Source organism: Mesoplodon bidens (assembly GCF_964165515.1).
Source record: "Mesoplodon bidens genome assembly, contig: HAP1_SCAFFOLD_61, whole genome shotgun sequence".
Classification (NCBI taxonomy): domain Eukaryota; kingdom Metazoa; phylum Chordata; class Mammalia; order Artiodactyla; family Ziphiidae; genus Mesoplodon; species Mesoplodon bidens.
In genome coordinates, this window is record NW_027672412.1 from 359,103 (window position 1) to 1,512,535 (window position 1,153,433).

At 43.2% G+C, this 1,153,433-nt stretch overlaps 1 long non-coding RNA gene across 1 annotated transcript; it reads left to right on the forward strand.

Moving 5' to 3' along the window:
• Window positions 1–95,172: 95,172 nt before the first annotated feature.
• Window positions 95,173–799,646, forward strand: LOC308610240. Its single transcript, XR_014014462.1, has 3 exons — window positions 95,173–95,254; window positions 478,927–478,953; window positions 799,521–799,646. It is a non-coding gene; the product is annotated as an uncharacterized lncRNA (long non-coding RNA).
• Window positions 799,647–1,153,433: the final 353,787 nt, after the last annotated feature.

Here is a 1,153,433-nt window from a genome sequence, read left to right on the forward strand (position 1 = left end):
AATTTCAAAAACAAAACCAAAAAAACAGGGAAATTCTTTACAATTCCTTCAGGGTCCCTGATGAAACCTGGAATGACCCTATCTACAATGACAGCTGGATGTGGCATAATGCTGGACACTTGGGACTGACAGGATTGGTGAGATTGGGTGAGCAAATGCAGACCCTTTAAAGCAAAAATGCATGGCCCCCATTCCATGGGTCCCAACTGTCTATGTTGAAGGGAATATTACAACAGCTATAACATGTAAGGGAAACCTAGAGAATGGACACAATGTTAATACAAAAGGTTTCTAAAACTCAACGAGTAGTCCCCCTCCTGGTGCTCTGGTTTGACTTTCCAACAGCTTTACTATCAATCTCCCAACTAGAAGAGACAACCACTTTAACCTCCTGGTTCGCACAGGTAGCCAATTTGGCAGAGGATGGAAGGGAAGAGGGAGAACCAATGAGAGAGTAGCTGTGAGGCATTTGGACGGGCACATGTCACTCTAATTTCCCGGCAGGAAGAAGAATTAACCAGAGTCTCAGCCACCCACCGGGAACCAGTAAAGTTCCTGAACCAAAATTTTGGACTTGCGTACAGCTCACAAAAAACGAGTTGAAAAATGGAGCTCAGGGGCATAGGAATTCACAAACTGGCACAGAAATAAAGGAGAACTATCGTCCAAAAATCTGTTGAGGGAAGGCAACGAGGCGGACTTGAAAGCGAGGCAGAGTAGCAGGAAACAGATTTCAAGAGGTACGTTGGAATCGCCTTTAAAGCACAGGAAGAGGGGCACAATTTCGACAATGACGCACTTGGCCAAAAAGGGCGTATGCGTTTTCTCCTGAGTATATTCAGGAGAAAACGCATACGCCCTTTTTGGCCAAGCAAGCAAGCTGGCAATGCAAATCTGCACTACAAAGAAGTATCACTTCCCACCGGTCAAAAGGGACATCCACAAAATCTGTAAAAACCAGAAAGGCAAGACGGGCCCTGGAGAAGAGGGAGCCTTGTTATGCTGATGGGTGGGATGTAAATTGCCAACTGCCTCACTGGAGGACAGCACTGCGTTCCCTAAAACTATAAACAACAGAGCTACAGAGCCAAGGGCACTTCCAGTCTAGGGAATATACCTTGGGAAAACTGAAAATCAATAAGACAGAGCCACCCCCAAATTTAGGGCTGCACTGCTTACAAGAACCTCAACTTGGGTACACCTTAAATATCCCAGGAAATATAAAAATGTTTCAAAAAACTGTGGTATTTATGTACGATGGAATATACCTCAGCCATGAAATCAATGTCATAAGACCTGGAGGAGCAAAGTGAGGGGATTCAGGTACGATGATTCTAAGTGAAATAAGTCACACAGAAAAAGAAACTTATCATAAGATATCACATATGAAGATCCTGTAAACATGGCTACACATGAACTGAGTTAAGAAAGAGAACAGAGTCTCACATTTATAAAACACTGTTATGCCTGCTTAAGGGGGGATGAGAGGTGGGGTGATGCATAAAACCAGAGTTTGATATAAGCACAGTTTCAATTTCTATAACCAACTGTGGAATAGACAAGACCTACACCTTCCTCAGTGAAATGGACTCAAAACCACATATTTCCCGCAGAGGAATAGATCTGACTAGAAACAATCCTAAAACCTATGTATTGCTATGTCTCCGTAAGGGAATTAAGTGTGTCTAGACTGGCATAAACATGGCAGCGATAATCAGCTCAAACCCACTATAAAAATGAGTTTCAAAAACAAAACCAAAAAACAGGGAAATTCTTTACAATTCCTTCAGGGTCTCTGATGAAACCTGGAATGACCCTATCTACAATGACAGCTGGATGTGGCATAAGGCTGGACACTTGGGACTGAGAGGATTGGAGAGATTTTGTGAGCAAATGCAGAAACTTTAAAGCAAAAATGCATGGCCCCCATTCCATGGGTCCCAAGTCTCCATGTTGAAGGGAATATTACTACAGCTATAAAATGTACGGGAAACCTAGAGAATGGAAACAATGTGAATACAAATGGTTTATAAAACTCAACCAGTAGTCCCTCTCCTGGTGCTCCGGTTTGACTTTCCATCTGCTTTACTATCAATCTCCCAAATTTGAGTGACAACACCTTTAACCTCCTTGTTCTCACAGGTTGCCAAATTGGAAGAGGATTGAAGGGAAGAGGGAGAACTAATGAGAGAGTAGCTGTTAGGCATTTGGAAGGACACATGTCACTCTAATATCCCGGCAGGAAGAAAAATTAACCAAAGTCTCAGAAACCCACCGGGAACCAGTATAGATCCTGAACCAAAATTTTGGACTTGCGTACAGCTCACAAAAAACGAGTAGAAAAATGTAGTTCACGGGCACAGCAATTCACAAACTGGCAGAGAAATAAAGGACAACTATCGTCCAAAAATCTGTTGAGGGAAGGCAACGAGGCAGACTTGAAAGCGAGGCAGAATAGCAGGAAATAGATTTCAAGAGGTACGTTGGAATCGCCTTTAAAGCACAGGAAGAGGGGCACAATTTCGACAATGACGCACTTGGCCAAAAAGGGCGTATGCGTTTTCTCCTGAATATATTCAGGAGAAAACGCATACGCCCTTTTTGGACAAGCAAGCAAGCGGGCAATGCAAATCTGCACTACAAAGAAGTATCACTTTCTATCGGTCAAAAGGGACATCCACAAAATATTTTAAAACCAGAAAGGCAAGAAAGGCCCTGGAGAACAGGGAGCATTTTTATGCTGTTGGGCGGGATGTAAATTGCCAACTGCCTCACTGGAGGGGTGCATTGCGTTCCCTAAAACAAGTAAACAGCAGAGCTACATAGCCAAGGGCACTTCCAGTCTAGGGAATATACGTTGGGAAAACTGAAAATCAATAAGACAGAGCCACACCCAAATTTAGGGCTGCCCTGCTTACAAGAACCTCAACTTGGGTACACCTTAAATATCCCAGGAAATATAAAAATGGTTCAAAAAATTTGTGGTAGTTATGTACGATGGAATATCCCTCAGCCATGAAATCAATGACATAAGACCAGGAGCAGCAAAGTGAGTGGACTCAGGCACGATGATTCTAAGTGAAGTCACACAGAAAAAGAAACTTATCATAAGATATCACTTATGAAGATCCTGTAAACATGGCTACACATGAACTGAGTTAGGAAAGACAACAGAGTCTCACATTTAGAAAACACTCTTATACCTGCTTAAGGAGAAAGGAGAGGTGGGGTCATGCATAAAACCCGAGTTTGATATAAGTACAGGTACCATTTCAAAAACCAACTGTGGAATAGACAAGACCTACACATTCCTCAGTGAAAGGGACTCAAAACCCCATATTTCCCGCAGAGGAATAGATCTGACTAGTAAGAATATTAAAACCTATGTATTGATATGTCTCTGTAAGGGAATCAAGTGTGTCTAGACTGGCATAAACATGGCAGCGAGAATCAGCTCAAACCCACTATAAAAGGGAACTTCAAAAACAAAACCAAAAAACAGGGAAATTCTTTACAATTACTTCAGGGTCTCTGATGAAACCTGGAATGACCCTATCTACAATGACAGCTGGATGTGGCATAAGGCTGGTCACTTGGGACTGAGAGGATTGGTGAGATTGGGTGAGCAAATGCAGAACCTTTAAAGCAATAATGCATGGCCCCCATACCATGGGTCCCAACTCACCATGTTAAAGGGAATGGTACTACAGGTATAACATGTACTGGATACCTAGAGAATAGACACTCTGTGAATACAAAATGTTTATAAAACTCAACGAATAGTCCCTCTCCTGGTGCTCGGGTTTGACTTACCAACTGCTTTACTATCAATCTCCCAACATGGAGAGACAGCCCCTTTAAACTCCTGGTTCGCACAGGTTGCCAATTTGGCAGAGGATGGAAGGGAAGAGGGAGAACCAATGAGAGAGTAGCTATTAGGCATTTGGACGGGCACATGTCACTCTAATTTCCCTGCAGGAAGAAGAATTAACCAAAGTCTCAGCCACCCACCGGAAACCAGTATAGGTCCTGAACCAAAATTTTGGACTTGCGTACAGCTCACAAAAAACGAGTTGAAAAATGGAGCTCAGGGGCACAGCAATTCACAAACTGGCAGAGTAATAAATGACCACTCTGGTCCAAAAATCTGTTGAGTGAAGGCAATGAGGCGGACTTGAAAGCGAGGCAGAATAGCAGGAAACAGATTTCAAGAGGTACGTTGGAATTGCCTTTAAAGCACAGGAAGAGGGGCACAACTTCGACAATGACGCACTTGGCCAAAAAGGGCGTATGCGATTTCTCCTGATTATATTCAGGAGAAAACGCATACGCCCTTTTTGGCCAAGCAAGCAAGCGGGCAATGCAAATCTGCACTACAAAGAAGTATCATGTCCAACCGGTCAAAAGGGTCAGCAACAAAATGTGTAAAAGCCAGAAAGGCAAGACAGGCCCTGGAGAACAGGCAGCCTTGTTATGCTGATGGGCGGGATGTAAATTGCCAACTGCCTCACTGGAGGAGTGCATTGAGTTCCCTAAAATAAGTAAACAACAGAGCTACTGAGCCAAGGGCACTTCCAGTCTAGGGAATATACCTTGGGAAAACTGAAAATCAATAAGACAGAGCCACCCCCAAATTTAGGGCTGCACTGCTTACAAGAACCTCAACTTGGGTACACCTTAAATATCCCAGGAAATATAAATATGGTTCAAAAAATTGTGGTACTTATGTACGATGGAATATCCCTCAGCCATGAAATCAATGTCATAAGACCAGGAGCAGCAAAGTGAGTGGATTCAGGTACGATGATTCTAAGTGTAGTCACACAGAAAAAGAAACTTATCATAAGATATCACTTATGAAGATCCTGTAAACATGGCTACACATGAAATGATTTAAGAATGAGAACAGAGACTCACATGTAGAAAACACTGTTATGCCTGCTTAAGTGGGGAGGTGAGGTGGGGTGATGCATAAAACCAGAGTTTGATATAAGCACAGGTACCGTTTGTAAAACCAACTGTGGAATAGACAAGACTTACACCTTCCTCAGAGAAAGGGACTCAAAACGCCATATTTCCCGCAGAGGAATAGATCTGACTAGTAACAATCCTAAAACATATGTATTGATATGTCTCCGTAAGGGAATCAAGTGTGTAGACTGGCATAAACATGGCAGCGAAAATCAGCTCAAACCCACTATAAAAAGGAATTTCAAAAACAAAACCAAAAAACAGGGAAATTCTCAATTCCTTCAGGGTCTCTGATGAAACTTGGAATGACCCTATGTACAATGACAGCTGGATGTGGCATAAGGCTGGACACTTGAGACTGAGAGGATTGGTGAGATTGGGTGAGCAAATGCAGACACTTTAAAGCAAAAATGCATGGCCCCCATTCCATGGGTCCCAACTCTCCATGTTGAAGGGAATATTACTACAGCTATAACACGTACGGGAAACCTACAGAATGGACACACTGTTAATACAAAAGGTTTCTAAATCTCAACGTGTAGTCCCTCTCCTGGTGCTGTGGTTTGACTTTCCAACTGCTTTCCTATCAATCTCCCAACTTGGAGAGACAAACACTTTAACCTCCTGGTTTGCACAGGTTGCCAATTTGCAAGAGGATGGAAGGGAAGAGGGAGAACCAATGAGAGAGTAGCTGTTAGGCATTTGGACGGGCACATGTCACTCTAATTTCCCGGCAGGAAGAACAATTAACCAGAGTCTCAGCCACCCACCGGGGACCAGTATAGGTCCTGAACCAAAATTTTGGACTTGCGAACAGCTCACAAAAAACGAATTGAAAAATGGAGCTCAAGGGCATAGCAATTCAAAATCTGGCAGAGTAATAAAGGACAACTATCGACCAAAAATCTGTTGAGGGAAGGCAACGAGGCGGACTTGAAAGCGAGGCAGAATAGCAGGAAACAGATTTCAAGAGGTACGTTGGAATCGCCTTTAAAGCATAGGAAGAGGGGCAAAACTTCGACAATGACACACTTGGCCAAAAAGGGTGCATGCGTTTTCTCCTGAATATATTCAGGAGAAAACGCACACGCCCTTTTTGGCCAAGCAAGCAAGCGGGCAATGCAAATCTGCACTACAAAGAAGTATCACTTTCCACCGGTCAAAAGGGACATCCACAAAATGTGTAAAAACCAGAAAGGCAAGGCAGGCCCAGGAGAACAGGGAACCTTGTTATGCTGATGGGCGGGATGTAAACTGCCTACTGCCTCACTGGAGGAGTGCATTGCATTCCCTAAAACAAGTAAACAACAGAGCTACAGAGCCAAGGGCACTTCCAGTCTAGGGAATATACCTCGGGAAAACTGAAAATCAATAAGAGAGAGCCACCCCAAATTTAGGGCTGCACTGCTTACAAGAACCTCAACTTGGGTACACCTTAAATATCCCAGGAAATATAAAAATGGTTCAAAAAACTGTGGTATTTATGTACGATGGAATATCCCTCAGCCATGAAATCACTGTCATAAGACCAGGAGCAACAAAGTGAGTGGATTGAGGTACGATGATTCTAAGTGAAATAAGTCACACAGAAAAATAAACTTATCATAAGATATCACTTATGAAGATCCTGTAAACATGGCTACACATGAACTGAGTTAGGAAAGAGAACAGAGTCTCACATTTAGAAAACACTCTTATGCCTGCTTAAGGGGGGAGGAGAGGTGGGGTGATGCATAAAACCAGAGTTTGATATAAGCACAGGTACCGTTTGTATAACCAACAGTGGAATAGACAAGACTTACACCTTCCTCAGTGAAAGGGACTCAAAACGCCATATTTCCCGCAGAGGAATAGATCTGACTAGTAACAATCCTAAAACATATGTATTGATATGTCTCCGTAAGGGAATCAAGTGTGTAGACTGGCATAAACATGGCAGCAACAATCAGCTCAAACCCACTATAAAAAGGAATTTCAAAAACAAAACCAAAAAACAGGGAAATTCTTTACAATTCCTTCAGGGTCTCTGATGAAACCGGGAATGACCCTATCTACAATGACAGCTGGAAGTGGCATAAGGCTGGACACTTGGGACTGAGAGGATTGGTGAGTTTGGGTGAGCAAATGCAGACCATTTAAAGGAAAAATGCATGGCCCCCATTCCATGGGTCCCAACTCTCCATGTTGAAGGGAATATTAATACGGATATAGCATGTATGGGAAACCTAGAGAATGCACACACTGTGAATACAATAGGTTTCTAAAACTCAACGAATAGTCCCTCTCCTTGTGCTATCGTTTGACTTTCCAACTGCTTTACTATCAATCTCCCAACTTGGAGAGACAGCCCCTTTAAGCTCCTGTTTTGTACAGTTTGCCAATTTGGCAGAGGATGGAATGGAAGAGGGAGAACCAATGAGAGAGTAGCTGTTAGGCATTTGGACGGGCACATGTCACTCTAATTTCCCGGCAGGAAGGAGAATTAACCAAAGTCTCAGCCACCCACCGGGAACCAGTATAGGTCCAGAACCAAAATTTTGGACTTGCGTACAGCTCACAATTACGAGTTGAAAAATTTAGCTCAGGGGCACAGCAATTCACAAACTGGCAGAGTAATAAATGACCACTATGGTCCGAAAATCGGTTGAAGGAAGGCAATGAGGCAGACTTGAAAGCGAGGTAGCATAGCAGGAAAGAGATTTCAAGAGGTACGTTGGAATCGCCTTTACAGCACAGGAAGAGGGGCACAACTTCGACAATGACGCACTTGGCCAAAAAGGGCGTATGCGTTTTTTCCTGAATATATTCAGGAGAAAACGCATACGCCCTTTTTGGCAAAGCAAGAAAGCGGGCAATGCAAATCTGCACTACAAAGAAGTATCACTTCCCACCGGTCAAAAGGGACATCCACAAAATGTGTAAAAACCAGAAAGGCAAGACAGGCCCTGGAGAACAGGGGGCCTTGTTATGCTGATGGGCGGGATGTAAATTACCAACTGCCTCACTGGAGGAGTGCATTGTGTTCCCTAAAACAAGTAAACAACAGAGCTACAGAGCCAAGAGCACTTCCAGTCTAGGGAATATACCTTGGGAAAACTGAAAATCAATAAGACAGAGCCACCCCCAAATTTAGGGCTGCACTGCGAACAAGAACCTCAACTTGGGTACACCTTAAATATCCCAGGAAATATAAAAATGGTTCAAAAAACTGTGGTATTTATGTACGATGGAATATCCCTCAGCCATGAAATCAATGTCATAAGACCAGGAGCTGCAAAGTGAGTGGATTCAGGTACGATGATTCTAAGTGAAATAAGTCACACAGAAAAATAAACTTATCATAAGATATCACTTATGAAGATGCTGTAAACATGGCTACACATGAACTGAGTTAGGAAAGAGAACAGAGTCTCACATTTAGAAAACAGTCTTATGCCTGCTTAAGGGGGGAAGAGAGGTGGGGTGATGCATAAAACCAGAGTTTGATATAAGCACAGGTACCGTTTGTATAACAAACTGTGGAATAGAAAAGACTTACACCTTCCTCAGTGAAAGGGACTCAAAACGCCATATTTCCCGCAGAGGAATAGATCTGACTAGTAACAATCCTAAAACATATGTATTGATATGTCTCCATAAGGGAATCAAGTGTGTAGACTGGCATAAACATGGCAGCGAGAATCAGCACAAAACCACTATAAAAAGGAATTTCAAAAACAAACCAAAAAACAGCGAAATTCTTTACAATTCCTTCAAGGTCTCTGATGAAACCTGGAATGACCCTATCTACAATGAAAGCTGGATGTGGCATAAGGCTGGACACTTGGGACGGAGAGGATTGGTGAGATTGGGTGAGCAAATGCAGAGCCTTTAAACCAAAAATGCATGGACCCCATTCCATGGGTCCCAGCTCTCCATGTTGAAGGGAATATTACTACAGCTATAACATGTACGGGAAACCTAGAGAATGGACACACTGTGAATACAAAAGGTTTCTAAAACTCAACGAGTAGTCCCTCTCCTGGTGCTGTGGTTTTTCTTTCCAACTGCTTTACTATCAATCTCCCAACTTGGAGAGACAAACCCTTTTACCTGCTGGTTCGCACAGGTTGCCAATTTGCAAGAGGATGGAAGGGAAGAGGGAGAACCAATGAGAGACTAGCTGTTAGGCATTTGGACGGGCATATGTCACTCTAATTTCCTGGCAGGAAGAAGAATTAACCAGAGTCTCAGCCACCCACCGGGAAACAGTATAGGTGCTGAACCGAAATTTTGGACTTGCGTACAGCTCACAAAAAACGAGTTGAAAAATGGAGCTGAAGGGCATAGCAATTCACAAACTGGCAGAGTAATAAAGGACAACTATCGTCCAAAAATCTGTTGAGGTAAGGCAACGAGGAAGACTTGAATGCGAGGCAGAATAGCAGGAAACAGATTTCAAGAGGTACGGTGGAATCGCCTTTAAAGCATAGGAAGAGGGGCGCAACTTCGACAATGACACACTTGGCCAAAAAGGGCGTATGCGTTTTCTCCTGAATATATTCAGGTGAAAACGCATACGCCCTTTTTGGCCAAGCAAGCAACCGGGCAATGCAAATCTGCACTACAAAGAAGTATCACTTTCCACCGGTCAAAAGGGACTTTCACAAAATGTGTAAAAACCAGAAAGGCAAGGCAGGCCCTGGAGAACCGGGAACCTTGTTATGCTGAGTTGCGGGATGTAAACTGCCAACTGCCTCCCTGGAGGAGTGCATTGCGTTCCCTAAAACAAGTAAACAACAGAGCTACAGAGCCAAGGGCACTTCCAGTCTAGGGAATATACCTTGGGAAAACTGAAAATCAATGACAGAGCCACCCCCAAATTTAGGGCTGCACTGCTTTCAAGAACCTCAACTTGGGTACAACTTAAATATCCCAGGAAATTTAAAATTGGTTCAAAAAATTGTGGTACTTACGTACGATGGAATATCCCTCAGCCATGAAATCCATGTCATAAGACCAGGAGCAGCAAAGTGAGTGGATTCAGGTACGATGATTCTAAGTGAAATAAGTCAAACAGAAAAAGAAACTTATCATAAGATATCACTTATGAAGATCCTGTAAACATGGCTACACATGAACTGAGTTAGGAAAGAGAACAGAGTCTCACATTTAGAAAACACTCTTATGCTTGTTTAAGGGGGAAGGAGAGGTGGGATGATGCATAAAACCAGAGTTTGATATAAGCACAGGTACCGTTTCTAAAACCAACTGTGGAATGGACAAGACCTACACCTTCCTCAGTGAAAGGGACTCAAAACACCATATTTCCCGCAGAGGAATAGATCTGACTAGTAAGAATCTTAAAACCTATGTATTGATATGTCTCTGTAAGGGAATCAAGTGTGTCTAGACTGGCATAAACATGGCAGCGAGAGTCAGCTCTAACCCACTATAAAAGGGAATTTCAAAAACAAAACCAAAAAACAGGGAAATTCTTTACATTTCCTTCAGGGTCTCTGATGAAATCTGGAATGACCCTATCTAAAATGACAGCTGGATGTGGCATAAGGCTGGACACTTTGGACTGAGTGGATTGGTGAGATTAGGTGAGCAAATGCAGACCCTTTAAAGCAAAAATGCATGGCACCCATTCCATGGGTCCCAACTCTCCATGATGAAGGGAATATTACTACAGCTATAACATGTACGGGAAACCAAGAGAATGGACACTCTGTGAATACAAAAGTTTTCTAAAACTCATCGAGTAGTCCCCCTCTTGGTGCTCCGCTTTGACTTTCCAACTGCTTTACTAACAATCTCCCAACTTGGAGAGACAACCCATTTAACCTCCTGGTTCGCACAGGTTGCCAATTTGGCAGAGGATGGAGGGAAGAGGGAGAACCAATGAGAGAGTAGCTGTTAGGCATTTGGACGGGCACATGTCACTCTAATTTCCCGGCAGGAAGAAGAATTAACCAGAGTCTCAGCCACCCACCAGGAACCAGTATAGGTCCTGAACCAAAATTTTGGACTTGCGTACAGCTCACAAAAAACGAGTTGAAAAATGGAGCTCAGGGGCACAGCAATTCACAAACTGACAGACTAATAAAGGACAACTTTCGTCCAAAAATCTGTTGAGGAAAGGCAAAGAGGCAGACTTGAAAGCGAGGCAGAATAGCAGGAAACTGATTTCAAGAGGTACGTTTGAATCGCCTTTAAAGCACAGGAAGAGGGGCACAACTTCGACAATGATGCACTTGGCCACAAAGGGTGTATGCGTTTTCACCTGAATATATTCAGGAGAAAACGCATACGCCCTTTTTGGCCATGCAAGCAAGCGGGCAATGCAAATCTGCACTACAAAGAAGTATCACTACCCACCGGTCAAAAGGGACATCCACAAAATGTGTAAAAACCAGAAAGGCAAGACAGGCCCTGGAGAAGAGGGAGCCTTGTTATGCTGATGGGTGGGATGTAAATTGCCAACTGCCTCACTGGAGGAGTGCATTGCATTCCCTAAAACAAGTAAACAACAGAGCTACAGAGCCAAGGGCACTTCCAGTCTAGGGAATATACCTTGGGAAACCTGAAAATCAGTAAGACAGAGCCACCCCCAAATTTAGGGCTGCTCTTCTTACAAGAACCTCAACTTGGGTACACCTTAAATATCCCAGGAAATATAAAAATGGTTCAAAAAACTGTGGTATTTATGTACGATAGAATATCCCTCAGCCATGAAATCAATGTCATAAGACCAGGAGCAGCAAAATGAGAGGATTCAGGTACGATTATTCTAAGTGAAATAAGTCACACAGAAAAAGAAACTTATCATAAGATATCACTTATGAAGATCCAGTAAACATGGCTACACATGAACTGAGTTAGGAAAGAGAACAGAGTCTCACATTTATAAATCACTCTTATGCCTGCTTAAGGGGGGAGGAGAGGTGGGTTGATGCATAAAACCAGAGTTTGATATAAGCACAGGTACCGTTTGTATAACCAACTGTGGAATAGACAAGACTTACACCTTCCTCAGTGAAAGGGACTCAAAACGCCATATTTCCTGCAGAGGAATAGATCTGACTAGTAACAATCCTAAAACATATGTATTGATATGTCTCTGTAAGGGAATCAAGTGTGTAGACTGGCATAAACATGGCAGCGAGAATCAGCACAAACCCACTATAAAAAGGAATTTCAAAAACAAACAAAAAAACAGCGAAATTCTTTTATTCCTTCAGGGTCTCTGATGAAACCTGGAATGACCCTATGTACAATGACAGCTGGACGTGGCATAAGGCTGGACACTTGGGACTGATAGGATTGGTGAGATTGGGTGAGCAAATGCAGACCCTTTAAAGCAAAAATGCATGGACCCCTTTCCATGGGTCCCAACTCTCCATGTTGATGGGAATATTACTAAAGCTATAACATGTACGGGAAACCTAGAGAATGGACACACTGTGAATACAAAAGGTTTCTAAAACTCAATGAGTAGTCCCTCTCCTGGTGCTGTGGTTTTTCTTTCCAACTGCTTTACTATCAATCTCCCAACTTGGGGAGACAAACCCTTTAACCTCCTGGATCGCACAGGTTGCCAATTTGCAAGAGGATGGAAGGGAACAGGAAGAACCAATGAGAGAGTAGCTGTTAGGCATTTGGACGGGCATATGTCACTCTAATTTCCCGGCAGGAAGAAGAATTAACCAGAGTCTCAGCCACCCACCGGGAACCAGTATAGTTCCTGAACCGAAATTTTGGACTTGCGTACAGCTCACAAAAAACGAGTTGAAAAATGGAGCTCAAGGGCATAGCAATTCACAAACTGGCAGAGTAATAAAGGACAACTATCGTCCAAAAATCTGTTGAGGGAAGGCAACGAGGCGGACTTGAAAGCGAGGCAGAATAGCAGGAAACAGATTTCAAGAGGTACGCTGGAATCGCCTTTAAAGCATAGGAAGAGGGGCACAACTTCGACAATGACGCACTTGGGCAAAAAGGGCGTATGCGTTTTCTCCTGAATATATTCAGGAGAAAACGCATACGCCCTTTTTGGCCAAGCAAGCAAGCGGGCAATGCAAATCTGCACGACAAAGAAGTATCACTTTCTACCCGTCAGAAGGGACATCCAAAAATGTGTTAAAACCAGAAATGCAAGAAAGGCCATGGAGAACAGGGAGCTTTTTATGCTGTTGCGCGGGATGTAAATTGTCAACTGCCTCAGTGGAGGAGTGCATTGCATTCCCTAAAACAATTAAACAACAGAGCTACAGAGCCAAGGGCACTTCCAGTCTAGGGAATATACCTTGGGAAACCAGAAAATCAATAAGACAGAGCCACCCCAAATTTAGGGCTGCACTGCTTACAAGAACCTCAACTTGGGTACACCTTAAATATCCCAGGAAATATAAAAATGGTTCAAAAAAGTGTGGTAGTTATGTACGATGGAATATCCCTCAGCCATGAAATCAATGCCATAAGACCAGGAGCAGCAAAGTGAGTGGACTCAGGTACGATGATTCTAAGTGAAGTCACACAGAAAAAGAAACTTATCATAAGATATCACTTATGAAGTTACTGTAAACATGGCTACACATGAACTGAGTTAAGAAAGAGAACAGAGTCTCACATTTAGAAAACACTCTTATGCCTGCTTAAGGAGAAAGGAGAGGTGGGGTGATGCATAAAACACGAGTTTGATATAAGTACATGTACCATTTCTAAAACCAACTGTGGAAGAGACAAGACCTACACCTTCCTCAGTGAAAGGGACTCAAAACCCCATATTTCCCGCAGAGGAATAGATCTGACTAGTAAGAATCTTAAAACCTATGTATTGATATGTCTCTGTAAGGGAATCAAGTGTGTCTAGACTGGCATAAACATGGCAGCGAGAATCAGCTCAAACCCACTATAAAAAGGAATTTCAAAAACAAAACCAAAAAACAGGGAAATTCTTTACATTTCCTTCAAGGGTCTCTGATGAAACCTGGAATGACCCTATCTACAATGACAGCTGGATGTGGCATAAGGCTGGACACTTGAGACTGAGAGGATTGGTGAGATTGGGTGAGCAAATGCAGACCCATTAAAGCAAAAATGCATGGCCCCCATTCCATGGGTCCCAACTCTCCATGTTGAAGGGAATATTACTACAGCTATAACATGTGCGGGAAACCTAGAGAATGGACACACAGTGAATACAAAAGGTTTCTAAAACTCAACGAGTAGTCCCTCTCCTGGTGCTCTAGTTTGACTTTCCAACTGCTTTACTATCAATCTCCCAACTTGGAGAGAGAGCCCCTTTAAACTCCTGGTTCGCACAGGTTGCCAATTTGGCAGAGGATGGAAGGGAAGAGGGAGAACCAATGAGAGAGTAGCTGTTAGGCATTTGGATGGGCACATGTCACTCTAATTTCCCGGCAGGAAGAAGAATTAACCAAAGTCTCAGAAACACAGGCGAACCAGTATAGATCCTGAACCTAAATTTTGGACTTGCGTACAGCTCACAAAAAAGGAGTTGAAAAATGGAGCTCAGGGGCACAGCAATTCACAAACTGGCAGAGTAATAAAGGACAACTATCGTCAAAAAATCTGTTGAGGGAAGGCAACGAGGCGGACTTGAAAGTGAGGCAGAATAGAAGGAAACAGATTTCAAGAGGTACGTTGGAATCGCCTTTAAAGCATAGGAAGTGGGGCACAACTTCGACAATGTGGCACTTGGCCAAAAAGGGTGGATGCGTTTTCTCCTGAATACGCATACGCCCTTTTTGGCCAAGCAAGCAAGCGGGCAATGCAAATCTGCACTACAAAGAAGTATCACTTCCCACCGGTCAAAAGGGACATCCACAAAATGTGTAAAAACCAGAAAGGCAAGACAGGCCCTGGAGAACAGGGAGCCTTGTTATGCTGATGGGCGGTATGTAAATTGCCAACTGCCTCACTGGAGGTGTGTATTGCGTTTCCTAAAAGAAGTAAACAACAGAGCTACAGAGCCAAGGGCACTTCCAGTCTAGGGAATATACCTTGGGAAAACTGAAAATCAATAAGACAGAGCCACCCCCATATTTAGGGCTGCACTGCTTACAAGAACCTCAACTTGGGTACACCATAAATATCCCAGGAAATATAAAAATGGTTCAAAAAATTGTGGTACTTACATACGATGGAATATCCTTCAGCCATGAAATCAATGTCATAAGACCAGGAGCAGCAAAGTGAGTGGATTCAGGTCCGATGATTCTAAGTGAAATAAGTTACACAGAAAAAGAAACTTATCATAAGATATCACTTATGAAGATCCTGTAAACATGGCTACACATGAACTGAGTTAGGAAAGAGAACAGAGTGTCACGTTTAGAAAACACTCTTATGCCTGTTTAAGGGGGAAGGAGAGTTGGGGTGATGCATAAAACCAGAGTTTGATATAAGCACAGGTACCGTTTCTAAAACCAACTGTGGAATAGACAAGACCTACACCTTCCTCAGTGAAAGGGACTCAAAACACCATATTTCCCGCAGAGGAATAGATCTGACTAGTAAGAATCTTAAAACTTATGTATTGATATTTCTCTGTAAGGGAATCAAGTGTGTCTAGACTGGCATAAACATGGCAGCGAGAATCAGCTCAAACCCACTATAAAAGGGAATTTCAAAAACAAAACCAAAAAACAGGGAAATTCTTTACATTTCCTTCAGGGTCTGTGATGAAACCTGGAATAACCCTATATACAATGACAGCTGGATGTGGCATAAGGCTGGACACTTTGGACTGAGAGGATTGGTGTGATTGGGTGAGCAAATTCAGACCCTTTAAAGCAAAAATGCATGGACCCCATTCCATGGGTCCCAACTCTCCATGTTGAAGGTAATATTACTACAGCTATAACATGTACGGGAAACCTAGAGAATGGACACTCTGTGAAAACAAAATCTTTCTAAAACTCAACGAATAGTCCCACTCCTGGTGCTCCGCTTTGACTTTCCAACTGGTTTACAATCAATCTCCCAACTTGTGAGACAACCCGTTTAACCTCCTGGTTCGCACAGGTTGCCAGTTTGGCAGAGGATGGAAGGGAAGAGGGAGAAACAATGAGAGAGTAGCTGTTAGGCATTTGGACGGGCACATGTCACTCTAATTTCCCGGCAGGAAGAAGAATTAACCAGAGTCTCAGCCACCCACCGGGGACCAGTATAGGTCCTGAACCAAAATTTTGGACTTGCGTACAGCTCACAAAAAACGAGTTGAAAACTGGAGCTCAGGGGCACAGCAATTCACAAACTGGCAGAGTAATAAAGGACAACTATCGTCCAAGAATCTGTTGAGGGAAGGCAACGAGGAAGACTTGAATGCGAGGCAGAATAGCAGGAAACAGATTTCAAGAGGTAAGTTGGATTCGCCTTTAAAGCACAGGAAGAGGGGCACAACTTCGATAATGATGCACTTGTCCAAAAAGGGCGTATGCGTTTTCTCCTGAATATATTCATGAGAAAACGCATACGCCCTTTTTGGCCAAGCAAGCAAGCGGGCAATGCAAATCTGCACTACAAAGAAGTATCATTTCCCACCGGTCAAAAGGGACATCCACAAAATATGTAAAAACCAGAAAGGCATGACAGGCCCTGGAGAACAGGGAGCCTTGTTATGCTGATGGGCGGTATGTAAATTGCCAACTGCCTCACTGGAGGAGTGCATTGCATTCCATAAAACAAGTAATAAACAGAGCTACAGAGCCAAGGGCACTTCCAGTCTAGGGAATATACCTTGGGAAATCTGAAAATCAATAAGACAGAACCACCCCCAAATTTAGGGCTGCACTGCTTACAAGAACCTGAACTTGGGTACACCTTAAATATCCCAGGAAATATAAAAATGATTCCAAAAACTGTGGTATTTATGTAGGATGGAATATCCCTCAGTCATGAAATCAATGTCACAAGACCAGGAGCATCAAAGTGAGTAGATTCAGGTACGATGATTCTAAGTGAAATAAGTCACACAGAAAAAGAAACTTATCATAATATATCACTTATGAAGATCCTGTAAACATGGCTACACATGAGCTGATTTAGGAAAGAGAACAGCGTCTCACATTTAGAAAACACTCTTATGCCTGCTTAAGGGGAAAGGAGAGGTGGGGTGATGCATAAAACCAGAGTTTGATATAAGCACAGGTACCATTTCTAAAACCAACTGTGGAATAGACAAGACCTACACCTTCCTCAGTGAAAGGGACTCAAAACCCCATATTTCCCACAGAGGAATAGATCTGACTATTAAGAATCTTAAAACCTATGTATTGATATGTCTCTGTAAGGGAATCAAGTGTGTCTAGACTGGCATAAACATGGTAGCGAGAATCAGCTCAAACCCACTATAAAAAGGAATTTCAAAAACAAACCAAAAAACAGGGAAATTCTTTACATTTCCTTCAGGGTCCCTGAGGAAACCTGGAATGACCCTATCTACAATGACAGCTGTATGTGGCATAAGGCTGGACACTTGGGACTGAGAGGTTTGGTGAGATTGGGTGAGCAAATGCAGACCCTTTAAAGCAAAAATGCATGGCCCCCATTCCATGGGTCCCAACTCTCCATGTTGAAGGGAATATTACTACAGCTATAACATGTACGGGTAACCTAGAGAATGGACACACTGTGAATACAAATGGTTTCTAAAACTCAACGAGTAGTCCCTCTCCTGGTGCTCAGGTTTGACTTTCCAACTGCTTTACTATCAATCTTCCAACTTGTGAGACAACCCGTTTAACCTCCTAGTTCGCACATGTTGCCAATTTGGCAGAGGATGTAAGGGAAGAGGGAGAACCAATGAGACAGTAGCTGTTAGGCATTTGGACGGGCACATGTCACTCTAATTTCCCGGCAGGAAGAAGAATTAACCAGAGTCTCAGCCCCCCACCGGGAACCAGTATAGGTCCTGAACCAAAATTTTGGACTTGCGTACAGCTCACAAAAAACGAGTTGAAAAATGGAGCTCACCGGCACAGCAATTCTCAAACTGGCAGAATAATAAAGGACAACTATCGTCCAAAAATCTGTTGAGGGAAGGCAACGATGCGGACTTGAAAGCGAGGCAGAATAGCAGGAAACAGATTTCAAGAGGTACGTTGGAATCGCCTTTAAAGCACAGGAAGAGGGGCACAACTTCGACAATGACGCACTTGGCCAAAAAGGGCGTATGCGTTTTCTCCTGAATATATTCAGGGGAAAACGCATACCCCCTTTTTGGCCAAGCAAGCAAGCGGGCAATGCAAATCTGCACTACAAAGAAGTATCACTTCTCACCGTTCAAAAGGGACATCCACAAATGTGTAAAAACCAGAAAGGCAGGATTTCCGGGTAAGATGGCGGAAGAGTAAGACGCGGAGATCACCTTCCTCCCCACGGATACACCAGAAATACAGCTACACGTGGATCAACTCCTACAGAACACCTACTGAATGCTGGTAGAAGACCCCAGACCTCCCAAAAGGCAAGAAACTCCCCACATACCTGGGTAGGGCAAAGCGGAGAGATTCCCGCACAGAGGATCGGTGCCGAGTGGCACTCACTCACCCGAGAGGCTTGTCTGCTCGCCTGCCATGTCGGGCGGCGCTGGAAGCTGTGGCTCGGGCTTTGGTCAGAGCGCAGGGAAAGACTGGTGCTGGTGGCGAGAACTCAGCCTGAAGGGGGCTAATGTGCCACAGCTAGCCGGCAGGGAGTCCGGGAAAACTCTGGAGCTGCCGAAGAGGCAAGAGACTTTTTCTTCCCTCTTGGTTTCCTGGTGCGTGATTAGAGGGGATTAAGAGCGCTGCTTAAATGGGCTCCACAAACGGGCGCGAGTCACGACTGAAAGCGCGGAGCCCAGTGACGGGCGTGGGACGCTGGGGCTGCTGCTGCTGCCACCAAGAAGCCTGTGTGCGAGCGCAGGTCACTGTCCACACCGCCCTTCCCGGAGCCTGTGCAGCCCGCCACTGCTGGGGTCCCGGGATCCAGGGGCGGCTTCCCTGGGAGAATGCACAGCGCGCCTCGGGCTGGTGCAACGTCACACCGACCTCTGCCGCTGCAGGCTCGCCCCGCACTCCGTGCCCCTCCCTCCTGCCCGGCCTGAGTGAGCCAGAGTCCCGGAAGAGGCTGCTCCTTTAACCCTGTCCTGTCTGAGCGAAGAACAGACGCCCTCCGGCGACCTACACGCAGAGGCAGGGCCAAATCCAAAGTTGAGACCCAGGAGCTGTGAGAACAAAGAAGAGAAAGGGAAACCTCTCCCAGCAGCCTCAGAAGCAGCGGATTAAAGCTCCACAATCAACTTGATGTACCCTGCATCTGTGGAATACATGAATAGACAACAAATCATCCCAAATTGAGGAGCCAGGAGTCAGTGCTGTGCCTCTGAGGTGGGAGAGCCAACTTCAGGACACTGGTCCACAAGAGACCTCCCAGCTCCACATAATATCAAATGGCGAAAATCTTCCAGAGATCTCCATCTCAACACCAGCACCCAGCTTCACTCAACGACCGGCAAGCTATAGTGCTGGACACCCTATGCCAAACAACTAGGAAGACAGGAACACAACGCCACCCATTAGCAGAGAGGTGGCCTAAAATCATAAAAAGTCCGCAGACACCCCAAAACACACCACCAGACGTGGACCTGGCCACCAGAAAGACAAGATCCAGCCTCATCCACCAGAACACAGGCACTAGTCCCCTCCACCAGGAAGCCTACACAACCCACTAAACCAACCTTAGCCACAGGGGACAGACACCAAAAACAACGGGAACTACGAACCTGCAGCCTGCAAAAAGGAGACCCCAAACACAGTAACATAAGCAAAATGAGAAGACAGAAAAACACACAGCAGGAGAAGGAGCAAGATAAAAACCCACCAGACCTAACAAATGAAGAGGTAATAGGCAGTCTACCTGAAAAAGAATTCAGAATAATGATGGTAAAGATGATCCAAGATTCTATTTCCCAGATCCAAAATCTTGGAAATAGAATAGACAAAATGCAAGAAACAGTTAACAAGGACCTAGAAGAACTAAAGATGAATCAAGCATCGATTAAAAACACAATACATGAAATAAAAAATACTCTAGATGGGATCAAGAGCAGAATAACTGAGGCAGAAGAACGGATAAGTGAGGTGGAAGATAAAATAGTGGAAATAACTGCTGCAGAGCAAAATAAAGAAAAGAGAATGAAAAGAACAGAGGACAATCTCAGAGACCTCTGGGAAAACATTAAATGCACCAACATTCGAATTATAGGGGTTCCAGAAGAAGAAGAGAAAAAGAAAGGGACTGAGAAAATATTTGAAGAGATTATAGTTGAAAACTTCCCTAATATGGGAAAGGAAATAGTTAATCAAGTCCAGGAAGCACAGAGAGTCCCATACAGAATAAATCCAAGGAGAAATACGCCAAGACACATATTAATCAAACTGTCAAAAATTAAACACAAAGAAATCATATTAAAAGCAGCAAGGCAAAAACAACAAATAACACACAAGGGAATCCCCATCAGGATAACAGCTGATCTCTCAGCAGAAACTCTACAAGCCAGAAGGGAGTGGCAGGACATAATTAAAGTGATGAAGGAGGAAACCCTGCAACCAAGATTACTCTACCCAGCAAGGATCTCATTCAGATTTGATGGAGAAATTAAAACGTTTACAGACAAGCAAAAGCTGAGAGAGTTCAGCACCACCAAACCAGCTTTACAACAAATGCTAAAGGAACTTCTCTAGGCAAGAAACACAACAGAAGGAAAAGACCTACAATAACGAACCCAAAACAATTAAGAAAATGGGAATAGGAACATACATATCGATAATTACCTTAAATGTAAATGGACTAAATGCTCCCACCAAAAGACACAGATTGGCTGAATGGATACAAAAACAATACCCATATATATGCTGTCTACAAGAGACCCACTTCAGACCTAGAGACACATACAGACTGAAAGTAAGGGGATGGAAAAAGATATTCCATGCAAATGGAAACCAAAAGAAAGCTGGAGTAGCAATTCTCATATCAGACAAAATAGACTTTAAAATAAAGACTACTAGAAGAGACAAAGAAGGACACTACATAATGATCAAGGGATCGATCCAAGAAGAAGATATAACAATTGTAAATATTTATGCACCCAACATAGGAGCACCTCAATACATAAGGCAAATACTAACAGCCATAAAAGGAGAAATCGACAGTAACACAATCATAGTAGGGGACTTTAACACCCCACTTTCACCAATGGACAGATCTTCCAAAATGAAAATAAATAAGGAAACACAAGCTTTAAATGATACATTAAACAAGATGGACTTAATTGATATTTATAGGACATTCCATCCAAAAACAACAGAATACACATTTTTCTCAAGTGCTCATGGAACATTCTCCAGGATAGATCATATCTTGGGTCACAAATCAAGCCTTGGTAAATTTAAGAAAATTGAAATTGTATCAAGTGTCTTTTCTGACCACAATGCTATGAGACTAGGTATCAATTACAGAAAAAGAGCTGTAAAAAATACAAACACATGGAGGCTAAACAATACACTACTTAATAACGAAGTGATCACTGAAGAAATCAAAGAGGAAATTAAAAAATACCTAGAAACAAATGACAATGGAGACACGACGACCCAAAACCTATGGGACGCAGCAAAAGCAGTTCTAAGAGGGAAGTTTATAGCAATACAATCCCACCTTAAGAAACAGGAAACATCTCGAATAAACAACCTAACCTTGCACCTAAAGCAATTAGAGAAAGAAGAACAAAAACACCCCAAAGTTAGCAGAAGGAAAGAAATCATAAAAATCAGATCAGAAATAAATGAAAAAGAAATGAAGGAAACGATAGCAAAGATCAATAAAACTAAAAGCTGGTTCTTTGAGAAGATAAACAAAATTGATAAACCATTAGCCAGACTCATCAAGAAAAGAAGGGAGAAGACTCAAATCAAATGAAGCAACTGACAAAGGATTAATCTCCAAAATTTATAAAAAGCTCATGCAGCTCAATAGCAGAAAAACAAACAACCCAATTCAAAAATGGGCAGAAGCCTTAAATAGGCATTTCTCCAAAGAAGATATACAGACTGCCAACAAACACATGAAAGAATGCTCAACATCATTAATCATTAGAGAAATGCAAATCAAAACTACAATGAGATATCATCTCACACCAGTCAGAATGGCCATCATCAAGAAATCTAGAAACAATAAATGCTGGAGAGGGTGTGAAAAAAAGGGAACACTCTTGCACTGCTGGTGGGAATGTGAATTGGTACAGCCACTATGGAGAACAGTATGGAGGTTCCTTAAAAAACTAAAAATAGAACTACCATATGACCCAGCAATACCACTACTAGGCATATACCGTGAGAAAACCATAATTCCAAAAGAGACATGTACCAAAATGTTCATTGCAGCTCTATTCACAATAGCCCGGAGCTGGAAACAACCTAAGTGTCCATCATCGGATGAATGGATAAAGAAGATGTGGCACATATATACAATGGAATATTACTCAGCCATAAAAAGAAACGAAACTGAGCTATTTGTAATGAGGTGGATAGACCTAGAGTCTGTCATACAGAGTGAAGTAAGTCAGAAAGAGAAAGACAAATACCGTATGCTAACACATATATACGGAATTTAAAAAAAAAAAAGTCATGAAGGACCTAGGGGCAAAACAGGAATAAAGACACAGACCTACTTGAGAATGGACTTCAGGCTATGCGGAGGGGGAAGGGTAAGCTGTGACAAAGCGAAAGAGAGGCATGGACATATATACACTACCAAACGTAAGGTAGATAGATAGTGGGAAGCAGCCACAGAGCACAGGGAGATCAGCTCGGTGCTTTGTGACCGCCTGGAGGGGTAGGATGGGGAGGGTTGGAGGGAGGGAGATGCATGAGGGAAGGGATGTGGGAACAGATGTATATGTATGACTGATTCACTTTGCTATAAAGCAGAAACTAATTAAAAAATTAAAATAAATAAAAAATAAAAAAAAATAAAAAAAAAACAGAAAGGCAAGACAGGTCCTGGAGAACAGGGAGCCTTGTTATGCTGATGGGCGGGATGTAAATTGCAAACTGCCTCACTGGAAGAGTGCATTGCGTTCCCTAAAACAAGTAAACAACAGAGCTACAGAGCCAAGGGCACTTCCAGTCTAGGGAATATACCTCGGGAAAACTGAAAATCAATAAGACAGGGCAACCCCCAAATTTAGGGCTGCACTGCTCACAAGAACCTCAACTTGGGTACAACTTAAATATCCCAGGAAATATAAAAATGGTTCGAAAAATTTTGGTACTTATGTACGATGGAATATCCCTCAGCCATGAAATCAATGTCATAAGACCACGAGCAGCAAAGTGAGTGGATTCAGGTACGATGATTCTAAGTGAAATAAGTCACACAGAAAAAGAAACTTATCATAAGATATCACTTATGAAGATCCTGTAAACATGGCTACACATTAAGTGAGTTAGGAAAGAGAACAGAGTCTCACATTTAGAAAACACTCTTATGCCTGCTTAAGGGGGATGGAGAGGTGGGGTGATGCATAAAACCAGAGTTTGACATAAGCACAGGTACCATTTCTAAAACCAACTTTGGAATAGACAAGACCTACACCTTCCTCAGTGAAAGGGACTCAAAACCCCATATTTCCCTCAGTGGAATAGATCTGACTAGTAAGAATCTTAAAACCTATGTATTGATATGTCTCTGTAAGGGAATCAAGTGTGTCTAGACTGGTATAAACATGGTAGCGAGAATCAGCTCAAACCCACTATAAAAAGGATTTTCAAAAACAAAACAAAAAAACAGGGAAATTCTTTACATTTCCTTCAGGGTCTCTGATGAAACCTGGAATGACCCTATCAACAATGACAGCTGGATGTGGCATAAGGCTGGACACTTGGGACTGAGAGGTTTGGTGAGATTCGGTGAGCAAATGCAGACCCTTTAAAGCAAAAATGCATGGCCCCCATTCCATGGGTCCCAACTCTCCATGTTGAAGGGAATATTACTTCAGCTATAACATGTACGGGAAACCTAGAGAATGGACACACTGTGAATACAAAAGGTTTCTAAAACTCAATGAGTAGTCCCTCTCCTGGTGCTCCGGTTTGACTTTCCAACTGCTTTACTATCAATCTCCCAAATTGGAGAGACAGCCCCTTTAACCTCCTGGTTCGCACATGTTGCCAATTTTGAAGAGGATGGAAGGCAAGAGGGAGAGCCAATGAGAGAGTAGCTGTTAGGCATTGGGACGGGCACATGTCACTCTAATTTCCCGGCGGGAAGAAGAATTAACCAGAGTCTCAGCCACCCACCAGGAACCAGTATAGGTCCTGAACCAAAATTTTGGACTTGCGTACAGCTCACAAAAAACGAGTTGAATAATTGAGCTGTGGGGCACAGCAATTCACAAACTTGCAGAGTAATAAAGGACAACTATCGTCCAAAAATCTGTTGAGTGAAGGCAACGAGGCAGACTTGAAAGCGAGGCAGAATAGTAGGAAACAGATTTCAAGAGGTACGTTGGAATCGCCTTTAAAGCACAGGAAGAGGGGCACAAATTCGACAATGACGCACTTGGCCACAAAGGGCGTATGCGTTTTTATCTGAATATATTCAGGAAAAAACGCATACGCCCTTTTTGGCCAAGCAAGCAAGCGGGCAATGCAAATCTTCACTACAAAGAAATATCACTTCCCACCGGTCAAATGGGACATCCACAAAATATGTAAAAACCAGAAAGGCAAGCCAGGCCCTGGAGAACAGGGAGCCCTGTTATGCTGATGGGCGGGATGTAAATTGCCAACTGCCTCACTGGAGGAGTGTATTGTGTTCCCTAAAAGAAGTAAACAACAGAGCTACAGAGCCAAGGGCACTTCCAGTCTAGGGAATATACCTTGGGAAAACTGAAAATCAAAAAGACAGAGCCACCCCCAAATTTACGGCTGCACTGCTTACAAGAACCTTAACTTGGGTACACCGTAAATATCCCAGGAAATATAAATATGGTTCAAAAAATTGTGGTACTTATGTACAATGGAATATCCCTCAGCCATGAAATCAATGTCATAAGACCAGGAGCAGCAAAGTGAGTGGACTCAGGTACGATGATTCTAAGTGAAATAAGTCACACAGAAAAAGAAACTTATCATAAGATATCACTTATGAAGATCCTGTAAACATGGCTACACATGAACTGAGTTAGGAAAGAGAACAGAGTCTCACATTTAGAAAACACTCTTATGCCTGCTTAAGGGGAAAGGAGAGGTGGGGTGATGCATAAAACCAGAGTTTGATATAAGCACAGGTACCGTTTGTAAAACCAACTTTGGAATAGACAGGACCTACACCTTCCTCAGTGAAAGGGACTCAAAACCGCATATTTCCCGCAGAGGAATAGATCTGACTAGTAACAATCCTAAAACTTATATATTGATATGTCTCCGTAAGGGAATCAAGTGTGTAGACTGGCATAAACATGGCCGCGAGAATCAGCTCAAACCCACTATAAAAAGGAATTTCAAAAACAAAACCAAAAAACAGGGAAATTCTTTACAATTCCTGCAGCGTCTCTGATGAAACCTGGAATGACCCTATCTACAATGACAGCTGGATGTGGCATAAGGCAGGACACTTGGGACTGACAGGATTGGTGAGATTGGGTGATCAAATACAGACCCTTTAAAGCAAAAATGCATGGCCCCCATTCCATGGGTCCCAACTCTCCATGTTGAAGGGAATATAACTACAGCTAAAACATGTACGGGAAACCTAGAGAATGGACACAATGTTAATACAAAAGTTTTCTAAAACTCAACGAGTAGACCCTCTCCTGTTGCTCCGGTATGACTTTCCAACTGCTTTACTATCAATCTCCCAATTTGTGAGACAACCCATTTAACCTCCTGGTACGCACAGGTTGCCAATTTGGCAGAGGATGGAAGGGAAGAGGGAGAACCAATGAGAGACTAGCTGTTAGGCATTTGGACGGGCACATGTCACTCTAATTTCCCGGCAGGAAGAAAAATTAACCAAAGTCTCAGCCACCCACTGGGAACCAGTATAGGTCCTGAAACAAAATTTTGGACTTTCGTACAGCTCACGAATACGAGTTGAAAAATGGAGCTCAGGGACACAGAAATTCACAAACTGGCAGAGTAATAAAGGACAACTATCGTCCAACAAATCTGTGGAGGGAAGGCATCGAGGCGGACTTGAAAGCGAGGCAGAATAGCAGGAAACAGATTTCAAGAGGTACGTTGGAATCGCCTTTAAAGCACAGGAAGAGGGGCACAACTTCGACAATGATACACTGGGCCAAAACGGGCGTAATCGTTTTCTCCTGAATATATTCCTGAATATGTTCAGGAGAAAACGCATACACCCTTTTTGACCAAGCAAGCAAGCGGGCAATGCAAATCTGCACTACAAAGAAGTATCACTTCCCACCAGTCAAAAGGGACATCCACAAAATGTGTAAAAACCAGAAAGGCAAGACAGGCCCTGGAGAACAGGGAGACTTGTTATGCTGATGGGTGGGATGTAAATTGCCAACTGCCTCACTGGAGGAGTGCATTGCGTTCCCTAAAACAATAAACAACAGAGCTACAGAGACAAAGGCACTTCCAGTCTAGGGAATATACCTTGGGAAAACTGAAATTCAATAAGACAGAGCCACCCCCAAATTTAGGGCTGCACTGCTTACAAGAACCTCAACTTGGGTACACCTTAAATATCCCAGGAAATATAAAAGTGGTTCAAAAAACTGTGTTATTTATGTACGATGGAATATCCCTCAGCCATGAAATCAATGTCATAAGACCAGGAGCAGCAAACTGAGTGGATTCAGGTACGATGATTCTAAGTGAAATAAGTCACACAGAAAAACAAACTTATCATAAGATATCACTTATGATGATCCTGTAAACATGTCTACACATGAACTGAGTTAAGAAAGAAAACAGAGTCTCACATTAAAAAAAACTGTTATGCGTGCTTAAGGGGGGACGAGAGGTGGGGTGATGCATAAAACCAGAGATTGATATAAGCACAGGTACAATTTCTATAACCAACTGTGGAATAGACAAGACCTACACCTTCCTCAGTGAAAGGGACTCAAAACCACATATTTCCCGCAGAGGAATAGATCTGACTAGAAACAATCCTAAAACCAATGTATTGCTATGTCTCCATAAGGGAATTAAGTGTGTAGACTGGCATAAACATGGCAGCGAGAATCAGCTCAAACCCACTATAAAAAGGAGTTTCAAAAACAAAACCAAAAAACAGGGAAATTATTTATAATTCCTTCAGGGTCTCTGATGAAATCTGTAATGACCCTATCTACAATGACAGCTGGATGTGGCGTAAGGCTGGACACTTGGGACTGAGAGGATTGGTGAGATTGGGTGAGCAAATGCAGACCCTTTAAAGCAAAAATGCATGGCCCCCATTCCATGGGTCCCAACTCTCCATGTTGAAGGTAATATTACTACAGCTATAACATGTACGAGAATCGTAGAGAATGCACACACGGTGAATACAAAAGGTTTCTAAAACTCAACGAATAGTCCCCCTCCTGGTGCTCCGGTTTGACTTTCCAACTGCTTTACTATCAATCTCCCAAATTGGAGAGACAGCCCCTTTAACCTCCTGGTTCTCACATGTTTCCAAATTTGCAGAGGATGGAATGGAATAGGGAGAACCAATGAGAGAGTAGCTCTTAGGCTTTTGGACGGGCACATGTCACTCGAATTTCCCAGCAGGAAGAAGAATTAACCAAAGTCTCAGCCACCCACCAGGAACCAGTATAGGTCCTGAACCAAAATTTTGGACTTGCGTACAGCTCACAAAAAACGAGTTGAAAAATGGAGCTCAGGTGTACAGCAATTCACAAACTTGCAGAGTAATAAAGGACAACTATCGTCCAAAAATCTGTTGAGGGAAGGCAACGAGGCGGACTTGAATGCGAGGCAGAATAGCAGGAAACAGATTCCAAGAGGTACGTTGGAATCACCTTTAAAGCACAGGAAGAGGGGTACAACATCGACAATGACGCACTTGGCCAAAAACGGCGTATGCGTTTTCTCCTGAATATATTCAGGAGAAAACGCATACGACCTTTTTCGCCAAGCAAGCAAGCGGGCAATGCAAATCTGCACTACAAAGAAGTATCACTTCCCACCGGTCAAAAGGGACATCCACAAATATGTAAAAACCAGAAAGGCAAGACAGGCCCTGGAGAACAGGGAGCCTTGTTATGCTGACGGGCAGGATGTAAATTGCCAACTGCCTCACTGGAGGAGTGCATTGTGTTCCCTAAAAGAAGTCAATAACAGAGCTACTGAGCCAAGTGCACTTCCAGTCTAGGGAATAAACCTAGGGAAAACTGAAAATCAATAAGACAGAGCCACCCCCATATCTAGGGCTGCACTGCTTACAAGAACCTCAAATTGGGTACACCTTAAATATCCCAGGAAATATAAAAATGGTTCAAAATACTGTGGTATTTATGTACGATAGAATATCCCTCAGCCATGAAATCAATGTCATAAGACCAGGAGCAGCAAAGTGAGTGGATTCAGGTACGATGATTCTAAGTGAAATAAGTCACACAGAAAAAGAAACTTATCATAAGATATCACTTATGAAGTTCCTGTAAACATGGCTACACATGAACTGAGTTAGGAAAGAGAACAGAGTCTCACATTTAGAAAACACTCTTATGCCTGCTTAAGGGGGAAGGAGAGGTGGGGTGATGCATAAAACCAGAGTTTGATATAAGCACAGGAACCATTTCTATAACCAACTTTGGAATAGACAAGACCTACACCTTCCTCAGTGAAAGGGACTCAAAACCCCATATTTCCCGCAGAGGAATAGATCTGACTAGTAAGAAACTTAAAACCTATGTATTGATATGTCTCTGTAAGGGAATCAAGTGTGTCTAGACTGGCATAAACATGACAGCGAGAATCAGCTCAAACCCACTATAAAAAGGAATTTCAAAAACAAAACCAAAAAACAGGGAAATTCTTTACATTTCCTTCAGGGTCTCTGGTGAAACCTGGAATGACTCTATCTACAATGACAGCTGGATGTGGTATAAGGCTGGACACTTGGGACTGAGAGGATTGGTGAGATTGGGTGAGCAAATGCAGACCCTTTAAAGCAAAAATGCATGGCCCCCATTCCATGGGTCCCAACTCTCCAGGTTGAAGGGAATATTTCTACAGCTATAACATGTATGGGAAAACTAGAGAATGGACACACTGTGAATACAAAAGGTTTCTAAAACTCAACGAATAATCCCTCTCCTGGTGCCCCGGTTTGACTTTCCAACTGCTTTACTATCAATCTCCCAAATTGGAGAGACAGACCCTTTAAGCTCCTTGTTCGCACAGGTTGCCAATTTTGCAGAGGATGGAAGGGAAGAGGGAGAACCAATGAGAGAGTAGCTGTTAGGCATTTGGACGGGAACATGTCACTCTAATTTCCCGGCAGGAAGAAGTATTAACCAAAGTCTCAGCCACCCACCGGGAAACAGTATAGTTCCTGAACCAAAATTTTGGACTTGCGTACAGCTCACAAAAAACGAGTTGAAAAATGGAGCTCAGGGGCACAGCAATTCACAAACTGGCAGATTAATAAAGGACAACTATCCTCCAAAAACCTGTTGAGGGAAGGCAACGAGGCGGACTTGAAAGCGAGGCAGAATAGAAGGAAACAGATTTCAAGAGGTACGTTGGAATCGCCTTTAAAGCACAGGAAGAGGGGTACAACTTCGACAATGATGCACTTGGCCAAAAGGGCGTATGTGTTTTCTCCTGAATATATTCAGGAGAAAACGCATACGCCCTTTTTGGCCAAGCAAGCAAGCGGGCAATGCAAATCTGCACTACAAAGAAGTATCACTTCCCACCGGTCAAAAGGGACATCCACAAATGTGTAAAAACCAGAAAGGCAAAACAGGCTCTGGAGAACATTGAGCCTTGTTATGCTGATGAGTGGGATGTAAATTGCCAACTGCCTCACTGGAGGAGTGCATTGCGTTCCCTAAAACAAGTAAACAACAGAGCTACAGAGCCAAGGGCACTTCCAGTCTACGGAATAAACCTTGGGAAAACTGAAAATCAATAAGACAGAGCCACACCCAAATTTAGGGCTGCACAGCTTATAAGAACCTCAACTTGTGTACACCTTAAATATCCCAGGAAATATAAAAATGCTTCAAAAAACTGTGGAATTTAAGTACGATGGAATATCCCTCAGCCATGAAATCAATGTCATAAGACCAGGAGCAGCAAAGTGAGTGGATTCAGGTACGATGATTCTACGTGAAATAAGTCACACAGAAAAAGAAACTTATCATAAGATATCACTTATGAAGATCCTGTAAACATGGCTGCACATGAACTGAGTTAGGAAAGAGAACAGAGTCTCACATTTAGAAAACACTCTTATGCCTGCTTAAGGGGGAAGGAGAGGTGGGGTGATGCATAAAACCTGAGTTTGACATAAGCACAGGTACCATTTCTAAAACCAACTTTGGAATAGACAAGACCTACACCTTCCTCAGTGAAAGGGACTCAAAACCCCATATTTCCCGCAGAGGAATAGATCTGAATAGTAAGAATCTTAAAACCTATATATTGATATGTCACCGTAAGGGAATCAAGTGTGTCAAGACTGGCATAAACATGGCAGCGAGAATCAGCTCAAACCCACTATAAAAGGAATTTCAAAAACAAAACCAAAAAACAGGGAAATTCTTTACATTTCCTTCAGGGTTTCTGATGAAACATGGAATGACCCTATCTACAATGACAGCTGGATGTGCTATAAGGCTGAACACTTGGGACTGAGAGGATTGGTGAGATTGGGTGAGCAAATGCAGACCGTTTAAAGCAAAAATGCATGGCCCCCATTCCATGGGTCCCAACTCTACAGGTTGAAGGGAATATTACTACAGCTATAACATGTATGGGAAACCTAGAGAATGGACACACAGTGAATACAAAAGGCTTCTAAATCTAAACGAATAGTCCCTCTCCTGGTCTCCGGTTTGACATTACAACTGCTTTACTATCAATCTTCCAAATTGGAGAGACAGACCCTTTAAGCTCCTGGTTCGCATAGGTTGCCAAATTTGCAGAGGATGGAGGGAACAGGGAAAACCAATGAGAGCGTAGCTGTTAGGCATTTGGACGGGCACATGTCACCCTGATTTCCCGGCAGGAAGAAGTATTAACCAAAGTCTCAGCCACCCACCGGGATCCAGTATAGGTCCTGAAACAAAATTTTGGACTTGCGTACAGCTCACAAAAACGAGTTGAATAATGGTGCTAAGGGGCACAGCAATTCACAAACTGGCAGAGTAATAAAGGACAACTATCGTCCAAAAATCTGTTGAGGAAATGCAACGAGGCGGACTTGAAAGTGAGGCAGAATAGCAGGAAACTGATTTCAAGAGATACGTTGGAATCGCCTTTAAAGCACAGGAAGAGGGGCACAACTTCAACAATGACGCACTTGGCCAAAATGGCGTATGCGTTTTCTCCTGAATATAATCAGGAGAAAACGCATACGCCCTTCTTGGCCAAGCAAGCAAGTGGGCAATGCAAATCTGCACTACAAAGAAGTATCGCTTCCCAACGGTAAAAAGGGACATCCACAAATGTGTAAAAACCAGAAAGGCAAGACAGGCCCTGGAGAAAAGGGAGCCTGGTTATTATGATGGGCGGAATGTAAATTGCCAACTGCCTCACTGGAGGAGTGCATTGTGTTCCCTAAAACAAGTAAACAACAGAGCTACAGAGCCAAATGCACTTCCAGTCTAGGGAATATATCTTGGGAAAACTGAAAATCAATAAGACAGAGCCACCCCCAAATTTAGGGCTGCGCTGCTTACAAGAACCTCAACTTGGGTACACCTTAAATATCCCAGGAATTATAAAAATGGTTCAAAAAATTTTGGTATTTACGTACGATGGAATATCCCTCAGCCATGAAATCAATGTCATAAGACCAGGAGCAGCAAAGTGAGTGGATTCAGGTACGATGATTCTAAGTGAAATAAGTCACACAGAAAAAGAAACTTATCATAAGATATCACTTATGAAGATCCTGTAACATGGCTACACATGAACTGAGTTAGGAAAGAGAACAGAGTCCCACATTTAGAAAACACTCTTATGCCTGCTTAAGGGAGAAGGAGAGGTGGGGTGATGCATAAAACCAGAGTTTGATATAAGCAAAGGTACCGTTTCTAAAACCAACTGTGGAATAGACAAGACCTACAACTTCCTAAGTGAAAGGGACTCAAAACCCCATATTTCCCGCAGAGGAATAGATCTGACTAGTAAGAATTTTAAAACCTATGTATTGATGTGTCTCTGTAAGGGAATCAAGTGTGTCTAGACTGGCATAAACTTGGCAGAGAGAATCAGCTGAAATGCACTATAAAAAGGAATTTCAAAAAGAAAACAAACAAAAAAAAACAACAGGGAAATTCTTTACAATTCATTCAGGGTCTCTGACAAAACCTGGAATGACCCTATCTACAATTACAGGTGGATGTGGCATAAGGCTGTACACTTGGGACTGAGAGGATTGGTGAGATTGGGTGAGCAAATGCAGACCCTTTAAATCAATAATGAATGGCAGCCATTCCAGTGGTCCCAACTCTCCAGGTTGAAGGGTATATTACTATAGCTATAACATGTACGGGAAACCTGGGGAATGGACACACTGTGAATACGAATGGTCTCTAAAACTCAACGAATAGTCCCTCAACTGGTGCTGCGGTTTGACTTTCCAACTGTTTTACTATCAATCTCCCAACTTGGAGAGACAGCTCTTTTAACCTCTTGGTTCGCTCAGGTGGCCAATTTGGCAGAGGATGGAAGGGTATAGGGAGAAACAATGAGAGAGTAGCTGTTAGGCATTTGGACGGGCACATGTCACTCTAATTTCCCGGCAGGAAGAAAAATTAACCAAAGTCTCAGCAACCGACCAGGAAAGAGTATAGGTCCTGAACCAAAATTTTTGACTTGCGTTCAGCTCACAAAAAACGAGTTGAATAATGGAGCTCAGGGGCACAGCAATTCACAAACTGGCAGAGTAATAAAGGACTGCTATCGTCCAAAAATCTCTTGAGGGAAGACAACCATGCGGACTTGAAAGCAAGGCAGAATAGCAGGAAACAGATTTCAAGAGGTACGTTGGAATCACCTGTAAAGCACAGGAAGATGGGCACAACTTCGACAATGATGCACTTTGCCAAAAAGGGTGTATGTGTTGCTTCTTGAATATATTCAGAAAAAAACTCATAGGCCATTTTTGGCCAAGCAAGCAAGCGGGCAATGCAAATCTGCACTACAAAGTAGTATCACTTCCCACCGGTCAAAAGGGTCATCCACAAAATGGGTAAAAACCAGAAAGGCAAGACAGGCCCTGGAGAACAGGGAGCCTTGTTATGCTGATGGGCGGGATGTAAATTGCCAACTGCCTCACTGGGGGAGTGCATTGTGATCCCTCAAACGAGTAATCAACAGAGCTACAGAGCCATGGGCAATTCAAGTCTAGGGAATATACCTTGGGAAAACTGAAAATCAATAAGACAGAGCCACCACAAAATTAAGGGCTGCACTGCTTACAAGAACCTCAACTTGGGTACACCTTAAATATCAAACGAAATATAAAAATGGTTCAAAAAATTGTGGTACTTTCGCACGATGGAATATCGCTCAGCCATGAAATCAATGTCATAAGACCAGTAGCAGCAAAGTGAGTGGATTCAGGTACGAAGATTTTAAGTGAAATAAGTCACAGAGAAAAAGAAACATCATAAGATATAACTTATGAAGATCCTGTAAACATGGCTACACATGAACTGAGTTAGGAAAAAGAACAGAATCTCACATTTAGAAAACACTCTTATGCCTGTATAAGGGGGAAGGAGAGGTGGGGTGATGCATAAAACCAGAGTTTGGCGTAAGCACAAGTACCGTTCCAAAAACCAACTATGAAATAGACTAGACATACAGCTTCCTCAGTTAAAGGGACTCAAAACTCTATATTTCCCAAAGAGGAATAGTTCTGACGAGTAAGAATCTTGAAACCTATGTATTGATATGTCTCTGTAAGGGAATCAAGTGTGTCTAGACTGGCTTAATCATGGCAGCGAGAATCAGCTCAAACCCACTATAAAAAGGAATTTCAAAAACTATACCAAAAAACAGGGAAATTCTTTACAATTCCTTCAGAGTCTCTGATGAAACCTGGAATGACCCTATCTACAATGACAGCTGGATGTGGGATAATGCTGGACATGGGACTGAGAGGATTGTTGAGATTGTGTGAGCAAATGCAGACCCTTTAAAGCAAAAATGCATGGCCCCCATTCCATGGGTCCCAACTCTCCAGGTTGAAGGGAATATCACTACAGATATAACATGTACGGGAAACCTAGAGAATGGACACACTGTGAATACGAAAGGTTTCTAAAACTCAACGAGTTGTCCCTCTCCTGGTGCTCCGGTTTGACTTTCCAACGGATTTACTATCAATCTCCTATCTTGGAGAGACAGACCCTTTAACCTCCTGGTTTGCACAGGTTGCCAATTTGGCAGAGGATGGAAGGGAAGAGGGAGAACCAATGAGAGTGTAGCTGTTAGGCATTTGGACGGGCACATGTCACTCTAATTTCCCGGCAGGAAGAAGAATTAACCAAAGTCTCAGCCACCCACCGGGAAACAGTATAGGTCCTGAACCAAAATTTTGGACTTGCGTACAGCTCACAAAAAACGAGTTGAAAAATTGAGCTCAAGGGCACAGCAATTCACAAACTGGCAGAGTAATAAAGGAAAACGATCGTCCAAAAATCTGTTGAGGGAAGGCTGCGAGGCGGACTTGAAAGCGAGGCAGAATAGCAGGAAACATATTTCAAGAGGTACGTTGGAATTGCCTATAAAGCACAGGAAGAGGGGCACAACTTCTTGAATATTGCACTTGGGCAAAAAGGGCGTATGTGTTTTCTCCTGAATATATTCAGGAGAAAATGCATATGCCCTTTTTGGCCAAGCAAGCAAGCGGGCAATGCAAATCTGCACTACAAAGAAGTATCACTTCCCACTGGTAAAAAGGGACATCCAGAAAATATGTAAAAACCAGAAAGGAAAGACTGGCCCTGGAGAACAGGGAGTCTTGTTAGGCTAATGGGCAGAATGTAAATTTCTAAATGCCTCTCTAGGGGAGTGCATTGTGTTCCCTAAAACAAATAAAAAACAGAGCTTCAGAGCAAATGGCAGTTCCAGTCTAGGGAATATACATTTGGAAAAATGAAAATCAGTAAGACAGAGCCACCCCAAAATTTAGGGCTGCACTGCTTACAAGAACCTCAACTTGGGTACACCTTAAATGTCCCAGGAAAGAAAAAAATGGTTCAAGAAATTGTGGTACTTACGTACGACTGAATATCCCTTAGCCATGAAATCAATGTCATAAGACCAGGAGCAGCAAAGTGAGTGGATTCAGCAAGGATGATTCTAAGTTAAATAAGTCACACAGAAAAAGAAACTTATCATAAGATATCACTTATTATGATCCCCTAACATGGCTACACATAAACTGAGTTAGGAAAGAGAACAGAGTCTCACATTTAGAAAACACTCTTATGCCTGCTTAAGGTGGAAGGAGAGGTGGGGTAATGCATAAAACCAGAGTTTGATATAAGCACAGGTACCGTTTCTAAAACCATCTTTGGAATATACAAGACCTACACCTTCCTCAGTGATAGGGACTCAAAACCCCATATTTCCCGCAGAGGAATAGATCTGACCACTAAGAATCTTAAAACCTAAGTATTGATATGTCTCCGTAAGGGAGACAAGTGTTTCTATACTGGCATAAGCATGGCAGCGAGAATCAGCTCCAATCCACTATATAAAGGAATTTCAAAAACAAAACCAAAAAACTGGGAAATTCTTTACAATTCCTTCAGTGTCTCTGATGAAACCTGGAATGACCCTATCTACAATGACTTCTGGATGTGGCATAAGGCTGGACACTTGGGACTGAGAGTATTGGTGAGATTCGGTGAGCAAATGCAGACCCTTTATAGCAAAAATGCATGGCCCCCATTCCATGGGTCCCAACTCTGCAGGTTGAAGGGAATATTACTACAGATATAACATGTACGGGAAACCTAGAGAATGGACACACTGTGAATACAAATGGTTTCTAAATCTCAACGAATAGTCCCTCTCCTGGTTCTCTGGTTTCACATACCAATTGCTTTACTATCAATCTCCCCACTTGGAGAGACAGCCCCTTTAAGCTCCTGGTTCGCACAGGTTGCCAATTTGGCAGAGGATGGAAGGGAAGAGTTAGAACCAATGAGAGATTAGGTGTTAGGCAATTGGATGGGCATATGTCACTCTAATTTCCAGGCAGGAAGAAGAATTAACCAAAGTCTCAGCTACCCACAGGGAACCAGTATAGGTCCTGAACCAAAATTTTGGACTTGTGTTCAGCTCACAAAAAACGAGTTGAGAAATGGAGCTCAGGGGCACAGCAATTCACAAACTGGCAGAGTAATAAAGGACAACTATCGTCCAAAAATCTGTTGAGGGAAGGCAACGAGGCAGACTTTAAAGTGAGGCAGAATAGCAGGAAACAGATTTCAAGAGGTTCGTTGGAATCACCTTTAAAGCACAGGAAGAGGGGCACAACTTCGACAATGATGCTCTTGGCCATAAAGTGCGTATGCGTTTTCTGCTGAATATATTCAGGAGAAAACGCATACGCCCTTTTTGGCCAAGCAAGCAAGCGGGCAATGCAAATCTGCACTACAAAGAAGTATCACTTCCCACCGGTCAAAAGGGACATCCACAAAATGTGTAAAAACCAGAAAGGCAAGACAGGCCCTGGAGAACAGGGAGCCTGGTTATGCTGATGGGCATGATGTACATTGCCAACTGCCTCACTGGAGAAGTGCATTGCGTTCCCTAAAACAAGTAAACAACAGAGCTACAGAGCCAAGGGCACTTCCAGTCTAGGGAATATACCTTGGGAAAACTGAAAATCAATAAGACAGAGACACCTCCAAATTTAGGGCTGCACTGATCACAAGAACCTCAACTTGGGTTCACATTAAATATCCCAGAAAATATAAAAATGGTTCAGAAACCTGTGGTATTTATGTACGATGGAATATCCCTCAGCCATTAAATCAATGTCATAAGACCAGGAGCAGCAAAGTGAGTGGATTCAGGTACGATGATTCCAAGTGAAGTCACACAGAAAAAGAAACTTATCATAAGTTATCACTTATGAAGATCCTGTAAACATGGCTACACATGAACTGAGTTAGGAAAGAGAACAGAGTCTCACATTTAGAAAACACTCTTATGCCTGCTTAAGGGGAAAGGAGAGGTGGGGTGATGCATAAAACCAGAGTTTGATATAAGCACAGGTACAATTTTATAACCAACTGTGGAATAGACAAGACCTACACCTTCCTCAGTGAAAGGGACTCAAAACCACATATTTCCCGCAGAGGAATTGATGTGACTAGTAAGAATCTTAAAACCTATGTATTGATACGTCTCTGTAAGGGAATCATGTGTGTCTAGACTGGCGTAAACATGTCAGCGAGAATCAGCTCAAACCCACTATAAAAAGGAATTTCAAAAACAAAACCAAAAAACAGGGAAATTCATTACAATTCCTCCACGGTATCTGATGAAACCTGGAATGACCATATCTACAATGACAGCTGGATGTGGCATAGGGCTGGACACCTGGGGCTGAGAGAATTGGTGAGATTGGGTGAGCAAATGCAGACCATTTAAAGCAATAATGCATGGCCCCCATTCCATGGGTCCCAACTCTCCATGTTGAAGGGAATATTACTATAGCTATAACATGTATGGGAAACCAAGAGAATGGAGACACTGTGAGTACAAAATGTTTCTTAAACTCAACGAATAGTCCCTCTCCTGGTGCTCTGGTTTGACTTTCCAACTGCTTTACTATCAATCTCCCAAATTGTAGAGACAGCCCCTTTAACATCCTGGTTCACACAGGTTGCCAATTTTGCAGAGGATGGAAGTGAAGTGGGAGAACCAATGAGAGAGTAGCAGTTAGGCATTTGGACGGGCACATGTCACTCTAATTTCCCGGCAGGAAGAAGAATTAACAAAAGTCTCAGCCACCCACTGGGTACCAGTATAGTTCCTGAACCAAAATTTTTTTACTTGCGTACAGCTCACAAAAAACGAGTTGATAAATGGTGTTCAGGGGCACAGCAATTCACAAACTGGCAGTGTAATAAAGGACAACAATCGTCCAAAAATCTGTTGAGGGATGGCAACCAGGTGGACTTGAAAGCGAGGCAGAATAGCAGGAAACAGATTTCAAGTGGTACGTTGGAATCGCCTTTAAGCACAGGAAGAGGGGCACAACTTCGACAATGACGCTCTTGGCCAAAAGGGCGTATACATTTTCTCCTGAATATATTCAGGAGAAAACGCATACACCCTTTTTGGCCAAGCAAGCAAGCGGGCAATGCAAATCTGCACTACAAAGAAGTATTACTTCCCACCAGTCAAAAGGGATATCCACAAATGTGTAAAATCCAGAAAGGCAAGACAGGCCCTGGAGAAATGGGAGCATTGTTATGCTGATGGACGGGATGTAAATTGCCAACTGCCTCACTGGAGGAGTGCATTGTGTTCCCTAAAACAAGTAAACCACAGAGCTACAGAGCCAAGGGCACTTCCAGTCTAGGGAATGTACCTTGGGAAAACTGAAAATCAATAAGAAAGTGCCACACCCAAATTTAGGGCTGCACTGCTTACAAGAACCTCAACTTTGGTACAACTTAAATATCCCAGGAAATATAAAAATGGTTCAAAAAATTGTGGTACTTATGTACGATGGAATAACCCTCAGCCAGGAAATCAATGTCATAAGACCAGGAGCAGCAAAGTGAGTTGATTCAGGAACGATGATTCTAAGTGAAATAAGTCACACAGAAAAAGAAATTTATCATAAGATATCACTTATGAAGATCCTGTAAACATGGCTACACATGAACTGAGTTAGGAAAGAGAACAGAGTCTCACATTTAGAAAACACTCTTATGCCTGCTTAAGGGGAAAGGAGAGGTGGAGTGATTCATAAAACCAGAGTTTGATATAAGTACAGGTACCGTTTCTAAAACCAACTGTGGTATAGACAAGACCAACACCTTTCTCAGTGAAAGGGAGTCAAAACCCCATATTTCCCGCAGAGTAATAGATCTGACAAGTAAGAATCTTAAAACCTATGTATTGATATGTCTCTGTAAGGGAATCATGTGTGTCTAGACTGGCATAAACATGGCAGCGAGAATCAGCTCAAACCCACTATAAAAAGGAATTTCAAAAACAAAACCAAAAAACAGGGAAATTCTTTACATTTGCTTCAGGGTCTCTGATGAAACCTGGAATGACCCTATCTACAATGACAGCTGGATGTGACATAAGGCTGGACACTAGGGACTGAGAGGATTGATGAGATTGGGTGAGCAAATGCAGACGATTTAATGTAAAAATTCGTGGCCCCCATTCCATGGTTCCCAACTCTCCATGTTGAAGGGAATATTACTACATCTATAACATGTACGGGAATCCTAGAGAATGGACACACTGTGAATACAAAAGGTTTCTAAAACTCAACAAGTAATCCCTCTCCTGGTGCTCCGGTTTGACTTTCCAACTGCTTTACTATCAATCTCCCAACTTGGAGAGACAGCCCCTTTAAACTCCTGGTTCGCACAGGTTGCCAAATTTGCAGAGGATGGAAGGGAAGAGGGAGAACGAATGAGAGCGTAGCTGTTAGGCATTTGGACGGGCACATGTCACTCTAATTTCCCGGCATTAAGAAGAATTAACCAAAGTCTCAGAAACCCACCGGGAAGCAGTATAGATCCTGAACCAAAATTATGGACTTGTGTACAGCTCACAAAAAACGAGTTGAAAAATGGAGCTCAGGGGCACAGCAATTCACAAACTCGCAGTGTAATAAAGGACAACAATCGTCCAAAAATCTGTTGAGGGATGGCACAGAGGCGGATTTGAAAGTGAGGCAGAATAGCAGGAAACAGATTTCAAGAGGTACGTTGCAATCGCCTTTAAAGCACAGGAAGAGGGGCACAACTTCGACAATGACACACTTGGCCAAAAAGGGCGTATGCGTTTTCTCCTATTCAGGAGAAAACGCATACGCCCTTTTTGGCCAAGCAAGCAAGCGGGCAATGCAAATCTGCACTACAAAGAAGTATCACTTCCCACCGGTCAAAAGAGTCAGCCACAAAATGTGTTAAAACCAGAAAGGCAAGACAGGCCCTGGAGAACAGGAAGCCTTGTTATGCTGATGGGCGGGATGTAAATTGCCAACTGCCTCACTGGAGGAGTGCATTGTGTTCCCTAAAACAAGTAAAAAACAGAGCTACAGAGCCAAGGACACTTCAAGTCTAGGGAATATACCTTGGGAAAACTGAAAATCAGAAAGACAAAGCCACCCCCAAATTTAGGGCTGCACTGCTTTCAAGAAGCTCAACTTGGGTACACCTTAAATATCCCAGGAAATATAAAAATGGTTCAAAAAATTGTGGTACTTATGTATGATGGAATAACCCTCAGCCAGGAAATCAATGTCATAAGACCAAGAGCAGCAAAGTGAGTGGATTCAGGTACGATGATTCTAAGTGAAATAAGTCACACAGAAAAAGAAACTTCTCATAAGATATGACTTATGAAGATCCTGTAAACATGGCTACACATGAACTGAGTTAGGAAAGAGAACAGAGTCTCACGTTTAGAAAACACTCTTATGCCTGCTTAAGGGGAAAGGAGAGGTGGGGTGATGCATAAAACCAGAGTTTGATATAACACAGGTACCATTTCTAAAACCAACTGGGGAATAGGCAAGACGTACACCTTCCTCAGTGAAAGGGACTCTAAACACCATATTTCCCGCAGAGGAATAGATCTGACTAGTAAGAATCTTAAAACCTATGTATTGATATGTCTCTGTAAGGGAATCAAGTGTGTCTAGACTGGCATAAACATGACAGCGAGAATCAGCTCAAACCCACTATAAAAAGGAATTTCAAAAACAAAACCAAAAAACAGGGAAATTCTTTACATTTCCTTCAGGGTCTCTGGTGAAACCTGGAATGACCCTATCTACAATGACAGCTGATGTGGTATAAGGCTGGACACTTGGGACAGAGAGGATTGGTGAGATTGGGTGAGCAAATGCAGACCCTTTAAAGCAAAAATGCATGGCCCCCATTCCATGGGTCCCAACTCTCCAGGATGAAGGGAATATTTCTTCAGCTATAACATGTATGGGAAACCTACAGAATGGACACACTGTGATTACAAAAGGTTTCTAAAACTCAACGAATAGTCCCTCTCCTGGTGCTCCGGTTTGACTTTCCAACTGCTTTACTATCAATCTCCCAAATTGGAGAGACAACACCTTTAACCTCCTGGTTCGCACAGGTTGCCAATTTTGCAGAGGATGGAAGGGAATATTGAGAACCAATGAGAGAGTAGCTGTTAGGCATTTGGACAAGCACATGTCACCTTAATTTCCCGGCAGGAAGAATAATCAACCAAAGTCTCAGCCACCAACCGGGAACCAGTATAGGTCCTGAACCAAAATTTTGGACTTGCGTTCAGCTCACAAAAAACGAGTTGAAAAATGGAGCTCAGGGGCACAGCAATTCACAAACTGGCAGAGTAATAAAAGACAACTATCGTCCAAAAATCTGTTGAGGGAAGGCAACGAGGCGGACTTGAAAGCGAGGCAGAATAGCAGGAAACAGATTTCAAGAGGTACGTTGGAATCGCATTTAAAGCACAGGAAGAGGGGCACAACTTCGACAATGTTGCACTTGGCCAAAAAGGGCGTATGCGTTTTCTCCTGATTATATTCAGGAGAAAACACATACGTCCTTTTTGGCCAAGCAAGCAAGCGGGCAATGCAAATCTGCACTACAAAGAAGTATCACTTCCCACCGGTCAATAGGGACAACCACAAAATGTGTAAAAACCAGAAAGGCAAGACAGGCCCTGGAGAAAAGGGAGCCTTGTTATGCTGATGGGCGGGATGTAAATTGCCAACTGCCTCACTGGAGGAGTGCATTGTGTTCCCTAAAACAAGTAAACAGCAGAGTAACAGAGCCAAGGGCACTTCCCGTCGAGGGAATATACCTTGGGAAATCTGAAAATCAATAAGACAGAGCCACCCCCAAATTTAGGGCTGCATTGCTTACAAGAACCTCAACTTGGGTACACCTTAAATATCCCAGGAAATATAAAAATGGTTCAAAAAATTGTGGTACTTATGTACGATGGAATATCCCTCAGCCATGAAATAAATGTCATAAGACCAGGAGCAGCAAAGTGAGTGGACTCAGGTACGATGATACAAAGTGAAATAAGTCACACAGAAAAAGAATCTTATCATAAGATATCACTTATGAAGATCCTGTACACCTGGCTACCCATGAACTGAGTTAGGAAAGAGAACAGAGTATCACATTTAGAAAACACTCCTATGCCTGTTTAATGGGGAAGGGGATGTGGGGTGTTGCATAAAACCAGAGTTTGATATAAGCACAGGTACCGTTTCTAAAACCACCTGAGGAATAGAAAAGACCTACACCTTCCTCAGTGAAAGGGACTCAAAACCCCATATTTCCCGCAGAGGAATAGATCTGACTAGTCAGAATCTTAAAACCTATGTATTGATAGGTCTCCGTTAGGGAATCAAGTATGTCTAGACTGGCATAAACATGGCAGCGAGAATTAGCTCAAACCCACTATAAAAAGGAATTTCAAAAACAAAACCAAAAAACTGGGAAATTCTTTACAATTCCTTCAGGGTCTCTGATGAAACCTGGAATGACCCTATCTACAATGACTTCTGGATGTGGCATAAGGCTGGACACTTGGGACTGAGAGGATTGGTGAGATTGGGTCAGCCAATGCAGACCCTTTAAAGCAATAATGCATGGCCCCCATTCCATGGGTCCCAACTCTCCAGGTTGAAGGGAATATTACTACAGCTATAACATGTACGGGAAACCTAGAGAATGGACACACTGTGAATACAAAAGGTTTCTAAAATTCAACGAATAGTCCCTATCCTGCTGCTCCGGTTTGACTTTCCAACTGCTTTACTATCAATCTCCCAACTTGGAGACACAGCCCCTTTAAGCTCCTGGTTCGCACAGGTTGCCAATTTGGCAGAGGATGGAAGGGAAGAGGGAGAACCAATGAGAGACTAGCTGTTAGGCATTTGGACGGGCACATGTCACTCTAATTTCCCGGCAGGAAGAAGAATTAACCAAAGTCTTAGCCACCCAACGGGAACCATTATAGGTCCTGAACCAAAATTTTGGACTTGCGTTCAGCTCACAAAAAACGAGTTGAAAAATGGAGCTCAGGGGCTCAGCAATTCACAAACTGGCAGAGTAATAAAGGACAACTATCGTCCAAAAATCTGTTGAGGGAAGGCAACGAGGCGGACTTGAAAGCGAGGCAGAATAGCAGGAAACAGATTTCAAGAGGTACGTTGGAATCGCCTTTAAAGCACAGAAAGAGGGGCACAACTTCGACAATGACGCACTTGGCCCAAAGGGGCGTATGCGTTTTCTCCTGAATATATTCAAGAGAAAACACATAGGACCTTTTTGGCCAAGCAAGCAAGCGGGCAATGCAAATCTGCACTAGAAAGAAGTATCACTTCCCACCGGTCAAAAGGGACATCCACAAAATGTGTAAAAAATAGAAAGGCAAGGGCTTCCCTGGTAGCGCATTGGTTGAGAGTCCGCCTGCCGATGCAGGGGATGCGGGTTCGTGCCCCGGTCTGGGAAGATCCCACATGCCGCGGAGCGGCTGGGCCCGTGAGCCATGGACGCTGAGCCTGCGCGTCCGGAGGCTGTGCTCCACAACGGGAGAGGCCACAACAGTGAGAGGCCCGCGTACCACAAAAAAAAAAAAAATATATATATATATATATATATATATATATAGAAAGGCAAGACAGGCCCTGGAGAACATGGAGCCATATTATGCTGATGGGCGGGATGTAAATTGCCAACTGCCTCCCTGGAGGAGTGCATTGCGTTCCCTAAAACAAGTAAACAACAGAGATACAGAGCCAAGGGCACTTCCAGTCTAGGGAATATACCTTGGGAAAACTGAAAATCAATAAGACAGAGCCACCCCAACTTAGGGCTGCACTGCTTACAAGAACCTCAACTTGGGTACACCTTAAATATCCCAGGAAATATAAAAATGGTTCAAAAAATTGTGGTACTTTTGTACGATGGAATATCCCTAAGCCATGAAATCAATGTCATAAGACCAGGAGCAGCAAAGTGAGTGGATTCAGGTACGATGATTCTAAGTGAAATAAGTCACACAGAAAAAAGAAACTTATCATAAGATATCACTTATGAAGATCCTGTAAACATGGCTACACATGAACTGAGTTAGGAAAGAGAACAGTGTCTCACATTTAGAAAACACTCTTATGCCTGCTTAAGGGGGAAGGAGAGGTGGGGTGATGTATAAAACCAAAGTTTGATATAAGCTCGTGTAACGTTTCTAAAACCAACTTTGGAATAGACAAGACCTACACCTTCCGCAGTGAAAGGGACTCAAACTCCATGTTTCTTGCAGAAGAATAGATCTGACTAGTAAAAATCTTAAAACCTATGTATTGATATGTCTCCGTAAGGGAATCAAGTGTGTCTAGACTGGCATAAACATGGCAGCGAGAATCATATGAAACCCACTATAAAAAGGAATTTCAAAAACAAAACAAAAAAAGGGAAATTCTTTACAATTCCTTAAGGGTCTCTGATGAAACCTGGAATGACCCTATCTACAATGACAGCTGGATGTGGCATAAGGCTGGACACTTGGGACTGAGAGGATTGGTGAGATTGGGTGAGCAAATGCAGACCCTTTAAAGCAAAAATGCATGGCCCCCATTCCATGGGTCCCAAATCTCCATGTTGAAGGGAATATTACTATATCTATAACATGTACGGGAAACCTACAGAATGGACACACTGTGAATACAAAAGGTTTCTAAAACTCAACGAGTAGTCCCTCCCCTGGTGCTCCGCTTTGACTTTCCAACTGCTTTACTATCAATCTCCCAACTTGGAGAGACAACCCCTTTAACCTCCTGGTTCGCACAGGTTGCCAATTTGGCAGAGGATGGAAGGGAAGACGGAGAACCAATGAGAGACTAGCTGTTAGGCATTTGGACGGGCACATGTCACTCTAATTTCCCGGCAGGAAGAAGAATTAACCAGAGTCTCAGCCACCCACCGGGAACCAGTATAGGTCCTGAACCAAAATTTTGGACTTGCGTACAGCTCACAAAAAACGAGTTGAAAAATGGAGCTCAGGGGCACAGCAATTCACAAACTGGCAGAGTAATAAAGGACAACTATCGTCCAAAAATCTGTTCAAGGAAGGCAACGAGGTGGACTTGAAAGCGAGGCAGAATAGCAGGAAACAGATTTCAAGAGGTACGTTGGAATCGCCTTTAAAGCACAGGAAGAGGGGCACAACTTCGACAATGACGCACTTGGCCAAAAGGGGCGTATGCGTTTTCTCCTGAATATATTCAGGAGAAAACGCATACGCCCCTTTTTGGCCAAGCAAGCAAGCGGGCAATGCAAATCTGCACTACCAAGAAGTATCACTTCCCACCGGTCAAAAGGGACATCCACAAAATGTGTAAAAAACAGAAAGGCAAGACAGGCCCTGGAGAACAGGGAGCCATATTATGCTGATGGGCGGGATGTAAATTGCCAACTGCCTCCCTGGAGCAGTGCATTGCGTGCCATAAAACAAGTAAACAACAGAGCTACAGAGCCAAGGGCACTTCCAGTCTAGGGAATATACCTTGGGAAAACTGAAAATCAATAAGACAGAGCCACCCCAACTTACGGCTGCACTGCTTACAAGAACCTCAACTTGGGTACACCTTAAATATCCCAGGAAATATAAAAATGGTTCAAAAAATTGTGGTACCTATGTACGATGAAATATCCCTCAGCCATGAAATCAATGTCATAAGACCAGGAGCAGCAAAGTGAGTGGATTCAGCAACGATGAATCTAAGTGAAATAAGTCACACAGAAAAAGAAACTTATCATAAGATATCACTTATGATGATCCTCTAAACATGGCTACACATAAACTGAGTTAGGAAAGAGAACACAGTCTCACATTTAGAAAACACTCTTATGCCTGCTTATGGTGGAAGGAGATGTGGGGTGATGCATAAAACCAGAGTTTGATATAAGCACAGGTACCGTTTCTAAAACCAACTTTGGAATAGACAAGACCTACACCTTCCTCAGTGAAAGGGACTCAAAACCCCATATTTCCCGCAGAGGAATAGATCTGACTAGTAAAAATCTTAAAACCTATGTATTGATATGTCTCTGTAAGGGAATCATGTGTGTCTAGACTGGCATAAACATGGCAGCGAGAATCATCTCAAACACACTTTAAAAAGGAATTTCAAAAACAAAACAAAAAACAGGGAAATTCTTTACAATTCCTTCAGGGTCTCTGATGAAACCTGGAATGACCCTATCTACAATGACAGCTGGATGTGGCATAAGGCTGGACACTTGGGACTGAGAGGATTCGTGAGATTGGATGAGCAAATGCAGACCCTTTAAAGCAAAAATGCATGGCCCCCATTCCATGGGTCCCAACTCTCGAGGTTGAAGGGAATATTACTACAGCTATAAAATGTACGGGAAACCTAGAGAATGGACACACTGCGAATACAAAAGGTTTCTAAAACTCAACGAGTAGTCCCTCTCCTGGTGCTCTGGTTTGACTTTCCAACTGCTTTACTATCAATCTTCCAACTTGGAGAGACAGCCCCTTTAAGCTCCTGGTTCGCACAGGTTGCCAATTTGGCAGAGGATGGAAGGGAAGAGGGAGAACCAATGAGAGACTAGCTTTTAGGGATTTGGATGGGCACATGTCACTCTTATTACCCGGCAGGAAGAAGAATTAACCAAAGTCTCAGCCATCCTCCGGGAACCAGTAGAGTTCCTGAACCAAAATTTTGCACTTGCGTTTATCTCACAAAAAACAAGTTGAAAAATGGAGCTCAGGGGCACAGCAATTCACAAACTGGCAGAGAAATAAAGGACAACTATCGTCCAAAAATCTGTTGAGGGAAGGCAACGAGCGGACTAGAAAGCGAGGCAAAATAGCAGGAAACTGATTTCAAGAGGTACGCTGGAATCGCCTTTAAAACACAGGAAGAGGGGAACAACTTCGACAATGATGCACTTGGCCAAAAAGTGCGAATGCGTTTTTTCCTGAATATATACAGGAGACAACGCATACGCCCTTTTTGGCCAAGCAAGCAAGCGGGCAATGCAAATCTGCAATACAAAGAAGTATCACTTCCCACCGGTCAATAGGGTCATCCACAAAATGTGTAAAACCCAGAAAGGCAAGACAGGCCCTGGAGAACAGGGAGCCTTGTTATGCTGATGGGCGGGATGTAAATTGCCAACTGCCTCACTGGCGGAGTGCATTGTGTTCCCTAAAACAAGTAAACAGCAGAGCTACAGAGACAAGGGCACTTCCCGTCTAGGGAATATACCTTGGGAAACCTGAAAATCAATAGGACAGAGCCACCCCCAAATTTAGTGTTGCATGGCTCACAATAACCTCAACTTGGGTACACCTTAAATATCCCAGGAAATATAAAAATGGTTCAAAAAACTGTGGTAATTATGTACGATGGAATATCCCTCAGGCATGAAATCAATTTCATAAGACCAGGAGCAGCAAAGTGAGTGGATTCAGGTACGATGATACTAAGTGAAATAATTTACACAGAAAAAGAAACTTATCATATGATATCCCTTAGGAAGATCCTGTACACATGGCTACACATGAACTGAGTTAGGAAAGAGAACAGAGTCTCACATTTAAAAAACACTGTTATGTATGTTTTATGGGGAAGGAGATGTGGGTTGATGCATAAAACCAGAGTTTGATATAAGCAGAGGTACCGTTTCTAAAACAACCTGTGGAATAGAAAAGACCTACACCTTCCTCAGTGAAAGGGACTCAAAACCCCATATTTCCCACAGAGGAATAGATCTGACTAGTAAGAATCTTAAAACCTATGTATCGATATGTCTCCGTTAGGGAATCAAGTGTGTCTAGACAGGCATAAGCATGGCAGCGAGAATCAGCTCAAACCCACTATAAAAAGGAATTTCAAAAACAAAACCAAAAAACCGGGAAATTCTTTACAATTCCTTCATGGTCTCTGATGAAACCTGGAATGACCCTATCTACAATGACAGCTGGATGTGGCATAAGGCTGGACACTTGGGACTGAGAGGATTGGAGAGATTGGGTGAGCAAATGCAGACCCTTTAAAGCAAAAATGCATGGCCCCCATTCCATGGGTCCCAAATGTCCATGTTGAAGGGAATATTACTATATCTATAACATGTACGGGAAACCTACAGAATGGACACACTGTGAATACAAAAGGTTTCTAAAACTCAACGAGTAGTCCCTCTCCTGGTGATCCGCTTTGACTTTCCAACTGCTTTACTATCAATCTCCCAACTTGGAGAGACAACCCCTTTAACCTCCTGGTTCGCACACGTTTCCAATTAGGCAGAGGATGGAAGGGAAGAGGGAGAACCAATGAGAGAGTAGCTGTTAGGCATTTGGACGGGCACATGTCACTCTAATTTCCCGGCAGGAAGAAGAATTAACCAGAGTCTCAGCCACCCACAGGGAACCAGTATAGGTCCTCAACCAAAATTTTGGACTTGCGTACAGCTCACAAAAAACAAGTTGAAAAATGGAGCTCGGGGGCACAGCATTTCACAAACTGGCAGAGTAATAAAGGACAACTATCATCCAAAAATCTGTTGAGGGAAGGCAACGAGGCAGACTTGAAAGCGAGGCAGAATAGCAGGAAACAGATTTCAAGAGGTACGTTGGAATCACCTTTAATGCACAGGAAGAGGGGCACAACTTCAACAATGACGCACTTGGCCAAAAAGTGCGTATGCGTTTTCTCCTGAATATATTCAGGAGAAAACGCATACGCCCTTTTTGGCCAAGCAAGCAAGCGGGCAATGCAAATCTGCACTGCAAAGAAGTATCACTTCCCACCGGTCAAAAGGGACATCCACAAAATATGTAAAAACCAGAAAGGCAAGACAGGCCCTGGAGAATAGGGAGCCTTGTTAGGCTGATGGGCGGGATGTAAATTGCCAACTGCCTCACAGTAGGAGTGCATTGCATTCCCTAAAACCAGTAAACAACAGAGCTACAGAGCCAAGGGCACTTCGAGTCTAGGGAATATACCTTGGGAAAACTGAAAATCAATAAGACAGAGCCACCCCCAAATTTAGGGCTACACAGCTTACAAGAACCTGAAATTGAGTACACCTTAAATATCCAAGGAAATATAAAAATGGTTCAAAAAACTGTGGTATTTATGTACGATGGAATATCCCTCAGCCATGAAATCAATGTGATAAGCCCAGGAGCAGCAAAGTGAGAGGATTCAGGTACGATGATTCTAAATGAAATAAGTCACACAGAAAAAGAAACTTATCATATGATATCACTTTTGAAGATCCTGTAAACATGGCTACACATGAACTGAGTTAGGAAAGAGAACAGAGTCTCACATTTAGAAAACACTCTTATGCCTGCTTAAGGGGAAAGGAGAGGTGGGGTGATGCATAAAACCAGAGTTTGATATAAGCACAGGTACCATTAGTAAAACCAACTGTGGAACAGACAAGACCTACACCTTCCTCAGTGAAAGGGACTCAAAACCCCATATTTCCCACAGAGGAATAGATCTGACAAGTAAGAATCTTAAAACCTATGTATTGATATGTCTCTGTAAGGGAATCAAGTGTGTCTAGACTGGCAAAATATGGCAGCGAGAATCAGCTCAAACCCACTATAAAAAGGAATTTCAAAAACAAAACCAAAAAACAGGGAAATTCTTTACATTTCCTTCAGGGTCTCTGATGATACCTGGAATGACACTATCTACAATGACAGCTGGATGTGGCATAATGCTGGACACTTGGAACTGAGAGGTTTGGTGAGATTGGGTGAGCAAATGCAGACCCTTTATAGCAAAAATGCATGGCCCCCATTCCATGGGTCCCAAATCTCCATGTTGAAGGGAATATTACTACAGCTATAACATGTACGGGAAACCTAGATAATGGACACACTGTGAATACAAAAGGTTTCTAAAACTCAACGAGTAGTCCCTCTCCTGGTGCTCCGGTTTGACTTTCCAACTGCTTTACTATCAATCTCCCAACTTGGAGAGACAACCCCTTTAACCTCCTGGTTCGCACAGGTTGCCAATTTGGCAGAGGATGGAAGGGAAGAGGGAGAACCAATGAGAGAGTAGCTGTTAGGCATTTGGACGGGCACATGTCACTCTAATTTCCCGGGAGGAAGAAGGATTAACCAAAATCTCAGCCACCCACCCGGAACCAGTATAGGTCCTGAACCAAAATTTTGGACTTGCGTACAGCTCATAAAAAACGAGTTTTAAAATGGAGCTCTGGGGCACAGCAATTCACAAACTGTCAGAATAATAAAGGACAACTATCGTCCAAAAATCTGTTGAGGGAAGGCAGCGAGGCGGACTTCAAAGCGAGACAGAATAGCAGGAAACAGATTTCAAGTGGTACGTTGGAATCGCCTTTAAAGCACAGGAAGAGGGGCACAACTTCGACAATGACGCACTTGGCCAAAAAGGGCATATGCGTTTTCTCCTGAATATATTCAGGAGAAAACGCATACGCCCTTTTTGGCCAAGCAAGCAAGCGGGAAATGCAAATCTGCACTACACAGAAGTATCACTTCCCACCGGTCAAAAGGGACATCCACAAAATGTGTAAAAACCAGAAAGTCAAGACAGGCCCTGGAGAACAGGGAGCCTTGTTATGCTGAGGGGCGGGATATAAATTGTCAACTGCCTCACTGGAGGACTGCATTGCTTTCCCTAAAACAAGTAAACAACAGAGCTACAGAGCCAAAGGCACTTCCAGTCTAGGGAATATACCATGGGAAAACTGAAAGTCAATAAGACAGAGCCACCCCCAAATTTAGGGCTGCACTGCTTACAAGAACCTCAACTTGGGTACACCTTAAATATCCCAGGAAATATAAAAAATGGTTCAAAAAACTGTGGTATATATGTATGATGGAATATCCCTCAGCCATGAAATCAATGTCATAAGACCAGGAGCAGCAAAGTGAGTGGATTCAGGTAAGATGATTCTAAGTGAAATAAGTCACACAGAAAAAGAAACTTATCATAAGATAACACTTATGAAGATCCTGTAAACATGGCTACACATGAACTGAGTTAGGAAAGAGAACAGAGTCTCACATTTAGAAAACACTCTTATGCCTGCTTACGGCGAAAGGAGAGGTGGGGTGATGCATAAAACCAGAGTTTGATATAAGCACAGGTACCATTACTAAAACCAACTGTGGAACAGAGAAGACCTACACCTTCCTCAGTGAAAGGGACTCAAAACCCCATATTTCCCACAGAGGAATAGATCTGACAAGTAAGAATCTTAAAACCTATGTATTGATATGTCTCTGTAAGGGAATCAAGTGTGTCTAGACTGGCAAAATATGGCAGCGAGAATCAGCTCAAACCCACTATAAAAAGGAATTTCAAAAACAAAACCAAAAAACAGGGAAATTCTTTACATTTCCTTCAGGCTCTCTGATGATACCAGGAATGACACTATCTACAATGACAGCTGGATGTGGCATAATGCTGGACACTTGGAACTGAGAGGTTTGGTGAGATTGGGTGAGCAAATGCAGACCCTTTATAGCAAAAATGCATGGCCCCCATTCCATGTGTCCCAAATCTCCATGTTGAAGGGAATATTACTACAGCTATAACATGTACGGGAAACCTAGATAATGGACACACTGTGAATACAAAAGGTTTCTAAAACTCAACGAGTAGTCCCTCTCCTGGTGCTCCGGTTTGACTTTCCAACTGCTTTACTATCAATCTCCCAACTTGGAGAGACAACCCCTTTAACCTCCTGGTTCGCACAGGTTGCCAATTTGGCAGAGGATGGAAGGGAAGAGGGAGAACCAATGAGAGAGTAGCTGTTAGGCATTTGGACGGGCACATGTCACTCTAATTTCCCGGCAGGAAGAAGAATTAACCAGAGTCTCAGCCACCCAACGGGATCCAGTATAGGTCCTGAACCAAAATTTTGGACTTGCGTACAGCTCACAAAAATCGAGTTGAAAAATGGAGCTCATGGGCACAGCAGTTCACAAACTGGCAGAATAATAAAGGACAACTATCGTACAAAAATCTGTTGAGGGAAGCCAACGAGGCGGACTTGAAAGCGAGGCAGAATAGCAGGAAACAGATTTCAAGAGGTACGTTGGAATCGCCTTTAAAGCACAGGAAGAGGGGCACAACTTCGACAATGACGCACTTGGCAAAAAAGGACGTATGCGTTTTCTCCTGAATATATTCCTGAATATATTCAGGAGAAAACGCATACGCACTTTTTGGCCAAGCAAGCAAGCGGGCAATGCAAATCTGCACTACAAAGAAGTATCACTTCCCACCGGTCAAATGGGACATCCACAAAATGTGTAAAAACCAGAAAGTCAAGACAGGCCCTGGAGAATAGGTAGCCTTTTTATGCTGATGGGCGGGAGGTAAAGTGCCAACTGCCTCACTGGAGGAGTGCATTGCGTTCCCTAAATCAATAAACAACAGAGCTACAGAGCCAAGGGCACTTCCAGTCTAGGGAATATACCTTGGGAAAACTGAAAATCACTAAGACAGAGCCACCTCCAAATTTAGGGCTGCACTGCTTACAAGAACCTCAACTTGGGTACACCTTAAATATCCCAGGAAATATAAAAATGGTTCCAAAAACTGTGGTATTTATGTACGATGGAATATACCTCAGTTATTAAATCAATGTCATAGGACCAGGAGCACCAAAGTGAGTGGATTAAGGTACGATGATTCTAAGTGAAATATGTCACACAGAAAAAGAAACTTATCATAAGATATCACTTATGAAGATCCTGTTAACATGGCTACACATGAACTGAGTTAGGAAAGAGAACAGGGTCTCACTTTTAGAAAACACTCTTATGCCTGCTTAAGGGGAAAGGAGAGGTGGGGTGATGCATAAAACCAGAGTTTGACATAAGCACAGGTACCATTTCTAAAACCAACTTCGGAATAGTCAAGACCTACACCTTCCTCAGTGAAATGGACTCAAAACCCCATATTTCCCGCAGAGGAATAGATCTGACTAGTAAGAATCTTAAAACCTATGTATTGATATGTCTCTGTAAGGGAATCAAGTGTGTCTAGACTGGCATAAACATGGCAGCGAGAATCACCTCAAACCCACTATAAAACGGAATTTCAAATACAAACCAAAAAACATGGAAATTCTTTCCATTTCCTTCAGGCTCTCTAATGAAAACTGGAATGACCCTATCTACAATGACAGATGGATGTGTCATAATGCTGGACACTTGGGACTGAGAGGATTGGTGAGATTGGGTGAGCAAATGCAGACCATTTAAGGCAAAAATGCATGGCCCCCATTCCATGGGTCACAACTCTCCATATTGAAGGGAATATTACTACAGCTATAACATGTACGGGAATCCTAGAGAATGGACACACTGTGAATACAAAAGGGTTCTAAAACTCAACGAGTAGTCCCTCTCTTGCTGATCCGGTTTGACTTTCCAACTGCTTTAATATCAATCTCCCAACTTGGAGAGACAAGCCCTTTAACCTCCTGGTTCGCACAGGTTGCCAATATGGCAGAGGATGGAAGGGAAGAGGGAGAACCAATGAGAGAGTAGCTGTTAGGCATTTGGAAGGGCATATGTCACTCTAATTTCCCGGCAGGAAGAAGAATTAAACAGAGTCTCAGCCACCACCCGGGAACCAGTATAGGTCCTGAACCAAAATTTTGGACTTGCGTACAGCTCACAAAAAACGAGTTGAAAAATGGAGCTCAGGGGCACAGCAATTCACAAACTGGCAGAGTAATAAAGGACAACTATCGTCCAAAAATCTGTTGAGGGAAGGCAACAAGGCAGACTTGAAAGCGAGGCAGAACAGCAGGAAACAGATTCCAAGAAGTACGTTGGAATCGCCTTTAAAGCACAGGAAGAGGGGTACAACATCGACAATGATGCACTTGGCCAAAAAGGGGGTATGCGTTTTCTCCTGAATATATTCAGGAGAAAACACATATGCCCTTTTTGGCCAAGCAAGCAAGCGGGCAATGCAAATCTGCACTACAAAGAAGTGTCACTTCCCACCGGTCTAAAGGGACCTCCACAAATGTGTAAAAACCAGAAAGGCAAGACAGGCCCTGGAGAACAGGGAGCCTTGTTATGCTGCTGGGCGGAATGTAAATTGCCAACTGCCTCATTGGAGGAGTGCATTGTGTTCCCTAAAAGAAGTAAACAACAGAGCTACTGAGCCAAGTGCACTTGCAGTGTAGGGAATATACCTTGGGAAAACTGAAAATCAATAAGACAGAGCCACCCCCATATTTAGGTCTGCACTGCTTACAAGAACCTCAACTTGGGTACACCTTAAATATCCCAGGAAATATAAAAATGGTTCAAAATACTGTGGTATTTATGTACGATGGAATATCCCTCAGCCTTGAAATCAATGTCATAAGACCAGGAGCAGCAAAATGAGTGGATTCAGGTATGATGATTCTAAGTGAGTAAGTCACACAGAAAAAGAAACTTATCATATGATATCACTTTTGAAGATCCTGTAAACATGGCTACACATGAACTGAGTTAGGAAAGAGAACAGAGTCTCACATTTAGAAAACACTCTTATGCCTGCTTAAGGGGGAAGGAGAGGTGGGGTGATGCATAAAACCAGAGTTTGACATAAGCACAGGTACCATTTCTAAAACCAACTGTGGAAGAGACAAGACCTACACCTTCTTCAATGAAAGGGACTGAAAACCCCATATTTCCCACAGAGGAATAGATCTGACTAGTAAGAATCTTAAAACCTATGTATTGATATGTCTCTGTAAGGGAAACAAGTGTGTCTAGACTGGCATAAACATGGCAGCGAGAATCAGCTCACACCCACTCTAAAAATGAATTTCACAAACAAAACCAAAAAACAGGGAAATTCTTTACAATTCCTTCAGGGTCTCTGATGAAACCTGGAATGGCCCTATCTATAATGATAGCTGGATGTGGTATAAGCCTGGACACTTGGGACTGAGAGGATTGGTGAGATTGGGTGAGCAAATGCAGACACTTTAAAGCAAAAAGGCATGGCCCCCATTCCATGGGTCACAACTCTCCAGGTTTAAGGGAATATTACTACAGCGATAACATGTACGGGAATCCTAGAGAATGGACACACTGTGAATACAAAAGGGTTCTAAAACTCAACGAGTAGTCCCTCTCTTGCTGATCCGGTTTGACTTTCCAACTGCTTTACTATCAATCTCCCCACTTGGAGAGACAGCCCCTTTAAGCTCCTGGTTCGCACAGGTTGCCAATTTGGCAGAGGATGAAAGGGAAGAGGGAGAACCAATGAGAGAGTAGCTGTTAGGCATTTGGACGGGCACATGTCACTCTAATTTCCCGGCAGGAAGAAGAATTAACCAGAGTCTCAGCCACCCACCGGAAACCAGTATAGGTCCTGAACCAAAATTTTGGACTTGCGTACAGCTCATAAAAAACGAGTTTTAAAATGGAGCTCTGGGGCACAGCAATTCACAAACTGTCAGAGTAATAAAGGACAACTATCGTCCAAAAATCTGTTGAGGGAAGGCAGCGAGGCGGACTTCAAAGCGAGAGAGAATAGCAGGAAACAGATTTCAAGTGGTACGTTGGAATCGCCTTTAAAGCACAGGAAGAGGGGCACAACTTTGACAATGACGCACTTGGCCAAAAAGGGCGTATGCGTTTTCTCCTGAATATATTCAGGAGAAAACGCATACGCCCTTTTTGGCCTAGCAAGCAAGCGGGAAATGCAAATCTGCACTACACAGAAGTATCACTTCCCACCGGTCAAAAGGGACATCCACAAAATGTGTAAAAACCAGAAAGTCAAGACAGGCCCTGGAGAACAGGGAGCCTTGTTATGCTGAGGGGCGGGATATAAATTGTCAGCTGCCTCACTGGAGGACTGCATTGCTTTCCCTAAAACAAGTAAACAACAGAGCTACAGAGCCAAAGGCACTTCCAGTCTAGGGAATATACCTTGGGAAAACTGAAAATCAATAAGACAGAGCAACCCCCAAATTTAGGGCTGCACTGCTTAAAAGAACCTCAACTTGGGTACACCTTAAATATCCCAGGAAATATAAAAATGGTTCAAAAAATTGTGGTATATATGTATGATGGAATATCCCTCAGCCATGAAATCAATGTCATAAGACCAAGAGCAGCAAAGTGAGTGGATTCAGGTACGATGATTCTAAGTGAAATAAGTCACACAGAAAAAGAAACTTATCATAAGATAACACTTATGAAGATCCTGTAAACATGGCTACACATGAACTGAGTTAGGAAAGAGAACAGAGTCTCACATTTAGAAAACACTCTTATGCCTGCTTAAGGGGAAAGGAGAGGTGGGGTGATGCATAAAACCAGAGTTTGATATAAGCACAGGAACCATTTCTAAAACCAACTGTGGAATAGTCAAGACCTACACCTTCCTCAGGGAAAGGGACTCAAAACCCCATATTTCCCACAGAGGAATAGGTCTGACTAGTAAGAATCTTAAAACCTATGTATTGATATGTCTCTGTAAGGGAATCAAGTGTGTCTAGACTGGCATAAACATGGCAGCGAGAATCAGCTCAAACCCACTATAAAAAGGAATTTCAAAAACAAAACCAAAAAACAGGGAAATTCTTTACATTTCCTTCAGGGTCTCTGATGAAACCTGAAATGACCCTATCTACAATGACAGCTGGATGTGGCATAAGGCTGGACACTTGGGACTGAGAGGATTGGTGAGATTGGGTGAGCAAATGCAGACCCTTTAAAGCAAAAATGCATGGCCCCCATTCCATGGGTCCCAACTCTCCATGTTGAAGGGAATATTACTGCAGCTATAACATGTACGGGAAACCTAGAGAATGGACACACTGTGAATACAAAAGGTTTCTAAAACTCAACGAGTAGTCCATCTCCTGGTAATCCGGTTTGACTTTCCAACTGCTTTACTATCAATCTCCCAACTTGGAGAGACAACCCCTTTAACCTCATGGTTCGCACAGGTTGCCAATTTCGCAGAGGATGGAAGGGAAGAGGGAGAACCAATGAGAGAGTAGCCGTTAGGCATTTGGACGGGCACATGTCACTCTAATTTCCCGGCAGGAAGAAGAATAAACCAGAGTCTCAGCCACCCAACGGGATCCAGTATAGGTCCTGAACCAAAATTTTGGACTTGCGTACAGCTCACAAAAATCGAGTTGAAAAATGGAGCTCATGGGCACAGCAGTTCACAAACTGGCAGAGTAATAAAGGACAACTATCGTACAAAAATCTGTTGAGGGAAGGCAACGAGGCGGACTTGAAAGCGAGGCAGAATAGCAGGAAACAGATTTCAAGAGGTACGCTGGAATCGCCTTTAAAGCACAGGAAGAGGGGCACAACTTCGACAATGACGCACTTGGCAAAAAAGGGCGTATGCGTTTTCTCCTGAATATATTCCTGAATATATTCAGGAGAAAATGCATACGCACTTTTTGGCCCAGCAAGCAAGCGGGCAATGCAAATCTGCACTACAAAGAAGTATCACTTCCCACCGGTCAAATGGGACATCCACGAAATGTGTAAAAACCAGAAAGGCAAGACAGGCCCTGGAGAATAGGTAGCCTTTTTATGCTGATGGGCGGGATGTAAAGTGCCAACTGCCTCACTGGAGGAGGGCATTGCGTTCCCTAAAACAAGTAAACAACAGAGCTACAGAGCCAAGGGCACTTCCAGTCTAGGGAATATACCTTGGTAAAACTGAAAATCAATAAGACAGAGCCACCCCCAAATTTAGGGCTGCACTGCTTACAAGAACCTCAACTTGGGTACACCTTAAATATCCCAGGAAATATAAAAATGGTTCCAAAAACTGTGGTATTTATGTACGATGGAATATACCTCAGTTATTAAATCAATGTCATAAGACCAGGAGCACCAAAGTGTGTGGATTCAGGTACGATGATTCTAAGTGAAATATGTCACACAGAAAAAGAAACTTATCATAAGATATCACTTATGAAGATCCTGTTAACATGGCTACACATGAACTGAGTTAGGAAAGAGAACAGGGTCTCACATTTAGAAGACACTCTTATGCCTGCTTAAGGGGAAAGGAGAGGTGGGGTGATGCATAAAACCAGAGTTTGATATAAGCACAGGTACCATTTCTAAAACCAACTGTGGAATAGACAAGACCTACACGTTCCTCAGTGAATGGGACTCAAAACCCCATATTTCCCGCAGAGGAAAAGATCTGACTAGTAAGAATCTTAAAACCTATGTATTGATATGTCTCCGTAAGGGAATCAGGTGTGTCTAGACTGGCATAAACATGGCAGCGAGAATCAGCTCAAACCCACTATACAAAGGAATTTCAAAAACAAAACCAATAAACAGGGAAATTCTTTACAATTCCTTCAGGGTCTCTGATGAAACCTGGAATAACCCTATCTACAATGACAGCTGGATGTGGCATAAGGCTGGACACTTGGGACTGAGAGGTTTGGTGAGATTGGGTGAGCAAATGCAGACCCATTATAGCAAAAATGCATGGCCCCCATTCCAAGTGTCCCAACTCTCCATGTTGAAGGGAATATTACTACAGCTATAACATGTACGGGAAACCTAGAGAATGGACACACTGTGAATACAAAAGGTTTCTAAAACTCAACGAGAAGTCCCTCTCCTGGTGCTCCGCTTTGACTTTCCAGCTGCTTTACTATCAATCTCCCAACTTGGAGAGACAACCCCTTTAACCTCCTGGTTTGCACAGGTTGCCAATTTCGCAGAGGATGGAAGGGAAGAGGGAGAAGCAATGAGAGAGTAGCTGTTAGGCATTTGGACGGGCACATGTCACTCTAATTTCCCGGCAGGAAGAAGAATTAACCAGAGTCTCAGCCACCCACCGGGAACCAGTATAGGTCCTGAACCAAAATTTTGGACTTGCGTACAGCTCACAAAAAACGAGTTGAAAAATGGAGCTCAGGGGCACAGCAATTCACAAACTGACAGAGTAATAAAGGACAACTATCGTCCAAAAAATCTGTTGAGGGAAGGCAGCGAGGCAGACTTGAAAGAGAGACAGAATAGCAGGAAACAGATTTCAAGAGGTACGTTGGAATCGCCTTTAAAGCACAGGAAGAGGGGCACAACTTCGACAATGACGCACTTGGCCGAAAAGGGCGTATGCGTTTTCTCCTGAATATATTCAGGAGATAACGCATACGCCCTTTTTGGCCAAGCAAGCAAGTGGGCAATGCAAATCTGCACTACAAAGAAGTATCACTTCCCACCGGCCAAAAGGGACATCCACAAATGTGTAAAAACCAGAAAGGCAAGACAGGCCCTGGAGAACAGGGAGCCTTGTTATGCTGATGGGAGGGATGAAAATTGCAAACTGCCTCACTGGAGGAGTGCATTGCGTTCCCAAAACCAGAAAACAACAGAGCTACAGAGCCAAGGGCACTTCCATTCTAGGGAATATACCTTGGGAAAACTGAAAATCAATAAGACAGAGCCACCCCCAAATTTATGGCTGCACTGCTTAAAAGAACCTCAACTTGGGTACACCTTAAATATCCCAGGAAATATAAAAATGGTACAAAAAATTGTGGTATTTATATACGATGGAATATCACTCAGCCATGAAATCAATGTCATAAGACCAGGAGCAGCAACGTGAGTGGATTCAGGTACGATGATTCTAAGTGAAATTAGTCACACAGAAAAAGAAATTATCATAAGATATCACGTATGAAGATCCTGTAAACATGGCTACACATGAACTGAGTTAGGAAAGAGAACAGAGTCCCACATTTAGAAAACACTCTTATGCCTGCTTAAGGGGAAGGAGAGGTGGGGTGATGCATAAAACCAGAGTTTGATATAAGCACAGGTACCGTTATTAAAACCAACTTTGGAATAGAAAAGACCTACACCTTCCTCAGTGAAAGGGACTCAAAACCCCATATTTCCCTCAGAGGAATAGATCTGACTAGTAAGAATCTTAAAACCTATGTATTCATATGTCTCCATTAGGGAATCAAGTGTGTCTAGACTGGCATAAACATGGCTGCGAGAATCAGCTCAAACCCACCATAAAAATGAATTTCAAAAACAAAACCAAAAAACAGGGAAATTCTTTACAGTTCCTTCAGGGTCTCTGATGAAACTTGGAATGACCCTATCTAAAATGACAGCTGGATATGGCATAAGGCTTGACACTTGGGACTGAGAGGATTGGTGAGATTGGGTGAGCAAATGCAGACCCTTTAAAGCAATAATGCATGGCCCCCATTCCATGGGTACCAACTCTCCAGTTTAAAGGGAATATTATTATAGCTATAACATGTACGGGAAACCTAGAGAATAGACACTCTGTGAATACAAAAGGTTTCTAAAACTCAATGAATAGTCCCTCTCCTGGTGCTCCGGTCTTACTTTCCAACTGCTTTACTATCAATCTCCAAACATGGAGAGAAAGCCCCTTTTAACCCCTGGTTCACAGAGGTTGCCAATTTGGCAGAGGATGGAAGGGAAGGGAAGAGGGAGAACCAATGAGAGAGTAGCTGTTAGGCCTTTGGACGGGCACATGTCACTCTAAATTCCCGGCAGGAAGAAGAATTAACCAATGTCTCAGCCACACACCGGGAACAAGTATAGGTCCTGAACCAAAATTTTGGACTTGTGTAGAGCTCACAAAAAACGAGTTGAAAAATGGAGCTCAGGGGCACAGCAATTCACAAACTGGCAGAGAAATAAAGGACAACTATCGTGCAAAAATCTGTTGAGGGAAGGCAACGAGGCGGACTTGAAAGCGAGGCAGAATAGCAGGAAACAGATTTCAAGAGGTACGTTGGAATCGCCTTTAAAGCACAGGAAGAGGGGCAAAACTTCGACAATGACGCACTTGGCCTAAAAGGGCGTATGCGTTTTCTCCTGAATATATTCAGGAGAAAACGCATACGCCCTTTTTGGCCAAGCAAGCAAGCGGGCAATGCAAATCTGAACTACAAAGAAGTATCACTTCCCAACGGTCAAAAGGGACATCCACAAAATGTGTAAAAACCAGAAAGGCAAGACAGGCCCTGGAGAACAGGGAGCCTTGTTATGCTGATGGGCGGGCTTTTAATTGCCAACTGCCTCACTGGAGGAGTGCATTGTGTTCCCTAAAACAAGTAAACAACAGAGCTCCAGAGCCAAGGGCACTTCCAGACTAGGGAATATACCTTGGGAAAACTGAAAATCAATAAGACAGAGCCACCCTCAAATTTAGGGCTATACTGCTTACAAGAACCTCAACTTGGGTACACCTTAAATATCCCAGGAAATATAAAAATGGTTCAAAAAACTGTGGTATTTATGTACGATGGAATATCCCCCAGTCATGAAATCAATGTCATAAGACCACGAGCAGCAAAGTGAGTGGATTCAGGTACGATGATTCTAAGTGAAATAAGTCACACAGAAAAAGAAACTTATCATAAGATATCACTTATGAAGATACGGTAAACATGGCTACACATGAACTGAGTTAGGAAAGAGAACAGAGTCTCACATTTAGAAAACACTCTTATGCCTGCTTAAGGGGAAAGGAGAGGTGGGGTGATGCATAAAACAAGAATTTGATATAAGTACAGGTACCATTTCTAAAACCAACTGTGGAATAGACAAGACCTACACCTTCTTCAGTTAAAGGGACTCAAAACCCCGTATTTCCCGCACAGGAATAGATTTGACTAGTAAGAATCTTAAAACCTATGTATTGATATGTCTCTGTAAGGGAATCAAGTGTGTCTAGACTGAAATAAACATGGCAGCGAGAATCAGCTGAAACCCACTATAAAAAGAAATTTCAAAAACAAAACCAAAAAACAGCGAAATTCTTTACAATTCCTTCAGGGTCTCTGATGAAACCTGGAATGACCCTATCTACAATGACAGCTGGATGTGGCATAAGGCTGGACACTTGGGACTGAGAGGATTGGTGAGATTGGGTGAGCAAATGCAGACCATTTAAAGCAAAAATGCATGGCCCCCATTCCATGGGTCCCAACTCTCCATGTTGAAGGGAATATTACTACAGATATAACATGTACGGGAAACCTAGAGAATGGACACACTATGAATACAAAAGGGTTCTAAAACTCAAGGAGTAGACCCTCTCCTGGTGCTCCGCTTTGACTTTCCAACTGCTTTACTATCAATCCCCCAACTTGGAGAGACAACCCCTTTAACCTCCTGGTTCGCAGAGTTTGCCAAATTGGCAGAGGATGGAAGGGAAGAGGGAGAACCAATGAGAGAGTAGCTGTTAGGCATTTGGATGGGCACATGTCACTCTAATTTCCCGGCAGGAAGAAGAATTAACCAGAGTCTCAGCCAGCCACCGGGAACCAGTATACGTCCTGAACCCAAATTTTGGACTTGTGAACAGCTCAAAAAAAACGAGTTGAAAAATGGAGCTAAGGCCCACAGCAAATCACAAACTGGCAGAGTAATAAAGGACAACTGTCGTCCAAAAATCTGTTGAGGGAAGGCAATGAGGCGGACTTGAATGCGAGGCAGAATAGCAGTAAACAGATTTCAAGAGGTACGCTGGAATCGCCTTTAAAGCACAGGAAGAGGGGCAGAACATCGACAATGACGCACTTGGCCAAAAAGGGCGTATGCGTTTTCTCCTGAATATATTCAGGAGAAAACGCATACGCCCTTTTTGGCCAAGCAAGCAAGCGGGCAATGCAAATCTGCACTACAAAGGAGTATCACTTCCCACCGGTCAAAAGGGACATCCACAAATGTGTAAAAACCAGAAAAGCAAGACAGGCCCTGGAGAACAGGGAGCCTTGTTATGCTGATGGGCGGGATGTAAATTGCCAACTGCATCACTGGAGGAGTGCTTTGCGTTCCCTAAAACAAGTAAACAACAGAGCTACAGAGCCAAGGGCACTTCCAGTCTAGGGAATATACCTTGGGAAAACTGAAAATCAGTAAGACAGAGCCACCCGCATATTTAGGGCTGCACTGTTTATAAGAACCTCAACTTGTGTACACATTAAATATCCCAGGAAATATAAAAATGCTTCAAAAATTTGTAGTACTTAGGTACTTTTGAATATCCCTCAGCCATGAAATCAATATCATAAGACCAGGAGCAGTAAAGTGAGTGGATTCAGGTATGATGATTCTAAGTGTAATAAGTCACACAGAAAAAGAAACTTATCATAAGATATCACTTATGAAAATCCTGTAAACATGGCTGCACATGAACTGAGTTAGGAAAGAGAACAGAGTCTCACATTTAGAAAACACTCTTATGCCAGCTTAAGGGGGAAGGAGAGGTTGGGTAATGCATAAAACCAGAGTTTGATATAAGTACAGGTAACATTTCTAAAACCAACTGTTGAATAGACAAGACCTACACATTCCTCAATGAAAGGGACTCAAAAGCCCATATTTCCCGCAGAGGAATAGATCTGACTAGTAAGAATCTTAAAACATATGTATTGATATGTCTCTGTAAGGGAATCAAGTGTGTCTAGACTGGCATAAACATGACAGCGAGAATCAGCTCAAACCCACTGTAAAAAGGAATTTCAAAAACAAAACCAAAAAACAGGGAAATTCATTATATTTCCTGCAGGGTCTCTGATGAAACCTGGAATGACACTATCTACAATGACAGCTGGATGTGGTATAAGGCTGGACACTTGGGACTGAGAGGATTGGTGAGATTGGGTGAGCAAATGCAGACCCTTTAAAGCAAAAATGCATGGCCCCCATTCCATGGGTCTCAACTCTTCATGTTGAAGGGAATATTACTACAGCTATAACATGTACGGGGAACCTAGAGAATGGACACACTGTGAATACAATAGGTTTCTAAAACTCAACGGGTAGTCCCTCTCCTGGTGATCCGGTTTGACTTTCCAACTGCTTTACTATCAATCTCCCAACTTGGAGAGACAACCCCTTTAACCTCCTGGTTCGCACAGGATGCCAGCTTTGCAGAGGATGGAAGGGAAGAGGGAGAACCAATGACAGAGTAGCTGTTAGGCATTTGGACGGGCACATGTCACTCTAATTTCCCGGTAGGAAGAAGAATTAATGAAAGGCTCAGCCACACACCGGGTAACAGTATAGGTCCTGAACTAAAATTTTGGACTTGCGTACAGCTCAAAAAAAACGAGTTGAAAAATTGAGCTCAGGGGCACAGCAATTCACAAACTGGCAGAGTAATAAAGGACAACTATCGTCCAAAAGTCTGTTGAGGGAAGGCAACGGGGCGGATGTGAAAGTGAAGCAGAATAGCAGGAAGCAGATTTCAAGAGGTAAGAAGGAATCGCCTGTAAAGCACAGGAAGAGGGGCACAACTTCGACAATGACACACTTGGCCAAAAAGGGCGTATGTGTTTTCTCCTGAATATATTTAGGAGAAAACGCATAAGACATTTTTGGCCAAGCAAGCAAGCGGGCAATGCAAATCTGCACTACAAAGAAGTATCACTTCCCACCGGTCAAAAGGGACATCAACAAATGTGTAAAAACCAGATAGGCAAGACAGGCCCCGGAGTACAGGGAGCCTTGTAATGGTGATGGGCGGGATGTAAATTGCCAACTGCCTCACTGGAGGAGTGCATTGTCTTCCCTAAAACAAGAAAACAACAGAGCTACAGAGCCAAGGGCACTTCCAGTTTAGGGAATATACCTCGGGATAACTGAAAATCAATAAGAAAGAGCCACACCCAAATTTAGGGCTGCACGGCTTACAAGAACCTCAACGTGGGTACACCTTAAATATCCCAGGAAATATAAAAATGGTTCAAAAAACTGTTGTATTTATGTACGATGGAATATCCCCCAGTCATGAAATCAATGTCATAAGACCACGAGCAGCAAAGTGAGTGGATTCAGGTACGATGATTCTAAGTGAAATAAGTCACACAGAAAAAGAAACTTATCATAAGATATCACTTATGAAGATACGGTAAACATGGCTACACATGAACTGAGTTAGGAAAGAGAACAGAGTCTCACATTTAGAAAACACTCTTATGCCTGCTTAAGGGGAAAGGAGAGGTGGGGTGATGCATAAAACAAGAATTTGATATAAGTACAGGTACCATTTCTAAAACCAACTGTGGAATAGACAAGACCTACACCTTCTTCAGTGAAAGGGACTCAAAACCCCGTATTTCCCGCACAGGAATAGATTTGACTAGTAAGAATCTTAAAACCTATGTATTGATATGTCTCTGTAAGGGAATCAAGTGTGTCTAGACTGAAATAAACATGGCAGCGAGAATCAGCTGAAACCCACTATAAAAAGAAATTTCAAAAACAATACCAAAAAACAGCGAAATTCTTTACAATTCCTTCAGGGTCTCTGATGAAACCTGGAATGACCCTATCTACAATGACAGCTGGATGTGGCATAAGGCTGGACACTTGGGACTGAGAGGATTGGTGAGATTGGGTGAGCAAATGCAGACCCTTTAAAGCAAAAATGCATGTCCCCCATTCCATGGATCCCAACTCTCCAGGTTGAAGGGAATATTACTACAGCTATAACATGTATGGGAAACCTAGAGAATGGACACACTGTGAATACAAAAGGTTTTTAAAACTCAACGAATAGTCCCTCTCCTCGTGCTCCAGTTTGACTTTCCAACTGCTTTACTATCAATCTCCCAAATTGGAGAGACAGCCCCTTTAAGCTCCTGGTTCGCACAGGCTGCCAATTTTGCAGAGGATGGAAGGGAAGAGGGAGAACCAATGAGAGAGTAGCTGTTAGGCATTTGGGCTGCCACATGTCACTCTAATTTCCCGGAAGGAAGAAGAATTAATCAGAGTCTCCGCCACCCACCGGGAACCAGTAAAGTTCCTAAATCAAAATTTTGGCCTTGCGTACAGCTCACAAAAAACGAGTTGAAAAATTGAGCTCAGTGGCACAGCAATTCACAAACTGGCAGAGTAATAAAGGACAACTATCGTCCAAAAATCTGTTGAGGGAAGGCAACGGGGCGGATGTGAAAGCGAAGCAGAATAGCAGGAAACAGATTTCAAGGGGTACGTTGGAAGAGCCTTTAAAGCACAGGAAGAGGGGCACAACTTCGACAATGACGCAATTGGCCAAAAAGTGCATATGTGGTTTCTCCTGAATATATTCAGGAGAAAACGCATACGACCTTTTTGGCCAAGCAAGCAAGCCGGCAATGCAAATCTGCACTACAAAGAAGTATCACTTTCCACCGGTCAAAAGGGACATCCACAAATGTGTAAAAACCAGAAAGGCAAGACACGCCCCGGAGTACAGGGAGCCTTGTTATGGTGATGGGCGTGATGTAAATTGCCAACTGCCTCACTGGAGGAGTGCATTGTGTTCCCTAAAACAAGAAAACAACAGAGCTACAGAGCCAAGGACACTTCCAGTCTAGGGAATATACCTTGGGATAACTGAAAATCAATAAGAAAGAGCCTCACCCAAATTTAGGGCTGCACGGCTTACAAGAACCTCAACGTGGGTACACGTTAAATATCCCAGGAAATATAAAAATGGTTCAAAAAACTGTGGGATTTATGTACGATGGAATATCCCACAGCCATGAAATCAATGTCATAAGACCAGGAGCAGCAAAGTGAGTGGATTCAGGTACGATGATTCTAAATGAAATAAGTCACACAGAAAAAGAAACTTATCATAAGATATCACTTATGAAGATCCTGTAAACATGGCTACACATGAATTGAGTTAGGAAAGAGAACAGAGTCTCACATTTAGAAAACACTCTTATGCCTGCTTAAGGGGAAAGGAGAAGTGGGGTGATGCATAAAACCAGAGTTAGATATAAGTACAGGTACCATTTCTAAAACCAACTGTGGAATAGACAAGACCTACACCTTCCTCAGTGAAAGGGACTCAAAACCCCGTATTTCCCGCACAGGAATAGATCTGACTAGTAAGAATCATAAAACCTATCTATTGATATGTCTCTGTAAGGGAATCAAGTGTGTCTAGACTGGCATAAACATGGCAGCGAGAATCAGCTCAAACCCACTATAAAAAGGAATTTCAAAAACAAAACCAAAAAACAGCGAAATTCTTTCCAATTCCTTCAGGGTCTCTGATGAAACCTGGAATGACCCTATCTACAATGACAGCTGGATGTGGCATAAGGCTGGACACTTAGGACTGAGAGGATTGGTGAGATTGGGTGAGCAAATGCAGACCATTTAAAGCAAAAATGCATGGCCCCCATTCCATGGGTCCCAACTCTCCAGGTTGAAGGGAATATTACTACAGCTATAACATTTTTGGGAAACCTAGAGAATGGACACACTGTGAATACAAAAGGTTTCTAAAACTCAACGAATAGTCCCTCTCCTCGTGCTCCGGTTTGACTTTCCAACTGCTTTACTATCAATCTCCCAAATTGGAGAGACAGCCGCTTTAAGCTCCTGGTTCACACAGGTTGCCAATTTTGCAGAGGATGGAAGGGAAGAGGGAGAACCAATGAGAGAGTAGCTGTTAGGCCTTTGGACGGGCACATGTCACTCTAATTTCCCGGCAGGAAGAAGAATTAACCAAAGGCTCAGCCACCCACCGGGAATCAGTATAGGTCCTGAACCAAAATTTTGGACTTGCGTACAGCTCACAAAAAACGAGTTGAAAAATTGAGCTCAGGGGCACAGCAATTCACAAACTGGCAGAGTAATAAAGACAACTATCGTCCAAAAATCTATTGAGAGAAGGCAACGGGGCGGATTTGAAAGCGAAGCAGAATAGCAGGAAACAGATTTCAAGAGGTACGTTGGAAGAGCCTTTAAAGCACAGGAAGAGGGGCACAACTTCGACAATGACGCACTTGGCCAAAAAGTGCGTATGTGGTTTCTCCTGAATATATTCAGGAGAAAACGCATACGACCTTTTTGGCCAAGCAAGCAAGCGGCAATGCAAATCTGCACTACAAAGAAGTATCACTTCCCACCGGTCAAAAGGGACATCCACAAATGTGTAAAAACCAGAAAGGCAAGACAGGCACTGGAGTACAGTGAGCCTTGCTATGGTGATGGGCGGGATGTAAATTGCCAACTGCCTCACTGGAGGAGTGCATTGGGTTCCCTAAAACAAGAAAACAACAGAGCTACAGAACCAAGGGCACTTCCAGTCTAGGGAATATAGCTTTGGATAACTGAAAATCAATATGAAAGAGCCACACCCAAATTTAGGGCTGCACTGCTTACAAGAACCTCAACGTGGGTACACCTTAAATATCCCAGGACATATAAAAATGGTTCAAAAAACTGTGGTATTTATGTACGATGGAATATCCCTCAGCCATGAAATCAATGTCATAAGACAAGGAGCAGCAAAGTGAGTGGATTCAGGTACGATGATTCTAAGTGAAAGAAGTCACACAGAAAAAGAAACTTATTATAAGATATCACTTATGAAGATCCTGTAAACATGGCTACACATGAACGGAGTTAGGAAAGAGAACAGAGTCTCACATTTAGAAAACACTCTTATGCGTCCTTAAGGGGAAAGGAGAGGTGGGGTGATGCATAAAACCAGAGTTTGATATAAGTACAGGTACCATTTCTAAAACCAACTCTTGAATAGACAAGACCTACACCTTCCTCAGTGAAAGGGACTCAAAACCCCATATTTCCCGCAGAGGAATAGATCTGACTAGTAAGAATCTTAAAACCTATGTATTGATATGTCTCTGTAAGGGAATCAAGTGTGTCTAGACTGGCATAAACATGGCAGCGAGAATCAGCTCAAACCCACTATAAAAAGGAATTTCAAAAACAAAACCAAAAAACAGCGAAATTCTTTACAATTCCTTCAGGGTCTCTGATGAAACCTGGAATGACCCTATCTACAATGACAGCTGGATGTGGTATAAGGCTGGATACTTGGGACTGAGAGGATTGGTGAGATTGGGTGAGCAAACGGAGACCCTTTAAACCAAAAATGCATGGCCCCCATTCCATGGGTCCCAAGTCTCCAGGTTGAAGGGAATATTACTGCAGCTACAACATGTATGGGAAAACTAGAGAATGGACACACTGTGAATACAAAAGGTTTCTAAAAGTCAACGAATAGTCCCTCTCCTGGTGCTCCAGTTTGATTTTCCAACTGCTTTACTATCAATCTCCCAAATTGGAGAGACAGCCCCTTTAAGCTCCTGGTTCGCACAGATTGCCAATTTTGCAGAGGATGGAAGGGAAGAGGGAGAACCAATGAGAGAGTAGCTTTTAGGCCTTTGGACGGGCATGTGTCACTCTAATTTCCCGGCAGGAAAAATAATTAACCAAAGGCTCAGCCACCCACCGGGAACCAGTATAGGTCCTGAACCAAAATTTTGGACTTGCGTACAGCTCACAAAAAACAAGTTGAAAAATTGAGCTCAGTGGCACAGCAATTCACAAACTGGCACAGTAATAATGGACAACTATCGTCCAAAAATCTGTTGAGGGAAGGCAACGGGGCGGATGTGAAAGCGAAGCAGAATAGCAGGAAACAGATTTCAAGAGGTAAGTTGGAATCGCCTGTAAAGCACAGGAAGAGGGGCACAACTTCGACAATGACACACTTGGCCAAAAAGGGCGTATGTGTTTTCTCCTGAATATATTTAGGAGAAAACGCATAAGACATTTTTGGCCAAGCAAGCAAGCGGGCAATGCAAATCTGCACTACAAAGAAATATCACTTCCCACCGGTCAAAAGGGACATCCACAAATGTGTAAAAACCAGATAGGCAAGACAGGCCCCGGAGTACCGGGAGCCTTGTAATGGTGATGGGCGGGATGTAAATTGCCAACTGCCTCACTGGAGGAGTTCATTGTCTTCCCTAAAACAAGAAAAAAACAGAGCTACAGAGCCAAGGGCACTTCCAGTCTAGGGAATATACCTCGGGATAACTGAAAATCAATAAGAAAGAGCCACACCCAAATTTAGGGCTGCACGGCTTACAAGAACCTCAACGTGGGTACACCTTAAATATCCCAGGAAATATAAAAACGGTTCAAAAAACTGTTGTATTTATGTACGATGGAATATCCCCCAGCCATGAAATCAATGTCATAAGACCAGGAGTAGCAAAGTGAGTGGATTCAGGTACGATTATTCTAAGTGAAATAAGTCACACAGAAAAAGAAACTTATCATAAGATATCACTTATGAAGATCCTGTAAACATGGCTACACATGAACTGAGTTAGGAAAGAGAACAGAGTCTCACATTTAGAAAACACTCTTATGCCTGCTTAAGGGGAAAGGAGAGGTGCGGTGATGCATAAAACCAGAATTTGATATAAGTACAGGTACCATTTCTAAAACCAACTGTGGAATAGACAAGACCTACACCTTCTTCAGTGAAAGGGACTCAAAACCCCGTATTTCCCGCACAGGAATAGATTTGACTAGTAAGAATCTTAAAACCTATGTATTGATATGTCTCTGTAAGGGAATCAAGTGTGTCTAGACTGGCATAAACATGGCAGCGAGAATCAGCTCAAACCCACTATAAAAAGGAATTTCAAAAACAAAACCAAAAAAACAGCGAAATTCTTTACAATTCCTTCAGGGTCTCTGATGAAACCTGGAATGACCCTATCTACAATGACAGCTGGATGTGGCATAAGGCTGGACACTTGGGACTTAGAGGATTGGTGAGATTGGGTGAGCAAATGCAGACCCTTTAAAGCAATAATGCATGGCGCCCATTCCGTGGGTCCAAACTCTCCAGGTTAAAGGGAATATTACTACAGGTATAACATGTACGGGAAACCTAGAGAATAGACACTCTGTGAATACAATAGGTTTCTAAAACTCAACGAATAGTCCCTCTCTTGGTGCTCGGGTTTGACTTTCCAACTGCTTTACAATCAATCTCCCAGCATGGAGAGCCAGCCCCTTTAAACTCCTGGTTCGCACAGGTTGCCAATTTGGCAGAGGATGGAAGGGAAGAGGGAGAACCAATGAGAGAGGAGCTGTTAGGCATTTGGACGGGCACATGTCACTCTAATTTCCCGGCAGGTAGAAGAATTAACCAAAGTCTCAGCCACCCACCTGGAACCAGTATAGGTCCTGAACCAAAATTTTGGACTTGCGTGCAGCTCACAAAAAACGAGTTGAAAAATGGAGCTCAGGGGCACAGCAATTCACAAACTGGCAGAGTAATAAAGGACCACTATCGTCCGAAAATCTGTTGAGGGAAGACAATGAGGCTGACTTGAAAGCGAGGCAGAATAGCAGGAAACAGATTTCAAGAGGTACGTTGGAATCGCCTTTAAAGCACAGGAAGAGGGGCACAACTTTGACAATGACGCACTGGGCGAAAAAGGGTGTATGCCTTTTCTCCTCAATATATTCCTGTATATATTCAGGAGAAAACGCATACGCCCTTTTTGGCCAAGCAAGCAAGAGGGCAATGCAAATCGGCACTACAATGAAGTATCACTTTACACCAGTCAAAAGGGAATTTCACAAAATGTGTAAAAACCAGAAAGGCAAGACAGGCCCTGGAGAACAGGGAGCCCTGTTATGCTGTTGGGAGGGATGTAAATTGCCAATTGCCTCACTGGAGGAGTGCACTGTGTTCCCTAAAACAAGTAAACAACAGAGCTACAGAGCCAAGGGCACTTCCAGTCTACGGAGTATACCTTGGGAAATCTGAAAATCAATAAGACAGAGCCACCCTCAAATTTAGGGCTGCACTGCTTACAAGAAACTCAACTTGGGTACACCTTAAATATCCCAGGAAATATAAAAATGGTTCTTAAAACTGTGGTATTTATGTACGATTGAATATCCCTCAGCCATGAAATCAATGTCATAAGACCAGGAGCACCAAAGTGAGTGGATTCAGGTACGATGATTCTAAGTGAAATTAGTCACACAGAAAAAGAAACTTATCATAAGTTATCACATATGAAGATCCTGTAAACATGGCTACACAGGAACAGAGTTGGGAAAGAGAACAGAGTCTCACATTTAGAAAACACTCTTATGCCTGCTTAAGGGGAAAGGAGAGGTGGGGTGATGCATAAAACCAGAGTTTGATATAAGCACAGGTACCGTTTCTAAAACCAACTGTGGAATAGACAAGACCTACACCTTCCTCAGTGAAAGGGACTCAAAACGTCATATTTCCCACAGAGGAATAGATCTGACTAGTAAGAATCTTAAAACCTATGTATTGAAATGTCTCCGTAAGGGTATCAAGTGTGTCTAGACTGGCATAAACATGGCAGCGAGAATCAGCTCAAAGACACTATAAAAAGTAATTTCAAAAACAAATCCAAAAAACAGGGAAATTCATTACAATTCCTTCAGTGTATCTGATGAAACCTGGAATGACCCTATCTACAATTACAGCTGGATGTGGCATAAGGCTGGACAACTGGGGCTGAGAGGATTGGTGAGATTGGGTGAGCAAATGCAGACCATTTAAAGCACAAATGCATGGCCCCCATTCCATGGGTCCCAACTCTACAGGTTGAAGGGAAAATTACTATAGCTATAACATGTTCGGGAAACCTAGAGAATAGACACACTGTGAATACAAAAGGTTTCTAACACACAACGTATAGTCCCTCTCCTGGTGCTCAGGTTTGACTTCCAACTGCTTTACTATCAATTTCCCAAATTGGAGACACAGCCCATTTAAGCACCTGGTTCGCACAGGTTGCCAATTTGGCAGAGGATGAAAGGGAAGAGGGAGAACCAGTGAGAGAGTAGCTGTTAGGCATTTGGACGGACACATGTCACTCTAATTTCCCGGCAGGAAGAAGTATTAACCAAAGTCTGAGCAACCCACCGGGAACCAGTATAGGTCCTGAACCAAAATTTTGTAGTTGCGTACAGCTCACAAAAAACAAGTTGAAAAATGGAGCTCAGGGGCACAGCAATTCACAAACTGGCAGAGTAATAAAGGACAACTATCGTCCAAAAATCTGTTGAGGGAAGGGAACGAGGCGGACTTGAAATCGAGGCAGAATAGCAGGAAACAGATTTCAAGAGGTATGATGGAATTGCGTTTAAGCACAGGAAGAGGGGCACAACTTCGACAATGACGCACTTGGCCAAAAGCGTTGTATGCGTTTTCTCCTGAATATATTCAGGAGAAAACGCATACGCCCATTTTGGCGAAGCAAGCAAGCAAGCGGGCAATGCAAATCTGCACTACAAAGAAGTATCACTTCCCACCGGTCAAAAGGGACATCCACAAAATGTGTAAAAACCAGAAAGGCAAGACAGGCCCTGGAGAACAGGGAACCTTTTTATGCTGATGGGCGGGATATAAATTGCCAACTGCCTCACTGGAGGAGTGCATTGTGTTCCCTAAAACAAGTAAACAACAGAGCTACAGAGCCAAGGGCACTTCCAGTCTAGGGAATATAACTTGGGAAAACTGAAAATCAATAAGACAGAGCCACTCCCAAATTTAGGGCTGCACTGCTTACAAGAACCTCAACTTGGGTACAACTTAAATATCCCAAGAAATATAAAAATGGTTCAAAAATTTGTGGTACTTACGTACGATGGAATATCCCTCAGCCATGAAATCAATGTCATAACACCAGGAGCAGCAAAGTGAGTGGATTCAGGTACGATGATTCTAAGTGAAATAAGTCACACAGGAAAAGAAACTTATCATAAGATATCACTTATGAAGATCCTGTAAACATGACTACACATGAACTGAGTAAGGGAAGAGAACAGAGACTCACATTTAGAAAACACTCTTATGCCTGTTTAACGGGGAAGGAGAGGTGGGGTGATGCATAAAACCAGAGTTTGATATAAGCAAAGGTACCGTTTCTAAAACCAACTGTGGAATAGACAAGACCTACACTTTCCTCAGTGAAAGGGACTCAAACCCCATATTTCCCGTAGAGTAATAGATCTCACTAGTAAGAATCTTAAAACCAATGTATTGATATGTCTCCGTAAGGGAATCAAGTGTGTCAAGCCTGGCATAAACATGGCAGGTAGAATCAGCTCAAACACACTATAAAAAGGAATTTCAAAAACAAAACCAAAAAACAGGGAAATTCTTTACATTTCCTTCAGGGCCTCTGATGAAACCTGGAATGACCCAATCTACAATGACAGCTGGATGTGGCATAAGGCTGGACACTTGGGACTGAGAGGATTGGTGAGATTGGGTGAGCAAAGGCAGACCCTTTAGAGCAATAATGCATTGCCCCCATTCCATGGGTCCCAACTCTCTATGTTGAAGGGAATATTACTAAAGCTATAAAATGTGCGGGAAACCTAGAGAATGGACACATTGTGAATAAAAAAGGTTTCTAAAACTCAACGAATAGTCTCTCTCCTGGTGCTCCGGTTTGACTTTCCAACTGCTTTATTATCAATCTCCCAACATGGAGAGACAGCCACTTTAAACTCCTGGTTCACACAGGTTGCCTATTTGGCAGAGGATGGAAGGGAAGAGGGAGAACCAATGAGAGAGTAGCTGTTAGGCATTTGGACGGGCACATGTCACTCTAATTTCCCGGCAGGAAGAAGAATTAACCAAAGTCTCAGCCACCCACCGGGAACCAGTATAGGTCCTGAACCAAAATTTTGTACTTGTGTAGAGCTCACAGAAAACGAGTTCAATAATGGAGCTCAGGGGCACAGCAATTCACAAACTGGCAGAGAAATAAAGGACAACTATCGTCCAAAAATCTGTTGAGGGAAGGCATCGAGGCGGACATGAAAACGAGGCAGAACAGCAGGAAACAGATTTGAAGAGGTACGTTGGAATCGCCTTTAAAGCACAGAAAGAGGGGCACAACTTCGACAATGACGCACTTGGCCAAAAAGGGCGTATGCGTTTTCTCCTGAATATATTCAGGAGAAAACGCATACGCCCTTTTTGGCAAAGCAAGCAAGCGGGCAATGCAAATCTGCACTACAAAGAAGTATCACTTCCCACCGGTCAAAAGGGACATCCACAAAATTTGTAAAAACCAGAAAGGCAAGACAGGCCCTGGAGAACAGGGAGCCTTGTTATGCTGATGGGAGGGATGAAAATTGCAAACTGCCTCACTGGAGGAGTGCATTGCGTTCCCAAAACCAGAAAACAACAGAGCTACAGAGCCAAGGGCACTTCCATTCTAGGGAATATACCTTGGGAAAACTGAAAATCAATAAGACAGAGCCACCCCCAAATTTATGGCTGCACTGCTTAAAAGAACCTCAACTTGGGTACACCTTAAATATCCCAGGAAATATAAAAATGGTACAAAAAATTGTGGTATTTATATACGATGGAATATCCCTCAGCCATGAAATCAATGTCATAAGACCAGGAGCAGCAACGTGAGTGGATTCAGGTACGATGATTCTAAGTGAAATAAGTCACACAGAAAAAGAAATTATCATAAGATATCACGTATGAAGATCCTGTAAACATGGCTACACATGAACTGAGTTAGGAAAGAGAACAGAGTCCCACATTTAGAAAACACTCTTATGCCTGCTTAAGGGGAAGGAGAGGTGGGGTGATGCATAAAACCAGAGTTTGATATAAGCACAGGTACCGTTATTAAAACCAACTATGGAATAGAAAAGACCTACACCTTCCTCAGTGAAAGGGACTCAAAACCCCATATTTACTGCAGAGGAATAGATCTGACTAGTAAGAATCTTAAAACCTATGTATTCATATGTCTCCATTAGGGAATCAAGTGTGTCTAGACTGGCATAAACATGGCTGCGAGAATCAGCTCAAACCCACCATAAAAATTAATTTCAAAAACAAAACCAAAAAACAGGGAAATTCTTTACAATTCCTTCAGGGTCTCTGAAGAAACTTGGAATGACCCTATCTAAAATGACAGCTGGATATGGCATAAGGCTGGACACTTGGGACTGAGAGGATTGGTGAGATTGGGTGAGCAAGTGCAGACCCTTTAAAGCAATAATGCATGGCCCCCATTCCATGGGTACCAACTCTCCAGTTTAAAGGGAATATTATTATAGCTATAACATGTACGGGAAACCTAGAGAATAGACACTCTGTGAATACAAAAGGTTTCTAAAACTCAATGAATAGTCCCTCTCCTGGTGCTCCGGTCTTACTTTCCAACTGCTTTACTATCAATCTCCCAACATGGAGAGAAAGCCCCTTTTAACCCCTGGTTCGCAGAGGTTGCCAATTTGGCAGAGGATGGAAGGGAAGGGAAGAGGGAGAACCAATGAGAGAGTAGCTGTTAGGCATTTGGACGGGCACATGTCACTCTAAATTCCCGGCAGGAAGAAGAATTAACCAATGTCTCAGCCACCCACCGGGAACAAGTATAGGTCCTGAAACAAAATTTTGGACTTGTGTAGAGCTCACAAAAAACGAGTTGAAAAATGGAGCTCAGGGGCACAGCAATTCACAAACTGGCAGAGAAATAAAGGACAACTATCGTGCAAAAATCTGTTGAGGGAAGGCAACGAGGCGGACTTGAAAGCGAGGCAGAATAGCAGGAAACAGATTTCAAGAGGTACGTTGGAATCGCCTTTAAAGCACAGGAAGAGGGGCAAAACTTCGACAATGACGCACTTGGCCTAAAAGGGCGTATGCGTTTTCTCCTGAATATATTCAGGAGAAAACGCATACGCCCTTTTTGGCCAAGCAAGCAAGCGGGCAATGCAAATCTGAACTACAATGAAGTATCACTTCCCAACGGTCAAAAGGGACATCCACAAAATGTGTAAAAACCAGAAAGGCAAGACAGGCCCTGGAGAACAGGGAGCCTTGTTATGCTGATGGGCGGGCTTTAAATTGCCAACTGCCTCACTGGAGGAGTGCATTGCGTTCCCTAAAACAAGTAAACAACAGAGCTACAGAGCCAAGGGCACTTCCATTCTAGGGAATATACCTTGGGAAAACTGAAAATCAATAAGACAGAGCCACCCCCAAATTTAGGGCTGCACTGCTTACAAGAATCTCAACTTGGGTACACCTTAAATATCACAGGAAATATAAAAATGGTACAAAAAATTGTGGTATTTATGTACGATGGAATATCCCTCAGCCATGAAATCAATGTCAAAAGACCAGGAACAGCAAAGTGAGTGGATTCAGGTACGATGATTCTAAGTGAAATAAGTTACTCTGAAAAAGAAACTTATCATAAGATATCACTTATGAAGATCCTGTAAACATGGCTACACATAAACTGAGTTAGGAAAGAGAACAGAGTCCCACATTTAGAAAACACTCTTATGCCTGCTTAAGGGGAAGGAGAGGTGGGGTGATGCATAAAACCAGAGTTTGATATAAGCAGATGTACCGTTATTAAAACCACCTTTGGAATAGAAAAGACCTACACCTTCCTCAGTGAAAGGGACTCAAAACCCCATATTTACTGCAGAGGAATAGATCTGACTAGTAAGAATCTTAAAACCTATGTATTCATATGTCTCCGTTAGGGAATCAAGTGTGTCTAGACTGGCATAAACATGGCTGCGAAATCAGCTCAAACCCACCATAAAAAGGAATTTCAAAAACAAAACAAAAAAACAGGGAAATTCTTTACAAATCCTTCAGGGTCTCTGATGAAACTTGGAATAACCCTATCTAAAATGACAGGTGGATGTGGCATAAGGCTGGACACTTGGGACTGAGAGGATTGGTGAGATTGGGTGAGCAAAGGCAGACCCTTTAGAGCAATAATGCATTGCCCCCATTCCATGGGTCCCAACTCTCTATGTTGAAGGGAATATTACTAAAGCTATAAAATGTGCGGGAAACCTAGAGAATGGACACATTGTGAATAAAAAAGGTTTCTAAAACTCAACGAATAGTCTCTCTCCTGGTGCTCCGGTTTGACTTTCCAACTGCTTTATTATCAATCTCCCAACATGGAGAGACAGCCACTTTAAACTCCTGGTTCACACAGGTTGCCTATTTGGCAGAGGATGGAAGGGAAGAGGGAGAACCAATGAGAGAGTAGCTGTTAGGCATTTGGACGGGCACATGTCACTCTAATTTCCCGGCAGGAAGAAGAAATAACCAAAGTCTCAGCCACCCACTGGGAACCAGTATAGGTCCTGAACCAAAATTTTGTACTTGTGTAGAGCTCACAGAAAACGAGTTCAAAAATGGAGCTCAGGGGCACAGCAATTCACAAACTGGCAGAGAAATAAAGGATAACTATCGTCCAAAAATCTGTTGAGCGAAGGCATCGAGGCGGACATGAAAACGAGGCAGAATAGAAGGAAACAGATTTCAAGAGGTACGTTGGAATCGCCTTTAAAGCACAGAAAGAGGGGCACAACTTCGACAATGACGCACTTGGCCTAAAAGGGCGTATGCGTTTTCTCCTGAATATATTCAGGAGAAAACACATACGCCCTTTTTGGCAAAGCAAGCAAGCGGGCAATGCAAATCTGCACTACAAAGAAGTATCACTTCCCACCGGTCAAAAGGGACATCCACAAAATTTGTAAAAACCAGAAAGGCAAGACAGGCCCTGGAGAACAGGGAGCCTTGTTATGCTGATGGGAGGGATGAAAATTGCCAACTGCCTCACTGGAGGAGTGCATTGCGTTCCCTAAAACCAGAAAACAACAGAGCTACAGAGCCAAGGGCACTTCCATTCTAGGGAATATACCTTGGGAAAACTGAAAATCAATAAGACAGAGCCACCCCCAAATTTAGGGCTGCACTGCTTAAAAGAACCTCAACTTGGGTACACCTTAAATATCCCAGGAAATATAAAAATGGTACAAAAAATTGTGGTATTTATATACGATGGAATATCCCTCAGCCATGAAATCAATGTCATAAGACCAGGAGCAGCAACGTGAGTGGATTCAGGTACGATGATTCTAAGTGAAATAAGTCACACAGAAAAAGAAATTATCATAAGATATCACGTATGAAGATCCTGTAAACATGGCTACACATGAACTGAGTTAGGAAAGAGAACAGAGTCCCACATTTAGAAAACACTCTTATGCCTGCTTAAGGGGAAGGAGAGGTGGGGTGATGCATAAAACCAGAGTTTGATATAAGCACAGGTACCGTTATTAAAACCAACTATGGAATAGAAAAGACCTACACCTTCCTCAGTGAAAGGGACTCAAAACCCCATATTTACTGCAGAGGAATAGATCTGACTAGTAAGAATCTTAAAACCTATGTATTCATATGTCTCCATTAGGGAATCAAGTGTGTCTAGACTGGCATAAACATGGCTGCGAGAATCAGCTCAAACCCACCATAAAAATGAATTTCAAAAACAAAACCAAAAAACAGGGAAATTCTTTACAATTCCTTCAGGGTCTCTGATGAAACTTGGAATGACCCTATCTAAAATGACAGCTGGATATGGCATAAGGCTGGACACTTGGGACTGAGAGGATTGGTGAGATTGGGTGAGCAAGTGCAGACCCTTTAAAGCAATAATGCATGGCCCCCATTCCATGGGTACCAACTCTCCAGGTTAAAGGGAATATTACTATAGCTATAACATGTACGGGAAACCTAGAGAATAGACACTCTGTGAATACAAAAGGTTTCTAAAACTCAATGAATAGTCCCTCTCCTGGTGCTCCGGTTTTACTTTCCAACTGCTTTACTATCAATCTCCCAACATGGAGAGAAAGCCCCTTTTAACCCCTGGTTCGCAGAGGTTGCCAATTTGGCAGAGGATGGAAGGGAAGGGAAGAGGGAGAACCAATGAGAGAGTAGCTGTTAGGCATTTGGACGGGCACATGTCACTCTAAATTCCCGGCAGGAAGAAGAATTAACCAATGTCTCAGCCACCCACCGGGAACAAGTATAGGTCCTGAACCAAAATTCTGGACTTGTGTAGAGCTCACAAAAAACGAGTTGAAAAATGGAGCTCAGGGGCACAGCAATTCACAAACTGGCAGAGAAATAAAGGACAACTATCGTCCAAAAATCTGTTGAGGGAAGGCAACGAGGCGGACTTGAAAGCGAGGCAGAATAGCAGGAAACAGATTTCAAGAGGTATGATGGAATCGCCTTTAAAGCACAGGAAGAGGGGCAAAACTTCGACAATGACGCACTTGGCCTAAAAGGGCGTATGCGTTTTCTCCTGAATATATTCAGGAGAAAACGCATACGCCCTTTTTGGCCAAGCAAGCAAGCGGGCAATGCAAATCGGCACTAAAAAGAAGTATCACTTCCCACCGGTCAAAAGGGACATCCACAAAATCTGTAAAAACCAGAAAGGCAAGACAGGCACTGGAGAACAGGGAGCCTTGTTATGCTGATGGGCGGGATGTAAATTGCCAACTGCCTCACTGGAGGAGTGCATTGTGTTCCCTAAAACAAGTAAACAACAGAGCTACAGAGCCAAGGGCACTTCCTGTCTAGGGAATATACCTTGGGAAAACTGAAAAGCAATAAGACAGAGCCACCCCCAAATTTAGGGCTGCACTGCTTACAAGAACCTCAACTTGGGTACACCATAAGTATCCCAGGAAATATATAAATGGTTCAAAAATTGTGGTACTTATGTACGATGGAATATCCCTCAGCCAAGAAATCAATGTCATAAGACCAGGAGCAGCAAAATGAGTGGATTCAGGTACGATGATTCTAAGTGAAATAAGTCACACAGAAAAAGAAACTTATCATAGATATCACTTATGAATATCCTGTAAACATGGCTACACATGAACTGAGTTAGGAAAGAGAACAGAGTCTCACATTTAGAAAACACTCATGCCTGTTTAATGGGGAAGGAGAGGTGGGGTGATGCATAAAACCAGAGTTTGATATAAGCACAGGTACCGTTTCTAAAACCAACTGTGGAATAGACAAGACCTACAACTTCCTCAGTGAAAGGGACTGAAAACCCCATATTTCCCACAGAGGAATAGATCTGACTAGTAAGAAATTTAAAACCTATGTATTGATATTTCTCTGTAAGTGAATCAAGTGTGTCTAGACTGGCATAAACATGGCAGCGAGAATCAGCTCAAACCCACTATAAAAAGGAATTTCAAAAACAAAACCAAAAAACAGGGAAATTCTTAACAATTCCTTCAGGGTCTCTGGTGAAACCTGGAATGACCATATCTACACGGACAGCTGGATGTGGTATAAGGCTGGGCTCTTGGGACTGAGAGGATTGGTGAGATTGGGTGAGCAATTGCAGGCCCTTTAAATCAAAAATGCATGGCCCCAATTCCATGGGTCCCAACTCTCCGTGTTGAAGGGAATATTACTACAGCTATAACATGTATGGAAACCTAGAGAGTGGACAAAATGTGAATACAAGAGGTTTCTAAAACTCAATGAATAGTCCCTCTCCTGGTGTTCCGGTTTGACTTTCCAACTGCTTTCCTATCAATCTCACAAATTGGAGAGACAGCCCCTTTAAGCTCCTGGTTCGCACAGGTTTCCAATTATGCAGAGGATGCAAGGGAAGAGGGAGAACCAATGGGAGAGTAGATGTTAGGCATTTGGACGGGCACATGTCACTCTAATTTCCGGCAGGAAGAAGAATTAACCAAAGGCTCAGCCACACACCGGGATCCAGTATAGGTCCTGAACCAAAATTTTGGACTTGCGTACAGTTCACAAAACACGAGTTAAAAAACAGTGCTCAGGGGCACAACAATTCACAAACTGGCAGAATATTAAAGGACAACTATCGTCCAAAAATCTGTTGAGTGAAGGCAACGAGGCGGACTTGAAAGCGAGGCAGAATAGCAGGAAACAGATATCAAGAGGTACGTTGGAATCACCTTTAAAGCACAGGAAGAGGGGCACAACCTCGACAATGACACACTTGGCCAAAAAGGGTGTATGCGTTTTCTTCTGAATATATTCAGGAGAAAACGCATACGCCCTTTTTGGCCAAGCAAGCAAGCGGGCAATGCAAATCTGCACTACAAAGAAGTATCAATTCCCACTGGTCAAAAGGGACATCCACCAATGTGTAAAATCCAGAAAGGCAAGACAGGCCCTGGAGAACAGGGAGCCTTGTTATGCTGATGGGCGGGATGTAAATGGCCAACTGTTTCACAGGAGGAGTGCATTGCATTCCCTAAAACTAGTAAACAACAGAGCTACAGAGCCAAAGGCACTTCCAGTCTAGGGAATATACCTTGGGAAAACTGAAAATCAATAAGACAGACCACCCCCCAAATTTAGGGCTGCACTGCTTACAAGAACCTCAACTTGGGTACACCTTAAATATCCCAGGAAATATAAAAATGGTTCAAAAACTGTGGTATTTATGTACTTTGGAATATCCCTCAGCCATGAAATCAATGTCATAAGACCAGGAGCAGCAAAGTGATTGGATTCAGATACGATGATTCTAAGTGAAATAAGTCACACAGAAAAAGAAACGTATCCTAAGATATCACTTATAAAGATGCTGTAAACATGGCTACACATGAACTGATTTAGGAAAGAGAACAGAGTCTCACATTTAGAAAACACTCTAATGCCTGCTTAAGGGGAAAGGAGAGGTGGGGTGATGCATAAAACCAGAGTTTGATATAAGCACAGGTACCGTTTCTAAAACCAAATTTGGAATAGAATAGACCTACACCTTCCTCAGTGAAAGGGACTCAAAACCCCATATTTCCCGCAGAGGAATAGATCTAACGAGTATGAATCTTAAAACCTATGTATTGATATGTCTCCATAAGGGAATAAAGTGTGTCTAGACTGGCATAAACATGGCAGCGAGAATCAGATCAAACCCACTATAAAAAGGAATTTCAAAAACAAAACCAAAAAACAGGGAAATTCTTTACAATTCCTTCAGGGTCTCTGATGAAACCTGGAATGTCCCTATCTACAATGACAGCTGGATGTGGAATAAGGCTGGACACCTGGGACTGAGAGGATTGGTGAGATTGGGTGAGCAAATGCAGACCCTTTAAAGCAAACATGCATGGCCCCCATTCCATGGGTCCCAACTCTCCATGTTGAAGGGAATATTACTACAGCTATTACATGTACGGGAAACCTAGAGAATGGACACACTGTGAATACAAAAGGTTTCTAAATCTCAACGAATAGTCCCTCTCCTGGTGCTCCGATTGGACTTTCCAACTGCTTTACTCTCAATCTTCCAACTTGGAGAGACAGACCCTTTAAGCTCCTGGTTCGCACAGGTTGCCAGTTTGGCAGAAGATGGAAGGGAATAGGGAGAACCAATGAGAGACTAGCTGTTAGGCATTTGGACGGGCACATGTCACTCTAATTTCCCGGGAGGAAGAAGAATTAACCAAAGTCTCAGCCACACACCGGGAACCAGTATAGGTCCTGAACCAAAATTTTGGACTTACGTGAAGCTCACACAAAAAAAGTTGAAAAATGGAGCTCAGGGGCACAGCAATTCACAAACTGGCAGAGTAATAAAGGACAACTATCGTCCAACAATCTGTTGAGGGAAGGCAACGAGGCGGACTTGAAAGCGAGGCAGAATAGCAGGAAACAGATTTCAAGAGGTACGTTGGAATCGCCTTTAAAGCACAGGAAGAGGGGCACAACTTCGACAATGACGCACTTGGCCATAAAGGGCGTATTCCTTTTCACCTGAATATATTCAGGAGAAAACGCATATGCCCATTTTGGCCAAGCAATCAAGCGGACAATGCAAATCTGAACTACAATGTAGTATCACTTCCCACCGGTCAAAAGGGTCATCCACAAAATGTGTAAAAACCAAAAAGGCAAGACACGCCCTGGAGAACAGGGAGCCTTGTTATGCTGATGGGCCGGATGTAAAGGGCCTACTGCCTCACTGGAGTTGTGCATTGTGTTACCTAAAACAAGTAAACAACAGAGCTACAGAGCCTAGGGCACTTCCCGTCTAGGGAATATAATTAGGGAAAACTGAAAATCAATAAGACAAAGCCACACCCCAAATTTAGGGCTGCACTGCTTACAAGAACCTCAACTTGGGTACACCTTAAATATCCCAGGAAATATAAAAATGGTTCAGAAAATTGTGGTACTTACGTACGATGGAATATCCCGCAGCCATGATATCAATGTCCTAAGACGAGGAGCAGCAAAGTGAGTGGATTCAGGTACGATGATTCTAAGTGAAATAAGTCACACAGAAAAAGAAACTTATCAGAAGATATCACTTATGAAGTTCCTGTAAACATGGCTACATATGAACTGAGTTACGAAAGAGAACAGTGTCTCACATTTAGAAAACACTCTTATGCCTGCTTAAGGGGGAAGGAGGGGTGGGGTGATGCATAAAACCAGTGTTTGATATAAGCACAGGTACCGTTTCAAAAACCAGCTTTTGAATAGACAAGACATACACCTTCCTCAGTGAAAGGGACTCAAAACCCCACATTTCCCAGGAGGAATAGATCTGACTAGTAAGAATCTTAAAACCTATGCATTGATATGTCTCCGTAAGGGAATCAAGTGTGTCTAGACTGGCATAAACATGACAGCGAGAATCAGCTCAAACCCACTATAAAAAGGAATTACAAAAACAAAACCAAAAAACAGGGAAACTCTTTACAATTCCTTCAGGTTCTCTGATGAAACGTGGAATGACCCTATCTACAATGGCAGCTGGATGTGGCATAAGGCTGGACACTTGGGACTGAGAGGATTGTTGAGATTGGGTGAGCAAATGCAGACCCTTTAAAGCAAACATGCATGGGCCCCATTCCATGGGTCCCAACTCTGCAGCTTGAAGGGAATATTAATATAGCTATAACATGTACAGGAAACCTAGAGAATGGACACAATATGAATACACAAGGTTTCTAAAACTCAAAGAAAAGTGCCTCTCCTGGGGCTCCGGTTTGACTTTCCAACTGCTTTACTATCAATCTTCCAACTTGGAGAGAAAACCCCTTTAAGCTCCTGGTTCGCACATATTGCCAATTTGGCAGATGATGGAAGGGAACAGGGAGAACCAATGAGAGAGTAGCTGTTAGGCATTTGGACGGGCACATATCACTCTAATTTCCCGGCGGGAAGAAGAATTAACCAGAGTCTCAGCCACCCACCGGGAACCAGTATAATTCCTGAACCAAAATTTTGGACTTGCGTTCAGCTCACAAAAAACGAGTTGAAAAATGGAGCTCAGGGTCATAGCAATACACAAACTGGCAGAGTAATAATGGACAACTATCGTACAAAAATCTGTTGAGGGAAGGCAACGAGTGGACTTGAAAGTGAGGCAGAATAGTAGGAAACAGATTTCAAGAGGGACATTGGAATCGCCTTAAAAGCACAGGAAGGGGGGCACAACATCGACAATGACACACTTTGCCAAAAAGGGCGTATGCGTTTTCTCCTGAATATATTCAGGAGAAAACGCATACGCCCTATTTGGCCAAGCAAGCAAGCGGGCAATGCAAATCTGCACTACAAAGAAGTATCACTTCCCACCGGTCAAAAGGGACATCCACAAAATGTGTAAAAACCAGAAAGACAAGACAGGCCCTGGAGAAAAGGGAGACTTGTTATGATGATGGGCGGGATGTAAATTGCCAACTGCCTCACTGGAGGAGTGCACTGTGTTCCCTAAAACAAGTAAAAAACAGAGCTACAGAGCCAAGGGCAATTCCAGTCTGGGGAATATATCTAGGGAAAACTGAAAATCAATAAGACAGAGCCAACCCAAATTTAGGGCTGCACTGCTTACAAGAACCTCAACTTGGGTACACCTTAAATATCCCAGGAAATATAAAAATGGTTCAGAAAATTGTGGTACTTACGTACGATGGAATATCCCGCAGCCATGATATCAATGTCATAAGACGAGGAGCAGCAAAGTGAGTGGATTCAGGTACGATGATTCTAAGTGAAATAAGTCACGCAGAAAAAGAAACTTATCAGAAGATATCACTTATGAAGTTCCTGTAAACATGGCTACATATGAACTGAGTTATGAAAGAGAACAGTGTCTCACATTTAGAAAACACTCTTATGCCTGCTTAAGGGGGAAGGAGGGGTGGGGTGATGCATAAAACCAGTGTTTGATATAAGCACAGGTACCGTTTCAAAAACCAGCTTTTGAATAGACAAGACATACACCTTCCTCAGAGAAAGGGACTCAAAACCCCACATTTCCCAAGAGGAATAGATCTGACTAGTAAGAATCTTAAAACCTATGCATTGACATATCTCTGTAACGGAAACAAGTGTGTCTAGACTGGCATAAACATGGCAGCGAGAATCAGCTCAAACCCACTATAAAAAGGAATTTCAAAAACAAAACCAAAAAACAGGGAAATCCTTTACAATTACTTCAGGGTCTCTGATGAAACCTGGAATGACCCTATCTACAATGACAGCTGGATGTGGCATAAGGCTGGACATTTGGGACTGAGCGGATTGATGAGATTGGGTGAGCAAATGCAGACACTTTAAAGCAATAATGCATGGCCCCCATTCCATGGGTCCCAACTTTCCAGGTTGCAGGGAATATTACTACAGCTATAACATGTACTGGAAACCTAGAGAATGGACACACTGTGAATACAAAAGGTTTCTAAAACTCAACGAACAGTCCCTCTCCTGGTGCTCTGGTTTGACTTTCCACCTGCTTTACTATCAATCTCCCAACTTGGAGAGACAGCCCCTTTAAGCTCCTGGTTCGCACAGGTTGCCAATTTCGCAGAGGATGGAAGGGAAGAGGGAGAACCAATGAGATAGTAGCTGTTAGGCCTTTGGACGGGCACATGTCACTCTAATTTCCCGGCAGGAAGAAGAATTAACCACAGTCTCAGCCACCCCCCGGGAACCAGTATAGGTCCTGAACCAAAATTTTGGACATGCGTACAGTTCACAAAAAACGAGTTGAAAAATGGAGCTCAGGGGCACAGGAATTCACAAACTGGCCGAGTAATAAAGGACAACTATCGTCCAAAAATCTGTTGAGGGAAGGCAACGAGGTGGACTTGAATGCGAGGCAGAATAGCAGGAAACAGATTTCCAGAGGTACGTTGGAATCGCCTTTAAAGCACAGGAAGAGGGGCACAACTTCGACAATGACGCACTTGGCCAAAAAGGGCGTATGCGTTTTCTCCTGAATATATTCAGGAGAAAACGCATACGCCCTTTTTGGCCAAGCAAGCAAGCGGGCAATGCAAATCTGCACTACAAAGAAGTATCAATTCCCACCAGTCAAAAGGGACATCCACAAATTGTGTAAAAACCAGAAAGGCAAGACAGGCCCTGGAGAAGAGGAAGCCTTGTTATGCTGATGGGCGGGATGTATATTGCCAACTGCCTCACTGGAGGAGTGCATTGCGTTCCCTAAAACAAGTAAACAACAGAGCTACAGAGCCAAGGGCACTTCCCGTCTAGGGAATATACCTTGGGAAAACTGAAAATCAATAAGACAGAGCCACCCCCAAATTTAGGGCTGCAATGCTTACAAGAACCTCAACTTGGGTACACCTTAAATATCACAGGAAATATAAAAATGGTTCAAAAAACTGTGGTATTTATGTACGATGGAATATCCCTCAGCCATGAAATCAATGTAATAAGACCAGGAGTATCAAAGTGAGTGGATTCAGGTACAATGATTCTAAGTGAAATAAGTCACACAGAAAAAGAAACTTATCATAAGATATCACTTATGAAGATCCTGTAAACATGGCTACACATGAACTGATGTAGGAAAGAGAACAGAGTCTCACATTTACAAAACACTCTTATGCCTGCTTAAGGGGGAAGGAGAGGTGGGGTGATGCATAAAACCAGAGTTTGATATATGTACAGGTACCATTTCTAAAACCAACTGTGGAATAGACAAGACCTACGCCTTCCTCAGTGAAAGGGACTCAAAACCCCATATTTCCCACAGAGGAATACATCTGACAAGTAAGAATCCTAAAACTTATGTATTGATATGTGTCTGTAAGGGAATCAAGTGTGTCTAGACAGGCATAAACATGGCAGCGAGAATCAGCTCAAACCCACTATAAAAAGGAGTTTCAAAAACAAAACCAAAAAACAGGGAAATTCTTTACATTTCCTTCAGGGTCTCTGATGAAACCTGGAATGACCCTATCTACAATGATAGCTGGATGTGGCATAAGGCTAGACACTTGGGACTGAGAGGATTGGTGAGATTGGGTGAGCAAATGCAGACACTTTAAAGCAAAAATGCATGGCCCCCACTCCATGGGTCCCAACTCTCCATGTTGAAGGGAAAATTACTACAGCTATAACATGTACGGGAAACCTAGAGAATGGACACACTGTGAATACAAAAGGTTTCTAAAACTCAACGAGTAGTCCCTCTCCTGGTGCTCCGGTTTGACTTTCCAACTGCTTTACTATCAATCTCCCAACTTGGAGAGACCACCCCTTTAACCTCCTGGTTCGCACACGTTGCCAATCTGGCAGAGGATGGAAGGGAAGAGGGAGAACCAATGAGAGAGTAGCTGTTAGGCATTTGGACAAGCACATGTCACTCTTATTTCCCGGCACGAAAAAGAATTGACCAGAGTCTCAGCCACCCACCGGGATCCAGTATAGGTCCTGAACCAAAATTTTGGACTTTCGTACACCTCAGAAAAAACAAGTTGAAAAATGGAGCTCAGGGGCACAGTATTTCACAAACTGGCAGAGTAATAAAGGACATCTATCGTCCAAAAATCTGTTGAGGGAAGGCAACGAGACGGACTTGAAATCGAGGCAGAATAGCAGGAAACAGATTTCAAGAGGTACGTTGGAATCGCCTTTAAAGCACAGGAAGAGGGGCACAACTTCGACAATGATGCAGTAGACCAAAAGGGCGTATGCTTTTTGTCCTGAATATATTTAGGAGAAAACGCATACGCCCTTTTTGGCCAAGCAACAATCGGGCAATGCAAATCTGCACTACAAAGAAGTATCACTTCCCACCGGTCAAAAGGGACATCCACAAAATGTGTAAAAACCAGAAAGGCACGACAGGCCCTGGAGAACAGGGAGCCTTGTTATGCTGATGGCAGGGATGTAAATTGCCAACTGCCTCACTGTAGGAGTGCATTGCGTTCCCTAAAACAAGTAAACAACAGAGCTTCAGAGCGAAGGGCACTTCCAGTCTAGGGAATATACCTTGGGAAAACTGAAAATCAATAAGACAGAGCCACCCCCAAATTTAGGGCTGCACTGCTTACAAGAACCTGAAATTGGGTACACCTTAAATATCCCAGGAAATATAAAAATGGTTCAAAAATCTGTGGTATTTATGTACGATGGAATATCCCTCAGCCATGAAATCAATGTCATAAGACCAGGAGCAGCAAAGTGAGTGGATTCAGGTACGATGAGTCTAAGTGAAATAAGTCAGAGAGAAAAAGAAACTTATCATAAGATATCACTTATGATGATCCTGTAAGCATGGCTACACATGAACTGAGTTAGGAAAGAGAACAGGGTCTCACATTTAGAAAACACTCTTATGCCTGCTTAAGGGGAAAGGAGAGGTGGGGTGATGCATAAAACCAGAGTTTGATATAAGAACAGGTACCATTTCTAAAACGAACTGTGGAATAGACAAGACCTACAGCTTCCTCAGTGAAAGGGACTCTAAACCCCATATTTCGCGCAGAGTAATAGATCTGACTAGTAAGAATCTTAAAACCTACGTATTGATATGTCTCTGTAAGGGAATCAAGTGTGTCTAGACTGGCATAAACATGGCAGCGAGAATCAGCTCAAACCCACTATAAAAAGGAATTTCAAATACAAAACCAAAAAACAGGGAAATTCTTTACATTTCCTTCAGGCTCTCTAATGAAACCTGGAATGATCCTATCTACGATGACAGCTGGATGTGGCATAAGGCTGGACACTTGGGACTGAGAGGATTGGTGAGATTGGGTGAGCACATGCAGAGCCTTTAAGGCAAAAATGCATGGCCCCCATTCCATGGGTCCCAACTCTCCATGTTGATGGGAATATTACTACAGCTATAACATGTACGGGAAACCTAGAGAATGGACACACGGTGAATACAAAAGGTTTCTAAAACTCAACGAGTAGTCCCTCTCCTGGTGATCCGGTTTGACTTTCCAACTGCTTTACTATCAATCTCACAAATTGGAGAGACAACCCCTTTAACCTCCTGGTTCGCACAGGTTGCCAATTTGGCAGAGGATGGAAGGGAAGAGGGAGAACCAATGAGAGAGTAGCTGTTAGGCATTTGGACGGGCACATATCACTCTAATTTCCCGGCAGGAAGAAGAATTAACCAAAGTCTCAGCCACCCACCGTGAACCAGTATAGGTCCTGAACAAAAATTTTGGACTTGCGTACAGCTCACAAAATACGAGTTGAAAAATTGAGCTCAGGGGCACAGCAATTCACCAACTGGCAGAGTAATAAAGGACAACTATCGTCCAAAAATCTGTTGAGGGAAGGCAACGAGGCGGACTTGAAAGTGAGGCAGAATACCAGGAAACAGATTTCAAGAGGTACATTGGAATCGCCTTTAAAGCACAGGAAGAGGGGCTCAACTTCGACAATGACGCACTTGGCCAAAAGGGCGTATGCGTTTTCTCCTGAATATATGCAGGAGAAAACGCATACCCCCATTTTGTCCAAACAAGCAAGCGGGCAATGCAAATCTGCACTACAAAGAAGTATCACTTCCCACCGGTCAAAAGGGACATCCACAAATGTGTAAAAACCAGAAAGGCAAGATAGGCTCTGGAGAACAGGGAGCCTTGTTATGCTGATGGGCGGGATGTAAACTGCCAACTGCCTCACAGGAGGAGTGCATTGCGTTCCCTAAAACAAGTAAACAACAGAGCTACAGAGCCAAGGGAACTTCCAGTCTAGGGAATATACCTTGGGAAAACTGAAAATCAATAAGACAGAGCCACCCCCAAATATAGGGCTTCACTGCTTACAAGAAGCTCAACTTGGGTACACCTTAAATATCCCAGGAAATATAAAAATGGTTCAAAAAACTGTGGTATTTATGTACGATGGAATATCCCTCAGCCATGAAATCAATGTCATAAGCCCAGGAGCAGCAAAGTGAGTGGATTCAGGTACGATGATTCTAAGTGAAATAAGTCACACAGAAAAAGAAACTTATCATAAGATATCACTTATGAAGATCTTGTAAACATGGCTACACGTGAACTGACTTAGGAAAGAGAACAGAGTCTCACATTTAGAAAACACTGTTATGCCTTCTTAAGGGGAAAGGAGAGGTGGGGTGATGCATAAAACCAGAGTTTGATATAAGTACAGGTACCATTTCTAAAACCAACTGTGGAATAGACTAGACCTACACCTTCCTCAGTGAAAGGGACTCAAAACCCCATATTTCCAGAGAGGAATAGATCTGACTAGTAAGAATCTTAAAACCTATGTATTGATATGTCTCTGTAAGGGAATCAAGTGTGTCTAGAGTGGCATAAACATGACAGCGAGAATCAGCTCAAACACACTATAAAAAGGAATTTCATAAACAAAACCAAAAAACAGGGAAATTCTTTACATTTCCTTCAGGGTCTCTGATGAAACCTGGAATGACCCTATCTACAATGACAGCTGGATGTGGTATAAGGCTGGACACTTGGGACTGAGAAGATTGGTGAGATTGGGTGCGCAAATGCAGACCCTTTAAAGCAAAAATGCATGGCCCCCATTCCATGGGTCCCAACTCTCCAGGTTGAAGGGAATATTACTACAGCTATAACATGTATGGGAAACCTAGAGAATGGACACATTGTTAATACAAAAGGTTTCTAAAACTCAACGAATAGTCCCTCTCCTGTTGCTCCGGTTTGACTTTCCAACTGCTTTACCATCAATCTTCCAAATTGGAGAGACAGCCCCTTTAACCTCCTGGTTCGCACAGGTTGCCAATTTTGCAGAGAATGGAAGGGAAGAGGGAGAACCAATGAGAGAGTAGCTGTTAGGCATTTGGACGGGCACATATCACTCTAATTTCCCGGCAGAAAGAAGAATTAACCAAAGTCTCAGCCACCCACCGGGAACCAGTATAGGTCCTGAACCAAAATTTTGGACTTGCGTACAGCTCACAAAAAACGAGTTGAAAAATTGAGCTCAGGGGCACAGCAATTCACCAACTGGCAGATTAATAAAGGACAACTATCGTCCAAAAATCTGTTGAGGGAAGGTAACGAGGCGGACTTGAAAGCGAGGCAGAATACCAGGAAACAGATTTCAAGAGGTACGTTGGAATCGCCTTTAAAGCACAGGAAGAGAGGAACAACTTCGAAAATGACGCACTTGGCCAAAAGGGCGTATGCGTTTTCTCCTGAATATATTCAGGAGAAAACGCATACCACCATTTTGGCCAAGCAAGCAAGAGGGCAATGCAAATCTGCACTACAAAGAAGTATCACTTCCCACCGGTCAAAAGGGACATGCACAAATATGTAAAAACCACAAAGGCAAGACAGGCCCTGGAGAACAGGGAGCCTTGTTATGCTGATGGGCGGGATGTAAATTGCCAACTGCCTAACTGGAGGACTGCATTGTGTTCCCTAAAACAAGAAAAGAACAGAGCAACAGAGCCAAGGGCACTTCCAGTCTAGGGAATATACCTTGGGAAAACTGAAAATCAATAAGACAGAGCCACCCCCAAATTTAGGGCTGCACTGCTTACAAGAACCTCAACTTGGGTACACCTTAAATATCCCAGGAAATATAAAAATGGTTCCAAAAACTGTAGTATTTATGTACGATGGAATATCCCTCAGCTATGAAATCAATGTCATAAGACCAGGAGCAGCAAAGTGAGTGGATTCATGTACGATGTTTCTAAGTGAAATAAGCCACACAGATAAACAAACTTATCATAAGATATCACTTATGAAGATCCTGTAAACATGGCAACACATAAACTGAGTTAGGAAAGAGAACAGAGTCTCACATTTAGTAAACACTCTTATGCCTGCTTAAGGGGGAAGGAGAGGTGGGGTGATGCATAAAACTAGAGTTTGACATAAGCACAGGTACCATTTCTAAAACCAACTTTGGAGTAGACAAGACCTACACCTTCCTCAGTGAAAGGGAATCAAAACCCCATATTTCCCGAAGAGGAATAGATCTGACTAGTAAGAAACTTAAAACCTCTGTATTGATATGTCTCTATAAGGGAATCAAGTGTGTCTAGACTGGCATAAACATGGCAGCGAGAATCAGCTCAAACCCACTGTAAAAAGGAATTTCAAAAACAATACCAAAAAACAGGGAAATTCTTTACAATTCCTTCAGGGTGTCTGATGAAACCTGGAATGACCCTATCTCCAATGACAGCTGGATGTGGTATAAGGCTGGACACTTGGTACTGAGAGGATTGGTGAGATTGGGTGAGCAAATGCAGAGCCTTTAAAGGAAAAATGCATGGCCCCCATTCCATGGGTCCCAACTCTCCAGGTTGAAGGGAATATTACTACAGCTATAACATGTATGGGAAACCTAGAGAATGGACACACTGTGAAGACAAAAGGTTTCTAAAACTCAACGAATTGTCCCTCTCCTGGTGCTCCGGTTTGACTTTCCAACTGCTTTACTATCAATCTCCCAAATTGGAGAGACAGCCCCTTTAAGCTCCTGGTTCGCACAGGTTGCCAATTTTGCACAGGATGGAAGGGAAGAGGGAGAAACAATGAGAGAGTAGCTGTTAGGGATTTGGACGGGCATATGTCACTCTAATTTCTCGGCAGGAAGAAGAATTAACCAGAGTCTCAGCCCCCCAGCGGGAACCAGTATAGGTCCTGAACCAAAATTTTGGACTTGCGTACAGCTCACAAAAAACGAGTTGAAAAATGGAGCTCAGGGGCACAGCAATTCACAAACGGGCAGCGTAATAAAGGACAACTATCGACCAAAAATCTGTTGAGGGCAGGCAATGAGTCGGACTTGAAAGCGAGGCAGAATAGCAGGAAACAGATTCCAAGAGGTATGTTGGAATCTCCTTTAAAGCACAGGAAGAGGGGTACAACATCGACAATGACGCAGTTGGCCAAAAAGGGCGTATGCGTTTTCTCCTGAATATATTCAGGAGAAAACGCATACGCCCTTTTTGGCCAAGCAGGCAAGCGGACAATGCAAACCTGCACTACAAAGAAGTATCACTTCCCACCGGTCAAAAGGGACATCCTCAAAGGTGTAAAACCCAGAAAGGCAAGACAGGCCATGGAGAACAGGGAGCCTTGTTATGCTGATGGGCGGGATGTAAATTGCCAACTGCCTCACTGGAGGAGTGCATTGTGTTCCCTAAAACAAGTAAACAACAGAGTGACTGAGACAAGTGCACTTCCAGTCTAGGGAATATACCTTGGAAAAACTGAAAATCAATAAGACAGAGCCACCCCCATATTTAGGGCTGCACTGTTTACAAGAACCTCAACTTCGGTACACCTTAAATATCCCAGGAAATATAAAAATGCTTCAAAATACTGTGGTATTTATGTACGATGGAATATCCCTCAGCCATGAAATCAATGTCATAAGACCAGGAGAAGCAAAGTGAGTGAATTCAGGTACAATGATTCTAAGTGAAATAAGTCACACAGAAAAAGAAACTTATCATAAGATATCACGTATGACGATCCTGTAAACATGGCTACACATGAACTGAGTTAGGAAAGAGAACAGAGTCTCACCTTTAGAAAACACTCTTATGCCTGCTTATGGGGAAAGGAGAGGTGGGGTGATGCATAAAACCAGAGTTTGATATAAGTATAGGTACCATTTCTAAAACCAACTGTGGAAGAGAGAAGAGCTACACCTTCCTCAGTGAACGAGACTCAAAACCCCATATTTCCCGCAGAGGAATAGATCTGACTAGTAAGAATCTTCAAACCTATGTATTGATATGTCTCTGTAAGGGAATCAAGTGTGTCTAGACTGGCATAAACATGACAGCGAGAATCAGCTCAAACCCACTATAAAAAGGAATTTCAAAAACAAAACCCAAAAAACAGGGAAATTCTTTACATTTCTTTCAATGTCTCTGATGAAACCTGGAATGACCCTATCTACAATGACAGCTGGATGTGGTATAAGGCTGGACACTTGGGACTGAGAGGATTGGTGAGATTGGGTGAGCAAATGCAGACCCTTTAAAGCAAAAATGCATGGCCCCCATTCCATGGGTCCCAACTCTCCAGGTTGAAGGGAATATTACTACAGCTATAACATGTATGGGAAACCTAGAGAATGGACACACTGAGAATACAAAAGGTTTCTAAAACTCAACGAGTAGTCCGTCTCCTGGCGCTCCGGTGTGACTTTCCAACTGCTTTACTATCAATCTCCCAAATTTGAGAGACAGCCCCTTTAACCTCATGGATCGCACAGGTTGCCAATTTTGCAGAGGATGGAAGGGAAGAGGCAGAACCAATGAGAGAGTAGCTGTTAGGCATTTGGACGGGCACATATCACTCTAATTTCCCGGCAGGAAGAAGAATTAACCAAAGTCTCAGCCACCCACCGGGAACCAGTATAGTTAATGAACCAAAATTTTGGACTTGCGTGCAGCTCACAAAAAACGAGTTGAAAAATTGAACTCAGGGGCACAGCAATTCACAAACTGGCAGAGTAATAAAGGACAACTATCCTCAAAAAATCGGTTGATGGAAGGCAACGAGGCGGACTTGAAAGCGAGGCAGAATACCAGGAAACAGATTTCAAGAGGTACGATGGAATCGCCTTTAAAGCACAGGAAGAGGGGCACAAGTTCGACAATGATGCACTTGGCCAAAAGGGCATATGCGTTTTCTCCTGAATATATTCAGGAGAAAACGCATACCCCCTTTTTGGCCAAGCAAGCAAGCGGGCAATGCAAATCTGCACTTCAAAGAAGTATCACTTCCCACCGGTCCAAAGGGACATCCACAAATGTGTAAAAACCAGAAAGGCAAGACAGGCCCTGGAGAACAGGGAGCCTTGTTATGCTGATGGGCGGGATGTAAATTGCCAACTGCCTCACTGGATGAGTGCATTGCTTTCCCTAAAACAAGTAAACAACAGAGCTACAGAGCCAAGGGCACTTCCAGTCTAGGGAATATACCTTGGGAAAACTGAAAATCAATAAGACACAGCCACCCCCAAATTTAGGGGTGCACTGCTTATAAGAACCTCAACTTATGTACACCTTAAATATCCCAGGAAATATAAAAATGGTTCAAAAAATTGTAGTACTTATGTACGATGGAATATCCCTCAGCCATGAAATCAATGTCATAAGACAAGGAGCAGCAAAGTGAGTGGATTCATGTACGTTGATTCTAAGTGAAATAAGTCACACAGAAAAACAAACTTATCATAAGATATCACTTATGAAGATCCTGTAAACATGGCTGCACATGAACTGAGTTAGGAAAGAGAACAGAGTCTCACCTTTAGGAAACACTCTTATGCCTGCTTAAGGGGGAAGGAGAGGTGGGGTGATGCATAAAACCAGAGTTTGATATAAGCACAGGTACCGTTTCTAAAACCAACTGTGGAATTGACGAGACCTACACCTTCCTCAGTGAAAGGGAATCAAAACCCCATATTTCCCGCAGAGGAATAGATCTGACTAGTAAGAAACTTAAAACCTCTGTATTGATATGTCACTGTAAGGGAATCAAGTGTGTCTAGACTGACATAAACATGGCAGCGAGAATCAGCTCAAACCCACTATAAAAAGGAATTTCAAAAACAAAACCAAAAAACAGGGAAATTCTTTACAATTCCTTCAGGGTCTCTGATGAAACCTGGAATGACCCTATCTACAATGACAGCTGGATGTGGTATAAATCTGGACACTTGGGACTGAGAGGATTGGTGAGATTGGGTGAGCAAATGCAGAGCCTTTAAAGCAAAAATGCATGGCCCCCATTCCATGGGTCCCAACTCTCCAGGTTGAAGGGAATATAACTACAGCTATAACATGTATGGGAAACCTAGAGAATGGACACACTGTGAATACAAAAGGTTTCTAAAACTCAACGAATAGTCCCTCTCCTTGTGCTCGGGTTTGACTTTCCAACTGCTTTACTATCAATCTCCCAAATTGGAGAGACAGCCCCTTTAAGCTCCTGGTTCGCACACGTTGCCAATTTTGCAGAGGATGGAAGGGAAGAGGGAGAACCAATGAGAGAGTAGCTGTTAGGCATTTGGACGGGCATATGTCACTCTAATTTCCCTGCAGGAAGAAGAATTAACCAAAGGCTAAGCCACCCACCGGGAACCAGTATAGGTCCTGAACAAAAATTTTGGACTTGCGTACGGCTCACAAAAAACGAGTTGAAAAATTGACCTCAGGGGCACAGCAATTCACAAACTGGCAGAGTAATAAAGGACATCTATCGTCCAAAAATCCGTTGAGGGAAGGCAACGAGACGGACTTGAAATCGAGGCAGAATAGCAGGAAACAGATTTCAAGAGGTACGTTGGAATCGCCTTTAAAGCACAGGAAGAGGGGCACAACTTCGACAATGACGCACTTGGCCAAAAAGGGCATTAGCGTTTTCTCCTGAATATATTCAGGAGAAAACGCATACGACCTTTTTGGCCAAGCAAGCAAGCGGGCAATGCAAATCTGCACTACAAAGAAGTATCACTTCCCACCAGTCAAAAGGGATATCCACAAATGTGTAAAAACCAGAAAGGCAAGACAGGCCCTGGAGAAAAGGGAGCCTTGTTATGCTGATGGGCGGGATGTAAATTGCCAACTGCCTCACTGGAGGAGTGCATTGCATTCCCTAAAACAAGTAAACAACAGAGCTACAGAGCCAAGGGCACTTCCAGTCTAGGGAATATACCTTGGGAAAACTGAAAATCAATAAGACAGAGCCACCCCCAAATTTAGGGCTGCACTGCTTACAAGAACCTCAACTTGGGTACACCTTAAATATCCCAGGAAATATAAATATGGTTCAAAAAACTGTGGTATTTATGTACGATGAAATAACCCTCAGCCATGAAATCAATGTCATAAGACCAGGAGCATCAAAGTGAGTGGATTCAGGTACGATGATTCTAAGTGAAATAAGTCACACAGAAAAAAGAAACATATCATAAGATATCACTTATGAAGATCCTGTAAACATGGCTACACATGAACTGAGTTAGGAAAGAGAACAGAGTCTCACATTTAGAAAACACTCTTATGCCTGCTTAAGGGGAAAGGAGAGGTGGGGTGATGCATAAAACCAGAGTTTGATATAAGTACAGGTACCATTTCTAAAACCAACTGTGGAATAGACTAGACCTAAACCTTCCTCAGTGAAAGGGACTCAAAACCCCATATTTCCCGCAGAGGAATAGATCTGACTAGTAAGAATCTTAAAACCTATGTATTGATATGTCTCTGTAACGGAATCAAGAGTGTCTAGACTGGCATAAACATGACAGCGAGAATCAGCTCAAACCCCCTATAAAAAGGAATTTCAAAAACAAAACCGAAAAAACAGGGAAATTCTTTACATTTCTTTCAGGGTCTCTGATGAAACCTGGAATGACCCTATCTGCAATGACAGCTGGATGTGGTATAAGGCTGGACACTGGGGACTGAGAGGGTTGGTGAGATTGGGTGAGGAAATGCAGACCCTTTAAAGGAAAAATGCATGGCCCCCATTCCATGGGTCCCAACTCTAGGTTGAAGGCAATATTACTACAGCTATAACATGTATGGGAAACCTAGAATATGGACACACTGTGAATACAAAATGTTTCTAAAACTCAAAGAATAGTCCCTCTCCTGGTGCTCCGGTTTGACTTTCCAACTGCTTTACTATCAATCTCCCAAATTGGAGAGACAGCCCTTATAACCTCCTGGTTCGCACAGGATGCCAATTTTCCAGAGGATGTAAGGGAAGAGGCAGAACCAATGAGAGAGTACCTGTTAGGCATTTGAACGGGCACAGGTCACTCTAATTTCCCGGCAGGAAGAAGAATTAACCAAACTCTCAGCCACCCACCGGGAACCAGTATACGTCCTGAACCAAAATTTTGGAATTGCGTACAGCTCACAAAAAAAGAGTTGAAAAATTGAACTCAGGGGCACAGCAATTCACAAACTGGCAGAGTAATAAAGGACAACTATCGTCCAAAAATCTGTTGAGGGAAGGCAACGAGGCGGACTTGAAAGCGAGGCAGAATACCAGGAAACAGATTTCAAGAGGTACGTTGGAATCGCCTTTAAAGCACAGGAAGAGGGGCACAACTTCGACAATGACGCACTTGGCCAAAAGGGCGTATGCGTTTTCTCCTGAAAATATTTTCAGGAGAAAACGCATACGCCCTTTTTGGCCAAGCAAGCAAGCGGGCAATGCAAATCTGCACTACAAAGAAGTATCACTTCCCACCGGTCAAAAGGGACATCCACAAATGTGTAAAAACCAGAAAAGCAAGACAGGCCCTGGAGAACATGGAGCCTTGTTATGCTGATGGGCGGGATGTAAATTGCCAACTGCCTCACTGGAGGAGTGCATTGCGTTCCCTAAAACAAGTAAACAACAGAGCTATAGAGCGAAGGGCACTTCCAGTCTACGGAATATTCCTGGGAAAACTGAAAATCAATAAGACAGAGCCACCCCCAAATTTAGGGCTGCACTGCTTACAAGAACCTCAACTTGGGTACACCTTAAATATCCCAAGAAATATAAAAATGGTTCCAAAAACTGTGGTATTTATGTACGATGGAATATCCCTCAGTCAAGAAATCAATGTCATAAGACCAGGAGCAGCAAAGTGAGTGGATTCATGTACGTTGATTCTAAGTAAAATAAGTCACACAGAAAAAGAAACTTATCATAAGATATCACTTATGAAGATCCTGTAAACATGGCTACACATGAACTGAGTTAGGAAAGAGAACAGAGTCTCACATTTAGAAAACACTCTTATGCCTGCTTAAGGGGGAAGGAGAGGTGGGGTGATGCATAAAACCAGAGTTTCACATAAGCACAGGTACCATTTCTAAAAGCAACTGTGGAATAGACTAGACCTAAACCTTCCTCACTGAAAGGGACTCAAAACCCCATATTTCCCGCAGAGGAATAGATCTGACTAGTAAGAATATTAAAACCTATGTATTGATATGTCTCTGTAAGGGAATCAAGTGTGTCTAGACTTGCATAAACATGACAGCGAGAATCAGCTCAAACCAACTATAAAAAGGAATTTCAAAAACAAAACCAAAAAACAGGGAAATTCTTTACATTTATTTCAGGGTCTCTGATGAAACCTGGAATGACCCTATCTACAATGACAGCTGGCTGTGGTATAAGGCTGGACACTTGGGACTCAGAAGATTGGTGAGATAGGGTGAGCAAAGGCAGACCCTTTAAAGCAAAAATGCATGGCCTCCATTACATGGGTCCCAACTCTCCAGGTTGAAGGGAATATTACTACAAATATAACATGTATGGGAAAACTAGAGAATGGACACACTTGGAATATAAAAGGTTTCTAAAAAAAACGAATAGTCCCTCTCCTAGTGCTCCGGTTTGACTTTCCAACTGCTTTACTATCAATCTCACAAATTGGAGAGACAGCCCCATTAAGCTCCTGGTTCGCACAGTTTGACAATTTTGCAGAGGATGGAAGGGAAGAGGGAGAACCAATGGGAGAGTAGCTGTTAGGCATTTGGACGGGCACATGTCACTCTAATTTCCCGGCGGAAGAAGAATTAACCAAAGTCTCAGCCACCCACCGGGAACCAGTATAGGTCCTGAACCAAAATTTTGGACTTGCGTACAGCTCACAAAAAACGAGTTGAAAAATTGAGCTCAGGGGCTTAGCAATTCACCAACTGGCAGAGTAATAAAGGACAACTATCGTCCAAAAATCAGTTGAGGGAAAGCAACGAGGCGGACTTGAAAGAGAGGCAGAATACCATGAAACAGATTTCAAGAGGTACGTTGGAATCGCCTTTAAAGCACAGTAAGAGGGGCACAACTTCGACAATGTCACACTTGGCCAAAAGGGCGTATGCGTTTTCTCCTGAATATATTCAGGAGAAAACACATACCCCCTTTTTGGCCAAGCAAGCAAGCGGGCAATGCAAATCTGCACTACAAAGTAGTATCACTTCCCACCGGTCAAAAGGGACATCCACAAATGTGTAAAAACCAGAAAGGCAAGACTGGCCCTGGAGAAGAGGGAGCCTTGTTATGCTGATGGGAGGGATGTAAATTGCCAACTGCCTCACTGGAGGAGTGCATTGTGTTCCCTAAAACAAGTAAACAACTGAGCTACAGAGCCAAGGGCACTTCCAGTCTAGGGAGTATACCTTGGGAAACTGGAAATCAATAAGGAAGAGCCACCCCCAAATTTAGGGCTGCACTGCTTAAAAGAACCTCAACTTGGGTACACCTTAAATATCCCAGGAAATATAAAAATGGTTCAAAAATTTGTGGTACTTATGTACGATGGAATATCCCGCATCCATGAAATCAGTGTCATAAGACCAGGAGCAGCAAAGTGAGTGGATTCAGGTACGATGATTCTAAGTGAAATAAGTCACACAGAAAAAAGAAACTTATCATAAGATATCACTTATGAAGATCCTGTAAACATGGCTACACATGAACTGAGTTAAGAAAGAGAACAGAGTCTCACATTTAGAAAACACTGTTATGCCTCCTTAAGGGGGAAGGAGAGGTGGGGTGATGCATAAAACCAGAGTTTGATATAAGCACGGGTACCGTTTCTAAAACCAACTTTGGAATACACAAGACCTACACCTTCCTCAGTGAAAGGGACTCAAAACCCCATATTTCCCGCAGAGGAATAGATCTGACTAGAAAGAATCTTAAAACCTATGTATTGATATGTCTCCGTAAGGGAATCAAGTGTGTCTAGACTGCCATAAACATGGCAGCGAGAATCAGCTCAAACCCACTATAAAAAGGAATTTCAAAAACAAAAGCAAAAAACCGGGAAATTCTTTACAATTCCTTCAGGGACTCTGATGAAACCTGGAATGACCCTATCTACAATGACAGCTGGATGTGGCATAAGGCTGAACACTTGGGACTGAGAGGATTGGTGAGATTGGGTGAGCAAATGCAGACCCTTTAAAGCAAAAATGGATGGCCCCCATTCCAAGGGTCCCAACTCTCCAGGTTGAGGGGAATATTACTACAGCTATAACTTGTACGGGAAACCTAGAGAATGGACAAACTGTAAATACAAAAGGTTTCTAAAACTCAAGGAATAGTCCCTCTCCTGGTGCTCCGGTTTGACTTTCCAACTGCTTTATTATCAATCTCCCAACTTGGAGAGACAGCCCCTTTAACCTCCTGGTTTGCACCGGTTGCCAATTTGGCAGAGGATGGAAGGGAAGAGGGAGAACCAGTGAGAGAGTAGCTGTTTGGCATTTGGACAGGCACATGTCACTCTAATTTCCCGGCAGGAAGAAGAATTAACCAAAGTCTCCGCCACCCACCGGGAACCAGTAAAGGTCCTGAACCAAAATTTTGGACTTGCGTACAGCTCACAAAAAAACGAGTTGAAAAATTGAGCTCAGGGTCACAGCAATTCACAAACAGGCAGAGTAATAAAGGACATCTATCGTCCAAAAATCTGTTGAGGGAAGGCAACGAGGCGGACATGAAAGCGAGGCAGAATTCCAGGAAACAGATTTCAAGAGGTACGTTGGAATCGCCTTTAAAGCACAGGAAGAGGGGCACAACTTCGACAAAGACGCACTTGGCCAAAAGGGCGTATGCGTTTTCTCCTGAATATATTTTCAGGAGAAAACGCATACTCCCTTTTTGGCCAAGCAAGCAAGCGGGCAATGCAAATTTGCATTACAAAGAAATATCACTTCCCACCGGTCAAAAGGGACATCCACAAATGTGTAAAAACCAGAAAAGCAAGACAGGCCCTGGAGAACAGGGAGCCTTGTTATGCTGATGGGCGGGATGTAAATTGCCAACTGCCTCACAGGAGGAGTGCATTGCGTTCCCTAAAACAAGTAAACAACAGAGCTATAGAGCCAAGGGCACTTCCAGTCTACGGAATATACCTGGGAAAACTGAAAATCAATAAGACAGAGCCACCACCAAATTTAGGGCTGCACTGCTTTTAAGAACCTCACCTTGTGTACACCTTAAATATCCCAGGAAATATAAAAATGGTGCAAAAAATTGTAGTACTTATGTACGATGGAATATCCCTCAGCCATGAAATCAATGTCATAAGACCAGGAGCAGCAAAGTGAGTGGATTCAGGTACGTTGATTCTAAGTAAAATAAGTCACACAGAAAAAGAAACTTATCAAAAGATATCACTTATGAATATCCTGTAAACATGGCTACACATGAACTGAGTTAGGAAAGAGAACAGAGTCTCACATTTAGTAAACACTCTTATGCCTGCTTAAGGGGGAAGGAGAGGTGGGGTGATGCATAAAACCAGAGTTTGACATAAGCACAGGTACCATTTCTAAAACCAACTTTGGAATAGACAAGACCTACACCTTGCTCAGTGAAAGGGACTCAAAACCCCATATTTCCCGCACAGGAATAGATCTGACTAGTAAGAAACTTAAAACCTCTGTATTGATATGTCTCTGTAAGGGAATCAAGTGTGTCTAGACTGGCATAAACATGGCAGCGAGAATCAGCTCAAACCCACTATAAAAAGGAATTTAAAAAACAAAACCAAAAAACAGGGAAATTCTTTACAATTCTTTCAGGGTGTCTGATGAAACCTGGAATGACCCTATCTACAATGACAGCTGGATGTGGTATAAGGCTGGACACTTGGGACTGAGAGGATTGGTGAGATTGGGTGAGCAAAGGCAGAGCCTTTAAAGCAAAAATGCATGGACACCATTCCATGGGTCCCAACTCTCCAGGTTGAAGGGAATATTACTACAGCTATAACATGTATGGGAGACCTAGAGAATGGACACACTGTGAATACAAAAGGTTTCTAAAACTCAACGAAGAGTCCCTCTCCTGGTGCTCCGGTTTGACTTTCCAACTGCTTTACTATCAATCTCCCAACTTGGAGAGACAGTCCCTTTAACCTCCTGGTTCGCACAGGTTGCCAATTTGGCAGAGGATGGAAGGGAAGAGGGAGAACCAATGAGAGAGTAGCTGTTAGGCATTTGGACGGGCACATGTCACTCTAATTTCCCGGCAGGAAGAAGAATTAACCAAAGTCTCAGACACCCATCGGGAACCAGTATAGGTCCTGAACCAAAATTTTGGACTTGCGTACAGCTCACAAAAAACGTGTTGAAAAATGGAGCTAAGGGGCACAGCAATTCAGAAACTGGCAGAGTAATAAAGGACAACTATCGTCCAAAAATCTGTTGAGGGAAGGCAACGAGGCGCACTTGAAAGCGAGGCAGAATAGCAGGAAACAGATTTCAAGAGGTACATTGGAATCGCCTTTAAAGCACAGGAAGAGGGGCACAACTTCGACAATGACTCACTTGGCCAAAAAGGGCGTTTGCGTTTTCTCCTGAATATATTCAGGAGAAAACACATACGCCCTTTTTGGCCGAGCAAGCAGGCGGGCAATGCAAATCTGCACTACAAAGAAGTATCACTTCCCACCGGTAAATAGGGACATCCACAAAATGTGTAAAAACCAGAAAGGCAAGACAGTCCCTGGAGAACAGGGAGCCTTGATATGCTGATGGGCGGGATGTAAATTGCCCACTGCCTCAATGGAGGAGTGCATTGTGTTACCTAAAACAAGTAAACAACAGAGTTACAGAGCCAAGGGCACTTCCCGGCAAGGGAATATACCATGGGAAAACTGAAAATCAATAAGACAGAGCCACCCCCAAATTTAGGGCTGCACTGCTTACAAGAACCTCAACTTGGGTACACCTTAAATATCCCAGGAAATATAAAAATGGTTCAAAAAACCGTGGTATTTATGTACGATGGAATAACCCTCAGCCATGAAATCAATGTCATAAGACCAGGAGCATCAAAGTGAGTGGATTCAGGTATGATGATTCTAAGTGAAAAAAGTCACACAAAAAAGAAACATATCATAAGATATCACTTATTAAGATCCTGTAAACATGGCTACACCTGAACTGAGTTAGGAAGGAGAACAGAGTCTCACATTTAGAAAACACTCTTTTGCCTGCTTAAGGGGAAAGGAGAGGTGGGGTGATGCATAAAACCAGAGTTTCATATAAGTACAGGTACCATTTCTAAAACCAACTGTGGAATAGACTAGACCTAAACCTTCCTCAGTGAAAGGGACTCAAAACCCCATATTTCCCGCAGAGGAATAGATCTGACTAGTAAGAATCTTAAAACCTATGTATTGATATGTCTCCATAAGGGAATCAAGTGTGTCTAGACTGGCATAAACATGGCAGCGAGAATCAGCTCAAACCCACTATAAAAAGGAATTTCAAAAACACAACCAAAAAACAGGGAAATTCTTTACAATTCCTTCAGGGTCTCCGATGAAACCTGGAATGACCCTATCTGCAATGACAGCTGGATGTGGTATAAGGCTGGACACTTGGGACTGAGAGGGTTGGTGAGATTGGGTGAGCAAATGCAGACCCTTTAAAGCAAAAATGCATGGCCCCCATTCCATGGGTCCCAACTCTCCAGGTTGAAGGCAATATTACTACAGCTATAACATGTACGGGAAACCTAGAATATGGACACACTGTGAATACAAAAGGTTTCTAAAACTCAACGAATAGTCCCTCTCCTGGTGCTCCAGTTTGACTTTCCGACTGCTTTACTATCAATCTCCCAAATTGGAGAGACAGCCCCTTTAACCTCCTGGTTCGCACAGGTTGCCAATTTTGCAGAGGATGTAAGGGAAGAGGCAGAACCAATGAGAGAGTAGCTGTTAGGCATTTGGACGGGCACATGTCACTCTAATTTCCCGGCAGGAAGAAGAATTAACCAAAGTCTCAGCCACCCACCGGGAACCAGTATAGGTCCTGAACCAAAATTTTGGAATTGCGTACAGCACACAAAAAAAGAGTTGAAAAATTGAACTCAGGGGCACAGCAATTCACAAACAGGCAGAGTAATAAAGGACAACTATCGTCCAAAAATCTGTTGAGGGAAGACAATGAGGCAGACTTGAAAGCGAGGCAGAATAGCAGGAAACAGATTTCAAGAGGTACGTTGGAATCGCCTTTAAAGCACAGGAAGAGGGGCACAACTTCGACAATGACGCACAAGGCCAAAAAGGGCGTATGCGTTTTCTCCTGAATATATTTACGAGAAAACGCATACGCCCTTTTTGGCCTAGCAAGCAAGCGGGCAATGCAAATCTGCACTACAAAGAAGTATCACTTCCCACCGGTCAAATGGGATATCCACAAATGTGTAAAAACCAGAAAGGCAAGACAGGCCCTGGAGAAAAGGGAGCCTTGTTATGCTGATGGGCGGGATGTAAATTGCCAACTGCCTCACTGGAGGAGTGCATTGCGATCCCTAAAACAAGTAAACAGCAGAGCTACTGAGCCAATTGCACTTCCAGTCTAGGGAATATACCTTGGGAAAACTGAAAATCAATAAGACAGAGCCACCCCCATATTTAGGGCTGAACTGCTTACAAGAACCTCAACTTGGGTACACCTTAAATATCCCAGGAAATATAAAAATGGTTTAAAAAACTGTGGTATTTATGTACGATGGAATATCCCTCAGCCATGAAATCAATGACATAAGACCAGGAGCAGCAAAGTGAGTGGATTCAGGTACGATGATTCTAAGTGAAATAAGTCACACAGAAAAAGAAACTTATCATAAGATATCACTAATGAAGATCCTGTAAACATGGCTACACATGAACTGAGTTAGGAAAGAGAACAGGATCTCACAATTAGAAAACACTCTTATGCCTGCTTAAGGGGGAAGGAGAGGTGGGGTGATGCATAAAACCAGAGTTTGATATAAGCACGGATACCGTTTCTAAAACCAACTGTGGAATAGACAAGACCTACACCTTCCTCAGTGAAAGGGAATCAAAACCCCATATTTCCCGCAGAGGAATAGATCTGACTAGTAAGAAAGTTAAAACCTCTGTATTGATATGTCTCCGTAAGGGAATCAAGTGTGTCTAGCCTGGCATAAACATGGCAGCGAGAATCAGCTCAAACAAACTATAAAAAAGAATTTCAAAAACAAAACCAAAAAACCGGGAAATTCTTTACAATTCCTTCAGGGTCTCTGATGAAACCTGGAATGATCCTATCTACAATGACAGCTGGATGTGGCATAAGGCTGGACACTTGGGACTGAGAGGATTGGTGAGATTGGGTGAGCAAATGCATACCCTTTAAAGCAAAAATGCATGGACCCCATTCCATGGGTCCCAACTCTCCAGGTTGAAGGGAATATTACTACAGCTATAACATGTACGGGAAACCTAGAGAATGGACACACTGTGAATACAAAAGGTTTCTAAAACTCAACGTATAGTCCCTCTCCTGGTGCTCCGGTTTGACTTTCCAACTGCTTTACTATCAATCTCCCAACTTGGAGAGACAGACCCTTTAACCTCCTGGTTTGCACAGGTTGCCAATTTGGCAGAGGATGGAAGGGAAGAGGGAGAACCAGTGAGAGAGTAGCTGTTTGGCATTTGGCCGGGCACATGTCACTCTAATTTCCCGGCAGAAAGAAGAATTAACCAAAGTCTCCGCCACCCACCGGGAACCAGTAAATGTCCTGAACTAAAATTTTGGACTTGCGTACAGCTCACAAAAAAACGAGTTGAAAAATGGAGCTCAGGGACACAGCAATTCACAAACTGGCAGAGTAATAAAGGACAACTATCGTCCAACAATCTGTTGAGGGAAGGCAACGAGGCGGACTTGAAAGCGAGGCAGAATAGCAGGAAACAGATTTCAAGAGGTACGTTGGAATCGCCTTTAAAGCACAGGAAGAGGGGCACAACTTCGACAATGACGCACTTGGCCAAAAAGGGCGTATGCGATTTCTCCTGAATATATTCAGGAGAAAACGGATACGCCCTTTTTGGCCAAGCAAACAAGGGGGCACTGCAAATCTGCACTACAAAGAAGTATCACTTCTCACCGGTCAAAAGGGACATCCACATAATGTGTAAAAACCAGAAAGACAAGACAGGCCCTGGAGAACAGGGAGCCTTGTTATGCTGATGGGCGGGATGTAAATTGCCAACTGCCTCACTGAAGGAGTGCATTGTGTTCCCTAAAACAAGTAAACAACAGAGCTACAGAGCCAAGGGCACTTCCAGTCCAGGGAATATACCTTGGGAAAAATGGAAATCAATAAGACAGAGCCACCCCCAAATTTACGGCTGCACTGCTTACAAGAACCTCACCTTGGGTACACCTTAAATATCCCAGGAAATATAAAAATGGTTCAAAAAATTGTGGTACTTATGTACGATGGAGTATCCCTCAGCCATGAAATCAATGTCATAAGACCAGGAGCAGCAAAGTGAGTGGATACAGGTACGATGATTCAAAGTGAAATAAGTCACACAGAAAAAAGAAACTTATCATAAGATATCACTTATGAAGAACCTGTAAACATGGCTACACATGAACTGAGTTAAGAATGAGAACAGAGTCTCACATTTAGAAAACACTGTTATGCCTCCTTAAGGGGGAAGGAGAGGTGGGGTGATGCATAAAACCAGAGTTTGATATAAGCACGGGTACCGTTTCTAAAACCAACTTTGGAATAGACAAGACCTACACCTTCCTCAGTGAAAGGGACTCAAAACCCCATATTTCCCGCAGAGGAATACATCTGACTAGTAAGAATCTTAAAACCTATGTATTGATATGTCTCCGTAAGGGAATCAAGTGTTTCTAGACTGGCATAAACATGTCAGCGAGAATCAGCTCAAACCAACTATAAAAAGGAATTTCAAAAACAAAACCAAAAAACGGGGAAATTCTTTACAATTCCTGCAGGGTCTCTGATGAAACCTGGAATGACCATATCTACAATGACAGCTGGATGTGGCATAAGGCTGGACACTTGGGACTGAGAGGATTGGTGAGATTGGGTGAGCAAATGCAGACCCTTTAAAGCAAAAATGGATGGCCCCCATTCCAAGGGTCCCAACTCTCCAGGTTGTAGGGAATATTACTACAGCTATAACATGTACGGGAAACCTAGAGAATGGACACACTGTGAATACAAAAGGTTTCTAAAACTCAACGAGTAGTCCCTCTCCTGGTGCTCCGCTTTGACTTTCCAACTGCTTTACTATCAATCTCCCAACTTGGAGAGACAGCCCCTTTAACCTCCTGGTTTGCACAGGTTGCCTATTTGGCAGAGGATGGAAGGGAAGAGGGAGAACCAGTGAGAGAGTAGCTGTTTGGCCTTTGGACGGGCACATGTCACTCTAATTTCCCGGCAGGAAGAAGAATTAACCAAAGTCTCAGCCACCCACCGGGAACCAGTATAGGTCCTGAACCAAAATTTTGGACTTGCGTACAGCTCACAAAAAACGAGTTGAAAAATTGAGCTCAGGGGCACAGCAATTCACCAACTGGCAGAGTAATAAAGGACAACTATCATCCAAAAATCTGTTGAGGGAAGACAATGAGGCAGACTTGAAAGCGAGGCAGAATAGCAGGAAACAGATTTCAAGAGGTACGTTGGAATCGCCTTTAATGCACAGGAAGAGGGGCACAACTTCGACAATGACGCACTTGGCCAAAAAGGGCGTATGTGATTTCTCCTGAATATATTCAGGAGAAAACGGATACGCCCTTTTTGGCCAAGCAAACAAGGGGGCACTGCAAATCTGCACTACAAAGATGTATCACTTCCCACCGGTCAAAAGGGACATCCACAAAATGTGTAAAAACCAGAAAGGCAAGACTGGCCCTGGAGAAGAGGGAGGATTGTTATGCTGATGGGCGGGATGTAAATTGCCCACTGCCTCACAGGAGGAGTGCATTGTGTTCCCTAAAACAAGTAAAAAACAGAGCTACAGAGCCAAGGGCACTTCCAGTCTAGGGAATATACCTTGGGAAAACTGAAAATCAATAAGACAGAGCCACCCCCAAATTTAGGGCTGCACTGCTTACAAGAACCTCAACTTTGGTACACCTTAAATATCCCAGGATATATAAAAATGGTTCCAAAAATTGTGGTACTTATGTACGATGGAATATCCCTCAGCCATGAAATCAATGTCATAAGACCAGGAGCAGCAATGTGAGTGGATTCAGGTACAATGATTCTAAGTGAAATATGTCACACAGAAAAAGAAACTTATCATAAGATATCACTTATGAAGATCCTGTAAACATGGCTACACATGAACTGAGTTAGGAAAGAGAACAGATTCTCACATTTAGAAAACACTCTTATCCCTGCTTAAGGGGGAAGGAGAGGTGGGGTGATGCATAAAACCAGAATTTGATATAAGCACGGGTACCGTTTCTTAAACCAACTGTGGAATAGACAAGACCTACACCTTCCTCAGTGAACGAGACTCAAAACCCCATATTTCCCGCAGAGGAATAGATCTGGCTAGTAAGAAACTTAAAACCTCTGTATTGATATGTCTCCGTAAGGGAAACAAGTGTGTCTAGACTGGCAGAAACATGGCAGCGAGAATCAGCTCAAACCCTCTATAAAAAGGAATTTCAAAAACAAAACCAAAAAACAGGGAAATTCTTTACAATTCCTTCAGGGTCTCTGATGAAACCTGGAATGACACTATCTACAATGACAGCTGGATGTGGCATAAGGCTGGACACTTGGGACTGAGAGGATTGGTGAGATTGGGTGAGCAAATGCAGACCCTTTAAAGCAAAAAAGCATGGCCCCCATTCCATGGGTCCGAACTCTCCAGGTTGAAGGGAATATTACTACAGCTATAACATGTACGGGAAACCTAGAGAAAGGACACACTGTGAATACAAATGGTTTCTAAAACTCAACGAATAGTCCCTCTCCTGGTGCTCCGGTTTGACTTTCCAACTGCTTTACTATCAATCTCCCAACTTGGACAGACAGCCCTTTAAGCTCCTGGTTCGTACAGGTTGCCAATTTGGCAGAGGATGGAAGAGAATAGGGAGAATCAATGAGAGAGTAGCTCTTAGGCATTTGGACGGGCACATATCACTCTAATTTCCCGGCAGGTAGAAGAATTAACCAAAGTCTCAGCCACCCAACGGGAACCAGTATAGGTCCTGAACCAAAATTTTGGACTCGCGTACACCTCACAAAAAACGAGTTGAAAAATGGAGCTCAGGGGCACTGCAATTCACAACTCGCAGAGTAATAAAGGACAACTATCGTCCAAAAATCTGTTGAGGGAAGGCAACGAGGCGGACTTGAAAGCGAGGCAGAATAGCAGGAAACAGATTTCAAGATGTACGTTGGAATCACCTTTAAAGCACAGGAAGAGGGGAACAACTTCGACAATGAAGAACTTGGCCTAAAACGGCGTATGCGTTTTCTCCAGAATATATTCAGGAGAAAACGCTTACGTCCATTTTGGCCAAGAAAGCAAGTGGGCAATGCAAATCTGCACTACAAAGAAGTATCACTTCCCACCGGTCAAAGGGGACATCCACAAAATGTGTAAAAAACTGAAAGGCAAGACAGGCCCTGGAGAACTGTGAGCATTCTTATCCTGATGGGTGGGATGTAAATTGCCAACTGCCTCAGTGGAGGAGTGCATTTTGTACCCTAAAACAAGGAAACAACTGAGCTACAGAGCCAAGGGCACTTCCAGTCTAGGGAATAGACCTTGGGAAACTGGAAATCAATAAGGAAGAGCAACCCCCAAATTTAGGGCTGCACTGCTTAAAAGAACCTCAACTTGGGTACACCTTAAATATCCCAGGAAATATAAAAATGGTTCAAAAAATTGTGGTACTTATGTACGATGGAATATCCCTCAGCCATGAAAACAATGTCATAAGACCAGGAGCAGCAAAGTGAGTAGAGACATGTACGATGATTCTAAGTGAAATAAGTCACACAGAAAAAAGAAACTTATCATAAGATATCACTTATGAAGGTCCTGTAAACATGCTACACATGAACTGAGTTAAGAAAGAGAACAGAGTCTCACATTTAGAAAACACTGTTATGCCTGCTTAAGGGGGAAGGAGAGGTGGGGTGATGCATAAATCCATAGTTTGATACAAGCACGGGTACCGTTTCTAAAACCAACTTTGGAATACACAAGACCTACACCTTCCTCAGTGAAAGGGACTCAATACCCCATATTTCCCGCAGAGGAATAGATCTGACTAGAAAGAATCTTAAAACCTATGTATTGATATGTCTCCGTAAGGGAATCAAGTGTGTCTAAACTCGCATAAGCATGGCAGCGAGAATCAGCTCAAAACCAATATAAAAAGGAATTTCAAAAACAAAACCAAAAAACAGGGAAATTCTTTACAATTCCTTCAGGTTCTCTGATGAAACCTGGAATGACCCTATCTACAATGACAGCTGGATGTGGCATAAGGCTGGACACTTGGGACTGAGAGGATTGGTGAGATTGGGTGAACAAACGCAGACACTTTAAAGCAATAATGCATGGCCCCCATACCATGGGTCCCAACTCTCCAGGTTGAAGGGAATATTAATACAGTTATAACATGTACGGGAAACCTAGAGAATGGAAACACTGTGAATACAAAAGATTTCTAAAACTCAACGAATATTCCCTCTCCTGGTGCTCCGGTTTGACTTTCCAACTGCTTTACTATCAATCTCCCAACTTGGAGAGACAGCCCTTTAAGCTCCTGTTTCGCACAGGTTGCCAATTTGGCAGAGGATGGAAGAGAAGAGGGAGAATCAATGAGAGAGTAGCTGTTAGGCATTTGGACGGGCACATGTCACTCTAATTTCCCGGTAGGAAGAAGAATTAACCAAAATCTCAGCCACGCAATGGGAACCAGTATAGGTCCTGAACCAAAATTTTGGACTCGCGTACACCTCACAAAAAACGAGTTGAAAAATGGAGCTCAGGGGCAGAGCAATTCACAACTCGCAGAGTAATAAAGGACAACTATCGTCCAAAAATCTGTTTAGGGAAGGCAACGAGGCGCACTTGAAAGCGAGGCAGAATAGCAGGAAACAGATTTCAAGATGTACGTTGGAATCACCTTTAAAGCACAGGAAGAGGGGCACAACTTCGACAATGAAGAACTTGGCCAAAAACCGCGTATGCGTTTTCTCCTGAATATATTCATGAGAAAACGCATACGTCCATTTTGGCCAAGCAAGCAAGTGGGCAATGCAAATCTACACTACAAAGAAGTATCACATCTCACCGGTGAAACAGGACATCCACAAAATGTGTAAAATCCAGAAAGGCAAGACAGGCCCTGGAGAACTGTGAGCATTCTTATCCTGAAGGGTGGGATGTAAATTGCCAACTGCCTCACTGGGGGAGTGCATTGGGTTCCCTAAAACAAGTAAACAACTGAGCTACAGAGCCAAGGGCACTTCCAGTCTAGGGAATATACCTTGGGAAAACTGAAAATCAATAAGACAGAGCCACCCCCAAATTTAGGGCTGCACTGCTTACAAGAACCTCAACTTGGGTACACCTTAAATATCCCAGGAAATATAAAAATGGTTCAAAAAATTGTGGTACTTATGTACGACGGAATATCCCTCAGCCATGAAATCAATGTCATAAGACCAGGAGCAGCAAAGTGAGTGGATTCAGGTACGAATATTCTAAGTGAAATAAGTCACACAGAAAAGAAACTTATCATAAGATATCACTTAGGAAGATCCTGTAAACATGGCTACACATGAACTGAGGTAGGAAAGAGAACAGAGACACACATTTACAAAACACTCTTATGCCTGCTTAAGGGGAAGGAGTGTTGGGGTGATGAATAAAACCAGAGTTTGATATAAGCACAGGTACTGTTTCTAAAACCAACTTTGGAATAGACAAGACCTACACCTTCCTCAGTGAAAGGGACTGAAAACCCCATATTTCCCGCAGAGGATTAGATCTGAGTAGTAAGAAACTTAAAAGCTATGTATTGATATGTCTCCGTAAGGGAATCAAGTGTGTCTAGACTGGCATAAACATGGCAGCCAGAATCAGCTCAAACCCACTACAAAAAGGAATTTCAAAAACAAAACGAAAAAACAGGGAAATTCTTTACAATTCCTTCAGGGTCTCTGATGAAACCTGGAAAGACCCTATCTACAATGACAGCTGGATATGGCATAAGGCTGGACACTTGGAACTGAGAGGATTGGTGAGATATGGTGAGCAAACGCAGACCCTTTAAAGCAATAATGCATGGCCCCCATTCCATGGGTCCCAACTCTCCAGGTTGTAGGGAATATTACTACAGATATAACATGTACGGGAAACCTAGAGAATGGACACACTGTGAATACAAAATGTTTCTAAAACTCAAGGAATAGTCCCTCTCCTGGTGCTCCGGTTTGACTTTCCAACTGCTTTACTATCAATCTCCCAATTTGGAGAGACAGCCCCTTTAAGGTCCTGGTTCGCACAGGTTGCCAATTTGGCAGAGGATGGAAGGGTAGAGGGAGAACCAATGAGAGCTAGCTGTTAGGCGTTTGGACGGGCACATGTCACTCTAATTTCCCGGCAGAAAGAAGAATTAACCAAAGTCTTACCCACCCACCAGCAACCAGTTTAGGTCCTGAACCAAAATATTGGACTTGCGTTTAGTTCACAAAAAAACGAGCTGAAAAATGGAGCTCAGGGTTACAGCAATTCACAAACTGGCAGAGTAATAAAGGACAACTATCGTCCAAAAATCTGTTGAGGGAAGGCAACGAGGCAGACTTGAAAGCGAGGCAGAATAGCAGGAAACAGAATTCAAGAGGTACGTTGGAATCGCCTTTAATGCACAGGAAGAGGGGCACAACTTCGACAATGACACACTTGGCCAAAAAGGGCGTATGCGTTTTCTCCTGAATATATGCAGGAGAAAACCCATACGCCCTATTTGGCCAAGCAAGCAAGCGGGCAATGCAAATCTGCACTACAAAGAAGTATCACTTCCCACCAGTCAAAAGGGACATCCACAAAATGTGTAAAAACCAGAAAGGCAAGACAGGCCCTGGAGAAGAGGGAACATTGTTATGCTGATGGGCGGGATGTAAATTGTCCACTGCCTCACAGGAGGAGTGCATTGTGTTCCCTAAAACAAGTAAACAACAGAGCTACAGAGCCAAGGGCACTTCCAGTCTAGGGAATATACCTTGGGAAAACTGAAAATCAATAAGACAGAGCCACCCCCAAATTTAGGGCTGCACTGCTTACAAGAACCTCAACTTGGGTACACCTTAAATATCCCAGGAAATATAAAAATGGTTCCAAAAATTGTGGTACATTTGTACGATGGAATATCCCTCAGCCATGAAATCAATGTCATAAGACCAGGAGCAGCAAAGTGAGTGGATTCATGTACGATGATTCTAAGTGAAATAAGTCACACAGAACAAGAAACTTATCATAAGATATCAATTAGGAAGATCCTGTAAACATGGCTACACATGAACTGAGTTAGGAAAGAGAACAGAGTCTCACATTTAGAAAACACTCTTATGCCTGCTTAAGGGGGAAGGAGAGGTGGGGTGATGCATAAAACCATAGTTTGATATAAGCACAGGTACCGTTTGTAAAACCAACTGTGGAATAGACAAGACTTATACCTTCCTCAGTGAAACGGACTCAAAACGCCATATTTCCCGCAGAGGAATAGATCTGACTAGTAACAATCCTAAAACTTATGTATTGTTATGTCTCCGTAAGGGAATCAAGTGTGTAGACTGGCATAAACATGGCAGCGAGAATCAGCTCAAACGCACTATAAAAAGGAATTTCAAAAACAAAACCAAAAAACAGGGAAATTCTTTACAATTCCTTCAGGGTCTCTGATGAAACCTGGAATGACCCTATCTACAATGACAGCTGGATGTGGCATAAGGCTGGACACTTGAGACTGAGAGGATTGGTGAGATTGGGAGAGCAAATGCAGACCATTTAAAGCAAAAATGCATGGCCCCCATTCCATGGGTCCCAACTCTCCATGTTGAAGGGAATATTACTACAGCTATAACATGTACGGGAAACCTACAGAATGGACACACAGTTAATACAAAAGGTTTCTAAAACTCAACGAGTAGTCCCTCTCCTGGGGCTGGGGTTTGATTTTCCAACTGCTTTACTATCAATCTCCCAACTTGGAGAGACAAACCCTTTAACCTCCTGGTTCGCACAGGTAGCCAATTGGCAAGAGGATGGAAGGGAAGAGGGAGAACCAATGAGATAGTAGCTGTTAGGCATTTGGACGGGCACATGTCACTCTAATTTCCCGGCAGGAAGATGAATTAACCAGTGTCTCAGCCACCCACCGGGAACCAGTATAGGTCCTGAACCATAAACTTGGACATGCGTACAGCTCACAAAAAACGAGTTGAAAAATGGAGCTCAAGGGCATAGCAATTCACAAACTGGCAGAGTAATAAAGGACAACTATCGTCCAAAAATCTGTTGAGGGAAGGCAACGAGGCGGACTTGAAAGCGAGGCAGAATAGCAGGAAACAGATTTCAAGAGGTACGTTGGAATCGCCTTTAAAGCATAGGAAGAGGGGCACAACTTCGACAATGACACACTTGGCCAAAAAGGGCGTATGAATTTTCTCCTGAATATATTCAGGAGAAAACGCATACGCCCTTTTTGGCCAAGCAAGCAATCGGGCAATGCAAATGTGCACTACAAAGAAGTATCACTTTCCACCGGTCAAAAGGGACATCCACAAAATGTGTAAAAACCAGAAAGGCAAGACAGGCCCTGGAGAACCGGGAACCTTGTTATGCTGATGGGCAGGATGTAAATTGCCAACTGCCTCACTGGAGGAGTGCATTGCGTTCCCTAAAACAAGTAAACAACAGAGCTACAGAGCCAAGGGCACTTCCAGTCTAGGGAATATACCTTGGGAAAACTGAAAATCAATAAGACAGAGCCACCACCAAATTTAGGGCTGCACTGCTTACAAGAACCTCAACTTGGGTACACCTTAAATATCCCAGGAAATATAAAAATGGTTCAAATAACTGTGGTATTTATGTACGAAGGAATATCCCTCAGCCATGAAATCAATGTCATAAGACCAGGAGCAACAAAGTGAGTGGATTCAGGTACGATGATTCTAAGTGAAATAAGTCACACAGAAAAATAAACTTATCATAAGATATCACTAATGAAGATCCTGTAAACATTGCTACACATGAACTGAGTTAGGAAAGAGAACAGAGTCTCACATTTAGAACACACCCTTATGCCTGCTTAAGGGGGGAGGAGAGGTGGGGTGATGCATAAAACCAGAGTTTGATATAAGCACAGGTACTGTTTGGATAACCAACTGTGGAATAGACAAGACTTACACCTTCCTCAGTGAAAGGGACTCAAAACACCATATTTCCCACAGAGGAATAGATCTGACTAGTAACAATCCTAAAACATATGTATTGATATGTCTCCGTAAGGGAATCAAGTGTGTCTAGACTGGCATAAACATGGCAGCAAGTATCAGATCAAACCCACTATAAAAAGGAATTTCAAAAACAAAACCAAAAAAACAGGGAAATTCTTTACAATTCCTTCAGGGTCTCTGATGAAACCTGGAATGACCCTATCTACAATGACAGCTGGATGTGGCGAAAGCCTGGACACTTGGGACTGAGAGGATTGGTGAGATTGGGTGAGCAAATGCAGACCCTTTAAAGCGAAAATGCATGGCCCCCATTACATGGGTCCCAACTCTCCATGTTGAAGGGAATATTACTACAGATACAGCATGTATGGGAAACCTAGAGAATGGACACATTGTGAATACAATAGGTTTCTAAAACTCAACTAATAGTCCCTCTCCTTGTGCTCCGGTTTGACTTTCCAACTGCTTTACTATCAATCTCCCAACATGGAGAGACAGCCCCTTTAAGTTCCTGGTTTGCACAGGTTGACAATTTGGCAGAGGATGGAATGGAAGAGGGAGAACCAATGAGAGAGTAGTTGTTAGGCATTTGGACGGGCACATGTCACTCTAATTTCCCGGCAGGAAGAAGAATTAACCAAAGTCTAAGCCACCCAACGGGAACCAGTGTAGGTCCTGAACCAAAATTTTGGACTTGCATACACCTCACATATACGGGATGAAAAATGGAGCTCAGGGGCACAGCAATTCACAAACTGGCAGAGTAATAAAGGACAACTATCATCCAAAAATCTGTTGAGGGAAGGCAACGAGGCGGACTTGAAAGCGAGGCAGAATAGCAGGAAACAGATTTCAAGAGGTATGTTGGAATCGCCTTTAAAGCATAAGAAGAGGGGCACAACTTCGACAATGAGGTACTTGGCAAAAAAGGGCGTATGCGTTTTCTCCTGAATACGCATACGCCCTTTTTGGCCTATCAAACAAGCGGGCAATGCAAATCTGCACTAGAAAGAAGTATCACTTCCCACCGGTCAAAAGGGACATCCACAAAATGTGTAAAACCAGAAAGGCAAGACAGGCCCTGGAGAACAGGGAGCCTTGTTATGCTGTTGGGCGGGATGTAAATTGCCAACTGCCTCACTGGAGGGGTGCATTGTGTTCCCTAAAAGAAGTAAACAACAGAGCTACACAGCCAAGGGCACTTCCAATCAATGGAATATACCTTGGGAAAACTGAAAATCAATAAGTCAGAGCCACCCACAAATTTTGGTCTGCACTGCTTACAAGAACCTCAACTTGGGTACACCATAAATATCCCAGGAAATATAAACATGGTTCAAAAAATTGTGGTACTTACGTACGATGGAATATCCATCAGCCATGAAATCAATGTCATAAGACCAGGAGCAGCAAAGTGAGTGGATTCAGGTACGATGATTCTAAGTGAAATAAGTCAAACAGAAAAAGAAACTTATCATAAGATATCACTTATGATGATCCTGTAAATATGGCTACACATGAACTGAGTTAGGAAAGAGACCAGAGTCTCACATATAGAAAACACTCTTATGCCTGTTTAAGGGGGAAGGAGAGGTGGGGTGATGCATAAAACCAGAGTTTGATATAAGCACAGGTAACGTTTCTAAAACCAACTGTGGAATACACAACACCTACACCTTCCTCAGTGAAAGGGACTCAAAACACCATATTTCCCGCAGAGGAATAGATCTGACTAGTAAGAATCTTAAAACCTATGTATTGATATGTCTCTGTAAGGGAATCATGTGTGTCTAGACTGGCATAAGCATGGCAGCGAGAATCAGCTCAAACCCACTATAAAAGGGAATTTCAAAAACAAAACCAAAAAACAGGGAAATTCTTTACCTTTCCTTCAGGGTCTCTGATGAAACCGGGAATGACCCTATCTACAATGACAGCTGGATGTGGCATAAGGCTGGACACTTTGGACTGAGAGGATTGGTGAGATTGGGTGAGCAAATGCAGACCCTTTAAAGCAAAAATGCATGGCCCCCATTCAATGGGTCCCAACTCTCCATGTTGAAGGGAATATTACTACAGCTATAACATGTACGGGAAACCTAGAGAATGGACACTCTGTGAATACAAAATGTTTCTAAAACTCAACGAGTAGTCCCTCTCCTGGTGCTCCGGTTTGACTTTCCAACTGCTTTACTATCAATCTCCCAACTTGTGAGACAACCCGTTTAACATCCTGGTTCGCACACGTTGCCAATTTGGCAGAGGATGGAAGGGAAGAGGGAGAACCGATGAGAGAGTAGCTGTTAGGCATTTGGACGGGCACATGTCACTCTAATTTCCCGGCAGGAAGAAGAATTAACCAGAGAATCAGCCACCCACCAGCAACCAGTATAGGTCCTTAACCAAAATTTTGGACTTGCATACAGCTCACAAAAAACGAGTTCAAAAATGGAGCTCAGGGGCACAGCAATTCACAAACTGGCAGAATAATAAATGACAACTATCGTCCAAAAATCTGTTGAGGGAAGGCATCGAGGCGCACTTGAAAGCGAGGCAGAATAGCAGGAAACAGATTTTAAGAGGTACGTTGGAATCGCCTTTAAAGCACAGGAAGAGGGGCAAAACTTCGACAATGACGCACTGGGCCAAAAAGGTCCTATGCGTTTTCTCCTGAATATAGTCAGGAGAAAACGCATACGCCCTTTTTCGCCAAGCAAGCAAGCGGGCAATGCAAATCTGCACTACAAAGAAGTATCACTTCCCCCCGGTTAAAAGGGACATCCACAAATGTGTAAAAACCAGAAAGGCAAGACAGGTCCTGGAGAACAGGGAACCTTGTTATGCTGATGGGCGGGATGTAAATTGCAAACTGCCTCACTGGAAGAGTGCATTCCGTTCCCTAAAACAAGTAAACAACAGAGCTACAGAGCCAAGGGCACGTCCAGTCTAGGGAATATACCTTGGGAAAACTGGAAATCAATAAGACAGAGCAACCCCCAAATTTAGGGCTGCACTGCTTACCAGAACCTCAACTTGGGTATACCTTAAATATCCCAGGAAATATAAAAATGGTTCAAAAAATTGTGGTACTTATGTACGATGGAATATCCCTCAGCCATGAAATCAATGTCATAAGACCAGGAGAAGCAAAGTGAGTGGATTCTGGTACGATGATTCTAAGTGAAATAAGTCACACAGAAAAAGAAACTTATTATAAGATATCACTTATGAAGATCCTGTAAACATGGCTACACATTAAATGAGTTAGGAAAGAGAACAGAGTCTCACATTTAGAAAACACTCTTATGCCTGCTTAAGGGGGAAGGAGAGGTGGGGTGATGAATAAAACCAGAGTTTGACATAAGCACAGGTACCATTTCTAAAACCAACTTTGGAATAGACAAGACCTACACCTTCCTCACTGAAAGGGACTCAAAACCCCATATTTCCCTCAGAGGAATAGATCTGACTAATAAGAATCTTAAAACCTATGTATTGGTATGTCTATGTAAGGGAATCAAGTGTGTCTAGACTGGCATAAACATGGCAGCGAGAATCAGGTCAAATCCACTATAAAAAGGAAATTCATAAACAAACCAATAAACAGGGAAATTCTTTACAATTCCTTCAAGGTCTCTGATGAAACCTGGAATGACCCTATCTACAATGACAGCTGGATGTGGTATAAGGCTGGACACTTGGGACTGAGAGGATTGTTGAGATTGGGTGAGCAAATGCAGACCATTTAAAGCAAAAATGCATGGCCCCCATTCCATGGGTCTCAACTCTCCATGTTGAAGGGAATATTACTACAGCTATAACATGTATGGGAAACATAGAGAATGGTCACACAGTGAATACAAAAGTTTTCTAAAACTCAACGAATAGTCCCTCTCCTGGTGCACTGGTTTGACTTTCCAACTGCTTTACTATCAATCTCCCAACTTGGAGAGACAACCCCTTTAACCTCCTGGTTCGCACAGGTTGCCAAATTTGCAGAGGATGGAAGGGAAGAGGGAGAACCAATGAGAGAGTAGCTGTTAGGCATTTGGACATGCACATGTCACTCTAATTTCCCGGCAGGAAGAAGAATTAACCAGTGTCTCAGCCACCCACCGGGAACCAGTATAGGTCCTGAACCAAAATTTTGGACTTCCGTACAGCTCACAAAAAACGAGTTGAAAAATAGAGCTCAGGGGCACAGCAATTCACAAACTGGCAGAGTAATAAAGGACAACTATCGTCCAAAAATCTGTTGAGGGAAGGCAACGAGGCGGACTTGAAAGCGAGGCAGAATAGCAGGAAACAGATTTCAAGAGGTACGTTGGAATCGCCTTTAAAGCACAGGAAGAGGGGCACAACTTCGACAATGACGCACTGGGCCAAGAAGTGCATATGCGTTTTCTCCTGAATATATTCAGGAGAAAATGCATACGCCCTTTTTGGCCAAGCAACCAAGCGGGCAATGCAAATCTGCACTACAAAGAAATATCACTTCCCACCGGTCACAAGGGACATTCACAAAATATGTAAAAACCAGAAAGGCAAGACAGGCCCTGGAGAACATGGAGCCTTTTTATGCTGATGGGTGGGATGTAAATTGCCAACTGCCTCACTGGAGGAGTGCATTGCGTTCCCTAAAACAATAAACAACAGAGCTACAGAGCCAAGGGCACTCCAGTCTAGGGAATATACCCTGGGAAAACTGAAAATCAATGACAGAGCCACCCCCATATTTAGGGCTGAACTGCTTACAAGAACCTCAACTTGGGTACAACTTAAATATCCCAGAAAATATAAAAATGGTTCAAAAAATTGTGGTACTTTCGTACGATGGAATATCCCTCAGCCATGAAATCAATGTCATAAGACCAGGAGAAGCAAAGTGAGTGGATTCAGGTATGATGATTCTAAGTGAAATATGTCAAAGAGAAATAGAAACTTATCATAAGATATCACTTATGAAGATCCTGTAAACATGGCAACACATGAACTGAGTTAGGAAAGAGAACAGAGTCACATATTTAGAAAACACTCTTATGCCTGTTTAAGGGGGAAGGAGAGGTGGGGTGATGCATAAAACCAGAGTTTGATATAAGCACAGGTACCGTTTATAAAACCAACTGTGGAATGGACAAGACCTACACCTTCCTCAGTGAAAGGGACTCAAAACACCATATTTCCCGCAGAGGAATAGATTTGACTAGTAAGAATCTTAAAACCTATGTATTGATATGTCTCTGTAAGGGAATCAAGTGTGTCTAGACTGGCATAAACATGGCAGCGAGAATCAGCTCAAACCCACTATAAAAGTGAATTTCAAAAACAAATCCAAAAAACAGGGAAATTCTTTACATTTCCTTCAGGGTCTCTGATGAAACCTGGAATGACCCTATCTACAATGACAGCTGGATGTGGCATAAGGCTGGACCCTTTGGACTGAGAGGATTGGTGAGATTGGGTGAGCAAATGCAGACCCTTTAAAGCAAAAATGCATGGACCCCATTCCATGGGTCCCAAGTCTCCATGTTGAACGTAATATTACTACAGCTATAACATGTACGGGAAACCTAGAGAATGGACACATTGTGAATACAAAAGGTTTCTAAAACTCAATGAGCAGTCCCTCTCCTGGTGCTTCGATTTGACTTTCCAACTGCTTTACTATCAATCTCCGAAATTTGAGAGACAACACCTTTAAACTCCTGGTTCGCACAGGTTGCCAATTTGGCAGAGGATGGAAGGGAAGAGGGAGAACCAATGAGAGAGTAGCTGTTAGGCATTTGGACGGGCACATGTCACTCTAATTTCCCGGCAGGAAGAAGAATTAACCAAAGTCTCAGAAACCCTCCGGGAACCAGTATAGGTCCTGAACCAAAATTTTGGACTTGCGTACAGCTCACAAAAAACGAGTTGAATAATGGAGCTCTGGGGCACTGCAATTCACAAACTGGCAGAGTAATAAAGGACAACTATCGTCCAAAAATCTGTTGAGGGAAGGCAACGAGGCGGACTTGAAAGCAAGGCAGAATAGCAGGAAACAGATTTCAAGAGGTACGTTGGAATCAACTTTAAAGCATAGGAAGTGGGGCACAACTTCGACAATGACACACTTGGCCAAAAAGGGCGTATGCGTTTTCTCCTGAATATATTCAGGAGAAAACGCATACACCCTTTTTGGCCAAGCAAGCAAGCGGGCAATGCAAATCTGCACAACAAAGAAGTATCACTTTCCACCGGTTAAAAGGGACATCCACAAAATGTGTAAAAACCAGAAAGGCAAGGCAGGCCCTGGAGAACAGGGTACCTTGTTAGGCTGATGTGCAGGATGTAAATTGCAACTGCCTCACTGGAGGAGTGCATTGTGTTCCCTAAAACAAGTAAACAACAGAGCTACAGAGCCAAGGGCACTTCCAGTCTAGGGAATATACCTTGAGAAAACTGAAAATCAATAAGACATAGCCACCCCCAAATTTAGGGCTGCACTGCTTACAAGAACCTCAACTTGGGTTCACCTTAAATATCCCTGGAAATATAAAAATGGTTCAAAAAACTGTGGTATTTATGTACGATGGAATATCCCTCAGCCATGAAATCAATGTCATAAGACCAGGAGCAGCAAAGTGAGTGGATTCAGGTACGATGATTCTAAGTGAAATAAGTCACACAGAAAAAGAAACTTATCATAAGATATCACTTATGAAGATCCTGTAAACATGGCTACACATGAACTGAGTTAGGAAAGAGAACAGAGTCTCACATTTAGAAAACACTCTTATACCTCCTTAAGGGGGGAGGAGAGGTGGGGTGATGCATGAAACCAGAATTTGATATAAGCACAGGTACCGTTTGTATAACCAACTGTGGAATAGACAAGACTTACACCTTCCTCAGTGAAAGGGACACAAAACGCCATATTTCCCACAGAGGAATAGATCTGACTAGTAACAATCCTAAAACATATGTATTGATATGTCTCCGTCAGGGAATCAAGTGTGTAGACTGGCATAAACATGGCAGCGAGAATCAGCTCAAACCCAGTATTAAAAGGAATTTCAAAAACAAAACAAAAAAACAGCGAAATTCTTTACAATTCCTTCAGGGTCTCTGATGAAACCTGGAATGACCCTATCTACAATGACAGCTGGATGTGGCATAAGGCTGGACACTTGGGACTGAGAGGATTGGTGAGATTGGGTGAGCAAATGCAGACCCTTTAAAGCAAAAGTGAATGGACCACATTCCATGGGTCCCAACTCTCCATGTTGAAGGGAATATTACTACAGCTATAACATGTACGGGAAACCTAGAGAATGGACACACTGTGCATACAAAAGGTTTCTAAAACTCAACGAGTAGTCCCTCTCCTGGAGCTGTGGTTTTTCTTTCCAACTGCTTTACTATCAATCTCCCAACTTGGAGAGACAAACCCTTTAACCTCCTGGATCGCACAGGTTGCCATTGGGCAGAGGATGGAAGGGAAGAGGGAGAACCAATGAGAGAGTAGCTGTTAGGCATTTGGACGGGCACATGTCACTCTAATTTCCCGGCAGGAAGAAGAATTAACCAGAGTTTTAGCCAACCACCGGGAACCAATATAGTTCCTGAAGCAAAATTTTGGACTTGCGTACAGCTCACAAAAAACGAGTTGAAAAATGGAGCTCAGGGGCACAGCAATTCACAAACTGACAGAGTAATAAAGAACAACTATCGTCCAAATATCTGTTGAGGGAAGGCAACGAGGCGGACTTGAAAGCGAGGCTGAATAGCAGGAAACAGATTTCAAGAGGTACGTTGGAATCGCCTTTAAAGCACAGGAAGAGGGGCACAACTTCGACAATGACGCACTGGGACAAAAAGTGCGTACGCGTTTTCTCCTGAATATATATCTGAATATGTTCAGGAGAAAATGCATACGCCCTTTTTGGCCAAGCAAGCAAGCGGGCAATGCAAATCTGCACTACAAAGAAGTATCACTTTCCACCGGTCAAAAGGGACATCCACAAAATGTGTAAAAACCAGAAAGGCAAGGCAGGCCCTGGAGAACCGGGAGCCTTGTTATGCTGATGGGCGGGATGTAAATTGCCAAATGTCTCACTGGAGGAGTGCATTGCGTTCACTAAAACAAGTAAACAACAAAGCTACAGAGACAAGTGCACTTCCAGTCTAGGGAATATACCTTGGGAAAACTGAAAATCAATGACAGAGCCACCCCCAAATTAAGGCTGCACTGCTTACAAGAACCTCAACTTGGGTAACCCTTAAATATCCCAGGAAATATAAAAATGGTTCAAAAAATTGTGGTAATTATGTAGGATGTAATATCCCTCAGCCATGAAATCAATGACATAAGACCAGGAGCAGCAAAGTGAGTGGATTCAGGTACGATGATTCTAAGTGAAATAAGTCACACAGAAAAAGAAACTTATCATAAGATATCACTTATGAAGATCCTGTAAACATGGCTACAAATGAACTGAGTTAGGAAAGAGTATAGAGTCTCACAGTTAGAAAACACTCTTATGCCTGCTTAAGGGGGAAGGAGAAGTGGGGTGATGCATAAAACCAGAGATTGATATAAGCACAGGTACCATTTCTAAAACCAACTTTGGAATAGACAAGACCTACACCTTCCTCAGTTAAAGGGACTCAAAACCCCATATTTCCCGCAGAGGAATAGATCTGACTAGTAAGAAACTTAAAACCTATGTATTAACATGTCTCCGTAAGGGAATCAAGTGTGTCTAGACTGGCATAAACCTGGCAGCAAGAATCAGCTCAAACCCACTATAAAAAGGAATTTCAAAAACAAAACCAAAAAACAGGGAAATTCTTTACAATTACTTCAGGGTCTCTGATGAATCCTGGAATGACCTTATCTACAATGACAGCTGGATGTGGTATAAGGCTGGACACTTGGGACTGAGATGATTGGTGAGATTGGGTAAGCAAATGCAGACCCTTTAAAGCAAAAATGCATGGCCCCCATTCCATGGGTCCCAACTCTCCATGTTGAAGGGAATATTACTACAGCTATAACATGTATGGGAATCCTAGAGAATGGACACACTGTGAATACAAAAGGTTTCTAAAACTCAACAAGTAGTCCCACTCCTGGTGCTCCGGTTTGACTTTCCAAATGCTTTACTATCAATCTCCGAACTTTGAGAGACAACACCTTTAACCTCCTGGTTCGCACAGGTTGCCAATTAGGCAGAGGATGGAAGGGAAGAGGGAGAACCAATGAGAGAGTAGCTGTTAGGCATTTGGACGGCCACATGTCACTCTAATTTCCCGGCAGGAAGAAGAATTAACCAAAGTCTCAGCCACCCACCGGGAACCAGTATAGGTCCTGAACCAAAATTTTGGACTTGCGTACAGCTCACAAATAAGAGTTGAAAAATGGAGCTCAGGGACACAGAAATTCACAAACTGGCAGAGTAATAAAGGACAACTATCGTCCAAAAATCTGTTGAGGGAAGGCATCGAGGCGGACTTGAAAGCGAGGCAGAATAGCAGGAAACAGATTTCAAGAGGTACGTTGGAATCGCCTTTAAAGGACAGGAAGAGGGGCACAACTTCGACAATGACGCACTGGGCCAAAAAGGGCGTATGCGTTTTCTCCTGAATATATTCCTGAATATATTCAGGAGAAAACGCATACGCCCTTTTTGGCCCAGCAAGCAAGCGGGCAATTCAAATCTGCACTACAAAGAAGTATTACTTCCCACTGGTCCAAAGGGACATCCACAAAATGTGTAAAAACCTGAAAGGCAAGACAGGACCTGGAGAAGAGGGAGCCTTGTTATGCTGACGGGTGGGATGTAAACTGCCAACTGCCTCACTGGAGGAGTGCATTGCGTTCCCTAAAACAATAAACAACAGAGCTACAGAGACAAGGGCACTTCCAGTCTAGGGAATATACCTTGGGAAAACAGAAAATCAATAAGACAGAGCCACCCCCAAATTTAGGGCTGCACTGCTTACAAGAACCTCAACTTGGGTACACCTTAAATATCCCAGGAAATATAAAAATGGTTCAAAAAATTGTGGAACTTATGTACGATGGAATATCCCTCAGCCATGAAATCAATGTCATAAGACCAGGAGCAGCAAAGTGAGTGGATTCAGGTACGATGATTCTATGTGAAGTCACACAGAAAAAGAAACTTATCATAAGATATCACTTATGAAGATCCTGTAAACATGGCTACACATGAAATGAGTTAAGAAAGAGAACAGAGTCTCACATTTAGAAAACACTGTTATGCCTGCTTAAGGGGGGAGGAGAGGTGGGGTGATGCATAAAACCAGAGTTTGATATAAGCACAGGTACCGTTTGTAAAACCAACTGTGGAATAGACAAGACCTACACCTTCCTTAGTGAAAGGGACTCAAAACGCCATATTTCCCGCAGAGGAATAGATCTGACTAGTATCAATCCTTAAACTTATGTATTGATATGTCTCTGTAAGGGAATCAAGTGTGTAGACTGGCATAAACATGGCAGCGAGAATAAGCTCAAACCCACTATAAAAAGATATTTCAAAAACAAAACCAAAAAACAGGGAAATTCTTTACATTTCCTTCAGGGTCTCTGATGAAACCTGGAATGACCCTATCTACAATGACAGCTGGATGTGGCATAAGGCTGGACACTTGGGACTGAGAGGATTGGTGAGATTGGGTGAGCAAATGCAGACACTTTAATGTAAAAATGCATGGCCCCCATTCCATGTGTCCCAACTCTCCATGTTGAAGGGAATATTACTACATCTATTACATGAACGGGAAACCTACAGAATGGACACACTGTTAATACAAAAGATTTCTAAATCTCAACGAGCAGTCCCTCTCCAGGTGCTCCGGTTTGAGTTTCCAATTGCTTTACTATCAATCTCGGAACTTTGAGAGACAACCCCTTTAACCTCCTGGTTCGCAAAGGTTGCCAATTTGGCAGAGGATTGAAGGGAAGAGGGAGAACCAATGAGAGAGTAGCTGTTACGCATTTGGACGGGCACATGTCATTCTAATTTCCCGGCAGTAAGAAGAATTAACCAGTGTCTCAGCCACCCACCGGGAACCAGTATAGGTCCTGAACCGAAATTTTGGACTTCCGTACAGCTCACAAAAAAACGAGTTGAAAAATGGAGCTCAGGGGCACAGCAATTCACAAACTGGCAGAGTAATAAAGGGCAACTATCGTCCAAAAATCTGTTGAGGGAAGGCACCGAGGCATACTTGAAAACGAGGCAGAATAGCAGGAAACAGATTTCAAGAGGTACGTTGGAATCGCCTTTAAAGCACCGGAAAGGTGGGCACAATTTCGACAATGACGCACTGGGCCAAAAAGGGCGTATACATTTTCTCCTGAATATATTCAGGTGAAAACGCATACGCCCATTTTGGCCAAGCAAGCAAGCCGGCAATGCAAATCTGCAGTACAAAGAAGTATCACTTCCCTCCCGTCAAAAGGGGCATCCACAAATTGTGTAAAAACCAGAAAGGGAAGACAGGCCCTGGAGAACAGGGAGCCTTGTTATGCTGATGGGCGGGATGTAAATAGCCAACTGCCTCACTGGAGGAGTGCATTGTGTTCCCTAAAACAAGTAAACAACAGAGCTACAGAGCCAAGGGCACGTCCAGTCTAGGGAATATACCTTGGGAAAAGTGAAAATCAATAAGACAGAGCCACCCCCAAATTTAGGGCTGCACTGCTTACAAGAACCTCAACTTTGGTACACCTTAAATATCCCAGGAAATATAAAAATGGTTCAAAAAACTGCGGTATTTATGTATGATGGAATATCCCTCAGCCATGAAATCAATGTCATAAGACCAGGAGCAGCAAAGTGAGTGGATACAGATACGATGATTCTACGTGAAATAATTCACACAGAAAAAGAAAGTTATCATAAGATATCACTTATGAAGATCCTGTAAACATGGCTACACATGAACTGAGTTAGGAAAGAGAACAGAGTCTCACATTATTAAACACTCTTATGCCTGCTTCAGGGGAAAGGAGAGGTGGGGTGATGCATAAAACCAGAGTTTGATATAAGCACAAGTACCGTTTCTAAAACCAACTGTGGAATAGACAAGACCTACACCTTCTTCAGTGAAAGAGACTCAAAACCCCATATTTCCCGCAGAGGAATAGATCTGACTAGTAAGAATCTTAAAACCTATGTATTGATATGTCTCTGTAAGGGAATCAAGTGTGTCTAGACTGGCATAAACATGGCAGCGACAATCACCTCAAACCCACTATAAAAGGGATTTTCAAAAACAAAACTAAAAAACAGGGAAATTCTTTACATTTCCTTCAGGGTCTCTGATGAAACTTGGAATGACCCTATCTACAATGACCGCTGGATGTGGCATAAGGCTGGACACTTGGGACTGAGAGGAATGGTGAGATTGGGTGAGCAAATGCAGACCCTTTAAAGCAAAAATGCATGGCCCCCATTCCATGGGTCCCAACTCTCCATGTTGAAGGGAATATTACTACAGCTATAACATGTATGGGAAACCTAGAGAATGGACACACTGTGAATACAAAAGGTTTCTAAAACTCAACGAGTAGTCCCCCGCCTGGTCCTCTGGTTTGACTTTCCAACTGCTTTACTATCAATCTCCCAACTTGGAGATGCAACCCATTTAACCTCCTGGTTCGCACAGGTTGCCAATTTGGCAGAGGATTGAAGGGAAGAGGGAGAACCAATGAGAGAGTAGCTGTTAGGCATTTGGACGGGCACATGTCACTCTAATTTCCCGGCAGTAAGAAGAATTAACCAGTGTCTCAGCCCCCCACCGGGAACCAGTATAGGTCCTGAACAGAAATTTTGGACTTCCGTACAGCTCACAAAAAACGAGTTGAAAAATGGAGCTCAGGGGCACAGCAATTCACAATCTGGCAGAGTAATAAAGGACAACTATTGTCCAAAAATGTGTTCAGGGAAGGCAACGAGGTGGACTTGAAAGCGAGACAGAATAGCAGGAAACAGATTTCAAGAGTTACGTTGGAATCGCCTTTAAAGCACAGGAAGAGGGGCACAACTTCGACAATGACGCACTTGGCCAAAAAGGGCGTATGCGTTTTCTCCTGAATATATTCAGGAAAAAACGCATACGCCCTTTTTGGCCAAGCAAGCAAGCGGGCAAAGCAAATCTGCACTACAAAGAAGTACCACTTCCCACCAGTCAAAAGGGACATCCACAAAATGTGTAAAAACCAGAAAGGCAAGACAGGCCCTGGAGAACAGGGAGCCTTGTTATGCTGATGGGCGGGATGTAAATTGCCAACTGCCTCACTGGAGGAGTGTTCCCTAAAACAAGTAATCAACAGAGCTACAGAGCCTAGGGCACTTCCAGTCTAGGGAATATACCTTGGGAAAACTGAAAATCAATAAGACAGAGCCACCCCCAAATTTAGGGCTGCACTGCTTACAAGAACCTCAACTTGGGTACACCATAAATATCCCAGGAAATATTAAAATGGTTCAAAAAATTGTGCTACTTACGTACGATGGATTTTCCCTCAGCCATGAAATCAATGCCATAATACCAGGAGCAGCAATGTGAGTGGATTCAGGTACGATGATTCTAAGTGAAATAAGTCACACCGAAAAAGAAACTTATCAGAAGATATCACTTATGAAGATCCTGTAAACATGGCTACACATGAACTGAGTTAGGAAAGAGAACAGAGTCTCACATTTAGAAAACACTCTTATGCCTGTTTAAGGGGGAAGGAGAAGTGGGGTGATGCATAAAACCAGAGTTTGATATAAGCACAGTTACCGTTTGTAAAACCAACTGTGGAATAGACATGACCAACACCTTCCCCAGTGAAAGGGACTCAAAACCCCATATTTCGGGCAGAGTAATAGATCTCACTAGGAAGTATCTTAAAACCTATGTATTGATATGTCTCCGTAAGGGAATCAAGTGTGTCTAGACTGGCATAAACATGGCAGCGAGAAACAGCTGAAACACACTATAAAAAGGAATTTCAAAAACAAAACCAAAAAACACGGAACTTCTTTACAATTCCTTCAGGGTCTCTGATGAAACCTGGAATGACCTTATCTACAATGACAGCTGGATATGTCATAAGGCTGGACACTTGGGGCTGAGAGGATTGGTGTGATTGGGTGAGCAAATGCAGACCCTTTAAAGCAATAATGCATGGCCCCCATTCCGTGGGTCCCAACTCTCCAGGTTAAAGGGAATATTACTACAGCTATAACATGTACGGGAAACCTAGAGAATAGACACTCTGTGAATACAATAGGTTTCTAAAACTCAACGAATAGTCCCTCTCTTGGTGCTCGGGTTTGACTTTCCAACTGCTTTACAATCAATCTCCCAACATGGAGAGCCAGCCCCTTTAAACTCCTGGTTCGCACAGGTTGCCATTTTGGCAGAGGATGGAAGGGAAGAGGGAGAACCAATGAGAGAGGAGCTGTTAGGCATTTGGACTGGCACATGTCACTCTGATTTCCTGGCAGGAAAAATAATTAACCAGAGTCTCAGCCACCCACCGGGAACCAGTAAAGGTCCTGAACCAAAATTTTGGACTTGAGTACAGCTCACATAAAACGAGTTGAAAAATGGAGCTCAGGGGCACAGCAATTCACAAACAGGCAGAGTAATAAAGGAAAACTATCGTCCAAAAATCTGTTGAGGGAAGGCAACGAGGCAGACTTGAAAGCGAGGCAGAAGAGCAGGAAACAGATGTCAAGTGGTACGTTGGAATCGCCTTTAAAGCACAGAAAGAGGGGCACCACTTCGACAATGACGCACTGGGCCAAAAAGGGCGTATGCGTTTTCTCCTGAATATATTCAGGAGAAAACGCATACGCCCTTTTTGGCCAAGCAAGCAAGCGGGCAATGCAAATCTGCACTACAAAGAAGTATCACCTGCCACCGGTCAAAAGGGACATCCACAAATGTGTAAAAACCAGAAAGGCAAGACAGGCCCTGGAGAACATGGAGCCTTGTTATGCTGACGGGCGGGATGTAAATTGCCACCTGCCTCACGGGAGGAGTGCATTGCTTTCCCTAAAATAAGGAAACAAGAGAGCTATAGAGCCAAGGGCACTTCCAGTCTAGGAAATATACCTTGGGAAAACTGAAAATCAATAAGACAGAGCCACCCCCAAATTTAGGGCTGCACAGCTTACAAGAACCTCAACATGGGTACACCATAAATATCCCAGGAAATATAAAAATGGTTCCAAAAATTGTGGTACTTATGTACGATGGAATATCCCACAGTCATGAAATCAATGTCATTAGACCAGGAGCAGCAAAGTGAGTGGACTCAGGTACGATGATTCTAAGTGTAGTCACACAGAAAAAGAAACTTATCATAAGATATCACTTATGAAGTTCCTGTAAACATGGCTACACATGGACTGAGTTAAGAAGGAGAACAGAGTCTCACATTTAGAAAACACTCTTATGCCTGCTTAAGGAGAAAGGAGAGGAGGGGTGATGCATAAAACGCGAGTATGATATAAGTACAGGTACCATTTCTAAAACCAACTGTGGAATAGACAAGACCTACACCTTCCTCAGTGAAAGGGACACAAAACCCCATTTTTCCCGCAGAGGAATAGATGTGACTAGTAAGAATCTTAAAACCTATGTATTCATATGTCTCTGTAAGGGAATCAAGTGTGTCTAGACTTGCATGAACATGGCAGCGAGAATCAGCTCAAACCCACTATAAAAAGGAATTTCAAAAACACAACCAAAAAACAGGGAAATTCTTTACAATTCCTTCAGGGTCTATGATGAAACCTGGAATGACCCTATCTACAATGACAGCTGGATGTGGCATAAGGCTGGACACTTGGGAGTGAGAGGATTGGTGATTTTGGGTGAGCAAATGCAGACGCTTTAAAGCAAAAATGCATGGCCCCCATTCCATGGGTCCCAACTCTCCATGTTGAAGGGAATATTACTACAGCTATAACATGTACGGGAAACCTATAGAATGGACACACTGTGAATACAAAATGTTTCTAAAACTCAACGCGTAGTCCCTCTCAAGGTGCTCCGGTTTGACTTTCCAATTGCTTTACTATCAATCTTGCAACTTTGAGAGACATCCCCTTTAACCTCCTGGTTCGCACAGGTTGCCAATTTGGCAGAGGATGGAAGGGAAGAGGGAGAACCAATGAGAGAGTAGCTGTTAGGCATTAGGACGGGCACATGTCAGTCTAATTTCCCGGCAGGAAGAAGAATTAACCAAAGTCTCAGCCACCCACCGGGAACCAGTATAGGTCCTGAACCAAAATTTTGGACTTGCGTACAGCTCACAAAAAACGAGTTGAAAACTTGAGCTGAGGGGCACAGCAATTCACAACCTGGCAGAGTAATAAAGGACAACTATCATCCTAAAATCTATTGAGGAAAGGCAATGAGGCGGACTTGAATGCGAGGCAGAATAGCAGGAAACAGATTTCAAGAGGTACGTTGGAATCGCCTTTAAAGCACAGGAAGAGGGGCACAACTTCGACAATGACGCACTTGGCCAAAAAGGTCGTATGCGTTTTCTCCTGAATATATTCAGGAGAAAACGCATACGACCTTTTTGGCCAAGCAAGCAAGCGGGCAATCCAAATCTGCACTACAAAGAAGTATCACTTCCCACCGGTCAAAAGGGACATGCACAAAATGTGTAAAAACCAGAAAGGCAAGACAGGCCATGGAGAACAGGGAGCCTTGTTATGCTGATGGGCGGGATGTAAATTGCCAACTGCCTCACAGGAGGAGTGCATTGTGTTCCCTAAAACAAGTAAACAACAGAGCTACAGAGCCAAGGGCACTTCCAGTCTAGGGAATATACCTTGGGAAAACTGAAAATCAATAAGACAGAGCCACCCCCAAATTTAGGGCTGCACTGCTTACAACAACATCAAATTGGGTACACCTTAAATATCCCAGGAAATATAAAAATGGTTCAAAAAATTGTGGTAGTTATGTACGATGGAATATCCCTCAGCCAGGAAATCAATGTCATAAGACCAGGGGCAGCAAAGTGTGTGGATTCAGGTACGATGATTCTAAGTGAAGTCACACAGAAAAAGAAACTTATCATAAGATATCACTTATGAAGATCCTGTAAACATGGCTACACATGAAATGAGTTAAGAGTGAGAACAGAGTCTCACATTTAGAAAACACTGTTATGCCTGCTTAAGGGGGGAAGAGAGGTGGGGTGATGCATAAAACCAGAGTTTGATATAAGCACAGGTACCGTTTGTAAAACCAACTGTGGAATAGACAAGACCTACACCTTCCTCAGTGTAAGGGACTCAAAACGCCATATTTCCCGCAAAGGAATAGATCTGACTAGTGACAATCCTAAAACTTATGTATTGATATGCCTCCGTAAGGGAATCAAGTGTGTAGACGGGCATAAACATGGCAGCAAGAATCAGCTCAAACACACTATAAAAAGAAATTTCTAAAACAAAACCAAAAAACAGGGAAATTCTTTACAATTCCTTCAGGGTCTCTGATGAAACCTGGAATGACCCTATCTACAATGACAGCTGGATGTGGCATAAGGCTGGACACTTGGGACTGAGAGGATTGGTGAGATTGGGTGAGCAAATGCGGACCCTTTAAAGCAAAAATGCATGGCCCGCATTCCATGGGTCCCAACTCTCCAGGTTGAAGGGAATATTAATACAGCTATAACATGTACGGGAAACCTAGAGAATGGACACACTGTGAATACAAAAGGTTTCTAAAACTCAACGAATAGTCCCTCTCCTGGTGCTCCGGTTTGACATTCCAACTGCTTTACTATCAATCTTCCAACTTGGAAATAAACACCCTTTAAGGTCCTGGATCGCCCAGGTTGCCAATTTGGCAGAGGTTCGAAGGGAAGAGGGAGAACCAATAGGAGACTAGCTGTTAGGCATTTGGATTGGCACAGGTCACTCTAATTTCCCGGCAGGAAGAAGAATTAACCAAAGTCTCAGCCACCCACCGGGAACCAGTATAGGTCCTGAACCAAAATTTTGGACTTGCGTACAGCTCACAAAAAACGAGTTGAAAAAATGATATGAGGGGCACAGCAATTCACAAACTGGCAGAGAAATAAAGGACAACTATCATCCTAAAATCTGTTGAGGGAAGGGAACGAGGCAGACTTGAAAACGAGGCAGAATAGCAGGAAACAGATTTCAAGAGGTATGTTGGAATCACCTTTAAAGCACAGGAAGAGGGGCACAACTTCGACAATGACGCACTTGGCCAAAATGGGCGTATGCGTTTTCTCCTGAATATATTCAGGAGAAAACGCATACGCCCTTTTCGGCCAAGCAAGCAAGCGGCAATGCAAATCTGCACTACAAAGAAGTATCACTTCCCACCGGTCAAAAGGGACATCCACAAATGTGTAAAAACCAGAAAGGCAAGACATGCCCTGGAGAACAGGGAGCCTTGTTATGCTGATGGGCGCGATGTAAATTGCCAACTGCGTCACTGGAGGAGTGCATTGCGTTCCCTAAAACAAGTAAACAACAGAGCTACAGAGCCAAGGGCACTTCCAGTCTAGGGAATATACCTTGGGAAAACTGATAATCAAAAAGACAGATCCACCCCCAAATTTAGAGCTGCACTGCTTACAAGAACCTCAAAGTGGGTACACCTTAAATATCCCAGGAAATATAAAAATGCTTCAAAAATCTGTGGTATTTATGTACGATGGAATATCCCTCAGCCATGAAATCAATGTCATAAGACCAGGAGCAGCAAAGTGAGTGGATTCAGGTACGATGATTCTAAGTGAAATAAGTCACACAGAAAAAGAAACTTATCATAAGATATCACTTATGAAGATCCTGTAAACATGGCTACACATGAACTGAGTTAGGAAAGAGAACAGAGTCTCACATTTAGAAAACACTCTTATGCCTGCTTAAGGGGAAAGGAGAGGTGGGGTGATGCATAAAACCAGAGTTTGATATAAGTACAGGTACCATATCTAAAACCAACTGTGGAATAGACAAGACCTACACCTTCCTCAGTGAAAGGGACTCAAAACACCATATATCCCGCAGAGGAATAGATCTGACTAGTAAGAATCTTAAAACCTATGTATTGATATGTCTCTGTAAGGGAATCATGTGTGTCTAGATTGGCATAAGCATGGCAGCGAGAATCATCTCAAACCCACTATAAAAAGGAAATTCAAAAACAAAACCAAAAAACAGGGAAATTCTTTACAATTCCTTCAGGGTCTCTGATGAAACCTGGAATGACCCTATCTACAATGACAGCTGGATGTGGTATAAGGCTGGACACTTGGGACTGAGAGGATTGGTGAGATTGGGTGAGCAAATGCAGACCCTTTAAAGCAAAAATGCATGGCCCCCATTCCATGGGTCCCAACTCTCCAGGTTGAAGGGATATTACTACAGCTAAAACATGTATGGGAAACCTAGAGAATGGACACACTGTGAATACAAAAGGTTTCTAAAACTCAACGAGTAGTCCTTCTCCAGGTGCTCCGGTTTGACTTTCCGATTGCTTTACTATCAATCTTGCAACTTTGACAGACAACCCCTTTAACCTCCTGGTTCGCACAGGTTGCCAATTTGGCAGAGGATGGAAGGGAAGAGGGAGAACCAATGAGAGAGTAGCTGTTAGGCATTTGGACGGGCACATGTCAGTCTAATTTCCCGGCAGGAAGAAGAATTAACCAAAGTCTCAGCCACACACCGGGAACCAGTATAGGTCCTGAACCAAAATTTTGGACTTGCGTACAGCTCACAAAAAACGAGTTGAAAACTTGAGCTGAGGTGCACAGCAATTCACAACCTGGCAGAGTAATAAAGGACAACTATCATCCTAAAATCTGTTGAGGGAAGGCAATGAGGCGGACTTGAAAGCGAGGCAGAATAGCAGGAAACAGATTTCAAGAGGTACGTTGGAATCGCCTTTAAAGCACAGGAAGAGGGGCACAACTTCGACAATGACACACTTGGCCAAAAAGGGCGTATGCGTTTTCTCCTGAATATATTCAGGAGAAAACGCATACGCCCTTTTTGGCCAAGCAAGCAAGCAGACAATGCAAATCAGCAGTACATAGAAGTATCACTTCCCACCGGTCAAAAGGGACATCCACAAATGTGTAAAAACCAAAAAGGCAAGACAGGCCCTGGAGAACAGGGAGCCTTGTTATGCTGATGGGCGTGATGTAAATTGCCAAGTGCCTCACTTGAGGAGTGCATTGCGTTCACTAAAACAAGTAAACAACAGAGCTACAGAGCCACGGGCACTTCCAGTCTAGGGAATATACCTTGGGAAAACTGAAAATCAATAAGACAGAGCCACCCCCAAATTTAGGGCTGCCCTGCATACAAGAACCTCAACTTGGTTACACCTTAAATATCCCAGGAAATATAAAAATGGTTCAAAAAATTGTGGTACTTATGTACGATGAAATATCCCTCAGCTATGAAATCAATGTCATAAGACCAGGAGCAGCAAAGTGAGTGGATTCAGGTACGATGATTCTAAGTGAAATAAGTCACACAGAAAAAGAAACTTATCATAAGATATCACTTATGAAGATCCCGTAAACATGGCTACACATGAACTGAGTTAGGAAAGAGAACAGAGTCTCACATTTAGAAAACACTCTTATGCCTGCTTAAGGGGGAAGGAGACGTGGGGTGATGCATAAAACCAGAGTTTGACATAAGCACAGGTACCATTTCTAAAAGCAACTTTGGAATAGACAAGACCTACACATTCCTCAGTGAAAGGGACTCAAAACCCCATATTTCCGGCAGAGGAATAGATCTGACTAGTAAGAATCTAAAAACCTACGTATTGATATGTCTCTGTAAGGGAATCAAGTGTGTCTAGACTGGCATAAACATGGCAGCGAGAATCTGGTCAAACCCACTATAAAGCAGAACTTCATAAACAAAACCAAAAAACAGGGAAATTCTTTACAATTCCTTCAGGGTCTCTGATGAAACCTGGAATGACCCTATCTACAATGACAGCTGGATGTGGTATAAGGCTGGACACTTGGGACTGAGAGGATTGGTGAGATTGGGTAAGCAAATGCAGACCCTTTAAAGCAAAAATGCATGGCCCCCATTCCATGGGTCACAACTCTCCATGTTGAAGGGAATATTACTACATCTATAAAATGTATGGGAAACCTAGAGAATGGACACACTGTGAATACAAAAAATTTCTAAAACTCAACGAATAGTCCCTCTCCTGGTGCTCCGGTTAGACATTCCAACTGCTTTACTATCAATCTCCCAACTTGGAGAGACAACCCCTTTAACCTCCTGGTTCGCACAGGTTGCCAATTTTGCAGAGGATGGAAGGGAAGAGGGAGAACCAATGAGACAATTGCTGTTAGACATTTGGACGGGCACATGTCACTCTTATTTCCTGGCAGGAAGAAGAATTAACCAGTGTCTCAGCCACCCACCGGGAACCAGTATAGGTCCTGAACCAAAATTTTGGACTTGCGTACAGCTCACAAAAAACGAGTTGAAAAATGGAGCTCAGGGGCACAGCAATTCACAAACTGGCAGAGTAATAAAGGACAACTATCGTCCAAAAATCTGTTGAGGGTAGGCAACGAGGTGGACTTGAAAGCGAGGCACAAGATTAGGAAACAGATTTCAAGAGGTACATTGGAATCGCCTTTAAAGCACAGGAAGAGGGGCACAACTTCAACAATGACACACTGGACCAAAAAGGGTGTATGCGTTTTCTCCTGAATATATTCAGGAGAAAACGCATACGCCCCTTATGGCCAAGCAAACAAGCGGGCAATGCAAATCTGCACTACAAAGAAGTATCACTTCCCACCGGTCAAAAGGGACATGCACAAAATGTGTTAAAATCAGAAAGGCAAGACAGGCCATGGAGAACAGGGAGCCTTGTTATGCTGATGGGCGGGATGTAAATTGCCAACTGCCTCACTGGAGGAGTGCATTGCGTTCCCTAAAACAAGTAAACAACAGAGCTACAGAGCCAAGGGCACTTCCAGTCTAGGGAATATACCTTGGTAAAACTGAAAATCAATAAGACAGAGCCACCCCCAAATTTAGGGCGGCACTGCCTACAAAAACCTCAACTTGGGTACACCTTAAATATCCCAGGAAATATAAAAATGGCTCCAAAAATTGTGGTACTTATGTACGATGGAATATCACACAGCCATGAAATCAATGTCATAAGACCAGGAGCAGCAAAGTGAGTGGATTCAGGTACGATGATTCTAAGTGAAATAAGTCACACAGAAAAAGAAACTTATCATAAGATATCACTTATGAAGTTCCTGTAAACATGGCTACACATGAAGTGAGTTAGGAAAGAGAACAGAGTCTCAAATTTAGAAAACACTCTTATACCTGCTTAAGGGGGAAGGAGAGGTGGGGTGATGCATAAAACCAGAGTTTGACATAAGCACAGGTACCATTTCTAAAACCAACTTTGGAATAGACAAGACCTACACCTTCCTCAGTAAAAGGGACTCAAAACCCCATATTTCCACCAGAGGAAGAGATCTGACTAGTAAGAAACTTAAAACCTATGTATTGATATGTCTATGTAAGGGAATCAAGTGTGTCTAGACTGGCATAAACATGGCAGCGAGAATCAGCTCAAACCCACTATAAAAAGGAATTTCAAAAACAAAACCAAAAAACAGGGAAATTCTTTACAATTCCTTCAGGGTCTCTGATGAAACCTGCAATGACCCTATCAACAATGACAGCTGGATGTTGTATAAGGCTGGACAGTTGGGACTGAGAGGATTGGTGAGATTGGGTGAGTAAATGCAGACCCTTTAAAGTAAAAATGCATGCCCCCCATTCCATGGGTCCCAACTCTCCATGTTGAAGGGAATATTACTACAGCTATAACATGTACGGGAAACCTAGAGTATGGACACAATGTTAATACAAAAGGTTTCTAAAACTCAACGAGTAGTCCCCCTCCTGGTGCTCTGGTTTGTCTTTCCAACTGCTTTACTATCAATCTCCCAACTTGGAGAGACAACCCCTTTAACCTCCTGGTTCGCACAGGTTGCCAATTTGGCAGAGGATGGAAGGGAACAGGGAGAACCAATGAGAGAGTAGCTGTGAGGCATTTGGACGGGCACATGTCACTCTAATTTCCCGGCAGGAAGAAGAATTAACCAGAGTCTCAGCCACCCACCAGGAACCAGTATAGGTCCTGAACCAAAATTTTGGACTTGCGTACAGCTCACAAAAAACGAGTTGAAAAATGGAGCTCATGGGCATAGCAATTCACAAACTGGCAGAGTAGTAAAGGACAACTATCGTCCAAAAATCTCTTGAGGGAAGGAAAAGGGCGGACTTGAAAGCGAGGCATAATAGCAGGAAACAGATTTCAAGAGGTACGTTGGAATCACCTTTAAAGCACAGGAAGAGGGGCACAACTTCGACAATGACACACTTGGCCAAAAAGTGCGTATGCGTTTTCTCCTGAATATATTCAGAAGAAAACACATACGCACTTTTATGGCCAAGCAAGCAAGCGGGCAATGCAAATCTGCACTACAAAGAAGTATCACTTCCCACCGGTCAAAAGGGTCATCCACAAAATGTTTAAAAACCAGAAAGGCAAGACAGGCCCTGGAGAACAGGGAGCATTGTTATGCTGATGGGCGGGATGTAAATTGCCAACTGCCCCACTGGAGGAGTGCATTGCTTTCCCTAAAAGAAGTAAACAACAGAGCTACAGAGCCAAGGGCACTTCCAGTCTAGGGAATATACCTTGGGAAAACTGAAAAGCAATAAGAGAGAGCCACCCCCAAATTTAGGGCTGCACTGCTTACAAGAACTTCAAATTGGGTACAACTTAAATATCCCAGGAAATATAGAAATGGTTCAAAAAATTGTGGTACTTACGTACGATGGATTATCCCTCAGCCATGAAATCAATGTCATAATACCAGTAGCAGCAAAGTGAGTGGATTCATGTACGATGATTCTAATTGAAATAAGTCACACAGAAAAAGAAACTTATCATAAGATATCACTTATGAAGATCCTGTAAACATGGCTACACATGAACTGAGTTAGAAAAGAGAACATAGTCTCACATTTAGAAAACACTCTTATGCCTGTTTAAGGGGGAAGGAGAGGTGGGGTGATGCATAAAACCAGAGTTTGATATAAGCACTGATACCGTTTCTAAAACCAACTGTGGTATAGACAAGACCTACACCTTCCTCAGTGAAAGGGACTCAAAACCCCATATTTCACGCAGAGTAATAGATCTGACTAGTAAGAATCTTAAAACCTATGTATTGATATGTCTCCGTAAGTGAATTAAGTGTGTCTAGAGTGGCATATACATGGCAGCGAGAAACAGCTGAAAAACACTATAAAAAGTAATTTCAAAAACCAAACCAAAAAACAGGGAACTTCTTTACAATTCCTTCAGGTTCTCTGATGAAACCTGGAATGACCCTATCTACAATGACAGCTGGATATGTCATAAGGCTGGACACTTGGGGCTGAGAGGATTGGTGAGATTGGGTGAGCAAATGCAGACCCTTTAAAGCAATAATGCATGGCGCCCATTCCGTGGGTCCCACTCTCCAGATTAAAGGGAATATTACTACAGGTATAACATGTATGGGAAACCTAGAGAATAGACACTCTGTGAATACAATAGGTTTCTAAAACTCAACGAATATTCCCTCTCTTGGTGCTCGGGTTTGACTTTCCAGATGCTTTACAATCAATCTCTCAACATGGAGAGCCATCCCCTTTAAACTCCTGGTTCGCACAAGTTGCCAATTTGGCAGAGGATGGAAGGGAAGAGGGAGAACCAATGAGAGAGGAGCTGTTAGGCATTTGGACGGGCACATGTCAGTCTAATTTCCCGGCAGGAAGAAGAATTAACCAAAGTCTCAGCGACACACCGGGAACCAGTATAGGTCCTGAACCAAAATTTTGGACTTGCGAACAGCTCACAAAAAACGAGTTGAAAACTTGAGCTGAGGGGCACAGCAATTCACAACCTGGCAGAGTAATAAAGGACAACTATCATCCTAAAATCTGTTGAGGAAAGGCAGTGAGGCGGACTTGAAAGCGAGGCAGAATAGCAGGAAACAGATTTCAAGAGGTACGTTGGAATCGCCTTTAAAGCACAGGAAGAGGGGCACAACTTCGACAATGACGCACTTGGCCAAAAAGGGCATATGCGTTTTCTCCTGAATATATTCAGGGGAAAACGCATACGCCCTTTTTGGCCAAGCAAGCAAGCGGGCAATGCAAATCTGCACTACAAAGAAGTATCACTTCCCACCGGTCAAAAGGGTCATCCACAAAATGTTTAAAAACCAGAAAGGCAAGACAGGCCATGGAGAACAGGGAGCCTTGTTATGCTGATGGGCGAGATGTAAATTGCCAACTGCCTCACAGGAGGAGTGCATTGTGTTCCCTAAAACAAGTAAACAACAGAGCTACAGAGCCAAGGGCACTTCCAGTCTAGGGAATATACCTTGGGTAAACTGAAAATCAATAAGACAGAGCCACCCCCAAATTTAGGGCTGCACTGCTTACAACAACATCAAATTGGGTACACCTTAAATATCCCAAGAAATATAAAAATGGTTCAAAAAATTGTGGTAGTTATGTGCGATGGAATATCCCTCAGCCAGGAAATCAATGTCATAAGACCAGGGGCAGCAAAGTGTGTGGATTCATGTACGATGATTCTAAGTGAAGTCACACAGAAAAAGAAACTTATCATAAGATATCAGTTATGAAGATCCTGTAAACATGGCTACACATGAAATGAGTTAAGAAAGAGAATAGAGTCTCACATTTAGAAAACACTGTTATGCCTGCTTAAGGGGTGAAGAGAGGTGGGGTGATGCATAAAACCAGAGGTTGATATAAGGACAAGTACCTTTTGTGAAACCAACTGTGGAATACACAAGACCTACACCTTCCTCAGTGTAAGGGACTCAAAACGCCATATTTCCCGCAAAGGAATAGATCTGACTAGTAACAATCCTAAAACATATGTATTGATATGTCTCCGTAAGGGAATCAAGTGTGTAGATGGGCATAAACATGGCAGCAAGAATCAGCTCAAACACACTATAAAAAGAAATTTCAAAAACAAAACCAAAAAACAGGGAAATTCTTTATAATTCCTTCAGGGTCTCTGATGAAACCTGGAATGACCCTATCTACAATGACAGCTGGATGTGGCATAAGGCTGGACACTTGGGACTGAGAGGATTGGTGAGATTGGGTGAGCAAATGCAGACCCTTTAAAGCAAAAATGCATGGCCCGCATTCCATGGGTCCCAACTCTCCAGATTGAAGGGAATATTACTACAGCTATAACATGTACGGGAAACCTAGAGAATGGACACACTGTGAATACAAAAGGTTTCTAAAACTCAACGAATAGTCCCTCTCCTGGTGCTCCGGTTTGACTTTCCAACTGCTTTACTATCAATCTTCCAACTTGGAAAGAAACAACCTTTATGGTCCTGGATCGCCCAGGTTGCCAAATTGGCAGAGGATGGAAGGGAAGAGGGAGAACCAATGAGAGACTAGCTGTTAGGCATTTGGACGGGCACAGGTCACTCTAATTTCCCGGCAGGAAGAAGAATTAACCAAAGGCTCAGCCACCCACCGGGAACCAGTATAGGTCCTGAAACAAAATTTTGGACTTGCGTACAGCTCACAAAAACGAGTTGAAAAATGGATATGAGGGGCACAGCAATTCACAAACAGGCAGAGAAATAAAGGACAACTATCATCCTAAAATCTGTTGAGGGAAGGGAACGAGGCAGACTTGAAAGCGAGGCAGAATAGCAGGAAACAGATTTCAAGAGGTACGTTGGAATCACCTTTAAAGCACAGGAAGAGGGGCACAACTTCGACAATGACACACTTGGCCAAAAAGTGCGTATGCGTTTTCTCCTGAATATATTCAGAAGAAAACACATACGCCCTTTTATGGCCAAGCAAGCAAGCGGGCAATGAAAATCTGCACTACAAAGAAGTATCACTTCCCACCGGTCAAAAGGGTCATCCACAAAATGTTTAAAAACCAGAAAGGCAAGACAGGCCCTGGAGAACAGGGAGCCTTGTTATGCTGATGGGCGGGATGTAAATTGCCAACTGCCCCACTGGAGGAGTGCATTGCGTTCCCTAAAACAAGTAAACAACAGAGCTACAGAGCCAAGGGCACTTCCAGTCTAGGGAATATACCTTGGGAAAACTGAAAAGCAATAAGAGAGAGCCACCCCCAAATTTAGGGCTGCACTGCTTACAAGAACTTCAAATTGGGTACATCTTAAATATCCCAGGAAATATAGAAATGGTTCAAAAAATTTTGGTACTTACGTACGATGGATTATCCCTCAGCCATGAAATCAATGTCATAATACCAGGAGCAGCAAAGTGAGTGAATTCATGTACGATGATTCTAATTGAAATAAGTCACACAGAAAAAGAAACTTATCATAAGATATCACTTATGAAGATCCTGTAAACATGGCTACACATGAACTGAGTTAGAAAAGACAACATAGTCTCACATTTAGAAAACACTCTTATGCCTGTTTAAGGGGGAAGGAGAGGTGGGGTGATGCATAAAACCAGAGTTTGATATAAGCACAGATACCGTTTCTAAAACCAACTGTGGAATAGACAAGACCTACACCTTCCTCAGTGAAAGGGACTCAAAACCCCATATTTCACGCAGAGTAATAGATCTGACTAGTAAGAATCTTAAAACCTATGTATTGATATGTCTCCGTAAGGGAATTAAGTGTGTCTAGACTGGCATAAACATGGCAGCGAGAAACAGCTGAAAAACACTATAAAAATTAATTTCAAAAACCAAACCAAAAAACAGGGAACTTCTTTACAATTCCTTCAGGTTCTCTGATGAAACCTGGAATGACCCTATCTACAATGACAGCTGGATATGTCATAAGGCTGGACACTTGGGGCTGAGAGGATTGGTGAGATTGGGTGAGCAAATGCAGACCCTTTAAAGCAATAATGCATGGCGCCCATTCCGTGGGTCCCACTCTCAAGGTTAAAGGGAATATTACTACAGGTATAACATGTATGGGAAACCTAGAGAATAGACACTCTGTGAATACAATAGGTTTCTAAAACTCAACGAATATTCCCTCTCTTGGTGCTCGGGTTTGACTTTCCAGATGCTTTACAATCAATCTCCCAACATGGAGAGCCAGCCCCTTTAAACTCCTGGTTCGCACAGGTTGCCAATTTGGCAGAGGATGGAAGGGAAGAGGGAGAACCAATGAGAGAGGAGCTGTTAGGCATTTGGACGGGCACATGTCAATCTAATTTACCGGCAGGAAGAAGAATTAACCAAAGTCTCAGCCACCCACCGGGAACCAGTATAGGTCCTGATCCAAAATTTTGGACTTGCGTGCAGCTCAAAAAAAAACGAGTTGAAAAATGGAGCTCAGGGGCACAGCAATTCACAAACTGGCAGAGTAATAAAGGACCACTATCGTCCGAAAATCTGTTGAGGGAAGACAATGAGGCTGACTTGAAAGCGAGTAGAACAGCAGGAAACAGATTTCAAGAGGTACGTTGGAATCGCCTTTAAAGCACAGGAAGAGGGGCACAACTTCGACAATGACACACTTGGCCAAAAAGGGCGTATGTGTTTTCTCCTGAATATATTCAGGAGAAAACGGATACGCCCTTTTTGGCCAAGCAAGCAAGCAGGCAATACAAATCTGCACTACAAAGAAGTATCACTTCCCACCGGTCAGAAGGGTCAGCCACAAAATGTGTAAAAACCAGAAAGGCAAGACAGGCCCTGGAGAACAGGGATCCTTGTTATGCTGATGGGCGGGATGTAAATTGACAACTGCCTCAATGGAGCAGTGCATTGCGTGCCCTAAAACAAGTAAAAAATAGAGCTACAGAGCCGAGGGCACTACCAGTCTAGGGAATATACCTTGGGAAAACTGAAAATCAATAAGACAGAGCCACCCCCAAATTTAGGGCTGCACAGCTTACAAGAACCTCAACTTGGGTACACCTTAAATATCCCAGGATATATAAAAATGGTTCAAAAAATTGTGCTTGTTATGTACGATGGAATATCCCTCAGCCATGAAATCAATGTCATTAGACCAGGAGCAGCAAAGTGAGTGGACTCAGGTACGATGATTCTAAGTGAAGTCACACAGAAAAAGAAACTTATCATAAGATATCACTTATGAAGTTCCTGTAAACATGGCTACACATGAACTGAGTTAAGAAGGAGAACAGAGTCTCACATTTAGAAAACACTCTTATGCCTGCTTAAGGAGAAAGGAGAGGTGGGGTGATGCATAAAACCCGAGTATGATATAAGTACAGGTACCATTTCTAAAACCAACTGTGGAATAGACAAGACCTACACCTTCCTCAGTGAAAGGGACTCAAAACCCCATTTTTCCCGCAGAGGAATAGATCTGACTAGTAAGAATCTTAAAACCTATGTATTGATATGTCTCTGTAAGGGAATCAAGTGTGTCTAGACTTGCATGAACATGACAGCGAGAATCAGCTCAAACCCACTATAAAAAGGAATTTCAAAAACACAACCAAAAAACAGGGAAATTCTTTACAATTCCTTCAGGGTCTATGATGAAACCTGGATTGACCCTATCTACAATGACAGCTGGATGTGGCATAAGGCTGGACACTTGGGACTGAGAGGATTTGTGAGATTGGGTGAGCAAATGCAGAACTTTTAAAGCAAAAATGCATGGCCCCCATTCCATGGGTCCCAACTCTCCATGTTGAAGGGAATATTACTACAGCTATAACATGTACGGGAACCCTAGAGAATGGACACACTGTGAATACAAAATGTTTCTAAAACTCAACGCGTAGTCCCACTCCAGGTGCTCCGGTTTGACTTTCCAATTGCTTTACTATCAATGTTGCAACTTTGAGAGACAACCCCTTTAACCTCCTGGTTCGCACAGGTTGCCAATTTGGCAGATGATGGAAGGGAAGAGGGAGAACCAATGAGAGAGTAGCTGTTAGGCATTTGGACGGGCACATGTCAGTCTAATTTCCCGGCAGGAAGAAGAATTAACCAAAGTCTCAGCCACACACCGGGAACCAGTATAGATCCTGATCCAAAATTTTGGACTTGCGTACAGCTCACAAAAAACGAGTTGAAAACTTGAGCTGAGGGGCACAGCAATTCACAACCTGGCAGAGTAATAAAGGACAACTATCATCCTAAAATCTGTTGAGGAAAGGCAATGAGGCGGACTTGAAAGCGAGGCAGAATAGCAGGAAACAGATTTCAATAGGTACGTTGGAATCGCCTTTAAAGCACAGGAAGAGGGGCACAACTTCGAAAATGACGCACTGGGCCAAAAAGTGCATATGCGTTTTCTCCTGAATATATTCAGGAGAAAATGCATACGCCCTTTTTGGCCAAGCAACCAAGCGGGCAATGCAAATCTGCACTACAAAGAAATATCACTTCCCACCGGTCAAAAGGGACATGCACAAAATGTGTAAAAACCAGAAAGGCAAGACAGGCCTTGGAGAACAGGGAGCCTTGTTATGCTGATGGGCGAGATGTAAATTGCCAACTGCCTCACAGGAGGAGTGCATTGTGTTCCCTAAAACAAGTAAACAACAGAGCTACAGAGCCAAGGGCACTTCCAGTCTAGGGAATATACCTTGGGAAAACTGAAAAGCAATAAGAGAGAGCCACCCCCAAATCTAGGGCTGCACTGCTTACAAGAACTTCAAATTGGGTACATCTTAAATATCCCAGGAAATATAGAAATGGTTCAAAAAATTGTGGTACTTATGTACGATGGATTATCCCTCAGCCATGAAATCAATGTCATAAGACCAGGAGCAGCAAAGTGAGTGGATTCATGTACGATGATTCTAATTGAAATAAGTCACACAGAAAAAGAAACTTATCATAAGATATCACTTATGAAGATCCTGTAAACATGGCTACACATGAACTGAGTTAGAAAAGAGAACATAGTCTCACATTTAGAAAACACTCTTATGCCTGTTTAACGGGGAAGGAGAGGTGGGGTGATGCATAAAACCAGAGTTTGATATAAGCACAGATACCGTTTCTAAAACCAACTGTGGAATAGACAATACCTACACCTTCCTCAGTGAAAGGGACTCAAAACCCCATATTTCACGCAGAGTAATAGATCTGACTGGTAAGAATCTTAAAACCTATGTAATGATATGTCTCCGTAAGGGAATTAAGTGTGTCTAGACTGGCATAAACATGGCAGCGAGAAACAGCTGAAAAACACTATAAAAATTAATTTCAAAAACCAAACCAAAAAACAGGGAACTTCTTTACAATTCCTTCAGGTTCTCTGATGAAACCTGGAATGACCCTATCTACAATGACAGCTGGATATGTCATAAGGCTGGACACTTGGGGCTGAGAGGATTGGTGAGATTGGGTGAGCAAATGCAGACCCTTTAAAGCAATAATGCATGGCGCCCATTCCGTGGGTCCCACTCTCAAGGTTAAAGGGAATATTACTACAGGTATAACATGTATGGGAAACCTAGAGAATAGATACTCTGCGAATACAATAGGTTTCTAAAACTCAACGAATATTCCCTCTCTTGGTGCTCGGGTTTGACTTTCCAGATGCTTTACAATCAATCTCCCAACATGGAGAGCCAGCCCCTTTAAACTCCTGGTTCGCACAGGTTGCCAATTTGGCAGAGGATGGAAGGGAAGAGGGAGAACCAATGAGAGAGGAGCTGTTAGGCATTTGGACGGGCACATGTCAATCTAATTTACCGGCAGGAAGAAGAATTAACCAAAGTCTCAGCCACCCACCGGGAACCAGTATAGGTCCTGATCCAAAATTTTGGACTTGCGTGCAGCTCAAAAAAAACGAGTTGAAAAATGGAGCTCAGGGGCACAGCAATTCACAAACTGGCAGAGTAATAAAGGACCACTATCGTCCGAAAGTCTGTTGAGGGAAGACAATGAGGCTGACTTGAAAGCGAGGCAGAACAGCAGGAAACAGATTTCAAGAGGTACGTTGGAATCGCCTTTAAAGCACAGGAAGAGGGGCACAACTTCGACAATGACACACTTGGCCAAAAAGGGCGTATGTGTTTTCTGCTGAATATATTCAGGAGAAAACGGATACGCCCTTTTTGGCCAAGCAAGCAAGCAGGCAATACAAATCTGCACTACAAAGAAGTATCACTTCCCACCGGTGAAAAGGGTCAGCCACAAAATGTGTAAAAACCAGAAAGGCAAGACAGGCCCTGGAGAACAGGGATCCTCGTTATGCTGATGGGCGGGATGTAAATTGACAACTGCCTCAATAGAGCAGTGCATTGCGTGCCCTAAAACAAGTAAAAAATAGAGCTACAGAGCCGAGGGCACTACCAGTCTAGGGAATATACCTTGGGAAAACTGAAAATCAATAAGACAGAGCCACCCCCAAATTTAGGGCTGCACAGCTTACAAGAACCTCAACTTGGGTACACCTTAAATATCCCAGGATATATAAAAATGGTTCAAAAAATTGTGGTAGTTATGTACGATGGAATATCCCTCAGCCATGAAATCAATGTCATTAGACCAGGAGCAGAAAAGTGAGTGGACTCAGGTACGATGATTCTAAGTGAAGTCACACAGAAAAAGAATCTTATCATAAGATATCACTTATGAAGTTCCTGTAAACATGGCTACACATGAACTGAGTTAAGAAGGAGAACAGAGTCTCACATTTAGAAAACACTCTTATGCCTGCTTAAGGAGAAAGGAGAGGTGGGGTGATGCATAAAACCCGAGTATGATATAAGTACAGGTACCATTTCTAAAACCAACTGTGGAATAGACAAGACCTACACCTTCCTCAGTGAAAGGGACTCAAAACCCCATTTTTCCCACAGAGGAATAGATCTGACTAGTAAGAATCTTAAAACCTATGTATTGATATGTCTCTGTAAGGGAATCAAGTGTGTCTAGACTTGCATGAACATGGCAGCGAGAATCAGCTCAAATCCACTATAAAAAGGAATTTCAAAAACACAACCAAAAAACAGGGAAATTCTTTACAATTCCTTCAGGGTCTCCGATGAAACCTGGAATGACCTTATCTACAATGAGAGCTGGATGTGGTATAAGGCTGGACACTTGGGACTGAGAGGATTGGTGAGATTGGGTGAGCAAATGCAGACCCTTTAAAGCAAAAATTCATGGCCCCCATTCCATGGGTCCCATCTCTCCAGGTTGAAGGGAATATTACTACAGCTATAAGATGTATGGGAAACCTAGAGAATGGACACACTGTGATTACAAAAGGTTTCTAAAACTCAACGAATAGTCCCTCTCCTGGTGCTCCGGTTTGACTTTCCAACTGCTTTACTATCAATCTCCCAAATTGGAGAGACTGCCCCTTTAAGCTCCTGGTTCGCACAGGTTGCCAATTTGGCAGCGGATGGAAGGGAAGAGGGAGAACCAATGAGAGAGTAGCTGTTAGGCATTTGGACGGGCACATGTCACTCTAATTTCCCGGCAGGAAGAAGAATTAACCAGAGACTCAGCCACCCACCGGGAACCAGTAAAGGTCCTGAACCAAAATTTTGGACTTGCGTACAGCTCACAAAAAACGAGTTGAAAAATGGAGCTCAGGGGCACAGCAATTCACAAACAGGCAGAGTAATAAAGGACAACTATCGTCCAAAAATCTGTTCAGGGAAGGCAATGAGGCGGACTTGAAAGCGAGGCAGAAGAGCAGGAAACAGATGTCAAGTGGTACGTTGCAATTGCCTTTAAAGCACAGGAAGAGGGGCACCACTTCGACAATTACGCACTGGGCCAAAAAGGGTGTATGCGTTTTCTCCTGAATATATTCAGGAGAAAACGCATACGCCCTTTTTGGCCAAGCAAGCAAGCAGGCAATGCAAATCTGCACTACAAAGAAGTATCACCTCCCACCGGTGAAAAGGGACATCCACAAATGTGTAAAAACCAGAAAGGCAAGACAGGCCCTGGAGAACAGGGAGCCTTGTTATGCTGATGGGCGGGATGTAAATTGCCAACTGCCTTACTGGAGGAGTGCATTGAGTTCCCTAAAACAAGTTAACAACAGAGCTACAGAGCCAAAGGCACTTCCAGTCTAGGAAATATACCTTGGGAAAACTGAAAATCAATAAGACAGAGCCACCCCAAAATTTAGGGCTGCACTGCTTACAAGAACCTCAACTTGGGTACACCTTAAATATCCCAGGAAATATAAAAATGGTTCAAAAAACTGTGGTATTTATGTACGATGGAATATCCCTCAGCCATGAAATCAATGTCATAAGACCAGGAGCAGCAAAGTGAATGGATTCAGGTACGATGATTCTAAGTGAAATAAGTCACACAGAAAAAGAAACTTATCATAAGATATGACTTATGTAGATCCTGTAAACATGGCTACACATGAACTGAGTTAGGAAGGAGAACAGAGTCTCACATTTAGAAAACACTCTTATGCCTGCTTAAGGGGAAAGGAGAGGTGGGGTGATGCATAAAACCAGAGTTTGATATAAGTACAGGTACCATTTATAAAACCAACTGGGGAATAGACAAGACCTACACCTTCCTCAGTGAAAGGGACTCAAAACCCCATATTTCCCGCAGAGGAATAGATCTGTCAAGTAAGAATCATAAAACCTCTGTATTGATATGTCTCTGTAAGGGAATCAAGTGTGTCTAGACTGGCATAAACATGACAGCGAGAATCAGCTCAAATGCACTATAAAAGGGAATTTCAAAAACAAACCCAAAAAACAGGGAAATTCTTTACATTTCCTTCAGGGTCTCTGATGAAACCTGGAATGACCCTATCTACAATGACAGCTGGATGTGGTATAAGGCTGGACACTTGTGACTGAGAGGATTGGTGAGATTGGGTGAGCAAATGCAGACCCTTTAAAGCAAAAATGCATGGCCCCCATTCCATGGGTCCCAACTCTCCAGGTTGAAGGGAATATTTCTACAGCTATAACAAATATGGGAAACCTAGAGAATGGACACACTGTGAATACAAAAGGTTTCTAAAACTCAACGAATAGTCCCTCTCCTGGTGCTCCGGTTTGACTTTCCAACTGCTTTACTATCAATCTCCCAAAATGGAGAGACAGCCCCTTTAAGCTCCTGGTTCGCACGGGTTGCCAATTTTGCAGAGGATGGAAGGGAATATTGAGAACCAATGAGAGAGTTGCTATTAGGCATTAGGACGGGCACATGTCACTCTAATTTCCCGGCAGGAAGAAGAATTTCCCAAAGTCTCAGCCACCCACTAGGAACCAGTATAGGTCGTGAACCAAAGTTTTGGACTTGCGAACAGCTCACAAAAAAACGAGTTGAAAAATGGAGCTTAGTGGCAGAGCAATTCACAAACTGGCAGAGTAATAAAGGACAACTATCGTCCAAAAATCTGTTCAGGGAAGGCAACGAGGCGGACTTGAAAGCCAGGCAGAATAGCAAGAAACAGATTTCAAGAGGTACGTTGGAATCGCCTTTAAAGCACAGGAAGAGGGGTACAACTTCGACAATGACGCACTTGGCCAAAAGGGCATATGTGGTTTCTCCTGAATATATTCAGGAGAAAACGCATACCCCCTTTTTGGCCAAGCAAGCAAGCGGGCAATGCAAATTTGCACTACAAAGTAGTATCACTTCCCACCGGTCAAAAGGGACATCCACAAATGTGTAAAAACCAGAAAGGCAAGACAGGCCCTGGAGAACAGGGAGCCTTGTTATGCTGATGGGCGGGATGTAAATTGCCAACTGCCTCACTGGAGGAGTGCATTGCGTTCCCTAAAATAAGTAAACAACAGAGCTACAGAGCCAAGGGCACTTCCAGTCTAGGGAATATACCTTGGGAAAACTGAAAATCAATAAGACAGAGCCACCCCCAAATTTAGGGCTGCACTGCTTACAAGAACCTCAACTTGGGTACACCTTAAATATCCCAGGAAATATAAAAATGGTTCAAAAAATTTTGGTAATTTTGTACGATGGAATATCCCTCAGCCATGAAATCAATGTCATAAGACCAGGAGCAGCAAAGTGAGTGGATTCAGGTACGATGATTCTAAGTGAAATAAGTCACACAGAAAAAGAAACTTATCATAAGATATGACTTATGAAGATCCTGTAAACATGGCTACACATGAACTGAGTTAGGAAAGAGAACAGAGTCTCACATTTAGAAAACACTCTTATGCCTGCTTAAGGGGAAAGGAGAGGTGGGGTGATGCATAAAACCAGAGTTTGATATATGTACAGGTACGATTTCTAAAACCAACTGTGGAAAAGACAAGACCTACAACTTCCTCAATGAAAGGGACTCAAAACCCCATATTTCCCACAGAGGAATAGACCTGACTAGTAAGAATCTTAAAACCTATGTATTGATATGTCTCTGTAAGGGAATCAAGTGTGTCTAGACTGGCATAAACATGACAGCGAGAATCAGCTCAAACCCACTATAAGTAGGAATTTCAAAAACAAAAACAAAAAACAGGGAAATTCTTTACATTTCCTTCAGGGTCTCCGATGAAACCTGGAATGACCTTATCTACAATGAGAGCTGGATGTGGCATAAGGCTGGACACTTGGGACTGAGAGGATTGGTGAGATTGGGTGAGCAAATGCAGACCCCTTAAAGCAAAAATTCATGGCCCCCATTCCATGGGTCCCATCTCTCCAGGTTGAAGGGAATATTACTACAGCTATAAGATGTATGGGAAACCTAGAGAATGGACACACTGTGAATACAAAAGGTTTCTAAAACTCAACGAATAGTCCCTCTCCTGGTGCTCCGGTTTGACTTTCCAACTGCTTTACTATCAATCTCCCAAATTGGAGAGACTGCCCCTTTAAGCTCCTGGTTCGCACAGGTTGCCAATTTGGCAGCGGATGGAAGGGAAGAGGGAGAACCAATGAGAGAGTAGCTGTTAGGCATTTGGACGGGCACATGTCACTCTAATTTCCCGGCAGGAAAAAGAATTAACCAGAGTCTCAGCCACCCACCGGGAACCAGTAAAGGTCCTGAACCAAAATTTTGGACTTGCGTACAGCTCACAAAAAAGGAGTTGAAAAATGGAGCTCACGGGCTCAGCAATTCACAAACGGGCAGAGTAGTAAAGGACCACTATCGTCCAAAAATCTGTTGAGGGAAGGCAACGAAGCGGATATGAAAGCGAGGCAGAATAGCAGGAAACAGATTTGAAGAGGTACGTTGTAAGCGCCTTTAAAGCACAGGAAGAGGGGCACAACTTCGAAAATGAAGCACTTGGCCAAAAGTGTGTATGCATTTTCTCCTGAATATATTCAGGAGAAATCGCATACCCCCATTGTGGCCAAGCAAGCAAGCGGGCAATGCAAATCTGCACTACAAAGAAGTATCACTTCCCACCGGTCAAAAGGGACATCCACAAATGTGTAAAAACCAGAAAGGCAAGACAGGCCCTGGAGAACAGGGAGCATTTTTATGCTGATGGGCGGGATGTAAATTGCCAACTGCCTCACTGGAGGAGTGTATTGCGTTCCCTAAAACAAGTAAACAACAGAGCTACAGAGCCAAGGGCACTTCCAGTCTAGGGAATATACCTTTGGAAAACTGAAAATCAATAAGACAGAGCCACCCCCAAATTTAGGGATACAATGCTTGTAAGAACCTCAACTTGTGTACACCTTAAATATCCCAGGAAATATAAAACTGGTTCAAAAAATTGTAGTACTTATGTACGATGGTATATCCCTCAGCCATGAAATCAATGTCATAAGACCAGGAGCAGCAAAGTGAGTGGATTCAGGTACGATGATTCTAAGTGAAATAAGTCACACAGAAAAAGAAACTTATCCTAAGATATCACTTATGAAGATCCTGTAAACATGGCTGCACATGAACAGAGTTAGGAAAGAGAAGAGAGTCTCACATTTAGAAAACACTCTTATGCCTGCTTAAGGGGGAAGGAGAGGTAGGGTAATGCATAAAACCAGAGTTTGACATAAGCACAGGTACCATTTCTAAAACCAACTTTGGAATAGACAAGACCTACACCTTCCTCAGTGAAAGGGACTCAAAACCCCATATTTCCCGCAGAGGAATAGATCTGACTGGTAAGAATCTTAAAAGCTATGTATTGATATGTCTCTGTAAGGGAATCAAGTGTGTCTAGACTGGCAAAAACATGGCAGCGAGAATCAGCTCAAACCCACTATAAAAAGGAATTTCAAATACAAAACCAACAAACAGGGAAATTCTTTCCATTTCCTACAGGCTCTCTAATGAAACCTGGAATGACCCTATCTACAATGACAGCTGGATATGTCATAAGGCTGGACACTTGGGACTGAGAGGATTGGTGAGATTGGGTGAGCAAATGCAGACCCTTTAAAGCAATAATGCATGGCCCCCATTCCATGGGTCCCAACTCTCCATGTTGAAGGGAATTTTACTACAGCTATAACATGTACGGAAACCTAGAGAATGGACACACTGTGAATACAAAAGGTTTCTAAAATTCTACGAATAGTCCCTCTCCTGGTGATCCGGTTTGACTTTCCAACTACTTTACTATCAATCTCCCAACTTGGAGAGACAAACCCTTTAACCTCCTGGTTCGCACAGGTTGCCAATTTGGCAGAGGATGGAAGGGAAGAGGGAGAACCAATGAGAGAGTAGCTGTTAGGCATTTGGACGGGCACATGTCACTCTAATTTCCCGGCAGGAAGAAGAATTAACCAGAGTCTCAGCCACCCCCCGGGAACCATTATAGGTCCTGAACCAAAATTTTGGACTTGCGTTTAGCTCACAAAAAACGAGTAGAAAAATGGAGCTCAGGGGCACAGCAATTCACAAACTGGCAGAATAATAAAGGACATCTATCGTCAAAAATCTGTTGAGTGAAGGCAAAGAGGCGGACTTGAAAGTGAGGCAGAAGAGCAGGAAACAGATTTCAAGAGGTACGTTGGAATCACCTTTAAAGCACAGGAAGAGGGCCACAAATTTGAAAGTGCTGCACTTGGCCAAAAAGGGCGTATGCCTTTTCTCCTGAATATATTGAGGAGAAAACGCATACGCCCTTTTTGGCCAAGTAAGCATGCGGGCAAGGCAAATTTCACTACAAAGAAGTATCACTTCCCACCGGACAAAAGCGACATCCACAAAATGTATAAGAACCAGAAAGGCAAGGCAGGCCCTGGAGAACAGGGAGCCTTGTTATGCTGATGGGCGGGATGTAAATTGCCAACTGCCTCACAGGAGGAGTGCATTGTGTTCCCTAAAACAAGTAAACAACAGAGCTACAGAGCCAAGGGCACTTCCAGTCTAGGGAATATACCTAGGGAAAACTGAAAATCAATAAGACAGAGCCACCCCAAACTTAGGGCTGCACTGCTTACAAGAACCTCAACTTGGGTACACCTTAAATAACCCAGGAAATATAAAAATGGTTCAAAAAATTGTGGTACTTATGTACGATGGAATATCCCTCAGCCATGAAATCAATGTCATAAGACCAGGAGCAGCAAAGTGAATGGATTCAGGTACGATGATTCTATGTGAAATAAGTCACACAGAAAAAAGAAACTTATCATAAGATATCACTTATGAAGATCCTGTAAACATGGCTACACATGAACTGATTTAAGAAAGAGAACAGAGTCTAACATTTAGAAAACACTGTTATGCCTGCTTAAGCGGGAAGGAGAGGTGGGGTGATGCATAAAACCAGAGTTTGATATAAGCACGGGTACCGTTTCTAAAACCAACTTTGGAATAGACAAGACCTACACCTTCCGCAGTGAAAGGGACTCAAAACCCCATATTTCCCGCAGAGGAATAGATCTGACTAGTAAAAATCTTAACACCTATGTATTGATACGACTCCGTAAGGGAATCAAGTGTGTCTATACTGGCATAAACATGGCAGCGAGAATCATCTCAAACCCACTATAAAAAGGAATTTCAAAAACAAAACAAAAAACAGGGAAATTCTTTACAATTCCTTCAGGGTCTCTGATGAAACCTGGAATGACCCTATCTACAATGACAGCTGGATGTGGCATAAGGCTGGACACTTGGGACAGAGAGGATTGGTGAGATTGGGTGAGCAAATGCAGACCCTTTAAAGCAAAAATGCATGGCCCCCATTCCATGGGTCCCAACTCTCCAGGTTGAAGGGAATATTACTACAGCTATAACATGTATGGGAAACCTAGAGAATGGACACTCTGCAAATACAAAATGTTTCTAAAACTCAACGAGTTGTCCCTCCCCTGGTGCTCCGGTTTGACTTTCCAACTGCTTTACTATCAATCTTCCAACTAGGAGAGACAGCCCCTTTAAGCTCCTGGTTCGCACAGGTTGCCAATTTGGCAGAGGATGGAAGGGAAGAGGGAGAACCAATGAGAGAGTAGCTGTTAGGCATTTGGACAGGCACATATCACTCTAATTTCCCGGCAGGAAGAATAATCAACCAAAGTCTCAGCCACCCACCGGGAACCAGTATAGTTCTTGAACCAAAATTTTGGACTTGCGTTCAGCTCACATAAAACGAGTTGAAAAATGGAGCTCAGGGGCACAGCAATTCACAAACTGGCAGAGTAATAAAGGACAACTATCGTCCAAAAATCTGTTAAGGGAAGGCAACGAGGCAGACTTGAAAGCGAGGCAGAATAGCAGGAAAGAGATTTCAAGAGGTACGTTGGAATCGCCTTTAAAGCAAAGGAAGAGGGGCACAACTTCGACAATGATGCACTTGGCCAAAAAGGGCGTATGTGTTTTCTCCTGAATATATTCAGGAGAAAACGCATACACCCTTTTTGGCCAAGCAAGCAAGCGGGCAATGCAAATCTGCACTACAAAGAAGTATCACTTCCCAACGGTCAAAAGGGATATCCACAAATGTGTAAAAACCAGAAAGGCAAGACAGGCCCTGGAGAACAGGGAGACTTGTTATGCTGATGGGCGGGATGTAAATTGCCAACTGCCTCACTGGAGGAGTGCATTGTGTTCCCTAAAACAAGTAAACAACAGAGCTACAGAGCCAAGGGCACTTCCCGTCTAGGGAATATACCTTGGGAAAACTGAAAATCAATAAGACAGAGCCACCCCCAAATTTAGGGCTGCATTGCTTACAAGAACCTCAACTTGGGTACACCTTAAATATCCCAGGAAATATAAAAATGGTTCAAAAAATTGTGGTACTTATGTACGATGAAATATCCCTCAGCTATGAAATCAATGTCATAAGACCAGGAGCAGCAAAGTGAGTGGATTCACGTACGATGATTCTAAGTGAAATAAGTCACACAGAAAAAGAAACTTATCGGGCTTCCCTGGTGGCGCAGTGGTTGAGAGTCCGCCTGCCGATGCAGGGGACACGGGTTCGTGCCCTGGTCTGGGAAGATCCCACATGCCGCAGAGCGGGTAGGCCCGTGAGCCATGGCTGCTGAGCCTGCGCATCCGGAGCCTGTGCTCTGCAAGGGGAGAGGCCACAACAGTGAGAGGCCCACCTACCGCAAAAAAAAAAAAAAAAAAGAAACTTATCATAAGATAACACTTATGAAGATCCTGTAAACATGGCTACACATGAACTGAGTCAGGAAAGAGAACAGAGTCTCACATTTAGAAAACACTCTTATGCATGCTTAAGGGGAAAGGAGAGGTGGGGTGATGCATAAAACCAGAGTTTGATATAAGCACAGGAACCATTTCTAAAACCAACTGTGGAATAGACAAGACCTACACCTTCCTCAGTGAAAGGGACTCAAAACCCCATATTTCCCACAGAGGAATAGATCTGACTAGTAAGAATCTTAAAACCTATGTATAGATATGTCTCTGTAAGGGAATCAAGTGTGTCTATACTGGCATAAACATGGCAGCGAGAATCAGCTCAAACCCACGATAAAAAGGAATTTCAAATACAAAACCTAAAAACAGGGAAATTCTTTACAATTCCTTCAGGGTCTCTGATGAAACCTGAAATGACCATATCTACAATGACAGCTGGATGTGGCATAAGGCTGGACACTTGGGACTGAGAGGATTGGTAAGATTGGGTGAGCAAATGCAGACACTTTAAAGCAAAAATGCATGGCCCCCATTCCATGGGTCCCAACTCTCCAGGTTGAAGGGAATATTACTACAGCTATAACATGTATGGGAAACCCAGAGAATGGACACACTGCGAATACAAAAGGTTTCTAAAGCTCAATGAATAGTCCCTCCCCTGGTGCTCTGGTTTGACTTTCGAACTGCTTTACTATCAATTTTCCAACTTGGAGAGACAGCCCCTTTAAGTTCCTGGTTCACACAGGTTGCCAATTTGGCAGAGGATGGAAGGGAAGAGGGAGAACCAATGAGAGAGTAGCTGTTAGGCATGTGGACGGGCACATGTCACTCTAATTTCCCGGCAGGAAGAAAAATCAACCAATGTCTCAGCCACCCACCGGGAACCAGTATAGGTCCTGAACCAAAATTTTGGACTTGCGTTCAGCTCACAAAAAACGAGTTGAAAAATGGAGCTCAGGGGCACAGCAATTCACAAACTGGCAGAGTAATAAAGGACAACTATCGTCCAAAAATCTGTTGAGGGAAGGCAACGAGGCGGACTTGAAAGCGAGGCAGAATAGCAGGAAACAGATTTCAAGAGGTACGTTGGAATCGCCTTTAAAGCACAGGAAGAGGGGCACAACTTCGACAGTGACACACTTGGCCAAAAAGGGCGTATGCGTTTTCTGTTGAATATATTCAGGAGAAAACACATACGCCCTTTTTGGCCAAGCAAGCAAGCGGGCAATGCAAATCTGCACTACAAAGAAGTATCATTTCCCACCGGTCAAAAGGGACATCCACAAAATGTGTAAAAACCAGAAAGGCAAGACAGGCCCTGGAGAACAGGGAGCCTTGTTATGCTGATGTGCGGGATGTAAATTGCCAACTGTCTCACTGGAGTAGTGCATTGAGTTCCCTAAGACAAGTAACCAACAGAGCTACAGAGCCAAGGGCACTACCAGTCTAGGGAATATACCTTGGGAAAACTGAAAATGAATAAGACAAATCCACCCCAACTTAGGGCTGCACTGCTTACAAGAACCTCAACTTGGGTACACCTTAAATATCCCAGGAAATATAAAAATGGTTCAAAAAATGGTGGTACTTATGTACGATGGAATATCCCTCAGCCATGAAATCAATGTCATAAGACCAGGAGCAGCAAAGTGAATGGATTCAGGTACGATGATTCTATGTGAAATAAGTCACACAGAAAAAAGAAACTTATCATAAGATATCACTTATGAAGATCCTGTAAAGATGGCTACACATGAACTGATTTAAGAAAGAGAACAGAGTCTCACATTTAGAAAACACTGTTATGCCTGCTTAAGCGGGAAGGAGAGGTGGGGTGATGCATAAAACCAGAGTTTGATATAAGCACGGGTACCGTTTCTAAAACCAACTTTGGAATAGACAAGACCTACACCTTCCGCAGTGAAAGGGACTCAAAACCCCATATTTCCCGCAGAGGAATAGATCTGACTAGTAAAAATCTTAACACCTATGTATTGATACGACTCCGTAAGGGAATCAAGTGTGTCTATACTGGCATAAACATGGCAGCGAGAATCATCTCAAACCCACTATAAAAAGGAATTTCAAAAACAAAACAAAAAACAGGGAAATTCTTTACAATTCCTTCAGGGTCTCTGATGAAACCTGGAATGACCCTATCTACAATGACAGCTGGATGTGGCATAAGGCTGGACACTTGGGACAGAGAGGATTGGTGAGATTGGGTGAGCAAATGCAGACCCTTTAAAGCAAAAATGCATGGCCCCCATTCCATGGGTCCCAACTCTCCAGGTTGAAGGGAATATTTCTACAGCTATAACATGTATGGGAAACCTAGAGAATGGACACTCTGCAAATACAAAATGTTTCTAAAACTCAACGAGTTGTCCCTCCCCTGGTGCTCCGGTTTGACTTTCCAACTGCTTTACTATCAATCTTCCCACTAGGAGAGACAGCCCCTTTAAGCTCCTGGTTCGCACAGGTTGCCAATTTGGCAGAGGATGGAAGGGAAGAGGGAGAACCAATGAGAGAGTAGCTGTTAGGCATTTGGACAGGCACATATCACTCTAATTTCCCGGCAGGAAGAATAATCAACCAAAGTCTCAGCCACCCACCGGGAACCAGTATAGTTATTGAACCAGAATTTTGGACTTGTGTTCAGCTCACATAAAACGAGTTGAAAAATGGAGCTCAGGGGCACAGCAATTCACAAACTGGCAGAGTAATAAAGGACAACTATCGTCCAAAAATCTGTTGAGGGAAGGCAACGAGGCAGACTTGAAAGCGAGGCAGAATAGCAGGAAACAGATTTCAAGAGGTACGTTGGAATCGCCTTTAAAGCACAGGAAGAGGGGCACAACTTCGACAGTGATGCACTTGGCCAAAAAGGGCGTATGTGTTTTCTCCTGAATATATTCAGGAGAAAACGCATACACCCTTTTTGGCCAAGCAAGCAAGCGGGCAATGCAAATCTGCACTACAAAGAAGTATCACTTCCCAACGGTCAAAAGGGATATCCACAAATGTGTAAAAACCAGAAAGGCAAGACAGGCCCTGGAGAACAGGGAGACTTGTTATGCTGATGGGCGGGATGTAAATTGCCAACTGCCTCACTGGAGGTGTGCATTGTGTTCCCTAAAACAAGTAAACAACAGAGCTACAGAGCCAAGGGCACTTCCCGTCTAGGGAATATACCTTGGGAAAACTGAAAATCAATAAGACAGAGCCACCCCCAAATTTAGGGCTGCATTGCTTACAAGAACCTCAACTTGGGTACACCTTAAATATCCCAGGAAATATAAAAATGGTTCAAAAAATTGTGGTACTTATGTACGATGAAATATCCCTCAGCTATGAAATCAATGTCATAAGACCAGGAGCAGCAAAGTGAGTGGATTCAGGTATGATGATTCTAAGTGAAATAAGTCACACAGAAAAAGAAATTTATCGGGCTTCCCTGGTGGCGCAGTGGTTGAGAGTCCGCCTGCCGATGCAGGGGACACGGGTTCGTGCCCCGGTCTGGGAAGATCCCACATGCCGCAGAGCGGGTAGGCCCGTGAGCCATGGCTGCTGAGCCTGCGCATCCAGAGCCTGTGCTCTGCAAGGGGAGAGGCCACAACAGTGAGAGGCCCACCTACCGCAAAAAAAAAAAAAAAAAGAAACTTATCATAAGATAACACTTATGAAGATCCTGTAAACATGGCTACACATGAACTGAGTCAGGAAAGAGAACAGAGTCTCACATTTAGAAAACACTCTTATGCCTGCTTAAGGGGAAAGGAGAGGTGGGGTGATGCATAAAACCAGAGTTTGATATAAGCACAGGAACCATTTCTAAAACCAACTGTGGAATAGACAAGACCTACACCTTCCTCAGTGAAAGGGACTCAAAACCCCATATTTCCCACAGAGGAATAGATCTGACTAGTAAGAATCTTAAAACCTATGTATTGATATGTCTCTGTAAGGGAATCAAGTGTGTCTATACTGGCATAAACATGGCAGCGAGAATCAGCTCAAACCCACGATAAAAAGGAATTTCAAATACAAAACCAAAAAACAGGGAAATTCTTTACAATTCCTTCAGGGTCTCTGATGAAACCTGAAATGACCATATCTACAATGACAGCTGGATGTGGCATAAGGCTGGACACTTGGGACTGAGAGGATTGGTAAGATTGGGTGAGCAAATGCAGACACTTTAAAGCAAAAATGCATGGCCCCCATTCCATGGGTCCCAACTCTCCAGGTTGAAGGGAATATTACTACAGCTATAACATGTATGGGAAACCCAGAGAATGGACACACTGCGAATACAAAAGGTTTCTAAAGCTCAATGAATAGTCCCTCCCCTGGTGCTCTGGTTTGACTTTCGAACTGCTTTACTATCAATTTTCCAACTTGGAGAGACAGCCCCTTTAAGTTCCTGGTTCACACAGGTTGCCAATTTGGCAGAGGATGGAAGGGAAGAGGGAGAACCAATGAGAGAGTAGCTGTTAGGCATTTGGACGGGCACATGTCACTCTAATTTCCCGGCAGGAAGAAAAATCAACCAATGTCTCAGCCACCCACCGGGAACCAGTATAGGTCCTGAACCAAAATTTTGGACTTGCGTTCAGCTCACAAAAAACGAGTTGAAAAATGGAGCTCAGGGGCACAGAAATTCACAAACTGGCAGAGTAATAAAGGACAACTATCGTCCAAAAATCTGTTGAGGGAAGGCAACGAGGCGGACTTGAAAGCGAGGCAGAATAGCAGGAAACAGATTTCAAGAGATACGTTGGAATCGCCTTTAAAGCACAGGAAGAGGGGCACAACTTCGACAGTGACACACTTGGCCAAAAAGGGCGTATGCGTTTTCTGTTGAATATATTCAGGAGAAAACACATACGCCCTTTTTGGCCAAGCAAGCAAGCGGGCAATGCAAATCTGCACTACAAAGAAGTATCATTTCCCACCGGTCAAAAGGGACATCCACAAAATGTGTAAAAACCAGAAAGGCAAGACAGGCCCTGGAGAACAGGGAGCCTTGTTATGCTGATGTGCGGGATGTAAATTGCCAACTGTCTCACTGGAGTAGTGCATTGAGTTCCCTAAAACAAGTAACCAACAGAGCTACAGAGCCAAGGGCATTACCAGTCTAGGGAATATACCTTGGGAAAACTGAAAATGAATAAGACAAATCCACCCCAACTTAGGGCTGCACTGCTTACAAGAACCTCAACTTGGGTACACCTTAAATATCCCAGGAAATATAAAAATGGTTCAAAAAATGGTGGTACTTATGTACGATCGAATATCCCTCAGCCATGAAATCAATGTCATACGACCAGGAGCAGCAAAGTGAGTGGATTCAGGTACGATGATTCTAAGTGAAATAAGTCACACAGAAAAAGAAACTTATCATAAGATATCACTTATGAAGATCCTGTAAACATGGCTACACATGAACTGATTTAAGAAAGAGAATAGAGTCTCACATTTAGAAAACACTGTTATGCCTGCTTAAGGGGGAAGGAGAGGTGGGGTGATGCATAAAACCAGAGTTTGATATAAGCACGGGTACCGTTTCTAAAACCAACTTTAGAATAGAAAAGACCTACACCTTCCGCAGTGAAAGGGACTCAAAACCCCATAATTCCCGCAGAGGAATAGATCTGACTAGTAAGAATCTTAAATCCCATGTATTGATATGTCTCTGTAAGGGAATCAAGTGTGTCTAGACTGGCATAAACATGGCAGCGAGAATCAGCTCAAACCCACTATAAAAAGGAATTTCAAAAACAAAACCAAAAAACAGGGAAATTCTTTACAATTCCTTCAGGGTCTCTGATGAAACCTGGAATGACCCTATCTACAATGACAGCTGTATGTGACTTAAGCCTGGACACTTGTGACTGAGAGGATTGGTGAGATTGGGTAAGCAAATGCAGACCCTTTAAAGCAAAAATGCATGGCCCACATTCCATGGCTCCCAACTCTCCATGTTGAAGGGAATATTACTACATCTATAACATGTACGGGAAAACTAGAGAATGGACACAATGTTAATACAAAAGGTTTCTAAATCTCAACGAGTAGTCCCTCTCCTGGTGCTCTGGTTTGACTTTCCAACTGCTTTACTATCAATCTCCCAACTTGGAGAGACAACCCCTTTAACCTCCTGGTTCGCACAGGTTGCCAATTTGCAAGAGGATAAAGGGAAGAGGGAAAACAATGAGAGAGTAGCTGTGAGGCATTTGGACGGGCACATGTCACTCTAATTTCCCGGCAAGAAGAAGAATTTACCAGAGTCTCAGCCACCCACCGGGAACCAGTATAGTTCCTGAACCAAAATTTTGGACTTGCGTACAGCTCACAAAAAACGAGTTGAAAAATGGAGCTCATGGGCATAGGAATTCACAAACTGGCAGAGTAATAAAGGACAACTATCGTCAAAAATCTGTTGAGGGAAGGCAACGAGGCGGACATGAAAGCTAGTCAGAATACCAGGAAACAGATTTCAAGAGGTACGTTGGAATCGCTTTAAAGCACAGGAAGAGGGGCACATCTTCGACAATGATGCACTTGGCCAAAAAGGGCGTATGTGTTTTCTCCTGAATATATTCAGGAGAAAACGCATACGCCCTTTTTGGCCAAGCAAGCAAGCGGGCAATGCAAATCCGCACTACAAAGAAGTATCACATACCACCGGTCAAAAGGGACATCCACAACATGTGTAAAAACCAGAAAGGCAAGAAAGGCCCTGGAGAAGAGGGAGCCTGGTTATGCTGATGGGTGGGATGTAAATTGCCAACTGCCTCCCTGGAGCAGTGCATTGCTTTCCCTAAAACAATAAACATCCGAGCTACAGAGCCAAGGGCACTTCCAGTCTAGGTCATATACCTTGGGAAAACTGAAAATCAATAAGACAGAGCCACCCCCAAATTTAGGGCTGCAATGCTTACAAGCAACTCAACTTGGGTACACCTTAAATATCCCAGTCAATATAAATATGGTTCAAAAAACAGAGGTATTTATGTACGATGGAATATCCCTCAGCCAAGAAATCAATGTCATAAGACCAGGAGAAGCAAAGTGAGTGGCTTCAGGTATGTTGATTCTAAGTGAAGTCACACAGAAAAAGAAACTTATCATAAGATATCACTTATGAAGATCCTGTAAACATGGCTACACATGAACTGAGTTAAGAAAGAGAACAGAGTCTCACCTTTAGAAAACACTGTTTTGCCTGCTTAAGGGGGGAGGAGAGGTGGGGTGATGCATAAAACCAGAGTTTGATATAAGCACAAGTACAATTTCTATAACCAACTGTGGAATAGACAAGACCTACACCTTCCTAAGAGAAAGGGACTCAATACCACATATTACACGCAGAGGAATAGATCTGACTAGAAACAATCCTAAAACCTATGTATTACTATGTCTCCGTAAGGGAATTAGGTGTGTAGACTGGCATAAACATGGCAGCGAGAATCAGCTCAAACCCACTATAAAAAGGAATTTCCAAAACAAAACCAAAAAACAGGGAAATTCTTTACAATTCCTTCAGGGTCTCTGATGAAACCTGGAATGACCCTATCTACAATGACAGCTGGATGTGGCATAAGGCTGGACACTTGGGACTGAGAGGAATGGTGAGATTGGGTGAGCAAATGCAGACCCTTTAAAGCAAAAATGCATGGCCCCCATTCCATGAGTCCCAACTCTCCATGTTGAAGGGAATATTACTACAGCTATAACATGTACGGGAAACCTAGAGAATGGACACACAGTGAATACAAACGGCTTCTAAAACTCAACGAGAAGTCCCTCTCCTGGTGCTCCGGTATGACTTTCCAACTGCTTTACTATCAAGCTCCCAACTTTGAGAGACAACACCTTTAACCTCCTGGTTCGGACAGGTTGCCAATCTTCAAGAAGATGGAAGGGAAGAGGGAGAACCAATGAGAGAGTAGCTGTTAGGCATTTGGACGGGCACATGTCACCCTAAATTCCCGGCAGGAAGAAGGATTAACAAGAGTCTCAGCCACCCACCTGGAACCAGTATAGTTCCTGAACCAAAATTTAGGACTTGCGTACAGCTCACAAAAAACGAGTTGAAAAATGGAGCTCAGGGGCATAGCAATTCACAAACTGGCAGAGTAATAAAGGACAACTATCGTCCAAAAATCTGTGGAGGGAAGGCAACGATGCGGACTTGAAAGCGAGGCAGAATAGCAGGAAACAGATTTCAAGAGGTACGTTGGAATTGCCTTTAAAGCATAGGAAGAAGGGCACAACTTCGACAATGACACACTTGGCCAAAAAGTGCGTATGCGTTTTCTCCTGAATATATTCAGGAGAAAACGCATAACCCCTTTTTGGCCAAGCAAGCAAGCGGGCAATGCAAATCTTCACTACAAAGAAGTATCACTTCCCACCGGTCAAAAGGGACATCCACAAAATGTGTAAAAATCAGAAAGGCAAGACAGGCCCTGGAGAACAGGGAGCCTTGTTATGTTGATGGGCGGGATGTAAATTGGAAACTGCCTCACTGGAGGAGTACATTGCGTTCCCTAAAACAAGTAAACAACAGAGCTACAGAGCCAAGGGCACTTCCAGTCTAGGGAATATACCTTGGGAAAACTGAAAATCAATAAGACAGAGCCACCCCCAAATTTAGGGTTGCACTGCTTACAAGAACCTCAACTTGGGTACACCTTAAATATCCGAGGAAATATAAAAATGGTTCAAAAAATTGTGGTACTTATGTACGATGGAATACCTCTCAGCCATGAATTCAATGTCATAAGACCAGGAGCAGCAAAGTGAGTGGATTCAGGTACGATGATTCTCAGTGAAGTCACACAGAAAAAGAAACTTATCATAAGATATCACTTATGAAGATCCTGTAAACATAGCTACACATGAACTGAGTTAAGAAAGAGAACAGAGTCTCACATTTAGAAAACACTGTTATGCCTGCTTAAGGTGGGAGGAGAGGTGGGGTGATGCATAAAACTAGAGTTTGATATAAGCACCGGTACTATTTCTATAACCAACTGTGGAATAGACAAGACCTACTCCTTCCTCAGTGAAAGGGACTGAAAACCCCATATTTCACGCAGACGAATAGATCTGACTAGTAACAATCCTAAAACTTATGTATTGATATGTCTCCGTAAGGGAATCAAGTGTGTAGCCTGGCATAAACATGGCAGCGAGAATCAGCTCAAACCCACTATAAAAAGGAATTTCAAAAACAAAACCAAAAAACAGGAAAATTCTTTACAATTCCTTCAGGGTCTCTGATGAAACCTGGAATGACCCTATCTACAATGACAGCTGGAAGTGGCATAAGGCTGGACATTTGGGACTGAGAGGATTGGTGAGATTGGGTGAGCAAATGCAGACCCTTTGAAGAAAAAATGCATGGCCCCCATTCCATGGGTCCCAAGTCTCCATGTTGAAGGGAATATTACTACAGCTATAACATGTACGGGAAACCTAGAGAATGGACACACTGTGAATACAAAAGGTTTCTAAAACTCAACGAGTAGTCCATCTCCTGGTGCTCCGGTTTGACTTTCCAACTGCTTTACTATCAATCTCCCAACTTTGAGAGACAAAACCTTTAACCTCCTGGTTCGCAAAGGTTGCCAATTTGGCAGAGGATGGAAGGGAAGAGGGAGAACCAGTGATAGAGTAGCTGTTATGCATTTGGATGGGCACATGTCACTCTAATTTCCCAGCAGGAAGAAGAATTAACCAAAATCTCAGAAAACCACCGGGAACCAGTATATATCCTGAACCAAAATTTTGGACTTGCGTACAGCTCACAAAAAACGAGTTGAAAAATGTAGCTCACCGGCACAGCAATTCACAATGTGGCAGAGTAATAAAGGACAACTATCGTCCAAAAATCTGTTGAGGGAAGGCAACGAGGCGGACGTGAAAGCGAGGCAGAATAGTAGGAAACAGATTTCAACAGGTACGTTGGATTCACCTTTATAGCACAGGAAGAGGGGCACAACTTCGACAATGACGCACTTGGACAAAAAGGTTGTATGCGTTTTCTCCTGAATATATTCAGGAGAAAACGCATACGCCCTTTTTGGCCAAGCAAGCAAGTGGGCAATGCAAATCTGCACTACAAAGAAGTATCACTTCCCACCGGTCAAAAGGGACATCCACAAATGTGTAAAAACCAGAAAGGCAAGACAGGCCCTGGAGAACAGGGAGCCTTGTTATGCTGATGGGCGGGATGTAAATTGCCAACTGCCTCACTGGAGGAGTGCATTGCGTTCCCTAGTACAATAAACAACAGAGCTACAGAGTCAAGGGCACTTCCAGTCTAGGGAATATACCTTGGGAAAACTGAAAATCAATAAGACAGAGCCACCCCAAAATTTAGGGCTGCACTGCTTACAAGAACCTCAACATGGGTACACCTAAAATATCCCAGGAAATATAAAGATGGTTCAAAAAACTGTTTTATTTATGTACGATGGAATATCCCTCAGCTATGAAATCAATGTCATAAGACCTGGAGCAGCAAAGTGAGTGGATTCAGGTACGATGATTCTAAGTGAAATAAGTCACACACACAAAAAAATTTATCATAAGATATCACTTATGAAGATCCTGTAAACATGGCTACACATGAACTGAGTTAGGAAAGAGAACAGAGTCTCACATTAAGAAAACACTCTTATGCCTGCTTAAGGGGAAAGGAGAGGTGGGGTGATGCATAAAACCAGAGTTTGATATAAGTACAGGTACCGTTTCTAAAACGAACTGTGGAATAGACAAGACCTACACCTTTCTCAGGGAAAGGGACTCAAAACCCCATATTTCCCGCAGACGAATAGATCTGACTAGTAAGAATCTTAAAACCTATGTATTGATACGTCTCTGTAAGGGAATCATGTTTGTCTAGACTGGCATAAACATGGCAGCGAGAATCAGCTCAAACCCACTATAAAAAGGAATTTCAAAAACAAAACCAAAAAACAGGGAAATTCTTTACATTTCCTTCAGGGTCTCTGATGAAACCTGGAATGACCGTATCTACAATGACAGCTGGATGTGACTTAAGGCTGGACACTTGGGACTGAGAGGATTGGTGAGATTGGGTGAGCAAATACAGACAATTTAATGCAAAAATACGTGGCCCCCATTCCATTGTCCCCAACTCTCCAAATTGAAGGGAATATTACTACAGCTATAACATGTACGGGAAACCTAGAGAATGGACACATTGTGAATAAAAAAGTTTCAAAAACTCAACGAATAGTCCCTCTCCAGGTGCTCCGCTTAGACTTTCCAACTGCTTTACTATCAATCTCCCAACTTGGAGAGACAGTCCCTTTAACCTCCTGGTTTGCACAGGTTGCCAATTTGGCAGAGGATGGAAGGGAAGAGGGAGAACCAATGAGAGAGTAGATGTTAGGCATTTGGACGGGCACATGTCACTCTAATTTCCCGGCAGGAAGATGAATTAACCAAAGTCTCAGCCACCCACCGGGAACCAGTATAGGTCCTGAACGAAAATTTTGGACTTGCGTACAGCTCACAAAAAACGAGTTGAAAACACGAGATCAGGGGCACAGCAATTCACAAACTGGCAGAGTAATAAAGGACAACTATCATCCAAAAATCAGTTGAGGGAAGGCAACGAGGCAGACTTGAAAGCGAGGCAGAATAGCAGGAAACAGATTTCAAGATGAACGTTGGAATCGCCTTTAAAGCACAGGAAGAGGGGCACAACTTCACCAATGATGCACTTGGCCAAAAAGGGCGTATGCGTTTTCTCCTGAATATATGCAGGAGAAAACGCATACGACCTTTTTGGCCAAGCAAGCAAGCAGGCAATGTAAATCTGCACTACAATGAAGTATCACTTCCTACCGGTCAAGCGGGACATCATCAAAATGTGTAAAAAACAGAAAGGCAAGACAGGCCCTGGAGAACAGAGAGCCTTGTTATGCTGATGGGCGTGATGCAAATTGCCAACTGCCTCATAGGAGGAGTGCATTGTGTTCCCTAAAACAAGTAAACAACAGAGCTACAGAGCCAAGGGCACTTCCAGTCTAGGGAATATACCTTGGGAAAACTGAAAATCAATAAGACAGTGCCACCCCCAAATTTATGGCTGCACTGCTTACAAGAACCTCAACTTGGGTACACCTAAAATATCCCAGGAAATATAAAAATGGTTCAAAAAATTGTGGTACTCATGTACGATGGAATATCCCCCAGCCATGAAATCAATGTCATAAGACCAGGAGCAGCAAGGTGAGTGGATTCAGGTACGATGATTCTCAGTGAAATAAGTCACACAGAAAAAGAAACTTATCATAAGATATAACTTATGAAGATCCTGTAAACATGGCTACAAAGGAACTGAGGTAGGAAAGAGAACAGAGTCTCACATTTAGAAAACACTCTTATGCCTGCTTAAGGGGAAAGGAGAGGTGGGGTGATGCATAAAACCAGAGTTTGATATAAGTACAGGTACCATTTCTAAAACCAACTGGGGAATAGACAAGACCTACACCTTCCTCAGTGAAAGGGACTCAAAACCCCATATTTCACGCAGAGGAATAGATCTGACTAGTAAGAATCTTAAAACCTCTGTATTGCTATGTCTCTGTCAGGGAATCAAGTGTGTCCAGACTGGCATGAACATGACAGCGAGAATCAGCTCAAACACACTATAAAAGGGAATTTCAAAAAGAAAACCAAAAAACAGGGAAATTCTTTACATTTCCTTCAGGGTCTCTGATGAATCCTGGAATGACCCTATCTACAATGACAGCTAGATGTGGTATAAGGCTGGACACTTGGGACTGAGAGGCTTGGTGAGATTGGGTGAGCAAATGCAGACCCTTTAAAGCAAAACTGCATGGCCCCCATTCCATGAGTCCCAACTCTTCAGGTTGAAGGGAATATTTCTACAGCTATAACATGTATGGGAAACCTAGAGAATGGACACACTGTGAATACAAAAGGTTTCTAAAACTCAACGAATAGTCCCACTCCTGGTGCTCCGGGTTGACTTTCCAACTGCTTTACTATCAATCTCCCAAAATGGAGAGACAGCCCCTTTAAGCTCCTGGTTCGCACAGGTTGCCAAATTTGCAGAGGATGGAAGGGAATATTGAAAACCATTGAGAGAGTAGCGGTTAGGCATTTGGACGGGAACATGTCACTCTAATTTCCCGGCAGGAAGAAGAATTAACCAATGTCTCAGCCACCCACCAGGAACCAGTATAGGTCCGGAACCAAAATTTTGGACTTGCGTACAGCTCACAAAAAACGAGTTGAAAAATTGAGCTCAGGGGCACAGCAATTCACAAACTGGCAGAGTAATAATGGACAACTATCGTCCAAATATTTGTTGAGGGAAGGCAATGAGGCGGAATTGAAAGTGATGCAGAATAGCAGGAAACATATTTCAAGAGGTACGTTGGAATTGCCTTTAAAGCACAGGAAGAGGGGTACAACTTCGACAATGACGAACTTGGCCAAAAGGGGGTATGTGTTTTCCCCTGAATATATTCAGGAGAAAACACATACCCCCTTTTTGGCCAAGCAAGCAAGCGGGCAATGCAAATCTGCACTACAATGAAGTATCACTTCCCACCGGTCAAAAGGGACATCCACAAATGTGTAAAAACCAGAAAGGCAAGACAGGCCCTGGAGAACAGGGAGCTTTGTTATGCTGATGGGTGGGATGTAAATTGCCAACTGCCTCACTGGAGGAGTGCATTGCGTTCCCTAAAACAAGTAAACAACAGAGCCACAGAGCCAAGGGCACTTCCAGTCTAGGGAATATACCTTGGGAAAACTGAAAATCAATAAGACAGAGCCACCCCAAAATTTATGGCTGCACTGCTTACAAGAACCACAACTTGGGTACACCTTAAATATCCCAGGAAATATAAAAATGGTTCAAAAATCTGTGGTAATTTTGTACGTTGGAATATCCCTCAGCCATGAAATCAATGTCATAAGACCAGGAGCAGCAAAGTGAGTGGATTCAGGTACGATGATTCTAAGTGAAATAAGTCACACAGAAAAAGAAACTTATCATAAGATATCACTTATGAAGATCCTGTAAACATGGCTACACATGAACTGAATTAGGAAAGAGAACAGAGTCTCACATTTAGAAAACACTCTTATGCCTGCTTAAGGGGAAAGGAGAGGTGGGGTGATGCATAAAACCAGAGTTTGATATAAGTACAGGTACCATTTCTAAAACCAACTGTGGAATAGACAAGACCTACACCTTCCTCAGTGAAAGGGACTCAAAACACCATATTTCCCGCAGAGGAATAGATCTGACTAGTAAGAATCTTAAAACCTATGTATTGATATGTCTCCATAAGGGAATCAAGTGTGTCTAGACTGGCATAAACATGACAGCGAGAATCAGCTCAAACACACTATAAAAGGGAATTTCAAAAACAAAACTAAAAAACAGGGAAATTCCTTACATTTCCTTCAGAGTCTCTGATGAATCCTGGAATGACCCTATCTACAGTGACAGCTGGATGTGGTATAAGGCTGGACACTTGGGACCTAGAGTATTGGTGAGATTGGGTGAGCAAATGCAGAACCTTTAAAGCAAAAATGCATGGCCCCCATTCCATGGGTCCCAAATCTTCAGGTTGAAGGGAATATTTCTACAGCTATAACATGTATGGGAAACCTAGAGATTGGACACACTGTGAATACAAAAGGTTTCTAAAACTCAACGAATAGTCCCTCTCCTGGTGCTCCGGTTTGACTTTCCAACTGCTTTACTATCAATCACCCAAATTGGAGAGACAGACCCTTTAAGCTCCTGGTTCGCACAGGTTGCCAATTTTGCAGAGGATGGAAGGGAATAGGGAGAACCAATGAGAGAGTAGCTGTTAGGCATTTGGACGGGCACATGTCACTCTAATTTCCCGGCAGGAAGTAGAATTTACCAGAGTCTCAGCCCCCCACCGGGAACCAGTAAAGGTCCTGAACCAAAATTTTGGACTTGCGTACAGCTCACAATAAACGAGTTGAAAAATGGAGCTCAGGGGCACAGCAATTCACAAACTGGCAGAGTAATAAAGGACAACTATCTTCCAAAAATCTTTTGAGGGAAGGCAACCAGGCGGACTTGAAAGCGAGGCAGAATAGCAGGAAACAGATTTCAAGAGGTACGTTGGAATCGCCTTTAAAGCACAGGAAGAGGGGTACAACATCGACAATGTCGCACTTGGCTAAAAGGCCGTATGTGTTTTCCCCTGAATATATTCAGGAGAAAACGCATACGCCCTTTTTGGCCAAGCAAGCCAGCGGGCAATGCAATTCTGCACTACAAAGAAGTATCACTTCCCACCGGTCAAAAGGGACATCCACAAATGTGTAAAAACCAGAAAGGCTAGACAGGCCCTGGAGAACATGGAGCCTTGTTATGCTGATGGGCGGGATGTAAATTGCCAACTGCCTCACTGGAGGAGTGCATTGCGTTCCCTAAAACAAGTAAACAACAGAGCTACAGAGCCAAGGGCACTTCCAGTCTATGGAATATACCTTGGGAAAACTGGAAATCAATAAGACAGAACCACCCCCAAATTTAGGGCTGCACTGCTTACAAGAACCTCAACTTGTGTACACCTTAAAAATCCCAGGAAATATAAAAATGTTTGAAAAAATTGTAGTAATTATGTACGATGGAATATCCCTCAGCCATGAAATCAATGTCATAAGACCAGGAGCAGCAAAGTGAGTGGATTCAGGTACGATGATTCTAAGTGAAATAAGTCACACAGAAAAAGAAACTTATCATAAGATATCACTTATGAAGATCCTGTAAACATGGCTACACATGAACTGAGTTAGGAAAGAGAATAGAGTCTCACCTTTAGAAAACACTCTTATGCCTGCTTAAGGGGAAAGGAGAGGTGGGGTGATGCATAAAACAAGAGTTTGATATAAGTACAGGTAACATTTCTAAAACCAACTGTGGAATAGACAAGACCTACACTTTCCTCAGTGTAAGGGACTCAAAACCCCATATTTCCGGCAGAGGAATAGATCTGACTAGTAAGAATCTTAAAACCTATGTATTGATATGTCTCTGTAAGGGAATCAAGTGTGTCTAGACTGGCATAAACATGACAGCGAGAATCAGCTCAAACCCACTATAAAAAGAAATTTCAAAAACAAAACCAAAAAACAGGGAAATTCTTTACATTTCCTTCAGGGTCTCTGATGAAAGCTGGAATGACCCTATCTACAATGACAGCTGGATGTGGTATCAGGCTGGACACATGGGACTGAGAGTATTGCTGAGACTGGGTGAGCAAATGCAGACCCTTTAAAGCAAAAATGCATGGCCCCCAATCCATGGGTCCCAACTCTCCAGGGTGAAGGAAATATTTCTACAGCTATAACATGTATGGGAAACCTAGAGAATGGACACACTGTGAATACAATAGGTTTCTAAAACTCAACGAATAGTCCCTCTCCTGGTGCTCCGGTTTGACTTTCCAAATGCTTTACTATCAATCTCCCAAATTGGAGAGACAGACCCTTTAAGCTCCTCGTTCGCACAGGTTGCCAATTTTGCAGAGGATGGAAGGGAAGAGGGAGAACCAATGAGAGAGTATCTGTTAGGCATTTGGACGGGCACATGTCACTCTAATTTCCCGGCAGGAAGAAGAATTAACCAAAGTATCAGCCACCCACCGGGAACCAGTATAGGTCCTGAACCAAAATTTTGGACTTGCGTACAGCTCACAAAAAACGAGTTTTAAAATTGAGCTCAGGGACACAGCAATTCACAAACTGGCAGAGTAATAAAGGACAACTATCGTCCAAAAATCTGTTGAGGGAAGGCAAGGAGGCAGACTTGAAAGTGGGGCAGAATAGCAGGAAACAGATTTCAAGAGGTACGTTGGAATCGCCTTTAAAGCACAGGAAGAGGGGTACAACTTCGACAATGACGGACTTGGCCAAAAGGGCATTTGTGTTTTCTCCTGAATATATTCAGGAGAAAACGCATACCCCATTTTTGGCCAAGCAAGCAAACGGGCAATGCAAATCTGCACTACAAAGAAGTATCACTTCCCACCGGTCAAAAGGGACATCCACAAATATGTAAAAACCAGGAAGGCAAGACAGGCCCTGGAGAAGAGGGAGCCTTGTTATGCTGATGGGCGGGATGTAAATTGCCAACTGCCTCACTGGAGGAGTGCACTGCGTTCCCTAAAGCAAGTAAACCATAGAGCTACAGAGCCAAGGGCAATTCAAGTCTATGGAATATACCTTGGGAATACTGAAAATCAATAAGACAGAGCCACCCCCAAATTTAGGGGTGCACTGCTTACAAGAACCTCAATTTGTGTACACCTTTAATATCCCAGGAAATATAAAAATGGTTCAAAAAATTGTAGTACTTATGTACGATGGAATATCCCTCAGCCATGAAATCAATGTCATAAGAGCAGGAGCAGCAAAGTGATTGGATTCAGGTACGATGATTCTAAGTGAAATAAGTCACACAGAAAAAGTAACTTATCATAAGATATCACTTATGAAGATCCTGTAAACATGGCTACACATGAACTGAGTTAGGAAAGAGAATAGAGTCTCACCTTTAGAAAACACTCTTATGCCTGCTTAAGGGGAAAGGAGAGGTGGGGTGATGCATAAAACAAGAGTTTGATATAAGTACAGGTAACATTTCTAAAACCAACTGTGGAATAGACAAGACCTACACTTTCCTCAGTGTAAGGGACTCAAAACCCCATATTTCCGGCAGAGGAATAGATCTGACTAGTAAGAATCTTAAAACCTATGTATTGATATGTCTCTGTAAGGGAATCAAGTGTGTCTAGACTGGCATAAACATGACAGCGAGAATCAGCTCAAACCCACTATAAAAAGAAATTTCAAAAACAAAACCAAAAAACAGGGAAATTCTTTACATTTCCTTCAGGGTCTCTGATGAAAGCTGGAATGACCCTATCTACAATGACAGCTAGATGTGGTATCAGGCTGGACACATGGGACTGAGAGTATTGCTGAGACTGGGTGAGCAAATGCAGACCCTTTAAAGCAAAAATGCATGGCCCCCAATCCATGGGTCCCAACTCTCCAGGGTGAAGGAAATATTTCTACAGCTATAACATGTATGGGAAACCTAGAGAATGGACACACTGTGAATACAATAGGTTTCTAAAACTCAACGAATAGTCCCTCTCCTGGTGCTCCGGTTTGACTTTCCAAATGCTTTACTATCAATCTCCCAAATTGGAGAGACAGACCCTTTAAGCTCCTCGTTCGCACAGGTTGCCAATTTTGCAGAGGATGGAAGGGAAGAGGGAGAACCAATGAGAGAGTATCTGTTAGGCATTTGGACGGGCACATGTCACTCTAATTTCCCGGCAGGAAGAAGAATTAACCAAAGTATCAGCCACCCACCGGGAACCAGTATAGGTCCTGAACCAAAATTTTGGACTTGCGTACAGCTCACAAAAAACGAGTTTTAAAATTGAGCTCAGGGACACAGCAATTCACAAACTGGCAGAGTAATAAAGGACAACTATCGTCCAAAAATCTGTTGAGGGAAGGCAAGGAGGCGGACTTGAAAGTGGGGCAGAATAGCAGGAAACAGATTTCAAGAGGTACGTTGGAATCGCCTTTAAAGCACAGGAAGAGGGGTACAACTTCGACAATGACGGACTTGGCCAAAAGGGCATTTGTGTTTTCTCCTGAATATATTCAGGAGAAAACGCATACCCCATTTTTGGCCAAGCAAGCAAACGGGCAATGCAAATCTGCACTACAAAGAAGTATCACTTCCCACAGGTCAAAAGGGACATCCACAAATATGTAAAAACCAGGAAGGCAAGACAGGCCCTGGAGAAGAGGGAGCCTTGTTATGCTGATGGGCGGGATGTAAATTGCCAACTGCCTCACTGGAGGAGTGCACTGCGTTCCCTAAAGCAAGTAAACCATAGAGCTACAGAGCCAAGGGCAATTCAAGTCTATGGAATATACCTTGGGAATACTGAAAATCAATAACACAGAGCCACCCCCAAATTTAGGGGTGCACTGCTTACAAGAACCTCAATTTGTGTACACCTTTAATATCCCAGGAAATATAAAAATGGTTCAAAAAATTGTAGTACTTATGTACGATGGAATATCCCTCAGCCATGAAATCAATGTCATAAGAGCAGGAGCAGCAAAGTGATTGGATTCAGGTACGATGATTCTAAGTGAAATAAGTCACACAGAAAAAGTAACTTATCATAAGATATCACTTATGAAGATCCTGTATACATGGCTGCACATGAACTGAGTAAAGAAAGAGGACAGAGTCTCGCATGGAGAAAACACTCTTATGACTGCTTAAGGGGTAAGGAGAGGTGGGGTGATGCATAAAACCAGAGTTTGACATAAGCCCAGGTACCATTTCTAAAACCAACTTTGGAATAGACAAGACCTACACCTTCCTCAGTGAAAGGGACTCAAAACCCCATATTTCCCGCATAGGAATAGATCTGACTAGTAAGAATCTTAAAACCTATGTATTGATATGTCTCTGTAAGGGAATCAAGTGTGTCTACACTAGGCATAAACATGGCAGCGAGAATCAGCTCAAACCCACTATAAAAAGGAATTTCAAAAACAAAACCAAAAAATAGGGAAATTCTTTACAATTCCTTCAGGGTCTCTGATGAAACCTGGAATGACCCTATCTACAATGACAGCTGGATGTGGTATAAGGCTGGACACTTGGGAATGAGAGGATTGGTGAGATTGGGTGAGCAAATGCAGACCCTTTAAAGCAAAAATGCATGGCCCCCATTCCATGGGTCACAACTCTCCAGCTTCAAGGGTATATTACTAGAGCTATAACATGAATGGGAAACCTAGTGAATGGACACACTTTGAATACAAAAGGTTTCTATAACTCAACGAGTAGTCCCGCTCCTGGTGCTCCCATTTGACTTTCCCACTGCTTTACTATCAGTCTCCCAAATTGGAGAGACAGCCCCTTTAAGCTCCTGGTTCGCACAGGTTGCCAATTTTGCAGAGGATGGAAGGGAAGAGGAAGAACCAATGAGAGAGTAGCTGTTAGGCATTTGGAAGGGCACATGTCACTCTGATTTCCCGGCAGGAAGTAGAATTAACCAGAGTCTCAGCCACCCACCGGGAACCAGTATAGGTCCTGAACCAAAATTTTGGACTTGCGTACAGCTCACAAAAAACGAGTTGAATAATGGAGCTCAGGGGCACAGCAATTCACAAACAGGCAGAGTAATAAAGGACAACTAATGTCCAAAAATCTGTTGAGGGAAGGCAACGAGGCGAACTTGAAAGCGAGGCAGAATAGCAGGAAACAGATTTCAAGAGGTACGTTGGAATCGCCTTTAAAGCACAGGAAGAGGGGCACAACTTCGACAATGACACTCTTGGCCAAAAAGGGCGTATGCGTTTTCTCCTGAATATATTCATGAGAAAACGCATACGCCCTTTTTGGCCAAGCAAGCAAGCGGGCAATTCAAATCTGCACTACAAAGAAGTATCACTTCCCACTGGTCAAAGGGACATCCACAAAATGTGTAAAAACCAGAAAGGCAAGACAGGCCCTGGAGAACTGGGGGCCTTGTTATGCTGATGGGCGGGATGTAAATTGCCAACTGCTTCACTGGAGGAGTGCATTGTGTTCTCAAAAACAAGTAAACAACAGAGCTACAGAGCCAAGGGCACTTCCAGTCTAGGGAATATACCTTGGGAAAACTGAAAATCAATAAGACAGAGCGACCCCCAAATTTACGGCTGTACTGCTTACAAGAACCTCAACTTGGGTACACCTTAAATATCCCAGGAAATATAAAAATGGATCAAAAAACTGTGGTATTTATGTACGACGGAATATCCCTCAGCCATGAGATCAATGTCATAAGGCCTGGAGCAGCAAAGTGAGTGGATTCAGATACGATGATTCTAAGTGAAATAAGTCACACAGAAAAAGAAACTTATCATAAGATATCACTTATGAAGATCCTGTAAACATGGCTACACATGAACTGAGTTAGGAAAGAGAACAGAGTCTCACATTTAGAAAAAACTCTTATGCCTGCTTAAGGGGGAAGGAGAGGTGGGGTGATGCATAAAACCAGAGTTTGACATAAGCACAGGTACCATTTCTAAAACCAAATTTGGAATAGACAAGACCTACACCTTCCTCAGTGAAAGAGACTCAAAACCCCATATTTCCCGCAGAGGAATAGATCTGACTAGTAAGAAACTTAATACCTATATATTGATATGTCTATGTAAGGGAATCAAGTGTGTCTAGACTGGCATAAACATGGCAGCGAGAATCAGCGCAAACCCAGTATAAAAAGGAATTTCAAAAACAAAACCAAAAAACAGGGAAATTCTTTACAATTCCTTCAGGGTCTCTGATGAAACCTGGAATGACCCTGTCTACAATGACAGCTGGAAGTGGTATAAGGCAGGACAGTTGGGACTGAGAGGATTGGTGAGATTGGGTGAGCAAATGCAGACCATTTAAAGCAAAAATGCATGGCCCCCATTCCATGGGTCCAAAATCTCCATGTTGAAGGGAATATTACTACAGCTATAACATGTATGGGAAACCAAGAGAATGGACACACTGTGAATACAAAAGGTTTCTAAAACTCAACGAATAGTCCCTCTCCTGGTGCTCCGGTTTGACTTTCCAACTGCTTTACTATCAATCTCCCAAATTGGAGAGACAGCCCCTTTAAGCTCCTGGTTCGCACAGTTTGCCAATTTTGCAGAGGATGGAAGGCAAGAGGTAAAACTAATGAGAGAATAGCTGTTAGGCATTGGGACGGGCACATGTCACTCTAATTTCCCGGCAGGAAGAAGAATTAACCAGAGTCTCAGCCACCCACTGGGAACCAGTATAGGTCCTGAACCAAAATTTTGGACTTGCGTACAGCTCACAAAAAACGAGTTGATAAATGGAGCTCAGGGGCACAGCAATTCACAAACTGGCAGAGTAATTAAGGACAACTATGATCCAAAAATCTGTTGAGGGAAGGCAACGAGGCGGACTTGAAAGCGAGGCAGAATAGCAGGAAACAGATTTCAAGAGGTATGTGGGAATCGCCTTTAAAGCACAGGAAGAGGGACACAATTTCGACAAAGACGCAATTGGCCAAAAAGGGCGTATGCGTTTTCTCCTGAATATATTCAGGAGAAAACGCATATGCCCTTTTTGGCCAAGCAAGCAAGCGGGCAATGCAAATCTGCATTACAAAGAAGTATCACTTCCCACCGGTCAAAAGGGACATCCACAAAATGTGTAAAAACCAGAAAGGCAAGTCAGGCCCTGGAGAACAGGGAGCCTTGTTATGCTGATGGGCGGGATGTAAATTGCCAACTGCCTCACTGGAGGAATGCATTGCGTTCTCTAAAACAAGTAAACAACAGAGCTACAGAGCGAAGGGCACTTCCAGTCTAGGGAATATACCTTGGGAAAACTGAAAATCAATAAGACAGAGCCACCACCAAATTTAGGGCTGCACTCCTTACAAGAACCTCAACTTGGGTACACCTTAAATATCCCAGGAAATATAAAAATGGTTCCAAAAATTGTGGTACTTCTGTACGATGGAATATCCCACAGCCATGAAATCAATGTCATAAGACCAGGAGCAGCAAAGTGAGTGGATTCAGGTACGATGATTCTAAGTGAAATAAGTCACACAGAAAAAGAAACTTATCATAAGATATCACTTATGAAGATCCTGTAAACATGGCTACACATGAAGTGAGTTAGGAAAGAGAACAAAGTCTCACATTAAAAAACACTCTTATGCCTGCTTAAGGGGGAATGAGAGGTGGGGTGATGCATAAAACCAGAGTTTGACATAAGCAAAGGTAGCATTTCTAATACCAACTTTGGAATAGACAATACCTACACCTTCCTCAGTGAAAGGGACTCAAAACCCCATATTTTCCACAGAGGAATAATTCTGACTAGTAAGAAAATTAAAACCTATGTATTGATATGTCTATGTAAGGGAATCAAGTGTGTCTAGACTGGCATAAATATGGCAGCGAGAATCAGCGCAAACCCAGTATAAAAAGGTATTTCAAAAACAAAACCAAAAAACAGGGAAATTCTATACAATTCCTTCAGGGTCTCTGATAAAACCTGGAATGACCCTATCTACAATGACACGTGGATGTGGCATAAGTCTAGACACTTGGGACTGAGAGGATTGGTGAGACTGGGTGAGCAAATGCATACACTTTAAAGCAAAAATGCATGGCCCCCACTCCATGGGTCCCAACTCTCCATGTTGAAGGGAATATTACTACAGCTATAACATGTACGGGAAACCTAGAGAATGGACACACTGTGAATACAAAAGGTTTCTAAAACTCAACGAGTAGTCCCTCTCCTGGTGCTCCGGTTTGACATTCGAACTGCTTTACTATCAATCTCCCAACTTGGAGAGACAACCCCTTTAAACTCCTGGTTCGCAGAGGTTGCCAATTTGGCAGAGGATGGAAGGGAAGAGGGAGATCCAATGAGAGAGTAGATGTTAGGCATTTGGAGGGCACATGTCACTCTAATTTCCCGGAAGGAAGAAGATTTAACCAGAGTCTCAGCCTCCCATTGGGAACCAGTATAGTTCCTGAACCAAAATTTTGGACTTGCGTACAGCTCACAAAAAACGAGTTGAAAAATGGAGCTCAGGGGCACAGCAATTCACAAACTGGCACATTAATAAAGGACAACTATCGTCCAAAAATCCGTTGACGGAAGGCAACGAGGCGGACTTGAAAGCGAGGCAGAATAGCAGGAAATAGATTTCAAGAGGTACGTTGGAATCGCCTTTAAAGCACAGGAAGAGGGGCACTACTTCGACAATGACGCACTTGGCCAAAAAGGGCGTATGCGTTTTCTCCTGAATATATTCAGGAGAAAACGCATACGCCCTTTTTGGCCAAGCAAGCAATCGGGCATTGCAAATCTGCACTACAAAGAAGTATCACTTCCCACCGGTCAAAAGGGACATCCACAAATGTGTAAAATCCAGAAAGGCAAGACAGGCCCTGGAGAACAGGGAGCCTTGTTATGCTGATGGGCGGGATGTAAATTGCCAACTGCCTCACTGGAAGAGTGCATTGCGTTCCCTAAAACAAGTAAACAACAGAGCTACAGAGCCAAGGGCACTTCCAGTCTAGGGAATATACCTTGGGAAAACTGAAAATCAATAAGACAGAGCCACCCCCAAATTTAGGGCTGCACTGCTTACAAGAACCTCAACTTGGGTACACCTTAAATATCCCAGGAAATATAAAAATGGATCAAAAAACTTTGGTATTTATGTACGGTGGAATATCCCTCAGCCATGAAATCAATGTCATAAGACCAGGAACAGCAAAGTGAGTGGATTCAGGTACGATGATTCTAAGTGAAATAAGTCACACAGAAAAAGAAACTTATCATAAGATATCACTTATGAAGATCCTGTAAACATGGCTACACATGAACTGAGTTAGGAAAGAGAACAGTGTCTCACATTTAGAGAACACTCTTATGCCTGCTTAAGGGGAAAGGAGAGGTGGGGTGATGCATAAAACCAGAGTTTGATATAAGCACAGGTACCATTTCTAAAACCAACTGTGGAATAGACAAGACCTACACCTTCCTCAGTGAAAGGGACTCAAAACCCCATATTTCCCACAGAGGAATAGATCTGACTAGTAAGAATCTTAAAACCAATGTACTGATATGTCTCTGTAAGGGAATCAAGTGTGTCTAGACTGGCATAAACATGGCAGCAAGAATCAGCACAAACCCACTATAAAAAGGAATTTCAAAAACAAAACCAAAAAACATGGAAATTCTTTACATTTCCTTCAGGGTCTCTGATGAAACCTGGAATGACCCTATCTACAATTACAGCTGGATGTGGCATAAGGCTGGACACTTGGGACTGAGAGTTTTTGTGAGATTGGGTGAGCAAATGCAGACCCTTTATAGCAAAAATGCATGGTCCCCATTCCATGGGTCCCAACTCTCCATGTTGTTGGGAATATTACTACAGCTATAACATGTACGGGAAACCTAGAGAATGGACACACTGTGAATACAAAAGGTTTCTAAAACTCAACGAGTAGTCCCTCTCCTGGTGCTCCGGTTTGACTTTCCAACTGCTTTACTATCAATCTCCCAACTAGGAGAGACAACACCATTAACCTCCTGGTTCGCACAGGTTGCCAATTTGGCAGAGGATGGAAGGGAAGAGAGAGAACCAATGAGAGAGTAGCTGTTAAGCATTTGGACGGGCACATGTCACTCTAATTTCCCGGCAGGAAGAAGAATTAACCAGAGTCTCATCCACCCACCGGAACCCAGTATAGGTCCTGAACCAAAATTTTGGACTTGCGTACAGCTCATAAAAAACGAGTTGAAAAATGTAGCTCTAGGGCACAGCAATTCACAAACTGGCAGAGGAATAAAGGACAACTATCGTCCAAAAATCTGTTGAGGGAAGGCAATGAGGAGGAATTGAAAGCGAGGCAGAATAGCAGGAAACAGATTTCAAGAGGTATGTTGGAATCGCCTTTAAAGCACAGGAAGAGGGACACAATTTCGAATGTGCTGCACTTGGCCAAAAAGGGCGTATGCCTTTTCTCCTGAATATATTGAGGAGAAAACGCATACGCCCTTTTTGGCAAAGTAAGCATGCGGGCAATGCAAATTTCACTACAAAGAAGTATCACTTCCCACCGGACAAAAGCGACATCCACAAAATGTATAAGAACCAGAAAGGCAAGGCAGGCCCTGGAGAACAGGGAGCCTTGTTATGCTGATGGGCGGGATGTAAATTGCCAACTGCCTCACAGGAGGAGTGCATTGTGTTCCCTAAAACAAGTAAACAACAGAGCTACAGAGCCAAGGGCACTTCCAGTCTAGGGAATATACCTAGGGAAAACTGAAAATCAATAAGACAGAGCCACCCCAAACTTAGGGCTGCACTGCTTACAAGAACCTCAACTTGGGTACACCTTAAATAACCCAGGAAATATAAAAATGGTTCAAAAAATTGTGGTACTTATGTACGATGGAATATCCCTCAGCCATGAAATCAATGTCATAAGACCAGGAGCAGCAAAGTGAATGGATTCAGGTACGATGATTCTATGTGAAATAAGTCACACAGAAAAAAGAAACTTATCATAAGATATCACTTATGAAGATCCTGTAAACATGGTTACACATGAACTGATTTAAGAAAGAGAACAGAGTCTCACATTTAGAAAACACTGTTATGCCTGCTTAATCGGGAAGGAGAGGTGGGGTGATGCATAAAACCAGAGTTTGATATAAGCACGGGTACCGTTTCTAAAACCAACTTTGGAATAGACAAGACCTACACCTTCCGCAGTGAAAGGGACTCAAAACCCCATATTTCCCGCAGAGGAATAGATCTGACTAGTAAAAATCTTAACACCTATGTATTGATACGACTCCGTAAGGGAATCAAGTGTGTCTATACTGGCATAAACATGGCAGCGAGAATCATCTCAAACCCACTATAAAAAGGAATTTCAAAAACAAAACAAAAAACAGGGAAATTCTTTACAATTCCTTCAGGGTCTCTGATGAAACCTGGAATGACCCTATCTACAATGACAGCTGGATGTGGCATAAGGCTGGACACTTGGGACAGAGAGGATTGGTGAGATTGGGTGAGCAAATGCAGACCCTTTAAAGCAAAAATGCATGGCCCCCATTCCATGGGTCCCAACTCTCCAGGTTGAAGGGAATATTACTACAGCTATAACATGTATGGGAAACCTAGAGAATGGACACTCTGCAAATACAAAATGTTTCTAAAACTCAACGAGTTGTCCCTCCCCTGGTGGTCCGGTTTGACTTTCCAACTGCTTTACTATCAATCTTCCAACTAGGAGAGACAGCCCCTTTAAGCTCCTGGTTCGCACAGGTTGCCAATTTGGCAGAGGATGGAAGGGAAGAGGGAGAACCAATGAGAGAGTAGCTGTTAGGCATTTGGACAGGCACATATCACTCTAATTTCCCGGCAGGAAGAATAATCAACCAAAGTCTCAGCCACCCACCGGGAACCAGTATAGTTCTTGAACCAAAATTTTGGACTTGCGTTCAGCTCACATAAAACGAGTTGAAAAATGGAGCTCAGGGGCACAGCAATTCACAAACTGGCAGAGTAATAAAGGACAACTATCGTCCAAAAATCTGTTGAGGGAAGGCAACGAGGCAGACTTGAAAGCGAGGCAGAATAGCAGGAAACAGATTTCAAGAGGTACGTTGGAATCGCCTTTAAAGCACAGGAAGAGGGGCACAACTTCGACAATGATGCACTTGGCCAAAAAGGGCGTATGTGTTTTCTCCTGAATATATTCAGGAGAAAACGCATACACCCTTTTTGGCCAAGCAAGCAAGCGGGCAATGCAAATCTGCACTACAAAGAAGTATCACTTCCCAACGGTCAAAAGGGATATCCACAAATGTGTAAAAACCAGAAAGGCAAGACAGGCCCTGAAGAACAGGGAGACGTGTTATGCTGATGGGCGGGATGTAAATTGCCAACTGCCTCACTGGAGGTGTGCATTGTGTTCCCTAAAACAAGTAAACAACAGAGCTACAGAGCCAAGGGCACTTCCCGTCTAGGGAATATACCTTGGGAAAACTGAAAATCAATAAGACAGAGCCACCCCCAAATTTAGGGCTGCATTGCTTACAAGAACCTCAACTTGGGTACACCTTAAATATCCCAGGAAATATAAAAATGGTTCAAAAAATTGTGGTACTTATGTACGATGAAATATCCCTCAGCTATGAAATCAATGTCATAAGACCAGGAGCAGCAAAGTGAGTGGATTCAGGTACGATGATTCTAAGTGAAATAAGTCACACAGAAAAAGAAACTTATCGGGCTTCCCTGGTGGCGCAGTGGTTGAGAGTCCGCCTGCCGATGCAGGGGACACGGGTTCGTGCCCCGGTCTGGGAAGATCCCACATGCCGCAGAGCGGGTAGGCCCGTGAGCCATGGCTGCTGAGCCTGCGCATCCGGAGCCTGTGCTCTGCAAGGGGAGAGGCCACAACAGTGAGAGGCCCACCTACCGCAAAAAAAAAAAAAAAAAAAAGAAACTTATCATAAGATAACACTTATGAAGATCCTGTAAACATGGCTACACATGAACTGAGTCAGGAAAGAGAACAGAGTCTCACATTTAGAAAACACTCTTATGCATGCTTAAGGGGAAAGGAGAGGTGGGGTGATGCATAAAACCAGAGTTTGATATAAGCACAGGAACCATTTCTAAAACCAACTGTGGAATAGACAAGACCTACACCTTCCTCAGTGAAAGGGACTCAAAACCCCATATTTCCCACAGAGGAATAGATCTGACTAGTAAGAATCTTAAAACCTATGTATTGATATGTCTCTGTAAGGGAATCAAGTGTGTCTATACTGGCATAAACATGGCAGCGAGAATCAGCTCAAACCCACGATAAAAAGGAATTTCAAATACAAAACCAAAAAACAGGGAAATTCTTTACAATTCCTTCAGGGTCTCTGATGAAACCTGAAATGACCATATCTACAATGACAGCTGGATGTGGCATAAGGCTGGACACTTGGGACAGAGAGGATTGGTAAGATTGGGTGAGCAAATGCAGACACTTTAAAGCAAAAATGCATGGCCCCCATTCCATGGGTCTCAACTCTCCAGGTTGAAGGGAATATTACTACAGCTATAACATGTATGGGAAACCCAGAGAATGGACACACTGCGAATACAAAAGGTTTCTAAAGCTCAATGAATAGTCCCTCCCCTGGTGCTCTGGTTTGACTTTCGAACTGCTTTACTATCAATTTTCCAACTTGGAGAGACAGCCCCTTTAAGTTCCTGCTTCACACAGGTTGCCAATTTGGCAGAGGATGGAAGGGAAGAGGGAGAACCAATGAGAGAGTAGCTGTTAGGCATTTGGACGGGCACATGTCACTCTAATTTCCCGGCAGGAAGAAAAATCAACCAATGTCTCAGCCACCCACCGGGAACCAGTATAGGTCCTGAACCAAAATTTTGGACTTGCGTTCAGCTCACAAAAAACGAGTTGAAAAATGGAGCTCAGGGGCACAGCAATTCACAAACTGGCAGAGTAATAAAGGACAACTATCGTCCAAAAATCTGTTGAGGGAAGGCAACGAGGCGGACTTGAAAGCGAGGCAGAATAGCAGGAAACAGATTTCAAGAGGTACGTTGGAATCGCCTTTAAAGCACAGGAAGAGGGGCACAACTTCGACAGTGACACACTTGGCCAAAAAGGGCGTATGCGTTTTCTGTTGAATATATTCAGGAGAAAACACATACGCCCTTTTTGGCCAAGCAAGCAAGCGGGCAATGCAAATCTGCACTACAAAGAAGTATCATTTCCCACCGGTCAAAAGGGACATCCACAAAATGTGTAAAAACCAGAAAGGCAAGACAGGCCCTGGAGAACAGGGAGCCTTGTTATGCTGATGTGCGGGATGTAAATTGCCAACTGTCTCACTGGAGTAGTGCATTGAGTTCCCTAAGACAAGTAACCAACAGAGCTACAGAGCCAAGGGCACTACCAGTCTAGGGAATATACCTTGGGAAAACTGAAAATGAATAAGACAAATCCACCCCAACTTAGGGCTGCACTGCTTACAAGAACCTCAACTTGGGTACACCTTAAATATCCCAGGAAATATAAAAATGGTTCAAAAAATGGTGGTACTTATGTACGATCGAATATCCCTCAGCCATGAAATCAATGTCATACGACCAGGAGCAGCAAAGTGAGTGGATTCAGGTACGATGATTCTAAGTGAAATAAGTCACACAGAAAAAGAAACTTATCGTAAGATATCACTTGTGAAGATCCTGTAAACATGGCTACACATGAACTGATTTAAGAAAGAGAATAGAGTCTCACATTTAGAAAACACTGTTATGCCTGCTTAAGGGGGAAGGAGAGGTGGGGTGATGCATAAAACCAGAGTTTGATATAAGCACGGGTACCGTTTCTAAAACCAACTTTAGAATAGAAAAGACCTACACCTTCCGCAGTGAAAGGGACTCAAAACCCCATAATTCCCGCAGAGGAATAGATCTGACTAGTAAGAATCTTAAATCCCATGTATTGATATGTCTCTGTAAGGGAATCAAGTGTGTCTAGACTGGCATAAACATGGCAGCGAGAATCAGCTCAAACCCACTATAAAAAGGAATTTCAAAAACAAAACCAAAAAACAGGGAAATTCTTTACAATTCCTTCAGGGTCTCTGAAGAAACCTGGAATGACCCTATCTACAATGACAGCTGTATGTGACTTAAGCCTGGACACTTGTGACTGAGAGGACTGGTGAGATTGGGTAAGCAAATGCAGACCCTTTAAAGCAAAAATGCATGGCCCACATTCCATGGCTCCCAACTCTCCATGTTGAAGGGAATATTACTACACCTATAACATGTACGGGAAAACTAGAGAATGGACACAATGTTAATACAAAAGGTTTCTAAATCTCAACGAGTAGTCCCTCTCCTGGTGCTCTGGTTTGACTTTCCAACTGCTTTACTATCAATCTCCCAACTTGGAGAGACAACCCCTTTAACCTCCTGGTTCGCACAGGTTGCCAATTTGCAAGAGGATAAAGGGAAGAGGGAAAACAATGAGAGAGTAGCTGTGAGGCATTTGGACGGGCACATGTCACTCTAATTTCCCGGCAAGAAGAAGAATTAACCAGAGTCTCAGTCACCCACCGGGAACCATTATAGGTCCTGAACCAAAATTTTGGACTTGCGTACAGCTCACAAAAAACGAGTTGAAAAATGGAGCTCATGGGCATAGGAATTCACAAACTGGCAGAGTAATAAAGGACAACTATCGTCAAAAATCTGTTGAGGGAAGGCAACGAGGCGGACATGAAAGCTAGTCAGAATACCAGGAAACAGATTTCAAGAGGTACGTTGGAATCGCTTTAAAGCACAGGAAGAGGGGCACATCTTCGACAATGATGCACTTGGCCAAAAAGGGCGTATGTGTTTTCTCCTGAATATATTCAGGAGAAAACGCATACGCCCTTTTTGGCCAAGCAAGCAAGCGGGCAATGCAAATCCGCACTACAAAGAAGTATCACATACCACGGGTCAAAAGGGACATCCACAACATGTGTAAAAACCAGAAAGGCAAGAAAGGCCCTGGAGAAGAGGGAGCCTGGTTATGCTGATGGGTGGGATGTAAATTGCCAACTGCCTCCCTGGAGCAGTGCATTGCTTTCCCTAAAACAATAAACATCCGAGCTACAGAGCCAAGGGCACTTCCAGTCTAGGTCATATACCTTGGGAAAACTGAAAATCAATAAGACAGAGCCACCCCCAAATTTAGGGCTGCAATGCTTACAAGCAACTCAACTTGGGTACACCTTAAATATCCCAGTCAATATAAATATGGTTCAAAAAACAGAGGTATTTATGTACGATGGAATATCCCTCAGCCAAGAAATCAATGTCATAAGACCAGGAGAAGCAAAGTGAGTGGCTTCAGGTACGTTGATTCTAAGTGAAGTCACACAGAAAAAGAAACTTATCATAAGATATCACTTATGAAGATCCTGTAAACATGGCTACACATGAACTGAGTTAAGAAAGAGAACAGAGTCTCACCTTTAGAAAACACTGTTTTGCCTGCTTAAGGGGGGAGGAGAGGTGGGGTGATGCATAAAACCAGAGTTTGATATAAGCACAAGTACAATTTCTATAACCAACTGTGGAATAGACAAGACCTACACCTTCCTAAGAGAAAGGGACTCAATACCACATATTACACGCAGAGGAATAGATCTGACTAGAAACAATCCTAAAACCTATGTATTACTATGTCTCCGTAAGGGAATTAGGTGTGTAGACTGGCATAAACATGGCAGCGAGAATCAGCTCAAACCCACTATAAAAAGGAATTTCCAAAACAAAACCAAAAAACAGGGAAATTCTTTACAATTCCTTCAGGGTCTCTGATGAAACCTGGAATGACCCTATCTACAATGACAGCTGGATGTGGCATAAGGCTGGACACTTGGGACTGAGAGGAATGGTGAGATTGGGTGAGCAAATGCAGACCCTTTAAAGCAAAAATGCATGGCCCCCATTCCATGAGTCCCAACTCTCCATGTTGTTGGGAATATTACTACAGCTATAACATGTACGGGAAACCTAGAGAATGGACACACAGTGAATACAAACGGCTTCTAAAACTCAACGAGAAGTCCCTCTCCTGGTGCTCCGGTTTTACTTTCCAACTGCTTTACTATCAAGCTCCCAACTTTGTGAGACAACACCTTTAACCTCCTGGGTCGGACAGGTTGCCAATCTTCAAGAGGATGGAAGGGAAGAGGGAGAACCAATGAGAGAGTAGCTGTTAGGCATTTGGACGGGCACATGTCACCCTAAATTCCCGGCAGGAAGAAGGATTAACAAGAGTCTCAGCCACCCACCTGGAACCAGTATAGGTCCTGAACCAAAATTTTGGACTTGCGTACAGCTCACAAAAAACGAGTTGAAAAATGGAGCTCAGGGGCATAGCAATTCACAAACTGGCAGAGTAATAAAGGACAACTATCGTCCAAAAATCTGTGGAGGGAAGGCAACGATGTGGACTTGAAAGCGAGGCAGAATAGCAGGAAACAGATTTCAAGAGGTACGTTGGAATTGCCTTTAAAGCATAGGAAGAAGGGCACAACTTCGACAATGACACACTTGGCCAAAAAGGGGTTATGCGTTTTCTCCTGAATATATTCAGGAGAAAACGCATATGCCCTTTTTGGCCAAGCAAGCAAGCGGGCAATGCAAATCTTCACTACAAAGAAGTATCACTTCCCACCGGTCAAAAGGGACATCCACAAAATGTGTAAAAATCAGAAAGGCAAGACAGGCCCTGGAGAACAGGGAGCCTTGTTATGTTGATGGGCGGGATGTAAATTGCAAACTGCCTCACTGGAGGAGTACATTGCGTTCCCTAAAACAAGTAAACAACAGAGCTACAGAGCCAAGGGCACTTCCAGTCTAGGGAATATACCTTGGGAAAACTGAAAATCAATAAGACAGAGCCACCCCCAAATTTAGGGTTGCACTGCTTACAAGAACCTCAACTTGGGTACACCTTAAATATCCGAGGAAATATAAAAATGGTTCAAAAAATTGTGGTACTTATGTACGATGGAATACCTCTCAGCCATGAATTCAATGTCATAAGACCAGGAGCAGCAAAGTGAGTGGATTCAGGTACGATGATTCTCAGTGAAGTCACACAGAAAAAGAAACTTATCATAAGATATCACTTATGAAGATCCTGTAAACATAGCTACACATGAACTGAGTTAAGAAAGAGAACAGAGTCTCACATTTAGAAAACACTGTTATGCCTGCTTAAGGTGGGAGGAGAGGTGGGGTGATGCATAAAACTAGAGTTTGATATAAGCACAGGTACTATTTCTATAACCAACTGTGGAATAGACAAGACCTACTCCTTCCTCAGTGAAAGGGACTGAAAACCCCATATTTCACGCAGACGAATAGATCTGACTAGTAACAATCCTAAAACTTATGTATTGATATGTCTCCGTAAGGGAATCAAGTGTGTAGCCTGGCATAAACATGGCAGCGAGAATCAGCTCAAACCCACTATAAAAAGGAATTTCAAAAACAAAACCAAAAAACAGGAAAATTCTTTACAATTCCTTCAGGGTCTCTGATGAAACCTGGAATGACCCTATCTACAATGACAGCTGGAAGTGGCATAAGGCTGGACATTTGGGACTGAGAGGATTGGTGAGATTGGGTGAGCAAATGCAGACCCTTTGAAGAAAAAATGCATGGCCCCCATTCCATGGGTCCCAAGTCTCCATGTTGAAGGGAATATTACTACAGCTATAACATGTACGGGAAACCTAGAGAATGGACACACTGTGAATACAAAAGGTTTCTAAAACTCAACGAGTAGTCCATCTCCTGGTGCTCCGGTTTGACTTTCCAACTGCTTTACTATCAATCTCCCAACTTTGAGAGACAAAACCTTTAACCTCCTGGTTCGCAAAGGTTGCCAATTTGGCAGACGATGGAAGGGAAGAGGGAGAACCAATGAGAGAGTAGCTGTTAGGCATTTGGATGGGCACATGTCACTCTAATTTCCCAGCAGGAAGAAGAATTAACCAAAATCTCAGAAAACCACCGGGAACCAGTATATATCCTGAACCAAAATTTTGGACTTGCGTACAGCTCACAAAAAACGAGTTGAAAAATGTAGCTCACCGGCACAGCAATTCACAATGTGGCAGAGTAATAAAGGACAACTATCTTCCAAAAATCTGTTGAGGGAAGGCAACGAGGCGGACGTGAAAGCGAGGCAGAATAGTAGGAAACAGATTTCAACAGGTACGTTGGATTCACCTTTATAGCACAGGAAGAGGGGCACAACTTCGACAATGACGCACTTGGCCAAAAAGGTTGTATGCGTTTTCTCCTGAATATATTCAGGAGAAAACGCATACGCCCTTTTTGGCCAAGCAAGCAAGTGGGCAATGCAAATCTGCACTACAAAGAAGTATCACTTCCCACCGGTCAAAAGGGACATCCACAAATGTGTAAAAACCAGAAAGGCAAGACAGGCCCTGGAGAACAGGGAGCCTTGTTATGCTGATGGGCGGGATGTAAATTGCCAACTGCCTCACTGGAGGAGTGCATTGCGTTCCCTAATACAAGTAAACAACAGAGCTACAGAGTCAAGGGCACTTCCAGTCTAGGGAATATACCTTGGGAAAACTGAAAATCAATAAGACAGAGCCACCCCAAAATTTAGGGCTGCACTGCTTACAAGAACCTCAACATGGGTACACCTAAAATATCCCAGGAAATATAAAGATGGTTCAAAAATCTGTTTTATTTATGTACGATGGAATATCCCTCAGCTATGAAATCAATGTCATAAGACCTGGAGCAGCAAAGTGAGTGGATTCAGGTACGATGCTTCTAAGTGAAATAAGTCACACACACAAAAAAATTTATCATAAGGTATCACTTATGAAGATCCTGTAAACATGGCTACACATGAATAGAGTTAGGAAAGAGAACAGAGTCTCACATTAAGAAAACACTATTATGCCTGCTTAAGGGGAAAGGAGAGGTGGGGTGATGCATAAAACCAGAGTTTGATATAAGTACAGGTACCGTTTCTAAAACGAACTGTGGAATAGACAAGACCTACACCTTTCTCAGGGAAAGGGACTCAAAACCCCATATTTCCCGCAGACGAATAGATCTGACTAGTAAGAATCTTAAAACCTATGTATCGATGTGTCTCTGTAAGAGAAACAAGTGTGTCTAGACCTGCATAAACATGGCAGCGAGAATCAGCTCAAACCCACTATAAAAAGGAATTTCAAAAACAAAACCAAAAAACAGGGAAATTCTTTACATTTCCTTCAGGGTCTCTGATGAAACCTGGAATGACCGTATCTACAATGACAGCTGGATGTGACTTAAGGCTGGACACTTGGGACTGAGAGGATTGGTGAGATTGGGTGAGCAAATACAGACAATTTAATGCAAAAATACGTGGCCCCCATTCCATTGTCCCCAACTCTCCAAATTGAAGGGAATATTACTACAGCTATAACATGTACGGGAAACCTAGAGAATGGACACATTGTGAATAAAAAAGTTTCAAAAACTCAACGAATAGTCCCTCTCCAGGTGCTCCGGTTAGACTTTCCAACTGCTTTACTATCAATCTCCCAACTTGGAGAGACAGTCCCTTTAACCTCCTGGTTTGCACAGGTTGCCAATTTGGCAGAGGATGGAAGGGAAGAGGGAGAACCAATGAGAGAGTAGATGTTAGGCATTTGGACGGGCACATGTCACTCTAATTTCCCGGCAGGAAGATGAATTAACCAATGTCTCAGCCACCCACCGGGAACCAGTATAGTTCCTGAACGAAAATTTTGGACTTGCGTACAGCTCACAAAAAACGAGTTGAAAACACGAGATCAGGGGCACAGCAATTCACAAACTGGCAGAGTTATAAAGGACAACTATCATCCAAAAATCAGTTGAGGGAAGGCAACGAGGCGGACTTGAAAGCGAGGCAGAATAGCAGGAAACAGATTTCAAGATGAACGTTGGAATCGCCTTTAAAGCACAGGAAGAGGGGCACAACTTCACCAATGATGCACTTGGCCAAAAAGGGCGTATGCGTTTTCTCCTGAATATATGCAGGAGAAAACGCATACGACCTTTTTGGCCAAGCAAGCAAGCGGGCAATGTAAATCTGCACTACAATGAAGTATCAATTCCTACCGGTCAAGCGGGACATCATCAAAATGTGTAAAAAACAGAAAGGCAAGACAGGCCCTGGAGAAGAGAGAACCTTGTTATGCTGATGGGCGTGATGCAAATTGCCAACTGCCTCATAGGAGGAGTGCATTGTGTTCCCTAAAACAAGTAAACAACAGAGCTACAGAGCCAAGGGCACTTCCAGTCTAGGGAATATACCTTGGGAAAACTGAAAATCAATAAGACAGAGCCACCCCCAAATTTATGGCTGCACTGCTTACAAGAACCTCAACTTGGGTACACCTAAAATATCCCAGGAAATATAAAAATGGTTCAAAAAATTGTGGTACTCATGTACGATGGAATATCCCCCAGCCATGAAATCAATGTCATAAGACCAGGAGCAGCAAGGTGAGTGGATTCAGGTACGATGATTCTCAGTGAAATAAGTCACACAGAAAAAGAAACTTATCATAAGATATAACTTATGAAGATCCTGTATACATGGCTACAAAGGAACTGAGGTAGGAAAGAGAACAGAGTCTCACATTTAGAAAACACTCTTATGCCTGCTTAAGGGGAAAGGAGAGGTGGGGTGATGCATAAAACCAGAGTTTGATATAAGTACAGGTACCATTTCTAAAACCAACTGGGGAATAGACAAGACCTACACCTTCCTCAGTGAAAGGGACTCAAAACCCCATATTTCACGCAGAGGAATAGATCTGACTAGTAAGAATCTTAAAACCTCTGTATTGCTATGTCTCTGTCAGGGAATCAAGTGTGTCCAGACTGGCATAAACATGACAGCGAGAATCAGCTCAAACACACTATAAAAGGGAATTTCAAAAAGAAAACCAAAAAACAGGGAAATTCTTTACATTTCCTTCAGGGTCTCTGATGAATCCTGGAATGACCCTATCTACAATGACAGCTGGATGTGGTATAAGGCTGGACACTTGGGACTGAGAGGCTTGGTGAGATTGGGTGAGCAAATGCAGACCCTTTAAAGCAAAACTGCATGGCCCCCATTCCATGAGTCCCAACTCTTCAGGTTGAAGGGAATATTTCTACAGCTATAACATGTATGGGAAACCTAGAGAATGGACACACTGTGAATACAAAAGGTTTCTAAAACTCAACGAATAGTCCCACTCCTGGTGCTCCGGGTTGACTTTCCAACTGCTTTACTATCAATCTCCCAAAATGGAGAGACAGACCCTTTAAGCTCCTGGTTCGCACAGGTTGCCAAATTTGCAGAGGATGGAAGGGAATATTGAAAACCATTGAGAGAGTAGCGGTTAGGCATTTGGACGGGAACATGTCACTCTAATTTCCCGGCAGGAAGAAGAATTAACCAATGTCTCAGCCACCCACCAGGAACCAGTATAGGTCCGGAACCAAAATTTTGGACTTGCGTACAGCTCACAAAAAACGAGTTGAAAAATTGAGCTCAGGGGCACAGCAATTCACAAACTGGCAGAGTAATAATGGACAACTATCGTCCAAATATTTGTTGAGGGAAGGCAATGAGGCGGACTTGAAAGTGATGCAGAATAGCAGGAAACATATTTCAAGAGGTACGTTGGAATTGCCTTTAAAGCACAGGAAGAGGGGTACAACTTCGACAATGACGAACTTGGCCAAAAGGGGGTATGTGTTTTCCCCTGAATATATTCAGGAGAAAACACATACCCCCTTTTTGGCCAAGCAAGCAAGCGGGCAATGCAAATCTGCACTACAATGAAGTATCACTTCCCACCGGTCAAAAGGGACATCCACAAATGTGTAAAAACCAGAAAGGCAAGACAGGCCCTGGAGAACAGGGAGCTTTGATATGCTGATGGGTGGGATGTAAATTGCCAACTGCCTCACTGGAGGAGTGCATTGCGTTCCCTAAAACAAGTAAACAACAGAGCCACAGAGCCAAGGGCACTTCCAGTCTAGGGAATATACCTTGGGAAAACTGAAAATCAATAAGACAGAGCCACCCCCAAATTTAGGGCTGCACTGCTTACAAGAACCACAACTTGGGTACACCTTAAATATCCCAGGAAATATAAAAATGGTTCAAAAATCTGTGGTAATTTTGTACGTTGGAATATCCCTCAGCCATGAAATCAATGTCATAAGACCAGGAGCAGCAAAGTGAGTGGATTCAGGTACGATGATTCTAAGTGAAATAAGTCACACAGAAAAAGAAACTTATCATAAGATATAACTTATGAAGATCCTGTAAACATGGCTACACATGAACTGAATTAGGAAAGAGAACAGAGTCTCACATTTAGAAAACACTCTTATGCCTGCTTAAGGGGAAAGGAGAGGTGGGGTGATGCATAAAACCAGAGTTTGATATAAGTACAGGTACCATTTCTAAAACCAACTGTGGAATAGACAAGACCTACACCTTCCTCAGTGAAAGGGACTCAAAACACCATATTTCCCGCAGAGGAATAGATCTGACTAGTAAGAATCTTAAAACCTATGTATTGATATGTCTCCATAAGGGAATCAAGTGTGTCTAGACTGGCATAAACATGACAGCGAGAATCAGCTCAAACACACTATAAAAGGGAATTTCAAAAACAAAACTAAAAAACAGGGAAATTCCTTACATTTCCTTCAGGGTCTCTGATGAATCCTGGAATGACCCTATCTACAGTGACAGCTGGATGTGGTATAAGGCTGGACACTTGGGACCTAGAGTATTGGTGAGATTGGGTGAGCAAATGCAGACCCTTTAAAGCAAAAATGCATGGCCCCCATTCCATGGGTCCCAAATCTTCAGGTTGAAGGGAATATTTCTACAGCTATAACATGTATGGGAAACCTAGAGATTGGACACACAGTGAATACAAAAGGTTTCTAAAACTCAACGAATAGTCCCTCTCCTTGTGCTCCGGTTTGACTTTCCAACTGCTTTACTATCAATCACCCAAATTGGAGAGACAACCCCTTTAAGCTCCTGGTTCGCACAGGTTGCCAATTTTGCAGAGGATGGAAGGGAATAGGGAGAACCAATGAGAGAGTAGCTGTTAGGCATTTGGACGGGCACATGTCACTCTAATTTCCCGGCAGGAAGTAGAATTTACCAGAGTCTCAGCCCCCCACCGGGAACCAGTAAAGGTCCTGAACCAAAATTTTGGACTTGCGTACAGCTCACAATAAACGAGTTGAAAAATGGAGCTCAGGGGCACAGCAATTCACAAACTGGCAGAGTAATAAAGGACAACTATCTTCCAAAAATCTTTTGAGGGAAGGCAACGAGGCGGACTTGAAAGCGAGGCAGAATAGCAGGAAACAGATTTCAAGAGGTACGTTGGAATCGCCTTTAAAGCACAGGAAGAGGGGTACAACATCGACAATGTCGCACTTGGCTAAAAGGCCGTATGTGTTTTCCCCTGAATATATTCAGGAGAAAACGCATACGCCCTTTTTGGCCAAGCAAGCCAGCGGGCAATGCAATTCTGCACTACAAAGAAGTATCACTTCCCACCGGTCAAAAGGGACATCCACAAATGTGTAAAAACCAGAAAGGCAAGACAGGCCCTGGAGAACATGGAGCCTTGTTATGCTGATGGGCGGGATGTAAATTGCCAACTGCCTCACTGGAGGAGTGCATTGCGTTCCCTAAAACAAGTAAACAACAGAGCTACAGAGCCAAGGGCACTTCCAGTCTATGGAATATACCTTGGGAAAACTGGAAATCAATAAGACAGAACCACCCCCCAAATTTAGGGCTGCACTGCTTACAAGAACCTCAACTTGTGTACACCTTAAAAATCCCAGGAAATATAAAAATGTTTGAAAAAATTGTAGTAATTATGTACGATGGAATATCCCTCAGCCATGAAATCAATGTCATAAGACCAGGAGCAGCAAAGTGAGTGGATTCAGGTACGATGATTCTAAGTGAAATAAGTCACACAGAAAAAGAAACTTATCATAAGATATCACTTATGAAGATCCTGTAAACATGGCTACACATGAACTGAGTTAGGAAAGAGAATAGAGTCTCACCTTTAGAAAACACTCTTATGCCTGCTTAAGGGGAAAGGAGAGGTGGGGTGATGCATAAAACAAGAGTTTGATATAAGTACAGGTAACATTTCTAAAACCAACTGTGGAATAGACAAGACCTACACTTTCCTCAGTGTAAGGGAATCAAAACCCCATATTTCCGGCAGAGGAATAGATCTGACTAGTAAGAATCTTAAAAACTATGTATTGATATGTCTCTGTAAGGGAATCAAGTGTGTCTAGACTGGCATAAACATGACAGCGAGAATCAGCTCAAACCCACTATAAAAAGAAATTTCAAAAACAAAACCAAAAAACAGGGAAATTCTTTACATTTCCTTCAGGGTCTCTGATGAAAGCTGGAATGACCCTATCTACAATGACAGCTGGATGTGGTATCAGGCTGGACACATGGGACTGAGAGTATTGCTGAGACTGGGTGAGCAAATGCAGACCCTTTAAAGCAAAAATGCATGGCCCCCAATCCATGGGTCCCAACTCTCCAGGGTGAAGGAAATATTTCTACAGCTATAACATGTATGGGAAACCTAGAGAATGGACACACTGTGAATACAATAGGTTTCTAAAACTCAACGAATAGTCCCTCTCCTGGTGCTCCGGTTTGACTTTCCAAATGCTTTACTATCAATCTCCCAAATTGGAGAGACAGACCCTTTAAGCTCCTCGTTCGCACAGGTTGCCAATTTTGCAGAGGATGGAAGGGAAGAGGGAGAACCAATGAGAGAGTATCTGTTAGGCATTTGGACGGGCACATGTCACTCTAATTTCCCGGCAGGAAGAAGAATTAACCAAAGTATCAGCCACCCACCGGGAACCAGTATAGGTCCTGAACCAAAATTTTGGACTTGCGTACAGCTCACAAAAAACCAGTTTTAAAATTGAGCTCAGGGACACAGCAATTCACAAACTGGCAGAGTAATAAAGGACAACTATCGTCCAAAAATCTGTTGAGGGAAGGCAAGGAGGCGGACTTGAAAGTGTGGCAGAATAGCAGGAAACAGATTTCAAGAGGTACGTTGGAATCGCCTTTAAAGCACAGGAAGAGGGGTACAACTTCGACAATGACGCACTTGGCCAAAAGGGCATTTGTGTTTTCTCCTGAATATATTCAGGAGAAAACGCATACCCCCTTTTTGGCCAAGCAAGCAAGCGGGCAATGCAAATCTGCACTACAAAGAAGTATCACTTCCCACCGGTCAAAAGGGACATCCACAAATATGTAAAAACCAGAAAGGCAAGACAGGCCCTGGAGAAGAGGGAGCCTTGTTATGCTGATGGGCGGGATGTAAATTGCCAACTGCCTCACTGGAGGAGTGCACTGCGTTCCCTAAAGCAAGTAAACCATAGAGCTACAGAGCCAAGGGCAATTCAAGTCTATGGAATATACCTTGGGAATACTGAAAATCAATAAGACAGAGCCACCCCCAAATTTAGGGGTGCACTGCTTACAAGAACCTCAATTTGTGTACACCTTTAATATCCCAGGAAATATAAAAATGGTTCAAAAAATTGTAGTACTTATGTACGATGGAATATCCCTCAGCCATGAAATCAATGTCATAAGAGCAGGAGAAGCAAAGTGAGTTGATTCAGGTACGATGATTCTAAGTGAAATAAGTCACACAGTAAAAGTAACTTATCATAAGATATCACTTATGAAGATCCTGTATACATGGCTGCACATGAACCGAGTAAAGAAAGAGGACAGAGTCTCGCTTGGAGAAAACACTCTTATGACTGCTTAAGGGGTAAGGAGAGGTGGGTTGATGCATAAAACCAGAGTTTGACATAAGCACAGGTACCATTTCTAAAACCAACTTTGGAATAGACAAGACCTACACCTTCCTCAGTGAAAGGGACTCAAAACCCCATATTTCCCGCAGAGGAATAGATCTGACTAGTAAGAATCTTAAAACCTATGTATTGATATGTCTCTGTAAGGGAATCAAGTGTGTCTACACTAGGCATAAACATGGCAGCGAGAATCAGCTCAAACCCACTATAAAAAGGAATTTCAAAAACAAAACCAAAAAATAGGGAAATTCTTTACAATTCCTTCAGGGTCTCTGATGAAACCTGGAATGACCCTATCTACAATGACAGCTGGATGTGGTATAAGGCTGGACACTTGGGAATGAGAGGATTGGTGAGATTGGGTGAGCAAATGCAGACCCTTTAAAGCAAAAATGCATGGCCCCCATTCCATGGGTCACAACTCTCCAGCTTCAAGGGTATATTACTAGAGCTATAACATGAATGGGAAACCTAGTGAATGGACACACTTTGAATACAAAAGGTTTCTATAACTCAACGAGTAGTCCCGCTCCTGGTGCTCCCATTTGACTTTCCAACTGCTTTACTATCAGTCTCCCAAATTGGAGAGACAGCCCCTTTAAGCTCCTGGTTCGCACAGGTTGCCAATTTTGCAGAGGATGGAAGGGAAGAGGAAGAACCAATGAGAGAGTAGCTGTTAGGCATTTGGAAGGGCACATGTCACTCTGATTTCCCGGCAGGAAGTAGAATTAACCAGAGTCTCAGCCACCCACCGGGAACCAGTATAGGTCCTGAACCAAAATTTTGGACTTGCGTACAGCTCACAAAAAACGAGTTGAATAATGGAGCTCAGGGGCACAGCAATTCACAAACTGGCAGAGTAATAAAGGACAACTAATGTCCAAAAATCTGTTGAGGGAAGGCAACGAGGCGAACTTGAAAGCGAGGCAGAATAGCAGGAAACAGATTTCAAGAGGTACGTTGGAATCGCCTTTAAAGCACAGGAAGAGGGGCACAACTTCGACAATGACACTCTTGGCCAAAAAGGGCGTATGCGTTTTCTCCTGAATATATTCATGAGAAAACGCATACGCCCTTTTTGGCCAAGCAAGCAAGCGGGCAATTCAAATCTGCACTACAAAGAAGTATCACTTCCCACTGGTCAAAGGGACATCCACAAAATGTGTAAAAACCAGAAAGGCAAGACAGGCCCTGGAGAACTGGGGGCCTTGTTATGCTGATGGGCGGGATGTAAATTGCCAACTGCTTCACTGGAGGAGTGCATTGTGTTCTCAAAAACAAGTAAACAACAGAGCTACAGAGCCAAGGGCACTTCCAGTCTAGGGAATATACCTTGGGAAAACTGAAAATCAATAAGACAGAGCGACCCCCAAATTTACGGCTGTACTGCTTACAAGAACCTCAACTTGGGTACACCTTAAATATCCCAGGAAATATAAAAATGGATCAAAAAACTGTGGTATTTATGTACGACGGAATATCCCTCAGCCATGAGATCAATGTCATAAGGCCTGGAGCAGCAAAGTGAGTGGATTCAGATACGATGATTCTAAGTGAAATAAGTCACACAGAAAAAGAAACTTATCATAAGATATCACTTATGAAGATCCTGTAAACATGGCTACACATGAACTGAGTTAGGAAAGAGAACAGAGTCTCACATTTAGAAAAAACTCTTATGCCTGCTTAAGGGGGAAGGAGAGGTGGGGTGATGCATAAAACCAGAGTTTGACATAAGCACAGGTACCATTTCTAAAACCAAATTTGGAATAGACAAGACCTACACCTTCCTCAGTGAAAGAGACTCAAAACCCCATATTTCCCGCAGAGGAATAGATCTGACTAGTAAGAAACTTAATACCTATATATTGATATGTCTATGTAAGGGAATCAAGTGTGTCTAGACTGGCATAAACATGGCAGCGAGAATCAGCGCAAACCCAGTATAAAAAGGAATTTCAAAAACAAAACCAAAAGACAGGGAAATTCTTTACAATTCCTTCAGGGTCTCTGATGAAACCTGGAATGACCCTGTCTACAATGACAGCTGGAAGTGGTATAAGGCAGGACAGTTGGGACTGAGAGGATTGGTGAGATTGGGTGAGCAAATGCAGACCATTTAAAGCAAAAATGCATGGCCCCCATTCCATGGGTCCCAAATCTCCATGTTGAAGGGAATATTACTACAGCTATAACATGTATGGGAAACCAAGAGAATGGACACACTGTGAATACAAAAGGTTTCTAAAACTCAACGAATAGTCCCTCTCCTGGTGCTCCGGTTTGACTTTCCAACTGCTTTACTATCAATCTCCCAAATTGGAGAGACAGCCCCTTTAAGCTCCTGGTTCGCACAGGTTGCCAATTTTGCAGAGGATGGAAGGCAAGAGGTAAAACTAATGAGAGAATAGCTGTTAGGCATTGGGACGGGCACATGTCACTCTAATTTCCCGGCAGGAAGAAGAATTAACCAGAGTCTCAGCCACCCACTGGGAACCAGTATAGGTCCTGAACCAAAATTTTGGACTTGCGTACAGCTCACAAAAAACGAGTTGATAAATGGAGCTCAGGGGCACAGCAATTCACAAACTGGCAGAGTAATTAAGGACAACTATGGTCCAAAAATCTGTTCAGGGAAGGCAACGAGGCGGACTTGAAAGCGAGGCAGAATAGCAGGAAACAGATTTCAAGAGGTATGTTGGAATCACCTTTAAAGCACAGGAAGAGGGACACAATTTCGACAAAGACGCAATTGGCCAAAAAGGGCGTATGCGTTTTCTCCTGAATATATTCAGGAGAAAACGCATATGCCCTTTTTGGCCAAGCAAGCAAGCGGGCAATGCAAATCTGCATTACAAAGAAGTATCACTTCCCACCGGTCAAAAGGGACATCCACAAAATGTGTAAAAACCAGAAAGGCAAGACAGGCCCTGGAGAACAGGGAGACTTGTTATGCTGATGGGCGGGATGTAAATTGCCAACTGCCTCACTGGAGGAGTGCATTGTGTTCCCAAAAACAAGTAAACAACAGAGCTACAGAGCCAAGGGCACTTCCCGTCTACGGAATATACCTTGGGAAAACTGAAAATCAATAAGACAGAGCCACCCCCAAATTTAGGGCTGCATTGCTTACAAGAACCTCAACTTGGGTACACCTTAAATATCCCAGGAAATATAAAAATGGTTCAAAAAGTTGTGGTACTTATGTACGATGAAATATCCCTCAGCTATGAAATCAATGTCATAAGACCAGGAGCAGCAAAGTGAGTGGATTCAGGTACGATGATTCTAAGTGAAATAAGTCACACAGAAAAAGAAACTTATCGGGCTTCCCTGGTGGCGCAGTGGTTGAGAGTCCGCCTGCCGATGCAGGGGACACAGGTTCGTGCCCCGGTCTGGGAAGATTCCACATGCCGCAGAGCGGGTAGGCCCGTGAGCCATGGCTGCTGAGCCTGCGCATCCGGAGCCTGTGCTCTGCAAGGGGAGAGGCCACAACAGTGAGAGGTCCACCTACCGCAAAAAAAAAAAAAAAAAAAAAGAAACTTATCATAAGATAACACTTATGAAGATCCTGTAAACATGGCTACACATGAACTGAGTCAGGAAGGAGAACAGAGTCTCACATTTAGAAAACACTCTTATGCCTGCTTAAGGGGAAAGGAGAGGTGGGGTGATGCATAAAACCAGAGTTTGATATAAGCACAGGAACCATTTCTAAAACCAACTGTGGAATAGACAAGACCTACACCTTCCTCAGTGAAAGGGACTCAAAACCCCATATTTCCCACAGAGGAATAGATCTGACTAGTAAGAATCTTAAAACCTATGTATTGATATGTCTCTGTAAGGGAATCAAGTGTGTCTATACTGGCATAAACATGGCAGCGAGAATCAGCTCAAACACACGATAAAAAGGAATTTCAAATACAAAACCAAAAAACAGGGAAATTCTTTACAATTCCTTCAGGGTCTCTGATGAAACCTGAAATGACCATATCTACAATGACAGCTGGATGTGGCATAAGGCTGGACACTTGGGACTGAGAGGATTGGTAAGATTGGGTGAGCAAATGCAGACACTTTAAAGCAAAAATGCATGGCCCCCATTCCATGGGTCCCAACTCTCCAGGTTGAAGGGAATATTACTACAGCTATAACATGTATGGGAAACCCAGAGAATGGACACACTGCGAATACAAAAGGTTTCTAAAGCTCAATGAATAGTCCCTCCCCTGGTGCTCTGGTTTGACTTTCGAACTGCTTTACTATCAATTTTCCAACTTGGAGAGACAGCCCCTTTAAGTTCCTGGTTCACACAGGTTGCCAATTTGGCAGAGGATGGAAGGGAAGAGGGAGAACCAATGAGAGAGTAGCTGTTAGGCATTTGGACGGGCACATGTCACTCTAATTTCCCGGCAGGAAGAAAAATCAACCAATGTCTCAGCCACCCACCGGGAACCAGTATAGGTCCTGAACCAAAATTTTGGACTTGCGTTCAGCTCACAAAAAACGAGTTGAAAAATGGAGCTCAGGGGCACAGCAATTCACAAACTGGCAGAGTAATAAAGGACAACTATCGTCCAAAAATCTGTTGAGGGAAGGCAACGAGGCGGACTTGAAAGCGAGGCAGAATAGCAGGAAACAGATTTCAAGAGGTACGTTGGAATCGCCTTTAAAGCAGAGGAAGAGGGGCACAACTTCGACAGTGACACACTTGGCCAAAAAGGGCGTATGCGTTTTCTGTTGAATATATTCAGGAGAAAACACATACGCCCTTTTTGGCCAAGCAAGCAAGCGGGCAATGCAAATCTGCACTACAAAGAAGTATCATTTCCCACCGGTCAAAAGGGACATCCACAAAATGTGTAAAAACCAGAAAGGCAAGACAGGCCCTGGAGAACAGGGAGCCTTGTTATGCTGATGTGCGGGATGTAAATTGCCAACTGTCTCACTGGAGTAGTGCATTGAGTTCCCTAAGACAAGTAACCAACAGAGCTACAGAGCCAAGGGCACTACCAGTCTAGGGAATATACCTTGGGAAAACTGAAAATGAATAAGACAAATCCACCCCAACTTAGGGCTGCACTGCTTACAAGAACCTCAACTTGGGTACACCTTAAATATCCCAGGAAATATAAAAATGGTTCAAAAAATGGTGGTACTTATGTACGATCGAATATCCCTCAGCCATGAAATCAATGTCATACGACCAGGAGCAGCAAAGTGAGTGGATTCAGGTACGATGATTCTAAGTGAAATAAGTCACACAGAAAAAGAAACTTATCATAAGATATCACTTGTGAAGATCCTGTAAACATGGCTACACATGAACTGATTTAAGAAAGAGAATAGAGTCTCACATTTAGAAAACACTGTTATGCCTGCTTAAGGGGGAAGGAGAGGTGGGGTGATGCATAAAACCAGAGTTTGATATAAGCACGGGTACCGTTTCTAAAACCAACTTTAGAATAGAAAAGACCTACACCTTCCGCAGTGAAAGGGACTCAAAACCCCATAATTCCCGCAGAGGAATAGATCTGACTAGTAAGAATCTTAAATCCCATGTATTGATATGTCTCTGTAAGGGAATCAAGTGTGTCTAGACTGGCATAAACATGGCAGCGAGAATCAGCTCAAACCCACTATAAAAAGGAATTTCAAAAACAAAACCAAAAAACAGGGAAATTCTTTACAATTCCTTCAGGGTCTCTGATGAAACCTGGAATGACCCTATCTACAATGACAGCTGTATGTGACTTAAGCCTGGACACTTGTGACTGAGAGGATTGGTGAGATTGGGTAAGCAAATGCAGACCCTTTAAAGCAAAAATGCATGGCCCACATTCCATGGCTCCCAACTCTCCATGTTGAAGGGAATATTACTACACCTATAACATGTACGGGAAAACTAGAGAATGGACACAATGTTAATACAAAAGGTTTCTAAATCTCAACGAGTAGTCCCTCTCCTGGGGCTCTGGTTTGACTTTCCAACTGCTTTACTATCAATCTCCCAACTTGGAGAGACAACCCCTTTAACCTCCTGGTTCGCACAGGTTGCCAATTTGCAAGAGGATAAAGGGAAGAGCGAAAACAATGAGAGAGTAGCTGTGAGGCATTTGGACGGGCACATGTCACTCTAATTTCCCGGCAAGAAGAAGAATTTACCAGAGTCTCAGCCACCCACCGGGAACCAGTATAGGTCCTGAACCAAAATTTTGGACTTGCGTACAGCTCACAAAAAACGAGTTGAAAAATGGAGCTCATGGGCATAGGAATTCACAAACTGGCAGAGTAATAAAGGACAACTATCGTCAAAAATCTGTTGAGGGAAGGCAACGAGGCGGACATGAAAGCTAGTCAGAATACCAGGAAACAGATTTCAAGAGGTACGTTGGAATCGCTTTAAAGCACAGGAAGAGGGGCACATCTTCGACAATGATGCACTTGGCCAAAAAGGGCGTATGTGTTTTCTCCTGAATATATTCAGGAGAAAACGCATACGCCCTTTTTGGCCAAGCAAGCAAGCGGGCAAAGCAAATCCGCACTACAAAGAAGTATCACATACCACCGGTCAAAAGGGACATCCACAACATGTGTAAAAACCAGAAAGGCAAGAAAGGCCCTGGAGAAGAGGGAGCCTGGTTATGCTGATGGGTGGGATGTAAATTGCCAACTGCCTCCCTGGAGCAGTGCATTGCTTTCCCTAAAACAATAAACATCCGAGCTACAGAGCCAAGGGCACTTCCAGTCTATGTCATATACCTTGGGAAAACTGAAAATCAATAAGACAGAGCCACCCCCAAATTTAGGGCTGCAATGCTTACAAGCAACTCAACTTGGGTACACCTTAAATATCCCAGTCAATATAAATATGGTTCAAAAAACAGAGGTATTTATGTACGATGGAATATCCCTCAGCCAAGAAATCAATGTCATAAGACCAGGAGAAGCAAAGTGAGTGGCTTCAGGTACGTTGATTCTAAGTGAAGTCACACAGAAAAAGAAACTTATCATAAGATATCACTTATGAAGATCCTGTAAACATGGCTACACATGAACTGAGTTAAGAAAGAGAACAGAGTCTCACCTTTAGAAAACACTGTTTTGCCTGCTTAAGGGGGGAGGAGAGGTGGGGTGATGCATAAATCCAGAGTTTGATATAAGCACAAGTACAATTTCTATAACCAACTGTGGAATAGACAAGACCTACACCTTCCTAAGAGAAAGGGACTCAATACCACATATTACCCGCAGAGGAATAGATCTGACTAGAAACAATCCTAAAACCTATGTATTACTATGTCTCCGTAAGGGAATTAGGTGTGTAGACTGGCATAAACATGGCAGCGAGAATCAGCTCAAACCCACTATAAAAAGGAATTTCCAAAACAAAACCAAAAAACAGGGAAATTCTTTACAATTCCTTCAGGGTCTCTGATGAAACCTGGAATGACCCTATCTACAATGACAGCTGGATGTGGCATAAGGCTGGACACTTGGGACTGAGAGGAATGGTGAGATTGGGTGAGCAAATGCAGACCCTTTAAAGCAAAAATGCATGGCCCCCATTCCATGAGTCCCAACTCTCCATGTTGAAGGGAATATTACTACAGCTATAACATGTACGGGAAACCTAGAGAATGGACACACAGTGAATACAAACGGCTTCTAAAACTCAACGAGTAGTCCCTCTCCTGGTGCTCCGGTTTGACTTTCCAACTGCTTTACTATCAATCTCCCAACTTTGAGAGACAACACCTTTAACCTCCTGGTTCGGACAGGTTGCCAATCTTCAAGAGGATGGAAGGGAAGAGGGAGAACCAATGAGAGAGTAGCTGTTAGGCATTTGGACGGGCACATGTCACCCTAAATTCCCGGCAGGAAGAAGGATTAACAAGAGTCTCAGCCACCCACCTGGAACCAGTATAGGTCCTGAACCAAAATTTTGGACTTGCGTACAGCTCACAAAAAACGAGTTGAAAAATGGAGCTCAGGGGCATAGCAATTCACAAACTGGCAGAGTAATAAAGGACAACTATCGTCCAAAAATCTGTGGAGGGAAGGCAACGATGCGGACTTGAAAGCGAGGCAGAATAGCAGGAAACAGATTTCAAGAGGTACGTTGGAATTGCCTTTAAAGCATAGGAAGAAGGGCACAACTTCGACAATGACACACTTGGCCAAAAAGGGGTTATGCCTTTTCTCCTGAATATATTCAGGAGAAAACGCATATGCCCTTTTTGGCCAAGCAAGCAAGCGGGCAATGCAAATCTTCACTACAAAGAAGTATCACTTCCCACCGGTCAAAAGGGACATCCACAAAATGTGTAAAAATCAGAAAGGCAAGACAGGCCCTGGAGAACAGGGAGCCTTGTTATGTTGATGGGCGGGATGTAAATTGCAAACTGCCTCACTGGAGGAGTACATTGCGTTCCCTAAAACAAGTAAACAACAGAGCTACAGAGCCAAGGGCACTTCCAGTCTAGGGAATATACCTTGGGAAAACTGAAAATCAATAAGACAGAGCCACCCCCAAATTTAGGGTTGCACTGCTTACAAGAACCTCAACTTGGGTACACCTTAAATATCCGAGGAAATATAAAAATGGTTCAAAAAATTGTGGTACTTATGTACGATGGACTACCTCTCAGCCATGTATTCAATGTCATAAGACCAGGAGCAGCAAAGTGAGTGGATTCAGGTACGATGATTCTCAGTGAAGTCACACAGAAAAAGAAACTTATCATAAGATATCACTTATGAAGATCCTGTAAACATAGCTACACATGAACTGAGTTAAGAAAGAGAACAGAGTCTCACATTTAGAAAACACTGTTATGCCTGCTTAAGGTGGGAGGAGAGGTGGGGTGATGCATAAAACTAGAGTTTGATATAAGCACAGGTACTATTTCTATAACCAACTGTGGAATAGACAAGACCTACTCCTTCCTCAGTGAAAGGGACTGAAAACCCCATATTTCACGCAGACGAATAGATCTGACTAGTAACAATCCTAAAACTTATGTATTGATATGTCTCCGTAAGGGAATCAAGTGTGTAGCCTGGCATAAACATGGCAGCGAGAATCAGCTCAAACCCACTATAAAAAGGAATTTCAAAAACAAAACCAAAAAACAGGAAAATTCTTTACAATTCCTTCAGGGTCTCTGATGAAACCTGGAATGACCCTATCTACAATGACAGCTGGAAGTGGCATAAGGCTGGACATTTGGGACTGAGAGGATTGGTGAGATTGGGTGAGCAAATGCAGACCCTTTGAAGAAAAAATGCATGGCCCCCATTCCATGGGTCCCAAGTCTCCATGTTGAAGGGAATATTACTACAGCTATAACATGTACGGGAAACCTAGAGAATGGACACACTGTGAATAAAAAAGGTTTCTAAAACTCAACGAGTAGTCCATCTCCTGGTGCTCCGGTTTGACTTTCCAACTGCTTTACTATCAATCTCCCAACTTTGAGAGACAAAACCTTTAACCTCCTGGTTCGCAAAGGTTGCCAATTTGGCAGAGGATGGAAGGGAAGAGGGAGAACCAATGAGAGAGTAGCTGTTAGGCATTTGGATGGGCACATGTCACTCTAATTTCCCAGCAGGAAGAAGAATTAACCAAAATCTCAGAAAACCACCGGGAACCAGTATATATCCTGAACCAAAATTTTGGACTTGCGTACAGCTCACAAAAAACGAGTTGAAAAATGTAGCTCACCGGCACAGCAATTCACAATGTGGCAGAGTAATAAAGGACAACTATCGTCCAAAAATCTGTTGAGGGAAGGCAACGAGGCGGACGTGAAAGCGAGGCAGAATAGTAGGAAACAGATTTCAACAGGTACGTTGGATTCACCTTCATAGCACAGGAAGAGGGGCACAACTTCGACAATGACGCACTTGGCCAAAAAGGTTGTATGCGTTTTCTCCTGAATATATTCAGGAGAAAACGCATACGCCCTTTTTGGCCAAGCAAGCAAGTGGGCAATGCAAATCTGCACTACAAAGAAGTATCACTTCCCACCGGTCAAAAGGGACATCCACAAATGTGTAAAAACCAGAAAGGCAAGACAGGCCCTGGAGAACAGGCAGCCTTGTTATGCTGATGGGCGGGATGTAAATTGCCAACTGCCTCACTGGAGGAGTGCATTGCGTTCCCTAGTACAAGTAAACAACAGAGCTACAGAGTCAAGGGCACTTCCAGTCTAGGGAATATACCTTGGGAAAACTGAAAATCAATAAGACAGAGCCACCCCAAAATTTAGGGCTGCACTGCTTACAAGAACCTCAACATGGGTACACCTAAAATATCCCAGGAAATATAAAGATGGTTCAAAAAACTGTTTTATTTATGTACGATGGAATATCCCTCAGCTATGAAATCAATGTCATAAGACCTGGAGCAGCAAAGTGAGTGGATTCAGGTACGATGATTCTAAGTGAAATAAGTCACACACACAAAAAAATTTATCATAAGATATCACTTATGAAGATCCTGTAAACATGGCTACACATGAACTGAGTTAGGAAAGAGAACAGAGTCTCACATTAAGAAAACACTCTTATGCCTGCTTAAGGGGAAAGGAGAGGTGGGGTGATGCATAAAACCAGAGTTTGATATAAGTACAGGTACCGTTTCTAAAACGAACTGTGGAATAGAAAAGACCTACACCTTTCTCAGGGAAAGGGACTCAAAACCCCATATTTCCCGCAGACGAATAGATCTGACTAGTAAGAATCTTAAAACCTATGTATTGATACGTCTCTGTAAGGGAATCATGTTTGTCTAGACTGGCATAAACATGGCAGCGAGAATCAGCTCAAACCCACTATAAAAAGGAATTTCAAAAACAAAACCAAAAAACAGGGAACTTCTTTACATTTCCTTCAGGGTCTCTGATGAAACCTGGAATGACCGTATCTACAATGACAGCTGGATGTGACTTAAGGCTGGACACTTGGGACTGAGAGGATTGGTGAGATTGGGTGAGCAAATACAGACAATTTAATGCAAAAACACGTGGCCCCCATTCCATGGTCCCGAACTCTCCAAGTTGAAGGGAATATTACTACAGCTATAACATGTACGGGAAACCTAGAGAATGGACACATTGTGAATATAAAAGTTTCAAAAACTCAACGAATAGTCCCTCTCCAGGTGCTCCGGTTAGACTTTCCAACTGCTTTACTATCAATCTCCCAACTTGGAGAGACAGTCCCTTTAACCTCCTGGTTTGCACAGGTTGCCAATTTGGCAGAGGATGGAAGGGAAGAGGGAGAACCAATGAGAGAGTAGATGTTAGGCATTTGGACGGGCACATGTCACTCTAATTTCCCGGCAGGAAGATGAATTAACCAAAGTCTCAGCCACCCACCGGGAACCAGTATAGGTCCTGAACGAAAATTTTGGACTTGCGTACAGCTCACAAAAAACGAGTTGAAAACACGAGATCAGGGGCACAGCAATTCACAAACTGGCAGAGTAATAAAGGACAACTATCATCCAAAAATCAGTTGAGGGAAGGCAACGAGGCGGACTTGAAAGCGAGGCAGAATAGCAGGAAACAGATTTCAAGATGAACGTTGGAATCGCCTTTAAAGCACAGGAAGAGGGGCACAACTTCACCAATGATGCACTTGGCCAAAAAGGGCGTATGCGTTTTCTCCTGAATATATGCAGGAGAAAACGCATACGACCTTTTTGGCCAAGCAAGCAAGCGGGCAATGTAAATCTGCACTACAATGAAGTATCACTTCCTACCAGTCAAGCGGGACATCATCAAAATGTGTAAAAAACAGAAAGGCAAGACAGGCCCTGGAGAACAGAGTGCCTTGTTATGCTGATGGGCGGGATGCAAATTGCCAACTGCCTCATAGGAGGAGTGCATTGTGTTCCCTAAAACAAGTAAACAACAGAGCTACAGAGCCAAGGGCACTTCCAGTCTAGGGAATATACATTGGGAAAACTGAAAATCAATAAGACAGAGCCACCCCCAAATTTATGGCTGCACTGCTTACAAAAACCTCAACTTGGGTACACCTAAAATATCCCAGGAAATATAAAAATGGTTCAAAAAATTGTGGTACTCATGTACGATGGAATATCCCCCAGCCATGAAATCAATGTCATAAGACCAGGAGCAGCAAGGTGAGTGGATTCAGGTACGATGATTCTCAGTGAAATAAGTCACACAGAAAAAGAAACTTATCATAAGATATAACTTATGAAGATCCTGTAAACATGGCTACAAAGGAACTGAGTTAGGCAAGAGAACAGAGTCTCACATTTAGAAAACACTCTTATGCCTGCTTAAGGGGAAAGGAGAGGTGGGGTGATGCATAAAACCAGAGTTTGATATAAGTACAGGTACCATTTCTAAAACCAACTGGGGAATAGACAAGACCTACACCTTCCTCAGTGAAAGGGACTCAAAACCCCATATTTCACGCAGAGGAATAGATCTGACTAGTAAGAATCTTAAAACCTCTGTATTGCTATGTCTCTGTCAGGGAATCAAGTGTGTCCAGACTGGCATAAACATGACAGCGGGAATCAGCTCAAACACACTATAAAAGGGAATTTCAAAAAGAAAACCAAAAAACAGGGAAATTCTTTACATTTCCTTCAGGGTCTCTGATGAATCCTGGAATGACCCTATCTACAATGACAGCTGGATGTGGTATAAGGCTGGACACTTGGGACTGAGAGGCTTGGTGAGATTGGGTGAGCAAATGCAGACCCTTTAAAGCAAAACTGCATGGCCCCCATTCCATGAGTCCCAACTCTTCAGGTTGAAGGGAATATTTCTACAGCTTTAACATGTATGGGAAACCTAGAGAATGGACACACTGTGAATACAAAAGGTTTCTAAAACTCAACGAATAGTCCCACTCCTGGTGCTCCGGGTTGACTTTCCAACTGCTTTACTATCAATCTCCCAAAATGGAGAGACAGCCCCTTTAAGCTCCTGGTTCGCACAGGTTGCCAAATTTGCAGAGGATGTAAGGGAATATTGAAAACCATTGAGAGAGTAGCGGTTAGGCATTTGGACGGGAACATGTCACTCTAATTTCCCGGCAGGAAGAAGAATTAACCAATGTCTCAGCCACCCACCAGGAACCAGTATAGGTCCGGAACCAAAATTTTGGACTTGCGTACAGCTCACAAAAAACGAGTTGAAAAATTGAGCTCAGGGGCACAGCAATTCACAAACTGGCAGAGTAATAATGGACAACTATCGTCCAAATATTTGTTGAGGGAAGGCAATGAGGCGGACTTGAAAGTGATGCAGAATAGCAGGAAACATATTTCAAGAGGTACGTTGGAATTGCCTTTAAAGCACAGGAAGAGGGGTACAACTGCGACAATGACGAACTTGGCCAAAAGGGGGTATGTGTTTTCCCCTGAATATATTCAGGAGAAAACACATACCCCCTTTTTGGCCAAGCAAGCAAGTGGGCAATGCAAATCTGCACTACAATGAAGTATCACTTCCCACCGGTCAAAAGGGACATCCACAAATGTGTAAAAACCAGAAAGGCAAGACAGGCCCTGGAGAACAGGGAGCTTTGTTATGCTGATGGGTGGGATGTAAATTGCCAACTGCCTCACTGGAGGAGTGCATTGCGTTCCCTAAAACAAGTAAACAGCAGAGCCACAGAGCCAAGGGCACTTCCAGTCTAGGGAATATACCTTGGGAAAACTGAAAATCAATAAGACTTAGCCACCCCCAAATTTAGGGCTGCACTGCTAACAAGAACCACAACTTGGGTACACCTTAAATATCCCAGGAAATATAAAAATGGTTCAAAAATCTGTGGTAATTTTGTACGTTGGAATATCCCTCAGCCATGAAATCAATGTCATAAGACCAGGAGCAGCAAAGTGATTGGATTCAGGTACGATGATTCTAAGTGAAATAAGTCACACAGAAAAAGAAACTTATCATAAGATATCACTTATGAAGATCCTGTAAACATGGCTACACATGAACTGAATTAGGAAAGAGAACAGAGTCTCACATTTAGAAAACACTCTTATGCCTGCTTAAGGGGAAAGGAGAGGTGGGGTGATGCATAAAACCAGAGTTTGATATAAGTACAGGTACCATTTCTAAAACCAACTGTGGAATAGACAAGACCTACACCTTCCTCAGTGAAAGGGACTCAAAACACCATATTTCCCGCAGAGGAATAGATCTGACTAGTAAGAATCTTAAAACCTATGTATTGATATGTCTCCATAAGGTAATCAAGTGTGTCTAGACTGGCATAAACATGACAGCGAGAATCAGCTCAAACACACTATAAAAGGGAATTTCAAAAACAAAACTAAAAAACAGGGAAATTCCTTACATTTCCTTCAGGGTCTCTGATGAATCCTGGAATGACCCTATCTACAGTGACAGCTGGATGTGGTATAAGGCTGGACACTTGGGACCTAGAGTATTGGTGAGATTGGGTGAGCAAATGCAGACCCTTTAAAGCAAAAATGCATGGCCCCCATTCCATGGGTCCCAAATCTTCAGGTTGAAGGGAATATTTCTACAGCTATAACATGTATGGGAAACCTAGAGATTGGACACACTGTGAATACAAAAGGTTTCTAAAACTCAACGAATAGTCCCTCTCCTGGTGCTCCGGTTTGACTTTCCAACTGCTTTACTATCAATCACCCAAATTGGAGAGACAGACCCTTTAAGCTCCTGGTTCGCACAGGTTGCCAATTTTGCAGAGGATGGAAGGGAATAGGGAGAACCAATGAGAGAGTAGCTGTTAGGCATTTGGACGGGCACATGTCACTCTAATTTCCCGGCAGGAAGTAGAATTTACCAGAGTCTCAGCCCCCCACCGGGAACCAGTAAAGGTCCTGAACCAAAATTTTGGACTTGCGTACAGCTCACAATAAACGAGTTGAAAAATGGAGCTCAGGGGCACAGCAATTCACAAACTGGCAGAGTAATAAAGGACAACTATCTTCCAAAAATCTTTTGAGGGAAGGCAACGAGGCGGACTTGAAAGCGAGGCAGAATAGCAGGAAACAGATTTCAAGAGGTACGTTGGAATCGCCTTTAAAGCACAGGAAGAGCGGTACAACATCGACAATGTCGCACTTGGCTAAAAGGCCGTATGTGTTTTCCCCTGAATATATTCAGGAGAAAACGCATACGCCCTTTTTGGCCAAGCAAGCCAGCGGGCAATGCAATTCTGCAGTACAAAGAAGTATCACTTCCCACCGGTCAAAAGGGACATCCACAAATGTGTAAAAACCAGAAAGGCTAGACAGGCCCTGGAGAACATGGAGCCCTGTTATGCTGATGGGCGGGATGTAAATTGCCAACTGCCTCACTGGAGGAGTGCATTGCGTTCCCTAAAACAAGTAAACAACAGAGCTACAGAGCCAAGGGCACTTCCAGTCTATGGAATATACCTTGGGAAAACTGGAAATCAATAAGACAGAACCACCCCCAAATTTAGGGCTGCACTGCTTACAAGAACCTCAACTTGTGTACACCTTAAAAATCCCAGGAAATATAAAAATGTTTGAAAAAATTGTAGTAATTATGTACGATGGAATATCCCTCAGCCATGAAATCAATGTCATAAGACCAGGAGCAGCAAAGTGAGTGGATTCAGGTACGATGATTCTAAGTGAAATAAGTCACACAGAAAAAGAAACTTATCATAAGATATCACTTATGAAGATCCTGTAAACATGGCTACACATGAACTGAGTTAGGAAAGAGAATAGAGTCTCACATTTAGAAAACACTCTTATGCCTGCTTAAGGGGAAAGGAGAGGTGGGGTGATGCATAAAACAAGAGTTTGATATAAGTACAGGTAACATTTCTAAAACCAACTGTGGAATAGACAAGACCTACACTTTCCTCAGTGTAAGGGACTCAAAACCCCATATTTCCGGCAGAGGAATAGATCTGACTAGTAAGAATCTTAAAACCTATGTATTGATATGTCTCTGTAAGGGAATCAAGTGTGTCTAGACTGGCATAAACATGACAGCGAGAATCAGCTCAAACCCACTATAAAAAGAAATTTCAAAAACAAAACCAAAAAACAGGGAAATTCTTTACATTTCCTTCAGGGTCTCTGATGAAAGCTGGAATGACCCTATCTACAATGACAGCTGGATGTGGTATCAGGCTGGACACATGGGACTGAGAGGATTGCTGAGACTGGGTGAGCAAATGCAGACCCTTTAAAGCAAAAATGCATGGCCCCCAATCCATGGGTCCCAACTCTCCAGGTTGAAGGAAATATTTCTACAGCTATAACATGTATGGGAAACCTAGAGAATGGACACACTGTGAATACAATAGGTTTCTAAAACTCAACGAATAGTCCCTCTCCTGGTGCTCCGGTTTGACTTTCCAAATGCTTTACTATCAATCTCCCAAATTGGAGAGACAGACCCTTTAAGCTCCTCGTTCGCACAGGTTGCCAATTTTGCAGAGGATGGAAGGGAAGAGGGAGAACCAATGAGAGAGTATCTGTTAGGCATTTGGACGGGCACATGTCACTCTTATTTCCCGGCAGGAAGAAGAATTAACCAAAGTATCAGCCACCCACCGGGAACCAGTATAGGTCCTGAACCAAAATTTTGGACTTGCGTACAGCTCACAAAAAACCAGTTTTAAAATTGAGCTCAGGGACACAGCAATTCACAAACTGGCAGAGTAATAAAGGACAACTATCGTCCAAAAATCTGTTGAGGGAAGGCAAGGAGGCGGACTTGAAAGTGGGGCAGAATAGCAGGAAACAGATTTCAAGAGGTACGTTGGAATCGCCTTTAAAGCACAGGAAGAGGGGTACAACTTCGACAATGACGCACTTGGCCAAAAGGGCATATGTGTTTTCTCCTGAATATATTCAGGAGAAAACGCATACGCCCTTTTTGGCCAAGCAAGCAAGCGGGCAATGCAAATCTGCACTACAAAGAAGTATCACTTCCCACCGGTCAAAAGGGACATCCACAAATATGTAAAAACCAGAAAGGCAAGACAGGCCCTGGAGAAGAGGGAGCCTTGTTATGCTGATGGGCGGGATGTAAATTGCCAACTGCCTCACTGGAGGAGTGCACTGCGTTCCCTAAAGCAAGTAAACCATAGAGCTACAGAGCCAAGGGCAATTCAAGTCTATGGAATATACCTTGGGAATACTGAAAATCAATAAGACAGAGCCACCCCCAAATTTAGGGGTGCACTGCTTACAAGAACCTCAATTTGTGTACACCTTTAATATCCCAGGAAATATAAAAATGGTTCAAAAAATTGTAGTACTTATGTACGATGGAATATCCCTCAGCCATGAAATCAATGTCATAAGAGCAGGAGCAGCAAAGTGAGTGGATTCAGGTACGATGATTCTAAGTGAAATAAGTCACACAGAAAAAGTAACTTATCATAAGATATCACTTATGAAGATCCTGTATACATGGCTGCACATGAACTGAGTAAAGAAAGAGGACAGAGTCTCGCATGGAGTAAACACTCTTATGACTGCTTAAGGGGTAAGGAGAGGTGGGGTGATGCATAAAACCAGAGTTTGACATAAGCACAGGTACCATTTCTAAAACCAACTTTGGAATAGACAAGACCTACACCTTCCTCAGTGAAAGGGACTCAAAACCCCATATTTCCCGCAGAGGAATAGATCTGACTAGTAAGAATCTTAAAACCTATGTATTGATATGTCTCTGTAAGGGAATCAAGTGTGTCTACACTAGGCATAAACATGGCAGCGAGAATCAGCTCAAACCCACTATAAAAAGGAATTTCAAAAACAAAACCAAAAAATAGGGAAATTCTTTACAATTCCTTCAGGGTCTCTGATGAAACCTGGAATGACCCTATCTACAATGACAGCTGGATGTGGTATAAGGCTGGACACTTGGGAATGAGAGGATTGGTGAGATTGGGTGAGCAAATGCAGACCCTTTAAAGCAAAAATGCATGGCCCCCATTCCATGGGTCACAACTCTCCAGCTTGAAGGGTATATTACTAGAGCTATAACATGAATGGGAAACCTAGTGAATGGACACACTTTGAATACAAAAGGTTTCTATAACTCAACGAGTAGTCCCGCTCCTGGTGCTCCCATTTGACTTTCCAACTGCTTTACTATCAGTCTCCCAAATTGGAGAGACAGCCCCTTTAAGCTCCTGGTTCGCACAGGTTGCCAATTTTGCAGAGGATGGAAGGGAAGAGGAAGAACCAATGAGAGAGTAGCTGTTAGGCATTTGGAAGGGCACATGTCACTCTGATTTCCCGGCAGGAAGTAGAATTAACCAGAGTCTCAGCCACCCACCGGGAACCAGTATAGGTCCTGAACCAAAATTTTGGACTTGCGTACAGCTCACAAAAAACGAGTTGAATAATGGAGCTCAGGGGCACAGCAATTCACAAACTGGCAGAGTAATAAAGGAAAACTAATGTCCAAAAATCTGTTGAGGGAAGGCAACGAGGCGAACTTGAAAGCGAGACAGAATAGCAGGAAACAGATTTCAAGAGGTATGTTGGAATCGCCTTTAAAGCACAGGAAGAGGGGCACAATTACGAATGTGCTGCACTTGGCCAAAAAGGGCGTATGCCTTTTCTCCTGAATATATTGAGGAGAAAACGCATACGCCCTTTTTGGCCAAGTAAGCATGCGGGCAATGCAAATTTCACTACAAAAAAGTATCACTTCCCACCGGACAAAAGCGACATCCACAAAATGTATAAGAACCAGAAAGGCAAGGCAGGCCCTGGAGAACAGGGAGCCTTGTTATGCTGATGGGCGGGATGTAAATTGCCAACTGCCTCACAGGAGGAGTGCATTGTGTTCCCTAAAACAAGTAAACAACAGAGCTACAGAGCCAAGGGCACTTCCAGTCTAGGGAATATACCTAGGGAAAACTGAAAATCAATAAGACAGAGCCACCCCAAACTTAGGGCTGCACTGCTTACAAGAACCTCAACTTGGGTACACCTTAAATAACCCAGGAAATATAAAAATGGTTCAAAAAATTGTGGTACTTATGTACGATGGAATATCCCTCAGCCATGAAATCAATGTCATAAGACCAGGAGCAGCAAAGTGAATGGATTCAGGTACGATGATTCTATGTGAAATAAGTCACACAGAAAAAAGAAACTTATCATAAGATATCACTTATGAAGATCCTGTAAACATGGCTACACATGAACTGATTTAAGAAAGAGAACAGAGTCTCACATTTAGAAAACACTGTTATGCCTGCTTAATCGGGAAGGAGAGGTGGGGTGATGCATAAAACCAGAGTTTGATATAAGCACGGGTACCGTTTCTAAAACCAACTTTGGAATAGACAAGACCTACACCTTCCGCAGTGAAAGGGACTCAAAACCCCATATTTCCCGCAGAGGAATAGATCTGACTAGTAAAAATCTTAACACCTATGTATTGATACGACTCCGTAAGGGAATCAAGTGTGTCTATACTGGCATAAACATGGCAGCGAGAATCATCTCAAACCCACTATAAAAAGGAATTTCAAAAACAAAACAAAAAACAGGGAAATTCTTTACAATTCCTTCAGGGTCTCTGATGAAACCTGGAATGACCCTATCTACAATGACAGCTGGATGTGGCATAAGGCTGGACACTTGGGACAGAGAGGATTGGTGAGATTGGGTGAGCAAATGCAGACCCTTTAAAGCAAAAATGCATGGCCCCCATTCCATGGGTCCCAACTCTCCAGGTTGAAGGGAATATTACTACAGCTATAACATGTATGGGAAACCTAGAGAATGGACACTCTGCAAATACAAAATGTTTCTAAAACTCAACGAGTTGTCCCTCCCCTGGTGCTCCGGTTTGACTTTCCAACTGCTTTACTATCAATCTTCCAACTAGGAGAGACAGCCCCTTTAAGCTCCTGGTTCGCACAGGTTGCCAATTTGGCAGAGGATGGAAGGGAAGAGGGAGAACCAATGAGAGAGTAGCTGTTAGGCATTTGGACAGGCACATATCACTCTAATTTCCCGGCAGGAAGAATAATCAACCAAAGTCTCAGCCACCCACCGGGAACCAGTATAGTTCTTGAACCAAAATTTTGGACTTGCGTTCAGCTCACATAAAACGAGTTGAAAAATGGAGCTCAGGGGCACAGCAATTCACAAACTGGCAGAGTAATAAAGGACAACTATCGTCCAAAAATCTGTTGAGGGAAGGCAACGAGGCAGACTTGAAAGCGAGGCAGAATAGCAGGAAACAGATTTCAAGAGGTACGTTGGAATCGCCTTTAAAGCACAGGAAGAGGGGCACAACTTCGACAATGATGCACATGGCCAAAAAGGGCGTATGTGTTTTCTCCTGAATATATTCAGGAGAAAACGCATACACCCTTTTTGGCCAAGCAAGCAAGCGGGCAATGCAAATCTGCACTACAAAGAAGTATCACTTCCCAACGGTCAAAAGGGATATCCACAAATGTGTAAAAACCAGAAAGGCAAGACAGGCCCTGGAGAACAGAGAGACTTGTTATGCTGATGGGCGGGATGTAAATTGCCAACTGCCTCACTGGAGGAGTGCATTGTGTTCCCTAAAACAAGTAAACAACAGAGCTACAGAGCCAAGGGCACTTCCCGTCTAGGGAATATACCTTGGGAAAACTGAAAATCAATAAGACAGAGCCACCCCCAAATTTAGGGCTGCATTGCTTACAAGAACCTCAACTTGGGTACACTTTAAATATCCCAGGAAATATAAAAATGGTTCAAAAAATTGTGGTAATTATGTACGATGAAATATCCCTCAGCTATGAAATCAATGTCATAAGACCAGGAGCAGCAAAGTGAGTGGATTCAGGTACGATGATTCTAAGTGAAATAAGTCACACAGAAAAAGAAACTTATCGGGCTTCCCTGGTGGCGCAGTGGTTGAGAGTCCGCCTGCCGATGCAGGGGACACGGGTTCGTGCCCCGGTCTGGGAAGATCCCACATGCCGCAGAGCGGGTAGGCCCGTGAGCCATGGCTGCTGAGCCTGCGCATCCGGAGCCTGTGCTCTGCAAGGGGAGAGGCCACAACAGTGAGAGGCCCACCTACCGCAAAAAAAAAAAAAAAAAAAAAAAAAAACTTATCATAAGATAACACTTATGAAGATCCTGTAAACATGGCTACACATGAACTGAGTCAGGAAAGAGAACAGAGTCACACATTTAGAAAACACTCTTATGCCTGCTTAAGGGGAAAGGAGAGGTGGGGTGATGCATAAAACCAGAGTTTGATATAAGCACAGGAACCATTTCTAAAACCAACTGTGGAATAGACAAGACCTACACCTTCCTCAGTGAAAGGGACTCAAAACCCCATATTTCCCGCAGAGGAATAGATCTGACTAGTAAGAATCTTAAAACCTATGTATTGATATGTCTCTGTAAGGGAATCAAGTGTGTCTATACTGGCATAAACATGGCAGCGAGAATCAGCTCAAACCCACGATAAAAAGGAATTTCAAATACAAAACCAAAAAACAGGGAAATTCTTTACAATTCCTTCAGGGTCTCTGATGAAACCTGAAATGACCATATCTACAATGACAGCTGGATGTGGCATAAGGCTGGACACTTGGGACTGAGAGGATTGGTAAGATTGGGTGAGCAAATGCAGACACTTTAAAGCAGAAATGCATGGCCCCCATTCCATGGGTCCCAACTCTCCAGGTTGAAGGGAATATTACTACAGCTATAACATGTATGGTAAACCCAGAGAATGGACACACTGCGAATACAAAAGGTTTCTAAAGCTCAATGAATAGTCCCTCCCCTGGTGCTCTGGTTTGACTTTCGAACTGCTTTACTATCAATTTTCCAACTTGGAGAGACAGCCCCTTTAAGGTCCTGGTTCACACAGGTTGCCAATTTGGCAGAGGATGGAAGGGAAGAGGGAGAACCAATGAGAGAGTAGCTGTTAGGCATGTGGACGGGCACATGTCACTCTAATTTCCCGGCAGGAAGAAAAATCAACCAATGTCTCAGCCACCCACCGGGAACCAGTATAGGTCCTGAACCAAAATTTTGGACTTGCGTTCAGCTCACAAAAAACGAGTTGAAAAATGGAGCTCAGGGGCACAGCAATTCACAAACTGGCAGAGTAATAAAGGACAACTATCGTCCAAAAATCTGTTGAGGGAAGGCAACGAGGCGGACTTGAAAGCGAGGCAGAATAGCAGGAAACAGATTTCAAGAGGTACGTTGGAATCGCCTTTAAAGCACAGGAAGAGGGGCACAACTTCGACAGTGACACACTTGGCCAAAAAGGGCGTATGCGTTTTCTGTTGAATATATTCAGGAGAAAACACATACGCCCTTTTTGGCCAAGCAAGCAAGCGGGCAATGCAAATCTGCACTACAAAGAAGTATCATTTCCCACCGGTCAAAAGGGACATCCACAAAATGTGTAAAAACCAGAAAGGCAAGACAGGCCCTGGAGAACAGGGAGCCTTGTTATGCTGATGTGCGGGATGTAAATTGCCAACTGTCTCACTGGAGTAGTGCATTGAGTTCCCTAAGACAAGTAACCAACAGAGCTACAGAGCCAAGGGCACTACCAGTCTAGGGAATATACCTTGGGAAAACTGAAAATGAATAAGACAAATCCACCCCAACTTAGGGCTGCACTGCTTACAAGAACCTCAACTTGGGTACACCTTAAATATCCCAGGAAATATAAAAATGGTTCAAAAAATGGTGGTACTTATGTACGATCGAATATCCCTCAGCCATGAAATCAATGTCATACGACCAGTAGCAGCAAAGTGAGTGGATTCAGGTACGATGATTCTAAGTGAAATAAGTCACACAGAAAAAGAAACTTATCATAAGATATCACTTGTGAAGATCCTGTAAACATGGCTACACATGAACTGATTTAAGAAAGAGAATAGAGTCTCACATTTAGAAAACACTGTTATGCCTGCTTAAGGGGGAAGGAGAGGTGGGGTGATGCATAAAACCAGAGTTTGATATAAGCACGGGTACCGTTTCTAAAACCAACTTTAGAATAGAAAAGACCTACACCTTCCGCAGTGAAAGGGACTCAAAACCCCATAATTCCCGCAGAGGAATAGATCTGACTAGTAAGAATCTTAAATCCCATGTATTGATATGTCTCTGTAAGGGAATCAAGTGTGTCTAGACTGGCATAAACATGGCAGCGAGAATCAGCTCAAACCCACTATAAAAAGGAATTTCAAAAACAAAACCAAAAAACAGGGAAATTCTTTACAATTCCTTCAGGGTCTCTGATGAAACCTGGAATGACCCTATCTACAATGACAGCTGTATGTGACTTAAGCCTGGACACTTGTGACTGAGAGGATTGGTGAGATTGGGTAAGCAAATGCAGACCCTTTAAAGCAAAAATGCATGGCCCACATTCCATGGCTCCCAACTCTCCATGTTGAAGGGAATATTACTACACCTATAACATGTACGGGAAAACTAGAGAATGGACACAATGTTAATACAAAAGGTTTCTAAATCTCAACGAGTAGTCCCTCTCCTGGTGCTCTGGTTTGACTTTCCAACTGCTTTACTATCAATCTCCCAACTTGGAGAGACAACCCCTTTAACCTCCTGGTTCGCACAGGTTGCCAATTTGCAAGAGGATAAAGGGAAGAGGGAAAACAATGAGAGAGTAGCTGTGAGGCATTTGGACGGGCACATGTCACTCTAATTTCCCGGCAAGAAGAAGAATTTACCAGAGTCTCAGCCACCCACCGGGAACCAGTATAGGTCCTGAACCAAAATTTTGGACTTGCGTACAGCTCACAAAAAACGAGTTGAAAAATGGAGCTCATGGGCATAGGAATTCACAAACTGGCAGAGTAATAAAGGACAACTATCGTCAAAAATCTGTTGAGGGAAGGCAACGAGGCGGACATGAAAGCTAGTCAGAATACCAGGAAACAGATTTCAAGAGGTACGTTGGAATCGCTTTAAAGCACAGGAAGAGGGGCACATCTTCGACAATGATGCACTTGGCCAAAAAGGGCGTATGTGTTTTCTCCTGAATATATTCAGGAGAAAACGCATAAGCCCTTTTTGGCCAAGCAAGCAAGCGGGCAAAGCAAATCCGCACTACAAAGAAGTATCACATACCACCGGTCAAAAGGGACATCCACAACATGTGTAAAAACCAGAAAGGCAAGAAAGGCCCTGGAGAAGAGGGAGCCTGGTTATGCTGATGCGTGGGATGTTAATTGCCAACTGCCTCCCTGGAGCAGTGCATTGCTTTCCCTAAAACAATAAACATCCGAGCTACAGAGCCAAGGGCACTTCCAGTCTAGGTCATATACCTTGGGAAAACTGAAAATCAATAAGACAGAGCCACCCCCAAATTTAGGGCTGCAATGCTTACAAGCAACTCAACTTGGGTACACCTTAAATATCCCAGTAAATATAAATATGGTTCAAAAAACAGAGGTATTTATGTACGATGGAATATCCCTCAGCCAAGAAATCAATGTCATAAGACCAGGAGAAGCAAAGTGAGTGGCTTCAGGTACGTTGATTCTAAGTGAAGTCACACAGAAAAACAAACTTATCATAAGATATCACTTATGAAGATCCTGTAAACATGGCTACACATGAACTGAGTTAAGAAAGAGAACAGAGTCTCACCTTTAGAAAACACTGTTTTGCCTGCTTAAGGGTGGAGGAGAGGTGGGGTGATGCATAAAACCAGAGTTTGATATAAGCACAAGTACAATTCCTATAACCAACTGTGGAATAGACAAGACCTACACCTTCCTAAGAGAAAGGGACTCAATACCACATATTACACGCAGAGGAATAGATCTGACTAGAAACAATCCTAAAACCTATGTATTACTATGTCTCCGTAAGGGAATTAGGTGTGTAGACTGGCATAAACATGGCAGCGAGAATCAGCTCAAACCCACTATAAAAAGGAATTTCCAAAACAAAACCAAAAAACAGGGAAATTCTTTACAATTCCTTCAGGGTCTCTGATGAAACCTGGAATGACCCTATCTACAATGACAGCTGGATGTGGCATAAGGCTGGACACTTGGGACTGAGAGGAATGGTGAGATTGGGTGAGCAAATGCAGACCCTTTAAAGCAAAAATGCATGGCCCCCATTCCATGAGTCCCAACTCTCCATGTTGAAGGGAATATTACTACAGCTATAACATGTACGGGAAACCTAGAGAATGGACACACAGTGAATACAAACGGCTTCTAAAACTCAACTAGTAGTCCCTCTCCTGGTGCTCCGGTTTGACTTTCCAACTGCTTTACTATCAATCTCCCAACTTTGAAGGACAACACCTTTAACCTCCTGGTTCGCACAGGTTGCCAAATTTGCAGAGGATAGAAGGGAATATTGAAAACCATTGAGAGAGTAGCGGTTAGGCATTTGGACGGGAACATGTCACTCTAATTTCCCGGCAGGAAGAAGAATTAACCAATGTCTCAGCCACCCACCAGGAACCAGTATAGGTCCGGAACCAAAATTTTGGACTTGCGTACAGCTCACAAAAAACGAGTTGAAAAATGGAGCTCAGGGGCACAGCAATTCACAAACTGGCAGAGTAATAATGGACAACTATCGTCCAAATATTTGTTGAGGGAAGGCAATGAGGCGGACTTGAAAGTGATGCAGAATAGCAGGAAACATATTTCAAGAGGTACGTTGGAATTGCCTTTAAAGCACAGGAAGAGGGGTACAACTTCGACAATGACGAACTTGGCCAAAAGGGGGTATGTGTTTTCCCCTGAATATATTCAGGAGAAAACACATACCCCCTTTTTGGCCAAGCAAGCAAGTGGGCAATGCAAATCTGCACTACAATGAAGTATCACTTCCCACCGGTCAAAAGGGACATCCACAAATGTGTAAAAACCAGAAATGCAAGACAGGCCCTGGAGAACAGGGAGCTTTGTTATGCTGATGGGTGGGATGTAAATTGCCAACTGCCTCACCGGAGGAGTGCATTGTGTTCCCTAAAACAAGTAAACAACAGAGCTCCAGAGTCAAGGGCACTTCCAGTCTAGGGAATATACCTTGGGAAAACTGAAAATCAATAAGACAGAGCCACCCCCAAATTTAGGGCTGCACTGCTTACAAGAACCACAACTTGGGTACACCTTAAATATCCCAGGAAATATAAAAATGGTTCAAAAATCTGTGGTAATTTTGTACGTTGGAATATCCCTCAGCCATGAAATCAATGTCATAAGACCAGGAGCAGCAAAGTGAGTGGATTCAGGTACGATGATTCTAAGTGAAATAAGTCACACAGAAAAAGAAACTTATCATAAGATATCACTTATGAAGATCCTGTAAACATGGCTACACATGAACTGAATTAGGAAAGAGAACAGAGTCTCACATTTAGAAAACACTCTTATGCCTGCTTAAGGGGAAAGGAGAGGTGGGGTGATGCATAAAACCAGAGTTTGATATAAGTACAGGTACCATTTCTAAAACCAACTGTGGAATAGACAAGACCTACACCTTCCTCAGTGAAAGGGACTCAAAACACCATATTTCCCGCAGAGGAATAGATCTGACTAGTAAGAATCTTAAAAATTATGTATTGATATGTCTCCATAAGGGAATCAAGAGTGTCTAGACTGGCATAAACATGACAGCGAGAATCAGCTCAAACACACTATAAAAGGGAATTTCAAAAACAAAACTAAAAAACAGGGAAATTCCTTACATTTCCTTCAGGGTCTCTGATGAATCCTGGAATGACCCTATCTACAGTGACAGCTGGATGTGGTATAAGGCTGGACACTTGGGACCTAGAGTATTGGTGAGATTGGGTGAGCAAATGCAGACCCTTTAAAGCAAAAATGCATGGCCCCCATTCCATGGGTCCCAAATCTTCAGGTTGAAGGGAATATTTCTACAGCTATAACATGTATGGGAAACCTAGAGATTGGACACACTGTGAATACAAAAGGTTTCTAAAACTCAACGAATAGTCCCTCTCCTGGTGCTCCGGTTTGACTTTCCAACTGATTTACTATCAATCACCCAAATTGGAGAGACAGACCCTTTAAGCTCCTGGTTCGCACAGGTTGCCAATTTTGCAGAGGATGGAAGGGAATAGGGAGAACCAATGAGAGAGTAGCTGTTAGGCATTTGGACGGGCACATGTCACTCTAATTTCCCGGCAGGAAGTAGAATTTACCAGAGTCTCAGCCCCCCACCGGGAACCAGTAAAGGTCCTGAACCAAAATTTTGGACTTGCGTACAGCTCAGAATAAACGAGTTGAAAAATGGAGCTCAGGGGCACAGCAATTCACAAACTGGCAGAGTAATAAAGGACAACTATCTTCCAAAAATCTTTTGAGGGAAGGCAACGAGGCGGACTTAAAAGCGTGGCAGAATAGCAGGAAACAGATTTCAAGAGGTACGTTGGAATCGCCTTTAAAGCACAGGAAGAGGGGTACAACATCGACAATGTCGCACTTGGCTAAAAGGCCGTATGTGTTTTCCCCTGAATATATTCAGGAGAAAACGCATACGCCCTTTTTGGCCAAGCAAGCCAGCGGGCAATGCAATTCTGCACTACAAAAAGTATCACTTCCCACCGGTCAAAAGGGACATCCACAAATGTGTAAAAACCAGAAAGGCTAGACAGGCCCTGGAGAACATGGAGCCTTGTTATGCTGATGGGCGGGATGTAAATTGCCAACTGCCTCACTGGAGGAGTGCATTGCGTTCCCTAAAACAAGTAAACAACAGAGCTACAGAGCCAAGGGCACTTCCAGTCTATGGAATATACCTTGGGAAAACTGGAAATCAATAAGACAGAACCACCCCCAAATTTAGGGCTGCACTGCTTACAAGAACCTCAACTTGTGTACACCTTAAAAATCCCAGGAAATATAAAAATGTTTGAAAAAATTGTAGTAATTATGTACGATGGAATATCCCTCAGCCATGAAATCAATGTCATAAGACCAGGAGCAGCAAAGTGAGTGGATTCAGGTACGATGATTCTAAGTGAAATAAGTCACACAGAAAAAGAAACTTATCATAAGATATCACTTATGAAGATCCTGTAAACATGGCTACACATGAACTGAGTTAGGAAAGAGAATAGAGTCTCACATTTAGAAAACACTCTTATGCCTGCTTAAGGGGAAAGGAGAGGTGGGGTGATGCATAAAACAAGAGTTTGATATAAGTACAGGTAACATTTCTAAAACCAACTGTGGAATAGACAAGACCTACACTTTCCTCAGTGTAAGGGACTCAAAACCCCATATTTCCGGCAGAGGAATAGATCTGACTAGTAAGAATCTTAAAACCTATGTATTGATATGTCTCTGTAAGGGAATCAAGTGTGTCTAGACTGGCATAAACATGACAGCGAGAATCAGCTCAAACCCACTATAAAAAGAAATTTCAAAAACAAAACCAAAAAACAGGGAAATTCTTTACATTTCCTTCAGGGTCTCTGATGAAAGCTGGAATGACCCTATCTACAATGACAGCTGGATGTGGTATCAGGCTGGACACATGGGACTGAGAGGATTGCTGAGACTGGGTGAGCAAATGCAGACCCTTTAAAGCAAAAATGCATGGCCCCCAATCCATGGGTCCCAACTCTCCAGGTTGAAGGAAATATTTCTACAGCTATAACATGTATGGGAAACCTAGAGAATGGACACACTGTGAATACAATAGGTTTCTAAAACTCAACGAATAGTCCCTCTCCTGGTGCTCCGGTTTGACTTTCCAAATGCTTTACTATCAATCTCCCAAATTGGAGAGACAGACCCTTTAAGCTCCTCGTTCGCACAGGTTGCCAATTTTGCAGAGGATGGAAGGGAAGAGGGAGAACCAATGAGAGAGTATCTGTTAGGCATTTGGACGGGCACATGTCACTCTTATTTCCCGGCAGGAAGAAGAATTAACCAAAGTATCAGCCACCCACCGGGAACCAGTATAGGTCCTGAACCAAAATTTTGGACTTGCGTACAGCTCACAAAAAACCAGTTTTAAAATTGAGCTCAGGGACACAGCAATTCACAAACTGGCAGAGTAATAAAGGACAACTATCGTCCAAAAATCTGTTGAGGGAAGGCAAGGAGGCGGACTTGAAAGTGGGGCAGAATAGCAGGAAACAGATTTCAAGAGGTACGTTGGAATCGCCTTTAAAGCACAGGAAGAGGGGTACAACTTCGACAATGACGCACTTGGCCAAAAGGGCATATGTGTTTTCTCCTGAATATATTCAGGAGAAAACGCATACGCCCTTTTTGGCCAAGCAAGCAAGCGGGCAATGCAAATCTGCACTACAAAGAAGTATCACTTCCCACCGGTCAAAAGGGACATCCACAAATATGTAAAAACCAGAAAGGCAAGACAGGCCCTGGAGAAGAGGGAGCCTTGTTATGCTGATGGGCGGGATGTAAATTGCCAACTGCCTCACTGGAGGAGTGCACTGCGTTCCCTAAAGCAAGTAAACCATAGAGCTACAGAGCCAAGGGCAATTCAAGTCTATGGAATATACCTTGGGAATACTGAAAATCAATAAGACAGAGCCACCCCCAAATTTAGGGGTGCACTGCTTACAAGAACCTCAATTTGTGTACACCTTTAATATCCCAGGAAATATAAAAATGGTTCAAAAAATTGTAGTACTTATGTACGATGGAATATCCCTCAGCCATGAAATCAATGTCATAAGAGCAGGAGCAGCAAAGTGAGTGGATTCAGGTACGATGATTCTAAGTGAAATAAGTCACACAGAAAAAGTAACTTATCATAAGATATCACTTATGAAGATCCTGTATACATGGCTGCACATGAACTGAGTAAAGAAAGAGGACAGAGTCTCGCATGGAGTAAACACTCTTATGACTGCTTAAGGGGTAAGGAGAGGTGGGGTGATGCATAAAACCAGAGTTTGACATAAGCACAGGTACCATTTCTAAAACCAACTTTGGAATAGACAAGACCTACACCTTCCTCAGTGAAAGGGACTCAAAACCCCATATTTCCCGCAGAGGAATAGATCTGACTAGTAAGAATCTTAAAACCTATGTATTGATATGTCTCTGTAAGGGAATCAAGTGTGTCTACACTAGGCATAAACATGGCAGCGAGAATCAGCTCAAACCCACTATAAAAAGGAATTTCAAAAACAAAACCAAAAAATAGGGAAATTCTTTACAATTCCTTCAGGGTCTCTGATGAAACCTGGAATGACCCTATCTACAATGACAGCTGGATGTGGTATAAGGCTGGACACTTGGGAATGAGAGGATTGGTGAGATTGGGTGAGCAAATGCAGACCCTTTAAAGCAAAAATGCATGGCCCCCATTCCATGGGTCACAACTCTCCAGCTTGAAGGGTATATTACTAGAGCTATAACATGAATGGGAAACCTAGTGAATGGACACACTTTGAATACAAAAGGTTTCTATAACTCAACGAGTAGTCCCGCTCCTGGTGCTCCCATTTGACTTTCCAACTGCTTTACTATCAGTCTCCCAAATTGGAGAGACAGCCCCTTTAAGCTCCTGGTTCGCACAGGTTGCCAATTTTGCAGAGGATGGAAGGGAAGAGGAAGAACCAATGAGAGAGTAGCTGTTAGGCATTTGGAAGGGCACATGTCACTCTGATTTCCCGGCAGGAAGTAGAATTAACCAGAGTCTCAGCCACCCACCGGGAACCAGTATAGGTCCTGAACCAAAATTTTGGACTTGCGTACAGCTCACAAAAAACGAGTTGAATAATGGAGCTCAGGGGCACAGCAATTCACAAACTGGCAGAGTAATAAAGGAAAACTAATGTCCAAAAATCTGTTGAGGGAAGGCAACGAGGCGAACTTGAAAGCGAGACAGAATAGCAGGAAACAGATTTCAAGAGGTATGTTGGAATCGCCTTTAAAGCACAGGAAGAGGGGCACAATTACGAATGTGCTGCACTTGGCCAAAAAGGGCGTATGCCTTTTCTCCTGAATATATTGAGGAGAAAACGCATACGCCCTTTTTGGCCAAGTAAGCATGCGGGCAATGCAAATTTCACTACAAAAAAGTATCACTTCCCACCGGACAAAAGCGACATCCACAAAATGTATAAGAACCAGAAAGGCAAGGCAGGCCCTGGAGAACAGGGAGCCTTGTTATGCTGATGGGCGGGATGTAAATTGCCAACTGCCTCACAGGAGGAGTGCATTGTGTTCCCTAAAACAAGTAAACAACAGAGCTACAGAGCCAAGGGCACTTCCAGTCTAGGGAATATACCTAGGGAAAACTGAAAATCAATAAGACAGAGCCACCCCAAACTTAGGGCTGCACTGCTTACAAGAACCTCAACTTGGGTACACCTTAAATAACCCAGGAAATATAAAAATGGTTCAAAAAATTGTGGTACTTATGTACGATGGAATATCCCTCAGCCATGAAATCAATGTCATAAGACCAGGAGCAGCAAAGTGAATGGATTCAGGTACGATGATTCTATGTGAAATAAGTCACACAGAAAAAAGAAACTTATCATAAGATATCACTTATGAAGATCCTGTAAACATGGCTACACATGAACTGATTTAAGAAAGAGAACAGAGTCTCACATTTAGAAAACACTGTTATGCCTGCTTAATCGGGAAGGAGAGGTGGGGTGATGCATAAAACCAGAGTTTGATATAAGCACGGGTACCGTTTCTAAAACCAACTTTGGAATAGACAAGACCTACACCTTCCGCAGTGAAAGGGACTCAAAACCCCATATTTCCCGCAGAGGAATAGATCTGACTAGTAAAAATCTTAACACCTATGTATTGATACGACTCCGTAAGGGAATCAAGTGTGTCTATACTGGCATAAACATGGCAGCGAGAATCATCTCAAACCCACTATAAAAAGGAATTTCAAAAACAAAACAAAAAACAGGGAAATTCTTTACAATTCCTTCAGGGTCTCTGATGAAACCTGGAATGACCCTATCTACAATGACAGCTGGATGTGGCATAAGGCTGGACACTTGGGACAGAGAGGATTGGTGAGATTGGGTGAGCAAATGCAGACCCTTTAAAGCAAAAATGCATGGCCCCCATTCCATGGGTCCCAACTCTCCAGGTTGAAGGGAATATTACTACAGCTATAACATGTATGGGAAACCTAGAGAATGGACACTCTGCAAATACAAAATGTTTCTAAAACTCAACGAGTTGTCCCTCCCCTGGTGCTCCGGTTTGACTTTCCAACTGCTTTACTATCAATCTTCCAACTAGGAGAGACAGCCCCTTTAAGCTCCTGGTTCGCACAGGTTGCCAATTTGGCAGAGGATGGAAGGGAAGAGGGAGAACCAATGAGAGAGTAGCTGTTAGGCATTTGGACAGGCACATATCACTCTAATTTCCCGGCAGGAAGAATAATCAACCAAAGTCTCAGCCACCCACCGGGAACCAGTATAGTTCTTGAACCAAAATTTTGGACTTGCGTTCAGCTCACATAAAACGAGTTGAAAAATGGAGCTCAGGGGCACAGCAATTCACAAACTGGCAGAGTAATAAAGGACAACTATCGTCCAAAAATCTGTTGAGGGAAGGCAACGAGGCAGACTTGAAAGCGAGGCAGAATAGCAGGAAACAGATTTCAAGAGGTACGTTGGAATCGCCTTTAAAGCACAGGAAGAGGGGCACAACTTCGACAATGATGCACATGGCCAAAAAGGGCGTATGTGTTTTCTCCTGAATATATTCAGGAGAAAACGCATACACCCTTTTTGGCCAAGCAAGCAAGCGGGCAATGCAAATCTGCACTACAAAGAAGTATCACTTCCCAACGGTCAAAAGGGATATCCACAAATGTGTAAAAACCAGAAAGGCAAGACAGGCCCTGGAGAACAGAGAGACTTGTTATGCTGATGGGCGGGATGTAAATTGCCAACTGCCTCACTGGAGGAGTGCATTGTGTTCCCTAAAACAAGTAAACAACAGAGCTACAGAGCCAAGGGCACTTCCCGTCTAGGGAATATACCTTGGGAAAACTGAAAATCAATAAGACAGAGCCACCCCCAAATTTAGGGCTGCATTGCTTACAAGAACCTCAACTTGGGTACACTTTAAATATCCCAGGAAATATAAAAATGGTTCAAAAAATTGTGGTAATTATGTACGATGAAATATCCCTCAGCTATGAAATCAATGTCATAAGACCAGGAGCAGCAAAGTGAGTGGATTCAGGTACGATGATTCTAAGTGAAATAAGTCACACAGAAAAAGAAACTTATCGGGCTTCCCTGGTGGCGCAGTGGTTGAGAGTCCGCCTGCCGATGCAGGGGACACGGGTTCGTGCCCCGGTCTGGGAAGATCCCACATGCCGCAGAGCGGGTAGGCCCGTGAGCCATGGCTGCTGAGCCTGCGCATCCGGAGCCTGTGCTCTGCAAGGGGAGAGGCCACAACAGTGAGAGGCCCACCTACCGCAAAAAAAAAAAAAAAAAAAAAAAAAAACTTATCATAAGATAACACTTATGAAGATCCTGTAAACATGGCTACACATGAACTGAGTCAGGAAAGAGAACAGAGTCACACATTTAGAAAACACTCTTATGCCTGCTTAAGGGGAAAGGAGAGGTGGGGTGATGCATAAAACCAGAGTTTGATATAAGCACAGGAACCATTTCTAAAACCAACTGTGGAATAGACAAGACCTACACCTTCCTCAGTGAAAGGGACTCAAAACCCCATATTTCCCGCAGAGGAATAGATCTGACTAGTAAGAATCTTAAAACCTATGTATTGATATGTCTCTGTAAGGGAATCAAGTGTGTCTATACTGGCATAAACATGGCAGCGAGAATCAGCTCAAACCCACGATAAAAAGGAATTTCAAATACAAAACCAAAAAACAGGGAAATTCTTTACAATTCCTTCAGGGTCTCTGATGAAACCTGAAATGACCATATCTACAATGACAGCTGGATGTGGCATAAGGCTGGACACTTGGGACTGAGAGGATTGGTAAGATTGGGTGAGCAAATGCAGACACTTTAAAGCAGAAATGCATGGCCCCCATTCCATGGGTCCCAACTCTCCAGGTTGAAGGGAATATTACTACAGCTATAACATGTATGGTAAACCCAGAGAATGGACACACTGCGAATACAAAAGGTTTCTAAAGCTCAATGAATAGTCCCTCCCCTGGTGCTCTGGTTTGACTTTCGAACTGCTTTACTATCAATTTTCCAACTTGGAGAGACAGCCCCTTTAAGGTCCTGGTTCACACAGGTTGCCAATTTGGCAGAGGATGGAAGGGAAGAGGGAGAACCAATGAGAGAGTAGCTGTTAGGCATGTGGACGGGCACATGTCACTCTAATTTCCCGGCAGGAAGAAAAATCAACCAATGTCTCAGCCACCCACCGGGAACCAGTATAGGTCCTGAACCAAAATTTTGGACTTGCGTTCAGCTCACAAAAAACGAGTTGAAAAATGGAGCTCAGGGGCACAGCAATTCACAAACTGGCAGAGTAATAAAGGACAACTATCGTCCAAAAATCTGTTGAGGGAAGGCAACGAGGCGGACTTGAAAGCGAGGCAGAATAGCAGGAAACAGATTTCAAGAGGTACGTTGGAATCGCCTTTAAAGCACAGGAAGAGGGGCACAACTTCGACAGTGACACACTTGGCCAAAAAGGGCGTATGCGTTTTCTGTTGAATATATTCAGGAGAAAACACATACGCCCTTTTTGGCCAAGCAAGCAAGCGGGCAATGCAAATCTGCACTACAAAGAAGTATCATTTCCCACCGGTCAAAAGGGACATCCACAAAATGTGTAAAAACCAGAAAGGCAAGACAGGCCCTGGAGAACAGGGAGCCTTGTTATGCTGATGTGCGGGATGTAAATTGCCAACTGTCTCACTGGAGTAGTGCATTGAGTTCCCTAAGACAAGTAACCAACAGAGCTACAGAGCCAAGGGCACTACCAGTCTAGGGAATATACCTTGGGAAAACTGAAAATGAATAAGACAAATCCACCCCAACTTAGGGCTGCACTGCTTACAAGAACCTCAACTTGGGTACACCTTAAATATCCCAGGAAATATAAAAATGGTTCAAAAAATGGTGGTACTTATGTACGATCGAATATCCCTCAGCCATGAAATCAATGTCATACGACCAGTAGCAGCAAAGTGAGTGGATTCAGGTACGATGATTCTAAGTGAAATAAGTCACACAGAAAAAGAAACTTATCATAAGATATCACTTGTGAAGATCCTGTAAACATGGCTACACATGAACTGATTTAAGAAAGAGAATAGAGTCTCACATTTAGAAAACACTGTTATGCCTGCTTAAGGGGGAAGGAGAGGTGGGGTGATGCATAAAACCAGAGTTTGATATAAGCACGGGTACCGTTTCTAAAACCAACTTTAGAATAGAAAAGACCTACACCTTCCGCAGTGAAAGGGACTCAAAACCCCATAATTCCCGCAGAGGAATAGATCTGACTAGTAAGAATCTTAAATCCCATGTATTGATATGTCTCTGTAAGGGAATCAAGTGTGTCTAGACTGGCATAAACATGGCAGCGAGAATCAGCTCAAACCCACTATAAAAAGGAATTTCAAAAACAAAACCAAAAAACAGGGAAATTCTTTACAATTCCTTCAGGGTCTCTGATGAAACCTGGAATGACCCTATCTACAATGACAGCTGTATGTGACTTAAGCCTGGACACTTGTGACTGAGAGGATTGGTGAGATTGGGTAAGCAAATGCAGACCCTTTAAAGCAAAAATGCATGGCCCACATTCCATGGCTCCCAACTCTCCATGTTGAAGGGAATATTACTACACCTATAACATGTACGGGAAAACTAGAGAATGGACACAATGTTAATACAAAAGGTTTCTAAATCTCAACGAGTAGTCCCTCTCCTGGTGCTCTGGTTTGACTTTCCAACTGCTTTACTATCAATCTCCCAACTTGGAGAGACAACCCCTTTAACCTCCTGGTTCGCACAGGTTGCCAATTTGCAAGAGGATAAAGGGAAGAGGGAAAACAATGAGAGAGTAGCTGTGAGGCATTTGGACGGGCACATGTCACTCTAATTTCCCGGCAAGAAGAAGAATTTACCAGAGTCTCAGCCACCCACCGGGAACCAGTATAGGTCCTGAACCAAAATTTTGGACTTGCGTACAGCTCACAAAAAACGAGTTGAAAAATGGAGCTCATGGGCATAGGAATTCACAAACTGGCAGAGTAATAAAGGACAACTATCGTCAAAAATCTGTTGAGGGAAGGCAACGAGGCGGACATGAAAGCTAGTCAGAATACCAGGAAACAGATTTCAAGAGGTACGTTGGAATCGCTTTAAAGCACAGGAAGAGGGGCACATCTTCGACAATGATGCACTTGGCCAAAAAGGGCGTATGTGTTTTCTCCTGAATATATTCAGGAGAAAACGCATAAGCCCTTTTTGGCCAAGCAAGCAAGCGGGCAAAGCAAATCCGCACTACAAAGAAGTATCACATACCACCGGTCAAAAGGGACATCCACAACATGTGTAAAAACCAGAAAGGCAAGAAAGGCCCTGGAGAAGAGGGAGCCTGGTTATGCTGATGCGTGGGATGTTAATTGCCAACTGCCTCCCTGGAGCAGTGCATTGCTTTCCCTAAAACAATAAACATCCGAGCTACAGAGCCAAGGGCACTTCCAGTCTAGGTCATATACCTTGGGAAAACTGAAAATCAATAAGACAGAGCCACCCCCAAATTTAGGGCTGCAATGCTTACAAGCAACTCAACTTGGGTACACCTTAAATATCCCAGTAAATATAAATATGGTTCAAAAAACAGAGGTATTTATGTACGATGGAATATCCCTCAGCCAAGAAATCAATGTCATAAGACCAGGAGAAGCAAAGTGAGTGGCTTCAGGTACGTTGATTCTAAGTGAAGTCACACAGAAAAACAAACTTATCATAAGATATCACTTATGAAGATCCTGTAAACATGGCTACACATGAACTGAGTTAAGAAAGAGAACAGAGTCTCACCTTTAGAAAACACTGTTTTGCCTGCTTAAGGGTGGAGGAGAGGTGGGGTGATGCATAAAACCAGAGTTTGATATAAGCACAAGTACAATTCCTATAACCAACTGTGGAATAGACAAGACCTACACCTTCCTAAGAGAAAGGGACTCAATACCACATATTACACGCAGAGGAATAGATCTGACTAGAAACAATCCTAAAACCTATGTATTACTATGTCTCCGTAAGGGAATTAGGTGTGTAGACTGGCATAAACATGGCAGCGAGAATCAGCTCAAACCCACTATAAAAAGGAATTTCCAAAACAAAACCAAAAAACAGGGAAATTCTTTACAATTCCTTCAGGGTCTCTGATGAAACCTGGAATGACCCTATCTACAATGACAGCTGGATGTGGCATAAGGCTGGACACTTGGGACTGAGAGGAATGGTGAGATTGGGTGAGCAAATGCAGACCCTTTAAAGCAAAAATGCATGGCCCCCATTCCATGAGTCCCAACTCTCCATGTTGAAGGGAATATTACTACAGCTATAACATGTACGGGAAACCTAGAGAATGGACACACAGTGAATACAAACGGCTTCTAAAACTCAACTAGTAGTCCCTCTCCTGGTGCTCCGGTTTGACTTTCCAACTGCTTTACTATCAATCTCCCAACTTTGAAGGACAACACCTTTAACCTCCTGGTTCGCACAGGTTGCCAAATTTGCAGAGGATAGAAGGGAATATTGAAAACCATTGAGAGAGTAGCGGTTAGGCATTTGGACGGGAACATGTCACTCTAATTTCCCGGCAGGAAGAAGAATTAACCAATGTCTCAGCCACCCACCAGGAACCAGTATAGGTCCGGAACCAAAATTTTGGACTTGCGTACAGCTCACAAAAAACGAGTTGAAAAATGGAGCTCAGGGGCACAGCAATTCACAAACTGGCAGAGTAATAATGGACAACTATCGTCCAAATATTTGTTGAGGGAAGGCAATGAGGCGGACTTGAAAGTGATGCAGAATAGCAGGAAACATATTTCAAGAGGTACGTTGGAATTGCCTTTAAAGCACAGGAAGAGGGGTACAACTTCGACAATGACGAACTTGGCCAAAAGGGGGTATGTGTTTTCCCCTGAATATATTCAGGAGAAAACACATACCCCCTTTTTGGCCAAGCAAGCAAGTGGGCAATGCAAATCTGCACTACAATGAAGTATCACTTCCCACCGGTCAAAAGGGACATCCACAAATGTGTAAAAACCAGAAATGCAAGACAGGCCCTGGAGAACAGGGAGCTTTGTTATGCTGATGGGTGGGATGTAAATTGCCAACTGCCTCACCGGAGGAGTGCATTGTGTTCCCTAAAACAAGTAAACAACAGAGCTCCAGAGTCAAGGGCACTTCCAGTCTAGGGAATATACCTTGGGAAAACTGAAAATCAATAAGACAGAGCCACCCCCAAATTTAGGGCTGCACTGCTTACAAGAACCACAACTTGGGTACACCTTAAATATCCCAGGAAATATAAAAATGGTTCAAAAATCTGTGGTAATTTTGTACGTTGGAATATCCCTCAGCCATGAAATCAATGTCATAAGACCAGGAGCAGCAAAGTGAGTGGATTCAGGTACGATGATTCTAAGTGAAATAAGTCACACAGAAAAAGAAACTTATCATAAGATATCACTTATGAAGATCCTGTAAACATGGCTACACATGAACTGAATTAGGAAAGAGAACAGAGTCTCACATTTAGAAAACACTCTTATGCCTGCTTAAGGGGAAAGGAGAGGTGGGGTGATGCATAAAACCAGAGTTTGATATAAGTACAGGTACCATTTCTAAAACCAACTGTGGAATAGACAAGACCTACACCTTCCTCAGTGAAAGGGACTCAAAACACCATATTTCCCGCAGAGGAATAGATCTGACTAGTAAGAATCTTAAAAATTATGTATTGATATGTCTCCATAAGGGAATCAAGAGTGTCTAGACTGGCATAAACATGACAGCGAGAATCAGCTCAAACACACTATAAAAGGGAATTTCAAAAACAAAACTAAAAAACAGGGAAATTCCTTACATTTCCTTCAGGGTCTCTGATGAATCCTGGAATGACCCTATCTACAGTGACAGCTGGATGTGGTATAAGGCTGGACACTTGGGACCTAGAGTATTGGTGAGATTGGGTGAGCAAATGCAGACCCTTTAAAGCAAAAATGCATGGCCCCCATTCCATGGGTCCCAAATCTTCAGGTTGAAGGGAATATTTCTACAGCTATAACATGTATGGGAAACCTAGAGATTGGACACACTGTGAATACAAAAGGTTTCTAAAACTCAACGAATAGTCCCTCTCCTGGTGCTCCGGTTTGACTTTCCAACTGATTTACTATCAATCACCCAAATTGGAGAGACAGACCCTTTAAGCTCCTGGTTCGCACAGGTTGCCAATTTTGCAGAGGATGGAAGGGAATAGGGAGAACCAATGAGAGAGTAGCTGTTAGGCATTTGGACGGGCACATGTCACTCTAATTTCCCGGCAGGAAGTAGAATTTACCAGAGTCTCAGCCCCCCACCGGGAACCAGTAAAGGTCCTGAACCAAAATTTTGGACTTGCGTACAGCTCAGAATAAACGAGTTGAAAAATGGAGCTCAGGGGCACAGCAATTCACAAACTGGCAGAGTAATAAAGGACAACTATCTTCCAAAAATCTTTTGAGGGAAGGCAACGAGGCGGACTTAAAAGCGTGGCAGAATAGCAGGAAACAGATTTCAAGAGGTACGTTGGAATCGCCTTTAAAGCACAGGAAGAGGGGTACAACATCGACAATGTCGCACTTGGCTAAAAGGCCGTATGTGTTTTCCCCTGAATATATTCAGGAGAAAACGCATACGCCCTTTTTGGCCAAGCAAGCCAGCGGGCAATGCAATTCTGCACTACAAAAAGTATCACTTCCCACCGGTCAAAAGGGACATCCACAAATGTGTAAAAACCAGAAAGGCTAGACAGGCCCTGGAGAACATGGAGCCTTGTTATGCTGATGGGCGGGATGTAAATTGCCAACTGCCTCACTGGAGGAGTGCATTGCGTTCCCTAAAACAAGTAAACAACAGAGCTACAGAGCCAAGGGCACTTCCAGTCTATGGAATATACCTTGGGAAAACTGGAAATCAATAAGACAGAACCACCCCCAAATTTAGGGCTGCACTGCTTACAAGAACCTCAACTTGTGTACACCTTAAAAATCCCAGGAAATATAAAAATGTTTGAAAAAATTGTAGTAATTATGTACGATGGAATATCCCTCAGCCATGAAATCAATGTCATAAGACCAGGAGCAGCAAAGTGAGTGGATTCAGGTACGATGATTCTAAGTGAAATAAGTCACACAGAAAAAGAAACTTATCATAAGATATCACTTATGAAGATCCTGTAAACATGGCTACACATGAACTGAGTTAGGAAAGAGAATAGAGTCTCACATTTAGAAAACACTCTTATGCCTGCTTAAGGGGAAAGGAGAGGTGGGGTGATGCATAAAACAAGAGTTTGATATAAGTACAGGTAACATTTCTAAAACCAACTGTGGAATAGACAAGACCTACACTTTCCTCAGTGTAAGGGACTCAAAACCCCATATTTCCGGCAGAGGAATAGATCTGACTAGTAAGAATCTTAAAACCTATGTATTGATATGTCTCTGTAAGGGAATCAAGTGTGTCTAGACTGGCATAAACATGACAGCGAGAATCAGCTCAAACCCACTATAAAAAGAAATTTCAAAAACAAAACCAAAAAACAGGGAAATTCTTTACATTTCCTTCAGGGTCTCTGATGAAAGCTGGAATGACCCTATCTACAATGACAGCTGGATGTGGTATCAGGCTGGACACATGGGACTGAGAGGATTGCTGAGACTGGGTGAGCAAATGCAGACCCTTTAAAGCAAAAATGCATGGCCCCCAATCCATGGGTCCCAACTCTCCAGGTTGAAGGAAATATTTCTACAGCTATAACATGTATGGGAAACCTAGAGAATGGACACACTGTGAATACAATAGGTTTCTAAAACTCAACGAATAGTCCCTCTCCTGGTGCTCCGGTTTGACTTTCCAAATGCTTTACTATCAATCTCCCAAATTGGAGAGACAGACCCTTTAAGCTCCTCGTTCGCACAGGTTGCCAATTTTGCAGAGGATGGAAGGGAAGAGGGAGAACCAATGAGAGAGTATCTGTTAGGCATTTGGACGGGCACATGTCACTCTTATTTCCCGGCAGGAAGAAGAATTAACCAAAGTATCAGCCACCCACCGGGAACCAGTATAGGTCCTGAACCAAAATTTTGGACTTGCGTACAGCTCACAAAAAACCAGTTTTAAAATTGAGCTCAGGGACACAGCAATTCACAAACTGGCAGAGTAATAAAGGACAACTATCGTCCAAAAATCTGTTGAGGGAAGGCAAGGAGGCGGACTTGAAAGTGGGGCAGAATAGCAGGAAACAGATTTCAAGAGGTACGTTGGAATCGCCTTTAAAGCACAGGAAGAGGGGTACAACTTCGACAATGACGCACTTGGCCAAAAGGGCATATGTGTTTTCTCCTGAATATATTCAGGAGAAAACGCATACGCCCTTTTTGGCCAAGCAAGCAAGCGGGCAATGCAAATCTGCACTACAAAGAAGTATCACTTCCCACCGGTCAAAAGGGACATCCACAAATATGTAAAAACCAGAAAGGCAAGACAGGCCCTGGAGAAGAGGGAGCCTTGTTATGCTGATGGGCGGGATGTAAATTGCCAACTGCCTCACTGGAGGAGTGCACTGCGTTCCCTAAAGCAAGTAAACCATAGAGCTACAGAGCCAAGGGCAATTCAAGTCTATGGAATATACCTTGGGAATACTGAAAATCAATAAGACAGAGCCACCCCCAAATTTAGGGGTGCACTGCTTACAAGAACCTCAATTTGTGTACACCTTTAATATCCCAGGAAATATAAAAATGGTTCAAAAAATTGTAGTACTTATGTACGATGGAATATCCCTCAGCCATGAAATCAATGTCATAAGAGCAGGAGCAGCAAAGTGAGTGGATTCAGGTACGATGATTCTAAGTGAAATAAGTCACACAGAAAAAGTAACTTATCATAAGATATCACTTATGAAGATCCTGTATACATGGCTGCACATGAACTGAGTAAAGAAAGAGGACAGAGTCTCGCATGGAGTAAACACTCTTATGACTGCTTAAGGGGTAAGGAGAGGTGGGGTGATGCATAAAACCAGAGTTTGACATAAGCACAGGTACCATTTCTAAAACCAACTTTGGAATAGACAAGACCTACACCTTCCTCAGTGAAAGGGACTCAAAACCCCATATTTCCCGCAGAGGAATAGATCTGACTAGTAAGAATCTTAAAACCTATGTATTGATATGTCTCTGTAAGGGAATCAAGTGTGTCTACACTAGGCATAAACATGGCAGCGAGAATCAGCTCAAACCCACTATAAAAAGGAATTTCAAAAACAAAACCAAAAAATAGGGAAATTCTTTACAATTCCTTCAGGGTCTCTGATGAAACCTGGAATGACCCTATCTACAATGACAGCTGGATGTGGTATAAGGCTGGACACTTGGGAATGAGAGGATTGGTGAGATTGGGTGAGCAAATGCAGACCCTTTAAAGCAAAAATGCATGGCCCCCATTCCATGGGTCACAACTCTCCAGCTTGAAGGGTATATTACTAGAGCTATAACATGAATGGGAAACCTAGTGAATGGACACACTTTGAATACAAAAGGTTTCTATAACTCAACGAGTAGTCCCGCTCCTGGTGCTCCCATTTGACTTTCCAACTGCTTTACTATCAGTCTCCCAAATTGGAGAGACAGCCCCTTTAAGCTCCTGGTTCGCACAGGTTGCCAATTTTGCAGAGGATGGAAGGGAAGAGGAAGAACCAATGAGAGAGTAGCTGTTAGGCATTTGGAAGGGCACATGTCACTCTGATTTCCCGGCAGGAAGTAGAATTAACCAGAGTCTCAGCCACCCACCGGGAACCAGTATAGGTCCTGAACCAAAATTTTGGACTTGCGTACAGCTCACAAAAAACGAGTTGAATAATGGAGCTCAGGGGCACAGCAATTCACAAACTGGCAGAGTAATAAAGGAAAACTAATGTCCAAAAATCTGTTGAGGGAAGGCAACGAGGCGAACTTGAAAGCGAGACAGAATAGCAGGAAACAGATTTCAAGAGGTATGTTGGAATCGCCTTTAAAGCACAGGAAGAGGGGCACAATTACGAATGTGCTGCACTTGGCCAAAAAGGGCGTATGCCTTTTCTCCTGAATATATTGAGGAGAAAACGCATACGCCCTTTTTGGCCAAGTAAGCATGCGGGCAATGCAAATTTCACTACAAAAAAGTATCACTTCCCACCGGACAAAAGCGACATCCACAAAATGTATAAGAACCAGAAAGGCAAGGCAGGCCCTGGAGAACAGGGAGCCTTGTTATGCTGATGGGCGGGATGTAAATTGCCAACTGCCTCACAGGAGGAGTGCATTGTGTTCCCTAAAACAAGTAAACAACAGAGCTACAGAGCCAAGGGCACTTCCAGTCTAGGGAATATACCTAGGGAAAACTGAAAATCAATAAGACAGAGCCACCCCAAACTTAGGGCTGCACTGCTTACAAGAACCTCAACTTGGGTACACCTTAAATAACCCAGGAAATATAAAAATGGTTCAAAAAATTGTGGTACTTATGTACGATGGAATATCCCTCAGCCATGAAATCAATGTCATAAGACCAGGAGCAGCAAAGTGAATGGATTCAGGTACGATGATTCTATGTGAAATAAGTCACACAGAAAAAAGAAACTTATCATAAGATATCACTTATGAAGATCCTGTAAACATGGCTACACATGAACTGATTTAAGAAAGAGAACAGAGTCTCACATTTAGAAAACACTGTTATGCCTGCTTAATCGGGAAAGAGAGGTGGGGTGATGCATAAAACCAGAGTTTGATATAAGCACGGGTACCGTTTCTAAAACCAACTTTGGAATAGACAAGACGTACACCTTCCGCAGTGAAAGGGACTCAAAACCCCATATTTCCCGCAGAGGAATAGATCTGACTAGTAAAAATCTTAACACCTATGTATTGATACGACTCCGTAAGGGAATCAAGTGTGTCTATACTGGCATAAACATGGCAGCGAGAATCATCTCAAACCCACTATAAAAAGGAATTTCAAAAACAAAACAAAAAACAGGGGAATTCTTTACAATTCCTTCAGGGTCTCTGATGAAACCTGGAATGACCCTATCTACAATGACAGCTGGATGTGGCATAAGCCTGGACACTTGGGACAGAGAGGATTGGTGAGATTGGGTGAGCAAATGCAGACCCTTTAAAGCAAAAATGCATGGCCCCCATTCCATGGGTCCCAACTCTCCAGGTTGAAGGGAATATTACTACAGCTATAACATGTATGGGAAACCTAGAGAATGGACACTCTGCAAATACAAAATGTTTCTAAAACTCAACGAGTTGTCCCTCCCCTGGTGCTCCGGTTTGACTTTCCAACTGCTTTACTATCAATCTTCCAACTAGGAGAGACAGCCCCTTTAAGCTCCTGGTTCGCACAGGTTGCCAATTTGGCAGAGGATGGAAGGGAAGAGGGAGAACCAATGAGAGAGTAGCTGTTAGGCATTTGGACAGGCACATATCACTCTAATTTCCCGGCAGGAAGAATAATCAACCAAAGTCTCAGCCACCCACCGGGAACCAGTATAGTTCTTGAACCAAAATTTTGGACTTGCGTTCAGCTCACATAAAACGAGTTGAAAAATGGAGCTCAGGGGCACAGCAATTCACAAACTGGCAGAGTAATAAAGGACAACTATCGTCCAAAAATCTGTTGAGGGAAGGCAACGAGGCAGACTTGAAAGCGAGGCAGAATAGCAGGAAACAGATTTCAAGAGGTACGTTGGAATCGCCTTTAAAGCACAGGAAGAGGGGCACAACTTCGACAATGATGCACTTGGCCAAAAAGGGCGTATGTGTTTTCTCCTGAATATATTCAGGAGAAAACGCATACACCCTTTTTGGCCAAGCAAGCAAGCGGGCAATGCAAATCTGCACTACAAAGAAGTATCACTTCCCAACGGTCAAAAGGGATATCCACAAATGTGTAAAAACCAGAAAGGCAAGACAGGCCCTGGAGAACAGAGAGACTTGTTATGCTGATGGGCGGGATGTAAATTGCCAACTGCCTCACTGGAGGAGAGCATTGTGTTCCCTAAAACAAGTAAACAACAGAGCTACAGAGCCAAGGGCACTTCCCGTCTAGGGAATATACCTTGGGAAAACTGAAAATCAATAAGACAGAGCCACCCCCAAATTTAGGGCTGCATTGCTTACAAGAACCTCAACTTGGGTACACTTTAAATATCCCAGGAAATATAAAAATGGTTCAAAAAATTGTGGTACTTATGTACGATGAAATATCCCTCAGCTATGAAATCAATGTCATAAGACCAGGAGCAGCAAAGTGAGTGGATTCAGGTACGATGATTCTAAGTGAAATAAGTCACACAGAAAAAGAAACTTATCGGGCTTCCCTGGTGGCGCAGTGGTTGAGAGTCCGCCTGCCGATGCAGGGGACACGGGTTCGTGCCCCGGTCTGGGAAGATCCCACATGCCGCAGAGCGGGTAGGCCCGTGAGCCATGGCTGCTGAGCCTGCGCATCCGGAGCCTGTGCTCTGCAAGGGGAGAGGCCACAACAGTGAGAGGCCCACCTACCGCAAAAAAAAAAAAAAAAAAAAAAAAAAACTTATCATAAGATAACACTTATGAAGATCCTGTAAACATGGCTACACATGAACTGAGTCAGGAAAGAGAACAGAGTCACACATTTAGAAAACACTCTTATGCCTGCTTAAGGGGAAAGGAGAGGTGGGGTGATGCATAAAACCAGAGTTTGATATAAGCACAGGAACCATTTCTAAAACCAACTGTGGAATAGACAAGACCTACACCTTCCTCAGTGAAAGGGACTCAAAACCCCATATTTCCCGCAGAGGAATAGATCTGACTAGTAAGAATCTTAAAACCTATGTATTGATATGTCTCTGTAAGGGAATCAAGTGTGTCTATACTGGCATAAACATGGCAGCGAGAATCAGCTCAAACCCACGATAAAAAGGAATTTCAAATACAAAACCAAAAAACAGGGAAATTCTTTACAATTCCTTCAGGGTCTCTGATGAAACCTGAAATGACCATATCTACAATGACAGCTGGATGTGGCATAAGGCTGGACACTTGGGACTGAGAGGATTGGTAAGATTGGGTGAGCAAATGCAGACACTTTAAAGCAGAAATGCATGGCCCCCATTCCATGGGTCCCAACTCTCCAGGTTGAAGGGAATATTACTACAGCTATAACATGTATGGTAAACCCAGAGAATGGACACACTGCGAATACAAAAGGTTTCTAAAGCTCAATGAATAGTCCCTCCCCTGGTGCTCTGGTTTGACTTTCGAACTGCTTTACTATCAATTTTCCAACTTGGAGAGACAGCCCCTTTAAGGTCCTGGTTCACACAGGTTGCCAATTTGGCAGAGGATGGAAGGGAAGAGGGAGAACCAATGAGAGAGTAGCTGTTAGGCATGTGGACGGGCACATGTCACTCTAATTTCCCGGCAGGAAGAAAAATCAACCAATGTCTCAGCCACCCACCGGGAACCAGTATAGGTCCTGAACCAAAATTTTGGACTTGCGTTCAGCTCACAAAAAACGAGTTGAAAAATGGAGCTCAGGGGCACAGCAATTCACAAACTGGCAGAGTTATAAAGGACAACTATCGTCCAAAAATCTGTTGAGGGAAGGCAACGAGGCGGACTTGAAAGCGAGGCAGAATAGCAGGAAACAGATTTCAAGAGGTACGTTGGAATCGCCTTTAAAGCACAGGAAGAGGGGCACAACTTCGACAGTGACACACTTGGCCAAAAAGGGCGTATGCGTTTTCTGTTGAATATATTCAGGAGAAAACACATACGCCCTTTTTGGCCAAGCAAGCAAGCGGGCAATGCAAATCTGCACTACAAAGAAGTATCATTTCCCACCGGTCAAAAGGGACATCCACAAAATGTGTAAAAACCAGAAAGGCAAGACAGGCCCTGGAGAACAGGGAGCCTTGTTATGCTGATGTGCGGGATGTAAATTGCCAACTGTCTCACTGGAGTAGTGCATTGAGTTCCCTAAGACAAGTAACCAACAGAGCTACAGAGCCAAGGGCACTACCAGTCTAGGGAATATACCTTGGGAAAACTGAAAATGAATAAGACAAATCCACCCCAACTTAGGGCTGCACTGCTTACAAGAACCTCAACTTGGGTACACCTTAAATATCCCAGGAAATATAAAAATGGTTCAAAAAATGGTGGTACTTATGTACGATCGAATATCCCTCAGCCATGAAATCAATGTCATACGACCAGTAGCAGCAAAGTGAGTGGATTCAGGTACGATGATTCTAAGTGAAATAAGTCACACAGAAAAAGAAACTTATCATAAGATATCACTTGTGAAGATCCTGTAAACATGGCTACACATGAACTGATTTAAGAAAGAGAATAGAGTCTCACATTTAGAAAACACTGTTATGCCTGCTTAAGGGGGAAGGAGAGGTGGGGTGATGCATAAAACCAGAGTTTGATATAAGCACGGGTACCGTTTCTAAAACCAACTTTAGAATAGAAAAGACCTACACCTTCCGCAGTGAAAGGGACTCAAAACCCCATAATTCCCGCAGAAGAATAGATCTGACTAGTAAGAATCTTAAATCCCATGTATTGATATGTCTCTGTAAGGGAATCAAGTGTGTCTAGACTGGCATAAACATGGCAGCGAGAATCAGCTCAAACCCACTATAAAAAGGAATTTCAAAAACAAAACCAAAAAACAGGGAAATTCTTTACAATTCCTTCAGGGTCTCTGATGAAACCTGGAATGACCCTATCTACAATGACAGCTGTATGTGACTTAAGCCTGGACACTTGTGACTGAGAGGATTGGTGAGATTGGGTAAGCAAATGCAGACCCTTTAAAGCAAAAATGCATGGCCCACATTCCATGGCTCCCAACTCTCCATGTTGAAGGGAATATTACTACACCTATAACATGTACGGGAAAACTAGAGAATGGACACAATGTTAATACAAAAGGTTTCTAAATCTCAACGAGTAGTCCCTCTCCTGGTGCTCTGGTTTGACTTTCCAACTGCTTTACTATCAATCTCCCAACTTGGAGAGACAACCCCTTTAACCTCCTGGTTCGCACAGGTTGCCAATTTGCAAGAGGATAAAGGGAAGAGGGAAAACAATGAGAGAGTAGCTGTGAGGCATTTGGACGGGCACATGTCACTCTAATTTCCCGGCAAGAAGAAGAATTTACCAGAGTCTCAGCCACCCACCGGGAACCAGTATAGGTCCTGAACCAAAATTTTGGACTTGCGTACAGCTCACAAAAAACGAGTTGAAAAATGGAGCTCATGGGCATAGGAATTCACAAACTGGCAGAGTAATAAAGGACAACTATCGTCAAAAATCTGTTGAGGGAAGGCAACGAGGCGGACATGAAAGCTAGTCAGAATACCAGGAAACAGATTTCAAGAGGTACGTTGGAATCGCTTTAAAGCACAGGAAGAGGGGCACATCTTCGACAATGATGCACTTGGCCAAAAAGGGCGTATGTGTTTTCTCCTGAATATATTCAGGAGAAAACGCATAAGCCCTTTTTGGCCAAGCAAGCAAGCGGGCAAAGCAAATCCGCACTACAAAGAAGTATCACATACCACCGGTCAAAAGGGACATCCACAACATGTGTAAAAACCAGAAAGGCAAGAAAGGCCCTGGAGAAGAGGGAGCCTGGTTATGCTGATGCGTGGGATGTTAATTGCCAACTGCCTCCCTGGAGCAGTGCATTGCTTTCCCTAAAACAATAAACATCCGAGCTACAGAGCCAAGGGCACTTCCAGTCTAGGTCATATACCTTGGGAAAACTGAAAATCAATAAGACAGAGCCACCCCCAAATTTAGGGCTGCAATGCTTACAAGCAACTCAACTTGGGTACACCTTAAATATCCCAGTAAATATAAATATGGTTCAAAAAACAGAGGTATTTATGTACGATGGAATATCCCTCAGCCAAGAAATCAATGTCATAAGACCAGGAGAAGCAAAGTGAGTGGCTTCAGGTACGTTGATTCTAAGTGAAGTCACACAGAAAAACAAACTTATCATAAGATATCACTTATGAAGATCCTGTAAACATGGCTACACATGAACTGAGTTAAGAAAGAGAACAGAGTCTCACCTTTAGAAAACACTGTTTTGCCTGCTTAAGGGTGGAGGAGAGGTGGGGTGATGCATAAAACCAGAGTTTGATATAAGCACAAGTACAATTCCTATAACCAACTGTGGAATAGACAAGACCTACACCTTCCTAAGAGAAAGGGACTCAATACCACATATTACACGCAGAGGAATAGATCTGACTAGAAACAATCCTAAAACCTATGTATTACTATGTCTCCGTAAGGGAATTAGGTGTGTAGACTGGCATAAACATGGCAGCGAGAATCAGCTCAAACCCACTATAAAAAGGAATTTCCAAAACAAAACCAAAAAACAGGGAAATTCTTTACAATTCCTTCAGGGTCTCTGATGAAACCTGGAATGACCCTATCTACAATGACAGCTGGATGTGGCATAAGGCTGGACACTTGGGACTGAGAGGAATGGTGAGATTGGGTGAGCAAATGCAGACCCTTTAAAGCAAAAATGCATGGCCCCCATTCCATGAGTCCCAACTCTCCATGTTGAAGGGAATATTACTACAGCTATAACATGTACGGGAAACCTAGAGAATGGACACACAGTGAATACAAACGGCTTCTAAAACTCAACTAGTAGTCCCTCTCCTGGTGCTCCGGTTTGACTTTCCAACTGCTTTACTATCAATCTCCCAACTTTGAGAGACAACACCTTTAACCTCCTGGTTCGCACAGGTTGCCAAATGTGCAGAGGATAGAAGGGAATATTGAAAACCATTGAGAGAGTAGCGGTTAGGCATTTGGACGGGAACATGTCACTCTAATTTCCCGGCAGGAAGAAGAATTAACCAATGTCTCAGCCACCCACCAGGAACCAGTATAGGTCCGGAACCAAAATTTTGGACTTGCGTACAGCTCACAAAAAACGAGTTGAAAAATGGAGCTCAGGGGCACAGCAATTCACAAACTGGCAGAGTAATAATGGATAACTATCGTCCAAATATTTGTTGAGGGAAGGCAATGAGGCGGACTTGAAAGTGATGCAGAATAGCAGGAAACATATTTCAAGAGGTACGTTGGAATTGCCTTTAAAGCACAGGAAGAGGGGTACAACTTCGACAATGACGAACTTGGCCAAAAGGGGGTATGTGTTTTCCCCTGAATATATTCAGGAGAAAACACATACCCCCTTTTTGGCCAAGCAAGCAAGTGGGCAATGCAAATCTGCACTACAATGAAGTATCACTTCCCACCGGTCAAAAGGGACATCCACAAATGTGTAAAAACCAGAAATGCAAGACAGGCCCTGGAGAACAGGGAGCTTTGTTATGCTGATGGGTGGGATGTAAATTGCCAACTGCCTCACCGGAGGAGTGCATTGTGTTCCCTAAAACAAGTAAACAACAGAGCTCCAGAGTCAAGGGCACTTCCAGTCTAGGGAATATACCTTGGGAAAACTGAAAATCAATAAGACAGAGCCACCCCCAAATTTAGGGCTGCACTGCTTACAAGAACCACAACTTGGGTACACCTTAAATATCCCAGGAAATATAAAAATGGTTCAAAAATCTGTGGTAATTTTGTACGTTGGAATATCCCTCAGCCATGAAATCAATGTCATAAGACCAGGAGCAGCAAAGTGAGTGGATTCAGGTACGATGATTCTAAGTGAAATAAGTCACACAGAAAAAGAAACTTATCATAAGATATCACTTATGAAGATCCTGTAAACATGGCTACACATGAACTGAATTAGGAAAGAGAACAGAGTCTCACATTTAGAAAACACTCTTATGCCTGCTTAAGGGGAAAGGAGAGGTGGGGTGATGCATAAAACCAGAGTTTGATATAAGTACAGGTACCATTTCTAAAACCAACTGTGGAATAGACAAGACCTACACCTTCCTCAGTGAAAGGGACTCAAAACACCATATTTCCCGCAGAGGAATAGATCTGACTAGTAAGAATCTTAAAAATTATGTATTGATATGTCTCCATAAGGGAATCAAGAGTGTCTAGACTGGCATAAACATGACAGCGAGAATCAGCTCAAACACACTATAAAAGGGAATTTCAAAAACAAAACTAAAAAACAGGGAAATTCCTTACATTTCCTTCAGGGTCTCTGATGAATCCTGGAATGACCCTATCTACAGTGACAGCTGGATGTGGTATAAGGCTGGACACTTGGGACCTAGAGTATTGGTGAGATTGGGTGAGCAAATGCAGACCCTTTAAAGCAAAAATGCATGGCCCCCATTCCATGGGTCCCAAATCTTCAGGTTGAAGGGAATATTTCTACAGCTATAACATGTATGGGAAACCTAGAGATTGGACACACTGTGAATACAAAAGGTTTCTAAAACTCAACGAATAGTCCCTCTCCTGGTGCTCCGGTTTGACTTTCCAACTGATTTACTATCAATCACCCAAATTGGAGAGACAGACCCTTTAAGCTCCTGGTTCGCACAGGTTGCCAATTTTGCAGAGGATGGAAGGGAATAGGGAGAACCAATGAGAGAGTAGCTGTTAGGCATTTGGACGGGCACATGTCACTCTAATTTCCCGGCAGGAAGTAGAATTTACCAGAGTCTCAGCCCCCCACCGGGAACCAGTAAAGGTCCTGAACCAAAATTTTGGACTTGCGTACAGCTCAGAATAAACGAGTTGAAAAATGGAGCTCAGGGGCACAGCAATTCACAAACTGGCAGAGTAATAAAGGACAACTATCTTCCAAAAATCTTTTGAGGGAAGGCAACGAGGCGGACTTAAAAGCGTGGCAGAATAGCAGGAAACAGATTTCAAGAGGTACGTTGGAATCGCCTTTAAAGCACAGGAAGAGGGGTACAACATCGACAATGTCGCACTTGGCTAAAAGGCCGTATGTGTTTTCCCCTGAATATATTCAGGAGAAAACGCATACGCCCTTTTTGGCCAAGCAAGCCAGCGGGCAATGCAATTCTGCACTACAAAAAGTATCACTTCCCACCGGTCAAAAGGGACATCCACAAATGTGTAAAAACCAGAAAGGCTAGACAGGCCCTGGAGAACATGGAGCCTTGTTATGCTGATGGGCGGGATGTAAATTGCCAACTGCCTCACTGGAGGAGTGCATTGCGTTCCCTAAAACAAGTAAACAACAGAGCTACAGAGCCAAGGGCACTTCCAGTCTATGGAATATACCTTGGGAAAACTGGAAATCAATAAGACAGAACCACCCCCAAATTTAGGGCTGCACTGCTTACAAGAACCTCAACTTGTGTACACCTTAAAAATCCCAGGAAATATAAAAATGTTTGAAAAAATTGTAGTAATTATGTACGATGGAATATCCCTCAGCCATGAAATCAATGTCATAAGACCAGGAGCAGCAAAGTGAGTGGATTCAGGTACGATGATTCTAAGTGAAATAAGTCACACAGAAAAAGAAACTTATCATAAGATATCACTTATGAAGATCCTGTAAACATGGCTACACATGAACTGAGTTAGGAAAGAGAATAGAGTCTCACCTTTAGAAAACACTCTTATGCCTGCTTAAGGGGAAAGGAGAGGTGGGGTGATGCATAAAACAAGAGTTTGATATAAGTACAGGTAACATTTCTAAAACCAACTGTGGAATAGACAAGACCTACACTTTCCTCAGTGTAAGGGACTCAAAACCCCATATTTCAGGCAGAGGAATAGATCTGACTAGTAAGAATCTTAAAACCTATGTATTGATATGTCTCTGTAAGGGAATCAAGTGTGTCTAGACTGGCATAAACATGACAGCGAGAATCAGCTCAAACCCACTATAAAAAGAAATTTCAAAAACAAAACCAAAAAACAGGGAAATTCTTTACATTTCCTTCAGGGTCTCTGATGAAAGCTGGAATGACCCTATCTACAATGACAGCTGGATGTGGTATCAGGCTGGACACATGGGACTGAGAGGATTGCTGAGACTGGGTGAGCAAATGCAGACCCTTTAAAGCAAAAATGCATGGCCCCCAATCCATGGGTCCCAACTCTCCAGGTTGAAGGAAATATTTCTACAGCTATAACATGTATGGGAAACCTAGAGAATGGACACACTGTGAATACAATAGGTTTCTAAAACTCAACGAATAGTCCCTCTCCTGGTGCTCCGGTTTGACTTTCCAAATGCTTTACTATCAATCTCCCAAATTGGAGAGACAGACCCTTTAAGCTCCTCGTTCGCACAGGTTGCCAATTATGCAGAGGATGGAAGGGAAGAGGGAGAAACAATGAGAGAGTATCTGTTAGGCATTTGGACGGGCACATGTCACTCTAATTTCCCGGCAGGAAGAAGAATTAACCAAAGTATCAGCCACCCACCGGGAACCAGTATAGGTCCTGAACCAAAATTTTGGACTTGCGTACAGCTCACAAAAAACGAGTTTTAAAATTGAGCTCAGGGACACAGCAATTCACAAACTGGCAGAGTAATAAAGGACAACTATCGTCCAAAAATCTGTTGAGGGAAGGCAAGGAGGCGGACTTGAAAGTGGGGCAGAATAGCAGGAAACAGATTTCAAGAGGTACGTTGGAATCGCCTTTAAAGCACAGGAAGAGGGGTACAACTTCGACAATGACGCACTTGGCCAAAAGGGCATATGTGTTTTCTCCTGAATATATTCAGGAGAAAACGCATACCCCCATTTTGGCCAAGCAAGCAAGCGAGCAATGCAAATCTGCACTACAAAGAAGTATCACTTCCCACCGGTCAAAAGGGACATCCACAAATATGTAAAAACCAGAAAGGCAAGACAGGCCCTGGAGAAGAGGGAGCCTTGTTATGCTGATGGGCGGGATGTAAATTGCCAACTGCCTCACTGGAGGAGTGCACTGCGTTCCCTAAAGCAAGTAAACCATAGAGCTACAGAGCCAAGAGCAATTCAAGTCTATGGAATATACCTTGGGAATACTGAAAATCAATAAGACAGAGCCACCCCCAAATTTAGGGGTGCACTGCTTACAAGAACCTCAATTTGTGTACACCTTTAATATCCCAGGAAATATAAAAATGGTTCAAAAAATTGTAGTACTTATGTACGATGGAATATCCCTCAGCCATGAAATCAATGTCATAAGAGCAGGAGCAGCAAAGTGAGTGGATTCAGGTACGATGATTCTAAGTGAAATAAGTCACACAGAAAAAGTAACTTATCATAAGATATCACTTATGAAGATCCTGTATACATGGCTGCACATGAACTGAGTAAAGAAAGAGGACAGAGTCTCGCATGGAGAAAACACTCTTATGACTGCTTAAGGGGTAAGAAGAGGTGGGGTGATGCATAAAACCAGAGTTTGACATAAGCACAGGTACCATTTCTAAAACCAACTTTGGAATAGACAAGACCTACACCTTCCTCAGTGAAAGGGACTCAAAACCCCATATTTCCCGCAGAGGAATAGATCTGACTAGTAAGAATCTTAAAACCTATGTATTGATATGTCTCTGTAAGGGAATCAAGTGTGTCTACACTAGGCATAAACATGGCAGCGAGAATCAGCTCAAACCCACTATAAAAAGGAATTTCAAAAACAAAACCAAAAAATAGGGAAATTCTTTACAATTCCTTCAGGGTCTCTGATGAAACCTGGAATGACCCTATCTACAATGACAGCTGGATGTGGTATAAGGCTGGACACTTGGGAATGAGAGGATTGGTGAGATTGGGTGAGCAAATGCAGACCCTTTAAAGCAAAAATGCATGGCCCCATTCCATGGGTCACAACTCTCCAGCTTGAAGGGTATATTACTAGAGCTATAACATGAATGGGAAACCTAGTGAATGGACACACTTTGAATACAAAAGGTTTCTATAACTCAACGAGTAGTCCCGCTCCTGGTGCTCCCATTTGACTTTCCAACTGCTTTACTATCAGTCTCCCAAATTGGAGAGACAGCCCCTTTAAGCTCCTGGTTCGCACAGGTTGCCAATTTTGCAGAGGATGGAAGGGAAGAGGAAGAACCAATGAGAGAGTAGCTGTTAGGCATTTGGAAGGGCACATGTCACTCTGATTTCCCGGCAGGAAGTAGAATTAACCAGAGTCTCAGCCACCCACCGGGAACCAGTATAGGTCCTGAACCAAAATTTTGGACTTGCGTACAGCTCACAAAAAACGAGTTGAATAATGGAGCTCAGGGGCACAGCAATTCACAAACTGGCAGAGTAATAAAGGAAAACTAATGTCCAAAAATCTGTTGAGGGAAGGCAACGAGGCGAACTTGAAAGCGAGGCAGAATAGCAGGAAACAGATTTCAAGAGGTACGTTGGAATCGCCTTTAAAGCACAGGAAGAGGGACACAATTTCGACAATGACGCAATTGGCCAAAAAGGGCGTATGTATTTTCTCCTGAATATATTCAGGAGAAAACGCATACGCCCTTTTTGGCCAAGCAAGCAAGTGGGCAATGCAAATCTGCACTACAAAGAAGTATCACTTCCCACCGGTCAAAAGGGACATCCACAAAATGTGTAAAAACCAGAAAGGCAAGTCAGGCCCTGGAGAACAGGGAGCCTTGTTATGCTGATGGGCGGGAAGTAAATTGCCAACTGCCTCACTGGAGGAATGAATTGCGTTCCCTAAAACAAGTAAACAACAGAGCTACAGAGCGAAGGGCACTTCCAGTCTAGGGAATATACCTTGGGAAAAATGAAAATCAATAAGACAGAGCCACCCCCAAATTTAGGGCTGCACTGCTTACAAGAACCTCATCTTGGGTACACCTTAAATATCCCAGGAAATATAAAAATGGTTCCAAAAATTGTGGTACTTCTGTACGATGGAATATCCCACAGCAATGAAATCAATGTCATAAGACCAGGAGCAGCAAAGTGAGTGGATTCAGGTACGATGATTCTAAGTGAAATAAGTCACACAGAAAAAGAAACTTATCATAAGATATCACTTATGAAGATCCTGTAAACATGGCTACACATGAAGTGAGTTAGGAAAGAGAACAAAGTCTCACACTAAAAAACACTCTTATGCCTGCTTAAGGGGGAATGAGAGGTGGGGTGATGCATAAAACCAGAGTTTGACATAAGCAAAGGTCCCATTTCTAATACCAACTTTGGAATAGACAACACCTACACCTTCCTCAGTGAAAGGGACTCAAAACCCCATATTTTCCGCAGAGGAATAGATCTGACTAGTAAGAAAATTAAAACCTATGTATTGATATGTCTATGTAAGGGAATCAAGTGTGTCTAGACTGGCATAAATATGGCAGCGAGAATCAGCGCAAACCCAGTATAAAAAGGAATTTCAAAAACAAAACCAAAAAACAGGGAAATTCTTTACAATTCCTTCAGGGTCTCTGATGAAACCTGGAATGACCCTATCTACAATGACACCTGGATGTGGCATAAGTCTAGACACTTGGGACTGAGAGGATTTGTGAGACTGGGTGAGCAAATGCAGACACTTTAAAGCAAAAATGCATGGCCCCCACTCCATGGGTCCCAACTCTCCATGTTGAAGGGAATATTACTACAGCTATAACATGTACGGGAAACCTAGAGAATGGACACACAGTGAATACAAAAGGTTTCTAAAACTCAACGAGTAGTCCCTCTCCTGGTGCTCCGGTTTGACTTTCCAACTGCTTTACTATCAATCTCCCAACTTGGAGAGACAACCCCTTTAACCTCCTGGTTCGCACAGGTTGCCAATTTGGCAGAGGATGGAAGGGAAGAGGGAGATCCAATGTGAGAGTAGCTGTTAGGCATTTGGAGGGCACATGTCACTCTAATTTCCCGGAAGGAAGAAGATTTAACCAGAGTCTCAGCCTCCCATCGGGAACCAGTATAGGTCCTGAACCAAAATTTTGGACTTGCGTACAGCTCACAAAAAACGAGTTAAAAAATGGAGCTCAGGGGCACAGCAATTCACAAACTGGCAGAGTAATAAAGGACAACTATCGTCCAAAAATCTGTTGACGGAAGGCAACGAGGCGGACTTGAAAGCGAGGCAGAATAGCAGGAAACAGATTTCAAGAGGTACGTTGGAATCGCCTTTAAAGCACAGGAACAGGGGCACTACTTCGACAATGACGCACTTGGCCAAAAAGGGCGTATGCGTTTTCTCCTGAATATACTCAGGAGAAAACGCATACGCCCTTTTTGGCCAAGCAAGCAATCGGGCAATGCAAATCTGCACTACAAAGAAGTATCACTTCCCACCGGTCAAAAGGGACATCCACAAATGTGTAAAAACCAGAAAGGCAAGACAGGCCCTGGAGAACAGGGAGCCTTGTTATGCTGATGGGCGGGATGTAAATTGCCAACTGCCTCACTGGAAGAGTGCATTGCGTTCCCTAAAACAAGTAAACAACACAGCTACAGAGCCAAGGGCACTTCCAGTCTAGGGAATATACCTTGGGAAAACTGAAAATCAATAAGACAGAGCCACCCCCAAATTTAGGGCTGCACTGCTTACAAGAACCTCAACTTGGGTACACCTTAAATATCCCAGGAAATATAAAAATGGATCAGAAAACTGTGGTATTTATGTACGGTGGAATATCCCTCAGCCATGAAATCAATGTCATAAGACCAGGAGCAGCAAAGTGAGTGGATTCAGGTACGATGATTCTAAGTGAAATAAGTCACACAGAAAAAGAAACTTATCATAATATATCACTTATGAAGATCCTGTAAACATGGCTACACATGAACTGAGTTAGGAAAGAGAACAGAGTCTCACATTTAGAAAACACTCTTATGCCTGCTTAAGGGGAAAGGAGAGGTGGGGTGATGCATAAAACCAGAGTTTGATATAAGCACAGGTACCATTTCTAAAACCAACTGTGGATTAGACAAGACCTACACCTTCCTCAGTGAAAGGGACTCAAAACCCCATATTTCCCGCAGAGGAATAGATCTGACTAGTAAGAATCTTAAAACCTATGTATTGATATGTCTCTGTAAGGGAATCAAGTGTGTCTAGACTGGCATAAACATGGCAGCGATAATCAGCTCAAACCCACTATAAAAAGGAATTTCAAAAACAAAACCAAAAAACAGGGAAATTCTTTACATTTCCTTCAGGGTTTCTGATGAAACCTGGAATGACCCTATCTACAATGACAGCTGGATGTGGCATAAGGCTGGACACCTGGGACTGAGAGGATTGGTGAGATTGGGTGAGCAAATGCAGACCCTTTAAAGCAAAAATGCATGGCCCCCATTCCATGGGTCCGAACTCTCCATGTTGAAGGGAATATTACTACAGCTATAACATGTACGGGAAACCTAGAGAATGGACACACTGTGAATACAAAATGTTTCTAAAACTCAACGAGTAGTCCCTATCCTGGTGCTCCGCTTTGACTTTCAACTGCTCTACTATCAATCTCCCAACGTGGAGAGACAACCCCTTTAACCTCCTGGTTCGCACAGGTTGCCAATTTCGCAGAGGATGGAAGGGAAGAGGGAGAACCAATGAGAGAGTAGCTGTTAGGCATTTGGACGGGCACATGTCACTCTAATTTCCCGGCAGGAAGAAGAATTAACCAGAGTCTCAGCCACCCACCCGGAACAAGTATAGGTCCTGAACCAAAATTTTGGACTTGCGTACAGCTCACAAAAAACGAGTTGAGAAATGGAGCTCAGGGGCACAGCAATTCACAAACAGGCAGAGTAATAAAGGACAACTATCGTCCAAAAAATCTGTTGAGGGAAGGCAGCGAGGAGGACTTGAAGGAGAGACAGAATAGCAGGAAACAGATTTCAAGAGGTACGTTGGAATCGCCTTTAAAGCACAGGAAGAGGGGCACAACTTCGACAATGACGCACTTGGCCAAAAAGGGCGTATGCGTTTTCTCCTGAATATATTCAGGAGAAAACGCATAGGCCCTTTTTGGCCAAGCAAGCAAGCGGGCAATGCAAATCTGCACTACAAAGAAGTATCACTTCCCACCGGTCAAAAGGGACATCCACAAAATGTGTAAAAACCAGAAAGGCAAGACAGGCCCTGGAGAAGAGGGAGCCTTGTTATGCTGATGGGCGGGATGTAAATTGCCAACTGCCTCACTGGAGGAGTGCATTGCATTCCCTAAAACAAGTAAACAACAGAGCTACAGAGCCAAGGGCACTTCCAGTCTAGGGAATATACCTTGGGAAAACTGAAAATCAATAAGTCAGAGCCACCCCCAAATTTAGGGCTGCACTGCTTACAAGAACCTCAACTTGGGTACACCTTAAATATCCCAGGAAATATAAAAATGGTTCAAAAAACTGTGGTATTTATGTACGATGGAATATCCCTCAGCCATGAAATCAATGACATAAGACCAGGAGCAGCAAAGTGAGTGGATTCAGGTACGATGATTCTAAGTGAAATAAGTCACACAGAAAAAGAAACTTATCATAAGATATCACTTATGAAGATCCTGTAAACATGGCTACACATGAACTGATTTAGGAAAGAGAACAGTGTCTCACATTTGGAAAACACTCTTATGCCTGCTTAAGGGGAAAGGAGAGGTGGGGTGATGCATAAAACCAGAGTTTGATATAAGTACAGGAACCATTTCTAAAACAAACTGTGGAATAGACAAGAACTACACCTTCCTCCGTGAAAGGGACTCAAAACCCGATATTTCCCGCAGAGGAATAGATCTGACTAGTAAGAATCTTAAAACCTATGTATTGATATGTCTCTGTAAGGGAACCAAGTGTGTCTAGACTGGCATAAACATGGCAGCGAGAATCAGCTCAAACCCACTATAAAAAGGAATTTCAAAAAAAAAAAACCAAAAACAGGGAAATTCTTTACATTTCCTTCAGGGTCTCTGATGAAACCTGGAATGACCTTATCTACAATGACAGCTGGATGTGGCATAAGGCTGGACACTTGGGACTGAGAGGATTGGTGAGATTGGGTGAGCAAATGCAGACCATTTAAAGCAAAAATGCATGGCCCCCATTCCATGGGTCCCAACTCTCCATCTTGAAAGGTATATTACTACAGCTATAACATGTACGGGAAACCTACAGAATGGACACACTGTGAATACAAAAGTTTTCTAAAACTCAACGAGTAGTCACTCTCCTGGTGCTCCGGTTTGACTTTCCAACTGCTTTACTATCAATCTCCCAACTTGGAGAGACAACCCCTTTAACCTCCTGGTTCGCACAGGTTGCCAATTTCGCAGAGGATGGAAGGGAAGAGGGAGAACCAATGAGAGAGTGTCTGTTAGGCATTTGGACGGGCACAGGTCACTCTAATTTCCCGGCAGGAAGAAGAATTAACCTGAGTCTCAGCCACCCCCCGGGAACCAGTATAGGTCCTGAACCAAAATTTTGGACTTGCGTACAGCTCACAAAAAACGAGTTGAAAAATGGAGCTCAGGGGCACAGCAATTCACAAACTGGCAGAGTAATAAAGGACAACTATCGTCCAAAAAACCTGTTGAGGGAAGGCAGCGAGGCAGACTTGAAAGAGAGACAGAATAGCAGGAAACACATTTCAAGAGGTATGTTGGAATCGCCTTTAAAGCACAGGAAGAGGGGCACAACTTCGACAGTGACGCACTTCGCCAAAAAGGGCGTATGCGTTTTTTCCTGAATATATTCAGGAGAAAACACATACGCCCTATTTGGCCAAGCAAGCAAGCGGGCAATGCAAATCTGCACTACAAAGAAATATCACTTCCCACCGGTCAAAAGGGACATCCACAAATGTGTAAAAACCAGAAAGGCAAGACAGGCCCTGGAGAAGAGGGAGCCTTGTTATGATGATGGGTGGGATGTAAATTGCCATCTGCCTCACTAGAGGAGTGCATTGCGTTCCTAAAACAAGTAAACAACAGAGCTACAGAGCCAAGGGCACTTCCAGTCTAGGGAATATACCTTGGGAAAACTGAAAATCAATAAGACAGAGCCACCCCCAAATTTATGGCTGCAGTGCTTACAAGAACCTCAACTTGGGTACAGCTTAAATATCCCAGGAAATATAAAAATGGTTCAATAAACTGTGGTATTTATGTACGATGGAATATCCCTAAGCCACTAAATCAATGTTATAAGACAAGTAGCAGCAAAGTGAGTGGATTCAGGTACGATGATTCTAAGAGAATTAGGTCACACAGAAAAAGAAACTTATCATAAGTTATCACAGAAGAAGATCCTGTAAACATGGATACACATGAACTGAGTTAGGAAAGAGAACAGAGTCTCACATTTAGAAAACACTCTTATGCCTGTTAAGGGGAAAGGAGAGTTGACGTGATGCATAAAACAATCTTTTGATATAAGCACAGGTACCATTTCTATAACCAACTGTGGAATAGACAAGACCTACACCTTCCTCAGTGAAAGGGACTCAAAACCCCACATTTCCCGCAGAGGAATAGATCTGACTAGTAAGAATCTTAAAACCTATGTATTGATATGTCTCTGTAAGGGAATCAAGTGTGTCTAGACTGGCATAAACATGGCAGCGAGAATCAGCTCAAACCCACTATAAAAAGGAATTTCAAAAACAAAACCAAAAAACAGGGAAATTCTTTACATTTCCTTCAGGGTCTCTGATGAAACCTGGAATGACCCAATCTACAATGACTGCTGGATGTGGCATAATGCTGGACACTTGGGACTGAGAGGATTGGTGAGAATGGGTGAGCAAATCCAGACCCTTTAAAGCAAAAATGCATGGCCCCCATTCCATGGATCCCAACTCTCCATGTTGAAGGGAATATTACTACAGCTATAACATGTACGGGAAATCTAGAGAATGGACACACTGTGAATACAAAAGGTTTCTAAAACTCAACGAGTAGTCCCTCTCCTGGTGCTCCACTTTGACTTTCCAACTGCTTTACTATCAATGTCCCAACTTGGAGAGACAACCCCTTTAACCTCCTGGTTCGCACACGTTGCCAATTTGGCAGAGGATGGAAGGGAAGAGGGAGAACCAATGAGAGAGTAGCTGTTAGGCATTTGGACGGGCACATGTCACTCTAATTTCCCGGCAGGAAGAAGAATTTACCAGAGTCTCAGCCACACACCGGGAACCAGTATAGGTCCTGAAACAAAATTTTGGCCTTGCGTACAGCTCACAAAAAACGAGTTGAAAAATGGAGCTCAGGGGCACAGCAATTCACAAACTGGCAGATTAATAAAGGACAACTATCTTCCAAAAATCTTTTGAGGGAAGCCAACGAGGCGGACATGAATGCGAGGCAGAATAGCAGGAAACAGATTTCAAGAGGTACATTGGAATTGCCTTTAAAGTACAGGCAGAGGGGAACTACTTCATCAGTCATGCACTTGTCCAAAAGGGCATATGCGTTTTCTTCTGAATATATTCAAGAAAAAATGCATACGCCCTTTTTGGCCAATCAAGCAAGCAGGTAATGCCAATCTGCACTACAAGAACGATCACTTCCCACTGGTCAAAAGGGACATCCGAAAAATGTGTAAAAAGCAGAAAGGCAAGACAGGCCCTGGAGAACAGGGAGTCTTGTTAGGCTAATGGGCAGGATGTAAATTTCTAAATGCCTCTCTGGGGGAGTGCATTGTGTTCCCTAAAAGAAATGTAAAACAGAGCTACAGAGCCAATGGCAGTTCCAGTCTAGGGAATATACGTTTGGAAAAATGAAAATCAGTAAGACAGAGCCACCCGAAAATGTAGGGCTGCACTGCTTACACGAACCTCAACTTGGGTAGACCTTAAATGTCTCAGGAAAGAAAAAAAATGGTTCAAGAAATTGTGGTACTTACGTACGATTGAATATCCCTTAGCCATGAAATCAATGTCATAAGGCCAGGAGCAGCAAAATGAGTGGATTCAGGTACAAAGATTCTAAGTGAAATAAGTCACATTGAAAAAGAAACTTATCATAAGATATCACTTACAAAGGTCCTGTAACCATGGCTACACATGAACTGAGTTAGGAAAGATAACAGAGTAACAAATCTTATCATAAGTTATCACTCATTGGGTGAATGTACACATGGCTACACATGAACTGGATTACAAACACAACAGAGTCACACATTTAGAAAACAATCTTCTGCCTGCTTAAGGGGAAAGCCGAGGTGGGGTGATGCATAAAACCACAGTTTTAAATTAACACAGATACCGTTACCTAAACCAAGTATGTAATAGACAACAGCTACACCCCGCACAATGAACTGGACTCAACACCCCCTATTCATTGCAGAGGATTATATCTGACTCTAAGAATTTTAAAACATATGTATTCTCATGTCTCCATAAAGAAACCATATGTGTGTATAATTGCATGAACACAGCACTGAAATTCAGCTAAACCCCCTTATAAAAATAAGTTTCAAAAGCAAAATGCAAAAACAGCGAAAGAGAGAGAAATCTTAAAAATTACGTTCAGGGCCTGTGATCCAACCTGGATTGACCACCTTTACACCCACAGCTGGATGAGACATAAGACTGGACACTTGGGGCTGACAAGATTGCTGAGGTTGTGTGAGCAAAAGAACGCCACTTAGAGCAATACTGTGTGCTACCCATTCTAGTGGTCCCAACTCTCCCGGTTTAAGGGAATCTTCCTACAGTTAAAACATGCATGGGAAACCCAGTGGATGGTACACTGTGTAATTGGGAAAGTTTTCTAAAAGGTACCTCATTTTTCCTTTCGTCGTGCTCGGCTTCACCATTCCATCTGCATTACTAAAAATCTCCCCACTTGGAGTGTCAGCGCCTTTACCCTCCTGTTATGCACAGTTTGCAAATTGTGCAGAGGATGAACAGGAAGAGGGGAAACAAATGAGAGATTAGCTGTAGGTTTTTGGATGGGCACATATCACTCTACTTTCCCATCAGGAAGAAGCATTAACCAAAGGCTCAGCCTGAAGCCCTGGAACCAGACTAGGGCCTAAAGCCATCCTGCGGTATTGCAGCCAGCTCACAAATAGGCGGTTTGAAAAATGGATATCAGGGGCACAGCAATTCACAAACTTGCAGAGTTATAAAGGACAACTATCATCCAGAAATATATTGAGGTAAGGCCGTGAAGAGGATTTGAATGCAAGGCAGAATTGAAGGAAACAGATTTCAAGAGGTACATTGGAGTCATCTTTAAAGCACATGAAAAGCGACAGAACTCCAACAATGTTGCCCTTGGCAGAAAAGGGTGTATGTGTATTTCCTTGAATATATTCGGGAAAAAATGCATACGCCCTTTTTGGCCAAGCAAGCCATCAGGCATTGAAAATCCACACTACATAGAAGTGTCCCTTACCTCCAGTCAAAAGGGCCATCCACAAATAGTGTAAAAACCACAAATGCAGGACAGGCCATGGAGAAAAGGGAGCCTGGTTACACCGATGGACAGGATGTAAATTGCCAACAGCCTCTCTGGAGAACTGTATGTTGTTTTCTAAAACAGAGCTATAGAGCATAGCACACTTCCACTCATGGGCGTGTATTTTGGGAAAACTAAAAATCCGCAAAACACAGCCAGCGCAAAGTTTAGGGCTGCTCTGTTTACAACAACCTCGACTTCGGTACACTTTAAATATCCCAGGAAAGGAAAAAAAATGGATATAGATGTCATGGTACTTATATACAATGGAATGTCACTCAGACATAAAATCAATGTCATAAGGCCAATAGCAGCATAATGAGTGGCTTTAGGTACGATAATGCTAAGTGAAATGAGCCACAAAGAAACAGAAACTTATTGTAATATATCACTTATAGAGGGAATGTAAACATGGCTACACATGAACTGAATTTCAAAAGAGAACAGAGTTACACATTTAGAAAACACACTTATGCCTCCTTAAGGGGAAAGGTGACGTGGGCTGATGTGTAAAAGCAGAGTTTGAAATTAGCACAGATACCATTCCATATACCAAATATGTAATAGACAAGACCTACTCCTTTCTCAATGAACTGGACACAAAACACCCTATTCACTGAAGAGGAATTTATCTGACTGGTAACAATCTTGAAACCTATGTATTTATATGTCTCCATAATGGAATCAAGTGTATGTAGATTGGCATAAACACAGATCAATGGAACAGGACAGAAAGCCCAGAGAGAAACCTACATACCTATGGCTATCTCATCTATGACAAAGGAGCTAAGGATATACAATGGAGAAAAGACAGTCTCTTCAGTAATTGGTGCTGGGAAAACTGGACCCCTACACATAAAAGAATGAAATTAGAACACTCCATAACACCATACACAAAAATAAACTCTAAATGGATTAGAGATCTAAATATAAGACCAGACACTATAAAACACTTAGAGGAAACCAGAGGCAGAACACTCTATGACATAAATCACAGCAAGATCCTTTTTGACTCACCTTCTAGAGAAATGGATATAAAAACAGAAATCAACAAATGGGACCTAATGAAACTTAAAAGCTTTTACACGGTACAGGAAAACATAAACAAGATGCAAAAGCAACCCTCAGAATGGGAGAAAATATTTTCAAATGAAGCAATTGACAAAGGATTAATCTCCAAACTTTACAAGCACCTCATGTAGCTCAATATCACAAAAACAACCAACCAAATCCAAAAACGGCCAGAAGACCTAAATAGACATTTCTCCAAAGAAGATATACAGATTACCAAGAAACACATGAAAGGATGCTGAACATCACTAATCATTAGAGAAATGCAAATCATAACTATCGTGAGGTATCACCACACAGCAGTCAGAGTGGCAATCATCAAAAAAATCTACAAAACAATAAATGCTGGAGAGGCCTTTATTGGAGAAAAGGGAACACACTTGCACTGTGGGTGGGAATGTAAATTGATATGGGCACTAAGGAGAACAGTACGGAGGTTCCTCTAAATAACTAACAATAGAGGTACCATACGACACAACAATCCAACTACTGGGCATTTGCCTTGCGAAAACCATAATTCAAAAAGAGTTATGTACAAAAATGTGCATTGCAGCTCTATCTACAATAGCTTGGACATGGAAGCAACCTAAGTGTCCATCGACAGATGAATGGATAAAGAAGATCTGGCACATATATACAATGGAATATTACTCAGCCATAAAAAGAAGCAAAACTGAGTTATTTGTACTGAGGTGGATGGACTTAGAATCTGTCCTACACAGTGAAGTAAGTCAGAAAGGGAAAAACAAATACTGTATGTTAACAGAGATATACGGAATCTAATAAAGAAAAAAAAAAGATTTTGAAGAACATAGTGGCAGGACAGAATTAAGGACACAGACATAGAGAAAGGTCTTGAGGACACCGGAAGGGGTATGGGTAAGGTGAGACGAAGTGACAGAGTGGCATGGACATAAATACATTACCAAATGTAACACCGATAGCTACTGAGAATCAGCCACATAGACCAGGGAGATCAGCTCGGTGCTTTGTGACCACATAAAGGGGTGAGATATGGAATGTGGGAGGGAGATGCAAGAGGGAGGGGATCTAGTGATATTTGTATACGTATATCTGATTCACTTTGTTATACAGCAGAAACTAACACTCCATTGTAAAACAATTATACTCCAATAAACGTGTAAAAGAAATAAAGAAGCAAAAGAAAGCCCAGGGATAAACCTACACACCTATGGTCAACTAATCTATGACAAAGGAGGCAAGACTATACAATGGAGATAAGACAGTCTCTTCAATCATTGGTGCTGGGAAATATGGACAGCTACATGTAAAAGAATGAAATTAGAACACTCCCCAACACCATACATAAAAATATATTCAAAATGGATTAGAGACCTTAATGTAAGACCGGACAGTATAAAACTATGAGAGGAAAACTTACGAAGGATACTCTGACGTAAATCACAGCAAGATCTTTTTTGATCCACCTCCTATAGTAATGAAATAAAAAAGAAAACTAAACAGATGGGACCTAATGAAATGTAAAAGCTTTTGCAAAGCAAAGGAAACTACAAACAAGACGAAAAGACAACCCTCAGAATGGCAGAACATATTTGCCAATGAATCAATGGACAAATGATTAATCTCCAATATATATAAACAGCTCATGCAGCTCAACATTAATAAAACAAACAACCCCATACAAAAATGGAAGAAGATCTAAATAGGCATTTCTTCCAAGAAGACATAGAGATGGCCAGTACGCACATGAAAATCTGCTCAACATCACTAATTATTAGAGAAATGGAAATCGAAACTACAATGAGGTATCACGTCACACCTGTTAGAATGGGCATCATCAGAAAATCTACAAACAACAAATGCTGGAGAGAGTGTGGAGAAAAGGAACCTTCTTCCACTATTACTGGGAATGTAAATCGATATAGTCTCTATGGAGAACAGTATGGAGGTTCCTTAAAAAACTAAAAATAGAATTACCATATAATCCAGCAATCCCACTACTGGGCATATACCCAGAGAAAACCATAAATCAAAAAGACACATTCACCACAGTGTTCATTGCAGTACTATTTACAATAGCCAGGTAATGAAAGCAACCTAAGTGCCCAGAGACAGATGAATGGATAAAGATGTGGTACATATATACAATGGAATATTACTCAGCCATACATAGGAATGAAATTGGGTCATTTGTAGAGACCTTGATGGATCTAGAGACTGTCATACAGAGTGAAGTAAGTCAGAAAGAGAAAAACAAATATTGTATGTTAATGCATATATGTGGAACCTAGAAAAATGGTACAGATGAACCGGTTTGCAGGGCAGAGATAGAGACACAGATGTAGAGAACAAACATATGGACACCAAGGGGGGAATGCCATGTGAGGGTGGTGGTGGGATGAATTGGGAGACTGGGATTCACATGTGCACACATATGTATAAAATAGATATCCAGTAAGAACCTGCTGAATAAAAGAAATAAATAAATTTAAAAAAAAATAAAAATAAATAAATAACATTTAATAAAAAAAACGAAAAAAACGTTTTTCCCTTCACATAGACTTCTTTATATTATTGCATTATTTCCATGTTTATATCTCCAAATTAAAAAAAAAGAGGAATAAATAAAATCTACCTTGAACCAAAAAGAAAAAAAGAAAAAAAAAAAAAAAAAACAGAACCCACCAGTTATACAGAGGAAAATCGTATCAGGGCACTTGCTCCAGTTGTAAAAAATTCTTAAGTTGGTCAGAGATGGGAAATCGTCTCCCAAGCAGTGAGCAGTGCTCCCCCCCCACAAGGAACATCCTCATTGCAAAGCTGTGGGACTGTGTCGAGGCGTCTGTGAGTAAATGTGAGCTGAGCCCCAGTCCTGCTGCAGCTGAACTCTCCCCACCCTTTCCAGGTAAAACAGCTGAATATGTACAAGAACTTGCAAGCCTAGAGGAAGGGCTGTGGTGCCACACCAGCGACAGCACGCAGGCCGACTTGATGCCTGCTGGCCAGACAGGATGGTCCTGGCCCCAGATGCCCTTCTGGAAGCTTTCCATTTCCCTACCTGAGATACCCCTCCTGCCACGGCCCCCACTGCTTTTTACTTCCTCACCTCTGCCTGGGGAGAAATTCCAGCGGCAGGTATGGGTGACACATCCTCTTCTTTAGCAGGTGGCAGCCTGGCAACTCCTGCAGAAAGTCCAGCAGAGCCCCACTCACACTGGGCCACCCACAAAGCCATGGCCCCTCACTCCCTCCCACCACCCCAGCCCCAACACTGCTGACGGGGTAGAGAATATGGCGTCAGGCACAGCTACAGGGGCTCTTGCTGACTGGAGAGGTGTTTATATTGACCTCAACCAAGGCACACCTGGGGAGGGCTGGCAGGCAGTGTCAGGCTGCCCATATCAGCCAATCCTCACCCCTCAGGGGATCACAGTTGCAGAAAATGAACCTTGCTAAATGGGCCGCGGCCAAGGAACAGGTGTCGCTCTTGAGAGTCAGGATAGACAAGGGGCTGCAGCTGCGGCTTTTTTCTCATCATTTTATCTGATCCATGAGTGGAAAACCACTTCAAGAACACCCTATACTAATGAGAGGAACCCAGGAGTCAGGGAGAGGAGTGATGGTGGTTGGAGACAGAGGCCTGGTGCCCTGGCTGCAGTGGAAGTGTCTGGACCACCAGGCCGAGAGAGGCTGCACAGAGTGATAGCCAGGGTCACAGACCTGTCAGGGCTGCTGTTTGTTAGTTCAAGTCCTGCTCTGAGGCGTTTTGTGTCAGCTGTGAGCGACAGGTGAGCTGGGGGTTCTCTGCAATGTGGGCTATGTGCACAGTTCCTGTGTGTCCAGCCATGCTCGGGTACCTGCCCAGAGGAGCTCCGTATCCTGGGAAGGGCCTGACTATGAGAGCCCCATGGGTTGCTGGGTAACTGCACATGTGAGCTCCATACCCTGGGAGGGACTTGACCACAAGAGCCCCGTGGGCGGTTTGGTGGGGCGTGCTGCTCAGGTGAGCTCCATATCCTGGGATTGGCCTGACCACGAGATTCCCATTGGCTGCTGGGGACCTGGTAAAGGATATAAGGACAGTCAGTGAAGCCACCGAGGATATACCTCCAGTAGCTCCTATTTCCTACACCCTGCAGGTCATTCTACCATCCACCAGGCCATGGCATTCTGTATTAGACTTCAATGATGCCTTCTTCTGTGTTCCATTCATCTCAGAGTCACAAGAATTTTTGGCTTGTGAGTGGCAGGACACAACATGCAACCAAAGCAATAATGCTGGGCCATCCTTCCCCAATGGTTCAAAAATCCCCACACCATCATTGGGGAAATGTCCTTTAAAGGCCTAAAAGTTCTACCTCTGTAAAAGGGAACCCTCCTTCAATATGCAGAGGACATTCTGATCGCCAGGCCTACTAAAGACGCCTTGAACTACCTAGCCAAGAAAGTATAGAAGGTGTCCAAGAAAAAGGCTCAAATATCCTAGGCTAAGGTGACATTCCTGGGCTTCATTCTCACAGATATTCGGAGAAACGCATCCCAGGATAGGGAAGAAGCCATTTGCAGCCTTACCTCTTCTAAAACTAGAAGACAGCTTAGGGGTTCCTGGGGAGGCCAAGGTTTTCTGCATCTGGATCCCTAACTAAAGTCTAATAGCTGGGCCTCTACATGAAACACTGACAAGAAAAGATGATGATCCTTTTGAATAGAATCCAGAAGCAGCCTTTCAAGAATGCAAAGAGCAGTCAATTCAGACCCTTGCCCAGGAACTCCCTAATTTAGCTAAACCCTTTGACCTTTACATACCCGGTCATAGGTTAATCGCCCTTTGAGACTTAGTGCACAAACTGGGACCACTTGAAATGGAGCAACACAAGAATGCCCTTCAGGTATGATAAACTATGGTCACCAAGGGCTTTGCCCACCGACTCATCAGGCCAGGATACTGGGGTATCTAAAAAGCTGGAAATCAGCAGCCCCCAAGGCCAGGTCCCTCCTAAGGGAAAAGGACCCCACGTGGTGATCCTAACCACCCATCATGCCCTGAAGTTGCAGGGGTCGCTCTGTGGACACACTGACCTTGAGTGAGGAGGCCCTCCAACTCCAACCTCCAGAGAGACAAACAGGGGCAATAGGCCCCCAAAATGACTCGTGTGACCATCACTTGACCTGGAGTTTCTCTCAGAAAACAACAAGACTGTGCCCCGAAAGAGCAGACTACTGCTTGCAGGACTTACTGCAACCAGAGGGGAGCTAATAAGCTTGGCGGGGGAAACGTATATCATGCTTTCACCATAGAAAGCCCTACAGACACCGTGGTGATGATGGTCAATATGACCGGCTGGACTGCTGGCTACTTCTTTTTTTTTTTTTTTTTTTTTTTTTTTTTTTTTTTGAGTTTGTTCTTCAGTGGAAGCCTTCAGGATGCACTTAGAAAAATCCATTACGAATAAGAGTGGCAAGCAAATGGGACACATTTCCTCAGTGTTCATGTGTTAATATCCTGGGGCTTACTCACCTTGCTCAACCATTCATGACATTCAAATTTGTAAAATTACTCATCACCTGAATGTGGCTTCCATTAACTTTTAGCTTATATTTCCTCTTTTTTTTTTTTTTTTCGCGGTACACAGGCCTCTCACTGTTGTGGCCTCTCCCGCCGTGGAGCACAGGCTCCAGACGCGCAGGCCCAGCAGCCATGGCCCACGGGCCCAGCCGCTCCGCGGCACGTGGGATCCTTCCAGACCAGGGCAAGAACCCGTGTCCTCCGCATCGGCAGGTGGACTCCCAACCACTGTGCCACCAGGGAAGCCCCATTTCCTCTCTTAAATGTGCCTATACGTAACTCTCATGAATTTTTATCAACTCACGCATCAGTTCTAATTCCTCTATTTCTTAGAAATGTCTCAATCAGAATTCAGCTAATTAATAAGCGAGTTGAAGAAATTACTTTAAATAATTTTACTCTTGAATGAATAATTTTATGAAAATACCGGCAGCACATGAAGCATATACGAAGGACATATGCAGTAAAAAATATTTCTGTACATTGAAATATGAACTTCTATTTTTCTTTGTGCTTAATAGAAAAAGATACTAGTTATTCAAGTAGCAAAAAGGTCAAGTAATGTGACTCAAGAGTTTCCTAAACTAACTATAAATTCTGTAAGACAAGGAAACAGTAAAAATGTGTCCTCCCAAACACTATGAACAAGCTAAAATACTACTTTGTGAAATAAATTATTTTAGTAGATATGGGGTATTGGTTTGGCCTATAAAAAGATACTTTTTATCTGTTTCTTGTCATCTCTCCTATTTAAAAAATTTTGAGAGGAAGCATCTGAAATGTAGTGCTTTGTCTTTGCCAACATTATACAATAATATTCTCCCGTCCTATATTTATTCAGATTAAGCAGTCAGAAATTTGTATGTGTCCACCTATGCATGCTAGCTATTAACAAGTAGAAGAATACACTTTAATATCTATTGGAAGACTTCCAGTGGAAAAAACTTAATTGATATATAGCCAAAATGGAATGGTAGTTAACTACATAAATTGGTAGCCAGAAATCAAGATATGATGATAACCTTAAGAGAGAGAATGGAAATTCCAGGACTGTACCTACTGCCGTGGAATAAAACTAGCAGAAGCAAGCTGTTGGAAATTCAAGGAGCCCTGGTGATACAAACTAAAGAAGGAAGGAACAAGCTTTTCCGTGGCAACTTTCCTATTCTTTGCCATTATTGTTGTTCCCTTAGGAGATTGCTTTTCCGGAAGTTGCTACTGAAAAAGCAGTGTGCTGTAGAAGGCAAGCAGTGGCTAAGAAGAGTTGAGTCCTAACTGCCACATTCTGGTCATTTTTTGCCTAAGTTACTCATTTGTAAAATTATATATAATTGCACCAGTCCAATCTACCTTAACAAATTGTAATAAGGATCAACTGACATGAAGCATATGCAGATTCCTTACAAATTATAAATCGCTATAAACATATGAGGAATTCTTACTCTGCATGGAGCTTTTTCCAATACTGAATCTTAGTAATTTTCAACTGTTCAGGCAAATAATTAAGCATCAATCAAATACACTAGGGCATTGTGACTTTTTTTGTAAATGCTTCCTTCATGATTCCCAACTTTAGTTAACTTCGCTCAAACTCCTTGTGGACTTGGCTATATCACTTGCTTTGGCAAATGTGATGTGAGTGGACATGACAAAAGTAGAAACTAGAAGAGCCTGATTCCTCCAGCTCCGTTTTTCGTTCTCAAGATTGCTTTGGCTATTCGGCGTCTTTTGTTTTTCCAAACAAATTTTGAAATTTTTTGTTCTAGTTCTGTGAAAAATGCCAGTGGTAGTTTGATAGGGATTGCATTGAATCTGTAGATTGCTTTGGGTAGTAGAGTCATTTTCACAATATTGATTCTTCCAATCCAGGAGCATGGTATATCTCTCCATCTATTTGTATCATCTTTAATTTCTTTCATCAGTGTCTTATAATTTTCTGCATACAGGTCTTTTGTCTCCTTAGGTAGGTTTATTCCTAGATATTTTATTCTTTTTGTTGCAATGGTAAATGGGAGTGTTTTCTTGATTTCATTTTCAGATTTTTCATCATTAGTGTACAGGAATGCCAGAGATTTCTGTACATTAATTTTGTATCCTGCTACTTTACCAGATTCATTGATTAGTTCTAGTAGTTTTTCGGTAGCATCTTTAGGATACTCTATGTATAGTATCATGTCATCTGCAAACAGTGACAGCTTTACTTCTTCTTTTCCAATTTGGATTCCTTTTATTTCCTTTTCTTCTCTGATTGCCGTGGCTAAAACTTCCAAAACTATGTTGAATAAGAGTGGTGAGAGTGGGCAGCCTTGTCTTGTTCCTGATCTTAGTGGAAATGGTTTCAGTTTTTCACCATTGAGGACAATGTTGGCTGTGGGTTTGTCATATATGGCCTTTATGATGTTGAGGAAAGTTCCCTCTATGCCTACTTTCTGCAGGGTTTTTATCATAAATGGGTGTTGAATTTTGTCGAAAGCTTTCTCTGCATCTATTGAGATGATCATATGGTTTTTCTCCTTCAACTTGTTAATATGGTGTATCACATTGATTGATTTGCGTATATTGAAGAATCCTTGCATTCCTGGAATAAACCCCACTTGATCATGGTGTATGATCCTTTTAATGTGCTGTTGGATTCTGTTTGCTAGTATTTTGTTGAGGATTTTTGCATCTATGTTCATCAGTGATATTGGCCTGTAGTTTTCTTTCTTTGTGACATCCTTGCCTGGTTTTGGTATCAAGGTGATGGTGGCCTCGTAGAATGAGTTTGGGAGTGTTCCTTCCTCTGATATTGTTTGGAAGAGTTTGAGAAGGATGGGTGTTAGCTCTTCTCTAAATGTTTGATAGAATTCGCCTGTGAAGCCATCTGGTCCTGGGCTTTTGTTTGATGGAAGATTTTTAATCACAGTTTCAATTTCAGTGCTTGTGATTGGTCCATTCATATTTTCTATTTCTTCCTGAGTCAGTCTTGGCAGGTTGTGCATTTCTAAGAATTTGTCCATCTCTTCCAGGTTGTCCATTTTATGGGCATAGAGTTGCTTGTAGTAATCTCTCATGATCTTTTGTATTTCTGCAGTGTCAGTTGTTACTTCTCCTTTTTCATTTCTAATTCTATTGATTTGAGTCTTCTCCCTTCTTTTCTTGATGAGTCTGGCTAATGGTTCATCAATTTTGTTTATCTTCTCAAAGAACCAGCTTTTAGTTTTATTGATCTTTGCTATCGTTTCCTTCATTTCTTTTTCATTTATTTATGATCTGATTTTTATGATTTCTTTCCTTCTGCTAACTTTGGGGTGTTTTTGTTCTTCTTTCTCTAATTGCTTTAGGTGCAAGGTTAGGTTGTTTATTCGAGATGTTTCCTGTTTCTTAAGGTGGGATTGTATTGCTATAAACTTCCCTCTTAGAACTGCTTTTGCTGCATCCCATAGGTTTTGGGTCGTCGTGTCTCCATTGTCATTTGTTTCTAGGTATTTTTTACTTTCCTCTTTGATTTCTTCAGTGATCACTTCGTTATTAAGTAGTGTATTGTTTAGCCTCCATGTGTTTGTATTTTTTACAGCTCTTTTCCTGTAATTGATACCTAGTCTCATAGCATTGTGGTCAGAAAAGACACTTGATACAATTTCAATTTTCTTAAATTTACCAAGGCTTGATTTGTGACCCAAGATATGATCTATCCTGGAGAATGTTCCATGAGCACTTGAGAAAAATGTGTATTCTGTTGTTTTTGGATGGAATGTCCTATAAATATCAATTAAGTCCATCTTGTTTAATGTATCATTTAAAGCTTGTGTTTCCTTATTTATTTTCATTTTGGAAGATCTGTCCATTGGTGAAAGTGGGGTGTTAAAGTCCCCTACTATGATTGTGTTACTGTCGATTTCTCCTTTTATGGCTGTTAGTATTTGCCTTATGTATTGAGGTGCTCCTATGTTGGGTGCATAAATATTTACAATTGTTATATCTTCTTCTTGGATCGATCCCTTGATCATTATGTAGTGTCCTTCTTTGTCTCTTCTAGTAGTCTTTATTTTAAAGTCTATTTTGTCTGATATGAGAATTGCTACTCCAGCTTTCTTTTGGTTTCCATTTGCATGGAATATCTTTTTCCATCCCCTTACTTTCAGTCTGTATGTGTCTCTAGGTCTGAAGTGGGTCTCTTGTAGACAGCATATATATGGGTCTTGTTTTTGTATCCATTCAGCCAATCTGTGTCTTTTGGTGGGAGCATTTAGTCCATTTACATTTAAGGTAATTATCGATATGTATGTTCCTATTCCCATTTTCTTAATTGTTTTGGGTTCGTTATTGTAGGTCTTTTCCTTCTGTTGTGTTTCTTGCCTAGAGAAGTTCCTTTAGCATTTGTTGTAAAGCTGGTTTGGTGGTGCTGAACTCTCTCAGCTTTTGCTTGTCTGTAAACGTTTTAATTTCTCCATCAAATCTGAATGAGATCCTTGCTGGGTAGAGTAATCTTGGTTGCAGGTTTTTGTCCTTCATCACTTTAATTATGTCCTGCCACTCCCTTCTGGCTTGTAGAGTTTCTGCTGAGAGATCAGCTGTTATCCTGATGGGGATTCCCTTGTGTGTTATTTGTTGTTTTTGCCTTGCTGCTTTTAATATGATTTCTTTGTGTTTAATTTTTGACAGTTTGATTAATATGTGTCTTGGCGTATTTCTCCTTGGATTTATTCTGTATGGGACTCTCTGTGCCTCCTGGACTTGATTAACTATTTCCTTTCCCATATTAGGGAAGTTTTCAACTATAATCTCTTCAAATATTTTCTCAGTCCCTTTCTTTTTCTCTTCTTCTTCTGGAACCCCTATAATTCGAATGTTGGTGCGTTTAATGTTGTCCCAGAGGTCTCTGAGACTGTCCTCTGTTCTTTTCATTCTTTTTTCTTTATTTTGCTCTGCAGCAGTTATTTCCACTATTTTATCTTCCACCTCACTTATCCGTTCTTCTGCCTCAGTTATTCTGCTATTGATCCCATCTACAGTATTTTTTATTTCATGTATTGTGTTTTTAATCGATGCTTGATTCATCTTTAGTTCTTCTAGGTCCTTGTTAACTGTTTCTTGCATTTTGTCTATTCTATTTCCAAGATTTTGGATCTGGGAAATAGAATCTTGGATCATCTTTACCATCATTATTCTGAATTCTTTTTCAGGTAGACTGCCTATTACCTCTTCATTTGTTAGGTCTGGTGGGTTTTTATCTTGCTCCTTCTCCTGCTGTGTGTTTTTCTGTCTTCTCATTTTGCTTATGTTACTGTGTTTGGGGTCTCCTTTTTGCAGGCTGCAGGTTCGTAGTTCCCGTTGTTTTTGGTGCCTGTCCCCAGTGGCTAAGGTTGGTTTAGTGGGTTGTGTAAGCTTCCTGGTGGAGGGGACTAGTGCCTGTGTTCTGGTGGATGAGGCTGGATCTTGTCTTTCTGGTGGGCAGGTCCACGTCTGGTGGTGTGTTTTGGGGTGTCTGCAGACTTTTTATGATTTTAGGTCACCTCTCTGCTAATGGGTGGCGTTGTGTTCCTGTCTTGCTAGTTGTTTGGCTTAGGGTGTCCAGCACTGTAGCTTGCTGGTCGTTGAGTGAAGCTGGGTGCTGGTGTTGAGCTGGAGATCTCTGGAAGATTTTTGCCGTTTGATATTATGTGGAGCTGGGAGGTCTCTTGTGGACCAGTGTCCTGAAGTTGGCTCTCCCACCTGAGAGGCACAGCACTGACTCCGGGCTCCTCAATTTGGGATGATGTGTTGTCTATTCATGTATTCCACAGATGCAGGGTACATCAAGTTGATTGTGGAGCTTTAATCCGCTGCTTGTGAGGCTGCTGGGAGAGGTTTCCCTTTCTCTTCTTTGTTCTCACAGCTCCTGGGTCTCAGCTTTGGATTTGGCCCCGCCTCTGCGTGTAGGTCGCCGGAGGGCGTCTGTTCTTCGCTCAGACAGAGGGTTAAAGGAGCAGCCTCTTCGGGGACTCTGGCTCACTCAGGCCGGGCGGGAGGAAGGGGCACGGAGTGCGGGGCGAGCCTGCAGCGGCAGAGGTCGGCATGACGTTGTACCAGCCCGAGGCGCGCTGTGCGTTCTCCCAGGGAAGCCGCCCCTGGATCCCGGGACCCCGGCAGTGGCGGGCTGCACAGGCTTCCGGAAGGGCGGTGTGGGCAGTGACCTGCGCTCGCACACAGGGTTCTTGGCGGCGGCAGCAGCAGCCCCAGCGTCCCACGCCCGTCACTGGGCTCCGCGCTTTCAGTCGCGACTCGCGCCCGTCTGTGGAGCCCCTTTAAGCAGCGCTCTTAATCCCCTCTCCTCGCGCACCAGGAAACCAAGAGGGAAGAAAAAGTCTCTTGCCTCTTCGGCAGCTCCAGAGTTTTCCCGGACTCCCTCCCGGCTAGCTGTGGCACATTAGCCCCCTTCAGGCTGAGTTCTTGCCGCCAGCCCCAGTTCTCTCCCTGCGCTCTGACCGAAGCCCGAGCCTCAGCTTCCAGCGCTGCGCGCCCCGGCGGGCGAGCAGACAAGCCTCTCGGGCTGGTGAGTGCCGCTCGGCACCGATCCTCTGTGTGGGGATCTCTCCGCTTTGCCCTACCCAGGTATGTGGGGTGTTTCTTGCCTTTTGGGAGGTCTGGGGTCTTCTGCCAGCGTTCAGTAGGTGTTCTGTAGGGGTTGTTCCACGTGTAGCTATATTTCTGGTGTATCCGTGGGGAGGAAGGTGATCTCCGCGTCTTACTCTTCCGCCATCTTACCCGGAACTCCACATCTTCTTTATCTGTCAGTGGACATTTAGGTTGCTTCCATGTCCTGGCTATCATAAATAGTGCTGCTAGTGCTGCTATGAACATTGGTGTACATGACTCTTTTTGAATTATGGTTTTCTCAGGGTATATGCCCAGTAGTGGGATTGCTGGGTCATATGGTAGTTCTAATTTTACTTTTTTTTTTTTTTTTTTTTTTTGTGGTATGTGGGCCTCTCACTGTTGTGGCCTCTCCCGTTGTGGAGCGCGGGCTCCGGACGCGCGGGCCCAGCGGCCGTGGCTCGCGGGCCCAGCTGCTCTGCGGCGTGTGGGGTCTTCCCAGACCGGGGCACGGGCCCGTTTCCCCTGCATCGGCGGGCGGACTCTCGGCCACTGTGCCACCAGGGAAGCCCTAATTTTACTTTTTTAATGAACCTCCATACTGTTCTCCATAGTGGCTGTATCAATTTACATTCCCACCAACAGTGCTAGAGGGTTACCTTTTCTCCACACCCTCTCCAGCATTTATTGTTTGTAGATTTTTTGATGATGGCCATTCTGACTGGTGTGAGGTGATACCTCCTTGTAGTTTTGATTTGCATTTCTCTAATAATTAGCAATGTTGAGCATATTTTCATGTGCCTGTTAGCCATCTGTATGTCTTCTTTGGACAAATGTCTATTTAGATCTTCTGCCCATTTTTTGATTGGATTGTTTGTTTCTTTGATATTGAGCTGCATGAGTTGTTTGCATATTTTGGAGATTAATCCTTTGTCAGTTGCTTCGTTTGCAAATATTTTCTCCCATTCTGAGGGTTATCTTTTCATCTTCTTTATGGTTTCCTTTGCTGTGCAAAAGCTTTTAAGTTTAATTAGGTCCCATTTGGTTTTTTTTTGTTTTTATTTTCATTACTCTAGGAGATGGGTCAAAAAAGATCTTGCTGCAATTTATGTCAAAGAGTGTTCTTCCCTCTGTTTTCCTCTAAGAGTTTTATAGTGTCCAGTCTTACATTTAGGTCTTTAATCCATTTTGAGTTTATTTTTGTGTGTGGTGTTAGGGAGTGTTCTAATTTCATTCTTTTACATGTAGCTGTCCAGTTTTCCCAGCACCACTTATTGAAGAGACTGTCTTTTGTCCATTATATGTCCTTGCCTCCTTTGTCATAGATTAGGTGACCATAGGTGCATGGGTGTATCTCTGGGCTTTCTATCCTATTCCATTGATCTATATTTCTGTTTTTGTGCCAGTACCACCTGTCTTGATTATTGTAGCATTGTAGTATAGTCTGAAGTCCGGGAGCCTGATTCCTCCAGCTCTGTTTTTCTTTCTCAAGATTGCTTTGGCTATTCAGGGTCTTCGGTGTTTCCATACAAATTGTAATTTTTTTTTCTAATTCTGTGAAAAATGCCATTGGTAATTTGATAGGAATTGCATTGAATCTGTAGATTGCTTTTGGTAGGATTGTTATTTTCACAATATTGATTCTTCCAGTCCAAGAACATGGTATATCTGTCCATCTGTTTGTGTCATCTTTGATTTCTTTCATAAGTGTTTTATAGTTTTCTGTGTACAGGTCTTTTGCCTCTTTAGGTAGGTTTACTCCTAGCTCTTTTATTATTTTTGGTTCAACTAATTTTACACTTAGTTGCCAGTGTTCAACAGGGGTTCCCGAATGCAAAACTATCACATTTGGGTGTTTGGGGGTCTTTTTTTTGTTTTGATCTGGAGTTCAATACAGACTTTTCAACGTAAGATTCTAAAATTAGTTAAGTCAGAAGTTACATTTTTTTCTCCCATATTAGCGAAGGGACGTTTGTTCATGAAAGTTTAGAGAACATGTTTAGTACATTGTTTTTATTTTATGCTAACAGTTAGAAGATAAATAAGTATGAAATGTCTATACCATTATAGTTTTCACAGAAAAACATACTAGATTCTATTTATTATCTGACTTAGATTTCCTAACTTTGCTGTTAATTAAAATGTTTAAAATTCTAGTAAACTTAATTATTTGCGTAATTTAAATAAAACATCAGCTGCCACTAATATTATTTTGCTTCAAAGTTATAGTGTTAATGTGAAGATAAATTACAAATAGTAGCTAGAGTTTAGGAAAGTCAGCATGTTTTTTTTTTTAAATTTTTTTATATTGATTACATATTCTACAGAAAAACATTGTTCTTTTGCTTAAATTTATTTTTAGGCTATTTGAAACACCTCTCCATTCCTAAAATCATGTTTGTGTTCAGAGTGCTGAAGTTCATTTGAGTTATCTAGTTCAATAAGTATAATGTCTCTTTTACTTCAGCCCATTAACTTGATGAAATTGATGTTACACATTATGTAGGAGCTTCAATTAATAGTTTTTTGGATTGTTCTAAGAAAACCTTCAACACAGCATTCATGGCTCTATGATGCCTGATTCTTCATTCAGTTCATAATATTGTCCTTCATCTTATCAAGAAAACTATTTTTGTCACTGAAAGGCAAATCTTATTACATTAGAAAGACTAAGAAGTCACAATGGCAAGTAAGTTGGCAGAAGGAAAAAAGTCCAATACAAAAAGGTACTCTCTTTCTGAAACATACCCTACTCTTTTGATTCAAAATGTAGGTACAAGCTTCACACCAGCACATGGTATGTTGCCACCGTGGACAATTTTTTAATTTATTCTGTGGATAAATTTTCAATCTAGTTTATAGTCTAGCATTTTGAAATCCATCATATTCTTTCAGCTTTATAAAATTTTAGTCTAGCAGTGACACTTCTATCATTTAGCTGTTCTCTTAATACTGTAAAGCAAACTAACCCAATGCTCAGTGGATTATAACAATAAGCATTTATATCTCTTTCATGCAACTGAGGGGGTTATCTGATCTAGACTGGTCTTGATTAAGCTTGACTCCAATCAAGGTAAGGTTAAGGCCTACCACAGATCTCCTCTTGATCCAGAGACACATGAACTAAAAGACAACATTCCTAATATACAATGGGGAAACAAGGATGTGCTCACATTCAGAAGGGGGACAATGGGAGACACATAACATTAGCTGATCTAAGAATTCTGAAATCCTGCTGAGCAAATGTTGCTAAATTATTCTACCTGGAGATCGCGAATGCTCTTAATTAGGCCCTCGTTATATTCCCTGGGAGTGGCTCCTTGGTCCATTGTTCTCCATAGGTCTTAGCTCCAAGATTCCTCCACTACCATCGTCTTTCCTGGTCTGCACTGAAGAGGCCAGTGAAAAATATGCCCTTCTTAGCATAAATAAGTTTTTAAAATCTGTAGATTTTAGATATTCAGCAGTAGAAATTTAGATATTCAGCAATCTTTTAAAATCTCTAAGAGTGTGCCTCATTTGGATTTTTCTATGTATTGACTTTTTAACATGGCAACGTCATGAATAACCTATACTTAAAATAATTTTGATTAACAAGCCTTCCCATTCTGTGGCTTCTAACAATGAGAATCATTTCTCACTTACACAACTGTGACTTGTTTGGCATTTGGGTGATTTAGGCTGGTGTCATCTGACCTTGGCTCCAGGACTCAGATTGGGGTGAGGTCTGCTGCACATACCCTTAATCCTTCAGAGACCAGCATGCTATCTGGGCAGGCTCTTTTCATGGTGATGGCAGAAGATCAAGAGGGCAAGACCAAATGTAAAAGAACATTTCAAGTTTCAAGTTTCAAGTTGCTGGCTACTTCTAAAGGCCGTTGACTCAGTGGACGTCATGGTCCTGGATCACCACTGACCCTTGACTGTCTGGGAGTTGTGCGGGCAGGGCTCTGACACATGGTGCTGTTTGTACATTAATTCAGGGACCTAATTAAAGAAAGCACAGACTACTGGTCAGAGCATCTAGGCTGGCAAAAGCCGTCAGCCTAAGGACGCCGAACAAATGTTGGGTGGGGTGAAACCTGCCACCGCAGCATCTCTGCACATCTGTTTCCTGGACCCTTAAAGGTCATTAGAATCTATAACACTTCCAATGCTGGTGCTCAGGCAGACGAGAAGTGAGGCAGGAGGCCTTGGGACAATCGACCTCACCTGGAGGCTGGTGGGGAGAAGTTTTCCCCTCCCCCCATGTATCAGGGCTCCCACCACAGCATGAAGCAGTTACAAAAGAGGGGTCTGCACCCTCAACACCCCAAGAATGAGGAACAGAACAAAAAGCAGAGGAGGTGTTCATCTCCGGCAACGTTCATTAAAAACTCCTGGGAGAAAAAAGAGAATCTGGGCAATAAAATAAAGTCTAACCTGTTTTTCCTTTGTGCTTTGTCTAATTTCACGTGCTCCTAGGGTTCAGCATGCAGAGGTCCCACACCCGGCACTTCAGACCCAATTTCCTAGTGCAGAATGGCTGGGTCGACACCTCAGCTAGCGGCGTCCCATGCAGACTCTGCGGCATAGAGCCTGAGCTGCAGCCAACCCAGCCCTCGAGATCTCCATCCCCTCCCTCCCACTGACGCTGCCGGGATCCCTACACAGCAGCCCAGCCCACAGCCCGTGGGGGAGTGCACGCTCTCACCTCTCCTTTCTGTTTTCAAAATAATGTTTCCTTTGCTTCTGAACCAAACTCAGTCTTGATCTGTTGGCGCCAATGACACTGGGCACGGGGACTCCTGTTGGGGTCCACTCTGGAGGATCAGTAACAGAAATTGAGAACATTGTAACTTCAATGAACAGATGTGTGAGCCAAACTGTAGTTAACATAGAGCAGTGTATAACGCTCGTGTAAAATAAGATGTTTCTAAGACTTACATTTGATATTTCCATCACTTTCCTATAAGCAAGTTCAGTGAAGACGTTTGTCTTATTTGTCAGGTCAACATTAGAGAAATGAAGTGATTTATTTCCATGGAGGTACATCGAATACTCTTGGCTGAAAGTTCAATCGTGTTTTCAATGCTTTTCCATTGAAAATGATACCTCTCTTCAGCTCCCCCATTTCTAAGAAGTATAAAATCTTATAATTTATTATTACCAAAGGGGAAAGGTAGGAGAAGGGATAAATTAACAGTTTGGGTTTAACACATACACACTGCTGTATATAAAATAGATCATCAACAAGGAACTACTGTATAGCACAGGGAACTACACTGAATATTTTGCAATAACCTATAAGGGGAAATAATCTGAAAAAGAATAGATATTTTTATTGACATCATCTATCAATGACAGATAAAATGTAACCTAAGCAAAGCCGATGGTGAGCACTTCTGACCCTGAAGATTTCAATCATCTAAAGTTTGGGCTCTGCCTATTTCCCAATGCCCTTAATAGACATGCGTGTAGCCGTAGCTTAAAAATTCCCCAGTTTGGGCTTTGGGGAGGCACTGATGTGGAAAAATCCCTGGTGTCCTCCTTACATGCACGGGACCCTTCCTACAGCTAAAACATGCCTGTCACACCTAGAGGATGGTACACCATTTGATCGGAAAGAGTTTGGAAAAGGCACCTCATCTCCTCATCACCTGGTGCTTCGGTTCACCCCTCCAACATCTTTCCTAACAACCTCCTCACTTGGGGATATCAACACCGTCAACATCCTGTTGCACACAGTTTGGAATTTGTCCAGAGGATGAAGCGGAAGGATGAGAAAAATTTAGAGACAAGTCTTAGGTGTTCGGACAGGCACATGCCACTCTAATTTCCAATCCGGAAGACAAATTCATCAAAGGCTAGAATTGCCCACGCAAACAGAATAGGGCTAGAGGAAATCCCGCTGTTTTGTGTCCAGTTTCCATAAACACAAGTTGAATAATGGAACTCAGGGTCACTAAAATTCATGAAACTGCAGAGTTGAAAATATCTATCGTCGAAAAATGTCTTGAGGTAAGTCACAGAAAAGGTCTTGTAAGCAAGGGAGAGTGGCAGAAAACATATTTGAACAGGTAGAAAGGACTCCCCGTTAAAGCACAAGAAAAGGGTCTGAACATCGTCAATGACACAGTTGGCCAAACAGGGCGTATGCATTTTTTCTGAATATATTCAAGTAAAGGCCATACACACTTTTTATCCAACCAAACAGGTGGACACTGGAAATCAATACTACAAAATGTATCACTTCACATCAGTCAGAAGGGACATCCACATAAAGTGTAAACACCAGAAATGCAAGACAGGGTGAGGAGAAAAGGGAGCCCTGTGAGGCTGATAGTGGAAATGTAATTTGCCAACGGCCACTCTGGAGAAGTGTATTGTGTTTGCTAAAACATCTAAAAAATGAGCTACAGAGCATAGGGCACTTGCACTCATGGGCGTATACCGTGGGAAAAACAAAAATCGACAGAAAACAGGCACCCCAACGTTTACCACCTCTCTGTTAAAAAGGGCCTCAACTTGGATATAACCTAAATGTCCCTGGAAGGATAAAATGGATAAAAGAGATGGGGTACTTATGTAGAGTGGAATATGACTCATCCAGAAATCAGTGAAATAAGGCCAGTTGGAACAACTCTGGAGGAGTTACATACGATCATTCTAAGTGACACATGTCAGAAAGAAAAAGACACATATCATAAGATGTCACTTAAAGGTGGAATCAAAAATGGCTACACATGAAATAAATTACAATACAGTAACATAGTCAAATATGTAGAAAATAGACATAAGGCTGCTAAATGGGAAAGGTGGGGAATGGTGAGGTATTATCCAGGAGGTTGAAATTAGCAAAGATACCATTCCAAGTACCAAATTGAATAACTGACAAGGCCTACACGGTACCTCAAAGAACTGCACTCAGCCCACTCAAGTCACTGGAAAATAATACATATGACTGGTAAGCATCTGTAAAAGAATTTATTGTTGTCTCACAGTACGTGAATCAAGTGGATGTACAGCAGCAAAAAACAGAGCTTTGAAAATCAGCTGTAACCAATATAAAAATAAATTTAAAAATATTTATAAAAACAGTGAGACAGACAAAAATTCTTACAACTTTTTTTGAAGGGCTACGATGTAACATGGATTGAACACATGTAGACCCACAGCAGGATTATATATAAGGCTGGAATCTTTGCACGCTAAGAGATGTTAGAGAGGCTTGGTGAGAAAATGCAGACCTTTTAAAGTAATACTGCCTGGTACCCATTCCATGGGTCCCAAATCTGCAGGTTCAAGGGAATCTTCTGACAGCGAAAACATGCCTGGGATACCGAGATGAATGTACACCGTGTGCTCAGGAAAGGTGTCTAAAATGCACCTCATTTTTGATCTCCTGGTGCTGGGTTTCGCCATTCCAGCCACATTACTAACAATCTCCCCACTTGGAGAATCAGCACCTTTAACCTCCTGTTTTACACAGTTTTCAATTTGTGCAGAGGATAAATGGGAAGAGGGGGAACCAATGAGAGATTAGCTGTAGGAGTTTTGACAGGAACATGTCACTCTAATTTCCTATTAGAAGAAGAATTAACCAAAGGCTCAGCCTGCCTCCCCAGAACCAGAATTGGGCCGGAAGCAATCCAATGGTTTGGCATACAGCACACAAAAAAAAAGCGAGTTGCAAAATGCAGCTCAGGAGCAGACAATTCAAAGACCTGCAAAGATATAAACGATAACCAACGTCCAAAAATATATTCAGGTAAGGCAACGAAGAGGATCTGAATGAGAGGCAGAATTGCAGGAAACAGATTTCAAAAGATAGATTCTACTCACTGTTAAAGCATATGAAAAGCAGCAGAATTTATAAAGTGATGCAGTTGGGCAAAAGGGTGTATGCGTTTTTTTCGTGAATATCTTCAGAAAAACAAACACAGACAGAGTTTTTGGCCAACCAAGCAAGAGGGAAATGCATATCTGCACAACAAAGAAGTCTCAATTTCCACTGCTCAGTAAGGCCATCCAAAAAATGTGTACAAACCAGAAATGCAGGAGAGGCCATGGCAAACAGGGAGCCAAGTCACGCTGATGGGTGGGGTATAAATATCCAAGAGCCACTCTGAAGAAGTGTATGCTGTTAACTAAAACATCTAAAATACAAAGCCCCCGAGCAAAGGGGACTTCAATTCATGGGCATATAACTTCGGAAGACTAAATATCAATAAGACACAGGCACCCCAAAGTTTAGGGCTGCTCTACATACAAGAACCTCAACTTTGGTACACCTAAAATATCCCAGGAAATACAGAAATGCATAAAGAACTTGTGCTAATTTTGTACAACGGAATATCACTCAGACGTGAAATCAATGTATATATAAGGCCAGTAGCAGCATAATGAGTGGATTTAAGTATGATGATTCTAAGGGAAATTAGTCACACAGAAAAAGAATCTTATCATAAGATATCACTTATAGAGGGAATGTCTATATCACAACACATGAACTGAATTAGAAAAGAGAACAGAGTCTCACATATAAAAAAAAAATCTTAGGCCTGCTTCAGGAGAAAGGAGAGGTTGGGTGATGCATAAATCCAGAGTTTGATATTAACACAGGTACCATTCCATAAACCAAATACAGAATAGACAAGAGCTACACCTTCCTCAGTGAACGGGACTCAACACCCTGATTTCCCACATAGGTATATATCTGACTAGTAAGAATCTTAAAACCTATGTATTGATATGTCTCCGTAAGGGAATCAATTGTGTCTAGACCAGCATAAACAAGTCAGTGATGATCAGCTCAACCCCATTATAAACATGAATTTCAAAAACAAAACCAAAAAACAGCGAAATTCTTACACAATTCCTTCAAAGGTTCTGATGAAACCTGGAATGACCCTATCGGCAAAGACAGCTGGATGAGACATAAAGCTCGACACTTGGGGCTGAGAGGACTGGTGAGATTGGGATAGAAAATGCAGACCGTTAAGGTAGTAATGCATGCAACCATCCCATGGGTCCCAAATCTCCAGGTAGAAGGGAATATCACTACAGTTATAACATGTATGGGAAACCTAGAGAATGGACAACATGTGATGGCGAAAGGTTTCTAAAACTCTCCTAATTTTTCTTCTCCTTCTGCTCCAGTTTGGTATTCCAACTGCTTTACTATCAATCTACCAACTTAGGAGAGTCAGCCCCTATAACCTCCTGGTACACACAGTTTGCTAATTGTGCAGAGGATGAAAGGGAAGAGGGAGAACCTATCAGAGATTAGATGTAGACATTTGGACGGGCACATGTCACTCTAATTTCCCGGCAGGAAGAAGAATTAACCAAAGCCTCAGCCACCCACAGGGAACCAATATAGCCACCCTTGGAACCAGTATAGGTCCTGAAGCAAAATTGTGGATTTGTGGCCAGCTCACAAAAATGGGATTTGAAAATTGGGGCTCAGCGGCACAGCAATTCAAAAACCTGCAGAGTTATAAAGGACTACTCTCTTCCAAAAATCTGTTGAGGGAAGGCAAAGAAGGGGACTGGAAAATGAAGCAGAATTGCACAAAACATATTTCAAGAGGTAAATTGGAATCACCTTTAAAGCACAGGAGAAGCATCACAACTTGGACAGTGATGCCCTTGGCCAAAAAGTGCGTATGCCTTTTCTCCTGAATATATTCAGGATAAAACGCATACGCCCTTTCTGGCCAATCAAGCAAGCGCACAATGCAAATCCACACTACAAAGAATTGTCACTTCCCACCGGTCAAAAGGGACATCCGAATATCTGTAAAAAGCAGAGAGGCAAGAGAGAGATGACAAGGGCATGAAGCAATATGATGCCAAAGACATGGAGCAATGTGATGACAAGCGAATGGAGCATTGTGATGACAAGATTATGTAGCATTTTGCTGACAAAGGCAAGGAGCATTGTGATGACAAGGTTCATGGAGCATTGGGATGACAAAGGCATGGATCACTGTGATGACAAGGTTCATGGAGCATTTATATGACAAGTGTCCCAGATCATTGTGTTGTCAGGGTTCATGGAGCGTTGTGATGACAGTGGTCATGGAGCATTGTGATGACAGGGTTCATGGAGCACTGTGATGACAAGGTACTGGAGCACTGTGATAAGAAGACCATGGAGCCTTGTGATTACAAGTCTCATGGAACATTCTGATGAAAAGGGGCTGTGAGCATTGTGATTACAGGGGTCTTGGAGCATTGTGATGACAAGGGCATGAAGCATTGGGATGAGAACGCCATGGAGCGTTCTGATGACATGCATCATGGAGCTTTGTGATGACAAGGGCATGGAGCATTGTGATTACAGGTGTCTTGGAACACTGTGATGAAAAGGGCATGGATCATTGTCATGAAAAAGGCATGGAGCCTTGTCATGACAGTGTTCAAGGAGCATAATGAAAACAAGTGTCAGGGAGCATTGTGATGACAAGGTTATTGAGAATTGTGATGACAAAGATCATGGAGCATTTTGATGAGAAGACCATGGATAATTGTTATGACAAGTGTCATGGGGCGTTGTGAGGATAAGTGTTATGGAACATTGTGATCACAAGGATTTGGAGCATTGTGATGACAGAGGTTATGGAGCATTTTTATTTCATTGTTATGACAATAGCCTGAACCATTATGATGATGGGCATGGTGCATTGTGATAACAGGGTTCATGGAGCATTGAGATGAAAAGGGGCATGGTGCATTGTGATGACAGTGTTCATGGTGCATTGAGATGAAAAGGGGCATGGAGCATTGTGATTACAGGAGTCTTGGAGCATTGTGATGACATGGGCATAGAGCATCATGAATGAGAAGGCCATGGAACATTCTGATGACATGCGTCTTGGAGCTTTGTGATGACAAGGGCATGGAGCATTGTGATTACAGGGTTCTTGGAGCATTGTGATGACAAGGGTCATTGAGAATTTTGATGACAAGGCTGTGGAACATTGTGATGGAAGGTGTCATGGAGCATTGTTATGACAGGGGTAATGGAGCATTGTGATGAGAAGGACATGGAGCATTGGTCTGAAAAGTTTCGTGGATTATTGTGATGAGAGTGGGCATGGAGCATTGTGATGACAAGGGCACTGAACACTGTGATACATGGGCCATGATGGATTGTAATGACAAGGGCATGGAGCATTGTGGTGAGAAGAGCATCGGGTACTGTGATGACAAGCATCATGGGGCTTTGTGATGACAAGGGCATGGAACAATGTGATGAGAGGGTTCATGGAGCATTGTGATGAAAATGACATGGAGCATTTTGATGACAGGTGCATGGAGCACTGGTCTGATAAGTTTAATGGATAAATGTGTTGAGAGTGGGCATGGCACATTGGGATGACAAGGGCATGGAATATTGTGAAGAAAGGTGTCTGGGAGCATTGTGATGACATATTTCATGGCCCATTGTGATGACAATGGCATGGAGCATTGTGATGCACAAGTGTTATGGCGGATTGTGATGACAAAGGTAATGGAGCATTGTGATGACAAGGGCTTGGAGCATTGTGATGACAAGGGCATGGAGCATTTTGATGACAACGGGCATTGAGAATTTTGATGAAAATTTCGTGAAGCATTGTGATGACAAAGGCAAGGAACTTGCTATGACAGGGGTCATGGGGCATTGCGATGACAAGTGCATGGAGAATTGTGATGACAATAGCATGTATCATTGTGATGAGAACTGTCATGGAGCATTGTGATGACAAGGACATGGAGAATTGTGATAACAAGGTACATGGAGTATTGTGATGATCAGGGCATGGAGCATTGTGATGGCAAGACCGTGGAGCACTGTGATGAGAAGACCATGGATAATTGTGATGACGAGCATCATGGACAACTGTAATGACAAGGGGTATGGAGCATTGTGTTGACAGGTGTCATGGAGCATTGTGATGACAAGGGTCACGGAGCATTCTGATGACAAGCTTGTGGAGTATTGTGATGACAATGGCATGGAGCATTGTGATGACAATGGCATGGATCATTGTGATGAAAAAGGCATGGAGACTTGTCATGACAGGGTACAAGGAGCATACTGACGACAAGTGTCAGGGAGCATTGTGATGACAAGTGTACTGAGAATTGTGATGACAAAGGTCATAGAGCATTGTGATGAGAAGTCCATGGATAATTGTGATGACCAGCGGCATGGGGCGTTGTGATGGCAAGAGTTATGGAACATTGTGATCACAAGGGTTTGGAGCATTGTGATGACAGAGGTCATGGAGAATTTTGATTTCATTGTGATGACAATAGCATGAAGCATTATCATAATGGGCATGGTTCATTGTGATGACAGGGTTCATGGAGCAATGAGATGAAAAGGGGCATGGAGCATGGTGATTACAAGGGTATTGGAGCATTGTGATGACAAGAGTCATGGAGCCTTGTGATGACAAGGCCGTGGAACATGGTGATTACAGGGGTCTTGAAGCATTGTGATGAAAAGGGCATGGATCATTGTTATGAAAAAGACATGGAGCCTTTTCATGACAGGGTTCAAGGAGCATACTGATGACAAGTGTCAGGGAGCATTGTGATAACAAGTGTATTGGGCATTGTGATGACAAAGGTCATGGAGCACTGTGATGAGAAGACCATGGATAATTGTGATGATGAGCGTCATGGGGTGTTGTGATGATAAGTGTTATTGAACATTGTGATCACAAGGGTTTGGAGCATTGTGATGACGAAGTCATGGAGAATTTTGATTTCATTGTGATGGCAATAGCATGAAGCATTATGATTATCGGCATGGTGCATTGTGATGACAGGGTTCATGGAGCATTGAGATGAAGAGGGGCATGGAGCTTTGTGATTACAGGTGTCTTGGAACACTGTGATGACAACGGTCATGGAGCCTTGTGATGACAAGGCCGTGGAACATGGTGATGGCACGGGTCATGGATCATTTTTATGACAGGAGTAATGGAGCATTGTGATGACAAGGGCATGGAACATTGGTCTGAAAAGTTTCATGGATTATTGTGATGAGAGTGGGCATCGAGCATTGTGATGACAAGGGCACGGAACACAGTGATACATGTGTCATGGAGGATTGCAATGACAAGGGCATGGAGCATTGTGATGACAAGTGTCATGGAGCTTTGTGAATGACAATGTCATGGATCAATGTGATGAGAAGTTTCATTGAGCTTTGTGATGACAATGGCATGCAGCATTGTGATGCCAAGGGTCATGGAGCTTTCTGATGACCTAGGCCATGGAGCATTTTGATGACAAGGGCGTGGTGCATTGTGATGAGAAGGGCAGGGATCATTGTGATGACAGGGTCATGGAGCAATTGGATGAAAAGGGTCATGGAACATTTTGATGACAGGGGTTATGGAACATTGTGTTATCAGGGGTCATGCAGCATTGTGATGAAAAGGGTCATATAGCATTGTGATGACAGGGGTTATGGAACATTGTGATGTCAGGGGCATGGAGCATTGTGATGATAAATGCATGTAGCATTGTAGTGACAAGGGTTATGGAACACTGTGATGACAGGCTTGAGGGAGTATTGAGATGATTAGTGATGGAACATTGTGATATCATTGGTGAGAGAGCATTTTGATGAGAAGTGCATGGAGCATTGTGATAACAAGGTTGTGGAGCACTGTGATGAGAAACGCATGACACATTGTGATGATATGGGTCATGGAGCATTGTGCTGACAAACGCATGGAGCATTGTGATGAGAAGGTTTATGGAGCATTGTGATGACAACGATGTGGAGCATTGTGATGACAAGCGCATGGCGCATTGTGATGCCATGGGTCATGGAGTATTGTGCTGACAAAGGCATGGAGCATTGTGATGACTAGGGTCACGGAGCATTGTGATGATATGTTCATGGAGCATTGTGGTGACAATGGTCATGAAGCATTGTGATGACTGGAGTCACGGAGCATTGTGATGACAGGGGTCATAGAGCATTGTGATGAAAGTGCATGGAGCATTGTGATGACAGGGGCATGTTGCATTGGTCTGACAAATTTCATGGACTATTGTGATGAGAGTGGGCATGGCGCATTGTGATGACAAGGGCATGGAGCATTGTGATGAGAAGGTCATGGAGTATTGTGAAGACAGGTGTCAGGGAGCATTGTGATGAGATATGTCATGGTCATTGCGACGACAATGGAATGGAGCATTGTGATGCCAAGTGTCATGGAGGATGGTGATGACAAAGGTAATGGAGCATTTTGATGACAAGGGCATGGAGCATTGTGATGACAAGGGCCATTGAGAATTTTGATAACCAGTTCATGAAGCATTGTGATGACAAGCACATGGAGCTTGCTATGACAGGGATCATGGAGCATTGCGATGACAAGTGCAAAGAGAATTGTGATGACAAAGCATGTAACACTGTGATGAGAAGTGTCATGGAGCATAGGGATGCCAAGAACGTGGAGAATTGTGATGACACGGGGCATGGAGAATTGTGATGACCAGGGCATGGAGCATTGTGATGGCAAGACCAGGGAGCATTGTGATGAGAAGGCCACGGGTAACTGTGATGACGAGCGTCATGGAGCACTGTAATGACAAGGGGTATGGAGCATTGTGATAACAGGGGTCAAGAAGCATTGTGATGACAAGGGTCAGGGAGCACTCTGATGACAAGCTTGTGGAGTATTTTGATGACAATGGCATGGAGCATTGTGAAGAAAACTGCATGGGGCATTGTGATGAAAAAGGCATGGAGCCTTTTCATGACATGTTTCAAGGAGCATTCTGACAACAAGTTTCAGGGATCCTTGTGATGACAAAGGTCATGGAGCATTGTGACGACAAGCACATGGAGTATTGTGATGACAAGCACATGGAGCTTGTTATGACAGGGGTCATGGAGCATTGTGATGACAAGGGCATAGAGAATTGTGATGACAAAGCATGTAAGACTCTGATGAGAAGTGTCATGGAGCATAGTGATGCCAAGAACGTGGAGAATTGTGATGACAGGGACATGGAGCAGTGTGATGACCAGGGCATGGAGCATTGTGATGGCAAGACCATGGAGCATTGTGATGAGAAGACCATGGATAATTGTGATGACAAGTGTCATGGAGCACTGTAATGACAAGGGGTGTGGAGCATTGTGATGACAGGGGTCATGGAGCATTGTGATGAGAGTGGTCATGGAGCATTGTGATGACAAGTGTCATGGAGCATGTTGATGACAAGGGCGTGGAGCATTGTGATGAGAAGAGCATGGATAATTGTGATTACGAGCGTCATGGAGCACTGTAATGAAAAGGGGTATGGAGTATTGTGATGACAGGGGTCATGGAGCATTGTGATGACTGGGGACATGGAGCATTGTAATTACCATGTCATGGAGCATTGTGATGGCAAGACAGTGGAGCACTGTGATGAGAAGACCATTTATAAATGGGATGATGAGCATCATGGAGCACTGTAATGACAAGTGGCATGGAGCATTGTGATGACAGGTGTCATGGAACATTTTGATGACAGGGTTCATGGATCAATGTGATGACAAGTGTCACGGAGCATTCTGATTACAAGCTTGTGGAGTATTGTGATGAAAATGGCATGCAGCATTGTGATGAAAAGGGCATGGATCATTGTGATGAAAAGGGCATGGAGACTTGTCATGACAGTTTTCAATGAGCATACTGATGACAAGTTCCAGGGAGCATTGTGATGAGAAGTCCATGGATAATTGTGGTAACCATCATCATGGGGCGTTGTGATGACAAGTTTTATGGAACATTGTGATCACAGGGGTTTGGAGCATTGTGATGACAGAGGTCATGGAGAATTTTGATTTCATTGTGATGACAATAGCATGAAGCATTATGATGATGGGCATGGTGCATTGTGATGACAGGGTTCATGGAGCACTGAGATGAAAAGTGGCATTGAGTATTGTTATTACAGGGGTCTTGGAGCATTGTGATGAAAAGGGCATGGAGCATTGTGATGAGAAGGCCATGGAGCATTCTGATGACATGCATCATGGAGTTTTGTGATGACATGGGCATGGAGCATTGTGATTACAGGGGTCTTGGAGCATTGTGGTGACAAGAGCATGGAGCATTGGTCTGAAAAATTTCATGGATTATTGTGATGAGAGTGGGCATGGAGCATTGTGATGGCAAGGGCACGGAACACAGTGATACATGTGTCTTGGAGGATTGCAATGACAAAGGCATGGTGCATTCTGATGAGAAGGCCATGGAGCATTCTGATGACATGCGTCAGGGAGCTTTGTGATAACATGGGCATGGAGCATTGTGATTACAGGGGTCTTGGAGCATTGTGATGACAAGGGTCATGGAGTCTTCCGATGACAAAGCCGTGGAACATTGTGATGGCAGGGGTCATGGAGCATTGTTATGACTGTGGTAATGGAGCATTGTGATGACAAGGGCATGGAGCATTGGTCTGAAAAGTTTCATGGATTATTGTGATGAGAGTGGGCATGGAGCATTGTGATGACAAGTGCACGAAACACAGTGATACATGTGTCTTGGAGGATTGCAATGACAAAGGCATGGTGCATTGTTATGAGAAGGGCATCGAGCATTGTGATGACAAGCGTCATGGAGCTTTGTGATGACAACGTCATGGAGCAATGTGATGAGAGGTTTCATGGAGCTTTGTGATGCCAATGGAATGCAGCATTGTGATGCCAAGGGTCATGGAGCTTTGTGATGACATAGGCCATGGAGCATTTTGATGACAAGAGTGTGGTGCATTGTTATGAGAAGGGCAGGGAGCATTGTGATGACAGGGTCATGGAGCAATTGGATGAAATGGTCATGGAACATTTTGATGACAGTGTTTATGGAACATTGTGATGTCAGGGGCATGGAGCATTGTGATGATAAGTGCATGTAGCATTGTTGTGACAAGGGTTATGGAACATTCTGATGACAGGTGTGAGTGAGTATTGAGATGATTAGTTAAGGAACATTGTGATATCATTGGTGAGAGAGCATTTTGATGAGAAGTGCATGGAGCATTGTGATAACAAGGTTGTGGAGCATTGTGATGACAAACGCATGGCACATTGTTGTGATATGGGTCATGGAGCATTGTGCTGACAAACGCATGGATCATTGTGATGACAAGGTTTATGGAGCATTGTGATGACAACGATGTGGAGCATTGTGATGACAAGCGCATGGCGCATTGTGATGCCAAGGGTCATGGAGTATTGTGCTGGCAAAGGCATGGAGCATTGTGATGACTAGGGTCACGGAGCATTGTGATGATATGTTCATGGAGCATTGTGGTGACAATGGTCATGAAGCATTGTGATGACTGGAGTCACGGAGCATTTTGTGATGACAGGGGTCATAGAGCATTGTGATGAAAGTGCATGGAGCATTGTGATGAAAGGGGCATGTTGCATTGGTCTGACAAATTTCATGGACTATTGTGATGAGAGTGGGCATGGCGCATTGTGATGACAAGGGCATGGAGCATTGTGATGAGAAGGTCATGGAGTATTGTGAAGACAGGTGTCAGGGAGCGTTGTGATGAAATATGTCATGGTCATTGCGATGACAATGGAATGGAGCATTGTGATGCCAAGTGTCATGGAGGATTGTGATGACAAAGGTAATGGAGCATTTTGATGACAAGGGCTTGGAGCATTGTGATGACAAGGGTCATGGAGCTTTGTGATGACAAGGGCATGGAACATTGTGATGACAAGGGCCATTGAGAATTTTGATGACCAGTTCATGGAGCATTGTGATGACAAGCCCACGGAGCTTGCTATGACAGGGATCATGGAGCATTGCGAAGACAAGTGCATAGAGAATTGTGATGACAAAGCATGTAACATTGTGATGAGAAGTGTCATGGAGCATAGTGATGCCAATAACGTGGAGAATTGTGATGACACGGGACATGGAGCATTGTGATGACCAGGGCATGGAGCATTGTGATGGCAAGACCGTGGAGCACTGTGATGAGAAGACCACGGGTAACAGTGATGACGAGCGTCATGGAGCACTGTAATGACAAAGGTTATGGAGCATTGTGATAACAGGGGTCATGGAGTGATGACAAGGGTCAGGGAGCACTCTGATGACAAGCTTGTGGAGTATTTTGATGACAATGGCATGGAGCATTGTGAAGAAAACGGCATGGGGCATTGTGATGAAAAAGGCATGGAGCCTTTTCATGACAGGTTTCAAGGAGCATTCTGAGAACAAGTGTCAGGGAGCCTTGTGATGACAAAGGTCATGGAGCATTGTGACGACAAGCACATGGAGTATTGTGATGACAAGCACATGGAGCTTTCTATGACAGGGGTCATGGAGCATTGCGATGAAAAGGGCATAGAGAATTGTGATGACAAATCATGTAACACTTTGATGAGAAGTGTCATGAGCATTCTGATGCCAAGAACGGGGAGAATTTTGATGTCAGGGACATGGAGCAGTGTGATGACCAGGGCATGGAGCATTGTGATGGCAAGACCGTGGAGCATTGTGATGAGAAGACCATGGATAATTGTGATGACAAGCGTCATGGAGCACTGTAATGACAAGGGGTTTGGAGCATTGTGATGACAGGGGTCATGGAGCATTGTGATGACAGTGGTCATGGAGCATTGTGATGACAAGTGTCATGGAGCATTTTGATGACAATGGTGTGGAGCATTGTGATGAGAAGAGCATGGATAATTGTGATTACGAGCGTCATGGAGCACTGTAATGAAAAGGGGTATGGAGTATTGTGATGACAGGGGTCATGGAGCATTGTGATGACTGGGGACATGGAGCATTGTGATAACCAGGTCATGGAACATTGTGATGGCAAGACAGTGGAGCACTGTGATGAGAAGACCATGGATAATTGTGATGACGAGCATCATGGAGCACTGTAATGACAAGGGCCATGGAGCATTGTGATGACAGGTGTCATGGAACATTTTGATGACAGGGTTCATGGATCATTGTGAGGACAAGTGTCACGGAGCATTCTGATGACAAGCTTGTGGAGTATTGTGATGACAATGGCATGGAGCATTGTGATGAAAAGGGCATGGATCATTGTGATGAAAAGGGCATGGAGACTTGTCATGACAGTTTTCAATGAGCATACTGATGACAAGTTCCAGGGAGCATTGTGATGAGAAGTCCATGGATAATTGTGGTAACCATCATCATGGGGCGTTGTGATGACAAGTTTTATGGAACATTGTGATCACAGGGGTTTGGAGCATTGTGATGACAGAGGTCATGGAGAATTTTGATTTCATTGTGATGACAATAGCATGAAGCATTATGATGATGGGCATGGTGCATTGTGATGACAGGGTTCATGGAGCACTGAGATGAAAAGTGGCATTGAGTATTGTTATTACAGGGGTCTTGGAGCATTGTGATGAAAAGGGCATGGAGCATTCTGATGAAAAGGGCATGGAGCATTGTGATGAGAAGGCCATGGAGCATTCTGATGACATGCGTCATGGAGCTTTGTGATGATATGGGCATGGAGCATTGTGATTACAGGGGTCTTGGAGCATTGTGATGACAAGAGCATGGAGCATTGGTCTGAAAAATTTCATGGATTATTGTGATGAGTGTGGGCATGGAGCATTGTGATGACAAGGGCACGGAACACAGTGATACATGTGTCTTGGAGGATTGCAATGACAAAGGCATGGTGCATTCTGATGAGAAGGGCATGGAGCATTGTGATGAGAAGGCCATGGAGCATTCTGATGACATGCGTCAGGGAGCTTTCTGATAACAAGGGCATGGAGCATTGTGATTACAGGGGTCTTGGAGCATTGTGATGACAAGGGTCATGGAGTCTTGCGATGACAAAGCCGTGGATCATTGTGATGGCAGGGGTCATGGAGCATTGTTATGACTGTGGTAATGGAGCATTGTGATGACAAGGGCATGGAGCATTGGTCTGAAAAGTTTCATGGATTATTGTGATGAGAGTGGGCATGGAGCATTGTGATGACAATCACATGGAGCTTGCTATGACAGGGATCATGGAGCATTGCGATGACAAGTGCCTAGAGAATTGTGATGACACAGCATGTAACACTGTGATGAGAAGTGTCATGAAGCATAGTGATGCCAAGAACTTGGAGAATTGTGATGACACAGGACATGGAGCATTGTGATGACCAAGGCATGGAGCATTGTGATGGCAAGACAGTGGAACATTGTGATGAGAAGACGACGGGTAACTGTGATGACGAGCGTCATGGAGCACTGTAATGACAAGGGCTATGGAGCATTGTGATAACAGGGGTCATGGAGAATTGTGATGACAAGGGTCAGGGAGCATTCTGATGACAAGCTTGTGGAGTATTTTGATGACAACGGCATGGAGCATTGTGAAGAAAACGACATGGGGCATTGTCATGAAAAAGGCATGGAGCCTTTTCATGACAGGTTTCAAGGAGCATTCTGAGAACAAGTGTCAGGGAGCCTTGTGATGACAAAGGTCATGGAGCATTGTGACGACAAGTACATGGAGTATTGTGATGACAAGCACATGGAGCTTGCTATGACAGGGGTCATGGAGCAGTGCGATGACAAGTGCATTGAGAATTGTGATGACAAAGCATGTAACACTTTGATGAGAAGTGTCATGGAGCATTCTGATGCCAAGAACGTGGAGAATTGTGATGACAGAGACATGGAGCAGTGTGATGACCAGGGCATGGAGCATTGTGATGGCAAGACCGTGGAGCATTGTGATGAGAAGACCATGGATAATTGTGATGACAAGCGTCATGGAGAACTGTAATGACAAGGGGTTTGGAGCATTGTGATGACAGGGGTCATGGAGCATTGTGATGACAGTGGTCATGGAGCATTGTGATGACAGGGGTCATGGAGCATTGTGATGACAAGTGTCATGGAGCATTTTGATGACAAGGGCGTGGAGCATTGTGATGAGAAGAGCATGGATAATTGTGATTACGAGCGTCATGGAGCACTGTAATGAAAAGGGGTATGGAGTATTGTGATGACAGGGGTCATGGAGCATTGTGATGACTGGGGACATGGAGCATTGTGATAACCAGGTCATGGAGCATTGTGATGGCAAGACAGTGGAGCACTGTGATGAGAAGACCATGGATAATTGTGATGACGAGCATCATGGAGCACTGTAATGACAAGGGCCATGGAGCATTGTGATGACAGGTGTCATGGAACATTTTGATGACAGGGTTCATGGATCATTGTGATGACAAGTGTCACGGAGCATTCTGATGACAAGCTTGTGGAGTATTGTGATGACAATGGCATGGAGCATTGTGATGAAAAGGGCATGGATCATTGTAATGAAAAGGGCATGGAGACTTATCATGACAGTTTTCAATGAGCATACTGATGACAAGATCCAGGGAGCATTGTGATGACAAGTGTATTGAGAATTGTGATGACAAAGGTCATGGAGCATTGTGATGAGAAAGTCATGGAGTATTGTGAAGACAGGTGTCAGGGAGCATTGTGATGAGATATGTCATGGTCATTGCGATGACAATGGAATGGAGCATTGTGATGCCAAGTGTCATGGAGGATTGTGATGACAAAGGTAATGGAGCATTTTGATGACAAGGGCTTGGAGCATTGTGATGACAAGGGTCATGGAGCTTTGTGATGACAAGGGCATGGAGCATTGTGATGACAAGGGCCATTGAGAATTTTGATGACCAGTTCATGAAGCATTGTGATGACAAGCACATGGAGCTTGCTATGACAGGGATCATGGAGCATTGCGATGACAAGTGCATAGAGAATTGTGATGACAAATCATGTAACACTGTGATGAGAAGTGTCATGGAGCATAGTGATGCCAAAAACGTGGAGAATTGTGATGACACGGGACATGGAGCATTGTGATGACCAAGGCATGGAGCATTGTGATGGCAAGATCGTGGAGCATTGTGATGAGAAGACCACGGGTAACTGTGATGACGAGCGTCATTGAGCACTGTAATGACAAGGGGTATGGAGCATTGTGATAACAGGGGTCATGGAGCATTGTGATGACAAGGGACAGGGAGCATTCTGATGACAAGCTTGTGGAGTATTTTGATGACAATGGCATGGAGCATTGTGAAGAAAACGACATGGGACATTGTGATGAAAAAGGCATGGAGCCTTTTCATGACAGGTTTCAAGGAGCATTCTGAGAACAAGTGTCAGGGAGCCTTGTGATGACAAATGTCATGGAGCATTGTGACGACAAGCACATGGAGTATTGTGATGACAAGCACATGGAGCTTGCTATGACAGGGGTCATGGAGCATTGCAATGACAAGTGCATTGAGAATTGTGATGACAAAGCATGTAACACTTTGATGAGAAGTGTCATGGAGCATTCTGATGCCAAGAACGTGGAGAATTGTGATGTCAGGGACATGGAGCAGTGTGATGACCAGGGCATGGAGCATTGTGATGGCAAGACCGTGGAGCATTGTGATGAGAAAACCATGGATAATTGTGATGACAAGCGTCATGGAGCACTGTAATGACAAGGGTTTTGGAGCATTGTGATGACAGGGGTCATGGAGCATTGTGATGACAAGTGTCATGGAGCATTTTAATGACAAGGGCGTGGAGCATTGTGATGAGAAGAGCATGGATAATTGTGATTACGAGCGTCATGGAGCACTGTAATGAAAAGGAGTATGGAGTATTGTGATGACAGGGGTCATGGAGCATTGTGATGACTGGGGACATGGAGCATTGTGAATAACCAGGTCATGGAGCATTGTGATGGCAAGACAGTGGAGCACTGTGATGAGAAGACCATGGATAATTGTGATGACGAGCATCATGGAGCACTGTAATGACAAGGGCCATGGAGCATTGTGATGACAGGTGTCATGGAACATTTTGATGACAGGGTTCATGGATCATTGTGATGACAAGTGTCACGGAGCATTCTGATGACAAGCTTGTGGAGTATTGTGATGACAATGGCATGGAGCATTGTGATGAAAAGGGCATGGATCATTGTGATGAAAAGGGCATGGAGACTTGTCATGACAGTTTTCAAAGAGCATACTGATGACAAGTTCCAGGGAGCATTGTGATGACAAGTGTATTGAGAATTGTGATGACAAAAGTCATGGAGCATTGTGATGAGAAGTCCATGGATAATTGTGGTAACCAGCATCATGGGGCTTTGTGATGGCAAGTTTTATTGAACATTGTGATCACAGGGATTTGGAGCATTGTGATGACAGAGGTCATGGAGAATTTTGATTTCATTGTGATGACAATAGCATGAAGCATTATGATGATGGGCATGGTGCATTGTGATGACAGGGTTCATGGAGCACTGAGATGAAAAGTGGCATGGAGTATTGTTATTACAGGGATCTTGGAGCATTGTGATGAAAAGGGCATGGAGCATTGTGATGAGAAGTCCATGGAGCATTCTGATGACATGCGTCAGGGAGCTCTGTGATGACATGGGCATGGAGCATTGTGATTACAGGGTCATGGATCAATTGGATGAAATGGTCATGAAATATTTTGATGACAGTGTTTATGGAACATTGTGATGTTAGGGGTCGTGGAGCATTGTGATGAAAAGGGTCAAGGAGCATTGTGATGACAGGGGTTATGGAACATTGTGATGTCAAGTGTTATGGAGCATTGTGATGATAAGGGCATGTAGCTCTGTTGTGACAAGGGTCATGGAACATTGTAATGACAGGGGTGTGGGAGTATCGTGATGATTAGCGATGGAACATTGTGATATCAGTGGTGAGAGAGCATTTTGATGAGATGAGCATGGAGCATTGTGATGACAAACTTGTGGAGCATTGTGCTGACAAATGCATGGAGCACTGTGATGACAAGGTTTATGGAGCATTGTGATGACAACGATGTGGAGCATTGTGCTGACAAAGGCATGGAGCATTGTGATGAGAAGGGTCACCGAGAATTGTGATTAAATGTTCATGGAGCATTGTGGTGACAATTGTCACAGAGCCTTGTGATGACGAGGGCATGGATCATTGTGATGACAAAGGTCATGAAGCACTGTGATGACTGGAGTCACGGAGCATTGTGATGACCTGAGTCATAGAGCATTGTGATAAAAGAGCATGGAGCATTGTGATGAAAGGGGCATGGAGCATTTGTCTGACAATTTTCATGGATTATTGAGATGACAGTGGGCATGGTGAATTGTGATGACAAGGGCATCGAGCATTGTGATGAGAAGGTCATGGAGTACTGTGAAGACAGGTGTTGGAGCACTGTGATGACATATGTCATGGTCCATTGTGATGACAATGGATAGGAGCATTGTGATGACAAGAGTCATGGAGCATTGTGATGACAATGGCCATTGAGAATTTTGATGACAAGTTCATGAAGCATTATGAGGACAATCACATGGAGCTTGCTATGACAGGGGTCATGGAAAATTGCGATGACAAGTGCATTGAGAATTGTGATGACAAAGCATGTAACACTGTGAAGAGAAGTATCATGGAGCATAGTGATGCCGAGAACGTGGAGAATTGTGATGGCAGGGGACATGGAGCATTGTGATGACCATGGCAAGGAGCATTGTGATGGCAAGAACGTGGAACATTTTTATGAGAAGACAATGGATAATTTTGATGATGAGCATCACGGAGCACTGTAATGACAAGGGGTATGGAGCATTGTGATGACAGGTGTCATGGAGCATTGTGATGACAGTGGTCATGGAGCATAGTGATGACAAGGGTCATGGAGCATTTTGATGACAAAGACGTGGATCATTGTGATGAGAAGACCATGGGAAATTGTGATGACGAGGGTCATGGAACCATTTAATGACAAGGGGTATGGAGCATTGTGATGACAGTGGTCATGGAGAATTGTGATGACTGGGGACATGGAGCATTGTGATGACCAAGGCATGGAGCATTGTGATGGCAAGACCGTGGAGCACTGTGATGAGAAGACCATGGATAATTGTGATGACGAGCATCATGGAGCACTGTAATGACAAGGGGCCTGGAGCATTGTGATGACAGGTGTCATGGAACATTTTGATGACAGGGTTCATGGATCATTGTGATGACAAGTGTCACGCAGATTTCTGATGACAATCTTGTGGAGTATTGTGATGACAATGGCATGGAGCATTGGGATGAAAAGGGCATGGATCATTGTGATGAAAAAGGCATGGAGACTTGTCATGACAGGGTTCAATGAGCATACTGACGACAAGTGTCCGGGAGCATTGTGAGGACAAGTGTATTGAGAATTGTGATGACAAAGGTCATGGAACATTGTGATGAGAAGTCCATGGATAATTGTGATGACCAGTGTCATGGGGCCTTGTGATGACAAGTGTTATGGAACATTGTGATCACAATGGTTTTGAGCATTGTTATGACAGAGTTCATGGAGAAGTTTGATTTCATTGTGATGGCAATAGCATGAAGCATTATGATGATCGGCATGGTGCATTGTGATGACAGGGTTCATGGAGCATTGAGATGAAAAGGGGCATGGAGCATTGTGATTACAGGGGTCTTGGAGCATTGTGATGACAAGGGTCATGGAGCCTTGTGATGTCAAGGTCGTGGAACATGGTGATGGCACGGGTCATGGATCATTTTTATGACAGGGGTAATGGAGCATTGTGATGACTGGGTCATGGAGCAATTGGATGAAAAGGGTCATGGAACATTTTGATGACAGGGATTAGGGAACATTGTGATGTCAGTGGTCATGGAGCATTTTGATGAAAAGTGCGTGGAGGATTGTGATGAGAAGACCATGGGAAATTGTGATGACGAGTGTCATGGAGCACTTTAATGACAAGGGGTATGGAGCATTGTGATGACAGGGGTCATGGAGCTTTGTGATGACTGGGGACATGGAGCTTTGGGATAACCAAGGCATGGAGCATTGTGATGGCAAGACCGTGGAGCATTTTGATGGGAAGATCATGGATAATTGTGATGACGAGCATCATGGAGCACTGTAATGTCTAACGGTATGGAGCTTTGTGATGACAGGGGCCATGGAGCATTCTGATGACAAGCTTGTGGAGTATTGTGATGACAATGACATGGAGCGTTGTGATGAAAAGGGCATGGAGCACTCTGATGAAAAAGGCATGGAGCCTTTTCATGACAGTGTTCAAGGAGCATTCTGACGACAAGTGTCAGGGAGCATTGTGAAGACAAGTGTATTGAGCATTGTGATGACAAAGGTCATGGAGCATTGTGACAATAAGGACTTGGAGTATTGTCATGACAGGCATCATGGAGCATTGTGATGACAAGTTTTATAGAACATTGTGATCACAAGGGTTTGGAACATTGTGATGACAAGGGCATGAAGCAATATGATCCCAAGTTTCAGGGAGGATTGTGATGACAATGGTAATGGAGTATTTTGATGACAAGTGCATGGAGCATTGTGATGACAAGGTGATGTAGCATTTTGCTGACACAGGCATAGAGAATTGTGATGACTAGGGAATGGAGCATTGTGAGGACAAGAGTCCCGGATCATTGTGTTGACAGGTGTCATGGACGTTGTGATGACAGTGGTCATGGAGCATTGTGATGATATGTGGCATGGAGCATTATGGTGAGAAGGTCATGGAGTATTGGGCTGAAAATGTACATGGAGTATTGTGATGACAGGGGTCATGGAGCATTGTGATGATAAGGGAATGGAGCATTTTGATGACAATGTCCTGGAGTATTTTGATGAGAAGTCCATGGATCCTTGTGATGACAAGTCTCATGGAGCATTCTGATGAAAAGAGGAATGGAGCATTGTGATTACAGGTGTCTTGGAGCATTGTGATGACAATGGCATGGAGCATTGTGATGAGAAGGCCATGGAGCATTCTCATGACATTTGTCATGGAGCTTTGTGATGACAAGGGCAAGGAGCATTGTTATTGCAGGGGCCTTGGAGCCTCGTGAAGAAAAGGGCATGGATCATTGTGATGAAAAAGGCATGGAGCCTTGTCATGAAACGGTTCAAGGAGCATTCTGACGACAAGTGTCGGGAGCATTGTGATGACAAGGGTATTGAGCATTGTGATGACAAATGTCATTGAGCATTGTGATGAGAAGGCCATGGATAATTGTGATGACGAGCGTCAGGGGGCATTGTGATCACAAGTGTTATGGAACATTGTGATCACAAGGGTTTGGAGCATTGTGATGACAGAGGTCATGGAGCATTTTGATTTCATTGTGATGACAATAGAATGAAGCATTATGATGATGGGCATGGTGCATTGTGATGACAGGGTTCATGGAGCATTGTGATGAAAAGGGGCATGGAGCATTGGTCTGAGATGTTTCAAGGATTATTGTGATGACATTGGGCATGGCACATTGTGAAGACAGGTGTCAGGGAGCATTGTGATGACATATTTCATGTTCCATTGTGATGACAATAGCACGGAGCATTGTGATGCCAAGTGTCATGGAGGATTGTTGTGACAAAGGTAAAGGAGCATTGTGATGACAAGGGCATGGAGCATTGTGATGACAAGGGCCACTGATAATTTTTATTTCCAGGTCGTGAAACATTGTGATGACAAGCACATGGAGCTTCCTATGACAGGGGTCATGGAGCATTGCGATGACAAGTGCATGGAGTATTCTGATGCCAAGGGCATATAACATGGTGATGAGAAGTGCCATGGAGCATTGTGATGACAAGGACGAGGAGAATTGTGAGGACAAGGGACATTGAGCTGTGAGAAGACCAGGGCATGGAGCATTGTGATGGCAAAACCGTGTAGCATTGTGATGAGAAGACCTTGGGTAATTGTGATGACGAGCATCATGGAGCACTGTAATGACAAGGGGTATGAAGCATTGTGATGACAGGTGTCAGGGAGCATTGTGATGACAGGGGTCATGGAGCATTGTAATGACAAGAGCATGTAATGTTGTGATGAGAAGTGTCATGTAGCATCGTGATGACAAGGACGAGGAGAATTGTGATGACAAAGGAAATGGAGCATTGTGATAACTAGGCATGGTCCAATGTGATGACAGGGGTCATGGAGCATTATTATGACAAGGGCCATGGTGCATTCTGACATAAGATATCACTTACGAAGGGAATGTAAACATGGCTACATATGAAATGTATTAGGAAATAGAACAGTGTCTCAGATTTAGAAAACACTCTTATGCATGCTTAAGGGGAAAGGAGAGGTGGGGAGATGCACAAAACCAGAGTTTGATATTAGCACAGGTACCGTTCCATAATCCAAATATAGAATAGACAAGAACTACTTCTTCCGTAGTGAACGGGACTCAAAATCCCTATTTCCAGGAGAGGAATATATCTGACTAGTAAGAATCTTAAAACCAATGTATTTATATGTCTCTGTAAGGGAATCAAGTTTGTCTAGACCGGCAAAAACAAGTAAGGGAAAATCAGCTCAACCCCATTATAAAACTGAATTTCAAAAAAAAAAATTAAAAAAACAGCGATATTCTTACACAATTCCTTCAAGGGCTGTGATGCAACCTGGAATGACACAGTCTACAACGACAGCTGCAAGAGACATAAGGCTGGACACATGGGACTGAGGGGATTGGAGAGATTGGCGGAGAAAATGCAGGCCCTTTAAAGCCATAATGCATGCCACCAATTCGATGGGTCCCAACTCTCCTGGTTGAAGGTAATATTACTACAGCTATAACATGGATGGGAAACCAAGAGAGTGGACACCCTGTGAATACAAAAGGTTTTTAAAACTCAACGAACAGTCCCTCTCCTGGTGCTCCGTTTTGACTTTCCAACTGCTTTACTATAAATCTCCCAACGTGAAGAGACAGCCCCTTTAACCTCCTGGTTCCCACTGGTTGCCAATTTGGCTAAGGATGAAAGGGAAAAGGGAGAACCAAAGAGAGAGTAGCTGTTAGGCATTTGGACAGGCATATGACACTCTAATTTGCCGGCAGGAAGAAGAATTAACCAAACTCTCAGCCACCCAACAGGAACCAGTATAGGTCGTGAAGCAAAATTTTGGACTTGCGTTCAGCTCACAAAAACGAGTTGAAAAATGGAGAACAGGGGCAAAGCAATTCACAAACCGGCAGAGTAATAATTGACAACAATCGTCCAAAAATCTGTTGAGTGAAGGAAACGAGGCGGACATGAATGTGAGGAAGAATAGCAGGAAACAGATTTCAAGAGGTACGTTGGAATCGCCTGCAAAGCACAGGAAGAAAGACACAACTTCGACAATGATGCACTTGGCCAAAATGGGCGTATGCGATTTCTCCTGAATATATTCTGGAGAAAATGCTTATGCCCTTTTTGGCCAAGCAAGCAAGCGTGCAACACAAATCTGCACTACAAAGAAGTGTCACATCCCACCTGTGAAAACGGACATCCACAAAATGTGTAAAAACCAGAAAGGCAAGACAGGCACTGGAGAAGATGGAGCCTTGTTATGCTGATGTGCGGGATGTAAATTGCCAACTGCCTCACTGGAGGAGTGCATTGAGTTACATAAAACAAGAAAACAACAGAGCTACAGAGCCAAGGGCACTTCCAGTCTAGGGAATATACCTTGGGAAAACTGAAAATCAATAAGACAGAGCAACCCCTAATTTAGGGCTGCACTGCTTACAAGAACCTCAACTTGGGTACACCTTAAATATCCCAGGAAATATAAAAATGGTTTAAAAGATTGTGGTACTTACGTAGGATAGAATATCCCTCAGCCATGAAATCAATGTCATAAGACCAGTAGCAGCAAAGTGAGTGGATTCAGGTACGATGATTCTAAGTGAAATAAGTCACACAGAAAAAGAAACTTATCATAAGATATCACTTATGAAGATCCTGTAAACATGGCTACACATGAACTGAGTTAGGAAAGAGAACAGAGTCTCACATTTAGAAAACACTCTTATGCCCGCTGAAGTGGCAAGGAGAGGTGGGGTGATGCATAAAACCAGAGTTTGATATAAGCACAGGTACCATTCCAAAAACCAACATGGAATAGACAAGACCTACACCTTCCTCAGTGAAAGGGACTCAAAATTCCATATTTTGCGCAGAGGAATATATCTGACTAGTAAGAATCTTAAAACCTATGTATTGATATGTCTCTGTAAGGGAATCAAGTGTGTCTAGACTGGCATAAACATGGCAGTGAAAATCAGCTCAAACCCACTATAAAAAGGAATTTCAAAAACAAAACCAAAAAACAGGGAAATTCTATACAATTCCTTCAGGGACTCCGATGAAACCAGGAATGACCCTGTCTACAATGACAGCTGGATGTGGCATAAGGCTGGACACTTGAGACTGAGAGGATTGGTGAGATTGGGTGAGCAAATGCAGACACTTTAAAGCAATAATGCATGGCCCCCATTCCATGGGTCCCAACTCTCCAGGTTGAAGGCAATATTACTATAGCTATAACATGTTCAGGAAACCTAGAGAATGGACACAATGTGAATACAAAAGGTTTCTAAAACTCAACGTATAGTCCCTCTCCTGGTGCTCTGGTTTGACATTCCAACTGCTTTACTATCAATCTCCCAACTTGGAGAGACAGCCCCTTTAAGCTCCTGCTTCGCACAAGTTGCCAAATTCTCAGAGGATGGAAGGGAAGAGGGAGAACCAATGAGAGACTAGCTGTTAGGCATTTGGACGGGCACATGTCACTCTAATTTCCCGGCAGAAAGATGAATTAACCAAAGTCACAGCCACCCAGCAGGAACCTGTATAGGTCCTGAACCTAAATTATGGACATGCGTTCAGCTCACAAAAAACGAGTTGAAATCTGGAGCTCAGGGGCACAGCAATTCACAAACTGTCACAGTAATAAAGGACAACTATCGTCCAAAAATCTGTTGAGGAAAGGCAACGAGGCGGACTTGAAAGCGAGACAGAATAGCAGGAAACAGATTTCAAGAGGTACGTTGGAATCGCCTTTAAAGCACAGTAAGAGGGGCACAACTTCGATAGTGAAGCACTTGGCCAAAAAGAGCGTATGCGTTTTCTGCCGAATATATTCAGGGGAAAACGCATACCCCCTTTTTGGCCAAGCAAGCAAGCGGGCAATGCAAATCTGCACTACAAAGAAGTATCACGTCCCACCGGTCAAAAGGGACATCCACAAAATATGTAAAAACCACAAAGGCAAGACAGGCCCTGGAGAACAGGGAGCCTTGTTATGATGATGGGCGGGATGTACATTGCCAACTGCCTCACTGGAGGAGTGAATTGAGTTCCCTAAAACAAGTAACCAACAGAGCTACAGAGCCAAGGGCACTTCCATTCTAGGGAATATACCTTGGGTAAACTGAAAATCAATAAGACAGAGCCACCCCCAAATTTAGGGCTGCACTGCTTACAAGAACCTCAACTTGGGTACACCTTAAATATCCCAGGAAATATAAAAATGGTTCAAAAAATTGTGGTACTTATCTTCGATGGAATATCCCTCAGCCAAGAAATCAATGTCATAAGACCAGGAGCAGCAAAGTGAGTGGATTCAGCAACGATGAATCTAAGTGAAATAAGTCACAGAGAAAAAGAAACTTATCATAAGATATCACTTATGATGATCCTCTAAACATGGCTACACATAAACTGAGTTAGGAAAGAGAAAAGAGTCTCACATTTAGAAAACACTCTTATGCCTGCTGAAGGTGGAAGGAGACGTGGGGTGATGCATAAAACCAGAGTTTGATATAAGCACAGGTACCGTTTCTAAAACCACCTGTGGAATAGAAAATACCTACACCTTCCTCAGTGAAAGGGACTCAAAACCCCATATTTCCCGCAGAGGAATAGATCAGACTAGTAAGAATCTTAAAACCTACTCATTGATATGTCCCCGTTAGGGAATCAAGTGTGTCTAGACTGGCATAAACATGGCAGCGAGAATCAGCTCAAACCCACTATAAAAAGGAATTTCAAAAACAAAACCAAAAAACAGGGAAATTCTTTACAATTCCTTCAGGGTCTCTGATGAAACCTGGAATGACCCTATCTACAATGACACCTGGATGTGGAATAAGGCTGGACACTTGGGACTGAGAGGATTGGTGAGATTGGGTGAGCAAATGCAAACCCTTTAAAGCAAAAATGCATGGCCCCCATTCCATGGGTCCCAACTCTCCAGGTTGAAGGGAATATTACTACATCTATAACATGTACGGGATACCTAGAGAATGGACACACTGTGAATACAAAAGGTTTCTAAAACTCAACGAGTAGTCCCTCTCCTGGTGCTCCGCTGTGACTTTCCAACTGCTTTACTATCAATCTCCCAACTTGGAGAGACAACCCCTTTAACCTCCTGGTTCGCACAGGTTGCCAATTTGGCAGAGGATGGAAGTGAAGAGGGAGAACCAATGAGAGAGTAGCTCTTAGGCATTTGGACGGGCACATGTCACTCTAATTTCCTGGCAGGAAGAAGAATTAACCAGAGTCTCAGCCACCCTCCCGGAAGCAGTATAGGTCCTGAACCAAAATTTTGGACTTGCGTACAGCTCACAAAAAACGAGTTGAAAAATGGAGCTCAGGGGCACAGCAATTCACAAACTGGCAGAGTAATAAAGGACAACTATCGTCCAAAAATCTGTTGAGGGAAGGCATCGAGGCCGACTTGAAAGCGAGGCAGAATAGAAGGAAACAGATTTCAAGAGGTACGTTGGAATCGCCTTTAAAGCACAGGAAGAGGGGCACAACTTCGACAATGACACACTTGGCCAAAAAGGGCGTATGTGTTTTCTCCTGAATATATTCAGGGGAAAACGCATACGCCCTTTTTGGCCAAGCAAGCAAGCGGGCAATGCACATCTGCACTACAAAGAAGTATCAATTCCCACTGGTCAAAAGGGACATCCACAAAATGTGTAAAAACCAGAAAGGCAATACAGGCCCTGGAGAACAGGGAGCCTTGTTATGCAGATGGGCGGGATGTAAATTGCCAACTGCCTCCCTGGAGGAGTGCATTGCGTACCCCACAACAAGAAAACAACAGAGCTACAGAGCCAAGGGCACTTCCAGTCTAGGGAATATACCTTGGGAAAACTGAAAATCAATAAGACAGAGCCACCCCCAAATTTAGGGCTGCACTGCTTACAAGAACCTCAACTTGGGTACACCTTAAATATCCCAGGAAATATAAAAATGGTTCAAAAAACTGTGGTCTTTATGTACGATGGAATATCCCTCAGCCATGAAATCAATGTCATAAGACCAGGAGCAGCAAAGTGAGTGGATTCAGGTACGATGATTCTAAGTGAAATAAGTCACACAGAAAAAGAAACTTATCATAAGATATCACTTATGAAGATCCTGTAAACATGGCTACACATGTACTGAGTTAGGAAAGAGAACAGAGTCTCACATTTAGAAAACACTCTTATGCCTGCTTAAGGGGAAAGGAGAGGTGGGGTGATGCATAAAACCAGACTTTGATATAAGCACGGGTAACGTTTCTAAAACCAACTTTGGAATAGACAAGACCTACACCTTCCGCAGTGAAAGAAACTGAAAACCCTATATTTCCTGCAGAGGAATAGATCTGACTAGTAAAAATCTTAAAACATATGTATTGATATGTCGCCGTAAGGGAATCAAGTGTGTCTAGACTGGCATAAACATGGCAGCGAGAATCATCTCAAACCCACTATAAAAAGGAATTTCAAAAACAAAACCAAAAAACAGGGAAATTCTTTACAATTCCTTCAGGGTCTCTGATGAAACCTGGAATGACCCTATCTACAATGACACCTGGATGTGGAATAAGGCTGGACACTTGGGACTGAGAGGATTGGTGAGATTGGGTGAGCAAATGCAAACCCTTTAAAGCAAAAATGCATGGCCACCATTCCATGGGTCCCAACTCTCCATGTTGAAGGGAATATTACTACAGCTATTACATGTACGGGAAACGTAGAGAATGGACACAATGTGAATACAAAAGGTTTCTAAAACTCAATGAGTAGTCCCTCTCCTGGTGCTCTGGTTTTACTTTCCAACTGCTTTACTATCAATCTACCAACTTGGAGAGACAACCCCTTTAACCTCCTGGTTCGCACAGGTTGCCAATTTCGCAGAGGATGGAAGGGAAGAGGGAGAACCAATGAGAGAGTAGCCGTTAGGCATTTGGACGGGCACATGTCACTCTAATTTCCCAGCAGGAAGAAGAATTAACCAGAGTCTCAGCAACCCAACGGGAACCAGTATAGGTCCTGAACCAAAATTTTGGACTTGCGTACAGCTCACAAAAAACGAGTTGTAAAATGGAGCTCAGGGGCACAGCAATATACAAACTGGCAGAGTAATAAAGAACAACTATCGTCCAAAAATCTGTTGAGGGAAGGCAAGGAGGCAGACTTGAAAGCGAGGCAGAATAGCACAAAACAGATTTCAAGAGGTACGTTGGAATCGCCTTTAAAGCACAGGAAGAGGGGCACAACTTCGACAATGACGCACTTGGCCAAAAAGGGCGTATGCATTTTCTCCAGAATATATTCAAGAGAAAACGCATACGCCCTTTTTGGCCAAGCAAGCAAGCGGGCAATGCAAATCTGCACTACAAAGAAGTATCACTTCCCACCGTTCAAAAGGGACATCCACAAAATGTGTAAAAACCAGAAAGGCAAGACAGGCCCTGGAGAATAGGGAGCCTTGTTATGCTGATGGGCGGGATGTAAATTGCCAACCTCCTCACTGGAGGAGTTCATTGCGTTCCATAAAACAAGAAAACAACAGAGCTACAGAGCCAAGGGCACTTCCAGTCTAGGGAATATACCTTGGGAAAACTGAAAATCAATAAGACAGTGCCACCCCCAAATTAAGGGCTGCACTGCTTACAAGAACCTGAACTTGGGTACAACTTAAATATCCCAGGAAATAAAAAAATGGATCAAAAAACTGTGGTATTTATGTACGGTGGAATATCCCTCAGCCATGAAATCAATTTCATAAGACCAGGAGCAGCAAAGTGAGTGGATTCAGGTACGATGATTCCAAGTGAAATAAGTCACACAGAAAAAGAAACTTATCATAAGATATCACTTATGAAGATCCTGTAAACATGGCTACACATGAACTGAGTTAGGAAAGAGAACAGAGTCTCACATTTAGAAAACACTCTTATGGCTTCTTAAGGGGAAAGGAGAGGTGGGGTGATGCATAAAACCAGAGTTTGATATAAGTACAGGTACCATTTCTAAAACCAACTGGGGAACAGACAAGACCTACACCTTCCTCAGTGAAAGGGACTCAGTACACCATATTTCCCACTGAGGAATAGATCTGACTAGTAAGAATCTTAAAACCTATGTACTGATATGTCTCTGTAAGGGAATCAAGTGTGTCTAGACTGGAAAACATGGCAGCGAGAATCAGCTCAAACCCACTATAAAAAGGAATTTCAAAAACAAAACCAAAAAACAGGGAAATTCTTTACATATCCTTCAGGGTCTGTGATGAAACCTGGAATGACCCTGTCTAAAATGACAGCTGGATGTGGCATAATGCTGGACACTTGGGATTGAGAGGTTTGGTGAGATTGGGTGAGTAAATGCAGACCCTTTATAGCAAAAATGCATGGCCCCCATTCCATGGTTCCCAACTCTCCATGTTGAAGGGAATATTACTACAGCTATAACATGTACGGGAAACCTAGAAAATGGACACACTGTGAATACAAAAGGTTTATAAACTCAACGAATAGTCCCTCCCCTGGTGCTCCGGTTTGACATTCCAACTGCCTTACTATCAATCTCCCAAATTGGAGAGACAGCCCCTTTAAGCTCCTGGTTCGCACAGGTTGCATATTTTGCAGTGGATGGATGGGAATAGGGAGAACCAAGAGAGAGTAGCTGTTAGGCATTTGGACGGGCACATGTCACTCTAATTTCCCGGCTGGAAGAAGAATTAACCAAAGCCTCAGCCACCCACCGGGAAACATTATAGGTCCTGAACCAAAATTTTGGACTTGCGTACAGCTCACAAAAAACGAGTTGAGAAATTGAGCTCAGGGGCACAGCAATTCACAAAGTGGCAGAGTAATAAAGGACAACTATCGTCCAAAAATCTGTTGAGGGAAGGCAACGATGAGGAATTGAAAGTGAGGCAGAAGAGAAGGAAACAGATTTCAAGAGGTACGTTGGAATCGACTTTAAAGCACAGGAAGAGGGGCACAACTTCGACAATGACGCACTTGGCCAAAAGGGCGTATGCGTTTTCTCCTGAATATATTCAGGAAAAAACGCATAGGACTTTTTGGCCAAGCAGGCAAGCGGGCAATGCAAATCTGCACTACAAAGAAGTATCACTTCCCACCGGTCAAAAGGGACATCCACAAATGTGTAAAAACCAGAAAGGCAAGAAAGGCCCTGGAGAACAGGGAGCCTTGTTATGCTGATGGGCGGGATGTAAATTGCCAACTGTCTCACTGGAGGAGTGAATTGCGTTCCCTAAAACAAGTAAACAACAGAGCTACAGAGCCAAGGGCACTTCCAGACTAGGGAATATACCTTGGGAAAACTGAAAATCAATAAGACCAAGCCACCCCCAAATTTAGGGCTGCACTGCTTATAAGAACCTCAACTTGTGTACACCTTAAGTATCCCAGGAAATATAAAAATGGTTCAAAGAATTGTAGTACTTATGTACGATGGAATAACCCTCAGCCATGAAATCAATGTCATAAGACCAGGAGCAGCAAAGTGAGTGGATTCAGGTACGATGATTGTAAGTGAAATAAGTCACACAGAAAAAGAAATTTATCATAAGATATCACTTATGAAGATCCTGTAAACATGGCTGCACATGAACTGAGTTAGGAAAGAGAACAGAGTCTCACATTTAGAAAACACTCTTATGCCTGCTTAAGGGGGAAGGAGAGGTGGGGTGATGCATAAAACCAGAGTTTGATATAAGCACAGGTTCCATTTCTAAAACCAACTTTGGAATAGACAAGACCTACTCCTTCCTCAGTGAAAGGGACTCAAAACCCCATATTTCCCACAGAGGAATAGATCTGACTAGTAAGAATCTTAAAACCTATGTATTGATATGTCACCGTAAGGGAATCAAGTGTGCCTAGACTGGCATAAACATGGCAGCGAGAATCAGCTCCAACCCACTATAAAAATGAATTTCAAAAACAAAAGCAAAAAACAGGGAAATTCTTTACAATTCCTTCAGGTTCTCTGATGAAACCTGGAATGACCCTATCTACAATGACAGCTGGATGTGGTATAAGGCTGGACACTTGGGACTGAGAGGATTGGTGAGATTGGGTGAGCAAATGCAGACCCTTTAAAGCAAAAATGCATGGCCCCCATTCCATGGGTCCCAACTCTCCAGGTTGAAGGGAATATTACTACAGCTATAACATGTAAGGGAAACCTAGAGAATGGACACACTGTGAATACAAATGGTTTCTAAAACTCAACAAATAGTCCCTCTCCTGGTGCTCCAGTTGGAGTTTCCAAGTGCTTTACTATCAATCTCCCAAATTGGAGAGACAGCCCCTTTAACCTCCTGGTTCGCACAGGTTTCCAATTTTGCAGAGGATGGAAGGGAAGAGGGAGAACAAATGACAGAGTAGCTCTTAGGCATTTGGATGGGCTCATGTCACTCTAATTTCCCGGCAGGAAGAAGAATTAACCAGAGTCTCAGCCACCCACCGGGAACCAGTAAAGGTCCTGAACCAAAATTTTGGACTAGCGTACAGCTCACAAAATACGACTTGAAAAATGGAGCTCAGGGGCACAGCAATTCACAAACGGGCAGAGTAATAAAGGACAACTATCGTCCAAAAATCTGTTGAGGGAAGGCAACGAGGCGGACTTGAAAGCGAGGAAGAATAGCAGGAAACAGATTTCAAGAGGTACATTGGAATCGCCTTTAAAGCACAGGAAGAGGGGCACAACTTCGACAATGACGCACTTGGCCAAAAAGGGCGTTTGCGTTTTCTCCTGAATATATTCAGGAGAAAACGCATACGCCCTTTTTGGCCAAGCAAGGAAGCGGGCAATGCAAATCTGCACTACAAAGAAGTATCACTTCCCACCGGTCAAAAGGGACATCCACAAAATGTGTAAAAACCTGAAAGGCAAGACAGGCCCTGGAGAACAGGGAGCCTTGTTATGCTGATCGGCGGGATGTAAATAGCCAACTGCCTCACTGGAGGAGTGCATTGTGTTCCCTAAAACAATTAAACAACAGAGCTACAGAGCCAAGGGCACTTCCAGTCTAGGGAATATACCTTGGGAAAACTGAAAACCAATAAGACAGAGCCACCCCCAAATTTAGGGCTGCACTGCTTACAAGAACCTCAACTTGGGTACACTTTAAATATCCCAGGAAATATAAAAATGGTTCAAAAAACTGTGGTATTTATGTACGATGGAATATCCCTCAGCCACGAAATCAATGTCATAAGACCTGGAGCAGCAAAGTGAGTGGATTCAGGTACGATGATTCTAAGTGAAATAAGTCACACAGAAAAAGAAACTTATCATAAGATATCACTTATGAAGATCCTGTAAACATGGCTACACATGAACTGAGTTAGGAAAGAGAATAGAGTCTCACATTTAGAAAACACTCTTATGCCTGCTTAAGGGGAAAGGAGAGGTGGGGTGATGCATAAAACCAGAGTTTGATATAAGTACAGGTACCATTTCTAAAACCAACTGTGGAATAGACAAGACCTACACCTTCTTCAATGAAAGGGAGTCAAAACCCCATATTTCCCGCAGAGGAATATATCTGACTTGTAAGAATCTTAAAACCTATGTATTGATATGTCTCTGTAAGGGAATCAAGTGTGTCTAGACTGGCATAAACATGACAGTGAGAATCAGCTCAAAACCACTATAAAAAGGAATTTCAAAAACAAAACCAAAAAACAGGGATATTCTTTACATTTCCTTCAGGGTCTCTGATGAAACCTGGAATGACACTATCTACAATGACAGCTAGATGTGGTATAAGGCTGGACACTTCGGACTGAGAGGATTGGTGAGATTGAGTGAGCAAATTCAGACCCTTTAAAGCAAAAATGCATGGCCCCCATTCCATGGGTCCCAACTCTCCAGGTTGAAGGGAATATTACTACAGCTATAACATGTATGGGAAACCTAGAGAATGGACACACTGTGAATACAAAAGGTTTATAAACTCAACGAATAGTCCCTCACCTGGTGCTCCAGTTTGACTTCCCAACTGCCTTACTATCAATCTCCCAATTTGCAGAGACTGCCCCTTTAAGCTCCTGGTTCGCACAGGTTGCCAGTTTTTCAGAGGATGGAAGCGAGGACGGAGAACCAAAGAGAGAGTAGCTGTTAGGCATTTGGACGGGCACATGTCACTCTAATTTCCCGGCAGGAAGAAGAATTAACCAAAGTCTCAGCCACCCACCGGGAACCAGTATGGGTCATGAACCAAAATTTTGGACTTGCGTACTGCTCACAAAAAACGAGTTGAAAAATTTAGCTCAGGGGCACAGCAATTCACAAACTGGCAGAGTAATAAAGGACAACTATCGTCCAAAAATCTGTTGAGGGAAGGCAACGATGTGGACTTGAAAGTGAGGCAGAATAGAAGGAAACAGATTTCAAGAGGTACGTTGGAATCACCTTTAAAGCACAGGAAGAGGGGCACAACTTCGCCAATGACGCACTTGGCCAAAAGGGTGTATGCGTTTTCTCCTGAATATATTCAGGAGAAAACGCATACGCCCTTTTTGGCCAAGCAAGCAAGCGGGCAATGCAAATCTGCACTACAAAGCAGTATCTCTTCCCACCGGTCAAAAGGGACATCCACAAATGTGTAAAAACCAGAAAGGCAAGAAAGGCCCTGGAGAACAGGGAGCCTTGTTATGCTGATGGGTGGGATGTAAATTGCCAACTGCCTCACTGGAGGAGTGCATTGCGTTCCCTAAAACAAGTAAACAACAGAGCTACAGAGCCAAGGGCACTTCCAGTCTAGGGAATATACCTTGGGAAAACTGAAAATCAATAAGACAGAGCCACCCCCAAATTTAGGGCTGCACTGCTTATAAGAACCTCAACTTGTGTACACCTTAAATATCCCAGGAAATATAAAAATGGTTCAAAAAATTGTAGTACTTATATACGATTGAATAACCCTCAGCCATGAAATCAATGTCATAAGACCAGGAGCAGCAAAGTGAGTGGATTCAGGTACGAAGATTGTAAATGAAATAAGTCACACAGAAAAAGAAACTTATCATAAGATATCACTTATGACGGTCCTGTAAACATGGCTACACATGAACTGAGTTAGGAAAGAGATCAGAGTCTCATATTTAGAAAACACTCTTATGCCTGTTTAAGGGGAAATGATAGGTGGGGTGATGCATAAAACCAGAGTTTGATATAAGCACAGGTACCATTTGTATAACCAACTGTGGAATAGACAAGACCTACACCATCCTCAGTGAAAGGGACTCAAAACGCCATATTTCCCGCAGAGGAATTGATCTGACTAGTAACAATCCTAAGACATATGTATTGATATGTCTCCGTAAGGGAATCAAGTGTGTAGACTGGCATAAACTTGGCAGCGAGAATCAGCACAAACCCACTATAAAAAGGAATTTCAAAAACAAACCAAAAAACAGCGAAATTCTTTACAATTCCTTCAGGGTCTCTGATGAAACCTGGAATGACCCTATCTACAATGACAGCTGGATGTGGCATAAGGCTGGACACTTGGGACTGAGAGGATTGGTGAGATTGGGCGAGCAAATGCAGACCCTTTAAAGCAAAAATGCATGGACCCCATTCCATGGGTCCCAACTCTCCATGTTGAAGGGAATATTACTACAGCTATAACATGTACGGGAAACCAAGAGAATGGACACACTGTGAATACAAAAGGTTTCTAAAACTCAATGAGTAGTCCCTCTCTTGGTGCTGCGGTTTTTCTTTCCAACTGCTTTACTATCAATCTCCCAACTTGGAGAGACAAACCCTTTAACCTCCTGGTTCGCACAGGTTGCCAATTTGCAAGAGGATGGAAGGGAAGAGGGAGAACCAATGAGAGAGTAGCTGTTAGGCATTTGGACGGGCATATGTCACTCTAATTTCCCTGCAGGAAGAGGAATTAACCAGAGTCTCAGCCACCCACTGGGAACCAGTATAGGTCCTGAACCGAAATTTTGGACTTGCGTACAGCTCACAAAAAACGAGTTGAAAAATGGAGCTCAAGGGCATACCAATTCACAAACTGGCAGAGAAATAAAGGACAACTATCGTCCAAAAATCTGTTGATGGAAGGCAACGAGGCGGACTTGAAACCAAGGCAGAATAGCAGGAAACAGATTTCAAGAGGTACGTTGGAATCGCCTTTAAAGCATAGGAAGAGGGGCACAACTTCGACAATGACACACTTGGGCAAAAAGGGCGTATGTGTTTTCTCCTGAATATATTCAGGAGAAAACGCATACGCACTTTTTGGCCAAGCAAGCAAGCGGGAAATGCAAATCTGCACTACAAGAAGTATCACTTTCCACCGGTCAAAAGGGACATCAAAAAAATGTGTAAAAACCAGAAAGGCAAGGCTGGTCCTGGAGAACCGGGAAACTTGTTATGCTGATGGGCGGGATGTAAATTGCCAACTGCCTCACTGGAGGAGTGCATTGCGTTCCCAAAAACAAGTAAACAACAGAGCAACAGAGCCAAGGGCACTTCCAGTCTAGGGAATATACCTTGGGAAAACTGAATATCAATGACAGAGCCACCCCCAAATTTAGTGCTGCACTGCTTACAAGAACCTCAACTTGGGTACACATTAAATATCCCAGGAAATATAAAAATGGTTCAAAAAATTCTGGTAATTATGTAGGATGGAATATCCCTCAGCCATGAAATCAATGACATAAGACCAGGAGCAGCAAAATGAGTGGATTCAGGTACGAGGATTCTAAGTGAAATAAGTCACACAGAAAAAGAAACTTATCATAAGATATCACTTATGAAGATCCTGTAAACACTTCTACAATTGAACTGAGTTAGGAAAGAGAATAGAGTCTCACAGTTAGAAAACCCTCTTATGCCTGCTTAAGGGGGAAGGAGAAGTGGGGTGATGCATAAAATCAGAGATTGATATAAGCACAGGTACCATTTCTAAAACAAACTTTGGAATAGGCAATACCTACAACTTCCTCAGTGAAAGGGACTCAAAACCCCATATTTCCCGCAGAGGAATAGATCTGACTAGTAAGAAACTTAAAACCTATGTATTGATATGTCTCCGTAAGGGAATCAAGTGTGTCTAGACTGGCATAAACAAGGCAGCAACAATCAGCTCAAACCCACTATAAAAAGGAATTTCAAAAACAAAACCAAAAAACAGGGAAATTCTTTACAATTCCTTCAGGGTCTCTGATGAAACCTGGAATGACCCTATCTACAATGAGAGCTGGATGTGACATAAGGCTGGACACTTGGGACTGAGAGGATTGGTGAGTTTGGGTGAGCAAATGCAGACCATTTAAAGCAAAAATGCATGGCCCCCATTCCATGGGTCCCAACTCTCCATGTTGAAGGGAATATTACTACCGATATAGCATGTATGGGAAACCTAGAGAATGGACACACTGTGAATACAATAGGTTTCTAAAACTCAACGAATCGTCCCTCTCCTTGTGCTATCGTTTGACTTTCCAACTGCTTTATTATCAATCTCCCAACTTGGAGAGACAGCCCTTTAAGCTCCTGGTTTGCACAGGTTGCCAATTTGTCAGAGGATGGAATGGAAGAGGGAGAACCAATGAGAGAGTAGCTGTTAGGCATTTGGACGGGCACATGTCACTCTAATTTCCCGGCAGGAAGAAGAATTAACCAAAGTCTCAGCCACCCACTCGGAACCAGTAGAGGTCCAGATCCAAAATTTTGGACTTGCGTACAGCTCACAAAAAACGAGTTGAAAAATGGAGCTCAGGGGCACAGCAATTCAAAAACTGGCAGAGTAATAAAGGACAACTATAGTCCAAAAATCTGTTGAGGGAAGGCAACGAGGCGGACTTGAAAGCGAGGCAGAATAGCAGGAAACAGATTTCAAGAGGTACGTTGGAATCGCCTTTAAAGCACAGGAAGAGGGGCACAACTTCGACAATGACGCACTTGGCCAAAAAGGGCGTATGCGTTTTCTCCTGAATATATTCAGGAGAAAACGCATACGCCCTTTTTGGCCAAGCAAGCAAGCGGGCAATGCAAATCTGCCCAACAAACAAGTATCACTTTCTACCCATCAGAAGGGACATCCAAAAAATGTGTTAAAACCAGAAAGGCAAGAAAGGCCCTGGAGAACAGGGAGCCTTTTTATGCTGTTGCGCGGGATGTAAATTGCCAACTGCCTCACTGGAGGAGTGCATTGCGTTCCCTAATACAAGTAAACAACAGAGCAACAGAGCCAAGGGCACTTCCAGTCTAGGGAATATACCTTGGGAAACCTGAAAATCAATAAGACAGAGCCACACCAAATTTAGGGCTGCACTGCATAGAAGAACCTCAACTTGGGTACACCTTAAATATCCCAGGAAATATAAAAATGGTTCAAAAAATTGTGGTAGTTATGTACGATGGAATATCCCTCAGCCATGAAATCAATGCCATAAGACCAGGAGCAGCAAAGTGAGTGGACTCAGGTACGATGATTCTAAGTGAAGTCACACAGAAAAAGAAACGTATCATAAGTTATCACTTATGAAGATCCTGTAAACATGTCTACACATGAACTGAGTTAGGAAAGAGAACAGAGTCTCACATTTAGAAAACTCTCTTATGCCTGCTTAAGGGGAAAGGAGAGGTGGGGTGATGCATAAAACCAGAGTTTGATATAAGCACAGGTACCATTTCTAAAACCAACTGTGGAATAGACAAGACCTACACCTTCCTCAGTGAAAGGGATTCAAAACCCCATATTTCCCGCAGAGGAATAGATCTGACTAGTAAGAATCTTAAAACCTATGTATTGATATGTCTCTGTAAGGGAATCAAGTGTGTCTAGACTGGCATAAACATGGCAGCGAGAATCAGCTCAAACCCACTATGAAAAGGAAGTTCAAAAACAAAACCAAAAAACAGGGAAATTCTTTACATTTCCTTCAGGGTCTCTGATGAAACCTGGAATGACCCTATCTACAATGACAGCTGGATGTGGCATAAGGCTGGACACTTGGGACTTAGAGGATTGGTGAGATTGGGTGAGCAAATGCAGACCCTTTAAAGCAAAAATGCATGGCCCCCATTCCATGGGTCCCAACTCTCCATGTTGAAGGGAATATTACTACAGCTATAACATGTACGGGAAACCTACAGAATGGACACACTGTGAATACAAAAGGTTTCTAAAACTCAACGAGTAGTCCCTCTCCTGGTGCTCCAGTTTGACTTTCCAACTGCTTTACTATCAATCTCCCAACTTGGAGAGACAACCCCTTTAACCTCCTGGTACGCACAGGTTGCCAAATTCGCAGAGGATGGAAGGGATGAGGGAGAACCAATGAGAGAGTACCTGTTAGGCATTTGGACGCGCACATGTCACTCTAATTTCCCGGCAGAAAGAAGAATTAACCAAAGTCACAGCCACCCACCAGGAACCAGTATAGGTCCTGAACCTAAATTATTGACTTGCGTTCAGCTCACAAAAAACGAGTTGAAAAATGGAGCTCAGCGGCAGAGCAATTCACAAACTGGCAGAGTAATAAAGGACAACTATCGTCCAACAATCTGTTGAGGGAAGGCAACGAGGTGAACTTGAAAGCGAGGCAGAATAGCAGGAAACAGATTTCAAGAGGTACGTTGGAATCGCCTTTAAAGCACAGGAAGAGGGGCACAACTTCGACAATGACGCACTTGGCCAAAAAGGGCGTATGCGTTTTCTCCTGAATATATTCAGGAGAAAACGCATACGCCCTTTTTGGCCAAGCAAGCCATCGAGCAATGCATATCTGCACTACAAAGAAGTATCACTTCCCACCGGTCAAAAGGGACATCCACAAAATGTGTAAAAACCAGAATGGTAACACAGGCCCTGGAGAACAGGGAGCCTTGTTATGCTTATGGGCGGGATGTAGATTGCCAACTGCCTCACTGGAGGAGTGCATTGTGTTCCCTAAAACAAGTAAACAACACAGCTACAGAGCCAAGGGCACTTCCAGTCTAGGGAATATACCTTGGGAAAACTGGAAATCAATAAGACAGAGCCACCCCCAAATTTAGTGCTGCACTGCTTACCAGAACCTCAACATGGGTACACCTTAAATATCCCAGGAAATATAAAAATGGTTCAAAAAATTGTCGTACTTATGTACGATGGAATATCCCTCATCCATGAAATCAATGTCATAAGACCAGGAGCAGCAAAGTGAGTGGATTCAGGTACGATGATTCTAAGTGAAATAAGTAACACAGAAAAAAGAAACTTATCATAAGATATCACTTATGAAGATCCTGTAAACATGGCTACACATGAACTGAGTTAAGAAAGAGAACAGAGTCTCACATTTAGAAAACATTGTTATGCCTGCTTAAGGGAGAAGGAGATGTGGGGTGATGCATAAAACCAGAGTTTGATATAAGCCCGGGTACCGTTTCTAAAACCAACTTTGGAATAGACAAGACGTACACCTTCCTCAGTGAAAGGGACTCAAAACCCCATATTTCCCGCAGCGGAATAGAGCTGACTAGTAAGAATCTTAAAACCTATGTATTGATATGTCTCCGTAAGGGAATCAAGTGTGTCTAGACTGGCATAAACATGGCAGCGAGAATCAGCTCAAACCAACTATAAAAAGGAATTTCAAAAACAAAACCAAAAAACCAGGAAATTCTTTACAATTCCTTCAGGGTCTCTGATGAAACCTGGAATGACCCTATCTACAATGACAGCTGGATGTGGCATAAGGCTGGACACTTGGGACTGAGAGGATTGGTGAGATTGGGTGAGCAAATGCAGACCCTTTAAAGCAAAAAAGCATGGCCCCCATTCCATGGGTCCCAACTCTGCAGGTTGAAGGGAATATTACTACAGCTATAACATGTACGGGAAACCTAGAGAATGGACACACTGTGAATACAAAAGTTTTCTAAAACTCCACGAATAGTCCGTCTCCTCGTGCTCCGTTTTGACTTTCCAACTGCTTTACTATCAATCTCCCAACTTGGAGAGACAGCCCCTTTAACCTCCTGGTTTGCACAGGTTGCCAATTTGGCAGAGGATGGAAGGGAAGAGGGAGAACCAGTGAGAGAGTATCTGTTTGGCATTTGGACGGGCACATGTCACTCTAATTTCCCGGCAGGAAGAAGAATTAACCAAAGGCTCAGCCACCCACCGGGAACCAGTATAGGTCCTGAACCAAAATTTTGGACTTGCGTACGGCTCACAAAAAACGAGTTGAAAAATTGACCTCAGGGGCACAGCAATTCACACATTGGCAGAATAATAAAGGACAACTATCGTCCAAAAATCTGTAGAGGGAAGGCAACGAGACGGACTTGAAAGCGAGAGAGAATAGCAGGAAACAGATTTCAAGAGTTACGTTGGAATCGCCTTTAATGCACAGGAAGAGGGGCACAACTTCGACAATGACGCACTTGGCCAAAAAGGGCATATGCGTTTTCTCCTGAATATATTCAGGTGAAAACGCATACGCCCATTTTGGCCAAGCAAGCAAGCGGGCAATGCAAATCTGCACCACAGAGAAGTATCACTTCCCACCAGTCAAAAGGGACATCCACAAATGTGTAAAAACCAGAAAGGCAAGACATGCCCTGGAGAACAGGGAGCCTTGTTATTCTCATGGACGGGATGTAAATTGCCACCTGCCTCACTGGAGGAGTGCATTGCGTTCCCTAAAACAAGAAAACAACAGAGCTACAGAGCCAAGGGCACTTCCAGTCTAGGGAATATACCTTGGGAAAACTGAAAATCAATAAGACAGAGCCACCCCCAAATTTAGGGCTGCACTGCTTACAAGAACCTCAAAGTGGGTACACCTTAAATATCACAGGAAATATAAAAATGGTTCAAAAAACTGTGGTAATTATGTACGATGGAATATCCCTCAGCCATGAAATCAATGTCATAAGACCAGGAGCAGCAAAGTTAGTGGACTCAGGTACGATGATTCTAAGTGAAATAAGTCACACAGAAAAAGAAACTTATCATAAGATATCACTTATGAAGATCCTGTAAACATAGCTACACATGAACTGAGTTCGGAAAGAGAACAGAGTCTCACATTTAGAAAACACTCTTATGCCGGCTTAAGGGGAAAGGAGAGGTGGGGTGATGCATAAAACCAGAGTTTGATATAAGTACAGGTACCGTTTCTAAAACCAACTGTGGAATAGACAAGACCAACACCTTCCTCAGTGAAAGGGACTCAAAACACCATATTTCCCGCAGAGGAATAGATCTGACTAGTAAGAATCTTAAAACCTATGTATTGATATGTCTCCGTAAGGGAATCAAGTGTGTCTAGACTGGCATAAACATGGCAGCGAGAATCAGCTCAAACCCACTATAAAAAGGAATTTCAAAAACAAAACCAAAAAACAGGGAAATTCTTTACAATTCCTTCAGGGTCTCTGATGAAACCTGGAATGACCCTATCTACAATGACAGCTGGATGTGGCATAAGGCTGGACACTTGGGACTGAGAGGATTGGTGAGATTGGGTGAGCAAATGCAGACCCTTTAAAGCAATAATGCATGGCCCCATTCCATGGGTCCCAACCCTCCATGTTGAAGGAAATATTACTACAGCTATAAAATTTACGGGAAACCTAGAGAATGGACAGACTGTGAATACAAAAGGTTTCTAAAACTCAACGAATAGTCCCTCTCCTGGTGCTCCGGTTTGACTTTCCAACTGCTTTACTATCAATCTCCCAACGTGGAGAGACAGACCTTTAAGCTCCTGGTTCGCACAGGTTGCCAATTTGGCAGAGGATGGAAGGGAAGAGGGAGAACCAATGAGAGAGTAGCTGTTAGGCATTTGAACGGGCACATGTCATTCTAATTTCCAGGCAGGAAGAAGAATTAACCAAAGTCTCAGCCACACACCAGGAACCAGTATAGGTCCTGAACCAAAATTTTGGACTTGCGTACAGATCACAAAAAACGAGTTGAAAAATGGAGCTCAGGGGCAGAGCAATTAACAAACTGTCAGAGTAATAAAGGGCAACTATCGTCCAAAAATCTGTTGAGGGAAGGCAACGAGGCGGACTTGAAAGCGAGGTAGAATAGCAGGAAACAGATTTCAAGAGGTACTTTGGAATCGCCTGTAAAGCACAGGAAGAGGGACACAACTTCGACAATGTTGCACTTGGCCAAAAAGGGCGTATGCGTTGTTTCCTGAATATATTCAGGAGAAAACGCATACGCCCTTTTTGGCCAAGCAAGCAAGAGGGCAATGCAAATCTGCACTACAAAGAAGTATCACTTAGCACTGGTTAAAACGGACATCCACAAATGTGTAATAACCAGAAAGGCAAGACAGGCCCTGGAGAACAGGGAGCCTTGTTATGCTGATGGGCTGGATGTAAATTGCCAACTGCCTCACTGGAGGAGTGCATTTTGTTCCCTAAAACATGTAAACAAAAGAGCTACACAGCAAAGGGCACTTCCAGTCTAGGGAATATACCTTTGGAAAACTGAAAATCAATAAGACAGAGCCACCCACAAATTTAGTGCTGCACTGCTTACAAGAACCTCAACTTGGGTACACCTTAAATATCCCAGGAAATATAAAAATGGTTCAAAAAATTGTGGTAATTATGTACGATGGAATATCCCTCAGCCATGAAATCAATGCCATAAAACCAGGAGCAACAAAGTGAGTGGATTCTGGTACGATGATTCTAAGTGAAATAAGTCACACAGAAAAAGAAACTTATCATAAGATATCACTTATGAAGATCCTGTAAACATGGCTACACATGAACTGAGTTAAGAAATGGAACAGGGTCTCACATTTAGAAAACACTCTTATGCCTGCTAAAGGGGGACGGAGAGGTGGGGTGATGCATAAAACTAGAGTTTGATATAAGCACAGGTACCGTTTGTAAAACCAACTTTGCAATAGACAAGACCTACACCTTCCTCAGTGAAATGGACTCAAAACCCCATATTTCACGCAGAGGTATAGATCTGAGTAGTAAGAATCTTAAAACCTATGTATTGATATGTCTCCATAAGGGAATCAAGTGTGTCTAGACTGGCATAAACATGGCAGCGAGAATCAGCTCAAACCCACGATAAAAAGGAATTTCAAAAACACAACCAAAAGACAGGGAAATTCTTTACAATTCCTTCAGGGTCTCTGATGAAACCTGGAATGACCCTAACTACAATGACAGCCGGATGTGGCATACGGCTGGAAACTTGGTACTGAGAGGATTGGTGAGATTGGGTGAGCAAATGCAGACCCTTTAAGGCAATAATCCATGGCCCCCATTCCATGGGTCTCAACTCTCCAGGTTGAAGGGAATATTACTACAGCTATAACATGCACAGGAAACCTAGAGAATGGACACACTGTGAATACAAAAGGTTTCTAAAACTCAACGAATAGTCCCTCGCCTGGTGCTCCGGTTTGACTTTCCAACTGCTTTACTATCAATCTCTCAACTTAGACAGACAGTCCCTTTAACCTCCTGGTTCGCACAGGTTGCCAAATTGGCACAGGATGGAAGGGAAGAGGGAGAACCAATGAGAGAGTAGCTGTTAGGCATTTGTACGGGAACATGTAACTCTAATTTCCCGGCAGGAAGAAGAATTAACCAAAGTCTCAGCCACCCACCAGGAACCAGTATAGGTCATGAACCAAAATTTTGGACTTGCGTACAGCTCAGAAAAAACGAGTTGAAAAATGGAGCTCAGGGGCACAGCAATTCACAAACTGGCAGAGTAATAATGGAAAACTATCGTCTAAAAATCTGTTGAGGGAAGACAACGAGGCAGAGTTGAAAGCAAGGCAGAATAGCAGGAAACAGTTTTCAAGAGGTATGTTGGAATCGCCTTTAAAGCACAGGAAGTGGGGCCCAACTTCGACAATGATGCCCTTGGCCAAAAAGGGCTTATGCGTTTTCTCCTGAATATATTCAGGAGAAAACGCATACGACCATTTTGGCCAAGCAAGCAAGCCGGCAAGGCAAATCTGCACTACAAAGAAGTATCACTTAGCATTGGTCAAAACGGACATCCACAAATGTGTAAAAACCAGAAAGGCAAGACAGGCCCTGGAGAACAGGGAGCCTTGTTATTCTGATGGGTGGGATGTAAATTGCCAACTGCCTCACTGGACGAGTGCATTGTGTTCCCTAAAACAAGTAAACAACAGAGCTACACAGCCAAGGGCACTTCCAGTCTAGGGAATATACCTTGGGAAAACTGAAAATCAATAAGACAGAGCCACCCCCAAATAGAGGGCTGCACTGCTTACAAGATCCTCAACTTGGGTACACCTTAAATATCCCAGGAACTATAAAAATGGTACAAAAAATTGTGGTACATACGTACGATGGAATATCCCTCAGCCATGAAATCAATGTCATAAGACCAGGAGCAGCAAAGTGAGTGGATTCAGGTACGATGATTCTAAGTGAAATAAGTCACACAGAAAAAGAAACTTATCATAAGATATCACTTAAGAAGATCCTGTAAACATGGCTACACATGAACTGAGTTAGGAAAGAGAACAGAGTCTCACACTTAGAAAACACTCTTATGCCTGTTTAAGGGGGAAGGAGAGGTGGGGTGATGCATAAAACCAGAGTTTGATATAGGCACAGGTACCGTTTCTAAAACCAACTGTGGAATAGACATGACCAACACCTTCCCCAGTGAAAGGGACTCAAAACCCCACATTTCCCGCAGAGGAATAGATCTGACTAGTAATAATCTTAAAACCTATGTATTGATATGTCTCCGTAAGGGAATCAAGTGTGTCTAGACTGGCATAAACATGGCAGCGAGAATCAGCTCAAACCCACTATAAAAAGGAATTTCAAAAACAAAACCAAAAACAGGGAAATTCTTTACAATACCTTCAGGGTCTCTGATGAAACCTGGAATGACCCTATCTACAATGACAGCTGGATGTGGTATAAGGCTGGACACTTGGGACTGAGAGGATTGGTGAGATTGGGTGAGCAAATGCAGACCCTTTAAAGCAATAATGCATGGCCCCCATTCCATGGGTCCCAACTCTCCATGTTGAAGGGAATATTACTACAGCTATAACATGTGTGGGAAACCTAGAGAATGGACCCACTGTGAATTCAAAAGGTTTCTAAAACTCAACGAATACTCCCTCTCCTTGTGCTCCGGTTTGACTTTCCAACTGCTTTACTATCAATCTCTCAACTTGGAGAGACAGCCCCTTTAACTTCCTGGTTTGCACAGGTTGCCAATATGGCAGAGGATGGAAGGGAAGAGGGAGAACCAATGAGAGAGTAGCTGTTAGGCATTTGGACGCGCACATGTCACTCTAATTTCCCGGCAGGAAGTAGAATTAACCAAAGTCTCAGCCACCCACCGGGAACCAGTAGAGGTCCTGAACCAAAATTTTGGACTTGCGTACAGTTTACAAAAAACGAGTTGAAAAATGGAGCTCAGGGGCACAGCAATTCACAAACTGGCAGAGTAATAAAGGACAACTATCATCCAAAAATCTGTTGAGGGAAGGCAAGGAGGCGGACTTGAAAGCGTGGCACAATAGGGGGAAATAGATTTCAAGGGGTACGTTGGAATCGCCTTAAAGCACAGGAAGAGGGGAACAAATTCGACAATGATGCAGTTGGCCAAAAAGGGCGTATGCGTTTTCTCCTGAATATATTCAGGAGAAAACGCATACGCCCTTTTTGGCCAAGCAAGCAAGTGGGCAATGCAAATCTGCACTACAAAGAAGTATCACTTCCCACCGGTCAAAAGGGACATCCACAAAATGTCTAAAAACCAGAAAGGTAATACAGGCCCTGGAGAACAGGGAGCCTTTTTATGCTGATGGGCGGGATGTAAATTGCCAACTGCCTCACTGGAGGAGTGCATTGTGTTCCCTAAAACAAGTAAGCAACAGAGCTACAGAGCCAAGGGCACTTCTAGTCTAGGGAATATACCTTGGGAAAACTGAAAATCAATAAGACAGAGCCACCCCCAAATTTAGGGCTGCACTGCTTACACGAACCTCAACTTGGGTACACCTAAAATATCCCAGGCATTATTAAAATGGTTCAAAATATTGTGGTACTTATGTACGATGCAATATCACTCAGCCATGAAATCAATGCCATAAAACCAGGAGCAGCAAAGTGAGTGGATTCAGGTACGATGATTCTAAGTGAAATAAGTCACAGAGAAAAGGAAACTTATCATAAGATATCACTTATGAAGATCCTGTAAACATGGCTACACATGAACTGAGTTAGGAAAGGGAACAGAGTCTCACATTTAGAAAACACTCTTATGCCTGTTTAAGGGGGAACGAGATGTGGGGTGATGCATAAAACCAGAGTTTGATATAAGCACTGGTACCGTTTCTAAAACCAACTGTGCAATAGACAGGACCAACACCTTCCTCAGTGAAAGGGACTCAAAACACCATATTTCCCGCAGAGGAATAGATCTGACTAGTAAGAATTTTAAAACCTATGTATTGATATGACTCCGTAAGGGAATCAAGTGTGTCTAGACTGGAATAAACATGGCAGCGAGAATCAGCTCAAACCCACTATAAAAAGGAATTTCAAAAACAAAACCAAAAAACATGGAAATTCTTTATAATTCCTTCAGGGTCTCTGATGAAACCTGGAATGACCCTATCTACAATGACAGCTGGATGTGGCATAATCCTGGACACTTGGGACTGAGAGGATTGGTGAGATTGGGTGAGCAAATGCAGACCCTTTAAAGCAATAATGCATGGCCCCATTCCATGGGTTCCAACCCTCCATGTTGAAGGAAATATTACTACAGCTATAAGATTTACGGGAAACCTAGAGAATGGACACACTGTGAATACAAAAGGTTTCTAAAACTCAACGAATAGTCCCTCTCCTGGTGCTCCGGTTGGACTTTCCAACTGCTTTACTATCAATCTCCCAACGTGGAGAGACAGACCTTTAAGCTCCTGGTTCGCACAGGTTGCCAATTTGGCAGAGAATGGAAGGGAAGAGGGAGAACCAATGAGAGAGTAGCCGTTAGGCATTTGGACGGGCACATGTCATTCTAATTTCCCGGCAGGAAGAAGAATTAACCAAAGTCTCAGCCACACACCAGGAACCAGTATAGGTCCTGAACCAAAATTTTGGACTTGCGTACAGATCACAAAAAACGAGTTGAAAAATGGAGCTCAGGGGCTGAGCAATTAACAAACTGTCAGAGTAATAAAGGGCAACTATCGTCCAAAAATCTGTTGAGGGAAGGCAACGAGGCGGACTTGAAAGCGAGGTAGTATAGCAGGAAACAGATTTCAAGAGGTACTTTGGAATCGCCTGTAAAGCACAGGAAGAGGGACACAACTTCGACAATGTTGCACTTGGCCAAAAAGGGCGTATGCGTTGTTTCCTGAATATATTCAGGAGAAAACGCATACGCCCTTTTTGGCCAAGCAAGCAAGAGGGCAATGCAAATCTGCACTACAAAGAAGTATCACTTAGCACTGGTTAAAACGGACATCCACAAATGTGTAATAACCAGAAAGGCAAGACAGGCCCTGGAGAACAGGGAGCCTTGTTATGCTGATGGGCTGGATGTAAATTGCCAACTGCCTCACTGGAGGAGTGCATTTTGTTCCCTAAAACAAGTAAACAAAAGAGCTACACAGCAAAGGGCACTTCCAGTCTAGGGAATATACCTCTGGAAAACTGAAAATCAATAAGACAGAACCACCCACAAATTTAGTGCTGCACTGCTTACAAGAACCTCAACTTGGGTACACCTTAAATATCCCAGGAAATATAAAAATGGTTCAAAAAATTGTGGTAATTATGTACGATGGAATATCCCTCAGCCATGAAATCAATGCCATAAAACCAGGAGCAACAAAGTGAGTGGATTCTGGTACGATGATTCTAAGTGAAATAAGTCACACAGAAAAAGAAACTTATCATAAGATATCACTTATGAAGATCCTGTAAACATGGCTACACATGAACTGAGTTAAGAAATGGAACAGGGTCTCACATTTAGAAAACACTCTTATGCCTGCTAAAGTGGGAAGGAGAGGTGGGGTGATGCATAAAACTAGAGTTTGTTATAAGCACAGGTACCGTTTGTAAAACCAACTTTGCAATAGACAAGACCTACACCTTCCTCAGTGAAAGGGACTCAAAACTCCATATTTCACGCAGAGGTATAGATCTGACTAGTAAGAATCTTAAAACCTATGTATTGATATGTCTCCATAAGGGAATCAAGTGTGTCTAGACTGGCATAAACATGGCAGCGAGAATCAGCTCAAACCCACGATAAAAAGGAATTTCAAAAACACAACCAAAAAACAGGGAAATTCTTTACAATTCCTTCAGGGTCTCTGATGAACCCTGGAATGACCCTATCTACAATGACAGCCGGATGTGGCATACGGCTGGACACTTGGGACTGAGAGGATTAGTGAGATTGGGTGAGCAAATGCAGACCCTTTAAGGAAATAATCCATTGCCCCCATTCCATGGGTCTCAACTCTCCAGGTTGAAGGGAATATTACTACAGCTATAACATGCACGGGAAACCTAGAGAATGGACACACTGTGAATACAAAAGGTTTCTAAAACTCAACGAATAGTCCCTCGCCTGGTGCTCCGGTTTGACTTTCCATCTACTTTACTATCAATCTCTCAACTTAGAGAGACAGTCCCTTTAACCTCCTGGTTCGCACAGGTTGCCAAATTGGCACAGGATGGAAGGGAAGAGGGAGAACCAATGAGAGAGTAGCTGTTAGGCATTTGTACGGGCACATGTAACTCTAATTTCCCGGCAGGAAGAAGAATTAACCAAAGTCTCAGCCACCCACCAGGAACCAGTATAGGTCATGAACCAAAATTTTGGACTTGCGTACAGCTCAGAAAAAACGAGTTGAAAAATGGAGCTCAGGGGCACAGCAATTCACAAACTGGCAGAGTAATAATGGAAAACTATCGTCTAAAAATCTGTTGAGGGAAGACAACGAGGCAGAGTTGAAAGCAAGGCAGAATAGCAGGAAACAGTTTTCAAGAGGTATGTTGGAATCGCCTTTAAAGCACAGGAAGTGGGGCCCAACTTCGCCAATGATGCCCTTGGCCAAAAAGGGCGTATGTGTTTTCTCCTGAATATATTCAGGAGAAAACGCATACGCCCATTTTGGCCAAGCAAGCAAGCGGGCAAGGCAAATCTGCACTACAAAGAAGTATCACTTAGCACTGGTCAAAACGGACATCCACAAATGTGTAAAAACCAGAAAGGCAAGACAGGCCCTGGAGAACAGGGAGCCTTGTTATTCTGATGGGCGGGATGTAAATTGCCAACTGCCTCACTGGACGAGTGCATTGTGTTCCCTAAAACAAGTAAACAACAGAGCTACACAGCCAAGGGCACTTCCAGTCTAGGGAATATACCTTTGGAAAACTGAAAATCAATAAGACAGAGCCACCCCCAAATAGAGGGCTGCACTGCTTACAAGATCCTCAACTTGGGTACACATTAAATATCCCAGGAACTATAAAAATGGTACAAAAAATTGTGGTACTTACGTACGATGGAATATCCCTCAGCCATGAAATCAATGTCAAAAGACCAGGAGCAGCAAAGTGAGTGGATTCAGGTACGATGATTCTAAGTGAAATAAGTCACACAGAAAAAGAAACTTATCATAAGATATCACTTATGAAGATCCTGTAAACATGGCTACACATGAACTGAGATAGGAAAGAGAACAGTTTCTCACATTTAGAAAACACTCTTATGCCTGCTTAAGGGAGAAGGAGAGGTGGGGTGATGCATAAAACCAGAGTTTGATACAAGCACAGGTACCGTTTCTAAAACCAACTGTGGAATAGACAAGACCTACAACTTCCTCAGTGAAAGGGACTCAAAACCCCATATTTCCCGCAGAGGAATAGATCTGACTAGTAAGAATTTTAAAACCTATGTATTGATGTGTCTCTGTAAGAGAATCAAGTGTGTCTAGACTGGCATTAACTTGGCAGAGAGAATCAGCTCAAATCCACTATAAAAAGGAATTTCAAAAACAAAACAAACAAAAAAAAACAACAGGGAAATTCTTTACAATTCATTCAGGGTCTCTGACAAAACCTGGAATGACCCTATCTACAATGACAGCTGGATGTGGTATAAGGCTGGACACTTGGGACTGAGAGGATTGGTGAGATTGGGTGAGCAAATGCAGACACTTTAAATCAATAATGAATGGCAGCCATTCCTGGGGTGCCAAATCTCCAGGTTAAAGGGAATATTACTACAGCTATAACATGTACGGGAAACCTGGGGAATGGACACACTGTGAATACGAAAGGTCTCTAAAACTCAAAGAATAGTCCCTCAACTGGTGCTGCGGTTTGACTTTCCAACTGCTTTACTATCAATCTCCCAACTTGGAGAGACAGCTCTTTTAACCTCCTGGTTCGCTCAGGTGGCCAATTTGGCAGAGGATGGAAGGGAAAAGGGAGAACCAATGAGTGAGTAGCTGTTAGGCATATGGACGGGCACATGTCACTCTAATTTCTTGGCAGGAAGAAAAATTAACCAAAGCCTCAGCAACCCACCAGGAAAGAGTATAGGTCCTGAACCAAAATTTTCGACTTGCGTTCAGCTCACAAAAAGCGAGTTGAAAAATGGAGCTCAGGTGCAAGGTGCACAGCAATTCAAAAACTGGCAGAGTAATAAAGGACAGCTATCGTCCAAAAATCTCTTGAGGGAACACAACCACGCGGACTTGAAAGCAAGGCAGAATAGCAGGAAACAGATTTCAAGAGGTACGTTGGAATCGCCTGTAAAGCACAGGAAGATGGGCACAATTTCGACAATGATGCACTTTGCCAAAAAGGGTGAATGCGTTGTTTCCTGAATATATTCAGAAAAAAACTCATACGCCCTTTTTGGCCAAGCAAGCAAGCGGGCAATGAAAATCTGCACTACAAAGTAGTATCACTTCCCACCGGTCAAAAGGGTCATCCACAAAATGGGTAAAAACCAGAAAGGCAAGACAGGCCCTGGTGAACAGGGAGCCTTGTTATGGTGATGGGCGGAATGTAAATTGCAAACTGCCCCACTGGAGAAGTGCATTGTGATCCCTCAAACGAGTAATCAACAGAGCTACAGAGCCAAAGTCACTTCAATCTAGGGAATATACCTTGGGAAAACCGAAAATCAATAAGACAGAGCCACCACAAAATTAAGGGCTGCACTGCTTACAAGAACCTCAACTTGGGTGAACCTTAAATATCACAGGAAATATAAAAATGGTTCAAAAATTTGTGGTACTTTCGAACGATGGAATATCGCTCAGCCATGAAATCAATGTCATAAGACCAGTATCAGCAAAGTGAGTGGATTCAGGTACGAAGATTGTATGTGAAATAAGTCACAGAGAAAAAGAAACATCATAAGATATCACTTATGAAGATCCTGTAAACATGGCTACACATGAACTGAGTTAGGAAAAAGAACAGCATCTCACATTTAGAAAAAACTCTTTTGCCTGTTTAAGGGGGAAGGAGAGGTGGGGTGATGCATAAAACCAGAGTTTGGCATAAGCACAGGTACCGTTCCAAAAACAAACTATGAAATAAACTAGACCTACAGCTTCCTCAGTTAAAGCGTCTCAAAACGCTGTATTTCCCACAGAGGAATAGTTCTGACTAGTAAGAATCTTAAAACCTATGTATTGATATATCTTTGTAAGGGAATCAAGTGTGTCTAGACTGGCTTAATCATGGCAGCGAGAATCACCTCAAACCCACTATAAAAAGGAATTTCAAAAACTATAGAAAAAAACAGGGAAATTCTTTACAATTCCTTCAGAGTCTCTGATGAAACCTGGAATGACCTTATCTACAATGACAGCTAGATGTGGCATATGGCTGGACACTTGGGACTGAGAGGATTTTTGAGATTGGGTGAGCAAATGCAGACCCTTTAAAGCAAAAATGCATGGCCCCCATACCATGGGTCCCAACTCTCCAGGTTGAAGGGAATATCACTACAGCTATAACATGTACGGGAAACCTAGAGAATGGACACACTGTGAATACGAAAGGTTTCTAAAACTCAACGAATTGTCCCTCTCCTGGTGCTCCGGTTTGACTTTCCAACGGATTTACTATCAATCTCCCAACTTGGAGAGACAGCCCCTTTAACCTCCTGGTTCACACAGGTTGCCAATTTGGCAGAGGATGGAAGGGAAGAGGGAGAACCAATGAGAGACTAGTTGTTTGGCATTTGGATGGGCACATGTCACTCTAATTTCCCGGCAGGAAGAAGAATTAACCAAAGTCAGCCACCCACCGGGAACCAGTATAGATCCTAAACCAAAATTTTGGACTTGCGTACAGCTCACAAAAAACCAGTTGAAAAATTGAGCTCAGGGGCACAGCAATTCACAAACTGGCAGAGTAATAAAGGACAACTATCGTCCAAAAATCTGTTGAGGGAAGGCAACAAGGCGGACTTGAAAGCAAGGCAGAATAGCAGGAAACAGCTTTCAAAAGGTACGTTGGAATCGCCTGTAAAGCACATGAAGAGGGGCACAACTTCTTGATAATGCACTAGGGCAAAAAGGGCGTATGTGTTTTCTCCTGAATATATTCAGGAGAAAATGCATATGCCCTTTTTGGCCAAGCAAGCAAGCGGGCAATGCAAAGCTGCACTACAAAGAAGTATCACTTCCCACTGGTAAAAAGGGACATCCAGAAAATATGTAAAAACCAGAAAGGCAAGACAGGCCCTAGAGAACAGGTAGTCTTGTTATGCTAATGAGCAGGATGTAAATTTCTAAATGCCTCTCTGGGGGAGTGCATTGTGTTCCCTAAAACAAATAAAAAACAGAGCTTCGGAGCCAATGGCAGTTCCAGTCTAGGGAATATACATTTGGAAAAATGAAAATCAGTAAGACAGAGCCACCCGAAAATTTAGGGCTGCACTGCTTACACGAACCTCAACTTGGGTACACCTAAAATGTCCCAGGAAAGAAAAAAATGGTTCAAGAAATTGTGGTACCTACGTACGACTGAATATCCCTTAGCCCTGAAATCAATGTCATAAGGCCAGTAGCAGCAAAATGAGTGGATTCAGGTACAATGATTCTAAGTGAAATAAGTCACATTTAAAAAGAAACTTACCATAAGATATCACTTACAAAGGTCCTGTAACCATGGCTACACATGAACTGAGTTAGGAAAGATAACAGAGTAACAAATCTTATCATAAGTTATCACTCATAGGGTGAATGTACACATGGCTACACATGAACTGGATTAAAAACCAACAGAGTCACACATTTAGAAAACAATCTTCTGCCTGCTTAAGAGGAATGCCGAGGTGGGGTGATGCATAAAACCACAGTTTTAAATTAACACAGGTACTGTTACCTAAACCAAGTATGTAATAGAGAACACCTACTCCTCGAACAATGAACTGGACTCAACACCCCCTATTCATTGCAGAGGAATATATCTGACTCTAAGAATTTTAAAACATATATATTCTCATGTCTCCATAAAGAAAGCATATGTGTGTATAATGGCATGAACACAGCACTGAAATTCAGCTAAAGCCCCTTATAAAAATAAGGTTCAAAAGCAAAATGCAAAAACAGTTAAACAGAGAGAAATCTTAAAAATTACGTTCAGGGCCTGTGATCCAACCTGGATTGACCACCTTTACACCCACAGCTGGATGAGACATAAGACTGGACACTTGGGGCTGACAAGATTGCTGAGGTTGTGTGAGCAAAAGAACGCCACTTAGAGCAATACTGTGTGCTACGCATTCTAGTGGTCCCAACTCTCCAGGTTTAAGGGAATCTTCCTACAGTTAAAACATGCATGGGAAACCCAGTGGATGGTACACTGTGTAATTGGGAAAGTTTTCTAAAAGGTACCTCATTTTTCCTTTCGTCGTGCTCGGCTTCACCATTCCATCTGCATTACTAAAAATTTCCCCACTTGGAGTGACAGCGCCTTTACCCTCCTTTTATGCACAGTTTGCAAATTGTGCAGAGGATGAACAGGAAGAGGGGAAACAAATGAGAGATTAGCTGTAGGTGTTTGGATGGGCACATATCACTCTACTTTCCCATCAGGAAGAAGCATTAACCAAAGGCTCTGCCTGAAGCCCCGGAACCGGACTAGGGCCTAAAGCCATCCTGCGGTATTGCAGCCAGCTCACAAATAGGCGATTTGAAAAATGGATATCAGGGGCACAGCAATTCACAAACTTGCAGAGTTATAAAGGACAACTGTCATCCAGAAATATATTGAGGTAAGGCCGTGAAGAGGATTTGAATGCAAGGCAGAATTGAAGGAAACAGATTTCAAGAGGTATATTGGAGTCATCTTTAAAGCACATGAAAAGCGACAGAACTTCGACAATGTTGCCCTTAGCTGAAAAGGGTGTATGTGTATTTTCTTGAATGTATTCGGGAAAAAATGCATACACCCTTTTTGGCCAAGCAAGCCATCAGGCATTGAAAATCCACACTACATAGAAGTGTCCCTTACCTCCCGTCAAAAGGGCCATCCACAAATAGTGTGAAAACCACAAATGCAGGACAGGCCGTGTAGAAAAGGGAGCCTGGTTACACCGATGGACAGGATGTAAATTGCCAACAGCCTCTCTGCAGAACTGTATGTTGTTTTCTAAAACAGAGCTACAGAGCATAGCACACTTCCACTCATGGGCGTGTATTTTGGGAAAACTAAAAATCCGCAACACACAGCCAGCGCAAAGTTTAGGGCTGCTCTGTTTACAAGAACCTCGAATTCGGTACACTTTAAATATCCCAGGAAAGGAAAAAAATGGATATAGAGGTTGTGGTACTTATATACAATGGAATGTCACTCAGACATAAAATCAATGTCATAAGGCCAATAGCAGCATAATGAGTGGCTTTAGGTACGATGATGCTAAGTGAAATGAGCCACAAAGAAACAGAAACTTATTGTAATATATCACTTATAGAGGGAATGTAAACATGGCTACACATGAACTGAATTTCAAAAGAGAACAGAGTTACACATTTAGAAAACACACTTATGCCTCCTTAAGGGGAAAGGTGACGTGGGGTGATGTGTAAAAGCAGAGTTTGAAATTAGCACAGATACCATTCCATATACCAAATATGTAATAGACAAGACCTACTCCTTTCTCAATGAACTGGACACAAAACACCCTATTCACTGAAGAGGAATTTATCTGACTGGTAACAATCTTGAAACCTATGTATTTATATGTCTCCATAATGGAATCAAGTGTATGTAGATTGGCATAAACACAGATCAATGGAACAGGACAGAAAGCCCAGAGTTAAACCTACATACCTATGGCTATCTCATCTATGACAAAGGAGCTAATGATATACAATGGAGAAAAGACAGTCTCTTCAGTAATTGGTGCTGGGAAAACTGGACCCCTACACATAAAAGAATGAAATTAGAACACTCCATAACACCATACACAAAAATAAACTCTAAATGGATTAGAGATCTAAATATAAGACCAGACACTATAAAACACTTAGAGGAAACCATAGGCAGAACACTCTATGACATAAATCACAGCAAGATCCTTTTTGACTCACCTTCTAGAGAAATGGATATAAAAACAGAAATCAACAAATGGGACCTAATAAAACTTAAAAGCTTTTACACGGTACAGGAAAACATAAACAAGATGCAAAAACAACCCTCAGAATGGGAGAAAATATTTTCAAATGAAGCAATTGACAAAGGATTAATCTCCAAACTTTACAAGCACCTCATGTAGCTCAATATCACAAAAACAAACAACCCAATCCAAAAACGGCCAGAAGACCTAAATAGACATTTCTCCAAAGAAGATATACAGATTACCAAGAAACACATGAAAGGATGCTGAACATCACTAATCATTAGAGAAATGCAAATCATAACTATCGTGAGGTATCACCACACAGCAGTCAGAGTGGCAATCATCAAAAAAATCTACAAAACAATAAATGCTGGAGAGGCCTTTATTGGAGAAAAGGGAACACACTTGCACTGTGGGTGGGAACGTAAATTGATATGGGCACTAGGGAGAACAGTACGGAGGTTCCACTAAATAAAGAACAATAGAGGTACCATACGACACAACAATCCAACTACTGGGCATTTGCCTTGCGAAAACCATAATTCAAAAAGTGTTATGTACAAAAAAGTTCATTGCAGCTCTATTTACAATAGCTTGAACATGGAAGCAACCTAAGTGTCCATCGACAGATGAATGGATAAAGAAGATCTGGCACATATATACAATGGAATATTACTCAGCCATAAAAAGAAGCAAAAGTGAGTTATTTGTACTGAGGTGGATGGACTTAGAATCTGTCCTACACAGTGATGTAAGTCAGAAAGTGAAAAACAAATACTGTATGTTAACAGAGATATACGGAATCTAATGAAGAAAAAAAAGATTTTGAAGAACCTAGTGGCAGGACAGGATTAAGGACACAGACATAGAGAAAGGTCTTGAGGACACCGGAGGGGGGATGGGTAAGCTGAGACGAAGTGACAGAGTGGCATGGACATAAATACATTACCAAATGTAACACTGATAGCTACTGAGAATCAGCCACATAGACCAGGGAGATCAGCTCGGTGCTTTGTGACCACATAAAGGGTTGTGATATGGAATGTGGGAGGGAGATGCAAGAGGGAGGGGATCTGGTGATATTTGTATATGTATAGCTGATTCACTTTGTTATACAGCAGAAACTATCACTCCATTGTAAAACAATTATACTCCAATAAACGTGTAAAAGGAAAAAAAAAAGAAAAAGAAAGCCCAGGGATAAACCTACACACCTATGGTCAACTAATCTATGACAAAGGAGGCAAGACTATACAATGGAGATAAGACAGTCTCTTCAATCATTGGTGCTGGGAAATATGGACAGCTACATGTAAAAGAATGAAATTAGATCACTCCCCAACACCATACATAAAAATATATTCAAAATGGATTAGAGACCTTAATGTAAGACCGGACAGTATAAAACTCTGAGAGGAAAACTTACGAAGGATACTCTGACGTAAATCACAGCAAGATCTTTTTTGATCCACCTCCAATAGTAATGAAATAAAAAAGTAAACTAAACAGATGGGACCTAATGAAATGTAAAAGCTTTTGCAAAGCAAAGGAAACTACAAACAAGACGAAAAGACAACCCTCAGAATGGCAGAACATATTTGCCAATGAATCAATGGACAAATAATTAATCACCAATATATATAAACAGCTCATGCAGCTCAATATTAATAAAACAAACAACCCAATACAAAAATGGAAGAAGATCTAAATAGACATTTCTTCCAAGAAGACATAGAGATGGCCAGTACGCACATGAAAATCTGCTCAACATCACTAATTATTAGAGAAATGGAAATCGAAAGTATAATGAGGTATCACGTCACACCTGTTAGAATGGGCATCATCAGAAAATCTACAAACAACAAATGCTGGAGAGGGTGTGGAGAAAAGGAACCTTCTTCCACTATTGCTGGGAATGTAAATCGATATAGTCTCTATGGAGAACAGTATGGAGGTTCCTTAAAAAACTAAAAATAGAATTACCATATAATCCAGCAATCCCACTACTGGGCATATACCCAGAGAAAACCATAAATCAAAAAGACACATTCACCACAATGTTCATTGCAGTACTATTTACAATAGCCAGGTAATGAAAGCAACCTAAGTGCCCACAGACAGATGAATGGATAAAGATGTGGTACATATATACAATGGAATATTACTCAGCCATACAAAGGAATGAAATTGGGTAATTTGTAGAGACCTTGATGGATCTAGAGACTGTCATACAGAGTGAAGTAAGTCAGAAAGAGAAAAACAAATATTGTATGTTAACGCATATATGTGGAACCTAGAAAAATGGTAAAGAGGAACCGGTTTCCAGGGCAGAGATAGAGACACAGATGTAGAGAACAAACATATGGACACCAAGGTGGGAACGACATGTGAGGGTGGTGGTGGGATGAATTGGGAGACTGGGATTCACATGTGCACACATATGTATAAAATAGATATCCAGTAAGAACCTGCTGTATAAAAGAAATAAATAGGGCTTCCCTGGTGGCGCAGTGGTTGAGAGTCCGCCTGCCGATGCAGGGGACACGGGTTCGTGCCCCGGTCTGGGAAGATCCCACATGCCGCAGAGCGGCTAGGCCCGTGAGCCATGGCTGCTGAGCCTGCGCGTCCGGAGCCTGTGCTCTGCAAGGGGAGAGGCCACAACAGTGAGAGGCCCGCCTACCGCAAAAAAAAAAAAAAAAAAAAAAAAAAAAAAAAAAAAAAAAGAAATAAATAAATTTAAAAAAAATTAGAAATAAATAAATAACATTTAATAAAATAAACCAAAAAACGTTTTTCCCTTCACATAGACGTCTTTATATTAATGCATTATTTCCATGTTTATATCTCCAAATTAAAAAAAAGAGGAATAAATAAAATCTACCTTGAACCAAAAAGAAAAAAAGAAAAAAAATAAATAAACAGAACCCCCCAGTTATACAGAGGATAGTCGTAATAGGGCACTTGCTCCAGTTGTAAAAAATTCTTAAGTTGGTCAGAGGTGGGAAATCGTCTCCATTGCAGTGAGCAGCGCTCCCCCCACACAAGGAACATCCTCATTGCAAAGCTGGGGGACTGTGTCGAGGCATCTGTGAGTAAATGTGAGCTGAGCCCCAGTCCTGCTGCAGCTGAACTCTCCCCACCCTTTCCAGGTAAAACAGCTGAATATGTACAAGCACTTGCAAGCCTAGAGGAAGGGCTGTGGAGCCACACCAACGACAGCACGCAGGCCGACTTGGTGCCTGCTGGCCAGCCAGGATGGTCCTGGCCCCAGATGCTCTTCTGGAAGCTTTCCATTTCCCTACCTGAGATACCCCTCCTGCCACGGCCCCCACTGCTTTTTTACTTCCTCACCTCTGCCTGGGGAGAAATTCCAGCGGCAGGTATGGATGACACATCCTCTTCTTTAGCAGGTGGCAGCCTGGCAACTCCTGCAGAAAGTCCAGCAGAGCCCCACTCACACTGGGCCACCCACAAAGCCATGGCCCCTCACTCCCTCCCACCACCCCAGCCCCAAAACTGCTGACGGGGCAGAGAATATGGCGTCAGGCACAGCTACAGAGGCTCTTGCTGACTGGAGAGGTGTTTATATTGACCTCAACCAAGGCACACCTGGGGAGGGCTGGCAGGCAGTGTCAGGCTGCCCAAATCAGCCAATCCTCACCCCTCAGGGGATCACAGTTGCAGAAAATGAAACTTGCTAAACGGGCCACGGCCAAGGAACAGGTGTGGGCTCTTGAGAGTCAGGATAGACAAGGGGCTTCAGCTGCGGCTTTTTTCTCATCATTTTATCTGGTCCATGAGTGGAAAACAACTTCAAGAAGACCCTATACTATTGAGAGAAACCCAGGAGTCAGGGAGAGGAGTGATGGTGGGTGGAGACAGAGGCCTGGTGCCCTGGCTGCAGTGGAAGTGTCTGGAAGACCAGGCCGAGAGAGGCTGCACAGAGTGATAGCCAGGGTCACAGACCTGTCAGGGCTGCTGTTTGTTAGTTCAAGTCCTGCTCTGAGGCGTTCTGTGTCACCTGTGAGCGACAGGTGAGATGGGGGTTCTCTGCAAGGTGGGCTATGTGCACAGTTCTTGTGTGTCCAGCCATGCTTGGGTACCTGCCCAGGGGAGCTCCGTATCCTGGGAAGGGCCTGGATATGAGAGCCCAATGTGCTGCTGGGTAACTGCACAGGTGAGCTCCATACCCTGGGAGGGACTTGACCACGAGGGCCCCGTGGGCTGTGGGTTGGGGGGTGCAGCCCAGGTGAGCTCCATATCCTGGGATTGGCCTGACCACGAGAGTCCCATTGGCTGCTGGGGACCTGGTAAATGATATCAGGACAGTCAGTGAAGCCACCGAGGATATACATCCAGTAGCTCCTATTTCCTACACCCTGCTGGTCATTCTACCATCCACCAGGCCATGGCATTCTGTATTAGACTTCAATGATGCCTTCTTCTGTATTCCATTCATCGCAGAGTCACAAGGATTTTTGGTTTGTTAGTGGCAGGACACAACATGCAACCAAAGCAATAATGCTGGGCCATCCTTCCCCAATGGTTCAAAAATCCCCACACCATCATTGGGGAAATGTCCTCTAAAGACCTAAAAGTTCTACCTCTGTAAAAGGGAACCCTCCTTCAATATGCAGAGGACATTCTGATCGCCAGGCCTACTAAAGACGCCTCTGAACTACCTAGTCAAGAAAGGATAGAAGGTGTCCAAGAAAAAGGATCAAATATCCCAGGCTAAGGTGACATGCCTGGGCTTCATTTTCACAGATATTCGGAGAAACACATCCCAGGATAGGGAAGAAGCCATTTGCAGCCTTACCTCTTCTAAAACTAGAAGACAGCTTAGGGGTTCCTGGGGAGGCCAAGGTTTTCTGCATCTGGATCCCTAACTACAGTCTAATAGCTGGGCCTCTACATGAAACACTGACATGAAAAGATGATGATCCTTTTGAATAGAATCCAGAAGCAGCCTTTCAAGAATGGAAAGAGCAGTCAATTCAGACCCTTGCCCAGGAACTCCCTAATTTAGCTAAACCCTTTGACCTTTACATAACCGGTCATAGGTTAATCGCCCTTGGAGCCTTAGTGCAAAAACTGGGACCACTTGAAATGGAGCAACACAAGAATGTCCTTCAGGTATGATAAACTATGGTCACCAAGGGCTTTGCCCACCGACTCATCAGGCCAGGATACTGGGTTATCTAAAAAGCTGAATCAGAAGCCCGCAAGGCCAGCTCCCTCCTAAGGGAAAAGGACCCCACGTGGTGATCCTAACCACCCATCATGCCCTGAAGTTGAAGGGGTCGCTCTGTGGACACACTGACCTCGAGTGAGGAGGCCCTCCAACTCCAACCTCCAGAGAGACAAACGGGGGCAACAGGCCCCCAAAATGACTCGTGTGACCATCACTTGACCTGGAGTTTCTCTCAGAAAACAACAAGACTGTGCCCCGAAAGAGCAGACTACTGCTTGCAGGACTTACTGCACCCAGAGGGGAGCTAATAAGCTTGGCGGGGGAAACATATATCATGCTTTCACCATAGAAAGCCCTACAGACACCGCGGTGATGGTGGTCAATATGACCGGCTGGACTGATGGCTACTTCTAAAGGCCGTTGACTCAGTGGACGTCATGGTCCTGGATCACCACTGACCCTTGACTGTCTGGGAGTTGTGCGGGCAGGGCTCTGACACATGGTGCTGTGTGTACATTAATTCAGGGACCTAATTAAAGAAAGCACAGACTAGTGGTCAGAGCATCTAGGCTGGCAAAAAACGTCAGCCTAAGGTCGCCGAACAAAGGTGGGGTGGGGTGAAACCTGCCACCGCAGCATCTCTGCGCATCTCTTTCCTGGACCCTTAAAGGTCATTAGAATCTATAACACTTCCAATGCTGGTGCTCAGGCGGACGAGAAGTGAGGCAGGAGTCCTTGGGACAATCAACCTCACATGGAGGCTGGTGGGTAATGTTTTGCCCCTCCCCCCATGTATCAGGGCTCCCACCACAGCATGAAGCAGTTACAAAAGAGGGGTCTGCACCCTCAACACCCCAAGAATGAGGAACAGAACCAAAAGCCAAGGAGGTGTTCATCTCCGGCAACGTTCATTAAAAACTCCTGGGAGATAAAAAGAGAATCTGGGCAATAAAATAAAGTCTAACCTGTTTTTCCTTTGTGCTTTGTCTAATTTCACGTGCTCCTAGGGTTCAGCATGCAGAGGTCCCACACCCAGCACTTCAGACCCGATTTCCTAGTTCAGAATGGCTGGGTCGACACCTCAGCTAGCGGGGTCCCATGAAGACTCCGCGGCATAGAGCCTGAGCTGCAGCCAACCAAGCCCTCGAGAGCTCCATCCCCTCCCTCCCACTGACGCTGCCGGGATCCCTACACAGCAGCGCAGAACACAGCCCGTGGGGGAGTGCACGCTCTCACCTCTCCTTTCTGTTTTCAAAATAATGTTTCCTTTGCTTCTGAACCAAACTCAGTCTTGATCTGTTGGCTCCAATGACACTGGGCACGGGGACTCCTGTTGGGGTCCACTCTGGAGGATCAGTAACAGAAATTGAGAACATTGTAACTTCAATGAACAGATGTGTGAGCCAAACTGTAGTTAACATAGAGCAGTGTATATCGCTCGGGTAAAATAAGATGTTTCTAAGACTTACATTTGATATTTCCATCACCTTCCTATAAGCAAGTTCAGTGAAGACATTTGTCTTATATGTCAGGTCAACATTAGAGAAATGAAGTGATTTATTTCCATGGATGTACATCGAATACTCTTAGCTGAAGCTTCAATCGTGTTTCCAATGCTTTTCCATTGAAAATGATACCTCTCTTTCAGCTCCCCCATTTCTGAGAAGTATAAAATCTTATAATTTATTATTACCAAAGGGGAAAGGTAGGAGAAGGGATAAATTAACAGTTTGGGATTAACACATACACACTGCTATGTATAAAATAGATCATCAACAAGGAACTACTGTATAGCACAGGGAACTACACTGAATATTTTGCAATAACCTATAAGGGGAAATAATCTGAAAAAGAATAGATATTTTTATTGACATCATCTATCAATGACAGACAAAATGTAACCTAAGCAAGGCCAATGGTGAGCGCTTCTGACCCTGAAGATTTCAATCATCTAAAGTTTGTGCTCTGCCTATTTCCCAAGGCCCTTAATGGACATGCATGTAGCCGTAGCCTAAAAATTCCCCAGTTTGGGGTTCGGGGAGGCACTGATTTGGAAAAATCCATGGTGTTCTCCTTACATGCACGGGACCCTTCCTACAGCTAAAACATGCCTGTCACACCTAGAGGAGAGTACACCATTTGATCGGAAAGAGTTTGGAAAAGGCACCTCATCTCCTCATCGCCTGGTGCTTGGGTTCACCCCTCCAGCATCTTTCCTAACAACCTCCTCACTTGGGCATATCAGCACCGTCAACATCCTGTTGCACACAGTTTGGAATTTGTCCAGAGGATGAAGCGGAAGGATGAGAAAAATTTAGAGACAAGTCTTAGGTTTTCGGACAGGCACATGCCACTCTAATTTTCAATCCGGAAGACAAATTCATCAAAGGCTAGTATTGCCCACGGAAACAGAATAGGGCTAGAGGAAATCCCGCTGTTTTGTGTCCAGTTTCCATAAACACAAGTTGAATAATGGAACTCAGGGTCACTAAAATTCATGAAACTGCAGAGTTGAAAATATCTATCGTCGAAAAATGTCTTGAGGTAAGTCACAGAAAAGGACTTGTAAGCAAGGGAGAGTGCCAGGAAACATATTTGAACAGGTAGAAAGGACTCCCCGTTAAAGTACAAGAAAAGGGTCTGAACTTCGCCAATGATGCTGTTGGCCAAAAAGGGCGTATGCATTTTTTCTGAATATATTCAAGTAAAGGCCATACACACTTTTTATCCAACCAAACAGGTGGACACTGGAAATCAATACTACAAAATGTATCACTTCACATCAGTCAGAAGGGCCATCCACATAAAGTGTAAACACCAGAAATGCAGGACAGGGCAAGGAGAAAAGGGAGCCCTGTGAGGCTAATAGTGGAAATGCAGTTTGCCAACAGCCACTCTGGCGAAGTGTATTGTGTTTGCTAAAACATCTAAAAAATGAGCTACAGAGAATAGGGCACTTGCACTCATGGGCGTATACCTTGGGGAAAACCAAAATCGACAGAAGACAGGCACCCCAACGTTTACCACCTCTCTGTTAAAAAGGGCCTCAACTTGGATATAACCTAAATGTCCCTGGAAGGATAAAATGGATAAAAGAGATGGGGTACTTATGTAGAGTGGAATATGACTCATCCAGAAATCAATGAAATAAGGCCAGTTGGAACAACTCTGGAGGAGTTACATATGATCATTCTAAGTGACATATGTCAGAAAGAAAAAGACACATATCATAAGATGTCACTTAAAGGTGGAATCAAAAATGGCTACACATGAAATAAATTACAATACAGAAACATAGTCAAATATGTAGAAAATAGACATAAGGCTGCTAAATGGGAAAGGTGGGGAATGGTGAGGTATTATCCAGGAGGTTGAAATAGGCAAAGATACCATTCCAAGTACCAAATTGAATAACTGACAAGGCCTACACGGTACCTCAAAGAAGTGCACTCAGCCCACTCAAGTCACTGGAAAATAATACATATGACTGGTAAGCATCTGAAAAGGAATTTATTGTTGTCTCACAGTACATGAATCAAGTGGATGTACAGGAGCAAAAAACAGAGCTTTGAAAATCAGCTGTAACCAATATAAAAATAAATTGAAAAATATTTATAGAAACAGTGAGACAGACAAAAATTCTTACAACTTTTGTTGAAGGTCTACGATGTAACATGAATTGAACACATGTAGACCCACAGCAGGATGATATATAAGGCTGGAAGCTATGCACGCTTAGAGATGTTAGAGAGGCTTGGTGAGAAAATGCAGACCTTTTAAAGTAATACTGCCTGGTACCCATTCCATGGGTCCCAAATCTGCAGGTTCAAGGGAATCTTCTGACAGTGAAAACATGCCTGGGAAACTGACATGAATGTACACCATGTGCTCAGGAAAAGGTGTCTAAAATGCACCTCATTTTTGATCTCCTGGTGCTGAGGTTCGCCATTCCAGCCACATTACTAACAATCTCCCCACTTGGAGAATCAGCACCTTTAACCTCCTGTTTTACACAGTTTTCAATTTGTGCAGAGGATAAATGGGAAGAGGGGGAACCAATGAGAGGTTAGCTGTAGGAGTTTTGACAGGCACATGCCACTCCATTTTCCCATTAGGAAGAAGAATTAACCAAAGGCTCAGCATGCCTACCCAGAACCGGAATAGGGCCGGAAGCAATCCAATGGTTTGGCATACAACACACAAAAAAAGCGAGTTGCAAAATGCAGCTCAGGAGCAGACAATTCAAAGACCTGCAAAGATATAAATGATAACCAACGTCCAAAAATATATTCAGGTAAGGCAACGAAGAGGATCTGAATGAGAGGCAGAATTGCAGGAAACAGATTTCAAAAGGTAGATTCTACTCACATTTAAATCATATGAAAAGCAGCAGAATTTCTAAAATGATGCAGTTGGGCAAAAGGGTGTATGTGTTTTTTTCGTGAATATTTTCAGGAAAAAAACACAGACAGAGTTTTTGGCCAACCAAGCAAGAGGGAAATGCATATCTGCACAACAAAGAAGTCTCAATTTCCACTGCTCAGAAAGGCCATCCAAAAAATGTGTACAAACCAGAAATGCAGGAGAGGCCATGGGAAACAGGGAGCCAAGTCACGCTGATGGGTGGGGTATAAATATCCAAGAGCCACTCTGAAGAAGTGTATGCTGTTTCCTAAAACATCTAAAATACAAAGCCCCCGAGCAAAGGGGACTTGAACTCATGGGCATATAACTTGGGAAGACTAAATATCAATAAGACACAGGCACCCCAAAGTTTAGGGCTGCTCTGCATACAAGAACCTCAACTTTGGTACACCTAAAATATCCCAGGAAAAACAGAAATGCATAAAGAACTTGTGGTAATTTTGTACAACGGAATATCACTCAGACGTGAAATCAATGTATATAAGGCCAGTAGCAGCATAATGAGTGGATTTAAGTATGATGATTCTAAGGGAAATTAGTCACACAGAAAAAAGAATCTTATCATAAGATATCACTTATAGAGGAAATGTCAATATCACAACACATGAACTGAATTAGGAAAGAGAACAGAGTCTCACATTTAGAAAAAAAAAAAATCTTATGCCTGCTTCAGGAGAAAGGAGAGGTGGGGTGATGCATAAAACCATAGTTTGATATTAACACAGGTACCATTCCATAAACCAAATACAGAATAGACAAGACCTACAACTTCCTCAGTGAACGGGACTCAACACCCCTATTTCCCGCATAGGTATATATCTGACTAGTAAGAATCTTAAAACCTATGTATTAATATGTCTTCGTAAGGGAACCAATTGTGTCTAGACCGGCATAAACAAGTCAGTGATAATCAGCTCAACCCCATTATAAACATGAATTTCAAAAACAAAACCAAAAAACAGCGAAATTCTTACACAATTCCTTCAAAGGTTCTGATGAAACCTGGAACGACCCTATCGGCAAAGACAGCTGGATGAGACATAAGGCTGGAGACTTGGGACTGAGACGACTGGTGAGATTGGGAGAGAAAATGCAGACCCTTAAACTAGTAATGCATGCAACCATTCCATGGGTCCCAAATCTCCAGGTAGAAGGGAATATCACTACAGTTATAACATGTATGGGAAACCTAGAGAATGGACAACCTGTCATGGCAAATGTTTCTAAAACTCTCCTAATTTTTCTTCTCCTTCTGCTCCAGTTTGGTATTCCAACTGCTTTACTATCAATCTCCCAACTTAGGAGAGTCTGCCCCTATAACCTCCTGGTGCACACAGTTTGCTAATTGTGCAGAGGATGAAAGGGAAGAGGGAGAACCTATCAGAGAGTAGATGTAGGCATTTGGACGGGCACATGTCACTCAAATTTCCCATCAGCAAGAAGAATTAACCAAAGCCTCAGCCACCCACAGGGAACCAATATAGCCACCCCTGGAACCAGTATAGTTCCTGAAGCAAAATTGTGGATTTGCGGCCAGCTCACAAAAATGGGATTTGAAAATTGGGGCTCAGGGGCACAGCAATTCACAAACCTGCAGAGTTATAAAGGACTACTCTCTTCCAAAATCTCTTGAGGGAAGGAAAGAAGGGGACTTGAAAATGAGGCAGAATTGCACAAAACATATTTCAAGAGGTAAATTGGAATCGCCTTTAAAGTACAGGAAAAGCATCACAACTTGGACAGTGATGCCGTTGGCCAAAAAAAATTGGCCCTTTCTGGCCAATTAAGCAAGCACACAATGCAAATGCACACTACAAAGAATTGTCACTTCCCACCGGTCAAAAGGGACATCGGAATATCTGTAAAAACCAGAAAGGCAAGAGAGAGTTGACAAGGGCATGAAGCAATGTGATCCCAATGGTTATGGAGGAATGTAATGACAAGCGCATGGAGCATTGTGATGACAAGATTATGTAGCATTTTGCTGACAAAGGCAAGGAGCATTGTGATGACAAGCTTCATGGAGCACTGTGATGACAAGGGTCACGGAGCATTGTGATTACAGGGATCATGGAGCATTGGGATGACAAGGGCATGGATCACTGTGATGACAAGGGTCATGGAGCATTCTGATGACAAGAGTCCCAGATCATTGTGTTATCAGGGTTCATGGATCGTTGTGATGACAGTGGTCATGGAGCATTGTGATGACAGGGGTCATGGAGCATTGTGATGAGAAGGTGATGGAGCATTGGGCTGAAAATGCTCATGGAGTATTGTGATGAAAGGGGTCATGGAGCATTGTGATGACAAGGTACTGGAACATTGTGATGAGAAGACCATGGAGCCTTGTGATGACAAGTCTCATGGAGCATTCTGATGAAAAGGGGCATTGGGCATTGTGATTACAGGAGTCTTGGAGCATTGTGATGACAAGGGCATGAAGCATTAGGATGAGAAGGCCATGGAGCGTTCTGATGTCATGCATCATGGAGCTTTGTGATGACAAGGGCATGGAGCATTGTGATTACAGGGTTCTTGGAGCACTGTGATGAAAAGGGTATGGATCATTGTCATGAAAAAGGCATGGAGCCTTGTCATGACAGGGTTCAAGGAGCATACTGAAGACAAGTGTCAGGGAGCATTGTGATGACAAGGGTATTGAGAATTGTGATGACAAAGGTCATGGAGCATTGTGATGAGAAGAAATGGATAATTGTTATGACAAGTGTCATGGGGCGTTGTGATGATAAGTGTTATGGAACATTGTGATCACAAGGATTTGGAGCATTGTGATGACAGAGGTCATGGAGCATTTTGATTTCATTGTGATGACAATAGCCTGAACCATTATGATGTTGCACATGGTGCATTGTGATGACAGGGTTCATGGAGCATTGAGATGAAAAGGGGCATGGATTATTGTTATTACAGGAGTCTTGGAACATTGTGATGACATGGGCATGGAGCATCATGAATGAGAAGGCCATGGAGCATTCTGATGACATGCGTCATGGAGCTTTGTGACGACAAGGGCATGTAGCATTGTGATTACAGGGTTCTTGGAGCATTGTGATGACAAGGGTCATTGAGCCTTGTGATGACAAGGCTGTGGAACATTGTGATGGCAGTGGTCATGAAGCATTGTTATGACAGGGGTAATGGAGCATTGTGATGAGAAGGGCATGGAGCATTGGTCTGAAATGTTTCATGGATTATTGTGATGAGAGTGGGCATGGAGCATTGTGATGACAAGGACACTGAACACTGTGATACATGGGTCATGGTGGATTGTAATGACAAGGGCATGGAGCATTGTGATGAGAAGGGCATCGGGCATTGTGATGACAAGCATCATGGGGCTTTGTGATGACAAGGGCATGGAACAATGTGATGAGAGGGTTCATGGAGCATTGTGATGAAAATGACTTGGAGCAATTTGATGACAGGGGCATGGAGCATTGGTCTGATAAGTTTCATGGATAATTGTGTTGAGAGTGGGCATGGCACATTGGGATGATAAGGGCATGGAGCATTGGGATGACAAGGTCATGGAATATTGTGAAGACAGGTGTCAGGGAGCATTGTGATGACATATTTCATGGCCCATTGTGATGACATTGGCATGGAGCATTGTGATGCCAAGTGTTATGGAGGATTGTGATGACAAAGGTAATGGAGCATTGTGATGACAAGGGCTTGGAGCATTGTGATGACAAGAGCATGTAACATTGTTATGAGAACTGTCATGGAGCATTGTGATGACAAGGACGTGGAGAATTTTGATAACAAGGTACATGGAGTATTGTGATGATCAGGGCATGGAGCATTGTGATGGCAAGACCGTGGAGCACTGTGATGAGAAGACCATGGATAATTGTGATGACGAGCATCATGGAGCACTGTAATGACAAGGGGCATGGAGCATTGTGATGACACGGGTCATGGATCATTGTGATGACAAGTGTCACGGAGCATTCTGATGACAAGCTTGTGGAGTATTGTGATGACAATGGCATGGAGCATTGTGTTGAAAAGGGCATGGATCATTGTGATGAAAAATGCATGGAGACATGTCATGACAGGGTTCAAGGAGCATACTGATGACAAGTGTCAGGGTGCATTGTGATGACAAGTGTATTGAGAATTGTGATGACAAAGGTCATGGAGCATTGTGATGAGAAGTCCATGGATAATTGTGATGACTAGCGTCATGGGGCGTTGTGATGGCAAGTGTTATGGAACATTGTGATCACAAGGGTTTGGAGCATTGTGACGACAGAGGTCATGGAGAATTTTGATTTCATTGTGATGACAATAGCATGAAGCATTATGATAGTGGGCATGGTGCATTGTGATGACAGGGTTCATGGAGCAATGAGATGAAAAGGGGCATGGAGCGTGGTGATTACAGGGGTCTTGGAGCATTGTGGTGACAAGGGTCATGGAGCCTTGTGATGACAAGGCCGTGGAACATGGTGATGGAAGGGGTCATGGAGCATTGTTATGACAGGGGTAATGGAGCATTGTGATGACAAGGGCATGGAGCATTGGGCTGAAAATATTCATGGAGTATTGTGATGACAGGGGTCATGGAACATTGTGATGACAATGGAATGGAGCACTGTGATGACAAGTTCCTGGAGCATTGTGATGAGAAAACCATGGAGCCTTATAATGAAAAGTCTCATGGAGCATTCTGATGAAAAGGGGCATGGAGCACTGTGATTGCAGTGGTCTTGGAGCATTGTGATGACAAGGGCATGGAGCATTGTGATGAGAAGGCAATGGAGCATTCTGACAGGCGTCATGGAGCTTTGTGATGACAAGGGCATGGAGCATTGTGATTACAGGGGTCTTGGAGCATGGTGATGAAAAGAGCGTGGATCATTCTTATGAAAAAGATATGGAGCCTTGTCATGACAGGTTTCAAGGAGCATACAGACCACAAGAGTCAGGGAGCATTTTGATGACCAGTGTATTGAGCACTGTGATGACAAAGGTCATGGAGCATTGTGATGACAAGGACATGGAGTATTGTGATGACAAGCACATGGAGCTTGCTCTGACAGGGGTCATGGAGCATTGCGATGACAAGTGCATTGAGAATTGTGATGACAAATCATGCAACACTTTGATGAGAAGTGTCATGGAGCATAGTGATCCCAGGAACGTGGAGAATTATAATGACAGGGACATGGAGCAGTGTGATGACAAGGGCATGGACCATTGTTATGGCAAGACCATGGAGCATTGTGATGAGAAGACCATGGATAATTGTGATGACAAGCCTCATGGAGCACTGTAATGACAAGGGGTGTGGAGCATTGTGATGACAGGGGTCATGGAGCATTGTTATGACAGGGGTAATTGAGCATGGTGATGAGAAGTGCATGTAGCATTGGTCTGAAATATTTCATGGATTATTGTGATGAGAGTGGGCATGGAGCATTGTGATGACAAGGGCACGGAACACAGTGATACATGGGTCATGGAGGATTGTAATGACAACGGCATGGAGCATTGTGATGAGAAGGCCATGTAGCATTCTGATGACATGCGTCATGGAGTTTTGTGATGACAAGGGCATGGAGCATTGTGATTACAGGGTTCTTGGAGCTTTGTGATGACAAGGGTCATGGAGCCTTGTGATGACAAGGCCGTGGAACGTTGTGATGGCATGGGTCATGGAGCATTGTGATGACAAGGGCAGCAGCATTGGTCTGAAAATTTTCATGGATTATTGTGATGAGAGTTGGCATTGAGCATTGTAATGACAAGGGCACGGAACACAGTGATACATGGGTCATCGAGGATTGTAATGACAAGGGCATGGAGCATTGTGATGAAAAGGGCATCGAGTAGTGTGATAAGTGTCATGGAGCTTTTTGATGAAATTGCATGGATCAATGTGATGAGAAGGTCCATGGAGCATTGTGATGACAATGGCATGGAGCATTGTGTTGCCAAGGGTCATGGAGCTTTGTGATGACAAAGGTCATGGAGCATTTTGATGACAAGGGCGTGGTGCCTTGTGATGAGAAGGGCAGGGAGCATTGTGATGACAGGGTCATGGAGCATTTTGATGCAAAGGGTCATGGAGCATTTTGATGACAGGGGTTATGGAGCACTGTGATGTCAGGGGTCATCGAACATTGTGATGATAAGTGCATGTAGCATTGTGATGACAGGAGTCATGGATCATTGTGATGACAGCGGTGAGGGAGTACTGTGATGAATAGTGATGTAACATTTTGATATCAGTGGTGAGAGAGCATTTTGATGAGAAGTGCATGGAGCATTGTGATGACAAGGTATAAGGGGCATTGTGATGACAAGATTGTGGAGCACTGTGATGACAAGCGCATGGCACATTGTGATGACAAGGGTCACGGAGCATTGTGCTGACAAGCCCATGGAGCATTGTGATGACAAGGGTCATGGAGCATTGTGTTGAGAAAGGCATAGAGCATTGTGATGACATGGGTCAAAGAGCATTGTGATGAACACTTCATGGAGCACTGTGGTTAAAAAGTCATAGAGACTGTTGATGATGAAGGCATGGACCATTATGATGACAAAGGTCATGAAGCATTGTGATGACTGGAGTCACGGAGCATTGTGATGACAGGGGTCATGGAGCATTGTGATGACAAGGGCATGGAGCGTTAGTCTAATAAGTTTCATGGATTATTGCGATGACAGTTGGAATGGAGCACTGTGATGGCAAGGGAATGGAGTATTGTGATGACAAGGTCATGCAGTATTATGAAGACAGGTGTCAGGGAGCATTGTGATGACATATGTAATGGCCCATTGTGATGACAGTGGCATGGAGCATTGTGATGCCAAGTGTCATGGAGGATTCTGATGACAAAGATAGTGGAGCATTGTGATGACAATGGCTTGGAGTATTGTGATGACAAGGGTCAGGGAGCATTGTGCCAACAAGTACATGGAGAATTGTGATGACAAGGGTCATGGAGCATTCTGATGACAAACTTGTGGAGTATTTTGATGACAATGGCATGGAGCATTGTGATGAAAATGGCATGGGACATTGTGATGAAAAAGGCATGGAGCCTTTTTGTGACAGGGTTCAAGGAGCATTCTGATGACAAGTGTCAGGGAGCATTGTGATGACAAGTGTATTGAGCATTGTGATGACAAAGGTCATGGAGCATTGTGACAATAAGGGCATGGAGTATTGAGATGACAGGCGTCATGGAGAGTTGTGATGACAAGTGTTATGGAACATTGTGATCACAAGAGTTTGGAGCATGGTGATGACAGAGGTCATGGATCATTTTGATTTCAAGGAGCATGGAGCATTGTGATGACAAGGGCATGAAGCAATGTGATCCCAAGTTTCATGGAGGATCGTGATGACAATGGTAATGGAGTATTGTGATGACAAGTGCATAGAGCATTGTAATGACAAGGTCATGTAGCATTTTGCTGACAAAGGCATGGAGCATTGTGATGACAGGTGTCATGGAGCACTGTGATGACAAACATCACGGAGCATTGTGAATACAGGGGCCATGGAGCATTGGGATGACAAGGGAATGGATCAATGTAATGACAAGGGTCATGGAGCATTGGGCTGAAAATGTTCATGGGGTATTGTGATGACAGGGGTCATGGAGCATTGTGATGACTAGGGAATGGAGCATTGTGATGACAAGAGTCCCTTATCATTGTGTTGTCAGGTGTCATGGAGCGTTGTGATGACAGTGGTCATGGAGCATTGTGATGATATGGGTCATGGAGCATTGTGATGAGAAGGTCATGGAGTATTGGGCTGAAAATGTTCATGGAGTATTGTGATGACAGGGGTCATGGAGCATTGTGATGATAAGGGAATGGAGCATTTTGATGACAATGTCCTGGAGCATTTTGATGAGAAGAGCATGGATTCATGGGATGACGAGTCTCATGGAGCATTCTGATGAAAAGGGGAATGGAGCATTGTGATTACAGGTGTCTTGGAGCATTGTGATGACAATGGCATGGAACATTGTGATGAGAAGGCCATGGAGCATTCTCATGGCATTTGTCATGGAGCTTTGTGATGACAAGGGCAAGGAGCATTGTGATTGCAGGGGTCTTGGAGCATTGTGATGAAAAGGGCATGGAACATTGTGATGATAAAGGCATGGAGCCTTGTCATGAAAGGGTTCAAGGAGCATACTGATGGCAAGAGTCAGGGAGCATTGTGATGACAAGTTTATTTAGCATTGTGATGACAAATGTCATGGGGCATTGAGATGGGAAGACCATGGATAATTGTGATGAGTAGCGTCCTGGGGCATTGTGATGACAAGTGTTATGGAACATTGTGATCACAAGGGTTTGGAGCATTGTGATGACAGAGGTCATGGAGCATTTTGATTTCATTTTGATGACAATAGCATGAAGCATTATGATGATGGGCATGGTGCATTGTGATGACAGGGTTCATGGAGCATTGTGATGAAAAGGGGCATGGAGCATTGGTCTGAGAAGTTTCATGGATTATTGTGATGACATTGGGCATGGCACATTGTGATGACAAGGGCATGGAGCATTGTGATGACAAGTTCATGGAGTATTGTGAAGACAGGTGTCAGGGAGCATTGTGATGACATATTTCATGTTCCATAGTGATGACAATAGCACGGAGCATTGTGATGCCAAGTGTCATGGAGGATTGTTGTGACAGTGGTAAAGGAGCATTGTGATGACAAGGGCCACTGATAATTTTAATTTCCAGTTCGTGAAACATTGTGATGACAAGCGCATGGAGCTTCCTATGACAGGGGTCATGGAGCATTGTGATGACAAGTGCATGGAGTATTGTGATGACAAGAGCATATAACATTGTGATGAAAAGTGCCATGGAGCATTGTGATGACAAGGACGTGGAGCATTGTGAGGACAAGGGACATTGAGCTGTGAGATGACCAGGGCATGGAGCATTCTGATGGCAAAACCGTGGAGCATTGTGATGTGAAGACCTTGAGTAATTGTGATGACGAGCATCATGGAGCACTGTAATGAAAAGGGGCATGAAGCACTGTGATGATTGGTGTCAGGGAGCACTGTGATGACAGGGGTCATGGAGCATTGTGATAACAAGAGCATGTAATGTTGTGATGAGAAGTGTCATGTAGCATCGACATGACAAGGACGAGGAGAATTGTGATGACAAGGGACATGGAGCATTGTGATAACTAGGGCATGGTGCAATGTGATGACAGGGGCCATGGTGCATTCTGACATAAGATATCACTTATGAAGGGAATATAAACATGGCTACATATGAACTGAATTAGGAAACAGAACAGAGTCTCAGATTTAGAAAACACACTTATGCTTGCTGAAGGGGAAAGGAGAGGTGGGGAGATGCACAAAACCAGAGTTTGATATTAGCACAGGTACCGTTCCATAATCCAAATACAGAATAGACAAGAACTACTCCTTCCGTAGTGAACGGGACTCAAAACCCCTATTTCCAGCAGAGGAATATATCTGACTACTAAGAATCTTAAAATCAGTGTATTTATATGTCTCTGTAAGGGAATCAATTTTGTCGAGACCGGCAAAAACAAGTCAGGGAAAATCAGCTCAACCCCATTATAAAACTGAATTTGAAAAACAAAACAAAATAAAAAAAAAACAGCAATATTCTTACACAATTCCTTCAAGGGCTCTGATGCAACCTGGAATGACACTATCTACAACAACAGCTGGAAGAGACATAAGGCTGGACACATGGGACTGAGGGGATTGGTGAGATTGCTGGCGAAAATGCAGTCCCTTTGAAGACATAATGTGTGCCACCCATTCGATGGGTGCCAACTCTCCAGGTTGAAGGTAATATTACTACAGCTATAAAATGTACGGAAAACCTAGAGAGTGGACACACTGTGAATACGAAAGGTTTCTAAAACTCAAAGAAAAGTCCTTCTCCTGGTGCTCCGGTTTGACTTTCCAACTGCTTTAATATCAATCTCCCAACTTGGCGAGACGGACCCTTTAACCTCCTGGTTCCCACTGGTTGCCAATTTGGCTGAGGATGAAAGGGAAGAGGGAGGACAAATGAGAGAGTAGCTGTAAGGTATTTCGACGGGCACATGTCACTCTAATTTCCTGGTAGGAAGAAGAATTAACCAAAGTCCCAGCCACCCACCGGGAACCAGTATAGTTCCTGAACCAAAATTTTGGACGTGCGTTCAGCTCACAAAAAAACGAGTTGAAAAATGGAGCTCAGGGGCACAGCAATTCACAAACTGGCAGATTAACAAAGGACAACTATCACCCAAAAATCTGTTGAGGGAAGGCAACGAGGCCAACTTGAAAGCGAGGCAGAATACCAGGAAACAGATTTCAAGAGGTACGTAGGAATTGCCTGTAAAGCACAGGAAGAGGGGCACAACTTTGACAATGATGCACTTGCACAAAAAGGGCGTATGCGTTTTCTCCTGAATATATTCAGGAGAAAACGCATACACCCTTTTTGGCCAAGCAAGCAAGCGGGCAATGCAAATCTGCACTACAAAGAAGTATCACTTCCCACCATTCAAAAGGGACATCCACAAAATGTGTAAAAACAAGAAAGGCAAGACAGGCCCTGGAGAACTGGGATCCTTGTTATTCTGATCAGCGTGATATATACTGACAAGTGACTCAAAGGAGGAGTGCATTGTGTTCCCTAAAACAAGTAAACAACAGAACTACAGAGCCAAGGGCACTTCCAGTCTAGGGAATATACCTTGGGAAAGCTGAAAATCAATAAGACAGAGCCACCCCCAAATTTAGGGCTGCACTGCTTACAAGAACCTCAACTTGGGTACACCTTAAATATCCCAGGAAATATAAAAATGGTTCAAAAATTTGTGGTACTTACGTACGATGGAATATCCCTCAGCCATGAAATCAATGTCATAAGAGCAGTAGCAGCAAAGTGAGTGGACTCAGGTACGATGATTCTAAGTGAAATAATTCACACAGAAAGAGAAACTTTTCATAAGATATCACTGATGTATATCCTGTGAACATGGCTACACATGAACTGAGTTAGGTAGGAGAACAGAGTATCACATTTAGAAAACACTTTTATGCCTGCTTAAGGGGGAAGGAGAGATGGGGTGATGCATAACACCAAAGTTTGATATAAGCACAGGTACCATTCAAAAAACCAACTATGCAATAGAAAAGATCTAAACCTTCCTCAGTGAAAAGGACTCAAAACCCCATATTTCCTGCAGAGGAATATATCTCCCTAGTAATATTCTTAACACCTATGTATTGATATGACTCCATAAGGGAATCAAGTTGTGTCTCGACTGTCATAAACATGCCAGCGAGAATCAGCTGAAACCCACTATAAAAAGGAAATTCGTAAACAAAACCAAAAAACAGGGTAATTCTTTACAATTCCTTCAGGGTCTCTGATGAAACCTGGAATGACCTTAACTACAATGACAGCTGGATTTGGCATAAGGCTGGACACTTGGAACTGAGAGTATTGGTGAGTCTGTGTGAGCAAATGCAGATCCTAAAAAGCAATAATGCATATCCCCCTTTCCATGGGTCCCAACTCTCCAGGTTGAAGGGAATATTACTACAGCTATAACATGTATGGGAAACCTCGAGAATGGACACACTGTGAATACAAAAATTTCTAAAACTCAACGAATAGTCCCTCTCCTGGTGCTCCGCTTTGACTTTCCAATGCTTTACTATCTATCTCCCAAATTGGAGATACAGACCCTTTAACCTCCTGGTTCGCACAGGTTGACAATTTGGCAGACGATGGAAGGGAAGAGGGAGAACCAATGAGAGAGTAGCTGTTAGGCATATGGTGGGGAACATGTCAGTCTAATTTCCCGGCAGAAAGAAGAATTAACCAAATTCTCAGCCACCCACCTGGAAGCAGTATAGGTCCTGAACCAAAATTTTGGACTTGCGTTCAGCTCGCAAAAACCGAGTTGAAAAATAGAGCTCAGGGGCTCAGCAATTCACAAACTGGCAGAGTAATAAAGGACAACTATCATCCAAAAATCTGTTGAGGGAAGGCAACGAGGCTGCCTTGAATGAGAGGCAGAATAGCAGGAAACAGATTTCAAGAGGTAAATAAGAATTGCCTGTAAAGCACAGGAAGAGGGGCACAACTTCGACAATGATGCACTGGGACAAAAAGGGCGTATGCGTTTTCTCCTGAATATATTCAGGAGAAAATGAATATGACCTATTTGGCCAAGCAAGCAAGTGGGCAATGCAAATCTTCACTACAAATAAGTGTCACATCCCAACGGTCAAAAGGGACATCCACAATATGTGTAAAAACCAGAAAGGCAAGACAGGCCCTGGAGAACAGGGAGCCTTGTTATGCTTATGGGTGGGATGTAAACTGCCAACTGCCTTACTGGAGGAGTGCATTGTGTTCCCTAAAACAAATAAACAACAGAGCTACAGAGCCGAAGGCACTTCCAGTCTAGGGAATATACTGTGGGAAAACTGAAAATCAAAAAGACAGGGCCACCCCCAAATTTAGGGATGCACTGTTTACAAGAACCTCAACTTGGGTACACCTTAAATATTCCAGGAAATATAAAAATGGTTCTAAAAATTGTGGTACTTACGTACGATGGAATATCCCTCAGCCATGAAATCAATGTCATAAGACGAGGAGCAGCAGAGTGAGTGGATTCAGGTTCGATGATTCTAAGTGAAATAAGTCACAGAGAAAAAGAATCTTATCATAAGATATCACTTATGAAGATCCTATAAACATGGCTACACTTGAACTCAGTTAGGAAAGAGAACAGAGTCTCACATTTAGAAAACACTCTTATGCCTGCTTAAGGGGGAAGGAGTGTTGGGGTGATGCATAAAACCAGAGTTTGATATAAGCACAGGTACCGTTCCAAAAACCAACTAAGGAATAGATAAGACATACACATTCCTCAGTGAAAGGGACTCAAAACCCCATATTTCACGCAGAGGAATTGATCTGCCTGGTAAGAATTTTAAACATATGTATTGATATGTCTCTGCAAGGGAATCAGTTGTGTCTAGACTGGCATAAACATGGCAGCGAGAATCAGCTCAAAACCACTATAAAAAGTAATTTCACAAACAAACAAAAAAACAGGGAAATTCTTTTCAATTCCTTCTGCGTCTCTGATGAAACCTGGAATGACCCTATCTAAAATGACAGCTTGATGTGGCATAAGGCTGGACACTTGGGACTGAGAGGATTGGTGAGATTGGGTGAGCAAATGCAGACCCTTTAAACAATAATAAATGGTCCCCATTCAATGGGTCCCATCTCTCCAGGTTGAAGGCAATATTACTACAGCTATAACATGTACGGAAACCCAAGAGAATGGACACACTGTGAATATGAATGGTTTCTAAAACTCAACGAATATTCCTTCTCCTGGTGCTCTGGTTTGACTTTCCACCTGCTTTACTATCAATCTCCCAACTTGGAGAGACAGCCCCTTTAACCTCCTGGTTCGCACAGGTTGCCAATTTGGCAGAGGATGGATGGGAAGAGGGAAAACCAATGAGAGAGTAGCTGTTAGGCTTTTGGACTGGCACGTATCCCTCTAATTTCACAGCAGGAAAAATAATTAACCAAAGTCTCAGACACCCACAGGGAAACAGTATAGGTCCTGAACCAAAATTTTTGACTTGTGTTCAGCTCAAAAAATAACGAGTTGAAAAATGGAGCTCAGGGGCACAGCAATTCACAACCTTGCAGAGTAATAAAGGACAACTATCGTCCAAAAATCTGTTGAGGGAAGGTAACAAGGCGGACTCGAAAGCGAGGCAGAATAGCAGGAAAGAGATTTCAAGAGATACATTGGAATCGCCTGTAAAGCACAGGAAGAGGGGCACAACTTCGACAATGATGCACTTGGCCAAAAAGGACGTATGCGTTTTCTCCTGAATATATTCAGGAGAAAACGCATACGTCCTTTTTGGTCAAGGAAGCAAGAGGGCAATACAAATCATCACTACAAGGAAGTATCTCTTCCCACCGATCAAAAGGGACATCCACAAAATTAGCAAAAAACCAGGAAGGCAAGACAGGCCCTCAAGAAATGGGAGCCTTGTTATGCTGATGGGCGGGATGTAAATTGCCAACTGCCTCACTGGAGGAGTGCATTGTGTTCCCTAAAACAAGTAAACAACAGAGCTACAGAGCCAAGGGCACTTCCAGTCTAGGGAATATACCTTGGGAAATCTGAAAATCAGTAAGACACAGCCACCCCCAAATTTAGTGCTGCACTGCTCACAAGAACCTCAACTTGGGTACACCTTAAATATCCCAGGAAATATAAAAAGGGTTCAAAAAATTGTGGTACTTATGTACGATGGAATATCCCTCAGCCATGCAATCAATGTCATAAGACCAGTAGCAGCAAAGTGAGTGAATATAGGTACGATGATTCTAAGTGAAATAAGTCACACAGAAAAAGAAACTTATCATAAGATATCACTTATGAAGATCCTGTAAACATGGCTACACATGAACTGAGTTAGGAAAGAGAACAGAGTCACACATTTAGAAAACACTCTTATGCCTTCTTAAGGGGGAAGGAGAGGTGCGGTGATGCATAAAACCACAGTTTGATATAAGCACAGGTACCATTCCAAAAACCAACTTTGGAATAGACAAGACATACACCTTCCTCAGTGAAAGGGCCTCAAAACCCCATATTTCCCGCAGAGGAATAGATCTGACTAGTAAGAATCTTAAAACTTATGTATTGATATGTCACTGTAAGGGAATCAAGTGTGTCTAGACTGGCATAACATGGCAGCGAGAATCAGCTCAAACCCAGTATAAAAAGGTATTTCAAAGGCTAAAGAAAAAAACAGGGAAATTCTTTTCAATTCCTTCAGGGTCTCTGATGAAACCTGGAATGACCCTATCTACAATGACAGCTGGATGTGGCATAAAGCTGGACACTTGGGACTGAGAGGATTGGTGAGATTCGGTGAGCAAATGCAGACCCTTTAAAGCAATAATGCATGGCCCCCATTCCATGGGTCCCAACTCTCCAGATTGAAGGGAATATTACTACAACTATAACATGTACAGGAAACCTATATAATGGACACACGGTGAATACAAAAGGTTTCTAAATCTCAACAAATAATCCCTCTCCTGGTGCTCCAGTTTGTCTTTCCAACTGCTTTACTAAAACCGCCTAACTTGGAGAGACAGCCCCTTTAATCTCCTGGTTTGCACAGGTTGCCAATTGGGCAGAGGTTGGAAGGGAAGAGGGAGAAGCAATGAGAGAGTAGCTGATAGGCATTTGGACGGACACATGTCACTCTAATATCCCGGGAGGAAGAAGAATTAACCAAAGTCTCAGCCCTCCACCGGGAACCAGTATAGGTCCTGAACCAAAATTTTGGACTTGCGTACAGCTCACAAAAAACAAGTTGAAAAATGGAGCTCAGTGGCACAGCAATTCACAAACTGGCAGAGTAATAAAGGACAACTATCATCAAAAATCCATTGAAGGAAGTCAACGAGGCAGACTTGAAAGCGAGGCAGAATAGCAGGGAACAGGTTTCAAGAGGTACGTTGGAATAACCTGTAAAGCACAGGAAGATGGGCACAACTTCGACCATGATGCACTTGGCCAAAAAGTGCGCATGTGTTTTCTCCTGAATATATTCAGCAGAAAATGCATACGCCCTTTGTGGACAAGCAAGCAAGTGGCAATGCAAATCTGCACTACAAAGAAGTATCAGTTCCCACCGGTCAAAAGGGACATCCACAAAATGTGTAAAAACCTGAAAGCCAAGACAAGCCCTGGAGAACAGGGAGCCTTGTTATGCTGATGGGCGGGATGTAAATTCCCTACTGCCTCACTGGAGGAGTGCATTGTGTTCCCTAAAACAAGTAAACAACAGAGCTACAGAGCCAAGGGCACTTCCAGTCTAGGGAATATTTTTGGGAAAACTGAAAATCAATAAGACAGGGCCACCGCAAATTTAGGGCTGCACTGCTTACAAGAACCTCAACTTGGGAACACCTTAAATAACCCAGGAAATATAAAAATGGTTCCAAAAATTGTGACTCTTATGTACGATGGAATATCCCTTAGCCATGAAATACATGTCATGAGACAAGTAGCAGCAAAGTGAGTAGATTCAGGTACGATGCTTCTAAGTGAAATATGTCAAACAGAAAAAGAAACTTATCATAAGATATCACTTATGAAAACCCTGTAAACATGGCTACACATGATCAGAGTTGTGAAAGAGAACAGTGTCTCACATTTAGAAAACCCTCTTATGCCTGCTTAAGGGGGAAGGAGAAGGTGGGGGTATGCTTAATTCACAGTTTGGTATAAGCACAGGTACCGTTCCGAAAACCAACTATGGTATACACAAGACCTACATCTTCCTCAGTGAAAGGGACTCAAAACACCATATTTCCGACAGAGGAATATATCTGACTAGTAAGAATCTTAAAACCTATATACTGATATGTCTCCGTAAGGGAATCAAGTATGTCTAGACTAGCGTAAACATGGCAGCGAGAATCAGCTCAAACCCACTATAAAAAGGAATTTCAAAAACAAAACCAAAAAACAGGAAAATTCTTTACAATTCCTTCAGGTTCTCTGATGAAATATGAAATGACCCTATCTGGAAAGACAGCGGGATGTGGCATAAGGCTGGACACTTGGAACTGAGAGGATTGGTGAGATTGGGTGAGGAAATGCAGAACTTTTAAAGCAATAATGCATGGTCCCAATTCCATGGGTCACATCTCTACAGGTTGAAGGGAATATTACTACAACTATATCATGTACGGGAAACCTAGAGAATGAACACACTGTGAATATGAAACTTTTCTAAAACTCAACGAATAGTCCCTCTCATGGTGCTCTGTATTGACTTTCCAACTGCTTTACTATCAATTTCCCAACTTGGAGTGACAGCCCCTTTAACCTCCTGTTTCGCACAGGTTGCCAAATTGGCAGAGGATGGAAGGGAAGAGGGAGAACCAATGAGAGAGTAGCTGTTAGGCATTTGGACGGGCATATGTCACTCTAATTTACCGGCAGGAAGATGAATTAACCAAAGACTCAGCCAGCCAACCGGAACCAGTATAGGTCATGAACCAAAATTTTGGACTTGTGTTCAGCTCACAAAAAACGAGTTGATAAATGGAGCTCAGGGGCACAGCAATTCACAAACTGGCAGAGTAATAAAGTGCAACTATGGTCCAAAAATCTGTTGAAGGAAGGCAAGGAGGCGGACTTGAAAGCGAGGCAGAATAGCAGGAAAATGATTTCAAGAGGTACTTTGGAGTCTCCTGTAAAGCACAGGAAGAGGGGAACAACTTCGACAATGATGCACTTGGCCAAAAAGGGCGTATGGGTTTTCTCCTGAATATATTCAGGAGGAAATGCATACGCCCTTTTTGGCCAAGCAAGCAAGAGGACAATGCAAATCTGCACTACAAAGAAGTATCACTTCCCACCGGTCCATAGGGACATCCAAAATATGTGTAAAAACCAGAAAGGCAAGACAGGCCCTCTGAGAGGAAGGAGCCTTGTTATGCTGATGGGCAGGATGTAAATTGCCAACTGCCTCACTGGAGGAGTGCATTGTGTTCTCTAAAACAAGTAATCAACAGAGCAACAGAGCCAAGGGCACTTCCAGTCTAGGGAATATACCTTGGGAAACCTGAAAATCTATAATACAGAGACACCCCCAAATTTAAGACTGCACTGCTTACAAGAACCTCAAATTGGGTACACCTTAAATATCCCAGGAAATATAAAAATGGTTCAAAAATTGTGGTACTTACGTACGATGGAATATCCCTCAGCCATGAAATCAATGTCAAAAGACCAGTAGCAGCAAAGTGAGTGGATTCTGGTACGATGATTCTAAGTGAAATAAGTCACACAGAAAAAGAAACTTATCATAAGATATCACTTATGAAGATCCTGTAAACATGGCTACACATGAACTGAGTTAGGAAAGATAACAGAGTAACGAATCTTATCATAACATATCACTCATAGAGTGAATGAACACATGGCTACACATGAACTGAATTACAAACACAACAGAGTCACACATTTAGAAAACAATCTTCTGCCTGCTTAAGGGGAAAGGCGAGGTGGTTTGATGCATAAAACCACAGTTTTAAATTAACACAGATACCGTTACATAAACTAAGTATGTAATAGACAACACCTACCTCGAGCACAATGAACTGGACTCAACACCCCCTATTCATTGCAGAGGAATATATCTGACTCTGAGAATTTTAAATCATATGTATTCTAATGTCTCCATAAAGGAATCATATGTGTGTATAATTGCATGAACACAGCACTGAAATTCAGCTAAATCCCCTTAAAAAAATAAGTTTCAAAAGCAAAATGCAAAAACAGCGAAACAGAAAGTAATCTTAAAAATTACGTTCAGGGCCTGTGATCCAACCTGGATTGACCACCTTTACACCCACAGCTGGATGAGACATAAGACTGGACACTTGGGGCTGACAAGATTGCTGAGGTTGTGTGAGCAAATGAACACAACTTAGAGCAATACTGTGTGCTACGCATTCTAGTGGTCCCAACTCTCCAGGTTTAAGGGAATCTTCCTACAGTTAAAACATGCATGGGAAACCCAGTGGATGTTACACTGTGTAATTGGGAAAGTTTTCTAAAAGGTACCTCATTTTTCCTTTCGTCGTGCTCGGCTTCACCATTCCATCTGCATTACTAAAAATCTCCCCACTTGGAGAGTCAGCACCTTTACCCTCCTTTTATGCACAGTTTGAAAATTGTGCAGAGGATGAACAGGAAGAGAGAAAACAAATGAGAGATTAGCTGTAGGTGTTTGGATGGGCACATATCACTCTACTTTCCCATCAGGAAGAAGCATTAACCAAAGGCTCAGCCTGAAGCCCCGGAACCGGACTAGGGCCTAAAGCCATCCTGCGGTATTGCAGCCAGCTCACAAATAGGCGATTTGAAAAATGGAAATCAGGGGCACAGCAATTCACAAACTTGCAGAGTTATAAAGGACAACTATCATCCAGAAATATATTGAGGTAAGGCCATGAAGAGGATTTGAATGCAAGGCAGAATTGAAGGAAACAGATTTCAAGAGGTACATTGGAGTCATCTTTAAAGCACATGAAAAGCGACAGAACTTCGACAATGTTGCCCTTAGCTGAAAAGGGTGTATGTGTATTTTCTTGAATATATTTGGGAAAAAATGCATACGCCCTTTTTGGCCAAGCAAGCCATCAGGCATTGCAAATCCACACTACATAGAAGTGTCCCTTACCTCCAGTCAAAAGGGTCATCCACAAATAGTGTGAAAACCACAAATGCAGGATAGGCCATGGAGAAAATGGAGCCTGGTTACACCGATGGACAGGATGTAAATTGCCAACAGACTCTCTGCAGAACTGTATGTTGTTTTCTAAAACAGAGCTACAGAGCATAGCACACTTCCACTCATGGGCGTGTATTTTGGGAAAACTAAAAATCCGCAACACACAGCCAGCGCAAAGTTTAGGGCTGCTCTGTTTACAAGAACCTCGACTTCGGTACACTTTAAATATCCCAGGAAAGGAAAAAAATGGATATAGATGTTGTGGTACTTATATACAATGGAATGTCACTCAGACATAAAATCAATGTCATGAGGCCAATAGAAGCATGAGTGGCTTTAGGTACGATGATGCTAAGTGAAATGAGCCACAAAGCAACAGAAACTTATTGTAATATATCACTTATAGAGGGAATGTAAACATGGCTACACATAAACTGAATTTCAAAAGAGAACAGAGTTACACATTTAGAAAACACACTTATGCCTCCTTAAGGGGAAAGGTGACGTGGGGTGATGTGTAAAAGCAGAGTTTGAAATTAGCACAGATACCATTCCATATACCAAATATGTAATAGACAAGACCTACTCCTTTCTCAATGAACTGGACACAAAACACCCTATTCACTGAAGAGGAATTTATCTGACTGGTAACAATCTTGAAACCTATGTATTTATATGTCTCCATAATGGAATCAAGTGTATGTACATTGGCATAAACACAGATCAATGGAACAGGACAGAAAGCCCAGAGTTAAACCTACATACCTATGGCTATCTCATCTATGACAAAGGAGCTAAGGATATACAATGGAGAAAAGACAGTCTCTTCAGTAATTGGTGCTGGGAAAACTGGAACCCTACACATAAAAGAATGAAATTAGAACACTCCATAACACCATACACAAAAATAAACTCTAAATGGATTAGAGATCTAAATATAAGACCAGACACTATAAAACACTTAGAGGAAACCATAGGCAGAACACTCTATGACATAAATCACAGCAAGATCCTTTTTGACTCACCTTCTAGAGAAATGGATATAAAAACAGAAATCAACAAATGGGACCTAATGAAACTTAAAAGCTTTTACACGGTACAGGAAAACATAAACAAGATGCAAAAACAACCCTCAGAATGGGAGAAAATATTTTCAAATGGAGCAATTGACAAAGGATTAATCTCCAAACTTTACAAGCACCTCATGTAGCTCAATATCACAAAAACAAACAACCCAATCCAAAAACGGCCAGAAGACCTAAATAGACATTTCTCCAAAGAAGATATACAGATTACCAAGAAACACATGAAAGGATGCTGAACATCACTAATCATTAGAGAAATGCAAATCATAACTATCGTGAGGTATCACCACACAGCAGTCAGAGTGGCAATCATCAAAAAAATCTACAAAACAATAAATGCTGGAGAGGCCTTTATTGGAGAAAAGGGAACACACTTGCACTGTGGGTGGGAACGTAAATTGATATGGGCACTAGGGAGAACAGTACGGAGGTTCCTCTAAATAACTAACAATAGAGGTACCATACGACACAACAATCCAACTACTGGGCATTTGCCTTGCGAAAACCATAATTCAAAAAGAGTTATGTACAAAAAAGTTCATTGCAGCTCTATTTACAATAGCTTGGACATGGAAGCAACCTAAGTGTCCATCGACAGATGAATGGATAAAGAAGATCTGGCTCATATATACAATGGAATATTACTCAGCCATAAAAAGAAGCAAAACTGAGTTATTTGTACTGAGGTGGATGGACTTAGAATCTGTCCTACACAGTGAAGTAAGTCAGAAAGTGAAAAACAAATACTGTATGTTAACAGAGATATACGGAATCTAAAGAAGAAAAAAAAGATTTTGAAGAACCTAGTGGCAGGACAAGATTAATGACACAGACATAGAGAAAGGTCTTGAGGACACCGGAAGGGGGATGGGTAAGCTGAGACGAAGTGACAGAGTGGCATGGACATAAATACATTACAAAATGTAACACTGATAGCTACTGAGAATCAGCCACATAGAACAGGGAGATCAGCTTGGTGCTTTGTGACCACATAAAGGGGTGTGATATGGAATGTGGGAGGGAGATGCAAGAGGGAGGGGATCTGGTGATATTTGTATATGTATAGCTGATTCACTTTGTTATACAGCAGAAACTAACACTCCATTGTAAAACAATTATACTCCAATAAACGTGTAGAAGGAAAAAAAAAAAGAAAAAGAAAGCCCAGGGATAAACCTACACACCTATGGTCAACTAATCTATGACAAAGGAGGCAAGACTATACAATGGAGATAAGACAGTCTCTTCAATCATTGGTGCTGGGAAATAGGGACAGCTACATGTAAAAGAATGGAATTAGAACACTCCCCAACACCATACATAAAAATATATTCAAAATGGATTAGAGACCTTAATGTAAGACCGGACAGTATAAAACTCTGAGAGGAAAACTTATGAAGGATACTCTGACGTAAATCACAGCAAGATGTTTTTTGATCCACCTCCTATAGTAATGAAATAAAAAAGTAAACTAAACAGATGGGACCTAATGAAATGTAAAAGCTTTTGCAAAGCAAAGGAAACTACAAACAAGACGAAAAGACAACCCTCAGAATGGCAGAACATATTTGCCAATGAATCAATGGACAAATAATTAATCTCCAATATATATAAGCAGCTCATGCAGCTCAATATTAATAAAACATACAACCCAATACAAAAATGGAAGAAGATCTAAATAGACATTTCTTCCAAGAAGACATAGAGATGGCCAGTACGCTCATGAAAATCTGCTCAACATCACTAATTATTAGAGAAATGGAAATCGAAACTACAATGAGGTATCACGTCACACCTGTTAGAATGGGCATCATCAGAAAATCTACAAACAACAAATGCTGGAGAGGGTGTGGAGAAAAGGAACCTTCTTCCACTATTGCTGGGAATGTAAATCGATATAGTCTCTATGGAGAACAGTATGGAGGTACCTTAAAAAACTAAAAATAGAATTACCATAAAATCCAGCAATCCCACTACTGGGCATATACCCAGAGAAAACCATAAATCAAAAAGACACATTCACCACAATGTTCATTGCAGTACTATTTACAATAGCCAGGTAATGAAAGCAACCTAAGTGCCCACAGACAGATGAATGGATAAAGATGTGGTACATATATACAATGGAATATTACTCAGCCATACATAGGAATGAAATTGGGTCATTTGTGGAGACATTGATGGACCTAGAGACTGTCATACAGAATGAAGTAAGTCAGAAAGAGAAAAACAAATATTGTATGTTAATGCATATATGTGGAACCTACAAAAATGGTAAAGAGGAACCGGTTTCCAGGGCAGAGATAGAGACACAGATGGAGAGAACAAACATATGGACAACAAGGTGGGAACGACATGTGAGGGTGGTGGTGGGATGAATTGGGAGACTGGGATTCACATGTGCACACATATGTATAAAATAGATATCCAGTAAGAACCTGCTGTATAAAAGAAATAAATAAGTTTAAAAAAAATTAAAAATAAATAAATAACATTTAATAAAATAAACCAAAAAACGTTTTTCCCTTCACATAGACGTCTTTATATTAATGCATTATTTCCATGTTTATATCTCCAAATTAAAAAAAAAAAAGAGGAATAAATAAAATCTACCTTGAACCAAAAAGAAAAAAAGAAAAAATAAATAAACAGAACCCCCCAGTTATACAGAGGATAATCGTATCAGGGCACTTGCTCCAGTTGTAAAAAATTCTTAAGTTGGTCAGAGGTGGGAAATCGTCTCCCATGCAGTGAGCAGCGCTCCCCCCCCCACAAGGAACATCCTCATTGCAAAGCTGGGGGACTGTGTCGAGGCGTCTGTGAGTAAATGTGAGCTGAGCCCCAGTCCTGCTGCAGCTGAACTCTTCCCACCCTTTCCAGGTAAAACAGCTGAATATGTACAAGAACTTGCAAGCCTAGAGGAAAGGCTGTGGTGCCACACCAGCGACAGCACGCAGGCCGACTTGATGCCTGCTGGCCAGACAGGATGGTCCTGGGCCCAGATGCTCTTCTGGAAGCTTTCCATTTCCCTACCTGAGATACCCCTCCTGCCACGCCCCCCACTGCTTTTTACTTCCTCACCTCTGCTTGGGGAGAAATTCCAGCGGCAGGTATGGGTGACACATCCTTTTCTTTAGCAGGTGGCAGCCTGGCAACTCCTGCAGAAAGTCCAGCAGAGCCCCACTCACAATGGGCCACCCACAAAGCCATGGCCCCTCACTCCCTCCCAGCACCCCAGCCTCGACACTGCTGACGGGGCAGATAATATGGCATCAGGCACAGCTACAGGGGCTCTTGCTGACTGGAGAGGTGTTTATATTGACCTCAACCAAGGCACACCTGGGGAGGGCTGGCAGGCAGTGTCAGGCTGCCCATATCAGCCAATCCTCACCCCTCAGGGGATCACAGTTGCAGAAAATGAACCTTGCTAAACAGGCCGCGGCCAAGGAACAGGTGTGGGCTCTTGAGAGTCAGGATAGACAAGGGGCTGCAGCTGCGGCTTTTTTCTCATCATTTTATCTGGTCCATGAGTGGAAAACAAGTTCAAGAACACCCTATACTAATGAGAGGAACCCAGGAGTCAGGGAGAGGAGTGATGGTGGTTGGAGACAGAGGCCTGGTGCCCTGGCTGCAGTGGAAGTGTCTGGAACACCAGGCCGAGAGAGGCTGCACAGAGTGATAGCCAGGGTCACAGACCTGTCAGGGCTGCTCTTTGTTAGTTCAAGTCCTGCTCTGAGGCGTTTTGTGTCAGCTGTGAGCGACAGGTGAGCTGGGGGTTCTCTGCAATGTGGGCTATGTGCACAGTTCCTGTGTGTCAGCCGTGCTTGGGTACCTGCCCAGGGGAGTTCCGTATCCTGGGAAGGGCCTGACTATGAGAGCCCCATGGGTTGCTGGGTAACTGCACATGTGAGCTCCATACCCTGGGAGGGACTAGACCACAAGAGCCCCGTGGGCGGTTCGGTGGGTCGTGCTGCCCAGGTGAGCTCCATATCCTGGGATTGGCCTGACCACGAGAGTCCCATTGGCTGCTGGGGACCTGGTAAAGGATATAAGGACAGTCAGTGAAGCCACCGAGGATATACATCCAGTAGCTCCTATTTCCTACACCCTGCAGGTCATTCTACCATCCACCAGGCCATGGCATTCTGTATTAGACTTCAATGATGCCTTCTTCTGTGTTCCATTCATCTCAGAGTCACAAGAATTTTTGGCTTGTGAGTGGCAGGACACAACATGCAACCAAAGCAATAATGCTGGGCCATCCTTCCCCAATGGTTCAAAAATCCCCACACCATCATTGGGGAAATGTCCTTTAAAGGCCTAAAAGTTCTACCTCTGTAAAAGGGAACCCTCCTTCAATATGCAGAGGACATTCTGATCGCCAGGCCTACTAAAGACGCCTCTGAACTACCTAGCCAAGAAAGGATAGAAGGTGTCCAAGAAAAAGGCTCAAATATCCCAGGCTAAGGTGACATGCCTGGGCTTCATTCTCACAGGTATTCGGAGAAACGCATCCCAGGATAGGGAAGAAGCCATTTGCAGCCTTACCTCTTCTAAAACTAGAAGACAGCTTAAGGGTTCCTGGGGAGGCCAAGGTTTTCTGCATCTGGATCCCTAACTACAGTCTAATAGCTGGGCCTCTACATGAAACACTGACACGAAAAGATGATGATCCTTTTGAATAGAATCCAGAAGCAGCCTTTCAAGAATGGAAAGAGCAGTCAATTCAGACCCTTGCCCAGGAACTCCCTAATTTAGCTAAACCCTTTGACCTTTACATACCCGGTCATAGGTTAATCGCCCTTTGAGCCTTAGTGCAAAAACTGGGACCACTTGAAATGGAGCAACACAAGAATGTCCTTCAGGTATGATAAACTATGGTCACCAAGGGCTTTGCCCACCGACTCATCAGGCCAGGTACTGGGGTATCTAAAAAGCTGGAAATCAGCAGCCCCCAAGGCCAGGTCCCTCCTAAGGGAAAAGGACCCCACGTGGTGATCCTAACCACCCATCATGCCCTGAAGATAAAGGGGTCGCTCTGAGGACACACTGACCTCGAGTGAGGAGGCCCTCCAACTCCAACCTCCAGAGAGACAAACGGGGGCAACAGGCCCCCAAAATGACTCGTGTGACCATCACTTGACCTGGAGTTTCTCTCAGAAAACAACAAGACTGTGCCCCGAAAGAGCAGACTACTGCTTGCAGGACTTACTGCACCCAGAGGGGAGCTAATAAGCTTGGCGGGGGAAACGTATATCATGCTTTCACCATAGAAAGCCCTACAGACACCGTGGTGATGATGGTCAATATGACCGGCTGGACTGCTGGCTACTTCTAAAGGCCGTTGACTCAGTGGAAGTCATGGTCCTGGATCACCACTGACCCTTGAATGTCTGGGAGTTGTGCGGGCAGGGCTCTGACACATGGTGCTGTTTGTACATTAATTCAGGGACCTAATTAAAGAAAGCTCAGACTACTGGTCAGAGCATCTAGGCTGGCAAAAGCCGTCAGCCTAAGGTCGCCGAACAAATGTTGGGTGGGGTGAAACCTGCCACCGCAGCATCTCTGCACATCTGTTTCCTGGACCCTTAAAGGTCATTATAATCTATAACACTTCCAATGCTGGTGCTCAGGCAGACGAGAAGTGAGGCAGGAGGCCTTGGGACAATCGACCTCACCTGGAGGCTGGTGGGGAGAAGTTTTCCCCTCCCCCCATGTATCAGGGCTCCCACCACAGCATGAAGCAGTTACAAAAGAGTGGTCTGCACCCTCAACACCCCAAGAATGAGGAACAGAACAAAAAGCAGAGGAGGTGTTCATCTCCGGCAACGTTCATTAAAAACTCCTGGGAGATAAAAAGAGAATCTGGGCAATAAAATAAAGTCTAACCTGTTTTTCCTTTGTGCTTTGTCTAATTTCACGTGCTCCTAGGGTTCAGCATGCAGAGGTCCCACACCCGGCACTTCAGACCCGATTTCCTAGTGCAGAATGGCTGGGTCGACACCTCAGCTAGCGGCGTCCCATGCAGACTCTGCGGCATAGAGCCTGAGCTGCAGCCAACCCAGCCCTCGAGATCTCCATCCCCTCCCTCCCACTGACGCTGCTGGGATCCCTACACAGCAGCCCAGCCCACAGCCCGTGGGGGAGTGCACGCTCTCACCTCTCCTTTCTGTTTTCAAAATAATGTTTCCTTTGCTTCTGAACCAAACTCAGTCTTGATCTGTTGGCTCCAATGACACTGGGCATGGGGACTCCTGTTGGGGTCCACTCTGGAGGATCAGTAACAGAAATTGAGAACATTGTAACTTCAATGAACAGATGTGTGAGCCAAACTGTAGTTAACATAGAGCAGTGTATATCGCTCGGGTAAAATAAGATGTTTCTAAGACTTATATTTGATATTTCCATCACTTTCCTATAAGCAAGTTCAGTGAAGACGTTTGTCTTATTTGTCAGGTCAACATTAGAGAAATGAAGTGATTTATTTCCATGGATGTACATCGAATACTCTTGGCTGAAGCTTCAATCGTGTTTTCAATGATTTTCCATTGAAAATGATACCTCTCTTCAGCTCCCCCATTTCTGAGAAGTATAATATCTTATAATTTATTATTACAAAATGGGAAAGGTAGGAGAAGGGATAAATTAACAGTTTGGGTTTAATACATACACACTGCTGTATATAAAATAGATCATCAACAAGGAACTACTGTATAGCACAGGGAACTACACTGAATATTTTGCAATAACCTATAAGGGGAAATAATCTGAAAAAGAATAGATATTTTTATTGACATCATCTATCAATGACAGATAAAATGTAACCTAAGCAAAGCCGATGGTGAGCACTTCTGAACCTGAAGATTTCAATCATCTAAAGTTTGGGCTCTGCCTATTTCCCAAGGCCCTTAATGGACATGCGTGTAGCCGTAGCTTAAAAATTCCCCAGTTTGGGGTTTGGGGAGGCACTGATGTGGAAAAATCCCTGGTGTCCTCCTTACATGCACGGGACCCTTCCTACAGCTAAAACATGCCTGTCACACCTAGAGGATGGTACACCTTTTGATCGGAAAGAGTTTGGAAAAGGCACCTCATCTCCTCATCGCCTGGTGCTTGGGTTCACCCCTCCAACATCTTTCCTAACAACCTCCTCACTTGGGGATATCAACACCGTCAACATCCTGTTGCACACAGTTTGGAATTTGTCCAGAGGATGAAGCGGAAGGATGAGAAAAATTTAGAGACAAGTCTTAGGTGTTCGGAAAGGCACATGCCACTCTAATTTCCAATCCGGAAGACAAATTCATCAAAGGCTAGAATTGCCCACGCAAACAGAATAGAGCTAGAGGAAATCCCGCTGTTTTGTGTCCAGTTTCCAAAAACACAAGTTGAATAATGGAACTCAGGGACACTAAAATTCATGAAACTGCAGAGTTGAAAATATCTATCGTCGAAAAATGTCTTGAGGTAAGTCACAGAAAAGGACTTGTAAGCAAGGGAGAATGGCAGGAAACATATTTGAACAGGTAGAAAGGACTCCCCGTTAAAGCACAAGAAAAGGGTCTGAACATCGTCAATGACACAGTTGGCCAAACAGGGCGTGTGCATTTTTTCTGAATATATTCAAGTAAAGGCCATACACACTTCTTATCCAACCAAACAGGTCGACACTGGAAATCAATACTACAAAATGTATCACTTCACATCAGTCAGAAGGGCCATCCACATAAAGTGTAAACACCAGAAATGCAAGACAGGGCGAGGAGAAAAGGGAGCCCTGTGAGGCTGATTGTGGAAATGTAATTTGCCAACGGCCACTCTGGAGAAGTGTATTGTGTTTGCTAAAACATCTAAAAAATGAGCTACAGAGCATAGGGCACTTGCACTCATGGGCGTATACCTTGGGAAAAACAAAAATCGACAGAAAACAGGCACCCCAACGTTTACCACCTCTCTGTTAAAAAGGGCCTCAACTTGGATATAACCCAAATGTCCCTGGAAGGATAAAATGGATAAAAGAGATGGGGTACTTATGTAGAGTGGAATATGACTCATCCAGAAATCAATGAAATAAGGCCAGTTGGAACAACTCTGGAGGAGTTACATACGATCATTCTAAGTGACATATGTCAGAAAGAAAAAGACACATATCATAAGATGTCACTTAAAGGTGGAATCAAAAATGGCTACACATGAAATAAATTACAATACAGAAACATAGTCAAATATGTAGAAAATAGACATAAGGCTGCTAAATGGGAAAGGTGGGGAATGGTGAGGTATTATCCAGGAGGTTGAAATTAGCAAAGATACCATTCCAAGTACCAAATTGAATAACTGACAAGGCCTACACGGTACCTCAAAGAACTGCACTCAGCCCACTCAAGTCACTGGAAAATAATACATATGACTGGTAAGCATCTGAAAAAGAATTTATTGTTGTCTCACAGTACGTGAATCAAGTGGATGTACAGCAGCAAAAAACAGAGCTTTGAAAATCAGCTGTAACCAATATAAAAATAAATTTAAAAATATTTATAAAAACAGTGAGACAGACAAAAATTCTTACAACTTTTGTTGAAGGGCTACGATGTAACATGGATTGAACACATGTAGACCCACAGCAGGATTATATATAGGGCTGGAATCTGTGCACGCTAAGAGATGTTAGAGAGGCTTGGTGAGAAAATGCAGACCTTTTAAAGTAATACTGCCTGGTACCCATTCCATGGGTCCCAAATCTGCATGTTCAAGGGAATCTTCTGACAGCGAAAACATGCCTGGCAAACCGAGATGAATGTACACCGTGTGCTCAGGAAAGGTGTCTAAAATGCACCTCATTTTTGATCTCCTGGTGCTGGGTTTCGCCATTCCAGCCACATTACTAACAATCTCCCCACTTGGAGAATCAGCACCTTTAACCTCCTGTTTTACACAGTTTTCAATTTGTGCAGAGGATAAATGGGAAGAGGGGGAACCAATGAGAGATTAGCTGTAGGAGTTTTGACAGGGACATGCCACTCTAATTTCCTATTAGAAGAAGAATTAACCAAAGGCTCAGCCTGCCTCCCCAGAACCAGAATTGGGCCGGAAGCAATCCAATGGATTGGCATACAGCACACACAAAAAAGCGAGTTGCAAAATGCAGCTCAGGAGCAGACAATTCAAAGACCTGCAAAGATATAAACGATAACCAACGTCCAAAAATATATTCAGGTAAGGCAACGAAGAGGATCTGAATGAGAGGCAGAATTGCAGGAAACAGATTTCAAAAGGTAGATTCTAATCACATTTAAAGCATATGAAAAGCAGCAGAATTTATAAAGTGATGCAGTTGGGCAAAAGGGTGTATGCGTTTTTTTCGTGAATATCTTCAGAAAAAAAAACACAGACAGAGTTTTTGGCCAACCAAGCAAGAGAGAAATGCATATCTGCACAACAAAGAAGTCTCAATTTCCACTGCTCAGTAAGGCCATCCAAAAAATGTGTACAAACCAGAAATGCAGGAGAGGCCATGGAAAACAGGGAGCCAAGTCACGCTGATGGGTGGGGTATAAATATCCAAGAGCCACTCTGAAGAAGTGTATGCTGTTTCCTAAAACATCTAAAATACAAAGCCCCCGAGCAAAGGGGACTTCAATTCATGGGCATATAACTTCGGAAGACTAAATATCAATAAGACACAGGCACCCCAAAGTTTAGGGCTGCTCTGCATACAAGAACCTCAACTTTGGTACACCTAAAATATCCCAGGAAAAACAGAAATGCATAAAGAACTTGTGGTAATTTTGTACAACGGAATATCACTCAGACGTGAAATCAATGTATATAAGGCCAGTAGCAGCATAATGAGTGGATTTAAGTATGATGATTCTAAGGGAAATTAGTCACACAGAAAAAGAATCTTATCATAAGATATCACTTATAGAGGGAATGTCTATATCACAACACAGGAACTGAATTAGAAAAGAGAACAGAGTCTCACATTTAGAAAAAAAACATCTTAGGCCTGCTTCAGGAGAAAGGAGAGGTTGGGTGATGCATAAATCCAGAGTTTGATATTAACACAGGTACCATTCCATAAACCAAATACAGAATAGACAAGACCTACACCTTCCTCAGTGAACGGGACTCAACACCCTGATTTCCCACATAGGTATATATCTGACTAGTAAGAATCTTAAAACCTATGTATTGATATGTCTCCGTAAGGGAATCAATTGTGTCTAGACCAGCATAAACAAGTCAGTGATAATCAGCTCAACCCCATTATAAACATCAATTTCAAAAACAAAACCAAAAAACAGCGAAATTCTTACACAATTCCTTCAAAGGTTCTGATGAAACCTGGAATGACCCTATCGGCAAAGACAGCTGGATGAGACATAAAGCTCGACACTTGGGGCTGAGAGGACTGGTGAGATTGGGATAGAAAATGCAGACCCTTAAGGTAGTAATGCATTCAACCATCCCATGGGTCCCAAATCTCCAGGTAGAAGGGAATATCACTACAGTTATAACATGTATTGGAAACCTAGAGAATGGAAAACATGTGATGGCGAAAGGTTTCTAAAACTGTCCTAATTATTCTTCTCCTTCTGCTCCAGTTTGGTATTCCAACTGCTTTACTATCAATCTACCAACTTAGGAGAGTCAGCCCCTATAACCTCCTGGTACACACAGTTTGCTAATTGTGCAGAGGATGAAAGGGAAGAGGGAGAACCTATCAGAGATTAGATGTAGACATTTGGACGGGCACATGTCACTCTAATTTCCCGGCAGGAAGAAGAATTAACCAAAGTCTCAGCCACCCACCGGGAACCAGTATAGGTCCTAAACCAAAATTTTGGACTTGCGTACTGCTCACAAATACGAGTTGAAAAATGGAGCTCAGGGACACAGAAATTCACAAACTGGCAGAGTAAAAAAGGACAACTATCGTCCAAAAATCTGTTGAGGGAAGGCATCGAGGCGGACTTGAAAGCGAGGCCGAATAGCAGAAAACAGATTTCAATAGGTACGTTGGAATCGCCTTTAAAGCACAGGAAGAGGGGCACAACTTCGACAATGACGAACTGGCCCAAAAAGGGCGTATGCGTTTTCTCCTGAATATATTCCTGAATATGTTCAGGAGAAAACGCATACGCCCTTTTTGGCCAAGCAACAAGCGGGCAATGCAAATCTGCACTACAAAGAAGTATCACTTCCCACGGGTCAAAAGGGACATCCACAAAATGTGTAAAAACCAGAAAGGCAAGACAGGCCCTGGAGAACAGGGAGCCTTGTTATGCTGATGGGTGGGATGTAAATTGCCAACTGCCTCACTGGAGGAGTGTATTGTGTTCCCTAAAACAATAAACAACAGAGCTTCAGAGCCAAGGGCACTTCCGGTCTAGGGAATATACCTTGGGAAAACTGAAAATCAATAAGACAGAGCCACCCCCAAATTTAGGGCTACACTGCTTACAAGAACCTCAACCTGGGTACACCTTAAATATCCCAGGAAATATAAAAATGGTTCAAAAAATTGTGGTACTTATGTACGATGGAATATCCCTCAGCCATGAAATCAATGTCTTAAGACCAGGAGCAGCAAAGTGAGTGGATTCATGTAGGATGATTCTAAGTGAAGTCACACAGAAAAAGAAACTTATCATAAGACATCTATTATGAAGAACCTGTAAACATGGCTACACATGAAATGATTTCAGAAAGAGAACAGAGTCTCACATTTAGAAAACAGTGTTATGCCTGCTTAAGGGGGGAGGAGAGGTGGGGTGATGCATAAAACCAGAGTTTGATATAAGCACAGGTACCGTTTGTAAAACCAACTGTGGAATAGACAAGACCTACACCTTTCTTAGTGAAAGGGACTCAAAACCCCATATTACCCGCAGAGGAATAGATCTGACTAGTAAGAATCTTAAAACCTATGTATTGATATGTCGCCATTAGGGAATCAAGAGTGTCTAGACTGGCATAAACATGGCAGCGAGAATCTGCTCAAACCCACTATAAAAAGGAATTTCATAAACAAAACCAATAAACAGGGAAATTCTTTACAATTCCTTCAGGGTCTCTGATGAAACCTGGAATGACCTTATCTACAATGACAGCTAGATGTGGCATAACGCTGGACACTTGGGACTGAGAGGATTGGTGAGATTGGGTGAGCAAACGCAGACCCTTAAAAGCAAAAATGCATGGCCCCCATTCCATGGGTCCCAACTCTCCATGTTGAAGGGAATATTACTACAGCTATAACATGTACGAGAAACCTAAGGAATGGACACATTGTGAATACAAAAGTTTCTAAATCTCAACGAATAGTCCCTCTCCAGGTGCGCCGGTTAGACTTTCCAACTGATTTACTCTCAATCTCCCAAATTGGAGAGACAGCCCGTTTAACATCCTGGTTCACACAGGTTGTCAATTTTGCAGAGGATGGAAGGGAAGTGGGAGAACCAATGAGAGAGTAGCAGTTAGGCATTTGGACGGGCACATGTCACTCTAATTTCCCGGCAGGAAGAAGAATTAACCAAAGTCTCAGCCAACAACTGGGTACCAGTATAGGTCCTGAACCAAAATTTTTTTACTTGCGTACAGCTCACAAAAAACGAGTTGATAAATGGTGTTCAGGGGAACAGCAATTCACAAACTGGCAGTGTAATAAAGGACAACAATCGTCCAAAAATCTGTTGAGGGATGGCAACCAGGTGTACATGAAAGCGAGGCAGAATAGCAGGAAACAGATTTCAAGTGGTACGTTGGAATCGCCTTTAAAGCACAGGAAGAGGGGCACAACTTCGACAATGACACACTTGGCCAAAAAGGGCGTATGCGTTTTCTCCTGAATATATTCAGGAGAAAACGCATACGCCCTTTTTGGCCAAGCAAGCAAGCCGGCAATGCAAATCTGCACTACAAAGAAGTATCTCTTCCCACCGGTCAAAAGGGACATCCACAAAATGTGTAAAAACCAGAAAGGCAAGACAGGCCCTGGAGAACAGGGATCCTTGTTATGCTGATGGGCGGTATGTAAATTGCCAACTGCCTCACTGGAGGAGTGCATTGTGTTCCCTAAAACAAGTAAACAACAGAGCTACAGAGCCAAGGACACTTCCAGTCTAGGAAATATACCTTGGGAAAACTGAAAATCAATAAGACAGAGCCACCCCCAAATTTAGGGCTGCACTGCTTACAAGAACCTCAACTTGGGTACACCTTAAATATCCCAGGAAATATAAAAATGGTTCAAAAAATTGTGGTACTTATGTACGATGGAATAACCCTCAGCCAGGAAATCAATGTCATAAGACCAGGAGCAGCAAAGTGAGTGGATTCAGGTACGATGATTCTAAGTGAAATAAGTCACACAGAAAAAGAAACTTCTCATAAGATATGACTTATGAAGATCCTGTAAACATGGCTACACATGAACTGAGTTAGGAAAGAAAACAGAGTCTCACATTTAGAAAACACTCTTATGCCTGCTTAAGGGGAAAGGAGAGGTGGGGTGATGCATAAAACCAGAGTTTGATATAAGCACAGGTACCATTTCTAAAACCAACTGGGGAATAGACAAGACCTACACCTTCCTCAGTGAAAGGGACTCTAAACACCATATTTCCCGCAGAGGAATAGATCAGACTAGTAAGAATCTTAAGACCTATGTATTGATATGTCTCTGTAAGGGAATCAAGTGTGTCTAGACTGGCATAAACATGGCAGTGAGAATCAGCTCATACACACTATAAAAAAGGAATTTCAAATACAAAACCAAAAAACAGGGAAATTCTTTACATTTTTTTAAGGATCTCTAATGAAACCTGGAATGACCATATCTACAGTGACAGCTGGATGTGGCATAAGGCTGGACACTTGGGACTGAGAGGATTGGTGAGATTGGGTGAGCAAATGCAGACCGTTTAAAGCAAAAATGCATGGCAACCATTCCATGGGTCCCAACTCTCCATGTTGAAGGGAATATTACTACAGCTATAACATGTACGTGAAACCTAGAGAACGGACACATTGTGAATACAAAAGGTTTCTAAAACTCAACGAGTAGTCCCTCTCCTGGTGATCCGGTTTGACTTTCCAACTGCTTTACTATCAATCTCCCAACTTGGAGAGACAACCCCTTTAACCTCCTGGTTCGCCCAGGTTGCCAATTTCGCAGAGGATGGAAGGGAAGAGGGAGAACCAATGCGAGAGTAGCTGTTAGGCATTTGGACGGGCACATGTCACTCTAATTTCCCGGCAGGAAGAGGAATTAACCAGAGTCTCAGCCACCCACCGGGAACAAGTATTGTTCCTACACCCAAATTTTGGACAGGCGTACAGCTCACAATAAACGAGTTGAAAAATGGAGCTCAGGGGCACAGCAATTCACAAACTGGCAGAGTAATGAATGACAACTATCGTCCAAAAATCTGTTGAGGGAAGGCAACGAGGCGGACTTGAAAGCGAGGCAGAATAGCAGGAAACAGATACCAAGAGGTACGTTGGAATCAGCTTTAAAGCACAGGAAGAGGGGTACAACATCGACAATGACGCACTTGGCCAAAAAGGGCGTAGGCGTTTTCTCCTGTATTCAGGAGAAAACGCGTACGCCCTTTTTGGCCAAGCAAACAAGCGGGCAAAGCAAATCTGCACTACAAAGAAGTATCACTTCCCACCGGTCAAAGGGACATCCACAAATGTGTAAAAACCTGAAGGGCAAGACAGGCCCTGGAGAAGAGAGAGCCTTGTTATGCTGATGGGTGGGATGTAAATTGCCGACTGCCTCACTGGAGGAGTGCATTGCGTTCCCTAAAACAAGTAAATAACAGAGCTACAGAGCCAAGGGCACTTCCAGTCTAGGGAATATACCTTGGGAAAACTGAAAATCAATAAGACAGAGCCACCCCCAAATTTAGGGCTGCACTGCTTATAAGAACCTCAACTTTGGTACACCTTAAATATACAAGGAAATATAAAAATGGTTCAAAAAAGTGTAGTACTTATGTACGATGGAATATCCCACAGCCATGAAATCAATGTCATAAGACCAGGAGCAGCAAAGAGAGTGGATTGAGGTACGATGATTCTAAGTGAAATAAGTCACACAGAAAAAGAAACTTATCTTAAGATATCCCTTATGAAGATCCTATTAACATGGCTGCACATGAACTGAGTTAGGAAAGAGAACAGAGTCTCACATTTAGAAAACACTCTTATGCCTGCTTAAGGTGGAAGGAGAGGTGGGGTGATGCATAAAACCAGAGTTTGACATAAGCATATGTACCATTTCTAAAACCAAGTTTTGAATAGACAAGACCTACACCTTCCTCAGTGAAAGGGACTCAAAACCCCATATTTCCTGCAGAGGAATAGATCTAACTCGTAAGAAACTTAAAACTTCTGTATTGATATGTCTCTGTAAGGGAATCAAGTGTGTCTAGACTGGCATATACATGGCAGCGAGAATCAGCTCAAACCCACTATAAAAAGGAATTTCAAAAACAAAACCAAAAAACAGGGAAATTCTTTACAATTCCTTCAGGGTCTCTGATGAAACCTGGAATGACCCTATCTACAATGACAGCTGGATGTGGTATAATGCTGGACACTTGGGACTGAGTGGATTGGTGAGATTGGGTGAGCAAATGCAGACCCTTTAAAGCAAAAATGCATGGCCCCCATTCCTTGGGTCCCAACTCTCCAGGTTGAAGGGAATATTACTACAGCTATAACATGTATGGTAAACCTAGAGAATGGACACACTGTGAATACAAAAGGTTTCTAAAACTCAACGAATAGTCCCTCTCCTGGTGCTCCGGTTTGACTTTCCAACTGCTTTACTCTCAATCTCCCAAATTGGAGAGACATCCCCTTTAACCTCCTGCTTCGCACAGCTTGCCAGTTTGGCAGAGGATGGAAGGGAAGAGGGAGAACCAATGAGAGTGTAGCTGTTAGGTATTTGGACGGGCATATGCCACTCTAATTTTCCGGCAGGAAGAAGAATTAACCAGAGTCTCAGCCACCCAACGGGAACCAGTATAGGTCCTGAACCAAAATTTTGGACTTGCGTACAGCTCACAAAAAACGAGTTGAATAATGGAGCTCAGGGGCACAGCAATTCACAAACTGGCAGAGTAATAATGGAAAACTATTGTCCAAAAATCTGTTGAGGGAAGGCAACGAGGCGGATTAAATGCGAGGCAGAATAGCAGGAAACAGATTTCAAGAGTTACGTAGGAATCGCCTTTAAAGCACAGGAAGAGGGTCACAACTTCGACAATGACGCCCTTGGCCAAAAAGTGCGTATGCGTTTTCTCCTGAATATATTCAGGAGAAAACGCATACCCCCTTTTTGGCCAAGCAAGCAAGCGGGCAATGCAAATCTGCACTACAAAGAAGTATCACTTCCCACCGGTCAAAAGGGACATCCAAAAATGTGTAAAACCAGAAAGGCAAGAGAGGCCCTGGAGAACAGGGAGCCTTGTTATGCTGATGGGCGGGATGTAAATTGCCAACTGCCTCACGGGAGGAGTGCATTGCGTTCCCTAAAACAAGTAAACAACAGAGCTACAGAGCCAAGGGCACTTCCAGTCTACGGAATATACATTGGGAAAACTGAAAATCAATAAGACAGAGCCACCCCCAAATTTAGGGCTGCACTGCGTACAAGAACCTCAACTTTGGTACACCTTAAATATCACAGGAAATATAAAAATGGTTCAAAAAACTGTGGTATTTATGTACGATGGAATATCCCTCAGCCATAAAATCAATGTCATAAGCCCAGGAGCAGCAAAGTGAGTGGATTCAGGTACGATGATTCTAAGTGAAATAAGTCACACAGAAAACGAAAATTATCATAAGGTATCACTTATGAAGATCCTGTAAACATGGCTACACATGAACTGAGTTAGGAAAGAGAACAGAGTCTCACATTTAGAAAACACACTTATGCCTGCTTAAGGGGAAAGGAGAGGTGGAGTGATGCATAAAACCAGAGTTTGATATAAGTACAGGTACCATTTCTAAAACCAACTGTGGAATAGACAAGACCTACACCTTCCTCAATGAAAGGGACTCAAAACACCATATTTCCCACAGAGGAATAGATCTGACTAGTAAGAAACTTAAAACCTATGTATTGATATGTCTCTGTAAGGGAATCAAGTGTGTCTAGACTGGCATAAACATGACAGTGAGAATCAGCTCAAACCCACTATGAAAAGGAATTACAAAAACAAAACCAAAAAACAGGGAAATTATTTTCATTTCCTTCAGGGTCTCTGATGAAACCTGGAATGACCCTATCTACAATGACAGCTGGATGTGGTATAAGGCTGGACACTAGGGACTGAGAGGATTGGTGAGATTGGGTGAGCAAATGCAGACCCTTTATAGCAAAAATCCATAGCCCCCATTCCATGGATCCCAACTCTCCAGGTTGAAGGGAATATTACTACAGCTATAACATGTATGGGAAACCTAGAGAATGGACACACTGTGAATACAAAAGGTTTCTAAAAATCAATGAATAGTCCCTCTCATAGTGCTCTGGTTTGACTTTCCAACTGCTTTACTATCAATCTCCCAATTTGGAGAGACAGCCCCTTTAAGCTCCTGGTTCGCACAGGTTGCCAATTTTGCAGTGGATGGAAGGGAAGAGGGAGAACCAATGAGAGATTAGCGGTTAGGCATTTGGACGGGCACATGTCACTCTAATTTCCCGGCAGGAAGAAGAATTAAAAAAGTCTCAGCCACACACCGGGAACCAGTATAGGTCCTGAACCAAAATTATGGACTTTCGTACAGCACACAAAAAACGAGTTGAATAACGGAGCTCAGGGGCACAGCAATTCACAAACTGGCAGAGTAAAAAGGACAACTATCGTCCAAAAATCTGTTGAGGGAAGGCAACGAGGCCGACTTGAAAGCGAGGCAGAATAGCAGGAAAAATATTTCAAGAGGTACGTTGGAATCGCCTTTAAAGCACAGGAAGAGGGGCACAACTTCGACAATGACACACTTGGCCAAAAGGGCGTATGTGTTTTCTCCTGAATATATTCAGGAGAAAACGCACACCCCCTTTTTGGCCAAGCAAGCAAGCGGGCAATGCAAATCTGCACTACAAAGAAGTATCACTTCCCACCGGTCAAAAGGGACATCCACAAATGTGTAAAAAGCAGAAAGGAAAAACAGGCAATGGAAAACAGGGAGCCTTGTTATGCTGATGGGTGGGATGTAAATTGCCAACTGCCTCACTGGAGGAGTGCATTGCGTTCCCTAAAACAAGTAAACAACAGAGCTACAGAGCCAAGGGCACTTCCAGTATAGGGAATATACGTTGGGAAAACTGAAAATCAATAAGACACAGCCAACTCCAAATTTAGGGCTGTACTGCTTACAAGAACCTCAACTTGGGTACACCTTAAATATCACAGGAAATATAAAAATGGTTCAAAAAACTGTGGTATTTATGTACGATGGAATATCCCTCAGCCATAAAATCAATGTCATAAGCCCAGGAGCAGCAAATTGAGTGGATTCAGGTACGATGATTCTAAGTGAAATAAGTCACACAGAAAACGAAACTTATCATAAGATATCACTTATGAAGATCCTGTAAACATGGCTACACATGAACTGAGTTAGGAAAGAGAACAGAGTCTCACATTTAGAAAACACACTTATGCTTGCTTAAGGGGAAAGGAGAGGTGGGGTGATGCATAAAACCAGAGTATGATATAAGTACAGGTACCATTTCTAAAACCAACTGTGGAATAGACAAGACCTTCACCTTCCTCAATGAAAGGGACTCAAAACACCGTATTTCCCACAGAGGAATAGATCTGACTAGTAAGAAACTTAAAACCTATGTATTAATATGTCTCTGTAAGGGAATCAAGTGCGTCTAGACTGGCATAAACATGACAGTGAGAATCAGCTCAAACCCACTATGAAAAGGAATTTCAAAAACAAAACCAAAAAACAGGGAAATTCTTTACATTTCCTTCAGGGTCTGTGATGAAACCTGGAATGACCATATTTACAATGACAGCTGGATATGGTATAAGGCTGGACACTTGGGACTGAGAGGATTGGTGAGATTGGGTGAGCAAATGCCGACCCTTTAAAGCAAAAATGCACGGCCCCCATTCCATGGTTCCCAACTCTCCATGTTGAAGGGAATATTACAACTGCTATAACATGTATGGGAAACCAAGAGAATGGACACACTGTGAGTACAAAATGTTTCTAAAACTCAACGAATAGTCCCTCTCCTGGTGCTCTGGTTTGACTTTCCAACTGCTTTACTATCAATATACCAAATTGGAGAGACAGCCCCTTTAAGCTCCTGGTTCGCACAGGTTGCCAATTTTGCAGAGGATGGAAGGGAAGAGGGAGAACCAAAGAGAGTGTAGCTGTTAGGCATTTGGACGGGCACATGTCACTCTAATTTCCCGGCAGGAAGAAGAATTAACCAAAGTCTCAGCCACCCACCGAGAACCAGTATAGGTCGTGAACTAAAATTTTGGACTTGCGTACAGCTCACAAAAAACAAGTTGAAAAATGGAGCTCAGGGGCACAGCAATTCACAAACTGGCAGAGTAATAAAGGACAACTATCGTCCAAAAATCTGTTGAGGGAAGGCAACGATGTGGACTTGAAAGTGAGGCAGAATAGCAGGAAACAGATTTCAAGAGGTACGTTGGAGTTGCCTTTAAAGCACAGGAAGAGGGGCACAACTTCGACAATGACGCTCTTGGCCAAAAGGGCGTATGCATTTTCTCCTGAATATATTCAGGAGAAAATGCATACGCCCTTTTTGGCCAAGCAAGCAAGCGGGCAATGCAAATCTGCACTACAAAGAAGTATTACTTCCCACCAGTCAAAAGGGATTTCCACAAATGTGTAAAAACCAGAGAGGCAAGACAGGCCCTGGAGAAAAGGGAGCCTTGTTATGCTTATGGGCGGTATGTAAATTGCCAACTGCCTCACTGGAGGAGTGCATTGTGTTCCCTAAAACAAGTAAACAACAGAGCTACAGAGCCAAGGGCACTTCCAGTCTAGGGAATGTACCTTGGGAAAACTGAAAATCAATAAGAAAGAGCCACACCCAAATTCAGGGCTGCACTGCTTACAAGAAACTCAACTTTGGTACAACTTAAATATCCCAGGAAATATAAAAATGGTTCAAAAATCTGTGGGATTTATGTACGATGGAATATCCCTCAGCCATGAAATCAATGTCATAAGACCAGGAGCAGCAAAGTGAGTGGATTCAGGTACGATGATTCTAAGTGAAATAAGTCACACAGAAAAAGAAACTTATCATAAGATATCACTTATGAAGATCCTGTAAGCATGGCTACACATGAACTGAGTTACGAAAGAGAAAAGAGTCTCACATTTAGAAAACACTCTTATGCCTGCTTAAGGGGAAAGGAGAGGTGGGGTGATGCATAAAACCAGAGTATGATATAAGTACAGGTACCATTTCTAAAACGAACTGTGGAATAGACAAGACCTACAGCTTCCTCTGTGAAAGGGACTCTAAACCCCATATTTTGCGCAGTGGAATAGATCTGACTAGTAAGAATCTTAAAACCTATGTATTGATATGTCTCTGTAAGGGAATCAAGTGTGTCTAGACTGGCATAAACATGGCAGCGAGAATCAGCTGAAACCCTGTATAAAAAGGAATTTCAAAAACAAAACCAATAAAACAGGGAAATTCTTTACAATTCCTTCAGGGTCTCTGATGAAACCTGGAATGACCCTATCTACAATGACAGCTGGATGTGGTATAAGGCTGGACACTTGGAACTGAGAGGATTGGTGAGATTGGGTGAGCAAATGGAGACCCTTTAAAGCAAAAATGCATGGCCCCCATTCCACGGGTCCCAACTCTCCAGGTTGAAGGGAATATTACTACAGCTATAACATGTATGTGAAACCTAGAGAATGGACACACTGTGAATACAAAAGGTTTCTAAAACTCAACGAGTAGTCCCTCTTCTGGTGATCCGGTTTGACTTTCCAACTGCTTTACTATCAATCCCAACTTGGAGAGACAACCCCTTTAACCTCCTGGTTCGCACAGGTTGCCAATTTGGCAGAGGATGGAAGGGAAGAGGGAGAACCAATGAGAGAGTAGCTGTTAGGCATTTGGACGGGCACATGTCACTCTAATTTCCCGGCAGGAAGAAGAATTAACCAGAGTCTCAGCCACCCACCGGGAACAAGTATAGGTCCTTAACCAAAATTTGGACTTGCGTACAGCTCACAAAAAACGAGTTGAAAAATTGAGCTCAGGGGCACAGCAATTCAAAAACTGGCAGAGTAATAAAGGACAACTATCGTCCAAAAATCTGTTGAGGGATGGCAATGAGGCTGACTTGAAAGCGAGGCAGAATAGCAGGAAACAGATTCCAAGAGGTACGTTGGAATCGCCGTTAAAGCACAGGAAGAGGGGTACAACATCGACAATGACGCACTTGGCCAAAAAGGGCGTATGCGTTTTCTCCTGAATATTTTCAGGAGAAAACGCATACGCCCTTTTTGACCAAGCAAGCAAGCGGGCAATGCAAATCTGCACTACAAAGAAGTATCACTTCCCACCAGTCAAAAGGGATATCCACAAATGTGTAAAAACCAGAAAGGCAAGACAGACCCTGGAGAAAAGGGAGCCTTGTTATGCTGATGGGCGGGATGTAAATTGCCAACTGCCTCACTGGAGGAGTGCATTGCGTTCCCTAAAACAAGTAAACAACAGAGCTACAGAGCCAAGGGCACTTCCAGTCTAGGGAATGTACCTTGGGAAAACTGAAAATCAATAAGAAAGTGGCACACCCAAATTTAGGGCTGCACTGCTTAAAAGAACCTCAACTTGGGTACACCTTAAATATCCCAGGAATTATAAAAATGGTTCAAAAAACTGTGGGATATATGTACGATGGAATATCCCTCAGCCATGAAATCAATGTCATAAGACCAGGAGCACCAAAGTGAGTGGATTCAGGTACGATGATTCTAAGTGAAATAAGTCACACAGAACAAGAAACTTATCATAAGATATGACTTATGAAGATCCTGTAAACATGGCTACACATGAACTGAGTTAGGAAAGAGAACAGAGTCTCACATTTAGAAAACACTCTTATGCCTGCTTAAGGGGAAAGGAGAGGTGGGGTGATGCATAAAACCAGAGTTTGATATAAGTACAGGTACAATTTCTAAAACAAACTGTGGAATAGACAAGACCTTCACCTTCCTCAATGAAAGGGACTCAAAACACCGTATTTCCCACAGAGGAATAGATCTGACTAGTAAGAAACTTAAAACCTATGTATTGATATGTCTCTAAGGGAATCAAGTGCGTCTAGACTGGCATAAACATGACAGTGAGAATCAGCTCAAACCCACTATGAAAAGGAATTTCACAAACAAAACCAAAAAACAGGGAAATTCTTTACATTTCCTTCAGGGTCTGTGATGAAACCTGGAATGACCATGTTTACAATGACAGCTGGATATGGTATAAGGCTGGACTCTTGGGACTGAGAGGATTGGTGAGATTGGGTGAGCAAATGCAGACCCTTTAAAGCAAAAATGCATGGCCCCCATTCCATGGGTCCCAACTCTCCAGGTTGAAGGGAATATTACTACAGCTATAACATGTATGGGAAACCTAGAGAATGGACACACTGTGAATACAAAAGGTTTATAAACTCAACGAATAGTCCCTCTCCTGGTGCTCCGGTTTGACTTTCCAACTGCTTTACTATCAATCTCCCAACTTGGAGAGACAGCCCCTTTAACCTCCTGGTTCGCACAGGTTGCCAATAAGCAGAGGATGGAAGGGAAGAGGGAGAACCAATGAGAGACTAGCTGTCAGGCATTTGGACGGGCACATGTCACTCTAATTTCCCGTCAGGAAGAAGAATTAACCAAAGTCTCAGCCACCCACCGGGAACCAGTATAGGTCCTGAACCAAAATTTTGGACTTGTGTACAGCTCACAAAAAACGAGTTGAAAAATTGAGCTCAGGGGCACAGCAATTCACAAACTGGCAGAGTAATAAAGGACAACTATCGTCCAAAAATCTGTTGAGGGAAGGCAACGAGGCGGACTTGAAAGCGAGACAGAATAGCAGGAAACAGATTTCAAGATGTACGTTGGAATCGCCTGTAAAGCACAGGAAGAGTGCACAACTTCTTGAATAATGCACTTGGGCAAAAAGGGCGTATGTGTTTTCTCCTGAATATATTCAGGAGAAAATGCATATGCCCTTTTTGGCCAAGCCAGCAAGAGGGCAATGCAAATCTGCACTACAAAGAAGTATCACTTCCCACTGCTAAAAAGGGACATCCAGAAAATATGTAAAAACCACAAAGGCAAGACAGGCCCTGGAGAACAGGGAGTCTTGTTAGGCTGATGGGCAGGATGTAAATTTCTAAATGCCTCTCTGGGGGAGTGCATTGTGTTCCCCAAAACAAATAAAAAACAGAGCTTCAGAGCCAATGGCAGTTCCACTCTAGGGAATATACCTTGGGAAAACTGAAAATCAATAAGACACAGCCACCCCCAAATTGAGGGCTGCACTGCTTACAAGATCCTCAACTTGGGTACACCTTAAATATCCCAGGAAATATAAAAATGGTTCAAAAAATTGTGGTATTTACGTACGACGGAATATCCCTCAGCCATGAAATCAATGTCATAAGACCAGGAGCAGCAAAGTGAGTGGATTCATGTACGATGATTTTAAGTGAAATAGTCACACAGAAAAAGAAACTTATCATAAGATATCACTTATGAAGATCCTGTAAACATGGCTACACATGAAATGAGTTAGGAAAGAGAACAGAGTCTCACATTTAGAAAACACTCTTATGCCTGCTTAAGGGGAAAGGAGAGGTGGGGTGATGCATAAAACCAGAGTTTGATATAAGTACAGGTACCATTTCTAAAACCACATGTGGAATAGACAAGACCTACACCTTCCTCAGTGAAAGACACTCAAAACCCCATATTTCCCGAGAGGAATAGATCTGACTAGTAAGAATCTTATAACCTATGTATTGATATGTCTCTGTAAGGGAATCAAGTGTGTCTAGACAGGCATAAACTTGGCCGAGAGAATCAGCTCAAATCCACTATATAAAGGAATTTCAAAAACAAGACAAACAAAAAAAAACAACAGGGAAATTCTTTACAATTCATTCAGGGTCTCTGACAAAACCTGGAATGAACCTATCTACAATTACAGCTGGATATGGCTTAAGGCTGGACACTTGGGACTGAGAGGATTGGTGAGATTGGGTGAGCAAATGAAGACCCTTTAAATCAATAATGAATGGCAGCCATTCCAAGTGTCCCAACTCTCCAGGTTGAAGGGAATATTACTACAGCTATAACATGTACGAGAGACCTGGGGAATGAACACACTGTGAATACGACAGGTCTCTAAAACTCAACAAATAATCCCTCAAGTGGTGCTGCGGTTTGACTTTCCAACTGATTTACTATCAATCTCCCAACTTGGAGTTACAGCTCTTTTAACCTCCTGGTTCTCTCAGGTGGCCAATTTGGCAGAGGATGAAAGGGAAAAGGGAGAACCAATGAGAGAGTAGCTGTTAGGCATTTGGACGGGCACATATCACTCTAATTTCCCGGCAGGAAGAAAAATTAACCGAAGTCTCAGCAACCCACCAGGAAAGAGTATAGGTCCTGAACCAAAATTTTCGACTTGCGTTCAGCTCACAAAAAACGAGTTGAATAATGGAGCTCAGGGGCACAGCAATTCACAAACTGGCAGAGTAATAAAAGACAGCTATCGTGTAAAAATCTCTTGAGGGAAGAAAACCATGCGGACTGGAAAGCAAGGCAGAATAGCAGGAAACAGATTACAAGAGGTACATTGGAATCGCCTGTAAAGCACAGGAAGATGGGCACAACTTCGACAATGATGCACTTTGCCAAAAAGGGTGTATGCATTGTTTCCTGAATATATTCAGAAAAAAACTCATACGCCCTTTTTGGCCAAGCAAGCAAGCAGGCAATGCAAATCTGCACTACAAAGTAGTATCACTTCCCACCTGTCAAAAGGGTCATCCACAAAATGGGTAAAAACCAGAAAGGCAAGACAGGCCCTGGCAAACAGGGAGCCTTGTTATGCTGATGGGCGGGATGTAAATTGCCAACTGCCTCACTGGAGGTGTGCATTGTGATCCCTCAAACGAGTAATCAACAGAGCTACAGAGCCAAGGGCACTTCAAGTCTAGGGAATATACCGTGGGAAAACCGAAAATCAATAAGACAGAGCCACCCCAAAATTAAGGGCTGCACTGCTTACAAGAACCTCAACTTGGGTGTACCTTAAATATCACAGGAAATATAAAAATGCTTCAAAAAATTGTGGTACTTTCGAACGATGGAATATCGCTCAGCCATGAAATCAATGTCATAAGACCAGTAGCAGCAAAGTGAGTGGATTCAGGTACGAAGATTGTATGTGAAATAAGTCACAGAGAAAAAGAAACATCATAAATATCACTTATGAAGATCCTGTAAACATGGCTACACAGGAACTGAGTTAGGAAAAAGAACAGAATCTCACATTTAGAAAACACTCTTATGCCTGTTTAAGGGGGAAGGAGAGGTGGGGTGATGCATAAAACCAGAGATTGATATAAGCACAGGTATCGTTCCAAAAATCAACCATGAAATAGACTAGACCTACAGCTTCCTCAGTTAAATGGACTCAAAACGCTATATTTCCCACAGAGGAATAGTTTTGACTAGTAAGAATCTTAAAACCTATGTATTGATATGTCTCTTTAAGGGAATCAAGTGTGTCTAGACTGGCTTAATCATGGCAGCGAGAATCAGCTCAAACCCACTATAAAAAGGAATTTCAAAAACTATACAAAAAAACAGGGAAATTCTTTACAATTCCTTCAGAGTCTTTGATGAAACCTGGAATGACCCTATCTACAATGACAGCTAGATGTGGCATATGGCTGGACACATGGGACTGAGAGGATTGTTTAGATTGGGTGAGCAAATGCAGACCCTTTAAAGCAAAAATGCATGGCCCCCACTCCATGGGTCACAACTCTCCATGTTGAAGGGAATATTACTACAGCTATAATATGTACGGGAAACCTAGAGAATGGACACACTGTGAATACAAAAGGTTTCTAAAACTCAATGAGTAGTCCCTCTCCTGGTCCTCCGGTTTCACTTTCCAACTGCTTTACTATCAAACTCCCAACTTGGAGAGACAACCCCTTTAACCTCCTGGTTCGCACAGGTTGCCAATTTGGCAGAGGATGGACGGGAAGAGGGAGAACCAATGAGAGAGTAGCTGTTAGGCATTTGGACGGGCACATGTCACTCTTATTTCCCGGCAGGAAGAAGAATTGACCAGAGTCTCAGCCACCAACCGGGAACCAGTAAAGGTCCTGAACCAAAATTTTGGACTTGCGTACAGCTCACAAAAAACGCGTTGAATAAAGGAGCTCAGGGGCACAGCAATTCACAAACTGGCAGAGTAATAAAGGACAACTATCATCCAAAAATCTGTTGAGGGAAGGCAACGGGGCGGACTTGAAAGCGAGGCAGAATAGCAGGAAACAGATTTCAAGAGGTACGTTGGAATCGCCTTTAAAGCACAGCAAGAGGGGCACAACTTCGACAATGACGCACTTGGCCAAAAAGGGCGTATGCGTTTTCTCCTGAATATATTCAGGAGAAAACGCATACGCCCTTCTTGGCCAAGCAAGCAAGCGGGCAATGCAAATCTGCACTACAAAGAAGTATCACTTCCCACCGGTCAAAAGGGACATCCACAAAATGTGTAAAAACCAGAAAGGCAAGATAGGCCCTGGAGAACAGGGGGCCTTGTTATGCTGATGGGCGGGATGTAAATTGCCAACTGCCTCACTGGAGGAGTGCATTGCATTCCCTAAAACAAGTAAACAACAGAGCTACAGAGCCAAGGGCACTTCCAGTCTAGGGAATATACCTTGCTAAAACTGAAAATCAATAAGACAGAGCCACCCCCAAATTTAGGGCTGCACTGCTTACAAGAACCTGAACTTGGGAACACCTTAAATATCCCAGGAAATATAAAAATGGTTCAAAAAACTGTGGTATTTATGTACGATGGAATATCCCTCAGCCATGAAATCAATGTCATAAGACCAGGAGCAGCAAAGTGAGTGGATTCAGGTACGATGATTCTAAGTGAAATAAGTCACACAGAAAAAGAATCTTATCATAAGATATCACTTATGAAGATCCTGTAAACATGGCTACACATGAACTGAGTTAGGAAAGAGAACAGAGTCTCACATTTAGAAAACAATCTTATGCCTGCTTAAGGGGAAAGGATAGGTTGGGTGTTGCATAAAACCAGAGTTTGATATAAGCACAGGTACCATTTCTAAAACCAACTGTGGAATAGACAAGACCTACACCTTCCTCAGTGAAAGGGACTCAAAACCCCATATTTCCCGCAGAGGAATAGATCTGACTAGTAAGAATCTTAAAACCTATGTATTGATATGTCACTGTAAGGGAATCAAGTGTGTCTAGACTGGCATAAACATGGCAGCGAGAATCAGCTCAAACCCAGTATAAAAAGGAATTTCAAAAACAAAACCAAAAAACAGGGAAATTCTTTACATTTCCTTCAGGGTCTCTGATGAAACCTGGAATGACCCTATCTACAATGACAGATGGATGTTGCATAAGGCTGGACACTTGGGACTGAGAGGATTTGTGAGATTGGGTGAGCAAATGCAGACCCTTTAAAGCAAAAATGCATGGCCCCCATTCCATGGGTCCCAACTCTCCATGTTGAAGGGAATATTACTACAGCTATAACATGTACGGGAAACCAAGAGATTGGACACACTGTGAATACAAAAGGTTTCTAAAACTCAACGAGTAGTCCCTCTCCTGGTGCTCCGTTTTGACTTTCCAACTGCTTTACTAACAATCTCCCAACTTGGAGAGACAAACCCTTTAACCTCCTGGTTCGCACAGGTTGCCAATTTGGCAGAGGATGGAAAGGAAGAGGGAGAACCAATGACAGAGTAGCTGTTAGGAATTTGGACGGGCACATGTCACTCTAATTTCCCACCAGGAAGAAGATTTAACCAGAGTCTCAGCCACCCACCGGGAACCAGTATAGGTCCTGAACCAAAATTTAGGACTTGCGTACAGCTCACAAAAAACAAGTTGGAAAATGGAGCTCAGGGGCACAGCAATTCACAAACTGGCAGAGTAATAAAGGACAACTATCGTCCAAAAATCTGTTGAGGGAAGGCAACGAGGCGGACTTGAAATCGAGGCAGAATAGCAGGAAACAGATTTCAAGAGGTACGTTGGAATCGCCTTTAAAGCACAGGAAGAGGGGCACAACTTCGACAATTACACACTTGCCGAAAAAGGGCGTATGCATTTTCTCCTGAATATATTCAGGAAAAAACCCATACGCCCTTTTTGGCCAAGCAAGCAAGCGGGCAATGCAAATCTGCACTACAAAGAAGTATCACTTCCCACCGGTCAAAAGGGACATCCACAAAATGTGTAAAAACCAAAAAGGCAAGACAGGCCCTGGAGAACAGGCGGCCTTATTATGCTGATGGGCGTGATGTAAATTGGCAACTGCCTCACTGGAGGAGTGCATTGCGTTCACTAAACAAGTAAACAACAGAGCTACAGAGCCAAGGGCACTTCCAGTCTAGGGAATATACTTTGGGAAAACTGAAAATCAATAAGACATAGCCACCCCCAAATTTAGGGCTGCACTGCTTACAAGAACCTCAACTTGGGTACACCTTAAATATCCCAGGACATATAAAAATGGTTCCAAAAACTGTGGTATTTATGTACGATGGAATATCCCTCAGCCATGAAATCAATGTCATAAGACCAGGAGCAGTAAAGTGAGTGGATTCAGGTACGATGATTCTAAGTGAAATATGTCACACAGAAAAAGAAACTTATCATAAGATATCACTTATGAAGATCCTGTAAACATGGCTACACATGAACTGAGTTAGGAAAGAGAACAGAGTCTCACATTTAGAAAACACTCTTATGCCTGCTTAAGGGGAAAGGAGAGGTGCGGTGATGCATAAAACCAGAGATTGATATAAGCACAGAAACCATTTCTAAAACCAAATGTGGAATAGACAAGACCTACACCTTCCTCAGTGAATGGGATTCAAAACCCCATATTTCCCGAGAGGAATAGATCTGACTGGTAAGAATCTTAAAACCTATGTATTGATATGTCTCTGTAAGGGAATCAAGTGTGTCTAGACTGGCATAAACATGGCAGCGAGAATCAGCTCAAACCCACTATAAAAATGAATTTCAAAAACAAAACCAAAAAACCGGGAAATTCTTTACATTTCCTTCAGGGTCTCTGATGAAACCTGGAATGACCCTATCTACAATGACAGCTGGATGTTGCATAAGGCTGGACACTTGGGACTGAGAGGGTTGGTGAGATTGGGTGAGAAAATGCAGACCCTTTAAAGCAAAAATGCATGGCCCCCATTCCATGGGTCCCAACTCTCGATGTTGAAGGGAATATTACTACAGCTATAACATGTACGGGAAACCTACAGAATGGACACAATGTGAATACAAAAGGTTTCTAAAACTCAATGAGTACTCCCTCTCCTGTTGCTCTGGTTTTACTTTCCAACTGCTTTACTATCAATCTCCCAACTTGGAGAGAAAAGCCCTTTAACCTACTGCTTCGCACAGGTTGCCAAATTCGCAGAGGATGGAAGGGAAGAGGGAGAACCAATGAGAGAGTAGCTGTTAGGCATTTGGACGGGCACATGTCACTCTAATTTCCCGGCAGGAAGAAGAATTTACCAGAGTCTCAGCCACCCACAGGGAACCAGTATAGGTCCTGAACCAAAATTTTGGACTTGCGTACAGCTCACAAAAAACGAGTTGAAAAATGGAGCTCAGGGGCACAGCAATTCACAAACTGGCAGAGTAATAAAGGACAACTATCATCCAAAAATCTGTTGAGGGAAGGCAACGAGGCGGACTTGAAAGCGAGGCAGAATACCAGGAAACAGATTACAAGAGGTACGTTGGAATCGCCTTTAAAGCACAGGAAGAGGGGCAAAACTTCGACAATGACGCACTTGGCCACAAAGGGCGTATGCGTTTTCTCCTGAATATATTCAGGAGAAAACGCATACGCCCTTTTTGGCCAAGCAAGCAAGCGGGCAATGCAAATCTGCACTACAAAGAAGTATCACTTCCCACCGGTCAAAAGGGACATCCACAATATGTGTAAAAACCAGAAAGGCAAGACAGGCCCTGTAGAACAGGGAGCCTTTTTATGCTGATGGGCGGGATGTAAATTGCCAACTCCTCACTGGAGGAGTGCATTGCGTTCCCTGAAACAAGTAAACAACAGAGCTACAGAGCCAAGGGCACTTCCAGTCTAGGGAATATACCTTGGGAAAACTGAAAATCAATAAGACAGTGCCACCCCCAAATTTACGGCTGCACTGCTTACAAGAACCTGAACTTGGGTACACCTTAAATATCCCAGGAAATATAAAAATGGATCAAAAAACTGTGGTATTTATGTACGGTGGAATATCCCTCAGCCATGAAATCAATGTCATAAGACCAGGAGCAGCAAAGTGAGTGGATTCAGGTACGATGATTCTAAGTGAAATAAGTCACACAGAAAAAGAAACTTATCATAAGATATCTCTTATGAAGATCCTGTAAACATGGCTACACATGAAGTGAGTTAGGAAAGAGAACAGAGTCTCACATTTAGAAAACACTCTTATGCCTGCTTAAGGGGGAAGGAGAGGTGGGGTGATGCATAAAACCAGAGTTTGACATAAGCACAGGTACCATTTCTATAACCAACTTTGGAATACACAAGACCTACACCTTCCTCAGTGAAAGGGACTCAAAACCCCATATTTCCCGCAGAGGAATAGATGTGACTAGTAAGAAACTTAAAACCTATGTATTGATATTTCTCTGTATGGGAATCAAGTGTGTCTAGACTGGCATAAACATGGCAGCGAGAATCAGCTCAAACCCACTATAAAAAGGAATTTCAAAAACAAAACCTAAAAACAGGGAAATTCTTTACATTTCCTTCAGGGTCTCTGATGAAACCTGGAATGACCCTATGTACAATGACAGCTGGATGTGGCATAAGGCTGGACACATGAGACTGAGAGGATTGGTGAGATTGGGTGAGCAAATGCAGACCCTTTAAAGCAAAAATGCATGGCCCCCATTCCATGGGTCCCAGGTCGCCATGTTGAAGGGAATATTACTACAGCTATAACATGTACGGGAAACCTAGGGAATGGACACACTGTGAATACAAAAGGTTTCTAAAACTCAACGAGTAGTCCCTCTCCTGGTGCTCTGGTTTGACTTTCCAACTGCTTTACTATCAATCTCCCATCTTGGAGAGAAAACCCCTTTAACCTCCTGATTCGCACAGGTTGCCAATTTCGCAGAGAATTAAGGGAAGAGGGAGAACCAATGAGAGAGTAGCTGTTAGGCATTTGGAGGGGCACATGTCACTCTAATTTCCCGGCAGGAAGAAGAATTAACCAGAGTCTCAGCCACCCACCGGGATCCAGTATAGGTCCTGAGCCAAAATTTTGGACTTGCGTACAGCTCACAAAAAACGAGTTTAAAAATGGAGCTCAGGGGCACAGCAATTCACAAACTGGCAGAGTAATAAAGGACAACTATCGTCCAAAAATCTGTTGAGGGAAGGCAACGAGGCGGACTTGAAAGCGAGGCAGAATAGCAGGAAACAGATTTAAAGAGGTACGTTGGAATCGCCTTTAAAGCACAGGAAGAATGGCACAACTTCGACAATGACTCACTGGGCCAAAAAGGGTGTATGCGTTTTCTCCTGAATATATTCAGGAGAAAACGCATACGCTCTTTTTGGTCAAGCAAGCAAGCGGGCAATGCAAATCTGCACTACAAAGAAGTATCACTTCCCACCGGTCAAAAGGGACATGCACAAAATGTGTAAAAACCAGAAAGGCAAGACAGGCCCTGGAGAACAGGGAGCCTTGTTATGCTGATGGGCGGGATATAAATTGCCAACTCCCTCACTTGAGGTGTGCATTGCGTTCCCTAAAACAAGTAAATAACAGAGCTACACAGCCAAGGGCACTTCCAGTCTAGGGAATATACCTAGGGAAAACTGAAAATCAATAAGACAGAGCCACCCCCAAATTTAGTGCTGTACTGCTTACAAGAATATCAACTTGGGTACACCTTAAATATCCCAGGAAATATAAAAATGTTTCCAAAAATTGTGGTACTTATGTACGATGGAATAACCCACAGCCATGAAATCAATGTCATAAGACCAGGAGCAGCAAAGTGAGTGGATTCAGGTACGATGATTCTAAGTGAAATAAGTCACACAGAAAAAGAAACTTATCATAAGATATCTCTTATGAAGATCCTGTAAACATGGCTACACATGAAGTGAGTTAGGAAAGAGAACAGAGTCTCACATTTAGAAAACACTCTTATGCCTGCTTAAGGGGGAAGGAGATGTGGGGTGATGCATAAAACCAGAGTTTGACATAAGCACAGGTACCATTTCTATAACCAACTTTGGAATAGACAAGACCTACACCTTCCTCAGTGAAAGGGACTCAAAACCCCATATTTCCCGCAGAGGAATAGATGTGACTAGTAAGAAACTTAAAACCTATGTATTGATATGTGTATGTAAGGGAATCAAATGTGTCTAGACTGACATAAACATGGCAGTGAGAATCAGCGCAAACCCAGTATAAAAATGAATTTCAAAAACAAAACCAAAAAACAGGGAAATTCTTTACAATTCCTTCAGGGTCTCTGATGAAACCTGGAATGACCCTATCAACAATGACAGCTGGAAGTGGTATAAGGCAGGACACTTGGGACTGAGAGGATTGGTGAGATTGGGTGAGCAAATGCAGACCACTTAAAGCAGAAATGCACGGCCCCCATTCCATGGTTCCCAACTCTCCATGTTGAAGGGAATATTACTACTGCTATAACATGTATGGGAAACCAAGAGAATGGACACACTGTGAGTACAAAATGTTTCTAAAACTCAACGAATAGTCCCTCTCCTGGTGCTCTGGTTTGACTTTCCAAATGCTTTACTATCAATCTCCCAAATTGTAGAGACAGCCCCTTTAAGCTCCTGGTTCGCACAGGTTGCCAATTTTGCAGAGGATGGAAGGCAAGAGGGAGAACCAATGAGAGAATAGCTGTTAGGCATTGGGGCGGGCATATGTCACTCTAATTTCCCGGCAGGAAGAAGAATTAACCAGAGTCTCAGCCACCCAAGGGAACCAGTATAGGTCCTGAACCAAAATTTTGGACTTGCGTACAGCTCACAAAAAACGAGTTGAAAATTGGAGCTCAGGGGCACAGCAATTCACAAAATGGCAGAGTAATAAAGGACAACTATCGTCCAAAAATCTGTTGAGGGAAGGCAACGAGGCGGACATGAAAGTGAGGCAGAATAGCAGGAAACAGATTTCAAGAGGTACGTAGGAATCGCCTTTAAAGCACAGGAAGAGGGGCACAACTTCGACAATGACGCACTTGGCCAAAAAGGGCGTATGCATTTTGTCCTGAATATATTCCTGAATATATTCAGGAGAAAAAGCATACGCCCTTTTTGGCCAAGCAAGCAAGCGGGCAATGCAAATCTGCACTACAAAGAAGTATCACATCCCACCGGTCAAAAGGGACCTCCACAAAATGTGTAAAAACCAGAAAGGCAAGACAGGCCCTGGAGAAGAGGGAGCCTTGTTATGCTGATGGGTGGGATGTAAATTGCCAACTGCCTCACTGGAGGAGTGCACTGCATTCCCTAAAAGAATAAACAACAGAGCTACACAGCCAAGGGCACTTCCAGTCTAGGGAATATACCTTGGGAAAACTGAAAATCAATAAGACAGAGCCACCCCCAAATTTAGGGCTGCACTGCTTACTAGAACCTCAACTTGGGTACACCTTAAATATCCCAGGAAATATAAAAATGGTTCAAAAAACTGTGGTATTTATGTACGATGGAATATCCCTCAACCATGAAATCAATGTCATAAGACCAGGAGCAGCAAAGTGAGTGGATTCAGGTACGAAGATTCTAAGTGAAATAAGTCACACAGAAAAAGAAACTTATCATAAGATATCACTTATGAAGATCCTGTAAACATCGCTACACATGAACTGAGTTAAGAAAGAGAACAGAGTCTCACATTTAGAAAACACTGTTATGCCTGCTTAAGGGGGGAAGAGAGGTGGGGTGATGCATAAAACCAGAGTTTGATATAAGCACAGGTACAATTTCTATAACCAACTGTGGAATAGACAAGACCTACACCTTCCTCAGTGAAAGGGACTCAAAACCACATATTTCCCGCAGAGGAATAGATCTGAGTAGAAACAATCCCAAAACCTATGTATTGCTATGTCACCGTTAGGGAATTAAGTGTGTAGACTGGCATAAACATGGCAGCGAGAATCAGCTCAAACCCACTATAAAAAGGAGTTTCAAAAACAAAACCAAAAAACAGGGAAATTCTTTACAATTCCTTCAGGGTCTCTGATGAAACCTGGAATGACCCTATCTACAATGACAGCTGGATGTGGCATAAGGCTGGTCACTTGGGACTGAGAGGATTGGTGAGATTGTGTGAGAAAATGCAGACCCTTTAAAGCAAAAATGCATGGCCCCCATTCCATTGGTCCCAACTCTCCATGTTGAAGGGAATATTACTACATCTATAACATGTACAGGAAACCTAGAGAATGGACACACTGTGAATACAAAAGGTTTCTAAAACTCAACGAGTAGTGCCTCTCCTGGTGCTCCGCTTTGACTTTCCAAGTGCTTTACTATCAATCTCCCAACTTGGAGAGACAACCCATTTAACCTCCTGGTTTGCACACGTTGCCAATTTGGCAGAGGATGGAAGGGAAGAGGGAGAACCAATGAGAGAGTAGCTGTTAGGCATTCGGACGGGCACATGTCACTCTAATTTCCCGGCAGGAAGAAGAATTAACCAGAGTCTCAGCCACCCACCGGGAACCAGTATAGGTACTGAACCAAAATTTTGGACTTGCGTACAGCTCACAAAAAACGAGTAAAAAATGTTGCTCAGGGGCACAGCAATTCACAAACTGGAAAAGAAATAAAGGACAAATATCATCCAAAAATCTGTGAGGGAAGGCAACGAGGCGGACTTGAAAGCGAGGCAGAATAGCAGGAAACAGATTTCAAGAGGTACGTTGGAATCGCCTTTAAAGCACAGGAAGAGGTGCACAACTTCGAAAATGACGCACTTGGCCAAAAAGCGCGTATGCGTTTTCTCCTGAATATATTCAGGAGAAAGCGCATACGCCCTTTTTCGCCAAGCAAGCAAGCGGGCAATGCAAATGTGCACTACAAAGAAGTATCACTTCCCACCGGTCAAATGGACATCCACAAAATGTGTAAAAACCAGAAAGGCAAGACAGGCCCTGGAGAACATGGAGGCTTGTTATGCAGATGGGCGGGATGTAAATTGGCAACTGCCTCACTGGAGGAGTGCATTGCGTTCCCTAAAACAAGTAAACCACAGAGCTACAGAGCCAAGGGCACTTCCAGTCTAGGGAATATACCTTGGGAAAACTGAAAATCAATAAGAGAGAGCCACCCCCAAATTTAGGGCTGCACTGCTTACAAGAACCTGAACTTGGGTACACCTTAAATATCCCAGGAAATATAAAAATGGTTCAAAAAACTGTGGTATTTATGTACGATGGAATATCCCTCAGCCATGAAATCAATGTCATAAGACCAGGAGCAGCAAAGTGAGTGGATTCAGGTACGATGATTCTAAGTGAAATAAGTCACACAGAAAAAGAAACTTATCATAAGATATCACTTATGAAGATACTGTAAACATGGCTACACATGAACTGAGTTAGGAAAGAGAACAGAGTCTCACATTTAGAAAACACTCTTATGCCTGCTTAAGGGGAAAGGAGAGGTGGGGTGATGCATAAAACCAGAGTTTGATATAAGAACAGGTACCGTTTCTAAAACCAACTGTGGAATAGACAAGACCTACACCTTCCTCAGTGAAAGGGATGCAAAACCCCATATTTCCCGCAGAGGAATAGATCTGTCTAGTAAGAATCTTAAAACATATGTATTGATATATCTCTGTAAGGGAATCAAGTGTGTCTAGACTGGCATAAACATGGCAGCGAGAATCAGGTCAAACCCTCTATAAAAAGAATTTCAAAAACAAAACCAAAAATCAGGGAAATTTTTGACATTTCCTTCAGGGTCTCTGATGAAACCTGGAATGACCCTATCTACAATGACAGCTGGATGTGGTATAAAGCTGGACACTTGGGACTGAGAGAATTGGTGAGATTGGGTGAGCAAATGCAGTCCCTTTAAAGCAAAAATATATGGACCCCATTCCCTGGGTCCCAACTCTCCATGTTGAAGGGAATATTACTACAGCTATAACATGTATGGGAAACCTAGAGAATGGACACACTGTGAATACAGATGGTTTTCTAAAAGTCAAGGAATAGTCCCTCTCCTGGTGCTGCCGGTTTGACTTTCCAACTGCTTTACTATCAATCTTCCAACTTGGAAAGACAGCCCCTTTAAGGTCCTGGTTCTTCCAGGTTGCCAATTTGGCAGAGGATGGAAGGGAAGAGGGAGAACCAATGAGAGACTAGCTGTTAGGCACTTGGACGGGCACATGTCACTCTAACTTCCCAGAGGGAAGAAGAATTAACCAAAGTATCATCCTCCCACCGGGAACCAGTATAGGTCCTGAAAGAAAATTTTGACTTGCGTACAGCTCACAAAAAACGAGTTGAAAAATGGAGCTCTGAGCACAGCAGTTCACAAACTGGCAGAGTAATAAAGGACAACTATCATACTAAAATCTGTTGTGGGAAGGGAACGAGGCAGACTTGAAAGCGAGGCAGAATAGCAGGAAACGGATTTGAAGAGGTACGTTGGAATCACCTTTAAAGCACAGGAAGAGGGGCACAACTTCGACAATGACGCACTTGGCCAAAAAGTGCGTATACGTTTTCTCCTGAATATATTCAGGAGAAAATGCATATGCCCTTTTATGGCCAACCAAGAAAGCGGGCAATACAAAGCTGCACTACAAAGAAGTATCACTTCCCACCGGTCAAAAGGGACATCCACATAATGTGTAGAAACCTGAAAGGCAAGTCAGGCCCTGGAGAACATGGAGCCTTGTTATGCTGATGGGCGGGATGTAACTTGCCAACTGCCTCACTGGAGGAGTGCATTGTGTTCCCTAAAACAAGTAAACAACAGAGCTACTGAGCCAAAGGCACTTCCAGTCTAGGGAATATACCTTGGGAAAACTGAAAATCAATAAGACAGAGCCACCCCCAAATTTAGGGCTGCACTGCTTACAAGAACTTCAAATTGGGTACACCTTAAATATCCCAGGAAATATAAAAAAGGTTCAAAAAACTGTGATACTTACGTACGATGGAATATCCCTCAGCCATGAAATCAATGTCATAATACCAGGAGAAGCAAAGTGAGTGGATTCAGGTACGATGATTCTAAGTGAAATAAGTCACACAGAAAAAGAAACTTATCATAAGATATCACTTATGAAGATCCTGTAAGCATGGCTACACATGAACTGAGTTAGGAAAGAGAACAGAGTCTGACATTTAGAAAACACTCTTATGCCTGTTTAAGAGGGAAGGAGAGGTGGGGTGATGCATAAAACCATAGTTTGATATAAGCACAGTTACCGTTTCTAAAACCAACTGTGGAATAGACAAGACCTCCACCTTCCTCAGTGAAAGGGACTCAAAACCCCATATTTCCCGCACAGTAATAGATCTCACTAGTAAGAATCTTAAAACCTATGTATTGATATGTCTCCATAAGGGAATCAAGTGTGTCTAAACTGGCATAAACATGGCAGCGAGAAACAGCTCAAACACATTATAAAAAGGAATTTCAAAAACAAAACCAAAAAACAGGGAACTTCTTTAGAATTCCTTCAGCGTCCCTGATGAAACCTGGAATGACCCTATCGACAATGACAGCTGGATGTGGCATAAGGCTGGATACTTGGGGCTGAGAGGATGGGTGAGATTGGGTGAGCAAATGTAGACCCTTTAAAGCGATTATGCATGGCCCCCATACAATGGGTCCCAACTCTCCAGGTTAAAGGAATATTTCTACAGCTATAACATGTACGGGAAACGTAGAGAATAGACACTCTGTGAATACAAAAGTTTTCTAAAACTCAACGAATAGTCCCTCTCCTGGTGCTCAAGTTTGACTTTCCAACTGCTTTACTATCAATCTCCCATCTTGGAGAGACAGCCCCTTTAACCTCCTGGTTCGCACACGTTGCCAATTTGGCAGAGGATGGAAGGGAAGAGGGAGAACCAATGAGAGACTAGCTGTAAGGCGTTTGGACTGGCAAATGTCACTCTAATTTCCCGGCAGGAAGAAGAATTAACCAAAATCTCAGCCACACACCGGGAACCAGTATAGGTCCTAAACCAAAATTTTGGACTTGCGTTCAGCTCACCAAAAACGAGTTGAAAAGTTGAGCTGAGGTGCACAGCAATTCACAACCTGGCAGAGTAATAAAGGACAACTATCGTCCAAAAATCTGTTGAGGGATGGCAATGAGGCGGACTTGAAAGCGAGGCAGAATAGCAGGAAACAGATTTCAAGAGGTACGTTGGAATCGCCTTTAAAGCACAGGAAGTGGGGCACAACTTCGAGAATGACGCACTTGGCCAAAAAGCACGTATGCGTTTTCTCCTGAATATATTCAGGAGAAAACGCATACGCCCTTTTTGGCCAAGCAAGCAAGCGGGCTATGCAAATCTGCACTACAAAGAAGTATCACTTCCCATCGGTCAAAAGGGACATCCACAAATGTGTAAAAACCAGAAAGGCAAGACAGGCCGTGGAGACCAGGGAGCCTTGTTATGCTGATGGGCGTGATGTAAATTGCGAACTGCCTCACTGGAGGAGTGCATTGTGTTCCCTAAAACAAGTAAACAACAGAGCTGCAGAGCCAAGGGCACTTCAAGTCTAACGAATATACCTTGGGAAAACTGGAAATCAAAAAGACAGAGCCACCCCCAAATTTAGGGCAGCACTGCCTACAAGAACCTCAACTTGGGTACACCTGAAATATCCCAGGAAATATAAAAATGGTTCAAAAAACTGTGGTATTTATGTACGATGGAATATCCCTCAGCCATGAAATCAATGTCATAAGAAAAGGAGCAGCAAAGTGAGTGGATTCAGGTACGATGATTCTATGTGAAATAAGTCACACAGAAAAAGAAACTTATCATAAGATATCACTTATGAAGATCCTGTAAACATGGCTACACATGAACTGAGTTAGGAAAGAGAACAGAGTCTCACAGTTAGAAAACACTGTTATGCCTGCTTAAGGGGGAAGGAGAGGTGGGGTGATGCATAAAACCAGAGTTTGACATAAGCACAGGTACCATTTCTAAAACCAAATTTGGAATAGAAAAGACCTACACCTTCCCCAGTGAAAGGGACTCAAAACCCCATATATCTTGCAGAGGAATTGATCTGACAAGTAAGAAAGTTAAAACCTATGTATTGATATGTCTCTGTAAGGGAATCAAGTGTGTCTAGACTGGCATAAACATGGCAGTGAGAATCAGCTCATACCCACTATAAAAAGGAATTTCAAAAACAAAACCAAAAATCAGGGAAATTCTTGACATTTCCTTCAGGGTCTCTGATGAAACCTGGAATGACCCTATCTACAATGACAGCTGGATATGGTATAAGGCTGGACACTTGAGACTGAGAGGATTGGTGAGATTGGGTGAGCAAATGCAGACCCTTTAAAGCAAAAATGCATGGCCCACATTCCATGGGTCCCAACTCTCCATTTTGAAGGGAATATTACTACAGATATAACATGTACGGGAAACCTAGAGAATGGACACACTGTGACTACAAAAGGTTTCTAAAACTCAACGAGTAGTCCCTCTCCTGGTGCTGCGGTTTGACTTTCCAAGTGCTTTACTATCAATCTCCCAACTTTGAGAGACAACACCTTTAACCTCCTGTTTCGCACAGGTTGCCAATTTGGCAGAGGATGGAAGGGAAGAGGGAGAACCAATGAGACAATAGCTGTTAGGCATTTGGACGGGCACATGTCACTCTAATTTCCCGGCAGGAAGAAGAATTAACCAAAGTCTCAGCCACCCACCGGGAAACAGTATAGGTCCTGAAACAAAATTTTGGACTTGCGTACAGCTCACAAAAAACGAGTTGAATAACGGAGCTCAGGGGCAGAGCAATTCACAAACTGGCAGATTAATAAAGGACAACTATCATCCGAAAATCTGTTGAGGGAATGCAACGAGGCTGACTTGAAAGCGAGGCAGAATAGCAGGATACAGATTTCAAGAGGTACGTTGGAATCGCCTTTAAAGCACAGGAAGAGGGGCACAACTTCAACAATGACGCACTTGGCCAAAAAGGGCGTATGCGTTTTCTCCTGAATATATTCACGAGAAAAGGCATACGCCGTTTTTGGCCAAGCAAGCAAGCGGGCAATGCAAATCTGCACTACAAAGAAGTATCACTTCCCACCGGTCAAAAGGGACATCCACAAAAGGTGTAAAAACCAGAAAGGCAAGACAGGCTCTGGAGAACAGGGAGCATTGTTATGCTGATGGGCGGGATGTAAATTGCCAACTGCCTCACTGGAGGAGTGCATTGCGTTCCCTAAAACAAGTAAACAACAGAGCTACAGAGCCAAGGGCACTTCCCGTCTAGGGAATATACCTTGGTAAAACAGAAAATCAATAAGACAAAGCCACACCCAAATTTAGGGCTGCACTGCTTACAAGAACCTCAACTTGGGTACACCTTAAATATCCCAGGATATAAAAAAAAATGGTTCAAAAAATTGTGGTACTTATGTACAATGAAATATCACTCAGCCATGAAATCAATGTCATAAGACCAGGAGCAGCAAAGTGAGTGGATTCTGGTACGATGATTCTAAGTGAAATAAGTCACACAGAAAAAGAAACTTATCATAAGATATCACTTATGAAGATCCTGTAAACATGGCTACACATGAACTGAGTTAGGAAATATAACAGAGTCTCACATTTAGAAAACACTCTTATGCCTGCTTAAGGGGAAAGGAGAGGTGGGGTGATGCATAAAACCAGAGTTTGACATAAGCACAGGTACCATTTCTAAAACCAACTTTGGAATAGGCAAGACCTACACCTTCCTCAGTGAAAGGGACTCAAAACCCCATATTTCCCGCAGAGGAATAGATCTGACAAGTAAGAAACTTAAAACCTATGTATTGATATGTATCTGTAAGGGAATCAAGTGTGTCTAGACTGGCATAAACATGGCAGCGAGAATCAGCTCATACCCACTATAAAAAGGAATTTCAAACACAAAACCAAAAAACAGGGAAATTCTTTACATTTCCTTCAGGGTCTCTGATGAAACCTGGAATGACCCTATCTACAATGACAGCTGGATGTGGTATAAGGCTGGACACTTGAGACTGAGAGGATTGGTGAGATTGGGTGAGCAAATGCAGACCGTTTAAAGCCAAAATGCATGGCCCCCAATCCATGGGTCCCAACTCTCCATGTTGAAGGGAATATTACTACAGCTATAACATGTACGGGTAACCTAGAGAATGGACACACAGTGAATACAAAAGGTTTCTAAAACTCAATGAGTAGTCCCTCTCCTGGTGCTCCTGTTTGACTTTCCAACTGCTTTACTATCAATCTCCCAAATTTGAGAGACAACACTTTTAACCTCCTGGTTCCCACAGGTTGCCAATTTGGCAGAGAATGGAAGGGAAGAGGGAGAACCAATGAGAGAGTAGCTGTTAGGCATTTGGACGGGCACATGTCACTCTAATTTCCCGGCAGGAAGAAGAATTTACCAGAGTCTCAGCCACCCACCGGGAACCAGTATAGGTCCTGAACCAAAATTTTGGACTCTCGTACAGCTCACAAAAAACGAGTAAAAAATGGAGCTCAGGGGCACAGCAATTCACAAACTGGCAGAGTAATAAAGGACAACTATCATCCAAAAATCTGTTGAGGGAAGGCAACGAGGTGGACTTGAAAGCGAGGCAGAATAGCAGGAAACAGATTTCAAGAGGTACGTTGGAATCGCCTTTAAAGCACAGGAAGAGGGGCACAACTTCGAAAATGACGCTCTTGCTCAAAAAGCGCGTATGCGTTTTCTCCTGAATATATTCAGGAGAAAACGCATACGCCCTTTTTGGCCACGCAAGCAAGAGGGCAATGCAAATCTGCACTCCAAAGAAGTATCACTTCCCACCGGTCAAAAGGGACATCCACAAAATGTGTAAAAACCAGAAAGGCAAGACAGGCCCTGGAGAACATGGAGCCTTTTTATGCTGACGGGCGGGATGTAAATTGCCTACTGCCTCACTGGAGGAGTGCATTACGTTCCCTAAAAAAAGTAAACAACAGAGCTACAGAGCCAAGGGCACTTCCAGTCTAGGGAATATACCTTGGGAAAACTGAAAATCAATAAGAGAGAGCCACCCACAAATTTAGGGCTGCACTGCCTACAAGAACCTGAACTTGGGTACACCTTAAATATCCCAGGAAATATATAAATGGTTCAAAAAACTGTGGTACTTATGTACGATGGAATATCCCTCAGCCATGAAATCAATGTCATAAGACCAGGAGCACCAAAGTGAGTGGATTCAGGTACGATGATTCTAACTGAAATAAGTCACACAGAACAAGAAACTTATCATAAGATATCTCTTATGAAGATCCTGTAAACATGGCTACACATGAACTGAGTTAGGAAAGAGAACAGAGTCTCACATTTAGAAAACACTCTTATGCCTGCTTAAGGGGAAAGGAGAGGTGGGGTGATGCATAAAACCAGAGTTTGATATAAGCACAGGTACCATTTCTAAAACCAACTGTGGAGTAGACAAGACCTACACCTTCCTCAGAGAAAGGGACTCAAAACCCCATATTTCCCACAGAGGAATATATCTGACAAGTAAGAATCTTAAAACCTATGTATTGATATGTGTCTGTAAGGGAATCAAGTGTGTCTAGACTGGCATAAACATGGCAGCGAGAATCAGCTCAAACACACTATGAAAAGGAATTTCAAAAACAAAACCAAAAAACAGGGAAATTCTTTACATTTCCTTCAGGGTCTCTGATGAACCCTGGAATGACCCTATTTACAATGACAGCTGGATGTGGTAAAAGGCTGGACACTTGGGACTGAGAGGATTGGTGAGATTGGGTGAGCAAATGCAGACCCTTTAAAGCAAAAATGCATGGCCCGCATTCCATGGGTCCCAACTCTCCAGGTTGAAGGGAATATTAATACAGCTATAACATGTATGGCAAACCTAGAGAATGGACACACTGTGAATACAAAAGGTTTCTAAAACTCAACGAGTAGTCCCTCTCCTGGTGCTCCAGTTTCACTTTCCAACTGCTTTACTATCAATCTCCCAAATTGGAGAGACAGCCCCGTTAATCTCCTGGTTCGCACACGTTGCCAATTTGGCAGAGGATGGAATAGAAGAGGGAGAACCAATGAGAGAGTAGCTGTTAGGCATTTGGACGGGCACATGTCACTCTAATTTCCCGGCAGGAAGAAGTATTAACGAAATGCTCAGCCAACCACCGGGAACCAGTATAGGTCCTGAACTAAAATTTTGGACTTGCGTACAGCTCACAAAAAACGAGTTGAAAAATTGAGCTCACGGGCACAGCAATTCACCAACTGGCAGATTAATAAAGGAGAACTATCGTCCAAAAATTTGTTAAGGGAAGGCAACGAGGCGGACTTGAAAGCGAGACAGAATAGCAGGAAATAGATTTCAAGAGGTACGTTGGAATCGCCTTTAGAGAACAGGAAGAGGGTCACAATTTCGACAATGACTCACAAGGCCAAAAGGGGCGTATGCGTTTTCTCCTGAATATATTCAGGAGAAAACGCATACGTCCTTTTTGGCCAAGCAAGCAAGCGGGCAATGCAAATCTGCACTACAAAGAAGTATCACTTCCCACCGTTCAAAAGGGACATCCACAAATGTGTAAGAACCAGAAAGGCAAGACAGGCCCTGGAGAACAGGGAGCCTTGTTATGCTGATAGGCTGTATATAAATTGCCAAATGCCTCACTGGAGGAGTGCACTGCGTTCCCTAAAACAAGTAAACAACAGAGCTACAGAGCCAAGGGCACTTCCAGTCTAGGGAATATACCTTGGGAAAACTGAAAATCAATAAGACAGAGCCACCCCCAAATTTAGGGCTGCACTGCCTACAAGAACCTCAACTTCAGTACACCTTAAATATCCCAGGAAATATAAAAATGGTTCAAAAAATTGTAGTAATTATGTACAATGGAATATCCCACAGCAATGAAATCAATGTGAAAAGACCAGGAGCAGCAAAGTGATTGTATTCAGGTACGATGATTCTAAGTGAAATAAGACACACAGAAAAACAAACTTATCATAAGATATCACTTATGAAGATCCTGTAAACATGGCTACACATGAACTGATTTAGGAAATAGAACAGAGTCTCACATTTAGAAAACACTCTTATGCCTGCTTAAGGGGAAAGGAGAGGTGGGGTGAGGCATAAAACCAGAGTTTGATATAAGCACAGGTACCATTTCTAAAACCAACTGTGGAATAGACAAGACCTACACCTTCCTCAGTGAAAGGGACTCAAAACCCCATATTTCCCGCAGAGGAATAGATATGACTAGTAAGGATCTTAAAACCTATGTATTGATATGTCTCTGTAAGGGAATCAAGTGTGTCTAGACTGGCATAAACATGGCAGCGAGAATCAGCTCAAACCCACTATAAAAAGGAATTTCAAAAACAAAACCTAAAAACATGGAAATTCTTTACAATTCCTTCAGGGTCTCTGATGAAACCTGGAATTACCCTATCTACAATGACAGCTGGATGTGGTATAAGGCTGGACACTTGGGAGTGAGAGGATTGGTGAGATTGGGTGAGCAAATGGAGACCATTTAAATCAAAAATGCATGGCCCCCATTCCATGGGTCCCAACTCTCCAGGTTGAAGGGAACATTACTACAGCTATAACATGTATGGGAAACCTAGAGAATGGACACACTGTGAATACAAAAGGTTTCTAAAACTCAATGAATAGTCCCTCTCCTGGTGCTCCGGTTTGACTTTCCAACTGCTTTACTATCAATCTCCCAAATTGGAGAGACATCCCCTTTAATCTCCTGGTTCGCACAGGTTGACAATTTTGCAGAGGATGGAAGGGAAGAGGGAGAACCAATGAGAGAGTAGCTATTAGGCATTTGGACGGACACATGTCACTCTAATTTCCCGCCAGGAAGGAGAATTAACCAAAGTCTCAGCCACCCACCGGGAACCAGTATAGGTCCTGAACCAAAATTTTGGAATTGCGTACAGCTCACAAAAAACGAGTTGAAAAATGGAGCTCAGGGGCACAGCAATTCACAAAGTGGCAGAGTAATAAAGGACAACTATCCTCCAAAAACCTGTTGAGGGAATGCAACGAGGCTGACTTGAAAGCGAGGCAGAATAGCAGGAAACAGATTTCAAGAGGTACGTTGGAATCGCCTTTAAAGCACAGGAAGAGGGGCACAACTTTGACAATGATGCACTGTGCCAAAAAGGGCGTATACATTTTCTCCTGAATATATTCAGGAGAAAACGCATAGGACCTTTTTGGCCAAGCAAGCAAGCGGGCAATGCCAATCTGCACAACAAAGTAGTATCTCTTCCCACCGGTCTAAAGGGACATCGACAAAATGTGTATAAACCAGAAAGGCAACACAGGCCCTGGAGAACAGGGAGCCTTGTTATGCTGATGGGAGGGATGTAAATTGCCAACTGCCTCACTGGAAGAGTGCATTGTGTTCCCTAAAACAATTAAACAACAGAGCTACAGAGCCAAGGGCACTTCCAGTCTAGGGAATATACCGTGGGAAAACTGAAAATAAATAATCAGAGCCAGCCCCAAATTGAGGGCTGCACTGCTTACCAGAACCTCAACTTGGGTACACCTTAAATATCCCAGGAAATATAAAAATGGTTCAAAAAATTGTGGTACTTATGTACGATGGAATATCCCTCAGCCATGAAATCAATGTGATAAGACCAGGAGCAGCAAAGTGAGTGGATTCAGGTACGATGATTCTAAGTAAAATAAGTCACACATAAAAAGAAACTTATCATAAGATATCACTTATGAAGATCCTGTAAACATGGCTACACATGAACTGACTTAGGAAAGAGAACAGAGTCTCACATTTAGAAAACACTCTTATGCCTGCTTAAGGGGGAAGGAGAGGTGGGGTGATGCATAAACCCAGAGTTTGATATAAGCACAGGTCCGTTTCAAAACCCAACTTTTGAATAGTCAAGACCTACACCTTCCTCAGTGAAAGGGACTGAAAACACCATATTTCCCGCAGAGGAATAGATCTGACTACTAAGAATCTTAAAACCTATGTATTGATATGTCTCCGTAAGAGAATCAAGTGTGTCTAGACTGGCATAAACATGGCAGCGAGAATCAGCTCAAACCCAGTATAAAAAGGAATTTCAAAAACAAAACCAAAAAACAGGGAAATTCTTTACAATTCCTTCAGGGTCTCTGATGAAACCTGGAATGACCCTATCTACAATGACAGCTGGATGTGGCATAAGGCTGGACACTTGGGACTGAGAGTATTGGGGAGATTGGGTGAGCAAATGCATACCCTTTAAAGCAAAAATGCATGGCCCCCATTCCATGGGTCCCAACTCTCCATGTTGTAGGGAATATTACTACAGCTATAACATGTACGGGAAACCTAGAGAATGCACACTGTGAATACAAAAGTTTTCTAAAACTCAATGAATAGTCCCTCTCCTGGTGCTCCGGTTTGACTTTCCAACTGCTTTACTATCAATCTCCCAACGTGGAGAGACAGACCCTTTAAGCTCCTGGTTCGCACAGGTTCCCAATTTGGCAGAGGATGGAAGGGAAGAGGGAGAACTAATGAGAGAGTAGCTGTTTGGCATTTGGACGGGCACATGTCATTCTTATTTCCCGGCAGGAAGAAGAATTAACCAAAGTCTCAGCCACCCACCGGGAACCAGTATAGGTCCTGAACCAAAATTTTGGACCTGCGTACAGCTCACAAAAAACGAGTTGAAAAATGGAGCTCAGGGGCAGAGCAATTCACAAACTGGCAGAGTAATAAAGGACAACTATCGTCCAAAAATCTGTTGAGGGAAGGCAACGAGGCGGACTTGAAAGCGAGGCAGAATAGCAGGAATCAGATTTCAAGATGTAAGTTAGAATCGCCTGTAAAGCACAGGAAGAGGGGCACAACTTCGACAATGACGCACTGGGCCAAAAAGGGCATATACATTTTCACCTGAATATATTCAGGAGAAAACGCATATGCCCTTTTTGGCCAAGCAAGCAAGCGGGCAATGCAAATCTGCACTACAAAGAAGTATCACTTACCTCCGGTCAAAAGGGACATCCACAAATTGTGTAAAAACCAGAAAGGCAAGACAGGCCCTGGAGAACAGGGAGCATTGTTATGCTGATGGGCGGGATGTAAATTGCCAACTGCCTCACTGGAGGAGTGCATTGTGTTCCCTAAAACAAGTAAACAACAGAGCTACAGAGCCAAGGGCACTTCCAGTCTAGGGAATATACCTTGGGAAAACTGAAAATCAATAAGACAGAGCCATCCCCAAATTTAGGGCTGCACTGCTTAGAAGAACCTCAACTTGGGTACACATTAAATATCCCAGGAAATATAAAAACGGTTCAAAAATTGTGGTTATTACGTACGATGGAATATCCCTCAGCCATGAAACGAATGTCATAAGACCAGGAGCAGCAGAGTGAGTGGATTCAGGTACGATGATTCTAAGTGAAATAAGTCACACAGAAAAAGAAACTTATCATAAGATATCACTTATGAAGATCCTGTAAACATGGCTACACATGAACTGAGTTAGGAAAGAGAACAGAGTCTCACATTTAGAAAACACTCTTATGCCTGCTTAAGGGGGAAGGAGAGTTGGGGTGATGCATAAAAGCAGAATTTGATATAAGCACAGGTACCGTTTCCAAAACCAACTGTGGAATAGACAAGAACAACACCTTCCTCATTGATAGGGACTCAAAACCCCGTATTTCCCACAGAGGAATAGATCTGACTAGTAAGAAACTTAAAACCTATGTATTGATATGTCTCCGTAAGGGAATCAAGTGTGTCTAGACTGGCATAAACATGGCAGCGAGAATCAGCTCAAACCCACTATAAAAAGGAATTTCAAAAACACAACCAAAAAACAGGGAAATTCTTTACAATTCCTTCAGGGTCTCTGATGAAACCTGGAATGACCCTATCTACAAAGACAGCTGGATGTGGCATAAGGCTGGATACTTGGGACTGTGAGGATTGGTGAGATTGGGTGAGCAAATGCAGACCCTTTAAAGCAATAATGCATGGCCCCCATTCCATGGGTCCCAACTCTCCAGGTTGAAGGGAATATTACTACAGCTATAACATTTACGGGAAACCTAGAGAATGGACACACTGTGAATACAAAAGGTTTCTAAAACTCAAGGAATAGCCCTCTCCTGGTGCTCCGGTTTGACATTCCAACTGCTTTACTATCAATCTCTCAACTTGGAGTGACAGTAACTTTAACCTCCTGGTTCGCACAGGTTGCCAAATTGGCAGAGGATGGAAGGGAAGAGGGAGAACAAATGAGAGAGTAGCTGTTAGGCATTTGGACGGGCACATGTCACTCTAATTTCCCAGCAGGAAGAAGAATTAACCAAAGTCTCAGCCACCCACCGGGAACCAGTATACGTCCTGAACCAAAATTTTGGACTTGCGTACAGCTCACAAAAAACGAGTTGAAAAATGGAGCTCAGGGGCACAGCAATTCACAAACTGGCAGAGTAATAAAGGAAAACTATCGTCCAAAAATCTGTTGAGGGAAGGCAACGGGGCGGATTTGAAAGCGAGGCAGAATAGCAGGAAACAGATTTCAAGAGGTACATTGGAAGAGCCTTTAAAGCACAGGAAGAGGGGCACAACTTCGACAATGACGCACTTGGCCAAAACGTGCGTATGTGGTTTCTCCTGAATATATTCAGGAGAAAACGCATACGACATTTTTGGCCAAGCAAGCAAGCAGGCAATGCAAATCTCCACTACAAAGAAGTATCACTTCCCACTGGTCAAAAGGGACATCCACAAATGTGTAAAAACCAGAAAGGCAAGACAGGCCCTGGAGAACAGGGAGCCTTGTTATGCTGATGGGCGGGATTTAAATTGCCAACTGCCTAACTGGAGGAGTGCATTGCGTTCCCTCAAACAAGAAAACAACAGAGCTACAGAGCCAAGGGCACTTCCAGTCTAGGGAATATACCTTGGGATAACTGAAAATCAATAAGAGAGAGCCACCCCCAAATTTAGGGCTGCACTGCTTACAAGAACCTCAACGTGGGTACACCTTAAATATCCCAGGAAATATAAAAATGGTTCAAAAACTGTGGTATTTATGTACGATGGTATATCCCTCAGCCATGAAATGAATGTCATAAGACCAGGAGCAGCAAAGTGAGTGGATTCAGGTACGATGATTCTAAGTGAAATAAGTCACACAGAAAAAGAAACGTATCATAAGATATCACTTATGAAGATCCTGTAAACATGCTACACATGAACTGAGTTAGGAAAGAGAACAGAGTCTCACATTTAGAAAACACTCTTATGCCTGCTTAAGGGGAAAGGAGAGGTGGGGTGATGCATAAAGATGAGTTTGATATAAGTACAGGTACCATTTCTAAAACCAACTTTGGAATAGACAAGACCTACACCTTCCTCAGTGAAAGGGACTCAAAACCCCATATTTCCCACAGAGGAATAGATCTGACTAGAAGAATCTTAAAACCTATGTTCTGATATGTCTCCGTTAGGGAATCAAGTGTGTCTAGACTGGCATAAACATGGCAGCGAGAATCAGCTCAAACCCACTATAAAAAGGAATTTCAAAAACAAAACCAAAAAACATGGAAATTCTTTACAATTACTTCAGGGTCTCTGATGAAACCTGGAATGACCCTATCTACAATGACAGCTGGATGTGGTAGAAGGCTGGACACTTGGGACTGAGAGGATTGGTGAGATTGGGTGAGCAAATGTAGACCCTTTAAAGCAAAAATGCATGGCCCCCATTCCATGGGTCCCAACTCTCCAGGTTGAAGGGAATATTACTACAGCTATAACATGTATGGGAAACCTAGAGAATGGAAACACTGTGAATACAAAAGATTTCTAAAACTCAACGAATAGTCCCACTCCTGGTGCTAAGGTTTGACTTTCCAACTGCTTTACTATCAATCTCCCAACGTGGAGAGACAGACCCTTTAAGCTCCTGGTTCGCACAGGTTACCAATTTGGCAGAGGATGGAAGGGAAGAGGGAGAACCAAAGAGAGACTAGCTGTTAGGCATTTGGACGGGCACATGTCACTCTAATTTCCTGGCAGGAAGAAGAATGAACCAAAGTCTCAGCCACACACCGGGAAACAGTATAGGTCCTGAACCAAAATTTTGGACTTGCGTACAGCTCACAAAAAACGAGTTGAAAAGTGGAGCTCAGGGGCACAGCAATTCACCAATTGGCAGAGTAATAAAAGACAACTATTGTCCAAAAATCTGTTGAGGGAATGCAACGAGGTGGACTTGAAACCGAGGCAGAATAGCAGGAAACAGATTTCAAGAGGTTCGTTGGAATCGCCTGTAAAGAACAGGAAGAGGGGCACAACTTCGACAATGATGCACTTGGCCAAAAAGGGCGTATGTGTTATTTCCTGAATATATACAGGAGAAAACGCATACGCCCTTTTTGGCCAAGCAAGCAAGTGGGCAATGCAAATCTGCACTACAAAGAAGTATAACTTCCCACCGGTCAAAAGCGATATCCACAAAATGTGTAAAAACCAGAAAGGCAAGACAGGCCCTGGAGAAGAGGGAGCCTTGTTATGCTGATGGGCGTGATGTAAATTGCCAACTGCCTCACTGGAGGAGTGCATTGTGTTCCCTAAAACAAGTAAACAACAGAGCTACAGAGCCAAGGGCACTTCCAGTCTAGGGAATATACCTTGGGAAAACTGAAAATCAATAAGACATAGCCACCCCCAAATTTAGGGCTGCACTGCTTACAAGAACCTCAACTTGGGTACACCTTGAATATCCCAGGAAATATAAAAATGGTTCAAAAATTGTGGTAATTACGTACGATGGAATATCCCTCAGCCATGAAATCAATGTCATAAGACCAGGAGCAGCAGAGTGAGTGGATTCAGGTACGATAATTCTAAGTGAAATAAGTCACACAGAAAAAGAAACTTATCATAAGATATCACTTATGAAGATCCTGTAAACATGGCTACACATGAACTGAGTTAGGAAAGAGAACAGAATCTCACATTTAGAAAGCACTCTTATGCCTGCTTAAGGGGGAAGGAGAGGTGGGGTGATGCATAAAACCAGAAGTTGATATAAGCACAGGTACCGTTTCTAAAACCAACTGTGGAATAGACAAGACCAACACCTTCCTCAGTGAAAGGGACTCAAAACCCCGTATTTCCCACAGAGGAAAAAATCTGACTAGTAAGAAACTAAAAACTTATGGATTGATATGTCTCCGTAAGGAAATCAAGTGTGTCTAGACTGGCATAAACATGGCAGCGAGAATCAGCTCAAATCCCCTATAAAAAGGAATTTCAAAAACAAAACCAAAAAACAGGGAAATTCTTTACAATTACTTCAGGGTCTCTGATGAAACCTGGAATGACCATATCTACAATGACAGCTGGATGTGGTAGAAGGCTGGACACTTGGGACTGAAAGGATTGGTGAGATTGGGTGAGCAAATGCAGACCCTTTAAAGCAAAAATGCATGGCCCCCAATCTATGGGTCCCAACTCTCCATGTTGAAGGGAATATTACTACAGCTATAACATGTATGGGAAACATAGAGAATGGACACACTGTGAATACAAAAGGTTTCTAAAACTCAACGAATAGACCCTCTGCTGGTGCTCTGGTTTGACTTTCCAACTGCTTTACTATCAATCTCCCAACGTGGAGAGACAGACCCTTTAAGCTCCTGGTTCGCACAGGTTGCTAATTTGGCAGAGGATGGAAGGGAATAGGGGGAACAAATGAGAGAGTAGCTATTAGGCATTTGGACGGGCACATGTCATTCTAATTTCCCGACAAGAAGAAGAATTAAGCAAAGTCTCAGCCACCCACCGGGAAACAGTATAGGTCCTCAACCAAAATTTTGCACTTGGGTACAGCTCACAAAAAACGAGTTGAAAAATGGAGCTCAGGGGCACAGCAATTCACAAACTGGCAGAGTAATAAAGGACAACAATCGTTAAAAATCTGTTGAGGGAAGGCAAGGAGGCGGACTTGAAAGCGCGGCAGAATAGCAGGAAACAGATTTCAAGAGGTACGTTGGAATCGCCTGTAAAGCACAGGAAGAGGGGCACAACTTCGACAATGATGCACTGGGTCAAAAAGGGCGTATACATTTTCCCCTGAATATATTCAGGAGAAAACGCATAGGCCCTTTTTGGCCAAGCAAGCAAGTGGACAATGCAAATCTGCACTACAAAGAAGTATAACTTCCCACAGGTCAAAAGGGACATCCACCAAATGTGGAAAAACCAGAAAGGCAAGACAGTCCCTGGAGAAGAGGGAGCCTTGTTATGCTGATGGGCGTGATGTAAATTGCCAACTGCCTCACTAGACGAGTGAATTGTGTTCCCTAAAACAAGTAAACAACAGAGCTACAGAGCCAAGGGCACTTCCAGCCTAGGGAATATACCTTGGGAAAACTGAAAATCAATAAGACAGAGCCACCCCCAAATATAGGGCTGCACAGCTTACAAGAACCTCAACTTGGGTACACCTTAAATATTCCAGGAAATATAAAAATGGTTCAAAAAATTGTGGTACTTATGTACGATGGAATATCCCTCAGCCATGAAATCAATGCCATAAAACCAGGAGCAGCAAAGTGAGTGGATTGAGGTACGATGATTCTAAGTGAAATAAGTCACACAGAAAAAGAAACTTATCATAAGATATCACTTATGGAGATCCTGTAAACATGGCTACACATAAACTGAGTTAAGAAAGAGAACAGAGTCTCACATTTAGAAAACACTCTTATGCCTGCTTAAGGGGGAAGGAGAGGTGGGGTGGTGCATAAAACCAGAGTTTGATATAAACACAGGTACCGTTTGTAAAACCAACTTTGGAATAGATAGACCTACACCTTCCTCAGTGAAAGGGACTCAAAACCCCATATTTCCCGCAGAGGAATAGATCTGACTAGTAAGAATCTTAAAACTTATGTATTGATATGTCTCCGTAAGGGAATCAAGTGTGTCTAGACTGGCATAAACATGGCAGCGAGAATCAGATCAAACCCACTATAAAAAGGAATTTCAAAAACAAAACCAAAAAACAGGGAAATTCTTTACATTTCCTTCAGGATCTCTGGTGAAACCTGGAATGACCCTATCTACAATGCCAGCTGGATGTGGCATAAGGCTGGACAGTTGTGACTGAGAGGATTGCTGAGATTGGGTGAGCAAATGCAGACCCCTTAAAGCAATAATGCATGGCCCCCTTTTCATGGGTCCCAACTCTCCAGGTCGAGGGGAATATTACTACAGCTATAACATATACGGCAAACCTAGAGAATGGACACACTGTGAATACAAAAGGTTTCTAAAACTCAACGAATAGTCCCTCTCCTGGTGCTCCAGTTTGACTTTCCAACTGCTTTACTATCAATCTCTCAACATAGAGAGACAGTCCCTTTAACCTCCTGGTTCGCACAGGTTGCCAAATTGTCAGAGGATGGAAGGGAACAGGGAGAACCAATGAGAGACTAGCTGTTAGGTATTTGGACGGGCACATGTCACTCTAATTTCCAGGCAGGAAGAAAAATTAACAAAGTCTCAGCAACCCACCAGGAAAGAGAATAGGTCCTGAACCAAAATTTTCGACTTGCGTTCAGCTCACAAAAAACGAGTTGAATAATGGAGCTCAGTGGCACAGCAATTCACAAACTGGCAGAGTAATAAAGGACAGCTATCGTCCAAAAATCTCATGAGGGAAGACAACCACGCGGACTTGAAAGCAAGGCAGAATAGCAGGAAACAGATTTCAAGAGGTACATTGGAATCGCCTGTAAAGCACAGGAAGATGGGCACAACTTCGACAATGATGTACTTTGCCAAAAAGGGTGTATGCGTTGTTTCCTGAATATATTCAGAAAAAAACTCATACGCCCTTTTTGGCCAAGCTAGCAAGCGGGCAATGCAAATCTGCACTACAAAGTAGTATCACTTCCCACCGGTCAAAAGGGTCATCCACAAAATGGGTAAAAACCAGAAAGGCAAGACAGGCCCTGGCGAACAGGGAGGCTTTTTATGCTGATGGGCGGGATGTAAATTGCCAACTGCCTCACTGGAGGAGTGCATTGTGATCCCTCAATCGAGTAATCAACAGAGCTACAGAGCCAAGGGCACTACAAGTCTAGGGAATATACCTTGTTAAAATCGAAAATCAATAAGACAGAGCCACCCCAAAATTAAGGGCTGCACTGCTTACAAGAACCTCAACTTGGGTGTACCTTAAATATCACAGGAAATATAAAAATGGTTCAAAAAATTGTGGTACTTTCGAACGATGGAATATCGCTCAGCCATGAAATCAATGTCATAAGACCAGTAGCAGCAAAGTGAGTGGATTCAGGTACGAAGATTGTAAGTGAAATAAGTCACAGAGAAAAAGAAACATCATAAGATATCACTTATGAAGATCCTGTAAACATGGCTACACATGAACTGAGTTAGGAAAAAGAGCAGAATCTCACATTTAGAAAACACTCTTATGCCTGTGTAAGGGTGATGGAGAGGTGGGGTGATGCATAAAACCAGAGTTTGGTATAAGCACAGGTATCGTTCCAAAAACCAACTAAGAAATAGACTAGACCTACAGCTTCCTCAGTTAAAAGGACTCAAAACGCTATATTTCCCACAGAGGAATAGTTCTGACTAGTAAGAATCTTAAAACCTATGTACTGATATGTCTCTGTAAGGGAATCAAGTGTGTCTAGACTGGCTTAATCATGGCAGCGAGAATCAGCTCAAACCCACTATAAAAAGGAATTTAAAAAACTATACAAAAAAACAGGGAAATTATTTTCAATTCCTTCAGAGTCGCTGAGGAATCCTGGAATGACCATATGTACAATGACAGCTGGATGTGGCATATGGCTGGACACATGGGACTGAGAGGATTGTTGAGATTGGGTGAGCAAATGCAGACCCTTTAAAGCAAAAATGCATGGCCCCCATTCCATGGGTCCCAACTCTCCATGTTGAAGGGAATATCACTACAGCTATAACATGTACGGGAAACCTAGAGAATGGACACACTGTGAATACGAAAGCTTTCTAAATCTCAACGAATTGTTCCTCTCCTGGTGCTCCGGTTTGACTTTCCAATGGATTTACTATCAATCTCCCAACTTGGAGAGACAGCCCCTTTAACCTCCTGGTTCGCACAGTTTGCCAATTTGGCAGAAGATGGAAGGGAAGAGGGAGAACCAATGAGAGACTAGCTGTAAGGCACTTGGAATGGCACATGTCACTCTAATTTCCCGGCAGGAAGAAGAATTAACCAAAGTCTCAGCCACCCACAGGGAACCAGTATAGGTCCTGAACCAAAATTTTGGACTTGTGTACAGCTCACAAAAAACGAGTTGAAAAATGGAGCTCAGGGGCACAGCAATTCACCAACTGGCAGAGTAATAAAGGACAACTATCGTCCAAAAATCTGTTGAGGGAAGGCAACGAGGCGGACTTGAAAGCGAGTCAGAATAGCAGGAAACAGATTTAAAGAGGTACGTTGGAATCGCCTGTAAAGCACAGGAAGATTGGCACAACTTCTTGAATATTGCACTTGGGCAAAAAGGGCGTATGTGTTTTCTCCTGAATATATTCAGGAGAAAATGCATACGCCCTTTTTGGCCAAGCAAGCAAGCGGGCAATGCAAATCTGCACTACAAAGAAGTATCACTTCCCACTGGTAAAAAGGGTCATCCAGAAAATATATAAAAACCAGAAAGGCAAGACTGGCCCTGGAGAACAGGGAGTCTTGTTAGGCTAATGGGCAGGATGTAAATTTCTAAATGCCTATCTGGGGGAGTGCATTGTGTTCCCTAAAACAAATAAAAAACAGAGCTTCAGAGCCAATGGCAGTTCCAGTCTAGGGAATATACATTTGGAAAAATGAAAATCAGTAAGACAGAGCCACCCCAAAATTTATGGCTGCACTGCTTACACGAACCTCAACTTGGGTACACCTTAAATGTCCCAGGAAATAAAAAAATGGTTCAAGAAATTGTCGTACTTACGTACGACTGAATATCCCTTAGCCATGAAATCAATGTCATAAGGCCAGTAGCAGCAAAATGAGTGGATTCAGGTACAATGATTCTAAGAGAAATAAGTCACATTGAAAAAGAAACTTATCATAAGATATCACTTACAAAGGTCCTGTAACCATGGCTACACATGAACTGAGTTAGGAAAGATAACAGAGTAACAAATCTTATCATAAGTTATCACCATAGGGTGAATGTACACATGGCTACACATGAACTGGATTAAAAACCAACAGAGTCACACCTTTAGAAAACAATCTTCTGCCTGCTTAAGAGGAAAGCCGAGGTGGGGTGATGCATAAAACCACAGTTTTAAATTAACACAGATACTGTTACCTAAACCAAGTATGTAATAGACAACACCTACTCCCCGCACAATGAACTGGACTCAACACCCCCTATTCATTGCAGAGGAGTATATCTGACTCTAAGAATTTTAAAACATATATATTCTCATGTCTCCATAAAGAAAGCATATGTTTGTATAATGGCATGAACACAGCACTGAAATTCAGCTAAACCCCCTTATAAAAATAAGTTTCAAAAGCAAAATGCAAATACAGTAAAACAGAGAGAAATCTTAAAAATTACGTTCAGGGCCTGTGATCCAACCTGGATTGACCACCTTTACACCCACAGCTGGATGAGAGATAAGACTGGACACTTTGGGCTGACAAGATTGCTGAGGTTGTGTGAGCAAAAGAACGCCACTTAGAGCAATACTGTGTGCTACGCATTCTAGTGGTCCCAACTCTCCAGGTTTAAGGGAATCTTCCTACAGTTAAAACATGCCTGGGAAACCCAGTGGTTGGTACACTGTGTAATTAGGAAAGTTTTCTAAATGATTCCTCATTTTTCCTTTCGTCGTGCTCGGCTTCACCATTCCATCTGCATTACTAAAAATCTCCCCACTTGGAGAGTCAGCGCCTTTACCCTCCTTTTATGCACAGTTTGCAAATTGTGCAGAGGATAAACAGGAAGAGGGGAAACAAATGAGACATTAGCTGTAGGTGTTTGGATGGGCACATATCACTCTACTTTCCCATCAGGAAGAAGCATTAACCAAAGGCTCAGCCTGAAGCCCTGGAACCAGACTAGGGCCTAAAGCCATCCTGCGGTATTGCAGCCATCTCACAAATAGGCGATTTGAAAAATGTATATCAGGGGCACAGCAATTCACAAACTTGCAGAGTTATAAAGGACAACTATCATCCAGAAATATATTGAGGTAAGGCCGTGAAGAGGATTTGAATGCAAGGCAGAATTGAAGGAAACAGATTTCAAGAGGTACATTGGAGTCATCTTTAAAGCACAAGAAAAGCGACAGAACTCCAACAATGTTGCCCTTGGCAGAAAAGGGAGTATGTGTATTTTCTTGAATATATATGGGAAAAAATGCAAACGCTCTTTTTGGCCAAGCAAGCCATCAGGCATTGAAAATCCACACTACATAGTAGTGTCCCTTACCTCCAGTCAAAAGGGCCATCCACAAATAGTGTGAAAACCACAAATGCAGGACAGGCCATGGAGAAAAGGGAACCTGGTTACACCGATGGACAGGATGTAAATTGCCAACAGCCTCTCTGCAGAACTGTATGTTGTTTTCTAAAACAGAGCTACAGAGCATAGCACACTTCCACTCATGGGCGTGTATTTTGGGAAAACTAAAAATCCGCAACACACAGCCAGCGCAAAGTTTAGGGCTGCTCTGTTTACAAGAACCTCGACTTCGGTACACTTTAAATATCCCAGGAAAGGAAAAAAATGGATATAGATGTTGTGGTACTTATATACAATGGAATGTCACTCAGACATAAAATCAATGTCATAAGGCCAATAGCAGCATAATGAGTGGCTTTAGGTACGATGATGCTAAGTGAAATGAGCCACAAAGAAACAGAAACTTATTGTAATATATCACTTATAGAGGGAATGTAAACATGGCTACACATGAACTGAATTTCAAAAGAGAACAGAGTTACACATTTAGAAAACACACTTATGCCTCCTTAAGGGGAAAGGTGACGTGGGGTGATGTGTAAAAGCAGAGTTTGAAATTAGCACAGATACCATTCCATATACCAAATATGTAATAGACAAGACCTACTCCTTTCTCAATGAACTGGACACAAAACACCCTATTCACTGAAGAGGAATTTATCTGACTGCTAACAATCTTGAAACCTATGTATTTATATGTCTCCATAATGGAATCAAGTGTATGTAGATTGGCATAAACACAGATCAATGGAACAGGACAGAAAGCCCAGAGTTAAACCTACATACCTATGGCTATCTCATCTATAACAAAGGAGCTAAGGATATACAATGGAGAAAAGACAGTCTCTTCAGTAATTGGTGCTGGGAAAACTGGACCCCTACACATAAAAGAATGAAATTAGAACACTCCATAACACCATACACAAAAATAAACTCTAAATGGATTAGAGATCTAAATATAAGACCAGACACTATAAAACACTTAGAGGAAACCATAGGCAGAACACTCTAGGACATAAATCACAGCAAGATCCTTTTTGACTCACCTTCTAGAGAAATGGATATAAAAACAGAAATCAACAAATGGGACCTAATGAAACTTAAAAGCTTTTACACGGTACAGGAAAACATAAACAAGATGCAAAAACAACCCTCAGAATGGGAGAAACTATTTTCAAATGAAGCAATTGACAAAGGATTAATCTCCAAACTTTACAAGCACCTCATGTAGCTCAATATCACAAAAACAAACAACCCAATCCAAAAACGGCCAGAAGACCTAAATAGACATTTCTCCAAAGAAGATATACAGATTACCAAGAAACACATGAAAGGATGCTGAACATCACTAATCATTAGAGAAATGCAAATCATAACTATCGTGAGGTATCACCACACAGCCGTCAGAGTGGCAATCATCAAAAAAATCTACAAAACAATAAATGCTGGAGAGGCATTTATTGGAGAAAAGGGAACACACTTGCACTGTGGGTGGGAACGTAAATTGATATGGGCACTAGGGAGAACAGTACGGAGGTTCCTCTAAATAACTAACAATAGAGGTACCATACGACACAACAATCCAACTACTGGGCATTTGCCTTGCGAAAACCATAATTCAAAAAGAGTTATGTACAAAAAAGTTCATTGCAGCTCTATTTACAATAGCTTGGACATGGAAGCAACCTAAGTGTCCATCGACAGATGAATGGATAAAGAAGATCTGGCACATATATACAATGGAATATTACTCAGCCATAAAAAGAAGCAAAACTGAGTTATTTGTACTGAGGTGGATGGACTTAGAATCTGTCCTACACAGTGAAGTAAGTCAGAAAGTGAAAAACAAATACTGTATGTTAACAGAGATATACGGAATCTAAAGAAGAAAAAAAAGATTTTGAAGAACCTAGTGGCAGGACAGGATTAAGGACACAGACATAGAGAAAGGTCTTGAGGACACCGGAAGGGGGATGGGTAAGCTGAGACGAAGTGACAGAGTGGCATGGACATAAATACATTACCAAATGTAACACTGCTAGCTACTGAGAATCAGCCACATAGAACAGGGAGATCAGCTCGGTGCTTTGTGACCACATAAAGGGGTGTGATATGGAATGTGGGAGGGAGATGCAAGAGGGAGGGGATCTGGTGATATTTGTATATGTATAGCTGATTCACTTTGTTATACAGCAGAAACTAACACTCTGTTGTAAAACAATTATACTCCAATAAACGTGTAAAAGGAAAAAAAAAAAGAAAAAGAAAGCCCAGGGATAAACCTACACACCTATGGTCAACTAACCTATGACAAAGGAGGCAAGACTATACAATGGAGATAAGACAGTCTCTTCAATCATTGGTGCTGGGAAATATGGACAGCTACATGTAAAAGAATGAAATTAGAACACTCCCCAACACCATACATAAAAATATATTCAAAATGGATTAGAGACCTTAATGTAAGACCGGACAGTATAAAACTCTGAGAGGAAAACTTACGAAGGATACTCTGACGTAAATCACAGCAAGATCTTTTTTGATCCACCTCCTATAGTAATGAAATAAAAAAGTAAACTAAACAGATGGGACCTAATGAAATGTAAAAGCTTTTGCAAAGCAAAGGAAACTACAAACAAGACGAAAAGACAACCCTCAGAATGGCAGAACATATTTGCCAATGAATCAATGGACAAATAATTAATCTCCAATATATATAAGCAGCTCATGCAGCTCAATATTAATAAAACATACAACCCAATACAAAAATGGAAGAAGATCTAAATAGACATTTCTTCCAAGAAGACCTAGAGATGGCCAGTACGCACATGAAAATCTGCTCAACATCACTAATTATTAGAGAAATGGAAATCGAAACTACAATGAGGTATCACGTCACACCTGTTAGAATGGGCATCATCAGAAAATCTACAAACAACAAATGCTGGAGAGGGTGTGGAGAAAAGGAACCTTCTTCCACTATTGCTGGGAATGTAAATCGATATAGTCTCTATGGAGAACAGTATGGAGGTACCTTAAAAAACTAAAAATAGAATTACCATATAATCCAGCAATCCCACTACTGGGCATATACCCAGAGAAAACCATAAATCAAAAAGACACATTCACCACAATGTTCATTGCAGTACTATTTACAATAGCCAGGTAATGAAAGCAACCTAAGTGCCCACAGACAGATGAATGGATAAAGATGTGGTACATATATACAATGGAATATTACTCAGCCATACATAGGAATGACATTGGGTCATTTGTAGAGACCTTGATGGATCTAGAGACTGTCATACAGAGTGAAGTAAGTCAGAAAGAGAAAAACAAATATTGTATGTTAATGCATATATGTGGAACCTAGAAAAATGGTAAAGAGGAACCGGTTTCCAGGGCAGAGATAGAGACACAGATGTAGAGAACAAACATATGGACACCAAGGTGGGAACGACATGTGAGGGTGGTGGTGGGATGAATTGGGAGACTGGGATTCACATGTGCACACATATGTATAAAATAGATATCCAGTAAGAACCTGCTGTATAAAAGAAATAAATAAGTTTTAAAAAAATTAAAAATAAATAAATAACATTTAATAAAATAAACCAAAAAACGTTTTTCCCTTCACATAGACGTCTTTATATTAATGCATTATTTCCATGTTTATATCTCCAAATTAAAAAAAAGAGGAATAAATAAAACCTACCTTGAACTAAAAAGAAAAAAAATAAATAAACAGAACCCCCCAGTTATACAGAGGATAATCGTATCAGGGCACTTGCTCCAGTTGTAAAAAATTCTTAAGTTGGTCAGAGGTGGGAAATCGTCTCCCATGCAGTGAGCAGCGCTCCCCCCCCACAAGGAACATCCTCATTGCAAAGCTGGGGGACTGTGTCGAGGCATCTGTGAGTAAATGTGAGCTGAGCCCCAGTCCTGCTGCAGCTGAACTCTCCCCACCCTTTCCAGGTAAAACAGCTGAATATGTACAAGAACTTGCAAGCCTAGAGGAAGGGCTGTGGAGCCACACCAACGACAGCACGCAGGACGACTTGGTGCCTGCTGGCCAGCCAGGATGGTCCTGGCCCCAGATGCTCTTCTGGAAGCTTTCCATTTCCCTACCTGAGATACCCCTCCTGCCACGGCCCCCACTGCTTTTTTACTTCCTCACCTCTGCCTGGGGAGAAATTCCAGCGGCAGGTATGGGTGACACATCCTCTTCTTTAGCAGGTGGCAGCCTGGCAACTCCTGCAGAAAGTCCAGCAGAGCCCCACTCACACTGGGCCACCCACAAAGCCATGGCCCCTCACTCCCTCCCACCACGCCAGCCCCAAAACTGCTGACGGGGCAGAGAATATGGCGTCAGGCACAGCTACAGGGGCTCTTGCTGACTGGAGAGGTGTTTATATTGACCTCAACCAAGGCACACCTGGGGAGGGCTGGCAGGCAGTGTCAGGCTGCCCAAATCAGCCAATCCTCACCCCTCAGGGGATCACAGTTGCAGAAAATGAACCTTGCTAAACGGGCCACGGCCAAGGAACAGGTGTGGGCTCTTGAGAGTCAGGATAGACAAGGGGCTTCAGCTGCTGCTTTTTTTCTCATCATTTTATCTGGTCCATGAGTGGAAAACAACTTCAAGAAGACCCTATACTAATGAGAGGAACCCAGGAGTCAGGGAGAGGAGTGATGGTGGTTGGAGACAGAGGCCTGGTGCCATGGCTGCAGTGGAAGTGTCTGGAAGACCAGGCCGAGAGAGGCTGCACAGAGTGATAGCCAGGGTCACAGACCTGTCAGGGCTGCTGTTTGTTAGTTCAAGTCCTGCTCTGAGGCGTTCTGTGTCAGCTGTGAGCGACAGGTGAGATGGGGGTTCTCTGCAAGGTGGGCTATGTGCACAGTTCTTGTGTGTCCAGCCCTGCTTGGGTACCTGCCCAGGGGAGCTCCGTATCCTGGGAAGGGCCTGGATATGAGAGCCCAATGGGCTGCTGGGTAACTGCACAGGTGAGCTCCATACCCTGGGAGGGACTTGACCACGAGGGCCCAGTGGGCTGTAGGGTGGGGGGTGCAGCCCAGGTGAGCTCCATATCCTGGGATTGGCCTGACCACGAGAGTCCCATTGGCTGCTGGGGACCTGGTAAAGGATATCAGGACAGTCAGTGAAGCCACCGAGGATATACATCCAGTAGCTCCTATTTCCTACACCCTGCTGGTCATTCTACCATCCACCAGGCCATGGCATTCTGTATTAGACTTCAATGATGCCTTCTTCTGTATTCCATTCATCTCAGAGTCACAAGGATTTTTGGTTTGTTAGTGGCAGGACACAACATGCAACCAAAGCAATAATGCTGGGCCGTCCTTCCCCAATGGTTCAAAAATACCCACACCATCATTGGGGAAATGTCCTCTAAAGTCCTAAAAGTTCTACCTCTGTAAAAGGGAACCCTCCTTCAATATGCAGAGGACATTCTGATCGCCAGGCCTACTAAAGACGCCTCTGAACTACCTAGCCAAGAAAGGATAGAAGGTGTCCAAGAAAAAGGATCAAATATCCCAGGCTAAGGTGACATGCCTGGGCTTCATTGTCACATATATTCGGAGAAACACATCCCAGGATAGGGAAGAAGCCATTTGCAGCCTTACCTCTTCTAAAACTAGAAGACAGCTTAGGGGTTCCTGGGGAGGCCAAGGTTTTCTGCATCTGGATCCCTAACTACAGTCTAATAGCTGGGCCTCTACATGAAACACTGACACGAAAAGATGATGATCCTTTTGAATAGAATCCAGAAGCAGCCTTTCAAGAATGGAAAGAGCAGTCAATTCAGACCCTTGCCCAGGAACTCCCTAATTTAGCTAAACCCTTTGACCTTTACATACCCGGTCATAGGTTAATCGCCCTTGGAGCCTTAGTGCAAAAACTGGGACCACTTGAAATGGAGCAACACAAGAATGCCCTTCAGGTATGATAAACTATGGTCACCAAGGGCTTTGCCCACCGACTCATCAGGCCAGGATACTGGGGTATCTAAAAAGCTGGAAATCAGGAACCCCCAAGGCCAGGTCCCTCCTAAGGGAAAAGGACCCCACGTGGTGATCCTAACCACCCATCATGCCCTGAAGTTGAAGGGGTCGCTCTGTGGACACACTGACCTCGAGTGAGGAGGCCCTCCAACTCCAACCTCCAGAGAGACAAACGGGGGCAACAGGCCCCCAAAATGACTCGTGTGACCATCACTTGACCTGGAGTTTCTCTCAGAAAACAACAAGACTGTGCCCCGAAAGAGCAGACTACCGCTTGCAGGACTTACTGCACCCAGAGGGGAGCTAATAAGCTTGGCGGGGGAAACATATATCATGCTTTCACCATAGAAAGCCCTACAGACACCGCGGTGATGGTGGTCAATATGACCGGCTGGACTGATGGCTACTTCTAAAGGCCGTTGACTCTGTGGACGTCATGGTCCTGGATCACCACTGACCCTTGACTGTCTGGGAGTTGTGCGGGCAGGGCTCTGACACATGGTGCTGTGTGTACATTAATTCAGGGACCTAATTAAAGAAAGCACAGACTAGTGGTCAGAGCATCTAGGCTGGCAAAAAACGTCAGCCTAAGGTCGCCGAACAAATGTGGGGTGGGGTGAAACCTGCCACCGCAGCATCTCTGATCATCTCTTTCCTGGACCCTTAAAGGTCATTAGAATCTATAACACTTCCAATGCTGGTGCTCAGGCGGACGAGAAGTGAGGCAGGAGTCCTTGGGACAATCAACCTCACCTGGAGGCTGGTGGGGAGACGTTTTGCCTCTCCCCCCATGTATCAGGGCTCCCACCACAGCATGAAGCAGTTACAAAAGAGGGGTCTGCACCCTCAACACCCCAAGAATGAGGAACAGAACCAAAAGCCGAGGAGGTGTTCATCTACGGCAACGTTCATTAAAAACTCCTGGGAGATAAAAAGAGAATCTGGGCAATAAAATAAAGTCTAACCTGTTTTTCCTTTGTGCTTTGTCTAATTTCACGTGCTCCTAGGGTTCCGCATGCAGAGGTCCCACACCCGGCACTTCAGACCTGATTTCCTAGTGCAGAATGGCTGGGTCGACACCTCAGCTAGGAGGGTCCCATGCAGACTCCGCGGCATAGAGCCTGAGCTGCAGCCAACACAGCCCTCGAGAGCTCCATCCCCTCCCTCCCACTGACGCTGCCGGGATCCCTACACAGCAGCCCAGCCCACAGCCCGTGGGGGAGTGCACGCTCTCACCTCTCCTTTCTGTTTTCAAAATAATGTTTCCTTTGCTTCTGAACCAAACTCAGTCTTGATCTGTTGGCTCCAATGACACTGGGCACGGGGACTCCTGTTGGGGTCCACTCTGGAGGATCAGTAACAGAAATTGAGAACATTGTAACTTCAATGAACAGATGTGTGAGCCAAACTGTAGTTAACATAGAGCAGTGTATATCGCTCGGGTAAAATAAGATGTTTCTAAGACTTACATTTAATATTTCCATCACCTTCCTACAAGCGAGTTCAGTGAAGACGTTGGTCTTATTTGTCAGGTCAACATTAGAGAAATGAAGTGATTTATTTCCATGGATGTACATCGAATACTCTTGGCTGAAGCTTCAATCGTGTTTTCAATGCTTTTCCATTGAAAATGATACCTCTCTTTCAGCTCCCCCATTTCTGAGAAGTATAAAATCTTATAATTTATTATTACCAAAGGGGAAAGGTAGGAGAAGGGATAAATTAACAGTTTGGGATTACCACATACACACTGCTATGTATAAAATAGATCATCAACAAGGAACTACTGTATAGCACAGGGAACTACACTGAATATTTTGCAATAACCTATAAGGGGAAATAATCTGAAAAAGAATAGATATTTTTATTGACATCATCTATCAATGACAGACAAAATGTAACCTAAGCAAGGCCAATGGTGAGCGCTTCTGACCCTGAAGATTTCAATCATCTAAAGTTTGGGCTCTGCCTATTTCCCAAGGCCCTAAATGGACATGCGTGTAGCCGTAGCCTAAAAATTCCCCAGTTTGGGGTTCGGGGAGGCACTGATTTGGAAAAATCCCTGGTGTTCTCCTTACATGCACGGGACCCTTCCTACAGCTAAAACATGCCTGTCACACCTAGAGGATAGTACACCATTTGATCGGAAAGGGTTTGGAAAAGGCACCTGATCTCCTCATCGCCTGGTGCTTGGGTTCACCCCTCCAGCATCTTTCCTAACACCCCCTCACTTGGGCATATCAGCACCGTCAACATCCTGTTGCACACAGTTTGGAATTTGTCCAGATGATGAAGCGGAAGGATGAGAAAAATTTAGAGACAAGTCTTTGGTGTTCAGACAGGCACATGCCACTCTAATTTCCAATCCGGAAGACAAATTCATCAAAGGCTAGAATTGCCCACGCAAACAGAATAGGGCTAGAGGAAATCCCGCTGTTTTGTGTCCAGTTTCCATAAACACAAGTTGAATAATGGAACTCAGGGGCACTAAAATTCATGAAACTGCAGAGTTGAAAATATCTATCGTCGAAAAATGTCTTGAGGTAAGTCACAGAAAAGGACTTGTAAGCAAGGGAGAGTGGCAGGAAACATATTTGAACAGGTAGAAAGGACTCCCCGTTAAAGCACAAGAAAAGGGTCTGAACATGGTCAATGACACAGTTGGCCAAACAGGGCGTATGCATTTTTTCTGAATATATTCAAGTAAAGGCCATACACACTTTTTATCCAACCAAACAGGTGGACACTGGAAATCAATACTACAAAATGTATCACTTCACATCAGTTAGAAGGGCCATCCACGTAAAGTGTAAACACCAGAAATGCAGGACAGGGCAAGGAGAAAAGGGAGCCCTGTGAGGCTGATAGTGGAAATGCAATTTGCCAACAGCCACTCTGGAGAAGTGTATTGTGTTTGCTAAAACATCTAAAAAATGAGCTACAGAGCATAGGGCACTTGCACTCATGGGCGTATACCTTGGGAAAAACAAAAATCGACAGAAAACAGGCACCCCAACGTTTACCACCTCTCTGTTAAAAAGGGCCTCAACTTGGATATAACCTAAATGTCCCTGGAAGGATAAAATGGATAAAAGAGATGGGGTACTTATGTAGAGTGGAATATGACTCATCCAGAAATCAATGAAATAAGGCCAGTTGGAACAACTCTGGAGGAGTTACATACGATCATTCTAAGTGACATATGTCAGAAAGAAAAAGACACATATCATAAGATGTCACTTAAAGGTGGAATCAAAAATGGCTACACATGAAATAAATTACAATACAGAAACATAGTCAAATATGTAGAAAATAGACATAAGGCTGCTAAATGGGAAAGGTGGGGAATGGTGAGGTATTATCCAGGAGGTTGAAATTAGCAAAGATACCATTCCAAGTACCAAATTGAATAACTGACAAGGCCTACACGGTACCTCAAAGAACTGCACTCAGCCCACTCAAGTCACTGGAAAATAATACATATGACTGGTAGGCATCTGAAAAGGAATTTATTGTTGTCACACAGTACATGAATCAAGTGGATGTACAGGAGCAAAAAACAGAGCTTTGAAAATCAGCTGTAACCAATATAAAAATAAATTTAAAAATATTTATAGAAACAGTGAGACAGACAAAAATTCTTACAACTTTTGTTGAAGGTCTACGATGTAACATGAATTGAACACATGTAGACCCACAGCAGGATGATATATAAGGCTGGAAGCTATGCACGCTAAGAGATGTTAGAGAGGCTTGGTGAGAAAATGCAGACCTTTTAAAGTAATACTGCCTGGTACCCATTCCATGGGTCCCAAATCTGCAGGTTCAAGGGAATCTTCTGACAGTGAAAACATGCCTGGGAAACTGAGATGAATGTACACCATGTGCTCAGGAAAAGGTGTCTAAAATGCACCTCATTTTTGATCTCCTGGTGCTGAGGTTCGCCATTCCAGCCACATTACTAACAATCTCCCCACTTGGAGAATCAGCACCTTTAACCTCCTGTTTTACACAGTTTTCAATTTGTGCAGAGGATAAATGGGAAGAGGGGGAACCAATGAGAGGTTAGCTGTAGGAGTTTTGACAGGCACATGCCACTCCATTTTCCCATTAGGAAGAAGAATTAACCAAAGGCTCAGCATGCCTACCCAGAACCGGAATAGGGCCGGAAGCAATCCAATGGTTTGGCATACAACACACAAAAAAGGCGAGTTGCAAAATGCAGCTCAGGAGCAGACAATTCAAAGACCTTCAAAGATATAAATGATAACCAACGTCCAAAAATATATTCAGGTAAGGCAACGAAGAGGATCTGAATGAGAGGCAGAATTGCAGGAAACAGATTTCAAAAGGTAGATTCTACTCACATTTAAATCATATGAAAAGCAGCAGAATTTCTAAAATGAAGCAGTTGGGCAAAAGGGTGTATCTGATTTTTTCGTGAATATCTTCAGGAAATATACACAGACAGAGTTTTTGGCCAACCAAGAAAGAGGGAAATGCATATCCGCACAACAAATAAGTCTCAATTTCCACTGCTCAGAAAGGCCATCCAAAAAATGTGTACAAACCAGAAATGCAGGAGAGGCCATGGGAAACAGGGAGCCAAGTCACGCTGATGGGTGGGGTATAAATATCCAAGAGCCACTCTGAAGAAGTGTATGCTGTTTCCTAAAACATCTAAAATACAAAGCCCCCGAGCAAAGGGGACTTCAACTCATGGGCATATAACGTGGGAAGACTAAATATCAATAAGACGCAGGCACCCCAAAGTTTAGGGCTGCTCTGCATACAAGAACCTCAACTTTGGTACACCTAAAATATCCCAGGAAAAACAGAAATGCATAAAGAACTTGTGGTAATTTTGTACAACGGAATATCACTCAGACGTGAAATCAATGTATATAAGGCCAGTAGCAGCATAATGAGTGGATTTAAGTATGATGATTCTAAGGGAAATTAGTCACACAGAAAAAAGAATCCTATCATAAGATATCACTTATAGAGGATATGTCAATATCACAACACATGAACTGAATTAGGAAAGAGAACAGAGTCTCACATTTAGAAAAAAAAATCTTATGCCTGCTTCAGGAGAAAGGAGAGGTGGGGTGATGCATAAAACCAGAGTTTGATATTAACACAGGTACCATTCCATAAACCAAATACAGAATAGACAAGACCTACAACTTCCTCAGTGAACAGGACTCAACACCCCTATTTCCCGCACAGGTATATATCTGACTAGTAAGAATCTTAAAACCTATGTATTAATATGTCTTCGTAAGGGAACCAATTGTGTCTAGACCGGCATAAACAAGTCAGTGACAATCAGCTCAACCCCATTATAAACATGAATTTCAAAAACAAAACCAAAAAACAGCGAAATTCTTACACAGTTCCTTCAAAGGTTCTCATGAAACCTGGAATGACCCTATCGGCAAAGACAGCTGGATGAGACATAAGGCTGGAGACTTGGGACTGAGAGGACTGGTGAGATTGGGAGAGAAAATGCAGACCCTTAATCTAGTAATGCATGCAACCATTCCATGGGTCCCAAATCTCCAGGTAGAAGAGAATATCACTACAGTTTTAACATGTATGTGTAACCTAGAGAATGGACAACCTGTCATGGCAAAAGTTTCTAAAACTCTCCTAATTTTTCTTCTCCTTCTGCTCCAGTTTGGTATTCCAACTGCTTTACTATCAATCTCCCAACTTAGGAGAGTCAGCCCCTATAACCTCCTGCTGCACACAGTTTGCTAATTGTGCAAAGGATGAAAGGGAAGAGGGAGAACCTATCAGAGAGTAGATGTAGGCATTTGGACGGGCACATGTCACTCTAATTTCCCGTCAGCAAGAAGAATTAACCAAAGCCTCAGCCCCCCACAGGGAACCAATATAGCCACCCCTGGAACCAGTATAGGTCCTGAAGCAAAATTGTGGATTTGCGGCCAGCTCACAAAAATGGGATTTGAAAATTGGGGCTCAGCGGCACAGCAATTCACAAACCTGCAGAGTTATAAAGGACTACTCTCTTCCAAAATCTCTTGAGGGAAGTTAAAGAAGGGGACTTGAAAATGAGGCAGAATTGCACAAAACATATTTCAAGAGGTAAATTGGAATCGCCTTTAAAGTACAGGAAAAGCATCACAACTTGGACAGTGATGCCGTTGGCCAAAAAGGGCGTATGCCTTTTCTCCTGAATATATTCAGGAGAAAAGGCATACACCCTTTCTGGCAAATTAAGCAAGCACACAATGCAAATGCACACTACAAAGAATTGTCACTTCCCACCAGTCAAAAGGGACATACGAATATCTGTAAAAACCAGAAAGGCAAGAGAGAGTTGACAAGGGCATGAAGCAATGTGATCCCTATGGTAATGGAGGAATGTAATGACAATCGCATGGAGCATTGTGATGACAAGATTATGTAGCATTTTGCTGACAAAGGCAAGGAGCATTGTGATGACAAGCTTCATGGAGCACTGTGATGACAAGTGTCACGGAGCATTGTGATGACAGGGGTCATGGAGCATTGTGATGAGAAGGTGATGGAGCATTGGGCTGAAAATACTCATGGAGTATTGTGATGAAAGGGGTCATGGAGCATTGTGATGACAAGGTACTGGAGCATTGTGATGAGAAGACCATGGAGCCTTGTGATGGCAAGTCTCATGGAGCATTCTGATGAAAAGGGGCATTGGGCATTGTGATTACAGGAGTCTTGGAGCATTGTGATGACAAGGGCATGAAGCATTAGGATGAGAAGGCCATGGAGCGTTCTGATGTCATGCATCATGGAGCTTTGTGATTACAGGGTTCTTGGAGCACTGTGATGAAAAGGGTATGGATCATTGTCATGAAAAAGGCATGGAGCCTTGTCATGACAGGGTTCAAGGAGCATACTGAAGACAAGTGTCAGGGAGCATTGTGATGACAAGGGTATTGAGAATTGTGATGACAAAGGTCATGGAGCATTGTGATGAGAAGAAATGGATAATTGTTATGACAAGTGTCATGGGGCGTTGTGATGATAAGTGTTATGGAACATTGTGATCACAAGTATTTGGAGCATTGTGATGACAGAGGTCATGGAGCATTTTGATTTCATTGTGATGACAATAGCCTGAACCATTATGATGTTGCACATGGTGCATTGTGATGACAGGGTTCATGGAGCATTGAGATGAAAAGGGGCATGGATTATTGTTATTACAGGAGTCTTGGAGCATTGTGATGACATGGGCATGGAGCATCATGAATGAGAAGGCCATGGAGCATTCTGATGATATGCGTCATGGAGCTTTGTGATGACAAGGGCATGTAGCATTGTGATTACAGGGTTCTTGGAGCATTGTGATGACAAGGGTCATTGAGCCTTGTGATGACAAGGCTGTGGAACATTGTGATGGCAGTGGACATGAAGAATTGTTATGACAGGGGTAATGGAGCATTGTGATGAGAAGGGCATCGGGCATTGTGATGACAAGCATCATGGGGCTTTGTGATGACAAGGGCATGGAACAATGTGATGAGAGGGTTCATGCAGCATTGTGATGAAAATGACCTGGAGCATTTTGATGACAGGGGCATGGAGCATTGGTCTGATAATTTTCATGGATAATTGTGTTGAGAGTGGGCATGACACATTGGGATGATAAGGGCATGGAGCATTGGGAAGACAAGGTCATGGAATATTGTGAAGACAGGTGTCAGGGAGCATTTTGATGACATATTTCATGGCCCATTGTGATGACATTGGCATGGAGCATTGTGATGCCAAGTGTTATGGAGGATTGTGATGACAAAGGAAATGGAGCATTGTGATGACAAGGGCTTGGAGCATTGTGATGACAAGAGCATGTAACATTGTTATGAGAACTGTCATGGAGCATTGTGATGACAAGGACGTGGAGAATTTTGATAAAAAGGTACATGGAGTATTGTGATGATCAGGGCATGGAGCATTGTGATGGCAAGACCGTGGAGCACTGTGATGAGAAGTCCATGGATAATTGTGATGACGAGCATCATGGAGCACTGTAATGACAAGGGGCATGGAGCATTGTGATGACACGGGTCATGGATCATTGTGATGACAAGTGTCACGGAGCATTCTGATGACAAGCTTGTGGAGTATTGTGATGACAGTGGCATGGAGCATTGTGATGAAAAGGGCATGGATCATTGTGATGAAAAATGCATGGAGACATGTCATGACAGGGTTCAAGGAGCATACTGACGACAAGTGTCACGGAGCATTGTGATGACAAGTGTACTGAGAATTGTGATGACAAAGGTCATGGAGCATTGTGATGAGAAATCCATGGATAATTGTGATGACCAGCGGCATGGGGCGTTGTGATGGCAAGTGTTATGGAACATTGTGATCACAAGGGTTTGGAGCATTGTGATGACAGAGGTCATGGAGAATTTTGATTTAATTGTGATGACAATAGCATGAAGCATTATGATAGTGGGCATGGTGCATTGTGATGACAGGGTTCATGGAGCAATGAGATTAAAAGGGGCATGGAGCATGGTGATTACAGGGTTCTTGAAGCATTGTGGTGACAAGGGTCATGGAGCCTTGTGATGAGAAGGCCGTGGAACATGGTGATGGAAGGGGTCATGGAGCATTGTTATGACAGGTGTAATGGAGCATTGTGATGACAAGGGCATGGAGCATTGGGCTGAAAATATTCATGGAGTATTGTGATGACAGGGGTCATGGAACATTGTGATGACAATGGAATGGAGCACTGTGATGACAAGTTCCTGGAGCATTGTGATGAGAAAACCATGGAGCCTTATAATGAAAAGTCTCATGGAGCATTCTGATGAAAAGGGGCATGGAGCATTGTGATTGCAGTGGTCTTGGAGCATTGTGATGACAAGGGCATGGAGCATTGTGATGACAAGGCAATGGAGCATTCTGACAGGCGTCATGGAGCTTTGTGATGACAAGGGCATGGAGCATTGTGATTACACGGGTCTTGGAGCATTGTGATGAAAAGAGCATGGATCATTCTTATGAAAAAGACATGGAGCCTTGTCATGACAGGTTTCAAGGAGCATACAGACAACAAGAGTCAGGGAGCATTTTGATGACCAGTGTATTGAGCACTGTGATGACAAAGGTCATGGAGCATTGTGACGACAAGGACATGGAGTATTGTGATGACAAGCACATGGAGCTTGCTATGACAGGGGTCATGGAGCATTGCGATGACAAGTGCATTGAGAATTGTGATGACAAAGCATGTAACACTTTGATGAGAAGTGTCATGGAGCATAGTGATGCCAGGAACGTGGAGAATTGTGATGACAGGGACATGGAGCAGTGTGATGACAAGGGCATGGACCATGGTGATGGCAAGAACATGGAGCATTGTGATGAGAAGACCATGGATAATTGTGATGACAAGCCTCATGGAGCACTGTAATGACAAGGGGTGTGGAACATTGTGATGACGGGGTCATGGAGCATTGTTATGACAGGGGTAATTGAGCATTTTGATGAGAAGTGCATGGAGCATTGGTCTGAAATATTTCATGGATTATTGTGATGAGAGTGGGCATGGAGCATTGTGATGACAAGGGCCCGGAACACAGTGATACATGGGTCATGGAGGATTGTAATGACAACGGCATGGAGCATTGTGATGAGAAGACCATGGATAATTGTTATGACAAGTGTCATGGGGCGTTGTGAGGATAAGTGTTATGGCAAATTGTGATCACAAGGATTTGGAGCATTGTGATGACAGAGGTCATGGAGCATTTTTATTTCTTTGTGATGACAATAGCCTGAACCATTATGATGATGGGCATGGTGCATTGTGATAACAGGGTTCATGGAGCATTGAGATGAAAAGGGGCATGGTGCATTGTGATGACAGTGTTCATGGTGCATTGAGATGAAAAGGGGCATGGAGCATTGTGATTACAGGAGTCTTGGAAAATTGTGATGACATGGGCATAGAGCATCATGAATGAGAAGGCCATGGAACATTCTGATGACATGCGTCTTGGAGCATTGTGATGACAAGGGTCATTGAGAATTTTGATGACAAGGCTGTGGAACATTGTGATGGCAGGTGTCATGGAGCATTGTTTTGACAGGGGTAATGGAGCATTGTGATGAGAAGGACATGGAGCATTGGTCTGAAAAGTTTCATGGATTATTGTGATGAGAGTGGGCATGGAGCATTGTGATGACAAGGACACTGAACACTGTGATACATGGGCCATGATGGATTGTAATGACAAGGGCATGGAGCATTGTGGTGAGAAGAGCATCGGGTACTGTGATGACAAGCATCATGGGGCTTTGTGATGACAAGGGCATGGAACAATGTGATGAGAGGGTTCATGGAGCATTGTGATGAAAATGACATGGAGCATTTTGATGACAGGTGCATGGAGCATTGGTCTGATAAGTTTAATGGATAAATGTGTTGAGAGTGGGCATGGCACATTGGGATGACAAGGGCATGGAATATTGTGAAGAAAGGTGTCTGGGAGCATTGTGATGACATATTTCATGGTCCATTGTGATGACAATGGCATGGAGCATTGTGATGCACAAGTGTTATGGCGGATTGTGATGACAAAGATAATGGAGCATTGTGATGACAAGGGCTTGGAGCATTGTGATGACAAGGGCATGGAGCATTGTGATGACAACGGGCATTGAGAATTTTGATGAAAAGTTCGTGAAGCATTGTGATGACAAAGGCATGGAACTTGCTATGACAGGGGTCATGGGGCATTGCGATGACAAGTGCATGGAGAATTGTGATTACAATAGCATGTATCATTGTGATGAGAACTGTCATGGAGCATTGTGATGACAAGGACATGGAGAATTGTGATAACAAGGTACATGGAGTATTGTGATGATCAGGGCATGGAGCATTGTGATGGCAAGACCGTGGAGCACTGTGATGAGAAGACCATGGATAATTGTGATGATGAGCATCATGGAGAACTGTAATGACAAGGGGCATGGAGCATTGTGTTGACAGGTGTCATGGAGCATTGTGATGACAAGGGTCACGGAGCATTCTGATGACAAGCTTGTGGAGTATTGTGATGACAATGGCATGGAGCATTGTGATGACAATAGCATGGATCATTGTGATGAAAAAGGCATGGAGACTTGTCATGACAGGGTACAAGGAGCATACTGACGACAAGTGTCAGGGAGCATTGTGATGACAAGTGTACTGAGAATTGTGATGACAAAGGTCATGGAGCATTGTGATGAGAAGTCCATGGATAATTGTGATGACCAGCGTCATGGGGCATTGTGATGGCAAGTGTTATGGAACATTGTGATCACAAGGGTTTGGAGCATTGTGATGACAGAGGTCATGGAGAATTTTGATTTCATTGTGATGACAATAGCATGAAGCATTATCATAATGGGCATGGTTCATTGTGATGACAGTGTTCATGGAGCAATGAGATGAAAAGGGGCATGGAGCATGGTGATTACAAGGGTATTGGAGCATTGTGATGACAAGGTTCATGGAGCCTTGTGATGACAAGGCCGTGGAACATGGTGATGGATGGGGTCATGGAGCATTGTTATGACAAGGGTAATGGAGCATTGTGATGACAAGGCCATGGAGCATTGGGCTGAAAATATTCATGGAGTATTGTGATGACAGGGGTCATGGAGCATTGTGATGACAACGATATTGGGCACTGTGATGACAAGTTCCTGGAGCATTGTGATGAGAAGACCATGGAGCCTTGTAATGAAAAGTCTCATGGAGCATTCTGATAAAAAGGGGCATGGAACATTGTGATTACAGTGGTCTTGGAGCATTGTGATGACAAGGGCATGGAGCATTGTGATGAGAAGGCAATGGAGCATTCTGAAATGCGTCATGGAGATTTCTGATGACAAGGGCATGGAACTTTGTGATTACAGGGGTCTTGAAGCATTGTGATGAAAAGGGCATGGATCATTGTTATTAAAAAGACATGGAGCCTTTTCATGACAGGGTTCAAGGAGCATACTGATGACAAGTGTCAGGGAGCATTGTGATAACAAGTGTATTGAGCATTGTGATGACAAAGGTCATGGAGCACTGTGATGAGAAGACCATGGATAATTGTGATGATGAGCGTCATGGGGTGTTGTGATGATAAGTGTTATTGAACATTGTGATCACAAGGGTTTCGAGCATTGTGATGACGAAGTCATGGAGAATTTTGATTTCATTGTGATGGCAATAGCATGAAGCATTATGATTATCGGCATGGTGCATTGTGATGACAGGGTTCATGGAGCATTGAGATGAAGAGGGGCATGGAGCTTTGTGATTACAGGTGTCTTGGAACACTGTGATGACAAGGGTCATGGAGCCTTGTGATGACAAGGCCGTGGAACATGGTGATGGCACGGGTCATGGATCATTTTTATGACAGGAGTAATGGAGCATTGTGATGACAAGGACATGGAACATTGGTCTGAAAAGTTTCATGGATTATTGTGATGAGAGTGGGCATCGAGCATTGTGATGACAAGGGCACGGAACACAGTGATACATGTGTCATGGAGGATTGCAATGACAAGGGCATGGAAAATTGTGATGACAAGCGTCATGGAGCTTTGTGAATGACAATGTCATGGATCAATGTGATGAGAAGTTTCATTGAGCTTTGTGATGACAATGGCATGCAGCATTGTGATGCCAAGGGTCATGGAGCTTTGTGATGACATAGGCCATGGAGCATTTTGATGACAAGGGCGTGGTGCATTGTGATGAGAAGGGCAGGGATCATTGTGATGACAGGGTCATGGAGCAATTGGATGAAAAGGGTCATGGAACATTTTGATGACAGGGGTTATGGAACATTGTGATGTCAGGGGCATGGAGCATTGTGATGATAATTGCATGTAGCATTGTAGTGACAAGGGTTACGGAACACTGTGATGACAGGCGTGAGGAAGTATTGAGATGATTAGTGATGGAACATTGTGATATCATTGGTGAGAGAGCATTTTGATGAGAAGTGCATGGAGCATTGTGATAACAAGGTTGTGGAGCACTGTGATGACAAACGCATGGCACATTGTGATGATATGGGTCATGGAGCATTGTGCTGACAACGATGTGGAGCATTGTGATGACAAGCGCATGGCGCATTGTGATGCCATGGGTCATGGAGTATTGTGCTGACAAAGGCATGGAGCATTGTGATGACTAGGGTCACGGAGCATTGTGATGAAATGTTCATGGAGCATTGTGGTGACAATGGTCATGAAGCATTGTGATGACTGGAGTCATGGAGCATTGTGATGACAGGGGTCATAGAGCATTGTGATGAAAGTGCATGGAGCATTGTGATGACAGGGGCATGTTGCATTGGTCTGACAAATTTCATGGACTATTGTGATGAGAGTGGGCATGGCGCATTGTGATGACAAGGACATAGAGCATTGTGATGAGAAGGTCATGGAGTATTGTGAAGACAGGTGTCAGGGAGCATTGTGATGAGATATGTCATGGTCATTGCGATGACAATGGAATGGAGCATTGTGATGCCAAGTGTCATGGAGGATGGTGATGACAAAGGTAATGGAGCATTTTGATGACAAGGGCATGGAGCATTGTGATGACAAGGGCCATTGAGAATTTTGATGACCAGTTCATGAAGCATTGTGATGACAAGCACATGGAGATTGCTATGACAGGGATCATGGAGCATTGCGATGACAAGTGCAAAGAGAATTGTGATGACAAAGCATGTAACACTGTGATGAGAAGTGTCATGGAGCATAGTGATGCCAAGAACGTGGAGAAATGTGATGACACGGGGAATGGAGCATTGTGATGACCAGGGCATGGAGCATTGTGATGACCAGGGCATGGAGCATTGTGATGGCAAGACCGTGGAGCATTGTGATGAGAAGGCCACGGGTAACAGTGATGACGAGCGTCATGGAGCAATGTAATGACAAGGGGTATGGAGCATTGTGATAAAAGGGGTCAAGAAGCATTGTGATGACAAGGGTCAGGGAGCACTCTGATGACAAACTTGTGGAGTATTTTGATGACAATGGCATGGAGCATTGTGAAGAAAACGGCATGGGGCATTGTGATGAAAAAGGCATGGAGCCTTTTCATGACAGGTTTCAAGGAGCATTCTGACAACAAGTGTCAGGGAGACTTGTGATGACAAAGGTCATGGAGCATTGTGACGACAAGCACATGGAGTATTGTGATGACAAGCACATGGAGCTTGCTATGACAGGGGTCATGGAGCATTGTGATGACAAGTGCATAGAGAATTGTGATGACAAAGCATGTAACACTTTGATGAGAAGTGTCATGGAGCATAGTGATGCCAAGAATGTGGAGAATTGTGATGACAGGGACATGGAGCAGTGTGATGACCAGGGCATGGAGCACTGTGATGGCAAGACCGTGGAGCATTGTGATGAGAAGACCATGGATAACTGTGATGACAAGCGTCATGGAGTACTGTAATGACAAGGGGTGTAGAGCATTGTGATGACAGGGGTCATGGAGCATTGTGATCACAGCGGTCATGGAGCATTGTGATGACAAGTGTCATGGAGCATGTTGATGACAAGGGCGTGGAGCATTGTGATGAGAAGAGCAGGGATAATTGTGATTACGAGCGTCATGGAGCACTGTAATGAAAAGGGGTATGGAGTATTGTGATGACAGGTGTCATGGAGCATTGTGATGACTGGGGACATGGAGCATTGTGATAACCATGTCATGGAGCATTGTGATGGCAAGACAGTGGAGCACTGTGATGAGAAGACCATGGATAATTGTGATGACGAGCATCATGGAGCACTGTAATGACAAGGGGCATGGAGCATTGTGATGACAGGTGTCATGGAACATTTTGATGACAGGGTTCATGGATCAATGTGATGACAAGTGTCACGGAGCATTCTGATGACAAGCTTCTGGAGTATTGTGATGACAATGGCATGGAGCATTGTGATGAAAAGGGCATGGATCATTGTGATGAAAAGGGCATGGAGACTTGTCATGAGGAGTTTTCAATTAGCGTACTGATGACAAGTTCCAGGGAGCATTGTGATGAGAAGTCCATGGATAATTGTGGTAACCATCATCATGGGGCGTTGTGATGACAAGTTTTATGGAACATTGTGATCACAGGGGTTTGGAGCATTGTGATGACAGAGGTCATGGAGAATTTTGATTTCATTGTGATGACAATAGCATGAAGCATTATGATGATGGGCATGGTGCATTTTGATGACAGCGTTCATGGAGCACTGAGATGAAAAGTGGCATTGAGTATTGTTATTACAGGGGTCTTGGAGCATTGTGATGAAAAGGGCATGGAGCATTGTGATGAGAAGGCCATGGAGCATTCTGATGACATGCGTCAGGGAGCTTTGTGATGACATGGGCATGGAGCATTGTGATTACAGGGGTTTGGAGCATTGTGATGACAAGGGCATGGAGCATTGGTCTGAAAAGTTTCATGGATTATTGTGATGAGAGTGGGCATGGAGCATTGTGATGACAAGGGCACGGAACACAGTGATACATGTGTCTTGGAGGATTGTAATGACAAAGGCATGGTGCATTCTGATGAGAAGGGCATGGAGCATTGTGATGAGAAGGCCATGGAGCATTCTGATGACATGCGTCAGGGAGCTTTGTGATGACAACGTCATGGAGCAAAGTGATTACATGGGTCTTGGAGCATTGTGATGACAAGGTTCATGGAGTGTTGCGATGACAAAGCCGTGGAACACTGTGATGGCAGGGGTCATGGAGCATTGTTATGACAGTGGTATTGGAGCATTTTGATGACAAGGGCATGGAGCATTGGTCTGACAAGTTTCATGGATTATTGTGATGAGAGTGGGCATGGAGCATTGTGATGACAAGGGCACGGAACACAGTGATACATGTTTCTTGGAGGATTGCAATGACAAAGGCATAGTGCATTCTGATGAGAAGGGCATGGAGCATTGTGATGAGAAGGCCATGGAGCATTCTGATGACAAGCGTCATGGAGCTTTGTGATGACAACGTCATGGATCAATGTGATGAGAGGTTTCATGGAGCTTTGTGATGATATAGGCCATGGAGCATTTTGATGACAAGGGTGTGGTGCATTGTGATGAGAATGGCAGGGAGCATTGTGATGACAGGGTCATGGAGCAATTGGATGACATGGTCATGGAACATTTTGATGACAGTGATTATGGAACATTGTGATGTCAGGGGTCATGGAGCATTGTGATGAAAAGGGTCATGGAGCATTGTGATGACAGGGGTTATGGAACATTGTGATGTCATGGGCATGGAGCATTGTGATGATAAGTGCATGTAGCATTGTTGTGACAAGGGTTATGGAACATTGTGATGACAGGCGTGAGGGAGTATTGAGATGATTAGTGCTGGAACACTGTGATTTCATTGGTGAGAGAGCATTTTGATGAGAAGTGCATGGAGCATTGTGATAACAAGGTTGTGGAGCACTGTGATGACAAACGCAAGGCACATTGTGATGATATGGGTCATGGAGCATTGTGCTGACAAACGCATGGAGCATTGTGATGACAAGGTTTATGGAGCATTGTGATGACAACGATGTGGAGCATTGTGATGACCAGCGCATTGCGCATTGTGATGCCATGGGTCATGGAGTATTGTGCTGACAAAGGCATGGAGAATTGTGATCACTAGGGTCACAGAGCATTGTGATGAAATGTTCATGGAGCATTGTGGTGACAAAGGTCATGAAGCATTGTGATGACTGGAGTCATGGAGCATTGTGATGACAGGGGTCATAGAGCATTGTGATGAAAGTGCATGGAGCATTGTGATGACAGGGGCATGTTGCATTGGTCTGACAAATTTCATGGACTATTGTGATGAGAGTGGGCATGGCACATTGTGATGACAAGGGCATGGAGCATTGTGATGAGAAGGTCATGGAGTATTGTGAAGACAGGTGTCAGGGAGCATTGTGATGAGATATGTCATGGTCATTGCGATGACAATGGAATGGAGCATTTTGATGCCAAGTGTCATTGAGGATGGTGATGACAAAGGTAATGGAGCATTGTGATGACAATGGCATGGATCATTGTGATGAAAAAGGCATGGAGACTTGTCATGACAGGGTACAAGGAGCATACTGACGACAAGTGTCAGGGAGCATTGTGATGACAAGTGTACTGAGAATTGTGATGACAAAGGTCATGGAGCATTGTGATGAGAAGTCCATGGATAATTGTGATGACCAGCGTCATGGGGCATTGTGATGGCAAGTGTTATGGAACATTGTGATCACAAGGGTTTGGAGCATTGTGATGACAGAGGTCATGGAGAATTTTGATTTCATTGTGATGACAATAGCATGAAGCATTATCATAATGGGCATGGTTCATTTTGATGACAGTGTTCATGGAGCAATGAGATGAAAAGGGGCATGGAGCATGGTGATTACAAGGGTATTGGAGCATTGTGATGACAAGGGTCATGGAGCCTTGTGATGACAAGGCCGTGGAACATGGTGATGGATGGGGTCATGGAGCATTGTTATGACAAGGGTAATGGAGCATTGTGATGACAAGGCCATGGAGCATTGGGCTGAAAATATTCATGGAGTATTGTGATGACAGGGGTCATGGAGCATTGTGATGACAACGATATTGAGCACTGTGATGACAAGTTCCTGGAGCATTGTGATGAGAAGACCATGGAGCCGTGTAATGAAAAGTCTCATGGAGCATTCTGATGAAAAGGGGCATGGAACATTGTGATTACAGTGGTCTTGGAGCATTGTGATGACAAGGGCATGGAGCATTGTGATGAGAAGGCAATGGAGCATTCTGAAATGCGTCATGGAGATTTCTGATGACAAGGGCATGGAACTTTGTGATTACAGGGGTCTTGAAGCATTGTGATGAAAAGGGCATGGATCATTGTTATGAAAAAGACATGGAGCCTTTTCATGACAGGGTTCAAGGAGCATACTGATGACAAGTGTCAGGGAGCATTGTGATAACAAGTGTATTGAGCATTGTGATGACAAAGGTCATGGAGCACTGTGATGAGAAGACCATGGATAATTGTGATGATGAGCGTCATGGGGTGTTGTGATGATAAGTGTTATTGAACATTGTGATCACAAGGGTTTCGAGCATTGTGATGACGAAGTCATGGAGAATTTTGATTTCATTGTGATGGCAATAGCATGAAGCATTATGATTATCGGCATGGTGCATTGTGATGACAGGGTTCATGGAGCATTGAGATGAAGAGGGGCATGGAGCTTTGTGATTACAGGTGTCTTGGAACACTGTGATGACAAGGGTCATGGAGCCTTGTGATGACAAGGCCGTGGAACATGGTGATGGCACGGGTCATGGATCATTTTTATGACAGGAGTAATGGAGCATTGTGATGACAAGGACATGGAACATTGGTCTGAAAAGTTTCATGGATTATTGTGATGAGAGTGGGCATCGAGCATTGTGATGACAAGGGCACGGAACACAGTGATACATGTGTCATGGAGGATTGCAATGACAAGGGCATGGAAAATTGTGATGACAAGCGTCATGGAGCTTTGTGAATGACAATGTCATGGATCAATGTGATGAGAAGTTTCATTGAGCTTTGTGATGACAATGGCATGCAGCATTGTGATGCCAAGGGTCATGGAGCTTTGTGATGACATAGGCCATGGAGCATTTTGATGACAAGGGCGTGGTGCATTGTGATGAGAAGGGCAGGGATCATTGTGATGACAGGGTCATGGAGCAATTGGATGAAAAGGGTCATGGAACATTTTGATGACAGGGGTTATGGAACATTGTGATGTCAGGGGCATGGAGCATTGTGATGATAATTGCATGTAGCATTGTAGTGACAAGGGTTACGGAACACTGTGATGACAGGCGTGAGGAAGTATTGAGATGATTAGTGATGGAACATTGTGATATCATTGGTGAGAGAGCATTTTGATGAGAAGTGCATGGAGCATTGTGATAACAAGGTTGTGGAGCACTGTGATAACAAACGCATGGCACATTGTGATGATATGGGTCATGGAGCATTGTGCTGACAACGATGTGGAGCATTGTGATGACAAGCGCATGGCGCATTGTGATGCCATGGGTCATGGAGTATTGTTCTGACAAAGGCATGGAGCATTGTGATGACTAGGGTCACAGAGCATTGTGATGAAATGTTCATGGAGCATTGTGGTGACAATGGTCATGAAGCATTGTGATGACTGGAGTCATGGAGCATTGTGATGACAGGGGTCATAGAGCATTGTGATGAAAGTGCATGGAGCATTGTGATGACAGGGGCATGTTGCATTGGTCTGACAAATTTCATGGACTATTGTGATGAGAGTGGGCATGGCGCATTGTGATGACAAGGACATAGAGCATTGTGATGAGAAGGTCATGGAGTATTGTGAAGACAGGTGTCAGGGAGCATTGTGATGAGATATGTCATGGTCATTGCGATGACAATGGAATGGAGCATTGTGATGCCAAGTGTCATGGAGGATGGTGATGACAAAGGTAATGGAGCATTTTGATGACAAGGGCATGGAGCATTGTGATGACAAGGGCCATTGAGAATTTTGATGACCAGTTCATGAAGCATTGTGATGACAAGCACATGGAGCTTGCTATGACAGGGATCATGGAGCATTGCGATGACAAGTGCAAAGAGAATTGTGATGACAAAGTATGTAACACTGTGATGAGAAGTGTCATGGAGCATAGTGATGCCAAGAACGTGGAGAAATGTGATGACACGGGGAATGGAGCATTGTGATGACCAGGGCATGGAGCATTGTGATGACCAGGGCATGGAGCATTGTGATGGCAAGACCGTGGAGCATTGTGATGAGAAGGCCACGGGTAACTGTGATGACGAGCGTCATGGAGCAATGTAATGACAAGGGGTATGGAGCATTGTGATAAAAGGGGTCAAGAAGCATTGTGATGACAAGGGTCAGGGAGCACTCTGATGACAAACTTGTGGAGTATTTTGATGACAATGGCATGGCGCATTGTGAAGAAAACGGCATGGGGCATTGTGATGAAAAAGGCATGGAGCCTTTTCATGACAGGTTTCAAGGAGCATTCTGACAACAAGTGTCAGGGAGACTTGTGATGACAAAGGTCATGGAGCATTGTGACGACAAGCACATGGAGTATTGTGATGACAAGCACATGGAGCTTGCTATGACAGGGGTCATGGAGCATTGTGATGACAAGTGCATAGAGAATTGTGATGACAAAGCATGTAACACTTTGATGAGAAGTGTCATGGAGCATAGTGATGCCAAGAATGTGGAGAATTGTGATGACAGGGACATGGAGCAGTGTGATGACCAGGGCATGGAGCACTGTGATGGCAAGACCGTGGAGCATTGTGATGAGAAGACCATGGATAATTGTGATGACAAGCGTCATGGAGCACTGTAATGACAAGGGGTGTAGAGCATTGTGATGACAGGGGTCATGGAGCATTGTGATCACAGCGGTCATGGAGCATTGTGATGACAAGTGTCATGGAGCATGTTGATGACAAGGGCGTGGAGCATTGTGATGAGAAGAGCAGGGATAATTGTGATTACGAGCGTCATGGAGCACTGTAATGAAAAGGGGTATGGAGTATTGTGATGACAGGTGTCATGGAGCATTGTGATGACTGGGGACATGGAGCATTGTGATAACCATGTCATGGAGCATTGTGATGGCAAGACAGTGGAGCACTGTGATGAGAAGACCATGGATAATTGTGATGACGAGCATCATGGAGCACTGTAATGACAAGGGGCATGGAGCATTGTGATGACAGGTGTCATGGAACATTTTGATGACAGGGTTCATGGATCAATGTGATGACAAGTGTCACGGAGCATTCTGATGACAAGCTTCTGGAGTATTGTGATGACAATGGCATGGAGCATTGTGATGAAAAGGGCATGGATCATTGTGATGAAAAGGGCATGGAGACTTGTCATGAGGAGTTTTCAATTAGCGTACTGATGACAAGTTCCAGGGAGCATTGTGATGAGAAGTCCATGGATAATTGTGGTAACCATCATCATGGGGCGTTGTGATGACAAGTTTTATGGAACATTGTGATCACAGGGGTTTGGAGCATTGTGATGACAGAGGTCATGGAGAATTTTGATTTCATTGTGATGACAATAGCATGAAGCATTATGATGATGGGCATGGTGCATTTTGATGACAGCGTTCATGGAGCACTGAGATGAAAAGTGGCATTGAGTATTGTTATTACAGGGGTCTTGGAGCATTGTGATGAAAAGGGCATGGAGCATTGTGATGAGAAGGCCATGGAGCATTCTGATGACATGCGTCAGGGAGCTTTGTGATGACATGGGCATGGAGCATTGTGATTACAGGGGTTTGGAGCATTGTGATGACAAGGGCATGGAGCATTGGTCTGAAAAGTTTCATGGATTATTGTGATGAGAGTGGGCATGGAGCATTGTGATGACAAGGGCACGGAACACAGTGATACATGTGTCTTGGAGGATTGTAATGACAAAGGCATGGTGCATTCTGATGAGAAGGGCATGGAGCATTGTGATGAGAAGGCCATGGAGCATTCTGATGACATGCGTCAGGGAGCTTTGTGATGACAACGTCATGGAGCAAAGTGATTACATGGGTCTTGGAGCATTGTGATGACAAGGTTCATGGAGTGTTGCGATGACAAAGCCGTGGAACACTGTGATGGCAGGGGTCATGGAGCATTGTTATGACAGTGGTATTGGAGCATTTTGATGACAAGGGCATGGAGCATTGGTCTGACAAGTTTCATGGATTATTGTGATGAGAGTGGGCATGGAGCATTGTGATGACAAGGGCACGGAACACAGTGATACATGTTTCTTGGAGGATTGCAATGACAAAGGCATGGTGCATTCTGATGAGAAGGGCATGGAGCATTGTGATGAGAAGGCCATGGAGCATTCTGATGACAAGCGTCATGGAGCTTTGTGATGACAACGTCATGGATCAATGTGATGAGAGGTTTCATGGAGCTTTGTGATGATATAGGAAATGGAGCATTTTGATGACAAGGGTGTGGTGCATTGTGATGAGAAGGGCAGGGAGCATTGTGATGACAGGGTCATGGAGCAATTGGATGACATGGTCATGGAACATTTTGATGACAGTGATTATGGAACATTGTGATGTCAGGGGTCATGGAGCATTGTGATGAAAAGGGTCATGGAGCATTGTGATGACAGGGGTTATGGAACATTGTGATGTCATGGGCATGGAGCATTGTGATGATAAGTGCATGTAGCATTGTTGTGACAAGGGTTATGGAACATTGTGATGACAGGCGTGAGGGAGTATTGAGATGATTAGTGCTGGAACACTGTGATTTCATTGGTGAGAGAGCATTTTGATGAGAAGTGCATGGAGCATTGTGATAACAAGGTTGTGGAGCACTGTGATGACAAACGCATGGCACATTGTGATGATATGGGTCATGGAGCATTGTGCTGACAAACGCATGGAGCATTGTGATGACAAGGTTTATGGAGCATTGTGATGACAACGATGTGGAGCATTGTGATGACCAGCGCATTGCGCATTGTGATGCCATGGGTCATGGAGTATTGTGCTGACAAAGGCATGGAGCATTGTGATCACTAGGGTCACAGAGCATTGTGATGAAACGTTCATGGAGCATTGTGGTGACAAAGGTCATGAAGCATTGTGATGACTGGAGTCATGGAGCATTGTGATGACAGGGGTCATAGAGCATTGTGATGAAAGTGCATGGAGCATTGTGATGACAGGGGCATGTTGCATTGGTCTGACAAATTTCATGGACTATTGTGATGAGAGTGGGCATGGCACATTGTGATGACAAGGGCATGGAGCATTGTGATGAGAAGGTCATGGAGTATTGTGAAGACAGGTGTCAGGGAGCATTGTGATGAGATATGTCATGGTCATTGCGATGACAATGGAATGGAGCATTTTGATGCCAAGTGTCATTGAGGATGGTGATGACAAAGGTAATGGAGCATTTTGATGACAAGGGCATGGAGCATTGTGATGACAAGGGCCATTGAGAATTTTGATGACCAGTTCATGAAGCATTGTGATGACAAGCACATGGAGCTTGCTATGACAGGGATCATGGAGTATTGCGATGACAAGTGCAGAGAGAATTGTGATGACAAAGCATGTAACACTGTGATGAGTAGTGTCATGGAGCATAGTGATGCCAAGAACGTGGAGAATTGTGCTGACACGGGACATGGAGCATTGTGATGACCAGGGCTTGGAGCATTGTGATGGCAAGACCGTGGAGCATTGTGATGAGAAGACCACGGGTAACTGTGATGACGAGCATCATGGAGCACTGTAATGACAGGGGGTATGGAGCATTGTGATAACAGGGGTCTTGGAGCATTGTGATGATAATGGTCAGGGAATATTCTGATGACAAGCTTGTGGAGTATTTTGATGACAAAGGCATGGAGCATTGTGAAGAAAACGGCATGGGGCATTGTGATGAAAAAGCCATGGAGCCTTTTCATGACACGTTTCAAGGAGCATTCTGACAACAAGTGACAGGGTGCATTGTGATGACAAATGTCATGGAGCATTGTGACGACAAGCACATGGAGTATTGTGATGAAAAGCACATGGAGCTTGCTATGACAGGGGTCATGGAGCATTGCGATGACAAGGGCATAGAGAATTGTGATGACAAAGGTCATGGAGCATTGTGATGAGAAGTCCATGGATAACTGTGGTAACCAGCATCATGGGGCATAGTGATGAACAGTTTTATGGAACATTGTGATCAGAGGGGTTTGGAGCATTGTGATGACAGAGGTCGTGGAGAATTTTGATTTCATTGTGATGACAACAGCATGTATCATTATGATGATGGGAATGGTGCACTGTGATGACAGGGTTCATGGAGCATTGAGATGAAAAGTGGCATGGGGTATTGTTATTACAGGGGTATTGGAGCATTGTGATGAAATGAGCATGGAGCATTGTGATGAGAAGGCCATGGAGCATTCTGATGACATGCGTCAGGGAGCTTTGTGATGACACGGGCATGGAGCATTGTGATTACAGGGGTCTTGGAGCATTGTGATGACAAGGGTCATGGAGTCTTTTGATGACAAAGGCAAGGGTCATGGAGCATTGTTATGACAGGTGTAATGGAGCATTGTGATGACACGGGCATGGAGCATTGGCCTGAAAAGTTTCATGGATTATTGTGATGAGAGTGGGCATGGAACATTGTGATGACAAGTGCACGGAACTCAGTGATACATGTGTCTTGGAGGATTGCAATGACAAAGGCATGGTGCATTGTGATGAGAAGGGCATCACGCATTGTGATGACAAGCGTCATGGAGCTTTGTGATGACAACACCATGGAGCAATGTGATGAGAGGTTTCATGGAACATTGTGATGACAATGGCATGGAGCATTGTGATGCCAAAGGTCATGGAGCTTTGTGATTACATTGGCCATGGAGCATTTTGATGACAAGTGTGTGGTGCATTGTGATGAGAAGGGCAGGGAGCATTGTGATGACAGAGTCATGGAGCAATTGGATGAAATGGTCATGAAACATTTTGATGACAGTGTTTATGGATCATTGTGATGTTAGGGGTCATGGAGCATTGTGATGAAAAGGGTCAAGGAGCACTGTGATGACAGGGGTTATGGAACATTGTGATGTCAAGTGTCATGGAGCATTGTGATGATAAGGGCATGTAGCACTGTTGTGACAATGGTCATGGAACATTGTAATGACAGGGGTGTGGGAGTATTGTGATGATTAACGATGGAACATTGTGATATCAGTGGTGAGAGAGCATTTTGATGAGATGAGCATGGAGCATTGTGATGACAAACTTGTGGAACATTGTGATGACAAACGCATGGCACTTTGTGATGACATGGGTCAGGAGCATTGTGCTGACAAATGCATGGAGCACTGTGATGACAAGGTTTATGGAGCATTGTGATGACAACGATGTGGAGCATTGTGATGACAAGGGCATGGCACATTGTGATGCCATGGGTCATGGAGTACTGTGCTGACAAAGGCATGGAGCATTGTGATGACAAGGGTCACCGAGAATTGTGATTAAATGTTCATGGAGCATTGTGGTGACAATTGTCACAGAGCCTTGTGATGACGAGGGCATGGATCATTGTGATGACAAAGGTCATGAAGCACTGTGATGACTGGAGTCACGGAGCATTGTGATGACCTGAGTCATAGAGCATTGTGATAAAAGAGCATGGAGCATTGTGATGAAAGGGGCATGGAGCATTTGTCTGACAATTTTCATGGATTATTGAGATGACAGTGGGCATGGTGAATTGTGATGACAAGGGCATCGAGCATTGTGATGAGAAGGTCATGGAGTACTGTGAAGACAGGTGTTGGAGCATTGTGATGACCTATGTCATGGTCCATTGTGATGACAATGGATAGGAGCATTGTGATGCCAAGTGTCATGGAGGATTGTGATGACAAAGGTACGGAGCATTTTGATGAAAAGGGCTTGGAGCATTGTGATGACTAGAGTCATGGAGCATTGTGATGACAATGGCCATTGAGAATTTTGATGACAAGTTCATGAAGCATTATGAGGACAATCACATGGAGCTTGCTATGACAGGGGTCATGGAGAATTGCGATGACAAGTGCATTGAGAATTGTGATGACAAAGCATGTAACACTGTGAAGAGAAGTATCATGGAGCATAGTGATGCCGAGAACGTGGAGAATTGTGATGACAGGGGACATGGAGCATTGTGATGACCATGGCATGGAGCATTGTGATGGCAAGAACGTGGAGCATTTTTATGAGAAGACAATGGATAATTGTGATGACGAGCATCACGGAGCACTGTAATGACAAGGGGTATGGAGAACTGTGATGACAGGTGTCATGGAGCATTGTGATGACAGTGGTCATGGAGCATAGTGATGACAAGGGTCATGGAGCATTTTGATGACAAAGACGTGGAGCATTGTGATGAGAAGACCATGGGAAATTGTGATGACGAGTGTCATGGAGCCATTTAATGACAAGGGGTATGGAGCATTGTGATGACAGTGGTCATGGAGCATTGGTCTGAAAAGTTTCATGGAATATTGTGATGAGAGTGGGCATGGAGCATTGTGATGACAAGTGCACGGAACACAGTGATACATGTGTCTTGGAGGATTGCAATGACAAAGGCATGGTACATTGTGATGAGAAGGGCATCGAGCATTGTGATGACAAGCGTCATGGAGCTTTGTGATGACAACGTCATGGAGCAATGTGATGAGAGGTTTCATGGAGCTTTGTGATGACAATGGCATGCAGCATTGTGATGCCAAGGGTCATCGAGCTTTGTGATGACATAGGCCATGGAGCATTTTGATGACAAGTGTGTGGTGCATTGTGATGAGAAGGGCAGGGAGCATTGTGACGACCGGGTCATGGAGCAATTGGATGAAATGGTCATGGAACATTTTGATGACAGTGTTTATGGAACATTGTGATGTCAGGGGTCATGGAGCATTGTGATGAAAAGGGTCATGGAGCATTGTGATGACAGGGGTTATGGAACATTGTGATGTCAGGGGCATGGAGCATTGTGATGATAAGTGCATGTAGCATTGTTGTGACAAGGGTTATGGAACATTGTGATGACAGGCGTGAGGGAGTATTGAGATGATTAGTTAAGGGACATTGTGATATCATTGGTGAGAGAGCATTTTGATGAGAAGTGCATGGAGCATTGTGATAACAAGGTTGTGGAGCACTGTGATGAAAAACGCATGGCACATTGTGATGATATGGGTCATGGAGCATTGTGCTGACAAATGCATGGAGCATTGTGATGACAAGGTTTATGGAGCATTGTGATGACAACGATGTGGAGCATGGTGATGACAAGCGCATGGTGCATTGTGATGCCATGGGTCATGGAGTATTGTGCTGACAAAGGCATGGAGCATTGTGATGACTAGGGTCACGGAGCATTGTGATGAAATGCTCATGGAGCATTGTGGTGACAATGGTCATGAAGCATTGTGATGACTGGAGTCACGGAGCATTGTTTTGACAGGGGTCATAGAGCATTGTGATGAAAGTGCATGGAGCATTGTGATGACAGGGGCATGTTGCATTGGTCTGACAAATTTCATGGACTATTGTGATGAGAGTGGGCATGGCACATTGTGATGACAAGGGCATGGAGCATTGTGATGAGAAGGTCATGGAGTATTGTGAAGACAGGTGTCAGGGAGCATAGTGATGAGATATGTCATGGTCATTGCGATGACAATGGAATGGAGCATTGTGATGCCAAGTGTCATGGAGGATTGTGATGACAAAGGTAATGGAGCATTTTGATGACAAGGGCTTGGAGCATTGTGATGACAAGGGTCATGGAGCTTTGTGATGACAAGGGCATGGAGCATTATGCTGACAAGGCCCATTGAGAATTTTGATGACCAGTTCATGAAGCATTGTGATGACAAGCACATGGAGCTTGCTATGACAGGGATCATGGAGTATTGCGATGAAAAGTGCATAGAGAATTGTGATGACAAAGCATGTAACACTGTGATGAGAAGTGTCATGGAGCATAGTGATGCCAAGAACGTGGAGAATTGTGATGACACGGGACATGGAGCATGGTGATGACCAGGGCATGGAGCACTGTGATGGCAAGTCCGTGGAGCATTGTGATGAGAAGTCCACGGGTAACTGTGATGACGAGCGTCATGGAGCACTGTAATGAAAAGGGGTATGGAGCATTGTGATAACAGGGGTCATGGAGCATTGTGATGACAAGGGTCAGGGAGCATACTGATGACAAGCTTGTGGAGTATTTTGATGACAATGGCATGGAGCATTGTGAAGAAAACGACATGGGGCATTGTGATGAAAAAGGCATGGAGCATTTCTTGACAGGTTTCAAGGAGCATTCTGAGAACAAGTGTCAGGGAGCCTTGTGATGACAAAGGTCATGGAGCATTGTGACGACAAGCACATGGAGTATTGTGATGACAATCACATGGAGGTTGCTATGACAGGGGTCATGGAGCATTGCGATGACAATTGCATTGAGAATTGTGATGACACAGCATGTAACACTGTGATGAGAAGTGTCATGGAGCATTCTGATGCCAAGAACGTGGAGAATTGTGATGACAGGGACATGGAGCAGTGTGATGACCAGGGCATGGAGCATTGTGATGGCAAGACCGTGGAGCATTGTGATGAGAAGACCATGGATAATTGTGATGACAAGCGTCATGGAGCACTGTAATGACAAGGGGTTTGGAGCATTGTGATGACAGGGTTCATGGAGCATTGTGATGACAGTGGTCATGGAGCATTGTGATGACAAGTGTCATGGAGCATTTTGATGACAAGGGCGTGGAGCATTGTGATGAGAAGAGCATGGATAATTGTGATTACAAGCGTCATGGAGCACTGTAATGAAAAGGGGTATGGAGTATTGTGATGACAGGGGTCATGGAGCATTGTGATGACTGGGGACATGGATCATTGTGATAACCAGGTCATGGAGCATTGTGATGGCAAGACAGTGGAGCACTGTGATGAGAAGACCATGGATAATTGTGATGACAAGCATCATGGAGCACTGTAATGACAAGGGGCATGGAGCATTGTGATGACAGGTGTCATGGAACATTTTGATGACAGGGTTCATGGATCATTGTGATGACAAGTGTCACGGAGCATTCTGATGACAAGCTTGTGGAGTATTGTGATGACAATGTCATGGAGCATTGTCATGAAAAGGGCATGGATCATTGTGATGAAAAGGGCATGGAGACTTGTCATGACAGTTTTCAATGAGCATACTGATGACAAGTTCCAGGGAGCATTTTGATGACAAGTGTATTGAGAATTGTGATGACAAAGGTCATGGAGCATTGTGATGAGAAGTCCATGGATAACTGTGGTAACCATCATCATGGGGCGTTGTGATGACAAGTTTTATGGAACACTGTGATCACAGGGATTTGGAGCATTGTGATGACAGAGGTCATGGAGAATTTTGATTTCATTGTGATGACAATAGCATGAAGCATTATGATGATGGGCATGGTGCATTGTGATGACAGGGTTCATGGAGCACTGAGATGAAAAGTGGCATGGAGTATTGTTATTACAGGGGTCTTGGAGCATTGTGATGAAAAGTGCATGGAGCATTGTGATGAGACGGCCATGGAGCATTCTGATGACATGCGTCAGGGAGCTTTGTGATGACATGGGCATGGAGCATTGTGATTGCTGGGGTCTTGGAGCATTGTGATGACAAGGGTCATGGAGTCTTGCGATGACAAAGCCGTAGAACATTGTGATGGCAGGGGTCATGGAGCATTGTCATGACAGGGTTAATGGAGCATTGTGATGAGAAGGGCATGGAGCATTGGTCTGAAAAGTTTCATGGATTATTGTGATGAGAGTGGGCATGGAGCATTGTGATGACAAGTGCACGGAACACAGTGATACATGTGTCTTGGAGGATTGCAATAACGAAGGCATGGTGCATTGTGATGAGAAGGGCATCGAGCATTGTGATGACAAGTGTCATGGAGCTTTGTGATGACAACGTCATGGAGCAATGTGATGAGAGGTTTCATGGAGCTTTGTGATGACAATGGCATGCAACATTGTGATGCCAAGGGTCATGGAGATTTGTGATGACATAGGCCATGGAGCATTTTGATCACAAGGGTGTGGTGCATTGTGATGAGAAGGGCAGGGAGCATTGTGATGACAGGGTCATGGAGCAATTGGATGAAATGATCATGAAATATTTTGATGACAGTGTTTATGGAACATTGTGATGTCAGGCGTCATGGAGCATTGTGCTGAGAAGTCCATGGATAACTGTTATAACCAGCATCATGGGGCATTTTGATGAACAGTTTTATGGAACATTGTGATCAGAGGGGTTGTGAGCATTGTGATGACAGTGGTCGTGGAGAATTTTGATTTCATTGTGATGACAATAGCATGTAGCATTATGATGATGGGAATGGTGCACTGTGATGACAGGGTTCATGGAGCATTGAGATGAATATTGGCATGGGGTATTGTTATTACAGGGGTCTTGGAGCATTGTGATGAAATGGGCATGGAGCATTGTGATGAGAAGGCCATGGAGCATTCTGATGACATGCGTCAGGGAGCTTTGTGATGACACGGGCATGGAGCATTGTGATTACAGGGGTCTTGGAGCATTGTGATGACAAAGGTCAAGGAGTCTTTTGATGACAAAGGCAAGGGTCATGGAGCATTGTTATGACAGGTGTAATGGAGCATTGTGATGACACGGGCATGGAGCATTGGCCTGAAAAGTTTCATGGATTATTGTGATGAGAGTGGGCATGGAACATTGTGATGACAAGTGCACGGAACTCAGTGATACATGTGTCTTGGAGGATTGCAATGACAAAGGCATGGTGCATTGTGATGAGAAGGGCATCACGCATTGTGATGACAAGCGTCATGGAGCTTTGTGATGACAACACCATGGAGCAATGTGATGAGAGGTTTCATGGAACATTGTGATGACAATGGCATGGAGCATTGTGATGCCAAAGGTCATGGAGCTTTGTGATTACATTGGCCATGGAGCATTTTGATGACAAGTGTGTGGTGCATTGTGATGAGAAGGGCAGGGAGCATTGTGATGACAGAGTCATGGAGCAATTGGATGAAATGGTCATGAAACATTTTGATGACAGTGTTTATGGATCATTGTGATGTTAGGGGTCATGGAGCATTGTGATGAAAAGGGTCAAGGAGCACTGTGATGACAGGGGTTATGGAACATTGTGATGTCAAGTGTCATGGAGCATTGTGATGATAAGGGCATGTAGCACTGTTGTGACAATGGTCATGGAACATTGTAATGACAGGGGTGTGGGAGTATTGTGATGATTAACGATGGAACATTGTGATATCAGTGGTGAGAGAGCATTTTGATGAGATGAGCATGGAGCATTGTGATGACAAACTTGTGGAACATTGTGATGACAAACGCATGGCACTTTGTGATGACATGGGTCAGGAGCATTGTGCTGACAAATGCATGGAGCACTGTGATGACAAGGTTTATGGAGCATTGTGATGACAACGATGTGGAGCATTGTGATGACAAGGGCATGGCACATTGTGATGCCATGGGTCATGGAGTACTGTGCTGACAAAGGCATGGAGCATTGTGATGACAAGGGTCACCGAGAATTGTGATTAAATGTTCATGGAGCATTGTGGTGACAATTGTCACAGAGCCTTGTGATGACGAGGGCATGGATCATTGTGATGACAAAGGTCATGAAGCACTGTGATGACTGGAGTCACGGAGCATTGTGATGACCTGAGTCATAGAGCATTGTGATAAAAGAGCATGGAGCATTGTGATGAAAGGGGCATGGAGCATTTGTCTGACAATTTTCATGGATTATTGAGATGACAGTGGGCATGGTGAATTGTGATGACAAGGGCATCGAGCATTGTGATGAGAAGGTCATGGAGTACTGTGAAGACAGGTGTTGGAGCATTGTGATGACCTATGTCATGGTCCATTGTGATGACAATGGATAGGAGCATTGTGATGCCAAGTGTCATGGAGGATTGTGATGACAAAGGTACGGAGCATTTTGATGAAAAGGGCTTGGAGCATTGTGATGACTAGAGTCATGGAGCATTGTGATGACAATGGCCATTGAGAATTTTGATGACAAGTTCATGAAGCATTATGAGGACAATCACATGGAGCTTGCTATGACAGGGGTCATGGAGAATTGCGATGACAAGTGCATTGAGAATTGTGATGACAAAGCATGTAACACTGTGAAGAGAAGTATCATGGAGCATAGTGATGCCGAGAACGTGGAGAATTGTGATGACAGGGGACATGGAGCATTGTGATGACCATGGCATGGAGCATTGTGATGGCAAGAACGTGGAGCATTTTTATGAGAAGACAATGGATAATTGTGATGACGAGCATCACGGAGCACTGTAATGACAAGGGGTATGGAGAACTGTGATGACAGGTGTCATGGAGCATTGTGATGACAGTGGTCATGGAGCATAGTGATGACAAGGGTCATGGAGCATTTTGATGACAAAGACGTGGAGCACTGTGATGAGAAGACCATGGGAAATTGTGATGACGAGTGTCATGGAGCCATTTAATGACAAAGGGTATGGAGCATTGTGATGACTGTGGTCATGGAGCATTGGTCTGAAAAGTTTCATGGAATATTGTGATGAGAGTGGGCATGGAGCATTGTGATGACAAGTGCACGGAACACAGTGATACATGTGTCTTGGAGGATTGCAATGACAAAGGCATGGTACATTGTGATGAGAAGGGCATCGAGCATTGTGATGACAAGCGTCATGGAGCTTTGTGATGACAACGTCATGGAGCAATGTGATGAGAGGTTTCATGGAGCTTTGTGATGACAATGGCATGCAGCATTGTGATGCCAAGGGTCATCGAGCTTTGTGATGACATAGGCCATGGAGCATTTTGATGACAAGTGTGTGGTGCATTGTGATGAGAAGGGCAGGGAGCATTGTGACGACAGGGTCATGGAGCAATTGGATGAAATGGTCATGGAACATTTTGATGACAGTGTTTATGGAACATTGTGATGTCAGGGGTCATGGAGCATTGTGATGAAAAGGGTCATGGAGCATTGTGATGACAGGGGTTATGGAACATTGTGATGTCAGGGGCATGGAGCATTGTGATGATAAGTGCATGTAGCATTGTTGTGACAAGGGTTATGGAACATTGTGATGACAGGCGTGAGGGAGTATTGAGATGATTAGTTAAGGGACATTGTGATATCATTGGTGAGAGAGCATTTTGATGAGAAGTGCATGGAGCATTGTGATAACAAGGTTGTGGAGCACTGTGATGAAAAACGCATGGCACATTGTGATGATATGGGTCATGGAGCATTGTGCTGACAAATGCATGGAGCATTGTGATGACAAGGTTTATGGAGCATTGTGATGACAACGATGTGGAGCATGGTGATGACAAGCGCATGGTGCATTGTGATGCCATGGGTCATGGAGTATTGTGCTGACAAAGGCATGGAGCATTGTGATGACTAGGGTCACGGAGCATTGTGATGAAATGCTCATGGAGCATTGTGGTGACAATGGTCATGAAGCATTGTGATGACTGGAGTCACGGAGCATTGTTTTGACAGGGGTCATAGAGCATTGTGATGAAAGTGCATGGAGCATTGTGATGACAGGGGCATGTTGCATTGGTCTGACAAATTTCATGGACTATTGTGATGAGAGTGGGCATGGCACATTGTGATGACAAGGGCATGGAGCATTGTGATGAGAAGGTCATGGAGTACTGTGAAGACAGGTGTCAGGGAGCATAGTGATGAGATATGTCATGGTCATTGCGATGACAATGGAATGGAGCATTGTGATGCCAAGTGTCATGGAGGATTGTGATGACAAAGGTAATGGAGCATTTTGATGACAAGGGCTTGGAGCATTGTGATGACAAGGGTCATGGAGCTTTGTGATGACAAGGGCATGGAGCATTATGCTGACAAGGCCCATTGAGAATTTTGATGACCAGTTCATGAAGCATTGTGATGACAAGCACATGGAGCTTGCTATGACAGGGATCATGGAGTATTGCGATGAAAAGTGCATAGAGAATTGTGATGACAAAGCATGTAACACTTTGATGAGAAGTGTCATGGAGCATAGTGATGCCAAGAACGTGGAGAATTGTGATGACAGGGACATGGAGCAGTGTGATGACCAGGGCATGGAGCATTGTGATGGCAAGACCGTGGAGCATTGTGATGGGAAGACCATGGATAATTGTGATGACAAGCGTCATGGAGCACTGTAATGACAAGGGGAGTAGAGCATTGTGATGACAGGGGTCATGGAGCATTGTGATGACAGTGGTCATGGAGCATTGTGATGACAAGTGTCATGGAGCATGTTGATGACAAGGGCGTGGAGCATTGTGATGAGAAGAGCATGGATAATTGTGATTACGAGCGTCATGGAGCACTGTAATGAAAAGGGGTATGGAGTATTGTGATGACAGGGGTCATGGAGCATTGTGATGACTGTGGACATGGAGCATTGTGATAACCAGGTCATGGAGCATTGTGATGGCAAGACAGTGGAGCACTGTGATGAGAAGTCCATGGATAATTGTGATGACGAGCATCATGGAGCACTGTAATGACAAGGGGCATGGAGCATTGTGATGACAGGTGTCATGGAACATTTTGATGACAGGGTTCATGGATCATTGTGATGACAAGTGTCACGGAGCATTCTGATGACAAGCTTGTGGAGTATTGTGATGACAATGGCATGGGGCATTGTCATGAAAAGGGCATGGATCATTGTGATGAAAAGGGCATGGAGACTTGTCATGACAGTTTTCAATGAGCATACTGATGACAAGTTCCAGGGAGCATTGTGATGACAAGTGTATTGAGAATTGTGATGACAAAGGTCATGGAGCATTGTGATGAGAAGTCCATGGATAACTGTGGTAACCAGCATCATGGGGCGTTGTGATGACAAGTTTTATGGAACACTGTGATCACAGGGATTTGGAGCATTGTGATGACAGAGGTCATGGAGAATTTTGATTTCATTGTGATGACAATAGCATGAAGCATTATGATGATGGGCATGGTGCATTGTGATGACAGGGTTCATGGAGCACTGAGATGAAAAGTGGCATGGAGTATTGTTATTACAGGGGTCTTGGAGCATTGTGATGAAAAGGGCATGGAGCATTGTGATGAGAAGGCCATGGAGCATTCTGATGACATGCGTCAGGGAGCTTTGTGATGACAATGGCATGGAGCATTGTGATTGCTGGGGTCTTGGAGCATTGTGATGACAAGGGTCATGGAGTCTTGCGATGACAAAGCCGTAGAACATTGTGATGGCAGGGGTCATGGAGCATTGTCATGACAGGGTTAATGGAGCATTGTGATGAGAAGGGCATGGAGCATTGGTCTGAAAAGTTTCATGGATTATTGTGATGAGAGTGGGCATGGAGCATTGTGATGACAAGTGCACGGAACACAGTGATACATGTGTCTTGGAGGATTGCAATAACAAAGGCATGGTGCATTGTGATGAGAAGGGCATCGAGCATTGTGATGACAAGCGTCATGGAGCTTTGTGATGACAATGTCATGGAGCAATGTGATGAGAGGTTTCATGGAGCTTTGTGATGACAATGGCATGCAACATTGTGATGCCAAGGGTCATGGAGATTTGTGATGACATAGGCCATGGAGCATTTTGATCACAAGGGTGTGGTGCATTGTGATGAGAAGGGCAGGGAGCATTGTGATGACAGGGTCATGGAGCAATTGGATGAAATGATCATGAAATATTTTGATGACAGTGTTTATGGAACATTGTGATGTCAGGCGTCATGGAGCATTGTGCTGAGAAGTCCATGGATAACTGTTATAACCAGCATCATGGGGCATTGTGATGAACAGTTTTATGGAACATTGTGATCAGAGGGGTTTGGAGCATTGTGATGACAGAGGTCGTGGAGAATTTTGATTTCATTGTGATGACAATAGCATGTAGCATTATGATGATGGGAATGGTGCACTGTGATGACAGGGTTCATGGAGCATTGAGATGAAAAGTGGCATGGGGTATTGTTATTACAGGGGTCTTGGAGCATTGTGATGAAATGGGCATGGAGCATTGTGATGAGAAGGCCATGGAGCATTCTGATGACATGCGTCAGGGAGCTTTGTGATGACACGGGCATGGAGCATTGTGATTACAGGGGTCTTGGAGCATTGTGATGACAAGGGTCATGGAGTCTTTTGATGACAAAGGCAAGGGTCATGGAGCATTGTTATGACAGGTGTAATGGAGCATTGTGATGACACGGGCATGGAGCATTGGCCTGAAAAGTTTCATGGATTATTGTGATGAGAGTGGGCATGGAACATTGTGATGACAAGTGCACGGAACTCAGTGATACATGTGTCTTGGAGGATTGCAATGACAAAGGCATGGTGCATTGTGATGAGAAGGGCATCACGCATTGTGATGACAAGCGTCATGGAGCTTTGTGATGACAACACCATGGAGCAATGTGATGAGAGGTTTCATGGAACATTGTGATGACAATGGCATGGAGCATTGTGATGCCAAAGGTCATGGAGCTTTGTGATTACATTGGCCATGGAGCATTTTGATGACAAGTGTGTGGTGCATTGTGATGAGAAGGGCAGGGAGCATTGTGATGACAGAGTCATGGAGCAATTGGATGAAATGGTCATGAAACATTTTGATGACAGTGTTTATGGATCATTGTGATGTTAGGGGTCATGGAGCATTGTGATGAAAAGGGTCAAGGAGCACTGTGATGACAGGGGTTATGGAACATTGTGATGTCAAGTGTCATGGAGCATTGTGATGATAAGGGCATGTAGCACTGTTGCGACAATGGTCATGGAACATTGTAATGACAGGGGTGTGGGAGTATTGTGATGATTAACGATGGAACATTGTGATATCAGTGGTGAGAGAGCATTTTGATGAGATGAGCATGGAGCATTGTGATGACAAACTTGTGGAACATTGTGATGACAAACGCATGGCACTTTGTGATGACATGGGTCAGGAGCATTGTGCTGACAAATGCATGGAGCACTGTGATGACAAGGTTTATGGAGCATTGTGATGACAACGATGTGGAGCATTGTGATGACAAGGGCATGGCACATTGTGATGCCATGGGTCATGGAGTACTGTGCTGACAAAGGCATGGAGCATTGTGATGACAAGGGTCACCGAGAATTGTGATTAAATGTTCATGGAGCATTGTGGTGACAATTGTCACAGAGCCTTGTGATGACGAGGGCATGGATCATTGTGATGACAAAGGTCATGAAGCACTGTGATGACTGGAGTCACGGAGCATTGTGATGACCTGAGTCATAGAGCATTGTGATAAAAGAGCATGGAGCATTGTGATGAAAGGGGCATGGAGCATTTGTCTGACAATTTTCATGGATTATTGAGATGACAGTGGGCATGGTGAATTGTGATGACAAGGGCATCGAGCATTGTGATGAGAAGGTCATGGTGTACTGTGAAGACAGGTGTTGGAGCATTGTGATGACATATGTCATGGTCCATTGTGATGACAATGGATAGGAGCATTGTGATGCCAAGTGTCATGGAGGATTGTGATGACAAATGTAACGGAGCATTTTGATGAAAAGGGCTTGGATCATTGTGATGACAAGAGTCATGGAGCATTGTGATGACAATGGCCATTGAGAATTTTGATGACAAGTTCATGAAGCATTATGAGGACAATCACATGGAGCTTGCTATGACAGGGGTCATGGAGAATTGCGATGACAAGTGCATTGAGAATTGTGATGACAAAGCATGTAACACTGTGAAGAGAAGTATCATGGAGCATAGTGATGCCGAGAACGTGGAGAATTGTGATGACAGGGGACATGGAGCATTGTGATGACCATGGCATGGAGCACTGTGATGGCAAGAACGTGGAGCATTTTTATGAGAAGACAATGGATAATTGTGATGACGAGCATCACGGAGCACTGTAATGACAAGGGGTATGGAACATTGTGATGACAGGTGTTATGGAGCATTGTGATGACAGTGGTCATGGAGCATAGTGATGACAAGGGTCATGGAGCATTTTGATGACAAAGACGTGGAGCATTGTGATGAGAAGACCATGGGAAATTGTGATGACGAGTGTCATGGAGCCATTTAATGACAAGGGGTATGGAGCATTGTGATGACAGTGGTCATGGAGCATTGTGATGACTGGGGACATGGAGCATTGTGATGACCAAGGCATGGAGCATTGTGATGGCAAGACCGTGGAGCACTGTGATGAGAAGACCATGGATAATTGTGATGACGAGCATCATGGAGCACTGTAATGACAAGGGGCATGGAGGATTGTGATGACAGGTGTCATGGAACATTTTGATGATAGGGTTCATGGATCATTGTGATGACAAGTGTCACGCAGATTTCTGATGACAATCTTGTGGAGTATTGTGATGACAATGGCATGGAGCATTGTGATGAAAAGGGCATGGATCATTGTGATGAAAAAGGCATGGAGACTTGTCATGACAGGGTTCAATGAGCATACTGACGACAAGTGTCCGGGAGCATTGTGAGGACAAGTGTATTGAGAATTGTGATGACAAAGGTCATGGAACATTGTGATGAGAAGTCCATGGATAATTGTGATGACCAGTGTCATGGGGCCTTGTGATGACAAGTGTTATGGAACATAGTGATCACAATGGTTTGGAGCATTGTGATGACAGAGGTCATGGAGAAGTTTGATTTCATTGTGATGGCAATAGCATGAAGCATTATGATGATCGGCATGGTGCATTGTGATGACAGGGTTCATGGAGCATTGAGATGAAAAGGGGCATGGAGCATTGTGATTACAGGGGTCTTGGAGCATTGTGATGACAAGGGTCATGGAGCCTTTTGATGACAAGGCCGTGGAACATGGTGATGGCACGGGTCATGGATCATTTTTATGACAGGGGTAATGGAGCATTGTGATGACCGGGTCATGGAGCAATTGGATGAAAAGGGTCATGGAACATTTTGATGACAGGGGTTAGGGAACATTGTGATGTCAGTGGTCATGGAGCATTTTGATGAAAAGTGCGTGGAGGATTGTGATGAGAAGACCATGGGAAATTGTGATGACGAGTGTCATGGAGCACTTTAATGACAAGGGGTATGGAGCATTGTGATGACAGGGGTCATGGAGCATTGTGATGACTGGGGACATGGAGCTTTGGGATGACCAAGGCATGGAGCATTGTGATGGCAAGACCGTGGAGCATTTTGATGGGAAGACCATGGATAATTGTGATGACGAGCATCATGGAGCACTGTAATGTCTAAGGGTATGGAGCTTTGTGATGACAGGGGCCATGGAGCATTCTGATGACAAGCTTGTGGAGTATTGTGATGACAATGACATGGAGCGTTGTGATGAAAAGGGCATGGAGCATTCTGATAAAAAAGGCATGGAGCCTTTTCATGACAGTGTTCAAGGAGCATTCTGACGACAAGTGTCAGGGAGCTTTGTGAAGACAAGTGTATTGAGCATTGTGATGACAAAGGTGTTGGAGCATTGTGACAATAAGGACTTGGAGTATTGTCATGACAGGCATCATGGAGCATTGTGATGACAAGTTTTATAGAACATTGTGATCACAAGGGTTTGTAACATTGTGATGACAAGGGCATGAAGCAATATGATCCCAAGTTTCAGGGAGGATTGTGATGACAATGGTAATGGAGTATTGTGATGACAAGTGCATGGAGCATTGTGATGAGAAGGTGATGTAGCATTTTGCTGACACAGGCATGGAGAATTGTGATGACTAGGGAATGGAGCATTGTGAGGACAAGAGTCCCGGATCATTGTGTTGTCAGGTGTCATGGACGTTGTGATGACAGTGGTCATGGAGCATTGTGATGATATGTGGCATGGAGCATTATGGTGAGAAGGTCATGGAGTATTGGGCTGAAAATGTACATGGAGTATTGTGATGACAGGGGTCATGGAGCATTGTGATGATAAGGGAATGGAACATTTTGATGACAATGTCCTGGAGTATTTTGATGAGAAGACCATGGATCCTTGTGATGACAAGTCTCATGGAGCATTCTGATGAAAAGAGGAATGGAGCATTGTGATTACAGGTGTCTTGGAGCATTGTGATGACAATGGCATGGAGCATTGTGATGAGAAGGCCATGGAGCATTCTCATGACATTTGTCATGGAGCTTTGTGATGACAAGGGCAAGGAGCATTGTTATTGCAGGGGCTTTGGAGCATCGTGATGATAAGGGCATGGATCATTGTGATGAAAAAGGCATGGAGCCTTGTCATGAAAGGTTTCAAGGAGCATTCTGACGACAAGTGTCGGGGAGCATTGGGATGACAAGGGAATTGAGCATTGTGATGACAAATGTCATTGAGCATTGTGATGAGAAGGCCATGGATAATTGTGATGACGAGCGTCATGGGGCATTGTGATCACAAGTGTTATGGAACATTGTGATCACAAGGGTTTGGAGCATTGTGATGACAGAGGTCATGGAGCATTTTGATTTCATTGTGATGACAATAGCATGAAACATTATGATGATGGGCATGGTGCATTGTGATGACAGGGTTCATGGAGCATTGTGATGAAAAGGGGCATGGAGCATTGGTCTGAGATGTTTCATGGATTATTGTGATGACATTGGGCATGGCACATTGTGATGACAAGGGCATGGAGCATTGTGATGACAAGTTCATGGAGTATTGTGAAGACAGGTGTCAGGGAGCATTGTGATGACATATTTCATGTTCCATTGTGATGACAATAGCACGGATCACTGTGAAGCCAAGTGTCATGGAGGATTGTTGTGACAAAGGTAACGGAGCATTTTGATGAAAAGGGCTTGGAGCATTGTGATGACAAGGACGAGGAGAATTGTGAGGACAAGGGACATTGAGCTGTGAGAAGACCAGGGCATGGAGCATTGTGATGGCAAAACCGTGGAGCATTGTGATGAGAAGACCTTGGGTAATTGTGATGACGAGCATCATGGAGCACTGTAATGAAAAGGGGCATGAAGCATTGTGATGACAGGTGTCAGGGAGCATCGTGATGACAGGGGTCCAGGAGCATTGTAATGACAAGAACATATAATGTTGTGATGAGAAGTGTCATGTAGCATCGTGATGACAAGGACGAGGAGAATTGTGATGACAAGGGAAATGGAGCATTGTGATAACTAGGCATTGTGAAATGTGATGACAGGGGTCATGGAGCATTATTATGACAAGGGCCATGGTGCATTCTGACATAAGATATCACTTACGAAGGGAATGTAAACATGGCTACATATGAACTGTAGTAGGAAATAGAACAGTGTCTCAGATTTAGAAAACACTCTTAAGCATGCTTAAGGGGAAAGGAGAGGTGGGGAGATGCACAAAACCAGAGTTTTATATTAGCACAGGTACCGTTCCAAAATCCAAATATAGAACAGACAAGAACTACTTCTTCCGTAGTGAACGGGACTCAAAATCCCTATTTCCAGGAGAGGAATATATCTGACTAGTAAGAATCTTAAAACCAATGTATTTATATGTCTCTGTAAGGGAATCAAGTTTGTCTAGACCGGCAAAAACAAGTAAGGGAAAATCAGCTCAACCCCATGATAAAAGTTAATTTCAAAAAAAAAAATAAAAAAACAGCGATATTCTTACACAATTCCTTCAAGGGATTTGATGCAACCTGGAATGACACAATATACAACGACAGCTGGAAGAGACATAAGGCTGGACACATGGGACTGAGGGGATTGGTGAGATTGGCGGAGAAAATGCAGGCCCTTTAAAGCCATAATGCATGCCACCAATTCGATGGGTCCAACTCTCCTGGTTGAAGGTAATATTAATACAGCTATAACATGGACGGGAAACCAAGAGAGTGGACACCCTGTGAATACAAAAGGTTTCTAAAACTCAACGAACAGTCCCTCTCCTGGTGCTCCGGTTTGACTTTCCAACTGCTTTACTATAAATCTCCCAACGTGAAGAGACAGCCCCTTTAACCTCCTGGTTCCCACTGGTTGCCAATTTGGCTAAGGATGAAAGGGAAAAGGGAGAACCAAAGAGAGAGTAGCTGTTAGGCATTTGGACGGGCATATGACACTCTAATTTGCCGGCAGGAAGAAGAATTAACCAAACTCTCAGCCACCCACCAGGAACCAGTATAGGTCGTGAAGCAAAATTTTGGACTTGCGTTCAGCTCACAAAAACGAGTTGAAAAATGGAGAACAGGGGCAAAGCAATTCACAAACTGGCAGAGTAATAAAGGACAACAATCGTCCAAAAATCTGTTGAGTGAAGGAAACGAGGCGGACTTGAATGCGAGGAAGAATAGAAGGAAACAGATTTCAAGAGGTACGTAGGAATCGCCTGCAAAGCACAGGAAGAGGGACACAACTTCGACAATGATGCACTTGGCCAAAATGGTTGTATGAGATTTATCCTGAATATATTCTGGAGAAAATGCATACGCCTTTTTGGCCAAGCAAGCAAGCATGCAACTCAAATCTGCACTACAAAGAAGTGTCACTTCCCACCTGTCAAAACGGACATCCACAAAATGTGTAAAAACCAGAAAGGCAAGACAGGCACTGGAGAAGAGGGAGCCTTGTTATGCTGATGTGCGGGAGGTAAATTGCCAACTGCCTCACAGGAGGAGTGCATTGAGTTCCCTAAAACAAGTAAACAACAGAGCTACAGAGCCAAGGGCACTTCCAGTCTAGGGAATATACCTTGGGAAAACTGAAAATCAATACGACAGAGCCACCCCCTAATTTAGGGCTGCACTGCTTACAAGACCTCAACTTGGATACACCTTAAATATCCCAGGAAATATAAAAAGGGTTTAAAAGATTGTGGTACTTACGTACGATAGAATATCCCTCAGCCATGAAATCAATGTCATAAGACCAGGAGCAGCAAAGTGAGTGGATTCAGGCACGATGATTCTAAGAGAAATAAGTCACACAGAAAAAGAAACTTATCATAAGATATCACTTATGAAGATCCTGTAAACATGGCTACACATGAACTGAGTTAGGAAAGAGAACAGAGTCTCACATTTAGAAAACACTCTTATGCCCGCTGGAGGGGCAAGGAGAGGTGGGGTGATGCATAAAACCAGAGTTTGATATAAGCACAGGTACCATTCCAAAAACCAACATGGAATAGACAAGACCTACACCTTCTTCAGTGAAAGGGACTCAAAATTCCATATTTTGCGCAGAGGAATATATCTGACTAGTAAGAATCTTAAAACCTATGTATTGATATGTCTCTGTAAGGGAATCAAGTGTGTCTAGACTGGCATAAAAATGGCAGTGAAAATCAGCTCAAACCCACTATAAAAAGGAATTTCAAAAACAAAAAAAAAAACAGGGAAATTCTTTACAATTCCTTCAGGGTCTCTGATGAAACCTGGAATGACCCTATCTACAATGACAGCTGGTTGTGGTATAAGGCTGGACACTTGGGACTGAGAGGATTGGTGAGATTGGGTGAGCAAATGCAGACCTTTTAAAGCAAAAATGCATGGCCCCCATTCCATGGGTCGCAAATCTGCAGGTTGGAGGGAATATTACTACAGCTATAACATGTAAGGGAAACCTAGAGAATGGACACAATGTGAATACGAAAGGTTTCAAAAACTCAACGAATAGTCCGTCTACTGATGCTCCGGTTTGACTTTCCAACTGCTTTACTATCAATCTCCCAACTTGGAGAGAAAGCCCCTTTAACCTACAGGTTCGCACAGGTTGCCAATTTGGCAGAGGATGGAAGGGAAGAGAGAGAGCCAAAGAGAGAGTAGATGTTAGGCATTTGGAAGGGCACATATCATTCTAAATTCCCAGGAGGAAGAATAATTAACCAAAGTCCCAACGACCCACCGGGAACCAGTATAGGTCCTGAACAAAAATTTTGGACTTGCCTTCAGCTAACAAAAACGAGTTAAAAATGGAGCTCAGGGGCACAGCAATTCACAAACTGGCAGAGTAATAAAGGACAACTCTCGACAAAAACTCTGTTGAGGGACGGCAACGAGGCCGAATTGTAAGTGAGGCAGAATAGTAGGAAACACGTTTCAAGAGGTACGTAGGAATCGAGCGTAATGCACAGGAAGAGGGGCTCAACTTCGAAAATGATTCACTTGGCCAAATAGGGCATATGCATTTTCTCCTGAATATATTCTAGAGATAACACATACACCCATTTTGGTCAGGCAAGCAAGCGGGCAATGCAAATCTGCACTACAAAGAAGTCTCTCTTCCCACCGGTCACAAGGGACATCCACACAATGTGTAAAGACCAGGAAGGCAAGACAGTGGGCGCCTTGTTCTGCTGATGGGCTGGATGTAAATTGCCAACTGCCTCACTGGAGGAGTGCATTGTGTTCCCTAAAACAAGTAAACAACAGAGCTACAGAGCCAAGGACACTTCCAGTCTAGGGAATATACCTTGGAAAAACTGAAAATCAGTAAGACAGAGCAACCCCCAAATTAAGGGCTGCACTGCTTACAAGAACTTCACCTTGGGTACACCTTAAATATCCCAGGAAATATAAAAATGGTTTAAAAAATTGTGGTACTTACGTATGATGGAATATTCCTCAGCCGTGAAATCAATGTCATAAGACCAGGAGCAGCAAAATGAGTGGATTCAGGTACGATGATTCTAAGAGAAATAAGTCACAGAGAAAAAGAAACTTATCATAAGATATCACTTATGAAGTTCTTGTAAACAAGGTTACACAAGAACTGAGTTAGGAAAGAGAATAGAGTTTCACATTTAGAAAACATTCTTATGCCTGCTTAAGGGGGAAGGAGAGGTGGCGTGATGCATAAAACCAGAGTTTGATATAAGCACAGGTACCGTTACAAAAAACAACTTTGGAATAGACAAGACCTACACCTTCCTCAGTGAAAGGGAATCAAAACCCCATATTTCCCACAGAGTAATAGATCTGACTAGTAAGAATCATAAAGCCTATGTATTGATATGTCTCCGTTAGGGAATCAAGTGTGTCTAGACCTGCATAAACATGGCAGCGAGAATCAGCTCAAACCCATTATAAAAATGATTTATAAAAAAAAAAAAAACAGGGAAATTCTTTACAATTCCTTCAGGGTCTCTGATGAAACCTGGAATGACCCTATCTACAATGACAGCTGGATGTGGCATAAGGCTGGACACTTGGGACTGAGAGGATTGGTGAGATTCGGTGAGCAAATGCAGACCCTATAAAGCAAAAATGCATGGACCCCATTCCATGGGTCCCAACTCTCCAGGTTGAAGGGAATATTACTACAGCTATAACATGTACGGGAAACCTAGAGAATGGACACACTGTGAATACAAAAGGTTTCTAAAATTCTACAAATAGTCCCTCTCCTGGTGCTCCGGTTTGACTTTCCAACTGCCTTACTATCAATCTCCCAAGTTGGAGAGAAAGCCACTTTAACCTCCTGGTTCGCACAGGTTGCCAATTTGGCAGAGGATGGAAGGGAAGAGGGAGGACCAATGAGAGAGTAGCTGTTAGGCATTTGGACGGGCACATGTCACTCTAATTTCCCGGCAGGAAGAAGTATTAACCAAACTCTCAGCCACCAACCGGGAACCAGTATAGGTCCTGAACCAAAATTTTGGACTTGCGTTTAGCTCACAAAAAACGAGTTGAAAAATGGACCTCAGGGGCACAGCAATTCACACACTGGCAGAGTAATAAAGGACATCTATCGTCCAAAAATCTGTTGAGTGAACGCAAAGAGGCGGACTTGAAAGCGAGGCAGAATAGCAGGAAACAGATTTCAAGAGGTACGTTGGAATCACCTTTAAAGCACAGAAAGACGGCCACAAATTCGACAGTGATGCACTTGGCAAAAAAGGGCGTATGCGTTTTCTCCTGAATATATTGAGGAGAAAACGCATACACCCTTTTTGGACATGCAAGCATGCGGGCAATGCAAATCTTCACTACAAAGAAGTATCACTTCCCACCGGGCAAAAGCGACATCCACAAAATGTATAAGAACCAGAAAGGCAAGACAGGCCCTGGAGAACAGGAAGCCTTGTTATGCTGATGGGCGGGATGTAAATTGCCAACTGCCTCACAGGAGGAGTGCATTGTGTTCCCTAAAACAAGTAAACAACAGAGCTACAGAGACAAGGGCACTTCCAGTCTAAGGAATATACCTTGGGAAAACTGAAAATCAATAAGACAGAGACACCCCAAACTTAGGGCTGCACTGCTTACAAGAACCTCAACTTGGGTACACCTTAAATATCCCAGGAAATATAAAAATGGTTCAAAAAATTGTGGTACTTATGTACGATGGAATATCCCTCAGCCATGAAATCAATGTCATAAGACCAGGAGCAGCAAAGTGAATGGATTCAGGTACGCTGATTCTATGTGAAATAAGTCACACAGAAAAAAGAATCTTATCAAAAGATATCACTTATGAAGATCCTGTAAACATGGCTACACATGAACTGATTTAAGAAAGAGAACAGAGTCTCACATTTAGAAAACACTGTTATGCCTGCTTAAGGGGGAAGGAGAGGTGGGGTGATGCATAAAACCAGAGTTTCATATAAGCACGGGTACCGTTTCTAAAATCAACATTGGAATAGACAAGACCTACACCTTCCGCAGTGAAAGGGACTCAAAACCCCATATTTCCCGCAGAGGTTTAGACCTGACTAGTAAAAATCTTAAAACCTGTGTATTGATACGACTCCGTAAGGGAGTCAAGTGTGTCCAGAATGGCAGAAACATGGCAGCGAGAATCATCTCAAACCACTATAAAAAGGAATTTCAAAAACAAAACAAAAAACAGGGAAATTCTTTACAATTCCTTCAGGGTCTCTGATGAAACCTGGAATGACCCTATCTACAATGACAGCTGGATGTGGCATAAGGCTGGACACTTGGGACTGAGAGGATTGGTGAGATAGGGTGAGCAAATGCAGACCCTTTAAAGCAATAATGCTTGGCCCCCATTCCATGGGTCCCAAATCTCCAGGTTGAAGGGAATATTACTACAGCTATAACATGTACGGGAAACCTAGAGAATGGACACACTGCAAATTCAAAAGGTTTCTAAAACTCAACGAATAGTCCCTCCCCTGGTGCTCCGGTTTGACTTTCCAACTGCTTTACTATCAATCTTCCAACTAGGAGAGACAGCCCCTTTAAGCTCCTGGTTCACACAGGTTGCCAATTTGGCAGAGGATGGAAGGGAAGAGGGAGAACCAATGAGAGACTAGCTGTTAAGCATTTGGACAGGCACATTTCACTCTAATTTCCCAGCAGGAAGAAGAATTAACCAAAGTCTCAGCCATCCACCGGGAACCAGTATAGTTCCTGAACCAAAATTTTGGACATGCGTTCAGCTCACAAAAAACGAGTTGAAAAATGGAGCTCAGGGGCACAGCAATTCACAAACTGGCAGAATAATAAAGGACAACTATCGTCCAAAAATCTGTTGAGGGAAGGCAATGAGCGGACTTGAAAGCGAGGCAGAATAGCAGGAAACTGATTTCAAGAGGTATGTTGGAATCGCCTTTAAAACACAGGAAGAGGGGAACAACTTCGACAATGATGCACTTGGCCAAAAAGGGCGTACGCGTTCTCTCCTGAATATATTCAGTAGACAAGGCATACGCCCTTTTTGGCCAAGCAAGCAAGCGGGCAATGCAAATCTGGACTACAAAGAAGTATCACTTCCCACCGGTCAAAAGGGACATCCACAAAATGTGTAAACACCAGAAAGGCAAGACAGGCCCTGGAGAACAGGGAGCTTTGTTATACTGATGGGCGTTATGTAAATTGCCCACTGCCTCACTGGAGGAGTGCATTGTTTTCCCTAAAACAAGTAAACAACAGAGCTACAGAGCCAAGGGCACTTCCCTTCTAGGGAATATACCTTGGGAAAATTGAAAATCAATAAGACACAGCCAACCCAAAATTTAGGGCTGCACTGCTTACAAGAACCTCAACTTAGGTAGACCTTAAATATCCCAGGATATATAAAAATGGTTCAAAAAATTGTGGTACTTATGTACGATGGAATATCCTTCAGCCATGAAATCAATGTCATAAGACCAGGAGCAGCAAAGGGTTTGGATTCAGGTACGATGATTCTAAGTGAAATAAGTCACACAGAAAAAGAAACTTATCATAAGATATCACTTAGGAAGATCCTGTAAACATGGCTACACATGAACTGAGTTAGGAAAGAGAACAGAGTCTCACATTTACAAAACACTCTTATGCCTGCTTAAGGGGGAAGGAGAGGTGGGGTGATGCATAAAACCAGACTTTGATATAAGCACAGGTACCGTTCCTAAAACCAACTTTGGAATAGAAAACACCTACACCTTCCTCAGTGAAAGGTACTCAAAACACCATATTTCCCGCAGAGGAATAGATCTGACTAGTAAGAATCTTAAAACCTATGTTTTTGATATGTCTCCGAAAGGGAATCAAGTGTGTCTAGACTGGCATAAACATCGCAGCGAGAATCAGCTCAAACCCACTATAAAAAGGAATTTCAAAAACAAAACCAAAAAACAGGGAAATTCTTTCCAATTCATTCAGGGTCTCTGATGAATCCTGTAATGACCCTATCTACAATGACAGCTGGATGTGGCATAAGGCTGGACACTTGGGACTGAGAGGATTGGAGAGATTGGGTGAGCAAACGCAGACCCTTTAAAGCAAAAATGGATGGCCCCCATTCCATGGGTCCCAACTCTCCAGGTTGAAGGGAATATTACTACAGCTATAACATGTACGGGAAACCTAGAGAAAGGACACACTGTGAATACAAATGGTTTATAAAACTCAACGAATAGTCCCTCTCTTGGTGCTCCGGTTTGACTTTCCCACTGCTTTACTATCAATCTCCCAACTTGGAGAGACAGCCCCTTTAACCTCGTGGATTGCACAGGTTGCCAATTTGGCGGAGGATGGAAGGGAAGAGGGAGAACCAATGAGAGAGTAGCTGTTTGGCATTTCGACGGGCACATGTCACTCTAATTTCCCGGCAGGAAGAAGAATTAACCAAAGTCTCAGCCACACTCCAGGAACCCGTATAGGTCATGAACGAAAATTTTGGACTTGCGTACAGCTCACAAAAAACGAGTTGAAAATCTGAGCTGAGGGGCACAGCAATTCACAACCTGGCAGAGTAATAAAGGACAACTATCGTCCAAAAACCTGTTGAGGGAAGGCAACGAGGCAGACTTGAAAGCGAGGCAGAATAGCAGGAAACAGATTTCAAGAGGTACATTGGAAACGCCTTTAAAGCATAGGAAGAAGGGCACAATTTCGACAATGAAACACTTGGCCAAAAAGGGCATTAGCGTTTTCCCCTGAATATATTCAGGAGAAAACGCATACGCCGATTTTGGCCAAGCAAGCAAGCGGGCAATTCAAATCTGCACTACAAAGAAGTATAACTTCCCACCGGTCAAAAGGGACATCCACAAATGTGTAAAAACCAGAAAGGCAAGACAGGCCCTGGAGAACAGGGAGCCTTGTTATGCTGATGGGCAGGATGTAAATTGCCAACTGACTCACTGGAGGAGTGCATTGCGTTCCCTAAAACAAGTAAACAACAGAGCTACAGAGCGAAGGGCACTTCCAGTCTAGGGAATATACCTTGGGAAAACTGAAATTCAATAAGACAGAGCCACCCCCAAATTTAGGGCTGCACTGCTTATAAGAACCTAAACTTGTGTACACCTTAAATATCCTAGGAAATATAAAAATGGTTCAAAAAATTGTAGTACATATGTACGATGGAATATCCCTCAGCTATGAAATCAATGTCATAAGACAAGGAGCAGCAAAGTAAGTGGATTCAGGTACGATGATTCTAAGTGAAATAAGTCACACAGAAAAAGAAACTTATCATATGATATCACTTATGAAGATCCTGTAAACATGGCTGCACATGAACTGAGTTAGGAAAGAGAACAGAGTCTCACATTTAGAAAACACTCTTATGCCTGCTTAAGGGGGAAGGAGAGGTGGGGTGATGCATAAAACCAGAGTTTGACATAAGCACAAGTACCATTTCTAAAACCAACTTTGGAATAGACAAGACCTACACCTTGCTCAGTGAAAGGGACACAAAACCCCATATTTCCCGCAGAGGAATAGATCTGACTAGTAAGAATCTTAAAACCTATATATTGATATGTCTCTGTAAGGGAAACAAGAGTGTCTAGACTGGCATAAACATGGCAGCGAGAATTAGCTCATACCCACTATAAAAAGGAATTTCAAAAACAAAACAAAAACCGGAAATTCTTTACAATTCCTTCAGGTTCTCTGATGAAACCTGGAATGACAGTATCTACAATGACAGCTGGATGTGGCATAAGGCTGGACACTTGGGACTGAGAAGATTGGTGAGAATGGGTGAGCAAATGCAGACCCTTTAAAGCAAAAATGCATGGCCCCCATTCCATGGGTCCCAACTCTCCAGGTTGAAGGGTATATTACTACCGCTATAACATGTATCGGAAACCCAGAGAATGGACACACTACGAATACAAAAGGTTTCTAAAGCTCAGTGTATAGTCCCTCCCCTGGTGCTCCGGTTTGACTTTCGAACTGCTTTACTATCAATCTTCCAACTTGGAGAGACAGCCCCTTTAAGCTCCTGTTTCACACAGGTTGCCAATTTGGCAGAGGATGGAAGGGAAGAGGGAGAACCAATGAGAGAGTAGCTGTTAGGCATTTGGACAGGCACATGTCACTCTAATTTCCCGACAGGAAGAATAATCAACCAAAGTCTCAGCCACCCACCGGGAACCAGTATAGGTCCTGAACCAAAATTTTGGACTTGCGTTCAGCTCACAAAAAACGAGTGGAAAAATGGAGCTCAGGGGCACAGCAATTCACAAACTGGCAGAGTAATAAAGGGCAACTATCGTCCAAAATCTGTTGAGGGAAGGCAACGAGGCGGACTTGAAAGCGAGGCAGAATAGCAGGAAACAGATCTCAAGAGGTACGTGGGAATCGCCTTTATAGCACAGGAAGAGGGGCACAACTTCGACAATGACGCACTTGGCCAAAAAGGGCGTATGCGTTTTCTCCTGAATATATTCAGGAGAAAACGCATACGCCCTTTTTGGCCAAGCAAGCAAGCGGGCAATGCAAATCTGCACTACAAAGAAGTATCACTTCCCACCGGTCAAAAGGGACATCCACAAAATGTGTAAAAACCAAAAAGGCAAGACAGGCCCTGGAGAACAGGGAGTCTTGTTATGCTGATGGGCGGGATGTAAATTGCCAACTGGCTCACTGGAGGAGTGCATTGCGTTCCCTAAAACAAGTAAACAACAGAGGTACAGAGCCAAGGGCACTTCCCGTCTAGGGAATATACCTTGGGAAAACTGAAAATCAATAAGACAGAGCCACCCCCAAATTTAGGGCTGCACTGCTTACAAGAACCTCAACTTGGGTACACCTTAAATATCCCAGGAAATATAAAAATGGTTCAAAAAATTGTGGTACTTATGTACGACGAAATATCCCTCAGCCATGAAATCAATGTCATAAGACCAGGAGCAGCAAAGTGAGTGGATTCAGGTACGATGATTCTAAGTGAAATAAGTCACACAGAAAAACAATCTGATCATAAGATATCACTTAGGAAGATTCTGTACACATGGCTACACATGAACTGAGTTAGGAAAGAGAACAGAGTCTCACATTTAGAAAACACTATTATGCCTGCTTAATGGGGAAGGAGTGGTGGGGTGATGCATAAAACCAGAGTGTGATATAAGCACAGGTACCGTTTCTAAAACCACCTGTGGAATAGAAAAGACCTACACCTTCCTCAGTGAAAGGGACTCAAAACCCCATATTTCCCCCAGAGGAATAGATCTGACTAGTAAGAATCTTAAAACCTATGTATTGATATGTCTCCGTAAGGGAATCAAGTGTGTCTAGACTGCCATAAACATGGCAGCGAGAATCAGCTCAAACCAACTATAAAAAGGAATTTCAAAAACAAAACCAAAAAACCGAGAATTTCTTTACAATTCCTTCAGGGTCTCTGATGAAACCTGGAATGACCCTATCTACAATGACAGCTGGATGTGGCATAAGGCTGGACACTTGGGAGTGAGAGGATTGGTGAGATTGGGTGAGAAAATGCAGACCCTTTAAAGCAATAATGCATGGCCCCCATTCCATGGGTTCCAACTCTCCAGGTTGAAGGCAATATTACTACAGCTATAACATGTACAGGAAACCTAGAGAATGGACACACTGTGAATACAAAACATTTCTAAAACTCAACGTTTAGTCCCTCTCCGGGTGCTCTGGTTTGACATTCCAACTGCTTTACTATCAATCTCCCAACTTGGAGAGACAGCCCCTTTAAGCTCCTGGTTCGCACAGGTTGCCAAATTTGCAGAGGATGGAAGGGAAGAGGGAGAACCAAAGAGACTAGCTGTTAGGCATTTGGACGATCACATGTCACTCTAATTTCCCGGCAGAAAGAAGAATTAACCAAAGTCACAGCCACCCACCATGAACCTGTATAGGTCCTGAACGAACATTTTGGACTTGCGTTCAGCTCACAAAAAACGAGTTGAAAAATGGAGCTCAGGGGCACAGCAATTCACAAAATGGCAGAGTAATAAAGGACAACTATCGTCCTAAAATCTGCTGAGGGAAGGGTACGAGGCGGACTTGAAAGCGATCCAGAATAGCAGGAAACAGATTTCAAGAGGTACGTTGGAATCACCTTTAAAGCACAGGAAGAGGGGCACAACTTCGATAATGACACACTTGGCCAAAAAGGGCTTATGCGTTTTCTCCTGAATATATTCAGGAGAAAACGCATACGCCCTTTTTGGCCAAGCAAGCAAGTGGGCAATGCAAATCTGCACTACAAAGAAGTATCACTTCCCACCGGTCAAAAGGGACATCAACAAAATCTATAAAAACCAGAAAGGCAAGACAGGCCCTGGAGAACAGGGAGCCTTTTTATGCTGATGGGCAGGATGTAAATTGCCAACTGCCTCACTGGAGGAGTGCATTGCGTTCCCTAAAACAAGTAAACAACAGAGCTACAGAGCCAAGGGCACTTCCAGTCTAGGGAATATACCTTGGAAAAACTGAAAATCAATAAGACAGAGCACCACCAAATTTAGGGCGGCACTGCTTACAAGAACCTAAACTTCGGTATACCTTTAATATCCCAGGAAATATAAAAATGTTTCAAAAATTGTGGTACTTATATACGATGGAATATCCCTCAACCATGAAATCAATGTCATAAGACCAGGAGCAGCAAAGTGAGTGGATTCAGATATGATGATTCTAAGTGAAGTCACACAGAAAAAGAAACATATCATAAGATATCACTTATGAAGATCCTGTAAACATGGCTACACATGAACTGAGTTAGGAAAGAGAACAGAGTCTCACATTTAGAAAACACTGTTATGCCTGCTTAAGTGGGAAGGAGAGGTGGGGTGATGCATAAAAGCAGAGTTTGAAATAAGCACGCGTACCGTTTCTAAAACCAACTTTGGAATAGACAAGACCTACACTTCCTCAGTGAAAGGGACTCAAAACCCCATATTTCCCGCAGAGGAATAGATCTGACTAGTAAGAATCTTAAAACCTATGTATTGATATGTCTCCATAAGGGAATCAAGTGTGTCTGGAATGGCATAAACATGGCAGCGAGAATCAGCTCAAACACACTATAAAAAGGAATTTCAAAAACAAAACACAAAAACAGGGAAATTCTTTACAATTCCTTCAGGGTCTCTGATGAAACCTGGAATGACCCTATCTACAATGACAGCTGGATGTGGCATGAGGCTGGACACTTGGGACTCAGAGGATTGGTGAGATTGGGTGAGCAAATGCAGACCCTTTAAAGCAAAAATCCATGGCCAACATTCCATGGGTCCCAACTCTCCATGTTGAAGGGACTATTACTACAGCAATAATATGTACGGGAAACCTAGAAAATGGACACACTGTGAATACAAAAGGTTTCTAAAACTCAACGGATTGTCCCTCTCCTGGTGCTCCGGTTTGACTTTCCAACTGATTTACTATGAATCTTCCAACTTGGAGAGATAGCCGCTTTAAGCTCCTGGTTCACAGAGGTTGCCAATTTGGCAGAGGATGGAAGGGAAGAGGGAGAACCAATGATAGAGTAGCTGTTAGGCATTTGAACGGGCACATGTCACTCTAATTTCCTGGCAGGAAGAAGAATTAACCAGAGTCTCAGCCACCCATCGGGAACCAGTAGAGGTACTGAACCAAAATTTTGGACTTGCGTTCAGCTCACAAAAAAACGATTTGAAAAATGGAGCTCAGAGGCACAGCAATTAACAAAGTGGCAGAGTAATAAAGGACAACTATCTTCCAAAAATCTGTTGAGGGAAGGCAACGAGGTGGAATTGAATGAGAGGCAGAGTAGCAGGAAATAGATTTCAAGAGGTACGTTGGAATCGCCTTTAAAGCACAGGAAGAGGGGCACAACTTCGACAATGATGCACTTGGCCAAAAAGGGCGTATGCGTTTTCTCCTGAATATATTCAGGAGAAAACGCATTCGCACATTTTGGCCAAGCAAGCAAGCGGGCATTGCAAATCTGCACTACAAAGAAGTATCACTTCCCACAGGTCAAAAGGGACATCCACAAAATATGTAAAAACCAGAAAGGCAAGGCAGGCCCTGGAGAACAGGGAACCTTGTTATGCTGATGGGCGGGATGTAAATTGCCAACTGCCTCACTGGAGGAGTGCATTGCATTCCCTAAAACAAGTAAACAACAGAGCTACAGAGCCAAGGGCACTTCAAGTCAAGGGAATATACCTTGGGAAAACTGAAAATCAATAAGACAGAGCCACAACAAAATTAAGGGCTGCACTGCTAACAAGAACCTCAACTTGGGTACACCTTAAATATCCAAGGAAATATAAGAATGGTTCAAAAAATTGTGGTACTTTCGAACGATGGAATATCCCTCACCCATGAAATCAATGTCATAAGACCAGTAGCAGCAAAGTGAGTGTATTCAGGTACGAAGATTGTAAGTCAAATAGGTCACAGAGAAAAACAAACATCATAAGATATCACTTATGAAGACCCTGTAAACATGGCTACACATGAACTGAGATAGGAAAAAGAATAGAATCTCACATTTAGAAAACACTCTTATGCCTGTTTAAGGGGGAAGGATAGGTGGGGTGATGCATAAAACCAGAGTTTGTATAAGCACAGGTACCGTTCCAAAAACCAAATATGGAATAGACTAGACCTACAGCTTCCTCAGTTAAAGGGACTAAAAATGGCGTATTTCCCACAGAGGTATAGTTCTGACTAGTAAGAATCTTAAAACATATGTATTGATATGTCTCTGTAAGGGAATCAAGTGTGTCTAGACTGGCTTAATCATGGCAGCGCGAATCAGCTCAAACCCACTATAAAAAGGAATTTCAAAAACTATACCAAATAACAGGGAAATTCTTTCCAATTCCTTCAGAGTCTGTGATGAAACCTGGAATGACCCTATCTACAATGACAGCTGGATGTGGTATAAGGCTGGACACATGGCCCTGAGAGTATTGGTGAGATTGTGTGAGCAAATGCAGACCCTTTAAAGCAATAATGCATGGCCCCCATTCCATGGGTCCCAACTCTGCAAGTTGAAGGGTATATTACTACTGCTATAACATGTACGGGAAACCTAGAGAATGGACACACTGTGAATACGAAATGTTTCTAAAACTCAACGAAGAGTCCCTCTCTTGGTGTTCTGGTTTCACATTCCAACTACTATAGTATCAACCTCCCAAATTGGAGAGACAGCCCCTTTAACCTCCTGGTTTGCACAGGTTGCCAGTTTGGCAGAGGATGGAAGGGATGAGGGAGAACCAGTGACAGAGTAGCTGTTAGGCATTTGGACAGGCACATGTCACTCTAATTTACCGGCAGGAAGAAGAATTAACCAAAGTCTCAGCCACGCACCAGTAACCAGTATAGGTCCCGAACCAAAATTTTGGACTTGCATTCAGCTCACAAAAAACGAGTTGAAAAATTGAGCTCAGGGGCACAGCAATTCACAAACTGGCAGAGTAATAAAGGACATCTATCGTCCAAAAATCTGTTGAGGGAAGACAACGAGGCGGACTTGAAAGCGAGACAGAATAGCAGGAAACAGATTTCAACAGGTATGTAGGAATTTCCTCTAAAGCACAGGAAGAGGGGCACATCTTCGACAATGATGCACTTGGCCAAAAAGGGTGTTTGCGTTTTCTCCTGAATATATTCAGGAGAAAACGCATACGCCCTTTTTGGCCAAGCAAGACAGCGGGCAATGCAAATCTGCACTACAAAGATGTATCACTTCCCACCGGTCAAAAGGGACATCCACAAAATGGGTAAAAACCAGGAAGGCACGACAGACTCTAGAGAACAGGGAGCCTTGTTATGCTGAGGAGCGGAATGTAAATTGCCAACTGCCGCACTGGAGAAGTGCATTGTGTTCCCTGAAAAAAGTAAACAACAGAGCTACAAGGCAAAGGCACTTCTAGTCTAGGGAATATACCTTGGGAAAACTGAAAATCAATAGAGAGAGCAAGCCCCAAATTTAGGGCTGCACTGCTAACAAGAACCTCAACTTGCGTACACTTTAAATATCCCAGGAAATATAAAAATGTTTCAAAAAATTGTGGTACTTACGTAGGATGGAATATCCCTCAGCCATGCAATCAATATCATAAGACAAGTAGCAGAAAAGTGAGTGGATTCAGGTACGAAGATTCTAAGTGAAATAAGTCACACAGAAAAAGAAACATCATAAGATATCACTTATGAAGATTCTGTAAACATGGCTACACATGAACTGATTTAGGAAAGAGAACAGAATCTCACTTTTAGAAAACACTCTTATGCCTGTTTAAGGGGCAAGGAGAGGTGGGCTGATGCATAAAACCAGAGTTTGGTATAAGCACAGGTACCGTTCCAAAAACGAACTATGGAATAGACTAGACCTACAGCTTCCTCAGTTAAAGGGACTCAAAACCCCATATTTCCCACAAAGGAATAGGTCTGACTAGTAAGAATCTTAAAACCTATGTATTGCTATGTCTCCATCAGGGAATCAAGTGTGTCTAGACTGACATAAACATGGCAGCGAGAATCAGCTCAAGTCCACTATAGAAAGGAATTTCAAAAACAAAACAAAAAAACAGGGAAATTCTTTACAATTCCTTCAGGGTCTATGATGAAACCTGGAATGACCCTGTCTACAATGATAGCTGGATGTGGCATAAGGCTGGACACTTGGGACTGAGAGGATTGTTGAGATAGGTTGAGCAAACGCAGACCCTTTAAAGCAATAATGCATGGCCCCCATTCAATGGTTCGCAACTCTCCAGGTTGAAGGTAATATAACTGCAGGGAATATATTTAGGAGAAAATGCATACACACTTTTTGGCGAAGCAAGCAAGCAAGCGGGCAAAGCAAATCTGCACTACAAAGAAGTATCACTTCCCACTGGTAAAAAGGGACATCCAGAAAATGTGTAAAACCTAGAAAGGCAAGACAGGCCCTGGAGAACAGGGAGCCATGTTGTGCTGATGGGCGGGATGTAAATTGCCAACTGCCTCACGGGAGGAGTGCATGCTGTTCCCTAAAACAAGTAAACAACAGAGCTACACAGCCAAGGCCACTTCCAGCCTAGGGAATATACCTTGGGAAAACTGAAAATCAATAAGGCAGAGCCTCCCCCAAATATAGGGCTGCACTGATTACAAAAACCTCAACTTGGGTACACCTTAAATATCCCAGGAAATATAAATATGGTTCAAAATATTGTGGTACATATGTACGATGGAATGTCCCTCAGCCGTGAAATCAATGTCATAAGACCAGTAGCAGCAAAGTGAGTGGATTCAGGTACGATGATTCTAAGTGAAATAAGTCACACAGAAAAAGAAACATCATACGATATCACTTATGAAGATCCTGTAAACATGGCTACACATGAACTGAGTTAGGAAAGAGAACAGAGTCTCACATTTAGAAAACACTCTTATGCCTGCTTAAGGGGGAAGGAGAGGTGGGGGGATGCATAAAACCAGTGTTTGATATAAGTACAAGTACCATTCCAAACACGAACTGTGGAATAGAAAAGACCTTCACCTTCCTCAGTGAAAGGGACTGAAAAGGCCATATTTACTGCAGACAAGTAGATGTGACTAAGAAGAATCTTAAAACTTATGTATTGATGTTTGTCCGTAAGGGACTCAAGTGTGTCTAGACTGGCATAAACATGGCAGCGTGAATCAGATCAAACCCACTATAAAAATGTATTTCAAAACAAAATAAAAAAAAACAGGAAATTTCTTTACAATTCCTTCAGCGTCTCTGATGAAACCTGGAATGACCCTATCTACAATGACAGCTAGATGTGGCATAAGGCTGGACACTTGGGACTGAGAGCATTGGTGAGATTGGGTGAGCAAATGCAGACCCTTGATAGCAATAATGCATGGCCCCCATTCCATGGGACCCAACTCTCCAGATTGAAGGGAATATTACTACAGCTATAACATGTACGGGAAACCTAGAGAATGGACACATTGTGAACACAAAACTTTTCTAAAACTCATTGAATAGTCCCTCTCCTGGTGCTCTGGTTTGACTTTCCAACTGCTTTACTATCAAGCTCCCAACTTGGAGAGACAGCCCCTTTAACCTCCTGGTGCGCACAGGTTGCCAATTTGGCAGAGGATGGAAGGGAAGAGGGAGAACCAATGAGAGAGCAGCTGTTAGACATTTGGAGGGGCACATGTCACTCTAATTTCCCGGCAGGAAGAAGAATTTACCAAATTCTCAGCCACCCACCAGGAACCAGTAGAGGTCCTGAAACAAAATTTTGGACTTGCGTTCAGTTCACAAAAAACGAGTTGAAAAATGGAGCTCAGGGGCACAGCAATTCACAAACTGGCAGATTAAAAAAGGACAACTATCTTCCAAAAATCTTTTGAGGGAAGCCAACGAGGCGGACATGAATGCGAGGCAGAATAGCAGGAAACAGATTTCAAGAAGTACATTGGAATTGCCTTTAAAGTACAGGCAAAGGGGAACTACTTCATCAGTGATGCACTTCTCCAAAGGGCATATGCGTTTTCTTCTGAATATATTCAAGAAAAAAATGCATACGCCCTTTTTGGCCAAGCAAGCAAGAAGGTAATGCCAATCTGCACTACAAGAACGATCACTTCCCACTGGTCAAAAGGGACATCCGAAAAATGTGTAAAAACCAGAAAGGCAAGACAGGCCCTGGAGAACAGGGTGTCTTGTTAGGCTAATCGGCAGGATGTAAATTTCTAAATGCCTATCTGGGGGAGTGCATTGTGTTCCCTAAAAGAAATGAAAAACAGAGCTACAGAGCCAATGGCAGTTACAGTCTAGGGAATATACATTTGGAAAAATGAAAATCAGTAAGACAGAGCCACCCGAAAATGTAGGGCTGCACTGCTTACACGAACCTCAACTTAGGTAGACCTTAAATGTCTCAGGAAAGAAAAAAATGGTTCAAGAAATTGTGGTACTTACGTACGAATGAATATCCCTTAGCCATGAAATCAATGTCATAAGGCCAGTAGGAGCAAAATGAGTGGATTCAGGTACAATGATTCTAAGTGAAATAAGTCACATTGAAAAAGAAACTTATCATAAGATATCACTTACAAAGGTCCTGTAACCATGGCTACACATGAACTGAGTTAGGAAAGATAACAGAGTAACAAATCTTATCATAAGTTATCACTCATAGGGTGAATGTACACATGGCTACCCATGAACTGGATTACAAACACAACAGAGTCACACATTTAGAAAACAATCTTCTGCCTGCTTAAGGGGAAAGCCGAGGTGGGGTGATGCATAAAAGAAAGTTTTAAATTAACACAGATACCGTTACCTAAACCAAGTATGTAATAGACAACAGCTACTCCCCACACAATGAACTGGACTCAACACCCCCTATTCATTGCAGAGGAATATATCTGACTCTAAGAATTTTAAAACATATGTATTCTCATGTCTCCATAAAGAAAGCATATGTGTGTATAATGGCATGAACACAGCACTGAAATTCAGCTAAACCCCCTTATAAAAATAAGTTTCAAAAGCAAAATGCAAAAACAGCGAAACAGACAGAAATCTTAAAAATTACGTTCAGGGCCTGTGATCCAACCTGGATTGACCACCTTTACACCCACAGCTGGATGAGACATAAGACTGGAAACTTGGGGCTGACAAGATTGCTGAGGTTGTTTGAGCAAAAGAACGCCACATAGAGCAATACTGTGTGCTACCCATTCTAGTGGTCCCAACTCTCCCGGTTTAAGGGAATCTTCCTACAGTTAAAACATGCCTGGGAAACCCAGTGGATGGTACACAGTGTAATTGGGAAAGTTTTCTAAAAGGTACCTCATTTTTCCTTTCGTCGTGCTCGGCTTCACCATTCCATCTGTATTACTAAAAATCTCCCCACTTGGAGTGTCAGCGCCTTTACCCTCCTGTTATGCACAGTTTGCAAATTGTGCAGAGGATGAACAGGAAAAGGGGAAACAAATGAGAGATTAGCTGTAGGTGTTTGGATGGGCACATATCACTCTACTTTCCCATCAGGAAGAAGCATTAACCAAAGGCTCAGCCTGAAGCCCTGGAACCAGACTAGGGCCTAAAGCCATCCTGCCATATTGCAGCCAGCTCACAAATAGGCGGTTTGAAAAATGGATATCAGGGGCACAGCAATTCACAAACTTGCAGAGTTATAAAGGACAACTATCATCCAGAAATATATTGAGGTAAGGCCGTGAAGAGGATTTGAATGCAAGGCAGAATTGAAGGAAACAGATTTCAAGAGGTACATTGGAGTCATCTTTAAAGCACATGAAAAGCGACAGAACTCCAACAAAGTTGCCCTTGGCAGAAAAGGGAGTATGTGTATTTTCTTGAATATATTCGGGAAAAAATGCATACGCCCTTTTTGGCCAAGCAAGCCATCAGGCATTGAAAATCCACACTACATAGAAGTGTCCCTTACCTCCAGTCAAAAGGGCCATCCAAAAATAGTGTAAAAACCACAAATGCAGGACAGGCCATGGAGAAAAGGGAGCCTGGTTACACCGATGGACAGGATGTAAATTGCCAACAGCCTCTCTGGAGAACTGTATGTTGTTTTCTAAAACAGAGCTATAGAGCATAGCACACTTCCACTCATGGGCGTGTATTTTGGGAAAACTAAAAATCCGCAACACACAGCCAGCGCAAAGTTTAGGGCTGCTCTGTTTACAAGAACCTCGAATTCGGTACACTTTAAATATCCCAGGAAAGGAAAAAAAAATGGATATAGATGTCATGGTACTTATATACAATGGAATGTCGCTCAGACATAAAATCAATGTCATAAGGCCAATAGCAGCATAATGAGTGGCTTTTGGTACGATAATGCTAAGTGAAATGAGCCACAAAGAAACAGAAACTTATTGTAATATATCACTTATAGAGGGAATGTAAACATGGCTACACATGAACTGAATTTCAAAAGAGAACAGAGTTACACATTTAGAAAACACACTTATGCCTCCTTAAGGGGAAAGGTGACGTGGGGTGATGTGTAAAAGCAGAATTTGAAATTAGCACAGATACCATTCCATATACCAAATATGTAATAGACAAGACCTACACCTTTCTCAATGAACTGGACACAAAACACCCTATTCACTGAAGAGGAATTTATCTGACTGGTAACAATCTTGAAACCTATGTATTTATATGTCTCCATAATGGAATCAAGTGTATGTAGATTGGCATAAACACAGATCAATGGAACAGGACAGAAAGCCCAGAGAGAAACCTACATACCTATGGTTATCTCATCTATGACAAAGGAGCTAAGGATATACAATGGAGAAAAGACAGTCTCTTCAGTAATTGGTGCTGGGAAAACTGGACCCCTACACATAAAAGAATGAAATTAGAACACTCCATAACACCATACACAAAAATAAACTCTAAATGGATTAGAGATCTAAATATAAGACCAGACACTATAAAACACTTAGAGGAAACCATAGGCAGAACACTCTATGACATAAATCACAGCAAGATCCTTTTTGACTCACCTTCTAGAGAAATGGATATAAAAACAGAAATCAACAAATGGGACCTAATGAAACTTAAAAGCTTTTACACGGTACAGGAAAACATAAACAAGATGCAAAAACAACCCTCAGAATGGGAGAAAATATTTTCAAATGAAGCAGTTGACAAAGGATTAATCTCCAAACTTTACAAGCACCTCATGTAGCTCACTATCACAAAAACAAACAACCCAATCCAAAAACGGCCAGAAGACCTAAATAGACATTTCTGCAAAGAAGATATACAGATTACCAAGAAACACATGAAAGGATGCTGAACATCACTAATCATTAGAGAAATGCAAATCATAACTATCGTGAGGTATCACCACACAGCAGTCAGAGTGGCAATCATCAAAAAAATCTACAAAACAATAAATGCTGGAGAGGCCTTTATTGGAGAAAAGGGAACACACTTGCACTGTGGGTGGGAATGTAAATTGATATGGGCACTAAGGAGAACAGTACGGAGGTTCCTCTAAATAACTAACAATAGAGGTACCATACGACACAACAATCCAACTACTGGGCATTTGCCTTGTGAAAACCATAATTCAAAAAGAGTTATGTACAAAAAAGTTCATTGCAGCTCTATCTACAATAGCTTGGACATGGAAGCAACCTAAGTGTCCATCGACAGATGAATGGATAAAGAAGATCTGGCACATATATACAATGGAATATTACTCAGCCATAAAAAGAAGCAAAACTGAGTTATTTGTACTGAGGTGGATGGACGTAGAATCTGTCCTACACAGTGAAGTAAGTCAGAAAGGGAAAAACAAATACTGTATGTTAACAGAGATATACGGAATCTAATGAAGAAAAAAAAAGATTTTGAAGAACCTAGTGGCAGGACGGAATTAAGGATACAGACATAGAAAAAGGTCTTGAGGACACCGGAAGGGGGATGGGTAAGCTGAGACGAAGTGACAGAGTGGCATGGACATAAATACATTACCAAATGTAACACCAATAGCTACTGAGAGTCAGCCACATAGACCAGGGAGATCAGCTCGGTGCTTTGTGACCACATAAAGGGGTGGGATATGGAATGTGGGAGGAAGATGCAAGAGGGAGGGGATCTGGTGATATTTGTATACGTATAGCTGATTCACTTTGTTATACAGCAGAAACTAACACTCCATTGTAAAACAATTATACTACAATAAACGTGTAAAAGAAAAAAAGAAGCAAAAGAAAGCCCAGGGATAAACCTACACACCTATGGTCAACTATTCTATGACAAAGGAGGCAAGACTATACAATGGAGATAAGACAGTCTCTTCAATCATTGGTGCTGGGAAATATGGACAGCTACATGTAAAAGAATGAAATTAGAACACTCCCCAACACCATACATAAAAATATATTCAAAATGGATTTGAGACCTTAATGTAAGACCGGACAGTATAAAACTCTGAGAGGAAAACTTACGAAGGATACTCTGACGTAAATCACAGCAAGATCTTTTTTGATCCACCTCCTATAGTAATGAAATAAAAAAGAAAACTAAACAGATGGGACCTAATGAAATGTAAAAGCTTTTGCAAAGCAAAGGAAACTACAAACAAGACGAAAAGACAACCCTCAGAATGGCAGAACATATTTGCCAATGAATCAATGGACAAATGATTAATCTCCAATATATATAAACAGCTCATGCAGCTCAATATTAATAAAACAAACAACCCCATACAAAAATGGAAGAAGATCTAAATAGACATTTCTTCCAAGAAGACATAGAGATGGCCAGTACGCACATGAAAATCTGCTCAACATCACTAATTATTAGAGAAATGGAAATCGAAACTACAATGAGGTATCACATCACACCTGTTAGAATGGGCATCATCAGAAAATCTACAAACAACAAATGATGGAGAGGGTGTGGAGAAAAGGAACCTTCTTCCACTATTGCTGGGAATGTAAATCGATATAGTCTCTATGGAGAACAGTATGGAGGTTCCTTAAAAAACTAAAAATAGAATTACCATATAATCCAGCAATCCCACTACTGGGCATATACCCAGAGAAAACCATAAATCAAAAAGACACATTCACCACAATGTTCATTGCAGCACTATTTACAATAGCCAGGTAATGAAAGCAACCTAAGGGCCCATAGAGAGATGAATGGATAAAGATGTGGTACATATATACAATGGAATATTACTCAGCCATACATCGGAATGAAATTGGGTCATTTGTAGAGACCTTAATGGATCTAGAGACTGTCATACAGAGTGAAGTAAGTCAGAAAGAGAAAAACAAATAATGTACGTTAATGCATATATGTGGAACCTAGAAAAATGGTACAGATGAACCGGTTTGCAGGGCAGAGTTAGAGACACAGATGTAGAGAACAAACATATGGACACCAAGGGGGGAACGCCATGTGAGGGTTGTGGTGGGATGAATTGGGAGACTGGGATTCACATGTGCACACATAAGTATAAAATAGATATCCAGTAAGAACCTGCTGTATAAAAGAAATAAATAAATTTTAAAAAAATTAAAAATAAATAAATAACATTTAATAAAATAAACCAAAAAAACGTTTTTCCCTTCACATAGATGTCTTTATATTAATGCATTATTTCCATGTTTATATCTCCAAATTTAAGAAAAAGAGGAATAAATAAAATCTACCTTGAAACACAAAGAAAAAAAGAAAAAAAAAAACAGAACCCACCAGTTATACAGAGGAAAATCGTATCAGGGCACTTGCTCCAGTTGTAAAAAATTCTTAAGTTGGTCAGAGGTGGGAAATCATCTCCATGCAGTGAGCAGCGCTCCCCCCCCAACAAGGAACATCCTCATTGCAAAGCTGGGGGACTGTGTCGAGGCGTCTGTGAGTAAATGTGAGCTGAGCCCCAGTCCTGCTGCAGCTGAACTCTTCCCACCCTTTCCAGGTAAAACAGCTGAATATGTACAAGAACTTGCAAGCCTAGAGGAAGGGCTGTGGAGCCACACCAGCGACAGCATGCAGGCCGACTTGGTGCCTGCTGGCCAGCCAGGATGGTCCTGGCCCCAGATGCTCTTCTGGAAGCTTTCCATTTCCCTACCTGAGATACCCCTCCTGCCACGGCCCCCACTGCTTTTTTACTTCCTCACCTCTGCCTGGGGAGAAATTCCAGCGGCAGGTATGGGTGACACATCCTCTTCTTTAGCAGGTGGCAGCCTGGCAACTCCTGCAGAAAGTCCAGCAGAGCCCCACTCACACTGGGCCACCCACAAAGCCATGGCCCCTCACTCCCTCCCACCACCCCAGCCCCGACACTGCTGACGGGGCAGAGAATATGGCGTCAGGCACAGCTACAGGGGCTCTTGCTGACTGGAGAGGAGTTTATATTGACCTTAACCCAGGCACACCTGGGGAGGGCTGGCAGGCAGTGTCAGGCTGCCCAAATCAGCCAATCCTCACCCCTCAGGGGATCACAGTTGCAGAAAATGAACCTTGCTAAACAGGCCACGGCCAAGGAACAGGTGTGGGCTCTTGAGAGTCAGGATAGACAAGGGGCTGCAGCTGCGGCTTTTTTCTCATCATTTTATCTGGTCCATGAGTGGAAAACAACTTCAAGAAGACCCTATACTAATGAGAGGAACCCAGGAGTCAGGGAGAGGAGTGATGGTGGGTGGAGACAGAGGCCTGGTGCCCTGGCTGCAGTGGAAGTGTCTGGAAGACCAGGCCGAGAGAGGCTGCACAGAGTGATAGCCAGGGTCACAGACCTGTCAGGGCTGCTGTTTGTTAGTTCAAGTCCTGCTCTGAGGCGTTCTGTGTCAGGTGTGAGCGACAGGTGAGATGGGGGTTCTCTGCAAGGTGGGCTATGTGCACAGTTCTTGTGTTTCCAGCCCTGCTTGGGTACCTGCCCAGGGGAGCTCCATATCCTGGGAAGGGCCTGGATTTGAGAGCCCAATGGGCTGCTGGGTAACTGCACAGGTGAGCTCCATACGCTGAGAGGGACATGACCACGAGGGCCCCGTGGGCTGAGGGGTGGGGGGTGCAGCCCATGTGAGCTCCATATCCTGGGATTGGCCCGACCACGAGAGTCCCATTGGCTGCTGGAGACCTGGTAAATGATATCAGGACAGTCAGTGAAGCCACCGAGGATATACATCCAGTAGCTCCTATTTCCTACACCCTGCTGGTCATTCTACCATCCACCAGGCCATGGCATTCTGTATTAGACTTCAATGATGCCTTCTTCTGTATTCCATTCATCTCAGAGTCACAAGGATTTTTGGCTTGTGAGTGGCAGGACACAACATGCAACCAAAGCAATAATGCTGGGCCATCCTTCCACAATGGTTCCAAAATACCCACACCATCATTGGGGAAATGTCCTCTAAAGACCTAAAAGTTCTACCTCTGTAAAAGGGAACCCTCCTTCAATATGCAGAGGACATTCTGATCACCAGGCCTACTAAAGACACCTCTGAACTACCTAGTCAAGAAAGGATAGAAGGTGTCCAAGAAAAAGGCTCAAATATCCCAGGCTAAGGTGACATGCCTGGGCTTCATTGTCACAGATATTCGGAGAAACATATCCCAGGATAGGGAAGAAGCCATTTGCAGCCTTACCTCTTCTAAAACTAGAAGACAGCTTAGGGGTTCCTGGGGAGGCCAAGGTTTTCTGCATCTGGATCCCTAACTACAGTCTAATAGCTGGGCCTCTATATGAAACACTGACACGAAAAGATGATGATCCTTTTGAATAGAATCCAGAAGCAGCCTTTCAAGAATGGAAAGAGCAGTCAATTCAGACCCTTGTCCAGGAACTCCCTAATTTAGCTAAACCCTTTGACCTTTACATACCCAGTCATAGGTTAATCGCCCTTGGAGCCTTAGTGCAAAAACTGGGACCACTTGAAATGGAGCAACAAAAGAATGCCCTTCAGGTATGATAAACTATGGTCACCAAGGGCTTTGCCCACCGACTCATCAGGCCAGGATACTGGGGTATCTAAAAAGCTGAATCAGAAGCCCGCAAGGCCAGCTCCCTCCTAAGGGAAAAGGACCCCACGTGGTGATCCTAACCACCCATCATGCCCTGAAGTTGCAGGGGTCGCTCTGTGGACACACTGAACTCGAGTGAGGAGGCCCTCCAACTCCAACCTCCGGAGAGACAAACGGGGGCAACAGGCCCCCAAAATGTCTCGTGTGACCATCACTTGACCTGGAGTTTCTCTCAGAAAACAACAAGACTGTGCCCCGAAAGAGCAGACTACTGCTTGCAGGACTTACTGCACCCAGAGGGGAGCTAATAAGCTTGGCGGGGGATACATATATCATGCTTTCACCATAGAAAGCCCTACAGACACCGCGGTGATGATGGTCAATATGACCGGCTGGACTGCTGGATACTTCTAAAGGCCGTTGACTCAGTGGACGTCATGGTCCTGGATCACCACTGACCCTGGACTGTCTGGGAGTTGTGCGGGCAGGGCTCTGACACATGGTGCTGTTTGTACATTAATTCAGGGACCTAATTAAAGAAAGCACAGACTAGTGGTCAGAGCATCTAGGCTGGCAAAAAACATCAGCCTAAGGTCGCGAACAAATGTTGGGTGGGGTGAAACCTGCCACCGCAGCATCTCTGTGCATCTCTTTCCTGGACCCTTAAAGGTCATTAGAATCTATAACACTTCCAATGCTGGTGCTCAGGCGGACGAGAAGTGAGGCAGGAGTCCTTGGGACAATCAACCTCACCTGGAGGCTGGTGGGGAGACGTTTTGCCACTCCCCCCATGTATCAGGGCTCCCACCACAGCATGAAGCAGTTACAAAAGAGGGGTCTGCACCCTCAACACCCCAAGAATTAGGAACAGAACCAAAAGCCGAGGAGGTGTTCATCTCCGGCAACGTTCATTAAAAAATCCTGGGGGATAAAAAGAGAATCTGGACAATAAAATAAAGTCTAACCTGTTTTTCCTTTGTGCTTTGTCTAATTTCACGTGCTCCTAGGGTTCCGCATGCAGAGGTCCCACACCCGGCACTTCAGACCCGATTTCCTAGTGCAGAATGGCTGGGTCGACACCTCAGCTAGCGGGGTCCCATGCAGACTCCGCGGCATAGAGCCTGAGCTGCAGCCAACCCAACCCTCGAGAGCTCCATCCCCTCCCTCCCACTGATGCTGCCGGGATCCCTACACAGCAGCCCAGCCCACAGCCCGTTGGGGAGTGCACGCTCTCACCTCTCCTTTCTGTTTTCAAAATAATGTTTCCATTGCTTCTGAACCAAACTCAGTCTTGATCTGTTGGCTCCAATGACACTGGGCACGGGGACTCCTGTTGGGGTCCACTCTGGAGGATCAGTAACAGAAATTAAGAACATTGTAACTTCAATGAACAGATGTGTGAGCCAAACTGTAGTTAACATAGAGCAGTGTATAATGCTCGGGTAAAATAAGATGTTTCTAAGACTTACATTTGATATTTCCATCACTTTCCTATAAGCAAGTTCAGTGAAGACGTTTGTCTTATTTGTCAGGTCAACATTAGAGAAATGAAGGGATTTATTTCCATGGATGTACATCGAATACTCTTGGCTGAAGCTTCAATCGTGTTTTCAATGCTTTTCCATTGAAAATGATACCTCTCTTTCAGCTCCCCTATTTCTGAGAAGTATAAAATCTTATAATTTATTATTACCAAAGGGGAAAGGTAGGAGAAGGGATAAATTAACAGTTTGGGATTAACACATACACACTGCTATGTATAAAATAGATCATCAACAAGGAACTACTGTATAGCACAGGGAACTACACTGAATATTTTGCAATACCCTATAAGGGGAAATAATCTGAAAAAGAATAGATATTTTTATTGACATCATCTATCAATGACAGATAAAATGTAACCTAAGCAAGGCCAATGGTGAGCACTTCTGACCCTGAAGATTTCAATCATCTAAAGTTTGGGCTCTGCCTATTTCCCAAGGCCCTTAATGGACATGCATGTAGCCGTAGCTTAAAAATTCCCCAGTTTGGGGTTTGGGGAGGCACTGATGTGGAAAAATCCCTGGTGTCCTCCTTACATGCACGGGACCCTTCCTACAGCTAAAACATGCCTGTCACACCTAGAGGATGGTACACCATTTGATCGGAAAGAGTTTGGAAAAGGCACCTCATCTCCTCATAGCCTGGTGCTTGGGTTCACCCATCCAGCATCTTTCCTAACAAACTCCTCACTTGGGCATATCAGCACCGTCAACATCCTGTTGCACACAGTTTGGAATTTGTCCAGAGGATGAAGCGGAAGGATGAGAAAAATTTAGAGACAAGTCTTAGGTGTTCGGACAGGCACATACCACTCTAATTTCCAATCCGGAAGACAAATTCATCAAAGGCTAGAATTGCCCACGGAAACAGAATAGGGCTAGAGGAAATCCCGCTCTTTTGTGTCCAGTTTCCATAAACACAAGTTGAAAAATGGAACTCAGGGTCACTAAAATTCATGAAACTGCAGAGTTGAAAATATCTATCGTCGAAAAATGTCTTGAGGTAAGTCACAGAAAAGGACTTGTAAGCAAGGGAGAGTGGCAGGAAACATATTTGAACAGGTAGAAAGGACTCCCCGTTAAAGTACAAGAAAAGGGTCTGAACATCGCCAATGATGCTGTTGGCCAAAAGGACGTATGCATTTTTTCTGAATATATTCAAGTAAAGGCCATACACACTTTTTATCCAACCAAACAGGTGGACACTGGAAATCAATACTACAAAATGTATCACTTCACATCAGTCAGAAGGGCCATCCACGTAAAGTGGAAACACCAGAAATGCAGGACAGGGCAAGGAGAAAAGGGAGCCCTGTGAGGCTGATAGTGGAAATGCAATTTGCCAACAGCCACTCTGGAGAAGTGTATTGTGTTTGCTAAAACATCTAAAAAATGAGCTACAGAGCATAGGACACTTGCACTCATGGGCGTATACCTTGGGAAAAACAAAAATCGACAGAAAGCAGGCACCCCAACGTTTACCACCTCTCTGTTAAAAAGGGCCTCAACTTGGATATAACCTAAATGTCCCTGGAAGGATAAAATGGATAAAAGAGATGGGGTACTTATGTAGAGTGGAATATGACTCATCCAGAAATCAATGAAATAAGGCCAGTTGGAACAACTCTGGAGGAGTTACATACGATCATTCTAAGTGACACATGTCAGAAAGAAAAAGACACATATCATAAGATGTCACTTAAAGGTGGAATCAAAAATGGCTACACATGAAATAAATTACAATACAGAAACATAGTCAAATATGTAGAAAATAGACATAAGGCTGCTAAATGGGAAAGGTGGGGAATGGTGAGGTATTATCCAGGAGGTTGAAATTAGCAAAGATACCATTCCAAGTACCAAATTGAATAACTGACAAGGCCTAAACGGTACCTCAAAGAACTGCACTCAGCCCACTCAAGTCACTGGAAAATAATTCATATGACTGGTAAGCATCTGAAAAGGAATTTATTGTTGTCTCACAGTACATGAATCAAGTGGATGTAGAGGAACAAAAAACAGAGCTTTGAAAATCAACTGTAACCAATATGAAAATAAATTTAAAAATATTTATAGAAACAGTGAGACAGACAAAAATTCTTACAACTTTTGTTGAAGGGCTACGATGTAACATGAATTGAACACATGTAGACCCACAGCAGGATGATATATAAGGCTGGAAGCTATGCACGCTAAGAGATGTTAGAGAGGCTTGGTGAGAAAATGCAGACCTTTTAAAATAATACTGCCTGGTACCCATTCCATGGGTCCCAAATCTGCAGGTTCAAGGGAATCTTCTGACAGTGAAAACATGCCTGGGAAACCGAGATGAATGTATACTATGTGCTCAGGAAAAGGTGTCTACAATGCACCTCATTTTTGATCTCCTGGTGCTGAGGTTCGGCATTCCAGCCACATTACTAACAATCTCCCCACTTGGAGAATCAGCACCTTTAACCTCCTGTTTTACACAGTTTTCAATTTGTGCAGAGGATAAATGGGAAGAGGGGGAACAAATGAGAGGTTAGCTGTAGGAGTTTTGACAGGCACATTCCACTCTATTTTCCCATTAGGAAGAAGAATTAACCAAAGGCTCAGCCTGCCTCCCCAGAACCAGAATAGGGCCGGAAGCAATCCAATGGTTTGGCATACAGCACACAAAAAAAGTGAGTTGCAAAATGCAGCTCAGGAGCAGACAATTCAAAGACCTGCAAAGATATAAATGATAACCAACGTCCAAAAATATATTCAGGTAAGGCAACGAAGAGGATCTGAATGAGAGGCAGAATTGAAGGAAACAGATTTCAAAAGGTAGATTCTACTCACATTTAAATCATATGAAAAGCAGCAGAATTTCTAAAATGATGCAGTTGGGCAAAAGGGTGTATGTGTTTTTTTCGTGAATATCTTCAGGAAAAAAACACAGACAGAGTTTTTGGCCAACCAAGCAAGAGGGAAATGCATATCCGCACAACAAAGAAGTCTCAATTTCCAGTGCTCAGAAAGGCCATCCAAAAAATGTGTACAAACTAGAAATGCAGAAGAGGCCATGGGAAACAGGGAGCCAAGTCACGCTGATGGGTGGGGTATAAATATCCAAGAGCCACTCTGAAGAAGTGTATGCTGTTTCCTAAAACATCTAAAATACAAAGCCCCCAAGCAAAGGGGACTTCAACTCATGGGCATATAACTTGGGAAGACTAAATATCAATAAGACACAGGCACCCCAAAGTTTAGGGCTGCTCTGCATACAAGAACCTCAACTTTGGTACACCTAAAATATCCCAGGAAAAACAGAAATGCATAAAGAACTTGTGGTAATTTTGTACAACAGAATATCACTCAGACGTGAAATCAATGTATATAAGGCCAGTAGCAGCATAATGAGTGGATTTAAGTATGATGATTCTAAGGGAAATTAGTCACACAGAAAAAGAATCTTATCATAAGATATCACTTATAGAGGAAATGTCAATATCACAACACATGAACTGAATTAGGAAAGAGAACAGAGTCTCACATTTAGAAAAAAAAAATCTTATGCCTGCTTCAGGAGAAAGGAGAGGTGGGGTGATGCATAAAACCAGAGTTTGATATTAACACAGGTACCATTCCATAAACCAAATACAGAATAGACAAGACCTACAACATCCTCAGTGAACGGGACTCAACACCCCTATTTCCCGCATAGGTATATATCTGACTAGTAAGAATCTTAAAATCTATGTATTAATATGTCTTCTTAAGGGAACCAATTGTGTCAAGACCGGCATAAACAAGTCAGTGATAATCAGCTCAACCCCATTTTAAACATGAATTTCAAAAACAAAACCAAAAAACAGCGAAATTCTTACGCAATTCCTTCAAAGGTTCTGATGAAACCTGGAATGACCCTATCGGCAAAGACAGCTGGATGAGACATAAGGCTGGAGACTTGGGACTGAGAGGACTGGTGAGATTGGGAAAGAAAATGCAGACCCTTAAAGTAGTAATGCATGCAACCATTCCATGGGTCCCAAATCTCCAGGTAGAAGGGAATATCACTACAGTTATAACATGTATGGGAAACCTAGAGAATGGACAACCTGTCATGGCAAAAGGTTTCTAAAACTCTCCTAATTTTTCTTCTCCTTGTATTCCAGTTTGGTATTCCAACTGCTTTACTATCAATCCCGCAACTTAGCAGAGTCAGCCCCTATAACCTCCTGGTTCACAGAGTTTGCTAACTGTGCAGAGGATGAAATGGAAGAGGGAGAACCTATCAGAGAGTAGTTGTAGGCATTTGGATGGGCACATGTCACTCTAATTTCCCGTCAGGAAGAAGAATTAACCAAAGCCTCAGCCACCCAAAGGGAACCAATATAGCCACCCCTGGAACCAGTATAGGTCCTGAAGCAAAATTGTGGATTTGCGGCCAGCTCTCAAAAATGGGATTTGAAAATTGGGACTCAGGGGCACAGCAATTCACCAACCTGCAGAGTTATAAAGGACTACTCTCTTCCAATATCTGTTGAGGGAAGGTAAAGAAGGGGACTTGAAAATGAGGCACAATTGCACAAAATATATTTCAAGAGGGAAATTGGAATCGCCTTTAAAGCACAGGAAAAGCATCACAACTTGGACAGTGATGCCCTTGGCCAAAAAGGGCGTATGCCTTTTCTCCTGAATATATTCAGGAGAAAAGGCATACGCCCTTTCTGGCCAATTAAGCAAGGCACACAATGCAAATCCACACTACAAAGAATTGTCACTTCCCACTGGTCAAAAGGGACATCCGAATATCTGTAAAAACCAGAAAGGCAAGAGAGAGTTGACAAGGGCATGAAGCAATGTGATCCCAATGGTTATGGAGGAATGTGATGACAAGCGCATGGAGCATTGTGATGAAAAGGTTATGTAGCATTTTGCTCACAAAGCAAGGAGCATTGTGATGACAAGGTTCATGGAGCACTGTGATGACAAGCGTCACGGAGCATTGTGATTACAGGGATCATGGAGCATTGTGATGACAAGGGCATGGATCACTGTGATGACAAGGGTCATGGAGCATTTTGATGACAAGAGTCCCAGATCGTTGTGTTGTCAGGGTTCATGGAGCGTTGTGATGACAGTGGTCATGGAGCATTGTGATGACAGGAGTCATGGAGCATTGTGATGAGAAGGTGATGGAGCATTGGGCTGAAAATGCTCATGGAGTATTGTGATGAAAGGGGTCATGGAGCATTGTGATGACAAGGTACTGGAGCACTGTGATGAGAAGACCATGGAGCCTTGTGATGACAAGTCTCATGGAGCATTCTGATGAAAAGGGGCATTGGGCATTGTGATTACAGGAGTCTTGGAGCATTGTGATGACAAGGGCATGAAGCATTAGGATAAGAAGGCCATGGAGGGTTCTGATGTCATGCATCATGGAGCTTTGTGATGACAAGGGCATGGAGCATTGTGATTACAGCGTTCTTGGAGCACTGTGATGAAAAGGGTATGGATCATTGTCATGAAAAAGGCATGGATCCTTGTCATGACAGGGTTCAAGGAGCATACTGAAGACAAGTGTCAGGGAGCATTGTGATGACAAGGGTATTGAGAATTGTGATGACAAAGGTCATGGAGCATTGTGATGAGAAGAAATGGATAATTGTTATGACAAGTGTCATGGGGCGTTGTGATGATAAGTGTTATGGAACATTGTGATCACAAGGATTTGGAGCATTGTGATGACAGAGGTCATGGAGCATTTTGATTTCACTGTGAACACAATAGCCTGAACCATTATGATGTTGCACATGGTGCATTGTGATGACAGGGTTCATGGAGCATTGAGATGAAAAGGGGCATGGAGTATTGTTATTACAGGAATCTTGGAGCATTGTGATGACATGGGCATGGAGCATCATGAATGAGAAGGCCATGGAGCATTCTGATGATATGCATCATGGAGCTTTGTGATGACAAGGGCATGTAGCATTGTGATTACAGGGTTCTTGGAGCATTGTGATGACAAGGGTCATTGAGCCTTGTGATGACAAGGCTGTGGAACATTGTGATGGCAGTGGTCATGAAGCATTGTTATGACAGGGGTAATGGAGCATTGTGATGAGAAGGGCATGGAGCATTGGTCTGAAATGTTTCATGGATTATTGTGATGAGAGTGGGCATGGAGCATTGTGATGACCAGGGCACTGAACACTGTGATACATGGGTCATGGTGGATTGTAATGACAAGGGCATGGAGCATTGTGATGAGAAGGGCATCGGGCATTGTGATGACAAGCATCATGGGGCTTTGTGATGACAAGGACATGGAACAATGTGATGAGAGGGTTCATGGAGCATTGTGATGAAAAAGACTTGGAGCACTTTGATGACAGGGGCATGGAGGATTGGTCTGATAAATTTCATGGATAATTGTGTTGAGAGTGGGCATGGTACATTGTGATGACAAGGGCATGGAGCATTGGGAAGACAAGGTCATGGATTATTGTGAAGACAGGTGTCTGGGAGCATTGTGATGACATATTTCATGGACCATTGTGATGACAATGGCATGGAGCATTGTGATGCCAAGTGTTATGGAGGATTGTGATGACAAAGGTAATGGAACATTGTGATGACAAGGGCTTGGAGCATTGTGATGACAAGGGCAAGTAGCATTGTGATGACAACGGTCATTGAGAATTTTGATGAAAAGGTCGTGAAGCATTGTGATGACAAAGGCATGGAGCTTGCTATGACAGGGGTCATGGGACGTTGCAATGACAATTGCATGGAGAATTGTGATGACAAGAGCATGTAACATTGTGATGAGAATTGTCATGGAGCAGTGTGATGATAACTGTCATGGTGCATTGTGATGACAAGGACGAGGAGAATTGTGATAACAAGGGACATGGAGTATTGTGATGATCAGAGCATGGAGCATTGTGATGGCAAGACCGTGGAGCACTGTGATGAGAAGACCATGGATAATTGTGATGACGAGCATCATGGAGCACTGTAATGACAAGGGACATGGAGCATTGTGATGACAGGTGTCATGGAGCATTGTGATGACAGGGGTCATGGATCATTGTGATGACAAGTGTCACGGAGCATTCTGATGACAAGTTTGTGGAGTATTGTGATGACAATGGCATGGAGCATTGTGATGAAAAGGGCATGGATCATTGTGATGAAAAATGCATGGAGACATGTCATGACAGGTTTCAAGGAGCATACTGACGAAAAGTGTCAGGGAGCATTGTGATGACAAGTGTATTGAGAATTGTGATGACAAAGGTCATGGAGCATTGTGATGAGAATTCCATGGATAATTGTGATGACCCTCGGCATGGGGCGTTGTGATGGCAAGTGTTATGGAACATTGTGATCACAAGGGTTTGGAGCATTGTGATGACAGAGGTCATGGAGAATTTTGATTTCATTGTGATGACAATAGCATGAAGCATTATGATAGTGGGCATGGTGCATTGTGATGACAGGGTTCATGGAGCAATGAGATGAAAAGGTGCATGGAGCATGGTGATTACAGGGGTCTTGGAGCATTGTGGTGGCAAGGGTCATGGAGCCTTGTGATGACAAGGCCGTGGAACATGGTGATGGAAGGGATCATGGAGCATTGTTATGACAGGGGTAATGGAGCATTGTGATGAAAAGGCCATGGAGCATTGGGCTGAAAATATTCATGGAGTATTGTGATGACAGCGGTCATGGAGCATTGTGATGACAATGGAATGGAGCACTGTGATGACAAGTTCCTGGAGCATTGTGATGAGAAAACCATGGAGCCTTATAATGAAAAGTCTCATGGAGCATTCTGATGAAAAGGGGCATGGAGCATTGTGATTACAGTGGTCTTGGAGCATTGTGATGACAAGGGCATGGAGCATTGTGATGAGAAGGCAATGGAGCATTCTAACAGGCGTCATGGAGCTTTGTGATGACAAGGGCATGGAGCATTGTGATTACAGGGGTCTTGGAGCATTGTGATGAAAGAGCATGGATCATTCTTATGAAAAATACATGGAGCCTTTTCATGACAGGTTTCAAGGAGCATACAGACAACAAGTGTCTGGGAGCATTTTGATGACCAGTGTATTGAGAACTGTGATGACAAAGGTCATGGACCATTGTGACGATAAGGACATGGAGTATTGTGATGACAAGCACATGGAGCTTGCTACGACAGGGGTCATGGAGCATTGCGATGACAAGTGCATTGAGAATTGTGATGACAAAGCATGTAACACTTTGATGAGAAGTGTCATGGAGCATAGTGATGCCAGGAACGTGGAGAATTGTGATGACAGTGACATGGAGCAGTGTGATGACCAGGGCATGGAGCATTGTGATGGCAAGACCGTGGAGCATTGTGATGAGAAGACCATGGATAATTTTGATGACAAGCCTCATGGAGCACTGTAATGACAAGGGGTGTGGAGCATTGTGATGACAGGGGTCATAGAGCATTGTTATGACAGGGGTAATGGAGCATTGTGATGAGAAGTGCATGGAGCATCGGTCTGAAATATTTCATGGATTATTGTGATGAGAGTGAGCATGGAACATTGTGATGACAAGGGCACGGAACACAGTGATACATGTGTCATGGAGGATTGTAATGACAAGGGCATGGAGCATTGTGATGAAAAGGGCATCGAGTAGTGTGATGACAAGTGTCATGGAGCTTTTTGATGACAATTGCATGGATCAATGTGATGAGAGGGTCCATGGAGCATTGTGGTGGCAATGGCATGGAGCATTGTGATGCCAAGGGTCATGGAGCTTTGTGATGACAAAGGTCATGGAGCATTTTGATGACAAGGGTGTGGTGCATTGTGATGAGAATGGCAGGGAGCATTGTGATGACAGGTTCATGGAACAATTTGATGAAAAGGCTCATGGAACATTTTGATGACAATGGTTATGGAACATTGTGATGTCAGGGGTCATGGAGCATTTTGCTGAAAATGGTCATGGAGCATTTTGATGACAGGGGTTACGGAGCACTGTTATGTCAGGGGTCATCGAACATTGTGATGATAAGTGCATGTAGCATTGTGATGACAGCGGTGAGGGAGTACTGTGATGAATAGTGATGTAACATTGTGATATCAGTGGTGAGAGAGCATTTTGATGAGAAGTGCATGGAGCATTGTGATGACAAGGTATAAGGAGCATTGTGATGACAAGATTGTGGAGCACTGTGATGACAAGCACATGGCACATTGTGATGACGAGGGTCATGGAGCATTGTGCTGACAAGCCCATGGAGCATTGTGATGACAAGGGTCATGGAGCATTGTGTTGAGAAAGGCATAGAGCATTGTGATGACATGGTTCAAAGAGCATTGTGATGAAAACTTCATGGAGCCCTGTGGTTAAAAAGTCATAGAGACTGTTGATGACGAAGGCATGGACCATTGTGATGACACAGGTCATGAAGCATTGTGATGCCTGGAGTCACGGAGCATTGTGATGACACGGTCATGGAGCATTGTGATGACAAGGGCATGGAGCATTGGCCTAATAAGTTTCATGGATTATTGCGATGACAGTTGGAATGGCGCAGTGTGATGGCAAGGGAATGCAGAATTGTGATGACAAGGTCATGCAGTATTATGAAGAAAGGTGTCAGGGAGCATTGTGATGAAATATGTAATAGCCCATTGTGATGACAGTGGCATGGAGCATTGTGATGCCAAGTGTCATGGAGGATTATGATGACAAAGATAATGGAGCATTGTGATGACAATGGCTTGGAGTATTGTGATGACAAGGGTCAGGGAGCATTCTGATGACAATCTTGTGGAGTAATTTGATGACAATGGCATGGAGCATTGTGATGAAAATGGCATGGGACATTGTGATGAAAAAGGCATGGAGCCTTTTTGTGACAGGGTTCAAGGAGCATTCAGACGGGGAGCATTGTGATGACAAGTGTATTGAGCATTGTGATGACAAAGGTCATGGAGCATTGTGACAAAAAGGGCATGGAGTATTGAGATGACAGGCGTCATGGAGAGTTGTGATGACAAGTGTTATGGAACATTGTGATCACAAGAGTTTGGAGCATTGTGATGACAGAGGTCATGGATCATTTTGATTTCAAGGAGCATGGAACATTGTGATGACAAGGGCATGAAGCAATGTGATCCCAAGTTTCATGGAGGATCGTGATGACAATGGTAATGGAGTATTGTGATGACAAGTGCATGGAGTATTGTGATGACAAGAGCATATAACATGGTGATGAGAAGTGCCATGGAGCACTGTGATGACAAGGACGTGGAGAATTGTGAGGACAAGGGACATTGAGCTGCGAGATGACCAGGGCATGGAGCATTCTGATGGCAAAACCGTGGAGCATTGTGATGAGAAGACCTTGGGTAATTTTGATGACGAGCATCATGGAGCACTGTAATGAAAAGGGGCATGAAGCACTGTGATGACTGAGGTCAGGGAGCATTGAGATGACAGGGGTCATGGAGCACTGTGATAACAAGAGCATGTAATGTTGTGATGAGAAGTGTCATGTAGCATCGTGATGACAAGGACGAGGAGAATTGTGATGACAAGGGACATGGAGCATTGTGATAACTAGGACATGGTGCAATGTGATGACAGGGGTCATGGAGCATTATTATGACAAGGGCCATGGTGCATTCTCACATAAGATATCACTTATGAAGGGAATGTAAACATGGCTACATATGAACTGAATTAGGAAACAGAACAGAGTCTCAGATTTAGAAAACACTCTTATGCTTGCTTAAGGGGAAAGTAGAGGTGGGGAGATGCACAAAACCAGAGTTTGATATTAGCCAGGTACCGTTCCATAATCCAAATACAGAATAGACAAGACCTACACCTTCCTCAGTGAAAGGGACTCAAAACCCCATATTTCCCACAAAGGAATACATCTGACTAGTAAGAATCTTAAAACCTATGTATTGCTATGTCTCCATCAGGGAATCAAGTGTGTCTAGACTGGCATAAACATGGCAGCGAGAATCAGATCAAACCCACTATAAAAAGGAATTTCAAAAACAAAACCAAAAAACAGGGAAATTCTTTACAATTCCTTCAGGGTCTCTGATGAAACCTGGAATGACCCTATCTACAATGACAGCTGGTTGTGGTATAAGGCTGGACACTTGGGACTGAGAGGATTGGTGAGATTGGGTGAGCAAATGCAGACCCTTTAAAGCAAAAATGCATGGCCCCCATTCCATGGGTCACAACTCTCCAGGTTGAAGGGAATATTACTACAGCTATAACATGTACGGGAAACCTAGAGAATGGACACACTGTGAATACAAAAGGTTTCTAAAACTCAACGAATAGTCCCTCTCCTGGTGCTCCGGTTTGACTTTCCAACTGATTTACTATCAATCTCCCAACTTGGAAAGACAGCCCCTTTAAGCTCCTAGTTCGCACAGGTTGCCAATTTGGGAGAGGATGGAAGGGAAGAGGGAGAACCAAGGAGAGAGTAGCTGTTAGGCATTTGGACGGGCACATGTCACTCTAATTTCCCGGCAGGAAGAATAAATAATCAAAGTCTCAGCCACCCACTGGGAACTAGTAAAGGTCCTGAACCAAAATTTTGGACTTGCGTACAGCTCACAAAAAACGAGTTGAAAAATGGAGCTCAGGGGCACAGCAATTCACAAACTGGCAGAGTAATAAAGGACAACTATCGTCCAAAAATCTGTTGAGGGAAGGGAACGAGGCGGACTTGAAAGCGAGGCAGAATAGCAGGAAACAGATTTCAAGAGGTACGTTGGAATCGCCTTTAAAGCACAGGAAAGGGGGGCACAATTTCGACAATGATGCACTGGGCCAAAAAGGGCGTATACATTTTCTCCTGAATATATTCAGGGGAAAACCCATACGACCTTTTTGGCCAAGCAAGCAAGCGGGCAATGCAAACCTGCACTACAAAGAAGTATCACTTCCCTCCGGTCAAAAGGGATATCCACAAAAAGTGTAAAAACCAGAAAGGCAACACAGGCCCTGGAGAACAGGGAGCCTTGTTATGCTGATGGGCGGGATGTATATTGCCAACTGCCTCACTGGAAGAGTGCATTGCGTTCCCTAAAACAAGTAACCAACAGAGGTACAGAGCCAAGGGCACTTCCAGTCTAGGGAATATACCTTGGGAAAACAGAAAATCAATAAGACAGAGCCACCCCCAAATTTAGGGCTGCACTGCTTACAACAACCTTAACTTGGGTACACCTTAAATATCCCAGGAAATAATAAAATGGTTCAAAAAATTGTGATACTTACGTATGATGGAATATCCCTCAGCCATGAAATCAATGTCATAAGACCAGGAGCAGCAAAGTGAGTGTATTCACGTACGATGATGCTAAGTGAAATAAGTCACACAGAAAAAGAAACTAATCATAAGATATCACTTATGAAGATGCTGTAAACATGGCTACACAAGAACTGAATTAGGAAAGAGAACAGAGTGTCACATTTACAAAAAACTCTTATGCCTGTTTAAGGGGGAAGGAGAGGTGGTGGGATGCATAAAACGAGAGTTTGATATAAGCACAGGTACCGTTTCTAAAACCAACTGTGGAATAGACAAGACCTACACCTTCCTCAGTGAAAGGGACTCAAAACCCCATATTTCCCGCAGAGGAATAGATCTGACTAGTAAGAATCTTAAATCCTATGTATTGAAATGTCTCCGTAAGGGTATCAAGTGTGTCTAGACTGGCATAAACATGGCAGCGAGAATCAGCTCAAAGACACTATAAAAAGTAATTTCAAAAACAAATCCAAAAAACAGGGAAATTCATTACAATTCCTTCAGTGTATCTGATGAAACCTGGAATGACCCTATCTACAATTACAGCTGGATGTGGCATAAGGCTGGACAACTGGGGCTGAGAGGATTGGTGAGATTGGGTGAGCAAATGCAGACCATTTAAAGCACAAATGCATGGCCCCCATTCCATGGGTCCCAACTCTACAGGTTGAAGGGAAAATTACTATAGCTATAACATGTTCGTTAAACCTAGAGAATAGACACACTGTGAATACAAAATGTTTCTAACACACAACGTATAGTCCCTCTCCTGGTGCTCAGGTTTGACTTCCAACTGCTTTACTATAAATTTCCCAAATTGGAGACACAGCCCATTTAAGCACCTGGTTCGCACAGGTTGCCAATTTGGCAGAGGATGAAAGGGAAGAGGGAGAACCAGTGAGAGAGTAGCTGTTAGGCATTTGGACGGGCACATGTCACTCTAATTTCCCGGCAGGAAGAAGTATTAACCAAAGTCTGAGCAACCCACCGGGAACCAGTAGAGGTCCTGAACCAAAATTTTGTAGTTGCGTACAGCTCACAAAAAACAAGTTGAAAAATGGAGCTCAGGGGCACAGCAATTCACAAACTGGCAGAGTAATAAAGGACAACTATCGTCCAAAAATCTGTTGAGGGAAGGGAACGAGGCGGACTTGAAATCGAGGCAGAATAGCAGGAAACAGATTTCAAGAGGTATGATGGAATCGCGTTTAAGCACAGGAAGAGGGGCACAACTTCGACAATGACGCACTTGGCCAAAAGCGTCGTATGCGTTTTCTCCTGAATATATTCAGGAGAAAACGCATACGCCCATTTTGGCGAAGCAAGCAAGCAAGCGGGCAATGCAAATCTGCACTACAAAGAAGTATCACTTCCCACCGGTGAAAAGGGACATCCACAAAATGTGTAAAAACCAGAAAGGCAAGACAGGCCCTGGAGAACAGGGAACCTTTTTATGCTGATGGGCGGGATGTAAATTGCCAACTGCCTCACTGGAGGAGTGCATTGTGTTCCCTAAAACAAGTAAACAACAGAGCTACAGAGCCAAGGGCACTTCCAGTCTAGGGAATATAACTTGGGAAAACTGAAAATCAATAAGACAGAGCCACTCCCAAATTTAGGGCTGCACTGCTTACAAGAACCTCAACTTGGGTACAACTTAAATATCCCAAGAAATATAAAAATGGTTCAAAAATTTGTGGTACTTACGTACGATGGAATATCCCTCAGCCATGAAATCAATGTCATAACACCAGGAGCAGCAAAGTGAGTGGATTCAGGTACGATGATTCTAAGTGAAATAAGTCACACAGGAAACGAAACTTATCATAAGATATCACTTATGAAGATCCTGTAAACATGACTACACATGAACTGAGTTAGGGAAGAGAACAGAGACTCACATTTAGAAAACACTCTTATACCTGTTTAACGGGGAAGGAGAGGTGGGGTGATGCATAAAACCAGAGTTTGATATAAGCAAAGGTACCGTTTCTAAAACCAACAGTGGAATAGACAAGACCTACACTTTCCTCAGTGAAAGGGACTCAAAACCCCATATTTCCCGTAGAGTAATAGATCTCACTAGTAAGAATCTTAAAACCAATGTATTGATATGTCTCCGTAAGGGAATCAAGTGTGTCTAGCCTGGCATAAACATGGCAGCTAGAATCAGCTCAAACACACTATAAAAAGGAATTTCAAAAACAAAACCAAAAAACAGGGAAATTCTTTACATTTCCTTCAGGGCCTCTGATGATACCTGGAATGACCCAATCTACAATGACAGCTGGATGTGGCATAAGGCTGGACACTTGGGACTGAGAGGATTGGTGAGATTGGGTGAGCAAAGGCAGACCCTTTAGAGCAATAATGCATTGCCCCCATTCCATGGTTCCCAACTCTCTATGTTGAAGGGAATATTACTAAAGCTATAAAATGTGCGGGAAACCTAGAGAATGGACACATTGTGAATAAAAAAGGTTTCTAAAACTCAACGAATAGTCTCTCTCCTGGTGCTCCGGTTTGACTTTCCAACTGCATTATTATCAATCTCCCAACATGGAGAGACAGCCACTTTAAACTCCTGGTTCACACAGGTTGCCTATTTGGCAGAGGATGGAAGGGAAGAGGGAGAACCAATGAGAGAGTAGCTGTTAGGCATTTGGACGGGCACATGTCACTCTAATTTCCCGGCAGGAAGAAGAATTAACCAAAGTCTCAGCCACCCACCGGGAACCAGTATAGGTCCTGAACCAAAATTTTGTACTTGTGTAGAGCTCACAGAAAACGAGTTCAAAAATGGAGCTCAGGGGCACAGCAATTCACAAACTGGCAGAGAAATAAAGGACAACTATCGTCCAAAAATCTGTTGAGGGAAGGCATCGAGGCGGACATGAAAACGAGGCAGAATAGCAGGAAACAGATTTCAAGAGGTACGTTGGAATCGCCTTTAAAGCACAGAAAGAGGGGCACAACTTCGACAATGACGCACTTGGCCTAAAAGGGCGTATGCGTTTTCTCCTGAATATATTCAGGAGAAAACGCATACGCCCTTTTTGGCCAAGCAAGCAAGCGGGCAAGGCAAATCTGCACTACAAAGAAGTATCACTTCCCACCGGTCAAAAGGGACATCCACAAAATTTGTAAAAACCAGAAAGGCAAGACAGGCCCTGGAGAACAGGGAGCCTTGTTATGCTGATGGGAGGGATGAAAATTGCCAACTGCCTCACTGGAGGAGTGCATTGCGTTCCCTAAAACCAGAAAACAACAGAGCTACAGAGCCAAGGGCACTTCCATTCTAGGGAATATACCTTGGGAAAACTGAAAATCAATAAGACAGAGCCACTCCCAAATTTAGGGCTGCACTGCTTACAAGAACCTCAACTTGGGTACACCTTAAATATCCCAGGAAATATAAAAATGGTACAAAAAATTGTGGTATTTATATACGATGGAATATCCCTCAGCCATGAAATCAATGTCATAAGACCAGGAGCAGCAACGTGAGTGGATTCAGGTACGATGATTCTAAGTGAAATAAGTCACACAGAAAAAGAAATTATCATAAGATATCACGTACGAAGATCCTGTAAACATGGCTACACATGAACTGAGTTAGGAAAGAGAACAGAGACCCACATTTAGAAAACACTCTTATGCCTGCTTAAGGGGAAGGAGAGGTGGGGTGATGCATAAAACCAGAGTTTGATATAAGCACAGGTACCGTTATTAAAACCAACTTTGGAATAGAAACGACCTACACCTTCCTCAGTGAAAGGGACTCAAAACCCCATATTTACTGCAGAGGAATAGATCTGACTAGTAAGAATCTTAAAACCTATGCATTCATATGTCTCCATTAGGGAATCAAGTGTGTCTAGACTGGCATAAACATGGCTGCGAGAATCAGCTCAAACCAACCATAAAAATGAATTTCAAAAACAAAACCAAAAAACAGGGAAATTCTTTACAATTCCTTCAGGGTCTCTGATGAAACTTGGAATTACCCTTTCTAAAATGACAGCTGGATATGGCATAAGGCTGGACACTTGGGACTGAGAGGATTGGTGAGATTGGGTGAGCAAATGCAGACCCTTTAAAGCAATAATGCATGGCCCCCATTCCATGGGTACCAACTCTCCAGGTTAAAGGGAATATTACTATAGCTATAACATGTACGGGAAACCTAGAGAATAGACACTCTGTGAATACAAAAGGTTTCTAAAACTCAATGAATAGTCCCTCTCCTGGTGCTCCGGTTTTACTTTCCAACTGCTTTACTATCAATCTCCCAACATGGAGAGAAAGCCCCTTTTAACCCCTGGTTCGCAGAGGTTGCCAATTTGGCAGAGGATGGAAGGTAAGGGAAGAGGGAGAACCAATGAGAGAGTAGCTGTTAGGCATTTGGACGCGCACATGTCACTCTAAATTCCCGGCAGGAAGAAGAATTAACCAATGTCTCAGCCACCCACCGGGAACAAGTATAGGTCCTGAACCAAAATTTTGGACTTGTGTAGAGCTCACAAAAAACGAGTTGAAAAATGGAGCTCAGGGGCACAGCAATTCACAAACTGGCAGAGAAATAAAGGACAACTATCGTCCAAAAATTTGTTGAGGGAAGGCAACGAGGCAGAATTGAAAGCGAGGCAGAATAGCAGGAAACAGATATCAAGAGGTACGTTGGAATCGCCTTTAAAGCACAGGAAGAGGGGCAAAACTTCGACAATGACGCACTTGGCCTAAAAGGGCGTATGCGTTTTCTCCTGAATATATTCAGGAGAAAACGCATACGCCCTTTTTGGCCAAGCAAGCAAGCGGGCAATGCAAATCTGAACTACAAAGAAGTATCACTTCCCACCGGTCAAAAGGGACATCCACAAAATGTGTAAAAACCAGAAAGGCAAGACAGGCCCTGGAGAACAGGGAGCCTTGTTATGCTGATGGGCGGGCTGTAAATTGCCAACTGCCTCACTGGAGGAGTGCATTGCGTTCCCTAAAACAAGTAAACAACAGAGCTACAGAGCCAAGGGCAATTCCATTCTAGGGAATATACCTTGGGAAAACTGAAAATTAATAAGACAGAGCCACCCCCAAATTTAGGGCTGCACTGCTTACAAGAATCTCAACTTGGGTACACCTTAAATATCCCAGGAAATATAAAAATGGTACAAAAAATTGTGGTATTTATGTACGATGGAATATCCCTCAGCCATGAAATCAATGTCAGAGGACCAGGAACAGCAAAGTGAGTGGATTCAGCTACGATGATTCTAAGTGAAATAAGTCACACAGAAAAAGAAACTTATCATAAGATATCACTTATGAAGATCCTGTAAACATGGCTACACATAAACTGAGTTAGGAAAGAGAACAGAGACCCACATTTAGAAAACACTCTTATGCCTGCTTAAGGGGAAGGAGAGGAGGGGTGATGCATCAAACCAGAGTTTGATATAAGCAGATGTACCGTTATTAAAACCAACTTTGGAATAGAAAAGACCTACACCTTCCTCAGTGAAAGGGACTCAAAACCCCATATTTACTGCAGAGGAATAGATCTGACTAGTAAGAATCTTAAAACCTATGTATTCATATGTCTCCGTTAGGGAATCAAGTGTGTCTAGACTGGCATAAACATGGCTGCGAAATCAGCTCAAACCCACGATAAAAAGGAATTTCAAAAACAAAACCAAAAAACAGGGAAATTCTTTACAATTCCTTCAGGGTCTCTGATGAAACTTGGAATGACCCTATCTAAAATGACAGGTGGATGTGGCATAAGGCTGGACACTTGGGACTGAGAGGATTGGTGAGATTGGGTGAGCAATTGCAGACCCTTTAAAGCAATAATTCATGGCCACCATTCCATGGGTACCAACTCTCCAGGTTAAAGGGAATATTACTACAGCTATAACACGTACGAGAAACCTAGAGAATAGACACTCTGTAAATACAAAATGTTTCTAAAACTCAATGAATAGTCCCTCTCCTGGTGCTCTGGTTTTACTTTCCAACTGCTTTACTATCAATCTCCCAACATGCAGAGACAGCCTTTTAAACCCCTGGTTCGCAGAGGTTGCCAATTTGGCAGAGGATGGAAGGGAAGAGGGAGAACCAATGAGAGAGTAGCTGTTAGGCATTTGGACGGGCACATGTCACTCTAATTTCCCGGCAGGAAGAAGAATTAACCAAAGTCTCAGCCACCGCCCGGGAACCAGTATAGGTCCTGAACCAAAATTTTGGACTTGCGTAGAGCTCACCAAAATCGAGTTGAAAAATGGACCTCAGGGGTCCAGCAATTCACAAACTGGCAGAGTAATAAAGGACAACTATCATCCAAAAATCTCTTGAGGGAACGCAACGAGGCAGACTTGAAAGCGAGGCAGAATAGCAGGAAACAGATTTCAAGAGGTACGTAGGAATCACCTGTAAACACAGGAAGAGGGGCACAACTTCGACAATGACGCACTTGGCCAAAAAGGGCGTATGCGTTTTCTCCTGAATATATTCAGGAGAAAACGCATACGCCCTTTTTGGCCAAGCAAGCAAGCGGGCAATGCAAATCTGCACTAAAATGAAGTATCACTTCCCACCGGTCAAAAGGGACATCCACAAAATCTGTAAAAACCAGAAAGGCAAGACAGGCCCTGGAGAACAGGGAGCCTTGTTATGCTGATGGGCGGGATGTAAATTGCCAACTGCCTCACTGGAGGAGTGCATTGTGTTCCCTAAAACAAGTAAACGACAGAGCTACAGAGCCAAGGGCACTTCCTGTCTAGGGAATATACCTTGGGAAAACTGAAAAGCAATAAGACAGAGCCACCCCCAAATTTAGGGCTGCACTGCTTACAAGAACCTCAACTTGGGTACACCTTAAGTATCCCAGGAAATATGTAAATGGTTCAAAAAATTGTGGTACTTATGTACGATGGAATATCCCTCAGCCAAGAAATCAATGTCATAAGACCAGGAGCAGCAAAATGAGTGGATACAGGTACGATGATTCTAAGTGAAATAAGTCACACAGAAAAAGAAACTTATCATAGATATCACTTATGAATATCCTGTAAACATGGCTACACATGAACTGAGTTAGGAAAGAGAACAGAGTCTCACATTTAGAAAACACTCTTATGCCTGTTTAATGGGGAAGGAGAGGTGGGGTGATGCATAAAACCAGAGTTTGATATAAGCACAGGTACCGTTTCTAAAACCAACTGTGGAAAAACAAGACCTACAACTTCCTCAGTGAAAGGGACTGAAAACCCCATATTTCCCACAGAGGAATAGATCTGACTAGTAAGAAATTTAAAACCTATGTATTGATGTTTCTCTGTAAGGGAATCAAGTGTGTCTAGACTGGCATAAACATGGCAGCGAGAATCAGCTCAAACCCACTATAAAAAGGAATTTCAAAAACAAAACCAAAAAACAGGGAAATTCTTAACAATTCCTTCAGGGTCTCTGGTGAAACCTGGAATGACCCTATCTACACGGACAGCTGGATGTGGTATAAGGCTGGGCTCTTGGGACTGAGAGGATTGGTGAGATTGGGTGAGCAAATGCAGGCCCTTTAAATCAAAAATGCATGGCCCCAATTCCATGGGTCCCAAATCTCCGTGTTGAAGGGAATATTACTACAGCTATAACATGTATGGAAACCTAGAGAGTGGACAAAATGTGAATACAAGAGGTTTCTAAAACTCACTGAATAGTCCCTCTCCTGGTGTTCCGGTTTGACTTTCCAACTGCTTTCCTATCAATCTCACAAATTGGAGAGACAGCCCCTTTAAGCTCCTGGTTCGCAAAGGTTGCCAATTATGCAGAGGATGGAAGGGAAGAGTGAGATCCAATGAGAGAGTAGATGTTAGGCATTTGGACGGGCACATGTCACTCTAATTTCCGGCAGGAAGAAGAATTAACCAAAGACTCAGCCACACACCGGGATCCAGTATAGGTCCTGAACCAAAATTTTGGACTTGCGTACAGTTCACAAAAAACGAGTTGAAGAACAGTGCTCAGGGGCACAGCAATTCACAAACTGGCAGAATATTAAGGGACAACTATCGTCCAAAAATCTGTTGAGTGAAGGCAACGAGGCGGACTTGAAAGCGAGGCAGAATAGCAGGAAACAGATATCAAGAGGTACGTTGGAATCACCTTTAAAGCACAGGAAGAGGGGCACAACTTCGACAATGACACACTTGGCCAAAAAGGGTGTATGCGTTTTCTTCTGAATATATTCAGGAGAAAACGCATACGCCCTTTTTGGCCAAGCAAGCAAGCGGGCAATGCAAATCTGCACTACAAAGAAGTATCAATTCCCACTGGTCAAAAGGGACATCCACCAATGTGTAAAATCCAGAAAGGCAAGACAGGCCCTGGAGAACAGGGAGCCTTGTTATGCTGATGGGCGGGATGTAAATGGCCAACTGTTTCACAGGAGGAGTGCATTGCATTCCCTAAAACTAGTAAACAACAGAGCTACAGAGCCAAGGGCACTTCCAGTCTAGGGAATATAACTTGGGAAAACTGAAAATCAATAAGACAGACCACCCCCCAAATTTAGGGCTGCACTGCTTACAAGAACCTCAACTTGGGTACACCTTAAATATCCCAGGAAATATAAAAATGGTTCAAAAACTGTGGTATTTATGTACTTTGGAATATCCCTCAGCCATGAAATCAATGTCATAAGACCAGGAGCAGCAAAGTGATTGGATTCAGGTACGATGATTCTAAGTGAAATAAGTCACACAGAAAAAGAAACGTATCCTAAGATATCACTTATAAAGATCCTGTAAACATGGCTACACATGAACTGATTTAGGAAAGAGAACAGAGTCTCACATTTAGAAAACACTCTAATGCCTGCTTAAGGGGAAAGGAGAGGTGGGGTGATGCATAAAACCAGAGTTTGATATAAGCACAGGTACCGTTTCTAAAACCAAATTTGGAATAGAAAAGACCTACACCTTCCTCAGTGAAAGGGACTCAAAACCCCATATTTCCCGCAGAGGAATAGATCTAACGAGTATGAATCTTAAAACCTATGTATTGATATGTCTCCATAAGGGAATAAAGTGTGTCTAGACTGGCATAAACATGGCAGCGAGAATCAGATCAAACCCACTATAAAAAGGAATTTCAAAAACAAAAGCAAAAAACAGGGAAATTCTTTACAATTCCTTCAGGGTCTCTGATGAAACCTGGAATGTCCGTATCTAAAATGACAGCTGGATGTGGAATAAGGCTGGACACTTGGGCCTGAGAGGATTGGTGAGATTGGGTGAGCAAATGCAGACCCTTTAAAGCAAACATGCATGGCCCCCATTCCATGTGTCCCAACTCTCCATGTTGAAGGGAATATTACTACAGCTATTACATGTACGGGAAACCTAGAGAATGGACACACTGTGAATACAAAAGGTTTCTAAATCTCAACGAATAGTCCCTCTCCTGGTGCTCCGATTGGACTTTCCAACTGCTTTACTCTCAATCTTCCAACTTGGAGAGACAGACCCTTTAAGCTCCTGGTTCGCACAGGTTGCCAGTTTGGCAGAAGATGGAAGGGAAGAGGGAGAACCAATGAGAGACTAGCTGTTAGGCATTTGGACGGGCACATGTCACTCTAATTTCCCGGGAGGAAGAAGAATTAACCAAAGTCTCAGCCACACACCGGGAACCAGTATACGTCATGAACCAAAATTTTGGACTTGCGTAAAGCTCACACAAAAAAAGTTGAAAAATGGAGCTCAGGGGCACAGCAATCCACAAACTGGCAGAGTAATAAAGGACAACTATCGTCCAACAATCTGTTGAGGGAAGGCAACGAGGCGGACTTGAAAGCGAGGCAGAATAGCAGGAAACAGATTTCAAGAGGTACGTTGGAATCGCCTTTAAAGCACAGGAAGAGGTGCACAACTTCGACAATGACGCACTTGGCCATAAAGGGCGTATTCCTTTTCACCTGAATATATTAAGGAGAAAACGCATATGCCCATTTTGGCCAAGCAAGCAAGCGGACAATGCAAATCTGAACTACAATGAAGTATCACTTCCCACCGGTCAAAAGGGTCATCCACAAAATGTGTAAAAACCAAAAAGGCAAGACACGCCCTGGAGAACAGGGAGCCTTGTTATGCTGATGGGCGGGATGTAAAGGGCCTACTGCCTCACTGGAGTTGTGCATTGTGTTACCTAAAACAAGTAAACAACAGAGCTACAGAGCCTAGGGCACTTCCCGTCTAGGGAATATAATTAGGGAAAACTGAAAATCAATAAGACAAAGCCACCCCAAAATTTAGGGCTGCACTGCTTACAAGAACCTCAACTTGGGTACACCTTAAATATCCCAGGAAATATAAAAATGGTTCAGAAAATTGTGGTACTTACGTACGATGGAATATCCCGCAGCCATGATATCAATGTCATAAGACGAGTAGCAGCAAAGTGAGTGGATTCAGGTACGATGATTCTAAGTGAAATAAGTCACACAGAAAAAGAAACTTATCAGAAGATATCACTTATGAAGTTCCTGTAAACATGGCTACATATGAACTGAGTTACGAAAGAGAACAGTGTCTCACATTTAGAAAACACTCTTATGCCTGCTTAAGGGGGAAGGAGGGGTGGGGTGATGCATAAAACCAGTGTTTGATATAAGCACAGGTACCGTTTCAAAAACCAGCTTTTGAATAGACAAGACATACACCTTCCTCAGTGAAAGGGACTCAAAACCCCACATTTCCCAAGAGGAATAGATCTGACTAGTAAGAATCTTAAAACCTATGCATTGATATGTCTCCGTAAGGAAATCAAGTGTGTCTAGACTGGCATAAACATGACAGCGAGAATCAGCTCAAACCCACTATAAAAAGGAATTTCAAAAACAAAACCAAAAAACAGGGAAACTCTTTACAATTCCTTCAGGTTCTCTGATGAAACGTGGAATGACCCTATCTACAATGGCAGCTGGATGTGGCATAAGGCTGGACACTTGGGACTGAGAGGATTGGTGAGATTGGGTGAGCAAATGCAGACCCTTTAAAGCAAACATGCATGGGCCCCATTCCATGGGTCCCAACTCTGCAGCTTGAAGGGAATATTAATATAGCTATAACATGTACAGGAAACCTAGAGAATGGACACAATATGAATACACAAGGTTTCTAAAACTCAACGAAAAGTGCCTCTCCTGGGGCTCCGGTTTGACTTTCCAACTGCTTTACTATCAATCTTCCAACTTGGAGAGAAATCCCCTTTAAGCTCCTGGTTCGCACATATTGCCAATTTGGCAGATGATGAAAGGGAACAGGGAGATCCAATGAGAGAGTAGCTGTTAGGCATTTGGACGGGCACATATCACTCTAATTTCCCGGCAGGAAGAAGAATTAACCAGAGTCTCAGCCACCCACCGGGAACCAGTATAATTCCTGAACCAAAATTTTGGACTTGCGTTCAGCTCACAAAAAACGAGTTGAAAAATGGAGCTCAGGGTCACAGCAATACACAAACTGGCAGAGTAATAATGGACAACTATCGTCCAAAAATCTGTTGAGGGAAGGCAACGAGCGGACTTGAAAGTGAGGCAGAAGAGTAGGAAACAGATTTCAAGAGGGACATTGGAATCGCCTTAAAAGCACAGGAAGGGGGGCACAACATCGACAATGACGCACTTTGCCAAAAAGGGCGTATGCGTTTTCTCCTGAATATATTCAGGAGAAAACGCATACGCCCTTTTTGGCCAAGCAAGGAAGAGGGCAATGCAAATCTGCACTACAAAGAAGTATCACTTCCCACCGGTCAAAAGGGACATCCACAAAATGTGTAAAAACCAGAAAGACAAGACAGGCCCTGGAGAAAATGGAGACTTGTTATGATGATGGGCGGGATGTAAATTGCCAACTGCCTCACTGGAGGAGTGCATTGTGTTCCCTAAAACAAGTAAAAAACAGAGCTACAGAGCCAAGGGCAATTCCAGTCTGGGGAATATATCTAGGGAAAACTGAAAATCAATAAGACAGAGCCAACCCAAATTTAGGGCTGCACTGCTTATAAGAACCTCAACTTGGGTACACCTTAAATATCCCAGGAAATATAAAAACGGTTCAAAAAATTGTGGTAATTATGTACGATGGAATATCCCTCAGCCATGAAATCAATGTCATAAGACCAGGAGCAGCAAAGTGAGTGGATTTAGGAACGATGATTCTAAGTGAAATAAGTCACACAGAAAAAGAAACTTATCATAAGGTATCACTTAGGAAGTTCTTGTAAACATGGCTACACCTGAACTGAGTTAGGAAAGAGAACAGATTCTCACATTTAGAAAACACTCTTATGCCTGCTTAAGGGGGAAGGAGAGGAGGGGTGATGGATAAAACGAGAGTGTGATGTAAGCACAGGTACCGTTTCTAAAACCAACTTTGGTACAGAAAAGGCCTACACCTTCCTCAGTGAAAGGGACTCAAAACCCCATATTTCCCGCAGAGGAATAGATCTGACTAGTAAGAATTTTAAAACCTATGTATTGACATATCTCTGTAACGGAAACAAGTGTGTCTAGACTGGCATAAACATGGCAGCGAGAATCAGCTCAAACCCACTATAAATGGAATTTCAAAAACAAAACCAAAAAACAGGGAAATCATTTAAAATTCCTTCAGGGTCTCTGATGAAATCTGGAATGACCCTATCTACAGTGACAGCTGGATGTGGCATAAGCCTGGACATTTGGGACTGAGCGGATTGATGAGATTGGGTGAGCAAATGCAGACACTTTAAAGCAATAATGCATGGCCCCCATTCCATGGGTCCCAACTCTCCAGGTTGCAGGGAATATTACTACAGCTATAACATGTACGGGAAACCTAGAGAATGGACACACTGTGAATACAAAAGGTTTCTAAAACTCAACGAACAGTCCCTCTCCTGGTGCTCTGGTTTGACTTTCCACCTGCTTTACTATCAATCTCCCAACTTGGAGAGACAACCCCTTTAAGCTCCTAGTTCGCACAGGTTGCCAATTCCGCAGAGGATGGAAGGGAAGAGGGAGAACCAATGAGAGAATAGCTGTTAGGCATTTGGACGGGCACAGGTCACTCTAATTTCCCGGCAGGAAGAAGAATTAACCAAAGTCTCAGCCACCCACTGGGAACCAGTATAGGTCCTGAACCAAAATTTTGGACTTGCGTACAGCTCACAAAAAACGAGTTGAAAAAATGATATGAGGGGCACAGCAATTCACAAACTGGCAGAGAAATAAAGGACAACTATCATCCTAAAATCTGCTGAGGGAAGGGAACGAGGCAGACTTGAAAGCGAGGCAGAATAGCAGGAAACAGATTTCAAGAGGTACGTTGGAATCACCTTTAAAGCACAGGAAGAGGGGCACAACTTCGACAATGACGCACTTGGACAAAAAGGGCGTATGCGTTTTCTCCTGAATATATTCAGGAGAAAACGCATACGCCCATTTTGGCCAAGCAAGCAAGCGGGCAATGCAAATCTGCACTACAAAGAAGTATCAATTCCCACCGGTCAAAAGGGACATACACAAATGTGTAGAAACCAGAAAGGCAAGACATGCCCTGGAGAACAGGGAGCCTTGTTATGCTGATGGGTGGGATGTAAATTGCCAACTGCCTCACTGGAGGAGTGCATTGCGTTCCCTAAAACAAGTAAACAACAGAGCTACAGAGCCGAGGGCACTTCCAGTCTAGGGAATATACCTTGGAAAAACTGAAAATCAATAAGTGAGAGCCACCCCCAAATTTAGGGCTGCACTGCTTACAAGAACTTCAAATTGGGTACACCTTAAATATCCCAGGAAATATAGAAATGGTTCAAAAAATTGTGGTACTTACGTACGATGGATTATCCCTCAGCCATGAAATCAATGTCATAATACCAGGAGCAGCAAAGTGAGTGGATTCATGTACGATGATTCTAATTGAAATAAGTCACACAGAAAAAGAAACTTATCATAAGATATCACTTATGAAGATCCTGTAAACATGGCTACACATGAACTGAGTTAGAGAAGAGAACAGAGTCTCACATTTAGAAAACACTCTTATGCCTGTTTAAGGGGGAAGGAGAGGTGGGGTGATGCATAAAACCAGAGTTTGATATAAGCACAGTTACCGTTTCTAAAACCAACTGTGGAATAGACAAGACCTACACCTTCCTCAGTGAAAAGGACTCAAAACCCCATATTTCCCGCAGAGGAATAGATCTGACTAGTAAGAAACTTAAAACCTCTGTGTTGATATGTCACCGTAAGGGAAACAAGTGTGTCTAGACTGGCAGAAACATGGCAGCGAGAATCAGCTCAAACCCTCTATAAAAAGGAATTTCAAAAACAAAACCAAAAAACAGGGAAATTCTTTACAATTCCTTCAGGGTCTCTGATGAAACCTGCAATGACCCTATCTACAATGACAGCTGGATGTGGTATAAGGCTGGACACTTGGGACTGAGAGGATTGGTGAGATTGGGTGAGCAAATGCAGACCCTTTAAAGGAAAAATGCATGGCCCCCATTCCATGGGTCCCAACTCTCCAGGTTGAAGGGAATATTACTACAGCTAAAACATGTATGGGAAACCTAGAGAATGGACACACTGTGAATACAAAAGGTTTCTAAAACTCAACGAGTAGTCCCTCTCCAGGTGCTCCGGTTTGACTTTCCAACTGCTTTACTATCAATCTCCCAAAATGGAGAGATAGCCCCTTTAGGCTCCTGGTTCGCACGGGTTGCCAATTTTGCAGAGGATGGAAGGGAATATTGAGAACCAATGTGAGAGTTGCTATTAGGCATTTGGACGGGCACATGTCACTCTAATTTCCCGGCAGGAAGAAGAATTTACCAAAGGCTCAGCCACCCACTAGGAACCAGTATAGGTCGTGAACCAAAATTTTGGACTTGCGAACAGCTCACAAAAAAACGAGTTGAAAAATGGAGCTTAGTGGCAGAGCAATTCACAAACTGGCAGAGTAATAAAGGACAACTATCGTCCAAAAATCTGTTCAGGGAAGGCAACGAGGCGGACTTGAAAGCGAGGCAGAATAGCAAGAAACAGATTTCAAGAGGTACGTTGGAATCGCCTTTAAAGCACAGGAAGAGGGGTACAACTTTGACAATGACGCACTTGGCCAAAAGGGCATATGTGGTTTCTCCTGAATATATTCAGGAGAAAACGCATACCCCCTTTTGGGCCAAGCAAGCAAGCGGGCAATGCAAATTTGCACTACAAAGTAGTATCACTTCCCACCTGTCAAAAGGGACATCCACAAATGTGTAAAAACCAGAAAGGCAAGACAGGCCCTGGAGAACAGGGAGCCTTGTTATGCTGATGGGCGGGATGTAAATTGCCAACTGCCTCACTGGAGGAGTGCATTGCGTTCCCTAAAACAAGTAAACAACAGAGCTACAGAGCCAAGGGCACTTCCAGTCTAGGGAATATACCTTGGGAAAACTGAAAATCAATAAGACAGAGCCACCCCCAAATTTAGGGCTGCACTGCTTACAAGAACCTCAACTTGGGTACACCTTAAATATCCCAGGAAATATAAAAATGGTTCAAAAAATTTTGGTAATTTTGTACGATGGAATATCCCTCAGCCATGAAATCAATGTCATAATACCAGGAGCAGCAAAGTGAGTGGATTCAGGTACGATGATTCTAAGTGAAATAAGTCACACAGAAAAAGAAACTTATCATAAGATATGACTTATGAAGATCCTGTAAACATGGCTACACATGAACTGAGTTAGGAAAGAGAACAGAGTCTCACATTTAGAAAACACTCTTATGCCTGCTTAAGGGGGAAGGAGAGGTGGGGTGATGCATAAAACCAGAGTTTGATATATGTACAGGTACGATTTCTAAAACCAACTGTGGAATAGACAAGACCTACACCTTCCTCAATGAAAGGGACTCAAAACCCCATATTTCCCACAGAGGAATAGACCTGACTAGTAAGAATCTTAAAACCTATGTATTGATATGTCTCTGTAAGGGAATCAAGTGTGTCTAGACTGGCATAAACATGACAGCGAGAATCAGCTCAAACCCACTATAAGAAGGAATTTCAAAAACAAAACCAAAAACCAGGGTAATTCTTTACATTTCCTTCAGGGTCTCCGATGAAACCTGGAATGACTTTATCTACAATGAGAGCTGGATGTGGTATAAGGCTGGACACTTGGGACTGAGAGGATTGGTGAGATTGGTGAGCAAATGCAGACCCTTTAAAGCAAAAATTCACGGCCCCCATTCCATGGGTCCCATCTCTCCAGGTTGAAGGGAATATTACTACAGCTATAACATGTATGGGAAACCTAGAGAATGGACACACTGTGAATACAAAAGGTTTCTAAAACTCAACGAATAGTCCCTCTCCTGGTGCTCCGGTTTGACTTTTCAACTGCTTTACTATCAATCTCCCAAATTGGAGAGACTGCCCCTTTAAGCTCCTGTTTCGCACAGGTTGCCAATTTGGCAGCGGATGGAAGGGAAGAGGGAGAACCAATGAGAGAGTAGCTGTTAGGCATTTGGACGGGCACATGTCACTCTAATTTCCCGGCAGGAAGAAGAATTAACCAGAGACTCAGCCACCCACCGGGAACCAGTAAAGGTCCTGAACCAAAATTTTGGACTTGCGTACAGCTCACAAAAAACGAGTTGAAAAATGGAGCTCAGAGGCACAGCAATTCACAAACAGGCAGAGTAATAAAGGACAACTATCGTCCAAAAATCTGTTCAGGGAAGGCAATGAGGCGGACTTGAAAGCGAGGCAGAAGAGCAGGAAACAGATGTCAAGTGGTACGTTGCAATTGCCTTTAAAGCACAGGAAGAGGGGCACCACTTCGACAATTACGCACTGGGCCAAAAAGGGCGTATGCGTTTTCTCCTGAATATATTCAGGAGAAAACGCATACGCCCTTTTTGGCCAAGCAAGCAAGCAGGCAATGCAAATCTGCACTACAAAGAAGTATCATCTCCCACCGGTGAAAAGGGACATCCACAAATGTGTAAAAACCAGAAAGGCAAGACAGGCCCTGGAGAACAGGGAGCCTTGTTATGCTGATGGGCGGGATGTAAATTGCCAACTGCCTTACTGGAGGAGTGCATTGCGTTCCCTAAAAGAAGTTAACAACAGAGCTACAGAGCCAAGGGCACTTCCAGTCTAGGAAATATACCTTGGGAAATCTGAAAATCAATAAGACAGAGCCACCCCAAAATTTAGGGCTGCACTGCTTACAAGAACCTCAACTTGGGTACACCTTAAATATCCCAGGAAATATAAAAATGGTTCAAAAAACTGTGGTATTTATGTACGATGGAATATCCCTCAGCCATGAAATCAATGTCATAAGACCAGGAGCAGCAAAGTGAATGGATTCAGGTACGATGATTCTAAGTGAAATAAGTCACACAGAAAAAGAAACTTATCATAAGATATGACTTATGTAGATCCTGTAAACATGGCTACACATGAACTGAGTTAGGAAAGAGAACAGAGTCTCACATTTAGAAAACACTCTTATGCCTGCTTAAGGGGAAAGGAGAGGTGGGGTGATGCATAAAACCAGAGTTTGATATAAGTACAGGTACCATTTATAAAACCAACTGGGGAATAGACAAGACCTACCCCTTCCTCAGTGAAAGGGACTCAAAACCCCATATTTCCCGCAGAGGAATAGATCTGTCAAGTAAGAATCATAAAACCTCTGTATTGATATGTCTCTGTAAGGGAATCAAGTGTGTCTAGACTGGCATAAACATGACAGCGAGAATCAGCTCAAACGCACTATAAAAGGGAATATCAAAAACAAACCCAAAAAACAGGGAAATTCTTTACATTTCCTTCAGGGTCTCTGATGAAACCTGGAATGACCCTATCTACAATGACAGCTGGATGTGGTATAAGGCTGGACACTTGTTACTGAGAGGATTGGTGAGATTGGGTGAGCAAATGCAGACCCTTTAAAGCAAAAATGCATGGCCCCCATTCCATGGGTCCCAACTCTCCAGGTTGAAGGGAATATTTCTACAGCTATAACATGTATGGGAAACCTAGAGAATGGACACACTGTGAATACAAAAGGTTTCTAAAACTCAACGAATAGTCCCTCTCCTGGTGCTCCGTTTTGACTTTCCAACTGCTTTACTATCAATCTCCCAAAATGGAGAGACAGCCCCTTTAAGCTCCTGGTTCGCACAGGTTGCCAATTTTTCAGAGGATGGAAGCGAAGACGGAGAACCAAAGAGAGAGTAGCTGTTAGGCATTTGGACGGGCACATGTCACTCTAATTTCCCGGCAGGAAGAAGAATTAACCAAAGTCTCAGCCACCCACCGGGAACCAGTATGGGTCATGAACCAAAATTTTGGACTTGCGTACTGCTCACAAAAAACGAGTTGAAAAATTTAGCTCAGGGGCACAGCAATTCACAAACTGGCAGAGTAATAAAGGACAACTATCGTCCAAAAATCTGTTGAGGGAAGGCAACGATGTGGACTTGAAAGTGAGGCAGAATAGAAGGAAACAGATTTCAAGAGGTACGTTGGAATCACCTTTAAAGCACAGGAAGAGGGGCACAACTTCGCCAATGACGCACTTGGCCAAAAGGGTGTATGCGTTTTCTCCTGAATATATTCAGGAGAAAACGCATACGACCATTTTGGCCAAGCAAGCAAGCGGGCAATGCAAATCTGCACTACAAAGCAGTATCACTTCCCACCGGTCAAAAGGGACATCCACAAATGTGTAAAAACCAGAAAGGCAAGAAAGGCCCTGGAGAACAGGGAGCCTTGTTATGCTGATGGGTGGGATGTAAATTGCCAACTGCCTCACTGGAGGAGTGCATTGCGTTCCCTAAAACAAGTAAACAACAGAGCTACAGAGCCAAGGGCACTTCCAGTCTAGGGAATATACCTTGGGAAAACTGAAAATCAATAAGACAGAGCCACCCCCAAATTTAGGGCTGCACTGCTTAAAAGAACCCCAACTTGTGTACACCTTAAATATCCCAGGAAATATAAAAATGGTTCAAAAAATTGTAGTACTTATGTACGATTGAATAACCCTCAGCCATGAAATCAATGTCATAAGACCAGGAGCAGCAAAGTGAGTGGATTCAGGTACGATGATTGTAAGTGAAATAAGTCACACAGAAAAAGAAACTTATCATAAGATATCACTTATGACGGTCCTGTAAACATGGCTACCAATGAACTGAGTTAGGAAAGAGATCAGAGTCTCATATTTAGAAAACACTCTTATACCTGCTTAAGGGGAAAGGATAGGTGGGGTGATGCATAAAACCAGAGTTTGATATAAGTATAGGTACCATTTCTAAAACCAACTGTGGAATAGACAAGACCTACACCATCCTCAGTGAAAGGGACTCAAAACCCCATATTTCCCGCAGAGGAATAGATCTGACTAGTAAGAATCTTAAAAGCTATGTATTGATATGTCTCTGTAAGGGAATCAAGTGTGTGTAGACTGGCATAAACATGGCAGCGAGAATCAGCTCAAACCCACTATAAAAAGAATTTTAAATACAAAACCAAAAACCAGGGAAATTCTTTCCATTCCTTCAGGATCCCTAATGAAACCTGGAATGACCCTATCTACAATGACAGATGGATGTGTCATAAGGCTGGACACTTGGGACTGAGATGATTGGTGAGATTGGGTGAGCAAATGCAGACCCTTAAAGCAAAAATGCACGGCCCCCATTCCATGGGTCCCAACTCTCCATGTTGAAGGGAATATTACTACAGCTAAAACATGTACGGGAAACCTAGAGAATGGACACACTGTGAATACAAAAGGTTTCTAAAACTCAACGAGTAGTCCATCTCCTGGTGATCCGGTTTGACTTTCCAACTGCTTTACTATCAATCTCCCAACTTGGAGAGACAACCCCTTTAACCTCCTGTTTCGCACAGGTAGCCAATTTGGCAGAGGATGGAAGGGAAGAGGGAGAACCAATGAGAGAGTAGCTGTTAGGCATTTGGAAGGGCACATGTCACTCTAATTTCCCGGCAGGAAGAAGAATTAACCAGAGTCTCAGCCACCCACCGGGAACCAGTATAGGTCCTGAACCAAAATTTTGGACTTGCGTACAGCTCACAAATAACGAGTTGAAAAATGGAGCTCAGGGGCACAGCAATTCACAAACAGGCAGAGTAATAAAGGACAACTATCGTCCAAAAATCTGTTGAGGGAAGGCAACGATGTGGACTTGAAAGTGAGGCAGAATAGAAAGAAACAGATTTCAAGAGGTACGTTGGAATCACCTTTAAAGCACAGGAAGAGGGGCACAACTTCGGCAATGAGGCACTTGGCCAAAAGGGCGTATGCGTTTTCTCCAGAATATATTCAGGAGAAAACGCATACGCCCTTTTTGGCCAAACAAGCAAGCGGGCAATGCAAATCTGCACTACAAAGCAGTATCACTTCCCACCGGTCAAAAGGGACATCCACAAATGTGTAAAAACCAGAAAGGCAAGAAAGGCCCTGGAGAACAGGGAGCCTTGTTATGCTGATGGGCGGGATGTAAATTGCCAACTGCCTCACTGGAGGAGTGCATTGCGTTCCCTAAAACAAGTAAACAACAGAGCTACAGAACCAAGGGCACTTCCAGTCTAGGGAATATACCTTGGGAAAACTGAAAATCAAAAAGACAGAGCCACCCCCAAATTTAGGGCTGCACTGCTTATAAGAACCTCAACTTGTGTACACCTTAAATATCCCAGGAAATATAAAAATGGTTCAAAAAATTGTGGTACTTATGTACGATGGAATAACCCTCAGCCATGAAATCAATGACATAAGACCAGGAGCAGCAAAGTGAGTGGATTCAGGTACGATGATTGTAAGTGAAATAAGTCACACAGAAAAAGAAACTTATCATAAGATATCACTTATGACGGTCCTGTAAACATGGCTACACATGAACTGAGTTAGGAAAGAGATCAGAGTCTCATATTTAGATAACACTCTTATGCCTGCTTAAGGGGAAAGGAGAGGTGGGGTGATGCATAAAACCAGAGTTTGATATAAGTATAGGTACCATTTCTAAAACCAACTGTGGAATAGACAAGACCTACACCATCCTCAGTGAAAGGGACTCAAAACCCCATATTTCCCGCAGAGGAATAGATCTGACTAGTAAGAATCTTAAAAGCTATGTATTGATATGTCTCTGTAAGGGAATCAAGTGTGTGTAGACTGGCATAAACATGGCAGCGAGAATCAGCTCAAACCCACTATAAAAAGAATTTCAAATACAAAACCAAAAAACAGGGAAATTCTTTCCATTCCTTTAGGCTCCCTAAAGAAACCTGGAATGACCCTATCTACAATGACAGATGGATGTGTCATAAGGCTGGACACTTGGGACTGAGAGGATTGGTGAGATTGGGTGAGCAAATGCAGACCCTTTAAAGCAAAAATGCATGGCCCCCATTCCATGGGTCCCAACTCTCCATGTTGAAGGGAATATTACTACAGCTATAACATGTACGGGAAACCTACAGAATGGACACACTGTGAATACAAAAGGTTTCTAAAACTCAACGAGTAGTCCCTCTCCTGGTGCTCCGTTTTGACTTTCCAACTGCTTTACTATCAATCTCCCAACTTGGAGAGACAGCCCCTTTAACCTCCTGGTTTGCACAGGTTGCCAATTTGGCAGAGGATGGAAGGGAAGAGGGAGAACCAGTGAGAGAGTAGCTGTTTGGCATTTGGACGGGCACATGTCACTCTAATTTCCCGGCAGGAAGAAGAATTAACCAAAGGCTCAGCGACCCACCGGGAACCAGTATAGGTCCTGAACCAAAATTTTGGACTTGCGTACGGCTCACAAAAAACGAGTTGAAAAATTGACCTCAGGGGCACAGCAATTCACAAATTGGCAGAGTAATAAAGGACAACTATCGTCCAAAAATCTGTAGAGTGAAGGCAACGAGACGGACTTGAAAGCGAGGCAGAATAGCAGGAAACAGATTTCAAGAGGTACGTTGGAATCGCCTTTAAAGCACAGGAAGAGGGGCACAACTTCGACAATGACGCACTTGGCCAAAAAGGGCGTATGCGTTTTCTCCTGAATATATTCAGGTGAACACGCATACGCCCATTTTGGCCAAGCAAGCAAGCGGGCAATGCAAATCTGCACCACAGAGAAGTATCACTTCCCACCAGTCAAAAGGGACATCCACAAATGTGTAAAAACCAGAAAGGCAAGACGTGCCCTGGAGAACAGGGAGCCTTGTTATTCTCATGGGCGGGATGTAAATTGCCACCTGCCTCACTGGAGGAGTGCATTGCGTTCCCTAAAACAAGAAAACAACAGAGCTACAGAGCCAAGGGCACTTCCAGTCTAGGGAATATACCTTGGGAAAACTGAAAATCAATAAGACAGAGCCACCCCCAAATTTAGGGCTGCACTGCTTACAAGAACCTCAAAGTGGGTACACCTTAAATATCCCAGGAAATATAAAAATGGTTCAAAAAACTGTGGTAATTATGTACGATGGAATATCCCTCAGCCATGAAATCAATGTCATAAGACCAGGAGCAGCAAAGTTAGTGGACTCAGGTACGATGATTCTAAGTGAAATAAGTCACATAGAAAAAGAAACTTATCATAAGATATCACTTATGAAGATCCTGTAAACATAGCTACACATGAACTGAGTTCGGAAAGAGAACAGAGTCTCACATTTAGAAAACACTCTTATGCCGGCTTAAGGGGTAAGGAGAGGTGGGGTGATGCATAAAACCAGAGTTTGATATAAGTACAGGTACCATTTCTAAAACCAACTGTGGAATAGACAAGACCTACACCTTCCTCAGTGAAAGGGACTCAAAACCCCATATTCCGCGCAGAGTAATAGATCTGACTAGTAAGCATCTTAAAACCTATGTATTGATATGTCTCTGTAAGGGAATCAAGTGGGTCTAGACTGGCATAAACATGGCAGCGAGAATAAGCTCAAACGCACTATAAAAATGAATTTCACAAACAAAACCAAAAAACAGGGAAATTCTTTCCATTTCCTTCAGGGTCTCTGATGAAACCTGGAATGACCCTATCTACAATGACAGCTGGATGTGGTATAAGGCTGGACACTTGGGACTGAGAGTATTGGTGGGATTGGATGAGCAAATGCAGACCATTTAAAGCAAAAAGGCATGACCCCTATTCCATGGGTCCCAACTCTCCAGGTTGAATGGAATATTACTACAGCTATAACATGTATGGGAAACCTAGAGAATGGACACACTGTGAATACAAAAGGTTTCAAATACTCAAATAATAGTCCGTCTCCTGGTGCTCCGGGTTGACTTTCCAACTGCTTTACTATCAATCTCCCAACGTGGAAAAAGAGACCCTTTAAGGTCCTGGTTCGCACAGGTTGCCAATTTGGCAGAGGATGGAAGGGAAGAGGGAGAACTAATGAGAGAGTAGCTGTTAGGCATTTGGACGGGCACATATCATTCTAATGTCCAGGCAGGAAGAAGAATTAACCAAAGTCTCAGCCTCTCACCAGGAACCAGTATAGGTCTTGAAACAAAATTTTGGACTTGCATATAGCTCACAAAAAACGAGTTGAAAAATGGAGCTCAGGGGCATAGCAATTCACAAACTGGCAGAGTAATAAAGGACAACTATCATCCAAAAATCTGTTGAGGGAAGGCAAGGAGGCGGACTTGAAAGCGTGGCACAATAGGAGGAAATAGATTTCAAGAGGTACGTTGCAATCGCCTTTAAAGCACAGGAAGAGGGGAACAACTTCGACAATGATGCAGTTGGCCAAAAAGGGCGTATGCGTTTTCTCCTGAATATATTCAGGAGAAAACGCATACGCCCTTTTTGGCCAAGCAAGCAAGTGGGCAATGCAAATCTGCACTACAAAGAAGTATCACTTCCCACCGGTCAAAAGGGACATCCACAAAATGTCTAAAAACCAGAAAGGCAAGACAGGCCCTGGAGAAGAGGGAGCCTTGTTATGCTGATTGGCGGGATGTAAATTGCCAACTGCCTCACTGGAGGAGTGCATTTTGTTCCCTAAAACAAGTAAACAAAAGAGCTACACAGCAAATGGCACTTCCAGTCTAGGGAATATACCTATGGAAAACTGAAAATCAATAAGACAGAGCCACCCACAAATTTAGTGCTGCACTGCTTACAAGAACCTCAACTGGGGTACACCTTAAATATCCCAGGAAATATAAAAATGGTTCAAAAAATTGTGGTAATTATGTACGATGGAATATCCCTCAGCCATGAAATCAATGCCATAAAACCAGGAGCAACAAAGTGAGTGGATTCTGGTACGATGATTCTAAGTGAAATAAGTCACATAGAAAAAGAAACTTATCATAAGATATCACTTATGAAGATCCTGTAAACATGGCTACACATGAACTGAGTTAAGAAATGGAACAGGGTCTCACATTTAGAAAACACTCTTATGCCTGCTAAAGGGGGACGGAGAGGTGGGGTGATGCATAAAACTAGAGTTTGATATAAGCACAGGTACCGATTGTAAAACCAACTTTGCAATAGACAAGACCTACACCTTCCTCAGTGAAAGGGACTCAAAACCCCATATTTCACGCAGAGGTATAGATCTGAGTAGTAAGAATCTTAAAACCTATGTATTGATATGTCTCCATAAGGGAATCAAGTGTGTCTATACTGGCATAAACATGGCAGCGAGAATCAGCTCAAACCCACGATAAAAAGGAATTTCAAAAACACAACCAAAAAACAGGGAAATTCTTTACAATTCCTTCAGGGTCTCTGATGAAACCTGGAATGACCCTATCTACAATGACAGCCGGATGTGGCATACGGCTGGACACTTGGTACTGAGAGGATTGGTGAGATTGGGTGAGCAAATGCAGACCCTTTAAGGCAATAATCCATGTCCCCCATTCCATGGGTCTCAACTCTCCAGGTTGAAGGGAATATTACTACAGCTATAACATGCACGGGAAACCTAGAGAATGGACACACTGTGAATACAAAAGGTTTCTAAAACTCAACGAATAGTCCCTCTCCTGGTGCTCCGGTTTGACTTTCCAACTGCTTTACTATCAAACTCTCAACTTAGACAGACAGTCCCTTTAACCTCCTGGTTCGCACAGGTTGCCAAATTGGCACAGGATGGAAGGGAAGAGGGAGAACCAATGAGAGAGTAGCTGTTAAGCATTTGTACGGGAACATGTAACTCTAATTTCCCGGCAGGAAGAAGAATTAACCAGAGTCTCAGCCACCCACCGGGAACAAGTATTGTTCCTACACCCAAATTTTGGACAGGCGTACAGCTCACAAAAAACGAGTTGAAAAATGGAGCTCAGGGGCACAGCAATTCACAAACTGGCAGAGTAATGAATGACAACTATCGTCCAAAAATCTGTTGAGGGAAGGCAACGAGGCGGACTTGAAAGCGAGGCAGAATAGCAGGAAACAGATACCAAGAGGTACGTTGGAATCAGCTTTAAAGCACAGGAAGAGGGGTACAACATCGACAATGACGCACTTGGCCAAAAAGGGCGTATGCGTTTTCTCCTGTATTCAGGAGAAAACGCATAAGCCCTTTTTGGCCAAGCAAACAAGCGGGCCAAGCAAATCTGCACTACAAAGAAGTATCACTTCCCACCGGTCAAAAGGGACATCCACAAATGTGTAAAAACCTGAAGGGCAAGACAGGCCCTGGAGAACAGAGAGCCTTGTTATGCTGATGGGTGGGATGTAAATTGCCAACTGCCTCACTGGAGGAGTGCATTGCGTTCCCTAAAACAAGTAAACAAGAGAGCTACAGAGCCAAGGGCACTTCCAGTCTAGGGAATATACCTTGGGAAAACTGAAAATCAATAAGACAGAGCCACCCCCAAATTTAGGGCTGCACTGCTTATAAGAACCTCAACTTTGGTACACCTTAAATATACAAGGAAATATAAAAATGGTTCAAAAACCTGTAGTACTTATGTACGATGGAATATCCCACAGCCATGAAATCAATGTCATAAGACCAGGAGCAGCAAAGAGAGTGGATTGACGTACGATGATTCTAAGTGAAATAAGTCACACAGAAAAAGAAACTTATCATAAGATATCCCTTATGAAGATTCTATTAACATGGCTGCACATGAACTGAGTTAGGAAAGAGAACAGGGTCTCACATTTAGAAAACACTCTTATGCCTGCTTAAGGGGGAAGGAGAGGTGGGGTGATGCATAAAACCAGAGTTTGACATAAGCACATGTACCATTTCTAAAACCAACTTTTGAATAGACAAGACCTACACCTTCCTCAGTGAAAGGGACTCAAAACCCCATATTTCCTGCAGAGGAATAGATCTAACTCGTAATAAACTTAAAACCTCTGTATTGATATGTCTCTGTAAGGGAATCAAGTGTGTCTAGACTGGCATATACATGGCAGCGAGAATCAGCTCAAACCCACTATAAAAAGGAATTTCAAAAACAAAACCAAAAAACAGCGAAATTCTTTACAATTCCTTCAGGGTCTCTGATGAAACCTGGAATGACCCTATCTACAATGACACCTGGATGTGGTATAAGGCTGGACACTTGGGACTGAGTGGATTGGTGAGATTGGGTGAGCAAATGCAGACCCTTTAAAGCAAAAATGCATGGCCCCCATTCCTTGGGTCCCAACTCTCCAGGTTGAAGGGAATATTACTACAGCTATAACATGTATGGTAAACCTAGAGAATGGACACACTGTGAATACAAAAGGTTTCTAAAACTCAACGAATAGTCCCTCTCCTGGTGCTCCGGTTTGACTTTCCAACTGCTTTACTCGCAATCTCCCAAATTGGAGAGACAGCCCCTTTAACCTCCTGCTTCGCACAGGTTGCCAGTTTGGCAGAGGATGGAAGGGAAGAGGGAGAACTAATGAGAGAGTACCTGTTAGGTATTTGGACGGGCATATGCCACTCTAATTTTCCGGCAGGAAGAAGAATTAACCAGAGTCTCAGCCACCCACCGGGAACCAGTATAGGTCCAGAACCAAAATTTTGGACTTGCGTACAGCTCACAAAAAACGAGTTGAATAATGGAGCTCAGGGGCACACCAATTCACAAACTGGCAGAGTAATAATGGAAAACTATTGTCCAAAAATCTGTTGAGGGAAGGCAACGAGGCGGATTAAATGCGAGACAGAATAGCAGGAAACAGATTTCAAGAGGTACGTAGGAATCGCCTTTAAAGCACAGGAAGAGGGGCACAACTTCGACAATGACGCACTTGGCCAAAAAGGGCGTATTCATTTTGTCCTGAATATATTCCTGAATATATTCAGGAGAAAACGCATACGCCCTTTTTGGCCAAGCAAGCAAGCGGGCAATGCAAATCTGCACTACAAAGAAGTATCACATCCCACCGGTCAAAAGGGACCTCCACAAAATGTGTAAAAACCAGAAAGGCAACACAGGCCCTGGAGAAGAGGGAGCCTTGTTATGCTGATGGGTGGGATGTAAATTGCCATCTGCCTCACTGGAGGAGTGCACTGCATTCCCTAAAACAATAAACAACAGAGCTACACAGCCAAGGGCACTTCCAGTCTAGGGAATATACCTTGGGAAAACTGAAAATCAATAAGACAGAGCCACCACCAAATTTAGGGCTGCACTGCTTACAAGAACCTTAACATGTGTACACCTTAAATATCCCAGGAAATATAAAAATGGTTCAAAAAACTGTGGTATTTATGTACGATGGAATATCCCTCAACCATGAAATCAATGTCATAAGACCAGGAGCAGCAAAGTGAGTGGATTCAGGTACGAAGATTCTAAGTGAAATAAGTCACACAGAAAAAGAAACTTATCATAAGATATCACTTATGAAGATCCTGTAAACATCGCTACACATGAACTGAGTTAAGAAAGAGAACAGAGTCTCACATTTAGAAAACACTGTTATACCTGCTTAAGGGGGGATGAGAGGTGGGGTGATGCATAAAACCAGAGTTTCATATAAGCACAGGTACAATTTCTATAACCAACTGTGGAATATACAAGACCTACACCTTCCTCAGTGAAAGGGACTCAAAACCACATATTTCCCGCAGAGGAATAGATCTGACAAAAACAATCCCAAAACCTATGTATTGCTATGTCACCGTTAGGGAATTAAGTGTGTAGACTGGCATAAACATGGCAGCGAGAATCAACTCAAACCCACTATATAAAGGAGTTTCAAAAACAAAACCAAAAAACAGGGAAATTCTTTACAATTCCTTCAGGGTCTCTGATGAAACCTGGAATGACCCTATCTACAATGACAGCTGGATGTGGCATAAGGCTGGTCACTTGGGACTGAGAGGATTGGTGAGATTGTGTGAGAAAATGCAGACCCTTTAAAGCAAAAATGCATGGCCCCCATTCCATTGGTCCCAACTCTCCATGTTGAAGGGAATATTACTACATCTATAACATGTACAGGAAACCTAGAGAATGGACACACTGTGAATACAAAAGGTTTCTAAAACTCAAGGTGTAGTGCCTCTCCTGGTGCTCCGCTTTGACTTTCCAACTGCTTTACTATCAATCTCCCAACTTGGAGAGACAACCCATTTAACCTCCTGGTTTGCACACGTTGCCAATTTGGCAGAGGATGGAAGGGAAGAGGGAGAACCAATGAGAGAGTAGCTGTTAGGCATTTGGACGGGCACATGTCACTCTAATTTCCCGGCAGGAAGAAGAATTAACCAGAGTCTCAGCCACCCACCGGGAACCAGTATAGGTACTGAACCAAAATTTTGGACTTGCGTACAGCTCACAAAAAACGAGTAAAAAATGTTGCTCAGGGGCACAGCAATTCACAAACTGGAAAAGAAATAAAGGACAAATATCATCCAAAAATCTGTTGAGGGAAGGCAACGAGGTGGACTTGAAAGCGAGGCAGAATAGCAGGAAACAGATTTCAAGAGGTACGTTGGAATCGCCTTTAAAGCACAGGAAGAGGGGCACAACTTCGAAAATGACGCTCTTGCCCAAAAAGCGCGTATGCGTTTTCTCCTGAATATATTCAGGAGAAAACGCATACGCCCTTTTTGGCCAAGCAAGCAAGAGGGCACTGCAAATCTGCACTCCAAAGAAGTATCACTTCCCACCGGTCAAAAGGGACATCCACAAAATGTGTAAAAACCAGAAAGGCAAGACAGGCCCTGGAGAACATGGAGCCTTTTTATGCTGACGGGCGGGATGTAAATTGCCAACTGCCTCACTGGAGGAGTGCATTACGTTCCCTAAAAAAAGTAAACAACAGAGCTACAGAGCCAAGGGCACTTCCAGTCTAGGGAATATACCTTGGGAAAACTGAAAATCAATAAGAGAGAGCCACCCCCAAATTTAGGGCTGCACTGCCTACAAGAACCTGAACTTGGGTACACCTTAAATATTCCAGGAAATATATAAATGGTTCAAAAAACTGTGGTACTTATGTACGATGGAATATCCCTCAGCCATGAAATCAATGTCATAAGACCAGGAGCACCAAAGTGAGTGGATTCAGGTACGATGATTCTAACTGAAATAAGTCACACAAAACAAGAAACTTATCATAAGATATCTCTTATGAAGATCCTGTAAACATGGCTACACATGAACTGAGTTAGGAAAGAGAACAGAGTCTCACATTTAGAAAACACTCTTATGCCTGCTTAAGGGGAAAGGAGAGGTGGGGTGATGCATAAAACCAGAGTTTGATATAAGTACAGGTACCATTTATAAAACCAACTGGGGAATAGACAAGACCTACCCCTTCCTCAGTGAAAGGGACTCAAAACCCCATATTTCCCGCAGAGGAATAGATCTGTCAAGTAAGAATCATAAAACCTCTGTATTGATATGTCTCTGTAAGGGAATCAAGTGTGTCTAGACTGGCATAAACATGACAGCGAGAATCAGCTCAAACGCACTATAAAAGGGAATATCAAAAACAAACCCAAAAAACAGGGAAATTCTTTACATTTCCTTCAGGGTCTCTGATGAAACCTGGAATGACCCTATCTACAATGACAGCTGGATGTGGTATAAGGCTGGACACTTGTTACTGAGAGGATTGGTGAGATTGGGTGAGCAAATGCAGACCCTTTAAAGCAAAAATGCATGGCCCCCATTCCATGGGTCCCAACTCTCCAGGTTGAAGGGAATATTTCTACAGCTATAACATGTATGGGAAACCTAGAGAATGGACACACTGTGAATACAAAAGGTTTCTAAAACTCAACGAATAGTCCCTCTCCTGGTGCTCCGTTTTGACTTTCCAACTGCTTTACTATCAATCTCCCAAAATGGAGAGACAGCCCCTTTAAGCTCCTGGTTCGCACAGGTTGCCAATTTTTCAGAGGATGGAAGCGAAGACGGAGAACCAAAGAGAGAGTAGCTGTTAGGCATTTGGACGGGCACATGTCACTCTAATTTCCCGGCAGGAAGAAGAATTAACCAAAGTCTCAGCCACCCACCGGGAACCAGTATGGGTCATGAACCAAAATTTTGGACTTGCGTACTGCTCACAAAAAACGAGTTGAAAAATTTAGCTCAGGGGCACAGCAATTCACAAACTGGCAGAGTAATAAAGGACAACTATCGTCCAAAAATCTGTTGAGGGAAGGCAACGATGTGGACTTGAAAGTGAGGCAGAATAGAAGGAAACAGATTTCAAGAGGTACGTTGGAATCACCTTTAAAGCACAGGAAGAGGGGCACAACTTCGCCAATGACGCACTTGGCCAAAAGGGTGTATGCGTTTTCTCCTGAATATATTCAGGAGAAAACGCATACGACCATTTTGGCCAAGCAAGCAAGCGGGCAATGCAAATCTGCACTACAAAGCAGTATCACTTCCCACCGGTCAAAAGGGACATCCACAAATGTGTAAAAACCAGAAAGGCAAGAAAGGCCCTGGAGAACAGGGAGCCTTGTTATGCTGATGGGTGGGATGTAAATTGCCAACTGCCTCACTGGAGGAGTGCATTGCGTTCCCTAAAACAAGTAAACAACAGAGCTACAGAGCCAAGGGCACTTCCAGTCTAGGGAATATACCTTGGGAAAACTGAAAATCAATAAGACAGAGCCACCCCCAAATTTAGGGCTGCACTGCTTAAAAGAACCCCAACTTGTGTACACCTTAAATATCCCAGGAAATATAAAAATGGTTCAAAAAATTGTAGTACTTATGTACGATTGAATAACCCTCAGCCATGAAATCAATGTCATAAGACCAGGAGCAGCAAAGTGAGTGGATTCAGGTACGATGATTGTAAGTGAAATAAGTCACACAGAAAAAGAAACTTATCATAAGATATCACTTATGACGGTCCTGTAAACATGGCTACCAATGAACTGAGTTAGGAAAGAGATCAGAGTCTCATATTTAGAAAACACTCTTATACCTGCTTAAGGGGAAAGGATAGGTGGGGTGATGCATAAAACCAGAGTTTGATATAAGTATAGGTACCATTTCTAAAACCAACTGTGGAATAGACAAGACCTACACCATCCTCAGTGAAAGGGACTCAAAACCCCATATTTCCCGCAGAGGAATAGATCTGACTAGTAAGAATCTTAAAAGCTATGTATTGATATGTCTCTGTAAGGGAATCAAGTGTGTGTAGACTGGCATAAACATGGCAGCGAGAATCAGCTCAAACCCACTATAAAAAGAATTTTAAATACAAAACCAAAAACCAGGGAAATTCTTTCCATTCCTTCAGGATCCCTAATGAAACCTGGAATGACCCTATCTACAATGACAGATGGATGTGTCATAAGGCTGGACACTTGGGACTGAGATGATTGGTGAGATTGGGTGAGCAAATGCAGACCCTTAAAGCAAAAATGCACGGCCCCCATTCCATGGGTCCCAACTCTCCATGTTGAAGGGAATATTACTACAGCTAAAACATGTACGGGAAACCTAGAGAATGGACACACTGTGAATACAAAAGGTTTCTAAAACTCAACGAGTAGTCCATCTCCTGGTGATCCGGTTTGACTTTCCAACTGCTTTACTATCAATCTCCCAACTTGGAGAGACAACCCCTTTAACCTCCTGTTTCGCACAGGTAGCCAATTTGGCAGAGGATGGAAGGGAAGAGGGAGAACCAATGAGAGAGTAGCTGTTAGGCATTTGGAAGGGCACATGTCACTCTAATTTCCCGGCAGGAAGAAGAATTAACCAGAGTCTCAGCCACCCACCGGGAACCAGTATAGGTCCTGAACCAAAATTTTGGACTTGCGTACAGCTCACAAATAACGAGTTGAAAAATGGAGCTCAGGGGCACAGCAATTCACAAACAGGCAGAGTAATAAAGGACAACTATCGTCCAAAAATCTGTTGAGGGAAGGCAACGATGTGGACTTGAAAGTGAGGCAGAATAGAAAGAAACAGATTTCAAGAGGTACGTTGGAATCACCTTTAAAGCACAGGAAGAGGGGCACAACTTCGGCAATGAGGCACTTGGCCAAAAGGGCGTATGCGTTTTCTCCAGAATATATTCAGGAGAAAACGCATACGCCCTTTTTGGCCAAACAAGCAAGCGGGCAATGCAAATCTGCACTACAAAGCAGTATCACTTCCCACCGGTCAAAAGGGACATCCACAAATGTGTAAAAACCAGAAAGGCAAGAAAGGCCCTGGAGAACAGGGAGCCTTGTTATGCTGATGGGCGGGATGTAAATTGCCAACTGCCTCACTGGAGGAGTGCATTGCGTTCCCTAAAACAAGTAAACAACAGAGCTACAGAACCAAGGGCACTTCCAGTCTAGGGAATATACCTTGGGAAAACTGAAAATCAAAAAGACAGAGCCACCCCCAAATTTAGGGCTGCACTGCTTATAAGAACCTCAACTTGTGTACACCTTAAATATCCCAGGAAATATAAAAATGGTTCAAAAAATTGTGGTACTTATGTACGATGGAATAACCCTCAGCCATGAAATCAATGACATAAGACCAGGAGCAGCAAAGTGAGTGGATTCAGGTACGATGATTGTAAGTGAAATAAGTCACACAGAAAAAGAAACTTATCATAAGATATCACTTATGACGGTCCTGTAAACATGGCTACACATGAACTGAGTTAGGAAAGAGATCAGAGTCTCATATTTAGATAACACTCTTATGCCTGCTTAAGGGGAAAGGAGAGGTGGGGTGATGCATAAAACCAGAGTTTGATATAAGTATAGGTACCATTTCTAAAACCAACTGTGGAATAGACAAGACCTACACCATCCTCAGTGAAAGGGACTCAAAACCCCATATTTCCCGCAGAGGAATAGATCTGACTAGTAAGAATCTTAAAAGCTATGTATTGATATGTCTCTGTAAGGGAATCAAGTGTGTGTAGACTGGCATAAACATGGCAGCGAGAATCAGCTCAAACCCACTATAAAAAGAATTTCAAATACAAAACCAAAAAACAGGGAAATTCTTTCCATTCCTTTAGGCTCCCTAAAGAAACCTGGAATGACCCTATCTACAATGACAGATGGATGTGTCATAAGGCTGGACACTTGGGACTGAGAGGATTGGTGAGATTGGGTGAGCAAATGCAGACCCTTTAAAGCAAAAATGCATGGCCCCCATTCCATGGGTCCCAACTCTCCATGTTGAAGGGAATATTACTACAGCTATAACATGTACGGGAAACCTACAGAATGGACACACTGTGAATACAAAAGGTTTCTAAAACTCAACGAGTAGTCCCTCTCCTGGTGCTCCGTTTTGACTTTCCAACTGCTTTACTATCAATCTCCCAACTTGGAGAGACAGCCCCTTTAACCTCCTGGTTTGCACAGGTTGCCAATTTGGCAGAGGATGGAAGGGAAGAGGGAGAACCAGTGAGAGAGTAGCTGTTTGGCATTTGGACGGGCACATGTCACTCTAATTTCCCGGCAGGAAGAAGAATTAACCAAAGGCTCAGCGACCCACCGGGAACCAGTATAGGTCCTGAACCAAAATTTTGGACTTGCGTACGGCTCACAAAAAACGAGTTGAAAAATTGACCTCAGGGGCACAGCAATTCACAAATTGGCAGAGTAATAAAGGACAACTATCGTCCAAAAATCTGTAGAGTGAAGGCAACGAGACGGACTTGAAAGCGAGGCAGAATAGCAGGAAACAGATTTCAAGAGGTACGTTGGAATCGCCTTTAAAGCACAGGAAGAGGGGCACAACTTCGACAATGACGCACTTGGCCAAAAAGGGCGTATGCGTTTTCTCCTGAATATATTCAGGTGAACACGCATACGCCCATTTTGGCCAAGCAAGCAAGCGGGCAATGCAAATCTGCACCACAGAGAAGTATCACTTCCCACCAGTCAAAAGGGACATCCACAAATGTGTAAAAACCAGAAAGGCAAGACGTGCCCTGGAGAACAGGGAGCCTTGTTATTCTCATGGGCGGGATGTAAATTGCCACCTGCCTCACTGGAGGAGTGCATTGCGTTCCCTAAAACAAGAAAACAACAGAGCTACAGAGCCAAGGGCACTTCCAGTCTAGGGAATATACCTTGGGAAAACTGAAAATCAATAAGACAGAGCCACCCCCAAATTTAGGGCTGCACTGCTTACAAGAACCTCAAAGTGGGTACACCTTAAATATCCCAGGAAATATAAAAATGGTTCAAAAAACTGTGGTAATTATGTACGATGGAATATCCCTCAGCCATGAAATCAATGTCATAAGACCAGGAGCAGCAAAGTTAGTGGACTCAGGTACGATGATTCTAAGTGAAATAAGTCACATAGAAAAAGAAACTTATCATAAGATATCACTTATGAAGATCCTGTAAACATAGCTACACATGAACTGAGTTCGGAAAGAGAACAGAGTCTCACATTTAGAAAACACTCTTATGCCGGCTTAAGGGGTAAGGAGAGGTGGGGTGATGCATAAAACCAGAGTTTGATATAAGTACAGGTACCATTTCTAAAACCAACTGTGGAATAGACAAGACCTACACCTTCCTCAGTGAAAGGGACTCAAAACCCCATATTCCGCGCAGAGTAATAGATCTGACTAGTAAGCATCTTAAAACCTATGTATTGATATGTCTCTGTAAGGGAATCAAGTGGGTCTAGACTGGCATAAACATGGCAGCGAGAATAAGCTCAAACGCACTATAAAAATGAATTTCACAAACAAAACCAAAAAACAGGGAAATTCTTTCCATTTCCTTCAGGGTCTCTGATGAAACCTGGAATGACCCTATCTACAATGACAGCTGGATGTGGTATAAGGCTGGACACTTGGGACTGAGAGTATTGGTGGGATTGGATGAGCAAATGCAGACCATTTAAAGCAAAAAGGCATGACCCCTATTCCATGGGTCCCAACTCTCCAGGTTGAATGGAATATTACTACAGCTATAACATGTATGGGAAACCTAGAGAATGGACACACTGTGAATACAAAAGGTTTCAAATACTCAAATAATAGTCCGTCTCCTGGTGCTCCGGGTTGACTTTCCAACTGCTTTACTATCAATCTCCCAACGTGGAAAAAGAGACCCTTTAAGGTCCTGGTTCGCACAGGTTGCCAATTTGGCAGAGGATGGAAGGGAAGAGGGAGAACTAATGAGAGAGTAGCTGTTAGGCATTTGGACGGGCACATATCATTCTAATGTCCAGGCAGGAAGAAGAATTAACCAAAGTCTCAGCCTCTCACCAGGAACCAGTATAGGTCTTGAAACAAAATTTTGGACTTGCATATAGCTCACAAAAAACGAGTTGAAAAATGGAGCTCAGGGGCATAGCAATTCACAAACTGGCAGAGTAATAAAGGACAACTATCATCCAAAAATCTGTTGAGGGAAGGCAAGGAGGCGGACTTGAAAGCGTGGCACAATAGGAGGAAATAGATTTCAAGAGGTACGTTGCAATCGCCTTTAAAGCACAGGAAGAGGGGAACAACTTCGACAATGATGCAGTTGGCCAAAAAGGGCGTATGCGTTTTCTCCTGAATATATTCAGGAGAAAACGCATACGCCCTTTTTGGCCAAGCAAGCAAGTGGGCAATGCAAATCTGCACTACAAAGAAGTATCACTTCCCACCGGTCAAAAGGGACATCCACAAAATGTCTAAAAACCAGAAAGGCAAGACAGGCCCTGGAGAAGAGGGAGCCTTGTTATGCTGATTGGCGGGATGTAAATTGCCAACTGCCTCACTGGAGGAGTGCATTTTGTTCCCTAAAACAAGTAAACAAAAGAGCTACACAGCAAATGGCACTTCCAGTCTAGGGAATATACCTATGGAAAACTGAAAATCAATAAGACAGAGCCACCCACAAATTTAGTGCTGCACTGCTTACAAGAACCTCAACTGGGGTACACCTTAAATATCCCAGGAAATATAAAAATGGTTCAAAAAATTGTGGTAATTATGTACGATGGAATATCCCTCAGCCATGAAATCAATGCCATAAAACCAGGAGCAACAAAGTGAGTGGATTCTGGTACGATGATTCTAAGTGAAATAAGTCACATAGAAAAAGAAACTTATCATAAGATATCACTTATGAAGATCCTGTAAACATGGCTACACATGAACTGAGTTAAGAAATGGAACAGGGTCTCACATTTAGAAAACACTCTTATGCCTGCTAAAGGGGGACGGAGAGGTGGGGTGATGCATAAAACTAGAGTTTGATATAAGCACAGGTACCGATTGTAAAACCAACTTTGCAATAGACAAGACCTACACCTTCCTCAGTGAAAGGGACTCAAAACCCCATATTTCACGCAGAGGTATAGATCTGAGTAGTAAGAATCTTAAAACCTATGTATTGATATGTCTCCATAAGGGAATCAAGTGTGTCTATACTGGCATAAACATGGCAGCGAGAATCAGCTCAAACCCACGATAAAAAGGAATTTCAAAAACACAACCAAAAAACAGGGAAATTCTTTACAATTCCTTCAGGGTCTCTGATGAAACCTGGAATGACCCTATCTACAATGACAGCCGGATGTGGCATACGGCTGGACACTTGGTACTGAGAGGATTGGTGAGATTGGGTGAGCAAATGCAGACCCTTTAAGGCAATAATCCATGTCCCCCATTCCATGGGTCTCAACTCTCCAGGTTGAAGGGAATATTACTACAGCTATAACATGCACGGGAAACCTAGAGAATGGACACACTGTGAATACAAAAGGTTTCTAAAACTCAACGAATAGTCCCTCTCCTGGTGCTCCGGTTTGACTTTCCAACTGCTTTACTATCAAACTCTCAACTTAGACAGACAGTCCCTTTAACCTCCTGGTTCGCACAGGTTGCCAAATTGGCACAGGATGGAAGGGAAGAGGGAGAACCAATGAGAGAGTAGCTGTTAAGCATTTGTACGGGAACATGTAACTCTAATTTCCCGGCAGGAAGAAGAATTAACCAGAGTCTCAGCCACCCACCGGGAACAAGTATTGTTCCTACACCCAAATTTTGGACAGGCGTACAGCTCACAAAAAACGAGTTGAAAAATGGAGCTCAGGGGCACAGCAATTCACAAACTGGCAGAGTAATGAATGACAACTATCGTCCAAAAATCTGTTGAGGGAAGGCAACGAGGCGGACTTGAAAGCGAGGCAGAATAGCAGGAAACAGATACCAAGAGGTACGTTGGAATCGCCTTTAAAGCACAGGAAGAGGGGCACAACTTCGACAATGACGCACTTGGCCAAAAAGGGCGTATGCGTTTTCTCCTGAATATATTCAGGTGAACACGCATACGCCCATTTTGGCCAAGCAAGCAAGCGGGCAATGCAAATCTGCACCACAGAGAAGTATCACTTCCCACCAGTCAAAAGGGACATCCACAAATGTGTAAAAACCAGAAAGGCAAGACGTGCCCTGGAGAACAGGGAGCCTTGTTATTCTCATGGGCGGGATGTAAATTGCCACCTGCCTCACTGGAGGAGTGCATTGCGTTCCCTAAAACAAGAAAACAACAGAGCTACAGAGCCAAGGGCACTTCCAGTCTAGGGAATATACCTTGGGAAAACTGAAAATCAATAAGACAGAGCCACCCCCAAATTTAGGGCTGCACTGCTTACAAGAACCTCAAAGTGGGTACACCTTAAATATCCCAGGAAATATAAAAATGGTTCAAAAAACTGTGGTAATTATGTACGATGGAATATCCCTCAGCCATGAAATCAATGTCATAAGACCAGGAGCAGCAAAGTTAGTGGACTCAGGTACGATGATTCTAAGTGAAATAAGTCACATAGAAAAAGAAACTTATCATAAGATATCACTTATGAAGATCCTGTAAACATAGCTACACATGAACTGAGTTCGGAAAGAGAACAGAGTCTCACATTTAGAAAACACTCTTATGCCGGCTTAAGGGGTAAGGAGAGGTGGGGTGATGCATAAAACCAGAGTTTGATATAAGTACAGGTACCATTTCTAAAACCAACTGTGGAATAGACAAGACCTACACCTTCCTCAGTGAAAGGGACTCAAAACCCCATATTCCGCGCAGAGTAATAGATCTGACTAGTAAGCATCTTAAAACCTATGTATTGATATGTCTCTGTAAGGGAATCAAGTGGGTCTAGACTGGCATAAACATGGCAGCGAGAATAAGCTCAAACGCACTATAAAAATGAATTTCACAAACAAAACCAAAAAACAGGGAAATTCTTTCCATTTCCTTCAGGGTCTCTGATGAAACCTGGAATGACCCTATCTACAATGACAGCTGGATGTGGTATAAGGCTGGACACTTGGGACTGAGAGTATTGGTGGGATTGGATGAGCAAATGCAGACCATTTAAAGCAAAAAGGCATGACCCCTATTCCATGGGTCCCAACTCTCCAGGTTGAATGGAATATTACTACAGCTATAACATGTATGGGAAACCTAGAGAATGGACACACTGTGAATACAAAAGGTTTCAAATACTCAAATAATAGTCCGTCTCCTGGTGCTCCGGGTTGACTTTCCAACTGCTTTACTATCAATCTCCCAACGTGGAAAAAGAGACCCTTTAAGGTCCTGGTTCGCACAGGTTGCCAATTTGGCAGAGGATGGAAGGGAAGAGGGAGAACTAATGAGAGAGTAGCTGTTAGGCATTTGGACGGGCACATATCATTCTAATGTCCAGGCAGGAAGAAGAATTAACCAAAGTCTCAGCCTCTCACCAGGAACCAGTATAGGTCTTGAAACAAAATTTTGGACTTGCATATAGCTCACAAAAAACGAGTTGAAAAATGGAGCTCAGGGGCATAGCAATTCACAAACTGGCAGAGTAATAAAGGACAACTATCATCCAAAAATCTGTTGAGGGAAGGCAAGGAGGCGGACTTGAAAGCGTGGCACAATAGGAGGAAATAGATTTCAAGAGGTACGTTGCAATCGCCTTTAAAGCACAGGAAGAGGGGAACAACTTCGACAATGATGCAGTTGGCCAAAAAGGGCGTATGCGTTTTCTCCTGAATATATTCAGGAGAAAACGCATACGCCCTTTTTGGCCAAGCAAGCAAGTGGGCAATGCAAATCTGCACTACAAAGAAGTATCACTTCCCACCGGTCAAAAGGGACATCCACAAAATGTCTAAAAACCAGAAAGGCAAGACAGGCCCTGGAGAAGAGGGAGCCTTGTTATGCTGATTGGCGGGATGTAAATTGCCAACTGCCTCACTGGAGGAGTGCATTTTGTTCCCTAAAACAAGTAAACAAAAGAGCTACACAGCAAATGGCACTTCCAGTCTAGGGAATATACCTATGGAAAACTGAAAATCAATAAGACAGAGCCACCCACAAATTTAGTGCTGCACTGCTTACAAGAACCTCAACTGGGGTACACCTTAAATATCCCAGGAAATATAAAAATGGTTCAAAAAATTGTGGTAATTATGTACGATGGAATATCCCTCAGCCATGAAATCAATGCCATAAAACCAGGAGCAACAAAGTGAGTGGATTCTGGTACGATGATTCTAAGTGAAATAAGTCACATAGAAAAAGAAACTTATCATAAGATATCACTTATGAAGATCCTGTAAACATGGCTACACATGAACTGAGTTAAGAAATGGAACAGGGTCTCACATTTAGAAAACACTCTTATGCCTGCTAAAGGGGGACGGAGAGGTGGGGTGATGCATAAAACTAGAGTTTGATATAAGCACAGGTACCGATTGTAAAACCAACTTTGCAATAGACAAGACCTACACCTTCCTCAGTGAAAGGGACTCAAAACCCCATATTTCACGCAGAGGTATAGATCTGAGTAGTAAGAATCTTAAAACCTATGTATTGATATGTCTCCATAAGGGAATCAAGTGTGTCTATACTGGCATAAACATGGCAGCGAGAATCAGCTCAAACCCACGATAAAAAGGAATTTCAAAAACACAACCAAAAAACAGGGAAATTCTTTACAATTCCTTCAGGGTCTCTGATGAAACCTGGAATGACCCTATCTACAATGACAGCCGGATGTGGCATACGGCTGGACACTTGGTACTGAGAGGATTGGTGAGATTGGGTGAGCAAATGCAGACCCTTTAAGGCAATAATCCATGTCCCCCATTCCATGGGTCTCAACTCTCCAGGTTGAAGGGAATATTACTACAGCTATAACATGCACGGGAAACCTAGAGAATGGACACACTGTGAATACAAAAGGTTTCTAAAACTCAACGAATAGTCCCTCTCCTGGTGCTCCGGTTTGACTTTCCAACTGCTTTACTATCAAACTCTCAACTTAGACAGACAGTCCCTTTAACCTCCTGGTTCGCACAGGTTGCCAAATTGGCACAGGATGGAAGGGAAGAGGGAGAACCAATGAGAGAGTAGCTGTTAAGCATTTGTACGGGAACATGTAACTCTAATTTCCCGGCAGGAAGAAGAATTAACCAGAGTCTCAGCCACCCACCGGGAACAAGTATTGTTCCTACACCCAAATTTTGGACAGGCGTACAGCTCACAAAAAACGAGTTGAAAAATGGAGCTCAGGGGCACAGCAATTCACAAACTGGCAGAGTAATGAATGACAACTATCGTCCAAAAATCTGTTGAGGGAAGGCAACGAGGCGGACTTGAAAGCGAGGCAGAATAGCAGGAAACAGATACCAAGAGGTACGTTGGAATCAGCTTTAAAGCACAGGAAGAGGGGTACAACATCGACAATGACGCACTTGGCCAAAAAGGGCGTATGCGTTTTCTCCTGTATTCAGGAGAAAACGCATAAGCCCTTTTTGGCCAAGCAAACAAGCGGGCCAAGCAAATCTGCACTACAAAGAAGTATCACTTCCCACCGGTCAAAAGGGACATCCACAAATGTGTAAAAACCTGAAGGGCAAGACAGGCCCTGGAGAACAGAGAGCCTTGTTATGCTGATGGGTGGGATGTAAATTGCCAACTGCCTCACTGGAGGAGTGCATTGCGTTCCCTAAAACAAGTAAACAAGAGAGCTACAGAGCCAAGGGCACTTCCAGTCTAGGGAATATACCTTGGGAAAACTGAAAATCAATAAGACAGAGCCACCCCCAAATTTAGGGCTGCACTGCTTATAAGAACCTCAACTTTGGTACACCTTAAATATACAAGGAAATATAAAAATGGTTCAAAAACCTGTAGTACTTATGTACGATGGAATATCCCACAGCCATGAAATCAATGTCATAAGACCAGGAGCAGCAAAGAGAGTGGATTGACGTACGATGATTCTAAGTGAAATAAGTCACACAGAAAAAGAAACTTATCATAAGATATCCCTTATGAAGATTCTATTAACATGGCTGCACATGAACTGAGTTAGGAAAGAGAACAGGGTCTCACATTTAGAAAACACTCTTATGCCTGCTTAAGGGGGAAGGAGAGGTGGGGTGATGCATAAAACCAGAGTTTGACATAAGCACATGTACCATTTCTAAAACCAACTTTTGAATAGACAAGACCTACACCTTCCTCAGTGAAAGGGACTCAAAACCCCATATTTCCTGCAGAGGAATAGATCTAACTCGTAATAAACTTAAAACCTCTGTATTGATATGTCTCTGTAAGGGAATCAAGTGTGTCTAGACTGGCATATACATGGCAGCGAGAATCAGCTCAAACCCACTATAAAAAGGAATTTCAAAAACAAAACCAAAAAACAGCGAAATTCTTTACAATTCCTTCAGGGTCTCTGATGAAACCTGGAATGACCCTATCTACAATGACACCTGGATGTGGTATAAGGCTGGACACTTGGGACTGAGTGGATTGGTGAGATTGGGTGAGCAAATGCAGACCCTTTAAAGCAAAAATGCATGGCCCCCATTCCTTGGGTCCCAACTCTCCAGGTTGAAGGGAATATTACTACAGCTATAACATGTATGGTAAACCTAGAGAATGGACACACTGTGAATACAAAAGGTTTCTAAAACTCAACGAATAGTCCCTCTCCTGGTGCTCCGGTTTGACTTTCCAACTGCTTTACTCGCAATCTCCCAAATTGGAGAGACAGCCCCTTTAACCTCCTGCTTCGCACAGGTTGCCAGTTTGGCAGAGGATGGAAGGGAAGAGGGAGAACTAATGAGAGAGTACCTGTTAGGTATTTGGACGGGCATATGCCACTCTAATTTTCCGGCAGGAAGAAGAATTAACCAGAGTCTCAGCCACCCACCGGGAACCAGTATAGGTCCAGAACCAAAATTTTGGACTTGCGTACAGCTCACAAAAAACGAGTTGAATAATGGAGCTCAGGGGCACACCAATTCACAAACTGGCAGAGTAATAATGGAAAACTATTGTCCAAAAATCTGTTGAGGGAAGGCAACGAGGCGGATTAAATGCGAGACAGAATAGCAGGAAACAGATTTCAAGAGGTACGTAGGAATCGCCTTTAAAGCACAGGAAGAGGGGCACAACTTCGACAATGACGCACTTGGCCAAAAAGGGCGTATTCATTTTGTCCTGAATATATTCCTGAATATATTCAGGAGAAAACGCATACGCCCTTTTTGGCCAAGCAAGCAAGCGGGCAATGCAAATCTGCACTACAAAGAAGTATCACATCCCACCGGTCAAAAGGGACCTCCACAAAATGTGTAAAAACCAGAAAGGCAACACAGGCCCTGGAGAAGAGGGAGCCTTGTTATGCTGATGGGTGGGATGTAAATTGCCATCTGCCTCACTGGAGGAGTGCACTGCATTCCCTAAAACAATAAACAACAGAGCTACACAGCCAAGGGCACTTCCAGTCTAGGGAATATACCTTGGGAAAACTGAAAATCAATAAGACAGAGCCACCACCAAATTTAGGGCTGCACTGCTTACAAGAACCTTAACATGTGTACACCTTAAATATCCCAGGAAATATAAAAATGGTTCAAAAAACTGTGGTATTTATGTACGATGGAATATCCCTCAACCATGAAATCAATGTCATAAGACCAGGAGCAGCAAAGTGAGTGGATTCAGGTACGAAGATTCTAAGTGAAATAAGTCACACAGAAAAAGAAACTTATCATAAGATATCACTTATGAAGATCCTGTAAACATCGCTACACATGAACTGAGTTAAGAAAGAGAACAGAGTCTCACATTTAGAAAACACTGTTATACCTGCTTAAGGGGGGATGAGAGGTGGGGTGATGCATAAAACCAGAGTTTCATATAAGCACAGGTACAATTTCTATAACCAACTGTGGAATATACAAGACCTACACCTTCCTCAGTGAAAGGGACTCAAAACCACATATTTCCCGCAGAGGAATAGATCTGACAAAAACAATCCCAAAACCTATGTATTGCTATGTCACCGTTAGGGAATTAAGTGTGTAGACTGGCATAAACATGGCAGCGAGAATCAACTCAAACCCACTATATAAAGGAGTTTCAAAAACAAAACCAAAAAACAGGGAAATTCTTTACAATTCCTTCAGGGTCTCTGATGAAACCTGGAATGACCCTATCTACAATGACAGCTGGATGTGGCATAAGGCTGGTCACTTGGGACTGAGAGGATTGGTGAGATTGTGTGAGAAAATGCAGACCCTTTAAAGCAAAAATGCATGGCCCCCATTCCATTGGTCCCAACTCTCCATGTTGAAGGGAATATTACTACATCTATAACATGTACAGGAAACCTAGAGAATGGACACACTGTGAATACAAAAGGTTTCTAAAACTCAAGGTGTAGTGCCTCTCCTGGTGCTCCGCTTTGACTTTCCAACTGCTTTACTATCAATCTCCCAACTTGGAGAGACAACCCATTTAACCTCCTGGTTTGCACACGTTGCCAATTTGGCAGAGGATGGAAGGGAAGAGGGAGAACCAATGAGAGAGTAGCTGTTAGGCATTTGGACGGGCACATGTCACTCTAATTTCCCGGCAGGAAGAAGAATTAACCAGAGTCTCAGCCACCCACCGGGAACCAGTATAGGTACTGAACCAAAATTTTGGACTTGCGTACAGCTCACAAAAAACGAGTAAAAAATGTTGCTCAGGGGCACAGCAATTCACAAACTGGAAAAGAAATAAAGGACAAATATCATCCAAAAATCTGTTGAGGGAAGGCAACGAGGTGGACTTGAAAGCGAGGCAGAATAGCAGGAAACAGATTTCAAGAGGTACGTTGGAATCGCCTTTAAAGCACAGGAAGAGGGGCACAACTTCGAAAATGACGCTCTTGCCCAAAAAGCGCGTATGCGTTTTCTCCTGAATATATTCAGGAGAAAACGCATACGCCCTTTTTGGCCAAGCAAGCAAGAGGGCACTGCAAATCTGCACTCCAAAGAAGTATCACTTCCCACCGGTCAAAAGGGACATCCACAAAATGTGTAAAAACCAGAAAGGCAAGACAGGCCCTGGAGAACATGGAGCCTTTTTATGCTGACGGGCGGGATGTAAATTGCCAACTGCCTCACTGGAGGAGTGCATTACGTTCCCTAAAAAAAGTAAACAACAGAGCTACAGAGCCAAGGGCACTTCCAGTCTAGGGAATATACCTTGGGAAAACTGAAAATCAATAAGAGAGAGCCACCCCCAAATTTAGGGCTGCACTGCCTACAAGAACCTGAACTTGGGTACACCTTAAATATTCCAGGAAATATATAAATGGTTCAAAAAACTGTGGTACTTATGTACGATGGAATATCCCTCAGCCATGAAATCAATGTCATAAGACCAGGAGCACCAAAGTGAGTGGATTCAGGTACGATGATTCTAACTGAAATAAGTCACACAAAACAAGAAACTTATCATAAGATATCTCTTATGAAGATCCTGTAAACATGGCTACACATGAACTGAGTTAGGAAAGAGAACAGAGTCTCACATTTAGAAAACACTCTTTTGCCTGCTTAAGGGGAAAGGAGAGGTGGGGTGATGCATAAAACCAGAGTTTGATATAAGCACAGGTACCATTTCTAAAACCAACTGTGGAGTAGACAAGACCTACACCTTCCTCAGTGAAAGGGACTCAAAACCCCGTATTTCCCACAGAGGAATATATCTGACAAGTAAGAATCTTAAAACCTATGTATTGATATGTGTCTGTAAGGGAATCAAGTGTGTCTAGACTGGCATAAACATGGCAGCGAGAATCAGCTCAAACCCACTATAAAAAGGAATTTCAAAAACAAAACCAAAAAACAGGGAAATTCTTTACATTTCCTTCAGGGTCTCTGATGAAACCTGGAATGACTCTATCTACAATGACAGCTGGAAGTGGCATAAGGCTAGACACTTGGGACTGAGAGGATTGGTGAGATTGGGTGAGCAAATGCAGACACTTTAAAGCAAAAATGCATGGCCCCCACACCATGGGTCCCAACTCTCCATGTTGAAGGGAATATTACTACAGCTATAACATGTACGGGAAACCTACAGAATGGACACAAAGTGAATATAAAAGGTTTCTAAAACTCAACGAGTAGTCCCTCTCCTGGTGCTCCTGTGTGACTTTCCAACTGCTTTACTATCAATCTCCCAACTTGGAGAGACAGCCCCTTTAAACTCCTAGTTCGCACAGGTTGCCAATTTGGCAGAGGATGGAAGGGAAGAGGGAGAACCAATGAGAGAGTAGCTGTTAGGCATTTGGACGGGCACATGTCACTCTTATTTCCCGGCAGGGAGAAGAATTGACCAGAGTCTCAGCCACCCACCGGGAACCAGTATATGTCCTGAACCAAAATTTTGGACTTGCGTACAGCTCAAAAAAAACGAGTTGAAAAAAGGAGCTCAGGTGCACAGCTATTCACAAACTTGCAAGGTAATAAAGGACAACTATGGTCCAAAAATCTGTTGAGCGAAGACAACGAGGCAGACTTGAAAGTGAGGCAGAATAGCAGGAAACAGATTTCAAGAGGTACGTTGGAATCGCCTTTAAAGCACAGGAAGAGGGGCACAACTTCGACAATGACACACTTGGCCAAAAAGGGCATATGCGTTTTCTCCTGAATATATTCAAGAGAAAACGCATACGCCCTTTTTGGCCAAGTGAGCAAGCGGGCAATGCAAATCTGCACTACATAGAAGTATCACTTCCCAGAGGTCAAAAGGGACATCCAATAATTTATAAAAACCAGAAAGGCAAGACAGGCCCTGGAGAACAGGGAGCCTTGTTATGCTGATGGGCGGGATGTAAATTGCCAACTGCCTCACTGTAGGAGTGCATTGCACTCCCTAAAACAAGTAAACAACAGAGCTACAGAGCCAAGGGCACTTCCAGTATAAGGAATATACCTTGGGAAAACTGAAAATCAATAAGACAGAGCCACCCTCAAATTTAGGGCTGCACTGCTTACAAGAACCTCAACTTGTGTACACCATAAATATCCCAGGAAATATAAAAATGGTTGAAAAAATTGTGGTACTTATGTACGATGGAATATCCCTCAGCCATGAAATCAATGTCATAAGACCAGGAGCAGCAAAGTGAGTGGATTCAGGTACGATGATTCTAAGTGAAATAAGTCACACAGAAAAAGAAACTTATCATAAGATATCACTTATGAAGATCCTGTAAACATGGCTACACATGAACTGAGTTAGGAAAGAACAGAGTCTCACATTTAGAAAACACTCTTATGCCTGCTTAAGGGGGAAGGAGAGGCGGGGTGATGCATAAAACCAGAGTTTGACATAAGCACAAGTACAATTTCCAAAACCAACTTTGGAATAGACAAGACCTACACCTTCCTCAGTGAAAGCGACTCAAAACCCCATATTTCCTGCAGAGGAATAGATCTGACTAGTAAGAAACTTAAAACCTAGGTACTGATATGTCTCTGAAAGGGAATCAAGTGTGTCTAGACTGGCATAAACATGGCAGCGAGAATCAGCTCACACCCACTATAAAAAGGAATTTCAAAAACAAAACCAAAAAAAAGGGAAATTCTTTACAATTCCTTCAGGGTCTCTGATGAAACCTGGAATGACCCTATCTACAATGACAGCTGGATATGGTATAAGGCTGGACACTTGGGACTGAGAGGATTGGTGAGATTGGGTGAGCAAATGCAGACCCTTTAAAGCAAAAATGCATGGCCCCCATTCCCTGGGTCCCAACTCTCCAGGTTGAAGGGAATATTACTACAGCTATAACATGTATGGGAAACCAAGAGAATGGACACACTGTGAATACAAAAGGTTTCTAAAACTCAACGAATAGTCCCTCTCCTGGTGCTCCAGTTTGACTTTCCAACTGCTTTACTATCACTCTCCCAAATTGGAGAGACAGCCCATTTAAGCTCCTGGTTCGCACAGGTTGCCAATTTTGCAGAGGATGGAAGGGAAGAGGGAGAACCAATGAGAGAGTAGCTGTTAGGCATTTGGACGGGCACATGTCACTCTAATTTCCCTGCAGGAAAAATAATTAACCAAAGTCTCAGCCAGCTACCGGGAACCAGTATAGATCCGGAACCAAAATTTTGGACTCTCGTACAGCTCACAAAAAACGAGTAAAAAATGGAGCTCAGGGGCACAGCAATTCACAAACTGGCAGAGTAATAAAGGACAACTATCATCCAAAAATCTGTTGAGGGAAGGCAACGAGGCGGACTTGAAAGCGAGGCAGAATAGCAGGAAACCGATTTCAAGAGGTACGTTGGAATCACCTTTAAAGCACAGGAAGAGGGGCACAACTTCGAAAATGACGCACTTGCCCAAAAAGCGCGTAGGCGTTTTCTCCTGATTATATTCAGGAGAAAACGCATACGCCCTTTTTGGCCAAGCAAGCAAGCGGGCAATGCAAATCTGCACTCCAAAGAAGTATCACTTCCCACCGGTCAAAAGGGACATCCACAAAATGTGTAAAAACCAGAAAGGCAAGACAGGCCCTGGAGAACATGGAGCCTTTTTATGCTGATGGGCGGGATGTAAATTGCCAACTGCCTCACTGGAGGAGTGCATTACGTTCCCTAAAACAAGTAAACAACAGAGCTACAGAGCCAAGGGCACTTCCAGTCTAGGGAATATACCTTGGGAAAACTAAAAATCAATAAGAGAGAGCCACCCCCAAATTTAGGGCTGCACTGCCTACAAGAACCTGAACTTGGGTACACCTTAAATATCCCAGGAAATATATAAATGGTTCAAAAAACTGTGGTACTTATGTACGATGGAATATCCCTCAGCCATGAAATCAATGTCATAAGACCAGGAGCACCAAAGTGAGTGGATTCAGGTACGATGTTTCTAACTGAAATAAGTCACACAGAACATGAAACTTATCATAAGATATCTCTTATGAAGATCCTGTAAACATGGCTACACATGAACTGAGTTAGGAAAGAGAACAGAGTCTCACATTGAGAAAACACTCTTATGCCTGCTTAAGGGGAAAGGAGAGGTTGGGTGATGCATAAAACCAGAGTTTGATATAAGCACAGGTACCATTTCTAAAACCAACTGTGGTGTAGACAAGACCTACACCTTCCTCAGTGAAAGGGACTCAAAACCCCATATTTCCCACAGAGGAATATATCTGACAAGTAAGAATCTTAAAACCTAAGTATTGATATGTGTCTGTAAGGGAATCAAGTGTGTCTAGACTGGCATAAACATGGCAGCGAGAATCAGCTCAAACCCACTATAAAAAGGAATTTCAAAAACAAAACCAAAAAACAGGGAAATTCTTTACATTTCCTTCAGGGTCTCTGATGAAACCTGGAATGACTCTATCTACAATGACAGCTGGAAGTGGCATAAGGCTAGACACTTGGGACTGAGAGGATTGGTGAGATTGGGTGAGCAAATGCAGACACTTTAAAGCAAAAATGCATGGCCCCCACTCCATGGGTCCCAACTCTCCATGTGGAAGGGTATATTACTACAGCTATAACATGTACGGGAAACCTACAGAATGGACACACTGTGAATACAAAAGGTTTCTAAAACTCAACGACTAGTCCCTCTCCAGGTGCTGCGGTTTGACTTTCCAACTGCTTTACTATCAATCTCCCAACTTGGAGAGACAGCCCCTTTAAACTCCTGGTTCGCACAGGTTGCCAATTTGGCAGAGGATGGTAGGGAAGAGGGAGAACCAATGAGAGAGTAGCTGTTAGGCATTTGGATGGGCACATGTCAGTCTTATTTCCCGGCAGGAAGAAGAAGTGACCAGAGTCTCAGCCACCCACCGGGAACCAGTATATATCCTGAACCAAAATTTTGGACTTGCGTACAGCTCAAAAAAAACGAGTTGAAAAATGGAGCTCAGGTGCACAGCTATACACAAACTTGCAAGGTAATAAAGGACAACTATGGTCCAAAAATCTGTTGAGGGAAGGCAACGAGGCAGACTTGAAAGTGAGGCAGAATAGCAGGAAACAGATTTCAAGAGGTACGTTGGAATCGCCTTTAAAGCACAGGAAGAGGGGCACAACTTCGACAATGACACACTTGGCCAAAAAGGGCATATGCGTTTTCTCCTGAATATATTCAAGAGAAAACGCATACGCCCTTTTTGGCCAAGTGAGCAAGCGGGCAATGCAAATCTGCACTACATAGAAGTATCACTTCCCAGAGGTCAAAAGGGACATCCAAAAATTTATAAAAACCATAAAGGCAAGACAGGCCCTGGAGAACAGGGAGCCTTGTTATGCTGATGGGCGGGATGTTAATTGCCAAGTGCCTCACTGTAGGAGTACATTGCGTTCCCTAAAACAAGTAAACAACAGAGCTACAGAGCCAAGGGCACTTCCAGTCTAAGGAATATACCTTGGGAAAACTGAAAATCAATAAGAGAGAGCCACCACCAAATTTAGGGCTGCACTGCTACAAGAACCTCAACTTGTGTACACCATAAATATCCCAGGAAATATAAAAATGGTTCAAAAAATTGTGATACTTATGTACGATGGAATATCCCTCAGCCATGAAATCAATGTCATAAGACCAGGAGCAGCAAACTGAGTGGATTCAGGTACGGTGATTCTAAGTGAAATAAGTCACACAGAAAAAGAAACTTATCATAAGATATCACTTATGAAGATCCTGTAAACATGGCTACACATGAACTGAGTCAGGAAAGAGAACAGAGTCTCACATTTAGAAAACACTGTTATGCCTGTTTAAGGGGAAGGAGAGTGGGGTGATGCATAAAACCAGAGTTTGATATAAGCACAGTTACCGTCTCTAAAACCAACTGTGGAATAGACAAGACCTACACCTTCCTCAGTATAAGGGACTCAAAACCACATATTTCCCGCAGAGGAATAGATCTGACTAGAAACAATCCTAAAACCTATGTATTGCTATGTCTCCGTAAGGTATTTAAGTGTGTAGACTGGCATAAACATGGCAGCGAGAATCAGCTCAAACCCACTATAAAAATGAGTTTCAACAACAAAACTAAAAAACAGGGAAATTCTTTACATTTCCTTCAGGGTCTCTGATGAACCCTGGAATGACCCTATTTACAATGACAGCTGGATGTGGTAAAAGGCTGGACACTTGGGAGTGAGAGGATTGGAGAGATTGGGTGAGCAAATGCAGACCCTTTAAAGCAAAAATGCATGGCCCGCATTCCATGGGTCCCAACTCTCCAGGTTGAAGGGAATATTAATACAGCTATAACATGTATGGCAAACCTAGAGAATGGACACACTGTGAATACAAAAGGTTTCTAAAACTCAACGAGTAGTCCCTCTCCTGGTGCTCCAGTTTCACTTTCCAACTGCTTTACTATCAATCTCCCAAATTGGAGAGACAGCCCCGTTAATCTCCTGGTTCGCACACGTTGCCAATTTGGCAGAGGATGGAATGGAAGAGGGAGAACCAATGAGAGAGTAGCTGTTAGGCATTTGGACGGGCACATGTCACTCTAATTTCCCGGCAGGAAGAAGTATTAACGAAATGCTCAGCCAACAACCGGGAACCAGTATAGGTCCTGAACTAAAATTTTGGACTTGCGTACAGCTCACAAAAAACGAGTTGAAAAATTGAGCTCAGGGGCACAGCAATTCACAAACTGGCAGATTAATAAAGGAGAACTATCGTCCAAAAATTTTTTAAGGGAAGGCAGCGAGGCGGACTTAAAAGCGAGACAGAATAGCAGGAAATAGATTTCAAGAGGTACGTTGGAATCGCCTTTAGAGAACAGGAAGAGGGTCACAATTTCGACAATGACTCACAAGGCCAAAAGGGGCGTATGCGTTTTCTCCTGAATATATTCAGGAGAAAACGCATACGTCCTTTTTGGCCAAGCAAGCAAGCGGGCAATGCAAATCTGCACTACAAAGAAGTATCACTTCCCACCGTTCAAAAGGGACATCCACAAATGTGTAAAAACCAGAAAGGCAAGACAGGCCCTGGAGAACAGGGAGCCTTGTTATGCTGATGGGCTGTATATAAATTGCCAAATGCCTCACTGGAGGAGTGCACTGTGTTCCCTAAAACAAGTAAACAACAGAGCAACAGAGCCAAGGGCACTTCCAGTCTAGGGAATATACCTTGGGAAAAGTGAAAATCAATAAGACAGAGCCACCCCCAAATTTAGGGCTGCACTGCTTACAAGAACCTCAACTTGGGTACACCTTAAATATCCCAGGAAATATAAAAATGGTTCAAAAAATTGTGGTACTTATGTACGATGGAATATCCCACAGCCATGAAATCAATGTCATAAGACCAGGAGCAGCAAAGTCAGTGGATTCAGGTACGATGATTCTAAGTGAAATAAGTCACACAGAAAAAGAAACTTATCATAAGATATCACTTATGAAGATCCTGTAAACATGGCTACACATGAACTGAGTTAGGAAATAGAACAGAGTCTCACATTTAGAAAACACTCTTATGCCTGCTTAAGGGGAAAGGAGAGGTGGGGTGAGGCATAAAACCAGAGTTTGATATAAGCACAGGTACCATTTCTAAAACCAACTGTGGAATAGACAAGACCTACACCTCCCTCAGTGAAAGGGACTCAAAACCCCATATTTCCCGCAGAGGAATAGATATGACTAGTAAGGATCTTAAAACCTATGTATTGATATGTCTCTGTAAGGGAATCAAGTGTGTCTAGACTGGCATAAACATGGCAGCGAGAATCAGCTCAAACCCACTATAAAAAGGAATTTCAAAAACAAAACCTAAAAACATGGAAATTCTTTACAATTCCTTCAGGGTCTCTGATGAAACCTGGAATTACCCTATCTACAATGACAGCTGGATGTGGTATAAGGCTGGACACTTGGGAGTGAGAGGATTGGTGAGATTGGGTTAGCAAATGGAGACCATTTAAATCAAAAATGCATGGCCCCCATTCCATGGGTCCCAACTCTCCAGGTTGAAGGGAACATTACTACAGCTATAACATGTATGGGAAACCTAGAGAATGGACACACTGTGAATACAAAAGGTTTCTAAAACTCAATGAATAGTCCCTCTCCTGGTGCTCCGGTTTGACATTCCAACTGCTTTACTATCAATCTCCCAAATTGGAGAGACATCCCCTTTAATCTCCTGGTTCGCACAGGTTGACAATTTTGCAGAGGATGGAAGGGAAGATGGAGAACCAATGAGAGAGTAGCTATTAGGCATTTGGACGGACACATGTCACTCTAATTTCCCGGCAGGAAGGAGAATTAACCAAAGTCTCAGCCACCCACCGGGAACCACTATAGGTCCTGAACCAAAATTTTGGAATTGCGTAGAGCTCACAAAAAACGAGTTGAAAAATGGAGCTCAGGGGCACAGCAATTCACAAAGTGGCAGAGTAATAAAGGACAACTATCCTCCAAAAACCTGTTGAGGGAATGCAACGAGGCTGACTTGAAAGCGAGGCAGAATAGCAGGAAACAGATTTCAAGAGGTACGTTGGAATCGCCTTTAAAGCACAGGAAGAGGGGCACAACTTTGACAATGACGCACTGTGCCAAAAAGGGCGTATACATTTTCTCCTGAATATATTCAGGAGAAAACGCATAGGCCCTTTTTGGCCAAGTGAGCAAGCGGGCAATGCCAATCTGCACTACAAAGAAGTATCTCTTCCCACCGGTCTAAAGGGACATCCACAAAATGGGTAAAAACCAGAAAGGCAAGACAGGCCCTGGCGAACAGGGAGGCTTTTTATGCTGATGGGCGGGATGTAATTTGCCAACTGCCTCACTGGAGGAGTGCATTGTGATCCCTCAATCGAGTAATCAACAGAGCTACAGAGCCAAGGGCACTACAAGTCTAGGGAATATACCTTGTTAAAACCGAAAATCAATAAGACAGAGCCACCCCAAAATTAAGGGCTGCACTGCTTACAAGAACCTCAACTTGGGTGTACCTTAAATATCACAGGAAATATAAAATTGGTTCAAAAAATTGTGGTACTTTCGAACGATGGAATATCGCTCAGCCATGAAATCAATGTCATAAGACCAGTAGCAGCAAAGTGAGTGGATTCAGGTACGAAGATTGTAAGTGAAATAATTCACAGAGAAAAAGAAACATCATAAGATATCACTTATGAAGATCCTGTAAACATGGCTACACATGAACTGAGTTAGGAAAAAGAGCAGAATCTCACATTTAGAAAACACTCTTATGCCTGTGTAAGGGTGATGGAGAGGTGGGGTGATGCATAAAACCAGAGTTTGGTATAAGCACAGGTATCGTTCCAAAAACCAACTAAGAAATAGACTAGACCTACAGCTTCCTCAGTTAAAAGGACTCAAAACGCTATATTTCCCACAGAGGAATAGTTCTGACTAGTAAGAATCTTAAAACCTATGTACTGATATGTCTCTGTAAGGGAATCAAGTGTGTCTAGACTGGCTTAATCATGGCAGCGAGAATCAGCTCAAACCCACTATAAAAAGGAATTTAAAAAACTATACAAAAAAACAGGGAAATTATTTTCAATTCCTTCAGAGTCGCTGAGGAATCCTGGAATGACCATATGTACAATGACAGCTGGATGTGGCATATGGCTGGACACATGGGACTGAGAGGATTGTTGAGATTGGGTGAGCAAATGCAGACCCTTTAAAGCAAAAATGCATGGCCCCCATTCCATGGGTCCCAACTCTCCATGTTGAAGGGAATATCACTACAGCTATAACATGTACGGGAAACCTAGAGAATGGACACACTGTGAATACGAAAGCTTTCTAAAACTCAACGAATTGTTCCTCTCCTGGTGCTCCGGTTTGACTTTCCAATGGATTTACTATCAATCTCCCAACTTGGAGAGACAGCCCCTTTAACCTCCTGGTTCGCACAGTTTGCCAATTTGGCAGAGGATGGAAGGGAAGAGGGAGAACCAATGAGAGACTAGCTGTAAGGCACTTGGAATGGCACATGTCACTCTAATTTCCCGGCAGGAAGAAGAATTAACCAATGTCTCAGCCACCCACAGGGAACCAGTATAGGTCCTGAACCAAAATTTTGGACTTGCGTACAGCTCACAAAAAACGAGTTGAAAAATGGAGCTCAGGGGCACAGCAATTCACCAACTGGCAGAGTAATAAAGGACAACTATCGTCCAAAAATCTGTTGAGGGAAGGCAACGAGGCGGACTTGAAAGCGAGTCAGAATAGCAGGAAACAGATTTAAAGAGGTACGTTGGAATCGCCTGTAAAGCACAGGAAGATTGGCACAACTTCTTGAATATTGCACTTGGGCAAAAAGGGCGTATGTGTTTTCTCCTGAATATATTCAGGAGAAAATGCATACGCCCTTTTTGGCCAAGCAAGCAAGCGGGCAATGCAACTCTGCACTACAAAGAAGTATCACTTCCCACTGGTAAAAAGGGTCATCCAGAAAATATGTAAAAACCAGAAAGGCAAGACAGGCCCTGGAGAACAGGGAGTCTTGTTAGGCTAATGGGCAGGATGTAAATTTCTAAATGCCTCTCTGGGGGAGTGCATTGTGTTCCCTAAAACAAATAAAAAACAGAGCTTCAGAGCCAATGGCAGTTCCAGTCTAGGGAATATACATTTGGAAAAATGAAAATCAGTAAGACAGAGCCACCCCAAAATTTAGGGCTGCACTGCTTACACGAACCTCAACTTGGGTACACCTTAAATGTCCCAGGAAAGAAAAAAATGGTTCAAGAAATTGTGGTACTTACGTACGACTGAATATCCCTTAGCCATGAAATCAATGTCATAAGGCCAGTAGCAGCAAAATGAGTGGATTCAGGTACAATGATTCTAAGAGAAATAAGTCACATTGAAATAGAAACTAATCATAAGATATCACTTACAAAGGTCCTGTAACCATGGCTACACATGAACTGAGTTAGGAAAGATAACAGAGTAACAAATCTTATCATAAGTTATCACCATAGGGTGAATGTACACATGGCTACACATGAACTGGTTTAAAAACCAACAGAGTCACACCTTTAGAAAACAATCTTCTGCCTGCTTAAGAGGAAAGCCGAGGTGGGGTGATGCATAAAACCACAGTTTTAAATTAACACAGATACTGTTACCTAAACCAAGTATGTAATAGACAACACCTACTCCCCGCACAATGAACTGGACTCAACACCCCCTATTCATTGCAGAGGAGTATATCTGACTCTAAGAATTTTAAAACATATATATTCTCATGTCTCCATAAAGAAAGCATATGTTTGTATAATGGCATGAACACAGCACTGAAATTCAGCTAAACCCCCTTATAAAAATAAGTTTCAAAAGCAAAATGCAAAAACAGTGAAACAGAGAGAAATCTTAAAAAATTACGTTCAGGGCCTGTGATCCAACCTGGATTGACCACCTTTACACCCACAGCTGGATGAGAGATAAGACTGGACACTTGGGGCTGACAAGATTGCTGAGGTTGTGTGAGCAAAAGAACGCCACTTAGAGCAATACTGTGTGCTACGCATTCTAGTGGTCCCAACTCTCCAGGTTTAAGGGAATCTTCCTACAGTTAAAACATGCCTGAGAAACCCAGTGGTTGGTACACTGTGTAATTAGGAAAGTTTTCTAAAAGATACCTCATTTTTCCTTTCGTCGTGCTCGGCTTCACCATTCCATCTGCATTACTAAAAATCTCCCCACTTGGAGAGTCAGCGCCTTTACCCTCCTTTTAGGCACAGTTTGCAAATTGTGCAGAGGATAAACAGGAAGAGGGGAAACAAATGAGACATTAGCTGTAGGTGTTTGGATGGGCACATATCACTCTACTTTCCCATGAGGAAGAAGCATTAACCAAAGGCTCAGCCTGAAGCCCTGGAACCAGACTAGGGCCTAAAGCCATCCTGCGGTATTGCAGCCAGCTCACAAATAGGCGATTTGAAAAATGTATATCAGGGGCACAGCAATTCACAAACTTGCAGAGTTATAAAGGACAACTATCATCCAGAAATATATTGAGGTAAGGCCGTGAAGAGGATTTGAATGCAAGGCAGAATTGAAGGAAACAGATTTCAAGAGGTACATTGGAGTCATCTTTAAAGCACAAGAAAAGCGACAGAACTCCAACAATGTTGCCCTTGGCAGAAAAGGGAGTATGTGTATTTTCTTGAATATATTCGGGAAAAAATGCATACGCTCTTTTTGGCCAAGCAAGCCATCAGGCATTGAAAATCCACACTACATAGAAGTGTCCCTTACCTCCAGTCAAAAGGGCCATCCACAAATAGTGTGAAAACCACAAATGCAGGACAGGCCATGGAGAAAAGGGAACCTGGTTACACCGATGGACAGGATGTAAATTGCCAACAGCCTCTCTGCAGAACTGTATGTTGTTTTCTAAAACAGAGCTACAGAGCATAGCACACTTCCACTCATGGGCGTGTATTTTGGGAAAACTAAAAATCCGCAACACACAGCCAGCGCAAAGTTTAGGGCTGCTCTGTTTACAAGAACCTCGACTTCGGTACACTTTAAATATCCCAGGAAAGGAAAAAAATGGATATAGAGGTTGTGGTACTTATATACAATGGAATGTCACTCAGACATAAAATCAATGTCATAAGGCCAATAGCAGCATAATGAGTGGCTTTAGGTACGATGATGCTAAGTGAAATGAGCCACAAAGAAACAGAAACTTATTGTAATATATCACTTATAGAGGGAATGTAAACATGGCTACACATGAACTGAATTTCAAAAGAGAACAGAGTTACACATTTAGAAAACACACTTATGCCTCCTTAAGGGGAAAGGTGACGTGGGGTGATGTGTAAAAGCAGAGTTTGAAATTAGCACAGATACCATTCCATATACCAAATATGTAATAGACAAGACCTACTCCTTTCTCAATGAACTGGACACAAAACACCCTATTCACTGAAGAGGAATTTATCTGACTGGTAACAATCTTGAAACCTATGTATTTATATGTCTCCATAATGGAATCAAGTGTATGTAGATTGGCATAAACACAGATCAATGGAACAGGACAGAAAGCCCAGAGTTAAACCTACATACCTATGGCTATCTCATCTATGACAAAGGAGCTAAGGATATACAATGGAGAAAAGACAGTCTCTTCAGTAATTGGTGCTGGGAAAACTGGACCCCTACACATAAAAGAATGAAATTAGAACACTCCATAACACCATACACAAAAATAAACTCTAAATGGATTAGAGATCTAAATATAAGACCAGACACTATAAAACACTTAGAGGAAACCATAGGCAGAACACTCTAGGACATAAATCACAGCAAGATCCTTTTTGACTCACCTTCTAGAGAAATGGATATAAAAACAGAAATCAACAAATGGGACCTAATGAAACTTAAAAGCTTTTACACGGTACAGGAAAACATAAACAAGATGCAAAAACAACCCTCAGAATGGGAGAAAATATTTTCAAATGAAGCAATTGACAAAGGTTTAATCTCCAAACTTTACAAGCACCTCATGTAGCTCAATATCACAAAAACAAACAACCCAATCCAAAAACGGCCAGAAGACCTAAATAGACATTTCTCCAAAGAAGATATACAGATTACCAAGAAACACATGAAAGGATGCTGAACATCACTAATCATTAGAGAAATGCAAATCATAACTATCGTGAGGTATCACCACACAGCCGTCAGAGTGGCAATCATCAAAAAAATCTACAAAACAATAAATGCTGGAGAGGCATTTATTGGAGAAAAGGGAACACACTTGCACTGTGGGTGGGAACGTAAATTGATATGGGCACTAGGGAGAACAGTACGGAGGTTCCTCTAAATAACTAACAATAGAGGTACCATACGACACAACAATCCAACTACTGGGCATTTGCCTTGCGAAAACCATAATTCAAAAAGAGTTATGTACAAAAAAGTTCATTGCAGCTCTATTTACAATAGCTTGGACATGGAAGCAACCTAAGTGTCCATCGACAGATGAATGGATAAAGAAGATCTGACACATATATACAATGGAATATTACTCAGCCATAAAAAGAAGCAAAACTGAGTTATTTGTACTGAGGTGGATGGACTTAGAATCTGTCCTACACAGTGAAGTAAGTCAGAAAGTGAAAAACAAATACTGTATGTTAACAGAGATATACGGAATCTAAAGAAGAAAAAAAAGATTTTGAAGAACCTAGTGGCAGGACAGGATTAAGGACACAGACATAGAGAAAGGTCTTTAGGACACCGGAAGGGGGAGGGTAAGGTGAGACGAAGTGACAGAGTGGCATGGACATAAATACATTACCAAATGTAACACTGCTAGCTACTGAGAATCAGCCACATAGAACAGGGAGATCAGCTCGGTGCTTTGTGACCACATAAAGGGGTGTGATATGGAATGTGGGAGGGAGATGCAAGAGGGAGGGGATCTGGTGATATTTGTATATGTATAGCTGATTCACTTTGTTATACAGCAGAAACTAACACTCCGTTGTAAAACAATTATACTCCAATAAACGTGTAAAAGGAAAAAAAAAAAAGAAAAAGAAAGCCCAGGGATAAACCTACAAACCTATGGTCAACTAACCTATGACAAAGGAGGCAAGACTATACAATGGAGATAAGACAGTCTCTTCAATCATTGGTGCTGGGAAATATGGACAGCTACATGTAAAAGAATGAAATTAGAACACTCCCCAACACCATACATAAAAATATATTCAAAATGGATTAGAGACCTTAATGTAAGACCGGACAGTATAAAACTCTGAGAGGAAAACTTACGAAGGATACTCTGACGTAAATCACAGCAAGATCTTTTTTGATCCACCTCCTATAGTAATGAAATAAAAAAGTAAACTAAACAGATGGGACCTAATGAAATGTAAAAGCTTTTGCAAAGCAAAGGAAACTACAAACAAGACGAAAAGACAACCCTCAGAATGGCAGAACATATTTGCCAATGAATCAATGGACAAATAATTAATCTCCAATATATATAAGCAGCTCATGCAGCTCAATATTAATAAAACATACAACCCAATACAAAAATGGAAGAAGATCTAAATAGACATTTCTTCCAAGAAGACCTAGAGATGGCCAGTACGCACATGAAAATCTGCTCAACATCACTAATTATTAGAGAAATGGAAATCGAAACTACAATGAGGTATCACGTCACACCTGTTAGAATGGGCATCATCAGAAAATCTACAAACAACAAATGCTGGAGAGGGTGTGGAGAAAAGGAACCTTCTTCCACTATTGCTGGGAATGTAAATCGATATAGTCTCTATGGAGAACAGTATGGAGGTACCTTAAAAAACTAAAAATAGAATTACCATATAATCCAGCAATCCCACTACTGGGCATATACCCAGAGAAAACCATAAATCAAAAAGACACATTCACCACAATGTTCATTGCAGTACTATTTACAATAGCCAGGTAATGAAAGCAACCTAAGTGCCCACAGACAGATGAATGGATAAAGATTTGGTACATATATACAATGGAATATTACTCAGCCATACATAGGAATGACATTGGGTCATTTGTAGAGACCTTGATGGATCTAGAGACTGTCATACAGAGTGAAGTAAGTCAGAAAGAGAAAAACAAATATTGTATGTTAATGCATATATGTGGAACCTAGAAAAATGGTAAAGAGGAACCGGTTTCCAGGGCAGAGATAGAGACACAGATGTAGAGAACAAACATATGGACACCAATGTGGGAACGACATATGAGGGTGGTGGTGGGATGAATTGGGAGACTGGCATTCACATGTGCACACATATGTATAAAATAGATATCCAGTAAGAACCTGCTGTATAAAAGAAATAAATAAGTTTTAAAAAAATTAAAAATAAATAAATAACATTTAATAAAATAAACCAAAAAACGTTTTTCCCTTCACATAGACGTCTTTATATTAATGCATTATTTCCATGTTTATATCTCCAAATTAAAAAAAAAGAGGAATAAATAAAACCTACCTTGAACTAAAAAGAAAAAAAATAAATAAACAGAACCCCACAGTTATACAGAGGATAATCGTATCAGGGCACTTGCTCCAGTTGTAAAAAATTCTTAAGTTGGTCAGAGGTGGGAAATCGTCTCCCATGCAGTGAGCAGCGCTCCCCCCCCACAAGGAACATCCTCATTGCAAAGCTGGGGGACTGTGTCGAGGCATCTGTGAGTAAATGTGAGCTGAGCCCCAGTCCTGCTGCAGCTGAACTCTCCCCACCCTTTCCAGGTAAAACAGCTGAATATGTACAAGAACTTGCAAGCCTAGAGGAAGGGCTGTGGAGCCACACCAACGACAGCACGCAGGCCGACTTGGTGCCTGCTGGCCAGCCAGGATGGTCCTGGCCCCAGATGCTCTTCTGGAAGCTTTCCATTTCCCTACCTGAGATACCCCTCCTGCCACGGCCCCCACTGCTTTTTTACTTCCTCACCTCTGCCTGGGGAGAAATTCCAGCGGCAGGTATGGGTGACACATCCTCTCTTTAGCAGGTGGCAGCCTGGCAACTCCTGCAGAAAGTCCAGCAGAGCCCCACTCACACTGGGCCACCCACAAAGCCATGGCCCCTCACTCCCTCCCACCACGCCAGCCCCAAAACTGCTGACGTGGCAGAGAATATGGCGTCAGGCACAGCTACAGGGGCTCTTGCTGACTGGAGAGGTGTTTATATTGACCTCAACCAAGGCACACCTGGGGAGGGCTGGCAGGCAGTGTCAGGCTGCCCAAATCAGCCAATCCTCACCCCTCAGGGGATCACAGTTGCAGAAAATGAACCTTGCTAAACGGGCCACGGCCAAGGAACAGGTGTGGGCTCTTGAGAGTCAGGATAGACAAGGGGCTGCAGCTGCGGCTTTTTTCTCATCATTTTATCTGGTCCATGAGTGGAAAACAACTTCAAGAACACCCTATACTAATGAGAGGAACCCAGGAGTCAGGGAGAGGAGTGATGGTGGTTGGAGACAGAGGCCTGGTGCCCTGGCTGCAGTGGAAGTGTCTGGAAGACCAGGCCGAGAGAGGCTGCACAGAGTGATAGCCAGGGTCACAGACCTGTCAGGGCTGCTGTTTGTTAGTTCAAGTCCTGCTCTGAGGCGTTCTGTGTCAGCTGTGAGCGACAGGTGAGATGGGGGTACTCTGCAAGGTTGGCTATGTGCACAGTTCTTGTGTGTCAAGCCCTGCTTGGGTACCTGCCCAGGGGAGCTCCGTATCCTGGGAAGGGCCTGGATATGAGAGCCCAATGGGCTGCTGGGTAACTGCACAGGTGAGCTCCATACCCTGGGAGGGACTTGACCACGAGGGCCCAGTGGGCTGTAGGGTGGGGGGTGCAGCCAAGGTGAGCTCCATATCCTGGGATTGGCCTGACCACGAGAGTCCCATTGGCTGCTGGGGACCTGGTAAAGGATATCAGGACAGTCAGTGAAGCCACCGAGGATATACATCCAGTAGCTCCTATTTCCTACACCCTGCTGGTCATTCTACCATCCACCAGGCCATGGCATTCTGTATTAGACTTCAATGATGCCTTCTTCTGTATTCCATTCATCTCAGAGTCACAAGGATTTTTGGTTTGTTAGTGGCAGGACACAACATGCAACCAAAGCAATAATGCTGGGCCGTCCTTCCCCAATGGTTCAAAAATACCCACACCATCATTGGGGAAATGTCCTCTAAAGTCCTAAAAGTTCTACCTCTGTAAAAGGGAACCCTCCTTCAATATGCAGAGGACATTCTGATCGCCAGGCCTACTAAAGACGCCTCTGAACTACCTAGCCAAGAAAGGATAGAAGGTGTCCAAGAAAAAGGCTCAAATATCCCAGGCTAAGGTGACATGCCTGGGCTTCATTGTCACATATATTCGGAGAAACACATCCCAGGATAGGGAAGAAGCCATTTGCAGCCTTACCTCTTCTAAAACTAGAAGACCGCTTAGGGGTTCCTGGGGAGGCCAAGGTTTTCTGCATCTGGATCCCTAACTACAGTCTAATAGCTGGGCCTCTACATGAAACACTGACATGAAAAGATGATGATCCTTTTGAATAGAATCCAGAAGCAGCCTTTCAAGAATGGAAAGAGCAGTCAATTCAGACCCTTGCCCAGGAACTCCCTAATTTAGCTAAACCCTTTGACCTTTACATACCCGGTCATAGGTTAATCGCCCTTGGAGCCTTAGTGCAAAAACTGGGACCACTTGAAATGGAGCAACACAAGAATGCCCTTCAGGTATGATAAACTATGGTCACCAAGGGCTTTGCCCACCGACTCATCAGGCCAGGATACTGGGGTATCTAAAAAGCTGGAAATCAGCAACCCCCAAGGCCAGGTCCCTCCTAAGGGAAAAGGACCCCACGTGGTGATCCTAACCACCCATCATGCCCTGAAGTTGAAGGGGTCGCTCTGTGGACACACTGACCTCGAGTGAGGAGGCCCTCCAACTCCAACCTCCAGAGAGACAAACGGGGGCAACAGGCCCCCAAAATGACTCGTGTGACCATCACTTGACCTGGAGTTTCTTTCAGAAAACAACAAGACTGTGCCCCGAAAGAGCAGACTACCGCTTGCAGGACTTACTGCACCCAGAGGGGAGCTAATAAGCTTGGCGGGGGAAACATATATCATGCTTTCACCATAGAAAGCCCTACAGACACCGCGGTGATGGTGGTCAATATGACCGGCTGGACTGCTGGCTACTTCTAAAGGCCGTTGACTCAGTGGACGTCATGGTCCTGGATCACCACTGACCCTTGACTGTCTGGGAGTTGTGCGGGCAGGGCTCTGACACATGGTGCTGTGTGTAGATTAATTCAGGGACCTAATTAAAGAAAGCACAGACTAGTGGTCAGAGCATCTAGGCTGGCAAAAAACGTCAGCCTAAGGTCGCCGAACAAATGTGGGGTGGGGTGAAACCTGCCACCGCAGCATCTCTGAGCATCTCTTTCCTGGACCCTTAAAGGTCATTAGAATCTATAACACTTCCAATGCTGGTGCTCAGGCGGACGAGAAGTGAGGCAGGAGTCCTTGGGACAATCAACCTCACCTGGAGGCTGGTGGGGAGACGTTTTGCCTCTCCCCCCATGTATCAGGGCTCCCACCACAGCATGAAGCAGTTACAAAAGAGGGGTCTGCACCCTCAACACCCCAAGAATGAGGAACAGAACCAAAAGCCGAGGAGGTGTTCATCTACGGCAACGTTCATTAAAAACTCCTGGGAGATAAAAAGAGAATCTGGGCAATAAAATAAAGTCTAACCTGTTTTTCCTTTGTGCTTTGTCTAATTTCACGTGCTCCTAGGGTTCCGCATGCAGAGGTCCCACACCTGGCACTTCAGACCTGATTTCCTAGTGCAGAATGGCTGGGTCGACACCTCAGCTAGGGGGGTCCCATGCAGACTCCGCGGCATAGAGCCTGAGCTGCAGCCAACCCAGCCCTCGAGAGCTCCATCCCCTCCCTCCCACTGACGCTGCCGGGATCCCTACACAGCAGCCCAGCCCACAGCCCGTGGGGGAGTGCACGCTCTCACCTCTCCTTTCTGTTTTCAAAATAATGTTTCCTTTGCTTCTGAACCAAACTCAGTCTTGATCTGTTGGCTCCAATGACACTGGGCACGGGGACTCCTGTTGGGGTCCACTCTGGAGGATCAGTAACAGAAATTGAGAACATTGTAACTTCAATGAACAGATGTGTGAGCCAAACTGTAGTTAACATAGAGCAGTGTATATCGCTCGGGTAAAATAAGATGTTTCTAAGACTTACATTTAATATTTCCATCACCTTCCTACAAGCGAGTTCAGTGAAGACGTTGGTCTTATTTGTCAGGTCAACATTAGAGAAATGAAGTGATTTATTTCCATGGATGTACATCGAATACTCTTGGCTGAAGCTTCAATCGTGTTTTCAATGCTTTTCCATTGAAAATGATACCTCTCTTTCAGCTCCCCCATTTCTGAGAAGTATAAAATCTTATAATTTATTATTACCAAAGGGGAAAGGTAGGAGAAGGGATAAATTAACAGTTTGGGATTAACACATACACACTGCTATGTATAAAATAGATCATCAACAAGGAACTACTGTATAGCACAGGGAACTACACTGAATATTTTGCAATAACCTATAAGGGGAAATAATCTGAAAAAGAATAGATATTTTTATTGACATCATCTATCAATGACAGACAAAATGTAACCTAAGCAAGGCCAATGGTGAGCGCTTCTGACCCTGAAGATTTCAATCATCTAAAGTTTGGGCTCTGCCTATTTCCCAAGGCCCTAAATGGACATGCGTGTAGCCGTAGCCTAAAAATTCCCCAGTTTGGGGTTCGGGGAGGCACTGATTTGGAAAAATCCCTGGTGTTCTCCTTACATGCACGGGACCCTTCCTACAGCTAAAACATGCCTGTCACACCTAGAGGATAGTACACCATTTGATCGGAAAGGGTTTGGAAAAGGCACCTGATCTCCTCATCGCCTGGTGCTTGGGTTCACCCCTCCAGCATCTTTCCTAACACCCCCTCACTTGGGCATATCAGCACCGTCAACATCCTGTTGCACACAGTTTGGAATTTGTCCAGAGGATGAAGCGGAAGGATGAGAAAAATTTAGAGACAAGTCTTAGGTGTTCGGACAGGCACATGCCACTCTAATTTTCAATCCGGAAGACAAATTCATCAAAGGCTAGATTTGCCCACGGAAACAGAATAGGGCTAGAGGAATTCCCGCTGTTTTGTGTCCAGTTTCCATAAACACAAGTTGAATAATGGAACTCAGGGGCACTAAAATTCATGAAACTGCAGAGTTGAAAATATCTATCGTCGAAAAATGTCTTGAGGTAAGTCACAGAAAAGGACTTGTAAGCAAGGGAGAGTGGCAGGAAACATATTTGAACAGGTAGAAAGGACTCCCCGTTAAAGCACAAGAAAAGGGTCTGAACATCGTCAATGACACAGTTGGCCAAACAGGGCGTATGCATTTTTTCTGAATATATTCAAGTAAAGGCCATACACACTTTTTATCCAACCAAACAGGTGGACACTGGAAATCAATACTACAAAATGTATCACTTCACATCAGTTAGAAGGGCCATCCACGTAAAGTGTAAACACAAGAAATGCAGGACAGGGCAAGGAGAATAGGGAGCCCTGTGAGGCTGATAGTGGAAATGCAATTTGCCAACAGCCACTCTGGCGAAGTGTATTGTGTTTGCTAAAACATCTAAAAAATGAGCTACAGAGCATAGGGCACTTGCACTCAAGGGCGTATACCTTGGGAAAAACAAAAATCGACAGAAAACAGGCACCCCAACGTTTACCACCTCTCTGTTAAAAAGGGCCTCAACTTGGATATAACCTAAATGTCCCTGGAAGGATAAAATGGATAAAAGAGATGGGGTACTTATGTAGAGTGGAATATGACTCATCCAGAAATCAATGAAATAAGGCCAGTTGGAACAACTCTGGAGGAGTTACATACGATCATTCTAAGTGACATATGTCAGAAAGAAAAAGACACATATCATAAGATGTCACTTAAAGGTGGAATCAAAAATGGCTACACATGAAATAAATTACAATACAGAAACATAGTCAAATATGTAGAAAATAGACATAAGGCTGCTAAATGGGAAAGGTGGGGAATGCTGAGGTATTATCCAGGAGGTTGAAATTAGCAAAGATACCATTCCAAGTACCAAATTGAATAACTGACAAGGCCTACAGGGTACCTCAAAGAACTGCACTCAGCCCACTCAAGTCACTGGAAAATAATACATATGACTGGTAGGCATCTGAAAAGGAATTTATTGTTGTCACACAGTACATGAATCAAGTGGATGTACAGGAGCAAAAAACAGAGCTTTGAAAATCAGCTGTAACCAATATAAAAATAAATTTAAAAATATTTATAGAAACAGTGAGACAGACAAAAATTCTTACAACTTTTGTTGAAGGTCTACGATGTAACATGAATTGAACACATGTAGACCCACAGCAGGATGATATATAAGGCTGGAAGCTATGCACGCTAAGAGATGTTAGAGAGGCTTGGTGAGAAAATGCAGACCTTTTAAAGTAATACTGCCTGGTACCCATTCCATGGGTCCCAAATCTGCAGGTTCAAGGGAATCTTCTGACAGTGAAAACATGCCTGGGAAACTGAGATGAATGTACACCATGTGCTCAGGAAAAGGTGTCTAAAATGCACCTCATTTTTGATCTCCTGGTGCTGAGGTTCGCCATTCCAGCCACATTACTAACAATCTCCCCACTTGGAGAATCAGCACCTTTAACCTCCTGTTTTACACAGTTTTCAATTTGTGCAGAGGATAAATGGGAAGAGGGGGAACCAATGAGAGGTTAGCTGTAGGAGTTTTGACAGGCACATGCCACTCCATTTTCCCATTAGGCAGAAGAATTAACCAAAGGCTCAGCATGCCTACCCAGAACCGGAATAGGGCCGGAAGCAATCCAATGGTTTGGCATACAACACACAAAAAAAGCGAGTTGCAAAATGCAGCTCAGGAGCAGACAATTCAAAGACCTGCAAAGATATAAATGATAACCAACGTCCAAAAATATATTCAGGTAAGGCAACGAAGAGGATCTGAATGAGAGGCAGAATTGCAGGAAACAGATTTCAAAAGGTAGATTCTACTCACATTTAAATCATATGAAAAGCAGCAGAATTTCTAAAATGATGCAGTTGGGCAAAAGGGTGTATCTGATTTTTTCGTGAATATCTTCAGGAAAAATACACAGACAGAGTTTTTGGCCAACCAAGAAAGAGGGAAATGCATATCCGCACAACAAATAAGTCTCAATTTCCACTGCTCAGAAAGGCCATCCAAAAAATGTGTACAAACCAGAAATGCAGGAGAGGCCATGGGAAACAGGGAGCCAAGTCACGCTGATGGGTGGGGTATAAATATCCAAGAGCCACTCTGAAGAAGTGTATGCTGTTTCCTAAAACATCTAAAATACAAAGCCCCCGAGCAAAGGGGACTTCAACTCATGGGCATATAACTTGGGAAGACTAAATATCAATAAGACGCAGGCACCCCAAAGTTTAGGGCTGCTCTGCATACAAGAACCTCAACTTTGGTACACCTAAAATATCCCAGGAAAAACAGAAATGCATAAAGAACTTGTGGTAATTTTGTACAACGGAATATCACTCAGACGTGAAATCAATGTATATAAGGCCAGTAGCAGCATAATGAGTGGATTTAAGTATGATGATTCTAAGGGAAATTAGTCACACAGAAAAAAGAATCCTATCATAAGATATCACTTATAGAGGATATGTCAATATCACAACACATGAACTGAATTAGGAAAGAGAACAGAGTCTCACATTTAGAAAAAAAAATCTTATGCCTGCTTCAGGAGAAAGGAGAGGTGGGGTGATGCATAAAACCAGAGTTTGATATTAACACAGGTACCATTCCATAAACCAAATACAGAATAGACAAGACCTACAACTTCCTCAGTGAACAGGACTCAACACCCCTATTTCCCGCATAGGTATATATCTGACTAGTAAGAATCTTAAAACCTATGTATTAATATGTCTTCGTAAGGGAACCAATTGTGTCTAGACCGGCATAAACAAGTCAGTGACAATCAGCTCAACCCCATTATAAACATGAATTTCAAAAACAAAACCAAAAAACAGCGAAATTCTTACACAGTTCCTTCAAAGGTTCTCATGAAACCTGGAATGACCCTATCGGCAAAGACAGCTGGATGAGACATAAGGCTGGAGACTTGGGACTGAGAGGACTGGTGAGATTGGGAGAGAAAATGCAGACCCTTAAACTAGTAATGCATGCAACCATTCCATGGGTCCCAAATCTCCAGGTAGAAGAGAATATCACTACAGTTATAACATGTATGTGTAACCTAGAGAATGGACAACCTGTCATGGCAAAAGTTTCTAAAACTCTCCTAATTTTTCTTCTCCTTCTGCTCCAGTTTGGTATTCCAACTGCTTTACTATCAATCTCCCAACTTAGGAGAGTCAGCCCCTATAACCTCCTGCTGCACACAGTTTGCTAATTGTGCAAAGGATGATAGGGAAGAGGGAGAACCTATCAGAGAGTAGATGTAGGCATTTGGACGGGCACATGTCACTCTAATTTCCCGTCAGCAAGAAGAATTAACCAAAGCCTCAGCCCCCCACAGGGAACCAATATAGCCACCCCTGGAACCAGGATAGGTCCTGAAGCAAAATTGTGGATTTGCGGCCAGCTCACAAAAATGGGATTTGAAAATTGGGGCTCAGCGGCACAGCAATTCACAAACCTGCAGAGTTATAAAGGACTACTCTCTTCCAAAATCTCTTGAGGGAAGGTAAAGAAGGGGACTTGAAAATGAGGCAGAATTGCACAAAACATATTTCAAGAGGTAAATTGGAATCGCCTTTAAAGTACAGGAAAAGCATCACAACTTGGACAGTGATGCCGTTGGCCAAAAAGGGCGTATGCCTTTTCTCCTGAATATATTCAGGAGAAAAGGCATACGCCCTTTCTGGCAAATTAAGCAAGCACACAATGCAAATGCACACTACAAAGAATTGTCACTTCCCACCAGTCAAAAGGGACATACGAATATCTGTAAAAACCAGAAAGGCAAGAGAGAGTTGACAAGGGCATGAAGCAATGTGATCCCAATGGTTATGGAGGAATGTAATGACAATCGCATGGAGCATTGTGATGACAAGATTATGTAGCATTTTGCTGACAAAGGCAAGGAGCATTGTGATGACAAGCTTCATGGAGCACTGTGATGACAAGTGTCACGGAGCATTGTGATGACAGGGGTCATGGAGCATTGTGATGAGAAGGTGATGGAGCATTGGGCTGAAAATACTCATGGAGTATTGTGATGAAAGGGGTCATGGAGCATTGTGATGACAAGGTACTGGAGCATTGTGATGAGAAGACCATGGAGCCTTGTGATGGCAAGTCTCATGGAGCATTCTGATGAAAAGGGGCATTGGGCATTGTGATTACAGGAGTCTTGGAGCATTGTGATGACAAGGGCATGAAGCATTAGGATGAGAAGGCCATGGAGCGTTCTGATGTCATGCATCATGGAGCTTTGTGATGACAAGGGCATGGAGCATTGTGATTACAGGGTTCTTGGAGCACTGTGATGAAAAGGGTATGGATCATTGTCATGAAAAAGGCATGGAGCCTTGTCATTACAGGGTTCAAGGAGCATACTGAAGACAAGTGTCAGGGAGCATTGTGATGACAAGGGTATTGAGAATTGTGATGACAAAGGTCATGGAGCATTGTGATGAGAAGAAATGGATAATTGTTATGACAAGTGTCATGGGGCGTTGTGATGATAAGTGTTATGGAACATTGTGATCACAAGTATTTGGAGCATTGTGATGACAGAGGTCATGGAGCATTATGATTTCATTGTGATGACAATAGCCTGAACCATTATGATGTTGCACATGGTGCATTGTGATGACAGGGTTCATGGAGCATTGAGATGAAAAGGGGCATGGATTATTGTTATTACAGGAGTCTTGGAGCATTGTGATGACATGGGCATGGAGCATCATGAATGAGAAGGCCATGGAGCATTCTGATGATATGCGTCATGGAGCTTTGTGATGACAAGGGCATGTAGCATTGTGATTACAGGGTTCTTGGAGCATTGTGATGACAAGGGTCATTGAGCCTTGTGATGACAAGGCTGTGGAACATTGTGATGGCAGTGGACATGAAGCATTGTTATGACAGGGGTAATGGAGCATTGTGATGAGAAGGGCATGGAGCATTGGTCTGAAATGTTTCATGGATTATTGTGATGAGAGTGGGCATGGAGCATTGTGATGACAAGGACACTGAACACTGTGATACATGGGTCATGGTGGATTTAATGACAAGGGCATGGAGCATTGTGATGAGAAGGGCATCGGGCATTGTGATGACAAGCATCATGGGGCTTTGTGATGACAAGGGCATGGAACAATGTGATGAGAGGGTTCATGCAGCATTGTGATGAAAATGACCTGGAGCATTTTGATGACAGGGGCATGGAGCATTGGTCTGATAATTTTCATGGATAATTGTGTTGAGAGTGGGCATGACACATTGGGATGATAAGGGCATGGAGCATTGGGAAGACAAGGTCATGGAATATTGTGAAGACAGGTGTCAGGGAGCATTTTGATGACATATTTCATGGCCCATTGTGATGACATTGGCATGGAGCATTGTGATGCCAAGTGTTATGGAGGATTGTGATGACAAAGGAAATGGAGCATTGTGATGACAAGGGCTTGGAGCATTGTGATGACAAGAGCATGTAACATTGTTATGAGAACTGTCATGGAGCATTGTGATGACAAGGACGTGGAGAATTTTGATAAAAAGGTACATGGAGTATTGTGATGATCAGGGCATGGAGCATTGTGATTGCAAGACCGTGGAGCACTGTGATGAGAAGACCATGGATAATTGTGATGACGAGCATCATGGAGCACTGTAATGACAAGGGGCATGGAGCATTGTGATGACACGGGTCATGGATCATTGTGATGACAAGTGTCACGGAGCATTCTGATGACAAGCTTGTGGAGTATTGTGATGACAGTGGCATGGAGCATTGTGATGAAAAGGGCATGGATCATTGTGATGAAAAATGCATGGAGACATGTCATGACAGGGTTCAAGGAGCATACTGACGACAAGTGTCAGGGAGCATTGTGATGACAAGTGTACTGAGAATTGTGATGACAAAGGTCATGGAGCATTGTGATGAGAAGTCCATGGATAATTGTGATGACCAGCGGCATGGGGCGTTGTGATGGCAAGTGTTATGGAACATTGTGATCACAAGGATTTGGAGCATTGTGATGACAGAGGTCATGGAGAATTTTGATTTAATTGTGATGACAATAGCATGAAGCATTATGATAGTGGGCATGGTGCATTTTGATGACAGGGTTCATGGAGCAATGAGATTAAAAGGGGCATGGAGCATGGTGATTACAGGGTTCTTGGAGCATTGTGGTGACAAGGGTCATGGAGCCTTGTGATGAGAAGGCCGTGGAACATGGTGATGGAAGGGGTCATGGAGCATTGTGATGACAAGGGAATGGATCAATGTAATGACAAGGGTCATGGAGCATTGGGCTGAAATATTCATGGGTTATTGTGATGACAGGGGTCATGGAGCATTGTGATGACTAGGGAATGGAGCATTGTGATGACAAGAGTCCCTTATCATTGTGTTGTCAGGTGTCATGGAGCGTTGTGATGACAGTGGTCATGGAGCATTGTGATGATATGGGTCATGGAGCATTGTGATGAGAAGGTCATGGAGTATTGGGCTGAAAATGTTCATGGAGTATTGTGATGACAGGGGTCATGGAGCATTGTGATGATAAGGGAATGGAGCATTTTGATGAGAAGACCATGGATTCATGGGATGACAAGTCTCATGGAGCATTCTGATGAAAAGGGGAATGGAGCATTGTGATTACAGGTGTCTTGGAGCATTGTGATGACAATGGCATGGAACATTGTGATGAAAAAGGCATGGAGCCTTGTCATGAAAGGGTTCAAGGAGCATACTGATGGCAAGAGTCAGGGAGCATTGTGATGACAAGTTTATTTAGCATTGTGATGACAAATGTCATGGGGCATTGAGATGGGAAGACCATGGATAATTGTGATGAGTTGCGTCCAGGGGCATTGTGATGACAAGTGTTATGGAACATTGTGATCACAAGGGTTTGGAGCACTGTGATGACAGAGGTCATGGAGCATTTTGATTTCATTTTGATAACAATAGCATGAAGCATTATGATGATGGGCATGGTGCATTGTGATGACAGGGTTCATGGAGCATTGTGATGAAAAGGGGCATGGAGCATTGGTCTGAGAAGTTTCATGGATTATTGTGATGACATTGGGCATGGCACATTGTGATGACAAGGGCATGGAGCATTGTGATGACAAGTTCATGGAGTATTGTGAAGACAGGTGTCAGGGAGCATTGTGATGACATATTTCATGTTCCATAGTGATGACAATAGCACGGAGCATTGTGATGCCAAGTGTCATGGAGGATTGTTGTGACAGTGGTAAAGGAGCATTGTGATGACAAGGGCATGGAGCATTGTGATGACAAGGGCCACTGATAATTTTAATTTCCAGTTCGTGAAACATTGTGATGACAAGCGCATGGAGCTTCCTATGACAGGGGTCATGGAGCATTGTGATGACAAGTGCATGGAGTATTGTGATGACAAGAGCATACAACATTGCGATGAGAAGTGCCATGGAGCATTGTGATGACAAGGACGTGGAGCATTGTGAGGACAAGGGACATTGAGCTGTGAGATGACCAGGGCATGGAGCATTCTGATGGCAAAACCGTGGAGCATTGTGATGTGAAGACCTTGATTAATTGTGATGACGATCATCATGGAGCACTGTATTGAAAAGGGGCATGAAGCAATGTGATGATTGGTGTCAGGGAGCATTGTGATGACAGGGGTCATGGAGCACTGTGATAACAAGAGCATGTAATGTTGTGATGAGAAGTTTCATGTAGCATCGTGATGACAAGGACGAGGAGAATTGTGATGACAAGGGACATGGAGCATTGTGATAACTAGGGCATGGTGCAATGTGATGACAGGGGTCATGGAGCATTATTATGACAAGGGCCATGGTGCATTCTGACATAAGATATCACTTATGAAGGGAATGTAAACATGGCTACATATGAACTGAATTAGGAAACAGAAAAGAGTCTCAGATTTAGAAAACACTCTTATGCTTGCTGAAGGGGAAAGGAGAGGTGGGGAGATGCACAAAACCAGAGTTTGATATTAGCACAGGTACCGTTCCATAATCCAAATACAGAATAGACAAGAACTACTCCTTCCGTAGTGAACGGGATTCAAAACCCCTATTTCCAGCAGAGGAATATATCTGACTACTAAGAATCTTAAAATCAGTGTATTTATATGTCTCTGTAAGGGAATCAATTTTGTCTAGACCGGCAAAAACAAGTCAGGGAAAATCAGCTCAACCGCATTATAAAACTGAATTTGAAAAACAAAACAAAATAAAAAAAACAGCGATATTCTTACACAATTCCTTCAAGGGCTCTGATGCAACCTGGAATGACACTACCTACAACAACAGCTGGAAGAGACATAAGGCTGGACACATGGGACTGAGGGGATTGGTGAGATTGCTGGCGAAAATGCAGTCCCTTTGAAGCCATAAGGTGTGCCACCCATTCGATGGGTGCCAAATATCCAGGTAGAAGGTAATATTACTACAGCTATAAACTGTACGAAAACCTAGAGAGTGGACACACTGTGAATACGAAAGGTTTCTAAAACTCAAAGAACAGTCCCTCTCCTGGTGCTCCGGTTTGACTTTGCAACTGCTTTACTATCAAACTCCCAACTTGGCGAGACGGCCCCTTTAACCTCCTGGTTCCCACTGGTTGCCAATTTGGCTGAGGATGAAAGGGAAGAGGGAGGACAAATGAGAGAGTAGCTGTTAGGTATTTCGACGGGCACATGTCACTCTAATTTCCCAGTAGGAAGAAGAATTAACCAAAGTCTCAGCCACCCACCGGGAACCAGTATAGTTCCTGAACCAAAATTTTGGACGTGCGTTCAGCTCACAAAAAAACGAGTTGAAAAATGGAGATCAGGGGCACAGCAATTCACAAACTGGCAGATTAATAAAGGACAACTATCACCCAAAAATCTGTTGAGGGAAGGCAACGAGGCCAACTTGAAAGCGAGGCAGAATAGCAGGAAACAGATTTCAAGAGGTACGTAGGAATTGCCTGTAAAGCACAGGAAGAGGGGCACAACTTCGACAATGATGCACTTGCCCAAAAAGGGCGTATGTGTTTTCTCCTGAATATATTCAGGAGAAAACGCATACGCCCTTTTTGGCCAAGCAAGCAAGCGGGCAATGCAAATCTGCACTACAAAGAAGTATCTCTTCCCACCCGATAAAAGGGACATCCACAAAATATGTAAAAACCAGAAAGGCAAGACAGGCCCTGGAGAACAGGAGCCTTGTTATGAAGATGGGCGGGAGGTAAATTGCCAACTGCCTCACTGGAGGAGTGCGTTGTGTTCCCTAAAAACAAGTAAACTACAGAGCTACAGAGCCAAGGGCATTTCCAGTCTAGGGAAAATACCTTGGGAAAACTGAAAATCAATATGGCAGAGCCAGCCCCGAATTCAGGGCTGCACTGCTTACTAGAACTTCAACTTGGGTACACCTTAAATATCCCAGGAAATATAAAAATGGTTCAAAAACTTGTGCTACTTACGTACAATGGAATATCCCTCAGCCATGAAATCAATGTCATAAGACCAGTAGCAGCAAAGTGAGTGGATTCAGAAACGATGATTCTAAGTGAAATAATTCACACAGAAAAAGAAACTTATCAAAAGATATCACTTATGAAGAACCTGTAAAAATGGCTACACATGAACTGAGTTAGGAAAGAGAACAGAGTCTCACATTTAGAAAAAACTCTTATGCCTGCTTAAGGGGGAAGGAGAGGTGGGGTGATGCATAAAACCAGAGTTTGATATAAGCACAGGTACCGTTCAAAAAACCAACTATAGAATAGATAAGACGTGCACATTCCTCAGTGAAAGGGACTCAAAACCCCATATTTCCCGCAGAGGAATAGATCGGCCTAGTAAGAATTTTAAAACCTATGTATTGATATGTCTCCGTAAGCGTATCTGGTGTGTCTTGACTGGCATAAACATGGCAGTGAGAATCAGCTCAAACCCACTATAAAAAGGAATTTCAAAAACAAAACAAATAAACAGGGAAATTCTTTGCAATTCCTTCAGGGTCTCTGACAAAACCTGGAATGACCCTATCTACAATGACAGCTGGATGTGGCATAAGGCTGGACACTTGGGACTGCGAGGATGGGTGAGACTGTGTGAGCAAATGCACACCCTTTAAAGCAATAATGCAGGGCCCCCATTCCATGGGTCCCAACTCTCCAGGTTGAAGGGAATATTACTACAGATATAACATGTACAGGAAACATAGAGAATGGACACACTGTTAATACGAAAGGTTTCTAAAACTCAACGAATAGTCCCTCTCCTGGTGCTCCTGTTTGACTTTCCAACTGCCTTACTATCAATCAACCAACTTGGAGAGACAGCCCCTTTAACATCCTGAATCACACAGGTTGCCAATTAGGCAGAGAATGGAAGGGAAGAGGGAGAACCAGTGAGAGAGTAGCTGTTAGGTATTTGGACGGGCATATGTCATTCTAATTTCCCGGCAGGAAGAAGAATTAACCGAAGTCTCAGCCACCCACCGGGAACAAGTATAGGTCCTGAACCAAAATTTTGGACTTGCGTTCAGCTCACAAATAACGAATTGATAAATGGAGCTCAGGGGCACAGCAATTCACAAACTGGCAGAGTAATAATGGACAACTATCATCCAAAAATCTGTTGCGGGAAGGCAACGAGGCGCACTTGAAATCGAGGCAGAATAGCAGGAAACTGATTACAAGAGGTACATAGGAATCACATCTAAAGTACAGGAAGAGGGGAACAACATCGACAATGATGCACTTGGCCAAAAAGGGTGTATGTGTTTTCTCCTGAATATATTCTGGAGAAAATGCATACGCCCTTTTTGGCCAAGCAAGCAAGCGGGCAATTCAAATATACACTACAAAGAAGTATCACTTCCCACTGGTCAAAAGGGACATCCACAAAATGTGTAAAAACCAGAAAGGCAAGACAGGCCCTTGAGAACAGGGAGCCTTGTTATTCCTATCAGCGTGATGTAAACTGCCAACTGACTCAGTGGAGAGTGCATTGTGTTCCCTAAAACAAGTAAACAACAGAACTAGAGAGCCAAAGGCACTTCCCGTCTACGGAATATACCTTGGGAATGCTGAAAATCAATAAGACAGAGCCACCCCCAAATTTAGGGCTGCACAGCTTACAAGAACCTCAACTTGGGTACACCTTAAATATCCCAGGAAATATAAAATTGGTTCAAAAAATTGTGGTATTACGTAGGATGGAATATCCCTCAGACATGAAATCAATGTCATAAGACCAGTAGCAGCAAAGTGAGTGGATTCAGATACGATGATTCTAAGTGAAATAAGTCTCACAGAAAAAGAAACTTATCATAAGATAAAACTTATGAAGATGCTGTAAACATGGCTATACAAGAACTGAGTTAGGAAAGAGAACAGAGTCTCACATTTAGAAAACACTGTTATGCCTGCTTAAGGGGGAAGGAGAGGTCGGGTGATGCATAAAACCAGAGTTTGATATAAGCACAAGTACCGTTCCAAAAACCACCTATGGAATAGACAAGACATACACCTTCCATTGAAAGGGACTCAAAACCCCATATTTCCAACAGAGGAAAATATCTGACTAGCAAGAATCTTAAAACCTATGTATTTTTATGTCTCCATAATGGAATCAAGGGTGTCTAGACTGGCGTAAACATGTCAGCGAGAATAAGTTCAAACTCACTATACAAAGGAATTTCAAACACAAAACAAAAAAAAACAGGGAAATTCTTTACAATTCCTTCAGTGTCTCTGATGAAACCTGGAATGAACCTATCTACAATGAAAGCTGGATGTGGAATAAGGCTGGACACTTGAAACTGAGAGGATTGGTGAGTTTGTTTGAGCAAATGCAGACCCTTTAAAGCAATAATGCATGGCCCACATTCCATGGGTCACAACTCTCCAGGTTGAAGGGAATATTACTACAGCTATAACAAGTATGGAAACCTAGAGAATGGACACACTGTGAATATGAAACGTTTCTAAAACTGAACGAATAGTCCTTCTCCTGGTGCTCTGGTTTGCCTTTCCAACTGCTTTACTATCAATCTCCCAACATGGAGAGACAGAACCTTTAACCTCCTGGTTCGCACATATTGACAAATTGGCAGAGGACGGAAGGGAAGAGGGAGAACCAATGAGAGAGTAGCTGTTAGGCATTTGGACGGGCACATGTCACTCTAATTTCCCGGCAGGAAGAAGAATTAACCAAAGGCTCAGCCACCCACTGGGAACCAGTATAGGTCCTGAACCAAAATTTTGGACTTGCGTTCAGCTCACAAAAAAACGAGTTGGTAAAAGGAGCTCAGGGGCACAGCAATTCACAAACAGTCAGAGTAATAAAGGACAACTATCGTCCAAAAATCTGTTGAGGGAAGGCTATGAGGCGGACTTGAAATCGAGGCAGAATAGCAGGAAACTGATTTCAAGAGGTAAGAAGGATTCGCCTGTAAAGCACAGGAAGAGGGGCAGAACTTCGACAATGATGCACTTGGCCGAAAAGTGCGTATGCGTTTTCTCCTGAATATATTGTGGAGGAAATGCATACGCCCTTTTTGGCCAAGCAAGCAAGCGGGCAATGCAAATCTGCACTACAAAGAAGTATAACTTCGCACCGGTCAAAAGGGACATCCAAAAAATGTGTAAAAACCAGAAAGGCAAGACAGGCCCTGGAGAACAGGGAGCCTTGTTATGCTGATGGGCGGGATGTAAATTGCCAACTGCCTCACTGGAGGAGTGCATTGTGTTCCCTAAAACAAGTAAACAACAGAGCTACAGAGCAAAATGCCCTTCCATTCTAGGGAATATACCTTGGGAAAACTGGAAATCAAAAAGACAGAGAAACCCCCAAATTTAGGACTGCACTGCTTACAAGAACCTCAACTTGGGTACACCTTAAATATCCCAGGAAATATAAAAATGGTTCAAAAAATTGTGGTACTTACGTACGATGCAATATCCCTCAGCCATGAAATCAATGTCATAAGAGAAGTAGCAGCAAAGTGAGTGGATTCAGGTACGATGATTCTAAGTGAAATAAGTCACACAGAAAGAGAAACTTTTCATAAGATATCACTGATGTAGATCCTGTAAACATGGCTACATATGAACTGAGATAGGAAGGAGAACAGAGTCTCACATTTCGAAAACACTTTTATGCCTGCTTAAAGGGGAAGGTGAGATGGGGTGATGCATAACACCAACGTTTGATATAAGCAGAGGTACCATTCCAAAAACCAACTATGCAATAGAAAAGACCTACACCTTCCTCAGTGAAACGGACTCAAAATCCCATATTTCCTGCAGAGGAATATATCTGCCTAGTAAGATTCTTAACACCTATGTATTGATATGACTCCATAAGGGAATCAAGTTGTGTCTCGACTGTCATAAACATGGCAGCGTGAATCAGCTAAAACCCACTATAAGAAGGAAATTCATAAAGAAAACCAAAAAACAGGGAAATTCTTTACAATTCCTTCAGGGTCTCTGATGAAACCTGGAATGACCTTAACTACAATGACAGCTGGATGTGGCATAAGGCTGGACACTTGGAACTGAGTGGATTGGTGAGTCTGTGTGAGCAAATGCAGACCCTTTAAAGCAATAATGCATGGCCCCCTTCCCATGGGTCACAACTCTCCAGGTTGAAGGGAATATTACTACAGCTATAAGATGTATGGGAAACCAAGAGAATGGACACAATGTGAATATGAAAGATTTCTAAAACTCAACGAATAGTCCCTCTCCTGGTGCTCCGCTTTGACTTTCCAACTGCTTTACTATCTATCTCCCAAATTGGAGAGACAGAACATTTAACCTCCTGGTTCGCACAGGTTGACAATTTGGCAGACAATGGAAGGGAAGAGGGAGAACCAATGAGAGAGTAGCTGTTTGGCATTTGGTGGTGAACATGTCAGTCTAATTTCCCGGCAGAAAGAAGAATTAACCAAATTCTCAGCCACCCACCGGGAACCAGTATAGGTCCTGAACCAAAATTTTGGACTTGCGTTCAGCTCGCAAAAACCGAGTTGAAAAATAGAGCTCAGGGGCACAGCAATTCACAAACTGGCAGAGTAATAAAGGACAACTATTGTCCAAAAATCTGTTGAGGGAAGGCAACGATGCTGCCTTGAATGAGAGGCAGAATAGCAGGAAACAGATTTCAAGAGGTACATAAGAATTGCCTGTAAAGCACAGGAAGAGGGGCACAACTTCGACAATGATGCACTGGGGCAAAAAGGGCGTATGCGTTTTATCCTGAATATATTCAGGAGAAAATGAATATGCCCTATTTGTCCAAGCAAGCAAGTGGGCAATGCAAATCTGCACTACAAATAAGTATCACGTCCCAACTGTCAAAAGGGACATCCACAAAATGTGTAAAAACCAGAAAGGCAAGACAGGCCCTGGAGAACAGGGAGCCTTGTTATGCTTATGGGCGGCATGTAAACTGCCAACTGCCTTACTGGAGGAGTGCATTGTGTTCCCTAAAACAAATAAACAACAGAGCTACAGAGCCGAAGGCACTTCCAGTCTAGGGAATATACTGTGGGAAAACTGAAAATCAAAAAGACAGAGTCTCACATTTAGCAAGCACTCTTATGCCTGCTTAAGGGGGAAGGAGAGGTGGGGTGATGCATAAAACCAGAGTTTGATATAAGCACAGGTACTGTTCCAAAAACCAACTATGGAATAGATAAGACATACACCTTCCTCAGAGAAAGGGCCTCAAAACCCCATATTTACCGCAGAGGAATAGATCTGATTAGTAAGAATCTTAAAACCTATGTACTGATATGTCTCCGTAAGGGAATCAAGTGTGTCTGGACTGGCATAAACATGGCAGCGAGAATCAGCACAAACCCAGTATAAAAAGGTATTTCAAAGACAAAAGAAAAAAACAGGGAAATTATTTTCAATTCCTTCATGGTCTCTGATGAAACCTGGAATGACCCTATCTACAATGACAGCTGGATGTGGCATAAGGCTGTACACTTGGGACTGTGAGGATTGGTGAGATTCGGTGAGCAAATGCAGACCCTTTAATGCAATAATGCATGGCCCCCATTCCATGGGTCCCAACTCTCCAGGTTGAATGGAATATTACTACAACTATAACATGTACAGGAAACCTATATAATGGACACACGGTGAATACAAAGGGTTTCTAAATCTCAACAAATCGTCCCTCTCCTGGTGCTCCAGTTTGATTTTCCAGCTGCTTTACTAAAATCGCCCAACTTGGAGAGACAGCCCCTTTAACCTCCTGGTTTGCACAGGTTGCCAATTTGGCAGAGGTTGGAAGGGAAGAGGGAGAAGCAATGAGAGAGTAGCTGACAGGCATTTGGATGGGCACATGTCACTCTAATTTCCCGGCAGGAAGAAGAATTAACCAAAGTCTCAGCCACCCACCGGGAACCAGTATAGGTCCTGAACCAAAATTTTGGACTTTCGTTCAGCTCACAAAAAACAAGTTGAAAAATGGAGCTCAGGGGCACAGCAATTCACAAACTGGCAGAGTAATAAAGGACAACTATCATCAAAAATCCATTGAAGGAAGTCAACGAGGCAGACTTGAAAGCGAGGCAGAATAGCAGGAAACAGATTCCCAGAGGTACGTTGGAATCACCTGTAAAGCACAGGAAGATGGGCACAACTTCGACCATGATGCACATGGCCAAAATGTGTGCATGTGTTTTCTCCTGAATATATTCAGCAGAAAATGCATACGCCCTTTGTGGCCAAGCAAGCAAGTGGCAATGCAAATCTGCACTACAAAGAAGTATCACTTCCCACCGGTCAAAAGGGACATCCACAAAATGTGTAAAAATCTGAAAGCCAAGAGAACCCCTGGAGAACAGGGAGCCTTGTTATGCTGATGGGCTGGATGTAAATTGCCAACTGCCTCACTGGAGGAGTGCATTGTGTTCCCTAAAACAAGTAAACAACAGAACTACAGAGCCAAGGGCACTTCCAGTCTAGGGAATATTCCTTGGGAAAACTGAAAATCAGTAAGACAGGGCAACTGCAAATTTAGGGCTGCACTGCTTTCAAGAACCTCAACTTGGGAACACCTTAAATAACCCAGGAAATATAAAAATGGTTCAAAAAATTGTGGTACTGGGCCTCCCTGGTGGCGCAGTGGTTGAGAGTCCGCCTGCCGATGCAGGGGATACGGGTTCGTGCCCCGGTCTGGGAGGATCCCATATGCCGCGGAGCGGCTGGGCCCGTGAGCCATGGCCGCTGGGCCTGCGCATCCGGAGCCTGTGCTCCGCAACGGGAGAGGCCACAAGAGTGAGAGGCCCGCATACCGCAAAAAGAAAAAAAAAAAAAAAAAAAAATTGTGGTACTTATGTACGATGGAATATCCCTCAGCCATGAAATACATGTCATAAGACCAGTAGCAGCAAAGTGAGTGGATTCAGGTACGATGATTCTAAGTGAAATAAGTCAAACAGAAAAAGAAACTTATCATAATATATCACTTATGAAAACCCTGTAAACATGGCTACACATGAACAGAGTTGGGAAAGAGAACTGTGTCTCACATTTAGAAAACACTCTTATGCCTGCTTAAGGTGGAAGGAGATGTGGGGGTATGCTTAGTTCACAGTTTGATATAAGCACAGGTACCGTTCCAAAAACCAACTATGGTATAGACAAGACCTACATCTTCCTCAGTGAAAGGGACTCAAAACCCCATATTTCCCGCAGAGGAATAGATCTGACTAGTAAGAATCTTAAAACCTATATACTGATATGTGTCCGTAAGGGAATCAAGTATGTCTAGAATGGCGTAAACATGGCAGCGAGAATCAGCTCAAACCCACTATAAAAAGGAATTTCAAAAACAAAACAAAAAAACAGGGAAATTCTTTACAATTCTTTCAGGTTCTCTGATGAAATCTGGAATGACCCTTTCTGCAAATACAGCTGGATGTGGCCTAAGGCTGGACACTTGGAACTGAGAGGATTGGTGAGATTGGGTGAGGAAATGCAGAACTTTTAAAGCAATAATGCATGGTCCCAATTCCATGGGTCACATCTCTACAGGTTGAAGGGAATATTACTACAACTATATCATGTACGGGAAACCTAGAGAATGAACACACTGTGAATACGAAACGTTTCTAAAACTCAACGAATAGGCCCTCTCCTGGTGCTCTGTATTGACTTTCCAACTGCTTTACTATCAATCTCCCAACTTGGAGAGACAGCCCCTTTAACCTCCTGGTTGGCACAGGTTGCCAAATTGGCAGAGGATGGAAGGGAAGAGTGAGAACCAATGAGAGAGTAGCAGTTAGGCATTTGGACGGGCATATGACACTCTAATTTCCTGGCAAGAAGCTGAATTAACCAAAGTCTCAGCCAGCCACCCGGAACCAGTATAGGTCATGAACCAAAATTTTGGACTTGTGTTCAGCTCACAAAAAACAAGTTGATAAATGGAGCTCAGGGGCACAGCAATTCACAAACTTGCAGAGTAATAAAGTGCAACTATCGTCCAAAAATCTGTTGAAGGAAGGCAAGGAGGCGGACTTGAAAGCGAGGCAGGATAGCAGGAAACTGATTTCAAGAGGTACGTTGGAGTCTCCTGTAAAGCACAGGAAGAGGGGAACAGCTTCGACAATGATGCACTTGGCCAATAAGGGGGTATGCGTTTTCTCCTGAATATATTCAGGTGGAAATGCATACGCCCTTTTTGGCCAAGCAAGAAAGAGGACAATGCAAATCTTCACTACAAAGAAGTATCACTTCCCACCGGTCCATAGGGATATCCAAAAAATGTGTAAAAACCAGAGAGGCAAGACAGGCCCTCGAGAAGAAGGAGCCTTGTTATGCTGATGGGCAGGATGTAAATTGCCAACTGCCTCACTGGAAGAGTGCCTTGTGTTCCCTAAAACAAGTAAACAACAGAGCTACAGAGCCAAGGGCACTTCCATTCTAGGGAATATACCTTGGGATACCTGAAAATCAATAAGACAGAGACACCCCCAAATTTAAGACTGCACTGCTTACAAGAACCTCAAATTGGGTACACCTTAAATATCCCAGGAAATATAAAAATGGTTCAAAAATTGTGGTACTTACGTACGATGGAATATCCCTCAGCCATGAAATCAATGTCATAAGACCAGTAGCAGCAAAGTGAGTGGATTCTTGTACGATGATTCTAAGTGAAATAAGTCACACAGAAAAAGAAACTTATCATATGATATCACTTATGAAGATCCTGTAAACATGGCTACACATGAACTGAGTTATGAAAGATAACAGAGTAACGAATCTTATCATAATATATCACTCATAGGGTGAATGAACACATGGCTACATATGAACTGAATTACAAACACAACAGAGTCACACATTTAGAAAACAATCTTCTGCCTGCTTAAGGGGAAAGGTGAGGTGGGTTGATGCATATAACCACAGTTTTAAATTAACACAGATACCGTTACATAAACTAAGTATGTAATAGACAACACCTACTCCCCGCACAATGAACTGGACTCAACACCCCCTATTCATTGCCGAGGAATATATCTGACTCTGAGAATTTTAAATCATATGTATTCTCATGTCTCCGTAAAGGAATCATATGTGTGTATAATTGCATGAACACAGCACTGAAATTCAGCTAAATCCCCTTAAAAAATAATTTTCAAAAGCAAAATGCAAAAACAGCGAAACAGAAAGAAATCTTAAAAATTACGTTCATGGCCTGTGATCCAACCTGGATTGACCACCTTTACACCCACAGCTGGATGAGACATAAGACTGGACACTTGGGGCTGACAAGATTGCTGAGGTTGTGTGAGCAAATGAACACCACTTAGAGCAATACTGTGTGCTACGCATTATAGTGGTCCCAACTCTCCAGGTTTAAGGGAATCTTCCTACAGTTAAAACATGCATGGGAAACCCAGTGGATGGTACACTGTGTAATTGGGAAAGTTTTCTAAATGGTACCTCATTTTTCCTTTCGTCGTGCTCGGCTTCACCATTCCATCTGCATTACTGAAAATCTCCCCACTTGGAGTGTAAGCGCCTTTACCCTCCTGTTATGCACAGTTTGCAAATTTTGCAGAGGATGAACAGGAAGAGAGAAAACAAATGAGAGATTAGCTGTAGGTGTTTGGATGGGCACATATCACTCTACTTTCCAATCAGGAAGAAGCATTAACCAAAGGCTCAGCCTGAAGCACCGGAACCGGACTAGGGCCTAAATCCATCCTGCGGTATTGCAGCCAGCTCACAAATAGGTGATTTGAAAAATGGAAATCAGGGGCACAGCAATTCACAAACTTGCAGAGTTATAAAGGACAACTATCATCCAGAAATATATTGAGGTAAGGCCATGAAGAAGATTTGAAAGCAAGGCAGACTTGAAGGAAACAGGTTTCAAGAGGTACATTGGAGTCATCTTTAAAGTACATGAAAAGCGACAGAACTTCGACAATGTTGCCCTTAGCTGAAAAGGGTGTATGTGTATTTTCTTGAATATATTTGGAAAAGAATGCATACGCTCTTTTTGGCCAAGCAAGCCATCAGGCATTGAAAATCCACACTACATAGAAGTGTCCCTTACCTCCAGTCAAAAGGGCCATCCACAAATAGTGTGAAAACCACAAATGCAGGACAGGCCATGGAGAAAAGGGAGCCTGGTTACACCGATGGACAGGATGTAAATTGCAAACAGCCTCTCTGCAGAACTGTATGTTGCTTTCTAAAACAGAGCTACAGAGCATAGCACACTTCCACTCATGGGCGTGTATTTTGGGAAAATTAAAGATCCGCAACACACAGCCAGCACAAAGTTTAGGGCTGCTCTGTTTACAAGAACCTCGACTTCGGTACACTTTAAATATACAAGGAAAGGAAAAAAATGGATATAGATGTTGTGGTACTTATATACAATGGAATGTCACTCAGACATAAAATCAATGTCATAAGGCCAATAGCAGCATAATGAGTGGCTTTAGGTACGATGGTGCTAAGTGAAATGAGCCACAAAGAAACAGAAACTTATTGTAATATATCACTTATAGAGGGAATGTAAACATGGCTACACATGAACTGAATTTCAAAAGAGAACAGAGTTACACATTTAGAAAACACACTTATGCCTCCTTAAGGGGAAAGGTGACGTGGGGTGATGTGTAAAAGCAGAGTTTGAAATTAGCACAGATACCATTCCATATACCAATTATGTAATAGACAAGACCTACTCCTTTCTCAATGAACTGGACACAAAACACCCTATTGACTGAAGAGGAATTTATCTGACTGGTAACAATCTTGAAACCTATGTATTTATATGTCTCCATAATGGAATCAAGTGTATGTAGATTGGCATAAACACAGATCAATGGAACAGGACAGAAAGCCCAGAGATAAACCTACATACCTATGGCTATCTCATCTATGACAAAGGAGCTAAGGATATACAATGGAGAAAAGACAGTCTCTTCAGTAATTGGTGCTGAGAAAACTGGACCCCTACACATAAAAGAATGAAATTAGAACACTCCATAACACCATACACAAAAATAAACTCTAAATGGATTAGAGATCTAAATATAAGAACAGACACTATAAAACACTTAGAGGAAACCATACGCAGAACACTCTATGACATAAATCACAGCAAGATCCTTTTTGACTCACCTCCTAGAGAAATGGAAATAAAAACAGAAATCAACAAATGGGACCTAAAGAAACTTAAAAGCTTTTACACGGTACAGGAAAACATAAACAAGATGCAAAAACAACCCTCAAAATGGGAGAAAATATTTTCAAATGGAGCAATTGACAGAGGATTAATCTCCAAACTTTACAAGCACCTCATGTAGCTCAATATCACAAAAACAAACAACCCAATCCAAAAACGGCCAGAAGACCTAAATAGACATTTCTCCAAAGAAGATATACAGATTACCAAGAAACACATGAAAGGATGCTGAACATCACTAATCATAAGAGAAATGCAAATCAAACTACCTTGAGATATCACCACACAGCAGTCAGAGTGGCAATCATCAAAAAAATCTACAAAACAATAAATGCTGGAGAGGCCTTTATTTGAGAAAAGGGAACACACGTGCACTGTGGGTGGGAATGTAAATTGATATGGGCACTAGGGAGAACAGTACGGAGGTTCCTCTAAATAACTAACAATAGAGGTACCATACGACACAACAATCCAACTACTGGACATTTGCCTTGCGAAAACCATAATTCCAAAAGAGTTATGTACAAAAAAGTTCATTGCAGCTCTATTTACAATAGCCAGGACATGGAAGCAACCTAAGTGTCCATCGACAGATGAATGGGTAAAGAAGATCTGACACATATATACAATGGAATATTACTCAGCCATAAAAAGAAGCAAAACTGAGTTATTTGTACTGAGGTGGATGGACTTAGAATCTGTCCTACACAGTGAAGTAAGTCAGAAAGGGAAAAACAAATACTGTATGTTAACAGAGATATACGGAATCTAATGAAAAAAAAAAAGATTTTTCAGAACCTAGTGGCAGGACAAGATTAAGGACACAGACGTAGAGAAAGGACTTGAGGACACCAGAAGGGGGATGGGTAAGCTGAGACGAAGTGACAGAGTGGCATGGACATAAATACATTACCAAATGTAAGACCGATAGCTACTGAGAATCAGCCACATAGAACAGGGAGATCAGCTCGGTGCTTTGTGACCTCATGAAGGGTTGTGATATGGAATGTGGGAGGGAGTTGCAAGAGGGAGAGGATATGGTGATATTTGTATACGTATAGCTGATTCACTTTGTTATACAGCAGAAACTAACACTCCATTGTAAATCAAGTATACTCCAATAAACGTGTAAAAGGAAAAAAAGAAGAAAAAGAAAGCCCAGGGATAAACCTACACACCTATGGTCAACTAATCTATGACAAAGGAGGCAAGACTATACAATGGAGATAAGACAGTCTCTTCAATCATTGGTGCTGGGAAATATGGACAGCTACATGTAAAAGAATGAAATTAGAACACTCCCCAACACCATACATAAAAATATATTCAAAATGGATTAGAGACCTTAATGTAAGACCGGACAGTATAAAACTCTGAGAGGCAAACTTACGAAGGATACTCTGACGTAAATCACAGCAAGATCTTTTTTGATCCACCTCCTATAGTAATGAAATAAAAAAGTAAACTAAACAGATGGGACCTAATGAAATGTAAAAGCTTTTGCAAAGCAAAGGAAACTACTAACAAGACGAAAAGACAACCCTCAGAATGGCAGAACATATTTGCCAATGAATCATTGGACAAATGATTAATCTCCAATATATATAAACAGCTCATGCAGCTCAATATTAATAAAACAAACAACCCAATACAAAAATGGAAGAAGATCTAAATAGACATTTCTTCCAAGAAGACATAGAGATGGCCAGTACGCACATGAAAATCTGGTCAACATCACTAATTATTAGAGAAATGGAAATCGAAACTACAATGAGGTATCACGTCACACCTGTTAGAATGGGCATCATCAGAAAATCTACAAACAACAAATGCTGGAGAGGGTGTGGAGAAAAGGAACCTTCTTCCACTATTGCTGGGAATGTAAATCGATATAGTCTCTATGGAGAACAGTATGGAGGTTCCTTAAAAAACTAAAAATAGAATTACCATATAATCCAGCAATCCCACTACTGGGCATATACCCAGAGAAAACCATAAATCAAAAAGACACATTCACCACAATGTTCATTGCAGTACTATTTACAATAGCCAGGTAATGAAAGCAACCTAAGTGCCCACAGACAGATGAATGGATAAAGATGTGGTACATATATACAATGGAATATTACTCAGCCATACATAGGAATGAAATTGGGTCATTTGTAGAGACCTTGATGGATCTAGAGACTGTCATACAGAGTGAAGTAAGTCAGAAAGAGAAAAACAAATATTGTATGTTAATGCATATATGTGGAACCTAGAAAAATGGTACAGATAAACCGGTTTGCAGGGCAGAGATAGAGACACAGATGTAGAGAACAAACATATGGACACCAAGGGGGGAATGCTATGTGAGGGTGGTGGTGGGGTGAATTGGGAGACTGGGATTCACATGTGCACACATATGTATAAAATAGATATCCAGTAAGAACCTGCTGTATAAAAGAAATAAATAAATTTAAAAAAAATAAAAATAAATAAATAACATTTAATAAAATAAACGAAAAAAACGTTTTTCCCTTCACATAGACGTCTTTATATTAATGCATTATTTCCATGTTTATATCTCCAACTTAAAAAAAAAAGAGGAATAAATTAAATCTACCTTGAACCAAAAAGAAAAAAAAGAAAAAAAACAAAAAAACAAAAAAAAAACAACAACAGAACCCACCAGTTATACAGAGGAAAATCGTATCAGGGCACTTGCTCCAGTTGTAAAAAATTCTTAAGTTGGTCAGAGATGGGAAATCGTCTCCCATGCAGTGAGCAGTGCTCCCCCCCCACAAGGAACATCCTCATTGCAAAGCTGGGGGACTGTGTCGAGGCATCTGTGAGTAAATGTGAGCTGAGCCCCAGTCCTGCTGCAGCTGAATTCTCCCCACCCTTTCCAGGTAAAACAGCTGAATATGTACAAGAACTTGCAAGCCTAGAGGAAGGGCTGTGGTGCCACACCAGCGACAGCACGCAGGCCGACTTGATGCCTGCTGGCCAGACAGGATGGTCCTGGCCCCAGATGCTCTTCTGGAAGCTTTCCATTTCCCTACCTGAGATACCCCTCCTGCCACGGCCCCCACTGCTTTTTACTTCCTCACCTCTGCCTGGGGAGAAATTCCAGCGGCAGGTATGGGTGACACATCCTCTTCTTTAGCAGGTGGCAGCCTGGCAACTCCTGCAGAAAGTCCAGCAGAGCCCCACTCACACTGGGCCACCCACAAAGCCATGGCCCCTCACTCCCTCCCACCACCCCAGCCTCGACACTGCTGACGGGGCAGAGAATATGGCGTCAGGCACAGCTACAGGGGCTCTTGCTGACTGGAGAGGTGTTTATATTGACCTCAACCAAGGCACACCTGGGGAGGGCTGGCAGGCAGTGTCAGGCTGCCCATATCAGCCAATCCTAACCCCTCAGGTGATCACAGTTGCAGAAAATGAACCTTGCTAAACAGGCCGCGGCCAAGGAACAGGTGTGGGCTCTTGAGAGTCAGGATAGACAAGGGGCTGCAGCTGCGGCTTTTTTCTCATCATTTTATCTGGTCCATGAGTGGAAAACAACTTCAAGAAGACCCTATACTAATGAGAGGAACCCAGGAGTCAGGGAGAGGAGTGATGGTGGTTGGAGACAGAGGACTGGTGCCCTGGCTGCAGTGGAAGTGTCTGGAACACCAGGCCGAGAGAGGCTGCACAGAGTGATAGCCAGGGTCACAGACCTGTCAGGGCTGCTCTTTGTTAGTTCAAGCCCTGCTCTGAGGCGTTTTGTGTCAGCTGTGAGCGACAGGTGAGCTGGGGGTTCTCTGCAATGTGGGCTATGTGCACAGTTCCTGTGTGTCCAGCCGTGCTCGGGTACCTGCCCAGAGGAGCTCCGTATCCTTGGAAGGGCCTGGATATGAGAGCCCCATGGGTTGCTGGGTAACTGCACATGTGAGCTCCATACCCTGGGAGGGACTTGACCACAAGAGCCCCGTGGGCGGTTCGGTGGGGCGTGCTGCCCAGGTGAGCTCCATATCCTGGGATTGGCCTGACCACGAGAGTCCCATTGGCTGCTGGGGACCTGGTGAAAGATATAAGGACAGTCAGTGAAGCCACCGAGGATATACATCCAGTAGCTCCTATTTCCTACACCCTGCAGGTCATTCTACCATCCACCAGGCCATGGCATTCTGTATTAGACTTCAATGATGCCTTCTTCTGTGTTCCATTCATCTCAGAGTCACAAGAATTTTTGGCTTGTGAGTGGCAGGACACAACATTCAACCAAAGTAATAATGCTGGGCCATCCTTCCCCAATGGTTCAAAAATCCCCACACCATCATTGGGGAAATGTCCTTTAAAGGCCTAAAAGTTCTACCTCTGTAAAAGGGAACCCTCCTTCAATATGCAGAGGACATTCTGATCGCCAGGCCTACTAAAGACGCCTCTGAACTACCTAGCCAAGATAGGATAGAAGGTGTCCAAGAAAAAGTCTCAAATATCCCAGGCTAAGGTGACATGCCTGGGCTTCATTCTCACAGATATTCGGAGAAACGCATCCCAGGATAGGGAAGAAGCCATTTGCAGCCTTACCTCTTCTAAAACTAGAAGACAGCGTAGGGGCTCCTGGGGAGGCCAAGGTTTTCTGCATCTGGATCCCTAACTACAGTCTAATAGCTGGGCCTCTACATGAAACACTGACACGAAAAGATGATGATCCTTGTGAATAGAATCCAGAAGCAGCCTTTCAAGAATGGAAAGAGCAGTCAATTCAGACCCTTGCCCAGGAACTCCCTAATTTAGCTAAACCCTTTGACCTTTACATACCCGGTCATAGGTTAATCGCCCTTGGAACCTTAGTGCAAAAACTGGGACCACTTGAAATGGAGCAACACAAGAATGCCCTTCAGGTATGATAAACTATGGTCACCAAGGGCCTTGCCCACCGACTCATCAGGCCAGGATACTGGGGTATCTAAAAAGCTGGAAATCAGCAGCCCCCAAGGCCAGGTCCCTCCTAAGGGAAAAGGACCCCACGTGGTGATCCTAACCACCCATCATGCCCTGAAGTTGCAGGGGTCGCTCTGTGGACACACTGACCTCGAGTGAGGAGGCCCTCCAACTCCAACCTCCAGAGAGACAAACGGGGGCAACAGGCCCCCAAAATGACTCGTGTGACCATCACTTGACCTGGAGTTTCTCTCAGAAAACAACAAGACTGTGCCCCGAAAGAGCAGACTACTGCTTGCAGGACTTACTGCACCCAGAGGGGAGCTAATAAGCTTGGCGGGGGAAACGTATATCATGCTTTCACCATAGAAAGCCCTACAGACACCGTGGTGATGATGGTCAATATGACCGGCTGGACTGCTGGCTACTTCTAAAGGCCGTTGACTCAGTGGACGTCATGGTCCTGGATCACCACTGACGCTTGACTGTCTGGGTGTTGTGCGGGCAGGGCTCTGACACATGGTGCTGTTTGTACATTAATTCAGGGACCTAATTAAAGAAAGCACAGACTAGTGGTCAGAGCATCTAGGCTGGCAAAAGCCGTCAGCCTAAGGTCGCCGAACAAATGTTGGGTGGGGTGAAACCTGCTACCGCAGCATCTCTGCACATCTGTTTCCTGGACCCTTAAAGGTCATTAGAATCTATAACACTTCCAATGCTGGTGCTCAGGCAGACGAGAAGTGAGGCAGGAGGCCTTGGGACAATCGACCACACCTGGAGGCTGGTGGGGAGAAATTTTCCCCTCCCCCCATGTATCAGGGCACCCACCACAGCATGAAGCAGTTACAAAAGAGGGGTCTGCACCCTCAACACCCCAAGAATGAGGAACAGAACAAAAAGCAGAGGAGGTGCTCATCTCCGGCAACGTTCATTAAAAACTCCTGGGAGATAAAAAGAGAATCTGGGCAATAAAATAAAGTCTAACCTGTTTTTCCTTTGTGCTATGTCTAATTTCACGTGCTCCTAGGGTTCAGCATGCAGAGTTCCCACACCCAGCACTTCAGACCCGATTTCCTAGTGCAGAATGGCTGGGTCGACACCTCAGCTAGCGGCGTCCCATGCAGACTATGCCGCATAGAGCCTGAGCTGCAGCCAACCCAGCCCTCGAGATCTCCATCCCCTCCCTCCCACTGATGCTGCCGGGATCCGTACACAGCAGCCCAGCCCACAGCCCGTGGGGGAGTGCACGCTCTCACCTCTCCTTTCTGTTTTCAAAATAATGTTTCCTTTGCTTCTGAACCAAACTCAGTCTTGATCTGTTGGCGCCAATGACACTGGGCATGGGGACTCCTGTTGGGGTCCACTCTGGAGGATCAGTAACAGAAATTGAGAACATTGTAACTTCAATGAACAGATGTGTGAGCCAAACTGTAGTTAACATAGAGCAGTGTATAACGCTCGGGTAAAATAAGATGTTTCTAAGACTTACATTTGATATTTCCATCACTTTCCTATAAGCAAGTTCAGTGAAGATGTTTGTCTTATTTGTCAGGTCAACATTAGAGAAATGAAGTGATTTATTTCCATGGATGTACATCGAATACTCTTAGCTGAAGCTTCAATCGTGTTTTCAATGCTTTTCCATTGAAAATGATACCTCTCTTCAGCTCCCCCATTTCTGAGAAGTATAAAATCTTATAATTTATTATTACCAAAGGGGAAAGGTAGGAGAAGGGATAAATTAACAGTTTGGGTTTAACACATACTTACTGCTGTATATAAAAAAGATCATCAACAAGGAACTACTGTATAGCACAGGGAACTACACTGAATATTTTTTTCAATAACCTATAAGGGGAAATAATCTGAAAAAGAATAGATATTTTTATTGACATCATCTATCAATGACAGATAAAATGTAACCTAAGCAAAGCCGATGGTGAGCACTTCTGACCCTGAAGATTTCAATCATCTAAAGTTTGGGCTCTGCCTATTTCCCAAGGCCCTTAATGGACATGCATGTAGCCGTAGCTTAAAAATTCCCCAGTTTGGGGTTTGGGGAGGCACTGATGTGGAAAAATCCCTGGTGTCCTCCTTACATGCACGGGACCCTTCCTACAGCTAAAACATGCCTGTCACACTTAGAGGATGGTACACCATTTGATCGGAAAGAGTTTGGAAAAGGCACCTCATCTCCTCATCGCCTGGTGCTTGGGTTCACCCCTCCAACATCTTTCCTAACAACCTCCTCACTTGGGGATATCAACACCGTCAACATCCTGTTGCACACAGTTTGGAATTTGTCCAGATGATGAAGCGGAAGGATGAGAAAAATTTAGAGACAAGTCTTTGGTGTTCAGACAGGCACATGCCACTCTAATTTCCAATCCGGAAGACAAATTCATCAAAGGCTAGAATTGCCCATGCAAACAGAATAGGGCTAGAGGAAATCCCGCTGTTTTGTGTCCAGTTTCCAAAAACACAAGTTGAATAATGGAACTCAGGGGCACTAAAATTCATGAAACTGCAGAGTTGAAAATATCTATCGTCGAAAAATGTCTTGAGGTAAGTCACAGAAAAGGACTTGTAAGCAAGGGAGAGTGGCAGGAAACATATTTGAACAGGTAGAAAGGACTCCCCGTTAAAGCACAAGAAAAGGGTCTGAACATCGTCAATGACACAGTTGGCCAAACAGGGCGTATGCATTTTTTCTGAATATATTCAAGTAAAGGCCATACACACTTATTATCCAACCAAACAGGTGGACACTGGAAATCAATACTACAAAATGTATCACTTCACATCAGTTAGAAGGGCCATCCACGTAAAGTGTAAACACCAGAAATGCAGGACAGGGCAAGGAGAAAAGGGAGCCCTGTGAGGCTCTTAGTGGAAATGCAATTTGCCAACAGCCACTCTGGCAAAGTGTATTGTGTTTCCTAAAACATCTAAAAAATGAGCTACAGAGCATAGGGCACTTGCACTCATGGGCGTATACCTTGGGAAAAACAAAAATCGACAGAAAACAGGCACCCTAACGTTTACCACCTCTCTGTTAAAAAGGGCCTCAACTTGGATATAACCTAAATGTCCCTGGAAGGATAAAATGGATAAAAGAGATGGGGTACTTATGTAGAGTGGAATATAACTCATCCAGAAATCAATGAAATAAGGCCAGTTGGAACAACTCTGGAGGAGTTACATACGATCATTCTAAGTGACACATGTCAGAAAGAAAAAGACACATATCATAAGATGTCACTTAAAGGTGGAATCAAAAATGGCTACACATGAAATAAATTACAATACAGAAACATAGTCAAATATGTAGAAAATAGACATAAGGCTGCTAAAAGGGAAAGGTGGGGAATGGTGAGGTATTATCCAGGAGGTTGAAATTAGCAAAGATACCATTCCAAGTACCAAATTGAATAACTGACAAGGCCTACACGGTACCTCAAAGAACTGCACTCAGCCCACTCAAGTCACTGGAAAATAATACATATGACTGGTAAGCTTCTGAAAAAGAATTTATTGTTGTCTCACAGTATGTGAATCAAGTGGATGTACAGCAGCAAAAAACAGAGCTTTGAAAATCAGCTGTATCCAATATAAAAATAAATTTAAAAATATTTATAAAAACAGTGAGACAGACAAAAATTCTTACAACTTTTGTTGAAGGGCTACGATGTAACATGGATTGAACACATGTAGACCCACAGCAGGATTATATATAAGGCTGGAATCTATGCACGCTAAGAGATGTTAGAGAGGCTTGGTGAGAAAATGCAGACCTTTTAAAGTAATACTGCCTGATACCCATTCCATGGGTCCCAAATCTGCAGGTTCAAGGGAATCTTCTGACAGCGAAAACATGCCTTTGAAACCGAGATGAATGTACACCGTGTGCTCAGGAAAGGTGTCTAAAATGCACCTCATTTTTGATCTCCTGGTGCTGGGTTTCGCCATTCCAGCCACATTACTAACAATCTCCCCACTTGGAGAATCAGCACCTTTAACCTCCTGTTTTACACAGTTTTTAATTTGTGCAGACGATAAATGGGAAGAGGGGGAACCAATGAGAGATTAGCTGTAGGAGTTTTGACAGGAACATGTCACTCTAATTTCCTATTAGAAGAAGAATTAACCAAAGGCTTAGCCTGCCTCCCCAGAACCAGAATTGGGCCGGAAGCAATCCAATGGTTTGGCATACAGCACACAAAAAAAAGCAAGTTGCAAAATGCAGCTCAGGAGCAGACAATTCAAAGACCTGCAAAGATATAAACGATAACCAACGTCCAAAAATATATTCAGGTAAGGCAACGAAGAGGATCTGAATGAGAGGCAGAATTGCAGGAAACAGATTTCAAAAGGTAGATTCTACTCACATTTAAAGCATATGAAAAGCAGCAGAATTTATAAAGTGATGCAGTTGGGCAAAAGGGTGTATGCATTTTTTTCGTGAATATCTTCAGAAAAAAAAACACAGACAGAGTTTTTGGCCAACCAAGCAAGAGGGAAATGTATATGTGCACAACAAAGAAGTCTCAATTTCCACTGCTCAGTAAGGCCATCCAAAAAATGTGTACAAACCAGAAATGCAGGAGAGGCCATGGAAAACAGGGAGCCAAGTCACGCTGATGGGTGGGGTATAAATATCCAAGAGCCACTCTGAAGAAGTGTATGCTGTTTCCTAAAACATCTAAAATACAAAGCCCCCGAGCAAAGGGGACTTCAATTCATGGGCATATAACTTGGGAAGACTAAATATCAATAAGACGCAGGCACCCCAAAGTTTAGGGCTGCTCTGCATACAAGAACCTCAACTTTGGTACACCTAAAATATCCCAGGAAAAACAGAAATGCATAAAGAACTTGTGGTAATTTTGTACAACGGAATATCACTCAGACGTGAAATCAATGTATATAAGGCCAGTAGCAGCATAATGAGTGGATTTAAGTATGATGATTCTAAGGGAAATTAGTCACACAGAAAAAGAATCTTATCATAAGATATCACTTATAGAGGGAATGTCTATATAACAACACATGAACTGAATTAGAAAAGAGAACAGAGTCTCACATTTAGAAAAAAAAATCTTAGGCCTGCTTCAGGAGAAAGGAGAGGTTGGGTGATGCATAAATCCAGAGTTTGATATTAACACAGGTACCATTCCATAAACCAAATACAGAATAGACAAGACCTACACCTTCCTCAGTGAACGGGACTCAACACCCTGATTTCCCACATAGGTATATATCTGACTAGTAAGAATCTGAAAACCTATGTATTGATATGTCTCCGTGAGGGAATCAATTGTGTCTAGACCAGCATAAACAAGTCAGTGATAATCAGCTCAACCCCATTATAAACATCAATTTCAAAAACAAAACCAAAAAACAGCGAAATTCTTACACAATTCCTTCAAAGGTTCTCATGAAACCTGGAATGACCCTGTCAGCAAAGACAGCTGGATGAGACATAAAGCTCGACACTTGGGGCTGAGAGGACTGGTGAGATTGGGATAGAAAATGCAGACCCTTAAGGTAGGAATGCATGCAACCATTCCATGGGTCCCAAATCTCCAGGTAGAAGGGAATATCACTACAGTTATAACATGTATGGGAAACTTAGAGAATGGACAACTTGTGATGGCGAAAGGTTTCTAAAACTCTCCTAATTTTTCTTCTCCTTCTGCTCCAGTTTGGTATTCCAACTGCTTTACTATCAATCTACCAACTTAGGAGAGTCAGCCCCTATAACCTCCTGGTACACACAGTTTGCTAATTGTGCAGAGGATGAAAGGGAAGAGGGAGAACCTATCAGAGATTAGATGTAGACATTTGGACGGGCACATGTCACTCTAATTTCCCGGCAGGAAGAAGAATTAACCAAAGCCTCAGCCACCTACAGGGAACCAATATAGCCACCCCTGGAACCAGTATACGTCCTGAAGCAAAATTGTGGATTTGTGGCCAGCTCACAAAAATGGGATTTGAAAATTGGGGCTCAGCGGCACAGCAATTCAAAAACCTGCAGAGTTATAAAGGACTACTCTCTTCCAAAAATCTGTTGAGGGAAGGCAAAGAAGGGGACTGGAAAATGAGGCAGAATTGCACAAAACATATTTCAAGAGGTAAATTGGAATCACCTTTAAAGCACAGGAGAAGCATCACAACTTGGACAGTGATGCCCTTGGCCAAAAAGGGCGTATGCCTTTTCTCCTGAATATATTCAGGAGAAAACGCATACGCCCTTTCTGGCCAATCAACCCAGCGCACAATGCAAATCCACACTACTAAGAATTGTCACTTCCCACCGGTCAAAAGGGACATCCGAATATCTGTAAAAACCAGAGAGGCAAGAGAGAGATGACAAGGGCATGAAGCAATATGATGCCAAAGACATGGAGGAATGTGATGACAAGCACATGGAGCATTGTGATGACAAGATTATGTAGCATTTTGCTGACAAAGGCAAGGAGCATTGTGATGACAAGGTTCATGGAACACTGTGATGACAAGCGTCACGGAGCACTGTGATTACAGGGATCATGGAGCATTGGGATGACAAGGGCATGGATCACTGTGATGACAAGGGTCATGGAGCATTTTGATGACAAGTGTCCCAGATCATTGTGTTGTCAGGGTTCATGGAGCGTTGTGATGACAATGGTCATGGAGCATTGTGATGACAGGGTTCATGGAGCTCTGTGATGACAAGGTACTGGAGCACTGTGATAAGAAGACCATGGAGCCTTGTGATTACAAGTCTCATGGAACATTCTGATGAAAAGGGGCCCTGAGCATTGTGATTACAGCGGTCCTGGAGCATTGTGATGACAAGGGCATGAAGCATTGGGATGAGAAGGCCATGGAGCGTTCTGATGACATGCATCATGGAGCTTTGTGATGACAAGGGCATGGAGCATTGTGATGACAGGGGTCTTGGAACACTGTGATGAAAAGGGCATGGATCATTGTCATGAAAAAGGCATGGAGCCTTGTCATGACAGTGTTCAAGGAGCATAATGAAAACAAGTGTCAGGGAGCATTGTGATGACAAGGGTATTGAGAATTGTGATGACAAAGGTCATGGAGCATTGTGATGAGAAGACCATGGATAATTGTTATGACAAGTGTCATGGGGCGTTGTGAGGATAAGTGTTATGGCAAATTGTGATCACAAGGATTTGGAGCATTGTGATGACAGAGGTCATGGAGCATTTTTATTTCTTTGTGATGACAATAGCCTGAACCATTATGATGATGGGCATGGTGCATTGTGATAACAGTGTTCATGGAGCATTGAGATGAAAAGGGGCATGGTGCATTGTTATGACAGTGTTCATGGTGCATTGAGATGAAAAGGGGCATGGAGCATTGTGATTACAGGAGTCTTGGAAAATTGTGATGACATGGGCATAGAGCATCATGAATGAGAAGGCCATGGAACATTCTGATGACATGCGTCTTGGAGCTTTGTGATGACAAGGGCATGGAGCATTGTGATTACAGGGTTCTTGGAGCATTGTGATGACAAGGGTCATTGAGAATTTTGATGACAAGGCTGTGGAACATTGTGATGGCAGGTGTCATGGAGCATTGTTATGACAGGGGTAATGGAGCATTGTGATGAGAAGGGCATGGAGCATTGGTCTGAAAAGTTTCATGGATTATTGTGATGAGAGTGGGCATGGAGCATTGTGATGACAAGGACACTGAACACTGTGATACATGGGCCATGATGGATTGTAATGACAAGGGCATGGAGCATTGTGGTGAGAAGAGCATCGGGTACTGTGATGACAAGCATCATGGGGCTTTGTGATGACAAGGGCATGGAACAATGTGATGAGAGGGTTCATGGAGCATTGTGATGAAAATGACATGGAGCATTTTGATGACAGGTGCATGGAGCATTGGTCTGATAAGTTTAATGGATAAATGTGTTGAGAGTGGGCATGGCACATTGGGATGACAAGGGCATGGAATATTGTGAAGAAAGGTGTCTGGGAGCATTGTGATGACATATTTCATGGCCCATTGTGATGACAATGGCATGGAGCATTGTGATGCACAAGTGTTATGGCGGATTGTGATGACAAAGATAATGGAGCATTGTGATGACAAGGGCTTGGAGCATTGTGATGACAAGGGCATGGAGCATTGTGATGACAACGGGCATTGAGAATTTTGATGGAAAGTTCGTGAAGCATTGTGATGACAAAGACATGGAACTTGCTATGACAGGGGTCATGGGGCATTGCGATGACAAATGCATGGAGAATTGTGATGACAATAGCATGTATCATTGTGATGAGAACTGTCATGGAGCATTGTGATGACAAGGACATGGAGAATTGTGATAACAAGGTACATGGAGTATTGTGATGATCAGGGCATGGAGCATTGTGATGGCAAGACCGTGGAGCACTGTGATGAGAAGACCATGGATAATTGTGATGATGAGCATCATGGAGAACTGTAATGACAAGGGGCATGGAGCGTTGTGTTGACAGGTGTCATGGAGCATTGTGATGACAAGGGTCACGGAGCATTCTGATGACAAGCTTGTGGAGTATTGTGATGACAATGGCATGGAGCATTGTGATGACAATGGCATGGATCATTGTGATGAAAAAGGCATGGAGACTTGTCATGACAGGGTACAAGGAGCATACTGACGACAAGTGTCAGGGAGCATTGTGATGACAAGTGTACTGAGAATTGTGATGACAAAGGTCATGGAGCATTGTGATGAGAAGTCCATGGATAATTGTGATGACCAGCGTCATGGGGCATTGTGATGGCAAGTGTTATGGAACATTGTGATCACAAGGGTTTGGAGCATTGTGATGACAGAGGTCATGGAGAATTTTGATTTCATTGTGATGACAATAGCATGAAGCATTATCATAATGGGCATGGTTCATTGTGATGACAGTGTTCATGGAGCAATGAGATGAAAAGGGGCATGGAGCATGGTGATTACAAGGGTATTGGAGCATTGTGATGACAAGAGTCATGGAGCCTTGTGATGACAAGGCCGTGGAACATGGTGATGGATGGGGTCATGGAGCATTGTTATGACAAGGGTAATGGAGCATTGTGATGACAAGGCCATGGAGCATTGGGCTGAAAATATTCATGGAGTATTGTGATGACAGGGGTCATGGAGCATTGTGATGAAAACGATATTGAGCACTGTGATGACAAGTTCCTGGAGCATTGTGATGAGAAGACCATGGAGCCTTGTAATGAAAAGTCTCATGGAGCATTCTGATGAAAAGGGGCATGGAACATTGTGATTACAGTGGTCTTGGAGCATTGTGATGACAAGGGCATGGAGCATTGTGATGAGAAGGCAATGGAGCATTCTGAAATGCGTCATGGAGATTTCTGATGACAAGGGCATGGAACTTTGTGATTACAGGGGTCTTGAAGCATTGTGATGAAAAGGGCATGGATCATTGTTATGAAAAAGACATGGAGCCTTTTCATGACAGGGTTCACGGAGCATACTGATGACAAGTGTCAGGGAGCATTGTGATAACAAGTGTATTGAGCATTGTGATGACAAAGGTCATGGAGCACTGTGATGAGAAGACCATGGATAATTGTGATGATGAGCGTCATGGGGTGTTGTGATGATAAGTGTTATTGAACATTGTGATCACAAGGGTTTGGAGCATTGTGATGACGAAGTCATGGAGAATTTTGATTTCATTGTGATGGCAATAGCATGAAGCATTATGATTATCGGCATGGTGCATTGTGATGACAGGGTTCATGGAGCATTGAGATGAAGATGGGCATGGAGCTTTGTGATTACAGGTGTCTTGGAACACTGTGATGACAAGGGTCATGGAGCCTTGTGATGACAAGGCCGTGGAACATGGTGATGGCACGGGTCATGGATCATTTTTATGACAGGAGTAATGGAGCATTGTGATGACAAGGACATGGAACATTGGTCTGAAAAGTTTCATGGATTATTGTGATGAGAGTGGGCATCGAGCATTGTGATGACAAGGGCACGGAACACAGTGATACATGTGTCATGGAGGATTGCAATGACAAGGGCATGGAAAATTGTGATGACAAGCGTCATGGAGCTTTGTGAATGACAATGTCATGGATCAATGTGATGAGAAGTTTCATTGAGCTTTGTGATGACAATGGCATGCAGCATTGTGATGCCAAGGGTCATGGAGCTTTGTGATGACATAGGCCATGGAGCATTTTGATGACAAGGGCGTGGTGCATTGTGATGAGAAGGGCAGGGATCATTGTGATGACAGGGTCATGGAGCAATTGGATGAAAAGGGTGATGGAACATTTTGATGACAGGGGTTATGGAACATTGTGATGTCAGGGGCATGGAGCATTGTGATGACAGAGGTCATGGAGAATTTTGATTTCATTGTGATGACAATAGCATGAAGCATTATGATGATGGGCATGGTGCATTTTGATGACAGCGTTCATGGAGCACTGAGATGAAAAGTGGCATTGAGTATTGTTATTACAGGGGTCTTGGAGCATTGTGATGAAAAGGGCATGGAGCATTGTGATGAGAAGGCCATGGAGCATTCTGATGACATGCGTCAGGGAGCTTTGTGATGACATGGGCATGGAGCATTGTGATTACAGGGGTTTGGAGCATTGTGATGACAAGGGCATGGAGCATTGGTCTGAAAAGTTTCATGGATTATTGTGATGAGAGTGGGCATGGAGCATTGTGATGACAAGGGCACGGAACACAGTGATACATGTGTCTTGGAGGATTGTAATGACAAAGGCATGGTGCATTCTGATGAGAAGGGCATGGAGCATTGTGATGGGAAGGCCATGGAGCATTCTGATGACATGCGTCAGGGAGCTTTGTGATGACAACGTCATGGAGCAATGTGATTACAGGGGTCTTGGAGCATTGTGATGACAAGGTTCATGGAGTGTTGCGATGACAAAGCCGTGGAACACTGTGATGGCAGGGGTCATGGAGCATTGTTATGACAGTGGTATTGGAGCATTTTGATGACAAGGGCATGGAGCATTGGTCTGACAAGTTTCATGGATTATTGTGATGAGAGTGGGCATGGAGCATTGTGATGACAAGGGCACGGAACACAGTGATACATGTTTCTTGGAGGATTGCAATGACAAAGGCATGGTGCATTCTGATGAGAAGGGCATGGAGCATTGTGATGAGAAGGCCATGGAGCATTCTGATGACAATCGTCATGGAGCTTTGTGATGACAACGTCATGGATCAATGTGATGAGAGGTTTCATGGAGCATTGTGATGATATAGGCCATGGAGCATTTTGATGACAACGGTATGGTGCATTGTGATGAGAAGGGCAGGGAGCATTGTGATGACAGGGTCATGGAGCAATTGGATGACATGGTCATGGAACATTTTGATGACAGTGATTATTGAACATTGTGATGTCAGGGGTCATGGAGCATTGTGATGAAAAGGGTCATGGAGCATTGTGATGACAGGGTTTATGGAACATTGTGATGTCATGGGCATGGAGCATTGTGATGATAAGTGCATGTAGCATTGTTGTGACAAGGGTTATGGAACATTGTGATGACAGACGTGAGGGAGTATTGAGATGATTAGTGCTGGAACACTGTGATATCATTGGTGAGAGAGCATTTTGATGAGAAGTGCATGGAGCATTGTGATAACAAGGTTGTGGAGCACTGTGATGACAAACGCATGGCACATTGTGATGATATGGGTCATGGAGCATTGTGCTGACAAACGCATGGAGCATTGTGAGGACAAGGTTTATGGAGCATTGTGATGACAACGATGTGGAGCATTGTGATGACCAGCGCATTGCGCACTGTGATGCCATGGGTCATGGAGTATTGTGCTGACAAAGGCATGGAGCATTGTGATCACTAGGGTCACGGAGCATTGTGATGAAACGTTCATGGAGCATTGTGGTGACAAATGTCATGAAGCATTGTGATGACTGGAGTCATGGAGCATTGTGATGACAGGGGTCATAGAGCATTGTGATGAAAGTGCATGGAGCATTGTGATGACAGGGGCATGTTGCATTGGTCTGACAAATTTCATGGACTATTGTGATGAGAGTGGGCATGGCGCATTGTGATGACAAGGGCATGGAGCATTGTGATGAGAAGGTCATGGAGTATTGTGAAGACAGGTGTCAGGGAGCATTGTGATGAGATATGTAATGGTCATTGCGATGACAATGGAATGGAGCATTTTGATGCCAAGTGTCATTGAGGATGGTGATGACAAAGGTAATGGAGCATTTTGATGACAAGGGCATGGAGCATTGTGATGACAAGGGCCATTGAGAATTTTGATGACCAGTTCATGAAGCATTGTGATGACAAGCACATGGAGCTTGCTATGACAGGGATCATGGAGTATTGCGATGACAAGTGCAGAGAGAATTGTGATGACAAAGCATGTAACACTGTGATGAGTAGTGTCATGGAGCATAGTGATGCCAAGAACGTAGAGAATTGTGCTGACACGGGACATGGAGCATTGTGATGACCAGGGCTTGGAGCATTGTGATGGCAAGACCGTGGAGCATTGTGATGAGAAGACCACGGGTAACTGTGATGACGAGCATCATGGAGCACTGTAATGACAGGGGGTATGGAGCATTGTGATAACAGGGGTCTTGGAGCATTGTGATGATAATGGTCAGGGAATATTCTGATTACAAGCTTGTGGAGTATTTTGATGACAAAGGCATGGAGCATTGTGAAGAAAACGGCATGGGGCATTGTGATGAAAAAGCCATGGAGCCTTTTCATGACACGTTTCAAGGAGCATTCTGACAACAAGTGACAGGGTGCATTGTGATGACAAATGTCATGGAGCATTGTGACGACAAGCACATGGAGTATTGTGATGAAAACCACATGGAGCTTGCTATGACAGGGGTCATGGAGCATTGCGGTGACAAGGACATAGAGAATTGTGATGACAAAGCATTTAACACTTTGATGAGAAGTGTCATGGAGCAGAGTGATGCCAAGAACGTGGAGAATTGTGATGACAGGGACATGGAGCAGTGTGATGTCCTTGGCATGGAGCATTTTCATGGCAAGACCGTGGAGCATTGTGATGAGAAGACCATGGATAATTGTGATGACAAGCGTCATGGAGCACTGTAATGACAAGGGGTGTGGAGCATTGTGATGAAAGGGGTCATGGAGCATTGTGATGACAGTGGGCATGGAGCATTGTGATGACAAGTGTCATGGAGCGTGTTGATGACAAGGGCGTGGAGCATTGTGATGAGAAGACCATGGCTAATTGTGAATACGAGCGTCATGGATCACTGTAATGAAAAGGGGTATGGAGTATTGTGATGACAGGGGTCATGGAGCATTGTGATGACTGGGGACATGGAGCATTGTGATAACCATGTCATGGAGCATTGTGATGGAAAGACAGTGGAGCACTGTGATGAGAAGACCATGGATAATTGTGATGACGAGCATCATGGAGCATTGTAATGACAAGGGGCATGGAGCATTGTGATGACAGGTGTCATGGAACATTTTGATGACAGGGTTCATGGATCATTGTGATGACAAGTGTCACGGAGCATTCTGATGACAAGCTTGTGGAGTATTGTGATGACAATGGCATGGAGCATTGTGATGAAAAGTGCATGGAGACTTGTCATGACAGTTTTTAATGAGCATACTGATGACAAGTTCCAGGGAGCATTGTGATGACAAGTGTATTGAGAGTTGTGATGACAAAGGTCATGGAGCATTGTGATGAGAAGTCCATGGATAATTGTGGTAACCAGCATCATGGGGCGTTGTGATGACAAGTTTTATAGAACATTGTGATCACAGGGGTTTGGAGCATTGTGATGACAGAGGTCATGGAGAATATTGATTTCATTGTGATGACAATAGCATGAAGCATTATGATGATGGGCATGTTGCATTGTGATGACAGGGTTCATGGAGCACGGAGATGAAAAGTGGCATGGAGTATTGTTATTACAGGGGTCTTGGAGCATTGTTATGAAAAGGACATGGAGCATTGTGATGAGAAGGCCATGGAGCATTCTGATGACATGTGTCAGGGAGCTTTGTGATGACATGGGCATGGAGCACTGTGATTACAGGGGTCTTGGAGCATTGTGATGACAAGGGTCATGGAGTCTTGCGATGACAAAGCCGTAGAACATTGTGATGGCAGGGGTCATGGAGCATTGTTATGACAGGGTTAATGGAGCATTGTGATGACAAGGGCATGGAGCATTGGTCTGAAAAGTTTCATGGATTATTGTGATGAGAGTGGGCATGGAGCATTGTGATGACAAGGGCACGGAACACAGTGATACATGTGTCTTGGAGGATTGCAATGACAAAGGCATGGTGCATTCTGATGAGAAAGGCATGGAGCATTGTGATGAGAAGGCCATGGAGCATTCTGATGACATGCGTCAGGGAGCTTTGTGATGACATGGGCATGGAGCATTGTGATTACAGGGATCTTGGAGCATTGTGATGACAAGGGTCATGGAGTCTTGCGATGACAAAGCCGTGGAACATTGTGATGGCAGGGGTCATGGAGCATTGTTATGACAGTTAAAATGGAGCATTGTGATGAGAAGGGCATGGAGCATTGGTCTGAAAAGTTTCATGGATTATTGAGATGAGAGTGGGCATGGAGCATTGTGATGACAAGTGCAAGGAACACAGTAATATATGTGTTTTGGAGGATTGCAATGACAAAGGCATGGTGCATTGTGATGAGAAGGGCATCGAGCATTGTGATGACAAGCGTCATGGAGCTTTGTAATGACAACGTCATGGAGCAATGTGATGAGAGGTTTCATGGAGCTTTGTGATGACAATGGCATGCAGCATTGTGATGCCAAGGGTCATGGAGCTTTGTGATGACATAGGCCATGGAGCATTTTGATGACAAGGGTGTGGTGCATTGTGATGAGAAGTGCAGGGAGCATTGTGATGACAGGGTCATGGAGCAACTGGATGAAATGGTCATGGAACATTTTGATGACAGTGTTTATGGAACACTGTGATGTCAGGGGTCATGGAGCATTGTGATGAAAAGGGTCAGGGAGCATTGTGATGACAGGGGTTATGGAACATTGTGATGTCAGGGGCATGGAGCATTGTGATGATAAGTGCATGTAGCATTGTTGTGACAAGGGTTATGGAACATTGTGATGACAGGTGTGAGGGAGTATTGAGATGATTAGTTAAGGAACATTGTGATATCATTGGTGAGAGAGCATGTTGATGAGAAGTGCATGGAGCATTGTGATAACAAGGTTGTGGAGCAATGTGATGACAAACGCATGGCATATTTTTATGATATGGGTCATGGAGCATTGTGCTGACAAACGCATGGATCATTTTGATGACAAGGTTTATGGAGCATTGTGATGACAACGATGTGGAGCATTGGGATGACAAGCGCATGGCACATTGTGATGCCATGGGTCATGGAGTATTGTGCTGACAAAGGCATGGAGCATTGTGATGACTAGGGTCACGGAGCATTGTGATGATATGTTCATGGAGCATTGTGGTGACAATGGTCATGAAGCATTGTGATGACTGGAGTCACGGAGCATTGTGATGACATGGGTCATAGAGCATTGTGATGAAAGTGCATGGAGCATTGTGATGACAGGGGCATGTTGCATTGGTCTGACAAATTTCATGGACTATTGTGATGAGAGTGGGCATGGCACATTTTGATGACAAGGGCATGGAGCATTGTGATGAGAAGGTCATGGAGTATTGTGAAGACGTGTCAGGGAGCATTGTGATGAGATATGTCATGGTCATTGCGATTACAATGGAATGGAGCATTGTGATGCCAAGTGTCATGGAGGATTGTGATGACAAAGGTAATGGAGCATTTTGATGACAAGGGCTTGGAGCATTGTGATGACAAGGGTCATGGAGCTTTGTGATGACAAGGGCATGGAGCATTGTGATGACTAGGGCCATTGAGAATTTTGATGACCAGTTCATGAAGCTATGTGATGACATGCACATGGAGCTTGCTATGACAGGGATCATGGAGCATTGCGATGACAAGTGAATTGAGAATTGTGATGACAAAGTATGTAACACTGTGATGGAAGTGTGATGGAGCATAGTGATGCCAAGAACATGGAGAATTGTGATGACACGGGACATGGAGCATTGTGATGACCAAGGCATGCAGCATTGTGATGGCAAGACCGTGGAGCATTGTGATGAGAAGACCACGGGTAACTGTGATGACGAGCGTCATGCAGCACTGTAATGACAAGGGGTATGGAGCATTGTGATAACAGGGGTCATGGAGCATTGTGATGACAACGGTCAGGGAGCATTCTGTTGACAAGCTTGTGGAGTATTTTGATGACAATGGCATGGAGCATTGTGAAGAAAACGACATGGGGCATTGTGATGAAAAAGGCATGTAGCCTTTTCATGACAGGTTTCAAGGAGCATTCTGAGAACAAGTGTCAGGGAGCCTTGTGATGACATAGGTCATGGAGCATTGTGACGACAAGCACATGGAGTATTGTGATGACAAGCACATGGAGCTTGCTATGACAGGGGTCATGGAGCATTGCGATGACAAGTGCATTGAGAATTGTGATGACAAAGCATGTAACACTTTGATGAGAAGTGTCATGGAGCATTCTGATGCCAAGAACGTGGAGAATTGTGATGACAGGGACATGGAGCAGTGTGATGACCAGGGCATGGAGCATTGTGATGGCAAGACCGTGGAGCATTGTGATGAGAAGACCATGGATAATTGTGATGACAAGCGTCATGGAGCACTGTAATGACAAGGGGTTTGGAGCATTGTGATGACAGGGTTCATGGAGCATTGTGATGACAGTGGTCATGGAGCATTGTGATGACAAGTGTTATGGAACATTTTGATGACAAGGTCGTGGAGCATTGTGATGAGAAGAGCATGGATAACTGTGATTACGAGCGTCATGGAGCACTGTAATGAAAAGGGGTATGGAGTATTGTGATGACAGGGGTCATGGAGCATTGTGATGACTGGAGACATGGAGCACTGTGATAAACAGGTCATGGAGCATTGTGATGGCAAGACAGTGGAGCACTGTGATGAGAAGACCATGGATAATTGTTATGACGAGCATCATGGAGCACTGTAATGACAAGGGGCATGGAGCATTGTGATGACAGGTGTCATGGAACATTTTGATGACAGGGTTCATGGATCACTGTGATGACAATTGTCACGGAGCATTCTGATGACAAGCTTGTGGAGTATTGTGATGACAATGGCATGGAGCATTGTGATGAAAAGGGCATGGATCATTGTGATGAAAAGGGCATGGAGTTTTGTCATGACAGTTTTCAATGAGCATACTGATGACAAGTTCCAGGGAGCATTGTGATGACAAGTGTATTGAGAATTGTGATGACAAAGGTCATGGAGCATTGTGATGAGAAGGTCATGGAGTATTGTGAAGACAGGTGTCAGGGAGCTTTGTGATGAGATATGTCATGGTCATTGCGATGACAATGGAATGGAGCATTGTGATGCCAAGTGTCATGGAGGATTGTGATGACAAAGGTAATGGAGCATTTTGATGACAAGGGCTTGGAGCATTGTGATGACAAGGGTCATGGAGCTTTGTGATGACAAGGACATGGAGCATTGTCATGACAAGGGCCATTGAGAATTTTGATGACCAGTTCATGAAGCATTGTGATGACAAGCACATGGAGCTTGCTATGACAGGGATCATGGAGCATTGCGATGACAACTGCATAGAGAATTGTGATGATAAAGCATGTAACACTGTGATGAGAAGTGTCATGGAGCATAGTGATGCCAAGATCGTGGAGAATTGTGATGACACGGGACATGGAGCATTGTGATGACCAAGGCATGGAGCATTTTGTTGGCAAGACCGTGGAGCATTGAGATGAGACGACCATGGGTAACTGTGATGACGAGCGTCATGGAGCACTGTAATGACAAGGGGTATGGAGCATTGTGATAACAGGGGTCATGGAGCATTGTGATGACAAGGGTCAGGGAACATTGTGATGACAAGCTTGAGGAGTAGTTTGATGACAATGGCATGGAGCATTGTGAAGAAAACGCAATTGGGCATTGTGATGAAAAAGGCATGGAGCCTTTTCATGACAGGTTTCAAGGAGAATTCTGAGAACAAGTGTCATGGAGCCTTGTGATGACAAAGGTCATGGAGCATTGTGACGACAAGCACATGGAGTATTGTGATGACAAGCACATGGAGCTTGCTATGAGAGGGGTCATGGAGCATTGCAATGACAAGTGAATTGATAATTGTGATGACAAAGCATGAAACACTTTGATGAGAAGTGTCATGGAGCATTCTGATGCCAAGAACGTGGAGAATTGTGATGACAGGGACATGGAGCAGTGTGATGACCAGGGAATGGAGCATTGTGATGGCAAGACCGTGGAGCATTGTGATGAGAAGACCATGGATAATTGTGATGACAAGCGTCATGGAGCACTGTAATGACAAGGGGTTTGGAGCATTGTGATGACAGGGGTCATGGAGCATTGTGATGACAGTGGTCATGGAGTCTTGTGATGACAAAGGCAGGGGTCATGGAGCATTGTTATGACAGGTGTAATGGAGCATTGTGATGACAAGGGCATGGAGCATTGGTCTGTAAAGTTTCATGGATTATTGTGATGAGAGTGGGCATGGAGCATTTTGATGACAAGTGCACGGAACTCAGTGATACATGTGTCTTGGAGGATTGCAATGACAAAGGCATGGTGCATTGTGATGAGAAGGGCATCGAGCATTGTGATGACAAGCATCATGGAGCTTTGTGATGACAACACCATGGAGCAATGTGATGAGAGGTTTCATGGAGCTTTGTGATGACAATGGCATGGAGCATTGTGATGGCAAGAACGTGGAGCAGTTTTATGAGAAGACAATGGATAATTGTGATGACGAGCATCACGGAGCACTGTAATGACAAGGGGTATGGTGCATTGTGATGACAGGTGTCATGGAGCATTGTGATGACAGTGGTCATGGAGCATAGTGATGACAAGGGTCATGGAGCATTTTGATGACAAAGACGTGGAGCATTGTGATGAGAAGACCATGGGAAATTGTGATGACGAGTGTCATGGAGCCATTTAATGACTAGGGGTATGGAGCATTGTGATGACAGTGGTCATGGAGCATTGTGATGACTGGGGACATGGAGCATTGTGATGACAAAGGCATGGAGCATTGTGATGGCAAGACCGTGGAGCACTGTGATGAGAAGACCATGGATAATTGTGATGACGAGCATCATGGAGCACTGTAATGACAAGGGGCATGGAGCATTGTGATGACAGGTGTCACGGAACATTTTGATGACAGGGTTCATGGATCATTGTGATGACAAGTGTCACACAGATTTCTAATGACAATCTTGTGGAGTATTGTGATGACAATGGCATGGAGCATTGTGATGAAAAGGGCATGGATCATTTTGATGAAAAAGGCATGGAGACTTGTCATGACAGGGTTCAATGAGCATACTGACGACAAGTGTCCGGGAGCATTGTGAGGACAAGTGTATTGAGAATTGTGATGACAAAGGTCATGGAACATTGTGATGAGAAGTCCATGGATAATTGTGATGACCAGTGTCATGGGGCCTTGTGATGACAAGTGTTATGGAACATTGTGATCACAATGGTTTGGAGCATTGTGATGACAGAGTTCATGGAGAAGTTTGATTTCATTGTGATGGCAATAGCATGAAGCATTATGATGATCGGCATGGTGCATTGTGATGACAGGGTTCATGGAGCATTGAGATGAAAAGGTGCATGGAGCATTGTGATTACAGGCGTCTTGGAGCATTGTGATGACAAGGGTCATGGAGCCTTGTGATGACAAGGCCGTGGAACATGGTGATGGCACGGGTCATGGATCATTTTTATGACAGGGTAATGGAGCATTGTGATGACCGGGTCATGGAGCAATTGGATAAAAAGGGTCATGGAACATTTTGATGACAGGGTTTAGGGAACATTGTGATGTCAGTGGTCATGGAGCATTTTGATGAAAAGTGCGTGGAGGATTGTGATGAGAAGACCATGGGAAATTGTGATGACGAGTGTCATGGAGCACTTTAATGACAAGGGGTATGGAGCATTATGATGACAGTGGTCATGGAGCATTTTGATGACTGGGGACATGGAGCTTTGGGATGACCAAGGCATGGAGCATTGTGATGGCAAGACCGTGGAGCATTTTGATGGGAAGACCATGGATAATTGTGATGATGAGCATTATGGAGCACTGTAATGTCTAAGGGTATGGAGCTTTGTGATGACAGGGGCCATGGAGCATTCTGATGACAAGCTTGTGGAGTATTGTGATGACAATGACATGGAGCGTTGTGATGAAAAGGTCATGGAGCATTCTGATGAAAAAGGCATGGAGCCTTTTCATGACAGTGTTCAAGGAGCATTCTGACGACAAGTGTCAGGGAGCATTGTGAAGACAAGTGTATTGAGCATTGTGATGAGAAAGGTCATGGAGCATTGTGACAATAAGGACTTGGAGTATTGTCATGACAGGCATCATGGAGCATTGTGATGACAAATTTTATAGAACATTGTGATCACAAGGGTTTGGAACATTGTGCTGACAAGGGCATGAAGCAATATGATCCCAAGTTTCAGGGAGGATTGTGATGACAATGGTAATGGAGTATTGTGATGACAAGTGCATGGAGCATTGTGATGGCAAGGTGATGTAGCATTTTGCTGACACAGGCATGGAGAATTGTGATGACTAGGGAATGGAGCATTGTGAGGACAAGAGACCCGGATCATTGTGTTGTCAGGTGTCATGGACGTTGTGATGACAGTGGTCATGGAGCATTGTGATGATATGTGGCATGGAGCATTATGGTGAGAAGGTCATGGATTATTGGGCTGAAAATGTACATGGAGTATTGTGATGACAGGGGTCATGGAGCATTGTGATGATAAGGGAATGGAGCATTTTGATGACAATGTCCTGGAGTATTTTGATGAGAAGACCATGGATCCTTGTGATGACAAGTCTCATGGAGCATTCTGATGAAAAGAGGAATGGAGCATTGTGATTACAGGTGTCTTGGAGCATTGTGATGACAATGGCATGGAGCATTGTGATGAGAAGGCCATGGAGCATTCTCATGACATTTGTCATGGAGCTTTGTGATGACAAGGGCAAGGAGCATTGTTATTGCAGGGGCCTTGGAGCCTCGTGATGAAAAGGGCATGGATCATTGTGATGAAAAAGGCATGGAGCCTTATCATGAAAGGGTTCAAGGAGCATTCTGACGACAAGTGTCAGGGAGCATTGTGATGACAAGGGTATTGAGCATTGTGATGACAAATGTCATTGAGCATTGTGATGAGAAGGCCATGGATAATTGTGATGACGAGCATCATGGGGCATTGAGATCACAAGTGATATGGAACATTGTGATCACAAGGGTTTGGAGCATTGTGATGACAGAGGTCATGGAGCATTTTGATTTCATTGTGATGACAATAGCATGAAGCATTATGATGATGGGCATGGTGCATTGTGATGACAGGGTTCATGGAGCATTGTGATGAAAAGGGGCATGGAGCATTGGTCTGAGATGTTTCATGGATTATTGTGATGACATTGGGCATGGCACATTGTGATGACAAGGGCATGGAGCATTGTGATGACAAGTTCATGGAGCATTGTGAAGACAGGTGTCAGGGAGCATTGTGATGACATATTTCATGTTCCATAGTGATGACAATAGCACGGAGCATTGTGATGCCAAGTGTCATGGAGGATTGTTGTGACAGTGGTAAAGGAGCATTGTGATGACAAGGGCATGGAACATTGTGATGACAAGGGCCACTGATAATTTTAATTTCCAGTTCGTGAAACATTGTGATGACAAGCGCATGGAGCTTCCTATGACAGGGGTCATGGAGCATTGTGATGACAAGTGCATGGAGTATTGTGATGACAAGAGCATATAACATTGTGATGAGAAGTGCCATGGAGCACTGTGATGACAAGGACGTGGAGCATTGTGAGGACAAAGGACATTGAGCTGTGAGATGACCAGGGCATGGAGCATTCTGATGGCAAAACCGTGGAGCATTGTGATGTGAAGACCTTGAGTAATTGTGATGACGAGCATCATGGAGCACTGTAATGAAAAGGGTCATGAAGCACTGTGATGATTGGTGTCAGGGAGCACTGGGATGACAGGGGTCATGGAGCATTGTGATAACAAGAGCATGTAATGTTGTGATGAGAAGTGTCAAGTAGCATCGTGATGACAAGGACGAGGAGAATTGTGATGACAAGGGAAATGGAGCATTGTGATAACTAGGCATGGTGCAATGTGATGACAGGGGTCATGGAGCATTATTATGACAAGGGCCATGGTGCATTCTGACATAAGATATCACTTACGAAGGGAATGTAAACATGGCTACATATGAACTGTATTAGGAAATAGAACAGTGTCTCAGATTTAGAAAACACTCTTATGCATGCTTAAGGGGAAAGGAGAGGTGGGGAGATGCACAAAACCAGAGTTTGATATTAGCACAGGTACCGTTCCATAATCCAAATATAGAATAGACAAGAACTACTTCTTCCGTAGTGAACGGGACTCAAAATCCCTAATTCCAGGAGAGGAATATATCTGACTAGTAAGAATCTTAAAACCAATGTATTTATATGTCTCTGTAAGGGAATCAAGTTTGTCTAGACCGGCAAAAACAAGTAAGGGAAAATCAGCTCAACCCCATTATAAAACTGAATTTCAAAAAAAAAAATTAAAAAAACAGCGATATTCTTACACAATTCCTTCAAGGGCTCTGATGCAACCTGGAATGACACAATCTACAACGACAGCAGGAAGAGACATAAGGCTGGACACATGGGACTGAGGGGATTGGTGAGATTGGCGGAGAAAATGCAGGCCATTTAAAGCCATAATGCATGCCACCAATTCGATGGGTCCCAACTCTCCTGGTTGAAGGTAATATTACTACAGCTATAACATGGACGGGAAACCAAGAGAGTAGACACCCTGTGAATACAAAGGTTTCTAAAACTCAACAAACAGTCCCTCTCCTGGTGCTCCGTTTTGACTTTCCAACTACTTTACTATAAATCTCCCAACGTGAAGAGACAGCCCCTTTAACCTCCTGGTTCCCACTAGTTGCCAATTTGGCTAAGGATGAAAGGGAAAAGGGAGAACCAAAGAGAGAGTAGCTGTTAGGCATTTGGACAGGCAAATGACACTCTAATTTGCCGGCAGGAAGAAGAATTAACCAAACTCTCAGGCACCCACCAGGAACCAGTATAGGTCGTGAAGCAAAATTTTGGACTTGCGTTCAGCTCACAAAAACGAGTTGAAAAATGGAGAACAGGGGCAAAGCAATTCACAAACTGGCAGAGTAATAAAGGACAACAATCGTCCAAAAATCTGTTGAGTAAAGGAAACGAGGCAGACATGAATGCGAGGAAGAATAGCAGGAAACAGATTTCAAGAGGTACGTTGGAATCACCTGCAAAGCACAGGAAGAGTGACACAACTTCGAAAATGATGCACATGGCCAAAATGGGCGTATGCGATTTCTCCTGAATATATTCTGGAGAAAATGCATACGCCCTTTTTGGCCAAGCAAGCAAGCGTGCAACACAAATCTGCACTACAAAGAAGTGTCACTTCCGACCTGTCAAAACGGACATCCACAAAATGTGTAAAAACCAGAAAGGCAAGACAGGCACTGGAGAAGAGGGAGCCTTGTTATGCTGATGTGCGGGATGTAAATTGCCAACTGCCTCACTGGAGGAGTGCATTGAGTTACCTAAAAAAAGTAAACAACAGAGCTACAGAGCCAAGGGCACTTCCTTTCTAGGGAATATACCTTGGGAAAACAGAAAATCAATATGACAGAGCCACCCACTAACTTAGGGCTGCACTGCTTACAAGAACCTCAACTTGGGTACACCTTATATATCCCAGGAAATATAAAAATGGTTTAAAAGATTGTGGTACTTACGTACGATAGAATATCCCACAGCCATGAAATCAATGTCATAAGACCAGTAGCAGCAAAGTGAGTGGATTCAGGTACGATGATTCTAAGTGAAATAAGTCACACAGAAAAAGAAAATTATCATAAGACATCACTTATGAAGATCCTGTAAACATGGTTACACATGAACTGAGTTAGGACAGATAACAGAGTCTCACATTTAGAAAACACTCTTATGGCCGCTGAAGGGGCAAGGAGAGGTGGGGTGATGCATAAAACCAGAGTTTGATATAAGCACAGGTACCATTCCAAAAACCAACATGGAATAGACAAGACCTACACCTTCCTCATTGAAAGGGACTCAATATTCCATATTTTGCGAAGAGGAATATATCTGACTAGTAAGAAACTTAAAACCTATGTATTGATATGTCTCTGTAAGGGAATCAAGTGTGGCTAGACTGGCATAAACATTGCAGTGAAAATCAGCTCAAACCCACTATAAAAAGGAATTTCAAAAAGAAAACAAAAAAACAGGGAAATTCTTTACAATTCCTTCAGTGTCTCCGATGAAACCAGGAATGACCCTGTCTACAATGACAGCTGGATGTGGCATAAGGCTGGACACTTGGGACTGAGAGGATTGGTGAGTTTGGGTGAGCAAATGCAGACCCTTTAAAGCAAAAATGGATGGCCCCCATTCCATGTGTCCCAAATCTGCAGGTTGGAGGGAATATTACTATAGCTATAACATGTAAGGGAAACCTAGAGAATGGACACAATGTGAATACGAAAGGTTTCTAAAACTCAACGAACAGTCCCTCTCCTGATGCTCCGGTTTGAATTTCCAACTGCTTTACTATCAATCTCCCAAATTGGAGAGAAAGCCACTTTAACCTACTGGTTCGCACATGTTGCCAATTTGGCAGAGGATGCAAGGGAAGAGGGAGAACCAAAGAAAGAGTAGCTGTTAGGCATTTGGACGGGCACATGTCATTCTAAATTCCCGGCAGCAAGAAGAATTAACCACAGTCTCAGCGACCCACCGGGAACCAGTATAGGTCCTGAACCAAAATTTTGGACTTTCCTTCAGCTAACAAAAAACGAGTTAAAAATGGAGCTCAGGGGCACAGCAATTCACAAACTGGAAGAGTAATAAAGGACAACTATCGTCCAAAATTCTGTTGAGGGACGGCAAAGAGGCCGAATTGTAAGTAAGGCAGAATAGTAGGAAACACATTTCAAGTGGTACATAGGAATCGATTGTAATGCACAGGAAGAGGGGCTCAACTTCGACAATGATGCACTTGGCCAAATAGGGCATATGCATTTTCTCCTGAATATATTCAAGAGATAACACATAAAACCTTTTTGGCCAGGCAAACAAGCGGAAAATGCAAATCTGCACTACAAAGAAGTATCTCTTCCCACCGGTCATAAGGGACATCCACAAAATGTGTAAAAAATAGAAAGGCAAGACAGGCCCTGGAGAACAGGGAGCCATATTATGCTGATGGGCGGGATGTAAATTGCCAACTGCCTCCCTGGAGGAGTGCATTGCATTCCCTAAAACAAGTAAACAACAGAGCTACAGAGCCAAGGCCACTTCCCGTCTAGGGAATATACCTTGGGAAAACTGAAAATCAATAAGACAGAGCCACCCCAACTTAGGGCTGCATTGCTTACAAGAACCTCAACTTGGGTACACCTTAATTATCCCAGGAAATATAAAAATGGTTTAAAAAATTGTGTTACTTTTGTACGATGGAATATCCCTAAGCCATGAAATCAATGTCATAAGACCAGGAGCAGCAAAGTGAGTGGATTCAGGTACGATGATTCTAAGTGAAATAAGGCACACAGAAAAAGAAACTTATCATAAGATATCACTTATGAAGATCCTGTAAACATGGCTACACATGAACTGATTTAAGAAAGAGAAAAGAGACTCACATTTAGAAAACACTGTTATGCCTGCTTAAGGGGGAAGGAGAGGTGGGGTGATGCATAAAACCAGAGTTTGATATAAGCACGGGTAACGTTTCTAAAACCAACTTTGGAATAGACAAGACCTACACCTTCCGCAGTGAAAGGGACTGAAACCCCATGTTTCCTGCAGAGTAATAGATCTGACTAGTAAAAATCTTAAAACCTATGTATTGACATGTCTCCGTAAGGGAATCAAGTGTGTCTAGACTGGCATAAACATGGCAGCGAGAATCATCTCAAACCCACTATAAAAAGGAATTTCAAAAACAAAACAAAAAACAGGGAAATTCTTTACAATTCCTTCAGGGTCTCTGATGAAACCTGGAATGACCCTATCTACAATCACAGCTGGATGTGGCATAAGGCTGGACACTTGGGACTGAGAGGATTGGTGAGATTGGGTGAGCAAATGCAGACCTTTTAAAGCAAAAATGCATGGCCCCCATTCCATGGGTCCCAACTCTCCATGTTGAAGGGAATATTACTACAGCTATAACATGTACGGGAAACCTAGAGAATTGACACAATGCGCATACAAAATGTTTCTAAAACTCAACGAATAGTCCCTCCCCTGGTGCTCCGGTTTGACTTTCCAACTGCTTTACTATCAATCTTCCAACTTGGAGAGACAGCCCCTTTAAGCTCCTGGTTCACACACGTTGCCAATTTGGCAGAGGAAGGAAGGGAAGAGGGAGAACCAATGAGAGAGTAGCTGTTAGGCATTTGGACGGGCACATGTCACTCTAATTTCCCGGCAGGAAGAATAATCAACCAAAGTCTCAGCCACCCACCGTGAACCAGTATAGGTCCTGAACCAAAATTTTGGACTTGCGTTCAGCTCACAAAAAACGAGTTGAAAAATGGAGCTCAGGGGCACAGCAATTCACAAACTGGCAGAGTAATAAAGGACAACTATCGTCCAAAAATCTGTTGAGGGAAGGCAACGAGGCAGACTTGAAAGCGAGGCAGAATGCCAGGAAACAGATTTCAAGAGGTACGTTGGAATCGCCTTTAAAGCACAGGAAGAGGGGCACAACTTCGACAATGATGCACTTGGCCAAAAAGGGCGTATGCATTTTCTCCTGAATATATTCAGGAGAAAACGCATACACCCTTTTTGGCCAAGCAAGCAAGCGGGCAATGCAAATCTGCACTACAAAGAAGTATCACTTCCCACCGGTCAAAAGGGACATCCCCAAAATGTGTAAAAACCAGAAAGGCAAGACAGGCCCTGGAGAACAGGGAGCCTTGTTATGCTGATGGGCGGGATGTAAATTGCCAACTGCCTCACTGGTGGAGTGCATTGTGTTCCCTAAAACAATTAATCAACAGAGCTACAGAGCCAAGGGCACTTCCCGTCTAGGGAGTATACCTTTGGAAAACTGTAAATCAATAAGACAGAGCCACCCCCAAATTTAGGGCTGCATTGCTTACAAGAACCTCAACTAGGGTACACCTTAAATATCCCTGGAAATATAAAAATGGTTCAAAAAATTGTGGTACCTATGTACGATGAAATATCCCTCAGCCATGAAATCAATGTCATAAGACCAGGAGCAGCAAAGTGAGTGGATTCAGCAACGATGAATCTAAGTGAAATAAGTCACCCAGAAAAAGAAACTTATTATAGGATATCACTTATGATGATCCTCTAAACATGGCTACACATAAACTGAGTTAGGAAAGAGAACAGAGTATCACATTTAGAAAACACTCTTATGCCTGCTTATGGTGGAAGGAGATGTGGGGTGATGCATAAAACCAGAGTTTGATATAAGCACAGGTACCGTTTCTAAAACCAACTTTGGAATAGCCAAGACCTACACCTTCCTCAGTGAAAGGGACTCAAAACACCATATTTCCCGCAGAGGAATAGATCTGACTAGTAAAAATCTTAAAACCTATGTATTGATATATCTCCGTAAGGGAATCAAGTGTGTCTAGACTGGCATAAACATGGCAACGAGAATCATCTCAAACCCACTATAAAAAGGAATTTCAAAAACAAAACAAAAAACAGGGAAATTCTTTACAATACCTTAAGGGTCTCTGAGGAAACCTGGAATGACCCTATCTACAATGACAGCTGGATGTGGCATAAGGCTGGACACCTGGGACTGAGAGGATTGGTGAGATTGGATGAGCAAATGCAGACCCTTTAAAGCAAAAATTCATGGCCCACATTCCATGGGTCCCAACTCTCCAGGTTGAAGGGAATATTACTACAGCTATAACATGTACGGGCAACCAACAGAAAGGACACACTGCGAATACAAAAGATTTCTAAAACTCAACGAGTAGTCCCTCTCCAAGTGCTCTGGTTTGACTTTCCAACTGCTTTACTATCAATCTTCCAACTTGGAAAGACAGCCCCTTTAAGCTCCTGGTTCGCACAGTTTGCCAATTTGGCAGAGGATGGAAGGGAAGAGGGAGAACCAATGAGAGACTAGCTGTTAGTCATTTGGACGGGCACATGTCACTCTTATTACCCGGCAGGAAGAAGAATTAACCAAAGACTCAGCCATCCACCGGGAACCAGTAGAGTTCCTGAACCAAAATTTTGGACTTGCGTTCAGCTCAAAAAAAACAAGTTGAAAAATGGGGCTCAGGGGCACAGCAATTCACAAACTGGCAGAGTAATAAAGGCCAACTATCGTCCAAAAATCTGTTGAGGGAAGGCAACGAGCGGACTTGAAAGCGAGGCAGAATAGCAGGAAACTGATTTCAAGAGGTACGTTGGAATCGCCTTTAAAACACAGGAAGAGGGGAACAACTTCGACAATGATGCACTTGGCCGAAAAGTGCGAATGCGTTTTTTCCTGAATATATTCTGGAGACAACGCATACGCCCTTTTTGGCCAAGCAAGCAAGCGGGCAATGCAAATCTGCACTACAAAGAAGTATCACTTCCCACCGGTCAAAAGGGACATCCACAAAATGTGTAAAAAATAGAAAGGCAAGACAGGCCCTGGAGAACAGGGAGCCATAATTTGCTGATGGGCGGGATGTAAATTGCCAACTGCCTCCCTGGAGGAGTGCATTGCATTCCCTAAAACAAGTAAACAACAGAGCTACAGAGCCAAGGGCACTTCAAGTCTAGGGAATATACCTTGGGAAAACTGAAAATCAATAAGACAGAGCCACCCCAACTTAGGGCTGCACTGCTTACAAGAACCTCAACTTGGGTACACCTTAAATATACCAGGAAATATAAAAATGGTTCAAAAAACTGTGGTATTTATGTACGATGGCATATCCCTCAGCCATGAAATCAATGTCATAAGTCCAGGAGCAGCAAAGTGAGTGGATTCAGGTACGATGATTCTAATTGAAATAAGTCACACAGAAAAAGAAACTTATCATAAGATATCACTTATGAAGATCCTGTAAACATGGCTACACATGAACTGAGTTAGGAAAGAGAACAGAGTCTCACATTTAGAAAACACTCTTATGCCTGCTTAAGGGGAAAGGAGAGGTGGGGTGATGCATAAAACCAGAGTTTGATATAAGCACAGGTACCATTTCTAAAACCAACTGTGCAATACACAAGACCTACACCTTCATCAGTGAAAGGGACTCAAAACCCCATATTTCCCACAGAGGAATAGATCTTACTAGTAAAATTCTTAAAACCTATGTATTGATATGTATCCGTAAGGGAATCAAGTGTGTGTAGACTGGCATAAACTTGGCAGCGAGAATCAGCTCAAACCCACTATAAAAAGGAATTTCAAATACAAAACCAAAAAACAGGGAACTTGTTTACAGTTCCTTCAGGGTCTCTGATGAAACCTGGAATGACCCTATCTACAATGACAGCTGGATGTGGCATAAGGCTGGACACTTGGGACTGAGAGGATTGGTGAGATTGGGTGAGCAAATGCAGACCCTTTAAAGCAAAATTGCATGGCCCCCAATCCATGGGTCCCAACTCTCCAGGTTGAAGGGAATATTACTATAGCTATAACATGTACGGGAAACCTAGAGAAAGGACACACAGCGAATACAAAATGTTTCTAAAACTCAACGAATAGTCCCTCCCCTGGTGCTCCGGTTTGACTTTCCAACTGCTTTACTATCAATCTTCCAACTTAGAGAGACAGCCCCTTTAAGCTCCTGGTTCTCACAGGTTGCCAATTTGGCAGAGGATGGAAGGGAAGAGGGAGAACCAATGAGAGAGTAGCTGTTAGGCATTTGGACAGGTACATGTCACCTTAATTTCCCGGCAGGAAGAATAATCAACCAAAGTCTCAGCCACCCACCGGGAACCAGTATAGGTCCTGAAACAAAATTTTGGACTTGCGTTCAGCTCACAAAAAACGAGTTGAAAAATGGAGCTCAGGGGCACAGCAATTCACAAACCGGCAGAGTAATAAAAGACAACTATCGTCCAAAAATCTGTTGAGGGAAGGCAACGAGGTGGACTTGAAAGCGAGGCAGAATAGCAGGAAACAGATTTCAAGAGGTACGTTGGAATCACACTTAAAGCACAGGAAGAGGGGCACAACTTCGACAATGTTGCACTTGGCCAAAAAGGGCGTATGCGTTTTCTCCAGATTATATTCAGGAGAAAGCACATACGTCCATTTTGGCCAAGCAAGAAAGCGGGCAATGCAAATCTGCACTACAAAGAAGTATCACTTCCCACCGGTCAATAGGGACATCCACAAAATGTGTAAAAACCAGAAAGGCAAGACAGGCCCTGGAGAACAGGGAGCCTTGTTATGCTGATGGGCGGGATGTAAATTGCCAACTGCCTCACTGGAGGAGTGCATTGTGTTCCCTAAAACAAGTAAACAGCAGAGTAACAGAGCCAAGGGCACTTCCCGTCGAGGGAATATACCTTGGGAAATCTGAAAATCAATAAGACAGAGCCACCCCCAAATTTAGGGCTGCATTGCTTACAAGAACCTCAACTTGGGTACATCTTAAATATCCCAGGAAATATAAAAATGGTTCAAAAAATTGTGGTACTTATGTACGATGGAATATCCCTCAGCCATGAAATAAATGTCATAAGACCAGGAGCAGCAAAGTGAGTGGATTCAGGTACGATGATACTAAGTGAAATAAGTCACACAGAAAAAGAAACTTATCATAAGATATCACTTATGAAGATCCTGTACACCTGGCTACACATGAACTGAGTTAGGAAAGAGAACAGAGTATCACATTTAGAAAACACTCCTATGCCTGTTTAATGGGGAAGGGGATGTGGGGTGTTGCATAAAACCAGAGTTTGATATAAGCACGGGTACCGTTTCTAAAACCACCTGTGGAATAGAAAAGACCTACACCTTCCTCAGTGAAAGGGACTCAAAACCCCATATTTCCCGCAGAGGAATAGATCTGACTACTAAGAATCTTAAAACCTATGTATTGATAGGTCTCCGTTAGGGAATCAAGTGTGTCTAGACTGGCATAAACATGGCAGCGAGAATCAGCTCAAACCCACTATAAAAAGGAATTTCAAAAACAAAACCAAAAAACTGGGAAATTCTTTACAATTCCTTCAGGGTCTCTGATGAAACCTGGAATGACCCTATCTACAATGACAGCTGGATGTGGCATAAGGCTGCACACTTGGGACTGAGAGGATTGGTGAGATTGGGTGAGCCAATGCAGACCCTTTAAAGCAATAATGCATGGCCCCCATTCCATGGGTCCCAACTCTCCAGGTTGAAGGGAATATTACTACAGCTATAACATGTACGGGAAACCTAGAGAATGGACACACTGTGAATACAAAAGGTTTCTAAAATTCAACGAATAGTCCCTCTCCGGGTGCTCCGGTTTGACTTTCCAACTGCTTTACTATCAATCTCCCAACTTGGAGACACAGACCCTTTAAGCTCCTGGTTCGCACAGGTTGCCAATTTGGCAGAGGATGGAAGGGAAGAGGGAGAACCAATGAGAGACTAGCTGTTAGGCATTTGGACGGGCACATGTCACTCTAATTTCCCGGCAGGAAGAAGAATTAACCAAAGTCTTAGCCACCCAACGGGAACCATTATAGGTCCTGAACCAAAATTTTGGACTTGCGTTCAGCTCACAAAAAATGAGTTGAAAAATGGAGCTCAGGGGCTCAGCAATTCACAAATTGGCAGAGTAATAAAGGACACCTATCGTCCAAAAATCTGTTGAGGGAAGGCAACGAGGGGGACTTGAAAGCGAGGCAGAATAGCAGGAAACAGATTTCAAGAGGTACGTTGGAATCGCCTTTAAAGCACAGGAAGAGGGGCACAACTTCGACAATGATGCACTTGGCCAAAAAGAGCGTATGTGTTTTCTCCTGAATATATTCAGGAGAAAAATCTTACGCCCTTTTTGGACAAGCAAGCATGCGGGCAATGCAAATGTGCACTATAAAGAAGTATCACTTCCCACCGGACAAAAGGAACATCCACAAAATGTGTAAGAACCAGAAAGGCAAGACAGGCCCTGGGGAACAGGGAGCCTTGTTATGCTGATGGGCGGGATGTAAATTTCCAACTGCCTAACAGGAGGAGTGCACTGTGTTCTCTAAAACAAGTAAACAACAGAGCTACAGAGCCAAGGGCACTTCCAGTCTAGGGAATATACCTTGGGAAAACTGAAAATCAATAAGACAGAGCCACCCCAACTTAGGGCTGCACTGCTTACAAGAACCTCAACTTGGGTACACCTTAAATATCCCAGGAAATATAAAAATGGTTCAAAAAATTGTGGTACTTTTGTAGGATGGAATATCCCTCAGCCATGAAATCAATGTCATAAGACCAGGAGCAGCAAAGTGAGTGGATTCAGGTAGGATGATTCTAAGTGAAATAAGTCACACAGAAAAAAGAAACTTATCATAAGATATCACTTATGGAGATCCTGTAAACATGGCTACACATGAACTGATTTAAGAAAGAGAACAGAGTCTCACATTTAGAAAACACTGTTATGCCTGCTTAAGGGGAAAGGAGATGTGGGGTGATGCATAAAACCAGAGTTTGATATAAGCACAGGTACCATTTCTAAAACCAACTGTGCAATAGACAAGACCTACACCTTCATCAGTGAAAGGGACTCAAAACCCCATATTTCCCACAGAGGAATAGATCTGACTAGTAAAAATCTTAAAAGCTATGTATTGATATGTCTCCGTAAGGGAATCAAGTGTGTCTAGACTGGCATAAACATGGCAGCGAGAATCAGCTCAAACCCACTGTAAAAAGGAATTTCAAAAACAAAACAAAAAACAGGGAAATTCTTTACAATTCCTTCAGGGTCTCTGATGAAACCTGGAATGACCCTATCTACAATGACAGCTGGATGTGGCATAAGGCTGGACACTTGGGACTGAGAGGATTGGTGAGATTGGGTGAGCAAATGCAGACCTTTTAAAGCAAAAATGCATGGCTCCCAATCCATGGGTCCAGACTCTCCAGGTTGAAGGGAATATTACTATAGCTATAACATGTACGGGAAACCTAGAGAAAGGACACACAGCGAATACAAAATGTTTCTAAAACTCAATGAATAGTCCCTCCCCTGGTGCTCCGGTTTGACTTTCCAACTGCTTTACTATCAATCTTCCAACTTGGAGAGACAGCCCCTTTAAGCTCCTGGTTCTCACAGGTTGCCAATTTGGCAGAGGTAGGAAGGGAAGAGGGAGAACCAATGAGAGAGTAGCTGTTAGGCATTTGGACAGGTACATGTCACCTTAATTTCCCGGCAGGAAGAATAATCAACCAAAGTCTCAGCCACCCACCGGGAAACAGTATAGGTCCTGAACCAAAATTTTCGACTTGCGTTCAGCTCACAAAAAACGAGTTGAAAAATGGAGCTCAGGGGAACAGCAATTCACAAACTGGCAGAGTAATAAAAGACAACTATCGTCCAAAAATCTGTTGAGGGAAGGCAACGAGGCGGACTTGAAAGCGAGGCAGAATAGCAGGAAACAGATTTCAAGAGGTACGTTGGAATCACATTTAAAGCACAGGAAGAGGGGCACAACTTCGACAATGTTGCACTTGGCCAAAAAGGGTGTATGCGTTTTCTCCTGATTATATTCAGGAGAAAACACATACGTCCTTTTTGGCCAAGCAAGAAAGCGGGCAATGCAAATCTGCACTACAGAGAAGTATCACTTCCCACCGGTCAATAGGGACATCCACAAAATGTGTAAAAACCAGAAAGGCAAGACAGGCCCTGGAGAACAGGGAGCCTTGTTATGCTGATGGGCGGGATGTAAATTGCCAACTGCCTCACTGGAGGAGTGCATTGTGTTCCCTAAAACAAGTAAGCAGCAGAGTAACAGAGCCAAGGGCACTTCCCGTCGAGGGAATATACCTTGGGAAATCTGAAAATCAATAAGACAGAGCCACCCCCAAATTTAGGGCTGCATTGCTTACAAGAACCTCAACTTGGGTACATCTTAAATATCCCAGGAAATATAAAAATGGTTCAAAAAATTGTGGTACTTATGTACGATGGAATATCCCTCAGCCATGAAATAAATGTCATAAGACCAGGAGCAGCAAAGTGAGTGGATTCAGGTACGATGATACTAAGTGAAATAAGTCACACAGAAAAAGAAACTTATCATAAGATATCACTTATGAAGATCCTGTACACCTGGCTACACATGAACTGAGTTAGGAAAGAGAACAGAGTATCACATTTAGAAAACACTCCTATGCCTGTTTAATGGGGAAGGGGATGTGGGGTGTTGCATAAACCAGAGTTTGATATAAGCACGGGTACCGTTTCTAAAACCACCTGTGGAATAGAAAAGACCTACATCTTCCTCAGTTAAAGGGACTCAAAACCCCATATTTCCCGCAGAGGAATAGATCTGACTACTAAGAATATTAAAACCTATGTATTGATAGGTCTCCGTTAGGGAATCAAGTGTGTCTAGACTGGCATAAACATGGCAGCGAGAATCAGCTCAAACCCACTATAAAAAGGAATTACAAAAACAAAACCAAAAAACCGGGAAATTCTTTACAATTCCTTCAGGGTCTCTGATGAAACCTGGAATGACCCTATCTACAATGACAGCTGGATGTGGCATAAGGCTGCACACTTGGGACTGAGAGTATTGGTGAGATTGGGTGAGCCAATGCAGACCCTTTAAAGCAATAATGCATGGCCCCCATTCCATGGGTCCCAACTCTCCAGGTTGAAGGGAATATTACTACAGCTATAACATGTACAGGAAACATAGAGAATGGACACACTGTGAATACAAAAGGTTTCTAAAATTCAACGAATAGTCCCTCTCCGGGTGCTCCGGTTTGACTTTCCAACTGCTTTACTATCAATCTCCCAACTTGGAGACACAGACCCTTTAAGCTCCTGGTTCGCACAGGTTGCCAATTTGGCAGAGGATGGAAGGCAAGAGGGAGAACCAATGAGAGACTAGCTGTTAGTCATTTGGACGGGCACATGTCACTCTAATTTCCCGGCAGGAAGAAGAATTAACCAAAGTCTTAGCCACCCAACGGGAACCATTATAGGTCCTGAACCAAAATTTTGGACTTGCGTTCAGCTCACAAAAAATGAGTTGAAAAATGGAGCTCAGGGTCTCAGCAATTCACAAATTGGCAGAGTAATAAAGGACACCTATCGTCCAAAAATCTGTTGAGGGAAGGCAACGAGGGGGACTTGAAAGCGAGGCAGAATAGCAGGAAACAGATTTCAAGAGGTACGTTGGAATCGCCTTTAAAGCACAGGAAGAGGGGCACAACTTCGACAATGATGCACTTGGCCAAAAAGAGCGTATGCGTTTTCTCCTGAATATATTCAGGAGAAAAATCATACGCCCTTTTTGGACAAGCAAGCATGCGGGCAATGCAAATGTGCACTATAAAGAAGTATCACTTCCCACCGGACAAAAGGAACATCCACAAAATGTGTAAGAACCAGAAAGGCAAGACAGGCCCTGGGGAACAGGGAGCATTGTTATGCTGATGGGCGGGATGTAAATTTCCAACTGCCTAACAGGAGGAGTGCACTGTGTTCCCTAAAACAAGTAAACAACAGAGCTACAGAGCCAAGGGCACTTCCAGTCTAGGGAATATACCTTGGGAAAACTGAAAATCAATAAGACAGAGCCACCCCAACTTAGGGCTGCACTGCTTACAAGAACCTCAACTTGGGTACACCTTAAATATCCCAGGAAATATAAAAATGGTTCAAAAAATTGTGGTACTTTTGTAGGATGGAATATCCCTCAGCCATGAAATCAATGTCATAAGACCAGGAGCAGCAAAGTGAGTGGATTCAGGTAGGATGATTCTAAGTGAAATAAGTCACACAGAAAAAAGAAACTTATCATAAGATATCACTTATGGAGATCCTGTAAACATGGCTACACATGAACTGATTTAAGAAAGAGAACAGGGTCTCACATTTAGAAAACACTGTTATGCCTGCTTAAGGGGAAAGGAGATGTGGGGTGATGCATAAAACCAGAATTTGATATAAGCACAGGTACCATTTCTAAAACCAACTGTGCAATAGACAAGACCTACACCTTCATCAGTGAAAGGGACTCAAAACCCCATATTTCCCACAGAGGAATAGATCTGACTAGTAAAAATCTTAAAAGCTATGTATTGATATGTCTCCATAAGGGAATCAAGTGTGTCTAGACTGGCATAAACATGGCAGCGAGAATCAGCTCAAACCCACTGTAAAAAGGAATTTCAAAAACAAAACAAAAAACAGGGAAATTCTTTACAATTCCTTCAGGGTCTCTGATGAAACCTGGAATGACCCTATCTACAATGACAGCTGGATGTGGCATAAGGCTGGACACTTGGGACTGAGAGGATTGGTGAGATTGGGTGAGCAAATGCAGACCCTTTAAAGCAAAAATGCATGGCTCCCAATCCATGGGTCCCAACTCTCCAGGTTGAAGGGAATATTACTATAGCTATAACATGTACGGGAAACCTAGAGAAAGGACACACAGCGAATACAAAATGTTTCTAAAACTCAACGAATAGTCCCTCCCCTGGTGCTCCGGTTTGACTTTCCAACTGCTTTACTATCAATCTTCCAACTTGGAGAGACAGCCCCTTTAAGCTCCTGGTTCTCACAGGTTGCCAATTTGGCAGAGGATGGAAGGGAAGAGGGAGAACCAATGAGAGAGTAGCTGTTAGGCATTTGGACAGGCACATGTCACCTTAATTTCCCGGCAGGAAGAATAATCAACCAAAGTCTCAGCCACCCACCAGGAACCAGTATAGGTCCTGAACCAAAATTTTGGACTTGCGTTCAGCTCACAAAAAACGAGTTGAAAAATGGAGCTCAGGGGCACAGCAATTCACAAACTGGCAGAGTAATAAAAGACAACTATCGTCCAAAAATCTGTTGAGGGAAGGCAACGAGGCGGACTTGAAAGCGAGGCAGAATAGCAGGAAACAGATTTCAAGAGGTACGTTGGAATCACATTTAAAGCACAGGAAGAGGGGCACAACTTCGACAATGTTGCACTTGGCCAAAAAGGGCGTATGCGTTTTCTCCTGATTATATTCAGGAGAAAACACATACGTCCTTTTTGGCCAAGCAAGAAAGCGGGCAATGCAAATCTGCACTACAAAGAAGTATCACTTCCCACCGGTCAATAGGGACATCCACAAAATGTGTAAAAATCAGAAAGGCAAGACAGGCCCTGGAGAACAGGGAGCCTTGTTATGCTTATGGGCGGGATGTAAATTGCCAACTGCCTCACTGGAGGAGTGCATTGTGTTCCCTAAAACAAGTAAACAGCAGAGTAACAGAGCCAAGGGCACTTCCCGTCGAGGGAATATACCTTGGGAAATCTGAAAATCAATAAGACAGAGCCACCCCCAAATTTAGGGCTGCATTGCTTACAAGAACCTCAACTTGGGTACATCTTAAATATCCCAGGAAATATAAAAATGGTTCAAAAAATTGTGGTACTTATGTACGATGGAATATCCCTCAGCCATGAAATAAATGTCATAAGACCAGGAGCAGCAAAGTGAGTGGATTCAGGTACGATGATACTAAGTGAAATAAGTCACACAGAAAAAGAAACTTATCATAAGATATCACTTATGAAGATCCTGTACACCTGGCTACACATGAACTGAGTTAGGAAAGAGAACAGAGTATCACATTTAGAAAACACTCCTATGCCTGTTTAATGGGGAAGGGGATGTGGGGTGTTGCATAAAACCAGAGTTTGATATAAGCACGGGTACCGTTTCTAAAACCACCTGTGGAATAGAAAAGACCTACACCTTCCTCAGTGAAAGGGACTCAAAACCCCATATTTCCCGCAGAGGAATAGATCTGACTACTAAGAATCTTAAAACCTATGTATTGATAGGTCTCCGTTAGGGAATCAAGTGTGTCTAGACTGGCATAAACATGGCAGCGAGAATCAGCTGAAACCCACTATAAAAAGGAATTTCAAAAACAAAACCAAAAAACCGGGAAATTCTTTACAATTCCTTCAGGGTCTCTGATGAACCCTGGAATGACCCTATCTACAATGACAGCTGGATGTGGCATAAGGCTGCACACTTGGGACTGAGAGGATTGGTGAGATTGGGTGAGCCAATGCAGACCCTTTAAAGCAATAATGCATGGCCCCCATTCCATGGGTCCCAACTCTCCAGGTTGAAGGGAATATTACTACAGCTATAACATGTACGGGAAACCTAGAGAATGGACACACTGTGAATACAAAAGGTTTCTAAAATTCAACGAATAGTCCCTCTCCGGGTGCTCCGGTTTGACTTTCCAACTGCTTTACTATCAATCTCCCAACTTGGAGACACAGACCCTTTAAACTCCTGGTTCGCACAGGTTGCCAATTTGGCAGAGGATGGAAGGGAAGAGGGAGAACCAATGAGAGACTAGCTGTTAGGCATTTGGACGGGCACATGTCACTCTAATTTCCCGGCAGGAAGAAGAATTAACCAAAGTCTTAGCCACCCAACGGGAACCATTATAGGTCCTGAACCAAAATTTTGGACTTGCGTTCAGCTCACAAAAAATGAGTTGAAAAATGGAGCTCAGGGGCTCAGCAATTCACAAATTGGCAGAGTAATAAAGGACACCTATCGTCCAAAAATCTGTTGAGGGAAGGCAATGAGGGGGACTTGAAAGCGAGGCAGAATAGCAGGAAACAGATTTCAAGAGGTACGTTGGAATCGCCTTTAAAGCACAGGAAGAGGGGCACAACTTCGACAATGATGCACTTGGCCAAAAAGAGCGTATGCGTTTTCTCCTGAATATATTCAGGAGAAAAATCATACGCCCTTTTTGGACAAGCAAGCATGCGGGCAATGCAAATGTGCACTATAAAGAAGTATCACTTCCCACCGGACAAAAGGAACATCCACAAAATGTGTAAGAACCAGAAAGGCAAGACAGGCCCTGGGGAACAGGGAGCCTTGTTATGCTGATGGGCGGGATGTAAATTTCCAACTGCCTAACAGGAGGAGTGCACTGTGTTCCCTAAAACAAGTAAACAACAGAGCTACAGAGCCAAGGGCACTTCCAGTCTAGGGAATATACCTTGGGAAAACTGAAAATCAATAAGACAGAGCCACCCCAACTTAGGGCTGCACTGCTTACAAGAACCTCAACTTGGGTACACCTTAAATATCCCAGGAAATATAAAAATGGTTCAAAAAATTGTGGTACTTTTGTAGGATGGAATATCCCTCAGCCATGAAATCAATGTCATAAGACCAGGAGCAGCAAAGTGAGTGGATTCAGGTAGGATGATTCTAAGTGAAATAAGTCACACAGAAAAAAGAAACTTATCATAAGATATCACTTATGGAGATCCTGTAAACATGGCTACACATGAACTGATTTAAGAAAGAGAACAGAGTCTCACATTTAGAAAACACTCTTATGCCTGCTTAAGGGGAAAGGAGATGTGGGGTGATGCATAAAACCAGAGTTTGATATAAGCACAGGTACCATTTCTAAAACCAACTGTGCAATAGACAAGACCTACACCTTCATCAGAGAAAGGGACTCAAAACCCCATATTTCCCACAGAGGAATAGATCTGACTAGTAAAAATCTTAAAAGCTATGTATTGATATGTCTCCGTAAGGGAATCAAGTGTGTCTAGACTGGCATAAACATGGCAGCGAGAATCAGCTCAAACCCACTGTAAAAAGGAATTTCAAAAACAAAACAAAAAACAGGGAAATTCTTTACAATTCCTTCAGGGTCTCTGATGAAACCTGGAATGACCCTATCTACAATGACAGCTGGATGTGGCATAAGGCTGGACACTTGGGACTGAGAGGATTGGTGAGATTGGGTGAGCAAATGCAGACCCTTTAAAGCAAAAATGCATGGCTCCCAATCCATGGGTCCCAACTCTCCAGGTTGAAGGGAATATTACTATAGCTATAACATGTACGGGAAACCTAGAGAAAGGACACACAGCGAATACAAAATGTTTCTAAAACTCAACGAATAGTCCCTCCCCTGGTGCTCCGGTTTGACTTTCCAACTGCTTTACTATCAATCTTCCAACTTGGAGAGACAGCCCCTTTAAGCTCCTGGTTCTCACAGGTTGCCAATTTGGCAGAGGATGGAAGGGAAGAGGGAGAACCAATGAGAGAGTAGCTGTTAGGCATTTGGACAGGCACATGTCACCTTAATTTCCCGGCAGGAAGAATAATCAACCAAAGTCTCAGCCACCCACCAGGAACCAGTATAGGTCCTGAACCAAAATTTTGGACTTGCGTTCAGCTCACAAAAAACGAGTTGAAAAATGGAGCTCAGGGGCACAGCAATTCACAAACTGGCAGAGTAATAAAAGACAACTATCGTCCAAAAATCTGTTGAGGGAAGGCAACGAGGGGGACTTGAAAGCGAGGCAGAATAGCAGGAAACAGATTTCAAGAGGTACGTTGGAATCACATTTAAAGCACAGGAAGAGGGGCACAACTTCGACAATGTTGCACTTGGCCAAAAAGGGCGTATGCGTTTTCTCCTGATTATATTCAGGAGAAAACACATACGTCCTTTTTGGCCAAGCAAGAAAGCGGGCAATGCAAATCTGCACTACAAAGAAGTATCACTTCCCACCGGTCAATAGGGACATCCACAAAATGTGTAAAAACCAGAAAGGCAAGACAGGCCCTGGAGAACAGGGAGCCTTGTTATGCTGATGGGCGGGATGTAAATTGCCAACTGCCTCACTGGAGGAGTGCATTGTGTTCCCTAAAACAAGTAAACAGCAGAGTAACAGAGCCAAGGGCACTTCCCGTCGAGGGAATATACCTTGGGAAATCTGAAAATCAATAAGACAGAGCCACCCCCAAATTTAGGGCTGCATTGCTTACAAGAACCTCAACTTGGGTACATCTTAAATATCCCAGGAAATATAAAAATGGTTCAAAAAATTGTGGTACTTATGTACGATGGAATATCCCACAGCCATGAAATAAATGTCATAAGACCAGGAGCAGCAAAGTGAGTGGATTCAGGTACGATGATACTAAGTGAAATAAGTCACACAGAAAAAGAAACTTATCATAAGATATCACTTATGAAGATCCTGTACACCTGGCTACACATGAACTGAGTTAGGAAAGAGAACAGAGTATCACATTTAGAAAACACTCCTATGCCTGTTTAATGGGGAAGGGGATGTGGGGTGTTGCATAAAACCAGAGTTTGATATAAGCACGGGTACCGTTTCTAAAACCACCTGTGGAATAGAAAAGACCTACACCTTCCTCAGTGAAAGGGACTCAAAACCCCATATTTCCCGCAGAGGAATAGATCTGACTACTAAGAATCTTAAAACCTATGTATTGATAGGTCTCCGTTAGGGAATCAAGTGTGTCTAGACTGGCATAAACATGGCAGCGAGAATCAGCTGAAACCCACTATAAAAAGGAATTTCAAAAACAAAACCAAAAAACCGGGAAATTCTTTACAATTCCTTCAGGGTCTCTGATGAAACCTGGAATGACCCTATCTACAATGACAGCTGGATGTGGCATAAGGCTGCACACCTGGGACTGAGAGGATTGGTGAGATTGGGTGAGCCAATGCAGACCCTTTAAAGCAATAATGCATGGCCCCCATTCCATGGGTCCCAACTCTCCAGGTTGAAGGGAATATTACTACAGCTATAACATGTACGGGAAACCTAGAGAATGGACACACTGTGAATACAAAAGGTTTCTAAAATTCAACGAATAGTCCCTCTCCGGGTGCTCCGGTTTGACTTTCCAACTGCTTTACTATCAATCTCCCAACTTGGAGACACAGACCCTTTAAACTCCTGGTTCGCACAGGTTGCCAATTTGGCAGAGGATGGAAGGGAAGAGGGAGAACCAATGAGAGACTAGCTGTTAGGCATTTGGATGGGCACATGTCACTCTAATTTCCCGGCAGGAAGAAGAATTAACCAAAGTCTTAGCCACCCAACGGGAACCATTATAGGTCCTGAACCAAAATTTTGGACTTGCGTTCAGCTCACAAAAAATGAGTTGAAAAATGGAGCTCAGGGTCTCAGCAATTCACAAATTGGCAGAGTAATAAAGGACACCTATCGTCCAAAAATCTGTTGAGGGAAGGCAACGAGGGGGACTTGAAAGCGAGGCAGAATAGCAGGAAACAGATTTCAAGAGGTACGTTGGAAGAGCCTTTAAAGCACAGGAAGAGGGGCACAACTTCGAAAATGATGCACTTGGCCAAAAAGAGCGTATGTGTTTTCTCCTGAATATATTCAGGAGAAAAATCATACGCCCTTTTTGGACAAGCAAGCATGCGGGCAATGCAAATGTGCACTATAAAGAAGTATCACTTCCCACCGGACAAAAGGAACATCCACAAAATGTGTAAGAACCAGAAAGGCAAGACAGGCCCTGGGGAACAGGGAGCCTTGTTATGCTGATGGGCGGGATGTAAATTTCCAACTGCCTAACAGGAGGAGTGCAGTGTGTTCCCTAAAACAAGAAAACAACAGAGCTATAGAGCCAAGGGCACTTCCAGTCTAGGGAATATAGCTTTGGATAACTGAAAATCAATAAGAAAGAGCCACACCTAAATTTAGGGCTGCACTGCTTACAAGAACCTCAACGTGGGTACACCTTAAATATCCCAGGAAATATAAAAATGGTTCAAAAAACTGTGGTATTTATGTACGATGGAATATCCCTCAGCCATGAAATCAATGTCATAAGACCAGGAGCAGCAAAGTGAGTGGATTCAGGTACGATGATTCTAAGTGAAAGAAGTCACACAGAAAAAGAAACTTATCATAAGATATCACTTATGAAGATCCTGTAAACATGGCTACACATGAACTGAGTTAGGAAAGAGTACAGAGCCTCACATTTAGAAAACAGTCTTATGCATGCTTAAGGGGAAAGGAGAGGTGGGGTGATGCATAAAACCAGAGTTTGATATAAGTACAGGTACCATTTCTAAAACCAACTGTGGAATAGACAAGACCTACACCTTCATCAGTGAAAGGGACTCAAAACCCCGTATTTCCCACAGAGGAATAGATCTGACTAGTAAAAATCTTAAAAGCTATGTATTGATATGTCTCCGTAAGGGAATCAAGTGTGTCTAGACTGGCATAAACATGGCAGCGAGAATCAGCTCAAACCCACTGTAAAAAGGAATTTCAAAAACAAAACCAAAAAACAGCGAAATTCTTTACAATTCCTTCAGGGTCTCTGATGAAACCTGGAATGACCCTATCTACAATGATAGCTGGATGTGGTATAAGGCTGGACACTTGGGACTGAGAGGATTGGTGAGATTGTGTGAGCAAACGGAGACCCTTTAAACCAAAAATGCATGGCCCCCATTCCATGGGTCCCAACTCTCCAGGTTGAAGGGAATATTACTGCAGCTATAACATGTATGGGAAACCTAGAGAATGGACACACTGTTAATACAAAAGGTTTCTAAAAGTCAACGAATAGTCCCTCTCCTGGTGCTCCAGTTTGACTTTCCAACTGCTTTACTATCAATCTCCCAAATTGGAGAGACAGCCCCTTTAAGCTCCTGGTTCGCACAGGTTGCCAATTTTGCAAAGGATGGAAGGGAAGAGGGAGAACCAATGAGAGAGTAGCTGTTAGGCATTTGGATGGGCACATGTCACTCTAATTTCCCGGCAGGAAGAAGAATTAAGCAGAGTCTCAGCCACCCACCGGGAACCAGTAAAGTTCCTGTACCAAAATTTTGGCTTGCGTACAGCTCACAAAAAACGAGTTGAAAAATGGAGCTCAGGGACACAGCAATTCACAAACCGGCAGAGTAATAAAGGACAACTATCATCCAAACATCTGTTGAGGGAAGGCAACGAGGCGGACTTGAAAGCGAGGCAGAATAGCAGGAAACAGATTTCAAGAGGTACGTTGGAATCGCTTTAAAGGACAGGAAGAGGGGCACAACTTCGACAATGACGCACTTGGCCAAAATGGGCGTATGCGTTTTCTCCTGAATATATTCAGGAGAAAATGCATACGCCCATTTTGGCCAAGCAAGCAAGCAGGCAATGCAAATCTGCACTACAAAGAAGTATCACTTCCCACCAGTCAAAAGGGACATCCAAAAATGTGTAAAAACCAGAAAGGCAAGACAGGCCCTGGAGAACAGGGAGCCTTGTTATGCTGATGGGCGGGATGTAAATTGCCAACTGCCTCACTGGAGGAGTTCATTGCGTTCCCTAAAACAAGAAAACAATAGAGCTACAGAGCCAAGGGCACTTCCTGTCTAGGGAATATACCTTGGGATAACTGGAAATCATTTAGACAGAGCCACCCCCAAATTTAGGGCTGCGCTGCTTACAAGAACCTCAACGTGGGTACACCTTAAATATCCCAGGAAATATAACAATGGTTCAAAAAACTGTGGTATTTATGTACGATGGAATATCCCTCAGCCATGAAATCAATGTCATAAGACCAGGAGCAGCAAAGTGAGTGGATTCAGGTACGATGATTCTAAGTGAAATAAGTCACACAGAAAAAGAAACTTATCAAAAGATATCACTTATGAAGTTCCGGTAAATATGGCTACACATGAACTGAGTTAGGAAAGAGAACAGAGTCTCACATTTAGAAAACACTCTTATGCCTGCTTAAGGGGAATGGAGAGGTGGGGTGAGGCATAAAACCAGAGTTTGATATAAGTACAGGAACCATATCTAAAACAAACTGTTGAATAGAAAAGACCTACACCTTCCTCAGTGAAAGGGACTCAAAACCCCATATTTCCCGCAGAGGAATAGATCTGACTAGTAAGAATCTTAAAACCTATGTATTGATATGTCTCTGTAAGGGAATCAAGTGTGTCTAGACTGGCATAAACATGGCAGCGAGAATTAGCTCAAACCCACTATAAATAGGAATTTCAAAAACAAAACCAAAAAACAGGGAACTTCTTTACAATTCCTTCAGGGTCTCTGATGAAACCTGGAATGACCCTATCTACAATGACAGCTGGATGTGGTATAAGGCTGGACACTTGGGACTGAGAGGATTGGTGAGATTGGTTGAGCAAATGCAGACCCTTTAAAGCAAAAATGCATGGCCCCCATTCCATGGGTCCCAACTCTCCAGGTTGAAGGGAATATTACTACAGCTATAACATGTATGGGAAACCTAGAGAATGGACACACTGTGAATACAAAAGTTTCTAAAACTCAACGAATAGTCCCTCTCCTCGTGCTCCGGTTTGACTTTCCAACTGCTTTACTATCAATCTCCCAAATTGGAGAGACAGCACCTTTAAGCTCCTGGTTGGCACAGGTTGCCAATTTCGCAGAGGATGGAAGGGAAGAGGGAGAACCAATGAGAGAGTAGCTGTTAGGCCTTTGGACGGGCACATGTCACTCTAATTTCCCGGCAGGAAGAAGAATTAACGACAGTCTCAGCCACCCACTGGGAACCAGTAAAGTTCCTCTACCGAAATTTTGGACTTGCGTACAGCTCACAAAAAACGAGTTGAAAAATGGAGCTCAGGGACACAGCAATTCACAAACAGGCAGAGTAATAAAGGACAACTATCGTCCGAAAATCTATTGAGGGAAGGCAACGAGGCGTATTTGAAAGCGAGGCAGAATAGCAGGAAACAGATTTCAAGAGGTACGTTGGAATCACCTTTAAAGCACAGGAAGAGGGGCACAACTTCGACAATGACGCACTTGGCCAAAAAGGGCGTATGTCTTTTCTCCTGTATATATTCAGAAGAAAACGCATATGCACTTTTTGGGCAAGCAATCAAGCGGGCAATGCAAATCTGCACTACAAAGACGTATCACTTCCCACCGGTCAAAAGGGACATCCACAAATGTGTAAAAACCAGAAAGGCAAGACAGGCCCTGGAGAACAGGGAGCCTTGTTATGCTGATGGGCGGCGTGTAAATTGCCAACTGCCTCACTGGAGGAGTGCATTGCGTTCCCTAAAACAAGTAAACAACAGAGCTACAGAGCCAAGGGCACTTCCAGTCTGGGGAATATACCTTGGGAAAACTGAAAATGAATAAGACTGAGCCACCCCCAAATTTAGGGCTGGACTTCTTACAAGAACCTCAACTTGGGTACACCTTAAATATCCCAAGAAATATAAATTTGTTCAAAAAACTGCGGGATTTATGTACGATGGAATATCCCTCAGCCATGAAATCAATGTCATAAGACCAGGAGCAGCAAAGTGAGTGGATTCAGGTACGATGATTCTAAGTGAAATAAGTCACACAGAATAAGAAACTTATCATAAGATATCACTTATGAAGATCCTGTAAGCATGGGTACACATGAACTGAGTTAGGAAAGAGAACAGAGTCTCACATTTAGAAAACACTCTTATGCTTGCTTAAGAGGAAAGGAGAGGTGGGGTGATGCATAAAACCAGAGATTGATATAAGTACAGGTACCATTTCTAAAACGAACTGTGGAATAGACAAGACCTACTGCTTCCTCAGTGAAAGGGAATCTAAACCCGATATTTCGCGCAGAGGAATAGATCTGATTAGTAAGAATCTTAAAACCTATGAATTGATATGTCTCTGTAAGGGAATCAAGTGTGTCTAGACTGGCATAAACATGGCAGCGAGAATCATCTCAAACCCACTATAAAAAGGAATTTCAAATAGAAAACCAAAAAACAGGGAAATTCTGTACATTTCCTTAAGGCTCTCTAATGAAACATGGAATGACCATATCTACAATGACAGCTGGATGTGGCATAAGGCTGGACACTTGGGATTGAGAGGATTGGTGAGATTGGGTGAGCAAATGCAGACCCTTAAAGCAAAAATGCATGGCCCCCATTCCATGAGTCTCAACTCTTCATGTTGAAGGGAATATTACTACAGCTATAACATGTACGGGTAACCTAGAGAATGGACACACTGTGAATACAAAAGGTTTCTAAAACTCAACAGGTAGTCCCTCTCCTGATGATCCGGTTTGACTTTCCAACTGCTTTACTATCAGTCTCCCAACTTGGATAGACAACCCCTTTAACCTCCTGGTTCGCACAGGTTGCCAATTTTGCAGAGGATGGAAGGGAAGAGGGAGAACCAATAAGAGAGTTGCTGTTAGGCATTAGGACGCGCACATGTCACTCTAATTTCCCGGCAGGAAGAAGAATTAACGAAAGGCTCAGCCACACACCGGGAACCAGTATAGGTCCTGAAGTAAAATTTTGGACTTGCGTACAGCTCACAAAAAACGAGTTGAAAAATGGAGCTCAGTGGCACAGCAATTCACAAACTGGCAGAGTAATTAAAGAGAACTATCGTCCAAAAACCTGTTGAGGGAAGGCAACGAGGCGGACTTGAAAGCGAGACAGAATAGCAGGAAACAGATTTCAAGAGGTACGTTGGAATTGCCTTTAAAGAACAGGAAGAGGGGCACAATTTCGACAATGACTCACAAGGCCAAAAGTGCGTATGCGTTTTCTCCTGAATATATTCAGGAGAAAACGCATACACCCTTTTTGGCCAAGCAAGCAAGCGGGCAATGCAAATCTGCACTAAAAAGAAGTATCACTTCCCACCGTTCAAAAGGTACATCCAAAAATGTGTAAAAACCAGAAAGGCAAGACAGGCCCTGGAGAACAGGGAGCCTTGTTATGCTGATGGGCGGGATGTAAATTGCCAAATGCCTCACTGGAGGAGTGCATTGCGTTCCCTAAAACAAGTAAACAACAGAGCTACAGAGCCAAGGGCACTTCCAGTCTAGGGAATATACCTTGGGAAAACTGAAAATCAATAAGACAGAGCCACCCCCAAATTTAGGGCTGCACTGCTTACAAGAACCTCAACTTGGGTACACCTTAAATATCCAAGTAAATATAAAAATGGTTCAAAAAATTGCAGTACTTATGTACGATGGTATATCCCTCAGCCATGAAATCAATGTCATAAGACCAGGAGCAGCAAAGTGAGTGGATTCAGCTATGATGATTCTAAGTGAAATAAGTCACACAGAAAAAGAAACTTATCATAAGATATCACTTATGAAGATCCTGTAAACATGGCTACATATGAACTGAGTTAGGAAAGAGAACAGAGTCTCACATTTAGAAAACACTCTTATGCCTGCTTAAGGGGAAAGGAGAGGTGGGGTGATGCATAAAACCAGAGTTTGCTATAAGCCCAGGTACCATTTCTAAAAGCAACTTAGGAATAGACAAGACCTACAACTTCCTCAGTGAAAGGGACTCAAAACCCCATATTTCCCGCAGAGGAATAGATCTGACTAGTAAGAATCTTAAAACCTATGTAGTGATATGTCTCTGTAAGGGAATCAAGTGTGTCTAGACTGGCATAAACATGGCAGCGAGAACCAGCTGAAACCCACTATAAAAAGGAATTTCAAAAACAAAACCAAAAAACAGGGAAATTCTTTACAATTCCTTCAGGGTCTCTGATGAAACCTGGAATGACCCTATCTACAATGACAGCTGGATGTGGTATAAGGCTGGACACTTGGGACTGAGAGGAATGGTGAGATTGGGTGAGCAAATGCAGACCCTTTAAAGCAAAAATGCATGGCCCCCATTCCATGGGTCCCAACTCTCCAGGTTGAAGGGAATATTACTACAGCTATAACATGTATGGGAAACCTAGAGAATGGACACACTGTGAATACAAAAGGTTTCTAAAACTCAACGAATAGTCCCTCTCTTTGGGCTCCGGTTTGACTTTCCAACTGCTTTACTATCAATCTCCCAAATTGGAGAGACAGCCCCTTTAATCTCCTGGTTCGCACAGGTTGACAATTTTGCAGAGGATGGAAGGGAAGAGGGAGAACCAATGAGAGAGTAGCTATTAGGCATTTGGACGGGCACATGTCACTCTAATATCCCAGCAGGAAGGAGAATTAACCAATGTCTCAGCCACCCACCAGGAACCAGTATAGGTCCTGAACCAAAATTTTGGACTTGCTTACAGCTCACAAAAAATGAGTTGAAAAATGGAGCTCAGGGGCACAGCAATTTACCAATTGGCAGAGTAATAAAGAACAACTATTGTCCAAAAATCTGTTGAGGGAAGGCAGCGAGGTGCACTTGAAAGCGAGGCAGAATAGCAGGAAACAGATTTCAAGAGGTACGTTGGAATCGCCTGTAAAGCACAGGAAGAGGGGCACAACTTCGACAATGATGCACTTGGCCAAAAAGGGCGTATGAGTTACTTCCTGAATATATTCAGGAGAAAACGCATACGCCCTTTGTGGCCAAGCAAGCAAGTGGGCAATGCAAATCTGCACTACAAAGAAGTATCACTTCCCACCGGTCAAAAGGGATATCCACAAAATGTGTAAAAACTAGAAAGGCAAGACAGGCCCTTGAGAACAGGGAGCCTTGTTATTCTGATGGGCGGGATGTAAATTGCCAACTGCCTCACTGGAGGAGTGCATTGTGTTCGCTAAAACAAGTAAACAACAGAGCTACAGAGCCAAAGCACTTCCAGTCTAGGGAATACACCTTGGGAAAACTGAAAATCAATAAGACAGAGCGACCCCCAAATTTAGGGCTGCACTGCTTACAAGAACCTCAACTTGGGTACACCTTAAATATCCCAGGAAATATAAAAACGGTTCAAAAATTTTTGGTACTTATGTACGATGGAATATCCCTCAGCCATGAAATAAATGTCATTATTCCAAGAGCAGCAGAGTGAGTGGATTCAGGTACGATGATTCTAAGTGAAATAAGTCACACAGAAAAAGAAACTTATCATAAGATATCACTTAGGAAGATCCTGTAAACATGGCTACACATGAACTGAGTTAGGAAAGAGAACAGAGTCTCACATTTAGAAAACACTCTTATGCATCCTTAACGGGGAAGGAGAGGTGGGGTGATGCATAAAACCAGAATTTGATATAAGCACAGGTACCGTTTCCAAAACCAACTGTGGAATAGACAAGACCAACACCTTCCTCAGGGAAAGGGACTCAAAACCCCACATTTCCCACAGAGGAATAGATCTGACTAGTAAGAAACTTAAAACCTATGTATTGATATGTCTCCGTAAGGGAATCAAGTGTGTCTAGAGTGGCATAAACATGGCAGCGAGAATCAGCTCAAACCCACTATAAAAAGGAATTTCAAAAACAAAACCGAAAAACAGGGAAATTCCTTACATTTCCTTCAGGGTCTCTGATGAAACCTGGAATGACCCTATCTACAATGACAGCTGGATGTGGCATAAGGCTGGACACTTGGAACTGACAGGATTGGTGAGATTGGGTGAGCAAATGCAGACCCTTTAAAGCAAAAATGCATGGCCCCCATTCCATGGGTCCCAACTCTCCATGTTGAAGGGAATATTACTACAGCTATAACATGTACGGAAAACCTAGAGAATGGACACACTCTGAATACAAAAAGTTTCCAAAACTCAACGAGTAGTCCCTCTTCTGGTGCTCCTGTTTGACTTTCCAACTGCTTTACTATAATTCTCCCAACTTGGAGAGACAACCCCTTTAACCTCCTGGTTCGCACACGTTGCCAATTTGGCAGAGGACCGAAGGGAAGAGGGAGAAACAATGAGAGAGCAGCTGTTAGGCATTTGGACGGGCACATGTCTCTCTAATTTCCCGGCAGGAAGAAGAATTAACCAGAGTCTCAGCCACCCACCGGGAACCAGTATAGGTCCTGAACCAAAATTTTGGACTTGCGTACAGCTCACAAAAAACGAGTTGAAAAATGGAGCTCAAGGGCACAGCAATTCACAAACTGGCAGAGTAATAAAGGACAGCTATCGTCCAAAAATCTGTTGAGGGAAGGCAACGAAGCGGACTTGAAAGCGAGGCAGAATAGCAGGAAACAGATTTCAAGAGGTACGTTGGAATCGCCTGTAAAGCACATGAAGAGGGGCACAACTTCTTGAATATTGCACTTGGGCAAAAAGGGCGTATGTGTTTTCTCCTGAATATATTCAGGAGAAAATGCATACGCCCTTTTTGGCCAAGCAAGCAAGCGGGCAATGCAAATCTGCACTACAAAGAAGTATCACTTCCCACTGGTAAAAAGTAACATCCAGAAAATATGTAAGAAACAGAAAGGCCAGACAGGCCCTGGAGAACAGGGAGTCTTGTTAGGCTAATGGGCAGGATGTAAATTTCTAAATGCCTCTCTGGGGGAGTGCATTGTGTTCCCTAAAACAAATAAAAAACCGAGCTTCAGAGCCAATGGCAGTTCCAGTCTAGGGAATACACCTTTGGAAAAATGAAAATCAGTAAGACAGAGCCACCCCAAAATTTAGGGCTGCACTGCTTACACGAACCTCAACTTGGATACACCTTAAATGTCCCAGGAAATAAAAAAATCGTTCAATAAATTGTGGTACTTACGTACGACTGAATATCCCTTAGCCATGAAATCAATGTCATAAGGCCAGTAGCAGCAAAATGAGTGGATTGAGGTACAATGATTCTAAGTGAAATAAGTCACATTGAAAAAGAAACTTATCCTAAGGTATCACTTACAAAGGTCCTGTAACCATGGCTACACATGAACTGAGTTAGGAAAGATAACAGAGTAACAAATCTTATCATAAGTTATCACTCATAGGGCGAATGTACACATGGCTACACATGAACTGGATTAAAAACCAACAGGGTCACACATTTAGAAAACAATCTTCTGCCTGCTTAAGGGGAAAGCCGAGGTGGGGTGATGCATCAAACCACAGTTTTAAATTAACACAGATACTGTTACCTAAACCAAGTATGTAATAGACAACACCTACTCCCCGCACAATGAACTGGACTCAACACCCCCTATTCATTGCAGAGGAATATATCTGACTCTAAGATTTTTAAAACATATATATTCTCATGTCTCCATAAAGAAAGCATATGTGTGTATAATGGCATGAACACAGCACTGAAATTCAGCTAAACCCCCTTATAAAAATAAGTTTCAAAAGCAAAATGCAAAAACAGTGAAACAGAGAGAAATCTTAAAAATTACATTCAGGGCCTGATATCCAACCTGGATTGACCACCTTTACACCCACAGCTGGATGAGACATAAGACTGGATACTTGGGGCTGACAAGATTGCTGAGGTTGTGTGAGCAAAAGAACGCCACTTAGAGCAATACTGTGTGCTACACATTCTAGTGGTCCCAACTCTCCAGGTTTAAGGGAATCTTCCTACAGTTAAAACATGCATGGGAAACCCAGTTGTTGGTACACTGTGTAATTGGGAAAGTTTTCTAAAAGGTACCTCATTTTTCCTTTCGTCGTGCTCGGCTTCACCAATCCATCTGCATTACTAAAAATCTCCCCACTTGGAGTGACAGCGCCTTTACCCTCCTTTTATGCACAGTTTGCAAATTGTGCAGAGGATGAACAGGAAGAGGAGAAACAAATGAGAGATTAGCTGTAGGTGTTTGGATGGGCACATATCACTCTACTTTCCCATCAGGAAGAAGCATTAACCAAAGGCTCAGCCTGAATACCTGGAACCAGACTAGGGTCTAAAGCCATCCTGCGGTATTGCAGCCAGCTCACAAATAGGCAGTTTGAAAAATGGATATCAGGGGCACAGCAATTCACAAACTTGCAGAGTTATAAAGGACAACTATCATCCAGAAATATATTGAGGTAAGGCCGTGAACAGGATTTGAATGCAAGGCAGAATTGAAGGAAACAGATTTCAGGAGGTACATTGGAGTCATCTTTAAAGCACATGAAAATCGACAGAACTCCAACAATGTTGCCCTTGGCAGAAAAGGGAGTATGTGTATTTTCTTGAATATATTCGGGAAAAAATGCATGCGCCCTTTTTGGCCAAGCAAGCCATCAGGCATTGAAAATCCACACTACATAGAAGTGTCCCTTACCTCCAGTCTAAAGGGCCATCCACAAATAGTGTGAAAACCACAAATGCAGGACAGGCCATGGAGAAAAGGGAGCCTGGTTACACAGATGGACAGGATGTAAATTGCCAACAGCCTCTCTGCAGAACTGTTTGTTGTTTTCTAAAACAGAGCTACAGAGCATAGCACACTTCCACTCATGGGCGTGTATTTTGGGAAAACTAAAAATCCGCCACACACAGCCAGCACAAAGTTTAGGGCTGCTCTGTTTACAAGAACCTTGACTTCGGTACACTTTAAATATCCCAGGAAAGGAAAAAAATGGATATAGATGATGTGGGACTTATATACAATGGAATGTAACTCAGACATAAAATCAATGTCATGAGGCCAATAGCAGCATAATGAGTGGCTTTAGGTACGATGATGCTAAGTGAAATGAGCCACAAAGAAACAGAAACTTATTGTAATATATCACTTATAGAGGGAATGTAAACATGGCTACACATGAACTGAATTTCAAAAGAGAACAGAGTTACACATTTAGAAAACACACTTATGCCTCCTTAAGGGGAAAGGTGACGTGGGGTGATGTGTAAAAGCAGAGTTTGAAATTAGCACAGATACCATTCCATATACCAAATATGTAATAGACAAGACCTACTCCTTTCTCAATGAACTGGACACAAAACACCCTATTCACTGAAGAGGAATTTATCTGACTGGTAACAATCTTGAAACCTATGTATTTATATGTCTCCATAATGGAATCAATTGTATGTAGATTGGCATAAACACAGATCAGTGGAACAGGACAGAAAGCCCAGAGTTAAACCTACATACCTATGGCTATCTCATCTATGACAAAGGAGCTAAGGATATACAATGGAGAAAAGACAGTCTCTTCAGTAATTGGTGCTGGGAAAACTGGACCCCTACACATAAAAGAATGAAATTAGAACACTCCATAACACCATACACAAAAATAAACTCTAAATGGATTAGAGATCTAAATATAAGACCAGACACTATAAAACACTTAGAGGAAACCATAGGCAGAACACTCTAGGACATAAATCACAGCGAGATCCTTTTTGACTCACCTTCTAGAGAAATGGATATAAAAACAGAAATCAACAAATGGGACCTAATAAAACTTAAAAGCTTTTACACGGTACAGGAAAACATAAACAAGATGCAAAAACAACCCTCAGAATGGGAGAAAATATTTTCAAATGAAGCAATTGACAAAGGTTTAATCTCCAAACTTTACAAGCACCTCATGTAGCTCAATATCACAAAAACAAACAACCCAATCCAAAAACGGCCAGAAGACCTAAATAGACATTTCTCCAAAGAAGATATACAGATTACCAAGAAACACATGAAAGGATGCTGAACATCACTAATCATTAGAGAAATGCAAATCATAACTATCGTGAGGTATCACCACACAGCAGTCAGAGTGGCAATCATCAAAAAAATCTACAAAACAATAAATGCTGGAGAGGCATTTATTGGAGAAAAGGGAACACACTTGCACTGTGGGTGGGAACGTAAATTCATATGGGCACTAGGGAGAACAGTACGGAGGTTCCTCTAAATAACTAACAATAGAGGTACCATACGACACAACAATCCAACTACTGGGCATTTGCCTTGCGAAAACCATATTTCAAAAAGAGTTATGTACAAAAAAGTTCATTGCAGCTCTATTTACAATAGCTTGGACATGGAAGCAACCTAAGTGTCCATCGACAGATGAATGGATAAAGAAGATCTGGCACATATATACAATGGAATATTACTCAGCCATAAAAAGAAGCAAAACTGAGTTATTTGTACTGAGGTGGATGGACTTAGAATCTGTCCTACACAGTGAAGTAAGTCAGAAAGTGAAAAACAAACACTGTATGTTAACAGAGATATACGGAATCTAAAGAAGAAAAAAAAGATTTTGAAGAACCTAGTGGCAGGACAGGATTAAGGACACAGACATAGAGAAAGGTCTTGAGGACACCGGAAGGGGGATGGGTAAGCTGAGACGAAGTGACAGAGTGGCATGGACATAAATACATTACCAAATGTAACACTGATAGCTACTGAGAATCAGCCACATAGAACAGGGAGATCAGCTCGGTGCTTTGTGACCACTTAAAGGGGTGGGATATGGAATGTGGGAGGGAGATGCAAGAGGGAGGGGATCTGGTGGTATTTGTATACGTATAGCAGATTCACTTTGTTATACAGCAGAAACTAACACTCCATTGTAAGACAATTATACTCCAATAAACGTGTAAAAGAAAAAAAAAGCAAAAGAAAGCCCAGGGATAAACCTACAAACCTATGGTCAACTAATCTATGACAAATGAGGCAAGACTATACAATGGAGATAAGACAGTCTCTTCAATCATTGGTGCTGGGAAATATGGACAGCTACATGTAAAACAATGAAATTAGAACACTCCCCAACACCATACATAAAAATATATTCAAAATGGATTAGAGACCTTAATGTAAGACCGGACAGTATAAAACTCTGAGAGGAAAACTTACGAAGGATACTCTGACGTAAATCACAGCAAGATCTTTTTTGATCCACCTCCTATAGTAATGAAATAAAAAAGTAAACTAAACAGATGGCACCTAATGAAATGTAAAAGCTTTTGCAAAGCAAAGGAAACTACAAACAAGACGAAAAGACAACCCTCAGAATGGCAGAACAAATTTGCCAATGAATCAATGGACAAATAATTAATCTCCAATATATATAAACAGCTCATGCAGCTCAATATTAATAAAACAAACAACCCAATACAAAAATGGAAGAAGATCTAAATAGACATTTCTTCCAAGAAGACATAGAGATGGCCAGTACGCACATGAAAATCTGCTCAACATCACTAATTATTAGAGAAATGGAAATCGAAACTACAATGAGGTATCACGTCACACCTGTTAGAATGGGCATCATCAGAAAATCTACAAACAACAAATGCTGGAGAGGGTGTGGAGAAAAGGAACCTTCTTCCACTATTGCTGGGAATGTAAATCGATATAGTCTCTATGGAGAACAGTATGGAGGTTCCTTAAAAAACTAAAAATAGAATTACCATATAATCCAGCAATCCCACTACTGGGCATATACCCAGAGAAAACCATAAATCAAAAAGACACATTCACCACAATGTTCATTGCAGTACTATTTACAATAGCCAGGTAATGAAAGCAACCTAAGTGCCCACAGACAGATGAATGGATAAAGATGTGGTACATATATACAATGGAATATTACTCAGCCATACATAGGAATGAAATTGGGTCATTTGTAGAGACCTTGATGGATCTAGAGACTGTCATACAGAGTGAAGTAAGTCAGAAAGAGAAAAACAAATATTGTATGTTAATGCATATATGTGGAACCTAGAAAAATGGTAAAGAGGAACCGGTTTCCAGGGCAGAGATAGAGACACAGATGTAGAGAACAAACATATGGACACCAAGGTGGGAACGACATGTGAGGGTGGTGGTGGGATGAATTGGGAGACTGGGATTCACATGTGCACACATATGTATAATATAGATATCCAGTAAGAACCTGCTGTATAAAAGAAATAAATAAGTTTTAAAAAAATTAAAAATAATAAATAACATTTAATAAAATAAACCAAAAAACGTTTTTCCCTTCACATAGACGTCTTTATATTAATGCATTATTTCCATGTTTATATCTCCAAATTAAAAAAAAAAAAGAGGAATAAATAAAATCTACCTTGAACCAAAAAGAAAAAAAGAAAAAATAAATAAATAAACAGAATCCCACAGTTATACAAAGGATAATCGTATCAGGGCACTTGCTCCAGTTGTAAAAAATTCTTAAGTTGGTCAGAGGTGGGAAATCGTCTCCCATGCAGTGAGCAGCGCTCCCCCCCCCACAAGGAACATCCTCATTGCAAAGCTGGGGGACTGTGTCGAGGCATCTGTGAGTAAATGTGAGCTGAGCCCCAGTCCTGCTGCAGCTGAACTCTCCCCACCCTTTCCAGGTAAAACAGCTGAATATGTATAAGAACTTGCAAGCCTAGAGGAAGGGCTGTGGAGCCACACAAACGACAGCATGCAGGCCGACTTGGTGCCTGCTGGCCAGCCAGGATGGTCCTGGCCCCAGATGCTCTTCTGGAAGCTTTCCATTTCCCTACCTGAGATACCCCTCCTGCCACGGCCCCCACTGCTTTTTTACTTCCTTACCTCTGCCTGGGGAGAAATTCCAGCGGCAGGTATGGGTGACACATCCTCTTCTTTAGCAGGTGGCAGCCTGGCAACTCCTGCAGAAAGTCCAGCAGAGCCCCACTCACACTGGGCCACCCAAAAAGCCATGGCCCCTCACTCCCTCCCACCACCCCAGCCCCGACACTGCTGACGGGGCAGAGAATATGGCGTCAGGCACAGCTACAGGGGCTCTTGCTGACTGGAGAGGTGTTTATATTGACCTCAACCAAGGCACACCTGGGGAGGGCTGGCAGGCAGTGTCAGGCTGCCCAAATCAGCCAATCCTCACCCCTCAGGGGATCACAGTTGCAGAAAATGAACCTTGCTAAACGGGCCACGGTCAAGGAACAGGTGTGGGCTCTTGAGAGTCAGGATAGACAAGGGGTTTCAGCTGCGGCTTTTTTTTCTCATCATTTTATCTGGTCCATGAGTGGAAAACAACTTCAAGAAGACGCTATACTAATGAGAGGAACCCAGGAGTCAGGGAGAGGAGTGATGGTGGGTGGAGACAGAGGCCTGGTGCCCTGGCTGCAGTGGAAGTTTCTGGAAGACCAGGCCGAGAGAGGCTGCACAGAGTGATAGCCAGGGTCACAGACCTGTCAGGGCTGCTCTTTGTTAGTTCAAGTCCTGCTCTGAGGCGTTCTGTGTCAGGTGTGAGCGACAGGTGAGATAGGGGTTCTCTGCAAGGTGGGCTATGTGCACAGTTCTTGTGTGTCCAGCCCTGCTTGGGTACCTGCCCAGGGGAGCTCCGTATCCTGGGAAGGGCCTGGATATGAGAGCCCAATGGGCTGCTGGGTAACTGCACAGGTGAGCTCCATACCCTGGGAGGGACTTGACCACGAGGGCCCCGTGGGCTGTGGGGTGGGGGGTGCAGCCCAGGTGAGCTCCATATCCTGGGATTGGCCTGACCACGAGAGTCCCATTGGCTGCTGGGGACCTGGTAAAGGATATCAGGACAGTCAGTGAAGCCACCGAGGATATACATCCAGTAGCTCCTATTTCCTACACCCTGCTGGTCATTCTACCATCCACCAGGCCATGGCATTCTGTATTAGACTTCAATGATGCCTTCTTCTGTATTCCATTCATCTCAGAGTCACAAGGATTTTTGGTTTGTTAGTGGCAGGACACAACATGCAACCAAAGCAATAATGCTGGGCCGCCCTTCCCCAATGGTTCAAAAATACCCACACCATCATTGGGGAAATGTCCTCTAAAGACCTAAAAGTTCTACCTCTGTAAAAGGGAACCCTCCTTCAATATGCAGAGGACATTCTGATCGCCAGGCCTACTAAAGACGCCTCTGAACTACCTAGTCAAGAAAGGATAGAAGGTGTCAAGAAAAAGTCTCAAATATCCCAGGCTAAGGTGACATGCCTGAGCTTCATTCTCACAGATATTCGGAGAAACACATCCCAGAATAGGGAAGAAGCTATTTGCAGCCTTACCTCTTCTAAAACTAGAAGACAGCTTAGGGGTTCCTGGGGAGGCCAAGGTTTTCTGCATCTGGATCCCTAACTACAGTCTAATAGCTGGGCCTCTACATGAAACACTGACACGAAAAGATGATGATCCTTTTGAATAGAATCCAGAAGCAGCCTTTCAAGAATGGAAAGAGCAGTCAATTCAGACCCTTGCCCAGGAACTCCCTAATTTAGCTAAACCCTTTGACCTTTACATACCCGGTCATAGGTTAATCGCCCTTGGAGCCTTAGTGCAAAAACTGGGACCACTTGAAATGGAGCAACACAAGAATGTCCTTCAGGTATGATAAACTATGGTCACCAAGGGCTTTGCCCACCGACTCATCAGGCCAGGATACTGGGGTATCTAAAAAGCTGAATCAGAAGGCCGCAAGGCCAGCTCCCTCCTAAGGGAAAAGGACCCCACGTGGTGATCCTAACCACCCATCATGCCCTGAAGTTGAAGGGGTCGCTCTGTGGACACACTGACCTCGAGTGAGGAGGCCCTCCAACTCCAACCTCCAGAGAGACAAACGGGGGCAACAGGCCCCCAAAATGACTCGTGTGACCATCACTTGACCTGGAGTTTCTCTCAGAAAACAACAAGACTGTGCCCCGAAAGAGCAGACTACTGCTTGCAGGACTTACTGCACCCAGATGGGAGCTAATAAGCTTGGCGGGGGAAACATATATCATGCTTTCACCATAGAAAGCCCTACAGACACCGCGGTGATGGTGGTCAATATGACTGGCTGGACTGCTGGCTACTTCTAAAGGCCGTTGACTCAGTGGACGTCATGGTCCTGGATCACCACTGACCCTTGACTGTCTGGGAGTTGTGCGGGCAGGGCTCTGACACATGGTGCTGTGTGTACATTAATTCAGGGACCTAATTAAAGAAAGCACAGACTAGTGGTCAGAGCATCTAGGCGGGCAAAAAACGTCAGTCTAAGGTCGCCGAACAAATGTGGGGTGGGGTGAAACCTGCCACCGCAGCATCTCTGCGCATCTCTTTCCTGGACCCTTAAAGGTCATTAGAATCTATAACACTTCCAATGCTGGTGCTCAGGCGGACGAGAAGTGAGGCAGGAGTCCTTGGGACAATCAACCTCACCTGGAGGCTGGTGGGGAGACTTTTTGCCCCTCCCCCCATGTATCAGGGCTCCCACCACAGCATGAAGCAGTTACAAAAGAGGGGTCTGCACCCTCAACACCCCAAGAATGAGGAACAGAACCAAAAGCCGAGGAGGTGTTCAACTCCGGCAACGTTCATTAAAAACTCCTGGGAGATAAAAAGAGAATCTGGGCAATAAAATAAAGTCTAACCTGTTTTTCGTTTGTGCTTTGTCTAATTTCACGTGCTCCTAGGGTTCCGCATGCAGAGGTCCCACACCCGGCACTTCAGACCCGATTTCCTAGTTCAGAATGGCTGGGTCAACACCTCAGCTAGCGGGGTCCCATGCAGACTCCGCGGCATAGAGCCTGAGCTGCAGCCAACCCAGCCCTCGAGAGCTCCATCCCCTCCCTCCCACTGATGCTGCCGGGATCCCTACACAGCAGCCCAGCCCACAGCCCGTTGGGGAGTGCACGCTCTCACCTCTCCTTTCTGTTTTCAAAATAATGTTTCCTTTGCTTCTGAACCAAACTCAGTCTTGATCTGTTGGCTCCAATGACACTGGGCACGGGGACTCCTGTTGGGGTCCACTCTGGAGGATCAGTAACAGAAATTGAGAACATTGTAACTTCAATGAACAGATGTGTGAGGCAAACTGTAGTTAACATAGAGCAGTGTATATCGCTCGGGTAAAATAAGATGTTTCTAAGACTTACATTTGATATTTCCATCACCTTCCTATAAGCAAGTTCAGTGAAGACGTTGGTCTTATTTGTCAGGTCAACATTAGATAAATGAAGTGATTTATTTCCATGGATGTACATCGAATACTCTTGGCTGAAGCTTCAATCGTGTTTCCAATGCTTTTCCATTGAAAATGATACCTCTCTTTCAGCTCCCCCATTTCTGAGAAGTATAAAATCTTATAATTTATTATTACCAAAGGGGAAAGGTAGGAGAAGGGATAAATTAACAGTTTGGGATTAACACATACACACTGCTATGTATAAAATAGATCATCAACAAGGAACTACTGTATAGCACAGGGAACTACACTGAATATTTTGCAATAACCTATAAGGGGAAATAATCTGAAAAAGAATAGATATTTTTATTGACATCATCTATCAATGACAGACAAAATGTAACCTAAGCAAGGCCAATGGTGAGCGCTTCTGACCCTGAAGATTTCAATCATCTAAAGTTTGGGCTCTGCCTATTTCCCAAGGCCCTTAATGGACATGCGTGTAGCCGTAGCCTAAAAATTCCCCAGTTTGGGGTTCGGGGAGGCACTGATTTTGAAAAATCCCTGTTGTTCTCCTTACATGCATGGGACCCTTCCTACAGCTAAAACATGCCTGTCACACCTAGAGGATAGTACACCATTTGATCGGAAAGAGTTTGGAAAAGGCACCTCATCTCCTCATCGCCTGGTGCTTGGGTTCACCCCTCCAGCATCTTTCCTAACAACCTCCTCACTTTGGCATATCAGCACCGTCAACATCCTGTTGCACACAGTTTGGAATTTGTCCAGAGGATGAAGCGGAAGGATGAGAAAAATTTAGAGACAAGTCTTAGGTGTTCGGAAAGGCACATGCCACACTAATTTTCAATCCGAAAGACAAATTCATCAAAGGCTAGAATTGCCCACGGAAACAGAATAGGGCTAGAGGAAATCCCGCTGTTTTGTGTCCAGTTTCCATAAACACAAGTTGAATAATGGAACTCAGGGTCACTAAAATTCATGAAACTGCAGAGTTGAAAATATCTATCGTCGAAAAATGTCTTGAGGTAAGTCTCAGAAAAGGACTTGTAAGCAAGGGAGAGTGGCAGGAAACATATTTGAACAGGTAGAAAGGACTCCCCATTAATGTACAAGAAAAGGGTCTGAACTTCGCCAATGATGCTGTTGGCCAAAAAGGGCGTATGCATTTTTTCTGAATATATTCAAGTAAAGGCCATACACACTTTTTATCCAACCAAACAGGTGGTCACTGGAAATCAATACTACAAAATGTATCACTTCACATCAGTCAGAAGGGCCATCCACGTAAAGTGTAAACACCAGAAATGCAGGACAGGGCAAGGAGAAGAGGGAGCCCTGTGAGGCTGATACTGGAAATGCAATTTGCCAACAGCCACTCTGGCGAAGTGTATTGTGTTTGCTAAAACATCTAAAAAATGAGCTACAGAGCATAGGGCACTTGCACTCATGGGCGTATACATTGGGAAAAACAAAAATCGACAGAAAACAGGCACCCCAACGTTTACCACCTCTCTGTTAAAAAGGGCCTCAACTTGGATATAACCTAAATGTCCCTGGAAGGATAAAATGGATAAAAGAGATGGGGTACTTATGTAGAGTGGAATATGACTCATCCAGAAATCAATGAAATAAGGCCAGTTGGAACAACTCTGGAGGAGTTACATACGATCATTCTAAGTGACATATGTCAGAAAGAAAAAGACACATATCATAAGATGTCACTTAAAGGTGGAATCAAAAATGGCTACACATGAAATAAATTACAATACAGAAACATAGTCAAATATGTAGAAAATAGACATAAGGCTGCTAAATGGGAAAGGTGGGGAATGCTGAGGTATTATCCAGGAGGTTGAAATTAGCAAAGATACCATTCCAAGTACCAAATTGAATAACTGACAAGGCCTACACGGTACCTCAAAGAACTGTACTCAGCCCACTCAAGTCACTGGAAAATAATACATATGACTGGTAAGCATCTGAAAAGGAATTTATTGTTGTCTCACAGTACATGAATCAAGTGGATGTACAGGAGCAAAAAACAGAGCTTTGAAAATCAGCTGTAACCAATATAAAAATAAATTTAAAAATATTTATAGAAACAGTGAGACAGACAAAAATTCTTACAACTTTTGTTGAAGGTCTACGATGTAACATGAATTGAACACATGTAGACCCACAGCAGGATGATATATAAGGCTGGAAGCTATGCACGCTAAGAGATGTTAGAGAGGCTTGGTGAGAAAATGCAGACCTTTTAAAGTAATACTGCCTGGTACCCATTCCATGGGTCCGAAATCTGCAGGTTCAAGGGAATCTTCTGACAGTGAAAACATGCCTGGGAAACTGAGATGAATGTACACCATGTGCTCAGGAAAAGGTGTCTAAAATGCACCTCATTTTTGATCTCCTGGTGCTGAGGTTCGCCATTCCAGCCACATTACTAACAATCTCCCCACTTGGAGAATCAGCACCTTTAACCTCCTGTTTTACACAGTTTTCAATTTGTGCAGAGGATAAATGGGAAGAGGGGAAACCAATGAGAGGTTAGCTGTAGGAGTTTTGACAGGCACATGCCACTCCATTTTCCCATTAGGAAGAAGAATTAACCAAAGGCTCAGCCTGCCTCCCCAGAACCGGAATAGGGCCGGAAGCAATCCAATGGTTTGGCATACAACACACAAAAAAAGCGAGTTGCAAAATGCAGCTCAGGAGCAGACAATTCAAAGACCTGCAAAGATATAAATGATAACCAACGTCCAAAACTATATTCAGGTAAGGCAATGAAGAGGATCTGAATGAGAGGCAGAATTGCAGGAAACAGATTTCAAAAGGTAGATTCTACTCACATTTAAATCATATGAAAAGCAGCAGAATTTCTAAAATAATGCAGTTGGGCAAAAGGGTGTATGTGTTTCTTTCGTGAATATCTTCAGGAAAAAAACACAGACAGAGTTTTTGGCCAACCAAGCAAGAGGGAAATGCATATCCGCACAACAAAGAAGTCTCAATTTCCACTGCTCAGAAAGGCCATCCAAAAAATGTGTACAAACCAGAAATGCAGGAGAGGCCATGGGAAACAGGGAGCCAAGTCACGCTGATGGGTGGGGTATAAATATCCAAGAGCCACTCTGAAGAAGTGTATGCTGTTTCCTAAAACATCTAAAATGCAAAGCCCCCGAGCAAAGGGGACTTCAACTCATGGGCATATAACTTGGGAAGACTAAATATCAATAAGACGCACGCACCCCAAAGTTTAGGGCTGCTCTGCATACAAGAACCTCAACTTTGGTACACCTAAAATATCCCAGGAAAAACAGAAATGCATAAAGAACTTGTGGTAATTTTGTACAACGGAATATCACTCAGACGTGAAATCAATGTGTATAAGGCCAGTAGCAGCATAATGAGTGGATTTAAGTATGATGATTCTAGGGGAAATTAGTCACACAGAAAAAAGAATCTTATCATAAGATATCACTTATAGAGGAAATGTCTATATCACAACACATGAACTGAATTAGGAAAGAGAACAGAGTCTCACATTTAGAAAAAAAATTCTTATGCCTGCTTCAGGAGAAAGGAGAGGTGGGGTGATGCATAAAACCAGAGTTTGATATTAACACAGGTACCATTCCATAAACCAAATACAGAATAGACAAGACCTACAACTTCCTCAGTGAACGGGACTCAACACCCCTATTTCCCGCATAGGTATATATCTGACTAGTAAGAATCTTAAAACCTATGTATTAATATGTCTTCGTAAGGGAACCAATTGTGTCTAGACTGGCATAAACAAGTCAGTGACAATCAGCTCAACCCCATTATAAACATGAATTTCAAAAACAAAACCAAAAAACAGCGAAATTCTTACACAATTCCTTCAAAGGTTCTGATGAAACCTGGAATGACCCTATCGGCAAAGACAGCTGGAAGAGACATAAGGCTGGAGACTTGGGACTGAGAGGACTGGTGAGATTGGGAGAGAAAATGCAGACCCTTAAAGTAGTAATGCATGCAACCATTCCATGGGTCCCAAATCTCCAGGTAGAAGGGAATATCACTACAGTTATAACATGAATGGGAAACCTAGAGAATGGACAACCTGTCATGGCAAAAGTTTCTAAAACTCTCCTAATTTTTCTTCTCCTTCTGCTCCAGTTTGGTATTCCAACTGCTTTACTATCAATCTCCCAACTTAGGAGAGTCAGCCCCTATAACCTCCTGCTGCACACAGTTTGCTAATTGTGCAGAGGATGAAAGGGAAGAGGGAGAACCTATCAGAGAGTAGATGTAGGCATTTGGACGGGCACATGTCACTCAAATTTCCCGTCAGCAAGAAGAATTAACCAAAGCCTCAGCCACCCACAGGGAACCAATATAGCCACCCCTGGAACCAGTATAGGTCCTGAAGCAAAATTGTGGATTTGCGGCCAGCTCACAAAAATGGGATTTGAAAATTGGGGCTCAGGGGCACAGCAATTCACAAACCTGCAGAGTTATAAAGGACTACTCTCTTCCAAAATCTCTTGAGGGAAGGTAAAGAAGGGGACTTGAAAATGAGGCAGAATTGCACAAAACATATTTCAAGAGGTAAATTGGAATCGCCTTTAAAGTACAGGAAAAGCATCACAACTTGGACAGTGATGCCGTTGGCCAAAAAGGGCGTATGCCTTTTCTCCTGAATATATTCAGGAGAAAACGCATACGCCCTTTCTGGCCAATTAAGCAAGCACACAATGCAAATGCACACTACAAAGAATTGTCACTTCCCACCGGTCAAAAGGGACATCCGAATATCTGTAAAAAACAGAAAGGCAAGAGAGAGTTGACAAGGGCATGAAGCAATGTGATCCCAATGGTTATGGAGGAATGTAATGACAAGCGCATGGAGCATTGTAATGACAAGATTATGTAGCATTTTGCTGACAAAGGCAAGGAGCATTGTGATGACAAGCTTCATGGAGCACTGTGATGGCAAGTGTCACGGAGCATTGTGATTACAGGGATCATGGAGCATTGGGATGACAAGGGCATGGATCACTGTGAAGACAAGGGTCATGGAGCATTTTGATGACAAGAGTCCCAGATCATTGTGTTATCAGGGTTCATGGAGCGTTGTGATGACAGTGGTCATGGAGCATTGTGATGACAGGGGTCATGGAGCATTGTGATGAGAAGGTGATGGAGCATTGGGCTGAAAATGCTCATGGAGTATTGTGATGAAATGGGTCATGGAGCATTGTGATGACAAGGTACTGGAGCATTGTGATGAGAAGGCCATGGAGCCTTGTGATGACAAGTCTCATGGAGCATTCTGATGAAAAGGGGCATTGGGCATTGTGATTACAGGAGTCTTGGAACATTGTGATGACAAGGGCATGAAGCATTAGGATGAGAAGGCCATGGAGCGTTCTGATGTCATGCATAATGGAGCTTTGTGATGACAAGGGCATGGAGCTTTGTGATTACAGGGTTCTTGGAGCACTGTGATGAAAAGGGTATGGATCATTGTCATGAAAAAGGCATGGAGCCTTGTCATGACAGGGTTCAAGGAGCATACTGAAGACAAGTGTCAGGGAGCATTGTGATGACAAGGGTATTGAGAATTGTGATGACAAAGGTCATGGAGCATTGTGATGAGAAGAAATGGATAATTGTTATGACAAGTGTCATGGGGCGTTGTGATGATAAGTGTTATGGAACATTGTGATCACAAGGATTTGGAGCATTGTGATGACAGAGGTCATGGAGCATTTTGATTTCATTGTGATGACAATAGCCTGAACCATTATGATGTTGCACATGGTGCATTGTGATGACAGGGTTCATGGAGCATTGAGATGAAAAGGGGCATGGATTATTGTTATTACAGGAGTCTTGGAGCATTGTGATGACATGGGCATGGAGCATCATGAATGAGAAGGCCATGGAGCATTCTGATGACATGCGTCATGGAGCTTTGTGATGACAAGGGCATGGAGCATTGTGATTACAGGGTTCTTGGAGCATTGTGATGACAAGGGTCATTGAGCCTTGTGATGACAAGGCTGTGGAACATTGTGATGGCAGTGGTCATGAAGCATTGTTATGACAGGGGTAATGGAGCATTGTGATGAGAAGGGCATGGAGCATTGGTCTGAAATGTTTCATGGATTATTGTGATGAGAGTAGGCATGGAGCATTGTGATGACAAAGACACTGAACACTGTGATACATGGGTCATGGTGGATTGTAATGACAAGGGCATGGAGCATTGTGATGAGAAGGGCATCGGGCATTGTGATGACAAGCATCATGGGGCTTTTTGATGACAAGGGCATGGAACAATGTGATGAGAGGGTTCATGGAGCATTGTGATGAAAATGACTTGGAGCATTTTGATGACAGGGGCATGGAGCATTGGTCTGATAAGTTTCATGGATAATTGTGTTGAGAGTGGGCATGGCACATTGGGATGATAAGGGCATGGAACATTGGGAAGACAAGGTCATGGAATATTGTGAAGACAGGTGTCAGGGAGCATTGTGATGACATATTTCATGGCCCATTGTGATGACATTGGCATGGAGCATTGTGATGCCAAGTGTTATGGAGGATTGTGATGACAAAGGTAATGGAGCATAGTGATGACAAGGGCTTGGAGCATTGTGATGACAAGAGCATATAACATTGTTATGAGAACTGTCATGGAGCATTGTGATGACAAGGACGTGGAGAATTTTGATAACAAGGTACATGGAGTATTGTGATGATCAGGGCATGAAGCATTGTGATGGCAAGACCGTCGAGCACTGTGATGAGAAGACCATGGATAATTGTGATGACGAGCATCATGGAGCACTGTAATGACAAGGGGCATGGAGCATTGTGATGACACGGGTCATGGATCATTGTGATGACAAGTGTCACGGATCATTCTGATGACAAGCTTGTGGAGTATTGTGATGACAATGGCATGGAGCATTGTGATGAAAAGGGCATGGATCATTGTGATGAAAAATGCATGGAGACTTGTCATGACAGTGTTCAAGGAGCATACTGACGACAAGTGTCAGGGAGCATTGTGATGACAAGTTTATTGAGAATTGTGATGACAAAGGTCATGGAGCATTGTAATGACAAGTCCATGGATAATTGTGATGACCAGCTGCATGGGGCGTTGTGATGGCAAGTGTTATGGAACATTGTGATCACAAGGTTTTGGAGCATTGTGATGACAGATGTCATGGAGAATTTTGATTTCATTGTGATGACAATAGCATGAAGCATTATGATAGTGGGCATGGTGCATTGTGATGACAGGGTTCATGGAGCAATGAGATGAAAAGGTGCATGGAGCATGGTGATTACAGGGGTCTTGGAGCATTGTGGTGACAAGGGTCATGGAGCCTTGTGATGACAAGGCCGTGGAACATGGTGATGGAAGGGGTCATGGAGCATTGTTATGACAGTGGTAATGGAGCATTGTGATGACAAGGGCATGGAGCATTGGGATGAAAATATTCATGGAGTATTGTGATGACAGGGGTCATGGAACATTGTGATGACAATGGAATGGAGCACTGTGATGACAAGATCCTGGAGCATTGTGATGAGAAAACCATGGAGCCTTATAATGGAAAGTCTCATGGAGCATTCTGATGAAAAGGGGCAGGGAGCATTGTGATTGCAGTGGTCTTGGAGCATTGTGATGACAAGGGCATGGAGCATTGTGATGACAAGGCAATGGAGCATTCTGACAGGCGTCATGGAGCTTTGTGATGACAAGGGCATGGAGCATTGTGATTACAGGGGTCTTGGAGCATTGTGATGAAAAGAGCAGGGATCATTCTTATGAAAAAGACATGGAGCCTTGTCATGACAGGTTTCAAGGAGCATACAGACAACAAGAGTCAGGGAGCATTTTGATGACCAGTGTATTGAGCACTGTGATGACAAAGGTCATGGAGCATTGTGACGACAAGGACGTGGAGTATTGTGATGACAAGCACATGGAGCTTGCTATGACAGGGGTCATGGAGCATTGCGATGACAAGTGCATTGAGAATTGTGATGACAAAGCATGTAAAACTTTGATGAGAAGTGTCATGGAGCATAGTGATGCCAGGAACGTGGAGAATTGTGATGACAGGGACATGGAGCAGTGTGATGGCAAGACCGTGGAGCATTGTGATGAGAAGACCATGGATAATTGTGATGACAAGCCTCATGGAGCACTGTAATGACAAGGGGTGTGGAGCTTTGTGATGACAGGGGTCATGGAGAATTGTTATGACAGGGGTAATTGAGCATTGTGATGAGAAGTGCACGGAGCATTGGTCTGAAATATTTCATGGATTATTGTGATGACAGTGGGCATGGAGCATTGTGATGACAAGGGCACGGAACACAGTGATACATGATCATGGAGGATTGTAATGACAATGGCATGGAGCGTTGTGATGAGAAGGCCATGTAGCATTCTGATGACATGCGTCATGGAGCTTTGTGATGACAAGGGCATGGAGCATTGTGATTACAGGGTTCTTGGAGCTTTGTGATGACAAGGGTCATGGAGCCTTGTGATGACAAGGCCGTGGAACGTTGTGATGGCATGGGTCATGGAGCATTGTGATGACAAGGGTAGCAGCATTGGTCTGAAAATTTTCGTGGATTATTGTGATGAGAGTTGGCATTGAGCATTGTAATGACAAGGGCACGGAACACAGTGATACATGGGTCATGGAGGATTGTAATGACAAGGGCATGGAGCATTGTGATGAAAACGGCATCGAGTAGTGTGATAAGTGTCATGGAGCTTTTTGATGACAATTGCATGGATCAATGTGATGAGAGGGTCCATGGAGCATTGTGATGACAATGGCATGGAGCATTGTGATGCCAAGGGTCATGGAGCTTTGTGATGACAAAGGTCATGGAGCATTTTGATGACAAGGGCGTGGTGCCTTGTGATGAGAAGGGCAGGGAGCATTGTGATGACAAGGTCATGGAGCATTTTGATGCAAAGGGTCATGGAGCATTTTGATGACAGGGCTTATGGAGCACTGTGATGTCAGGGGTCATCGAACATTGTGATGATAAGTGCATGTAGCATTGTGATGACAGGAGTCATGGAACATTGTGATGACAGCGGTGAGGGAGTACTGTGATAAATAGTGATGTAACATTGTGATATCAGTGCTGAGAGAGCATTTTGATTAGAAGTGCATGGAGCATTGTGATGACAAGGTATAAGGGGCATTGTGATGACAAGATTGTGGAGCACTGTGATGACAAGCGCATGGCACAGTGTGATGACAAGGGTCATGGAGCATTGTGCTGACAAGCCCATGGAGCATTGTGATGACAAGGGTCATGGAGCATTGTGTTGAGAAAGGCAAAGAGCATTGTGATGACATGGGTCAAAGAGCATTGTGATGAAAACTTCATGGAGCACTGTGGTTAAAAAGTCATAGAGACTGTTGATGATGAAGGCAGGGACCATTGTGATGACAAAGGTCATGAAGCATTGTGATGACTGGAGTCACGGAGCATTGTGATGACAGGGGTCATGGAGCATTGTGATGACAAGGGCATGGAGGGTTGGTCTAATAAGTTTCATGGATTATTGCGATGACAGTTGGAATGGCGCACTGTGATGGCAAGGGAATGGAGTATTGTGATGACAAAGTCATGCAGTATTATGAAGAGAGGTGTCAGTGAGCATTGTGATGACATATGTAATGGCCCATTGTGATGACAGTGGCATGGAACATTGTGATGCCAAGTGTCATGGAGGATTCTGATGACAAAGATAATGGAGCATTGTGATGACAATGGCTTGGAGTATTGTGATGACAAGGGTCAGGGAGCATTGTGCCAACAAGTACATGGAGAATTGTGATGACAAGGGTCATGGAGCATTCTGATGACAAACTTGTGGAGTATTTTGATGACAATGGCATGGAGCATTGTGATGAAAATGGCATGGGACATTGTGATGAAAAAGGCATGGAGCCATTTTGTGACAGGGTTCAAGGAGCATTCTGACGACAAGTGTCAGGGAGCATTGTGATGACAAGTGTATTGAGCATTGTGATGACAAACGTCATGGAGCATTGTGACAATAAGGGCATGGAGTATTGAGATGACAGGCGTCATGGAGAGTTGTGATGACAAGTGTTATGGAACATTGTGATCACAAGAGTTTGGAGCATTGTGATGACAGAGGTCATGGATCATTTTGATTTCAAGGAGCATGGAGCATTGTGATGACAAGGGCATGAAGCAATGTGATCCCAAGTTTCATGGAGGATCGTGATGACAATGGTAATGGAGTATTGTGATGACAAGCACATAGAGCATTGTAATGACAATGTCATGTAGCATTTTGCTGACAAAGGCATGGAGCATTGTGATGACAGGTGTCATGGAGCACTGTGATGACAAACATCACGGAGCATTGTGAATACAGGGGCCATGGAGCATTGGGATGAGAAGGGAATGGATCAATGTAATGACAAGGGTCATGGAGCATTGGGCTGAAAATGTTCATGGGCTATTGTGATGACAGGGGTCATGGAGCATTGTGATGACTAGGGAATGGAGCATTGTGATGACAAGAGTCCCTTATCATTGTGTTGTCAGGTGTCATGGAGCGTTGTGATGACAGTGGTCATGGAGCATTGTGATGATATGGGTCATGGAGCATTGTGATGAGAAGGTCATGGAGTATTGGGCTGAAAATGTTCATGGAGTATTGTGATGACAGGGGTCATGGAGCATTGTGATGATAAGGGAATGGAGCATTTTGATGACAATGTCCTTGAGCATTTTGATGAGAAGACCATGGATTCATGGGATGACAAGTCTCATGGAGCATTCTGATGAAAAGGGGAATGGAGCATTGTGATTACAGGTGTCTTGGAGCATTGTGATGAAAATGGCATGGAACATTGTGATGAGAAGGCCATGGAGCATTCTCATGACATTTGTCATGGGGCTTTGTGATGACAAGGGCAAGGAGCATTGTGATTGCAGGGGTCTTGGAGCATTGTGATGAAAAGGGCATGGAACATTGTGATGAAAAAGGCATGGAGCCTTGTCATGAAAGGGTTCAAGGAGCATACTGATGGCAAGAGTCAGGGAGCATTGTGATGACAAGTTTATTTTGCATTGTGATGACAAATGTCATGGGGCATTGAGATGGGAAGACCATGGATAATTGTGATGAGTAGCATCCAGGGGCATTGTGATGACAAGTGTTATGGAACATTGTGATCACAAGGGTTTGGAGCACTGTGATGACAGAGGTCATGGAGCATTTTGATTTCATTTTGATGACAATAGCATGAAGCATTATGATGATGGGCATGGTGCATTGTGATGACAGGGTTCATGGAGCATTGTGATGAAAAGGGGCATGGAGCATTGGTCTGAGAAGTTTCATGGATTATTGTGATGACATTGGGCATGGCACATTGTGATGACAAGGGCATGGAGCATTGTGATGACAAGTTCATGGAGTATTGTGAAGACAGGTGTCAGGGAGCATTGTGATGACATATTTCATGTTCCATAGTGATGACAATAGCACGGAGCATTGTGATGCCAAGTGTCATGGAGGATTGTTGTGACAGTGGTAAAGGAGCATTGTGATGACAAGGGCATGGAGCATTGTGATGACAAGGGCCACTGATAAATTTAATTTCCAGATCATGAAACATTGTGATGACAAGCGCATGGAGCTTCCCATGACAGGTGTCATGGAGCATTGTGATGACAAGTGCATGGAGTATTGTAATGACAAGAGCATATAACATTGTGATGAGAAGTGCCATGGAGCATTGTGATGACAAGGACGTGGAGCATTGTGAGGACAAGGGACATTGAGCTGTGAGAAGACCAGGGCATGGAGCATTCTGTTGGCAAAACCGTGGAGCATTGTGATGTGAAGACCTTGAGTAATTGTGATGACGAGCATCATGGAGCACTGTAATGAAAAGGGGCATGAAGCAATGTGATGATTGGTGTCAGGGAGCATTGTGATGACAGGGGTCATGGAGCATTTTGATAACAAGAGCATGTAATGTTGTGATGAGAAGTGTCATGTAGCATCGTGATGACAAGTACGAGGAGAATTGTGATGACAAGGGACATGGAGCATTGTGATAACTAGGGCATGGTGCAATGTGATGACAGGGGTCATGGAGCATTATTATGACAAGGGCCATGGTGCATTCTGACATAAGATATCACTTATGAAGGGAATGTAAACATGGCTACATATGAACTGAATTAGGAAACAGAACAGAGTGTCAGATTCAGAAAACACACTTATGCTTGCTGAAGAGGAAAGGAGAGGTGGGGAGATGCACAAAACCAGAGTTTGATATTAGCACAGGTACCGATCCATAATCCAAATACAGAATAGACAAGAACTACTCCTTCCGTAGTGAACGGGACTCAAAACCCCTATTTCCAGCAGAGGAATATATCTGACTACTAAGAATCTTAAAATCAGTGTATTTATATGTCTCTGTAAGGGAATCAATTTTGTCTAGACCGGCAAAAACAAGTCAGGGAAAATCAGCTCAACCCCATTATAAAACTGAATTTGAAAAACAAAACAAAATAAAAAAAAACAGCGATATTCTTACACAATTCCTTCAAGGGCTCTGATGCAACCTGGAATGACACTATCTACAACAACAGCTGGAAGAGACATAAGGCTGGACACATGGGACTGAGGGGATTGGTGAGAGTGCTGGCGAAAATGCAGTCCCTTTGAAGCCATAATGCGTGCCACCCATTCGATGGGTGCCAACTCTCCAGGTTGAAGGTAATATTACCACAGGTATAAAATGTACGAAAAACCTAGAGAGTGGACACACTGTGAATACGAAAGGTTTCTAAAACTCAAAGAACAGTCCCTCTCCTGGTGCTCCGGTTTGACTTTCCAACTGCTTTACTATCAATCTCCCAACTTGGCGAGACGGCCCCTTTAACCTCCTGGTTCCCACTGGTTGCCAATTTGGCTGAGGATGAAAGGGAAGAGGGAGGACAAATGAGAGAGTAGCTGTTAGGTATTTCGACGGGCACATGTCACTCTAATTGCCCAGTAGGAAGAAGAATTAACCAAAGTCTCAGCCACCCACCGGGAACCAGTATAGTTCCTGAACCAAAATTTTGGACGTGCGTTCAGCTCACAAAAAAATGAGTTGAAAAATGGAGCTCAGGGGCACAGCAATTCACAAACGGGCAGATTAATAAAAGACAACTATCACCCAAAAATCTGTTGAGGGAAGGCAAAGAGGCCAACTTGAAAGCGAGGCAGAAAAGCAGGAAAGAGATTTCAAGAGGTACTTTGGAATTGCCTGTAAAGCACAGGAAGAGGGGCACAACTTCGACAATGATGCACTTGCCCAAAAAGGGCGTATGCGTTTTCTCCTGAATATATTCAGGAAAAAACGCATACGCACTTTTTGGCCAAGCAAGCAAGCGGGCAATGCAAATCTGCACTACAAAGAAGTATCACTTCCCACCAGTCAAAAGGGACATCCACAAAATGAGTAAAAACCAGAAAGGCAAGACATGCCCTGGAGAACAGGGAGACTTGTTATGCTGATGGGCGGGATGTAAATTGCCAACTGCCTCACTGGAGGAGTGCATTGCGTTCCCTAAAACAAGTAAACAACAGAGCTACAGAGCCAAGGGCACTTCCAGTCTACGGAATATACCTTGGGAAAACTGAAAATCAATTAGACAGAGCCACCCCCAAATTTACGGCTGCACTGCTTACAAGAACCTGAACTTGGGTACACCTTAATTATCCCAGGAAATATAAAAATGGTTCAAAAAACTGTGGTATTTATGTATGATGGAATATCCCTCAGCCATGAAATCAATGTCATAAGACCAGGAGCAGCAAAGTGAGTGGATTCAGGTACGATGATTCTAAGTGAAATAAGTCACACAGAAAAAGAAACTTATCATAAGATATCACTTATGAAGATCCTGTAAACATGGCTACACATGAACTGAGTTAGGAAAGAGAACAGAGTCTCACATTTAGAAAACACTCTTATGCCTGCTTAAGGGGAAAGGAGAGGTGGGGTGATGTATAAAAGCAGAGTTTGATATAAGAACAGGTACCATTTCTAAAACCAACTGTGGAATAGAGAAGACCTACACCTTCCTCAGTGAAAGGGACTCAAAACCCCATATTTCCCAGAGAGGAATAGATCTGACAAGTAAGAATCTTAAAACCTATGTATTGATATGTCTCTGTAAGGGAATCAAGTGTGTCTAGACTGGCATAAACATGGCAGCGAGAAATCAGCACAAACCCACTATAAAAAGGAATTTCAAAAACAAAACCAAAAAACAGGGAAATTCTTTACATTTCCTTCAGGGTCTCCGATGAAACACGGAATGACCTTATTTGCAATGACAGCTGGATGTGGCATATGGCTGGACACTTGGGACTGAGAGGTTTGGTGAGATTGGGTCAGCAAATGCAGACCCTTTAAAGCAAAAATGCATGGCCCCCATTCCATGGGTCCCAACTCTCCATGTTGAAGGGAATATTACTACAGCTATAACATGTATGGGAAACCTAGAGAATGGACACACTGTGAATACAAAAGATTTCTAATACTCAACGAGTTGTCCCTTTCCTGGTGCTCCGGTTTGACTTTTAAACTGCTTTACTATCAATCTCCCAACTTGGAGAGACAACCCCATTAACCTCCTGGTTCGCAAAGGTTGCCAATTTGGCAGAGGATGGAAGGGAAGAGGGAGAACGAATGAGAGACTAGCTGTTAGGCATTTGGACGGGAACATGTCACTCTAATTTCCCGGCAGAAAGAAGAATTAACCAGAGTCTCAGCCACCAACCAGGAACCAGTATAGGTCCTGAAGCAAAATTTTGGACTTGCGTACAGCTCACAATAAACGAGTTGAATAATTGAGCTCAGGGGCACAGCAATTCACAAACAGGCAGAGTAATAAAGGTCAACTATCGTCCAAAAACCTGTTGAGGGAAGGCAACGAGGCGAACTTGAAAGCGAGGCAGTATAGCAGGAAACAGATTTCAAGAGGTATGTTGGAATCGCCTTAAACCACAGGAAGAATGGCACAACATCGACAATGACGCACTGGGCCAACAAGGGTGTATGCGTTTTCTCCTGAATATAATCAGGAGAAAACGCATACACCCTTTTTGACCAAGCAAGCAAGCGGGCAATGCAAATCTGCACAACAAAGAAGTATCACTTCCCACTGGTCAAAAGGGACATCCACAAAATGTGTAAAAACCAGAAAGGCATGACAGGCCCTGGAGAACAGGGAGCCTTGTTATGCTGATGGGCGGGATGTAAATGGCCACCTGCCTCACTGGAGGAGTGCATTGCGTTCCCTAAAAGAAGTAAACCACAGAGCTACAGAGCCAAGGGCACTTCCAGTCTAGAGAATATACCTTGGGAAAACTCAAAATCAATAAGACAGAGCCACCCCCAAATTTAGGGCTGCACTGCTTACAAGAACCTCAACTTGGGTACACCTTAAATATCACAGGAAATATAAAAATGGTTCCAAAAATTGTGGTACTTATGTACGATGGAATATCCCACAGCCATGAAATCAATGTCATAAGACCAGGAGCAGCAAAGTGAGTGGATTCAGGTACGATGATTCTAAGTGAAATAAGTCACACAGAAAAAGAAACTTATCATAAGATATCAGTTATGAAGATCCTGTAAACATGGCTACACATGAAGTGAGTTAGGAAAGAGAACAGAGTCTCACATTTAGAAAACACTCTTATGCCTGCTTAAGGGGGAAGGAGAGGTGGGGTAATGCATAAAACCAGAGTTTTATATAAGCACAGGTACCATTTCTAAAACCAACTTTGGAATAGACAAGACCTACACCTTCCTCAGTGAAAGAGACTCAAAACCCCATATTTCCCGCAGAGGAACAGATCTGACTAGTAAGAAACTTAAAACCTATGTATTGATATGTCTATGTAAGGGAATCAAGTGTGTCTAGACTGGCATAAACATGGCAGCGAGAATCAGCGCAAACCCAGTATAAAAAGGAATTTCAAAAACAAAACCAAAAAACAGGGAAATTCTTTACAATTCCTTCAGGGTCTCTGATGAAACCTGGAATGACCCTATCTACAATGACAGCTGGAAGTGGTATAAGGCAGGACACTTGGGACTGAGAGGATTGGTGAGATTGGGTGAGCAAATGCAGACCATTTAAAGCAAAAATGCATGGCCCCCATTCCATGTGTCCCAACTCTCCATGTTGAAGGGAATATTACTACAGCTATAACATGTATGGGAAGCCAAGAGAATGGACACACTGTGAATACAAAAGGTTTCTAAAACAAAACGAATAGTCCCTCTCCTGGTGCTCCGGTTTGACTTTCCAACTGCTTTACTATCAATCTCCCAAATTGGAGAGACAGCCCCTTTAAACTTCTGGTTCGCACAGGTTGCCAATTTGGCAGAGGATGGAAGGGAAGAGGGAGAACCAATGAGACAGTAGCTGTTGACATTTGGACGGGCACATGTGACTCTAATTTCCCGGCAGGAAGAAGAACTAACCAGAGTCTCAGCCACCCCCCGGAACCAGTATAGGTCCTGAACCAAAATTTTGGACTTGCGTACAGCTCACAAAAAACGAGTTGAAAAATTGACCTCAGGGGCACAGCAATTCACAAACAGGCAGTGTAATAAAGGACAACTATCGTCCAAAAATCTGTTGAGGGAAGTCAACGAGGCGGACTTGAAAGCGAGGCAGAAGAGTAGGAAACAGATTTCAAGAGTTACGTTGGATTCGCCTTTAAAGCACAGGAAGAGGGGCACAACTTCGACAATGACGCACTTGCCCATAAAATTGTATGCGTTTTCTCCTTAATATATTCAGGAGAAAACACATACAACCTTTTTGGCCAAGCAAGCAAGCGGGCAATGCAAATCTGCACTACAAAGAAGTATCACTTCCCACCGGTCAAAAGTGTCAGCGACAAAATGTGTAAAAACCAGAAAGGCAAGACAGGCCCTGGAGAACAGGGAGCCTTGTTATGCTGATGGGCGGGATGTAAGTTGCCAACTGCCTCACTGGAGGAGTGCACTGTGTTCCCGAAAACAAGTAATCAACAGAGCTACAGAGCCAAGGGCACTTCCAGTCTAGGGAATATACCTTGGGAAAACTGAAATTCAATAAGACAGAGCCACCCCAAAATTTAGGGCTGCACTGCTTACAAGAACCTCAACTTGGGTACACTTTAAATATCCCAGGAAATATAAATATGGTTCAAGAAATTGTGGTACTTATGTAAGATGGAATATCCCTCAGCCATGGAATCAATGTCATAAGACCAGGAGCAGCAAAGTGAGTGGATTCAGGTACGATGATTCTAAGTGAAGTCACACAGAAAAAGAAACTTATCATAAGATATCACTTATGAAGATCCTGTACACATGGCTACACATGAAATGAGTTAGGAAAGAGAACAGAGTCTCACATTTAGAAAACACTGTTATGCCTGCTTAAGGGGGGAAGAGAGGTGGGGTGATGCATAAAACCAGAGTTTGATATAAGCACAGGTACCGTTTGTAAAACCAACTGTGGAATAGACAAGACCTACACCTTCCTCAGTGAAAGGGACTCAAAACCCCATATTTCCCGCAAAGGAATAGATCTGACTAGTAACAATCCTAAATCTTATGTATTGATATGTCTCCGTAAGGGAATCAAGTGTGTAGACTGGCATAAACATGGCAGCAAGAATCAGCTCCAACCCACTATAAAAAGAAATTTCAAAAACAAAACCAAAAAACAGGGAAATTCTTTACAATTCCTTCAGGGTCTCTGATGAAACCTGGAATGACCCTATCTACAATGACAGCTGGATGTGGCATAAGGCTGGACACTTGGGACTGAGAGGATTGGTGAGATTGGGTGAGCAAATGCAGACCCTTTAAAGCAAAAATGCATGGCCCGCATTCCATGGGTCCCAACTCTCCAGGTTGAAGGGAATATTACTACAGCTGTAACATGTACGGGAAACCTAGAGAATGGACACACTGTGAATACAAAAGGTTTCTAAAACTCAACGAATAGTCCCTCTCCTGGTGCTCCGGTTTGACTTTCCAACTGCTTTACTATCAATCTTCCAACTTGGAAAGAAACACCCTTTAAGGTCCTGGATCGCCCAGGTTGCCAATTTGGCACAGGATGGAAGGGAAGAGGGAGAACGAATGAGAGACTAGCTGTTAGGCATTTGGACGGGCACAGGTCACTCTAATTTCCCGGCAGGAAGAAGAATTAACCAAAGTCTCAGCCACCCACCGGGAACCCTTATAGGTCCTGAAACAAAATTTTGGACTTGCGTACAGCTCACAAAAAACGAGTGAAAAATGGATCTGAGGGGCACAGAAATTCACAAACTGGCAGAGAAATAAATGACAACTATCATCCTAAAATCTGTTGAGGGAAGGGAACGAGGCAGACTGGAAAGCGAGGCAGAATAGCAGGAAACAGATTTCAAGAGGTACGTTGGAATCACCTTTAAAGCACAGGAAGACGGGCACAACTTCGACAATGACACACTTGGCCCAAAAGTGTGTATGCGTTTCTCCTGAATATATTCAGGAGAAAACGCATACGCCCTTTTATGGCCAAGCAAGCAAGCGGGCAATGCAAATGTGCACAACAAAGAAGTATCACTTCCCACCGGTCAAAAGCGACATCCACAAAATGTGTAAAAACCAGAAAGGAAAGACAGGCTCTGGAGAACCGGGAGCCTTGTTATGCTGATGGGTGGGATGTAAATTGCCAACTGCCTCATTGGAGGAGTGCATTGTGTTCCCAAAACATGTAAACAACAGAGCTACAGAGCCAAGTGCACTTCCAGTCTAGGGAATATACCTTGGGAAAACTGAAAATCAATAAGACAGAGCAAACCCCAAATTTAGGGCTGCACTGCTTACTAGAACCTCAAATTGGGTACACCATAAATATCCCAGGAAATATAAAAATGGTTCAAAAAATTGTGCTACTTTCGTACGATGGATTTTCCCTCAGCCATGAAATCAATGTCATAATACCAGGAGCAGCAATGTGAGTGGATTCAGGTACGATGATTCTAAGTGAAATAAGTCACAGAGAAAAAGAAACATATCAGAAGATATCACTTATGAAGATCCTGTAAACATGGCTACACATGAACTGAGTTAGGAAAGAGAACAGAGTCCCACATTTAGAAAACACTCTTATGCCTGCTTAAGGGGGAAGGAGAGGTGGGGTGATGCATAAAACCAGAGTTTGATATAAGCACAGTTACCGTTTGTAAAACCAACTGTGGAATAGATATGACCAACACCTTCCCCAGTGAAAGGGACTCAAAACCCCATATTTCGCGCAGAGTAATAGATCTCACTAGTAAGAATCTTAAAACCTATGTACTGATATGTCTCCATAAGGGAATCAAGTGTGTCTAGACTGGCATAAACATGGCAGCGAGAAACAGCTGAAACACACTATAAAAATGAATTTCAAAAACAAAACAAAAAAACAGGGAACTTCTTTACAATTCCTTCAGGGTCTCTGATGAAACCTGGAATGACCCTATCTACAATGACAGCTGGATATGTCATAAGGCTGGACACTTGGGGCTGAGAGGATTGGTGAGATTGGGTGAGCAAATGCAGACACTTTAAAGCAATAATGCATGGCCCCCATTCCATGGGTCCCAATTCTCCATGTTGAAGGGAATATTACTACAGCTATAACATGTACGGGAGACCTACAGATTGGACACACTGTGCATACAAAAAGTTTCTAAAACTCAACGAATAGTCCCTCTCCTGGTGCTCCGAATTTACTTTCCAACTGCTTTACTATCAATCTCCCAAATTGGAGAGACAGCCCCTTTAAGCTCCTGGTTCGCACAGGATGCCAATTTGGCAGAGGATGGAAGGGAAGAGGGAGAACCAATGAGACAGTAGCTGTTAGACATTTGGACGGGCACATGTCACTCTAATTTCCCGGCAGGAAGAAGAATTAACCAGAGTCTCAGCCCCACAGCGGGATCCAGTATAGGTCCTGAACCAAAATTTTGGACTTGCGTACTGCTCACAAAAAACGAGTTGAATAATTGAGCTCAGGGGCACAGCCATTCACAAACTGGCAGAGTAATAAAGGACAACTATCGTCCAAAAATCTCTTGAGGGAAGGCAACGAGGCAGACTTGAAAGCGAGGCAGAATAGTAGGAAACAGATTTCAAGAGGTACGTTGGATTCGCCTTTAAAGCCCAGGAAGAGGAGCACAACTTTGACAATGACGCACTTGGCCAAAAAGGTTGTATGCATTTTCTCCTGAATATATTCAGGAGAAAACGCATACGCCCTTTTTGGCCAAGCAAGCAAGCGGGCAATGCAAATCTGCACTACAAAGAAGTATCACTTCCCACCGGTCAAAAGGGACAACCACAAATGTGTAAAAACCAGAAAGGCAAGACAGGCCCTGGAGAACAGGGAGACTTGTTATGCTGATGGGCGGGATGTGAATTGCCAACTGCCTCACTGGAGGAGTGCATTGCATTCCCTAAAACAAGTAAACAACAGAGCTACAGAGCCAATGGCACTTCCAGTCTAGGGAATATACCTTGGGATAACTGAAAATCAATAAGAAAGGACCACACCCAAATTTAGGGCTGCACTGCTTACAAGAACCTCAAAGTGGGTACACCTTAAATATCCCAGGAAATATAAAAATGGTTCCAAAAACTGTGGTATTTATGTACGATGGAATATCCCTCAGCCATGAAATCAATGTCATAAGACCAGGAGCAGCAAAGTGAGTGGATTCAGGTACGATGATTCTAAGTGAAATAATTCACACAGAAAAAGAAACTTATCATAAGATATCACTTATGAAGATCCTGTAAACTTGGCTACACATGAACTGAGTTAGGAAAGAGAACAGAGTCTCACATTTAGAAAACACTCTTATGCCTGCTTAAGGGGAAAGGAGAGGAGGGGTGATGCATAAAACCAGAGTTTGACATAAGCACAGGTACCATTTCTAAAACCAACTTTGGAATAGACAAGACCTACACCTTCCTCAGTGAAAGGGACTCAAAATCCCATATTTCCCCCAGAGGAAGAGATCTGACTAGTAAGAAACTTAAAACCTATGTATTGATATGTCTATGTAAGGGAATCAAGTGTGTCTAGACTGGCATAAACATGGCAGCGAGAATCAGCTCAAACACACTATAAAAAGGAATTTCAAAAAGAAAACCAAAAAACAGGGAAATTCTTTACAATTCCTTCATGGTCTCTGATGAAACCTGGAATGACCCTATCTACAATGACAGCTGGATGTGGTATAAGGCTGGACACTTGGGACTGAGAGGATTGGTGAGATTGGGTGAGCAAATGCAGACCCTTTAAAGTAAAAATGCATGGCCCCATTCCATCGGTCACAACTCTCCATGTTGAAGGGAATATTACTACAGCTATAACATGTACGGGTAACCTAGAGAATGGACACACAGTGAATACAAAAGGTTTCTAAAACTCAACGAGTAGTCCCTCTCCTGGTGCTCCTGTTTGACTTTCCAACTGCTTTACTATCAATCTCCCAAATTTGAGAGACAACCCCTTTAACCTCATGGTTCGCACAGGTTGCCAATTTGGCAGAGGATGGAAGGGAAGAGGGAGAACCAATGAGAGAGTAGCTGTGAGGCATTTGGACGGGCACATGTCACTCTAATTTCCCGGCAGGAAGAAGAATTAACCAGAGTCTCAGCCACCCACCAGGAACCAGTATAGGTCCTGATCCAAAATTTTGGACTTGCGTACAGCTCACAAAAAACGAGTTGAAAAATGGAGCTCATGGGCATAGCAATTCACAAACTGGCAGAGTAATAAAGGACAACTATCGTCCAAAAATCTGTTGAGGGAAGGCAACGAGGCGGACTTGAAAGCAAGGCAGAATAGCAGGAAACAGATTTCAAGAGGTACGTTGGAATCGCATTTAAAGCATAGGAAGAGGGGCACAACTTCGACAATGACACACATGGCCAAAAAGGGCGTATGCGTTTTCTCCTGAATATATTCAGGAGAAAACGCATACGCCCTTTTTGGCCAAGCAAGCAAGCGGGCAATGCAAATCTTCACTACAAAGAAGTATCACTTCCCACCGGTCAAAAGGGACATCCACAAAATGTGTAAAAACCAGAAAGGCAAGACAGGCCCTGGAGAACAGGGAGCCTTATTATGCTGATGGATGGGATGTAAATTGCCAACTGCCTCACTGGAGGAGTGCATTGCGTTCCCTAAAACAATAAACAACAGAGCTACAGAGACAAGGGCACTTCCAGTCTAGGGAATATACCTCAGGAAAACTGAAAATCAATAAGACAGAGCCACCCCCAAATTTAGAGCTGCACTGCTTACAAGAACCTCAACTTGGGTACACCTTAAATATCCCAGGAAATATAAAAATGGTTCAAAAAACTGTGGTATTTATGTACCATGGAATATCCCTCAGCCATGAAATCAATGTCATAAGACCAGGAGCAGCAAAGTGATTGGATTCAGGTACAATGATTCTACGTGAAACAAGTCACACAGAAAAAGAAACTTATCATAAGATATCACTTATGAAGATCCTGTAAACATGGCTACACATGAACTGAGTTAAGAAAGAGAACAGAGTCTCAGATTTAGAAAACGCTGTATGCCTGCTTAAGGGGGGAGGAGAGGTGGGGTGATGCATAAAACCAGAGTTTGATATAAGCACAGGTACAATTTCTATAACCAACTGTGGAATAGACAAGGTCTACAACTTCTTCTGTGAAAGGGACTCAAAACCCCATATTTCCCGCAGAGGAATAGATCTGACTAGTAAGAATCTTAAAACCTATGTATTGATATGTCTCTGTAAGGGAATCAAGTGTGTCTAGACTGGCATAAACATGGCAGCGAGAATCACCTCAAACCCACTATAAAAGGGAATTTCAAAAACAAATCCAAAAAACAGCTAAATTCTTTACATTTCCTTCAGGGTCTCTGATGAAACCTGGAATGACCCTATCTACAATGACAGCTGGATATGGCATAAGGCTGGACACTTGGGACTGAGAGGAATGGTGAGATTTGGTGAGAAAATGCAGACCCTTTAAAGCAAAAATGCATGGCCCCATTCCATGGGTCCCAACTCTCCAGTTTGAAGGGAATATTACTACATCTACAACATGTACGGGAAACCTAGAGAATGGACACACTGTGAATACAAAAGGCTTCTAAAACTCAACGAGGAGTCCCTCTCATGGTCCTCTGGTTTGACTTTCCAACTGCTTTACTATCAATCTCCCACTTGGAGATGCAACCCCTTTAACCTCCTGGTTCGCACAGGTTGCCAATTTGGCAGAGGATGGAAGGGAAGAGGGAAAACCAATGAGAGAGTAGCTGTTAGGCATTTGGACGGGAACATGTCACTCTAATTTCCCGGCAGGAAGAAGAATTAACCAGTGTCTCAGCCACAAACCGGGAACCAGTATAGGTCCTGAACCAAAATTTTGGACTTGCGTACAGCTCACAAAAAACGAGTTGAACAATGGAGCTCAGGGGCACAGCAATTCACAAAGTGGCAGAGAAATAAAGGACAACTATCGTCCAAAAATGTGTTCAGGGAAGGCAACGAGGTGGACTTGAAAGCGAGACAGAATAGCAGGAAACACATTTCAAGAGTTACGTTGGAATCGCCTTTAAAGCACAGGAAGAGGGGCACAACTTCGACAATGACGCACTTGGCCAAAAAGTGTGTATGCGTTTTCTCCTGAATATATTCAGGAAAAAACGCATATGCCCATTTTGGCCAAGCAAGCAAGCGGGCAATGCAAATCTGCACTACAAAGAAGTATCAATTCCCACCCGTCAAAAGGGACATCCACAAATGTGTAAATACCAGAAAGGCCAGACAGGCCCTGGAGAACAGGAAGCATTTTTATGCTGATGGGCGGGAGGTAAATTGCCAACTGCCTAACTGGAGGATTGTATTTTGTTCCCTAAAACAAGTAAACAACAGAGCTACAGAGCCAAGGGCACTTCCAGTCTAGGGAATATACCATGGGAAAACAGAAAATCAAAAAGACAGAGCCACCCCCAAATTTAGGGCTGCACTGCTTACAAGAACCTCAACTTGGGTACACCTTAAATATCCCAGGAAATATAAAAATGTTTCCAAAAATTGTGGTACTTATGTACGATGGAATATCCCACAGCCATGAAATCAATGTCATAAGACCAGGAGCAGCAAAGTGAGTGGATTCAGGTACGATGATTCTAAGTGAAATAAGTCACACAGAAAAAGAAACTTATCATAAGATATTAGTTATGAAGATCCTGTAAACATGGCTACACATGAAGTGAGTTAGGAAAGAGAACAGAGTCTCACATTTAGAAAACACTCTTATGCCTGCTTAAGGGGGAAGGAGAGGTGGGGTGATTCATAAAACCAGAGTTTGATATAAGCACAGGTACCATTTCTAAAACCAACTTTGGAATAGACAAGACCTACACCTTCCTCAGTGAAAGAGACTCAAAACCCCATATTTCCCGCAGAGGAATAGATCTGACTAGTAAGAAACTTAAAACCTATGTATTGATATGTCTCCGTAAGGGAATCAAGTCTGTCTAGAATGGCATAAACATGGCAGCGAGAATCAGCGCAAACCCACTATAAAAACGAATTTCAAAAACAAAACCAAAAAACAGGGAAATTCTTTACATTTCCTTCAGGGTCTCTAATGAAACCTGGAATGACTCTATCTACAATGACAGCTGGATGTGGTATAAGGCTGGACACTTGGGACTGAGAGGATTGGTGAGATTGGGTGAGCAAATGCAGACGCTTTAAAGCAAAAATGCATGGCCCCCATTCCATGGGTCCCAACTCTCCATGTTAAAGGGAATATTACTACAGCTATAACATGTATGGGAAACCTAGAGAATGGACACTCTGTGAATACAATAGGTTTCTAAAACTCAACAAATAGTCACTCTACTTGTGCTCCGGTTTGACTTTCCAACTGCTTTACTATCAATCTCCCAACTTGGAGAGACAGACCCTTTAAGCTCCTGGTTTGCACAGGTTGCCAATTTGGCAGAGGATGGAATGGAAGAGGGAGAACCAATGAGAGAGTAGCTGAAGGCATTTGGACGGGCACATGCCACTCTAATTTCCTGGCAGGAAGAAAAATTAACCAAAGTCTCAGCCACCCACCGGGAACCAGTATATGTCCTGAAGCAAAATTTTGGACTTGTGTACAGCTCACAAATAGGAGTTGAAAAATGGAGCTCAGGGGCACAGCAATTCACAAACTGGCAGAGTAATAAAGGACAACTATCGTCCAAAAATCTGTTGAGGGAAGGCAAGGTGGCGGACTTGAAAGCGAGGCAGAATAGCACGAAAGAGATTTCAAGAGGTACGTTGGAATCACCTTTAAAGCATAGGAAGAGTGGCATAACTTCGACAATGACGCACTTGGCCAAAAAGGGCGTATGCGTTTTCTCCTGAATATATTCAGGAAAAAACGCATATGCCCTTTTTGGCTAAGCAAGCAAGCGGGCAATGCAAATCTGCACTACAAAGAAGTATCACTTCCCACCCGTCAAAAGGGACATCCACAAATGTGTAAAAACCAGAAAGGCCAGACAGGCCCTGGAGAACAGGAAGCATTTTTATGCTGATGGGCGGGAGGTAAATTGCCAACTGCCTAACTGGAGGATTGTATTTTGTTCCCTAAAACAAGAAAACAACAGAGCTACAGAGCCAAGGGCACTTCCAGTCTAGGGAATATACCATGGGAAAACTGAAAATCAATAAGACAGAGCCACCCCCAAATTTAGGGCTGCACTGCTTACAAGAACCTCAACTTGGGTACACCTTAAATATCCCAGGAAATATAAAAATGTTTCCAAAAATTGTGGTACTTATGTACGATGGAATATCCCTCAGCCATGAAATCAATGTCATAAGACCAGGAGCAGCAAAGTGAGTGGATTCAGGTACGATGATTCTAAGTGAAATAAGTCACACAGAAAAAGAAACTTATCATAAGATATTAGTTATGAAGATCCTGTAAACATGGCTACACATGAAGTGAGTTAGGAAAGAGAAAAGAGTCTCACATTTAGAAAACACTCTTATGCCTGCTTAAGGGGGAAGGAGAGGTGGGGTGATGCATAAAACCAGAGTTTGATATAAGCACAGGTACCATTTCTAAAACCAACTTTGGAATAGACAAGACCTCCACCTTCATCAGTGAAAGAGACTCAAAACCCCATATTTCCCGCAGTGGAATAGATCTGACTAGTAAGAAACTAAAAACCTATGTATTGATATGTATCCGTAAGGGAATCAAGTGTGTCTAGACTGGCATAAACATGGCATCAAGAATCAGCTTAAACCCACTATAGAAACGAATTTCAAAAACAAAACCAAAAAACAAGGAAAATCTTTACATTTCCTTCAGCGTCTCTGATGAAGCCTGTAATGACTCTATCTACAATGACAGCTGGGTGTGGTATAAGGCTGGACACTTGGGACTGAGAGGTTTGGTGAGATTGGGTGAGCAAATGCAGACCCTTTAAAGCAAAAATGCATGGCCCCCTTTCCAAGGGTCCCAACTCTCCATGTTGAAGGGAATATTACTACAGATATAACATGTATGGGAAACCTAGAGAATGGACACACTGTGAATACAATAGGTTTCTAAAACTCAACGAGTAGTCCCTCTCCTGGTGCTCCGGTTGGACCTTCCAACTGCTTTACTATCAATCTCCCAACTTGGAGAGACAACCCATTTAAGCTCCTGGTTCGCACAGGTTGCCAATTTGGCAGAGGAAGGAAGGGAAGAGGGAGAACCAATGAGAGAGTTGCTGTTAGGCATTTGGACGGGCACATGCCACTCTAATTTCCCCGCAGGAAGAAAAATTAACCAAAGTCTCAGCCACCCACTGGGAACCAGTATAGGTCCTGAACCAAAATTTTGGACTTGTGTACAGCTCACAAATACGAGTTGAAAAATGGAGCTTAGGGGCACAACAATTCACAAACTGGCAGATGAATAAAGGACAACTATCGTCCAAAAATCTGTTGAGGGAAGGCATCGAGGTGGACTTGAAAGTGAGGCAGAATAGCAGGAAACAGATTTCAAGAGGTACGTTGGAATCGCCTTTAAAGCACAGGAAGAGGGGCACAACTTTGACAATGATGCACTGGGCGAAAAAGGGCGTATGCATTTTCTCCTGAATATATTCAGGAGAAAACGCATACGCCCTTTTTGGCCAAGCAAGCAAGCGGGCAATGCAAATATGCACTACAAAGAAGTATCACTTTCCACCGGTCAAAAGGGACTTCCACCAAATGTGTAAAAACCAGAAAGGCAAGACAGGCCTGGAGAACAGGGAGCCTTGTTATGCTGTTGGGCGGGATGTAAATTGCCAACTGCCTCACTGGAGGAGTGCACTGTGTTCCCTAAAACAAGTAAACAACAGAGCTACAGAGCAAAGGGCACTTCCAGTCTAGGGAATATACCTTGGGAAAACTGAAAATCAATAAGACAGAGCCACCCCCAAATTTAGGGCTGCACTGCTTACAAGAACCTCAACTTGGGTACACCTTAAATATCCCAGGAAATATAAAAATGGTTCAAAAAATTTTGGTACTTACGTACGTTGGAATATCCCTCAGCCATGCAATCAATGTCATAAGACCAGGAGCAACAAAGTGAGTGGATTCAGGTACGATGATTCTAAGTGAAATAAGTCACACAGAAAAAGAAACATCATAAGATATCACTTAAGAAGATCCTGTAAACATGGCTACACATGAACTGAGTAAGGAAAGACAACAGAGTCTCACATTTAGAAAACACTCTTATGCCTGTTTAAGGGGGAAGGAGAGGTGGGGTGATGCATAAAACCTGAGTTTGATATAAGAACAGGTACCATTTCTAAAACCAACTGTGGAATAGAGAAGACCTACACCTTCCTCAGTGAAAGGGACTCAAAACCCCATATTTCCCACACAGGAATAGATCTGACTAGTAAGAATCTTAAATCCTATGTATTGATATGTCTCTGTAAGGGAATCAATTGTGTCTAGAATGGCATAAACATGGCAGTGAGAAATCAGCTCAAACCCACTATAAAAAGGAATTTCAAAAACAAAACCAAAAAACAGGGAAATTCTTTACATTTCCTTCAGGGTCTCCAATGAAAACTGGAATGACCTTATGTACAATGACAGCTGGATGTGGCATAAGGCTGGACACTTGGGACTGAGAGGTTTGGTGAGATTGGGTGAACAAATGCAGACCCTTTAAAGCAAAAATGCATGGCCCCCATTCCATGGGTCCCAACTCTCCATGTTGAAGGGAATATTACTACAGCTATAACATGTATGGGAAACCTAGAGAATGGACACACTGTGAATACAAAAGGTTTCTAAAACTCAACGAGTTGTCCCTCTCCTGGTGCTCCGGTTTGACTTTCCATCTGCTTTATTATCAATCTCCCAACTTGGAGAGACAACCCCTTTAACCTCCTGGTTCGCACATGTTGCCAATTTGGCAGAGGATGGAAGGGAAGAGGGAGAAACAATGAGAGAGTAGCTGTTAGGCATTTGGACGGGCACATGTCACTCTAATTTCCCGGCAGGAAGAAGAATTAACCAGAGTCTCAGCCACCCACCGGGAACCAGTATAGGTCCTGAACCAAAATTTTGGACTTGCGTACAGCTCAGAAAAAACGAGTTGAAAAATGGAGCTCACTGGCACAGCAATTCACAAAGTGGCAGAGTAGTAAAGGACAACTATCATCCAAAAATCTGTTGAGGGAAGGCAACGAGGCGGACTTGAAAGCGAGGCAGAATTGCAGGAAACAGATTTCAAGAGGTACGTTGGAATCACCTTTAAAGCATAGGAAGAGGGGCACAACTTCGACAATGACGCACTTGGCCAAATAGTGCGTATGTGGTTTCTCCTGAATATATTCAGGAGAAAACGCATAGGCCCTTTTTGGCCAAGCAAGCAAGCGGGCAATGCAAATCTGCACTACAAACAAGTATCACTTCCCACCCGTCAAAAGGGACATCCACAAAATGTGTAAAAACAAGAAAGGCAAGACAGGCCCTGGAGAACAGGAAGCCTTGTTATGCTGATGGGCGGGAGGTAAATTGCCAACTGCCTAACTGGAGGAGTGTATTGTGTTCCCTAAAACAAGTAAACAACAGAGCTACAGAGCCAAGGGCACTTCCAGTCTAGGGAATATACCTTGGGAAAACTGAAAATCAATAAGACAGAGCCACCCCCAAATTTAGGGCTGCACTGCTTACAAGAAACTCAACTTGGGTACACCTTAAATATCCCAGGAAATATAAAAATGGTTCCAAAAATTGTGATACTTATGTACGATGGAATATCCCACAGCCATGAAATCAATGTCATAAGACCAGGAGCAGCAAAGTGAGTGGATTCAGGTACGATGATTCTAAGTGAAATAAGTCACACAGAAAAAGAAACTTATCATAAGATATTAGTTATGAAGATCCTGTAAACATGGCTACACATGAAGTGAGTTAGGAAAGAGAACAGAGTCTCACATTTGAAAACACTCTTATGCCTGCTTAAGGGGGAAGGAGAGGTGGGGTGATGCATAAAACCAGAGTTTGATATAAGCACAGGTACCATTTCTAAAACCAACTTTGGAATAGACAAGACCTACACCTTCCTCAGTGAAAGAGACTCAAAACCCCATATTTCCCGCAGAGGAATAGATCTGACTAGTAAGAAACTTAAAACCTATGTATTGATATGTCTCCGTAAGGGAATCAAGTGTGTCTAGACTGGCATAAACATGGCAGCAAGAATCAGCTCAAACCCACTATAAAAACGAATTTCAAAAACAAAACCGAAAAACAGGGAAATGCTTTACATTTCCTTCAGGGTCTCTGATGAAACCTGGAATGACACTATCTACAATGACAGCTGGATGTGGTATAAGGCTGGACACTTGGGACTGAGAGGATTGGTGAGATTGGGTGAGCAAATGCAGACCCTTTAAAGCAAAAATGCATGGCCCCCATTCCATGGGTCCCAACTCTCCATGTTGAAGGGAATATTACTACAGATATAACATGTATGTGAAACCTAGAGAATGGACACACTGTGAATACAATAGGTTTCTAAAACTCAACAAATAGTCCCTCTCCTTGTGCTCCGGTTTGACTTTCCAACTGCTTTACTATCAATCTCCCAACTTGGAGAGACAGACCCTTTAAGCTCCTGGTTTGCACAGGTTGCCAATTTGGCAGAGGATGGAATGGAAGAGGGAGAACCAATGAGCGAGTAGCTGTTAGGCATTTGGACGGTCACATGCCACTCTAATTTCCCGGCAGGAAGAAAAATTAACCAAAGTCTCAGCCACCCACCGGGAACCAGTATAGGTCCTGAACCAAAATTTTGGACTTGCGTACAGCTCACAAATACGAGTTGAAAAATGGAGCTCAGGGGCACAGCAATTCAAAAACTGGCAGAGTAATAAAGGACAACTATCGTCCAAAAATCTGTTGAGGGAAGGCAACGAGGCGGACTTGAAAGCGAGGCAGAATAGCAGGAAACAGATTTCAAGAGGTACGTTGGAATCACCTTTAAAGCACAAGAAGAGGGGCACAACTTTGACAATGACGCACTGGGCGAAATAGGGCGTATGCGTTTTCTCCTCAATATTTTCCTGAATATATTCAGGAGAAAACGCATAACCCCTTTTTGTCCAAGCAGGCAGGCGGGCAATGCAAATCTGCACTACAAAGAAGTATCACTTCCCACCGGTCAAAAGGGTCAGCCACAATATTTGTAAAAACCAGAAAGGCAAGACAGGCCCTGGAGAACAGGGAGCCTTGTTATGCTGATGGGCGGGATGTAAATTGCCAACTGCTTCACTGGAGGAGTGCATTGTGTTCCCTAAAACAAGTAAACAACAGAGCTACAGAGCCAAGGGCACTTCCAGTCTAGGGAATATAACTTGGGAAAACTGAAAATCAATAAGACAGAGCCACCCCAAAATTTAGGGCTGCACTGCTTACAAGAACCTCAACTTGGGTACACCTTAAATATCCCAGGAAATATAAAAATGGTTCAAAAAATTGTGGTACTTATGTACGATGGAATATCCCTCAGCCATGAAATCAATGTCATAAGACCAGGAGCAGCAAAGTGAGTGGATTCAGGTACGATGATTCTAAGTGAAGTCACACAGAAAAAGAAACTTATCATAAGATATCACTTATGAAGATCCTGTAAACATGGCTACACATGAAATGAATTAAGAAAAAGAACAGAGTCTCACATTTAGAAAACACTCTTATGCCTGCTTAAGGGGGGAGGAGAGTTGGGGTGATGCATAAAACCAGAGTTTGATATAAGCACAGTTACCGTTTCTAAAACCAACTGTGGAATAGACAAGACCTACACCTTCCTCAGTGAAAGGGACTCAAAACCCCATATTTCACGCAGAGTAATAGATCTCACTAGTAAGAATCTTAAAACCTATGTATTGATATGTCTCCATAAGGGAATCATGTGTGTCTAGACTTGCATAAACATGGCAGCGAGAAACAGCTCAAACACACTATAAAAAGGAATTTCAAATACAAAACCAAAAAACAGGGAAATTCTTTATAATGCTTTCAGGGTCTCTGATGAAACCTGGAATGACCCTGTCTACAATGACTGTTGGATGTGGCATAAGGCTGGACACTTGGGGCTGAGAGGATTGGTGAGATTGGGTGAGCAAATGCAGACCCTTTAAAGCAATAATGCATGGCCCCCATTCCATGGGTCCAAACTATCCAGGTTAAAGGGAATATTACTACAGCTATAACATGTACTGGTTACCAAGAGAATAGACACTCTGTGAATACAAAAGGTTTCTAAAACTCAACGAATAGTCCCTCTCCTGGTGCTCGCGTTTGACTTTTCAACTGCTTTACTATCAATCTCCCAACATGGAGAGACAGCCCCTTTAAACTCCTGGTTCGCACATGTTGCCAATTTGGCAGAGGATGGAAGGGAAGAGGGAGAACCAATGAGACAGTAGCTATTAGGCATTTGGACGGGCACATGTCACTCTAATTTCCGGCAGGAAGAAGAATTAACCAAAGTCTCAGCCACCCACAGGGAACCAGTATAGGTCCTGAACCAAAATTTTGGACTTGCGTACAGCTCACAAAAAACGAGTTGAAAAATGGAGCTCAGGGGCACAGCAATTCACAACCTGGCAGAGTAATAAATGACCACTATGGTCCGAAAATCGGTACAGGGAAGGCAATGAGGCGGACTTGAAAGCGAGGCAGAATAGCAGGAAACTGTTTTAAAGAGGTACGTTGGAATCGCCTTTAAAGCACAGGAAGAGTGGCACAACTTCGACAATGACGCACTTGGCCAAAAAGGGCGTATGTGTTTTCTCCTGAATATATTCAAGAGAAAACGCATACGCCCTTTTTGGCCAAGCAAGCAAGCGGGCAATGCAAATCTGCACTACAAAGAAGTATCACTTCCCAACGGTCAAAAGGGACATCCACAAAATGTGTAAAAAACAGAAAGGCAAGACAGGCCCTGGAGAACAGGGAGCCTTGTTATGCTGATGGGCGGGATGTATATTGCCAACTGCCTCACTGGAGGAGTGCACTGTGTTCCCTAAAACAAGTAAACAACAGAGCTACAGAGCCAAGGGCACTTCCAGTCTAGGGAATATACCTTGGGAAAACTGAAAATCAATAAGACAGAGCCACCCCCAAATTTAGGGCTGCACTGCTTACAAGAACTTCAAATTGGGTACACCTTAAATATCCCAGGAAATATAAAAATGGTTCAAAAAATTGTGGTACTTACGTACGATGGATTATCCCTCAGCCATGAAATCAATGTCATAATACCAGGAGCAGCAAAGTGAGTGGATTCATGTACGATGATTCTAAGTGAAATAAGTCACACAGAAAAAGAAACTTATCAGAAGATATCACTTATGAAGATCCTGTAAACATGGCTACACATGAACTGAGTTAGGAAAGAGAACAGAGTCTCACATTTAGAAAACACTCTTATGCCTGATTAAGGGGGAAGGAGAGTTGGGGTGATGCATAAAACCAGAGTTTGATATAAGCACAGTTACCGTTTCTAAAACCAACTGTGGAATTGACAAGACCTACACCTTCCTCAGTGAAAGGGACTCAAAACCCCATATTTCACGCAGAGTAATAGATCTGACTAGTAAATATCTTAAAACCTATGTATTGATATGTCTCCGTAAGGGAATCAAGTGTGTCTAGACTGGCATAAACATGGAAGCGAGAAACAGCTGAAACACACTATAAAAAGGAATTTTAAAAACAAAACCAAAAAACAGGGAACTTCTTTACAATTCCTTCAGGGTCTCTGATGAAACCTGGAATGACCCTATCTACAATGACAGCTGGATATGTCATAAGGCTGGACACTTGGGGCTGAGAGAATTGGGGAGATTGGGTGAGCAAATGCAGACCCTTTAAAGCAATAATGCATGGCGCCCATTCAGTGGGTCCAAACTCTCCAGGTTAAAGGGAATATTACTACAGGTATAACATGTATGGGAAACCTAGAGAATAGACACTCTGTGAATACAATAGGTTTCTAAAACTCAACGAATAGTCCCTTTCTTGGTGCTCGGGTTTGACTTTCCAACTGCTTTACAATCAATCTCCCAACATGGAGAGCCAGCCCCTTTAAACTCCTGGTTCGCACAGGTTGCCAATTTGGCAGAGGATGGAAGGGAAGAGGGAGAACCAATGAGAGAGGAGCTGTTAGGCATTTGGACGGGCACATGTCACTCTAATTTCCCGGCAGGTAGAAGAATTAACCAAAGTCTCAGCCACCCACCTGGAACCAGTATAGGTCCTGAACCAAAATTTTGGACTTGCGTGCAGCTCACAAAAAACGAGTTGAAAAATGGAGCTCAGGGGCACAGCAATTCACAAACTGGCAGAGTAATAAAGGACCACTATCGTCCGAAAATCTGTTGAGGGAAAACAATGAGGCTGACTTGAAAGCGAGGCAGAATAGCAGGAAACAGATTTCAAGAGGTACGTTGGAATCGCCTTTAAAGCACAGGAAGAGGGGCACAACTTTGACAATGACGCACTGGGCGAACAAGGGTGTATGCATTTTCTCCTCAATATATTCCTGAATATATTCAGGAGAAAACGCATACGCCCTTTTTGGCCAAGCAAGCAAGCGGGCAATGCAAATCTGCACTACAAAGAAGTATCACTTTACACCAGTCAAAAGGGAATTTCACAAAATGTGTAAAAACCAGAAAGGCAAGACAGGCCCTGGAGGACAGGGAGCCCTGTTATGCTGTTGGGCGGGATGTAAATTGCCAACTGCCTCACTGGAAGAGTGCACTGTGTTCCCTAAAAGAAGTAAACAACAGAGCTACAGAGCCAAGGGCACTTCCAGTCTAGGGAGTATACCTTGGGAAAACTGAAAATCAATAAGACAGAGCCACCCCCAAATTTAGGGCAGCACTGCTTACAAGAACGTCAACTTGGGTACACCTTAAATATCCCAGGAAATATAAAAATGGTTCAAAAAATTGTGGTACTTACGTACGTTGGAATATCCCTCAGCCATGAAATCAATGTCATAAGACCAGGAGCAGCAAAGTGAGTGGATACAGGTACGATGATTTGAAGTGAAATAAGTCACACAGAAAAAGAAACTTATCAGAAGATATCACTTATGAAGATCCTGTAAACATGGCTACACATGAACTGAGTTAGGAAAGACAACAGAGTCTCACATTTCGAAAACACTCTTATGCCTGTTTAAGGGGGAAGGAGAGGTGGGGTAATGCATAAAACCAGAGTTTGATATAAGCACAGTTACCGTTTCTAAAACCAACTGTGGAATAGACAAGACCTACACCTTCCTCAGTGAATGGGACTCAAAACCCCATATTTCGCGCAGAGTAATGGATCTCACTAGTAAGAAACTTAAAACCTATGTATTGATATTTCACCATAAGGGAATCAAGTGTGTCTAGACTGGCATAAATATGGCAGCGAGAAACAGCTCAAACACACTATAGAAAGGAATTTCAAATACAAAACCATAAAACAGGGAAATTCTTTACAATACCTTCAGGGTGTCTGATGAAACCTGGAATGACCCAATCTACAATGACAGCTGGTTGTGGCATAAGGCTGGACACTTGGGGATGAGAGGATTGGTGAGATTGGGTGAGCAAATGCAGACTCTTTAAATCAATAATGCATGGCCCCCATTCCATGGGTGCAAACTATCCAGGTTAAAGGAAATATTACTACAGCTATAACATCTACTGGATACCAAGAGAATAGACACTCTGTGAATACAAAAGGTTTCTAAAACTCAACGAATAGTCCCTCTCCTGGTGCTCGGGTTTGACTTTCCAACTGCTTTACTATCAATGTCCCAACATGGAGAGACAGCACCTTTAAACTCCTCGTTCGCACAGGTTGCCAATATGGCAGAGGATGGAAGGGAAGAGGGAGAACCAATGAGAGAGTAGCTATTAGGCATTTGGACGGGCACATGTCACTCTAATTTCCGGCAGGAAGAAGAATTAACCAAAGTCTCAGCCACCCACAGGGAACCAGTATAGGTCCTGAACCAAAATTTTGGACTTGCGTACAGCTCACAAAAAACGAGTTGAAAAATGGAGCTCAGGGGCACAGCAATTCACAAACTGGCAGAGTAATAAATGACCACTATGGTCCGAAAATCGGTTGAGGGAAGGCAATGAGGCGGACTTGAAAGCGAGGCAGAATAGCAGTAAACAGTTTTCAAGAGGTACGTTGGAATCGCCTTTAAAGCACAGGAAGAGTGGCAAAACTTCGACAATGACGCACTTGGCCATAAAGGGCGTATGTGTTTTCTCCTGAATATATTCAGGAGAAAACGCATACGACCTTTTTGGCCATGGAAGCAAGCTAGCAATGCAAATCTGCACTACAAAGAAGTATCACTTCCCACCGGTCAAAAGGGACATCCACAAAATGTGTAAAAACCAGAAAGGCAAGAAAGGCCCTGGAGAACAGGGAGCCTTGTTATGCTGATGGGCGGGAGGTAAATTGCCAACTGCCTAACTGGAGGAGTGTATTGTGTTCCCTAAAACAAGTAAACAACAGAGCTACAGAGCCAAGGGCACTTCCAGTCTAGGGAATATACCTTGGGAAAACTGAAAATCAATAAGACAGAGCCACCCCCAAATTTAGGGCTGCACTGCTTACAAGAAACTCAACTTGGGTACACCTTAAATATCCCAGGAAATATAAAAATGGTTCCAAAAATTGTGATACTTATGTACGATGGAATATCCCACAGCCATGAAATCAATGTCATAAGACCAGGAGCAGCAAAGTGAGTGGATTCAGGTACGATGATTCTAAGTGAAATAAGTCACACAGAAAAAGAAACTTATCATAAGATATTAGTTATGAAGATCCTGTAAACATGGCTACACATGAAGTGAGTTAGGAAAGAGAACAGAGTCTCACATTTGAAAACACTCTTATGCCTGCTTAAGGGGGAAGGAGAGGTGGGGTGATGCATAAAACCAGAGTTTGATATAAGCACAGGTACCATTTCTAAAACCAACTTTGGAATAGACAAGACCTACACCTTCCTCAGTGAAAGAGACTCAAAACCCCATATTTCCCGCAGAGGAATAGATCTGACTAGTAAGAAACTTAAAACCTATGTATTGATATGTCTCCGTAAGGGAATCAAGTGTGTCTAGACTGGCATAAACATGGCAGCAAGAATCAGCTCAAACCCACTATAAAAACGAATTTCAAAAACAAAACCGAAAAACAGGGAAATGCTTTACATTTCCTTCAGGGTCTCTGATGAAACCTGGAATGACACTATCTACAATGACAGCTGGATGTGGTATAAGGCTGGACACTTGGGACTGAGAGGATTGGTGAGATTGGGTGAGCAAATGCAGACCCTTTAAAGCAAAAATGCATGGCCCCCATTCCATGGGTCCCAACTCTCCATGTTGAAGGGAATATTACTACAGATATAACATGTATGTGAAACCTAGAGAATGGACACACTGTGAATACAATAGGTTTCTAAAACTCAACAAATAGTCCCTCTCCTTGTGCTCCGGTTTGACTTTCCAACTGCTTTACTATCAATCTCCCAACTTGGAGAGACAGACCCTTTAAGCTCCTGGTTTGCACAGGTTGCCAATTTGGCAGAGGATGGAATGGAAGAGGGAGAACCAATGAGCGAGTAGCTGTTAGGCATTTGGACGGTCACATGCCACTCTAATTTCCCGGCAGGAAGAAAAATTAACCAAAGTCTCAGCCACCCACCGGGAACCAGTATAGGTCCTGAACCAAAATTTTGGACTTGCGTACAGCTCACAAATACGAGTTGAAAAATGGAGCTCAGGGGCACAGCAATTCAAAAACTGGCAGAGTAATAAAGGACAACTATCGTCCAAAAATCTGTTGAGGGAAGGCAACGAGGCGGACTTGAAAGCGAGGCAGAATAGCAGGAAACAGATTTCAAGAGGTACGTTGGAATCACCTTTAAAGCACAAGAAGAGGGGCACAACTTTGACAATGACGCACTGGGCGAAATAGGGCGTATGCGTTTTCTCCTCAATATTTTCCTGAATATATTCAGGAGAAAACGCATAACCCCTTTTTGTCCAAGCAGGCAGGCGGGCAATGCAAATCTGCACTACAAAGAAGTATCACTTCCCACCGGTCAAAAGGGTCAGCCACAATATTTGTAAAAACCAGAAAGGCAAGACAGGCCCTGGAGAACAGGGAGCCTTTTTATGCTGATGGGCGGGATGTAAATTGCCAACTGCTTCACTGGAGGAGTGCATTGTGTTCCCTAAAACAAGTAAACAACAGAGCTACAGAGCCAAGGGCACTTCCAGTCTAGGGAATATAACTTGGGAAAACTGAAAATCAATAAGACAGAGCCACCCCAAAATTTAGGGCTGCACTGCTTACAAGAACCTCAACTTGGGTACACCTTAAATATCCCAGGAAATATAAAAATGGTTCAAAAAATTGTGGTACTTATGTACGATGGAATATCCCTCAGCCATGAAATCAATGTCATAAGACCAGGAGCAGCAAAGTGAGTGGATTCAGGTACGATGATTCTAAGTGAAGTCACACAGAAAAAGAAACTTATCATAAGATATCACTTATGAAGATCCTGTAAACATGGCTACACATGAAATGAATTAAGAAAAAGAACAGAGTCTCACATTTAGAAAACACTCTTATGCCTGCTTAAGGGGGGAGGAGAGTTGGGGTGATGCATAAAACCAGAGTTTGATATAAGCACAGTTACCGTTTCTAAAACCAACTGTGGAATAGACAAGACCTACACCTTCCTCAGTGAAAGGGACTCAAAACCCCATATTTCACGCAGAGTAATAGATCTCACTAGTAAGAATCTTAAAACCTATGTATTGATATGTCTCCATAAGGGAATCATGTGTGTCTAGACTTGCATAAACATGGCAGCGAGAAACAGCTCAAACACACTATAAAAAGGAATTTCAAATACAAAACCAAAAAACAGGGAAATTCTTTATAATGCTTTCAGGGTCTCTGATGAAACCTGGAATGACCCTGTCTACAATGACTGTTGGATGTGGCATAAGGCTGGACACTTGGGGCTGAGAGGATTGGTGAGATTGGGTGAGCAAATGCAGACCCTTTAAAGCAATAATGCATGGCCCCCATTCCATGGGTCCAAACTATCCAGGTTAAAGGGAATATTACTACAGCTATAACATGTACTGGTTACCAAGAGAATAGACACTCTGTGAATACAAAAGGTTTCTAAAACTCAACGAATAGTCCCTCTCCTGGTGCTCGCGTTTGACTTTTCAACTGCTTTACTATCAATCTCCCAACATGGAGAGACAGCCCCTTTAAACTCCTGGTTCGCACATGTTGCCAATTTGGCAGAGGATGGAAGGGAAGAGGGAGAACCAATGAGACAGTAGCTATTAGGCATTTGGACGGGCACATGTCACTCTAATTTCCGGCAGGAAGAAGAATTAACCAAAGTCTCAGCCACCCACAGGGAACCAGTATAGGTCCTGAACCAAAATTTTGGACTTGCGTACAGCTCACAAAAAACGAGTTGAAAAATGGAGCTCAGGGGCACAGCAATTCACAACCTGGCAGAGTAATAAATGACCACTATGGTCCGAAAATCGGTACAGGGAAGGCAATGAGGCGGACTTGAAAGCGAGGCAGAATAGCAGGAAACTGTTTTAAAGAGGTACGTTGGAATCGCCTTTAAAGCACAGGAAGAGTGGCACAACTTCGACAATGACGCACTTGGCCAAAAAGGGCGTATGTGTTTTCTCCTGAATATATTCAAGAGAAAACGCATACGCCCTTTTTGGCCAAGCAAGCAAGCGGGCAATGCAAATCTGCACTACAAAGAAGTATCACTTCCCAACGGTCAAAAGGGACATCCACAAAATGTGTAAAAAACAGAAAGGCAAGACAGGCCCTGGAGAACAGGGAGCCTTGTTATGCTGATGGGCGGGATGTATATTGCCAACTGCCTCACTGGAGGAGTGCACTGTGTTCCCTAAAACAAGTAAACAACAGAGCTACAGAGCCAAGGGCACTTCCAGTCTAGGGAATATACCTTGGGAAAACTGAAAATCAATAAGACAGAGCCACCCCCAAATTTAGGGCTGCACTGCTTACAAGAACTTCAAATTGGGTACACCTTAAATATCCCAGGAAATATAAAAATGGTTCAAAAAATTGTGGTACTTACGTACGATGGATTATCCCTCAGCCATGAAATCAATGTCATAATACCAGGAGCAGCAAAGTGAGTGGATTCATGTACGATGATTCTAAGTGAAATAAGTCACACAGAAAAAGAAACTTATCAGAAGATATCACTTATGAAGATCCTGTAAACATGGCTACACATGAACTGAGTTAGGAAAGAGAACAGAGTCTCACATTTAGAAAACACTCTTATGCCTGATTAAGGGGGAAGGAGAGTTGGGGTGATGCATAAAACCAGAGTTTGATATAAGCACAGTTACCGTTTCTAAAACCAACTGTGGAATTGACAAGACCTACACCTTCCTCAGTGAAAGGGACTCAAAACCCCATATTTCGCGCAGAGTAATAGATCTGACTAGTAAATATCTTAAAACCTATGTATTGATATGTCTCCGTAAGGGAATCAAGTGTGTCTAGACTGGCATAAACATGGAAGCGAGAAACAGCTGAAACACACTATAAAAAGGAATTTTAAAAACAAAACCAAAAAACAGGGAACTTCTTTACAATTCCTTCAGGGTCTCTGATGAAACCTGGAATGACCCTATCTACAATGACAGCTGGATATGTCATAAGGCTGGACACTTGGGGCTGAGAGAATTGGGGAGATTGGGTGAGCAAATGCAGACCCTTTAAAGCAATAATGCATGGCGCCCATTCAGTGGGTCCAAACTCTCCAGGTTAAAGGGAATATTACTACAGGTATAACATGTATGGGAAACCTAGAGAATAGACACTCTGTGAATACAATAGGTTTCTAAAACTCAACGAATAGTCCCTTTCTTGGTGCTCGGGTTTGACTTTCCAACTGCTTTACAATCAATCTCCCAACATGGAGAGCCAGCCCCTTTAAACTCCTGGTTCGCACAGGTTGCCAATTTGGCAGAGGATGGAAGGGAAGAGGGAGAACCAATGAGAGAGGAGCTGTTAGGCATTTGGACGGGCACATGTCACTCTAATTTCCCGGCAGGTAGAAGAATTAACCAAAGTCTCAGCCACCCACCTGGAACCAGTATAGGTCCTGAACCAAAATTTTGGACTTGCGTGCAGCTCAAAAAAAACGAGTTGAAAAATGGAGCTCAGGGGCACAGCAATTCACAAACTGGCAGAGTAATAAAGGACCACTATCGTCCGAAAATCTGTTGAGGGAAAACAATGAGGCTGACTTGAAAGCGAGGCAGAATAGCAGGAAACAGATTTCAAGAGGTACGTTGGAATCGCCTTTAAAGCACAGGAAGAGGGGCACAACTTTGACAATGACGCACTGGGCGAACAAGGGTGTATGCATTTTCTCCTCAATATATTCCTGAATATATTCAGGAGAAAACGCATACGCCCTTTTTGGCCAAGCAAGCAAGCGGGCAATGCAAATCTGCACTACAAAGAAGTATCACTTTACACCAGTCAAAAGGGAATTTCACAAAATGTGTAAAAACCAGAAAGGCAAGACAGGCCCTGGAGGACAGGGAGCCCTGTTATGCTGTTGGGCGGGATGTAAATTGCCAACTGCCTCACTGGAAGAGTGCACTGTGTTCCCTAAAAGAAGTAAACAACAGAGCTACAGAGCCAAGGGCACTTCCAGTCTAGGGAGTATACCTTGGGAAAACTGAAAATCAATAAGACAGAGCCACCCCCAAATTTAGGGCAGCACTGCTTACAAGAACGTCAACTTGGGTACACCTTAAATATCCCAGGAAATATAAAAATGGTTCAAAAAATTGTGGTACTTACGTACGTTGGAATATCCCTCAGCCATGAAATCAATGTCATAAGACCAGGAGCAGCAAAGTGAGTGGATACAGGTACGATGATTTGAAGTGAAATAAGTCACACAGAAAAAGAAACTTATCAGAAGATATCACTTATGAAGATCCTGTAAACATGGCTACACATGAACTGAGTTAGGAAAGACAACAGAGTCTCACATTTCGAAAACACTCTTATGCCTGTTTAAGGGGGAAGGAGAGGTGGGGTAATGCATAAAACCAGAGTTTGATATAAGCACAGTTACCGTTTCTAAAACCAACTGTGGAATAGACAAGACCTACACCTTCCTCAGTGAATGGGACTCAAAACCCCATATTTCGCGCAGAGTAATGGATCTCACTAGTAAGAAACTTAAAACCTATGTATTGATATTTCACCATAAGGGAATCAAGTGTGTCTAGACTGGCATAAATATGGCAGCGAGAAACAGCTCAAACACACTATAGAAAGGAATTTCAAATACAAAACCATAAAACAGGGAAATTCTTTACAATACCTTCAGGGTGTCTGATGAAACCTGGAATGACCCAATCTACAATGACAGCTGGTTGTGGCATAAGGCTGGACACTTGGGGATGAGAGGATTGGTGAGATTGGGTGAGCAAATGCAGACTCTTTAAATCAATAATGCATGGCCCCCATTCCATGGGTGCAAACTATCCAGGTTAAAGGAAATATTACTACAGCTATAACATCTACTGGATACCAAGAGAATAGACACTCTGTGAATACAAAAGGTTTCTAAAACTCAACGAATAGTCCCTCTCCTGGTGCTCGGGTTTGACTTTCCAACTGCTTTACTATCAATCTCCCAACATGGAGAGACAGCACCTTTAAACTCCTCGTTCGCACAGGTTGCCAATATGGCAGAGGATGGAAGGGAAGAGGGAGAACCAATGAGAGAGTAGCTATTAGGCATTTGGACGGGCACATGTCACTCTAATTTCCGGCAGGAAGAAGAATTAACCAAAGTCTCAGCCACCCACAGGGAACCAGTATAGGTCCTGAACCAAAATTTTGGACTTGCGTACAGCTCACAAAAAACGAGTTGAAAAATGGAGCTCAGGGGCACAGCAATTCACAAACTGGCAGAGTAATAAATGACCACTATGGTCCGAAAATCGGTTGAGGGAAGGCAATGAGGCGGACTTGAAAGCGAGGCAGAATAGCAGTAAACAGTTTTCAAGAGGTACGTTGGAATCGCCTTTAAAGCACAGGAAGAGTGGCAAAACTTCGACAATGACGCACTTGGCCATAAAGGGCGTATGTGTTTTCTCCTGAATATATTCAGGAGAAAACGCATACGACCTTTTTGGCCATGGAAGCAAGCTAGCAATGCAAATCTGCACTACAAAGAAGTATCACTTCCCACCGGTCAAAAGGGACATCCACAAAATGTGTAAAAACCAGAAAGGCAAGAAAGGCCCTGGAGAACAGGGAGCCTTGTTATGCTGATGGGCGGGATGTATATTGCCAACTGCCTCACTGGAGGAGTGCGCTGTGTTCCCTAAAACAAGTAAACAACAGAGCTACAGAGCCAAGGGCACTTCCAGTCTAGGGAATATACCTTGGGAAAACTGAAAATCAATAAGACAGAGCCACCCCCAAATTTAGGGCTGCACTGCTTACAAGAACCTCAACTTTGGTACACCTTAAATATCCCAGGAAATATAAATATGGTTCAAAAAATTGTGATACTTATGTACGATGGAATATCCCTCAGCCATGAAATCAATGTCATAAGACCAGGAGCAGCAAAGTGAGTGGATTCAGGTACGATGATTCTAAGTGAAGTCACACAGAAAAAGAAACTTATCATAAGATATCACTAATGAAGATCCTGTAAACATGGCTACACATGAAATGAGTTAAGAAAGAGAACAGAGTCTCACATTTAGAAAACACTGTTATGCCTGCTTAAGGGGGGAAGAGAGGTGGGGTGATGCATAAAACCAGAGTTTGATATAAGCACAGGTACCGTTTGTAAAACCAACTGTGGAATAGACAAGACCTACACCTTCCTCAGTGTAAGGGACTCAAAACGCCATATTTCCCGCAAAGGAATAGATATGACTAGTAACAATCCTAAAACTTATGTATTGATATGTCTCCATAAGGGAATCAAGTGTGTAGACTGGCATAAACATGGCAGCAAGAATCAGCTCAAACCCACTATAAAAAGAAATTTCAAAAACAAAACCAAAAAACAGGGAAATTCTTTACAATTCCTTCATGGTCTCTGATGAAACCTGGAATGACCCTATCTACAATGACAGCTGGATGTGGCATAAGGCTGGACAATTGGGACTGAGAGGATTGGTGAGATTGGGTGAGGAAATGCAGAACCTTTAAAGCAAAAATGCATGGCCCGCATTCCATGGTTCCCAACTCTCCAGGTTGAAGGGAATATTACTACAGCTATAACATGTATGGGAAACCTGGAGAATGGACACACTGTGAATACAAAAGGTTTCTAAAACTCAACGAATAGTCCCTCTCCTGGTGCTCCGGTTTGACTTTCCAACTGCTTTACTATCAATCTTCCAACTTGGAAAGAAACACCCTTTAAGGTCCTGGATCGCCCAGGTTGCCAATTTGGCAGAGGATGGAAGGGAAGAGGGAGAACCAATGAGAGACTAGCTGTTAGGCATTTGGACGGGCACAGGTCACTCTAATTTCCCGGCAGGAAGAAGAATTAACCAAAGTCTCAGCCACCCACCGGGAACCAGTATAGGTCCTGAAACAAAATTTTGGACTTGCGTACAGCTCACAAAAAACGAGTTGAAAAATGGATATGAGGGGCACAGCAATTCACAAACCGGCAGAGAAATAAAGGACAACTATCATCTTAAATTTTTGAGGGAAGGGAACGAGGAAGACTTGAAAGCGAGGCAGAATAGCAGGAAACAGATTTGAAGAAGTACGTTGGAATCACCTTTAAAGCACAGGAAGAGGGGCACAACTTCGACAATGACACACTTTGCCAAAAAGTGCGTATGCGTTTTCTCCTGAATATATTCAGGAGAAAACACATACGCCCTTTTATGGCCAAGCAAGCAAGCAGGCAATGCAAATCTGCACTACAAAGAAGTATCACTTCCCACCGGTCAAAATGGACATCCACAAAATGTGTAAAAACCAGAAAGGCAAGACTGGCCCTGGAGAACAGGGAGCCTTGTTATGCTGATGGGCGGGATGTAAATTGACAAATGCCTCACTGGAGCAGTGCATTGCGTGCCCTAAAACAAGTAAAAACCAGAGCTACAGAGCCGAGGGCACTACCAGTCTAGGGAATATACCTTGGGAAAACTGAAAATCAATAAGACAGAGCCACCCCCAAATTTAGGGCTGCACAGATTACAAGAACCTCAACTTGGGTACAACTTAAATATCCCAGGAAATATAAAAATGGTTCAAAAAATTGTGCTAGTTATGTACGATGGAATATCCCTCAGCCATGAAATCAATGTCATAAGACCAGGAGCAGCAAAGTGAGTGGACTCAGGTACGATGATTCTAAGTGAAGTCACACAGAAAAAGAAACTTATCATAAGATATCACTTATGAAGTTCCTGTAAACATGGCTACACATGAACTGAGTTAAGAAGGAGAACAGAGTCTCACATTTAGAAAACACTCTTATGCCTGCTTAAGGGGGAAGAGAGGTGGGGTGATGCATAAAACCAGAGTTTGATATAAGCACAGGTACCGTTTGTAAAACCAACTGTGGAATAGACAAGACCTACACCTTCCTCAGTGAAAGGGACTCAAAACCCCATTTTTCCCGCAGAGGAACAGATCTGACTAGTAAGAATCTTAAAACCTATGTATTGATATGTCTCTGTAAGGGAATGAAGTGTGTCTAGACTGGCATAAACATGGCAGCGAGAATCAGCTCAAACCCACTATAAAAAGGAATTTCAAAAACACAACCAAAAAACAGGGAAATTCTTTACAATTCCTTCAGGGTCTCTGATGAAACCTGGAATGACCCTATCTACAATGACAGCTGGATGTGGCATAAGGCTGGACACTAGGGACTGAGAGGATTGGTGAGATTGGGTGAGCAAATGCAGACCGTTTAAAGCAAAAATGCATGGCCCCCATTCCATGGGTCCCAACTCTCCATGTTGAAGGGAATATTACTACAGCTATAACATGTCCGGGAAACCTAGAGAATGGACACACTGTGAATACAAAATGTTTCTAAAACTCAACGAGTAGTCCCTCTCCAGGTGCACCGGTTTGACTTTCCAATTGCTTTGCTATCAATCTCGCAACTTTGAGAGACAACCCCTTTAACCTCCTGGTTCGCACAGGTTGCCAATTTGGCAGAGGATGGAAGGGAAGAGGGAGAACCAATGAGAGAGTAGCTGTTAGGCATTTGGACGGTCACATGTCAGTCTAATTTCCCGGCAGGAATAAGAATTAACCAAAGCCTCAGCCAACCACCGGGAAGCAGTATAGGTCCTGAAACAAAATTTTGGATTGCGTACGGCTCACAAAAAACGAGTTGAAAAATTGACCTCAGGGGCACAGCAATTCACAATCTGGCGTAGTAATAAAGGACAACTATCGTCCAAAAATCTGTTGAGGGAAGGCAACGTGGCGGACTTGAAAGCGAGGCCGAATAGCAGGAAACAGATTCCAAGAGGTACGTTGGAATCGCCTTTAAAGCACAGGAAGAGGGGCACAACTTCGACAATGAGGCACTAGTCTAAAAAGGGAGTATGCGTTTTCTCCTGAATATATTTAGGAGAAAAGGCATACGCCCTTTTTGGCAAGCAAGCAAGCGGGCAATGCAAATCTGCACTACAAAGAAGTATCACTTCCCAACGGTCAAAAGGGACATCCACAAAAGTGTAAAAACCAGAAAGGCAAGACAGGCCATGGAGAACAGGGGGCCTTGTTATGCTGATGGGGGGGATGTAAATTGCCAACTGCCTCACTGGAGGAGTACATTGCGTTCCCTAAAAAAATAAACAACAGAGCTACAGAGCCAAGGGCACGTCCAGTCTAGGGAATATACCTTGGGAAAACTGAAAATCAATAAGACAGAGCCACCCCCAAATTTAGGGCTGCACTGCTTACAAGAACCTCAACTTGGGTACAACTTAAATATCACAGGAAATATAAAGATGTTTCAAAAAACTGTGGTATTTATGTACGATGAAATATCCCTCAGCCATGAAATCAATGTCATAAGACCAGGAGCAGCAAAGTGAGTGGATTCATGTACGATGATTCTAAGTGAAATAAGTCACACAGAAAAAGAAACTTATCATAAGATATCACTTATGAAGATCCTGTAAGCATGGCTACACATGAACTGAGTTAGGAAAGAGAACAGAGTCTCACATTTAGAAAACACTCTTATGCCTGCTTAAGGGGAAAGGAGAGGTGGGGTGATGCATAAAACCAGAGTTTGAAATAAGTACAGGTACCATTTATAAAACGAACGGTGGAATAGACAAGACCTACAGCTTCCTCAGTGAAAGGGACTCTAAACCCCATATTTCGCGCAGAGGAATAGATCTGACTAGTAAGAATCTTAAAACCTATGTATTGATATGTGTCTGTAAGGGAATCAAGTGTGTCTAGCCTGGCATAAACATGGCAGCGAGAATCAGCTCAAACCCACTATAAAAAGGAATTTCAAAAACAAAACCAAGAAACAGGGAAATTCTTTACATTTCCTTCAGGGAGTCTGATGAAACTTGCAATGACCCTATCTACAATGACAGCTGGATGTGGCATAAGGCTGGACACTTCGGACTCAGAGAATTGGTGAGATTGGGTGAGCAAATGCAGACCCTTTAAGGCAAAAATGCATGGCCCCCATTCCATGGGTCCCAACTCTCCATGTTGAAGGGAATATTACTACAGCTATAACATGTACAAGAAACCTAGAGAATGGACACACTGTGAATACAAAAGGTTTCTAAAACTCAACGAATAGTCCCTCTCCTGGTGCTCAGATTTCACTTTCCAACTGCTTTACTATCAATCTCCCAACTTGGAGAGACAGCCCCTTTAAGCTCCTGGTTCGCACATGTTTCCAATTGGGCAGAGAATGGAAGGGAAGAGGGAGAACCAATGAGAGAGTAGCTGTTAGGCATTTGGACGGGCACATGGCACTCTAATTTTCCGGCAAGTAGAAGAATTAACCACAGTCTCAGCGACCCACCAGGAACCAGTAAAGGTCCTGAACCAAAATTTTGGACTTGCGTACAGCTCACAAAATACGAGTTGAAAAATGGAGCTCAGGGGCACAGCAATTCACAAACTGGCAGAGTAATAAAGGACAACTATCGTCCTAAAATCTGTTGAGGGAAGGCAACGAGTGGACTTGAAAGAGAGGCAGAATAGCCGGAAACAGTTTCAAGAGGTACGTTGGAATCGCCTTTAAAGCACAGGGAGAGGGGCACAACTTCGACAATGACGCACTTAGCCAAAAAGTGCATATGCGTTTTCTCCTGAATATATTCAGGAGAAAACGCATACACCCTTTTCGGCCAAGCAAGCAAGCGGGCAATGCAAATATGCACTGCAAAGGAGTATCACTTCCCACCGGTCAAAAGGGACATCCACAAAATGTGTAAAAACCAGAAAGGCAAGACAGGCCCTGGAGAACAGGGAGCATTGTTATGCTGATGGGCGGGATGTAAATTGCCAACTGCCTAACTGGAGGTGTGCATTGCGTTCCCTACAACAGGAAAACAACAGAGCTACAGAGCCAAGGGCACTTCCAGTCTAGGGAATATACCTTGGGATAACTGAAAATCAATAAGACAGAGCCACCCCCAAATTTAGGGCTGCACTGCTTACAAGAACCTCAACGTGGGTACAACTTAAATATCCCAGGAAATATAAAAATGGTTCAAAAAACTGTGGTATTGATGTACGATGGAATATCCCTCAGCCATGAAATCAATGTCATAAGACCAGAAGCCGCAAAGTGAGTGGATTCAGGTACGATGATTCTAAGTGAAATAAGTCACTCAAAAAAAGAAACTTATCATAAGATATCACATAAGAAGATCCTGTAAACATGGCTACACATGAACTGAGTTAGGAAAGAGAACAGAGTCTCACATTTAGAAAACACTCTTATGCCTGCTTAAGGGGAAAGGAGAGGTGGGGTGATGCATAAAACCAGAGTTTGATATAAGTACAGGTACCATATCTAAAACCAACTTTGGAATAGACAAGACCTACACCTTCCTCAGTGAAACGGACTCAAAACCCCATATTTCCCGCAGAGGAATAGATCTGACTAGTAAGAATCTTAAAACCTATGTATTGATATGTCTCTGTAAGGGAATCAAGTGTGTCTAGACTGGCATAAACATGGCAGCGAGAATCAGCTCAAACCCACTATAAAAAGGAATTTCAAAAACAAAACCAAAAAACAGGGAAATTCTTTACAATTCCTTGAGGGTCTCTGATGAAACATGGAATGACCCTATCTACAATGACAGCTGGATGTGGCATAAGTCTGGACACTGGGAACTGAGAGGATTGGTGAGATTGGGTGAGCAAATGCAGACCCTTTAAAGCAAAAATTCATGGCCCCCATTCCATGGGTCCCAAGTCTCTATGTTGAAGGGAATATTACTACAGCTATAACATGTACGGGAAACCTAGAGAATGGACACACAGTGAATACAAAAGGTTTCTAAAACTCAACGAATAGTCCCTCTCCTGGTGCTCCGGTTTGACTTTCCAACTTCTTTACTATCCATCTCCCAAATAGGAGAGACAGCCCCTTTAAACTTCTGGTTCACACAGGTTGCCAATTTGGCAGAGGATGGAAGGGAAGAGGGAGAACCAATGAGACAGTAGCTGTTAGACATTTGCACGGGCACATGTCACTCTAATTTCCCGGCAGGAAGAATAATTAACCAGAGTCTCAGCCACCCACCGGGAACCAGTATAGGTTCTGAACCAAAATTTTGGACTTGCGTACAGCTCACAAAAAACAAGTTGAATAATTGAGCTTAGGGGCACAGCAATTCACAAACTGGCAGAGTAATAAAGAACAACTATCGTCCAAAAATCTGTTGAGGGAAGGCAGCGAGGCGGACTTGAATGCGAGGAAGAATAGTAGGAAACAGATTTCAAGAGATATGTTGGATTCACCTTTAAAGCACAGGAAGAGGGGCACGACTTTGACAATGACGCACTTGGCCGAAAAGTTTGTATGCTTTTTCTCCTGAATATATTCAGGAGAAAACACATACGCCCTTTTTGGCCAAGCAAGCAAGCGGGCAATGCAAATCTGCACTACAAAGAAGTATCACTTCCCACTGGTCAAGAGGGACATCCACAAATGTGTAAAAACCAGAAAGGCAAGACAGGCCCTGGAGAACAGGGAGCCTTGTTATGCTGATGGGCGGGATTTAAATTGCCAACTGTCTCACTGGAGGAGTGCATTGCGTTCCCTAAAACAAGTAAACAACAGAGCTACAGAGCCAAGGGCTCTTCCAGTCTAGGGAATATACTTTGGGAAAACTGAAAATCAATAAGACAGAGCCACACCCAAATTTAGGGCTGCACTGCTTACAAGAACCTCAACCTGGGTACTCCTTAAATATCCCAGGAAATATAAATATGGTTCAAAAAATTGTGGTATTTATGTACGATGGAATATCCCTCAGCCATGAAATCAATGTCATCAGACCAGGAGCAGCAAAGTGAGTGGATTCAGGTACGATGATTCTAAGTGAAGTCACACAGAAAAAGAAACTTATCATAAGATATCTCTTATGAAGATCCTGTAAACTTGGCTACACATGAACTGAGTTAGGAAAGAGAACAGAGTCTCACATTTAGAAAACACTGTTATGCCTGCTTAAGGGGGGTGGAGAGGTGGGGTGATGCATAAAACCAGAGTTTGATATAAGCACAGGTACCGTTTGTAAAAGCAACTGTGGAATACACAAGACTTACACCTTCCTCAGTGAAAAGGACTCAAAACGCCATATTTCCCGCAGAGGAATAGATCTGACTACTAACAATCCTAAAACTTATGTACTGATATGTCTCCGTAAGGGAATCAAGTGTGTAGACTGGCATAAACATGGCAGCGAGAATCAGCTCAAACCCACTATAAAAATGAATTTCAAAAACAAAACCAAAAAACAGGGAAATTCTTTACAATTCCTTCAGGGTCTCTGATGAAACCTGGAATGACCCTATCTACAATGACAGCTGGATGTGGCATAAGGCTGGACACTTGAGACTGAGAGGATTGGTGAGATTGGGTGACCAAATGCAGACCCTTTAAAGCACAATGCATGGCCCCCATTCCCTGGGTCCCAACTCTCCATGTTGAAGGGAATATTACTACAGCTATAACATGTACGGGAAACCTACAGAATGGACACACTGTTAATACAAAAGGTTTCTAAACCTCAACGAGTATTCCCTCTCCTGGTGCTGTGGTTTGATTTTCCAACTGCTTTACTATCCATCTCCCAAATAGGAGAGACAGCCCCTTTAAACTTCTGGTTCACACAGGTTGCCAATTTGGCAGAGGATGGAAGGGAAGAGGGAGAACCAATGAGACAGTAGCTGTTAGACATTTGGATGCGCACATGTCACTCTAATTTCCCGGCAGGTAGAAGAATTAACCAGAGTCTCAGCCACCCACCGGGAACCAGTATAGGTTCTGAACCAAAATTTTGGACTTGCGTACAGCTCACAAAAAACGAGTTGAATAACTGAGCTCAGGGGCACAGCAATTCACAAACTGGCAGAGTAATAAAGGACAACTATCGTCCAAAAATCTGTTGAGGGAAGGCAGCGAGGCGGACTTGAATGCGAGGCAGAATAGTAGGAAACAGATTTCAAGAGGTACGTTGGATTCACCTTTAAAGCACAGGAAGAGGGGCACAACTTCGACAATGACGCACTTGGCCAAAAAGTTTGTATGCTTTTTCTCATGAATATATCCAGGTGAAAACACATACGCCATTTTTGGCCAAGCAAGCAAGCGGGCAATGCAAATCTGCACTACAAAGAAGTATCACTTCACACTGGTCAAGAGGGACATCCACAAATGTGTAAAAACCAGAAAGGCAAGACAGGCCCTGGAGAACAGGGAGCCTTGTTATGCTGATGGGCGGGATGTAAATTGCCAACTGCCTCACAGGAGGAGTGCATTTCGTTCCCTAAAACAAGTAAACAACAGAGCTACAGAGCCAAGGGCACTTCCAGTCTAGGGAATATACCTTGGGAAAACTGAAAATCAATAAGACAAAGCCAACCCCAAATTTAGGTCTGCACTGCTTACAAGAACCTCAACTTGGGTACACCTTAAATATCCCAGTAAATATAAAAATGGTTCAAAAATTTTTGGTACTTATGTACGATGGAATATCCCACAGCCATGAAATCAATGTCATAAGACCAGGAGCAGCAAAGTGAGTGGATTCAGGTACGATGATTCTAAGTGAAATAAGTCACACAGAAATAGAAACTTATCATAAGATATCACTTATGAAGATCCTGGAAACATGGCTACACATGAAGTGAGTTAGTAAAGAGAACAGAGTCTCACATTTAGAAAACACTCTTATGCCTGCTTAAGGGGGAAGGAGAGGTGGGGTGATGCATAAAACCAGAGTTTGACATAAGCACAGGTACCATTTCTAAAACCAACTTTGGAATAGACAAGACCTACACCTTCCTCAGTGAAAGGGACTCAAAACCCCATATTTCCCTCAGAGGAATAGATCTGACTAGTAAGAAACTTAAAACCTATGTATTGATATGTCTATGTAAGGGAATCAAGTGTGTCTAGACTGGCATAAACATGGCAGCGAGAATCAGGTCAAACCCACTATAAAACGGAATTTCATATACAAAACCAAAAAACAGGGAAATTCTTTACAATTCCTTCAGGGTCTCTGATGAAACCTGGAATGACCCTATCTACAATGACAGCTGGATGTGGTATAAGTCTGGACACTTGTGACTGAGAGGATTTGTGAGATTGGGTAAGCAAATGCAGAACCTTTAAAGCAAAAATGCATGGCCCCCATTCTATGGGTCTCAACTCTCCATGTTGAAGGGAATATTACTACAGCTATTACATGTACGGGAAACCTAGAGAATGGACACACTGTGAATACAAAAGGTTTCTAAAACTCAGCGAGTAGTCCCTCTCCTGGTGCTCCGCTTTGACTTTCCAACTGCTTTACTATCAATCTCCCAACTTTGAGAGAAAAGACCTTTAACCTCCTGGTTCGCACAGGTTGCCAATTTGGCAGAGGATGGAAGGGAAGAGGGAGAACCAATGAGACAGTAGCTGTTAGGCGTTTGGACGGGCACATGTCACTCTAATTTCCCGGCAGGAAGAATAATTAACCAAAGTCTCAGAAACCCACCGGGAACCAGTATAGATCCCAAACCAAAATTTTGGACTTGCGTACAGCTCACAAAAAACGAGTTGAAAAATGGAGCTCACCGGCACAGCAATTCACAAACTGGCAGAGTAATAAAGGACAACTATCTTCCAAAAATCTGCTGAGGGAAGGCAACGAGGCGGACTTTTAAGCGAGGCCGAATAGCAGGAAACAGATTTCAAGAGGTACGTTGGAATCGCCTTTAAAGCATAGGAAGAGGGGCACAACTTCGACAATAACGCACTTGGCCAAAAAGGGCATTAGCGTTTTCTCCTGAATATATTCAGGAGAAAACGCATACGCCCTTTTTGGCCAAGCAAGCAAGCGGGCAATGCAAATCTGCACTACAAAGAAGTATCACTTCCCTCCGGTCAAAAGGGACATCCACAAAATGTGTAAAAACCAGAAAGGCAAGACAGGCCCTGGAGAACAGGGAGCCTTGTTATGCTGATGGGCGGGACGTAAATTGCCAACTGTCTCACTGGAGGAGTGCATTGTGTTCCCTAAAACAAGTAAACAACAGAGCTACAGAGCCAAGGGCACTTCCAGTCTAGGGAATATACCTTGGGAAAACTGAAAATCAATAAGACAGAGCCAACCCCAAATATAGGGCTGCACTGCTTACATGAACCTCAACTTGGGTACACCTTAAATATCCCAGTCAATATAAATATGGTTCAAAAAATTTTGGTACTTATGTACGATGGAATATCCCTCAGCCATGAAATCAATGTCATAAGACCAGAGGCAGCAAAGTGAGTGGATTCCGGTACGATGATTCTAAGTGAAATAAGTCACACAGAAAAAGAAACTTATCATAAGATATCACTTATGAAGATCCTGTAAACATGGCTACACATGAACTGAGTTAGGAAAGAGAACAGAGTCTCACATTTAGAAAACACTCTTATGCCTGCTTAACGGGGGAGGAGAGGTGAGGTGATGCATAAAACCAGAGTTTGATATAACACAGGTACCGTTTGTATAACCAACTGTGGAGTAGACAAGACTTACACCTTCCTCAGTGAAAGGGACTCAAAACGCCATATTTCCCGCAGAGGATTATATCTGACTATTAACAATCCTAAAACTTATGTATTGATATGTCTATGTAAGGGAATCAAGTGTGTAGACTGGCATAAACATGGCAGCGAGAATCAGCTCAAACCCACTATAAAAAGGAATTTCAAAAACAAAACCAAAAAACAGGGAAATTCTTTACAATTCCTTCAGGGTCTCTGATGAAACCTGGAATGACCCTATCTACAATGACAGCTGGATGTGGTATAAGGCAGGACACTTGGGACTGAGAGGATTGTTGAGATTGGGTGAGCAAATGCAGACCATTTAAAGCAAAAATGCACAGCCCCCATTCCATGGGTCCAAGCTCTCCATGTTGAAGGGAATATTACTACAGCTATAACATGTATGGGAAACCTAGAGAATGGACACACTGTGAATACAAAAGGTTTCCAAAACTCAACCAATAGTCCCTGTCCTGGTGTTCTGGTTTGACTTTCCAACTGCTTTACTATCAATCTCCCAACTTGGAGAGACAGCCCCTTTAAGCTCCTGGTTCGCACAGGTTGCCAATATGCCAGAGGATGGAATGGAAGAGGGACAACCAATGGGAGAGTAGCTTTTAGGCATTTGGACGGGCACATGTCAATCTAATTTCCCGGCAGGAAGAAGAATTAACCAATGTCTCAGCCACCCACCGGGAACCAGTATAGGTCCTGAACCAAAATTTTGGACTTGCGTACAGCTCACAAAAAACGAGTTGAAAAATTGAGCTCAGGGGCACAGCAATTCACAAACTGGCAGAGTAATAAAGGACAACTATCGTCCAAAAATCTGTTGAGGGAAGGCAACGAGGCGGACTTGAAAGCGAGGCAGAATAGCAGGAAACAGATTTCAAGAGGTACGTTGGAATCGCCTTTAAAGCACAGGAAGAGGGGCACAACTTCGACAATGACGCACTGGGCCATTAAGGGCGTATGCGTTTTCTCCTGAATATATTCCTGAATATATTCAGGAGGAAACGAATACGCCCTTTTTGGCCAAGCAAGCAAGCGTCAATGCAAATCTGCACTACACAGAAGTATCACTTCCCACCGGTCAAAATTGACATCCACAAAATGTGTAAAAACCAGAGGGCAAGACAGGCCCTGGAGAACAGGGAGCCTTGTTATGCTGATGGGCAGGATGTAAATTGCCAACTGCCTCACTGGAGGAGTGCATTGCATTCCCTAAAACAAGTAAACAACAGAGCTACAGAGCCAAGGGCACTTCCAGTCTAGGGAATATACCTTGGGAAAACTGAAAATCAATAAGACAGAGCCACCCCCAAATTTAGGGATGCACTGCTTACAAGAACCTCAACTTGGGTACACCTTAAATATCCCAGGAAATATAAAAATGGTTCCAATGATTATGGTATTTATGTACGATGTAATATCCCACAGCCATGAAAACAATGTCATAAGACCAGGAGCAGCAAAGTGAGTGGATTCAGGTACGATGATTCTAAGTGAAATAAGTCACACAGAAAAAGAAACTTATCATAAGATATCACTTATGAAGTTCCTGTAAACATGGCTACACATGAAGTGAGTTAGGAAAGAGAACAGTGTCTCACATTTAGAAAACACTCTTAGGCCTGCTTAAAGGGGGAAGGAGAGGTGGGGTGATGCATAAAACAAGAGTTTGACATAAGCACAGGTACCATTTCTAAAACCAACTTTGGAATAGACAAGACCTACACCTTCCTCAGTGAAAGGGACTCAAAACCCCATATTTCCCGCAGAGGAAGAGATCTGACTAGTACGAAACTTAAAACCTATGTATTGATACGTCTATATAAGGGAATCAAGTGTGTCTAGACTGGCATAAACATGGCAGCGAGAATCAGCTCAAACCCACTATAAAAAGGAATTTCAAAAACAAAACGAAAAAACAGGGAAATTCTTTACAATTCCTTCAGGGTCTCTGATGAAACCTGGAATGACCCTATCTACAATGACAGCTGGAAGTGGTATAAGGCAGGACACTTGGGACTGAGAGGATTGGTGTGTTTGGGTGAGCAAATGAAGACCATTTAAAGCAAAAATGCACGGCCCCCATTCCATGGGTCCCAACTATCCATGTTGAAGGGAATATTACTACAGCTAAAACATGTATGGGAAACCAAGAGAATGGACACACTGTGAATACAAAATGTTTCAAAAACTCAACGAATAGTCCCTCTCCTGGTGCTCCGGTTTGACTTTCCAACTGCTTTACTATCAATCACCCAAATTGGAGGGACAGCCACTTTAAGCTCCTGGTTCGCACAGGTTGCCAAATTTGCAGAGGATGGAAGGCAAGAGGGAGAACCAATGAGAGAGTAGCTGTTAGGCATGGGGACGGGCACATGTCACCCTAATTTCCCGGCAGGAAGAAGAATTAACCAGAGTCTCAGCCACCCACCAGGAACCAGTATAGGTCCTGAACCAAAATTTTGGACTTGAGTACAGCTCACAAATAACGAGTTGAATAATTGAGCTCAGGGGCACAGCAATTCACAAACAGGCAGAGTAATAAAGGACAACTATCGTCCAAAAATCTGTTGAGGGAAGGCAACGAGGCGGACTTGAAAGCGAGGCAGAATAGCAGGAAACAGATTTCAAGAGGTACGTTGGAATCGCCTTCAAAGCATAGGAAGAGGGGCACAACTTCCACAATGACACACATGGCCAAAAAGGGTGTATGCGTTTTCTCCTGCATATATTCAGGAGAAAACGCTTACGCCCTTTTTGGCCAAGCAAGCAAGAGGGCAATGCAAATCTGCACTACAAAGAAGTATCACTTCCCACCGGTCAAAAGGAACATCCACAAAATGTGTAAAAACCAGAAAGGCAAGACAGGCCCTGGAGAACAGGGAGCCTTGTTATGCTGATGGGTGGGATGTAAATTGCCAACTGCCTCACTGTAGGAGTGCATTGCATTCCCTAAAACAATAAACAACAGAGCTACAGAGCCAAGGGCACTTCCAGTCTAGGGAATATACCTTGGGAAAACTGAAAATCAATAAGACAGGGCCACCCCCAAATTTAGGGCTGCACTGCTTACAAGAACCTCAACTTGGGTACACCTTAAATATCCCAGGAAATATAAAAATGGTTCCAAAAACTGTGGTATTTATGTACGATGGAATATCCCTCAGCCATGAAATCAATGTCATAAGACCAGGAGCAGCAAAGTGAGTGGATTCAGGTACGATGATTCTAAGTGAAATAAGGCACACAGAAAAAGAAACTTATCATAAGATATCACTTATGAAGATCCTGTAAACATGGCTACACATGAACTGAGTTAAGAAAGAGAACAGAGTCTCACATTTAGAAAACACTGTTATGCCTGCTTAAGGGGGGAGGAGAGGTAGGGTGATGCATAAAATCAGAGTTTGATATAAGCACAGGTACTATTTCTATAACAAACTGTGGAATAGACAAGACCTACACCTTCCTCAGTGAAAGGGACTCAAAACCCCATATTTCGCGCAGAGTAATAGATCTCACTAGTAAGAATCTTAAAACGTATGTATTGATAAGTCTCCTTAAGGGAATCAAGTGTGTCTAGACTGGCATAAACATGGCAGCGAGAAACAGCTAAAACACACTATAAAAAGGAATTTCAAATACAAAACCAAAAAACAGGGAACTTGTTTACAGTTCCTTAAGGGTCTCTGATGAAACCTGGAATGACCCTATCTACAATGACAGCTGGATGTGGCATAAGGCTGGACACTTGGGGCTGAGAGGATTGGTGAGATTGGGTGAGCAAATGCAGACAATTTAAAGCAATAATGCATGGCCCCCATTCCATGGGTCCCAACTCTCAAGGTTAAAGGGAATATTACTACAGCTATAACATGTACTGGATACCAAGAGAATAGACACTCTGTGAATACCCAAGGTTTCTAAAACTCAACGAATAGTCCCTCTCCTGGTCCTCGGGTTTGACTTTCCAACTGCTTTACTATCAATCTCCCAACATGGAGAGACAGCCCCTTTAAACTCCTCGTTCGCACAGGTTGCCAATTTGGCAGAGGACGGAAGGGAAGAGGGAGAACCAATGAGAGAGTAGCTATTAGGCATTTGAACGGGCACATGTCACTCTAATTTCCGGCAGGAAGAAGAAGTAACCAAAGTCTCAGCCACCCACGGGGAACCACTATAGGTCCTGAACCAAAATTTTGGACTTGCGTACAGCTCACAAAAATCGAGTTGAACAATGGAGCTCAGGGGCACAGCAATTCACAAACTGGCAGAGTAATAAATGACCACTATGGTCCGAAAATCGGTTAAGGGAAGGCAATGAGGCGGACTTGAAAGGGAGGCAGAATAGCAGGAAACAGTTTTCAACAGGTACGTTGGAATCGTCTTTAAAGCACAGGAAGAGGGGCACAACTTCGACAATGACGCACTTGGCCAAAAAGGGCGTATGCGTTTTCTCCTGAATATATTCAGGAGAAAACGCATACGCCCTTTTTGGCCAAGCAAGAAAGCGGGAAATGCAAATCTGCACTACAAAGAAGTATCACTTCTCACCGGTCAAAAGAGACACCCACAAAATGTGTAAAAACCAGAAAGGTAAGACAGGCCCTGGAGAAGAGGGAGCATTGTTATGCTGATGGGCGGGATGTAAATTGCCAACTGCATCACTGGAGGAGTGCATTGCGTTCCCTAAAACAAGTAAACAACAGAGCTACAGAGCCAAGGGCTCTTCCAGTCTAGGGAATATACTTTGGGAAAACTGAAAATCAATAAGACAGAGCCACACCCAAATTTAGGGCTGCACTGCTTACAAGAACCTCAACCTGGGTACTCCTTAAATATCCCAGGAAATATAAATATGGTTCAAAAAATTGTGGTATTTATGTACGATGGAATATCCTTCAGCCATGAAATCAATGTCATCAGACCAGGAGCAGCAAAGTGAGTGGATTCAGGTACGATGATTCTAAGTGAAGTCACACAGGAAAAGAAACTTATCATAAGATATCTCTTATGAAGATCCTGTAAACTTGGCTACACATGAACTGAGTTAGGAAAGAGAACAGAGTCTCACATTTAGAAAACACTGTTATGCCTGCTTAAGTGGGGTGGAGAGGTGGGGTGATGCATAAAACCAGAGTTTGATATAAGCACAGGTACCGTTTGTAAAACCAACTGTGGAATAGACAAGACATACACCTTCCTCAGTGAAAAGGACTCAAAACGCCATATTTCCCGCAGAGGAATAGATCTGACTACTAACAATCCTAAAACTTATGTACTGATATGTCTCCGTAAGGGAATCAAGTGTGTAGACTGGCATAAACATGGCAGCGAGAATCAGCTCAAACCCACTATAAAAATGAATTTCAAAAACAAAACCAAAAAACAGGGAAATTCTTTACAATTCCTTCAGGGTCTCTGATGAAACCTGGAATGACCCTATCTACAATGACAGCTGGATGTGGCATAAGGCTGGACACTTGAGACTGAGAGGATTGGTGAGATTGGGTGAGCAAATGCAGACACTTTAAAGCAAAATGCATGGCCCCCATTCCATGGGTCCCAACTCTCCATGTTGAAGGGAATATTACTACAGCTATAACATGTACGGGAAACCTACAGAATGGACACACTGTTAATACAAAAGGTTTCTAAACCTCAACGAGTATTCCCTCTCCTGGTGCTGTGGTTTGACTTTCCAACTGCTTTACTATCCATCTCCCAAATAGGAGAGACAGCCCCTTTAAACTTCTGGTTCACACAGGTTGCCAATTTGGCAGAGGATGGAAGGGAAGAGGGAGAACCAATGAGACAGTAGCTGTTAGACATTTGGATGCACACATGTCACTCCAATTTCCCGGCAGGAAGAAGAATTAACGAGAGTCTCAGCCACCCAACGGGAACCAGTATAGGTTCTGAACCAAAATTTTGGACTTGCGTACAGCTCACAAAAAACGAGTTGAATAATTGAGCTCAGGGGCACAGCAATTCACAAACTGGCAGAGTAATAAAGGACAACTATCGTCCAAAAATCTGTTGAGGGAAGGCAGCGAGGCGGACTTGAATGCGAGGCAGAATAGTAGGAAACAGATTTCAAGAGGTACGATGGATTCACCTTTAAAGCACAGGAAGAGGGGCACAACTTCGACAATGACGCACTTGGCCAAAAAGGTTGTATGCTTTTTCTCATGAATATATCCAGGAGAAAACACATACGCCATTTTTAGCCAAGCAAGCAAGCGGGCAATGCAAATCTGCACTACAAAGAAGTATCACTTCACACTGGTCAAGAGGGACATCCACAACTGTGTAAAAACCAGAAAGGCAAGACAGGCCCTGGAGAACAGGGAGCCTTGTTATGCTGATGGGCGGGATGTAAATTGCCAACTGCCTCACAGGAGGAGTGCATTTCGTTCCCTAAAACAAGTAAGCAACAGAGCTACAGAGCCAAGGGCACTTCCAGTCTAGGGAATATACCTTGGGAAAACTGAAAATCAATAAGACAAAGCCAACCCCAAATTTAGGGCTGCACTGCTTAGAAGAACCTCAACTTGGGTACACCTTAAATATCCCAGTAAATATAAAAATGGTTCAAAAATTTTTGGTACTTATGTACGATGGAATATCCCACAGCCATGAAATCAATGTCATAAGACCAGGAGCAGCAAAGTGAGTGGATTCAGGTACGATGATTCTAAGTGAAATAAGTCACACAGAAATAGAAACTTATCATAAGATATCACGTATGAAGATCCTGGAAACATGGCTACACATGAAGTGAGTTAGTAAAGAGAACAGAGTCTCACATTTAGAAAACACTCTTATGCCTGCTTAAGGGGGAAGGAGAGGTGGGGTGATGCATAAAACCAGAGTTTGACATAAGCACAGGTACCATTTCTAAAACCAACTTTGGAATAGACAAGACCTACACCTTCCTCAGTGAAAGGGACTCAAAACCCCATATTTCCCTCAGAGGAATAGATCTGACTAGTAAGAAACTTAAAACCTATATATTGATATGTCTATGTAAGGGAATCAAGTGTGTCTAGACTGGCATAAACATGGCAGCGAGAATCAGGTCAAACCCACTATAAAACGGAATTTCATATACAAAACCAAAAAACAGGGAAATTCTTTACAATTCCTTCAGGGTCTCTGATGAAACCTGGAATGACCCTATCTACAATGACAGCTGGATGTGGTATAAGGCTGGACACTTGTGACTGAGAGGATTGGTGAGATTGGGTAAGCAAATGCAGAACCTTTAAAGCAAAAATGCATGGCCCCCATTCTATGGGTCTCAACTCTCCATGTTGAAGGGAATATTACTACAGCTATAACATGTACGGGAAACCTAGAGAGTGGACACACTGTGAATACAAAAGGTTTCTAAAACTCAGCGAGTAGTCCCTCTCCTGGTGCTCCGCTTTGACTTTCCAACTGCTTTACTATCAATCTCCCAACTTTGAGAGAAAAGACCTTTAACCTCCTGGTTCGCACAGGTTGCCAATTTGGCAGAGGATGGAAGGGAAGAGGGAGAACAAATGAGAGAGTAGCTGTTAGGCATTTGGACGGGCACATGTCACTCTAATTTCCCGGCAGGAAGAATAATTAACCAAAGTCTCAGAAACCCACCGGGAACCAGTATAGATCCCAAACCAAAATTTTGGACTTGCGTACAGCTCACAAAAAACGAGTTGAAAAATGGAGCTCACCGGCACAGCAATTCACAAACTGGCAGAGTAATAAAGGACAACTATCTTCCAAAAATCTGCTGAGGGAAGGCAACGAGGCGGACTTTTAAGCGAGGCAGAATAGCAGGAAACAGATTTCAAGAGGTACGTTGGAATCGCCTTTAAAGCATAGGAAGAGGGGCACAACTTCGACAATAACGCACTTGGCCAAAAAGGGCATTAGCGTTTTCTCCTGAATATATTCAGGAGAAAACGCATACGCCCTTTTTGGCCAAGCAAGCAAGCGGGCAATGCAAATCTGCACTACAAAGAAGTATCACTTCCCTCCGGTCAAAAGGGACATCCACAAAATGTGTAAAAACCAGAAAGGCAAGACAGGCCCTGGAGAACAGGGAGCCTTGTTATGCTGATGGGCGGGACGTAAATTGCCAACTGTCTCACTGGAGGAGTGCATTGTGTTCCCTAAAACAAGTAAACAACAGAGCTACAGAGCCAAGGGCACTTCCAGTCTAGGGAATATACCTTGGGAAAACTGAAAATCAATAAGACAGAGCCAACCCCAAATATAGGGCTGCACTGCTTACATGAACCTCAACTTGGGTACACCTTAAATATCCCAGTCAATATAAATATGGTTCAAAAAATTGTGGTACTTATGTACGATGGAATATCCCTCAGCCATGAAATCAATGTCATAAGACCAGAGGCAGCAAAGTGAGTGGATTCCGGTACGATGATTCTAAGTGAAATAAGTCACACAGAAAAAGAAACTTATCATAAGATATCACTTATGAAGATCCTGTAAACATGGCTACACATGAACTGAGTTAGGAAAGAGAACAGAGTCTCACATTTAGAAAACACTCTTATGCCTGCTTAACGGGGGAGGAGAGGTGAGGTGATGCATAAAACCAGAGTTTGATATAACACAGGTACCGTTTGTATAACCAACTGTGGAGTAGACAAGACTTACACCTTCCTCAGTGAAAGGGACTCAAAACGCCATATTTCCCGCAGAGGATTATATCTGACTATTAACAAACCTAAAACTTATGTATTGATATGTCTATGTAAGGGAATCAAGTGTGTAGACTGGCATAAACATGGCAGCGAGAATCAGCTCAAACCCACTATAAAAAGGAATTTCAAAAACAAAACCAAAAAACAGGGAAATTCTTTCCAATTCCTTCAGGGTCTCTGATGAAACCTGGAATGACCCTATCTACAATGACAGCTGGATGTGGTATAAGGCAGGGCACTTGGGACTGAGAGGATTGGTGAGATTGGGTGAGCAAATGCAGACCATTTAAAGCAAAAATGCACAGCCCCCATTCCATGGGTCCCAGCTCTCCATGTTGAAGGGAATATTACTACAGCTATAACATGTATGGGAAACCTAGAGAATGGACACACTGTGAATACAAAAGGTTTCCAAAACTCAACCAATAGTCCCTATCCTGGTGTTCTGGTTTGACTTTCCAACAGCTTTACTATCAATCTCCCAACTTGGAGAGACAGCCCCTTTAAGCTCCTTGTTCGCACAGGTTGCCAATTTGGCAGAGGACGGAATGGAAGAGGGACAACCAATGGGAGAGTAGCTTTTAGGCATTTGGACGGGCACATGTCAATCTAATTTCCCGGCAGGAAGAAGAATTAACCAAAGTCTCAGCCACCCACCGGGAACCAGTATAGGTCCTGAACCAAAATTTTGGACTTGCGTACAGCTCACAAAAAACGATTTGAAAAATTGAGCTCAGGGGCACAGCAATTCACAAACTGGCAGAGTAATAAAGGACAACTATCGTCCAAAAATCTGTTGAGGGAAGGCAACGAGGCGGACTTGAAAGCGAGGCAGAATAGCAGGAAACAGATTTCAAGAGGTACGTTGGAATCGCCTTTAAAGCACAGGAAGAGGGGCACAACTTCGACAATGACGCACTGGGCCATTAAGGGCGTATGCGTTTTCTCCTGAATATATTCCTGAATATATTCAGGAGGAAACGAATACGCCCTTTTTGGCCAAGCAAGCAAGCGTCAATGCAAATCTGCACTACACAGAAGTATCACTTCCCACCGGTCAAAAGTGACATCCACAAAATATGTAAAAACCAGAGGGCAAGACAGGCCCTGGAGAACAGGGAGCCTTGTTATGCTGATGGGCGGGATGTAAATTGCCAACTGCCTCACTGGAGGAGTGCATTGCATTCCCTAAAACAAGTAAACAACAGAGCTACAGAGCCAAGGGCACTTCCAGTCTAGGGAATATACCTTGGGAAAACTGAAAATCAATAAGACAGAGCCACCCCCAAATTTAGGGCTGCACTGCTTACAAGAACCTCAACTTGGGTACACCTTAAATATCCCAGGAAATATAAAAATGGTTCCAATGATTATGGTATTTATGTACGATGTAATATCCCACAGCCATGAAAACAATGTCATAAGACCAGGAGCAGCAAAGTGAGTGGATTCAGGTACGATGATTCTAAGTGAAATAAGTCACACAGAAAAAGAAACTTATCATAAGATATCACTTATGAAGTTCCTGTAAACATGGCTACACATGAAGTGAGTTAGGAAAGAGAACAGTGTCTCACATTTAGAAAATACTCTTAGGCCTGCTTAAAGGGGGAAGGAGAGGTGGGGTGATGCATAAAACAAGAGTTTGACATAAGCACAGGTACCATTTCTAAAACCAACTTTGGAATAGACAAGACCTACACCTTCCTCAGTGAAAGGGACTCAAAACCCCATATTTCCCGCAGAGGAAGAGATCTGACTAGTACGAAACTTAAAACCTATGTATTGATATGTCTATATAAGGGAATCAAGTGTGTCTAGACTGGCATAAACATGGCAGCGAGAATCAGCTCAAACCCACTATAAAAAGGAATTTCAAAAACAAAACCAAAAAACAGGGAAATTCTTTACAATTCCTTCAGGGTCTCTGATGAAACCTGGAATGACCCTATCTACAATGACAGCTGGAAGTGGTATAAGGCAGGACACTTGGGACTGAGAGGATTGGTGTGTTTGGGTGAGCAAATGAAGACCATTTAAAGCAAAAATGCACGGCCCCCATTCCATGGGTCCCAACTATCCATGTTGAAGGGAATATTACTACAGCTAAAACATGTATGGGAAACCAAGAGAATGGACACACTGTGAATACAAAATGTTTCAAAAACTCAACGAATAGTCCCTCTCCTGGTGCTCCGGTTTGACTTTCCAACTGCTTTACTATCAATCACCCAAATTGGAGGGACAGCCACTTTAAGCTCCTGGTTCGCACAGGTTGCCAAATTTGCAGAGGATGGAAGGCAAGAGGGAGAACCAATGAGAGAGTAGCTGTTAGGCATGGGGACGGGCACATGTCACCCTAATTTCCCGGCAGGAAGAAGAATTAACCAGAGTCTCAGCCACCCACCAGGAACCAGTATAGGTCCTGAACCAAAATTTTGGACTTGCGTACAGCTCACAAATAACGAGTTGAATAATTGAGCTCAGGGGCACAGCAATTCACAAACAGGCAGAGTAATAAAGGACAACTATCGTCCAAAAATCTGTTGAGGGAAGGCAACGAGGCGGACTTGAAAGCGAGGCACAATAGCAGGAAACAGATTTCAAGAGGTACGTTGGAATCGCCTTCAAAGCATAGGAAGAGGGGCACAACTTCGACAATGACACACATGGCCAAAAAGGGTGTATGCGTTTTCTCCTGCATATATTCAGGAGAAAACGCATACGCCCTTTTTGGCCAAGCAAGCAAGAGGGCAATGCAAATCTGCACTACAAAGAAGTATCACTTCCCACCGGTCAAAAGGGACATCCTCAAAATGTGTAAAAACCAGATAGGCAAGACAGGCCCTGGAGAACAGGGAGCCTTGTTATGCTGATGGGTGGGATGTAAATTGCCAACTGCCTCACTGTAGGAGTGCATTGCATTCCCTAAAACAATAAACAACAGAGCTACAGAGCCAAGGGCACTTCCAGTCTAGGGAATATACCTTGGGAAAACTGAAAATCAGTAAGACAGGGCCACCCCCAAATTTAGGGCTGCACTGCTTACAAGAACCTCAACTTGGGTACACCTTAAATATCCCAGGAAATATAAAAATGGTTCCAAAAACTGTGGTATTTATGTACGATGGAATATCCCTCAGCCATGAAATCAATGTCATAAGACCAGGAGCAGCAAAGTGAGTGGATTCAGGTACGATGATTCTAAGTGAAACAAGGCACACAGAAAAAGAAACTTATCATAAGATATCACTTATGAAGATCCTGTAAACATGGCTACACATGAACTGAGTTAAGAAAGAGAACAGAGTCTCACATTTAGAAAACACTGTTATGCCTGCTTAAGGGGGGAGGAGAGGTAGGGTGATGCATAAAACCAGAGTTTGATATAAGCACAGGTACTATTTCTATAACAAACTGTGGAACAGACAAGACCTACACCTTCCTCTGTGAAAGGGACTCAAAACCCCATATTTCGCGCAGAGTAATAGATCTCACTAGTAAGAATCTTAAAACGTATGTATTGATAAGTCTCCTTAAGGGAATCAAGTGTGTCTAGACTGGCATAAACATGGCAGCGAGAAACAGCTAAAACACACTATAAAAAGGAATTTCAAATACAAAACCAAAAAACAGGGAACTTGTTTACAGTTCCTTCAGGGTCTCTGATGAAACCTGGAATGACCCTATCTACAATGACAGCTGGATGTGGCATAAGGCTGGACACTTGGGGCTGAGAGGATTGGTGAGATTGGGTGAGCAAATGCAGACAATTTAAAGCAATAATGCATGGCCCCCATTCCATGGGTCCCAACTCTCAAGGTTAAAGGGAATATTACTACAGCTATAACATGTACTGGATACCAAGAGAATAGACACTCTGTGAATACCCAAGGTTTCTAAAACTCAACGAATAGTCCCTCTCCTGGTCCTCGGGTTTGACTTTCCAACTGCTTTACTATCAATCTCCCAACATGGAGAGACAGCCCCTTTAAACTCCTCGTTCGCACAGGTTGCCAATTTGGCAGAGGATGGAAGGGAAGAGGGAGAACCAATGAGAGAGTAGCTATTAGGCATTTGAACGGGCACATGTCACTCTAATTTCCGGCAGGAAGAAGAATTAACCAAAGTCTCAGCCACCCACGGGGAACCACTATAGGTCCTGAACCAAAATTTTGGACTTGCGTACAGCTCACAAAAATCGAGTTGAACAATGGAGCTCAGGGGCACAGCAATTCACAAACTGGCAGAGTAATAAATGACCACTATGGTCCGAAAATCGGTTAAGGGAAGGCAATGAGGCGGACTTGAAAGCGAGGCAGAATAGCAGGAAACAGTTTTCAACAGGTACGTTGGAATCGTCTTTAAAGCACAGGAAGAGGGGCACAACTTCGACAATGACGCACTTGGCCAAAAAGGGCGTATGCGTTTTCTCCTGAATATATTCAGGAGAAAACGCATACGCCCTTTTTGGCCAAGCAAGAAAGCGGGAAATGCAAATCTGCACTACAAAGAAGTATCACTTCTCACCGGTCAAAAGAGACACCCACAAAATGTGTAAAAACCAGAAAGGTAAGACAGGCCCTGGAGAAGAGGGAGCATTGTTATGCTGATGGGCGGGATGTAAATTGCCAACTGCATCACTGGAGGAGTGCATTGCGTTCCCTAAAACAAGAAAACAACAGAGCTACAGAGCCAAGGGCTCTTCCAGTCTAGGGAATATACTTTGGGAAAACTGAAAATCAATAAGACAGAGCCACACCCAAATTTAGGGCTGCACTGCTTACAAGAACCTCAACCTGGGTACTCCTTAAATATCCCAGGAAATATAAATATGGTTCAAAAAATTGTGGTATTTATGTACGATGGAATATCCTTCAGCCAAGAAATCAATGTCATCAGACCAGGAGCAGCAAAGTGAGTGGATTCAGGTACGATGATTCTAAGTGAAGTCACACAGAAAAAGAAACTTATCATAAGATATCTCTTATGAAGATCCTGTAAACTTGGCTACACATGAACTGAGTTAGGAAAGAGAACAGAGTCTCACATTTAGAAAACACTGTTATGCCTGCTTAAGGGGGGTGGAGAGGTGGGGTGATGCATAAAACCAGAGTTTGATATAAGCACAGGTACCGTTTGTAAAACCAACTGTGGAATAGACAAGACATACACCTTCCTCAGTGAAAAGGACTCAAAACGCCATATTTCCCGCAGAGGAATAGATCTGACTACTAACAATCCTAAAACTTATGTACTGATATGTCTCCGTAAGGGAATCAAGTGTGTAGACTGGCTTAAACATGGCAGCGAGAATCAGCTCAAACCCACTATAAAAATGAGTTTCAAAAACAAAACCAAAAAACAGGGAAATTCTTTACAATTCCTTCAGGGTCTCTGATGAAACCTGGAATGACCCTATCTACAATGACAGCTGGATGTGGCATAAGGCTGGACACTTGAGACTGAGAGGATTGGTGAGATTGGGTGAGCAAATGCAGACACTTTAAAGCAAAATGCATGGCCCCCATTCCATGGGTCCCAACTCTCCATGTAGAAGGGAATATTACTACAGCTATAACATGTACGGGAAACCTACAGAATGGACACACAGTTAATACAAAAGGTTTCTAAACCTCAACGAGTATTCCCTCTCCTGGTGCTGTGGTTTGACTTTCCAACTGCTTTACTATCCATCTCCCAAATAGGAGAGACAGCCCCTTTAAACTTCTGGTTCACACAGGTTGCCAATTTGGCAGAGGATGGAAGGGAAGAGGGAGAACCAATGAGACAGTAGCTGTTAGACATTTGGATGCACACATGTCACTCCAATTTCCCGGCAGGAAGAAGAATTAACGAGAGTCTCAGCCACCCACCGGGAACCAGTATAGGTTCTGAACCAAAATTTTGGACTTGCGTACAGCTCACAAAAAACGAGTTGAATAATTGAGCTCAGGGGCACAGCAATTCACAAACTGGCAGAGTAATAAAGGACAACTATCGTCCAAAAATCTGTTGAGGGAAGGCAGCGAGGCGGACTTGAATGCGAGGCAGAATAGTAGGAAACAGATTTCAAGAGGTACGATGGATTCACCTTTAAAGCACAGGAAGAGGGGCACAACTTCGACAATGACGCACTTGGCCAAAAAGGTTGTATGCTTTTTCTCATGAATATATCCAGGAGAAAACACATACGCCATTTTTAGCCAAGCAAGCAAGCGGGCAATGCAAATCTGCACTACAAAGAAGTATCACTTCACACTGGTCAAGAGGGACATCCACAACTGTGTAAAAACCAGAAAGGCAAGACAGGCCCTGGAGAACAGGGAGCCTTGTTATGCTGATGGGCGGGATGTAAATTGCCAACTGCCTCACAGGAGGAGTGCATTTCGTTCCCTAAAACAAGTAAACAACAGAGCTACAGAGCCAAGGGCACTTCCAGTCTAGGGAATATACCTTGGGAAAACTGAAAATCAATAAGACAAAGCCAACCCCAAATTTAGGGCTGCACTGCTTACAAGAACCTCAACTTGGGTACACCTTAAATATCCCAGTAAATATAAAAATGGTTCAAAAATTTTTGGTACTTATGTACGATGGAATATCCCACAGCCATGAAATCAATGTCATAAGACCAGGAGCAGCAAAGTGAGTGGATTCAGGTACGATGATTCTAAGTGAAATAAGTCACACAGAAATAGAAACTTATCATAAGATATCACTTATGAAGATCCTGGAAACATGGCTACACATGAAGTGAGTTAGTAAAGAGAACAGAGTCTCACATTTAGAAAACACTCTTATGCCTGCTTAAGGGGGAAGGAGAGGTGGGGTGATGCATAAAACCAGAGTTTGACATAAGCACAGGTACCATTTCTAAAACCAACTTTGGAATAGACAAGACCTACACCTTCCTCAGTGAAAGGGACTCAAAACCCCATATTTCCCTCAGAGGAATAGATCTGACTAGTAAGAAACTTAAAACCTATATATTGATATGTCTATGTAAGGGAATCAAGTGTGTCTAGACTGGCATAAACATGGCAGCGAGAATCAGGTCAAACCCACTATAAAACGGAATTTCATATACAAAACCATAAAACAGGGAAATTCTTTACAATTCCTTCAGGGTCTCTGATGAAACCTGGAATGACCCTATCTACAATGACAGCTGGATGTGGTATAAGGCTGGACACTTGTGACTGAGAGGATTGGTGAGATTGGGTAAGCAAATGCAGAACCTTTAAAGCAAAAATGCATGGCCCCCATTCTATGGGTCTCAACTCTCCATGTTGAAGGGAATATTACTACAGCTATAACATGTAAGGGAAACCTAGAGAATGGACACACTGTGAATACAAAAGGTTTCTAAAACTCAGCGAGTAGTCCCTCTCCTGGTGCTCCGCTTTGACTTTCCAACTGCTTTACTATCAATCTCCCAACTTTGAGAGACAAGACCTTTAACCTCCTGGTTCGCACAGGTTGCCAATTTGGCAGAGGATGGAAGGGAAGAGGGAGAACAAATGAGAGAGTAGCTGTTAGGCATTTGGACGGGCACATGTCACTCTAATTTCCCGGCAGGAAGAATAATTAACCAAAGTCTCAGAAACCCACCGGGAACCAGTATAGATCCCAAACCAAAATTTTGGACTTGCGTACAGCTCACAAAAAACGAGTTGAAAATTGGAGCTCACCGGCACAGCAATTCACAAACTGGCAGAGTAATAAAGGACAACTATCTTCCAAAAATCTGCTGAGGGAAGCAACGAGGCGGACTTTTAAGCGAGGCAGAATAGCTGGAAACAGATTTCAAGAGGTACGTTGGAATCGCCTTTAAAGAATAGGAAGAGGGGCACAACTTCGACAATAACGCACTTGGCCAAAAAGGGCATTAGCGTTTTCTCCTGAATATATTCAGGAGAAAATGCATACGCCCTTTTTGGCCAAGCAAGCAAGCGGGCAATGCAAATCTGCACTACAAAGAAGTATCACTTCCCTCCGGTCAAAAGGGACATCCACAAAATGTGTAAAAACCAGAAAGGCAAGACAGGCCCTGGAGAACAGGGAGCCTTGTTATGCTGATGGGCGGGACGTAAATTGCCAACTGTCTCACTGGAGGAGTGCATTGTGTTCCCTAAAACAAGTAAACAACAGAGCTACAGAGCCAAGGGCACTTCCAGTCTAGGGAATATACCTTGGGAAAACTGAAAATCAATAAGACAGAGCCAACCCCAAATATAGGGCTGCACTGCTTACATGAACCTCAACTTGGGTACGCCTTAAATATCCCAGTCAATATAAATATGGTTCAAAAAATTGTGGTACTTATGTACGATGGAATATCCCTCAGCCATGAAATCAATGTCATAAGACCAGAGGCAGCAAAGTGAGTGGATTCCGGTACGATGATTCTAAGTGAAATAAGTCACACAGAAAAAGAAACTTATCATAAGATATCACTTATGAAGATCCTGTAAACATGGCTACACATGAACTGAGTTAGGAAAGAGAACAGAGTCTCACATTTAGAAAACACTCTTATGCCTGCTTAACGGGGGAGGAGAGGTGAGGTGATGCATAAAACCAGAGTTTGATATAACACAGGTACCGTTTGTATAACCAACTGTGGAGTAGACAAGACTTACACCTTCCTCAGTGAAAGGGACTCAAAACGCCATATTTCCCGCAGAGGATTATATCTGACTATTAACAATCCTAAAACTTATGTATTGATATGTCTATGTAAGGGAATCAAGTGTGTAGACTAGCATAAACATGGCAGCGAGAATCAGCTCAAACCCACTATAAAAAGGAATTTCAAAAACAAAACCAAAAAACAGGGAAATTCTTTACAATTCCTTCAGGGTCTCTGATGAAACCTGGAATGACCCTATCTACAATGACAGCTGGATGTGGTATAAGGCAGGACACTTGGGACTGAGAGGATTGGTGAGATTGGGTGAGCAAATGCAGACCATTTAAAGCAAAAATGCACAGCCCCCATTCCATGGGTCCCAGCTCTCCATGTTGAAGGGAATATTACTACAGCTATAACATGTATGGGAAACCTAGAGAATGGACACACTGTGAATACAAAAGGTTTCCAAAACTCAACCAAGAGTCCCTATCCTGGTGTTCTGGTTTGACTTTCCAACAGCTTTACTATCAATCTCCCAACTTGGAGAGACAGCCCCTTTAAGCTCCTGGTTCGCACAGGTTGCCAATTTGGCAGAGGACGGAATGGAAGAGGGACAACCAATGGGAGAGTAGCTTTTAGGCATTTGGACGGGCACATGTCAATCTAATTTCCCGGCAGGAAGAAGAATTAACCAAAGTCTCAGCCACCCACCGGGAACCAGTATAGGTCCTGAACCAAAATTTTGGACTTGCGTACAGCTCACAAAAAACGATTTGAAAAATTGAGCTCAGGGGCACAGCAATTCACAAACTGGCAGAGTAATAAAGGACAACTATCGTCCAAAAATCTGTTGAGGGAAGGCAACGAGGCGGACTTGAAAGCGAGGCAGAATAGCAGGAAACAGATTTCAAGAGGTACGTTGGAATCGCCTTTAAAGCACAGGAAGAGGGGCACAACTTCGACAATGACGCACTGGGCCATTAAGGGCGTATGCGTTTTCTCCTGAATATATTCCTGAATATATTCAGGAGGAAACGAATACGCCCTTTTTGGCCAAGCAAGCAAGCGTCAATGCAAATCTGCACTACACAGAAGTATCACTTCCCACCGGTCAAAAGTGACATCCACAAAATATGTAAAAACCAGAGGGCAAGACAGGCCCTGGAGAACAGGGAGCCTTGTTATGCTGATGGGCGGGATGTAAATTGCCAACTGCCTCACTGGAGGAGTGCATTGCATTCCCTAAAACAAGTAAACAACAGAGCTACAGAGCCAAGGGCACTTCCAGTCTAGGGAATATACCTTGGGAAAACTGAAAATCAATAAGACAGAGCCACCCCCAAATTTAGGGCTGCACTGCTTACAAGAACCTCAACTTGGGTACACCTTAAATATCCCAGGAAATATAAAAATGGTTCCAATGATTATGGTATTTATGTACGATGTAATATCCCACAGCCATGAAAACAATGTCATAAGACCAGGAGCAGCAAAGTGAGTGGATTCAGGTACGATGATTCTAAGTGAAATAAGTCACACAGAAAAAGAAACTTATCATAAGATATCACTTATGAAGTTCCTGTAAAGATGGCTACACATGAAGTGAGTTAGGAAAGAGAACAGTGTCTCACATTTAGAAAACACTCTTAGGCCTGCTTAAAGGGGGAAGGAGAGGTGGGGTGATGCATAAAACAAGAGTTTGACATAAGCACAGGTACCATTTCTAAAACCAACTTTGGAATAGACAAGACCTACACCTTCCTCAGTGAAAGGGACTCAAAACCCCATATTTCCCGCAGAGGAAGAGATCTGACTAGTACGAAACTTAAAACCTATGTATTGATATGTCTATATAAGGGAATCAAGTGTGTCTAGACTGGCATAAACATGGCAGCTAGAATCAGCTCAAACCCACTATAAAAAGGAATTTCAAAAACAAAACCAAAAAACAGGGAAATTCTTTACAATTCCTTCAGGGTCTCTGATGAAACCTGGAATGACCCTATCTACAATGACAGCTGGAAGTGGTATAAGGCAGGACACTTGGGACTGAGAGGATTGGTGTGTTTGGGTGAGCAAATGAAGACCATTTAAAGCAAAAATGCACGGCCCCCATTCCATGGGTCCCAACTATCCATGTTGAAGGGAATATTACTACAGCTAAAACATGTATGGGAAACCAAGAGAATGGACACACTGTGAATACAAAATGTTTCAAAAACTCAACGAATAGTCCCTCTCCTGGTGCTCCGGTTTGACTTTCCAACTGCTTTACTATCAATCACCCAAATTGGAGGGACAGCCACTTTAAGCTCCTGGTTCGCACAGGTTGCCAAATTTGCAGAGGATGGAAGGCAAGAGGGAGAACCAATGAGAGAGTAGCTGTTAGGCATGGGGACGGGCACATGTCAACCTAATTTCCCGGCAGGAAGAAGAATTAACCAGAGTCTCAGCCACCCACCAGGAACCAGTATAGGTCCTGAACCAAAATTTTGGACTTGCGTACAGCTCACAAATAACGAGTTGAATAATTGAGCTCAGGGGCACAGCAATTCACAAACAGGCAGAGTAAAGAAGGACAACTATCGTCCAAAAATCTGTTGAGGGAAGGCAACGAGGCGGACTTGAAAGCGAGGCAGAATAGCAGGAAACAGATTTCAAGAGGTACGTTGGAATCGCCTTTAAAGCACAGGAAGAGGGGCACAACTTCGACAGTGACACACTTGGCCAAAAACGGCGTATGCGTTTTGTCCTGAATATATTCAGGAGAAAACGCATACGACCTTTTTGGCCAAGCAAGCAAGCGTGCAATGCAAATCTGCACTACACAGAAGTATCACTTCCCACCGGTCAAAAGTGACATCCACAAAATGTGTAAAAACCAGAAAGGCAAGACAGGCCCTGGAGAACAGGGAGCCTTGTTATGCTGATGGGCGGGATGTAAATTGCCAACTGCCTCACTGGAGGAGTGCATTGCGTTCCCTAAAACAAGTAAACAACAGAGCTACAGAGCCAAGGGCACTTCCAGTCTAGGGAATATACCTTGGGAAAACTGAAAATCAATAAGACAGAGCCACCCCCAAATTTAGGGCTGCACTGCTTACAAGAACCTCAACTTGGGTACACCTTAAATATCCCAGGAAATATAAAAATGGTTCAAAAAATTGTGGTAATTATGTAGGATGTAATATCCCTCAGCCATGAAATCAATGGCATAAACAAGGAGCAGCAAAGTGAGTGGATTCAGGTACGATGATTCTAAGTGAACTAAGTCACACAGAAAAAGCAACTTATCATTAGATATCACTTATGAAGATCCTGTAAACATGGCTACACATGAACTGAGTTAGGAAAGAGAATAGAGTCTCACAGTTAGAAAACACTCTTATGCCTGCTTAAGGGGGAAGGAGAAGTGGGGTGATGCATAAAACAAGAGACTGATATAAGCACAGTTACCGTTTCTAAAACCAACTGTGGAATAGACAAGACTTACACCTTCCTCAGTGAAAGGGACTCAAAACCCCATATTTCCCGCAGAGGTATAGATCTGAATAGTAACAATCCTAAAACTTATGTATTGATATGTCTCCGTAATGGAATCAAGTGTGTAGACTGGCATAAACATGGCAGCGAGAATCAGCTCAAACCCACTATAAAAAGGAATTTCAAAAACAAAACCAAAAAACAGGGAAATTCTTTACAATTCCTTCAGGGTCTCTGATGAAACCTAGAATGACCCTATCTACAATGACAGCTGGATGTGGCATAAGGCTGGACACTTGGGACTGAGAGGATTGGTGAGATTTGGTGAGCAAATGCAGGCCCTTTAAAGCAAAAATGCATGGCCCCCATTCCATGGGTCCCAACTCTCCAGGATGAAGGGAATATTACTACAGATATAACATGTATGGGAAACCTAGAGAATGGACACACTGTGAATACAATAGGTTTCTAAAACTCAACAAATAGTCCCTCTCCTTGTGCTCCGGTTTGACTTTCCAACTGCTGTACTATCAATCTCCCAACTTGGAGAGACAGACCCTTTAAACTCCTGGTTTGCACAGGTTGCCAATTTGGCAGAGGATGGAATGGAAGAGGGAGAACCAATGAGAGAGTAGCTGTTAGGCATTTGGACGGGCACATGCCACTCTAATTTCCCGGCAGGAAGAAAAATTAACCAAAGTCTCAGCCACCCACCGGGAACCACTATAGGTCTTGAACCAAAATTTTGGACTTGCGTACAGCTCACAAATACGAGTTGAAAAATGGAGCTCAGGGGCACAGCAATTCACAAACTGGCAGAATTATAAAGGACAACTATCGTCCAAAAATCTGTTGAGGGAAGGCATCGAGGCGGACTTGAAAGCGAGGCTGAATAGCAGGAAACAGATTTCAAGAGGAATGTTGGAATCGCCTTTAAAGCACAGGAAGAGGGGCACAACTTCGACAATGACGCACTTGGCCAAAAAGGGCATTAGCGTTTTCTCCTGAATATATTCAGGAGAAAACGCATACGCCCTTTTTGGCCAAGCAAGCAAGCGGGCAATGCAAATCTGCACTACAAAGCAGTATCAGTTCCCACCGGTCAAAAGGGTCATCCACAAAATGTGTAAAAACCAGAAAGGCAAGACATGCCCTGGAGAACAGGGAGCCTTGTTATGCTGATGGGCGGGATGTAAATTGCCAACTGCCTCACTGGAGGAGTGCATTGCGTTCCCTAAAACAAGTAAACAACAGAGCTACAGAGCCAAGGGCACTTCCAGTCTATGGAATATACCTTGGGTAAACTGAAAATCAATAAGACAGAGCCACCCCCAAATTTAGGGCTACACTGCTTACAAGAACCTCAACTTGGTTACACCTTAAATATCCCAGGAAATATAAAAATGGTTCAAAAAACTGTGGTATTTATGTACGATGGAATATCCCTCAGCCATGAAATCAATGTCATAAGACCAGGAGCAGCAAAGTGAGTGGATTCAGGTACGATGATTCTTAGTGAAATAAGTCACACAGAAAAAGAAACTTATCATAAGATATCACTTATGAAGATCATGTAAACATGGCTACACATGAACTGAGTTAGGAAACAGAACAGAGTCTCACATTTAGAAAACACTCTTATGCCTGCTTAAGGGGAAAGGAGAGGTGGGGTGATGCATAAAACCAGAGTTTGATATAAGCACAGGTACCATTTCTAAAACCAACTGTGGAATAGACAAGACCTACACCTTCCTCAGTGAAAGGGACTCAAAACCCCATATTTCCCGCAGAGGAATAGATCTGACTAGTAAGAATCTTAAAACCGATGTATTGATATGTTTCTGTAAGGGAATCAAGTGTGTCTAGACTGGCATAAACATGGCAGCGAGAATCAGCTCAAACACACTATACAAAGGAATTTCAAAAACAAAACCAAAAAACAGGGAAATTCTTTACATTTCCTTCAGGGTCTCTGATGAAACCTGGAATGACCCTATCTACAATGACAGCTGGATGTGGCATAAGGCTGGACACCTGGGAGTGAGAGGATTGGTGAGATTGGGTGAGCAAATGCAGACCCTTTAAAGCAAAAATGCATGGCCCCCATTCCATGGGTCCCAACTCTCCATGTTGAAGGGAATATTACTACAGATATAACATGTACGGGAATCCTAGAGAATGGACACATTCTGAATACAAAAGGTTTCTAAAACTGAACGAGTAGTCCCTCTCCTGGTGATCCGGTTTGACTTTCCAACTGCTTTACTATCAATCTCCCAAATTGGAGAGACAACCCCTTTAACCTCCTGGTTCGCACAGGTTGCCAATTTGGCAGAGGATTGAAGGGAAAAGGGAGAACCAATGAGAGAGTAGCTGTTAGGCCTTTGGACGGGCACATGTCACTCTAATTTCCCAGCAGGAAGAAGAATTAACCAGAGTCTCAGCCACCCACCGGGAACCAGTATAGGTCCTGAACCAAAATTTTGTACTGGCGTACAGCTCACGAAAAACGAGTTGAATAATGGAGCTCAGGGGCACAGCTATTCACAAAGTGGCAGAGTAAAAAAGGACAACTATCGTCCAAAAATCTGTTGAGGGAAGGCAACGAGGCGGACTTGAAAGCGAGGCAGAATAGCAGGAAACAGATTCAAAGAGGTACGTTGGAATCGCCTTTAAAGCACAGGAAGAGGGGTACAACATCGACAATGACGCACTTGGCGAAAAAGTGCGTATGCGTTTTCTCCTGAATATATTCAGGAGAAAATGCATATGGCCTTTTTGGCCAGGCATGCAAGCGGGCAATGCAAATCTGCACTACAAAGAAGTATCACTTCCCACTGGTCAAAAGGGACATCCACAAATGTGTAAAAACCAGAAAGGCAAGACAGGCCCTGGAGAACAGGGAGCCTTGTTATGCTGATGGGCAGGATGTAAATTGCCAACTGCCTCACTGTAGGAGTGCATTGTGTTCCCTGAAAGAAGTCAACAACAGAGCTACTGAGACAAGTGCACTTCCAGTCTAGGGAATATACCTTGGGAAAACTGAAAATCAATAAGACAGAGCCACCCCCATATTTAGGGCTGCACTGCTTACAAGAATCTCAAATTGGGTACACCTTAAATATCCTAGGAAATATAAAAATGGTTCAAAATACTGTGGTATTTATGTACGATGGTATATCCCTCAGCCATGAAATCAATGTCATAACACCAGGAGCAGCAAAGTGAGTGGATTCAGGTACGATGATTCTAAGTGAAATAATTCACACATAAAAAGAAACTTATCATAAGATATCACTTATGAAGTTCCTGTAACTATGGCTACACATGAACTGAGTTAGGAAAGAGAACCGAGTCTCACATTTATAAAACACTCTTATGCCTGCTTAAGGGGGAAGGAGAGGTGGGGTGATGCATAAAACCAGAGTTTGACATAAGCACAGGTACCATTTCTATAACCAACTTTGGAATAGACAAGACCTACACCTTCCTCAGTGAAAGGGACTCAAAACCCCATATTTCCTGCAGAGGAATAGATCTGACTAGTAAGAAACTTAAAACCTATGTATTGATATGTCTCTGTAAGGGAATCAAGTGTGTCTAGACTGGCATAAACATTACAGCGAGAATCAGCTCAAACCCACTATAAAAAGGAATTTCAAAAACAAAACCAAAAAACAGGGAAATTCTTTACATTTCCTTCAAGGTCTCTGGTGAAACCTGGAATGACCCTTTCTACAATGACAGCTGGATGTGGTATAAGGCTGGACACTTGGGACTGAGAGGATTGGTGAGATTGGGTGAGCAAATGCAGACCCTTTAAAGCAAAAATGCATGGACCCCTTCCATGGGTCCCAACTATCCAGGTTGAAGGGAATATTTCTACAGCTATAACATGTATGGGGAACCTAGAGAATGGACACACTGTGAATACAAAAGGTTTCTAAAACTCAACGAATAGTCCCTCTCCTGGTGCTACGGTTTGACTTTCCAACTGCTTTACTATCAATCTCCCAACTTGGAGAGACAACACCTTTAACCTCCTGGTTCGCACAGGTTGCCAATTTGGCAGAGGATGGAAGGGAAGCGTGAGAACCAAAGAGAGAGTAGCTGTTAGGCATTTGGATGGGCACATGTCACTCTAATTTCCCGGCAGGAAGAAGAATTAACCAGAGTCTCAGCCACCCACCAGAACCCAGTATAGGTCCTGAACCAAAATTTTGGACTTGCGTACAGCTCATAAAAAACGAGTTGAAAAATGGAGCTCTGGGGCACAGCAATTCACAAACTGGCAGAGTAATAAAGGACAACTATCGTCCAAAAATCTGTTGAGGGAAGGCAACGAGGAGGACTTGAAAGCGAGGCAGAATAGCAGGAAACGGATTTCAAGAGGTACGTTGGAATCACCTTTAAAGCACAGGAAGAGGGGCACAACTTCGACAATGACGCACTTGGCCAAAAAGGGCGTATGCGTTTTCTCCTGAATATATTCACGAAAAAACTCATAAGCCATTTTTGGCCAAGCAAGCAAGCGGGCAAAGCAAATCTGCATTACAAAGAAGTATCACTTCCCACCGGTCAAAAGGGACATCCACACAATGTGGAAAAATCAGAAAGGCAAGACAGGCCCTGGAGAACAAAGAGCCTTGTTATGCTGATGCGCGGGATGTAAATTGCCAACTGCCTCACTGGAGGAGTGCATTGCGTTCCCTAAAACAATTAAACAACAGAGCTACAGAGCCAAGTGCACTTCCAGTCTAGGGAATATACCTTGGGAAAACTGAAAATCAGAAAGACAGAGCCACCCCCAAATTTAAGGCTTCACTGTTTACAAGAACCTCAACTTGGGTACACCTTAAATAACCCAAGAAATATAAAAATGGTTCCAAAAATTGTGGTACTTATGTACGATGGAATATCCCTCAGCCATGAAATCAATGTCATAAGACCAGGAGCAGCAAAGTGAGTGGATTCAGGTACGATGATTCTAAGTGAAGTCACACAGAAAAAGAAACTTATCATAAGATATCACTTATGAAGATCCTGTAAACATGGCTACATATGAAATGAGGTAAGAAAGAGAACAGGGTCTCACATTTAGAAAACACTGTTATGACTGCTTAAGGGGGGAGGAGAGGTGGGGTGATGCATAAAACCAGAATTTGATATAAGCACAGGTACCGTTTCTAAAACCAACTCTGGAATAGACAAGACCTACACCTTCATCAGTGAAAGGGACTCAAAACCCCATATTTCCCGCAGAGGAATAGATCTGACTAGAAACAATCCTAAAACCTATGTATTGATATGTTTCCATAAGGAAATCAAGTGTGTAGACTGGCATAAACATGGCAGCGAGAATCAGCTCAAACCCACTATAAAAAGGAATTTCAAAAACAAAACCAAAAAACAGGGAAATTCTTTACAATACCTTCAGGGTCTCTGATGAAACCTGGAATGACCCTATCTACAATGACAGCTGGATGTGGCATAAGGCTGGACACTTGGGACTGAGAGAATTGGTGAGATTGGGTGAGCAAATGCAGACCCTTTAAAGCAAAAATGCATGGCCCCCATTCCATGGGGCCCAAATCTCCATGTTGAAGGGAATATTACTACAGCTATAACATGTACGGGAAAGCTAGAGAATGGACACACTGTGAATACAAAAGGTTTCTAAAACTCACCGAATTGTCCCTCTCCTGGTGCTCCGGTTTGACTTTCCAACTGCTTTACTATCAATCTCCCAACTTTGAGAGACAACACCTTTAACCTCCTGGTTCGCACAGGTTGCCAATTTGGCAGAGGATGGAAGGGAAGAGGAAGAACCAATGAGAGAGTGGCTGTTAGGCCTTTGGACGGGCACATGTCACTCTAATTTCCCGGCAGGAAGAAGAATTAACCAAAGTCTCAGAAACCCACCGGGAACCAGTATAGGTTCTGAACCAAAATTTTGGACTTGCGTACAGCTCACAAATACGAGTTGAAAAATGGAGCTCAGGGGCACAGCAATTCACAAACTGGCAGAGTAAGAAAGGACAACTATCGTCCATAAATCTGTTGAGGGAAGGCAATGAGGTGGACTTGAAAGTGAGGCAGAATAGCAGGAAACAGATTTCAAGAGGTACGTTGGAATCGCCTTTAAAGCATAGGAAGAGGGGCACAACTTCGACAATGACGCACTTGGCCAAAAAGGGCGTATGCATTTTCTCCTGAATACATTCAGGAGAAAACGCATACGCCCTTTTTGGCCAAGCATGCAAGCGGGCAATGCAAATCTGCACTACAAAGAAGTATCACTTCCCACCGGTCAAAAGGGACATCCACAAATGTGTAAAACCCAGAAAGGCAAGATAGGCCCTGGAGAACAGGGAGCCTTGTTATGCTGATGGGCGGGATGTAAATTGCCAACTGCCTCACTGGAGGAGTGCATTGTGTTCCCTAAAACAAGGAATCAACAGAGCTACAGAGCGAAGGGCACTTCCAGTCTAGGAAATATACCTTGGGAAAACTGAAAATCAATAAGACAGAACCACCCCCAAATTTAGGGCTGCACTGCTTATAAGAACCTCAAATTGTGTACACCTTAAATATCCCAGGAAATATAAAAATTGTTCAAAAAATTGTAGTACTTATGTACGATAGAATATCCCTCAGCCATGAAATCAATGTCATAAGACCAGGAGCAGCAAAGTGAGTGGATTCAGGTACGATGATTTTAAGTGAAATAAGTCACACAGAAAAAGAATCTTATCATAAGATATCACTTATGAAGATCCTGTAAACATGGCTGCACATGAACTGAGTTAGGAAAGAGAAGAGAGTCTCACATTTAGAAAACACTCTTATGCCTGCTTAAAGGGGAAGGAGAGGTGGGGTGATGCATAAAACCAGAGTGTGACATAAGCACAGGTACCATTTCTAAAACCAAATTTGGAATAGACAAGACCTACACCTTCATCAGTGAAAGGGACACAAAACCCCATATTTCCCGCAGAGGAATAGATCTGAGAAATAAGAACCTTAAAACCTATGTACTGATATGTCTCTCTAAGGGAATTATGTGTGTCTAGACTGGCATAAACATGGCAGCGAGATTCAGCTCAAACCCACTATAAAAAGGAATTTCACATACAAAACCAAAAAACAGGGAAATTCTTTACATTTCCTTCAGGCTCTCTAATGAAACCTGGAATGACCCTATCTACAATGACAGTTGGATGTGGCATAAGGCTGGACACTTGGGACTGAGGGGATTGGTGAGATTGGGTTAGCAAATGTAGACCCTTTAAAGCAAAAATGCATGGCCCCCATTCCATGGGTCCCAACTCTCCATGTTGAAGGGAATATTACTACAGCTATAATATGTACGGGAAACCTAGAGAATGGACACATTGTGAATACAAAAGGTTTCTAAAACTGAACGAGTAGTCCCTCTCCTGGTGATCCGGTTTGACTTTCCAGCTGCTTTACTATCAATCTCCCAAATTGGAGAGACAACCCCTTTAACCTCCTGGTTCGCACAGGTTGCCAATTTGGCAGAGGATTGAAGGGAGAGGGAGAACCAATGAGAGAGTAGCTGTTAGGCCTTTGGACGGGCACATGTCACTCTAATTTCCCAGCAGGAAGAAGAATTAACCAGAGTCTCTGCCACCCACCGGGAACCAGTATAGGTCCTGAACCAAAATTTTGTACTGGCGTACAGCTCACGAAAAACGAGTTGAATAATGGAGCTCAGGGGCACAGCTATTCACAAACTGGCAGAGTAAAAAAGGACAACTATCGTCCAAAAATCTGTTGAGGGAAGGCAACGAGGCGGACTTGAAAGCGAGGCAGAATAGCAGGAAACAGATTCAAAGAGGTACGTTGGAATCGCCTTTAAAAAACATGAAGAGGGGTACAACATCGACAATGACGCACTTGGCCAAAAAGGGCGTATGCGTTTTCTCCTGAATAAATTCAGGAGAAAACGCATACGGCCTTTTTGGCCAGGCATGCAAGCGGGCAATGCAAATCTGCACTACAAAGAAGTATCACTTCCCACTGGTCAAAAGGGACATCCACAAATGTGTAAAAACCAGAAAGGCAAGACAGGCCCTGGAGAACAGGGAGCCTTGTTATGCTGATGGGCAGGATGTAAATTGCCAACTGCCTCACTGTAGGAGTGCATTGTGTTCCCTGAAAGAAGTCAACAACAGAGCTACTGAGCCAAGTGCACTTCCAGTCTAGGGAATATACCTTGGGAAAACTGAAAATCAATAAGACAGAGCCACCCCCATATTTAGGGCTGCACTGCTTACAAGAATCTCAACTTGGGTACACCTTAAATATCCTAGGAAATATAAAAATGGTTCAAAATACTGTGGTATTTATGTACGATGGTATATCCCTCAGCCATGATATCAATGTCATAAGACCAGGAGCAGCAAAGTGAGTGGATTCAGGTACGATGATTCTAAGTGAAATAATTCACACAGAAAAAGAAACTTATCATAAGATATCACTTATGAAGTTCCTGTAAACATGGCTACACATGAACTGAGTTAGGAAAGATAACAGAGTCTCACATTTAGAAAACACTCTTATGCCTGCTTAAGGGGGAAGGAGAGGTGGGGTGATGCATAAAACCAGAGTTTGACATAAGCACAGGTACCATTTCTATAACCAACTTTGGAATAGACAAGTCCTACACCTTCCTCAGTGAAAGGGACTCAAAACCCCATATTTCCTGCAGAGGAATAGATCTGACTAGTAAGAAACTTAAAACCTATGTATTGATATGTCTCTGTAAGGGAATCAAGTGTGTCTAGACTGGCATAAACATGACAGCGAGAATCAGCTCAAACCCACTATAAAAAGGAATTTCAAAAACAAAACCAAAAAACAGGGAAATTCTTTACATTTCCTTCAAGGTCGCTGGTGAAACCTGGAATGACCCTTTCTACAATGACAGCAGGATGTGGTATAAGGCTGGACACTTGGGACTGAGAGGATTGGTGAGATTGGGTGAGCAAATGCAGACCCTTTAAAGCAAAAATGCATGGACCCCTTCCATGGGTCCCAACTATCCAGGTTGAAGGGAATATTTCTACAGCTATAACATGTATGGGGAACCTAGAGAATGGACACACTGTGAATACAAAAGGTTTCTAAAACTCAACGAATAGTCCCTCTCCTGGTGCTACGGTTTGACTTTCCAACTGCTTTACTATCAATCTCCCAACTTGGAGAGACAACACCTTTAACCTCCTGGTTCGCACAGGTTGCCAATTTGGCAGAGGATGGAAGGGAAGCGTGAGAACCAAAGAGAGAGTAGCTGTTAGGCATTTGGACGGGCACATGTCACTCTAATTTCCCGGCAGGAAGAAGAATTAACCAGAGTCTCAGCCACCCACCGGAACCCAGTATAGGTCCTGAACCAAAATTTTGGACTTGCGTACAACTCATAAAAAACGAGTTGAAAAATGGAGCTCTGGGGCACAGCAATTCACAAACTGGCAGAGTAATAAAGGACAACTATCGTCCAAAAATTTGTTGAGGGTAGGCAACGAGGAGGACTTGAAAGCGAGGCAGAATAGCAGGAAACAGATTTCAAGAGGTACGTTGGAATCGCCTTTAAAGCACAGGAAGAGGGGCACAACTTCGACAATGACGCACTTGGCCAAAAAGGGCGTATGCGTTTTCTCCTGAATATATTCACGAAAAAACGCATAAGCCATTTTGGCCAAGCAAGCAAGCGGGCAAAGCAAATCTGAATTACAAAGAAGTATCACTTCCCACCGGTCAAAAGGGACATCCACAAACTGTGTAAAAAACCGAAAGGCAAGACAGGCCCTGGAGAACAAAGAGCCTTGTTATGCTGATGCGCGGGATGTAAATTGCCAAATGCCTCACTGAAGGAGTGCATTGCGTTCCCTAAAACAAGTAAACAACAGAGCTACAGAGCCAAGTGCACTTCCAGTCTAGGGAATATACCTTGGGAAAACTGAAAATCAGAAAGACAGAGCCACCCCCAAATTTAGGGCTGCACTGCTTACAAGAACCTCAACTTGGGTACACCTTAAATATCCCAGGAAATATAAAAATGGTTCCAAAAACTGTGGTATTTATGTACGATGGAATATCCCTCACCATGAAATCTATGTCATAAGACCAGGAGCAGCAAAGTGAGTGGATTCAGGTACGATGATTATAAGTGAAATAAGTCACACAGAAAAAGAAACTTATCATAAGATATCACTTATGAAGATCCTGTAAACATGGCTATACATGAAATGAGTTAAGAAAGAGAACAGAGTCTCACATTTAGAAAACACTGTTATGCCTGCTTAAGGGGGGAGGAGAGGTGGGGTGATGCATAAAACCAGAGTTTGATATAAGCATAGGTACTGTTTGTAAAACCAACTGTGGAATAGACAAGACTTACACCTTCCTCAGTGAAAGGGACTCAAAACGCCATATTTCCCGCAGAGGAATAGATCTGACTAGTAACAATCCTAAAACTTTTGTACTGATATGTCTCCGTAAGGGAATCAAGTGTGTAGACTGGCATAAACATGGCAGCGAGAATCAGCTCAAACCCACTATAAAAAGGAATTTCAAAAACAAAACCAAAAAACAGGGAAATTCTTTACAATTCCTTCAGGGTCTCTGATGAAACCTGGAATGACCCTATCTACAATGACAGCTGGATGTGGCATAAGGCTGGACACTTGAGACTGAGAGGATTGGTGAGATTGGGTGAGCAAATGCAGACCCTTTAAAGCAAAAATGCATGGACCCCATTCCATGGGTCCCAACTCTCCATGTTGAAGGGAATATTACTACAGCTATAACATATACGGGAAACCAAGAGAATGGACACACTCTGAATACAAAAGGTTTCTAAAACTCAACGAGTAGTCCCTCTCCTGGTGCTGTGGTTTGACTTTCCAACTGCTTTACTATCAACCTCCCAACTTGGAGAGACAAACCCTTTAACCTCCTGGTTCGCACAGGTTGCCAGTTTTCAAGAGGATGGAAGGGAAGAGGGAGAACCAATGAGAGAGTAGCTGTTACGCATTTGGACGGGCACATGTCACTCTAATTTCCCGGCAGGAAGAAGAATTAACCAGAGTCTCAGCCACCCACCGGGAACAAGTATAGGTCCTGAACCGAAATTATGGACTCGCTTACAGCTCACAAAAAACGAGCTGAAAAATGGAGCTCAAAGGCATAGCAATTCACAAACTGGCAGAGTAATAAAGGACAACGATCGTCCAAAAATCTGTTGAGGGAAGGCAACGAGGCGGACTTGAAAGTGAGGCTAAGTAGCAGGAAACATATTTCAAGAGGTAAGTTGGAATCGCCTTTAAAGCACAGGAAGAGGGGCACAACGTTGACAATGACGCACTTGGCCAAAAAGGGCGTATGAGTTTTCTCCTGAATATATTCCTGAATATATTCAGGAGAAAATGCATACGCAATTTTTGACAAAGCAAGCAAGCGGGCAATGCAAATCTGCACTACAAAGAAGTATCACTTCCCACCGTTCAAAAGGGACATCCACAAAATATGTAAAAACCAGAAAGGCAAGACAGGCCCTGGTGAAAAGGGAGCCTTGTTATGCTGATGGGCATGATGTAAATTGCCAACTGCCTCACTGGAGAAGTGCATTGCATTCCCTAAAACAAAAAACAACGGAGCTACAGAGCCAAGGGCACTTCCAGTCTAGGGAATATACCTTGGAAAAACTGAAAATCAATAAGACAGAGCCACCCCCAAATTTAGGGCTGCACTGCTAACAAGAACCTTAAGTTGGGTACACCTTAAATATCCCAGGAAATATAAAAATGGTTCAAAAAACTGTGGTATTTATGTACGATGCAATATCCCTCAGCCATGATATCAATGTCATAAGACCAGGAGCAGCAAAATGAGTGCATTCAGGTACGATGATTCTAAGTGAAATAAGTCACACCGAAAAAGAAACTTTTCATAAGATATCACTTATGAAGATCCTGTAAACATGGCTACACATGAACTGAGATAAGAAAGAGAACAGAGTCTCACATTTAGAAAACACTGTTATGCCTACTTAAGGGGGGAGGAGAGGTGGGGTGTTGCATAAAACCAGAGTTTGATATAAGCACATGTACCATTTCTATAACCAACTGTGGAATAGACAAGACCTACACCTTCCTCAGTGAAAGGGACTCAAAACCCCATATTTCCCGCAGAGGAATAGATCTGACTAGAAACAATCCTAAAACCTATGTATTGATATGTTTCCATAAGGGAATCAAGTGTGTAGACTGGCATAAACATGGCAGCGAGAATCAGCTCAAACCCACTATAAAAAGGAATTTCAAAAACAAAACCAAAAAACAGGGAAATTCTTTACATTTCCTTCAGGCTCTCTAATGAAACCTGGAATGACCCTATCTACAATGACAGCTGGATGTGGCATAAGGCTGGACACTTGGGACTGAGAGAATTGGTGAGATTGGGTGAGCAAATGCAGACCCTTTAAAGCAAAAATGCATGGCCCCCATTCCATGGGTCCCAAATCTCCATGTTGAAGGGAATATTACTACAGCTATAACATGTACGGGAAACCTAGAGAATGGACACACTGTGAATACAAAATGTTTCTAAAACTCACCGAATTGTCCCTCTCCTGGTGTTCCGGTTTGACTTTCCAACTGCTTTACTATCAATCTCCCAACTTTGAGAGACAACACCTTTAACCTCCTGGTTCGCACAGGTTGCCAAATTAGCAGAGGATGGAAGGGAAGAGGAAGAACCAATGAGAGAGTAGCTGTTAGGCATTTGGACGGGCACATGTCACTCTAATTTCCCGGCAGGAAGAAGAATTAACCAAAGTCTCAGAAACCCACCGGGAACCAGTATAGGTTCTGAACCAAAATTTTGGACTTGCGTACAGCTCACAAAAAACGAGTTGAAAAATGGAGCTCAGGGTCACAGCAATTCACAAACTGGCAGAGTAATAAAGGACAACTATCGTCCAAAAATCTGTTGAGGGAAGGCAATGAGGCGGACTTGAATGTGAGGCAGAATAGCAGGAAACAGATTTCAAGAGGTACGTTGGAATCGCCTTTAAAGCACAGGAAGAGGGGCACAACTTCGACAATGACGCACTTGGCCAAAAAGGGCGTATGCGTTTTCTCCTGAATATATTCACGAAAAAACGCATAAGCCATTTTGGCCAAGCAAGCAAGCGGGCAAAGCAAATCTGAATTACAAAGAAGTATCACTTCCCACCGGTCAAAAGGGACATCCACAAACTGTGTAAAAAACCGAAAGGCAAGACAGGCCCTGGAGAACAAAGAGCCTTGTTATGCTGATGCGCGGGATGTAAATTGCCAACTGCCTCACTGGAGGAGTGCATTGCGTTCCCTAAAACAAGTAAACAACAGAGCTACAGAGCCAAGTGCACTTCCAGTCTAGGGAATATACCTTGGGAAAACTGAAAATCAGAAAGACAGAGCCACCCCCAAATTTAGGGCTGCACTGCTTACAAGAACCTCAACTTGGGTACACCTTAAATATCCCAGGAAATATAAAAATGGTTCCAAAAACTGTGGTATTTATGTACGATGGAATATCCCTCACCATGAAATCTATGTCATAAGACCAGGAGCAGCAAAGTGAGTGGATTCAGGTACGATGATTATAAGTGAAATAAGTCACACAGAAAAAGAAACTTATCATAAGATATCACTTATGAAGATCCTGTAAACATGGCTATACATGAAATGAGTTAAGAAAGAGAACAGAGTCTCACATTTAGAAAACACTGTTATGCCTGCTTAAGGGGGGAGGAGAGGTGGGGTGATGCATAAAACCAGAGTTTGATATAAGCATAGGTACTGTTTGTAAAACCAACTGTGGAATAGACAAGACTTACACCTTCCTCAGTGAAAGGGACTCAAAAGGCCATATTTCCCGCAGAGGAATAGATCTGACTAGTAACAATCCTAAAACTTTTGTACTGATATGTCTCCGTAAGGGAATCAAGTGTGTAGACTGGCATAAACATGGCAGCGAGAATCAGCTCAAACCCACTATAAAAAGGAATTTCAAAAACAAAACCAAAAAACAGGGAAATTCTTTACAATTCCTTCAGGGTCTCTGATGAAACCTGGAATGACCCTATCTACAATGACAGCTGGATGTGGCATAAGGCTGGACACTTGAGACTGAGAGGATTGGTGAGATTGGGTGAGCAAATGCAGACCCTTTAAAGCAAAAATGCATGGACCCCATTCCATGGGTCCCAACTCTCCATGTTGAAGGGAATATTACTACAGCTATAACATATACGGGAAACCAAGAGAATGGACACACTCTGAATACAAAAGGTTTCTAAAACTCAACGAGTAGTCCCTCTCCTGGTGCTGTGGTTTGACTTTCCAACTGCTTTACTATCAACCTCCCAACTTGGAGAGACAAACCCTTTAACCTCCTGGTTCGCACAGGTTGCCAGTTTTCAAGAGGATGGAAGGGAAGAGGGAGAACCAATGAGAGAGTAGCTGTTACGCATTTGGACGGGCACATGTCACTCTAATTTCCCGGCAGGAAGAAGAATTAACCAGAGTCTCAGCCACCCACCGGGAACAAGTATAGGTCCTGAACCGAAATTATGGACTCGCTTACAGCTCACAAAAAACGAGCTGAAAAATGGAGCTCAAAGGCATAGCAATTCACAAACTGGCAGAGTAATAAAGGACAACGATCGTCCAAAAATCTGTTGACGGAAGGCAACGAGGCGGACTTGAAAGCGAGGCTAAGTAGCAGGAAACATATTTCAAGAGGTAAGTTGGAATCGCCTTTAAAGCACAGGAAGAGGGGCACAACGTTGACAATGACGCACTTGGCCAAAAAGGGCGTATGAGTTTTCTCCTGAATATATTCCTGAATATATTCAGGAGAAAATGCATACGCAATTTTTGACAAAGCAAGCAAGCGGGCAATGCAAATCTGCACTACAAAGAAGTATCACTTCCCACCGGTCAAAAGGGACATCCACAAAATATGTAAAAACCAGAAAGGCAAGACAGGCCCTGGTGAAAAGGGAGCCTTGTTATGCTGATGGGCATGATGTAAATTGCCAACTGCCTCACTGGAGAAGTGCATTGCATTCCCTAAAACAAAAAACAACGGAGCTACAGAGCCAAGGGCACTTCCAGTCTAGGGAATATACCTTGGAAAAACTGAAAATCAATAAGACAGAGCCACCCCCAAATTTAGGGCTGCACTGCTAACAAGAACCTCAAGTTGGGTACACCTTAAATATCCCAGGAAATATAAAAATGGTTCAAAAAACTGTGGTATTTATGTACGATGCAATATCCCTCAGCCATGATATCAATGTCATAAGACCAGGAGCAGCAAAATGAGTGCATTCAGGTACGATGATTCTAAGTGAAATAAGTCACACCGAAAAAGAAACTTTTCATAAGATATCACTTATGAAGATCCTGTAAACATGGCTACACATGAACTGAGATAAGAAAGAGAACAGAGTCTCACATTTAGAAAACACTGTTATGCCTACTTAAGGGGGGAGGAGAGGTGGGGTGTTGCATAAAACCAGAGTTTGATATAAGCACATGTACCATTTCTATAACCAACTGTGGAATAGACAAGACCTACACCTTCCTCAGTGAAAGGGACTCAAAACCCCATATTTCCCGCAGAGGAATAGATCTGACTAGAAACAATCCTAAAACCTATGTATTGATATGTTTCCATAAGGGAATCAAGTGTGTAGACTGGCATAAACATGGCAGCGAGAATCAGCTCAAACCCACTATAAAAAGGAATTTCAAAAACAAAACCAAAAAACAGGGAAATTCTTTACATTTCCTTCAGGCTCTCTAATGAAACCTGGAATGACCCTATCTACAATGACAGCTGGATGTGGCATAAGGCTGGACACTTGGGACTGAGAGAATTGGTGAGATTGGGTGAGCAAATGCAGACCCTTTAAAGCAAAAATGCATGGCCCCCATTCCATGGGTCCCAAATCTCCATGTTGAAGGGAATATTACTACAGCTATAACATGTACGGGAAACCTAGAGAAAGGACACACTGTGAATACAAAATGTTTCTAAAACTCACCGAATTGTCCCTCTCCTGGTGCTCCGGTTTGACTTTCCAACTGCTTTACTATCAATCTCCCAACTTTGAGAGACAACACCTTTAACCTCCTGGTTCGCACAGGTTGCCAAATTAGCAGAGGATGGAAGGGAAGAGGAAGAACCAATGAGAGAGTAGCTGTTAGGCATTTGGACGGGCACATGTCACTCTAATTTCCCGGCAGGAAGAAGAATTAACCAAAGTCTCAGAAACCCACCGGGAACCAGTATAGGTTCTGAACCAAAATTTTGGACTTGCGTACAGCTCACAAAAAACGAGTTGAAAAATGGAGCTCAGGGTCACAGCAATTCACAAACTGGCAGAGTAATAAAGGACAACTATCGTCCAAAAATCTGTTGAGGGAAGGCAATGAGGCGGACTTGAATGTGAGGCAGAATAGCAGGAAACAGATTTCAAGAGGTACGTTGGAATCGCCTTTAAAGCACAGGAAGAGGGGCACAACTTCGACAATGACGCACTTGGCCAAAAAGGGCGTATGCGTTTTCTCCTGAATATATTCAGGAGAAAACGCATACGACCTTTTTGGCCAATCAAGCAAGAGGGCAATGCAAATCTGCACTACAAAGAAGTATCACTTTCTACCGGTCAAAAGGGACATCCACAAAATGTGTAAAAACCAGAAAGGCAAGACAGGCCCTGGAGAACAGGGAGCATTTTTATGCTGTTGGGCGGGATGTAAATTGCCAACTGCCTCACTGGAGGAGTGCATTGCGTTGCCTAAAACAAGAAAACAACAGAGCTACATATCCAAGGGCACTTCCATTCTTGGGAATATACCTTGGGAAAACTGAAAATCAATAAGACAAAGCCACCCCCAAATTTAGGGCTGCCCTGCGTACAAGAACCTCAACTTGGGTACACCTTAAATATCCAAGGAAATATAAAAATGGTTCAAAAAATTGTGGTAATTATGTACGATGGAATATACCTCAGCCATGAAATCAATGTCATAAGACCATGAGCATCAAAGTGAGTGGAATCAGGTACGATGATTCTAAGTGAAGTCACACAGAAAAAGAAACTTATCATAAGATATCACTTATGAAGTTACTGTAAACATGGCTACACATGAACTGAGTTAAGAAAGAGAACAGTGTCTCACATTTAGAATATACTCTTATGCCTGCTTAAGGAGAAAGGAGAGGTGGGGTGATGCATAAAACCCGAGTTTGATAAAAGTACAGGTACCATTTCTAAAACCAACTGTGGAATAGACAAGACCTACACCTTCCTCAGTGAAAGGGACTCAAAATCCCATATTTCCCGCAGAGGAATAGATCTGACTAGTAAGAATCGTAAAACCAATGTATTGATATGTCTCTGTAAGGGAATCAAGTGTGTCTAGACTGGCATAAACATGGCAGCGAGCATCAGCTCAAACCCACTATAAAAGGGAATTTAAAAAACAAAACCAAAAAACAGGGAAATTCTTTACAATTCCTTCAGGGTCTCTGATAAAACCTGGAATGACACTATCTACAATGACAGCTGTATGTGGCATAAGGCTGGACACTTGGGACTGAGAGGATTGGTGAGATTGGATGAGCAAATGCAGACCCTTTAAGGAAAAATGCATGGCCCCCATTCCATGGGTCCCAACTCTCCATGTTGAAGGGAATATTACTACAGCTATAACATATACGGGAAACCTAGAAAATGGACACACTGTGAACAAAAATGGTTTCTAAAACTCAACGAGTAGTTCTTCTCCTGGTGCTCCGGTTTGACTTTCCAACTGCTTTACTATCAATCTCCCTACTTGGAGAGACATCCCCTTTAAACTCCTGGTTCGCACAGGTTGCCAATTTTGCAGAGGATTGAAGGGAAGAGGGAGAACCAATGAGAGAGTAGCTGTTAGGCATTTGGAAGGGCACATGTCACTCTAATTTCCCGGCAGGAAGAAGAATTAACCAGAGTCTCAGCCACCCACCGGGAAACAGTATAGGTCCTGAACCAAAATTTTGGACTTTCGTACAGTTCACAAAAAACGAGTTGAAAATTGTAGCTCAGGGGCACAGCAATTCACAAACAGGCAGAGTAATAAAGGACAACTATCGTCCAAAAATTCTGTTGAGGGAAGGCATCGAGGCGGACTTGAATCCGAGGCCGAATAGCAGGAAACAGATTTCAAGAGGTACGTTGGAATCGCCTTTAAAGCACAGGAAGAGGGGCACAACTTCGACAATGACGCACTGGGCCAAAAAGGGCGTATGCGTTTTCTCCTGAATATATTCCTGAATATGTTCAGGAGAAAACGCATACGCCCTTTTTAGCCAAGCAATCAAGAGGGCAATGCAAATCTGCACTACAAAGTAATATCTCTTCCCACCGGTCACAAGGGACATACACAAAATATTTTAAAAACCAGAAAGGCAAGACAGGCCCTGGAGAACAGGGAGCCTTTTTATGCTGTTGGGCGGGATGTAAATTGCCAACTGCCTCACTGGAGGAGTGCATTGCGTTCCCTAAAACAAGAAAACAACAGAGCTACATAGCCAAGGGCACTTCCAGTCTAGGGAATATACCTTGGGAAAACTGAAAATCAATAAGACAGATCCACACCCAAATTTAGGGCTGCCCTGCTTACAAGAACCTCAACTTGGGTACACCTTAAATATCCCAGGAAATATAAAAATGGTTCAAAAAATTTGTGGTAGTTATGTACGATGGAATATCCCTCAGCCATGAAATCAATGTCATAAGACCAGGAGCAGCAAAGTGAGTGGACTCAGGTACGATGATTCTAAGTGAAGTCACACAGAAAAAGAAACTTATCATAAGACATCACTTATGAAGTTACTGTAAACATGTCTACACATGAACTGAGTTAAGAAAGAGAACAGAGTCTCACATTTAGGAAACACTCTTATGCCTGCTTAAGGAGAAAGGAGAGTTGGGGTGTTGCATAAAACCCGAGTTTGATATAAGCAGAGGATCCATTTCTAAAACCAACTGTGGAATACACAAGACCTACACCTTCCTCAGTGAAAGGGACTCAAAACCCCATATTTCCCGCAGAGGAATAGATCTGACTAGTAAGAATCTTAAAACCTATGTATTGATATGTCTCTGTAAGGGAATCAATTGTGTCTAGACTGGCATAAACATGGCAGCGAGCATCAGCTCAAACCCACTATAAAAGTGAATTTCAAAAACAAAACCAAAAAACAGGGAAATTCTTTACAATTCCTCAGGGTCTCTGATGAAACCTGTAATGACCCTATCTACAATGACAGCTGGATGTGGCATAAGGCTGGACACTTGGGACTGAGAGGATTGGTGAGATTGGGTGAGCATATGCAGACCCTTTAAAGCGAAAATGCATGGCCCCCATTCCATGGGTCCCAACTCTCCATGTTGAAGGGAATATTACTGCAGGTATAACATGTACGGGAAACCTAGACAATGGAAACACTGTGAATACAAATGGTTTCTAAAACTCAACGAGTTGTCCCTCTCCTGGTTCTCCGGTTTGACTTTCCAACTGCTTTACTATCAATCTCCCAACTTGGAGAGACAGCCCCTTTAAACTCCTGGTTCGCACAGGTTGCCAAATTGGCAGAGGATGGAAGGGAAGAGGGAGAACCAATGAGAGAGTAGCTGTTAGGCATTTGGACTGGCACATGTCACTCTAATTTCCCGGCAGGAAGAAGAATTAACCAAAGTCTCAGAAACCCACCGGGAAACAGTATAGATCCTGAACCAAAATTTTGGACTTGCGTACAGCTCACAAAAAACGAGTTGAAAAATAGAGCTCAGGGGCACAGCAATTCACAAACTGGCAGAGTAATAAAGGACAACTATCGTCCAAAAATCTGTTGAGGGAAGGCAACGAGGCGGACTTGAAAGTAAGGCAGAATAGAAGGAAACAGATTTCAAGAGGTATGTTGGAATCGCCTTTAAACCATAGGAAGAGTGGCACAACTTCGAAAATGAGGCACTTGGACAAAAAGGGCGTATGCGTTTTCTCCTGAATATGCGTACGCCCTTTTTGGCCAAGCAAGCGAGCGGGCAATGCAAATCTGCACTACAAAGAAATATCACTTCCCACCAGTCACAAGGGACATACACAAAATATGTAAAAACCAGAAAGGCAAGACAGGCCCTGGAGAACAGGGAGCCTTTTTATGCTGTTGGGCGGGATGTAAATTGCCAACTGCCTCACTGGAGGAGTGCATTGCGACCCTAAAACAAGTAAACAACAGAGCTACATAGCCAAGGGCACTTCCAGTCTAGGGAATATACCTTGGGAAAACTGAAAATCAATAAGACAGAGCCACCCCCAAATTTAGGGCTGCCCTGCGTACAAGAACCTCAACTTGGGTACACCTTAAATATCCCAGGAAATATAAAAATGGTTCAAAATACTGTGGTATTTATGTACGATAGAATATCCCTCAGCCATGAAATCAATGTCATAAGACCAGGAGCAGCAAAGTGAGTGGATTCAGGTACGATGATTCTAAGTGAAAGAAGTCACACAGAAAAAGAAACTTTTCATAAGATATCACTTATGAAGTTCCTGTAAACATGGCTACACATGAACTTAGTTAGGAAAGAGAACAGAGTCTCACATTTAGAAAACACTCTTATGCCTGCTTAAGGGGGAAGGAGAGGTGGGGTGATGCATAAAACCAGAGTTTGACTTAAGCACAGGTACCATTTCTATAACCAACTTTGGAATAGACAAGACCTACACCTTCCTCAGTGAAAGGGACTCAAAACCACATATTTCCCGCAGAGGAACAGATCTGACTAGTAAGAATCTTAAAACCTATGTATTGATATGTCTCTGTAAGGGAATCAAGTGTGTCTAGACTGGCATAAACATGGTAGCGAGAATCAGCTCCAACCCACTATAAAAAGGAATTTCAAATACAAAACCAAAAAACAGGGAACTTCTTTACATTTCCTTCAGGGTCTCTGATGAAACCTGGAATGACCCTATCTACAATGACAGCTGGATGTGGCATAAGGCTGGACACTTGGGACTGAGAGGTTTGGTGAGATTGGGTCAGCAAATGCAGACCGTTTAAAGCAAAAATGCATGGCCCCCATTCCATGGGTCCCAACTCTCCATGTTGAAGGGAATATTACTACAGCTATAACATGTACCGGAAACCTAGAGTATGGACACACTGTGAATACAAAAGGTTTCTAAAACTCAACGAGTAGTCCCTCTCCTGGTGCTCAGGTTTGACTTTCCAACTGCTTTACTATCAATCTTCCAACTTGTGAGACAACCCGTTTAACCTCCTAGTTCGCACAGGTTGCCAATTTGGCAGAGGATGGAAGGGAAGAGGGAGAACCAATGAGACAGTAGCTGTTAGGCATTTGGACGGGCACATGTCACTCTAATTTCCCGGCAGGAAGAAGAATTAACCAGAGTCTCAGCCACCCACCGGGAACCAGTATACGTCCTGAACCAAAATTTTGGACTTGCGTACAGCTCACAAAAAACGAGTTGAAAAATGGAGCTCAGGGGCACAGCAATTCTCAAACTGGCAGAATAATAAAGGACAACTATCGTCCAAAAATCTGTTGAGGGAAAGCAACGTGGCGGACTTGAAAGTGAGGCAGAATAGCAGGAAACAGATTTCAAGAGGTACGTTGGAATCGCCTTTAAAGCACAGGAAGAGGGGCACAACTTCGACAATGACGCACTGGGCCGAAAAGGGCGTATGCGTTTTCTCCTGAATATATTCAGGGGAAAATGCATACGCCCTTTTTGGCCAAGCAAGCAAGCGGGCAATGCAAATCTGCACTACAAAGAAGTATCACTTCCCACCGGTCAAAAGGGACATCCACAAATGTGTAAAAACCAGAAAGGCAGGACTTCCGGGTAAGATGGCGGATGAGTAAGACGCGGAGATCACCTTCCTCCCCACGGATACACCAGAAATACAGGTACACGTGGAACAACTCCTACAGAACACCTACTGAATGCTGGCAGAAGACCCCAGACCTCCCAAAAAGCAAGAAACTCCCCACATACCTGGGTAGGGCAAAGCGGAGAGATTCCTGCACAGAGGATCGGTGCTGAGCGGCACTCACCCGCCCGAGAGGCTTGTCTGCCCGCCCGTCAGGGCGGGCGGCGCTGGAAGCTGAGGCTCGGGCTTCGGTCAGAGCGCAGGGAAAGGACTGGGGCTGGCGGCGAGAAGTCAGCCTGTATGGGGCTAATGTGCCACAGCTAGCCGGCAGGGAGTCCGGGAAAACTCTGGAGCTGCCGAAGAGGCAAGAGACTTTTTCTTCCCTCTTGGTTTCCTGGTGCGCGAGGAGAGGGGATTAAGAGCGCTGCTTAAAGTGGCTCCACAGACGGGCGCGAGTCACGACTGAAAGCGCGGAGCCCAGTGACGGGCGTGGGACGCTGGGACTGCTGCTGCCGCCGCCAAGAAGCCTGTGTGCGAGTGCAGGTCTCTGTCCACACCGCCCTTCCGGGAGCCTGTGCAGCCCGCCCCTGCTGGGGTCCCGGGATCCAGGGGCGGCTTCCCTGGGAGAATGCACGGCGCGCCTCGGGCTGGTGCAACGTCACTCCGACTCCTGCCGCTGCAGGCTCGCACCGCACTCCGTGCCCCTCCCTCCCGCCCGGCCTGAGTGAGCCAGAGTCCCCGAAGAGGCTGCTCCTTTAACCCTGTCCTGTCTGAGCGAAGAAGAGACGCCCTCCGGCGACCTACACGCAGAGGCGGGGCCAAATCCAAAGCTGAGACCCAGGAGCTGTGAGAACAAAGAAGAGAAAGGGAAACCTCTCCCAGCAGCCTCAGAAGCAGCGGATTAAAGCTCCACAATCAACTTGATGTACCCTGCATCTGTGGAATACATGAATAGACAACAAATCATCCCAAATTGAGGAGCCAGGAGTCAGTGCTGTGCCTCTGAGGTGGGAGAGCCAACTTCAGGACACTGGTCCACAAGAGACCTCCCAGCTCCACATAATATCAAACGGCGAAAATCTTCCAGAGATCTCCATCTCAACACCAGCACCCAGCTTCACTCAACGACCGGCAAGCTACAGTGCTGGACACCCTATGCCAAACAACTGGCAAGACAGGAACACAACGCCACCCATTAGCAGAGAGGTGGCCTAAAATCATAAAAAGTCCGCAGACACCCCAAAACACACCACCAGACGTGGACCTGCCCACCAGAAAGACAAGATCCAGCCTCATCCACCAGAACACAGGCACTAGTCCCCTCCACCAGGAAGCCTACACAACCCACTAAACCAACCTTAGCCACTGGGGACAGACACCAAAAACAACGGGAACTACGAACCTGCAGCCTGCAAAAAGGAGACCCCAAACACAGTAACATAAGCAAAATGAGAAGACAGAAAAACACACAGCAGGAGAAGGAGCAAGATAAAAACCCACCAGACCTAACAAATGAAGAGGTAATAGGCAGTCTACCTGAAAAAGAATTCAGAATAATGATGGTAAAGATGATCCAAGATTCTATTTCCCAGATCCAAAATCTTGGAAATAGAATAGACAAAATGCAAGAAACAGTTAACAAGGACCTAGAAGAACTAAAGATGAATCAAGCATCGATTAAAAACACAATACATGAAATAAAAAATACTCTAGATGGGATCAAGAGCAGAATAACTGAGGCAGAAGAATGGATAAGTGAGGTGGAAGATAAAATAGTGGAAATAACTGCTGAAGAGCAAAATAAAGAAAAAAGAATGAAAAGAACAGAGGACAGTCTCAGAGACCTCTGGGACAACATTAAACGCACCAACATTCGAATTATAGTGGTTCCAGAAGAAGAAGAGAAAAAGAAAGGGACTGAGAAAATATTTGAAGAGATTATAATTGAAAACTTCCCTAATATGGGAAAGGAAATAGTTAATCAAGTCCAGGAAGCACAGAGAGTCCCATACAGAATAAATCCAAGGAGAAATACGCCAAGACACATATTAATCAAACTGTCAAAAATTAAACACAAAGAAATCATATTAAAAGCAGCAAGGCAAAAGCAACAAATAACACACAAGGGAATCCCCATCAGGATAACAGCTGATCTCTCAGCAGAAACTCTACAAGCCAGAAGGGAGTGGCAGGACATAATTAAAGTGATGAAGGACAAAAACCTGCAACCAAGATTACTCTACCCAGCAAGGATCTCATTCAGATTTGATGGAGAAATTAAAACGTTTACAGACAAGCAAAAGCTGAGAGAGTTCTGCACCACCAAACCAGCTTTACAACAAATGCTAAAGGAACTTCTCTAGGCAAGAAACACAACAGAAGGAAAAGACCTACAATAACGAACCCAAAACAATTAAGAAAATGGGAATAGGAACATACATATCGATAATTACCTTAAATGTAAATGGACTAAATGCTCCCACCAAAAGACACAGATTGGCTGAATGGATACAAAAACAAGACCCATATATATGCTGTCTACAAGAGACCCACTTCAGACCTAGAGACACATACAGACTGAAAGTAAGGGGATGGAAAAAGATATTCCATGCAAATGGAAACCAAAGGAAAGCTGGAGTAGCAATTCTCATATCAGACAAAATAGACTTTAAAATAAAGACTACTAGAAGAGACAAAGAAGGACACTACATAATGATCAAGGGATCGATCCAAGAAGAAGATATAACAATTGTAAATATTTATGCACCCAACATAGGAGCACCTCAATACATAAGGCAAATACTAACAGCCATAAAAGGAGAAATCGACAGTAACACAATCATAGTAGGGGACTTTAACACCCCACTTTCACCAATGGACAGATCTTCCAAAATGAAAATAAATAAGGAAACACAAGCTTTAAATGATACAGTAAACAAGATGGACTTAATTGATATTTATAGGACATTCCATCCAAAAACAACAGAATACACATTTTTCTCAAGTGCTCATGGAACATTCTCCAGGATAGATCATATCTTGGGTCACAAATCAAGCCTTGGTAAATTTAAGAAAATTGAAATTGTATCAAGTGTCTTTTCTGACCACAATGCTATGAGACTAGATATCAATTACAGGAAAAGAGCTGTAAAAAATACAAACACATGGAGGCTAAACAATACACTACTTAATAACGAAGTGATCACTGAAGAAATCAAAGAGGAAATTAAAAAATACCTAGAAACAAATGACAATGGAGACACGACAACCCAAAACCTATGGGATGCAGCAAAAGCAGTTCTAAGAGGGAAGTTTATAGCAATACAATCCCACCTTAAGAAACAGGAAACATCTCGAATAAACAACCTAACCTTGCACCTAAAGCAATTAGAGAAAGAAGAACAAAAACACCCCAAAGTTAGCAGAAGGAAAGAAATCATAAAAATCAGATCAGAAATAAATGAAAAACAAATGAAGGAAACGATAGCAAAGATCAATAAAACTAAAAGCTGGTTCTTTGAGAAGATAAACAAAATTGATGAACCATTAGCCAGACTCATCAAGAAAAGAAGGGAGAAGACTCAAATCAATAGAATTAGAAATGAAAAAGGAGAAGTAACAACTGACACTGCAGAAATACAAAAGATCATGAGAGATTACTACAAGCAACTCTATGCCCATAAAATGGACAACCTGGAAGAGATGGACAAATTCTTAGAAATGCACAACCTGCCAAGACTGACTCAGGAAGAAATAGAAAATATGAATAGACCAATCACAAGCACTGAAATTGAAACTGTGATTAAAAATCTTCCATCAAACAAAAGCCCAGGACCAGATGGCTTCACAGGCGAATTCTATCAAACATTTAGAGAAGAGCTAACACCCATCCTTCTCAAACTCTTCCAAACAATATCAGAGGAAGGAACACTCCCAAACTCATTCTACGAGGCCACCATCACCTTGATACCAAAACCAGGCAAGGATGTCACAAAGAAAGATAACTACAGGCCAATATCACTGATGAACATAGATGCAAAAATCCTCAACAAAATACTAGCAAACAGAATCCAACAGCACATTAAAAGGATCATACACCATGATCAAGTGGGGTTTATTCCAGGAATGCAAGGATTCTTCAATATACGCAAATCAATCAATGTGATACACCATATTAACAAGTTGAAGGAGAAAAACCATATGATCATCTCAATAGATGCAGAGAAAGCTTTCAACAAAATTCAACACCCATTTATGATAAAAACCCTGCAGAAAGTAGGCATAGAGGGAACTTTCCTCAACATCATAAAGGCCATATATGACAAACCCACAGCCAACATTGTCCTCAATGGTGAAAAACTGAAACCATTTCCACTAAGATCAGGAACAAGACAAGGCTGCCCACTCTCACCACTCTTATTCAACATACTTTTGGAAGTTTTAGCCACAGCAATCAGAGAAGAAAAGGAAATAAAAGGAATCCAAATTGGAAAAGAAGAAGTAAAGCTGTCACTGTTTGCAGATGACATGATACTATACATAGAGAATCCTAAAGATGCTACCGAAAAACTACTAGAACTAATCAATGAATTTGGTAAAGTAGCAGGATACAAAATTAATGTACAGAAATCTCTGGCATTCCTGTACACTAATGATGAAAAATCTGAAAATGAAATCAAGAAAACACTCCCATTTACCATTGCAACAAAAAGAATAAAATATCTAGGAATAAACCTACCTAAGGAGACAAAAGACCTGTATGCAGAAAATTATAAGACACTGATGAAAGAAATTAAAGATGATACAAATAGATGGAGAGATATACCATGCTCCTGGATTGGAAGAATCAATATTGTGAAAATGACTCTACTACCCAAAGCAATCTACAGATTCAATGCAATCCCTATCAAACTACCACTGGCATTTTTCACAGAACTAGAACAAAAAATTTCAAAATTTGTTTGGAAAAACAAAAGACCCCGAAGAGCCAAAGCAATCTTGAGAACGAAAAACGGAGCTGGAGGAATCAGGCTCCCTGACTTCAGACTATACTACAAAGCTACAGTAATGAAGACAGTGTGGTACTGGCATAAAAACAGAAAGATAGATCAGTGGATCAGGATAGAAAGCCCAGAGATAAACCCACGCACATATGGCCAACTTATCTTTGATAAAGGAGGCAGGAATATACAGTGGAGAAAGGACAGCCTCTTCAATAAGTGGTGCTGGGAAAACTGGACAGGGACATGTAAAAGTTTGAGATTAGATCATTCCCTAACACCATACACAAAAATAAGCTCAAAATGGATTAAAGACTTAAATGTAAGGCCAGAAACTATCAAACTCTTAGAGGAAAACATAGGTAGAACACTCTATGACATAAATCACAGCAAGATCCTTTTGGACCCACCTCCTAGAGAAATGGAAATAAAAACAAAGATAAACAAATGGGACCTAATGAAACTTCAAAGCTTTTGCACAGCAAAGGAAACCATAAACAAGACCAAAAGACAACCCACAGAATGGGAGAAAATATTTGCAAATGAAGCAACTGACAAAGGATTAATCTCCAAAATTTATAAACAGCTCATGCAGCTCAATAGCAAAAAAAACAAACAACCCAATCCAAAAATGGGCAGAAGCCTTAAATAGGCATTTCTCCAAAGAAGATATACAGACTGCCAACAAACACATGAAAGAATGCTCAACATCATTAATCATTAGAGAAATGCAAATCAAAACTACAATGAGATATCATCTCACACCAGTCAGAATGGCCATCATCAAGAAATCTAGAAACAATAAATGCTGGAGAGGGTGTGAAAAAAAGGGAACACTCTTGCACTGCTGGTGGGAATGTGAATTGGTACAGCCACTATGGAGAACAGTATGGAGGTTCCTTAAAAAACTAAAAATAGAACTACCATATGACCCAGCAATACCACTACTAGGCATATACCCTGAGAAAACCATAATTCCAAAAGAGACATGTACCAAAATGTTCATTGCAGCTCTATTCACAATAGCCTGGAGCTGGAAACAACCTAAGTGTCCATCATCGGATGAATGGATAAAGAAGATGTGGCACATATATACAATGGAATATTACTCAGCCATAAAAAGAAACGAAACTGAGCTATTTGTAATGAGGTGGATAGACCTAGAGTCTGTCATACAGAGTGAAGTAAGTCAGAAAGAGAAAGACAAATACCGTATGCTAACACATATATACGGAATGTAAAAAAAAAAAAAAGTCATGAAGGACCTAGGGTCAAAACAGGGATAAAGACACAGACCTACTTGAGAATGGACTTGAGGCTATGGGGAGGGGGAAGGGTAAGCTGTGACAAAGCGAAAGAGAGGCATGGACATATATACACTACCAAACGTAAGGTAGATAGATAGTGGGAAGCAGCCACAGAGCACAGGGAGATCAGCTCGGTTCTTTGTGACCGCCTGGAGGGGTGGGATGGGGAGGGTGGGAGGGAGGGAGGTGCATGAGGGAAGGGATGTGGGAACAGATGTATATGTATGACTGATTCACTTTGTTATAAAGCAGAAACTAATTAAAAAATTAAAAAAAAAAAAAAAAAAAAACAAAAAAAACAGAAAGGCAAGACAGGTCCTGGAGAACAGGGAGCCTTGTTATGCTGATTGGCGGGATGTAAATTGCAAACTGCCTCACTGGAAGAGTGCATTGCGTTCCCTAAAACAAGTAAACAACAGAGCTACAGAGCCAAGGTCACTTCCAGTCTAGGGAATATACCTTGGGAAAACTGAAAATCAATAAGACAGGGCAACCCCCAAATTTAGGGCTGCACTGCTTACAAGAACCTCAACTTGGGTACACCTTAAATGTCCCAGGAAATATAAAAATGGTTCAAAAAATTTTGGTACTTATGTACGATGGAATATCCCTCAGCCATGAAATCAATGTCATAAGACCAGGAGCAGCAAAGTGAGTGGATTCAGGTACGATGATTCTAAGTGAAATAAGTCACACAGAAAAAGAAACTTATCATAAGATATCACTTATGAAGATCCTGTAAACATGGCTACACATGAACTGAGTTAGGAAAGAGAACAGAGTCTCACATTTAGAAAACACTCTTATGCCTGCTTAAGGGGTAAGGAGAGGTGGGGTGATGCATAAAACCAGAGTTTGATATAAGCACAGGTACCATTTCTAAAACCAACTGTGGAATAGACAAGACCTACACCTTCCTCAGTGAAAGGGACTCAAAACCCCATATTTCCCGCAGAGGAATAGATCTGACTAGTAAGAATATTAAAACCTATGTATTGATATGTCTCCGTAAGGGAATCAGGTGTGTCTAGACTGGCATAAACATGGCAGCGAGAATCAGCTCAAACCCACTATAAAAAGAAATTTCAAAAACAAAACCAATAAACAGGGAAATTCTTTACAATTCCTTCAGGGTCTCTGATGAAACCTGGAATGACCCTATCTACAATGACAGCTAGATGTGGCATAAGGCTGGACACTTGGGACTGAGAGGTTTGGTGAGATTGTGAGAGCAAATGCAGACACTTTAAAGCAAAAATGCATGGCCCCCATTCCATGGGTCCCAACTCTCCATGTTGAAGGGAATATTACTTCAGCTATAACATGTACGGGAAACCTAGAGAATGGACACACTGTGAATACAAAAGGTTTCTAAAACTCAACGAGTTGTCCCTCTCCTGGTGCTCCGGTTTGACTTTCCAACTGCTTTACTATCAATCTCCCAAATTGGAGAGACAGCCCCTTTAACCTCCTGGTTCGCACAGGTTGCCAATTTTGCAGAGGATGGAAGGCAAGAGGGAGAACCAATGAGAGAGTAGCTGTTAGGCATTGGGACGGGCACATGTCACTCTAATTTCCCGGCAGGAAGAAGAATTAACCAGAGTCTCAGCCACCCACCAGGAACCAGTATAGGTCCTGAACCAAAATTTTGGACTTGCGTACAGCTCACAAAAAACGAGTTGAATAATTGAGCTGAGGGGCACAGAAATTCACAAACTTGCAGAGTAATAAAAGACAACTATCGTCCAAAAATCTGTTGAGGGAAGGCAACGAGGCAGACTTGAAAGCGAGGAAGAATAGTAGGAAACAGATTTCAAGAGGTACGTTGGATTCGCCTTTAAAGCACAGGAAGAGGGCCACAACTTAGACAATGACGCACTTGGCCAAAAAGGGCGTATACGTATTCTCCTGAATATATTCAGGAGAAAACGCATACGCCCTTTTTGGCCAAGCAAGCAAGCGGGCAATGCAAATCTGCACTACAAAGAAGTATCACTTCCCACCGGTCAAAAGGGACATCCACAAATGTGTAAAAACCAGAAAGGCAAGACAGGCCCTGGAGAACAGGGAGCATTGTTATGCTGATGGGCGGGATGTAAATTGCCAACTGCCTCACCGGAGGAGTGCATTGCGTTCCCTAAAACAAGTAAACAACAGAGCAACAGAGCCAAGGGCACTTCCAGTCTAGGGAATATACCTTGGGAAAACTGAAAATCAATAAGACAGAGCCACCCCCAAATTTAGGGCTACCCTGCTTACAAGAACCTCAACTTGGGTACACCTTAAATATCCCAGGAAATATAAATATGTTTCAAAAATCTGCGGTATTTATGTACGATGGAATATCCCTCAGCTATGAAATCAATGTCATAAGACCAGGAGCACCAAAGTGAGTGGATTCAGGTACGATGATTCTAAGTGAAATAAGTCACACAGAAAAAGAAACTTATCATAAGAAATCACTTATGAAGATCCTGTAAACATGGCTACACATGAACTGAGTTAGGAAAGAGAACAGAGTCTCACATTTAGAAAACACTCTTATGCCTGCTTAAGGGGAAAGGAGAGGTGGGGTGATGCATAAACCCAGAGTTTGAAATAAGCACAGGTACCATTTATAAAACCAACTGTGGAATAGACAAGACCTACACGTTCCTCAGTGAAAGGGACTCAAAACCCCATATTTCCCTCAGAGGAATAGATCTGAATAGTAAGAATATTAAAACCTATGTATTGATATGTCTCCGTAAGGGAATCAGGTGTGTCTAGACTGGCATAAACATGGCAGCGAGAATCAGCTCAAACCAACTATAAAAAGAAATTTCAAAAACAAAACCAATAAACAGGGAAATTCTTTACAATAACTTCAGGGTCTCTGATGAAACCTGGAATGACCCTATCTACAATGACAGCTGGATATGGCATAAGGCTGGACACTTGGGACTGAGAGGATTGGTGAGATTGGGTGAGCAAATGCAGAGCCTTTAAAGCAAAAATGCATGGCCCCCATTCCATGGGTCCGAACTCTCCATGTTGAAGGGAATATTACTACAGCTATAACATATACGGGAAACCTAGAGGATGGACAAACAGTGAATACAAAAGTTTTCTAAAACTCAACGAGTAGTCCCTCTCCTGGTGCTCCGGTTTGACTATCCAACTGCTTTACTATCAATCTCCCAACATGGAGAGACAACCCCTTTAACCTCCTGTTTCGCACAGGTTGCCAATTTGGCAGAAGATGGAAGGGAAGAGGGAAAACCAATGAGAGAGTAGCTGTTAGGCATTTGGACGGGCACATGTCACTCTAATTTCCCGGCAGGAAGAAGAATTAACCAAAGTCTCAGCTACCCACTGGGAACCAGTATTGGTCCTGAACCAAAATTTTGGACTTGCGTACAGAGCACAAAAAACGAGTTGAAAAATGGAGCTCAGGGGCACAGCAATTCACAAACTGGCAGAGTAATAAAGGTCCACTGTCATCCGAAAATCTGTTGAGGGAAGACAATGAGGCTGACTTGAAAGCGAGGCAGAATAAGAGGAAACAGATTTCAAGAGGTACGTTGGAATCGCCTTTAAAGCACAGGAAGAGGGGCACAACTTCGAAAATGACGCACTTGGCCAAAAAGGGAGTATGCGTTTTCTCCTGAATATATACAGGAGAAAACGCATAAACCCTTTTTGGCCAAGAAAGCAAGCAGGCAATGCAAATCTGCACTACAAAGAAGTATCACTTCCCACCGGTCAAAGGGGTCAGCCACAAAATGTGTAAAAACCAGAAAGGCAAGACAGGCCCTGGAGAACAGGGAGCCTTGTTATGCTGATGGCCGGGATGTAAATTGACAACTGCCTCACTGGAGGTGTGCATTGCATTTCCTAAAACAAGTAAACAACAGAGCTACAGAGCGAAGGGCACTTCCAGTCTAGGGAATATACCTTGGGAAAACTGAAAATCAATAAGACAGAGCCACCCCCAAAATTAGGGCTGCCCTGCTTACAAGAACCACAACTTGGGTACACCTTAAATATCCCAGGAAATATAAAAATGGTTCAAAAAATTGTGGTACTTATGTACGATGGAATATCCCTCAGCCATGAAATCAATGTCATAAGACCAGAAGCAGCAAAGTGAGTGGACTCAGGTACGATGATTCTAAGTGAAATAAGTCACACAGAAAAAGAAACTTAGCATAAGATATCACTTATGAAGATCCTGTAAACATGGCTAAACATGAACTGAGTTAGGAAAGAGAGCAGAGACTCACATTTAGAAAACACTCTTATGCCTGCTTAAGGGGTAAGGAGAGGTGGGGTGATGCATAAAACCAGAGTTTGATATAAGCACAGGTACCATTTCTATAACCAACTGTGGATTAGACAAGACCTACACCTTCCTCAGTGAAAGGGACTCAAAACCCCATATTTCCCGCAGAGGAATAGATCTGACTAGTAAGAATCTTAAAATATATGTATTGATATTTCTCTGTAAGGGAATCAATTGTGTCTAGAATGGCATAAACATGGCAGCGAGAATCAGCTCAAACCCACTATAAAAACGAATTTCAAAAACAAAACTAAAAAACAGGGAAATTCTTTACATTTCCTTCAGGGTCTCTGATGAAACCTGGAATGACCCTATCTACAATGACAGCTGGATGTGGCATAAGGCTGGACACTTGGGACTGAGAGGTTTGGTGAGATTGGGTGAGCAAATGCAGACCCTTTAAAGCAAAAATGCATGGCCCCCATTCCATGGGTCCCAACTCTCCATGTTGAAGGGAATATTACTACAACTATAACATGTACGGGAAACCTAGAGAATGGACACACAGTGAATACAAAAGGTTTCTAAAACTCAACGAGTAGTCCCACTCCTGGTGCTCTGGTTTGACTTTCCAACTGCTTTACTATCAATCTCCCAACTTGGAGAGACATCCCCTTTAACCTCCTGGTTCGCACAGGTTGCCAATTTGGCAGAGGATGGAAGGGAAGAGGGAGAACCAATGAGAGACTAGCTGTTATTCATTTGGACGGGCACATGTCACTCTAATTTCCCGGCAGTAAGAAGAGTTAACCAGAGTCTCAGCCACCCACCGGAAACCAGTATAGTTCCTGAACCAAAATTTCGGACTTGCGTACAGCTCACAAAAAACGAGTTGCATACTGGAGCTCAGGGGCACAGCAATTCACAAAATGGCAGAGTAATAAAGGACAACTATCGTCCAAAAATCTGTTGACGGAAGGCCACGAGGCGGACTTGAAAGCGAGGCAGAATAGCAGGAAACAGATTTCAAGAGGTACGTTGGAATCGCCTTTAACGCACAGTAAGAGGGGCACAACTTCGACAATGACGCACTTGGCCACAAAGGGCGTATGCGTTTTCACCTGAATATATTCAGGAAAAAACGCATACGCCCTTTTTGGCAAAGCAAGCAAGCGGGCAATGCAAATCTTCACTACAAAGAAATATCACTTCCCACCGGTCAAATGGGACATCCACAAAATATGTAAAAAACAGAAAGTCAAGACAGGCCCTGGAGAACAGGGAGCCCTGTTATGCTGATGGGCGGGATGTAAATTGCCAACTGCCTCACTGGAGGAGTGTATTGTGTTCCCTAAAACAAGTAAACAACAGAGCTACAGATACAAGGGCACTTCCAGTCTAGGGAATATACCTTGGGAAAACTGAAAATCAAAAAGACAGAGCCACCCCCAAATTTAGGGCTGCACAGCTTACAAGAACCTCTACTTCGGTACACCGTAAATATCCCAGGAAATATAAATATGGTTCAAAAAATTGTGGTACTTATGTACGATGGAATATCCCTCAGCCATGAAATCAATGTCATAAGACCAGGAGCAGCAAAGTGAGTGGATTCAGGTACGATGATTCTAAGTGAAGTCACACAGGAAAAGAAACTTATCATAAGATATCACTTATGAAGATCCTGTAAACATGGCTACACATGAAATGATTTAAGAAAGAGAACAGAGTCTCACATTTAGAAAACACTCTTATGCCTGCTTAAGGGGAGAGGAGAGGTGGGGTGATGCATAAAACCAGAGTTTGATATAAGCACAGGTACCGTTTGTAAAACCAACTTTGGAATAGACAAGACCTACACCTTCCTCAGTGAAAGGGACTCAAAACCGCATATTTCCCGAAGAGGAATAGATCTGACTAGTAACAATCCTATAACTTATGTATTGATATGTCTCCGTAAGGGAATCAAGTGTGTAGACTGGCATAAACATGGCAGCGAGAATCAGCTCAAACCCACTATAAAAAGGAATTTCAAAAACAAAACCAAAAAACAGGGAAATTCTTTACAATTCCTTCAGCGTCTCTGATGAAACCTGGAATGACCCTATCTACAATGACAGCTGGATGTGGCATAAGGCTGGACACTTGGGACTGAGAGGTTTGGTGAGATTGTGTGAGCAAATGCAGACCCTTTAAAGCAAAAATGCATGGCCCCCATTCCATGGGTCCCAACTCTCCATGTTTTAGGGAATATTACTACAGCTATAACATGTACGGGAAACCTAGAGAATGGACACAATGTTAATACAAAAGGTTTCTAAAACTCAACGAGTAGACCCTCTCCTGGCGCTCCGGTATGACTTTCCAACTGCTTTACTATCAATCTCCCAATTTGTGAGACAACCCGTTTAACCTCCTGGTAGGCACAGGTTGCCAATTTGGCAGAGGATGAAAGGGAAGAGGGAGAACCAATGAGAGAGTAGCTGTTAGTCATTTGGACGGGCACATGTCACTCTAATTTCGTGGCAGGAAGAAGAATTAACCAGAGACTCAGCCACCCAACGGGAACCAGTATAGGTCCTGAACCAAAATTTTGTACTTGCGTACAGCTCACAAAAAACAAGTTGAAAAATGGAGCTCATGGGCACATCAATTCACAAACTGGCAGAGTAATAAAGGACAACTATTGTCCAAAAATCTGTTGAGGGAAGGCAACGAGGCGGACTTGAATGCGAGGCAGAATAGCAGGAAACAGATTTCAAGAGGTAAGTTGCAATTGCCTTTAAAGCACAGGAAGAGGGGCACAACTACGACAATGACGCACTTGGCGAAAAAGGGCGTATGCGTTTTCTCCTGAATATACTCAGGAGAAAACGCATACACCATTATCGGCCAAGCAAGCAAGCGGGCAAAGCAAATCTGCACAACATAGAAGTATCACTTCCCACCGGTCAAAAGGGACATCCAAAAATCTATAAAAACCAGAAAGGCAAGACCGGCCCTGGAGAAAAGGGAGCCTTGTCATGCTGATGGGCGGGATGTAAATTGCCAACTGCCTCACTGGAGCAGTGCATTGCGTGCCCTAAAACAAGTAAACAACAGAGCTACAGAGCCAAGGGCACTTCCAGTCTAGGGAATATACCTTGGGAAAACTGAAAATCAATAAGACAGAGCCACACCCAAATTTAGGGCTGCACTGCATACAAGAAACTCAACTTGGGTACACCTTAAATATCCCAGGAAATAAAAAAATGGTTCAAAAATTGTAGTACTTATGTACGATGAAACATCACTCAGCCATGAATTCAATGTCATAAGACCAGGAGCAGCAAAGTGAGTGGATTCAAGTACAATGATTCTAAGTGAAATAAGTCACACAGAAAAAGAAACTTATCATAAGATATCACTTATGAAGATCCTGTAAACATGGCTACACATGAACTGAGTTAGGAAAGAGAACAGAGTCTCACATTTAGAAAACACTGTTATGCCTGCTTAAGGGGGAAGGAGAGGTGGGGTGATGCATAAAACCAGAGTTTGACATAAGCACAGGTACCATTTCTAAAACCAACTTTGGAATAGACAAGACCTAAACCTTCCTCAGTGAAAGGGACTCAAAACCCCATATTTCCCGCAGAGGAATACATCTGACAAGTAAGAATCTTACAACCTATGTATTGATATGTATCTGTAAGGGAATCATGTTTGTCTAGACTGGCATAAACATGGCAGTGAGAATCAGCTCATACCCACTATAAAAAGGAATTTCAAATACAAAACCAAAAAACAGGGAAATTCTTTACATTTCCTTCAGGGTCTCTGATGAAACCTGGAATGACCCTATCTACAATGACAGCTGGATGTGGTATAAGGCTGGACACTTGGGACTGAGAGGATTGGTGAGATTGGGTGAGCAAATGCAGACCGTTTAAAGCAAAAATGCATGGCCCCCATTCCATGGGACCCAACTCTCCAGGTTGAAGGAAATATTTCTACAGCTATAACATGTACGGGAAACCTAGAGAATGGACACACTGTGAATACAAAAGGTTTCTAAAACTCAACGAGTAGTCCCTCTCCTGGTGATCCGGTTGGACTTTCCAACTGCTTTACTATCAATCTCCCAAATTGGAGAGACAACCCCTTTAACCTCCTGGTTTGCACAGGTTGCCAATTTGGCAGAGGATTAAAGGGAAGAGGGAGAACCATTGAGAGAGTAGCTGTTAGGCCTTTGGACGGGCACATGTCACTCTAATTTCCCAGCAGGAAGAAGAATTAACCAGAGTCTCAGCCACCCACCGGGAACCAGTATAGGTCCTGAACCAAAATTTTGGTCTGGCGTACAGCTCACAAAAAACGAGTTGAAAAATGGAGCTCAGGGGCACAGCTATTCACAAACTGGCAGAGTAATAAAGGAAAACTATCATCCAAATATCTGTTGAGGGAACGCAACGAGGCGGACTTGAAAGCGAGGCAGAATAGAAGGAAACAGATTCCAAGAGGTACGTTGGAATCGCCTTTAAAGCACAGGAAGAGGGGTATAACATCGACAATGACGCACTTGGCCAAAAAGGGCGTATGCGTTTTCTCCTGAATATATTCAGGAGAAAACGCATACGGCCTTTTTGGCCAGGCATGCAACCGGCCAATGCAAATCTGCACTACAAAGAAGTATCACTTCCCACTGGTCAAAAGGGACATCCACAAATATGTAAAAACCAGAAAGGCAAGAAAGGCCCTGGAGAAGAGGGAGCCTTGTTATGCTGATGGGCAGGATATAAATTGCCAAATGCCTCACTGGAGGAGTGCATTGTGTTCCCTAAAAGAAGTCAACAACAGAGCTACAGAGCCAAGGGCACATCCAGTCTAGGGAATATACCTTGGGAAAACTGAAAATCAATAAGACAGAGCCACCCCCATATTTAGGGCTGCACTGCTTACAAGAATCTCAACTTGGGTACACCTTAAATATCCCAGGAAATATAAAAATGGTTCAAAATACTGTGGTATTTATGTACGATGGAATATCCCTCAGCCATGAAATCAATGTCATAACACCAGGAGCAGCAAAGTGAGTGGATTCAGGTACGATGATTCTAAGTGCAATAATTCACACAGAAAAAGAAACTTATCATAAGATATCACTTATGAAGTTCCTGTAAACATGGCTAAACATGAACTGAGTTAGGAAAGAGAACAGAGTCTCACATTTAGAAAACACTCTTATGCCTGCTTAAGGGGGAAGGAGAGGTGGGGTGATGCATAAAACCAGAGTTTGACATAAGCACATGTACCATTTCTATAACCAAATTTGGAATACACAAGACCTACACCTTCCTCAGTGAAAGGGACTCAAAACCCCATATTTCCTGCAGAGGAATAGATCTGACTAGTAAGAAACATAAAACCTATGTATTGATATGTCTCTGTAAGGGAATCAAGTGTGCCTAGACTGGCATAAACATGACAGCGAGAATCAGCTCAAACCCACTATAAAAATGAATTTCAAAAACAAAACATAAAAACAGGGAAATACTTTACATTTCCTTCAGGGTCTCTGGTGAAACCTGGAATGACCCTATCTACAACGACAGCTGGATGTGTTATAAGGCTGGACACTTGGGACTGAGAGGATTGGTGAGATTGGGTGAGCAAATGCAGACCCTTTAAAGCAAAAATGCATGGCCCCCTTCTATGGGTCCCAACTCTCCAGGTTGAAGGGAATATTTCTACAGCTATAACATGTATGGGAAACCTAGAGAATGGACACACTGTGAATACAAAAGGTTTCTAAAACTCAACGAATAGTCCCTCTCCTTGTGCTCCGGTTTGACTTTCCAACTGCTTTACTATCATTCTCCCAAATTGGAGAGACAGCCCCTTTAACCTCATGGTTCGCACAGGTTGCCAAATTTGCAGAGGATGGAAGGGAAGAGGGAGAACCAATGAGAGAGTAGCTGTTAGGCTTTTGGAGGGGCACATGTCACGCTGCTTTTCCGGCAGGAAGAAGAATTAACCAAAGTCTCAGCCACCCACCAGGATCCAGTATAGGTCCTGAACCAAAATTTTGGACTTGCGTACAGCTCACAAAAAACGAGTTGAAAAATGGTGCTCAGGGGCACAGCAATTCACATACTGGAGGAGTAATAAAGGACAACTATCGTCCAAAAATCTGTTGACGGAAGGCAACGAGGCGGACTTGAAAGTGAGGCAGAATAGCAGTAAACAGATTCCAAGAGGTACGTTGGAATCGCCTTTAAGGCACAGGAAGAGGGGCACAACTTCAACAATGACGCACTTGGCCAAAAAGGGCGTATGCGTTTTCACCTGAATATATTCAGGAGAAAACGCATACGCCCTTTTTGGCCAAGCAAGCAAGCCGGCAATGCAAATCTGCACTACAAAGAAGTATCTCTTCCCACCGGTCAAAAGGGACATCCACAAAATGTGTAAAAACCAGAAAGGCAAGACAGGCCCTGGAGAACAGGGAGCCTTGTTATGCTGATGGGCGGGATGTAAATTGCCAAAAGCCTCACTGGAGGAGTGCATTGCTTTCCCTAAAACAAGGAATCAACAGAGCTACAGAGCCAAGGGCACTTCCAGTCTAGGAAATATACCTTGGGAAAACTGAAAATCAATAAGACAGAGCCACCCCCAAATTTAGGGCTGCACTGCTTATAAGAACCTCAACTTGTGTACACCTTAAATATCCCAGGAAATACAAAAATTCTTCAAAAATTTGTAGTACTTAGGTACTTTTGAATATCCCTCAGCCATGAAAACTATGTCATAAGACCAGGAGGAGCAAAGTGATTGGATTCAAGTACGATGATTGTAAGTGAAATAAGTCACACAGAAAAAGAAACTTATCATAAGATATCACTTATGAAGATCCTGTAAACATGGCTACACATGAACTGAGTTAGGAAAGAGAACAGAGTCTCACATTTAGAAAACACTCTTATGCCTGTTTAAGGGGTTGGAGTGGTGGAGTGATGCATAAAATCAGAGTTTGACATAAGCACAGGTACCATTTCTATAACCAACTTTGGAATAGACAAGACCTAAACCTTCCTCAGAGAAAGGGACTCAAAACCCCATATTTCCCTCAGAGGAATAGATCTGACAAGTAAGAAACTTAAAACCTGTGTATTGATATGTCTCTCTAAGGGAATCAAGTGTGTCTAGACTGGCATAAACTTGGCAGCGAGAATCAGCTCAAACCCACTATAAAAAGGAATTTCAAAAACAAAACCAAAAAACAGGGAAATGCTTTACATTTCCTTCAGGGTCTCTGATGAAACCTGGAATGACCCTATCTACAATGACAGATGGATGTGGTATAAGGCTGGACACTTGGGAATGAGAGGATTGGTGAGATTGGGTGAGCAAATGCAGACCCTTTAAAGCAAAAATGCATGGACCCCATTCCAAGGGTCCCAACTATCCAGGTTGAAGGGCATATTACTACAGCTATAACAAGTATGGGAAACCTAGAGAATGGACACACTGTGAATACAAAAGGTTTCTAAAACTCAACGAATAGTCCCTCTCCTGGTGCTCCGGTTTGACTTTCCAACTGCTTTACTATCAATCTCCCAAATTGGAGAGACAGACCCTTTAATCTCCTGGTTCACACAGATTGCCAATTTTGCAGTGGATGGAAGGGAAGAGGGAGAACCAATGAGAGAGTTGCTGTTAGGCATTTGGACGGGCACATGTCACTCTAATTTCCCGGCAGGAAGAAGAATTAACCAAAGTCTCAGCCACCCACCAGGAACCAGTATAGGTCCTGAACCAAAATTTTGGACTTGCGTACAGCTTACAAAAAACGAGTTGAAAAATGGAGCTCAGGGGCACAGCAATTCACAAACTGGCAGAGTAAAAAAGGACAACTATCGTCCAAAAATCTGTTGAGGAAAGAAAACGAGGCGGACTTGAAAGCAAGGCAGAATAGCAGGAAACAGATTTCATGAGGTACGTTGGAATCGCCTTTAAAGCACAGGAAGAGGGGCACAAGTTCGACAATGACGCACTTGGCCAAAAAGGGCTTATGCTTTTTCTCCTGAATATATTCAGGAGAAAACGCATACGCCCTTTTTGGCCAAGCAAGCAAGAGGGCAATGCAAATCTGCACTACAAAGAAGTATCACATTCTACCGGTCAAAAGGGACATCCACAAAATGTGTAAAAACCAGAAAGGCAAGACAGGCCCTGGAGAACAGGGATCCTTGTTATGCTGATGGGCGGTATGTAAATTGCCAACTGCCTCACTGGAGGAGTGCATTGCGTTCCCTAAAACAAGTAAACAACAGAGCTACAGAGCCAAGGGCACTTGCAGTCTAGGAAATATACCTTGGGAAAACTGAAAATCAATAAGACAGAGCCACCCCCAAATTTAGGGCTGCCCTGCTTACAAGAACCTCAGCTTGGGTACACCTTAAATATCCCAGGAAATATAAAAATGGTTCAAAAAATTGTGGTACTTACGTACAATGCAATATCCCTCAGCCATGAAATCAATGTCATAAGACCAGGAGCAGCAAAGTGAGTGGATTCAGGTACGATGATTCTAAATGAAATAAGTCACACAGAAAAAGAAACTTATCATAAGATATCACTTATGAAGATCCTGTAAACATGGCTACACATGAACTGAGTTAGGAAAGAGAACAGAGTCTCACATTTAGAAAACACTCTTATGCCTGTTTAAGGGGTTGGAGAGGTGGAGTGATGCATAAAATCAGAGTTTGACATAAGCACAGGTACCATTTCTAAAACCAACTTTGGAATAGACAAGACCTAAACCTTCCTCAGTGAAAGGGACTCAAAACCGCATATTTCCCTCAGAGGAATAGATCTGACAAGTAAGAAACTTAAAACCTGTGTATTGATATGTCTCTCTAAGGGAATCAAGTGTGTCTAGACTGGCATAAACATGGCAGCGAGAATCAGCTCAAACCCACTATAAAAAGGAATTTAAAAATACAAAACCAAAAAACAGGGAAATTCTTTACATTTCCTTCAGGCTCTCTAATGAAACCTGGAATGACCCTATCTACAATGACAGCTGGATGTGGCATAAGGCAGGACACTTGGGACTGAGCGGATTGGTGAGATTGGATGAGCAAATGCAGACCCTTTAAAGCAAAAATGCATGGCCCCCATTCCATGGGTCCCAACTCTCCGTGTTGAAGGGAATATTACTACAGCTATAACATGTACGGGAAACCTAGAGAATGGACACACTGTGAATACAAAAGTTTTCTAAAACTCAACGAGTAGACCCTCTCCTGGTGATCCGGTTTGACTTTCCAACTGCTTTGCTATCAATCTCCCAAATTGGAGAGACAACCCCTTTAACCTCCTGGTTCGCACAGGTTGCCAAATTGGCAGAGGATTGAAGGGAAGAGGGAGAACCAATGAGAGAGTAGCTGTTAGGCCTTTGGACGGGCACATGACACTCTAATTTCCCAGCAGGAAGAAGAATTAACCAGAGTCTCACCCAACCACCGGGAACCAGTATAGGTGCTGAATCAAAATTTTGGACTTGCGTACAGCTCACAAAAAACGAGTTGAAAAATGGAGCTCAGGGGCACAGCTATTCACAAACTGGCAGAGTAATAAAGGACAACTATCGTCCAAAAATCTGTTGAGGGAAGGCAACGAGGCGGACTTGAAAGTGAGGCAGAATAGCAGTAAACAGATTTCAAGAGGTACGTTGGAATCGCCTTTAAGGCACAGGAAGAGGGGCACAACTTCAACAATGACGCACTTGGCCAAAAAGGGCGTATGCGTTTTCACCTGAATATATTCAGGAGAAAACGCATACGCCCTTTTTGGCCAAGCAAGCAAGCCGGCAATGCAAATCTGCACTACAAAGAAGTATCTCTTCCCACCGGTCAAAAGGGACATCCACAAAATGTGTAAAAACCAGAAAGGCAAGACAGGCCCTGGAGAACAGGGATCCTTGTTATGCTGATGGGCGGTATGTAAATTGCCAACTGCCTCACTGGAGGAGTGCATTGCGTTCCCTAAAACAAGTAAACAACAGAGCTACAGAGCCAAGGGCACTTGCAGTCTAGGAAATATACCTTGGGAAAACTGAAAATCAATAAGACAGAGCCACCCCCAAATTTAGGGCTGCCCTGCTTACAAGAACCTCAGCTTGGGTACACCTTAAATATCCCAGGAAATATAAAAATGGTTCAAAAAATTGTGGTACTTACGTACAATGCAATATCCCTCAGCCATGAAATCAATGTCATAAGACCAGGAGCAGCAAAGTGAGTGGATTCAGGTACGATGATTCTAAATGAAATAAGTCACACAGAAAAAGAAACTTATCATAAGATATCACTTATGAAGATCCTGTAAACATGGCTACACATGAACTGAGTTAGGAAAGAGAACAGAGTCTCACATTTAGAAAACACTCTTATGCCTGTTTAAGGGGTTGGAGAGGTGGAGTGATGCATAAAATCAGAGTTTGACATAAGCACAGGTACCATTTCTAAAACCAACTTTGGAATAGACAAGACCTAAACCTTCCTCAGTGAAAGGGACTCAAAACCGCATATTTCCCTCAGAGGAATAGATCTGACAAGTAAGAAACTTAAAACCTGTGTATTGATATGTCTCTCTAAGGGAATCAAGTGTGTCTAGACTGGCATAAACATGGCAGCGAGAATCAGCTCAAACCCACTATAAAAAGGAATTTAAAAATACAAAACCAAAAAACAGGGAAATTCTTTACATTTCCTTCAGGCTCTCTAATGAAACCTGGAATGACCCTATCTACAATGACAGCTGGATGTGGCATAAGGCAGGACACTTGGGACTGAGCGGATTGGTGAGATTGGATGAGCAAATGCAGACCCTTTAAAGCAAAAATGCATGGCCCCCATTCCATGGGTCCCAACTCTCCGTGTTGAAGGGAATATTACTACAGCTATAACATGTACGGGAAACCTAGAGAATGGACACACTGTGAATACAAAAGTTTTCTAAAACTCAACGAGTAGACCCTCTCCTGGTGATCCGGTTTGACTTTCCAACTGCTTTGCTATCAATCTCCCAAATTGGAGAGACAACCCCTTTAACCTCCTGGTTCGCACAGGTTGCCAAATTGGCAGAGGATTGAAGGGAAGAGGGAGAACCAATGAGAGAGTAGCTGTTAGGCCTTTGGACGGGCACATGACACTCTAATTTCCCAGCAGGAAGAAGAATTAACCAGAGTCTCACCCAACCACCGGGAACCAGTATAGGTGCTGAATCAAAATTTTGGACTTGCGTACAGCTCACAAAAAACGAGTTGAAAAATGGAGCTCAGGGGCACAGCTATTCACAAACTGGCAGAGTAATAAAGGACAACTATCGTCCAAAAATCTGTTGAGGGAAGGCAACGAGGCGGACTTGAAAGCGACACAGAATAGCAGGAAACAGATTCCAAGAGGGACGTTGGAATCGCCTTTAAAGCACAGGAAGAGGGGTACAATATCAACAAGTACGCACTTGGCCAAAAAGGGCGTATGCGTTTTCTCCTGAATATATTCAGGAGAAAACGCATACGGCCTTTTTGGCCAGGCATGCAAGCGGGCAATGCAAATCTGCACTACAAAGAAGTATCACTTCCCACTGGTCAAAAGGGACATCCACAAATATGTAAAAACCAGAAAGGCAAGACAGGCCCTGGAGAAGAGTGAGCCTTGTTATGCTGATGGGCAGGATGTAAATTGCCAACTGCCTCACTGGAGGAGTGAATTGTGTTCCCTAAAAGAAGTCAACAACAGAGCTACTGAGCCAAGTGCACTTCCAGTCTAGGGAATATACCTTGGGAAAACTGAAAATCAATAAGACAGATCCACCCCCATATTTAGAGCTGCACTGCTTACAAGAATCTCAACTTGGGTACACCTTAAATATCCCAGGAAATATAAAAATGGTTCAAAATACTGTGGTATTTATGTACGATGGAATATCCCTCAGCCATGAAATCAATGTCATAACACCAGGAGCAGCAAAGTGAGTGGATTCCGGTACGATGATTCTAAGTGAAATAATTCACACAGGAAAAGAAACTTATCATAAGATATCACTTATGAAGTTCCTGTAAACATGGCTACACATGAACTGAGTTAGGAAAGAGAACAGAGTCTCACATTTAGAAAACACTCTTATGCCTGCTTAAGGGGGAAGGAGAGGTGGGGTGATGCATAAAACCAGAGTTTGACATAAGCACAGGTACCATTTCTATAACCAAATTTGGAATACACAAGACCTACACCTTCCTCAGTGAAAGGGACTCAAAACCCCATATTTCCTGCAGAGGAATAGATCTGACTAGTAAGAAACATAAAACCTATGTATTGATATGTCTCTGTAAGGGAATCAAGTGTGCCTAGACTGGCATAAACATGACAGCGAGAATCAGCTCAAACCCACTATAAAAAGGAATTTGAAAAACAAAACCAAAAAACAGGGAAATTCTTTACATTTCCTTCAGGGTCTCTGGTGAAACCTGGAATGACCCTATCTACAATGACAGCTTGATGTGTTATAAGGCTGGACACTTGGGAATGAGAGGATTGGTGAGATTGGGTGAGCAAATGCAGACCCATTAAAGCAAAAATGCATGGCCCCCTTCCATGGGTCCCAACTCTCCAGGTTGAAGGGAATATTTCTACAGCTATAACATGTATGGGAAACCTAGAGAATGGACACACTGTGAATACAAAAGGTTTCTAAAACTCAACGAATAGTCCCTCTCCTGGTGCTCCGGTTTGACTTTCCAACTGCTTTACTAACAATCTCCCAAATTGGAGAGACAGCCCCTTTAACCTCATGGTTCGCACAGGTTGCCGAATTTGCAGAGGATGGAAGGGAAGAGGGAGAACGAATGAGAGAGTAGCTCTTAGGCTTTTGGAGGGGCACATGTCACGCTGATTTCCCGGCAGGAAGAAGAATTAACCAAAGTCTCAGCCACCCACCGGGATCCAGTATAGGTCCTGAACCAAAATTTTGACTTGCGTACAGCTCACAAAAAACGAGTTGAGTAATGGTGCTCAGGGGCACAGCAATTCACAAACTGGCAGAGTAATAAAGGACAACTATCGTCCAAAAATCTGTTGAGGGAAGGCAATGAGGCGGACTTGAAAGTGAGGCAGAATAGCAGGAAACAGATTTCAAGAGGTACGTTGGAATCGCCTTTAAAGCACAGGAAGAGGGGCACAACTTCAACAATGACGAACTTGGCCAAAAAGGGCGTATGCGTTTTCTCCTGAATATATTCAGGAGAAAACGCATACGCACTTTTTGGCCAAGCAAGCAAGCGGGCAATGCAAATCTGCACTACAAAGAAGTATCTCTTCCCACCGGTCAAAAGGGACATCCACAAAATGTGTAAAAACCAGAAAGGCAAGACCGGCAATGGAGAACAGGGAGCATTGTTATGCTGATGGGCGGGATGTAAATTGCCAACTGCCTCACTGGAGGAGTGCATTGTGTTCCCTAAAACAAGTAAACAACAGAGCTACAGAGCCAAGGGCACTTCCAGTCTAGGGAATATACCTTGGGAAAACTGAAAATCAATAAGACAGAGCCACCCCCAAATTTAGGGCTGCACTGCTTACAAGAACCTCAACTTGGGTACACCTTAAATATCCCAGGAAATAAAAAAATGGTTCAAAAAATTGTAGTACTTATGTACGATGAAACATCACTCAGCCATGAAATCAATTTCATAAGACCAGGAGCAGCAAAGTAAGTGGATTCAGGTACGATGATTCTAAGTGAAATAAGTCACACAGAAAAAGAATCTTATCATAAGATATCACTTATGAAGATCCTGTAAACATGGCTACACATGAACTGAGTTAGGAAAGAGAACAGAGTCTCACAGATAGAAAACACTCTTATGCCTGCTTAAGGGGGAAGCAGAGGTGGGGTGATGCATAAAACCAGAGTTTGACTTAAGCACAGGTACCATTTCTAAAACCAACTTTGGAATAGACAAGACCTAAACCTTCCTCAGTGAAAGGGACTCAAAACCCCATATTTCCCGCAGAGGAATACATCTGACAAGTAAGAAACTTAAAACCTATGTATTGATATGTCTCTGTAAGGGAATCAAGTTTGTCTCGACTGACATAAACATGGCAGTGAGAATCAGCTCATACCCACTATAAAAAGGAATTTCAAATACAAAACCAAAAAACAGGGAAATTCTTGACATTTCCTTCAGGGTCTCTGATGAAACCTGGAATGACCCTATCTACAATGACAGCTGGATGTGGTATAAGGCTGGACACTTGGGACTGAGAGGATTGGTGAGATTGGGTGAGCAAATGCAGACCATTTAAAGCAAAAATGCATGGCCCCCATTCCATGGGACCCAACTCTCCAGGTTGAAGGAAATATTACTACAGCTATAACATGTACGGGAAACCTAGAGAATGGACACACTGTGAATACAAAAGGTTTCTAAAACTCAACGAGTAGTCCCTCTCCTGGTGCCCCGGTTTGACTTTCCAAGTGCTTTACTATCAATCTCCCAACTTTGATAGACAACACCTTTAACCTCCTGGTTCGCACAGGTTGCCAATTTGGCAGAGGATGGAAGGGAAGAGGGAGAACCAATGAGACAATAGCTGTTAGGCATTTGGACGGGCACATGTCACTCTAATTTCCCGGGAGGAAGAAGAATTAACCAAAGTCTCAGCCATCCACCGGGAATGAGTATAGGTCCTGAACCAAAGTTTTGGACTTGTGTACAGCTCACAAAAAACGAGTTGAAAAACGGAGCTCAGCGGCACAGCAATTCACAAACTGGCACAGTAATAAAGGACAACTATCGTCCGAAAATCTGTTGAGGGAAGGCAACGCGGCGGACTTGAATGCGAGGCAGAATAGCAGGAAACAGATTCCAAGAGGTACGTTGGAATCGCCTTTAAAGAACAGGAAGAGGGGTACAATATCGACAATGACGCACTTGGCAAAAAACGGCGTATGCGTTTTCTCCTGAATATATTCAGGAGAAAACGCATACGCCCTTTTTGGCCAAGCAAGCAAGCGGGCAATGCAAATCTGCACTACAAAGAAGTATCACTTCCCACCGGTCAAAAGGGACATCCACAAATATGTAAAAACCAGAAAGGCACGACAGGCCCTGGAAAACAGGGAGCCTTGTTATGCTGATGGGGAGGATGTAAATTGCCAACTGCCTCACTGTAGGAGTGCATTGTGTTCCCTAAAAGAAGTCAACAACAGAGCTACTGAGACAAGAGCACTTCCAGTCTAGGGAATATACCTTGGGAAAACTGAAAATCAATAAGACAGAGCCAACCCCATATTTAGGGCTGCACTGCTTACAAGAACCTCAACTTGGGTACACCTTAAATATCCCAGGAAATATAAAAATGGTTCAAAATACTGTGGTATTTATGTACGATAGAATATCCCTCAGCCATGAAATCAATGTCATAAGACCAGGAGCAGCAACGTGAGTGGATTCAGGTACGATGATTCTAAGTGAAATAAGTCACACAGAAAAAGAAACTTATCATAAGATATCACTTATGAAGATCCTGTAAACATGGCTACACATGAACTGAGTTAGGAAAGAGAACAGAGTCTCACAGATAGAAAACACTCTTATGCCTGCTTAAGGGGGAAGCAGAGGTGGGGTGATGCATAAAACCAGAGTTTGACATAAGCACAGTTACCATTTCTAAAACCAACTTTGGAATAGACAAGACCTAAACCTTCCTCAGTGAAAGGGACTCAAAACCCCATATTTCCCGCAGAGGAATACATCTGACAAGTAAGAAACTTAAAACTTATGTATTGATATGTCTCTGTAAGGGAATCAAGTTTGTCTCGACTGGCATAAACATGGCAGTGAGAATCAGCTCATACCCACTATAAAAAGGAATTTCAAATACAAAACCAAAAAACAGGGAAATTCTTGACATTTCCTTCAGGGTCTCTGATGAAACCTGGAATGACCCTATCTACAAAGACAGCTGGATGTGGTATAAGGCTGGACACTTGGGACTGAGAGGATTGGTGAGATTGGGTGAGCAAATGCAGACCGTTTAAAGCAAAAATGCATGGCCCCCATTCCATGGGACCCAACTCTCCAGGTTGAAGGAAATATTACTACAGCTATAACATGTACGGGAAACCTAGAGAATGGACACACTGTGAATACAAAAGGTTTCTAAAACTCAACGAGTAGTCCCTCTCCCAGTGCCCCGATTTGACTTTCCAAGTGCTTTACTATCAATCTCCCAAATTTGAGAGACAACACCTTTAACCTCCTGGTTCGCACAGGTTGCCAATTTGGCAGAGGATGGAAGGGAAGAGGGAGAACCAATGAGACAATAGCTGTTAGGCATTTGGACGGGCACATGTCACTCTAATTTCCCGGCAGGAAGAAGAATTAACCAAAGTCTCAGCCATCCACCGGGAACCAGTATATGTCCTGAACCAAAGTTTTGGACTTGTGTACAGCTCACAAAAAACGAGTTGAAAAACGGAGCTCAGGGGCACAGCAATTCACAAACTGGCAGAGTAATAAAGGACAACTATCGTCCGAAAATCTGTTGAGGGAAGGCAACGAGGAGGACTTGAATGCGAGGCAGAATAGCAGGAAAAAGATTCCAAGAGGTACGTTGGGATCACCTTTAAAGAACAGGAAGAGGGGTACAATATCGACAATGACGCACTTGGCCAAAAACGGCGTATGCGTTTTCTCCTGAATATATTCAGGAGAAAACGCATACGCCCTTTTTGGCCAAGCAAGCAAGCGGGCAATGCAAATCTGCACTACAAAGAAGTATCACTTCCCACCGGTCAAAAGGGACATCCACAAATATGTAAAAACCAGAAAGGCAAGACAGGCCCTGGAGAACAGGGAGCCTTGTTATGCTGATGGGGAGGATGTAAATTGCCAACTGCCTCACTGGAGGAGTGCATTTTGTTCCCTAATAGAAGTCAACAACAGAGCTACTGAGCCAAGAGCACTTCCAGTCTAGGGAATATACCTTGGGAAAACTGAAAATCAATAAGACAGAGCCAACCCCATATTTGGGCTGCACTGCTTACAAGAACCTCAACTTGGGTACACCTTAAATATCCCAGGAAATATAAAAATGGTTCAAAATACTGTGGTATTTATGTACGATAGAATATCCCTCAGCCATGAAATCAATGTCATAAGACCAGGAGCAGCAACGTGAGTGGATTCAGGTACGATGATTCTAAGTGAAAGAAGTCTCACAGAAAAAGAAACTTTTCATAAGATATCACTTATGAAGTTCCTGTAAACATGGCTACACATGAACTTAGTTAGGAAAGAGAACAGAGTCTCACATTTAGAAAACACTCTTATGCCTGCTTAAGGGGGAAGGAGAGGTGGGGTGATGCATAAAACCAGAGTTTGACATAAGCACAGGTACCATTTCTATAACCAACTTTGGAATAGACAAGACCTACACCTTCCTCAGTGAAAGGGACTCAAAACCACATATTTCCCGCAGAGGAACAGATCTGACTAGTAAGAAACTTAAAACCCATGTATTGATATGTCTCTGTAAGGGAATCAAGTGTGTCTAGAATGGCATAAACATGACAGCGAGAATCAGCTCAAACCCACTATAAAAAGGAATTTCAAAAACAAAACCAAAAAACAGGGAATTTCTTTACATTTCCTTCAGGGTATATGGTGAAACCTGGAATGACCCTATCTACAATGACAGCTGGATGTGGTATAAGGCTGGACACTTGGGACTGAGAGGATTGGTGAGATTGGGTGAGCAAATGCAGACCCTTTAAAGCAAAAATGCATGGCCCCCATTCCATGGGTCCCAACTCTCCAGGTTGAAGGGAATATTTCTACAGCTATAACATGTATGGGAAACCTAGAGAATGGACACACTGTGAATACAAAAGGTTTCTAAAACTCAACGAATAGTCCCACTTCTGGTGCTCTGGTTTGTGTTTCCAACTGCTTTACTATCAATCTCCCAAATTGGAGAGACAGACCCTTTAAGCTCCTGGTTCGCACAGTTTGCCAATTTTGCAGAAGATGGAAGGGAAGAGGGAGAACCAATGACAGAGTAGCTGTTAGGCATTTGGACGGGAACATGTCACTCTAATTTCCCGGCAGGAAGAAGTATAAACCAAAGTCTCAGCCACCCACCGGGAACCAGTATAGGTCCTGAACCAAAATTTTGGACTTGCGTACACCTCACAAAAAACGAGTTGAAAAATGGAGCTCAGGGGCACAGCAATTCACATACTGGCAGAGTAATAAAGGACAACTATCGTCCAAAAATCTGTTGAGGGAAGGCAATGAGGCGGACTTGAAAGCAAGGCAGAATAGCAGGAAACAGATTTCAAGAGGTACGTTGGAAGAGCCTTTAAAGCACAGGAAGAGGGGTACAACTTCGACAATGACGCACTTGGCCAAAAGGGCGTATGTGTTTTCTCCTGAATACATTCAGGAGAAAACGCATACCCCCTTTTTGGCCAAGCAAGAAAGCGGGCAATGCAAATCTGCACTACAAAGAAGTATCACTTCCCACCGGTCAAGAGGGACATCCACATATGTGTAAAAACCAGAAAGTCAAGACAGGCCCTGGAGAACAGGGATCCTTGTTATGCTGATGGGCGGGATGTAAATTGCCAACTGCCTCACTGGAGGAGTGCATTGCGTTCCCTAAAACAAGGAATGAACCGAGCTACAGAGCCAAGGGCACTTCCAGTCTAGGAAATATACCTTGGGAAAACTGAAAATCAATAAGACAGAGCCACCCCCAAATTTAGGCCTGCACTGCTTATTAGAACCTCAACTTGTGTACACCTTAAATATCCAAGGAAATATAAAAATGCTTCAAAAATTTGTAGTACTTAGGTACTTTTGAATATCCCTCAGCCATGAAATCAATGTCATAAGACCAGGAGGAGCAAAGTGAGTGGATTCAAGTACGATGATTGTAAGTGAAATAAGTCACACAGAAAAAGAAACTTAACATAAGATATCACTTATGAAGATCCTGTAAACATGGCTACACATGAACTGAGTTAGGAAAGATAACTGAGTCTCACATTTAGAAAACACTCTTATGCCTCTTTAAGGGGGAAGGAGAGGAGGGGTGATGCATAAAACCAGAGTTTGATATAAGCACAGGTACCGTTTCTAAAACTAACTGTGGAATTGACAAGACCTACACCTTCCTCAGTGAAAGGGACTCAAAACCCCATATTTCCCGCAGAGGAATAGATCTGACTAGTAAGAATCTTAAAACCTATGTATTGATATGTCTCCATTAGGGAATCAAGAGTGTCTAGACTGGCATAAACATGGCAGCGAGAATCACCTCAAACCCACTATAAAAAGGAATTTCATAAACAAAACCAATAAACAGGGAATTTCTTTACAATACCTTCAGGGTCTCTGATGAAACATGGAATGACCCTATCTACAATGACAGCTAGAAGTGGCATAAGGCTGGACACTTGGGACTAAGAGGATTGGTGAGATTGGGTGAGCAAATGCAGACCCTTAAAAGCAAAAATGCATGGCCCCCATTCCATGGGTCCCAACTGTCCATGTTGAAGGGAATATTACTACAGCTATAACATGTACGAGAAACCTAAGGAATGGACACATTGTGAACACAAAAGTTTCTAAAACTCAACGAATAGTCCCTCTCCAGGTGCTCCGGTTAGACTTTTCAACTGATTTACTATCAATCTCCCAAATTGGAGAGACAGACCCTTTAAGCTCCTGGTTCACACAGGTTGCCAATTTTGCAGATGATGGAAGGAAAGAGGGAGAACCAATGAGAGAGTAGCTGTTAGGCATTTGGACGGGCACATGTCACTCTAATTTCCGGGCAGGAAGAAGAATTAACCAAAGTCTCAGCTCCCACTGCGTACCAGTATAGGTCCTGAACCAAAATTTTGGACTTGAGTACAGCTCACAAATAACGAGTTGAAAAATGGTGTTCAGGGGCACAGCAATTCACAAACTGGCAGAGTAATAAAGGACAACTATCGTCCAAAAATCTGTTGAGGGATGGCAACGAGGCGGACTTGAAAGCGAGGCAGAATAGCAGGAAACAGATTTCAAGAGGTACGTTGGAATCGCCTTTAAAGCCCAGGAAGAGGGGCACAACTTCGAGAATGACACAATTGGCCAAAAAGGGCGTATGCGTTTTCTCCTGAATATATTCAGGAGAAAACACATACCCCCTTTTTGGCCAAGCAAGCAAGCGGGCAATGCAAATCTGCACTACAAAGAAGTATCACTTCCCACCGGTTAAAAGGGACATCCACAAATGTGTAAAAACCAGAAAGGCAAAACAGGCCCTGGAGAACAGGGAGCCTTGTTATCCTGATGGGCGGGATGTAAATTGCCAACTGCCTCACTGGAGGTGTGCATTGCGTTCCCTAAAACAAGGAAACAAAAGAGCTACAGAGCCAAGGGCACTTCCAGTCTAGGAAATATACCTTGGGAAAACTGAAAATCAATAAGACACAGCCACCCCCATATTTAGGGCTGCACTGCCTACAAGAACCTCAACTTGGGTACACCTTAAATATCCCAGGAAATATAAAAATGGTTCAGAAAACTGTGGTATTTATGTACGATGGAATATCCCTGAGCCATGAAATCAATGTCATAAGATCAGGGGCAGCAAAGTGAGTGGATTCAGGTACGATGATTCTATGTCAAATAAGTCACACAGAAAAAGAAACTTATCATAAGATATCACTTATGAAGATCCTGGAAACATGGCTACACATGAACTGAGTTAGGAAAGAGAACAGAGTCTCACATTTAGAAAACACTATTATGCTTGCTTAAGGGGAACGGAGAGGTGGGGTGATGCATAAAACCAGAGTTTGTTATAAGTACAGGTACCATTTCTAAAACCAACTGTGGAATAGAAAAGACCTACACCTTCCTCAGTGAAAGGGACTCAAAACCCCATATTTCCCGCAGAGGAATAGATCTGACATGTAAGAAATTAAAACCTATGTATTGATATGTGTCCGTAAGGGAATCAAGTGTGTGTAGACTGGCATAAACATGGCAGCGAGAATCAGCTCAAACCCACTATAAAAAGGAATTTCAAAAACAAAACCAAAAAACAGGGAAATTCTTTACAATTCCTTCAGGGTCTCTGATGAAACATGGAATGACCCTATCTACAATGACAGCCGGATGTGGCATAAGGCTGGACACTTGGGACTGAGAGGATTGGTGACATTGGGTGAGCAAATGCAGACCCTTTAAAGCAAAAATGCATGGTCGCCATTCCATGGGTACCAACTCTCCATGTTGAAGGGAATATTACTACAGCTATAACATGTATGAGAAACCTAGAGAATGGACACATAGTAAATACAAAAGGTTTCTAAAACTCAACGAATAGTCCCTCTCCTGGTGCTCCGGTTTGACTTTCCAACTGCTTTACTATCAATCTCCCAAATTGGAGAGACAGACCCTTTAACCTCATGGTTCGCACAGGTTTCCAAATTTGCAGAGGATGGAAGGGAAGAGGGAGAACCAATGAGAGAGTAGCACTTAGGCTTTTGAACGGGCACATGTCACGCTGATTTCCCAGCAGGAAGAAGAATTAACCAAAGTGTCAGCCACCCACCGGTATCCAGTATAGGTCCTGAACCAAAATTTTGGACTTGCGTACAGCTCACAAAAAACGAGTTGAATAATGGTGCTCAGGGGCAAAGCAATTCACAAACTGGCAGAGTAATAAAGGACAACTATCGTCCAAAAATCTGTTGAGGGAAGGCAACGAGGCCGACTTGAAAGCGAGGCAGAATAGCAGGAAACAGATTTCAAGAGGAACGTTGGAATCGCCTTTAAAGCACAGGAAGAGGGGCACAACTTCAACAATGACACACTTGGCCAAAAAGGGCGTATGCGTTTTCTCCTGAATATATTCAGGAGAAAACGCATACGCCCTTTTTGGCCAAGCAAGCAAGCGGGCAATGCAAATCTGCACTGCAAAGAATTATCACTTCCCACCGGTCAAAAGGTACATCCACAAAATGTGTAAAAACCAGATAGGCAAGACAGGCCCTGGAGAAGAGGGAGCCTTGTTATGCTGATGGTTGGGATGTAAATTGCCAACTGCCTCACTGGAGGACTGCATTGTGTGCCCTAAAACAAGTAAACAACAGAGCTACAGAGCCAAGGGCACTTCCAGTCTCGGGAATATACCTTGGGAAAACTGAAAATCAATAAGACAGAGACACACCCAAATTTAGGGCTGCACTGCTTACAAGAACCTCAACTTGGGTACACCTTAAATATCCCAGGAAATTAAAAAATGGTTCAAAAATTTGTGGTACTTATGTACGATGAAACATCACTCAGCCATGAAATCAATGTCATAAGACCAGGAGCAGCAAAGTGAGTGGATTCAGGTATGATGATTCTAAGTGAAATAAGTCACACAGAAAAAGAAACTTATCATAAGATATCACTTATGAAGATCCTGTAAACATGGCTACACATGAACTGAGTTAGGAAAGAGAACAGAGTCTCACACTTAGAAAACACTGTTATGCCTGCTTAAGGGGGAAGGAGAGGTGGGGTGATGCATAAAACCAGAGTTTGACATAAGCACAGGTACCATTTCTAAAACCAACTGTGGAATAGACAAGACCTACACCTTCCTCAGTGAAAGGGACTCAAAACCCCATATTTCCTGCAGAGGAATACATTTGACTAGTAAGAAACTTAAAACCTATCTATTGATACGACTCCGTAAGGGAAACACGTGTGTCTAGACTGGCATAAACATGGCAGTGAGAATCAGCTCATACTCACTATAAAAAGGAATTTCAAAAACAAAACCAAAAAACAGGGATATTCTTGACATATCCTTCAGGGTCTCTGATGAAACCTGGAATGACCCTATCTACAATGACAGCTGGATGTGGTATAAGGCTGGACACTTGGGACTGAGAGGATTGGTGAGATTGGGTGAGCAAATGCAGACCGTTTAAAGCAAAAATGCATGGCCCCTATTCCATGGGTCCCAACTCTCCAGGTTGAAGGGAATATTAGTACAGCTATAACATGTACGGGGAACCTAGAGAATGGACACACTGTGAATACAAAAGGTTTCTAAAACTCAACGAGTAGTCCCTCTCCTGGTGCCCCGGTTTGACTTTCCAAGTGCTTTACTATCAATCTCCCAACTTTGAGAGACAACACCTTTTAACCTCCTGGTTCGCACAGGTTGCCAATTTGGCAGAGGATGGAAGGGAAGAGGGAGAACCAATGAGACAATAGCTGTTAGGCATCTGGACGGGCACATGTCACTCTAATTTCCAGGCAGGAAGAAGAATTAACCAAAGTCTCAGCCACACACCGGGAACCAGTATAGGTCCTGAACCAAAATTTTGGACTTGCGTACAGCTCACATAAAACGAGTTGAAAAACGGAGCTCAGGGGCACAGCAATTCACAAACTGGCAGAGTAATAAAGGACAACTATCGTCCGAAAATCTGTTGAGGGAATGCAACGAGGCGGACTTGAAAGCGAGGCAGAATAGCAGGATACAGATTTCAAGACGTACGTTGGAATCGCCTTTACAGCACAGGAAGAGGGGCACAACTTCAACAATGACGCACTTGGCCAAAAAGGGCGTATGCGTTTTCTCCTGAATATATTCAGGAGAAAACGCATACGCCCTTTTTGGCCAAGCTAGCAATCGGGCAATGCAAATCTGCACTACAAAGAAGTATCACTTCCTACGGGTCAAAAGGGACATCCACAAAATGTGTAAAAACCAGAAAGGCAAGACAGGCCGTGGAGAACAGGGAGCATTGTTATGCTGATGGGCGGGATGTAAATTGCCAACTGCCTCACTGGAGGAGTGCATTGCATTCCCTAAAACAAGTAAACAACAGAGCTACAGAGCCAAGGGCACTTCCAGTGTAGGGAATATACCATGGGAAAACTGAAAATAAATAAGGCAGAGCCACCCCCAAATTTAGGGCTGCACTGCTTACAAGAACCTCTACTTGGGGACACCATAAATATCCCAGGAAATATAAAGTTGTTTCAAAAAATTGTGGTACTTATGTACGATGGAATATCCCTCAGCCATGAAATCAATGTCATAAGACCAGGAGCAGCAACGTGAGTGGATTCAGGTACGATGATTCTAAGTGAAATAAGTCACACAGAAAAACAAATTTATCATAAGATATCACTTATGAAGATCCTGTAAACATGGCTACACATGAACTGAGTTAGGAAAGAGAACAGAGTTTCACAATTAGAAAACACTCTTATGCCTCCTTAAGGGGGAAGGTGAGGCGGGGTGATGCATAAAACCAAAGTTTGACATAAGCACAGGTACCATTTCTAAAACCAACTTTGGAATAGACAAGACCTACACCTTCCTCAGTGAAAGGGACTCAAAACCCCATATTTCCCGCAGAGGAATAGATCTGACTAGTAAGAAACTTAAAACCTATGTATTGATATGTATCTGTAAGGGAATCAAGTGTGTCTAGACTGGCATAAACATGGCAGCGAGAATCAGCTCAAACCCAGTATAAAAAGGAATTTCAAAAACAAACCCAAAAAACAGGGAAATTCTTTACAATTCCTTCAGGGTCTCTGATGAAACATGCAATGACCCTATCTACAATGACAGCTGGATGTGGTATAAGGCTGGACACTTGGGACTGAGAGGATTGGTGAGATTGGGTGAGCACATGCAGACCCTTTAAAGCAAAAATGCATGGCCCCCATTCCATGGGTCCCAACTCTCCAGTTTGAAGGGAATATTACTAGAGCTATAACATGTATGGGAAACCTAGAGAATGGACACAGTGTGAATACAACAGGTTTCTAAAACTCAACGAATAGTCCCTCTCCTGGTGCTCCGTTTTGAATTTCCAACTGCTTTACTATCAATCTCCCAAATTGGAGAGACATCCCCTTTAACCTCCTGGTTCGCACACGTTGCCAATTTTGCAGAGGATGGAAGGGAAGAGGGAGAGTCAATGAGAGAGTAGCTGTTAGGCATTTGGACGGGCACATGTCACTCTAATTTCCCGGCAGGAAGTAGAATTAACCAGAGTCTCAGCCACCCACTGGGAACCAGTAAAGGTCCTGAACCAAGATTTTGAACTTGCGTACAGCTCACAAAAAACGAGTTGAAAAATGGAGCTCAGGGGCACAGCAATTCACACACTTGCAGAGTAATAAAGTAAACTATCTTCCAAAAATCTGTTGAGGGAAGGCAACGAGGAGGACTTGAAAGCGAGGCAGAATAGCAGGAAACAGATTTCAAGAGGTACGTTGGAATCGCCTTTAAAGCACAGGAAGAGGGGTACAACATCGGCAATGACACACATGGCCCAAAGGGCGTATGTGTTTTCCCCTGAATATATTCAGGAGAAAACGCATACCCCCTTTTTTCCCAAGCAAGCAAGCAGGCAATGCAAATCTGCACTACAAAGAAGTATCACTTCCCACCGGTCAAAAGGGACATCCACAAATGTGTAAAAACCAGAAAGGCAAGAGAGGCCCTGGAGAAGAGGGAGCCTTGTTATGCTGATGGGCGGGATGTAAATTGCCAACTGCCTCACTGGAGGCGTGCATTGCGTTCCCTAAAAGAAGTAAACAACAGAGCTACAGAGCCAAGGGCACTTCCAGTCTACAGAACAACCTTGGGAAAACTGAAAATCAATAAGACAGAGCCACCCCAAATTTAGGGCTGCACTGCTTACAAGAACCTCAACTTAGGTACACCTTAAATATCACAGGATATATAAAAATGGTTAAAAAATTGTGGTACTTATGTACGATGGAATATCCCTCAGCCATGAAATCAATGTCATAAGACCAGGAGCAGCAAAGGGTGTGGATTCAGGTACGATGATTCTAAATGAAATAAGTCACACAGAAAAAGAAACTTATCATAAGATATTACTTAGGAAGATCCTGTAAACATGGCTACACATGAACTGAGTTAGGAAAGAGAACAGAGTCTCACATTTAGAAAACACTCTTATGCCTGCTTAAGGGGGAAGGAGAGGTGGGGTGATGCATAAAACAAGACTTTGATATAAGCACAGGTACCGTTTCTAAAACCAACTTTGGAATAGAAAAGACCTACACTTTCCTCAGAGAAAGGTACTCAAAACCCGATATTTCCCGCAGAGGAATAGATCTGACTAGTAAGAATCTTAAAACCTATGTATTGATATGTCTCCGAAAGGGAATCAAGTGTGTCTAGACTGGCATAAACATGGCAGCGAGAATCATCTCAAACCACTATAAGAAGGAATTTCAAAAACAAAACAAAAAACAGGGAAATTCTTTACAATTCCTTCAGGGTCTCTGATGAAACCTGGAATGACCCTATCTACAATGACAGCTGGATGTGGCATAAGGCTGGACACTTGGGACTGAGAGGATTGGTGAGATAGGGTGAGCAAATGCAGACCCTTTAAAGCAATAATGCATGGCCCCCATTCCATGGGTCCCAAATCTCCAGGTTGAAGGGAATATTACTACAGCTATAACATGTACGGGAAACCTAGAGAATGGACACACTGCAAATACAAAAGGTTTCTAAAACTCAACGAATAGTCCCTCCCCTGGTGCTCCGGTTTGACTTTCCAACTGCTTTACTATCAATCTTCCAACTAGTAGGGACAGCCCCTTTAAGCTCCTGGTTCGCACAGGTTGCCAATTTGGCAGAGGATGGAAGGGAAGAGGGAGAACCAATGAGAGACTAGCTGTTAGGCATTTGGACGGGCACATTTCACTCTAATTTCCCAGCAGGAAGAAGAATTAACCAAAGTCTCAGCCATCCACCGGGAACCAGTATAGTTCCTGAACCAAAATTTTGGACATGCGTTCAGCTCAAAAAAAAGGAGTTGAAAAATGGAGCTCAGGGGCACAGCAATTCACAAACTGGCAGAATAATAAAGGACAAATATCGTCCAAAAATCTGTTGAGGGAAGGCAACGAGCGGACTTGAAAGCGAGGCAGAATAGCAGGAAACTGATTTCAAGAGGTATGTTGGAATCGCCTTTAAAACACAGGAAGAGGGGAACAACTTCGACAATGATGCACTTGGCCAAAAAGAGCGTATGCGTTCTCTCCTGAATATATTCAGTAGACAAGGCATACAACCTTTTTGGCCAAGCAAGCAAGCGGGCAATGCAAATCTGCACTACAAAGAAGTATCACTTCACACCGGTCAAAAGGGACATCCACAAAATGTGTAAAAACCAGAAAGGCAAGACAGGCCCTGGAGAACAGGGAGCTTTGTTATACTGATGGGCGTTATGTAAATTGCCCACTGCCTCACTGGAGGAGTGCATTGTTTTCCCTAAAACAAGTAAACAACAGAGCTACAGTGCCAAGGGCACTTCCCTTCAAGGGAATATACCTTGGGAAAATTGAAAATCAATAAGACAGAGCCAACCCCAAATTTAGGGCTGCACTGCTTACAAGAACCTCAACTTAGGTACACCTTAAATATCCCAGGATATATAAAAATGGTTAAAAAATTGTGGTACTTATGTACGATGGAATATCCCTCAGCCATGAAATCAATGTCATAAGACCAAGAGCAGCAAAGGGTGTGGATTCAGGTACGATGATTCTAAATGAAATAAGTCACACAGAAAAAGAAACTTATCATAAGATATCACTTAGGAAGAACCTGTAAACATGGCTACACATGAACTGAGTTAGGAAAGAGAACAGAGTCTCACATTTAGAAAACACTCTTATGCCTGCTTAAGGGGGAAGGAGAGGTGGGGTGATGCATAAAACCAGAGTTTGATATAAGCACGGGTACCGTTTCTAAAACCAACTTTGGAATAGAAAAGACCTACACCTTCCTCAGTGAAAGGTACTCAAAACCCCATATTTCCCGCAGAGGAATAGATCTGACTAGTAAGAATCTTAAAACCTATGTATTGATATGTCTCCGAAAGGGAATCAAGTGTGTCCAGACTGGCATAAACATCGCAGCGAGAATCAGCTCAAACCCACTATAAAAAGGAATTTCAAAACAAAACCAAAAAACAGGGAAATTCTTTACAATTCCTTCAGGGTCTCTGATGAAACCTGTAATGACCCTATCTACAATGACAGCTGGATGTGGCATAAGGCTGGACACTTGGGTCTGAGAGGATTGGAGAGATTGGGTGAGCAAACGCAGACCCTTTAAAGCAAAAATGGGGGCTTCCCTGGTGGCGCAGTGGTTGAGAGTCCGCCTGCCGATGCAGGGGACACGGGTTCGTGCCCCTATCCCGGAAGATCCCACATGCCGCGCAGCGGCTGGGCCCGCGAGCCATGGCCGCGGAGCCTGTGTGTCCGGAGCCTGTGCTCCGCAACGGGAGAGGCCACAGCAGTGAGAGGCCCGCGTACAGCAAAGGAAAAAAAAAAAAAAAAAAAAAAAAAAAAAAAAAGCAAAAATGGATGGCCCCCATTCCATGGGTCCCAACTCTCCAGGTTGAAGGGAATATTACTACAGCTATAACATGTACGGGAAACCTAGAGAAAGGACACACTGTGAATACAAAAGGTTTATAAAACTCAACGAATAGTCCCTCTCTTGGTGCTCCGGTTTGACTTTCCCACTGCTTTACTATCAATCTCCCAACATGGAGAGACAGCCCCTATAAACTCCTGGATTGCACAGGTTGCCAATTTGGCGGAGGATGGAAGGGAAGAGGGAGAACCAGTGAGAGAATAGCTGTTTGGCATTTGGACGGGCACATGTCACTCTAATTTCCCCGCAGGAAGAAGAATTAACCAAAGTCTCAGCCACCCACCGGAAACCAGTAAAGGTCCTGAACCAAAATTTTGGACTTGCGTTCAGCTCACAAAAAAACGAGTTGAGGGCCTCCCTGGTGGCGAGTGGTTGAGAGTCCGCCTGCCGATGCAGGGGATACGGGTTCGTGCCCCGGTCTGGGAGGATCCCACGTGCCGCGGAGCTGCTGGGCCCGTGGGCCATGGCCGCTGGGCCTGCGCGTCCGGAGCCTGTGCTCTGCAGCGGGGGAGGCCACAGCGGTGAGAGGCCCGCGTACCGCAAAAAAAAAAAAAACAAAGTGGAAAAATGGAGCTCAGGGGTACAGCAATTCACAAACTGGCAGAGTAATAAAGGACAACTATCGTCCAAAAATCTGTTGAGGGAAGGCAACGAGGCGGACTTGAAAGCGAGGCAGAATAGCAGGAAACAGATCTCAAGAGGTACGTGGGAATCGCCTTTAAAGCACAGGAAGAGGGGCACAACTTCGACAATGACGCACTTGGCCAAAAAGGGCGTATGCGTTTTCTCCTGAATATATTCAGGAGAAAACGCATACGCCCTTTTTGGCCAAGCAAGCAAGCGGGCAATGCAAATCTGCAGTACAAAGAAGTATCACTTCCCACCGGTCAAAAGGGACATCCACAAAATGTGTAAAAACCAAAAAGGCAAGACAGGCCCTGGAGAACAGGGAGCCTTGTTATGCTGATGGGCGGGATGTAAATTGCCAACTGGCTCACTGGAGGAGTGCATTGCGTTCCCTAAAACAAGTAAACAACAGAGGTACAGAGCCAAGGGCACTTCCCGTCTAGGGAATATACCTTGGGAAAACTGAAAATCAATAAGACAGAGCCACCCCCAAATTTAGGGCTGCACTGCTTACAAGAACCTCAACTTGGGTACACCTTAAATATCCCAGGAAATATAAAAATGGTTCAAAACATTGTGGTACTTATGTACGATGAAATATCCCTCAGCCATGAAATCAATGTCATAAGACCAGGAGCAGCAAAGTGAGTGGATTCAGGTACGATGATTCTAAGTGAAATAAGTCACACAGAAAAACAATCTGATCATAAGATATCACTTAGGAAGATTCTGTACACATGGCTACACATGAACTGATTTAGGAAAGAGAACAGAGTCTCACATTTAGAAAACACTATTATGCCTGCTTAATGGGGAAGGAGTGGTGGGGTGATGCATAAAACCAGAGTTTGATATAAGCACAGGTACCGTTTCTAAAACCACCTGTGGAATAGAAAAGACCTACACCTTCCTCAGTGAAAGGGACTCAAAACCCCATATTTCCCGCAGAGGAATAGATCTGACTAGTAAGAATCTTAAAACCTATGTATTGATATGTCTCCGTAAGGGAATCAAGTGTGTCTAGACTGGCATAAACATGGCAGCGAGAATCAGCTCAAACCAACTATAAAAAGGAATTTCAAAAACAAAACCAAAAAACCGGGAATTTCTTTACAATTCCTTCAGGGTCTCTGATGAAACCTGGAATGACCCTATCTACAATGACAGCTGGATTTGGCGTAAGGCTGGACACTTGGGAGTGAGAGGATTGGTGAGATTGGGTGAGAAAATGCAGACCCTTTAAAGCAATAATGCATGGCCCCCATTCCATGGGTTCCAACCTTCCAGGTTGAAGGCAATATTACTACAGCTATAACATGTACAGGAAACCTAGAGAATGGACACACAGTGAATACAAAAGATTTCTAAAACTCAACGTTTAGTCCCTCTCCGGGTGCTCTGGTTTGACATTCCAACTGCTTTACTATCAATCTCCCAACTTGGAGAGACAGCCCCTTTAAGCTCCTGGTTCGCACAGGTTGCCAAATTTGCAGAGGATGGAAGGGAAGAGGGAGAACCAATGAGAGACTAGCTGTTGGCATTTGGACGGTCACATGTCACTCTAATTTCCCGGCAGAAAGAAGAATTAACCAAAGTCACAGCCACCCACCATGAACCTGTATAGGTCCTGAACCTAAATTATGGACTTGCGTTCAGCTCACAAAAAACGAGTTGTAAAATGGAGCTCAGGGGCACAGTAATTCACAAACTGGCAGAGTAATAAAGGACAACTATCGTCCAAAAATCTGTTGAGGGAAGGCAACGAGGCGGACTTGAAAGCGAGGCAGAATAGCAGGAAACAGATTTCAAGAGGTACGTTGGAATCGCCTTTAAAGCACAGGAAGAGGGGCACAACTTCGACAATAACACACTTGGCCAAAAAGGGCGTATGCGTTTTCTGTCGAATATATTCAGGAGAAAACACATACGCCCTGTTTGGCCAAGCAAGCAATCGGGCAATGCAAATCTGCACTACAAAGAAGTATCACTTCCCACCGGTCAAAAGGGACATCCACAAAATGTGTAAAAACCAGAAAGGCAAGACAGGCCCTGGAGAACAGGGAGCCTTGTTATGATGATATTTGGGATGTAAATTGCCAACTGCCTCACTGGAGGAGTGCATTGCGTTCCCTAAAACAAGTAACCAACAGAGCTACAGAGCCAAGGGCACTACCAGTCTAGGGAATATACCTTGGGAAAACTAAAAATCAATAAGACAGAGCAACCCCAACTTAGGGCTGCACTGCTTACAAGAACCTCAACTTGGGTACACCTTAAATATCCCAGGAAATATAAAAAGGGTTCAAAAAATGGTGGTACTTATTTACGATCGAATATCCCTCAGCCATGAAATCAATGTCATAAGACCAGGAGCAGCAAAGTGAGTGGATTCAGGTACGATGATTCTAAGTGAAATAAATCACACAGAAAAATGAAACTTATCATAAGATATCACTTATGAAGATCCTGTAAACATGGCTACACATGAACTGATTTAAGAAAGAGAATAGAGTCTCACATTTAGAAAACACTGTTATGCCTGCTTAAGGGGGAAGGAGAGGTGGGGTGATGCATAAAACCAGAGTTTGATATAAGCACGGGTAAAGTTTCTAAAACCAACTTTGGAATAGACAAGACCTACACCTTCCACAGTGAAAGGGACTCAAAACACCATAATTCCCGCAGAGGAATAGATCTGACTAGTAAGAATCTTAAAACCCATGTATTGATATGTCTCTGTAAGGGAAACAAGTGTGTCTAGACTGGCATAAACATGGCAGCGAGAATCAGCTCAAACCCAATATAAAAAGGAATTTCAGATACAAAACCAAAAAACAGGGAATTTCTTTACATTTCCTTCAGGCTCTCTAATGAATCCTGGAATGACCCTATCTACAATGACAGCTGGATGTGGCATAAGGCTGGACACTTGGGACTGAGCAGATTTGTGAGTTTGGGTGAGCAAATGCAGACTCTTTAAAACAAAAATTCATGGCCCCCATTCCATGGGTCCCAACTCTCCATGTTGAAGGGAATATTACTACAGCTATAACATGTACGGGAAACCTAGAGAATGGACACACTGTGAATACAAAAGTTTTCTAAAACTCAACGAGAAGTCCCTCTCCTGGTGATCCGGATTGACTTTCCAACTGCTTTACTATCAATGTCCCAACTTGGAGAGACAACCCCTTTAACCTCCTGTTTCGCACAGGTTGCCAATTTTGCAGAGGAAGGAGGGAAGAGGGAGAACCAATGAGAGAGTAGCTGTTAGGCATTTCGAAGGACACATGTCACTCTGATTTCCCGGCAGGAAGAAGAATTAACCAGAGTCTCAGCCACACACCGGGAATCATTAAAGGTCCTGAACCAAAATTTTGGACTTGCGTACATCTCACAAAAAGCGAGTTGAATAATGGAGCTCAGGGGCACAGCAATTCACAAACAGGCAGAGTAATAAAGGACAACTATCGTCCAAAAATCTGTTGAGGGAAGGCAACGAGGCGGACTTGAAATCGAGGCAGAATAGCAGGAAACAGATTTCAAGAGGTATGTTGGAATCGCCTTTAAAGCACAGGAAGAGGGGTACAACTTCGACAATGACGCACTTGGCCAAAAGGGCATATGTGGTTTCTCCTGAATATATTCAGGAGAAAACGCATACCCCCTTTATGGCCAAGCAAGCAAGCGGGCAATGCAAATCTGCACTACAAAGAAGTATCACTTCCCACCGGTCAAAAGGGACATCCACAAATGTGTAAAAACCAGAAAGGCAAGACAGGCCCTGGAGAACAGGGAGCCTTGTTATGCTGAAGGGCGGGATGTAAATTGCCAAGTGCCTCCCTTGAGGAGTGCATTGAGTTCCCTAAAACAAGTAAACAACAGAGCTACAGAGCCAAGGGCACTTCCAGTCTAGGGAATATACCTTGGGAAAACTGAAAATCAATAAGACAGAGCCATCCCAAAATTTAGGGCTGCACTGCTTACAAGAACCTCAACTTGGGTACTCCTTAAATATCCCAGGAAATATAAAAATGGTTCAAAAACTGTGGTATTTATGTACGATGGAATATCCTTCAGCCATGAAATCAATGTCATAAGACCAGGAGCAGCAAAGTGAGTGGATTCAGGTACGATGATTCTAAGTGAAATAAGACACACAGAAAAAGAAACTTATCATAAGATATCACTTATGAAGATCCTGTAAACATGGCTACACATGAACTGAGTTAGGAAAGAGAACAGAGTCTCTCATTTAGAAAACACTCTTATGCCTGCTTAAGGGGAAAGGAGAGGTGGGGTGATGCATAAAACCAGAATTTGATATAAGTTCAGGTACCATTTCTAAAAACAACTGGGGAATAGACAAGACCTACACCTTCCTCAGTGAAAGGGACTCAAAACCCCATATTTCCCGCAGAGGAATAGATCTGACTAGTAAGAATCATAAAACCTCTGTATAGTTATGTCTCTGTAAGGGAATCAAGTGTGTCTAGACTGGCATAAACATGGCAGCGAGAATCAGCTCAAACCCACTATAAAAGGAAATTTCAAAAACAAAACCAAAAAACAGGGAAATTCTTTACATTTCATTCAGGGTCTCTGATGAAACCTGGAACGACCCTATCTACAATGACAGCTGGACGTGGTATAAGGCTGGACACTTGGGACTGAGAGGATTGGTGAGATTGGGTGAGCAAATGCAGACACTTTAAAGCAAAAATGCATGGCCCCCATTCCATGGGTCCCAACTCTCCAGGTTGAAGGGAATATTTGTACAGCTGTAACATGTATGGGAAACCTAGAAAATGGACACACTGTGAATACAAAAGGTTTCTAAAACTCAACAAATTGTCCCTCTCCTGGTGCTCCGGTTTGACTTTACAACTGCTTTACTATCAATCTCCCAAAATGGAGAGACAGCCCCTTTAAGCTCCTGGATCGCACAGGTTGCCAATTTTGCAGATGATGGAAGGGAATATTGAGAACCAATTAGAGAGTTGCTTTTAGGCATTTGGACGGGCACATGTCACTCTAATTTCCCGGCAGGAAGAAGAATTAACCAAAGTCTCAGCCACCCACTAGAAACCAGTATAGGTCGTGAACCAAAATTTTGGACTTGCGTACAACTCACAAAAAAACGAGTTGAAAAATGGAGCTCAGGGGCACAGCAATTCACAAACTGGCAGAGTAATAAAGGACAACTATCCTCCAGAAATCTGTTGAGGGAAGGCAACGACTGGACTTGAAAGCGAGGCAGAATAGCAGGAAACAGATTTCAAGAGGTACGTTGGAATCGCCTTTAAAGCACAGGAAGAGGGGCACAACTTCGACAATGACGCACTTGGCCAAAAAGGGCGTATGCGTTTTCTCCTGAATATATTCAGGAGAAAACGCATACGCCCTTTTTGGCCCAGCAAGCAAGCGGGCAATGCAAATCTGCACTGCAAAGTAGTATCACTTCGCACCGGTCAAAAGGTACATCCAGAAATGTGTAAAAACCAGAAAGGCAAGACCGGCCCTGGAGAACAGGGAGCCTTGTTATGGTGATGGGCGGGATGTAAATTGCCAACTGCCTAACTGGAGGAGTGCATTGTGTTCCCTAAAACAAGTAAACAACAGAGCTAGTGAGCCAAGGGCACTTCCAGTCTAGGGAATATACCTTGGGATAACTGAAAATCAATAAGACAGAGCCACCCCCAAATTTAGGGCTGCTCTGCTTACAAGAACCTCAACGTGGGTACACCTTAAATATCCCAGGAAATATAAAAATGGTTCAAAAAACTGTGGTATTTATGTACGATGGAATATACCTCAGCCATGAAATCCATGTCATAACACCAGGAGCAGCAAAGTGAGTGGATTCAGGTACGATGATTCTAAGTGAAATAAGTCACACAGAAAAAGAAACTTATCATAAGATATCACTTATGACGATCCTGTAAACATGGCTACACATGAACTGAGTTAGGATAGAGAACAGAGTCTTACATTTAGAAAACACTCTTATGCCTGCTTAAGGGGAAAGGAGAGGTGGGGTGATGCATAAAACCAGAGTTTGATATAAGTACAGGTACAATTTCTAAAACCAACTGTGGAATAGACAAGACCTACACCTTCCTCAGTGAAAGGGACTCAAAACCCCATATTTCACGCAGAGGAATAGATATGACTAGTAAGAATCTTAAAACCTATGTATTGATATGTCTCTGTAAGGGAATCAAGTGTGTCTAGACTGGCATAAACATGGCAGCGAGAATCAGCTCAAACCCACTATAAAAAGGAATTTCAAAAACAAAACCAAAAAACTGGGAAATTTTTACAATTCCTTCAGGGTCTCTGATGAAACCTGGAATGACCCTATCTACAATGACAGCTGGATGTGGTATAAGGCTGGACACTTGGGACTGAGAGGATTGGTGAGATTGGGTGAGCAAATGCAGACCCTTTAAAGCAAAAATGCATGGCCCCCATTCCATGGGTCCCAACTCTCCAGGTTGAAGGGAATATTACTACAGCTATAACATGTATGGGAAACCTAGAGAATGGACACACTGTGAATACAAAAGGTTTCTAAAACTCAACGAATAGTCCCTCTCCTGGTGCTCCAGTTTGACTTTCCACCTGCTTTACTATCAATCTCCCAAATTGGAGAGACAGCCCCTTTAAGCTACTGGTTCGCACAGGTTGCCAATTTTGCAGAGGATGGAATGGAAGAGGGAGAACCAATGAGAGAGTACCTGTTAGGCATTTGGACGAGCACATGTCACTCTAATTTCCCGGCAGGAAGAAGAATTAACCAGAGTCTCAGCCACCCACCAGGAACCAGTAAAGGTCCTGAAACAAAATTTTGGACTTGCGTACAGCTCACAAAAAACGAGTTGAAAAATGGAGCTCAGGGACACAGCAATTCACAAACTGGCAGAGTAATAAAGGAAAACTATCGTCCAAAAATCTGTTGAGGGAAGGCAACGAGGCGGACTTGAAAGCGAGGCAGAATAGCAGGAAACAGATTTCAAGAGGTACGTTGGAATCGCCTTTAAAGCACAGGAAGAGGGGCACAACTTCGACAATGACGCACTTGGCCAAAAAGGGCGTATGCGTTTTCTCCTGAATATATTCAGGAGAAAACGCATACGCCCATTTTGGCCAAGCAAGCAAGCGGGCAATGCAAATCTGCACTACAAAGAAGTATCACTTCCCACCGGTCAAAAGGGACATCCACAAATGTGTAAAAACCAGAAAGGCAAGACATGCCCTGGAGAACAGGGAGTCTTGTTATGCTGATCGGCGGGATGTAAATTGCCAACTGCCTCACTGGAGGAGTGCATTGCGTTCCCAAAACAAGTAAACAACTGAGCTACAGAGCCAAGGGCACTTCCAGTTTAGGGAATATACCTTGGGAAAACTGAAAATCAATAAGAAAGAGGAACCCCCAAAGTAAGGGCTGCACTGCTTACAAGAACCTCAAAGTGGGTACACCTTAAATATCCCAGGAAATATAAAAATGGTTCAAAAAACTGTGGTATTTATGTACGATGGAATATCCCTCAGCCATGAAATCAATGTCATACGACCAGGAGCAGTAAAGTGAGTGGATTCACGTACGATGATTCTATGTGAAATAAGTCCCACAGAAAAAGAAACTTATCATAAGATATCACTTATGAAGATCCTGTAAACATGGCTACACATGATCTGAGTTAGGAAAGAGAACAGAATCTCACATTTAGAAAACACTCTTATGCCTGGTTAAGGGGAAAGGAGAGGTGGGGTGATGCATAAAACCAGAGTTTGATATAAGTACAGGTACCATTTCTAAAACCAACTGTGGAATAGACAAGACCTACACCTTCCTCAGTGAAATGGACTCAAAACCCCATATTTCCCGCAGAGGAATAGATATGACTAGTAAGGATCTTAAAACTTATGTATTGATATGTCTCTGTAAGGGAATCAAGTGTGTCTAGACTGGCATAAACATGGCAGCGAGAATCAGCTCAAACCCACTATAAAAATGAATTTCACAAGCAAAACCAAAAAACAGGGAAATTCTTTACATTTCATCAGGGTCTCTGATGAAACCTGGAATGACCCTATCTACAATGACAGCTGTATGTGGTATAAGGCTGGACACTTGGGACTGAGAGGATTGGTGGGATTTGGTGAGCAAATGCAGACCCTTTAAAGCAAAAATACATGGCCCCCATTCCATGGGTCCCAACTCTCCAGGTTGCAGGGAATATTACTACAGCTATAACATTTATGGGAAACCTAGAGAATGGACACACTGTGAATACAAAAGGTTTATAAAACTCAACGAATAGTCCCTCTCCTGGTGCTCTGGTTTGACTTTCCAACTGCTTTACTATCAATCTCCCAAATTGGAGAGACAGCCCCTTTTTTTTTTTTTTTTTTTTTTTTGCGGTATGTGGGCCTCTCACTGTTGTGCCCTTCTCCCTTTGCGGAGCACAGGCTCCACACGCACAGGCTCAGCGGCCATGTCTCACAGGCCAAGCCGCTCTGTGGCATGTGGGATCTTCCCGGACGGGGGCATGAACCCGCATCCCCTGCATCGGCGGGCGGACTCTCAACCACTGCGCCACCAGGGAAGCCCCAAGAGACAGCCCCTTTAAGCTCCTGGTTCGCACATGTTGCCAATTGGGCAGAGAATGGACGGGAAGAGGGAGAACCAATGAGAGAGTAGCTGTTAGGCATTTGGAAGGGCACATGTCACTCTAATTTCCCGGCAGGAAGAAGAATTAACCAGAGCCTCAGCCACCCACCAGGAACCAGTAAAGTTCCTGAACCAAAATTTTCGACTTGCGTACAGCTCACAAAATACGAGTTGAAAAATGGAGCTCAGGGGCACAGCAATTCACAAACTGGCAGAGTAATAAAGGACAACTATCGTCCAAAAATCTGTTGAGGGAAGGAAACGAGTGGACTTGAAAGCGAGGCAGAATAGCAGGAAACAGATTTCAAGAGGTACGTTGGAATCGCCTTTAAAGCACAGGAAGAGGGGCACAACTTCGACAATGACGCACTTGGCCAAAAAGGGCGTATGCGTTTTCTCCTGAATATATTCAGGAGAAAATGCATACACCCATTTTGGCCCAGGAAGCAAGCGGGCAATGCATATCTGCACTGCAAAGAAGTATCACTTCCCACCGGTCAAAAGGGACATCCACAAATGTGTAAAAACCAGAAAGGCAAGACAGGCCCTGGAGAACAGGGAGCCTTGTTATGCTGATAGGCGGGATGTAAATTGCCAACTGCCTCACTGGAGGAGTGCATTGCGTTCCCTAAAACAAGTAAACAACAGAGCTACAGAGCCAAGGGCACTTCCAGTCTAGGGAATATACCTTGGGAAAACTGAAAATCAATAAGAAAGAGCCACACCCAAAGTTAGGGCTGCACTGCTTACAAGAACCTCAAATTGGGTACACCTTAAATATCCCAGGAAATATAAAAATGGTTCAAAAAACTGTGGTATTTATGTACGATGGAATATCCCTCAGCCATGAAATCAATGTCATAAGACCAGGAGCAGTAAAGTGAGTGGATTCAGGTACGATGATTCTAAGTGAAATAAGTCAAACAGAAAAAGAAACTTGTCATAAGATATCACTTATGAAGATCCTGTAAAAATGGCTACACATGAACTGAGTTAGGAAAGAGAACAGAGTCTCACATTTAGAAAACACTCTTATGCCTGGTTAAGGGGAAAGGAGTGGTGGGGTGATGCATAAAACCAGAGTTTGATAAATGTACAGGTACCATTTCTAAAACCAACTGTGGAATAGACAAGACCTACACCTTCCTCAGTGAAAGGGACTCAAAACCCCATATTTCCCGCAGAGGAATAGATCTGACTAGTAAGGATCTTAAAACCTATGTATTGATATGTCTCTGTAAGGGAATCAAGTGTGTCTAGACTGGCATAAACATGGCAGCGAGAATCAGCTCAAACCCACTATAAAAATGAATTTCACAAACAAAACCAAAAAAGAGGGAAATTCTTTACATTTCATCAGGGTCTCTGATGAAACCTGGAATGACCCTATCTACAATGACAGCTGGATGTGGTATAAGGCTGGACACTTGGGACTGAGAGGATTGCTGGGATTGGGTGAGCAAATGCAGACCCTTTAAAGCAAAAATACATGGCCCCCATTCCATGGGTCCCAACTCTCCAGGTTGAAGGGAATATTACTACAGTTATAACATGTATGGGAAACCTAGAGAATGGACACACTGTGAATAAAAAAGGTTTATAAAACTCAACGAATAGTCCCTCTCCTGGTGCTCCGGTTTGACTTTCCAACTGCTTTACTATCAATCTCCCAAATTGGAGAGACAGCCCCTTTAAGCTCCTGGTTCGCACATGTTGCCAAATGGGCAGAGGATGGAAGGGAAGAGGGAGAACCAATGAGAGAGTAGCTGTTAGGCATTTGGACGGGCACATGTCACTCTAATTTCCCGGCAGGAAGAAGAATTAACCAGAGCCTCAGCCACCCACCAGGAACCAGTAAAGGTCCTGAACCAAAATTTTCGACTTGCGTACAGCTCACAAAATACGAGTTGAAAAATGGAGCTCAGGGGCACAGCAATTCACAAACTGGCAGAGTAATAAAGGACAACTATCGTCCAAAAATCTGTTGAGGGAAGGCAACGAGTGGACTTGAAAGCGAGGCAGAATAGCAGGAAACAGATTGCAAGAGGTACGTTGGAATCGCCTTTACAGCACAGGAAGAGGGGCACAACTTCGACAATGACGCACTTGGCCAAAAAGTGCGTATGCGTTTTCTCCTGAATATATTCAGGAGAAAATGCATACGCTCTTTTTGGCCCAGCAAGCAAGCGGGCAATGCGAATCTGCACTGCAAAGAAGTATTACTTCCCACCGGTCAAAAGGGACATCCACAAATGTGTAAAAACCAGAAAGGCAAGACAGGCCCTGGAGAACAGGGAGCCTTGTTATGCTGATGGGCGGCATGTAAATTGCCTACTGCCTAACTGGAGGAGTGCATTGCGTTCCCTAAAACAAGAAAACAACAGAGCTACAGAGCCAAGGGCACTTCCAGTCTAGGGAATATACCTTGGGAAAACTGAAAATCAATAAGACAGAGCCACACCCAAATTTAGGGCTGCACTGCTTACAAGAACCTCAACGTGTGTACACCTTAAATATCCCAGGAAATATAAAAATGGTTCAAAAAACTGTGGTATTTATATACGATAGAATATCCCTCAGCCATGAAATCAATGTCATAAGACCAGGAGCAGCAAAGTGAGTGGATTCAGGTACGATGATTCTAAGTGAAATAAGTCACACAGAAAAAGAAACTTATCATAAGATATCACTTATGAAGATCCTGTAAACATGGGTACACATGAACTGAGTTAGGAAAGAGAACAGTGTCTCACATTTAGAAAACACTCTTATGCCTGCTTAAGGGGAAAGGAGAGGTGGGGTGATGCATAAAACCAGAGTTTGATATAAGTACAAATACCATTTCTAAAACCAACTGTGGAATAGACAAGACCTACACCTTCCTCAGTGAAAGGGATTCCAAACCCCATATTTCCCGCAGAGGATTATATCTGACTAGTAAGAATCTTGAAACCTATGTATTGATATGTCTCTGTAAGGGAATCAAGTGTGTCTAGACTGGCATAAACATGGCAGCGAGAATCAGCTCAAACCAACTATAAAAAGGAAATTCAAAAACAAAACAAAAAAACAGGGAAATTCTTTACAATTCCTTCAGGGTCTCTGATGAAACCTGGAATGACCTTATCTACAATGACAGCTGGATGTGGTATAATGCTGGACACTTGGGACTGAGAGGATTGGTGAGATTGGGTGAGCAAATGCAGACCCTTTAAAGCAAAAATGCATGGCCCCCATTCCATGGGTCCCAACTCTCCAGGTTGAAGGGAATATTACTACAGCTATAACATGTATGGGAAACCTAGAGAATGGACTCTCTGTGAATACAAAAGGTTTCTAAAACTCAATGAATAGTCCCTCTCCTGGTGCTCCGGTTTGACTTTCCAACTGCTTTACTATCAGTCTCCCAAATTGGAGAGACAGCCCGATTAAGCTCCTGGTTCGCACAGGTTGCCAATTTGGCAGAGGATGGAAGGGAAGAGGGAGAAACAATGAGAGAGTAGCTGTTAGGCATTTGGACGGGCACATGTCACTCTAACTTCCCGGCAGGAAGAAGATTAACCAAAGTCTAAGCCACCCACCGGGAACCAGTATAGGTCCTGAACGAACATTTTGGACTTGCGTTCAGCTCACAAAAAACGAGTTGAAAAATGGAGCTCAGGGGCACAGCAATTCACAAAATGGCAGAGTAATAAAGGACAACTATCGTCCTAACATCTGCTGAGGGAAGGGTACGAGGCGGACTTGAAAGCGAGCCAGAATAGCAGGAAACAGATTTCAAGAGGTACGTTGGAATCGCCTTTAAAGCACAGGAAGAGGGGCACAACTTCAACAATGACGCACTTGGCCAAAAAGGGCGTATGCGTTTTCTCCTGAATATATTCAGGAGAAAACGCATACGCCCTTTTTGGCCAAGCAAGCAAGTGGGCAATGCAAATCTGCACTACAAAGAAGTATCACTTCCCACCGGTCAAAAGGGACATCAACAAAATCTGTAAAAACCAGAAAGGCAAGACAGGCCCTGGAGAACAGGGAGCCTTTTTATGCTGATGGGCAGGATGTAAATTGCCAACTGCCTCACTGGAGGAGTGCATTGCGTTCCCTAAAACAAGTAAACAACAGAGCTACAGAGCCAAGGGCACTTCCAGTCTAGGGAATACACCATGGAAAAACTGAAAATCAACAAGACATAGCACCCCCAAATTTAGGGCGGCACTGCTTACAAGAACCTAAACTTCGGTATACCTTTAATATCCCAGGAAATATAAAAATGTTTCAAAAATTGTGGTACTTATATACGATGGAATATCCCTCAACCATGAAATCAATGTCATAAGACCAGGAGCAGCAAAGTGAGTGGATTCAGATATGATGATTCTAAGTGAAGTCACACAGAAAAAGAAACATATCATAAGATATCACTTATGAAGATCCTGTAAACATGGCTACACATGAACTGAGTTAGGAAAGAGAACAGAGTCTCACATTTAGAAAACACTGTTATGCCTGCTTAAGTGGGAAGGAGAGGTGGGGTGATGCATAAAAGCAGAGTTTGAAATAAGCACGCGTACCGTTTCTAAAACCAACTTTGGAATAGACAAACCTACACCTTCCTCAGTGAAAGGGACTCAAAACCCCATATTTCCCGCAGAGGAATAGATCTGACTAGTAAGAATCTTAAAACCTATGTATTGATATGTCTCCATAAGGGAATCAAGTGTGTCTGGAATGGCATAAACATGGCAGCGAGAATCAGCTCAAACCCACTATAAAAAGGAATTTCAAAAACAAAACACAAAAACAGGGAAATTCTTTACAATTCCTTCAGGGTCTCTGCTGAAACCTGGAATGACCCTATCTACAATGACAGCTGGATGTGGCATGAGGCTGGACACTTGGGACTGAGAGGATTGGTGAGATTGGGTGAGCAAATGCAGACCCTTTAAAGCAAAAATGCATGGCCAACATTCCATGGGTCCCAACTCTCCATGTTGAAGGGACTATTACTACAGCTATAATATGTACGGGAAACCTAGAAAATAGACACACTGTGAATACAACAGGTTTCTAAAACTCAACGGATTGTCCCTCTCCTGGTGCTCCGGTTTGACTTTCCAACTGATTTACTATGAATCTTCCAACTTGGAGAGACAGCCGCTTTAAGCTCCTGGTTCACAGAGGTTGCCAAATTGGCAGAGGATGGAAGGGAAGAGGGAGAACCAATGATAGAGTAGCTGTTAGGCATTTGAACGGGCACATGTCACTCTAATTTCCTGGCAGGAAGAAGAATTAACCAGAGTCTCAGCCACCCACCGGGAACCAGTAGAGGTACTGAACCAAAATTTTGGACTTGCGTTCAGCTCACAAAAAAACGATTTGAAAAATGGCGCTCAGAGGCACAGCAATTAACAAAGTGGCAGAGTAATAAAGGACAACTATCGTCCAAAAATCTGTTGAGGGAAGGCAACGAGGTGGAATTGAATGAGAGGCAGAGTAGCAGGAAATAGATTTCAAGAGGTACGTTGGAATCGCCTTTAAAGCACAGGAAGAGGGGCACAACTTCGACAATGACGCACTTGGCCAAAAAGGGCATATGTGTTTTCTCCTGAATATATTCAGGAGAAAACACATAAGCCCTTTTTGGCCAAGCAAGCAAGTGGGCAATGCAAATCTGCACTACAAAGTAGTATCACTTCCCACAGGTCAAAAGGGACATCCACAAAATGTGTAAAAACCAGAAAGGCAAGGCAGGCCCTGGAGAACAGGGAACCTTGTTATGCTGATGGGCGGGATGTAAATTGCCAACTGCCTCACTGGAGGAGTGCATTGCATTCCCTAAAACAAGTAAACAACAGAGCTACAGAGCCAAGGGCACTTCAAGTCAAGGGAATATACCTTGGGAAAACTGAAAATCAATAAGACAGAGCCACAACAAAATTAAGGGCTGCACTGCTTACAAGAACCTCAACTTGGGTATACCTTAAATATCCCAGGAAATATAAGAATGGTTCAAAAAATTGTGGTACTTTCGAACGATGGAATATCCCTCACCCATGAAATCAATGTCATAAGACCAGTAGCAGCAAAGTGAGTGTATTCAGGTACGAAGATTGTAAGTCAAATAGGTCACAGAGAAAAACAAACATCATAAGATATCACTTATGAAGACCCTGTAAACATGGCTACACATGAACTGAGATAGGAAAAAGAATAGAATCTCACATTTAGAAAACACTCTTACGCCTGTTTAAGGGGGAAGGATAGGTGGGGTGATGCATAAAACCAGAGTTTGTATAAGCACAGGTACCGTTCCAAAAACCAAATATGGAATAGACTAGACCTACAGCTTCCTCAGTTAAAGGGACTAAAAATGGCGTATTTCCCACAGAGGTATAGTTCTGACTAGTAAGAATCTTAAAACATATGTATTGATATGTCTCCGTAAGGGAATCAAGTGTGTCTAGACTGGCTTAATCATGGCAGCGCGAATCAGCTCAAACCCACTATAAAAAGGAATTTCAAAAACTATACCAAATAACAGGGAAATTCTTTCCAATTCCTTCAGAGTCTGTGATGAAACCTGGAATGACCCTATCTACAATGGCAGCTCGATGTGGTATAAGGCTGGACACATGGGCCTGAGAGTACTGGTGAGATTGTGTGAGCAAATGCAGACCCTTTAAAGCAATAATGCATGGCCCCCATTCCATGGGTCCCAACTCTGCAAGTTGAAGGGTATATTACTACTGCTATAACATGTACGGGAAACCTAGAGAATGGACACACTGTGAATACGAAATGTTTCTAAAACTCAACGAAGAGTCCCTCTCTTGGTGTTCTGGTTTCACATTCCAACTGCTATAGTATCAACCTCCCAAATTGGAGAGACAGCCCCTTTAACCTCCTGGTTTGCACAGGTTGCCAGTTTGGCAGAGGATGGAAGGGAAGAGGGAGAACCAGTGACAGAGTAGCTGTTAGGCATTTGGACAGGCACATGTCACTCTAATTTACCGGCAGGAAGAAGAATTAACAAAAGTCTCAGCCACGCACCAGTAACCAGTATAGGTCCCGAACCAAAATTTTGGACTTGCATTCAGCTCACAAAAAACGAGTTGAAAAATTGAGCTCAGGGGCACAGCAATTCACAAACTGGCAGAGTAATAAAGGACATCTATCGTCCAAAAATCTGTTGAGGGAAGACAACGAGGCGGACTTGAAAGCGAGACAGAATAGCAGGAAGCAGATTTCAACAGGTATGTAGGAATTGCCTCTAAAGCACAGGAAGAGGGGCACATCTTCGACAATGATGCACTTGGCCAAAAAGGGTGTTTGCGTTTTCTCCTGAATATATTCAGGAGAAAACGCATATGCCCTTTTTGGCCAAGCAAGACAGCGGGCAATGCAAATCTGCACTACAAAGATGTATCACTTCCCACCGGTCAAAAGGGACATCCACAAAATGGGTAAAAACCAGGAAGGCACGACAGACTCTAGAGAACAGGGAGCCTTGTTATGCTGAGTAGCGGAATGTAAATTGCCAACTGCCGCACTGGAGAAGTGCATTGTGTTCCCTGAAAAAAGTAAACAACAGAGCTACAAGGCAAAGGCACTTCTAGTCTAGGGAATATACCTTGGGAAAACTGAAAATCAATAAGAGAGAGCAAGCCCCAAATTTAGGGCTGCACTGCTAACAAGAACCTCAACTTGGGAACACTTTAAATATCCCAGGAAATATAAAAATGTTTCAAAAAATTGTGGTACTTACGTAGGATGGAATATCCCTCAGCCATGCAATCAATATCATAAGACAAGTAGCAGAAAAGTGAGTGGATTCAGGTACGAAGATTCTAAGTGAAATAAGTCACACAGAAAAAGAAACATCATAAGATATCACTGATGAAGATTCTGTAAACATGGCTACACATGAACTGATTTAGGAAAGAGAACAGAATCTCACATTTAGAAAACACTCTTATGCCTGTTTAAGGGGCAAGGAGAGGTGGGCTGATGCATAAAACCAGAGTTTGGTATAAGCACAGGTACCGTTCCAAAAACGAACTATGGAATAGACTAGACCTACAGCTTCCTCAGTTAAAGGGACTCAAAACCCCATATTTCCCACAAAGGAATAGGTCTGACTAGTAAGAATCTTAAAACCTATGTATTGCTATGTCTCCATCAGGGAATCAAGTGTGTCTAGACTGACATAAACATGGCAGCGAGAATCAGCTCAAGTCCACTATAGAAAGGAATTTCAAAAACAAAACAAAAAAACAGGGAAATTCTTTACAATTCCTTCAGGGTCTATGATGAAACCTGGAATGACCCTGTCTACAATGATAGCTGGATGTGGCATAAGGCTGGACACTTGGGACTGAGAGGATTGTTGAGATAGGTTGAGCAAACGCAGACCCTTTAAAGCAATAATGCATGGCCCCCATTCAATGGTTCGCAACTCTCCAGGTTGAAGGTAATATAACTGCAGGGAATATATTCAGGAGAAAATGCATACACACTTTTTGGCCAAGCAAGCAAGCAAGCGGGCAAAGCAAATCTGCACTACAAAGAAGTATCACTTCCCACTGGTAAAAAGGGACATCCAGAAAATGTGTAAAACCTAGAAAGGCAAGACAGGCCCTGGAGAACAGGGAGCCATGTTGTGCTGATGGGCGGGATGTAAATTGCCAACTGCCTCACGGGAGGAGTGCATGCTGTTCCCTAAAACAAGTAAACAACAGAGCTACACAGCCAAGGCCACTTCCAGCCTAGGGAATATACCTTGGGAAAACTGAAAATCAATAAGGCAGAGCCTCCCCCAAATATAGGGCTGCACTGCTTACAAAAACCTCAACTTGGGTACACCTTAAATATCCCAGGAAATATAAATATGGTTCAAAATATTGTGGTACATATGTACGATGGAATATCCCTCAGCCGTGAAATCAATGTCATAAGACCAGTAGCAGCAAAGTGAGTGGATTCAGGTACGATGATTCTAAGTGAAATAAGTCACACAGAAAAAGAAACATCATACGATATCACTTATGAAGATCCTGTAAACATGGCTACACATGAACTGAGTTAGGAAAGAGAACAGAGTCTCACATTTAGAAAACACTCTTATGCCTGCTTAAGGGGGAAGGAGAGGTGGGGGGATGCATAAAACCAGTGTTTGATATAAGTACAAGTACCATTCCAAAAACGAACTGTGGAATAGAAAAGACCTTCACCTTCCTCAGTGAAAGGGACTGAAAAGGCCATATTTACTGCAGACAAGTAGATGTGACTAAGAAGAATCTTAAAACTTATGTATTGATGTTTGTCCGTAAGGGACTCAAGTGTGTCTAGACTGGCATAAACATGGCAGCGTGAATCAGATCAAACCCACTATAAAAATGTATTTCAAAACAAAATAAAAAAAACAGGAAATTTCTTTACAATTCCTTCAGGGTCTCTGATGAAACCTGGAATGACCCTATCTACAATGACAGCTAGATGTGGCATAAGGCTGGACACTTGGGACTGAGAGCATTGGTGAGATTGGGTGAGCAAATGCAGACCCTTGATAGCAATAACGCATGGCCCCCATTCCATGGGACCCAACTCTCCAGATTGAAGGGAATATTACTACAGCTATAACATGTACGGGAAACCTAGAGAATGGACACATTGTGAACACAAAACTTTTCTAAAACTCATTGAATAGTCCCTCTCCTGGTGCTCTGGTTTGACTTTCCAACTGCTTTACTATCAAGCTCCCAACTTGGAGAGACAGCCCCTTTAACCTCCTGGTGCGCACAGGTTGCCAATTTGGCAGAGGATGGAAGGGAAGAGGGAGAACCAATGAGAGAGCAGCTGTTAGACATTTGGAGGGGCACATGTCACTCTAATTTCCCGGCAGGAAGAAGAATTTACCAAATTCTAAGCCACCCACCAGGAACCAGTAGAGGTCCTGAAACAAAATTTTGGACTTGCGTTCAGTTCACAAAAAACGAGTTGAAAAATGGAGCTCAGGGGCACAGCAATTCACAAACTGGCAGATTAAAAAAGGACAACTATCTTCCAAAAATCTTTTGAGGGAAGCCAACGAGGCGGACATGAATGCGAGGCAGAATAGCAGGAAACAGATTTCAAGAAGTACATTGGAATTGCCTTTAAAGTACAGGCAAAGGGGAACTACTTCATCAGTGATGCACTTCTCCAAAAGGGCATATGCGTTTTCTTCTGAATATATTCAAGAAAAAATGCATACGCCCTTTTTGGCCAAGCAAGCAAGAAGGTAATGCCAATCTGCACTACAAGAACGATCACTTCCCACTGGTCAAAAGGGACATCCGAAAAATGTGTAAAAACCAGAAAGGCAAGACAGGCCCTGGAGAACAGGGTTTCTTGTTAGGCTAATCGGCAGGATGTAAATTTCTAAATGCCTATCTGGGGGAGTGCATTGTGTTCCCTAAAAGAAATGAAAAACAGAGCTACAGAGCCAATGGCAGTTCCAGTCTAGGGAATATACATTTGGAAAAATGAAAATCAGTAAGACAGAGCCACCCGAAAATGTAGGGCTGCACTGCTTACACGAACCTCAACTTAGGTAGACCTTAAATGTCTCAGGAAAGAAAAAAATGGTTCAAGAAATTGTGGTACTTACGTACGAATGAATATCCCTTAGCCATGAAATCAATGTCATAAGGCCAGTAGCAGCAAAATGAGTGGATTCAGGTACAATGATTCTAAGTGAAATAAGTCACATTGAAAAAGAAACTTATCATAAGATATCACTTACAAAGGTCCTGTACCATGGCTACACATGAACTGAGTTAGGAAAGATAACAGAGTAACAAATCTTATCATAAGTTATCACTCATAGGGTGAATGTACACATGGCTACCCATGAACTGGATTACAAACACAACAGAGTCACACATTTAGAAAACAATCTTCTGCCTGCTTAAGGGGAAAGCCGAGGTGGGGTGATGCATAAAAGAAAGTTTTAAATTAACACAGATAACGTTACCTAAACCAAGTATGTAATAGACAACAGCTACTCCCCACACAATGAACTGGACTCAACACCCCCTATTCATTGCAGAGGAATATATCTGACTCTAAGAATTTTAAAACATATGTATTCTCATGTCTCCATAAAGAAAGCATATGTGTGTATAATGGCATGAACACAGCACTGAAATTCAGCTAAACCCCCTTATAAAAATAAGTTTCAAAAGCAAAATGCAAAAACAGCGAAACAGAGAGAAATCTTAAAAATTACGTTCAGGGCCTGTGATCCAACCTGGATTGACCACCTTTACACCCACAGCTGGATGAGACATAAGACTGGAAACTTGGGGCTGACAAGATTGCTGAGGTTGTTTGAGCAAAAGAACGCCACTTAGAGCAATACTGTGTGCTACCCATTCTAGTGGTCCCAACTCTCCCGGTTTAAGGGAATCTTGCTACAGTTAAAACATGCCTGGGAAACCCAGTGGATGGTACACTGTGTAATTGGGAAAGTTTTCTAAAAGGTACCTCATTTTTCCTTTCGTCGTGCTCGGCTTCACCATTCCATCTGTATTACTAAAAATCTCCCCACTTGGAGTGTCAGCGCCTTTACCCTCCTGTTATGCACAGTTTGAAAATTGTGCAGAGGATGAACAGGAAAAGGGGAAACAAATGAGAGATTAGCTGTAGGTGTTTGGATGGGCACATATCACACTACTTTCCCATCAGGAAGAAGCATTAACCAAAGGCTCAGCCTGAAGCCCTGGAACCAGACTAGGGCCTAAAGCCATCCTGCCGTATTGCAGCCAGCTCACAAATAGGCGGTTTGAAAAATGGATATCAGGGGCACAGCAATTCACAAACTTGCAGAGTTATAAAGGACAACTATCATCCAGAAATATATTGAGGTAAGGCCGTGAAGAGGATTTGAATGCAAGGCAGAATTGAAGGAAACAGATTTCAAGAGGTACATTGGAGTCATCTTTAAAGCACATGAAAAGCGACAGAACTCCAACAAAGTTGCCCTTGGCAGAAAAGGGAGTATGTGTATTTTCTTGAATATATTCGGGAAAAAATGCATACGCCATTTTTGGCCAAGCAAGCCATCAGGCATTGAAAATCCACACTACATAGAAGTGTCCCTTACCTCCAGTCAAAAGGGCCATCCACAAATAGTGTAAAAACCACAAATGCAGGACAGGCCATGGAGAAAAGGGAGCCTGGTTACACCGATGGACAGGATGTAAATTGCCAACAGCCTCTCTGGAGAACTGTATGTTGTTTTCTAAAACAGAGCTATAGAGCATAGCACACTTCCACTCATGGGCGTGTATTTTGGGAAAACTAAAAATCCGCAACACACAGCCAGCGCAAAGTTTAGGGCTGCTCTGTTTACAAGAACCTCGAATTCGGTACACTTTAAATATCCCAGGAAAGGAAAAAAAATGGATATAGATGTCATGGTACTTATAAACAATGGAATGTCGCTCAGACATAAAATCAATGTCATAAGGCCAATAGCAGCATAATGAGTGGCTTTTGGTACGATAATGCTAAGTGAAATGAGCCACAAAGAAACAGAAACTTATTGTAATATATCACTTATAGAGGGAATGTAAACATGGCTACACATGAACTGAATTTCAAAAGAGAACAGAGTTACACATTTAGAAAACACACTTATGCCTCCTTAAGGGGAAAGGTGACGTGGGGTGATGTGTAAAAGCAGAGTTTGAAATTAGCACAGATACCATTCCATATACCAAATATGTAATAGACAAGACCTACACCTTTCTCAATGAACTGGACACAAAACACCCTATTCACTGAAGAGGAATTTATCTGACTGGTAACAATCTTGAAACCTATGTATTTATATGTCTCCATAATGGAATCAAGTGTATGTAGATTGGCATAAACACAGATCAATGGAACAGGACAGAAAGCCCAGAGAGAAACCTACATACCTATGGCTATCTCATCTATGACAAAGGAGCTAAGGATATACAATGGAGAAAAGACAGTCTCTTCAGTAATTGGTGCTGGGAAAACTGGACCCCTACACATAAAAGAATGAAATTAGAACACTCCATAACACCATACACAAAAATAAACTCTAAATGGATTAGAGATCTAAATATAAGACCAGACACTATAAAACACTTAGAGGAAACCATAGGCAGAACACTCTATGACATAAATCACAGCAAGATCCTTTTTGACTCACCTTCTAGAGAAATGGATATAAAAACAGAAATCAACAAATGGGACCTAATGAAACTTAAAAGCTTTTACACGGTACAGGAAAACATAAACAAGATGCAAAAACAACCCTCAGAATGGGAGAAAATATTTTCAAATGAAGCAGTTGACAAAGGATTAATCTCCAAACTTTACAAGCACCTCATGTAGCTCACTATCACAAAAACAAACAACCCAATCCAAAAACGGCCAGAAGACCTAAATAGACATTTCTGCAAAGAAGATATACAGATTACCAAGAAACACATGAAAGGATGCTGAACATCACTAATCATTAGAGAAATGCAAATCATAACTATCGTGAGGTATCACCACACAGCAGTCAGAGTGGCAATCATCAAAAAAATCTACAAAACAATAAATGCTGGAGAGGCCTTTATTGGAGAAAAGGGAACACACTTGCACTGTGGGTGGGAATGTAAATTGATATGGGCACTAAGGAGAACAGTACGGAGGTTCCTCTAAATAACTAACAATAGAGGTACCATACGACACAACAATCCAACTACTGGGCATTTGCCTTGTGAAAACCATAATTCAAAAAGAGTTATGTACAAAAAAGTTCATTGCAGCTCTATCTACAATAGCTTGGACATGGAAGCAACCTAAGTGTCCATCGACAGATGAATGGATAAAGAAGATCTGGCACATATATACAATGGAATATTACTCAGCCATAAAAAGAAGCAAAACTGAGTTATTTGTACTGAGGTGGATGGACGTAGAATCTGTCCTACACAGTGAAGTAAGTCAGAAAGGGAAAAACAAATACTGTATGTTAACAGAGATATACGGAATCTAATGAAGAAAAAAAAAGATTTTGAAGAACCTAGTGGCAGGACAGAATTAAGGACACAGACATAGAAAAAGGTCTTGAGGACACCGGAAGGGGGATGGGTAAGCTGAGACGAAGTGACAGAGTGGCATGGACATAAATACATTACCAAATGTAACACCGATAGCTACTGAGAATCAGCCACATAGACCAGGGAGATCAGCTCGGTGCTTTGTGACCACATAAAGGGGTGGGATATGGAATGTGGGAGGAAAATGCAAGAGGGAGGGGATCTGGTGATATTTGTATACGTATAGCTGATTCACTTTGTTATACAGCAGAAACTAACACTCCATTGTAAAACAATTATACTACAATAAACGTGTAAAAGAAAAAAAGAAGCAAAGGAAAGCCCAGGGATAAACCTACACACCTATGGTCAACTATTCTATGACAAAGGAGGCAAGACAATACAATGGAGATAAGACAGTCTCTTCAATCATTGGTGCTGGGAAATATGGACAGCTACATATAAAAGAATGAAATTAGAACACTCCCCAACACCATACATAAAAATATATTCAAAATGGATTTGAGACCTTAATGTAAGACCGGACAGTATAAAACTCTGAGAGGAAAACTTACGAAGGATACTCTGACGTAAATCACAGCAAGATCTTTTTTGATCCACCTCCTATAGTAATGAAATAAAAAAGAAAACTAAACAGATGGGACCTAATGAAATGTAAAAGCTTTTGCAAAGCAAAGGAAACTACAAACAAGACGAAAAGACAACGCTCAGAATGGCAGAACATATTTGCCAATGAATCAATGGACAAATGATTAATCTCCAATATATATAAACAGCTCATGCAGCTCAATATTAATAAAACAAACAACCCCATACAAAAATGGAAGAAGATCTAAATAGACATTTGTTCCAAGAAGACATAGAGATGGCCAGTACGCACATGAAAATCTGCTCAACATCACTAATTATTTGAGAAATGGAAATCGAAACTACAATGAGGTATCACATCACACCTGTTAGAATGGGCATCATCAGAAAATCTACAAACAACAAATGATGGAGAGGGTGTGGAGAAAAGGAACCTTCTTCCACTATTGCTGGGAATGTAAATCGATATAGTCTCTATGGAGAACAGTATGGAGGTTCCTTAAAAAACTAAAAATAGAATTACCATATAATCCAGCAATCCCACTACAGGGCATATACCCAGAGAAAACCATAAATCAAAAAGACACATTCACCACAATGTTCATTGCAGCACTATTTACAATAGCCAGGTAATGAAAGCAACCTAAGTGCCCATAGAGAGATGAATGGATAAAGATGTGGTACATATATACAATGGAATATTACTCAGCCATACATCGGAATGAAATTGGGTCATTTGTAGAGACCTTAATGGATCTAGAGACTGTCATACAGAGTGAAGTAAGTCAGAAAGAGAAAAACAAATATTGTACGTTAATGCATATATGTGGAACCTAGAAAAATGGTACAGATGAACCGGTTTGCAGGGCAGAGTTAGAGACACAGATGTAGAGAACAAACATATGGACACCAAGGGGGGAACGCCATGTGAGGGTGGTGGTGGGATGAATTGGGAGACTGGGATTCACATGTGCACACATAAGTATAAAATAGATATCCAGTAAGAACCTGCTGTATAAAAGAAATAAATAAATTTTAAAAAAATTAAAAATAAATAAATAACATTTAATAAAATAAACCAAAAAAACGTTTTTCCCTTCACATAGATGTCTTTATATTAATGCATTATTTCCATGTTTCTATCTCCAAATTTAAGAAAAAGAGGAATAAATAAAATCTACCTTGAACCACAAAGAAAAAAAGAAAAAAAAAAAAAAAACAGAACCCACCAGTTATACAGAGGAAAATCGTATCAGGGCACTTGCTCCAATTGTAAAAAATTCTTAAGTTGGTCAGAGGTGGGAAATCATCTCCATGCAGTGAGCAGCGCTCCCCCCCCACAAGGAACATCCTCATTGCAAAGCTGGGGGACTGTGTCGAGGCGTCTGTGAGTAAATGTGAGCTGAGCCCCAGTCCTGCTGCAGCTGAACTCTTCCCACCCTTTCCAGGTAAAACAGCTGAATATGTACAAGAACTTGCAAGCCTAGAGGAAGGGCTGTGGAGCCACACCAGCGACAGCATGCAGGCCGACTTGGTGCCTGCTGGCCAGCCAGGATGGTCCTGGCCCCAGATGCTCTTCTGGAAGCTTTCCATTTCCCTACCTGAGATACCCCTCCTGCCACGGCCCACACTGCTTTTTTACTTCCTCACCTCTGCCTGGGGAGAAATTCCAGCGGCAGGTATGGGTGACACATCCTCTTCTTTAGCAGGTGGCAGCCTGGCAACTCCTGCAGAAAGTCTAGCAGAGCCCCACTCACACTGGGCCACCCACAAAGCCATGGCCCCTCACTCCCTCCCACCACCCCAGCCCCGACACTGCTGACAGGGCAGAGAATATGGCGTCAGGCACAGCTACAGGGGCTCTTGCTGACTGGAGAGGAGTTTATATTGACCTTAACCCAGGCACACCTGGGGAGGGCTGGCAGGCAGTGTCAGGCTGCCCAAATCAGCCAATCCTCAACCCTCAGGGGATCACAGTTGCAGAAAATGAACCTTGCTAAACAGGCCACGGCCAAGGAACAGGTGTGGGCTCTTGAGGGTCAGGATAGACAAGGGGCTGCAGCTGCGGCTTTTTTTCTCATCATTTTATCTGGTCCATGAGTGGAAAACAACTTCAAGAAGACCCTATACTAATGGGAGGAACCCAGGAGTAAGGGAGAGGAGTGATGGTGGGTGGAGACAGAGGCCTGGTGCCCTGGCTGCAGTGGAAGTGTCTGGAAGACCAGGCCGAGAGAGGCTGCACAGAGTGATAGCCAGGGTCACAGACCTGTCAGGGCTGCTGTTTGTTAGTTCAAGTCCTGCTCTGAGGCGTTCTGTGTCAGGTGTGAGCGACAGGTGAGATGGGGGTTCTCTGCAAGGTGGGCTATGTGCACAGTTCTTGTGTTTCCAGCCCTGCTTGGGTACCTGCCCAGGGGAGCTCCATATCCTGGGAAGGGCCTGGATTTGAGAGCCCAATGGGCTGCTGGGTAACTGCACAGGTGAGCTCCATACGCTGGGAGGGACATGACCACGAGGGCCCCGTGGGCTGAGGGGTGGGGGGTGCAGCCCATGTGAGCTCCATATCCTGGGATTGGCCCGACCACGAGAGTCCCATTGGCTGCTGGAGACCTGGTAAATGATATCAGGACAGTCAGTGAAGCCACCGAGGATATACATCCAGTAGCTCCTATTTCCTACACCCTGCTGGTCATTCTACCATCCACCAGGCCATGGCATTCTGTATTAGACTTCAATGATGCCTTCTTCTGTATTCCATTCATCTCAGAGTCACAAGGATTTTTGGCTTGTGAGTGGCAGGACACAACATGCAACCAAAGCAATAATGCTGGGCCATCCTTCCACAATGGTTCAAAAATACCCACACCATCATTGGGGAAATGTCCTCTAAAGACCTAAAAGTTCTACCTCTGTAAAAGGGAACCCTCCTTCAATATGCAGAGGACATTCTGATCACCAGGCCTACTAAAGACACCTCTGAACTACCTAGTCAAGAAAGGATAGAAGGTGTCCAAGAAAAAGGCTCAAATATCCCAGGCTAAGGTGACATGCCTGGGCTTCATTGTCACAGATATTCGGAGAAACATATCCCAGGATAGGGAAGAAGCCATTTGCAGCCTTACCTCTTCTAAAACTAGAAGGCAGCTTAGGGGTTCCTGGGGAGGCCAAGGTTTTCTGCATCTGGATCCCTAACTACAGTCTAATAGCTGGGCCTCTACATGAAACACTGACACGAAAATATGATGATCCTTTTGAATAGAATCCAGAAGCAGCCTTTCAAGAATGGAAAGAACAGTCAATTCAGACCCTTGCCCAGGATCTCCCTAATTTCTCTAAACCCTTTGACCTTTACATACCCAGTCATAGGTTAATCGCCCTTGGAGCCTTAGTGCAAAAACTGGGACCACTTGAAATGGAGCAACAAAAGAATGCCCTTCAGGTATGATAAACTATGGTCACCAAGGGCTTTGCCCACCGACTCATCAGGCCAGGATACTGGGGTATCTAAAAAGCTGAATCAGAAGCCCGCAAGGCCAGCTCCCTCCTAAGGGAAAAGGACCCCACGTGGTGATCCTAACCACCCATCATGCCCTGAAGTTGCAGGGGTCGCTCTGTGGACACACTGACCTCGAGTGAGGAGGCCCTCCAACTCCAACCTCCGGAGAGACAAACGGGGGCAACAGGCCCCCAAAATGACTCGTGTGACCATCACTTGACCTGGAGTTTCTCTCAGAAAACAACAAGACTGTGCCCCGAAAGAGCAGACTACTGCTTGCAGGACTTACTGCACCCAGAGGGGAGCTAATAAGCTTGGCGGGGGATACATATATCATGCTTTCAACATAGAAAGCCCTACAGACACCGCGGTGATGATGGTCAATATGACCGGCTGGACTGCTGGATACTTCTAAAGGCCGTTGACTCAGTGGACGTCATGGTCCTGGATCACCACTGACCCTGGACTGTCTGGGAGTTGTGCGGGCAGGGCTCTGACACATGGTGCTGTTTGTACATTAATTCAGGGACCTAATTAAAGAAAGCACAGACTAGTGGTCAGAGCATCTAGGCTGGCAAAAAACATCAGCCTAAGGTCGCCGAACAAATGTGGGGTGGGGTGAAACCTGCCACCGCAGCATCTCTGTGCATCTCTTTCCTGGACCCTTAAAGGTCATTAGAATCTATAACACTTCCAATGCTGGTGCTCAGGCGGACGAGAAGTGAGGCAGGAGTCCTTGGGACAATCAACCTCACCTGGAGGCTGGTGGGGAGACGTTTTGCCACTCCCCCCATGTATCAGGGCTCCCACCACAGCATGAAGCAGTTACAAAAGAGGGGTCTGCACCCTCAACACCCCAAGAATTAGGAACAGAACCAAAAGCCGAGGAGGTGTTCATCTCCGGCAACGTTCATTAAAAAATCCTGGGAGATAAAAAGAGAATCTGGACAATAAAATAAAGTCTAACCTGTTTTTCCTTTGTGCTTTGTCTAATTTCACGTGCTCCTAGGGCTCCGCATGCAGAGGTCCCACACCCGGCACTTCAGACCCGATTTCCTAGTGCAGAATGGCTGGGTCGACACCTCAGCTGGCGGGGTCCCATGCAGACTCCGCGGCATAGAGCCTGAGCTGCAGCCAACCCAGCCCTCGAGAGCTCCATCCCCTCCCTCCCACTGATGCTGCCGTGATCCCTACACAGCAGCCCAGCCCACAGCCCGTTGGGGAGTGCACGCTCTCACCTCTCCTTTCTGTTTTCAAAATAATGTTTCCTTTGCTTCTGAACCAAACTCAGTTTTGATCTGTTGGCTCCAATGACACTGGGCACGGGGACTCCTGTTGGGGTCCACTCTGGAGGATCAGTAACAGAAATTAAGAACATTGTAACTTCAATGAACAGATGTGTGAGCCAAACTGTAGTTAACATAGAGCAGTGTATAACGCTCGGGTAAAATAAGATGTTTCTAAGACTTACATTTGATATTTCCATCACTTTCCTATAAGCAAGTTCAGTGAAGACGTTTGTCTTATTTGTCAGGTCAACATTAGAGAAATGAAGGGATTTATTTCCATGGATGTACATCGAATACTCTTGGCTGAAGCTTCAATCGTGTTTTCAATGCTTTTCCATTGAAAATGATACCTCTCTTTCAGCTCCCCTATTTCTGAGAAGTATAAAATCTTATAATTTATTATTACCAAAGGGGAAAGGTAGGAGAAGGGATAAATTAACAGTTTGGGATTAACACATACACACTGCTATGTATAAAATAGATCATCAACAAGGAACTACTGTATAGCACAGGGAACTACACTGAATATTTTGCAATACCCTATAAGGGGAAATAATCTGAAAAAGAATAGATATTTTTATTGACATCATCTATCAATGACAGATAAAATGTAACCTAAGCAAGGCCAATGGTGAGCACTTCTGACCCTGAAGATTTCAATCATCTAAAGTTTGGGCTCTGCCTATTTCCCAAGGCCCTTAATGGACATGCGTGTAGCCGTAGCTTAAAAATTCCCCAGTTTGGGGTTTGGGGAGGCACTGATGTGGAAAAATCCCTGGTGTCCTCCTTACATGCACGGGACCCTTCCTACCGCTAAAACATGCCTGTCACACCTAGAGGATGGTACACCATTTGATCGGAAAGAGTTTGGAAAAGGCACCTCATCTCCTCATCGCCTGGTGCTTGGGTTCACCCATCCAGCATCTTTCCTAACAACCTCCTCACTTGGGCATATCAGCACCGTCAACATCCTGTTGCACACAGTTTGGAATTTGTCCAGAGGATGAAGCGGAAGGATGAGAAAAATTTAGAGACAAGTCTTAGGTGTTCGGACAGGCACATGCCACTCTAATTTCCAATCCGGAAGACAAATTCATCAAAGGCTAGAATTGCCCACGGAAACAGAATAGGGCTAGAGGAAATCCCGCTGTTTTGTGTCCAGTTTCCATAAACACAAGTTGAAAAATGGAACTCAGGGTCACTAAAATTCATGAAACTGCAGAGTTGAAAATATCTATCGTCGAAAAATGTCTTGAGGTAAGTCACAGAAAAGGACTTGTAAGCAAGGGAGAGTGGCAGGAAACATATTTGAACAGGTAGAAAGGACTCCCCGTTAAAGTACAAGAAACGGGTCTGAACATCGCCAATGATGCTGTTGGCCAAAAAGGACGTATGCATTTTTTCTGAATATATTCAAGTAAAGGCCATACACACTTTTTATCCAACCAAACAGGTGGACACTGGAAATCAATACTACAAAATGTATCACTTCACATCAGTCAGAAGGGCCATCCACGTAAAGTGGAAACACCAGAAATGCAGGACAGGGCAAGGAGAAAAGGGAGCTCTGTGAGGCTGATAGTGGAAATGCAATTTGCCAACAGCCACTCTGGAGAAGTGTATTGTGTTTGCTAAAACATCTAAAAAATGAGCTACAGAGCATAGGGCACTTGCACTCATGGGCGTATACCTTGGGAAAAACAAAAATCGACAGAAAGCAGGCACCCCAACGTTTACCACCTCTCTGTTAAAAAGGGCCTCAACTTGGATATAACCTAAATGTCCCTGGAAGGATAAAATGGATAAAAGAGATGGGGTACTTATGTAGAGTGGAATATGACTCATCCAGAAATCAATGAAATAAGGCCAGTTGGAACAACTCTGGAGGAGTTACATACGATCATTCTAAGTGACATATGTCAGAAAGAAAAAGACACATATCATAAGATGTCACTTAAAGGTGGAATCAAAAATGGCTACACATGAAATAAATTACAATACAGAAACATAGTCAAATATGTAGAAAATAGACATAAGGCTGCTAAATGGGAAAGGTGGGGAATGGTGAGGTATTATCCAGGAGGTTGAAATTAGCAAAGATACCATTCCAAGTACCAAATTGAATAACTGACAAGGCCTAAACGGTACCTCAAAGAACTGCACTCAGCCCACTCAAGTCACTGGAAAATAATTCATATGACTGGTAAGCATCTGAAAAGGAATTTATTGTTGTCTCACAGTACATGAATCAAGTGGATGTACAGGAACAAAAAACAGAGCTTTGAAAATCAGCTGTAACCAATATGAAAATAAATTTAAAAATATTTATAGAAACAGTGAGACAGACAAAAATTCTTACAACTTTTGTTGAAGGTCTACGATGTAACATGAATTGAACACATGTAGACCCACAGCAGGATGATATATAAGGCTGGAAGCTATGCACGCTAAGAGATGTTAGAGAGGCTTGGTGAGAAAATGCAGACCTTTTAAAATAATACTGCCTGGTACCCATTCCATGGGTCCCAAATCTGCAGGTTCAAGGGAATCTTCTGACAGTGAAAACATGCCTGGGAAACCGAGATGAATGTATACTATGTGCTCAGGAAAAGGTGTCTACAATGCACCTCATTTTTGATCTCCTGGTGCTGAGGTTCGGCATTCCAGCCACATTACTAACAATCTCCCCACTTGGAGAATCAGCACCTTTAACCTCCTGTTTTACACAGTTTTCAATTTGTGCAGAGGATAAATGGGAAGAGGGGGAACAAATGAGAGGTTAGCTGTAGGAGTTTTGACAGGCACATGCCACTCTATTTTCCCATTAGGAAGAAGAATTAACCAAAGGCTCAGCCTGCCTCCCCAGAACCAGAATAGGGCCGGAAGCAATCCAATGGTTTGGCATACAGCACACAAAAAAAGTGAGTTGCCAAATGCAGCTCAGGAGCAGACAATTCAAAGACCTGCAAAGATATAAATGATAACCAACGTCCAAAAATATATTCAGGTAAGGCAACGAAGAGGATCTGAATGAGAGGCAGAATTGCAGGAAACAGATTTCAAAAGGTAGATTCTACTCACATTTAAATCATATGAAAAGCAGCAGAATTTCTAAAATGATGCAGTTGGGCAAAAGGGTGTATGTGATTTTTTCGTGAATATCTTCAGGAAAAAAACACAGACAGAGTTTTTGGCCAACCAAGCAAGAGGGAAATGCATATCCGCACAACAAAGAAGTCTCAATTTCCAGTGCTCAGAAAGGCCATCCAAAAAATGTGTACAAACTAGAAATGCAGAAGAGGCCATGGGAAACAGGGAGCCAAGTCACGCTGATGGGTGGGGTATAAATATCCAAGAGCCACTCTGAAGAAGTGTATGCTGTTTCCTAAAACATCTAAAATACAAAGCCCCCAAGCAAAGGGGACTTCAACTCATGGGCATATAACTTGGGAAGACTAAATATCAATAAGACACAGGCACCCCATAGTTTAGGGCTGCTCTGCATACAAGAACCTCAACTTTGGTACACCTAAAATATCCCAGGAAAAACAGAAATGCATAAAGAACTTGTGGTAATTTTGTACAACAGAATATCACTCAGATGTGAAATCAATGTATATAAGGCCAGTAGCAGCATAATGAGTGGATTTAAGTATGATGATTCTAAGGGAAATTAGTCACACAGAAAAAGAATCTTATCATAAGATATCACTTATAGAGGAAATGTCAATATCACAACACATGAACTGAATTAGGAAAGAGAACAGAGTCTCACATTTAGAAAAAAAAAATCTTATGCCTGCTTCAGGAGAAAGGAGAGGTGGGGTGATGCATAAAACCAGAGTTTGATATTAACACAGGTACCATTCCATAAACCAAATACAGAATAGACAAGACCTACAACATCCTCAGTGAACGGGACTCAACACCCCTATTTCCCGCATAGGTATATATCTGACTAGTAAGAATCTTAAAACCTATGTATTAATATGTCTTCGTAAGGGAACCAATTGTGTCAAGACCGGCATAAACAAGTCAGTGATAATCAGCTCAACCCCATTTTAAACATGAATTTCAAAAACAAAACCAAAAAACAGCGAAATTCTTACGCAATTCCTTCAAAGGTTCTGATGAAACCTGGAATGACCCTATCGGCAAAGACAGCTGGATGAGACATAAGGCTGGAGACTTGGGACTGAGAGGACTGGTGAGATTGGGAGAGAAAATGCAGACCCTTAAACTAGTAATGCATGCAACCATTCCATGGGTCCCAAATCTCCAGGTAGAAGGGAATATCACTACAGTTATAACATGTATGGGAAACCTAGAGAATGGACAACCTGTCATGGCAAAAGGTTTCTAAAACTCTCCTAATTTTTCTTCTCCTTGTATTCCAGTTTGGTATTCCAACTGCTTTACTATCAATCCCGCAACTTAGCAGAGTCAGCCCCTATAACCTCCTGGTTCACAGAGTTTGCTAACTGTGCAGAGGATGAAATGGAAGAGGGAGAACCTATCAGAGAGTAGTTGTAGGCATTTGGATGGGCACATGTCACTCTAATTTCCCGTCAGGAAGAAGAATTAACCAAAGCCTCAGCCACCCAAAGGGAACCAATATAGCCACCCCTGGAACCAGTATATGTCCTGAAGCAAAATTGTGGATTTGCGGCCAGCTCTCAAAAATGGGATTTGAAAATTGGGACTCAGGGGCACAGCAATTCACCAACCTGCAGAGTTATAAAGGACTACTCTCTTCCAAAATCTGTTGAGGGAAGGTAAAGAAGGGGACTTGAAAATGAGGCACAATTGCACAAAACATATTTCAAGAGGGAAATTGGAATCGCCTTTAAAGCACAGGAAAAGCATCACAACTTGGACAGTGATGCCCTTGGCCAAAAAGGGCGTATGCCTTTTCTCCTGAATATATTCAGGAGAAAAGGCATACGCCCTTTCTGGCCAATTAAGCAAGGCACACAATGCAAATCCACACTACAAAGAATTGTCACTTCCCACTGGTCAAAAGGGACATCCGAATATCTGTAAAAACCAGAAAGGCAAGAGAGAGTTGACAAGGGCATGAAGCAATGTGATCCCAATGGTTATGCAGGAATGTGATGACAAGCGCATGGAGCATTGTGATGAAAAGATTATGTAGCATTTTGCTGACAAAGGCAAGGAGCATTGTGATGACAAGGTTCATGGAGCACTGTGATGACAAGCGTCACGGAGCACTGTGATTACAGGGATCATGGAGCATTGGGATGACAAGGGCATGGACCACTGTGATGACAAGGGTCATGGAGCATTTTGATGACAAGAGTCCCAGATCGTTGTGTTGTCAGGGTTCATGGAGCGTTGTGATGACAGTGGTCATGGAGCATTGTGATGACAGGAGTCATGGAGCATTGTGATGAGAAGTTGATGGAGCATTGGGCTGAAAATGCTCATGGAGTATTGTGATGAAAGGGGTCATGGAGCATTGTGATGACAAGGTACTGGAGCCCTGTGATGAGAAGACCATGGAGCCTTGTGATGACAAGTCTCATGGAGCATTCTGATGAAAAGGGGCATTGGGCATTGTGATTACAGGAGTCTTGGAGCATTGTGATGACAAGGGCATGTAGCATTAGGATGAGAAGGCCATGGAGGGTTCTGATGTCATGCATCATGGAGCTTTGTGATGACAAGGGCATGGAGCATTGTGATTACAGGGTTCTTGGAGCACTGTGATGACAAGGGTCATTGAGCCTTGTGATGACAAGGCTGTGGAACATTGTGATGGCAGTGGTCATGAAGCATTGTTATGACAGGGGTAATGGAGCATTGTGATGAGAAGGGCATGGAGCATTGGACTGAAATGTTTCATGGATTATTGTGATGAGAGTGGGCATGGAGCATTGTGATGACCAGGGCACTGAACACTGTGATACATCGGTCATGGTGGATTGTAATGACAAGGGCATGGAGCATTGTGATGAGAAGGGCATCGGGCATTGTGATGACAAGCATCATGGGGCTTTGTGATGACAAGGACATGGAACAATGTGATGAGAGGGTTCCTGGAGCATTGTGATGAAAAAGACTTGGAGCATTTTGATGACAGGGGCATGGAGGATTGGTCTGATAAATTTCATGGATAATTGTGTTGAGAGTGGGCATGGCACATTGTGATGACAAGGGCATGGAGCATTGGGAAGACAAGGTCATGGAATATTGTGAAGACAGGTGTCTGGGAGCATTGTGATGACATATTTCATGGACCATTGTGATGACAATGGCATGGAGCATTGTGCTGCCAAGTGTTATGGAGGATTGTGATGACAAAGGTAATGGAACATTGTGATGACAAGGGCTTGGAGCATTGTGATGACAAGGGCAAGTAGCATTGTGATGACAACGGTCATTGAGAATTTTGATGAAAAGGTCGTGAAGCATTGTGATGACAAAGGCATGGAGCTTGCTATGACAGGGGTCATGGGACGTTGCAATGACAATTGCATGGAGAATTGTGATGACAAGAGCATGTAACATTGTGATGAGAACTGTCATGGAGCAGTGTGATGATAACTGTCATGGTGCATTGTGATGACAAGGACGAGGAGAATTGTGATAACAAGGGACATGGAGTATTGTGATGATCAGAGCATGGAGCATTGTGATGAGAAAACCATGGAGCCTTATAATGAAAAGTCTCATGGAGCATTCTGATGAAAAGGGGCATGGAGCATTGTGATTACAGTGGTCTTGGAGCATTGTGATGACAAGGGCATGGAGCATTGTGATGAGAAGGCAATGGAGCATTCTAACAGGCGTCATGGAGCTTTGTGATGACAAGGGCATGGAGCATTGTGATTACAGGGGTCTTGGAGCATTGTGATGAAAGAGCATGGATCATTCTTATGAAAAATACATGGAGCCTTTTCATGACAGGTTTCAAGGAGCATACAGACAACAAGTGTCAGGGAGCATTTTGATGACCAGTGTATTGAGCACTGTGATGACAAAGGTCATGGACCATTGTGACGGTAAGGACATGGAGTATTGTGATGACAAGCACATGGAGTTTGTTACGACAGGGGTCATGGAGCATTGCGATGACAAGTGCATTGAGAATTGTGATGACAAAGCATGTAACACTTTGATGAGAAGTGTCATGGAGCATAGTGATGCCAGGAACGTGGAGAATTGTGATGACAGTGACATGGAGCAGTGTGATGACCAGGGCATGGAGCATTGTGATGGCAAGACCGTGGAGCATTGTGATGAGAAGACCATGGATAATTTTGATGACAAGCCTCATGGAGCACTGTAATGACAAGGGGTGTGGAGCATTGTGATGACAGGGGTCATAGAGCATTGTTATGACAGGGGTAATGGAGCATTGTGATGAGAAGTGCATGGAGCATCGGTCTGAAATATTTCATGGATTATTGTGATGAGAGTGGGCATGGAACATTGTGATGACAAGGGCACGGAACACAGTGATACATGTGTCATGGAGGATTGTAATGACAAGGGCATGGAGCATTGTGATGAAAAGGGCATCGAGTAGTGTGATGACAAGTGTCATGGAGCTTTTTGATGACAATTGCATGGATCAATGTGATGAGAGGGTCCATGGAGCATTGTGGTGGCAATGGCATGGAGCATTGTGATGCCAAGGGTCATGGAGCTTTGTGATGACAAAGGTCATGGAGCATTTTGATGACAAGGGTGTGGTGCATTGTGATGAGAAGGGCAGGGAGCATTGTGATGACAGGTTCATGGAGCAATTTGATGAAAAGGCTCATGGAACATTTTGATGACAATGGTTATGGAACATTGTGATGTCAGGGGTCATGGAGCATTTTGCTGAAAATGGTCATGGAGCATTTTGATGACAGGGGTTACGGAGCACTGTTATGTCAGGGGTCATCGAACATTGTGATGATAAGTGCATGTAGCATTGTGATGACAGCGGTGAGGGAGTACTGTGATGAATAGTGATGTAACATTGTGATATCAGTGGTGAGAGAGCATTTTGATGAGAAGTGCATGGAGCATTGTGATGACAAGGTATAAGGAGCATTGTGATGACAAGATTGTGGAGCACTGTGATGACAAGCACATGGCACATTGTGATGACGAGGGTCATGGAGCATTGTGCTGACAAGCCCATGGAGCATTGTGATGACAAGGGTCATGGAGCATTGTGTTGAGAAAGGCATAGAGCATTGTGATGACATGGGTCAAAGAGCATTGTGATGAAAACTTCATGGAGCACTGTGGTTAAAAAGTCATAGAGACTGTTGATGACGAAGGCATGGACCATTTTGATGACACAGGTCATGAAGCATTGTGATGCCTGGAGTCACGGAGCATTGTGATGACACGGTCATGGAGCATTGTGATGACAAGGGCATGGAGCATTGGCCTAATAAGTTTCATGGATTATTGCGATGACAGTTGGAATGGCGCACTGTGATGGCAAGGGAATGCAGAATTGTGATGACAAGGTCATGCAGTATTATGAAGACAGGTGTCAGGGAGCATTGTGATGAAATATGTAATAGCCCATTGTGATGACAGTGGCATGGAGCATTGTGATGCCAAGTGTCATGGAGGATTATGATGACAAAGATAATGGAGCATTGTGATGACAATGGCTTGGAGTATTGTGATGACAAGGGTCAGGGAGCATTCTGATGACAATCTTGTGGAGTATTTTGATGACAATGGCATGGAGCATTGTGATGAAAATGGCATGGGACATTGTGATGAAAAAGGCATGGAGCCTTTTTGTGACAGGGTTCAAGGAGCATTCAGACGGGGAGCATTGTGATGACAAGTGTATTGAGCATTGTGATGACAAAGGTCATGGAGCATTGTGACAATAAGGGCATGGAGTATTGAGATGACAGGCGTCATGGAGAGTTGTGATGACAAGTGTTATGGAACATTGTGATCACAAGAGTTTGGAGCATTGTGATGACAGAGGTCATGGATCATTTTGATGTCAAGGAGCATGGAACATTGTGATGACAAGGGCATGAAGCAATGTGATCCCAAGTTTCATGGAGGATCGTGATGACAATGGTAATGGAGTATTGTGATGACAAGTGCATGGAGTATTGTGATGACAAGAGCATATAACATGGTGATGAGAAGTGCCATGGAGCACTGTGATGACAAGGACGTGGAGAATTGTGAGGACAAGGGACATTGAGCTGCGAGATGACCAGGGCATGGAGCATTCTGATGGCAAAACCGTGGAGCATTGTGATGAGAAGACCTTGGGTAATTGTGGTGACGAGCATCATGGAGCACTGTAATGAAAAGGGGCATGAAGCACTGTGATGACTGAGGTCAGGGAGCATTGAGATGACAGGTGTCATGGAGCACTGTGATAACAAGAGCATGTAATGTTGTGATGAGAAGTGTCATGTAGCATCGTGATGACAAGGACGAGGAGAATTGTGATGACAAGGGACATGGAGCATTGTGATAACTAGGACATGGTGCAATGTGATGACAGGGGTCATGGAGCATTATTATGACAAGGGCCATGGTGCATTCTCACATAAGATATCACTTATGAAGGGAATGTAAACATGGCTACATATGAACTGAATTAGGAAACAGAACAGAGTCTCAGATTTAGAAAACACTCTTATGCTTGCTTAAGGGGAAAGTAGAGGTGGGGAGATGCACAAAAGCAGAGTTTGATATTAGCACAGTTACCGTTCCATAATCCAAATACAGAATAGACAAGACCTACACCTTCCTCAGTGAAAGGGACTCAAAACCCCATATTTCCCACAAAGGAATACATCTGACTAGTAAGAATCTTAAAACCTATGTATTGCTATGTCTCCATCAGGGAATCAAGTGTGTCTAGACTGGCAACAACATGGCAGCGAGAATCAGATCAAACCCACTATAAAAAGGAATTTCAAAAACAAAACCAAAAAACAGGGAAATTCTTTACAATTCCTTCAGGGTCTCTGATGAAACCTGGAATGACCCTATCTACAATGACAGCTGGTTGTGGTATAAGGCTGGACACATGGGACTGAGAGGATTGGTGAGATTGGGTGAGCAAATGCAGACCCTTTAAAGCAAAAATGCATGGCCCCCATTCCATGGGTCCCAACTCTCCAGGTTGAAGGGAATATTACTACAGCTATAACATGTACGGGTAACCTAGAGAATGGACACACTGTGAATACAAAATGTTTCTAAAACTCAACGAATAGTCCCTCTCCTGGTGCTCCGGTTTGACTTTCCAACTGATTTACTATCAATCTCCCAACTTGGAAAGACAGCCCCTTTAAGCTCCTAGTTCGCACAGTTTGCCAATTTGGGAGAGGATGGAAGGGAGAGGGAGAACCAATGAGAGAGTAGCTGTTAGGCATTTGGACGGGCACATGTCACTCTAATTTCCCGTCAGGAAGAATAATTAACCAAAGTCTCAGCCACCCACCGGGAACCAGTATAGGTCCTGAACCAAAATTTTGGACTTGCGTACAGCTCACAAAAAACGAGTTGAAAAATGGAGCTCAGGGGCACAGCAATTCACAAATTGGCAGAGTAATAAAGGACAACTATCGTCCAAAAATCTGTTGAGGGAAGGGAACGAGGCGGACTTGAAAGCGAGGCAGAATAGCAGGAAACAGATTTCAAGAGGTACGTTGGAATCGCCTTTAAAGCACAGGAAAGGGGGGCACAATTTCGACAATGATGCACTGGGCCAAAAAGGGCGTATACATTTTCTCCTGAATATATTCAGGGGAAAACCCATACGCCCTTTTTGGCCAAGGAAGCAAGCGGGCAATGCAAACCTGCACTACAAAGAAGTATCACTTCCCTCCGGTCAAAAGGGATATCCACAAAAAGTGTAAAAACCAGAAAGGCAACACAGGCCCTGGAGAACAGGGAGCCTTGTTATGCTGATGCTTGGGATGTATATTGCCAACTGCCTCACTGGAAGAGTGCATTGCGTTCCCTAAAACAAGTAACCAACAGAGCTACAGAGCCAAGGGCACTTCCAGTCTAGGGAATATACCTTGGGAAAATTGAAAATCAATAAGACAGAGCCACCCCCAAATTTAGGGCTGCAATGCTTACAACAACCTCAACTTGGGTACACCTTAAATATCCCAGGAAATAATAAAATGGTTCAAAAAATTGTGATACTTACGTATGATGGAATATCCCTCAGCCATGAAATCAATGTCATAAGACCAGGAGCAGCAAAGTGAGTGTATTCAGGTACGATGATTCTAAGTGAAATAAGTCACACAGAAAAAGAAACTAATCATAAGATATCACTTATGAAGACGCTGTAAACATGGCTACACAGGAACTGAGTTAGGAAAGAGAACAGAGTGTCACATTTAGAAAAAACTCTTATGCCTGTTTAAGGGGGAAGGAGAGGTGGTGGGATGCATAAAACCAGAGTTTGATATAAGCACAGGTACCGTTTCTAAAACCAACTGTGGAATAGAGAAGACCTACACCTTCCTCAGTGAAAGGGACTCAAAACCCCATATTTCCCACAGAGGAATAGATCTGACTAGTAAGAATCTTAAAACCTATGTATTGAAATGTCTCCGTAAGGGTATCAAGTGTGTCTAGACTGGCATAAACATGGCAGCGAGAATCAGCTCAAAGACACTATAAAAAGTAATTTCAAAAACAAATCCAAAAAACAGGGAAATTCATTACAATTCCTTCAGTGTATCTGATGAAACCTGGAATGACCCTATCTACAATTACAGCTGGATGTGGCATAAGGCTGGACAACTGGGGCTGAGAGGATTGGTGAGATTGGGTGAGCAAATGCAGACCATTTAAAGCACAAATGCATGGCCCCCATTCCATGGGTCCCAACTCTACAGGTTGAAGGGAAAATTACTATAGCTATAACATGTTCGGGAAACCTAGAGAATAGACACACTGTGAATACAAAAGGTTTCTAACACACAACGTATAGTCCCTCTCCTGGTGCTCAGGTTTGACTTCCAACTGCTTTACTATCAATTTCCCAAATTGGAGACACAGCCCATTTAAGCACCTGGTTCGCACAGGTTGCCAATTTGGCAGAGGATGAAAGGGAAGAGAGAGAACCAGTGAGAGAGTAGCTGTTAGGCATTTGGACGGGCACATGTCACTCTAATTTCCCGGCAGGAAGAAGTATTAACCAAAGTCTGAGCAACCCACCGGGAACCAGTATAGGTCCTGAACCAAAATTTTGTAGTTGCGTACAGCTCACAAAAAACAAGTTGAAAAATGGAGCTCAGGGGCACAGCAATTCACAAACTGGCAGAGTAATAAAGGACAACTATCGTCCAAAAATCTGTTGAGGGAAGGGAACGAGGCGGACTTGAAATCGAGGCAGAATAGCAGGAAACAGATTTCAAGAGGTATGATGGAATCGCGTTTAAGCACAGGAAGAGGGGCACAACTTCGACAATGACGCACTTGGCCAAAAGCGTCGTATGCGTTTTCTCCTGAATATATTCAGGAGAAAACGCATACGCCCATTTTGGCGAAGCAAGCAAGCAAGCGGGCAATGCAAATCTGCACTACAAAGAAGTATCACTTCCCACCGGTCAAAAGGGACATCCACAAAATGTGTAAAAACCAGAAAGGCAAGACAGGCCCTGGAGAACAGGGAACATTTTTATGCTGATGGGCGGGATGTAAATTGCCAACTGCCTCACTGGAGGAGTGCATTGTGTTCCCTAAAACAAGTAAACAACAGAGCTACAGAGCCAAGGGCACTTCCAGTCTAGGGAATATAACTTGGGAAAACTGAAAATCAATAAGACAGAGCCACTCCCAAATTTAGGGCTGCACTGCTTACAAGAACCTCAACATGGGTACAACTTAAATATCCCAAGAAATATAAAAATGGTTCAAAAATTTGTGGTACTTATGTACGATGGAATATCCCTCAGCCATGAAATCAATGTCATAACACCAGGAGCAGCAAAGTGAGTGGATTCAGGTACGATGATTCTAAGTGAAATAAGTCACACAGGAAAAGAAACTTATCATAAGATATCACTTATGAAGATCCTGTAAACATGACTACACATGAACTGAGTTAGGGAAGAGAACAGAGACTCACATTTAGAAAACACTCTTATGCCTGTTTAACGGGGAAGGAGAGGTGGGGTGATGCATAAAACCAGAGTTTGTTATAAGCAAAGGTACCGTTTCTAAAACCAACTGTGGAATAGACAAGACCTACACTTTCCTCAGTGAAAGGGACTCAAAACCCCATATTTCCCGTAGAGTAATAGATCTCACTAGTAAGAATCTTAAAACCAATGTATTGATATGTCTCCGTAAGGGAATCAAGTGTTTCTAGCCTGGCATAAACATGGCAGCTAGAATCAGCTCAAACACACTATAAAAAGGAATTTCAAAAACAAAACCAAAAAACAGGGAAATTCTTTACATTTCCTTCAGGGCCTCTGATGAAACCTGGAATGACCCAATCTACAATGACAGCTGGATGTGGCATAAGGCTGGACACTTGGGACTGAGAGGATTGGTGAGATTGGTGAGCAAAGGCAGACCCTTTAGAGCAATAATGCATTGCCCCCATTCCATGGGTCCCAACTCTCTATGTTGAAGGGAATATTACTAAAGCTATAAAATGTGCGGGAAACCTAGAGAATGGACACATTGTGAATAAAAAAGGTTTCTAAAACTCAACGAATAGTCTCTCTCCTGGTGCTCCGGTTTGACTTTCCAACTGCTTTATTATCAATCTCCCAACATGGAGAGACAGCCACTTTAAACTCCTGGTTCACACAGGTTGCCTATTTGGCAGAGGATGGAAGGGAAGAGGGAGAACCAATGAGAGAGTAGCTGTTAGGCATTTGGACGGGCACATGTCACTCTAATTTCCCGGCAGGAAGAAGAATTAACCAAAGTCTCAGCCACCCACCGGGAACCAGTATAGGTCCTGAACCAAAATTTTGTACTTGTGTAGAGCTCACAGAAAACGAGTTCAGAAATGGAGCTCAGGGGCACAGCAATTCACAAACTGGCAGAGAAATAAAGGACAACTATCGTCCAAAAATCTGTTGAGGGAAGGCATCGAGGCGGACATGAAAACGAGGCAGAATAGCAGGAAACAGATTTCAAGAGGTACGTTGGAATCGCCTTTAAAGCACAGAAAGAGGGGCACAACTTCGACAATGACGCACTTGGCCTAAAAGGGCGTATGCGTTTTCTCCTGAATATATTCAGGAGAAAACGCGTACGCCCTTTTTGGCCAAGCAAGCAAGCGGGCAATGCAAATCTGCACTACAAAGAAGTATCACTTCCCACCGGTCAAAAGGGACATCCACAAAATTTGTAAAAACCAGAAAGGCAAGACAGGCTCTGGAGAACAGGGAGCCTTGATATGCTGATGGGAGGGATGAAAATTGCCAACTGCCTCACTGGAGGAGTGCATTGCGTTCCCTAAAACCAGAAAACAACAGAGCTATAGAGCCAAGGGCACTTCCATTCTAGGGAATATACCTTGGGAAAAATGAAAATCAATAAGACAGAGCCACCCCCAAATTTAGGGCTGCACTGCTTAAAAGAACCTCAACTTCGGTACACCTTAAATATCCCAGGAAATATAAAAATGGTACAAAAAATTGTGGTATTTATATACGATGGAATATCCCTCAGCCATGAAATCAATGTCATAAGACCAGGAGCAGCAACGTGAGTGGATTCAGGTACGATGATTCTAAGTGAAATAAGTCACACAGAAAAAGAAATTATCATAAGATATCACGTATGAAGATCCTGTAAACATGGCTACACATGAACTGAGTTAGGAAAGAGAACAGAGTCCCACATTTAGAAAACACTCTTATGCCTGCTTAAGGGGAAGGAGAGGTGGAGTGATGCATAAAACCAGAGTTTGATATAAGCACAGGTACCGTTATTAAAACCAACTGTGGAATAGAAAAGACCTACACCTTCCTCAGTGAAAGGGACTCAAAACCCCATATTTACTGCAGAGGAATAGATCTGCCTAGTAAGAATCTTAAAACCTATGTATTCATATGTCTCCATTAGGGAATCAAGTGTGTCTAGACTGGCATAAACATGGCTGCGAGAATCAGCTCAAACCCACCATAAAAATGAATTTCAAAAACAAAACCAAAAAACAGGGAAATTCTTTACAATTCCTTCAGGGTCTCTGATGAAACTTGGAATGACCCTATCTAAAATGACAGCTGGATATGGCATAAGGCTGGACACGTGGGACTGAGAGGATTGGTGAGATTGGGTGAGCAAATGCAGACCCTTTAAAGCAATAATGCATGGCCCCCATTCCATGGGTACCAACTCTCCAGGTTAAAGGGAATATTACTATAGCTATAACATGTACGGGAAACCTAGAGAATAGACACTCTGTGAATACAAAATGTTTCTAAAACTCAATGAATAGTCCCTCTCCTGGTGCTCCGGTTTTACTTTCCAACTGCTTTACTATCAATCTCCCAACATGGAGAGAAAGCCCCTTTTAACCCCTGGTTCGCAGAGGTTGCCAATTTGGCAGAGAATGGAAGGGAAGGGAAGAGGGAGAACCAATGAGAGAGTAGCTGTTAGGCATTTGGACGGGCACATGTCACTCTAAATTCCCGGCAGGAAGAAGAATTAACCAATGTCTCAGCCACCCACCGGGAACAAGTATAGGTCCTGAACCAAAATTTTGGACTTGTGTAGAGCTCACAAAAAACGAGTTGAAAAATGGAGCTCAGGGGCACAGCAATTCACAAACTGGCAGAGAAATAAAGGACAACTATCGTCCAAAAATCTGTTGAGGGAAGGCAACGAGGCGGACTTGAAAGCGAGGCAGAATAGCAGGAAACAGATTTCAAGAGGTACGTTGGAATCGCCTTTAAAGCACAGGAAGAGGGGCAAAACTTCGACAATGACGCACTTGGCCTAAAAGGGCGTATGCGTTTTCTCCTGAATATATTCAGGAGAAAACGCATACGCCCTTTTTGGCCAAGCAAGCAAGCGGGCAATGCAAATCTGAACTACAAAGAAGTATCACTTCCCAACGGTCAAAAGGGACATCCAAAAAATGTGTAAAAACCAGAAAGGCAAGACAGGCCCTGTAGAACAGGGAGCATTGTTATGCTGATGGGCGGCCTGTAAATTGCCAACTGCCTCACTGGAGGAGTGCATTGCGTTCCCTAAAACAAGTAAACAACAGAGCTACAGAGCCAAGGGCACTTCCATAATAGGGAATATACCTTGGGAAAACTGAAAATCAATAAGACAGAGCCACCCCCAAATTTAGGGCTGCACTGCTTACAAGAATCTCAACTTGGGTACACCTTAAATATCCCAGGAAATATAAAAATGGTACAAAAAATTGTGGTATTTATGTACGATGGAATATCCCTCAGCCATGAAATCAATGTCAGAAGACCAGGAACAGCAAAGTGAGTGGATTCAGGTACGATGATTCTAAGTGAAATAAGTTACACAGGAAAAGAAACTTATCATAAGATATCACTTATGAAGATCCTGTAAACATGGCTACACATAAACTGAGTTAGGAAAGAGAACAGAGTCCCACATTTAGAAAACACTCTTATGCCTGCTTAAGGGGAAGGAGAGGTGGGGTGATGCATAAAACCAGAGTTTGATATAAGCAGATGTACCGTTATTAAAACCAACTTTGGAATAGAAAAGACCTACACCTTCCTCAGTGAAAGGGACTCAAAACCCCATATTTACTGCAGAGGAATAGATCTGACTAGTAAGAATCTAAAAACCTATGTATTCATATGTCTCCGTTAGGGAATCAAGTGTTTCTAGACTGGCATAAACATGGCTGCGAAATCAGCTCAAACCCACCATAAAAAGGAATTTCAAAAACAAAACCAAAAAACAGGGAAATTCTTTACAATTCCTTCAGGGTCTCTGATGAAACTTGGAATGACCCTATCTAAAATGACAGGTGGATGTGGCATAAGGCTGGACACTTGGGACTGAGAGGATTGGTGAGATTGGGTGAGCAAATGCAGACCCTTTAAAGCAATAATGCATGGCCACCATTCCATGGATACCAACTCTCCAGGTTAAAGGGAATATTACTACAGCTATAACATGTACGAGAAACCTAGAGAATAGACACTCTGTAAATACAAAAGGTTTCTAAAACTCAATGAATAGTCCCTCTCCTGGTGCTCTGGTTTTACTTTCCAACTGCTTTACTATCAATCTCCCAACATGCAGAGACAGCCTTTTAAACCCCTGGTTCGCAGAGGTTGCCAAATTGGCAGAGGATGGAAGGGAAGAGGGTGAACCAATGAGAGAGTAGCTGTTAGGCATTTGGACGGGCACATGTCACTCTAATTTCCCGGCAGGAAGAAGAATTAACCAAAGTCTCAGCCACCCCCCGGGAACCAGTATAGGTCCTGAAACAAAATTTTGGACTTGCGTAGAGCTCACAAAAATCGAGTTGAAAAATGGACCTCAGGGGTCCAGCAATTCACAAACTGGCAGAGTAATAAAGGACAACTATCATCCAAAAATCTCTTGAGGGAACGCAACGAGGCGGACTTGAAAGCGAGGCAGAATAGCAGGAAACAGATTTCAAGAGGTATGTAGGAATCACCTGTAAAGCACAGGAAGAGGGGCACAACTTCGACAATGACGCACTTGGCCAAAAATGGCGTATGCGTTTTCTCCTGAATATATTCAGGAGAAAACGCATACGCCCTTTTTGGCCAAGCAAGCAAGCGGGCAATGCAAATCTGCACTAAAAAGAAGTATCACTTCCCACCGGTCAAAAGGGACATCCACAAAATCTATAAAAACCAGAAAGGCAAGACAGGCCCTGGAGAACAGGGAGCCTTGTTATGCTGATGGGCGGGATGTAAATTGCCAACTGCCTCACTGGAGGAGTGCATTGTGTTCCCTAAAACAAGTAAACAACAGAGCTACAGAGCCAAGGGCACTTCCTGTCTAGGGAATATACCTTGGGAAAACTGAAAAGCAATAAGACAGAGCCACCCCCAAATTTAGGGCTGCACTGCTTACAATAACCTCAACTTGGGTACACCTTAAGTATCCCAGGAAATATATAAATGGTTCAAAAAATTGTGGTACTTATGTACGATGGAATATCCCTCAGCCAAGAAATCAATGTCATAAGACCAGGAGCAGCAAAATGAGTGGATACAGGTACGATGATTCTAAGTGAAATAAGTCACACAGAAAAAGAAACTTATCATAGATATCACTTATGAATATCCTGTAAACATGGCTACACATGAACTGATTTAGGAAAGAGAACAGAGTCTCACATTTAGAAAACACTCTTATGCCTGTTTAATGGGGAAGGAGAGGTGGGGTGATGCATAAAACCAGAGTTTGATATAAGCACAGGTACCGTTTCTAAAACCAACTGTGGAATAGACAAGATCTACAACTTCCTCAGTGAACGGGACTGAAAACCCCATATTTCCCACAGAGGAATAGATCTGACTACTAAGACATTTAAAACCTATGTATTGATATTTCTCTGTAAGGGAATCAAGTGTGTCTAGACTGGCATAAACATGGCAGCGAGAATCAGCTCAAACCCACTATAAAAAGGAATTTCAAAAACAAAACCAAAAAACAGGGAAATTCTTAACAATTCCTTCAGGGTCTCTGGTGAAACCTGGAATGACCCTATCTACACGGACAGCTGGATGTGGTATAAGGCTGAGCTCTTGGGACTGAGAGGATTGGTGAGATTGGGTGATCAAATGCAGGCCCTTTAAATCAAAAATGCATGGCCCCAATTCCATGGGTCCCAACTCTCCGTGTTGAAGGGAATATTACTACAGCTATAACATGTATGGAAACCTAGAGAGTGGACAAAATGTGAATACAAGAGGTTTCTAAAACTCAATGAATAGTCCCTCTCCTGGTGTTCCGGTTTGACTTTCCAACTGCTTTCCTATCAATCTCACAAATTGGAGAGACAGCCCCTTTAAGCTCCTGGTTCGCACAGGTTGCCAATTATGCAGAGGATGGAAGGGAAGAGGGAGAACCAATGAGAGAGTAGATGTTAGGCATTTGGACGGGCACATGTCACTCTAATTTCCGGCAGGAAGAAAGACTCAGCCACACACCGGGATCCAGTATAGGTCCTGAACCAAAATTTTGGACTTGCGTACAGTTCACAAAAAACGAGTTGAAAAACAGAGCTCAGGGGCACAGCAATTCACAAACTGGCAGAATATTAAAGGACAACTATCGTCCAAAAATCTGTTGAGTGAAGGCAACGAGGCGGACTTGAAAGCGAGGCGGAATAGCAGGAAACAGATATCAAGAGGTATGTTGGAATCACCTTTAAAGCACAGGAAGAGGGGCACAACTTCGACAATGACACACTTGGCCAAAAAGGGTGTATGCGTTTTCTTCTGAATATATTCAGCAGAAAACGCATACGCCCTTTTTGGCCAAGCAAGCAAGCGGGCAATGCAAATCTGCACTACAAAGAAGTATCAATTCCCACTGGTCAAAAGGGACATCCAGCAATGTGTAAAATCCAGAAAGGCAAGACAGGCCCTGGAGAACAGGGAGCCTTGTTATGCTGATGGGCGGGATGTAAATGGCCAACTGTTTCACAGGAGGAGTGCATTGCTTTCCCTAAAACTAGTAAACAACAGAGCTACAGAGCCAAGGGCACTTCCAGTCTAGGGAATATACCTTGGGAAAACTGAAAATCAATAAGACAGACCACCCCCCAAATTTAGGGCTGCACTGCTTACAAGAACCTCAACTTGGGTACACCTTAAATATCCCAGGAAATATAAAAATGGTTCAAAAACTGTGGTATTTATGTATTTTGGAATATCCCTCAGCCATGAAATCAATGTCATAAGACCAGGAGAAGCAAAGTGATTGGATTCAGGTACGATGATTCTAAGTGAAATAAGTCACACAGAAAAAGAAACGTATCCTAAGATATCACTTATAAAGATCCTGTAAACATGGCTACACATGAACTGATTTAGGAAAGAGAAGAGAGTCTCACATTTAGTAAACCCTCTAATGCCTGCTTAAGGGGAAAGGAGAGGTGGGGTGATGCATAAAACCAGAGTTTGATATAAGCACAGGTACCGTTTCTAAAACCAAATTTGGAATAGAAAAGACCTACACCTTCCTCAGTGAAAGGGACTCAAAACCCCATATTTCCCACAGAGGAATAGATCTAACGAGTATGAATCTTAAAACCTATGTATTGATATGTCTCCATAAGGGAATAAAGTGTGTCTAGACTGGCATAAACATGGCAGCGAGAATCAGATCAAACCCACTATAAAAAGGAATTTCAAAAACAAAACCAAAAAACAGGGAAATTCTTTACAATTCCTTCAGGGTCTCTGATGAAACCTGGAATGTCCCTATCTACAATGACAGCTGGATGTGGAATAAGGCTGGACACTTGGGCCTGAGAGGATTGGTGAGATTGGGTGAGCAAATGCAGACCCTTTAAAGCAAACATGCATGGCCCCCATTCCATGGGTCCCAACTCTCCATGTTGTAGGGAATATTACTACAGCTATTACATGTATGGGAAACCTAGAGAATGGACACACTGTGAATACAAAAGGTTTCTAAATCTCAACGAATAGTCCCTCTCCTGGTGCTCCGATTGGACTTTCCAACTGCTTTACTCTCAATCTTCCAACTTGGAGAGACAGACCCTTTAAGCTCCTGGTTCGCACAGGTTGCCAGTTTGGCAGAAGATGGAAGGGAAGAGGGAGAACCAATGAGAGACTAGCTATTAGGCATTTGGACGGGCACATGTCACTCTAATTTCCCGGGAGGAAGAAGAATTAACCAAAGTCTCAGCCACACACCGGGAACCAGTATAGGTCCTGAACCAAAATTTTGGACTTGCGTAAAGCTCACACAAAAAAAGTTGAATAATGGAGCTCAGGGGCACAGCAATTCACAAACTGGCAGAGTAATAAAGGACAACTATCGTCCAACAATCTGTTGAGGGAAGGCAACGAGGCGGACTTGAAAGCGAGGCAGAATAGCAGGAAACAGATTTCAAGAGGTACGTTGGAATCGCATTTAAAGCACAGGAAGAGGTGCACAACTTCGACAATGACGCACTTGGCCATAAAGGGCGTATTCCTTTTAACCTGAATATATTCAGGAGAAAACGCATATGCCCATTTTGGCCAAGCAAGCAAGCGGACAATGCAAATCTGAACTACAATGAAGTATCACTTCCCACCGGTCAAAAGGGTCATCCACAAAATGTGTAAAAACCAAAAAGGCAAGACACGCCCTGGAGAACAGGGAGCCTTGTTATGCTGATGGGCGGGATGTAAAGGGCCTACTGCCTCACTGGAGTTGTGCATTGTGTTACCTAAAACAAGTAAACAACACAGCTACAGAGCCTAGGGCACTTCCCGTCTAGGGAATATAATTAGGGAAAACTGAAAATCAATAAGACAAAGCCACCCCCAAATTTAGGGCTGCACTGCTTACAAGAACCTCAACTTGGGTACACCTTAAATATCCCAGGAAATATAAAAATGGTTCAGAAAATTGTGGTACTTACGTACGATGGAATATCCCGCAGCCATGAAATCAATGTCATAAGACGAGGAGCAGCAAAGTGAGTGGATTCAGGTACGATGATTCTAAGTGAAATAAGTCACACAGAAAAAGAAACTTATCAGAAGATATCACTTATGAAGTTCCTGTAAACATGGCTACATATGAACTGAGTTACGAAAGAGAACAGTGTCTCACATTTAGAAAACACTCTTATGCCTGCTTAAGGGGGAAGGAGGGGTGGGGTGATGCATAAAACCAGTGTTTGATATAAGCACAGGTACCGTTTCAAAAACCAGCTTTTGAATAGACAAGACATACACCTTCCTCAGTGAAAGGGACTCAAAACCCCACATTTCCCAAGAGGAATAGATCTGACTAGTAAGAATCTTAAAACCTATGCATTGATATGTCTCCGTAAGGGAATCAAGTGTGTCTAGACTGGCATAAACATGACAGCGAGAATCAGCTCAAACCCACTATAAAAAGGAATTTCAAAAACAAAACCAAAAAACAGGGAAATTCTTTACAATTCCTTCAGGTTCTCTGATGAAACGTGGAATGACCCTATCTACAATGGCAGCTGGATGTGGCATAAGGCTGGACACTTGGGACTGAGAGGATTGGTGAGATTGGGTGAGCAAATGCAGACCCTTTATAGCAAACATGCATGGGCCCCATTCCATGGGTCCCAACTCTGCAGCTTGAAGTGAATATTAATATAGCTATAACATGTACAGGAAACCTAGAGAGTGGACACAATATGAATACACAAGGTTTCTAAAACTCAACGAAAAGTGCCTCTCCTGGGGCTCCGGTTTGACTTTCCAACTGCTTTACTATCAATCTTCCAACTTGGAGAGAAATCCCCTTTAAGCTCCTGGTTCGCACATATTGCCAATTTGGCAGATGATGGAAGGGAACAGGGAGAACCAATGAGAGAGTAGCTGTTAGGCATTTGGACGGGCACATATCACTCTAATTTCCCGGCAGGAAGAAGAATTAACCAGAGTCTCAGCCACCCACTGGGAACCAGTATAATTCCTGAACCAAAATTTTGGACTTGCGTTCAGCTCACAAAAAACGAGTTGAAAAATGGAGCTCAGGGTCACAGCAATACACAAACTGGCAGAGTAATAATGGACAACTATCGTCCAAAAATCTGTTGATGGAAGGCAACGAGCGGACTTGAAAGTGAGGCAGAATAGTAGGAAACAGATTTCAAGAGGGACATTGGAATCGCCTTAAAAGCACAGGAAGGGGGGCACAACATCGACAATGACGCACTTTGCCAAAAAGGGCGTATGCGTTTTCTCCTGAATATATTCAGGAGAAAACGCATACGCCCTTTTTGGCCAAGCAAGCAAGCGGGCAATGCAAATCTGCACTACAAAGAAGTATCACTTCCCACCGGTCAAAAGGGACATCCACAAAATGTGTAAAAACCAGAAAGACAAGACAGGCCCTGGAGAAAAGGGAGACTTGTTATGATGATGGGCGGGATGTAAATTGCCAACTGCCTCACTGGAGGAGTGCATTGTGTTCCCTAAAACAAGTAAATAACAGAGCTACAGAGCCAAGGGCAATTCCAGTCTGGGGAATATATCTAGGGAAAACTGAAAATCAATAAGACAGAGCCAACCCAAATTTAGGGCTGCACTGCTTACAAGAACCTCAACTTGGGTACACCTTAAATATCCCAGGAAATATAAAAATGGTTCAAAAAATTGTGGTAATTATGTACGATGGAATATCCCTCAGCCATGAAATCAAAGTCATAAGACCAGGAGCAGCAAAGTGAGTGGATTCAGGAACGATGATTCTAAGTGAAATAAGTAACACAGAAAAAGAAACTTATCATAAGGTATCACTTAGGAAGTTCTTGTAAACATGGCTACACATGAACTGAGTTAGGAAAGAGAACAGATTCTCACATTTAGAAAACACTCTTATGCCTGCTTAAGGGGGAAGGAGAGGAGGGGTGATGGATAAAACGAGAGTTTGATGTAAGCACAGGTACCGTTTCTAAAACCAACTTTGGTACAGAAAAGGCCTACACCTTCCTCAGTGAAAGGGACTCAAAACCCCATATTTCCCGCAGAGGAATAGATCTGACTAGTAAGAATCTTAAAACCTATGTATTGACATATCTCTGTAACGGAAACAAGTGTGTCTAGAATGCAATAAACATGGCAGCGAGAATCAGCTCAAACCCACTATAAAAAGGAATTTCAAAAACAAAACTAAAAAACAGGGAAATTCTTTACATTTCCTTCAGGGTCTCTGATGAAACCTGGAATGACCCTATCTACAATGACAGCTGGATGTGGCATAAGGCTGGACATTTGGGACTGAGCGGATTGATGAGATTGGGTGAGCAAATGCAGACACTTTAAAGCAATAATGCATGGCCCCCATTCCATGGGTCCCAACTCTCCAGGTTGCAGGGAATATTACTACAGCTATAACATGTACGGGAAACCTAGAGAATGGACACACTGTGAATACAAAAGGTTTCTAAAACTCAACGAACAGTCCCTCTCCTGGTGCTCTGGTTTGACTTTCCAACTGCTTTACTATCAATCTCCCAACTTGGAGAGACAACCCCTTTAAGCTCCTGGTTCGCACAGGTTGCCAATTTCGCAGAGGATGGAAGGGAAGAGGGAGAACCAATGAGACAGTAGCTGTTAGGCATTTGGACGGGCACATGTCACTCTAATTTTCCGGCAGGAAGAAGAATTAACCACAGTCTCAGCCACCCACCGGGAACCAGTATAGGTCCTGAACCAAAATTTTGTAGTTGCGTACAGCTCACAAAAAACAAGTTGAAAAATGGAGCTCAGGGGCACAGCAATTCACAAACTGGCAGAGTAATAAAGGACAACTATCGTCCAAAAATCTGTTGAGGGAAGGGAACGAGGCGGACTTGAAATCGAGGCAGAATAGCAGGAAACAGATTTCAAGAGGTATGATGGAATCGCGTTTAAGCACAGGAAGAGGGGCACAACTTCGACAATGACGCACTTGGCCAAAAGCGTCGTATGCGTTTTCTCCTGAATATATTCAGGAGAAAACGCATACGCCCATTTTGGCGAAGCAAGCAAGCAAGCGGGCAATGCAAATCTGCACTACAAAGAAGTATCACTTCCCACCGGTCAAAAGGGACATCCACAAAATGTGTAAAAACCAGAAAGGCAAGACAGGCCCTGGAGAACAGGGAACATTTTTATGCTGATGGGCGGGATGTAAATTGCCAACTGCCTCACTGGAGGAGTGCATTGTGTTCCCTAAAACAAGTAAACAACAGAGCTACAGAGCCAAGGGCACTTCCAGTCTAGGGAATATAACTTGGGAAAACTGAAAATCAATAAGACAGAGCCACTCCCAAATTTAGGGCTGCACTGCTTACAAGAACCTCAACATGGGTACAACTTAAATATCCCAAGAAATATAAAAATGGTTCAAAAATTTGTGGTACTTATGTACGATGGAATATCCCTCAGCCATGAAATAAATGTCATAACACCAGGAGCAGCAAAGTGAGTGGATTCAGGTACGATGATTCTAGGTGAAATAAGTCACACAGGAAAAGAAACTTATCATAAGATATCACTTATGAAGATCCTGTAAACATGACTACACATGAACTGAGTTAGGGAAGAGAACAGAGACTCACATTTAGAAAACACTCTTATGCCTGTTTAACGGGGAAGGAGAGGTGGGGTGATGCATAAAACCAGAGTTTGTTATAAGCAAAGGTACCGTTTCTAAAACCAACTGTGGAATAGACAAGACCTACACTTTCCTCAGTGAAAGGGACTCAAAACCCCATATTTCCCGTAGAGTAATAGATCTCACTAGTAAGAATCTTAAAACCAATGTATTGATATGTCTCCGTAAGGGAATCAAGTGTTTCTAGCCTGGCATAAACATGGCAGCTAGAATCAGCTCAAACACACTATAAAAAGGAATTTCAAAAACAAAACCAAAAAACAGGGAAATTCTTTACATTTCCTTCAGGGCCTCTGATGAAACCTGGAATGACCCAATCTACAATGACAGCTGGATGTGGCATAAGGCTGGACACTTGGGACTGAGAGGATTGGTGAGATTGGTGAGCAAAGGCAGACCCTTTAGAGCAATAATGCATTGCCCCCATTCCATGGGTCCCAACTCTCTATGTTGAAGGGAATATTACTAAAGCTATAAAATGTGCGGGAAACCTAGAGAATGGACACATTGTGAATAAAAAAGGTTTCTAAAACTCAACGAATAGTCTCTCTCCTGGTGCTCCGGTTTGACTTTCCAACTGCTTTATTATCAATCTCCCAACATGGAGAGACAGCCACTTTAAACTCCTGGTTCACACAGGTTGCCTATTTGGCAGAGGATGGAAGCGAAGAGGGAGAACCAATGAGAGAGTAGCTGTTAGGCATTTGGACGGGCACATGTCACTCTAATTTCCCGGCAGGAAGAAGAATTAACCAAAGTCTCAGCCACCCACCGGGAACCAGTATAGGTCCTGAACCAAAATTTTGTACTTGTGTAGAGCTCACAGAAAACGAGTTCAGAAATGGAGCTCAGGGGCACAGCAATTCACAAACTGGCAGAGAAATAAAGGACAACTATCGTCCAAAAATCTGTTGAGGGAAGGCATCGAGGCGGACATGAAAACGAGGCAGAATAGCAGGAAACAGATTTCAAGAGGTACGTTGGAATCGCCTTTAAAGCACAGAAAGAGGGGCACAACTTCGACAATGACGCACTTGGCCTAAAAGGGCGTATGCGTTTTCTCCTGAATATATTCAGGAGAAAACGCATACGCCCTTTTTGGCCAAGCAAGCAAGCGGGCAATGCAAATCTGCACTACAAAGAAGTATCACTTCCCACCGGTCAAAAGGGACATCCACAAAATTTGTAAAAACCAGAAAGGCAAGACAGGCTCTGGAGAACAGGGAGCCTTGATATGCTGATGGGAGGGATGAAAATTGCCAACTGCCTCACTGGAGGAGTGCATTGCGTTCCCTAAAACCAGAAAACAACAGAGCTATAGAGCCAAGGGCACTTCCATTCTAGGGAATATACCTTGGGAAAAATGAAAATCAATAAGACAGAGCCACCCCCAAATTTAGGGCTGCACTGCTTAAAAGAACCTCAACTTCGGTACACCTTAAATATCCCAGGAAATATAAAAATGGTACAAAAAATTGTGGTATTTATATACGATGGAATATCCCTCAGCCTGAAATCAATGTCATAAGACCAGGAGCAGCAACGTGAGTGGATTCAGGTACGATGATTCTAAGTGAAATAAGTCACACAGAAAAAGAAATTATCATAAGATATCACGTATGAAGATCCTGTAAACATGGCTACACATGAACTGAGTTAGGAAAGAGAACAGAGTCCCACATTTAGAAAACACTCTTATGCCTGCTTAAGGGGAAGGAGAGGTGGAGTGATGCATAAAACCAGAGTTTGATATAAGCACAGGTACCGTTATTAAAACCAACTGTGGAATAGAAAAGACCTACACCTTCCTCAGTGAAAGGGACTCAAAACCCCATATTTACTGCAGAGGAATAGATCTGCCTAGTAAGAATCTTAAAACCTATGTATTCATATGTCTCCATTAGGGAATCAAGTGTGTCTAGACTGGCATAAACATGGCTGCGAGAATCAGCTCAAACCCACCATAAAAATGAATTTCAAAAACAAAACCAAAAAACAGGGAAATTCTTTACAATTCCTTCAGGGTCTCTGATGAAACTTGGAATGACCCTATCTAAAATGACAGCTGGATATGGCATAAGGCTGGACACGTGGGACTGAGAGGATTGGTGAGATTGGGTGAGCAAATGCAGACCCTTTAAAGCAATAATGCATGGCCCCCATTCCATGGGTACCAACTCTCCAGGTTAAAGGGAATATTACTATAGCTATAACATGTACGGGAAACCTAGAGAATAGACACTCTGTGAATACAAAATGTTTCTAAAACTCAATGAATAGTCCCTCTCCTGGTGCTCCGGTTTTACTTTCCAACTGCTTTACTATCAATCTCCCAACATGGAGAGAAAGCCCCTTTTAACCCCTGGTTCGCAGAGGTTGCCAATTTGGCAGAGAATGGAAGGGAAGGGAAGAGGGAGAACCAATGAGAGAGTAGCTGTTAGGCATTTGGACGGGCACATGTCACTCTAAATTCCCGGCAGGAAGAAGAATTAACCAATGTCTCAGCCACCCACCGGGAACAAGTATAGGTCCTGAACCAAAATTTTGGACTTGTGTAGAGCTCACAAAAAACGAGTTGAAAAATGGAGCTCAGGGGCACAGCAATTCACAAACTGGCAGAGAAATAAAGGACAACTATCGTCCAAAAATCTGTTGAGGGAAGGCAACGAGGCGGACTTGAAAGCGAGGCAGAATAGCAGGAAACAGATTTCAAGAGGTACGTTGGAATCGCCTTTAAAGCACAGGAAGAGGGGCAAAACTTCGACAATGACGCACTTGGCCTAAAAGGGCGTATGCGTTTTCTCCTGAATATATTCAGGAGAAAACGCATACGCCCTTTTTGGCCAAGCAAGCAAGCGGGCAATGCAAATCTGAACTACAAAGAAGTATCACTTCCCAACGGTCAAAAGGGACATCCAAAAAATGTGTAAAAACCAGAAAGGCAAGACAGGCCCTGGAGAACAGGGAGCGTTGTTATGCTGATGGGCGGCCTGTAAATTGCCAACTGCCTCACTGGAGGAGTGCATTGCGTTCCCTAAAACAAGTAAACAACAGAGCTACAGAGCCAAGGGCACTTCCATAATAGGGAATATACCTTGGGAAAACTGAAAATCAATAAGACAGAGCCACCCCCAAATTTAGGGCTGCACTGCTTACAAGAATCTCAACTTGGGTACACCTTAAATATCCCAGGAAATATAAAAATGGTACAAAAAATTGTGGTATTTATGTACGATGGAATATCCCTCAGCCATGAAATCAATGTCAGAAGACCAGGAACAGCAAAGTGAGTGGATTCAGGTACGATGATTCTAAGTGAAATAAGTTACACAGGAAAAGAAACTTATCATAAGATATCACTTATGAAGATCCTGTAAACATGGCTACACATAAACTGAGTTAGGAAAGAGAACAGAGTCCCACATTTAGAAAACACTCTTATGCCTGCTTAAGGGGAAGGAGAGGTGGGGTGATGCATAAAACCAGAGTTTGATATAAGCAGATGTACCGTTATTAAAACCAACTTTGGAATAGAAAAGACCTACACCTTCCTCAGTGAAAGGGACTCAAAACCCCATATTTACTGCAGAGGAATAGATCTGACTAGTAAGAATCTAAAAACCTATGTATTCATATGTCTCCGTTAGGGAATCAAGTGTTTCTAGACTGGCATAAACATGGCTGCGAAATCAGCTCAAACCCACCATAAAAAGGAATTTCAAAAACAAAACCAAAAAACAGGGAAATTCTTTACAATTCCTTCAGGGTCTCTGATGAAACTTGGAATGACCCTATCTAAAATGACAGGTGGATGTGGCATAAGGCTGGACACTTGGGACTGAGAGGATTGGTGAGATTGGGTGAGCAAATGCAGACCCTTTAAAGCAATAATGCATGGCCACCATTCCATGGATACCAACTCTCCAGGTTAAAGGGAATATTACTACAGCTATAACATGTACGAGAAACCTAGAGAATAGACACTCTGTAAATACAAAAGGTTTCTAAAACTCAATGAATAGTCCCTCTCCTGGTGCTCTGGTTTTACTTTCCAACTGCTTTACTATCAATCTCCCAACATGCAGAGACAGCCTTTTAAACCCCTGGTTCGCAGAGGTTGCCAAATTGGCAGAGGATGGAAGGGAAGAGGGTGAACCAATGAGAGAGTAGCTGTTAGGCATTTGGACGGGCACATGTCACTCTAATTTCCCGGCAGGAAGAAGAATTAACCAAAGTCTCAGCCACCCCCCGGGAACCAGTATAGGTCCTGAACCAAAATTTTGGACTTGCGTAGAGCTCACAAAAATCGAGTTGAATAATGGACCTCAGGGGTCCAGCAATTCACAAACTGGCAGAGTAATAAAGGACAACTATCATCCAAAAATCTCTTGAGGGAACGCAACGAGGCGGACTTGAAAGCGAGGCAGAATAGCAGGAAACAGATTTCAAGAGGTATGTAGGAATCACCTGTAAAGCACAGGAAGAGGGGCACAACTTCGACAATGACGCACTTGGCCAAAAAGGGCGTATGCGTTTTCTCCTGAATATATTCAGGAGAAAACGCATACGCCCTTTTTGGCCAAGCAAGCAAGCGGGCAATGCAAATCTGCACTAAAAAGAAGTATCACTTCCCACCGGTCAAAAGGGACATCCACAAAATCTGTAAAAACCAGAAAGGCAAGACAGGCCCTGGAGAACAGGGAGCCTTGTTATGCTGATGGGCGGGATGTAAATTGCCAACTGCCTCACTGGAGGAGTGCATTGTGTTCCCTAAAACAAGTAAACAACAGAGCTACAGAGCCAAGGGCACTTCCTGTCTAGGGAATATACCTTGGGAAAACTGAAAAGCAATAAGACAGAGCCACCCCCAAATTTAGGGCTGCACTGCTTACAATAACCTCAACTTGGGTACACCTTAAGTATCCCAGGAAATATATAAATGGTTCAAAAAATTGTGGTACTTATGTACGATGGAATATCCCTCAGCCAAGAAATCAATGTCATAAGACCAGGAGCAGCAAAATGAGTGGATACAGGTACGATGATTCTAAGTGAAATAAGTCACACAGAAAAAGAAACTTATCATAGATATCACTTATGAATATCCTGTAAACATGGCTACACATGAACTGATTTAGGAAAGAGAACAGAGTCACACATTTAGAAAACACTCTTATGCCTGTTTAATGGGGAAGGAGAGGTGGGGTGATGCATAAAACCAGAGTTTGATATAAGCACAGGTACCGTTTCTAAAACCAACTGTGGAATAGACAAGATCTACAACTTCCTCAGTGAAAGGGACTGAAAACCCCATATTTCCCACAGAGGAATAGATCTGACTACTAAGACATTTAAAACCTATGTATTGATATTTCTCTGTAAGGGAATCAAGTGTGTCTAGACTGGCATAAACATGGCAGCGAGAATCAGCTCAAACCCACTATAAAAAGGAATTTCAAAAACAAAACCAAAAAACAGGGAAATTCTTAACAATTCCTTCAGGGTCTCTGGTGAAACCTGGAATGACCCTATCTACACGGACAGCTGGATGTGGTATAAGGCTGAGCTCTTGGGACTGAGAGGATTGGTGAGATTGGGTGATCAAATGCAGGCCCTTTAAATCAAAAATGCATGGCCCCAATTCCATGGGTCCCAACTCTCCGTGTTGAAGGGAATATTACTACAGCTATAACATGTATGGAAACCTAGAGAGTGGACAAAATGTGAATACAAGAGGTTTCTAAAACTCAATGAATAGTCCCTCTCCTGGTGTTCCGGTTTGACTTTCCAACTGCTTTCCTATCAATCTCACAAATTGGAGAGACAGCCCCTTTAAGCTCCTGGTTCGCACAGGTTGCCAATTATGCAGAGGATGGAAGGGAAGAGGGAGAACCAATGAGAGAGTAGATGTTAGGCATTTGGACGGGCACATGTCACTCTAATTTCCGGCAGGAAGAAAGACTCAGCCACACACCGGGATCCAGTATAGGTCCTGAACCAAAATTTTGGACTTGCGTACAGTTCACAAAAAACGAGTTGAAAAACAGAGCTCAGGGGCACAGCAATTCACAAACTGGCAGAATATTAAAGGACAACTATCGTCCAAAAATCTGTTGAGTGAAGGCAACGAGGCGGACTTGAAAGCGAGGCAGAATAGCAGGAAACAGATATCAAGAGGTATGTTGGAATCACCTTTAAAGCACAGGAAGAGGGGCACAACTTCGACAATGACACACTTGGCCAAAAAGGGTGTATGCGTTTTCTTCTGAATATATTCAGCAGAAAACGCATACGCCCTTTTTGGCCAAGCAAGCAAGCGGGCAATGCAAATCTGCACTACAAAGAAGTATCAATTCCCACTGGTCAAAAGGGACATCCAGCAATGTGTAAAATCCAGAAAGGCAAGACAGGCCCTGGAGAATAGGGAGCCTTGTTATGCTGATGGGCGGGATGTAAATGGCCAACTGTTTCACAGGAGGAGTGCATTGCTTTCCCTAAAACTAGTAAACAACAGAGCTACAGAGCCAAGGGCACTTCCAGTCTAGGGAATATACCTTGGGAAAACTGAAAATCAATAAGACAGACCACTCCCCAAATTTAGGGCTGCACTGCTTACAAGAACCTCAACTTGGGTACACCTTAAATATCCCAGGAAATATAAAAATGGTTCAAAAACTGTGGTATTTATGTATTTTGGAATATCCCTCAGCCATGAAATCAATGTCATAAGACCAGGAGAAGCAAAGTGATTGGATTCAGGTACGATGATTCTAAGTGAAATAAGTCACACAGAAAAAGAAACGTATCCTAAGATATCACTTATAAAGATCCTGTAAACATGGCTACACATGAACTGATTTAGGAAAGAGAAGAGAGTCTCACATTTAGTAAACCCTCTAATGCCTGCTTAAGGGGAAAGGAGAGGTGGGGTGATGCATAAAACCAGAGTTTGATATAAGCACAGGTACCGTTTCTAAAACCAAATTTGGAATAGAAAAGACCTACACCTTCCTCAGTGAAAGGGACTCAAAACCCCATATTTCCCACAGAGGAATAGATCTAACGAGTATGAATCTTAAAACCTATGTATTGATATGTCTCCATAAGGGAATAAAGTGTGTCTAGACTGGCATAAACATGGCAGCGAGAATCAGATCAAACCCACTATAAAAAGGAATTTCAAAAACAAAACCAAAAAACAGGGAAATTCTTTACAATTCCTTCAGGGTCTCTGATGAAACCTGGAATGTCCCTATCTACAATGAAAGCTGGATGTGGAATAAGGCTGGACACTTGGGCCTGAGAGGATTGGTGAGATTGGGTGAGCAAATGCAGACCCTTTAAAGCAAACATGCATGGCCCCCATTCCATGGGTCCCAACTCTCCATGTTGTAGGGAATATTACTACAGCTATTACATGTATGGGAAACCTAGAGAATGGACACACTGTGAATACAAAAGGTTTCTAAATCTCAACGAATAGTCCCTCTCCTGGTGCTCCGATTGGACTTTCCAACTGCTTTACTCTCAATCTTCCAACTTGGAGAGACAGACCCTTTAAGCTCCTGGTTCGCACAGGTTGCCAGTTTGGCAGAAGATGGAAGGGAAGAGGGAGAACCAATGAGAGACTAGCTATTAGGCATTTGGACGGGCACATGTCACTCTAATTTCCCGGGAGGAAGAAGAATTAACCAAAGTCTCAGCCACACACCGGGAACCAGTATAGGTCCTGAACCAAAATTTTGGACTTGCGTAAAGCTCACACAAAAAAAGTTGAATAATGGAGCTCAGGGGCACAGCAATTCACAAACTGGCAGAGTAATAAAGGACAACTATCGTCCAACAATCTGTTGAGGGAAGGCAACGAGGCGGACTTGAAAGCGAGGCAGAATAGCAGGAAACAGATTTCAAGAGGTACGTTGGAATCGCATTTAAAGCACAGGAAGAGGTGCACAACTTCGACAATGACGCACTTGGCCATAAAGGGCGTATTCCTTTTAACCTGAATATATTCAGGAGAAAACGCATATGCCCATTTTGGCCAAGCAAGCAAGCGGACAATGCAAATCTGAACTACAATGAAGTATCACTTCCCACCGGTCAAAAGGGTCATCCACAAAATGTGTAAAAACCAAAAAGGCAAGACACGCCCTGGAGAACAGGGAGCCTTGTTATGCTGATGGGCGGGATGTAAAGGGCCTACTGCCTCACTGGAGTTGTGCATTGTGTTACCTAAAACAAGTAAACAACACAGCTACAGAGCCTAGGGCACTTCCCGTCTAGGGAATATAATTAGGGAAAACTGAAAATCAATAAGACAAAGCCACCCCCAAATTTAGGGCTGCACTGCTTACAAGAACCTCAACTTGGGTACACCTTAAATATCCCAGGAAATATAAAAATGGTTCAGAAAATTGTGGTACTTACGTACGATGGAATATCCCGCAGCCATGAAATCAATGTCATAAGACGAGGAGCAGCAAAGTGAGTGGATTCAGGTACGATGATTCTAAGTGAAATAAGTCACACAGAAAAAGAAACTTATCAGAAGATATCACTTATGAAGTTCCTGTAAACATGGCTACATATGAACTGAGTTACGAAAGAGAACAGTGTCTCACATTTAGAAAACACTCTTATGCCTGCTTAAGGGGGAAGGAGGGGTGGGGTGATGCATAAAACCAGTGTTTGATATAAGCACAGGTACCGTTTCAAAAACCAGCTTTTGAATAGACAAGACATACACCTTCCTCAGTGAAAGGGACTCAAAACCCCACATTTCCCAAGAGGAATAGATCTGACTAGTAAGAATCTTAAAACCTATGCATTGATATGTCTCCGTAAGGGAATCAAGTGTGTCTAGACTGGCATAAACATGACAGCGAGAATCAGCTCAAACCCACTATAAAAAGGAATTTCAAAAACAAAACCAAAAAACAGGGAAATTCTTTACAATTCCTTCAGGTTCTCTGATGAAACGTGGAATGACCCTATCTACAATGGCAGCTGGATGTGGCATAAGGCTGGACACTTGGGACTGAGAGGATTGGTGAGATTGGGTGAGCAAATGCAGACCCTTTAAAGCAAACATGCATGGGCCCCATTCCATGGGTCCCAACTCTGCAGCTTGAAGTGAATATTAATATAGCTATAACATGTACAGGAAACCTAGAGAGTGGACACAATATGAATACACAAGGTTTCTAAAACTCAACGAAAAGTGCCTCTCCTGGGGCTCCGGTTTGACTTTCCAACTGCTTTACTATCAATCTTCCAACTTGGAGAGAAATCCCCTTTAAGCTCCTGGTTCGCACATATTGCCAATTTGGCAGATGATGGAAGGGAACAGGGAGAACCAATGAGAGAGTAGCTGTTAGGCATTTGGACGGGCACATATCACTCTAATTTCCCGGCAGGAAGAAGAATTAACCAGAGTCTCAGCCACCCACTGGGAACCAGTATAATTCCTGAACCAAAATTTTGGACTTGCGTTCAGCTCACAAAAAACGAGTTGAAAAATGGAGCTCAGGGTCACAGCAATACACAAACTGGCAGAGTAATAATGGACAACTATCGTCCAAAAATCTGTTGATGGAAGGCAACGAGCGGACTTGAAAGTGAGGCAGAATAGTAGGAAACAGATTTCAAGAGGGACATTGGAATCGCCTTAAAAGCACAGGAAGGGGGGCACAACATCGACAATGACGCACTTTGCCAAAAAGGGCGTATGCGTTTTCTCCTGAATATATTCAGGAGAAAACGCATACGCCCTTTTTGGCCAAGCAAGCAAGCGGGCAATGCAAATCTGCACTACAAAGAAGTATCACTTCCCACCGGTCAAAAGGGACATCCACAAAATGTGTAAAAACCAGAAAGACAAGACAGGCCCTGGAGAAAAGGGAGACTTGTTATGATGATGGGCGGGATGTAAATTGCCAACTGCCTCACTGGAGGAGTGCATTGTGTTCCCTAAAACAAGTAAATAACAGAGCTACAGAGCCAAGGGCAATTCCAGTCTGGGGAATATATCTAGGGAAAACTGAAAATCAATAAGACAGAGCCAACCCAAATTTAGGGCTGCACTGCTTACAAGAACCTCAACTTGGGTACACCTTAAATATCCCAGGAAATATAAAAATGGTTCAAAAAATTGTGGTAATTATGTACGATGGAATATCCCTCAGCCATGAAATCAAAGTCATAAGACCAGGAGCAGCAAAGTGAGTGGATTCAGGAACGATGATTCTAAGTGAAATAAGTAACACAGAAAAAGAAACTTATCATAAGGTATCACTTAGGAAGTTCTTGTAAACATGGCTACACATGAACTGAGTTAGGAAAGAGAACAGATTCTCACATTTAGAAAACACTCTTATGCCTGCTTAAGGGGGAAGGAGAGGAGGGGTGATGGATAAAACGAGAGTTTGATGTAAGCACAGGTACCGTTTCTAAAACCAACTTTGGTACAGAAAAGGCCTACACCTTCCTCAGTGAAAGGGACTCAAAACCCCATATTTCCCGCAGAGGAATAGATCTGACTAGTAAGAATCTTAAAACCTATGTATTGACATATCTCTGTAACGGAAACAAGTGTGTCTAGAATGCAATAAACATGGCAGCGAGAATCAGCTCAAACCCACTATAAAAAGGAATTTCAAAAACAAAACTAAAAAACAGGGAAATTCTTTACATTTCCTTCAGGGTCTCTGATGAAACCTGGAATGACCCTATATACAATGACAGCTGGATGTGGCATAAGGCTGGACATTTGGGACTGAGCGGATTGATGAGATTGGGTGAGCAAATGCAGACACTTTAAAGCAATAATGCATGGCCCCCATTCCATGGGTCCCAACTCTCCAGGTTGCAGGGAATATTACTACAGCTATAACATGTACGGGAAACCTAGAGAATGGACACACTGTGAATACAAAAGGTTTCTAAAACTCAACGAACAGTCCCTCTCCTGGTGCTCTGGTTTGACTTTCCAACTGCTTTACTATCAATCTCCCAACTTGGAGAGACAACCCCTTTAAGCTCCTGGTTCGCACAGGTTGCCAATTTCGCAGAGGATGGAAGGGAAGAGGGAGAACCAATGAGACAGTAGCTGTTAGGCATTTGGACGGGCACATGTCACTCTAATTTTCCGGCAGGAAGAAGAATTAACCACAGTCTCAGCCACCCACCGGGAACCAGTATAGGTCCTGAACCAAAATTTTGGACTTGCGTACAGTTCACAAAAAACGAGTTGAAAAATGGAGCTCAGGGGCACAGGAATTCACAAACTGGCCGAGTAATAAAGGACAACTGTCGTCCAAAAATCTGTTGAGGGAAGGCAACGAGGTGGACTTGAATGCGAGGCAGAATAGCAGGAAACAGATTTCAAGAGGTACGTTGGAATCGCCTTTAAAGCACAGGAAGAGGGGCACAGCTTCGAAAATGACGCACTTGGCCAAAAAGGGCGTATGCGTTTTCTCCTGAATATATTCAGGAGAAAACGCATACGCCCTTTTTGGCCAAGCAAGCAAGCGGGCAATGCAAATCTGCACTACAAAGAAGTATCAATTCCCACCTGTCAAAAGGGATATCCACAAAATATGTAAAAACCAGAAAGGCAAGACAGGCCCTGGAGAAGAGGGAGCCTTGTTATGCTGATGGGCGGGATGTAAATTGCCAACTGCCTCACTGGAGGAGTGCATTGCGTTCCCTAAAACAAGTAAACAACAGAGCTACAGAGCCAAGGGCACTTCCCGTCTAGGGAATATACCTTGGGAAAACTGAAAATCAATAAGACAGAGCCACCCCCAAATTTAGGGCTGCAATGCTTACAAGAACCTCAACTTGGGTACACCTTAAATATCCCAGGAAATATAAAAATGGTTCAAAAAACTGTGGTATTTATGTACGATGGAATATCCCTCAGCCATGAAATCAATGTAATAAGACCAGGAGTATCAAAGTGAGTGGATTCAGGTACAATGATTCTAAGTGAAATAAGTCACACAGAAAAAGAAACTTATCATAAGATATCACTTATGAAGATCCTGTAAGCATGGCTACACATGAACTGATGTAGGAAAGAGAACAGAGTCTCACATTTACAAAACACTCTTATGCCTGCTTAAGGGGAAAGGAGAGGTGGGGTGATGCATAAAACCAGAGTTTGATATAAGCACAGGTACCATTTCTATATCCAACTGTGGAGTAGACAAGACCTACACCTTCCTCAGTGAAAGGGACTCAAAACCCCATATTTCCCACAGAGGAATAGATCTGATTTGTAAGAATCTGAAAACCTATGTATTGATATGTATCTGTAAGGGAATCAAGTGTGTCTAGACTGGCATAAACATGGCACCGAGAATCAGCTGAAACCCACTATAAAAAGGAATTTCAAAAACAAAACCAAGAAACAGGGAAATTCTTTACATTTCCTTCAGGGTCTCTGATGAAACCTGGAATGACCCTATCTACAATGACAGCTGGATGTGGCATAAGGCTGGACACTTTGGACTGAGAGGATTGGTGAGATTGGGTGAGCAAATGCAGACCATTTAAAGCAAAAATGCATGGCCCCCATTCCTTGGGACCCAACTCCCCATGTTGAAGGGAATATTACTACAGCTATAAAATGTACGGGAAACCTAGAGAATGGACACACTGTGAATACAAAAGGTTTCTAAAACTCAACGAGTAGTCCCTCTCCTGGTGCTCCGGTTTGACTTTCCAACTGCTTTACTATCAATCTCCCAAATTGGAGAGACAACCCCTTTAACATCCTGGTTCGCACAGGTTGCCAATTTGGCAGAGGATGGAAGGGAAGAGGGAGAACCAATGAGAGAGTTGCTGTTAGGCATTTGGACGGGCACATGTCACTCTAATTTCCCGGCAGGAAGAAGAATTAACCAGAGTCTCAGCCACCCACCGGGAACCAGTATAGGTCCTGAACCAAAATTTTGGACTTGCTTACAGCTCACAAAAAAAGAGTTGAAAAATGGAGCCCAGGGGAACAGCAATTCACAAACTGGCAGAGTAATAAAGGACAACTATCATCCAAAAATCTGTTGAGGGAAGGCAGCGAGGCGGACTTGAATGTGAGACAGAATAGCAGGAAGCAGATTTCAAGAGGTACGTTGGAATCTCCTTTAAAGCACTGGAAGAGGGTCACAATTTCGACAACGACGCACTTGGCCAAAAACGGTGTATGCGTTTTCTCCTGAATATATTCAGGAGAAAACGCATACGCCCTTTTTGGCCAAGCAAGCAAGCGGGAAATGCAAATCTACACTACAAAGAAGTATCACTTCCCCCCGGACAAAAGGGACATGCACAAAATGTGTAAAAACCAGAAAGACAAGACAGGCCCTGGAGAACAGGTAGCCTTGTTATGCTGATGGGCGGGATGTAAATTGCCAACTGCCTCACTGGAGGAGTGCATTGTGTTGCCTAAAACATGTATCAACAGAGCTACAGAGCCAAGGGCACATCCAGTCTAGGGAATATACCTTGGGAAAACTGAAAATCAATAAGACTGAGACACCCCCAAATTTAGGGCTGCACTGCTTACAAGAACCTCAACTTGGGTACACCTTAAATATCCCAGGAAATATAAAAATGGTTCCAAAAACTGTGGTATTTATGTACGATGGCATATCCCTCAGCCATGAAATCAATGTCATAAGACCAGGAGCAGCAAAGTGAGTGGATTCAGGTACGATGATTCTAAGTGAAATAAGTCACACAGAAAAAGAAACTTATCATAAGATATCACTTATGAAGATCCTGTAAACATGGCTACACATGAACTGAGTTAGGAAAGAGAAGAGAGTCTCACATTTAGAAAACACTCTTTTGCCTGCTTAAGGGGAAAGGAGAGGTGGGGTGATGCATAAAACCAGAGTTTGATATAAGCACAGGTACCATTTCTAAAACCAACTGTGGAATAGACAAGACCTACACCTTCCTCAGTGAAAGGGACTCAAAACCCCATATTTCCCGCAGAGGAATAGATCTGACTAGTAAGAATCTTAAAACCTATGTATTGATATGTCTCTAAGGGAATCAAGTGTGTCTAGACAGTCATAAACATGGCAGCGAGAATCAGCTCAAACCCACTATAAAAAGGAATTTCAAAAACAAAACCAAAAAACAGGGAAATTCTTTACATTTCATTCAGGGTCTCTTATGAAACCTGGAATGACCCTATCTACAATGACAGCTGGATGTGGCATAAGGCTGGACACTTGGGACTGAGAGGATTGGTGAGATGGGGTGAGCAAATGCAGACCCTTTTAAGCAAAAATGCATGGCCCCCATTCCTTGGGTCCCAACTCTCCATGTTGAAGGGAATATTACTACAGCTAACATGTACGGGAAACATAGAGAAGGGACAAACTGTGAATTCAAAAGGTTTCTAAAACTCAACGAGTAGTCCCTCTCCTGGTGCTCCACTTTGACTCTCCAACTGCTTTACTATCAATCTCCCAACTTGGAGAGACAACCCCTTTAACCTCCTGGTTCGCACAGGTTGCCAATTTCGCAGAGGATGGAAGGGAAGGGGGAGAACCAATGAGACAGTAGCTGTTAGGCATTTGGACGGGCACATGTCACTCTAATTTCCCGGGCGGAAGAAGAATCGACCAGTGTCTCAGCCACACACCGGGAACCAGTATAGACCCTGAACCAAAATTTTGGACTTGCGTACAGCTCACAAAAAACGAGTTGAAAAATGGAGCTTAGGGGCACAGCTATTCACAAACTGGCAGAGTAATAAAGGACAACTATCATCCAAAAATCTGTTGAGGGAATGCAACGAGGCGGACTTGAAAGCGAGGCAGAATAGCAGGAAACAGATTTCAAGAGGTACGTTGGAATCGCCTTTAAAGCACAGGAAGAGGGGCACAACTTTGACAATGACGCACTTGGCCAAAAAGGGCGTATGCGTTTTCTACTGAATATATTCAGGAGAAAACGCATACGCCCTTTTTGGCCAAGCTAGCAAGCGGGCAATGCAAATCTGCACAACAAATAAGTATCACTTCCCACCGGTCAAAAGGGACATCCACAAAATGTGTAAAAACCAGAAAGGCAAGACAGGCCATGGAGAACAGGGAGCCTTGTTATGCTGATGGGCGGGATGTAAATTGCCAACTGCCTCACTGGAGGAGTGCATTGCGTTCCCTAAAACAAGTAAACAACAGAGTTACAGAGCCAAGGGCACTTCCAGTCTAGGGAATATACCTTGGGAAAACTGAAAATCAATAAGACAGAACCACCCCTAAATTTAGGGCTGCACTGCTTACAAGAACCTCAAATTGGGTACACCTTAAATATCCCAGGAAATATAAAAATGGTTCCAAATCTGTGGTATTTATGTACGATGGAATATCCCTCAGCCATGAAATCAATGTCATAAGACCAGGAGCAACAAAGTGAACGGATTCAGGTATGATTATTCTAAGTGAAATAAGTCACAAAGAAAAAGAATCTTATCATAAGATATCACTTATGAAGATCCTCTAAACATGGCTTCACATGAACAGAGTTAGGAAAGAGAACAGAGTCTCACATTTAGAAAACACTCTTATGCCTGCTTAAGGGGAAAGGAGAGGTGGGGTGATGCATAAAACCAGAGTTTGATATAAGTGCAGGTACCATTTCTAAAACCAACTGTGGAATAGACAAGACCTACACCTTTCTCAGTGAAAGGGACTCAAAACCCCATATGTCCCGCAGAGGAATAGATCTGACTAGTAAGAATCTTAAAACCTATGTACTGATACGTCTCTGTAAGGGAATCATGTGTGTCTAGACAGGCATAAACATGGCAGCGAGAATCAGCTCAAACCCACTATAAAAAGCAATTTCAAAAACAAAACAAAAAAACAGGGAAATTCTTTACATTTCCTTCAGGGTCTGTGATGACACCTGGAATGACCCTATCTACAATTACAGCTGGATGTGACATAAGGCTGGACTCTTGGGACTGAGAGGATTGCTGAGATTGGGTGAGCAAATGCAGACCCTTTAATGCAAAAATGCATGGCCCCCATTCCATGGGTCCCAACTCTCCATGTTGAAGTGAATATTACTACATCTATAACATGTACGGGAAACCTAGAGAATGGACACACTGTGAATAGAAAAGGTATCTAAAACTCAACGAATAGTCCCTCTCCTTGTGCTCCGCTTTGACTTTCCAACTGCTTTACTATCAATCTCCCAACTTGGAGAGACAACCCCTTTAACCTCCTGGTTCGCACAGGTTGCCAATTTCTCAGAGGATGGAAGGGAAGAGGGAGAACCAATGAGAGAGTAGCTGTTAGGCATTTGGACGGGCACATGTCGCTCTAATTTCCCGGCAGGAAGAAGAATTGACCAGAGTCTCAGCCACCCACCAGGAACCAGTATAGGTCCTGAACCAAAATTTTGGACTTGCGTACAACTCACAAAAAATGAGTTGAAAAATGGAGCTCAGGGGCAGAGCAATTCACAAACTGACAGAGTAATAAAGGACAACTATCGTCCAAAAATCTGTTGAGGGAAGGCAGCGAGGAGGACTGGAAAGCGAGACAGAATACCAGGAAACAGATTTCAAGAGATACGTTGGAATCGCCTTTAAAGCACAGGAAGAGGGGCACAACTTTGACAATGACACACTTGGCGAAAAAGGGCGTATGCGTTTTCTCCTGAATATATTCAGGAGAAAACGCATACGCCCTTTTTGGCCAAGCAAGCAAGCGGGCAATGCAAATCTGCACTACACAGAAGTATCACTTCCCACCGGTCAAAAGTGACATCCACAAATGTGTAAAAACCAGAAAGGCAAGACATGCCCTGGAGAACAGGGAGCCTTGTTATGCTGATGGGCGGGATGTAAATTGCCAACTGCCTCACTGGAGGAGTGCATTGCGTTCCCTAAAACAAGTAAACAACAGAGCTACAGAGCCAAGGCCGCTTCCAGTCTAGCGAATATAACTTGGGAAAACTAAAAATCAATAAGACAGAGCCACCCCCAAATTTAGGGCTGCACTGCTTACAAGAACCTCAACTTGGGTACACCTTAAATATCCCAGGAAATATAAATATGGTTCAAAAAACTGTGGTATTTATGTACGATGGAATATCCCTCAGCCATGAAATCAATGTCATAAGACCAGGAGCAGCAAAGTGAGTGGATTCAGGTACGATGATTCTAAGTGAAATAAGTCACACAGAAAAAGAAACTTATCATAAGATATCACTTATGAAGATCCTGTAAACATGGCTACACATGAACTGAGTTAAGAAAGAGAACAGAGTCTCACATTTAGAAAACACTGTTATGAATGCTTAAGTGGGGAGGATAGGTGGGGTGATGCATAAAATCAGAGTTTGATATAAGCACAGGTACAATTTCTATAACCAAATGTGGAATAGACAAGACCTACACCTTCCTCAGTGAAAGGGACTAAAAACCACATATTTCCTGCAGAGGAGTAGATCTGACTAGAAACAATCCTAAAACCTATGTATTGCTATGTCTCTGTAAGGGAATTAAGTGTGTAGACTGTCATAAACATGGCAGGGAGAATCAGCTCAAACCCACTATAAAAAGGAATTTCAAAAACAAAACCAAAAAACAGGGAAATTCTTTAAAATTCCTTCAGGGTCTCTGATGAAACCTGGAATGACCCTAACTACAATGACAGCTGGATGTGGCATAAGTCTGGACACTTGGGACTGAGAGGATTGGTGAGATTGGGTGAGCAAATGCAGACTCTTTAAAGTTAAAATGCATGGCCCCCATTCCATGGGTCCCAACTCTCCATGTTGAAGGGAATATTACTACAGCTATAACATGTACGGGAAACCTAGAGAATGGACACACTGTGAATACAAAAGGTTTCTAAAACTCAACGAGTAGTCCTTCTCCTGGTGCTCCAGTTTGACTTTCCAACTGCTTTACTATCAATCTCCCAACTTTGAGAGACAACTCCTTTAACCTCCTGGTTCGCACAGGTTGCCAATTTGGCAGAGGATGGAAGGGAAGAGGGAGAACCAATGAGAGAGTAGATGTTAGGCATTTGGACGGGCACATGTCACTCTAATTTCCGGCAGGAAGAAAGACTCAGCCTCACACCGGGATCCAGTATAGTTCCTGAACCAAAATTTTGGACTTGCGTACAGTTCACAAAAAACGAGTTGAAAAACAGAGCTCAGGGGCACAGCAATTCACAAACTGGCAGAATATTAAAGGACAACTATCGTCCAAAAATCTGTTGAGTGAAGGCAACGAGGCGGACTTGAAAGCGAGGCAGAATAGCAGGAAACAGATATCAAGAGGTACGTTGGAATCACCTTTAAAGCACAGGAAGAGGGGCACAACTTCGACAATGACACACTTGGCCAAAAAGGGTGTATGCGTTTTCTTCTGAATATATTCAGCAGAAAACGCATACGCCCTGTTTGGCCAAGCAAGCAAGCGGGCAATGCAAGTCTGCACTACAAAGAAGTATCAATTCCCACTGGTCAAAAGGGACATCCACCAATGTGTAAAATCCAGAAAGGCAAGACAGGCCCTGGAGAACAGGGAGCCTTGTTATGCTGATGGGCGGGATGTAAATGGCCAACTGTTTCACAGGAGGAGTGCATTGCATTCCCTAAAACTAGTAAACAACAGAGCTACAGAGCCAAGGGCACTTCCAGTCTAGGGAATATACCTTGGGAAAACTGAAAATGAATAAGACAGACCACCCCCCAAATTTAGGGCTGCACTGCTTACAAGAACCTCAACTTGGGTACACCTTAAATATCCCAGGAAATATAAAAATGGTTCAAAAACTGTGGTATTTATGTATTTTGGAATATCCCTCAGCCATGAAATCAATGTCATAAGACCAGGAGCATCAAAGTGATTGGATTCAGGTACGATGATTCTAAGTGAAATAAGTCACACAGAAAAAGAAACGTATCCTAAGATATCACTTATAAAGATCCTGTAAACATGGCTACACATTTACTGATTTAGGAAAGAGAACAGAGTCTCACATTTAGAAAACACTCTTATGCCTGCTTAAGGGGGAAGGAGGGGTGGGGTGATGCATAAAACCAGTGTTTGATATAAGCACAGGTACCGTTTCAAAAACCAGCTTTTGAATAGACAAGACATACACCTTCCTCAGTGAATGGGACTCAAAACCCCACATTTCCCAAGAGGAATAGATCTGACTAGTAAGAATCTTAAAACCTATGCATTGATATGTCTCCGTAAGGGAATCAAGTGTGTCTAGACTGGCATAAACATGACAGCGAGAATCAGCTCAAACCCACTATAAAAAGGAATTTCTAAAACAAAACCAAAAAACAGGGAAACTCTTTACAATTCCTTCAGGTTCTCTGATGAAACGTGGAATGACCCTATCTACAATGGCAGCTGGATGTGGCATAAGGCTGGACACTTGGGACTGAGAGGATTGGTGAGATTGGGTGAGCAAATGCAGACCCTTTAAAGCAAACATGCATGGGCCCCATTCCATGGGTCCCAACTCTGCAGCTTGAAGGGAATATTAATATAGCTATAACATGTACAGGAAACCTAGAGAATGGACACAATATGAATACACAAGGTTTCTAAAACTCAACGAAAAGTGCCTCTCCTGGGGCTCCGGTTTGACTTTCCAACTGCTTTACTATCAATCTTCCAACTTGGAGAGAAATCCCCTTTAAGCTCCTGGTTCGCACATATTGCCAATTTGGCAGATGATGGAAGGGAACAGGGAGAACCAATGAGAGAGTAGCTGTTAGGCATTTGGACGGGCACATATCACTCTAATTTCCCGGCAGGAAGAAGAATTAACCAGAGTCTCAGCCACCCACCGGGAACCAGTATAATTCCTGAACCAAAATTTTGGACTTGCGTTCAGCTCACAAAAAACGAGTTGAAAAATGGAGCTCAGGGTCACAGCAATACACAAACTGGCAGAGTAATAATGGACAACTATCGTCCAAAAATCTGTTGAGGGAAGGCAACGAGCGGACTTGAAAGTGAGGCAGAATAGTAGGAAACAGATTTCAAGAGGGACATTGGAATCGCCTTAAAAGCACAGGAAGGGGGGCACAACATCGACAATGACGCACTTTGCCAAAAAGGGCGTATGCGTTTTCTCCTGAATATATTCAGGAGAAAACGCATACACCCTTTTTGGCCAAGCAAGCAAGCGGGCAATGCAAATCTGCACTACAAAGAAGTATCACTTCCCACCGGTCAAAAGGGACATCCACAAAATGTGTAAAAATGAGAAAGACAAGACAGGCCCTGGAGAAAAGGGAGACTTGTTATGATGATGGGCGGGATGTAAATTGCCAACTGCCACACTGGAGGAGTGCATTGTGTTCCCTAAAACAAGTAAAAAACAGAGCTACAGAGCCAAGGGCAATTCCAGTCTGGGGAATATATCTAGGGAAAACTGAAAATCAATAAGACAGAGCCAACCCAAATTTAGGGCTGCACTGCTTACAAGAACCTCAACTTGGGTACACCTTAAATATCCCAGGAAATATAAAAATGGTTCAAAAAATTGTGGTAATTATGTACGATGGAATATCCCTCAGCCATGAAATCAAAGTCATAAGACCAGGAGCAGCAAAGTGAGTGGATTCAGGAACGATGATTCTAAGTGAAATAAGTAACACAGAAAAAGAAACTTATCATAAGGTATCACTTAGGAAGTTCTTGTAAACATGGCTACACATGAACTGAGTTAGGAAAGAGAACAGATTCTCACATTTAGAAAACACTCTTATGCCTGCTTAAGGGGGAAGGAGAGGAGGGGTGATGGATAAAACGAGAGTTTGATGTAAGCACAGGTACCGTTTCTAAAACCAACTTTGGTACAGAAAAGGCCTACACCTTCCTCAGTGAAAGGGACTCAAAACCCCATATTTCCCGCAGAGGAATAGATCTGACTAGTAAGAATCTTAAAACCTATGTATTGACATATCTCTGTAACGGAAACAAGTGTGTCTAGACTGCAATAAACATGGCAGCGAGAATCAGCTCAAACCCACTATAAAAGGAATTTCAAAAACAAAACCAAAAAACAGGGAAATCCTTTACAATTCCTTCAGGGTCTCTGATGAAACCTGGAATGACCCTATCTACAATGACAGCTGGATGTGGCATAAGGCTGGACATTTGGGACTGAGCGGATTGATGAGATTGGGTGAGCAAATGCAGACACTTTAAAGCAATAATGCATGGCCCCCATTCCATGGGTCCCAACTATCCAGGTTGAAAGGAATATTACTACAGCTATAACATGTACGGGAAACCTAGAGAATGGACACACTGTGAATACAAAAGGTTTCTAGAACTCAACGAACAGTCCCTCTCCTGGTGCTCTGGTTTGACTTTCCAACTGCTTTACTATCAATCTCCCAACTTGGAGAGACAACCCCTTTAAGCTCCTGGTTCGCACAGGTTGCCAATTTCGCAGAGGATGGAAGGGAAGAGGGAGAACCAATGAGACAGTAGCTGTTAGGCATTTGGACGGGCACATGTCACTCTAATTTCCCGGCAGGAAGAAGAATTAACCACAGTCTCAGCCACCCACCGGGAACCAGTATAGGTCCTGAACCAAAATTTTGGACTTGCGTACAGTTCACAAAAAACGAGTTGAAAAATGGAGCTCAGGGGCACAGGAATTCACAAACTGGCCGAGTAATAAAGGACAACTGTCGTCCAAAAATCTGTTGAGGGAAGGCAACGAGGTGGACTTGAATGCGAGGCAGAATAGCAGGAAACAGATTTCAAGAGGTACGTTGGAATCGCCTTTAAAGCACACGAAGAGGGGCACAGCTTCGACAATGACGCACTTGGCCAAAAAGGGCGTATGCGTTTTCTCCTGAATATATTCAGGAGAAAACGCATACGCCCTTTTTGGCCAAGCAAGCAAGCGGGCAATGCAAATCTGCACTACAAAGAAGTATCAATTCCCACCAGTCAAAAGGGACATCCACAAAATGGGTAAAAACCAGAAAGGCAAGACAGGCCCTGGAGAAGAGGGAGCCTTGTTATGCTGATGGGTGGGATGTATATTGCCAACTGCCTCACTGGAGGAGTGCATTGCGTTCCCTAAAACAAGTAAACAACAGAGCTACAGAGCCAAGGGCACTTCCCGTCTAGGGAATATACCTTGGGAAAACTGAAAATCAATAAGACAGAGCCACACCCAAATTTAGGGCTGCAATGCTTACAAGAACCTCAACTTGGGTACACCTTAAATATCCCAGGAAATATAAAAATGGTTCAAAAAACTGTGGTATTTATGTACGATGGAATATCCCTCAGCCATGAAATCAATGTAATAAGACCAGGAGTATCAAAGTGAGTGGATTCAGGTACAATGATTCTAAGTGAAATAAGTCACACAGAAAAAGAAACTTATCATAAGATATCACTTATGAAGATCCTGTAAGCATGGCTACACATGAACTGATGTAGGAAAGAGAACAGAGTCTCACATTTACAAAACACTCTTATGCCTGCTTAAGGGGAAAGGAGAGGTGGGGTGATGCATAAAACCAGAGTTTGATATAAGCACAGGTACCATTTCTATATCCAACTGTGGAGTAGACAAGACCTACACCTTCCTCAGTGAAAGGGACTCAAAACCCCATATTTCCCGCAGAGGAATAGATCTGACTTGTAAGAATCTGAACACCTATGTATTGATATGTATCTGTAAGGGAATCAAGTGTGTCTAGACTGGCATAAACATGGCAGCGAGAATCAGCTGAAACCCACTATAAAAAGGAATTTCAAAAACAAAACCAAGAAACAGGGAAATTCTTTACATTTCCTTCAGGGTCTCTGATGAAACCTGGAATGACCCTATCTACAAGGACAGCTGGATGTGGCATAAGGCTGGACACTTTGGACTGAGAGGATTGGTGAGATTGGGTGAGCAAATGCAGACCATTTAAAGCAAAAATGCATGGCCCCCATTCCTTGGGACCCAACTCTCCATGTTGAAGGGAATATTACTACAGCTATAAAATGTACGGGAAACCTAGAGAATGGACACACTGTGAATACAAAAGGTTTCTAAAACTCAACGAGTAGTCCCTCTCCTGGTGCTCTGGTTTGACTTTCCAACTGCTTTACTATCAATCTCCCAACTTGGAGAGACAACCCCTTTAACATCCTGGTTCGCACAGGTTGCCAATTTGGCAGAGGATGGAAGGGAAGAGGGAGAACCAATGAGCGAGTTGCTGTTAGGCATTTGGACGGGCACATGTCACTCTAATTTCCCGGCAGGAAGAAGAATTAACCAGAGTCTCAGCCACCCACCGGGAACCAGTATAGGTCCTGAACCAAAATTTTGGACTTGCTTACAGCTCACAAAAAAAGAGTTGAAAAATGGAGCCCAGGGGAACAGCAATTCACAAACTGGCAGAGTAATAAAGGACAACTATCATCCAAAAATCTGTTGAGGGAAGGCAGCGAGGCGGACTTGAATGTGAGACAGAATAGCAGGAAACAGATTTCAAGAGGTACGTTGGAATCTCCTTTAAAGCACTGGAAGAGGGTCACAATTTCGACAGCGAAGCACTTGGCCAAAAACGGCGTATGCGTTTTCTCCTGAATATATTCAGGAGAAAACGCATACGCCCTTTTTGGCCAAGCAGGCAAGCGGGAAATGCAAATCTACACTACAAAGAAGTATCACTTCCCACCGGACAAAAGGGACATGCACAAAATGTGTAAAAACCAGAAAGGCAAGACAGGCCCTGGAGAACAGGTAGCCTTGTTATGCTGATGGGCGGGATGTAAATTGCCAAATGCCTCACTGGAGGAGTGCATTGTGTTGCCTAAAACATGTATCAACAGAGCTACAGAGCCAAGGGCACTTCCAGTCTAGGGAATATACCTTGGGAAAACTGAAAATCAATAAGACTGAGCCACCCCCAAATTTAGGGCTGCACTGCTTACAAGAACCTCAACTTGGGTACACCTTAAATATCCCAGGAAATATAAAAATGGTTCCAAATCTGTGGTATTTATGTACGATGGAATATCCCTCAGCCATCAAATCAATGTCATAAGACCAGGAGAAACAAAGTGAACGGATTCAGGTATGATGATTCTAAGTGAAATAAGTCACAAAGATAAAGAATCTTATCATAAGATATCACTTATGAAGATCCTCTAAACATGGCTTCACATGAACAGAGTTAGGAAAGAGAACAGAGTCTCACATTTAGAAAACACTCTTATGCCTGCTTAAGGGGAAAGGAGAGGTGCGGTAATGCATAAAACCAGAGTTTGATATAAGTGCAGGTACCATTTCTAAAACCAACTGTGGAATAGACAAGACCTACACCTTTCTCAGTGAAAGGGACTCAAAACCCCATATGTTCCGCAGAGGAATAGATCTGACTAGTAAGAATCTTAAAACCTATGTATTGATACGTCTCTGTAAGGGAATCATGTGTGTCTAGACAGGCATAAACATGGCAGCGAGAATCAGCTCAAACCCACTATAAAAAGCAATTTCAAAAACAAAACAAAAAAACAGGGAAATTCTTTACATTTCCTTCAGGGTCTGTGATGACACCTGGAATGACCCTATCTACAATGACAGCTGGATGTGACATAAGGCTGGACTCTTGAGACTGAGAGGATTGCTGAGATTGGGTGAGCAAATGCAGACCCTTTAATGCAAAAATGCATGGCCCCCATTCCATGGGTCCCAACTCTCCATGTTGAAGTGAATATTACTACATCTATAACATGTACGGGAAACCTAGAGAATGGACACACTGTGAATAGAAAAGGTATCTAAAACTCAACGAATAGTCCCTCTCCTTGTGCTCCGCTTTGACTTTCCAACTGCTTTACTATCAATCTCCCAACTTGGAGAGACAACCCCTTTAACCTCCTGGTTCGCACAGGTTGCCAAATTCTCAGAGGATGGAAGGGAAGAGGGAGAACCAATGAGAGAGTAGCTGTTAGGCATTTGGACGGGCACATGTCGCTCTAATTTCCCGGCAGGAAGAAGAATTGACCAGAGTCTCAGCCACCCACCAGGAACCAGTATAGGTCCTGAACCAAAATTTTGGACTTGCGTACAACTCACAAAAAATGAGTTGAAAAATGGAGCTCAGGGGCAGAGCAATTCACAAACTGACAGAGTAATAAAGGACAACTATCGTCCAAAAATCTGTTGAGGGAAGGCAGCGAGGAGGACTGGAAAGCGAGACAGAATACCAGGAAACAGATTTCAAGAGATACGTTGGAATCGCCTTTAAAGCACAGGAAGAGGGGCACAACTTTGACAATGACACACTTGGCGAAAAAGGGCGTATGCGTTTTCTCCTGAATATATTCAGGAGAAAACGCATACGCCCTTTTTGGCCAAGCAAGCAAGCGGGCAATGCAAATCTGCACTACACAGAAGTATCACTTCCCACCGGTCAAAAGTGACATCCACAAATGTGTAAAAACCAGAAAGGCAAGACATGCCCTGGAGAACAGGGAGCCTTGTTATGCTGATGGGCGGGATGTAAATTGCCAACTGCCTCACTGGAGGAGTGCATTGCGTTCCCTAAAACAAGTAAACAACAGAGCTACAGAGCCAAGGCCGCTTCCAGTCTAGCGAATATACCTTGGGAAAACTAAAAATCAATAAGACAGAGCCACCCCCAAATTTAGGGCTGCACTGCTTACAAGAACCTCAACTTGGGTACACCTTAAATATCCCAGGAATTATAAATATGTTTCAAAAAACTGTGGTATTTATGTACGATGGAATATCCCTCAGCCATGAAATCAATGTCATAAGACCAGGAGCAGCAAAGTGAGTGGATTCAGGTACGATGATTCTAAGTGAAATAAGTCACACAGAAAAAGAAACTTATCATAAGATATCACTTATGAAGATCCTGTAAACATGGCTACACATGAACTGAGTTAAGAAAGAGAACAGAGTCTCACATTTAGAAAACACTGTTATGAATGCTTAAGGGGGGAGGATAGGTGGGGTGATGCATAAAACCAGAGTTTGATATAAGCACAGGTACAATTTCTATAACCAAATGTGGAATAGACAAGACCTACACCTTCCTCAGTGAAAGGGACTAAAAACCACATATTTCCTGCAGAGGAGTAGATCTGACTAGAAACAATCCTAAAACCTATGTATTGCTATGTCTCCGTAAGGGAATTAAGTGTGTAGACTGTCATAAACATGGCAGGGAGAATCAGCTCAAACCCACTATAAAAAGGAATTTCAAAAACAAAACCAAAAAACAGGGAAATTCTTTACAATTCCTTCAGGGTCTCTGATGAAACCTGGAATGACCCTAACTACAATGACAGCTGGATGTGGCATAAGTCTGGACACTTGGGACTGAGAGGATTGGTGAGAGTGGGTGAGCAAATGCAGACTCTTTAAAGATAAAATGCATGGCCCCCATTCCATGGGTCCCAACTCTCCATGTTGAAGGGAATATTACTACAGCTATAACATGTACGGGAAACCTAGAGAATGGACACACTGTGAATACAAAAGGTTTCTAAAACTCAACGAGTAGTCCCTCTCCTGGTGCTCCAGTTTGACTTTCCAACTGCTTTACTATCAATCTCCCAACTTTGAGAGACAACACCTTTAACCTCCTGGTTCGCACAGGTTGCCAATTTGGCAGAGGATGGAAGGGAAGAGGGAGAACCAATGAGAGAGTAGCTGTTAGGCCTTTGGAAGGGCACATGTCACTCTAATTTCCCGGCAGGAAGAAGAATTAACCAAAGTCTCAGAAACCCACCGGGAACCAGTATAGATCCTGAACCAAAATTTTGGACTTGCGTACAGCTCACAAAATACGAGTTGAAAAATGGAGCTCACCGCACAGCAATTCACAAACTGGCAGAGTAATAAAGGACAACTATCGTCCAAAAATCTGTTGAGGGAAGGCAACGAGGCGGACTTGAAAGCGAGGCAGAATAGCAGGAAACAGATTTCAAGAGGTACTTTGGAATCGCCTTTAAAGCATAGGAAGATGGGCACAACTTCGACAATGACGCACTTGGACAAAAAGGGCATTAGCGTTTTCTCCTGAATATATTCAGGAGAAAACGCATACGCCCTTTTTGGCCAAGCAAGCAAGCGGGCAATGCAAATCTGCACTACAAAGAAGTATCACTTCCCACCGTTCAAAAGGGACATCCACAAAATGTGTAAAAACAAGAAAGGCAAGACAGGCCCTGGAGAACAGGGAGCCTTGTTATGCTGATGGGCGGGATGTAAATTGCCAACTGCCTCACTGGAGGAGTGTATTGTGTTCCCTAAAACAAGTAAACAACAGAGCTACAGAGCAAAGGGCATTTCTAGTCCAGGGAATATACCTTGGGAAAACTGATAATCAATAAGACAGAGCCACCCCCAAGTTTAGGGCTGCACTGCTTACAAGAACCTCAACTTGGGTACACCTTAAATATCCCAGGAAATATAAAAATGGTTCAAAAACTGTGGTATTTATGTACGATGGAATATCCCTCAGCCATGTTATCAATGTCATAAGACCAGGAGCAGCAAAGTGAGTGGATTCAGGTACGATGATTCTAAGTGAAGTCACACAGAAAAATAAACATATCATAAGATATCACTTATGAAGATCCTGTAAACATGGCTACACATGAAATGAGTTAAGAAAGAGAACAGAGTCTTACATTTAGAAAACACTGTTATGCCTGCTTAAGGGGGGAGGAGAGGTGGGGTGATGCATAAAACCAGAGTTTGATATAAGCACAGGTACCGTTTGTAAAACCAACTGTGGAATAGACAAGACCTACACCTTCCTCAGTGAAAGGGACTCAAAACCCCATATTTCCCGCAGAGGAATAGATCTGACTAGTAACAATCCTAAAACTTATGTATCGATATGTCTCCGTAATGGAATCAAGTGTGTATACTGGCATAAACATGGAGGCGAGAATCAGCTCAAACCCACTATAAAAAGGAATTTCAAAAACACAAACAAGGGCTTCCCTGGTGGCACAGTGGTTGAGAGTCCGCCTGCCGATGCAGGGGACACGGGTTCGTGCCCCGGTCCAGGAAGATCCCACATGCTGCAGAGCGGCTGGGCCCGTGAGCCATGGCCGCTGAGCCTGCGCGTCTGGAGCCTGTGCTCCGCAATGGGAGAGGCCACAACAGTGAGAGGCCCGCGTACCGCAAAAAAAAAAAAAACACAACTAAAAAACAGGGAAATTCTTTACATTTCCTTCACGGTCTCTGATGAAACCTGGAATGACCCTATCTACAATGACAACTGGTTGTGGCATAAGGCTGGACACTTGGGACTGATAGGATTGGTGAGATTGGGTGAGCAAATGCAGACCCTTTAAAGTAAAAATTGCATGGCCCGCATTCCATGGGTCCCAACTCTCCATGTTGAAGGGAATATTACTACAGCTATAACATGTACGGGAAACCTAGAGAATGGACACAATGTTAATACGAAAGATTTCTAAAACTCAACGAAGAGTCCCTCTCCTCGTGCTCCTGTTTGACTTTCCAACTGCCTTACTATCAATCAACAAACTAGGAGAGACAGCCCCTTTAACATCCTGATTCACGCAGGTTGCCAATTAGGCAGAGGATGGAAGGGAAGAGGGAGAACCAATGAGAGAGTAGCTGTTAGGCATTTGGACGGTCATATATCATTCTAATTTCCCGGCAGGAAGAATAATTAACCAAAGTCTCAGCCACCCACCGGGAACCAGTATAGGTCCTGAACCAAAATTTTGGACTTGCGTACAGCTCACAAAATACGAGATGATAAATGGAGCTCAGGGGCATAGCAATTCACAAACTGGCAGAGTAATAAAGGACAACTATCGTCCAAAAATATGTTGAGGGAAGGCAACGAGGCGGACTTGAAAGCGAGGCAGAAAAGCAGGAAACTGATTTCAAGCGGTACGTTGGAATCGCCTTTAAAGCACAGGAAGAGGGGCACAACTTCTACAATGACGCACTTGGCCAAAAAGGGCGTATGCATTTTCTCCTGAATATATTCAGGAGAAAACGCATACGCCCTTTTTGGCCAAGCAAGTAAGCGGGCAATGCAAATCTGCACTACAAAGAAGTATCACTTCCCACCGGTCAAAAGGGACTTCCACAAATGTGTAAAAACCAGAAAGGCAAGACAGGCCCTGGAGAACAGGGAGCGTTGTTATGCTGATGGGCGGGATGTAAATTGCCAAATGCCTCACTGGAGGAGTGCATTGCGTTCCCTAAAACATGTAAAAAACAGAGCTACAGAGCCAAGCGCACTTCCAGTCTAGGGAATACACCTGGGAAAACTGAAAATCAGTAAGACAGAGCCACCCCCAAATTTAGGGGTGCACTGCTTACAAGAACCTCAACTTGGGTACACCTTAAATATCCCAAGAAATATAAATATGGTTCAAAAAACTGTGGTATTTATGTACGATGGAATTTCCCTCAGCTATGAAATCAATGTCATAAGACCAGGAGCAGCAAAGTGAGTGGATTCAGCTACGATGATTCTAAGTGAAATAAGTCACACAGGAAAAGAAACTTATCATAAGATATCACTTATGAAGATCCTGTAAACATGGCTACACATGAAATGAGTTAGGAAAGAGAACAGAGTCTCACATTTAGAATACACTCTTAAGCCTGCTTAAGGGAAAAGGAGAGGTGGGGTGATGCATAAAACCAGTGTTTGATATAAGCACAGGTACCATTTCTTAAACCAACTGTGGAATAGACAACACCTACACCTTCCTCAGTGAAAGGGACTCAAAACCCCATATTTCCCGCAGAGGAATAGATCTGACTAGTAAGAATCTTAAAACCTATGTATTGATATGTCTCCGTAAGGGAATCAGGTGTGTCTAGACTGGCATAATCATGGTAGCGAGAATCAGCTCAAACCCACTATAAAATGGAATTTCAAAAACAAAACCGAAAAACAGGAAAATTCTTTACAATTCCTTCAGGGTCTCTGATGAAACCTGGAATAACCCTATCTACAATGACAGGTGGATGTGGTATAAGGCTGGACACTTGGGACAGAGAGGATTGGTGAGATTGGGTGAGCAAAAGTAGACCCTTTAAAGCAAAAATGCATGGCCCCCATTCCATGGGTCCCAACTCTCCATGTGGAAGGGAATATTACTACAGCTATAACATGTACGGGAAACCTAGAGAATGGAAACATGGTGAATGCAAAAGGTTTCTAAAACTCAACGAGTAGTCCCTCTCTTGGTGCTCTGGTTTGACTTTCCCACTGCTTTACTATCAATCTCCCAACTTGGAGATGCAAACCCTTTAACCTCCTGGTTCGCACAGGTTGCCAATTTAGCAGAGGATGGAAGGGAAGAGGGAGAACCAATGAGAGAGTAGCTGTTAGGAATTTGGACGGGCACATGTCACTCTAATTTCCCGGCAGGAAGAAGAATTAACCAGTGTCTCAGCCACCCACAGGGAACAAGTACAGGTCCTGAACCAAAATTTTGGGCTTGCGTACAGCTCACAAAAAACGAGTTGAAAAATGGAGCTCAGGGGCACAGCAATTCACAAACTGGCAGAGTAATAAAGGACAACTATCGTCCAAAAATCTGTTGAGGGAAGGCATCGAGGTGGACTTGAAAGCGAGACAGAATAGCAGGAAACAGATTTCAAGAGGTACGTTGGAATCGCCTTTAAAGCACAGGAAGAGGGGCACAATATCGACAATGAAGCACTTGGCCAAAAAGGGCATTTGCGTTTTCTCCTGAATATATTCAGAAAAAAAAACGCATACGCGCTTTTGGGCCCAGCAAGCAAGCGGGCAATGCAAATCTGCACTCAAAGAAGTATCACTTCCCACCAGTCAAAAGGGACATCAACAAAATGAGTAAAAACCAGAAAGGCAAGACAGGCCCTGGAGAACAGGGAGCCTTGTTATGCTGATGGGCGGGATGTAAATTGCCAACTGCCTCACTGGAGGAGTGTCTTGCGTTCCCTAAAACAAGTAAACAACCGAGCTACAGAGCCAAGGGCACTTCCAGTCTAGGGAATATACCTTGGGAAAACTGAAAATCAATAAGACAGAGCCACCCCCAAATTTAGGGCTGCACTGCTTACAAGAACCTCAACTTGGGTACACCTTAAATATCCCAGGAAATATAAAAATGGTTCAAAAAACTGTGGTATTTATGTACGATGGAATATCCCTCAGCCATGAAATCAATGTCATAAGACCAGGAGCAGCAAACTGAGTGGATTCAGGTACGATGATTCTAAGTGAAATAAGTCACACAGAAAAAGAAACTTATCCTAAGTTATCACTTATGAAGATCCTGTAAACATGGCTACACATGAAATGAGTTAAGAAAGAGAACAGAGTCTCACATTTTGAAAACACTGTTATGCCTGCTTAAGGGGGGAAGAGAGGTGGGGTGATGCATAAAACCAGAGTTTGATATAAGCACAGGTACCGTTTGTAAAACCAACTATGGAATAGACAAGACCTACACCTTCCTCAGTGAAAGGGACTCAAAACCCCATATTTCCCGCAAAGGAGTAGATCTGACTAGTAACAATCCTAAAACTTATGTATTGATATGTCTCCGTAAGGGAATCAAGTGTGTAGACTGGCATAAACATGGCAGCAAGAATCAGCTCAAACCCACTATAAAAAGAAATTTCAAAAACAAAACCAAAAAACAGGGAAGATCTTTACAATTCCTTCAGGGTCTCTGATGAAACCTGGAATGACCTTATCTACAAAGACAGCTGGATGTGCCATAAGGCTGGACACTTGGGACTGAGAGGATTGGTGAGATTGGGTGAGCAAATGCAGACCCTTTAAAGCAAAAATGCATGGCCCGCATTCCATGGGTCCCAACTCTCCAGGTTGAAGGGAATATTACTACAGCTATAACATGTACGGGATACCTGGAGAATGGACACACTGTGAATACAAAAGGTTTCTAAAACTCAACGAATAGTCCCTCTCCTGGTGCTCCGGTTTGACTTTCCAACTGCTTTACTATCAATCTCCCAAATTGGAGAGACAGCCCCTTTAAACTTCTGGTTCGCACAGGTTGCCATATTGGCAGAGGATGGAAGGGAATAGGGAGAACCAATGAGACAGTAGCTGTTAGACATTTGGACGGGCACATGTCACTCTAATTTCCCGGCAGGAAGAAGAACTAACCAGAGTCTCAGCCACCCCCCGGAATCAGTATAGGTCCTGAACCAAAATTTTGGACTTGCGTACAGCTCACAAAAAACGAGTTGAATAATTGAGCTGAGGGGCACAACAATTCACAAACAGGCAGTGTAATAAAGGACAACTATCGTCCAAAAATCTGTTGAGGGAAGTCAGCGAGGCGGACTTGAAAGCGAGGCAGAATAGTAGGAAACATATTTCAAGAGGTACGTTGGATTCGTCTTTAAAGCACAGGAAGAGGGGCACAACTTCGACAATGACGCACTTGGCCAAAAAATTGTATGCGTTTTCTCCTTAATATATTCAGGAGAAAACACATACGACCTTTTTGGCCAAGCAAGCAAGCGGGCAATGCAAATCTGCACTACAAAGAAGTATCACTTCCCACCTGTCAAAAGGGTCAACCACAAAATGTGTAAAAACCAGAAAGGCAAGACAGGCCCTGGAGAACAGGGAGCATTGTTATGCTGATGGGCGGGATGTAAATTGCCAACTGCCTCACTGGAGGAGTGCACTGTGTTCCCGAAAACAAGTAAACAACGGAGCTACAGAGCCAAGGGCACTTCCAGTCTAGGGAATATACCTTGGGAAAACTGAAAATCAATAAGACAGAGCCACCCCAAAATTTAGGGCTGCACTGCTTACAAGAACCTCAACTTGGGTACACCTTAAATATCCCAGGAAATATAAATGTGGTTCAAAAAATTGTGGTAATTATGTATGATGGAATATCCCTCATCCATGAAATCAATGTCATAAGACCAGGAGCAGCAAAGTGAGTGGTTTCAGGTACGATGATTCTAAGTGAAGTCACACAGAAAAAGAAACTTCTCATAAGATATCACTTATGAAGATCCTGTAAACATGGCTACACATGAAATGAGTTAGGAAAGAGAACAGAGTCTCACATTTAGAAAACACTCTTATGCCTGCTTAAGGGGAAAGGAGAGGTGGGGTGATGCATAAAACCAGAGTTTGACATAAGCACAGATACCATTTCTAAAACCAACTTTGGAATAGACAAGACCTACACCTTCCTCAGTGAAAGAGACTCAAAACCCCGTATTTCCCGAAGAGGAATAAATCTGACTAGTAAGAAACATAAAACCTATGTATTGATATGTCTCCGTAAGGGAATCAAGTGTGTCTGGACTGGCATAAACTTGGCAGCAAGAATCAGCTCAAACCCACTATGAAAACGAATTTCAAAAACAAAACCAAAAAACAGGGAAATTCTTTACATTTCCTTCAGGGTCTCTGATGAAACCTGGAATGACTCTATCTACAATGACAGCTGGATGTGGTATAAGGCTGGACACTTGGGACTGAGAGGATTGGTGAGATTGGGTGAGCAAATGCAGACCCTTTAAAGCAAAAATGCATGGCCCCCATTCCATGGGTCCCAACTCTCCAGGATGAAGGGTATATTACTACAGATATAACATGTATGGGAAACCTAGAGAATGGACACACTGTGAATACAATAGGTTTCCAAAACTCAACAAATAGTCCCTCTCCTTGTGCTCCGATTTGACTTTCCAACTGCTTTACTATCAATCTCCCAACTTGGAGAGACAGACCCTTTAAGCTCCTGGTTTGCACAGGTTGCCAATTTGGCAGAAGATAGAATGGAAGAGGGAGAACCAATGAGAGAGTAGCTGTTAGGCATTTGGACGGGCACATGTCACTCTAATTTCCCGGCAGGAAGAAAAATTAACCAAAGTCTCAGCCACCCACCGGGAACCAGTATAGGTCCTGAACCAAAATTTTGGACTTGCGTACAGCTCACAAATACGAGTTGAAAAATGGAGCTCAGGGGCACAGCAATTCACAAACTGGCAGAGTAATAAAGGACAACTATCGTCCAAAAATCTGTTGAGGGAAGGCAACGAGGCGGACTTGAAAGCGAGGCAGAATAGCAGGAAACAGATTTCAAGAGGTACGTTGGAATCACCTTTAAAGCATAGGAAGAGGGGCACAACTTCGACAGTGACGCACTTGCCCAAAAAGGGCATTAGCGTTTTCTCCTGAATATATTCAGGAGAAAACACATACGCCCTTGTTGGCCAAGCAAGCAAGCGGGCAATGAAAATCTGCACTACAAAGAAGTATCACTTCCCACCGGTCAAAAGGGACATCCACAAAATGTGTAAAAACCAGAAAGGCAAGACAGGCCCTGGAGAACAGGAAGCATTGTTATGCTGATGGGCGGGAGGTAAATTGCCAACTGCCTAACTGGAGGAGTGTATTGTGTTCCCTAAAACAAGTAAACAACAGAGCTACAAAGCCAAGGGCACTTCCAGTCTAGGGAATATACCTTGGGAAAACTGAAAATCAATAAGACAGAGCCACCCCCGAATTTTGGGCTGCACTGCTTACAAGAACCTCAACTTGGGTACACCTTAAATATCCCAGGAAATATAAAAATGTTTCCAAAAATTGTGGTACTTATGTACGATGGAATATCCCACAGCCATGAAATCAATGTCATAAGACCAGGAGCAGCAAAGTGAGTGGATTCAGGTACGATGATTCTAAGTGAAATAAGTCACACAGAAAAAGAAACTTATCATAAGATATTAGTTATGAAGATCCTGTAAACATGGCTACACATGAAGTGAGTTAGGAAAGAGAACAGAGTCTCACATTTAGAAAACACTCTTATGCCTGCTTAAGGGGGAAGGAGAGGTGGGGTGATGCATAAAACCAGAGTTTGATATAAGCACAGGTACCATTTCTAAAACCAACTTTGGAATAGAAAAGACCTACACCTTCCTCTGTGAAAGAGACTCAAAACCCCATATTTCCCGCAGAGGAATAGATCTGACTAGTAAGAAACTTAAAACCTATGTATTGATATGTCTCCGTAAGGGAATCAAGTGTGTCTAGACTGGCATAAACATGGCAGCAAGAATCAGCTCAAACCCACAATAAAAACGAATTTCAAAACCAAAACCAAAAAACAGGGAAATTCTTTACATTTCCTTCAGGGTCTCTGATGAAACCTGGAATGACTCTATCTACAATGACAGCTGGATATGGTATAAGGCTGGACACTTGGGACTGAGAGGATTGGTGAGATTGGGTGAGCAAATGCAGACCCTTTAAAGCAAAAATGCATGGCCCCCATTCCATGGGTCCCAACTCTCCATGTTGAAGGGAATATTACTACAGATATAACATGTATGGGAAACCTAGAGAATGGACACACTGTGAATACAATAGGTTTCTAAAACTCAACAAATAGTCCCTCTCCTTGTGCTCCGGTTTGACTTTCCAACTGCTTTACTATCAATCTCCCAACTTGGAGAGACAGACCCTTTAAGCTCCTGGTTTGCACAGGTTGCCAATTTGGCAGAGGATGGAATGGAAGAGGGAGAACCAATGAGAGAGTAGCTGTTAGGCATTTGGACGGGCACATGCCACTCTAATTTCCCGGCAGGAAGAAGAATTAACCAAAGTCTCAGCCACCCACCGGGAACCAGTATAGGTCCTGAACCAAAATTTTGGACTTGCGTACAGCTCACAAATACGAGTTGAAAAATGGAGCTCAGGGGCACAGCAATTCACAAACTGGCAGAGTAATAAAGGACAACTATCGTCCAAAAATCTGTTGAGGGAAGGCAACGAGGCAGACTTGAAAGCGAGGCAGAATAGCAGGAAACAGATTTCAAGAGGTATGTTGGAATCGCCTTTAAAGCACAGGAAGAATGGCACAACTTCGACAATGACGCACTGGGCCAAAAATGGTGTATGCGTTTTCTCCTGAATATATTCAGGAGAAAACGCATACACCCTTTTTGGCCAAGCAAGCAAGCGGGCAATGCAAATCTGCACTACAAAGAAGTATCACTTCCCACCGGTCAAAAGGGACATCCACAAAATGTGTAAAAACCAGAAAGGCAAGACAGGCCCTGGAGAACAGGAAGCCTTGTTATGCTGATGGGCGGGAGGTAAATTGCCAACTGCCTCACTGGAGGAGTGTATTGTGTTCCCTAAAAGAAGTAAACAACAGAGCTACAGAGCCAAGGGCACTTCCAGTCTAGGGAATATACCTTGGGAAAACTGAAAATCAATAAGACAGAGCCACCCCCAAATTTAGGGCTGCACTGCTTACAAGAACCTCAACTTGGGTACACCTTAAATATCCCAGGAAATATAAAAATGGTTCCAAAAATTGTGGTACTTATGTACGATGGAATATCCCAGAGCCATGAAATCAATGTCATAAGACCAGGAGCAGCAAAGTGAGTGGATTCAGGTACGATGATTCTAAGTGAAATAAGTCACACAGAAAAAGAAACTTATCATAAGATATGACTTATGTAGATCCTGTAAACATGGCTACACATGAAATGAGTTAAGAAAGAGAACAGAGTCTCACATTTAGAAAACACTCTTATGCCTGCTTAAGGGGGGAGGAGAGTTGGGGTGATGCATAAAACCAGAGTTTGATATAAGCACAGTTACCGTTTCTAAAACCAACTGTGGAATAGACAAGACCTACACCTTCCGCTGTGAAAGGGACTCAAAACCCCATATTTCGCGCAGAGTTATAGATCTCACTAGTAAGAATCTTAAAACCTATCTATTGATATGTCTCCGTAAGGGAATCAAGTGTGTCTACACTGGCATAAACATGGCAGCGAGAAACAGCTCAAACACACTATAAAAAGGAATTTCAAATACAAAACCAAAAAACAGGGAAATTCTTTACAATACCTTCAGGGTCTCTGATGAAACCTGGAATGACCCTATCTACAATGACAGCTGGATGTGGCATAAGGCTGGACACTTGGGGCTGAGAGGATTGTTGAGATTGGGTGAGCAAATGCAGACCCTTTAAAGCAATAATGCATGGCCCCCATTCCATGGGTCCTAACTATCCAGGTTAAAGGGAATATTACTACAGCTATAACATGTACTGGATACCAAGAGAATAGACACTCTGTGAATACAAAAGGTTTCTAAAACTCAACGAATAGTCCCTCTCCTGGTGCTCGGGTTTGACTTTCCAACTGCTTTACTATCAATCTCCCAACATGGAGAGACAGCCCCTTTAAACTCCTCGTTCGCACAGGTTGCCAATTTGGCAGAGGATGGAAGGGAAGAGGGAGAACCAATGAGAGACTAGCTGTTTTCATTTGGATGGTCACATGTCACTCTAATTTCCGGCAGGAAGAAGAATTAACCAAAGTCTCAGCCACCCACAGGGAACCAGTATAGGTCCTGAACCAAATTTTGGACTTGCGTACAGCTCACAAAAAACGAGTCCAAAAATGGAGCTCAGGGGCACAGCAATTAACAAACTGGCAGAGTAATAAATGACCACTATGGTCCGAAAATCGGTTGAGGGAAGGCAATGAGGCGGACTTGAAAGCGAAGCAGAATAGCAGGAAACAGTTTTCAAGAGGTACGTTGGAATAGCCTTTAAAGCACAGGAAGAGTGGCACAACTTCGACAATGACGCAGTTGGCCAAAAAGGGCGTATGTGTTTTCTCCTGAATATATTCAGGAGAAAACGCATACGACCTTTTTGGACAAGCAAGCAAGCGGGCAATGAAAATCTGCACTACAAAGAAGTATCACTTCCCACCGGTCAAAAGGGTCAACCACAAAATGTATAAAAACCAGAAAGACAAGACAGGCCCTGGAGAACAGGGAGCCTTGTTATGCTGATGGGCGGGATGTATATTGCCAACTGCCTCACTGGAGGATTGCACTGTGTTCCCTAAAACAAGTAAACAACAGAGCTACAGAGCCAAGGGCACTTCCAGTGTAGGGAATATACCTTGGGAAAACTGAAAATCAATAAGACAGAGCCACTCCCAAATTTAGGGCTGCACTGCTTACAAGAACCTCAACTTGGGTACCCCTTAAATATCCCAGGAAATATAAATATGGTTCAAAAAATTGTGGTACTTATGTACGATGGAATATCCCTCAGCCATGAAATCAATGTCATAAGACCAGGAGCAGCAAAGTGAGTGGATTCAGGTACGATGATTCTAAGTGAAGTCACACAGAAAAAGAAACTTATCATAAGATATCACTTATGAAGATCCTGTACACATGGCTACACATGAACTGAGTTAAGAAAGAGAACAGAGTCTCACATTTAGAAAAAACTGTTATGCCTGCTTAAGGGGGGAAGAGAGGTGGGGTGATGCATAAAACCAGAGTTTGATATAAGCACAGGTACCGTTTGTAAAACCAAATTTGGAATAGACAAGACCTACACTTTCCTCAGTGAAAGGGACTCAAAACCCCATATTTCCCGCAGAGGAATAGATCTGACTAGTAAGAATCTTAAAACCTATGTATTGATATGTCTCCGTAAGGGAATCAAGTGTGTCTAGACTGGCATAAACATGGCAGCGAGATTCAGCTGAAACCGACTATAAAAAGGAATTTCAAAAACACAACCAAAAAACAGGGAAATAATTTACAATTCCTTCAGGGTCTCTGATGAAACCTGGCATGACCCTATCTACAATGACAGCTGGATGTGGCATAATGCTGGACACTTGGGACTGATAGGATTGGTGAGATTGGGTGAGCAAATGCAGACCCTTTAAAGCAAAAATGCATGGCCCGCATTCCATGGGTCCCAACTCTCCAGGTTGAAGGGAATATTACTACAGCTATAAGATGTACGGGAAACCTGGAGAATGGACACACTGTGAATACAAAAGGTTTCTAAAACTCAACGAATAGTCCCTCTCCTGGTGCTCCGGTTTGACTTTCCAACTGCTTTACTATCAATCTCCCAAATTGGAGAGACAGCCCGAATAATCTCCTGGTTCGCACAGGTTGCCAATTTGGCAGAGGATGGAAGGGAAGAGGGAGAACCAATGAGAGAGTAGCTGTTAGGCATTTGGACGGGCACATGTCACTCTAATTTCCCGGCAGGAAGAAGAATTAACCAGAGTCTCAGCCACCCACCGGGAACCAGTAAACGTCCTGATCCAAAATTTTGGACTTGCGTACAGCTCACAAAAACCGAGTTGAAAAATGGAGCTCAGCGGCACAGCAATTCACAAACTGGCAGAGTAATAAAGGACAACTATCGTCCAAAAATCTGTTGAGGGAAGGCAACGAGGCGGACTTGAAAGCGAGGCAGAATAGCAAGAAACAGATTTCAAGAGGTACGTTGGAATCGCCTGTAAAGCACAGGAAGAGGGGCACAACTTCGACAATGATGCGCTTGGCCAAAAATGGCATATGTGTTGTTTCCTGAATATATTCAGGAGAAAACGCATACGCCCTTTTTGGCCAAGCAAGCAAGTGGGCAATGAAAATCTGCACTACAAAGAAGTATCACTTCCCACCGGTCAAAAGGGACATCCACAAAATGTGTAAAAACCAGAAAGGCAAGACAGGCCCTGGAGAACAGGGAGCCTTGTTATGCTGATGGGCGGGATGTAAATTGCCAACTGCCTCACTGGAGGAGTGCATTGTGTTCCCTAAAACAAGTAAACAACAGAGCTACAGAGCCAAGGGCACTTCCAGTCTAGGGAATATACCTTGGGAAAATTGAAAATCAATAAGACAGAGCCACCCACAAATTTAGGGCTGCACTGCTTACAAGAACCTCAACTTAGGGTACACCTTAAATATCCCAGGAAATATAAAAATGGTTCAAAAAATTGTGGTACTTATGTACGATGGAATTTCCCTCAAGCATGAAATCAATGCCATAAAACGAGGAGCAGCAAAGTGAGTGGATTCAGGTACGATGATTCAAAGTGAAATAAGTCACACAGAAAAAGAAACTTATCATAAGATATCACTTATGACGATCCTGTAAACATGGCTTCACATGAACTGAGTTAAGAAAGAGAACAGAGTCTCACATTTAGAAAACACTCTTATTCCTGCTTAAGGGGGAAGGAGAGGTGGGGTGATGCATAAAACCAGAGTTTGATATAAGCACAGGTACCGTTTGTAAAACCAAATTTGGAATAGACAAGACCTACACCTTCCTCAGTGAAAGGGACCCAAAACCCCATATTTCCCGCAGAGGAATAGATCTGACTAGTTAGAATCTTAAAACCTATGTATTGATATGTCTCCGTAAGGGAATCAAGTGTGTCTAGACTGGCATAAACATGGCAGCGAGATTCAGCTGAAACCGACTATAAAAAGGAATTTCAAAAACACAACCAAAAAACAGGGAAATTCTTTACAATTCCTTCAGGGTCTCTGATGAAACCTGGAATGACCGTATCTACAATTACAGCTGAATGTGGCATAAGGCTGGACACTTGGGACTCACAGGATTGGTGAGATTGGGTGAGCAAATGCAGACCCTTTAAAGCAATAATGCATGGCCCCCATTCCATGGGTCCCAACTCTGCAGGTTGAAGGGAATATTACTACAGCTATAACATTTACGGGAAACCTAGAGAATGGACACACTGTGAATACAAAAGGTTTCTAAAACTCAACGAATAGTCCCTCTCCTGATGCTCCGGTTTGACTTTCCAACTGCTTTACTATCAATCTCTCAACTTGGAGAGACAGTCCCTTTAACCTCCTGGTTCGCAGAGTTTGCCAAATTGGCAGAGGATGGAAGGGAAGAGGGAGAACCAATGAGAGATTAGCTGTTAGGCATTTGTACGGACACATGTCACTCTAATTTCCCGGCAGGAAGAAGAATTAACCAAAGTCTCAGCCACCCACCAGGAACCAGTATAGGTACTGAATCAAAATTTTGGACTTGCGTACAGCTCACAAAAAACGAGTTGAAAAATGGAGCTCAGGGGCACAGCAATTCACAAACGGGCAGAGTAATAATGGAAAACTATCGTCCAAAAATCTGTTGAGGGAAGACAACGAGGCAGACTTGAAAGCAAGGCAGAATATCAGGAAACAGTTTTCAAGAGGTATGTTGGAATCGCCTTTAAAGCACAGGAAGTGGGGCTCAACTTCGACAATAATGCACTTGGCCAAAAAGGGCTTTTGCGTTTTCTCCTGAATATATTCAGGTGAAAAAGCATACGCCCTTTTTGGCCAAGCAAGCAAGCGGGCAATGCAAATCTGCACTACAAAGAAGTATCACTTAGCACTGGTCAAATCGGACATCCACAAATGTGTAAACACCAGAAAGGCAAGACAGGCCCTGTAGAACAGGGAGCCTTGTTATTCTGATGGGCGGGATGTAAATTGCCAACTGCCTCACTGGAGGAGTGCATTGCGTTCCCTAAAACAAGTAAGCAACAGAGCTACAGAGCCAAGGGCACTTCCAGTCTAGGGAATATACCTTGGGAAAACTGAAAATCAATAAAACAGAGCAACCCCCAAATTTAGGGCTGCACTGCTTACAAGAACCTCAACTTGGGTACACCTTAATTAACCCAGGAAATATAAAAATGGTTCAAAAAATTGTGCTACTTACGTACGATGGAATATCCCTCAGCCATGAAATAAATGTCATAAGACCAGTAGCAGCAAAGTGAGTGGATTCACGTACGATGATTCTAAGTGAAATAAGTCACACAGAAAAAGAAACTTATCATAAGATATCACTTATGAAGAACCTGTAAAAATGGCTACACATGAACTGAGTTAGGAAAGAGAACAGAGTCTCACATTTAGAAAACACTCTTATGCCTGCTTAAGGGGGAAGGAGAGGTGGGGTGATGCATAAAACCAGAGTTTGATATAAGCACAGGTACCGTTCAAAAAACCAACTATGGAATAGATAAGACGTACACATTCCTCAGTGAAAGGGACTCAAAACCCCATATTTCCCGCAGAGGAATACATCTGACTAGTAAGAATTTTAAAACCTATGTATTGATATGTCTCCCTAAGGGAATCTGGTGTGTCTAGACTGGCATAAACATGGCAGTGAGAATCAGCTCAAACCCACTATAAAAAGGAATTTCAAAAACAAAACAAATAAACAGGGAAATTCTTTGCAATTCCTTCAGGGTCTCTGACAAAATCTGGAATGACCCTATCTACAATGACAGCTGGATGTGGCATAAGGCTGGACACTTGGGACTGCGAGCATGGGTGAGACTGTGTGAGAAAATGAACACCCTTTAAAGCAATAATGCATGGCCCCCATTCCATGGGTCCCAACTCTCCAGGTTGAAGGGAATATTACTACAGATATAACATGTACAGTAATCCTAGAGAATGGACACACAGTTAATACGAAAGATTTCTAAAACTCAACGAAGAGTCCCTCTCCTCGTGCTCCTGTTTGACTTTCCAACTGCCTTACTATCAATCAACAAACTAGGAGAGACAGCCCCTTTAACATCCTGATTCACGCAGGTTGCCAATTAGGCAGAGGATGGAAGGGAAGAGGGAGAACCAATGAGAGAGTAGCTGTTAGGCATTTGGACGGTCATATATCATTCTAATTTCCCGGCAGGAAGAAGAATTAACCAAAGTCTCAGCCACCCACCGGGAACCAGTATAGATCCTGAACTAAAATTTTGGACTTGCGTTCAGCTCACAAATAACGAATTGATAAATGGACCTCAGGGGCACAGCAATTCACAAACTAGCAGAGTAATAAAGGACAACTATCATCCAAAAATCTGTTGCGGGAAGGCAACAAGGTGCACTTGAAAGCGAGGCAGAATAGCACGAAACTGATTTCAAGAGGTACATAGGAATCGCCTCTAAAGTACAGGAATAGGGGCACAATTTCGACAATAATGCACTTGGCCAAAAAGGGTGTATGTGTTTTCTCCTGAATATATTCTGGAGAAAATGCATACGCCCTTTTTGGCCAAGCAAGCAAGCGGGCAATTCAAATCTGCTCTACAAAGAAGTATCACTTCCCACTGGTCAAAAGGGACATCCACAAAATTTGTAAAAACCAGAAAGGCAAGACAGGCCCTTGAGAACAGGGAGCCTTGTTATTCCTATCAGCGTGATGTAAACTGCCAACTGATTCAGTGGAGAGTGCATTGTGTTCCCTAAAACAAGTAAACAACAAAACTACAGAGCCAAGGGCACTTCCAGTCTAGGGAATATACCTTGGGAATGCTGAAAATCAATAAGACAGAGCCACCCCCAAATTTACGGCTGCACTGCTTACAAGAACCTCAACTTGGGTACAACTTAAATATCCCAGGAAATATAAAAATGGTTCAAAAAATTGTGGTACTTACGTATGATGGAATATCCCTCAGCAATGAAATCAATGTCATAAGACCAGTAGCAGCAAAGTGAGTGGATTCAGGTACGATGACTCTATGTGAAATAAGTCACACAGAAAAAGAAACTTATCATAAGATATAACTTTTGAAGATGCTGTAAACATGGTTACACATGAAGTGAGTTAGGAAAGAGAACAGAGTCTCACATTTAGAAAACACTGTTATGCCTGCTTAAGGGGGAAGGAGAGGTGGGGAGATGCATAAAACCAGAGTTTGATATAAGCACAGGTACCGTTCCAAAAACCACATATGGAATAGAGAAGACGTACAGCTTCCATTGAAAGGGACTCAAAACCCCATATTTCCCAAAGAGGAATATATCTGACTAGTAAGAATCTTAAAACCTATGTATTGATATGTCTCCATAATGGAATCAAGGGTGTCTAGACTGGCGTAAACATGTCAGCGAGAATAAGTTCAAACTCACTATAAAAATGAACTTCAAACACAAAACAAAAAAACAGGGAAATTCTATACAATTCCTTCAGGGTCTCTGATGAAACCTGGAATGAACCTATATACAATGAATGCTGGATGTGGAATAAGGCTGGACACTTGGACCTGAGAGGATTGGTGAGTTTGTGTGAGCAAATGCAGACCCTTTAAAGCAATAATGCATGGCCCCCATTCCATGGGTCACCACTCTCCAGGTTGAAAGGAATATTACTACAGCTATAACATGTATGGAAACCTAGAGAATGGACACACTGTGAATACGAAAGGTTTCTAAAACTCAACGAATATTCCTTCTCCTGGTGCTCCGGTTTGACTTTCCAACTGCTTTACTATCAGTCTCCCAAATTGGAGAGACAGACCTTTTAACCTCCTGGTTCGCACATGTTGACAATTTGGCAGAGGATGGAAGGGAAGAAGGAAAAACTATGAGAGAGTAGCAGTTAGGCATTTGGACGGGCACATGTCACTCTAATTTCCCGGCATGAAGAAGAATTAACCAAAGGCTCAGCCACCCACCGGGAACCAGTATAGGTCCGGAACCAAAATTTTGGACTTGCGTTCAGCTCACAAAAAAACGAGTTGTTATAAGGAGCTCAGGGGCACAGCAATTCACAAACTGTCAGAGTAATCAAGGACAACTATCGTCCAAAAATCTGTTGAGGGAAGGTTACGAGGCGGACTTGAAACCGAGGAGAATAGCAGGAAACTGATTTCAAGAGGTACGTAGGATTCGCCTGTAAAGCACAGGAATAGGGGCAGAACTTCGACAATGATGCACTTGGCCGAAAAGTGCGTATGCGTTTTCTCCTGAATATATTGTGGAGTAGATGCATACGCACTTTTTGGCCAAGCAAGCAAGAGGGCAATGCAAATCTGCACTACAAAGAAGTATCACTTCGCACCGGTCTAAAGGGACATCCAAAAAATGTGTAAAAACTAGAAAGGCAAGACAGGCCCTCGAGAACAGGGAGCCTTCTTATGCTGATGGGTGGGATGAATATTGCCAAATGCCTCACTGGAGGTGTGCATTGTGTTCCCTAAAACAAGTAAACAACAGAGCTACAGAGCAACGTGCCCTTCCAGTCTAGGGAATGTACCTTGGGCAAACTGGAAATCAAAAAGACAGAAAACCCCCCAAATTTAGGACTGCACTGCTTACAAGAACCTCAACTTGGGTACACCTTAAATATCCCAGGATATATAAAAAATGGTTCAAAAAATTGTGGTACTTACGTACGATGGAATATCCCTCAGCCATGAAATCAATGTCATAAGAGCAGTAGCAGCAAAGTGAGTGGATTCAGGTACGATGATTCTAAGTGAAATAAGTCACACAGAAAAAGAAACTTATCATAAGAAATCACTTATGAAGATCCTGTAAACATGGCTACACATGAACTGAGTTAGGAAAGAGAACAGAGTCTCACATTTAGAAAACACTCTTATGCCTGCTTAAGGGGGAAGGAGAGGTGGGGTGATGCATAAAACCAGAGTTTGATATAAGCACAGGTACCGTTTGTAAACCCAACTGTGGAATAGACAAGACTTACACCTTCCTCAGTGAAAGGGACTCAAAACCCCATATTTCCTGCAAAGGAATATATCTGCCTAGTAAGATTCTTAACACCTATGTATTTATATGACTCCATAAGGGAATCAAGTTGTGTCTCGACTGTCATAAACATGGCAGCGAGAATTAGCTGAAACCCAGTATAAAAAGGAAATTCGTAAACAAAACCAAAACACAGGGAAATTCTTTACAATTCCTTTGGGTCTCTGATGAAACCTGGAATGACCTTAACTACAATGACAGCTGGATGTGGCATAAGGCTGGACACTTGGAACTGAGAGGATTGGTGATTCTGTGTGAGCAAATGCAGACCCTTTAAAGCAATAATGCATGGCCCCCTTTCCATGGGTCCCAACTCTCCAGGTTGAAGGGAATATTACTACAGCTATAACATGTACGGGAAACCTAGAGAATGGACACATTGTGAATATGAAAGATTTCTAAAACTCAACGAATAGTCCCTCTCCTGGTGCTCCGCTTTGACTTTCCAACTGCTTTACTATCAATCTCCCAAATTGGAGAGACAGGCCCTTTAACCTCCTGGTTCGCACAGGTTGACAATTTGGCAGACGATGGAAGGGAAGCGGGAGAACCAATGAGAGAGAAGATGTTAGGCATTTGGTGGGGATCATGTCAGTCTAATTTCCCGGCAGAAAGAAGAATTAACCAAATTCTCAGGCACGCACCGGGAAGCAGTATAGTTCCTGAACCAAAATTTTGGACTTGCGTTCAGCTCGCAAAAACCGAGTTGAAAAATAGAGCTCAGGGGCACAGCAATTCACAAACTGGCAGAGTAATAAAGGACAACTATCGTCCAAAAATCTGTTGAGGGAAGGCAACGAGTCCGCCTTGAATGAGAGGCAGAATAGCAGGAAACAGATTTCAAGAGGTACATAAGTATTGCCTGTAAAGCACAGGAAGAGGGGCACAACTTCGACAATGATGCACTGGGGCAAAAAGGGTGTATGCGTTTTCCCCTGAATATATTCAGGAGAAAACGCATACGCCCTTTTTGGCCAAGCAAGCAAGCGGGCAATGCAAATCTGCACTACAAAGAAGTATCACTTCCCACCGGTCAAAAGGGACATCCACAAAATGTGTAACAACCAGAAAGGCAAGACAGGCCCTGGAGAACAGGGAGCCTTGTTATGCTGATGGGCGGGATGTAAACTGCCAACTGCCTTACTGGAGGAGTGCATTGTGTTCCCTAAAACAATTAAACAACAGAGCTACAGAGCCGAAGGCACTTCTATACTAGGGAATATACCGTGGAAAAACTGAAAATTATACAGACAGAGCCACCCCCAACTTTAGGGCTGCACTGCTTACAAGAACCTCAACATGGGTTCACCTTTAATATCCCAGGAAATATAAAAATGGTTCAAAAATTTGTGATACTTACATACGATGGAATATCCCTTAGCCGTGAAATCAATGTCATAAGACCAGTAGCAGCAAAGTGAGTGGATTCAGGTACGATGATTCTAAGTGAAATAAGTCACACAGAAAAAGAAACTTATCATAAGATATCACTTATGAAGATCTTGTAAACATGGCTACACTTGAACTCAGTTAGGAAAGAGAACAGAGTCTCACATTTAGAAAACACTCTTATGCCTGCTTAAGGGGGAAGGAGGGGTGGGGTGATGCATAAAACCAGAGTTTGATATAAGCACAGGTACCGTTCCAAAAACCAACTGTGGAATAGATAAGACATACACATTCCTCAGTGAAAGGTACTCAAAACCCCATATTTCACGCAGAGGAATTGATCTGCCTGGTAAGAATTTTAAACATATGTATTGATATGTCTCTGTAAGGGAATCAGTTGTGTCTAGACTGACATAAACATGGCAGTGAGAATCAGCTCAAACCCACTATAAAAAGGATTTCAAAAACAAAACAAATAAGCACTGAAAATCTTTGCAATTCTTCCAGGGTCTCTGATGAAACCTGGAATGACCCTATCTACAATGACAGCTGGATGTGGCATAAGGCTGGACACTTGGGACTGCGACTATTGGTGAGATTGGGTGAGGAAATGCAGACCCTTTAAAGAAATAAAGCATGGCCCCAATTCCATGTGTCCCAACTCTCCAGGTTGTAGGGAATATTAGTACAGCTATAACATGTACAGGAAACCTAGAGAATGGACACACTATTAATACGAAAGGTTTCTAAAACTCAAAGAATAGTCCCTCTCCTGGTGCTCCTGTTTGACTTTCCAACTGCCTTACTATCAATCTCCCAACTTGGAGAGACAGCCGCTTTAACCACCTGATTCGCACATGTTGCCAATTTGGCAGAGGATGGAAGGGAAGAGGGAGAAACAATGAGAGATTAAATGTTAGGCATTTGGACGGACATACGTCAATCTAATTTCCCGGCAGGAAGAATAATTAACCAAAGTCTCAGCCACCCACTGGGAAACAGTATAGGTCCTGAAACAAAATTTTGTACTTGCGTTCAGCCCACAAATAACAAATTGATAAATGGAGCTCAGGGGCACAGCCATTCACAACCTAGCAGAGTAAAAATGGACATCTATCGTCTAAAAATCTGTTGAGAGAAGGCAACGAGTAGGACTTGAAAGCGAAGGAGAATAGCAGGAAACTGATTTCAAGAGGTATGTTGGAATCACCTGTAAAGCACAGGAAGAGGGGCACAACATCGACAATGATGCACTTGGCAAAAAAGGGCGTATGCGTTTTCCCCTGAATATATTCAGGAGAAAACGCATACGCCCTTTTTGGCCAAGCAAGCAAGTGGGCAATTCAAATCTGCACTACAAAGAAGTATCACTGCCCACCGGTCAAAAGGGACATCCACAAAATGTGTAAAAACAAGAAAGGCAATACAGGCCTTGAAGAACTGGGATCATTGTTATTCTGATCAGCGTGATATATACTGCCAAGTGACTCAAAGGAGGAGTGCATTGTGTTCCCTAAAACAAGTAAACAACAGAACTACAGAGCCAAGGGCACTTCCAGTCTAGGGAATATACCTTGGGAAAGCTGAAAATCCATAAGACAGAGCCACCCCCAAATTTAGGGCTGCACTGCTTACAAGAACCTCAACTTGAGTACACCTTAAATATCCCAGGAAATATAAAAATGGTTCAAAAAATTGTGGTACTTACGTACGATGGAAAATCCCTCAGCCATGAAATCAATGTCATTAGAGCAGTAGCAGCAAAGTGAGTGGATTCAGGTACGATGATTCTAAGTGAAATAAGTCACACAGAAAGAGAAACTTTTCATAAGATATTACTGATGTAGATCCTGTGAACATGGCTACACATGAACTGAGTTAGGTAAGAGAACAGAGTCTCACATTTAGAAATCACTTTTATGCATGCTTAAGGGGGATGGAGAGATGGGGTGATGCATAACACCAAAGTTTGATATCAGCACAGGTACCATTCCAAAAACCAACTATGCAATAGAAAAGACCTAAACCTTCCTCAGTGAAAAGGACTCAAAACCCCATATTTCCTGCAGAGGAATATATCTGCCTAGTAAGATTCTTAACACCTATGTATTGATATGACTCCATAAGGGAATCAAGTTGTGTCTCGACTGTCATAAACATGGCAGCGAGAATCAGCTGAAACCCACTATAAAAAGGAAATTCGTAAACAAAACCAAAAAACAGGGAAATTCTTTACAATTCCTTCAGGGTCTCTGATGAAACCTGGAATGACCTTAACTACAATGACAGCTGGATGTGGAATAAGGCTGGACACTTGGAACTGAGAGGATTGGTGAGTCTGTGTGAGCAAATGCAGACCCTTTAAAGCAATAATGCATGGCCCCCTTTCCATGGGTCCCAACTCTCCAGGTTGAAGGGAATATTACTACAGCTATAACATGTACGGGAAACATAGAGAATGGACACACTGTGAATATGAAAGATTTCTAAAACTCAACGAATAGTCCCTCTCCTGGTGCTCCGCTTTGACTTTCCAACTGCTTTACTATCAATCTCCCAAATTGGAGAGACAGACCCTTTAACCTCCTGGTTCGCACAGGTTGACAATTTGGCAGACGATGGAAGGGAAGAGGGAGAACCAATGAGAGAGTAGCTGTTAGGCTTTTGGACTGGCACATGTCCCTCTAATTTCACAGCAGGAAGAATAATTAACGAAAGTTTCAGCCACCCACCGGGAAACAGTATAGGTCCTGAACCAAAATTTTTGACTTGTGTTAAGATCGAAAAAAAACGAGTTGAAAAATGGAGCTCAGGGGCACAGCAATTCACAACCTTGAAGAGTAATAAAGGACAACTATCGTCCAAAAATCTGTTGAGGGAAGGCAACAAGGCGGACTCGAAAGCGAGGCAGAATAGCAGGAAAGAGATTTCAAGAGATACATTGGAATCACCTGTAAAGCACAGGAAGAGGGGCACAACTTCGACAATGATGCACTTGGCCAAAAACGACGTATGCGTTCTCTCCTGAATATATTCAGGAGAGAACGCATACGTCCTTTTTGGGCAAGGAAGCAAGCGGGCAATACAAATCAGCACTAAAAGGAAGTATCTCTTCCCACCGGTCAAAAGAGTCATCCACAAAATTTGCAAGAAACCAGGAAGGCAAGAAAGGCCCTGGAGAACAGAGAGCCTTGTTATGCTGATGGGCGGCATGTAAATTGCCAACTGCCTCACTGGAGGAGTGCATTGTGTTCCCTAAAACAAGTAAACAACAGAGCTACAGAGCCAAGGGCACTTCCAGTCTAGGGAATATACCTTGGGAAAACTGAAAATCAGTAAGACACAGCCACCCCCAAATTTAGGTCTGCACTGCTCACAAGAACCTCAACTCGGGTACACCTTAAATATCCCAGAAATATAAAAATGGTTCAAAAAATTGTGGTACTTATGGACAATGGAATATCCCTCAGCCATGCAATCAATGTCATAAGACCAGTAGCAGCAAAGTGAGTGAATATAGGTACGATGATTCTAAGTGAAATAAGTCACACAGAAAAAGAAACTTATCATAAGATATCACTTATGAAGATCCTGTAAACATGGCTACACATGAACAGAGTTAGGAAAGAGAACCTAGTCACACATTTAGAAAACACTCTTATGCCTTCTTAAGGGGGAAGGAGAGGTGCGGTGATGCATAAAACCACAGTTTGATATAAGCACAGGTACCGTTCCAAAAACCAAATTTGGAATAGACAAGACATACACCTTCTTCAGTGAAAGGGCTTCAAAACCCCATATATGCCGCAGAGGAATAGATATGACTAGTAAGAATCATAAAACATATGGATTGATATGTCTCCCTAAGGGAAAAAAGTGTGTCTAGACTGGCATAAACATGGCAGCGAGAATCAGCTCAAACCCAGTATAAAAAGGTATTTCAAAGGCAAAAGAAAAAAACAGGGAAATTCTTTTCAATTCCTTCAGGGTCTCTGATGAAACCTGGAATGACCCTATCTACAATGACAGCTGGATCTGGCATAAGGCTGGACATTTGGGACTGAGAGGATTGGTGAGATTCGGTGAGCAAATGCAGACCCTTTACAGCAATAATGCATGGCCCCAATTCCATGGGTCCCAACTCTCCAGGTTGAAGGGAGTATTACTACAACTATAACATGTACAGGAAACCTATATAATGGACACACGGTGAATACACAAAAGGTTTCTAAATCTCAACAATTAGTCCCTCTCCTGGTGCTCCAGTTTGACTTTCCAAATGCTTTACTAAAATCGCCCAACTTGGAGAGACAGCCCCTTTAATCTCCTGGTTTGCACAGGTTGCCAATTTGGCAGAGGTTTGAAGGGAAGAGGGAGAAGCAATGAGAGAGTAGCTGATAGGCATTTGGACTGACACATGTCACTCTAATTTCCCGGCAGGAAGAAGAATTAACCAAAGTCTCAGCCACCCACCGGGAACCAGTATAAATCCTGAACCAAAATTTTGGACTTGCGTTCAGCTCACAAAAAACAAGTTGAAAAATGGACCTCAGGGGCACAGCAATTCACAAACTGGCAGAGTAATAATGGACAACTATCCTCAAAAATCCATTGAAGGAACTCAACGAGGCAGACTTGAAAGCGAGGCAGAATAGCAGGAAACTGATTTCAAGAGGTACGTTGGAGTCTCCTGTAAAGCACAGGAAGAGGGGAACAACTTCGACAATGATGCACTTGGCCAAAAAGGGCGTATCTGTTTTCTCCTGAATATATTCAGGAGGAAATGCATACACCCTTTTTGGCCAAGCAAGCAAGAGGACAATGCAAATCTGCACTACAAAGAAGTATCACTTCCCACCGGTCCATAGGGACATCCAAAAAATGTGTAAAAACCAGAAAGGCCAGACAGGCCTTCGAGAAGAAGGAGCCTTGTTATGCTGATGGGCAGGATGTAAATTGCCAACTGCCTCACTGGAGGAGTGCATTGTGTTCCCTAAAACAAGTAATCAACAGAGCTACAGAGCCACGGGCACTTCCAGTCTAGGGAATATACCTTGGGAAACCTGAAAATCAATAAGACAGAGACACCCCCAAATTTAAGACTGCACTGCTTACAAGAACCTCAAACTGGGTACACCTTAAATATCCCAGGAAATATAAAAATGGTTCAAAAATTGTGGTACTTACGTACGATGGAATATCCCTCAGCCATGAAATCAATGTCATAAGACCAGTAGCAGCAAAGTGAGTGGATTCAGGTACGATGATTCTAAGTGAAATAAGTCACACAGAAAACGAAACTTATCATACGATATCACTTATGAAGATCCTGTAAACATGGCTACACATGAACTGAGTTAGGAAAGATAACAGAGTAACTAATCTTATCATAACATATCACTCATAGGGTGAATGAACACATGGCTACACATGAACTGAATTACAAACACAACAGAGTCACACATTTAGAAAACAATCTTCTGCCTGCTTAAGGGGAAAGCCGAGGTGGGGTGATGCATAAAACCACAGTTTTAAATTAACACAGATACCGTTACATAAACTAAGTATGTAATAGACAACACCTACCTCGAGCACAATGAACTGGACTCAACACCCCCTATTCATTGCAGAGGAATATATCTGACTCTGAGTATTTTAAATCATATGTATTCTCATGTCTCCATAAAGGAATCATATGTGTGTATAATTGCATGAACACAGCGCTGAAATTCAGCTAAATCCCCTTAACAAAATAAGTTTCAAAAGCAAAATGCAAAAACAGCGACACAGAAAGAAATCTTAAAAATTACGTTCAGGGCCTGTGATCCAACCTGGATTGACCACCTTTACACCCACAGCTGGATGAGACATAAGACTGGACACTTGGGGCTGACAAGATTGCTGAGGTTGTGTGAGCAAATGAACACCACTTAGAGCAATACTGTGTGCTACGCATTCTAGTGGTCCCAACTCTCCAGGTTTAAGGGAATCTTCCTACAGTTAAAACATGCATGGGAAACCCAGTGGATGGTACACTGTGTAATTGGGAAAGTTTTATAAAAGGTACCTCATTTTTCCTTTCGTCGTGCTGGGCTTCACCATTCCATCTGCATTACTAAAAATCTCCCCACTTGGAGTGTCAGCGCCTTTACCCTCCTGTTAGGCACAGTTTGCAAATTGTGCAGAGGATGAACAGGAAGAGAGAAAACAAATGAGAGATTAGCTGTAGGTGTTTGGATGGGCACATATCACTCTAATTTCCCATCAGGAAGAAGCATTAACCAAAGGCTCAGCCTGAAGCCCCGGAACCGGACTAGGGCCTAAAGCCATCCTGCGGTATTGCAGCCAGCTCACAAATAGGCGATTTGAAAAATGGAAATCAGGGGCACAGCAATTCACAAACTTGCAGAGTTATAAAGGACAACTATCATCCAGAAATATATTGAGGTAAGGCCATGAAGAGGGTTTGAATGCAAGGCAGATTTGAAGGAAACAGATTTCAAGAGGTACATTGGAGTCATCTTTAAAGCATATGAAAAGCGACAGAACTTCGACAATGTTGCCCTTAGCTGAAAAGAGTGTATGTGTATTTTCTTGAATATATTTGGGAAAAAATGCATACGCCCTTTTTGGCCAAGCAAGCCATCAGGCATTGAAAATCCACACTACATAGAAGTGTCCCTTACCTCCAGTCCAAAGGGCCATCCACAAATAGTGTGAAAACCACAAATGCAGGATAGGCCATGGAGAAAAGGGAGCCTGGTTACACCGATGGACAGGATGTAAATTGCCAACAGCCTCTCTGCAGAACTGTATGTTGTTTTCTAAAACAGAGCTACAGAGCATAGCACACTTCCACTCATGGGTGTGTATTTTGGGAAAACTAAAAATCCGCAACACACAGCCAGCGCAAAGTTTAGGGCTGCTCTGTTTACAAGAAGCTCGACTTTGGTACACTTTAAATATCCCAGGAAAGGAAAAAAATGGATATAGATGTTGTGGTACTTATATACAATGGAATGTCACTCAGACATAAAATCAATGTCATAAGGCCAATAGCAGCATAATGAGTGGCTTTAGGTACGATGATGCTAAGTGAAATGAGCCACAAAGAAACAGAAACTTATTGTAATATATCACTTATAGAGGGAATGTAAACATGGCTACACATGAACTGAATTTCAAAAGAGAACAGAGTTACACATTTAGAAAACACACTTATGCCTCCTTAAGGGGAAAGGTGACGTGGGGTGATGTGTAAAAGCAGAGTTTGAAATTAGCACAGATACCATTCCATATACCAAATATGTAATAGACAAGACCTACACCTTTCTCAATGAACTGGACACAAAACACCCTATTCACTGAAGAGGAATTTATCTGACTGGTAACAATCTTGAAACCTATGTATTTATATGTCTCCATAATGGAATCAAGTGTATGTAGATTGGCATAAACACAGATCAATGGAACAGGACAGAAAGCCCAGAGATAAACCTAGATACCTATGGCTATCTCATCTATGACAAAGGAGCTAAGGATATACAATGGAGAAAAGACAGTCTCTTCAGTAATTGGTGCTGAGAAAACTGGAACCCTACACATAAAAGAATGAAATTAGAACACTCCATAACACCATACACAAAAATAAACTCTAAATGGATTAGAGATCTAAATATAAGACCAGACACTATAAAACACTTAGAAGAAACCATAGGCAGAACATTCTATGACATAAATCACAGCAAGATCCTTTTTGACTCACCTCCTAGAGAAATGGAAATAAAAACAGAAATCAACAAATGGGACCTAAAGAAACTTAAAAGCTTTTACACAGTACAGGAAAACATAAACAAGATGCAAAAACAACCCTCAGAATGGGAGAAAATATTTTCAAATGGAGCAATTGACAAAGGATTAATCTCCAAACTTTACAAGCACCTCATGTAGCTCAATATCACAAAAACAAACAACCCAATCCAAAAACGGCCAGAAGACCTAAATAGACATTTCTCCAAAGAAGATATACAGATTACCAAGAAACACATGAAAGGATGCTGAACATCACTAATCATTAGAGAAATGCAAATCATAACTATCGTGAGGTATCACCACACAGCAGTCAGAGTGGCAATCATCAAAAAAATCTACAAAACAATAAATGCTGGAGAGGCCTTTATTGGAGAAAAGGGAACACACGTGCACTGTGGGTGGGAATGTAAATTGATATGGGCACTAGGGAGAACAGTACGGAAGTTCCTCTAAATAACTAACAATAGAGGTACCATACGACACAACAATCCAACTACTGGACATTTGCCTTGCGAAAACCATAATTCCAAAAGAGTTATGTACAAAAAAGTTCATTGCAGCTCTATTTACAATAGCCAGGACATGGAAGCAACCTAAGTGTCCATCGACAGATGAATGGATAAAGAAGATCTGACACATATATACAATGGAATATTACTCAGCCATAAAAAGAAGCAAAACTGAGTTATTTGTACTGAGGTGGATGGACTTAGAATCTGTCCTACACAGTGAAGTAAGTCAGAAAGGGAAAAACAAATACTGTATGTTAACAGAGATATACGGAATCTAATGAAGAAATAAAAATGATTTTGAAGAACCTAGTGGCAGGACAAGTTTAAGGACACAGACGTAGAGAAAGGACTTGAGGACACCGGAAGGGGGATGGGTAAGCTGAGACGAAGTGACAGAGTGGCATGGACATAAATACATTACCAAATGTAACACCGATAGCTACTGAGAATCAGCCACATAGACCAGGGAGACCAGCTCGGTGCTTTGTGACAACATAAAGGTGTGTGATATGGAATGTGGGAGGGAGATGCAAGAGGGAGGGGATCTGGTGATATTTGTATATGTATAGCTGATTCACTTTGTTATACAGCAGAAACTAACACTCCATTGTAAAACAATTATACTCCAATAAACGTGTAAAAGGAAAAAAAAAGAAAAAGAAAGCCCCGGGATAAACCTACACACCTATGGTCAACTAATCTATGACAAAGGAGGCAAGACTCTACAATGGAGATAAGACAGTCTCTTCAATCATTGGTGCTGGGAAATATGGACAGCTACATGTAAAAGAATGAAATTAGAACACTCCCAAACACCATACATAAAAATATATTCAAAATGGATTAGAGACCTTAATGTAAGACCGGACAGTATAAAACTCTGAGAGGAAAACTTTCGAAGGATACTCTGACGTAAATCACAGCAAGATCTTTTTTGATCCACCTCCTATAGTAATGAAATAAAAAAGTAAACTAAACAGATGGGACCTAATAATATGTAAAAGCTTTTGCAAAGCAAAGGAAACTACAAACAAGATGAAAAGACAACCCTCAGAATGGCAGAACATATTTGCCAATGAATCAATGGACAAATGATTAATCTCCAATATATATAAACAGCTCATGCAGCTCAATATTAATAAAACAAGCAACCCAATACAAAAATGGAAGAAGATCTAAATAGACATTTCTTCCAAGAAGACATAGAGATGGCCAGTACGCACATGAAAATCTGCTCAACATCACTAATTATTAGAGAAATGGAAATCGAAACTAAAATGAGGTATCACGTCACACCTGTTAGAATGGGCATCATCAGAAAATCTACAAACAACAAATGCTGGAGAGGGTGTGGAGAAAAGGAACCTTCTTCCACTATTGCTGGGAATGTAAATCGATATAGTCTCTACGGAGAACAGTATGGAGGTTCCTTAAAAAACTAAAATTAGAATTACCATATAATCCAGCAATCCCACTACTGGGCATATACCCAGAGAAAACCATAAATCAAAAAGACACATTCACCACAATGTTCATTGCAGTACTATTTACAATAGCCAGGTAATGAAAGCAACCTAAGTGCCCACAGACAGATGAATGGATAAAGATGTGGTACATATATACAATGGAATATTACTCAGCCATACATAGGAATGAAATTGGGTCATTTGTAGAGACCTTGATGGATCTAGAGACTGTCATACAGAGTGAAGTAAGTCAGAAAGAGAAAAACAAATATTGTATGTTAATGCATATATGTGGAACCTAGAAAAATGGTACAGATTAACCGGTTTGCAGGGCAGAGATAGAGACACAGATGTAGAGAACAAACATATGGACACCAACGGGGGAATGCCATGTGAGGGTGGTGGTGGGATGAATTGGGAGACTGGGATTCACATGTGCACACATATGTATAAAATAGATATCCAGTAAGAACCTGCTGTATAAAAGAAATAAATAAATTAAAAAAAATAAAAATAAATAAATAACATTTAATAAAATAAACGAAAAAAACGTTTTTCCTTTCACATAGATGTCTTTATATTAATGCATTATTTCCATGTTTATATCTGCAAATTAAAAAAAGAGAAATAAATAAAATCTACCTTGAACCAAAAAGAAAAAAAGAAAAAAAAAAAAAAAAAAAAACAGAACCCACCAGTTATACAGAGGAAAATCGTATCAGGGCACTTGCTCCAGTTGTAAAAAATTCTTAAGTTGGTCAGAGATGGGAAATCGTCTCCCATGCAGTGAGCAGCGCTCCCCCCCCCCAACAAGGAACATCCTCATTGCAAAGCTGGGGGACTGTCGAGGCGTCTGTGAGTAAATGTGAGCTGAGCCCCAGTCCTGTTGCAGCTGAACTCTTCCCACCCTTTCCAGGTAAAACAGCTGAATATGTACAAGAACTTGCAAGCCTAGAGGAAGGGCTGTGGTGCCACACCAGCGACAGCACACAGGCAGACTTGATGCCTGCTGGCCAGACAGGATGGTCATGGCCCCAGATGCTCTTCTGGAAGCTTTCCATTTCCCTAACTGAGATACCCCTCCTGCCACGGCCCCCACTGCTTTTTACTTCCTCACCTCTGCTTGGGGAGAAATTCCAGCGGCAGGTATGGGTGACACATCCTCTTCTTTAGCAGGTGGCAGCCTGGCAACTCCTGCAGAAAGTCCAGCAGAGCCCCACTCACACTGGGCCACCCACAAAGCCATGGCCCCTCACTCCCTCCCACCACCCCAGCCCCGACACTGCTGACGGGGCAGAAAATATGGCGTCAGGCACAGCTACAGGGGCTCTTGCTGACTGGAGAGGTGTTTATATTGACCTCCACCGAGGCACACCTGTGGAGGGCTGGCAGGCAGTGTCAGGCTGCCCATATCAGCCAAACCTCACCCCTCAGGGGATCACAGTTGCAGAAAATGAACCTTGCTAAATGGGCCGCGGCCAAGGAACAGGTGTGGGCTCTTGAGAGTCAGGATAGACAAGGGGCTGCAGCTGCGTTTTTTTTCTGATCATTTTATCTGGTCCATGAGTGGAAAACAACTTCAAGAACACCCTATATTAATGAGAGGAACCCAGGAGTCAGGGAGAGGAGTGATGGTGGTTGGAGACAGAGGCCTGGTGCCCTGGCTGCAGTGGAAGTGTCTGGAACACCAGGCCGCGAGAGGCTTCACAGAGTGATAGCCAGGGTCACAGACCTGTCAGGGCTGCTCTTTGTTAGTTCAAGTCCTGCTCTGAGGCGTTTTGTGTCAGCTGTGAGTGACAGGTGAGCTGGGGGTTCTCTGCAATGTGGGCTATGTGCACAGTTCCTGTGTGTCCAGCCGTGCTCGGGTACCTGCCCAGGGGAGCTCCGTATCCTGGGAAGGGCCTGACTATGAGAGCCCCATGGGTTGCTGGGTAACTGCACATGTGAACTCCATACCCTGGGAGGGACTTGACCACAAGAGCCCCGTGGGCGGTTCGGTGGGGCGTGCTGCCCAGGTGAGCTCCATATCCTGGGAATGGCCTGACCACGAGAGTCCCATTGGCTGCTGGGGACCTGGTAAAGGATGTAAGGACAGTCAGTGAAGCCACCGAGGATATACCTCCAGAAGCTCCTATGTCCTACACCCTTCAGGTCATTCTACCATCCACCAGGCCATGACATTCTGTATTAGACTTCAATGATGCCTTCTTCTGTGTTCCATTCATCTCAGAGTCACAAGAATTTTTGGCTTGTGAGTGGCAGGACACAACATGCAACCAAAGCAATAATGCTGGGCCATCCTTCCCCAATGGTTCAAAAATCCCCACACCATCATTGGGGAAATGTCCTTTAAAGGCCTAAAAGTTCTACCTCTGTAAAAGGGAACCCTCCTTCAATATGCAGAGGACATTCTGATCGCCAGGCCTACTAAAGACGCCTCTGAACTACCTAGCCAAGAAAGGATAGAAGGTGTCCAAGAAAAAGGCTCAAATATCCCAGGCTAAGGTGACATGCCTGGGCTTCATTCTCACAGGTATTCGGAGAAACGCATCCCAGGATAGGGAAGAAGCCATTTGCAGCCTTACCTCTTCTAAAACTAGAAGACAGCTTAGGGGTTCCTGGGGAGGCCAAGGTTTTCTGCATCTGGATCCCTAACTACAGTCTAATAGCTGGGCCTCTACATGAAACACTGACACGAAAAGATGATGATCCTTTTGAATAGAATCCAGAAGCAGCCTTTCAAGAATGGAAAGAGCAGTCAATTCAGACCCTTGTCCAGGAACTCCCTAATTTAGCTAAACCCTTTGACCTTTACATACCCGGTCATAGGTTAATCGCCCTTGGAGCCTTAGTGCAAAAACTGGGACCACTTGAATTGGAGCAACACAAGAATGCCCTTCAGGTATGATAAACTATGGTCACCAAGGGCTTTGCCCACCGACTCATCAGGCCAGGATACTGGGGTATCTAAAAAGCTGGAAATCAGCAGCCCCCAAGGCCAGGTCCCTCCTAAGGGAAAAGGACCCCACGTGGTGATCCTAACCACCCATCATGCCCTGAAGTTGCAGGGGTCGCTCTGTGGACACACTGACCTTGAGTGAGGAGGCCCTCCAACTCCAACCTCCAGAGAGACAAACGGGGGCAACAGGCCCGCAAAATGACTCGTGTGACCATCACTTGACCTGGAGTTTCTCTCAGAAAACAACAAGACTGTGCCCCGAAAGAGCAGACTACTGCTTGCAGGACTTACTGCACACAGAGGGGAGCTAATAAGCTTGGCGGGGGAAACGTATATCATGCTTTCACCATAGAAAGCCCTACAGACACCGTGGTGATGATGGTCAATATGACCGGTTGGACTGCTGGCTACTTCTAAAGGCCGTTGACTCAGTGGAAGTCATGGTCCTGGATCACCACTGACCCTTGAATGTCTGGGAGTTGTGCGGGCAGGGCTCTGACACATGGTGCTGTTTGTACATTAATTCAGGGACCTAATTAAAGAAAGCACAGACTACTGGTCAGAGCATCTAGGCTGGCAAAAGCCGTCAGCCTAAGGTCACCGAACAAATGTTGGGTGGGGTGAAACCTGCCACCGCAGCATCTCTGCATATCTGTTTCCTGGACCCTTAAAGGTCATTAGAATCTATAACACTTCCAATGCTGGTGCTCAGGCAGACGAGAAGTGAGGCAGGAGGCCTTGGGACAATCGACCTCACCTGGAGGCTGGTGGGGAGAAGTTTTCCCCTCCCCCCATGTATCAGGGCTCCCACCACAGCATGAAGCAGTTACAAAAGAGGGGTCTGCACCCTCAACACCCCAAGAATGAGGAACAGAACAAAAAGCAGAGGAGGTGTTCATCTCCGGCAACGTTCATTAAAAACTCCTGGGAGATAAAAAGAGAATCTGGGCAATAAAATAAAGTCTAACCTGTTTTTCCTTTGTGCTTTGTCTAATTTCACGTGCTCCTAGGGTTCAGCATGCAGAGGTCCCACACCCGGCACTTCAAACCCGATTTCCTAGTGCAGAATGGCTGGGTCGACACCTCAGCTAGCGGCGTCCCATGCAGACTCTGCGGCATAGAGCCTGAGCTGCAGCCAACCCAGCCCTCGAGATCTCCATCCCCTCCCTCCCACTGACGCTGCCGGGATCCCTACACAGCAGCCCAGCCCACAGCCCGTGGGGGAGTGCACGCTCTCACCTCTCCTTTCTGTTTACAAAATAATGTTTCCTTTGCTTCTGAACCAAACTCAGTCTTGATCTGTTGGCTCCAATGACACTGGGCACGGGGACTCCTGTTGGGGTCCACTCTGGAGGATCAGTAACAGAAATTGAGAACATTGTAACTTCAATGAACAGATGTGTGAGCCAAACTGTAGTTAACATAGAGCAGTGTATAACGTTCGGGTAAAATAAGATGTTTCTAAGACTTACATTTGATACTTCCATCACTTTCCTATAAGCAAATTCAGTGAAGACGTTTGCCTTATTTGTCAGGTCAACATTAGAGAAATTAAGTGATTTATTTCCATGAATGTACATCGAATACTCTTGGCTGAAGCTTCAATCGTGTTTTCAATGCTTTTCCATTGAAAATGATACCTCTCTTCAGCTCCCCCATTTCTGAGAAGTATAAAATCTTATAATTTATTATTACCAAAGGGGAAAGGTAGGAGAAGGGATAAGTTAACAGTTTGGGTTTGACACATACACACTGCTGTATATAAAATAGATCATCAACAAGGAACTACTGTATAGCACAGGGAACTACACTGAATATTTTGCAATAACCTATAAGGGGAAATAATCTGAAAATGAATAGATATTTTTATTGACATCATCTATCAATGACAGATAAAATGTAACCTAAGCAAAGCCGATGGTGAGCACTTCTGACCCTGAAGATTTCAATCATCTAAAGTTTGGGCTCTGCCTATTTCCCAAGGCCCTTAATGGACATGCGTGTAGCCGTAGCTTAAAAATTCCCCAGTTTGGGGTTTGGGGAGGCACTGATGTGGAAAAATACCTGGTGTCCTCCTTACATGCACGGGACACTTCCTACAGCTAAAACATGCCTGTCACACCTAGAGGATGGTACACCATTTGATCGGAAAGAGTTTGGAAAAGGCACCTCATCTCCTCAACGCCTGCTGCTTGGGTTCACCCCTCCAAAATCTTTCCTAACAACATCCTCACTTGGGGATATCAACACCGTCAACATCCTGTTGCACACAGTTTGGAATTTGTCCAGAGGATGAAGCAGAATGATGAGAAAAATTTAGAGACAAGTCTTAGGTGTTCGGACAGGCACATGGCACTCTAATTTCCAATCCGGAAGACAAATTCATCAAAGGCTAGAATTGCCCACGCAAACAGAATACGGCTAGAGGAAATCCCGCTGTTTTGTGTCCAGTTTCCAAAAACACAAGTTGAATAATGGAACTCAGGGACACTAAAATTCATGAAACTGCAGAGTTGAAAATATCTATCGTCGAAAAATGTCTTGAGGTAAGTCACAGAAAAGGACTTGTAAGCAAGGGAGAGTGGCAGGAAACATACTTGAACAGGTAGAAAGGACTCCCCGTTAAAGCACAAGAAAAGGGTCTGAACATCGTTAATGACACAGTTGGCCAAACAGGGCATATGCATTTTTTCTGAATATATTCAAGTAAAGGCCATACACACTTTTTATCCAACCAAACAGGTGGACACTGGAAATCAATACTACAAAATGTATCACTTCACATCAGTCAGAAGGGTCATCCACATAAAGTGTAAACACCAGAAATGCAAGACAGGGCGAGGAGAAAAGGGAGCCCTGTGAGGCTGATTGTGGAAATGTAATTTGCCAACGGCCACTCTGGAGAAGTGTATTGTGTTTGCTAAAACATCTAAAAAATGAGCTACAGAGCATAGGGCACTTGCACTCATGGGCGTATACCTTGGGAAAAACAAAAATCGACAGAAAACAGGCACCCCAACGTTTACCACCTCTCTGTTAAAAAGGGCCTCAACTTGGATATAACCTAAATGTCCCTGGAAGGATAAAATGGATAAAAGAGATGGGGTACTTATATAGAGTGGAATATGACTCATCCAGAAATCAATGAAATAAGGCCAGTTGGAACAACTCTGGAGGAGTTACATACGATCATTCTAAGTGACATATGTCAGAAAGAAAAAGACACATATCATAAGATGTCACTTAAAGGTGGAATCAAAAATGGCTACACATGAAATAAATTACAATACAGAAACATAGTCAAATATGTAGAAAATAGACATAAGGCTGCTAAATGGGAAAGGTGGGGAATGGTGAGGTATTATCCAGGAGGTTGAAATTAGCAAAGATACCATTCCAAGTACCAAATTGAATAACTGACAAGGCCTACACGGTACCTCAAAGAACTGCACTCAGCCCACTCAAGTCACTGGAAAATAATACATATGACTGGTAAGCATCTGAAAAAGAATTTATTGTTGTCTCACAGTACGTGAATCAAGTGGATGTACAGCAGCAAAAAACAGAGCTTTGAAAATCAGCTGTAACCAATATAAAAATAAATTTAAAAATATTTATAAAAACAGTGAGACAGACAAAAATTCTTACAACTTTTGTTGAAGGGCTACGATGTAACATGGATTGAACACATGTAGACCCACAGCAGGATTATATATAAGGCTGGAATCTATGCACGCTAAGAGATGTTAGAGAGGCTTGGTGAGAAAATGCAGACCTTTTAAAGTAATACTGCCTGGTACCCATTCCATGGGTCCCAAATCTGCAGGTTCAAGGGAATCTTCTGACAGCGAAAACATGCCTGGGAAACCGAGATGAATGTACACCGTGTGCTCAGGAAAGGTGTCTAAAATGCACCTCATTTTTGATCTCCTGGTGCTGGGTTTCACCATTCCAGCCACATTACTAACAATCTCCCCACTTGGAGAATCAGCACCTTTAACCTCCTGTTTTACACAGTTTTCAATTTGTGCAGAGGATAAATGGGAAGAGGGGGAACCAATGAGAGATTAGCTGTAGGAGTTTTGACAGGAACATGTTACTCTAATTTCCTATTAGAAGAAGAATTAACCAAAGGCTCAGCCTGCCTCCCCAGAACCAGAATTGGGCCGGAAGCAATCCAATGGTTTGGCATACAGCACACAAAAAAAAGCGAGTTGCAAAATGCAGCTCAGGAGCAGACAATTCAAAGACCTGCAAAGATATAAACGATAACCAACGTCCAAAAATATATTCAGGTAAGGCAACGAAGAGGATCTGAATGAGAGGCAGAATTGCAGGAAACAGATTTCAAAAGGTAGATTCTACTCACATTTAAAGCATATGAAAAGCAGCAGAATTTATAAAGTGATGCAGTTGGGCAAAAGGGTGTATACGTTTTTTTCGTGAATATCTTCAGAAAAAAAACACAGACACAGTTTTTGGCCAACCAAGCAAGAGGGAAATGCATATCTGCACAACAAAGAAGTCTTAATTTCCACTGCTCAGTAAGGTCATCCAAAAAATGTGTACAAACCAGAAATGCAGGAGAGGCCATGGAAAACAGGGAGCCAAGTCACGCTGATGGGTGGGGTATAAATATCCAAGAGCCACTCTGAAGAAGTGTATGCTGTTAACTAAAACATCTAAAATACAAAGCCCCCGAGCAAAGGGGACTTCAATTCATGGGCATATAACTTCGGAAGACTAAATATCAATAAGACGCAGGCACCCCAAAGTTTAGGGCTGCTCTGCATACAAGAACCTCAACTTTGGTACACCTAAAATATCCCAGGAAAAACAGAAATGCATAAAGAACTTGTGGTAATTTTGTACAACGGAATATCACTCAGACGTGAAATCAATGTATAAAAGGCCAGTAGCAGCATAATGAGTGGATTTAAGTATGATGATTCTAAGGGAAATTAGTCACACAGAAAAAGAATCTTATCATAAGATATCACTTATAGAGGGAATGTCTATATCACAACACATGAACTGAATTTAAAAAGAGAACAGAGTCTCACATTTAGAAAAAAAAATCTTAGGCCTGCTTCAGGAGAAAGGAGAGGTTGGGTGATGCATAAATCCATAGTTTGATATTAACACAGGTACCATTCCATAAACCAAATACAGAATATACAAGACCTACACCTTCCTCAGTGAACGGGACTCAACACCCTGATTTCCCACATAGGTATATATCTGACTAGTAAGAATCTTGAAACCTATGTATTGATATGTCTCCGTAAGGGAATCAATTGTGTCTAGACCAGCATAAACAAGTCAGTGATAATCAGCTCAACCCCATTATAAACATGAATTTCAAAAACAAAACCAAAAACAGCGAAATTCTTACACAATTCCTTCAAAGGTTCTGATGAAACTTGGAATGACCCTATCAGCAAAGACAGCTGGATGAGACATAAAGCTCGACACTTGGGGCTGAGAGGACTGGTGAGATTGGGATAGAAAATGCAGACCCTTAAGGTAGTAATGCATGCAACCATTCCATGGGTCCCAAATCTCCAGGTAGAAGGGAATATCACTACAGTTATAACATGTATGGGAAACCTAGAGAATGGACAACATGTGATGGCGAAAGGTTTCTAAAACTCTCCTAATTTTTCTTCTCCTTCTGCTCCAGTTTGGTATTCCAACTGCTTTACTATCAATCTACCAACTTAGGAGAGTCAGCCCCTATAACCACCTGGTACACACAGTTTGCTAATTTTGCAGAGGATGAAAGGGAAGAGGGAGAACCTATCAGAGATTAGATGTAGACATTTGGACGGGCACATGGCACTCTAATTTCCCGGCAGGAAGAAGAATTAACCAAAGCCTCAGGCCCCCACAGGGAACCAATATAGCCACCCCTGGAACCAGTATAGGTCCTGAAGCAAAATTGTGGATTTGTGGCCAGCTCACAAAAATGGGATTTGAAAATTGGGGCTCAGCGGCACAGCAACTCAAAAACCTGCAGATTTATAAAGGACTACTCTCTTCCAAAAATCTGTTGAGGGAAGGCAAAGAAGGGGACTGGAAAATGAGGCAGAATTGCACAAAACATATTTCAAGAGGTAAATTGGAATCACCTTTAAAGCACAGGAGAAGCATCACAACTTGGACAGTGATGCCCTTGGCCTAAAAGGGCGTATGCCTTTTCTCCTGAATATATTCAGGAGAAAACGCATACGCCCTTTCTGGCCAATCAAGCCAGCGCACAATGCAAATCCACACTACAAAGAATTGTCACTTCCCACCGGTCAAAAGGGACATCCGAATATCTGTAAAAACCAGAGAGGCAAGAGAGAGATGACAAGGGCATGAAGCAATATGATGCCAAAGACATGGAGGAATGTGATGACAAGCGCATGGAGCATTGTGATGACAAGATTATGTAGCATTTTGCTGACAAAGGCAAGGAGCATTTTGATGACAAGGTTCATGGAACACTGTGATGACAAGCGTCACGGAGCACTGTGATTACAGGGATCATGGAGCATTGGGATGACAAGGGCATGGATCACTGTGATGACAAGTGTCATGGAGCATTTTGATGACAAGTGTCCCAGATCATTGTGTTGTCAGGGTTCATGGAGCGTTGTGATGACAGTGGTCATGGAGCATTGTGATGACAGGGTTCATGGAGCACTGTGATGACAAGGTACTGGAGCACTGTGATAAGAAAACCATGGAGCCTTGTGATTACAAGTCTCATGGAATATTCTGATGAAAAGGGGCAGTGAGAATTGTGATTACAGGGGTCTTGGAGCATTGTGATGACAAGGGCATGAAGCATTGGGATGAGAAGGCCATGGAGCGTTCTGATGACATGCATCATGGAGCTTTGTGATGACAAGGGCATGGAGCATTGTGATTACAGGGGTCTTGGAACACTGTGATGAAAAGGGCATGGATCATTGTCATGAAAAAGGCATGGAGCCTTGTCGTGACAGTGTTCAAGGAGCATAATGAAAACAAGTGTCAGGGAGCATTGTGATGACAAGGGTATTGAGAATTGTGATGACAAAGGTCATGGAGCATTGTGATGAGAAGACCATGGATAATTGTTATGACAAGTGTCATGGGGCGTTGTGAGGATAAGTGTTATGGAACATTGTGATCACAAGGATTTGGAGCATTGTGATGAGAGAGGTCATGGAGCATTTTTATTTCATTGTGATGACAATAGCCTGAACCATTATGATGATGGGCATGGTGCATTGTGATAACAGGGTTCATGGAGCATTGAGATGAAAAGGGGCATGGTGCATTGTGATGCCAGTGTTCATGGTGCATTGAGATGAAAAGGGGCATGGAGCATTGTGATTACAGGAGTCTTGGAGCATTGTGATGACATGGGCATAGAGCATCATGAATGAGAAGGCCATGGAACATTCTGATGACATGCGTCTTGGAGCTTTGTGATGACAAGGGCATGGAGCATTGTGATTACAGGGTTCTTGGAGCATTGTGATGACAAGGGTCATTGAGAATTTTGATGACAAGGCTGTGGAACATTGTGATGGCAGGTGTCATGGAGCATTGTTATGACAGGGGTAATGGAGCACTGTGATGAGAAGGGCATGGAGCATTGGTCTGAAAAGTTTCGTGGATTATTGTGATGAGAGTGGGCATGGAGCATTGTGATGACAAGGGCACTGAACACTCTGATACATGGGCCATGATGGATTGTAATGACAAGGGCATGGAGCATTGTGGTGAGAAGAGCATCGTGTACTGTGATGACAAGCATCATGGGGCTTTGTGATGACAAGGGCATGGAACTATGTGATGAGAGGGTTCATGGAGCATTGTGATGAAAATGACATGGAGCATTTTGATGACAGGTGCATGGAGCATTGGTCTGATAAGTTTAATGGATAAATGTGTTGAGAGTGGGCATGGCACATTGGGATGACAAGGACATGGATCATTGGGAAGACAAGGTCATGGAATATTGTGAAGAAAGGTGTCTGGGAGCATTGTGATGACATATTTCATGGCCCATTGTGATGACAATGGCATGGAGCATTGTGATGCAGAAGTGTTATGGCGGATTGTGATGACAAAGGTAATGGAGCATTGTGATGACAAGGGCTTGGAGCATTGTGATGACAAGGGCATGGAGAATTGTGATGACAACGGGCATTGAGAATTTTGATGAAAACTTCGTGAAGCATTGTGATGACAAAGGCATGGAACTTGCTATGACAGGGGTCATGGGGCATTGCGATGACAAGTACATGGAGAATTGTGATGACAATAGCATGTATCATTGTGATGAGAACTGTCATGGAGCATTGTGATGACAAGGGCTTGGAGCATTGTGATGACAAGGGCATGGAGCATTGTGATGACAACGGGCATTGAGAATTTTGATGAAAAGTTCATGAAGCATTGTGATGACAAAGGCATGGAACTTGCTATGACAGGGGTCATGGGGCATTGCGATGACAAGTGCAAGGAGAATTGTGATGACAATAGCATGTATCATTGTGATGAGAACTGTCATGGAGCATTGTGATGACAAGGACATGGAGAATTGTGATAACAAGGTACATGGAGTATTGTGATGATCAGGGCATGGAGCATTGTGATGGCAAGACCGTGGAGCACTGTGATGAGAAGACCATGGATAATTGTGATGACGAGCATCATGGAGAACTGTAATGACAAGGGGCATGGAGCATTGTGTTGACAGGTGTCATGGAGCATTGTGATGACAAGGGTCACGGAGCATGCTGATGACAAGCTTGTGGAGTATTGTGATGACAATGGCTTGGAGCATTGTGATGACAATGGCATGGATCATTGTGATGAAAAAGGCATGGAGACTTGTCATGACAGGGTACAAGGAGCATACTGACGACAAGTGTCAGGGAGCATTGTGATGACAAGTGTACTGAGAATTGTGATGACAAAGGTCATGGAGCATTGTGATGAGAAGTCCATGGATAATTGTGATGACCAGCGTCATGGGGCGTTGTGATGGCAAGTGTTATGGAACATTGTGATCACAAGGGTTTGGAGCACTGTGATGACAGAGGTCATGGATAATTTTGATTTCATTGTGATGACAATAGCATGAAGCATTATCATAATGGGCATGGTGCATTGTGATGACAGGGTTCATGGAGCAATGAGATGAAAAGGGGCATGGAGCATGGTGATTACAAGGGTATTGGAGCATTGTGATGACAAGAGTCATGGAGCCTTGTGATGACAAGGCCGTGGAACATGGTGATGGATGGGGTCATGGAGCATTGTTATGACAGGGGTAATGGAGCATTGTGATGACAAGGCCATGGAGCATTGGGCTGAAAATATTCATGGAGTATTGTGATGACAGGGGTCATGGAGCATTGTGATGACAACGAAATTGCGCACTGTGATGACAAGTTCCTGGAGCATTGTGATGAGAAGACCATGGAGCCTTGTAATGAAAAGTCTCATGGAGCATTCCGATGAAAAGGGGCATGGAACATTGTGATTACAGTGGTCTTGGAGCATTGTGATGACAAGGGCATGGAGCATTGTGATGAGAAGGCAATGGAGCATTCTGAAATGCGTCATGGAGCTTTGTGATGACAAGGGCATGGAACATTGTGATTACAGGGGTCTTGAAGCATTGTGATGAAAAGGGCATGGAACATTGTTATGAAAAAGACATGGAGCCTTTTCATGACAGGGTTCAAGGAGCATACTGATGACAAGTGTCAGGGAGCATTGTGATAACAAGTGTATTGAGCATTGTGATGACAAAGGTCATGGAGCACTGTGATGAGAAGAGCATGGATAATTGTGATGATGAGCGTCATGGGGTGTTGTGATGATATGTGTTATTGAACATTGTGATCACAAGGGTTTGGAGCATTGTGATGACGAAGTCATGGAGAATTTTGATTTCATTGTGATGGCAATAGCATGAAGCATTATGATTATCGGCATGGTGCATTGTGATGACAGGGTTCATGGAGCATTGAGATGAAGAGGGGCATGGAGCTTTGTGATTACAGGTGTCTTGGAACACTGTGATGACAAGGGTCATGGAGCCTTGTGAGGACAAGCCCGTGGAACATGGTGATGGCACGGGTCATGGATCATTTTTATGACAGGAGTAATGGAGCATTGTGATGAAAAGGGCATGGATCATTGGTCTGAAAAGATTCATGGATTATTGTGATGAGAGTGGGCATCGAGCATTGTGATGACAAGGGCACGGAACACAGTGATACATGTGTCATGGAGGATTGCAATGACAAGGGCATGGAGCATTGTGATGACAAGCGTCATGGAGCTTTGTGAATGACAATGTCATGGATCAATGTGATGAGAAGTTTCATTGAGCTTTGTGATAACAATGGCATGCAGCATTGTGATGCCAAGGATCATGGAGCTTTGTGATGACATAGGCCATGGAGCATTTTGATGACAAGGGTGTGGTGCATTGTGATGCCATGGGTCATGGAGTATTGTGCTGACAAAGGCATGGAGCATTGTGATGACTAGGGTCACGGAGCATTGTGATGAAATGTTCATGGAGCATTGTGGTGACAATGGTCATGAAGCATTGTGATGACTGGAGTCATGGAGCATTGTGATGACAGGGGTCATAGAGCATTGTGATGAAAGTGCAAGGAGCATTGTGATGACAGGGCCATGTTGCATTGGTCTGACAAATTTCATGGACTATTGTTATGAGAGTGGGCATGGCGCATTGTGATGACAAGGGCATGGAGCATTGTGATGAGAAAGTCATGGAGTATTGTGAAGACAGTTGTCAGGGAGCATTGTGATGAGATATGTCATGGTCATTGCGATGACAATGGAATGGAGCATTGTGATGCCAAGTGTCATGGAGGATGGTGATGACAAAGGTAATGGAGCATTTTGATGACAAGGGCATGGAGCATTGTGATGACAAGGGCCATTGAGAATTTTGATGACCAGTTCATGAAGCATTGTGATGACAAGCACATGGAGCTTGCTATGAAAGGAATCATGGAGCATTGCGATGACAAGTGCAAAGAGAATTGTGATGACAAAGCATGTAACACTGTGATGAGAAGTGTCATGGAGCATAGTGATGCCAAGAACGTGGAGAATTGTGATGACACGGGGCATGGAGCATTGTGATGACCAGGGCATGGAGCATTGTGATGAGAAGGCCACGGGTAACTGTGATGACGAGCGTCATGGAGCACTGTAATGACAAGGGGTATGGAGCATTGTGATAAAAGGGGTCAAGAAGCATTGTGATGACAAGGGTCAGGGAGCACTCTGATGACAAGCTTGTGGAGTATTCTGATGACAATGGCATGGAGCATTGTGAAGAAAACGGCATGGGGCATTGTGATGAAAAAGGCATGGAGCCTTTTCATGACAGGTTTCAAGGAGCATTCTGACAACAAGTGTCAGGGAGCCTTGTGATGACAAAGGTCATGGATCATTGTGACGACAAGCACATGGAGTATTGTGATGACAAGCACATGGAGCTTGCTATGACAGGGGTCATGGAGCATTGTGATGACAAGTGCACAGAGAATTGTGATGACAAACCATGTAACACATTGATGAGAAGTGTCATGGAGCATAGTGATGCCAAGAACGTGGAGAATTGTGATGACAGGGACATGGAGCAGTGTGATGACCTTGGCATGGAGCATTGTGATGGCAAGACCGTGGAGCATTGTGATGAGAAGACCATTGAAAATTGTGATGACAAGCGTCATGGAGCACTGTAATGACAAGGGGTGTGGAGCATTGTGATGACAGGGGTCATAGAGCATTGTGATGACAGTGGTCATGGAGCATTGTGATGACAAGTGTCATGGAGCATGTTGATGACAAGGGCGTGGAGCATTGTGATGAGAAATGCATGGATAATTGTGATTACGAGCATCATGGAGCACTGTAATGAAAAGGGGTATGGAGTATTGTGATGACAGGGGTCATGGAGCATTGTGATGACTGGGGACATGGAGCATTGTGATAACCATGTCATGGAGCATTGTGATGGCAAGACAGTGGAGCACTGTCATGAGAAGACCATGGATAATTGTGATGACGAGCATGATGGAGCACTGTAATGACAAGGGGCATGGAGCATTGTGCTGACAGGTGTCATGGAACATTTTGATGACAGGGTTCATGGATCATTGTGATGACAAGTGTCACCGAGCATTCTGATGACAAGCTTGTGCAGTATTGTGATGACAATGGCATGGAGCATTGTGATTAAAGTGCATGGAGACTTGTCATGACAGTTTTCAATGAGCATACTGATGACAAGTTCCAGGGAGCATTTTGATGACAAGTGTATTGAGAATTGTGATGACAAAGGTCATGGAGCATTGTGATGAGATGTCCATGGATTATTGTGGTAACCAGCATCATGGGGCGTTGTGATGACAAGTTTTATGGAACATTGTGATCACAGGGGTTTGGAGCATTGTGATGACAGAGGTCATGGAAAATTTTGATTTCATTGTGATGAAAATAGCATGAAGCATTATGATGATGGGCATGTTGCATTGTGATGACAGGGTTCATGGAGCATTGAGATGAAAAGTGGCATGGAGTATTGTTATTACAGGGGTCAGGGAGCATTGTGATGAAAAGGGCATGGAGCATTGTGATGAGAAGGCCATGGAGCATTCTGATGACATGTGTCAGGGAGCTTTGTGATGACATGCGCATGGATCATTGTGATTACAGGTGTCTTGGAGCATTGTGATGACAAGGGTCATGGAGTCTTGTGATGACAAAGCCGGAGAACATTGTGATGGCAGGGGACATGGAGCATTGTTATGACAGGGGTAATGGAGCATTGTGATGAGAAGGGCATGGAGCATTGGTCTGAAAAGTTTCATGGATTATTGTGATGAGAGTGGGCATGGAGCATTGTGATGACAAGGGCACGGAACACAGTGATACATGTGTCTTGGAGGATTGCAATGACAAAGGCATGGTGCATTGTGATGAGAAGGGCATCGAGCATTGTGATGACAAGCGTCATGAAGCTTTGTGATGACAACGTCATGGAGCAATGTGATGAGAGGTTTCATGGAGCTTTGTGATGACAATGGCATGGATCATTGTGATGCCAAGGGTCATGGAGCTTTGTGATGACATAGGTGATGGAACATTTTGATGACAAGGGTGTGGTGCATTGTGATGAGAAGGGCAGGGAGCATTGTGATGACAGTGTCATGGAGCAATTGGATGAAATGGTCATGGAACATTTTGATGACAGTGTTTATGGAACATTGTGATGTCAGGGGTCATGGAGCATTGTGATGAAAAGGGTCATGGAGCATTGTGACGACAGGGGTTATGGAACATTGTGATGTCAGGGGCATGGAGCATTGTGATGATAAGTGCATGTAGCATTGTTGTGACAAGGGTTATGGAACATTGTGATGACCGGCGTGAGGGAGTATTGAGATGATTAGTGATGGAACATTGTGATATCATTGGTGAGAGAGCATTTTGATGAGAAGTGCATGGAGCATTGTGATAACAAGGTTGTGGAGCACTGTGATGACAAACGCATGGCACATTGTGATGATATGGGTCATGGAGCATTGTGCTGACAAACGCATGGACATTGTGATGACAAGGTTTATGGAGCACTGTGATGACAACGATGTGGAGCATTGTGATGACAAGTGCATGGCGCATTGTGATGCCATGGGTCATGGAGTATTGCGCTGACAAAGGCATGGAGCATTGTGATGACTAAGGTCATGGAGCATTGTGATGAAATGTTCATGGAGCATTGTGGTGACAATGGTCATGAAGCATTGTGATGAATGGAGTCACGGAGCATTATGGTGACAGGGGTCATAGAGCATTGTGATGAAAGTGCATGGAGCATTGTGATGACAGGGGCATGTTGCATTGGTCTGACAAATTTCATGGACTATTGTTTTGAGAGTGGGCATGGCGCATTGTGATGACAAGGGCATGGAACATTGTGATGAGAAGGTCATGGAGTATTGTGAAGACAGGTGTCAGGGAGCGTTGTGATGACATATGTCATGGTCATTGCGATGACAATGGAATGGAGCATTGTGTTTCCAAGTGTCATGGAGGATTGTGATGACAAAGGTAATGGAGCATTTTGATGACAAGGGCTTGGAGCATTGTGACAACAAGGGTCATGGAGCTTTGTGATGACAAGGGCATGGAGCATTGTGATGACAAGGGCCATTGAGAATTTTGATGACCAGTTCATGGAGCATTGTGATGACAAGCACATGGAGCTTGCTATGACAGGGATCATGGGGCATTGCGATGACGAGTGCATAGAGAATTGTGATGAGAAAGCATGTAACACTGTCATGAGAAGTGTCATGGAGCAGAGTGATGCCAAGAACGTGGAGCATTGTGATAACACGGGACATGGAGCGTTGTGATGACCAGGGCATGGAGCATTGTGATGGCAAGACCGTGGAGCACTGTGATGAGAAGACCATGGGTAACTGTGATGACGAGCGTCATGGAGCACTGTAATGACAAAGGGTATGAAGCATTGTGATAATAGGGGTCATGGAGTGATGACAAGGTTCAGGGAGCAGTCTGATGACAAGCTTGTGTAGTATTTTGATGACAATGGCATGGAGCATTGTGAAGAAAACGGCATGGGGCATTGTGATGAAAAAGGCATGGAGCCTTTTCATGACAGGTTTCAAGGAGCATTCTGCGAACAAGTCTCAGGGAGCCTTGTGATGACAAAGGTCATGGAGAATTGTGACGACAAGCACATGGAGTATTGTGATGACAAGCACATGGAGCTTGCTATGACAGGGGTCATGGAGCATTGCGATGACAAGGGCATAGAGAATTGTGATGACAAAGCATGTAACACTTTGATGAGAAGTGTCATGGACCATTCTGATGCCAAGAACGTGGAGAATTGTGATGTCAGGGACATGGAGCATTGTGATGACCAGGGCATGGAGCATTGTGATGGCAAGACCGTGGAGCACTGTGATGAGAAGACCATTGAAAATTGTGATGACAAGCGTCATGGAGCACTGTAATGACAAGGGGTTTGGAGCATTGTGATGACAGGCGTCATGGAGCACTGTGATGTCAGTGGTCATGGAGCATTGTGATGACAAGTGTCATGGAGCATTTTGATGACAGGGGCGTGGAGCATTGTGATGAGAAGAGCATGGATAATTGTGATTACGAGCGTCATGGAGCACTGAAATGAAAAGGGGTATGGAGTATTGTGATGACAGGGGTCATGGAGCATTGTGATAACCAGGTCATGGAGCATTGTGATGGCAAGACAGTGGAGCAGTGTGATGAGAAGACCATGGATAATTGTGATGACAAGCATCATGGAGCACTGTAATGACAAGGGGCATGGAGCATTGTGATGACAGGTGTCATGGAACATTTTGATGACAGGGTTCATGGATCATTGTGATGACAAATGTCACGGAGCATTCTGATGATAAGCTTGTGGAGTATTGTGATGACAATGGCATTGAGCATTGTGCTGAAAAGGGCATGGATCATTGTGATGAAAAAGGCATGGAGACTTGTCATGACAGTTTTCAATGAGCATACTGATGACAAGTTCCAGGGAGCATTATGATGAGAAGTCCATGGATAATTGTGGTAACCATCATCATGGGGCGTTGTGATGACAAGTTTTATGGAACATTGTGATCACAGGGGTTTGGAGCATTGTGATGACAGAGGTCATGGAGAATTTTGATTTCATTGTGATGACAATAGCATGAAGCATTATGATGTTGGGCATGGTGCATTGTGATGACAGGGTTCATGGAGCACTGAGATGAAAAGTGGCATTGAGTATTGTTATTACAGGGGTCTTGGAGCATTGTGATGAAAAGGGCATGGAGCATTGTGATGAGAAGGCCATGGAGCATTCTGATGACATGTGTCAGGGAGCTTTGTAATGACATGGGCATTGAGCATTGTGATTACAGGGGTCTTGGAGCATTGTGATGACAAGGGCATGGAGCATTGGTCTGAAAAGTTTCATGGATTATTGTGATGAGAGTGGGCATGGAGCATTGTGATGACAAGGGCACAGAACACAGTGATACATGTGTCTTGGAGGATTGCAATGACAAAGGCATGGTGCATTCTGATGAGAAGGGCATGGAGCATTGTGATGAGAAGGCCATGGAGCCTTCTGATGACATGCGTCAGGCAGCTTTGTGATGACTTGGGCATGGAGCATTGTGATTACAGGGGTCTTGGAGCATTGTGATGACAAGGGTCATGGAGACTTGCGATGACAAAGCCGTGGAACATTGTGATGGCAGGGGTCATGGAGCATTGTTATGAGAGTGGTAATGGAGCATTGTGATGACAAGGGCATGGAGCATTGGTCTGAAAATTTTCATGGATTATTGGGATGAGAGTGGGCATGGAGCATTGTGATGACAAGTGCACGGAACACAGTGATACATGTGTCTTGGAGGATTGCAATGACAAAGGCATGGTGCATTCTGATGAGAAGGTCATCGAGAATTGTGATGCCAAGCGTCATGGAGCTTTGTGATGACAACGTCATGGAGCAATGTGATGAGAGGTTTCATGGAGCTTTGTGATGACAATGGCATGCAGCATTGTGATGCCAAGGGTCATGGAGCTTTGTGATGACATAGGCCATGGAGCATTTTGATGACAAGGGTGTGGTGCATTGTGATGAGAAGGGCAGAGAGCATTGTGATGACAGGGTCATGGAGCAATTGGATGAAATGATCATGGAACATTTTGATGACAGTGTTTATGGAACATTGTGATGTCAGGGGTCATGGAGCACTGTGATGAAAAGGGTCATGGAGCATTGTGATGACAGGGGTTATGGAACATTGTGATGTCAGGGGCATGGAGCATTGTGATGATAAGTGCATGTAGCATTGTTGTGACAAGGGTTATGGAACATTGTGATGACAGGCGTGAGGGAGTATTGAGATGATTAGTGATGGAACATTGTGATATCATTGGTGAGAGAGCATTTTGATGAGCAGTGCATGGAGCATTGTGATAACAATGTTGTGGAGCACTGTGATGACAAACGCATGGCACATTGTGATGATATGGGTCATGGAGCATTGTGCTGACAAACGCATGGAGCATTGTGATGACAAGGTTTATGGAGCATTGTGATGACAACGATGTGGAGCATTGTGATGACAAGCGCATGGCTCATTGTGATGCCATGGGTCATGGAGTATTGTGCTGACAAAGGCATGGAGCATTGTGATGACTAGGGTCACGGAGCATTGTGATGAAATGTTCATGGAGCATTTTGGTGACAATGGTCATGAAGCATTGTGATGACTGGAGTCATGGAGCATTGTGATGACAGGGGTCATAGAGCATTGTGATGAAAGTGCATGGAGCATTGTGATGACAGGGGCATGTTGCATTGGTCTGACAAATTTCATGTACTATTGTGATGAGAGTGGGCATGGCGCATTGTGATGACAAGTGCATGGAGCATTGTGATGTGAAGGTCATGGAGTATTGTGAAGACAGGTGTCAGGGAGCACTCTGATGAGATATGTCATGGTCATTGCGATGACAATGGAATGGAGCATTGTGAGGCCAAGTGTCATGGAGGATGGTGATGACAAAGGTAATGGAGCATTTTGATGATAAGGGCATGGAGCATTTTGATGACAAGGGCCATTGAGAATTTTGATGACCAGTTCATGAAGCATTGTGATGACAAGCACATGGAGCTTGATATGACAGGGATCATGGAGCATTGCGATGACAAGTGCATAGAGAATTGTGATGACAAAGCATGTAACACTGTGATGAGAAGTGTCATGGAGCATAGTAATGCCAAGAACGTGGAGAATTGTGCTGACACGGGACACGGAGCATTGTGATGACCAGGGCTTGGAGCATTGTGATGGCAAGACCGTGGAGCATTGTGATGATAAGACCACGGGAAACTCTGATGACGAGCGTCATGGAGCACTGTAATGACAAGGGGTATGAAGCATTGTGATAACAGGGGTCATGGAGCATTGTGATGACAATGGTCAGGGAGCATTTTGATGGCAAGCTTGTGGAGTATTTTGATGACAAAGGCATGGAGCATTGTGAAGAAAACGGCATGGGGCATTGTGATGAAAAAGGCATGGAGCCTTTTCATGACAGGTTTCAAGGAGCATTCTGACAACAAATGACAGTGTGCATTGTGATGACAAAGGTCATGGAGCATTGTGACGACAAGCACATGGAGTATTGTGATGAAAAACACATGGAGCTTGCTATGACAGGGGTCAAGGAGCATTGCGATGACAAGGGCATAGAGAATTGTGATGACAAAGCATGTAACACTATGATGAGAAGTGTCATGGAGCATAGTGATGCCAAGAACGTGGAGAATTGTGATGACAGGGACATGGAGCAGTGTGATGACCTTGGCATGGAGCATTGTCATGGCAAGACCGTGGAGCATTGTGATGAGAAGACCATGGATAATTGTAATGACAAGCGACATGGAGCACTGTAATACAATGGGTGTGGATCATTGTGATGACAGGTGTCATGGAGCATTGTGATGACAGTGGGCATGGAGCATTGTGATGACAAGTGTCATAGAGCGTGTTGATGACAAGGGCGTGGAACATTCTGATGAGAAGACCATGGCTAATTGTGATTACGAGCGTCATGGATCACTGTAATGAAAAGGGGTATGGAGTATTGTGATGACTGGGGACATGGAGCATTGTGATAACCATGTCATGGAGCATTGTGATCGCAAGACAGTGGAGCACTGTGATGAGAAGACCTTGGATAATTGTGATGACGAGCATGATGGAGCATTGTAATGACAAGGGGCATGGAGCATTGTGCTGACAGGTGTCATGGAACATTTTGATGACAGGGTTCATGGATCATTGTGATAACAAATGTCACCGAGCATTCTGATGACAAGCTTGTGCAGTATTGTGATGACAATGGCATGGAGCATTGTGATGAAAAGTGCATGGAGACTTGTCATGACAGTTTTCAATGAGCATACTGATGACAAGTTCCAGGGAGCATTGTGATGACAAGTGTATTGAGAATTGTGATGACAAAGGTCATGGAGCATTGTCATGAGAAATCCATGGATAATTGTGGTAACCAGCATCATGGGGCGTTGTGATGACAAGTTTTATGGAACATTGTGATCACAGGGGTTTGGAGCATTGTGATGACAGAGGTCATGGAGAATATTGATTTCATTGTGATGACAATAGCATGAAGCATTATGATGATGGGCATGTTGCATTGTGATGACAGGCTTCATGGAGCATTGAGATGAAAAGTGGCATGGAGTATTGTTATTACAGGGGTCTTGGAGCATTGTTATGAAAAGGACATGGAGCATTGTGATGAGAAGGCCATGGAGCATTCTGATGACATGTGTCAGGGAGCTTTGTGATGACATGGGCATGGAGCATTGTTATGACAGTTATAATGGAGCATTTTGATGACAAGGGCATGGAGCATTGGTCTGAAAAGTTTCATGGATTATTGTGATGAGAGTGGGCATGGAGCATTGTGATGACAAGTACACGGAACACAGTGATACATGTGTCTTGGAGGATTGCAATGACAAAGGCATGGTGCATTGTGATGAGAAGGGCATCGATAATTGTGATGACAAGCGTCATGGAGCTTTGTGATGACAACGTCATGGAGCAATGTGATGAGAGGATTCATGGAGCTTTGTGATGACAATGGCATGCAGCATTGTGATGCCAAGGGTCATGGAGCTTTGTGATGACATACGCCATGGAGCATATTGATGACAAGGGTGTGGTGCATTGTGATGAGAAGGGCATGGAGCATTGTGATGACAGGGTCATGGAGCAATTGGATGAAATGGTCATGGAACATTTTGATGACAGTGTTTATGGAACATTGTGATGTCAGGGGTCATGGAGCATTGTGATGAAAAGGGTCATGGAGCATTGTGATGACAGGGGTTATGGAACATTGTGATGTCAGGGGCATGGAGCATTGTGATGATAAGTGCATGTAGCATTGTTGTGACAAGGGTTATGGAACATTGTGATGACAGGCGTGACGGAGTATTGAGATGATTAGTGATGGAACATTGTGATATCATTGGTGAGAGAGCATTTTGATGAGAAGTGCATGGAGCATTGTGATAACAAGGTTGTGGAGCACTGTGATGACAAACGCATGGCACATTGTGATGATATGGGTCATGGAGCATTGTGCTGACAAACGCATGGAGCATTGTGATGACAAGGTTTATGGAGCATTGTGATGACAACGATGTGGAGCATTGTGATGACAAGCGCATGGCGCATTGTGATGCCATGGGTCATGGAGTATTGGGCTGACAAAGGCATGCAGCATTGTGATGACTAGGGTCACGGAGCATTGTGATGAAATGTTCATGGAGCATTGTGGTGACAATGGTCATGAAGCATTGTGATGACTGGAGTCATGGAGCATTGTGATGACAGGGGTCATAGAGCATTGTGATGAAAGTGCATGGAGCATTGTGATGACAGGGGCATGTTGCATTGGTCTGACAAATTTCATGGACTATTGTGATGAGAGTGGGCATGGCGCATTGTGATGACAAGGGCATGGAGCATTGTGATGAGAAGGTCATGGAGTATTGTGAAGACAGGTGTCAGGGAGCATTGTGATGAGATATGTCATGGTCATTGCGATGACAATGGAATGGAGCATTGTGAGGCCAAGTGTCATGGAGGATGGTGATGACAAAGGTAATGGAGCATTTTGATGACAAGGGCATGGAGCATTGTGATGACAAGTGTCATGGAGCTTTGTGATGACAAGGGCCATTGAGAATTTTGATGACCAGTCCATGAAGCATTGTGATGACAATCACATGGAGCTTGCTATGACAGGGATCATGGAGCATTGCGATGACAAGTGCATAGAGAATTGTGATGACAAAGCATGTAACACTGTGATGAGAAGTGTCATGGAGCATAGTGATGCCAAGAACGTGGAGACTTGTGATGACACGGGACATGGAGCATTGTGATGACCAGGGCATGGAGCATTGTGATGGCAAGACCGTGGAGCACTGTGATGAGAAGACCACGGGTAACTGTGATGACGAGCGTCATGGAGCACTGTAATGACAAGGGGTATGGAGCATTGTGATAACAGGCGTCATGCAGCATTGTGATGACAAGGGTCAGGGAGCATTCTGATGACAAGCTTGTGGAGTATTTTGATGACAATGGCATGGAGGATTGTGAAGAAAACGACTTGGACTATTGTGGTGAAAAAGGCATGGAGCCTTTTCATGACAGGTTTCAAGGAGCATTCTGAGAACATCTGTCAGGGAGCCTTGTGATGACAAAGGTCATGGAGCATTGTGACGACAAGCACATGGAGTATTGTGATGACAAGCACATGGAGCTTGCTATGACAGGGGTCATGGAGCATTGCGATGAAAAGTGCATTGAGAATTGTGATGACAAAGCATGTAACACTTTGATGAGAAGTGTCATGGAGCATTCTGATGCCAAGAACGTGGAGAATTGTGATGACAGGGACATGGAGCAGTGTGATGACCAGGGCATGGAGCATTGTGATGGCAAGACCGTGGAGCATTGTGATGAGAAGACCATGGATAATTGTGATGACAAGCGTCATGGAGCATTGTAATGACAAGGGGTTTGGAGCATTGTGATGACAGGGGTCATGGAGCATTGTGATGACAGTGGTCATGGAGCATTGTGATGACAAGTGTCATGGAGCATTTTGATGACAAGGGCGTGGAGCATTGTAATGAGAAGAGCATGGATAATTGTGATTACGAGCGTCATGGAGCACTGTAATGAAAAGGGGTATGGAGTATTTTGATGACAGGGATCATGGAGCATTGTGATGACTGTGGACATAGAGCATTGTGATAACCAGGTCATGGAGCATTGTGATGGCAAGACAGTGGAGCACTGTGATGAGAAGTCCATGGATAATTGTGATGACGAGCATCATGGAGCACTGTAATGACAAGGGGCATGGAGCATTGTGATGACAGGTGTCATGGAACATTTTGATGACAGGGTTCATGGATCATTGTGATGACAAGGGTCACGGAACATTCTGATGACAAGCTTGTGGAGTATTGTGATGACAATGGCATGGAGCATTGTGATGAAAAGGGCATGGATCATTGTGATGAAAAGGGCATGGAGACTTGTCATGACAGTTTTCAATGAGCATACTGATGACAAGTTCCAGGGAGCATTGTGATGACAAGTGTATTGAGAATTGTGATGACAAAGGTCATGGAGCATTGTGATGAGAAGTCCATGGATAATTGTGGTAACCAGCAATATGGGGCGTTGTGATGACAAGTTTTATGGAACATTGTGATCACAGGGATTTGGAGCATTGTGATGACAGATATCATGGAGAATTTTGATTTCATTGTGATGACAATAGCATGAACCATTATGATGATGGGCATGGTTCATTGTGATGACAGGGTTCATGGAGCACTGAGATGAAAAGTGGCATGGAGTATTGTGATTACAGGGGTCTTGGAGCATTGTGATGACAAGGGTCATGGAGTCTTGCGATGACAAAGCCATGGAACATTGTGATTGCAGAGATTATGGAGCATCGTTATGACAGTGTAATGGAGCATTGTGATGACAAGGGCATGGAGCATTGGTCTGAAAAATTTCATGGATTATTGTGATGAGAGTGGGCATGGAGCATTGTGATGACAAGTGCACGGAACACAGTGATACATGTGTCTTATAGGATTGCAATAACAAAGGCATGGTGCATTGTGATGAGAAGGGCGTCGAGCATTGTGATGACAAGCGTCATGAAGCTTTGTGATGACAACGTCATGGAGCAATGTGATGAGAGGTTTCATGGAGCTTTGTGATGACAATGGCATGCAACATTGTGATGCCAAGGGTCATGGAGCTTTGTGATGACATAGGCCATGGAGCATTTTGATGACAAGGGTGTGGTGCATTGTGATGAGACGGGCAGGGAGCATTGTGATGAGAGGGTCATGGAGCAATTGGATGAAATTGTCATGAAATATTTTGATGACAGTGTTTATGGAACATTGTGATGTCAGCGGTCATGGAGCATTGTGATGAGAAGTCCATGGATAACTGTTATAACCAGCATCATGGGGCATTGTGATGAACAGTTTTATGGAACATTGTGTTCAGAGGGGTTTGGAGCATTGTGATCACAGAGGTCGTGGAGAATTTTGATTTCATTGTGATGACAATAGCATGTAGCATTATGATGATGGGCATGGTGCATTGTGATGACAGGGTTCATGGAGCACTGAGATGAAAAGTGGCATGGAGTATTGTTATTAGAGGGGTCTTGGAGCATTGTGATGAAAAGGGCATGGAGCATTGTGATGAGAAGGCCATGGAGCATTCTGATGACATGTGTCAGGGAGCTTTGTGATGACATGGGCATGGAGCATTGTGATTACAGGGGTCTTGGAGCATTGTGATGACAAGGGTCATGGAGTCTTGTGATGACAAAGGCAGGGGTCATGGAGCACTGTTATGACAGGTGTAATGGAGCATTGTGATGACACGGGCATGGAGCATTGGTCTGAAAAGTTTCATGGATTATTGTGATGACAGTGGTCATGGAGCATTGTGATGACAGGGTTCATGGAGGACTGTGATGACAAGGTACTGGAGCACTGTGATAAGAAGACCATGGAGCCTTGTGATTACAAGTCTCATGGAACATTCTGATGAAAAGGGGCAGTGAGCATTGTGATTACAGCGGTCTTGGAGCATTGTGATGACAAGGGCATGAAGCATTGGGATGAGAAGGCCATGGAGCGTTCTGATGACATGCATCATGGAGCTTTGTGATGACAAGGGCATGGAGCATTGTGATTACAGGGGTCTTGGAACACTGTGATGAAAAGGGCATGGATCATTGTCATGAAAAAGGCATGGAGCCTTGTCATGACAGTGTTCAAGGAGCATAATGAAAACAAGTGTCAGGGAGCATTGTGATGACAAGGGTATTGAGAATTGTGATGACAAAGGTCATGGAGCATTGTGATGAGAAGACCATGGATAATTGTTATGACAAGTGTCATGCGGCGTTGTGAGGATAAGTGTTATGGAACATTGTGATCACAAGGATTTGGAGCATTGTGATGAGAGAGGTCATGAAGCATTTTTATTTCATTGTGATGACAATAGCCTGAACCATTATGATGATGGGCATGGTGCATTGTGATAACAGGGTTCATGGAGCATTGAGATGAAAAGGGGCATGGTGCATTGTGATGATAGTGTTCATGGTGCATTGAGATGAAAAGGGGCATGGAGCATTGTGATTACAGGAGTCTTGGATCATTGTGATGACATGGGCATAGAGCATCATGAATGAGAAGGCCATGGAACATTCTGATGACATGCGTCTTGGAGCTTTGTGATGACAAGGGCATGGAGCATTGTGATTACAGGGTTCTTGGAGAATTGTGATGACAAGGGTCATTGAGAATTTTGATGACAAGGCTGTGGAACATTGTGATGGCAGGTGTCATGGAGCACTGTTATGACAGGGGTAATGGAGCATTGTGATGAGAAGGGCATGGAGCATTGGTCTGAAAAGTTTCGTGGATTATTGTGATGAGAGTGGGCATGGAGCATTGTGATGACAAGGGCACTGAACACTCTGATACATGGACCATGATGGATTGTAATGACAAGGGCATGGAGCATTGTGGTGAGAAGAGCATCGGGTACTGTGATGACAAGCATCATGGGGCTTTGTGATGACAAGGGCATGGAACAATGTGATGAGAGGGTTCATGGAGCGTTGTGATGAAAATGACATGGAGCATTTTGATGACAGGTGCATGGAGCATTGGTCTGATAAGTTTAATGGATAAATGAGTTGAGAGTGGGCATGGCACATTGGGATGAAAAGGGCATGGAATATTGTAAAGAAATGTGTCTGGGAGCATTGTGATGACATATTTCATGGCCCATTGTGATGACAATGGCATGGAACATTGTGATGCACAAGTGTTATGGCGGATTGTGATGACAAAGGTAATGGAGCATTGTGATGACAAGGGCTTGGAGCATTGTGATGACAAGGGCATGGAGCATTGTGATGACAACGGGCATTGAGAATTTTGATGAAAAGTTCGTGAAGCATTGTGATGACAAAGGCATGGAACTTGCTATGACAGGGGTCATGGGGCATTGCGATGACAAGTGCAAGGAGAATTGTGATGACAATAGCATGCATCATTGTGATGAGAACTGTCATGGAGCATTGTGATGACAAGGACATGGAGAATTGTGATAACAAGGTACATGGAATATTGTCATGATCAGGGCATGGAGCATTGTGATGGCAAGACCGTGGAGAACTGTGATGAGAAGACCATGGATAATTGTGATGACGAGCATCATGGAGAACTGTAATGACAAGGGGCGTGGAGCATTGTGTTGACAGGTGTCATGGAGCATTGTGATGACAAGGGTCACGGAGCATTCTGATGACAAGCTTGTGGAGTATTGTGATGACAATGGCATGGAGCATTGTGATGACAATGGCATGGATCACTGTGATGAAAAAGGCATGGAGACTTGTCATGACAGGGTACAAGGAGCATACTGACGACAAGTGTACTGAGAATTGTGATGACAAAGGTCATGGAGCATTGTGATGAGAAGTCCATGGATAATTGTGATGACCAGCGTCATGGGGCGTTGTGATGGCAAGTTTCATGGAACATTGTGATCACAAGGGTTTGGAGCATTGTGATGACAGAGGTCATGGAGAATTTTGATTTCATTGTGATGACAATAGCATGAAGCATTATCATAATGGGCATGGTGCATTGTGATGACAGGGTTCATGGAGCAATGAGATGAAAAGGGGCATGGAGCATGGTGATTACAAGGGTATTGGAGCATTGTGATGACAAGAGTCATGGAGCCTTGTGATGACAAGGCCGTGGAACATGGTGATGGATGGGGTCATGGAGCATTGTTATGCCAGGGGTAATGGAGCATTGTGATGACAAGGCCATGGAGCATTGGGCTGAAAATATTCATGGAGTATTGTGATGACAGGGGTCATGGAGCATTGTGATGACAATGAAATTGAGCACTGTGATGACAAGTTCCTGGAGCATTGTGATGAGAAGACCATGGAGCCTTGTAATGAAAAGTCTCATGGAGCATTCTGATGAAAAGGGGCATGGAACATTGTGATTACAGTGGTCTTGGAGCATTGTGATGACAAGAGCATGGAGCATTGTGATGAGAAGGCAATGGAGCATTCTGAAATGCATCATGGAGCTTTGTGATGACAAGGGCATGGAACATTGTGATTACAGGGGTCTTGAAGCATTGTGATGAAAAGGGCATGGATCGTTGTTATGAAAAAGACATGGAGCCTTTTCATGACAGGGTTCAAGGAGCATACTGATGACAAGTGTCAGGGAGCATTGTGATAACAAGTGTATTGAGCATTGTGATGACAAAGGTCATGGAGCACTGTGATGAGAAGACCATAGATAATTGTGATGATGAGCGTCATGGGGTGTTGTGATGATAAGTGTTATTGAACATTGTGATCACAAGGGTTTGGAGCATTGTGATGACGAAGTCAAGGAGAATTTTGATTTCATTGTGATGGCAATAACATGAAGCATTATGATTATCGGCATGGTGCATTGTGATGACAGGGTTCATGGAGCATTGAGATGAAGAGGGGCATGGAGCTTTGTGATTACAGGTGTCTTGGAACACTGTGATGACAAGGGTCATGGAGCCTTGTGATGACAAGGCCGTGGAACATGGTGATGGCACGGGTAATGGATCATTTTTATGACAGGAGTAATGGAGCATTGTGATGACAAGGGCATGGAACATTGGTCTGAAAAGTTTCATGGATTATTGTGATGAGAGTGGGCATCGAGCATTGTGATGACAAGGGCACGGAACACAGTGATACATGTGTCATGGAGGATTGCAATGACAAGGGCATGGAGCATTGTGATGACAAGCGTCATGGAGCTTTGTGAATGACAATGTCATGGATCAATGTGATGAGAAGTTTCATTGAGCTTTATGATGACAATGGCATGCAGCATTGTGATGCCAAGGGTCATGGAGCTTTGTGATGACATAGGCCATGGAGCATTTTGATGACAAGGGCGTGGTGCATTGTGATGAGAAGGGCAGGGATCATTGTGATGACAGGGTCATGGAGCAATTGGATGAAATGTGTCATGGAATATTTTGATGAGAGGGGTTATGGAACATTGTGTTATCAGGGGTCATGCAGCATTGTGATGAAAAGGGTCATATAGCATTGTGATGACAGGGGTTATGGAACATTGTGATGTCAGGGGCATGGAGCATTGTGATGATAAGTGCATGTAGCATTGTAGTGACAAGGGTTATGGAACACTGTGATGACAGGCGTGAGGGAATATTGAGATGATTAGTGATGGAACATTGTGATATCATTGGTGAGAGAGCATTTTGATGAGAAGTGCATGGAGCATTGTGATAACAAGGTTGTGGAGCACTGTGATGACAAACTCATGGCACATTGTGATGATATGGGTCATGGAGCATTGTGCTGACAAACGCATGGAGCATTGTGATGACAAGGTTTATGGAGCATTGTGATGACAACGATGTGGAGCATTGTGATGACAAGCGCATGGCACATTGTGATGCCATGGGTCATGGAGTATTGTGCTGACAAAGGCATGGAGCATTGTGATGACTAGGGTCACGGAGCATTGTGATGAAATGTTCATGGAGCATTGTGGTGACAATGGTCATGAAGCATTGTGATGACTGGAGTCACGGAGCATTGTGATGAAAGTGCATGGAGCATTGTGATGACAGGGGCATGTTGCATTGGTCTGAAAAATTTCATGGACTATTGTGATGAGAGTGGGCATGGCACATTGTGATGACAAGGGCACGGAACACAGTGATACATGTTTCTTGGAGGATTGCAATGACAAAGGCATGGTGCATTCTGATGAGAAGGGCATGGAGCATTGTGATGAGAAGGCCATGGAGCATTCTGATGACATGCGTCAGGGAGCACTGTAATGACAAGGGGTGTGGAACATTGTGAAGACAGGGGTCATGGAGCATTGTGATGACAGTGGTCATGGAGCATTGTGATGACAACTGTCATGGAGCATGTTGATGACAAGGGCGTGGAGCATTGTGATGAGAAGACCATGGATAATTGTGATTACGAGCATCATGTAGCACTGTAATGAAAAGGGGTATGGATTATTGTGATGACAGGGGTCATGGAGCATTGTGATGACTGGGGACATGGAGCATTGTGATAACCATGTCATGGAGCATTGTGATGGCAAGACAGTGGAGCACTGTGATGAGAATACCATGGATAATTGTGATGACGAGCATCATGGAGCACTGTAATGACAAGGGGCATGGAGCATTGTGATGACAGGTGTCATGGAACATTTTGATGACAGGGTTCATGGATCAATGTGATGAAAAGTGTCACAGAGCATTCTGATGACAAGCTTGTGGAGTATTGTGATGACAATGGCATGGAGCATTGTGATGAAAAGGGCATGCATCATTGTGATGAAAAGGGCATGGAGAATTGTCATGACAGTTTTCAATGAGCATACTGATGACAAGTTCCAGGGAGCATTGTGATGACAAGTGTATTGAGAATTGTGATGACAAAGTTCATGGAGCATTGTGATGAGAAGTCCATGGATTATTGTGGTAACTAGCATCATGGGGCGTTGTGATGACAAGTTTTATGGAAAATTGTGGTCACAGGGATTTGGAGCATTGTGATGACAGAGGTCATGGAGAATTTTGATTTCATTGAGATGACAATAGCATGAAGCATTATGATGATGGGCATGGTGCACTGTGATGACAGGGTTCATGGAGCATTGAGATGAAAAGTGGCATGGAGTATTGTTATTACAGGGGTCTGGGAGCATTGTGATGAAAAGGGCATGGAGCATTGTTCTGAAAAGTTTCATGGATTATTGTGATGAGAGTGGGCATGGAGCATTGTGATGACAAGGGCACGGAACACAGTGATACATGTTTCTTGGAGGATTGCAATGACAAAGGCATGGTGCATTCTGATGAGAAGGGCATGGAGCATTGTGATGAGAAGGCCATGGAACATTCTGATGACATGCGTCAGGGAGCTTTGTGATGACATGGGCATGGAGCATTGTGATTACAGGGGTCTTGGAGCATTGTGATGACAAGGGTCATGGAGTCTTGCGATGACAAAGCCGTGGAACACTGTGATGGCAGGGGTCATGGAGCATTTTGATGACAAGGGCATGGAGCATTGGTCTGAAAAGTTTCATGGATTATTGTGATGAGAGTGGGCATGGAGCATTGTGATGACAAGTGCACGGAACACAGTGATACATGTGTCTTGGAGGATTGCAATGACAAAGGCATGGTGCATTGTGATGAGAAGGGCATTGAGCAATGTGATGACAAGCGTCATGAAGCTTTGTGATGACAACGTCATGGAGCAATGTGATGAGAGGTTTCATGGAGCTTTGTGATGACAATGGCATGGAGCATTGTGATGCCAAGGGTCATGGAGCTTTGTGATGATATAGGCCATGGAGCATTTTGATGACAAGGGCGTGGTGCATTGTGATGAGAAGGGCAGGGAGCATTGTGATGACAGGGTCATGGAGCAATTGGATGAAATGGTCATGGAACATTTTGATGACAGTGTTTATGGAACATTGTGATGTCAGGGGTCATGGAGCATTGTGATGAAAAGGGTCATGGAGCATTGTGATGACAGGGGTTATGGAACATTGTGATGTCAGGGGCATGGAGCATTGTGATGATAAGTGCATGTAGCATTGTTGTGACAAGGGTTATGGAACATTGTGATGACAGGCGTGAGGGAGTATTGAGATGATTAGTGATGGAACATTGTGATATCATTGGTGAGAGAGCATTTTGATGAGAAGTGCATGGAGCATTGTGATAACAAGGTTGTGGAGCACTGTGATGACAAACGCATGGCACATTGTGATGATATGGGTCATGGAGCATTGTGCTGACAAACGCATGGAGCATTGTGATGACAAAATTTATGGAGCATTGTGATGACAACGATGTCGAGCATTGTGATGACATGTGCATGGCGCATTGTGATGCCATGGGTCATGGAGTATTGCGCTGACAAAGGCATGGAGCATTGTGATGACTAGGGTCACGGAGCATTGTGATGAAATGTTCATGGATCATTGTGGGGACAATGGTCATGAAGCATTGTGATGACTGGAGTCACGGAGCATTGTGATGACAGGGGTCATAGAGCATTGTGATGAAAGTGCATGTAGCATTGTGTTGACAGGGGCATGTTGCATTGGTGTGACAAATTTCATGGACTATTGTTATGAGAGTGGGCATGGCGCACTGTGATGACAACGGCATGGAGCATTGTGATGAGAAGGTCATGGAGTATTGTGAAGACAGGTGTCAGGGAGGGTTGTGATGACATATGTCATGGTCATTGCGATGACAATGGAATGGAGCATTGTGATGCCAAGTGTCATGGAGGATTGTGATGACAAAGGTAATGGAGCATTTTGATGACAAGGGCTTGGAGCATTGTGATGACAAGTGTCATGGAGCTTTGTGATGACAAGGCCATGGTGCATTGGGATGACAAGGACCATTGAGAATTTTGATGACCAGTTCATTGAGCATTGTGATGACAAGCACATGGAGCTTGCTATGACAGGGATCATGGAGCATTGCGATGACAAGTGCATAGAGAATTGTGATGACAAAGCATGTAACATTGTGATGAGAAGTGTCATGGAAAATAGTGATGCCAAGAACGTGGAGAATTTGATGAGACGGGACATGGAGCATTGTGATGACCAGGGCATGGAGAATTGTGATGGCAAGACCGTGGAGCACTGTGATGAGAAGACCACGGGAAACCGTGATGACGAGCATCATGGAGCACTGTAATGACAAAGGATATGGAGCATTGTGATAACAGGGGTCATGGAGTGATGACAAGTGTCAGGGAGCACTCTGATGACAAGCTTGTGGAGTATTTTGATGACAATGGCATGGAGCATTGTGAAGAAAACGGCATGGGACATTGTGATGAAAAAGGCATGGAGCCTTTTCATGACAGGTTTCAAGGAGCATTCTGAGAACAAGTGTCAGGGAGCCTTTTGATGACAAAGGTCATGGAGCATTTTGACGACAAGCACATGGAGTATTGTGATAACAAGCACATGGAGCTTGCTATGACAGGGGTCATGGAGCACTGCGATGACAAGGGCATAGAGAATTGTGATGACAAAGCATGTAACACTTTGATGAGAAGAGTCATGGAGCATTCTGATGCGAAGAACGTGGAGAATTGTGATGTCAGGGACATGGAGCAGTGTTATGACCAGGGCATGGAGCATATTGATGGCAAGACTGTGGAGCATTGTGATGAGAAGATCATTGATAATTGTGATGAGAAGCGTCATGGAGCACTGTAATGACAAGGGGTTTGGAGCATTGTGATGACAGGTGTCATGGAACATTTTGATGACAGAGTTCATGGATCATTGTGGTGACAAGTGTCACGGAGCATTCTGATGACAAGCTTGTGGAGTATTGTGATGACAATGGCATGGAGCATTGTGATGAAAAGAGCATGGACCACTGTGATGAAAAGGGCATGGAGACTTGTCATGACAGTTTTCAATGAGCATACTGATGACAAGTTCCAGGGAGCATTGTGATGAGAAGTCCATGGATAATTGTGGTAACCAGCATCATGGGGCGTTGTGATCACAAGTTTTATGGAACATTGTGATCACAGGGGTTTGGAGCATTGTGATGACAGAGGTCATGGAGAATTTTGATTTCATTGTGATGACAATAGCATGAAGCATTATGATGTTGGGCATGGTGCATTGTGATGACAGGGTTCATGGAGCACTGAGATGAAAAGTGGCATTGAGTATTGTTATTACAGGGGTCTTGGAGCATTGTGATGAAAAGGGCATGGAGCATTGTGATGAGAAGGACATGGAGCATTCTGATGACATGTGTCAGGGAGCGTTGTGATGACATGGGCATGGAGAATTGTGATTACAGGGGTCTTGGAGCATTGTGATGACAAGGGCATGGAGCATTGGTCTGAAAAGTTTCATGGATTATTGTGATGAGAGTGGGCATGGAGCATTGTGATGACAAGGGCACAGAACACAGTGATACATGTTTCTTGGAGGATTGCAATGACAAAGGCATGGTGCATTCTGACGAGAACGGCATGGAGCATTGTGATGAGAAGGCCGTGGAACATTCTGATGACATGCGTCAGGGAGCTTTGTGATGACATGGGCATGGAGAATTGTGATTACAGGGGTCTTGGAGCATTGTGATGACAAGGGTCATGGAGTCTTGTGATGACAAAGCCGTGGAACATTGTGATGGCAGGGGTCATGGAGCATTGTTATGACAGTGGTAATGGAGCATTGTGATGACAAGGGCATGGAGCATTGGTCTGAAAAATTTCATGGATTATTGTGATGAGAGTGGGCATGGAGCATTGTGATGACAAGTGCACGGAACACAGTGATACGTATGTCTTGGAGGATTGCAATGACAAAGGCATGGTGCATTGTGATGAGAAGGGCATCGAGCATTGTGATGACAAGCGTCATGGAGCTTTGTGATGACAACGTCATGGAGCAATGTGATGAGAGGTTTCATGGAGCTTTGTGATGACAATGGCATGCAGCATTGTGATGCCAAGGGTCATGGAGCTTTGTGATGACATAGGCCATGGAGCATTTTGATGACAAGGGTGTGGTGCATAGTGATGAGAAGGGCAGGGAGCATTGTGATGACAGGGTCATGGAGCAATTGGATGAAATGGTCATGGAACATTTTGATGACAGTGTTTATGGAACATTGTGATGTCAGGGGTCATGGAGCATTGTGATGAAAAGGTTCATGGAGCATTGTGATGACAGGGGTTATGGAACATTGTGATGTCAGGGGCATGGAGCATTGTGATGATAAGTGCATGTCACATTGTTGTGACAAGGGTTATGGAACATTGTGATGACAGGCGTGAGGGAGTATTGAGATGATTAGTGATGGAACATTGCGATATCATTGGTGAGAGAGCATTTTGATGAGAAGTTCATGGAGCATTGTGATAACAAGGTTGTGGAGCACTGTGATGACAAACGCATGGCACATTGTAATGATATGGGTCATGGAGCATTGTGCTGACAAACGCATGGAGCATGGTGATGACAAGGTTTATGGAGCATTGTGATGACAACGTTGTGGAGCATTGTGATGACAAGCGCATGGCGCATTGTGATGCCATGGGTCATGGAGTATTGTGCTGACAAAGGCATGGAGCATTGTGATGACTAGGGTCATGGAGCATTGTGATGAAATGTTCATGGAGCATTGTGGTGACAATGGTCATGAAGCATTTTGATGACTGTAGTCATGGAGCATTGTGATGACAGGGGACATAGAGCATTGTGATGAAAGTGCATGGAGCATTGTGATGACAGGGGCATGTTGCATTGGTCTGACAAATTTCATGGACTATTGTGATGAGAGTGGGCATGGCGCATTGTGATGACAACGGCATGGAGCATTGTGATGAGAAGGTCATGGAGTATTGTGAAGACAGGTGTCAGGGAGCGTTGTGATGACATATGTCATGGTCATTGTGATGACAATGGAATGGAGCATTGTGAGGCCAAGTGTCATGGAGGATGGTGATGACAAAGGTAATGGAGCATTTTGATGACAAGAGCATGGAGCATTGTGATGACAAGGGCCATTGAGAATTTTGATGACCAGTTCATGAAGCATTGTGATGACAAGCACATGGAGCTTGCTATGACAGGGATCATGAAGCATTGCGATGACAAGTGCAAAGAGAATTGTGATGACAAAGCATGTAACACTGTGACGAGGAGTGTCATGGAGCATAGTGATGCCAAGAACGTGGAGAATTGTGCTGACATGGGACATGAAGCGTTGTGATGACCAGGGCTTGGAGCATTGTGATGGCAAGACCGTGGAGCATTGTGATGAGAAGGCCACGGGTAAATGTGATGACGAGCGTCATGGAGCACTGTAATGACAAGGGGTATGGAGCATTGTGATAACAGGGGTCATGGAGCATTGTGATGACAATGGTCAGGGAGCATTCTGATGACAAGCTTGTAGAGTATTTTGATGACAAAGGCATGGAGCATTGTGAAGAAAACGGCATGGGGCATTGTGATGTAAAATGCATGGAGCCTTTTCATGATAGGTTTCAAGGAGCATTCTGACAACAAGTGACAGGGTGAATTGTGATGACAAAGGTCATGGAGCATTGTGACGACAAGCACATGGAGTATTGTGATGAAAAGCACATGGAGCTTGCTATGACAGGAGTCATGGAGCATTTCGATGACAAGGGCATAGAGAATTGTGATGACAAAGTATATAACACTTTGATGAGAAGTGTCATGGAGCATAGTGATGCCAATAACGTGGAGAATTGTGATGACAGGGACATGGAGCATTGTCATGGCAAGACGGTGGAGCATTGTGATGAGAAGACCATGGATAATTGTGATGACAAGCGTCATGGAGCACTGTAATGACAAGGGGTGTGGAGCATTGTGATGACAGGGGTCATGGAGCATTGTGATGAGAGTTGGCATGGAGCATTGTGATGACAAGTGTCATAGAGCGTGTTGATGACAAGGGTGTGGAGCATTGTGATGAGAAGACCATGGCTAATTGTGATTACGAGCGTCATGGATCAGTGTAATGAAAAGGGGTATGTAGTATTGTGATGACAGGAGTCATGGAGCATTGTGATGACAGGGGACATGGAGCATTGTGATAACCATGTCATGGAGCATTGTGATGGCAAGACAGTGGAGCACTGTGATGAGAAGTCCATGGATAATTGTGATGACGAGCATCATGGAGCATTGTAATGACAAGGGGCATGGAGCATTGTGATGACAGGTGTCATGGAACATTTTGATGACAGGGTTCATGGATCAATGTGATGACAAGTGTCACGGAGCATTCTGATGACAAGCTTATGGAGTATTGTGATGACAATGGCATGGAGCATTGTGATGAAAAGTGCATGGAGACTTGTCATGACAGTTTTCAATGAGCATACTGATGACAAGTTCCAGGGAGAATTGTGATGACAAGTGTATTGAGAATTGTGATGACAAAGGTCATGGAGCATTGTGATGAGAATTCCATGGATAATTGTGGTAACCAGCATCGTGGGGCGTTGTGATGACAAGTTTTATGGAACATTGTGATCACAGGGGTTTGGAGCATTGTGATGACAGAGGTCATGGAGAATATTGATTTCATTGTGATGACAATAGCATGAAGCATTATGATGATGGGCATGTTGCATTGTGATGACAGAGTTCATGGAGCACTGAGATGAAAAGTGGCATTGAGTATTGTTATTACAGGGGTCTTGGAGCATTGTTATGGAAAGGACATGGAGCATTGTGATGAGAAGGCCATGGAGCATTCTGATGACATGTGTCAGGGAGCTTTGTGATTACATGGGCATGGAGCATTGTGATTACAGGGGTCTTGGAGCATTGTGATGACAAGGGTCATGGAGTCTTGCGATGACAAAGCCGTGGAACATTGTGATGGCAGGGGTCATGGAGCATTGTTATGACAGTGGTAATGGAGCATTGTGATGACAAAGGCATGGAGCATTGGTCTGAAAAGTATCATGGATTATTGTGATGAGAGTGGGCATGGAGTATTGTGAAGACAAGTGCACGGAACACAGTGATACATGTGTCTTGGAGGATTGCAATGACAAAGGCATGGTGCATTCTGATGAGAAGTGCATGGAGCATTGTGATGAGAAGGCCATGGAACATTCTGATGACATGCGTCAGGGAGCTTTGTGATGACATGGGCATGGAGCATTGTGATTACAGGGGTCTTGGAGCATTGTGATGACAAGGGTCATGGAGTCTTGCGATGACAAAGCCGTGGAACATTGTGATGGCAGGGCTCATGGAGCATTGTTATGACAGTTATAATGGAGCATTGTGACGACAAGGGCATGGAGCATTGGTCTGAAAAGTTTCATGGATTATTGTGATGAGAGTGGGCATGGAGCATTGTGATGACAAGTGCACGGAACACAGTGATACATGTGTCTTGGAGGATTGCAATGACAAAGGCATGGTGCATTGTGATGAGAAGGGCATCGAGCATTGTGATGACAAGCGTCATGGAGCTTTGTGATGACAACGTCATGGAGCAATGTGATGAGAGGTTTCATGGAGCTTTGTGATGACAATGGCATGCAGCATTGTGATGCCAAGGGTCATGGAGCTTTGTGATGACATAGGCCATGGAGCATTTTGATGACAAGTGTGTGGTGCATTGTGATGAGAAGGGCAGGGAGCATTGTGATGACAGGGTCATGGAGCAATTGGATGAAATGGTCATGGAACATTTTGATGACAGTGTTTATGGAACATTGTGATGTCAGGGGTCATGGAGCATTGTGATGAAAAGGGTCATGGAGCATTGTGACGACAGGGGTTATGGAACATTGTGATGTCAGGGGCATGGAGCATTGTGATGATAAGTGCATGTAGCATTGTTGTGACAAGGGTTATGGAACATTGTGATGACAGGTGTGAGGGAGTATTGAGATGATTAGTTAAGGGACATTGTGATATCATTGGTGAGAGAGCATTTTGATGAGAAGTGCATGGAGCTTTGTGATAACAAGGTTGTGGAGCACTGTGATGACAAACGCATGGCACATTGTGATGATATGGGTCATGGAGCATTGTGCTGAAAAACGCATGGAGCATTGTGATGACAAGGTTTATGGAGCATTGTGATGACAACGATGTGGAGCATTGTGATGACAAGCGCATTGCGCATTGTGATGCCATGGGTCATGGAGTATTGTGCTGACAAAGGCATGGAGCATTGGAATGACTAGGGTCACGGAGCATTGTGATGAAATGTTCATGGAGAATTGTGGTGACAATGGTCATGAAGCATTGTGATGACTGGAGTCACGGAGCATTGTGATGACAGGGGTCATAGAGCATTGTGATGAAAGTGCATGGAGCATTGTGATGACAGGGGCATGTTGCATTGGTCTGACAAATTTCATGGACTATTGTGATGAGAGTGGGCATGGCACATTGTGATGTCAAGGGCATGGGGCATTGTGATGAGAAGGTCATGGAGTATTGTGAAGACAGGTGTCAGGGAGCATTGTGATGAGATATGTCATGGTCATTGCGATGACAATGGAATGGAGCATTGTGATGCCAAGTGTCATGGAGGATTGTTTTGACAAAGGTAATGGAGCATTTTGATGACAAGTGCTTGGAGCATTGTGATGACAAGGTTCATGGAGCTTTGTGATGACAAGGGCATGGAGCATTGTGATGACAAGGGCCATTGAGAATTTTGATGACCAGTTCATGAAGCACTGTGATGACAAGCACATGGAGCTTGCTATGACAGGGATCATGGAGTATTGCGATGACAAGTGCATAGAGAATTGTGATGACAAAGCATGTAACACTGTGATGAGAAGTGTCATGGAGCATAGTGATGCAAAGAACGTGGAGAATTGTGATGACACGGGACATGGAGCATTGTGATGACCAGGGCATGGAGCACTGTGTTGGCAAGACCGTGGAGCATTGTGATGAGAAGACCACGGGTAACTGTGATGACGAGCGTAATGGAGCACTGTAATGAAAAGGGGTATGGAGCATTGTGATAACAGGGGTCATGGAGCATTGTGATGACAAGGGTCAGGGAGCATTCTGATGACAAGCTTGTGGAGTATTTTGATGACAATGGCATGGAGCATTGTTAAGAAAACGACATGGGGCATTGTGATGAAAAAGGCATGGAGCCTTTTCATGACAGGTTTCAAGGAGCATTCTGACAACAAGTGTCAGGGAGCCTTGTGATGACAAAAGTCATGGAGCATTGTGACGACAAGCACATGGAGTATTGTGATGACAAGCACATGGAGCTTGCTATGACAGGGGTCATGGAGCATTGCGATGACAAGTGCATTGAGAATTGTGATGACAAAGCATGTAACACTATGATGAGAAGTGTCATGGAGCATTCTGGTGCCAAGAACGTGGAGAATTGTGATGACAGGGACATGGAGCAGTGTGATGACCAGGGCATGGAGCATTGTGATGGCAAGACCGTGGAGCATTGTAATGAGAAGACCATGGATAATTGTGATGACAAGCGTCATGGAGCACTGTAATGACAAGGGGTTTGGAGCATTGTGATGACAGGGGTCATGGAGCATTGTGATGACAGTGGTCATGGAGCATTGTGATGACAAGTGTCATGGAGCATTTTGATGACAAGGGCGTGGAGCATTGTGATGAGAAGAGCATGGATAATTGTGATTACGAGCGTCATGGAGCACTGTAATGAAAAGGGGTATGGAGTATTGTGATGACAGGGGTCATGGAGCATTGTGATGACTGGGGACATGGAGCATTGTGATAACCAGGTCATGGAGCATTGTGATGGCAAGACAGTGGAGCACTGTGATGAGAAGACCATGGATAATTGTGATGACGAGCATCATGGAGCACTGTAATGACAAGGGGCATGGAGCATTGTGATGACAGGTGTCATGGAACATTTTGATGACAGGGTTCATGGATCATTGTGATGACAAGTGTCACGGAGCATTCTGATGACAAGCTTGTGGAGTATTGTGATGACAATGGCATGGAGCATTGTGATGAAAAGGGCATGGATCATTGTGATGAAAAGGGCATGGAGACTTGTCATGACAGTTTTCAATGAGCATACTGATGACAAGTTCCAGGGAGCATTGTGATGAGAAGTCCATGGATAATTGTGGTAACCAGCATCATGGGGCGTTGTGATGACAAGTTTTATGGAACATTGTGATCACAGGGATTTGGAGCATTGTGATGACAGAGGTCATGGAGAATTTTGATTTCTTTGTGATGACAATAGCATGAAGCATTATGATGATGGGCATGGTGCATTGTGATGATAGGTTTCAAGGAGCACTGAGATGAAAAGTGGCATGGAGTATTGTTATTACAGGGGTCTTGGAGCATTGTGATGAAAAGGGCATGGAGCATTGTGATGAGAAGGCCATGGAGCATTCTGATGACATGCGTCAGGGAGCTTTGTGATGACATGGGCATGGAGCATTGTGATTACAGGGGTCTTGGAGCATTGTGATGACAAGGGTCATGGAGTCTTGCGATGACAAAGCCATGGAACATTGTGATTGCAGAGGTTATGGAGCATTGTTATGAAAGTGGTAATGGAGCATTGTGATGACAAGGGAATGGAGCATTGGTCTGAAAAATTTCATGGATTATTGTGATGAGAGTGGGCATGGAGCATTGTGATGACAAGTGCACGGAACACAGTGATACATGTGTCTTGGAGGATTGCAATAACAAAGGCATGGTGCATTGTGATGAGAAGCGCATCAAGCATTGTGATGACAAGCGTCATGGAGCTATGTGATGACAACGTCATGGAGCAATGTGATGAGAGGTTTCATGGAGCTTTGTGATGACAATGGCATGCAACATTGTGATGCCAATGGTCATCGAGTTTTTTGATGACATAGGCCATGGAGCATATTGATGACAAGGGTGTGGTGCATTGTGATGAGAAGGTCAGGGAGCATTGTGATGACAGGGTCATGGAGCAATTGGATGAAATGATCATGAAATATTTTCCTGACAGTGTTTATGGAACATTGTGATGTCAGGCGTCATGGAGCATTGTGATGAGAAGTCCATGGATAACTGTTATAACCAGCATCATGGGGCATTGTGATGAACAGTTTTATGGAACATTGTGATCAGAGGGGTTTGGAGCATTGTGATGACAGAGGTCGTGGAAAATTTTGATTTCATTGTGGTGACAATAGAATGTAGCATTATGATGATGGGCATGGTGCATTGTGATGACAGGGTTCACGGAGCATTGAGATGAAAAGTGGCATGGGGTATTGTTATTACAGGGGTCTTGGAGCATTGTGATGAAATGGGCATGGAGCATTGTGATGAGAAGGCCATGGAGCATTCTGATGACATGCGTCAGGGAGCTTTGTGATGACATGGGCATGGAGCATTGTGATTACAGGGGTCTTGGAGCATTGTGATGACAAGGGTCATGGAGTCTTGTGATGACAAAGGCAGGGGTCATGGAGCATTGTTATGACAGGTGTAATGGAGCATTGTGATGACACGGGCATGGAGCATTGGTCTGAAAATTTTCGTGGATTATTGTGATGAGAGTGGGCATGGAGCATTGTGATGACAAGTGCACGGAACTCAGTGATACATGTGTCTTGGAGGATTGCAATGACAAAGGCATGGTGCATTGTGATGAGAAGGGCAACAAGCATTGTGATGACAAGCGTCATGGAGCTTTGTGATGACAACACCATGGAGCAATGTGATGAGAGGTTTCATGGAACTTTGTGATGACAATGACATGGAGCATTGTGATCCCAAAGGTCATGGAGCTTTGTGATTACATTGGCCATGGAGCATGTTGATGACAAGTGTGTGGTGCATTGTGATGAGAAGGGCAGGGAGCATTGTGATGACAGGGTCATGGAGCAATTGGATGAAATGGTCATGAAACATTTTGATGACAGTGTTTATGGATCATTGTGATGTTAGGTGTCATGGAACATTGTGATGAAAATGGTCAAGGAGCACTGTGATGACAGGGGTTATGGAACATGGTGATGTCAAGTGTCATGGAGCATTGTGATGATAAGGGCATGTAGCACTGTTGTGACAAGGGTCATGGAACATTGTAATGACAGGGGTGTGGGAGTATTGTGATGATTAGCGATGGAACATTGTGATATCAGTGGTGAGAGAGCATTTTGATGAGATGAGCATGGAGCATTGTGATGACAAACTTGTGGAGCATTGTGATGACAAACGCATGGCACTTTGTGATGACATGGGTCAGGAGCATTGTGCTGACAAATGCATGGAGCACTGTGATGACAAGGTTTATGGAGCATTGTGATGACAACGATGTGGAGCATTGTGATGACAAGGGCATGGCACATTGTGATGCCATGGTTCAAGGAGTACTGTGCTGACAAAGGCATGGAGCATTGTGATGACAATGGTCACCGAGAATTGTGATTAAATGTTCATGGAGCATTGTGGTGACAATTGTCACAGAGCCTTGTGATGACGAGGGCATGGATCATTGTGATGACAAAGGTCATGAAGCACTGTGATGACTGGAGTCACGGAGCATTGTGATGACCTGAGTCATAGAGCATTGTGATAAAAGAGCATGGAGCATTGTGATGAAAGGGGCATGGAGCATTTGTCTGACAATTTTCATGGATTAATGAGATGACAGTGGGCATGGTGAATTGTGATGACAAGGGCATCGAGCATTGTGATGAGAAGGTCATGGAGTACTGTGAAGACAGGTGATGGAGCATTGTGATGACATATGTCATGGTCCATTGTGATGACAATGGATAGGAGCATTGTGATGCCAAGTGTCATGGATGATTGTGATGACAAATGTAACGGAGCATTTTGATGAAAAGGGCTTGGAGCATTGTGATGACAAGAGTCATGGAGCATTGTGATGACAATGGCCATTGAGAATTTTGATGACAAGTTCATGAAGCATTATGAGGACAATCACATGGAGCTTGCTATGATAGGGGTCATGGAGAATTGCGATGACAAGTGCATTGAGAATTGTGATGACAAAGCATGTAACACTGTGAAGAGAAGTATCATGGAGCATAGTGATGCCGAGAACGTGGAGAATTGTGATGACAGGGGACATGGAGCATTGTGATGACCAGGGCATGGAGCATTGTGATGGCAAGAACGTGGAGCATTTTTATGAGAAGACAATGGATAATTGTGATGACGAGCATCACGGAGCACTGTAATGACAAGGGGTATGGAGCATTGTGATGACAGGTGTCATGGAGCATTGTGATGACAGTGGTCATGGAGCATAGTGATGACAAGGGTCATGGAGCATTTTGATGACAAAGACGTGGAGCATTGTGATGAGAAGACCATGGGAAATTGTGATGACGAGTGTCATGGAGCCATTTAATGACAAGGGGTATGGAGCATTGTGATGACAGTGGTCATGGAGCATTGTGATGACAGGGGACATGGAGCATTGTGATGACCAAGGCATGGAGCATTGTGATGGCAAGACCGTGGAGCACTGTGATGAGAAGACCATGGATAATTGTGATGACGAGCATCATGGAGCACTGTAATGACAAGGGGCATGGAGCTTTGTGATGACAGGTGTCATGGAACATTTTGATGATAGGGTTCATGGATCATTGTGATGACAAGTGTCACGCAGATTTCTGATGACAATCTTGTGGAGTATTGTGATGACAATGGCATGGAGCATTGTGATGAAAAGGGCATGGATCATTGTGATGAAAAAGGCATGGAGACTTGTCATGACAGGGTTCAATGAGCATACTGACGACAAGTGTCCGGGAGCATTGTGAGGACAAGTGTATTGAGAATTGTGATGACAAAGGTCATGGAACATTGTGATGAGAAGTCCATGGATAATTGTGATGACCAGTGTCATGGGGCCTTGTGATGACAAGTGTTATGGAACATTGTGATCACAATGGTTTGGAGCATTGTGATGACAGAGGTCATGGAGTAGCTTGATTTCATTGTGATGGCAATAGCATGAAGCATTATGATGATCGGCATGGTGCATTGTGATGACAGGGTTCATGGAGCATTGAGATGAAAAGGGGCATGGAGCATTGTGATTACAGGGGTCTTGGAGCATTGTGATGACAAGGGTCATGGAGCCTTGTGATGACAAGGCCGTGGAACATGGTGATGGCACGGGTCATGGATCATTTTTATGACAGGGGTAATGGAGCATTGTGATGACCGGGTCATGGAGCAATTGGATGAAAAGTGTCATGGAACATTTTGATGACAGGGGTTAGGGAACATTGTGATGTCAGTGGTCATGGAGCATTTTGATGAAAAGTGCGTGGAGGATTGTGATGAGAAGACCATGGGAAATTGTGATGATGAGTGTCATGGAGCACTTTAATGACAAGGGGTATGGAGCATTGTGATGACAGGGGTCATGGAGCATTGTGATGACTGGGGACATGGAGCTTAGGGATGACCAAGGCATGGAGCATTGTGATGGCAAGACCGTGGATCATTTTGATGGGAAGACCATGGATAATTGTGATGACGAGCATCATGGAGCACTGTAATGTCTAAGGGTATGGAGCTTTGTGATGACATGGGCCATGGAGCATTCTGATGACAAGCTTGTGGAGTATTGTGATGACAATGACATGGAGCGTTGTGATGAAAAGGGCATGGAGCATTCTAATGAAAATGGCATGGAGCCTTTTCATGACAGTGTTCAAGGAGCATTCTGACGACAAGTGTCAGGAAGCATTGTGAAGACAAGTGTATTGAGCATTGTGATGACAAAGGTCATGGAGCATTGTGACAATAAGGACTTGGAGTATTGTCATGACAGGCATCATTGAGCATTGTGATAACAAGTTTTATAGAACATTGTGATCACAAGGGTTTGGAACATTGTGATGACAAGGGCATGAAGCAATATGATCCCAAGTTTCAGGGAGGATTGTGATGACAATGGTAATGGAGTATTGTGATGACAAGTGCATGGAGCATTGTGATGACAAGGTGATGTAGCATTTTGCTGACACAGGCATGGAGAATTGTGATGACTAGGGAATGGAGCATTGTGAGGACAAGAGTCCCGGATCATTGTGTTGTCAGGTGTCATGGACGTTGTGATGACAGTGGTCATGGAGCATTGTGATGATATGTGGCATGGAGCATTATGGTGAGAAGGTCATGGAGTATTGGGCTGAAAATGTACATGGAGTATTGTGATGACAGGGGTCATGGAGCATTGTGATGATAAGGGAATGGAGCATTTTGATGACAATGTCCTGGAGTATTTTGATGAGAAAACCATGGATCCTTGTGATGACAAGTCTCATGGAGCATTCTGATGAAAAGAGGAATGGAGCATTGTGATTACAGGTGTCTTGGAGCATTGTGATGACAATGGCATGGAGCATTGTGATGAGAAGGCCATGGAGCATTCTCATGACATTTGTCATGGAGCTTTGTGATGACAAGGGCAAGGAGCATTGTTATTGCAGGGGCCTTGGAGCATCGTGATGAAAAGGGCATGGATCACTGTGATGAAAAAGGCATGGAGCCTTGTCATGAAAGGGTTCAAGGAGCATTCTGATGACAAGTGTCAGGGAGCATTGTGAAGACAAGGGTATTGAGCATTGTGATGACAAATGTCATTGAGCATTGTGATGAGAAGGCCATGGATAATTGTGATGACGAGCGTCATGGGGCATTGTGATCACAAGTGTTATGGAACATTGTGATCACAAGGGTTTGGAGCATTGTGATGACAGAGGTCATGGAGCATTTTGATTTCATTGTGATGACAATAGCATGAAGCATTATGATGATGGGCATGGTGCATTGTGATGACAGGGTTCATGGAGCATTGTGATGAAAAGGGGCATGGAACATTGGTCTGAGATGTTTCATGGATTATTGTGATGACATTGGGCATGGCACATTGTGATGACAAGGGCATGGAGCATTGTGATGACAAGTTCATGGAGTATTGTGAAGACAGGTGTCAGGGAGCCTTGTGATGACATATTTCATGTTCCATTGTGATGACAATAGCACGGAGCATTGTGATGCCAAGTGTCATGGAGGATTGTTGTGACAAAGGTAAAGGAGCATTGTGATGACAAGGGCATGGAGCATTGTGATGACAAGGGCCACAGATAATTTTTATTTCCAGGTCGTGAAACATTGTGATGACAAGCACATGGAGCTTCCTATGACAGGGGTCATGGAGCATTGCGATGACAAGTGCATGGAGTATTGTGATGCCAAGGGCATATAACATTGTGATGAGAAGCGCCATGAAGCATTGTGATGTCAAGGACGAGGAGAATTGTGAGGACAAGGGACATTGAGCTGTGAGAAGACCAGGGCATGGAGCATTGTAATGGCAAAACCGTGGAGCATTGTGATGAGAAGACCTTGGGTAATTGTGATGACGAGCATCATGGAGCATTGTAATGACAAGGGGCATGAAGCATTGTGATGACAGGTGTCAGGGAGCATTGTGATGACAGGGGTCCTGGAGCATTGTAATGACAAGAGCATGTAATGTTGTGATGAGAAGTGTCATGTAGCATCGTGATGACAAGGACGAGGAGAATTGTGATGACAAGGGAAATGGAGCATTGTGATAACTAGGCATTGTGCAATGTTATGACAGGGGTCATGGAGCATTATTATGACAAGGGCCATGGTGCATTCTGACATAAGATATCACTTACGAAGGGAATGTAAACATGGCTACATATGAAATGTAGTAGGAAATAGAACAGTGTCTCAGATTTAGAAAACACTCTAATGCATGCTTAAGGGGAAAGGAGAGGTGGGGAGATGCACAAAACCAGAGTTTGATATTAGCACAGGTACCGTTCCATAATCCAAATATAGAACAGACAAGAACTACTTCTTCCGTAGTGAACGGGACTCAAAATCCCTATTTCCAGGAGAGGAATATATCTGACTAGTAAGAATCTTAAAACCAATGTATTTATATGTCTCTGTAAGGGAATCAAGTTTGTCTAGACCGGCAAAAACAAGTAAGGGAAAATCCGCTCAACCCATTTATAACACTGAATTTCAAAAAAAAAATAAAAAAAACTGCGATTTTCTTACACAATTCCTTCAAGGGCTCTGATGCAACCTGGAATGACACAATCTACAACGAGAGCTGGAAGAGACATAAGGCTGGACACATGGGACTGAGGAGATTGGTGAGATTGGTGGAGAAAATGCAGGCCCTTTAAAGCCATAATGCATGCCACCAATTCGATGGGTCCCAACTCTCCTGGTTGAAGGTAATATTACTACAGCTATAACATGGACGGGAAACCAAGAGAGTGGACACCCTGTGAATACAAAAGGTTTCTAAAACTCAACGAACAGTCCCTCTCCTGGTGCTCCGTTTTGACTTTCCAACTGCTTTACTATAAATCACCCAACGTGAAGAGACAGCCCCTTTAACCTCCTGGTTCCCACTGGTTGCCAATTTGGCTAAGGATGAAAGGGAAAAGGGAGAACCAAAGAGAGAGTAGCTGTTAGGCATTTGGACGGGCATATGACACTCTAATTTGCCGGCAGGAAGAAAAATTAACCAAACTCTCAGCCACCCACCAGGAACCAGTATAGGTCGTGAAGCAAAATTTTGGACTTGCGTTCAGCTCACAAAAACGAGTTGAAAAATGGAGAACAGGGGCAAAGCAATTCACAAACTGGCAGAGTAATAAAGGACAACAATCGTCCAAAAATCTGTTGAGGGAAGGCAACGAGGCGGACTCGAAAGTGAGGCAGAATAGCAGGAAACAGATTTCAAGAGGTACGTTGGAATCGCCTTTAATGCACAGGAAGAGGGGCACAACTTCGACAATGACGCACTTGGACAAAAAGGGCGTATGCGATTTCTCCTGAATATATTCAGGAGAAAACGAATACGCCCTTTTTGGCCAAGCAAGCAAGTGGGCCATGCAAATCTGCACTACAAAGAAGTATCACTTCCCACCGATCAAAAGGGACATCCACAAAATGTGTAGAAACCAGAAAGGCAAGACAGGCCCTGGAGAACAGTGAGCATTGTTATGCTGATGGGCGGGATGTAAATTGCCCACTGCCTCACAGGAGGAGTTCACTGTGTTCCCTAAAACAAGTAAACAACAGAGCTACAGAGCCAAGGTCACTTCCAGTCTAGGGAATATACCTTGAGAAAACTGAAAATCAATAAGGCAGAGCCACCCACATATTTAGGGCTGCACTGCTTACAAGAACTTCAACTTGGGTACACCATAAATATCCCAGGAAATATAAAAATTGTTCAAAAAATTGTGGTACTTATGTACGATGGAATATCCCTCAGCCATGAAATCAATGTCATAAGACCAGGAGCAGCAATGTGAGTGGATTCAGGTACAATGATTCTAAGCGAAATAAGTCACACAGAAAAACAAACTTATCATAAGATATCACTTAGGAAGATCCTGTAAACATGGCTACACATGAACTGAGTTAGGAAAGAGAACAGATTCTCACATTTAGAAAACACTCTTATGCCTGCTTAAGGGGGAAGGAGAGGTGGGGTGATGCATAAAACCAGAATTTGATATAAGCACGTGTACCGTTTCTAAAACCAACTGTGGAATAGACAAGACCTACACCTTTTTCAGTGAAAGGGACTCAAAACCCCATATTTCCCACAGAGGAATAGATCTGACTAGTAAGAATCTTAAAACTTATGTATTGATATGTCTCCGTAAGGGAATCAAGTGTGTCTAGACTGGCATAAACATGGCAGCGAGAATCAGCTCAAAACCACTATAAAAAGGAATTTCAAAAACAAAACCAAAAAACAGGGAAATTCTTTACAATTCCTTCAGGGTCTCTGATGAAACCTGGAATGACCCTATGTACAATGACAGCAGGATGTGGCATAAGGCTGGACACTTGGGACTGAGAGGATTGGTGAGATTGGGTGATCAAATGCAGACCCTTTAAAGCAAAAAAGCATGGCCCCCATTACATGGGTCACAACTCTCCATGTTGAAGGGAATATTACTACAGATATAACATGTACGGGAAACCTAGAGAATGGACACACTGTGAATACAAAAGGTTTCTAAAACTCAACGAATAGTCCCTCTCCTGGTGCTCCGGTTTGACTTTTCAACTGCTTTACTATCAATCTCCCAAGTTGGAGAGACAGCCCTTTAAGCTACTGGTTCGCACAGGTTGCCAATTTGTCAGAGGATGGAAGAGAAGAGGGAGAATCAATGAGAGAGTAGCTGTTAGGCATTTGGACGGGCACATGTCACTCTAATTTCCCGCCAGTAAGAAGAATTAACCAAAGTCTCAGCCACCCAACGGGAACCAGTATAGGTCCTCAACCAAAATTTTGGACTCGCGTACACCTCCCAAAAAACGAGTTGAATAATGGAGCTCAGGGGCACAGCAATTCACAACTCGCAGAGTAATAAAGGACAACTATCGTCCAAAAATCTGTTGAGGGAATGCAACGAGGCGGACTTGAAAACGAGGCAGAATAGCAGGAAACAGATTTCAAGAGGTACCTTGGAATCACCTTTAAAGCACAGGAAGAGGGGCACAACTTCTACAATGACGAACTAGGCCAAAAACGGCGTATGCGTTTTCTCCTGAATATATTCAGGAGAAAACGCATACGTCCATTTTGGCCAAGCAAGCATGTGGGCAATGCAAATCTGCACTACAAAGAAGTATCACTTCCCACCGGTCAAACGGGACATCCACAAAATGTGTAAAATCCAGAAAGGCAAGACAGTCCCTGGAGAACAAGGAGCATTCTTATCCTGATGAGTGGGATGTAAATTGCCAACTGCCTCACTGGAGGAGTGCATTGTGTTCCCTAAAACAAGTAAACAACTGAGCTACAGAGCCAAGGGCACTTCCAGTCTAGGGAATATACCTTGGGAAAACTGATAATCAATAATACATAGCCACCCCCAAATTTAGGGCTGCACTGCTTACAAGAACCTCAGCTTTGGTACACCTTAAATATCCCAGGAAATATAAAAATGGTTCAAAAAATTGTGGTACTTATGTACAATGGAAGATCCCTCAGCCATGAAATCAATGTCATAAGACCAGGAGCAGCAAAGTGAGTGGATTCAGGTACGGTGATTCTAAGTGAAATAAGTCACACAGAAAAAAGAAACTTATCATAAGATATCACTTAGGAAGATCCTGTAAACATGGCTCCACATGATCTGAGTTAAGATAGAGAACAGAGTCTCACATTTAGAAAACAGTGTTATGCCTGCTTAAGGGGGAAGGAGAGGTGGGGTGATGCATAAAACCAGAGTTTGATACAAGCACGGGTACCGTTTCTAAAACCAACTTTGGAATACACAAGACCTACACCTTCCTCAGTGAAAGGGACTCAAAACCCCATATTTCCCGCAGAGGAATAGATCTGACTAGTAAGAATCTTAAAACCTATGTATTGATATGTCTCCGTAAGGGAATCAAGTGTGTCTAGACTGGCATAAACATGGCAGCGAGAATCAGCTCAAACCCACTATAATAAGGAATTTCAAAAACAAAACCAAAAAACAGGGAAATTCTTTACAATTCCTTCAGGGTCTCTGATGAATCCTGGAATGACCCTATCTACAATGACAGCATGATGTGGCATAAGGCTGGACACTTGGGACTGAGAGGATTTGTGAGATTGGGTGAGCAAATGCAGACCCTTTAAAGCAAAAATGGATGGCACCCATTCCATGGGTCCCAACTCTCCAGGTTGAAGGGAATATTACTACAGCTATAACATGTACGGGAAACTTAGAGAATGGACACACTGTGAATACAAAAGTTTTCTAAAACTCAACGAATAGTCCCTCTCCTGGTGCTCCGGTTTGACTTTCCAACTGCTTTATTATAAATCTCCCAACTTGGAGAGACAGCCCCTTTAAGCTCCTGGTTCGCACAGGTTGCCAATTTGGCAGAGGATGGAAGGGAAGAGGGAGAACCAATGAGATCTAGCTGTTAGGCATTTGGAAGGGCACATGTCACTCTAATTTCCCGGCAGGAAGAAGAATTAACCAAAGTCTCCGCCACCCACCGGGAACCAGTAAAGGTGCTGAACCAAAATTTTGGACTTGCGTACAGCTCACAAAAAAACGAGTTGAAAATTGGAGCTCAGGGGCACAGCAATTCACAAACTGGCAGAGTAATAAAGGACAACTATCGTCTAACAATCTGTTGAGGGAAAGCAGCGAGGTGGACTTGAAAGCGAGGCAGAATAGCAGGAACCAGATTTCAAGAGGTACGTTGGAATCGCCTTTAAAGCACAGGAAGAGGGGCACAACTTCGACAATGACGCACTTGGCCAAAAAGAGCGTATGCGTTTTCTCCTGTATATATTCAGGAGAAAATGCATAGGCCCTTTTTGGCCAAGCAAGCAAGCGGGCAATGCATATCTGCACTACAAAGAAGTATCACTTCCCACCGGTCAAACGGGACATCCACAAAATGTGTAAAAACCAGAAAGGCAAGACAGGCCCTGGAGAAGAGGGAGCCTTGTTATACTGATGGGCGGGATGTAAATTGCCAACTGCCTCACTGGAGGAGTGCATTGTGTTCCCTAAAACAAGTAAACAACAGAGCTACAGAGCCAAGGGCACTTCCAGGATAGGGAATATACCTCGGGAAAACTGAAAATCAATAAGACAGAGCCACCCACAAATTTAGGGCTGCACTGCTTACAAGAACCTCAACTTGGGTACACCTTAAATATCCCAGGAAATATAAAAATGGTTCAAAAAATTGTGGTACTTATGTACGATGGAATATCCCTCAGCCATGAAATCAATGTCAGAAGACCAGGAGCAGCAAAGAGAGTGGATTCAGGTACGATGATTCTAAGTGAAATAAGTCACACAGAAAAGAGAAACTTATCATAAGATATCACTTATGAAGATCCTGTAAACATGGCTACACATGAACTGAGTTAAGAAAGAGAACAGAGTCTCACATTTAGAAAACACTGTTATGCCTGCTTAAGGGAGAAGGAGAGGTGGGGTGATGCATAAAACCAGAGTTTGATATAAGCACGGGTACCGTTTCTAAAACGAACTTTGGAATAGACAAGACCTACACCTTCCTCAGTGAAAGGTACTCAAAACCCCATATTTCCTGCAGAGGAATAGATCTGACTAGTAAGAATCTTAAAACCTATGTATTGATATGTCTCCGTAAGGGAATCAAGTGTGTCTAGACTGGCATAAACATGGCAGCGAGAATCAGCTCCAACCCACTATAAAGAGGAATTTCAAAAACAAAACCAAAAAACAGGGAAATTCTTTACAATGCCTTCAGGGTCTCTGATGAAACCTGGAATGACCCTATCTAAAATGACAGCTGGATGTGGCATAAGGCTGGACACTTGGGACTGAGAGGATTGGAGAGATTGGGTGAGCAAACGCAGACCCTTTAAAGCAATAATTCATGGCCCCCATTCCATGGTTCCCAAGTCTCCAGGTTGAAGGGAATATTACTACAGCTATAAAATGTACGGGAAACCTAGAAAATGGACACACTGTGAATACAAAAGGTTTCTAAAACTCAACGAATAGTCCCTCTCCTGGTGCTCCGGTTTGACTTTCCAACTGCTTTAGTATCAATCTCCCAACTTGGAGAGACAGCCCTTTAAGCTCCTGATTCGCACAGGTTGCCAATTTGTCAGAGGATGGAAGGGAAGAGGGAGAATCAATGAGTGAGTAGCTGTTAGGCATTTGGACGGGCACATGTCACTCTAATTTCCCGCCAGGAAAAAGAATTAACCAAAGTCTCAGCCACCCAACGGGAACCAGTATAGGTCCTGAACCAAAATTTTGCACTCGCGTACACCTCCCAAAAAACGAGTTGAAAAATGGAGCTCAGGGGCACAGCAATTCACAACTCGCAGAGTAATAAAGGACAACTATCGTCCAAAAATCTGTTGAGGGAATGCAACGAGGCGGACTTGAAAGCGAGGCAGAATAGCAGGAAACAGATTTCAAGAGGTACGTTGGAATCACCTTTAAAGCACAGGAAGAGGGGCACAACTTCGACAATGACGAACTTGGCCAAAAACGGCGTATGCGTTTCCTCCTGAATATATTCAGGAGAAAACGCATACGTCCATTTTGGCCAAGCAAGCAAGTGGGCAATGCAAATCTGCACTACAAAGAAGTATCACTTCCCACCGGTCAAACGGGACTGCCACAAAATATGTAAAATCCAGAAACGCAAGACAGGCCCTGGACAACAGGGAGCATTCTTATCCTGATGAGTGGGACGTAAATTGCCAACTGCCTCACTGGAGGAGTGCATTCTGTTCCCTAAAACAAGTAAAAAACTGAGCTACAGAACCAAGGGCACTTCCAGTCTAGGGAATATACCTTGGGAAAACTGATAATCAATAATACAGAGCCACCCCCAAATTTAGGGCTGCACTCCTTACAAGAACCTCAGCTTTGGTACACCTTAAATATCTCAGGAAATATAAAAATGGTTCAAAAAATTGTGGTACTTATGTACGATGGAAGATCCCTCAGCCATGAAATCAATGTCATAAGACCAGGAGCAGCAAAGTGAGTGGATTCAGGTATGGTGATTCTAAGTGAAATAAGTCACACAGAAAAAAGAAACTTATCATAAGATATCACTTAGGAAGATCCTGTAAACATGGCTACACATGAACTGAGATAAGAAAGAGAACAGAGTCTCACATATAGAAAACACTGTTATGCCTGCTTAAGGGGGAAGGAGAGGTGGGGTGATGCATAAAACCAGAGTTTGATATAAGCATGGATACCGTATCTATAAACCAACTTTGGAATAGACAAGACCTACACCTTCCTCAGTGAAAGGGACACAAAACCCCATATTTCCCGCAGAGGAATAAATCTGACTAGTAAGAATCTTAAAACCCATGTATTAATATGTCTCTGTAAGGGAAACAAGTGTGTCTAGACTGCCATAAACATGGCAGCGAGAATCAGCTCAAACCCACTATAAAAATGAATTTCAAAAACAAAAGCAAAAAACAGGAAAATTCTTTACAATTCCTTCAGGGTCTCTGATGAAACCTGGAATGACCCTATCTACAATGACAGATGGATGTGGCATAAGGCTGGACACTTGGGACTGAGAGGATTGGTGAGATTGGGTGAGCAAACGCAGACCCTTTAAAGCAATAATGCATGGCCCCCAATCCATGGGTCCCAACACTCCAGATTGTAGGGAATATTACTACAGCTATACCATTTACGGGAAACCTAGAGAATGGACACACTGTGAATACAAAAGGTTTCTAAAACTCAACGAATAGTCCCTCTCCTGGTGCTCCGGTTTGACTTTCCAGCTGCTTTACTATCAATCTCCCAACTTGGAGAGACAGCCCCTTTAACCTCCTGTTTTGCACAGGTTGCCAATTTGGCAGAGGATGGAAGGGAAGAGGGAGAACCAATGAGAGACTAGCTGTAAGGCACTTGGAATGGCACATGTCACTCTAATTTCCCGGCAGGAAGAAGAATTAACCAAAGTCTCAGCCATCCACCGGGAACCAGTATAGTTCCTGAACCAAAATTTTGGACTTGCGTTCAGCTCACAAAAAAAGAGTTGAAAAATGGAGCTCAGGGGCACAGCAATTCACAAACTGGCAGAGTAATAAAGGACAACTATAGTCCAAAAATCTGTTGAGGGAAGGCAACGAGCGGACTTGAAAGCGAGGCAGAATAGCAGGAAACTGATTTCAAGAGGTACGTTGGAATCGCCTTTAAAACACAGGAAGAGGGGAACAACTTCGACAATGATGCACTTGGCCAAAAAGGGCGTATGCGTTCTCTCCTGAATATATTCAGGAGACAAGGCATACGCACACCTTGGCCAAGCAAGCAAGCGGGCAATGCAAATCTGCACTACAAAGAAGTATCACTTCCCACCGGACAAAAGGGACATCCACAAAATGTGTAAAAACCAGAAAGGCAAGACAGGCCCTGGAGAACAGGGAGCTTTGTTATACTGATGGGCGTTATGTAAATTGCCCACTGCCTCACTGGAGGAGTGCATTGTGTTCCCTAAAACAAGTAAACAACAGAGCTACAGAGCCAAGGGCACTTCCCTTCTAGGGAATATACCTTGGGAAAATTGAAAATCAATAAGACAGAGCCAACCCCAAATTTAGGGCTGCACTGCTTACAGGAGCCTCAACTTAGGTACACCTTAAATATCCCAGGATATATAAAAATGGTTCAAAAAATTGTGGTACTTATGTACGATAGAATATCCCTCAGCCATGAAATCAATGTCATAAGACCAGGAGCAGCAAAGGGAGTGGATACAGGTACGATGATTCTAAATGAAATAAGTCACACAGAAAAAGAAACTTATCATAAGATATCACTTAGGAATATCCTGTAAACATGGCTACACATGAACTGAGTTAGGAAAGAGAACAGAGACTCACATTTAGAAAACACTCTTATGCCTGCTTAAGGGGGAAGGAGAGGTGGGGTGATGCATAAAACCATACTTTGATATAAGCACAGGTACCGTTTCTAAAACCAACTTTGGATTAGAAAAGACCTACACCTTCCTCAGTGAAAGGTACTCAAAACCCCATATTTCCCGCAGAGGAATAGATCTGACTAGTAAGAATCTTAAAACCTATGTATTGATATGTCTCCGTAAGGGAATCAAGTGTGTCTAGACTGGCATAAACATGGCAGCGAGAATCAGCTCAAACCCACTATAAAGAGGAATTTCAAAAACAAAACCAAAAAACAGGGAAATTCTTTACAATTCCTTCAGGGTCTCTGATGAAACCTGGAATGACCCTATCTAAAATGACACCTGGATGTGGCATAAGGCTGGACACTTGGGACTGAGAGGATTGGAGAGATTGGGTGAGCAAACGCAGACCCTTTAAAGCAATAATTCATGGCCCCCATTCCATGGTTCCCAAGTCTCCAGGATGAAGGGAATATTACTACAGCTATAACATGTACGGGAAACCTAGAGAATGGACACACTGTGAATACAAATGGTTTCTAAAACTCAACGAATAGTCCCTCCACTGGTGCTCCGGTTTGACTTACCAACTGCTTTAATATCAATCTTCCAACTAGGAGAGACAGCCCCTTTAAGCTCCTGGTTCGCACAGGTTGCCAATTTGGCAGAGGATGAAAGGGAAGAGGGAGAACCAGTGAGAGAGTAGCTGTTTGGCATTTGGACGGGCACATGTCACTCTAATTTCCCGGCAGGAAGAAGAATTAACCAAAGTGTCAACCATCCACCGGGAACCAGTAAAGCTCCTGAACCAAAATTTTGGACTTGCGTACAGCTCACAAAAAAACGAGTTGAAAAATGGAGCTCAGGGGCACAGCAATTCACAAAGTGGCAGAGTAATAAAGGACAACTATCGTCCAACAATCTGTTGAGGGAAGGCAACGAGGTGAACTTGAAAGCGAGGCAGAATAGCAGGAAACAGATTTCAAGAGGTACGTTGGAATCGCCTTTAAAGCACAGGAAGAGGGGCACAAATTCGACAATGACGCACTTAGCCAAAAAGGGCGTATGCTTTTTCTCCTGAATATATTCAGGAGAAAACACATACGCCCTTTTTGGCCAAGCAAGCAAGCGGGCAATGCATATCTGCACTACAAAGAAGTATCACTTCCCACCGGTCAAAAGGGCCATCCACAAAATGTGTAAAAACAAGAAAGGCAAGACAGGCCCTGGAGAACAGGGAGCCTTGTTATGCTGATGGGCGGGATGTAATTTGCCAACTGCCTCACTGGAGGAGTGCATTGTGTTCCCTAAAACAAGTAAACAACTGCGCTACAGAGAGAAGGGCACTTCCAGTCTAGGGAATATACCTTGGGAAAACTGATAATCAATAATACAGAGCCACCCCCAAATTTAGGGCTGCACTCCTTACAAGAACCTCAGCTTTGGTACACCTTAAATATCCCAGGAAATATAAAAATGGTTCAAAAAATTGTGGTACTTATGTACGATGGAATATCCCTCAGCCATGAAATCAATGTCATAAGACCAGGAGCAGCAAAGTGAGTGGATTCAGGTACGATGATTCTAAGTGAAATAAGTCACACAGAAAAAAGAAACTTATCATAAGATATCACTTATGAAGATCCTGTAAACATGGCTACACATGAACTGAGTTAAGAAAGAGAACAGAGTCTCACATTTAGAAAACACTTTTATGCCTGCTTAAGGGGGAAGGAGAGGTGGGGTGATGCATAAAACCAGAGTTTGATATAAGCCCGGGTACCGTTTCTAAAATCAACTTTGGAATAGACAAGACGTACACCTTCCGCAGTGAAAGGGACTCAAAACCCCATATTTCCCGCAGAGGAATAGATCTGACTAGTAAGAATCTTAAAACCTATGTATTGATATGTCTCCATAAGGGAATCAAGTGTGTCTAGACTGGCATAAACATGGCAGCGAGAATCAGCTCAAACCCCTATAAAAAGGAATTTCAAAAACAAAACCAAAAAACCGGGAAATTCTTTACAATTCCTTCAGGGTCTCTGATGAAACCTGGAATGACCCTATCTACAATGACAGATGGATGTGGCAAAAGGCTGGACACTTGGGACTAAGAGGATTGGTGAGATTGGGTGAGCAAATGCAGACCCTTTAAAGCAAAATTGCATGGCCCCCATTCCATGGGTCCCAACTATCCAGGTTGAAGGGAATATTACTACAGCTATAACATGTACGGGAAACCTAGAGGATGGACACACTGCAAATACAAAAGGTTTCTAAAACTCAACGAATAGTCCCTCCACTGGTGCTCCGGTTTGACTTACCAACTGCTTTACTATCAATCTTCCAACTAGGAGAGACAGCCCCTTTAAGCTCCTGGTTCGCACAGGTTGCCAATTTGGCAGAGGATGGAAGGGAAGAGGGAGAACCAATGAGAGACAAGCTGTTAGGCATTTGGACGGGCACATTTCACTCTAATTTCCCAGCAGGAAGAATAATTAACCAAAGTCTCAGCCACCCAATGGGAAAGAGTATAGGTCCTGAACCAAAATTTTGGACTTGCGTTCAGCTCACAAAAAACGAGTTGAAAAATGGAGCTCAGGGGCACAGCAATTCACAAACTGGCAGAGTAATAAAGGACAACTATCGTCCAAAAATCTGTTGAGGGAATGCAACGAGGCGGACTTGAAAACGAGGCAGAATAGCAGGAAACAGATTTCAAGAGGTACCTTGGAATCACCTTTAAAGCACAGGAAGAGGGGCACAACTTCTACAATGACGAACTAGGCCAAAAACGGCGTATGCGTTTTCTCCTGAATATATTCAGGAGAAAACGCATACGTCCATTTTGGCCAAGCAAGCAAGTGGGCAATGCAAATCTGCACTACAAAGAAGTATCACTTCCCACCGGTCAAACGGGACATCCACAAAATGTGTAAAATCCAGAAAGGCAAGACAGTCCCTGGAGAACAAGGAGCATTCTTATCCTGATGAGTGGGATGTAAATTGCCAACTGCCTCACTGGAGGAGTGCATTGTGTTCCCTAAAACAAGTAAACAACTGAGCTACAGAGCCAAGGGCACTTCCAGTCTAGGGAATATACCTTGGGAAAACTGATAATCAATAATACATAGCCACCCCCAAATTTAGGGCTGCACTGCTTACAAGAACCTCAGCTTTGGTACACCTTAAATATCCCAGGAAATATAAAAATGGTTCAAAAAATTGTGGTACTTATGTACAATGGAAGATCCCTCAGCCATGAAATCAATGTCATAAGACCAGGAGCAGCAAAGTGAGTGGATTCAGGTACGGTGATTCTAAGTGAAATAAGTCACACAGAAAAAAGAAACTTATCATAAGATATCACTTAGGAAGATCCTGTAAACATGGCTCCACATGATCTGAGTTAAGATAGAGAACAGAGTCTCACATTTAGAAAACAGTGTTATGCCTGCTTAAGGGGGAAGGAGAGGTGGGGTGATGCATAAAACCAGAGTTTGATACAAGCACGGGTACCGTTTCTAAAACCAACTTTGGAATACACAAGACCTACACCTTCCTCAGTGAAAGGGACTCAAAACCCCATATTTCCCGCAGAGGAATAGATCTGACTAGTAAGAATCTTAAAACCTATGTATTGATATGTCTCCGTAAGGGAATCAAGTGTGTCTAGACTGGCATAAACATGGCAGCGAGAATCAGCTCAAACCCACTATAATAAGGAATTTCAAAAACAAAACCAAAAAACAGGGAAATTCTTTACAATTCCTTCAGGGTCTCTGATGAATCCTGGAATGACCCTATCTACAATGACAGCATGATGTGGCATAAGGCTGGACACTTGGGACTGAGAGGATTTGTGAGATTGGGTGAGCAAATGCAGACCCTTTAAAGCAAAAATGGATGGCACCCATTCCATGGGTCCCAACTCTCCAGGTTGAAGGGAATATTACTACAGCTATAACATGTACGGGAAACTTAGAGAATGGACACACTGTGAATACAAAAGTTTTCTAAAACTCAACGAATAGTCCCTCTCCTGGTGCTCCGGTTTGACTTTCCAACTGCTTTATTATAAATCTCCCAACTTGGAGAGACAGCCCCTTTAAGCTCCTGGTTCGCACAGGTTGCCAATTTGGCAGAGGATGGAAGGGAAGAGGGAGAACCAATGAGATCTAGCTGTTAGGCATTTGGAAGGGCACATGTCACTCTAATTTCCCGGCAGGAAGAAGAATTAACCAAAGTCTCCGCCACCCACCGGGAACCAGTAAAGGTGCTGAACCAAAATTTTGGACTTGCGTACAGCTCACAAAAAAACGAGTTGAAAATTGGAGCTCAGGGGCACAGCAATTCACAAACTGGCAGAGTAATAAAGGACAACTATCGTCTAACAATCTGTTGAGGGAAAGCAGCGAGGTGGACTTGAAAGCGAGGCAGAATAGCAGGAACCAGATTTCAAGAGGTACGTTGGAATCGCCTTTAAAGCACAGGAAGAGGGGCACAACTTCGACAATGACGCACTTGGCCAAAAAGAGCGTATGCGTTTTCTCCTGTATATATTCAGGAGAAAATGCATAGGCCCTTTTTGGCCAAGCAAGCAAGCGGGCAATGCATATCTGCACTACAAAGAAGTATCACTTCCCACCGGTCAAACGGGACATCCACAAAATGTGTAAAAACCAGAAAGGCAAGACAGGCCCTGGAGAAGAGGGAGCCTTGTTATACTGATGGGCGGGATGTAAATTGCCAACTGCCTCACTGGAGGAGTGCATTGTGTTCACTAAAACAAGTAAACAACAGAGCTACAGAGCCAAGGGCACTTCCAGGATAGGGAATATACCTCGGGAAAACTGAAAATCAATAAGACAGAGCCACCCACAAATTTAGGGCTGCACTGCTTACAAGAACCTCAACTTGGGTACACCTTAAATATCCCAGGAAATATAAAAATGGTTCAAAAAATTGTGGTACTTATGTACGATGGAATATCCCTCAGCCATGAAATCAATGTCAGAAGACCAGGAGCAGCAAAGAGAGTGGATTCAGGTACGATGATTCTAAGTGAAATAAGTCACACAGAAAAGAGAAACTTATCATAAGATATCACTTATGAAGATCCTGTAAACATGGCTACACATGAACTGAGTTAAGAAAGAGAACAGAGTCTCACATTTAGAAAACACTGTTATGCCTGCTTAAGGGAGAAGGAGAGGTGGGGTGATGCATAAAACCAGAGTTTGATATAAGCACGGGTACCGTTTCTAAAACGAACTTTGGAATAGACAAGACCTACACCTTCCTCAGTGAAAGGTACTCAAAACCCCATATTTCCTGCAGAGGAATAGATCTGACTAGTAAGAATCTTAAAACCTATGTATTGATATGTCTCCGTAAGGGAATCAAGTGTGTCTAGACTGGCATAAACATGGCAGCGAGAATCAGCTCCAACCCACTATAAAGAGGAATTTCAAAAACAAAACCAAAAAACAGGGAAATTCTTTACAATGCCTTCAGGGTCTCTGATGAAACCTGGAATGACCCTATCTAAAATGACAGCTGGATGTGGCATAAGGCTGGACACTTGGGACTGAGAGGATTGGAGAGATTGGGTGAGCAAACGCAGACCCTTTAAAGCAATAATTCATGGCCCCCATTCCATGGTTCCCAAGTCTCCAGGTTGAAGGGAATATTACTACAGCTATAAAATGTACGGGAAACCTAGAAAATGGACACACTGTGAATACAAAAGGTTTCTAAAACTCAACGAATAGTCCCTCTCCTGGTGCTCCGGTTTGACTTTCCAACTGCTTTAGTATCAATCTCCCAACTTGGAGAGACAGCCCTTTAAGCTCCTGATTCGCACAGGTTGCCAATTTGTCAGAGGATGGAAGGGAAGAGGGAGAATCAATGAGTGAGTAGCTGTTAGGCATTTGGACGGGCACATGTCACTCTAATTTCCCGCCAGGAAAAAGAATTAACCAAAGTCTCAGCCACCCAACGGGAACCAGTATAGGTCCTGAACCAAAATTTTGCACTCGCGTACACCTCCCAAAAAACGAGTTGAAAAATGGAGCTCAGGGGCACAGCAATTCACAACTCGCAGAGTAATAAAGGACAACTATCGTCCAAAAATCTGTTGAGGGAATGCAACGAGGCGGACTTGAAAGCGAGGCAGAATAGCAGGAAACAGATTTCAAGAGGTACGTTGGAATCACCTTTAAAGCACAGGAAGAGGGGCACAACTTCGACAATGACGAACTTGGCCAAAAACGGCGTATGCGTTTCCTGCTGAATATATTCAGGAGAAAACGCATACGTCCATTTTGGCCAAGCAAGCAAGTGGGCAATGCAAATCTGCACTACAAAGAAGTATCACTTCCCACCGGTCAAACGGGACTGCCACAAAATATGTAAAATCCAGAAACGCAAGACAGGCCCTGGACAACAGGGAGCATTCTTATCCTGATGAGTGGGACGTAAATTGCCAACTGCCTCACTGGAGGAGTGCATTCTGTTCCCTAAAACAAGTAAAAAACTGAGCTACAGAACCAAGGGCACTTCCAGTCTAGGGAATATACCTTGGGAAAACTGATAATCAATAATACAGAGCCACCCCCAAATTTAGGGCTGCACTCCTTACAAGAACCTCAGCTTTGGTACACCTTAAATATCTCAGGAAATATAAAAATGGTTCAAAAAATTGTGGTACTTATGTACGATGGAAGATCCCTCAGCCATGAAATCAATGTCATAAGACCAGGAGCAGCAAAGTGAGTGGATTCAGGTATGGTGATTCTAAGTGAAATAAGTCACACAGAAAAAAGAAACTTATCATAAGATATCACTTAGGAAGATCCTGTAAACATGGCTACACATGAACTGAGATAAGAAAGAGAACAGAGTCTCACATATAGAAAACACTGTTATGCCTGCTTAAGGGGGAAGGAGAGGTGGGGTGATGCATAAAACCAGAGTTTGATATAAGCATGGATACCGTATCTATAAACCAACTTTGGAATAGACAAGACCTACACCTTCCTCAGTGAAAGGGACACAAAACCCCATATTTCCCGCAGAGGAATAAATCTGACTAGTAAGAATCTTAAAACCCATGTATTAATATGTCTCTGTAAGGGAAACAAGTGTGTCTAGACTGCCATAAACATGGCAGCGAGAATCAGCTCAAACCCACTATAAAAATGAATTTCAAAAACAAAAGCAAAAAAACAGGAAAATTCTTTACAATTCCTTCAGGGTCTCTGATGAAACCTGGAATGACCCTATCTACAATGACAGATGGATGTGGCATAAGGCTGGACACTTGGGACTGAGAGGATTGGTGAGATTGGGTGAGCAAACGCAGACCCTTTAAAGCAATAATGCATGGCCCCCAATCCATGGGTCCCAACACTCCAGATTGTAGGGAATATTACTACAGCTATACCATTTACGGGAAACCTAGAGAATGGACACACTGTGAATACAAAAGGTTTCTAAAACTCAACGAATAGTCCCTCTCCTGGTGCTCCGGTTTGACTTTCCAGCTGCTTTACTATCAATCTCCCAACTTGGAGAGACAGCCCCTTTAACCTCCTGTTTTGCACAGGTTGCCAATTTGGCAGAGGATGGAAGGGAAGAGGGAGAACCAATGAGAGACTAGCTGTAAGGCACTTGGAATGGCACATGTCACTCTAATTTCCCGGCAGGAAGAAGAATTAACCAAAGTCTCAGCCATCCACCGGGAACCAGTATAGTTCCTGAACCAAAATTTTGGACTTGCGTTCAGCTCACAAAAAAAGAGTTGAAAAATGGAGCTCACGGGCACAGCAATTCACAAACTGGCAGAGTAATAAAGGACAACTATAGTCCAAAAATCTGTTGAGGGAAGGCAACGAGCGGACTTGAAAGCGAGGCAGAATAGCAGGAAACTGATTTCAAGAGGTACGTTGGAATCGCCTTTAAAACACAGGAAGAGGGGAACAACTTCGACAATGATGCACTTGGCCAAAAAGGGCGTATGCGTTCTCTCCTGAATATATTCAGGAGACAAGGCATACGCACACTTTGGCCAAGCAAGCAAGCGGGCAATGCAAATCTGCACTACAAAGAAGTATCACTTCCCACCGGACAAAAGGGACATCCACAAAATGTGTAAAAACCAGAAAGGCAAGACAGGCCCTGGAGAACAGGGAGCTTTGTTATACTGATGGGCGTTATGTAAATTGCCCACTGCCTCACTGGAGGAGTGCATTGTGTTCCCTAAAACAAGTAAACAACAGAGCTACAGAGCCAAGGGCACTTCCCTTCTAGGGAATATACCTTGGGAAAATTGAAAATCAATAAGACAGAGCCAACCCCAAATTTAGGGCTGCACTGCTTACAAGAGCCTCAACTTAGGTACACCTTAAATATCCCAGGATATATAAAAATGGTTCAAAAAATTGTGGTACTTATGTACGATAGAATATCCCTCAGCCATGAAATCAATGTCATAAGACCAGGAGCAGCAAAGGGAGTGGATTCAGGTACGATGATTCTAAATGAAATAAGTCACACAGAAAAAGAAACTTATCATAAGATATCACTTAGGAATATCCTGTAAACATGGCTACACATGAACTGAGTTAGGAAAGAGAACAGAGACTCACATTTAGAAAACACTCTTATGCCTGCTTAAGGGGGAAGGAGAGGTGGGGTGATGCATAAAACCATACTTTGATATAAGCACAGGTACCGTTTCTAAAACCAACTTTGGATTAGAAAAGACCTACACCTTCCTCAGTGAAAGGTACTCAAAACCCCATATTTCCCGCAGAGGAATAGATCTGACTAGTAAGAATCTTAAAACCTATGTATTGATATGTCTCCGTAAGGGAATCAAGTGTGTCTAGACTGGCATAAACATGGCAGCGAGAATCAGCTCAAACCCACTATAAAGAGGAATTTCAAAAACAAAACCAAAAAACAGGGAAATTCTTTACAATTCCTTCAGGGTCTCTGATGAAACCTGGAATGACCCTATCTAAAATGACACCTGGATGTGGCATAAGGCTGGACACTTGGGACTGAGAGGATTGGAGAGATTGGGTGAGCAAACGCAGACCCTTTAAAGCAATAATTCATGGCCCCCATTCCATGGTTCCCAAGTCTCCAGGATGAAGGGAATATTACTACAGCTTTAACATGTACGGGAAACCTAGAGAATGGACACACTGTGAATACAAATGGTTTCTAAAACTCAACGAATAGTCCCTCCACTGGTGCTCCGGTTTGACTTACCAACTGCTTTAATATCAATCTTCCAACTAGGAGAGACAGCCCCTTTAAGCTCCTGGTTCGCACAGGTTGCCAATTTGGCAGAGGATGAAAGGGAAGAGGGAGAACCAGTGAGAGAGTAGCTGTTTGGCATTTGGACGGGCACATGTCACTCTAATTTCCCGGCAGGAAGAAGAATTAACCAAAGTGTCAACCATCCACCGGGAACCAGTAAAGCTCCTGAACCAAAATTTTGGACTTGCGTACAGCTCACAAAAAAACGAGTTGAAAAATGGAGCTCAGGGGCACAGCAATTCACAAAGTGGCAGAGTAATAAAGGACAACTATCGTCCAACAATCTGTTGAGGGAAGGCAACGAGGTGAACTTGAAAGCGAGGCAGAATAGCAGGAAACAGATTTCAAGAGGTACGTTGGAATCGCCTTTAAAGCACAGGAAGAGGGGCACAAATTCGACAATGACGCACTTAGCCAAAAAGGGCTTATGCTTTTTCTCCTGAATATATTCAGGAGAAAACACATACGCCCTTTTTGGCCAAGCAAGCAAGCGGGCAATGCATATCTGCACTACAAAGAAGTATCACTTCCCACCGGTCAAAAGGGCCATCCACAAAATGTGTAAAAACAAGAAAGGCAAGACAGGCCCTGGAGAACAGGGAGCCTTGTTATGCTGATGGGCGGGATGTAATTTGCCAACTGCCTCACTGGAGGAGTGCATTGTGTTCCCTAAAACAAGTAAACAACTGCGCTACAGAGAGAAGGGCACTTCCAGTCTAGGGAATATACCTTGGGAAAACTGATAATCAATAATACAGAGCCACCCCCAAATTTAGGGCTGCACTCCTTACAAGAACCTCAGCTTTGGTACACCTTAAATATCCCAGGAAATATAAAAATGGTTCAAAAAATTGTGGTACTTATGTACGATGGAATATCCCTCAGCCATGAAATCAATGTCATAAGACCAGGAGCAGCAAAGTGAGTGGATTCAGGTACGATGATTCTAAGTGAAATAAGTCACACAGAAAAAAGAAACTTATCATAAGATATCACTTATGAAGATCCTGTAAACATGGCTACACATGAACTGAGTTAAGAAAGAGAACAGAGTCTCACATTTAGAAAACACTTTTATGCCTGCTTAAGGGGGAAGGAGAGGTGGGGTGATGCATAAAACCAGAGTTTGATATAAGCCTGGGTACCGTTTCTAAAATCAACTTTGGAATAGACAAGACGTACACCTTCCGCAGTGAAAGGGACTCAAAACCCCATATTTCCCGCAGAGGAATAGATCTGACTAGTAAGAATCTTAAAACCTATGTATTGATATGTCTCCATAAGGGAATCAAGTGTGTCTAGACTGGCATAAACATGGCAGCGAGAATCAGCTCAAACCCCTATAAAAAGGAATTTCAAAAACAAAACCAAAAAACCGGGAAATTCTTTACAATTCCTTCAGGGTCTCTGATGAAACCTGGAATGACCCTATCTACAATGACAGATGGATGTGGCAAAAGGCTGGACACTTGGGACTAAGAGGATTGGTGAGATTGGGTGAGCAAATGCAGACCCTTTAAAGCAAAATTGCATGGCCCCCATTCCATGGGTCCCAACTATCCAGGTTGAAGGGAATATTACTACAGCTATAACATGTACGGGAAACCTAGAGGATGGACACACTGCAAATACAAAAGGTTTCTAAAACTCAACGAATAGTCCCTCCACTGGTGCTCCGGTTTGACTTACCAACTGCTTTACTATCAATCTTCCAACTAGGAGAGACAGCCCCTTTAAGCTCCTGGTTCGCACAGGTTGCCAATTTGGCAGAGGATGGAAGGGAAGAGGGAGAACCAATGAGAGACAAGCTGTTAGGCATTTGGACGGGCACATTTCACTCTAATTTCCCAGCAGGAAGAATAATTAACCAAAGTCTCAGCCACCCAATGGGAAAGAGTATAGGTCCTGAACCAAAATTTTGGACTTGCGTTCAGCTCACAAAAAACGAGTTGAAAAATGGAGCTCAGGGGCACAGCAATTCACAAACTGGCAGAGTAATAAAGGACAACTATCGTCCAAAAATCTGTTGAGGGAAGGCAACGAGGCGGACTTGAAAGCGAGGCAGAATAGCAGGAAACAGATTTCAAGAGGTACGTTGGAATCGCCTTTAAAGCACAGGAAGAGGGGCACAACTTCGACAATGACGCACTTGGCCAATAATGGTGATTGTGTTTTCTCCTGAATATATTCAGGAGAAATGCATACGCCCTTTTTGGCCAAGCAAGCAAGCGGGCAATGCATATCTGCACTACAAAGAAGTATCACTTCCCACCGGTCAAACGGGACATCCACAAAATGTTTAAAAACCAGAAAGGCAAGACAGGCACTGGAGAACAGGGAGCCTTGTTATTCTGATGGGCAGGATGTAAATGGCCAACTGCCTCACAGGAGGAGTGCATTGTGTTCCCTAAAACAAGTAAACAACAGAGCTACAGAGCCAAGGGCACTTCCAGTCTAGGGAATATACCTTGGGAAAACTGGAAATCAATAAGACAGAGCCACACCCAAATTTAGGGCTGCACTGCTTACAAGAACCTCAACATGGGCACACCTTAAATATCCCAGGAAATATAAAAATGGTTCAAAAAATTGTGGTACTTATGTACGATGGAATATGCCTCAGCCATGAAATCAATGTCATAAGACCAGGAGCAGCAAAGTGAATGGATTCAGGTTCGATGATTCTAAGTGAAATAAGTCACACAGAAAAAAGAAACTTATCATAAGATATCACTTATGAAGATCCTGTGAACATGGCTACACATGAACTGATTTAAGGAAGAGAACAGAGTCTCACATTTAGAAAACACTGTTATGCCTGCTTAAGGGGGAAGGAGAGGTGGGGTGATGCATAAAACCAGAGTTTGATATAAGCACGGGTACCGTTTCTAAAACCAACTTTGGAATAGACAAGACCTACACCTTCCGCAGTGAAAGGGACTCAAAACCCCATATTTCCCGCAGAGGAATAGATCTGACTAGTAAAAATCTTAAAACCTATGTATTGATATGTCTCCGTAAGGGAATCAAGTGTGTCTAGACTGGCATAAACATGGCAGCGAGAATCTTCTCAAACCCACTATAAAAAGGAATTTCAAAAACAAAACAAAAAACATGGAAATTCTTTACAATTCCTTCAGGGTCTCTGATGAAACCCGGAATGACCCTATCTACAATGACAGCTGGATGTGGCATAAGGCTGGACACTTGGGACTAAGAGGATTGGTGAGATTGGGTGAGCAAATGCAGACCCTTTAAAGCAAAAATGCATGGCCCCCATTCCATGGGTCCCAACTCTCCAGGTTGAAGGGAATATTACTACAGCTATAACATGTACAGGAAACGTAGAGAATGGACACACTGTAAATACAAAAGGTTTCTAAAACTCAACGAATAGTCCCTCCCCTGGTGCTCCGGTTTGACTTTCCAACTGCTTTACTATCAATCTTCCAACTAGGACAGACAGCCCCTTTAAGCTCCTGGTTCGCACAGGTTGCCAATTTGGCAGAGGATGGAAGGGAAGAGGGAGAACCAATGAGAGACTAGCTGTTAGGCATTTGGACGGGCACATTTCACTCTAATTTCCCAGCAGGAAGAAGAATTAACCAAAGTCTCAGCCATCCACCGGGAACCAGTATAGTTCCTGAACCAAAATTTTGGACTTGCGTTCAGCTCACAAAAAACGAGTTGAAAAATGGAGCTCAGGGGCACAGCAATTCACAAACTGGCAGAGTAATAAAGGACAACTATAGTCCAAAAATCTGTTGAGGGAAGGCAACGAGCGGACTTGAAAGCGAGGCAGAATAGCAGGAAACTGATTTCAAGAGGTACGTTGGAATCGCCTTTAAAACACAGGAAGAGGGGAACAACTTCGACAATGATGCACTTGGCCAAAAAGGGCGTATGCGTTCTCTCCTGAATATATTCAGGAGACAAGGCATACACACACTTTGGCCAAGCAAGGAAGCGGGCAATGCAAATCTGCACTACAAAGAAGTATCACTTCCCACCGGACAAAAGGGACATCCACAAAATGTGTAAAAACCAGAAAGGCAAGACAGGCCCTGGAGAACAGGGAGCTTTGTTATACTGATGGGCGTTATGTAAATTGCCCACTGCCTCACTGGAGGAGTGCATTGTGTTCCCTAAAACAAGTAAACAACAGAGCTACAGAGCCAAGGGCACTTCCCTTCTAGGGAATATACCTTGGGAAAATTGAAAATCAATAACACAGAGCCAACCCCAAATTTAGGGCTGCACTGCTTACAAGAACCTCAACTTAGGTACACCTTAAATATCCCAGGATATATAAAAATTGTTCAAAAATTTGTGGTACTTATGTACGATGGAATATCCCTCAGCCATGAAATCAATGTCATAAGACCAGGAGCAGCAAAGGGAGTGGATTCAGGTACGATGATTCTAAATGAAATAAGTCACACAGAAAAAGAAACTTATCATAAGATATCACTTAGGAATATCCTGTAAACATGGCTACACATGAACTGAGTTAGGAAAGAGAACAGAGTCTCACATTTAGAAAACACTCTTATGCCTGCTTAAGGGGGAAGGAGAGTTGGGGTGATGTATAAAACCAGACTTTGATATAAGCACAGGTACCGTTTCTAAAACCAACTTTGGAATAGAAAAGACCTACACCTTCCTCAGTGAAAGGTACTCAAAACCCCATATTTCCTGCAGAGGAATAGATCTGACTAGTAAGAATCTTAAAACCTATGTATTGATATGTCTCCGTAAGGGAATCAAGTGTGTCTAGACTGGCATAAACATGGCAGCGAGAATCAGCTCAAACCCACTATAAAGAGGAATTTCAAAAACAAAACCAAAAAACAGGGAAATTCTTTACAATTCCTTCAGGGTCTCTGATGAAACCTGGAATGACCCTATCTAAAATGACAGCTGGATGTGGCATAAGGCTGGACACTTGGGACTGAGAGGATTGGAGAGATTGGGTGAACAAACGCAGACCCTTTAAAGCAATAATTCATGGCCCCCATTCCATGGGTCCCAAGTCTCCAGGTTGAAGGGAATATTACTACAGCTATAACATGTACGGGAAACCTAGAGAATGGACACACTGTGAATATAAATGGTTTCTAAAACTCAACGAATAGTCCCTCCACTGGTGCTCCGGTTTGACTTACCAACTGCTTTAATATCAATCTTCCAACTAGGAGAGACAGCCCCTTTAAGCTCCTGGTTCGCACAGGTTGCCAATTTGGCAGAGGATGGAAGGGAAGAGGGAGAACCAATGAGAGACTAGCTGTTAGGCATTTGGACGGGCACATTTCACTCTAATTTCCCAGCAGGAAGAAGAATTAACTAAAGACTCAGCCATCCACCGGGAACCAGTATAGTTCCTGAACCAAAATTTTGGACTTGCGTTCAGCTCACAAAAAACGAGTTGAAAAATGGAGCTCAGGGGCACAGCAATTCACGAACTGGCAGAGTAATAAAGGACAACTATCGTCCAAAAATCTGTTGAGGGAATGAAACGAGCGGACTTTAAAGTGAGGCAGAATAGCAGGAAACTGATTTCAAGAGGTACGTTGGAATCGCCTTTAAAACACAGGAAGAGGGGAACAACTTCGACAATGATGCACTTGGCCAAAAAGGGCGTATGCGTTTTCTCCTGAATATATTCAGGAGACAACGCATATGCCCTTTTTGGCCAAGCAAGCAAGCGGGCAATGCAAATCTGCACTACAAAGAAGTATCACTTCCCACCGGACAAAAGGGACATCCACAAAATGTGTAAATACCAGAAAGGCAAGACAGGCCCTGGAGAACAGGGAGCTTTTTTATACTGATGGGCGTTATGTAAATTGCCCACTGCCTCACTGGAGGAGTGCATTGTGTTCCCTAAAACAAGTAAACAGCAGAGCTACAGAGCCAAGGGCACTTCCCTTCTAGGGAATATACCTTGGGAAAATTGAAAATCAATAAGACAGAGCCAACCCCAAATTTAGGGCTGCACTTCTTACAAGAACCTCAACTTAGGTACACCTTAAATATCCCAGGATATATAAAAATGGTTCAAAAAATTGTGGTACTTATGTACGATGGAATATCCCTCAGCCATGAAATCAATGTCATAAGACCAGGAGCAGCAAAGGGACTGGATTCAGGTACGATGATTCTTAATGAAATAAGTCACACAGAAAAAGAAACTTATCATAAGATATCACTTAGGAAGATCCTGTAAACATGGCTACACATGAACTGAGTTAGGAAAGAGAACAGAGTCTCACATTTAGAAAACACTCTTATGCCTGCTAAAGGGGGAAGGAGAGGTGGGGTGATGCATAAAACCAGACTTTGATATAAGCACAGGTACCGTTTCTAAAACCAACTTTGGAATAGACAAGACGTACACCTTCCGCAGTGAAAGGGACTCAAAACACCATATTTCCCGCAGAGGAATAGATCTGACTAGTAAAAATCTTAAAACCTATGTATTGATATGTCTCCGTAAGGGAATCAAGTGTGTCTAGACTGGCATAAACATGGCAGCGAGAATCATCTCAAATCCACTATAAAAAGGAATTTCAAAAAGAAAACAAAAAACAGGGAAATTCTTTACAATTACTTCAGGGTCTCTGATGAAACCTGGAATTACCCTATCTACATTGACAGCTGGATGTGGCATAAGGCTGGACACTTGGGACTGAGAGGATTGGAGAGATTGGGTGAGCAAACTCAGACCCTTTAAAGCAATAATGCATGGCCCCCATTCCATTGGTCCCAAGTCTCCAGGTTGAAGGGAATATTACTACAGCTATAACATGTACGGGAAACGTAGAGAATGGACAAACTGTGAATACAAAAGGTTTCTAAAACTCAACGAATAGTCCCTCTCCTGGTGCTCCGGTTTGACTTTCCAACTGCTTTACTATCAATATCCCAACTTGGAGAGACAGCCCCTTTAAGCTCCTGGTTCGCACAGGTTGCCAATTTGGCAGAGGATGGAAGGGAAGAGGGAGAACCAGTGAGAGAGTAGCTGTTTGGCATTTGGACGGGCACATGTCACTCTAATTTCCCGGCAGGAAGAAGAATTAACCAAAGTCTCAGACACCGACCGGGAACCAGTAAAGGTCCTGAACCAAAATTTTGGACTTGCGTACAGCTCACAAAAAAACGAGTTGAAAAATGGAGCTCTGGGACACAGCAATTCACAAACTGGCAGAGTAATAAAGGACAACTATCGTCCAACATTCTGTTGAGGGAAGGCAACGAGGTGAACTTGAAAGCGAGGCAGAATAGCAGGAACAGATTTCAAGAGGTACGTTGGAATCGCCTTTAAGGCACAGGAAGAGGGGCACAAATTCGACAATGACGCACTTGGCCAAAAAGAGCATATGCGTTTTCTCTTGAATATATTCAGGAGAAAACACATACACCCTTTTTGGCCAAGCAAGCAAGCGGGCAATGCAAATCGGCACTAGAAAGAAGTATCACTTCCCACCGGTCAAAGGGGACATCCACAAAATGTGTAAAAACCAGAAAGGCAAGACAGGCCCTGGAGAACAGGGAGCCTTGTTATTCTGATGGGCGGGATGTAAATGGCCAACTGCCTCACAGGAGGAGTGCATTGTGTTCCCTAAAACAAGTAAACAACAGAGCTACAGAGCCAAGGGCACTTACAGTCTAGGGAATATACCTTGGGAAAACTGGAAATCAATAAGACAGAGCCACCCCCAAATTTAGGGCTGCACTGCTTACAAGAACCTCAACTTGGGTACACCTTAAATATCCCAAGAAATATAAAAATGGTTCAAAGAATTGTGGTACTTATGTACGATGGAATATCCCTCAGCCATGAAATCAATGTCATAAGACCAGGAGCTACAAAGTGAGTGGATTCAGGTACGATGAGTCTAAGTGAAATAAGTCACACAGAAAAAAGAAACTTATCATAAGATATCACTTAGGAAGATCCTGTAAACATGGCTACACATGAACTGATTGAAGAAAGAGAACAGAGTCTCACATTTAGAAAACACTGTTATGCCTGCTTAAGGGGGAAGGAGAGGTGGGGTGATGCATAAAACCAGAGTTTGATATAAGCACGGGTACCGTTTCTAAAACCAACTTTGGAATAGACAAGACCTACACCTTCCTCAGTGAAAGGGACTCAAAACCCCATATTTCCCGCAGAGGAATAGATCTGACTAGTAAAAATCTTAAAACCTATGTATTGATATGTCTCCGTAAGGGAATCAAGTGTGTCTAGACTGGCATAAACATGGCAGCGAGAATCAGCTCAAACCCACTATAAAAAGGAATTTCAAAAACAAAACAAAAAACAGGGAAATTCTTTACAATTCCTTCAGGGTCTCTGATGAAACCTGGAATGACCCTATCTACAATGACAGCTGGATGTGGCATAAGGCTGGACACTTGGGACTAAGAGGATTGGTGAGATTGGGTGAGCAAATGCAGACCCTTTAAAGCAAAAATGCATGGCCCCCATTCCATTGGTCCCAACTCTCCAGGTTGAAGGGAATATTACTACAGCTATAACATGTACAGGAAACCTAGAGAATGGACACACTGCAAATACAAAAGGTTTCTAAAACTCAACGAATAGTCCCTCCCCTGGTGCTCCGGTTTTACTTTCCAACTGCTTTACTATCAATCTTCCAACTAGGAGAGACAGCCCCTTTAAGCTCCTGGTTCGCACAGGTTGCCAATTTGGCAGAGGATGGAAGGGAAGAGGGAGAACCAATGAGAGACTAGCTGTTAGGCATTTGGACGGGCACATTTCACTCTAATTTCCCAGCAGGATGAAGAATTAACCAAAGACTCAGCCATCCACCGGGAACCAGTATAGTTCCTGAACCAAAATTTTGGACTTGCGTTCAGCTCACAAAAAACGAGTTGAAAAATGGAGCTCAGGGGCACAGCAATTCACAAACTGGCAGAGTAATAAAGGACAACTATCGTCCAAAAATCTGTTGAGGGAAGGCAACGAGCGGACTTGAAAGCGAGGCAGAATAGCAGGAAACTGATTTCAAGAGGTACGTTGGAATCGCCTTTAAAACACAGGAAGGGGCCTCCCTGGTGGCGCAGTGGTTGAGAGTCCGCCTGCCGATGCAGGGGATACGGGTTCGTGCCCCGGTCTGGGAGGATCCCATATGCCGCGGAGCGGCTGGGCCCGTGAGCCATGGCCACTGAGCCTGCTCATCCGGAGCCTGTGCTCCGCAACGGGAGAGGACACAACAGTGAGAGGCCCGCGTACCGCAAAAAGAAAAAAAAAAAAAAAAAAAAAAAAAAAAAACACAGGAAGAGGGGAACAACTTCGACAATGATGCACTTGGCCAAAAAGTGCGTATGCGTTCTCTCCTGAATATATTCAGGAGACAAGGCATACGCACTTTTTGGCCAAGCAAGCAAGCGGGCAATGCAAATCTGCACTACAAAGAAGTATCACTTCCCACCGGACAAAAGGGACATCCACAAAATGTGTGAAAACCAGAAAGGCAAGACAGGCCCTGGAGAACAGGGAGCTTTGTTATACTGATGGGCGTTATGTAAATTGCCCACTGCCTCACTGGAGGAGTGCATTGTGTTCCCTAAAACAAGTAAACAACAGAGCAACAGAGCCAAGGGCACTTCCCTTCTAGGGAATATACCTTGGGAAAATTGAAAATCAATAACACAGAGCCAACCCCAAATTTAGGGCTGCACTGCTTACAAGAACCTCAACTTAGGTACACCTTAAATATCCCAGGATATATAAAAATGGTTCAAAAAATTGTGGTACTTATGTACGATGGAATATACCTCAGCCATGAAATCAATGTCATAAGACCAGGAGCAGCAAAGGGAATGGATTCAGGTACGATTATTCTAAATGAAATAAGTCACACAGAAAAAGAAACTTATCATAAGATATCACTTAGGAAGATCCTGTAAACATGGCTACACATGAACTGAGTTAGGAAATAGAACAGAGTCTCACATTTAGAAAACACTCTTATGCCTGCTAAAGGGGGAAGGAGAGGTGGGGTGATGCATAAAACCAGACTTTGATATAAGCACAGGTACCGTTTCTAAAACCAACTTTGGAATAGAAAAGATCTACACCTTCCTCAGTGAAAGGTACTCAAACCCTATATTTCCCGCAGAGGAATAGATCTGACTACTAAGAATCTTAAAAACTATGTATTGATATGTCTCCGTAAGGGAATCAAGTGTGTCTAGACTGGCATAAACATGGCAGCGAGAATCAGCTCAAACCCACTATAAAGAGGAATTTCAAAAACAAAACCAAAAAACAGGGAAATTCTTTACAATTCCTCAGGGTCTCTGATGAAACCTGGAATGACCCTATCTACAATGACATCTGGATGTGGCATAAGGCTGGACACTTGGGACTGAGAGGATTGGAGAGATTGGGTGAGCAAACGCAGACCCTTTAAAGCAATAATGCATGGCCCCCATTCCATGGGTCCCAAGTCTCCAGGTTGAAGGGAATATTACTACAGCTATAACATGTACGGGAAACCTAGAGAATGGACACACTGTGAATAAAAAAGGTTTCTAAAACTCAACGAATAGTCCCTCTCCTGGTGCTCCGGTTTGACTTTCCAACTGCTTTACTATCAATCTCCCAACTTGGAGAGACAGCCCCTTTAAGCTCCTGGTTCGCACAGTTTGCCAATTTGGCAGAGGATGGAAGGGAAGAGGGAGAACCAATGAGATCTAGCTGTTAGGCATTTGGAAGGGCACATGTCACTCTAATTTCCCGGCAGGAAGAAGAATTAAGCAAAGTCTCAGCCACCCACCGGGAACCAGTAAAGGTCCTGAACCAAAATATTGGACTTGCGTTCAGCTCACAAAAAACGAGTTGAAAAATGGAGCTCAGGGGTACAGCAATTCACAAACTGGCAGAGTAATAAAGGACAACTATCGTCCAAAAATCTGTTGAGGGAAGGCAACGAGGCGGACTTGAAAGCGAGGCAGAATAGCAGGAAACAGATTTCAAGAGGTACGTTGGAATCGCCTTTAAAGCACAGGAAGAGGGGCACAACTTCGACAATGACGCACTTGGCCAAAAAGGGTGATTGCGTTTTCTCCTGAATATATTCAGGAGAAATGCATACGCCCTTTTTGGCCAAGCAAGCAAGCGGGCAATTCATATCTGCACTACATAGAAGTATCACTTCCAACCAGTCAAACGAGACATCCACAAAATGTGTAAAAACCAGAAAGGCAAGACAGGCCCTGGAGAACAGGGAGCCTTGTTATTCTGATGGGCGGGATGTAAATGGCCAACTGCCTCACAGGAGGAGTGCATTGTGTTCCCTAAAACAAGTAAACAACAGAGCTACAGAGCCAAGGGCACTTACAGTCTAGGGAATATACCTTGGGAAAACTGGAAATCAATAAGACAGAGCCACCCCCAAATTTAGGGCTGCACTGCTTACAAGAACCTCAACTTGGGTACACCTTAAATATCCCAAGAAATATAAAAATGGTTCAAAAAATTGTGGTACTTATGTACGATGGAATATCCCTCAGCCATGAAATCAATGTCATAAGACCAGGAGCTTCAAAGTGAGTGGATTCAGGTACAATGATTCTAAGTGAAATAAGTCACACAGAAAAAAGAAACTTATCATAAGATATCACTTAGGAAGATCCTGTAAACATGGCTACACATGAACTGATTGAAGAAAGAGAACAGAGTCTCACATTTAGAAAACACTGTTATGCCTGCTTAAGGGGGAAGGAGAGGTGGGGTGATGCATAAAACCAGAGTTTGATATAAGCACGGGTACCGTTTCTAAAACCAACTTTGGAATAGACAAGACCTACACCTTCCTCAGTGAAAGGGACTCAAAACCCCATATTTCCCGCAGAGGAATAGATCTGACTACTAAAAATCTTAAAACCTATGTATTGATATGTCTCCGTAAGGGAATCAAGTGTGTCTAGACTGGCATAAACATGGCAGCGAGAATCAGCTCAAACCCACTATAAAAAGGAATTTCAAAAACAAAACAAAAAACAGGGAAATTCTTTACAATTCCTTCAGGGTCTCTGATGAAACCTGGAATGACCCTATCTACAATGACAGCTGGATGTGGCATAAGGCTGGACACTTGGAACTAAGAGGATTGGTGAGATTGGGTGAGCAAATGCAGACCCTTTAAAGCAAAAATGCATGGCCCCCATTCCATTGGTCCCAACTCTCCAGGTTGAAGGGAATATTACTACAGCTATAACATGTACAGGAAACCTAGAGAATGGACACACTGCAAATACAAAAGGTTTCTAAAACTCAACGAATAGTCCCTCCCCTGGTGCTCCGGTTTGACTTTCCAACTGCTTTACTATCAATCTTCCAACTAGGAGAGACAGCCCCTTTAAGCTCCTGGTTCGCACAGGTTGCCAATTTGGCAGAGGATGGAAGGGAAGAGGGAGAACCAATGAGAGACTAGCTATTAGGCATTTGGACGGGCACATTTCACTCTAATTTCCCAGCAGGATGAAGAATTAACCAAAGACTCAGCCATCCACCGGGAACCAGTATAGTTCCTGAACCAAAATTTTGGACTTGCGTTCAGCTCACAAAAAACGAGTTGAAAAATGGAGCTCAGGGGCACAGCAATTCACAAACTGGCAGAGTAATAAAGGACAACTATCGTCCAAAAATCTGTTGAGGGAAGGCAACGAGCGGACTTGAAAGCGAGGCAGAATAGCAGGAAACTGATTTCAAGAGGTACGTTGGAATCGCATTTAAAACACAGGAAGAGGGGAACAACTTCGACAATGATGCACTTGGCCAAAAAGTGCGTATGCGTTCTCTCCTGAATATATTCAGGAGACAAGGCATACGCACTTTTTGGCCAAGCAAGCAAGCGGGCAATGCAAATCTGCACTACAAAGAAGTATCACTTCCCACCGGACAAAAGGGACATCCACAAAATGTGTAAAAACCAGAAAGGCAAGACAGGCCCTGGAGAACAGGGAGCTTTGTTATACTGATGGGCGTTATGTAAATTGCCCACTGCCTCACTGGAGGAGTGCATTGTGTTCCCTAAAACAAGTAAACAACAGAGCTACAGAGCCAAGGGCACTTCCCTTCTAGGGAATATACCTTGGGAAAATTGAAAATCAATAACACAGAGCCAACCCCAAATTTAGGGCTGCACTGCTTACAAGAACCTCAACTTGGGTACACCTTAAATATCCCAAGAAATATAAAAATGGTTCAAAAAATTGTGGTACTTATGTACGATGGAATATCCCTCAGCCATGAAATCAATGTCATAAGACCAGGAGCTACAAAGTGAGTGGATTCAGGTACGATGATTCTAAATGAAATAAGTCACACAGAAAAAGAAACTTATCATAAGATATCACTTAGGAAGATCCTGTAAACATGGCTACACATGAACTGAGTTAGGAAAGAGAACAGAGTCTCACATTTAGAAAACACTCTTATGCCTGATAAAGGGGGAAGGAGAGGTGGGGTGATGCATAAAACCAGACTTTGATATAAGCCCGGGTACCGTTTCTAAAACCAACTTTGGAATAGACAAGACCTACACCTTCCTCAGTGAAAGGGACACAAAACACCATATTTCCCGCAGAGGAATAGTTCTGACTAGTAAGAATCTGAAAACCTATGTATTGTTATGTCTCCGTAAGGGAATCAAGTGTGTCTAGACTGGCATAAACATGGCAGCGAGAATCAGCTCAAACCCACTATAAAAAGGAATTTCAAAAACAAAACAAAAAACAGGGAAATTCTTTACAATTCCTTCAGGGTCTCTGATGAAACCTGGTATGACCCTATCTACAATTACAGCTGGATGTGGCATAAGGCTGGACACTTGGGACTGAGAGGATTGGAGAGATTGGGTGAGCAAACGCAGACCATTTAAAGCAATAATGCATGGCCCCCATTCCATGGGTCCCAAGTCTCCAGGTTGAAGGGAATATTACTACAGCTATAACATGTACGGGAAACCTAGAGAATGGACACACTGTGAATACAAAAGGTTTCTAAAACTCAACGAATTGTCCCTCTCTTGGTGCTCCGGTTTGACTTTCCAACTGCTTTACTATCAATATCCCAACTTGGAGAGACAGCCCCTTTAAGCTCCTGGTTCGCACAGGTTGCCAATTTGGCAGAGGATGGAAGGGAAGAGGGAGAACCAGTGAGAGATTAGCTGTTTGGCGTTTGGACGGGCACATGTCACTCTAATTTCCCGGCAGGAAGAAGAATTAACCAAAGTCTCAGCCACCCCCCGGGAACCAGTAAAGGTCCTGAACCAAAATTTTGGACTTGCGTACAGCTCACAAAAAAACGAGTTGAAAAATGGAGCTCTGGGGCACAGCAATTCACAAACTGGCAGAGTAATAAAGGACAACTATCGTCCAACATTCTGTTGAGGGAAGGCAACGAGGTGAATTTGAAAGCGAGGCAGAATAGCAGGAACAGATTTCAAGAAGTACGTTGGAATCGCCTTTAAGGCACAGGAAGAGGGGCACAAATTCGACAATGACGCACTTGGCCAAAAAGTGTGTATGCGTTTTCTCCTGAATATATTCAGGAGAAAACGCATACACCCTTTTTGGCCAAGCAAGCAAGCGGGCAATGCAAATCGGCTCTAGAAAGAAGTATCACTTCCCACCGGTCAAAAGGGACATCCACAAAATGTGTAAAAACCAGAAAGGCAAGACAGGCCCTGGAGAACAGGGAGCCTTGTTATGCTGATGGGCGGGATGTAAATTGCCAACTGCCTCACTGGAGGAGTGCATTGTGTTCCCTAAAACAAGTAAACAACAGAGCTACAGAGCCAAGGGCACTTCCAGTCTAGGGAATATACCTAGGGAAAACTGGAAATCAATAAGACACAGCCACCCCCAAATTTAGAGCTGCACTGCTTACAAGAACCTCAACTTGGGTACACCTTAAATATCCCAGGAAATATAAAAATGGTTCATAAAATTGTGGTACTTATGTACGATGGAATATCCCTCATCCATGAAATCAATGTCATAAGACCAAGAGCAGCAAAGTGAGTGGATTCAGGTACGATGATTCTAAGTGAAATAAGTCACACAGAAAAAAGAAACTTATCATAAGATATCACTTATGAAGATCCTGTAAACATGGCTACACATGAACTGAGTTAAGAAAGAGAACAGAGTCTCACATTTAGAAAACACTGTTATGCCTCCTTAAGGGGGAAGGAGAGGTGGAGTGATGCATAAAACCAGAGTTCTATATAAGCACTGGTACGGTTTCTAAAACCAACTTGGAATAGACAAGACCTACACCTTCCTCAGTGAAAGGGACTCAAAACCCCATATTTCCCACAGAGGAATACCTCTGACTAGTAAGAATCTTAAAACCTATGTAATGATATGTCTCCGTAAGGGAATCAAGTGTGTCTAGACTTGCATAAACATGGCAGCGAGAATCAGCTCAAACCAACTATAAAAAGGAATTTCAAAAACAAAACCAAAAAATCGGGAAATTCTTTACAATTCCTTCAGGGTCTCTGATGAAACCTGCAATGACCCTATCTACAATGACAGCTGGATGTGGCATAAGGCTAGACACTTGGGACTGAGAGGATTTGTGAGATTGGGTGAGCAAATGCAGACCCTTTAAAGGAAAAATGGATGGCACCCATTCCATGGGTCCCAACTCTCCAGGTTGAAGGGAATATTACTACAGCTATAACATGTACGGGAAACCTAGAGAATGGACACACTGTGAATACAAAAGTTTTCTAAAACTCAACGAATAGTCCCTATCCTGGTGCTCCGGTTTGACTTTCCAACTGCTTTACTATCAATCTCCCAACTTGGAAAGACAGCCCCTTTAAGCTCCTGGTTCGCACAGGTTGCCAATTTGGCAGAGGATGGAAGGGAAGAGGGAGAACCAATGAGATCTACCTGTTAGGCATTTGGAAGGGCACATGTCACTGTAATTTCCCGGCAGGAAGAAGAATTAACCAAAGTCTCAGACACCCACCGGGAACCAGTATAGGTCCTGAACCAAAATATTGGACTTGCGTTCAGCTCACAAAAAACGAGTTGAAAAATGGAGCTCAGCGGTACAGCAATTCACAAACTGGCAGAGTAATAAAGGACAACTATCGTCCAAAAATCTGTTGAGGGAAGGCAACGAGGCGGACTTGAAAGCGAGGCAGAATAGCAGGAAACAGATTTCAAGAGGTACGTTGGAATCGCCTTTAAAACACAGGAAGAGGGGAACAACTTCGACAATGATGCACTTGGCCAAAAAGGGCGTATGCGTTCTCTCCTGAATATATTCAGGAGACAAGGCATACGCCCTTTTTGGCCAAGCAAGCAAGCGGGCAATGCAAATCTGCACTACAAAGAAGTATCACTTCCCACCGGTCAAAAGGGACATCCACAAAATGTGTAAAAACCAGAAAGGCAAGACAGGCCCTGGAGAACAGGGAGCTTTTTTATACTGATGGGCGTTATGTAAATTGCCCACTGCCTCACTGGAGGAGTGCATAGTATTCCCTAAAACAAGTAAACAACAGAGCTACAGAGCCAAGGGCACTTCCCTTCTAGGGAATATACCTTGGGAAAATTGAAAATCAATAAGACACAGCCAACCCCAAATTTAGGGCTGCACTGCTTACAAGAACCTCAACTTAGGTACACCTTAAATATCCCAGGATATATAAAAATGGTTCAAAAAATTGTGGTACTTATGTACGATGGAATATCCCTCAGCCATGAAATCAATGTCATAAGACCAGGAGCAGCAAAGGGAATGGATTCAGGTACGATGATTCTAAATGAAATAAGTCACACAGAAAAAGAAACTTACCATAAGATATCACTTAGGAAGATCCTGTAAACATGGCTACACATGAACTGAGTTAGGAAAGAGAACAGAGTCTCACATTTAGAAAACACTCTTATGCCTGCTAAAGGGGGAAGGAGAGGTGGGTTGATGCATAAAACCAGACTTTGATATAAGCACAGGTACCGTTTCTAAAACCAACTTTGGAATAGAAAAGATCTACACCTTCCTCAGTGAAAGGGACACAAAACCCCATATTTCCCGCAGAGGAATAGATCTGACTAGTAAGCATCTTAAAACCTATGTATTGATATGTCTCCGTAAGGGAATCAAGTGTGTCTAGACTGGCATAAACATGGCAGCGAGAATCAGCTCAAACCCACTATAAAAAGGAATTTCAAAAACAAAACCAAAAAACCGGGAAATTCTTTACAATTCCTTCAGGGTCTCTGATGAAACCTGGAATGAATCTATCTAAAATGACAGCTGGATGTGGCATAAGGCTGGACACTTGGGACTGAGAGGATTTGTGAGATTGGGTGAGCAAATGCAGACCCTTTAAAGCAAAAATGGATGGCACCCATTCCATGGGTCCCAACTCTCCAGGTTGAAGGGAATATTACTACAGCTATAACATGTACGGGAAACCTAGAGAATGGACACACAGTGAATACAAAAGGTTTCTAAAACTCAACGAATAGTCCCTCTCCTGGTGCTCCGGTTTGACTTTCCAACTGCTTTAATATCAATCTCCCAACTTGTAGAGACAGACCCTTTAATCTCCTGGTTTGCACAGGTTGCCAATTTGGCAGAGGATGGAAGGGAAGAGGGAGAATCAGTGAGAGAGTAGCTGTTTGGCATTTGGACGGTCACATTTCACTCTAATTTCCCGGCAGGAAGAAGAATTAACCAACGTCTCCGCCACCCACCGGGAACCAGTAAAGTTCCTGAACCAAAATTTCGGACTTGCGTACAGCTCACAAAAAAATGAGTTGAAAAATGGAGCTCAGGGGCACAGCAATTCACAAACTGGCAGAGTAATAAAGGACAACTATCGTCCAACAATCTGTTGAGGGAAGGCAACGAGGTGGACTTGAAAGCGAGGCAGAATAGCAGGAACCAGATTTCAAGAGGTACGTTGGAATCGCATTTAAAGCACAGGAAGAGGGGCACAACTTCGACAATGACGCACTTGGCCAAAAAGGGCGTATGCGTTTTCTCCTGTATATATTCAGGAGAAAATGCATACGCCCTTTTTGGCCAAGCAAGCAAGCGGGCAATGCAAATCGGCACTAGAAAGAAGTATCACTTCTCACCGGTCAAAAGGGACATCCACAAAATGTGTAAAAACCAGAAAGGCAAGACAGGCCCTGGAGAACAGGGAGCCTTGTTATGCTGATGGGCGGGATGTAAATTGCCAACTGCCTCACTGGAGGAGTGCATTGTGTTCCCTAAAACAAGTAAACAACAGAGCTACAGAGCCAAGGGCACTTCCAGTCTAGGGAATATACCTAGGGAAAACTGGAAATCAATAAGACAGAGCCACCCCCAAATTTAGAGCTGCACTGCTTACAAGAACCTCAACTTGGGTACACCTTAAATATCCCAGGAAATATAAAAATGGTTCAAAAAATTGGGGTACTTACGTACGATGGAATATCCCTCAGCCATGAAATCAATGTCATAAGACGAGGAGCAGCAAAGTGAGTGGATTCAGGTACTATGATTCTAAGTGAAATAAGTCACACAGAAAAAAGAAACTTATCATAAGATATCACTTATGAAGATCCTGTAAACATGGCTACACATGAACTGAGTTAAGAAAGAGAACAGAGTCTCACATTTAGAAAACACTGTTATGCTTGCATAAGGGGGAAGGAGAGGTGGGGTGATGTATAAAACCAGAGTATGATATAAGCACGGGTACCGTTTCTAAAACCAACTTTGGAATACACAAGACCTACACCTTCCTCAGTGAAAGGGACTCAAAACCCCATATTTCCCGCAGAGGAATACATCTGACTAGTAAGAATCTTAAAACCTATGTATTGATATGTCTCCGTAAGGGAATCAAGTGTGTCTAGACTGGCATAAACATGGCAGCGAGAATCAGCTCAAACCCACTATAAAAGAATTTCAAAAACAAAACCAGAAAACCGGGAAATTCTTTAAAATTCCTTCAGGGTCTCTGATGAAACCTGGAATGACCCTATCTACAATGACAGCTGGATGTGGCATAAGGCTGGACACTTGGGACTGAGAGGATTGGTGAGATTGGGTGAGCAAATGCAGACCCTTTAAAGCATAAATGGATGGCCCCCATTCCATGGGTCCCAACTCTCCAGGTTGAAGGGAATATTATTACAGCTATAACATGTACGGGAAACCTAGAGAATGGACACACTGTGAATACAAAAGGTTTCTAAAGCTCAACGAATAGTCCCTCTCCTGGTGCTCCGGATTGACTTTCCAACTGCTTTACTATCAATCTCCCAACTTGGAGAGACAGACCCTTTAACCTCCTGGTTTGCACAGGTTGCCAATTTGGCAGAGGATGGAAGGGAAGAGGGAGAACCAGTGAGAGAGTAGCTGTTTGGCATTTGGACGGGCACATGTCAATCTAATTTCCCGGCAGGAAGAAGAATTAACCAATGTCTCCGCCACCCACCGGGAACCAGTAAAGGTGCTGAACCAAAATTTTGGATTTGCGTACAGCTCACAAAAAAATGAGTAGAAAAATGGCGCTCAGGGGCACAGCAATTCACAAACTGGCAGAGTAATAAAGGACAACTATCGTCCAACAATCTGTGGAGGAAATGCAACGAGGTGGACTTGAAAGCGAGGCAGAATAGCAGGAAACAGATTTCAAGAGGTACGTTGGAATCGCCTTTAAAGCACAGGAAGAGGGGCACAACTTCGACAATGACGCACTTGGCCAAAAAGGGCGTATGCGTTTTCTCCTGAATATATTCAGGAGAAAACGCATACGCCCTTTTTGGCCAAGCAAGCAAGCGGGCAATGCAAATCTGCACTAGAAAGAAGTATCACTTCCCACCTGTCAAAAGGGACATCCACAAAATGTGTAAAAACCAGAAAGGCAAGACAGGCCCTGGAGAACAGGGAGCCTTGTTATGCTGATGGGCGGGATGTAAATTGCCAACTGCCTCACTGGAGGAGTGCATTGTGTTCCCTAAAACAAGTAAACAACAGAGCTACAGAGCCAAGGGCACTTCCAGTCTAGGGAATATAACTTGGGAAACTGGAAATCAATAAGAAAGAGCTACCCCCAAATTTAGGGCTGCACTGCTTACAAGAACCTCAACTTGGGTACACCTTAAATATCCCAGGAAATATAAAAATGGTTCAAAAAATTGTGGTAGTTATGAACGATAGAATATACCTCATCCATGAAATCAATGTCATAAGACCAGGAGCAGCAAAGTGAGTTGATTCACGTACGATGATTCTAAGTGAAATAAGTCACACAGAAAAAAGAAACTTATCATAAGATATCACTTATGAAGATCCTGTAAACCTGGCTACACATGAAATGAGTTAAGAAAGAGAACAGAGTCTCACATTTAGAAAACACTCTTACGCCTGCTTAAGCGGGAAGGAGAGGTGGGATGATGCATAAAACCAGAGTTTGATATAAGCACGGGTACCGTTTCTAAAACCAACTTTGGAATAGACAAGACCTACACCTTCCTCAGTGAAAGGGACTCAAAACCCCATATTTCCCGCAGAGGAATAGATCTGACTAGTAAGCATCTTAAAACCTATGTATTGATATGTCTCCGTAAGGGAATCAAGTGTGTCTAGACTGGCATAAACATGGCAGCGAGAATCAGCTCGAACCCACTATAAAAAGAATTTCAAAAACAAAACCAAAAAACCGGGAAATTCTTTACAATTCCTTCAGGGTCTCTGATGAAACCTGGAATGACCCTATCTACAATGACAGCTGGATGTGGCATAAGGCTGGACACTTGGGACTGAGAGGATTGGTGAGATTGGGTGAGCAAACGCAGACCCTTTAAAGCAGTAATGCATGGCCCCCATTCCATGGGTCCCAAATCTCCAGGTTGAAGGGAATATTACTACAGTTATAACATGTCCGGGAAACCTAGAGAATGGACACACTGTGAATACAAAAGGTTTCTATAACTAAACGTATAGTCCCTCTCCTGGTGTTCCGGTTTGACTTTCCAGCTGCTTTACTATCAATCTCCCAACTTGGAGAGACAGCCACTTTAAGCTCCTGGTTCGCACAGGTTGCCAATTTGGCAGAGAATGGAAGGGAAGAGATAGAACCAATGAGTGCTAGCTGTTAGGCATTTGGACGGGCACATGTCACTCTAATTTCCCGGCAGGAAGAAGAATTAACCAAAGTCTCAGCCACCCATCAGGAACCAGTATGGGTCCTGAACCAAAATATTGGACTTGCGTTCAGCTCACAAAAAACGAGTTGAAAAATGGAGCTCAGGGGTACAGCAATTCAGAAACAGGCAGAGTAATAAAGGACAACTATCGTCCAAAAATCTGTTGAGGGAAGGCAACGAGGCGGACTTGAAAGCGAGGCAGAATAGCAGGAAACAGATTTCAAGAGGTACGTTGGAATCGCCTTTAAAGCGCAGGAAGAGGGGCAGAACTTCGACAATGACGCACTTGGCCAAAAAGGGCGTATGCGTTTTCTCCTGAATATATTCAGGAGAAAACGCATATGCCCTTTTTGGCCAAGCAAGCAAGCGGGCAATGCATATCTGCACTACAAAGAAGTATCACTTCCCACCGGTCAAAAGGGATATCCACAAAATGTGTAAGAACCAGAAAGGCAAGACAGGCCCTGGAGAACAGGGAGCTTTGTTATGCTGATGGGCGGGATGTAAATTGCCCACTGCCTCACTGGAGGAGTGCACTGTGTTCCCTAAAACAAGTAAACAACAGAGCTACTGAGCCAAGGGCACTTCCTGTCTAGGGAATATACCTTGGGAAAACTGAAAATCAATAAGACAGAGCCACCCCCATATTTAGGGCTGCACTGTTTACAACAACCTCAACTTGGGTACACCTTAAATATCCCAGGAAATATAAAAATGGTTCAAAATACTGTCGTATTTATGTACGATGGAATATCTCTCAGCCATGAAATCAATGTCATAAGACCAGGAGCAGCAAAGTTAGTGGATTCAGGTACGATGATTCTAAGTGAAAAAAGTCACACAGAAAAAGAAACTTATCATAAGATATCACTTATGAAGATCCTGTAAACATGGCTACACATAAACTGAGTTAGGAAAGAGAACAGAGTCTCACATTTAGAAAACACTCTTATGCCTGCTTAAGGGGGAAGAGAGGTGGGGTGATGCATAAAATCAGAGTTTCACATAAGCACAGGTACCATTTCTAAAACCAACTTTGGAATAGACAAGACCTACACCTTCCTCAGTGAAAGGGACACAAAACCCCATATTTCCCGCAGACGAATAGTTCTGACTAGTAAGAAACTTAAAACCTATGTATTGATATGTCTCTGTAAGGGAATCAAGTGTGTCTAGACTGGCATAAACATGGCAGCGAGAATCAGCTCAAACCCACTATAAATAGGAATTTCAAAAACAAAACCAAAAAACAGGGAAATTCTTCACAATTCCTTCAGGGTCTCTGATGAAACCTGGAATGACCCTATCTACAATGACAGCTGGATGTGGCATAAGGCTGGACACTTGGGACTGAGAGGATTGGAGAGATTTGGTGAGCAAACGCAGACCCTTTAAAGCAATAATGCATGGCCCCCATTCCATGGGTCCCAAGTCTCCAGGTTGAAGGGAATATTACTACAGCTATAACATGTACGGGAAACCTAGAGAATGGACACAATGTGAATACAAAAGGTTTCTAAAACTCAACGAATAGTCCCTCTCCTGGTGCTCCGGTTTGACTTTCCAACTGCTTTACTATCAATCTTCCAACTTGGAGAGACAGCCCCTTTAAGCTCCTGGTTCGCACAGGTTGCCAATTTGGCAGAGGATGGAAGGGAAGAGGGAGAACCAATGAGATCTAGCTGTTAGGCATTTGGACGGGCACATGTCACTCTAATTTCCCCGCAGGAAGAAGAATTAACCAAAGTCTCAGTCAACCATCGGGAAACAATATATATCATGATCCAAAATTTTGGACTTGCGTTCAGCTCACAAAAAACGTGTTGAAAAATGGAGCTCAGGGGTACAGCAATTCACAAACTGTCAGATTAATAAAGGACAACTATCGTCCAAAAATCTGTTGAGGGAAGGCAACGAGGCGGACTTGAAAGCGAGGCAGAATAGCACGAAACTGATTTCAAGAGGTACGTTGGAATCGACTTTAAAGCACAGGAAGAGGGGCACAACTTCGACAATGACGCACTTGGCCAAAAAGGGTGTATGCGTTTTCTCCTGAATATATTCAGGAGAAAACGCATACGCACTTTTTTGCCAAGCAAGCAAGCGGGCAATGCAAATCTGCACTACAAAGAAGTATCACTTCCCACCGATCAAAAGGGACATTCACAAAATGTGTAAAAAACCGAAAGGCAAGACAGGCCCTGGAGAACAGGGAGCCTTTTTATCCTGATGGCCGGGATGTAAATTACCAACTGCCTCACTGGAGGAGTGCATTGTGTTCGCTAAAACAAGTAAACAACAGAGCTACAGATCCAAGGGCGCTTCCAGTCTAGGGAATATACCCTGTGAAAACTGAAAATCAATAAGACAGTGCCACCCCCAAATTTAGGGGTGCACTGCTTACAAGAACCTCAACTTGGGTACACCTTAAATATCCCAGGAAATATAAAAATGGTTCAAAAAATTGTGGTACTTACGTACGATGGAATATCCCACAGCCATGAAATCAATGTCATAAGACCAGGAGCATCAAAGTGAGTGGATTCAGGTACGATGATTCTAAGTGAAATAAGTCACACAGAAAAAGAAACATATCATAAGATATCACTTTTGAAGATCCTGTAAACATGGCTACACATGAATTGAGTTAGGAAAGAGAACAGAGTCTCACATTTAGAAAATAATCATATGCCTGCTTTAGGGGGAATGAGAGGTGGGGTGATGCATAAAACCAGAGTTTGATATAAGCACAGGTACCGTTTCTAAAACCAACTGTGGAATAGAAAAGACCTACACATTCCTCAGTGAAAGGGACTCAAAACCCCATATTTCCCGCAGAGGAATAGATCTGATTAGTAAGAATCTTAAAACCTATGTATTGATATGTCTCCTTAAGGGAATCAAGTGTGTCTAGACTGGCATAAACATGGCAGCGAGAATCAGCTCAAAACCACTATAAAAACGAATTTCAAAAACAAAACCAAAAAACAGGGAAATTCTTTACAATTCCTTCAGGATCTATGATGAAACCTGGAATGACCCTATCTACAATGACAGCTCTATGTGGCATAAGGCTGGACACTTGGGACTGAGAGGATTGGTGAGATTGCGTGAGCAAATGCAGACCATTTAAAGCAAAAATGCATGGCCCCCATTCCATGGGTCCCAACTCTCCATGTTGAAGGGAATATTACTACAGCTATAACATGTACGGGAAACCTAGAGAATGGATACACTGTGAATACAAAAGGTATCTAAAACTCAACGAATAGTCCCTCTCCTGGTGCTCAGGTTTGACTTTCCAACTGCTTTACTATCAATCTCCCAACTTGGAGAGACAGCCCCTTTAACCTCCTTGTTTGCACAAGTTGCCAGTTTGGCAGAGGATGGAAGGGAAGAGGGAGAACCAATTAGAGAGTAGCTGTTAGGCATTTGGACGGGCACATGTCACTCTAATTACCCAGCAAGAAGAAGAATTAACCAAAATCTCAGCCACCCTCCAAAACCAGTATAGGTCCTGAACCAAAATTATGGACTTGCGTTCAGCTCACAAAAAACGAGTTGAAGAATGGAGCTCAGGGGCACAGCAATTCACAAATTGGCAGAGTAATAAAGGACATCTATCGTCCAAAAATCTGTTTAGGGAAGGCAATGAGGAGGACTTGAAAGCAAGGCAGAATAGCAGGAAACAGATTTCAAGAGGTACGTTGGAATCACCTTTAAAGCACAGGAAGAGGGGCACAACTTCGACAATGACGCAATGGCCAAAAAGGGCGTATGCGTTTTCTCCTGAATATATTCAGGAGAAAACGCATACGCCCTTTTTGGCCAAGCAAGCAAGCGGGCAATGCAAATCTGCACTACAAAGAGGTATCACTTCCCACCGGTCAAAAGGGACATCCACAAAATGTTTAAAGACCAGAAAGGCAAGACAGGCCCTGGAGAACAGGGAGCCTTCATATCCTGATGGGTGGGATGTAAATTGCCAACTGCCTCACTGGAGGAGTGCATTGTGTTCCCTAAAACAAGTAAACAACAGAGCTACAGAGCCAAGAGCACTTCCAATCTAGGGAATATACCTTGGGAAACCTGGAAATCAATAAGACAGAGCCACCCCCAAATTTAGGGTTGCACTGCTTACAAGAACCTCAACTTGGGTACACCTTAAATATCCCAGGAAATATAAAAATGGTTCAAAAAATTGTGGTACTTATGTACGATGGAATATCCCTCAGCCATGAAATCAATGTCATAAGACAAGGAGCAGCAAAGCGAGTGGATTCAGGTACGATGATTCTAAGAGAAGTCACACAGAAAAAGACACTTATCAAAAGATATCACTTATGAAGATCCTGTAAACATGGTTACACATGAACTGAGTTAAGAAAGTGAACAGAGTCTCACATTTAGAAAACACTCTTATGCCTGCTTAAGGGGAAAGGAGAGGTGGGGTGATGCATAAAACCAGAGTTTGATATAAGTACAGGTACCATTTCTAAAACCAACTGTGGAATAGAATAGACCTAAACCTTCCTCAGTGAAAGGAACTCAAAACCCCATATTTCCCGCAGAGGAATAGATCTGACTAGTAAGAATCTTAAAACCTATGTATTGATATGTCTCTGTAAGGGAATCAAGTGTGTCTAGACTGGCATAAACATGGCAGCGAGAATCAGCTCAAACCCACTATAAAAAGGAATTTCAAAAACAAAACGAAAAAACACGGAAATTCTTTACAATTCCTTCAGGGTCTCTGATGAATCCTGGAATGACCCTATCTACAATTACAGCTGGATGTGGAAAAACGCTGGACACTTGGGACTGAGAGGTTTGGTGAGATTGGGTGAGAAAATGCAGACCCTTTAAAGCAAAAATGCATGGCCCCCATTCCATGGATCCCAACTCTCCATGTTGAAGGGAATATTACTACAGCTATAACATGTACGGGAAACCTAGAGAATGGACACACTGTGAATGCAAAAGTTTTCTAAACTCAACGAATAGTCCCTCTCCTGGTGCTCCGGTTTGACTTTCCAACTGCTTTACTATTAATCTTCCAACTTGGAGAGACAGCCCCTTTAAGCTCCTGGTTCACACAGGTTGCCAATCTGGCAGAGGATGGAAGGGAAGAGGGAGAACCAATGAGAGACTAGCTGATAGGCATTTGGACGTGCACATGTCACTCTAATTTCCCGGCAGGAAGAAGAATTAACCAAAGTCTCAGCCACCCACCGGGAACCAGTATAGGTCGTGAACCAAGATATTGGACTTGCGTACAGCTCACAAATACGAGTTGAAAAACGGAGCTCAGGGACACAGAAATTCACAAACTGGAAGAGTAATTAAGGACAACTATCGTCCAAAAATCTGTTGAGGGAAGGCGTCGAGGCGGACTTGAAAGCGAGGCAGAATAGCAGGAAACAGATTTCAAGAGGTACGTTGGAATCGCCTTTAAAGCACAGGAAGAGGGGCACAACTTCGACAATGACGCACTGGGCAAAAAAGTGCGTATGCGTTTTCTCCTGAATATATTCAGGAGAAAACGCATACACCCTTTTTGGCCAAGCAAGCAAGCGGGCAATGCAAATCTGCACTACAAAGAAGTATCACTTCCCACCGGTCAAAAGGGACATCCACAAATGTGTAAAAACCAGAAAGGCAAGACAGGCCCTGGAGAACAGGGAGCCTTGTTTTGCTGATGGGTGGGATGTAAATTGCCAACTGCCTCACTGGAGGAGTGCATTGTGTTCCCTAAAACAATAAACAACAGAGCTACAGAGACAAGGGCACTTCCAGTGTAGGGAATATACCTTGGGAAAACTGAAAATCAATAAGAAAGAGCCACCCCCAAATGTAGGGCTGCACTGCTTACAAGAACCTCAACTTGGGTACACCTTAAATATCACAGGAAATATAAAAATGGTTCAAAAAACTGTGTTATTTATGTACGATGGAATATCTCTCAGCCATGAAATCAATGTCATAAGACCAGGAGCAGCAAAGTGAGTGGATTCAGGTACGATGATTCTAAGTGAAATAAGTCACACTGAAAAAGAAACTTATCATATGATATCACTTATGAAGATCCTGTAAACATGGCTACACATGAACTGAGTTAAGAAAGAGAACAGAGTCTCACATTTAGAAAACACTGTTATGCCTGCTTAAGGGGTGAGTAGAGGTGGGGTGATGCATAAAACCAGAGTTTGATATAAGCACAGGTACAATTTCTATAACCAACTGTGGAATAGACAAGACCTACACCTTCCTCAGTGAAAGGGACTCAAAACCACATATTTCCCGCAGAGGAATAGATCTGACAATAAACAATCCTAAAACTTATGTATTGCTATGTCTCCGTAAGGGAATTAAGTGTGTAGACTGGCATAAACATGGCAGCGAGAATCAGCTCAAACCCACTATAAAAAGGAATTTCAAAAAGAAAACAAAATACAGGGAAATTCTTTACAATTCCTTCAGTGTCTCTGATGAAACCTGGAATGACCCTATCTACAATGACAGCTGGATGTGGCATAAGTCTGGACACTTGGGACTGAGAGGATTGGTGAGATTTGGTTAGCAAATGCAGACCCTTTAAAGCAAAATGCATGGCCCCCATTCCATGGGTCCCAACTCTCCATGTTGAAGGGAATATTACTACAGATATAACATGTACGGGAAACCTAGAGAATGGAAACAGTGTGAATACAAAAGGTTTCTAAAACTCAACGAGTAGTTCCTCTCCTGGTGCAACGGTTTGACTTACCAACTGCTTTACTATCAATCTCCCAACTTTGAGAGACAACCCCTTTAACCTCCTGGTTCGCACATGTTGCCAATTTGGCAGAGGATGGAAGGGAAGAGGGAGAACCAATGAGAGAGTAGCTGTTAGGCATTTGGAAGGGCACATGTCACTCTAATTTCCCGGCAGGAAGAGGAATTAACCAAAGTCTCAGAAACCCACCGGAAACCAGTATAGATCCTGAACAAAAATTTTGGACTTCCATACAGCTCACAAAATACGAGTTGAAAAATGGAGCTCACCGGCACAGCAATTCACAAACTGGCCGAGTAATAAACGAAAACTATCGTCCAAAAATCTGTTGAGGGAAGGCAGCGAGGCAGACTTGAAAGCGAGGCAGAATAGCAGGAAACAGATTTCAAGAGGTACGTTGGAATCGCCTTTAAAGCATAGGAAGAGGGGCACAACTTCGACAATGACGCACTTGGCCAAAAAGGGCATTAGCGTTATCTCCTGAATATATTCAGGAGAAAACGCATACGCCCTTTTGGGCCAAGCAAGCAAGCGGACAATGCAAATCTGCACTACAAAGAAGTATCACTTCCCACCGGTCAAAAGGGACATCCAAAAAATGTGTAAAAACCAGAAAGCAAGACAGGCCCTGGAGAACAGTGAGCCTTATTATGCTGTTGGGCGGGATGTAAATTGCCAACTGCCTCACGGGAGGAGTGCACTGTGTTCCCTAAAACAAGTAAACAACAGAGCTACAGAGCCACGGGCACTTCCAGTCTAGGGAATATACCTTGGGAAAACTGAAAATCAATAAGACAGAGCCACCCCCAAATTTAGGGCTGCACTGCTTACAAGAACCTCAACTTGGGTACACCTTAAATATCCCAGGAAATATAAAAATGGTTCAAAAAATTGTGGTCTTACGTACGATGGAATATCCCTCAGCCATGAAATCAATGTCATAAGACCAGGAACAGCAAAGTGAGTGGATTCAGGTACGATGATTCTAAGTGAAATAAGTCACACAAAAAAAGAAACTTATCATAAGATATCACTTATGAAGATCCTGTAAACATGGCTACACATGAACTGAGATAGGAAAGACAACAGAGTCTAACATTTAGAAAACACTCTTATGCCTGTTTAAGGGGGAAGGACAGGTGGGGTGATGCATAAAACCAGAGTTTGATATAAGAACAGTTACCGTTTCTAAAACCTACTGTGGAATAGACAAGACCTACACCTTCCTCAGTGAAAGGGTCTCAAAACCCCATATTTCCCGCAGAGGAATAGATCTGACTAGTAATAAACTTAAAACCTATGTATTGTTATGTCTATGTAAGGTGATCAAGTGTGTCTAGACTGGCATAATCATGGCAGCGAGAAACAGCTCAAACACACTATAAAAATGAATTTCAAATACAAAACCAAAAAACAGGGAACTTCTTTACAATTCCTTCAGGGTCTCTTATGAAACCTGGAATGACCCTATCTACAATGACAGCTGGATGTGGCATAAGGCTGGACACTTGGGACTGAGAGGATTGGTGAGATTGGGTGAGCAAATGCAGACCCTTTAAAGCAAAAATGCTTGGCCCCCATTCCATGGGTCCCAACTCTCCATGTTGAAGGGAATATTACTACAGCTATAACATTTACGGGAATCCTACAGAATGGACACACTGTGAATACAAAAGGTTTCTAAAACTCAACGAGTAGTCCCTCTCCAGGTGCTCCGGTTTGACTTTCGAATTGCTTTACTATCTATCTCGCAACTTTGAGAGACAACCCCTTTAACCTCGTGGTTCGCACAGGTTGCCAATTTGGCAGAGGATGGAAGGGAAGAGGGAGAACCAATGAGAGAGTAGCTGTTAGGCATTGTACGGGCACATGTCACTCTAATTTCCCAGCAGGGAGAAGTATTAACCAAAGTCTCAGCCACACACCGGGAACCAGTATAGGTCCTGAACCAAAATTTTGTACTTGCGTACAGCTCACAAAAAACGAGTTGAAAACTTGAGCTGAGGGACTCAGCAATTCACAACCTGGCAGAGTAATAAAGGACAACTATCATCCTAATATCTGTTGAGGGAAGGCAATGAGGCGGACTTGAAAGCGAGGCAGAATAGCAGGAAACAGATTTCAAGAGGTACGTTGGAATCGCATTTAAAGCACAGGAAGAGGGGCACAACATCGACAATGACGCACTTGGCCAAAAAGGGCGTATGCGTTTTCTCCTGAATATATTCAGGAGAAAACGCATACGCCCTTTTTGGCCAAGCAAGCAAGCGGGCAATGCAAATCTGCACTACAAAGAAGTATCACTTCCCAACGGTCAAAAGTGTGAGCCACAAAACGTGTAAAAACCAGAAAGGCAAGACAGGACCTGGAGAACAGGGAGCCTTGTTATGCTGATGGGCGGGATGTAAATTGCCAACTGCCTCACTGGAGGAGTGCATTGCATTCCCTAAAAAAATTAACCAACAGAGCTACAGAGCCAAGGGCACATCCAGTCTAGGGAATATACCTTGGGAAAACTGAAAATCAATAAGACAGTGCCACCCCCAAATTTAGGGCTGCACTGCTTACGAGAACATCAACTTGGGTACACCTTAAATATCCCAGGAAATATAAAAATGGTTCAAAATATTGTGGTAGTTATGTACGATGGAATATCCCTCAGCCAGGAAATCAATGTCATAAGACCAGGGGCAGCAAAGTGAGTGCATTCATTTACGATGATTCTAAGTGAAGTCACACAGAAAAAGAAACTTATCATAAGATATCACTTATGAAGATCCTGTAAACATGGCTACACATGAACTGAGTTAGGAAAGAGAAGAGAGTCTCACATTTAGAAAACACTCTTATGCCTGCTTAAGGGGAAAGGAGAGGTGGGGTGATGCATAAAACCAGAGTTTGATATAAGTACAGGTACCATTTCTAAAACCAACTGTGGAATAGACAAGACCTACACCTTTCTCAGTGAAAGGGACTCAAAACCACATATTTCGCGCAGAGGAATAGATTTGTCTAGTAAGAATCTTAAAACCTATGTATTGATACGTCTCTGTAAGGGAATCATGTGTGTCTAGACTGGCGTAAACATGGCAGCGAAAATCAGGTCAAACCCACTATAAAAAGGAATTTCAAAAACAAAACCAAAAAACAGGGAAATTCTTTGCAATTCCTTCAGGGTCTCTGATGAAATCTGGAATGACCATATCTACAATGACAGCTGGATGTGGCATAAGGCTGGACACTTGGGACTGAGAGGATTGGTGAGATTGGGTGAGCAAATGCAGACCCTTTAAAGCAAAAATGCATGGTCCCCATTCCATGCGTACCAACTCTCCATGTTGAAGGGAATATTACTACAGCTATAACATGTACGAGAAACCTAGAGAATGGACACACGGTGAATACAAAATATTTCTAAAACTCAACGAATAGTCCCTCACCTGGTACTCTGGTTTGACTTTCCAACTGCTTTACTATCAATCTCCCAAATTGGAGAGACAGCCCCTTTAACCTCCTGGTTCTCACAGGTTTCCAAATTTGCAGAGGATGGAATGGAAGAGGGAGAACCAATGAGAGAGTAGCACTTAGGCTTTTGGACGGGCACATGTCACTCTCATTTCCCGGCAGGAAGAAGAATTAACCAAAGTCTCAGCCACCCACCGGGATCCAGTATAGGTCCTGAACGAAAATTTTGGACTTGCGTGCATCTAACAAAAAAAGAGTGGAATAATGGTGCTCAGGGGCACAGCAGTTCACAAAATGGCTGAGTAATAAAGGACAACTATCGTCCAAAAATCTGTTGAGGGAAGACAACGAGGCGGAATTGAAAGCGAGGCAGAATAGCAGGAAACAGATTTCAAGAGGTACGTTGGAATCACCTTTAAAGCACAGGAAGATGGGCTCAACTTCGACAATGACGCACTTGGCCAAAAAGGGCGTATGCGTTTTCTCCTGAATATATTCAGGAGAAAACTCATACGCCCTTTTAGGCCAAGCAAGCAAGCGGGCAATGCAAATCTGCACTACATAGATGTATCACTTCCCACCGGTCAAAAGGGACATCCAAAAATGTGTAAAAACGAGAAAGGCAAGACATGCCATGGAGAACAGGGAGCCTTATTATGCTGATGGGGGGGGATGTAAATTGCCAACTGCCTCACTGGAGGAGTGCATTGCGTTCCCTAAAACAAGTAAACAACAGAGCTACAGAGCCAAGGGCACTTCCAGTCTAGGGAATATACCTTGGGAAAACTGAAAATCAATAAGACAGAGACACCCCCAAATTTAGGGCTGCACTGCTTACAAGAACCTCAACTTGGGTACACCTTAAATATCCCAGGAAATATAAAAATGGTTCAAAAAACTGTGGTACTTATGTATCATGGAATATCCCTCAGCCATGAAATCAATGTCATAAGACCAGCAGCAGCAAAGTGAGTGGATTCAGGTACGATGATACTAAGTGAAATAAGTCACACAGAAAAAGAAACTTATCATAAGATATCACTTAGGAAGATCCTGTAAACATGGCTACACATGAACTGAGTTAGGAAAGAGAACAGAGTCTCACATTTAGAAAACACTCTTAAGCCTGCTTAAGGGGAAAGGAGAGGAGGGGTGATGCATAAAACCAGAGATTGATATAAGCACAGGTACCATTTCTAAAACCAAGTGTGGAATACACAAGATCTACACATTCCACAGTGAAAGGGACTCAAAACCCCATTTTTCCCGCAGAGGAATAGATCTGTCTAGTAAGAAACTTAAAACCTATGTATTGATATGTCTCTGTGAGGGAATCAAGTGTGTCTAGACTGGCATAAACATGGCAGCGAGATTCAGCTCAAACCCACTATAAAAAGAAATTTCAAAAACAAAACCATAAAACAGGGAAATTCTTTACATTTCCTTCAGGGTCTCTGATGAAACCTGGAATGACCCTAACTACAATGACACCTGGATGTGGTATAAGGCTAGACACTTGGGGCTGAGAGGATTGGTGAGATTGGGTGAGCACATGCAGACACTTTAAAGCAAAAATGCAAGGCCCACATTCCATGGGTCCCAACTCTCCATGTTGAAGAGAATATTACTACAGCTATAACATGTACGGGAAACCTAGAGAATGGACACACAGTGAACACAAAAGGTTTCTAATACTCCACAAATAGTCCCTATCCTGGTGCTCCGGTTTGACTTTCCAACTGCTTTACTATCAATCTCCCAACTTGGAGAGACAACCCCTTTAACCTCCTGGTTCGCACAGGTTGCCAATTTTGCAGAGGATGGAAGGGAAGAGGGAGAACCAATGAGAGAGTAGCTGTTAGGCATTTGGACGGCCACATGTCACTCTAATTTCCCGACAGGAAGAAGAATTAACCAGAGTCTCAGCCACCCACCGGGAAACAGTATAGGTCCTGAACCAAAATTTTGGACTTGAGTACAGCTCACAAAAAACGAGTTGAAAAATGGAGCTCAGGGGCACAGCAATTCACGAACTGGCAGAGTAATAAACGACAACTATCGTCCAAAAATCTGTTGAGGGAAGGCAACGAGGCAGACTTGAAAGCGAGGCAGAAGAGCAGGAAACAGATTTCAAGAGGTACGATGGAATCGTCTTTAAAGCACAGGTAGAGGGGCACAACTTCGACAATGACCCACCTGGCCAAAAAGTGCGTATGTGATTTCTACTGATTATATTCTGGAGAAAACGCGTAGGCCCTTTTTGGGCAAGCAAGCAAGCGGGCAATGCAAATCTGCAGTACAAAGATGTATCACTTCCCACCGGTCAAACGGGACATCCACATAATGTGTAAAAACCAGAAAGGCAAGACAGGCCCTTGAGAACAGGGAGCCTTGTTATGCTGATGGGCGGGATGTAAATTGCCAACTGCCTCACTGGAGGAGTGCATTGTGTTTCCTAAAACAATAAAACAACAGAGCTACAGAGCCAAGGGCACTTCCAGTATAGGGAATATACCATGGGAAAACTGAAAATCAATAAGACAGAGCCACCCCCAAATTTAGGGCTGCACTGCCTACAAGAACCTCAACTTGGGTACACCTTAAATATCCCAAGAAATATAAAAATGGTTCAAAAAATTGTGGTACTTATGTACAATGGAATATCCCTCAGCCATGAAATCAATGTCATAAGACCAGGAGCAGCAAAGTGAGTGGATTCAGGTACGATGATTCTTATTTAAATAAGTCACACAGAAAAAAGAAACTTATCATAAGATATCACTTATGAAGATCCTGTAAACATGGCTACACATGAACTGAGTTAAGAAAGAGAACAGAGTCTCACATTTAGAAAACACTTTTATGCCTGCTTAAGGGGGAAGGAGAGGTGGGGTGATGCATAAAACCAGAGTTTGATATAAGCCCGCGTACCGTTTCTAAAACCAACTTTGGAATAGACAATACCTACACCTTCCTCAGTGAAAGGGACTCAAAACCCCATATTTCCCGCAGAGGAATAGATCTGACTAGTAAGAATCTTAAAACCCATGTATTGATATGTCTCTGTAAGGGAAACAAGTGTGTCTAGACTGGCATAAACATGGCAGCGAGAATCAGCTCAAACGCACGATAAAAAGGAATTTCAAAAACAAAACCAAAAAACAGGGAAATTCTTTACAATTCCTTCAGGGTCTCTGATGAAACCTGGAATGACCCTATCTACAATTACAGCTGGATGTGGCATAAGGCTGGACACTTTGGACTGAGAGGATTGGTGAGATTGGGTGAGCAAACGCAGACCATTTAATGCAATAATGCATGGCCCCCATTCCATGGATCCCAACTCTCCAGGTTGTAGGGAATATTACTACAGCTATAACATGTACGGGAAACCTAGAGAATGGACACACTGTGAATACAAAAGGTTTCTAAAACTCAAAGAATAGTCACTCTCCTGGTGCTCCGGTTTGACTTTCCAACTGCTTTACTATCAATCTCCCAAATTGGAGAGACAGTCCCTTTAAGCTCCTGGTTCGCACACGTTGCGAATTTGGCAGAGGATGGAAGGGAAGAGGGAGAACCAATGAGAGAGTAGCTGTTAGGCATTTGGACGGGCACATGTCACTCTAATTTCCCAGCAGGAAGAAGAATTAACCAGAGTCTCAGCCACCCACCGGGAACCAGTATAGGTCCTGAACCAAAATTTTGGTCTGGCGTACAGCTCACAAAAAACGAGTTGAAAAATGGAGCTCAGGGGCACAGCAATTCACAAACTGGCAGAGTAATAAAGGACAACTATCGTCCAAAAATCTGTTGAGGGAAGGCAACGAGGCGGACTTGAAAGCGAGGCAGAATAGCAGGAAACAGATTTCAAGAGGTACGTTGGAATCGCCTTTAAAGCACAGGAAGAGGGGCACAACTTCGACAATGATGCACTTGGCCAAAAAGGGCGTATGCGTTTTCTCCTGAATATATTCAGGAGAAAATGCATACGCCCTTTTTGGCCAAGCAAGCAAGCGGGCAATGCAAATCTGCACTAGAAAGAAATATCACTTCCCACCGGTCAAAAGGGACATCCACAAAATGTGTAAAAACCAGAAAGGCAAGACTGGCCCTGGAGAACAGGGAGCCTTGTTATGCTGATGGGCGGGATGTAAATTTCCAACTGCCTCACTGGAGGAGTGCATTGCGTTCCCTAAAACAAGTAAACAACAGAGCTACAGAGCCAAGGGCACTTCCAGTCTAGGGAATATACCTTGGGAAAACTGAAAATCAATAAGACAGAGCAACCCCCAAATTTAGGGCTGCACTGCTTACAAGAACCTCAACATGGGTACACCTTAAATATCCCAGGAAATATAAAAATGGTTCGAAAAATTTTGGTACTTATGTACGATGGAATATCCCTTAGCCATGAAATCAATGTCATATAACCAGGAGCAGCAAAGTGAGTGGATTCAGGTACGATGATTCTAAGTGAAATAAGTCACACAGAAAAAGAAACTTATCATAAGATATCACTTATGAAGATCCTGTAAACATGGCTACACATTAAGTGAGTTAAGAAAGAGAACAGAGTCTCACATTTAGAAAACACTCTTATGCCTGCTTAAGGGGGAAGGAGAGGTGGGGTGATGCATAAAACCTGAGTTTGACATAAGCACAGGTACCATTTCTAAAACCAACTTTGGAATAGACAAGACCTACACCTTCCTCAGTGAAAGGGACTCAAAACCCCATATTTCCCACAGAGGAATAGATTTGACTAGTAAGAATCTTAAAACCTATGTATTGATATATCTCTGTAAGGGAATCAAGTGTGTCTAGACTGGCATAAACATGGCAGCGAGAATCAGCTAAAACCCACTATAAAAAGGAATTACAAAAACAAAACCAAAAAACAGGGAAATTCTTTACATTTCCTTCAGGGTCTCTGATGAAACCTGGCATTACCCTATCTACAATGACAGCTGGATGTGGCATAAGGCTGCACACTTGGGAATGAGAGGTTTGGTGAGACTGGGTGAGCAAATGCAGACCCTTTAAAGCAAAAATGCATGGCCCCCATTCCATGGGTCCCAACTCTCCATGTTGAAGGGAATATTACTACAGCTATAACATGTACGGGAAACCTAGAGAATGGACACACAGTGAATACAAAAGGTATCTAAATCTCAACGAGTAGTCCCTCTCCTGGTGCTCCGGTTTGACTTTCCAACTGCTTTACTATCAATCTCCCAACTTGTGAGACAACCCGTTTAACCTCCTGGTTCGCACAGGTTGCCAATTTTGCAGAGGATGGAAGGGAAGAGGGAGAACCAATGAGAGAGTAGCTGTTAGGCATTTGGAGGGGCACATGTCACTGTAATTTCCCGGCAGGAAGAAGGATTAACCAGAGTCTCAGCCACCCACCGGGAACCAGTATAGGTCCTGAACCAAAATTTTGGACTTGAGTACAGCTCACAAAAACGAGTTGAAAAATGGAGCTCAGGGGCACAGCAATTCACAAACTGGCAGAGTAATAAAGGACAACTATCGTCCAAAAATCTGTTGAGGGAAGGCAACGAGGTGGACTTGAAAGCGAGGCAGAATAGCAGGAAACAGATTTCAAGAGGTACGTTGGAATCGCCTTTAAAGCACAGGAAGAGGGGCACAACTTCGACAATGACGCACTTGGCCAAAAAGGGCGTATGCATTTTCTCCTGAATATATTCAGGAGAAAACGCATACAGCATTTTTGGCCAAGCAAGAAAGCGGGCAATGCAAACCTGCACTACAAAAAAGTATCACTTCCCACCGGTCAAAATGGACAACCACAAAATGTGTAAAAACCAGAAAGGCAAGACAGGCCCTGGAGAACAGGGAGCCTTGTTATGCTGATGGGCGGGATGTAAATTGCCAACTGCCTCACTGGAGGAGTGTATTGCGTTCCCTAAAACAAGTAAACAACAGAGCTACAGAGCCAAGGGCACTTCCAGTCTAGGGAATATACCTTGGGAAATCTGAAAATCAATAAGACAGACCCACCCCCAAATTTAGGGCTGCACTGCTTACAAGAACCTGAACTTGGGTACACCTTAAATATCCTAGGAAATATGAAAATGGTTCCAAATACTGTGGTATTTATGTACGATGGAATATCCCTCAGTCATGAAATCAATGTCATAAGACCAGGAGCAGCAAAGTGAGTGGATTCAGGTACGATGATTCTAAGTGAAATAAGTCACACAGAAAAAGAAACATCATAAGATATCACTTATGAAGATCCTGTAAACATGGCTACACATGAACTGAGTTAGGAAAGAGAACAGAGTCTCTCATTTAGAAAACACTCTTATGCCTGCTTAAGGGGAAAGGAGAGGTGGGGTGATGCATAAAACCAGAGTTTGATATAAGCACATGTACCATTTCTATAACCAATTGTGGAATAGACAAGACCTACACCTTCCTCAGTGAAAGGGACTCAAAACCCCATATTTCCCACAGAGGAATAGATCTGACTAGTAAGAATCTTAAAACCCATGTATTGATATGTCTCTGTAAGGGAATCTTGTGTGTCTAGACTGGCATAAACATGGTAGCGAGAATCAGCTCAAACCCACTATAAAAAGGAATTTCAAAAACAAAACCAAAAAAAAGGGAAATTCTTTACATTTCCTTCAGGGTCCCTGGTGAAACCTGGAATGACCCTATCTACAATGACAGCTGGATGTAGCATAAGGCTGGACACTTGGGACTGAGAGGTTTGGTGAGTTTGGGTGAGCAAATGCAGACCCTGTAAAGCAATAATGCTTGGCCCCCATTCCATGGGTCCCAACTCTCCAGGTTATAGGGAATACTAGTATTGCTATAACATGTACGGGAAACCTAGAGGATGGACACACTGTGAATACAAAAGGTTTCTAAAACTCAATGAATAGTCCCTCTCCTGGTGCCCCAGTTTGACTTTCCAACTGCTTTACTATCTATCTCCCAAATTGGAGAGACAGCCCCTTTAAGCTCCTGGTTTGCACAGGTTGCCAATTTGGCAGAGGATGGAAGGGAAGAGGGAGAACCAATGACAGCCAGATGTTAGGCATTTGGACGGGCACATGTCACTCTAATTTCCCGGCAGGAAGAAGAATTAACCAAAGTCTCACCACCCACCAGGAACCAGTATAGGTCCTGAAACAAAATATTGGACTTGCGTTCAGCTCACAAAAAACGAGTTGAAAAATGGAGATCAGGGGTACAGCAATTCACAAACTGGCAGAGTAATAAAGGACAACTATTGTCCAAAAATCTGTTGAGGGAAGGCTACGAGGCGGTCTTGAAAGCGAGGCAGAATAGCAGGAAATAAATTTCGAGAGGTACAATGGAATCGCCTTTAAAGCACAGGAAGAGGGGCACAACTTCGACAATGACGCACCTGGCCAAAAAGTGCGTATGCGTTTTCTACTGATTATATTCAGGAGAAAACGCATACGCCCTTTTTGGCCAAGCAAGCAAGCGGGCAATGCAAATCTGCAGTACAAAGATGTATCACTTCCCACCGGTCAAACGGGACATCCACATAATGTGTAAAAACCAGAAAGGCAAGACAGGCCCTGGAGAACAAGGAGCCTTGTTATGCTGATGGGCGGGATGTAAATTGCCAACTGCCTCACTGGAGGAGTACATTGTGTTTCCTAAAACAAGTAAACAGCAGAGCTACAGAGCCAAGGGCACTTCCAGTCTAGGGAATATACCTTGGGAAAACTGGAAATCAATAAGACAGAGCCACCCCCAAATTCAGGGCTGCACTGCTTACGAGAACCTCAACTTGGGTACACCTTAAATTTCCCAGGAAATTTAAAAATGGTTCAAAAAACTGTGGTATTTATGTACGATGGAATATCCCTCAGCCATGAAATCAATGTCATAAGAGCAGGAGCAGCAAAGTGAGTGGATTCAGGTACGATGATTCTAAGTGAAATAAGTCAAACAGAAAAAGAAATTTATCATAAGATATCACTTATGAAGATCCTGTTAACATGGCTACACATGAACTGAGTTAGGAAAGAGAGTCTCACATTTAGAAAACACTCTTATGCCTGCTTAAGGGGAAAGGAGAGGTGGGGTGATGCATAAAACCAGAGTTTGATATAAGTACAGGTACCATTTCTAAAACCAACTGTGGAATAGACAAGACCTACACCTTACTCAGTGAAAGGGACTCAAAACCCCATATTTCCCGCAGAGGAATAGATATGACTAGAAAGAATCTTAAAACCTATGTATTGATATGTCTCTGTAAGGGAATCAAGTGTGTCTACACTGGCATAAAAATGACAGCGAGAATCAGCTCAAACCCACTATAAAAAGGAATTACATAAACAAAACAAAAAAACAGGGAAATTCTTTACATTTCCTTCAGGGTCTCTGATGAAACCTGGAATGACCCTATCTACAATGACAGCTGGATGTGCTATAAGGCTGAACAGTTGGGACTTAGAAGATTGGTGAGATTGGGTGAGCAAATGCAGACCCTTTAAAGCAAAAATGCATGGCCCCCATTCCATAGGTCCCAACTCTCCATGTTGAAGGGAATATTACTACAGCTATAACATATACGGGAAACCTAGAGAATGGACACACTGTGAATACAAAAGGTTTCTAAAACTAAACGAGTAGTCCCTCTCCTGTTGATCCGGTTTGACTTTCCAACTGCTTTACTATCAATCTCCCAACTTGGAGAGACAACCCCTTAAACCTCCTGGTTCGCACAGGTTGCCAATTTGGCAGAGGATGGAAGGGAAGAGGGAGAACCAATGAGAGAGTAGCTGTTAGGCATTTGGACGGGCACATGTCACTCTAATTTCCCAGCAGGAAGAAGAATTAACCAGAGTCTCAGCCACCCACCGGGAACCAGTATAGGTCCTGAACCAAAATTTTGGACTGGCGTACAGCTCACAAAAACGAGTTGAAAAATTTAGCTCAGGGGCACAGCAATTCACAAACTGGCAGAGTAATAAAGGACAACTATCGTACAAAAATCTGTTGAGGGAATGCAACGAGGCGGACTTGAAACCGAGGCAGAATAGCAGGAAACAGATTACAAGAGGTACGTTGGAATCGCCTTTAAAGCTCAGGAAGACGGGTACAACATCGACAGTGACGCACTTGGCCAAAAAGGACGTATGCGTTTTCTCCTGAATATATTCAGGAGAAAACGCATACCCCCTTTTTGGCCAAGCAAGCAAGCGGGCAATGCAAATCTGCACTACAAAGAAATATCACTTCCCACCGGTCAAAAGGGACATCCACAAATATGTAAAAACCAGAAAGGCAAGACAGGCCCTGGAGAACAGGGAGCCTTGTTATGCTGATGGGCTGGATGTAAATTGCCAACTGCCTCACTGGAGGAGTGCATTGCGTTCCCTAAAACAAGGAAACAACAGAGCTACAGAGCCAAGGGAATTTCCAGTCTAGGGAATATACCTTGGGAAAACTGAAAATCAATAAGACAGAGCCACCCCCAAATTTAGGGCTGCACTGCTTACAAGAACCTCAACTTGGGTACACCATAAATATCCCAGGAAATATAAAAATGGTTCAAAAAATTGTGGTATTTATGTACGATGGAATATCCCTCAGCCATGAAATCAATGTCATAAGACCAGGAGCAGCAAAGTGAGTGGATTCAGGTACGATGATTCTAAGTGAAATAAGTCACACAGAAAAAGAAACTTATCATAAGATATCACTTATGAAGATCCTGTACACATGGCTACACATGAACTGAGTTAGGAAAGAGAACAGAGTCTCACATTTAGAAAATACTCTTACGCCTGCTTAAGGGGAAAGGAGAGGTGGTGTGATGCATAAAACAAGAGTTTGGTATAAGTACAGGTACCATTTCTAAAACAAACTGTGGAATAGACAAAACCTACACCTTCCTCAGTGAAAGGGACTCAAAACCCCATATTTACCGCAGAGGAATAGATCTGACTAGTAAGAATCTTAAAACCTATGTATTGATATGTCTCTGTAAGGGAAACAAGTGTGTCTACACTGGCATAAACATGACAGCGAGAATCAGCTCAAACCCACTATAAAAAGGAATTTCATAAACAAAACAAAAAAACAGGGAAATTCTTTACATTTCCTTCAGGGTCTCTGATGAAACCTGGAATGACCCTATCTACAATGACAGCTGGATGTGGTATAAGGCTGGACACTTCAGACTGAGAGGATTGGTGAGATTGGGTGAGCAAATGCAGACACTTTAAAGCAAAAATGCATGGCCCCCATTCCATGGGTCCCAACTCTCCTTGTTGAAGGGAATTTTTCTACAGCTATAACATGTATGGGAAACCTAGAGAATGGACACACTGTGAATACAAAAGGTTTCTAAAATTCAACGAATAGTCCCTCTCCTGGTGCTCCGGTTTGACTTTCCAACTGCTTTACTATCAATCTCCCAAATTGGAGAGACAGTCCATTTAAGCTCCTGGTTCGCACAGGTTGCCAAATTTGCAGAGAATGGAAGGGAAGAGGGAGAACCAATGAGAGAGTAGCTGTTAGGCATTTGGACGGGCACATGTCACTCTAATTTCCCGGCAGGAAGAAGAATTAACCAAAGTCACAGCCACCCACCGGGAACCAGTAAAGGTGCTGAACCAAAATTTTGGACTTGCGTACAGCTCATAAAAAACGAGTTTTAAAATTGAGCTCAGGGACACAGCATTTCACAAACTGGCAGAGTAATAAAGGACAACTATCGTCCAAAAATCTGTTGAGGGAAGGCAACGAGGCGGACTTGAAAGCGAGGCAGAATAGCAGGAAACAGATTTCAAGAGGTACGTTGGAATCGCCTTTAAAGCACAGGAAGAGGGGTACAACTTCGACAATGAAGCACTTGGCCAAAAGGGCATATGTGTTTTCTCCTGAATATATTCAGGAGAAAACGCATACAACATTTTTGGACAAGCAAGCAAGCGGGCAATGCAAATCTGCACTACAAAGAAGTATCACTTCCCACAGGTCAAAAGGGACATCCACAAATGTGTAAAAACCAGAAAGGCAAGACAGGCCCTGGAGAACAGGGAGCCTTGTTATGCTGATTGGCGGGATGTAAATTGCCAACTGCGTCACTGGAGGAGTGCATTGCATAACCTAAAACAAGTAAACAATAGAGCTACAGAGCCAAGGTCACTTCCAGTCTACGGAATATACCTTGGGAAAACTGAAAATCAATAAGACAGAGCCACCCCCAAATTTAGGGATGCACTGCTTATAAGAACCTCAAATTGTGTACACCTTAAATATCCCAGGAAATATAAAAATGGTTCAAAAAATTGTAGTAATTATGTACGATGGAACTGACCTCAGCCATGAAATCAATGTCATAGACCAGGAGTAGCAAAGTGAGTGAATTCAGGTACGATGATTCTAAGTGAAATAAATCACACAGAAAAAGAAACTTATAATAAGATATCACTTATGAAGATCCTGTAAACTTGGCTACACATGAACTGAGTTAGGAAAGAGATTTCAGTCTCACATTTAGAAAACACACTTATGCCTACTTAAGGGGGAAGGAGAGGTGGGGTGATGCATAAAGCCAGAGTTTGACATAAGCACAGGTACCATTTCTAAACCCAAATTTGAGATAGACAAGACCTACACCTTCCTCAGTGAAAGGGACTCAAAATCCCATATTTCCCCCAGAGGAAGAGATCTGACTAGTAAGAAACTTAAAACCTATGTATTGATATGTCTATGTAAGGGAATCAAGTGTGTCTAGACTGGCATAAACATGGCAGCGAGAATCAGCTCAAACACACTATAAAAAGGAATTTCAGAAAGAAAACCAAAAAACAGGGAAATTCTTTACAATTCCTTCATGGTCTCTGATGAAACCTGGAATGACCCTATCTACAATGACAGCTGGATGTGGTATAAGGCTGGACACTTGGGACTGAGAGGATTGGTGAGATTGGGTGAGCAAATGCAGACCCTTTAAAGTAAAAATGCATGGCCCCCATTCCATGGTTCCCAACTCTCCATGTTGAAGGGAATATTACTATAGCTATAACGTGTATGGGAAACCTAGGGAATGGACACACTGTGAATACAAAAGGTTTCTAAAACTCAACGAATAGTCCCTCACCTGGTGCTCCCATTTGACTTTCCAACTGCTTTACTATCCATCTCCCAAATTGGAGAGACAGCCCCTTTAATCTCCTGGTTCACACAGGTTGCCAATTTTGCAGAGGATGGAAGGGAAGAGGTAGAACCAATGAGAGAGTAGCTGTTAGGCATTTGGACAGGCACATGTCACTCTGATTTCCCGGCAGGGAGAAGAATTAACCAGAGTCTCAGCCACCCACCGGGAACCAGTAAAGGTCCTGAACCAAAATTTTGGAATTGCGCACAGCTCACAAAAAAAGAGTTGAAAAATGGAGCTCAGGGGCACAGCAATTCACAAACTGGCAGAGTAATAAAGGACAACTATCGTCCAAAAATCTGTTGAGGGAAGAAACGAGGCGGACTTGAATGCGAGGAATAATAGCAGGAAACAGATATCAGGAGGAACGTAGGAATCGCCTTTAAAGCACAGGAAGAGGGGCACAACTTCAACAATGACGCACTTGGCCAAAAAGGGCGTATGCGTTTTCTCCTGAATATATTCAGGAGAAAACGCATACGCCCTTTTTGGCCAAGCAAGCAAGCGGGCAATGCATATCTGCACTACAAAGAAGTATCACTTCCCACCGGTCAAAAGGGACATCCACAAATATGTAAAAACCAGAAAGGCATGACAGGCCCTGGAGAACAGGGAACATTGTTATGCTGATGTGCGGGATGTAAATTGCCAACTGCCTCACTGGAGGAGTGCATTGCGTTCCTTAACACAAGGAAACAACAGAGCTACAGAGCCAAGGGCACATCCAGTCTAGGAAATATACCTTGGGAAAACTGAAAATCAGTAAGACAGAGCCACCCCCAAATTTAGGGCTGCACTGCTTACAAGAACCTCAACTTGGGTACACCTTAAATATCCCAGGAAATAAAAATGGTTCAAAAACCTGTGGTATTTATGTACGATGGAATATCCCTCAGCCATGAAATCAATGTCATAAGACAAGGAGCAGCAAAGTGAGTGGATTCAGGTACGATGTTTCTAAGTGAAATAAGTCACACAGAAAAAGAGACTTATCAAAAGATATCACTTATGAAGATCCTGTAAACATGGCTGCACATGAACTGAGTTAGGAAAGAGAACAGAGTCTCACATTTAGAAAACACTCTTATGCCTGCTTAAGGGGGAAGGAGAGGTGGGGTGATGCATAAAACCAGAGTTTGATATATGTACAGGTACAATTTCTAAAACGAACTGTGGAATAGACAAGACCTACACCTTCCTCAGTGAAAGGGACTCAAAACCCCATATTTCCCACAGAGGAATACATCTGACAAGTAAGAATCCTAAAACTTATGTATTGATATGTGTCTGTAAGGGAATCAAGTGTGTCTAGTCAGGCATAAACATGGCAGCGAGAATCAGCTCAAACCCACTATAAAAAGGAGTTTCAAAAACAAAACCAAAAAACAGGGAAATTCTTTACATTTCCTTCAGGGTCTCTGATGAAACCTGGAATGACCCTATCTACAATGACAGCTGGATGTGGAATAAGGCTAGACACTTGGGACTGAGAGGATTGGTGAGATTGGGTGAGCAAATGCAGACACTTTAAAGCAAAAATGCATGGCCCCCACTCCATGGGTCCCAACTCTCCATGTTGAAGGGAAAATTACTACAGCTATAACATGTACGGGAAACCTAGAGAATGGACACACTGTGAATACAAAATGTTTCTAAAACTCAACGAGTAGTCCCTCTACTGGTGCTCCGGTTTGACTTTCCAACTGCTTTACTATCAATCTCCCACCTTGGAGAGACAACCCCTTTAACCTCCTGGTTCGCACAGGTTGCCAATTTGGCAGAGGATGGAAGGGAAGAGGGAGAACCAATGAGAGAGTAGCTGTTAGGCATTTGGACGAGCACATGTCACTCTTATTTCCCGGCAGGAAGAAGAATTGACCAGAGTCTCAGCCACCCACCGGGAACCAGTATAGGTCCTGAACCAAAATTTTGGACTTTCGTACAGCTCAGAAAAAACAACTTGAAAAATGGAGCTCAGGGGCACAGCATTTCACAAACAGGCAGAGTAATAAAGGACATCTATCGTCCAAAAATCTGTTGAGGGAAGGCAACGAGACGGACTTGAAATCGAGGCAGAATAGCAGGAAACAGATTTCAAGAGGTACGTTGGAATCGCCTTTAAAGCACAGGAAGAGGGGCACAACTTCGACAATGATGCAGTAGGCCAAAAGGGCGTATGCTTTTTGTCCTGAATATATTTAGGAGAAAACGCATACGCCCTTTTTGGCCAAGCAACAAGCGGGCAATGCAAATCTGCACTACAAAGAAGTATCACTTCCCACCGGTCAAAAGGGACATCCACAAAATGTGTAAAAACCAGAAAGGCACGACAGGCCCTGGAGAACAGGGAGCCTTGTTATGCTGATGGCAGGGATGTAAATTGCCAACTGCCTCACTGTAGGAGTGCATTGCGTTCCCTAAAACAAGTAAACAACAGAGCTTCAGAGCGAAGGGCACTTCCAGTCTAGGGAATATACCTTGGGAAAACTGAAAATCAATAAGACAGAGCCACCCCCAAATTTAGGGCTGCACTGCTTACAAGAACCTGAAATTGGGTACACCTTAAATATCCCAGGAAATATAAAAATGGTTCATAAAACTGTGGTATTTATGTACGATGGAATATCCCTCAGCCATGAAATCAATGTCATAAGCCCAGGAGGAGCAAAGTGAGTGGATTCAGGTACGATGATTCTAAGTGAAATAAGTCACACAGAAAAAGAAACTTATCATAAGATGTCACTTATGATGATCCTGTAAGCATGGCTACACATGAACTGAGTTAGGAAAGAGAACAGGGTCTCACATTTAGAAAACACTCTTATGCCTGCTTAAGGGGAAAGGAGAAGTGGGGTGATGCATAAAACCAGAGTTTGATATAAGAACAGGTACCATTTCTAAAACGAACTGTGGAATAGACAAGACCTACAGCTTCCTCAGTGAAAGGGACTCTAAACCCCATATTTCGCGCAGAGTAATAGATCTGACTAGTAAGAATCTTAAAACCTACGTATTGATATGTCTCTGTAAGGGAATCAAGTGTGTCTAGACTGGCATAAACATGGCAGCGAGAATCAGCTCAAACCCACTATAAAAAGGAATTTCAAATACAAAACCAAAAAACAGGGAAATTCTTTACATTTCCTTCAGGCTCTCTAATGAAACCTGGAATGATCCTATCTACGATGACAGCTGGATGTGGCATAAGGCTGGACACTTGGGACTGAGAGGATTGGTGAGATTGGGTGAGCACATGCAGACCCTTTAAGGCAAAAATGCATGGCCCCCATTCCATGGGTCCCAACTCTCCATGTTGATGGGAATATTACTACAGCTATAACATGTACGGGAAACCTAGAGAATGGACACACTGTGAATACAAAAGGTTTCTAAAACTCAACGAGTAGTCCCTCTCCTGGTGATCCGGTTTGACTTTCCAACTGCTTTACTATCAATCTCACAAATTGGAGAGACAACCCCTTTAACCTCCTGGTTCGCACAGGTTGCCAATTTGGCAGAGGATGGAAGGGAAGAGGGAGAACCAATGAGAGAGTAGCTGTTAGGCATTTGGACGGGCACATATCACTCTAATTTCCCGGCAGGAAGAAGAATTAACCAAAGTCTCAGCCACCCACAGTGAACCAGTATAGGTCCTGAACAAAAATTTTGGACTTGCGTACAGCTCACAAAAAACGAGTTGAAAAATTGAGCTCAGGTGCACAGCAATTCACCAACTGGCAGAGTAATAAAGGACAACTATCGTCCAAAAATCTGTTGAGGGAAGGCAACGAGGCGGACTTGAAAGTGAGGCAGAATACCAGGAAACAGATTTCAAGAGGTACATTGGAATCGCCTTTAAAGCACAGGAAGAGGGGCACAACTTCGACAATGACGCACTTGGCCAAAAGGGTGTATGCGTTTTCTCCTGAATATATGCAGGAGAAAACGCATACCCCCATTTTGGCCAAGCAAGCAAGCGGGCAATGCAAATCTGCACTACAAAGAAGTATCACTTCCCACCGGTCAAAAGGGACATCCACAAATGTGTAAAAACCAGAAAGGCAAGATAGGCCCTGGAGAACAGGGAGCCTTGTTATGCTGATGGGCGGGATGTAAATTGCCAACTGCCTCACTGGAGGAGTGCATTGCGTTCCCTAAAACAAGTAAACAACAGAGCTACAGAGCCAAGGGAACTTCCAGTCTAGGGAATATACCTTGGGAAAACTGAAAATCAATAAGACAGAGCCACCCCCAAATTTAGGGCTGCACTGCTTACAAGAAGCTCAACTTGGGTACACCTTAAATATCCCAGGAAATATAAAAATGGTTCAAAAAACTGTGGTATTTATGTACGATGGAATATCCCTCAGCCATGAAATCAATGTCAAAAGCCCAGGAGCAGCAAAGTGAGTGGATTCAGGTACGATGATTCTAAGTGAAATAAGTCACACAGAAAATGAAACTTATCATAAGATATCACTTATGAAGATCTTGTAAACATGGCTACACATGAACTGAGTTAGGAAAGAGATCAGAGTCTCACATTTAGAAAACACTCTTATGCCTTCTTAAGGGGAAAGGAGAGGTGGGGTGATGCATAAAACCAGAGTTTGATATAAGTACAGGTACCATTTCTAAAACCAACTGTGGAATAGACTAGACCTACACCTTCCTCAGTGAAAGGGACTCAAAACCCCATATTTCCAGAGATGAATAGATCTGACAAGTAAGAATCTTAAAACCTATGTATTGATATGTCTCTGTAAGGGAATCAAGTGTGTCTAGAGTGGCATAAACATGACAGCGAGAATCAGCTCAAACACACTATAAAAAGGAATTTCATAAACAAAACCAAAAAACAGGGAAATTCTTTACATTTCCTTCAGGGTCTGTGATGAAACCTGGAATGACCCTATCTACAATGACAGCTGGATGTGGTATAAGGCTGGACACTTGGGACTGAGAAGATTGGTGAGATTGCGTGAGCAAATGCAGACCCTTTAAAGCAAAAATGCATGGCCCCCATTCCATGGGTCCCAACTCTCCAGGTTGAAGGGAATATTACTACAGCTATAACATGTATGGGAATCCTAGAGAATGGACACACTGTTAATACAAAAGGTTTCTAAAACTCAACGAATAGTCCCTCTCCTGGTGCTCCGGTTTGACATTCCAACTGCTTTACCATCAATCTTCCAAATTGGAGAGACATCCCCTTTAACCTCCTGGTTCGCACAGGTTGCCAATTTTGCAGAGAATGGAAGGGAAGAGGGAGAACCAATGAGAGAGTAGCTGTTAGGCATTTGGACGGGCACATATCACTCTAATTTCCCGGCAGGAAGAAGAATTAACCAAAGTCTCAGCCACCCACCGGGAACCAGTATAGGTCCTGAACCAAAATTTTGGACTTGCGTACAGCTCACAAAAAACGAGTTGAAAAATTGAGCTCAGGGGCACAGCAATTCACCAATGACAGATTAATAAAGGAAAACTATCGTCCAAAAATCTGTTGAGGGAAGGTAACGAGGCGGACTTGAAAGCGAGGCAGAATACCAGGAAACAGATTTCAAGAGGTACGTTGGAATCGCCTTTAAAGCACAGGAAGAGTGGCACAACTTCGAAAATGACGCACTTGGCCAAAAGGGCGTATGCGTTTTCTCCTGAATATATTCAGGAGAAAACGCATACCACCATTTTGGCCAAGCAAGCAAGCGGGCAATGCAAATCTGCACTACAAAGAAGTATCACTTCCCACCGGTCAAAAGGGACATGCACAAATATGTAAAAACCAGAAAGGCAAGACAGGCCCTGGAGAACAGGGAGCCTTGTTATGCTGATGGGCGGGATGTAAATTGCCAACTGCCTAACTGGAGGACTGCATTGCGTTCCCTAAAACAAGAAAAGAACAGAGCTACAGAGCCAAGTGCACTTCCAGTCTAGGGAATATACCTTGGGAAAACTGAAAATCAATAAGACAGAGCCACCCCCAAATTTAGGGCTGCACTGCTTACAAGAACCTCAACTTGGGTACACCTTAAATATCCCAGGAAATATAAAAATGGTTCCAAAAACTGTAGTATTTATGTACGATGGAAAATCCCTCAGCTATGAAATCAGTGTCATAAGACCAGGAGCAGCAAAGTGAGTGGATTCAGGTACGATGTTTCTAAGTGAAATAAGTCACACAGATAAACAAACTTATCATAAGATATCACTTATGAAGATCCTGTAAACATGGCAACACATAAACTGAGTTAGGAAAGAGAACAGAGTCTCACATTTAGTAAACACTCTTATGCCTGCTTAAGGGGGAAGGAGAGGTGGGGTGATGCATAAAACTAGAGTTTGACATAAGCACAGGAACCATTTCTAAAACCAACTTTGGATTAGACAAGACCTACACCTTCCTCAGTGAAAGGGAATCAAAACCCCATATTTCCCGAAGAGGAATAGATCTGACTAGTAAGAAACTTAAAACCTCTGTATTGATATGTCTCTATAAGGGAATCAAGTGTGTCTAGACTGGCATAAACATGGCAGCGAGAATCAGCTCAAACCCACTGTAAAAAGGAATTTCAAAAACAATACCAAAAAACAGGGAAATTCTTTACAATTCCTTCAGGGTGTCTAATGAAACCTGGAATGACCCTATCTACAATGACAGCTGGATGTGGTATAAGGCTGGACACTTGGGACTGAGAGGATTGGTGAGATTGGGTGAGCAAATGCAGAGCCTTTAAAGGAAAAATGCATGGCCCCCATTCCATGGGGCCCAACTCTCCAGGTTGAAGGGAATATTACTACAGCTATAACATGTATGGGAAACCTAGAGAATGGACACACTGTGAAGACAAAAGGTTTCTAAAACTCAACGAATTGTCCCTCTCCTGGTGCTCGGGTTTGACTTTCCAACTGCTTTACTATCAATCTCCCAAATTGGAGAGACAGCCCCTTTAAGCTCCTGGTTCGCACAGGTTGCCAATTTTGCAGAGGATGGAAGGGAAGAGGGAGAAACAATGAGAGAGTAGCTGTTAGGGATTTGGACGGGCATATGTCACTCTAATTTCTCGGCAGGAAGAAGAATTAACCAGAGTATCAGCCACCCACCGGGAAGCAGTATAGGTCCTGAACCAAAATTTTGGACTTGCGTACAGCTCACAAAAAACGAGTTGAAAAATGGAGCTCAGGGGCACAGCAATTCACAAACGGGCAGCGTAATAAAAGACAACTATCGTCCAAAAATCTGTTGAGGGCAGGCAATGAGGCGGACTTGAAAGCGAGGCAGAATAGCAGGAAACAGATTCCAAGAGGTATGTTGGAATCGCCTTTAAAGCACAGGAAGAGGGTTACAACATCGACAATGACGCAGTTGGCCAAAAAGGGCGTATGCGTTTTCTCCTGAATATATTCAGGAGAAAACGCATACGCCCTTTTTGGCCAAGCAGGCAAGCGGACAATGCAAACCTGCACTACAAAGAAGTATCACTTCCCACCGGTCAAAAGGGACATCCACAAAGGTGTAAAAACCAGAAAGGCAAGACAGGCCCTGGAGAACAGGGAGCTTTGTTATGCTGATGGGCGGGATGTAAATTGCCAACTGCCTCACTGGAGGAGTGCATTGCTTTCCCTAAAACAAGTAAACAACAGAGCTACAGAGCCAAGGGCACTTCCAGTCTAGGGAATATACCTTGGGAATACTGAAAATCAATAAGACAGAGCCACCCCCAAATTTAGGGCTGCACTGCTTACAAGAACCTCAAATTGGGTACACCTTAAATATCCCAGGAAATATAAAAATGGTTCCAAAAACTGTGGTATTTATGTACGATGGAATATCCCTCAGTGAAGAAATCAATGTCATAAGACCAGGAGCAGCAAAGTGAGTGGATACATGTACGTTGATTCTAAGTAAAATAAGTCACACAGAAAAAGAAACTTATCATAAGATATCACTTATGAAGATCCTGTAAACATGGCTACACATGAACTGAGTTAGGAAAGAGAACAGAGTCTCACATTTAGAAAACACTCTTATGCCTGCTTAAGGGGGAAGGAGAGGTGGGGTGATGCATAAAACCAGAGTTTCACATAAGCACAGGTACCATTTCTAAAAGCAACTGTGGAATAGACTAGACCTAAACCTTCCTCACTGAAAGGGACTCAAATCCCCATATTTCCCGCAGAGGAATAGATCTGAGTAGTAAGAATATTAAAACCTATGTATTGATATGTCTCTGAAAGGGAATCAAGTGTGTCTAGACTTGCATAAACATGACAGCGAGAATCAGCTCAAACCAACTATAAAAAGGAATTTCAAAAACAAAACCAAAAAACAGGGAAATTCTTTACATTTCTTTCAGGGTCTCTGATGAAACCTGGAATGACCCTATCTACAATGACAGCTGGCTGTGGTATAAGGCTGGACACTTGGGACTCAGAAGATTGGTGAGATTGGGTGAGCAAAGGCAGACCCTTTAAAGCAAAAATGCATGGCCTCCATTACATGGGTCCCAACTCTCCAGGTTGAAGGGAATATTACTACAAATATAACATGTATGGGAAACCTAGAGAATGGACACACTGGGAATATAAAAGGTTTCTAAAAATCAACGAATAGTCCCTCTCCTAGTGCTCCGGTTTGACTTTCCAACTGCTTTACTATCAATCTCACAAATTGGAGAGACAGCCCCATTAAGCTCCTGGTTCGCATAGTTTGACAATTTTGCAGAGGATGGAAGGGAAGAGCTAGAACCAATGATAGAGTAGCTGTTAGGCATTTGGACGGGCACATGTCACTCTAATTTCCCGGCAGGAAGAAGAATTAACCAAAGTCTCAGCCACCCACCGGGAACCAGTATAGGTCCTGAACCAAAATTTTGGACTTGCGTACAGCTCACAAAAAACGAGTTGAAAAATTGAGCTCAGGGGCACAGCAATTCACCAACTGGCAGAGTAATAAAGGACAACTATCGTCCAAAAATCAGATGAGGGAAAGCAACGAGGCGGACTTGAAAGCGAGGCAGAATACCATGAAACAGATTTCAAGAGGTACGTTGGAATCGCCTTTAAAGCACAGGAAGAGGGGCACAACTTCGACAATGTCGCACTTGGCCAAAAGGGCATATGCGTTTTCTCCTGAATATATTCAGGAGAAAACACAAACCCCCATTTTTGCCAAGCAAGCAAGCGGGCAATGCAAATCTTCACTACAAAGAAGTATCACTTCCCTCCGGTCAAAAGGGACATCCACAAATGTGTAAAAACCAGAAAGGCAAGACAGGCCCTGGAGAAAAGGGAGCCTTGTTATGCTGATGGGCGGGATGTAAACTGCCAACTGCCTCACTGGAGGAGTGCATTGCGTTCCCTAAAACAAGTAAACAACAGAGCTACAGAGCCAAGGGCACTTCCAGTCTAGGGAATATACCTTGGGAAAACTGAAAATGAATAAGACAGAGCCACACCCAAATTTAGGGCTGCACTGCTTACGGAACCTCAATGTGGGTACACCCCAAATATCCCAGGAAATATTAAAATGGTTCAAAAAACTGTGGTATTTATGTACGATGGAATATCCCTCAGCCATGAAATCAATGTCATAAGCCCAGGAGCAACAAAGTGAGTGGATTCAGGTACGATGATTCTAAGTGAAATAAGTCACACAGAAAAAGAAACTTATCATAAGATATCACTTATGAAGATCCTGTAAAATGGCTACACATGAACTGAGTTAGGAAAGAGAACAGAGTCTCACATTTAGAAAACACTCTTATGCCAGCTTAAGGGGAAAGGAGAGGTGGGGTGATGCATAAAACCAGAGTTTGATATAAGTACAGGTACCATTTCTAAAACCAACTGTGGAATAGACAAGACCTACACCTTCCTGAATGAAAGGGACTCAAAACCACATATTTCCCGCAGAGGAATAGATCTGACTAGTAAGAATCTTAAAACCTATGTATTGATATGTCTCTGTAAGGGAATCAATTGTGTGTAGACTGGCATAAACATGACAGTGAGAATCAGCTCAAACCCACTATAAGAAGGAATTTCAAAAACAAAACCAAAAAACAGGGAAATTCTTTACATTTCCTTCAGGGTCTCTGATGAAACCTGGAATGACCCTATCTACAATGACAGCTGGATGTGGTATAAGGCTGGACACTTGGGACTGAGAGTGTTGGTGAGATTGGGTGAGCAAATTCAGACCATTTAAAGCAAAAATGCATGGCCCCCATTCCATGGGTCCCAACTCTCCAGGTTGAAGGGAATATTACTACAGCTATAACATGTATGGGAAACCTAGAGAAAGGACACACTGTAAATACAAAAGGTTTATAAATTCAACGAATAGTCCCTCTCCTGGTGCTCCGGTTTGACTTTCCTACTGCTTTACTATCAATCTCCCACCTTTGAGAGAGAGCCCCTTTAACCTCCTGGTTTGCACAGGTTGCCAATTTGGCAGAGGATGGAAGGGAAGAGGGAGAACCAGTGAGAGAGTAGCTGTTTGGCCTTTGGACGGGCACATGTCACTCTAATTTCCCGGCAGGAAGAAGAATTAACCAAAGTCTCAGCCACCCACCGGGAACCAGGAGACGTCCTGAACAAACATTTTGGACTTGCATTCAGCTCACAAAAAACGAGTAAAAAATGGAGCTCAGGGGCACAGCAATTCACAAACTGGCAGAGTAATAAAGGACAACTATCGTCCAAAAATCTGTTGAGGGAAGACAACGAGGCAGACTTGAAAGCGAGGCAGAATAGCAGGAAACAGATTTCAAGAGGTACGTTGGAATCGCCTTTAATGCACAGGAAGAGGGGCACAACTTCGACAATGACACACTTGGCCAAAAAGGGCGTATGCGATTTCTCCTGAATATATTCAGGAGAAAACGCATACGCCCTTTTTGGCCAAGCAAGCAAGCGGGCAATGCAAATCTGCACTACAAAGAAGTATCACTTCCCACCGGTCAAAAGGGACATCCACAAAATGTGTAAAAACCAGAAAGGCAAGACTGGCCCTGGAGAAGAGGGAGCATTGTTATGCTGATGCGCGGGATGTAAATTGCACACTGCCTCACAGGAGGAGTGCATTGTGTTCCCTAAAACAAGTAAACAACAGAGCTACAGAGCCAAGGGCACTTCCAGTCTAGGGAATATACCTTGGGAAAACTGAAAATCAATAAGACAGAGCCACGCCCAAATTTAGGGCTGCACTGCTTACAAGAACCTCAACTTGGGTACACCATAAATATCCCAGGAAATATAAAAATGGTTCAAAAAATTGTGGTATTTATGTACGATGGAATATCCCTCAGCCATGAAATCAATGTCATAAGACCAGGAGCAGCAAAGTGAGTGGATTCAGGTACGATGATTCTAAGTGAAATAAGTCACACAGAAAAACAAACTTATCATAAGATATCACTTATGAAGATCCTGTAAACATGGCTACACATGAACTGAGTTAGGAAAGAGAACAGAGTCTCACATTTAGCAAACTCTCTTATGCCTCCTTAAGGGGGAAGGAGAGGCGGGGTGATTCATAAAACCAAAGTTTGACATAAGCAGAGGTACCATTTCTAAAACCAACTTTGGAATAGACAAGACCTACACCTTCCTCAGTGAAAGGGACTCAAAACCCCATATTTCCCTCAGAGGAATAGATCTGACTAGTAAGAAACTTAAAACCTATGTATTGATATGTCTCTGTAAGGGAATCAAGTGTGTCTAGACTGGCATAAACATGGCAGCGAGAATCAGCTCAAACTCACTATAAAAAGGAATTTCAAAAACAAAAGCATAAAACAGGGAAATTCTTTACAATTCCTTCAGGGTCTCTGGTGAAACCTGGAATGACCCTATCTACAATGACAGCTGGATGTGGTATAAGGCTGGACACTTGGGACTGAGAGGATTGGTGAGATTGGGTGAGCAAATGCAGACCCTTTAAAGCAAAAATGCATGGCCCCCATTCCATGGGTCCCAACTCACCAGGTTGAAGGGAATATTTCTACAGCTATAACATGTATGGGAAACCTAGAGAATGGACACACTGTGAATACAAAAGGTTTCTAAAACTCAACGAATAGTCCCTCTCCTGCTGCTCAGGTTTCACTTTCCAACTGCTTTACTATCAATCTCCCAAATTGGAGAGACAGACCCTTTAAGCTCCTGGTTCGCACAGGTTGCCAATTTTGCAGAGGATGGAAGGGAAGAGGGAGAACCAATGAGAGAGTAGCTCTTAGGCATTTGGACGGGCACATGTCACTCTAATTTCCCGGCAGGAAGAAGAATTAACCAAAGTCTAGCCACCCACCGGGAACCAGTATACGTCCTGAACCAAAATTTTGGAATTGCGTACAGCTCACAAAAAACGAGTTTTAAAATTGAGCTCAGGGACACAGCAATTCACAAACTGGCAGAGTAATAAAGGACAACTATCGTCCAAAAATCTGTTGAGGGAAGGCTACGAGGTGGACTTGAAAGCGAGGCAGAATAACAGGAAACAGATTTAAAGAGGTACTTTGGAATCGCCTTTAAAGCACAGGAAGAGGGGTACAACTTCGACAATGACGCACTTGGCCAAAAAGGGCATATGTGTTTTCTCATGAATATATTCAGGAGAAAACGCATACGCCCTTTTTGGCCAATCAAGCAAGCGGGCAATGCAAATCTGCACTACAAAGAAGTATCACTTCCCACCGGTCAAGAGGGACATCCACAAATGTGTAAAAACCAGAAAGGCAAGACAGGCCCTGGAGAACAGGGATCCTTGTTATGCTGATGGGCGGGATGTAAATGGCCAACTGCGTCACTGGAGGAGTGCATTGCATTCCCTATAACAAGTAAACAATAGAGCTACAGAGCCAAGGGCACTTCCAGTCTACGGAATATACCTTGGGAAAACTGAAAATCAATAAGACAGAGCCACCCCCAAATGTAGGGGTGCACTTCTTATAAGAACCTCAAATTGTGTACACCTTAAATATCCCAGGAAATATAAAAATGGTTCAAAAAATTATAGTACTTATGTACGATGGAATATCCCTCAGCCATGAAATCAATGTCATAAGACCAGAGCAGCAAAGTGAGTGGATTCAGGTACGATGATTCTAAGTGAAATAAGTCACACAGAAAATGAAACTAATCATAAGATATCACTTATGAAGATCCTGTAAACATGGCTACACATGAACTGAGTTACGAAAGAGAACAGAGTCTCACATTTAGAAAACACTCTTATGCCTGCTTAAGGGGAAAGGAGAGGTGGGGTGATGCATAAAACCAGAGTTTGATATAAGTATAGGTACCATTTCTAAAACCAACTGTGGAATAGACAAGACCTACACCTTCCTCAGTGAAAGGGACTCAAAACCCCATATTTCCCGCAGAGGAATAGATCTGACTAGTAAGAATCTTAAAACCTATGTATTGATATGTCTCTGTAAGGGAATCAAATGTGTGTAGACTGGCATAAACATGACAGCGAGAATCAGCTCAAACCCACTATAAAAAGGAATTTCAAAAACAAAACCAAAAAACTGGGAAATTCTTTACAATTCCTTCTGGGTCTCTGATGAAACATGGAATGACCCTATCTACAATGACAGCTGGATGTGGTATAAGGCTGGACACTTGGGACTGAGAGGATTGGTGAGCTTGGGTGAGCAAATGCAGACCCTTTAAAGCAAAAATGCATGGCCCCCATTACATGGTTCCCAACTCTCCAGGTTGAAGGGAATATTACTACAGCTATAACGTGTATGGGAAACCTAGGGAATGGACACACTGTGAATACAAAAGATTTCTAAAACTCAACGAATAGCCCCTCTCCTGGTGCTCCCATTTGATTTTCCAACTGCTTTACTATCAATCTCCCAAATTGGAGAGAGAGCCCCTTTAAGCTCCTGGTTCGCACAGGTTGCCAATTTTACAGAGGATGGAAGGGAAGAGGGAGAACCAATGAGAGAGTAGCTGTTAGGCATTTGGACGGGCACATGTCACTCTGATTTCCCGGCAGGAAGAAGAATTAACCAGAGTCTCAGCCACCCACCGGGAACCAGTAAAGGTCCTGAACCAAAATTTTGGACTTGCGTACCGCTCACCAAAAACGAGTTGAAAAATGGAGCTCAGGGGCACAGCAATTCACAAACTGGCACAGTAATAAAGGACAACTATCGTCCAAAAATCTTTTGAGGGAAGGCAACGAGGCGGACTTGAAAGCGAGGCAGAATAGCAGAAAACAGATTTCAAGAGGTACGTTGGAATCGCCTTTAAAGCACAGGAAGAGGGGCACAACTTCGACAATGACGCACTTGGCCAAAAAGGGCGTATGCGTTTTCTCCTGAATATATTCAGGAGAAAACGCATACGCCCTTTTTGGCCAAGCAAGCATTCGGGCAATGCAAATCTGCACTACAAAGAAGTATCACTTCCCACCGGTCAAAAGGGACATCCACAAAATGTGTAAAAACCAGAAAGGCAAGACAGGCCCTGGAGAACAGGGAGCCTTGTTATGCTGATGGGCGGTATGTAAATAGCCAACTGCCTCACTGGAGGAGTGCATTGCGTTCCCTAAAACAAGGAAACAACAGAGCTACAGAGCCAAGGGCACTTCCAGTCTAGGAAATATACCTTGGGAAAACTGAAAATCAATAAGACAGAGCCACCCCCAAATTTAGGGCTGCACTGCTTATAAGAACCTCAACTTGTGTACACCTTAAATATCCCAGGAAATATAAAAATGCATCAAAAATTTGTAGTACTTAGGTACTTTTGAATATCCCTCAGCCATGAAATCAATGTCATAAGACCACGAGCAGCAAAGTGAGTGGATTCAGGTACGATGATTCTAAGTGAAATAAGTCACACAGAAAAAGAAACTTATCATAAGATATCACTTATGAAAATCCTGTAAACATGGCTGCACATGAACTGAGTTAGGAAAGAGAACAGAGACTCACATTTAGAGAACACTCTTATGCCTGCTTAAGGGGGAAGGAGAGGTGGGGTGATGCATAAAACCTGAGTTTGACATAAGCACAGGTACCATTTCTAAAACCAACTTTGGAATAGACAAGGCCTACAACTTTCTCTGTGTAAGGGACTCAAAATCCCATATTTCACGCAGAGGAATAGATCTGACTAGTAAGAATCTTAAAACCTATGTATTCATATGTCACCGTAAGGGAATTAAGTGTGTCTAGACTGGCATAAACATGGCAGCGAGAATCAGCTCAAACCCACTATAAAAAGGAATTTCAAAAACAAAACCAAAAAACAGGGAAATTCTTTACAATTCCTTCACGGTCTGTGATGAAACCTGGAATGACTCTATCTACAATGACAGCTGGATATGGTGTAAGGCTGGACACTTGGGACTGAGAGGATTGGTGAGATTGGGTGAGCAAATGCAGACCCTTTAAAGCAAAAATGCATGGACCCCATTCCATGGGTCCCAACTCTCCAGGTTGAAGGGAATATTTCTACAGCTATAACATGTATGGGAAACCTAGAGAATGGACACACTGTGAATACAAAAGGTTTCTAAAACTCAAGGAATAGTCCCTCTCCTGGTGCTGCGGTTTGACTTTCCAACTGCTTTACTATCAATCTCCCAAATTGGAGAGACAGCCCCTTTAACCTCCTGGTTCGCACAGGTTGCCAAATTTGCAGATGATGGAAGGGAAGAGGGAGAACCAATGAGAGAATAGCTGTAAGGCATTTGGACGGGCACATGTCACTCTAATTTCCCGGCAGGAAGAAGAATTAACCAGTGTCTCAGCCACCCACCGGGAACCAGTATAGGTCCTGAACCAAAATTTTGGACTTCCGTACAGCTCACAAAAAACGAGTTGAAAAATGGAGCTCAGGGGCACAGCAAGTCAAAAACTGGCAGATTAATAAAGGACAACTATCGTCCAAAAATCTGTTGAGGGAAGGCAATGAGGCGGACTTGAAAGCGAGGCAGAATAGCAGGAAACAGATTTCAAGAGGTACGTTGGAATCGCCTTTAAAGCACAGGAAGAGGGGTACAACTTCGACAATGAAGCACTTGACCAAAAGGGCGTATGTGTTTTTTCCTGAATATATTCAGGAGAAAACGCATACCCCCTTTTTGGCCAAGCAAGCAAGCGGGCAATGCAAATCTGCACTACAAAGAAGCATCACTTCCCACCGGTCAAAAGGGACATCCACAAATGTGTAAAAACCAGAAAGGCAAGACAGGCCCTGGAGAACAGGGAGCCTTGTTATGCTGATGGGCGGGATGTAAATTGCCAACTGCCTCACTGGAGGAGTGCGTTGCGTTCCCTAAAACAAGGAAACAACAGAGCTACAGAGCCAAGGGCACTTCCAGTCTAGGAAATATACCTTGGGAAAACTGAAAATCAATAAGACAGAGCCACCCCCAAATTTATGGCTGCACTGCTTATAAGAACCACAACTTGTGTACACCTTAAATATCCCAGGAAATATAAAATGCTTCAAAAATTTGTAGTACTTAGGTACTTTTGAATATCCCTCAGGCATGAAATCAATGTCATAAGACCAGGAGCAGCAAAGTGAGTGGATTCAGGTACGATGATTCTAAGTGAAATAAGTCACACACAAAAAGAAACTTATCATAAGATATCACTTATGAAGATCCTGTAAACATGGCTGCACATGAACTGAGTTAGGAAAGAGAACAGAGTCTCACACTTAGAAAACACTCTTATGCCTGCTTAAGGGGGAAGGAGAGGTTGGGTGATGCGTAAATCCAGAGTTTGATATAACTACAGGTACCATCTCCAAAACCAACTGTGGAATAGACAAGACCTACACCTTCCTCAGTGAAAGGGACTCAAAACCCCATATTTCCCGCAGAGGAATTGATCTGACTAGTAAGAATCTTAAAACCTATGTATTGATATGTCTCTGTAAGGGAATCAAGTGTGTCTAGACTGGCATAAACATGACAGCGAGAATCAGCTCAAACCTACTATAAAAAGGAATTTCATAAACAAAACCAAAAAACAGGGAAATTCTTTACATTTCATCAGGGTCTCTGATGAAACCTGGAATGACCCTATCTGCAATGACAGCTGGATGTGCTATAATGCTGAACACTTGGGACTCAGAAGATTGGTGATATTGGGTGAGCAAATGCAGACAGTTTAAAGCAAAAATGCATGGTCCCCATTCCATGGGTCCCACTCTCCAAGTTGAAGGGAATATTACTACAGCTATAACATGTACGGGAAACCTAGAGAATGGACACACTGTGAATACAAAAGGTTTCTAAAACTCAACGAATAGTCCCTCTCCTGGTGCTCCGGTTTGTCTTTCCAACTGCTTTACTATCAATCTCCCAATTTGGAGAGACAAACCGTTTAACCTCCTGGTTCGCACAGGTTGCCAATTTGGCAGAGGATGGAAGGGAAGAGGGAGAACCAATGAGAGAGTAGCTGTTAGGCATTTGGACGGGCACATGTCACTCTAATTTCCCGGCAGGAAGAAGAATTAACCAAAGTCTCAGCCACCCACCGGGAACCAGTATACGTCCTGAACCAAAATTTTGGACTTGCGTACAGCTCACAAAAAATGAGTTTTAAAATTGAGCTCAGGGACACAGCAATTCACAAGCTGGAAGAGTAATAAAGGACAACTATCGTCCAAAAATCTGTTGAGGGAAGCAACGAGGCGGACTTGAAATCGAGGCAGAATAGCAGGAAAGAGATTTCAAGAGGTACGTTGGAATCGCCTTTAAAGCACAGGAAGAGGGGTACAACTTCGACAATGACGCACTTGGCCAAAAGGGCGTATGTGTTTTCTCCTGAATATACTCAGGAGAAAACGCATACCCCCTTTTTGGCCAAGCAAGCAATCGGGCAATGCAAATCTGCACTACAAAGAAGTATCACTTCCCACCGGTCAAAAGGGACATCCACAAAATGTGTAAAAACCAGAAAGGCAAGACAGGCCCTGGAGAACAGGGAGCCTTGCTATGCTGATGGGCGGGATGTAAATTGCCAACTGCCTCACTGGACGAGTGCATTGCGTTCCCTAAAACAAGTAAACAACAGAGCTACAGAGCCAAGGGCACTTCCAGTCTAGGGAATATACCTTGGGAATACTGAAAATCAATAAGACAGAGCCACCCCCAAATTTACGGCTGCCGTGCTTATAAGAACCTCTACTTGTGTACACCTTAAATATCCCAGGAAATATAAAAATGGTTCAAAAAATTGTAGTACTTATGTACGATGGAATATCCCTCAGCCATGAAATCAATGTCATAAGACCAGGAGCAGCAAAGTGAGTGGATTCAGGTACGATGATTCTAAGTGAAATATGTCACACAGAAAAAGAAACTTATCATAAGATATCACTTATGAAGATCCTGTACACATGGCTCCACAGGAACTGAGTTAGGAAAGAGGACAGAGTCTCACATTTAGAAAACACCCTTATGCCTGCTTAAGGGGAAAGGAGAGGTGGGGTGATGCATAAAACCAGAGTTTCATATAAACACAGGTACCATTTCTAAAACCAACTGTGGAATAGACAAGACCTACACCTTCCTCAGTGAAAGGGACACAAAACACCATATTTCCCGCAGAGGAATTGATCTGACTAGTAAGTATCTTAAAAGCTATGTATTGATATGTCTCTGTAAGGGAATAAAGTGTGTTTAGACTGGCATAAACACGGCAGCGAGAATCAGCTCAAACCCACTATAAAAAGGAATTTCAAAAACAAAACCAAAAAACAGGGAAATTCTTTACATTTCCTTCAGGGTCTCTGATGAAACCTGGAATGACCCTATCTACAATGACAGCTGGATGTGACATAAGGCTGGACCCTTGGGACTGAGAGGATTGGTGAGATTGGCTGAGCAAATGCAGACCCTTTAAAGCAAAAATGCATGGCCCCCATTCCATGGGTCCCAACTCTCCATGTTGAAGTGAACATTACTACAGCTATAACATGTACGGGAAACCTAGAAAATGAACACACTGTGAATACAAAAGGTTTCTAAAACTCAACGAGTAGTCCCTCTCCTGGTGCTCTGCTTTGACTTTCCAACAGCTTTACTATCAATCTCCCAATTTGTAGAGACAAGCCCTTTAACCTCCTGTTTCGCACAGGTTGCCAATTTGGCAGAGGATGGAAAGGAAGAGGGAGAACCAATGAGAGAGTAGCTGTTAGGCATTTGCATGGGCACATATCACTCTAATTTCCCGGCAGGAAGAAGAATTAAAGAGAGTCTCAGCCACCCACCGGGAACCAGTATAGGTCCTGAACCAAAATGTTGGACTTGCGTACAGCTCACAAAATACGAGTTGAATAATGGAGCTCAGGGGCACAGCAATTCACAAACTGGCAGAGTAATAAAGGACAACTATCGTCCAAAAATCTGTTGAGGGAAGGCAACGAGGCGGACTTGAAAGCGAGGCGGAATAGCAGGAAACAGATTTCAAGAGGTACGTTGGAATCGCCTTTAAAGCATAGGAAGAATGGCACAACATCGACAATGACACACTTGGCCAAACAGGGCGTATACAGTTTCTCCTGAATATATTCAGGAGAAAACGCATACGCCCTTTTTGGCCAAGCAAGCAAGCGGGCAATGCAAATCTGCACTACAAACAAGTATCACTTCCCACCGGTCAAAAGGGTCAGCCACAAAATGGGTAAAAACCAGAAAGGCAAGACAGGCCCTGGAGAACTGGGAGCCTTGTTATGCTGATGGGCGGGATGTAAATTGCCAACTGCCTCACTGGAGGAGTGCATTGTGTTCCCTAAAACAAGTAAACAACAGAGCTACAGAGCCAAGGGCACTTCCTGTCTAGGGAATATACCTTGGGAAAACTGAAAATCAATAAGACAGAGCCACCCCCAAATTTAGGGCTGCACTGCTTACAAGAACCTCAACTTGGGTACAACTTAAATATCCCAGGAAATATAAATATGGTTCAAAAAATTGTGGTACTTATGTACGATGGAATATCCCTCAGCCATGAAATCAATGTCATAAGACCAGGAGCAGCAAAGTGAGTGGATTCAGGTACGATGATTCTAAGTGAAGTCACACAGAAAAAGAAACTTATCATAAGATATCACTTATGAAGATCCTGTAAACATGGCTACACATGAAATGAGTTAAGAAAGAGAACAGAGACTCACATTTAGAAAACACTGTTATTCCTGTTTAAGGGGGGAGGAGAGGTGGGGTGATGCATAAAACAAGAGTTTGTATAAGCACAGGTACCGTCTGTAAAACCAACTGTGGAATAGACAAGACTTACACCTTCCTCAGTGAAACGGACTCAAAACGCCATATTTCCCGCAGAGGAATAGATCTGACTAGTAACAATCCTAAAACTTATGTATTCTTATGTCTCCGTAAGGGAATCAAGTGTGTAGACTGGCATAAACATGGCAGCGAGAATCAGCTCAAACCCACTATAAAAAGGAATTTCAAAAACAAAACCAAAAAACAGGGAAATTCTTTACAATTCCTTCAGGGTCTCTGATGAAACCTGGAATGACCCTATCTACAATGACAGCTGGATGTGGCATAAGGCTGGACACTTGAGACTGAGAGGATTGGTGAGATTGGGAGAGCAAATGCAGACCATTTAAAGCAAAAATGCATGGCCCCCATTCCATGGGTCCCAACTCTCCATGTTGAAGGGAATATTACTACAGCTATAACATGTACGGGAAACCTACAGAATGGAAACACAGTTAATACAAAAGGTTTCTAAAACTCAACGAGTAGTCCCTCTCCTGGGGCTGGGGTTTGATTTTCCAACTGCTTTACTATCAATCTCCCAACTTGGAGAGACAAACCCTTTAACCTCCTGGTTCGCACAGGTAGCCAATTGGCAAGAGGATGGAAGGGAAGAGGGAGAACCAATGAGAGAGTAGCTGTTAGGCATTTGGACGGGCACATGTCACTCTAATTTCCCGGCAGGAAGAAGAATTAACCAGAGTCTCAGCCACCCACCGGGAACCAGTATAGGTCCTGAACCATAATGTTGGACATGCGTACAGCTCACAAAAAACGAGTTAAAAATGTAGCTCAAGGGCATAGCAATTCACAAACTGGCAGAGTAATAAAGGACAACTATCGTCCAAAAATCTGTTGAGGGAAGGCAACGAGGCGGACTTGAAAGCGAGGCAGAATAGCAGGAAACAGATTTCAAGAGGTACGTTGGAATCGCCTTTAAAGCATAGGAAGAGGGGCACAACTTCGACAATGACACACTTGGCCAAAAAGTGCGTATGCGTTTTCTCCTGAATATATTCAGGAGAAAACGCATACGCCCTTTTTGGCCAAGCAAGCAATCGGGCAATGCAAATGTGCACTACAAAGAAGTATCACTTTCCACCGGTCAAAAGGGATATCCACAAAATGTGTAAAAACCAGAAAGGCAAGGCAGGCCCTGGAGAACCGGGAACCTTGTTATGCTGATGGGCAGGATGTAAATTGCCAAGTGCCTCACTGGAGGAGTGCATTGCGTTCCCTACAACAAGTAAACAACAGAGCTACAGAGCCAAGGGCAATTCCAGTCTAGGGAATATACCTTGGGAAAACTGAAAATCAATAAGACAGAGCCACCCCCAAATTTAGGGCTGCACTGCTTACAAGAACCTCAACTTGGGTACACCTTAAATATCCCAGGAAATATAAAAATGGTTCAAATAACTGTGGTATTTATGTACGAAGGAATATCCCTCAGCCATGAAATCAATGTCATAAGACCAGGAGCAACAAAGTGAGTGGATTCAGGTACGATGATTCTAAGTGAAATAAGTCACACAGAAAAATAAACTTATAATAAGATATCACTAATGAAGATCCTGTAAACATGGCTACACATGAACTGAGTTAGGAAAGAGAACAGAGTCTCACATTTAGAACACACCCTTATGCCTGCTTAAGGGGGGAGGAGAGGTGGGGTGATGCATAAAACCAGAGTTTGATATAAGCACAGGTACCGTTTGTATAACAAACTGTGGAATAGACAAGACTTACACCTTCCTCAGTGAAAGGGACTCAAAACGCCATATTTCCCACAGAGGAATAGATCTGACTAGTAAGAATCTTAAAACCTATGTATTGATATGTCTCTGTAAGGGAATAAAGTGTGTCTAGACTGGCATAAACATGGCAGCGAGAATCAGCTCAAACCCACTATAAAAGGGAATTTCAAAAACAAAACCAAAAAACAGGGAAATTCTTTACCTTTCCTTCAGGGTCTCTGATGAAACCGGGAATGACCCTATCTACAATGACAGCTGGATATGGCATAAGGCTGGACACTTTGGACTGAGAGGATTGGTGAGATTGGGTGAGCAAATGCAGACCCTTTAAAGCAAAAATGCATGGCCCCCATTCAATGGGTCCCAACTCTCCATGTTGAAGGGAATATTACTACAGCTATAACATGTACGGGAAACCTAGAGAATGGACACACTGTGAATACAAAATGTTTCTAAAACTCAACGAGTTGTCCCTCTCCTGGTGCTCCGGTTTGACTTTCCAACTGATTTACTATCAATCTCCCAACTTGTGAGACAACCCGTTTAACCTCCTGGTTCGCACATGTTGCCAATTTGGCAGAGGATGGAAGGGAAGAGGGAGAACCGATGAGAGAGTAGCTGTTAGGCATTTGGACGGGCACATGTCACGCTAATTTCCCGGCAGGAAGAAGAATTAACCAGAGAATCAGCCACCCACCAGCAACCAGTATAGGTCCTGAACCAAAATTTTGGACTTGCATACAGCTCACAAAAAACGAGTTCAAAAATGGAGCTCAGGGGCACAGCAATTCACAAACTGGCAGAATAATAAATGACAACTATCGTCCAAAATCTGTTGAGGGAAGGCATCGAGGCGTACTTGAAAGCGAGGCAGAATAGCAGGAAACAGATTTTAAGAGGAACGTTGGAATCGCATTTAAAGCACAGGAAAAGGGGCAAAACTTCGACAGTGACGCACTTGGCCAAAAAGGTCCTATGCGTTTTCTCCTGAATATAGTCAGGAGAAAACGCATACGCCCTTTTTCCCCAAGCAAGCAAGCGGGCAATGCAAATCTGCACTACAAAGAAGTATCACTTCCCCCCGGTTAAAAGGGACATCCACAAATGTGTAAAAACCAGAAAGGCAAGACAGGCCCTGGAGAACAGGGAGCCTATTTATGCTAATGGGTGGGATGTAAATTGCCAACTGCCTCACTGGAGGAGTGCATTGCGTTCCCTAAAACAATAAACAACAGAGCTACTGAGCCTAGGGCACTCCAGTCTAGGGAATATACCCTGGGAAAACTGAAAATCAATAAGACAGAGCCACCCCCAAATTTAGGGCTGCAGTGCTTACAAGAACCTCAACTTGGGTACACCTTAAATACCACAGGAAATATAAATATGGTTCAAAAAATTGTGGTACTTATGTACGATGGAATATCCCTCAGCCATGAAATCAATGTCATATGACCAGGAGCAGCAAAGTGAGTGGATTCAGGTACGATGATTCTAAGTGAAGTCACACAGAAAAGAAACTTATCATAAGATATCACTTATGAAGATCCTGTAAACATGGCTACACATGAAATGAGTTAAGAAAGAGATCAGACTCTCACATTTAGAAAACACTGTTATGCCTGCTTAAGGGGGGAGGAGAGGTGGGGTGATGCATAAAAGCAGAGTTTGATATAAGTACAGGTACCGTTTGTAAAACCAACTGTGGAATAGACAAGACCTACACGTTCCTCAGTGAAAGGGACTCAAAACCCCATATTTCCAGCAGAGGAATAGATCTGACTAGTAACAATCCTAAAACTTATGTATTGATATGTCTCCGTAAAGGAATCAAGTGTGTCTAGACTGGCAAAAACATGACAGTGAGAATCAGCTCAAACCCACTATAAAAAGGAATTTCAAAAACAAAACCAAAAAACAGGGAAATTCTTTACAATTCCTTCAGATTCCATGATGAAACCTGGAATTACCCTATCTACAATGATAGCTGGGTGTGGCATAAGGCTGGACACTTGGGACTGACAGGATTGGTGAGATTGGGTGAGCAAATGCAGACCCTTTAAAGCAAAAATGCATGGCCCCCATTCCATGGGTCCCAACTCTCCATGTTGAAGGGAATAATACAACAGCTATAACATGTACGGGAAACCTAGAGAATGGACACAATGTTAATACAAAAGGTTTCTAAAACTGAACGAGTAGTCCCCCTTCTGGTGCTCTGGTTTGACTTCCAACTGCTTTACTATCAATCTCCCAAATTGGAGAGACAACCCCTTTAACCTCCTGGTTCGCACAGGTTGCCAATTTGCAAGAGGATGGAAGGGAAGAGGGAGAACCAATGAGAGAGTAGCTGTGAGGCATTTGGACGGGCACATGTCACTCTAATTTCCCGGCAGGAAGAAGAATTAACCAAAGTCTCAGCCAACCACCGGGAACCAGTATAGGTCCTGAATCAAAATTTTGGACTTGCGTACAGCTCACAAAAAACGAGTTGAAAAATGGAGCTCAGGGGCACAGCAATTCACAAACTGGCAGATTAATAAATGACCACTATGATCCGAAAATCGGTTGAGGGAAGGCAATGAGGCGGACTTGAAAGCGAGGCAGAATAGCAGGAAACAGATTTCCAGAGGTACGTGGGTATCGCCTTTAAAGCACAGGAAGTGGGGCACAACTTCGACAATGACGCACTTGGCCATAAAAGGCGTATGCGTTTTCTCCTGAATATATTCAGGAGAAAACGCATACGCCCTTTTTGGCCAAGCAAGCAAGAGGGCAATGCAAATCTGCACTACAAAGAAGTATCACTTTCCACCGGTCAAAAGGGACATCCACAAAATGTGTAAAAACCAGAAAGGCAAGGCATGCCCTGGAGAAACGGGAACCTTGTTATGCTGATGTGCGGGATGTAAATTGCCAACTGCCTCACTGGAGGAGTGCATTGCGTTCCATAAAACAAGTAAACAACGGAGCTACAGAGCCAAGGGCACTTCCAGTCTAGGGAATATACCTTGGGAAAACTGAAAATCAATGACAGAGCCACCCCCATATTTAGGGCTGAACTGCTTACAAGAACCTCAACTTGGGTACAACTTAAATATCCCAGGAAATATAAAAATGGTTCAAAAAATTGTGGTACTTACGTACGATGGAATATCCCTCAGCCATGAAATCAATGTCATAAGACCAGGAGAAGCCAAGTGAGTGGATCCAGGTATGATGATTCTAAGTGAAATATGTCAAAGAGAAATAGAAACTTATCATAAGATATCACTTATGAAGATCCTGTAAACATGGCTACACATGAACTGAGTTAGGAAAGAGAACAGAGTCACACATTTAGAAAACACTCTTATGCCTGTTTAAGGGGGAAGGAGAGGTGGGGTGATGCATAAAACCAGAGTTTGATATAAGCACAGGTACCGTTTATAAAACCAACTGTGGAATGGACAAGACCTACACCTTCCTCAGTGAAAGGGACTCAAAACACCATGTTTCCCGCAGAAGAATAGATCTGACTAGTAAGAATCTTAAAACCTATGTATTGATATGTCTCTGTAAGGGAATCAAGTGTGTCTAGACTGGCATAAACATGGCAGCGAGAATCAGCTCAAACCCACTATAAAAGTGAATTTCAAAAACAAATCCAAAAAACAGGGAAATTCTTTACATTTCCTTCAGGGTCTCTGATGAAACCTGGAATGACCCTATCTACAATGAGAGCTGGATGTGGCATAAGGCTGGACACTTTGGACTGAGAGGATTGGTGAGATTGGGTGAGCAAATGCAGACCCTTTAAAGCAAAAATGCATGGACCCCATTCCATGGGTCCCAAGTCTCCATGTTGAACGTAATATTACTACAGCTATAACATGTACGGGAAACCTAGAGAATGGACACACTGTGAATACAAAAGGTTTCTAAAACTCAATGAGCAGTCCCTCTCCTGGTGCTTCGATTTGACTTTCCAACTGCTTTACTATCAAACTCCGAAATTTGAGAGACAACACCTTTAAACTCCTGGTTCGCACAGGTTGCCAATTTGGCAGAGGATGGAAGGGAAGAGGGAGAACCAATGAGAGAGTAGCTGTTAGGCATTTGGACGGTCACATGTCACTCTAATTTCCCGGCAGGAAGAAGAATTAACCAAAGTCTCAGAAACCCACCGGGAACCAGTATAGGTCCTGAACCAAAATTTTGGACTTGCGTACAGCTCACAAAAAACGAGTTGAAAAATGGAGCTCTGGGGCACTGCAATTCACAAACTGGCAGAGTAATAAAGGACAACTATCTTCCAAAAATCTGTTGAGGGAAGGCAACGAGGCGGACTTGAAAGCAAGGCAGAATACCAGGAAACAGATTTCAAGAGGTACGTTGGAATCAACTTTAAAGCATAGGAAGAGGGGCACAACTTCGACAATGACACACTTGGCCAAAAAGGGCGTATGCGTTTTCTCCTGAATATATTCAGGAGAAAACGCATACGCCCTTTTTGGCCAAGCAAGCAAGCGGGCAATGCAAATCTGCACTACAAAGAAGTATCACTTTCCACCGGTTAAAAGGGACATCCACAAAATGTGTAAAAACCAGAAAGGCAAGGCAGGCCCTGGAGAACAGGGAACCTTGTTAGGCTGATGTGCTGTATGTAAATTGCCAACTGCCTCACTGGAGGAGTGCATTGTGTTCCCTAAAACAAGTAAACAACAGAGCTACAGAGCCAAGGGCACTTCCAGTCTAGGGAATATACCTTGAGAAAACTGAAAATCAATAAGACATAGCCACCCCCAAATTTAGGGCTGCACTGCTTACAAGAACCTCAACTTGGGTTCACCTTAAATATCCCAGGAAATATAAAAATGGTTCAAAAAACTGTGGTATTTATGTACGATGGAATATCCCTCAGCCATGAAATCAATGTCATAAGACCAGGAGCAGCAAAGTGAGTGGATTCAGGTACGATGATTCTAAGTGAAATAAGTCACACAGAAAAAGAAACTTATCATAAGATATCACTTATGAAGATCCTGTAAACATGGCTACACATGAACTGAGTTAGGAAAGAGAACAGAGTCTCACATTTAGAAAACAGTCTTATACCTGCTTAAGGGGGGAGGAGAGGTGGGGTGATGCATGAAACCAGAATTTGATATAAGCACAGGTACCGTTTGTATAACCAACTGTGGAATAGACAAGACTTACACCTTCCTCAGTGAAAGGGACACAAAACGCCATATTTCCCACAGAGGAATAGATCTGACTAGTAACAATCCTAAAACATATGTATTGATATGTCTCCGTAAGGGAATCAAGTGTGTAGACTGGCATAAACATGGCAGCGAGAATCAGCTCAAACCCAGTATTAAAAGGAATTTCAAAAACAAAACAAAAAAACAGCGAAATTCTTTACAATTACTTCAGGGTCTCTGATGAAACCTGGAATGACCCTATCTACAATGACAGCTGGATGTGGCATAAGGCTGGACACTTGGGACTGAGAGGATTGGTGAGATTGGGTGAACAAATGCAGACCCTTTAAAGCAAAAATGCATGGCCCCCATTCCATGGGTCCCAACTCTCCATGTTGAAGGGAATATTACTACAGCTATAACATGTACGGGAAACCTAGAGAATGGACACACTGTGAATACAAAAGTTTTCTAAAACACAACGAGTAGTCCCTCTCCTGGTGATCCGGTTTGACTTTCCAACTACTTTACTATCAATCTCCCAACTTGGAGAGACAAACCCTTTAACCTCCTGGTTCGCACAGCTTGCCAATTTGGCAGAGGATGCAAGGGAAGAAGGAGAACCAATGAGAGAGTAGCTGTTAGGCATTTGGAAGGGCACATGTCACTCTAATTTCCCGGGAGGAAGAAGAATTAACCAGGGTCGCAGCCACCCACCGGGAACCAGTATAGGTCCTGAACCAAAATTTTGGACTTGCGTACAGCTCACAAAAAACGAGTTGAAAAATGGAGATCACGGGCACAGCAATTCACAAACTGGCGTAGTAATAAAGGACAACTATGGTCCAAAAATCTGTTGAGGGATGGCAACGAGGAGGACTTGAAAGCGAGGCAGAATAGCAGGAAACAGATTCCAAGAGGTACGTTGGAATCGCCTTTAAAGCACATGAAGATGGGCACAACTTCGACAATGACGAACTAGTCCAAAAAGGGCCTATGCGTTTTCTCCTGAATATATTTAGGAGAAAACGCATACGCCCTTTTTGGCAAGCAAGCAAGCAGGCAATGCAAATCTGCACTACAAAGAAGTATCACTTCCCAACGGTCAAAAGGGACATCCAGAAAAGTGTAAAAACCAGAAAGGCAAGACAGGCCCTGGAGAAAATGGAGCCTTGTTATGCTGATGGGCGGGATGTAAATTGCAAACTGCCTCACTGGAGGAGTGCATTGCGTTCCCTATAAAAATAAACAACAGAGCTACGGAGCCAAGGGCACTTCCAGTCTAGCGAATATACCCTGGGAAAACTGAAAATCAATAAGACAGAGCCACCCCCAAATTTAGGGCTGCACTGCTTACAAGAACCTCAACTAGGGTAAAACTTAAATATCACAGGAAATACAAAAATGTTTCAAAAAACTGTGGTATTTATGTACGATGCAATATCCCTCAGCCATGAAATCAATGTCATAAGACCAGGAGCAGCAAAGTGAGTGGATTAAGGTACGATGATTCTAAGTGAAATAAGTCACACAGAAAAAGAAAGTTATCATAAGATATCACTTATGAAGATCCTGTAAGCATGGCTACACATGAACTGAGTTAGGAAAGAGAACAGAGTCTCACATTTAGAAAACACTCTTATGCCTGCTTAAGGGGAAAGGAGAGGTGGCGTGATGCATAAAACCGGAGTTTGATATAAGCACAGGTACCGTTCCAAAAAACAACTTTGGAATAGACAAGACATACACCTTCCTCAGTGAAAGGGAATCAAAACCCCATATTTCCCGCAGAGTAATAGATCTGACTAGTAAGAATCTTAAAGCCTATGTATTGATATGTCTCCGTAAGGGAATCAAGTATGTCTAGACCTACATAAACATGGCAGCGAGAATCAGCTCAAACCCACTATAAAAAGGAATTTCAAAAACAAAACGAAAAAACAGGGAAATTCTTTACAATTCCTTCAGGGTCTCTGATGAAACCTGGAATGACCCTATCTACAATGACAGCTGGATGTGGCATAAGGCTGGACACTTGGGACTCAGAAGATTGGTGAGATTCGGTGAGCAAATGAAGACCCTATAAAGCAAAAATGGATGGACCCCATTCCTTGGATCCCAACTCTCTAGGTTGAAGGGAATATTACTACAGCTATAACATGTACGGGAAACCTAGAGAATGGACACACTGCGAATACAAAAGGTTTCTAAAACTCAACGAGTAGTCCCTCTCCTGGTGCTCTGGTTTGACTTTCCAACTGCTTTCCTATCAATCTAGCAACTTGGAGAGACAGCCCCTTTAAGCTCCTGATTCGCACAGGTTGCCAATTTGGCAGAGGATGGAAGGGAAGAGGGAGAACCAATGAGAGACTAGCTGTTAGGCATTTGGACGGGCACATGTCACTCTTATTACCCGGCAGGAAGAAGAATTAACCAAAGTCTCAGCCATCAACCGGGAACCAGTAGAGTTCCTGAACCAAAATTTTGGACTTGCGTTCAGCTCACAAAAAACAAGTTAAAAAATGGGGCTCAGGGGCACAGCAATTCACAAACTGGCAGAGTAATAAAGGACAACTATTGTCCAAAAATCTGTTGAGGGAAGGCAACGAGCGGACTTGAAAGCGAGGCAGAATAGCAGGAAACTGATTTCAAGAGGTACGTTGGAATCGCCTTTAAAACACAGGAAGAGGGGAACATCTTCGACAATGATGCACTTGGCCAAAAAGGGCAAATGCGTTTTTTCCTGAATATATTCAGGAGAAAACACATACGACCTTTTTGGCCAAGCAAGGAAGCGGGCAATGCAAATATGCCCTACAAAGAAGTATCACTTCCCACCGGTCAATAGGGACATACACAAAATGTGTAAAAACCAGAAAGGCAACACAGGCCCTGGAGAACAGGGAGCCTTGTTATGCTGATGGGCGGGATGTAAATTGCCAACAGCCTCACTGGAGGAGTGCATTGTGTTCCCTAAAACAAGTAAACAGCAGAGCTACAGAGCCAAGGGCACTTACCGTCTAGGGAATATACCTTGGGAAAACTGAAAATCAATAAGACAGAGCCACCCCCAAATTTAGGGCTGCACTGCTTACAAGAACCTCAACTTGGGTACACCTTAAATATCCCAGGAAATATAAAAATGGTTCAAAAACTTGTGGTACTTATGTACGATGGAATATCCCTGAGCCATGAAATAAATGTCATAAGACCAGGAGCAGCAAAGTGAGTGGATTCAGGTACGATGATACTAAGTGAAATAAGTCACACAGAAAAAGAAACTTATCATAAGATATCACTTAGGAAGATCCTGTACACCTGGCTACACATGAACTGAGTTAGGAAAGAGAACAGAGTATCACATTTAGAAAACACTCCTATGCCTGTTTAAAGGGGAAGGAGATGTGGGGTGTTGCATAAAACCAGAGTTTGATATAAGCACAGGTACCGTTTCTAAAACCACCTGTGGAATAGAAAAGACCTACACCTTCCTCAGTGAAAGGGACTCAAAACCCCATATTTCCCGCAGAGGAATAGATCTGACTAGTAAGAATCTTAAAACCTATGTAATGATAGGTCTCCGTTAGGGAATCAAGTGTGTCTAGACTGGCATAAACATGGCAGTGAGAATCAGCTCAAACCCACTATAAAAAGGAATTTCAAAAACAAAACCAATAAACGGGGAAATTCTTTACAATTCCTTCAGGGTCTCTGATGAAACCTGGAATGACCCTATCTACAATGACAGCTGGATGTGGCATAAGGCTGGACACTTGGGACTGAGAGGACTGGTGAGATTGGGTGAGAAAATGCAGACCCTTTAAAGCAATAATGCATGGCCCCCATTCCATGGGTCCCAACTCTCCAGGTTGAAGGGAATATTACTACAGCTATAACATGTACGGGAAACCTAGAGAATGGACACACTGTGAATACAAAATGTTTCTAAAATTCAACGAATAGTCCCTCTCCTGGTGCTCCGGTTTGACTTTCCAACTGCTTTACTATCAATCTCCCAACTTGGAGACACAGCCCCTTTAGGCTCCTGGTTCGCACAGGTTGCCAATTTGGCAGAGGATGGAAGGGAAGAGGGAGAACCAATGAGAGAGTAGTTGTTAGGCATTTGGACGGGCACATGTCACTCTAATTTCCCGGCAGGAAGAAGAATTAACCAAAGTCTTAGCCACCCAACGGGAACCAGTATAGGTCCTGAAGCAAAATTTTGGACTTGCGTACAGCTCACAAAAAACGAGTTGAAAAATGGAGCTCAGGGGCACAGCAATTCACAAATTGGCAGAGTAATAAAGGACAACTATCGTCCAAAAATCTGTTGAGGGAAGGCAACGAGGCGGACTTGAAAGCGAGGCAGAATAGCAGGAAACAGATTTCAAGAGGTACGTTGGAATCGCATTTAAAGCACAGGAAGAGGGTCACATCTTCGACAATGATGCACTTGGCCAAAAAGTGCGTATGTGTTTTCTCCTGAATATATTCAGGAGAAAAATCATACGCCCTTTTTGGCCAAGCAAGCATGAGGGCAATGCAACTCTGCACTATAAAGAAGTATCACTTCCCACCGGACAAAAGTGACATCCACAAAATGTGTAAGAACCCGAAAGGCAAGACAGGCCCTGGAGAACAGGGAGCCTTGTTATGCTGATGGGCGGGATGTAAATTTCCAACTGCCTAACAGGAGGAGTGCACTGTGTTCCCTAAAACAAGTAAACAACAGAGCTACAGAGCCAAGGGCACTTCCAGTCTAGGGAATATACCTTGGGAAAACTGAAAATCAATAAGACAGAGCCACCCCAACTTAGGGCTGCACTGCTTACACGAACCTCAACTTGGGTACACCTTAAATATCCCAGGAAATGTAAAAATGGTTCAAAAAATTGTGGTACTTTTGTACGATGGAATATCCCTCAGCCATGAAATCAATGTCATAAGACCAGGAGCAGCAAAGTGAGTGGATTCAGGTACGATGATTCTAAGTGAAATAAGTCACACAGAAAAAAGAAACTTATCATAAGATATCACTTATGGAGATCCTGTAAACATGGCTACACATGAACTGATTTAAGAAAGAGAACAGAGTCTCACATTTAGAAAACACTGTTATGCCTGCTTAAGGGGTAAGGAGAAGTGGGGTGATGCATAAAACCAGAGTTTGATATAAGCACGGGTATCGTTTCTAAAACCAACTATGGAATAGACAAGACCTACACCTTCCACAGTGAAAGGGATTCAAAACCCCATATTTCCCGCAGAGGAATAGATCTGACTAGTAAAAATCTTAAAACCTATGTATTGATATGTCTTCGTAAGGGAATCAAGTGTGTCTCGACTGGCATAAACATGGCAGCGAGAATCAGCTCAAACCAACTATAAAAAGGAATTTCAAAAACAAAACCAAAAAACAGGGAAATTCTTTACAATTCCTTCAGTGTCTCTGATAAAACCTGGAATGACCCTAACTACAATGACAGCTGGATGTGGCATAAGGCTGGACACTTGGGACTGAGAGGATTGGTGAGATTGGGTGAGCAAATGCAGACCCTTTAAAGCAAAAATGCATGGGCCCCATTCCATGGGTCCCAACTCTCCAGGTTGAAGGGAATATTACTACATCTATAACATGTACGGGAAACCTAGAGAATGGACACACTGTGAATACAAAAGGTTGCTAAAACTCAATGAGTAGTCCCTCTCCTGGTGCTGCGCTTTGACTTTCCAACTGCTTTACTATCAATCTCCCAACTAGGAGAGACAACCCCTTTAACCTCCTGGTTCGCACAGGTTGCCAATTTGGCAGAGGATGGAAGGGAAGAGGGAGAACCAATGAGAGAATAGCTGTTAGGCATTTGGACGGGCACATGTCACTCTAATTTCCCGGCAGGAAGAAGAATTAACCAGAGTCTCAGCCACCCAATGGGAACCAGTATAGGTCCTGAACCAAAATTTTGGACTTGCGTACAGCTCACAAAAAACGAGTTGAAAAATGGAGCTCAGGGGTACAGCAATTCACAAACTGGCAGAGTAATAAAGGACAACTATCGTCCAAAAATCTGTTGAGGGAAGGCAAAAAGGCGCACTTGAAAGCGAGGCAGCATATCAGGAAACAGATTTCAAGAGGTACGTTGGAATCGCCTTTAAAGCACAGGAAGAGGGGCACAACTTTGACAATGACGCACTTGGCCAAAAGGGGCGTATGCGTTTTCTCCTGAATATATTCAAGAGAAAACGCATACGCACATTTTGGCCAAGCAAGCAAGCGGGCAATGCAAATCTGCACTACAAAGAAGTATCACTTCCCACCGGTCAAAAGGGACATCCACAAAATGAGTAAAAAATAGAAAGGCAAGAGAGGCCCTGGAGAACAGGGATCCATATTTTGCTGATGGGCGAGATGTAAATTGCCAACTGCCTCCCTGGAGGAGTGCATTGCGTTCCCTAAAACAAGTAAACAACAGAGCTACAGAGCCAAGGGCACTTCCAGATTAGGGAATATACCTTGGGAAAACTGAAAATCAATAAGACAGAGCCACCCCAAGTTACGGCTGCACTGCTTACAAGAACCTCAACTTGGGTACACCATAAATATCCCAGGAAATATAAAAATGGTTCAAAAAATTGTGGTACTTTTGTACGATGGAATATCCCTAAGCCATGAAATCAATGTCATAAGACCAGGAGCAGCAAAGTGAGTGGATTCAGGTACGATGATTCTAAGTGAAATAAGTCAAACAGAAAAAAGAAACTTATCATAAGATATCACTTATGAAGATCCTGTAAACATGGCTACACATGAACTGATTTAAGAAAGAGAACAGAGTCTCACATTTAGAAAACACTGTTATGCCTGCTTAAGGGGGAATGAGAGGTGGGGTGATGCATAAAACCAGAGTTTGATATAAGCACGGGTAACGTTTCTAAAACCAACTTTGGAATAGACAAGACCTACACCTTCCTCAGTGAAAGGGACTCAAACCCCATGTTTCCTGCAGAGGAATAGATCTGACTAGTAAAAATCTTAAAACCTATGTATTGATATGTCTCTGTAAGGGAATCAAGTGTGTCTAGACTGGCATAAATATGGCAGCGAGAATCATATGAAACCCACTATAAAAAGGAATTTCAAAAACAAAACAAAAAACAGGGAAATTCTTTACAATTCCTTCAGGGTCTCTGATGAAACCTGGAATGACCCTATCTACAATGACAGCTGGATGTGGCATAAGGCTGGACACTTGGGACTGAGAGGATTGGTGAGATTGGGTGAGCAAATGCAGACCTTTTAAAGCAAAAATGCATGGCCCCCATTCCATGGGTCCCAACTCTCCAGGTTGAAGGGAGTATTACTACAGCTATAACATGTACGGGAAACTTAGAGAATGGAAAGACTGCGAATACAAAATGTTTCTAAAACTCAACGTATAGTCCCTCCCCTGGTGCTCCGGTTTGACTTTAAAACTGCTTTACTATCAATCTTCCAACTTGGAGAGACAGCCCCTTTAAGCTCCTGGTTCACACACGTTGCCAATTTGGCACAGGAAGGAAGGGAAGTGGGAGAACCAATGAGAGAGTAGCTGTTAGGCATTTGGACAGGCACATATCAGTCTAATTTCCCGGCAGTAAGAATAATCAACCAAAGTCTCAGCCACGCACCGGGAACCAGTATAGGTCCTGAACCAAAATTTTGGACTTGCGTTCAGCTCACAAAAAACGAGTTGAAAAATGGAGCTCAGGGGCACAGCAATTCAAAAACTGGCAGAGTAATAAAGGAAAATATCGTCCAAAAATCTGTTGAGGGAAGGCAACGAGGCGGATTTGAAAGCGAGGCAGAATAGCAGGAAACAGATTTCAAGAGGTACGTTGGAATCACCTTTAAAGCACAGGAAGAGGGGCACAACTTCGACAATGATGCACTTGGCCAAAAAGGGCGTATGCATTTTCTCCTGAATATATTCAGGAGAAAACGCATACGCCCTTTTTGGCCAAGCAAGCAAGTGGGCAATGCAAATCTGCACTACAAAGAAGTATCACTTCCCACCGGTCAAAAGGGACATCCCCAAAATGTGTAAAAACCAGAAAGGCAAGACAGGCCCTGGAGAATAGGGAGCCTTGTTATGCTGATGGGCGGTATGTAAATTGCCAACTGCCTCACTGGTGGAGTGCATTGTGTTCCGTAAAACAAGTAAACAACAGAGCTACAAAGCCAAGGGCACTTCCCGTCTAGGGAATATACCTTTGGAAAACTGAAAATCAATAAGACAGACCCACCCCAAAATTTAGGGCTGCATTGCTTACAAGAACCTCAACTTTGGTACAGCTTAAATATCCCAGGAAATATAAAAATGGTTCAAAAAATTGTGGTACCTATGTACGATGAAATATCCCTCAGCCATGAAATCAATGTCATAAGACCAGGAGCAGCAAAGTGAGTGGATTCAGCAACGATGAATCTAAGTGAAATAAGTCACACAGAAAAAGAAACTTATCATAAGATATCACTTATGATGATCCTCTAAACATGGCTACACATAAACTGAGTTAGGAAAGAGAACAGAGTCTCACATATAGAAAACACTCTTATGCCTGCTTATGGTGGAATGAGATGTGGTGTGATGCATAAAACCAGAGTTTGATATAAGCACAGGTACCGTTTCTAAAACCAACTTTGGAATAGACAAGACCTACACCTTCCTCAGTGAAAGGGACTCAAAACCCCATATTTCCCGCAGAGGAATAGATCTGACTAGTAAAAATCTTAAAACCTCTGTATTGATATGTCTCCATAAGGGAATCAAGTGTGTCTAGACTGGCATAAACATGGCAGCGAGAATCATCTCAAACCCACTATAAAAAGGAATTTCAAAAACAAAACCAAAAAACAGGGAAATTCTTTACAATTCCTTCACGGTCTCTGATGAAACCTGGAATAACCTTAACTATAATGACAGCTGGATGTGGTATAAGGCTGGACACTTGGGACTGAGAGGATTGTTGCAATTGGGTGAGCAAATGCAGACCCTTTAAAGCAAAAGTGCATGGCCCCCATTCCATGGGTCCCAACTCTCCATTTTGAAGGGAATATTACTACAGCTATAACATGTATGGGAAACCTAGAGAATGGACACACTGTGAATACAATAGGTTTCTAAAACTCAACGAATAGTCCCTCTCCTTGTGCTCTGGTTTGACTTTCCAACAGTTTTTCTATCAATCTCCCAACTTGGAGAGACAGACCCTTTAAGCTCCTGGTTTGCACAGGTTGCCAATTTGGCAGAGGATGGAATGGAAGAGGGAGAACCAATGAGAGAGTAGGTGTTAGGCATTTGGACGGGCACATGCCACTCTAATTTCCCGGCAGGAAGAATAATTAACCAAAGTCTCAGCCACCCAACGGGAAACAGTATAGGTCCTGAACCAAAATTTTGGACTTGCGTACAGCTCACAAATACTAGTTGAAAACTGGAGCTCAGGGGCACAGCAATTCACAAACTGGCAGAGTAATAAAGGACAACTATCGTCCAAAAATCTGTTGAGGGAAGGCATCGAGGCGGACTTGAAAGAGAGGCAGAATAGCAGGAAACAGATTTCAAGAGGTAATTTGGAATCGCCTTTAAAGCACAGGAAGACAGATACAACATCGACAATGACGCACTTGGCCAAAAAGGGCGTATGCGTTTTCTCCTGAATATATTCAGGAGAAAACGCATACGCCCTTTTTGGCCAAGCAAGCAAGCGGGCAATGCAATTCTGCACTACATAGAAGTGTCACTTCCCACCGGTCAAAAGGGGCATCCACAAATGTGTAAAAACCAGAAAGGCAAGACAGGCCCTGGAGAACAGGGAGCCTTGTTATGCTGATGGGCGGTATGTAAATTGCCAACTGCCTCACTGGAGGAGTGCTTTGCGTTCCCTAAAACAAGTAAACAACAGAGCTACAGAGTCAATGGCACTTCCAGTCTAGGGAATATACCTTGGGAAAACTGAAAATCAATAAGACAGAGCCACCCCCAAATTTAGGGCTGCACTGCTTACAAGAACCTCAACTTGGGTACACCTTAAATATCCCAGGAAATATAAAAATGGTTCAAAAAACTGTGGTATTTATGTACGATGGAATATCCCTCAGCCATGAAATCAATGTCATAAGACCAGGAGCAGCAAAGTGAGTGGATTCAGGTACGATGATTCTAAGTGAAATAAGTCACACAGAAAAAGAAACATATCCTACGATATCACTTATGAAGATCCTGTAAACATGGCTACACATGAACTGAGTTAGGAAAGAGAACAGAGTCTCACATTTAGAAAACACTCTTATGCTTGCTTAAGGGGAAAGGAGAGGTGGGGTGATGCATAAAACCAGAGTTTGATATAAGCACAGGTACCATTTCCATAACCAGCTGTGGAATAGACAAGACCTACACCTTCCTCAGTGAAAGGGACTCAAAACCCCATATTTCCCACAGAGTAATAGATCTGACTAGTAAGAATCTTAAAACCTATGTATTGATATGTTTCTGTAAGGGAATCAAGTGTGTCTAGACTGGCATAAACATGGCAGCGAGAATCAGCTCAAACCCACTATAAAAAGGAATTTCAAAAACAAAACCAAAAAACAGGGAAATTCTTTACATTTCCTTCAGGGTCTCTGATGAAACCTGGAATGACCCTATCTACAATGACAGCTGGATGTGGCATAAGGCTGGACACTTGGGACTGAGAGGATTGGTGAGATTGGGTGAGCAAATGCAGACCCTTTAAAGCAAAAATGCATGGCCCCCATTCCATGGGTCCCAACTCTCCATGTTGAAGGGAATATTACTACAGCTATAACATGTACAGGAAACCTACAGAATGGACACACTGTGAATACAAAAGGTTTCTAAAACTCAACGAGTAGTCCCTGTCCTGGTGCTCCGCTTTGACTTTCCAACTGCTTTACTATCAATCTCCCAACTTGGAGAGACAAACCCTTTAACCTCCTGGTACGCACAGGTTGCCAAATTCGCAGAGGATGGAAGGGACGAGGGAGAACCAATGAGAGAGTAGCTGTTAGGCATTTGGACGGGCACATGTCACTCTAATTTCCCGGCAGGAAGAAGAATTAACCAGAGTCTCAGCCACCCACCGGGAACCAGTATAGGTCCTGAACGAAAATTTTGGAGTTGCGTGCAGCTCACAAAAAACGAGTTGAAAAATGGAGCTCAGGGGCACAGCAATTCACAAACTGGCACAGTAATAAAGGACAACTATCGTCCAAAAATCTGTTCAGGGAGGGCAACGAGGCGGACTTGAAAGCGAGACAGAATAGCAGGAAACAGATTTCAAGAGGTACGTTGGAATCGCATTTAAAGCACAGGAAGAGGGACACAACTTCGACAATGGCGCACTTGGCCAAAAAGGGCGTATGCGTTTTCTCCTGAATATATTCAGGAGAAAACACATACGCCCTTTTTGGCCAAGCAAGCAAGCGGGCAATGCAAATCTGCACTACAAAGAAGTATCACTTCCCACCGGTCAAAAGGGACATCCACAAAATGTGTAAAAACCAGAAAGGCAAGACAGGCCCTGGAGAACAGGGAGCCCTGTTATGCTGATGGGCGGGATGTAAATTGCCAACGGCCTCACTGGAGGAGTGCATTGCATTCCCTAAAACAAGTAAACAACAGAGCTACAGAGCCAAGGGCACTTCCAGTCTAGGGAATATACCTTGGGAAAACTGAAAATCAATAAGACAGAGCCACCCCCAAATTTAGGGCTGCACTGTTTTCAAGAACCTCAACTTGGGTACACCTTAAATATCCCAGGAAATATAAAAATGGTTCAAAAAACTGTGGTATTTATGTACGATGGAATATCCCTCAGCCATGAAATCAATGTCATAAGACAAGGAGCAGCAAAGTGAGTGGATTCAGTTACGATGATTCTAAGTGAAATAAGTCACACAGAAAAAGAAACATATCATAAGATATCACTTATGAAGATCCTGTAAACATGGCTACACATGAACTGAGTTAGGAAAGAGAACAGAGTCTCACATTTAGAAAACACCCTTATGCCTCCTTAAGGGGAAAGTAGAGGTGGGGTGATGCATAAAACCAAAGTTTGATATAAGCACAGGTACCATTTCTAAAACCAACTTTGGAATAGACAAGACCTACACCTTCCTCAGTGAAAAGGCCTCAAAACCCCATATTTCCCACAGAGGAATAGATCTGACTAGTAAAAATCTTAAAACCTATGTATTGATATGTCTCCGTAAGGGAATCAAGTGTGTCTAGACTGGCATAAACATGGCAGCGAGAATCAGCTCAAACCCACTATAAAAAGGAATTTCAAAAACAAAACCAAAAACAGGGAAATTCTTTACAATTCCTTCAGGGTCTCTGATGAAACCTGGAATGACCCTATCTACAATGACAGCTGGATGTGGCATAAGGCTAGACAATTGGAACTGACAGGATTGGTGAGATTGGGTGAGCAAATGCAGACCCTTTAAAGCAAAAATGCATGGCCCCCATTCCATGGGTCCCAACTCTCCATTTTGAAGGGAATATTACTACAGCTATAACATGTACGGGAATCCTAGAGAATGGACACACTGTGAATACAAAAGGTTTCTAAAACTCAACGAGTAGTCCCTCTTCTGGTGCTCCTGTTTGACTTTCCAACTGCTTTACTATCAATCTTCCAACTTGGAGAGACAGCCCCTTTAAGCTCCTGGTTCGCACAGGTTGCCAATTTGGTAGAGGATGGAAGGGAAGAGGGAGAACCAATGAGAGCCTAGCTTTTAGGGATTTGGATGGGCACATGTCACTCTTATTACCCGGCAGGAAGAAGAATTAAGCAAAGTCTCAGCCATCCCCCGGGAACCAGTAGAGTTCCTGAACCAAAATTTTGGACTTGCGTACAGCCCACAAAAAAAACGAGTTGAATAATTGAGCTCAGGGGCACAGCAATTCACAAACTGGCAGAGTAATAAAGGACAACTATCGTCCAAAAATCTGTTGAGGGAAGGCAACGAGCGGACTTGAAAGCGAGGCAGAATAGCAGGAAACTGATTTCAAGAGGTACGTTGGAATCGCCTTTAAAACACAGGAAGAGGGGAACAACTTCGACAATGATGCACTTGGCCAAAAAGTGCGTATGCGTTTTCTCCTGAATATATTCAGGAGAAAATGCATACGCCATTTGTGGCCAAGCAAGCAAGCAGGCAATGCAAATCTGCACTACAAAGAAGTATCACTTCCCACCGGTCAAAAGGGACATCCACAAAATGTGTAAAAACCAGAAAGGCAAGACAGGACCTGGAGAAGAGGGAGCCTTGTTATGCTGATGGGCGGGATGTAAATTGCCAACGGCCTCACTGGAGGAGTGCATTGCATTCCCTAAAACAAGTAAACAACAGAGCTACAGAGCCAAAAGCACTTCCAGTCTAGGGAATATACCTTGGGAAAACTGAAAATCAATAAGACAGAGCCACCCCCAAATTTAGGGCTGCACTGTTTTCAAGAACCTCAACTTGGGTACACCTTAAATATCCCAGGAAATATAAAAATGGTTCAAAAAACTGTGGTATTTATGTACGATGGAATATCCCTCAGCCATGAAATCAATGTCATAAAACCAGGAGCAGCAAAGTGAGTGGATTCAGTTACGATGATTCTAAGTGAAATAAGTCACACAGAAAAAGAAACATATCATAAGATATCACTTATGAAGATCCTGTAAACATGGCTACACATGAACTGAGTTAGGAAAGAGAACAGAGTCTCACATTTAGAAAACACTCTTATGCCTGCTTAAGGGGAAAGGAGAGGTGGGGTGATGCATAAAACCAAAGTTTGACATAAGCACAGGTACCATTTCAAAACCAACTGTGGAATAGACAAGACCTACACCTTCCTCAGTGAAAGGGACTCAAAACCCCATATTTCCCACAGAGGAATAGATCTGACTAGTAAGAATTTTAAAACCTATGTATTGATATGTCTCTGTAAGGGAATCAAGTGTGTCTAGACTGGCATAAACATGGCAGCGAGAATCAGCTCAAAACCACTATAAAAAGGAATTTCAAAAACAAAACCAAAAACAGGGAAATTCTTTACAATTCCTTCAGGGTCTCTGATGAAACCTGGAATGACCCTATCTACAATGACAGCTGGATGTGGCATAAGGCTGGACACTTGGAACTGACAGGATTGGTGAGATTGGGTGAGCAAATGCAGACCCTTTAAAGCAAAAATGCATGGCCCCCATTCCATGGGTCCCAACTCTCCAGGTTGAAGGGAATATTACTACAGCTATAACATGTATGGGAAACCTAGAGAATGGACACACTGTGAATACAAAAGGTTTCTAAAACTCAACGAGTAGTCCCTCTCCTAGTGCTGTGGTTTGACTTTCCAACTGCTTTACTATCAATCTTCCAACTTGGAGAGACAGCCCCTTTAAGCTCCTGGTTCGCACAGGTTGCCAATTTGGTAGAGGATGGAAGGGAAGAGGGAGAACCAATGAGAGCCTAGCTTTTAGGGATTTGGATGGGCACATGTCACTCTTATTACCCGGCAGGAAGAAGAATTAAGCAAAGTCTCAGCCATCCCCCGGGAACCAGTAGAGTTCCTGAACCAAAATTTTGGACTTGCGTACAGCCCACAAAAAACGAGTTGAATAATTGAGCTCAGGGGCACAGCAATTCACAAACTGGCAGAGTAATAAAGGACAACTATCGTCCAAAAATCTGTTGAGGGAAGGCAACGAGCGGACTTGAAAGCGAGGCAGAATAGCAGGAAACTGATTTCAAGAGGTACGTTGGAATCGCCTTTAAAACACAGGAAGAGGGGAACAACTTCGACAATGATGCACTTGGCCAAAAAGGGAGAATGCGTTTTTTCCTGAATATATTCAGGAGACAACGCACACGCCATTTGTGGCCAAGCAAGCAAGCAGGCAATGCAAATCTGCACTACAAAGAAGTATCACTTCCCAACGGTCAAAAGGGACATCCACAAAATGTGTAAAAACCAGAAAGGCAAGACAGGCCCTGGAGAACAGGGAGCATTCTTATCCTGATGGGTGGGATGTAAATTGCCAACTGCCTCCCTGGAGGAGTGCATTGCGTTCCCTAAAACAAGTAAACAACAGAGCTACAGAGCCAAGGGCACTTCCAGTCTAGGGAATACACCTTGGGAAAACTGAAAATCAATAAGAAAGAGCCACCCCAAGTTAGGGCTGCACTGCTTACAAGAACCTCAACTTGGGTACACCTTAAATATCCCAGGAAATATAAAAATGGTTCAAAAAACTGTAGTATATATATATGTTGGAATATCCCTCAGCCATGAAATCCATGTCATAAGACCAGGAGCAGCAAAGTGAGTGGATTCAGGTACGATGATTCTAAGTGAAATAAGTCACACAGAAAAAGAAACTTATCATAAGATATCACTTATGAAGATCCTGTACACATGGCTACACATGAAGTGAGTTAGGAAAGAGAACAGAGTCTCACATTTAGAAAAGACTCTTATGCCTGCTTAAGGGGAAAGGAGAGGTGGGGTGATGCATAAAACCAGAGTTTGATATAAGCACAGGTACCATTTCTAAAACAAACTGTGGAATAGACAAGACCTACAACTTCCTCAGTGAAAGGGACTCAAAACCCCATATTTCCCGCAGAGGAATAGATCTGACTAGTAAGAATCTTAAAACCTATGTATTGATATGTCTCTGTAAGGGAATCAAGTGTGTCTAGACTGGAATAAACATGACAGCGAGAATCAGTTGAAACCCACTATAAAAGGGAATTTCAAAACCAAATCCAAAAAACAGCGAAATTCTTTCCATTTCCTTCAGGGTCTCTGATGAAACCTGGTATGACCCTATGTATAATGACAGCTGGATGTGGCATAAGCCTGGACACTTGGGACTGAGAGGATTGGTGAGATTGGGTTAGCAAATGCAGACCCTTTAAAGCAAAAATGCATGGCCCCCATTCCATGGGTCCCAACACTCCATATTGAAGGGAATACTACAACAGCTATAACATGTACAGGAAACCTAGAGAATGGACACACTATGAATACAAAAGATTTCTAAAACTCAACGAGTAGTCCCTCTCCTGGTGCTCCACTTTGACATTCCAACTGCTTTACTATCAATCTCCCAACTTGGAGAGACAACCCCTTTAACCTCCTGGTTCGCACAGGTTGCCAATTTGGCAGAGGATGTAAGGGAAGAGGGAGAACCAATGAGAGAGTAGCTGTTAGGCATTTGGACAGGCACATGTCACTCTAATTTCCCAGCACGAAGATGAATTAACCAGTGTCTCAGCCACCCACCAGGAACCAGTATAGGTCCTGAACCAAAATTTTGGACTTGCGTGCAGCTCACAAAAAACGAGTTGAAAAATGGAGCTCAGGGGCACAGCAATTCACAAACTGGCACAGTAATAAAGGACAACTATCATCCAAAAATCTGTTGAGGGAAGGCAACTAGGCGGACTTGAAAGCGAGGAAGAATAGCAGGAAACAGATTTCAAGATGTACGTTGGAATCGCACTTAAAGCACAGGAAGAGGGGCACAACTTCGACAATAACTCACTTGGCCAAAGAAGGCGTATGCGTTTTCTCCTGAATATATTCAGGAGAAAACGCATACGCCCTTTTTGGCCAAGCAAGCAAGCGGGCAATGCAAATCTGCACTACAAAGATGTATCACTTCCCACCGGTCAAAAGGGACATCCACAAAATGAGTAAAAACCAGAAAGGCAAGACAGGCCCTGGAGAACAGGGAGCCCTGTTATGCTGATGGGCGGGATGTAAATTGCCAACTGCCTCACTGGAAGAGTGCATTGAGTTCCCTAAAACAAGTAAACAACAGAGCTACAGAGCCAATGGCACTTCCAGTCTAGGGAATATACCTTGGGAAAACTGAAAATCAATAAGACAGAGCCACCCCCAAATTTAGGGCTGCACTGTTTTCAAGAACCTCAACTTGGGTACAACTTAAATATCCCAGGAAATATAAAAATGGTTCAAAAAACTGTGGTATTTATGTACGATGGAATATCCCTCAGCCATGAAATCAATGTCACAAGACCAGGAGCAGCAAAGTGAGTGGATTCAGTTACGATGATTCTAAGTGAAATAAGTCACACAGAAAAAGAAACTTATCATAAGATATCACTTATGAAGATCCTGTAAACATGGCTACACATGAACTGAGTTAGGAAAGAGAACAGAGTCTCACATTTAGAAAACACTCTTATGCCTGCTTAAGGGGAAAGGAGAGGTGGGGTGTTGCATAAAACCAGAGTTTGATATAAGCACAGGTACCATTTCAAAACCAACTGTGGAATAGACAAGACCTACACCTTCCTCAGTGAAAGGGACTCAAAACCCCATATTTCCCACAGAGGAATAGATCTGACTAGTAAAAATCTTAAAACCTATGTATTGATATGTCTCCGTAAGGGAATCAAGTTTGTCTAGACTGGCATAAACATGGCAGCGAGAATCAGCTCAAACCCACTATAAAAAGGAATTTCAAAAACAAAACAAAAAACCGGGAAATTCTTTACAATTCCTTCAGGGTCTCTGATGAAACCTGGAATGACCCTATCTACAATGACAGCTGGATGTGGCATAAGGCTGGACACTTGGGACTGAGAGGATTGGTGAGATTGGGTGAGCAAATGCACACCATTTAAAGCAAAAATGCATGGCCCCCATTCCATGGGTCCCAAATCTCCTTGTTGAAGGTTATATTACTATATCTATAACATGTACGGGAAACCTACAGAATGGACACACTGTGAATACAAAAGGTTTCTAAAACTCAACGAGTAGTCCCTCTCCTGGTGCTCCGGTTTGACTTTCCAACTGCTTTACTATCAATCTCCCAACTTGGAGAGACAAACCCTTTAAACTCCTGGTTCGCACAGGTTGCCAATTTGGCAGAGGATGGAAGGGAAGAGGGAGAACCAATGAGAGACTAGCTGTTAGGCATTTGGACGGGCATATGTCACTCTAATTTCCCGGCAGGAAGAAGAATTAACCAGAGTCTCAGCCACCCACTGGGAACCAGTATAGTTCCTGGACCAAAATTTTGGACTTGCGTACAGCTCACAAAAAATGAGTTGAAAAATGGAGCTCAGGGGCACAGCAATTCACAAACTGGCAGAGTAATAAAGGACATCTATTGTCCAAAAATCTGTTGACGGAAGGCAACGAGGTGGACTTGAAAGCGAGGCAGAATAGCAGGAAACAGATTTCAAGAGGTACGTTGGAATCGCCTTTAAAGCACAGGAAGAGGGGCACAACTTCGACAATGACGCACTTGGCCAAAAGGGGCGTATGCGTTTTCTCCTGAATATATTCAGGAGAAAACGCATACGCCCTTTTTTGCCAAGCAAGCAAGCGGGCAATGCAAATCTGCACTACAAAGAAGTATCACTTATCACCAGTCAAAAGGGACATCCACAAAATGTGTAAAAAATAGAAAGGCAAGACAGGCCCTGGAGAACAGGGAGCCATATTATGCTGATGGGCGGGATGTAAACTGTCAACTGCCTCCCTGGAGGAGTGCATTGCGTTCCCTCAAACAAGTAAACAACAGAGCTACAGAGCCAAGGGCACTTCCAGTCTAGGGAATATACCTTGGGAAAACGGAAAATCAATAAGAAAGAGCCACCCCAACTTAGGGCTGCACTGCTAACAAGAACCTCAACTTGGGTACACCTTAAATATCCCAGGAAATATAAAAATGGTTCAAAAAACTGTGGTACCTATGTACGATGAAATATCCCTCAGCCATGAAATCAATGTCATAAGACCAGGATCAGCAAAGTGAGTGGATTCAGCAACGATGATTCTAAGTGAAATAAGTCACACAGAAAAAGAAACTTATCATAAGATATCACTTATGAAGATCCTGTAAACATGGCTACACATGAACTGAGTTAGGAAAGAGAACAGAGTCTCACATTTAGAAAACACTGTTATGCCTGCTTAAGGGGAAAGGAGAGGTGGGGTGATGCATAAAACCAGAGTTTGATATAAGCACATGTACCATTTCTAAAACCAACTGTAGAATAGACAAGACCTACACCTTCTTCAGTGAAAGGGACTCAAAACCCCATATTTCCCGCAGAGGAATAGATCTGACTAGTAAGAATCTTAAAACCTATGTATTGATATGTCTCTGTAAGGGAATCAAGTGTGTCTAGACTGGCATAAACATGGCAGCGAGAATCAGCTCAAAACCACTATAAAAAGGAATTTCAAAAACAAAACCAAAAAACAGGGAAATTCTTTACATTTCCTTCAGGGTCTCTGATGAAACCTGGAATGACCCTATCTACAATGACAGCTGGATGTGGCATAAGGCTGGACACTTGGAACTGACAGGATTGGTGAGATTGGGTGAGCAAATGCAGACCCTTTAAAGCAAAAATGCATGGCCCCCATTCCATGGGTCCCAACTCTCCAGGTTGAAGGGAATATTACTACAGCTATAACATGTACGGGAAACGTAGAGAATGGACACACTCTGAATACAAAAGGTTTCTAAAACTCAACGAGTAGTCCCTCTTCTGGTGCTCCTGTTTGACTTTCCAACTGCTTTACTATCATTCTCCCAACTTGGAGAGACAACCCCTTTAACCTCCTGGTTCGCACACGTTGCCAATTTGGCAGAGGACTGAAGGGAAGAGGGAGAAACAATGAGAGAGCAGCTATTAGGCATTTGGACGGGCACATGTCTCCCTAATTTCCCGGCAGGAAGAAGAATTAACCAGTGTCTCAGCCACCCACCGGGAACCAGTATAGGTCCTGAACCAAAATTTGGACTTGCGTACAGCTCACAAAAAACGAGTTGAAAAATGGAGCTCAGGGGCACAGCAATTCACAAATAGGCAGAGTAATAAAGGACAACTATCGTCGAAAAATCTGTTGAGGGAAGGCAATGAGGCAGACTTGAAAGTGAGGCAGAATAGCAGGAAACAGATGTCAAGAGGTACGTTGGAATCGCCTTTAAAGCACAGGAAGAGGGGCACAACTTCGACAATGACGCACTTGGCGAAAAAGGGCGTATGCGTTTTCTCCTGAATATATTCAAGAGAAAATGCATACGCCCTTTTTGGCCAAGTAAGCAAGCGGTCAATGCAAATCTGCACTACAAAGAAGTATCACTTCCCACCGGTCTAAAGGGACATCCACAAAATGTGTAAAAACAAGAAAGGCAAGACAGGCCCTGGAGAAGAGGGAGCCTTGTTATGCTGATGGGCGGGATGTAAATTGCCAGTGCCTCACTGGAGGAGTGCATTGCTTTCCCTAAAACAAGTAAACAACAGAGCTACAGAGCCAAGGGCACTTCCAGTCTAGGGAATATACCTTGGGAAAACTGAAAATCAATAAGACAGAGCCACCCCCAAATTTAGGGCTGCACTGCTTACAAGAACCTCAACTTGGGTACACCTTAAATATCCCAGGAAATATAAAAATGGATGAAAAAAATGTGGTATTTCTGTACGACGGAATATCCCTCAGCCATGAAATCAATGTCATAAAACCAGGAGCAGCAAAGTGAGTGGATTCAGGTACGATGATTCTAAGTGAAATAAGTCACACAGAAAAAGAAACTTATCATAAGATATCACTTATGAGGATCCTGTAAACATCGCTACACAAGAACTGAGTTAGGAAAGAGAACAGAGTCTCACATTTAGAAAACTCTCTTATGCCTGCTTAAGGGGAAAGGAGAGGTGGGGTGATGCATAAAACCAGAGTTTGATATAAGCACAGGTACCATTTCTAAAACCAACTGTGGAATAGACAAGACCTACACCTTCCTCAGTGAAAGGTACTCAAAACCCCATATTTCCCGCAGAGTAATAGATCTGACTAGTAAGAATCTTAAAACCTATGTATTGATATGTTTCTGTAAGGGAATCAAGTGTGTCTAGACTGGCATAAACATGGCAGTGAGAATCAGCTCAAACCCACTATAAAAAGGAAGTTCAAAAACAAAACCAAAAAACAGGGAAATACTTTACATTTCCTTCAGGGTCTATGATGAAACCTGGAATGACCCTATCTACAATGACAGCTGGATGTGGCATAAGGCTGGACACTTGGGACTGAGAGGATTGGTGAGATTGGGTGAGCAAATGCAGACCCTTTAAAGCAAAAATGCATGGCCCCCATTCCATGGGTCCCAACTCTCCATGTTGAAGGGAATATTACTACAGCTATAACATGTACGGGAAACCTAGAGAATGGACACACTGTGAATACAAAAGGTTTCTAAAACTCAACGAGTAGTCCCTCTCCTGGTGCTCCGCTTTGACTTTCCAACTGCTTTACTATCAATCTCCCAACTTGGAGAGACAACCCGTTTAACCTCCTGGTTCGCACAGGTTGCCAATTTGGCAGAGGATGGAAGGGAAGAGGGAGAACCAATGAGAGAGTAGCTGTTAGGCATTTGGACGGGCACATGTCACTCTAATTTCCCGGCAGGAAGAAGAATTAACCAGAGTCTCAGCCACCCACCGGGAACCAGTATATGTCCTGAGCCAAAATTTTGGACTTGCCTGCAGCTCACAAAAAACGAGTTGAAAAATGGAGCTCAGGGGCACAGCAATTCACAAACTGGCAGAGTAATAAAGGAAAACTATCGTCCAAAATATCTGTTGAGGGAAGGAAGTGAGGCGGACTTGAAAGAGAGACAGAATAGCAGGAAACGGATTTCAAGATGTACGTTGGAATCGCCTTTAAAGCACAGGAAGAGGGGCACAACTTCGACAATGACGCACTTGGCCAAAAAGGGCGTATGTGTTTTCTCCTGTATATATTCAGGAGAAAACGCATACGCCCTTTTTGGCCAAGCAAGCAAGCGGGCAATGCAAATCTGCACTACAAAGAAGTATCACTTCCCACCGTTCAAAAGGGACATCCACAAAATGTGTAAAAACCAGAAAGGCAAGACAGGCCCTGGAGAAGAGGGAGCCTTGTTATGCTGATGGGCGTGATGTAAATTGCCAACTGCCTCACTGGAGGAGTGCATTGCGTTCCCTAAAACAAGTAAACAACAGAGCTACAGAGCCAAGGGCACTTCCAGTCTAGGGAATATACCCTGGGAAAACTGAAAATCAATAAGACAGAGCCACCCCCAAATTTAGGGCTGCACTGCTTACAAGAACCTCAAATTGGGAACACCTTAAATATCCCAGGAAATATAAAAATGGTTTAAAAAATTGTGGTACTTACGTACGATGGATTATCCCTCAGCCATGAAATCAATGTCATAATACAAGGAGCAGCAAAGTGAGTGGATTCAGGTACGATGATTCTAGTGAAATAAGTCACACAGAAAAAGAAACTTATCATAATATATCACTTATGAAGATCCTGTAAACATGGCTACACATGAACTGAGTTAGGAAAGGGAACAGAGTCTCACATTTAGAAAACTCTCTTATGCCTGTTTAAGGGGGAAGGAGAGGTGGGGTGATGCATAAAACCAGAGTTTGATATAAGCACAGTTACCGTTTATAAAACCAACTGTGGAATAGAAAAAACCTACACCTTCCTCAGTGAAAGGAACTCAAAACCCCATATTTCGCGCAGAGTAATAGATCTCAGTTGTAAGAATCTTAAAACCTATGTATTGATATGTATCCGTAAGGGAATCAATTGTGTGTAGACTAGCATAAACATGGCAGCGAGAAACAGCTCAAACACACTATAAAAAGGAATTTCAAATACAAAACCAAAAAACAGGGAACTTCTTTACAATTCCTTCAGGGTCTCTGATGTAACCTGGAATGACCCTATCTACAATGACAGCTGGATGTGGCATAAGGCTGGACACTTGGGGCTGAGAAGATTGGTGAGATTGGGTGAGCAAATGCAGACCCTTTAAAGCAATAATGCATGGCCCCCATTCCATGGTTCCAAACTCTCCAGGTTAAAGTGAATATTACTACAGCTATAACATGTACTGGATACCTAGAGAATAGACACTCTGTGAATACAAAACGTTTCTAAAACTCAACGAATAGTCCCTCTCCTGGTGCTCGGGTTTGACTTTCCAACAGCTTTACTATCAATCTCCCAACATGGAGAGTCAGCCCCTTTAAGCTCCTGGTTCGCATAGGTTGCCAATTTGGCAGAGGATGGAAGGGAAGAGGGAGAACCAATGAGAGAGTAGCTATTAGGCATTTGGACGGGCACATGTCACTCTAATTTCCCGGCAGGAAGAAGTATTAACAAAAGTCTCAGCCACCCACCGGGAACCAGTATAGGTCCTGAATCAAAATTTTGGACTTGAGTACAGCTCACAAAAAACGAGTTGAAAAATGGAACTCAGGGGCACAGCAATTCACAAACTGGCAGAGTAATAAATGACCACTATGGTCCGAAAATCGGGTGAGGGAAGGCAATGAGGCGGACTTGAAAGCGAGGCAGAATAGCAGGAAACAGATTTCAAGACGTACGTTGGTATCGCCTTTAAAGCACAGGAAGAGGGGCACAACTTCGACAATGACGCACTTGGCCAAAAAGGGCGTATACAGTTTCTCCTGAATATATTCAGGAGAAAACGCATACGCCCTTTTTGGCCAAGAAAGCAAGCGGGCAATGCAAATCTGCACTACAAAGAAATATCACATCCCACCGGTCAAAAGGGACATCCACAAATGTGTAAAAACCAGAAAGGCAAGAAAGGCCCTGGAGAAGAGGGAGCCTTGTTATGCTGATGGGCGGGATGTAAATTGCCAACTGCCTCACTGGAGGAGTGCATTGCGTTCCCTAAAACAAGTAAACAACAGAACTACAGAGCCAAGGGCACTTCCAGTCTAGGCAATATACCTTGGGAAAACTGAAAATCAATAAGACAGTGCCACCGCCAAATTTAGGGCTGCACTGCTTACAAGAACCTCAACTTGGGTACACCTTAAATATCCCAGGAAATATAAAAATAGTTCCAAAAACTGTGGTATTTATGTACGATGGAATATCCCTCAGCTATGAAATCAATGTCATAGGACCAGGAGCAGCAAAGTGAGTGGATTCAGGTACGATGATTCTAAGTGAAATAAGTCACACAGAAAAAGAAACTTATAAGAAGATATCACTTATGAAGATCCTGTAAACCTGGCTACACATGAACTGAGTTAGGAAAAAGAACAGAGTCTCACATTTAGAAAACAACCTTATGCCTCCTTAAGGGGGAAGGAGAGGCGGGGTGATGCATAAAACCAAAGTTTGACATAATCACAGGTACCATTTCTAAAACCAACTTTGGAATAGACAAGACCTACACCTTCCTCAGTGAAAGGGACTCAAAACCCCATATTTCCCGCAGAGGAATAGATCTGACTAGTAAGAATTTTAAAACCTATGTATTGATATGTCTCTGTAAGGGAATCAAGTGTGTCTAGACTGGCATAAACATGGCAGCGTGAATCAGATCAAACCCACTATAAAAAGGAAGTTCAAAAACAAAACCAAAAAAAAAGGGAAATTCTTTACATTTCCTTCAGGGTCTCTGATGAAACCTGGAATGACCCTATCTACAATGACAGCTGGATGTGGCATAAGGCTGGACACTTGGAACTGACAGGATTGGTGAGATTGGGTGAGCAAATGCAGACACTATAAAGCAAAAATGCATGGCCCCCATTCCATGGGTCCCAACTCTCCATGTTGAAGGGAATATTACTACAGCCATAACATGTATGGGAAACCTAGAGAATGGACACACTGTGAATACAAAAGATTTCTAAAACTCAATGAGCTGTCCCTCTCCTGGTGCTCCGGTTTGACTTTCCAACTGCTTTACTATCAATCTCCCAACTTGGAGAGACAACCCCATTAACCTCCTGGTTCGCACAGGTTGCCAATTTGGCAGAGGATGGAAGGGAAGAGGGAGAACCAATGAGAGAGTAGCTATTAGGCATTTGGACGGGAACATGTCACTCTAATTTCCCGGCAGGAAGAAGAATTAACCAGAGTCTCAGCCACCAACCAGGAACCAGTATAGGTCCTGAAGCAAAATTTTGGACTTGCTTACAGCTCACAATAAACGAGTTGAATAATTGAGCTCAGGGGCACAGCAATTCAAAAACAGGGAGAGTAATAAAGGACAACTATCGTCCAAAAATCTGTTGAGGTAAGGCAACGAGGCGGACTTGAAAGCGAGGCAGTATAGCAGGAAACAGATTTCAAGAGGTATGTTGGAATCGCCTTTAAACCACAGGAAGAATGGCACAACATCGACAATGACGCACTGGTCCAACAAGGGTGTATGCGTTTTCTCCTGAATATAATCAGGAGAAAACGCATACACCCTTTTTCACCAAGCAAGCAAGCGGGCAAGGCAAATCTGCACTATAAAGAAGTATCACTTCCCACCGGTCAAAAGGGACATGCACAAAATGTGTAAAAACCAGAAAGGCAAGACAGGCCCTGGAGAACAGGGAGCCTTGTTATGCTGATGGGCGGGATGTAAATGGCCAACTGCCTTACTGGAGGAGTGAATTGCGTTCCCTAAAAGAAGTAAACCACAGAGCTACAGAGCCAAGGGCACTTCCAGTCTAGAGAATATACCTTGGGAAAACTCAAAATCAATAAGACAGAGCCACCCCCAAATTTAGGACTGCACTGCTTACAAGAACCTCAACTTGGGTACACCTTAAATATCCCAGGAAATATAAAAATGGATGAAAAAAATGTGGTATTTCTGTACGACGGAATATCCCTCAGCCATGAAATCAATGTCATAAAACCAGGAGCAGCAAAGTGAGTGGATTCAGGTACGATGATTCTAAGTGAAATAAGTCACACAGAAAAAGAAACTTATCATAAGATATCACTTATGAGGATCCTGTAAACATCGCTACACAAGAACTGAGTTAGGAAAGAGAACAGAGTCTCACATTTAGAAAACTCTCTTATGCCTGCTTAAGGGGAAAGGAGAGGTGGGGTGATGCATAAAACCAGAGTTTGATATAAGCACAGGTACCATTTCTAAAACCAACTGTGGAATAGACAAGACCTACACCTTCCTCAGTGAAAGGTACTCAAAACCCCATATTTCCCGCAGAGTAATAGATCTGACTAGTAAGAATCTTAAAACCTATGTATTGATATGTTTCTGTAAGGGAATCAAGTGTGTCTAGACTGGCATAAACATGGCAGTGAGAATCAGCTCAAACCCACTATAAAAAGGAAGTTCAAAAACAAAACCAAAAAACAGGGAAATACTTTACATTTCCTTCAGGGTCTATGATGAAACCTGGAATGACCCTATCTACAATGACAGCTGGATGTGGCATAAGGCTGGACACTTGGGACTGAGAGGATTGGTGAGATTGGGTGAGCAAATGCAGACCCTTTAAAGCAAAAATGCATGGCCCCCATTCCATGGGTCCCAACTCTCCATGTTGAAGGGAATATTACTACAGCTATAACATGTACGGGAAACCTAGAGAATGGACACACTGTGAATACAAAAGGTTTCTAAAACTCAACGAGTAGTCCCTCTCCTGGTGCTCCGCTTTGACTTTCCAACTGCTTTACTATCAATCTCCCAACTTGGAGAGACAACCCGTTTAACCTCCTGGTTCGCACAGGTTGCCAATTTGGCAGAGGATGGAAGGGAAGAGGGAGAACCAATGAGAGAGTAGCTGTTAGGCATTTGGACGGGCACATGTCACTCTAATTTCCCGGCAGGAAGAAGAATTAACCAGAGTCTCAGCCACCCACCGGGAACCAGTATATGTCCTGAGCCAAAATTTTGGACTTGCCTGCAGCTCACAAAAAACGAGTTGAAAAATGGAGCTCAGGGGCACAGCAATTCACAAACTGGCAGAGTAATAAAGGAAAACTATCGTCCAAAATATCTGTTGAGGGAAGGAAGTGAGGCGGACTTGAAAGAGAGACAGAATAGCAGGAAACGGATTTCAAGATGTACGTTGGAATCGCCTTTAAAGCACAGGAAGAGGGGCACAACTTCGACAATGACGCACTTGGCCAAAAAGGGCGTATGTGTTTTCTCCTGTATATATTCAGGAGAAAACGCATACGCCCTTTTTGGCCAAGCAAGCAAGCGGGCAATGCAAATCTGCACTACAAAGAAGTATCACTTCCCACCGTTCAAAAGGGACATCCACAAAATGTGTAAAAACCAGAAAGGCAAGACAGGCCCTGGAGAAGAGGGAGCCTTGTTATGCTGATGGGCGTGATGTAAATTGCCAACTGCCTCACTGGAGGAGTGCATTGCGTTCCCTAAAACAAGTAAACAACAGAGCTACAGAGCCAAGGGCACTTCCAGTCTAGGGAATATACCCTGGGAAAACTGAAAATCAATAAGACAGAGCCACCCCCAAATTTAGGGCTGCACTGCTTACAAGAACCTCAAATTGGGAACACCTTAAATATCCCAGGAAATATAAAAATGGTTTAAAAAATTGTGGTACTTACGTACGATGGATTATCCCTCAGCCATGAAATCAATGTCATAATACAAGGAGCAGCAAAGTGAGTGGATTCAGGTACGATGATTCTAGTGAAATAAGTCACACAGAAAAAGAAACTTATCATAAGATATCACTTATGAAGATCCTGTAAACATGGCTACACATGAACTGAGTTAGGAAAGGGAACAGAGTCTCACATTTAGAAAACTCTCTTATGCCTGTTTAAGGGGGAAGGAGAGGTGGGGTGATGCATAAAACCAGAGTTTGATATAAGCACAGTTACCGTTTATAAAACCAACTGTGGAATAGAAAAAACCTACACCTTCCTCAGTGAAAGGAACTCAAAACCCCATATTTCGCGCAGAGTAATAGATCTCAGTTGTAAGAATCTTAAAACCTATGTATTGATATGTATCCGTAAGGGAATCAATTGTGTGTAGACTAGCATAAACATGGCAGCGAGAAACAGCTCAAACACACTATAAAAAGGAATTTCAAATACAAAACCAAAAAACAGGGAACTTCTTTACAATTCCTTCAGGGTCTCTGATGTAACCTGGAATGACCCTATCTACAATGACAGCTGGATGTGGCATAAGGCTGGACACTTGGGGCTGAGAAGATTGGTGAGATTGGGTGAGCAAATGCAGACCCTTTAAAGCAATAATGCATGGCCCCCATTCCATGGTTCCAAACTCTCCAGGTTAAAGTGAATATTACTACAGCTATAACATGTACTGGATACCTAGAGAATAGACACTCTGTGAATACAAAACGTTTCTAAAACTCAACGAATAGTCCCTCTCCTGGTGCTCGGGTTTGACTTTCCAACAGCTTTACTATCAATCTCCCAACATGGAGAGTCAGCCCCTTTAAGCTCCTGGTTCGCATAGGTTGCCAATTTGGCAGAGGATGGAAGGGAAGAGGGAGAACCAATGAGAGAGTAGCTATTAGGCATTTGGACGGGCACATGTCACTCTAATTTCCCGGCAGGAAGAAGTATTAACAAAAGTCTCAGCCACCCACCGGGAACCAGTATAGGTCCTGAATCAAAATTTTGGACTTGAGTACAGCTCACAAAAAACGAGTTGAAAAATGGAACTCAGGGGCACAGCAATTCACAAACTGGCAGAGTAATAAATGACCACTATGGTCCGAAAATCGGGTGAGGGAAGGCAATGAGGCGGACTTGAAAGCGAGGCAGAATAGCAGGAAACAGATTTCAAGACGTACGTTGGTATCGCCTTTAAAGCACAGGAAGAGGGGCACAACTTCGACAATGACGCACTTGGCCAAAAAGGGCGTATACAGTTTCTCCTGAATATATTCAGGAGAAAACGCATACGCCCTTTTTGGCCAAGAAAGCAAGCGGGCAATGCAAATCTGCACTACAAAGAAATATCACATCCCACCGGTCAAAAGGGACATCCACAAATGTGTAAAAACCAGAAAGGCAAGAAAGGCCCTGGAGAAGAGGGAGCCTTGTTATGCTGATGGGCGGGATGTAAATTGCCAACTGCCTCACTGGAGGAGTGCATTGCGTTCCCTAAAACAAGTAAACAACAGAACTACAGAGCCAAGGGCACTTCCAGTCTAGGCAATATACCTTGGGAAAACTGAAAATCAATAAGACAGTGCCACCGCCAAATTTAGGGCTGCACTGCTTACAAGAACCTCAACTTGGGTACACCTTAAATATCCCAGGAAATATAAAAATAGTTCCAAAAACTGTGGTATTTATGTACGATGGAATATCCCTCAGCTATGAAATCAATGTCATAGGACCAGGAGCAGCAAAGTGAGTGGATTCAGGTACGATGATTCTAAGTGAAATAAGTCACACAGAAAAAGAAACTTATAAGAAGATATCACTTATGAAGATCCTGTAAACCTGGCTACACATGAACTGAGTTAGGAAAAAGAACAGAGTCTCACATTTAGAAAACAACCTTATGCCTCCTTAAGGGGGAAGGAGAGGCGGGGTGATGCATAAAACCAAAGTTTGACATAATCACAGGTACCATTTCTAAAACCAACTTTGGAATAGACAAGACCTACACCTTCCTCAGTGAAAGGGACTCAAAACCCCATATTTCCCGCAGAGGAATAGATCTGACTAGTAAGAATTTTAAAACCTATGTATTGATATGTCTCTGTAAGGGAATCAAGTGTGTCTAGACTGGCATAAACATGGCAGCGTGAATCAGATCAAACCCACTATAAAAAGGAAGTTCAAAAACAAAACCAAAAAAAAAGGGAAATTCTTTACATTTCCTTCAGGGTCTCTGATGAAACCTGGAATGACCCTATCTACAGTGACAGCTGGATGTGGCATAAGGCTGGACACTTGGAACTGACAGGATTGGTGAGATTGGGTGAGCAAATGCAGACACTATAAAGCAAAAATGCATGGCCCCCATTCCATGGGTCCCAACTCTCCATGTTGAAGGGAATATTACTACAGCCATAACATGTATGGGAAACCTAGAGAATGGACACACTGTGAATACAAAAGATTTCTAAAACTCAATGAGCTGTCCCTCTCCTGGTGCTCCGGTTTGACTTTCCAACTGCTTTACTATCAATCTCCCAACTTGGAGAGACAACCCCATTAACCTCCTGGTTCGCACAGGTTGCCAATTTGGCAGAGGATGGAAGGGAAGAGGGAGAACCAATGAGAGAGTAGCTATTAGGCATTTGGACGGGAACATGTCACTCTAATTTCCCGGCAGGAAGAAGAATTAACCAGAGTCTCAGCCACCAACCAGGAACCAGTATAGGTCCTGAAGCAAAATTTTGGACTTGCTTACAGCTCACAATAAACGAGTTGAATAATTGAGCTCAGGGGCACAGCAATTCAAAAACAGGGAGAGTAATAAAGGACAACTATCGTCCAAAAATCTGTTGAGGTAAGGCAACGAGGCGGACTTGAAAGCGAGGCAGTATAGCAGGAAACAGATTTCAAGAGGTATGTTGGAATCGCCTTTAAACCACAGGAAGAATGGCACAACATCGACAATGACGCACTGGTCCAACAAGGGTGTATGCGTTTTCTCCTGAATATAATCAGGAGAAAACGCATACACCCTTTTTCACCAAGCAAGCAAGCGGGCAAGGCAAATCTGCACTATAAAGAAGTATCACTTCCCACCGGTCAAAAGGGACATGCACAAAATGTGTAAAAACCAGAAAGGCAAGACAGGCCCTGGAGAACAGGGAGCCTTGTTATGCTGATGGGCGGGATGTAAATGGCCAACTGCCTTACTGGAGGAGTGAATTGCGTTCCCTAAAAGAAGTAAACCACAGAGCTACAGAGCCAAGGGCACTTCCAGTCTAGAGAATATACCTTGGGAAAACTCAAAATCAATAAGACAGAGCCACCCCCAAATTTAGGACTGCACTGCTTACAAGAACCTCAACTTGGGTACACCTTAAATATCCCAGGAAATATAAAAATGGATGAAAAAAATGTGGTATTTCTGTACGACGGAATATCCCTCAGCCATGAAATCAATGTCATAAAACCAGGAGCAGCAAAGTGAGTGGATTCAGGTACGATGATTCTAAGTGAAATAAGTCACACAGAAAAAGAAACTTATCATAAGATATCACTTATGAGGATCCTGTAAACATCGCTACACAAGAACTGAGTTAGGAAAGAGAACAGAGTCTCACATTTAGAAAACTCTCTTATGCCTGCTTAAGGGGAAAGGAGAGGTGGGGTGATGCATAAAACCAGAGTTTGATATAAGCACAGGTACCATTTCTAAAACCAACTGTGGAATAGACAAGACCTACACCTTCCTCAGTGAAAGGTACTCAAAACCCCATATTTCCCGCAGAGTAATAGATCTGACTAGTAAGAATCTTAAAACCTATGTATTGATATGTTTCTGTAAGGGAATCAAGTGTGTCTAGACTGGCATAAACATGGCAGTGAGAATCAGCTCAAACCCACTATAAAAAGGAAGTTCAAAAACAAAACCAAAAAACAGGGAAATACTTTACATTTCCTTCAGGGTCTATGATGAAACCTGGAATGACCCTATCTACAATGACAGCTGGATGTGGCATAAGGCTGGACACTTGGGACTGAGAGGATTGGTGAGATTGGGTGAGCAAATGCAGACCCTTTAAAGCAAAAATGCATGGCCCCCATTCCATGGGTCCCAACTCTCCATGTTGAAGGGAATATTACTACAGCTATAACATGTACGGGAAACCTAGAGAATGGACACACTGTGAATACAAAAGGTTTCTAAAACTCAACGAGTAGTCCCTCTCCTGGTGCTCCGCTTTGACTTTCCAACTGCTTTACTATCAATCTCCCAACTTGGAGAGACAACCCGTTTAACCTCCTGGTTCGCACAGGTTGCCAATTTGGCAGAGGATGGAAGGGAAGAGGGAGAACCAATGAGAGAGTAGCTGTTAGGCATTTGGACGGGCACATGTCACTCTAATTTCCCGGCAGGAAGAAGAATTAACCAGAGTCTCAGCCACCCACCGGGAACCAGTATATGTCCTGAGCCAAAATTTTGGACTTGCCTGCAGCTCACAAAAAACGAGTTGAAAAATGGAGCTCAGGGGCACAGCAATTCACAAACTGGCAGAGTAATAAAGGAAAACTATCGTCCAAAATATCTGTTGAGGGAAGGAAGTGAGGCGGACTTGAAAGAGAGACAGAATAGCAGGAAACGGATTTCAAGATGTACGTTGGAATCGCCTTTAAAGCACAGGAAGAGGGGCACAACTTCGACAATGACGCACTTGGCCAAAAAGGGCGTATGTGTTTTCTCCTGTATATATTCAGGAGAAAACGCATACGCCCTTTTTGGCCAAGCAAGCAAGCGGGCAATGCAAATCTGCACTACAAAGAAGTATCACTTCCCACCGTTCAAAAGGGACATCCACAAAATGTGTAAAAACCAGAAAGGCAAGACAGGCCCTGGAGAAGAGGGAGCCTTGTTATGCTGATGGGCGTGATGTAAATTGCCAACTGCCTCACTGGAGGAGTGCATTGCGTTCCCTAAAACAAGTAAACAACAGAGCTACAGAGCCAAGGGCACTTCCAGTCTAGGGAATATACCCTGGGAAAACTGAAAATCAATAAGACAGAGCCACCCCCAAATTTAGGGCTGCACTGCTTACAAGAACCTCAAATTGGGAACACCTTAAATATCCCAGGAAATATAAAAATGGTTTAAAAAATTGTGGTACTTACGTACGATGGATTATCCCTCAGCCATGAAATCAATGTCATAATACAAGGAGCAGCAAAGTGAGTGGATTCAGGTACGATGATTCTAGTGAAATAAGTCACACAGAAAAAGAAACTTATCATAAGATATCACTTATGAAGATCCTGTAAACATGGCTACACATGAACTGAGTTAGGAAAGGGAACAGAGTCTCACATTTAGAAAACTCTCTTATGCCTGTTTAAGGGGGAAGGAGAGGTGGGGTGATGCATAAAACCAGAGTTTGATATAAGCACAGTTACCGTTTATAAAACCAACTGTGGAATAGAAAAAACCTACACCTTCCTCAGTGAAAGGAACTCAAAACCCCATATTTCGCGCAGAGTAATAGATCTCAGTTGTAAGAATCTTAAAACCTATGTATTGATATGTATCCGTAAGGGAATCAATTGTGTGTAGACTAGCATAAACATGGCAGCGAGAAACAGCTCAAACACACTATAAAAAGGAATTTCAAATACAAAACCAAAAAACAGGGAACTTCTTTACAATTCCTTCAGGGTCTCTGATGTAACCTGGAATGACCCTATCTACAATGACAGCTGGATGTGGCATAAGGCTGGACACTTGGGGCTGAGAAGATTGGTGAGATTGGGTGAGCAAATGCAGACCCTTTAAAGCAATAATGCATGGCCCCCATTCCATGGTTCCAAACTCTCCAGGTTAAAGTGAATATTACTACAGCTATAACATGTACTGGATACCTAGAGAATAGACACTCTGTGAATACAAAACGTTTCTAAAACTCAACGAATAGTCCCTCTCCTGGTGCTCGGGTTTGACTTTCCAACAGCTTTACTATCAATCTCCCAACATGGAGAGTCAGCCCCTTTAAGCTCCTGGTTCGCATAGGTTGCCAATTTGGCAGAGGATGGAAGGGAAGAGGGAGAACCAATGAGAGAGTAGCTATTAGGCATTTGGACGGGCACATGTCACTCTAATTTCCCGGCAGGAAGAAGTATTAACAAAAGTCTCAGCCACCCACTGGGAACCAGTATAGGTCCTGAATCAAAATTTTGGACTTGAGTACAGCTCACAAAAAACGAGTTGAAAAATGGAACTCAGGGGCACAGCAATTCACAAACTGGCAGAGTAATAAATGACCACTATGGTCCGAAAATCGGGTGAGGGAAGGCAATGAGGCGGACTTGAAAGCGAGGCAGAATAGCAGGAAACAGATTTCAAGACGTACGTTGGTATCGCCTTTAAAGCACAGGAAGAGGGGCACAACTTCGACAATGACGCACTTGGCCAAAAAGGGCGTATACAGTTTCTCCTGAATATATTCAGGAGAAAACGCATACGCCCTTTTTGGCCAAGAAAGCAAGCGGGCAATGCAAATCTGCACTACAAAGAAATATCACATCCCACCGGTCAAAAGGGACATCCACAAATGTGTAAAAACCAGAAAGGCAAGAAAGGCCCTGGAGAAGAGGGAGCCTTGTTATGCTGATGGGCGGGATGTAAATTGCCAACTGCCTCACTGGAGGAGTGCATTGCGTTCCCTAAAACAAGTAAACAACAGAACTACAGAGCCAAGGGCACTTCCAGTCTAGGCAATATACCTTGGGAAAACTGAAAATCAATAAGACAGTGCCACCGCCAAATTTAGGGCTGCACTGCTTACAAGAACCTCAACTTGGGTACACCTTAAATATCCCAGGAAATATAAAAATAGTTCCAAAAACTGTGGTATTTATGTACGATGGAATATCCCTCAGCTATGAAATCAATGTCATAGGACCAGGAGCAGCAAAGTGAGTGGATTCAGGTACGATGATTCTAAGTGAAATAAGTCACACAGAAAAAGAAACTTATAAGAAGATATCACTTATGAAGATCCTGTAAACCTGGCTACACATGAACTGAGTTAGGAAAAAGAACAGAGTCTCACATTTAGAAAACAACCTTATGCCTCCTTAAGGGGGAAGGAGAGGCGGGGTGATGCATAAAACCAAAGTTTGACATAATCACAGGTACCATTTCTAAAACCAACTTTGGAATAGACAAGACCTACACCTTCCTCAGTGAAAGGGACTCAAAACCCCATATTTCCCGCAGAGGAATAGATCTGACTAGTAAGAATTTTAAAACCGATGTATTGATATGTCTCTGTAAGGGAATCAAGTGTGTCTAGACTGGCATAAACATGGCAGCGTGAATCAGATCAAACCCACTATAAAAAGGAAGTTCAAAAACAAAACCAAAAAAAAAGGGAAATTCTTTACATTTCCTTCAGGGTCTCTGATGAAACCTGGAATGACCCTATCTACAATGACAGCTGGATGTGGCATAAGGCTGGACACTTGGAACTGACAGGATTGGTGAGATTGGGTGAGCAAATGCAGACACTATAAAGCAAAAATGCATGGCCCCCATTCCATGGGTCCCAACTCTCCATGTTGAAGGGAATATTACTACAGCCATAACATGTATGGGAAACCTAGAGAATGGACACACTGTGAATACAAAAGATTTCTAAAACTCAATGAGCTGTCCCTCTCCTGGTGCTCCGGTTTGACTTTCCAACTGCTTTACTATCAATCTCCCAACTTGGAGAGACAACCCCATTAACCTCCTGGTTCGCACAGGTTGCCAATTTGGCAGAGGATGGAAGGGAAGAGGGAGAACCAATGAGAGAGTAGCTGTTAGGCATTTGGACGGGAACATGTCACTCTAATTTCCCGGCAGGAAGAAGAATTAACCAGAGTCTCAGCCACCAACCAGGAACCAGTATAGGTCCTGAAGCAAAATTTTGGACTTGCTTACAGCTCACAATAAACGAGTTGAATAATTGAGCTCAGGGGCACAGCAATTCAAAAACAGGGAGAGTAATAAAGGACAACTATCGTCCAAAAATCTGTTGAGGTAAGGCAACGAGGCGGACTTGAAAGCGAGGCAGTACAGCAGGAAACAGATTTCAAGAGGTATGTTGGAATCGCCTTTAAACCACAGGAAGAATGGCACAACATCGACAATGACGCACTGGTCCAACAAGGGTGTATGCGTTTTCTCCTGAATATAATCAGGAGAAAACGCATACACCCTTTTTCACCAAGCAAGCAAGCGGGCAAGGCAAATCTGCACTATAAAGAAGTATCACTTCCCACCGGTCAAAAGGGACATGCACAAAATGTGTAAAAACCAGAAAGGCAAGACAGGCCCTGGAGAACAGGGAGCCTTGTTATGCTGATGGGCGGGATGTAAATGGCCAACTGCCTTACTGGAGGAGTGAATTGCGTTCCCTAAAAGAAGTAAACCACAGAGCTACAGAGCCAAGGGCACTTCCAGTCTAGAGAATATACCTTGGGAAAACTCAAAATCAATAAGACAGAGCCACCCCCAAATTTAGGACTGCACTGCTTACAAGAACCTCAACTTGGGTACACCTTAAATATCACAGGAAATATAAAAATGGTTCAAAAAATTGTGGTACTTATGTACGATGGAATATCCCTCAGCCATGAAATCAATGTCATAAGACCAGGAGCAGCAAAGTGAGTGGATTCAGGTACGATGATTCTAAGTGAAATAAGTCACACAGAAAAAGAAACTTTTCATAAGATATCAGTTATGAAGTTCCTGTAAACATAGCTACACATGAAGTGAGTTAGGAAAGAGAACAGAGTCTCACATTTAGAAAACACTCTTTTGCCTGCTTAAGGGGGAAGGAGAGGTGGGGTGATGCATAAAACCAGAGTTTGATATAAGCACAGGTACCATTTCTAAAACCAACTTTGGAATAGACAAGACCTTCACCTTCCTCAGTGAAAGAGACTCAAAACCCCATATTTCCCGCAGAGGAATAGATCTGACTAGTAAGAAACTTAAAACCTATGTATTGATAAGTCTATGTAAGGGAATAAAGTGTGTCTAGACTGGCATAAACATGGCAGCGAGAATCAGTGCAAACCCAGTATAAAAAGGAATTTCAAAAACAAAACCAAAAAACAGGGAAATTCTTTACAATTCCTTCAGGGTCTCTGATGAAACCTGGAATGACCCTATCTACAATGACAGCTGGAAGTGGTATAAGGCAGGACACTTGGGACTGAGAGGATTGGTGAGATTGGGTGAGCAAATGCAGACCATTTAAAGCAAAAATGCATGGCCCCCATTCCATGTGTCCCAACTCTCCATGTTGAAGGGAATATTACTGCAGCTATAACATGTATGGGAAGCCAAGAGAATGGACACACTGTGAATACAAAAGCTTTCTAAAACAAAACGAATAGTCCCTCTCCTGGTGCTCCGGTTTGACTTTCCAACTGCTTTACTATCAATCTCCCAAATTGGAGAGACAGCCCCTTTAAACTTCTGGTTCGCACAGGTTGCCAATTTGGCAGAGGATGGAAGGGAAAAGGGAGGACCAATGAGACAGTAGCTGTTAGACATTTGGACGGGCACATGTGACTCTAATTTCCCGGCAGGAAGAAGAACTAACCAGAGTCTCAGCCACCCCCCGGTACCAGTATAGGTCCTGAACCAAAATTTTGGACTTGCGTACAGCTCACAAAAAACGAGTTGAATAATTGAGCTCAGGGGCACAGCAATTCACAAACAGGCAGTGTAATAAAGGACAACTATCGTCCAATAATCTGTTGAGGGAAATCAACGAGGCGGACTTGAAAGCGAGGCAGAATAGTAGGAAACAGATTTCAAGAGTTACGTTGGATTCGCCTTTAAAGCACAGGAAGAGGGGCACAACTTCGACAATGACGCACTTGCCCCAAAAATTGTATGCGTTTTCTCCTTAATATATTCAGGAGAAAACACATACGACCTTTTTGGCCAAGCAAGCAAGCGGGCAATGCAAATCTGCACTACAAAGAAGTATCACTTCCCACCGGTCAAAAGGGTCAGCCACAAAATGTGTAAAAACCAGAAAGGCAAGACAAGCCCTGGAGAACAGGGAGCCTTGTTATGCTGATGGGCGGGATGTAAGTTGCCAACTGCCTCACTGGAGGAGTGCACTGTGTTCCCGAAAACAAGTAAACAACAGAGCTACAGAGCCAAGGGCGCTTCCAGTCTAGGGAATATACCTTGGGAAAACTGTAAATCAATAAGACAGAGCCACCCCAAAATTTAGGGCTGCACTGCTTACAAGAACCTCAACTTGGGTACACCTTAAATATCCCAGGAAATATAAATATGGTTCAAAAAATTGTGGTACTTATGTACGATGGAATATCCCTCAGCCATGGAATCAATGTCATAAGACCAGGAGCAGCAAAGTGAGTGGATTCAGGTACGATGATTCTAAGTGAAGTCACACAGAAAAAGAAACTTATCATAAGATATCACTTATGAAGATCCTGTAAACATGGCTACACATGAAATGAGTTAAGAAAGAGAACAGAGTCTCACATTTAGAAAACACTGTTATGCCTGCTTAAGGGGGGAAGAGAGGTGGGGTGATGCATAAAACCAGAGTTTGATATAAGCACAGGTACCGTTTGTAAAACCAACTGTGGAATAGACAAGACCTACACCTTCCTCAGTGAAAGGGACTCAAAACCCCATATTTCCCGCAAAGGAATAGATCTGACTAGTAACAATCCTAAAACTTATGTATTGATATGTCTCCGTAAGGGAATCAAGTGTGTAGACTGGCATAAACATGGCAGCAAGAATCAGCTCAAACCCACTATAAAAAAAAATTTCAAAAACAAAACCAAAATACAGGGAAATTCTTTACAATTCCTTCAGGGTCTCTGATGAAACCTGGAATGACCCTATCTACAATGAAAGCTGGATGTGGCATAAGGCTGGAGACTTGGGACTGAGAGGATTGGTGAGACTGGGTGAGCAAATGCAGACCCTTTAAAGCAAAAATGCATGGCCCGCATTCCATGGGTCCCAACTCTCCAGGTTGAAGGGAATATTACTACAGCTATAACATGTACGGGAAACCTAGAGAATGGACACACTGTGAATTCAAAAGGTTTCTAAAACTCAAAGAATAGTCCCTCTCCTGGTGCTCCGGTTTGACTTTCCAACTGCTTTACTATCAATCTTCCAACTTGGAAAGAAGCACCCTTTAAGGTCCTGGATCGCCCAGGTTGCCAATTTGGCAGAGGATGGAAGGGAAGAGGGAGAACCAATGAGAGACTAGCTGTTAGGCATTTGGACGGGCACAGGTCACTCTAATTTCCCGGCAGGAAGAAGAATTAGCCAAAGTCTCAGCCACCCACCGGGAACCCTTATAGGTCCTGAAACAAAATTTTGGACTTGCGTACAGCTCACAAAAAACGAGTTGAAAAATGGATCTGAGGGGCACAGCAATTCACAAACTGGCAGAGAAATAAAGGACAACTATCATCCTAAAATCTGTTGAGGGAAGGGAACGAGGCAGACTTGAAAGCGAGGTAGAATAGCAGGAAACAGATTTCAAGAGGTACGTTGGAATCACCTTTAAAGCACAGGAAGACGGGCCCATCTTCGACAATGACACACTTGGCCCAAAAGTGTGTATGCGTTTTCTCCTGAATATATTCAGGAGAAAACACATACGCACTTTTATGGACAAGCAAGCAAGCGGGCAATGCAAATCTGCACGACAAAGAAGTATCACTTCCCACCGGTCAAAAGGGACATACACAAAATGTGTAAAAACCAGAAGGGAAAGACAGGCCCTGGAGAACAGGGAGCCCTGTTATGCTGATGGGCGGGATGTAAATTGCCAACTGCCTCACTGGAGGAGTGCACTCTGTTCCCTAAAACAAGTAAACAACAGAGCTACAGAGCCAAGGGCACTTCCAGTCTAGGGAATATACCTTGGGAAAACTGAAAATCAATAAGACAGAGCCATCCCCAAATTTAGGGCTGCACTGCTTACAAGAACCTCAACTTGGGTACACCTTAAATATCCCAGGAAATATAAAAATTGTTCAAAAATTGTTGTACTTATGTACGTTGTAATATCCCTCAGCCATGCAATCAATGTCATAAGACCAGGAGCAGCAAAGTGAGTGGATTCAGGTACGATGATTCTAAGTGAATTAAGTCACACAGAAAAAGAAACTTATCATAAGATATCACTTATGAAGATCCTGTAAACTTGGCTACACATGAAGTGAGTTAGGAAAGACAACAGAGTCTCACATTTAGAAAACACTCTTATGCCTGCTTAAGGGGGAAGGAGAGGTGGGGTGATGCATAAAACCATAGTTTGATATAAGCACAGGTACCATTTCTAAAACCAACTTTGGAATAGACAAGACCTACACCTTCCTCAGTGAAAGAGACTCAAAACCCCATATTTCCCGCAGAGGAATATATCTGACTAGTAAGATATAACATATATGGGAAACCTAGAGAATGGACACACTGTGAATAAAATAGGTTTCTAAAACTCAATGTATAGTCCCTCTCCTTGTGCTCCGGTTTGACTTTTCAACTGCTTTACTATCAATCTCCCAACTTGGAGAGACAGACCCTTTAAGCTCATGGTTTGCACAGGTTGCCAATTTGGCAGAGGATGGAATGGAAGAGGGAGAACCAATGAGAGAGTAGCAGTTAGGCATTTGGACGGGCACATGCCACTCTAATTTCCCGGCAGCAAGAAAAATTAACCAAAGTCTCAGCCACCCACCGGGAACCAGTATATGTCCTGAACCAAAATTTTGGACTTGCGTACAGCTAACAAATACGAGTTGAAAAATGGAGCTCAGGGGCACAGCCATTCACAAACTGGCAGAGTAATAAAGGACAACTATCGTCCAAAAATCTGTTGAGGGAAGGCATCAAGGTGGACTTGAATGCGAGGCAGAATAGCAGGAAACAGATTTCAAGAGGTACGTTGGAATCGCCTTTAAAGCACAGGAAGAGGGGCACAACTTTGACAATGATTCACTGGGCGAAAAAGGGCGTATGCGTTTTCTCCTCAATATATGCCTGAATATATTCAGGAGAAAACGCATACCCCCTTTTTTTCCAAGCAAGCAAGCGGGCAATGCAAATCTGCACTACAAAGAAGTATCACTTCCCACCGGTCAAAAGGGTCAGCCACAATATGTGTAAAAACCAGAATGGCAAGACAGGCCCTGGAGAACAGGGAGCCTTGTTATGCTGATTGGCGGGATGTAAATTGCCAACTGCTTCACTGGAGGAGTGCATTGTGTTCCCTAAAACAAGTAAACAACAGAGCTACAGAGCCAAGGGCACTTCCAGTCTAGGGAATATACCTTGGGAAAATTGAAAATCAATAAGTCAGAGCCACCCCCAAATTTAGGGCTGCACTGCTTACAAGAACCTCAACTTGGGTACACCTTAAATATCCCAGGAAATATAAAAATGGTTCAAAAAATTGTGGTACTTATGTACGATGGAATATCCCTCAGCCATGAAATCAATGTCATAAGACCAGGAGCAGCAAAGTGAGTGGATTCAGGTACGATGATTCTAAGTGAAGTCACACAGAAAAAGAAACTTATCATAAGATATCACTTATGAAGATCCTGTAAACATGGCTACACATGAAATGAGTTAAGAAAGAGAACAGAGTCTCACATTTAGAAAACACTGTTATGCCTGCTTAAGGGGGGAGGAGAGTTGGGGTGATGCATAAAACCAGAGTTTGATATAAGCACAGTTACCGTTTCTAAAACCAACTGTGGAATAGACAAGACCTACACCTTCCTCAGTGAAAGGGACTCAAAACCCCATATTTCACGCAGAGTAATAGATCTCACTAGTAAGAATCTTAAAACCTATGTATTGATATGTCTCCGTAAGGGAATCAAGTGTGTCTAGACTGGCATAAACATGGCAGCGAGAAACAGCTCAAACACACTATAAAAAGGAATTTCAAATACAAAACCAAAAAACAGGGATATTCTTTACAATACTTTCAGGGTCTCTGATGAAACCTGGAATGACCCTATCTACAATGACAGCTGGATATGGCATAAGGCTGGACACTTGGGGCTGAGAGGATTGGTGAGATTGGGTGAGCAAATGCAGACCCTTTAAAGCAATAATGCATGGCCCCCATTCCATGGGTCCAAACTATCCAGGTTAAAGGGAATATTACTACAGCTATAACATGTACTGGACACAAAGAGAATAGACACTCTGTGAATACAAAAGGTTTCTAAAACTCAACGAATAGTCCCTCTCCTGGTGCTCGGGTTTGACTTTCCAACTGCTTTACTATCAATCTCCCAAAATGGAGAGACAGCCCCTTTAAACTCCTGGTTCGCACAGGTTGCCAATTTGGCAGAGGATGGAAGGGAAGTGTGAGAACCAATGAAGGAGGAGCTGTTAGGCATTTGGACGGGCACATGTCACTCTAATTTCCGGCAGAAAGAAGAATTAACCAAAGTCTCAGCCACCCACAGGGAACCAGTATAGGTCCTAAACCAAAATTTTGGACTTGCGTACAGCTCACAAAAAACGAGTTGAAAAATGGAGCTCAGGGGCACAGCAATTCACAACCTGGCAGAGTAATAAATGACCACTATGGTCCGAAAATCAGTTGAGGGAAGGCAGTGAGGCGGACTTGAAAGCGAGGCAGAATAGCAGGAAACAGTTTTCAAGAGGTACGTTGGAATCGCCTTTAAAGCACAGGAAGAGTGGCACAACTTCGAAAATGACGCACTTGGCAAAAAAGGGCGTATGTGTTTTCTCCTGAATATATACAGGAGAAAACGCATACACCCTTTTTGGCCAAGCAAGCAAGCGGGCAATGCAAATCTGCACTACAAAGAAGTATCTCTTCCCACCGGTCAAAAGGGACATCCACAAAATGTGTAAATACCAGAAAGGCAAGACTGGCCCTGGAGAACAGGGAGCCTTGTTATGCTGATGGGCGGGATGTATATTGCCAACTGCCTCACTGGAGGAGTGCACTGTGTTCGCTAAAACAAGTAAACAACAGAGCTACAAAGCCAAGGGCACTTCCAGTCTAGGAAATATACCTTGGGAAAACTGAAAATCAATAAGACAGTGCCAACCCCAAATTTAGGGCTGCACTGCTTACAAGAACCTCAACTTGGGTACAACTTAAATATCCCAGGAAATATAAATATGGTTCAAAAAATTGTGATACTTATGTACGATGGAATATCCCTCAGCCATGAAATCAATGTCATAAGACCAGGAGCAGCAAAGTGAGTGGATTCAGATACGATGATTCTAAGTGAAGTCACACAGAAAAGGAAACATCATAAGATATCACTTATGAAGATCCTGTAAACATGGCTACACATGAAATGAGTTAAGAAAGAGAACAGAGTCTCACATTTAGAAAACACTGTTATGCCTGCTTAAGGGGGGAAGAGAGGTGGGGTGATGCATAAAACCAGAGTTTGATATAAGCACTGGTACCGTTTGAAAAACCAACTGTGGAATAGACAAGACCTACACCTTCCTCAGTGTAAGGGACTCAAAACGCCATATTTCCCGCAAAGGAATAGATCTGACTAGTAACTATCCTAAAACTTATGTATTGATATGACTCCGTAAGGGAATCAAGTGTGTAGACTGGCATAAACATGGTAGCAAGAATCAGCTCAAACCCACTATAAAAAGAAATTTCAAAAACAAAACCAAAAAACAGGGAAATTCTTTACAATTCCTTCAGGGTCTCTGATGAAACCTGGAATGACCCTATCTACAATGACAGCTGGATGTGGCATAAGGCTGGACACTTGGGACTGAGAGGATTGGTGAGATTGGGTGAGCAAATGCAGACCCTTTAAAGCAAAAATGCATGGCCCGCATTCCATGGGTCCCAACTCTCCAGGTTGAAGGGAATATTACTACAGCTATAACATGTATGGGAAACCTGGAGAATGGACACACTGTGAATACAAAAGGTTTCTAAAACTCAACGAATAGTCCCTCTCCTGGTGCTCAGGTTTGACTTTCCAACTGCTTTACTATCAATATTCCAACTTGGAAAGAAACACCCTTTAAGGTCCTGGATCGCCCAGGTTGCCAATTTGGCAGAGGATGGAAGGGAAGAGGGAGAACCAATGAGAGACTAGCTGTTAGGCATTTGGACGGGCACAGGTCACTCTAATTTCCCGGCAGGAAAAAGAATTAACCAAAGTCTCAGCCACACACAGGGAACCAGTATAGGTCCTGAAACAAAATTTTGGACTTGCGTACAGCTCACAAAAAAACGAGTTGAAAAATGGATATGAGGGGCACAGCAAATCACAAACTGGCAGAGAAATAAAGGACAACTATCATCCTAAAATCTGTTGAGGGAAGGGAACGAGGCAGACTTGAAAGCGAGGCAGAATACCAGGAAACAGATTTCAAGAGGTACATTGGAATCACCTTGAAAGCACAGGAAGAGGGGCACAACTTCGACAATGACACACTTGGCCAGAAAGGGCGTATGCGTTTTCTCCTGAATATATTCAGGAGAAAACACATACGCCCTTTTATGGCCAAGCAAGCAAGCGGGCAATGCAAATCTGCACTACAAAGAATTATCATTGGGCCTCCCTGGTGGCGCAGTGGTTGAGAGTCCGCCTGCCGATGCAGGGGATACGGGTTCGTGCCCCGGTCTGGGAGGATCCCATATGCCGCAGAGCGGCTGGGCCCGTGAGCCATGGCCGCTGGGCCTGCGCGTCCGGAGCCTGTGCTCCGCAACGGGAGAGGCCACAACAGTGAGAGGCCCGCATACCGCAAAAAGAAAAAAAAAAAAAAAAAAAAAAAAAAAAAAAAAAAAGAATTATCACTTCCCACAGGTCAAAAGGGACATGAACAAAATGTGTAAAAACCAGAAAGGCAAGACAGGCCCTGGAGAAGAGGGAGCCTTGCTATGCTGATGGGCGGGATGTAAATTGCCAACTGCCTCACTGGAGGAGTGCATTGCGTTCCTTAAAACAAGTAAACAACAGAGCTACAGAGCCAAGGGCACATCCTGTCTAGGGAATATACCTTGGGAAAACTGAAAATCAATAAGACAGAGCCACCCCCAAATTTAGGGCTGCACTGCTTACAAGAACTTCAAATTGGGTACACTTTAAATATCCCAGGAAATATAAAAATGGTTCAAAAAATTGTGGTACTTACGTACGATGGATTATCCCTCAGCCATGAAATCTATGTCATAATATCAGGAGCAGCAAAGTGAGTGGATTCATGTACGATGATTCTAAGTGAAATAAGTCACACAGAAAAAGAAACTTATCAGAAGATATCACTTATGAAGATCCTGTAAACATGGCTACACATGAACTGAGTTAGGAAAGAGAACAGAGTCTCACATTTAGAAAACACTCTTATGCCTGCTTAAGGGGGAAGGAGAGTTGGGGTGATGCATAAAACCAGAGTTTGATATAAGCACAGTTACCGTTTCTAAAACCATCTGTGGAATAGACAAGACCTACACCTTCCTCAGTGAAAGGGACTCAAAACCCCATATTTTGCGCAGAGTAATAGATCTGACTAGTAAGAATCATAAAACCTATGTATTGATATGTCTCCGTAAGGGAATCAAGTGTGTCTAGACTGGCATAAACATGGCAGCTAGAAACAGCTGAAACACACTATAAAAAGGAATTTCAAAAACAAAACCAAAAAACAGGGAACTTCTTTACAATTCCTTCAGGGTCTCTGATGAAACCTGGAATGACCCTATCTACAATGACAGCTGTTTATGTCATAAGGCTGGACACTTGGGGCTGAGAGGATTGGGGAGATTGGGTGAGCAAATGCAGACCCTTTAAAGCAATAATGCAAGGTGCCCATTCCGTGGGTCCAAACTCTCCAGGTTAAAGGGAATATTACTACAGGTATAACATGTACGGGAAACCTAGAGAATAGACACTCTGTGAATACAATAGGTTTCTAAAACTCAACGAATAGTCCCTCTTTTGGTGCTCGGGTTTGACTTTCCAACTGCTTTACAATCAATCTCCCAACATGGAGAGCCAGCCCCTTTAAGCTCCTGGTTCGCACAGGTTGCCAATTTGGCAGAGGATGGAAGGGAAGAGGGAGAACCAATGAGATAGGAGCTGTTAGGCATTTGGACGGGCACATGTCACTCTAATTTCCCGGCAGGAAGAAGAATTAACCAAAGTCTCAGCCACCCACCGGGAACCAGTATAGGTCCTGAACCAAAATTTTGGACTTGCGTGCAGCTCACAAAAAACGAGTTGAAAAATGGAGCTCAGGGGCACAGCAATTCACAAACTGGCAGAGTAATAAAGGACCACTATCGTCCGAAAATCTGTTGAGGGAAGACAATGAGGCTGACTTGAAAGCGAGGCAGAATAGCAGGAAACAGATTTCAAGAGGTACGTTGGAATCGCCTTTAAAGCACAGGAAGAGGGGCACAACTTTGACTATCATGCACTGGGCGAAAAAGGGTGTATGCGTTTTCTCCTCAATATATTCCTGAATATATTCAGGACAAAACGCATACGCCATTTTTGGCCAAGCAAGCAAGCGGGCAATGCAAATCTGCACTACAAAGAAGTATCACTTTACACCGGTCAAAAGGGAATTTCACAAAATGTGTAAAAACAGGAAAGGCAAGACAGGCCCTGGAGAACAGGGAGCCCTGTTATGCTGTTGGGCGGGATGTAAATTGCCAACTGCCTCACTGGAGGAGTGCATTGCGTTCCCTAAAAAAAGTAAACAACAGAGCTACAGAGCCAAGGGCAGTTCCAGTCTAGGGAATATACCTTTGGAAAACTGAAAATCAATAAGACAGAGCCACCCCCAAATTTAGGGCTCCACTGCTTACAAGAACCTCAACTTGGGTACAACTTAAATATCCCAGGAAATATAAAAATGTTTCAAAAAACTGTGGTATTTATGTACGATGGAATATCCCTCAGCCATGAAATCAATGTCATAAGACCAGGAGCAGCAAAGTGAGTGGATTCAGGTACGATGATTCTAAGTGAAATAAGTCACACAGAAAAAGAAACTTATCATAAGATATCACTTATGAAGATCCTGTAAACATGGCTACACATGAAATGAGTTAGGAAAGAGAACAGAGTCTCACATTTTGAAAACACTCTTATGCCTGCTTAAGGGGAAAGGAGAGGTGGGCTGATGCATAAAACCAGAGTTTGAAATAAGTACATGTACCATTTCTAAAACGAACTGTGGAATAGACAAGACCTAGAGCTTCCTCAGTGAAAGGGACTCTAAACACCATATTTCCAACAGAGGAATAGATCTGACTAGTAAGAATCTTAAAACCTATGTATTGATATGTCTCTGTAAGGGAATCAAGTGTGTCTAGACTGGCATAAACATGGCAGCGAGGATCAGCTCAAACCCACTATAAAAAGGAATTTCAAATACAAAACCAAAAAACAGGGAAATTCTTTACATTTCCTTCAGGCTCTCTAATGAAACCTGGAATGACCCTATCTACAATGACAGCTGGATGTTGCATAAGGCTGGACACTTGGGAATGAGAGGATTGGTGAGATTGGGTGAGCACATGCAGACCCTTTAAGGCAAAAATGCATGGCCCCCATTCCATGGGTCCCAACTCTCCATGTTGAAGGGAATATTACTACAGCTATAACATGTACAGAAAACCTACAGAATGGACACACTGTGAATACAAAAGGTTTCTAAAACTCAACGAATAGTCCCTCTCCTGGTGCTCCGGTTTGACCTTCCAACTGCTTTACTATCAATCTCCCAACTTGGAGAGACAACCCCTTTAACCACCTGGTTCGCACAGGTTGCCAATTTGGCAGAGGATGGAAGGGAAGAGGGAGAACCAATGAGAGAGTAGCTGTTAGGCATTTGGACGGGCACATGTCACTCTAATTTCCCGGCAGGAAGAAGTATTAACCAGAGTCTCAGCCACCCACCCGGAACCAGTATAGGTCCTGAACCAAAATTTTGGACTTGCGTACAGCTCACAAAAAACGAGTTGAAAAATGGAGCTCAGCGGCACAGCAATTCACAAACTGGCAGAGTAATAAAGGACAACTATCGTCCAAAAATCTGTTGAGGGAAGGCAACGAGGCGGATTTGAAAGCGAGGCAGTATAGCAGGAAACAGATTCCAAGAGGTACGTTGGAATCGCCTTTAAAGCACAGGAACAGGGGTACAACATCGACAATGACGCACTTGGCCAAAAAGGGCGTATGCGTTTCCTCCTGAATATATTCAGGAGAAAACGCATATGCCCTTTTTCGCCAAGCATCAAGCGCGCAATGCAATTCTGCACTACAAAGAAGTGTCACTTCCCACCGGTCAAAAGGGACATCAACAAATGTGTAAAAACCTGAAAGGCAAGACAGGCCCTGGAGAAGAGGGAGCCTTGTTATGCTGATGGGCGGGATGTAAATTGCCAACTGCCTCACTGGAGGAGTGCATTGTGTTCCCTAAAAGAAGTAAACAACAGAGCTACTCAGCCAAGTGCACTTCCAGTCTAGGGAATATACCTTGGGAAAACTGAAAATCAATAAGACAGAGCCATTCCCATATTTACGTCTGCACTGCTTACAAGAACCTCTACTTGGGTACACATTAAATATCCCAGGAAATATAAAAATGGTTCAAAATACTGTGGTATTTATGTACGATGGAATATCCCTCAGCCATGAAATCAATGTCTTAAGACCAGGAGCAGCAAAGTGAGTGGATTCAGGTACGATGATTCTAAGTGAAATAAGTCACACAGAAAAAGAAACTTATCATAAGATATCACTTATGAAGATCCTGTAAACATGGCTACACATGAACTGAGTTAGGAAAGAGAACAGAGTCTCACATTTAGAAAACACTCTTATGCCTGCTTAAGGGGAAAGGAGTGGTGGGGTGATGCATAAAACCAGAGTTTGACATAAGCACAGGTACCATTTCTAAAACCAACTTTGGAATAGACAAGACCTACACCTTCCTCAGTGAAAGGGACTCAAAACCCCATATTTCCCACAGAGGAATAGATCTGACTAGTAAGAATCTTAAAAGCTATGTATTGATATGTCTCTGTAAGGGAATCGAGTGTGTCTAGACTGGCATAAACATGGCAGAGAGAATCAGCTCAAACCCACTATAAAAAGGAATTTCAAAAACAAAACCAAAAAACAGGGAAATTCTTTAAAATTCCTTCAGGGTCTCTGATGAAACCTGGAATGAACCTATCTACAATGACAGATGGATGTGGTATAAGGCAGGACACTTGGGACTGAGAGGATTGGTGAGATTGGGTGAGCAAATGCAGACCCTTTAAAGCAAAAATGCATGGCCCCCATTCCATGGTTCCCAACTCTCCATGTTGAAGGGAATACTACTACAGCTATAACATGTACGGGATACCTAGAGAATGGACACACAGTGAATACAAAAGGTTTCTAAAACTCAACGAGTAGTCCATATCCTGGTGATCCGGTTTGACTTTCCAACTGCTTTACTATCAATCTCCCAAATTGGAGAGACACCCCCTTTAAGCTCCTGGTTCGCACAGGTTGCCAATTTTGCAGAGGATGGAAGGGAAGAGGGAGAACCAATGAGAGAGTAGCTGTTAGGCATTTGGACGGGCACATGTCACTCTTATTTCCCGGCAGGAAGAAGAATTAACCAAAATCCCAGCCACACACCGGGAACCAGTAAAGGTCCTGAACCAAAATACTGGACTTGCGTACAGCTCACAAAAAACGAGTTGAAAAATGGAGCTCAGGGACACAGCAATTCACAAACTGGCAGAGTAATAAAGGACAACTATCGTCCAAAAATCTGTTGAGGGAAGGCAACGAGGCGGACTTGAAAGTGAGGCAGAATAGCAAGAAACAGATTTCAAGAGGTACGTTGGAATCACCTTTAAAGCACAGGAAGAGGGGCACAATTTCGACAATGACTCACAAGGCCAAGATGGGCGTATGCGTTTTCTCCTGAATATATTCAGGAGAAAACGCATACGCCCTTTTTGGCCAAGCAAGCAAGCAGGCAATGCAAATCTGCACTGCCAAGAAGTATCACTTCCCACCGGTCAAAAGGGATATTCACAAATGTGTAAAAACCAGAAAGGAAAGACAGGACCTGGAGAACAGGGAGCCTTGTTATGCTGATTGGCGGGATGTAAATTCCCAAATGCCTCACCTGAGGAGTGCATTGCGTTCCCTAAAACAAGTAAACAACAGAGCTACAGAGCCAAGGGCACTTCCAGTATAGGGAATATACATTGGGAAAACTGAAAATCAATAAGAAAGAGCCACCCCCAAATTTAGGGCTGCACTGCCTACAAGAAACTCAATTTGGGTACACCTTAAATAACCCAGGAAATATAAAAATGGTTCAAAAAATTGTAGTACTTATGTACCATGGAATATCCCTCAGCCATGAAATCAATGTCATAAGACCAGGAGCAGCAAAGTGAGTGGATTCAGGTACGATGATTCTAAGTGAAATAAGTCACACAGAAAAAGAAACTTATCATAAGATATCACTTATGAAGATCCTGTAAACATGGCTACACATGAACTGAGTAACGAAAGAGAACAGAGTCTCACATTTAGAAAACACTCTTATGTCTGCTTAAGGGGGAAGGAGAGGTGGGGTGATGCATAAAATCAGAGTTTGACATAAGCACAGGTACCATTTCTAAAACCAACATTGGAATAGACAAGACCTACACCTTTCTCAGTGAAAGGGACTCAAAACCCCATATTTCCCACCGAGGAATAGATCTGACTAGTAAGAATCTTACAACCTATGTATTGATATGTCTCTGTAAGGGAATCAAGTGTGTCAAGACTGGCATAAACATGGCAGCGAGAATCAGCTCAAACCCACTATAAAAATGAATTTCAAAAACAAAACCAAAAAACTGGGAAATTCTTTACAATTCCTTCAGGGTCTCTGTTGAAACCTGGAATGACCCTATCTACAATGACAGCTGGATGTGGCATAACTCTGGACACTTGGAACTGAGAGGATTGGTGAGATTGGGTGATCAAATGCAGACCCTTTAAAGCAATAATGCATGGCCCCCATTCGATGGGTTCCAACTCTCCATGTTGAAGGGAATGTTACTAGAGCTATAACATGTACGAGAAACCTAGAGAATGGACACACTGTGAATACAAAAGGTTTCTAAAACTCAATGAGTAGTCCCTCTCCTGGTGCTCCAGTTTGACTTTCCAACTGCTTTACTATCAATCTCCCAAATTGGACAGACAGCCCCTTTAAGCTCCTGGTTCGCACAGGTTTCCAATTTTGCAGAGGATGGAAGGGAAGAGGGAGAACCAATGAGAGAGTAGCTGTTAGGCATTTGGACGGGCACATGTCACTCTAATTTCCCGACAGGAAGAAGAATTAACCAGAGTCTCAGCCACCCACCGGGAACCAGTAAAGGGCCTGAACCAAAATTTTGGACTTGCGTACAGCTCACAAAAAACGAGTTGAAAAATGGAGCTCAGGGGCACAGCAATTCACAAACTGGCAGAGAAATAAAGGACCACTATCATCCAAAAATCTTTTGAGGGAAGGCAACGAGGCAGACTTGAAAGCGAGACAGAATAGCAGGAAACAGATTTCAAGAGGTACGGTGGAATCGCATTTAAAGGACAGGAAGAGGGGCACAATTTCGACAATGACTCACAAGGCCAAAAGGGGCGTATGCGTTATCTCCTGAATATATTCAGGAGAAAACGCATACGCCCATTTTGGCCAAGCAAGCAAGCGGGCAATGCAAATCTGCACTACAAAGAAGTATCACTTCCCACCGGTCTAAAGGGACATCCACAAATGTGTTAAAACCAGAAAGGGAAGACATGCCCTGGAGAACAGGGAGCCTTGTTATGCTGATGGGCGGGATGTAAATTGCCAACTGCCTCACTGGAGGAGTGCATTGCGTTCCCTAAAACAAGTAAACAACAGAGCTACAGAGCCAAGGGCACTTCCAGTCTAGGGAAGATACCTTGGGAAAACTGAATATCAATAAGAAAGAGGCACCCCCAAAGTTAGGGCTGCACTGCTTACAAGAACCTCAAAGTGGGTACACCTTAAATATCCCAGGAAATATAAAAATGGTTCAAAAAACTGTGGTATTTATGTACGACGGAATATCCTTCAGCCATGAAATCAATGTCATAAGACCAGGAGCAGTAAAGTGAGTGGATTCAGTTACGATGATTCTAAGTGAAATAAGTCACACAGAAAAAGAAACTTATCATAAGATATCACTTATGAAGATCCTGTAAACATGGCTACACATGAACTGAGTTAGGAAAGAGAACAGAGTCTCACATTTAGAAAACACTCTTATGCCTGCTTAAGGGGAAATGAGAGTTGGGGTGATGCATAAAACCAGAGTTTGATATAAGTACAGGTACCATTTCTAAAACCAACTGTGGAATAGATAAGACATACAACTTCCTCAGTGAAAGGGACTGAAAACCCCATATTTCCCACAGAGGAATAGATCTGACTAGTAAGCATCTTAAAACCTATGTATTTATATGTCTCTGTAAGGGAATCGAGTGTGTCTAGACTGGCATAAACATGGCAGAGAGAATCAGCTCAAACCCACTATAAAAAGGAATTTCAAAAACAAAACCAAAAAACAGGGAAATTCTTTAAAATTCCTTCAGGGTCTCTGATGAAACCTGGAATGAACCTATCTACAATGACAGATGGATGTGGTATAAGGCAGGACACTTGGGACTGAGAGGATTGGTGAGATTGGGTGAGCAAATGCAGACCCTTTAAAGCAAAAATGCATGGCCCCCATTCCATGGTTCCCAACTCTCCATGTTGAAGGGAATACTACTACAGCTATAACATGTACGGGATACCTAGAGAATGGACACACAGTGAATACAAAAGGTTTCTAAAACTCAACGAGTAGTCCATATCCTGGTGATCCGGTTTGACTTTCCAACTGCTTTACTATCAATCTCCCAAATTGGAGAGACACCCCCTTTAAGCTCCTGGTTCGCACAGGTTGCCAATTTTGCAGAGGATGGAAGGGAAGAGGGAGAACCAATGAGAGAGTAGCTGTTAGGCATTTGGACGGGCACATGTCACTCTTATTTCCCGGCAGGAAGAAGAATTAACCAAAATCCCAGCCACACACCGGGAACCAGTAAAGGTCCTGAACCAAAATACTGGACTTGCGTACAGCTCACAAAAAACGAGTTGAAAAATGGAGCTCAGGGACACAGCAATTCACAAACTGGCAGAGTAATAAAGGACAACTATCGTCCAAAAATCTGTTGAGGGAAGGCAACGAGGCGGACTTGAAAGTGAGGCAGAATAGCAAGAAACAGATTTCAAGAGGTACGTTGGAATCACCTTTAAAGCACAGGAAGAGGGGCACAATTTCGACAATGACTCACAAGGCCAAGATGGGCGTATGCGTTTTCTCCTGAATATATTCAGGAGAAAACGCATACGCCCTTTTTGGCCAAGCAAGCAAGCAGGCAATGCAAATCTGCACTGCCAAGAAGTATCACTTCCCACCGGTCAAAAGGGATATTCACAAATGTGTAAAAACCAGAAAGGAAAGACAGGACCTGGAGAACAGGGAGCCTTGTTATGCTGATTGGCGGGATGTAAATTCCCAAATGCCTCACCTGAGGAGTGCATTGCGTTCCCTAAAACAAGTAAACAACAGAGCTACAGAGCCAAGGGCACTTCCAGTATAGGGAATATACATTGGGAAAACTGAAAATCAATAAGAAAGAGCCACCCCCAAATTTAGGGCTGCACTGCCTACAAGAAACTCAATTTGGGTACACCTTAAATAACCCAGGAAATATAAAAATGGTTCAAAAAATTGTAGTACTTATGTACCATGGAATATCCCTCAGCCATGAAATCAATGTCATAAGACCAGGAGCAGCAAAGTGAGTGGATTCAGGTACGATGATTCTAAGTGAAATAAGTCACACAGAAAAAGAAACTTATCATAAGATATCACTTATGAAGATCCTGTAAACATGGCTACACATGAACTGAGTAACGAAAGAGAACAGAGTCTCACATTTAGAAAACACTCTTATGTCTGCTTAAGGGGGAAGGAGAGGTGGGGTGATGCATAAAATCAGAGTTTGACATAAGCACAGGTACCATTTCTAAAACCAACATTGGAATAGACAAGACCTACACCTTTCTCAGTGAAAGGGACTCAAAACCCCATATTTCCCACCGAGGAATAGATCTGACTAGTAAGAATCTTACAACCTATGTATTGATATGTCTCTGTAAGGGAATCAAGTGTGTCAAGACTGGCATAAACATGGCAGCGAGAATCAGCTCAAACCCACTATAAAAATGAATTTCAAAAACAAAACCAAAAAACAGGGAAATTCTTTACAATTCCTTCAGGGTCTCTGTTGAAACCTGGAATGACCCTATCTACAATGACAGCTGGATGTGGCATAACTCTGGACACTTGGAACTGAGAGGATTGGTGAGATTGGGTGATCAAATGCAGACCCTTTAAAGCAATAATGCATGGCCCCCATTCGATGGGTTCCAACTCTCCATGTTGAAGGGAATGTTACTAGAGCTATAACATGTACGAGAAACCTAGAGAATGGACACACTGTGAATACAAAAGGTTTCTAAAACTCAATGAGTAGTCCCTCTCCTGGTGCTCCAGTTTGACTTTCCAACTGCTTTACTATCAATCTCCCAAATTGGACAGACAGCCCCTTTAAGCTCCTGGTTCGCACAGGTTTCCAATTTTGCAGAGGATGGAAGGGAAGAGGGAGAACCAATGAGAGAGTAGCTGTTAGGCATTTGGACGGGCACATGTCACTCTAATTTCCCGACAGGAAGAAGAATTAACCAGAGTCTCAGCCACCCACCGGGAACCAGTAAAGGGCCTGAACCAAAATTTTGGACTTGCGTACAGCTCACAAAAAACGAGTTGAAAAATGGAGCTCAGGGGCACAGCAATTCACAAACTGGCAGAGAAATAAAGGACCACTATCATCCAAAAATCTTTTGAGGGAAGGCAACGAGGCAGACTTGAAAGCGAGACAGAATAGCAGGAAACAGATTTCAAGAGGTACGGTGGAATCGCATTTAAAGGACAGGAAGAGGGGCACAATTTCGACAATGACTCACAAGGCCAAAAGGGGCGTATGCGTTATCTCCTGAATATATTCAGGAGAAAACGCATACGCCCATTTTGGCCAAGCAAGCAAGCGGGCAATGCAAATCTGCACTACAAAGAAGTATCACTTCCCACCGGTCTAAAGGGACATCCACAAATGTGTTAAAACCAGAAAGGGAAGACATGCCCTGGAGAACAGGGAGCCTTGTTATGCTGATGGGCGGGATGTAAATTGCCAACTGCCTCACTGGAGGAGTGCATTGCGTTCCCTAAAACAAGTAAACAACAGAGCTACAGAGCCAAGGGCACTTCCAGTCTAGGGAAGATACCTTGGGAAAACTGAATATCAATAAGAAAGAGCCACCCCCAAAGTTAGGGCTGCACTGCTTACAAGAACCTCAAAGTGGGTACACCTTAAATATCCCAGGAAATATAAAAATGGTTCAAAAAACTGTGGTATTTATGTACGACGGAATATCCTTCAGCCATGAAATCAATGTCATAAGACCAGGAGCAGTAAAGTGAGTGGATTCAGTTACGATGATTCTAAGTGAAATAAGTCACACAGAAAAAGAAACTTATCATAAGATATCACTTATGAAGATCCTGTAAACATGGCTACACATGAACTGAGTTAGGAAAGAGAACAGAGTCTCACATTTAGAAAACACTCTTATGCCTGCTTAAGGGGAAATGAGAGTTGGGGTGATGCATAAAACCAGAGTTTGATATAAGTACAGGTACCATTTCTAAAACCAACTGTGGAATAGATAAGACATACAACTTCCTCAGTGAAAGGGACTGAAAACCCCATATTTCCCACAGAGGAATAGATCTGACTAGTAAGCATCTTAAAACCTATGTATTTATATGTCTCTGTAAGGGAATCATGTGTGTCTACACTGGCATAAACATGGCAGCGAGAATCAGCTCATACCCACTATAAAAATGAATTTCACACACAAAACCAAAAAACAGGGAAATTCTTTACATTTCCTTCAGGGTCTCTGAAGAAACCTGGAATGACCCTATCTACTATGACAGCTGGATGTGGTATAAGGCTGGACACATGGGACTGAGAGGATTGGTGGGATTGGGTGAGCAAATGCAGACTCTTTAAAGCAAAAATACATGGCCCCCATTCCATGGGTCCCAACTCTCCAGGTTGAAGGGAATATTACTACAGCTATAACATGTATGGGAAACCTAGAGAATGGACACACTGTGAATACAAAAGGTTTCTAAAAGTCAACGAATAGTTCCTCTCCTGGTGCTCCGGTATGACTTTCCAACTGCTTTACTATCAATCTCCCAAATTGGAGAGACAGCCCCTTTAAGCTCCTGGTTCTCACAGGTTGCCAATTTTGCAGAGGATGGAAGGGAATAGGGAGAACCAATGAGAGAGAAGCTGTTTGGCATTTGGACGGGCATATGTCACTCTAATTTCCTGGCAGGAAGAAGAATTAACCAGAATCTCCGCCACACACCGGGAACCAGTAAAGGTCCTGAACCAAAATTTTGGACTTGCGTACAGCTCACAAAAAAACGAGTTGAAAAACGGAGCTCAGGGACACAGCAATTCACAAACTGGCAGAGTAATAAAGGACAACTATCGTCCAAAAATCTGTTGAGGGAAGGCAACGAGGCGGACTTGAAAGCGAGGCAGAATAACAAGAAACAGATTTCAAGGGGTACGTTGGAATCACCTTTAAAGCACAGGAAGAGGGACACAATTTCGACAATGACTCACAAGGCCAAGATGGGCGTATACGTTTTCTCCTGAATATATTCAGGAGAAAACGCATACACCCTTTTTGGCCAAGCAAGCAAGCAGGCAATGCAAATATGCACTACAAAGTAGTATCACTTCCCACCGGTCAAAAGGAACATCCACAAATGTGTAAAAACCAGAAAGGCAAGACAGGACCTGGAGAACAGGGAGCCTTGTTATGCTGATGGGCGGGATGTAAATTGTCAAATGCCTCAAGGGAGGAGTGCATTGCGTTCCCAAAAACAAGTAAACAACAGAGCTACAGAGCCAAGGGCACTTCCAGTCTAGGGAATGTAACTTGGGCAAACTGGAAATCAAAAAGACAGAAAAAACCCCAAATTTAGGACTGCCCTGCTTACAAGAACCTCAACTTGGGTACACCTTAAATATCCCAGGAAATATAAAATTGGTCATAAAATTGTGGTACTTACGTACGATGGAATATCCCTAAGCCATGAAATCAATGTCATAAGAGCAGGAGCAGCAAAGTGAGTGGATTCAGGTACGATGATTCTAAGTGAAATAAGTCACACAGAAAGAGAAACTTTTCATAAGATATCACTGATGTAGATCCTGTGAACATGGCTACACATGAACTGTGTTAGGAAAGAGAACAGAGTCTCACATTTAGAAAACACTCTTATGCCTGCTTAAGGGGAAAGGAGAGGTGGGGTGATGCATAAAGCCAGAGTTTGATATAAGCACAGGTACCGTTTGTAAAACCAACTGTGGAATAGACAAGACTTACACCTTCCTCAGTGAAAGGGACTCAAAACCCCATATTTCCTGCAGAGGAATAGATCTGCCTAGTAAGATTCTTAACACCTATGTATTGATATGACTCCATAAGGGAATCAAGTTTTGTCTCGACTGTCATAAACATGGCAGCGAGAATCAGCTGAAACCCACTATAAAAAGGAAATTCGTAAACAAAACCAAAAAACAGGGAAATACTTTACAATTCCTTCAGGGTCTCTGATGAAACCTGGAATGACCTTAACTACAATGACAGCTGGATGTGGCATAAGGCTGGACACTTGGAACTGAGAGGATTGGTGATTCTGTGTGAGCAAATGCAGACCCTTTAAAGCAATAATGTATGGCCCCCTTTCCATGGGTCCCAACTCTCCAGGTTGAAGGGAATATTACTACAGCTATAACATGTACGGGAAACCTAGAGAATGGACACACTGTGAATATGAAAGATTTCTAAAACTCAACGAATAGTCCCTCTCCTGGTGCTCCACTTTGACTTTCCAACTGCTTTACTATCAATCTCCCAAATTGGAGAGACAGGCCCTTTAACCTCCTGGTTCGCACAGGTTGACAATTTGGCAGACGATGGAAGGGAAGAGGGAGAACCAATGAGAGAGTAGATGTTAGGCATTTGGTGGGGATCATGTCAGTCTAATTTCCCGGCAGAAAGAAGAATTAACCAAATTCTCAGCCACCCACCGGGAAGCAGTATAGTTCTTGAACCAAAATTTTGGACTTGCGTTCAGCTCGCAAAAACCGAGTTGAAAAATAGAGCTCAGGGGCACAGCAATTCACAAACTGGAAGAGTAATAAAGGACAACTTTCGTCCAAAAATCTGTTGAGGGAAGGCAACGAGGCCGCCTTGAATGAGAGGCAGAATAGCAGGAAACAGATTTCAAGAGGTACATAAGAATTGCCTGTAAAGCACAGGAAGAGGGGCACAACTTCAAAAATGATGCACTGGGGCAAAAAGGGTGTATGCGTTTTCCCGTGAATATATTTAGGAGAAAACGCATACGCCCTTTTTGGCCAAGCAAGCAAGGGGGCAATGCAAATCTGCACTACAATAAGTATCACTTCCCAGCGGTCAAAAGGGACATCCACAAAATGTGTAACAACCAGAAAGGCAAGACAGGCCCTGGAGAACAGGGAGCCTTGTTATGCTGATGGGCGGGATGTAAACTGCCAACTGCCTTACTGGAGGAGTGCATTCTGTTCCCTAAAACAATTAAACAACAGAGCTACAGAGCCGAAGGCACTTCTATTCTAGGGAATATACCATGGAAAAACTGAAAATTATACAGACAGAGCCACCCCCAAATTTTGGGCTGCACTGCTTACAAGAACCTCAACTTGGGTACACCTTTAATATCCCAGGAAATATAAAAATGGTTCAAAAAATTGTGATACTTACGTACGATGGAATATCCCTTAGCCGTGAAATCAATGTCATAAGACCAGTAGCAGCAAAGTGAGTGGATTCAGGTACGAAGATTCTAAGTGAAATAAGTCACACAGAAAAAGAAACTTATCATAAGATATCACTTATGAAGATCTTGTAAACATGGCTACACTTGAACTCAATTAGGAAAGAGAACAGGGTCTCACATTTAGAAAACACTCTTATGCCTGCTTAAGGGGGAAGGAGGGGTGGGGTGATGCATAAAACCAGAGTTTGATATAAGCACAGGTACCGTTTCAAAAACCAACTATGGAATAGATAAGACATACACATTCCTCAGTGAAAGGGACTCAAAACCCCATATTTCACGCAGAGGAATTGATCTGCCTGGTAAGAATTTTAAACATATGTATTGATATGTCTCTGTAAGGGAATCAGTTGTGTCTAGACTGGCATAAACATGGCAGTGAGAATCAGCTCAAACCCACTATAAAAAGGATTCCAAAAACAAAACAAATAAACACTGAAAGTCTTTGCAATTCTTTCAGGGTCTCTGATGAAACCTGGAATGACCATATCTACAATGACAGCTGGATGTGGCATAAAGCTGGACACTTGGGACTGCGACTATTGGTGAGATTGGGTGAGGAAATGCAGACCCTTTAAAGAAATAAAGCATGGCCCCAATTCCATGTGTCCCAACTCTCCAGGTTGTAGGGAATATTAGTACAGCTATAACATGTACAGGAAACCTAGAGAATGGACACACTATTAATACGAAATGTTTCTAAAACTCAAAGAATAGTCCCTCTCCTGGTGCTCCATTTTGACTTTCCAACTGCCGTACTATCAATCTCCCAACTTGGAGAGTCAGCCGCTTTAACCTCCTGATTCGCACAGGTTGCCAATTTGGCAGAGGATGCAAGGGAAGAGGGAGAAACAATGAGAGATTAAATGTTAGGCATTTGGACGGACATATGTCAATCTAATTTCCCGGCAGGAAGAATAATTAACCAAAGTCTCAGCCACCCACTGGCAAACAGTATAGGTCCTGAACCAAAATTTTGTACTTGCGTTCAGCCCACAAAGAACGAATTGATAAATGGAGCTCAGGGGCACAGCCATTCACAACCTAGCAGAGTAAAAAAGGACAACTATCGTCCAAAAATCTGTTGAGAGAAGGCAACGAGGCGGACTTGAAAGCGAAGCAGAATAGCAGGAAACTGATTTCAAGAGGTATGTAGGAATCACCTGTAAAGCACAGGAAGAGGGGAACAACTTCGACAATGATGCACTTGGCAAAAAAGGGCGTATGCGTTTTCTCCTGAATGTATTCAGGAGAAAACGCATACGCTCTTTTTGGCCAAGCAAGCAAGTGGGCAATTCAAATCTGCACTACAAAGAAGTATCACTGCCCACCGGTCAAAAGGGACATCCACAAAATGTGTAAAAACAAGAAAGGCAAGACAGGCCCTGGAGAACTGGGATTATTGTTTTTCTGATCAGCGTGATATATACTGCCAAGTGACTCAAAGGAGGAGTGCATTGTGTTCCCTAAAACAAGTAAACAACAGAACTACAGAGCCAAGGGCACTTCCAGTCTAGGGAATATACCTTGGGAAAGCTGAAAATCAATAAGACAGAGCCACCCCCAAATTTAGGGCTGCACTGCTTACAAGAACCTCAACTTGGGTACACCTTAAATATCCCAGGAAATATAAAAATGGTTCAAAAAATTGTGGTACTTACGTACGATGGAATATCCCTCAGCCATGAAATCAATGTCATTAGAGCAATAGCAGCAAAGTGAGTGGATTTAGGTACGATGATTTTAAGTGAAATAAGTCACACAGAAAGAGAAACTTTTCGTAAGATATCACTGATGTAGATCCTGTGAACATGGCTAAACATGAACTGAGTGAGGTAGGAGAACAGAGTCTCACATTTAGAAATCACTTTTATGCATGCTTAAGGGGGATGGAGAGATGGGGTGATGCATAACACCAAAGTTTGATATCAGCACAGGTACCATTCCAAAAACCGACTATGCAATAGAAAAGACCTAAACCTTCCTCAGTGAAAAGGTCTCAAAACCCCAGATTTCCTGCAGAGGAATATATCTGCCTAGTAAGATTCTTAACACCTATGTATTGATATGACTCCATAAGGGAATCAAGTTGTGTCTCGACTGTCATAAACATGGCAGCGAGAATCAGCTGAAACCCACTATAAAAAGGAAATTCGTAAACAAAACCAAAAAACAGGGAAATTCTTTACAATTCCTTCAGGGTCTCTGATGAAACCTGGAATGACCTTAACTACAATGACAGCTGGATGTGGCATAAGGCTGGACACTTGGAACTGAGAGGATTGGTGAGTCTGTGTGAGCAAATGCAGACCCTTTAAAGCAATCATGCATGGCCCCCTTTCCATGGGTCCCTACTCTCCAGGTTGAAGGGAATATTACTACAGCTATAACATGTACGGGATACGTAGAGAATGGACACACTGTGAATATGAAAGATTTCTAAAACTCAATGAATAGTCCCTCTCCTGGTGCTCCGCTTTGACTTTCCAACTGCTTTACTATCAATCTCCCAAATTGGAGAGACAGACCCTTTAACCTCCTGGTTCGCACAGGTTGACAATTTGGCAGACGATGGAAGGGAAGAGGGAGAACCAATGAGAGAGTAGCTGTTAGGCTTTTGGACTGGCATATGTCCCTCTAATTTCACCGCAGGAAGAATAATTAATCAAAGTCTCAGCCACCCACCGGGAAACAGTATAGGTCCTGAACCAAAATTTTTGACTTGTCTTAAGCTCAAATAAAAACGAGTTGAAAAATGGAGCTCAGGGGCACAGCAATTCACAACCTTGCAGAGTAATAAAGGACAACTATCGTCCAAAAATCTGTTGAGGGAAGGCAACAAGGCAGACTTGAAAGCGAGGCAGAATAGTAGGAAACAGATTTCAAGAGGTACGTTGGAATCACCTGTAAAGCACAGGAAGATGGGCACAACAACGACCATGATGCACTTGGCCAAAAAGTGCGCATGTGTTTTCTCCTGAATATATTCAGCAGAACATGCATACGCCCTTTGTGGCCAAGCAAGCAAGTGGCAATGCAAATCAGCACTACAAAGAAGTATCACTTCCCACCGGTCAAAAGGGACATCCACAAAATGTGTAAAAACCTGAAAGCCAAGACAAGCCCTGGAGAACAGGGAGCCTTGTTATGCTGATGGGCGGGATGTAAATTGCCAAATGCCTCACTGGAGGAGTGCATTGTGTTCCCTAAAACAAGTAAACAACAGAGCTACAGAGACAAGGGCACTTCCAGTCTAGGGAATATTCCTTGGGAAAACTGAAAGTCATTAAGACAGGGCCACCGCAAATTTAGGGCTGTACTGCTTACAAGAACCTCAACTTGGGAACACCTTAAATAACCCAGGAAATATAAAAATGGTTCAAAAAATTGTGGTACTTATGAACGATGGAATATCCCTCAGCAATGAAATACATGTCATAAGACCAGTAGCAGCAAAGTAAGTGGATTCAGGTACGATGATTCTAAGTGAAAGAAGTCAAACAGAAAAAGAAACTTATCATAAGATATCACTTATGAAAACCCTGTAAACATGGCTACATATGAACAGAGTTGGGAAAGGGAACAGTGTCTCACATTTAGAAAACACTCTTATGTCTGCTTAAGGTGGAAGGAGAAGGTGGGGGTATGCTTAATTCACAGTTTGATATAAGCACAGGTACCGTTCCAAAAACCAACTATGGTATAGACAAGACCTACATCTTCCTCAGTGAAAGGGACTCAAAACACCACATTTCCCGCAGAGGAATATATCTGACTAGTAAGAATCTTAAAACCTATATACTGATATGTCTCCGTAAGGGAATCACGTATGTCTAGACTGGCGTAAACATGGCAGCGAGAATCAGCTCAAACCCACTATAAAAAGGAATTTCAAAAACAAAACAAAAAAACAGGGAATTTCTTTACAATTCCTTCAGGTTCTCTGATGAAATCTGGAATGACCCTATCTGCAAAGACAGCTGGATGTGGCATAAGGCTGGACACTTGGAACTGAGAGGATTGGTGAGATTGGGTGAGGAAATGCAGACCCTTTAAAGCAATAATGCATGTTCCCAATTCCATGGGTCTCATCTCTACAGGTTGAAGGGAATATTACTCCAAATATATCATGTACGGTAAACCTAGAGAATGAACACACTGTGAATACGAAACTTTTCTAAAACTCAACGAATAGTCCCTCTCATGGTGCTCTGTATTGACTTTCCAACTGTTTTACTATCAATCTCCCAACTTGGAGAGACAGCCCCTTTAACCTCCTGGTTCGCACAGGTTGCCAAATTGGCACAGTATGGAAGGGAAGAGGGAGAACCAATGAGAGAGTAGCTGTTAGGCATTTGGACGGGCATATGTCACTCTAATTTCCCGGCAGGAAGGTGAATTCACCAAAGTCTCAGCCAACCACCCGGAACCAGTATAGGTCATGAACCAAAATTTTGGACTTGTGTTCAGCTCACAAAAAACGAGTTGATAAATGGAGCTCAGGGGCACAGCAATTCACAAACTGGCAGAGTAATAAAGCGCCACTCTCGTCCAAAAATCTGTTGAAGGAAGGCAAGGAGGCGGACTTGAAAGCGAGGCAGAATAGCAGGAAACTGATTTCAAGATGTACGTGGGAGTCTCCTGTAAAGCACAGGAAGAGGGGAACAACTTCGACAATGATGCACTTGGCCAAAAAGGGCGTATCCGTTTTCTCCTGAATATATTCAGGAGGAAATGCATAAGCCCTTTTTGGCCAAGCAAGCAAGAGGACAATGCAAATCTGCACTACAAAGAAGTATCACTTCCCACCGGTCCATAGGGACATCCAAAAAATGTGTAAAAACCAGAAAGGCCAGACAGGCCCTCGAGAAGAAGGAGCCTTGTTATGCTGATGGGCAGGATGTAAACTGCCAACTGCCTCACTGGAGGAGTGCATTGTGTTCCCTAATACAAGTAATCAACAGAGCTACAGAGCCAAGGGCACTTCCAGTCTAGGGAATATACCTTGGGAAACCTGAAAATCAATAAGACAGAGACACCCCCAAATTTAAGACTGCACTGCTTACAAGAACCTCAAATTGGGTACACCTTAAATATCCCAGGAAATATAAAAATGGTTCAAAAATTGTGGTACTTACGTACGATGGAATATCCCTCAGCCATGAAATCAATGTCATAAGACCAGCAGCAGCAAAGTGAGTGGATTCAGGTACGATGATTCTAAGTGAAATAAGTCACACAGAAAAAAAGAAACTTATCATATGATATCACTTATGAAGATCCTGTAAACATGGCTACACATGAACTGAGTTAGGAAAGATAACAGAGTAACGAATCTTATCATAACATATCACTCATAGGGTGAATGAGCACATGGCTACACATGAACTGAATTACAAACACAACAATGTCACACATTTAGAAAACAATCTTCTGCCTCCTTAAGGGGAAAGGCGAGGTGGGTTGATGCATAAAACCACAGTGTTAAATTAACACAGATACCGTTACATAAACTAAGTATGTAATAGACAACACCTACCTCGAGCACAATGAACTGGACTCAACACCCCCTATTCATTGCAGAGGAATATATCTGACTCTGAGTATTTTAAATCATATGTATTCTCATGTCTCCATAAAGGAATCATATGTGTGTATAATTGCATGAACACAGCACTGAAATTCAGCTAAATCCCCTTAAAAAAATAAGTTTCAAAAGCAAAATGCAAAAACAGCGAAACAGAAAGAAATCTTAAAAATTACGTTCAGGGCCTGTGATCCGACCTGGATTGACCACCTTTACACCCACACCTGGATGAGACATAAGACTGGACACTTGGGGCTGACAAGATTGCTGAGGTTGTGTGAGCAAATGAACACCACTTAGAGCAATACTGTATGCTACGCATTCTAGTGTTCCCAACTCTCCAGGTTTAAGGGAATCTTCCTACAGTTAAAACATGCATGGGAAACCCAGTGGATGGTACACTGTGTAATTGGGAAAGTTTTCTAAAAGGTACCTCATTTTTCCTTTCGTCGTGCTCGGCTTCACCATCCATCTGCATTACTAAAAATCTCCCCACTTGGAGTGTCAGCGCCTTTACCCTCCTGTTATGCACAGTTTGCAAATTGTGCAGAGGATGAACAGGAAGAGAGAAAACAAATGAGAGATTAGCTGTAGGTGTTTGGATGGGCACATATCACTCTACTTTCCCATCAGGAAGAAGCATTAACCAAAGGCTCAGCCTGAAGCCCCGGAACCGGACTAGGGCCTAAAGCCATCCTGCGGTATTGCAGCCAGCTCACAAATAGGCGATTTGAAAAATGGAAATCAGGGGCACAGCAATTCACAAACTTGCAGAGTTATAAAGGACAACTATCATCCAGAAATATATTGAGGTAAGGCCATGAAGAGGATTTGAATGCAAGGCAGATTTGAAGGAAACAGATTTCAAGAGGTACATTGGAGTCATCTTTAAAGCATATGAAAAGCGACAGAACTTCGACAATGTTGCCCTTAGCTGAAAAGCGTGTATGTGTATTTTCTTGAATATATTTGGGAAAAAATGCATGCGCCCTTTTTGGCCAAGCAAGGCATCAGGCATTGAAACTCCACACTACATAGAAGTGTCCCTTACCTCCAGTCAAAAGGGCCATCCACAAATAGTGTGAAAACCACAAATGCAGGATAGGCCATGGAGAAAAGGGAGCCTGGTTACACCGAAGGACAGGATGTAAATTGCCAACAGCCTCTCTGCAGAACTGTATGTTGTTTTCTAAAACAGAGCTACAGAGCATAGCACACTTCCACTCATGGGCGTGTATTTTGGGAAAACTAAAAATCCGCAACACACAGCCAGCGCAAAGTTTAGGGCTGCTCTGTTTACAAGAACCTCGACTTCGGTACACTTTAAATATCCCAGGAAAGGAAAAAAATGGATATAGAGGTTGTGGTACTTATATACAATGGAATGTCACTCAGACATAAAATCAATGTCATAAGGCCAATAGCAGCATAATGAGTGGCTTTAGGTACGATGATGCTAAGTGAAATGAGCCACAAAGAAACAGAAACTTATTGTAATATATCACTTATAGAGGGAATGTAAACATGGCTACACATGAACTGAATTTCAAAAGAGAACAGAGTTACACATTTAGAAAACACACTTATGCCTCCTTAAGGGGAAAGGTGACGTGGGGTGATGTGTAAAAGCAGAGTTTGAAATTAGCACAGATACCATTCCATATACCAAATATGTAATAGACAAGACCTACTCCTTTCTCAATGAACTGGACACAAAACACCCTATTCACTGAAGAGGAATTTATCTGACTGGTAACAATCTTGAAACCTGTGTATTTATATGTCTCCATAACGGAATCAAGTGTATGTAGATTGGCATAAACACAGATCAATGGAACAGGACAGAAAGCCCAGAGATAAACCTACATACCTATGGCTATCTCATCTATGACAAAGGAGCTAAGGATATACAATGGATAAAAGACAGTCTCTTCAGTAATTGGTGCTGAGAAAACTGGAACCCTACACATAAAAGAATGAAATTAGAACACTCCATAACACCATACACAAAAATAAACTCTAAATGGATTAGAGATCTAAATATAAGACCAGACACTATAAAACACTTAGAGGAAACCATAGGCAGAACACTCTATGACATAAATCACAGCAAGATCCTTTTTGACTCACCTCCTAGAGAAATGGAAATAAAAACAGAAATCAACAAATGGGACCTAAAGAAACTTAAAAGCTTTCACACAGTACAGGAAAACATAAACAAGATGCAAAAACAACCCTCAGAATGGGAGAAAATATTTTCAAATGGAGCAATTGACAAAGGATTAATCTCCAAACTTTACAAGCACCTCATGTAGCTCAATATCACAAAAACAAACAACCCAATCCAAGAACGGCCAGAAGACCTAAATAGACATTTCTCCAAAGAAGATATACAGATTACCAAGAAACACATGAAAGGATGCTGAACATCACTAATCATTAGAGAAATGCAAATCAAACTACCTTGAGATATCACCACACAGCACTCAGAGTGGCAATCATCAAAAAAATCTACAAAACAATAAATGCTGGAGAGGCCTTTATTGGAGAAAACGGAACACACGTGCACTGTGGGTGGGAATGTAAATTGATATGGGCACTAGGGAGAACAGTACGGAGGTTCCTCTAAATAACTAACAATAGAGGTACCATACGACACAACAATCCAACTACTGGACATTTGCCTTGCGAAAACCATAATTCAAAAAGAGTTATGTACAAAAAAGTTCATTGCAGCTCTATTTACAATAGCCAGGACATGGAAGCAACCTAAGTGTCCATCGACAGATGAATGGATAAAGAAGACCTGACACATATATACAATGGAATATTACTCAGCCATAAAAAGAAGCAAAACTGAGTTATTTGTACTGAGGTGGATGGACTTAGAATCTGTCCTACACAGTGAAGTAAGTCAGAAAGGGAAAAACAAATACTGTATGTTAACAGAGATATACGGAATCTAATGAAGAAAAAAAAAGATTTTGCAGAACCTAGTTGCAGGACAAGATTAAGGACACAGACGTAGAGAAAGGACTTGAGGACACCGGAAGGGGGATGGGTAATGTGAGACGAAGTGACAGAGTGGCATGGACATAAATACATTACCAAATGTAACACCAATAGCTACTGAGAATCAGCCACATAGACCAGGGAGATCAGCTCGGTGCTTTGTGACCTCATAAAGGGGTGTGATATGGAATGTGGGAGGTAGATGCAAGAGTGAGGGGATCTGGTGATATTTGTATACGTATAGCTGATTCACTTTGTTATACAGCAGAAACTAACACTCCATTGTAAAACAATTATACTCCAATAAAAGTGTAAAAGGAAAAAAAAAAGAAAAAGAAAGCCCAGGGATAAACCTACACACCTATGGTCAACTAATCTATGACAAAGGAGGCAAGACTATACAATGGAGATAAGACAGTCTCTTCAATCATTGGTGCTGGGAAATATGGACAGCTACATGTAAAAGAATGAAATTAGAACACTCCCCAACACCATACATAAAAATATATTCAAAATGGATTAGAGACCTTAATGTAAGACCGGACAGTATAAAACTCTGAGAGGCAAACTTACGAAGGATACTCTGACGTAAATCACAGCAAGATCTTTTTTGATCCACCTCCTATAGTAATGAAATAAAAAAGTAAACTAAACAGATGGGACCTAATGATATGTAAAAGCTTTTGCAAAGCAAAGGAAACTACAAACAAGATGAAAAGACAACCCTCAGAATGGCAGAACATATTTGCCAATGAATCAATGGACAAATGATTAATCTCCAATATATATAAACAGCTCATGCAGCTCAATATTAATAAAACAAGCAACCCAATACAAAAATGGAAGAAGATCTAAATAGACATTTCTTCCAAGAAGACATAGAGATGGCCAGTACGCACATGAAAATCTGCTCAACATCACTAATTATTAGAGAAATGGAAATCGAAACTACAATGAGGTATCACGTCACACCTGTTAGAATGGGCATCATCAGAAAATCTACAAACAACAAATGCTGGAGAGGGTGTGGAGAAAAGGAACCTTCTTCCACTATTGCTGGGAATGTAAATCGATATAGTCTCTATGGAGAACAGTATGGAGGTTCCTTAAAAAACTAAAAATAGAATTACCATATAATCCAGCAATCCCACTACTGGGCATATACCCAGAGAAAACCATAAATTAAAAAGACACATTCACCACAATGTTCATTGCAATACTATTTACAATAGCCAGGTAATGAAAGCAACCTAAGTGCCCACAGACAGATGAATGGATAAAGATGTGGTACATATATACAATGGAATATTACTCAGCCATACATAGGAATGAAATTGGGTCATTTGTAGAGACCTTGATGGATCTAGAGACTGTCATACAGAGTGAAGTAAGTCAGAAAGAGAAAGACAAATATTGTATGTTAATGCATATATGTGGAACCTAGAAAAATGGTACAGATGAACCGGTTTGCAGAGCAGAGATAGAGACACAGATGTAGAGAACAAACATATGGACAACAAGGGGGGAATGCCATGTGAGGGTGGTGGTGGGATGAATTGGGAGACTGGGATTCACATGTGCACACATATGTATAAAATAGATATCCAGTAAGAACCTGCTGTATAAAATAAATAAATAAATTAAAAAAAATAAATAAATAACATTTAATAAAATAAACGAAAAAAACGTTTTTCCCTTCACATAGATGTCTTTATATTAATGCATTATTTCCATGTTTATATCTCCAAATTAAAAAAAAGAGAAATAAATAAAATCTACCTTGAACCAAAAAGAAAAAAAGAAAAAAAAAAAAAAAAAAAAAAACAGAACCCACCAGTTATACAGAGGAAAATCGTATCAGGGCACTTGCTCCAGTTGTAAAAAATTCTTAAGTTGGTCAGAGATGGGAAATCGTCTCCCATGCAGTGAGCAGCGCTCCCCCCCCCCACAAGGAACATCCTCATTGCAAAGCTGTGGGACTGTGTCGAGGCGTCTGTGAGTAAATGAGAGCTGAGCCCCAGTCCTGCTGCAGCTGAACTCTTCCCACCCTTTCCAGGTAAAACAGCTGAATATGTACAAGAACTTGCAAGCCTAGAAGAAGGGCTGTGGTGCCACACCAGCGACAGCACACAGGCCGACTTGATGCCTGCTGGGCAGACAGGATGGTCATGGCCCCAGATGCTCTTCTGGAAGCTTTCCATTTCCCTACCTGAGATACCCCTCCTGCCACGGCCCCCACTGCTTTTTACTTCCTCACCTCTGCTTGGGGAGAAATTCCAGCGGCAGGTATGGGTGACACATCCTCTTCTTTAGCAGGTGGCAGCCTGGCAACTCCTGCAGAAAGTCCAGCAGAGCCCCACTCACACTGGGCCACCCACAGAGCCATGGCCCCTCACTCCCTCCCACCACCCCAGCCCCGACACTGCTGACGGGGCAGAGAAAATGGCGTCAGGAACAGCTACAGGGGCTCTTGCTGACTGGAGAGGTGTTTATATTGACCTCAACCAAGGCACACCTGGGGAGGGCTGGCAGGCAGTGTCAGGCTGCCCATATCAGCCAATCCTCACCGCTCAGGGGATCACAGTTGCAGAAAATGAACCTTGCTAAACGGGCCGCGGCCAAGGAACAGGTGTGGGCTCTTGAGAGTCAGGATAGACAAGGGGCTGCAGCTGCGGCTTTTTTCTCATCATTTTATCTGGTCCATGAGTGGAAAACCACTTCAAGAACACCCTATATTAATGAGAGGGACCCAGGAGTCAGGGAGAGGAGTGATGGTGGTTGGAGACAGAGGACTGGTGCCCTGGCTGCAATGGAAGTGTCTGGAAGACCAGGCCGAGAGAGCCTGCACAGAGTGATAGCCATGGTCACAGACCTGTCAGGGCTGCTCTTTGTTAGTTCAAGTCCTGCTCCGAGGCGTTTTGTGTCAGCTGTGAGCGACAGGTGAGCTGGGGGTTCTCTGCAATGTGGGCTATGTGCACAGTTCCTGTGTGTCCAGCCGTGCTCGGGTACCTGCCCAGGGGAGCTCCGTATCCTGGGAAGGGCCTGACTATGAGAGCCCCATGGGTTGCTGGGTAACTGCACATGTGAACTCCATACCCTGGGAGGGACTTGACCACAAGAGCCCCGTGGGCGGTTCGGTGGGGCGTGCTGCCCAGGTGAGCTCCATATCCTGGGATTGGCCTGACCACGAGAGTCCCATTGGCTGCTGGGGACCTGGTAAAGGATGTAAGGACAGTCAGTGAAGCCACCGAGGATATACCTCCAGTAGCTCCTATGTCCTACACCCTGCAGGTCATTCTACCATCCACCAGGCCTTTGCATTCTGTATTAGACTTCAATGATGCCTTCTTCTGTGTTCCATTCATCTCAGAGTCACAAGAATTTTTGGCTTGTGAGTGGCAGGACACAACATGCAACCAAAGCAATAATGCTGGGCCATCCTTCCCCAATGGTTCAAAAATCCCCACACCATCATTGGGGAAATGTCCTTTAAAGGCCTAAAAGTTCTACCTCTGTAAAAGGGAACCCTCCTTCAATATGCAGAGGACATTCTAATCGCCAAGCCTACTAAAGACGCCTCTGAACTACCTAGCCAAGAAAGGATAGAAGGTGTCCAAGAAAAAGGCTCAAATATCCCAGGCTAAGGTGACATGCCTTGGCTTCATTCTCACAGATATTCGGAGAAACGCATCCCAGGATAGGGAAGAAGCCATTTGCAGCCTTACCTCTTCTAAAACTAGAAGACAGCTTAGGGGTTCCTGGGGAGGCCAAGGTTTTCTGCATCTGGGTCCCTAACTACAGTCTAATAGCTGGGCCTCTACATGAAACACTGACACGAAAAGATGATGATCCTTTTGAATAGAATCCAGAAGCAGCCTTTCAAGAATGGAAAGAGCAGTCAATTCAGACCCTTGTCCAGGAACTCCCTAATTTAGCTAAACCCTTTGACCTTTACATACACGGTCATAGGTTAATCGCCCTTGGAGCCTTAGTGCAAAAACTGGGACCACTTGAAATGGAGCAACAAAAGAATGCCCTTCAGGTATGATAAACTATGGTCACCAAGGGCTTTGCCCACTGACTCATCAGGCCAGGATACTGGGGTATCTAAAAAGCTGGAAATCAGCAGCCCCCAAGGCCAGGTCCCTCCTAAGGGAAAAGGACCCCACGTGGTGATCCTAACCACCCATCATGCCCTGAAGTTGCAGGGGTCGCTCTGTGGACACACTGACCTTGAGTGAGGAGGCCCTCCAACTCCAACCTCCAGAGAGACAAACGGGGGCAACAGGCCCCCAAAATGACTCGTGTGACCATCACTTGACCTGGAGTTTCTCTCAGAAAACAACAAGACTGTGCCCCGAAAGAGCAGACTACTGCTTGCAGGACTTACTGCACCCAGAGGGGAGCTAATAAGCTTGGCGGGGGAAACATATATCATGCTTTCACCATAGAAAGCCCTACAGACACCGTGGTGATGATAGTCAATATGACCGGCTGGACTGCTGGATACTTCGAAAGGCCGTTGATTCAGTGGAAGTCATGGTCCTGGATCACCACTGACCCTTGACTGTCTGGGAGTTGTGAGGGCAGGGCTCTGACACATGGTGCTGTTTGTACATTAATTCAGGGACCTAATTAAAGAAAGCACAGACTACTGGTCAGAGCATCTAGGCTGGCAAAAGCCATCAGCCTAAGGTCGCCGAACAAATGTTGGGTGGGGTGAAACCTGCCACCGCAGCATCTCTGCACATCTGTTTCCTGGACCCTTAAAGGTCATTAGAATCTATAACACTTCCAATGCTGGTGCTCAGGCAGACGAGAAGTGAGGCAGGAGGCCTTGGGACAATCGACCTCACCTGGAGGCTGGTGGGGAGAAGTTTTCCCCTCCCCCCACGTATCAGGGCTCCCACCACAGCATGAAGCAGTTACAAAAGAGGGGTCTGCACCCTCAACACCCCAAGAATGAGGAACAGAACCAACAGCAGAGGAGGTGTTCATCTCCGGCAACGTTCATTAAAAACTCCTGGGAGATAAAAAGAGAATCTGGGCAATAAAATAAAGTCTAACCTGTTTTTCCTTTGTACTTTTTCTAATTTCACGTGCTCCTAGGGTTCAGCATGCAGAGGTCCCACACCCGGCACTTCAGACCCGATTTCCTAGTGCAGAATGGCTGGGTCGACACCTCAGCTAGCGGCGTCCCATGCAGACTCTGCGGCATAGAGCCTGAGCTGCAGCCAACCCAGCCCTCGAGATCTCCATCCCCTCCCTCCCACTGACGCTGCCGGGATCCCTACACAGCAGTCCAGCCCACAGCCCGTGGGGGAGTGCACGCTCTCACCTCTCCTTTCTGTTTACAAAATAATGTTTCCTTTGCTTCTGAACCAAACTCAGTCTTGATCTGTTGGCTCCAATGACACTGGGCATGGGGACTCCTGTTGGGGTCCACTCTGGAGGATCAGTAACAGAAATTGAGAACATTGTAACTTCAATGAACAGATGTGTGAGCCAAACTGTAGTTAACATAGAGCAGTGTATAACGTTCGGGTAAAATAAGATGTTTCTAAGACTTACATTTGATATTTCCATCACTTTCCTATAAGCAAATTCAGTGAAGACGTTTGTCTTATTTGTCAGGTCAACATTAGAGAAATGAAGTGATTTATTTCCATGGATGTACATCGAATACGCTTGGCTGAAGCTTCAATCGTGTTTTCAATGCTTTTCCATTGAAAATGATACCTCTCTTCAGCTCCCCCATTTCTGAGAAGTATAAAATCTTATAATTTTTTTTTACCAAAGGGGAAAGGTAGGAGAAGGGATAAATTAACAGTTTGGGTTTGACACATACACACTGCTGTATATAAAATAGATCATCAACAAGGAACTACTGTATAGCACAGGGAACTACACTGAATATTTTGCAGTAACCTATAAGGGGAAATAATCTGAAAAAGAATAGATATTTTTATTGACATCATCTATCAATGACAGATAAAATGTAACCTAAGCAAAGCCGATGGTGAGCACTTCTGAACCTGAAGATTTCAATCATCTAAAGTTTCGGCTCTGCCTATTTCCCAAGGCCCTTAATGGACATGCGTGTAGCCATAGCTTAAAAATTCCCCAGTTTGGGGTTCGGGGAGGCACTGATGTGGAAAAATCCCTGGTGTCCTCCTTACATGCACGGGACCCTTCCTACAGCTAAAACATGCCTGTCACACTAAGAGGATGGTACACCATTTGATCGGAAAGAGTTTGGAAAAGGCACCTCATCTCCTCATCGCCTGCTGCTTGGGTTCACCCCTCCAAAATCTTTCCTAACAACCTCCTCACTTGGGGATATCAACACCGTCAACATCCTGTTGCACACAGTTTGGAATTTGTCCAGAGGATGAAGCGGAAGGATGAGAAAAATTTAGAGACAAGTCTTAGGTGTTCGGACAGGCACATGCCACTCTAATTTCCAATCCGGAAGACAAATTCATCAAAGGCTAGAATTGCCCACGCAAACAGAATAGGGCTAGAGGAAATCCCGCTGTTTTGTGTCCAGTTTCCAAAAACACAAGTAGAATAATGGAACTCAGGGGCACTAAAATTCATGAAACTGCAGAGTTGAAAATATCTATCGTCGAAAAATGTCTTGAGGTAAGTCACAGAAAAGGACTTGTAAGCAAGGGAGAGTGGCAGGAAACATATTTGAATAGGTAGAAAGGACTCCCCGTTAAAGCACAAGAAAAGGGTCTGAACATCGTCAATGACACAGTTGGCCAAACAGGGCGTATGCATTTTTTCTGAATATATTCAAGTAAAGGCCATACACACTTTTTATCCAACCAAACAGGTGGACACTGGAAATCAATACTACAAAATGTATCACTTCACATCAGTCAGAAGGGCCATCCACATAAAGTGTAAACACCAGAAATGCAAGACAGGGCGAGGAGAAAAGGGAGCCCTGTGAGGCTGATTGTGGAAATGTAATTTGCCAACGGCCACTCTGGAGAAGTGTATTGTGTTTGCTAAAACATCTAAAAAATGAGCTACAGAGCATAGGGCACTTGCACTCATGGGCGTATACCTTGGGAAAAACAAAAATCGACAGAAAACAGGCACCCCAACGTTTACCACCTCTCTGTTAAAAAGGGTCTCCACTTGGATATAACCTAAATGTCCCTGGAAGGATAAAATGGATAAAAGAGATGGGGTACTTATGTAGAGTGGAATATGACTCATCCAGTAATCAATGAAATAAGGCCAGTTGGAACAACTCTGGAGGTGTTACATACGATCATTCTAAGTGACATATGTCAGAAAGAAAAAGACACATATCATAAGATGTCACTTAAAGGTGGAATCAAAAATGGCTACACATGAAATAAATTACAATACGGAAACATAGTCAAATATGTAGAAAATAGACATAAGGCTGCTAAATGGGAAAGGTTGGGAATGGTGAGGTATTATCCAGGAGGTTGAAATTAGCAATGATACTATTCCAAGTACCAAATTGAATAACTGACAAGGCCTACACGGTACCTCAAAGAACTGCACTCAGCCCACTCAAGTCACTGGAAAATAATACATATGACTGGTAAGAATCTGAAAAAGAATTTATTGTTGTCTCACAGTACGTGAATCAAGTGGATGTACAGCAGCAAAAAACAGTGCTTTGAAAATCAGCTGTAACCAATATAAAAATAAATTTAAAAATATTTATAAAAACAGCGAGACAGACAAATATTCTTACAACTTTTGTTGAAGGGCTACCATGTAACATGGATTGAACACATGTAGACCCACAGCAGGATTATATATAAGGCTGGAATCTATGCACGCTAAGAGATGTTAGAGAGGCTTGGTGAGAAAATGCAGACCTTTTAAAGTAATACTGCCTGGTACCCATTCCATGGGTCCCAAATCTGCAGGTTCAAGGGAATCTTCTGACAGCGAAAACATGCCTGGGAAACCGAGATGAATGTACACCGTGTGCTCAGGAAAGGTGTCTAAAATGCACCTCATTTTTGATCTCCTGGTGCTGGGTTTCGCCATTCCAGCCACATTACTAACAATCTCCCCACTTGGAGAATCAGCACCTTTAACCTCCTGTTTTACACAGTTTTCAATTTGTGCAGAGGATAAATGGGAAGAGGGGGAACCAATGAGAGATTAGCTGTAGGAGTTTTGACAGGAACATGTCACTCTAATTTCCTATTAGAAGAAGAATTAACCAAAGGCTCAGCCTGCCTCCCCAGAACCAGAATTGGGCCGGAAGCAATCCAATAGTTTGGCATACAGCACACAAAAAATAGCGAGTTGCAAAATGCAGCTCAGGAGCAGACAATTCAAAGACCTGCAAAGATATAAACGATAACCAACGTCCAAAAATATATTCAGGTAAGGCAACGAAGAGGATCTGAATGAGAGGCAGAATTGCAGGAAACACATTTCAAAAGATAGATTCTACTCACTGTTAAAGCATATGAAAAGCAGCAGAATTTATAAAGTGATGCAGTTGGGCAAAAGGGTGTATGCGTTTTTTTCGTGAATATCTTCAGAAAAACAAACACAGACAGAGTTTTTGGCCAACCAAGCAAGAGGGAAATGCATATCTGCACAACAAAGAAGTCTCAATTTCCACTGCTCAGTAAGGCCATCCAAAAAATGTGTACAAACCAGAAATGCAGGAGAGGCCATGGCAAACAGGGAGCCAAGTCACGCTGATGGGTGGGGTATAAATATCCAAGAGCCACTCTGAAGAAGTGTATGCTGTTAACTAAAACATCTAAAATACAAAGCCCCCGAGCAAAGGGGACTTCAATTCATGGGCATATAACTTGGGAAGACTAAATATCAATAAGACACAGGCACCCCAAAGTTTAGGGCTGCTCTGCATACAAGAACCTCAACTTTGGTTCACCTAAAATATCCCAGGAAAAACAGAAATGCATAAAGAACTTGTGGTAATTTTGTACAACGGAATATCACTCAGACGTGAAATCAATGTATATAAGGCCAGTAGCAGCATAATGAGTGGATTTAAGTATGATGATTCTAAGGGAAATTAGTCACACAGAAAAAGAATCTTATCATAAGATATCACTTATAGAGGGAATGTCTATATCACAACACATGAACTGAATTAGAAAAGAGAACAGAGTCTCACATTTAGAAAAAAAAATCCTTGGCCTGCTTCAGGAGAAAGGAGAGGTTGGGTGATGCATAAATCCAGAGTTTGATATTAACACAGGTACCATTCCATAAACCAAATACAGAATAGACAAGACCTACACCTTCCTCAGTGAACGGGACTCAACACCCTGATTTCCCACATAGGTATATATCTGACTAGTAAGAATCTTGAAACCTATGTATTGATATGTCTCCGTAAGGGAATCAATTGTGTCTAGACCAGCATAAACAAGTCAGTGATAATCAGCTCAACCCCATTATAAACATGAATTTCAAAAACAAAACCAAAAAACAGCGAAATTCTTACACAATTCCTTCAAAGGTTCTGATGAAACTTGGAATGACCCTATCAGCAAAGACAGCTGGATGAGACATAAAGCTCGACACTTGGGGCTGAGAGGACTGGTGAGATTGGGATAGAAAATGCAGACCCTTAAGGTAGTAATGCATGCAACCATTCCATGGGTCCCAAATCTCCAGGTAGAAGGGAATATCACTACAGTTATAACATGTATGGGAAACCTAGAGAATGGACAACATGTGATGGCGAAAGGTTTCTAAAACTCTCCTAATTTTTCTTCTCCTTCTGCTCCAGTTTGGTATTCCAACTGCTTTACTATCAATCTACCAACTTAGGAGAGTCAGCCCATATAACCTCCTGGTACACACAGTTTGCTAATAGTGCAGAGGATGAAAGGGAAGAGGGAGAACCTATCAGAGATTAGATGTAGACATTTGGACGGGCACATGTCACTCTAATTTCCCGGCAGGAAGAAGAATTAAGCAAAGCCTCAGCCACCCACAGGGAACCAATATAGCCACCCCTGGAACCAGTATAGGTCCTGAAGCAAAATTGTGGATTTGTGGCCAGCTCACAAAAATGGGATTTGAAAATTGGGGCTCAGCGGCACAGCAATTCAAAAACCTGCAGAGTTATAAAGGACTACTCTCTTCCAAAAATCTGTTGAGGGAAGGCAAAGAAGGGGACTGGAAAATGAGGCAGAATTGCACAAAATATATTTCAAGAGGTAAATTGGAATCACCTTTAAAGCACAGGAGAAGCATCACAACTTGGACAGTGATGCCCTTGGCCAAAAAGGGCGTATGCCTTTTCTCCTGAATATATTCGGGAGAAAACGCATACGCACTTTCTGGCCAATCAAGCAAGCACACAATGCAAATCCACACTACAAAGAATTGTCACTTCCCACCGGTCAAAAGGGACATCCGAATATCTGTAAAAACCAGAGAGGCAAGAGAGAGATGAGAAGGGCATGAAGCAATATGATGCCAAAGACATGGAGGAATGTGATGACAAGCGCATGGAGCATTGTGATGACAAGATTATGTAGCATTTTGCTGACAAAGGCAAGGAGCATTGTGATGACAAGGTTCATGGAACACTGTGATGACAAGCGTCACGGAGCACTGTGATTACAGGGATCATGGAGCATTGGGCTGACAAGGGCATGGATCACTGTGATGACAAGGGTCATGGAGCATTTTGATGACAAGTGTCCCAGATCATTGTGTTGTCAGTGTTCATGGAGCGTTGTGATGACAGTGGTCATGGAGCATTGTGATGACAGGGTTCATGGAGCACTGTGATGACAAGGTACTGGAGCACTGTGATAAGAAGACCATGGAGCCTTGTGATTACAAGTCTCATGGAACATTCTGATGAAAATGGGCAGTGAGCATTGTGATTACAGGGGTCTTGGAGCATTGTGATGACAAGGGCATGAAGCATTGGGATGAGAATGCCATGGAGCGTTCTGATGACATGCATCATGGAGCTTTGTGATGACAAGGGCATGGAGCATTGTAATTACAGGGGTCTTGGAACACTGTGATGAAAAGGGCATGGATCATTGTCATGAAAAAGGCATGGAGCCTTGTCGTGACAGTGTTCAAGGAGCATAATGAAAACAAGTGTCAGGGAGCATTGTGATGACAAGGGTATTGAGAATTGTGATGACAAAGGTCATGGAGCATTGTGATGAGAAGATCATGGATAATTGTTATGACAAGTGTCATGGGGCGTTGTGAGGATAAGTGTTATGGAACATTGTGATCACAAGGATTTGGAGCATTGTGATGACAGAGGTCAAGGAGCATTTTTATTTCATTGTGATGACAATAGCCTGAAGCATTATGATGATGGGCATGGTGCATTGTGATGACAGGGTTCATGGAGCATTGAGATGAAAAGGGGCATGGTGCATTGTGATGACAGTGTTCATGGTGCATTGAGATGAAAAGGGGCATGGAGCATTGTGATTACAGGAGTCTTGGAGCATTGTGATGACATGGGCATAGAGCATCATGAATGAGAAGGCCATGGAATATTCTGATGACATGCGTCTTGGAGCTTTGTGATGACAAGGGCATGGAGCATTGTGATTACAGGGTTCTTGGAGCATTGTGATGACAAGGGTCATTGAGAATTTTGATGACAAGGCTGTGGAACATTGTGATGGCAGGTGTCATGGAGCATTGTTATGACAGGGGTAATGGAGCATTGTGATGAGAAGGGCATGGAGCATTGGTCTGAAAAGTTTCGTGGATTATTGTGATGAGAGTGGGCATGGAGCATTGTGATGACAAGGGCACTGAACACTGTGATACGTGGGCCATGATGGATTGTAATGAGAAGGGCATGGAGCATTGTGGTGAGAAGAGCATCGGGTACTGTGATGACAAGCATCATGGGGCTTTCTGATGACAAGGGCATGGAACAATGTGATGAGAGGGTTCATGGAGCGTTGTGATGAAAATGACATGGAGCATTTTGATGACAGGTGCATGGAGCATTGGTCTGATAAGTTTAATGGATAAATGTGCTGAGAGTGGGCATGACAAATTGGGATGACAAGGGCATGGAATATTGTGAAGAAAGGTGTCTGGGAGCATTGTGATGACATATTTCATGGACCATTGTGATGACAAAGGCATGGAGCATTGTGATGCACAAGTGTTATGGCGGATTGTGATGACAAAGGTAATGGAGCATTGTGATGACAAGGGCTTGGAGCATTGTGATGACAAGGGCATGGAGCATTGTGATGACAACGGGCATTGAGAATTTTGATGAAAAGTTCGTGAAGCATTGTGATGACAAAGGCATGGAACTTGCTATGACAGGGGTCATGGGGCATTGCGATGACAAGTGCATGGAGAATTGTGATGACAATAGCATGTATCATTGTGATGAGAACTGTCATGGAGCATTGTGATGACAAGGACATGGAGAATTGTGATAACAAGGTACATGGAGTATTGTGATGATCAGGGCATGGAGCATTGTGATGGCAAGACCGTGGAGCACTGTGATGAGAAGACCATGGATAATTGTGATGACGAGCATCATGGAGAACTGTAATGACAAGGGGCGTGGAGCATTGTGTTGACAGGTGTCATGGAGCATTGTGATGACAAGGGTCACGGAGCATTCTGATGACAAGCTTGTGGAGTATTGTGATGACAATGGCATGGAGCATTGTGATGAGAAGTCCATGGATAATTGTGATGACCAGCGTCATGGGGCGTTGTGATGGCAAGTGTCATGGAACATTGTGATCACAAGGGTTTGGAGCATTGTGATGACAGAGGTCATGGAGAATTTTGATTTCATTGTGATGACAATAGCATGAAGTATTATCATAATGGGCATGGTGCATTGTGATGACAGGGTTCATGGAGCAATGAGATGAAAAGTGGCATGGAGCATGGTGATTACAAGGGTATTGGAGCATTGTGATGACAAGAGGCATGGAGCCTTGTGATGACAAGGCCATGGAACATGGTGATGGATGGGGTCATGGAGCATTGTTATGACAGAGGTAATGGAGCATTGTGATGACAAGGCCATGGAGCATTGGGCTGAAAATATTCATGGAGTATTGTGATGACAGGGGTCATGGAGCATTGTGATGACAACGAAATTGAGCACTGTGATGACAAGTTCCTGGAGCATTGTGATGAGAAGACCATGGAGCCTTGTAATGAAAAGTCTCATGGAGCATTCTGATGAAAAGGGGCATGGAACATTGTGATTACAGTGGTCTTGGAGCATTGTGATGACAAGGGCATGGAGCATTGTGATGAAAAGGCAATGGAGAATTCTGAAATGCATCATGGAGCTTTGTGATGACAAGGGCATGGAACATTGTGATTACAGGGGTCTTGAAGCATTGTGATGAAAAGGGCATGGATCATTGTTATGAAAAAGACATGGAGCCTTTTCATGACAGGGTTCAAGGAGCATACTGATGACAAGTGTCAGGGAGCATTGTGATAACAAGTGTATTGAGCATTGTGATGACAAAGGTCATGGAGCACTGTGATGAGAAGACCATGGATAATTGTGTTGATGAGCGTCATGGGGTGTTGGTGATGATAAGTGTTATTGAACATTGTGATCACAAGGTTTTGGAGCATTGTGATGACGAAGTCAAGGAGAATTTTGATTTCATCGTGATGGCAATAACATGAAGCATTATGATTATCGGCATGGTGCATTGTGATGACAGGGTTCATGGAGCATTGAGATGAAGAGGGGCATGGAGCTTTGTGATTACAGGTGTCTTGGAACACTGTGATGACAAGGGTCATGGAGCCTTGTGATGACAAGGCCGTGGAACATGGTGATGGCACGGGTCATGGATCATTTTTATGACAGGAGTAATGGAGCATTGTGATGACAAGGGCATGGAACATTGGTCTGAAAAGTTTCATGGATTATTGTGATGAGAGTGGGCATCGAGCATTGTGATGACAAGGGCACGGAACACAGTGATACATGTGTCATGGAGGATTGCAATGACAAGGGCATGGAGCATTGTGATGACAAGCGTCATGGAGCTTTGTGAATGACAATGTCATGGATCAACGTGATGAGAAGTTTCATTGAGCTTTGTGATGACAATGGCATGCAGCATTGTGATGCCAAGGGTCATGGAGCTTTGTGATGACATAGGCCATGGAGCATTTTGATGACAAGGGCGTGGTGCATTGTGATGAGAAGGGCAGGGATCATTGTGATGACAGGGTCATGGAGCAATTGGATGAAAAGGGTCATGGAATATTTTGATGACAGCGGTTATGGAACACTGTGTTATCAGGGGTCATGCAGCATTGTGATGAAAAGGGTCATATAGCATTGTGATGACAGGGGTTATGGAACATTGTGATGTCAGGGGCATGGAGCATTGTGATGATAAGTGCATGTAGCATTGTAGTGACAAGGGTTATGGAACACTGTGATGACAGGCGTGAGGGAATATTGAGATGATTAGTGATGGAACATTGTGATATCATTGGTGAGAGAGCATTTTGATGAGAAGTGCATGGAGCATTGTGATAACAAGGTTGTGGAGCACTGTGATGACAAACGCATGGCACATTGTGATGATATGGGTCATGGAGCATTGTGCTGACAAACGCATGGAGCATTGTGATGACAAGGTTTATGGAGCATTGTGATGACAACGATGTGGAGCATTGTGATGACAAGCGCATTGCGCATTGTGATGCCATGGGTCATGGAGTATTGTGCTGACAAAGGCATGGAGCATTGTGATGACTAGGGTCACGGAGCATTGTGATGAAATGTTCATGGAGCATTGTGGTGACAATGCTCATGAAGCATTGTGATGACTGGAGTCTCGGAGCATTGTGATGAAAGTGCATGGAGCATTGTGATGACAGGGGCATGATGCATTGGTCTGACAAGTTTCATGGACTATTGTGATGAGAGTGGGCATGGCGCATTGTGATGACAAGGGCATGGAGCATTGTGATGAGAAGTTCATGGAGTATTGTGAAGACAGGTGTCAGGGAGCATTGTGATGAGATATGTCATGGTCATTGTGATGACAATGGAATGGAGCATTGTGATGCCAAGTGTCATGGAGGATGGTGATGACAAAGGTAATGGAGCATTTTGATGACAAGGGCATGGAGCATTGTGATGACAAGGGCCATTGAGAATTTTGATGACTAGTTCATGAAGCAGTGTGATGACAACACATGGAGCTTGCTATGACAGGGATCATGGAGTATTGCGATGACAAGTGCAAAGAGAATTGTGATGACAATGCATGTAACACTGTGATGAGAAGTGTCATGGAGCATAGTGATGCCAAGAACGTGGAGAATTGTGATGACACGGGGCATGGAGCATTGTGATGACCAGGACATGGAGCACTGTGATGGCAAGACCGTGGAGCATTGTGATGAGAAGGCCTCGGGTAACTGTGATGACGAGTGTCATGGAGCACTGTAATGAAAAGGGGTATGGAGCATTGTGATAACTTTGGTCAAGAAGCATTGTGATGACAAGGGTCAAGGAAATCTCTGATGACAAGCTTGTGGAGTATTTTGATGACAATGGCATGGAGCATTGTGAAGAAAACGGCATGGGGCATTGTGATGAAAAAGTCATGGAGCCTTTTCATGACAGGTTTCAAGGAGCATTCTGACAACAAGTGTCAGGGAGCCTTGTGATGACAAAGGTAATCGAGCATTGTGACGACAAGCACATGGAGTATTGTGATGACAAGCACATGGACCTTGCTATGACAGGGGTCATGGAGCATTTTGATGACAAGTGCATAGAGAATTGTGATGACAAATCATGTAACACTTTGATGAGAAGTGTCATGGAGCATAGTGATGGCAAGAACGTGGAGAATTGTGATGACAGGGACATGGAGCAGTGTGATGACCAGGGCATGGAGCATTGTGATGGCAAGACCGAGGAGCATTGTGATGAGAAGACCATGGATAATTGTGATGACAAGCGTCATGGAGCACTGTAATGACAAGGGGTTTGGAGCATTGTGATGACAGGGGTCATGGAGCATTGTGATGACAGTGGTCATGGAGCATTGTGATGACAAGTGTCATGGAGCATGTTGATGACAAGGGCGTGGAGCATTGTGATGAGAAGACCATGGATAATTGTGATTACGAGCATCATGGAGCACTGTAATGAAAAGGGGTATGGATTATTGTGATGACAGGGGTCATGGAGCATTGTGATGACTGGGGACATGGAGCATTGTGATAACCATGTCATGGAGCATTGTGATGGCAAGACAGTGGAGCACTGTGATGAGAAGACCATGGATAATTGTGATGACGAGCATCATGGAGCAGTGTAATGACAAGGGGCATGGAGCATTGTGATGACAGGTGTCATGGAACATTTTGATGACAGGGTTCATGGATCAATGTGATGAAAAGTGTCACGGAGCATTCTGATGACAAGCTTGTGGAGTATTGTGATGACAATGGCATGGAGCATTGTGATGAAAAGGGCATGCATCATTGTGATGAAAAGGGCATGGAGACTTGTCATGAGAGATTTCAATGAGCATACTGATGACAAGTTCCAGGGAGCATTGTGATGACAAGTGTATTGAGAATTGTGATGACAAAGTTCATGGAGCATTGTGAAGAGAAGTCCATGGATTATTGTGGTAACCAGCATCATGGGGCGTTGTGATGACAAGTTTTATGGAACATTGTGATCACAGGGGTTTGGAACATTGTGATGACAGAGGTCATGGAGAATTTTGATTTCATTGTGATGACAATAGCATGAAGCATTATGATGATGGGCATGGTGCATTTTGATGACAGGGTTCATGGAGCATTGAGATGAAAAGTGGCATGGAGTATTGTTATTACAGGGGTCTGGGAGCACTGTGATGAGAAGGGCATTGAGCATTGTGATGACAAGCGTCATGAAGCTTTGTGATGACAACGTCATGGAGCAATGTGATGAGAGGTTTCATGGAGCTTTGTGATGACAATGGCATGGAGCATTGTGATGCCAAGGGTCATGGAGCTTTGTGATGATACAGGCCATGGAGCATTTTGATGACAAGGGTGTGGTGCATTGTGATGAGTAGGGCAGGGAACATTGTGATGACAGGGTCATGGTGCAATTGGATGAAATGGTCATGGAACATTTTGATGACAGTGTTTATGGAACATTGTGATGTCAGGGGTCAAGGAGCATTGTGATGAAAAGGGTCATGGAGCATTGTGATGACAGGGGTTATGGAACATTGTGATGTCAGGGGCATGGAGCATTGTGATGATAAGTGCATGTAGCATTGTTGTGACAAGGGTTATGGAACATTGTGATGACAGGCGTGAGGGAGTATTGAGATGATTAGTGATGGAACATTGTGATATCATTGGTGAGAGAGCATTTTGATGAGAAGTGCATGGAGCATTGTGATAAAAGGTTGTGGAGCACTGTGATGAAAAACGCATGGCACATTGTGATGATATGGGTCATGGAGCATTGTGCTGACAAACGCATGGACATTGTGATGACAAGTTTTATGGAGCATTATGATGACAACGATGTGGAGCATTGTGATGACAAGTGCATGGCGCATTGTGATGCCATGGATCATGGAGTATTGCGCTGACAAAGGCATGGAGCATTGTGATGACTAGGGTTACGGAGCATTGTGATGAAATGTTCACGGAGCATTGTGGTGACAATGGTCATGAAGCATTGTGATGACTGGAGTCACGGAGCATTGTGATGACAGGGGTCATAGAGCATTGTGATGAAAGTGCATGGAGCATTGTGATGACAGAGGCATGTTGCATTGGTCTGACAAATTTCATGGACTATTGTTATGAGAGTGGGCATGGCGCATTGTGATGACAAGGGCATGGAGCAATGTGATGAGAAGGTCATGGAGTATTGTGAAGACAGGTGTCAGGGAGCGTTGTGATGACATATGTCATGGTCATTGCGATGACAATGGAATGGAGCATTGTGATGCCAAGTGTCATGGAGGATTGTGATGACAAAGGTAATGGAGCATTTTGATGACAAGGGCTTGGAGCATTGTGATGACAAGGGTCATGGAGCTTTGTGATGACAAGGGCATGGAGCATTGTGATGCCAAGTGTCCTGGAAGATGGTGATGACAAAGGTAATGGAGCATTTTGATGACAAGGGCTTGGAGCATTGTGATGACAAGGGTCATGGAGCTTTGTGATGACAAGGGCATGGAGCATTGTAATGACAAGGACCACTGAGAATTTTCATGACCAGTTCATTGAGCATTGTGATGACAAGCACATGGAGCTTGCTATGACAGGGATCATGGAGCATTGCGATGACAAGTGCAAAGAGAACTGTGATGACAAAGCATGTAACACTGTGATGAGAAGTGTCATGGAAAATAGTGATGCCAAGAACGTGGAGAATTGTGATGAAACGGGACATGGGGCATTGTGATGACCAGGGCATGGAGCATTGTGATGGCAAGACCGTGGAGCACTGTGATGAGAAGACCACGGGTAACTGTGATGACGAGCATCATAGAGCATTGTAATGACAAAGGGTATGGAGCATTGTGATAACAGGGGTCATGGAGTGATGACAAGTGTCAGGGAGCACTCTGATGACAAGCTTGTGGAGTATTTTGATGACAATGGCATGGAGCATTGTGAAGAAAACGGCATGGGGCATTGTGATGAAAAAGGCATGGAGCCTTTTCATGACAGGTTTCAAGGAGCATTCTGAGAACAAGTGTCAGGGAGGCTTTTGATGACAAAGGTCATGAAGCATTTTGACGACAAGCACATGGAGTATTGTGATGACAAGCACATGGAGCTTGCTATGACAGGGGTCATGGAGCATTGCGATGACAAGGGCATAGAGAATTGTGATGACAAAGCATGTAACACTTTGATGAGAAGTGTCATGGAGCATTCTGATGCCAAGAACGTGGAGAATTGTGATGTCAGGGACATGGAGCAGTGTTATGACCAGGGCATGGAGCATTGTGATGGCAAGACCGTGGAGCACTGTGATGAGAAGACCATTGATAATTGTGATGACAAGCGTCATGGAGCACTGTAATGACAAGGGGTTGGGAGCATTGTGATGACAGGTGTCATGGAACATTTTGATGACAGGTTTCATGGATCATTGTGATGACAAGTGTCACGGAGCATTCTGATGACAAGCTTGTGGAGTATTGTGATGACAATGGCATGGAGCATTGTGATGAAAAGAGCATGGATCATTGTGATGAAAAAGACATGGAGACTTGTCATGACAGTTTTCAATGAGCATACTGATGACAAGTTCCAGGGAGCATTGTGATGAGAAGTCCATGGATAATTGTGGTAACCATCATCATGGGGCGTTGTGATGACAAGTTTTATGGAACATTGTGATCACAGGGGTTTGGAGCATTGTGATGACAGAGGTCATGGAGAATTTTGATTTCATTGTGATGACAATAGCATGAAGCATTATGATGTTGGGCATGGTGCATTGTGATGACAGGGTTCATGGAGCACTGAGATGAAAAGTGGCATTGAGTATTGCTATTACAGGGGTCTTGGAGCATTGTGATGAAAAGGGCATGGAGCATTGTGATGAGAAGGCCATGGAGCATTCTGATGACATGTCTCAGGGAGCTTTGTGATGACATGGGCATGGAGCATTGTGATTATAGGGGTCTTGGAGCATTGTGATGACAAGTGCGTGGAGCATTGGTCTGAAAAGTTTCATGGATTATTGTGATGAGAGTGGGCATGGAGCATTGTGATGACAAGGGCACAGAACACAGTGATATATGTGTCTTGGAGGATTGCAATGACAGAGGCATGGTGCATTCTGATGAGAACGGCATGGAGCATTGTGATGAGAAGGCCATGGAGCATTCTGATGACATGCGTCAGGGAGCTTTGTGATGACATGGGCATGGAGAATTGTGATTACAGGGGTCTTGGAGCATTGTGATGACAAGGGTCATGGAGTCTTGTGATGACAAAGCCTTGGAACATTGTGATGGCAGGGGTCATGGAGCATTGTTTTGACAGTGGTAATGGAGCATTGTGATGACAAGGGCATGGAGCATTCGATTGAAAAGTTTCATGGATTATTGTGAAGAGAGTGGGCATGGAGCTTTGTGATGACAAGTGCACGGAACACAGTGATACATATGTCTTGGAGGATTGCAATGACAAAGGCATGGTGCATTGTGATGAGAAGGGCATCGAGCATTGTGATGACAAGCGTCATGGAGCTTTGTGATGACAACGTCATGGAGAATTGTGATGAGAGGTTTCATGGAGCTTTGTGATGACAATGGCATGCAGCATTGTGATGCCAAGGGTCATGGAGCTTTGTGATGACATAGGCCATGGAGCATTTTGATGACAAGGGTGTGGTGCATTGTGTTGAGAAGGGCAGGGAGCATTGTGATGACAGGGTCATGGAGCAATTGGATGAAATGGTCATGGAACATTTTGATGACAGTGTTTATGGAACATTGTGATGTCAGGGGTCATGGAGCATTGTGATGAAAAGGGTCATGGAGCATTGTGATGACAGGGGTTATGGAACATTGTGATGTCAGGGGCATGCAGCATTGTTGTGACAAGGGTTATGGAACATTGTGATGACAGGCGTGAGGGTGTATTGAGATGATTAGTGATGGAACATTGTGATATCATTGGTGAGAGAGCATTTTGATGAGAAGTGCATGGAGCATTGTGATAACAAGGTTGTGGAGCACTGTGATGACAAACGCATGGCACATTGTAATGATATGGGTCATGGAGCATTGTGCTGACAAACGCATGGAGCATTGTGATGACAAGGTTTATGGAGCATTGTGATGACAACGATGTGGAGCATTGTGATGACAAGCGCATGGCGCATTGTGATGCCATGGGTCATGGAGTATTGTGCTGACAAAGGCATGGAGCATTGTGATGACTAGGGTCACGGAGCATTGTGATGAAATGTTCATGGAGCATTGTGGTGACAATGGTCATGAAGCATTTTGATGACTGGAGTCATGGAGCATTGTGATGACAGGGGTCATAGAGCATTGTGATGAAAGTGCATGGAGCATTGTGATGACAGGGGCATGTTGCATTGGTCTGACAAATTTCATGGACTATTGTGATGAGAGTGGGCATGGCGCATTGTGATGACAAGGGCATGGAGCATTGTGATGAGAAGGTCATGGAGTATTGCGAAGACAGGTGTCAGGGAGCATTGTGATGAGATATGTCATGGTCATTGCGATGACAATGGAATGGAGCATTGTGAGGCCAAGTGTCCTGGAGGATGGTGATGATAAAGGTAATGGAGCATTTTGATGACAAGAGCATGGAGCATTGTGATGACAAGGGCCATTGAGAATTTTGATGACCAGTTCATGAAGCATTGTGATAACAAGCACATGGAGCTTGCTATGACAGGGATCATGGAGCATTGCAATGACAAGTGCAAAGAGAATTGTGATGACAAAGCATGTAACACTGTGATGAGAAGTGTCATGGCGCATAGTGATGCCAAGAACGTGGAGAATTGTGCTGACACGGGACATGAAGCATTGTGATGACCAGGGCTTGGAGCATTGTGATGGCAAGACCGTGGAGCATTGTGATGAGAAGGCCACGGGTAACTGTGATGACGAGCGTCATGGAGCACTGTAATAACAAGGGGTATGGAGCATTGTGATAACAGGGGTCATGGAGCATTGTGATGACAATGGTCAGGGAGCATTCTGATGACAAGCTTGTGGAGTATTTTGATGACAATGGCATGGAGCATTGTGAAGAAAACGGCATGGGGCATTGTGATGAAAAAGGCATGGAGCCTTTTCATGATAGGTTTCAAGGAGCATTCTGACAACAAGTGACAGGGTGAATTGTGATGACAAAGGTCATGGAGCATTGTGACGACAAGCACATGGAGTATTGTGATGAAAAGCACATGGAGCTTGCTATGACAGGGGTCATGGAGCATTGCGATGACAAGGGCATAGAGAATTGTTATGACAAAGTATATAACACTTTGATGAGAAGTGTCATGGAGCATAGTGATGCCAAGAACGTGGAGAATTGTGATGACAGGGACATTGAGCATTGTCATGGCAAGACCGTGGAGCATTGTGATGAGAAGACCATGGATAATTGTGATGACAAGCGTCATGGAGCACTGTAATGACAAGGGGTGTGGAGCATTGTGATGACAGGGGTCATGGAGCATTGTGATGAGAGTGGGCATGGAGCATTGTGATGACAAGTGTCATGGAGCGTGTTGATGACAAGGGCGTGGAGCATTGTGATGAGAAGACCATGGCTAATTGCGATTACGAGCGTCATGGATCACTGTAATGAAAAGGGGTATGGAGTATTGTGATGACAGGGGTCATGGAGCATTGTGATGACAGGGGACATGGAGCATTGTGATAACCATGTCATGGAGCATTGTGATGGCAAGACAGTGGAGGACTGTGATGAGAAGACCATGGATAATTGTGATGACGAGCATCATGGAGCAGTGTAATGACAAGGGGCATGGAGCATTGTGATGACAGGTGTCATGGAACATTTTGATGACAGGGTTCATGGATCAATGTGATGACAAGTGTCACGGAGCATTCTGATGACAAGCTTGTGGAGTATTGTGATGACAATGGCATGGAGCATTGTGATGAAAAGGGCATGGAGACTTGTTATGACAGTTTTCAATGAGCATACTGATGACAAGTTCCAGGGAGCATTGTGATGACAAGTGTATTGAGAATTGTGATGACAAAGGTCATGGAGCATTGTGATGAGAAGTCCATGGATAATTGTGGTAACCAGCATCATGGGGCGTTGTGATGACAAGTTTTATGGAACATTGTGATCACAGGGGTTTGGAGCATTGTGATGACAGAGGTCATGGAGAATTTTGATTTCACTGTGATGACAATAGCATGAAGCATTATGATGATGGGCATGTTGCATTGTGATGACAGGGTTCATGGAGCACTGAGATGAAAAGTGGCATGGAGTATTGTTATTACAGGGGTCTTGGAGCATTGTTATGGAAAGGACATGGAGCAGTGTGATGAGAAGGCCATGGAGCATTCTGATGACATGTGTCAGGGAGCTTTGTGATGACATGGGCATGGAGAATTGTGATTACAGGGGTCTTGGAGCATTGTGATGACAAGGGTCATGGAGTCTTGCGATCACAAAGCCGTAGAACATTGTGATGGCAGGGGTCGTGGAGCATTGTTATGACAGGGTTAATGCAGCATTGTGAAGACAAGGGCATGGAGCATTGGTCTGAAAAGTTTCATGGATTATTGTGATGAGAGTGGGCATGGAGCATTGTGATGACAAGGGCACGGAACACAGTGATACATGTGTCTTGGAGGATTGCAATGACAAAGGCATGGTGCATTCTGATGAGAAATGCATGGAGCATTGTGATGAGAAGGCCATGGAGCATTCTGATGACATGCGTCAGGGAGCTTTGTGATGACATGGGCATGGAGCATTGTGATTACAGGGGTCTTGGAGCATTGTGATGACAAGGGTCATGGAGTCTTGTGATGACAAAGCCGAGGAACTTTGTGATGGAAGGGGTCATGGAGCATTGTGATGACAGTTATTATGGAGCATTGTGATGACAAGGGCATGGAGCATTGGTCTGAAAAGTTTCATGGATTATTGTGATGAGAGTGGGCATGGAGCATTGTGATGACAAGTGCACGGAACACAGTGATACATGTGTCTTGGAGGATTGCAATGACAAAGGCATGGGGCATTGTGATGAGAAGGGCATCGAGCATTGTGATGACAAGCGTCATGGAGCTTTGTGATGACAACGTCATGGAGCAATGTGATGAGGGGTTTCATGGAGCTTTGTGATGAAAATGGCATGCAGCATTGTGATGCCAAGGGTCATCGAGCTTTGTGATGACATAGGCCATGGAGCATTTTGATGACAAGGGTGTGGTGCATTGTGATGAGAAGGGCAGGGAGCATTGTGATGACAGGGTCATGGAGCAATTGGATGAAATGGTCATGGAATATTTTGATGACAGTGTTTATGGATCATTGTGATGTCAGTGGTCATGGAGCATTGTGATGAAAAGGGTCATGGAGCATTGTGATGACAGGGGTTATGGAACATTGTGATGTCAGGGGCATGGAGCATTGTGATGATAAGTGCATGTAGCATTGTTGTGACAAGGGTTATGGAACATTGTGATGACAGGTGTGAGGGAGTATTGAGATGATTAGTTAAGGGACATTGTGATATCATTGGTGAGAGAGCATTTTGATGAGAAGTGCATGGAGCATTGTGATAACAAGGTTGTGGAGCACTGTGATGACAAACGCATGGCACATTGTGATGATATGGGTCATGGAGCATTGTGCTGAAAAACGCATGGAGCATTGTGATGACAAGGTTTATGGAGTATTGTGATGACAACGATGTGGAGCATTGTGATGACAAGCGCATGGCGCATTGTGATGCCATGGGTCATGGAGTATTGTGCTGACAAACGCATGGAGCATTGTGATGACTAGGGTCACGGAGCATTGTGATGAAATGTTCATGGAGCATTGTGGTGACAATGGTCATGAAGCATTGTGATGACTGGAGTCACGGAGCATTGTGATGACAGGGGTCATAGAGCATTGTGATGAATGTGCATGGAGCATTGTGATGACAGGGGCATGTTGCATTGGTCTGAAAAATTTCATGGACTATTGTGATGAGAGTGGGCATGGCACATTGTGATGACAAGGTCATGGAGCATTGTGATGAGAAGGTCATGGAGTATTGTGAAGACAGGTGTCAGGGAGCATTGTGATGAGATATGTCATGGTCAGTGCGATGACAATGGAATGGAGCATTGTGATGCCAAGTGTCATGGAGGATTGTGATGACAAAGGTAATGGAGCATTTTGATGACAAGTGCTTGGAGCATTGTGATGACAAGGGTCATGGAGCTTTGTGATGACAAGGGCATGGAGCATTGTGATGACAAGGGCCATTGAGAATTTTGATGACCAGTTCATGAAGCATTGTGATGACAAGCACATGGAGCTTGCTATGACAGGGATCATTGAGTATTGCGATGACAAGTGCATAGAGAATTGTGATGACAAAGCATGTAACACTGTGATGAGAAGTGTCATGGAGCATAGTGATGCCAAGAACGTGGAGAATTGTGATGACACGGGTCATGGAGCATTGTGATGACCAGGGCATGGAGCACTGTGATGGCAAGACCGTGGAGCATTGTGATGAGAAGACCACGGGTAACTGTGATGACGAGGGTCATGGAGCACTGTAATGAAAAGGGGTATGGAGCATTGTGATAACAGGGGTCATGGAGCATTGTGATGACAAGGGTCAGGGAGCATTCTGATGACAAACTTGTAGAGTATTTTGATGACAATGGCATGGAGCATTGTGAAGAAAACGACATGGGAATTGTGATGAAAAAGGCATGGAGCCTTTTCATGACAGGTTTCAAGGAGCATTCTGAGAACAAGTGTCAGGGAGCCTTGTGATGACAAAGGTCATGGAGCATTGTGACGACAAGCAGATGGAGTATTGTGATGACAAGCACATGGAGCTTGCTATGACAGGGGTCATGGAGCATTGCGATGACAAGTGCATTGAGAATTGTGATGACAAAGCATGTAACACTATGATGAGAAGTGTCATGGAGCATTCTGATGCCAAGAACGTGGAGAATTGTGATGACAGGGACATGGAGCAGTGTGATGACCAGGGCATGGAGCATTGTGATGGCAAGACCGTGGAGCATTGTGATGAGAAGACCATGGATAATTGTGATGACAAGCGTCATGGAGCACTGTAATGACAAGGGGTTTGGAGCATTGTGATGACAGGGGTCATGGAGCATTGTGATGACCGTGGTCATGGAGCATTGTGAAGACAAGTGTATTGAGCATTGTGATGACAAAAGTCATGGAGCATTGTGACAATATGGACTTGGAGTATTGTCATGACAGGCATCATGGAGCATTGTGATGACAAGTTTTATAGAACATTGTGATCACAAGGGTTTGGAACATTGTGATGACAAGGGCATGAAGCAATATGATCCCAAGTTTCAGGGAGGATTGTGATGACAATGGTAATGGAGTATTTTGATGACAAGTGCATGGAGCATTGTGATGACAAGGTGATGTAGCATTTTGCTGACACAGGCATGGAGAATTGTGATGACTAGGGAATGGAGCATTGTGAGGACAAGAGTCCCGGATCATTGTGTTGTCAGGTGTCATGGACGTTGTGATGACAGTGGTCATGGAGCATTGTGATGATATGTGGCATGGAGCATTATGGTGAGAAGGTCATGGAGTATTGGGCTGAAAATGTACATGGAGTATTGTGATGACAGGGGTCATGGAGCATTGTGATGATAAGGGAATGGAGCATTTTGATGACAATGTCCTGGAGTATTTTGATGAGAAGACCATGGATCCTTGTGATGACAAGTCTCATGGAGCATTCTGATGAAAAGAGGAATGGAGCATTGTGATTACAGGTGTCTTGGAGCATTGTGATGACAATGGCATGGAGCATTGTGATGAGAAGGCCATGGAGCATTCTCATGACATTTGTCATGGAGCTTTGTGATGACAAGGGCAAGGAGCATTGTTATTGCTGGGGCCTTGGAGCATCGTGATGATAAGGGCATGGATCATTGTGATGAAAAAGGCATGGAGCCTTGTCATGAAAGGGTTCAAGGAGCATTCTGATGACAAGTGTCAGGGAGCATTGTGATGACAAGGGTATTGAGCATTGTGATGACAAATGTCATTGAGCATTGTGATGAGAAGGCCATGGATAATTGTGATGACGAGCGTCATGGGGCATTGTGATCACAAGTGTTATGGAACATTGTGATCACAAGGGTTTGGAGCATTGTGATGACAGAGGTCATGGAGCATTTTGATTTCATTGTGATGACAATAGCATGAAGCATTATGATGATGGGCATGGTGCATTGTGATGACAGGGTTCATGGAGCATTGTGATGAAAAGGGGCATGGAGCATTGGTCTGAGATGTTTCATGGATTATTGTGATGACATTGGGCATGGCACATTGTGATGACAAGGGCATGGAGCATTGTGATGACAAGTTCATGGAGTATTTTGAAGAGAGGTGTCAGGGAGCATTGTGATGACATATTTCATGTTCCATTGTGATGACAATAGCACGGAGCATTGTGATGCCAAGTGTCATGGAGGATTGTTGTGACAAAGGTAAAGGAGCATTGTGATGACAAGGGTATGGAGCATTGTGATGACAAGGGCCACTGATAATTTTTATTTCCAGGTCGTGAAACATTGTGATGACAAGCACATGGAGCTTCCTATGACAGGGGTCATGGAGCATTGCGATGACAAGTGCATGGAGTATTGTGATGCCAAGGGCATATAACATTGTGATGAGAAGTGCCATGGAGCACTGTGATGACAAGGACGAGGAGAATTGTGAGGACAAGGGACATTGAGCTGTGAGAAGACCAGGGCATGGAGCATTGTGATGGCAAAACTGTGGAGCATTGTGATGAGAAGACCTTGGGTAATTGTGATGACGAGCATCACGGAGCACTGTAATGACAAGGGGCATGAAGCATTGTGATGACAGGTGTCAGGGAGCATTGTGATGACAGGGGTCATGGAGCATTGTAATGACAAGAGCATGTAATGTTGTGATGAGAAGTGTCATGCAGCATCGTGATGACAAGGATGAGGAGAATTGTGATGACAAGGTAAATGGAGCATTGTGATAACTAGGCATTGTGCAATGTGATGACAGGGGTCATGGAGCATTATTATGACAAGGGCCATGGTGCATTCTGACATAAGATATCACTTATGAAGGGAATGTAAACATGGCTACATATGAACTGTAGTAGGTAATAGAACAGTGTCTCAGATTTAGAAAACACTCTTATGCATGCTTAAGGGGAAAGGAGAGGTGGGGAGATGCACAAAACCAGAGTTTGATATTAGCACAGGTACCGTTCCATAATCCAAATATAGAACAGACAAGAACTACATCTTCCGTAGTGAACGGGACTCAAAATCCCTATTTCCAGGAGAGGAATATATCTGACTAGTAAGAATCTTAAAACCAATGTATTTATATGTCTCTGTAAGGGAATCAAGTTTGTCTAGACCGGCAAAAACAAGTAAGGGAAAATCTGCTCAACCCCATTATAAAAGAGAATTTCAAAAAAAAAAAATAAAAAAACAGCGATTTTCTTACACAATTCCTTCAACGGCTCTGGGCTCTGATGCAACCTGGAATGACACAATCTACAACGACAGCTGGAAGAGACATAAGCCTGGACACATGGGACTGAGGGGATTTGTGAGATTGGCGGAGAAAATGCAGGCCCTTTAAAGCCATAATGCATGCCACCAATTCGAAGGGACCCAACTCACCTGGTTGAAGGTAATATTACTACAGCTATAACATGGACTGGAAACCAAGAGAGTGGACACCCTGTGAATACAAAATGTTTCTAAAACTCAACGAACAGTCCCTCTCCTGGTGCTCCGTTTTGACTTTCCAACTGCTTTACTATAAATCTCCCAACGTGAAGAGACAGCCCCTTTAACCTCCTGGTTCCCACTGGTTGCCAATTTGGCTAAGGATGAAAGGGAAAAGGGAGAACCAAAGAGAGAGTAGCTGTTAGGCATTTGGACGGGCATATGACACTCTAATTTGCCGGCAGGAAGAAGAATTAACCAAACTCTCAGCCACCCACCAGGAACCAGTATAGGTCGTGAAGCAAAATTTTGGACTTGCGTTCAGCTCACAAAAACGAGCTGAAAAATGGAGAACAGGGGCAAAGCAATTCACAAACTGGCAGAGTAATAAAGGACAACAATCGTCCAAAAATCTGTTGAGTGAAGGAAACGAGGCGGACTTGAATCCGAGGAAGAATAGCAGGAAACAGATTTCAAGAGGTACTTAGGAATCGCCTGCAAAGCACAGGAAGAGGGACACAACTTCGACAATGATGCACTTGGCCAAAATGGGCGTATGCGATTTCTCCTGAATATATTCTGGAGAAAATGCATACGACCTTTTTGGCCAAGCAAGCAAGCGTGCAACACAAATCTGCACTACAAAGAAGTGTCACTTCCCACCTGTCAAAACGGACATCCACAAAATGTGTAAAAACCAGAAAGGCAAGACAGGCACTGGAGAAGAGGGAGCCTTGTTATGCTGATGGGCGGGATGTAAATTGCCAACTGCCTCACTGGAGGAGTGCATTGAGTTCCCGAAAACAAGAAACAACAGAGCTACAGAGCCAAGGGCACTTCCAGTCAAGGGAATATACCTTGGGAAAACTGAAAATCAATACGACAGAGCCAACCCCTAATTTAGGGCTGCACTGCTTACAAGAACCTCAAATTGGGTACACCTTAAATATCCCAGGAAATATAAAAATGGTTTAAAAGATTGTGGTACTTACGTACGATAGAATATCCCTCAGCCATGAAATCAATGTCATAAGAGCAGGAGCAGCAAAGTGTGTGGATTCAGGCACGATGATTCTAAGAGAAATAAGTCACACAGAAAAAGAAAATTATCATAAGATATCACTTATGAAGATCCTGTAAACATGGCTACACATGAACTGAGTTAGGAAAGAGAACAGAGTCTCACATTTAGAAAACACTCTTATGCCCGCTGAAGGGGCAAGGAGAGGTGGGGTGATGCATAAAACCAGAGTTTTATATAAGCACAGGTACCATTCCAAAAACCAACATGGAATAGACAACACCTACACCTTCCTCAGTGAAAGGGACTCAAAATTCCATATTTTGCGCAGAGGAATATATCTGACTAGTAAGAATCTTAAAACCTATGTATTGATATGTCTCTGTAAGGGAATCAAGTGTGTCTAGACTGGCATAAACATGGCAGTGAAAATCAGCTCAAACCCACTATAAAAAGGAATTTCAAAAACAAAACAAAAAAACAGGGAAATTCTTTACAATTCCTTCAGGGTCTCCGATGAAACCAGGAATGACCCTGTCTACAATGACAGCTGGATGTGGCATAAGGCTGGACACTTGGGACTGAGAGGATTGTTGAGATTGGGTGAGCAAATGCAGACCCTTTAAAGCAAAAATGCATGGCCCCCATTCCATGGGTCGCAAATCTGCAGGATGGAGGGAATATTATCACAGCTATAACATGTAAGGGAAACCTAGAGAATGGACACAATGTGAATACGAAAGGTTTCTAAAACTCAACGAATAGTCCCTCTACTGATGCTCCGGTTTGACTTTCCAACTGCTTTACTATCAGTCTCCCAACTTGGAGAGAAAGCCCCTTTAACCTACTGGTTCGCTCAGGTTGCCAATTTGGCAGAGGATGGAAGGGAAGAGGGAGAACCAAAGAGAGAGTAGATGTTAAGCATTTGGACGGGCACATATCATTCTAAATTCCCGGGAGGAAGAAGTATTAACCAAAGTCTCAGCGACCCAACGGGAACCAGTATAGGTCCTGAACCAAAATTTTGGACTTGCCTTCAGCTAACAAAAAACGAGTTAAAAATTGAGCTCAGGGGCACAGCAATTCACAAACTGGCAGAGTAATAAATGACAACTATCGTCCAAAATTCTGTTGAGGGACGGCAAATAGGCCAAATTGTAAGTGAGGCAGAATAGTAGGAAACACGTTTCAAGAGGTACGTAGGAATCGAGTGTAATGCACAGGAAGAGGGGCTCAACTTCGACAATGATTCACTTGGCCAAATAGGGCATATGCATTTTCTCCTGAATATATTCTAGAGATAACACATACACCCTTTTTGGCCAGGCAAGCAAGCGGGCAATGCAAATCTGCACTACAAAGAAGTATCTCTTCCCACAGGTCACAAGGGACATCCACACAATGTGTAAAGACCAGGAAGGCAAGACAGTCCCTGGAGAACAGGGCGCCTTGTTCTGCTGATGGGCTGGATGTAAATTGCCAACTGCCTCACTGGAGGAGTGCATTGTGTTCCCTAAAACAAGTAAACAACAGAGCTACAGAGCCAAGGGCACTTCCAGTCTTGGGAATATACTTTGGAAAAACTGAAAATCACTAAGACAGAGCAACCCCCAAATTAAGGGCTGCACTGCTTACAAGAACCTCACCTTGGGTTCACCTTAAATATCCCAGGAAATATAAAAATGGTTTAAAAAATTGTGGTACTTACGTAAGATGGAGTATTCCTCAGCCGTGAAATCAATGTCATAAGACCAGGAGCAGCAAAGTGAGTGGATTCAGGTACGATGATTCTAAGTGAAATAAGTCACACAGAAAAAGAAACTTATCATAAGATATCACTTATGAAGTTCTTGTAAACAAGGCTACACAAGAACTGAGTTAGGAAATAGAACAGAGGTTCACATTTAGAAAACATTCTTATGCCTGCTTAAGGGGGAAGGAGAGGTGGCGTGATGCATAAAACCAGAGTTTGATATAAGCACAGGTACCGTTCCAAAAAACAACTTTGGAATAGACAAGACCTACACCTTCCTCAGTGAAAGGGAATCAAAATCCCATATTTCCCACAGAGTAAGAGATCTGACTAGTAAGAATCTTAAAGCCTATGTATTGATATGTCTCCATTAGGGAATCAAGTGTGTCTAGACCTGCATAAACATGGCAGCGAGAATCAGCTCAAACCCATTATAAAAAGGATTTATAAAAAAAAAAAAAACAGGGAAATTCTTTACAATTCCTTCAGGGTCTCTGATGAAACCTGGAATGACCCTATCTACAATGACAGCTGGATGTGGCATAAGGCTGGACACTTGGGACTGAGAGGATTTGTGAGATTGGGTGAGCAAATGCAGACCCTATAAAGCAAAAATGCATGGCCCCCATTCCATGGGTCCCAACTCTCCAAGCTGAAGGGAATATTACTACAGCTATAACATGTACGGGAGACCTCGTGAATGGACACACTGTGAATACAAAAGGTTTCTAAAATTCTACGAATAGTCCCTCTCCTGGTGCTCCGGTTTGACTTTCCAACTGCCTTACTATCAATCTCCCAAGTTGGAGAGAAAGCCACTTTAACCTCCTGGTTCGCACAGGTTGCCAATTTGGCAGAGGATGGAAGGGAAGAGGGAGAACCAATAAGAGAGTAGCTGGTAGGCATTTGGACGGGAACATGTCACTCTAATTTCCCGGCAGGAAGATGTATTAACCAAACTCTCAGCCACCAACCGGGAACCAGTATAGGTCCTGAACCAAAATTTTGGACTTGCGTTTAGCTCACAAAAAACGAGTTGAAAAATGGAGCTCAGGGGCACAGCAATTCACACACTGGCAGAGTAATAAAGGACATCTATCGTCCAAAAATCTGTTGAGTGAAGGCAAAG